The sequence below is a fragment of the Colletotrichum phormii genome (genome assembly GCF_030913505.1).
Source record: "Colletotrichum phormii strain CBS 102054 chromosome Unknown BDP81scaffold_1, whole genome shotgun sequence".
NCBI lineage: Eukaryota > Fungi > Ascomycota > Sordariomycetes > Glomerellales > Glomerellaceae > Colletotrichum > Colletotrichum phormii.
In genome coordinates this window covers 594,880-1,577,862 of record NW_026851443.1, presented here as the reverse complement: position 1 = coordinate 1,577,862, position 982,983 = coordinate 594,880, and the positions used below count along the sequence as shown (strand labels likewise).

Below are 982,983 nucleotides of genomic sequence, written 5' to 3'. Positions count from 1 at the left end.
TTTGTCCTCACTTTCCCCTTCTTGCCTCGATAAACATTGCATGGAAGGGGGAATGGTTATGCGTAGCAAGCACTATACTAGGCCTCTCGTTGTGAAAAAGACCAGGCTCGAATGAAGTTGACGTGGTTCCCGCGTCGTGCTAGTTGACTGTGCGTCTATTAGCGCTGTCACTTGCATGTGTAGCTTAACGGCTTGGATTATCGGTGCAGAGAGCGCAGACCAGCGGTGTCCACAGTGACTGTCACCTGCTGTCAGGTACTGTCAGTTGACGAAATGCGCGTGAAAGGCGTCATCTAGGCCTTACGCCGGGGGCCCAGGTCGAGGAATCGAGGAAGCAGTCTGCGAACGGGAGCTTGAATGGAGGCCGACAAAGAGGTTGGAGACCAGGGTGACGGGACCAAGAACCAGAGCGGGCGGCGGCGGCGGCGGAGAAGAAGCCTGGAGGAGGGCGCGTTACCGCGGCCAATCCGAGTAGAGTTTGTGCTGGACATGGGACCTAACAAGACGAGGGCGCGGGATGGCAAGGTATCGCAGTCCGGAAGTGTAAAGTGAGATGAGGTTCAAGCTTGGCTGGCGGCGTGCCTCACCCTCACTTCGGAAGGTGACAAGGTAGACGAGGCTTCAGATATCGGTCAGTTCGCGCGCGGACTTGGAGTCGACTCCAAGAAGCAGTATCCATATCCGTAGAGTACGGAGCAGAGAGAAAGGGCAACGGCAGAGCAGGGGGCATTGATCAAGTGCCTTGCGGTGTGCTACCTTGTGGCGTGAGGTAAGGTGTAGTAAGGTATCCGTACCTAGCCTGCAGCCGTAGGTATGGAGGTACGTAGGGAAACAGGAGCTAGGAAGAAGGAACCGAATGCAACGGCGCTGGCGAGAGTCGCGATAAACTTTGTTTTGGGGCGAGCCAAACAGAGAGAAGCAGGCGTCCGGCGTACCTGAGAAGGAAACACAAGCGTTTGTCCCCTCGATCCAAAGTAGAGTGTGAGCTGTGTGGTACGGCGGATACAGTGGTGCTGCGTGGGTATCCGTTGCAAAACGAGTTGTGGGGGACGTGGAGAAGGTGACGGTGATGTGCCCTCGATGAGGTGACTTGCTTGAGAGCGGGCTCGAGCAGGCCAGGACGCCAGGTTGTGGACGAGGGTGACGGACGACGGGGGTCCGCGTGCCGGTCCAGGGTCCTGATCATGATGTCGAAGCTCCCGGCCTCCAGGGGGGTTATTTGGAGGGGAGGTGGCGGGAGGAGAATGGGAGGAGTCGTTGTGCGTGGTGAGGAGGAGCCGTGATCCACAGAGCTTGCTGTCGATAGTCGATAGTGTGCTGCGACGGCAGGGAAGTACGTAGTTGCGTACATGTCCAAGGCAAAGTCGCAAAGAGGCAGGCCGGAACCATCATGTAAAGCACATTTTGAACCTGGATATTGGGTACTAAACGCGGGAAGAAGACGACCGAGGAGGAGGTCCAGCAGGAAAAGTGGGCGATTGATTGTCAACGGAGACTCGAGTCGAGTCCTTTTCTCCGTCAAGAACAGAATTGGAGACTTTGACAAAAAGGAAACCCAAGGTAGACATGTGAAGTGGATGATGGATAAGTGGATTGAACCACAATGACAGTCTGGCCATGAGATATGCTAAGTATCTTAAAACGCGACTACTCCGTAAGGTGCGTGCTTGACATGAGTACTTCCATAGTTGGCTTACGGAAAGAGGCGAGGGAATTATTGCAGCCGACGGGAGAGATATGTCTAGGTACCTCATTCCATATTTTATCGAAAAGGCAAGAGATGAAGGAATGGAGAGAATCTGAGGACGTATGTGGGATTTCCTTGTCGGTTTCAACGTCACTACCTACCTTACCTTGTGTGCCTGACCTTGACCACATTCTGTTTTCCATACCTAAGGTACCTTAAGATAAGATAGGTTCGGATACAGAGTTGATACCTTACATTCCCGTCAGGAAGGACAGCAGATGGCATCTCGAATGTGAAGATTCCAGGAGCATAATCGAAGGTACCTTAGGGACAAACGTTTTGGAATGGCAGGTGCAAGTGCATGTTGAAAAAGGCAAAGAGTTGGATAGGCAGGAGCTACACAGTCAGCCCGAGCTTCTGCTTGAGGTGTGAACTGTGGGCTGTGGACTCGATGAAAGGGTGGGGTTGGCAGCAGGACCCGTGCGAGTGGAGGTTGAACATTGAATCTTGACCACATATGAAGGAGGTACGTACTGAACTGGGCAGAAATATGGAAGTGGGATGGGAGGCCGGCGTGGCAGGCACGACAGGGCAGCAGAACAAGGAGAGAAAGTGGGAGGTGGAGCCGGGACAAAGAGGGAAAGGACGACGATGATTGACCAAGGTGTCGACGGGATTGAATCAGTGCCCCGGCTCTTAAGGCACCTTTAGCCTGGGAAACCCTGCCTGGTCTAATTTTGAGTTTTCTAGTCGGTGCGGGTTAATATCGGAAACACACACTGTGAGTAGGCACTGTATTTCCATTCTCCAGCGACTCTGCACATGCCACAAACAATGGAACCCACTGAGAGACGGGGACATGGCCCCGAAATGGGGGGCCTTGATGCGCTCGCTGCTGGAGTCGTTGACTTGCTGGATTAGGCGCTGGATTAGGCGCTGGAGAAAACCGTTGGAAACCTGGCACGCATGGCAGGCCTGGGTCCCTGGAATCTGCCTAGGTAAGGGGGTCGGTGAAGAAGTTGGAGAGCGGCGTGTCATGATGGTGCTGCGCCGGGGGGTCGGGGGCCACTGGGGGGTTCATCTTGGTCGCGATGAGAGGAGTGCAGTGAGTGAGAGCCTGGCATGCCGTACGCCTGTCATGTATGAGAGGAGGGGGAGGGGAAAAAAGAGGTCGGGGGGTTGTTAGAGAGGGCACGAGGTTGGCACGAGGCATCAACGATGGAGAATGCCATATCCGTTGTTATTAACAAGGCCTTTCAAATGGGAAAGGGAAGCTGGGAAGGAAACCTCTCCCTCCGGCCGCCGGGGCGGTGCTTCCCTCCTTTCCCCGTCGCTTCCTCCGACCACCCGACCCGATCTTGGAGCAAAATAGAGCAATTACGACGGTGAAGCCCTGCCGCCTGCCACTTGGAGTGAGGGTCAAGTTGTCAACATACCGCAGTAAGAGTCGAGACGTGGATGTGCAACTTCCGAGAGGCCATCTACCTACCCACCTACCTTACCTTACCTTACTCCGTAGTCCGTACCATGCCATGCACCTGCCGCTGCAACTGCCACTGCCACTGCCACCTCGTCCTCGCCAAGGGCAGGAACGACATCCGGGAAGGCGAGGTAGAGGGGCCGAAAGAGAGTTGGCAGGCGCAGATGCCAGTGTCATTCGACGGGATCCTTCCTTCCCATCAGGTCGCTTCCAAGGCCACAAGGTCAGCTGCCCGGGCAAGACTCAGTCAGGAGCGAACGCAAAGGCAGGCGCACCTTACTCAGTCCCTACCTTACCTATCCATTCATACCTAGGTAGGTATCTGGTACCTTACAATGAGAAGTTATACGCACCTTCCTTACCAATGCTTCATGGCCATGCTCTTGCTCTCGTCCAGTTCCCTCCTTCCCTGAGCTTGAGTTCATCTCACCGTTGAGGCTGCCCTTTCCTCAGGTGCGACTGAGTCCTGACTGCTGAAGTTTGGTCGTGGCCGTGCTTGGCTCCTGCTCTTTCCATTTTCGGCCTGGACTTGCTCCGGATCCCGGACCCGTTCCGTCTCTCTCTCCCTTGACCATGAACCTGGCAAGACTGGCCTGCTCGAGCATTGAGCATAACCAAGGCCATGATCGTGTCCTGGTCTTTGCCCGGAAATTCCCCTCGCCCCCCCTGACTTTTTCTGGAGTTGCGCCTTTTCTTTATTCATATTGCTCCAGGATACAAGCTGTGTGTTCGTAGATTAATGATCGCAGGCTTGACATTTCAAACTCGATTTGGCCACCAGGTCTCTTCCTTGTCGACCGAGTGCGGCAATTAGGCCCTCTTGCGCAAAGGCCCGATTCTGCACTGTGTTTCTCGGGTTTTCCTTGGAACGGGGAAATTTGTTATCGATAGTTGCCATCGCTCCAATATCCTTTGACTGCGGCAATCAATACTTTTTCCATACATAGTAACCTCCTTTTCGCGGTCCGTGGACGGCATCGACTTCGGATATTGAGTTACCTAACCCTGGATCAAAATATAGCTCGTTGCTCCTCAATATGTGAGTTGCATTCACTTACTATTATGAGATGGTCAATACAACAAGGTAAGCCACTCCCGCAACATACTTGGGTACCTTACTTCGTACACTGGGTCATGTACGTAAGCAATTAACTCGATCCCAGACCTCTTCATCCGCTTCACCTCGGGGCGTGTATTCTGCCTCACGGTCTACGGATACCCAGGCTATCGTTAGGGGAGCCTCTGAACGTTACCTCCCGCCCTGTCCGCTTCTGCCCTCCACTCTCCGACTTCACGTCGTCACCACCCCCGTGCCACCCCTCGACATGGCCGGACTACGCTCCGATCGCATCTGGCTCGGGAGACGGCGCGAGCGACTCTTCCCTTTCCGCCTCGACATGCAGGAAATGGCATCGGACGGTCTGCTTATCCCTCGGCATCCGTGTGCATCGCCATCTGATGATTGACCGCTTTCGTGCTTGGGCATCGCACCCGCACCGCACCCGCACCGTACAGCACCGCATCTCACCTCACCTCGCAGTCGCAGTCGCACAGAGGCAGTCAGTTGCTTGGCCCATGTGGCCACCGCTCTGCCAGACCCCAGCCTATTGACGCTTCTCAACAGCCACATTCGGCCGTCGCTGCAGCCGTGGGTCGAAGCTTCTGGGGGCTACTGCAGCCACTGCATACTCTCTGCATGCACCCGGCCGTGATCCCTTCTCTTTGCGCCCCCAGCATATCTGTACAGTACAGACTACAGACTGCTGGCCACCAAGACCAAGACCTACACCTTGACCGAGACCATTCAGAAGACCAGCAGAGGGCATACACTGCAAGCTGGATGCACAACCACAGCCAGACCGAGCCAAGGTCGTTGTCGAGGCCCACATACCAAGCCGCGCCGTTACTGGCGACTGCATGGTATCCGTACCTTGAATCCTCTGTACCTTGCCGCTCGATGAAGGTGCCGTGAGGTCAGGAAGGCAGGCGGTCAGCCGCCCATCACCCGTCCTCGACCTTGTCGTCCTCGTTCTACACTAGTCTTCCACCACACAACGGTGCCCGCATCCATGTCGGTACGTGGAAGCAGCAGCTCAGGTACCTTGCACAACCGGCCTAACGCCGACAAATGGGAAGCTAGAACGCCCTACCTGACCTTGACTGCTGATGCTTCTGCGTCGGCTGCCACTGCTACTTGCTCATCTACTGCTACGCTACGGCTAAGCTACGCTGCGCTACCCCCAAAGCTCCTCGGGAGCCAGTGCTACTGTCCCGCGGGGCTAATAGGGAGGTAGTCACATACACAGTAGTGTACCGTTCGAAGTACTGCGTGTGTGGAAGAGTGTGAGTGAGGGGGAGGGGGAAGGGGAACAGATAGGTACTCAATACACTATGTCTGGTGGTCTGGTCCTTTCCTGTCAAAAACAACCAGGACAATGCTGACTATCGCAATTCAGGCCGCCTTTTGATCGTCTCGCATCGCCTCGTCTCGTGTCCAAGACCCTTTGCCGTTGATTACTTTGGAGCACGGGAGCCAAGATTACGCGTCTCTCCCGTTTTTTTTTTTGGTTGATGAGACGGGCTGCCTCTTTTTTTCATATTTCCCGGGGACCCCTTTCTTCGTCTTTGTTTAGAAGAAGGGGGACGGGGTATCCGAGCGCCCCCAAAAGTCAAAAGACAGATATTCGCACCTAGACTATTCGCGAGAGAAAAGACGCGAGGGGGTTTGGCGACAAAGTGCAAGAAAGAATGCAGCAGCAGCTCAGCAGGTTAGCGAATAGTGGCCATTTCGGAAACGGAGATTCTACGCACAGCTGTCCCAGGTACTTTAGCAGCACACGCAGACAGCGGCAGGGCAGCACGATGCGACTGGTTCGTGGGATTCCGGACGCGGCACCTTGGAGCAGTGAGTGGGTTGCGCACCTGCGCGGGCGGCGGGACTACGGGGACAAAAGGGTACGTACCACCCCGTCGACAAGCCACCAGTGGCCCCCGGCCGGGTTCTATCAACTGCCATGATGAGGACCGACCCTCAACCCTGCGCCTTTTTGCGGACCCCTAGCCCGGGTGCGGGCACAGACTGTTAGCTTCCCCTTTCAGGAACTTCTCCCACGAACATGCCTGGGCGCCTCCGCATTTGTGCCTCGCTCTATTTTTTGTGTCTAGTTTTTTTTTTGTTCCTTTCGTTTTTGCTTCTTCGTTTCTTTTCCTCTCTCTCTGTGTGTCTGTACGAAGTACGGATATCTCTCTTTCTCGCTCTCTCTCCCCCTTCACACATTGCGGATACTCTTCCATGTTATGTTGTGTGGTTTCCTGGGCCCCCATCCTCTACTTCCCTGACACACCCACAACTTGCCACCCCGTCACCCGTGCTCCGAGTGTTTCTCTACTTCGGATTATTGACAAGTCGTCAACCTTGAACCCTTCACCCTCGCTTTGTCATAATATTTCTCGCAATACTTGAATCCTCGCAAGAGCCGGACACGAAGAAGAGGAGAAAGGAGGAGTCAGGAGATTACTTCTGGCCCATAGGGTCACTAGCGCCCATGTATGTAAGTCATAACGGATCTCCATATGAGTCTAATCATGCGCAGTGAGGCTTTGAGAGCAGAGAGATGCAACCGCAAGCATCGCGAGTCGTGAGCACGCATTCGATATACCATGGAATCAGGCATCTTGACCGACCGGCTCAATTACCTTCCTCTTACTTACACTTGGTCCAGGAAAAGGACCCCTTTAGTTTCTTGCCTCCTCGGTCTACGTCTTCTTCCATCCACACCCCTCTTTTCATCTTTCCCTCTCTCTCAGTGAGCAGTGAGCAGCGAGGTGTCTCCCCGACCGACTCGAACCCGGCATGTGCCTGCTCTGGCGCGTCTTGGGTCCCAGGAGAGTCATGACACTTGACGGCAGAGCCCGAACAAAAGAAAACCAGAGTTGCGACGCTTGAATGCTTGAACGAACCGCGCCGTTGACAGCCTTGCTTTTGGGGAAACACCCCTCCCCTCCTTGGCCGAACAACGCCGAAAAATAAGGACAGACTCAGAGACATTGCCTCTTGTCTGACCAGTCTGCCAGCAAAAGCCTCAGTCAGGCGCCTGTGTCTATTATATTAACCCTCTCTTAATATTGCCTGCCCACTCCACCATACCCGAACAGGGATCTTGGAACTGGATGTGTGCCCCAAGCGAGTTGAACTCGGCCCCTGGTCTCTAGCAATCTCGTGAGCCGATCCCCCCCTCTCGCCCTCCCTTCTCCGTCTCTCTCACTCTCTCTTTCACACGTTCACACCCCCCTTGGCCCATACACCTTTCCACTTCCTGCCTTCGTCGGCGTCTCTGCCCAACGGTCTTCTAGAAATGTTGCGGGCCAGTAGCCTACAACAACCGTCGGAGGATTCTCTGTCTAGTCTTCTTATCGAGCGACCCCCCCCTCTTCAACCCCTGGGCATTTCGCCATGATGCTTCCATTGGTCAAGACGAGGGTATTGGGGCCTTTCCAGCCTGCGATTTCTCCTCGAGAGATGGTCCCCCCTCGTGCCTCCGTACGATCCATGCCAGGTTCTTCTCCGTCCCTCCATCTCGACAGAGCTACGTACCACACATGCCACCCTGCTCACCAGGGTCAGTAGTGCCAACCCTGAAGGCTTGCCGTCAACTCTCTTCCATGTCTTTTGCTCCTAGCGATGCCAGTTTGTGCAAGGGACTTGTTCACGCCTTCGGCAGAAGCGGGGGTGTGCTGGAGGGGAGAAGAGAGAGAGAGAGAGAGCAAGAGGGAGACTGTGTGTGTGTGTGTGTGTGTGTGTGTGTGTGTGTGTGTGTGTGTGTGTGCATGTGCGCGCGCGTGTCTTCGAGGCCGATCGAGTGAGAGGAGAGAAAGAGAAACAGATAGAGAGAGAGAGGGAAAAGAGTGTGTGTACGGATAGAGAGGAAGTGTGTGTATGCCAGTGTCCAACTGGGGCCATTCGACCCGTGTGTATCCATGATACCTACGTAGCTATGCATCTTTTCTCAGGTATCGTATGTATGTTTATGTGCGGGTGCGGGTAATGAAGACTGGTCTTGGATGTGCGAATATGCGTCGGCTGGTTCTACTTGTTCGTAAGTGTGTTTGGGCGAATAAGCGTCGCTGTTTCTCCATGCCCCGGAGCTCGTCCGTCATATTCACTCCGTGGTCTTGCTCACACTAACAAGTCACTAAAACTAAGGTAAGGTAAATATTGCGTACCTTTGCTTGGACGGGCCAGTAGTCTGTATGCAAATTCATAAACCAGAGCTACACTACTGCAACAGCAGTAAAAGGCCCTGGACCTGGTATCCTGAAATGTGCTCGTTTGCTCTTATCAAACCGTTTCAGTGCCGCCCCTCGTCCTGGGCCCTCGTCGACTTTGTCTCCTCCTCCTCCTCTTTTGCCAGTCTGCAAGTCTTGGTCTACGGCCTGCGTGTTGCTGCTGCGTGCTGCGAGCTGCGTACTGCGAGCTGCGTACTGCGTGCCCCCTTCCCCATAGCGCCGCCTTCTAAGAAGGGTATTTCCCTAAACCTGGTCGCCGCTCTGCAGGGCGCATCCATACTCCATCGTCGTAGCTCCATAGCGTGCCTTGTTCTTCCGCTCACCAGATCGCCCGCTCCTCACCTTTCTCCTTCCCAGTATGGTTGCATGCACTGACCGTCCTGTCCAAGAACCCGCCGTCTCGTTGTACCGGTGACCTTGTCTTTGCCGCTGCCGCTGAAGAAGGCACAGGTCAACGGCCCAGCACGAGGAACATCCCGTTGAGACATCAACTTGCTGCTCGACTCGACTCCGACTCGACTCGAAGCAACCTTGACCTTGAACCTCGACCTTGCCTTGGCTGGCCTCCCCCAGCCCTGCCCCATCATAGTATCCACCCCAGAACAGTGCCGAAGATTTTCATCAGACACCCCCTCCAACATCTACCGTCCTCTTGCTACCCATCCACCCCATCAGATACAAGTATACATCTCTCCCTGCAACCTTAAACATGACCGTCGTCCGTTGATCCTCAACTTCATCTTTGCATCTTCTGCATCTCTCGAGTCTTCGCCATCACTCCTCGAGATCAAATAACACACTCGCTCATCCTCCCCTTCGCTTTACCAATCCAACCTCCTTTGGTCAAGATAACTTGCCTTAACAACGTACATACATACCTCTTGTCGATCATCCAGCAAGGACCTCGACATATCGTTGTGTAAAGTACACACCGAGACAGAGAAAGAAGAAGAAGAAGAAGAGTGACAGAGGCGCGCTTGGGTCTGGAACAGGACTACAGCGCACCAGAGAGGCATGCTCTAATGTCAACCACGGTCACTTACCCCGTCATGGCAGAGCTGAAAGAGCCGGCACATTCCAATCTTTGGTCGAACTATGGGAGTCCCGTCCAAATGTCGTCTCGATTCAACAACAGCCTGGATTCCGGCCTCGGAGGCCACGCCGCCAACTCACCACACGCGGGACGCCCTAGGAGCACCCACCCGAGTGTAGACCACGGATCTTATCCCTATGGTCGCTACCCCCAAGACGAATCCGATGCGTACGACAGACATTCGCATCCCAGCTTGACATCCCACCACAGCTTCCCCAACCTCAAGAGACCCTACTCGCAAACCGAACAGCCCCCTTACCAGGAGATTGTCCAGGACTTGCGTGACGATGGCTCCAAACTTACCGTCAACCACGACCACAAGCTGCTTTCCTTCAAGAGGGTGCAAGACAAGCATACTATTGTCGACCAGCATGGACGCATGCAGCAGCTGGAGCTGTCCGCTCAGCTGCACGGAATGTTCTTCCTGTCCGAAATGCCAGCCAACAGCACCGACGGTTCCATCCTCCAGCCCGAGCTGACTTGCTACCGACGAAACCTCTTCCAGATTAGCGGCTCTCTCATTACCCCGCGAGGCCAGCTCAATGTCATATCCGAGACTGGCGAGACGGTCCCTGTTAGTAACACCGAAGTAACCATCTCTGCCATCGAGTCTGTCGACGGCCACCCCGTCCGACTCATCGTCATCCCCTGGAAGACGCCGCCACCCAACTCCCCAGAGATTACCCAGACCCCCGACCAGGAGCCAGCATCACTTCCCTTGATCCCGTTCCAAGAAGATGGTTCGGAATCCGACGGCGAGTATGCCGTCTACCCCATTGGCTGGCGCCGACTTCAGTTCAGAATGTGAGTAACACAGCCGAAGCGCACTTGCGCTGACATGCCGAATCTTGACTGACTTGACAAAGTGCCACCGCAAACAACGGGCGGCGAAAGGAACTGCAGCAACACTTCGTGCTCCACCTCAAGGTGGTTGGGACGTTGGCCAACGGAAGCAAGATTGTGCTTACCGAAGCGACTACAGCGCCCATTGTTGTCCGAGGCCGCAGCCCTCGCAACTTCCAGGCGAGAAAGGAGATTCCCTTGCTGGGATCGAGCGCTGGCTCCAGGGGCCAAGCTTTGGTCGAGACTGGACTGGGTATTGTGGCAGGACCGTTGGCTATCAAGCCGCAGGATGCCAAGGCAAGAGGATTGGACATGCAGATGCCCCGTTCCGCCTTTACCTTCAACGCAGGAGGGCCCAAGATGCCGGGAGCACCCATGGGAGCCATGAGATCCAAGTAAGTCAAACCGCCTTCCCTCAATGCCCATCACTTGATCGACATTGTTGCAATACGAAGCCCGGTTACTAACCCATCGTAGCTCGTACCCCAACTGGTCCTCCTCGAACTCTGTGCCCGGGATGCCACAGCTACCACCAGCTGGCTCGGGAAGCTACCCGGCCACGACTATGGGAGAATCTTACCACAAGGTTGCTCTGCCAGGAAGTGCAAGCTTCGGTGGAGAAGCCCATGAGATGCCTTTGCAAACGTCGATGCCTTCCGTTCAGCTTTCTCTGGTTGCCAACGAACAGCAGCAGCCTCCGATCAGGACACAATACGCTTACGTGCAAAGCACGACTGCCCCGCCACCACTATCAGTATCGGCCACGGCAATGGCATCGAGCTCAGACAACGCGCTCAACGTGCCTAGATATGTCGACAACCCTCGACCCACCAAAAGCCCGAGGCATGCGAGCCAGCCTTCCATCGGGTCCATGTCTCATCATGAGGCATCTCCAGAGTACCGGTACGGGTCTTCTTACGGAGCAGTGGGCAGTAACCCCAGCGACATTGCACCGCCGTCCTACAAGCCCGACCCCCCCGCGTCACACTCCAACCCTTCCCGAGACTACTACCCGCCCTCGAGCTCATGGACAACAACAGCCGGAGAGCCTGCCTCGACGGTCGCATACAGCAGCAGTGAGGCAAGGCCTTATGGCTTCCCTGAACAATACTCGAGCGGAGGCTCTGCGCCAACCACTAAGCACGAGCACGCTCCCGCTCCGCCAGCCCCTGGGTCATACAGCAGCGCCCACCGGGGATCGTTTGATGGCATGAACCATTACTCCTGGAACACTAATTAGCTGCGAGAATAACTGATTGGCGGCTGGGTCACGCCACTTGTCTCCAAACTCAAGGGACAATAATAGGTCGGGCCAAACGATGCTTGGGCTAAGAGAAGCAAGCTTTTAGGGCCGAGCTTGTTTCGGGGCCTGGCACGACAGCCATGACTGTGTACCACTATACCTTCAATCCGAGGCCAGAAGAGTGATTGCGGTTTGGGTTCGACTTTTTATCTTCAAGTACCTAGGTGCGATATTTCGATTCTGGAGCGCTGTCGAGGCGAGGGATTTATACCGATTGGAATACGGCATATCCCACGGTTAAGGAGGTTTCCCTCTGGCAGTTGCCATTAGTGGCTCTGCTCGGCATGGGCGTGATTTTTTACAAGGTCTCATGACAGACCGGACCCGAGCATAATTTGGGTAGGCGCAGCAACGACATGGTTGAGATCGGCGTCAAGAGACGGGCATTGTCTGGGTGGCTGGGCATTTCGATACCACACGGAGGATAGCATTGACGTCGAACGCTCCGGCCGGACGCTTCTATCACCGGCTCCGGGCCGTGCTGCGACATTGTGTGGGCGGGGGTTACTTAACGATATGTATGGTATTTCTTGGTTTTGTTGAGCGCCGGGTATCGGACAAGGAAAGCAATGAAAGGCATTGTGGTCTTGACTCGGCATCCTTGGTCCCGAATGCGCCAACATTGGCAAATTGTGTTGCCTGTGAGAAGGAAGGGTATTGGGGGGAAGGAAAAGGACAAAGCCACAAAGGGCTCAGCCTCGAGGATGGGATGACGTCCAGACTGAGAAGGTCCTTGGCTGGTAGCCTTGTCACAACTGTGTGGTTGGGTCCCGCCATCCACACCTCGGAGAGAGTTCGTCTGATTTACCCGGGACGGATCCAAACGGTTGGGTCCCGGCATGGGAAGGCACCGGCGGTGTGGGAACGGATGGTGGTAGAGTGCTGGTTGGCTGGACGTCCACCCAGCGTGGTGGCGTTCCTTCTGTGCGTGGTTTCTCGGACTCTTGATGAAGATTTTTTGTGTTTTGGTTTGCTAGAGAATGAGGATAAGGAAGGGAGACAGAAAGATAAGGGATAGTATAAGAGAGAGAGAGAGAGAGAGAGAGAGAGAGAGAGAGTGTGCAAGAGGCGAGAAAATAGGCCAGAAAATGCGCAAGCAAGCAAATAGGCAATGAATAAGCATCCATTCCAGCCCAAAAATCCACATTGGTTCTTCTTTCTCCCGTCGAGGTCCGTTGTCCGAATGGGGGAGACGCCAGAGCTCGTATTTGAATCAGTTTGGTTGTTCAGCATGATGAGTAGGTAGGCGGATACGGGCACCGGGCACGCGGGTCATTTATGTTGTTTGGTCTACGACTGTTGGTGCGTATACAAACATGGAAATAAGCCACCGACCTAGGTTGGTTGGATTGGGGGACCTTGGACCTCTCCACCCCCCTTCCCAACATTTACCTGATGTAGGATAAGGTGAGGTGAGGGTGTCTGACCATCTCTTTTCATATTTCTGTGAGGGAGATTACCACCACCACCACCACCGTTCGGCGGCGTTTCTACGATCCCACGTCCCACTCACACACAGGTACGAAGTGGACGAAGTTACCTGACGTGGTCGCAGTCACGATCACACCTTGCTTTGCGTTGCGGCGTTGCGCACGAGGCTAAAGGTGCGGGCCACTGCGGCAGGGTCCGCTCAGCTGGGAATTTGTGATGCCAATAGTGTGATGGGGGGAGGAGGAGGGGGGGGAGGTCTAGTGCTGCGTTGGCGCCGGCGGTAGGTAGGCTCGCAACACAGCGCGCGGAACGGGTGCGCTTGAGCGGAAGACGGGACCTGTCCTGTCCTGTGCTCAGGTTGCTCTCTGGTCTCTTGCCTTTTTTGTGTGTGTTCGTCTGTCTGCATGTTGTACGGCATAATAACGGGTACGCTCTTTCTCATGATGAGCATGGTGAGGCTTGGCGAAGGAGAGACAAACGGAGAGACGGAAAGAAAGGGAGAGAGAGGGGTCTAGGTAACTCCGTAGAGGAAGGAAGAATACGAATGGTGTAATTTCTGTCACTGTGGTTCACCCTCTAGCTCCAGAATCCTTCGTGATGAGAATCCACAGAGACTATCCGCTTTGAGAGAGAGAAGTGAAGAGGGTACTTTTGGCGGGTAAGAGAGAGAGGCACGGGGGATGTTTGTTGGATCGATTTTTTGGACGTTGGAGTCGTATTCTTGATGTTAGCCCACCACCACCTACCATCACCGATACTACCAACGCTGTGATACGCCGCATACCGTGGTAGGTTAGGTATCTTACATTCCACTTACGCAACCCACGTAACCCACGCTGCCACGCAGGGCGAACGCGGGTGATGCCCGGTTCGGGCCTCTTGCTGGAGGATGCTGCCACTGCATCAGTGCCACTACCACCGCTGTGCGTGGGATTTGGCTCGTTATGTGTGGTGTGTGTGCCGTTTCATGCATGCATGTATGTATGTGCGGACGCGGCGCAAGGAGACGGTTGTACGGATACGCAGTAGAGCATCCGTAGTCCGTACCAGAGTGTGTGTACCCGTACCCCTTTGGCTGAGCGATATCAATCAGGCTCGAAGGATCTAGGATGCCGTGGCACGCGTGGGTGCTGAGTTCGGAGTGGTTTGGATGAAAAACTGCTGGGCAGAATGTACGGATACCTTGACACGCGTGCGCGGGAACTTGGATGAGGGGGGAGGGGAGAGGAGGGGGGGTGAGGGATGAGGGGACCCGAGCAGCTGGTAGGAATGACGATGATCCTTCTCAAAGAAGGCGCACCACACCCGCTCCCCCCTCTCAAAGAGATGAGGTTTGGTGAACGGAGACGGATACGGATACATAGGTACGAAAAGAGAGAGGGGAGGGGAGAAAGGGCTCCGCTGGCGCGTTTACTTTCCCACATTGTTTGAACCCCGGCGGCCCGCCTTTTGCACCTTGGTGTCCCCCTCCCACCCCTTGCTTCCCACGTTATGTTTCCGACTGTCACTTTTTTGGCTCCCACGGTGTCAAGGTGTGTTCGTACGGATACCTACCAAAAAACTCCACACCTCCTTGTTCGGTGGCTTGCTGGGGTGTGGTTTGACAAGCTGACGGCGGACACTGGGCAGGAAGTTCGATGCCGTCGAGTGGGTGAGCGGGCTGTCATGTTTTGGATTGAGGAGGTATTAATAGAGGTCAGACAGACGTTTGGGATGGGGGATGAGAACGTGGGAACTTTGGGAAGAGGTGTATGTTTCGAAATATCGGGTGCAAAATGGGTGGAGTCTACACGGTGCGACTTGTTTTTGGCAGTGAAGTTGAGAGAGACGGAGACTTGAATTGGAGTTGTTTTCAGAGGGTGGCCAGTTCAACACTTGCCACTGACAAAGGGAGGAAGAGTTGTGGTATCCGTGATCTACCTACTTACTCAAGTATCTAGTAGCGGATTTGAGAAGCTTCCTTGAATCAAACGTAAAGAGGCGACGGCGATGGCAGTTGCTTGATAATCTTGAGAACCCGGTTGGTGGTAATGATGCAGCGGTCATCTCTGATCTTCGGCCGTAAAGCAGAAATACCACCCGCTTGCATAAGCACCCCTTTCAAGATTTCAGACATAGGGTATGTACGGATACTCCGTATTCATACTTGCTTGTAGGTACATGAACAAGTTTGCGTACGGCGCGCAGCCCATCTCTGATTATCGCGTTGAGTTATCCGTACCCATTCGTATGGATACCTTGCATCTCTCTTAGTGGTACTCCGCACTGTCACTGTGGTAGGACCTCACAACGGTGCGATAAGATAAGGTTCGCCGCTCCCACTTTAGCGAGCGAAAATCTCAATTGAACGGCTCCGCGATCGGGCGAAATTCCACCGGTCAGCCGCCCGCCGTCCATCACATTGCGACCTTCCGTCCCGTGCTCAGAACTCCACATAGCACCGATCGCATTGCGAAGTTGCTCTTTCGCCGGTTTTTTTGCCCTCTGCTTCGCACGGGGACTTGGCGATCGAAATCCCGGCCAGTGTAGATTGCAATTCGCTCACTCTTCGTACTCCCTCGTCTGGCGCCACAACGTCACAACGTCCACGGCACTTTTCCGCTGCTGCCCTACCTGATTACCCGGCAAGGAGAATCCCTTTCCCTGGAAGCACGCAGCCATGTTTGAGCTTCCCGACGCGAAGAGGTGAGGCGGCAGCATTCTACTCCTGCGAACCCCTGCGCCGGCAGCAGCGCTGACCACAACTCGCACGCACAGAGTCCGGCGAGAGGACCTCGAGGGGTCGTCCGACGACGAAGGAGCGGGCCACGACGAGCAGCAAGATGCGGACCTCTTAGCGAAGCTGCATGCCCGTATGGCGGGCATGCTCGACCTAGGCGACGCCGACCAGCAGGCCCCGACAGAAACGACCGAGCAACCGACGACGACGGACGGAGAAACGGCAAAGGACGACGAGCCCGAGGAGTTCGAGTTCAGGCTCTTCACCACATCGAACCCGGCGACAAAGATTGCGCTGGTCGACGAGGACGAGCGCGCAATGGCGGGTGACGGGGCCATGATCCGCAAGAAGCCGCTGGCGTACTACATCGCCGGGGAGCCGACCCCCGAGGCGAAGGCGGAGCTCGCTTTCTCGGCGGTGTCGGGCGAGGAGGTTCTCGAGTGGGCGCAGCGGCGGTGGTGGGGGATGGAGCAGCCTTGGCGGGTGACGACGATTCCTGGCACCACGGTGCCGTCGTCAAAGAAAACGGCAGCAGAAGCAAGAGCAGGAGGAGACGCTGGAGAAACAAAGGAGGAGGCGGACGCGGCGGCGGCGAGGAGGAGGCGGCCTGGGAAGAAGAAGCGTCTTGCGATACGGGTTAAGCGGCGGGAGAGGGAGAAGAAGATTGAGGAGGAGGAGAAGTTCAAGGCGGGTAAGGAGGAGGCGCTGAAGGAGAAGAAGAAGCGGTTGAATCGTTTGAAGAAGCTGAGGAAGAGGGCCAAGGCGAAGGAGGAGAAGAATGGGGGTGGGGAGGGTGATGGTGAGGGTGGTGAGTCGGGGTCTGATGGTGATGATGAGTGAGTTATCTGCCAGACTTTCCATCGTTTAAAACCGACAACCAGAGCGACAAGATTGTGCTCTGTTCCCCGTTGCAGAGGTCATTGAGCAGCATCTATTCGAGAGATCACAAGGGCAATGAGTCCACTTGCAACAACCGTGGATGACTTTCCTTGTCATATCTCCAACAGCGTGGTAGCTTTCAATTTTGGATCTCAGCGGAGGAGTGGTTTGCAACTTGGCACATAGCAGAAGCGCACTTCTTACTGGCCTTGGGACTTAGAGGTGTGACCTGTTTGGATCATTGACCTCATCTGTACTGCCAGAGACAAACGGTTCGAAGAGTCCTCGTTCTCGACCGCAACTCCATTGACTGACAACAAGGATCAACTTCCGAAAACAACTGCATCTTTGAGGCTCTTTTCCTTTCGAATTCTTGCCAGCGCAATTGTTGAGAGTCAAGTCTATCAAAACCACCATCTGCATGACGTGCAAGACTTAAAATGTGCCCCAGCCAGTCAACACTCGCGCATTACCGGAGCAGCACTCAAGGGAGGCGACGCGACGTGAATGGCTTGCGTAGTGGGGCCGGGGAGAGCACTGACATACCGGCCCGCCAATGGACGCAGGAGCTCCAGCAGACCTCCCCCCGTCTTTCCTGGTCGAAAAGGAATGTCCCGGCAGCAAAAAAATTTCGAGGACGCCGACTCCCATCAGACGATACCTACCTCATCAACCTCCCTCCCCCCTATCACCACAAAGCCGTTGTCGACAACGAGCATTTCCATCGTCCATCTCCTCTCTGTTCCTTCTTCTCTCTTTCTACTGTACTATTTAATACCCACAGCCTGCGAAAATGTCCGCCTCCCTGAGATCCGTTGCGCCGTTCTTCCGGACGGCGCGCGCCTCGCTGCGCCAGGGCAACGTTAGCCCCCTTCAGGCCGCTCTGAAGAGACAGAACGTCTCCCCCATCCTCAACGTCTACCGCACATACGCCGTCTACGAGCGGACAAAGCCTCACGTCAACATTGGTATGCGAATTCGGCCTATGAAGGCTTGGGAGATGTAGCTAATCTGGGGATCATTTTACAGGTACTATTGGCCACGTCGATCACGGAAAGGTACATATTCAGACTCGAGGGGTTTGTGCCATTACCCAATGAATACTGACCAACCCCCCCGTCCCACCCAATAGACCACTCTGTCCGCCGCCATCACCAAGAGACAGGCCGAGAAGGGCCTCGCCAACTTCCTCGAGTATGGCGCCATTGACAAGGCTCCCGAGGAGCGCAAGCGTGGTATCACCATCTCCACTGCCCACATCGAGTACTCAACCGACAACCGCCACTACTCCCACGTCGACTGCCCCGGTCACGCCGATTACATCAAGAACATGATTACTGGTGCCGCCAACATGGACGGTGCCATCATCGTCGTCGCCGCCTCCGACGGTCAGATGCCCCAGACCCGTGAGCACTTGCTGCTCGCCCGTCAGGTCGGTGTCCAGAAGATTGTCGTCTTCGTCAACAAGGTCGATGCCATTGACGACCCCGAGATGTTGGAGCTCGTCGAGATGGAGATGCGTGAGCTTCTCAGCACCTACGGCTTCGAGGGTGACGAGACCCCTGTCATCATGGGTTCCGCCCTCATGGCCATGCAGAACCAGAGACCCGAGATTGGTCAGGAGAAGATTGACGAGCTGCTCAAGGCCGTCGACGAGTGGATCCCCACCCCTGCCCGTGACCTCGAGAAGCCCTTCCTCATGTCCGTTGAGGATGTCTTCTCCATTTCTGGCCGTGGTACCGTCGTTTCCGGCCGTGTCGAGCGTGGTCTCCTGAAGAAGGATACCGAAATCGAGATTGTCGGCAAGGGTGACCAGATCATCAAGTCCAAGGTCACCGACATCGAGACCTTCAAGAAGTCTTGCGAAGAGTCCCGCGCTGGTGACAACTCCGGTCTTCTCCTCCGTGGTATCAAGCGCGAGGACATCAGCCGTGGTATGGTCGTCTGCAAGCCTGGCACCGTCAAGGCCCACTCCAGCTTCCTCGTCTCCCTCTACGTCCTTTCCAAGGATGAGGGTGGCCGCCACACCGGTTTCCACGAGAACTACAAGCCCCAGATGTACCTCCGTACTGCCGACGAGTCCGTCACCCTCACCTTCCCCGAGGGTACCGAGGACGCCAAGAACAAGATGGTCATGCCCGGTGACAACGTCGAGATGGTTGCCCAGCTGCACCACCCCTCTGCCGTCGAGGTCGGCCAGCGCTTCAACGTCCGTGAGGGTGGCCGCACCGTCGCCACTGGTCTCATCACCCGTATCCTGAAATAAGGGACTCTCACCGCAAGATTTCTCAAAACTCGGTGAAATGGCACCCAGAACACAGCTTCCCCGACATGAAATGGGAACCCGGATGGTGAAAAAAAATGGGGATTGTACAAAAAAAGGAGTTGGATTGCTTTACGATTTCATGTACAACCGACCCAAAGTTTTCCGCTTTGAGCCCTCGAGCTCGTGTATATTGTCGGGTCTTGGGCTCAAAGATCTCCGCTCTACTTCACCCCCTGTCTTTGAATCATGTACTTTTAGAAGACGACGGACAATAGAACAAACTGTGCCTTGTGCCACATGATAATGCCTGACTAGATTAATGCAACACGTGTATGTTCGCTGACATGTCATCGTTACGTTTGGTAAACCTCGAGTCATCAATTACATCCCCAGAACTTGGAGGGCCATACTAGCTAGCTGCTTGGTATCCAGGCGTTGCGCGGTCTCACGAACTACAGATAGGTCGTGCCGTCTTCACGCGCAGCTTAACTCACACATTCTTGGCTTGATATTGAGTCTGTGTGTAATGCCCCAAACGTTTTGGATGGTGGTAAAAGGTTCAATGTCGTGGTATTCGTCTATCCTCAGTTGGACGTCCGACGGATTTTTGCACTTTCCGTTAAGCCAGCCATAAGAACTCCAATTGCCCTTGGAAGCCTTCCCTCTTGTCTGAATGCATTTTTCCACGGGCCACTCATGCCCAACCACCTTCACCAAGTTCCCATTCTTTGCCGTCTCGGAGTTTTGGACAATTTAACGGTACTGTAGAATCGCGGCCTCGGGTTAGCGGTTTGGGCCTTCTTAAAGCGATCATGGTTGTAGTGTGGGGGAGAGGGGTTCCAGGCCCGGGTTCGTTCGCAGGTTCCAAGGGGTGTTTGTGTGTGTTTTCGCATACCTTGTTGAAGCCGATGTCCTTGGCCTTCTCACGGAAGCACTGACGGCACAGGTTGAGGTCGTACTTGCGGATGAGACCGGCGGTGTGCTTGCAGACACGGCTATAAAAATTGAAAATGTCAGCATTTCTGCTTGTCTTCTCCTGTGTGCGCGCGCGCATCCCGACGTTTCCCAAATTGTTCCTCCATCCAGAATTTCGCGCTGGTTTGGGGAGGGGTATTATTCGTACCAAGAGCGGGAGCCCTTGCCGTAGTTGCGGGGGCGGGAGTTCCAGACAGACTCGTGAGACATGATGGCGGTTGTCGAGCGGATGGGCGGTGTCGTCGAGAGGGTGGTCGGCGAAAACTCGAGATGGTTTGGCTGTGGTTGGATTGAAGACGTCTGGCGGAAATTTTTGTGCGCCTGTATTTTGCTGGGGCTTGGGTCAGGGTGGGTTGGAGCCCCCTTCGCTTCTGGGGGAAGTCCGTGCTTTGGCAGTGCACGTGATGTAGATAAGATAGGTGATAAGCTTTTCTGATAAGATTTTACCCCCCCCCTGCTTTCTAGTGGGGCCCCTGCTGGGAACGCCGCTTGTTGGAGAAGGAACAAGGGACTGAGCTCTTGTGTGACGTTGGGGGACGACCCGCAAAGTGGCTTCTTTACCAATTCCTTCAACCACTGATTTCAAAGCATCGGTCTGCACCACCATTATTCCTAACTGCTGATATCTTTCCCAGCAGCTTGATATTCTTCTTCTGCGTCGAGATACCATATAGCCTTCTTTATTCCTCCTGGTCCGATTCGATCAAGCAACAATGGTCGTCCTCAAGAGCTTCGTGCTCGGCGCTCTGGCAGCTACCGTTGCCGCCAAGTCTGCCGTGCTTGACCTCATTCCCTCCAACTTTGACGACGTCGTCCTCAAGTCTGGCAAGCCCACTCTTGTCGAGTTCTTCGCTCCCTGGTGCGGCCACTGCAAGAACCTTGCTCCCATCTACGAGGAGCTCGCCACCGCTTTCGAGTCCTCCAAGGATGTCCAGATTGCCAAGGTGGACGCCGACGCCGAGAGAGACTTGGGCAAGAGATTCGGGATCCAGGGATTCCCTACTCTCAAGTGGTTCGACGGCAAGAGCGACCAGCCTACCGACTATAAGGGAGGTCGTGATCTTGAGGCCCTGAGCACCTTCATCACGGAGAAGACTAGTGCCAAGCCCAAGAAGAAGTACACCCCGCCCAGCGCCGTCAACATGCTCACCGATGAGTCCTTCAAGACCACCATTGGCGGAGACAAGGACGTTCTCATTGCCTTCACTGCTCCTTGGTGCGGACGTAAGTCTCAATTCTGCGATTCTCTTTGTTCTTGACCGACAATGCTGACCTGAACTCCTTCAACAGACTGCAAGACCCTCGCCCCCATCTGGGAGACTGTTGCCCAGGACTTTGTCCTCGACGAGGGTGTCGTGATCGCCAAGGTCGATGCCGAGGCTGAGAACAGCAAGGGCACTGCCGCCGCCCAGGGCGTTTCTTCTTACCCCACCATCAAGTTCTTCCCCAAGGGCTCCAAGGAGGGCGAGCTCTACACCGGTGGCCGCAGCGAGGACGACTTTGTCAACTTCATCAACGAGAAGGCCGGCACCAACCGCAGCCCCGGTGGCGCCCTCAACGCCATCGCCGGTACCATTGCTTCCCTCGACGAGATTGTCGCCAAGTACACTGGTGGCACCAGCATCTCCGACGCTGCCGCCGAGGCCAAGAAGCAGGCCGAGACCCTCAAGGAGAAGGCCCAGTACAAGTACGCCGAGTACTACGTCCGCGTCTTCGACAAGCTCAGCAAGAGCGACGGCTACGCCCAGAAGGAGCTTCAGCGCCTCGACGGCATCCTGTCCAAGGGTGGCCTGGCCCCTGCCAAGCGTGACGAGATCACCAGCAAGACCAACATTCTCCGCAAGTTCATTGAGAAGGTCACCGGTGAGAAGGAGGAGTTGTAGTGAACTCTGTCAGCAAGTTTTCAGACGCATCTTGAAGTATGGGTTTGGGAAGGTTCTAGGAGGTTGAAAAGCAAGCAACATGCAAGTGAGTGTGTTTAGCTCCAGTTGGGATTGGTAGTCTAGGATACCGACGATGATGAATAACAATAACAAGTATAACTCAAGTCTGCTCCATGGAACCCGACCATCATAATCAGCTCCTGTGAGATTATCCTATGAACCCTAACGCCATCGGCATGCAAACCACCTGCCTCGTGAAATATGTCGTCAAGACTTGAATCAAGATGACTTGGACGGGCCGGCGTCCTTCTCCTTGTTAGCTAGAAGAGCCGCTTCAAGGTTGTCCAGGCGGCGAGACATTTCGTCCACTGTATAGCTTTAGTATGTTGTAGAGAGACATGAAGTCATTCCCCTCGGGACTTTCTAGACTTACTCTTTGCAAAAATCTCACTTGAGACACCCGCGAACTTGTTAGAGATTGTGTTCAGGAGTTCTTCGACGGCTGCGTTGACGTCGGTCTTGGGATCCTCCGAGACCTGTGACATTCTAAAAGTTAGTTTCCAGAGCGGAGACTGAAGCCCAATGACGTCGTTTGCGGCCTCGGGTGCACCAAAGGCTAGGCGATGTTTCCACTTGCAAAGCCTGAGGTGAAGTGACTAACCGCAGACTGGTTTGCGCTCGAGTCGGGGTTGTTGGAGGCCATTGTTTTATAGGCGAGAGAGCCTTTCAATCGGCAAAGGTAGAGCACGTGTGTGAAAACTCCAACGTTGTTGTCTTAACCGACCTGGTTGTGTTTGAGATACCGTCGGCGGGGTTGTGAGTCTTGATGTCGCCTGGCTGTGGGAGTTACGAGAGATGAAGCGGTCCAGGTTTGGCGGGGTTCAATGTGTTTGCGCTGTTGGTTCCAGTAAACATGCAATGTGGAGGGGCCAAAATGCGCACGCGGAGGCCAGCTCTGGAAGGTGTCTGCTGGTTTGCAGCGCTAGCACCAGGGGACGGGTACCTGTGGGGCCTACCTAAGGCGATAAGACGACTGGAGCGTCCCCCGGGCTCCGGTATCCGTCGCGCCGCCAAACGGTCCGCTTTCAGCAACTTGGCTGATGCCGTCATCCGTCTTCAAAGTTACTTTCGGCCTACAGTGTTCAGTTCATCCGTACATCGTCACCCTCCCCAATCGCTACACCAGAAGCATTCTTTACGTCTTCCTTTCCGGCCAACGAAGCTTCCTGCAACAACCGACAACCCGCCGGCCAGAGCAGCAGAGCGATGGCCCCGAGTTAAGCGGCCCAAGGCACGCCGCACACCATGCCCAGTCCGTACCGAGACCCGCGCCTCGTCTTCCTCGCCCTCGCCTTCGTCGGCGTCTTCTGGATTCTCCTCTCCCCCGACAATGGCGGCGCATCTCTATTCTCCGCCTCGGACCTAGCGATTCAGCGCCTACGGCGGCACCAGCACGCTCTCGACCTCCTAAACACCTCGACTTACGGCGACTTCACACGGCGCGAGAATGGCACGTCCGAAGGCCTGCTGCCTAGGTCGCTCAACCTGACGGGCTTCCGTCCCGAAGACGGGTTCGCCTGGGACGATCTCGAGCGCTTTCAGGAACGCTGCTTGGAATGGAGCCATAACGCGATACCGCCCGTCGGCGGAGTGAATCTGTGGGACATTGGAGAAGGAGAGCCCGTGTGGCAGAACGCCACGGGCGCGGTCAAGGGGACCTGGACTCGAAGGGAAGCGACGTCGAGGAGGGAGTGGACGAACTATAACCTGAGCGCCATCACGCCGAGCCTGCATTGGAGCGGCGCGCAGTCGGAGTGGGCCAGGAACATCACGGGAGACGAGGGCAAGATCTTGATGGACCTCGTCGACACCGGTAAGCACGGGAGGGAGCTGGACTACCGCAGCGACGTCGAGGACGACGAGGGCCCCTCGTCCGGCGGCAAGGTGCGTAGCGCAAAGGCCTCCATCACTATTGAGGATGTCAAGGGCAGCGGCGTCAACTGGGAAATGAGGCTGCACGGCGTCCAGTGGCCTCGTCAAGGGACCATTCTCTTGACGACGACCAGCGAGAAGTTTGACGGCATTTTCGGTCTACCGCATTTGGCGCCCAGCTTAGACTTCTTCCAGTCGAGCCAGCGGCTGCTTAACCTGACTCTCGCGGAAGTGCTGCGTAGGAAGGAGAAGGAAGTGTTCAACGATGGCGTGATGCCGTGGACTTCGGATCTCTCGAATCCACCGGATACGCTCAATCCAACGCCACATTGCGAATATATCATGTACGCCCAAGTACATCCACCGGACAGAAACTTTCTAGACATGAAGGGCTTTCGTCCGACGAGGGAGGGCATGGCAAGGATCATCAGCGACATTGAGCAAGAATTACGATTCCCAGAGGGCGCACCCATTCGCGGCGTTCCAGAGCTCCAGCTCTCAGCCGTTATTTGGTCACCCGACTGCGCATTCTTTCTAGAAACCAAGGGACCGCCGGATTTCGCGCCCGTCGATGGGCAACATCTCCAAGGCATGAAGACGGAGATTATTTACCACAAGATTCGGGTATGGATCCTCCTCTTCGCGATGGTGATCCTCACGCAGGCCCTTCTTCTCAAGCAACAGATGAAGGAATCAGCTACACCTTCGACGATGGGTCGTATCAGCTACTCTACCATTAGTATGATGGTCATGGTGGACGGTGGCATCTTCGCCGCGGCGTCCATGTGGGCTTTGGATGCCAGCATCACGTACTTAGAGTCGCTTTCGCTTTTGTTTTCGGCGTTTCTATCCATGTCCCTTGGCGGCTTCTTTTTGGCGGAAATCCACAAAGTGCAGGAGCCTGAGAACAGGAGGCGTGCCGAGAGGGAGCAGCAAAACGCAAACAATGACTCGCCGCGCACACCGGCCACGCCCGCGCAAGGTCTCGAAGCGGACTCCCTGCCGCGGCCCGTCACCGCGGGGCCTCGCAGGAGAGCACCCTCGCCTCCGATCATCATCCCCTTGGATCAGGATATCGACGCGGAAATTGCCGACGCCGCGAGCGGTGCGGCAGCCGTGCCGACAGCGGGCACCGGCGGCGGCCATCGTATCGGGCCCGAGGTCACGTTCCAATCGGTCATATTCCGCTTCGCCATGACCGTATCCCTCATCCTCCTCGTCTCCATCGCCTCCACATCCTGGTACCCGCGCGTGCGCAACTTCTTCGTCAATAGCGTGGCCCTCGTCTACTTTTCCTTCTGGGTGCCCCAGATCCACCGCAACATCCTACGCAACTGCCGCCGCGCGCTGACGTGGCAATTTGTCATCGGCCAGTCCGTCCTGCGGCTGCTCCCCTTTGCCTATTTCTACATCTACGAGAACAACTTCCTCTTCGCCGAGACGGACCGGCGCGCGTTCCTCGTCTTTTGCGCGTGGCTGTGGATCCAGCTCTGGATCCTCGCCTTCCAGTACGTGCTCGGCCCGCGGTTCGGTATACCCAAAAGCTGGACGCCCGACGCGTGGGATTACCACCCGATCCTGCGCGAGGACGGCATCGAGGCCGGTGGGCTGCCGATCGGTCTGCTCTCGGAGCCCGGGTCGCCGTCTCTTGAGAGGGTGAGGTCCGGGTCGGGCGGCGGCGAGGACGTCAGGGATAAGAAGAGTGGCGGCGGGAGTAACCTGCGCGCCATTGACTGCGCCATTTGTCGTGAGGTGCTCGAGGTGCCCGTCATGCGGGCGGGCGAGGAGGACCCGACGGCCGGAGGGGTCGTTGGCGTGTTTACGAGGAGGAATTATATGGTCACGCCGTGCCGGCACATCTTCCACAGCGCGTGTTTGGAGGGTTGGATGCGGTTCAGGTTGCAGTGTCCTATTTGTCGAGAGGAGTTGCCTCCCCTGTAAGGAGTAGCGAAAGGGCGAGTCGTGTGCTCTGTTATTTGTTTGGAGCGCGTGTCATAGCGGAAAGATATTGATCATGTGTTTACTAGAAATGATATCAGAATGAGAATCGGTTAGGTTATATACAGTTGACCTTTGAGCTGCTGTTTGTCTCTCTTGCGGGCCATCGTGTCGTTTCAATATCTGCCCTAGTGAATGCTACCATGGCTGCGCTTCTTTGTCTTATCCATGATGTGACATCGACCGTTTGATGTAGACAGTATCAATCCTGATCACGTCAGTGATAAGTGATAAACATAATCACTCGGTGGCTGGGAGTGATCATTACGGAAGATGGGCGTCTACCATCCTCTCCGAGCTTGAACCGGCTTTTGCTTAAGAAACGAACGGTTTCCGAGAACAGAGGTTGAGACCTCGCGAGGTCTATTAAGAGAAATTAAAAATATTATGTTATTGTATTCCCTACCGTTATAGCAGCTTACGGACCTATGCCCCTAGGGTATTTCAAGTTAAAATCTATACGAGATCATCTAGGTAGAATAAAAAAGGGAAAGAAAGAGAAGGATCGAGACGGCTACTTTATTCTAGTATACCGTATTAAGTCGCCATGTATTATTCGACAGCCTTCTACACGTATTAGAGGTTTGGCGTTAATGAAGAAAGGGGCCGCGCTATACACCTTTCAATCCAATGGTATACTTTCTCGTCCACCTTTGATTAAACATTACAGCTTGATGGGTCATAAAGAAAGATTGCGCGTCACGTGGGTTGCGAATTAGATGGTCAGAATGATTACCTAGTAGTACCAAGGCAGTCACTACTCATTGAGGGCAGGCTGTGAACCTGGATGATGGGGAGGAGGGTGGATCATAAATACTGGTATCTGGATTTCTTCGCTGGAGAAGGTGTGGATTATTAAGTAGTAGGTGCTTTGAGTTGCATGATACTCAGACAGGTATACAATATGGAGTATAGGGTCCTCAAAAGTGATAGGGGGCTTATGCGGAGATTTCTAGTAACCTCACTCTGATGTAAGTCCCTATATGACGAGATTGGGTTAGCTTGCACATTGACAGGTAAATCCTCACCGTCTAGTTTTTCCCTTGTCTCTCTGACCTCATCTTTGTAGTCACTGCGAGGAGTGGCTGGCCATACAACTACGGAAATTAAATGAGGGCTATGACGGAAGACTCCACGACGCAGGATATCCAAAGAGGAGCCCTGGGGGAGAGGCTGCGGGTCGAATGCCACCACACACTGGCCCGATAGACCGTCCCGTACGGATACACCACGCGGAAAAGAGCTATCACTAAAGGAAATACACACTAATCCCCAAGGCGTTTTCCTCAAAACACAATTCGCAGTTTAACCCCTTTGACACAGCATGGAAAGCCGAGCAGACCACAAGATCTCCCGGGGGGCCGGAGAAGGGGGGAAACACCCGCCGCGCATCCGCTCCGCGCCGCCGCCTCTGCATAATGTTTGTCCCATTGATCAAAGGTACCTTACCTACATCGGGTCAGTCAAACAGTCAAATCAACCCCCACCCCCCCCCCCGCGGGCCAAGTGTGAGAGAGACAGGACCAACTGGTTGTCTCATCCAGCGGTCCAATGACTATGGGTAGATGACCCAGCTCCCAGTCGCCCCTTTCCATTTCCCTGGGGCGCAAACTGCATTGTTTCGAAAAGGGCGGCTGGTCCAAGGCGCAGAATAGCTGCAGCCAAGCTCGCTGGCGTGCCCATTCAGGAGGGGTTCCATTCCATTCAGGCCAGCGGAACAATTCGAGCGCATCCATACCGTTATCGTAGCGTAGGAGAATAGGAGGAATCAACAGCTGGATCCAGCTCGGGCTTGCCTCAATTCGAATATCCCCGAGAGGCACCCCTGGGAGATAAACTTGGCATCATGGTATTGATAGTCATGACCAAGCGAATCTTCTCGTGGTCGAATGCAAGTATCAACCCTCAGCGATGCTCAAAAGGGGCGACGGGTATATGTCTTCCAAGGAGCAGAAAAAGGCGACAAGGTGCGCATCCCTGCCCCGGGTCTGCGGTCATGCGGCACAGCAACGTCCCTAACCCATCTGTCCTATCCCACTTCGATAGCATCAGTCTTCCATCAAACCCACGATGTCAGCACAATCTCAGTTACGCAAAAGAAAAGGAATAGTGTCGATCGTGCTGTTGAACCTGGCCGTCGGGAACTCACCAAATCGGACCAGAGACTCGTTCTAGATGTTACAGGTGACGCGAACCTCTTGTACGTGCAAACAGCAAAGGAAAGCTCGTTTAGCGATCAATGGGTGAGCGCCATAAGTGTAAGAGCGTTTAATCCATCGGGCCTGGAGCATCAGGAAAAGGCTATCTTTCATGTTGTGTCGTGTGAGGGAAGCGGTACGAGGGCGGCCGGACGCCAGCGGCCGAGAGAGCCGGTGTGACAAGTGTAGTCATCACGGGCCCTTCGAAGGCGACACCAGTGACACCGTGACCGATGTGGAGACCAGTAAGTCTAGTTCCCATACCCGGAAGCCTGGGACGTATCTCGCGTGAGTCCGAGAAGCAAATGACGCAGCGGAAACGGCGTGCCGAGGCCTGGAGTCTCTTGAGCCAGGGGAGGGGAGTTCCATAATCGACCGATCCTCAACTAGTCTTCCCAAGGATATTGATTTTGTCTTCAGGACAGCCCCATAAGGCGGAGGGAGGCAAGGGAGTAGGCGGTGCTGGTAGTGACCGATGTTCAGACAATCCGACGTTTCTGACACTCTACTTGTGATGTACTGATACGGATACCCGTATGTGGTCAGCTTGGACCAGTGGATGCAGGCGATCAACCGCGTGGGGTACTCCACGATGGACACGCCTATCAGTCAAAGTGTCTCGGAGTACCCAGGAACTTGGGTATCGTGCCGTCGTATGAAATCATAGCCAACGTACCGAAGGTTAGGAAAAGGCCCGAGGGAGGTTTGGATGGCCGGCTCAGTGGTCAGTGGAATCAAGCTTGTGCGCACCAGCGTGGCAGACCCTGGTGGCCATAAGCACAGCCTGCCATCGAGTGGAACTTTTGAGGTCCATGATGGAATCCGTACCAGCGATGCTCTCGCTTCCTTTCTGACATGCAGCTTTGGCTGCATTGGCCTGTCGTGTGGGATTGGTCCAACGGCCCCCCAAATTTCGCGGTGAAGGCAGGTCGGACAAGGCATCTCGCGAGGCGTTATGCTATGGCGCTTGAACCCCCTCTGTCACCGGAGCTCGCGATGGAGGATTGGTACCTTACAGGTTTGAATGGAGCATCAAGAGGCCGCGGGTCGTTGTGCACAAGGCCACGATGCACGGGCTGAGGAATGGGGGTCCCATACCGAGACGTCCCTACCCCGCGATCATGGGTTATCGCCAGCGGACATGTCCGAGAGACATTGATGCTTGGTGACGTGCAGAGATGGAGCCTCCAAAGTCTACGACGGGAAACACTTCCCAATCGATATGGCTGAAACTATCGTAGGGAGGTTCTGCAATGTCCCTGCGTCGAGCTGGCTATCGCAGATTCCAATCGCAAGATATCGTCACATCAGCCGCTCTCCTGGGTTCTTGGCACACAGCGCCTTTCATTCGTAGTCGATTTGGAATAGCACAAAGAAATCCAAATCACTGCCGAGGTCCACTAACTGACTGCCCCTCGGAGCCATGAGAGAGTCTCACTCCGGAACACCACCGGTTCGCAGAGGTCTCAGTTTCGATGTCGAGGGCTTTGGGTCGAGCCACATCTCCGGAACCGGTAGCACGTCCGTGAGATTCGGGTCCGTGGTAGCAGTTGACACCTCCGCGTCCCGCCCTATGCCACAGGAAAAGGCAAAAGCTTCCGGAGAGGCGCCGCCGTGCGTACGAGGAACACGGAACACCAATCGGTTGTTCCTCTTAGAGGAAGGGAGAGGATTAGACGGAACCTCGCGTCTCAGACTCTAGAGACCTGAGTGCATTGGGTGGCTGATGTCTGTCGAAGTTGGTGATTGCCCCGCGGAAGCGAGAGTCTGGGAACCGGCGTGGAGTAGGCGGCGGCCTCTGATTAGTCCATGATCGTATTGACGCGGTAGGTGATCATAGATGGTAGGGCTGAAGAAGACGCAAAGAAGGTGCGTAGATGCAGCGAACGTCATCGTGGGAAGACATTGGTGCAGTCAATCATGGGTCGGTGTGGCTTCTTTCTGCAGTATCTCAAGAAGCAGAGCGTGACTTTTGATGGGCGATGGCTGAGCAGCGGCGCTAAGGCAGGCGATATGTAGGCACTCTTGAGGCAGATTCCCAAGACGCAATTCGATACATGGGAGCTCCCGGCTCAAGAGGAGGCCGCCCTGATCAAGCCCTTGGGTCAGTAATGTCAGGGAAGGCCAGTGGAGGATTTCCTGACCACCCAGGACCATGCTTCGAGCTCTCTGGCGCATAGGGCTGAGATGGAGGGTCAAGGACTGGGTGAGATTTGTCTCGTCTTTCGAAATGTCATGGTCCCCATGGTCCCTTGTTCCCCCCCTCCTCTGCTGCTGGCAACGACTGTCGACGAATGCATCCAAGCCCCTCAGCCAGCGGAAGCGGGCCGGTAGGATGGCCATTGCATGTGGCGCAGCTGACATGGCCGAAGCGGTGAATCAAGCCGAGACATTTGGAGGTTGGGCGTGTTGGGCGTGTTGGGCGTGGTAGGCTTTTGTTTGCCAGACAAGACACAGACCGTGTCTGTCCAGAAACTCAGCGAGAGATGAATGGATTGGGCAAAGTTGTGAGGTGTGGGAAGTTGTCAGGTTTCTAGTGTAATTGTGTGTGTGTTTCGATCCGTAGTGTACAGTGAGGTGTCAAAAGTGTTAATAGAGTGAGTGCACAGTACCCGCCAAACCCAGTGGTTTTCAACACTACTTAGAAAAAGCAACTTAACTTAAAAATTAAAAATAAAAACGAGAAGATATTATTTTACTATATAAGAATAATATATAAAAGTTGCACGTTATCTATGATTAAATTCGTGGAGTTATTAAAACTTTTTTATTTTAAATACGTTTCCAAAAATATTATTTTAATGAACTATAGCGCTTAAAGTGTGCAACATATACTATATTTTCTGGTGGATTTTTTTTTAAAAAAAAGTCTCTATTACTTATTCTTTATTTACGTACTTATATAATGTATTAAAATTATATAAAATTTATTCTATATACTTTTATATAGTTAATTATTTTAGAGATTTTTTTAGGTTATACTATTACCTAGATACTTGAGATATAACTACTTTCATATAACTAGAGTTAGTGGGCTCAAGGTGACGTACTGGGGGGTGTATTAAGACTTTTGACATCCCACTGTAAGACCAGTGCTGGGGAATGGAAGGTACCGAAACGTTTCGATACTTTGGTCTGAACATCTGGTCAGTGCTTGGGTACAACCAGGGGTACTTCTGTACGTACTCCATATCCAAGGAGGTATCTTTAATCCGCACCTTACACCAATAACTCCGGAGAGATGTTGATGATTGCTATAGATCACCAAAGGGCAGCAGCGTACATGCTTAGGGGACCGACAGCCCTTCCCGCGAGACAAGACGCTGCTCCTGCCATGCTCGCCTGGCAGTGACACAACGCCGTCGAGACGGGCCGCGTCCGTCCGGTCATCATGCCGGCTCATGCTCTCTAGGTTGTTCCCGCAACTTTCAACTGACAAATGCTTCGGGCTCCTGCTTCTGCGCCTGCTCGACTGGTGCTGCTGCCCGTTGGCGATACGAGGAATGGCGACGGACAAATGCAGCTAGCAGCGCGCTCTTGCATGCCAAGAGAGACCGCCTGCTCATCCCGTGATTGCATTGTCTTGTCTCTCTTATCCTCATATCTTGTCTCGAGAGCGGGTGATTCTCATTCCGGCCCGTGACAGTCCGGGGTGTTACAGACGGGAGCAATTTGTACCTCAGAACATCAGGGCTCAGCACACATGAGTGATGATGCAAAGTGCTGAATCGCCAACGATGCCAATGCTTTACCCACGCTCCCCTCCCCCCAAGAGATAAGCCAAAGACTTAACCTGGCATCGCAATAGCATCGTTCAATGGCGAGCCCAGCTACAACATGCCTCATTGGGAAACATGCCCGCCTCGTATGCTGCCCATGCCTTGCTCACGCATCTACGAGGTACGGGCGACGTTGCATCGCCGTCTTGACCTTCGTTTTTGAGAAGTTCCAAGTCAGATAAACCCAGAAGCGTTCGTCTTGGCTCTTGTGCGTATACGATGATGGAATAGTGAGGAAGGATGAATCAATGCCATGATTACGATTTAGTACAAGTATAAAGAGCAGAGTATTAAAAGAAATTGTAGATATTGATGTTAATTGCCTGCATCGCCAGTGAACAATGTCCTTCATCAGCGCCACCGCAGTCCTCCTGACGCTCGGCCTCCGGGCCCTAGCCGCTCCCGCACCGGCCTCCATCACCCCGGACGGCATCATCCCGGGCGAATACATCGTGTCCCTAAAACCGGGCCTCGCCCGGTCCCAAGTCGAATCCCACCTCTCCCGCGCCGCCTCCGTGCACAGCCGCAGTCCAAGCCGGCGCGACACAACAGGCATCGACAAGACCTTTTCCATCGGCGCCTTCAACGCCTACGCGGGCTCCTTTGACGAGGCCACCATCGCAGAGATCCTCAGCGGCGACGTCGACGGCGCCGTGCTCTCGGTCGAGCCCAACCGCCTCGTGGAGATTGACGCCCTCGTCACGCAAGATGCCGCGCCGTGGGGTCTAGCTGGTCTCTCGTCGCTTAATCAACTGACTGGTTCGTCTGATGGTCAACCTTATACCTACGACGATTCTGCTGGTGAGGGCTCCTTTGCGTATATCCTCGACACGGGCGTGCAGGTCTACCACCCCGATTTCGCGGGCCACGCTGTCAAGGGATACAGTTCACAGCCCGACGAGGAGTTTGACGACTTTGGCGGGCACGGCACGCACGTTGCTGGTACGGTTGGGTCTCAGACGTATGGGGTCGCGAAGAAGGCAACGGTTGTGGATGTCAAGGTCCTTGCTGGTTTTGTAAGTGGCATCCTCTCCCTTCCCTCGACATTTGAAGAAAAGGAGAATGCAATGGCTTTCAACATGTGGCTTCCTGATCAACAGTTGATCAACACTACCTTACCCGAAGAGTCTAGATAGTCTAACCTTCGAGCACAGGGCACTGGCAGTGTCGCAACGGTCCTCGACGGCTACAATTGGGCCGTCAACAACATCACAGACACCCCCGGTCGCCTCGCCAAGTCCGTCATCAGCATGAGTCTCGGTAAGAACCCCCCAAATCCAGTTGCCGGCCGATATTGGGTATTGCGCCCGCCGAAAGAGAACAAAAACCACAGGACCCCTGGACTAACACACAACCTCCCCCGGTTTGCTTCTGCAGGGTTCCCAGTAAGCACAACAGCCTCCGCCCTCGACGAGGCGGTCAACGCAGCCTACGACCTGGGTGTCCCGACCGTCGTATCGGCCGGCAATTTGAACCAGGACGCCAGCCGGCGCTCGCCCGCGCGGGCGGAGCGCGCCTTCACGGTCGCGGCCGCGGACTGGAACCGGACCCGGGCGTCCTTTTCCAACTTTGGCAGCCTGGTCGAGGTGTTTGCGCCGGGCGTCGCAGTGCGCTCGCTCGGGCTCGACAACGGCACGACGGTGTACTCAGGTACCTCGCAGGCTGTCCCGCACGTCACGGGCCTGATTGCGTACCTGAGGGGCAAAGAGGAGGGTTTGGCTATCCCGGATGAGGTGTTTGCGAGGGTGAAGGAGCTTGCTGTCGAGGGTGTCATTCGGGATCCTCAGGGTACTGCGAATTTGCTTGCTTTCAACGGTGCTGTTTCCTCCTAGGGTCCGGGGCGTGTAAGTGCGTCTTTGTTGACTCGCGGGGGTAAAGGGGAAAGAGGCGCAGGCGTGGAGGTATTTGCCAATGTTGGGTCCCGTCGTCTTGCTTGATACAGACACATGCATTACTTACATGAGAGGCACATGAAAGTAGCAGCAATCATCCATCTTGGGTGAAGGCTCTCCGAGACTGCATCACTTGGGTCTGGTAGTCTGGTCCCCTCCCCGTCTTGTGTCTGTTTCGGAGCAGTTCTCAACCTGGAAATTGTGTTTTGTTTGCTTGGATTGGCGGTACATGAGGGTTCGTACTCCCTCAAGGCTCGAATACTTTGAGAAACTCGTCGGCCTCTCTTCCCCGTGATTCTAAACGGACGGGACTGACTGAGACGCAATGTTATTGGTACCACCCTGTACAATTGCACTTATCTGCCGGTCAATTGCTTCCATAATACATGGTATTTTTAAGAGCCCGCTTGGTAAGCTCGCCGGTCCGGGACAAAGGTGTAGTCGCTGATGCCGAAACGGCAACCCCCAGAGGTCCCAATACCTCTTCCAAGCGGAGCCGCCGTTTCTATTGGCAGCGGCGGGCGCCGTCAACACACCAACCGCTTTCGATGCTGGGCCTGGGGAAGGGAAACGGCATGGTGACTGCATCGAGGCGTGGGCCGGCTAGTGTAGTCTGTAGAGCAATGAAAAGAGGACTGCGGCGGCCCTTCAAGCTACACCACCAAGGTAAGGTAGCCATCCAATGGTCCAGGGCGAAAGGGGTGTCTTGTCCAACAAATCTACAGGTGAGCACGTGTCGCCGCGGGGAACCACGATCTCTCCTTGCTCCACTTACCGTTCTCTCTCGTGCTCATGGATCCTGGTGGTGGACTCGTGGTTCACTGGTGGGTGACTGGTCCAGTGGATGAGAGCAAATCTGCGAATTGGCGATGGCGATGATGACCTGCCTGTTCGCCTGCAGGGCTTAGCCGCCCACCACCAAGACCAACAGAAGCGAAACAAACAGCACAGCCACAAAGAAACAACAACTTTGTATCTGTAATGCAGGTGGACTAACACGTCGTTGGTGTCATCATCCAAGGGGTATAGAAGCATGGTGGAAGGCTTCGCCGAGACTAAACATGTGCGGGAGGGATATCCGTATGGTAGTGATGATAATAAACCCCGTCGGAGTTGAGGTGGTTGGGATGGGAATGAATAACGAGAGGAAGGACGTGGAGGTTACGTCCAACATCCGAGAGAGGTCGGAAGAGGGAAGGAGTGGGGATGAGTGGGGATGAGAAGATGGAGATCTGGAGAGAAAGAGGTTATTGGAGGTGTGCAATGAACGGACGTCGACAGGCGTACCCGGGCATGTTGAGGTGACTTGCCAATATTGTCCACTTTGACTTTGACTCTTTCACTTCTTCCTGCATTTCGAACGAGTATCACTCAAGAGCAACTGCCGAATCCCCTCCTTCTACTCCGTACTCCGCATCAGTCCATCGAATAGCCATCTTTGTTTTTTTCCCGTCTCCCCAACCGTTTCGTTTCGCTGAAAGGGCTCAAAAGTCAAGACTCTTGAGATCAGTGTAAGGTACCTCGAACGGTTCTTCAGACCGTCGCACACAAAGCAGCAGGGTACAAGGGCGAGAGCGGAAAGACCCAGTTACCAATTGGGGCAAGTTCCTCGACGAGCCGACGACTAACACGACCGGGCCAGGTACTCGACCCCTGTCTCGCATGTACTTCGCCGACGCCATCAAGTACCTCGGTACGTACTCCGAACACCCAGCAGTTATTCTTCTCATCTCTTTGATCTGAAGGAGACCGCACAACGGGCCAGCAAGTATGGACGAGGGAAAGGCAAGGTCCTTCGTGTTGCACCGAGGACGTAGGTAGGTATTCCTAATTTCATACCGTGTACGGAGTACGACAGCCAACAAGGGCCATGCTTGTGAGACGTCGAGTTCTGTTCCTTATGCACGTCTCTTGTCCAGCAAAACAGAATTCCTGCGCTGTCAGTCAGATATCCTTGCCGGGTACCCAAGCATACAAAGTAGATGGACAACATCTGGTGCTTGCTGCCCCGGACAGTGAATGCCCTGCCCTCTCTTCTGCTCAACTACTTCACCTTACATATGAAGTATGGAAAGCAGATATTCATAAACATCTGATTCATCACGACGAGCCTTACTGACTCTGGTTCGAAATACCGAGCGGTACAAGCTCAAGGTATCGTACACAGCAACAGGTGCGGCGACCCAGACGCCTTGTCTCGCCTGCCCTGGAGGGGTTCAAATGTTTCTTGTACAATGTTTGCTTCGTGCTGGTATTCGTACTCCCCCTTGTCTCTTTCTCTCTGTCTGTCTCGCTCTCCCACTTACCTGACAGAGTACTTTGTCCAATACTTCGTTCGGATACACACAACTGAGGGGTCTTCTTCTGCTTCTTCTTCTTCTCCTTCTTCTTCTTCTTCTTCTTCTCCGTTTTCTTCTTCTTCTTCTTCTTCTTCCTCCACTCTCTCTCACCTCTCTCTCCTCCACCCCACCATCTGCGGATAACTTTTCTTTTCCCTTCCTCAGCTAGAGCCAGGGACTAGCCAACTCCGATCCCCCACTCCCAACCCCGTTAACCCAACCTCATTCGCTCATCTCTCGCCTACTTCTCCCCCCAGTCCAAAGCCCAGAGCCCAGAGTTCTCCTCGTCCTCCCTTCTTCTTCTGCTCTTGGCCAAGCCTGGATTTTGGTCGTTTCCGTTGTTCTGGTCTCGACTGATTGTTCTTCAACCGAGTGATCACTGACCATCTCTTCTGACCGTCCTGCTGGCTTTCGATATCCACCCCTGCTTCTTTTGGGTATGCCCGTCATCAGACTTCAAGCCTGACATCTTTGGATACGGATACATCGGTATTACTTCGACACCAATGACCTACACCATCACCACCATCACAGCATCGCCAGATTCTCACCTATTACCGTTGCCTCGCCCTCACCAACCTGGAATCTGATAACTGTCCCCACGTCAGCACTCCCTCCCTACCTCCGCTACATGCCAAATCGACGTCGGAGGTCCTGCATGCAGTGCAGCACAGCGCAGCAACATATCCCTCCGCCAGTACCTACCTATAAACCGTCAGCGTCTCCCCTCCGCCCCTCACCACGGCACGACACGACACCACCATCGAACAAGATCCCGGTCCGGGTCTGCGTCTGCTGTTCGTCGCAAGCCACCTCTAGCTTCACAGGCCTCCACATCGCGACTTGTCTCATTGCTTGGCTTTTTCTCTTCCTCTCTTTCTTGTCTATCCCTCCTGGCCCCCTCCAGGTCCCCCCTCCCACCGTGGATCTCGGCCTCCCCTACTCGGATCCCCCTCTCCCCTGGTCCCTGTGGTCCAAGCTACTGATCTGTTGACCCATTCACATCCAGTGGCTTGTAGCGTCACAACACTAGCTACGGATGCCCAGGTCCGCGCCCACACGCCATCTGCCAGCCCTATATTACTCTATCCTCCGTCGCCCGTAACTCGCGGCCCCCAAACCCCTTCCCGCTGTGAAAGGCTGAAGCTGCCCAAACACCCTGTCATTGCGCATCTGATCAGCAAGCCGAGAAAGCAAACTATTATATATCACCCCTAGTCGAGACACAACTACTCGTCATTGCCCTTCTTTGCTTTTGATCGACATTCAAGGAGAGGTCTAAGCAACAACCGTTGTGGCTCTCCTCCTGAATCTTCTCACCTTATCTTTGCTTCTCCCACCTCACCCTCCTCTACCTACTTTTACAAAGTACTGCGGCCTGCCCCCCCTTCGACCTGGACTCTTTTCTTCTTGGCGCCTTTTACAAACACCTTAGTCATGTAAGTGCGAGAGCCTAGAGCTCGAACCGAGGGATAGACCCCGTCCCTCAGCAGATCGCCCCTCTGCAGATCGCCCCTCAGCCGGACCTGTTCCCCGTCCTGGTCGATTCTATACTAGGCTTACCCTGTCTAACCGCCGAGTTCACAGACCACCCGTCATCGCGCCGACCCTTAGCTTGCCTTAGTTACCATCTCCGCGCCCCGGTCCCCCCTCTACCCTAAAGAGCTCCGAATCCCCTGCATTCCGGCCAGACCTTTTTTTTTTTTTTTTTTTTTTGGTAGTGGTTCAGCTTCTCAACTTCGTCGTCGTCAGCAACACTTTTGTTGGGATCTAGGGGCAGACATCTCGTACGCGACAAAGAGTGCAAGGCGATGAATGCATATGCGACATCTCTTCGGCCTTAGAATTCACCTCAACTCTACACAGCGACGATGTCGTCCTACAACGGCGCCGATGCGAATTCGGTCACATCGACCAGTCCCGCCTCCGAGGACTCCCAAGCGAAGCCCAAGAGGGCCAGAACCAGTAAACCGAAAGTCAAGACAGGATGCAATAACTGCAAGTACGTGACGCACTCTGCTGCACCCGTGTTCGTGGGCCAGAGTCTAACATGCTCATTATAGACAACGGCGCATCAAGTGCGACGAAAAACGACCCTCCTGCTCGCAGTGTGTACGCTCCAAGAAGATTTGCACCGGATATCCTCCTCCCAGCCGCAGCGCTAGACCTCACGAGGTTCTCGCCATTGCCCCAAAGCCTCTCCTGGCCGCCGCTCCAGCCAACGCTGCTCCCGCGCGAGCCATCGGCTTACCTCCCAGGAGAGTTCAGAAGTATCAGCGCCGATTGACTCCCCCACAAACTCCCAATGACGGTCCGTCGGCCATTACCATGTACCGCCCGGCGGGCAACCTACAACTCTCACCTCAAGAAGGTCTATATTTCCAGTTGTTCCGCACTCACACAGCAAACGAATTATCTGGTTATTTCGATTCCGTCTTTTGGACGCAGACAGTCTTGCAGGAATGCCACGCCGAGAACGCCATCCGTCACGCTGTGGTCGCTCTTGGGGCTCTGTACAAGACCCTGGAACAGTCCTGCGAGTCCCCGCCAGGCTCGCCATCCGATGTCATGAACCCCATGGATGGCGCATATCGACATTGGGAAGTGGCAATTAAGCAGTACTCAGAGGCCATCAACGCACTCGTCCAGCTCCACCGTGACCAGAAATCGCATCGAACTCTGCTCATGGCAAGTGTGCTGTTGGCTTGCTTCGACTCGTTCGTCGGGGACCATCGCCAAGCAATTCGACAAATCCAGACCGGCCTCAGCTTACTGGAGAAGCTGCGGGCCGAGCGAAGGAAGTCATTCGTCCCTCTCTCCGAGGAGCCTGTTGAGGAAGAACTGGTCAAAATGTTCACAAGGCTGGCCATCCAAGCCAAGTCATACGACATGGCATTCCACTTCCCCGAGCCTTACGTGATTCGGCTTACGCCCCAAACTCCCGAGCTCCCCCAGTCTCCCCCTTCGGACGCCGGCAGCTCACCGTCATCCATGAGCTCATCCTCGATGCCGGAACAGTTCTTCAGCCTGATGGAGGCACGCATCGCTTGGGACAAGCTCCTCGAGAAGATGCTTCGCTTTACCGAAACCTTGTTCACGTATCAAAAATCAACAGGCGCGAACGGTCCTATGGGTATTCTGCCCAAGTCGTTGAAACAGTATGGAATGAGCTTCAAAGGGCAACTAGACGGTTGGTCTGAAGCATTTGAGTACCTCCTCGAATCCCGCACAGCACCCGGCATCAGCCACCAAGAGAAGGCCGGCATCGCAGTCCTCAAGATGTTCCAAATCATGAGCCAGATTTTGTTTCTCATGACATACAGCGACAGCGAGTCACAATTTGACGTTTTCCAGCCTCATTTCAAGGCCATTGTCGATCTTGCTTCTGAAGTGGTGGGCGATGAAGAGAGACGGGCGGCAGCCAAGAGGTGTCCCGACCCCTCGCAATGTACTCACCGTCACAATCATACCCCGGATATCTTTGGCGGCCACGAGTACAATACTTTCCACATCAAGCCCAGCTTCAGCGCCGACCTGGGTATTGTCCCGCCCTTGTTCGTGGTTGCCACCAAGTGCAGACATCCCGTTATCAGGCGACAGGCCATCCAGCTTTTGAGAAGCAGCGCGCGGCGGGAAGGCATGTGGGACAGCGAGCTCACAGCGCGAATCGGACAATGGGTTGCCACGATCGAGGAGGAGGAGCTTCTGTCTTCACCGTCTCCCGAGGCGCGTGTCTCTCAAGCCGGCGCCAACGGAAGACACGGATCAGTGGACTTTGGCGAGGATATCCCGCTGGGACCCGGCGGCAATGCCCGTTGGGATGCTCGACGGGATAGTGCGATTTCCGGACTGATCAAATCGAAGCGGTCTGTCCCTGAAGAGAAGCGCGTCATGGTCCGGGCGGTGGACTTTGACCTAAGGGCTAGGTTTGCCAACCTCCAGGTCGGCACACGTGGCATCATCACCGGCATGCCAGACATGCGGTCTCGTGTTACCCATATCACGTGGTAGGCCACTGCCTGAGAAGAAGAAGAAGAAGAAGAGAACATGAGGAAGATGAGGCGTAGGCGGGCAATCTTCAGGGAAGATGTTGAAATGGTCATATTTGCGTTTGATTTTTGTATTGGATATACCCCCGGCGATGTGCAAAACACAAGTGGTCATTGGGCCGTTTCTGGATCTCTTCTCTACACAACTACGACAAAACGTCCTACGATCTGATGATTCATGGGAGTATCAAAGCGTTGTTTTTGTCATAGGAACGGAAGAGCACCAGGGCCGGCAAGGCTGTGGGTTTCAAGCAAGGAAGGGAGCGATAGCGCTGCATTTAAGAGGAGTTGTATGGTCACGAAAGAGAAAACAAAACACACAAAAGGGATCAAAACTTGGACTGCGCAAGCAATAATAGTCAACTTGTTGGTTAATCAAGACGATGACATGGCACTATGGCATGCACGAGAAAGACATACTTGGCTGATTTCTACATTGATCTGGGCTGTGATGGTGAGCTGATATCCAGATGTTTGAAGGCCAAGGTAGAGAGACATGCTACCCTGTCAGCGCATGGCAGGTAGAATCCGGAGGCGTATTGGACTTATACCACCTGTCGTCATTCACGGACCACGTATACCTATCCCGAGCACGGACTACCGCAGCTGACAGGTTGACAGGCGGTAGGTGTACTATCTGAGTCCTGCACCGCCCGGGGAGCGTCATCGTCAGGTCCGGTATCATGTGGGTCCTCCTCGGAGCCGGTGATCGGTGCAGTATATCCACTTTCTTCCGCGAACATACCGGGCTGGGCGGGCACGCGGGGAAGCGCTCCGCGTTCGTTAGCGGGACATGATAGTTGTGTATCCGAAACTTTCAGTGTCTTCTCATACTCCTTTTCTTTTTTTTTTAAAAGTGTCTGCCCAGCCCCATACTGAGAGAAGGTGAGCCAAGAGAGAGCCTCTCACATGTGAATTCAGTCGAAGTATTAAATGGTACGGCGGAGGCCATCTCAGAATTTTTCGGTGCCCCTTGACCATGTCACTGCCTGTCTGTCTCCTAGAAACGGCTAGGAGCTGTTGGGGTGATGCCAGTGGGGGGGGGGGGGGTAAGGTGTGGGCACGATTTTGCTTTTCGGCTACGGTGACATTCCGTCAGTTGGATGGGATTTTTGGTGATGCTGGTCTTGGTCGTCCCCCTTGGGGTGAAGATGGGAATACTGCCGCATGTATCCTATAGATTTGAAATCCTCTGCTGTTACCGATGTAGGCAAGGGGTTACTGGAGGTATGATCTTCGATGTCTAAGCAGGTCAAGGGCAACGGGGCATTCCGATTTCCATAAGTTTCCCTGAGCATCATTGCAAAAATCGGTTCAACAAGTACATGGGTAGATACGTTAAATCTTGAGAAGATGAGTAAGAGTCTTCCTCTGAACTGGGCCTCTAGTTCAGGAAATGAGAAGGAAATAAGTAAATCGATAAGAAGGAAGGGGGAAGACTATGGTAGCGAGGGGCAAGAACGAATGTCGGACCCCTCAGTGGGTCGCTGTTTGTCATGAGAGAACTGAGAAGAAGAAGAAGGAGAAGAAGAAAAGAAGGAGAAAGTGTGAGCAATGAGCAACAGAATACTCCATAGCGCGGCTAACGATATTGGACAATGAGAATGCATGAATTAACCATTTGGGCTTGACAGCGGTTTCCCAGTTACGGTAGCGGATACACAGGCAATTGTCGCCTCTTAGCGTGGGTGAGCGGTGACACGAAAGCAGAATGTGGATAGTCGTGAAGAAAAAAAATTTGACGATCTACCTTAGAAGCAACCAGCTCGAAATTGCCATATGAGTGGGGGGAGGGGTTGTTATTGTTTTCTCCCAGTCTATTCAGAATTTTCGTTGATGAGGTGAAGCTTCCTGGAAGATGGTTGTTCAGAGAGGTCCCATTGCGGATGAGACCCCGCTAGGGGTCCAGGCACGGCTGCTCGGGTTTCGACTGGAGGACCCTTCCCTTGGGTCTGAATTTTTATTTTATTTTAAATCTTCAGCGTTTAAGCGGGAGCTTAACACGATGCCATGAAGATACTGCGCGAGAGACACCTATGGTAGGATGTGGTTTCTGTTAGCGGTAAGCACGTCCAGGGCACGCTTGAGTTGTGTTTCTTGGCGATGCTCTACACACATTCCCAATTGAGTTTGGATCCCAAAAGAGTCAAGGACTGACAGCAAACGAGAAAAAAAAAAGATTCACCCTTGCAAACGAAGTGCAGTTCTGGTCCAATGGATCCGCCAAAAATCCTCCGCCTGGCGCCAATTGGATGCGTCTGGGAGTTCCAAAAAGTTCGAGATCAACAGGGACGTGGGGACACGATCCAATGACATCAGTCACCGCTGCCCAAGTGCGCAACAGCCAGTAAAGACTGCAGCTTTTGTCCTCCATCCTTGAGAGCTGGCGTCACAGGCAACACACAGGAACCCAAACAGCACAAAGGTGACGAGAGAGATGCAGGCGACCTGTATGAAAATTTCTTCAATTTTTTTTTTCTCTCTCTCTCTCTCTCTCTCTCTTGTTTCCCTCCCTCTTCTGTTTGTTCCTGGGCCAAACTGGCGTCACGGCGCCTCTGCTCTCTGCTGTGACCCATTCACCCCTCCCCTTGCCTCCTCTTCCCCCACGTATTCGGAACCACAGGTCCCTTTTTAACAGAAGATTCTACCCATTCAAGTAGAGGAAAACAAATAAACAATACTGTACGGATATTCGTACATGTACCTACCTACCTTGCCATAGATTTGATAAGCAGCCCAGGTTCATACCTTGGTTTACCTTAGTACGGAGTACTTAAGACATTGTTGCCCCTTGTGCCGCCCACCCCTCCTCCACTTACTTTTGCTTGCTTCTGAACAAATCCTTTGCGACTCAGGCTAATTAACAACCCCGCCAACTTTTTTTTTTTTTTTAAATCACTACCTACCCCGCCACGAAAGAAAGTTGAAAAATCTCAGCACCCTTCTTGAGATTTCCCTCCTTTGACGTTTTCACTCACTCCTTCTCACACTCCATCACTTAACTTATCCTTTACCCTTCCACACACACATACACACACAACACCGCCAAAATGACTGAAATGGTTGAGACCGGTGTCACCTACGAGCAGCTCGCTGATCTTGAGCACGAGTTCGAGATCGTCGAGAACGAGATCGGTATGTTTTGATTCCATCTTGTGCAAACCCTCACATCCTGCAAAATTCGTCTTCTTGTCCTTTTTTTATTTTATTTCAGCTAACGCCCTGCCCAGTCCGCAAGCAGTACGAGCTCTCCAAGCCTCTGTACGAGAAGCGCGCCGCCATCGTCTCCAAGATCCCCAACTTCTGGGCTCTCGTCTTTGAGCAGTCGCCCCCCGAGGTTGACGAGCACATCCAGCCCTCCGACGCCGCCCTGCTCCTCTCCTCCCTCAAGAACATCTCCGTCTCCCGCCCCGAGATCGAGAACGGCTCCGGCGGCGACCCCCGCTCGCTGACCATCCGCTTCGAGTTCAACGAGAACGAGTACTTTGAGGACTCGGTCATCGAAAAGACTTTCTGGTACCGCCACTCCGCCACCTACACCGGCCTCGTCTCCGAGCCCGTCGACATCAAGTGGAAGGCCGGCAAGGACCTGACCGAGGGTCTCCTCTCCGCCGCTAAGAAGGTCTGGGACCAGGGCCCCATCACCCCCGGCAAGCTCACCCCCGAGGCCGAGGCCCTCCGCAAGAAGGTCGAGGAGACCGCCATGGGCGGCGTCTCCTTCTTCTCCTTCTTCGGCTACGTCGGCAAGCGCATCTCCGCCGAGGAGAGCAAGGCCGCCCTCGCCAAGGAGGTCAAGGAGTTTGAGGACCGCAAGGCCGGCAAGAAGGCCGCCGAGGAGGCCGAGGACGAGGGCGACGAGGACGAGACCGAGTTCGAGCTCGAGATCTTCCCCGACGGCGACGACGTCGCCGTCGCCGTCGCCACCGACCTGTGGCCCGAGGCGCTCCACTACTTTAGTAAGTTCCTCCGCGACGGTGCCGTCGCTGCTGAAGGACAGGATGGAGACTTACTCTCAATGATAGCCCAAGCCCAGGAGGCCGGCGAGCTGTCCGATTGCGAATTTGAGTCCGACGACGAGGAGGATGAGGATGAGGAGATGGGCGACGCCGAGACCACCCCCAACAAGAAGCGCAAGGCTTAGATTGATGACTACCACCGACGACTACAACACCCACCCACACACACCCACCCACACACACACACACACACACACACGCATGATGATGAACTTTCTTAATATTAGACAAAACCTGGTGATACCATGATCGAGTCCCCCTCCTAGAGGAAGAGGGAGGGACTTCTGAATCCAAAAAGTTTTCGTTTGTTATACCACTACTTGTCCCTACTACTACACTCTGTGACCTTATTGTCCATGTCTGCGGTTGAGAGATGTTGACCTTATCCGGCGATCTTGACTTTCGTTTATCAGCACTCCTCTGTCCTACCCCGAAAAGGAAGGCCTCGCCACTGTCTGCCCCAGTCCATGCCTACCATGTGCTGAGCTAAGCTCCGCAGCGCTATGTTCTGCGGGTAGCTCGACGAAGTTGAAGTGGCCGGTATTATGTCCCTCGCTGAACGCATTGGTCCTGGCCGGCCCCTGGGATCCAAAGTGCTCGCTGCCAGGTTTCTGGGATCCTGGAAGTGTGCCGCCTGACTCCTGCTGCGGTGACGCCTGGTGTCGTCGTTTCTTTCTTTTCAGGAAGAACACTGCCGGGCAGATAACGAGGACGAGACCTGCAACACCACCGATGGAGGCTCCTACAATGGCACCAATGGGCGGCTTGGATGACTGACTTGTCGTATTGGGTTGTCCCGTAGTTGAGGGGTCCGAGGTCGAGTTGTCGGGCGCTCTTTTGGGTCAATATCTCGCACATACACACTCTCGCACGATGCCAAGCTCACTCACGCCTAAGAAACAAGGCCTTGACCTCCTCACTCGCCCATATGATAGAGTCTAGTCCCCCTTGGACATACCACTGCTTCACCACAACCGGCGAACCGCATGGCAGCGCTTGGGAATCGTACCGGTCTGACCAACGCATCTCCGTCATGTCAAAGATGCCCAGCCCAAACTCCCAGGGGTCTGGGTCTGTCAGGTACTTAGGAAACCCTACGGACCAGTCTACCCCGCCAATGGAAAGCATCTGACGGCCTCCATCGGCCACGGAAACGCACGCGTGATCCGCCCGAGGGATCGACGAGCCGGCCGCTTTGAAGAAGACGAACCCGGGCAAGCTGAGTACGTAGACATCGCCAGAGACGCTATCTACCTTGTTGAAGTCTGTCACTGAGCTGAGTCCGCCGTAGAGAAATCTGAGTGACGAGCTGGCATTAGTTTCCGTCACCTGTTACAAAGAAGCGAGATGATGGGAGTTGTTTCCCTCACATCTCGTACGTGTTATTGGTGCTGGAAGCACCCACGACACAAAACTTTCCTCGCCCTGTCGGTCTGGAGCCTGTGGTTTGTTGAGTATACCACTTGTCGGCTAAGCAAATGTCAGTAAGGTACCTTGTTGAGAAACGCGCCGTTCAGAGAGTCTACTGACTGCTGGGATGATACAAGGTGACCTTGTTAAAATCCATCTGCGTCCAATCCTTCATTGAGACTCGCGACTGAGCTCCGCCTAAGAAGAGCAGCAGTCCGCCGGACCCGAACGGCACAAACTGTGCTGAACCCCTTACTAGGGTTCCATATTGGCCGAACCCTGTCGAGGACGTGTTTCTTATCTCTCCAGAAGTCATGCTGTATGATATTAGTCCAGGAAGGGCGAGCGACTTATCTTTTATTGAGGCATCACTTCGGGGGGGTAGCAGCACCGCCAAAGTAGTATCCCACGTCCTTGCTCTGGGCGAAAGAAGCATCTAGAGTGCGGACGAGACGGCCGAAAGCGACGACGCTCATGGGGTTTACCTGAGACCATGTTCCGCCGCCGTTACCGTCCACTTCGAAGCGCCATATCTCGTTTGAAGATGGTCTGTCGGAGTAGGCCATGGTGCCGCCCCAAACATAGAATCCGTTTGAGGATGGGACGCGCCACAAGGCCTGCTTGTTGAGCTTGGGCCCATTCTTGGGGCGTGGATGTCATCGTTACGCTAGAGGTGGTCCATGAATGCCTGAGACTGATGGAGAGTGTCGAGTTGACTGCAGAGCCGTCAACGTCCATGATTTGTCCTCATTCAAATCCAAAGGAGAGGTCAATCTTACCTGCCCACGATGGGTGATCGGCGGGCATCCCAACTTTGCCGTTGTACAATTGGGATACCTCGCCGCCGTCAATGTACACATAGTCCCCTATCACAATCGCCACTCAAGTCAAAACCTAAAGCTTAGACTTAAAAGCTACATGGAGGAGTGCGACATACCTGAATGATAGGCTCTCCTTAGAAAATCAGACGAGAACGGAGCGTCATCGCGTAGTATCGGCCTTGAGCTTCCAGAGGGGCTCCGGCACCAAATGCCAACCACCAACCAAGAGAAGAGGAAGAATACTGAACGAAGCATTTGTAGAAAGAGATCGCACACATCCGGCCTGGCCTCTGTGATGAAGAAACGAAACGAAGTCTCACGATGTCTCCAAGAGTCTGAACTAGGGAGAGGGGGAAAAGGGTATCTAAGAGACGCACCGACATGTCCTTAAGGCTCCAAGAAGGGGCCTCGTCGGTTCAGAGAAACTGAACCTCAGCCGCTGCCTGCAGCCCTTCTCCTGTTGGTCTGACACCCTACCAGAATCCCTGTGTAACCAGACTGGAGACCCTGCTGCTTTAGCGTACGGCGGGAATTCTAAGCCCGATGATTGACTACTGGCTATTTCCACTGCCTATGAAGCTTGGATACAGACGTAAGCCTAGGCAAAATCCGTCACCATCGAGGCTGCGGCAGGATTTATGAGGCGAGATAAGTGTCAGACGAGCAGACTGTCGTCGCCCAGTCATTTGGTAGCCTGCCGCGCGCTGGATGAAGGCCCACGCTTGGTTGGGGAACGATCGTCGTTGTGAGCATGCCTTCGCAATCCTTCTGACGGCGAATTTGATATCATTGTCAATCGCAGAATGCAGAAGGGCAAGTGGATAGCTCGGACTAAGTTTGAGACGGCTAAATCTGATGGAGGAGTCCTGCAATGGACGATAGCACGGGTGGTTATTTAAGCTTAAGTTTAACGACAGGGACCCCCATCGACCCCTTGCTCTTTTCCTAGAATCTAGAGAATGGGATCATCCGCAGCACTTTCCGAGGTCAAACGGGCGGAAGGGTTCATCAAGTATTGTGGGGCTTCGTCACAACTTCTCAAGCCGAGTTTTCTTGGCATGCTCTTGCATAAGATAAGGTACCTTGGGTAGGGTAGGTAGCCTTTGCCTGCGAGCCTGCCTATCTGCGGGCGTAAGAAGGACCAAGACCTGGCCATGAGGCCAATCTCGACAGAGCCTCGGGAATCCTGTTCCTTGGGCAAGATATCTAGATGCCGACGAAACGTCAAAACAGAAGGTGCCTGCCGTCTACATCGGCAAGTTGGCCTGGCTCTTGTCGATGTGCTCAATTTCATGTCTAGAATGGTAGGGTGTTGTTATCTCGTAGCATCTGACTGTGATATCCTGGCTCAATGACGGTGACTGGAGGGCAAGCACAGCCACCTCGTGCGGCTGATTTCTACGGTACATTGTGCCATACTTGACTCTTCGCGCGTGGCAGAGGATGTCGTACTATTCCACAATTTCATCGCTCTTCGCGTTCAAGCCTCAAGACCGAAGGCGCATCCACCCTCCCTCAGGTACGCGAAAGTCCAGTACTTCAGCCGTATGACTAAAACGACACTAGCGAGAGGGCAATGGGTGTTTGTATTTCTCATGCTGCAACTCGAACGGACCTGGGTTCCGGTACATGCAGACTTGCGGCTCACTACAGACAGTGCTCGGCTCTCGGTCAACGACGTCTCCGGGCCGGCAGATCACGGCGACCGACGACGGTAGAACAGTGGGGATTTCGCCGGACATTCTCGGAGATATACGTCTAAAACCCTCCGGCCCGTCCAAACCCAATCCTCCCCCAGCATTGTGATGACGTAAGAAAAACTGGGGAAATAGCTGCGTAGAGTTCAGGTGATGTGCACCACAGACCCCCTCGCAGGGTCGCCGCGCGGGAACCACTCCGACTTACCCGCATCCAGCCATCCTATGGGAACAGCTCCGTTTCTTTACCACTCGCGCTCGCCCTTTCGCGTGTGCCTCATTTGTAAGCTGGCGTATGGTCCCGGGTCTTGCAGAGGTTCGAACCCCCCCTGTCTTTGATACATATTAAGGTTCAGTCACGGTCTTTGCCGTTCCCACGATGTCATGGCGATGCTTATCTCTAAGTAAAATGAGATTGTCACCCACGGTTCCCAAGAGAATCTCAAAACAAGTCGCATATCTCAGAAACCCCATCTTCCCATACAGCCAGACCAGAGCTATCAACATGGCGACAGCATTCAAGGTCAATGTCCCGGCGACGAACACGGGACTGTGGAAATTTGATCAGAAAGATGCTACCGCAAGTAAGGTGTCTGAGCTGCTCCAAGAGGACCTGGAGGTATGCACAAATCGTTTCTTACACCACAGTGAGCCGTATGCTAATCTTGCGTAGAAACATCATGTCTTCTTCAACCAAGAAGGCTTCCACAACCACGTAAGCTCTCCAATACTCGCATCACAGCATACTCCGTCACTAACACCATCCGAGATCCCTCACCATGTCCTAGCCCTCTTCGGCACCGGTGCGGGCCCGGACGCCATCCAGACGGCCTACAAGGAACACGCAAACTACCAGCGCCCAGCCCAGACCCCGCGCGACTCCGTCGCAGACGAGCTACACGACTGGGACCGCGCGAAAGGGTACCTCGGCAAGGAAAAGCACTACCCAGACTTCCTCCTCTTCTTCCAGTGCGAGATCGAGAGGCTCGGGGGCTGGGAGGCGGCGCTGAGCGAGCACCTCTTCAAGGGCGACGAGCGCGCCGACGACATGTTCCAGCGCATGTTCTCCGGCTTCTTGCACCCCATCATCCAGCTCATGTACGGCGTCGAGTGGGAGCAGCCCGCCATCGTCGCCGAGGGGCTGGCGCAGGCTGCCGTGCACAATAATCAGCTCAAGGACTTTTTCAACGAGACGGAGAAGCGTGCGGCGGCGGCTAGCGGGTCGATGCCGCTGATTTCGGATCTTGTCGACGAGATTCGTCGGGACCAGAAGCTTGCTAAAGCTGCTGAGATGAAGGATGCAAACAAGATCTTTGACGGGATCTTGAAGCGCGCGCCGGAGGAGATGCTGCGGATCGCGAGCAAGGTCAGGGTTCGTCCCGAGGAGCTGGACGAGAGGACGGCTGAGATGTTTCACAATGCCTTTTACGTTGCCGGCGGCGCGGCTCTTCGGCAGGGTAAGGAACCAAAGTGGGATTTCTTCTTGATGTGAGTTGATCTTCCTTTCTTTTCCATTTTCGATTTTGGGAAGGCTGGCAACGACAACGACGAAAGAAGCTGACACCGTGAAATAGACACCACACGAACGCGGCTCCCATCTTCCTCAGCTTCAACTCTAAGCCGTGGATCTCGACGGAGAACAAGGTGCGTATGTTGGAGTACAAGATCCGGATGGACCTGGTGCAGTACGCGGCGCGCGGGTGTCCGCCGCTCCGCCTGGAGGATGTCAAGTCGTACAGGCCAAAGGACAAAGACGAGGGCAAGGACTTGGTCTCCAAGCCGACTGGTAAGATGCATTATTCGAAACACTCAGAATAGCGGCTGACCAGCTCTGCAGATCTCCTTCCAAGATTTCATGATATTGTAGATGACGGCCATACCATAAAGGTGGTTAGGGCCATTGGGATTTGCCAGGAACTTTCATCAAAGTACGGCGACAAACCTTGGATCAAGATCAAAGATGACCAGTGGCTCAACCTCACCTACATGTTGTTGGACAGCACAGAGCATGATGAGACTAGATGGGTTCGCTCAGCGGGCTTCGAAGAGGCGTGGAAGGTAAGCCGATAATATTCACCATACCTATGGTGTACACTTATGGGACTAACCCTATTCGTAGGATATTCCTGCTCGCGATTGACTAGCCGACGGCGGTAGGAAGGCATCGAGGCTCTAGAAGGACAATATGGCGATGACACGAGTGTAACAGTAGCAAAATCATGGCAGCTTGACAAAACGGGGGGTATACATTTGTAATAACATCTGTGATTTTATTCTAGCCCAATCCACTCGTCTCCGTCGGAATCACTCTGGCCCTCCTCCGCGTCGCCAATCGCCAAAGTCTTGGCGGGGGCGTCGAACGCGGCCAAGTCTAGCATTTTTACACCGCTCGTCGCCTCCTTTTCGTTGCTGGCCTGACCCAAAAGGTAGTCCACCATGTACACGTTATCGTCCGCGAGCCTCCTGATCTCGTCGCGCATCCTCGAGACGGCTCTCGCCACGATTCTCAGCTCGACATCCACCTTGCCCCTGTGCTGCGTGAGCCACGCGCCGTGCTTGTCCACGAGCGCCTTGACCCAGAGCAGGCAGAACTCAATGTGCGGCGTCTCCTCCGTCTGTGCCGCGACGAAGCGCAGTAACCTGGGGACGTAGACGATGGGCATGTCCTGGACGACCAGGGCGATGTCCGTGTGCGGTATTGAGAGGAAGACGCGCTTGATGAGGCCGGCCTCGTTGAGGCGGAAGGCCATGACCAGGGCCTTGAGGTAGTCCTTCTCGTTCTCCAGGACGGCGAGCGTGGACGCGGGGGTGATTTCCATGTTGAGATCAAAGGGGTCGAACTGCATGAGGTTGTCGAGGCTGTAGATGAGCAGGCCTTCCGTGGTGGCGGCGCAGAAGGCTGTGCCGGTAGGCGTGAATGCTACGCCTGAGACGCGGACCTCTGGCATCCTCTTCCTCGCGGAAGGATCGCCGCGCTTAGAGCCCGGGAGGGAGTCGTCTCTTCTGTTCTCGGGGTCCGAGGCCTCGCCCTGGTCGTCGATCAGACCACCGGGGCCGGCCTCAGTGAGGAGCTTGCTGTTGAGGAACTCTTGCGTTCCGGAGAGAGACAGGTTGACGCTGACTGTGTACTTCTTCAGGAGAACCATGGTATGAACAGAGTACAGGCAGATATACTTGCTGTTGCCACCGGCAAGCAAGCAGCTTCCGTCTGTGCTGTATCGAATGGTGTTGAAGCTCTTGGTGCCCGCCACGTTGGCGGCCGTCCTCCGGTCAGTGAGCTTGCGTCCACCAGAAACGTCGCGACGGCCGTCCAGCCCAGATACCTGCTCGGCATCTGTGACAGACCAGAAAGACAGCTGGCCATCCAAAGTCGAGATCGCCAGTTGCAAAGAATCAGGGCGCACAGCGATATCGAGGATATCGGCCTGCAGCTGCAGAGGCTCGCTCGTTTGCGTTCTGTTGAAGATGGACCAAATTCTTGCGGTACGGTCCCAGCTACCACTGATCAGGGAGTTGCCGTTGGGTGTGAAGGCCAGGGCCGACACGGGGCCCTCGTGACCGGTGAGCTGATCCAGAAGCTGTCCCGTTTGAACCGACCAAATATGGATGTCAAAAGAGTCCAGAGACCCAGCTGCGACGACCTCGCCGCTAGGGTCAACGGCCATACATGACCATGACAGCCTCGTTGGCGCTGTGAATGTGCGGAAGTTTCTGTATCTGATGAGATCCCAAGCTCTTACGGAGCCGTCCAGACTGGATGTGAATAGAACGTTGCCCTTCTTCGAGAACTCGCAGGCTGTAACACCACTCGTGTGCTCTGTGAAGGTCACGATGCAGAAACCTGATTCGGTATCCCAAACCTTGATCTTGCCGTCGTCGGCGATGGTGACGATGCGTTGACCGTCGGGGGAATAGACCAAGTTGTTCATGGAGTCAAAGTGGCCCTGCTGCTTCAGGATGTATGACTCGGATTGCCACTCCCACACCAAGAGTTGCCCAAGCTTCGATGCGCCAAAGGCTAGCCACTCTCCGCTCTTGTTGATCGTCACAAAGTCGATGTCGTTTTGGGAGATGTTGAGGGTGTGGATCATGTTGAAGTCGGGCATTTCGTAGAGACCAAATGTTCCGTTGGAGAAACCTGCGACGAGAAGATTGGACTCGGGGTGGAAGGTCGCGCACCGGACATGCGCGCTGTTCTGCATGAAGTAGTGTCGGTCGACAATCCTCCAGCGCATGTCGTCCTCGTCCTCGTCCACCATCTCGTCTTCATCCTGAACCGGCTTTCCGACGTACTTCCAGTCGAACACGGCACCATCCTTGCTGACGGTGTAAATGGTTTCCTGGTCTTCTGAGAACCATGCGCCCACCACCGCTTGCTTGTGTCCCGAGAGTACCGTCGGCACGAACCCCTCCTCACGATCGAGACTCCATATTCTCGCGGTCAGATCCTTGGAGGTACTGAGGAAGAATCGCGAGTCGCTGGACCACTCAATGCTGCGCACCTCGTCGAAATGTTGTGTGTGGGTGTGGTGCTTCACAAATGGAGCGAACTCGAGTTCTCCTTCGGCGTTCGCATCTGGTGTGGACGGCACATGCCAAACCTCGATCTTGCGGCCCAGACCGACGACGAAATGGCGTCCGGAGGGCGAGAAGGAGAGGGCGGTGACAGAAGAGCGGAACGAAAATCGGTAGATGGGGATTCGGCGGAGGACGTTGGTTAGAATGGCCTGGCCATCTTCGTCAATAGATAGCAGCAGGTTTCCTCGAGGAGTGAGGCCGATTCGCGAGATGTTTTTTCGGTGCGCAAAGGGGAGTGTATGTGATTTGTTACTGACAAAAGGTTAGCTTGGGAATATTCGAATTGCGCCGACTCTCGAGGCTAGACATACTTCACCAGGTCGAAGACAGTAACCCTGTTCCCCACGGGCGAGAACAAATGGGTGCCATCTGGGCTGAAGAGCAGGTTGCCCTGGCAGTATACCGTGCCGAGCAAATTGGAAAACTAGGAATTGAAGCCTTGATTAGAATCGCATGCGAATTACGGAGAAATCTTGCAAGACTTACCTTGAAATCGGTCTTCATTGTCAATTGGCACCCATTCCCTCACCTTGAAGCTACGGAAATTCTCTCCAACCCAAAGATTTTCTTATCGATTGAAGGCGCGCTCTGCAACTTTTTGGCGGGGTCGGGGAATCATTCATCCTAATTTCCGCGGTCTATTCGCCTCCGGGCTAGACAAACTGTTGGTGAAAGTGCCAGGGGGAAAGAGGGGAATGATTGGCAGGAAAAGGGGGCCCTAATTAGTCCCCTGCGACTGGCCCAATGAGTGTGCACCACCCAACCCCAGAAGGCCGAAAGGGAAATTTGGAGGTGGCACCTTTTGGTTCCCCTGAAGCACAAGCTCAAACCTCCCCAACTCAACCGTCAACCGTCAACACGCCCACACCGCAACCACATCACGAAAACAGTCGCGCGTTCAATTGCGATTCTTGCGGCCAACGACCCTCTCACAGGCATCAAATCTAGAGTTTAGAGTTGTTCAATTGTCAATACCGCCCAAAATGGCCCCCGCCGCCGCCGAGAGCGCTTCACCGATTGGTATCGCCAACCTCCCTAACCAGCGACACAAGATTGTCGCCAAGCGAGGTGCTGCCTTCACTATTATGGTATGTCCATTCTCGTGTGACGGAACACATGATGATGCGTCGTTACGGAGAATACTGACAAACTCATTAGGTTGCTGGTGAATCCGGCCTCGGAAAGACCACCTTCATCAACACCCTGTTCTCCACGACCATCAAGAACTATGCCGACCACAAGCGCCGTCACCAGAAGCAGGTCGACAAGACCGTCGAGATCGAGATCACCAAGGCTGAGTTGGAGGAGAAGTTCTTCAAGGGTATGGCTCTTGCTTGCCAATTCCCGATATGTGGATCATACGATTAACACGGCTTACAGTCCGCTTGACCGTTATCGATACCCCCGGCTTCGGCGACTATGTCAACAACCGCGATTCCTGGATGCCCATCATCGAGTTCCTCGACGACCAGCACGAGTCCTACATGCTCCAGGAGCAGCAGCCTCGCCGTCAGGACAAGATCGACCTCCGTGTCCACACCTGCTTGTACTTCATTCGCCCTACCGGCCACACCCTGAAGCCCCTCGACATCGAGGTTATGAAGAGACTCTGCTCGAGAGTGAACCTGATCCCGGTCATCGCCAAGGCTGATACCCTTAGCCCTGCGGACCTGGCCAAGTTCAAGGCTCGCGTAAGTCTGAATTGTCTTGGTTGTAGAGAGCAAACAGACTGACCATTGGGTATTACAGATTCGTGCCGTCATCGAGGCCCAGAGCATCAAGATCTACCAGCCCCCTGTTGAGGAGGACGACGAGCCCGCTGCTCAGCACGCCCGCAGCTTGATGGCTGCCATGCCCTTCGCCGTCATCGGTTCCGAGAAGGACGTCAAGACCGGCGACGGACGCATCGTCAAGGGTCGCCAGTACTCTTGGGGTGTTGCCGAGGTCGAGAACGAAGACCACTGCGACTTCAAGAAGCTTCGGTCGATTCTCATCCGCACCCACATGCTCGACCTCATCCACACCACCGAGGAGCTTCACTACGAGGCCTACCGCGCCCAGCAAATGGAGACCCGCAAGTTTGGCGAGGCCCGCCCCAGGAAGCTCGACAACCCCAAGTTCAAGGAGGAGGAGGAGGCGCTCCGCAAGCGTTTCACCGAGCAGGTCAAGATCGAAGAGCAGCGTTTCCGCCAGTGGGAGCAGAAGCTCATTGCCGAGCGCGACCGCCTCAACAAGGACCTCGAGCAGACCCATGCCCAGATCAAGCAGTTGGAGACCGAACTGGAGCAGATGCAGGGAAGCGCCGTTCGCAGCCACGGTCGCCGCTAAGGGCATTCGAACGTGAGGGTTTCCCCTCGATTTTTGAGCGGTTTATTCCTGGGCAATTGGTGCTTGCTGGATTCTCGACACTTTTACCTTTTTTATTTCTTCTATTCGGGGATCGAGAGCACCAACCCACTGCAATATCGTCTTTTTGACGCGTCATCATGGATATGCTAGCTTCTAGCTCGTTAGAATGAGCACGACTCATTCGCCTGTACGAGCATCAAGTCTTCACTACCAGTCGAACAATAGGAAGGAAAAAACAAACAAAGCATGCCCTCTGGGTACGGTATGAGATGGACGTTGCATTGGGAGCTCTCTTCTTTCCATGAACCTGTTACCCCCTTTTTCCCGTTTAGTTACCCCCCCCCCCCCCCCTGTTTCTTAGTCACGATGTAATCCAGCTCACCTTTTCATGATACCAAAATTAATGAGAAAGGCGTCTACCTTATAATCCCAATTGTTTCATGTGTGTATCTGTAACAAAATGCTACCTGTGTGAATGTGTGTGTGTATGTGCTCCTGTCCCCAAAAAAGAAGTCCTATTGTGTGTCGCCAGTTGGTATCGTTACATTTGCGCCGCCTTTGCACCCATGTCTTGAGAGATCGTTTCTAACACTTATACTGCATCCATCGTGGCCCTGGTCGTCAACTGCTCGTTCTTGTTGCCCAGCTTCGAAATTTGAAGAAAGGCGTCTACGCCGTACCCCTCGAGGCTGTGCAGCTCAAGGCTACCCGCCCAGTACTCGGCGTAGACCCGGCTCAGGGGCAGGCCCATGCCCAGCCGCAGATCGGGCGGCCGGCTCGTCATGGAGGCGAGGGAGTTGCCGTGGGTGTGGCTGTGGCTGTGATTGTTGGGAGTCTTCATGTCGGCGCGGCCCAGTTCGTCCGAGACGTGGAGCTCTTGCATGGTGGCGGCCAACTTGGGCACGCGGCCTAGGTTCTCGAGGCGGCGTTGGCTTTGGGGGCCCTTTGAGAAGGACCAGAGGTAAGGGAGTTCCTCGCGCGGGATGCCGCCTCCTTGGTCCGAGATGCGGATGATGACGTGCTGCTGCGCCTCGCAGATGGTGACTTCGATGGGCGGTGGGGGTTTATCGTCTGCGTCTTTGGTTTTGTTGTTGCTGTCCTTGCTGCTTCGCTGCCGTCGCTCTATGACAGCCTGGACGGAGTTGCGGAGGAGCTCGCCGATGATGTACTCGAGGTGGCTGAGGATGTAGGGGAAGCTGGACTCGAGGTGGCCCTCGACCTTGATCTCGGGGACCTGGACGTCGTGGCCGTAGGTGGAGCGGGCGAGGCTCTGGACGGCGCGGGTGCAGCGCTCGATAACGTCCTTTGCGATGCATTTTATAAAGACCTCGCCGATGAACTCGGACTCGGAGAGCTTTGCGCCGGGGGAGAACCAGGGGGAGTGGTAGGTTTCTGTAAGAGCGAGGTGCTGCTCTGCGATGACCCTTCTAGATATTCTCTGCATTGACGTTTAAAGTTAGATCTACGTGTCGTCCGCGGGTGGGTGTGTGTACCATGGTAGCAAGAGCACTTACAGATCGCAAAATGGTATTCATGAATTTGTCGAGGTCTTTGGCGTCCATGCTGCCTCTGCTTTCCAGGATGCCCATGGAGAGCTTTGGTATGACGGTGAGGTGTGCCTTGAGCATCCCGCTGATGATTTGACAGAACTTCTCATTGTCCTCGAGGGTCTTGATCTCCTTGATCTTGCGAAAGGTGTCGAATGCATTGTTGTATAATTCGTAGACTTCTTTGATGTGAGGGTTCGTGACTACGACATAGGGCAGTTGTTGCATGTCTCGGATGCGATGTGCTATTCTGTTGCGAGTGTCAGTCTGTGACTTCTTCGAGGTATGAACGTAGAGGCACATGGGGGCGCCCTACCGAGTCGGCAGTTCAGTTCGAACATAGTTGGCAGAGCTCAAGAGTCGTGATTCGGTAAGGGAGCGGCCAAAGACCATGAGCTGGCGCAAGCTGATCGGGCGGGCCTCTCTCACGACCCATCTAGCAGAAGTTTCGTTAGCATGTGACAAGAGGAAGTACAGGGGGGGTCGGGAAAGGGACGCAACTCGTCTAGGACGGAGACAGGTCTCCAAGTGGAACTGCTCATTGAACGCCATGGCGATGGCGAGACGCCGTTCTCACGCAGCCTCCCGGGTGCGGGCAGCGATGCCCTCCTGGGGGCTGATGTCAATCCGCATCGTCTACCGGCATGCCGCAATGCGATGGACACCATGCCGTAAGTTCCATACGAGTGGGAGGTGAAAACGAAAGAAGAGGAGAAGAAAAAAAAAACTTTCGTAAACTTGGATCAAGTCGCAAAGATGGAGGTCTCGAGAGGAGCGAAAGAGGGAAGCTGTCTGGGGTGGAAAGCTCTTAAAGGGGTTGGGTATATGAGCGATTTTGAGGGAGACCACCGAGTATGTTGCGAGGGCGGGTTGGGCAGCTGTTGAAGCTGTCTCGAGAAGAGGCGTGATCGGTCGACAGATTGGATGACTCTCGCATCGAGAATGGCCGGCGGTTGCTACCTTGCAGGGTCTGGAACTAATACCCCACACTGCGGAATCGGCGCACCATGCTGCGGACTGCCGCAACGGGCAACCCTGGCCTCCAAGTCTCCAGCGCCAGAAACGACGTGCGGTAATTGGTTCTGTCGGCGGGCCGGAGACCCACACCCCTCTCCCCCTCTGGGCCCTTCTGGGGCCCTGGCGTTGCGCGAGCTCCAGCTTGATCTGGAGGTTTGCCCTCCCGTCTCTGCCAGGTTGGGAACCCGGTTCCGTCAGATGACAATATTCGGTCAGCATTTTTCGAGCATGGGGAAAGCTGTGTGAAGATACCGAAGAGTTCCGTTGAAGAGCATGTGCTGCGGATATGCCTTCCTAAGAAGAGACGGGTAAAGAAGCTTACCTCAGCTTCCACCAGGGACTGTGGGTTCGTTCAAACGGCCCTATGAACCGTAACAAAGTTTCAACTGGTGGAAACACAAAGCCCAGGGTTCAAACACATGTTCTACGACTCCGGTGCCTGATTTATGGGCAGACGGTTTATTTCTTGAAACGAGATTTTACCTGGCGGTGTGAAAGACTACAACGGCGGATACGATAGGAAATGGTGCCCATACCTAAGGTGGTATTCGATAGTTTTTTCCCGGTGAGAGCTGTCTACGGGGCCTTGAAAGGAAGCTCTGATAGGATAGAGGAAGTGTATTGAGCGCCAGTTGGACGCTGCTGCGAATGCACGGGTGACGGGTCCAAGGGGCCCGGGGATATTATCTGCCTCGGGAGTCGTGCTGCACTCGGATGGAGGAGCGCGGTGGCATAAGTTGGGACCTTACTAAGGAACATATCGACTTGCACTTCCATATGTTTATACACGATGTCTGCGAGGGTGTCCAATATGGAGGACTAGAAATAAAGGATAGATTTTCCATGCACTTCTTTGCTTTGACTTGACATGACATGTTGACATATGCAATAACAATATGGTGGAAGGACCGCATCAAATAATAACCACGTTGGGCATGGACATCCAAGCAGGATGGAAAGACCTCCCTCGGCTTCTCAAATCTTTGAGCCAAGCAAACCATTGAATAGAACAAGACACATTGTCAAGAATGGCGAGGGCAAAGTCGAGCCTTTCATGTGCAGTGACCACACTTCTGTAGTGCTCATATATCCACGACGTGGAAACTTTACGGAGGCACGAGGCCAACCAGTATGAGTGCCAGGCTCTTGGGATGCCCACATATCGGATGAGTTGAGCGACCAGTCAGTGACTAAGACATCCGGCGCAAAAGCTGTCAATGCCCACTTCGGCCGAATTCACTTCTTCAGACTGCTCGCGTAAGTGAACGCGAATCCCATTGGATGTGATACTGGTTGGCCCATTGCTTGTAGAGTTCTTCGTGGAGAAACAGCCCGCACAGAGGTTCTGGGACCCAAGGAGCCACCCTTCGAGGAAGAACACTTATTATTTGTTGGAAGCAGACTTGCAGTCTAGCGTCCACTTTGTCACAAATAAGTAGGTCAGGTAGCAGACATCGGCTGTATCCCCATATGAGACTAGGGATTTAGATCAAAGTTTCAGGCCATGAGATGGGATTGCAAAACCAAGCTACCTAGACACTGCTTACTGAGAGTATTCTAAGAGAATCTGACGAGTCCCAGGCGTTTGGCTGTCTGTTAGTCCAGCTTGTTTGGCCAAGCTGGGTGTCTGAAGAAGTGGTGGCTGATATGCAAGGCTGAGATGACCTGAGTCGATCAGATGTTAAAAAGACAAACCAGCCGGCATCACATCACCAGTATCACCGTATCAGGTCTCAGAAACACAGGTGAAAGGAAACTGGAATGGGCAAGCTCTGTTGGCAGTCACGGAAACGTCATTGGATGGGTGGGGGCTTTCTTCCCCAATCAGAGTGGCAAAGGCCATCCCATCTGGGTACGTGCAGCTTGTGCCAGACAGCGGCTTCACTGACTGGCCGCGCTAGAGCAGCAGGTGAAGTGCCTTACACGCAAGCCCACCTTTGCCCCCAGCTGCCCGGCATAAAAGGTCCTAGGCTTTGATGGCGGGGCGCCTTTTCCACGACACAACCTAAGGAAACCCCAGCTCTGTTAAGGTAACATCACCATCTTGGCGTCTATCGCTAACATGAGCTGCGTACTCCTCACGCCCGAGCACTCCATCAATAGGTAGGTACGTCTGGCATCTAATACCTTGGGTCTCACGAGGGCCTGTCTGTCTGGTACTCTTGATACCTACTGCACTGCGCCTCACCTCTCTCTTGATGATTTTCTCCACGACGAAAGCCTACCTAGATACTCCATACTTGAGCTGCCTATCCTTAGTGCTTCAGTTTGCATGTTACTGGTACAAAGCCACCTCATTATTCCCGTCCCAGTCACTCAGAAACAAATAAAAAAAATTTAAAAAAAAGTCTCAGGTCGGGCTTACTGTGACCCTTTGCAACTTCTACCTGAGGTGTCTATCCATTGACTGAGGTGCGGCGTGCCTTCCACTCACTGCCTCGTGCCCGGTACCCAGTGCCCACCCACTTTACCAGCGACAGCACCTGTACGTACCTGCCTTACAGTGCAGTGGTGCACCTCCTCCATTTCCTGCCTTACCTCACCTCACCTCACCTTGCCGACCGACCTTGGCACCTGTCTCTAGGTTCCGCACCTGCTTGGACCAGCCCGCCGCCGCCTCCACCTTCCTGGTCTTGTCTTTTGTTCATGCAAGATCTCTTCCTCACCAACATTTTGTCACGACCTGCTTCATCCTCCAAAGGCAACAATTGCTCATTGCACCCGCCACTTCCTGGGTCATAACGCAGCCTGCCGTCTACCGTTGTATCGCTTGTCGCCCTGTCGCCTACCTGCCTCTGCGGCACCCACTCCGTCATCGAAGCAGCCCTGGCGCAAATCGCCAGTCTGCTGCTCTTCCCTGCCTGGCAACGGCATCGGCTCCTCTCGCGCTTCCCTTCATCCCGCGGCACATAGACCATGGTGAGTCTATGAGACAAAGCAACTGCTACTCCCTTGCACAATTTTACCTCCTTTCTCGCCTCTCGTCTTTGCTGAGCTGCGTCCTCCTCACAACTTCCCATCTCCTTCATCGCCCCAGGCTTCAGCTTGGACTGCTTGGACTTCGAGCGACATTCGATACCCCGCCATCAGGCCAGCCAAGCTCTCTGCTGCTCCCGTATCTATTTCTACCTCTACCACGCCGCACCGCTTCCTAGCTGCCCTTCCATGACTGTAGTCAATATTATTTCGCTTCTTTGGCTGACTAAGTCTACTACTCCAGAGCTACAATAACGATATCCACTCGCCGAACGAGATGGTGGTGGACACTGACGAGTACGTCGGCGGCACCGACTCGGAGAAGGAGCCTATCGCCATCATCGACCCTGACAACCTTGACAATGGGGCCGAACAGCTGCAGGACCTGCCTCTGGCAAATGACTGTAGGCATACTCAACCTCTCGTATACTGCGCGCCGGCTAACTCGGGGTAGTCGATGCTATGAAGGATGTCATCTTCCCGCATCTCCACGAAGAGCCCGAAGTGCTCGAAGACGTCGTCAACACATGGACTGTCGAAGCATGGCGGTCAATGTCAAAGAAGGAACACGGCCCTGTGTTCCAGGCCGGCGGCTTTCCATGGTGCGCTACCTCCATCCCCATTTGGTGCTCCGTTTCGATAGCTTCGCTTACACTTACTCTAGGCGCATTCTTCTCTTCCCTCATGGTAACAATGTGGACCAATGTTCCATTTACCTTGAGCACGGATTCGAGCCGACGAACATCCCCGAGAATTGGAGCTGTTGTGTGCAGTTTGCGCTTGTGCTATGGAACCCGAACGACCCGACTCTCTACACCCACCACACGGCGCACCACCGATTCACCAAGGAGGAGTCAGACTGGGGCTTCACCCGCTTCCTTGAGCTGCGAAAGATGTTCAATGTGCCCTGGGAAGGTGGCAGTCGACCACTGTGCGAGAACGAGACTGCCAACATCACGGCCTACCTCCGCCTCGTCAAAGACGAAACGGGTGTCCTTTGGCATAACTTTAACAACTACGATTCCAAGAAGGAAACCGGCTACGTCGGCCTACGCAACCAAGGCGCCACCTGCTATCTGAACTCTCTTCTTCAGTCATTGTACTTTACCAACGCTTTCCGAAAGGTACAGCTACAAGACCCTTTGCATGTTTCCTGCATCATTGCTGACTTTCTGTAGGCCATCTACGAAATTCCCACAGACCACGAAGAGAGCATGGGCAACAGCGCATACACTTTGCAACGTCTCTTTTACCAACTGCAGACCTCTGAGCAGGCGGTCGGAACGAACGAGCTGACCAAGTCCTTTGGCTGGGAAACGAGACACATTTTTGAACAGCAGGATGTTCAGGAGTTGTCGCGAAAGCTAATGGAGCGCATGGAGGAGAAAATGAAGGGTACCCCGGCCGAGCACGTGCTCCCGCAGATGTTTAGTGGTAAGATCAAGACTTACATCTCATGCGTCAACGTCGACTACGAATCCAGCCGAGTCGAAGACTTCTGGGACATCCAGCTCAATGTCAGCGGCAACAAGAGCCTTCTGGATAGTTTCAAGGACTACGTTCAGGTCGAGAAGATGGACGGCGAGAACCAGTACTATGCTGGTGACGACTTCAAGCTGCAGGATGCCAACAAGGGTGTCATTTTCCAGAGCTTCCCCAACGTCTTGCACTTACAGCTGAAGCGGTTCGAATACGACATTCAACGAGACACCATGATGAAGATCAATGACCGATACGAGTTCCCCGAAACGTTCGATGCAGCGCCGTACCTCTCCGAGGATGCTGACAAGTCAGAGTCATGGACGTACCAGCTTCATGGCGTCCTCGTTCACAGCGGTGACTTGAACGCTGGCCACTACTATGCATTCCTCAAGCCTGAGAAGGACGGATGGTTCTACAAGTACGACGATGATAAGGTCACGAGAGCCACGATGCGTGAGGTGCTTGAAGAGAACTTTGGCGGGGAATACAAAACACATCCTGCCAACCACTTGCGAGCACCTCTCCAGAAGAAGGCTCCGGTCGTACGCCAGAACAGCGCATACATGCTGGTTTACATTCGCCAGTCGCGGCTGGATAACATCCTTTGCCCGGTTTCGAAGGAGGACATCCCTCTTCACCTGCGGTCAAAGTTCGACGAAGAGACTGCTCTCAGAGAGGTGAAGCGCAAGGAAAAAGAGGAGCAGCACCTCTATATCGGCGTCAAGGTCATCACGGAGCAGACCTTTAAGAACCACGGAGGCACAGACTTGACGTCGTTTGATGCAGACCAGGCCGATGGCGATGCGGCGCCACGCTCGTATCGTGTACTGAGAGCTTCGACGATGGAGGAACTGGTTGGTACCATTGCAGCGGATGTCGAACAAGACCCACGCAAGGTTCGCCTCTGGATCATGGTTAATCGCCAGAACAAGACAATTCGTCCTGACCAGCCCATTATGGATCTGCGACCTACGGTTGAGGAGTGTTTCCAAAGGGCAGCTGCACACCGAGATCAGTTCCTGAGAGTCTGGGCCGAAGTGGCAGAAGAGACCACACCAGAAGGCGAGGCAGTGTGGCCCACGTATCAAGGCCAGCTTAATGGGGTTGTTGTGAAGAACGATCTCATCCTGATCTTCCTCAAGCACTTTGATGTGGAGGCCCAATCTCTTTACGGTGTCGGCCATGTCTACATCAGCAAGGAGAAGAAGGTTGAGGAACTGGTCCCGATCATCATGAAGAAGATGGGATGGGGCGAGAAGCTGCCAGGTGACGAGAAGATTTCGCTTTGGGAGGTAAGCTCTTTATTCCTGGTGTGCATTTTGAAACTTTGTTGACCATTCCCAGGAAATCAAGCCGACAATGATCGAAGCCTTGAAGGCCAAGCAGTCCCTTAAGGCTGCCGAACTGCAGGATGGCGACATCATTTGCTTCCAAAAAACGACAGAACGCAAGGGCGATAGGAACATCCTCGAGAAGCGTCTGGGTCTGGGCGATAAGCAGGCAGCGGAAGAGCCTACCAAGAAGGCCGACCGCTTCGACGACGCACGGGAGTACTACGACTTCCTTCACAACAAGAAGACTGTGAAGTTCCATGCGCATCCGACACGCTGCAATGCCGAGAGATTCCCTCCCTTTGAGTTGGTCCTGAATTCCAAGATCAGTTACGACATTCTTGCAGACCGCGTTGGCGACAGGCTCGAAGTCGACCCTACACACATCCGCTTCTGGACAGTCAACTCGGCTACAGGCAACCCTAAGACAACTGTCAAGCGTGGCGTCAACCAAAGTCTGCAGCTCATCTTGAACCCGTCCGGATACAATCAACTCAGTTCAAGTCAGCGAACTGATGCCTTCTACTTTGAAGTATTAGACATGAGTTTGGCCGAGCTGGACACCAAGAAGAGTATCAAGATCACTTGGCTCAGTGAGGGCATCACGAAAGAGGTGAGTTACAATGAAGGATGCCGTAGTTGAATGTGATGCTAACCATGTACAGGAACAATTTGATCTCCTCGTGGCCAAGAACGGTAATATCGAGGACCTGATTCAAGTCTTGGTTCAGAAGGCCGGCATCCCCGACGAGACTGAAGGAGGCCGTATTCGCGTGTACGAGACCAGCAGTCACAAGTTTTACCGCGAACTCTCGCGTGATTACCCCGTCATTAGCATGAACGATTACACCAACGTTTTCGCGGAACGCGTACCCGAGGAAGAGATCAGCGACGAAGAGGCGAGCAACTTCATTCAAGTGTTCCATTTCCAGAATGAGCCCAGCAGGGTCCACGGCGTGCCTTTCAAATTCATGCTTGTCGAGGTATGTGCCGCATTCCAAACGATGCTTCACATAATACTAATGAGATGCCAGGGTGAGCAATTTGTGGATACCAAGAAGCGTCTGGAGAAGCGGACTGGCATCAAGGGCAAGAGCTTCGAGAAGATCAAGTTCGCGGTGGTCAAGAGATCCCATTTCTCGAAGCCACAATACCTTAACGATGGTAAGGGTTTCCCGGAACTATCCTCTTTTGCAATGCTGACAGATGAGTAGATGACGAGTTGTGGAAGATTGCGACGAATGACGATGATTACCTCGGTCTCGACCACGTTGACCGGACAAGAACGCTTAGAAACGGCGTTGGCGACCTGTTTTTGCGGTAATTCATGGTGGCTAGTCTTCTGCAATCTTGGATGCCGAAAGAACGTTGTATCGAGAGGATTTAGAGTTTTTGTTCGATGCATCCAGGATCGATATCGGTACGCCGGGTGATACCAAGGGATGAGCAGGAGGTTCCGTGGTTCAGGGTCCATAGCAGCAAGCAGGATCGGTCTTGGTTCAGGCCTGTCTGCGTCCAAGGACGTTTTTATGGCATATCAAGCAAGTATCACAGCAGGCCTCTGATTGACGTGCTCTTCCGATAGAGAACAGGATCCATGTAGCTCAGTTTCCAAGAAAGGTGGAAAACATTCATAAGGCGAAATTTGGCAAAGATGAATGAGCACGATGGTGACATTGACCCAGCGCCTCGGCGGGATTGGACGTGTTAGTAAAGCAGCCGAAGTGAAGCACATATGCAACCCCGGAGAAGGCCCGGCATTTGGCCCCACCCGAAGTCGGGATGGCCCGCTCGGAGGTCGGTCGGTTAAAGAAGAACGGTGGGGTCTGCACGTGCTCTGCCGATAAGATAAGAGGTACCTTGCAATGGAAGGCGTAAAATAAATTTGCCATCGGCGCATTCAGGAACGAGTGACTAGGGGCGGTCTTTGCCGGTAGAAATATTACAAGATCCATCAGCTCCGGCGCATTCATTTCCAACTCTACGCGTCGCGATCGCTTTTATCCGCGGAACCCAACCGAGTCGCTCTCTGTCCACGACCACGACTACCTTTTTAATTCCTACATAATACAATGGCTTTTCCCGGCGGCGGTGCGATGCCTCCTCAAGAGTCGCAAGGCGGATCCCCAGGCGCCGTGGCGGCTTTGGGCCCCCCGGACCCTGAGATCAAGGCTGTATGTTGGAGGCGTGCCTCTTTCGGGGAGACCATATGCTAACGATTGCGCTAGATGACTAACTTTATGGAGAACTGCTTTACGAAGAGTATCATGTCTGGTGTCATGGGTTTCGGTATGGGAGGATTGTTTGGCATGTTCATGGCATCTGTACGATTTGATCCCCCTTCCCCCCCTTTTTCCCTCCTCCCCCTGTGGACATTTTCGACTAACCCTTTTCTTCTTGCACAGATGTCCTACGACACCCCCTTCCACACAGCAACGACGGCCGGCCAAACGACGGTGACGCCGATCGCGGACCTGCCCTTCCGCCAGCAGCTCCGCGTGGGCTTCAAGGACATGGGCACGCGGTCGTACGGCATGGCCAAGAACTTTGGTAAAGTCGGCGCGCTGTTTGCGGGCATCGAGTGCGGGATCGAAGGGTTGAGGGCCAAGAACGATTTGGGCAACGGTGTTGCGGCGGGGTGTCTGACGGGTGGGATCTTGGCCAAGAATGCTGGGCCGCAGGCTGCGTTGGGCGGGTGTGTTGCGTTTGCGGCGTTTAGTGCTGCTATTGATGCGTATATGAGGCAGCCGAGCGATGAGTAAGGGGGTTGTAGTTGTTGTTTTTTTGAGGGAGATGAGGAAGAGGAGGGAAGGGGGGACGTGAGAGGATACGATGAGGAGGCAGTCGTCTCTTGCTCTTTTGGGTCGGGGAGGCTATGGGCCGCTTCTACTCTCCGTCCTGGACGATGGGCCTGATTTGACCTCTGTGGGAATCACTCCGCGTCTCTATCTGTACATGTACCAACAAAAAGGCGGATGGAAGATGTATTTTTGCATTGCACGGCGTTACGGGAACGGGTCGCGGTCATATCCTATTGGCCTTTTTGGGGGGGAGGAGCCGGTTTAGAAGAGGGGGGACGACGATATAGATGCCAGAAACTCTCTCCACTTTGGTTTTCTCAAGGGTAGCGGTGTTGTTGTATTGTACACACGCCCGCGCCAGCGGGACGACTCTGCTCAGATCTCTGTCGGATAGACTACGCGTTGGGAGTAAGAATAGACTTGTAATATACTGGACTCCAAACATGTTTGGTTAATTCAACTTGGTGGATTGCACTCTGGGTGCATTTTTGCTTCATGCATTTAAGCTCATCCTCCCGTTTTGTCTGGTATTCTAATAATTCCGAGGTATCCTACCCAGAAGGGAATCAAGCTAAACACCATGTACTAGAAAAAGCTCGCTGGCTCTCAAAAAAAAAAAAAAAAAAAAAAAAAAAAAAAGGTCAAATAGTCGTAGAATCGGATCCCATCACGATCCTCGGCCACCTGGGATTCCTGCCTTGGTGGCGACCTTGATTCATCTCATCTCGTGTAAGTCTTTTCGTCCTTGCCCTCTTTTCCCTGATCTCTATTCCCAATCAACTGCCTTCTTCCTGAACCATCAGCACCAGCGCCGCACTCACGACGCGGTGTAAAAGTTAAAGGCCCCAAACTCCCAGTACGCCGTCTTAAAGGCGTCCGGGTTGTTGGCCTGGAAATCCGAGCAGCTGGTCCCGCCGCACCCCGAATCAGCATACTTTGCCTCGACGAGCGAGCCGCACACATCAATATTGATAATGAGCGACTGGTTCGAAAAGTGGGATCCCATATCGCACGCCGTGTTGGGGAAGTCGGCGAGCGCCTCGCCCCAGGTGCTAGGGTCGGGCGACGAGGCGGCCGTGATGTCGGAGGGCACAGAGTCCCGCGCAAACTGCCACACGCGGATCCCCTCGTCGCGCCACTCCATGGCCATGTACCCGCCGCCGCCGTCATTGAAATCGGATCCGTACGTCGAGGCTTTACCCTCGACGCCGCAGCCCGCGTTGCCGTTTGTCGTGTTCTTGCAGTCCGACTGGAGCGTCGAGCCCGTCTGCTTGCGCTTGACGCTCATCTCGCAGCCCGACGTCGTGTGCAGCGTCATCTGGTTGCCGTCGGTGCCCTGGTTGATGGCCTCCATGACGTCGATCTCGCCGGCGTCGGGCCAGTTGTTGGGGTCCGAGAACCAGAGGGCCGGCCAGCTTGCGCAGCCGTAGGGGGTGTGCTTCACGTCGAAGATGAAGAGGCCCTTGTCGTACTGGTTCTTGGACTCGACGCGGACGGAGAAGCGGCCCGTCGAGGCGTCGGGGGAGGAGGTGTTGCCGGTGGTGTGGTCTACCCTCAGTACGGCGGTGGACGATGTGGCGTATGTGAGGTTCTTTATTTCACGAATAGGTTGCATACTCAGCCGGTGGTTCCATGTAAGTAGTGGGTGAAGGTGGTAAATACCCTGCTCGCGGCCTCGTCGGCACCGACGTAGTGAACCATGCCCCCAGTGGGATCGTAGGTGTTAAAGTAGTTGAAGCCGTCGAAGAAGTCCTCTCCAGAGTCTGTTATCATCAGATCGAATGTTCATGATCATTTTTTTCAGCCGGGGGCTCGTGCGACGGGCGAGGACCCTGAGCACGGTTCCGTACATGTGTCACTCAGCTTGTACGTCAGCTGGGAGTAGTCGGGATATCGGTTCTTGTTGTTTTGTGTGACGGTGACGGCAACGACAATGACAATGATAACGACGAGGGCACCGCCGACGCCGGCCCAGATCCGCTTCGTCCATCCCTTGGGATTCCACCACGCAGTTTGTTGTTGCCCGAGGCGCTCGTTTGAGAATCCGTAGTCGCCCATGATGCCGCCGTAGTAGTCAGAGTCGTTCATGGAACTCGGGTACGGAGAGAAGCCTCGGGGCCAGTCTGGGGTCTTTATCTCGTCCCGGAAAAGTGGGTGGACCAGGACCTTTGGTGGAACGACGAGTATCTCCGCAAAAGGCGTCTTGCTACGATTGATATTGGGCGATACGATATATGTGCCTGGCTGCGCCACAAAGACGCCTGCAGGCGGATGTTGACCAGGCCATCTCGCGGCCGCTCTAGGCTTCGGGGCCGGGGTGGGGGTGGGAAGCAACGGCTCTAGGTCGAGGGCGACGGCTCTAGATTTGCGCTTTGGTCTGGGAAGGACGGGTTTCGGACCCTTCCAGTACTCAAACGGAGTGTAGCCGAGTGATGTGTTTGGCCCCAGATTTGGAACCATCTTTTCTTCAAGCTGATACGCTTCACGTAGTTCCACCCCCGATTTTTCAGAGAGTGACGACTACGCCTATCATACGTAGTATGTACGCGTACGCTGGTGGACCACAAAACCCGGTCCAATGGCGACTAGCGGATGAGAAGGGAAAAGGGAGAGACTGAGAGGCAGCCCAGCTTTTTTTGGTCTGCAGGGTACGTCGATGGCCGTCTCTCTCTCGCATCAGGGATCTGAAAAGAAATGCGAGCGTCGGGCGTGAAATATTCGTATTATTGCTGGTGTGCCAGGTTTTCGGGCTTACTATGGCGTGGTAGGTATGCCCGAAGCAGGTAGATGACTCAAGCGGTGATGATAGAGGCCTTGCTCTTTTCTTCCCCTTGTTCTGTGGTAAGGATGGTGGTGTAGATAAAGCGGCGCAGTCCTCTCAGAGGCTTGAAGTAAAATTATAATAAGATATTAAAAAGCAAGGTAATCGTAACCGCCAAGAGGCGCTGAATATGCGATGGAGAAGAGATGAGAGAAGGGAGGTCTTACATGATGCAGCTAGAGGTGGGAAACCTGGAGAAATAAGCATCGATCGTGGTTCCTCACGGACAGGCAACCTTTTTTTTTTCTCTTTCCCTCAAGAGGCCACGATGACGCGGGGGGCGAGACATGATACACGGTGCCCAGCAAGCAAGCAACCGCCAACTTTGCAATTGAGCTTCAGCTGTGCGTCCGAGGTATGGATGATCCCCTGGAGATCACTGGCACCTCCGCGCGCCGGCGCCAAGCACGGGCTCGGATGTAAACTGGATGATGGTACCGAGAAGGGCTACCGGTACCAAGAGAAGCAGAGGAGGTGAGAACCATCAGACAGGCGCCTCATGGGGCTTCTGCGAGGAAGCAGGGATATCTGACTGCCGACCTTGACAGGCCGGGTCTTTGGGAGCGAAGATGGGGGCACCGGGGTGAGTAAGGTTGGGGTGGAGTTGTGGGCCGGCCCTGGAGTCAGACCCGAGGTGCATTGCGAGGAAAGTCAAGTCCTGTCAAAAGTCATGCTGTCTCTGCAAGCTCGCCAGTGCGTCCGGGGTGTCGTGTCTGGGAAGAAGCTTCTTATTCATGCTTTAGAGGCAGAGACAACCCTTGGGGCATGAAGGAAGGGGTATTCGAGGTGAGGGGGGCCAGCGACGGAACATCCAAAGGGGGCGCCTACAGCGTTGCCGTTGCAGGGTTCGAAGAAGAAGACAAGAAACATAGATGGGATGGATGGCTCTGGCTCGTGGCTCAGAGTCCAGGAGGCAGTGCCGGGGTTCCTCGGCCAGCGTGGAAATGTGATGCACGGACGACTCACGACAGAGATACTTAGATTGGGCATTGCCCAGCGTCAAAGTTCGAGCCAGGGCTTGCTCCTCAGCCCGAAAGGAGGACCGGATGTCAGGTTTTGTTGCAGTCTCGAGATGAAGAGCGAACGAATGCGAGTGCGTTCCCAGGTATGAGTGCCAATGTCAGTGACCTGCCTCGGCTCCCAGACAGCATCTCATTCTCGTCTTTGCTGCGTGGGAGATGATGGTAGACGTCGGTGTCAAAGAGGCATGACATGATGTATCCCAAGTCTTGGTTCTTGTCGTCGTTGTCGCCGCACGAGATGGTGAGAAAGAGAGACGGGGTTGAAGTCGATGTTGGATGAAGCAGCCGGCAGGATCGACGCTTCATAGCGCCTCATAACGGATGCACGTCGACGCTGTCCGATGTGACATGCATTGGATTGGATCTAGGAAGACACGAAAGACAAGGAAGTTGAAGTTGGGAGGAGACAAACTTGGCTTCTCGCATCAGGGGTAGGCAGGGCACGGCTTGAAGGCCGAACCCCCAAGCATTGCAAGCACCACCCGCACTAAAGGGCTTGGCGACAGGAGCCAAGTTGGACCGCCCGTGAAGCCCTGAACTCTGAAGTCAATGGAATGGGACCCGCGCAGCTAGTCGTATGCATTGCCTTTTCTCAGTCAATCAGTCAGAACGCCCGAGGAACTATGTCAAGCGTGTGGTCTGTCTGTTCTCTATTTCCTCTCCGATCACTCGATCCGATGTCTTTTACCCTTCTCTGAATCATGGAATTACTTTCGCAAGACCCTAGTTTACAGGTGATGGGAAGAAAGGTAGATTATCAGCCCTCTTCTCAAGCCGACACTTTGATCTCAGTGGGGGTTATGATACAACTTGAACGAGGGCGACTATCAAGAGACATCTAGAATCGGAACTGGGAATGAAAGAAACGAGTAAATGAGCAAGAATATACGGAACAGCTGCCAGGTATCCAATGTCTCACAGGCAGTCCGCGTACCTGACATGACTGGGAGCCGCATTGAAGGATCGACTGCTGATGTGCGGCGAACCATTTCGTGATTGATCTGCGCCTGGGTATACGCCAATTCGAATTCGGATCACGTTCGGCTTGCCGCTCCGGCCTCCTGCAACGCCCCCAGATCAACTCGTGGAACAAGATCGGGAGAACTGATCAACAATTTGACATCTGCGACCTATCCATCGGGGAGTTGGAGGGGTTTGAGTGAACATTAGAACTGGGTTACAAACAGCCCGGAAAGCCTGACCTGCGTGATGCGAACATGAAGCCTAATATGTATATGTGAGGTCAAACTCTGGAAATCGTTCGGCTGGTGGTTGGACAAATTTAAGCTTACAACAGCTCTTACTTATTCCCCTTCTCTCCGCTGATGTTTCTCCTCTTTGCGTCGTCTTACGATGCCCAAAGCAAAACATCAACTCTCCTCACTTCATACTTCACGGTAACCCACCTTTTACTACTCTTCGCTGCTTTCCCCGCAACCCTCTTAGACAGTAAACTCTTACCTCTTCAAGAAAAGTATGAACAGTCACATTCCTTAAAGCCGGTTGGCTCACAGCCAAGGCATTGGCAAAAGTCTCCGACTCGGAGCTTAAAAAGCCACGAGAGTAAGAAAGCAACTGTTTCAACACCAAAACCTGTCAACCAAAGCTACCTACTATACCAAGATACCTACCAAACACAATACGGACTTTAATTATAGGCCCGGAACGTCCAATGCTCCAGCCACCACCCACGTTTCCCACAACACTGCCTGATCTTCGTCCCAACTTTTGTTCCCTCCCCTGGCTCGCCTGATGTCTTGAATCTTGGTTCAACACCCGGACCACCATGCAAAACCACCAATGACACCCCACGCTGTGCCCCTCGCCGGCCATGACTGTCACTCCCGCCGACACCCAACTCTGACAAGTTTTACCGACTCAAGAGGCCTGTTTGCCTGTCAAACCCAGCAGCCAGCCAGTCGTTCGCTCCAGATGCCAATGTTCCCGTCCGTCTCGTCCGGTTCTCGGCCTTGTCTTGGAAGAGAGCATGAGTTTGCAACCAGTCTGATGATAAAAGTCCGCATGAATTCGCCGTCTTTGAAACAACCAGCGTCGCTAGGCCAACTCACCCAGTCGGCTTCGAGCCAATCTCAACAGAATTTTCGCCCTAAAACACAAGGAAGGGCCATGAAAGTCTACGCAATCATCCAATGTTTCTTCACCACGTCTCTGCATGTAGGCCCAAATTGAATTTCTGCTTTTAATTGCATTATGCACTGCAATTTTGCAGTTTATGAGGCTGTTTCCGATACCCCAAATAAGGCCGCCCATCTCGATGCCAGTCAAAACAAGTCCCACCCGCACTGTCGTACAACTACCTAGGTAACCCAAAAGCTTTTCTTCGGCTACATGGAAAGATGATATCCAGCCTTGTTTAATCATCATCCTCTTCCACTCGCGCCCGCTTCGGCTGCCGGGAATCGTCATCCTGAAGGCCGTACCCCCTCTTGGACGAAGAGTTTTGCTCCACCTCGGACAGGAACTTGTCCACGTTGAAGGGGTCCCCGGCATCCTTTTCAAACTGCACCGGTCCCTCTCTCGCCTGTGTGAAACATTTGTTAGCACTGCCCTTTGCTTTTGTTTGAAACGGATTACTAACCTCGACATCTTCTGTACCCTTGAACGTCCCCCTACCCAAAGCCTCGCCGAACCGGCTGGTCTTTTGAATCTTGGCCATCTCCTTATCACCTGCCGCTTCGTCGTCCTCGTCGTCCATGTTGGCTCGCGGGTTGTAAATGCTGCCAATGGCCTCCTGCGCTGCGAAGAGCGGCTTGTCGTAGTGGTTGTCCTCGTTGAAGCCGCTGTCGAAGCCGCTGGACTGGTTGAAAAGTCTCGAGTCATACATGGTTTCCTTGGACTGGGTAGGTTTGGCGAGACCCAGAGCAATCTTTTCCGAAATGTCGCGGTTTTGCTCTCTTGCCATGACCTGGACTCTCCTCTCGGCACCCATGCGTGATTGCCGAAGTTTCCTCTCCTCCTCGCGCATACGCTCCTTTCGTGCCTTTTCTCTCTCCCGGATCTCAGAGTCCTCAGAGCCGTCCGAACCTTCCGAGTCTGAATCGCTGTAGCTGCGTGACCGTGACCGTGATCGTGAGTCCCGTCTGCCGCCGCCGGCCCTTTCTTCGCGAGCCTTCTGGGCCAGCATTCTGAGGTTCTCCTCCTTTTGCGCCTTCTCCTTCTCTGCCAGACGCTGCTGCATGGCTGCACGCTGTCTGACCTCCTCGCGGGCGTGTCTGTCTGCAACGTACAGTGCTTCAGAGAATTGAGCAAACTTGTCGTTGATCGCCACGTCCTGGAGTCCGCGTCCATCGGCCGCTAATCTCTTGTCCAAGGGGACGGTGAAACCCTTGGGGTTCTTCCAGTTGGAGACAGGCGGAGGGATGCGCCAGTCCTCCTGATCCTTAGCCGTCAGCTTTCGCGGCGGCGATCTCAAGACGGGGGGTGGCGGGCTTGGCGGTCCACGAGGGATCTTCTTGTGCTTGAACTTGGGGGGTTCCATCGGGTCCCTTTGCCGCTCTACAATCTTCATGATACGGTCCAGCTTGGTCGAGTTGTCGCCCATCTGGTTCGCTGGCGTGTATCGCACAAATGTCGGGTCATTTCGCTTTCCAACACTGAGCGTCTTTGGCTTTTGGGCGGCCACGGCACCGCTAACCAGCGCTGCCAGCGCATTCTTCGTCTTTTCCGCCGTCGCTTCCACCTCCTCTTGACTCGGCCGGCTCAGATCGATTTCTCCCGCATCGGCGCGCTGGCGGAGAGGAATCAGATCCTTGAAGGAAGTATGGACGATTCGGTTTTCGGCGTGGCCCTGACGCGCAATGGCCCCGTAGTCGAGCTTGCCCTCGCCGTCGACCTGGATGGCGAGCGCGTTGCTGGTCGTCGCGCCCTTCTTCCCCATGTCGAGCGGGTATTGAGCGATCGGTATCTCGGGGAACGCGCCGCCGTCGCCAAAGTCTTCGGGTCCTCGTGGTCGCCATCCTGCTCGCTGTTGGTATGGTGGAGGGCCCGATCGCTTCAGCACGATTTGCGTCTCGTCCAGCTGGCCGGCGCCGACAATACGCGGGCCGCGTTGCAGGGCGCGTGAGGGAGCTTCCTCATCTTCGCCAGTGTACTTGGGTGTCGGGAGGGCCGAGGCCAGTGATGCCGCGATCGAGGCCATGATGATCGGCTGCCTTCGTGAAGCTGTGTTTGGATGGAAATTCGAGAGATGTCACCTTGAAATTCGCAAGGCAGGTTATGCGCATGCTCCGTTTTGGACTAGCGTGAATATTAAGCGGGTCTTGTGGTCAGTACGTACCTCCACCTTGCTTCCTCCCATTAGCCTCTCGCTGGCTTTCATCACAACCATCTTTCTTCGCTAGCAGCTGAGGAGTTGTACTTCTGGGCAATTCCAGTTTCGGGGGGGAAACGAGCGGCAGCAGGAGTAGAATAATAAAAACAGACACTTGCGCGCTACTTCTCGATTCCTCTTGTCGCTGTTGACATCTTCACCGTCGCTTCTGTTGACTAAGTGTTGTAGTTACCGATGGCTCTTTTGAACTTCACAGTCACCTGTCGTTCCAAGGTTTATGTTTGATAATTGAGTGACACAAATTCGACCGATCAAGGCAACAGTTTATAGAATCAAAGATTTGAATGAAATATATAGCGATGAATATTCATCAGAATGTCTAAGTTGATATCCCGAACACCGGAGACGGTGTCCTTCTTATTTACTGTAGAGATAGCTAGTCACCTTATACTTCGCCCTCAGAAAATGACATATCAACCTTAGGTAAGATTAGTTTTACAGGAAATCGAGCGACATAGAACACACAAATCTCGACCATCAACTTGAATTTGATCATGTTGATCTCAAAGCCAACATGGCAGTGCGACCCTCCACTTTCGAGATCTTACCAGAAAGAGAAGCATGGTAGGTGATTATATTGTTGTGATCCCGCTGCGTCTCTAACTCGACCCTGAATGTAGCGACGAAAGCTGAGTTCTTTTTAACACCACGGTGCAGAATCATTGTCTTCTTGGTGACGAACTGTACCTCCGTAGCTTGAAATTGAGGGTTCGTATAAATCCTCGAGAGTGCCTTTTCGAAGCTCTCTTCATACGAACTGCCCCAGTATAAATCGTCTTTAACAAGGTCTGGGAAGCTGTCCGGGAGGATGTTCCTGATCGCTAGCTTGGCAGTGTTCACCAACCCTTCAGAACCGTAAAGTACAGCGAAGGGCTGTTGATGCGAACTGGCCCATCCCAACGTCAGAGTCAGAGGAAAGGTTTCGTCGAAGTTACTGTCGGTATCGCGGATTAAGAACTTCAGCCTGGCAGCATACGATTCTTCAGGATTGCTGGAGATAAAATTTGAATGGACCTCGTCCCACGGATATTCCGGATACGACTCAAGCTGTTCAAGCTTGAGAGATGTCTGAAGATTTATGTTGATGTGAAATGACCTGTGCCTCTGCCTGTAGAAGAGGGCATCTTCATGAACGCTGACGTCCTTTTGGACATGGATCGTGAAAGTGTTGTGAATCCTGGACAGGCTCCAGGAGTGCTCATATATCAACGACCAAGGTTCGCTGCGAATGAAACCTTCTGCTGTGCGTGTGAGAATGATGCAGACTGGTGTGTTTTCTCGCATGTTAAACCCCAGATACATGACGTACGCGCCCTGTGCATGCTTGTATAACTTCGTCTCAAACCGGACACCTTTGTTGGTGAGAGTAAATTCGCTTTGTGAGTCCTGTTTGGTGCCAGATCTTTGCAATGTTGAACAGGTGCTGAATTCGCTTGGAGACCTCGCGAAGATGCCCCTGAACCTCTGATATCCCGCATCCTCTTGGGCAGGGCCCCTCCACGCGAACAGGGACAGGTCGTTCGTCTCCCGGGATATTTCCTCTTGAAGGCGACGGAAAGCCTTGGATCCTTCGCCGTATATCATTGACATATTGATATTAAAAATGCCGAGAAGAGAGTAGGCGCGGTCCTCAACACGTTTCGTCTTCCGAGATGCTGCCCAGGACATCTTAACCGCTATCGGAGTCTGCCGTAGGTTTGAGGAGGACTCCAGGACTGAGCGACGTATGCCGGTAATTTCTTCCAGCTTATCGAGGCAATCGGCTTTTCGAGAGAACCATCCCCATTGTGAATCGAAGAATTCCACCTCGCTCGGAGCAATGAGCTCTTGTAAAGTCCAGCCTCGAGTGAACCATCGACAGGCAGCAAATGTCTTTTGAGCGTAGGGAAAGATAGATGACAAGTCCACTTGTTCGATCAATCTCTCGGACGCCGGCAAGTCTGACAGAAAAACAAAGCAGACGGTGGACTCCCTGTACCATGAGAACATGGAATTGATAGCTTCGCTTAGTTCTGCACTGCTCGATTTGTCGATACAGCAAGTGTCCACCCACGCATATTGGAGACCTCGTTGGCGCGCAAGCTCACATGTCTTCTCAATCTTGGAGAACCCGGATTTATACCTCGCCCCAGTTTGTTCGACGTCTTGAAAGTCCTGAAAGGTCACCTCGTCGTCCTCCCAGGTATGCGACAGGATGGCATACTTGATCGAGGAAGGCTCCGACACCTCTTTCAACGCCAAGCTGTCAGTGTTGACGAGCCACATGCTCAGAGTTTCAGTTCACTTCGAACTGCAGATTACAGTGCACCGTAGTCGATCTCGAAGTGAGATAGAAGGAGTGGAGGGGGTAATGTCAGTCGGGCATCATTGTTGTATCTTGAGGTGACCAGACGCACGTAAGCGTGTTGGTCAACCGAAAACAGGCTGAGTATTGAGCCCTTCACGTGTTCATAGTCAGCCTCGTTTGATGATGAGTAACTGCCAGCATCGCTTGGCAGGTGCCTGGTTCGCCTTACCCCGCCTGGTTTGTATTACAGTCGCCTCATACCGTGCAATGCCTTCCTTCTATCTTCTTTCCCGTCCCTCCCTCGTTCGCTCGATAGAAGGACACCTTTAATGATAAAAATCTCATAAGTCGCATGATACATCATCCAAAAATGACCTTTCATGGTCACGCTACCTAGCAGTTCAGGTGATTATCACCGCAACATGTCAGACCAGCGCCCTCTCGGCAACATTCGCCTTTGTGGCATGACCAGTCAACGCAATGGGTATGGAGACACGATCGATGAGGAATCGCCGCTCCTAGATCATGAAAACCACCTGGCCCTCAGCAATATTTGCATGATTGAAGGCGACGGCTACCACAGGAACGTCAGGCCTCACTTGGATTTGACGTATGATCCAAACTCCAATATCGCCGGTGCTATTTTGAGCCATCCATCACGAGTTTGGGGCGTCAAAAGTAAAATTCTTTTGGCATGTAAGTCTTACTTGACCCCTTCCGTCGCGTGAGCCAATACTTTCATCTTGTTTACTCGCTAACTTACTGTGTTATAGGCTATGTGACATTTCTTCTAGTAATGCTACCACTCGGTATCTTTACTGGAAGGCATGATTGGCATCCGAACCGAGTTTTTGCGGTCAATCTGACAGCCATCTCTCTTCTTACCGTAGTGTTAGAGTTTGCAACCAAGCAGGCGTCACTTAACTTGCCTGACGTTCCTGGAAGCATAATTTATGCTCTTCTAGGCAATATTGCTGAATTAATCATTGGAACCGTTGCCTTGAGAAATGGCCAAATTGACACTGTTCAGTCAATTATGCTGGGCTCGATACTCTCTAGCTTACTTCTTTTCATGGGCATGTGCTTCTTCATCGGGAACATTCTCAATATGCGCGATGTATTGGATACTCAGGGCATACAACAAAGCTTTTCTCCTATCGGAGTACGAACCACTCGTTCATTGATAGTTGTATCTTCAGCATTCTTGTTTCTTCCTACTGCAGTAAGCATCTCATTCCATATACCTCCTGTCTTAAACTAACGTTCTGAATTAGTTTCACTTTATGTTTTACCCTGTTGATCATGAATCAGTCCGACAAGCCACCATTTCCCTCTCCCGCGGCATTTCTATCATCCTTTTGCTACTTTACATACTATACCTCATATTGAATCTACACACTCACACCAACATCTTTATTGTTGACGTTTCGCACTACGACGAAGAGGCTGAAGATCCGATCATAACACTCCTTCCTGCTCTTACACTACTGACTGTTGCCGCATGTTGCGTCGCTGTTTGCGCCAGTCATCTGTTGAACAGTATCTTTCAAATAACTCATATCACCAAGAGCTTTGGCACCTTTATTCTTATTCCAATCATGAGTAACGCGACAGGAAACGTTACTGCCGTTATCATGGCCGTCAGGAATAAGATGGATCTCGCCATCCGCATCACAACAGGTTCTAGCATTCAGATTGCTTTCTTTGTGATCCCATCTCTGGTCATGCTTGGATGGACTGTTGGTGACGAGGCTATGGACTTACGTTATGGGTATTTCCAGGGTTTGGTCTATGCTCTTTCCACGCTGGTTGTCATCACGTCCTTGACGAAACGCGGCACATCTAATTATCTGAAGGGGGCTATGTCACTTGGCATGTATACTGTTGTTGCTTTGGCTGCTGCTGTCAACATTTCTTATAACAGGGAGAGAGTGGAGAGAGTCTCTCAAAATATCCCATCTTAATGAACACACTGAGGTTAAGATTCTTCGAGTGTCTCCCAGAACCGGCAAGACCATTCGCGTTTAATAAAGTGATATCTTTTATCAGGTCAGCCCGGATAAAACTTGAAAAATCATGATCCGTTCTGTCTGCTTTGCGTCAAGGAATTCAAGGGGCTAAGTCATAGTCACTCTCGTCAGAATCAAGCTCGCTTATGGAACGAGACCAAAGGCCAGGTTCAAGAAGATGATGGATTAGGACGCAGTATTCGCTACTCTAATGCCTGGTGAGATCATCTCACAATCTACGTTCTAAGGCCTAGGCAGCATGTCATGCCAGCCACTCTTATATACAGCAGCAATATTTACAAAGAAGTCTCAAGACCACCTGAGGCATCCCTGGCGGCTCAATTACTCAACACAACAAAACAAACACAGACTACTGCTTGCGGCACAACTTGCTGTTCTGCGAAGGCAAGTTGCCCATAATCATCTCCGACATCTCCCAGCTCTCGGACCCAACACCGTTCTGCGCGTAGAAGACGTCATTGGGGTCATACTTCTTCTTAAGCTCCAGTGCCTTTTCGTACTTTGTTCCCCAGAAGGCCTGGGTGAAGTCAGGCTCGATGTAGTCCGACTCGGACATGTACGCGCCCGCGCCGGGGGAGACGTCGCGCCAGCGCTGCATCCAGTCAAAGGTGAGCTTGTCGCTGGCCGTCTTGATGACGGTCTCGTTGGCGGTCGGGTCCCAAAGGGCGGCTGTGATGCAATGCATGACAGCCTCGCGCCACGCCGGGTTAACGGCGTTGTCGGGGTATCCCGTCTTGGGCGCCGCCATCATGTTGAAGGCCACGATGTAGCCGCCCTCCTCGGAGACGGATTTGATGGCCTCAAAGGTTGCGTTGAGCTTAGTCTCGTCTTCCCAGTTGGCTCTGGGGAAAAGACGGCTGGCTTGGCGGATGGCGTTGGATCCCCAGGGCTCCAACGGGAACGAGTTTTGCCAGGCGGAGTAGAAGTTGTCGTACTCGGTGTAGACGGGCTCGACGACGAGGCCAATCTCGGCCCACTTAGCAAAGAGGGGAGCCGCGAGCTCGCTGAGCTCGGCCTTTGTCATGTTGGGAGCCCACCACGGGCCCATGTCGAAGGCGAAGGAGGTGCCGAGGTTCTGGATGCGGAAGTATCCATAGCTGGCGTTGTCGACAGCGTACTCGACGAAGCCGTCAAAGTAGAAGCGCAGCGCGGTCCAGAACTGGTCGGTGGTGAGGTTCTCGCCGCTGGAGAAGGCAAAGGTCATGGTGGTGATGTTCATCTTGGGCTGCGCCTTGACGACAGCAGAGGTGACGACGCCGTACGTCGAGCCGCCACCACCGCGGATGGCCCAGAAGAGATCGGGGTTCTGGGACTCGCTGGCTGTTACGAAGCGGCCGTCAGCAGTGACGACTTCGAAGGAGAGGACGTTGTCCGCGGCCATGCCGTACAGACCGGACATGGGGCTGTGTCCGCCGCCCTGGACGTAACCACCCATGACACCCACGGTCTGGCCTTCTCCTCCGACAGCGGTGACACCGTACTTGTTGGCAGCCTCATAGATCTCATACGCCTGGACGCCGGCGCCGAGCTTGAAAGCAGGGCCGCTGTACGAGTCCTGCTGGTAGCTCTCGTAGAAGTCAATGTTCTTGAACTTGTGTGTCCAGATGGACAGAGCACCGTAGCCGGTGGACTTTGCGCCAAAGTCGTGGCCAGTGTTCTTGACGACGAGGCGGAGGTTAAGGTTGCGGGCAAAGTTGACGGCTAGCTGGACATGGGCGACGGTGGTAGCCTCGACGACGTAGGAGGGCAGACCACCAACCTTGCAGTTGGTCTCACCGACGTTGACAGTTGGGGGCATGCAGTTCAGGCCCTCAAAGAGGACGGCATTGATGGCCGTGGGGTCCTCGGTGTGGTAGTACGACCCGTTGACCCAGTTGGCGGTCAAGAAGTCGCACTTGGCCTGGTCATAATTGCCAAAGTCGTCATAGCAGACAGAGGCCTCAGGGATGGTCTTGGTGAGAGCGCCGCCCAGGAGGAGATCGAAGATGTTCCAGACGAGACCGATCGGGTACAGTATGTCTCCGGGGTATGTCTTGCATCGACCAAAGAGCGATCTCTTCTCGACCGAGGATCCGTCCTCGAAGCCAAACAGGGAGATGTTAGACAGCTGGAGCGCTGTGAGGTTCGAGAGGACAGCATCGGTGAGCTGAAGTTTTTCCCCGTCAGAGAGACCGGCGGAGGTGCTGGCGATGGAGACGTCAGCAACCTCAGCAGCCGGGGCAACGGTCGAGGCGTCGGCGGCTAAGGGGTATAAGTCAGTCACTTCAGTCCTTGATGGTTCAAGCAGGTAGTGTAGTACTTACCAACTTCTTGGCCGTCGACGACGATCGTCTGAGCCGCAGCCAAGTGGCCAGCAGACAGCAGAGCCGCCGTCAAGAGGGAACGCATCGAAGACATGGTTGCCACGTGGATTCAGACGCGAGTACTGCTGATGGACGGATGGGGAGCAGGAAGGGACAATCAATAGAGATGGGACGAAGTGCTTCAAATATAAGACCTCGCAGATCTAATTCGCGGTTCTCCCAACGGCGACAGCGGGGTGAACGCGTGGAGACCGAGATGAGCAAATGGAACGTTGGACTGATACTAGACGACTGGAAGGGGCGGCAGAGAGGCCGAAGCGGTGGGAGACCCGTTTGCAGACGACGAGAACCAACATGGAAATGGCCTTGCTATGCCACCTAGAAGGGAATCGAACGGTGGACGACGAGGTATAATAGCGGGCAGGAGTGGGCTCGATGGCAATAGTCTTGCTGTACGTCTGGGAGGCATTACCTTATTGCGGATTAACGTAGGTCAAAGCATCCACGGTCCACGGCCGAGAGGCAATGTTTGCAAGGGCTCTTCTGCATTACCTGTATAACCCATGCCTTTCTCAGGAAGCCAGAAGAGGGGGGGCGCGAAGGGGGCAAAAGGTCCAGGACGAGGAAGAGTCCAATATTGACGGCCGAGAGCACCCCAAAACAACTGATAGCGGCGGATGCGTCGCAAGCATCCTTTGTCTGGGGTCCCAGAATTGGTCAGATGTGCTCGTCGATAACAGGCATTGGAGGAAATCCCACAAGAGACGAGACCCCGTCCGAGGGAGATGAACAATGCTGACCTCCTCGTGGGAGATGATGGGTTAGGGGCAATCCTGGAGGCGAGGTTGCCATGTTCGGAGCCGTTGCCAAAGAGTCTCATGGACTTTGGAGTTAGGACAACACGAGAAAGTCACTCACACGCAGTACTCCGTAGTCACAGGAGAGAGGAGAGGACCTGACCGGTCCAACAGACCTGCAGCTTCATCTCCACTTGGAGTCGGCACCGGCAAGGGTCCGGTGCGGACTGCGCGTCCGTTGAGTGGCTAGACGTTGCACATCGTAGCCTGGATCTTGGCAGCCTTGGCCGAGATGGTGGCCCCCCGCAACCCTTCCACCCCCAGGCATCATGGCTCCGGCCCTTGCATGTACAGTTGCCAACTCGGCCCTTGGTCTTGCAAGTTGCTGCGAGCCGGCGCAAGGTGGCCGGCCGGTCGGTTGGTTGGTTCGCCGACTTACATCATGCCAGTGCGCGTCAACGGTCGACGGAGCGAGAGTCTAGCTTGGGAAATCCGCTCGGAATGAGTACTCGTCACATGGGAATATTCAGGTGGGCAGGTAAAGGCATGTCAGTTCATGTCTTGTTGTGTTGACTTCTCAAGACTCTGAAATTGGATGAACTGTCTGAGCTGAGAGTAAAACTTTAGGTAAGGTAACGTCTATTGAGCGAGTCAAGTTGTTACATTCCAACAAAACTTCTGCAACACTCCCAAGCTTCTCGTCTTTTTCATTGCTTCTTTTCCCTCTTCTTACTCCACGAAAGGTCCCACTTGGTCCGTTTTGCTATTCGCCTTTAGGTCCACAACGGGCACACAACAACAACCAACACTAGCTCGGGCGTGCATCTATTTCGTATGGGAGATTTGCATACGCAGGATTCTTCATCGCAAGGGTTATAGGCCCCCCCATAAGCTGTCTGCGGTATCCCAGCCAGTTGCCAGATTCGGCTGGTCAAGAGACAGCACGGTTGAAGCCGGTCTTACACAAAGTCCCCGAAATCCTTTTCTCGCACAATTCTCCTTGTTCGGCTGGCTCTGGGAAAGAACAGAGAGGTCACCTCGTGATCAAGGCACAGTCACTCCTGGCGCAAAGATAAGCACAAGCCTCAAGGACTGTGGAAAGTATTTCACTAGCGATTCAGACATGTACCAAGGGGTTGGTGATGGCGGAGACGCTGTTGATAAAGAGAGAGGGATTCTCCATGTTATGCCCACGATCCGGCTGTTTCGTTTTGCTCCCGACGTGTATAGGTTCGTAAATAACTCGTCATCCCTTTTTTTCTTATCCTCTTGAGACGAAAGCTTAAGCCTGTCACGATGACATTGCTGAGTTGTGTGTGAAGTTCGTTGGCCGCCCACATTACGGAAATGAATACTCGCAACGACGAAAGGGAGGGCTTACTGAGCGAACATTCATCCGAAATTGTCAAGAGAAGAGGAAGGGCCTGAGAGAACAATTCTGCGGCATGTTGCAGTAACATCAACTCTAGGCCGAAACTCCTTCTTTCTTTTCTTCCTCACATGTCTGCCTGCCGGTTGGTCGGCATGCATGACATGGAGGGAGACTGGCCCGGGTGTTGGCAACCCCTGTCCCGCGCAGAACAGATTGAGGGCGAATTAATACATGCTCGGCGGGGGCAGCGGACTTGCAAATCCTGTCGGACCATCGGGTGCCGCGCCCTGTCTTCCCGCGAGGTGATCATTCAAAGCAAAGACCACCTTTGGATCTCTGCAATAATACGGGTTTTCCGATATCTTATCGGCTAGAACTTTCGGCGCCTAGCTAGGCGTGTTCTGGGGTATTATTTGGAAAGGCAGTGCCATCCATGAACGTTTGGCGATGATGGACGTCTATGACAAGTCGATGTCAGATTCTAGACAGCAAGTTCTTCAACACGCCACCGCGAGGTTGCGGCAAAGCAAGCAGGAAATAGGTGGGACAGCACGGCAGTCGCAAAGTTCCCGACGGACCTGCGTCTTTTTTTCTTTCTTCTTCACGTCAACGTGGGAAAGCCGAGAGACATGGGACTTCCCGTGGATAATCTGCTGCGCCGCCGGTGGCCATGCATGGGTTTCTTCAGGAATTTTCGTTAGTCTTCACTCTTCAGAGGCTACAAAATTTTGAATAACAACTATGAACCCGATCCCGTCGGCCTCGGGAGAGAGAAAGAAACAGAGAGTCTAGCCACATTCGCCAATCTCGGCTTCCGAATTCCTGCTTTATTACAAGTTTACATCGCTCTCTCGTCCTGTTGCCCCCCTGGTTATGCGTCGAAGGCCGAGGCGGGGCCTCTATTCCTACTGCCTACCCATACATCCTCTCGTACGGATCCATGTACTTTCGTATGCATCGCATGCAGAGGAAGAGAACGCGGCTCGGTGCCCAACTCAGCAATTCGCTCAACGACGGCCGCAGCCGCGCTAGCGAAAAGTTCCAGGTTCCCAAGCTCAGCGTACGGTCAGATAGTGTGTAATTCCAGGTTGGTTTCACCTGGTCCGAACTTGCTGCGGAACCCCAGTGTACCTGCGTCCCGGGATTCGGCGTGGAAACGTGGGTTCGTCGGCCACGGTCCTGGGCACCAACAAGTCCCAGCTCAACTTATACGAAGTGTCTCGATGTACTCCCTACATCACCACCACTCATAAAGTACACAACTGTGACAACTCAAAGCCCCCAGTCTGGCCCCACGAGTGACTGGACGTCAATCTTCAGCCATCGTTCGATAACCCAGAGTCTCCAAGGAAATGCTACCCCGATGAAGCTCCAGTGCTCCACGCCTGCCAGATGGGCCGCCCGCGATCTCTGCAAGCAACCCACCTTCGTAGTCCTCGCTCACACCCCCAGGCCCACGGTCTGGTTCTACAGGCCGGCGGCCTTTGTACAGCGAGAATCGCCTTTAATTTACACAGCAACCTGCTCCTTCGCGCCACGAAGTAGCATAGGAGGGGGCAAATGCGAGCGGCTTCGGGTTCTTTTCCTCCTTGGGCAGCATGACGGGGGGAACACATCCGCCCCTCTCTCTCCACTTCCAGGCTGGAGTCACTGGACATCTACAGTCTATCCGTACAACCCGATCATCCCCCCCTCTCCCCATCTTTGTCAAGTAAGCTTGTTGACGGGAACTCACAGACATGAGACCATTTCGCAACACCCAGAAGCTGTCAGAAAAGAAGATGGAAGGTGTGGAATGGACGGGACGGTTGCTTTCTTGCTACGCCACTGACGCTTGGTAGTCTCAACGGTCGCTAGTCACAGCGCTGACTGACATCGGGCACCTGAGAAGCAACAAATTCTCACATAGATCGACGGCGGGATGTTGTGGAACTTGGAAGAAAGTTCCAAACTTCTGGGTTCTTCCTCGACCCCTCGACATCGGCTTGGGGGCTGGACCGACATTGTTCACAAATTGAGTGTCCGACACAAGGATATCGATCGAACTCTTGGCCTGTGAAAAAGATATCCTTGCCAGACGTAAAGCAGCAGGATCCAAGGGGGTGTGTGGAAGAAGAATCCATGGTGTAGGGATTAACCACCACCTCCGTCCATCTCCCAGAAGCAGCTCCAGTTTCTCTTCCCACGGCCACACCCACATGACTGGTAACAGGATCTGTTTTGGAAAGCCAGGGCCGCCATAGTTAGTGTAAAGCTGTTCAGAGGAGAGGGCAGAGGCCACCGAGAGGTCCTCCTCGATTGGCCCTACCTACCTGTCTGCCTGCCCGCCGCTATTCCGTTTCCTTCTCTTGTATCCCGGCCCTGTCTTGCTGCAAGTCTGGGAAGACAGAGATAGGTTGACCTTTCTCATTGCATCTTGGTGTCCAAATATCTCTTGTCTCTTTCTTGCCCTCCGTGGCAACCCCTACCTGAGTTGTACGTCTTCTGATCCAAGACGTGGAAGAAGAGTGTGAAAAAGTCGTTTCCTTTCCAAGCAAGCTGCAGTCTTACCCAAGGGGAGCAATGGCATATAGAATCTACCTCTATCCCCATCCTGTCTTTTTGAACCGTCTTCCACGCCCTCGCATCAAATATCTGACCCCCGTTTATTGGCCAAGGCTTTCTTGAGCTTGGAATAAGTCAGTGGTCTATACCTTGGCACAATTCTCAATTCGACAAGAGACCGGGAGAATTCAACATGTCGCAGGCCGTGGCGGCGCTAATCCACGCGGCTCAGTTGAGGGACACGAGCAGCACCTCAGCGGCGCTGCCTCCCATCACCGACGACTACCCGTACCCTTACTCGTCTCTGCAACATACCGGTTTCTTTGTGCTCTTCTTCTTTCCGACGATTGCTCTTCTAGTAGTAGGCCTACGGGTATACAGTCGAGTCACGACTAAACAGTTCGGCTGGGGTAAGTACATCCAAGAAATGTTCTTGACCGAAGAGACTCTCGATATGAGTACAACTCTTTCTCCCAATGCCTGATGGCTAACCTTGGGCACTCCAGACGATGGCTTGATATGTTTCGCAATGGTAAGCTTTGGAAGCTCAAATATACATCTCTAGGCGGTAACTGACGATGAACCCTTTCAGGCAGATTCCATGGCCGAGACGGCAGCATCATACATGGGAATGCGGTTAGGCTTCATCGGCATCCACGTCTACGATATACCTCTAGAAGCCGACAGCCGCCTCGGCAGCCTCTGGAACTACATCATACAGCTGCTGTACAACCCGATCCTAGCCATCGTCAAGACGTCGGTGCTCATGTTCCTGCTGCGGCTCAGCGGCCAGAAGAGGTCGGTCCGGTACGCCATCCACGCGCTCAACGTCTTCAACATTGCGCTCGGCATCGCCATCTTCACGACAATCATCCTCCAGTGCCAGCCCATCAGCTACTTTTGGGAAAAGGCGGGCCGGAACCCGCCGACGGAGGGCAAGTGTATCGACATGGCCGCCTTCTACGTCAGCACCGCCTCCCTCACCATCTTCACCGACGTGCTGGCGCTGGCCTTGCCATTCTGGATCTTTCTCGGGCTGAAGATGCCTCTCCGCATCAAGATGGCGCTCCTTGCAGTCTTTGGTCTCGGAGCTGTGTAAGTCATACGAATCACGACATATCAACTTTGGACACAACTCCTTTCTAATACATCCTATCTTGCAGTGTCACTGCCGTCAGCGTCCTCCGCCTCGCATGGCTAATCGAGATATCATACCACATCAACCAGCAAGACCCGACCTACGACATCCGCTTCACCTACTCAGCCGTCGAGACGAACCTAGCCATCATCACGGCCTCGGCCCCGGCGCTGCGCGGCCTCTTCCTCCGCTGGTTCCCCAAGTTCTTCGCCTCCCTCAAGAGCTCCTCCAACGGCCGCTACGGGGGCGGCTACAACCGCAGCGGCGACCCGACGAAGAAGTCCCGCAACACGGTGGCAACGGCGACGGCGACCACTGGCACCAGAGGCCGCTCGAATACCACGCGCAACGCCGCCGACGCCTTCCAGCTCAAGAGCATGAAGGGCCGGTCCGAGATCCGGGGCCACTCGCCCACGACGAGCGAGGAGGAGATTATGACGTACGACGGCATCATGCGCACGACGGAAGTGAATATCGTGTACGACGAACGACGGGATTCGACGCCGCGAGGGGGTGGTGGGAGGAGAGATGCTGCGCCTAGGGATACGGGGGCTGGAGTTCCTGGTAAACGCGATTACGACGCAAAGCTATATTCGACGACAAGCTCGGGAAGTTTCTGAGAAAGAAGGCGGGATCCTTTTTTTATTTATACTTTCTGATACAAGCCTTTCCTATTGATGATCATGTACACAAGAATACCAAATACATAGCGAAGAACGTCCTGTTGATACCTTTGACAACTAGATAGACCAAAGAGAAACCCTCCACTGGGATTGCATGTATTAAGATGCCGTGTTATAGCATGAAGCTGACCCAGGAAACAGAAATAGACAGTTCACGCACCCCCCACCCCCCCACCTGGAAACTTTGTCACTCAACTTGACACTTGTTCAATGGAACCTCACCGCTTTGACATTGCATGAATGGCCAATGTCAAACCTGCGGTATTGCCCCGTGTGATCTGGGCTTACGAGTCTTCGCGGCTCTGCAACTTGCAAAAGAGTTCGCAACGACGCAACCTCAAGCGACCCCGTTTTTGACTACACATCAACCTACATGAATCGCAGTAGGTAGTATTCCGAAGGAAAATAACTTGGAATGCGGCAACGATGGCAGAGAGGTTTTGCAGTCGCCCACCGGAAGGGATAAAAAGCATGGCATTAACCGCCGCCAACCAAATACGACAGCGATCTTCCCTGTTGTGACACTGTCAAAGAGCTGTTCAGCTCCTTCGTCCTCTCTTTTTTTCTTTCTTTCTTGAATGAACAGTCGCAATACCCAAGTTACTTATTCCACGGGTGGAAGAATGATCCCATTCGGAGTGGAGAATTGGGCCGGTGAGAGACCACTGTCCAACTTTCCAAGTTTTGAAGAATGTTTCTAGTGATATTGCGCATGCCGGACCGAGTCGTGGCATCGCGCTATTTTCTCCCCGTCACTCTCTCTGTGTCTTATCTTTTTTTTTTTTTTTTTGGAAGCAGACCAGGATTGAATCCTGCGAACTTCCTTCGTCGTCTGCTCATCGAATGATATAAATGGTAGTTGGCCATTTGAGTTCTGCCCGTTCAAGGCGCTATTGCCTCTCCAACTGTACTGTGCATATGCCGGCGCTGCATATGTACTTAGCCCTGAATTACTCGTATCATGCTCCGATAGATCATCCTGGGACAGGGTCGCTGATTGGGGGCTTTTGACGTTTCTTCGTATTAGAAGTTGGTCAAGAAATCTTCTTTTTCATAGGGAATAGGCAGTCAGGCCCCCCGCTGCGCAAGCCATACTCGAAGAGAAGATGGGTCGGATGATCGTATGCTGGGCTTGGCGAGGGCCTCCCTGTGCATGCTTCGGAACTAGAAGGGCGCATATCTAGGAGAGATGGCACGGATAACGTAGAGCGCAAAGCTCAGGTAGACCGCTGAAGGGAAACATGATCGGCCCAGAACCCGTGGCTCGATCAGTGCTAGTCGCTCGAATCTCTCCGAGATGATCTCCTTTATGGTACGGTATCACGTATCTGGAGGTGCTGTCCAACCTTGCTGCTAGACCACATGATGCCTTGTCAGATGTTTGGGATATGTGAAAGCACTGCACCTAGACACGAGATATCGCGAGCTGCGAGAAACGGGCCTAGTATCATTACGGTGTAGGCGGAACATCGTCGAAAGACTTGCCATGACTCGACCTTGAGGGTTGACGGCATTTTTCAGCTGTGGTCCGTCCACCACCGAGCCCAGAAAGACGAAACGACGATGCCGCCGAAAAGTGCGATGCATCCCCTCTTGCCTGCCGCCGAGTCTCTCGGCACGAGGCGTCGCGTAGCCGCATGCCTGCCCGTAGATCATGTCAAATTGGGTACGATTCCAGAAATCGAGGCGAGCCTTCTTTTGGAACGTCAACTTTCACAGGCTGGCCCCTCCCCCCACCATCAATCTCTTCTCTGAAAGTACATCGGGATCATCTGTGCCATCTGCCAATTCACGCGATGGATGTGTTCATCTGAAGTTGAGAAGAAGTTGGGTGAAAGCCGTGATGAAGCAGGAGCAAGCCCTTGGATGGAATATGCATTAGATGAGGATGATGTAATTATGCGAGTTGGCCCAATTGAGTGTCCCGCAACGATCGGGTCGCGGAACCCCACCGCGGGGTAGTCGACGGTACCAGAGCTTTCCATGTAATTAAATGACATTTTGGTCGACACTTGACCTGACGCAAATCGTTTGGAAGACATCATTGAGGAGCCGTGTAGACTCTACTTCACTTTAGAAACTATCCTCCTGCACCAAGGACGCACTTTTATTTCAACAACATGGCGGGCAAAGACGTGGTCGTGACCGGAGCCACTGGTCTCCTCGGAAGACAGGTATCGCGGGCGTTTGATATGAAGAGTTGGAACGTCAAAGGTACGGGATACTCTCGCGCCGACGGTGTCTCCGTCTTCAAAGTCGACCTCGGAAAGACCTCTGAAGTTGAAAAGTTCCTCGACGGATCCAAGTGAGGCTGCCGCTCTCATGCTTGTCCAAGACCATACGTTACTGACACACAATGCCAGGCCTCAGGTAGTCGTGCACTGTATGTAAACCAACGTCTCCTCATGAGACCAAAACCTCAGCACACACTCACACAAAAGTATAAACAGGCGCCGCCCAGAGGTTCCCAGACAAGGTAGACAGCGACCCGGACGCCGCCCGCGCTCTCAACGTCGAGGCCACGCGGTCCCTCGCCAAGCTCTGCGCCGCCCGCTCGACCCTGCTCATCTACATCTCGACCGACTACGTCTTCTCCGGAAAACAGGGGAACGCCCCCTACGAGGCCGACGCGCAGACGGGGCCGACGAACCTCTACGGCCAGACCAAGCTGGACGGCGAGCGCGCCGTGCTGGAGGAGTACGAGGCCGCTGGGCCCGGCGCCGCGGGGCTGGGCCTCGTCCTCCGTGTGCCTGTGCTGTACGGCAAGGCGGACACGCCGGCGGAGAGCGCGACGAACGTGCTCATGGACACGTTGTGGAAGACGCAGGACGGGGGCGCCAAGGTGAAGATGGATCATTGGGCTATTCGGTATCCGACCAACACGGAGGATATTGGGCGCGTGTGTCACGGTAATTGCAGGCCTAATTGAGAGGCGAGAGATCATGGCTGACAGAAGTACAGATATCGCCGACAAGTACCTCGGGGCCGATGACCGCAGCTCGTTCCCCAGGATCCTGCAGTTCTCTAGCGAGGACAGGATGACAAAGTACGAGATTTGCCAAAAGTTTGCAGATATCATGGACCTTTCCATGGACGGCATCATTGCCAACACGGAGGGCAACGACCCAAATGCGAGCGTGCAGCGGCCGTATGACTGTCATCTCAGCACGCGGGCTCTCAAGGATCTGGGCATTGATGTGTCGACGAGTGACTTTATTGGGTGGTGGAGGCGTGAGGTGCATGCTTTCCGGCACTGAATCTGGCTCCATCTTGTCTCACTGGGATAGATGTGTCTATCTGGACAGTTCTGGTGCACAGATTCCAACCAACTAGATCAACAGCGTGATGAAGGGGGGAGGGGGGGGGGGGGGGGGTTGTCCACGGGATGAGGGCCTTTCTGGTTGCAGACGTGATGTGCCCGTCTCTCTTCGATTTTGTACACGATGCTGGCATGATATTGAATCGCAATGGTTCAATCGATGGGCAGAGACATCGATAAGTGGCAGATATGGGTCTAGGCTGTTTGACTTGTCTTGAGCGGGCACTAAAGCAGAGATCGATAGAGTTGGAAAAAGAACAACGTCGAGGAAGAAAAACAAAACATGAGATTACGTACAGAACCCGAAGTATAAAGCTCCAAGCATAGTAAAACCTCTTTCGTGATTAAAAATTTACTCCTTTATAAAATCCTAGGCATCAAGGTGTTCTTGTTCCTTTGTGACTGTTAACCCGCGAAGGTAAAAGCAACTTACAGCTCACTGCCACGATGCGTGTACATTGGGCGGTTCCCGGACATAAAGGGAATGGAAGAGAAATTGGAGAAATGGCGAAGTGTGTAAACTTGGACCGGGCAGCTAAGTTACCTTAAAGGGCGAGGGGATACTGTCAGCCAATATTGGAGCGCTCCAAGGCAAATCATACGCAATATGACGAGCAACGTGAAGCAATTTCAAAACCGTGACCTTTGCATCTCGCTGAAATTACAACCCTGCTTACACGGGCTCACCGCTCACGGAGGATTCTGCCCAGGCCGAGGTCGCGTCAATCGTATGGGAGAAACTGTAAACACTGACACGTTGAGAGGGAGTCGGGGATGTGGTCTGGAATGTAGAGCCTGCCTGCTCGTTCCTGAACCACAATCCATCTTCTATGGGGTGCAGATTGGACGAAGAACGACTGGCATTTGGCAAAGGACGTGCGGTGTCGCGCTCTCGTTGTGCTTTGCATGCCTCTGGCCACACATGCCCCCCCCCTTCAGCTGACGCGTGGGCTGCTGAGTGCTGAATGGCGAACAGGTAAGGTAAAGTAAGGTAAGGTGAATAGAGTGAAAAGATGAGGCGATTCCTGGGAGAGATGTAAAAAGTCTCCCTTGCCTTCCGTCTTGGAAGGTAGGGCCCCGACTTATGGGAAGGAGAGGTCTTGCCACATTTTCTTTTTTTCCCCTTCCTTCTTTCCTCCTTCGCTTTTTGCTCCTGGTTTTGCCTGCCTGCTGCTGCCTGCATCAACGAACGTCGTCTTTTGCTTGTACGACACGACAACTAAATTTCTCATCATCGTCAACTTACTTACTTTGCTTATTGCTTCAACTCAAAAGTGCTATTACCTTATCGTAGCCACCTAATCTAATCAATATTAACTCACATCTTATTTTTACTTTTAACTTTTTGCGAACCCCCGTCAAAGATTTCCCTACCCGGGAACCGAAAAAACAAGTTTTGTCGGGACGGACCACCCCCTATCAATCTCATCTTTCGTTATCTATCACTTGCAGAGAGATCTACAGGGTCCTGGGGCAGCACCGCAGCAGCAATCAAGGGCAGGGGAAAAAAAGGGCAAAGGCTGCAAGATAACGTTCAAGTGTTCCCTGTTGGGCTGGGGGCGATCAGCTCGGAGGGTTCCAAGGTTCCAGCGGACTGGGCCGCAGCCGCACAACGCCGTCGCTGCTACCATCGACGCCATCGGACGAGAAAATCCGGGGTTCTGATTTCGAGACCCTGTCTAGCATCGCATCACATCGGGCAAACGGTTCAAGGGAAAGGATATTGGCAACGACGAAGACGCTGTCGAGGGAGAGAAGGAGGAAACGAGCTCTGGAAACGAAATAACACAATTACTTTACACACAAATCGCGCACCCACACACACGCACCCACCATGGAAGGGTTTCCGCGTATTAATCGCACCATGTCGGCAGGCCCAGGGCCACCGAAATCGCCCGCGCCGCATCCACCCCGACGGGGCCAGAGCGTCACCGCCGGGAGGCTCACGCGGTATAGGAGCGTGCGGGAGCACAAGAGCGTGCTGGACTTTGGACGCAACTGGCGGGACTGGGAGGTGGATATTTTCCAGGACGACGAGACGATGTCGAATGCCACGACCGAGACGGGTACGGCGACGAGCATTGCGTTGGGTCTAGGCATTGGGATTGCCGTGGACGAGGAGGAGGAGAGTGGCGTTGCTGGTGATGATGGACAGATATCGGTCTCGTCGCCGCATCGTCAGTATCAGCAACAGCATCAGCAGCAACAACAGCAGCAAACACCAGCTTCGTCGGCAAGGAGGAGACGAACGGCGCCGTTGCTGTCGACGCCGCCGCCGCAGACACCATCGGGAGCACCGCAGTTGACGATGCAATGGCAGTGGCCCGATCTCATGGCCGGTACCGGCGTCAGCGACGGTTCGTCTCCGTTTGGTTTCGAGAATTCTTCGGTCAGTCGTGGTGCAGTAACAACAGGAGATGAAGGCTGTGGTGCGAGTTATTATTGTCGTGGGGGTGTTGATGCTGGAGATGGTGCGGTTGGCGGTGGAAAAAGAATGGCGGTCCCAGCCCCTCCCGAGTCCCCCGTGCGGTTCAGTTATCCCAATCGACGGCGACCAACCAAGACGGCCCCCAAACCGGATCTCGACGACAGCTGGAGCCCCTTGCATGGAAGCTCGTCTCCTCCTTTTTTTTCTTCTTCGCCGCCTTCTTCGTCTCCCAAATCCCCTACTACTACGACTACGGATACCAGGTCATCTCCTGCGGGTGGTCGTGCTAGTTGTATTACTGGTGATGGGAGTGCAACTGGAACAGACGCATGCGGCCCCTATGGCCCCAGACCCCCAAGCGAACCGGGTTCCCTATTCTCCCTAGCGCCATCCTATTCCGGGTCCACGTCCCCAGCCCCAGGGGTTCCAGGGGTTCCAGGGGTTCCAGGGGTTTCCTCCACTCAGGCCGCCCCTTTGTATGCCTTGGGCCCCTGTCCGCCGGCCCCGTCTGCAGGATCAGCGTTATTACCACCAGCGCCAGCGTCAGCTGCTGATGCGTCTGCTTCTGCTCCTTGGTCTGCGGCACCGAAACCGAACCTCCTTGTACCACAACCACCAACACCGCTGACGACAGTACCTCCTACACCACCACCACTACGCGCAGTCGCAGCAGTTCCAGTCGTCCGCGCATTCGCACTTGCGCCTGCATCTGCTTCTGCGCCAGCGCCAGGAGAAGGATTCCAAGGAACGGCACCACTTGAACCAGTTACACCACCGCCGCCAATACCGCATCACCCTCCACCACCACACTCGCTATTACATCCAACACAACCATCTCCTCCTGGATTGGGACTGGGACTGGGACTGCTTCCGTTGCCCTTCCCGGCTCAAGGCCAAGCCAGAGTCCAAGCCCAGGCACATCATACCCGAGCACGCGACCTCGTCCCGCCACCCGGTCTCCATCTGCGCCCTCGTTCGCACAATCCAATCTTGGTTTCTTCCCACTCGTCATGCGCCGACCTGAAGCTCGCTGCTAGGGCTGAACACGCTCGCTCTCAAATCATCACCAAGCTCGCTCTCCAACCCGACCCTGACAACAACTACTACACCTACAGCAACACCAACAAGGAGGAACTCCACAGCAGCAACGACCCCAACTGGGACCAGCAACTTGCCCGTCAAGAAGAAGATCGACAGCGCCGGCGCCACCAACAACACCAGCAATTGCTCGCTCAGGAAGAAGAGGAGCACCGACGTCGCAAAGAACAGGAAGAGGAGGACGCTGCTCGCTGGGCCGAAGAGGTTGCTCGTCTTGAAGCAGAGACCGATCGCATTTTAGCAGACCAAAAGGCAAAAGACCTTGCGAGACTCTCGGCTCAATTGGCAGACCAAAAGGCAAAGGACCTCGCTCGACTCCAGGCTCAATTGGCTGCCGTACCCGACGCACCAGCCTCCCGTGTTCGGAGCCCCATTGTCGACAAGTTCACCTTCTTCTTGAGAAAGGGTCGCAAGTCCGACCCTGCCACTACTCTCAGCAAACCTCCCTCTCAATATTTTCAACCCCTCACCCTCGACCACAGGCCCGTCAGTGTCATGGACCCCTCCCGCTTTATACAAGCCGGTGGTGGCGGCATTGTCCCTCAGACAGATGCCCCGACCTCTGCCAGCAATGCTGGAGAACGCGTGAGTCTTTCCCACACACTGATCATGATCTTGACCCTCATCTTTTTGCTAATTTTCTTCTCTCATAGCGAGTGACGATACGTTGCATGCAGTCGTCAATCAGTCTTCCCGTCACCCCGGATACTACCCCGAGTGAGATTCTATACTCGGCCGCCAACCTCATGACCCACAATATCAACCCGCAAACCAGTGTCGTGCTCGAGTGCTACTTTGCTTTTGGTCTGGAACGCCGCCTGAGACGCTATGAGCCAGTGGCTCTTGTGATGAATTCCTGGGACCGCGATACGCAGCACTGCCTACTCATCGTACCGGGTGAACCTACGGACAAGAACCCCGACCTGAACATCGAAAGTGTGCCCCGCACCATCGATCCGCCCCCAGGTCTCATCAACTTCGCGCTATACCACTCTCAGCGGCCCGGTAAATGGAACAAACGCTACGTCACGCTCCTGGAGACTGGGCAGATGTTTTCGGCCAAGAAGAAGGATGCCAAACTGTCGGACAAGGATGCCGTCTCGCTCTGCCATCTGTCCGACTTTGACTTATATACAGTCACCGAAAAGGACATGCTGAAGCAGATTAGAGCTCCAAAGAAGAATTGCTTTGCCATCAAGAGTCAACAGAAATCAACAGTCTTCCAAAATACGGAAAACTTCATTCACTTCTTCGCCACGGACGATGTCAAGCTCGCGGAAGACTTCCAAAGAGTCGTGCAAGGGTGGCGTAGTTGGTACATCGCAAACAAGATAGTCGACTTGAACAAGAAAAAGGCATCTACCCACAGCAGCAGTGCGAGAAGCGGAACAAAAACGGGCGGCGGCGGTCTTACACGAAGCGGCACTTTGCACCGGCCCCGGCCATCCACCGAAGAGACGCCATACACCATTGGAACGTTCTCTCCACTCCTGGACATGGACAGATTCGAGAAACCGATTGACGATTTTGGAAAGGATTTGGACAACAAGCCCACGGCCCGTCCGGCGGACCATCACTCCACACCCAGACATATCCAGTCTCAAAAGGTTGTTTCTCGATCTAGGACCACGCCGAATCTGTCACAGCCTCAGACAAGGAGACTCATCGACCCTTTTGCCAAAGACGAGTTCAAATCCGGCGGTTTGCTAGGCCAGGCTTACGAGGGACGCAAGCAGCAAGCAGAGAAGGCTGCTGCCACCGCAGATCATCAACAATATGCAGTTGAGAGTCCGTTCACCGGTGGGCACTCGCTGCTCGGTCAGTTCCCGGAACACGAAAACAGCGGGATGCCGCAGAGAAGAGGCACGGTGCGTTCGTCTCGTCCTACGGCGACGGACCCTATGCCCCAGCCTCGGAGTCGATCACGGCCACCCGCCGGACGCCCGACCACCTCATCGCGTCCCAAGACATCAGACGGCGGGTCATCTTCAGGAAAACGAGAGATGCCGCAACCTCTTGTCGACCTCACGCCGAAGGTGCCCGACCTGCCCGCAGCTTGGCGAGATGGTCAAGGTCGCGGTGTACGGGTGCCCACCGGGAAGCCCCTGATCGAGATGGCGACGGGGCTGGAGCTGCCAGATGGACACCTAGGGCCGCAGCTGCCGACTGTCACCCGCATGGGCACGGCAAAGGCGTATCCTCCCCAGCGCATGGCGTCGCAGTCGGCCGCTTCGAGACCAAGGAGTCGATCCACGGCAGGCGGCGGTGCTGTACGTCGTGTGGTTTCCAATGAGCAGCAGCCTCCCATGCCGTCCATGCCGCGACGATCGTCGAGAAGGGATGACGATGACGTTCCGCTCATCAACTTTGTGGAACGCGAAAGGGGCCGCGATACGAGGCCTCGCATGTCGCAGGGCATGTCGCAAGGTCTCGGGCGGAGTGGCACCGTCAGGCACTGAGGGATGACGAGAGCGGATGGAGGCGGCGGTTTGCTGAAGACTGGAAAGTGCTACCAACATTGTAAAACCAAGAGTAAAAGAAGAAACGGGAGAGCGGATATTGCAGTGGGCGCGATTTAGGGCGCATAGGGTGGTGTCATTTAACATGTAAGATACCCGGATGTTGACGTGACAAAGCATGTCGGTCACAAAAAAGCTTTTGGAAGGGGAAGCAAAAAGACGAAAACATTTTGTTTTCGTTTAGTTTATCTACCCGACTGCCTTACTAGGTACCCCATAGTCGGGGACATTTTCCTTTGTAAAACTCTTAATACGATTTTTTTTTCATGCTTTCTAACAGTTCTATTGTTTGGGTTGGTGTCATCATCGTCAATCAATTGGACTCTGGTATCTATCTTTCTTCTTTTTCTTCTCTAAAATCTTCCACATGCAGAATCCGCTCCTGACTTTGTAACATGATGCCGCGCCAAATACACACGCGCGCGCGCGCGCCCCCCCCCCCTGCATTAGTAACTATACTTTTGTCGTAAGTTTATTTGGAGCGCTTGTAGATCTTGGCCAAGAAGATTTCAAAGATGCCCTTCTTGAGGCCCTCGCTCTCGTCAATGTTGTTAATCATATCCTTGATCTCGCCGGCGCGCTTCTCTTCGAACTCCTCGAAGCGGCGCTTGAGCTCCATGTCGTCAAAGAGCTTCTTGATGACGGCCTCCTTGGCCTTGTCCTTTTGGCCGTAGTTCTCCTCGAGGATGGTGCGCTGCTCGGGGGTGGCGATGGCGAGGGCCTGGTTGACGAGCCAGCTGCACTTGTTGTCCATGATGTCGGTGCCGATCTTGCCAATGTGCTCGGGCAGGCCAAAGTTGTCGAGGTAGTCGTCCTGGATCTGGAAGTACTCGCCGAGGGGGATGAGTATGTCTTCGGCCTGCTTGAGGTTCTTGGGGGTGGCGATGTTGAGGCAGTGGAGGGCGAGGGCGACGGGGAGGTAGAAGGAGTAGTAGGCCGTCTTGTAGACGACGATAAAGCGGTACTTCTCCATGCTGAAGTTGTCGAGGTTGACTTTTTCCTCGGGGGCGGTGAGGAGGTCGCAGAGCTGGCCGAGCTCGGTCTGGAAGGTGACTTCGTGGAAGAGCTCGAGGAGGTCGACGTAGCTGGCGTGCTCGCGGAAGAATTTCTTGAGGAGGGTGTAGATTGCGGCCTCGAGCATGAAGGCGTCGTTGATGGCGACCATGCCGACGCCTTCATGGCGGTACCAGCAGGGCTTGCCGCGGCGGGTGATGGAGCTGTCCATGATGTCGTCCGAGACGAGGAAGAAGGCCTGGAGGAGCTCCGTCATCCAGCCGAGGGTGGCGGCTTGGAAGTACTCTTCCTCGGAGAGGGGCTTGTCGAGGAGGAGGGAGACGGAGTCGGGGACCGACATGCCGCGGTTGCATTTTCCGCCGAGGGTGTTGATTTCGAGACTCTGTTGGCGCAAAGGAAGGCTGTTAATCTTCGGTGTTCTTCTACAGTTTTCCCCTTTCCTTTGAGAATGAGATTGTCGCCGCACATGCGCTCACACGCATAGCCTCATATCCAATCACTTAGACAGCAGAGGAGGTGCTAGCAGCAACAGCGTTGGGGATTGTCGGGGGTCGGTGTGGCTGAATGCTTGCCTTCTTGTACCACGCCAGCTCCTCCTTGGGAAGCTTGTACTTTTGCGCATGCTCGAGGAGGACCTCCTCGAGCTTAGGGAAAACCGACTCGAACTCGGTGAGGGTAGTCTTCTTGGCCATCTTGTTCTGATTTGCGGTGTGGTCTGAGGCCGGCTCGGCGGGGTGGCTGGATTAGGGGGCAGTTGGTTGCAACGGTCTTTTGGAGGCGTTCGAGGAACAGATTAGCGACGAGAGCGAAAACGGAGTGGAGGTTTCGTGGGGAGAGGGGGGGAAGAGCGGGGTTAGGGAAGGGGAAGAATCAAGGAGACAAAGGTGGACGAACAATGGTAGCGAGAGAGTGAAGTGAGAGAGAAGATGGTTGGGAAATTTACTTACGCAAGTTTGCGATAGCAATCCGAAATTAATGCGCCCGCGTCAAATTAGAGCCAACTCGTACAAGATGAGAAAGTGTACCCCTCATCCGATCTTCAGTTGCTATTTTGGCAGGCGGTGGGGGGGCGATTTCCTAGACGGTCCCTGGTGTTGCCGGGATAAGTGGGGTATCGGCGCCCCACGACATCCAATTGACTTCCGCTCCAAGACCGTGACGGGGTCCCAATTACCTAAGCTCACCAAAGTTTATTGGATTGGCTGCACACGCTGTGTTGCTCACCGTGGGCGGACAGGTACACCGCAGGTCACTTTAGCGTTGTCGCGCCCGGCGCGTGGTGGGAATCCTGGGTGGACCGCTTCCTTTTCTGCCGTTGAGCTTTACTACGTCAGGACAAGGAAACACAACACTCGCATCGCCAGTTCCAGCAGACCTGTATCCTTGCATTACGTCTCGCAATCCCCGCCTTGCGTTTTGAAGCTGTAGACAGTGAACTGTAGAAGCGACTGTTCCTTAGCTAACAGCGCTCAATTGGACTTTGTATCGATCCACTTCCCTACGAATTGGAACCCACGCGACAGGAAGCGCAAGACCGAGCGACTCAGCTTTTGGCCCTCTGGCCAAGGATGCGCAGAGATGTCACTCAACGAGAATGAGCTGTCACAGCTCCGCGAGTCTCTTCAGGATGCCGTAGTCAAGTGCTCCGAGCGGTGTCTATACTCCTCTGCGAAATGGCAAGCTCTCCAAAGTCCCCTTGCGAGAGAGAGACTCCACGGCTGACCTCGATCCCAGGGCCGCAGAGCTTCTCAACGCCATACCCGAGCCTTCGAACGACGCCGACCCCGCCGATTCCGATGCCCAGTACGTTCCGACAGTCTTCACTGTGAATGCCGATCCCGAAGAAGCCCTCCTCGAAGCCAAAGAGATCAACAAATACTTACTCGCCAAGACCCTCTTCGACTCAAGGGAGTTTGACCGCTGTGCTGCTATCTTCCTACCCGATTCTGTATTATCCGGTGTTTTGAGCTCCAATGCGGATGGGCCGTCGGGGGCGTCCAAGGGAAAGTCAAAGACCAAGACGAGAGGGGACGCCGAGACGACGAGGGCAACCGGCGGCAGCAGCACCGAGCAGCCCCGGCTCAGTCAAAAGAGCTTGTTCCTCGCCCTGTATGCAAAGTTCATGTCCGGGGAGAAGCGCAAGGACGAGGACTCCGAGATGGTCATGGGACCCCAAGATTTGGGCAACATCGTCAACAAGCAGTTGAACGCCGTCAGCCGGTTCCTCAGCAACTGGTTCGACGAGCGGACGACGGACGACGGAGACATCCTCGGCAGCCAGGGCTGGCTGGAGTACCTGTGAGTAGGCGGCATGCTTCTCCTTTCCTCGTCTTATAGCGTGCAACTGCTGACTGGGGGCCAGATACGGCATGGTGCTCGCAAAGGAGAAGAACGAAGACAAGGCGATGGACTACTTCGTGCGAAGCGTCCACCTGTACCCCATGAACTGGGGCTGCTGGCTGGAAATGACCCAACTCATCTCCCGGATAGACGACGTAAGTCTTTGCTTCTGCCAAGGTGCCCAAGAACCTGGAAACGCTGACGAGTGCACAGTTGAGTCGAATTGCCGAGCATCTCCCGCAAAACATCCTCTCCTTCATCTGGCACCTCTACACCTCGCTCGAGCTCTACCAGGCTACACCCGAACTCGCCAACTCGTTGGACTCACTACTCGGAATCTTCCCAAACTCGTCCTTCCTTCTCACATGCAACGCTTTGCTGTCATATCATTCGAAAGACCTCGTTGCCGCTGAACAACATTTTAGTCGACTGCTGTCTCTCCATCCCCACCGGCTAGAGTCATTAGACCACTACTCCAATATTCTCTACGTCATGAACTTGAGACCGAAACTTGCCTTCCTTGCGCACCTCTGCTCGAGCATCGACAAGTTCCGGCCAGAGTCTTGCGTGGTGGTGGGCAACTACTACTCACTGCTATCCATGCACGAAAAGGCAGTGCAGTATTTCCGCCGAGCGTTGACCCTCGACCGAACATGCCTGTCAGCATGGACACTCATGGGTCACGAGTACGTGGAGCTGAAGAACACCCACGCCGCAATAGAATCGTATCGACGCGCCGTCGACGTCAATCGCCGGGACTACCGAGCTTGGTACGGCCTCGGCCAGACGTACGAAATGTTGGAAATGCACACCTACAGTTTGTGGTACTATAAAAAGGCAGCCGGACTGAGACCTTGGGATGGCAAGATGTGGCTTGCCGTCGGCTCGTGTTTGCAAAAGATGGGCCGTGACCAGGATGGTATCAAGGCGTTGAAGAGAGCTTTGCTGGCAGACGCATATTACGACGTTGGAAGCAGCTTCGGAAGCGGTGGGGATCTGCTCAACGGCAGAGGCGCGACGGGTCACCTGGATCCAGAGCTGCTCTTCCAGATCGCGAGCATGTACGACCAGCTCGGCGAAGAGGAGGAATCAAAGGCCTACATGGAGCTTTGTCTTGCTCAGGAGGGCGGGGAAGCCGCGGATAATGTCTTGAACGATTCGATCGCCATACACAACGACTCACCAGGCGCATCTGACGATGAAGGTAATGGTGAAGGCCGCAAGGAGGGCGGAAACGAGGGAACTGGTGTCACGGCATCGACGAGCAAGGCGCGAATGTGGCTCGCCAAGCACGCCATGCGGACGGCGGACTACAAGACGGCCAACCGACTGGGGACTGAATTGACGCAAGATGGCTTCGAGGTTGAGGAGGCCAAGGCTTTAGTGAGAGAGGCTAGGGTACGCATCAGAAATGCGGAATTGGGCATCAGTCCCTGAGTATAGTACGAGAAAAGGCGGCACCGGGAATTGCTTGGGCTCTGGGGAACGACTCAAACAACAAACGGGCAACCCGCGGTAATGGGAGCCGAAAAGCCAAGTCGTGTCGAGAACATTGGGCGCCGTATGAAATGTCGTTGACACCACATCTTCGTGTCTACCAAGCGTTCACGGATAGATGAGGCGAAGAAAAGGGACTGCTGAGGGACTCGGCGTATGATGATTGTTCAAGTATCCGGGCGTAAAATAATGAGATACCACATTGCCTCGGAAACCTAGGACGTTGTAATGCTTCGAGTGTCGTGAATCCCACCAGAGACCTGGGAAATAAGGCCACCCACATGTATAGAATTGCAAGTGAGACTGGCAGGTTTATCATACCTTACCTTGCGCAATCGCGGGATCAAATCCGGCGCCGGCCCCGCGGCAACCTCCCCGCCTCCACGTTTTTCCCTCCGCATCTGACTGCCCTCGCCCATATAAAGAACCCAAGACTTCCAGATAGCCTCAAGATCGGGTCCCCCAATACCTTGTCCACGCCACCCATGACGGTCAGTCAGGGTATCACGCATAGCATCACGGGAGGAATCACCGTATCAGACGTTACAGGTGCGAATAGGAACCACAGACTAATACATAGTGATGAGGGAAGAAGGCGGGGTGGATAGGCTGTTGGGACTTGGAGTGAAAGCGGAATACGAGAACACCCACCCACGCCAACCCGTCTTTGAACCCCTACCCACGTTGACGATTACGCCAACGCCCGCTTCGTACCTACGCGATTGATGTAAGCCTCTTCTTTTCCCGCGAACCACGTGCTTGGCTCAGTTTTGCTGGGGGTGTGGTGCGGAATACGAAGAGCGTGCATGAAGAGACGGTAGAGAGGCAGGGGGGGGGGGGGGGCGAGGGAAGAAAACCCTCTCTTCTCTGATCTGACCTCTGGTCTCAACCATCAATCACCCCATTCCGCCCATCACCACCGCAAGATACACGATGCAGGCGCTATCTTTTTTATGCTTCTCTCTGGCGCAGCAGAGATTCTGCCTTTTCCTGCCCACGCGGGGCGGGTTGTGCCGGTGTAGTTGCTAGAGAAGCTTCTTTGCGGGTGTATGTGGCTGGCTCGTTGCCTGGCTTTTTGGTTGGGGCGCATTCGCACTTCAATGGGAGGGTGTATGCAGTCAGCTGCAATTTTGCAATTATTGATTCTTGGCGGACGTGAAGACTGCATTGTACACTGCAGCGGCTCTTATCATTTTCCCTCTTCCTCTCTCTCTATCGGACCTATCAGCTGAGGGGGGGAATGGAATCACTAATCGAGGACTGTAAAGTGCTTTCTTGTAAGAATTGTTTGTTTCTTGGTGAAGAGCTCCCATGATTGAGTGCTTGCACTTCCTAAACTATGATTATCATTATTTTTTCGTAAGGACTGTATGTAACCCAATATGGCAAAACACTCCCTATACTCCCGTCAGATGACCGCCATTGTGTCCTAAACTTCAAAAGTTGCCATAGGGTATCGTAGAAAAAAGCAAAGATGATTCTCCGGTGTGTTCACCTCTCCCAACTTTTGCCGGCCGTAAATGAAGGTGATGAAAGTAAAAAAAAGCCAATTCGTCAGATACACTCCGTACCTAAGGAGTACATTGTCTCCCTCCCTGTTCGCCTTGGGTTAAATCCCCAAATCCATCATAGAGGGTCAAATCAGCAGGGTGAATAGGACAGCAACCAAAGCCGCGCCGGCACCGGCCTCGACCATCCCAGCCGCGTTCGCGGGAACCGTGACGGGCCTGGTGGTCGCCGGTCCGACGGGCGTGTTAGTGGGGAGGTTGGTGACGGGAGTGGTGGGAGTGACGGGGGTGATGCTGGCAATGATGGTCTCGGCGGACAGCGTGATCACGACAACGACGGTCGAGGTGCTGTTGGGGTGGTGGTGGTGCTCGGTAGGTTTAGGCGGTTTGGGCGTCTCCTCCGAGTGCGATGGGTGCTCCGTAGGCTTGGGAGGTTTGGGGGTGTGCTCGATCACGGTGGTGTTGTGGTAGGTTGGCTTAGGAGGCGGGGTGTGCTTGGTGGTCTTGATCGTCTTGATCGTGGTGCTGGTGATCTCTGGTGGGCACGAGGTGGTGTTGACGGGCGGCGGGTAAATCGTCTTGGTCGTGGTGTATGGCGGGGGTTGTCTGGTGGTGATGGTGCAAGGACAGTCTGTTCTTCAGGTCAGTACGGCGGCATATGTTGACCAAGCCTTGTCAACTTACTCGTGATAGTAAGTGTCGTTGCCGTGGTCGCCGTGTAAGTCACATTATGGTGGACAAAGGTAGTGGGCGACTACAGGCAAGTCAGCTCCGCATTCTGGTCTCTTCTATGAGGTCTTTCCTTTTGAGAGAACTTACTGGACAATACGTCTCGTATGCTGTGGTCACCACAGTCGTGTAAGCGGTGCTGATATCAGGCCCCCAAGCCTGCGCATAGGCTGCGAGCCCTGCTGCAGACCACAGCTGGATGAACCTCATCGTATATTGGAAGCGAGTGACTCTGATTCAAGCGAAGGTATGTTTGCCAAAGGCACGCTGCAAACTGAGCAAAGTCGAGAGGCGGATGTGTAAGTTATAGATAATGGCATTCAGAACGATAGAACACAGCCAAGCCAGGCAATCGCTCCCCTTATGTATCGCGAGGGCGGGGTCGTTTCTGCGTGAATAGATTCATCGTGCAGAAGAATGCTTTGGAACCGATGCTTACACGGCCTAGGATGTTTGCCTCGCCGCCATCAGATTGATCTTGCCGGGCATCGCCGCCCTTGCTCAGTCGGGCGTATGGTTGCCCGCCCTCCAACCCCAGATTCGGCCCTTTGCGTCTCGATTCTGATGGGCAGCTGGTGCTGATGACTGTACGCACCTTGCAGGTGGCGCGCACCGCCGTGCCAGATGTGGCCATGAGGCAGGAATGTGACTCCGTCCCGGCGGGGTGGACGACGAAGATACGAGAAAGTCGTGCCCTGTCATGCCTGGTTGGGGATGGCGCCATCGCTCTGGCTGGCATCAACAGCAGAGACGGGTTGAGAATTTGGTTCTCGAAGCTATCTTCCTATTGGGCCGGTCACTTTATTGAAATCGTTTTGGGCAAGTGATTATGCGATGGTAGGGGTCGAGCGGTGACAGCTCGTGTCATCAACCACCATGCCTCCAGTTTTGGATACGCATCGTGAAAAACCGGCTAGTAATGTCTCCGGAATGATAGATTCGACGACGGGAGTTGAACATCTGTCAAAGAAAGCTGGAAAGTAGGAAACTTCACAGAAAGAAGATGCTTCGTGTTCGCGTCTATGGCCTTGCCGCAAGGCCATGCTGTCCGCCGATTGCCCAGTCGCATACTCCACATATGACCGACGGGCTCGGCTGGTTCAATAATTAACCTCGTGATTTGACTGATGCCAATTGAGCAGATGGTAATGCCGCGGCCGATGAGGCTGTGTTTGACGCTTTGGAATGTTTGTGAATCTCTGGACGGACGATTTGACTAGCACGTTGAAAGCTCGAAAAAGAAAACCGTCCGTCAGCACTTGCCCATGTGACTTTCAAGCACTCCGATAGATGCTCTACACTCGTAGCTGACTTTTACGAGAAGTCGACTGAAACAGAACAGGCAGAATTTCTGGCTTGCAGTCAGATTGTTGCAATCCCGCGTGAGTGAAGATAAACAAGACCAACGGTGAGAACAACGAGAGATGGATGTGCAAGTGCTAGAGTCAGCACCAACACTGCTCCCATGTCCTTTTCAGGCAGCGCCCGTCGCTGCCGTAGCTGTAGAAGCAATACCACTTGGCATGCAGACTATCACATCGCATGATGCTGCTGTTTGCATGTCAAATCGTTCCGCGCGCCGGTCTCTGGTGTGTAGAATCGACTTTCAACATCAGCCAAAAAGCCAGTTCTAACGGCAACAGCCGGGTAAATTCGCGCTTGGGCTGGGTAGAAATTGGTGTACTCCTTACGCAAAAAATCCGCTTCGAAGGACCTTGAATGATAGGGCAGCTATCAGAACAGCAGCAGACGATCCTGGTGCTCGCCAGTTCCAGAGCGAGAGTGCCAACGTTCCTGCAGACTTGGTTGAGAGATGGCCACCTGAAGCAGGGAAGTGCCCCTCCACCAAACAGTTACAATCTTGCGGGGAGTCCTGTTGTCAAAGTCGGCCTCTGTTGCATTCCCGCTCCAAGGTTCAAGGTTCATGGTGTTAACGGTCTTTGGCGCCAAGTTTCTTTTTTGCAAGTAACAGTTTCGGGTCTAACGGAAAAACCCCGGACAGACCTCGGTCGCGAAGGTCTCTCGCCGTTGCGACACCGGTGACGCGCGCGGTGGGTAGACGAGCGGGCGAGACATCCACAACCAAGAAGACATGGACGTGAAAGGTTTTCTTCCCCGGCAGTTCGTGTGGTAGGAGCAATATCTGCGAGCACGTCTTGGTATCCGTAGATGGCAAACTGGGATCGGTTGTGGGAATGGCCTGCGGGGGAGGAGGAGCTTTAGAGCCAACATAGGGCAGAGGGCGGGGGATTTGATGGGCACAATGAGGTCACAGCTTGTCCCCGGCCTCGCCTTCGTAGTTATTAAGAGCTTTTCGGCAAGCTCTTGCGACACTGAATCCGCTTCCAAGGCTGGCCGGATGGATGGTGATGCTGCTTGGGGGCTGCTGGAACAATCCGAGGCCAGAAATCCAGATTGCGGTGTTCCACCGACAGAACTGCAACGGGGATCCGGTGGAGAAAGATTCTGGCGATGATGGTGTGAGGGAATTCCGACATCAGATGTCCAAGGCCAGAACAGAAGCCAGTAAGAAACTGGCTGAGGAATCCGTTGGCAAGCCAAGGCGCAAACGGAAGGTAAAGCAAGGTGAAGAGTCTGACTCTGAAGAGACTGGAGAACCGGGATGCGTCAGAGTGAGGTACCTTGGTACAGATATTACTGTGAGATACTCCGTAGAAGACGAAGGTTCCAATTTCCGTCTCGGTGCCGTGGTACTTTGGCGTAACCGAGTTCCGTCCTATCGACGGTTCCTGCATTGGACAGAACTTTGCTGAAAATGGGCCCGCAGAAACCCCGTTCTCGAACGGACCTGCCTTCCGTTTAGGGTTGGCTTGGCATCTGACGGTTGGAGCAGCGAGATACGTACCGATTACCAAGCTTGTGGCCTGCGCTCCGGCTTCTAAGGTACGAACTGCGCAGCCCAAGGCTCTATCTAGTGCCTTACACAGCAGAGTACCTTACTTAACACCTTGGGTAGTCGTGGCAGTTGAGACTGGAGCAATGTTCATTGCTGGCAGTCACAGGTTCACAACTTCACAAGCCGTTGCTGCAGCCTGCAGGCTCTTCATCACAAGTAGTGTACGTATCGCCCAGGTGCGAGCTGTCCGGAAAGTGAGCGATGATCAGTGGAACCGGCTGTGGTCGAGAACGGCCCCGTCCCAATGATCATCTCAACGGGCCGCCAAGGATATGCGACATGCCAATGCAACCATTACAGACGAGGCCCAGACAATGGAAACAATGGGCAGCGGCACCGAGCAGCAAAAGCTTGCTTCCTCGTTGCTTACCACTCGGCCATGGCATCCCAGAAGCAAGCACGTGTGCCTGTTACTGCCCGAGACCAAGTCGGGGAAAGATGCTCCAGTGGGTAGATAACACAGACGAGCAACCGATCTGACGGTAAAGAGAGATTTGCAGTACATCTCTCACTTTAAACTACACCTTAGATATGACCTTATTCTGCCTCCTTGCTACACTACCTTGCAGTCCCAGCCTTATAAGTTATGGACAATTATTCAGTCCAATTATTCAACATTAATATTGGCTGTTATGAATTGGCAATTTCTTCTATACGGCTTTTGCCTCGTCCTCCTTCCTTCGTCTTCTTGTATCGAGTACCTCGGTACTTTTAGTCAACAAGGTCCATGGCTGGATGGATAACTCGGCGATACTTGAGTCGTCAACTGCAGTCGCAAGTCGCAACATGTTGGTGGCGTTGAGCCTACGCAGTAGACTGTGTTGCCCTGCAGGCCTGAGGCAGAAAAATTATCAGGAAGAAACTTTTTGAAAAATCAGAAAGTTCCAATTAATTGTACCTGATAGTTCAGGCCATCGAGATATGCAGGCACTGACAGCATGGGCGCGGCACTGCGTGAATAAGCTTGTTCCTGGCAGGAGGAGAGGGGGCAGACCGCAGGACCGCAGACGTCGGGGCAGTGTCCGGGGACCTCCGACTAGTACTGGGAACTGCCCACATGTCGAGATATTGTTAGTAACAGAGGCGAAGTTGCCGTATTCCATCTATCACTCCGGCGACCATCCCTCAGTCCCCAGTACGGCCTCATTTACAGTGCACGGGACACCACACACTCGGGCTGTGATCGACAGGTACAACCCACTTCCCCTCCCCCTTCACACCCTCTTGCTCTCGTGTCTTGTTCCCGGTTCCAACTTCACACCAACGGCCCAGGTCGACAGCCATGGGCTGAACCTTCTTCCCCGATTCGCTCACCAGGCTCAGAGCCTCCAGTCTGGCCGTTTCTTCCTTGAAGTTTCTTCACCCCCCTCTCCCCCTCCTGGACACTCTCGGATGTATCTCGCCAAGTCCTTCTGGCCAGCAACGATTCCTCGCCGATGGGGTCTGCCAGGGCACAGAGAGGCATTTTCCGGCGTCGTGGCATCGCCTCCGTCACAGGAGTCTGAAGGATTGCCAACCGAGATGGTTGTCATCCAATGACTGATGCCATCGTGTTTTCTTTTTCCTTGCTGAGTGAGCCTTGCCTCTCTGCCGTCTGCTCCAGTGAGCGCTTTGGTCTCCATCTCCGGATACGTCTGCGTGTGTTGCCAGCGAGGCCGTCATCTCATCTTCACACACGTTGGCACAAGTCGTTGTTGTCGTCTGGTAATCTTGGTCCATCACCTGCATTTCATCACATTGATCGGCCGTTCCTGTCATTCTCTAGTACAGATGAACCGGTGCGGCGGGAGCTGAAGCCACGCGCTGCCGTCTCGGCGTTCACCCAAAAGGCATAGCCAGCACGGCTCTCCCGCGCACTCCCTTCCAACTTCCGTCCGGCTGCGTAACCCGGTGTCCCATGGCAGGGGGGGGGTTGGGGGGGGGTTAGTCGGTACTGGCCGGCACATGTTACCCAGTCTTCTCACCAGTCCGTGGCTCGACCAGGGGCCAGAGCTTTAGGGCCAAGGGGGAGAGGGGGCTGCTGCGAGTACCTACTCGACACCTTACTGAGTCCAAGGAAAGCCCCCGTCATGGGCCGAAATGGTCTTGACCGGCTACGAATCATGAGCCGCGGCGCTAATTTGTGTGCTGGAGCGCCGGGCTGCCTCGAATCGCGCGTTTCTACCACTTGTTCTCTCCAACCTGTCAGGGTACGCCACGCGGAGAGGTCTCCTACAGTCAGGTACCAGGCACAATCAGCAGCTAACCGGCCAATAACACTCTTCAACAGACTTCCGGAAAGCTGACGCACATGCAGGATGGGAGGAAAAAAAACAAAAAACCGCACCAAGGGCTGACGTCCGCCGCGGTCCCTGTTGCCACGACAGCCTGCTGCCCAGTCCGTGGGTGTTTCTTTGGCGCCAGGTACCCGCACACACTGCCGCGTCGATTCCGTGCTCCTGCCGCACAGCCAACTCCGACGGAGGGCGCCCTGACGCTAGAAACGAAAAGGAACTCTAGACACAGCCTGGAACTCCAGAAATAGGCGCAAACACACTGGAAATAAGTCTGACAGAACGAAGAACCATTAGAGATGTTTCTGAAAACATTATGGACGGGCTGCCCTTGTTCCAGCTCCAGACGATCCATGAACCAACCACTCGTCTAGATCCAGGACACTATTACTCCAGGACAGGACTCCAGGACAACGTTGTGCTCAAACCTCGTCTAGTGCTCTCGAGCCGAAAAGGATGGCAGACGTGCTGGTCCAGACTGAAAACTCTGAGCTTGGTGAGGCCATTAATTCCACGGACACGTCCAATCATGGTTGACAAGTTACAACGACTTGTACAAGTTACAATCGTGGCGCCCAAGTATCCTAGCCCACTCTCCGATGGAGGCTGCTCCATGTAACTCTGGGAAGCACCCTCGGGCTGATGTCCCCACCGCGGTATTCAAACGTTCCCACCCGTGGACGTCCTTGTTCAATGTTGGCTCCTTGACGCCTCCGGCTCCGCTCCCCACTGCCATCTCACAAGCAAGTCCTTTCCAGGCTTTTCTCCCACATCCTTCTGACATGGGTATAAGTATGGTCCGGTTCCCACGAGACCTTCCCTTTCCCCGGTTTCGATTCCCCATCCCGCATCACTATCCTTCCAGTGGCCGAGCCTCACACTTTGTCTTTTCAGACAGCAGCATTCCTTTCACACACGAAGCTTTCCACTCCTTTGAAAGCTTTCATCCACTCAACGGCCCCGGTCCGTTCAGAAACAAACTCACAAACCAAGCTCGAGTCCATCACCACAACACCCACCCAGGGCAACTCAGTTCTCGAGATTCGCTAGACGCTTATCATTGAACCACCTTCAAATCATCTTGAACCTGTACAACCGTTGTTGACAACGTTTACGGGGACCCTTTCAAACAAACTCATCTTCAACTCATCAAACCGCCCTCCGGCACTTACACACACTCTCACAAACAAATCCCTTTTCCACAACTCAAAATGCAGTTCAACCTTCTCGCTCTCCTCGGCTCTGCCGCTCTCGTTGCCGCCAACACCGTCACCTTCAAGGGTCTGGACGACGTCTCCCGCACCGTCCACTTCACCCCCAACTCCGGTCTCGCCTCTGTCGACTCCGTCGAGGTCCCCGCCGGCGGCGAGGTCACGGTCGATATCCCCGACAAGTGGATCGGCAACTGGTACTCCGTCTCCAAGGGCTCCGAGAACGTCGCCGGCATGCTTGGCGAGGTCGCCTTCAACGGCTGGAACGGCCTGACCTACTTTGACGTCTCCGCCATTGTCAACCCCAACGACCACAACGGCGTCAAGAAGATGTGGCCCGCCAGCGGCGACGAGCCCATCTCCGGCTGCGACTGGTGGCCCTGCAACAACGCCTACTACCTCCCCGACGACGTCCAGACCAAGGTCACCTCCGAGACCGACCTCATCTGCACCCTGGGCAGCAACGGCGTCACCTCCCGCCGCGACGTCGACGACCACCACCAGTCCCCCAACTACAAGCGTGACTTCGTCATCGGCAACTAAGCTTTCTCTTCGGGAACACAAATCCGATCTTTTGCCTTCCTTTCTTGGCTACGTTTAGAAGAAGAGGAGTTCACGCCGCGGCGCCGATGAAACTTCATCGGCCAACCGCGCGCGCTCGCGCTGTGCGCTTACGACTTTATGACCCCTAACAATGAGAGCGGACTTCTTTTTCGTAGAAGCTCCAGTATCATCTGTTATTTTCACTTGCACAAAAAAAGAGATACCCCCATCGCAAGGAGCGCGGCTACGCGTGTGGGCTTAGCGGGGGATCAGGGGAGGTCAAGTTTTTTTGGGATATAGAGTCAATTTTTTTGGAAACATTTTTTCAGCCCGGGGGCGTACGGTCAGTCAGAGAACGGAGCAATTGGAGCAATCTAGGCGTTTCTTCTCTATTTCCCCCCCCGCGAGAGAGATCTATCTCGGCTTCGACATCTCTCATGCTTCCATGGAAGATGAGGTATCATGGGCTTAGGTCTCGTTCTTTGTTTGGCTTCACTTACACGACTTTTGGGGTAAACCATCCCCTCACAGTTGTGGAGGCCGACAAAACCATTCTAGTCGCTCCTTCAGACACACGTTTAGGAATCTTTTTGTTTTGTTGTAAACAACAACAACTTCTTGTATTTACTAGGGCAGAGAGAAGCTCCGCCAGAAAGAAAAACAAATCAAAAACGTTTGAGCGTCAAAAACATTGTTACCATCCGTGCCAACTTTTGCCAACCTAATTCCCCTTAGCTGCTGTTATTCAATCTTGTTCAGTTGCCCGGTTGGAGGAGCTCGGTTGGAGACCCTCCCCGGGGCCCCCCTCCGTGTTCATTATGAGCTGAAATGAAGGGGGGTGCCAGTTCTAGCCGGGGGTCCGCGCTGGTATGGCATGTCTGTTCATGAGGAGCAAGTCTGTGCTATGTAATAACTTGTTTTTTCTTCCCCCTCTCCCAAAGAGAATTCAAACCCCCTTTGGGAAACAAGGTGCGTTGTGCACGGAAGAAATCTGAGCTATTTCGCCCAGGCCTCGAAGGAACTATTTCTCTTTACAGGGGAAGGCAGGCAGAGACGGGAGAAGCAGAAATAGAAAGAGGGGAATTCGAACAGGTCGGATGAGGGAAAAAAAAAAAAGCAAGAAACATGCAAGTTTTGCAACCTCTACGGGAGTATTGACCAAGACATCACCACCATCCCTTGGAGGAATACAACATCCGTTCGCTCCCCGACCTTGCATATCTTAGTTACATGTGCTGTTCGGCACGTTTCTTTGCTTTTTTTTTATTTTATTTTTTTAAAGTTCAGTGTTTCCGTCCCGTGTCTTGGGATGAACCCAAACGGAAACGGGCCACACGGACCACCACCGGCAACCCCAAAGTCTCAACGGGCGCTGGCGCACGCCCACCCCTGGGGCTAGAGGTTCTGCGTTTCAAGACACGCGCAACGTCGCACCACCCAGAACCTCCTTTTCGTTGACCAACACCACCACCACCAACCCTGGTTGGTTTCCTCAGGTACTCAGAGGTGGGGGTTTGGAGAAGAGTCAAAATACTGGCAGTGTTCAATGATGGGGGTGGAGGCAGACTCAGACGACGTGGCCCAGGGGGTTTGGTCTTGTTTGGAAACAAAGACAAGTACGAATACTCTGAGTACTCGATGGGGTTTGGCCACTGGCCCCCAAAAGGGCAACGTCAGCACAGCTGCCAAAGCCACCTTTGACAGTCGTCAGCCGACATCCACTCGTTGATCAACTTGACCCAGACTCTGACACAAGCCCCCCCCCAATCGGGACCATGAACCAGAAGAGGGAGACTGAAAGAGGGAGGTATTCTCCTTTCGGCTGTTTGAAGCCGTTAGGGAGAGATGGACAAAACGAACCCGGCTAAATCGGGTTCTCTTCCAACATTAGAGAGGTCCTGACTTCTTACGGAAGGTTCTGAATTCTTTCTGAATAGCACCCTTCATCGCCCTAGGACAGACCGCATAATCATCCACTCTACTCACTCCTGCGACGACGCGCAAGCCCTTCTGAAGCTAACTAGCTCGCGTTGATCCTCAATGCATTCTTTATCTAGCCCTGCAGCATTCGTACTCCCCCGGGAGGAACTGCCTTTGACATATCTTGACATGTGTAACCTGCGGGCCGAGAAGAGTAGGGCGCGGGACTGGGTGTAAAGAGGTGATACACACAAACACCCACCCGAAAGGATACCACAGCATGAACAAGATAGCCCTCGCGAGGACGTACAAACTTCCATTTGACAGCATCTCTTCTTTGAACCCCGCGGTACCTGTTACAAGGGGGCCTCCCGAGGCTGTATTGCTCCCCCTATCCTAACCCGCCTTTGCTCTCAAGTAACCTACAAACATCATGGCGCCTGCTTACTCTCCTCCTCTCCACCCCCTGGCGGCGGTGACTCCGTCTTACCCGAGTCCTCCGCACTCTGCCGGCTCTCCGGCTCGGCAGTCGAGTTCCTAGCTGAGACCGTCGTCTCCGATCCCCCGTCGGCCGCTTGCTTCTCCGGCGGCGGTGATACTACGGCGCTCTTGATTTCCTTGGCGTTGATGAAGCTCTTCAGGTACTCGCCCGCATCCCCAAACCCGTCTAGCTTGCCGAGCTTCGTGATGAAGAAATCTACGTCTCGGAGCATCCTGTTTGTATACATCGTTAGCAATTTACTTATGGAGATTATCAAGGGGAGCGTTCATCTTACCTATCGCGGCCAATGACCGTCTTCGGATCCGCCATCTCAAAGACCCTACCAAACTGATCCTTGTAGCTTGAGAATACAGGTCCCATGATGAGCTGTACCGAGGTCTCGGGCAGGTGCTTAGTCAACACGCGGTGCAGGGTCGTGGTCTCCTTGGCCAACGTCTCCATGTACGTATGAACCGACTGGCTTCCGTCGTGGTCCCAGTCCATTACTTTCATGGATTTCGAATGCTGCGCCGCGCGACCGCTCATGATCTCGACCAGCTTGTCGTAGATGCTGTTCTGATGCTCTTGGAAGAGGCGCCTAACCTTATCGAATTCTCCCATCAGACTAGAAACACCGGCTCCAGAGCCGGCGTGCCGCCGCACAAACTCCCGGATGTGGGGTATCAAGGTCGCAATGAACGACAGGGCCTGGGAGGCCAATGCCAAGTGCCTGGTCGTGATATTTTTGAGACCGGCAGATCGAGTGGCACCTGCACCGAGGATGAGCTGGGTACAGCGGGAGTTGAAAAGCTGCAGGTAGCCAATAAGTGAACTGGCGACGTCGGTTGCCATGGACGGAATGCTGCCGATGAGATGCATAAAGTGCGAGATGCCTTCAAGACCAAGTATGGCGGAATTGGGGAGCAAGAACGTTTCGCTTTCAATCTCTGCAACACGCGCCTTTTCTTTACCGCTGGTTCCGTTCGTCTCGGGAGGCGGTGCTGCGCTTCCATTCGATACAACGTCGTCAGAATTCTCTTCCCAGATCTTCGTCCCTTCTGACCAGGCTGCGGCGTCCTTGGTAGTACTTTCGAGGACCTGATCAAGGAGAGCCTTGTTCTTCTCATCGAAGTCTTTGGCGCTCCATTGGTCGGACTCCATGCCCTGAGCTAGCTTCTGCTTCTCTGCGTCGCCATGTTGCTGCACGAATTCCTTGATATGGCCATTGACCAGGGTCTTGAGTGCCGTGCCGCTGCGTCCTGAAAGCGCTTCACATTCGTTGGCGAAGAACAGGTTCAGGGTGAAGTAGCGAAGGAACCAAGACAGGCTAAGGTGCGTGCTCTGCTCCGACCGTACTTTCAACACCCTGACAATCTTATCCTGCGCAACATCGACGGCCTGTCCAACCAGGTTGGCAATGTCCATTGCCTTGTGAATCTCTTCTTGGACCTCGAAGCTCGGAGACTCGTCAAATCGGGGAAACTCCCGGTCGAAAGGCGTAGGACTCGCGAGCGGAGAGCGAATCGGTGGCGACTTCAGACCGGCAGCTGTTGCTTCCTCCGTCAAACAACTTGCGATGTCGAGAAGCACCTTGACCTGGGTAGTCAACCGCCGGAGGGTTTCGGTAACGCCAATATAGATCGACTTGAGTAAGTCTTCTGCATCTTTGGGGTCCAGTGCTCTCAGGTTCCTTGACAAAATCGACGACTTTTCCTGATTCGAGAGGTGTTTTCCGCCGCTCATCGTCGAGGCGGACATCATTGACTCGTTATCATCATCGTTGGAGCTAGGTAGCGGTCTCCTGATGAGGTTTTTGATCTCACGTAGAACAATTTCCCGGTAAGCTGCGATTGCAGCGGATATATGGTGAGCCCTGTGCAGACCATGAAGATTGGGCATGATTGCTTTGCGCAATTCTTGTGTAGAGGCAAGATAAGCCGGTGGGCCAGCAGACTCCCTTGATGCGCCTCCCCTTGCCCGCAGCGATGAGCTGCCCCAGCGAAGAAGAACCTCCCGGCTTTGGACCGACTCAACATGCCTCCGTAAATCAGCTAGCAACAAGCTCTGGAACTTAGATTCATAGGCTTTTCCGATCCGGGACCGTAGTTGTTGTAGGTCGTCATTGACGCTTTGTAGAGCCGTCGCTCCCCTCAGATCCCTCATCCGTGCCAGTGGGAGTATCGGAGGTTCAGCCTCGGGCGAATCGTCATGCTCGCCAGCTATCAGAAGCTCGAGTGTGTCAATATTACTCAAAGCCTGGTCAACCTCACCGGCATCTACCAGGGCCTCGCACGACGCAACACCCTCAACAATATGTTTCAGTTGGAGAACCGCATCATTGAGGGCCTGCACATTTTCTCTCCGCCGGCGCTTCTGAACGTTATTCAGACCCTTGGTGGCGATCTCCTCGTCCAAAGCTTCAAGTTCCTTACGAAGCGCCCTGATACGATCGACCGACTCCGCGGCTTCCGAATGGAGCTCGCGCAATGAGCCGAGAGCCGTAAAAAATGTCGTTGACGCTGTCGATATGGAGTTGATCAAATGAACCTCGATGGTGTCCATGTACCAAGAGAGTTTCTCCTGTAGAATGGCGTTGGTGGCCAAGGCCTTTCGCGGTGCTACTATGTTGCCATTGCCATCATTTTTGTTGTCCACGCTCCCCGGTGCAGGCGGAACAACCTCTGACCGTTCACTGACGACATCAAACGTCCTTGGGTTCTCTAGATGAAAGCCATCGTCAAAGTATACGTTCGGTATCGTCGACAACGGAGGCGGACCATGCGCGCCCTTTTTGCTATAGCCTGAACTGGATCGTCGCAAAAGCCCTGGACCTTCGAGAGAAGATATCGACGTTATTGATGCGATGGAAGATTTCCGCCTCGAGGGCTGCCGACCTGCGGGCTTGAGATGACTCTCATCGATGGAGTCCCCAAACTCGTCGTGTTTGCTCGACCGACGGCCTGAAGAGCCAGGCCTGTCATCGTCTTGTTCCTTGACTCGCCGAAGCTGTTCGTATAGGGCGCCAACTTGCGACAGGTACGGCTTAAACTCGGCGGGGTCGATATGCGGAATGTTCGTCAAAGTAACGGGAGGAATATCGCGAGCGGTAGGAGGTTTATGTGCGCTGGACGCAGGAGCAGAGGTATGAGGCTGTAGGCCCGTTCGAACGATGGGCGGTTGTAGCAAGGTTGATATGGCTGGGGACTTGTCAGCACGTATTACGGCATCTCCAGTTCATCAGTAATACCATTTTGACCAGATTCCAGCACCGCGTTTGCCCAGCTGCTGGATGAAGTATCGAGAGATCCCCCTATAGAGTGTATGGAGCTCGCAGTCGAGCCTCGTCTCGCGGTATGGTAAGTGTGAGCCTGTCCTTGTCTTGCTGCTGTTAGCGCAACCGTGGCCACCGAGGGGCCGGGCAAAGTAACCAACTTGTGGAACGGGAACTCGGTGCGCGTGGCCGGAGGAGACATGGACGAAATCGTGTCCATGGACTTGCGGGCGCCTGGAGAGGAATACATGGTGTAAAGCAATGGCTCTGAACACGAGCGGCTCAACGCTGAGTCTGGACCTCGATCGTTTGCTGAGAGTCGCAGGGAAAGTCGACAAATAGATAGGTCGACGGCCACGTAGCCAGGCTACCGGGGTATCATTGCTGGGAGGTTCTCATCGAATAGGGAAGTTCAAGAAAGATGGCTAGCAATAATTATCACTGATCAAGGACAAGACTGAAGAAACGACAGATTACAGCTGGTCTTTGCGCATGCTTCACCATGCTGAGCCACGTTCCCAAGAGGTAGCCTGCACTCAAGGGGACCCCCCTAAGGTACCCGCAGAATAGGTACTAGTGCTGTCTGGGGAATGCTGCTGATATATCACGTGGGGATAAGATAAGGCTGCAGGTTATCTGCATGCATCGGTACGTAGATTCCTCAGGGTTGGGCAGGGAACTCCAAAGACGCGCTAACAAACCACTTAACGCGTCCGGGAAAAGGGGCGCGTTCTGTTGAATTTGGTTCCCCTGCGCAACCCAGAGCCCCTCCTTCCATCCACATTTGCAGTCTCAATCCTCAGCATCGCTTCGTGAACAACCACAACTCAGCTCCAAGCGCTACTATGGACAGACAATCAGTTTACTCATCGCACGTCTTCCCGGCGACGTTCGATCAGAACGATGACAGCAGGGTCCAGACCCAGACCCAGCTAGAGAACTTTATCCTCCACTTCAGACACGACAATGACTACATCTACAGGTCAGACCGACTGCTCCAGGGGTACCTTTTGGTTTCGTCGCATTGCTTACAATTTTGTACAGAAACCAAGTCAAGGAGAATGCGCTTCTCAAGAAGCACTACTGCGATGTCGATATCAGCGACCTCATTAACTACAATGAGGAGCTTGCGCATAGACTCGTAACAGAGCCCGCCGAAATCATTCCATTGGTTAGCCACCATCGTGCGATCCAACCTCTGGAAGTATACTGATTTGGCCGTCAACAGTTCGAGGCTGCCCTCAAGAAATGCACTCACCGCATCGTATACCCTCAACTGACGAAGGTCGACCTGCCGGAACACCAGCTTCTGCTCCACTCCAACGCCGAGGATGTGTCGATTCGCAACCTAGACTCCATGACAATTTCGCGCCTCGTTCGAGTGCCGGGCATTGTCATTGGTGCCTCTGTAATGTCCTCCAAAGCCACGGCGCTGTCTATTCAATGCCGGAACTGCGCCCATACTGCGAACCTGCCTGTCCTCGGAGGATTCACTGGCGTCACCCTCCCAAGGCAGTGCGGCAGACAAAGAATACCCAACGACCCCACACCGAAATGCCCTCTCGATCCATACTTCGTTTCACACGAGAAGTCAAAGTTCGTCGACCAGCAGATCATCAAACTACAAGAGGCCCCGGACCAGGTTCCTGTCGGAGAACTCCCGAGACATGTCCTGATTTCAGCAGATCGCTACCTGACCAACCGCGTCGTCCCCGGTTCGAGATGTACGGTCATGGGCATCTTTTCCATCTACCAGAACAAGGCAACCAAGAACTCAAACACTGGTGGCGCGGTGGCTATCCGTACGCCATACCTGCGGGCAGTAGGCATTCAGACAGACATGGACCAGACCGCAAGAGGCCAGTCCCTCTTCTCTGACGAGGAAGAGCAAGAGTTCCTCGAGATGAGCAGACGGCCCGACCTGTACAACATTATGGCAGACTGCATAGCGCCATCTATCTACGGCAACGTAGATATCAAAAAGGCTATTCTGTGTCTGCTTCTGGGCGGCTCGAAGAAGATTCTGCCCGACGGCATGAAACTCCGTGGAGACATCAACGTTCTGCTACTTGGTGATCCCGGTACCGCCAAGTCACAACTTTTGAAGTTTGTGGAGAAGTGTGCGCCAATTGCCATTTACACATCCGGAAAGGGCTCTTCAGCAGCTGGTCTCACAGCCTCGGTGCAGCGTGATTCCTCAACTCGCGAGTTCTACCTCGAGGGAGGTGCTATGGTCTTGGCCGATGGCGGTGTTGTCTGTATCGATGAGTTCGACAAGATGCGCGATGAGGATCGTGTGGCTATCCACGAGGCCATGGAACAGCAGACAATCTCGATCGCCAAGGCCGGTATCACTACAATTCTCAACGCAAGAACTTCAGTGCTAGCTGCGGCCAACCCGATCTTCGGTCGTTACGATGACATGAAGACTCCTGGCGAAAACATTGACTTCCAGACCACCATCTTGTCAAGATTCGACATGATCTTCATCGTCAAGGACGAACACACGAGAGAAAAGGACGAGAGAATAGCAAGGCACGTCATGGGCATCCACATGGGTGGCCGAGGCGTCGAGGAACAGGTTGAGTCTGAGATCTCAGTTGACAAGATGAAGAGGTATCTCAGCTATTGCAAGTCGTAAGTGTCGTCCATCGTCATACCTACTGAAGCCATACTAACAACAGATTCTAGACGCATGGCCCCTCGTCTTAGTCCCGAGGCAGCTGAGAAGCTCTCGTCCCACTTCGTTTCCATCCGCAGACAGGTTCACGCGGCCGAGATGGAAGCCAACACAAGGTCTTCTATCCCTATCACAGTTCGTCAACTTGAGGCTATTGTTCGTATTACCGAGTCATTGGCCAAGTTGACGCTGTCTCCTATTGCAACGGAGGAACACGTAGACGAGGCCATCAGACTGTTCTTGTGTTCCACGATGGATGCCGTCAACCAGGGCAGCAACCAGGGCAGCAAGGAGCTCAACGAGGAAGTCAGTAGATTAGAGACAGAACTCAAGCGTCGTCTCGCTGTTGGATGGGGTACGAGTCTCGCGAGTCTGCGGCGTGAAATGGTCGAACAAAAGGGGTACAGCGAGCAGGCCCTCAACAGGACGCTGATGATTATGCAGAGGAGGGATACAATCATGTTCCGGAACCAGGGCGCGCAGGTGTACAGGAACGCAATTTGAGGTCGGCAATGATTCATGGACTGCTTTTAGTACTCCGCGTCACTGCGGTAGATGGGTTGAGGGATACGGCGGCAGCACTCTGCATATGAAAGAAATGATAGTACCAAGCCTTTGTAACGGGACATGATTTGGGAGTCTTGAAATGTAACCTGTTGGGAAACAAATGCAAGTGCAGCACCAGTGTGATATGTCATCTTTGATTGCCTAGCAAACCTAGCTACTGACCCACGATCAGGGTTCACCCACCTCTCCCCAAGCCTACCAGCTTCGTGGAAGATAAAGTCACGGACTGCATTCTAGTCTCCAGAACAGATGCCTTGGTAGAGTGCTTTTGTTGGAACACTGTGTGGACCTGGATGACGGGAAAACTGTTAGCCGCATGAGCTGGAAGATTCCGCGCGCTTCCAAAAGTTGTGCTAACAGAGCGATTCAGATATGCCAGTTTTCCGCAGGCCCAACCCGGTCGAGTGCATTGGCCGAAGCCGCCGCACTCGCGGCTGCGCAATCGGTTTACCAGATGCATGAGTGTCATCCGTATCTCTTCATTTTGACGTGATCTTCTATGTATTGCGTACCTTTGGACGTTGAAGGAGTCACGTTCGTGACCAGACGCGTGGCGCTTCTCTCTATATGAAGCTCTGCCACAAGCGTGCCACGAGCGGGGACATCACATCACATATATCAGTATGGTACTCCGTAGAGATAGAGCCTCAAATAGAGGGCATGTCCCTTGCATCAGGTGATCATCGCATCATGGGAAGCCGCACGAGGGGCCCTCGCAGACGATTGTTTTTAACAAGGTGAGAGTTCATCTCGACTCATCCTCAGGAATCGTCCAGCAGCGTAGAAGGCGATGTGAAATCGTTGCAGGCTGGCGATGATTTGATTAAGGTGGTCTTGGTTTGTGAAGAGAAGAAGGAAAGCAGTTGGCTGCTCGCGGCTCTCGAGCTTTAAAAATTGCAGAGCCTGCCCGGCCCGTTCTGCGTGGTGGGGCTGAACCACCACGTGACTCTGAAGCGTCGTGGTTTGGGGTGTGGCACGGTACCTTATGGTTACCTTGAGGCTTGCGAGTCTTGGGATTGTTACTTTTGGCACCTACGTCTGCTTATGTAAGATGTCGCCTACGCTGGTCAGGCTGGTCAGGTACTCTGCCTGCCGGTTGCCTGATCCGGCCACGCCCCTCCCATGGTGAATGCGTGCCAGCGTGGTGCAACCTCAACTCCAAAGAGTCCAGCCGTCAGGGCCCGGTGATCGGGTGTCGGGTGTCGGGTGTCGGAGCACGGTGGCCATGGTTTCCTGGACGATTCACTGGTGGAGGGGGGCCTTGCTTTGGCTCCGGTCCCAGAAACAGCAGACTCTCACCCCCCCCTGGTTGTGTCAGTCTCACTCCCTCCACTCCCCCAATCTCTCGCTCTCTCTCCCAGATTCTCCCACTTCCGCGGCAAACCATTCCTCACTCCCTCTTCCGCCGCCGTCGGGACCGTAGGTAGTGACACCCTCCCACACCCCCTCCCCCATCTTCCCTCCCTCCCGCCCTCTGAACCTAACCGGCCCAGGCTTACCTCACCCTCACCTTACCGTAGAGGTACCTAGCCGGCCCAGTGTCTTTGCCAGTGCCAGCCAGCGCAGCCCACAGCCCAGCTAGTCCCAGCACCGTACCAGCCCAGGCGGCCACCCCCGTTAAGCGAGCAAATTGCCTCGCTCATGTGTCCGCCCCCTTCACTCTTACGCTGCGCCATTCAGACTTCACTTCTACCAACTCCACCACGACCTGACGGCTTGACCACGGCACAAATCGACCACCGACAGCACTCTATCGCCGTCGGATTACTTTCGCTACGAGTGTATTTGCTGGATATCGTCATCAGGAAAAATTTTAACACCCACGACAAGGCGCCGACGTTCCACGAGGAAGCCGAGAGTGGTGCATGACGCTGCATCGGGGGATTGAGAGCCGTCGGCGGTTTGGCGCGACTCGCCACAACAACCCCCTCATCCTCTGATCTCGCCCAGAGCGAACATTCCTATCGAGCGCATCGTGGAATCCGGTTGAAAGGGATCTTGAAAGGCGGTTTCAAGAAGAGAAAGTGATTTTTTTCTTCGCGCCTTCCGATTCGGAGACGTTGTGACAGCACCCGCCAATCCTTCGTCCGCTTCGACTTCCTCACCCTCACCGATCCACGGCAATCTCGACCACGACGCCCGCGGCGACGAAGAGACGATTCAGCCTTCCTGCCACTGGCGAAGTCAACATGTCGTTCCACCCTCGAACCCCTCAAAGCCCTTCTCAGTTTTCTCCGGCAACTTCCGATCTCACATCAAGCATGAACAGCTCGGCCCCGTCCACAGCCACAACTCTGCCGACACCCGCCCACAGCGTCAACGGCAGCGCATCGCAACCCTCCGATATGTCGCAGGACATCGTCATGGGCGATGACTCGCCCCATAAACGCAAGCGCCCACTCGAGGATTTGGGTGATCGAGATCAGAAGAAAGCCCACATCGAGGATAGCAAAACTGGTATCGAGGCACTCCACCTGGATGTCGGAGAGAAATACCTACTTTGCCAAACTCGTAAGGCTCCCTTCACAGTCCCCTGTTTCCGTGGCAGGCTGTCTTGCCATCTTCCCTCCCCTACGGCCTATCTAGTATTTTGAGCCGGTTCATTGTCGGACATATTTGGTTAACACTGAGCTAAATAGCACACCACGAGAGACTGCCGCGTATCACGGAAGACCTCTTCGAGATGTTCAACCTTTCGGGTATCGCTGCAGAAGTCGCTCGCGAAAAGCCCAATGGTGAGAAGAACGCTCTACGGAAGACGTACAAGGGTCAAATCAAGAAACTCGGAATTCTCGGCCGCTTTGACTCCGTCGCCCAGGACTGGGATGCTCCGAGAGAAAAGGACGGCGAGAGCGGCGACAAGAAGATGGAGGTGTACCATGGCTTCCGGGAATTGCTGGAGATTCCCGATGCCGAGTACTGGGGCACGCGGAACGACCCTATCACCAGTGGTCTGTCTGGTACGGTCAAGTCGATGCTCAACCGAGCAACAACTATGGCCAAGGGTCCTCTTCCCGTCAAGGATTGGGACAGCTCAGTTCTAGGAGACCTTACCCCGGGCAGCATGGAAGCCTTGAGACAGGGTCTCGGTGGCAAGGTGACAGCCCCAGGTACGCCTTCCGCAACCACACCCAACCCCTTTGCGCGGAAGCAGCAACAGGGGCCTCAGGGGGCTGTCCGTCCTCAAAGGACAACCAAGAAGCGCGGCTACGGCGATAACAGTTTCGAGGGGTATGGCGAAGGCTTCCCTGACGACGGCTACTCTACGGGAGATGGCGACGATAGGGGAGGCCAGAAGCGTCGTAAGAAGGTTAGTAATGTTGCATTCATACAGTGCTTAGCTGATCTAACTCCCCACAATAGGACAACGGCAACGGCCAGACATTCCCGAACACGATGCGTCCGCAAGGCTACGGATCCAGCGCCGTGGGTGCTTAGAAGCCACCTCCGGCGACCAAGGTCGGCAAACGACGAGTCGCTCGCAAAAAGGGCTAAGCCCAAACAATCCCTTCATCTTATATCCACGACTGGCCGTCGTGTTGGATATCGCGGGTCTGCAAGCACGTTGCTGCCGGCACCGAAGTTTTGGGTTGCGGATCAGATCTATGCCCGTTCAATGGCCACGAGGCAGCCTCACAGGAAGATTGAGAGCCAGCGGTCGACGACGCAGCAACACGCGCGCTTCAGAAGAAGTACCGCTTCGAGGGTTACGGGGGACGACGGTGGTTGGACGGGGGCATATCTGTCCCTTTTGATGAATTATTCCACTTCCAGCAGGGCGTTCAGGGGGATCAACTTACTTGTTAACTTTTTTATTCTTTTTTGCTTTTCTCGCTTTTCTAACGCACTCAGTCGAGGTTGGGCAAACGAGAAAAAAACACATGACCGACTGAAAGAAGGGATGGGGGAAAAAATACCACGCGGCTTCACAATGGGGAGAAGGAGGCGAGGGAGGTCATTTCTACAGGCTGCTACGAAAGGGGACGGGATCATTTTACCACGAACCACGACCACACCAACCAAAACCATCATCACACATCACCACCATCACCACCACCACCACCGGACACTTTAAGAAAAAAAATCATTTCTCCCCCCCACACACAGAGGCAAAGGGGGACTTTTAAGGCTGGGTCGTTGTAGCACTAACACAAACAAAACAACAAATAATTCCAATAGAAGGCATGAAGAAGCCTCTACACACAAACACACTAGATATTGTATCAAATCGTGATTCGCCTATGCTTTCTTATTCTTCAGGGCTGTCAAACACCCCTTTTAATTGACCATGTTCACTGAGAGTGAGACTTTGTCTCTGTTGTTTCCTTTCCCTTGGGTGGTCTACCGCTATCACTTCCAGACAGTCCTGCTGCCTGATACGCTTCCTATGCTCATGTACCCAAATTACAACTTGAGGATATATAACAAAGGTAAGGGGGTTCCAAATCCTCCCCCAGGATCAAGATGTACATCAAGGCATCTCCATTATCGCCCTGACGCTCATGTCATCCTGGACCCACGCCACGATGCGCTCCCCGACGTCGCCAATGAGCGTGTCGTAGTGCGGGCCGGGGAGGAATAAGCCGCAGTGGGCGCCGACCTCGTCCATGCCCTCCATGTACACCGACACCCACGTCTCGTCGCGTTTGCCGTTCTTCTTGCCGGGGAGGGTGCAGAATTTGCGTTCCTTTTTGGGTTTGTCTGGTTTGGCGGTGGATTTGGCATTGGATTTGGAGTTGGAGCTGGAGTGTGCGGCAACGGCCTTGGGGCGGCTTGTGGTTGTGTCGTTGGTGGCTTCTCCCGTCTGGGTCGTGTTAACGGACGCCGCGGACGAAGATGGTGCGGCGACAGCGGGCGGCCGGTCTTTTGCTGCCCCCGCCGCAGTAGCTACCGTTTCCGGCGCAGCGGCCGCGGCCCCGGCAATGACCATCGCCGCCATCTCGGCCTCGACCTTCTCAGACTTCTTCTTCTCATCATCATCATCATCATCACCCTCGGCGTCACTATCGATCGGCTCCCCGCGTAACCTCCTCCCCTCCCTCCCCATCCTCTTCGCCTCCTCCGCGAGCCTCCGCGCCTCCTTCTGATCGTGCGTCTCCTCAGCCGCCTCTTTTCGAGCCGCTTCCTCTTCCTGCTGCCGCCGTTTCTGTTCTTCCTTCTGCTGCTTCAGCCCCTCCTTTTCTATTCTCTGCGCCTCTTTGGCGGCCTCCTTTTCCACCTTTTTGCGGCGCTTCTCGACGAGCTTCTGGCGCTCCTTGATGGCTTTATCGCGACTCTTGACGGCGGACTCGTACGCCTTTTGCGCGCGCTTACCTTCCTTCTCTGCTTGTTTCCGGGCATCCTTATCCGTGTACCTATCTAGATCCGGAGGCGTCGGCTGTTCGGGGAGGTCGGGGATGGGCGGTAGTTCTGCTTCGGATATGATGTCTCCCATGGGCGGCGCCGTGCCAGGCTCAGGGCTTTCCCCCTCAGCGACCGCCGTGGCTGAAGCAGAAGCTGCTGGCCCGGCTTCGACACCGGCTTCGACACCGGCTTCGGCGTCGGTACTGGGCGTCTCGTGTGAGTCGACATCGCCTTCCTTCCCCTTGCCCTTGGATTCTCGCACTTCCTTGTCACGTGCGTCGGTCGAGTGCAAGCCTGTCTTGGTATCGTGGTCAAACCGTGCCTGCTGTTCCTCGTGGAGCGTGGAAAGCCGTTCATCAATGTCCTCCATCGGTATCGGCTCGAGCAGTTCCATCTCCTGGCCGTCGTCAGACGACAGAGAGATCCTGGGCGTCGACGAAGACGGCGGAGAGAGATGAGAGCCGACCTGTGACGTACTCGGAGCCGCGCGGTGCTCGGGGGACGTAGGTGACTCTGGAGACTTGGGCGAGTCTGGCGTCTTTGGCTTCTTGGGTCGGCCGGAGCTGAGAGTGTAGTAATTGATGAAGCGGACTCTGACCGGCGTCGGTCTGTTGACGTTGTTGCCGTAGTTGTTGCCGTCACCCATGTGCTGCAACGGATCGACGCTCTCCATGGCGCGGAGCTTGTTGTATCGGGCGTTTAGACCTGGATAATCCGCCAAGCAGCCGCCGTATTCGAGATGAGACATGACGTGGTTCTTGGTGGCGTCCCAGATGCCCTCGCGGCTGTGCTTCTTTGCAAAGTGGCCCAGCCGCCTCATGAAGGTACGATCTTTGAGGTTCACGTCATTGAAGAAGGATGGGTTGAAGGTTGGATCCGGCCGTTGCGGCGCATTGCTCGAGGACATTGATGGCGTGTTGCTCGGATGAGGTGAAAGGTCCGCACCCAGTGAGCTCGTCGTCTCCAGGGTGTACATGGACGGGTTGGGACTGGTCAGGGCCGAGTTGGTAGGGCTCAGCTGGTTGAGAGCCTCGTGCTCTGGCTTTTCCCCTGTTGGTGAGGCCGGTCTGAATAGGCTGGAGATGCCAGCGACAATGATGCCTGGGTGAAGTCCCAGGAACGGCGAATCCAGCGAAATGGTGCCGAGGATGCGATGCTTGTACGGGTACCGACGATAAGGGTGCCGGTTGGGCTAAAGAACATGTCAGTCAAGTCGTTCATCGACCTCTTGTGTGTTTGTGAAAGTCATACCATCATGGCAACCTCGGCCGCGAGCAAGCCTCCCATGGAGTGTCCGACGAGGATAACATCAGTCGAGTCAGACTCGTGCGGCTCCAGCCACTGGCTAAAGTTATCGCGAGCCACATCGATGGCCTTGTACGTCTTGTAGCGGGGGTAGATCTTGGAGTGAACGACGTGTGTCTCGGTGAGGGCGTCCTTGAGGTGGTTGTGGACATGAGCGGGGAACGATCGAAAGGACGACTCGTTGCCGTAGAAGCCGTGGATGTAGATGACGAGCAGGGTCCGGCGGGTGACACCGTCGCGGTCCTTTGTGGACGGGGCAAGCGAGTGAGCCGAGGAGGACCTAGGATCGGCCAGGCGCCACTTGGAGTCCACGATGCCGAGACCGTCGACGGCAGAGGAGGAAGAAGGGTAGCCCGAGGGATAGCCCGAGGACGGACCGGCGGCGGCGGCGGTTGTGGGTGGGGGCGGGAACTGGGACGAGGACGTGGAGCCAAAGTGACCGGAGCCGGAGGCGGATGCGGTCACGGAGTAGGGCGGCGGTGGTGCGGACGAGGACGAGGGTCCGTCGTAGGCGTAACCGGACATGACGTCAGGTTTTGGGCAAAGCCCAGAGGTGTGTACGATGTAGAGGTTTAAAAAGCGCTGTGCTGTATCTGTACTACTGTCTGTGTATGTAGACAGGAGTGACTCTCGAGAGGAGGGGGGGCAGGGGGCCTAAAGCTTAGGGAGGGGTAAAAAAGGAAGGGCGACCACGACGAAGAATGTTTTAGGGATGAAAGCTCCAGGTGTGTGTACGGATAAGGTAGGTAGGTGTGTTGCGGTACGGAAGAAAGAGGGATTGGAGTCGGATGTCCAGATATAACACAGAAGGCCAAAGACCCGTCACCGCCAACGGGTATTGATGAGGAGGAGGAGACCGTGGGCTATTTCATTGACAAATTTTCCTTGGTTGAGGTGCTTGATGCAAGAGTCTGGCCCAGGCGCGCGTTTGGTCCTTGATGAGTGTAGCTTTGCGGTGCCGTGGTAGGTCGATGTAGACACCTCACCTACCTACATTACTGGACTCTGTACCAAGGTAGAGAGGTAAGGTAGGGATCCAGCTGTGGGATGACTGTTGGAGAGTGGAGGTACCCGCGTGGTGCGGTGCCGTACAGAATACGCGGGAAAGCCAGACTCGGGTACTTGGCCCCTCCTACCTTCCCTTATCCGTACCTAAACCTTTACCTTGATACGAATTACCTTTTGGTGAGAAGCCTCATTGCGCCGCTGCTGCGCCCAGTTTTCCAGGTGGACAGGTACCCCGACTACCTTATTAGCAAAAGAAGCCAAGCACCCGACGGCAAGATGGCATCTCAATCACGTCCCGTCGGAGAAAGAACCAGTCGAGCCACCACTGCCACTCTGCGCTAAGCCCGTATCAGACTATCAGACTATCAGACAATCAGACAATCAGACAATTACCTCAGCCTCAGACGGGTATTGGGCTTCAGCCACCCACGGTTAAAGATGCCGGAGCCACAGCCCACAAACCAAGTTTGGGCAAGTAGAAATGACGACATTGTCCTCTGCCCATCCCGCAACCTCGAAACAAAGCAGTCGTAACCTCCTTGGCGAACCACTTTCCCACTTCCTCCCGCGCATTGCGGTCCTCGGGTCTTCGGATCCGATGCGGGCAGTCTCCGCGCCATTCGCGGTTTCGTCGCGAGCTACGGATAGCCTAACCACGAACACATTCGATTTCACACACACACAGAGAGAGAGAGAGAGAGAGGGGTCTAGGACTCTAGAGTAGCTTACAAGCAACATAGCCATCATCCATGTACTAACACTCACTGTTGGGCCTGAGTCAGCCGCGCGTGACAACTCGCGACTAATTACTATGCACGTAGACTTGAATCGCGACATTGGTGGCATCGGGGGGCGCAGGGCTCAAATGAGCCAAGTCGGAAGTTAATGGCCGCGCCTGATTCACTGATTCACTGATTCACTGACTACCCCATAACTCACTCACTGAGCACACATTGTAAGCTTCAAGGCAAATATCGAAAGAGAGCCTTTTGGGCTATGCGAGACAGTCGTTCGGCTCGAGGCATCGGGAATGCTCTCCTCTTCAGCTCAAGAACCTCAGACGGCCTCTTCAAAGCTCATCTAACTAGGCACGATGCGCAAGGAACCACAGCAGCATTGCGTATGTATGTCTTGCAAAGTACGCCAAGCCGGACCTCAACAGCCACAATACTCGCCCAGAGATTCAAAGATTTGAGAGACTGTTAAAGAAAAATTGTACGTTTCCACTGTTCCATGACACAAAAACAGGACCACCCTTGAGGTCTTTACCTTCCAAACTCCTCAATACAACGCTGCGCGAACTCTATCTGTGCTTCAATGACAGTATGACTCGAATGGCTGGCTGCGAAGAAGTTTAATACTCGGCAGTGTGCAATAGCAAGTTAGCAACAAACCAGCAACAATCAAATCGAGCCTTGCACCCGTGCACATTTGCAGAACAACCAACTCTTGCCAATCAACATCCTTCATGGCGCAGACCATGGTGTTTGATTTCGATATCCCGTGTTGCTTGGCAGTCTGTCAACCACCCTTGAAGGTGGTCCCTCTAAAAATCAAGTTGGCTGAGAGAAAATCCTCGTTCTCAGATGAACGTCCCATCCGTCCTGTTGCGGTCATTTTCCTCGATTCGGGGGCCGAGGGAAGGGGCAAGGGTCGCAGGGCATATGGCCATGGGTGATGGATAGTGGGGGCCATTTGGGAGATTACACAGATTAGATTGGAGACTCCATCATCGCTCTTCTCCGTTGCAACCGTCGCCCACTTCCAAAACTTTGTTGAAGAAGCCTCGAGTGGGTTTGATCGAGGGTTTGTTATTGTCCGTTTCTGGTTGATCTGCCATTCTGCGACCTGCCGGATACGGATATCCGTTCAAAGGAGAAAGAAAGAAAATTAAAACGGCGCCCGGCAGTTGATAGACATGGTTGAGCGGCGCCAGTTCCCTCATCTTCAGGTGGACGTTCGTCCGTCGGGACGACGGGGCCCAAGGTTTCTAGAAGGATGGGTCTAGAACGAGACAACAAGAGAGAACAGACTGCAGACGGGTAATCCAGATATCGTGCGTTCTGGCCCATGGTTACGGCCACTTCTACGCTAAGCTGGTGGTAGTTTCGCAGAACCCCGTGCGGTCCATCCAAGAGCAGACATGAAGAATTCGATGCGAGCTATAAGAATGGTAGTTGCCCGTCGTCGTCTCGGGAACGCGCCCAGATGAAAAACCCGCCGGGATGGTAATGAACGTGCTCCCTTAGACCTCTTGTTGTCTCGCGCACTTTTTCGACTCTGTTCCTGTGGTACGGATACTGTGGTAGACTGTTACCCCCGTTTGCGCTGCACAACATCTGCACAGCAGTCTTAGCCAAACCATCGACAGCACCCCCAGGCTCTCGACATTCGACATGCCAAGAATTGCAAGCCCTTCTCTCTCGTTGAACTCCACTTTACGCCCGTCGGGGAGGGGGTCAGTTCAAGGGAGGATTACGTACAGCCGTGGAGACCTTGTCATTCCAATGCCGTGCTTGGTCTTGGATGACGCCGTGGTTCGAGTGACAATGTGCTTGGTGCAAAAACGTACGAATGCTGGAAGAACGCTCGCTGCGCTGTCGTATGAGAAAGCACTTTCGACGGTCCCAGAATTCAGAGAGCCTCCTGAGACGCGCTAAACCGTCTCATACAATCGTTCAACTTGCCAAACCAAACCTATATGATAACGCATAAGTTATGACCTCCAAACGGGGAAGAAGCCGAACACCTAAAGTCTGGGTAATTCGTACCTGGGGCGCCAGTAAAAGACTCCATTGTCAGTGAGGCTGTGAAAGAGCAGGTTCCGTCACGCCGAGAGATATAACGGGGCAAGGGAAAGGGGCATCAACAGAGACGGGGGGTCCAGGTTACCCCAGTGTTTGTTTCGATGGAAACGAAATTCGTCCCATGATCGCCGAGCCTCGCCAAGCTTCCAACACAGAGAGACACGGGCGACAGAGCAGGCTTGCGGCTTGCCGTGCACTAGGAGAAAACCAGATCGAAGCCCCCTCCCATCTCAACGGCATGTGGGTGCTCGACTTTTGTTAGCCACCCGCTTCTAGAACCCATCACTGTAGAATTACCCGTAGACATCTCTGTAGACGTTAGTCAAAGTTGAGCGAGTCTGAAAACCGTCTTCCCCCGGTTGATTCGGCATACGGGATACAATTGTTCCCCGGTGGCTCTCTCTTTTGAGTCCTTTGCTACCTCGCCAGGCTCACCTTGCTGGATTTGAGGGGAATCCTTGGTTAGGTCGCATACACAGCAGCCAATATTCATTTCGTGTAGGTGCTGATGCGGGTATGTGCTCTGCCATTGTTTCTCTGCGTTCGGCGTTCGCTGTGCCTTTGCATGCCCTCCCCTCGCCCAAAACACCTTTCGATATTATGCGTTTGGAGGATGGAGAGGGGCTAATCCGTCCCGTCCGTCTCGTCCGCACGTTTCGTTTGGTTCTTCGCCCGGGGGCCGGCCATGGTAGCGAAACTTGAAAGTGTAACCGCCCCACGAACTCCATGAAGGGCCCCCAAGAATTGGAGCCCAGGCCAGGGGTCCAGATGCAGATGCAGGTACCGCGCACTGTATGCCGTATCCGTGCGGCCACAAGGAGAAACAACAACATCATATGCGGCTTATGGAAGACTCTATTCAGAAGCGATCGTGGATGAGGAAAAGCGAGCGGTTGCGAGGATTCGTAAACTTTGGTTCCTCCATGATGAATACGAGATAGGGGGTATCTGTGGTACGAGGTGAGGAAAAGCCAGGGAACGCCACGAAGCTTCCCCCAACGGAGCCGCCCAACGGATTGCGAATGATTTGAATACAGGTCAGAAGCAGCGAACAAGTCGGCACAACCCTCGGGGGAGTGAAGAGTACTGGTAAGGTAGGTAGGCGGCTCGCAGATAGTATGGCGAGACTGGAGATTTCAATGGTGGTTACACAGGTTGATTCTGGCGCATGCCTCCTCGATATTTGTGCGTGGACAAACTTTTTGGTCGCATTCTCGAATCGCATTTTCGCTTGTATTTTATTTTTTTCTTAATTTCTTTTCTCGCGTTCTCCAATATGGTTGGCTCGTTGTGCGCCGCCTATCGATGATGGACTTGAAGCCTCAAAGACTTTGTGCTAGAGGCTATGACAAGTGTTGACTGCTGAAATGTTGGCATCGGTTTAGCTGTGGTTGTGGCCGTAGCTGAGCGACGACGACACACAAGAAGTTGAAATAGTGGAGTCCGTAGTAAGTACGGAGTACTGGCCTGTGTCGTCGTCAGTTGTCCCATTTTATTTCTGGATATTGTTATTCCATTGGGATTCCATTCTCCAAAATGCAGCTGCAGAGCCGTTGACCCTCCTGATGTATCCGTAGGTATCGGTTTGGGGAAGGTGGCCGATCCTTCGTGGACCTCTGTCTTTAGCGTCAAGATGCCTCGTCATTGTTGGTATCCGTAGCTTGCGTAGATACATTAGTCTCGTAAGATAGCGTATCCGTACCCGGGAGACATATGGATGTCCGGTCTGGACCTTTCTGGACTCTGGCGTGTCTGGCTGGCAGTTGGTCAAGCGGGTTGCGCTGCGTGCGCCGCCATGATCTCGTGGGCGAAACCAACGGCGTCAATGGAAAGCGCAGAACCGTGGGCGTCGAATTGCTCAGGGACACGGACCTTGTAGCCAAATAAAGGCTTTTTTGGAAGGGAAAACGAGACACATTCGTGGGACTCACACAGGCCATTCTTTTCTTGGACCTCGTGTATCGTGTCTCGTGTGTCTTGTAGGTATTTTGGACGCGGTGCCTTAGTCAGACTCCTTTGGTCCTCTTGTGCCTCTTTCGTCCCATGCATCATCTCATTTCATCTCATCCCCGACGGATGGTGGGTGTGTGCTTGTTGCTGTCACCTCTGATTTGATCGGCGGGATGTTTCTCGTTTTCTTTTCTTCTGTGTATTCCTCATGCCACCGATGGGCCTGTGCTTTGGCAACGTTGTTCCGTCTCCCTCGTCTGTCTGCCTGCCGTAACGTCGTTAGCATTTGGCCTTCCATCCAAAGGCAATTGGCAATGTGCAGTCACTGCAGTAAGAGGTATGATTGGACATGAAGGTTGCGCTGAATGACACGCCGTGTGTTGACTGGCGTACTGTGCGGACCTTGATGTGACAGGCACCAAATGTGAAGAGTCTGAGTGCGTGAGAGAGGAACAAGAAAAAAAAGGACAGGACGCCATGGCGATGGGGTGCATGTTCCCTGTCCCCTGTCCCTGCCCCCATGGTGCCCGTTCCTGGTCGGCCCATCGCTGGTGGAGATGGGGGTCCACTGCCAACTGGGGGCACTGAGAGAAGGGGGGGGGGGGGGGCCGCTCCCCGTGATAGTGGACAGTGGAACTGCTCACTGCAACTTTGGCGATGTCTGGTTGGCCAATGGGACGCGGTGTCCTCCAACTAGCAGCCACTCGCCAACATCAAGCGAGATTATCGAAATCTTCCCACCTGCGAGTGACTGCAATCTGCTGCGCGTGTGTGGTGTGTGTGCCAGTCCAGTCCCGTCCTGCCAGTCCAACTGCAGTGCGTTCTGTCCCAATGTCAATGTGCCAATGTCCTACGGAAAGTGCGCCAGTGTGGTATCCCATCCCTTCCCTTCCCAAGCATAGGTACTCCGTAAGCAAGGTGGTTCAAGGGCCCCCCCAGGGCAAGAACACGTCGAAGCGCTCAACTTTGTCCGAAGAGGTGTGACTTTCCACTTGACTGGACCTGCGTTGTTTCCCTTTCCATATTGCATGTTATTACACTCCCGGCCTACGATCGATCCATTGCCTATTATTATCGTCGTGCCTGCTCACTCCACTCCCCTTCCCCCCATCCAGGGCGTCCATCTGTCTCTACTCTTCTTCTTCTACTCCTCCTCCTCCTACTCCTACTCCTCCCGCTTCTCTTCGCCTTCTGCCAACTACACACGCTTACGCCGCCATGCCATCGTCCTGATCCATCGGCCATGAGAACTGGCGGATGCAAGGGAGACAAAGGATCTCGAACACGAACAACGAGAAACGGCTGACACGAACTGTCCACGGTCCCTTCCTATTGTTGGTTTTTTAATCCTTTCCGAGGCACCGCACTTTGCGCACACTCGACTTCCAGAGGAAAATCAGAAAGAGTCTAGGGAGAAGAAAACGACCATCTGTTGATTCGGAACGAGGGGAAAATCGTATTCGTGCGGCCCGTTGCAGGACACCACCACCACCACTTCCACAACCACCAACCACCAGACGATAGTACCATTCATCGACACATGGCCATGAGGATGCCAAGAATGGAACTCGAATAGATCGACAATTCCCATCCAAACACAAACCACACACACACACACACACACACACACACTCGCTTACTTACCCGGTGATCCAACACCAGTCACTCGTTTACCTTGTTCTATCTTTATTCCCGTTCCCGCCCTTGGGACACGCCGCCTTGCAATTCGCCTCCCCCAGTTTACCAAAAAAGACAACCAACCACACAACGGTCGGGGCAAAAGCTCAGCCTACTTGGCCCAACGCCACCCCATCGACGCCATGACTAAATCACTGCGCGGGTCTTCACTCCCTCAGGCCCGCTCATACCATCACAATCATTACCATTTACACAACCAACGTGCAGCCACTCCCGAGAATGCTCATCGCCAACTCGACGACACCGACGCCGACCCCAGCCCGACGACTCCCAGCCCCGACGCCGCCACCTCGTCGAGCGCCGCCGCACCGAGAATCGTTGTCCAGACCGTCTCCCTCATTCAAATAGTCGATGCCACCGGCTCCCCTATCCAGGTCCAGACTATCTTCCCGACTACCGCCACCGTGGATGCTTCATCGACCACCAGTGCCGCCCTTGACTTGTCAATTGCCGCGGTACCATCTTCAACTTCGTCCACTGAAACAACCTCCTCTTCGTCGTCTTCTAGCACGACGAATGACTCGGTGCTGTCGACACCGGCGCCCACGACATCGTCGTCCACCGACTCTTCCACCAGTCAAGATATCTCCTTGACGTCCGATCCTTTATCGACTCCAGCACCTTCAGAAGCTGCGCCGTCACTCTACCCTACGTTGAGTGGCCAGTCAAACTCAACAATTTGTGCGCCGCCTTCCCCTTTGTCGTGTGTCCCAGACCGAAGCAACTGACCCAATATGTAGCATTCCTTACTTCAACAAACTCTTCTTCATCCTCAGTCTCTACCACAACCAGTTTATCTAGCCAGCTTTCGTCTGGCACAACAAGCGTTACTGATTCAATACTTTCATCGCTCTCATCGACGACATGGGGCTCCAACTCGGGTTCGACTGCAACTTCGACATGGGCATCGACGTCGACTTCGGGTTCTAGCAGATTGAGCACATCTACCTTTACCACGAGCGCCTCGCAATCGCCCTCGAGTGACTCGACAGCTTCCGGAGGTGGGACCGCCGGTGGAATCGGCGGCGGCGGCGGCGGCGGCGCGGCAGGGACGGCAGCGCCCACTTCGACCTCCACCTCGGATGATTCTAGCGGCAGTGGCTCGCCAACGCCAACGGGGACCGTCGTCGGAAGCGTCGTTGGAAGCTTGGCTGGAGCGGCTTTCCTTGTGGTGCTGGTATTCCTCGCCCTTCGGTGGAGAAAGCGTTCCGGTGGACGGTTCCGCCTAAGCGAGGCCAGCGCCGGCAAACGAGGCATCCTCACCGGTTCTGGTGGCCCACCCGGTGGCAACAGCGGCGGAATGGTTCAACGGTCGTTATCATTTGATCCCACAACAGCGGCCGCTGGTGCCGGGGCCGGAGCAGGCGCGATGGCGGCGGCTCACAAGCCTTCCTCAAGGAGGGCTAGCGAGCCTTCCGAAACCGGCGAGAGGGGCTTTGTCCGAGTAGCCGGCAGGAAACTGCCTTCTGTTCTACAATCCGGAGGCGACGGTTACACAGACCCACGCGATGGCACCTCAGCCGCCGTGAACGACGACGAATCAGTCTACTTCCGGGACTCCCAAGCCTTTTTCGACCCCAACGTCCAAACAACACGCCTCGCGCTCGGCTCGCCCATGAGACCAGTAAGCGGTGTCGTGGTCTTCAAAGAATCGCCGGCCCGAACGCCAGTTACCGAATCGGCGCCGTTTCCGCCTCCGGCAGCCTCGCCGCAGTCAAATCCACCGTTCGTCCCGTTACAGCCCCCCGGTCGGGACCCAATTGGTCGGACCTTACCTTCGCAGGACGGCTCTCGGGGCTCTCGGGGTTCGGCTTCTAGGTTTCACGAAGACATGTGAATTCACCTCCTTTTGTTCACCCTTTTCTTCCCTTCTTCTTTTTCATTCCCAGCTCGGCCAATGCCGAGCTCAAGGGCAACGCCGGGACACCAACAACGTACCTTGAAGCGTATTGTACATTCTTACCAATCTTTCAAACGATAATTACTAGTACCTATTTGGGGGTTTGGGTGGTTGGAGGGTGGTTTACAACTGTTTTTTTTTTTTTTTTTTTTTTTTGCTGTGCCATCTTTGCGGACTCTACGACGGCATATGGATTGGCGTTGAGAGAGTTTCTGGCACGTCTGATATGAGCCCTTTTGCGTTCCGGTCGTGCGGAAGCGGAGGTGGGATCCATGGAGAAGGAGGCGATATGGATTCAAAAAAATATTTTTATTTTATTTTATTTTTTAACAAGCATGCATGCGTGCGCCGGCTTCGGACCGCAATAGCATTGGCACCCGCAGTTGAGGCGAGCGTTTGGCTTGCTTGGATGTAGATAAGATTTTCTTCAGTTTCGCCTCAAGACACGAGAGAGAGAGAGAGAGAGAGAGAGAGAGAGAGAGAGAGGTCAGAGACGGACCAAAGGGGGTAGAGGAGAAGGGCAATATTAGATTTTTACCTTTTTTCCTGGCCACGGCCATGAAGGGGGAGAAAAAGAAAAGATGAAGTCTATCCGACCTCTTTTGCCCAATGATTATTTCTGCTCCCTTCCTACCTGCCTTATGCGTACACGTATAAACCACATGCGTGGAAAAGGCGTGCCATCTTTCCGCGTATGGAAGCTCCTTTCCAAGTCCCATGTGACGAGAACTCTATCTCACTCGAGCTTTCTACCGCTGTGGGATCCACTTGCGATGATGAACGTGTCGTGTATCTTGTATCCGCATGTGTGCCCGTCCGATCATCCCCTGGAGGGAATCAAATGTAGCAAGACCGGGGGTAAAGGTGACCGGAAGCGCGGCTATGTTGATGGTGGGACGGTCTTGGGAATGCGTGAGGTGAGTATGAGTAAGGTAAGTATTCATACTCCGTAAAGCAAGATCTTTTTCGTTCCTCGGGCTGCCTCCTCGTGTCTCTTAGCGGGGAGCTCGTACGATTCGCACGAGAACTTAGCAAACGTGGACCCTGAGTTCATGGGACACTCTTCCCGAGGCGGAGTATGAATTTTGGGGAAGAAGAAGACGGGAAGTTGTTACCTTCCATGGTGGAGTCGCATTTCTTTGGTGAACCATCTTGAGACATGTATGAAACGGTGGGAACCAGACAAGAAAATGGTCGTGTCGAGCTTCTTCTTTTTTCTTCAGCAACCACCTCAATCCACCCCCGCCGTCCCAGAATTCTGGGGCCGGTAACCTTGTGTCCCGCTTGGGCCGCGCCTTAACCATGACAAATTCATCTTCATTTGTTCTGGCAGAGAAAGCTACTGGTCTTTCTCTTTGCAGCGTCTTACACGATCCCGATTGGGTAGGCACTTGCAGTGGACTGTTGCTTCCTGTAAGGCGGGTGTCTCATCCAACAGGTGTTTATTCAGTGTTTACCATCTCATCCCATCCTATTCCCCGGTACCGTCATCTACAACACGGGATGAAACATCTTTTTTTGGGCAGTTGGTCTCGATGGAGGAACAGATGGGCGTCGTGTGTGTGAAAGCGTCTTCCATATGACTGCACTCCCGAGGCCGCTCATGACTACACGAGTTGTTGCGAAAACCTCGAGGTTAGCGTCGTAGTGTCGTTGAGCGTCGAGCCTCATCTGCCCATTGTCATCTTGCGATACCTCTCGTATAACATGGTCGTGGCTTCGGCTGCTTCAGTGCTTCATACACGGGTGCAAGTCAGCATACGCCTCCATCAGGCCAGAGCTCCCTGCTCCATACATTAGGAGCCTCGCATAATACCCGAGCTTCAAGTAGGAACCCTCATTCGACGGTTTGAGCCCACATCCCTTCCGGTCTCGAAGTCTCCACTTCTTCTAACCCTGCGGCATCTTCAACCGTCCGAAGGTGTCGAGACCAGTATGAACCACCCACGGCATCGATGGCACCTGCTTTCCGTACACAGGCCCCGGATGGTTGTTCAATAAGGACTCTAGTATGGTTGCGGACCTCGGCGCAACACATTGCAGCGGCGGCGTAACCTGAGGCGATGAAGAGCGAGGCGCGAGGCGATGGCACGAGATCTTGCCGGGTTGACGCGGGAATTCCAGTACGATTTTGGTCTTGGGCTTTGGTCTGTCTCGTAGCATCGTCGCCATAGAAAAACACGCGGTCTCCAACCACAAAGGCCATGCCCCATATGCGTAGAGCGTTTCCCCATCCTTCCATGTCTGGGATGGAATATCATGGAGTCATTGAAAATGGATCATGAGATATCTGCACCGGCTTGCTCGGATCAAACAGCTGAGCCCCCCGCCTCCCGCGCGCGCACTCCACCCGGCCGTCTGAATGCAAGCCTCGCCGAGCTGGTTGGACATGCAAAGAGGCCTCACTTTCCGACAGTCAGAGCAGTTGTGAATAAGCTGTTACCATAGCTCTAGACAGGCCCCGATAATGGTAAAGCCATTATCGATTAGGGGGGTGGGGGCTCCGTCAATGCCTGCGAGCGGTACCGCGAACTGGAGATAACTCCGTGTCGAGCCCAGGCCCGGCACGCCATTTGCGCATGCAAGTGATTCTCCATACTCGACGCCTGACGGGAGTTTCCCTCGTTGCGGTTGGCTAGCGTCTGTGACTGCGAGTGAGTAAGACATAAGAGAGAGAGGGACAGAAGGTTCTGCGCTTGTGCCTGTCACATCAAGCAAACCCTTGTTCCTGGGCTGATTCCGAGCTAGTCTAGCCGTCAGGACTGAAGAGAGGTGTCCGAGCCACGAGAAGATTCATCTTCCCATCAGAGGATTTAAAGGTTTCTTGGGAGCATGGCCCCCCAGACATTGACGGATACCGAGCTACTTTCCTGATTGAAGTACAGGGACGAGTAAAGTTTGTGATGCCGTTGGTAAGTATCCGTCCCGTGTCCATCCTTCTTCTCTTCTTCTTCCCTTTTCCCGCTTCGATGGCGCCTTCACCTTGGTTGCGGAGGTGAAGCTCGAAGTTGGAGAAGTGGACGTCTTCGGACGCTCGGGACGTGGAGTAGCCCAGCTTGTAAGAGGAGTGAAGACCCAGGGGAGGGAGATTGATTAAGGTATCCGTACATGCACTGCAGATGGCGCCGCACGGGCGGTGGATGGGGCCTGTCAAGCCGATTCAGCCAATGTGATTCGTCGCGAGAGTGTTCCTCGCACATGGTGCCGCGCCAGGGGTCGCAGAGTGACAGAGAGAACGACCGGGGGAGGTCTGCGAATGCTGGGTATTGCCGTGTAGGGGTAGTCGAGAGCTGAGACAAAAGAACAATTCCGATATCAAAAGGGTTAGAAGTTGGGGGGGGGTTTAGGCCGGTAAAGTGGGATGGGAGTGGAGGGGGAGGGACCTACATGACGGTGAAGTGATGAACGGTGGAAGCCAAGACGCGGGAGACGAAGTCCGCCACGGAAGACCAGGCGCTCTCCTCATATGGTCAGTGGCGTCCACAAGTTGGAAGTTGGAACCGACCAGGCGGAAAACCTGAAAGTCAAATTCGTGAGGGAGTAGACGCCCATCTTGGCGTCGCGGCTCGTGAGGGACGTGTCTCCTGGCATCCCTCGTACCGCGGGACGGATCTAAGATGCATGATCTTGCGCTGCCTCTTTCCTGACAGCTGTACCTAGCTTTGCAGCGTCGATCAAAGTGCCGAGTCATGATCCGTGAGGCGTCAGACAGTATGTTCCAGTGGCCAACAGGCACGGTAGACGAGCGAATTGGCGTTGAAGTTGGGATGAGAGGGCCGTTGACTGGTGAGGAGAAGCAACTCTATACCACCACCATTACCGGTGCATTGTGGTGGTGGTGGTGGTGGCTTTCAAGATGTTCCAATGGCAGATGAGGTAGCCGAAGGCAGCAAACTGAAATAGAAAAGCGACGTTTGGAGGAGTCGAAGAAACGTGGCAGAATAATAGAGAGGCGCGGGTTATTACACGAGATGCAGTTGGGTGTGATGTGCCCTCTTTCATTCCTACGAGACACTGCCATATTCGGTTCATGAGTAAGGTACGTATTGCCTTACACCGTACTTTGGGTATCCGTACCTACATTGATCTGGCGAGGAAAGTAGCTCTCTCTCGCTTCCTGCCATTGTCATCCCTGTACCATTTCGTCCTCCGGACCGGCGGGCAAGAGCAGCAGCGAAAGTTGGGTTTGTCCCTTCCCGAATCACCTCCCCGTCTGCCTCCAATGACCTCTTGGTGATATTCTCCGTCTACTACCTTACGGTAGGTCTGGTATTCGTCTTTTAAGCACTTGGCGTAAAATACCTAGGTACCTATGATCGAAAGGCACACCTACCTACCTATACGGGAGGGGGGGTGGCCAGGGCAGAGGCCGTTCTTTCTGCTGGCTGGATATCGCTTAATTGGGTAGTGGCCTCCCGAATAGATACCGCTCCGTGTACATAATGCAGTGTTTATGTTGACTTAACGGCAAGTGCGCCCCTTCCTCTTATATCTCAGTCCACTATGTTAGCAGAGCAGCCTTCCTAGAATAGAGCAGCAACTCCAGCAGAGACTTCAGAGCCTAGGAGATTCAGGACATTATTCAGAAAAATCAAAGAGTAAAAAAAGCGTCCTTTTACATACGTAAGGGCCGCTCTCAAGACGAAGGGTTACGCAGCCAGCCTAACGACCCTTTAGGGACATACCCCCCCTAAACAGCAGTAGAATAGACCTCTGTCGAGAGCACCCCCCTCCCGGGTAGGTAGGGAAAAGGTAAGGTAGGTACGGATGCCGTGGTTCCTTACAGCTGGGGGATATGGGAGAGCACCGCGGGCAGCGAAACAAGACCAGTGGCCCCCCTCCCCCCTCCCCCCTCCCCCTCCTCCCCCCCGGTCAAGCTATGCCCCGCTGACCAATGCCACTGCAAGCACACTGACGGACGAGTCTGCAAGTTTGCAACTCTGTAACGCCGTTTGCCCCCCCTTCCCCAAGCCGTGGAAAAGCCCACCAGGAGGTGACGACTTGTGTGATACCAATACTGCCCAGCTCAGCTCTTCCATTCTCTTTTGTTCATCGTCCTTCCGTCCCATCATTTGACCGTCAATTTTTCTTCTTTCTTTCCCCCTTTTTCCCCTCTTCCTAACGAGCCGTCCTAACCTGCTGGAACTGCCCGCTTCTCAGACGTCGAACGCGATAACCACCCAACTCCCCCTCCTACTTCTCAAAGGTACGTTCGCCACCCCCCCCCCCCCCCCCCCCCCCTCCCGGCATGGGACATACCTCATTGCTCTCTTTCTCCCTCTCAACACAACTCAAAATTCACCAACTCGACTAGTCGACCAATCCCACGGTCCACCAACCTGACGAGACTTCGTACGCCACCCCGATTACCTTGACTCAACCGCTTCTCACTCTGCTTCAGCTCGAGCTTCACCTTGACGAGATACTCCACCGCAGCGGATTCCAGACCAGACCCAAAACGAAGAGCTTCGGGGTCTATCGCCTTGGGAGGTCCGCTACGGAAACAAGTCCACCTAGAGGCGTTAACAAATCGACCAAGCCACCGCAGTACCGAGCGAATAGCAGCAACCACCGCTCTGCCGCTGCGCTAGCCATCTGACGCTACCTGCTTGCAAATACCGTGACAGGCCGATTTGTTTTAGGCCCTTTTCGTCTTTTACTTCATCCTCGAAAACCCCCAACCCAAATCCTTCTCCCACCTCTCCCGTCTGTCTTTCAGACACCCTCCTAGTCCCATTGCGCCCAGCGTCGCTCCATAACCACTCTGATCACCTCGCCGACGACAATCCGTGCACTTCCCGCGCTCACCAGCATTCTCTCACACTCAGAGTAAACTACACCCACCCCGAACCTCGTGTCCCGACGACAACCCCGCGAGTGCCCGGCTTCGGTGAACACCGACTCAATTCGTCCAACATGGACCACATGGGCTTCCAGATGCCTCATATGGGGGGGCCGCCCCAGATGATGAACCAGCCGCCGCAAATCTTTGGCGCTTACACTCCCGACGGCCTTCCCGTCACGCATATGCCCCCCGACCTTGCGGCGCACATGTTCGGGGACCCATCCACCCTCCTCGACGATGCGAACGAGGCAAAGAGGAGAAGGATCGCGAGGGTAAGCATCTAGACTGGCACGAGTATCGCCGACCCTGCCGTGATGAAAAGTAGAACGCTTACGCCAACCATCTGCGCCCACAGGCTTGTGACATGTGTAGGAAGAAGAAAATCAAGTGCGACGGCAAGATGCCCGCCTGCAGCCATTGCATAAATTACAAGACGGACTGCGTATTCACCCAGGTCGAAAAGAAGCGCAACCCGCCAAAAGGGTACGCCGATAGGTGTTCAAACTGTCCTTTGCGCGATATCCGACTAACGAGTTGGCCAGAGCAAAGTACATTGAAGGACTCGAGAACCGCCTGGGTCGCATGGAGAATCTGTTGAGACTTTCAGGTTGGTGATGCCTAATATGATATGTGACTACGCGCGGTTCTAATCAATTGCGTAGGTCTTCTTGGCGAAGACGACGACGGTGACACGGATCTGGGCACACTCGAAAAGCGATTGGCAGAGAAGCAACAGCAGTCGAGACAGGCATCCCAAGCTGCGTCTAACCCGACGTCCCCGTCCCAGGCAACGTCGGGGCAGAATGAGACCATGTCAACGCCACATAGCGCCATTACGTCCCCCGAGCCTACCAAAGAATCGCACAGAGATCCCAAGGAAGCAGACAAGCGCCGGGCCTCCGTATCCGAGGAGAAGGGCAACGAGGAGGAGGTTGAGGCGCTTTCTGAGCTCATGTGCTCCCTGGTCACGAACCAAAGTGGCGAGACGCGATACATCGGTTCCTCGTCAGGCTTCTCCATCTTTTCCCCCAAGGGTATTCAGTGGGTGAACGAGAAGACGGGCGACAACTCGTTCCAGGCAATGATTTCCGAAGTCTCAATTGACGACCATAAGTGGACGGCCTGGAAACCCGAGGTTTTCAGCGACCTGTTCCGCCGCCCAGTCTTCCGGCCACTGCCTCCCAAGACGGAGGCGTTGTCTCTACTGAAGGACTTCTTTGAGAACTTCAACTGCATGTTCCCACTGTTCCATCAACCTACGTTCATGCATCTGGTCGAACGACAATATTCCGACGATCCGTACGAGGGCACCGGCTGGTGGGCGAGTTTGAACTGTGCTTTGGCTTTTGCCCATCGTCTGCGTGTCATGAGCAATCTCGTACCACAGGAGGAGGATGACAAGGCTTGGGGTTACATGAAGAACGCTTTGGGAACTTTTGCCGAATTATCGATGCGCAACACAGACTTGCTGAGTGTGCAGGCCTTGCTCGGAATGGCCCTCTTTATGCAAGGAACTCCCAACCCTCAGCCGACATTCCTTTTGGTCGCCACGTCCATTCGTCTCGCACACAGCATTGGCCTTCACAAGAGAGGAACTGGCTTCAACCTCAACCCCATTGAGATTGAGCAGCGAAAACGAGTGTTCTGGATCGCCTACATGTTGGACAAGGATCTTTGTCTCCGAGCGGGCCGTCCACCAGCTCAGGACGATGACGATATGAACGTTGAGCTACCCGATGCTGATCCGGAAGACAATATTGGTAACATTCCTCTGGCTGACGGCAAGGGAAAGATGAACCTCTTCCGGGTGATGTGCGAGTTTGCGACAATCGAAAGTAAGGTCTACTCTCGGCTGTACTCGACCAAGGCTACAAAGCAATCGAGCGGAGAGCTCCTCAATACCATTGGAGAGCTCGATCAGGAACTCGAGGAATGGAAGGACAGGATCCCGATCGATTTCAGACCAGAGCACGAGATCAAGGCGTCGCATACGCCTCTCATCCTCCACGTTGCCATGCTTCACTTGACTTACTACAACTGCTTGACGACGATTCACCGCATGTCAGTTCACCACGGTTACTGGACAAGTCGCCTGTCCAACTATGCCATTCAGGGGCTCAACGCCAAACCCTTGAACCCCCGCGTCTTCTCTTCTGCGGCGCTCTGTACCGCCGCCGCCCGAGCATCGATCTCACTTCTCAAGTATATGCCGCAGGGAGATTCCCCAAGTGTCTGGTACGTAGACTCAAGACGCTGAATGCTCTGCTTATGATAACTAACCTCGCCTCATAGGCTCATTCTGTACTTCCCGGTATCGGCGCTGATGACGCTATTCGGAAACATTTTGCAGAATCCAATGGATCCGAGAGCCAAATCCGACACCAAGTTGATGAACCTTGTGGTCAACTTCTTGTCAATGCTGGGCCAAGAAGCAGAGACTGGAGGTGTGCACCGTATGCTCGGTGTGTGCTCAGAGTTTGAGAGGATAGCCAAGCTCGTCATCGAAAAGGGGGAGAAGGAGCAGTCTTCGCGTAGGAAACGAAAGAGCGACGCCGCTGTCAAGACTTCGTCAAGCCCCGCCGCATCAACACATACACCCAGGCCTGTCTCCGTCACTACCCCGACTCCTCAATCCATGAACGGTGCAGCTACATCATCGACGACAAACGGCCAATTGTCGCCCGACTTCAATGGCGAAGCGAACCGGAGGAGGCACGGCTTCAGTCCCATGACGACCACATCGATGCGAGAACCATCACCGGCACTCCCGTCTGCTGGATGGCCGCAGGAGTTCAGCATACCAGAACAACCAAACTTCAACAACTTTGGCGAAATGACAGGGTTCGCAGGGCCGAACAGTGCTCGTTCGCCGCCGGTAAACATGGGCGGACCGTTCCAGCAACCTCTTCTACCGCAAGATCTGTTCGCCCTCCCCATGACACTAGATTGGGACTGGGCAGAGATGAGCGGCGGTGCGTACCCAACGGTGGAAAACGGCAACGTGGGTTAATCCATTTCGGAACCCTCTGAGCAAGTCCGAAGCGCCGGAATATCTGATTGGACGGGCAACCGCGTCAAAAAGGTGGTCGGTCACTGGACAGAACATTATAGGTTGCATAATGTGCATATATGAGACGACATCACGAACCATTTAACGCATGTACGAGTAATTAGCCTGCTGAACGGAGCTATGGCTGGGGGAATTTTGGAGGGAGAATTTAGCATATTACGTTGTGCCCTGCCATAGAGTGGTGGAATTGACCTGTACACGACGATGTTCCAATAACTGCGACCTACCTTGCAATGGAAAAGCCCTTTGATAGAATGTGCACATTTGAATAACAGGAATACTAAAGAATGACCAAATGATACAGCGCCCAAGGCTCTGGACAAGACTGAATGATACACGTACAAAGTCGGGAGCCTGGAGAATCGAGCGAGCGGGACCACTCTAGACCCTGTTCGTCAACGCGTGGTATAAATGGGATTCAAGGTGTCATTCATTATTATCGGAGTTTGCGGGCGGAAAGGTCCTTCTTAGCCGAGGACGGGGGGGCGCTGGAGGCGGCAGGGTGGGCCCGGGGGGTTCTGCTCTCTGGCTGCGGACGGAGTTTGAGAGTCACGTGCACCGCTAAAATCTCGGCCTTGATGGGGCGCCGACATGAACTCATCACTCAGGCCATGGGAGCTTTTGCCATCGCACAGTCATCCCAGGAACGCCTGGTCCAATTACCAACCACACCTAGTACGATTTTCTCCCACCACCACCGCTGCAAATAAGTGCGGTTGGTGCTCTACATCGCCATCAGAAACCCCATTGACTACTTTCCCTCTCCTCCCGACCTACCATTGTACGAACGACCACCGGGGCGCATCAATGAGATAGCACATTGCTGCACGCGGTTTATACTCCCTCCTACCCGACTCCGGTCGTCCCGCCTCGTCACCCCGCGAAATACAGACACACATACCGCCATGGCGAGGTTTCTCCGCCAGTCCGCGCAGCTTGCGCGAGCTGTAAGGATTGCCCAGCAGCCGGTTACACGTATGCGCTTCCAGCCGTCTAGAACAGCAGCACGACTCGGCCCGCAAGCTCCGCTAGCTTGCTATCGATCACGGTTTTACTCGACAAACGGCCCCGAGCCCCCGAAGAACGAGAAGGAATCTGAAAAGAAGGAACCTGAAAAGAAGGAAGGTGCCCCTCAGGAGAAGCTGTCCAAAGAGGAGCAAATACGGAAAGAATGGCCTCTACCCGAAGGATGGGTGTACCTCAATGAGGAGGAGATCGACACGTTGCTCAAGATGGGACAGAACGACAGACTGCCTCGGTTCCAGAAGGACTTCTTCATCAAGAGTGTGGAGGAGATGAAGTTGTTGGGAGCTCCCAAGGAGCTGAGGGATCTTCTGTTGACGCTAAAGGAGCGGAGGCTGAAGATGACCGTCACCGACATCGCCAAGGTTCTCCGTGTCTCGACGCAGGTCGCAAAGAGGTTCTCCGAATACGAGCAGACCGTGCTTATGCGCGAAGAGCAAAATCCGACAAAGGAGAAGGAGGATGGCGCAAAGAACTCCCAGGAGGGCGAGCAGGGCAAGCAGCAGAAGGGAGGGCGCAACTCAGAGAACAACGAGGGCGCACCGGGCGGTGGCTTGGGCGGCAAGAGATGGATCTTTGGCATGCTCAGCACCGGTGACCTGATTGTTGCCGCCATCGTCTGGATCGTCATTCTGCCCTTCTTCGAGTCTATGATCTTCGGCCAGGAGAAGGAAATCACATGGCAAGAGCTGCGCAAGAACTTCCTGGACAAAGGCTTGGTCAACAAGCTTGTGGTCATCAAGAATCCCGGCCGCGTGCGCGTTGAGCTGAACAGAGATGGAGTGCAGTCGGTGTACGGCGGAAACGAGGGTGTCAACCCCAACATGCAGTACTACTTCTCCATCGGTTCAGTAGAGATGTTCGAGAAGCAACTCGAGGACGCCCAGAACGAACTTGGCATCCCGACCTCGGAGCGCATTCCCGTCAGCTACGCCAGCGAAGGTGGCATCATGCCCTTGGTCTACGCCTTCGGCCCCACACTGCTGCTGGTCGGTCTGCTCTACTACACCACCAAGTCGATGGGTGGACGTGGCGGCAACCAAATGTTCGGATTCGGTAAGAGCAAGGCCAAGAAGTTCAACCACGAGACAGCAATCAAGGTCAAGTTCAGCGACGTTGCCGGCATGGACGAGGCCAAGACAGAGATTATGGAGTTCGTCAGCTTCCTGAAGACCCCCGAGCGCTTCGAGAGGTTAGGCGCAAAGATCCCCCGTGGTGCCATCCTCGCCGGACCTCCTGGAACCGGTAAGACGTTGCTTGCCAAGGCCACCGCCGGCGAGTCTGGCGTGCCCTTCTTCAGCGTCAGTGGTTCCGAGTTCGTCGAGATGTTTGTCGGTGTTGGTCCTTCAAGAGTGCGAGACTTGTTTGCAAACGCTCGTAAGAGTGCCCCCTGTATCATCTTCATTGATGAGATCGACGCCATTGGCCGATCAAGACAGGAAGGTAACCGCATGGGCGGCAACGATGAGCGCGAAGCAACTCTGAACCAGATCTTGACCGAGATGGACGGTTTCAACACCCAAGAGCAGGTCGTTGTCCTCGCTGGCACCAACAGAGCCGATGTTCTTGACAAGGCGCTGATGCGTCCCGGTCGTTTCGACAGGCACATCTTTATTGACCGCCCGACCATGAAGGGTCGCCAGGAGATCTTCAAGGTGCACCTGGCCAAGATTGTTACAAAGGAAGATATGGACCACCTCATGGGCCGTTTGGCGACTCTGACTCCGGGCTTCTCCGGTGCCGATATTGCCAACGCCGTCAACGAGGCTGCCCTGGTTGGTGAGTTTGATACGACGCCTGGCCTTTGAATCTAACACGATGCTAACTTTACTATAGCCGCGCGTGCCAATGCCGAAACAGTGGAGATGATTCACTTTGAGCAGGCCATTGAGCGTGTCATCGGAGGTCTCGAGCGCAAGTCTCTTGTGCTCAACCCTGAGGAGAAGAAGACGGTGGCCTACCACGAGGCCGGCCACGCCATCTGCGGTTGGTACCTCAAGAACGCCGATCCCCTTCTCAAGGTTTCCATCATCCCCCGTGGCCAGGGTGCATTGGGTTACGCCCAGTACCTGCCCCAGGGAGATGCCTATCTCATGACCGTCCAGCAGCTGATGGACCGCATGGCCATGACGCTCGGCGGACGTATCTCGGAGGAGCTTCACTTCCCGACCGTCACGACGGGCGCCAGCGACGACTTCCGCAAGGTCACGCACATGGCCCGCAAGATGGTGACGCAGTGGGGCATGTCGGAGAAGGTCGGCCCGCTGCACTTTGACGACGACCCGAACACGCTTCAGAAGCCGTTTGCCGAGGCCACGGCGCAGGCCATTGACGCCGAGGTGCACCGCATCATAGAGGAGGCCTACAAGCAGTGCCGCGACCTGCTGACGGAGAAGAAGAAGGAGGTCGGCATCGTCGCCGAGGAGCTCCTCAAGAAGGAGATGCTGACACGCGACGACCTCGTCCGCCTGCTCGGCCCCCGGCCGTTTGGCGATAACCAGGAGTTTGAAAAGTACTTTGGCGGACAGGGGCAGAAGAGCGCGCCGCCGCCGTTCCCTACGGAGGAGGTCGATAGCCCGCCTGAGCAGCCGCCCGTCGGTCCTTCGCCGACTTTCAAGAGCCTTGAGGACGCGCCGAGGAGATGAGGGGGTGTAGTTGTAGTAGTTGTCGTAGGACGAGGAGGAGGATAGTGGCACGCCGACTCCAACATGCCGCAAATTGTATTTTATTTTATTTTATTTTCCATCCCCCCGGTTTTCCCCAAAAAAGAACTAGGCTCTCTCTATCTCTCTCAACTCTTGCCCTTTATGGCGGATGTGTTACTAGTAGAAGGCATATCATCATCATTATTCATCATTGGGGGCTTTTTTCTGGAGTAAAGATGGAGGGAACACAACTTTCTTCGTGTTGTTGTACTTGTAGGAAATTATGTAGATACATCTCTACCTATTTTTATTGCTTCAATCTCTGATGAGGAGAACATGATGAACGTGAGGAAATTGGTGAATGTGATGAATGAAGGCGTGGACTTTATAGAGGGAGGTGTGAGATGAGATAGGTGTGGTGGCTGTCTGCTGTCGACCTGCGTGATGCTGTCTGTGAGTTGCTAGGTGTGTGTGTGTGTGTGTGTGTGTGTGTGTGTTATCTGGTGGCTGGCCTGGTTAGTAGACATCTAGAAGGGGTTTGATATTCTGAAATGGGTGGCGGGTGGTGCGAATTGCTGGTTCAGTCCTGGACGATCCCAAGGGACAAGGACAGCATCTCATGGGATAGAGGGGAAACTAGGGAAACTAACGTTTGTAGCATTTTCAAACTTTTGTCCTCTTTGATCTATCCATTGCTTAATGATGTCAGCCTTGCGAGAAAACAACGTGGTATTCTCGAGCCGTCATACCAAGTGGAATTTTAGTTATTCGTATTCCGCCTGGCCGTTCTTGGTTGAGGAAACAGCAGCAGTTACGTGGAGGGGGTTCACACAACACGCTCTCTAGGGAGATGAGTATGGGGGGTATGCGAGCGAGTAGGTAGATTAAGCTGGGAGGGGGACAACAGATTGCCTTGGTGCTAAGAGAAGAGGGGAGGGGAGGAGGAACACTTTGCAACAACACACTTGCATCACATCACCATGGCCCCGAACTGCCAACAACTCAACTTTGGTGGTCTAAACCGACGAACGCAAACACATGGAGTGAATAATCTATACGTATTCATGTGTATACAGCCAAGTACCAATGAGAGGCGCTCCTCCCCGTTGAATGATATAAACGGTAGGCTCACTAGGAGACCACTCACGTCGTCACCGATAAACATACTGTATGAAGCCGGCAATGCCAATGAAACAGGTGGTTCCAGGTACCTTTATTAATTCTCCGATAAAGCAAAGCCGTCGCATATCGCAAAAGAAGGGACACTCTCGGCCGGATGTGTGCCGTGCTCTTTGAGATGTGGACTGGGTTCCTTTCGGACATGTCCCTCCCGTCAGGCTCGTAGAGGTTGCCACTGGTACGGGTTTGGTAGCAAAGTCTCTAGACTGACCCAACCAAGCTTCACCGTACTTGGCCTCTAGCACGTACCTAGGTACTCTCAAGAGACTCTAACTTGACTGCCCGCGCAATTAATGCAATCTCGAGTGATGCTTCTTCCCCCCTGGGACTGCAGGGGACCAGATGGACCGATATATCCGGCGAGAATTAGCATTGCGCCGAGGCCGAATGATTGGCCGCCACGCATACAAGCACGCAGACACCAAGAGAGGAAGAGAGCAGCGCGTGGCAGAGGGTGGCACTAGAATAGGGTGGTCCCGATCCTGTGGGCAGAATCGCAAGATGGACGTGTGCCCGTCTGGCCGTGTGACTTCCCACCGGGTTCGCCTGGCGTGTACCGGCGCCGAGGACAAGTGCCGTGCGAAGAAAAGAACGTTGCCGATCGTCTGTGCAGTTTTGCCGACGGATCTCACGCAAGCACCAACCTCTTGGTACACGCCTCTTTGGTGGAAAAGTTAAAAGTTCAGTTGGAGCGAAGCGAACTTGTCGGTCTTTGCTTACCTTGGGGGTAAGGTACCTAACCTAAACGGTGCAAGAGTCTGTGGCGGACTAGGAGCACGAGGGCACGAACTAGTTGTGTCGACTGCTGGACAGATCTAGTAGACGTCATTGGTAATTCTTCAGTAAGACGAACTACTTACCCTTTCAGTAAAACTACAACAGCGCGCGCAGCGGTGATTCCTCATACGCGAGAGAGAGAGAGAGAGAGAGAGAGAGAGAGAGAGAGAGAGAGAGAGAGAGAGAGAGAGAGAGAGAGAGACGAAAGCAACCAAAAGAGGGTATCGAATATATCATTCATTCTGCCCAAGCAGAATTTCAATTTCTCCAGCAGAGCCAATCAAGGGCGTTGATTCCGTTTGCTTCGGGTTTCCAAGACTGGGGTGCCGGGGGGGAATGGTGGGAGGGGGAGACGATGGAAATACCTGGATATCGCAACTTCAGGTGGTAAGGTACCTATCGGAGGCGGCCATATGCACGTGGCGAGACCTGCTTCGGCGTCGGCTTTGCAATTTTTTGTGACGGGTTCGCTGACTCGGCGAGGGCGGTGACGGCAAGGAGTGGGAGGCGACCGACGGCGGCGGGGTGAAGGATGATGTGGGATACCTGTGACCTTGCCTTACCTTAGGTATGTATTCGTATTGGATGTGGTGTGGTGTGGTGTAGGAACTTCCGTCATGACCATGTTTTCCGTCACCTCTCTTCCGGCGAGTCTATTGCGACAACTCAATCATGATGATGCCACACTCTCTCGCAGGAAATCACTCACATATCTCGTTGCTCAACAGGTATCATACCGATATTGCTGTTGAATTCCTATCGAAGATCGCTCCCTGTTCAAAGATCCAGCGGGGTGGGGCCGTGTCTTCTTCGAAATTGTCTCGCCGACCAATCTAGATTCAGCGTTTCCGTCAGGACGCAGGAAATCAATCATCCTTTTGATCCCTCCCCCCTTGTTTGTCTCTTTGCGTATTTTTCTTCCACTTCTGCCAGAAAGCCAAGGGCCTGTGGTTACATTTCGCGGCCTTTTTTTTTTTTTCTTCTTCGATATCCACTCAATTCCAACTTCAACCTGCGACCCGTATTCTCTGCCGTTTCTATGGACTGTCAAGCTTTTAGACTCCGCGAACCTACACTCCGTCATTGAGAGAGAGAGAAAGAGAGAGAGAGAGAGAGAGAGAGAGAGAGAGAGAGAGAGAGAGAGAGAGAGAGAGAGAGAGAGAGAGAGAGAGAGGGACCCCCCCCCCGGCTTGGCCTGGGTCTTGAGAACTTAGAGGCGAGGAAACCTTGCCTCGGCCGGTTCGCTCTAGTCTTACCTCTGTCCGGATACAACATCTTAAATACAACCCGCCAACCCGCCCTCTCGGGCGCAAAGGCGCTGACAGGACATCACGAGCCCACCAAGGAACGCAAGTCACTATCGCCCGACACTCAGTATACGAAGAGTCTCAAACGGTTCGGCGGAGTTGAAACAGAGCTTCAAGAGCGATTTTGAAGGGCTCTTTCATTCTTGCCGACATGATTGCGCATCGCTCTCGAATCGTGTTTTGTTGAACTCGTTGGTTGGCCTGTGTTTCTACATCTTTTGCTTTTGCTTGGTTTAATTGCAGCATTTTGTTTAGCAGCGACCGTCATTCCTCGTCCGCAAAGCATACTACCTTGGTTGGCGGTTTCGCTGTGCCGCATCGCCACGCCGAAACCCATCTATTACAAATAAACGTACACTTGATCAACTCGACGACAACGGCAACGACAACGACGGCCATGGTATCCAACATGGACGAAAAAGCGGTCGTGCCGGGTCGGCGCCCCTCGCCCGGCCGGGACGCCACGCGGAACGACAGCTCCGGCTCGGGCAACCGCACATCGCGCAGGCCCGGCGGCTGGTGGAAAGTACACCTTTTCCGCGGTATGGTCAACGACATTCGTCGGCGGGCGCCCTTTTACGTCAGTGACTGGACCGATGTCTGGGACTATCGTGTGGTCCCGGCCACGGTCTACATGTATTTCGCAAAGTATGTATTATTGTCATCATCTGTGGTTTGATCTTTCTATCCTCTCGCAAAGCGTTACATCGCACCCCCTTTTTCTGTAAGCCAGTCGTGTGCCAGGATGGAAGATAGAATATTGTGTTTCTCATCTTTATTCGCAATGTTGCCGTCCATGGCCCCCCCTTATCGCTGTTCGAGTTACCGCTGATGCCAGGCTTCCTGACACTCAGCTAACCTGTATTGCAGTATCTTGCCCGCTTTAGCATTCTCTCTCGACATGTTTACTAGCACGGGATCAACATACGGAGTCAACGAGGTCCTTCTAGCTTCCGTGTTGGGGGCAGTAGTATTCTCTCTACTAGCTTGCCAGCCTCTGGTCATTGTCGGCGTCACAGGCCCCATCACAGTCTTCAACTACACCGTGTACGATATCATGGAGCCAACCGGCACCAACTACCTAGCATTCATGTGCTGGATCGGCCTGTAAGTCTCGCCAGACCCTCCCCCTCCCCCTCCCATCCCATCACCTACTTACAAACGGTTCAACGGCAGGTGGTCACTAGTCTTCCACTGGATCCTCGCCGTCACAAACTCCTGCAACTGGCTCCGCTACGTCACGCGCTTCCCCTGCGACATCTTTGGCTTCTACGTGGCCTTCATCTACCTCCAAAAGGGCATCCAGGTCCTCCAGAGGCTGGGCGACGCCGAGCCCTTTTACCTCTCCATCGTCGCCGCCTTACTGGTCTTCATGGTCGCCTACATCTGCGCGGGCGTCGGCGGGAGCGGCCTGTTCCATCACCACGTGCGCGTGTTCCTCAAGGATTACGGCACCCCGCTCACCCTCATCTTCTTCACTGGTTTCGTGCACATTGGCAGGATGAAGCCCGTTGATTTGGAGGTGCTGCCCACGGGTATCGCTTTTATGCCCACGGCGGACAGGAGCTGGCTTGTGGACTTTTGGAACATTCCTGTCGGGGATGTGTTCCTGGCCATCCCCTTTGCTATCCTCTTGACCATTTTGTTCTGGTTCGATCACAATGGTAAGCAGCATACACTCGGCTCTCCCTATCCGAGGCTACCAAAGACTAACACGAACGTGCACAGTGTCTTCTCTCATCGCACAGGGAACCGAGTTTCCACTCAAGAAGCCGGCAGGGTTTCATTGGGACCTCTTCTTGCTCGGCCTCACCACGGGAGTGGCCGGCATCCTCGGTCTGCCGTTCCCCAACGGCCTCATCCCGCAAGCTCCATTCCATACCGACTCTTTAACAGTTAGCAAATCAGAACCCGAGACGGACGAAAAGGGCGAGTTCAAGGGCAGCTACGTGGTCAAAGCATCTCACGTAGTAGAGCAACGTGTCTCCAACCTGGCCCAAGGCCTCCTGACCCTCGGCACAATGACGGGCCCCCTCCTCGTCGTCCTCCACCTCATCCCGCACGGCGTCCTGGCCGGCCTCTTCTTCGTCATGGGCGTGCAGGCCCTCGAAGGGAATGGCATCACCCTCAAGATCCTCTTCCTCCTGCGCGACAAGAACCTGACGCCGCCGAACCACCCCCTCAAACAGATCCGCCGCCGCCGCGCCATCTGGGAGTTCGTCGCCATCGAGCTCGTCGGGTTCGGCGCCACGTTCGCCATCACGCAGACCGTCGCCGCCGTGGGCTTCCCCGTCTTCATCATGCTCCTCATCCCCATCCGCGCCTGGCTTCTTCCGCGCTGGTTCTCGCCCGAGGAGCTGGGCGCGCTCGACGAGGCGACGGCGTCGCCTTTTACCATGGAGGGTATCGGCGGGGTTCACGGGGGCGGCGATTCGGGCGATGACTCGGACGGGACGCGGGTGTCTGATTATGAGAATGATGGGGAGGGACGTGCTAGTAGGCAGGCAGCGGGGCATGGCGATGGCATCTTCGCGTCGGCGGAAGCGCCGGGGAGGAGTCAGGAAGATGTGGCGGAACTTGGGCAGTCTCAGAGTGTGCAGAGTGCGGGAAAGACGACGAGGAGAGGAGGACACGCTGCCACGGCCGATTGAAGGTCAGTGATGATATGACCAAGAATTCGAGCTTATAGAGAAAGAACGTAATGCTGGATAGTTAATACCCAGGAATATTTAAAGATGGGTGCTCATCCAACGTTGGTCGATGTATCGAAACACCTTCATATCGGTTCTACCCAGCTCACTGACCGAGAGTTTTCCAGCGAGATGCCAAAAATGTTAACGAAGAAGGGAGACAGCGTCTTCTCACACTACTACCACTCTAAGGTCAAAACAAAATACTGATTGGACAGCTTTACACGTCAGTAATGGGATTGACACATTGGTACTGGGTAGTAGGAGCGGTCAGCGTTGCTCGGCCCAGCACGCCCCGCAAGCCCGTTTAGGCATTCGGGGCCTTTGTGATTGGCCTCTCTGACGAGAAGTCGATGGTAGATTGTCTGTCGTCGCCCAGGAAGCCAGTGAGGATACTGCGCAAGGAGGAAGTTACCTAGTGGCCCGATGTAACTTGTCGGAAATCTTTACGTCGTATAGTTCCTGACTCCAGGTTATTTGGTGGATGGAAAGAAAAGACTACTGTGTTGTTGACAGGAACGGAGACGGGACGTTGGAATTAAGGATGCGGCGGTGGTCAGTGCGCCTCACACCACACTTCTCTTCTACAACCCCACGATCCCTCACCCTTTGTCCTCTTCACTTGTCATCCCACATCATCTTCCGCCTAATTTCGAGCTCAACGACAACCAGTCAAGTCGTCGCCTAGCTTTCAGTCACAGTTTCGACTCCATGGTTCTTCGATGAATACGGTGAACCCCCTGGACCGCCCGCCTTACTACATAACGCCTTTGCCTTGACATCCTCACGGGATAAAGCATGCCTGGCCCTAACCCAACGTCACTGTTCCATCCTGGCTGAGGCCGGGTGCATTCGGGGCTCTCTGCCCGGAGATAAATCCCCAGAAGCCGGGTTTGTCTTTCCATCGGTACATGGGAAACCAGACTCGTGTCGTGGCCGGTAGCCTACTAACCCCTCCTCCCCGCCACGGAGAGCTTGTAATAACGGACAGCCTCCGCCATTGGCTCGCCCTGGACTCGAACCCATCGACGGCACGAACCCGGGGGTTGACGCCAACACTCCCGTCGAGTGCTCTCGGCAACGTCCTCCGCGACAGGCCGTCTCCTGCAGGACAACCTGGTAAGGTATGAGGAACTTCCGTCGCCCAACCACGACACCCAGCCATCACATCTCCCCAAGGTCAACAGCAGGGCCCGGCCCCGAAATGCGCAGTCACCATGCTTCACTCCTGCTGAACCCCGCATCGTACCGAACAATGAGGTCCCTCAGAGCAGCGAGAGCCATGGTGTGGTTGGGTGCCCGCGGAGCCCTGTGTCCTCCACCTATCATGCCACAGCGGCCGGTGCTCTGTCGTCGGCCGTCTGCCTCCGGATACACGCATCGAGCCAAGCGTCCTCTCACGGAAAACGAAGACCAGCTGTCGCCCGATCTGACGCCTCGGGAACTAATCGCCTTGGCCCAGCCTGGATGAATACACGCCCCCCACCTCGACTGCGTCGAAGCTGCTGGCCTGGACAATCGCGGCCTCTTGCATGTCTTGCGCACCACTACCTCCGTATCACTTCGGCAAAAGGTTGACTTTCACTTCGCCCCATGTAGCCGATTATACCCACGCGTAAGTAAGCATCTACTGCAGTCCCTCCGTCGATCTGACAACCCTCACGACGTACAGCCCGCCAGTCCTCTCCACAGGTATGGAAAATCCGGGGGTCACAGTGTACCAACCCATCCAGACCTCGTTCCCATGGGGTAGCACAACGTTAATACTCTATTCCTCGGGTAGCTGGAGCTTAACGTTGATACCACGTTCCAGTAATTTATCCAGCTCTCGGGGGGGTGGGGGGGCAATGGCCGGCCGCCTGCCTGCCGTCCAAGCGGGCAATGTCTGTGTCATCTGTCACCGGTAGGAGTTGGCATCTCACACCGGGCGATTCTGTCGAAGGCTCGAAGTAATTGGCATGTACAGGGTGCGGAACCAGGTGCAACATTGCAAGGCAACAGCCGAGACAAGACATCCAGGAAAGGCCTTCCTTTTTTTGTTTCACGGTTTCTTTTTTCTTTTTCCGCCCTCGCAAAGCCTGCTTTGGTACCGGATCATGTATCCCTGCTGTCAGATGAGCTACCGTAGCAAGTGGCTGCCGCAGAATGTCTCTTTTCTTGCCGCCTCCATCATACAGAGTAGATACTCAGAGGCCTGACGTCGAAGACATCCTTGGAGAGGCCTGCGGCCCAACGTCGAAACCACATGTCTCTCTTGTACTCCACAGAGGTTTCGCCTCAGCACGCAAGTGGTGCAAGGACAGGACAGAGGGGTTCATATCTTCATCACTTGGAACCACGCGATTCCAACATGCCGCTTGTATATCGTAGCAGATCCGATGCTTGCGGTACGATGGAGAGGGGCGCGGGTCTGTGCCACGCCGCAGCATACCTTTGGGTAGCACCTGGGGAGAGACAGGAAGCTGCTGGTACCTTGGGTAGGCTCACTGTTTGGACATCTAGCGGCTAATGGACTCACCACAATGATACACGGTATTCTGAGGAGAGGCGGCGATAGGCTGATGGCTATACCCTTGGATCCTAGACAGCCACGGCAGAGGCTAGGAAGGGGAAGCGGACACATCAACAGCGTGTTCAGAAACCAAAACAAAAAGAAGAGAGACTGTGTAAGTAGAGGGTACATATCCATCCTCCCTTGTTGCTACATCTCCCGGTTGCGATGCAGCGCCTTGGAACAGAGAGAAGACAAATAACACCAGCATCATCCCCCGCCCCCCGTCCCCCGTCACTGATATCCCCGCCATTCCGGGCGGAAGGCATCGATTCGCGGGAAAAGGGAAAAGGAGGGGGCGTGTAATCGTCCAAAAAGGACCACATACATCGGCTCGAGTCCCTTGAAGCTTAAGCTTAATCGAGTCGACTCCGACGAAGCCGATCTTGACCACTCGAGTAGTGAATGGAGGGGGTGCGTGGGGGATAATTGGGGGATAATTGGGAGCATAATGGACTCACTCATGGTACGTAAAGGCAGGTGAAGTTGGCAAGAAAGCTTACTGGCGTCGGGTCCTTGGTACGGCTTCAACCATCATCTTTTGCCTGTTTAGTTGGAGAGAGCATGGGCATACTGCGTAGCATTACCCATCCCTCTCCCGGTCTCACGAGGTTGTATCCTCGATGTTGATAGTCTCTTCGTTCTTTTCAAAGGGCCCTTGGTAACCTTGGATGGCCTCCGTCTGGTCGGGTTAAGTTCGTAGGTGAGGTAAGGTAAGGTGCAGTAGGTCTGGCGTGGGATATTGTTGTTGGGGGGGGGGGGGGGGGGGGGGTCTTGAAACTGCCAGAAAGGTTTGTACAACACCTAGTGTCAGGAATAACAGGAGCAAAAGAGCCCCCCCCATTGAGTTGTGAAAGCAAAAACAAGAGGCAAAAGATAGTAGCATCGTGGCAGAATCGGCGAGCTCGTCCGTCTTGCCAGTTCCCGTGACCCACCCCCCTCCCCGGACCAGCACCGCCGAGAATGAAGCCGGCGGAGGAAGCGGACGGACGGGCGGGGACCAACCATATTGCAGCATGTGGACGCTTTCGGCCGGATCGCAACTAGGTTCCGGTGATGAGAAACCGGGGGTGGCAGATTGGTGGAGGGAATCCCACTCGTGACCATCAACGCAAGCTTCGAAGTAGGTAGTTGGGCAAGTTTCGAAAATCGTTCGTTATGCGGGCCTTTGTTCTCGGCTCACAGACAGCAGGTTAATCGCTTAATGATCCATCATACCGCTCCTTTCGAAAGCTGCTCCTCGCTACATTGTCGTGCTTTGGGAAGGACATTGAGCTAAGGTAGCTAAGCTTATTCATACCTCGGTTCAGTATCCAAGGGCGGCGGGATGAAGCGAGACGAGACGAGACGTTGAGAGTTACATGAGGCAAAACTCCATGTTACCCATCACAAACATGATTGTTAGAAGGAAACCTCGGTAAGAATAGTAGGAGTGAGTGACGTGGGGATCTCCCTCCGTGCCTCCCTCTCTCTCACTCCCACTCTCTCGCCAACCGAGCTATGCCTGCAGTCATCAGTTCTTCTTCCGTCTCGGGATATTTTCTTTTTTTGCCAGTGTTGAAACCACCCCTCTCCCCCCACCTGCTTCCTTCCGTACGGTAGTAGTCCAACCTTCGTGAGATTTTACATCCCACGAGGCCCAATTCTAATCTAACAGGACTCGACTTGGGTTAGCATGTTATACTGGTTCGTTGCACACATTTCGAGGCACGTCATGTCTTGGAAGAATGAAAGTGGTATTTGTATATACTAAAAAACCCTCATGGTCTGGCAAGTTCTCTCCTCGGGGCCATGCAAAACACTCCAAAACGGAAAACACTAAAGCACATCGAGATACGTTTTGACGTTTAGGAGGGGGGTATTTTGATCTGGGAAACAAGAGACAAAATTTCAAGAACAGAAAACCCTGACCCAATCCTGGTAATCACTCAAGAGGAAAGGGAGAGAGAGAGAGAGGAGTTGCAGTAAAAGACAGAAAGGTCCCTTTTATATGCCATTTGGGATATGAGTTGGAAAAAGTAATGTGCATAGAGCAGAAGAGAAGCCAAAGACTGAAAATGTGAGCTTTCGTCATCATACAAGAAACCCAAGAAGTAAACAAACCGAACAGGCCAAAAAAAAAAAAGACAACAAACGCAGAGAGAGTCATGACGTTGGAGCAGCGCGCTCGCCCCCCCTTTATTCTAAGAACAGTTGAAAATTCAGATTTTCCGACCCAAAAAACCAAAGCAATGTTTCCGGTTTCCCCCCCTTTCTCTTCCTCGCTTCCTTTGCCTTGGGGTATCTTTGGGGGTGACCAACTTTCCAAGTATGGTCCATGTGAGGTTTGTGTTTTTCTTTGTTTTTTTCTTCTTCTCCTTCTTTATGCTGTGCTCCCGTATGCCTGCGGTCCGGGTACGGGTCCAGGTCCGGCCGGCGCTCCGCTTGAGAAGCTTCTCTTCCTCTTCAGCGCACCGAATTCGTGTTCGTAGCCGTCTCCTCCTCGCTGTTGTTCTTGGTGGTGCTGTTGCTGCTGCTGCTGCTGCTGCTGTTGCTGTGCGTACTCGCCATTGTGGGCGCCGTGAGGGGCGGCGGCGTGGTGCTGAGGCGGCATCGGGCCGCCGCCGCCGCCAAAGGTATCGCGCATGGGCGTCCTCGAGCTGGAGGTGTTCATGCTGGCGTGGAAGGCGAAGTCGTTGGGGGCCGAGATGGGCGCGCTCATCTGCGGCATCGAGTAGTCCTGGACGCCACCGGGTCGGGCACCGGGGGTGCGAGGCATGTTGAAATCGACGGGCGCGGTGAGGGGGGCGGAGGGGAAGCTGGAGGTGTAGGCGGAGGTGGAGGCGAACTGGGCCGAGGTGGCGCGAGGTGCCGAGGAGTGGCCCGGGGGCGGGACTGAGCCGACGGAGCGGTACTGGTTGCGGAGGTCGAGACCGAGGGTGCCTGATGAGGCGCGGGCGCGGAGGCGGTTTGGTGGGCCACCGGGGAAGCTCGAGTAGTTCATGCCAGGAGGTGAGTTGTTGCCTGCAATTCAGGTTAGTGATACGAGGTTTCCAAGAGGAGAGAGATGGTGAAACATACTGGAATAAGAGCTTGACTCGTAGTGGAGGCCGCTGCTTGAGGGGCCGTTCATCTGCTCCGGCTGGTAGACCGACTGCTGTCTTCCGCTCAGCTGAGGGCTTCCGCCGGCTCCGTGGTTGTATGTGCTGTAGTCGATCGCGTCGCCCTTCCAGGACATGCTGGAGCGGAGAGGAGAGTTGAGGTCCGACCTTGACCGGTTCATGGTCTCGCGGAGTTGAAGAGGCTGGAGGGGTCGGCTCGGCTGGCCGCGGTGCATGGACATGGAGTTCTCGAGGGCGCCCTGTCGCGCAAAGGGGTTTGAGGTCCGGGGGCCGGGGCCCATGGGCGACAGGTGGCTACCGTATCCGTAGCGGTGGTCGCCGGTCGAGTTGGGTGTCATGGGAGACAGGATGTCTGGGCTGCTCATGGTTCCCGGGGGAGTGAATCCGATGCTTCCAAATCCAGGGCTCAATCCCGTGGACGACATGTGCTCCTCGCCACCCTCGGCCCTTCGGACGTCGACCATCAAGGGACGAATCATGTGGTCGGCGTATGACTGTGTTCCAAAGTTCATGGGGGATGACATGGGAGTGTTGAGACCGTGGACCGCGCCGTAGGGGGAGTGAAGAGCCTGAACATTGTCAAAGTCGTCGGGCACCGCACGCATCTTGATCATACGGTCACGGTCATCGGCTGTGAGACGCTTAATCTTTGCACGGCTGTTTGAGGAACAGGATTAGTTTCAATGTCTCTTTTATGGCCGTTGGGTTGCGAGCAGACTTACCGGTTCTGGAACCAGACTTGTACTTGACGGGGGCTCAGGCCGGGGATCTCCCTCGATAGACGTTCTCTGTGGGCGGCATCAGGGTGAGGCTGCTTGGCGAATTCACTCATGAGGAATCTCGTCTGTTGGTGTGTGAGACTATAGTCGTTGTCAGTATGCCGTCCCCTCTAACAATGCTGTATTTTGCTTCAACTTACCGGAATCGCTTCATCTTCCTCCGAGCTGCTGTCCGCTCTGCGGCCGTCTGTGGGGTTCCATCGCCGTCGTCGAGCATATCATCATCGTCAAGCACGTCGTCGTCCTCATCCTTGCTCAAGCTGCCCTCGTCATTGTCCATCTGAGATGCAGACACATCGGCACTGAGCTCTGATGATGAAGCCGGGTTGGAGATCATCGTCTGACCCTGCATATCTGTTGACGCCGTAGGTTCCTGAGATGCCGGCTCTGCGGTCTTCTCCAAGGACTGCGATTCCTGTCGCTGTTCCTGCTGCTGCTGTCGTCTGTCTTCGAGCTCGTCTTCCGGAGTAGGCTGCTTCACTTGACGAAGTCCCAGAGGGTCTGCTGCTCCACGGTTGTCCAGACCGGGCTCTTGCTTCGTCTGGATCTCTACTTGTGCAGGGGCGCCGGTTGCAGTGCGAGGTTGCGACGCATCCGAAACCTCATTGCCAGCTCCGTACGCCTGGGAGAAGACGTTGTTTTCCGGCCCTGGGAGGTAAGAGTACTGCTGCCCTTGCCATTCGGGAGGCGTGGGCAACGGAGCTTCGAACTGGTTCGACATGCGTGGAGGAGTGGTAGGGGCCTTGTGGAGAGGAGTCTCAAATTTGCCGTAGGACCAGTGGCTCTGCTCGGTGGTATCAAATTGCCTGGTAACAAGCATTGGGACAGGTGTGGTGGTTTCGGTTTATGAGTTGGTTGTCTTGTTTCGAGCTGGGTTACAAGGACGGTCTGGGCCTCTCTGGAGAGAATGTCCTGAGATGAGGTTGAATCTAGGACAGATGGGTAAGGAGTGTTTGGAGGAATTGTGTTGGAAGCTATCGATGTTTGTCAAGATCTAGGATGAGCTAGAGGTGTACGACAAAAGCAACCGATAGTGGCAATATAACAGCACTTCAAGTTGATGATTCAAGGTAAGGTTGATGTCGTTGGGTCCGTCCCGAGACAGTTCTTAACGAGTTAATCAAACGAGAGAGTGTAAGAGTGAGAGTGATATATAGATAGAGAGAGGGGATGGATGCGTTGATGCGCCAAGTCGTTTTGGGAAAAGGAAGAGAAGATGATGAAAAAGGGAAAGAGGACTTGGCTACCCCAGGTCCCACGAGGTAGGATCGATCATATATTGTATAAATTTGAGGGTGTGCCAACTGATAGTATGGCGGGGTCGATCGACTGGGAGGCGTTCCTGGGCCTGGAACTGACAGGCCCCGTTATGTATGGCAAGTCTGAAGGATACCCGTGGTTGTAATAAGGCGGTCTTGTAAGGAAGCCCTTGCTCCTTAGTTTGACAGAGGTGGAATTAATACCAAAGGGTACGGCCATCCACACGGAGAAATGTCGAGCTGGATCCGGACAGGAGGACTTGGGACTCGAGCCAGGGCCAGCACGGGCAGCCAGCAGCGGCCACGATGGGGGGAGGAGTAACGGCTGGTATAACGACGAGGGTTCGAGGGTACTCGGTACCTGACTGGTGGTGTCGAGGAGGACGAGGATGACTGGGGTGAAGAGGGTACTCAGGTACCGTAGCAGTGGAGAATGAGATGGTTGAAAAGGGACCCGATGCATGGTTTAAGGCTCGCCGACTCGAGAGAGAAAAGCCGCAGCAGCAGTATCCGTAGTAGGGAAGCAGAAGCAGAAGCAGAAGCAGAAGCAGCAGCTCATGCCATGCCAGGCGGGTACGGATAGGCATGCCATGGCATCGAGCTTTGCCCGCCGCCGTCAGGCCCCAGGCCCCCGGCTTGGACGTGGGTGTGTGTATTTGGGATGTGGATGTGGATGTAGATTTGTCCATGTGGATATGGACAGACGGGGAGGGAAAGGGACTGCAGGGCAGGGGATGGATCCGTCGGGTAGGGAAAGGTAGGGGGGAGGGGGTGGGTAAGGTGGTCTGGGAGAACAGCAGCAGCAGCAGTTCCTGGCATCAACAAGTCAGTCGGGGGACGCGCGAACGTGGGTGGGCAGCTAATACTAGCTGTTGCTCTTGTCGCGAGATGCTGTTGTTGCTGCTGCTGCTGCTCTGCTGCGCCACATGCATCTGTGCGTGTAAATGTTGTATGGGTGTGGGTATTTCCGTCCATCACGTCCAGTCTTCCCAAGCACCACCAAGTTCCTACGGTACCCTCCTGTTCCTCCTCCTCCACCCTGTGTGTTCGAGAAAAGACCTGGGCTGAGCCTTGGGGGGTCGCTCAAAGCGAGGTGACAGATGGACCGGACGATGGTAGCAGCTATATCACCACAGCCCATGGCCTTAAGATTTTCGGCTGAATGGCTAATGCCGTGCTGCCATTGAATGTCCTGGAACCCATAACCTGCCCCAACACCATTCCATCATTCCCAGCCCAGCACGGCATAGCGCGAGCGAGAGAAAGAGAGAGAGAGAGAGAGAGAGAGAGTGTGTGTGTGTGTGTGTGTGTGCGTGTGAGAGACCTGACCCTTGGCTCGTGTTGGTAAAGAAAAAAGCTATCCCAGATTGAGATGACAGATTTCTTGCAGCGGCGTGCCAGCTGAGCAGACTTGAGCAAGCCCATGGTGAAACTGGGTCACCTTGTCTGCGAAGGCCTGAATAGGCAGGCTGATGTCGACACCTGAATCAGTACAGAACCAGGTGGGCGGTTTTGGAGCAATGGATAGGAGGAATGAGACAGGGTTGGACGGGGGGGCTCTCCCTTTTCCCGCCTGTTCCCGTTTGCAGTTTTGCCCTTGGAGCGGCCGCAGAGAGATCAAAAAGAGAACCTGAACCCAGAGCTGGGTTCAAGAAAAAAGCTCAGGTACTAGACAGGCACAAGCGCAGGCACGGAAAGGCGCGGCCGAAGGTTGTCTGCTTGGCCCCGAAATAAATGATACTATGGATCTCGCATCGAGGCGAAGGGGGATCACAAACCACCTCAAGGTTCCCTGTGCAGTGTGTACTTACAAGTTACGGATACACACGATATTGCACAGGGACAGATGGTAGCCAAAAAGCCACTCCTCCGAGGCTCCGACATCATACATGCCGCTCGAGCAAGCCCTTGACACGTTACTTACCTTACGCAAGACGGCAGAGAGAAAGAACCGAAAAGACGGCTCGGGAAAAGGAAGAAAAAAGAAATCAAGGAGCGAAAGAGGCATCTCGGCTGGGATATCTGGATGACGCTCATTGGATCCTCTGTGACATTAGCTCTGTATCGACTCCACGGATGAACGCATGACCGTTGTCGAGAAGCCCGGCCGAGGCCACGGCCAATGGGAAAGATCATCGATCAAGGGGGAGCCGGAGGAGGTGGATGAGCCGATGAGGAGGGTGTGTGTGGTGGACACTGGGCTCTCTCTCACAGTTCACTTTCTCTCGCTCTCTCTCTCTCTCTCTCTCTTTCTCTCGCGCGCAGAGTGGCTTGCTCGCTTTCTGTCCCCTCTCTTTTGCTTCCCCCATCCCACTGCGGACGACAAAAAAAAAAAAAAAAAAAAAAAAAAAAGGCCTGAGGAAAGGCTGCGGGGGAGGGCGTCCCAAAGGAAGCGGGACGGAGTGGAGGGCAGCCCTAGGTGTGCGTCTATTGAGTTGGCCGGCCGCGAAGAAAAAGAAGGGTCGGGAAATCTGGTGGGGGAGGTGAGAGTGACAGCGAGCGACAAGGGAACAAGGATCGCGGTAGTGTGCTAGTGTAGTTGCAGGGGGGCCGGACGAGAGAGAGGAAGAGAGACAGCGAGCGCTTTCGCGAGATACGGCGCAGTAACTAGCAGAAGCCGCCGTATAGACTCTTGGAGGATTGGAGTATGTCTGTGTGGTGACTGACGGGCGGCAACTTACTTGATGACTGACCGGCCGGTGGATTATCTTGCATCTCTATCTGCCTCTTCACGGACACCCTCGATCATCAATGTCTTCCTCGACGGGGAGAGCAATGGGGAATGGGTCGAGGACTGGAGCAAGAGGCGGACAGAGAGGAGAACGAACAGAGGCAAGGCAGGGGACGGTAACGGGTAACGGGTACGGACACAGAAGCGATGGGGTTGGTGATGGGTTGATGGGCGACGGATGACTCCCGACCCCGGCAGACTGCCTTTGGCGAGGCAAGGGGATGGACGGACAATGAGCAGATCCTCCAAGAAAGTCGATCTTCTCGTCTCGGTTCAAGACCTCTTCTTTCGCCGCCGCAGCAGCCAGCGGCCCAGTCTTACATCAACAGCGAACTGTGGAAGACACACCGTGGTAAGGTACACACAGACAACTTACGGATACACGCACACATACCGCAGTACGCACACACAAACCTTAACTATCGCGCAACGCACAGCGTCCCCCACAGCAAGTGTGGAAGAAAAAAAAGCATGTTCAACTCGAGAGTCTCTCTCTCTCTCTCTCTGCCAGGCCAGGGCTCAGGGGATGAGAAGAAGCGGTTTCTCGAAGCCCGCCGCGGTCCCTCAATTCCAGTTTCCATGTTCTCCACCAAGACAGACAGGCGAGACTGGGAGCCCGTCTGCCAGAGGCTGTCACCGGTACGGATACTTTGGCTGTGTCCACTTCCAATCTTGTGTACATCGGTCCCTTGACCAAGTCGCCCTGTTGCCGTGTTCCAGGAACTTAGTGTACGAAAGTGGGAGAGCGTCTCGAGAAGAAGATAGCGCCTTGCCCTTGCCTTTCTACCAAAAGTGGATTCCCAACGTAGCGGTAGCGGCCTTCTAGTGCTCGCGTAGAACAACAAAAACGAGCTTCCAAGTTCCAACGAAGCGCCGTCTATGTGGTTATGTGTCTGATCTGGGCGTGATGAAGGCGGCGCAATTTAAGCTCACGGTTTGGCGCGCGCCGCCGCCGAGGCCACTACCGCTATCGAAAGAAAGATAGGTAGAGAGATAGAGCTAACTAAGCTAACGAGTATTAACGGCAATGTCAAGTCACTGAACCCTTATGCCCTTTAGGAATGCTTTAGGCCGTTCAGGATCCCGCGCCTTGGTGACATGCTGGAGCCAAATCCCCCCACCCCCGGGGCTGTTGGACGAATCGAACGAGTTGGTTTGCTTGTGGCTTCTTGGTCTGAGGTTGCGGCGGAAAGGAAGGCGGTCAGATTAGTCTACGGTGTGTGTGTAATATGTCAAATGTATGTGACCGGAAGGAAAAGCTGGTTAATTAGTTTTCCTGTAGCTTCTCTTCTGACAGCACGGCACTTGGGATATTGAAGTCTCCGGGGAGGGACGAGGGGAGGGGGGGGGGGGGGGGGGGGGGGGGGGGGGTGGTGGTGGTGGTTCGCGAACGAGCATGGCCTGGCGCTGCGGGCCTTGTCCGGCACGTCCGCGAGATATCATCTCCACGTGCATTTTGATTCGATCGGACCAAGAGAGACATGAAGAAAAAAGGGTAAAAACAAGAGAGAGAGAGAGAGAGAGAGAGAGAGAGAGAGAGAGAGAGAGAGAGAGAAGCTATTTTGGAATTCGGACATTACGCTAGGCTAGCTAGCTAGCTAGCTTAGCTGTTGTTGAAAAGTCCCGGTCATTTCCAATCTATGCCAGGCTGAAGAGGTGCCACGCTCTTCAATGCCGTGGTGGACGTGGGGAGAGTTGCGAACGACGGGCGTCAGGGCCGCCGACATGGGCCACCCGGTCCCAGGAACGACGAGGGCTCTTCTCCAGCTTGGTTCGACAGCTGGCTGGGTACTTCATTTTACTATGTAGATGTACGTGGTAGTGAGGTATATGCCGAGAGTTTGAAGAGTACTCTAGGTGTGATCTTGTGAACGCGTGTGTGAGCGTATGTGTGTGTGTGTGTGTGTGTGTGTGTGTGTGTGTGTGTGTGAGTTCCATCAGGGAATTCCGAAAAGAGGCACCACATTCGACAGAGCAAGGGCAAGAGGAGCTATACTCGTACTAGGTAACACTAAGGGTAGCATGAGCAGCGAGGCTAAGAAAAGAGTGGTAGCGTTGCAGCGAGCGATGCGATGCGTCGATGTGGTGGTGCACTGGTGCTGGGTAAGGTCAGGTCAGGTCGGAAAGCTGCCCGAACGAGCCGTAGGCTGAAAGGCTCATCCTCCTCCGAGCCTTTTCTTTCGTCTTACTCTTGGTCTTGGAGTCTTGGAGTCTTGGAGTCTTGGAGTCTTGGGAGGAAATGCGCGCGATGCTTCCCGCCCATTTCGTGGTGGGGTCACGGTGTAACCTCTCCTCACTCCTCCATCCATCCATCCATCCATCCATCCATGATCCAAAGCTGCTGCTGCTGCTTGCTTGCTTGCTGCTCGACCCGCATCAATGATGATGGCACTTGTGTCTGCGGCGTGGTGTCTCGGTACCTGAATTGCTGGATTGCTGGTCCGCACACGCTCCCTCTGCCATCTGGTCTGAGTGCTCTCTCAGACTCTCTCACACCTGTGACCTCGCCTCGGGAACTATTTCCACATTCCCAACAAGCTACCGAACCTGCCGATCATCTCAAAAAATTTGAGCCGTGTCTGGTCCTGCCTCTATCCGTACACACAGACAGTCAAGAGAGACAAGTTCATGCAAGGACCAATCACTCATGTGCCGAAAGTTTTGTAATTACCCTCAGAAGGAGAGCAAAGGGTTGGGGTACGGGTAAACAACAAGCAGTCAACCACTGCAACTCTTTTTTTGGCTCTTCTGCTTCCCACGCTTTTCGGGTGACAAATGACGGCATATGCGTGGGCAATCTATCCGTACCCCCTACTAGCTAACCAAACGTCACGCCATCTCTCTATCATGACAGAAATCGGACTTTGAGAAGCCGTCAGGTTATGCTCTCTCTCTCTCTCTCTCTCTCTCTCTCTTCAGAAACCAAAAGTTTGCGTACCGTGCCCCTCCACTTCCCCCTTGCATCATGAGCGGGGAGAGAGAGAGAAGTGAGAACGGAGGTCGGAGCACACCCAAACACAAGGAGGCTGACCGACCGAGCCTAGAACGATAGGATATGGTAATGGGGAGTGAAGATCTCTCAGTTCTCCAGGAACGAACGAACCAGAAACGTTCCTTCATCGGAGGGAAATCCATCACACACACATACGCAGACATACATACATACATACCTACATACATGCGTACATACAAGTCATACGCACATTACATAGGCGCCGTCGCCGTCGGGGTTTTTACTCACTTCTCGCCAGCAGCGACAATCGTCCACTTGACTTTCAATAGGATAGGGGTGTGGCACTAACACCAACGACACCAACGACGCTTCATGATCCCCCCTTCCGCTGAATGCGCTGCACACTGCACTCCTCATGCGCTGAAGCTGCGTTGCGTTGCGTGCAGCACACACACACACACACTGCAGACAACAAGTCGCTGCTGCTGCTAAATGTCCGTGCTCAGATTTGGCCGTAGAAGGCGTCCATCTGGCATCCTCCGGCCAGGGGAGGGGAGAGAGGGAGGGGATGAGTATACGAACCGTGGTTTCATCTCATGCCGGGGTACGCTTGCGGACCGGGGTAGTCGTTGGTCGTTCACATCAGCGTTGGGGCTGGGCTGGGTGCGGGAAGACTCGAAGAGCAAATCGACAAAAAAAAATAAAAAAAAATGTATCTTCCTCGTCATCCGTCCAGGGGTGAGGGATGGCCGCGGCGGCGACGACGACGACGGACGGGTGATCGTAGGTCCCTCATCAGGCCAGGCCTACCATAGCAGCCAGCCAGCCAGCCAGCATCATCTTCTTCTTCTTCTCCCCCCCGCGGAGTGATGCGAGTGAGCGAAGCAGGGGTTTGGAGTGATGTACCTTGCATGCTGGTGATGCGGATGGGGAATTAGGGGATCCCACTTTCGCATCACCGCATCCGCTTCGTTTCGCTCATCCGCGGCCGCCATGCGTGTGGTGCGTGTTGGTGATGGGTAAAGACACACAGAGACATCTCGAGTGACGAGACAAGACGAGACAAGACGAGACTGTTTTCGGTGCGAAAAGCGAGAGACTAGCTAGTGTACGGATACCCGTCTGATGCCTCGCACGTCACCAAAGTCTACTACCGCTGCTGTACAAGAAAAAAAGTGCCTAGCCCATCTATTCCGTACCGTACGTGTAGAATATCTGTAAGGATGGACCCCCAAAGTCAAAATGACAAGATCCGGACTCGGCGGCGCGGCGTTGTCGGTGTTGTACGTCGGGGGCCTTGCAATGCCAAACTCTCTGCCGCTCGGGGATGCCCTCGCTCAGGATCATCAGATCGAGGGAGGCCTGCTGCCATCCGAAACTCAGACATTGGAAATTCAAAATGGTGAGATGAACAACAAGAATGGTCTTGCTTTACAAGAGTTACCGCCCGTCCTAAGTGACATCCAGCATGACCAGCTTCTCACACCAGAAACCGAGTGAGAGAGCGAAAAATGGAGCACAATTGGCCATAGAACATAGACGTAACACCAAGAAACATGTCGGTTGTCACTCTGTTGCTTTTTTGTCGGTGTGTTTTCTTCTTGGAAATCTCATAATGGCCCGGTCCTTTTCACTTCCCTCCTCTCGAGTCTCTGACTCTCGGACGCGTCGCCTCGTCTCGCCTCACCTTGCCCATCCATGCCTTGGCTAAGGCTTGCCCGGGCCCCGGTGCCCTTGCTCTCGTCTTCGGGAGAGCAAACCGAGAGCAGCCCAACCCATGGGGCCAAACGCAAGAGAGCAGATGCTGCGTGTATGGACTGGGCCAACCCACGGGTGTGTGGATCGTGTCGTGCGGTCGCCGGGTCCTGTCCAATTTCGTCGCGCAGAAGAGTGGGAATCCATCTCCGCGACGGCCGTCCGTGTGCGGCGTGCCCTGCCATACAGGAACGCCACCCGTGGAGTTTCTTCCCGGCACTGCTGCACGCATTGCAGGAGAAGAGACGACAAGACCATTTGACAGGAGCTGCTCTCACTCGCTGTTGCTTTGATGTGCATGCCGTTTCCCAAACTTTGCTCAAAATGTTGTTCCGACCGGGTTGGGGACTGGTGCCATGCCTGGGTTGATCCCAAGGACAGCTCCAAGATGAGAGGAACGGGTGATGGGCGTCAGGTATCAGGCTCATCAAGGTCCATCAGGCCCATCCATGAGACACGGGAGCGTTCGCGGACGCCACATCCGTCAATGCATGCTACTGCTTGTTGCTTTCCCTGCTTTGCTTGCGAGCCTCGCCCTGTAGGCTGACTGTTTGTTGGTCGGGTCAGCTGGCTGGCTGGCTTACGCTGCCTCTGTATTCGTACTTCGTAGTCTGTACGAATAGTAATACAGAGTATCCGTACGAACCACGAATACCTCTGTCGCGTAGGTATCTAGTGTACGCTTCCCGAGGAGGCCAAAGGCATGAGAGACAGAGGCAAGACATACCACCACGAATCCACGACCGACCGGGACAGGGTGACTTGCTTCAAGATCGGGCTGCCGTTAATGTTGATCTCAGGCAAATCCAAAGCGAGACTCGTTCGGTACACAACTTGGCAAGTCTGCAAGCCACTCGCCAGCCGTTGCAACAGCTGTTCGCGGGCTACCCGAAGTCCCGTCGCTCAAGTCCAAGGTACCTGAGTCGAACCGGAAGAGAACTGGGCGTGTTCGGTGTGGCAGGGAGCGGATGGGAAAGGCAAAAGGGCGCCAAATCTACCGGCGCCCCGTCGGGCCATCAACTTGACACAAGGGCCTGTCAGGGATTACCTGGCTCTGCTTCCCAGAGATCTCTGAATCGTCAGCCAGACGCGCTAGAGAGATCCAAGAGGTTCCGACAGCGCGGCAACCGTGGGGCCATCGTCCAGCGAGCACTTCGTCCAAACTTGCCATGCCACCCACGCCCCCCTGCACGCGCGCCCGCGCGCGCGCGCGAATCGCTTCGTTACAACTTGCCCATTCGACAGCAACCCCGGCATGCGTGTGGCTCCTAGTACACTAACTTGCGTACCTGCGTGTTGCCCGTCACCTTCACCCTCCAGGAGTCTTGGCAAATCTCCAATCCACCTTGATCCAGCGAGGCGGGACTTTTGGCGTGTCTCAGTTGCCATGCCTTGGGATTGCAGGTGCATGCTGGTTGCAGTCCGCGTCAGTCAGGGACTGTCGATAATCTCGTTCGAGTCTCGAGTCTCGGCTCGTCTGTCGTTGTCGTTGGGCCTGCCAACTTGCCTGACAAACAGTGGATGCAGCCGGTACTCGAAGCCGGCATCAAACTGCAGAAGAATCCTAGGATGCCCAATGCGCTAGCAAGGACTGAAGACGCCTTGGAGTAAGGAGGGAGCGATAGAGAGAGAAGAAAAAAAGGTGGTGGCTTGAAGTTGGTGTGCGGAGATGCAAGATTGATTCTGATTGCCCCTCGACAACGGGCAAATTGGAGAACGGCAGTTCAGTTGGTTGGTTGGTTCGTACGTACGTCCGTACGAGATGACACTGACTGGACCAACGCAACGCAACGCAACTCTTGTCTGACCCGCGATCTGCAAAACAAGGAGTTTGTGCGTGTGTTTGTGTGATCCGTACGCAGACATGGATACTGCATTTGCAGGCCCGGGACAACTTGCTTATTTCCCCTTTGCTTTCCCGGCTTCGATATCCCGCCTCGTCCAAACAAATAAGCAGTGCTGCAGTTAGGAACTTAGGACGTGTAAAAGCCAAAGGGGGCCAAGACAAGACAGCAGCCACACACTCCGGGATGCGGCTGCTGCGGCTGCGGCCACTCGAGTCACGACGCAGACGCCGGCCGCCGCCCGACTAACAGCGATTACCCGGTGATGACCTCAAAGCCGCCGTCGGGTCCGTTTGTACGACGCGAAATGTCTTTCAAGAGTCTTGGGAGGATCGAAACCTCAACCTGCATTGCCTGCTCGCAGCTACTCTATTTCGATGCGTACAAGCAGAAAATAGCATCAGATCCACCTAAAACCGCCTTTCCATGGAGCAATTGTTGGTCTGTGTCAAGTCGACGGAGAGCCGCAGCCACGAGCAGGTAGCCGCGTCGGAGGCGGAAGTAGATGCAGTTTCGGGGAGCGGCCATGTGAACACGCCTGTGCCGCCAGAGACAGCACCGACCGGCCCCCCCCCCCCCCGGGGTGACCAGGACCGGGCGTGGGCGATTCTGAGGCTCTTCGAGCAAAGGCAGGGCGAAGAACATGGGCTGAAGAGGTCATGGCATGGATTGCGATCCGCGCCATTGAAGCCAACACGGGTTTGCTCTCTCTCTCTCTCTCTCTCTCTCTTTCCGACTCTTGTCGTCGGTCCGCTGAGCCCATTCTCGTCACCCTCGGCACTGTGGACCTCGGGCGGCTATGAATAGGACTCGAGGGTTGCGGTGGTATCGGACTCGCCTTTACCTTCCATTCGAAGTCAAGGCTCTCGGTTCCAGTGCCCCTTGCGGTTATGAAGGTTGCTTTCAGTCAGAAGTCTCAGTCTCAGTCTTCTACTCACCCCAGAGTCATGTGTCTCCACAGTGATTAGAAGCCAAGTCAAGTGGAGCTGAAGTTGCAACTTTTCATCGCCGAGGCAGCTGGTTGCTAGCATCGCTGTTGCGCAAGCCTTTGCATGTCTAGAAGTTGCAGGACTCGACCATGTGCGACTGCATTCGCGCCCGCGCCCGACCGCGCACAACACGTGTGGCTGTGGTCTTCGCCACGGCGATGGACTTGCAATGGGGCGATGGGAGAAGCTCGGTCTGAGCTGTGGGCGGCCTTGGTGCGCATCTGACCAACGAGGACTCGAGATATTCGGTCAAGATCGGAGGCAAGCAGGCTTGAAAGCCGTTAGACAGGGAGCTCCCGGGATGCGTCGTCTTCTCAAGGTCGGCGAGCACTAGCGGCCGTGCGATGACAGAGTTTCCCGGCCTCGAGCAAAAAGCACCAACTTGCCACCTTGTGCGACGAGGCTATGTCAATTGCAGGTGACAGACGGGTGGCCGATTGCTCGGCATGGCTTGTCACACCAGCGACGGGACGAGCAGGTCAAGCGGGTTGGTTGGTGCGGCTGCAGTGCGAGCAGGGCTCCCCTCGACAAGCCTTTCGAGTGCCGGTCCTGAATCCCCAACTTTTCCAAGACGTGGGAAGTGAAAGGGGGCAGGGGGGCGAGATTTTTCGTTGAATCGCTGCTTGGCACACACTGAGTGCCGCCAACGGTATCTGGCGTCCGTGAACTTTGAACTCTTCAACAACAAGTTTCCATGGCAGATGCGGGCGATGGATACCATCAAAGACAAAGGTGCCACCTGCCACTGTCTCAAGCGTGAGCCCATGACTTGGAACGGGGTCGTTGATGTGCGTGCGCTTGTGGAGACGATGAAGCCGAAGACGAGATGAAAGCCCAGGCACCTGACGACAAGTTGGCAAACGGGCATCGCTGCTGGTCCATGGCTGCCAAGACCTGCGTGGGTTTTGCAGTTGCGGTGTGTGCGGATATCATTGTCTGCCAGTGCCAGCTTCCAGGATTCCAGGAAGGCTTCTGAGCAGTGGAAGATTTGGCAACGGGGGGTCGTTGTGGGCAGCGACCAAACCAAATGAGGCAATTCCAAAGAAGGCCCCTGCTGCATCATGGTGCGGATATCTCGCAAGCAGACGACATTGACAAGCTTGCAATCAAAGGCTTGCCTGGCAAGCTGATACTAAAGCAGAAAAAAAAAGGGGTGGATTCCCTTGGAAGAAGATTCTGTCGTGCATGGCGGTATCGGCCACGACAATCAAGGTCATGGATGATGATGATGATGATGGTCCCGTCACGGACAGTGTCAAGCTAACGAGTTACTGCGAATTTGTCCGTAGTCCGCGTTGGCCCGTACGATCCCTAGCCTCATGGAGGCTCTTGATGCGTATCCGTGATTCCGTCCACTAGAAGCCGAAGTGAAGACCGGGGCCATGCCGCCCGCCATGGATGGATCATGGGAGAATAGGATCTGGGGGCCTGGCCATGGACTGCGGTGGACACGGCACGGCGGACATGACGCGAGGCACCTAGTAGACGTCTGCCGATGCTTCAGATGCGCGGGATCCGGAGATGGTGCGATCTGGAAATCAAATCAAAGGACTCGAGGGCCGAGGCCCGGGGGACGGGTATCTTGTAAGAGCCTCCGCTCGGCAGGGCCATGGTCTTACCACTGACGTACCATTCTTTCCTCTTTCTCTCTGGGAATCTCTCCCTTTCGGTGCTTGTGTGCCTCTTTCGAGTCTTGTTCCTCGTTGCAACTTCGTCCGCCCACCTCTCCGGAAGGATCCAGAGTGGTATTCGGTCGTCGGCGGGCCTGCTCCGTTTCGATGGTCGTCCGCGACGGGGACACTCAACCGCTATGAGGCCCTCACTCGGTCTCTCCCCCCGGCACCGCTGCAACGCCGTGGGCACTTTTGGGTGCCAGTGCCGAGCTTTGGTGCGTTGTTCGCGTACTATGTACCTACATTGGATTGGGTTTAGGCAGTTTTGGGTTGTGTAGGATCCCATGTTCATGTATGCGTAAAAGGGGGTGAAGAAATGGCTTTCCGATCTCTCAAGTGGGTCGTATTCCATTATCCATCATAACCACTACATCCCGAAAAGGACCAGGAAAGAGCGGGGTCCATGTCACTTTCCAGGCACCGCCAGGGGAGCCCAGGCTGGAGGTGCCGATCGGACGATATTAGGTAAGTTGGCATCTGAACGGTGAGCAGGTTCCCAGGTACTCCGTACACCTATCCCACGCCATCCCAGGTGACCGGTCCAGTCGGGACGTTCCCCTTCCACCCAACCCCATCACTGAACCCTTCCAGCTCCTCGGACACGGATATACGAGTCGCCCCGACCAACGAGCATCACCCCAGTCGAGCGGTCAACGAATTGTTCCTCCAACCTGGGAAGTTATTGAACAGACTACGGATACAGTACCTTGCCTGTAGAGGGGCCCTCTGCGAACACTGCCACCATCGATCACGACGACGGTCAACCTTGACGGCCTCTGCAGCAGCCTCTGCCTTACTGTTATTGTTTTTCATCAAATTGCCTACCCTTACCATACCACCGTGTACCCGCTCACTAAGGCAATCTGACTTTGGAAATGAATTGCATCGGCCAGTCTCATCTATTCACCCGCCGCCAACTTACTACTGTATCTATGTACTTTGTACGGATCCCTTACCTTCGCATCCGACGAGCGGGAGGCCAAAAGTCCCTGCGCCTGAGCCTTGTGAGACATCGCAACAAGCTTGCTTTACCTCACTGCGCTCCGTGTCACTGAACGTTATTTTGCGAACCGTGGCTCTGGATTCGGTTTGTGGGCGTGGGAACACCTCCTTTGCCTATTCCGAGTTCGCATTCCTCGGTCTCAGCTCTAGTGTAAGCTCTTAGCTCTGAGCTCGCTACATACCAGCCTTGTCGCCAAGCTCCAGGTTCTACCGTTCTGCAACGTAGCTCGGGGTGGCTTTGGAGTCTGGTCCTGACATTGACGGTGAGAGCGACGGCTTCGGAGTGGACGAAGCTCGATAGCTCGACTTTGCGCCCATCTCATTTCGTTTCGTCTCGTACCGTTCCACTCTCCGATATCCCCGTCGGTTGTCCTGATGACTTGTCGTCAAAATCCATATCCGCAGTCTGCAGAGAAGACGGAGTACGGATAGAGTGCCAGCATGAAGAACGACTCACGTCTTGTGTGCGGGCGGCGGAGTGCAAAGGGGGGGGGGATCATCACGAAATGCGACAACGACGAGCGGGAACCCGATGTCTGGGCATTCCAGTAACTCCGGGCTGGACTCGCTCGAGTGCGATGCGGGTCTCGTCAGATGTAGCAACTGTTGCTTGTTGTCTTTGGCCAAACTCCTATCATCGGCTGTGATCATTTACTGATGAGGCATGGTGCTAAACCTTCTTCACGACGATTCTAATGCGCGGCGATTCAGGTGCTGGTCGTCTGACGAGACAAGGCGGAGAAGGCGCGAGCTTGCAACGACCCTTGACAGCGTGGGCAGATGAGCCTCTCTTGCCCTGGGCGACGCCGACACGGACACCAAGGCGGTGGCCCTGGGTGTATGGGTATGGGTTGATGAGAAGTTGAAAATGAAATAGACCTCGCTAGGCTCATCGCGCTCTCCACCATCTTCACTCCACCAAGCAGTGGATATGGGTTTGACTCTTGAGTCGACGTCGACGACGGGAGGTCGCAGCGCGGTGGAGAGAGAGAGAAGCGGCCCCCGTTGTTGTGCGGATGGATGGGTACGGATACTTGCTTGCAGCAACTCACGGACGCGGTGCTAGTGCACGTCGGCCTGGACTGTGACAGTGTCATCAGAGATAGGCGGCATCCGTAATGACTGCAAGAGGATCCCGTTGCTGCGTCCACTGTTCCAGTATCGAGGGTGAGGGCCCTGAAATCTGGATTCCTGTGATTTCCCGCCAGGGTGAGAGAGGGTATCGTGGGTACGATGACGGAAGCCGGACTGTGTTATTTGTAGGGAATATCACATAAGATGCGAGATACATATGTACTGTTCTGTTCGTACGGAGTAGTGACTATGTACTCCGTAGAGATTGAGATGTGGTCTGGACATTTGCTTTCTTTTTGCGGGTACCCATCAGACTCGGGCCCTGGCTAGAGGGTAAGAAGTGCAAAGAAAGGCTTGTCATTGATTGTCATGGCATGGCATGGCATGGCCTAGGCCGCGGCACAAGACTTGAAGCTGCCGGCCGCCGGTATTTGCTCAACTCCACCAGTCGGGGTTTCCACCACTACCGGATCCTTTTTGCTTCCTTTTTTCTTCATCTTCTTTCCTTCTGCCCATTCCCCCGTTTCCCCTTTGTCTTGGCATCCTTCCTCCGCATGGCGTGGCTGCCGTGTATGTGTGTGTGTGTGTGTGACCAGTGACCACTGACGGGTAGCAATTCTACCTGCTGAGTTGAGTTTCCCCTCGATTTTGCTTCTTGGGTTACGGAGCATCGTCTTTTTTTTTGTTTGCCTGTGAGGCGACGCTCCTTGCACTAAGAAAGCGAGATGGATTCCCACCGCCTTCAAACCGCCTCCCACCGTCCACGGTCCCATCCCCACTTTCCCCCATTCTTTTTTCCCCGAAGAAGAACCTAGACGGAGGAGAAGAAACGGCACGAGGAATTAAGAGACGATACTCCGAGAGAGGAGCCTCCGAAATGAGAGTGGGAGAAATTCACAAAGGAAAATAAGAAAAGACATCGACTCCGGGTACAACAACAGAGTCAACAACTCACGAAAAAAAAAAAAAAAAAAAAAAAAAAAAAAAAAGCCCGGCCTTACTCCGCCGAAGCCGCCCATGTCCACTCGATTTTCCACGCCCAATTTTAGTGTCAATCCTGGCATCTCCGCCCCTGCCCTGTCTTTGCCCTGGGTGTGCCGTGTAGCTCTGAGCCTCTCAGGTATTCACCCCCGGGACTGCCGTGCCTTACCCTGGCAGACTACGGTTGCAGTGAAGGCGGCTTTCTCGCTGCAGTGTGGCCCTATGCCTGGTGCCTTGCACGTAACGGGGATCGTTATTGTCACTCGAGTAAGGTAAAGGGTGGGGTGGGGGGGAGAGCGCCTAAGAGGGGAATGGAACCAACCTCAACTCTCCATCAGCCCAGCTTTCGGCAAAGGCGCGTTAGGGTCGGTCTTAGCACATCTTAGAACCCCATTTATGAGTCGCAATCGCCAGGCATTATTATCTGGGCGGGCCAAGGCGAATCATGACATGGGGGAACTAAAGTCGCTTCTGTCCAAGGTAGGCTCTAGAATCGCCTTATTTCAATAACACACGATGCTAAGGTAAGCCGCGGTACCTTGCATGATTACCTCATCGTCCATCTGACTGCACTTGATTTCAATTGGCAGGTATCAATTGACAATTGGTGACTTGGCAGTTGGCGTGTTGGTCCTGGCCTTCCCAACTGGGGGCTGCTAAGGCTGACTTGAGACGACTAACGTCTGAAGACGACTGCCGTGCCTGTTTTACCACACCACACCGATGGCACGACGGCATTCCCGCCCATCCCAAGCCCGTACTCCATTCCAGAGTCCATACCACATCCGTCACTTCAATGCGAACTCTTGCCATCATCAGTCCCATTTCGTGACTTTTCGTCCCATCATCCTGCCACATCCATCACGCACATCTTCCAACTTCAGCCCACCACCTCCATCCTCGTTGCAACCAAACCCCAACTTGATATCCTTTCCCACCCCATGGCCCATGACCCATCTGTTCGAAATAGCATCATCAATGGGCTAATTATACATTCCTTTTTCTTTTGGCCCCATCTCAGCCCAGTGACAGGCCAGTTCAGTTCCAGCTTCCCCTCCCGAACCTCCTCATGCTCATCCCCGCCATGCATGGCATGCTCGGTTCATCCATCGTATCGTGGGACATGGCCTACCGCATGGCATAGCATGGCCTTCATCGAGATGACCACCACCTCCACGTGCCCTTGACTGGCCTCGTTCCGTCGGACCCTGCCCTGTCTTCTTCCCCGTCCCGCCCTCACGGAACCCGCGGCGAAAAGCCATCTACTATAGCTCTCACCATACTCGTCTGGTGTTCCCTCGTCGCAAACCTACGATAGATCTTCTAGAACATGGTCAGCAGGGGCAACCACCGCTCACCTTCTCTATTTACGCTTTTGCAAAGCTGCCAGAGCTTGTTGCATGTGCTGCCTGTGTTAGACAAGATAGCTTGGTGGTAGACAGGGCCTGGTGGGCCTGGGTTTGCGATAGCTCCCATCAGCTTCACCTCCCGATAGGATCAAGGATGCAGTTCGTGTCATGAAAACGACCCTGTCCGTGCCGCGTCAACGACGGCTACCCGCAGACAAAGAATAAAGCAATGTTGGTGGCAGCTTCTCACCAACCGCCTCTTGGCGCGTGATAGCAAACTCCTTGCTGACACCACAACCTAGTCCAGCAGCCAACGACAAATCACAGGTTTCTCCGGGTGAGGGCATGGGAACTTCAAACCTAGAACCCGAAGTATACACTACAGAGAGAGAGTCACCTCGCAACCAACCTCGGGTCTCGATTTCATTGTTCGCAAAGGAAAGAAGAAAAAAAAAAGCTGTGCCGCGTGCGGAGTTCAAAATCATTTACATGCTGCCAAACAGCCTTCGCGTCACACATGGTCCGAATCCCTCCCTACGTAGTATTGTAGACGTTACGCGTCTTCCCGTCCATCTGGAGCAGCCTATTCTTTTGTCCTGCTCCCCCGCACCGCCGTGTTTCATATCATGACCATTACCGAAAAAGGAAGTCTTTCCAAGGTCCAACGAAGGGGGGTCGGCTTGCTGTAGGTATGTGTGTATGTGCATGTTTGCAGAGGCCGCCGCGGGAGACTCGGGGATGGTGACAAACGGCTTGCTCGTCATCGGGAGGAGGCTCGTTCCAGGCAGGGAAGGGGAGGTTAGCGATCGATGGTCGGCCGGTAAATCTCCCTTCAATGATCGTTGAATCTGATAACATGGGCAAGGAGGGGAGGGGACGGAGGATTTTTGATCTCTGCCGTCGGAGACGGTCGGACAGCGCAGGATCCGGTCGGTCATGGTAGGTAACCTAGCTCTAGCTTCTCATCGCCTGATCAGCCGTCGCTTGAGGCTCGAAGACGGCATTATACCAAGAGAAAGGAGGGGGTTGTCAAACTCGTCACCTCTCTTGAAGTTTTGCCGCGGCCCTTCTCTTCATTGGTAGTTTTGTCCTTACCACTCCCGTCGGCATGGCTCCAGGGCTCCCACCCCCAAACGGGGGGAGAATCCCTTCCCGCGCACCGGCGAAGCTGTTCGGTTCGGACTACACATCTCCTCCGGTGGCGGGCGTTGGCCACTACGCGTGTTCGGGATGGGGGCCCAGCCCTCGGAGGAAGCGACCCACGCCGTTTCGCCCTCCCGCAGTCCCGAGTGTCCGATATATTGGTCCCTTCTCGGGAAGCCTTTTCCAAACTGCACTGCCTTCTTCCTCCCGTTCGAAATACGACCCCGCGAGGAGGGCCTTTCTTCTTGGCCTGGGTTCAGGACGGGAGACGGGGGATGGGCGGATAGATGCGAAGGGGGTTACGTGGGCTCGGTCGGAACAGGCACGTTCGGATTTCCACGTTAAACAGGTTCAACCTCGTCATGCGTGGGAACAAATAGGCCCGTTGAAACAGGGCTGGGCTACCTTGTGCTCGGATTTTCCCCCTCTCTTTCACGCCACCATCAGATGTGTAGATATCGGTCTGGTGTCGCCGGAGAAACTAGCATCATGTTTTCCCGTGGAGTTTGTTTACCTCTTACCAAGATTCCTCTCTCTTCGTCAGGCACGCACGGCACGCTGTAGATCATGAAACTCTCAGTCCGACATATATGGGGCCCAAGTGGCGAAGAAACGTTGCGGGCGTCTGTGAGCAGTGAACTGCCGTCCCAAGTTACGTGTAGATCAGTTCTGGACCGAGCTTCGTTCGGATGAAAATTCTTTTTTTTTATTTTATTTTATTTATTTATTTTTATTTTTTTATGTGTTCCTGGGGGAGGGTAGGCATGACGGGACGACATCGTCGTATGTCACTTTACTTCAGAAACTACGACTGTAGAACGGAGGACTTCAAGTTGATAGTTTTGGCCATCTTGGAGAAGCCATGGGGTCCTCATCCGAACTTTGTAAGAGTTTTGCAGGAATGTCGCGCTCTCGGTATTGCTTCATACCCCCCTTTGCATATTTTTGCTCCTGAACCTTGCGTGACTGCCATACAGATGTCATCTAGGTAGCCTTTTTTCCTGAAGCTCGACCGGTGGGAGCATTACTATGCCGAGAGCTATTGTTCTGTGATGAATGATCATGGGTTAGGAATCCTAAGCTGTCTTCTCACCTTGGTCTACTCGGCAAGATGTCGCAAGTTGATAGCTCGGAGCTGGGCATCTAAGCTTCAAGGAAACGCAGTACCTCCAAACATTCGTTAAAGTGTACGTAGATTGTTCGTTCAACACGATTCATGGAGATGTATCTCGTGCGAGAAACTTTCAGGCCCCCGCCTTACCCCTTTTCGAGTGTAAAGGATGGAGGCTGTCAACCCGAGACTTGGTTTCTTTCACATGCCGTAGTTATAGCTAGCTGACCATCGACTCAAAATGTTTCCATGATTTCCACGTGTTTTGTGTGTTTCTAAAACAAACGATGGACGAAACTGGGCTGTAAAGGGGTCCTATGACCTGGCATCCCGTCCCCTCCTGGAGCCCAGCATTGACTACTCTCAGGGTGAGAAGTCGGGGAAGCAGCCGTAGCCCCTATTTTGAATTGTTCCGCACCTGAGACTTTTGCATTTGTTGTTGTAGTTGACGCTTGGCTCCCTATTGAATGAGTTCAGAATGGATTCTATCCGCGCTTGGGAGAGAGCTACATAGAGCGAAGTGGATGCCCAAGGGTGTTCATTCTTTCGGACCATGAAGGTATTTGGAAGTGTTTTGTACGATTCTCCAAAGATACTTGGGTCTTACAACGCCAGTGTCATGTACAACTGAAAGCGCCTTGGGATCATCTGGCGCATACATTTGTTGTTTGCTTTATTCCAAGGTGACCGCAGGTGCTTTCAAAAGCTTGCCCTTTGCAAAAACATCTTTACGGAATCACCTTTTAGCGTACACTAGCACATACGTCTCTGTTGTTCGGTTTATTCTAGGTACATCAGTACTTGGAAAACCCCACCTTTTGCGAATATCTCTATGTAATTGCCCTTTAGTGGTGTATTCTAGCATGGACGTATCTCTGCAAGTTAATCATGTATTGGGATCCTTCATTCGTGCAGAGCGTTTGCTGGAAAAGGCACCCTGTTGGCCCGTTGGGCCGCACCACCAGCCGCATCCTGAAGTCGTCAAACTATATTTGCATATCCCACTTAGGTGCTCGACCATACAGGTATTCTGCCACCTGGGGCTTACATGCCCATTATCTGTATTCCCACATGCATAGCTGTATGAGATAGTGACTTCAAAGAAGTCTACTAAGTCAGAACATGTACTGAACTGCTTCAACATATTCCGTGAATCAACACACGCGAACGTGAATGATATCAACGACTTCATGATGACACAAGTCTTACGCGTTGCGATGTTTCCAATTCTTGAGCTTACTACTAAGAACTATCTGCCACTTTTCATATTAGATGGTCTGACGTATTAGTCCAATTTGCTCATCATCTCCAACATCATATCTCTGCTTTAGTAGTCATAGAATCCCTTTCCGCTCTTCTTCCCCATCCAACCAGCATCGACCATCTTGCGAAGCAACACACTCGGCCGGTACTTTGAGTCACCAGTCTCCTCGTGAAGAACCTTCATGATGGCGAGGCAGGTGTCCAGGCCAATAAAGTCAGCAAGCTGTAGCGGGCCCATGGGGACATTGGTGCCATTCTTCATAATGGCATCGATTGACTCCTTGTCGCCAACGCCGGTCTCCAAGCAGATGACGGCTTCGTTGATGTAGGGCATGAGGATACGGTTCGCGAGGAACCCGGGAGAGTCGGCGGAGACGGAGGTGACTTTGCCCATGGCCTTGCAGAACGCGACGGCCTTGTCCAGCGTCTCCTGGCTGGTCTGCAGACCGCTGATGATTTCGACGCCCTTCTGGATCGGGACGGGGTTCATGAAGTGGGTGGAGACGACGCGGGAGCTCGCGGAGGTGTCTGTCGGGTCCTGTGTGGTGGACGCCGCGATACGGGTGATGGAGATGGATGAAGTGTTTGTGGCCAAGATGGCATGCTTCGGGCAAACCTCAGCCAGCTTGGAAAAGATGTCAAACTTGAGCTTGGGGATTTCAGGAACGGCCTCAATGACAAAGTCCACATCTGACAGCTCGTCAATAGAAGAGGCTGGCGATAGGAGGGACCGGGCCTTGTCGGCCTGCTCCTGTGTGATTCTGGACTTGGAAACGTCCTTTGCGAGAAGCTTTTCTGATGAGTTGTTAGCCCGCCAGCTTCATCAGCAAGAAATTGGTGAATGCTCACCCGCGAATGCAATGCCCTTGTCCAGGGCCGCCTTGTTTGCATCGACAAGCGTTACTGGGACTTGGGCTCTCTGAGCAGCCACAAGGGCGATGCCGAGTCCCTAGAATTGAGCCGGTCAGTTTTTCGATGCCGCATATTCACATGCTAATTCGCGAGCTCACTCACCATCTGTCCAGCACCGATGACACCCAATCGCTTTACTCCTCCCGTTGCAGAAGCAACTCTAGGAGTAGAGCCGAATGTTCGAAGCTGTCCGGGAAGCTTGGCCACCGCCCGTACGCGAGCAATTGAAGTCGCCATAGTTATCGAGGTGAGCGAGACGTCAGTGTGCAGGGGTTACGATCTCCGTGATGTTCGAGTAAGCTCGGCGATGGCCGCGTGGGGGATTGGATGAGAGTTCGCGAGGGACAAGTGAGCGGGTTACAATCAGTGAAGAGGGAAAGGGTAATCCACGAGTCTGCTTTAAGTGCTGTTAAGATTGAAGTACAGAACGGAAGTCCGTGGCCAGATATCGTTTCTTGTCCAAGGCCGTGATGATGTCCATGACCCGAGGTTAACCGCGGCCCCTATCAAGCCCCCAAGGTGGCTTTGGTCCAGAGCTAAGGCAGGTACGGACCGGGCGCCACACTTGGGTCTTATCTAATCTTCTGCTATCGATAAGCTCAAAGGTGGGACCAATTAACTCAACTTTCTGCTAGGACGCGGTGCATCGCGTCAGACGCGTCGCTAGGTGAACCGGGGCAGGCCGGTCCCTCCAAGCCTTTTCAATCATCGTCACTCTTGGTGTGTAGACGGAGACATCTCCAAGACTCAATTGCAATCTGCCACTGTATTGTAACCCGCCGAAACCGACAAGATGGAGTTGCCGGACGGGTCAACGGAAGTTGTCCACCCTGAAGTTCGAGCGCACATCAACAGTCTCGTGTCCGCGGTACGTTTTGGACCAGCCGAGTGATCCTCCCGAAAACCGTTGTTCATTGGATCTAACATGAGTATAGCTCGGCGGCACAAGCGCCGACGACGATGGACGATACAGACTCGGTGACGACGCCGTTTCAGTCCTCCGCGATCTGAAGAAATGGATTCGACACTACGACGAAAAGACGAACCGCATGGATGTCGCCCGCTGCATTGCAGACTCCAACATCGTGGAAGGCGACCTTCTCCAGATCCTCGCGAGCTGGCCCGAGAACGATACCAACAACACATTCAAAGCCCGCATCGCTCTGGCTTGCTTTGAGATTATGGTGCCTCTTACGTGGCCAATGGAAAGAGATGCCGAACGAATGACGGTCAATCACCATCGCCACATGCCTGTTCTCGAGCTGGCGCAAGTGGGATACAAGCGGGCCATCATCAACTTTGACGGTGCCCAGGTCCTCAACACAGCCATCCGAGCAGCTCTGCCATCGATGGCAATTTCCATTGGCGAACGATCAGCCCGCGACCAGGGCATTATCAAGCTCGTTCTTTTCTTCCTCCGCAACGTGGCCATGATTACCCCTCCTGCGGGTGTCCAATATGATGGCGACGAGACACAGATATCCCGCTCCACGACGATAGACGCATTCTCGTTTCAGGACATCTTCGCGGTGTTGCTAATGATTGCTTCGAACATGGGCGAAGACTTCCGTACCGAGGACGTAATTCTCATGGAAGTCATATACCACCTGGTCAAACAGGTCGAGGTCAAGAAGCTATTCATGAACGAACAGCAATTGCACCAGACGAAGGCCCAAGAACTCTCCACAATGATGAAAAAGGAGAGCGCGATGCGCAGTGCATTCAACCGCAAGGCCCCTACCCGTCACAACCGTTTTGGCACCATGGTGTGGATGCAGCGCGAAGATGGCAAAGTATCAACAATCACTGGACAGGATGCGCTCGCAGACAGCGCTACGCGGCAAAAGAAATTGGATGAGTCCAAGACGTTCAAACCTCCACGACGCGCGAAGAAAGAAGAGCTGGAATCCAAGGACCTCGGTGCCCCAGTCAAGCTCAATACAAGGGCTAATGACCAGCTCCGGAGCTTTGTCGAAGACTTCCTCGATGCTGGTTTCAACCCTTTATTCGTGCATGTTCGCAAGTCCTTGGACCGGGAAGCGCCCCATGTTCTGTCTTACCATCGTCGACAGTACATGTACCTTGTCGCCTGGTTTCTGGAGGCGGAGCGAACTCGTAGAAAGTCAAAACGAGACTCGAAGAAACCAGGAGCCCCCGAAGAAGTCGGCAGCTTCAATCTCGTGGCCGGTGTGCTTGACCAGGCGATGTTCATCACTCTCACAAAGACCATGCACGACTCTTGGGACCAGAAGGATTGGCCCACCCTGACGGCTGCGATGCGTTGTTTCACGCAGATTCTACTTACTGTCCAGGAGATGACGGAGTCAGGAAACGAAGATGACGAGGAGATTGCGGAGAACACACTGAGTCGTCTCTTCTACGAAGACTCCACGCATGATTTGATTGCCAATGTCGTCAGACAATACAAGGAGCAAGGCTTCGAGTATCTCGACACCGCCACAGAGCTGGTGCATCACTTCTTGCGAATCTTGGAGGCCTACTCAAAACAAAACGTCGACATGCAAGTTCGGTCTCGTAAACGGACTCGGCGAAAGAAGAAAGCCGAAAAAGAAGCAGGCATCGATACCGTTAACGAGGAGAATGACGAGTCTGCCAACGATGAGGCAAACGCCGAAAAGACGTCCAAAGAACGCAAGTTCGACTTCCATCGGTTCACATCGCGCTTCGCTCCCCAAGGTGTGGTCGATACTTTTGTCGCCTTTACCAAGTTCTACAAGGATCTCGATGACTCTCAGCTGAAGCGTGCTCATCGCTACTTCTACCGCATAGCCTTCAAACAAGAGATGAGCGTGATGCTTTTCCGTGTTGATATTGTGCACCTCTTTTACAATATGATCAAGGGACCGGAACCGCTCGACAAGAACTCCCCCATGTACAGGGAGTGGGAAGAATTGACCAAGCAAATCCTCAGGAAGTGCACGCGCAAGATTGAGCAGCGGCCCGAACTCATAATCGAGATGCTATTCTCCAAAATCAGTGCCACCGCTTTTTACCTGGAATTTGGCTACGAGAAACAAACCGTCTCGACATCGACAGCTCGGCCCGCTGCAGAACTCGAGTTTAGGCATATTATGGATCTCGACCGGCAAATCGCCACTGTTGTTGGCGCTCTGCTTGATAAAAATCAACAAGATCATATCTCGTGGGTCAAGAAAGTTCTTGATACCGCGGAAAAGGAGCGTGCTGCCTGGGAGGCGGCGGATTTCCTCATACCATCGGTCGAGGGCACCGACGAGGACGCACAACCAACCGATAGACACCCCTTCAGTAAGTTCCCCTTAAAGCAATCACACTGATTGATATGTCTAACATGTACCAGCTGTACGGCCGGACAATGATGCCCGCAAGACTGCCATATTCAAGAATTCTCACCTGCGCCTACTCATGAAGCTGGTAGGATTTGAGAGGCTAGCACCGACTATCGAGGAGACGCCCCAGTCCGTATGGATCCTGCCACCATATCTTGATGCAGGTATCCTTCGTACATATGCCAGGCACATCAATGATGCCGAGTTTGACCCGCCCTCCTTTGATGGTGCCAGCGCAGAGGACCAGCTCCGGCGCAAGAAAGTGGTACGAAAGAGAGCCGAGTACGACGATGACGATGATGATATTGACGACGGCTTCCTCTTTGAACCCCTGGGGCCAACCGTCCGGAAAGCCATTGACGGGCCTGCTCCCAAGAAGACGAAGCGGAGGCGGCGCGGAAAGGACAGCGAAGACGAGGAGGCGCCGAACGACTCTGAGTTGGAAGAAAAGGCTCAGAAGCGCAGAGATCGCGAGAGAGAGAAGGCGAGAAAGGTCAAGAGCGAAGCGTACGTCCACGCTAGCGATGACGATACGGACGAGGAATATGACCGCGAGTTCTTCCAACGAGAAGAGGCACAGCGCTTGCGCTTGTCTCGTCTCATAGAGAAGGCTGCGGTATCGGAACCGACCAAGAGACCAGCAGCGGTGCTGCTCGATGATAGCGACGACAATGACGATGATGTACTCGCTGTGACGAAGGGCACCCCGTCTACTCGGCTTAGTGCCGATGTAGATATGGATGCCGCAAGCGATGGCGAGCAGAATGGAGACAAGGCTACGCCATTGAGTTCTAGTCCGTCTTCTTCTCAGGAGAAGGGTTCTAGGAAACGGAGACGCATAACTCCTGAGGCACAAGCTGCTGAAGAAAGGGTGGAGGCTACAGAGAAGGCAGATGCCGATTCTGATGACGAAGATGCGCCGGTGCCTACAGCGCGCTCGCGGCAGCGCACGAGGGGAGGTTTCGTGATGGAGAGTAGTGATGAGGAATAATGAAGACAAGCTCTGGGCGTTTGGGTATATGGGTTTGGGTGGTTCAAGGATGCATAGCGTAGGAAGGTATCTTGGGCGATAATATCAAGTCGTTTCTCGTCTCCACACCGTCTCCGAAGGTGATTCAATTCTCTTGATTCCGCTGTGCCCAAGCACTTTTTTTATGAGTCCATGCAGTTGAGCTGTCTATGGGAACTTGACTTCCTCTTTGGTGGTCAGCTGAATTGAATTCCTCACCTACTACGTACATGCACTCACCAACAAGCAGCGCTCGGCCGAGGACACATGTCTTTGAATCCGCATTTCAGGAAAAGGAGCAGTCTGAGGGACAGTTCCTATTCGTTTGACGGCTAGCCAGTGTCCCGACCGTTGAGCTCAGGTCCATGCTATAAAGCCTCACCCTTGGAGTGAGGCAGGTGAGCTTTGGGCTGGATTCGAGATCTCTCAAAGAGCGGGTATAATTTGACTGTGTAATCGGGCTAAATTGACTGTGTGCCACTGCTAGCCAGGCCTACCACGTCTACCACATCTATGCGCCCCCATTACCACTTAGAAGGATGCTTATATAATTAATGTACGTCGTAATTAATAATTCTAAAGGGCGCTCTAAGTAAATATTCCTATCGATAATTGACTAGACTTTTCTAGCTAGTTTTAGCCTCGATTTCCTCGATCTTCCTTACCGGTAATATTATAAGTAGTATTGTAGTGGTAGTGGAGATAGTGGTGGTAGGCCTGGCTGGCAGTGGCACACAGTCAATTTAGTCGGACTGCACAGTCAAATTATTCTCACTCCTCTCAAATCCCCTCCCCAAGGTCGGTGACGACTTATATGCAAGAAGTAACCCATCGACCAGGGACGCGCCGTACACCCACATGATTTAGTCCATCAAATTTTGATCATCTCTGCCCGGACTATAATCAATACAGCTTGCGGTTTTCACAAACGTACGTTTAAAGCATGTCTGATGTGAGCGAACGTAATTACTAGCTATTTTCTCAAAACATGCCCTGTGTCGTATGCATCGGCATCATGGTATCATCATACAAAGTAAACGTTATACAAAGCAAACATTAAAAACCAATCGCCTACTCTCCTCGAGACTGAACAATGAACACAACTACCGTATGTTCACGGGAGGAGTAACGACAATGGTATCCGGACTCGCCCCGTCAAAATCAGCATCCGGCGGCGAAAGCAGCATCCCCGCATCACCGTCATCCAACTGCAACGACTTCTTGGGCGTCTCAGACGCCTCGCGGATCTGGCTTAGCCACCACTTGGTCGCCTCGACCTGCGGAGTGGAAGGTGGCACCGGGACCGGTGCCATCCCCGCCGCCGTCGCCGCACCCCCTTGTCCCGGACCCGGCGCGGACGTGGACGCGGTCGAGTCGAATTGCACAACGACACCCTGCAGAGGCACCGTTTCCGGTCTCTGCTGTTGAGCGACGATGTCTCGAACCCTAGCGTCGACGGAGAGCAAATTCGCGGCCAGGCCCCTGACGCCGTCGCCGATGAGCTCGGGGTAGTCCCAGGCTACGAGGCCCGGACGTCCCGGTACGCGGCGCACGTGGACGGCGTTGTAGGAGACGTTGGCCCAGGCGGGGCAGACGTAGGGGCTTGAGGCTGGCTGGGGCGAGACGACATCCGGGGCTTGTGTCTGAGACTCTAGGTCGTTCGCTACTCGCCCTCCGGATACTTCCCCTGGCTCTCCGGTTCCTGAAAAGACTGTGATTGCCACGTTGGGTTTCTTAGACGGCTTTGAAACCGGGGGAGTCTCTTGGTGCGTCAAACAGCGTGCCCAGAGACGCATCGCCGCCTCTGGACCGGGAAGCCAGGCTGTCTGGGTGAAGGTGATAATCTCAGCAGCCGAGAACTCCTTCTTGGCCCCGAGAACGCGGATGACTTTGAGAACGAGGGCGAGGAGGCCCACGGGGGAGTCGCATAGCGCAAAGGACGTCGTGTTTGGTTCCAAGAGGGTGCTGCCCGCGCCGACTTGGAGTGAAGTAGGAAGCGGGCTCCTCCCGGCTGACGTTTTGCTCGCTTGCGTTTCTTCTTCGTCGAGGGAACGGAGGTCTTCGCTTTGGTAGCCCAGGATGGGCGCGTGGAAGAACTTGGCGAGGGTCCATTTTAACCACTCGAGGGGTGCCTCCTTGAGCTTCGGCGCTGCGAGGGAGGGGTTGATGAAGTGCGCGCCGAGGCAGTTGTTGGAGTAGTGGGTAGCGAGATGGTCTGCGAGCTTCCAGTCGATCTGTGCTGGGCTAGAGGCGGCGGAGGCGGTGTTGGAGACGAAATAGTGCGTGTACGAGAGACGTGCCATGAGCGTGTTGAGGAGGTCTGTCGTTGTTGGGATGACGGAGGCGTCGTCGGAGGGGAGGGCATCGCTGAAGCCGAGACCGGGGAGGGAGGGGATGACGACGTGAAAGGGCTGTTTCTGTTCCTGGTGCTGCTGCTCGCCGTCTGGAGATGATGGTGAGGGTTCGGTGAGGGGATGGATGAGGTGGCCTAGGGAGAGGTTCGTGAAGGGGAATGGGGGTATCAAGAGGAGAGGGGTGGCGTTGCTGTGAGAGGATCTGACGTGGATAAAGTGAAGGCGGATGGGCGATGATGAGCCTGGCGGGGTGATGGCTGTGCGGAACTGGGGTAGTTGGTTGTTGAAGGCCGTTTCTTGTTCTCGCCAGTCGTACTTTTCAAGCCTACGATGAATTAGAGTCCGTTTCAATAGAGCTGACCCTCTTCCTTTATGAAGTCATTTCCATAGAGTCATTTCCTGAACGGGATCGAGTTAGAGTTGGACTCACCAAAAGTCAACGAGCGGTTCGATTCGAGACTTTGGCTCCCACCAGTCCCGAGACTTGTTGGGTTCCGAAGGCTCATGAGGAAGTCTCGTGAGCTCCAGTTTTTGTTTCGTGAGATCGAGATACCTGCTAGACACCTTTCATTCAAACAAAACTCCATGTTAGCCGTCAAAGCTCGACTCTTCTCACACTCACACCCACCAACCAGCTCTTCTCTCACTTCAGCCTCCGGGAGCCCTCACATGTATACGGTAAGGACTGATCTCATCTCCGGCCAGGCCAGCAGCGCCCGAGTCGTGAGTGTTGGCCATGGTAAGAGTCAATTGGCATGATCCGTGTTGTGAGCGTACCGGCGGGACTCGAGTAAAGGTATCAAAACCGCCTTCACCCAGCGCTGAGCGGAAACACCGGAAAGTAAACAAGTCGCAACAGAACACGGGAAAGGTCTTATTGAGATAAATACCCATCCGTCGCAAAACCAGAAATAGCGGGTGCTATAAGGCTTGACGGGGGAAAATAATCAACAAGGTTAAGCGAGCCGAAACTATTTAATACAACCCTTCTCTTAAGCCTGGAGACAGAATCCTATCCTGCATCGTCTCATTGCTACTAATGGTCCGGGACTTTGATAAGTGCCATGTCCACCGTCTTTGCATCCGAAAGATTAAGAGAGCACTTCCATGTCGTTCCCCTTCGAGGTGTGGCGCTGTGGCTTAAACTTGAACCCCTTGCTTGCCAGGCGGCCTCTGAATGGGCGATCTGGAGAGGGGGGAGGGTCTAGAAACGTAGAACAGGTACGCGCCGGGCAAGCTTGTGGCGGTGCGTACGAATCCCTGGACAAGCTCGGAAATGATCACCGCTTTTTGCTAGATTGTGCCAGGTACAGAGTTGCATCAGTTGCCAGGTTTGGGGCCGTCTGCCAACACACTCATGGACGAAGGGCCCGTTATAACGGCCTCATTGGTTATGCTAAATTCCTCATTCCCTGCACGTTGGAATGGCGCTCTCGCCACGTCAAGCCACATCTTTCAAGATGACAGCCGCCGTGCCGCTCTGATGTTCTCCAGAATATCTGGTAAGTTAAGCTGAGGGACGGATACTTCGGTTCCTGCCGGTCTTGTTGGCATTTCAAAAGTCACACACCGAGTGAAAGATTGTTGGATAGATTGTAACTCCTACCGCCTACCAGTGTCTGTTCAATCCCGCTACCCCTACATACGCGTCGTTTGCCACAGCTCACCACCTTGACGCGATCTCGGTATCTGATTCCTGTCCTAACGCCGCCCTCTTGGTCCACGGCGCAAGTAGCACCTTCCTAAGTTCTCGGTCCCATCTTCCACCGATCTGTTCCTCCTCCACCAACCCTTTGCTATGCAAGGATCGTCATTCGGTATTGGGTATTGTGATATGGCTGCTTCTGTAACGGCCGTTCAGCCTACAGCAGTGTTGTTATCGTGCCTTGTCATCTTCTCCTGGGCATCGTCTATAGGTGTCGAGTGATCTAGATCTACCTCCGCCCAGGGGTCACCGCGGCCCCCCCATCCGAAGATCAGACAAAGATGTTGAGAAACCTCCTATCTGTAAGAGAGATCGCTTTATCATCCCGGGCGCTGACTGGCTGCTGGTGGTGTACCTCCGGGGCCTCGCAGGTTCATAGCACCGATCCGGGACACGATATTGCTCCCAACAGCATCAACGGCTCCCCTCGGTGATGCCAGACTTGGCCCTTGAGGTGCAGTCTCTTGGACCCTAAATAGCTTGATTGCCGTACCGTTCCAGATTCCAACTGTGCCCTTTGAGACCTGGATCTCGCTGCTGAAAACAAAGCCCCACAACAAGGACTCGTACCATCCTAATGAGAGCTGCGACCACTCGAAGGAGTGCACTCGTGGTGGTGTTGGGTCGACTCCCACCAGCCTGATTTCTTGGATCTTCAAAAGTGTCTCTCTGGTTGCAGACTCTCCCGCAAGAGCTTGCCTGGGCAACAGAGCCGTCACTTGTTGGATCACGGTAAGGATGGTGTGAAGAGGCAGCTCTGGCAGCCAACTTTCAATCCAGTTGGCTGTAGGCTCAAAGCCACCGGATTGAGACTGTCCACTTGCAGAGTATCCGCCCAGACTTGTGGTGCTGTTCTGCCTGGAGAAGTTGCTCATGCCGGCAGGCATTTTACCTCTGGCCTTTTCTGACATACCCCGAAGTTGTGTCGGAACCGCGTCTTCCACCACTGATGCTTGTGACGATGTCACAGATGGATTTTCGCTCGTGGTTGACTGGGCTGGCGTTGGGCGGTGGTCCTCGTCCTCGCTATCGTCCTCGTCATCACCAATCGCAAAGGTACCGTCCTCTTCCGGAACATCGCTTAACGTCGGGGGTCGAGGATGAGATGCGGTTGGACTTCGCATACTTTCGGCCGAGCTCCTCACAGAACTTGGCTCGAGCCCGTCACCGTTGGCTGCTGATTCTTTGCGGCGACGGTTTCGTCTCTCGATCTCCTCCTGACCGCTTTCCAGGGTGAAAGTTCGTAATGCTTCTATCCGCTTCTTGTTGCGCAGAATTGCGAAGATGAGCTCGGGGTTCTCTATCAAGACGTCAGCATGATATTTTTTGACAGACCCGAATAGTCATGAGATTGCCAGCATTGGATTCTCCAACGAATATGGAGGCTTACTTTGGTAGTTATGTTCGACAATGGAGTTGATCGATTCCAATAGTGACCTCAGCAAATCATGATTGCTGTCGTTCGCGAGCAGGAACGAAGGTGAAGACATTGACGAAAACAGTTGCAGGAGCTTTGAGGCAGATGCAGAGCTGAGACCCTCTAAATAGGGGGCAATGTTGTTGATGACAGCCATGAGAGCCGGATATATAGCTGTCAGTCTGCCTTGGCTCGTGGTAATAAGATTGTAGATGCTCTGATCTTTGTTAGCTGAGATCAACACAAATGCAGTGGCATCTCTCTTACGTGTATCAGGAAGTCCGCATGAGTACCGCTGAAGCCAGGTATCCTGATTATCAAAGGCAGGCTGTCCTGACCTTCGAATCTTCTGTTGAGATTGGCGCCAAAGTTCTTCTCGACACTCAGCGTCTGCAGCAGAAAAGCACACATTCTCACAACGCCTTGCTTGGACGCGTCATTCTTGTACTCTAGAGCGTAGAAAAGAGTGAGCACGACAAAGTCATGGACCCGCTCAGTATCGATGATGAACGACCTGAATCTCTTGTTGCACTGAGTAATTTCCCAGAAGAGCATGATTACCTCTGGCGCAAATCTGGCATTGCTTTGCCCACTGGGAAGATACGAGCTCTTTTCATGTAGCGGCTGGTTGAGAATCCGTGTCATGCCATCGACGATGAACTGAAAGTCTTGTGGCCGATGAAGCCTCCCAAGGAAGTGGCGGTAGTAATTCTTGGGGGTCGTGCCGTTTTGCTCGGGAATTGGGTACAGCAGGAACACTAGCAAAAGCTGGAGTGTGTATGTCACCAGTATCTGCTTCTCGTCCTTGAAGACCAGAGTATTGTATGGTACACGCCAGGTGGCTGGGTTGTACTTGAGGGTCTGCGTCTGTCAGTACACAGCCAGGCAAAAGAAAACAAGCTGCTTCACATACAGTATTGAGCAACGAGCATAAGACTGATAGCACGACCTGCTTATCGGGGCAAGTGCAGATATGTGTCAGGGCTCGGATTCCCTGCCGTGGAAGCATGTTTGACGACATGTACATGCTCTGGCTAGTCATAGTAAGCAGCAAGCGGAGTATCTCGCTACGATTGCTCTCGAATTCTTTGGTAGTCGCCACTGATGTGTTGCAGCCTACACCACTCTGCCAGATGGCGTATGACACTTTCGGCCGCCCACTAGGCTGCGTAGGCAAAGTGAGGTCGGAGAAGAATAGTAAGTCGACCAAGGTGTCGATGAGCTCTTCGGCGAGGGCTTTGGCATCTTCGAAGTCTTCATTTTCGTTCTTGGGTGGTCTCTGGCCTTCCTGGGCCCCGTCAAAGAGCACCTCGGCGGCAATCGCAGATTGCCTCGTTCTCTTCCTCCGCGCACCCCAGAAGAACCGCTCCTCCCATGATTGAAGATTATCTGCCTCGTAGATGAAGGGAAGGATGCGCGTCAGGACGCGGACACAATTGAGAGCATCGCGTTCGGGAGCGATTTCGGGATCGGGAAACGAAGGGTGGTGGCGCAGGATGAACAAGCGTGATGTTAATGCCAGTATCAGAGTTTCTAAATTCTCCAAGGCCTTGTCTCGAGTGCGTCGAATGTCGGCGGGGGCGAAGAGGCTGAAAATATCCTCTGAGGATTCAGGAAGCTCCCAAAACTACACGGGCGGGCTGGGTCAGTATCACAGGCAAAGAGGACACTTCACGAGCTGACATACAGAAGTCCAATAGGGATCATCGGCGGGAATGTGTCGCTCTTCAGAAAGCCTGAAGATGCCTTTCTTGAAGACAAGCTTCGAATCGCTGGCGCCCATATTGTCACAGAGGGGGCATACTATCCGTCGAATGTTTCTGACGGGAAGAGGAAGCTTGGGAGGTCGACGGTGCAATGTTCCAGACCAGACTCCCAGAGGCGCACTGAGTGCTACGTAATAGCGGAAGAGCGGATCGCGGGTTGATGTTTGGCCAATGAAAGGAGAAGAGCGGGGTGGGAGTTCGCCGTATCTTGAAAGTCCACGTCCCCGTCCCGTTTCCCATTCTCCGTGCCAGACCTCCATGCCGAGGTACGTACCTATCGGGACTAAAATTAAGGTACCTCTTCGAACAGCTTGAAGCTTGTTAGCATAAGGTAAGGTACTTCGCCGAAACAACCAAACCGCAGACTGCCATTGTCGAGTTACCACTAAGCTAGACTTGAGCTGCTGTTTCCCAACTCCTGCGCATTTATCCGTACTATGCTTACAACATTGACTGGTGGCTCGCTACTCGTTCACTGGCTGTCCTGGAGCTTGGCATGTGAACAGACTGGAGCTACTGCACCTGAGTAGGTACGCAATGACACACGTCTTTCCTTCCAGATTGAGACAGGACCCTTGAATTTCAGTCCCTCGATTGATTTATATGTTCCACGCCAACATTTATGTACAGTCTGGGGTTTCTTTGACTTTATTGTAAGGCATCTAGTCATCCTTTGTCTCCACCCCATGAGAAACATAACACCCAAACGCCTTTCGCCAGGTATCCATCCCACTGGCCGCAGTCATCCATCTCCCAAATTCCCTTCGGACCTTGAAGGCATTGTGCGCAGTCATCGCCTAATGCATCCAGTTACCACCCGAAGATCTCCTCCCTCTCTCGTAAAGCCACTTATTATTCAGTCCTACGCTGGTCCGCTTTCCGGTAGAGGGGCTCGGCGTTCCCGGATCAGGGAAGAGGGAAGATGCAGTGCTCGCTCCCAGGTTCGTGGAGGAGCCGAAGGACGATCTCCTGTTGCTGTTCAGACTGGCCGAGAACTTGGAAGGGCTGTTGTGAAGGGGCGAAGGAGAGTAAGACTGTCCATTTCCGTTGAAAGAGCCGTTTCCATTGAAAGAGCTCCCGAGAGCTGGGCTGCCTCTGCCGGAAAGGGGGGAGCCAGAGAAACTCCGGTTGCTCGCAGGCGAACCTGCCAGAGAAGGCGTCCGCGAGTAACGCGGCGGGGTGCTGTAAACAGCATCAGGTGTGGCTGCCGCAGAACTGGGCGGCAGTCCGAGAAGTTGGCGCTGAGCAGGCGTCAGGGGGATGTCGGATAGATCATCGGCGGATCGGAGCAGAGGCAGCATAGCCATGCCAATGTTGACCAGCGGAATGAGCTGGACCAGGTAGTACGCCCAACCCAGATATGACCGCAGGGAGCTACTAAACCTGCTTGATTAGTTAGCGGTGTTCGCACTCGTGAGTTCAATGGACGGCGTACCATTGTGCAGGAATGTATGAACGTGACAGGATCTGGGACAGCCAGAGACTGAGAAGAAAGCCAACGTTCAGAGCTATTCTTTTGACGTTCTTTTCGGAAAAGGTCGTTGCGTTCCGCCGTCTTGTGATTTCGTTCAGACGTGGATGTCTCCATGTGCCAGGACTGTCGACGATGGGGGTGGACTTTTGCGGCGTCGATCTGACGGGAGTGCTGACAGCAGCTCGGCTTGCTGAGGAAGACATCGCTGCACCAGAGACTGGCAAGGCTGAGGAGGTGAGGTCGAGGAGTAGAGGTCGTTGTGCGGTGACCGCAGTCAGGGTCAAGGCCTGTTGCGCAAGAGTTAGTTCCAGTCATCTGCAGGTCTACACATCCGTCCGTTATGGGCAATGCGACTGACTTACTCTTCCCAATGATTTCGCAAACCTATTTTTTGTTAGTAAAGTGTCTCTTAGACGCTGCGCTATCGCTGAGCGCTCGCGTGCTTCAATGCGCCGCTTCAAGTCGGGTTGTCGATGGTGATGGATGCGGCAGGAAACAATGGCTGGCAAAGGCAGTGGCAGAAAAACAACACTCCAGCCACACGGGCCACAGCAACCGGCAGGGAGCGGTCTGTTGCGAGGTGGATACCTTGTGCTCCTGCCTGGTGGGGGATGTGGCTTGCTCTTGCCGTTTCTTAGGACAAGGTACGTAACGCCTACAGCTCGGGCAGGGTGCATTACCTACGCGGGAGGGTCGCGAGGTACCCTAAGTATCTCGAAGTACCTCGTCCAAGTGTTACAGATGCCGGCCGGAACACTCGAGTCCTCACGAGATGGCGCCTGAGCAAGAATACCTGACGATACCCAGAAGCGCCGCCTGGACTTCGGAAACACTGGATTAAACTTTCCGCAGCTTGGGAACTCCCGTGCTGACTACGCAGAGAGGCAGGCCGGCCGGAGACACGCAGTGTGCTAGCTGTCCGGCTGTTGGAGAGTCCTAGACGCGGTACGAGTAAGGTACCTCATATGCTTGTCCAGCTCGCTTTCGAGAGGCAGTCGCAACAGCGGAAGCCGGGGGGGACGTCAGAATCCCCGCCGTCGACTGCCAGCACAACCCACCTCAAGGCTCAGCACCAAGAAACCTCCGAGCTCGAGCTCCGCGGCACTGCCTCACCTCATGATTTTCCCTTTCGTTAAACCCTCCGAGCTTTCCATGCGGGCCACGTAAAGCCTTTTGTTGTTTTGCTTCCACTAGCACCCATACTCCTCAACCGACGACGAACACCGGAGCTCGACCCGTCTAGCATTACTCCGAAGATCGCGCCGCCCAAGATGGGCTTCTTTGACAACATCATGCACCAGATGGACGAGGGTGTCTCGGGCTTCTTCGGACAATGGAACGCTTACACCACTGCCCTCGTCACTTTTCTCGTCGCCATCGTTACCTACCGAATCGTCTCTAGCCAGGACCCCGATACCCATCCCATGCTGCTTGCCCGTCAAGCCCAAGGCTCTCCCGTTCGCCAACCAGGAGAATCCCCCATCTACCGATCCCACTCTGCCCCTCATGGCATGCCCCTGAACAGCGGACTCAACGTCAAGGACCCCGGTGCTTCGAAGTGGGCGAGAGGACGTGATGGAGATCTTCGGGATATCTGGAGAAGAGCGGCGACTGGCGCCGCTGAAGAAGGCAAGCCTGTTGTAGGCAAGGGCCGTTTGTTGACGGTGCTGGGCTCTGAGAACGTTATCGAGCACCAACTTGGCGAGTACACTTTCTATTGCACCGGGATCAACTCCTCTAATGCCGCGCAGATGATATTACTCGTCAAATCAACCTCATCGGACAACACATTCACGAGCAGGGCGGCATCCGCGTCGCCGTCTATCTGCCAAACTCTATTGAGCTATTGGTGACGTTGTTCGCCTGTAGTTTCTACCCGAACCTTACAGCTATCCTGATCCCATTTGATGTGTCAGACGAGGAACTCGTAATGATGCTCCGCCGCTCCGCCGCCGATACCGTTATAACAGCCCCTGGCGCGTTCCCCTTCGACTCGGTTGTCAAGGCGTACCCCGCACTCCGCCAACTCATCTGGGTTGTAGATGAGGGAAGTTCCCACATGGACTGGAATGAAGTTCCCGAAGGCATGGGCGGCAGTGTCAACGTTGCGACATGGCAAGAAATCCTTCGAGATGCACCAGTCGATGCCGCACGAGAGGTGCCCCCTGTCGACAAGGAAATTGAACCCAAGGATGTGGTAACTTTCTGGCAGTCTAAGCCTGGAACTATGGAAGAGATGGTCCGCTTCACTCAGTCCAACTTGGTTGCCGGAGTTGCCGCCCAGCTTGCGGCGATCCCGACTACCCAGCGCCTCAGCCCCTCTGATCTGTTCCTGCCAGCCGACTCTCTCACAAACATCCATACTTTGATCCTCACATTGGCAGCTCTGTACTCCAACTCATCTGTTGCCTTCAACTCTGTGGCTGGAAAAGTCACCGATCTGGCTCTGGCTACTCAAGGAGTTGCTCCCACAGTATTGGTGTCTACTCCCGAGACTTTGTTGAAGACCCACCAGGAGGCTACTAACCGCCTGACCTCTGCTTTGGCCAAGGTTGCTCACTGGGCTCAGTCTCGAAGCCTCACGGAGAGTGGTGTCATGCCCGTGGCATCTGCCGCGGCACGTTTCAACAGCGCATCTCGACCAGCTATCGGCAAGACCCCTGGAAAACTGCGTCTTCTTTACGTTGCAGACAGAGTCGAGTCCGGCTCACCGCCTTTGTCGTCACGAGAACTTTCTGATCTTCGCATCTTCACAGGCGCCAGGGTCATCTACGCTTTGACTGCACCCAAGGTCGCCGGAGCTGTCGCTCAGACTGGTTACTACGATTATAGAGTTCACGATGATAAGCAGTCGCACTTCGGTCCTCCCCTGACGAGTACAGAGATCCTGTTGAGAGATACGGACCAGTACCAGAATGCCGATCAGGACTATAAAGGAGAGGTGAGTTTAATGGCCTTTCAAATACTGGTTACACATCTAACGCTGAAAAACAGATCATTGTTCGAGGTCCCTGTGTTGCAGGCAACGAGGCCACCATCAAGGCTACGGGCAAGATTCGGGGTGACAACACGTTGGCATACGTATAGAACTTTTGTATACAAGACCTCTTTGATACGTAGCTAAGCCCATGGATGTGGGGCAGGCACAATCTTATTCATATTTCCACATTTCATCCTTTGCCAAGGGGTGGTTTCTCACATCTTCGACCTGAACCGTTGATTGTGTGCGTGTTTGGTTCTGACATGGATTCACCTATTGCCAGTGAATTATTTTGTCCTACCACCGGTGTCGCCAAATCGTTCAATGTCATCATATTTGGCTGACGTGACTCGAGGCGTATCGCTATGCCCACTCCTAGTCTACTTGAGCTCTAGTCTTAATGCTTGACCCCGGGCATTAGTCTACAAGTTTGACTAGAGCAGCGGTAGCAACATACTAGCTTACTCACTACGATGGCGATTTTGCCATCCTCTGCAAGGATTCAACTTTGATGCTCATCTTTACCGTACGTAGTACAACAAGCTACCACCACATCTCGGATGTAAAAAGACGTGAGAACCCACACACATACATACATCATGCTTACCTGGATGCTGCTCCTGCTCGACCACCCTAGCAAACAAAAATAATAGAAGAAGAACCAGAAGAAACTGCAAAAGCTCGGCCCCTCTCTCTGAGTAACCCTTTGAGAGAGGGACCTACGAAAATTCCTTGGAGGCTCCAAGAAATTTTACTAGGCACACGGGGCTCGAACCCGGGACCCATGGGTGCGGGGCAATTCATACGATGACATTCCCCGCTACGCCATAGGCCTTGGTGATAGTAACAAGCAAATTTATTTACTATAGAGGGTATCGAGGCGGCGGGCACTGTGCGAGTGAGTGAGTGAACCTGAGGCTATTGCTCACAGAGGTCACGCGACTGCCTCATCTCATTTCATCTCATCTTCTTTCCAAGGTCGAGTGGAGAACATGCTGCCTCATCAGGGAGATGAATACGAGGGCGAGGATGGACAGTCCGAGCATTGTGTACCAGACGCTGCCAAAGGCTTCCCGGAAGGAGTCAATCACGCCCGGTTTCCATCCGGGCGGGAGGTTCTTGAGCTCGTCGAGGTCGTCTCTGATGCGGCCGATGATCTCGGCGGCGTTGGGATAGTCGCCGAAGCGTTCCCAGAGTTTGACTCTCAGCACGTTCTGGTACACGGCGGAACCGATGGTGATGCCAATGGTGCCACCGAGACTGCGGGCCAGGTCTATAAATCTCGTTAGTCTCTGCAAGAGGGGGTTTCAAGTCACCCATAAAGATTGACTTACACGTCGCTGATGTGATGACTGCTTGCTGCGAATGGTCGACGGCAGCAATGCAGCCGAGCAGCGTAATGGTCAACATGGCCCCGTAGCCTCCGCCTACCAGGAAGAAGACGACGTAGTTGACCCACGCGGGCGTGTTTTCATTGAACTGCGTGAGGATAATGATGCCGGTGTTGAAGAGAACCAGGGCGGTGATTCCCGGGATCACGTATTTCCCGGTCGTCTTCATGATATAGCCGGCGCCGACGGACATGATGGAGACGCCGAGAGGGGACGTCAAGATCCGGAGACCGGCTTGCGTGGCCGTGAGCCCGTTGACCTGGAGGTATAGAGGCACGTAGAAGATGGCCATCATCATGACCATGGTGCATAGCAGGTTGGTCAGGCAGGCGGCGAGGATAGTCCGGTTCGCGAGCAGGCGGACGGGGATGATGGGCTGCTTGACCCTGCTCTCCCAGACGATGAAGCCGATAAAGGCCGCAACGGATAAGGGGATCGTGGTGAGCGGGAGAGGGTGGACCCAGGGGACTAGGTTGCCGCCCGCATTAAGGCCAAGGAGGAGGAGGACGAGGAAGGAGATGGTCAGGAAGACGCCAAAGAAGTCGATGCGCGCCAGGTAGGACTTGTCCGAAGCCTTGGGCGGCACCTTGACGAGGACGGCGACGAGGACGGCGGAGACGAGGACGGGCGGCACCTGGACGAGGAAGGCGAGGCGCCAGCCCATTGCCGTGTGGTCGTTGATGAGGCCGCCGAAGACGCCGCCGAGCATGGCGCCGGAGCCGTAAGCGATGTTGCCGATGCCTTGGTAGACGCCCCTCTGCCTCAGGGGGATGAGGTCGGAGCCGAGAAAGGTGGAGATGGACATGAGCCCTCCGCCGCCGACGCCGGCTACGACGCGGCCGAAGATCATGGCGGATTCGGTACGGGCGAGGCCGCAGATGAGGTTGCCCGCCGCGAAGAAGAGGTTGCTGAAGACGAGACCGGGACCGCGGCCAAATATGTCGGTCAGCCTGCCTGATATGGGCTGGCAGGCGGCATTGGAGATGAGGTAGGCCGTGGCGAGCCAGCTCATGAGACTCAGGGATTTGAACTCGCTCGAGATGGGGCCGGAGAGGGTGGCGATGATTGTGCTGTCGATGGCGCCGAGGAAGACGCCAAAGTAGGAGGTGCCCAGGATGAGGGCCAGGCGGGTGCCCGAGACAGTGTCGGCGACGACGGTGGTCTCGTCGTCGTTGGCAGCGGCTGCGGTGCCATTGCTGGTGGTGTTGGTGGTGCCGTTGAGCAGGGGCGTCGTTTCCGAGCTCTGCTCGGCGGCTGCCGGACGGCGCGTTTGTTCTTCGTCTGCCGTCATGTTTGATAGTGATGTGCTCTATCCTCTGCTTCGTCGTCCAGCCTGATTTCCCTTCACTGCCTTGACCGGTGCGGAGTTGAGCCCTCGAGAGTCATTCGTCAACGCCCCGTGGTCGTCGCGATAGGTGTAAATGACGTTCGTCTTATTGGGTCAATGCTTTTTTCACATCTGGAATAAGCTTTCCGGCTTGTGTCTTATGTAATACAACCCGTTCCCGGAAACAGAATGTCATTGTTGAAGAAGATTCACAGCGACAGACTGACAACAGTTCCCCGGACCCCGAATCTCGGCGTGCACCCCCGAGGCCCCCCCTGGCAGCTGTGCCCGGCCGTCTGTCCGCAAAAGGCAACTGTGCAGCACGTCGAAGGCGGGCACTCTGAGTCTATCCGTAGAGAGTCAGCACGGAGATAGACACGATTCACAACAGAGAGATGTCAGCCACAAATGCGTGCGATAAGATGGGCGCTGACGCTGGTGTAAGTGTGTAATGAGGAGTTTAGAGGGCGCCACATAGTAACCAGCCCCGACTAATCTTCATTGAGTCTTGCCCAACGGCCCAAGACCCTTCCACCGAAGAGTTCATTGGGTAAGTAATTCCCGAAGCATTGCGTATGCCTTCCTTATCTTACCCACCGGCGACACAACCTTGCAATCACGTCACTGCCGATGTCGGTGTGCCCTGTCATTTCTTGTGCGGTGCGCCCTTGGGTTCTTTCTTTAACTTGGCCTCACTTCCTCCGTCTTCATCTTGGCACTGGATAAACAGATTTTGTGATTCGAATCGGCATTGGAAGGGAAGGAAAACAGAAATTGGAGGAACTCCATACGCAAAACTCATGATGCTCCCTTCAATCAAGGGCCTCGAAAGCATCTCACGACGGGCGGGATTTGGAAACGGAAAACGAAATTGACATGCCGGAAAAGTCGCCCTCAATACAAGGCAAAAGAGACCGATAAGCGAGCGAGCACGCCCAGATCGAAATGGCCCAACAGCCCAGGTACGAAGTGGTTCTCATCATTCTTTCTTTCCAGCGCGAGTGTGCTATGGGGCGCCGTCTACTTGACCTTGAAGAGCGTGTATCGGTAAGAATGGAATGAAAAGTATCTGGTAGAAATGGATCTTATTCGTTTTGCCGCATGTTGTACAGGGCGATTGTTTCTCCTCAAAATTGGTTTCCACTGAGGCCGCCGGAAAATGGCCTCAGTTTCCTCCCATCTCCACTTGACCATGTCCGGTGGTGTCTGACCATAGCCAAGATGCCCATCAAAGGATCGAACCCGAGGCATGATGACTTATTGAGGACTCTCACGCCGAAGAAGTATTCGGCGTGAGAAATTGGCCTCAATGCATTTCGTTTCTCAAAAGTCAATGAGGCAGCTTCGAAATGATGTTCTTATTTAAGCGGACTTGACCAATGTCTCTCACCCTCCCTAGCTCACTCACTCAGCATCACCACTCCTCACTTTCACCATTTGGACCTCACTCTTTTTACCATTAAATTCACACGTTGAAGATGGCGTCCTCCGATATCCTGTCTCAGACCCTTCACACCATCACAAGTGTGAAGCTCAGCCAGTTGGATAAGCAGAAGGCTTCCTATGAGTCGGGAAAACGAGCCCTGCTAGACGATGCGGCCTATGAGACGGACAGTCGGAAAAGGGCGAAGCTCTTAGTTGACCGGGTCGAGAGGCTTCCTGCCATGGCATCCGTGGACGATGGCTCACTACTATCCATCGACAATCTCAAACGCTTCGTCCAGCAAGCCGAATTCGATCCGTGCGTTTCCGACGACTTCCTCCACGACTATGAGAACAGCGTACGCAACGAACTCGACGTCCAGTCTGCAAAGTATCGATATGCCGAACTCTACGGCAAACTCGTCAACGAATGGATCTCCGCCGGGAAGGCTGCTGGCCAGGGAGTAGAGTCAGGGTTCGTCCCCGTGGGCCGGGAGGAGATGCACCAACAGAGAGCGACGTGGGAGCGCTATGTTTTCCATGCCAAAGAGACGGACGGCCGGGCCATCAAGAGCTACCTCGAGAGCCTCTTCATCTCACCCTCCAAGGACATTCACCGGGCATTCTTGGAACTGAAAGCGAACGTCAAGAAGTTTCAGGACACGTGGGACGACAAGACGCACTTTGACGAGGATTCCCTGATGAACACCATCCGCGGCCTCCTCCGGACGGATACTCTCACAGATCAGAAGAGGACGACGCTCAACGACTTTCTCAACAACAAGGTCGTTTTGCGCGAGATCGCCGATGTGCTGAACATGCGGATGCAAACCCGACAGAATTGGGCCTGGGACGGCGCGACCGAGGTCGACGTGCGACGGCAACTCAACGGACGCTACCGATTCTACCCCGACGACGATCTCCTGCAGGCCATCTTCATCCACCATATCGGCAAGCTGTGGGCCGTCAAAATCCGCGCGATCCTCGTCACGTTTCTCGAAAGCGCGGGCGTCGAAAGAGACGCAACGAAGCCTATGAGCAAGGAAGACGTTCGCCGTCAACGATTCTTCCTGAAAAAGGGGCCACGCATCGAGAGCCCCGTTTCGGTGGAGAAGAAGCTCCGTCAGCACTTCAAGTCGGAGATCCTGCTAGACCAGCTGCCGCAGACCTTGGCGGAGGAGCGAGGTGGCTACGGCTCAGATGGGAAGGAGAAGAAGGGTGACAGCCGCAAGTCGCACGTCGCCGTCGTGCAGAACCTCTTGCACCTCGTGCAGTCCGAGATCATCATGCAGACGCGGCTCGGGAGCGACGTGACGGTCATCCGGTCCGACCTGAAGTGGTTCGGCCCCAGCGTGCCGCACTCGTCCATCTTCGCCGTGCTCGACTTCTTCGGCGTCGACGAGGAGTGGACCGGCTTCTTTAGACGGGTGCTCGAGTGCCCTTTACGCTTCAGCGACGACCCATCGGACGCGCCAGCCCAGATCCGAAGGAGAGGCACGCCCCTAAGCACACCCCTGGCGGATTTCATTGCCGAGACTATGCTCTTCTGCATGGACGTTGCCGTCAACCAACGAGCCGACGGTTGCCGCCTCTACCGGCTGCACGACGACATGTGGCTATGGGGCGGTCTCGAGACCTGCACCCGGGCGTGGGAGACGATGACCGAGTTTGTCAGCCTCACAGGGCTGGAGATCAACTGGGACAAGACGGGAAGCGTCAGGGTCGCCGCGGCCGCACCCCCGGTATCGTCGTCACCGAACCAACAACAGCAACAACAGCCCAGGCCGCCGGGTACGGGTACTACGACGACGGCACGGGGTCGGCTGCCATCAGGCGATGTCGTGTGGGGATTCCTCAAGCTCGATCCGACGTCTGGGCGTTTCCTCCTGGACCAGGACAAGATTGACGTGCACATTGACGAGCTGCGGCTGCAGCTGGAGGCGTGCAGCAGCATTTTTGACTGGATCCAGGCGTGGAACATTTACGGCGCTCGCTTCTTCAAGACCAACTGCGCCCAGCTCGCCAACTGCTACTCCCGGCAGCACGTGGACAGCATGCTAGCGACGTTCCACCGCATTCAGGAGAGGCTGTTTGGCGCTGGCGGGGCCGGGGCGCACCTGAAGCGGCTCATTGGCGACCGGTTCGGCGTCGAGGACATCCCTGACGGTTACTTATACTTCCCCGTTTCCCTGGGCGGCCTGGGACTCCAGAACCCCTTTATACACCTCTACCTGATCCGCGACGACGTCATCGAAGACCCGGACGACATCATGGACGACTTTCTGGCCGAGGAGGAGGCAGAGTACAGGTTCAAGAAGGCGGCCTACGAGGAGGACACCGAGGGGGCCGGCGGCGGCGGCGGCGGCGGCGGCGGCAGCGGCAGCAGCCTCGACATCTCCGGGGCCCGACACCACGCGCCGTGGCTTCTCGCGGACGACTACAGAGACCTACGGGACCAGCCGTTCATGAGCTACGAGGAGTTCTCGCGGCACCGGAGGCGCACGTCGCCGGCGCTGAGCCGGGCTCTCGACAGGCTGCGGCACACGCCGGCCACCAAGGCGATCGAGCTCAGGGGCGAGGTCGAGGCCGCGCTTAAGACCACGCCGGCGGGCTGGTATGGGCTCAGCGGCTACGAGCAGTGGGTGTGCGGACTCTACGGCAAGGACATGGTCGCGCGGTTCGGGAGCCTGGTTGTCGTGGACAAGGGGGTCTTGCCTACGGGTTTGCTGGACATGTTGAGGCAGAGCCGGTTCAAGTGGCGCGGTTGAAGGGAAGAAGGGCAAAGAAAGCCGAGGGTGAAAAGCAAGGAAAAGGGTGTTACTCCGTACGATGAATGGAATGGAGAGGCGCAGAAATTGGATATTGGGAAAAATTAGCCGCGATGAGGCCTATCCTGGTCTCCGTTTCTAGAACAACGGGCAGAAAAGTATCTCGGGCAAGTCGCGTGATTCTCGGGGATTCGGGCGCGGCAAAAGGAAAATAAAGAATACGTCGGAGGCCCTAGGAGGGCAGTGAAAGTGTAATGCTAGCTTAAATTGGGTTTTCGGTCAAGCTGGACCGGATATTGGACTCGTTCATTACTCGTGGAAATAGATGAAATGCGAGAAACTCATACTGAATCGCGAAATGCTGTGAATTGGTCAGAATTGCCACTAAAAGAATTAGAGCTCCCACCCCGGCCGGGCCCCTTGTCCCTTGCCGGGAAAAGGTCTTGTTCAAAAGAAGGCACAAACCGAGGCAAGTATTATAATAAAGTAAGTGTTATGGATAGGCAATGATGGGCCGGGACATGGATATCACAAAACTTTGACATATGGAGCCTCACTTCTCCTCTCACTCTAGTCTCTCACACACCCCTTCGCCAAGCAAGAAGGGTCCTCGGTTCGCGTTGCCTTGGCATTTAGTAGTGTAAACGCCCTTCCCCTCCCCCGATCTCGACTTTGCAGTGTTGTCTTTGCTATCTTGTCTTACACACCCTTCCTTGGAGTACAGAAGTCGGGCAGCTAGACTAGGGGTCAGCAGGCGGCAGATGGAAAACAAGTTACAAAGTTTACAAAGTCACGATGGTGGATCCATTGCTTTTTGCGTGCTTTCTTCTTGTTTGCTGACCGCGGTTGAAGAATGGTAGCCAAGGTGGGTTACGGCACGATGCGGGCGCGAGAATGTGTGCATGGTGGATGAGGGACGACGATGAAAATGCGCCGCCAGGTAGTGAATTTCTTCAGGTGTTCGGATCGCCGGTGGTGGTAAATGGCGTCATTGCGGTACTTGATCAAGAGGGCATTGTGTGTGTGAATGAATAGCATCACGCATACCATGCCGACTGATTTTACTGCAGTAGATTGGTGTCGGTCATCGAAGGCTTTTAGAACCAAGAACCATCTGAGATGAATCGACAACATCAGATGATTCAGAGATGATCAAAGACCTGATGAGCCTCGAGAGTGCTGTTCATGACGATTGGGTTGGGGGTGAGGTCATCTCAAGTCAGGTTACTTCAGGTCGAGGGCAAAAGGTGAACTGTCACTACCATGAGTGAAGGTGAGAGTGAGAGTGAGAGTGAGAGACCCCCACGCGTCCCGTCATCTCACTTCCTCGCCAAGTCGCCGTCATGAACGACTATCCGTATACGTACGACTAATTCCCAAAGGTCAACATCAAAGTCGACATTTAAATCGCTATCTATCTCGTGTCGTTTCTAGAGACGCCAGCAGATGGCTCGTGCTATCTTTCCCAGTGTCCTTTTGTCGTTGCCAGCGGCCGCCTAGTAGGTATCCGTACGGATACGCAGTAGCTCCCTCCTCTCGTCTACTTTTTGGTTCTCGCAAAAGGTCTCTGCATATTCGCAGGTCACACACCCCCCGGTACGTTCTATTAGACGAGTGCTCCTCCGTACGGAGTAGTGTACATAGGCGAGCAGACAGAAGCAGACAGAAGCAGACAGGCGCGGGCATGGTTTAAAGTAAGCTTGTTAGTGCATGCTTTAGGCCAGGTCAGGCAGAGTAGTCAATATGGATTAAGGTGTCTTTTGACTCTGCGACTCTGTCTCCATCTTCGCGCAAGGCAAGGTGCAGCTTGCGTCCGAACTCTCTGACTCTCTTGCCTTGAGGTTCCTGTGCTGTGTGCAGTGAGTACCGAGAAGGGAGCAGTGTAAATGGGGTTCTCCCCCGTCGCCACCGCCTCGAGTTCCCCTGCCACCTCTTCCTACGCAGTGTCTGGCTCGGCTGGGGTTGTCGTCCATCTCTTTCGCTCTCAAGTCTTTTCTGTGTGTCGGTCAGCTTCCCCTGGTCGAATCTCCACGGCAGGACCAGTGAACCATAGAGTGAGTGAGTGAGTGACCGGCCGGGCATTCCCTCTCTCTCTCTCTCTCTTCGGGCTCTCTCCACTCTTTGCCATCTCCCCTGGTCGGGCCTTGTGGATGTTCCTCCTCTCTTCTAATCCATGAATCCAGGCCTCCTTTCCTTGTACGGATACCCTGTGCCTGTCCACGGAAGAACCCCCCTGCCAGAGAAGAAACCCATGCGTCGCCAGATCGGAGAGAGAGGACGGAGAGTGTGCGGTACCACAAACGCCCGTGGCCAGTCCCGCGTTCCCTCTTGTCCAAGTCTGTCGTGAATTCCAGCCAGTCATGAGCCCGGCCGGAATTTCTTGGCCCGAACGTCCCTTATCACCCCCACACCTTGGGAACTTTTTTGGCTCGGGTGGATTCAAATCGTCAACGCTTCTTCCCCAGGCCTTTGGCAGAATCCCTGATCCTTGTCCCCATGTCCGTTCTCAATCCTGGTCCTGGTTCATTCTCCAGCCAGTCTGCTTTTCCCCCGATGCCCTTGATCCGTCCGTTCCCCCTCCTCTGCCTCTCTGCCTCTTGGGGCTGTCTGTGTAGCTGTCACTGTCTACGAAGTACAGAGCGAGAAACTACTGCACCTACATCACTATCCTTCTTCCTCCTCCTCCTCCGTCATCGTCCTTCAACTACCCGCTCTCCGCAGCATGCGAGTGGAAGCAGTTTGCAGCTCTTTGAGTTTTGGGAGTGGTGGGCATCCCTTCGTTCCTGCAACGGTGACCTCCTCCCTCCTCTCCCTTGGACCCCTTCAACAAGGTCCGGCGGTTCGCTGGCTGGGGGCAAGCAAGCATATCGAAGCTCCCAAGTTTCCAAGTGCCTTTAGTGCCGCACATCAAATACTACAAACCGGACGGCAATCCAGCCCGTTGAATTGGCTTGGCTCGGTCTGGAGTAACCGAGCTGGCAAGGATCGTGAATGCCATATCCGCAGTGCATACAGTAACAGGATGGGAGTTACGGGGCCGGAACGATTCAGACTGACTCTGCACTTTGCTTTCTCTTTCTTTCTTTCTTTCTTTTTCGGTCTCCTCCTCTCTTGATATCTCTCTCTCTCCATATCACCGTCGGCCTCCTCCGATCCGAACTATTGCTGCAATGTCATCATCTCGTGCTCCTTTCGATCCGAGTATTTTCGCACAGACGGGGTCAACACAATTAAGCAGTCCATCAACCACTTTCCCGTGAGTAAACCATGGAGAAAAACCCGAGGCACGGATAAAGTATACCGCGTTTTCAATCCCCTTCACGTCGTGGCGTCCACGGTTCAAACTCCCCTGGCTCTAGTCCTCAGGCACATGGGTGATGGGATCGCGCCGCCCACATGCGCCTCCCGCTCCAAACGGCGCTTGGAGCGATTGCGACTGGACAGAGACAGGTCCCCTACAAGTAGGACAAGGTGGTGGATCTGGGCTTGGTTGAAGCCGTATGGAGTACAAGTCTTGGACCGGGGCAGAGCGGGAGGGCAAATACCTGGGTACCTTACTCTCCTCCGCACCCCCTTCTTCTATTCGCATCCCACCCCCTTTCTTCTCGTACACTCCCCCATCTCTCTCATACCACACACCCCTCCCCTCACCACTCAGCTTGCGCCTACTTTCAACACAGCTCAACGCAATGAGACGCTGGAAAAGATGTCAAGTACTCCGTAAAACAGAAGCATAGGTACTGGGAGCTGGACCCTGACTTGGGAGTTGAGGGGGGGAGGAGGATCCGTCGCGCCGCCGCCTGGCGGTTGTTTCGGTACCGCAACGCAGGTACCATCGTGATAGAGCACGCCATCACACAACGCCATCGGCCTCGTTCTATGAGTGCTCTTGTCTCTGGCAACTTGAACTTGCTGGGAAAGAGTCCTTTTCAGTGAGAGGCAAACGGAATTGCAAGAGTCTCCCGAAGAATAGGATATTGGCAAGATCAAAGTGTGTGTGCGTGATGGAAACTGTGTTCGCCTTATCATGGTGTTTGTATTCTGGAAGCTATCTCCAGACTTCCCAAGTCATCCCCATTTCATGCAATCAGCCAATCTTGAGACTTACACGTCCAAGAGACAACCCTATTTTGCCTCCCAATTCCCATCATTAACGCCGCATCATAAGTATGTATGCCCACAAAGTCGTCGTAGTTTGCTATTGTACAGGTTTACAGATCAGATAGACCACACCACCACCACCCTCACATCTCATCAGTCGTGACTTCCAAGCCCAGCTTACCCAGCCGGAGCGAGGAGAAAAAAGAAAACACACTCGCTCACTCCGACACCTCCTGTCTCTCTCTCTCTCTCTCTCTCGCTTTTGAGCGTGACTCGTGGTCGTGCTTCCCGGGTTCCCTTGCTCGCTCTTTTTTTTTTTTTGGTGTTCCCTTTTCCACTTCCCCTGCAAACTCCTGGTGATCCATCACACAGCTCCGCAAGGCGAAGCGAGCTGCAGTAAAAGTGCAGTAAAAAGCCACACCCTTAAAACATGATCCACTCCACCTCGACACCGGGACCCCCGATGCACCTGGTCCAGTTGAACGGGCCCCGACGCATCGCCTCGAGCTTGACGGCCGCCGGGCTCCGAGACTCGTTGTCCTTCCACTCGCCCGCCCAGAGCCTCTCCAGCACGTCGAGCGCGGCCAGGTTGTTCATGTAGCCCGAGCGCGCCATGATGTCGCGGCACTTGCTCCGGACAATGTTCTGCTGGAGCTCGTTGACGCACTCGCTGCCCGCGACGAAGAGCGGCCACAGGAGGAACTTCTCCGCCTGGCTGCCGGCCTCCAGGCTCGTGGCGTAGTAGACCACTTGCGAGACCAGGTTCTGGAAGTTGCTGTGCGTCGAGGGGACGTTGGGCGACGCAAGGCGTTCCGTGTACAGCAGGGCTGCGTAGCGGAAGGCCTCGGACAGGGAGCCCAAGTCCCGAACCTGGGCTGGGGTCACGGGGGAGGGGAGGGAGGCGTGGAGGCGGGCCGAATCGAACTCCCAGCTTTGGAGGGCGACGCGGGCCTCTTTCCACTCTCTCCAAAAGTTGTTGCGGTTGTCATCGTACGTTGCCGAAGAGCAGAGCGTCGAAGAGACGAACTCGTCGTCGTCCAGAGTAGAGCCGAACCCGTTGCCGTCGAAACGGTGACCCGGCAAGCTGTAGATGTCGCCGAGTTGCTGGTGGTGGTGGTGGTGGTGGTGCATGCCGTTGATGTTGCTCTTGAAAGAGTGACCCAGGGGCGAGCTGAGGGGTGACTGCGAGCGCGAAGGGATGTCGCGCGCCATGGGGCTGGTGACGAGGTTCTGGACCGAGCGGTGCTGTGAGAGGAGGTTGAGTCTGCCCAGCTTGCTGATGGTCTTGAAGAGCTCGCGGTCACAGCCGACGAGGTTCTCGGCGCCAGGGGGAAGAAGCTGGGCGTCAGGCATGACGCCATAGAATGTAGAGTTAAGCTGAGCCTCTCGGTCATTGATGCTGGCCGAGATGGCGTCGAAGTAGGTAAAGATGGCTTCCATCCACGCAGAGTCGCGGGAAGGCGCCAGGTTCTGGGATCGCCGCATGGAGAGGATCTTCTTGACGCCAGCGAACTGAGTGTGGAACTTGGCGATGCCCGACTCTACCATGCGGTAGTGGCACAGAAGCAGGATCGTGGCGAGAACGGAGTCATGGCTGGACTTGGCCGGATCGTTGAGCTGCTGGTTGAGAAGGTGGACAGCCAGGTTCCGGTGCTGGTACTCCTCAGAGAGGGATTGGTCCTCGGGCTGGGCGTCCGCCATCGACTCGGCAGTAGACTTCTCAGCCATGAGCTTCTCGGAAAGTTCACGTGTGTCATGGCCCAAGCTGAGTCTTCGCTTCATCCGCAGGTTGCAGGCTGACAGGGCGCAAATGGCATGCTGCAGGCTCTGACTACTTGAAGCCAGGTGAAGAATGTGTTCTCTGTACGGGTTGCTGGGTCCGTCCATGAAGACCATGCCCGGGCACATGATGTTCTTGTAGTAGTCCATGAAGAAGGGCATCTTTGCAAAAAGGTCAGAGTTGACGTGGACGGCCTGCGGCTCGAACATTGTGGGCCACTGAGCCGAAGCGTGGTGATCCGAACGGCGCGGTGACATCTCCTCCGGAGGGGGCGAGGTCCAAACATGGCCGTTGGAATTGCAGCTCGTGCTATATGCATCCATCTCGGGCACGCCTAAAAGTCGTCACGTCAGCGAGTCTGATCCTAAAGCAGAGCAGCCGGACAGGGCGTCTTACTCAAAGTGTCACACTCCCGCATCAGTTTCTGACTCAACTGGCTTTCGAAGTTGTCCATGTGTGATGTGAGACTGGAGCTATGTTCGGATGGGGCGTACACGAGGCTCGGGCACGACGTCGGGGCGGCTCTCTGTTCAATAAGAATGGCTGAGATGGGACTCTGGGGCACCGGCGAGCCGTGGGTGCTGTAGCCGTCGTACATTACGTTGGGGCTGTGGAGGAAGGGAATGTCGTCTCTAGAGTAAGAATGGCTGATGGGGGACATGTAATCGCCATCGCTGGCAGACTCGAGTGAGGAAGACAGCGCGCTCGAGATGGGAAGAGGTCCCAAGTGAGCACCCAGCTTCCTGTAGTTGGGACCATCCGTCGGCATGCTACTCGAGTACGGGAGACCGCCCCAGTGTCCCGCAGTCATCGATGAGGTGTGCTCGGGGTGTGACATGGAGAGCATGTCGTAGCTGTGAGGGTAGGGTGTCGTGGGTGTTGAAACGACGTGCTCCGGTGAGAAGCCGGCATCGTTGCGCGGGCTCCTCCGAGACATGTCGTCTGCATCGGCCCAGCCTGCACTGGTAGCCGTGGAGTTTGCGCGGGGACGCGAGGGTGACTTCTTTGCAACTCCGGCCACGGGGGGTGCCTTTGCTATGGGAAGAGACAGACCGCGCAACTTGCCTCTGCTGGCAACGCCAACGCCCCAAGTCAGTTGAGTCTTGTAGCCTGAGCACTCGTTGCCGATCTCGAGGCATTGTGAGCAGTAGGGCCGTCTGCGGTCACACTTGATGTTCCTCTTGGAGCAGGTGAAGCAGTCGTCGGCAGCGCCACCGGCGGGAGCGCGCCTTCTCCTTTTCCGGACCGAGGCGGCAGCGGCAGCATCTTTGGCTTGCGCGGATTGTTGTTGAGTTATGGGAGCGGTCATCTTGGCTTGTGTGCAAGTTGAGATATGGGACGAAATTGTGGAATGCGTTTTATAGCACGTTTGCGAGACCGACTGTCAGTCAGGAAGGGGGAAGAATGATATCGGTGTCGAACAGTAAGGCAGTCAGTCCGGCAATGGTACGGAGGAATTGATGGTATACCGCCAGAGGTAAGAGAGCAAAAGATGAAAGCGAGAGGATAAGTCAAGAGGCACAGCAATATATCCAAGTGTGGCAAGCCTCGGGGACGAGGAGTGTATATATGTATCGAGACGTGGTGAGCGTTCTGGTTGGCAACCATTGGTTACATGGATGAGAGATTGGCTAGAGATATACAAGCGGCGTGCGAGGATCCTGGGTCTCAGCAAGCAACTCGTCCGGGGGAGAGAAGCGGGTATTGCACAGGCAGTCTGAACGTACATCATGTGCGTTGACGGGGGGGTAGGAGGCAACTTGAGAGAGAGCACCGATGGGGGTGGGGGGGGAAAGAGAATGAGTGCAAGAGGATGCTTGGAGGAGCACAGCAACAGCACCAGCATAGGCAGCACGGTAAGAGAGAGAGACAAAGTGAGTGAGAGAGACCGGGGGCGGACGACTTGGACCGATGGAGAGAAACCTACGTGAAGATGAGCCGGGTTGTCTGGGTGTGTGAGAAGAGAGCGGCGTTCGGGGAGTGTGCCTCGTCTCTGGGTTCCTGGCCGTTCTCTCGATCTTAGTGGATGCGGGAGGTAAGAGCTCGAGAGAGACACAACGAAGAGTGGGAGGCAAGGCTAGAGAGGAGCGGCGGGCAGGGCAGAGCGAGTGAGAGTCGAGAGTGGGAGGATGAATATGAGCAGATCAGCGGAGCCGTTGCCAGATGTCTGTAGAGCAGGGGATCCCTGGTGTAGGCAAAGAGGGAGTCCCCATTTCATTGCAGGCACAAGAGTCCAGGGCCCTCGACTGTGGGCTGTGGCTACTGCTGGATCCGTAGGTACCTTGCCTCTCGCTGGCTTGCCCGCGATTTTAGGTTGCTCTGGTCAAGATGTGGCCGGACGATGCGGCAGGGACCCCTTGTCGTCCAGACTTTGGAGGGGTTGCATGCCTCACCCATCACCCCCCAAATTTCAGAGTGTGTGCGGTGCGGTGCGGGTGGCTTTGGTGGGCGTTCTATCTTGTTAGTTATCGATGTTGGGGAAGACAGAGAGAGTTGAATGCGGAGTAAGAGCCTAGAAGAAGACCATTGTCTCCAAGATCTGATACCGAGAGCTTAACATTCGGTGCCTAGTTGGAGAGAACAGCATAACCAGACGCGATCTTGGATACATCTCGTGCAAGGGCTGAGTGCCATATTCGCACAATACTCGACTGGACAAAGACAGAATGCAATCAATATGGTTGGTATCCGCTCTGCTCTCCGCTCTTGAGATAGGATAAACGGAGAGAAGGAGAGGTAGGAAGAGAGAGAGAGAGAAAAAAGAAAAGAAAAAAAGTTCAATCCATGGCTGGTGACATACGATGAACGGAGATCCAACCCGGTCGCCGCAAAAGAACCTGTAGCACGGGAGGGCAGCAAGATAAGACGTGATAGAGGATTGCGGGGGGGGGGGGGGGGGAGGGAGAAGTTGAAAGTGATGAGACGAGACGGATAATGATCAATGCACCCACAAGTCAAGGCAAGCAAACGAGGGACGAGAGACGACATGTTCCCTTTTGGCGGCGCTTGAGATCCCTGCCATGAGGTATTCGGCCCCAACAACTCGTATTCATCGGTCCCTGAACATAACAGTTCCCATAACCAGCCCGCGAACCAGCCCCTACTTGCTTCCCGCCTTCGCCTGGCCTTGTCCGGCGTGTCTGACAGACGAGTGCTCCGTAGATCGGGCAAGACGAGACACTGACGGTAGATCCATCGGAAATAGCATCATTGCGGGAGCGTCTCTGGCAGTTTCCATTTGCTAGGATTCTGACAGCGTTGGCCAGTCTCAGATCAGCCCGGACTCTTGACAAAGTCCAATTGTCATTCAAAAACCCGGTCAAGAGAAGGGGAGAGTCGGAGACAGACAGATGAGACAATCTTCGTTCTGCAGCCTGTCAGTGACGACTGCGCAGTCAGTCTCCAAAATGAACGTCTGCACTCGAGAGCAAAAGACTGGCTCGCCGGCTCCCAGCTGCTCCTCTTCGCGCCTAGCCTCAACCTAGCTCAGGTCCTTTTGCAAACCCACCATGAACCCACCCTGCTGCTCCCTGAGTGAAAGCCCCTGCTAGCGACTCGATGCGATGCAATGCTGCTGCATCTGCCGCGCTACAGGGCAGGGCAGGACAGGGTCGGTCCATGCAAGGACAACGACAACGGCGAGGGCGGAGACGGTGGCCGTGGCCAGGGTGATTGGCAGCCCGGGGGGGAGGGGGGGGGTTCTCCAGCTAGCCAGCCAGCCAGCCAGCCAGCCAGCCAGCTTGCGTGCTTCTTCTGCATCCAGAATCTCTACAGACTGAGAGGCGTCTGTGAAGAACAACAAGCCTGTGTGCAATTAACTTTCGGCCTGCTGCGGGCAAGGAACAAGGCGCCGCGAGCTAAAAAACGACGCGGACAATTGTCGTCGGACGGGGGGTGAGGCTGGAACGGTACTTGAAGCTTGGATGAGCGAAACGAGGGACGAGGTCGGTATCTGTACGATACGGCAATGTGAAGTGAAACCAAGCAAGGCCCCTTTCGTTTTACACCATCTCAGTGGTCCGAGTAGCGTTGGTCTGGCAGCTCTTTGCAATTCATAGAACAAGAAAAGATGAAGGTGGGTTCACGGTTCAATGTTTGGACGAACTGGCGGCTGCTGCTCCATCGATCAACCCAACCAATAACACGGCCGAGCAGCATCTGCCAATGGAAGCCGCGTCTTGGTAGCTGGGCAATCCCGTACGGGCTATCTACGTAGCGTAGCTAGCTTAGGTTAAATGACTGGATGGCCCAGTCAATAGCCGATAGGCGCATGGGGTCGAGACTTTGTCTGAGATGATGACTCTCGAAAGATTGCGGCGACAAGAGAAGTCGAGCAAAGGTTTATTGAGGCCCACGAAGAGCGAGACGTAGAAGCCCAAAGTGAGCAAAAGAGCGGATTGCATGTGACAGAAACAGCAACGGAGATGACGATGCGATGCTTGTCACTGTCGTTATTGCCGGACTGTGTCTGTTTTCGGTCGTCAGTCTCCTCTCTGTCTGTCTCTATACGGACGGAGTAGGTATCTATGCACCTGAAGTGAGCGCGAGGGTTATGAGATGGAGTGAGCGGGTGAGGCGTGCGGCGTGCGGCGCCTGAGTCCAAGGCGAAAGCTACAAGTGAGCCTCTGTCGGCCGCCGCTGTCGGTACATAGTCTTGACGGGGAATCCCGCGGCAAGTGGCAGGTATCTAACGGCAAGGTGTTTTGTAACTCGATCTCACCCGTGTTCCTTGTTCCTCGGTACGCATTCCCTCGAACCGAGCTGACCAGGATGATGACGGGGTGGTTCATCGGTCGTCTTGGAACCCACCCGCTCAACACCGACCACTTGGTGACTTTGTGACTTGTTGCCGGCGCGAGGGCGAGGGCGAGGGCGAGGGCGTGGGAGTCGGGACAGGGCAGCTAGAGTCAAGCGTGAAGCGACATGTCAGAGAGCGTCGGACATGGACGACGGGTGAACCCCCGCGCCCCACGACGGAGCAATTCTGGTCCATTATCCATGGCCAGCTTTTTGATGGAGATTTCCTGTTCCTGTTCCCGTTCCAGCATCTGTTCCTGGTTTCCAAGCAGATGCAAGACGCCCGTGCCCATAGAGTGCCAGTGCGACAAGTAGGTGCCGCGGCAGAGACTTGTCAGTGGCCGGATTTGGTATGTTGGACAAGGTGATGGCTGTGGTGGTGGTGGGTGGTTGTGGTGATGGATGGGTCTTATTCGGTGGAGTGGGCGATGCAGTTCGCGTGTGTCTAATATCCGTGGCATACGGGTCTGGTGTATCCGTACTTTGAATCCATATCCAATATCATCGGTGGTTGTTTCGAGCGAAGAGATTTTGTTATCTTTAGCCCAGCAACCCTGTCTGCCGATGCGCTCACTCCGGCCTACTGTAAGGTGGAGGCGCGTATGGAGTATCCCGTACTTGGTATCCGTAACTCAGCCAACATTGGAGAGCGAGGGGCACTACGGAGTACTAGTTGATGGATCGTGGCAACAGGTGATGAAAGGGTGCAGTTTGTGACACCTGAAGAGAGCAGCGTACATGTATCCGTACCCATATTCCGAGTCTGTCGTGGTTGGCACGGGCTCTTAAACGCGGTAGCCGTTGGATAATTCAAGCCTGGCTCGAGTGTCAAGTGATGAAAAGGCTTGTCGTCGTTGTGCGGTGAAGCATATCGAGTACCTACATACAGATACACATAAAGTAATAGACTAGAGAGAGCAACCCATGCCGGATTGGCTGGATGCGTGTTAGACGCAAGGCAAGGTGAGGGAGGTGAGTTGGGTGAGATAGGTTGGGTTGGATCGAGGTCTGCGAGATGTGGAGAGGGGGAAGGGGTGGGAGGGGTGGGAGGGGGAGGGCGGGATGCAGGAGTCCTTTTCCCGCCCGCACTGGAGAAATCTACACCGGTACTCGAGAGTCGAGGGAACGGCACCCGAAGAGAGATCCTAACTTTTACCTTCCCATTAGCTAATAGGAACTTTGTAGGCATACTTGTGTTTGGTGTGTTGGCGATTGCCATCAAACGTCCAACGTCTAATGTCCGATGCCTAATGTTCTTGTTCGAACTTCAAAGAACCTTTCCCTTCTCTCCTTGATACACCTCACCTCACCTCGCAACACAACGCAAAACAACGCAAAACACAACACAGCTTGCCCCAGCGTAACACTTCGGAAGAAGCATCTCATCACACCGGATCACCCTCACTTCCACCCCAGTCCTTCCGGCCAGGGCCCTTTTTCTCTAGAATGCTACAGAAGCACAGGCTACGATGGACCATGGCTTCATGGAAGCCTTGGCTTGCTTGTTGGGCTTGCTGCCTTCTGGACTAGCTGCGCCGTGGCGCCTCTGCCCAGGAGCAACAGAGTGTGCCATTGCAGGATAGGTGCAGGGCATCGCATCCTCTACGCCGTGCAACAGAACGGGCGGCGCTTTTGCTAGACCTTCCATGCAGACTTCGACGCGCCTTCTGCCGTCGGGCCAGTCTGCTCAAGAGGCCAACCACTTTCAACAAATGTGACTTGCAGGTCAGGCGCAAGCAAGTGCTTGCGAGAAGGGGGAAGGCCCAAGGGGAGAGAAGAGAGCATGAGGGGGGGGGGGAGGAGGCTTGCAGACGAAAGGATGGCGTTCTCCAGGCACACACTCACACACTCTCACTCACCATCACAGGCTCGCTCACCCATACCTTTCCACCGTGATCGTTAGTACCTGCCTTCTGCCTTTCTTATCCTTCGGTGGCCGACGGCTTCCTTCGGTAACTCTAGGCAATAGGAAAGAAAGGCGGAAGGGATGGGAAGTGAGTAGGGGTGCAGCGGGCGTCGAGAGTTCTGGAAGCTTTGCAAAGAACCTCACATTCCGATCTCGTTCTCGAACCTCATCTAGTCACCGGGGATGCGAGCCTCCTCTCTCTCTCTCTCTCTCTCTCTCTCTCTCTCTCTCTCTCTCTCTCTCTCTCTCTCTCTCTCTCTTTCTCACCTCACCTCGAACTCAACATCGTTTAGCGCCCTTGGTCAAGCAGTACCTGCCACCCACACTTCTCATCACACTTAGTAATGGGTTACTGCACGTCTCTGAACCGCCATCCCGACCGTCGCAACGCAGAAGTCCACCTAGCTGCTTTGGCCTCACCCATCGCCGCCGTCCCATGTTCCCCTCGTTCCCCTCGTCAACCTCGCTTGCGCCGCTGATGACATTTTTGCACGTTCAACTCACTTGAGCTACAACCTACCGATATCAGGCGACATCAGCACCGCAAACACACATTCGTGGTAGTGTGACTAGAATCAGCAGCAATAGTTCGTCCTAGTATTATTGCCCTTCCACCAGGCCCTGCCAGCTCGACACGATGCGGATGTATCGATCTCTCCGATGCTTGTTGACACAACTCCCCTTCTTCCGGACCTGACGGCCTTGGCTTTTGCCTGCCTGATTCCCTGATCACAGCATGCCAAAGGGCGCCTGGGATCCAATTATCCAAGTACAGATACCTGCTCGCTGGTTCTTCGTGTCTCAAATCTTGCAGGAGTAGCGCCACTGTCACGGTCCCAAGGACGTCCGTCCATACTGACACCCCGGGCTTCACTTCAGGATCCTGGATACCCAGTACCCAACAACTAATGCTGGCTGACGTTGCGTTGGTCCAGATGACAAACGTCCGCACTGACACCGCACGCCCCCATAGCCTTAGCTCGCTTCGCCCGCGAGAGCCAGGTGCGCCTGTTCGCGCTCTGTCGGAATCCAACCTCGTCAACAACAACCCTTGAAGGATCAATATCAACGCAGCCCTGAGAGATTGAGAAACCAACATCAGAAACCCGTCAGCCAGCCATGAGTGCGGCAGAGCGACGGGATCGCCATCGTGGGGCTCGCCGGGGGTCGCCGGAGGTCGCCCCAGCTCGTTGCTCAACGTCGGCCGTCTCCATTCATCACATGCTTTCCCCTATTTGCGAGTCTCGGCCGTTCCCTTCTCCATCTCTGCTATTTTGATAGTGTCCAATCCGCGCTCCGAGGTTGTCTTCAGAGCCCACTTCGGACCCGACCGACACCTCCTGCGTCCCTGCGACCCCTGACCACCGACATTGATCAGCACTCTAGGCCTTGAATACCATAGCCCCTTGTCCCTGGGAGCCCCGAAGGGTAAAACAAAGGGTTTTTGCCCAACTTGATCTGATCTGGGCACAGAGTGGTTTACAGGACCCGGAGAATTGGCAGAATACGGCTTCAGCCACGCTTAAACCTGGCTAGAGGAAGCCCCCAACGCAACCTGAGTGACTCGAGAGAAGCCTTTCCGGAGCAACAAATCATTCAAGCCAAGAAAGACATATTCACGACCATCCGCGAAGCTGCAGCCCGCGATTCATGACGATGCCTGCTGCGGCTCGCCCCTGAGAGCTGAGTCTCAGTCTACGGGTATCAAGCTCTTCAAAGTTCAAGGTGCGCCCGTGCACACAGTATTGGCTTCACAAACCAGTTCCAAGAAGAGCAGGTTGGCAAAGTCTCCTTCTCGGAAAGGACAATGAGAAGGACCACCCCCATGATTCAGTATTGCCGTTCTGACTCCCGCTTGCTCAACTACCGCAAGGCTGGGGCTGTGCGAGACGGGATGTCGGGAGAAGCGCGTCCAGGAGTCTGGTTGACGTGTATTCGACAATCATCGTGAGACATGTCATTGCTACATGGCCCCAACCCACGCCGATGACGAGACGGTGCAGCAGAAGCGCGGAGGATGCCTAGAAGGGCAGTTCAAACTTGGGCCACTTCATCTTCCGTATCTCTGATATCGTATCCAGAGAGCAGAGGGTCATCGCACATGGTTTGACTTCTCCCTGATGTCACCCAAGATGGCGACGTCGTCGAGAGAACGTTCGCCAGCTTCCTCTCCTGCTGCACTCAGAGAAGTATCCTCTGGCAGTAGTCGCAGGTACGATAGCACCAACCCTAATCAAGAACAGTCTGAACAGAGCAGCGATACACTTTCCGCCTAGCGCGGGGGATGCAGTTCGGAGCGCTAGAAGGACCGAGGAAGCATGCAGAGAAGCTCTCTCCAAACGCCATTTCACAGTCAGGGGGGTGGGTGGTCTAAGCCTCACTCGATGCAAAAAGTCCTCAAGCCAGCCGTTAGCGTGGTGACCGGCTCATCCCCCCGTCGGCGAGTTAAATTCGACTTTGCCGTCTCCAAGTGTGCGCCTCCCGCCATCCGTCATCCGTCAACCGTTAAACCGTTCGTTCACCGCAACGCGCGAACTGCTCCGGCCAAAGGCAGCCAACCATAACCAGTTGAACGGAAGGATCCTGTTCAAGCCCGGCTCGCTGCCGTCATCTGCTTCCTTTTCGCTCAATGTGTCTCCCACCCCCAATCTTCGGTCTCGGGACGTGTGGCTTGTCCCCGTATCTGTTTGGTCAACGATTGGTTTGCGTCTCTCTACCTAGCGATTAGGGTAGTGTTGTGGGCGCTGCCGTTCGTTCGTACAGAGGACCGTTCCTCACACATAGCCATCTTCTACCCAACCATCACTCCTTCAACACCCCTGATGCCGGCTTAACTCTATCAGGCTTGAACAATGCGATTGGCTGCGGGTTGTTACGACCGCCAACACCATCTCCCGAGACATACCTACACACATCATGCCGGTTTTGTGGACGACGTCTAGGTTGGCGGCCATGGGCAGACTTCTCTTCCGTATGGCACCGGAGCAACATGGTGTGGGTTTTGGACACTGGCGGTTTGACGATTTGTGCCCAAATCAAAGCCGCTTACTGGGTGGCAGGGTCAGGGTCTGGACGCTCTGTCTAGACAATGGACTCTGGACTTTATACCTGCACGCTGTTGTCACTGTTTCTCAAGTGAGAGTGAGCCCACCGCCACTTCATCGAAACCCTAGAACCTGCCCCTCGATTCCACGCTAGGCCGGCCGGTGAAGGTAAGTAGAGGGGTGACCCCCAAACCATCTCCGCCTGGGACTGATCATTCTCTCTCTCTCTCTCTCTCCATTTCCATCAGGACTGACATTATCGCGCTTGCCAGGGCTCCATGAAAGGTCCGGTGCAGGATGAACACGCAGATACCACGTACCTACAGTACATCACCCTTCTCTGAAGCTTGATCAGATCATTGTGCAGACGGCCATGCATCACTCAACCGTTCCGTCTTGAAAGATCACCTGGGACGTCATCGTACCCCTTCGACAACAGCGCGAGCCTGGCCTTTTGATGATGACATGCCCCATAGCAGTTCATCATCCCGCGCCGCCGCTGCTGTGGGAAAATGGGTGGTCTGCCAGCTGGCTCTTGCTCAAGAACCCCCCCCTTGCTCAATATTTATCCTTGTCTATCGAGCCGCCAATTGCTTTTCTCTCTCCTTGAACATCGACATCTTGCCAGACTTTTTCCACCCGACTGGTTCTGGCATGAGCTAAAGCGCCTGTCGCGATCCCAGCTCGGAAATTTGCTTCAGCAGTGACAACGGCGGCTGTTTGGCAAGGTCGCTTCGATGTCCGGTGCGTCCAGAGGCCCCGGTCAATGTCGGGTTACCCCCTGGTCTTATCCTCGGGGCTCTTTCAAAGCGTGGATATGTTTTATGTACAGCTGCGAAAAAAGAAGGAAACATGGAAAAGATAGGTACTGGCAAACTGGATTCCGCAAGCTCAAGCCAATCCCCGTATCCCCCTTCTTCCTCGCTCTCTTTGCACTCTCTCTGCACTCTCTCAGTGTCTAGATGTCATGATCATCCCCCATCGGTGTCTGCTCATCACATCTCGTCGAATCGGCTCGCCTCACGCCCCGGACCTTGAACGATTTGCCGCTATCTCATTGGCGCTGCAACGTTGCAATCATCATCTTAACAGAGACAAGCGTGGTCCCGGGGACTAGCGAATGACAAGCGCCAACGACCGCCTCCAATAATATCGATCAGAGACCGTGGGGTGGAGTAGACTTCATAAAGAGAATACCGTCGTTCGACCTCCAGTGTTTGCGACTCGATCGGTAGGAAAGTTGTGGAGGGTTCGGAAGGCAAGAGTAGCCTGACTCTTCCTCTGGCCGATATGTCGGGTGTCCAATTCAATCCCGCTGGTGGCAATCATCAGGCCTTTCTTTTAGTCTATACTAATCGGTCCTGATGCAGTGGCCCGCTCGTAGCGACGAACGGCACAATTACGATTACGCAGCCGCAGCCTCGTCTGTCGTTTGATGCCTAGTCTATCTGTACTCTCTATCGGTTCCTTTGCAAAGAGAACGACGTTTGCTGAGCCGCGGCAACCTTTCGAGCTTACATCAAGCTAGTTCGAGCTTCTCGATAATTCGGCCCAGGGGAAACATCGTCAGGGCTATTGCTTTACTTCTGAAATCAGGAGGCTGCCTGACAAGTTACTCCGGCGGGGCTGAGTTGACTGCACACTACTTTTACGTACTGACACATAGGAAGGATCATCTTACCGCCGCTCGCTCACATGTCTTTGTATTTGTATATGTCTCTCTCCTTTTCAAGGGTTCACCCACCAAGCGGGACTCTGAAGATCGGTCTGGGCCAAATGGTTAAGGCAAGTTAAGCTCGTCGCGTGCCCTTCTGTTCGTCTCGTGCAACTTTCTTTCCCCGCAAACTGGATCGGGGTGGCATTCCGCGGCCATTGCTTTCCCTTGCCCCAGCATCAAGCTAGTCTTGCACGATTACCGACAGAGAGGTCGTTGACAGGACGCCATGACTAAAGATGAACCTCGAATTTGCTAATGCCAATGTCACGCGTGCCAACGACCCTTCTTCGACCCCTTCCTTCCGCAAGATACACAGAGACGGTATGACCAGATCAGCGGAGGCGGCTTTTTGCGTTCAAGCATCTCGACCGTTGGGCGATTTGCATGTATCAATGCGAGGCCGGGGAAGGGGCGTGGTTTTGCGGACGAGGCCCTTGATGCGGGTTCGTTGACCGTTGTTTTCCCCGCATTTAACTTCCCCCCTTCACAACGCCAGCATGGACGAGTTAGCCTCACGGTCGTTTCTATGGACGATGTCGACGTCAAAGGGCTAGCCGGCACGCTATCTCGAGTCCCTCTTCTTGGCGGTTTTGCCGACTCGGCTTCGTTCAAGATTAGAGGGGGGAGGATCTCATCGGGAGTGGACGGGGGACCTTGATTCCAATCCCCTTCATGCTCGTTCGCCCTTTCGCCTTTCGAGCATCGTTGTCGTTCACACCACGGGTCCCCTTGCCAGGTCCATCATGTGGCGTTTCACACGTCCTCGAAAATGAAGATCGTGGCTGGGCCCAGAGGTCGACTGTGGCAGTATCCCCGAGGTAGGTGTGTGTTGTACGTGTGAACAAGCGTGTACGTCAGTCGTCACAGGAAACCTGGAGTGTGAAGTCTATACTGACGGGCCAGCCTCTTTCCCTAACTAAACCTCGCTGCCCCCACCCACCCCAAGTCCTCGAGCTCTTTGCCTGATTTGGATCCGATGAAGAAGTAGGAACCAGGACCATGCGGGGTGTGGTTCTTCTTGCTCGAGAGCAGTGTGGTGGTGCGGCCACGACCCCCCGCTTGGCTTCCACAAAAGTTCCCAGCCCGGCTGCCGCAGGCCCGCATCGGCACAGGGGTGCGGCGCGAGGGGAATGGGACGCACATCATGTACGCACGGGTGTGGTGGACATCTTGCTTGTTGTTGAAGCTATGGGCTATCCTTTCGTCTACGCAGCCAGAGAACGGTACCTCCCTCAGCAGCATCCCACAGGACCCTTTTCCGGGTCTTCCTGCTAGGCTCCTGTCAGGAGGCTGTTTTCGAAATTCGGAGGGCGTCAACTGTCACGCCAGGCTAAAGGTGATGAGGTTCTTTTGTAACCCCTCGGACGTTTCTCTTTCTCGCTTGGGTATACTTTCCAGTCTCTCTCTCCTCTTCTTTCTCTCCCCTTCTCCGTCTTGTTGCGAAAAGAGCTGAGCCATGTGTCGATACTGCCAGAGAGATTTAGAAAGAAAGGTCCATGTATGCAACCCTACCCGGCGATGCTCTACCTACTTCGACCCAATGAGATGAATTGGTAAAGAAGGGGGTGGTGGTCTGGCCCTGGACCCTTTTCCCTTTCCCGCCTCTGGGCTTCTGGGCGGCGACTACAGCAAAGCGTGACTTTCTCGAGATCTACCCAAGCTTCGCTGAAGATGGTGAGAGATTCTCGGTCTCTGACGCGGACGACTTTTGCGCATCTGTGGGCATCCCATTCATATCAGAGTGCCCCCTCCCCTCCACCCCTCGAGATGTGCGCCTCCCCCAGGAGGAAAATCGATTCGCTGATCCGCGACATCGGACGATGTTTTTTGCCATCTATGGGTAGCGGTAGTGGTAATCGTCTCCATCGCCACACCTTCTTTCGAGGTCCAAAATGGAATTAGAAATTCTGGGCCTCTCTCTCCCTCTCTCTCTCCCTCCCTCTCCCCGTGTGTCCACCGGCCCCAGGGTCTTTTCGCCCCTCCTCTCCCCGTTGCCGTTGCCGTTGCCGGCCCGCAAACGGGGCCCGGGTGCGTCACAATGGCACGCAAGATCGCCGCTCCCTAAGGTCTCGCTGTTGTTATGTTTTTGGTTCATGTCCCGATGTTGGATGGATCCAGAGGGACCTCAAAGTGAAGCGGCAATTGCATGTTTGGTACTAGGTACTGTACCTCTGTGGGTTCAAATGTCTTGGCTGCAACTGTCAACTTTCACAAGCATGAAGAATTCCATTTAAAAAAACAAGCAAGCAGCAGTACCGGCCGGAGTGGACCAAGCTCTTGGTGAAAGTGCCGCTGATGTTACCGTACATGTCGAGGAAAGAGGTTGTCCAATAGTACGGGTATGCATGAGAAAGCCAAGTCGGCGGCTCTGGAATCAGTGTTTTCGTGTTGCTCTTGGTCATTATTGATAGAATACGAGTGAAGAGAAAATTTCGCAACTTCCGCAATTCTCTCTTTGAATGGCGTTATACAGCACTAATCCAAATGCCAACTCCTTCTTCTTATTTTACCTTACTTCACTCTCATTTCTCTTCCTCCCCCTGCTCGTCAAAAGTTCGTTTCGTCCCGCTTCGCGCCATTCTCTGGGCATTTCCTCATTGTTGCCTCCCCCCTTCTCCGAGCCTTGCCTCTGCATCTATAGGTCCGAGGCAAATCTGGCGTTACAGTGACACGACAGGCAAGAAGAAGAAGAAGAAGGCAAGAGGGAAAAAAAGACGACATGGCCAACCTAGTTTCTATTACTTGATCGTCTCCGGCACTTGGGGGGGGGCGTGTGCTCTTCAAGCGAGAAGCATTGGGCACTGGGCACGCGATGAAGTCCCATAACTATGGAGTCGAGGATGGGGGTGAAGAGGCGCATTGTGCATTGTGCAATGCCGCGAAAAACACGCACGACCCAGGGGGCGTAAGCCAGATTACACGACTCTCTGTCTCTGTCTCTGTCTCTGCACGCCCACGAGAGGGAAAATCTTGGCTTTTTCCACTGTTTGTCTGCGGTGGGACGAGAGGAGGCAGTGGGTGATGGAGCCTTGTGTAACGGTGAGTCGCCGCCGTGGGGGGCTCCTGGTTTCATTTGCGTGGCGGCACATGGCAGAATATCTCTTTCTATATTCTGGATCTTGGGAAAGGAGAGATATCGAGATGAAACGGAAGGGGGAAGCTTCTGTTGTCCTGGCGGCGTTCTCGTGTTTTGCGGGTGAACGGGGACTAAGTAGTCTTTGAAGATAGTTATAGCAAACTAGAAATTTATGCGGTGAAGGTCGATTCCAGACCATCTGGGCAGGATGATTACTGTCCGTACACGCTCGGTGACTATCATTGAGCCCTAAGTCGATATCTGTACGACATTGTGCATCGTCATGGCCGCGGCTTTTGATGTAGTTCCTCTATTTATACAGCTTGAAGTATCACGTAGTCTGAGGTTTGCAGTCAAAATGGAGGCCTTTAGTTGTTGGTGTTTGAAGTACTAAACTCTGCAAGTACCAAGACAGACTAGTTTCTTGTGATTTGCTCTGTCTTAGGTTACTATCCTGTCTCCATTGTCAACTCCATGGATCATGATTCGGGAAGCGAATGAGTTGGAGCTCGGCTAAGCCTGTTTATTGGATCGTGATTTACTTCTTGTTCCATAGTATCATGCCTCATAAGACTCTCGATCATACCCTAAAATGTGATTGTATGCCACGCTCGTCTCTCATTAATGGACATGGGCATCTGACGTTGCGGGAGGTCTGTGAGTGACTTTACGTGTTGAGGTCATCAAGAGCGAGGAGGCTTCGGGCATATGTCGACGTGAAGTCTCCAACTTTCAGTATCCTGACCATGAGTCTGATATCGGAAGGATGTTCCTCCATGTCAATATAAGGCATGTAGCATCTACCGACCTGTGTAGACAGATTGAGGGGCCACGTAAATCGGCGACGTCTAGTCATCGTCGTCGCTTCCTAAACTGCAATGGATAAATCGGCTGTCTAAACACTCCAAGGCCGATATCGAATAAGTTTGGATACGTCTATAGCAACAGCAGACTCACTTGGAATATAGGCTTTTGCGTTCCTAGCCCGGTACACCTCGTCTGGAGGGCAAAGTTTAGAATGCCAACTGTGGTTGAGAACTTGTGATAGGGTGTTTGTAACAAAAAAATCGCGACACAAGCCAGGAGATCACGCGTAAGGGGGAGCAGGAGAATACGTGCCCTCAAGCGATAATCCCTGACGTACATAGAGCGTCAAACGTGATGTCTTGTGGGTTTACGGCTTCGCAAGCTGCTGAGATCGATCCCAGGTGGATTGGAGTTTCAAGGGAGATTTCACAGCGTAATAATATCTTGAAAGCAGAAAGGTATGAATCCGTACCAATTAACTAGTGTTTAGTTGATTCGGCAAATGTACGCTTTACACTGAAATGTGGGTTGCAGATACGAATATCAAGTTGGAGCTTCGCAGAGGATCACTGCCATTGTCTTGAACCAAGAAGTATTGCATACCCGTTACGAGACGGATTCCTATTCCCTTCTTCCAACTCATCCGACGATGGCCATTTCTTACTCACTGATAACGATTGATCAAGAGTGATATCACCGAACGAGATGAGACTTTTCAGTGTCAATCGGTGGTTCACTGTTGTCTAGAAAGCAATCTGCTACGTGTACGTGTAACAGCCCGCTCAAAATAGCAACAAGGTTCTTGATGGCGTTGAGAATCTCGTGAAGCATGCTTTGATGGTAGTTGAATTATCCAAGCCCCCACACGTCGCACTTATGTTGTTTCTGTACAACATCGAAGGTTTCACCGGGATAGCCCGTGATAGAATGTGGCCTCTCGTACGGCCAGTCGCCGAGTCCCCTCGAGACTGAAAATACTGGTAGAGTTGCGAATTACCGGTATTCTGAAATGTCCTTTGCGAGATGAAGCAGCAAGGAAGCTAAATATTGTGCTCATCACTTAGGCAAGTAGCGGCACATCTCTTCTCTGGGCATTTGAGGACGCCACCAGCTCTACGCACGCCTCTATCTTATAGTGATGAAATTTCATCGCAGCACTTGAATACAAAAAGCCCCGGCTGGCTTGGAATAGCCAGTATTCAGCAGAGTATCGTCTTCTATCATGGTCGCTCGGCTTCGTACCCAGTATTGAGCCGTTTAAGCACCGCCAATATTGAGGATGAAAAATCCGAAGTGGTGTATTGTGAAAGCACTTCTGTAAGCTGCCATGATGAGACATGTGGTTCACTGTTAAGTAGCGAGGAATAGCGTCGTTATTGAATCTCGAATTTAGGTTGGAGTGAGGTGCTCTTCTGTCCTGCATCAAGCCTAGGAGTCGTCAACTCCAAGGAGCAACTCAAGGGAGAGACTCTGCAGCTCTGGGGTACCTTGAATAGGGCCAAAGACCAAAGATTACCGATTCTACCGTTGCAGAGGAGTGCTTCACCCTTAAGGTGGTTACGATGAGTTGGGTCTTTGGCCTGGAGAAACTTTCACGGCAAGGATCTAAGCCATCATAGCCAATGTCAACTAGGATCGGCTTCACGAGGTGATGAGGATAGACTACAAGAAACGATAACTTTGGTACAGTTGCCAGTAACTGCTAGAATACAGAATGTTAAGCGACCCGATCATCCTTCCATTCGTGGATCGGAGCCAAGCATCCAGACAATGGTAACGGTACTGATGTGTGTGAAACCAAACCCATCTTGCCCCAAATTTCAAGCCCAAGTTTCACGGGTACAAGATGAATTTCCTACCTCTCAGAGAAGCTAGAAGTGACCTTCAACAAAGAGCATGAGTTGGCTTATGCTTATCCCACTGACAACATAAACCTGTCCAAGCCTGAGAATGACCCGTTCTGGGGTCGTCTTTTAGTTATCACCTCGTCTTAAACCCTACAACAACTTTGTAGAGACATGTTAACAGAACAAATCACTATATTGATTCATATTGTTGATTATCCTCCGTACTGTACTAAAGCGAAGGGAGTAGGGCGTCTATCAACTACACTACGAGACCTGTGCGTATGGCTCGGATTTTCCCAAACAAAACACAACAGAACCCCCCTAGTCGGCAGCTGAACGCGCTCTGGGTATCATTCTCTCCTTCTCGCGTTTATTTCTTTTCCAGCTCGTCAATGATGGGCTTCTCCAAGCTCTCAGGCTTGGTGGTGCTGGCCCAGCGGCCCTTGACGGCGCCGTCACGGCCGATGAGGAACTTTTCAAAGTTCCACTTGATGCGCTTGAGGCCCATGATGCCGGGCTTCTCCTCCTTGAGCCACTGGAAGAGGGGGTTGGCGGCGTCGCCGTTGACGTCAATCTTTTGCATGATGGGGAAGGAGACGCCGTAGTTGACCTGGCAAAAGTTCTGGATCTCGTCGTCGGAGCCGGGCTCCTGGCCGCCAAACTGGTTGCAGGGAAAGCCGAGGACGACAAAGTCGTCGCCGTGCTTCTCCTTGATGTCCTTGTAGAGCTTCTCGAGGCCGGCGTACTGCGGGGTGAAGCCGCACTTGGAGGCGGTGTTGACGACGAGGACGACCTTGCCCTTGTAATCGGCGAGGGGGACCTCTTGGCCGCGCTCTGTTTTGGAGGGGAAATGCATGTCAGCCAACTCATCGAAGTCATGTTGATTGGTTAGCGCGCAATGATCGAATTACACGTACTGTCCAAGGGCTTGAAGTCGTAGAAGCCTGTTGCGGAAGCCATTGCTGCGGTTGTGTGGATTTGTTGTTGCTTTTCTGCGATAGCTCTTAGATTACCCCGCAATTGGATCTTGTTGATTAGCTGCGGTCGCTTTGGCGATGATGCACAAGTTTTCAGTGAGTTGATGGAGGGAAGAAGAAGTCTTGGACGATGCACAGCTACGGAAGCAGCAGTGGAAGTTGTTATGGGAGAGAAGGCTCTGGTATGTAGTTGACGAAACATGCCATGCGTGACGCCACGAGGGAGGGATTGGGTGATGCAGGGACGGGAAGCGAAGTACGTCGTCCTTTCCTGTCACGCCTGTCCCTTCGCCAGTGTGTGCTGCCGGGACAAAGTTTCAATCCGGTTTCCAATGGGTCCCCAGGCACGGGCGTGCACTCGCATCGAAGCCACACCAACAGACTACTGTGTATCTGTATTTGCCTACGGATACCTTCCATTACCGTTAGTGTTGCACCATCACACTACCAACGCCTCCACAGAGCTGCACTTTGACACCTCGAATGGGCCAGAACAAGAGGGGTACGACGGGGTCTTCGGTCGAAAGTGGGGCTCCGTCACGATGGATGCGGGAGCGTCGACAAGCTCTGCATCGGCCGAGGTACGGGACGGCATGTCCTGGTTCCGTTTTGTTTCATTCCAGACATCCCAATGTCACAGCTTGTCTTTGGTGGATAGATGATTACGCAGTACAGGTATCAAACAGTGCATTGCAAACCCCAGCTCTCATAGCAGGCTCAGCTCCTAAGATTCTTGTTTGAAGTCAACCAGCAGATTTCGTCTTTGGCAGCTCATTGACTTGACAATACTGAATCACTACTTCGGATTCCTGAAGCGAACGCGAGACCCGGCTTTTCATGTGAGAGTGGAGCCAGTCGGTTGAATTCGTTGTTCCGGTGCCCGAGTCGGCAAGTCCAGACGGATTTGGAGCTTCGACTTTTGCAAGTTTGCCCAGCACCAACTTTGAAGTCCGGGTCTTCCGTTGCGGCCAGACTTCCCGAGTCGAGGCAAGAACGCCGATGAGGCCGGGGTGAAGCTCCCTCACCATAACGTTATCGGCACTTAGCCACCCACCGATTGTCAATTACTAAGCAGGCCGGAGCCGAGCCAAAGCGGATCAATGCTTGTTCCGTCATAGCTCCCTCGCCGAGGTGATTTCCATATTTGGAATGCGAGCTCCATCCTGGGCCAATTACCGTGCCGGACTCTCTCAGTGCAATCTTTCCCAATCACCAGCACGCGAATCAACCGAATCACGTCAGGGTGCACAAGGCTTTGCTGCAACCCACTACGAATACAGATACCTACCTACTTACTCCAAAGTCCAAAGTACCTAGAACTTGGGGGGGGGGGGGGGGGCCGCAACCCGGCCGCGGTCTCATTCTACCCACTTCCCGCCACCGTCACCACCCGCTATCGATAAGGAACTACCCCGCCTCGGACCGTGCTCTCGAGGGAGCTCGAGCGCGAGCCCAGCCAGCAGCGTGGGACGGCCGCCCCACGGGGGTGACGAAATATGCCCGTTGTCAGGAAGAAGACGAAGAAGCAGCGGCGGGAGAAACGACAACTCGACATTGCAAGACGGATACTCGAGGAAGAGGCCCTGTCGACACTAACACCGCCCCTGCCAGCCATGGATCCCCAAGCGAAGCGCAACATTGTCATCGTCGGTACGTCTACAACACAACAGGGTCGTCATCGTCGTCGCCGCTTCGGGTAGACTGATATCAAAGGGACGACACTTACAGGTGGCGGCATCATCGGTTCCACAACGGCCTACTTCCTCACCAGACACCCGAAATACAACCCCGCCCTCCACCGCATCACCATCCTCGAGGCCACTGCCATCGCCTCAGGCGCCTCCGGCAAAGCGGGCGGCCTGCTCGCCCTCTGGGCCTACCCGTCGTGCCTCGTCCCGCTCTCCTACCGCCTGCACAAGGAGCTCGCGGCAGAGCACGGCGGCGAGAAGAGATGGGGCTACCGGCGGGTCAACTGCGGCAGCTTCGAGGCCCGCGTCACGAAGCAGACGCTCGAGAACGTGAAGCAAGCCGCCGTGAAACCCGAAGCGGTCGCGCCCGGCGCCAACGACGGCGAGCAGGAAAAGGGGTGGGAGAGGCTACCGAAGCAGGACGAGGCCGCCGAGGCCATGTTTCGGGATTCAGGCGTGCCGGGGGACCTCGACTGGATCGATCACGCCGCCGTCGAGACGTACGCCGAGATGGGTCGGCCCGGGGCCACGGAGACGGCGCAGGTGCACCCGTACGACTTCACCACGTCCATGGCGGCGCTGGCGCAGGAAAAGGGCGTCGAGGTGCGGACCAACGCGCAGCTGAAGAGGATTATCCCCGGTGAGGTTCGTGTTCAGAGCGTCGAGTACCTCGACCGCGAGACCAACGAGACCCGGACCATCGACCACGTGACGGACGTCCTGGTAGCCGCGGGCCCGTGGACAGGACGCCTGCTGCCGCGGTCCAAGGTCACGGGCCTGCGGGCCCACAGCGTCGTCTACAACGCCGACGTCAGCCCCTACGCCGTCTTCACCAGCATCAAGCTCCCGGCCGACTTTGTGCCCGAGCACCGGGTCAGTAAAGGCCAAAAGAGAAAACACCAGCGCGTCGTCGACCCTGAGATTTACGCGCGGCCGTACGGCGAGGTGTATGCATGTGGTTAGTGACCCTTCTCCCACCCTTTCTCACACATTCCCCTCTCCCTCTCTTTTCAGATGGCAGACGGGAAGCCAAATCTTGGCAACATAAAGCTCACAGCAAATACCCCCAAACTCCAGGCGAACCAGACGAGGACGCACCCCTCCCAGAAACAGCAGACAAGGTCCAAGTAGACGAAGCCAACTGCGACGACATCATCTCGTACATCGCCACCGTCAGCCCGGCCCTGGCGGCCGCCTCCATCAAGGCGAAGCAGGCGTGCTACCTGCCCCAGCACGAGTCCGGGCCCCTCATCGGCGCGACGTCGGTGCCGGGCCTGTGGCTCGCGGCCGGCCACACGTGCTGGGGTATCCAGAACGGTCCCGCGACGGGGAAGCTCATGTCCGAGTACATACTCGACGGCAAGACCGCCAGCGCCGATATCTCGGAGCTGGACCCGAGGCGGTATAGAGTCTAGATGCTCGGTGACTGGTGTAGAGCAGAGCAGTGGAAGTGCAGTTTTAGTACTTGGGACCGTTGCTGCATGGTATAGAATACAAGGTAGAGAGACACATGATTAATGAAACACGAAGAATTATTGAAAAAATTCATAAAATCTATTTTGAGGTTCCCCTAGGATGCTCAGTCCCGGGGACAATATCTCCAATCATGCGCTCCTCCTAGTTCAAGAGTAGTTGGTGATGTTACTAACAGATGCAATCTCTCATCCCAAATCGTTATTTCCGCGCCCAAAAACTCCCTGTAAAACTATCGATAGATGCCAACCCAGTTTGTCTTTTTTTTTGGGGGGGGGGGTGAGGACACATAGTCCGAGTTATGTCTAAGTGCCTTGGTGAGAGGTGGGGGATACCAAAGAGCTCGGTACATCATCACCCCGGACATTCTTCCGAGACCTAGCCCGGGAAACACACCCCCACGGCCGTGATCGGTGGGAGGGACGTTTTACCCCACCATCCGCCACGCCGGGCACAAAAAAGTTGCCCGCACGCCTAGGTCATTTTTTTCTCTCATGAAATCATGAGAACGAGGAAAGCACTACCCAATTAGAGAGAGTTCTCAATATCCATGACCTCCTTGATGCCCTCCTCAATAGAAGAGGTACGCGCCTTCTCCAGACGTCTCAGAGGCCGTCTGGGGAAGCCTCCGTAGCCGTAGTAGCTCTGGATGGCGCCCTTGGTGCCGGCGATGGCGGCCTTTGTCAGGAACCAGTCGCCGCGGCTGAGCTTCTTCTGGAGCTCAATGGCCTCGTCCCTCTTGCCCTCCGAGTAGAGGTTCCACACCTTGACGCAGACCTTGGGCATGACGTTGGCGCCGCCCGCGATGATGCCGCTGCCGCCGCTGGCGAGGGTCTGGGCCGTGAAGTCGCATATGCCGCCAAAGGCCATGTAGCCGGAGCCTTCTGACCAAGGTGTCTTTGCGTCGACGGCGAGGGCCACGCGGGTGAGCTTGCCCGTGTTGCCACAGGTGAACTTCGTGCCGACGATGTTGGGGTGCGCGGCCAGCTTGATGAGCAGGTCACTGTCCATGTCGATGCCGGAGACGGCGCCGGGGTAGTTGTAGAGGACGAGGGGGATGGGGCTCTGGTCGGCGACGGCGATGAAGTAGTCGTGGATGGCCTGCTCGTCCATCTGGGCGCGGAAGTAGGAGGGGGGCAGGATAAGAGAGTAGTCGGCGCCGACCTCGAGGGCGGCCTTGGAGAGCTCAATGGTGCCACGGACACTGCCCTCGGTGGCACCGAGGATGATGGGAGTGCTCTGGAAACCGGCGGCGTCGAGAGCCTCACGGGTGGCCTTGGTCACGGCCAGCTTCTCCTCGCGTGTGCAGTGGGCAGCCTCTCCGTTGGAGCCCATGACGACCAGACCGGCGAGACCAGCCTTTGCCAGACGCTCGGCGTGCTTCTTGATGGTAGGGATGTCGAGATCCTCCGTCTCGGGGTCGAAGAAGGTCATGGTGGGGGCGTAGATGCCGACGGGGAGGGGGCGGCGAGCGCCACTGCTTCCGTTGGAGACGGTCATGATGGGCTGGTGTGGTGGGTGAGCTGGATGGATGAGAGAGTTGTGAGCAAAGTGTGGTGAGAGGCGTAGGTTGGGGAGGTGAAGAGCACGAGAGGAGTTGAATGGGTGTTGAGAAGAGGTGAGAGGTAATACGTACGAGAGAGACGGGTAGAGGCCGGTGTTGTATTTATAGGAGACAGAGAAAGAAGAGAGACCAGAAGGAGGACGGGAAGGTTTCCGTGAGCTAATGGGCTTGTTCCAGTATCAGCAAGCCGGCGTGGGGTGGGATGAGTCTAGAAATAAATATTTGACGTGTCGCGAGGGGCTTGCTCGTGTGGACATTGGCCCGAACTATCGAGCATCGTGTAAACTCAAAGCCAAGGCCGGAGAAGTTAACAACTGCACGACGGAGCCACCCTGGGACGCTCCCTTGCACCCCCCCCCCCCAGTTGGGGAAGGGAGGGAGGGGGAGGGGCAATCGGAGACTAGACGAGAAGAACGCTAAGAGAGATGGAGAAGGGGGTGGAGTGTGCAGAGAGTCGAGGTGCATCGCCGGTACTGCGGCAAGCGGTTCCTGTTTCCAGGTTGTTCAACGATGAGACTTTGGTGTCCAATTTCTACTTTACTCTCCCATGGCCCTCCTTAGCCTGCTACCTAGAACACCGATTGTCAAACTACATATGTCTAGATGACTTGAGTGAAGAGATTAACAGCATTGGTGAGTATGAGGCCGGCTCGCTGCGTCTCAGTCCCACCGCGAGGAGGACTTCTCTGGGCTCTCAGCCATGGCGGGGTATTTTCAGACGTCGAGAAAGGACAGCCGTCACAAGACGAGAGAGATCCCGAGGATCCCGAGACAAGCAAGGGACTTCCCTTGAATCCCCGATCCATCCAACATCGCCCACCCACGTCCGTGGTCCGTGGGCTCCGGTTAATAGACGGTAGCGAATCTGCATCTGCTGTAAGCTGTAGCCCTGTGTCGAGGACAGGATCTGCTGGGAAGATGGATTGCGCCAATGAGCCAGATGCTCCCGGCCGATGCCACGAGATCTGCACGGAGGCAGCCAGTGCAGGGCTGGGTGATGCCCAGAATCTGAACTCGTGCGTGGAGGGCAACGCCAGACGGTGATGGGAAAGAAGCCATCATTGGGAGAGCTGTCGTCCGGCCATGCACAAGGCTCGTCAAGCCCGTCCTGAGCATTGGCGCCGAACTGGGACATGCACACCTGCAGGCCGGAGGGTGCCTGGCAAATCATCCGGCGATTGGTAGCCCAGTCTCGGGGTCGCTCGCCCGTCGTGCATGGCTTGAACTTTTTTTCGTCGTCATCTTTCTTCTGACCTATCGACACCGCCAGAAAGACAGTAGACGCACTAAGCGGCACATTGGAAACGATGAAAGTGACGTGAACCACAACAGCAGTGGTGTTTGGTCTCGAAGGTACCTAAGCCCTGCAGTCAGCATCAGATGGTGGAATCGACGATTTGCTTTGCTCTGTATCTGGAGACAAGCAACAGTAGGCCATGCTCTGCGCCAGCCATGGCCGCCCTTCTGGCAGGTCCCGGTCACTGCCGGTGGCCGGCGGGAGAAAGCCGGCATGGGCTTTGAAACTGTCGAGCATCTAGTAGATGGCGCAGTGCATCGCTGTAACCTCTTTGCAACGATATGCGCGTGGCTGGCCTGCGATACGAAGAGGAGGATGAAGTTTGGCATGGATTTGTGCGGCGTTGGAGTGTTGGAGAAGGTTGGAAGTAATGTAATGGAAATGGAATTCACCTGAGTGGACGGAGAAACTAGGTCAAAGATCTTCCGCCAATAGGAGTCAGAGAATCATGTCTGGCAGGGCAAGTGGGGCGTCCTCGACTGAGTGGAGGTATCGCGGTACCTTAGCTTCAGGGTTGGAGCAGGCACGGAGGGGCACGAGGGGGGTCCAGCCATCGGGGCTGGAACTAAGACTCTCTCACGATCAATTTGAAATGCTTGTAGATACGTACAAGGCGTAGGTAGTCTGAAGTTCTGAAGATGTTGTCAAGGTGCGTGTGACCTGGAGTCTATGTTCTGGTGCAGAAGTAGCATCATGAGAAGGCTTGTACGTGGGTACCTAGATGCTAATGTGACGAAGACACTTCCGAAAGTCCAACATTCGGGTAAAGTCGTGCTAAATATCAATCAGGCATTGGTAATGTCGCAGGCAATGAAACTCAAGTCTGTGGACTGCTAGCCAATACAACCACAATCTTTTAGCCGGTAGGAGAGGGATTCAATATCGGATTCTGCATGCGATGTGTCTTATGCAGGTAAAGGATCCCATCGCCTGGTTTTCCTCGGAGCAGGATACCATGGTGCGTGTTTTGGAAAGAATATCACTGCATCAGTCGTGACAGCGTGCATGGCGTCTCTCCATGGCATTCTACGATCGACAATTCTGTCGCGCAGCAGAAGAAGTACTGAGTCCGACGGTCTGCGGATGCCTTGGTAGTTTCTTTGGATATCTACTTACCTTACCTTATGTACTGGTATATCGTACCCGCGGTCATCCATGTCATGAGTTGACGCGGGGCAGATGGGGCATGGGGGCGGGGAATGGAGCTAGGAAAAAGAGACTTACACCGGCTGTCTTGTCGATACACACAGCAGTGAACTTGTGTCTCTGTGGGCGTGTGAAGGCCGTCCAGGTAAACTTTGTCAAGCGCAAATCAGACTTTGAGAAGATTTAGTTTCCTGAACCATTCAACTCAACTCAACATTGATCGGGCTCACTCTCGGCTCTCAGAAACTTTGGTCCGGATTGAGTTTTCTGGGTTTGACTTCTCTGTGATTTGGTCCCCTCAACCATGGGATAACAGGTAGGTAATTACCGGCGTTAATTGCTCCAACCGGCCAGAAATTGACCACCCCATTCATTCAAATTGGCATTATTTTCCATTGCCAAATCCACACGTTACTAGGCCAGCTGCTAGCACGAAGTGAGGTACACCCGTTGACCCCAATGGAAGAGCGGCACGACGCTGCCCCACACAAGAGATTCCCATGGCCCCTCCCCCTCATTCCACTTTTCTCTGCCCCTCCATGTTTCTCTTACTCTTCAGTCGCAAAGTCGCAAAGCCGCAACTTGCTAATGGCTTCACTTTCGGTATTTCTCTGGTCAATGACACAAGAAATAAACAGAGAAAACTTCAAGGGAAAAACGATTACCAAGTTTCTCTAGTTCCTTTGGAATTTCAAGCCTCATCATGATTACCTGGCAAATAGGCGTGACGGCGCATCCTCCGTCGCGGGCTTGAATCGGCCGGTGCGCCCCTCCGAACACCGGCGTCAACGGCACCGTCGCTTCGGTCATGCTCGGGATGTGTTTCCGGAGACGGCAACATGGTTTTTCTCTCTTGCTGCCTTATTTCCCATACGCTAGGGACAAATTTCCACTATCGTCATCAGCAGTTGTCTGCAAGCCTCTCTTACTTCCGCAATGTGCTCCCGACCCAGGTTGATGCTCATCAACGCTGAAGAACGAACCGTGCATATGCCATGCGACTCGTTCGCTCTTCCAACAGTCTCAATTTGGTCTGACAAAACAAGCCAAGAGAAGCCACCACAGCACATCATCCCAGAGGACTCCCTATAATTGTCTCCATCGTACTATCTGAGCGGATAGGTCAAGCGTCTGGGCTGGGGGAGCTGACGCACGGCGGAGTGCGGGGCAGATAAATCCCTCCAATTGTCTTTCCCCCTCCTCTGCCCCTCAATTTTTCCGGGCCCAGCTTTGTCGTGGAGTAGCTACGAGACGTGACGGAGACGAGACGGGAGCTCCTCCTTGGTCGCCATGCCACGGCGAGCTTCATCATCCCAAGGAAGAAAAAAAACATTCTTGGCCTGCCCATTATTACCCGTCGCCTCTCTCGTCTGTGCTGTCTCTCGCTGTGTCTCGCCCGAGCTGTTGTGCTGCTTAGCCCATTGACACGTTCCCACCCCTCTCTTATATAGACCATAGCTTTCGCCGTCCTTCCTAGCTCCAGGAAGTTCTTCTTCTCCATTCCCTTCCAAACTCTCCTCCCCCTCACACGCAACATTTCCAACCCATTGAAAGAAAAGACGCGACCAAAATGGAGCCTCTCAACGTCTTGATGGTAAGCCAATTCACAATCGTCCGGCTCAGTTCCAGTTGCTGATCCTACCATCACCAGGTTGGTACCGGAGAGTACACCACCGGCTTCGTCGGTGGCGGTGCCTCTGGCTCGGACAAGAAGGTGGGCGTCGTCGGCCTGACTCTCTTCGACCTGAGGAGAAGAGGCAAGGTCAACCAGTTGGGCATGGTTGGTGTCAACGGCACAAAGTTCCCCGCCATCAGTACGTAGACACCACTCCCCAAGCAAATCTATCTGAAGTGACACGCTAACTGGCCGAAGGGGAACATCTCAACAAGAACATCACCCAGGCCTACAACGGCCTGGACACCTCCTTCGACTCCTACCCCGCCAACGACAAGAAGGACCCCGACTCATACAAGACGGCCATCGACGCCCTCAAGGCCGGCGACGCCATCACCATCTTCACCCCCGACACCACCCACTACCCCATTGCCCTCTACGCCATCGAGCGCGGCATCCACGTGCTCCTGACCAAGCCCGCCGTCAAGGACCTGGAGCACCACCAGGCCCTCATCGAGGCCGCCGACAAGAAGGGCGTTTACGTCTTCATCGAGCACCACAAGCGCTTCGACCCGGCCTACTCAGACGCCCGCTTCAAGGCCCAGAAGCTCGGCGACTTCAACTACTTTTACAGCTACATGTCCCAGCCCAAGTCCCAGCTCGAGACCTTCAAGGCCTGGGCCGGCGTCGACTCGGACATCTCCTACTACCTCAACAGCCACCACGTCGACATTTGCGACTCCATGGTCACCCAGCAGGGCTTCGTCCCCGTCAAGGTCTCCGCCTCGGCGTCAAAGGGCATCGCCACCGACCTCGGCTGCGACCCGGCCACCGAGGACACAATCTCCGTCCTCGTCCACTGGGAGAAGAAGGGCGACCCCAGCAAAAAGGCCACGGGCGTCTACACCGCCAGCTGGACCGCGCCCCAGCGCGCCGGCGTCCACTCGAACCAGTACTTCCACTACCTCGCCGCCAACGGCGAGATCCGCGTCGACCAGGCCAAGCGCGGCTACGACGTCGCCGACGACTCGGCGGGCCAGCTCATGTGGTACAACCCCTTTTACATGCGCTACGCGCCCGACGAGGACGGAAACTTCAACGGCCAGACGGGATACGGCTACATCTCGCTCGAGAAGTTCGTCGACGGCTGCCGGCAGGTCAACTCTGGCCAGCTCAAGCCCAAGGACCTGGATGCCAAGGGCCTGCCTACTCTCAAGAACACCATTGCCACCACGGCTATTCTCCACGCCGGCAGGAAAAGTATCGATGAGAACCGCGAGATCAAGATTGAGGTCAACGACGGTATCTGGAAGCTGGTGTAAGGTGGTGTGTGGTTGAGGGATGATGCTATGGGACGACTTGTGGATATGTAAAGGGCTTATATACCATCTGCTATTTTACGCTGAATGAAATCAAATTATGACATGAATAGGAAATCGCCTTGATTGCGGTGAGGTGTGAAGCCAGAGTATCATCACATCCTGAAAACTGAGTATCCAGACAGTGAAACAGCAGTGTAAGCCCACATGGCGTGAGGTTCAGAACGTGAGAATTACTGTACTAAACTTAGAGGAAGCAGGAAAGAAAAATCGCCAGTCAATCGTTTGTTGAGATGTTTGCAGTCCGTCGCCGCAGAAGTCCTCCATCGTATAAACAGAAGTATTATCGTTGACCTACTAGCTGGACAACAGCCAATAAAAACCGTCAAGTGACCACCTCATCAGCCAACCGCTTCCGAGAAACACACTCAGACTGGAGTTCCAATACTAGTAAAGGACAACAACATCTGCAGCATAGCAAGACTTAAGCCGATCCCTCTACAGACGACGCGAAGTGAATGATCACAGCCTACCTACCGCACACGATCATCCTGTCGAAGGGCTATTCAATTCGTTCGAAACTGTGACTTAGGGCCCCCAAACCTTGCGCTCGGCCATTCATCAATATGATGTACATCTAATTGATATGAGATGCAAGATAAACATAAAAAGAGTTCACCGCCGGTGTGGCTACATCTCTTGGTGCTCATGCTGGGAATCGAAACTCAAACTCGTAGCCTGTCGTCGAGTAGGCTGTGGGCGTAATTTGATTGTCGACCGTAAACCACTCCACCACCTGGCCAGTTTGTCCTGACCCCCCGACCTAGGAGGGCGCCTGCTGGTGACGAGGATGGAGTTGAGGAGACCTATATGGGTTTCTGTCTGTGGTGTATTGTGATAACGGGGATGAATATACGTCGACGCAGATGTACGATACCCTGGATTGACGGCAGAGAAACCTTCAACATCGAAAGATTCTCTAAACTTCTTGGGAAGAATTTCGATGCTTCACTGTAGAAGGCGTTAGACTGCAACTATACAACAGGAGGACATCGGCTTCAAAGACGTTGGTGATATCGAGGGCGTCGTACCCCGGTGAGGGGGATGGATCTCGGTGAGAACCCGGTGAATCTCGGTATTCGACACTTACTCGTACCGCGCTAACCCGATATGAGCCAAGTGGCCCCTCCCCCGATAAGATAAGATTAACAAAAAATTCGAGAAGCGGCAACTCGAGCAACCTCCAGCCAAACTGCCATTGCGCCCCAGCATCGTACCTCGTTAATTCTACCTTAGCAAACTACCCGTGATCCCGCCATCCCACCACACCCCCTTCGCCCTTCCGAAAAGAAAAAAAAAGCAATCGCATCACAATGGGTTCCGTCCTCCAAAAGAAGAAGCGCCGCTCCGGCCGCGCCAAAGTCAAGACACACAGGCCCAAGAAGCTCCTCAACCCTCTCGGCAACGACATTATCGCAAAGAACTGGTACGCAGAACGCACACATACACTCGTCGCCCTCTACACTCCCAGCCGTCTTCAACCGGATCCAGTTGTCGTGAAATGAAAAACCAAGCTAACCAATTCCCTCCCTCCGTCTAGGAACAAGAAGGAAACCCTCACCCAAAACTACCGCCGCCTAGGCCTCACAGCCCGCCTCAAATCAGCAACAGGCGGCACAGAAAAGACCCTCGCCCAACTCGAGCAAGCCTCCTCCTCCGCCTCCGCCAAGCGCGACACTTTCGCAATCTCCACAACCGAAGAAGCAGTCTTTGAAGAAGCCCGCGTCGAGCGCGACGCCGACGGCAAAATCATCAAGATCCACTACAACAGCGCCAAGCGCAGCAACCCGCTCAACGACCCCCTCAACGCCCTCGAAGAATCCGACGACGACAACGAAAACGAAGGAGAAGAATGGGGCGGCATCGACGACGAGAGCAGACCCGAAGTCATCCGCCTCCTCGAAAAGGAGGCCGCCATGCCCGAGATCAAGAAGCCCAGACATATTAGCAGCCAGGAGAAGGAGTGGCTCGAGAGGTTGATTGCCAAGCACGGGGACGATTACGAGGCCATGGTGCGGGATCGCAAGTTGAATCCTATGCAGCAGACGAGGGGTGACATTGCGCGCCGGGTGAAGAGGTTTACGGGCAAGGCTTAAAGTCTGTCGAGGGTGGATTTGGGAGAGAAAGAGAAGCTGAGAAGCAGTGGGGAATGAAGACGGAAAAGAGGGAAGAGAGAGAATTTTGGGGCAAGAGAAAGAAAAGTTCTAAAAGGGGGTCACTCATGTTGCATGTTGATCGGTGGTAAGAAGCCTGGCCATAGAGGAAATACTGTCGCGTTTTCCCCTCGAGGAGTTTACGGCGTTTTCAGATGAAAACTTTGGGCATAAAACAAAATATTCCACATGTTCACTACAACAGCAAGATGCGCATTTTTTTAATTTTTTAATCATTGACTGTTGATCGTCATGTCATCAAATTTGATGTCTACCTAGAGAGAGCTTCATGCCTGGTATCTTTACGATTACCTTTGTTACAAATGGGACGCCAACAACACCCCGTAATCCGGAAAATAAAAATCCAAGTCCGTCTATGTGAACACTGGACGGCACAGTGCGTCCCCCTTCATCAAACCAAACCCGGGGCCAGGTTTTGCTCGGGCTGTGGCCCTGCCATCACAAATCCCTCACACTGGAATAATCTCCCGCTGAAAGAACAGGTTCTTCATCTTAATGCATCGCGCGATCGTAGGGCGCGGAAGGGAACTGCGCGGGTCGGTCGTCATCGTAGGCGGGTGCTGCGCCGTACGGCTCAGGGGCAGAGTACGGTTGTACCGCTGCCGCGGGGCTGGTGGAGATGGGCCTCTGGGGATGGGTTTGAGAGTGGTACTCGGTCTCGCTGTCGAACATGGCGCCGTTCTGGCGCGAGGGGAGGGATCCATAGCGGTTCGGGTCGTCGTCCTCGCCGTAGGCTGAGCTGCCGGCGCCGAAGCGGCTGCCGTAGCTGTTGTTGGCGTATCCGTGGTTGCCGGTGGCGTTGCCGCCGTAGAGAGTTGTGTTGTCGTCATTGTGGTCATCCATCTGGACAGGGGCGTATGCCTCCTCGTCGTGAGGCGCCATAGAGAAGGCGGCCTTGTCGGGATCGATGTTGTCACCGCCGAGCTTCTCCTTGTCGTAGCCAGGGAGCTTGCCGTGGAACTGGTAGTACTTGAGGGTGTACAGACTGATAAAGGTGCTGCCGCCGAAAAGAAGGCTGTCGGGCAGTTGTTGGCATCATTTCTTGAAAAGCTGTGATCTGGGTTCTCTTAAGACTTACCAGACGAAAACACCCAAGCCGACAATGGCTTTGCTGAGCTTGCAGCCGTCACCGCACTGGTTGGCCGTGTTGTACGCGGCCTGACTTGCGAAAGCGGAAAGCCAGATGATGCAGAAGCAGGCGTCTACGATGGCCATAGCGTAGGGGTTGGCCAGCTTTCTCGTTCTCGGCCACCGCGGCGCCATAATCAGGTAAATCCACGCCGGTAGCGAAAGGAAGCACTGCGATGCGACTGTTAGCAATTTGGATACCGCGAGACTAGCATCGTTTTCCTGATAGGTTGCCTTACCACTCCGAACGTCCAGCCATTGTTGCCGACGATTTTGGCATTATCGGCTCTAAAGACTGCAATTTCCAATGCCCAGATTGCGAAGGACAGAATGAACTGGAAGATATGCAGGCCAAGCTTGACGCCCGGGACGTATTCCGGGTCGAAGTCTAGGTTTCCGAGCATGTTTGTCGTCGAGTCGTCGAAAATGTCGGTTTTACTGGTGATCTAGTAGGGTTTCCCTACGTTTGTGATCGAAAGGGGGATGTAGGATGGGAGGAGGTTGTCAGCTATGCGACTGTTGCTCCCCTGGCCTTTTTTCCCCTTCTAAATAAAGATCAAACTCAATCCGGCTCGGCAACGGGGTTTGGCGAGACAACCCAGGGATCGGAACCAGTGGACGGGGGGGTTTTGGGGGCCAATCGATAAGGAAACCCGCTGAAATGATGTAAGGTAGCTCGCTGGCTTGGGTTGTTCGGGTTGTGGGAACGAGTGTCGGGTGAGGTGCTGTTCGCTGTTGTTCAGAAACACTGAAAAGTATCTGTGAGAGAAGCTTGGAAGTGTGTGAGTGAGATGAGGGTGAGGGAAATGGGAGGTAATAGACGGAAAATCAGGAACAGAAGGAGCAAAGTGGCTTTGGGGGACGCGTCTGCCTTTTCTTGTCTTTAAAACGAAACAGCCCCAGCTGGCCTCGAATTGCGGCAGTGACGAGACGTGGATTCAGTGGGCAACGACTCGTTCCCTCCTACGGAGTAAGGTACAGTGGGCAGTGGGCAGTGGAGTGGACGCCCGGCAGAGGGAGGGGTGGGTCCAAGCCGCGCCTGAAGCTCCCGTCATCTTTCTTGTCTTTCCTGCCTTACCTAAGCCTCCAAGGTACCTTACGGATGCACGGTAAGGCTTGAGTTAGGTAGGCAGGCATGTAATCATTCCAGGCGGTACGGACAACTTGCAGTGTAATCATTCTTTCTCTTCTCGACCATAACCTTGAGGCTTCAACCAGGATCCCATCTACGGCCACTTTGCAGCCCCGATGCTGCGGAACCTCTACGCGCAATGGGACGGACACCAATGCGAACTCACGGCTCACGGTCCAAGGACAGTCCATGAACGGATGGATTCCACACAGGTTGGGATGAGGGCATGAGGCAGACTGCGGAAAACTTGGGTTGAACCAAGCCACTCAACCGCTGGGTTTACACTGCGCCACTGCATCCCAGGCAGCGAATTATCGTCCCTCGAGTGCGACCAGCTGAGCAATAGATCCCTGCACGCCACGCCTCCCCGAGCGAATAGTTCGAACCCGTCTCTTTTATTTTATTTTATTACCTTTTCGTCCCCTTTGCCCTGTGGCCCTATGGTTCACCATGTGTCCATGTACTTGGTCGTCGCCGCATTGCTAGCCAAACGGACGACGTTCAAGGTACAGAGAGCCTAAGGTAGAGGAAGCCACGCACCAGTTCAATGGTGCCTTTCGTATTTTCTCAACCGTCGACCGGCGCAAGCCCAAGGCTGACGCGCCGTTGTTTCTGCTACCGAAAGCCAGCGAGCCCTGATTTTCTCCGACGTTTGGATTGGTCGTTGCTTCGCTGTTGCTTTGCTGCTGTTTTCTTGCTGCATGCTAAAACGTCCTGGTTGTCACGGTTGTCTGGGGTGATGCGCGGCGGCAGGGGGAAGGAAGGCCGGACGGCGATCATCAATGATGACAACCTGCAGACGATAATGGGCCTCTATTTCTTGGACGGCAACCCACGGCAGACGAGATGACCGCCAGGCAGGACTTTGGGGGATGTGATCTTTTCTGCGACCGGACCCGGAACTGTCAGCATCACGGAGCCGCCACAGAAATGCGCGCGCGACACTGACAATTGGCACTGACGGACTGGACTGACAGACTGTTCAGAAGCTTCTGAGAACCTGGCAAGATCAAGAAGCTAACACGAGCCCGCTGCCGCCGCATTCCGGATGGTCCACGCGCACAACGGCTGAGCCGCCCAGCGCTCCCCCTCCCTCCTCCCTACCATCTAGGTCAAGATTGCGACACTCAAGGTCCAATCGGCCTTGCGTTGTTTGGTCACAGGGCAACTGTTGTCTCTCGTACGAGACCAGAGGAGAGAGGGTCCCCAGAGCCTCAAGACCTTGAGAGCCCTTGTGAACGCAGTCCATTCCACAGACGAAGACCTTGATCTTGACAGACGGGAACCCCGAGTGCGTCTCCATCGAAGGCGAATCTCTCTGTCTATTTCTCTCCCACATCAAGAGCTGTTGGTCTGATCGCCAGAGCGGGAAGAGGGCACGCACCATATGCCCTTGCGTACGACTTGCGCCAGGAAAATAGAGTCCCTGGTGTATCCGTAGGGGTGGATACAATGGCGTAAGTCTTTGCCGCCCGATGCTATGTAAAGACGGGTCCCCCTCCATCCACGGCCGCAGCACGGATACAAGCCATTTACTGGGGTGCAGAGAAAGCATCTCACCCGCACAGCAAGCAAGCGAGCGAGCGAGTGAGCGACAGTTGCGTCGCCCATCTTGGCTGTACCCGACATAGCCACTCTTGCTTGCGTGTTGCCAATATACTATCTGCCGGCGCATCTTGACGACGCGAAAAAGGCGGGGAGATGTTTTTGATGTTCCGGTATTTCCATCATCTTCTCCGTCTTCAACTCGTCGGCGTTACCGAGTCAAATCCGGCCCGAAAGATTCCGGCGGCGGCGGCGGCGGCGGCAGCACAGAACTTTGGTAATCTTGGGACGACATCTGAGTGAGCGCATGGCAGCAGCCTGCGGCTGAATGCACCTAGAATTCAGCACGGACATGAAAATGAAGCCTCATTCAATGTCTCTCCCACAATGTCTCCAATGCCTCTGATCCCTTTTGAGTCTCATTCAACCCATGGCATCAACTCATCACATAGCCAGCAGCTAAACTTGAAATATGAATGCTATGAAACATGACCTCACAATCTTATAAACGGTGTTATCTAAATGAGATGCGATGAATGAGTCGCCTCGCATCCATACAGTGCTGAATGACACTGCTTTTGCACCAAATATCAGGCGCAAGCACAGTGCAAAAAGGGCAATCCACAAGTGAAATTTCACGACTGAGACGTGCCTCATTTCGAGCCCTAGACAGAACCAATCTTGTACAACACCCCTCCAACTTCACTCAATCTCACCTTGGATAAGATAGTTCTTCAATCCAAACACACCCCTGTCCTATCCCGGAGCTCTCACCCCTCCAAGCTTCACTCAAACGAAGGCCATGGCGCAAATCCCAGCCGCCGCTGCGGCGCCCGCCCTCTCCGACCTCATCTTCCCCACGACGGCAAACCACAACTTTTCCCACATCCTCACGGACCTCAAGCGCGCCAACCTCTCCATCGCAAACAGGCTTCGCTCCATCACGCAGGACGCCGAGTTCGTCAAAGATGTGTCCGCGAGTTTCGGCCGTCCGCTTGTGGCGAACGAGCGCTGCGGGAGCTGGTATATCCGGCCTGCGGATAAGAGGGCGAGCGCGTACTTTAAGAGTACGGATGGGCATACGAATGCGTGGAAGTTTAGTACGCGGAGGTTGAATTTGCATTTGCTTGAGCTTGTTGGGAGGCATGATGGGTGAGTTTTACCGTGGTGTGTGTGAGATTGTGGTGATGGTGGCATGAGTGCATACTGGAGAAGGAGATAGATGCCTTCGATATAAACTGCTTTTGTAAGAACAAAGCTGAATGAGGACCCCAGCTGCATCATCGTAGATTCAACCCGCAGAGGCAAGAGTAAGTCCACCACTATCAAACCCATCCACAAGTACATCCAAGAACCTCAAGACTAACACAATCCGCCCAGGAATGCCAGACGCCCTAAGCAAAACAATACCAATCTGGTGCGCCGTCCTCAACGCAGCCCTCTTCCCAGACCTCGCCCTCGACCCGGCGCGGCAGAAGCATCTCCGCCTCTTCACCCCGCCCAACGTCGTCTCCGCCTCGGAGCACGCCCAAATCGCCGCCCTCCTCCCGTCCTTCCTCGCCTCCCTAAAGAGCCTCGACCTCGACCTCGCGGCCCTCCGCGCGCACATCTCCAAGCCCCTGCGGCCGTTTTGGGTCACGCAGGAGACGCAGCTTCCGTCGTCGACTACGTCTGCGGGCGACGACGACAATGCCGAGAATGGGAATGTGGTTTTTGAAGACTACCACCCTATTATATGCTGCACCTCCTCCCGCCGCGTCGCCGGCACGGAGATGAGCGAGGCGGGGTACATCCAAGGCGCCGGCGACGACACAGAGAACTGGGCTCTAGGACTGACTGCAGAAATCTTCTGGGCCAACGCCGCGGCTTTGCTCTCGTGCCCTGAGGCTGATTTACCAGAGATGGTTGTTCGTCTCGTCGCGGAGGAGAAAAGGAATGCGCCGAGGGGGGTGCAGCCGAAGCAAGTTGCGCCGCGGATCTACGTGTGCCCGTTACCCCTGGACGATGGTCAAGACAACAGCGGTGGTGATACGGATGCTGCGTCCGCGGGTGCGGGCGCGTGCAGAGTCGTACTGACACAGGACGTCACGCCGCGGGAGTCGTGGGTGAAATCCCCGACGTACATGCAAGTCGGCCTCGGGAAGCACAAGGTCGCGAGCCGGAATCTCCGGCAGGCGTTGCCGGATATCTGCGCCTTTGTCTCGGGGTACCTCGATTCGTCACATCGCGATGTGAATGGCGCCGAGAGCACGGATGGCGACAACGACAGCAGCAGCAGCAGCAGCAGCAGCAGCGGCAGCGTCCTCGCGGCCTGCGAGACGGGTAAGGATCTATCCATTGGCGCCGCGCTGGCCATCTACTGCTGGTGTTTCGACCGGGACGGCAACTTTCGCGTGGCGGACTCGACGACGTTTTTCAACAAGGACATGATCCGGGTGAAGCTGGGGACCATCATGACGGCCTTTCCGGAGGCCAATGCGAATCGGGCTACGTTGCAGAGCGTCAACAGCTTTCTCATGGACCATCGAAGATGATAGATCTCTTTTACTAGTCTTTGAGTCTACTTGGATTCCTCCTCTCCCCTGGGCGGCTTGATAAAGCGCGCGAGAACTGGGACGGTACCGGTCCTGACTAACGATATGAACACTATAAAGATGGGAGGAAAGGAAAAAGGGGGTTGGGATAAAGAGATCAAAGCATCATGATCCCTCTACATCGCCGCAGCTCAACCTCACAGAGAAGGCGACGGGATAGAAACCCCGGCTAGTCAGGCGCTCCCGCTCTCAATCTTGGCCAACATGCCAGGGAACTCGCTCCAGTCCTTCATGACGACCACAGCCCCAGCATCGCGCAGCACCTTTTCCATCTCGGCCTGCTTATCAGCGGCATACGGCCCAACATACCCGATAACCTTGATACCCGCGCGCGTACCGCTGAGCGTCCCGCTCTTGGAGTCCTCGATGGCAACGCACTCCTCGGGCTTCTTGCCTAGCGTCTTCATGGCGTGCAGGTAAATCGCGGGGTCAGGCTTGCTAGTAGGCGTCGGCAGCGACGTGGCAGCGCTGAAGACGACATCCTCGGCAAAATACTTATCCTGCCCGACCTTCACGACGGACGCCCAGACGCGGCGCTTAGCGGACGAGGAGACGACGGACAGAGTATGCTTCCCGTCCTTTTGCAAGCGCTCGAGCTGGTCGTCGACGCCCGCGCAGGGTTTGAGGGCGGCTTTCAGCTTGGCGATGACGGCGTCCTCTTCGCGGGTGACGTAGGACTCGAGCTCGTCGGGCTGGAGCTCGAAGCCGTGGGATTTGGCGAGGCCGAGGAGCATGCCGCGGAAGTTTTGGCCGACGAACTCCTTGATGAGGGATTCGCCCGTGAAGCGCTGCTCGATGTTGCGGGAGGCGCAGATCTCGTTGATGAGGTCGGCGCAGGCCTCGAAGGCGAGTTCCTCGGAGAGGACGAGGGTGTTGTCGCAGTCGAAGAGGAGGGTAGTGATCTGGATGTGGTGGTTAGTTGTTAGTCCAGGTCATCGCGCTCCGGACGCAAAGGGGGGTCAAGGTTGGGGCTTCTCATCATGACTTACTTGAGGCATGTTGGCGGTTAATTCACAGAGAATCGGATGCTATTCCGGGTTGAGGTGGAGAGCTGTCTTGTGAAGAGCGGGGTTCACTGGAGCTGAGAGCTGAGTCTGGAGGGGGGAGGAGTAAGCTATCTATAAGGCAGGCGAAACTTATTGTCCGAGACCAATTGACAAAGAAACCTTGGTTGAGCTGAGGGCTTGAAGAACTGGGGGGTTGAAGAACTGGGGGCTTGAAGAACTGGGAACCTTGCAATGGAGAGGAGGGAGGGACGGAGAAGAAATAAGCTACTGAGTGAATTAAGGTAGAATAAGACTTCTTCTACCTTACCCGTCTAAAGCATCTCCCAGGAAACCGAAAAGGTCTCTCTTTCCATTCCTTTCCGTCTTTCTCCCGCGCCCGCCCCTTTACCCCCCCTCTTCCTCCAAGCCGGCTGTTCATTATTGTCGTCCCGATGAGTCCAATGAGAGCCTCGGAAAATAACACGCAAGTAAGGTAACTTGGGCCTGGAGCAGCCAGGTATGGCGGGAAAATGGCCTTACAACACCCGACAGCACTTGCATCGATGCTGGTGCTGCTCAAGGTAGAATGAGGGGCCCCACCAACGCTTTTACCCCTCCAAACCCACGGGCGTCCCCATCCCGTCCTTCACTGGGCGCCGTCGCCCATCTCCCGCATGTGAAGTTGTCGTCATTACCGCGGGCTCGAGTACACGGCCGCCTACATAGATAGTACTCAAAGCTCGTGAAGCAGACCGCAGCGCGAAAACCTGTTAACCGGGCCGCCTAAGCAGGCTTGATGCGCCATTTACTTGCTTTTCAGGGTACTTGCTTACAACTGCTCACAAGAATCCTACATTTCTTGATACCCGATAGTAGTAGTAGTAGTAGTAGTAGTAGTAATAATAAAGGCAAGAGTGATCGCGATCAGCCCACGTTTAAGTAAACCACCCCCGCACCCGCGCAAACACCCGCGCTCCATCATCCCGACTCCCGAACCCGCCGCCCAGCTACGAACAGAGTTTCTGCCGAGCTAGAGCCGGGGAAGTCGGGGAGACGGCCCTGAGAGATTTCATTCCAACCCCACCTTGCGCTAAATACTCCGTATTGCATATTGCAATTCCGTATAACAGTGAATAGCGGGGGACAATCCAACAACTGAGCGGGTTGATGGACCAAAGGAGAAGGGAGACAAGGCGCACTTGTAATTACACAGTGATGAAAAGTGGCTAACCAGACAGGAAGGCGAAGGGGATGGTATAACTTCCCCTTCCCCTTCCCTTCCTATCATAAGCATCAAGGGGCAGGCGATCTGGATGGAATCCATTTCTCTCTCGGCCACCCTTAACCCTTACTTTTTGACCCGATTCCCTGCCGTCGAACCTTGAACATGATGATGAAAACTACATCATGGCAGCTCAGGTATGTAATTAGGTCAGTAGGTGAGAAACGCAAGGATACAGCTCGCTCGGTCGACGCCGGATGAACATGGAACTCAAGCACAGCAGACCTGGGATGAGGCTGGCTGACTGGCTACTTCGGTCCCGAGGTGCCCGCCTGAGCCCGTCTAGGTACCTAGTCGTGCCGATGTCGTCACCGAAGCCTGATCGTGAACTGCCAGCCACTTGAAGAGAAAAAAAGTCAATTCTATTGCAGATTTCCAATCGTATAATGTTTAGTGCTCGAGATTGACTCCGGTCGTATTATCTTGCGCAATTATGTTCGCCTTAGAACCTCTCTATCACGACAACTCTTTCTAACTGTTTCAATTCATCAACCAAAAGGACCACCTCATTGATGCCAATCTTCATTCACACATGTCACGATAACATATTTGAATCCGTATCAATATAGTCTCAAGCTTGAATTATTTCATATCTAAGTATCTCTGCGCAGGCATCACCTCCCGCCAGTAACTCATTTCGTGTTGCCTGCCCATGAAATGCGCAATGCTCATGGAGGGGAAAAAGAAAAAGGAAAAAGGCCAACCCTGTAGCCCTTGAAAAAAACAAAGAACCAAACCACGCCCCAAACTCCTATTCATGATGAGCATACCGGCCCCTGAACCCAAATATCATCTTCTTGTTTACGGTCCAACGCTCCGCAACACTCGCGTCGCCTTGCCTTGACGTCTTCTCTGCGCCTCTCACTCTTCCTCGCTACTGAAATTCTTTACAGAATCTCCTTCAACTGTTGCTTCTGTGCCGGCGTTAAGCTCGTGGGGAACTTGACATTGTACTTGATGACAAAGTCGCCCCTCGTTCCGGGCTTCTTCGAAATGGGCATGCCCAGGCCGGGGTACCGGTCGGAGCTGCCGGGCTGTGTGGGGCCGTTCTTGTCGAGGTTCAACTGCTTGCCGTCGATCGTCGTCACCGTCCGCTTCCAGCCCGTGAGGGCCTCCTTCAGATCCAGCTCGACGGTGTGAACCAGGTCGTTGTCTTCGCGCACGAATAAGGGATGAACTTTCTGTATGATTTGTTAGTATCGTAATGTCACTCGAGTGTTAAACAGAGAGATGTGTGTGAACGTACCTCTTCCAAGATAAAGTGCAGGTCCTGCTGGCCGCCCTCTTCCTGGTCGCCAACACCCTTGAACTTGATCTTGCTGCCCTTCTTCAGACCGGGCTTGATGGGCACCTCGAGAACCGTATCAGTCGTCGTCCTCTTGCCCGTGTCGTCAAAGGTCTTGCGCTTAATCTTCATCTTCTTCGTCACGCCACGGAACAGCTCCTCCAACGTCAGCGGGAGGGGTCGCTCCACCGTCGTGACCTCGGGCGTCGCCTCCCTCGCCCTCGGCGAGTCGCCGAACCCGCTGCTGCGCATGCGCTGTGATCGCCCACCGCGCGGGCCGCCGGCACCGCCAAACGTCGAAAAGATGTCGGAAAAGTCGTCCATGCCGCCCGCGCCGCCACCAGCACCGCCCATACCGCCAGCACCGGAGCGCATGAACTCGGCAAAGACGTCGTCTGCCGAGCTAAAGTTGAAGCCGTTGGCGCCGCCGCCTCCCCCGGTGCTGAAGCGGAACGTGCGTGCGCCGCCGGCGCCGGGCATGCCTCCTCCTCCTCCTCCTCCTCCTCCTCCTCCAAAGTCGAATCCACCGGGCATGCCACCCCCGGCGAAGGGGTTGGGGCCGCCGGCATCTGGGGGAGGGGCGCCGCCGCCGCGGAGCAGGAACTCGAGACCGTAGTCATCGTACGTCTTGCGCTTCTCAGGATCGGAGAGGATCTCGTAGGCTTGGGAGCATTCCTTGAACTTTTCGGCGGCGTCTGGGTTATCCTTGTTCTTGTCGGGGTGCCACTTTAGTGCGGATTTCCTATACACGTGAGGTGGTTAGCAAAAGTTACGGTCTGAGATGGTCGTGTGTGGAGGCAAATAGGGCGATTGGGCCACTTCGTTGGGCAACGACAGGCAAAAGATAAGTGAGGGGCATATAGGGTAAAGAGGAGAAATGAGAATCATGGAAAGCTGTTGCGACTTACCGATAGCCCTTTTTGATTTCGTCCTGCGTCGCCGTGGGCTTGACGCCCAGCTGATCGTACAGCTTGGTTTCTTTCACCATTGTGTATGACTGTCGGGTGATTGTCGTGTAAAAGTCGACCAGTCAATTAAACGGGAGGGTAAAAGTAGTGTGGATATCGCAGCGACCTGTGACTTGTCTTCGCTGATGGTGTCTTTCGTGTGTTACTTAAGGGGGGGTTATATGTCTGAACCCTTGGAAGTTGTTTTGCTTATGCAGTCAATCGACGTGCGTGTAATGAAAAGCAAGAAGAAAAAAACCAGGTTGGTAGTTTTTAAAGAAAAGAAGAATTGGAGAGAATGGTTGGATGATGCGCAGCCGACTGTCTGGGTCTCGGTGCGTGATATGTACCTACGTAAGGTAAAGTTGGTCCTTACTGCGCAAGGTAAAAAGCCAAGAAATACTGGGTCACCGAGGGGAGCCCAGAGCGTCTTAGTGGTAGAAATGTCCCCCCCTCCTCCCCGGCCGTCTTCAATGGAAGAAACAGGGCGCGATTGTGGAAGGTTCGGTGCCCGTCTCTCGAGAGGAGCCCAGCCCCAAAGAGCCAGGGGGGGGTGGGAAGGGAGAGGGCAGCAGGAGGAAGGAGGGGGAGCCTTGACCATCGCACACCCCCGTCCCCGTGCAACTTTGCGACCCAAAACCTGGCGGGGCGTCGGATCGGGTGATCTCACTCGAGCTGCCTCGATGGAAGAGCGCAGAAAGGCTGGATGGGGCTCTTCCAGTCAAGCCTTTGGTCTCGAGGTTGTCTGATTACAGGTACAATCCTCTACATCTGGATAGTATACATTCATTCAGCAAACGGGGCCCTGAGATATGTTCATGATATCCTTCATTCCAGACGAGGATCATCAGCAAGAGAGCTCTTTGGGCAGCAGGGAAGCGGTCGCAAATGGACAATGACGAAAATGGCGGGGTCTCTTGCCGTGCGGGAATAGCGGAGTCAGGCTCATGCCGTGGCTCGAGCGCCGCATCAAGCCACCACATCCCTGCAACGTCTCCCCATTCTCCTACTAGAATAAGAACCTTCGAGAACCTTCTACGCAGTTATCCGTCATACAAGACAGGTCTTGATAGTGAAGTACAACTTCAATCCTTCCATCTAGGCTCGCATACTCGAGTCACCAAGGTAATGGGGTATCCAAAGATTGATCATTTCATCGCCTATTGCATACATCGTCATCATTACAAGGCAATGCCGTGTTGCGCTGTGTTGTGCTGTAGAGTCGTCGAGAAGCAAAAGATGCTTGCTGTATTGCTTCTCTCAAGACTTTGCCTGTATCGCTATGCCTCTGCGAGTCTTAGTCCAAACTTCCTCCTGTGATGCTCTCCAGTATGCATGCTACTGATGCTCGTCGGGAATCTCCATATCCATCATTTTTATCGTCTTTTGCTCATCTCTGGGGTCGTGTGCCGTTCCATAAATCGAGTGTCTAGCCATGAATGGCGATCCGGCCCCGCTTCCGCTCCGTTCCTGCATCTCGGGTCCCTTGGCTGGCTCTTCCACGTCCACGTCTGGCGTCACTGTACGACTAATCTCCGTGACATCGTCAGTGGGGATACTGGTCGAAAGTCCGTCCTGTCCGATGCCGGGCGCGTTGATGTCGTAACCTTGCGCCTTGTCTTGTGTCTCACTAGAGTACATGACTTGGGCTAAGCTCGAGTCTTGTGTCTCTGTGTTGCCTTGTCTGGTTGATAGGTCGGGCATTTCCGTGTCCATGGTGCCGTCTCCGTCACCGAATGGACCCGCCTCAATCTCGAAATCCCCAGCGCGGGAGTTTGTATCGCTATTGCCCAACGAGGCTCGATTGGTGGCCATGGAGTCGACACTGCCCGACCGGTATTTCCTCTTGGATGGCGAAATTGGCGACATGTTGGTGTTTCTCAAATTGGCTACTTCCTCCGTGTTCTCCTGGTTCAATTCTTGTCTGAAAATCTTGTTCTCGGCCTTGGCGAATCGTAAAAGGGCGTCTGAAAGAGGTGCCACAGGCGTGTTGATTGCGTCTTCGGTAGCATACACGAGCAACGGGTTCTTGGTCTCAAAGTAGATCGAGTCCACCACCTGCTGGAAGGTGTATTTCTATTACAAGTCAGTGGTCACGACACTTTGAGAAGAGCATGTTGCAGCCGCGCTTACCTCGGCCTTTGCATATTGCTTCGCACTATACGACAGCCGCCACCACTGATCTACCGAAGTCGGCGTCTCATCAATGTCAATGAGTGCCGGCTCGGCTCGCTTGCACACATATGTCACGTTCTGCTGTGTTGCTATTCCCCTTAAAAGGTACTTCTTGCCAGTGAAGGGCTTGCTCAAGCCTGGCTTGTCGGGGTTAGTCAGTATAGTGTTGAGATACTGCTTCCTTTCCTCAAGCCTCTCACGCTCCCACTTGAGTTCTGCTTCCATGATTAGTGACCGACAAATAGATGGTAAACATGCGCCTCGACGTACTCTGCTGCTTTTCTCTGACTTGAGCAAGCTGCCACTTGCATCTCTGAAGCACCTTTTGCGAGCTTTGGAAGAGTTCCTCTTCGGCTTCAGATAAGACGCACGGCACGTCTTCTAGGCGGAGGTTGCCTTGCTCGTCGTCATCTGACTTTCGCAGCTCTCTGAACCGTCCCAGGCCGTCTAGGTAATTGACGTGGCTCTCGTACTCCTTGATCGTCTTCTCCAACATTTCCTCTTTATTGTGAACCTTGTCGGTCTTCGGATCAATCCACTTGGTAAGCTCGAACTCCTTAGATTCTGCATCGTAGAGCATCCTATGCACCCACGCAAGATGTTCCTGACAAATCTTTGCCTCCTGTTTTCGGCTCTCAAGGTATCGCTCTGGATACCAGACTTCGGGAATGTCGAGCTTGTCGGGTGTACCATCACCATCGATAACGACTGTCATGACCTCCCCCATGTCATCGAGAACAACCATTCCCGTATCCGCATTGAGCTCCAGCCACGTCATGACATCGTGCCACACTATCCAATTCCAAGCCTCATACAGAGATGTCGTCTTTTCATATTGGCTCTTTGTTAACTCAAAGTTCAAAAACGCAAATCTGTGTGGGTCTTGAGTCTTCTCCAAGGTGTCTGTAGACATGGGGCATGCTAGGTGCGTCAGGGGCTTGATGACATCGGCATCGGTCTTCTCGACGAGAGTATCAAAGAACTGTCTCTCGGTAGCAAAGTTGGTTTTGGGAATCAGATCGGCCATGGAATCAATGGATCCATAGCTTCTCTCAGTCAGATCCAGAAAGGCCATCAGACGATGAATCTCCTCATAAAAGTCTGGCTTCGTGTCGTCGGCCCACTGGAGGTCACCTTGGTTCATGGCGGCCAGGACGTGAGGGGCATAGATCGGTTGACCTTTCCACCACTCGCTGTTGTGGCCATAGCTGGCGGCCTGTTCACCACCCTGCAATAAGATATTGCGTGCAAGCGGAATCTCATGCAGAATCGTCAACACACTATCCAGATGGTGCTTCGACGTGCGTGCCGTGGTTCTCTGAACAAGGAATGCCGGGGCGTCATCCTCTCGCTTTCTCGCAGAAGGGGCGGGATCGTCGTCCACTGTCGTTTGGTACGAGCTCGTTGCGGTCGTCACCATAGCCCAGCTGTTCGAGTCGTAGTCAGACCTATTGGCAGGCCCAAAGTGCGGGGCGTTGGCGCTTCCGCCCGTGACGCCGGCTTCCTGAGGTATGTAGTCTGCGTCCCGCTGGGAATCGCGAATAGCCCTGTTATAATCGTCCTCTTCTTGCGCAGCAGTACTGGGAGCTCCTAATGTCCATGGTCAGCCAGAGTCCCACACAACAGGGAAGGCAGTACCGGAAAGGTCCCCGGTCGTCCAGTCTATCATCCTACCAAGCGGCGATCGATTATTTGTTCTCGATGGAGGTCGTGAGGGAGCGCCTGCCGAAGGGCCGTAGAAGCCGTTTTCGGGTGGAGGGGTAACGCCTTGTATGACGGCATTGTCGGGGGCCTCGATGTTGAAAGCTGGCCAGCAAGAGTCAGCAACACAATGTCTACAGCGGCTGGGGGTGCAAGAACAAACGCACCTATACCCGTGTGATTCGGCTCTCCGTCACGACTGGCTCCGAATGCTGTGTCGTCCCATGTATACTTCCTCCGGAACTAAGTCCCGTTAGCTGTGATACAGAGATCTCTGACCAGGCTCGACAAACCACGTCGACTCCATCTATCAAGACCTCTGACGCAAGCTCATCCCGATTACTGTTGCTCTGTACTCCACGTCAGCCCTTCTGTCGGGAGAACAAGCATCGCAGATGTCCATCAGCCGTAGCCCTCTCACCTTGAGCGCGGTGATCACGATATTGCGGTCTCTAGCGGGGTCCAGGCCCGAGAACTCGAGGAAGTTGTCAACGTCCTCAGCCGTTGGTTCGGGCGCCATGTTGTAGAGCTACCCCTCAGACAAGTATCTCGTTGCCGAATCGAATCGTTGGGAATGGGTCGATTAGAAGCGATAGTGGAGGAAGGATCGAGGGTAATTGCGCATGGCGATCGAGAAAGATGGACTAGAGTCGCAGGTGGCCTGGCGCATGTAGCTTTGCCAGAGAGGTTCGGAGGAGTAATAGTGCCAAACGGAATAGACCCGACGTGCTGTGAAGGTGACCGCTCTAGGCGAGCTGCTGCCCGTACAGATGCGGAAGAAGGTCGGAAGGCAGCACTCAGCAATGGTACGGGATAAGGCAGTGCCAGCGGACTTTCAATTTCACTCCGTTCGTCTTGTCGTCAGATCTCGTCGGGACACCTCACGTTCGATTTGGTAGGTACCTAGGGAAGTGGAAGTGGCATGCAAGTACGTAGACCCGTGCTGGGAAGGCCCCATGAGCTGGCCTGCCGGGTGCTCTCGTGGACAGTGCGTTCTTAGCAGCGGCACGAAGACACTTCCCCACTATCTGGCGTCACCAATGCTCTTGCTCCCATAGGCACCCCGACTTCGGATCATAACTAAGGTAAAGATGTAGATCAAGCTCTATGATTGAGCTTCTCGGGAAATTCGGTTCCATTCATTACTTACTTTCTCTTCCCAATAGTTGTCATCTGCTTGGTAAAAGGTTAAGACAAGGTAGTTGATAGCCCTCATGGATGTTGAGGGTGTTAGCGGGGCAAGTTTACAGTTTAAACTCCTTACGGCGCTGAAGGATCGGGAACGGCGTGCACGTTTACGGTCACTGCCGGCCAAGTACTCGCGAGCAATGTTGCGCCAACAAGCGGCAAATGGACAGTGACCGCCAGAGTACGCATAGGTATGACAGATTGGCTGAGAACGTCCAGGCAAGTCTTGATTATTGGCCACTATTACCCGCACATGGTACGGTATGCTTTCTCAGATAATCAAGCCTTGCTAGTTTTTTCCAGAGTGGCGCACTCTGTAGTTGTTCAATTGTGAGGTCATTGATTGGTCTATGTGCGGTATCTCATGCGCTGTCGGCTGCTTGGTTTGCCAATCAGCCACCAAACTATTGAATCCCGCCCCCCCCCCCCTTTCTGATTCTCTGCTTTTGCGGAGCCAAATATGAACTCCCGTATCCCTATGTGGGAGCCCTTCCCAGAAGCCCTCCTCAGAGATCGAATGATGCCAAACCCGTAAAAACCAAGACGCCGTGTTAGCCTAAGCAGGCCGTGCTCCATGCTGACAGCCGGTAAAACGCCCGGGGCCGTCGCTATGCATTATCATGCGTGTAGAGGAAGATAGATGTAGAAAATGAAAGAAATGGAGAATGAGTCCACCGCCGCCGAGTCACGACGCCTGCCGGAAAGTGTTTGCTTTTGGTGTCGCAGGTTCAAGTTGGAGCAGGAAAGTGTGCGTGTGTGTGCTGGGTCGAGCCTCGTGTCCGAGGTCGGATTCAAGGCTTATCGTCGTCCGCATCCTCGTCTTCATCGTCCTCGTTGTACTCGTCCATGTCGAAGTCGCTATCGCTACCGCCCAAATCAAAGTCACCCTCATCGTCCGTCTCGTTCCAGAACGCGTCGTCGTCGATGGGCTTCTGAGGCACGGGCTCCAGGTCAGCGGTCGTGGGGAAGACCACACCCTCGGGAATGTCCTTCTTGGACTTCGCGACCGTTTCTTGCGCTCTCTTCTGGTACTCGGAACGGTTGTCACGGTACAGGACGCTCGCGTCAACGTTGGCGGGAGAGTTGATCTCGGGGTCGTCAAGAAGGAGCAGGACAGAGCGCAAGACCGACTCTACGCCCTGCAAGGGAGACCAACGCTCGCAAGCCTGCTCGCCAGACTGCTCGTCTTCGCCGGGAGTGTGGAGGATGGAGATGCAGAGCTTGCCGTCGGTGTAGATGTTCGGATGGCAGATATTCTTATTGAGGAAACGGAAGGTGGGAGGCTGGTATGGGTAGTCTCGAGGGAACGTCATCTCGGCCTAGAAAGTCAGTCAGCGGTGTGCTTTATTTAGTATGTGGACTGGGGGCAGATCAAACAAACCTTGAGATAGCCTCCGTTAAAGGCGCTGTCGGGGTTGACGACCATGAGGCCAATTTTCCAGTTCAAGACATTCCGTTCGTCGACATCAATGTGAACCCATTTCTCCTTCTGCAGGGTTTGATATTCGCTCATCAATCGCTTCTGCGCCATGATGTTGGAGTATTTGTAACGGTGAGGTGGCGGCGGATAGTAGGCGGGAAAGAAGCAGGGCGGGCGTCGTGGGATGAAGTTGAAGCGATGAGATGGATTTGTCGGAGGGGGGAAGATGTCAGGTTGGATATGATGCAAATATGCAGTTGTGTGTACAAGCAGCAGTAGAAGGAAAAGGGCGCTCTTGTGGGTGGGCAGCGAAGAAGGCGCACAGCAAGTTCTTACAAGAGGCGTGTGACCAAAGAAAGGAAGCGACGATGAGGTGGGATGGAGGGTATGGAGGGGCGAAAGGGGATGCCTCGATAAACCACCCAACTGACTCGGAGTGGGCGGCAGGGCGATAAGATAAAGGGAGACGGGAGGACCGACCCGTGGGAGCGACCTGTCTGGTGGGAAATCGTCGGGTGTAAGAGTACCTTATGGGCTAATTTGAGACGGGAATGGAATGGCGGTAAGGTCGGGGTCCAGAGAGAGATTTATGCTGTGAGAGAGAGAGAGAGAGAGAGAGAGAGAGAGAGAGAGAGAGAGAGAGAAAAGAGGGCCACGCAGGGAACAAAGTTGGACAACGGAAGTCGCGATGCAAAGGAAATAATAGTGTCTACCTTAATTCAGGTAAGAAAGCAGCAATGCCAGCCCGGTCTGACTTCCAAGGTTGTCTGAGGTGCGGCGTGCCCCCTTTGCGATGGATTTATCAAGGTTACGTGCCGTACTCCGTAGACCGGAAACTGCCCTGCCTGGACGAGTTGGGAACCATGGGACCCCAGGGACCACCCGAGATGGCTAGACTCCTCAAGGAGGTCACGCAGTGTCTCGGATCCGTGGCCAGCTTCAGAGACGGCGCCTGTCCTTGGCCCTACCTTACCACCTTGCGGTTACTTTAGGTAATACTCCTTGTCTGCCGCTGTCGGGTGCCTCTGCCTCTGCCTTTGCCCCTTGTCTTATTGTCCTTGGACACTCGAGGACCATGCGTATTATTCGTACAATAAGGTAAAGGTCACATCACCAGTGCAGGTGCCAGTCAACCAAACATGCCGCCACCAATAGGGCCTTGACAATAGAAAATATCTTGTCTGTTCTTACAGCAACATTGCTGTGTCATCTTTATGTGTGCTTATTCGACCTCGCCTCCGCCACTCCTGGCCTTCAATTCAAAGCCAAAGCAACAAACACTCACTGGGAATCTGCAAAGGGGTGGTCCGGACTCGCCATGCACCTCACAGGCACTGCCAGGTTTCTCTTTGTTGTCTGTGCATTTCAGCCTGTCACCACGTCAGGTATCAGCACAGCACTTACACCTTGTCCCAGACTCCCTCGAGTACGGAGTAGGTATCTACTATCCATTCCCAAGGCCTAAAGACTGCCCGAGATGACTAAGAATCCATAACCAACAAATATCCAGGACTTGAGGAGGCTCATCATGATATCCACCTTCCATCACCTGCCATCAAGGTCCTCTATCTGTGTAGATTGGAAATCATCTTCCTCCCAAACCACTGATCAAGGTACTGGGCCCAAAAATGCCTCCGTTTCGGTACCTGGCCGGGAGTCTTTGTCCTCGCATAACGACCCGGCACGGCACGTAAATCTCTAGTATGTCGCAAAAAAGGCGTCACAGTAAGGTAAACCAAGTCGACCCCAGATAAACTCAATGCTCCTTGGTCCGATCGTGCCGACCCAGCCATGCAAACTCGCAGAAACCCACGTCACAAGTCACCGCCATGGCATCGGACCCCTGCTTCCCGTCCATTATGGTTTTGTTACCACCACCGCCGCACCAAAGGATTGTTCTTGAGCAGACTCGAGCGAAACTGGTGCTTCGAGGACGCTTTCTTGGTAATAAATGATACAAAAGAAAACCTGAACGAAAAACAAACAGGGGGAAAAGACCTCGAGGGGATTGTTCATTTCTTTATTCATCCGTTTCTTGAAGGGCAGCAAGCCACAAGCTCAACCCCCCCCATCTACCTCTTCCATCCGACTATGCTCCCAAATCATAGTAGACACAATTCCCAGTCCGGAAATTGTACAAAAACGCGTGCCGGCTATCGCTCTTCTTCTCCCACGCCCACTTCCAATTCAACAACATGTCGTGAATCTCCCTCACGTACTTCTTCTCCGCCGTCGTGACGCTGTGCTCGACCCGCCGCCAGCTCTCCCCGTCCGAAAGGCACGTGTCCCGGATGAGATCCATCACCTGGTCCGTCGTCTCGATAGCCAGGATCGGCCCGTCGAGGAACGACCGCACCAGGCTCGCCGCGCTCACCTGCGCCTGCTCCACGACCGTCCTGCGATTGAACTTTTTGCTCCGCGTCCCCGCGACCAGCACGCGCACGTCTTGCTCCTGGTGCGTCTCGATCGTCACGTTGGTCTCGGCCTGCTGCCCGCCGGCCCGCGACTTGACCGCCGCCTTGGACTCCTTGGAGTCGCGCTCCCGGATCTCGGCGCGCAGCCACGAGAGGAGCTGCGCCATGGGTATGTCGACGTCGGGCGTGTCTTTTTTGTCCATCGTCTTGACCTTGAGGATGGCGTCTTGCTTGATGATGATGACCCAGGAGTAGCCCTCGTCGCGGTTGCGGGAGAGTAAGTCTTCTGGAGACCGCGCATCCCTCGCGAGCTCGGCGCTGATGTTGTGCGACCACAGCGTCTGTAGGATCTCTATTCCCGTAGAGCGTAGGACGGCGGCGTCGAAACTGGCCACGAGGGCATCGCACTGTAAGTTGCTGTGAGAAGCCGTCCCAAATGTGAGGAAAATTGATGACCTACTCTCTTCGTGCTGCTAAACATGCTGTGACCTTCTTCTTCCGTCTTTTTGAGGAATGCTTTCCCACTAGTTTTTGGAGCCCTTGAAAGCTTCTCCCAGGACAAATTGAAGCCGACCGCATGGCGCTCTTCGTAATGGCTGCCAATCCTGGGACGATTCTCCCTGATGAGGCTGTCGTATCGGCCACCCGCGGCAAACACATCCTTCATCTTCTTGTCGTAGAGGCAGGAGAATAGAGTCCCGCCAGTATAGAAGCTCTCTTTCAGACTGTTCAACGGCGTGACGTATATCTTGCTTGTAACCCCGAGTCTCTTAGCATACTCCGAGACCTCTCTCAGATGCGCCAGAGTCGAAGAAGCTCGCTGATACATGTCAGTGCCCTCAAAGAGTGTCTTGAGCTTGGAGAAGGCCTTCGAGGGTGTGTCTAATTCCTATTAGCATTCGACTCAAAGCACAAGAAACAGAAGTCGGCAAACCTCGGAAGTCAAATCGTTGTAACTCATCTACACTGGTTGCTGAGAGGCCGACCAGTGGAGAACGCAGCTGGGCTCTGATCTTCTGCCAGGACCAGTGATGGATATTGAGCTTGCTGAGTACATCTGCCACAGCCCTTCGGGAGCTATGCTCAACGCGACAATAGTCAAAGATTAGCTGTAGCAAGTCGGAATGTCCGAGATGGAAACACATCTGGCTCGTAGAAAGTGACGGAAACGTGGCAATGATCTCATCGAGTACTTTGAGGACCTCAGCCTCCTTCAGGGCCAAGTCTAGGGTGTTAGTCGTGACGATGTCGAAGTCCACTTCGCCCAGCATGTACGGTTGCCCAGTGTCCCCCTTATCACGGAAAATGTTGCCAAAAGTGTATGTGCGCTGGACGCCCGGAGTCCCGCTGGCTTTGGCAAGCATTCTGGCGTGGCCCATCGTGAGATCAAATGGCAGCTGCAGAACGGTGCCGTTCGAATCCAGGAGTCTCATAACGTTCTCTGCATAGTGGGACGACCGCGGATAGAGGCAGGTGCGCTGACACTCCAAAGCTCCGTGTCGGCGAAAGATGGAAACCAGTGTTTCCTTGACGATGCTTTGGTTGAGCAAGTCTGCTTGGCTGGGGCTCGCCTCATGCATATCCCAGGCGAAATCTTTGGCTTGCTCCAGAGGCCGTGAGAAAAGTGTCGAAAGCATCTTCTTGTAGTAAGGCGAGCTGGGGTCAGCTAGACCAGCCAATGTTCGTCTGATGGTCTCGCTTTCCATTTGCACGGGAAGTTTTCCACTTTGCAGCAACTCTGCACTCGATGGTCGTTCTTTGGGATTGTGGGTGATCAGAGACAGGACGATATCCGTTTGTATCTTCTCAGCAGGCTTGAAATCCACAGGGAGCTCGGGACTAGTTCGCCGGAGCTTCTCGAGAACTTCTGCTCTCTGCATGCCCAGCATCGGGGGATAACACATTTCGAAGAAAATGATACCCAAAGAGTACATCTGAACAGTGTCAGCGCCATCGCAACAAACACGTCACAAAACAGTTACGCAAGATACTTACGTCAACTTTGGAGCTGTACATCCCGCTAGATCCGGATCGCACTTCCGGCGCAGCGTACGACGTAGTCCCGATACTCCTGGTAATATCGTCCGACTCCATGGCATTGGGAAGAGCCCTATCGACCGCAAACTGGCCGCTAGTGGCCAGCCCAAAGTCTCCGATCTTGACATTGTCCGTCCCATCACTGCTGTGAGCAATGAAAATATTTTCAGGTTTTAGGTCTCGGTGAACGATACTAAGGCCGTGGATATGGGCTAGTCCCTCGAGGACCTGACGGAAAAGACGCCATATTTCTGGCGTGTTTTGGTAGAGTTTCCGAGTGATCAAATCACGTAATGTCTATCGTCGTCAGTCTCGCCAACGGATTCGCAGGCGGTGTATTCTGCGCGGTATAGAGACTCACCCTCTTTTCGCAATACTCCATGGAAATGTACAAGACAGTCCTGAAAGATCGTTGAGGCCTGATTCTCCTCTGGATTTCCCTGCTTCTTGGACCGTTTCCGATTGCCTGACTGCTGTCGTCGTCATTTGAGTCGGTTTCATCTGAGTCGTCTTCCTCGTCATCTTCCTCGTCTTCTTCAGATTCTTCTTCGGCGTCCGAGTCGTCGTAACCAAACTCTACTTGTGGGTAGCCGCTCGAAGACATAAAGTCCAAGCCGCCGGTGCTGGTAGCAAAGTGGATCGCCGGGTCCTGCGAAATGGTATCGCGAGAGTCTTCCGTGTTCAGATCTTCCGTGGAGGTGTCTCCTTCCGTGTCAGACTGATCTGGTATCTCCTCGACCCAAGTGTTGTAGTAGCGCACCACAGCCGGGTGACTGAGCTGTGATAGCAGACGCACTTCTTTCAGAATTTCCGTCAAACTTGCTTGAGATCTTTGGCTGATCTTCTTGATGGCGTAAATCTGCCCATCCAGCTTCTTCCGGGCTTTGACAACCTCGCCGAATCCTCCTTTACCCAGACGGCCTTCCTCATCAAAGTCTTCCCGGTATCTCGACGAAGTGAGAGTTCTATTCGTTGACTCGCGTCTTAATCTCGGAGGTATTGGCGATAGGGCGTTTACGGAGTGATAGTTTGATGCAATTGAGGTAGTGTCCTCAACGATCACAGGGGCGTCGGTGGCGAGGAACTCGCTTGAGCCAAGTTCGAAAGCACGCGGTCGTTTCTTAGGGTCTGGTTTGAAGAATCTAGTCACCAACTCCTGCAAAGGCCGCGATAGAGACATGGAGTCGGAGACAGCAGAGGGTGAATGGTATTTTTGAGGCACGTCAAGTCCAAATATCATTTGAAGGAAAACGATGCCAAATTCCCACATGTCCGTCTTTTGTGTGTAATGCTGCTTCGACAAAGCGGCAGTCTCTGGCGGCAGCCAATACGCAGACTTTGCAGAGCTCAACCCAACTGGCGCCTGTCCCTTGGATGAGATGTTATGCAATTCCCTCTGGTAGCCTGCGTCTGACAACTTCGGCACGACTTCTCCTGTCTGTTCTCGGAAGAGGAGCACATTTCCCGCATGAATGTCCTGATGCACCAGAGACTTGTTGTGCAGGAAGTTAAGAGCATCCAAGAGATCCCGTGTCCAGGCACGCACCTTGCTGGTGTCCAACTGGCCAGCCAAATCGAGTAGTTCGGCTAATGATCCCTTCTCAGCGCTGGGAGTGAGGACATTGACAGTCCAGAGGCTTGCTGATGCTTTCTCGACGTTGTTTTTCTCGCGCTCTACCTTGAAGTCCAAGACCTCGAGCAGGTTGCGATGGCGCACTTGTTTGAGCGCTTCCAGTTGACCTTCAAGGGATTGAATCTGCTTCTTGAATACCGAGGTGTCCTTTGAAGCCGGGCGAAGAATAGTTTCCTTGAGCGCCAAGTTAGGGCATTCTTGTCCGCTGCCAACGAGAGGCCAGACGGAGAAGACGGTTGAGATGGGTCCTTTGGCAATCTCAGACTTTCCAAAGACAGCCTGGAAGGAAATGGCATTTCCAGTCTTGTCGGTGGTCTGGCAAGGTCTGTCAAAGATTATACGGCCACTTTCGGGCCAGTTGGGGCCGTCCATTGAGTTGAGAGATGGTAGTCCTCCGTTGGGGCGATTCTTTTTTCGTGTCTCCTTGGCTTTCTCTTTTTGACGCTTCAATTCAACCTGCAACAAGCCACCGAGAACCCTCTCCTCCTCCTTGCTCTCCTCTTCCTTCTTGCGCTCCTCTGCCTGTTTCTGTTCCTCGGCTAGCTTGGCCAACGACGCCTCGTGAGCCGCTCTCTCCTCTTCCAGCGAAGGGAGTTCGAGTCCCCTGGCCTTTGCCTGGGCCGCGTCTTCGAGAACGTCTCTGAGTCCCTCTACGATACGGTCCACCATCTCCTGCTCCTCCGTGGCAAAGATCTTGGGCTCTGTCTCGAGGTACTTCTGAAGCTTGAACATAGTGACCTCGCGCAGGTTGCCAGTGTTCTTCAGCGTTAGCAGCGGCGGGCTCCTGGGATACGTAGCAGTCATCACCACGCCCAGAGTAACTGCAAAGTCTTCATCTGATGAAGCTCTGATGCGAACATCGAATGAGGGGTCAGATTTCTGTATTGAGTGTCAGCATCACTCCCTGTTTAATAGAGCCTCGCCATGTTGAAGCGGGGACGATATTGTCACTGTCATTACCTTCCAAGCACCCGGCGTCTCTGCATGCCTTATGAAATCCTCTCCATAAATGGCTTCAAGGGCGATGAGCTCGTTCTGCTGGAGCTCCTCATATTCCAATTTGGGGGCGGCCTCGGGACGCTTTGGTTTGAGTCCCGGGAAGCTTGAGTCATCTTCGTTTTTCTGCGGTTTGTCGAAGGGCTTGTTCCACACCCCGGATGATTTCCACGCCATATCGAGGACGGCGAGAAAAGGCTTGACGAATCACCACAGCGCGAGCCGTGACAGTCCGTTACGGGAAAGCCATTATTGGTACGGTGAGCAAAGTGGTTATTCAGATATAGAGATATGGATGAAGAAGAGCTAAGAAGAAAACAGGAAGAAATTACAAGCGCAAGTCTAGCCGATGAAAGCGCCACACAGCGACCATCGACGGCTGGCGGCCTGGTGCGCTGTCACAGTACGGCGCATTCGCCTTCAGCTGGGTGCCTTACCGCTGCCAAACGCTCGAAGTGGGGGTTGTCTTGGGGCGGACAAGTGCCCCTCAATCATGACGCCCATCGTTTTAGCGCTCTTTTCAGCGGGCCAAGGCGCCTGAAGCTCTGAAGAACCCTGAGACGAGGGGCAGTCGACAAAGACATGCAGTGTGTACACGGTGATTAGGCACTGTGTGTGTCCAGGGGACGAACCACGGACGCGCCATCCGTATGCGGTAACAAAGTAAACAACTGAGAACCACATCTGTTCGCCGCGGTCAGATCGCCAAAACCCGCAAACTAATTAATACCTGACCCGCCAGGACACGAGCGCATGTGATGTGATCTCGTCTGTCGGACTCCGCGCAACCTCAAACACCATTGAACCGCGCGCACATATCTACTGGCACAACCAACTTCCTCCACCGATAAGAAGCCCATAAGCAACCTAGGATGTTGGGCTGGGTTCTTAGACGAGGGTTGGAGGGCGCGTCCGGGGGAAACAAGGCAAACACAGGCGCAGGTGAGAGAGACCCAGCCAGATCAACCCTTTCTTGCCGCCGCATCGCACGGCTTTTCTAACTTCATAACAGACGACACAACACAGATTGAGCAACCAGATACGCCCGCGCCCGTCTTTGCCGCCCGCGCACTCAAAAGCGCCATCTTTGGAACACCCGCGCGACCTGACGACGACAATACTGTCAGCATGGCGCGTCGCAAGGACGAAGACGACTCTGATGCCGAGTCCCGAACCCCGATGAAACAACCTCAAGGAATCCTTCTTACCCCAGGAACCGGAACATCTCGGCGGAAGCGTGTGTCCTTTGGGCACGATGTGCTGGACAATAAGAAGATCGATAACAGAAAGGGCAAAGAAGTCGACAATGACGAACCGCCTGGGAGGTTTCCAGACAGCTTTGCAGACACAACTAGCGACTCCGCAAGCAAGCGCACCAAATTGACCGAAACAATGGAAAACTCCCGGGGCAACAAAGGAACTTCAAGCTCGCGGGAAAGGAGCCAGACGCGGACCACTGCAGCCAGGAATGACGACGCGGAGGACGAATGGGAGGAAGCCGACGACGACCAATGCATGCACGATATCACAATGGACCTTAACGAGCCCCATTCGCGGTCGGGCAAGTACTGGAAGTCGGAATTCGAGCAATACCACCAGGACGCTAAAGCCGAGATGGAGAAATTGCTCAAATACAAGCAGCTTGCCAAGTCGTATGCCAAGATGAAGGACGCCGAGGCTATCGACCTCAACGCCAAACTCAGGGAAGAGCAAGAAAAGGCTGCTAAGATGGAGAAGAAGATCTCCGACATGGCAGCGCAGATTGCCGCGAAGCAGCGAGCCAGTGGCGCAGAGAGAGACAACCCCCAGCTGATTAAGGACTTGGCCAAACAAACGGCCGTTGCTGTCGAATACCGGACGCAGGTGCAGGAACTAGCGGCACTTCTAGAGAACCGCGAAAACGGCGAAGACGACGAAGGGGATGCACGAAGCAGGCGCCGGCGGCAGGCTGCGTCACCACGAACACACAAGACCTTGCTCGAGGCCCAGCGAGAGTTGAGAAAGGCTAGAACACAAGTCAAAGAGAATGGGCAGTTACGGGAGGAAGTTGAGCGGCTCAAATCCGACCTCCTGTTTGCCGAGCAACGAGCAAACAAGCTCGCTGAAGAAAACAAACGACTTGCAGAGCAACATCCGTTACAGAACAAGGAACAAGGCAAAGACTCCACGGCATCGGGGAAGCGCGTGGATGAGCTGGAGGAGGCGATTCGGAAAAAAGACGATGAGTTACGCAAGTTGAAGTCGGAGTTCGAGACTTACAGGACGGATGCCGAGGCCACGCAAGAAGACACGCGGCGTATCTTGGAAAAGGCAACGGAGAAGATCAACTATCTTAAGAGGGAAAACAAGACTCTCAAAGCAGGAACAGCTGATGTGCCCAAGACGAAGAGCACCGCCGCTCCGCCTGAACGGGAGCCTACTGCCAGGGAACACCGCGCTCAAGAGACTGATCGCTTCACTGCGGATCACAAGAGCCGCAAAACTTCGGGCGAGACAGGCCGTCGGAGCTTCGACCTGGTAGAATCGCTCGGCAAAAAGCTCAACGAGCCAAAGTCTCAAAACCTCCGGGACAAATACCAACGAGACGCGGACTCTCTCAGCTCAGATGATGAGCCACCCGCAAGGGAGCCGCCGAGACGCCCTCAGTCGGAGATCTTTTCGAACCGTGTCAACCTGGACAAGCCTAAGTGGCGACCTTTCATCCCAAGGTCCCCCCGCAACAGAGAATACCTAGGTTCTGACCTCAACGACCGAATCGTCACGTCGAGCGAGGTTCCGACAGGCAGCACGCCGGCACCGCGACACAGGTTCTCCAGCAAGGACAAGGACGCTCCAATCGATCTGCTACAGGATCGATTTGCCCGGCTAGGGGGACCAGGCGAGCCTGATATTGAGGCAAGCACCATGCTGGCGGCGAACATGTCAAAGAGCACATTACCTCCGCAGAGACGAGCAGCAGCCATTGCGCGAATAGAACAGAGAAAGGCCGACAAGAGGCGCGCGGCGTCGGGCCAGAGCAACAACAAGGAGAATATGCGACCACAGCGCTCATGATATTAATTCGCATGGTGGGGCGCTCACGTCCTTCGCCCTTTTGCGTGTATGGAGTTTTGGTTGGAGGGATATAATTCAGGCATTATTGTACGAGTAGTCTTTTTGACCACCAAAGATGATAGCATGGAGTTTGGCGGGGGTATCATATCAACTCGGATTATTCAAATGATTCCAAGAAACCTCTCTCTCCCCCAGGCAGTGTCCCCATGATTTGCATTTGTTTTACCATGTTTTTTGCTTTTATCTCCTTCTCTTTTTAACCATTTTCTTATGCGCTCAAGGTTCCCTTGGTGCTAGGCACCTCGCCCTCCTTACCAGCGACGCGGCTGGTAGCCATCTTGACGGCGACGGCGAGGGCCTTGAAGGCGCTCTCTGCGCGGTGGTGGTCGTTTTCGCCGCGGAGGCAGTCGACGTGGAGGGTGATTCGGGCGCCCTGGGCGAAGCTCTGGAGGCAGTGGGGGATCATCTCGCACGAGAGGTCGCCAATCCTTTCGCGGCGGAGGCCGAGCTCGACGACGCTGTAGGGCCGGTTGGAGAGGTCGACGACGGCGCGGGAGAGGGCCTCGTCGAGGGGCGCGTAGGCGTAGCCGAAGCGGGCGAGGCCGGTTGCGCTGCCGAGGGCGGCGGCGAAGGCGTAGCCTAGAGCTATGCAGACGTCTTCTGCTGTGTGGTGGTCGTCGACTGTGTAAGGGGAGATTGGGTGTAAGTGGGCGGTTGTCTTCATATGAAAAAAGTTTGTCACTGTTCCTAGGGAGACGAACTGTGAAGGTCACCCTTGCAGGCGAGGGCCAGACTCCAGCCAGCGTGCTTGGAGAGGGCGTGGAGCATGTGGTCGAGGAATCCGATGCCTGTGTTGACGCTGATGGTCTGGGACTTGCTGGCTTGGGAGGCGTGCTCGGTGACGGCTGCGGTGAGCCTCTCGTCGGTGTCGGGGGGGAATGCCCCGCCGTCGAGGTTGAGGGCCATCTGAATCTTTGTCTCGTTGGTGTCGCGCGCGAGGGCGGCCCATCTGGGCGGGTGAGATGTTGTAGACATGGCTGGTGTGTGGTTGTGTCGTATGTGATTGAGAACACGGGAAATATGTCAGGGATTGGTACGAAAACAGAGGAAATATCGCAAATGTATAGACTATCGTCGATGTTGATTTGGGACTTTTTTTGTTAGAGTCACTAATCGTTATCAGTGGGCGCCGTGTGTCGGAGCTGCCAGTGGCGGGGAGGGGCAGACTTCGTATGAGGTGGGGCATTGCCCAATCAGGGCCCCTTAACTGTCAGCGATTGCAGCTGCCATCAAACAGTGGTTCAGTGAGTGAGTGAGTGAATCGTACCCGACCGCATTCTCCAATTTTCACCGCTTGGGGGGGAGCAGGCCCACTCGGGATGGGAGCTCCAGCGGCAGAAAAAAAGAATTGAAAAGCGCAGAGGCAGGAACGCTTCTTTGTCTTTCCAGCTTTCCCCTGTTGGAACATCAGCTCTTGCTCGCGCCCCCCCCAAAAAGGAGAGGACACGGGTCAGGAACAGAGCATGACCAACACCAACACATCAGCGCTGTAGCCTGGTGTCTCATTGGTCACGTCTTTCCTCTCCCGCAACACCTGCAGATAAATAGTGCAGCCTGGCCAATTTGCTAGCTGCCTTGCCATCTGCAACATCACCACATTCTCTCGTCGTTTGCTTCAACGACTTTTACTCACCTGCCTTCTCAACGCACTGGAACACAGCTTTGCTGGACATTGGAAAACATGTCCGAGTTCCTCGATGCCTACTGGCAGGCGCCGCCTGTTGCAAGGTAAGCACAGCTCATCCCTCTCACATTGCTCTCTCTACACCCGTCCCTCAGCCTTGCTGACTCGTCTTCTACAGAACATTTGCAACAGCTGCGCTCGTCACGTCTCTCTCTGTTCTCCTGGGTGTCGCAAACGGATACTGGTTCATCTTCATGCCCCAGTTTCTCTTTCAGTTCCCGCCTCAGATTTGGCGTCTCGGAACCAACTTCCTGCTCACCGGCCCCCAGCTTGGCCTGCTCTTTGACACGTACTTCCTGTACCACTACCTGACGGCGCTCGAGGTCGGCAACCCCAGGTTCGCCAGGCGCGAGGATGTCATTTGGTATCTCATGTTCGTGTGCACTGTCATCACGGTAAGTTGCTATTGTCGCTGCTCCGGCAGTCCGCCCAAAATCATGCTATTTCCCCTTGGGGAAAACTTCCCTCAATATACACAATGCCCACGAGAAGAAAAATCTCTTTCTCTCTTGCTATACACACACTCTTGCACCTCATATTATCTGCCCGCACAGTGGATACCCACAGCTGTCAGCGGTTCCTGGAAATGAGGAAGATTACCCTCACGGCGCGACCCGTCCTCTTTCGCTTTAGGGACGGTGTTCGTGGCGTGGGCATGGTGGGATGTCTTATGGATGGCTCGTGCAACCTCACAATGTTGCTCGAGTGGTTTTCTTAGCGCCCTACATATCTTCACCCAAACTCTTGGGTTTTGTTTCTCTTCTTGTTCACTGTCTATACCATCGTCATGACCATTATCATCATCATCATCCAGCTTCGGCCCAAAGGAGCATGCGCTAATATCGCACAGGCACTCTGCACCTACCTCATGGGCGGAGGAGCCTTCCTGCCGGCTTTGATTCTCGCCATGTGCCGTACCGTCACCCAAGACCAGCGCGGGATGAAGGCCAACTTCTACTTCGTCACCATCCCCGCCCAGCTCACCCCCTTCTGCATGATGCTCGTGTCGCTGCTGTTCCCCGGCGGATACTACACCGCCATGCTCCAGTTTATGGGCTTCCTGGCCGCTCATCTCTACGATTTCCTGTCTCGGGTGTGGCCCGAGTTCAGCGGAGGCAGCAACCTGATTCCTACGCCCAGCTTCCTGTCTCGTCTCGTGCAGACTCCTCGCTTTAATCAGCGTGAGTACGGAACTGCCGTTCGCGGTGGCGGTGGCTCGGCCCAAAGTTCGGGTAGCAGCACCGGCGTCTCTCAGGGCGGCGGCGTTTTGCCCGAGTCGTGGAGAACAAGAGGACCCGGTAGACGTCTGGGTTAGAGCACATGCTACAAGAATCGTTGTACGATAGACTTTAATCGATTAATCGTTGATGAACATTGTGTTTGTTCCATGACCCTTTCGATCACTCTGATTTACCTGACGCCGCAGGTTATATATAGCACGCTAAACATACAAATTACCGACCCATTCCAAGAAACTCCATGATATCAAAAAAGGAACCCATCCTCCTTTCCGTACAATCCTTGAGAATCATACAGTAGTACCCCAAAGTCTATCCGTACAGAGTGCTCTTGCCGCTCCGAATCGGCATATCACCCTCGTACTCTTGAGGGTCGACCCGCACCGGCACCTGGTGCGATATTATCGCCGACCGGCCCGCGAGCGGCTCGTCCCTGAACCTCTGATCGTGGAAGGTCAGGGGCTCCGAGATTTGCATCTCGTTTGTCCGCTCGCCGCGGTCCGCTACTGGCGTCGCGCCTTGGACTGTGATGGAGGGCGGGGAGTACTGCTTCGGCACGCGTATCCGCGGCACCGAGGGGAGGGAGATGGATGGTATCCGCGACGACGTCTTCCTCGAAGGTTTCCCGGGAGGCGGCGGCGGCGGAATGTTGACCACTCTTGGTGTGTTGTTGTTCGTTGTTATATAAGACGCGGACCCTTGCGAGCGAGCGGGCGATGATGTCCGGGATACGGCGCGGGGCGGGGGTCTGATGGTGGAGAGGGGCTCGTCTGCCGCGCTGAGGTAGGTTCGCAGGGCGTACGAGTCTGGCGTGTTGGTCTTGCGCGGGTTCGGCGGCGTCGGGGTCGGCGTGCTGCGGTTCGACTGCCGGCTCATGGCGCGGGGGATGTAGGCCGGGTGCGTGGGCAGCGCGCTGCCGGGGCCGTGGTGGCCCGAGTGCGGGTCAAAGTTGTAGTGGGAGATTTCGCGGCCGGACTGGACCTCCTGCTCCAGCTTGTCGTAGTACTCTGCGTTGTTGTTGAAGCTGTCGTTGTTGCTGCCCGCGATGATGTTCTTTTCTTGGAGCTCATAGTTGTACGAGTTGATGGAGGAGGATTTCTTGTGGTCTCCGCCGCCGATGGGGAGGTAGGCACCGTTGCTGGTCGCGGTGAAGGAGCTGCCGTTGCTTCTGGGGGGTAGTTGTTGATGTTGGTGCTGGTGGTAGTGGAGGGAGGCCCCTTCGTCCTGGAGTCGTTGCTTTCGTTGTTTGCGGCAGTAGATGATGAAGAGGCAGATGGCACCGACGAAGACAAGGCCGGCGCCGACGGCGATGCCGACGATGGTTCCCAGCGTCATGGTTGTTGAGGAGGCTCCGCCGTCTCCGGGGAGCGTGGTATTTGTTGCCGAGTCGGTGATGTTGACGGCTTCTTTGGAGAAGAGTTGACCGGTGAGCCCGATCAGGCTTCCGTCTGTTGGCTTGCGTTGGCAGCCGGCCTTGAGGGCGATGAGAACTGATTAAAAGGTCAGCGATTATTGTTGTTGTTGTTGTTGTTGTCATAGAGTCTTCTCGTTGTGTGTTGGCTTACAGTTTGAGAGGTAGCTCTGGTCGTCGCTTGACTGAAGGCACCTCACGCAAGACCACCAGCTTGAGCTCGAGAACTTGTTCCCGTCCGCCGTGCAGTAGTCGTATGCCGTATCAGCGTCTGGCGTTGTGAGAGCGGCCGTCAGGGCGTTCTTGAGGGGCAAGCAGGCGCTGTTGATGATGCAGGGCGAGTTGATGGTGGAGATGGCGTCCGGGAAGTTGAACAGACAAACGTCAACGGCGTAACGGACGTTGTCTATGAAGAAAACATGTTAGTTCAAAACGCCCTCAAGTTACTGTTGAGGGTTGATAATCTTACGCATGAACCATGCAGCATCACTCTCCGGTCCCTTGGTAGCTTGGCTCTTCTGTAGACAGTTGACACAGTTCTTGAACTTGATGCCGGTGCCGCTGGAGTGATATTGGTTGTTCTCGCATACGATATCGGAGGAGTTGGTCCCTGATGTCGCGGTATCAATGGTCGTCCCGTTCGTCCCACCCAAGCACAGGGCCGCACAGTCTGAGCCTGGTGTTACCTCTAGCGAGAAGGCGGCTGTGACGAGAGAGCACACAACGAGAAGATGCCGCAGGGAGAAAGTCGTCATTATGATAGGGCCGGTTGGAAGCCGTCTGGGTTCTGGCGGATGGGGCGTAGGAAGGGCGTCCGAGGCGGGGAGAAGGCTATAAGAGCTTCTTCAACGGCATGGCATGCAAGAATCTCCTCCACGGGACAAGTGAACAAGGATTCACAAAGAGACTGTCTATGGGCAGGATGTATCGAGGACACGGAGTTCAAGATGAACTTTCAAAAGCCATCAAGAGACACAGTTCAAGTTTCGAGTCCGAGGGACGTAATGCAGATATACCAAAGGATAACACAGAGGTAGCATCGCGGGAGCATGGCGATCCCATGCAAGACAGGCAGGCGGCTCTGCAGTTGCAAGCATACTTCTCATTGTGAGAGAAAGAGGGCTGGTCTATTTTGAGGGTGTGCTGTGGACTGTAGCGTATAGTAGTCGCCATGGCTTCCAGCCGGCAAGAAAAAAGCCAAAATAAGATGTAGCATTCCCAACTTCCCAAGATGGCAAAGTGAACATGTAAGTCATGCGTTGCTTCTCCAGATCGAACCCTTGCGGGGGGTTCCGAGCTGAGAATAGCACGCCGAGATGGATCAGAGAGAACATACGGCCAATGAGACGGCGCAAAGTGCCAAAATCCTAGAAGTTCGAGGTCAAACCCGTCGAATGAGAAGGGAGGAAACATGAACACCAGCGCCAAAACAAAGATAGATCAGCCAGGGGTCTCTCGTCTCCCGCAAAAGATGCGAGTTGCTGACTGGCCGGGGAGGCACATTTTGAGTGAGATACCTTGACTTGGAGGACGGGAAGTGGAAACGGAATGGACAGGATTGAATGGCCTCGCAGGCGCCGGCCGGGGATGCGGCCCCCCTCTCTTCTCATCTTGGCTTGTTCCAGCCACTTAGCGGCCGTCTTCCCGCCCGAGGGATCCAGTCTTTCCGCCACCGAACTCCTCTGGCACTCTGGTTAGCGGCCGGGGTTGAGGGAAATCAGACCACCTAAGCTATGGCCAAGACTGCCACGAGGTCGCATTTCTGAGCGGGCGGCAGTCTTCCGAGTGAGATATCTCCATTTTCTCCAAAGTTCCTTCACAAGCTCGCTTGACTGACTGACCGGTCTCATTCTTTTACCCCTCACTTCTGTTCTGCTTAGTATGTACTGCTCACATGTTGACGTCTATCCCAGCCAGACAGCTCATAATGTTGTTTATCATCGTGACTTCGCTTTGGCTGGTCATAGGACGGAAGTCTACAACATTTTGCTGATTCACGTAAGCCTACTAATGCATTGAAGCCTCGCGATAGTGTTCCTCGCGTCTATCAACCAACGAGACGAAGTTCACCACAGTCATATAACTGCAGTCTGTTATTACCAAAATACCTTACCTCACTTACTGGCGCTGCCGGGCCTGACGCAACGCAACGTCTTCCACCTCTAGGCTAGCGGTCCTGCTAGTGCGGCACTGCAGACACCCACACACCGCACTTGGCTCGCTCCCATTTGCTCTGGCGTTCCCCCGCGGAAGTCGTCACTTGCAGCCAAATTTCCGTGAATAGCAGAAATATGTGATAGTGGCTGCATAAGCCAACCTCCGCAGGGCGAAACCTCAGCAGAATGGAGCTTGGTAGCGTAGCTTCCCGCCTTCAGCACCTCCACCACCAGCAACGGTGCAACATGATATTTCTGACAGACTGGCATTGACAATGACAGTCGGCCATGGGTGGTGGAGCAGAGTTTCCGCATTTCGTGCTCGGTTCTGTACTGCGTCGCATTTCATTCTGTGGTTCCCATCGACATCTTGGTCCCACCTCAACAGTCTTCAAGAGAATTGAAAAGCAGACGGCGTCCCGGCCTTGGAGACTTTGACACTTATAAATGTTTCCCCCAGCGATTGTTTCCTTCAATTGTCATCTCTCAACTTCATACTCTATCTTTCTCTTCTTATATGCCCGTGGAACAGCAGGTTTTCTCCCTTCTCTCTCCAAGGAGAAACATCACAACACAATCATGTTGGTCCATGTTGAGTTCAGGACTCTCCCACAAATGGACGCACTATGAGTCTGACGGACTGGCTTATCAACCTAGTCAATACTTTGTTGCACGAGTTCAGCCTCTTGTTTCTCACTCTTTCCATTCCTTAGATCCCGTCTCGTACCGGCCAGGTTTTGTTGTGCGACATGCCAGCTGAGTTCATTTCCCTCCGCGGGCCCTTGCATGACTTACAAGACTCTTTGTTACTCAAACCATAAACACTGTTGCCGATCAAGACCTTTTCAGACCGAACATTCGTCGTTTGTCGAGCAGATCCATCTTCTTATGCATGAAACCTAAACAATGTTTTGTTTCCCTAAGAAGCTTCTCAAACTCCCAATAGGTGTATCCGTTGCCATCCGCGCCTTGGCTATTCTCCCTCGTGGCGCTATTGTGGTACAACATCCATGTTGCCCTATTTTTTTAACATCCCGTACGCCGCAATCCGCATTCTTGGATTCTTCATCCCAGAACACCATGTTCACCAACGTTCTAGATTTCTCATCAGTATTGAATCATGAATGTGCTCTAATAATCGGGCCGAAAGAGTCGTCAACGTTCTGCACTACATCCTCTATCGAGCGGCGTGTCTTCCAGACGGCAAGTCTTGCGGTGAGTTCTGGAAGCTAGACCGCTTGGGGATCTTCAACGGAACACGATGGGCAATCTAGAATCACCAAAAGCCTCAGCACAAAACCATCTGGCTAAGCACGAGCTGTGCCGATTCGGTGATTTTGTACCACGTGTGACTTTACCCATCGCGTGAGTCGGTCTATGTCCCGCAAAAACGAGGCCGTTTGGGTCGTACGTCCTGAAAACATGAGTGGGAAGCAATCAATCCCACTCATCAATCTGATTCTTCGTTTTGCAAACTCATCCTTGACATACGACCGTGAGTCCTTTTCTCACGATACTACCACTGTTTGCTTAAGCCCGTCACCTCTTTCGTGAAGACGTATAAGATGGCTCTGTCTACTGCGAGCCTGAGAACCAGAACAGCTTGTAGACAACCCAAGACTCAAATCATCACAATGGCCTACAAATTCGGACTCATCCTCGCCGCTCTCGCCGCCACACCGGCGCTCGCACTCCCAGCCGGGCTTCCTCAGCCCCCCAATCCCGAAGACTGGACCCTCCTCAACTTCCGACGCAACTGCGCAGAAGACCAGAGCAGATGTAGCTACAGCTTCCTCGTCTCCGAAGAGGCGACAAAGGTACCAAAGTACTGCAACTTTGACATTGACGCCGCCGGCGGTCTCCCCGCGTACCAGACCGACTTCTCGTCCCTGACGTGCCCCGGCGTGCCAGAGTACAGCATCAACGGCGGCTGGGACGAGCGCGAGTTCATCACCCTGACGGTCATTAACGACGAGAGGAAGCTCCTGTCCTTCTTCGCCTACAGGGACGTCGACCTCTGGGCCGGCGATGGTGCCGCGCCGCAGCAGTCTACGGTGTATATCTACCCGATGCCGGCGGTTAAGCGGGAGGTTGAGACTAGGGATGAGGAGAATAGTCTTCCATACGCCTCTGAGTGGAAGATCAAGGACCTCGTTAGATGTGAGTTTGTTCTGGCTTTACTGACGTAACTACAACTGGTTTTACATCAGCAGTTTGACTAACGAAGTTGTGAAGACGAGTTCAACCGGGGAGCCCCTTACACCGACGCACTCATCATAAGGTTCGGTATCCAGGCCCTCGGAACTCCAATCGAACAGTGCCTCCTCATCATTCCCCTGTTCGAAGGTACCAGGCCGCTGGGCAAGAGCTTCTACGACGCACCCTGCGACTACGGCGGATGGACGGCTTCCTGGGGCCACAACGAGACCACAGACGAGGCGGTCTTGTCCCTAATGAAGTAATATACCACTCTATATTCCCCGATATCAACGAAGCTGACATGATCTGCAGTGCAAACCATGACAGGATTGCCTACTTTGGGTACAACGGTGTCAGCACCAATGTCGTTCTTGGCAACAACGGTCCTAGACCTGTCTCACAGCTTTGAGGAAACAATCTATGAAAACTCCAAAAAACGATTTGGCAGACTAATTGATGAGATGGGGGCTTTAACGGATAGTGTTGACTTGTTTTCTATGGAAATGATTCGTTTTCTACCCACCTTACTGTAACATTTACCATTCCAGAACGAGTACTTTGACCTAATGAGATTGACATTTTTAATGCGAATGCTTGTCTGTAGGCTGTTGGCTTCATCTTGCATCATAAATAAGAGACAAGGATGAACAAGGCGGGCATGTCACAACCTGTGCTTAGCATCCGATTGTTTTCTCACCGCTACTGCGTCTGTTTCGCATTATTACTTCGTGGGTAATCGCAGAAGAGAGGACAGAGCCTCTATTAAACGCTGAAAGTGCGGACTTACTCACAAGAGTTTTCCGGACCGTTATATTGCGCAGATTCACTGCCCAGTAGCCGTTTGCAAAAGTGAACCCGGGTAGCGCACCCGGGTCCCTCTCTGACTGGCCGAGCTACGCGCTGCCTTCTTCAATGAGAGGTTGGCACGTTGGCCAGAGACTGCAACGCTATGTAGGAGTGATGATGTAGCTGACTAGCCCGCGTATTGGGCGAATGGGACCCTGTATGGCTTCTTCACCGATACCATAGATTCGGAAGCGGCTCTTGTCCAACCATCGGCTACGCTTCCTGGGATCGGCAGAGGCAACATCTCTCAAGTGACTTGCGGCCGGGAAGAGTTGGTTGACCGTTTAGGGCGTTTAGGCGGGCCCCGGATTTAATGAGGCGGGAAACAGAAAAATCACGCGACGGGCGTGACCAAGGCTCAGCGTTGACAGCCCCCCTGGGCTTGGTCGGTGGACAACTCGCAGCCCCAGCGGCAGCAAACCGGTCTCGTGCATCTGCAGTCCTCAGTCTGCAGATCACTCGCTTCCGGTCTTACACCGCGGTTACCTCTCCCGTCTTGCTCTTCTCGTCCGTAAGGAGGCACTGTATAAGATACGATGTACGATTATTTGGCTTTTTAGACAACCTGTGTCACAAACAAAGACCATGTCCTACGGTGCTGGTGACATATAATCACCACAAGGCTGGATCAAAGGTTTGATGGGAAGGCTGAGGGATCCTACCAGCTGCATCGTGACTGTTTTCCACAAAGACAGAAGGCAGGTGAACACAACCAGATGCAACTTTGGTAGGGCTGTGGCGGGGGACGGACGTCTCTCTCTCTCTCCTTACCTTTCAGTACTGTACAGATACAGTTGGGCCATGGAAGAGGATGCCCGACGGAGCACTGGCCGAGAATGGCGGGACATCGTCGCATGCTCTCACAGCCCGCATAAGAGACTACCAATGGGAGTCTGAAGTCCTTCATGCTGTTGGTGCTTGGTCTATCGTTATGAGCATGGGATTTGGAGTGCGAGGTTGTTGCCATTGGGCAAACGCAAGGGGATAGACACCGTTGGAGGGATTGGCGACAGTACGCTTACCCAAGGAGGTTAGATACATTCCGAAGAGAGGCAAGTTCAGGTCGCTTCATGGGGCTAATATGGTGGGGTGGCAGAAGATACTTAGTGATGATCCGTGCTTGCGTGCCTCTGCGGGCGACCGGTTGTATAGTGACGAGCAGATGCAGCTTGTAAGTGGCTCCTACAGATCCTTGTTCGCGGACAGCGGCAAACGTCGTTATCCTGTTGGCTGAGCTTCATCACCACCAACGCACTTTAACTATTGGCTGGAGGCTCAGGAGGCACGCACTTCCACCCATCTCGGCGCCTTACCCCATGGTCCTGCTGAGCCAGTCTGTTGCATTGCGAGTTGTCTCCCTGGTCGCTCACTCCTAATTCCCCCGCCCTCCAAATAACTGTCGTCGCCCACGAGATTTACCTGAATTAGTGTACACTAACCTTTCTTTCCTCGGCGTGCCCCGTTCCTCGATCCTACACTCTTCCGGCATCGCGAACTCGTCGTCTCTTGAATGTATCCGTTATACAAACTTTCCTCATTAACTTCCGTTGCGACGAGCCGTGCGACCGGTCGAAGGGTCTTTGGACACGAGGCATTTGACTTGTTCGTCCACCTGTCGTACTCGCCGTTGACACCAACCGAAGATGAGGATAGGCTGCCTTCAGTTCGCTCCCCAAGTGGGCGATATCGACAATAATCTCAACCGTGCCGACTCTGTTTTGAGCAAGGCGGATACGGACGATCTCGATCTTCTTGTACTGCCTGAGCTGGCTTTCTCGGGTGAGCTTTACCGCCTCAATCTGGGGTTTCTTTGTATGCAGTGTCGATTAGTGGGCTGCTCTTGCATTTCTTTTACAATGGCCGAACCAAGCGCATTGTCTATCCTGACACTGACATTCTCCAGGATACAACTTCAAGTCGTTGCAGCACATTTCGCCCTTTCTCGAGCCATCAGGCTCCGGTATCACTTCCTTGTGGGCTCGAACCACAGCCCTCAAGTACAACTGCAATGTCGTCGTTGGATATCCCGAGAAGGTCGATGTTTCGAACCAGTGGCCTACTGGCCCTGAATACTACAACTCTGCTATTGTAGTCAACGGAGATGGAGAAACGATCGCAAACTACCGGAAAAGCTTCCTCTACTACACTGATGAGACATGGGCACTCGAGGGTAACAGAGGGTTTTATGAGGGTTGGATCCCCGGACTTGGAAACACCTCCATCGGCATCTGTAAGTGCACATCTTGCTTCGTGCTTGAAAAGCTCTCGCTAACCAACACGAATTGCAGGCATGGATCTGAAGTAAGCTTGATTCTATAGCTGATAACGAGTGTTGTACTGACCTTTGAACAGCCCTTACAAGTTCCAAGCCCCGTGGCATGCGTTTGAGTTCGCTTTCCACATCCTCGAATATGATTCAAACTTGGTTATCATTTCGATGGCGTGGATGACTCGGGAAGATGGTCGTCTGTTCAGTCGGATGCCAAATGAACCAGACATGGACACGTTGACGTACTGGGTTACTCGTCTGGAACCTCTGATTCGATCAGAGAATGAGGAGGAGATCATTGTCGTCTTCTGCAATCGCACTGGTAATGAGGATGATGCAGTATACGCAGGCACGAGTGCAGTCATTGGGATCCAGGGTGGCGAGGTTAAGATCTACGGACTCCTCGGCCGTGGCGAAAAGGAACTCCTGGTCATTGATACCAATAATGCGCCGTATGCGAAGCTGGTATACCGTCCAGAGCCCGAGAGGCCATCTGCCGTACACTCCGAGTTGCAACAGTCCGGAAACAATCCCTCAACACCAGCGGCAAATGCGTCAAAGAGTACGAAGCAAGGCTTTTCCTCGCACACTCCAACCCAGCCAACGTCACCCCCGACCAAACCGGCTTCTGTTTCCGCCTCTTCTCATCAGTCGCCAAAGAGATTGCCAGCGTCAAAGCAAACGAAGTCGCCGCCAGCGAGGATCCAAATACCACCTACCGACTCCTCCGCCGGAGTTCACTTTCGAGGCATCTCAGCGAAGTCCACGGATTCTAATCTCCCGACGCCAACTGCACCGAGCCCAACGCCCATGGCAATTAGGCCAAAATTGATCATCCCACAGTCGCCTCCCCTCGAGCCATGGCAATCCGGAAGTCCAGTTCCTCAGAGCAGCCAGTCCACTCGCTCTGTCCAGTCGGTTCTCTCCAACCAGTCGATCACCTCAAACCCTCGTCCGCCTGAAGACAGCACACCTTATCCCCATAGCGGTGCTCCCTTGAGTGGATATCCTACAAGCAATCGCGCTGTGGACAAGAACTTGAAAATTTACGGCGGCAGCGTCTCAATAACGCAGATGCCCTTCACTCCCATCACCCCGTTCGACGACCAGTCACCATTGGAGCCTCGCTATTTCTGGCGACCTTCTGAGACACTCTTGAAAACTCCGATGGAGTCAAAGGGTCGGACTGGAGTCGCAGAGCCTGATAACACCAGAACACAAACTTTCCACTTCCCTCCTTTCACTCAGAACGAGCCAACTGCTCGCGCGCACTCCTCAAACTCCATGCGCACAGTAGCCACTGCTGGTAGTGCGAAGTCGAAAAAGGCCGGTGATCAGCCTTCGAGTGAGCGGAAACGTGCCCCATCTCAGAGCTCGAAGGCACGCCATTCTAGCAAGACACGATCTGGAGATTCAAACAGCTCAAAAGGCGAGGGTCAGAGAAAAGGGGTCTCCAGGGGTGACTCTGCCACACCAGCTCGGCCTTCATCGCCAAAGTCACGCAACGCCAGTCGAACAAGAATGCTAGATCGGTCTGAGTCCGCTTTGGCTCATCGTGAACAAGTTTCGCAACAGCTGGGGTCTATCTCGCAAAGGGCAGAGTCAAGGAATCGAGCCCAGTCAGAGGAAACGAGAACCGAGACTCCCCAGCCAGATCGGCCGTCCTCCCCGAAGTCTCGCAACTGCAGCAGGAGCCGCCCAAGTGAGCATCTCTCGTCCATCCTGATTGCGGCCAGTCCGAGTATTTACCAGGACGAGTACAATCGACGATCGCTCTCAGCACTGCCGGACACTCAGAACACCCAGCATCACCGCCCGATGTCCCGAATGAACAACCGCGCAAGAACCGGTTCGATAACAGAAGCTGAGCGTGATAACCTACGAAATGCTCGTCCTTCTTCCAGAGCCTCGATGAGTGGAGGACAAGTCGGGCCACGTCCGGCTTCCCGTGCGGCTAGCCGCGGCCGACAACCTGGTGCGAAGTTCTCGCCGCCAAAGATGTCACCTCACGATCCCTCTCTTTCAGTAGAGCAGGCATCGGACGAGATAGTCCGCATTGAACGTGACAGAGCAAGTTCGATCGCATCCAAGCCTCCCATCAGCTCTCCGGCCTACGAGCCCAACTTCGAGAGGGTGGAGGCTATTGTTTGCCCCAACTGCCCTGTTCACGGACGGCACTCTACGGGATCCGTTCCGGGGTCTACTTTGACGTCTTCGGAACATAGACTGTCTCCAGGTCTGATATCGGGTCGATCCGCGTCGTCCCCGGCGGCACCACATGTTACTGAATGCGCTGTTGCCGCATCGGACAGCAAAGTAGACAGCGATCTTGAGTTCTCCGCCACCACATTCCCCAAAGTCAGCGACGCAACCTCCTTGGCCGAGACGATTGAGACGATATCAAGTTCCGGCCGATCGCCATCTACACCACTGTTCGAACCCAAGACTCCACGTGCCATGGTCATCATTCGTGACGTTGAGTCTTTCGGCGTTGGGGGGAAGGGTTTCTCGGACTTGTCGGGTGATTTTTCCGATTTGATTTGCACCGATAGAAATGTCGGCCCAACAGCAGATGGGCCGCAAGTCGTAGCAGCATAGATGCCTCCAACCAGAGGCGTGGCTCATGCCATTATGTTTTTTTTATTCAATTTTCTCTAGGAAAGCGGGGAGTTTGGACCTCTTTGCCAGGGGCGAAGTTCTATCATCTGCAAGAAAGGATATCAATGCATAATGAATAGATCGACAAGGGTGCAACGTCGACATGATAAGATGGACGAAGTGGGCTTGGGACGGATGGTGTGCACGTTGATATTGGTTTTCCGGGTACAGGTCGACGTAGCATTCTTTACATGTACTTCCCTTTTTTTGCCTCTGAAGCCTTTCGGATTCTTTTGAGCACATGGAAAATTCATTGATGTTTGGACATAAGATGCTGGCACCCACAAGCAGACACCGAGAGCATGTGTGATCTGTCGATATCGATATCTCCTGCCAAGATACACGAAGATGTACAACACCATCGTCATCTCGTCGATGTGCCTCAATGCAGTTGGCGCTTGCCAATACAGGGGGGAAGAATTCAAAGGATTTACCTCAGAGTAAACCCTTAGGGCGTTTAGAGGGGGCAACCGCGCTTGACTTGCATCTCGAAGGATTCGAGGTCGGGTGTTTCCGCTAGGCGGCGGTATTGAGTCGATAATCGTGAGATGGCCGTGGTGCACTCTCCGTAGGTCTATCCTGTTTGCCTGGCTTTCATATTGACGACCTGCTAAGCCCGCGATCATCAAAGTCGAGGCTCAATTGATTGAGTGCCCCGTTGCATATCACCAACCACGGGAGCCAGGAACGCCTTGATTCCTTTGCTTTCAGGGCGCTAGGCCGTCCAACGGGTCTCTTTCGCCAGCAGACAAACATGCTCGACGACCAATCACCCAACGGAGAGGGGTTCCCGCGCCCCGAACGAGGTTGCTGAAGTGTGAAATCGGACAGGGATTCTTGCATCTTAGCTCCATCGCCCATCCAGGGTTGTTGCATTCTGAGTGGCTGGGGCCGACCATCAGTCTGCACGCCACCGTCCACCTCGGCGCTACGAAGCAACGAGAGAGAGAGAGAGAGAGAGAAAGCAAGCAGATCTGTATCTCTCGCAGCAATCCGCCCCCGCGTTCACCAACAACGTTTGGCCGACGGGCGGCGGTGTGTTATTGCAGACCATTGGGGTTGGTTCTTGGCCACAACCAACGAGGCCCTTTCAGCTTACCCTTCGAGGCAGGTTGCGTGCTGTTCACCGGCCTGGTGGTCGAGGAGACCGACCCAGAGGCCTAATGGCTCATCCCCAAGGTGTGCTGACCTCCGTGCCACCCCAATTCTTCTGGGACCCCAATCACACGCACCAGTACGGAGTAGAACCAACGAGGTGATGAGAATGCAGAAGCCTGCGCCCCTCGTCACAATCACAACCGTAACCAACTTCTCTCTCGCAAACACCGAAACACATATGAGGCTTGATTTCGCATGGCTTCGGTGTTGCTGTGACTAGTCGTCACATCGTGAAGAACCTCCTCGAGAACGTCGGATCGCGGCTCCGCCCAGAACATACAAATCTCAAGCTTCCCACCCGGCGCTCAGTTTTTGCTTCAGTCTCCTCCGGATCTGGGCTGCGAAATCCACTTCACGCCGGAATGTGACACCAGCGGACCCTCGCCCCTCAGCATTCGACTTCAAGCCCGGTAAATTGCCCTGCGCGTTGCAGTGAATCGCCCTTCCGCGGTGATCGCATTGTAGAACGTATTTAGCGAAAAGAAACACACGCATACACACTCCCAAAAGCCGGCATTCGCTTCGTCTTTCCCAACATGAGAGTAACGACAGGCGCACTTGTGGCCGGTCTCTGGCTCGGCCGGGTGTCTGCAATCCACGTGGCTGATGGTTCACCTTGCGAGACACTATGCGGCAACGTACTCGACTCGACGACCAAGAATGACGTTGTTTGCGACGAACATTCGTACTCCAGCAGCGCGGCTGGCTCTGTATATCAGCAGTGCATATCTTGCGAGTTGAGCAGTGACTTTGCGACCAGCACCAACGAGACAGATACGCAATGGGCATTGTGTAAGTGCATATGCTTCTTCGACCATGACTTGGTACTCACATACACATCTGCAGATAACCTCAGATATGCCGTTTCTTATTGCGTCTTCGGCTACCCAGATAACCCGGACGTCGGTTCAAGCCCGTGTCTAACAAGGTTTGTCTACCGCTGAAGTGCTGCAAAGTTCGCCTGCTAAACCTCCGATTAGGACTGCGTGTGAGCCGTTGCAAAATGCCATCAAGTACAATGACTTGGCATCCAATGCTACCGAGTATGAGTACTGCGATGTATGGGACCATAACCAGGTCGCCAGTTGTTCAGCATGTCTTCGCGCAGGAAACAACAACTACCTGACCAACTGTATGTACCGCAAAGGCCATGGTCTTGAAGTCCGACTGACAAGCTGCTAGTTATCACCATCTTGGATGCCGGATGCGAACAGAAGCCGGTACCTGGTACCACGGTTTCTGTAGATGGCTCCCCCTTCTCGAAGACTCGTGTCAACATCACTGAGCCGACACCTACCAACACATATGTTTCAAACTACAACAAGGGACCCATCAGTCTAGGCGGCATTGTCGGCATCGCTATCGGAGGCGCAGTCCTCCTTCTTGCCATGGCTGGCTTCTGCATCGTATGGAACGGCAAGAGGAGACGTAGGGCGTACCTTAAGCAACTCGAGATGAGGCAGAAGGGCCCGTCCGGATGGCCATCGCCGCTGAATCTTGCCGGTCTCAACGGCACACCACTGAGCCAGCGTCCGCTGCGAAGCTGGGATGACACGCCACAGAGCCAGGTATTCCCACGGACCTACGATGACTCGCCAATGAGCCCGCAGGGAGAGAACGCGTTTCCGAGATACTTTTCGCCGTACTCATCCCAGTACAACAGTCCGGTCAGCGGTACTGAAGCGCCACATATGCAGTGGCCGGCCAACCAAGCAGCCCCAAGCAGTCAACAGCAGGAGATCGGCCTGGCTTTCGGAGGCGACGATGCGCAGCACGATTGGCCTGAGGATAAGGGTAAGGGGAAACCCGAGGCCTATGAGCTGAGAGAAGTCGACGGCGATTGGGAGGCGCGGCAGAGGCATCCCAGCCCGCCAGTCCTTCAACACCCAGCACATCCGACATACGCAGAACACAACCCAGCGGCGTACCACGGGATGACTGAAGAAGAATTTAGGAGGAGGTACATTTGATCGGCGATGGGATATTTGGAATATAATGCAATTTTTTTCAAAGTCGAGCTGGCGCAGCTGTCATTCCTTCGATAAAGGCCAGATGTTTGCTACTTAGCGGGAGTTCGGAGTTGGAGATACCGATTGAATAACATCGGCTCAATTACAGAGTAGGCCTACTGGCAATGAACGTGAGATATCGTCATACCTGTAATTCAATAGTGAACAACAAGATGAACAAGAGATGAACAACAGTATGCTTGCTTTCTGTGATTATGATTCTCAAGTTGAGCCTGTCGTCATTCGTCCCATTTCCCTTGTGGACTGTGGTTGATAACGATAACAAGCCGCTTCTTTTGCCCTTCTTTCCTTCCAAGTTTTCTTGCAAGACGGCTGGTCCCTGGTTGAGGAAGGCGGAACGGTGCAAGGCGCGTCCGCTGTGTGGCTAGGTGTTTTTTAGCATGACCAATCGCGTTTGCTCAATGGCAACACCGCGCCACATTGTGGGTCCCGACGGATTTTTTTGGCAGCTTCCACCCCACAGCCAGAGAAAAAAAATTTGGATTGGGAAGCTTCAAGTCCTCCAACACCACGAGACCTTCCATTCCGACGTTCACGAGCCAACGTCAGACACCCATTGCACCTGACACGCCTTTGTCGGTTCGGTACAGTTCGGAAACAATGGCCATGGAAATTGTCAAGCACGGCGAGGAGGAGGAGTTCGCCATCAAGCCTCAGTCCTCTGTCCCTCACCTGGACACGAGCAGCTGGCCTCTGTTGCTCAAGAACTACGACAAGCGCAAGTTTTCTCCCTCTTCTTGGACTTGGAGCGACCGCTCGTCTACATCATCACAAACAAACGACTGACCAGGCTTCTTGCAGTTCTCGTCCGGACGGGTCACTTCACCCCCATCCCGGCAGGATGCAGCCCTCTGAAGAGAGACATCAAGTCGTACATCTCTTCCGGTGTCATCAACCTTGACAAGCCCTCCAACGTATGTCTTCTCGTATAGTCGCGATATGTCGCGATATGTCTCGGTGTGCGATATGCTAACTATTGAAAAGCCCAGTTCCCACGAGGTCGTCGCTTGGGTCAAGCGTATCCTTCGGTATGCAATTCCCAATCCCCTCGTTTTTGTATTTGTGAAAGCAATGCCCCGCGCCCGATCGTACGATTAGCCTCCGACATCGAAGACGAATTTCTCTACGGCAATGCTCTGCACGAAAATTGGGCATCAATGGCGGTACCTGGTTAGCGAGTTCCGACGGCGACAGACGCATTTTGCAGATGGTTCCACATGGTGCGGTCAGGGACTTCCTGGTGGAAAACTTCCAACGACCTTGCGAGCTGATGTTCATGACCTTCACGGAAACATGGCAATATTGGCCGGCATGTCATGTTGAGAAAGATGCGAATTGCCATGGAGAGACATGCCTCGCAAGGAAATCGTCGGAACTCGATTGCCCGGACCACCATGAGACTGCGACGTCTTGGGACTGCGGATGCTGCCGTTGCCGTCTGTCAACCGGGAACACATACGATCGAACGATTTCGAGGGGCATTCGCTTATCTTTCAGAACATTCTGAGTTTTGTCGAGAAAACATCGCTAACCATGTTTTTCTGTTGTGCAGCGTTGAGAAGACCGGTCACAGCGGTACCCTTGATCCCAAGGTCACTGGTGAGTTGCGTTCCCACATAACTGTCTCGAACGTGTTTTGCTAACTTTCTCAGGTTGCTTGATTGTTTGGTGAGCAGCAACCCACCGAAATCCAATGGAGCGTTCCATGAGAGAATTGCAACTGACGAATTCTACAGCGTCGACCGTGCCACCAGACTCGTCAAGTCCCAGCAGTCTGCTGGTAAGGAGTATGTTGCCGTCATCCGCCTTCACGACAAGCTGCCCGGCGGCAAGGTCCAGTTCGCCCGCGCTCTCGAGAGTGAGTTGACATAAACAACCCCGTTGCAACTGCTGAAAGTATTCTGACTCGCGATGCAGCTTTGACTGGTGCCCTCTTCCAGCGCCCTCCTTTGATCTCTGCCGTCAAGCGTCAGCTGCGTATCCGTACCATTCACGAGAGCAAGCTCATCGAGTTCGACAATGTACGTCGATCTAATCCAACATTGGGAAACGACTGCTGACCGTGTCTCAATCACAGGATCGCCACCTCGGTGTCTTCTGGGTTTCTTGCGAAGCTGGAACCTACATCCGTACCCTCTGCGTCCATCTCGTACGTCACATTGAATGTTGTTCCTTCAGTCTTGTTCTGATTGCTTACATGGATTAGGGTCTGTTGTTGGGTGTTGGTGGCCACATGCAGGAGCTCCGCAGAGTGCGCTCTGGTGCCATGGGCGAGAGCAAGGAGATGGTTACTCTGCACGATGTGCTTGATGCTCAGTGGACCATGGACAACACCAGGGATGAGTCTTACCTGCGCAAGGTCATCTCTCCCCTGGAGACTCTCCTCACTAGCTACAAGCGTATTGTGGTCAAGGACAGCGCTGTAAGTCATCCATTGCAACCCCTCTCCAAACCCCTCACGGTCGATGCGACCTTGTGGGTAATGTCTCAGTCGTCGACACATGAATCGCCTTTGCATCTGATATTGACGTACCTCACAGGTCAACGCTGTCTGCTACGGTGCTAAACTTATGCTTCCCGGTCTTCTGAGATACGGTGAGTTGTCAACCCCACGATGTCACATATGATTGACATGCTGATCCGCTTTTTAGAGTCCGAAATTGAGGTTCACGATGAGGTTGTTCTCATGACCACCAAGGGTGAGGCCATCGCCCTCGGCATTGCCCAGATGTCCACCGTCGAGATGTCGACATGCGGTAAGATTTCTCTCTTCCCATTGCAACCTTATGACTCTCGGACTAATGGAAAAGCAGATCACGGCGTTGTTGCCAAGGTCAAGAGATGCATCATGGAGCGCGACCTGTACCCCAGAAGATGGGGCCTCGGTCCCCTCGCCTCGGAGAAGAAGAAGATGAAGGCCGATGGCAAGCTCGACAAGTACGGCCGCCCCAACGAGGCCACTCCCGCCAAGTGGGTGTCGGAGTACAAGGACTTCGGAGCTCCTGCTGGTGAGGCTCCTGCTGCATCGGCGGCTCCGGCCACTCCCCAAAAGGCGGTGGAGTCTACGACAGCTACTCCCGTCGCAGTCACCCCTGCCAACGCCGAGGATGATGGCGAGTCCAAGAAACGCAAGAAGCACGAGGGCGAGACACCCGACGAGAAGGCGGAGCGCAAGCGTCGGAAGGCTGAGAAGAAGGCGGCCAAGGCCGCGAAGAAGGCAGCCAAGGGTGGTGCTGACGACGATGACGACAGCGAGTAAGCTCCTGCGAGTTTCCTCACCTCGATTGGCTAAGATACCATGTGTTTGTTGGCAATGGTCGGTGGTTGGCTGTTGTATCATAAAAAAATGGCTTTGGCAAGTGGCGTTTGGCTCTGAATTTCTCTCTCTCTCTCTCTCTCTGAACATAGTGCGGGACTGGCTGGATAGGAGTAGATAGGTCCTATACGGAAAGCAAAAGTGACGACTACTACTGTCGCATCAGTTCACGTTTTAACCAGGCTGTCACTGTCTCGACGTTATCGCAAACATTCCAGGAGTTGTTGAGCAGAGGTGTTGAAACGGAAGCACACGCAAAACGCTGGGTAGGGACTTACGTACTCCCGGCAGCATCCCGGCGGGATTTCAGACTGCAGCACAGTTCGGGTCCCGAACCAACGTGGATCTCGTCCGAACGAGTTTTGTTTGGAATCTCAGTCATAAACAGCGCCAATATACGTGTTCCGTCCTTCGTCCGAAGACGGGTTCCCTACCCTATCAACTGTGAAGGGAAAAACGTACAAGGAAGCATTGTCACCAAGCATGTCTCAGACCACATGCCTTGGCCAACCAAGGAAACAGCAGCAACTGCCACTGACCCTCCTTGATGCCTCGTAGAATTGGGTATAATGCAACCAAGAATACCGTGACCGGGTATAATTACTGGAGGTGCGGATCCTCTCAATGCTCCCCTGAGATGGCACTCGTGGCAGCACGTCACCCCCGCCTTTTTTTTTCCATCTTTTTCGTCTCGCTCCTCGACCTCGACGTCTTGGAGGCTTCTAGGCACGTGTATGGGCCAAGTATGGACTGCCAGGACTGGTAGGTATGGATGCACATCACTTCCCCCTTCACAGCCCCCGTGCCCCCGTGCCCCCCCCCCCCCGTCTCCAGGATCAATAAATGCCGGGTCCTGTTGCGCCTCATCCCTCACGCCCTGCTTCGCCCATGCCCGATCAGCGGGGCCGACACCGCCAGTGGAAGATCTCCCCGTGGACCTACATTGCCTACCCATCCAACCCCCGGTCACCGTCCATCGTCTTGGGAAGGGAAAAAGAGCCACTACCGTCATCCCGGTCAACCAAAGTACATCCCCGTGGCACCGTGGTCTGAACGGTGAACCCAACCCCAAGAGCCTCCTTTACTGCCCATGACGACGGGACAACAAGGATTAACTCTATACTAAGGTAGCTCTTATGTGGCTGCGCTTTAGAGGAAGGGGCGGAAGACGGGTGCCGGAATCCTATGCATGCCATGTAAATCCTTCTTTTTTTTTTCTCCGATCTTGGGCAGTAAAATATACGAGGATTAGGAGAAAAGATGTACGTACAGACTGAGTGAGAACTAGAGAACTACTATTGGATTTTCGTGGATTTTCGTGGGCTGGAAGCCTAAGAGGATTCCTGCTATCTGACCACCCCGTGGCTGCCAATCTGACGCGTGCCCAGCCCTAAGAGTGTAAAAATTGATTTCCCAAGTAGGAGGATTCTAAGCAGGGAAAACTAGGGAAGAAACTTGAGAGGTTCTAGCTTCGGGTATCCGGTCGAGGAGTGAGGTGAGAGAAGCTGCCACGCACTTCGACCACACACACGCCCCCCCGGCCCACCTGTTTCAAGCATCATCTGCTTTGACGTGCCATGGAACAGAGCCCACCACAAGCCGTGAGAGGTTATCCTACTCCTGCTACTTGCTCCAGCTCAACATCTCTCTCTCTCCACACGCATTTGCAGTGATAATCTCATTCCCGCATGAGCCCTGCTGATACCTGGAAAAGCTGGAGAGCAAGGAAAAAGATTTCCCAAATGTACATTGTTTCCGGCAAAGGGGAGGGAAGGGGAGGGGGGTTCGTCCTCTTACACACGCCTACCCACCCACACACACACACACACTCGCGCACGCATCAAACTTGTCAGTCTCTTCTTCGGGGTGTAAGCTGTGAGCTGTATTGTGTATGTGCTTGTGTTTTGTTTGACTACAAGAAGGGCCCTTCGTCCGCACGATCCTCGAAACCGTTTTCCTTCTCGAAGTTCGCTATGACACTCATGACGGCAGCACTTTGCTTATGGAAAGTAATGTGTACTCAGTAATTGGATTCTAATAGACCTGTTCCAATTTCTTCCCTCAAAGAGTACAAACACCCCAGAAACCTTCATACGCAGAAAGACCCCTTTTCATCGGCCAGAAAGACTATCTTGTTCTTGGACGTCAAGTCTTTTGGTCTAGTTCAACATCTGTTTTTGCACCTTTGCGTGTGTCTTTTTTATATCACACACCCCCTCTTATACATAATTGTCAATATCTATTATACCCCAGAGCGAGAGAGAGTAAGAGAGAGACAGAGAGATACACAGTTACAATGCTTTCAACAATATCACTACGGCAATATGCCCTACTCGCAGCAGGCGTCTTCAGTCTAGGAGCTTTCCAAACCGTCCTCGGCGCACCAGTAGACGCTCTCTACGTCGTCGGCAGACAAGACAAGGTCCTCACGCCCAAGATCAACACCGACTTCCCAGACCCGGCCCTCGTCCAGGGTGATGACGGGCTCTGGTACTCCTTCGCAACCAACGGCAACGGCAAGAACATCCAGGTCGCCAAAGCCTCGCAGATCTCCGGATCATGGGAACTCCTCGACAACGACGCCCTCCCCAACGTCGGCTGGGCCACGGGATCCAACACCTGGGCGCCTGACGTGAGGAGACTCGACAACGGCAGCTTCATCATGTACTACTCTGGCGAGGTCAAGGATGGCGGCGGACGGCACTGCATCGGCGTGGGCATCTCTGACATCGTCACGGGGCCCTACAAGCCGACGTCGGAGCCGTGGGTGTGTCCCTTTGACCAAGGGGGCGCCATCGACGCCGCGGGCTACTACGACGAGCCGACCAAGAAGCGCTACGTGGTGTACAAGGTGGACGGCAACAACGTCGGCAACGGAGGCGACTGTAACAACGGCGTCGAGCCGCTCGTGGACACGCCCATCATGCTCCAGGAAGTCGAGGCGGACGGCATCAGCAAAGTCGGCGACCCGGTGCAGATCCTCAGCCGGACGGCGGCTGACGGCCCCTTAGTCGAAGCGCCGGACCTGGTGCGCACCGAGGACGGGCTGTATATTCTGTTCTTTAGCAGCTTCTGCTTCAACTCGGACAATTACAACGTCAACTACGCGACGAGCAGGAACATCAAGGGCCCGTACCAGCGGCCATCGAGGATGCTGCTCAAGACGGGCGACTTCAACCTCACGGCGCCGGGCGGCGCGACGAGCGTTGCTGGGGGCGGGCAGATGCTGTTTCACGGTAACTGTCCCGAGACGGCGCCTCAGCGGTGCATGTATCAGACGACGTATTCGGTTACCGGCAGAGATGTCATCATCAGTTGAGAGAAAAGGCATGAAACAAGAGAGAGATGGAGAGACTTGGAAAGAGAGAGGGGAGGCGATTAATGACAACAGTAATCATATTTGATGCATGCTGGTTTTTGGTTCGTTGGGGACCAACAGCCGCGCGAAGGGAAAAAGCGTTTGGACATATTCAGCGACGCAAAGAATGCACAGCCGGAAGTCTAATCCGGGTTTGGATTTTTGTTTTTTGGGGGGTGTTTCTTCTCATCTGCGGGCGTTTGGATACATCAACATAGCGACTGGAGCTTTGAACACACACCCGTTTTATGAGACAAACGAGAAGAGAGCGAGACATGAGAGAGGGAGAGAGAGAACAAGAGAAAGGAGGTAACACCACACCAGATAGTCGGAATGGACGGAAGCAACGTCGCACGATGACGGGAGAATCGGGAATCAAGGACGAGAATACAAGATATTGGGGTTTTCTTTAGTTTCTAGTTTTGGTGAGATATACGAATCACGAACTCCTATGAATCCGTATTGAGCCAAACGTTCGAACACCTGAATGATGCAAAAAGTGACAATCTTTCAGATGTAAGACCAAAAAAGTTCGGCTCAGTAAGACAAGACAAGGTAACGAAAGAGTTTGCAAGGCACCGGTGAACAAGTCCGAAGAAAAGAAGCTCATGCCAGCACTTGCCAGCAGGGAACCCATGCGGAGTTTGGTGCAGCATTGCTTAATTCCTCCCCCCCTAATAGCAGACGTCTGGTAAAAGGGTTGAAAACCAAAAAGGGAACTCTCGACAGGTATCCGTAGACAGGCCGGGATTTGGATGATAAAGGCATTGCGACTGGGGTGTGTGTATTGTGGCTGAAGGCTGACGGGGCCAAGGATGGAAAAGGGAGAGACAGTCTGACAGAAGACGAGACCCAGAACTGATCGCCAACGAGCGACAAGCCAAGTACCGCGGTACCTTGGCCGAACCCCACTTGGGTCCCGCAGTGGGAATCGGCTGGGCCGAGCTCACGGCTTTAAGTGGAGAACCCTAATGCCCCGATGGAAGGAACCAACAATGACCAACTGCCATGGCAGGCACGCCTTTGGTTGGCACGTTGGGGGGCGGGGGGGGGGGGGGGGCTCGGGGACTCAGGCACTCAGGTAAGCGCCGGGCTACTGCTGACTGTCACTCACACTTCCAACGCTTCCAACACTCCAACAGACCAGACCAGGCCAGACCAACCAGATCAATCTACAAACGCCGTGTTCCCATTGGCACAATGATTCCTCACATTCCTGCCCCCCAATCTCTCCAAGGCCCAAGGGTGCATGCATCTCTCGCAGCCGCCCGCCGTGATCACTAACATTGCACAATGCATCCCACCAACGCCAGGCACAGGCACAAGCACACTCGCGGGCAAGGGGAAAAACCACACTATCGATCGCTTGCACCACCACATTGGGGGCAGATGGAGAGATGGCGCATCGTCCAGCGGCCGCTAACCAAATACACATCGCGGCAGACCAACAAGCTGCCGCCCTGAGGTTGTCGCGCCGCACACCGTCCTGCAAGTGCTGGGAAGTCTTTAGCGCTCTGCCGTCTTCCTCATCGCCTGTTCACCTGACGAGCTTTTCCAACGGGGGAGACACATACTCTTCTCACATTGTCGGCAAACGGCGTCTATGTAGGACACAGTTCTGCGTGACTGCTCGGGTCCAGAGTGTTGTTCCCCCTTCCCCCTTCCCCCGCTCCCCTCCATCACTTCAATAACAGTAAACCTCGGGAACCTGCGCTGGCCCATCATTGGCCGCCTCGATCCGACATCACCACACCCTCTGCCGACGCCGACACCCATCTCGAACCGTGGTCGAGCAGATGGGCGGCAGGACGACGGGCCCGTCTCCGGCTTGGGACGCCGCTCTCTACTCTATCTGGCTTCGTTTGCCAAATGCTTGCTACCTCGTAGCTTCTTTTCCCCATACATTCGGGATCCTATCCCATGGGCCCTGCGAGCTGCAGGCGACGCCAGACCATCACCGTACCATTCCAGACCATCCTGTTCCTGCATCTGCATATGGCCCCCCCGCCCCCTGCTCGAGTGAATGGTGGAGATGGGATCAGCGTTTTCTGCGAGATATATCACCTTGCTCTCCCACCTTGACTTGAGAGGCACTTACTTCTTGTTGAGCTTATTCCGACTGTTTGTGTGAAATTGTTTCGTTTGTGTTCTTGGCTTACACTGGGCAATATCTAATCCCATCTTTCGAGATATCAACTGTCTCTTTTACTATCGTTTACCTAATTACAGTTTGCAAGGCTCTGGAGTCTTTGCTCTGCTTTACTTCGACTACACTCCTTAATCCCTGCCAACCCGGCCGCATCCCACAATGGCCGCTCGATCCGCCCTCCTTCTCCTCACCACAATCGTACCAGCCTGTGTATCGGCACTTCAAGTCACGCCTAATTCGCCATGTGCGTCCTTCTGTCTGGACTCCAACGGCCTCGATGCCTCGGACCCCAACTCGTCCAACACCAAGGGCAAGGACATCACTTGTGTGGATGACGATTACAAGTCAGGGGCCGCTGGACAGAAATACCAGCAGTGTTTGAGCTGTCTCCAGGACAGCACCTTTGTTCAGGGCAATGAGAACGACCAAGACTGGTTTCTGTGTAAGTCAAGAGTCCAATCACAGTTGAGGATCAGAGGCACTGACCGACACCACCAGACAACATGAGATACTCTTTCGACTATTGCATCTTTGGGTACCCCAATGCCACCGGCGTGGGCTCCAACCCCTGCCAAACATCTACGGCATGCGGCGCGTTGGAGGCTGCTCTCACGGATGGTGAACTGGACCCGATAAAGTCATCACAGTACGCATACTGCGACGCGGATGGCGGTGCCATGCTCGGCTCAGCCTACGACAAGTGCTTGTCATGTGTAAGAGCGGGTGGTGAACATTACTACCTCTCAAACTGTAAGTAATATCTTGGTCAAGAGTTCTCCCGTAGGCACACCTCTAACATCCTCCACAGACCTCGTTGCTCTCGGAGCTGGCTGCCAGCAGAGACCAAACCCAGGCACGCTAGTCGGCCTCAACGACACCGTCTTCACAAAGGGCATCATCACCGTCGTCGACCCAAAGGATGCAGCAGATGCCGACAAAGCTGAAACTCACACCCTTCCCATGACAGCCATCGTGGGAATCGTCATCGGAGCCATCGTGGCACTCCTCCTGGCTGCCGGCTGCACCTTTATCCAGTGCCGCAAGCGCAGAGCGCGCAGAGAAGGCCGCGGCATCAACCCAGAGCTCTCTCGCCGCGCAAAGGGCCATCGCCCGGCCTCATCCCTCTCCTTCCGTTGCCAGACGCATCTCACACCGAAACAACCAAACTTCTTCTCCGTAGAAGAAGAAGAGGCGCAAAACGAGAAGTATCACTACGAGTCCATGCAGCAGAATCAACACCAACAGCAAGACATGTCCCCCAGCCCCGTATCAAAACCCAGTCTCTGGATGCCGCACAACTCCATCTCCTCCTTCACAGCCGGAGACCACATCCCCTACACAGACAAGAAACCCACCCAAAAGGAACCCCTCACCCTCGCAAACATCACAACAAGCCTCCCCATCATCCCCGTAAAAGCACACTCCCCGAAATACAACATGGCCTCTCCACAAGACGAGTACGCCACCCCCACGTCAACCACCTCCGCGGCGCCCCTCCTCTCCTTCAGACCCTACGTCCCCTCAGAGCACGGCTTCTCGACCCCGTCAATGGGCCAAGCCGCGACCTTCAGCCCGTCTGCAAACACCAACACGTATGCCTCCCCGACCTCGGGCACGACGGCGAGCCCCTTGCTAAGCCAGGCCGGCTGGCCCGCGCCTGCGCATAATCGGCACATCCACACCGAGTCGTCGCCGCCGCCCCCGTTGGCATCGGATGCGCCCAAGACTATCCCCGGCATCGTGCGGGATTTGGCGCGGCCGTTGCCAAAGAGGATTACCTCGCTGGGAGGCAGCCCCGTAGAGAGCTACAAGATCCAGGTGGCATTTCCGCCGCCGCCTCCGCCCAAGAAGAGATAGTTGTCATGTCTAATCCTATCTAATGGGCTCTTTTTGTGGTTTCATTTGTTACAAGTCACGGTCGGTAGCGAGTGGCGTTTTGGAGTAAATTTACAATATGACGGAGTAAGCGGGCACCGGAACACGAGGTTCATCATACCCAATACCAGACAATAATACCAATCCCATACAGACGCCTCACTTCATCTGATCAAGTCACTCCCATGGCCATGCATGCACTATTCATCGTACACGAATCATAATATTCCAAACAAGTCTCTTCTATGGGTATTCGTAGCCCGTATTGTTTTTTGTACCTTTGCAAAGACGAGAACTACTTTAGGAAAAAAGAAAGGACCCTTCATACTCCACGCCCAAGAAAATATCCGTGGAAAAAACGCCAATGCTGATGCATATCGTACCTCCCATTCCTTTCCTCAATGTCCCCCCATCACCGATGACCGCTTTTCCCCCACGGCGAGCTAGCCCGGCTCGCCTCCTCCGCGTGCATCATCTCGTTCTGTCCCCTAAACCAATCCGCCCCTTCGTCAAGCTCGATCCTCGAACTCCTCAATGACTCCAGATTCTCCCTCGCTTCCCGGAGTATCCTATCAATCTCCGCATTGCTCGACGGTCGCTTCTTGACGCGCGTGGTTTCATCCGCGACCGCAATCTCGTTGTCGTCGTCGAGAGCCCGTTTCCTCTTACTAAGCGGTGAGGTCCCGTTGACTTGCGGCACGGCGGCAATGCTACTGCCACCGTTAAGCGACTGTGAAAAGCGTAATCGGGCCTCGGCAGCGTGGTTGAGATCGGCAGAGACGCTCCGGCGTCGCTCGGTGCCGTCCAAGCCGAATGACCCGAGCCCTGCATATCGTTTCCCGTTGTACCGCATCTCGTTTGCGATGGACTCCGGCAGCGCTGATCCGTCGGGCATCGTAACGAGTCCCATCGCCTTCAGACGCCAGCGATCAGACACTTTGCTAACGCGCTTCTGCGGCTCTGAAGACAGTCGTGACGACGAGGAGTGGGCTGACATGGGAGGCAGCGATCGTCGGAAGTTCGTAGTGCTCTTGCCAAACTCTTCCCGTATGGCCCGTGTTTTCGCGCCGCGGGGCTTGGTGCCCGTAGTTGACTGCGATAAGGCCGTTGAAGAGCGGGATCGAGGTAGTGGCGTGTTCGCCGCAAGCGTCTCCATCGTCGGTGGGGGCCGCATGACATGGGCGGCTGCGAGTTGTTCGTCCGAGATGCCTGACAGGATGCCGGTTGCTAGCAAAGCCTCCGCCTCTGCTTGGAGGTCGGCTTGTGTGCCGTCTTTCCTGAGCTGAAGGAGCTCTCTGAATTCCTCCACAGGGTCGAAACCATTCTTCTCCAAAGCCCTTTTCTTCGCCTCGGCAACTTTAGCCGCCTTCTTCCTCTGTCTAATCTCCTCCTCCCGCTGTTCACGCTGAAATCTTCGGTACTCCTCCCTCTCTTGTCTGCGAAGTTTGGTGAGGCGAAGGTTTCTAGCAATTTCCTTCCATCGATAGAAGTACTTGACAGATAGGTTGTAGACCTGGAACTTCCGTGCTTCTGCCAGGTCCCTCTCCTCCTCCTCCCTTCTTTTCCTTTCTTCTTCCTCCCTGTGATACTGCCCAAAGGCATTTGAGACAATTTGCTCGATGATGTATTTCTCGAACTCTTGCATCAACCCGTTGTCGCCGGTAACGAACCACTTCGCAAAGTCGGCCATAACATCCTGTTTGGACCGCTGCTTCACGGGTGGAGCTTGAGGAGGTCTTGCCTGGGCGAGCGGTGAAGCTGCTGTAGGTATAGGCGAGGCGACAGCCGGAGGGAAGCTCTGCTGTACTGAGGGCGCTGGCTTCACGGCTTCCGAACTGCCTCCCTGGAAATTCAAGGAAGGCAATGGGGATTGCCCGGACCCGGCTATAGAGCCTGTAGGTGCCTGAGAGAGAACAGATGGAGCCGTCGTGGTGGGAATTAGGCTGGGAGACTGGGTTGGTGGGGGTTGAAATGTCGCGAAAGGCTTCGCTGGCTGACCGGGAGCCACCGCGCCTGGTGAGAAGGACGGTAACTGCGGCGTCGCATTTGTTTTCGGAGTGGGTTGGAAGGGACTGCTGGTAGCGGTCGGAGCCGTAGACTGTACGCCGGGATTTGATGGGAATTTGAAAGGCGTTGACGACTCTGCAGTTGTTCCCGACGTTGACAAGGGGAACTTGGGTGTCGGCGGAGTGACGGTGATGGCCGGGGAGCTCTCTATCGACGCAGCTGGCCGCGCTTGCGCCGGCGCCTTTTGTTCTGCTCCTGTACCGAAAGCCGGGGAAGGGAAAGCCGGTATGCTCGGGGCTTTGGGTTGAGAAGTGCCATTTGGTTGGTTCAGTGGACCGAATGGGTTGCTGCTAGGCGTCGTGCTCTCGGCCGCAGCGTCTGGCTTGCCAAAAGGACTCGTCTTGGCAGCAAATGGATTCAGAGCTGGTACTGCTGTTGCTGACGAGGCTGGGCCGCTTTGTTGAACAGGGGTTGCACCAGCAAACGTCGACGGAGTTGTTGAGAAAGGGTTTCCAAACGGGTTGGAATTCGTCGAAGTCGGCTTGGGGCCTTCGGTTGCTATGAGACACAATGTTAGCAGATTTCCGGTTTCGCTATGCCTACCCTCTTCGTCTTCTGCCAGTGACACTCCATCGCTAGTCATCTCGTCCTGATTGTGAACGCGATCTGAGAGCTCCTCAACCCCTGGAACGACTGCCAGTCTATCAGCCGTACCAAGTGTTGCCGTATCTGAAACCTGGCACTATGACGCTCGATCTTGACTGAAGAGGAAAGATTCGGCTGAGGAGAGTCACAATGATTTTGACGGTCGACAACGGTGCTGGCACGCAAGAGGCTACGACGGTATGGGTAGTGTGTGGAAGATTCTTTACCTTTGTCGAAAGACGGCGTTCCAGTGAGTCCTGCTGAGGTGCCTCCTTGGGGTGCTGAAACAGGAGACTTGGAAAAAGGAGAGTCTGCGTTCGTTGCCGGGTGGCTTGCAAAAGGAGCCTGCTGTGGAGGCGGCTTGAATGAAGCCGCTCCCGTCGGAAATCCCGCAGGAGCCTGTTGGCTAGCGCCCGTAGATTCGTCGGCTATTGTGCGGTGAATGATCTCAGGAAGACCACGAGAACCTCGCTTTCTCTCAACCAATCTCTGAGAGAAACTATGATGAATTCTCGGCCATGTCATGCGTTGCGACGTATCAAGATGTTGTACGGGTTCGCCCGCTGGTCCTTGGCCGTTCGAAAAGCTGAGACCATGCTGCTCGACAAACTCAATCGCCTGATTTTCTGTGTCGAAGTGAAGAAATCGGTTTAGTGTAGAGGGCGTGATGTCTTTTGCCCCGTGCCGCGGTCTGGTGTACGCCTTCTTCAGGGACCGAAGGACTGAGCGGCGGAGTTGACCCAAGTGAATCTCTGCAAAGCATGCCATTGTATAGGACACTTCACGGCTTTGCAGGATTCTAAAGTAAGTGAGGTGTGCACCCGATGTCGCCATGGACGGGCCCGAGCCCAACGGACCGTGGAAGTCCTCTGCACTCTGCAAGCTCTCGACGAGTGAGACGGCTGTTCTGATAGTATCGGATTCGGTCCAGAAGCGAGAGTCTCCCCATTCCTTTTGCAAGTTATCGAGGATATTGGGAGTATTTGCACTGAAAAGCAAATGGTACGCCCTAAACTCGGCCTCGTTTTCGCAAACAACACCTTGGGGCTTGCAGTCGTCGTAGGCAAACATGAGCGAAAGCAACGCCTTGCCCAGCTGCTCAATTTCTTGTTGCTCTGAAAAGTCTTCCGGCGCGAATCCCTCCTGAGAAAGCAGATGTAAAGCTGTAACGTGAAACCTGGCAATCGTCTCGAGACAGTATACTTGGTCCTTCATCTCTTCGGGGGCCATTGTCGAATGGAAGATGAAGTCCCTGCGAATCGCACGTGTTCTATCCCACAGAAAACCATGAGAAGAAGGCAACTTGTCGTCGATCGGTAAAAGGTCGTCGATGAGGTAGTCGAGCGTCCTTCTGAGGGCTGCTGTAGATCTGACATCCATGGGTAACGGAGCCTCCTGGCCAGCTGCGGAACGCGCCAGCTTCTTGACCATCTTTGATGTGTTGGCGAAAGTGGTCCGGGGGTCCTTTTCGGCAGACTGAACATCGAATTCGGTGATGCGAGTAATCTTCTCAAAGTCGGGGCACATCGCGTCGCAGATGCCTTTGAAGTCAATCGCGTCTTCCAGTCGCTTTGGCTTATCGGGATCGTCAATCAAGCCGGCGCGCATCAACGAAGTCCTAGCCCGATCGCGATATGTCTTGTATTCTTCCCTGAACTTGGCCATCGCGGCCTTTGATGTCGTGTTTCCTGGATCGGACGGCCATTTTGGCGGCGCGATTCCATCCTGTCGTAGTTGTGAGAAGATTTGGTCGGAGTATGCTGTGCCGTCACCGTTTGATTCGCCATTCGCATCGTCCGTTTCGTAGTCGGTAGAGCCCGAGCTGTGATTGTTGTTGTTTTGGGTACCGAAACCACCGCGCGACTGGGTGGTTCCGAACCCCTTCGGCGCCTTCGCGCCATTGGGCTTCGCGCCTTGCGCTTTGGGACCCTTCTTCTTCGAGTCGCCTTGTGAATCTCCCTTCGTGTTTTTTCGTCGTCGGTTATCGTCTGAGCTGGCGCCATCGAACGGGTTGATACCCTTCCGCTTTGTCGCAGGAGTCGTCATGTCGGGAGGTTGGTTATTCAAGTTGCGTGTCGACCGCTGCCCACCGCCGGCGCCCGCTCCATTGAGGCCGAAAACGTTCTTGCTCGCGTCAGAACGACTTCCAAAGCCACCAGTTGATGTGCCTCCGAATGGCGATAGCTTCTTGTCGGGTCTGCTTGGAGGGAAAGAGACCGACGTCATGTCGGGTTAACGAAAGGAAACTCTAAGAAGGAAACGACGAGGCAGACAAGAACCAAGTGGAGAACTAGGATGGGCTGGTCTGCGTTTGCCGCGTTTTTTTCCGGCGTGTATGGCGTCTAAAGGCGTTTAAAGTAAGCGAAGCTATGACCCACAGCTGGGTGCGTTCCTGCCCACTGAGCCAGGGGTGTGGGGGATAAATCCACGCCCTCTGTGTGAGATGAACTTCTCAAGGTTCTCTTCCCACAGCAGGAGCATTCCTCACATGCACTTTCGAGTGTTCCTTCCGGAAGAGAGATTTCGGCAAATCTTTCAAGCTACAAAGAATTTTCATGTTGGTAGAAGCGACAAGTGTGAATAACTGTACGCAAAATCATTAGCCGCCGGACACTAAGGACTCAGCTTGTGGCAATTTTCAGATCAAGTTGGAGAAAATGATGGTTCATAAAACATCAATTTGTTTATCATAACACTATGGGGCTCAGATCTAATGCAAAGTCTGGCACTCAGTGAGGGTATCTCGATGACCGGAATCTAGGCTGTGCCGAATGCTTCTGTATCTGGGCGCAAACACACCTAAACCCTCTTGGTGTTGAGTGAACGGAACCGAGCTGGGCCAAGACCCTGTCTGATCTCGTCCAGTTGCTCAAGACCAGTCTGCGGCCTATTCTTCTTGTTTGTCCGTTTTCCAGGCCTAGTGTAGTTGCCCAGAAAATCATCCATGATGCTGTCAAAGTCGCCTCTGGTGGGTCCGGTCACACTGGTCGCCGTTGATACTTCCGAGACAGATGCCATGTCGTCACCCATCTCATTTGTGTACTCCTCCTCAATCTTGTCGAACCTGGCGTCCAGAAGGGTGAGTTGTTCCGTCCTGACCATGGCGGACGAGGTCATAGAAAAGGCTGATGGGTTGGTCAACGCTCCCTTTCTCTTCTTCTTCCGGCCACCCATCGTTGTCGTGGTCCAAATAGAGGACTGCAACTCGGACGGGGTGTCCTTGGCCGGCTGGGCCTTGCCGCCCTTTTGGTCTTTCTTGAACTGCTTGAAGTCTTCCATCCAGTCTTCGTTCTGGTGTTCTGGTAATGCCTCCCCTTCAACAGGGACCAGCTGCGGCACTGCTCCATCCTTGTACTCCTTGTTTGGCTTGGCAGTGTCGTCTGATTCCCAACCCTCGTCCTCGTCGTCGTAGTCGTATTGGTCCTCGAATTCGTACTGATCGACTTCCCGCGAGTCCTTGGACAGCTCTTTGAAAATGTCGTCCTCATCATCCACATACGCGTCGTCCTCCAATGCCTCCAACACCTCCCTCAACCGGGGGTCCATATCGGGCTGGAATCCAGCGATGGCATCGGGGACATCCACCTGTGTCTCGTAGTTGGTTCGCGGGAGGTTTTTGTTGGGGAGGAGGGAGGGATCCAGCAAAGCCTCGCTCTTTTGCTCCAGGTCCATCTGTCGCAACGCATCTTCGAGTGATTGCGTCTGCTTTCCCTTTCGGTCATTGTTTGCGGCACCCGAGGCCTCGACCCAGACGGCCTCACCACCTCCAGAGTTCAAGCCGCGCAGATGCTGCATGTAGTCGTACTCAGTGTCATCGTAGTAAACGCCGTATTCTGCCGCCTCTCCTTCGTTTGCGCGTATGCTGCCTGCTTCCGACCCAAATTCAGATGCAAGGTCGCTAAGATGCTTGCTCTTCGACGGCCCACCCTTCTGAGGCACCGGGTTGAGCACCATCGAGGGCGCATTTTCGTCGTGGATGAGGGGGTCATTTTGCGGTCGGTGGACGAGGGTGAAGTGCTGCGCACTCTTCTTGTCGCTGGAAAGGTTGTCAGCTACCACACCTGAATAATAATCAATGTCAGCTTACAATTTCTTTCCCTTCGTCATCTTGTCTGATTTGGGGGGTTTCGGGTAATGGTAGACTGGCTTGTCGATTTGCTTGATGGGTGCGCAAGAGCGAGAGATTCAGTGGGACGCACAGATGAGCCCCGCGGTCGCAAAAAAAAATCTCTTATCGATAAACGCCTGAAATCACTTTTTTGCCCCGCTGATTAATCGTCGCGGGGCACTGCTATTCTCTTCAAGGCGGGCACTTGCGACGGGCTCCCACTATTACTCATTCTGATTCACAAAGCAGCTTTGGGAGTCGTTTCTTTCCACTGCGCATTTTTCACCTTATTTTCCAAAGTAGCGAGAGACGAGATATCACCGCGAAGATGGTGCACGCCAAATCCAAGAAGACCGCCGGGCTGGGCAACGCCCTGATGAACGATCGCTTTGGCAAGGGTCGTGGCGCAGACAGGAAGAAGAGTACCATCACCAGAGTGAACCACGCCACAGGAGAAGAGGTAATGAGGCAACGCCGGGCTTTCTCGTTCCGATGTTTTCAAGACAAATGCTCACACTTTATCAGTACCTCACGAACGAGCGACAAGAAGCGTCATGGGTCAAAATGCGATCGGTTACCGAGCAAGGTGCTCTCGACGAGTTCCTCGCGACCGCAGAGCTGGCGGGCACGGACTTTACGGCGGAGAAAATGAACAACGTTAAGATCATCCACACCGACCAGAAGAACCCGTATTTGCTATCTGGAGCAGAGGAAAGGGCCATCATTGGCAAGCAAAAGGAGCACAGGGGACGCTTGACAGTGCCGAGAAGACCAAAGTGGGATGCGTCCACCACACCGGAGGAGCTGGACAGACGGGAGAGAGAGAGTTTCCTTGACTGGCGCCGAGGCCTCGCCGAACTTCAGGAGAACAACGATCTCCTCATGACGCCGTTCGAGCGTAACCTCGAGGTGTGGAGGCAACTTTGGCGTGTCATTGAACGATCGGACTTGGTCGTCCAGATTGTCGATGCCAGGAACCCGTTGCTTTTCAGATCCGAGGATTTGGAGCACTACGTCAAAGACATCGACTCAAAGAAGGAGAACCTGCTGCTCATCAACAAGGCAGACATGCTCACGCTGACACAGCGTAAGATGTGGGCCAAGTACCTGAAGGAGAACGGCATTGCGTACAGATTCTTCTCTGCGCATCTTGCGAAAGAACTGTTGGAGGCTATGGAGAGCGATGACGACGACGAGTCAGAGGAAGAAGAACCGCAGGCTGGCAGCAGCTCCAAGGCTGCCACGAAGGAGGCCGCATCTGCCGAGGAGGAGAGCTCAGAGGAGGAAGAAGAAGATGAGGAAGAGAAGGATGACAAAGAGGAGGGCGGCGCAGAGACTGCTCAGCCTGAGGTCTCGCAGCCGGAGGCCGAGGCCGACGTTGATGATGAAGACACGAGAATTCTTACGGTCGAGGAGCTGGAGGACATCTTCCTCAGCCACGCTCCCGAGAACGCAGGTATGATGAGAACCCCAAAACGTGATTTGGATTGGAAACTGACGGTGAATCATCAGAGCCTGGACACAAGTTGCAGATTGGTCTTGTCGGATATCCCAACGTCGGAAAGTCTTCCACCATCAACGCCTTGATTGGTGCCAAGAAGGTTTCAGTTTCGTCAACGCCAGGAAAGACAAAGCACTTCCAGACAATCCACCTCAGCGAGAATGTTGTCCTGTGCGATTGTCCTGGTTTGGTCTACCCTAACTTCGCAAACACCAAGGCCGACCTGGTCTGCAACGGTGTATTGCCCATCGATCAACTGCGAGAGTTCCAGGGACCGGCTGGGCTGGTCACCAGGAGGATACCCAAGACCTTCTTGGAAGCCGTCTACGGAATCAAGATCAGGACCCGCGCTGCCGAAGAAGGAGGCACAGGCATCCCTACCGCTCCGGAATTGCTCCGTGCATATGCCAGAGCCAGAGGCTTCCAGACCCAGGGACTGGGTCAGCCTGACGAGTCAAGAGCTTCTCGATACATCCTCAAGGACTACGTTGCCGGAAAGCTCCTGTACTGTGAGCCACCACCAGGAACAGTTGACGGCCCCGAGTTCAACGCAGAGCTCTACGACGAGACGCATCTCCCCGAGAAGCGGCGCCAAGCCCTCAGCACGTCTCTGGACACCATGCCCATTGTCGATGACGATATTTTGATAGCTCCCTCAGACTTTGCAGCCCTACCAGCTGGCCCTAAGTCCAAGCAGATTGACAAGGGCTTCTTTGGCCCCAACAGCAGCGGCGGCCACACCAAGATGCCCTTCAGCCACAAGTATACGGAGCAGGGCCAGAAGCACTTGAGTGGAAGAAAGGCAAGGGCAATGATTTCTCTGGAGAGCGGAGTCGACCCCAAAGATGTGAAGCTGTCGTCCGGAAAGAAGCACTTCAAGGGAGGTGCGAAGACCAGGAAGGGTAAGAAGAAGGCCGATGAGGATGACGACTAGATACCTTGGATGAACAAATTGCAATGAAAAAAAAAGTTGAATGCCTTTACGTTACGAGTACGTTCTGAGGTAATGCGTGAAACGATTCAGAATGTAACGAACGTGAAAATTAAGATTGAAACTATGTCAACGTATTGAAGCCCGGGAGGACAGATATCTCAGGACTGACAAGATGTGTTGGTGAGATGTCGGTGAGGTTGAGTTCTGGAGAATAGACAGGAAGACTAGGGTGGATCCCAGAGAAGTTTAGCGCGTTCCGCACCCGACGCGTCTTTTTGACAAGCATCGCGTAAAGTGCTTCCGCCCGCTGCCCGCACAGAACTCGTGTAACTTGACGATCTGCTATCTGCACCTCCCAACACCCCAGCCAAAAAACCGCTATGCCCGCTCAGAAGCAGATCACGAAGCCAGAGGAGGCTGGCGAGTCCTCGACGTCCGCAGCCAAGAAGGCTCTGACTGCGGCGTCAAATGGCGTAGCTACCTATGAGCTTCCCTGGTCAGTCATTCTAGTTTCCTCAAACTTTCTAACCCAACTGCTAATGCGCGCGCTTCAGGGTCGAGAAGTACCGCCCTGTCTTCCTCGACGATGTTGTTGGAAACACCGAGACGATTGATCGCCTAAAGATCATTGCAAAGGAGGGAAACATGCCGCACGTCATCATCTCGGGTATGCCTGGTATCGGAAAGACCACCAGTGTCCTCTGCCTAGCGAGGCAGTTGCTCGGAGACACATACAAGGAGGCTGTGTTAGAGCTCAATGCAAGTGACGAGAGAGGTATGGAAGCAAGCATGTCCTTGATTTGGCATACCCAATGCTAACGCCCGAGTACAGGTATCGACGTCGTTCGCAACCGCATCAAGGGCTTCGCTCAGAAGAAGGTCACCCTGCCCCAGGGCCGCCACAAGCTCGTCATCCTCGACGAGGCCGACAGCATGACATCAGGCGCCCAGCAGGCCCTGCGCCGGACAATGGAAATCTACTCCAACACGACGCGCTTCGCCTTCGCCTGCAACCAGTCCAACAAGATCATCGAGCCGCTGCAGTCAAGATGCGCCATCCTCCGCTACGCCCGACTCACCGACGAGCAGGTCGTCAAGCGTCTCCTGCAAATCATCGAAGCCGAAAAGGTGGAATACAGCGACGACGGCCTCGCGGCGCTCGTCTTCAGCGCCGAGGGCGACATGCGGCAGGCCATCAACAACCTGCAGTCGACGTTTGCCGGCTTCGGCTTCGTGTCGGGCGACAACGTCTTCAAGGTGGTGGACTCGCCGCACCCGATCAAGGTGCAGGCGATGCTCAAGGCGTGCTACGAGGGCAACGTCGACTCGGCGCTCGACAGCCTGCGGGAGCTCTGGGACCTGGGGTACTCGAGCCACGACATCATCAGCACCATGTTCAAGGTCACCAAGACGATCCCGACGCTGAGCGAGCACTCCAAGCTCGAATTCATCAAGGAGATTGGCTTCACGCACATGAAGATTCTGGAGGGCGTGCAGTCGCTGCTGCAGCTGAGCGGCTGCGTTGCGAGGCTCTGCAAGATCAACATGGATCCGAAGAAATTTGAGGGTCCCTCAAAATGAAAAGAAAGTTGGCAGCCGATAGAAGACTCGCTGCTGGCGGGACATAATGACTTGCATGATCCGGCGTTAGGGGTTAAATCAGGTCTGCGGTACCTTTTTTCTGTGAAGCTCGAAAAACAAAAAGTCAAGGATTTGAGTGTCCAATGTTATACAATACTATGAAATACAGGTTGAGACCAATAATCCTTTGGAAAGTGATCAATTTCGGTTTATCCGCTTGTGATGGTGACTGTTCATTTCTTCTCGTTGGGATTCTCATAAAATTCCCGTTCAAATCTCTCCCATTTGGCCCTATCCCTCAGAATGCGCTTCTGCAATCTGACCCGGGCCTCATATTCTCGTAACCTGCTGTCCGCCTCCAGCATGCTTCCCAGCACCATGGCTGACATTTGCATATAGCTGCCGTGGTCATGTCAGTCTCGGCTCATGCAATCGTACGACGAAATGAGCGAGGGAATGAACAACAGTGCGAGATAGGAAAAGGGGGGAGGGGGAATGGTAGTGGTTTGAGTTGTTGTCGCGTGAGAGAGAGAGAGAGAGGTGACGTATTACATCTTGAATTGAATGGTGAGGCCCTTGTACAGAGGCGAGAACTTGTACGCAAAGGCGCCCACAACGGCGGCTCCGAGACCCCATCTCGCGGCGCCGATGAAGGCTCCGCGGGTGGCTTCCCACGCGGCGTCGTCGGCCTCGGCGCTCTTCATCTTGTCGTGTGTTGCCATTCTCCTGGCATTGTCGACCGGGCGCCGGTCACTTTACGTTCAGTGTCTGCGGAGAAGGAGTTGATGACGTCGGAGACCTCAGTGGTCCGTGAAAGTGTGCGTATGAAGGTGAGGGAGCGACGTTGAGAGGTGCAATTGAAGATATTCAGCAATGAGAAATCTCGAGGCCTTTGATTGGTGAGATCGTACGATTTTCACCGAGCGGGCTTCCTATAGCTACCTTGTCAGGCGTGAAAGGTGAAGCTCTCTCTTTTTTTACTCCATCAATCGCCGAGGTGAGCAAGTTGGTACGGGCGGGTGGGACGAGAGCAGACGCCGAACAAGATCCTTGCAGAGAGGTCGCAGAACTCCCAGAGTGCCCCGGCGGCGCGGCCATCCTTGCAGTGGGAGGATGGCGGCGGGCGCCTAGGCTCGATGCAGCCCCTGAACGACACTCCCCCCGATCCTGCAGGGTCCTCTTCCCGCTATCAGAAGCTTATCAACTGCAACATCGAGTCTTATTCTTCAGACGGGCTTTTGCAGGTTCTCCAATGGATTCACTTGCGCGGGACGAATCCGTAGACGATGCTGAAAAGGAGATCCTGGAGCTGGAGGCACGCCTCGAGGCTGCCAGGGAAAAGGTGAAGGGTCTCAAAGGACATACAGAAGAGTACATCGGTTCTCTACCGTCTCGAAGTCTCTCATCAAAACCCTCATGTCAGTCAACCCCCAACTACATGTCTTCAACATGAAATATCTTGGAATTTTTACAACTAACACAAACACAGTATCGCCATCCCCCTCACAAACAAACCACTACCTCCTCCTCCTCTCAGACTCAGCCCTCCCCCTCGGCTCCTTCGCCTTCAGCAGCGGCCTCGAGTCCTACCTAGCCCACACCCGGCCCCGCTCCTCCTTCACCACCTTCCTCCCGGAATCCATCTCCGCCTACGCCTCGACGACCCTCCCCTTCGTCCTAGCAGCGCACCGCGCCCCCTCCGATGTCGCGGACCTAGACGACAACCTCGACGCCGCCATCATCTGCACCGTCGGCCGCCGCGCCTCCATCGCGCAAGGCCGCGCCCTCCTCTCCATCTGGGAACGCTCCTTCGCCTCCTCCCTCCCCGCACCCCTTGTCGCGACTCTCCAGCCGTACGCGGCACTTTTAAAGACGGCTACCTCGTCGCGGTCAACGTCAGCGTCAGCGACAACCGCAGATGACAAGGCTGAACCCCCGCTCGTCTTCGCTCACCTGGCTCCCCTCTTTGGCGCAATCTGCAACCTCGTAGGCCTCACCCTCCAGCAGACGGCCTACATCTTCATGATGGGCCACGTAAAGGCCCTCATCTCGGCCGCCGTGAGAGCCAGCATGTTTGGGCCCTACCAGGCGCAAAAGGTGCTCGCGAGCACACAGGTCCAGCAACTCATTTCCGCCGCCATTGAGCGGGAATGGAGCACGCCCATCGAGAGAGCCGGACAGACGATGCCGGTGATGGATCTATGGATCGGCAGACACGAGACTCTGTATTCACGAATATTCAACAGTTGATATTTTTTTTCTTTACCACTCGGCTTCTCTAACTTTGATGTGTTTCCATTCTCAAATGGGGTATCATGATCGCTTTTGTTCTTTTCCTTGCCCCTTTGTTAATCGTACAAAAAACCAACCAGGCCTTGGCTCAGTTGGAATCGTCATCGCTGCCGTAGCCGACTAACGGCCCAGCAGACACAGCAACCTTTGGTTTCGACGCCACAGCGACCTTGGACGAGTTGAGGGCCGCCAGCGTACTGCTGGAGAAGATGCCGCCAGACACAACTGCCGGCTGCTGCTGAAGCATAGGCAAACCCTCGTACTGCCCCTGCCCGCCGCTCTCAAGCAAAAGCCGCTCCTGGTACTCCATCTCGTGACCCTCGCGACCGACCGGGTTCACGGCGTTGGCGCCCCGCGCGAAGTGGACTTCGTCCGGCGCCTCGTAGCCCTCGAGCCCGTAGCTGCTTTCAATCTTCCTCCTCTTCCTGGCCTCCGGGTCTTTGCCCTCGATCTCGGCCACGAATTCCGCGGGGAGCGCGCGCCGGACGGCCTCGGCGGCCTGCTCTTCGATCCGTCTCGCTTCGCGCGCCTGCGCCATCGGGTTCGGGTCTGCCGTCGCCCAGCGCACGTTGAGGATCTCCTCGTGATCCAGAGACTGGTGCGCCATGGCCTCCTTGGCGAATTGTGCGTTGGCCTCGTTGGAGTATGTTATGAATGCGACTCCACGAGTGTTGAGTACGCGAACTAGATGAAAAGTTAGCAAACGTTTCCCCTGATGCGGCGTAGATTTCCGGTATGAACCCACCTCGCTCAACCTGCCCCCATTCCGCAAAGTGACGCGCCACAATCTCCTCGATATCATCCGTGACGTGTATCCTTCCCACGTAAATCGTACGGTTCTGTCTCATGAAACTACCGACACCACCCATATCGTCCCTGTAATCGGAGTGCTTGTCCCGGCCAAAGCAGTCGACGTTGGGGTTGAAGATGTCGTGGATGCCCGGCAGGCGGTGCAGGTACTCGCAGTCCTGGCCCTTGGGACATATCCCGCGCGCGAAAAAGAGGCAAAAGTAGCTGCCCGTGACCTTGTCGGCCCTCGTGTACCCGCTGTCTTTGGCGACGTTGCAGCGGCCCTTTGCGTGCGTCTTGGAGAGGTACTTGTCCTCGCGGTCGCCGCCGGACCACTTGTTGTACCAGATGTTGAAGATTGTTCCCGTCTGCGGCGGCGGCTCCGAGGTGATGAAGGAGGGGTCGACTTGCGGGCGCGCCGGCCTCTTCTTCTTTCTGATAATCTTTTTTACTTTTCGCTCTGTCGGCGCGGCGACCTCGGTGGTGGTTGTCGCTAGCGCTGTCTCCTGCCCGTTGTCCTCGGGCTCCTGTCCATCGACCTCCTCGGGTCGGGCTTGCGCGACTTCGTCCGACATGATTGCGGTTGTGGGGAGAATTCGATGCGGTGGGTGTCGTAGTAAAGAGGTAGTGGGATAGCTCGAGTGTTGATGGGTGCTTTTTGGATGGATGTCGACGACGGGGCAACAGTGAGCGGCGCGCGGCGAGGCTTGGAAATTTGTTATCGCGATAAAGCTGTGGCGCAAACCATGGCGCGCGCATCAGGTCCTCAGTGGTTCGAGGGCGGTGAGTGGAGACCCCTGTCGCTCCAACGCAGCCCCGCGGTAAATTCTGCCACACGGTTCAGTCTTCCTATGTCTTGGGAGGCCGACTTGCCCCACCATGATCTTGCGAAGCCGTCTCTCGTCGATCAGAAAGCGAAGCGCTTATTGCTCAGCACCATCTTTTTGATTTATAGGTATTGTCAGAGTCTTTAGACTCTGAGCTCATAAATCGCCAAGATGGTGAACATTACGGAAAAGATCAAGGAGTACGAACCCCCACCACCGACACCACCAACCAACTCGAAGCGGGAGGCTGATGATGCGCCACTAGGATTGAGGATGAGATGAGAAAGACTCAGAGTAAGACTCGCCCTCACATGGCTTCGGGTCATTTCTCAAAAGTCATTCAATCCGGAATTGATTCAACTTGGAGAGACTCGATGGATCAACGGGAGAATGAGATCAGTCTTTTCATAAGTGTTGATTGAGGACTTGAGAGAGATGATCAGGCGTGCGACGAGAGAGGAGAACATTTGCTAACTTTCTATAGAGAACAAGGCGACTGGTACGTTTGTGAAAGAAGCCGGATCAAGCAACGAACCATTATTAACAATAGACCTCCAAAGAATATCATCTTGGTCTTCTAAAGGGGTAAGTCTTCATCACACCTTCATCCTCAGGAACCCATTCACTCACATTTGAAAGTAAACTCGCCCGTCTCCGAGCACAACTCCTAGAACCAGGCCCAGGAGCAGGCGGCGGCGGCGGCGCAGGCTTCGACGTCAGCAAATCCGGCGACGCCCGAATAGCCCTCGTCGGCTTCCCCTCCGTCGGTAAATCGACCTTTTTATCCAAAGTCACGCGGACGAAATCAGAGGTGGCGTCGTACGCCTTCACGACGCTCACGGCCATCCCGGGTGTTCTCGAGTACGGCGGCGCCGAGATCCAGCTGCTCGATCTGCCGGGTATCATCGAGGGCGCCGCCGAGGGCAAGGGCAGAGGACGACAGGTCATCTCGGCGGCCAAGACGAGCGACATGATTCTCATGGTGTTGGACGCGACCAAGAAGGCGGAGCAGAGGGCGCTGCTCGAGGCCGAGTTGGAGGCCGTGGGTATCCGTCTCAACAGAGAGCCACCGTACGATGACCTCTTACCCCTTCTTTCTCTCTCCCCCTATTCGTTCTTGTGCAGAATAGGTCTGACACACCCACGACAGAAACATCTACCTCAAAGCCAAAAAAGCAGGCGGCATGAAAATCACCTTCCAGTCCCCTCCCAAAAACATGGACGAGAAAATGGTCTTCAACATCCTCCGCGACTACAAGATCCTAAATTGCGAAGTCCTCGTCCGCGACGAGTACGCCACCGTCGACGACCTCATCGACATCATCATGAAGGACCACCGAAAGTACATCAAGTGCCTCTACGTCTACAACAAGATCGACTCCGTCTCCCTCGACTTCCTCGACAAGCTCGCCCGCGAGCCCCACACCGTCGTCATGTCGTGCGAGCTCGACCTCGGCATCCAGGACGTCGTCGACCGCTGCTGGGAGGAGCTCAAGCTCATCCGCATCTACACCAAGCGCCAGGGCGCCGACCCGGATTTCAGCGAGGCGCTCATCGTGCGGAGCAACAGTACCATTGAGGACGTGTGCGACCGCATTCACAGGACGCTCAAGGATACCTTCAAGTACGCGCTCGTTTGGGGCGCGAGCGCCAGGCATATTCCGCAGAGAGTGGGACTCGGGCATGCGGTGGCGGACGAGGATGTGGTGTGCGTCGTGAGCGCGTGGAAGGCATGAGAAATGAATTCATCAGATGAAAAAAAAAAAGCGTGGTTTAAAAAGGTTACGAGGATTTGTATTTCCTGCTCAGGCCGACCGACAATAGCGCGGTGGCTGATGAATACAGTCCTTCTAGAATCCTAGTCGTGGAAAAGCAAAAGAAAAGCCTGATATCGTTTCGTGTCATGTCATGGTGTAGTACAATCCAACCCCTTTTATCCTGGAGTCAGACTTCGGTCTACCCGTAAAACGCCAAAGAACCCTATCCCACCCTCAAAAACAGACTGGAAAAGCCAGCAGAGGCGCAAATTCAGTGTCTCTCCCCAAAAAGAGGAAGAGATAAAACTAGTAAAACAACCCGCGAGCCAATCCCATTAGCGAAGTGAAGCTTTTATGTTGTTTTGGTCAGAAGAAGATGCGACGACGCTGCCTAGAAGGCGTTGTCCTTGGTAGGTGTGCCTGCTTGGTCGCCGAATACGGCGGCATCGCCTCTGAGCTTCTTGGCGGAAGTCTGGGCGAAGAGCGACTTGGGCTTGACCCTGTTGGCAAGAGAGGTTAGTATTTGTTGATCTTGACAAGAGTAGACAATGTCGGGAGAAGATGGTATGACTTACTTGCCAACCTGCTTGTTGCGGAGGGCGCTGAGCTTGGCGGTGCAAGGGCTCATGATGTTGTCAGATGGCGAGATGTACGTCTTGGACCTATCGAGAGCGATGGAGTTTAGGGTCTTGTTCTTACAACTGCTACGAGGTTGTAGTCGGTCGTACTTCTCTTGGGCCATCTTGTTCTGCAGGACCTGGCGGTGGTACTCCATGCTCTTGAGGTCCTTGGCGGACTGCGGGTCGCTGGCCACGACGGTGGCGTTGACGTCCTTGTCGCCGAGTACATTGGGAGACATGTTTGCTGTGATTTGAGTGATGTACTGGTTTGGTTGCTGGATGTGCAATGCGCAATGCTGAGCTGTGCTGGAAGCTGGCAAGGTGGTTCTGCTGCTTGATACGCGTATAGAAGACGTGAAGCTGAGGGCGCAAAGTGCGTGTGTGTATGGATGGTCTGGTCTGGTCTGCAGTGGGATGGTGAAGAAAGATGGATGTGTAAGGTGGTGATGGATTTGGGTGGTTTGAGGTATGTGGCTTGGGGCCCAACGCAGAGAAGGAAGAAGGTCTTTGTACTTAACGGGTGCTTGCGCTGGTGCACAGGATTTACCGTGGAGTGTTTATGACGTTCGTGAATGGATGTGAAAAAGATGCACGCTCTCTCTCTCTCTTGGAAGCACCAAATTGGCCCTGTCTAGCAACACTTGGGTGGTAAAGTGGGTGGAGCAGTTGCCGGGTGTCGAAGTAAACGAATTTTCTGGGATGTTGACGGGGCAACGGCCTAATCGAAACGGCGACGGCGCTGTGGGAAAGTGCAGCTGGTGCAGGGGTTCAGGGGTGGGAAGGAATGCGGGTCTTGGGCCTAACCTGCCAGGGGACGACAGACACTACGAATACTTTGTACGGAGTACTTACGACTAAAGAGACACCGAGCCTTTGTCAGTCAGTGGAGGGCAGGCGAAGCCGCGAAGAAGCTGTGACCATCGGCCATCGCCTGTCGCCTGTGTGATGGAAGGAAGGATGCGCTGTCAGGTTTCCCTTTCCTTTCCTTTCCATCCTTTCCTTCTAGATTATTAGCGGGCTTCCTGGGCAACCCAGCACCCCGGACCTTATGTTGCCAGCTATGGTTCCTTGCCATTGTATCCATCTGCATCCATCTTGCCCATCAATTTTGTACAGCAAAGCAATCGAGAGCTACGGCAATGCTTGTTTGCCTTCCTAGTTCTTCGGTCGTGGAGTGGCTCTGCCCCCCCTCCATCTCCATCTCCCGTCCCACCGGGGGAAAGAGGTTGCATCTGTGGTCAATGCTGCCGGCATGAACGGTTCTGAGCTGTCCAACGCGCCCATCTCCAAGGTAACTAGTAGCGTCACCTCCCGGACCTTAATGCAGCAGGGTCTCTTGAACTGGTCAATCACCATGTGCCTCACTTGCGCTACACATGGCCAGACAATGGGGTGCTAGTGTGACTCAGAGAACATGGGAGGCGGCGGGCCAACGGGTTGCAGATAACATCTCATCCCAATTGTCAATCCTTTCCGGGGTGACAGGCCTAGACTGACCAAATCAAGGCCTGTCATTCACGATATTGTACACAAAGATATCATTCAACTACACATAACAACTAGCTGCCGACGCGACGCCATCTCACAACTTGGACCTGCTAATCTGCGCCCCAGGCTGGAACGTCTTGGTCTTGTACTGCACATGCAGTTGCTCCGTCTTCTGCCTCTGCCACTGGATCTTGTCCGTGACGTCCTTGCCCCTCTTGTTCTCGTTCTTGCCCAGCTGTTGCAGATGCACCTCGTCAGGTCCGTCAGCGAGCCGCAGCGTGCGGATGTTGGCCCACATGCTCGCCAGCGGCGTGTCCTGGCAGACGCCGGCCGCGCCAAACGACTGGATGGCGCGGTCGATGACGGTCAGCGCCGTCTGCGGGACGAGCACCTTTGCCTCGGCGATCTCCTTGAGCGCCTTCTTGGCCCCGTGGTCGTCCATCTTGATGGCCGCGTTGAGCACGACGAGGCGGGCGGCGTCGATTTCGATGCGGGACTTGGCTACCCACTCGAGGATGACGCCGTGCTCCTTGAGCTGCTTGCCGAATGGCGTCTTGGTCGGGTCGTTGATGCGCATCAGCATCCACTCGAGAGCTCGCTCGGCCTAGGACATATGCGTTAGAAACTGTGCTGTTAAAACGACAGCGTGCGGATGATGAGCTTACTGCTCCAATGGTTCGCATGGCGTGGTGGATGCGGCCGGGACCAAGTCTGCCCTGGATAATCTCGAAGCCGCGGCCCTCGCCGAGCACCAAGTTGCTGGCGGGGACTCTAACGTCCTTGAAGCTGATGTGGCCGTGGCCGTGGGGTGCGTCATCGTAGCCGTAGACCTGCAGCATGCGGTGAATGGTGATGCCCTTTGTCTCTGCGGGGACGAGGATGACGGACTGTTGCCTGTAGGGGTCCTTGTTGTTTGCGTCGCTCTTGCCCATGACGATGTAAACCGAGCATCGGGGGTCACCGGCACCGCTGGACCACCATTTCTGTTTTCGTGTGTCAGCCATGATTCCAAGTTGGAGCTTTAGTGTTTCCACAACGTACCGAGCCATTCAGGACATACTCGTTGCCCTCCTTGCGCATGCTAAGCTGGATGTTGGTCGCATCCGACGAGGCAACCTCGGGCTCCGTCATCAAAAAGGCAGAGCGGATCTGGCCCTCCATCAACGGCTTGAGCCACTTTGCCTTTTGCTCGTCGTTTCCGTACTTGGCCAGCACCTCCATGTTACCCGTGTCGGGCGCCGCGCAGTTGACGGCCTCGGAGGCGACGCGCGACTTGCCGAGCCACTCGGCCATGAGGCCGTACTCGAGGTTCGTGAAGCCGGGCGACTCCTTGTAGTGGCCCTTTGGCAAGAACATGTTCCACAGACCGAGCTTCCTGGCCTTGACTTTAAGGTCGTCGACGATGGCGGGGTGGTGGTCCCATCTCGAGTCGCCCTGGCCGATCTGGGCGTCCAGGACGGGGTCTGCGCTGTACCACGTAGGGCGTTCAGTAAAGCTGGCATTGGTGAAGTGACGGAAATGATTCGCTTACGGGATGCACTCTTCTTCAACAAACTTGGCTACGAGATCGAGCGCCTCTTTGGCGCGATCGCTGAGGCGATCCAAGACCTAGAGGCGGCAGCTTGCGTCAGCGATGCTGTGCATTGAAAACAGATACCTGAGCTGGGAAGCTCTCCCCGCACTAGCGACTCACAATGGCTGGGACTCTGGACGTCATCTTGAAATTTGGAAGCGAGGCGAATTAGGATAGTACAGATGGATTCGTCTCGGAGTGGAAAATGGTGATGTTCAAGTCAAGGGAAATTACAGAGGTTGCAAGAAATGGGGAACAACGTCAATTGGGCATGGATCTCTACTCCCTTTTTGAACGAGGAGTGTTTAGTCTCATCGTACGGTAGACGAGAGCAATGGGACGAGCCGGCAGCCGAGGTTGATTCTGGAGCTTGCCTAGGGACCCCCAAAAGGTGGGGATTCTCTGGGGTAGCCGTCTTGAACCTCCGCTCTCCGCCCTCCGCGTCTGAGAATGGCCCCAGGGCCGCCCCAGATTTTCGAGCAGTGGGTTTCTGCCGTGCATACGGATACAGCTCTGGATTCACATTTCCGTACGAAGAGGTTAGGTCACTTTGTTAGGTATCTCATCGTCAAATTGTCCATGAGGTGGGCTGAGGTGGGTTCAAGACGGACTTCATTCCCGTGACGATAGAAGTAGATTCCGGTCGTATCAGATACCTGTAACAGGATCACCCTGGTTCACTGTCTACGAGACTTAAGTTACCAGTCCTCAACTTACCCAAGGTAACTTGAAGCAATCACTCTATAGTAGATTAACATATCCCCCTGATTAGAATCGTTCCCCGGCGCTCAATAATCCACCCAAAAGCTCAAAGCAATGCGGTGGTGCCACTTCGGCGCGTCACCGTTGCGGGGGAGCGCCAGCTGTGCCGGCCTCCAATAGCAGTCCCCGCACCCAACCCCGATGCCTCGGCGCGTGCCTCGGCGCGGCCTTCAAACCGGCGGGATACTTCTTTCGGTGCCTTGGCTGACCCTGTTCTTGGGAACGCAATTCCGAATCCCTTGCGCCTTATAACGTAACGCTGACAACGCTTTCAAGGCCGCCAATGATACCTGATATATGGCAATTATAGTAATTCTTCAAATGGCTGGCTGGGTCTATTCTCTTGACAAACAACGGCCAAGTAACGTTATAGACGCTCTTCTAATATGACAATGCTTCAAGCTCTCTAGTCTGAGCTCATCTTTCAAATCCTGAACCTTTTTGTCCCCTCTATGTGCGGTAGTCACCGTTGATGGTGATGTACTCGTGGCTGTAATCGCAAGTCCAGTACGTCGCCTCCTTGTCGCCAGTTCCCAGCCTCACAAGGATCTCCAAATCCTCCAGCTCCAAAATCTCCGAAGCCCTGGCCTCGTTGACCATCTCCGGCTCGCCGTTGACCAAGAGCTTCAGCTCAGGCGTGCCGTCGGTAGGAACGAACGAGACGTTGGTTTTCTCGGGCGTCACCTCGGGGACGTCGTTGACGGCCTGGCCGGGCTCCGACACGAGCGAGTAACCGGTCGCGCACAAGATACGGCCCCAGTTGGCGTCCCGTCCGTACAGCGCAGTCTTGACGAGGGGTGACCTGGCAATGGTGCTGGCAATCTTGCGCGCGGCCTCCTCGCTGGCAGACTCGACGACGCGGATGGTGACGAACTTGGTGGCGCCCTCGCCGTCGCGGACGATGAGCTTGGCCAGGTCGATGGAGAAGTCGGTCAGAACCTGCTGGAAGGCGGCGTAGTCGGGTGAGTCCTCGGAGGAGATCTCCTTGCCGCCGGCGGCACCGTTGGCGAGCAGAGCGAGGGTGTCGTTGGTCGAAGTGTCTCCGTCAATGGTGATGCTGTTGAACGATCGGTCGACGGCGTGCTTGAGGACGGAAGGCATCACGGCGGGCGAGATGGGCGCGTCCGTAGCAACAACTCCAAGAAGGGTGGCCATGTTGGGGTGAATCATGCCGGCACCCTTGGTGGTTCCGGCGATGCGGTATTCAACGTTTGGTGACGAAGGCAGCGTGAAGGTCTTGGACATGAGTTTCGGGAACGTATCCGTCGTGCAGATGGCGGTAGCAAAGCTCAGCCAGTGCTTGTGAGAGGAGCCTAGAGCCCCCTGAGCAGCTGGGACATTATCGACAATCTTGGCAATGGGCAGCCTCTGTCCAATGACTCCTGTGCTCATGACGATGGTGGATGACGCATCGCCCTCTCCTCCGACAACCTTGTCAGCCGCGCTGGCCATCAGAGAAGCATCCTCCAGACCTCCCTTTCCGGTCACGGCATTGGCGCACCCCGAGTTGATGAGGACGCTGCGGATGCCGCGGTTGGCCTTCTTCTTGAGCAAGTCCCTGCTGAAGGTGACAGGCGCCGCCTGGAACTTGTTCTTGGTGAAGACAGCGGCGGCGGCACACGGCCGGTCTGAGGTGAGAAGGGCGAGATCGGGCTTCGTCTTGTTTCCGGGCTTCACGCCGACGAGAACACCAGAGGCCTGAAAGCCCTTGGGATAGGTACCCTCCGTCGGGACGTACTTCTTCTTGGCGGCCGGAATGCTCTCAGCGGAGACCGAGTAGCACCTCACAAACTGAGCCAGGTGGCCGGGAAACCTCTTGACGGGTTGCGCCATTCTGCCAATTGGCGACAGCCCAATGCTATGATGAAAAGGACCTGGAAGAAGGAGGAAGCTCGAGAGCCAATGGCTCACGTACGGCTTGCTGTGATGCTGGAATTGTGTGAGTTTCTTGTGAGAGAATGTTAGTCACTGGGGAAAGCAGAGGTGAGAAGAGAGATTTAGACGACGTAAGGTGTGCGATAACGGCAGTCGCCCAATTTTTTGACAGGGATGGCACAGCGCTGCTGCACCGCAAAAGGCGCATTGAGACCAGTCCCGATCCTGGCAACTTGTTCTGACGCTGCAGCTCACATTGAAATCCACCGAGTCATACCTCAGGTCGCATTACACTTTTTGAGATTGTCTAATCAGATTCACTCTACAATGTGATTCAATTGCCTTGGAGAAATAAAATCTAAATTGATCTCTACTGTGCGGCACTGCAACTTCGACCAATTCAAAGCGTTGAAAGGGTCTCGGCTCGGAATTCAGACCCCTGTAGCGAGTGAGGTCGAATGGCGGGGAGCGGGCCCCACTCAAGCTTATCGCATCCGCCTCGGTGAGCTTATCGCTTCCCAATCATAGAAAAAATTCTAAGAAAGTCGCACCTTTGGTCCCTCCAACCACCCAGTCAGCCGAGTCGCGAACACGCTCCAATTTGTTTACCAACCCGCCACACACCCGCAAAAAGAGGACATTTCGTCTCGAACATCCGCAACAATGGCGCCCAACCGGACGAAAACGATCAAGAACAAGCACGCCGCCAACGGCTCCGGCATCAAGAACAGCAAGGCCGCGGACTACAGGCCCGTTCCCGATGGCATCGTCAGGAAATCCAGAGACACGCCCAAGGGCACCAAGCCGCTCAAGGCCGGTGGCAAGACGAACCTCGAGGCCCTGTTGAAGAAGCGCAAGAAGAAGGTTTACACTGAGGAGGAGCTCGGCATCCCCAAGCTGAACAAGATCACGCCGGTCGGCGTAGAGAAGCCCAAGGGCAAGAAGAAGGGCAAGGTCTTTGTCGATGACAGGGTACGGATCACTGACGCTGCGATGTCACTTCTGTAGACGATAACGATAACTAACTCAACCCGAACAGGAGAGCATGAACACCATCCTCGCCATGGTCCAGGCCGAGAAGGAGGGCCAGATCGAGTCCAAGATGATGAAGGCGAGACAAATGGAGGAGATCCGCGAGGCCCGCAAGGTAGAGGCCGAGAAGAAGGAAGATGAGAAGAAGTCTAGGCTGGAGGATACCAAGGACTCGTTGCGCAAGAAGAGGAAGCGCAACCCCCGCGCCGAGGACGAGGACAAGATCAATCAGTACGCGAGCGCAGGATCCAAGGCCGCCAAGCCCAAGAAGAAGAAGAGCGTCTCCTTTGCGTGAGTGAGGCACGAGGGGGTGTTTAAACACTGAAGAGTCTAGCAGCATGTCTTTGCATCTTGGGCGGCGTTTGGAGTGCCAAAAAAGAAAACATACTGGGTTGGTAAAAAAGTGGGAGGGTCGTCTATTTGTTTCAACACTTTGTTGTGTCGACGGCGTTCAGAGCAGATACCATGGCGAGGGCTTGACCTTGCGCGAGAGCTTAATGCACCACCACAGGACAGCGATCAGCCAGGTATCGGCGAGTTGATGAATCTCGTCGTTGCATATACCTGTCTGGTTACTATTCTGTTTCATAGCTTTGTCCGCTGCTGCGAATGTCAATAAAAAGCAGGTGTACTTTTTCTATCTATACCATCCAAGTCTATGCCTTTATACGTTCTGTTGTGATGTCTATTATTTGTCTCGCTATTCCGAACCTGCCTTGATCTCCATTCTGTGTCTCGCAGGGTTGAAGTGGAACTCTGACTTGCCGTTCCTGGGCGGAAGTCCATTGGTCTTTGGAGGGAGCTTGCTGTGGTCCACGTTGAACGCCATGTGGTTGAAGAAGCTTGTAATCTAGTCTTGTGAGTTTATGATCTCTCGGCATTCTTGGGATAGTAGGACGTACCGGCTTTGCGTGCCATCTTCCACCTCCGGGCTCGAACCAGCAGAGGTGGCCGCCCAAGGAGGTGGTGCACAGAACCGTGTACGGGTTCTTGCTGAACTCCTCGTACGGGATAGCTTCTTCTACGGCAATCTGAGAAGGTTAGTTACCTTGCTCGTGACAAGGGGCTGAATGGAGTGGTCGCTTACAGGATCGTCAGTGGCGTGCAGGGCGAGGAAGGGAATCCGGATGGCCAGGACCGCGTCGGAGGAAGACGCATCGCGGTAGTAGGCACTCTCTGTGGGATAGCCCCAGCTGACGCATCTGCTTTTGTGAGAAATGCTCTATGGGACTGTTGGCATTTGGAAACTTACTGGACTTCTCTGTCAAACTCCCACAGGTACGTTACGTTCTGAAGACGTTCGAGGTCGAGGTTGGTGTGCTTCTGTACCTCCTCCTTATGCCCGTTGATGAGCTGCTTCATGCTGGCTGAATAGGTGTGTAAGCACTCTGGATCAAAGCTCACATGTTGCTTGATGAGTATAACTCACTTCCCATGACTCGTTGGTAGACCTCTCTACCAAGGAAAGTGCGCTTCAGCGCCTTGTTTGAGACTTCAAGGTTGAAGGGGTTGGAGCACACAATAGCGGCCGTCAACTGGCAGTCGACTCCCTCCTCGCCACAGTACTAATGTAAAAGCATCAATCAATGTTAGAAGGGGATTGTGAGAGCTTAAAAACCTACGTTTGTCAACATGTTGGCGCCGAGCGAGAAGCCCAAGCCAAACAGAGGGCGGTTAGGAAACTTCTTTCTCAACCACTTGATGGTCTAAAACTCCGTCAGTTTGTCTACTGCAAAGCTTCACACGCAGTGTAGATCACTGACCTGACGAAAATCCCATGTTGCCCTGGCATTGTACAAAATACCACTAGTGAACTTGCTATTGGCGCAACCTCTCGAGTTCACCACGCACACCTCCCAGTTTCCCGAATCAATCAACGGCGCAATGGCATGCCTCAGATAGATCTCATGAGAGCCACCCGAGAGGCCGTGGAGAACAACCAACTGGGGCTTGTTGTCGTCCGACGCCAGAGTCTCAAACTCTTGGTCCTCAAAGTACACCGTCCGCGGCGGCAGTGTGCTGTCAGTCTCCTCAAAAGGCTCCGCGACAAAGTCGACGGCGAAAGTGCCCTCAAAGGCCTTGTCGTCGGCGTTGAAGACCTTTCGACGATAGTACACTGGGGGGCCGTGCTGCTTCGTAGCAGTCCACATGGTCTGCAAGTGACCGTTGAAGAGGAGCGGGTTCATGTGGCATGGCGGCGTGACCTTTTCACAGATCTTGAGGAGGTCGGTTTGGGCGCCATCCTTCTCCTTGAGGGCCACAGGCGATGGCGCGTGTGTGAAGTTGATTTTGGCATGTCCTAGCCAGTCCATGATTCGGAGTCTTCGGACAGCAGTTGGTCGAGACAGTTTGGCTTAAGAGAAAGTTTGCGATAGCAAAAGGTGGAAGGCCCGTTACTAGACAACACAGCAGTCGACGACGTGAGAACGTCAAGTAGAAGAGAAACGAGGGGTTAGTCGCACGGCGCTATGAAATACGAAAAGGCTAACGCTTCTAGAAGAAACAGAAGCTCAAAGTAGGTTGTTGCGAAGTCAGAGTAAACACCCATGTGAGAATGGTTGGAGAGCCATAAGTCATGGCAGTGGAGCCCCGAGGACTGGTAGCTTCCGATTAAGGTGTGCAAATTCACAATGTTTGCTATGGACCCTGGGTTCTGACTTCAAGTCCAGGGGGGGAACCAACGGGCCATTTGTCTTGTATTGGGTGTAGGACCGAGGGTCTCAAATCAGCCTACCATGATAGATCGGCGCCGGGTTCACCAAGTGTCCGTTCTGCAGTGGGATTCGGTGGTATGTCTGTACGACAGCATATTACAAGCTTGGGAAAAGAAGGCGAATGACGTGGATCACCTAGATAGCGGTAAACAGCAAGATGAATTTGGCGTCAAGCCGAGGCACATATCCGCAGCCAATCAGAATACAAAGAGGGCCAAGTCGCTCATAACCGCACCCAGCGGCTAAGACTGTGTTCAGCCACGCGATGCCACACTCATCGGGATTCAAATGTTCAGAATTTCAGGCCTGTCCGCCTCCATCCTTGGGTGTAACTTTTTCGGTCACGACGGAGCCATCATGGTCTGTGCATCTCCCACCCTGACCGGAACTGTGGGGGGATCCACGGCACGTGTAATTATGTAAGGTACGCGGGGACCATGGGCCATTTCTCAACCAGTCGTTCCTCGAGGAGCCTCGCGACCTGCAGGTGCGGCTATTGGACAGCAACGGCGTCGCAACAAGTCAGTCCAGTTCAACAAAGCGACCGTCGAGACTCCATGTAGCGAAGCCTGCGATCCCTATGCAGTCCCAAAGATGACATACCGGGGCTCCTTGCCTTCGGGGCAGGCCTTCAATGGCCAGCAGAACGTCCCCCAACCTTACCACGATCCCTACGGCAATGGCAATGGCAATGGCAATGGCGGCGGGAGCGGGAATGGCCAGAATCCGAACTACGCGAACGCTGCATACGGCACTCACGGCCAAGCGCAACCGATTCACGGCAACTACCATCAACCGCCTGCCTCAGCTCCTGCTCCCATTCTTCCTGCGCTTACGCCGATGAATATGCAGCCAAACGGATATGGGCAGTTCCCTGCGTATGGCGGCACCTTCCCGCAGCAGCAGCAACAGCAGCCGCAATACCCCCACCATCACCAACTCCAGCAGCCTTTTCCTCACGGGAATGCGATGAACGTACAGTTTGCGCCTCCTCACTCGCCCTTCATCCAAACCACACACGCCTCTCGTTCCCCTGCGCTTGCGCCTGCACCGACACCGACGCCGACGCCGCCGATTTACGCTGAGTATCAGCCGCCGCAACAACCACAATTCCAACCTCATTTCCAGCAACAACCTCAACCGCCGCCTCAACCACCGCAGCAGCTACAGCAGCTACAGCAACAGCGGAGCCCCCAAGTCTTTCCGGCTGTACCACAATATGCCCAGTTCTCTCAGCCGCCCATGGGTCAAACTCAGACCGTACCAGTCCTGAACCAAGCTTTCGCCGAACCTTCCCCAGTCCAACCGAGCCCTGAGCCTCACTACGCCAACTCGCCTACTGTTCAGCCGGCACGATCCCCCAGTATAGCGAGAAAGTCACCTGCAATATCCTCGATGAACTCTCCGGCCATATCCTCCAGAGGCTCACCCGCCTTATCGACGAAAGCAAGGTCTTACGACACGACAACGATCCTTGTTCACGTGGCAGAAGAGTGTTTCGAAAAGGCGCGCCGCGGCGTACAAAGAGTGGCGGTATCTGGGTCAGACGACCAAGTGCGCGAGTACCAAAAGTTGATTACAACTGGACTGGCCTGTCTCGAGGCCGCATTCCAAAGCAACCGACTGTCTCCGAGACAAGAGGCGAAAGCTAGGCTGAGATATGCGTCTATCTTGTGTGACGAGACAGAGAACCTTCAAGAGGCAGAAACAGCCTTGAGCAAGGGCATCACCATCTGCGACAAGGTTTGTTGAACTGGGTCTTTACTCGTCCGAGTATTGTGTTGACATTTATTCCAGCACAGATATGCCGATCTCAAGTACTGTATGCAATATCTTTTGCTTAAAGTACTGTTTCAGAGAAACCAGAAGGCGGCATTCATCGCAGTTGACAAGAACATCGCAGACTGTCTCACGTGAGTCGTCGTAACCTTACCTCAACCGATCTTGCCCCATTGCTTACAAAAACACTAGGTTTAAACACATACACTGGGTTTACGCCTTTCGTCTGCTAAAGGCCACGTTTCATGTCCATGCGGGTAGTCCACCTGATGCAGCAGTGCTGGACAACTTGCGCGCTATCGCCGCTCTAGCGAGCGAGCGAGGCGACAACGCAATGGTTGTCTTCGCCTCTCTCTTGGAAGGCTTGTCGGTGCTGAGGAACATGCGCTCTGATACCATCGAACGAGTGCAAACTTGTCTGGCACAAGCCACCAAGTTTCAACTGGATCCCTCTGTTCAGATACCGCAGCTGGATGTTTTGACGCTGTTGCTCGATCTTGCGTGTAGCATGCACCAGAAAACGCCCGATATCTTGATTCACAAGCTGAGAACACTTCAAGCAAAACTTGATGCAAATTTGGGATCCCAGACATGGACCGATCTGAATCCTGAGATCTTGATCCCTGTCAAGAAACACAACTCAACTTCTGCAACTCTCAGCGATGATACCTCTGCAATTATTCGATCTGGGCCGACTAACGGACAACACGATTATATTGTCATGACTTTTCTGAACCGGCTAGAGATCATAGTATTGACGTAAGCACCATCCAATAACGCGCTTCCGTGTTAGATATCCGCTGACCAATAATAGCTACACGTTCAGTGGCTTGGCCGGCATGTACCGCCCTGGTTCGGATCCTAAGAGGAGTCACGAATTCTGGAAGGAGGGATTTGATGTATTGGCAAAATGTAAGTGTGATGCGATGTTCTCAACATGTACGAAGCTGACATAGCAGAAGGGAACAAGGAGATAGCCCCTAGTGTTCCCGCGGCATCTCTGCGCGAGTCGATGGAGCAGTCTAAATGGAGGACCGAAATCTTCTGTTATTTGCAGGCTCTGACGGGGCTATACTTCGCAACTCACAGCCAATGGCCGAAGGTTGAACAGTGCGTGGCACAACTTCAGCAGGCCATCACGCCAGCTGTGAACGAAATCTTCAGCGTATTCTCGCTCTACCTCTCCGGAGTCTATCATCAAGGCACTGGTGATCTGGAGACAGCTCTGTTGCTCTTCGAAGACGAGAGGTTGAGTATTGATGCGGGCCGTGGGGGTCCAGGTGGCAGAAAGCCTGCTAAGCTGGAGCTGTGCATACTCGCTGCGCTGAACCGTATCTGGATCCTTCAAGACTCGTCTTACCGCGACGAGATGACGTCTACCGAGCTATTAGACCAGTTGCGGCCGATGTGTATGGAACATCAAGACTCAGACATACGCACCGCCTTCAATCTCGTACAGGCAACGGCTCAGACGATGCCCCCACCGTCTATGCACCAGATCAAAACGAGTATCACGAACTCGTTGAATGGGTCTCGGGTAACAGGTAACACGCACTGTCTGGCGATAGCTCTCAGCATCATGCGGTCCAGATTGTTCGATAATGTGGTGGGCGAACAAGCTCTTAAAAGCGCAAGGGCGGCTTCGACACAGGCGAAGCGGAGTGGAAACTTGCTTTGGATGAGCGTGGCGGATGGTATGCTGGCTGATTCTTTTGAAGTCCAAGCACTATTCGCAGACGCCGAAGCAGCGCGACAGACGGCTACGGACTATGCGTCTCACGCATTCACTGGGAAGGAGTAGTAGGTTGGGGTTCAGCGTGGATTATGTTTTCACGGCATTATGGACTGGCGTCTGGTGCGGTATTTGGCCTGGCATGAGCTGATTGTTTGCGAAAGCATAATACCCCCCCAATTTGTATCGCTGCCAGATGATGCGGCGAAATTGACTGGGAGATTCCGGAATCGTTGCTTTAGAGGTCGTAGTTATTCTTTACAAGTTGATGGGCTGTACGACAGCAACTACTACTACCTTACTCCCCTCGTAAGTTGCCTCAACTCCGCAAACTATGACCGTAAGGTAAGGCTGGTAAGAGCATACTGCCTGATTCTTGAGCGACCATGATGCCTTTCCTACTTCCCTTACACAGGGGGGACATGGGTGACAGGGGTTTTGCTTGCGATCTGCGAATGCACGGACCAGACTTCATTGAACCCTTGTCGCAATTGATTGAGTGGCGCGTCCCGTCCGCGTTCCGTTCTACCTAACAGAAAAAAAAATTGACCGGCAGCTTCTAGCCCACTTCAAACTCCCCCCCGTCAACGTCTGGAGCTACACTTCGTCACCATTCCCTCCAATGCTTCGCGCAAACACCCTGCGCCTTCAGAGGCTCGGAACCTCCTACGTTTGTGCGTCCTGCCGGCCCTGCCTTTCAGCGCCATGTCGAACACGACCCTCTTTCTTCCAGACCACCGCCCTGGCTGGCGACCGAGGCTATAGGAGGAGTATCTCGAACAAGAAGTCGACAGCAACGCCAGCCCCAAAAGACGATGCGGAACCTAGCAACGATGCAATACCCGAGGCCGAGGCTGATTCTGGGAAGGATAAACAGGTCAAAGCTAAGGGCGGTTTGGAACCTAGGAAAGCGAAACCTAAGAGCGTTACTAAACCTCAGAGCGATGCGAAGCCTGACGGTGATGTGAAGCCTCAGAGCGATGCGAAACCTCAGAGCGATGCGAAACCCAAGGGTGGACGGACGGCAAAATCGATGAAACCAGCACTCAAGAAAACTGCTCCTAAAGCTCAACCGAAGGCCGGGTTATCGTCAAGCAAGAAACCGCCAGCCAATCAAGGAAAGCCCGCCGACAAAGAGAAGCCGGTCGACCCTCAAACAGCACCCGAGCCAGAGGTTATAAAGCAGGTTTTTGAATCTTTGAAGAAGCTTGAGCAAAGCTACGCCTCCATCAATAGCAGGCTGTCGAATATTCATGAAGGCACCACGGGAGCGGCTGCCGCAGGAGCCAAAGTTGATCCTGAGAAGAAGGGAGAACTGGACGCATTTGTGGCGAAACAGAGCGACAGGTTGGGTGGGAAGCTCAAGGTGATTTCTGGTACCCTGGATGTCTTGAAGAGCGTCTTGCGCTCCCAGTCAATCCCGTTAGACCACCTCGCAAAGAGGCCGAGTACCACGAAATCGTCGGGCACCACATCAGATAAAGCTTCTGAGAGCAAAGCTCATCCAGCTCGGCGTAACAAGGAAACTCCGAATAGGCGTGAGGATATTCGGATGAGAGTGCGAAAGGTGCTGCTTGGCGAGGAGCGAAAGCCGATACCCGAAGAACCAATGAAAGTCGCGTGGACATCACTTGAAAATCGCCTTACGACTCCAGTGGGTTTGGCGGCAGCGGCTGCTGGTGCATCAGCTCTCGGCGCAGCAAGGTCTGCCGCCGATACAGCTCCCGACGAAGCGGCTGCCGACGAGACAGCTCCCGACGACAGCGAACAACCCCCACCCAAGCCCAAGAGGCTCAAGAAGTCCGAGAAGCCTCTTGTCAATGTCAAGAGGGTGAAGGCGGAGAGTCTTCACTTAGTGCCCATCGAATTACCAGACGCTCCTGAGGTGCCGAAACTCGCGTATGGACTGGACAGAGTCTTGTTCAACCCTGGAGTATACCATATGCAGGACCCCCGCTCGCGAGTCTTCAACTTTGATCCTTACCTCGGCGATATTATGCCGATCAACGAGTTTGACTTCGATGCGCTCCAGAAATACGTCACCTCTTCAAAGGATAACACCTTGATCTCACTTGCAGCCAAGCTGGGTAGGAAGTACACCGGCTCAACGTCCAGCATGACCCAGACGTTGTCCCATTTTCACTTCTTGCTTTCTGCGTGGCGGCCTATCAACCCTGAAAACATGAGTCGTCAGTTCACGCCCGAGTATTCGAGCTTTACTGCTATCTCTCGTGCGCCAGCTGCCTCCTTCCTCCATTTCAATGAAGGTGTGTACGCGATCGATGCCGACAAGGAGTACGACAGTGCCAGTATCTTGAGCATGCTCGGAAAGTCAATGGAGAAGCAATTGACGCTGCCGAGAGAGGAGTTCGAAAAGTATCGCCGTGCCAACTCCGACCAAATCACCGAGGAGGAGCGCAATGCCGCCGAGGCCTTCCATTACACCACCATGGGCGACTTCCTCATGCGTTCTCAACTGGATGCGTATGATCCACGGTTACCAGGATCTGGAATGTTTGATCTGAAGACAAGAGCTGTAGTCTCAATTCGCATGGACGCCCAGGGATTCCACAAGGGACTTGGCTATGAGATCCGCCGCCGTTACGGCCAGTGGGAGTCTTTTGAGCGCGAGTACTTCGACATGATCAGATCTGCGTTCCTCAAGTATTCCCTGCAAGTACGGATGGGCCGTATGGATGGCATCTTCGTCGCCTTCCATAACACACAACGCATCTTCGGTTTCCAGTACATCCCCATTAATGAGATGGACCAAGCCATTCACGGATCCTATGCTCGAAATGTCGGAGACAATGAATTCAAGCTCAGCCTCTATCTTCTCAACAAGGTCCTGGACCGCGCGACAGAACGATTCCCTGGCCGATCCATCCGACTTCATGTGGAGACGCGACCTAGTGACCCTCCTTTCATGTACGTTTTTGCGAAACCTGTTACAAAGGAAGACATCGACAAGGTCCAAACGCGCAACCAAGCCGCCGTCAAAGAGTTTGAGGAGCAGATCCTTGGTATGGCCTCACAGGAGTCGTCGGCGGAACATGAAGCGCAAGAGACGGAAGTCGAACAACCAGTTGGTCAAGAGGAAGACGAGGAGGCTGTCGGCGTCGATGGGTCCAGTACTGAGTCTAGTAACCAAGTGTGGCAGACGCAAGAATTCTGGGAAGAAATGCAGGAGAAGGTCAATGAGGCAGTGGAAGACGATGCCCTCGGCATTGGCCATGTTCGGGAGGCAATCCACGACGCGCTGGAGCAGAGCGCATTGCTAAAGGCGAGGACACCTGAAGAAGCTCGCTGGTATGTCGACGGCCTCTTGGAGGCACTTACTCGCAACCAAGTGAGCGAGGCGCAGGACAACGATGGAAAGGATAACCAGACAGATGCGATGTCTGCAAGCGAGTTTAGCACTACCTCGGCCGACGACGCTCAAGCTGGTGAATCGAACACAGCACAAGAAGCTGTGCCAATCGCTGGCGAGGAAACAGAGTCGGCCCAAGAGACAGACGCGGAGTCATCGCCAGAGACAGGGGTGCGCAGCTCTCGGAATCTTGGCCTGAAAGAGTTGATTCTCCGGGTTGCTTCGAATGTCGATGAGAATGTCGATGAGAATGTCGATGTGGACGAAACCGACATTCCTAAAGATGACACTGCTTCTGACGTCTCCAAACTCCGAACCTTCGAGCGTATTCTCTCTAAGCTGGTTGCCGAGTCGAAGCAGTCGGAAATCAAGACGACACCTCCGGCCTCAAACATGGAGGAAGCAACGGCTGAGATTCTTGAGAATGTTGCCCCCAGTGCCAGCCAGACGGCAACCTCCAATGAGTCTCCCGAGGATGTTGACGGCAAAGCCCAGGAAGAAGACGACACACCTGAGCTTGATATCGTCGATAACGAGCTCCTCGGAATGGTCCTGACCGTGCGGAACAAGGTTAATGGGCAATACGTCTCTCGCCCCGACCCCCTGGCTCCGTCATCGTCCTGGAACGTGGAGTATTCTATTGAAGAACTTCCTGCGGGCCGCGCCGAGGCCCTGTATAAAGCACTACAGACGCGACGCAGAAAGGTGCTCTCAAACGACAGAAATGCCAACCGGCCGGATCCGTGGTACCATATGTTTTCGGGCAAGTTGGAGCAGATGAGTAAGAGGGGCAGGAGATACCGGCAGAAGGTGGAAGAGAAGGCCCGGGAGAACCCGGTTCACATCTTCGGTATGGACGATCCCGTAACTTATGATGAGGCTTTCGGGCACAGGGCGCAGTGGAAGACAATATCCTGGGACCAATCGACAGACGAGTTGCGAGAAGACGATCTTGATGAGAAGGCTTTGAAGGAGGATTTCTTCCAGGAGGACGACTTGACCGAGGCCGAGCTGCGGGAGGTCGAGCTCAATGAGGAGGAGTTAAATCTGGAATCGAATGAGGACGAACTGAAGGAGGTGGAACTCCAAGAGGACGCTCTGGAGGAGAATAAGCCGCAAGAGGGCGAGCTAAAGAAGGAAGAGCTGCAAGAGGACAAGCCGCGAGACTCATAAAAGGGGCTATCGTGGACTTGGGGCTGTATGATAATTGTGTACCTACCATTTGTAATACATGTACAAAAAGGGCGAGAGCGAATCTGGAATGAAGTAGCTATTCTTCTCTCAGAATTTTCCTCTACTTGATAAGTTTACATCTACGTATGCCTGGCTGCCGACGCGGTGCCACATGGTTTGCATTGGATGCTCAGGCCATCGAACAAGCGTGGAGTCTATGATTGCGACGCATCAATGAAGCTCGGCAACATTCAGAGGCCAGTCACCACATATATTCACAGCGAATGCACTGAGTAGAGGTCAAAGTCAATCATGTTATAATCGTCATTTCTTCATTAAGCTACGAGTTACGACTATCATATCCTTCACTGTGGCTGTCTTCTCCTGGCCATGGCGCCAGTGCGGCATCTGCCTTTGACCGTGGCTGGACGTATGACTGCCACATCACTTCAGTGAGAATCTGGACAATGTTAGCAATGGCTACACCTCGTCTGATCAAAGTGACGACAGACCATTGCAATCTGATTCAACCTGCTCTGGACGAGTTTTCTCGCTGGCTCTTATCCCGAACGCCCGGCTAGTCTTCCGAAAACGATGAGGCCTCGAAGTGCAGCGGCACCGAAGCAGCGCTTTTTTGTGTTTTGTAAGTTTACACTGCCAATGAATGGCAATCCCTTTGTGATCCTTTTCATCGACGGGGGAACCCAGGGGGGTTGAAGCCCGGCGGAGGCATGAAGCCCGGCGGCGCCGGTGGTGTCCCAGAAGCTCCCGGAGGAGGCATGGGGAAGTTGGGAGGGGGCGCAGCGAAGCCTTGCGGGGCGGGAGGTCCGCCGCTGGGTGGGCGGAATCCTGGGGCGCCCGGATGGAAGTCGGCCGGGTTCGTGTAGCCACCTTGCGACTGTGGCGGCCGCGCAGGTAGACCAGATGGCGCGGGAGGCAGTACTGCGCCGCGTCCCATGCCCGGCCCACCCATACCCGGTCCGCCCATGCCTTGCGGTGGTGGTGCGGCATTGTACTGCGCTGGTCCCCTCGGCGGAGGCGCGAATCCGGTGGGAGCTCCTGGGTTCTGGACTTGGACCGGGAGGCCGTTTGCGGGGTCGAATCCGGCGGGGGCACTCGGCGCAGCGGCCGGAGGCGGGCCATTGAGGAACGCGGGCGGTACAGCCTGGATCTCTGGGACAATGTTTCTCTTCTTGGCCTGCGCGGCGAGCTCACGTTCCGCAGCGTCACCGTGACGCTCGCCCTTGCCGTCCTTCTTGAACGCATACTGGACCGAGACCTCCTTGCTGAGGATGTACTGCATGTGCAAGTTGGCAATCGCCGCGTCGGCGCTGTCAAAGTCGGCGTAGGAGATGAATCCGAAGCCCTTGGAGTTGCCGCTGTCCTCCCTCGCGACCTTGGGCAGGTTGACGAGCGGGCCGAAGCGCGAAAAGGTGTCGTAAAGAATCTTCTCGTCCACCATGCTGTCCAGGTTGCCCACGAAGAGCTCCGCGCCGACCTCTGCCTGCTTCTGCTTGTCCGCGCTGGCCTTGTTGACGCGCAAGGACTTGCCGTAGAGCTTGATGCCGTTCATCACGTTGGCGGCGTACTCTGCGTCGCCCGGCGTCCTGAACTCGACGAAACCGAAGCCCTGGTGGTTCTGGGTGACGCGGTCGCGGGGCATGTGGATGTTGTGGATGGGGCCCATCTGGAGCATGACCTCGTACACCATCGCCGGGGTCGCGCGCTCGTCAATGTTTCCGATGTAGATGGTCGCATCTTTGTCTTGTTCCCTACGTCGCGCGTCTTAGGTTAGCTCTCTGTCCTTGAACGTCTACTACGGGGCGAATTGTTGCTCACCAATGCCTATTCTGTGCCATTTTGAAGTCTCAGCACTTTCGGTGCTCTCTGTGAGATCTAAAAAGCGATATTCCAAGACAAATCCGACTGTCTGAATACGTGAGGCGAAAAGTCGTTCGTCTTGTACCGTAAGAACCTAGAAATTTTGGCCTTGACATTCAGTCGCGGTTGAGCTATGGCGGTACGTACCTTATCGCTCGACGCAAGGTCCGATAAGCCTCCCTGCGCGGTTGTTCCGGCGGCTCCACTTGATGCGTTTTTCCGGCAGACGAAGAAAAGTTCAGGAACAGCTTCCAGCGCATTCATCACCAGCTATCTTGACGCAGCGACGACGAGACATCCACGAACCCTTAACGACGACGAAGACCGCCATCACGCGAACCCAAGTTGATTCAACGTATCAAATACCGTCGACGTCACATTCCAACCGTCAAGATGTTCGCCCTCTCCGAAGAGTCCAAGGTGCGACACCGCAACGACAGCTAGATCACGTCGCATAGAGTCGAGTCTAATCATTACATATTGTAGGAGCGCATTGGCAAGATCATTGAGATCTCCCGCATTGCCATTCACTAGTATGTATCCTCCTGCACTCGATGAGAACTGAAGCCAGTAACTGACCTATTCGTAGCGGATACCTCCCTCTCGTTCTCTACCTCGGTACGACGCCAATGAATATTCGATGATTCACCACTACATCGACGAAACTGACACTTCTTTGCAGGCTACACTCGCAGCGAGCCCCGTCCCGCTTTCATCCGGTATGCAGTACCCCAAGATGCGCGACTACCGTGGAACTTTGCAACTAATCCTTCTCCAGCCTTATTTCTCCCCTCTCTTAGACGACGCGTGTCTCAATATCGACTTTCTGTACAATATCAGGCTTGCGACATTTTGGATGCTAGCCAACATTTCGGGGGTGGCACAATGGATCACCGGCAATGGTGACGAGGAAGATGCAGGCCGTGGCTCCGGCGCATTGTACAACTACATATGTAATCAAATGAAACCCCTCTGACGACATATTCTTCTCTATTGTATAAAACTGCGGATGGTTTGGTGGCGCGGATACCAATATTGGAGGTAAATAGATGCGGTCGGCGGGCTGTTAACGGGCCGTGGGAGCCCGGCGACGGATAGAACGCGCATTTCAGCTCATTCTTCTACACCACGTTTGATAGAGCTTGAGGTAAATCCAGGAAACGTTCCTCCCACCGCGAATTGCCAGTGCCTGTAAGCAGAAAAGACGGAATACGTAGCTGAAGGCTCAGGCGGAAGTCAACAAGCTTTACAGCCGCAGTTCAAGATGATAGATGCGGGCTTTACATAATATTTGAGGCCAACAGAATGAATATGTCAAAAACAATTGCATTTACGGGCATTGTGGCCGTTGATATCCTACCTTACTTTCCGGTCACGAAAGGAGGTTAACTGTGGCTGAAGCTCTGAAAAAGTGACAGCGGAGCCGCAATTTCATAAGCTAACATGACGTATGAATAATCATTTGGTCGCATTTTTTTGGTAAGCTACAGTCATCAGCCACACCAACGCTTCACTGAGCTCCTTTTACAAAACTCCCGACACCGAGGTCTCTACAACTGGATGCGTGAGGTCGCAGTCACGTTTTCTACATAGAGCAATGTGACAGAGGTCTCTCTCACTTCTATGTCAGAAAGCAAACATGCGGGCATCTCACCCGCTCTGGTCGAGTCCGTCGCCGGTCTCTCGGCCGGCTCGGTTGCGACTTTGGTAGTTCACCCGCTTGATATCGTGAAGACGCGGATGCAGAGTAAGTGAAGCAACGCTATATCTATATGCAAACTATACAACAACAGTCGCTGACGAGACAAACTTAGTTCACCGGAGCGCGGCAAATCCTTCAGTGTCGTTGACAAGCATGTCTCTCATCCGCACGCTCACACAGAACCCGCATCCCATCGCCTCTCTCTACCGCGGCCTAACGCCGAACCTCATCGGCAACGCCTCAAGCTGGTCCGCCTTCTTCTTCTTCAAGTCACGCGTCGAGCGCGCCATCGCGCTCTGGAGAGCCGGCTACATGCCGCTGACGAGCGGCTCCGGTGCCGACGCCCGCAACCTGACAAAGGAGTACCTCGCCACCCAGGACTTCTTCGTGTCGTCCGCGCTCGCCGGCGCGCTGACGCAGGTCCTGACGAACCCGGTCTGGGTTCTCAAGACGCGCATGCTCTCGTCCGACCGCACCGCCGCGGGCGCGTACGCCGACATGTGGACCGGCGCGCGGCAGCTGTACCGCTCCGAGGGTCTGCGGGGCTTCTACCGCGGCCTCGGCGTCAGTCTGATCGGGGTCTCGCACGGCGCGGTGCAGTTTGCCGTGTACGAGCCCGCCAAGAAGATGTACTTCGCTGGCAGGCAGCGCAAGGGCGACAATGGCGGGCGGTTGAGCAACGAGGCGACGGTGGTTATCTCGAGTGCCGCGAAGCTGGTCGCGGGGGCCGTGACATACCCCTATCAGGTGCTCCGGAGTCGTTTGCAGAATTACGACGCCGATGAGAGGTTCGGACGGGGTATCCGGGGTGTTGTGAGAAGGATTTGGCAGGAAGAAGGCTTCAGGGGTTTCTACAGAGGCCTGATGCCGGGAGTTGTGAGGGTGATGCCGGCTACCTGGGTCACTTTCCTCGTGTATGAGAACGTCAAATACTACCTGCCGCAATGGGCGGCCTAGGCTTGTGATGATAGTGTGAGAATAAGATACCATTCCATATCGGAAATTTCTGTTAACGAGAGCGAGATTCAATGGCAGAGGCTTAGATCGCACTTGCAATATCAGGGATGTTATTTGGTCTTCATGGCTTCATGGCTTCATGGCCCAAGAAATAAAGAAAGCTGTTCATGAAACGGTACCTATTGTGTTCTTCGTAGTCATGGACATTGCAAACGCCCCTACTGTAGATTTCGCTATTGATCTCACCCTCGTTTCAGCCCATGTGGAAGCCATCTTGTTGTCATTAGCAATAGGCAAAGCTGAGATCAACTCACACGCCAGGAAATCTCTAATTGGCTTTGAGAGAGAGAGACAGAGAGAGAGAGAGAGAGAGAGGATGTCAATGAACCTGGCTCATATAACATACTGGTGCAAACTTTGTGCCATGGACGCTTCCTGGCTAGGAGTTCACATTCCGCAAAATAGAGGTTTCTGAACTAGACTATGGTTGCGAGTTGAACTAAACAAAATAAAAGTCACATGGTTGGCGGAAGTATTGCACAATCCTGTACTATTCTCTATTGCCCTACACAGTCGGCACCGCATCAAATGGTTACTGGGTAGTCAAAGTCTGTTGCGTCTTCGTTTCACGTTTCGTTTTGTTTCATTGTATCTCATATCTCATACTTCTTTCATCTCGGCCGTTCACGCTCCATCAATCGTCAAACAGACCGGTACTATCAAATGATTCAAGGAAACAAAGATGAGACGATACAGACGAGACAACAGGCGTATGTTCGAACTGCTCTGAAAGGTCACGAATCTTATGTTAAGAGACACCCCGTCGTTCTGGATTGATTTATACCCATTCTCGCACCAACCGCACTCATTATATCTATTCAAGGCGGCTCAATAGATGGCCAGTATGTGATGAGATCACATTACTGTAGCTACATGTTCATTGACACCTCATCATGAATCGTAGGAAATCATACTAGAGTCGGATGGTCGACACAATAGATGTGAATGCTGATGGATTATCAAAGCTCAAACATAGACCGGAGGCACTGGAAAAGGGGCTACGAGACGTACCCCGTTTTCCCTACTTCGTGAGGAGTCTACTTTCAAAGGCTACCAAGCGCAAGCTCAAGGCCTTCACCGGGCATAATTACACGCCAGAACCAAGACTTCACTGAATGAACAAGCCCAGAGGAATGTGCCATCGCTTCGAGGCTAGTTCTACGAGCAATATTGAAGAACACTGAGCCACTTCCATCAAAGAAGATACCGATCCACGATCCTGAGTCTCACACGTGGCCTGTCATACGCAATGCTATCGCTCTGTGTGACAATGTAATGTACTTCTCGAATGTGCAGAAGATCAGAGAGGGGTTTCGAAACATGGAAAGTCTGTCTGATTTTCACCAAAGTCATGAGACCACGGACTGATGTGCAAAGAACATGGCGAATCTTTCCCCGAGAATGACACTTGTTCGATCTGATCATGTCGTAATCCAAAATACCAGATCACAAAAGCTATTACCACCCAGCCATGCCAGCCTTCTCCTCGAACCGATACGCCTCCTACCCCATTTGTCTCTCACAGCTCGGCACACAAAACAGCAAAGACCACACATCCCACGCCTCCCAGCGGGCGCGGCCTTCGACGTCCGAGACAGACAGCCCACTAACACAACACAAGGGCTGGCTATACCCCCCTCCATGTCTCCTCCTCGCGTACCTTCCCACTTGCCTCGGAACCAGCGCCCCTTTTCCTCGCGAGACACTCGTAGCAGAGTAATAACTCTGTTTTTGCTACTTTCCCCGCGTAGCCTGTAGGTACTTCTGAACGGAGACCGAACACACCACCACCATCTCACCCTGAAATGGAATGTTCCGTCTCTCCTCCCGGCCCCCCGTTACCCCCTCAAGCCACCCAGAAACCACGAGGGGCGTTTCTCAGTTCTCACACGTAGGTACGGAGACGTAAAGAAAGAGAAAAGCAAAGAAAAGAAAAGGGGGCGTAAGTAGGTGGAAGAGAAGAGCCGTGAGACTTTTTGACATGTCACGTCCTGATCCCAGCGGAAAGGGAAGCCGGCAGATCCCACAGGTCATCCATCCATCCCGCCCAGCCAGCCTAGCCAGCACACCACTCCCAATCATCACCTCACTGACGCGCGCCTCGATCGCCAAAAGGTGCCTAATCTCGTAAGTGGTGAGATGGAGAGAGGAGCAGAGGCGATCCGGATATCCAATCGTCGACGAGAGGAGGTCCTTGACCTTCCCGTCCCATTCTCCTGCAGGCTCTTTCTCTTCGCACAGAGCGGGCGGGCAATGTGGAGAGAGAGAGGAGAAGATGGACCCCTTTATGAAGTCCTTGCCGGATCTAGCCCAACGTTACACGTACATCTTTCTATGCGCGTGTCTTTTCCCACATTTCCTTGCCCCCTTCTATCAGGACCGCACCCGCGGCATCGTGGTATGACAAGAACACGAGAACACAAGAACTTGAAAAGAGGAGAAGAAAAGCAAATAAAATTGTAGTCGGGACGGGAAAAGGGTCCAAAGTGCAGGATCTCATGATAAACAACTGTCAATCTCACCCGCACGCACGCGCACATACACACACTTCCGGATACCTGCGCATACATACACACTCACACATCTGTCACGTCCTACCGCTCCTTTTTCCAGGAATCAGTCTCGAAGGAAATGGGGAGGGTGCCGAGGGAACAGGAACAGCGTGGGAAACAGGAGATCTACCAGTACATCCTTGTATCTCCCGTCATGGTGACCAGATAGCCGACGCCTTCCCTTCATCGTCAACTCGGGAAATACCTTATCTGGGATATATCTCATCTTAAGCGCGGAAGACCCCCCTTCTAAGAGGCGGGTAGACAACGTAACGGTTACACAAAGAGGCAGTCATCAACCTACCCATCCATCACAAATCATCCACTCAGAGCCCCAAAATATATTCTGGCTCAGGGCTTCCCCCAAATGCCGAAATGGCGTTTTTGCGAAAAGAAGGCAATCGCTGTTGTATCCGTACCTATCGGACTCTCCCGAATCTGCGACTTTGGCCAGCATTCTTGCTCCCCCATCTCCGATCCAAGACCTAGACATGAGGAAGAAACAGGCCACATCTCAGTTTCTCATGCCACTTGGTTCAACACCCAACTGAACCCCCTTTCGTCCTTTCTCTCCCCGCCTTCCTCTGACCACCATGTCTCTGGAATCGTGTCTCTCCTTTTTCACGACTTTTCACACTTTCCCACTTCTACACACCCCTAGCTACCTAACCTTGTCTCGCTCGCAACTACCTTACCGCCTTAGCTGTGGTCTTATACCTCCCTCACCCTGTTCCCCCACTTCTTCAAGACATAAGAACACTCACCAAAAAGAAGAAACCAAAGTGAATGGAACACAGCTCACACACACTACAACTGAGTGATACATCCCAAGAGACAGACCTCACTCACTCTCCATCTGAACCAGAGTGGCACCGTTGTTACAGGTCACCAAAGCACACACATACAGGAACAAAAAACACCGCACGCTGGGTTCTTGATTTGGGGTTTCCCAACGGCCGCGGATCCGAAGTCCCGCGCTCCGCGAGGCCGGGTGGGCTGCGCTTTCAAGTAGGACGAGATATGACAGCGTGAGGAAGGGCGTGAGAACAAGAAAAACTACAGGATTACGATGATTGATGACTACGGTCACGATGATGGAGAATGGAGACAAAGGCAGATAGGACTTCGACCGTTGACTACCAAAAGTATCCGTAAACTGCACGACATCTCTCGCCCCTCCCCCCATCATGCTCCTCCTGTTACTGACCTCCTCCTTGCCATGCTCCATCTCTACAGGACCTGCCAACGTGTCAAACCTGCGTCTCCCCTCCTCCATCGTGCCCCTCCAACCAAAGCCACAGGAACGGAGTGCTGGGCAACGGTATCGCAGCTACCTAAACACCCCTCAAACCCACCATGGTGCCCACGTATCCCGTCCTGAGTCTCCAGTACCGCCCCCCCCCCAAAGCCCAGAGTCCAGCCCATCAAGTCAAGCCCAGCGGCCCAGCGCAGGTCCAGCCAGCCATTCACGGTTCAAGCGCCAGCTCTCATCTCTCATTCTCTTTCACACTCTCTCGCCATGTCTCCCTTGCTCAAGATTACTCGAGAGGAGTAAAGGTCCCCCAAAGAACAAATCACAGGACCACGTCCAGAAGTGTCCTGGGGCTCTAGCGTGGCAAAAAAAAACTCTCCAAGGTGGTATCCGTAAGGGGGTTTGGGGGCAAGGGCGACAGGCGACAGGCGATAGGCGGGAGAGAGAGGACAGAGAGGAGAGAGAGGGGGACCAACGGGGGGAATGAGCAGAGCTTTTTCCCTCGCAGCAGCTCCACGCTGCGGTACCTAGACTATCAGACGTTGAGACTTGAGATGGAAAATGGAGCCCTTTTTGGGCTTCTGCGTGGTTTGCGTGGTGTCAGTTGCGGCGCCGAACAAGCATCACCCCTACTCCGTGCGCTCAGCTTTTGTTTCCCGTGTGCGCGGCGTGCGGCGTGCGGCGTGCCGTGGGACCCCCATCTTTCTCGCCCGCGCACCCGTGCCTCCTCCTCCTCCTCCTCCTCCTTACACTGGAGAAGGGCGACTACGGAGCAAGAAAAAAGAGCCCACGCGCTTGTAGTTCATCGCTCGTTCCCCCCCCCCCCCCCCCCCCCCCCCTCCACTCCTTCGCCGTTCTCGCGGGACTGGTTTAGGCCATGGCAAGGTATTCCCTACCGCTATTTGCGTCGTTTATAGTGACTTTGTGCGCGGTATTTCAACCCAGCCATACATATCAAATTGGGCGATGGGAAAGAGACAGAGAGACAGAGAGACAGACTGAGCAAAAGGGCGTGAGTCATCTGATACAGACTTGTTCCAGCACCGGAACCAATTGTCATCCAACGCTCGCAAGCTCCCGGGTCCCCGCAAACCGCACTAAGATGCGCAAGACAAAGAAGAGGCCAGAGACAAAAAAGTTGAACACACTTCCAGCGGCCCAAAATGACGAAAGGAAACCATGTGTTCCGCGTCACTATCAGATTTGCCACGAGGGCCTCGGAGTACGGGTACCTACCGTTCAGGACCAAACCCAGACTCTGAAAGAGGACATCGAACAAACGGCGCTCAGCGGTTTTGCTCGGACGTCGTCGTCGGTCCTCGAGCAACACACCCCCCTACCCAACCTAGCCTCGTCTCCCTTCCCTTCCGAGTCTTTTCCAGTGCCCCTCCCCGCGTGCGAGTGCAACGACGACGTTGGAGAATAGGACCCGAGCACCGAGCAACGTCGCATATCTAGTGTAGCAAGCGCCCTTTCGCCCCCCCTTCCCAAGATCATCAGGAGTTACGCTTAGTTCAAAAAGTCGTCCCCTTAGATCTGCTCGTGTAACACCACCGAAGGGGACCACTTGAAGACAGGATAAGGATAAAACAACAACCCAAAACATTGGCGACAAGTCACAATGGGCCCATCCTCGGCTCTGTCAAAGTTACGCACAGAAGCTGAGCGTCTTGAGTTTCCTCTCGACCCCTCCCCCTCCAAGACTCAAGAGGCGCCCCGAGAGGGTCACATTGAACCGAAAGATGACAAGAACAGGAACAGGGGCAAAAGGGGACAGAAAAACATCTCGATAGGGCGGGGCGGCCATTCGCAACGACATCGTCAAAGAGGATAGCGCGAAAAGAGGATTGAACAGTCAGGTAAGGATAATAGAGGGAATTAACAAGAAAATTGAACAATGTGATGGAAGTTTCCTCGCTTGGACCTCTGTTGATTTTCTTTCTGCTTTCTGCAGCGCCGCGAGCGCAGCAAAAGGGGTCGCATTGTCAGTCCTCACCTGCATTCAGACTGCCCTAGGATCGCGATCTCTCTCTCTCTCTCTCTCTCTCTTTCTCTCTGATGACGGAGGGTCGCACAGTGGGGTTCCATAGCCGTCGTGGGTTTGAGCAGAAAAGAATTTTGTACGTGACGGGAATCGCTCCGGGTCCAGTCTGAACCTGGATGAAGGAAGGATTGAAGGTTGTTGACCCCTCCGTCCCCATGGGTTGGAAAAGGAAAAAAAGAGACGACATAGCTTAAGCGAGAACGAGTCAAGGTTCGCGTGGTTGGTGGTTTGATGGGTGCTGGATGGAGCCTGAAGGTGGTATCGGCGATGATGGTTCCCCCGTCCGTTCCTCCCGGGTCGTGGAGTGGACGACGACGACGACGATGCCAGGAGGGGGCCATGGGAAGTCGAGATCCCGTGTCGGGCGTCGCACTGATGTCGCCCATCGGACCCGTCCACGGCCGCCGGATGCGCCTTGAACTAGCGACCTCGTCCGCGAAACCGTAAACACCCCCGCCGCCGCCCCTCTTTATCTCGTGCCTTTAACCTCTGATAGGCGTCTGGACCTATACGGCCCCGGCGGTATCGAGTGAGATATGCGTACCAAACAGCTCAGTGGGTGATCGACCGCCATGTCGGTTGATCGTGCTTCAGTGACATGTCAGATTTCCCGATATTGTACGGAACCGCATGCCATGGGAATGAATACGCAGCATCCAAAGGACCACAAAGTCCCGTTGCGGAATCCCAGAGAGCTGAGTGGCTCGGCGCAGAGATGCTAGATTGGGAAGCTGAGCCGTGATCAAAATGGAAGAGCTTGCGAAATGTTGGTCAGGGCAGATCTCAGCCCTTCGGTCACATCTCACATTTCTCCTGCATCACACAGGGTGAAAATGTGAGGGAAGAAAGCAAAAAGGCTGTCATAATCGGAGAGAACCCCACCTATGTGCCGCTGCCCACACAAAGCACACGCACGCACACACGCACACACACACACTCCCAGTCTCCCACAGACTCTTGACAAGAGAGACGAAAGAGAAAGCTTTCAGAGCTGAGATCTGGACCACAGTCCACTTCCATCGCTAGAGTGACCAGGATAATGGGAGCTTGGACTCGGTTTTGGCCTTGGCTTCTGTGATGCTGGCGGGGAGGGATCCCATGTCGCATAGCTCCCAGCTTGTCTGGTATGGTTCCCTCGAACTCTCGAGTGCGTCCCCCCCCCCCCCCCCCCCTGGTCCCTTCGAGCACCCGGCGATCCAGCTTGGTCTCGGTTGGGAAAAGTGCGTAGATCACACTCCCGGATGCCTGCCGGTGGGGTCGGGCGATATGCGGCTTCGCATATCGCATCGTGATGCTTGGGATTGAAACATTCCCATCCAAGCCCAGTTTGCGCGACTGGATGAGGCTGGCCCACCCCAATGCGTCCATGTCGTCGGCTGACCTGCGGCTTTCATACAAGGTTATCCCTTCGACGTCGGACAATCGACAGCGGCTAGTACTTCGGACGAGGCTTCCGGCTCCTATAAGCCTTTTCCGCCAAAACTACAGCGCACCACTCGTGGGCTGTCCACACAGAAAAGTGAAGTATCTCACATATCGACTGCTTTGTTAGTGGGTGTTCAGACACTAGATACTCGACTCCTGCTTGGACTCGTCAGGGATGCCATCACTAACCAACTCTCACGCCCTCTCGAGTGTAAGTCCTCTCAACAAAATCACACATCATATCACATCTCAATCGGCGGCCTCGCGGAGTCGCGAGAGGTGAAAGCGAGTCGAATCTGCTGTTCCCCCCTGCTACCTACGTTTCTGATGCTCGCGACTGGTTCTGATTCTGGTTCTGGACCGTCCCCACGAATCACCATGTCTGTGGGCGATATCTGTGATGAATAGGCTTTCATTGACGGTCTCCAGACCCAGAGATTTTGCGCAGCCACATTCCAGCGGTCTAGCGTCGTGTCGCCCATCGCGCGAGTCGATCAGATCTCGGTGATGTGCAGAGAAATTTACCGCCGCCCAATTCCCATTGGCCGCAACTTGGCATCCTGCCACTTTGAAGCCTCAGCTCATAGATCGGCAGTGCCGCGATCTGGCGAGGCGGGCCTGGTAAGGGTGTGGGCTGCCACAGACTTGGGACTCGTAGGCAGCTGACCCTTTGTGGCCAAAAAAGAAGCGCCACGAGAATGGCTTCTCTGTCAGAATCAGAGTCAGAGAATAAGCTGACCGGCTGCCCATGTTTACTCGCGCAAAACTTCGTACGGCAAGGTGCTTGAGTCGAGACTCCCGTGATCCGCCCCAGCCCCTCCCTGCCCACTGGAACTGCTACCATCGATCTGCGGAGAGATCAGAAGAAGAAAGGTTGCCATGGTCTGCAAATGACCGAGCGGCGGAGTCGAGCCTTCAGAAGCCCCTTGCAGCCATGGGCTCAGGAATGTTCGAGTCTCGGTGCGTGCAGATGCACCGATTTCAGGTCTCTCCGTCGTCTCCCCAAGAGTCAAAACCGTCTCAAGCTGGACCCTGACCAGGGCTTGCTGGCATGCTGGTAAAGCTGGTAAAAGAGGCCCACAGTGCCTCATTTGCCTCGTTCAGTCATTGCGTCTTCTCTCGCTAACAAGCCGCCCCAGCTGTCATCCGCGTGATGTCAATCAGGGGACTTTATTGACAGTTGTGATTACAGCGCGGCGCCTTCGGAGCATGCCGGTGCCTCAACGGCCGAGAGCACGCCACCCACCCTGGAAAGCAGTACCGGTATTGCCATGTTCCAAAGAGCTCGAAATAGACCGGAACCACAAGATGGACGCTTGACGACGAGCGACTTTGGTCATTGTGATGAAGTTGTTTGAGCGTCTCGATCCGCCTGACCGTCCATCTCGTTCAATATCAGGCCCATAGAGAGAAGTCCTTTGTGGACTCTGGAGATGGTTTGAGCCTGTTAGATGGCGATGCAAAGTGGATGCGGCGTCTTGGAGAGCTGATGCTAGCATCTGATAAGTGACATGAGCCCGGGTTTGAGTTCAACTTGCGAAAGTAAGGAGTTCCTCGTTGCTGAGGAGCCTTGGAGCGAAATTTCGCTCCAAGGTATTGGTCCGGTTCAGCCATGACGCGCCTCTTTGTCCGGTCCCTCAACCCAAGCTGGACCAGGAGAAGAACCACGTTGCCTGCACAAGCCGAAGTGGCCTTGTCCTGGTTAGCGGGTCGAGCACCCTGCTTCCCCGGTGCCTAGCAAGCCCATTCTGTCATCCATGCGGCATGACTGCGCTTCCCCCGACCGAGTTAGGTAGGAAATTTGAGAAAGAATCCCAAAAAGTTGAGATGTGATGGTAAAAGGCTGAAAATTTGCCCTCATCCACACCGTCCCTCATCAGCGGATGACGGGGAAACAGCGCGATTGCCGATGGAGAGAACGGAGGGGCGGTCGAGCGCCATCGGAAGACCAGACGGTATCTGATTTTTCTCTCTTCTGCCCGTGAAATCCGAAAGCCGCGCGGTAAGGCGAGCAAGGCAAGGTCGGCCATCAGTCAAAGTCCTCCGCGATGCGCAGGGTACTTGAGGACCTTGGGTTCCGTTAGTATCTGCATTGGAGGTATCCGTACGGAGTATCATGGCGCAATACCCGCCGTCCATGTCTAATATCCGTAGAGGGCCAGACTTATCGCTACGCGTTGACCGTTTCCCGTAAGAATCAGCCTGGATCAACCTCATTGTACGGATTCGTCTGAACAACGGTCCCTATTAAGGGGTTCAACGTCTGCTGGTGTTTTGTCAAATGGCTGTATCTGTAAGGCTGAGATGAGGGCGTGCAATTTAACTTCCCTTTTCTGTTTTCCCGGGCCGGCCCAAATCATCAAACAGCCTGGCGCGTGCAAATCCTCATGGGAATTGTTCATTGCTCAGGAGCCCCAGAATTACCCGCCAGGAAAAGCAGGGAAACGCTGCGCTCCCCGAGAGAGCCCCGCGAAAACCCGCTGGAATACCAATGGACGAGCCCAGGTCCAGTGGGGAAGCCTTCCTGAAGTGATGAATTACACTGGAGATATTTGTCCATTATGGTCATGGTCGCGAGAGTACGAGGAGAGATCTATCCGTACAGAGGTACGGCGCTTATTCCAATGACTTCTCGGCCGTAGCATATCATGTTACCGCAACGTTTGAAGCATCGCACAGTTTGGCGACCCTGTTCTTTTTCTGCAGTAGCGACCGCTTCATGGGCTATACAAAGCGTATCAGTTGAGGTTTCTCTCTTCAAGAGATACCGGACTGAACGGAGATGATGATACCCCATTGTGGACGCCGGAGGCCCCTGAAAACCGGGTAAACATTCTTGTTTAGCTTCACCGTTGCATAATGTCTGCCTCGCGACAGGAAATTGATGCAGCAGAGCTTGGTGCCGAACGCTTCATACGATGTGCCGGTTGGAAGCCGTCTGTTAGAGTAAGCCGCCACAGAGAGCGGGACGGGTCGTTAGGGCGATAGACAGTGGTGAGCTGTGCCATTTCGAGTTTGACAGCAGCCAAGTCGACTGCTAAAAGGTGAGATCCGGCGAAGTTTAAGCCTATTTTGCCCAACTTTTGACTTTAGTCATCCGTTGGATTTCCCAACCTTGGTCTCCGCGGCACGTAATCGTAAGTGGGACTTGGTATCCGTAGTTGGTCGCACCCCTAGCACCTTAGCTGCTAGCTAGCACCTGTCACCAGCCACACTTGTGAGCTTGGTGCGTTGTGCTACGCCAATACCACATTTGGTAGCGGCCAATTCAGCGAGCTAGGAGTGCTAGGATATGAGAAAGACGAGGGGGAGGAGGAAGAGGTCGTTGGACAGGTCGTGGGGGCGGCAAAGAGTTACCTGCTGTCATCAGCATCGTAACGAGAGAGGCCGGGGTATTTCGCCCGTAATTGTCCAGTAATCCAATGAGGCCCTGGCAATGTCAGTCACTAATAAACCAGCAATGTCGATGTTTTGAAACGAGACCCTTTCCAGGGGGAAATGAGCCTTCTAAACGTGGCCAGGGCAACAGTCTTGCACCTGTGACCTGCATCAGGTCGAGAAGAAGTGGCGTTCTAGGCAAATCTTTTCTCATCAACATATCGCCTCCTCCGGCCGTCTAACCCAAACAATGGCGGCATGGTGTTTCGCCGCTAGAAGAGCCTGTCGGTCCTTCTAGGTGCCGGTTCGCCCATAGGCGGGCGATTGGGCATGCTCGTTCTTGACGCCTTGAATGTCCTGCTGATGGCTGCCCGAACGGGGCGAAGTTTCGATAGTATTCAATCCCGACGCAACACCAACGATGGAACCAAGTTGGGAATCGGGAGGCGCTGGAGGTTGTCTTCTTCCTGTGCCGATTCCAAACCTGGGATATAGTCCGCTGCCCGTGTGAGTTGCCGCTCCCGTGGCTAATGTCACATACAATCCCGTCTCTCTGGGCAGTTGATTGGAGCAATGGGCGAAAAGCCAGAGCGCCTTTGGCATCCTCCAAGTGTCAATGACAAGAAACTTGGGAAGTCTCGATGAGCGTTCCAACTTCTGAGAAACTCGTCATCCGCTCGGGATTGGGACTGGGTCGAAAAGGCACATCTGATCCGTCGTTGTCTTCAACTGTGATTCTTCGACTCGTTTCCGCCGCTAACCCCTTGCTTACTACCACATTGCCATTCTCCCTTCCGGAAACTATTCCTGATACCGGCCAGCATGTCGGGCACCCAATTACACAAAGGATGGTTCAAGCCGGGGGGGGGGATCGCCCTTCAACCACAGTTCTGGGACCTGTGCACGGATCGCGGGAGCCCACGCCTGCAGCCTCGCTAACCCAGTTCCGGTTGGCGTACTGCCCGGGTCACCTCAGCTTGTCGCGATGCTGGTTGCTGGCTGCTGACCTTGCTGCCCTACCCTGCTGTGGTACCGTGCCCGGTGCCTCCATACCCGACGGTATGGATCGTGATGCATTCTGCAACTTGCTTGGGGTTACGAACCCATCTGTTGGGTTCAAGCCCTGAGCCCGAATAGAGTAACGGCATCCAGGACGTCAGCTTCACTTGACAAGCTTGTTTCGGGAGGTCCTTGTTAGATGATGTAGATGAAACTGCATTACCAGGGGCTATGCGCCAGGTGAATCGTGAGCGTTGCTGTCAGCTGGAAAGCCTAACTTTGTTATACAATCGATATTGACGCCTAAGACTCGGCAACGACGACGACCAGGCACGGTTCGTAGTCCACCCGATGTTGTGCAGTTGATCAGTTCTAGAGGTGCGTAGTACCTATTGAGCTCATCTTTCCATAGCGTCTTCCTTCGCCATGCAAAGCTGTTCAGTAATCCGCAACAACCCTGGCACTCGGTGGGGTCTGGACTCTGTAGAGACGGTGATGTTTCTGTGGTTAGCTAGCTTGAACCCACCGCCGTAGCAACATCCTACAAATAAGTCAGTTGTCAACTGTTGCATTCACTGCCTAATTGCCTGTCGAGCCTCGCGTGAAATACCTCGTTAGCTGCGCAACTATGCGTACCGCTTTTCGTCATAGGCCAATGAGACGACAGGAGGGCAGCGCCAACGACAGGGTAGCTGATCATTTGAAATAGTGCGCGCCGATGGGTGGCGCGAAATCGGCGCATCCCAGCCACAAATCGGCTATGGCGACGTTGTCACCTACTTAGACTATTGGCGTTTGGCAGTTGTCGATTATGTCAAGCAACAGTCAAGCCACCCGATTCTGATCTTCGTACTGAGCGGGAGTTCCCCAAGTGATTAATTTCTCGGTAACTCGTAATTGGCAGCCATCTGAGTGGACCAAGTCATGTGTCACTTTCGCGCTGCCGTGATGCGGACGTGCGGATAGCCGACCGATTACACGCTGCAGTACGTCCGTAGTGCCCAGGAGAATGAAGGTCGCAGGTGAAGTCCCAAGTCGTATTGCATCAGCAACAGTGTGTGCGCCAAGCCCGCGGAAGTCTCTCCAGACTCGAATGGTCAGGGCGAATGTGATATGTGACGAACTGCATGCGAGCCATGACACGCGGGTGCTACAATGTCTGGATAGGAGAACTAGCATAGTCTCGCGGAAGGGTTCGCCTGTGGACAGATTAATGGACCAGCTCAATAGCTTTGTCCATGTTTTGAGAATGACCCGATGAGGAAATACCGAGAGCGTACCGACTGCGATTCTAACTGGCAGAAACGTGATCCTTCAAGGGGTTGCACATTCAGACGCTTCCCGCATCGAAGAAATTCTTTTCGACTTTGATCCACTTGGTCCAGTGGTCAAGTGGCTGATGAGCCTCCAAGAAACCGCGGCAAAAGGGAAACTGGACTCTGAAGTCTTAGAGTCTGATTGGTCTCGAGTCATCGGGAAAGCGGATATGGCAAAGTGAGCCTGTTCCTGAATGCCATGGTCTCGTCGTGCTTGCTTTTGCCGCGGTGCCGTCAACGGGTGTGGATTGTGCCCAAGCCCTTTCGCAGTGGTTACGGAGTACCAGCGTCACAACTGCGTCGGATACCACTCTCTATGTCTCTGCATGGCTTGCAGAAGGCCAGGTCCAGTGCCGAAGCTGTGACTCTTGTGCAACCCCCGCAGTAGATTGCCACTGTGCATGGAATCGCAAAATATGGTCGACGAAAAAAAGGTCTAGAGCTTACACAGCTCCACACCTGTCGGATCTCGAAAAGTCGAGTCAACAGAGTCGCGCGGTTGCCACGCCTAGCGTACTGTCGACAACATAGCCTCATATCGTCTGTCCTACAGCCTGTTGCTGTCTCCGTCGGCAAAGAGTTCTCTCACTTTATCTATCGTAGTGGTAGCTCGGCTTGTTGTTAGGTACCTGTCCTCGAGAGTGATGGCGGCGGCGGCAGTGGGTTGGCCGACTACTCCCCGATGGGTCTCGACCAGGTTTGTAGAATCCATTGCGTGCACTCGTTCCTTCAAACGTAATGACTGTGAACAACGTGTACTCCGTACTCGTAGGAGAATCGATGCCGATTGAGCAAGTGCTGGCACCCAAATACTGCTGAGTCGGGGGGAATATTGGCCAAATCTGCCTCGGAGTGTCGCCGAGACCAGGAAAAACTAGAGAGAAATTTTGGTTTCGCCTCCAGTTGCCTAGGTAGATAGCTTAACGACCATAGGTTGACATACCACATTGGCTTAAAGACGGATATGTCAGATTCCAGTATTATCGTGATGCAGCTGCGAGATGGGCCGTGTCGCGTAATTTCCAGACTGCGGGCCGGGAGAGTCGAGCAACTCCTTTCGCTACGACGTCAGGATACTCGAGTCTTGAACCGGCTGGCAAACACATGGTGCTCTGTGGTAGAGCCAATCTGAGAGCCATGATCGCAGCGTGACCCCGACAGATCGCAGGGCCAGGTGGAGAGTAGGGGGCCACCGGGGACCACCGGGGACCACCGGAGGCAGCACATCCCTGAAGTTCCGATTATGATGCTGAGTTGCGAAAGACAAGGCACAGCACAACAGCCTCTGCCTTCTTTCCCCCCTGTCATTGCAGCTCGGAGGTTTTGGCGATGCAAAAGGATCATCTTTTAAGGTGCCATCATTCGACTAGACCGCCGTTCCCACCCGTCGTGGAGACTGTGTAGCGTGAGGATTCTTGCATCGTCAGTCCAGCCGTGAGCGGCCAACGCCGTAAACGCAACTATTGGTCCGTTTGCCGAAAGTGAGAATTCGAGTCTCAGATACTCACGAGCGCTGATGAAGACGTACCCAGCCAAGCAGCCCAGCAGTCACAAAGTCGATGATGAGCTTGTCGTATTTTCTTGACGTTGTCGTTGGCCGTGGAACGTCAGAGGTTCCAGCTCCACATGAGGAACAAGAGCAGGTGCGTGGAGTGATTGATATGCCAGTTTGGCCATCAAATCGCACGCAATGAAAGATGTTTTCTTCCCGAACCTGGCCCGGTGCTTTACGGACGACGGGAAGCATGCTGGTAGTACGGCTTTACGGCGGTGCCAAGCCGGTATAGCATACTGGGGTTGGCGGGTGACGAGAGCATAGAGACGTTCGAAACGGACGGAGAAAAGGGCATTGTTGCGAGCTGTCAAAGCTCGGGGACGCCAAGGGTGTTGATTGTGTCCGTAGGTATGGCGGATAAGAGCCTGCAAGGTAAGGAAGGTGTCAGGGTGGGTACAAGCCACACAGCCTGATGCTGAGATGGGACATTTAAAATGAGGCGGGAGGTGGGAGGCTCAATACGAGGCCCTCAGAAGCCGTGGTCAATAGTATGCGTAGCCCGAATCGACATGGTTGGCTCCCGTGGTTCGCATGAGCCCGATATGTGCGAATAGGTGGCCTGCAAAGAGCTCTTTGGCGTTGCTCTGTTGGATTAGGATTGGATCGAGGAGCGTAGGTTCTCGAGACGACAGGGCTGAGGTAATGCCGAACAAAGAAGCCCATGGCGACGATCAAGTCGGTGCCTCTGAATGGCATTGCCAATGACAGCAGACAGGCAAACAACGGCCCTGGAAAACGAGCGATTCTCATTTGGCGGAGCTGGGCAGAACAGGGATGCCATGTTTGCTTACGCTGTCTACCGCAGTGTGTACGGAGTAGAGAGAGCGTACTTTTTGGTGTGCCTGGCCTGATTCAGACACGCAGGTTCCGATGGTGAGGTTTCTTTAGGAAAGCCGTGGAGTGGGGGGGGGGGGGGGGGGGACGAAAAAAAAAGTGCTGACAGATTGGTGCATGAACGGAGGATTTCGAACGTGGCCAACAAGCAAACGGAGGACAGCGGACCAGGGATCAGGTAGGTATCCGTGAAGTCAAGAGGATGCGTGTATGCGAGTTCATGGTGACGGTGACATGTCTGGCGCAGAAACCAGTGGTCCAGATTGCACAGATTCTCGGCCGTGGCTTCGACGCCAGAGTCGCAGTCTCCAGGCGGCAGGCGAAGACTGTGAGGTCCCTGTGTGTGTCTCTCTCTTTGTCTGACTGCTACTAGGCGTGAGGATAGAGGGAGGGACTGATGGAAGAAGCCGTCGATGATATCCCGTGGTGAGGTTCCTGAACAGTGAGCACCTGGGTTCCTGAGGTAAGAGGCAAGGAAGGATGTTGATGTGATCCAGTATGCCCAAGCACCAGAGCCCAGAGGTAGGGGACCTGACGAGAAGCTTGGGACAAGCCGCAAGGGGGGTGGGCTTGAACGAACTGAGGTTGAAGGCAAGGAGGGTGGGTGTGAGGTTCCCGAATGTACCCGCACCGCACTTGCACCCGCGTAAGCTACCTCACTAGTGTACTTTATACGTACCTAAGCTATGATTGACCCAAGGCAGCTGCGAATAACCATCTCTTGCCTCCACCTCCTCGAGACGGTCAAGTACGGACGGTGCTCCGTACCTTACCTACCTACCTAGATACCTAGACCTAGGTACGTACTCCGTACATTGGATGGGATGAGTTGGAGACTCTGGAGTCCGGAGTACGTATCTGCCAAGCCTTAGGTAAGGCTTCGGGAAGTACGTACCCTCGAAAATCTTCCTATTTCCCACTCCCACGGCTGCAGTCAAGTGCAGGGCATGTCGCAGGCCGCAGCCCGCAGGGCAGCGCAGGGTGTGGTATCCAACTTCAACTCTTTCACTTTATTTTCAATTCACCACCCCGTGTGAACCAGCACATCTGTTCCACGCCCTCCTCTTTCTGTCCAAAAGGTAACCCACCCATCCTCCATCCCATGGTACGAACACCAATGGCATACCCCTCCCTGCCCTCCTCCTTCTCCCTGCCGTCTAGTCCCGCCCGCCTGCACGAAAAATTAAGAATCCAGTGGCTAGGACATCCCTGCTCCATAGTACGGCCCTTTCTCGAGAGTCTCGAGTCTCACTTCGTCTTGAATGTCTTGAATGTCTCTCATGGCTGCCAAGCACTGGAAGCAAGTCTCCGTTTCTCACTCTCACTCCTGTATCCGTATCTCAGCTTGGCCACTCTGCTTCATCTTCTCTATGTACGTATTCGAACCGGCCCGGTAGTTTGGGCTACTATCAACACCCAATCTTTGGTCTTGACCTTCGTATCTGCGCCTGAAATCGCTTCTCTCAAAGACTCACTCGGAACACCCTCGTCGTCATCGTCTTCAAGATCGACCTCAGCTCAATATCACACTACCACTTCGATACCTTACTTACGCACAAAGACTTACAGCTTTCCACTCGCCTCACTCTGCAAACTGTCAAACCTGGACGTTTCTTGAAGAGTGGCCCTGGCATGGTACCGATGACCAGCTCCCACGTTGGCTACCTCCATCTTCCAACCATCGTGATCACTTTCATGAGATCTGGTGCGCACGGAATAGTCCGTACGGATACCTGATTCCATCAATATCTCTGTCTCTTCTCACATTGTCTCGACGCTTTTCGAAAAGTTCCTCCACCACCATCCCCTGCTTCGCCTTGTCGTCCGGCTGCAATATCGACCTCCCGGCGATCCTAGCCTGCAAGGAAAAGAAAGAATGGCGCCCATTTGGGCAGATCTGACCTACACCCAAGCCGCATGTCGCCATGCTGCGCATCGACTTCAAGAATAAGCAACAAATATCGAGGCCACAGCGACCTGCCCGAGGACAAGGGACAGTCTTTATTTGAGATTCCCACATTATGCTTGTTTCACTCTCTCACCATTCGCCTGCCTATCCTTAACCGCAGACGGTGATGAGATGAGCTATCCTGCGAACTAGTCCAACTGACGACCTGTGAGTTGCCCCCTATGAAGAACTCGTCTTTACCAGAATGTCTTATTTCTTTCTATTCGAGTAACCGAGGCTTCTCCTCTCGATTTCCACGCAGTCACGCAGCGTCTCTGTACCTTCTCCTTGTCTAGTCTGTTCCGAGGTTCATTCTGTTGCTTGATCGGCCAGCCGTTAGCCATGCCTTTTTGCCTCTGGGAGAACCCCAATGCTGCTCGTCGCAGACGCCTCCGCCATCTATGAGGGGAGACTAGTAGACACACACACACACACAGAGAGAGAGAGAGAGAGAGAGAGAGACATGAGTGCATCCTGTACCGACCTCTGAGCTCAGTCAGTTGCAGGGTATGGGTATGACGCCTCTTCCCATTCCCATTCTCACACCCCCCAGAGGTCGACTTCCCACGCGCCCCTCTCCCCTCCTGTACCTACTTGGCCACCCTGTACAGCAAGAGCAAGGTCTCGTCTCCGTCCGCGTCGACCGGGTCGTGGCCCGCTCAGTCGCTACCCCGGCTTTTATGGAAGTCCTCCGTCTTGCTCCTCGTGGTGGGGGTCCATGATTTCCACAAACTCCATGTTCGTTCTGGTCCTGGCCTTCAACTCTTCTTTTTTCCTCTCACCAACCCACTGTCTGGGTCCTTGCTGGTTTCGCTTTGTATGCATGTATATTTAGTGCTGAGATCTTCGGGAACCAAATCCAGTCGATTGGCTTCGAGGATCCTACCCCAGCCGCACATCCGCTATCCCCTCCCGCACTTTATACCACCAGTACATTCTTGACTCTGTCCCGAAACTACATCTACCCGCCTCCATCCTCCTTTCTTTCTCGACTTCAACCCACGAGAGATCATAAACATTCAACTTCCCCAAGCAGTCAACGCTTTACCTTTGCCCTTTCTTTTTGGCATCAACCACTGATCCATCTCTTTCACCGTACTCTATCTACATACTCCAGACACAGGCAGGAGTCAGTCAACTTCGACCTCGTCCTACTTACATCCAACTACACTTGACGCCGCTCATCCGCCGCCCCTTCGTTTTGGCTTGGCAGAAATGGCCCTCACTGAACAGACAGCCCCGCCCCAGGCTTGGGGTCGCTGGCAGCAACAGCCTGCCGGTCACGACTACGCAATGATGGATAACACAGCCTTTGTGCAGTACGACTCGAGAGCGGCTACCTCTGCTCCCATGAACGGTGCTATCATGGCCCCCCAGTACATGGTTGGATCTCACTACGGCGTCGCCTCTATGCCCGCAATGGGTCACCATTGCCCGACTCAGAACCACTTCGCGTATGCCCAATATGATTCACATCCGACCAACATGAACATGCCCTTCAGAGTACCAGCGCAACAAGAACGACCGATCATGCCCGTGGCAGCTCCTGAGCATGAAGTCCCGCGCGCCAGCTCCTATCCTCAGGAGTCACCTCTGGGACAGAACGACCGACACTGCAGCCCATCAACCCGAAGCGAGACGAAGATGAGCAACCCAAAGACACCCCATCCCCTCAACACCAAGGAAATCAAGTTCAACAAGCCCACGAGCGCGGATGCGGTGAACTTCACAACTGCCATCGACACTCTCATGAAGGCGATCCAGAAGAGGCACGACACGGATGACATCGTCAAGGGCGTCCCAGAAACTGAGAAGGTTGTCAAGCCGGAGCCCAGATCTCCCAAGGTAAGTCCCGATTCTGCGTCCGCTACCAATGGAGACTGAGCTGATATTTTTCAGCCCGAGCCGACCCCGGCTGTTTCGGCCCCTACGCCCTCTACAACAACGGACTCGTCGGATGCTCCCAAGACCAAGCGATATGTATGTGACATTGATGGTTGCGGCAAGAGCTTCTACCAAAGCACCCACTTGGACACTCACAAGCGCGCCCACACTGGTGAAAAGCCATACGTAAGTACATGTAGTCAGCCGATCGAGTTTGATTAGAGCGACGCTGATGATTCGCAGCATTGCCAATGGCCGCACTGTGACCGAACTTTCTCCCAGCCTGGTAACCTCAAGGTTAGTTCATCCGGTTTCGAGCAAACATAGCAAAGCCTTGCTAACCGTCCTACAGACTCACATGCGCCGCCACACTGGCGAAAAGCCTTTCCGCTGTGAACAATGCAGCAAAGTATTTGCTCAGCGTGGCAACCTCCAGACACACATGGCCACGCACACCAATGCAAAGCCATTCGTCTGCAAGCTCGATTCATGCAACAAGATGTTCACCCAAAGAGGCAATCTCAAGGTGTGTAGAGTCAATAGTGGCATATCTCATGGTCATCCAGCTAACTTGGCATTCAGAACCATCAAAACAAGTACCATGAGAAGACCCTCATGGAAATGACCGACTGGATCGTCTCCATTTCCGATATCGACGGCTTGTCCGATGACCAGCGAGAGATGTATTGGTATTTCGCCAACCTCTACAAGAACAGCAACAAGGGTATCAAGGGCCGTGGCAAGGATCGCAGGGTCAGCAACCGTGTCTCAAAGTCCAGGACTGCTCCCTCGTCCTATCCCGTCAAGCGCGTTCCCAACCCCGCTAGCCTCGCAGCATACAGTTCGAAGAGACTGCCTGCCCCGGAGCAGTACATGCAACACCACCAGCACGGCTATGAGGTTTACGACACGGACATGGACCAGTCCTCGAGCGCAAGCAGCCCTAGATACGACGGCATGCCTGCTACCTACCGAGACCGCATGTACCACCAATCCAGCCATGCCGTCTACTAGGGGACGAATCGGAACATGATTTTTCCTCACACGAACACACGAACCACATCGAGTATATACCACAAGAGCGGAACGGAGTAAAGAAAAGCAATATATGGACGTGCTCAACAAGACATGAGACGAAGCAGTCCAACGGAAAACAAAATCGCACGTCAAACCAGAGCGTAATTTCTTTCGCGGTAATTATTGGGTCGAGGCGGCTGTCTGAACATTCTCCTTGCTTTCGTGTCATTTCCTTGCAGTTGTCGTCCACTTGTCTTCCAGTCAAGTGGTACAGATCGACTTATATTTTCCCTTGGATCATCTACATTGCGGTCAAGGTTGTATTTCTTACGATGGGGAGTGTACGAGAGTCTCGATTGCTTGAGCTGTTGAGCGGTTTCTTTTTCATTCCTACCCTCGTCCGGACTGGAAACTCTGGAGAGGGGAGAAACATATTGTTTACACATAGATGGTGACTTTTCGTCAGGCATTTGGGCCTGTCAGTGGACATACAAAGAGGGGGGTTCACGGCACACGGAAGGGGGACGTTGATGATGCATCATGGGAGTTTTTAGACCACCCAACGGAATTGTGGCGTGTGCATTCGGATCAAGGCGGAGCGTGGAAGGAAAAAAAGAGAGGAAAAACTTGGCCTCCCATCAGAGTTACTAGACTCTTCAGATACCCCTGGGATTTGCATTGGGATACGATGGGCAAAAAAGCGTGGCAACACGACGGAGTTGGGAACAAGCGTCGAACACACATTTTTTGTGTAAAATTTTCAATCTTTTTTTTGGAATATTGTTTCTTGGGTCGACATTGGACTGGGCCGATAGGAAGGATCCCGAGTATCATGCACCCCTTGCTTGTGGTGGGATGCCTTGAACGCACGTATGAGAAGTTAGGATTATTGATACCAATTTTTATTTTCCACTACCATGACTGCCTGTTTTCCCTTCATGCGCGGTGAACAGAAAAGTGAACACATTCGGTCTAGTGTAGATGCTGCGTCTAATAGCTGATGGGCTTCCATGCAGGTGTGCAGCATGTGTGTCTTGCCCAAGCGTAGTGTTGGCCCGGTAGCTGGAGGCGAGAGAGAAGCCTGCTGGAAAGCTCCATAGGCCAGGCCCATGGCATAAATTAGAGATCCAATCTTTGGGGAGTGATATCTTTGGGCCTTGAGTGGATTTGATGATAATTATGGAGTGAGTACCTGCAGTACGCTCTCCCAACCAGAGGTCTTTGATCTTATTCAGCTGTTCTGATGAGGCTCAGACTTTGGCAGTGTAGACAGATGGCGGTACAGCTGACGGACACGGATGTCAGTAATGCCGATGGCAGTAAATGGTCAGAAAAGGCGGTCTGCAACACCTACACACCTACACACCGGGACACACAGCCGGGTTGGTAGCTGCATGTATCTATGATGGCATACCTACCAAGAAAAGCTCCTAGCAGCGTGGAGCTGGCAGCCCGCGTGGCTGAAGCAGAAAGGAAAAACAGGCCCCCTCCCCCTTGTCACTTGAGTTGGTTCTGGCACCCGGATTTGGTGTGTCGGCGGGAGCGCGGCTGCTGGTTCCCCTGATGCACTATGCCATCCATCTCAAGAAATTTTCGTCGAGAAAGAAGCGATGTGCGTGGTGTGTGTAAGGGGAGGGGGGAGTGGGGGATCGAATGATGGGCGTGTATGTGTGTGTTGTGCGAGGCGTGAGATGAAGGGGGGTGAGTGAGTGGCAGAATGGGTTGATTCTGTACCTATATGCAATGGAACGCTTGATGGGCCTGTATGTGCGTAAGAACGAGGCAAGGTGCCTACATTAGAGAAGTTCGAAGACAGAAAGGCAGGGGGACTGAAGAGAGAGAGAGAGAGAGTGCGCGTATGTGTGAGAGAGAAACCCCCCACATACATGGTAAACTTACTATTTGGGAAGGGCCTCGATTCGGGGAATTTGGGGCAAGGAGGTCTATCGATCAATTTTTCCCCCGTGTGTGTGTGTGATCATCTTGTAAACATCTGCCTTGCCTGCCTAGACATTCGGAGTGAAAAAAATGAGAAGCGTTGCATTGTAAGGTATCCGTAAGGAAATTAAAACAGACACCCGGTTTAAGTTCCAGATTCCCGTTCCGCGCTCGCCCGCCCCCCTCCTCGTCCACGGTTCCCTCACGGTGACCTCCCAACGCACGGAACGTAACTCTCCAACTGCCGCGGGCGCCTCGCACTTTGGACACGGGTGACGGATGCAACTGAACCATACGGATACAGGGGGACGAGGAGAATCAGAATGAGAAAGAATACGACCCCCCCGTCCCGTCCCCCTCCCCTGGTGCACATTTCACGTGGTGCTCTAGAATCATTCTCCAAAGTCCCCACCCAACCAAGCATCATCACCGACAGGAGGGACTGACCTTGGCGGACCTCCCCATATCACGCAGGTGTTTCACCGAGAGCGATTGATGGTTCATTCGAATATTTGATCTTGTGAGGAGGGTGCCCAGATTAGACTCCCCCGGACGGGACGGATGTGCTGCAATGTCTCTCGTCCCTGGGGGAGGGGGGGGGGGGGGGGTTAGATGGTAAGGTACCTTAGGACAAGGTACGTAGGCACGTAGAAATCCCCAATCGCGTGTATGCAGGCATTAGGTAGGAAGACTCAAGAAGAGGGAGATTTTTGGCGGATACGACCAAAGGATGGATGGATGGGTGGTGATGCGACCGGGCCGTCCCTATTGGCCGTGGTCTCGGTGAAGGAGGGCGAGGCCCGGTGGGGTAGGATTCGCTGCAGGGAATTGGGGAGGGGGGATTAGGGATTCTATGCCCAACATGCCAAGGTACCTTACCAACCCACGTGCCGTATTCCACCTGAAGGTAAGCGATAGTTGATTTTTCGGTGACGACCGAAGGTGTATGATGCACTTTTGTCCACGAGGACTAGGCAATGTCTCTCTTCGTTTGCATATGTGTGGCAGGGAAAGGTGTTGCGATTTTCGGTTCTGGCGCTGGCCGCTGCGCGTATCTTTTTTTGGTCTCTTTATTCCCATTGCATTGCCATGAGACTTGGGGAATTGACCAAGAGGTTGGAAAAGAAAAGAGTGCTAGGTGTTTATGGGATTTGTCAACACCTTTGGGGTGATCTGTGTAACCGTCTATCAGGGGCGCTCTTTATCTCAGAGTTGATGATGCAGGGCAACTCGAACCGGAGGGCAAGAAATCCATGATGCACTCTTACTCCCGTATTGGTAGTCACGTACTTAACAATAACGAGGGGGTTCTCAGGATGTCACTGAGAAACTAGAAAAAAAGTATTAACGTCCGTTTCTCTGACATGGCGTCGGGCTGGGTTCCTCAGAGCCCAATGCTGAACAATGCAAGAATAAGCAGACAAGGGACGAAAACAAACACCTAAACGTCACCGTTACAAGCGGGAGCACCCGTTTACCCGCCCCAAGCCAAACTATCTTGAGATGTTTCGGTGGGGTCGGAATTGAACTTTTTCGCTGTTGAGACGATTTTGAGTTTGAAGCTAAGAGATGACAACCCTGTCAACGTTCAATGGTTAAAGGGGATCCATGCCGTTTTCAGAGAATTCTGGATCCTTTAGTTAAAATGAGTCGATGCTGGCTTCAAGTATTCAGAGACACTTGTTCCTAGGCTTTGATTGCAGCTCTTATTTGAAGTTTCTGATGCAAGTCACTTTTGTCAGTTGCACGAGGTTGTCCAAATTCTATGTAAGAGATGTAGGCTGAGTTTGTTCTCGACAGGGATTGAAAAGACCCACGTACTCATTGACCTTGTTAGACTTATAGCCCACTTGATTTTCTCTTCTCATTTTTATATCGAGTGTCTCATCTCTGGATTCAGTAGCTGAGAAGCATTTCGAATTGTGGCATTGAATATGTGTGCATAGAGGCCATGGCTCGACTGTGTTCGACGATTAGATACTCTAGAGATGCGAATAAATAAGTCTTCGTAACTTTTGTCATCTCTTGGAATCTGGTACACATGCAAAACTCAGGTTCACTCAAAAAACACACCTAATCTCATTGCTGTTTTCGACATTCTTTCATTTTGTCTCAGGACATTTACTATTTATTACCTTGGCACATGTACTTTCAAAATAGTTTGATCATGAATTTGTGGACTTTGAACTTGACATGTTGACATATTTAGATAAAGAAAGCAGACCCAGAAGTGCAACGGCAAGCTCAACATTCTGTTCACGTGAGTAATGAGGGTTAATAAGCTCATAGTGAAAACCGACTAATGTTGGGGGCTCTCAAAGTACAACATCAAGTAAGTGTCTTGTTAGACAGAAGCAAACCGGTTGGAATGCTGTTGCAATAAAGACACTTCCAATTGCAAGCCGCAATTGATGTCCTGCGTCATGTACCATTCCAAATGGCGAAACGGCTGTTCAAACATCAAGTATGGAAATTTTGAACCTTTTTTTCAAGAACAAGAAGCGCTACAGTCAATCATCGAAGCATTAATGCATGAGAGAGAGGTTTAGTCAACGCTTCATTTCGTCATTCTTGTTATACTTCAATATGTTTGTTGGTATCCCTATCACAGGGTATTGGTTCGAACCGTAGGGTCCTGGGGGTGACGAAGTATCAATATCTCTGTATTGGTTGATTCTGCGTAAGGAGTAGAAGGGAGATTTCAAACGCAGGCTGGGTGGACCGTCGAGGTGTAATTGTACCTTCTCGAGGTGGCCCCATGCTCTACCCTTACTCACGGTCGAATTGGGCTTCCAATCCGACAATGTTAAACTAACTAATTCAACGCTCTAAATCCAGCAAAGTCGAAGCCTAACACAAACTATTTGTTATCAGGGTCCCTTTCTCCCTGAACCTCAACAATGTCTCCCGCATCTATATCCGTGGCAGCAGGCGCATCAGGAACCAGCCGGATGAGGAACACCATGCATGGAATGGTAATAGCCATCAGCGCAGCATTCACGTAGAATGGGATCCTTGGGTCGGCGCTCGTCTTGGAGTTGAGAGCGTACGAGACGGCCTGGCCGGCGGTCTCAAAGGCGCGGAACAGACCGCCCGAGCGGGAGGAGGATCCGACGTCTGTGGAAAAGGTGCCGAGAATCCAGTATAGGGACAACTGAGTCCAGTAGCCGGTCGAGAACATGATTAGGTATGGGAGATAAGCTTCGGCCCATCTTCTGGTGTGCCTGTTGTGAAGCGACACTGTTAGCCTGAATCAGAGAAAGCGGGAGGGAATGATGAATAACGTACAGCTCATAATCGAGGGCCTCATCGATCTTGCCTCCACCGAACTTGCTGTACTCGATGCCGATCCAGATGAAGCACATGGCTTGGGGGATGATCCAAAACGCAAAGGAGATCCACGCTCGCCTGGCTTGTGACCAGCGGGACGTGTCCAAGAGCTTCCCGTAGGCGAGGACCATGACGATTGTGATTGCCGCTACGAGATGGAACTGTCAGCGTGGATCCAGGGGATGATGATTTAGTTGGGGGCAAAGTTGGGTTACTCACGAGTGATCAGCGACGATAGTGCGCGGGCCCGAACGGAGAAGTGCAGGGAGAGATAGGTGCCCATGGTTCCGCCAAAGAAGAAGGAGTAGAAGGCAGGAATGGACATGAGCCATGTCTAAAGGGTTTGGTCGTCAGTCCACCGTTCAAAGTCACCAGGGGTATTTCCTCCGAGCTTCAGAGTGTTCTCACCTTTCTGCGCTGCAAGTGCCTCCACAACGCAATCAGCTCTCTCTTCCAGCTGATGCTGCTGGCCATGGGGATCTTTGCGCCGTTGCGGCGTCGTACGCGACTGGTGGGGGACAGTAGGAGGGCCCAGATTGTTCCGGTACATTCTGTCATAGCCCGTGTTAGCACATGTACCCCAATTCGGAATTTGAAATGAGTGGTGCTTACCGAAGCCAACAAAGATCAAGTAGGTGGACCATGCGATGCCTCCAGCGTTGGCCTTGGAGTAGTTGGTCGAGAAGTTGATGGCACCTCCCACGACGCTACCAGAGTTTCTCATGGCAGACCAGATACCTATCCAGGCTCCATTAACAACTGTCACATCCGAAAAACCATCAGACATTTCTTACCCAAGTAGAACCCTCTGTCGTTCGCTTCTGGATACGACAGCATGGCGGCTGTTTCGGCGACGTAGAGGAAACCAGAGGTGAACCCCCCAAGAAGCTGTTTGCTCAGTTAGCTCCAGAGCACGAAGAATGAAGGGCGGGAAACATCAGAACTTACTCTTGCGAAGAGAAGATACCAGTCGATCGAGTACTTGGCGCTCACGTAGTAGGCCGAACCAGCAAGAGGCATGGAGACAGCGGCGATTATACAAGACCACTTGATTCCTATCTTGTTGATCAGAGGCCCGCCAAAGACGGTGATCATACAGCCGGCCATGTAGCTGAGGGCAGTCGCCAAGTTGGCCAGGTATGGGGTCGAGAGGCCACCACCTCCAAGATTGGAGATGGCATCGGACATTGCAGGACCGACAAAGGACAGTCTACATGGAGACATTAACTTGGATCCCGCGACGTTGAATTTGATGTCCGAGATGAGTCCAACTTACGCTCCAAAAAGGATCATCTGGAACAACACGCCTCTGTAGAATTTCGTCGACTTCGAGGCGCGGAGGTAGGCCTCGTCAACATTCTCGACAGCGCCCTCATCGTATACGTAGCTGGTGCCGGCGGCATGGTCAGTCGCGTCAGGATAGCTAGTCGTTTCGGGAATCTTGTTGTCGTCCTTTGTCTGTGGAGTTGCCATGGTCCTGGAGAGAGCACTGAGAACGTGCTAGAGATCGTGGGTGTCGAATCTGAGGATGAACAGATGGGCCTGGCATTGGCCTGTATATAGTGGTGTTGTCATATCATTAGAGAGGCTATCATTGGTTCATTCTAGGATGGCTGTAGTTTGTCAAAGATCCGTTGGACTAGTCAGTGCGGATGATGGTTTCCATTCTGTGGTTGGGTAAGGATCACTGGGTACGGATATGTTGGAAAGCTGGATTCGTAGTCTACGGCTTGATTACTGTGTCAGTTTGCCTACCTACCTATCTCCGGGGGGCTGACCAGTTTCACCGAGCCAGTAGAGGCTTATCACGGTTATCGGTAGTTGGTGCTTCCCCGGTTTATCTGTAAACCACCCCAACATGAAGATACGCAGATAAGCGTGTCAGCTTGTCAAGTCCGTATGGATAAAGGTATGGACACGCAATTAAGGAGCGGGCCTCTGTGAGCTCCAACCCCAACATTCTGACCGGGCCGGTCGACAACTCTAAAGGGTGGTGCTTCAACCGCTGTCCTGGGTTAGGTGGTTGAGGATTATCTGTATGGGCTTTTAAGAGGCCGAGATTTGGAGGATCGCTGCTGATAAACTTTGCGGAAACGCATACCCAAACGGGGGTTCCCCGCAAACGACCGGGCCGGTCAGTCGTCTTGCTCTTGGAACACTTCGGTCCCTTCCCTGGTCCCCTAGGAGTAGTGCAGGCGGCAGGCACAATTGAGTCCGCTCACCGGACGGAACAGCTTTCCCGCTAGGTTTCCCGTCCCGGCCCCGACCCACCCCCGGCGCTCGCCTAGTTGGTGCGGACCGTGATGGGACATCCGCATTCCAGGCCTTTGAGCCTTTTATTATAACGGCGGACGCGGCGGCTTGATCTACCACATCTATCTCGTGCAGCAAGAAACAGTCACTCACAGCATCCCGTGTCTGATTCTCTCCCCAAGAAAGACAAACACGCACCCTGTCACAGCCATGCCCGCTTCCCCGCTCCCCGTCCCCAACTCCACGACCTCCTTCTGGAGGTCATCCCCGCACGCTCTAGACGATCACCGGTCTACCCCGGAGCTCCCAACCGAAGTTGACATCGCTGTCATCGGCGCCGGCTATGCGGGTGTCGCGACAGTATACCATATCCTCGACCAGTGCAAGGCGCGTGGTGTTCCGCCGCCAAAGATTTTGATCCTCGAAGCCCGACAGGCATGTTCCGGGGCAACTGGACGCAATGGTATGTCTAGCAGCATCCCATCTTGCTAGGTAATTGGTCTTGCTAACATTGAATCTGGTGTAGGCGGCCATCTGAAGCCGGATCCGTACAATCGCCCCGCAAGTTTCGTGTCCACACATGGCATTGAGACCGCGAAGGAGTGTGCGGAGTTCGAGGCCAAGAACCTTATGGAAGTGAAGAAGGCCATTGAAGCCGAAGGCATCGACTGTGACTTTGTCTTGACTCGGGCTGTCGACGCCTTGATGTCAGAGACTATCCGCGATAAGATGAAGGCCAACGTTGAGCTGCTTAGGAAAGCTGGCGTTTCCGTAATGAAGGACGTATACTACGCCGATGGCGCCGAAGCCGAGCAAGTGAGTCGAGCCGCAGCCTTCACTTAGACTCAACGGCTGACTTTTTTGTTTTAGCTATCAGGTGTGAAAGGGGTCAAGGGCTGCCTTTCGTATACCGCCGGCACCGTCTGGCCGTATAAACTAATCCTCGCTCTCCTCTCAAAGGCCCTCGACGCCGGCGTCAACCTGCAGACCCACACGCCCGTCGAGGCGGTAACCAACACCCCCGACGCAGACGGCTACCTGACGCTAACCACGGCGCGGGGCACCGTCCGCGCCGCGAAGATCGTGTACGCGACAAACGGCTACACGTCGTCCATCCTGCCCGAGTTCGCCGACAAGATTGTCCCCGTGCGCGGCATCTGCAGTCACATCACGCCCGGCAAGACGCCTGCGCCCTTGCTGCCTCACTCGGTTATCATCCGGTGGTCGGATACGGAGTATGAGTACCTGATTCCCCGACTCGACGGAAGCATCGTCGTCGGCGGCGCGCGGTCCTCGTATTATCATGATTTGTCGGCGTGGTATAACAAGGTCAATGACGATGAGTTGATTGAGGCGGCGAAGACGCATTTTGATGGGTACATGCAGCGTGTATTCCGCGGATGGGAAGACAGTGGCGCAACTACGTCCAAGGTGTGGACCGGAAGTGAGTTCATAAGCCCCTATTACAATTTCCTTCTTTGTACTGTAAGCCAAGTGACTAACGACGATACAGTCATGGGCTATTCATCCGACGGATTGCCGCACGTCGGCGTCGTCCCCGGAAAACAGAAACAATTCATCATTGCCGGATTCAACGGGCACGGCATGCCGCAGATTTTCCTCTCGGCCAAGGGAGTAGCATCGATGATTATGGAGCAATCAGAGTTCAAGACTACGGGTATCCCCAAGGTCTACCAGGCTTCTCAAGCGAGATTGGACAGTTCCAAGAATTCGATCCTCGAGAGCTGGAAAGCGGTCAATCAACCGCCGGCAAAACTGTAGAGTATTTGAATTTCATATAAAGTTTCATATTAGAGGTGTTTTGCAGGGAGCATGTCAATCAAAGTTGACCTTGTTGCAAGTCTTGTAGTCATTGGTTCGGTTTAGCTGTTGCAGCTTAGGCAATTTCCGGAAGGAGCCTCGAGCATATTAAGCAATGTTGATTGCGAACCTACTAAACGAATCAGCTTAGTGTCGAGATATATCATAGAAGCTAGCCAATCATATTCATATTAACATGTCTCAATTATTCTCTTCTGCAGAAACATCCACATAATATCCATATTGCATGATACATTGGCTTCGTTGAGAACTCGAGGTTTCTGGCGCTTTGCAACCAGACCATAAATGTGTACTTAGTGTCAACACAATCGAATACATGTACGTCAATTGACGATTCATAGACTCATGACTTTCTTTGTCAAAACATTATGATCAAGTTACTTCCCGACTATGTACCGCTCTTACCCCTTCTTTTAGAATCTTCGGGAGTCTTCTTGAGTCTTCCGAAGTCATTGACGACAACAATTGACTAAGCAGTATTACACTCACCTATAAACGATCTCAATGCTTCAAAGGACATCGTCATCTGTAAGTTGTAAGTTGTAAATCACGCCCAGGTCCAATTATCGCGAGAGGCTGATTGCTCTTTGAAATGCCAATGGCTTTTCCCCGGCCCGAGCATCCCGATAGCGGCTTTGATCCGTCACTTCGGACTTCCATTGACCGTCCTTATCTTTCCGTTTTGGTGTTGCATCCGACAAAAGGCCCCAGTCTCCACCCCCACAGCCCCCCTCTCGTCGCCTTTAACCGCATATCAGTTGACTCGATAAGACCCGGGTAATGCGAACCAACACCGGCGACAAAACTGGCTACCGGAGAGCAGTATGTATATGAGGCCGGCTCCGGCGTTCAAGATAACCCTCTGGAAAACGTAATGTTGGATGTCCTGTGTGATTCACTCATTACTAAGATTTCTTGGGCGATGAGTTGTCCAGATCTGAGTAAACAGAGCGATTCGTACCCACTTTACGTCCACATGACTTCCTGGCTCCTATCGCCAAGCTCAACTTCCCCAGATTGTTGACCAGTCTAGCGTCGGATTCGTCCGCCACAATGTTCCATATCATCGGTGTAAATACCACTCAAGGCTCGTCTGTGGCATCCCCAAAAACCATGGGCTTATAGCCAGCAGAGCAACAGCACACGTGGGAGTGCACCGGGCCGGCGCTGTGCCCTGTAGTCCCCTTGTAACGTTAACAGTCGTATCCCAGCATCCGCTGTATCCCAGTAGATGAAACGAAGCTGATAACGTTTTCCTTCCCCCAGCAGTATATCCTTTCCCGGCGAAAAAAGGCCCACTCGAATATCAAAAGTCGATAGGGAACCGGGAATCGGCGCCGGAAATTGTATGTGATGCCTATTCTGAACTCCCCGCACTTCGCAACACGTGCGGGGAGACGACATCAAAGTCTCAAGATGAAGCCCAGCCTTCCATAAAGGCGCCACCCATGCAACGCCTCGTGATAAGCCTCATATTTAATCTACATCATCGTGTTGGTGCAGACCTCTCGGACCAACAGACACACCCTGAAGCAACCCCTTGCATCGTGTAACCATCCAATAGCCACCCCCGAACCTACCTCTTTCGGGCATCCTTTGTGCAGCACTCACACATACGCAAGCGCCTCAGCCAACCCCAAAACCACAATGACACCACCAAAGAACGTCGTCTTCGACGTGGTCGGCACCCTCGTCACATACGAGCATCTCTTCGAAGCCATCGACGAGCGCCTAGGCGAACGCCTCCGCGCCCGCGGCATCCAGCCCAAACTCCTCGGCTGCTGCTGGCTCGAGGTCGCCGAGCGCGAGTACACCTACCTCTCCATGTCGGGCCGCTACGTCGTCTTCTACAAGGTCTTCACCGCCCTCTTCTACCGCTGCCTGCACTACGCCGGCATCGAGGACCCGCGCGCCTTTGCGAGCGACGAGGACGTGGACTACCTCATTGGCGAGTGGAAGAGCCTGCGGCTGCGCGAGGGCGCCGCCGAGTGCGTGGCCAAGCTCCGCGCTGCGGGTTTCACCGTGTGGTGCTTCACGGCGGGCGACATCGCCCGCGTCGGGGGCTACTTTTCGAGGGGCGGGGTCGAGATGCCGGTTGAGAACTTGCTCTCGTGCGATTCGTCTGGCTTGGCGAAGCCGACGCCCGAGGCGTATGCGCCTATTTTGAAGAAGTTGTCTGCTGATGGATGCGAGCCCTGGTTTGCGGCGGCGCATTTATGGGATGCGTCAACTGCAAAGACTGTGGGGTAAGGAGATGCCTCTATTCCCGCATATTTGTGATGTATCGGACTCACTAACGTTTTGCAGATTCAAAGCCGCATACTGCACTGCTCTGGAGGGAGAGGCGTTACCGGAGATCTTCGGTGAGATGGACGTGGTGGCGGAGACTTTGCCGGCGATGGCAGACAGAATTATTGCTACGTATGAGAAGTAGACCGAAGATAATGCTGCATAATATAATAACTCATTAAGTTAAACTTGCGTTGATCGTTAAGGTTGAACATTATCAAATTTGTATAAACATTAGACAATAATTGTGTTAGACTCTCATCTACGAGCGTCCGCGCTCTAGTCTCATTGATGTTCGTCATTATTCGTTAAACTCATTTCGATCCGCCTGGCTTGGCTGCCGCCATCGCCGCCATCTTGGCTTTGCGGGCTGCCCTCCAACCCGGAGATTTGATTCGTAGGACTGTGAGACACACCGTTAGCATACAAGCTTTCCAAGAAGCGACTATGAGGGTGACTAACCAATCACAGCGGACCCAACGAGGACCAAGTCCAACAACGCCAGTCCAGTGAAACACCATCCGCTTCCCATCTTGGAGACGAGAGAAGGGATCACAAGCGCGGCAATGGCAGCACCGGGATTCCTGAGCATGTTTCCGAGTGCAAAGGCACCTGCGGCCTGCTGGGCTACGCACTCGGTCAAGAAGGCCGTCGTTGCCACAAACACCCAATTCATTCCGAAGCCGGCTGTACAGAAGTCACACACGTCAGCGCTCGAGTTTACGTGGAATGGGAAGCGAAAACTAAACGATCTATTCCTATATCGGACAAGAACTTACTTAAAAACGTGGCAACAAGAACGGCGGCGGGGTGGAGTGAGATATCGACGAACCACCCGTACATGGCACACCCGCCGGCGCAAACAATGACACCCCAGATCTGGTCTGCGAGTCTATTCTCGGGGTCGACGGTATTGTCAGGAGACGCCTTGACTGCACGCGCCCTACGCCAGTCCGAGAAGCGTCCGCCGATCAAGGAGCCCGCAATCATGGCGATACCGACGGCGAGGAAACCGGCGCCGACGCCTGCGCTGGACCAGTTGTAGCGGTCGGTCAGCTCGGTGGGGAGTTGCACGGCGATGGCGAAGTAGGTCGAGTAGAGCATGGCGGTGTTGAAGGACACGATGCCGATGGGTGGGTAGCTGAAGAGGCGCCAGTACATGAGCAGGGTCGGCTTGGGAGGCGGGGGACCCCTCTCCGACTCTGGTGCCAGGGGCGAAGACAGCTTTGGAGGGAAGACAATGAAGCTAGCTTGGGAATAAAGCCTGCCGCTGCCTACCCTGGCGCGCAGGGTCTCTGGAAGCATGAGAATGATGATGATCCAGAGCACGAAGCCGGCAATGGCTGTGAGGGTACAGTCAGTATGGTTCAGTCCGGTACTGGTTGAGGGGATGGAAGGATCACCAAGGAAGCCAAAGATCCAGCGCCACGATGCTGCCGTCAACGCGCCTCCAATGACTGGGCCGAGGACAGGGCCGAGCTGGGGGCCTAAGAGGAAGATGCTCATTGCGAATGCTCTCTCTTTGGGCGGAGTGACCTGAGAATCGGGTTAGCAAGGTGAGCGGTGGATGTGCGGTAAGTTCTCTCGAGTCACTTACATCGGCGACAGTGCCTGCGCCCATCGACACGACAGCCGCAGACCCAAAGGCCTGAACGATGCGAAGAAATACAAGAGCGCCATAGTTGGCTGGTACGGCGGCCAGAAGGATATTGGCAACGATGTAGATAGAGAGAGAGATGATGTATAGTGGTCTCCTGCCCTTCCAATCGGCGAAACTGGCCCAGAATAGGGGCTGGTGGGGTGTAAGCGTCATATTCTATCTTGAACGTGGGGTTTGAAAGGCTGGTTACATACACCGAAGGCGAACGTGAGCATGAAAACGGACACGGTGACGTTAATAGCCGTCGCGCTTGCGTGGAACTCGTTCTCCAAGACGGGCAGAGCAGGGAGGTAGATGTTGCCGGCCAGAGGGCCGAAACAGCCGGCTACGGTGACAACGATGAGGATGAAGCGCTTTCGCCATGGCGAGAAGGCCGAGTAGGCCGGCGGCACGCCGGCTTTCTTCTCTGGGTCTCCGGCGGATTGGGCTGGAGGTAAAGGCGACGGCGGCGGCTGGCTGGTGGTGGTGGTGGTATTAGCCGGGGCCGGCACCCCCTGTGAAGACATTGCGTGATCTTTGGTGGGCGTTACCGTGCCCGAAGTCGATGGACTGGAGTCGGCCATCTTTGACAAAGGATTCTGAACAAAGTAATACAGATAAGATACCCAAAGAACGAAAACCAAGAAGCAAAAAGACGGAAACAATGTGGACTGATGGAGAAACACAGGCGTCAAAAGCCAGCAAGCGGTAAAATGAAGCAATACTGCTTCGGTGATTACCGTTGTTTCTGATCTGGACGGATCAATGTGTAGAACCTGTTGTAAGTAGGGTAGGTAAGGTATGTGTGAACGATTCAGTGTCCATTTAATAAACCCGCTGACTTCTTGGGCAAGCTCTTCTCAGTCTTACACGTACTACGTACAGATCAAAGGCAGTGATCAGGAAGGATCCGTCCGACCCCGGCCCCCCTGGTCAGCTCTTGCTGGATCCTCATCGGGGCACTGCCGCAGTTCCCTGGCGGGCGTATGCGGGGAGGCTCCGCCCAAAGTACCGGTACCTCTACGGCCGAAATACGTACCTGAAAGCACGTCCCGGTCCACTTTTACGCCAACCCGCCTTGGGAAAGTCTAGAGAACCTCATCAAACTCTCTTTCTCTCGCTGCATCTTCTTCTTCCTCCATCCCTTGTCTGGTTCTTCTTGGCATCACAACTCGCATCAGGCCCGCTTGGCGGCCAATCAACCTTCCCAAGGATGTGGCCTTTTGTTCTTTACTTTGTCTGGTGCGACTGACCGATACGTGGGGCACCGCACAGCCCGGTGTGCCGCTGACTGTGGTCCAGGTCTGCAGACTGACTTGTACGACGAACTTCTGATATCGCAAGGCACAAATGTAATGTTCCATGCTCAACCACCAACTCGCATATGCGGTCTATTTCGAGAAGACGACGAGGCCTCTGTTCATGTCTACAGTGATTTCTAATCCTGTCTTCTAGCCTTCTCCTACATGTCATCTCTAGGCAGCTGGAGTTTCTGCTACCTTACTTTGGGTAGGGCTGAGGAGAAGTAAGGAAGATTACTTCCATCTTGTCGAAAGTCTCATCTCGATCCTTGTTTCTCGATCCTTGTAAGTGTCACCGTCGCTTTTTGTCTCTCCTCGCTTCCTCGGAACATCGGCCCTTGAACATATAAGCTTGTTATTTCTTTGTCACAGCTTTGACTGACACCGTAAATCACAGCCACCCTTCACGACGAGATGCTGTTGTTTTTGCTAGAAGTTTTACTCCTCGGAGCGCTGCTCCTTGGGCTCGTTTACTACTTTCTTCTCTTGCCTCCTAGATACCCGCAAAACATCCCAGCGATACCGTTCTGGGTAGCCCTCATTCCCTTCTTCAAGGACGTTGATCAGTCGGACATTTTCCGTCAGTACATTGACAAGCCGCTGCGTACCCACGGAGCAGTCAGGATTTTTTTCGGCGCGCAATGGAACATCTTGGTGCATCGGCCCTCGTATCTGGTTGAGATATTCAAAGACGAAGACTTGTACGAGAAGAGCGGCAACCAGAAGAAGATTCCTCACAGCGTCCTGGCAGAGTTCCTCGGCAAGTGTCCTTTGCCACCCATAGTGCTTCGCAAACGTTCTAACCCGCAAACAGGCGACAATATTATCTCGGCGAGAGGCGACGTCTGGAAGAACTATCGTTCGGTCATCAAGCCAGGCCTTCAGAGGACCTTCGATGGTGAAATCATCGAAAGCAACGCAGTCAGCCTGTGCCGTCTCCTTCGCGAATCCCAAAAGCGGGCCGGCAGTGGCGGCGGCGGCGTTGCTGTGCAGGATCTGTTGCAGCGGTATTCGGTCTCCAACTTCACCGAAGCCGTGTTGGGTACCAAATTGCATGTAAGTCGCCCTGGCCCCCACGACAACGCCGAATCTAGCAGGGGTGTTTCGCAGCGTGCTGACCGCAGCCGATTCTTCGTAGGCACTCGACAGGGCAGATGCTCCTATCAATCTCCTCCAGATGGCGGTCAAGAGGGAGATCTTCAAGCCCATCTTTATGAGCTTTCCGTTCCTCGACAGGTTGCCGCTCAAGTCTCGCTTGGCAGCCCGACGCACTGTGGGCCTCTTCAAGAACGAGCTCAAACGCGCGCTGCAGGCGAGCCACCACATGCCTGTGGAGAAGACAACATCCCTGTCAGACCAATACGACGACAAACTGGGCAGGCGCATGCTCGACGCCAGAGCATCGGGCATGTGGGATGAGAAGCAGCTCCTCGACAACCTCACCGTAGCATTCGTGGCCGGTCAAGAGAACCCGCAATTACTGATGATATCGAGCCTGTATCTCTTGGCAAAACATCCTGTAAGTCAGCAAACATACCCAGGCCCGTGCCGTCTCACGCGTGCATTCGTTGCTGACATGACTGGTGGGGTGTTAGGACGCGCAAGAGGCTTTGCGCCAAGAAATCCTTTCCAAGGATGCCAAGTCTTCAGCAGATCTGGCCAAAGAGGACATGCCGTATCTCACCTCGCTCATCTACGAGTGCCTACGCTTGTTCCCTCCTATTGGTCAATTGATCAACCGGAAGGCGGCGGAGACGGCGCTGCTTGGCGGCGACGTCGTAATCCCAAAAGGGACATATGTCGGCTACCACTGCTATTCAACAAACCGATGCCCGACTGCGTGGGGTCCCACAGCAGACAAGTTTGACCCCGGACGGTTCGTCTTACAAGTGCACATCCTTTGCAATATCATGAAGCTCACATTCGCAGGTGGGGATCGTCCTCAGAAGTCATCCAGCAAACCTATCGCCGCCGCCGGGCAAGGGGGGAGTGGATCAGCTTTCATGGTGGTAAGACGGACTCCAGAGGAAGAGTGGTGAATCATTTTGCCATTGTAGTCCTGCTAACTCTATCCCAGGCAAACGCGCATGCCTCGGAGAGAAATTCGCAATGTTGGAAATGAGGACCACCCTGATCCAGCTGGTCCGCGAGTTCTCCTTCACTTTGGACCCGATGTGGGTTGACCGCAAGACTCCGGTAAGTTTAAGAGTGCCGCTGCCTATGTCCCCCCGGTAGACCGAGCTCCTCCCCAATCTTTCTAGATTTTCGGCGCTGACGAAAAGCTTCTTGTTCGCTTTTTCCCCAGGCCGGTCCCCTTTACCCTCGGGCACTTCGGTTGGTTTTGACAGACAGGGTTGACGATGAAAAGAGCGTCGTGAACTAGACGAACATGAGCGATCTACGGGTTCAGGCGGTTTTGTGTAGATTGAGTTTTGATTTGCTCTCTGGGGATTTAGGGTTACAAAGTTTGATAATCATAGTATAATAAGACGCTACCTCCCGATGAACAGGTACTTCCCGCATCATCCCTGACCGAACTCTCGGTTCTCCATAATTCAGAGCCAGGGGTTTACGCTTCTAAATTAATCGACAGGCATGATTGGAGAAGACCGCTTCGATCTTCGTTCAAATGCATCAGAAGCGAAAGTACGTCCACCCAATGGAAAGCATCTCCTCTACGTATCCGTACATGAACCTCACGGCGACCCGAATGCAACTCCAACTTTCGAAAAGCCGCAATCCAACGCCAAGAGAGCCGCGCCGTAGTCGGTGCATACTGCGTATGCTGGCTGCGGTATCTTGCGGAATCTCAGCAAGCAGCCTGCCTGCACTGCGGGCATGGCAATGCAAAGTACAAATAAATATATGCACTCGAGTGGAAACATCTTTTTCACGCGTGAGAAATCGGGTGGGGGAATCATTCGCTTGCCATTTTTGCAAGAAATGACCGCCATGCGGCCCATGGAAGCGCCCCCCCCCCCCCCCCCCCCCCCCCGTCGGCACATCCTTTGACTTTGAGTTTGCCGAAGTCTTCGAAAATGAACAACGACGACGCCAAGGCCTGACAGCTTTGAGCTAAGAGAGAAGGTAGTGGAGTGTCTTGTTTTTTGCCTTCGCCCCAAGGTGATCTTAATGGCGTGATGTTAATGGGATTTGATTAGTCGTATTGGTTCGTTCGGACGGAAGCCTCGACTTATTCTTAGTCTGTGCCGAACAGCGTTTTTGTTCTTCCAGTCTTTCTCCTGGAGGCTCGTCTTTTCCAACGTCGAGACTGACCTCCCTTCTCGACCAACGACAACCGTCGTTGAACGATGCTGGCAAACGTACCGTCGTACCCCCACTTTCCATGGACACTTGAATCCTTGCTTGCTTCTCGAGGGGCTGACCATGGAATCCCATCATCAGATGGCCTCTTCCTTGTAGTACGCACCCCAAATAGCGTGTTCGTACCTGTACACAGTACAATGAGCCTGAACGACCCCCTGGTCACAGCTCTATGGGGACACAAGACCTGAATATCTTGTGTTACCCCAAGGAACTCGGTCTTTCTCAGCAAAACGGACGAATGCGAGGAAGAATAACCAAGAGCCACAAGAAGGAGGAACGAAGAAAAAGGTCAGGCTCCCTTGGCTCATCCGCCTGTCGCCCGCTACAGGCATCTTGTTCATGCCCCCCCATTTCTGCAGACTGCCCCTCCTCTACTAAGCATCCCACCCAGCCCTGCTGCTGTACCCTGTACATGTACAACGATATTGGTCCTTTCCTTTCGCATTTCTTCCAAGTTGGGCGAAGCCTCGATTCAGGATTCTTCGGTGATCCCATATGTGCAACCTGTCTGTGGGCTACCTTAGACTAGGAAGACTTCATCCCCTGTCCCGCCACCTTCCTCTGCTGAAGAACTTCTTGCTAAACCCTCCTCCTTCCTTCGGCAACCATCGGGGCTTCCTTGTGTCCATACAGCCAGCACATCTGTCTTATTTTTGTTCCTTCCTGTGTTGAGCTGACAGTAATCCCATCTGCGTTGAAGCGGCACAAACGCAATCCAACGCCTCGTTTTCCTCTTGGGTCTGTCTTGGTCGTACGGGGGACACATTTCACAGCCCGCCTCGGTATTCCTCGAGTTGAAGGAGGACGTTTTTCTCACACAACCTACCTGAACATAATCGTACCACCTGAACCACGAGCCGCGTCCAATCGGATCAACCAGGCCCCCAACGGAAGAATTCTAGAAGTGTTGGTGTCTTCTAGAGTTGCTCGACTGCCTTCTTATGTTTAATGTTATAATAAACCCTCCTTGAGAGACTACCGGATTCTCTACCTAATCAGTAAGCCACGACATCATTTCGAAACTCTATAATTCCCTAATCACTATTCAAACATTAGACGACACATATTCTTAATCCCTTTTTCTTTTCACAATGGAATTCTCCAATGACGGTAGTTCCATGTTTCACCGGTTCCAGGCCGCCTTCGTCCACGACGGGCAGGGACAGCTGCTGTACTGCACCGGGCCGCAGAAAGGCTACGTGCAGCAGCAATGGGAATCGTCCATCAGCCACAAACTCCCCAGCCAAAAGCTTCAGACGGCAACAGGAAAAAACACAACGGCACCGAGCAAAATCGTGTCCGCAAACCTCGACGGGCCGTTCTCGGGCTCCAAACTCTATGAGATGCAGCGGAGCGGTTCCAACACGACGGCGGGCTTCATCATCGACGCCGCTGCTACGTCTCAGCAAGACACGTCCAGCGCACAGTTTGATGACTTTTTCGTCCAACTGCTCCTAGACCAAGCCGACTTTGCCATCAGCGACGATGAGCGGATGAAGTGTGGCACCTCTACGGCCTTCCCTACGGACGCCACATCCGAGATCGTCAGCCTTTTTGATAGCTTTCTCAGATATCAGGGCAAAGACGACCAGTGGGAAGCGAGCGGCAGGGTTTATTTCACGGAGCGTGTTCGGCACTTCACCTCGCAGCAGGCCAGAATCGAGCTCTGTCTTCCTGCATTCCCGTGTAAATCTTCAAATACCAACAAGGTCCTCGGCAAAGCCCCTGACCGCGGAGAGCAACTCGCTCTCGAGCGACTTCACGAATTTGTAGAGGCTATCGAGAGAGTGTATGAGCCCGGTGCCAAGATGTGGATTATCAGCGACGGTCACGTCTTTAGTGATTGCAGTAAGTCCAACAAAAGAAGAAAAGGGGGAGAAAAAGCAATGTTCATGGCTTATAGAACTGACAAACCACTTAGTCGGAGTTGACGATGAAGATGTCGATGTGTACGGCGAGCAGTTGAAGGAGATGAACCGCGCAGTCGGCGTCAGCAGAGGCAATACTGATAGAATCGGCTTCAAGTCGCTCGTCGACCTGTTTGAACTCAACGAGTCAAAGTCTCAGCACAAGCTCTCGTCGCTGTCGAAGGATCTCAACATCCCGGACATAGAGCACCACGTTGAGACGAAGCTGACGCTAGAGGCTGAGCTCTGCAGACGGATCCTCATGGCGGGCTGCCAGCCCCAGGAGTCTGCGGTGCGGGCCAAGATCAAGTCCCAGAACCCGGCCATTCTGGCTTTGTATCGCGGGTTCTCGAGGTTCATGCTGGAGGACCTCGAGCTTCACCCTTTTACTCTGGGCATGACACGAAGTCGGAGGAAGAAGTTGTCGCCCAAGGTGGCGTTTGAGATGATCATGGTAAGCAAGACGTGCAGCACCAATCACATTACGTTGTGATTCCCCTTTTGTCTCAGATTGCTAACTTAATGAACAGAGAAACCAAGCATACTCTAATCTAGTCGAGTTGCTTCTTCCTAACCATGTCCGTCTCTCTATTCACGCGTATGTTCCGTCTAAAACCAAACCCTTTCGGCCAATATGCTTGAGTCTAATATGTCTCGATTTTATAGCCACAACAACGCCGGCCCCAAATTCGGGATTCAACTCTTCGACCCCACCGTCGTCCGCGCCGTCGAAGGCCTCTCGCCGGATGGTACGCCAATGACCTCCCGTGACCTGCTTCACATCCCCACGCCATGGCACAACTGCGTCGTCGAGGTGGAGGGCAGCCCCTACCTCCTCGTTACCAAGGCCAGTGTCCCGCGCCAAGCGGTGAGCCTAGGCGCTGTGACCGGTGAGATCTCCACCAAGAATGCGCCCTGCTTCGTCCTCCGGCCGAAGAAAGGCAACCCTGCTGCTGCTTCCAAGAGGAGTAGCGAGGAGAAGAAGGAGGAGGAGGATGAACAGGAGGTCGCCGTGGCGCCTGTTGCCCAAAGACCTATCGTAGCCCCTGCACCAGTCCCAACTCAGAGGCCTAGGGCTGCTGCGAAGGGCAAGGGGCGATTTGACTGGGTTCGGAGGCTGGCTGCATTCCCAGTTATCGGCTGGCTTGGTATGATTTTCTATCACCGCTTTGTGGAGACGTTTGTTTGAAAATGGGGTATGAATGAAGATAATGGAGTACAACACAAAGCGTGTGAATCGGAGTTGGACAAATGGGAAACGGGGGTGTTAGTTAAATCAGGCGTTTTGTTTTTCTTGATAGAAAATGTCTAATCTTCAATCAATCATACTTCAAGCAATACTTGCTCATGTTTATGTACCTATTCCCTGTTGCTGGATCTAGTTCTATGTTGTCAAAGTCACTGTACTTTGTCGAATATTCCCAGGGTCTTGAGCAAATTACCCAATGCGGTAATGTTCTCAAACGAGCGCGCCAAGAAGTCTCCAGCGCATCGCTTTGCGAAGAAACACAGGACCCCTACCACTTACAGATCTGGGCTGAAGAAACATGTCATCTTAGGGATTCAGCGGGTTGGTTTACCAAACCCGTCAGTGAGCATATTATGAAGGAACAATTTGCCAATCAGATCGTCGCACAGCATCATGGTCCTACCCCAGCCCACTGATGACGGGGCGCGCATTTTGGGCAACTACCCACACCCATCTGCGGCTGCTGTTCCCGGAAACATTTAGATGAAGTGTTGTGGATGATTTATCCGGAAGGTGAGGTCAATGACCCCTCTTCCCTGTGCCACGGAAAGGCATGAACCTTCCTCTGGAAAACGAGGACCTCCCAAAACGTGTCGTGATATAAGCTTGCTCTTCCCCAGTGAAACCGTCATTGTGTAGCTTGAAGATAAACATTGTAACTTCCCTACGTCGCTGTTGACTCGGCGGGTACATTTTATCACTTTCCTTCGCTAGAATGATTTTCTCCCATGTTCCTACACGGCCCTCCATCTCCCTGATTGGCCTCCTGCTGGTCTATCTCGTTACGATGGCCGCAGCACAAAATGAAACTCAAACCTCTACCAAGGTTCGGGAGTGTAAGTGGTCCCCTTTGCACTACGTTCCGGATTCTGAATCCTCAGTGTACTACTACGCATGGCCTTCGTACTGACAAAAGTCGCAAAAGGCATTCCTCGTCCCTCGACAACAAGCACAACATCATCATCTCCTACATCCACGTCAAAAGCCCTACCGAGAAATTTTGGCATGATCGTCAACCGACCCTTTGAGATGCTCGACGTCTTTGGACCTCTCGATGCCCTAGGATTGCTGGCCAAGAACCACCAAATGAATCTGTATCTCATCTCCGAGACAATGGATCCCGTCACCATCGAGCCCGTTTCCGCTGCCATGAATGCCAAAAACTCGAGTTTCGTAAGTGACAATTTGCCTATCCATCCCCCCTCCCGACCCCTTTTCCGACGGAGCAACAGCTTCCGCGCGGCGTTTATACCCAAATTGCTCAATGCTGACGTGGACACCTACGCTTAACGTACAGTTCCCCAAAATCCTCCCAACACACACATACGCAACAGCACCAAAGGACATTGAAGTCCTCATGGTCCCAGGCGGCCTCTGGACGCGCTCACCCAACCTCAACGCCACAATCTCCTACATCAAGACGACCTACCCGAACTTGCGCTATCTCATCTCCATCTGCACCGGCGCCTCCGTCGTAGCCCGCGCCGGCGTTCTTGATGGGCGCCGCGCGACGACGAACAAGGCTTCGTGGGCGAGCACCGTCGTACACGGGCCCCGGACCGAGTGGGTGGCCAAGGCGCGGTGGGTAGTCGACGGCAACGTGTGGAGTTCGTCGGGGGTGTCTGCGGGCATCGACACGACGCTGGCTTTTATTGACGAGGTGTACGGTGCTGAGGAGGCGACGTCTATTGCGGATTTGATGGAGTATGAGAGGCATACGGACGCGAGTTGGGATCCTTTTGCTGAGAAGTTTAATGTCACAGATTCGGCATGAGGTGAATTGGGAATTGGTTTGTATGCATTCATGAGGTGCTAGAAATTTTCCAAATGAATGGCACGCAAAGAATGATGCTTGGGAAGGTTCAAGGAAATCGTAAAGAAACCCATGAGTAGACTCTGGCAATGGGATTTAAATGTAATTACCCTAAACTTCTAACGTGGACGTGGAGTCCAGCTAATCATTAAGAAGACATAGAAACGGCTAAGGGCTGAACCGTGAACGTAGAAAAAGAACATTTCTTGACTGCAAGGCTCTTTGCAAAACACTTAGTCTCCTTTTCTCCATAATTGATTGGCGTGGTGCAATTGATACGTCTTGTAACGAAACTTTCCACAAAGGTAAGCTTTGTTAGTCTTACTCTCTACATATGCGTGGGTAAGCATGTAAAGTGCGATGCAATCTTTTGGTCATGAACATAGCGCTAGTTAATCAGTAACTCAATACAGCCAATATTCTAGGACTCTAGACTCTAAACTCTAGAGTCTCAGAACCTCTTCAATCTCGGAGTTAGTAAGCAACTTTGCTTCTCAACGTTTTCTAGTGTTAAACAAATACTCAGTGAATATCGAGTTTACTTGTTGATGAGAATTTCGCAACCAATCCCAATACAGGCTTATATGATTTTGGTTGCCATGCCTAGATTGCTCTAGTTCAAAGACACTTGTCCATTTCCCACTGAGGTGCAACGAATAGTCTCTCAAAGTGAACTATGTTTAAGAGAGGCTTACAGTATTAATTTCCTGAACTCCACATAATCTTTGCTAACTTCAATCTAGCTCTCAACTTGCTGTCTGTTTCCCACCTAAACTCAACCTTTGCACCCTAACAACAAGAAACCAGCACTAGGAATTTGGCTGGTTTATTGCAACTATGCAGAATGTCTGCAATTAAAAGGTCTGCTCACGAGAATAATTATACGTCATGCTCTGGGGATTATGACTTGTAGCACAACTCGTTAAAAAGTCAGCCGATTTTCAATAAGGTCCTTAAAACTGATGCTTGAAAACGACACCATCTGCCCACCATGCAACGTGTAATTCAGCCTGTTACGTCTACCACCAGCTCCACCCGCGCCAAATCCTCCCGTGTGCAGCTCTACATGCAAGCATTCCCTAGATCATCCCGCCATCAAACATCAAAGTAAACAAATGACAACTGCCGAACGGCCAAGTCCATTCGTGTAACGTGAGAAACACCACGTGCCAGACGCCTTATCTCTCTCCATGTCTGACCCTCAAACAGCTCGCCACATGATATCCAAACGTTCGTCCGTTGCAACATTATTCCATACTCTCAAGTCTTAGAAAACGGCTCCACATCCTGCTGTTACATTACCATGGTACGAGTAGCATTGCACAGAGCCCACCAGCAGGATCTGGAACAAACCGCCGAGAAGGGCCGTCAGGCGACCCAACAGCAGCAGAAGCAGCAGCAGAAGCAGTCTTAGTAACAGTAATCTGCAACCGCAGCAAGTCCCAGCTCTTGCACGATGTGAAGCAAGCTAGTCTCAGTTGTATTGCTATTTACGTTCCGCTCACCCCATTCTCACGTTCCACAAACGCGGTGTCTCTCTGGCCTCTTCTCAATCTCACCTGACCTTTGAACGGTACGGAGTACATCATGTATGTCCCGACAAATTTAGAAAACGGTATGAACCGTCTTCCCGTGCAGTTGCGTCCATGTAGGTCGTAGGTACGGTATTCTCCGCAGATACGACGGTAGCAAATCTTGGGAGTCTTGGACCTTTGGGAATCAGAGACATCTCCAAGGAATTAAAAAAAAAAAAAAAAGAGGGTATTCGTCCATTTCGAGCAAAAGTTACGAGAAGTGTCTGCCATGTGTGTGGGGGTCCTACAGCTACGTGCGTATCTCCAGGAGGGCGTGAGTTCCTTGATGTCTTCGAGAACGTATGGAGCCTGTGTGTTTTTAATATTCTTCCCTGTCCGGTCCCCTTGGTAATTAGTTGGCATCCGTACGGAGAGAGACAGACGGTGGAGAGCGGATTTGGACCATTAGGATCGAGCGCGCGGCACGCACGCGGGATGCAACTGTCCCCATTTGCTTTTTCCTGCAGCCCGGTGGGAAGCCGAAGACGTGCAGCGCAGAGCACAAATGGACGTGCGCAGCAGATTAATTCCCCCAAAAGAGAGAGAGTAGGAAAGGGCTGCCGGGCTGCATCATCACAGCTGCAAATGCACACCATCGGATCACCATGACGGACCCCTTCTTTCTTCACCGCCTCTGTCTTCAAGTGCGCGCACGCCGGGGGAAGGGTCCGGAGGAGTGAGGGGCCGGCAATCTTGGACCCCTCGCGGCAAGCAAGCGAGCTGGGCTTGTGGCTGGCTGCTCAACAAATGGTTTCTTGGTGAAGGCCTCATTTTCAGGTGCATTGTGGCACATTTCCGTTGCCCGTTACGGTGCAGCAGCGTCGATGTACAGATATGGAACCCGCTGATCCAGTCCAATCCTCCATCTTCTCGGCCACAAAGCTAGTGGACAATTGGACATGAACCCTTGACCGCCCCCGGCCGTCGACAGTCGCCCTGCGTGGCGCCAAAAGACTTGATAATCTTGCCAGCGTTGCGCTATCCGTCTTTCGTGATAGTTCAGGGTGGCGCGCGGCAGGGCATGCGACTTTGACAGGCTTCCCGGAGGTCCATCCTGCTAGGCGTTCCATCATCGACGTTGCATACCGTTATTTACTAGGAGAAATTAGATGATGGCGAAAGCAGCTCGGGGCGACCGGGGGAGCCAAGCCAAGTGGCAAGGTGCAAGGGGAACACGAGGGGTGAAGAGCTGCCGCCACGATGCGACCACGAGACATGCGGCAAGCAAGGTGGTGGCAGTTGCAGGGCGGCGGGGGTCAGGGATGAACATCTCCCGGGACGTTTCATTGCGTCGACGGCGCGCATGGCGAAAGGATGTAGGGTTGTGGTGTATTTGTAGTAGTGTAGTGAGACCAACGGCGGAAGCACGAGTTGCATCTCCCCGCTGGCCGGGTCAACGGCTACGGCCGCAGACTAGTCGAGGCGATGCGATGCGATGTGATGCGGTTGCACGAAGCGAGAGAGGGGAGGGCGTCTGAGTTTCAACGTCGTTCTATCGGCGCCGGGCCCCCGGGGGGAGGCAGCAGGCTTGGGATGATGCATACTGCTAGTTCCAGGGACCCAGAGATACGGCCGCAACACTTGCAGGGCCCCTCATGTTGAAAGGAGGAGTCATTGGCCCGCGAGAAAGGTCACCCACGCCCCCCTCGCCGTTTAACCTCCATGAAGCGTCGAGACGAATAGGATATTGTCACCGCTTTGGACTTCGTACGCCTCCTCTCCTTCAAGTTCCCAGTCTGCGTCATTGATGAGGGCAAGGATGCCAGGGCGACTACATAGACCACGTTAGCGTTGCATTCGATATAGCTACTCTGCACGTTCATCGCAGATTTTGGGAAAAACTCCAGAGTGGCGATATACGGCGTGCATAGGACAGACAACATCGGGGTGAGGATAGGAGAAACACAGAGCAAGGAGAGGCCGAAATGAAGATATGCCCAAGGATGGAGACGGCGCGTGGGTGATGCGACTCTAAGACGTACAGATGACCATCGAGGACGAAAAGCTCCTTCCTGGAGTCCTTCATCGTGTTCTCGCATAGATGGTTGATGAGAAAGGCAATGTTTGCGGGCTTGCCTTCCTTGTTCACCGCCGGGATAGAGAGAGCGTGACGCCGCTGATCAGAGAAGAGCATCTCCAGGCCGCCGCTGCCCACCAGATACCATGTCAGTTATGCATTCGTACCTGAACGATATATGCAAGATGCAAATGAAATCGTCCTCGGGTCGACCCCATCAGCCTGCGTGGAAAGGTCTCAGGCCAGAGTCCGGGAGACGGGACCGGTCCAGAGGAAACACTTTGCTTGAGCCACAGGATGGAATACAAGAGAGACGAGAGACGAGAGTAGAGAGGTGAGCGGAGAATGGAGACTCACGAGAACTCGACAACGACGGCGATCTTCTCCCCCGCATCTGCAGCTTCTGCGGCCATTTCTTTTCTTTTGTGAGGCTTGGTAATATAAATCTCTCACGATATCCAAAGTACCGGCAGCTGCGAGACGTCGGAGAATAGATGAAGAATGTGAGATGTAATGGTAATAAAGTTTGTTTGCTTGTCAGATTGAGACGCGGCACGGCACGGACAAATGTGAGAAAGATGCGATGGAAGGAGGGATGGATGGGTGGATGGCAGGTCAGGCGTCTCTGTAAGGCACGGGTGGTGGTATCTTACCTTAGGTACACGGGCTGTCACTACCTTAAGGGCCTGGAGTTTTTGGGGGGACGGAAGGCCCTGAGCACACGGGCATCACTGGATCAGGCAGTCGGGCCAGGCGCTCCGGTGGCAAGCGCAAGCCTCTGCCGAATGCCTGTGGAGCAAACGGTGCGGCGGCTCAAGCGCTGTAAGGCGGGGCAGACAGGCGCTCCCCCCGAGGGATGCCCCGCCCCCACTAAGAAATTTTCAACTTCACCTCTTGATTGTGACCCGTGAGCCAATCACATCGCCGCATTTTGTCAACCCTCAGAGTCATTCCTCGACGCAGCATCTCAGGGCGACGACGAGAGAGAGAGACAATATGGCTGGCACACAGCCTTCAATAGAGTACCTGTCAACGGGAGCCAACAGGCAGACCGCCGTCGCTGACTGGAGCCCGTGTGGTCTTCTCGCCTTTGGCGCTGACTGCAACATTGCGTTGTGGGCGCCAACTGTAAGCCCTTTCCTCCAGCCCGCTACTCGATGTCCCTATGCTGACGATAGATAAATCAGTCACAAAATGCAGAGGGAATCACAACCCTTCTAAGTGGGCACAAGGAGGTTGTAAAAGCAGTCAAGTTTTTACCCCAAGTGGATGGCGAAGACCGCAAGCTCCTCGTCAGTGGCTCAGATGACCAAACACTCAAGGTCTGGGCAGTGGATCCAAAGACGAACCAAGGGGAGTGCATTCAGACGGTACACGATCACTCGGCACCCGTGAACTGTATCGCCATTCTGCTGTCCAAGGGGGCCCATAAACAGGTTCTTCTAGCTTCAGGGGCTGCCGATGCGACCATCAAGATCTGGAAGCTTGACGGCGGCCAGCTGCAGCTGCGCCAAACTATCAAAACCGCTCCCAAGTACTTTCCCCTGTGCTTGGCTCTCACAGCGCTCGACGAGGCCGAAGACGTCTTTGTTCTAGCCGCAGCGGGAACGAAAACGTTTGTGCAGATATTTGTCGCCGCTGCGGGCGAGGGGACAGTCGACTTCAAGCTCCAGGCTACTCTATCAGGCCACGAAGGCTGGTTACGGTCCCTAGAGTTCACATGGGAGAAGGCAGAGGCGAACAGTGACCTGCTCCTTGCTTCGGCAAGTCAAGACAAGTACGTCAGACTCTGGCGTTTGCACTTGGGCCAGGAGCTGCCATCACTCGCCGCAGAAGGTTCAGATCCTCTCAGTGGTGCCTATCTGCCGGGAAAGTCTCCCTCAAATAAAGCCCACCGGCTTCAGTCCGGCGGCAAAGACTTCTCCATTACCTTTGAGGCCCTTCTCCTCGGCCACGAGGACTGGATCTACAGCGCAAAGTGGTTCACGAGCCGCGAGGGCAAGCTCCAGCTGCTTTCTACATCCGCAGACAACTCCCTCGCCATGTGGGAGGCTGACAGCACCTCGGGCATCTGGGTCAGCATGGTCAGGCTAGGCGAGATCAGCAGAGAGAAGGGCGCGACGACGGCGACGGGCAGCATCGGTGGCTTCTGGACGGGTCTCTGGGCACCCGACGGCAAGTCCGTCGTCTGTCTCGGCCGGACGGGCAGCTGGCGCCGCTGGGTTTACGACGACGAGCGCGACCAGTGGAAGAACGCCATCGCCGTCAGCGGCCACACCAGGACCGTTACAGGCATCGCGTGGTCCCGCGACGGGGACTACCTCATGTCCACGAGCTCGGATCAGACAACACGCCTCCACGCCCGTTGGAAGCGCGGTGATGCCGTCACTGGTGTCCGTTCGTGGCACGAGATGTCCCGTCCCCAGATCCACGGCTACGACCTCAACTGTATTGACACTCTTGGCGCATCCCAGTTCGTCTCAGGGGCAGATGAGAAGCTCATGCGCGTCTTCAGCGAGCCGCGCGCCGTTGCCAGAATGCTCCAGACCCTCGGCGGGATCGAGAGCGGCGCGCCCGCAGAGTCCATGCCAGACGGCGCCAATATGCCCGTGCTAGGCCTCTCCAACAAGGCCATCGACGCCGTCGACGACGACCAGGAAGTCCAAGCCGATGACCAGTACGACCGCGAGGCCGTCGACCCGGCCACCGTCGTCCGCAAGTCTATGCTCGACATTGACCACCCGCCCTTTGAAGAATCCCTCTCGCGCCACACCCTCTGGCCCGAGACGGAGAAACTCTACGGCCACGGCTACGAAATCTCCTGCCTGGCCGCCAGCCACGACGGTAAGCTCGTCGCCAGCGCCTGCAAGGCGAGCTCTCTCAACCACGCCGTCATCCGCGTTTTCGAGACAGAGCGCTGGACCGAGGTCAGGCCACCACTGGCGGCGCACACCCTAACCGCCACGAGGCTGCGGTTCTCCCCCGACGACCGCTTCCTCCTGAGCGTGGGCAGAGATCGACAGTGGGCCGTGTTCGAGCGCGGGAGTGACGGGCAGCAGTACTCGCTCCTCCAGGCGAATCCCAAGGGCCACACGCGCATGATCCTTGACGCAGCGTGGGCGCCTCTGTCGACGGATGATGGTAGCAGCGGCAGCAGCAGCAGCAGCAGGGTCTTTGTGACGGCAGGACGTGACAAGAACGCCAAGTTATGGGTTGGCAAGGAGGACGCAAATGACGAGCAAGGCGTCAGCAAGACCGGTTTCACTCTGGCTTCGAGTATTGCCTTTGACGGGCCCGTCACGGCAGTCGACTACCTCGGCAGACAGGGTGCCGGTGGCGAGCTCGTCCTCGCCGTCGGTACCGAGTCTGGCAAGATATCTCTTTGCACGCTGGCCCCTGAGACTTTCCAGCCGGCCGGCACACTCCAGCTTGCGTCGAGGTAAGTTTCCCCTCTTGAATCCCCTTGATATAATTTGATCATGATAGCTGACCTCCCTCCCTGAAGCCTCTGCCTCCCGAAGCCGGTCTCGCAACTGGCTTGGCGACCATCAACGAGCGAAAGCAACACAGACGAATTAGGTATCGCCGGCGAAGATAGTTCCTTGCGGGTATACAGCTTCACAGGACTAGGCGCACCGTCCAAGTCCGACGAATGAATGAAATGAATTTTACGTTTTGAAGCACGCGTTCCTACTCCCCCATAGACACCCGAAGGCTTTGAGATCTGGGACCATGTATGAACGGGTTCTGAACTAAGAACACACGCGTCGCCGCATGTGATGTGAGTTTACAGTATGTATATGTAATATGCCTTTTTTTCGTATCCGAACCTGAACTGAATGAACTTGGTTCATATTAAAGAATTCTCCCAAAGAAACGCCTGCACCAGAAGCGGAAAAAAACACACGTTTGCGCGCAACATGCGACACGCCCTTCGAGCTCTTCATCGGGCGGTCCGCTCATGTTCGCCATTAAGATCCTCCCACAGCTGCTCGTCATCTCCTCTCCCTTTCCAATTCGTTCATTCGGCATGCATCGTTGTCATATAGCAGAAGTGCGTGCGTGCGTGCGTGCGTGCGTGGCAAGAATACAGCAGAAAAGCCATACACAGAGGGTTCTCTGCGCTCCCCCTTTTACAACTCCTTGACGAGCTCGACCGTCTGCTGAGCCAGCGCGGCCGCAGTGGTGCCCGTCTTCTCGGCCATCAGCACGCTCTCGACGGCGGCCTTTGTGAACTCGACGGCGTCCATCACGGTGTCGACGACGGCGTCGATCGGGTCGCCGTGCATGTAGAACCAGGCGCGGCTCATGAGGAAGGCGATGTGCTGGGGCAGGTAGAGGACGGTGGCGATGATGGTCAAGCTGCTGAGGAGGAAGAGGACGGTGTCTGCGGGAGAGGAGGATTAGCTGGGGGAATTCTCGTGCGATCTTTGGATATGGTGGATCTTGATAACTAGAGGAAAAGGGGTGTGGGCGGCGGCTTGTTGCGGATGTATACGGAGAGGAGGGCGCAAAAGGGCATGGTAGATAACGTACAAAAGATGAACTTTTCCAGGGGCGTGAAGATGTATACGCTGAAGGTGACCTCGATCTGGTACTGCTTCAGGTGCAGCCACTTGCTGAAGGACTGGAGGGCCGACATCTTTTGATTTCTTTGTAGGTTCTCGGAGGAGTTTGTCTGGTCTTAAGGGGGAGAAGGGCTTCGACCGCTCGGTTCTCGCGGTTTTCGACGGAGGTTGAGAGTTCGCGGTGGCGGCGACCACGGGGGGGGGGGGAGAAAAAGGAGGTGGACGATGGTTTCTTCTCGAACGAACGTATCGCGGTTGAAAAGTAGAAAGTTTACTTTGCCAATTCGTTCATAGACTGTCGTGTTGACGTTCGGTCGTATGGAAACACCGAGCAACCTCAGTGGAAATCGTCTTTGCGGCGAGGAAGGGAGTTCGAAGGAAGTATGCGGGTTGGGAAAAGGCGAACTCTAAGGTATCGTCCGAGGACGGGGTTTGCGTGGGACGGGAGAGGGAATCTTATCAGTGAAATTGGTGGCCCGCCCACGCGACAAAACAACCACCAGAATGACTGACTGAGCAAGCAAAAGGCACCACCGCCAAAAAGCTGTACCCGACAGATCCGCAGGGGAGAAGCACTGACAGGGAAAGGATAGAAGAGAGGTTCCACACTGCCAGCAAAGTAAAAGTGGAGAGTCAATTTACAGGTCGCCAGTCAGTAAAGACTGGGTAACCTCAACCTCTGATTGGTCGCCTCACTTCCCAAAACCTCCGAATTAGCAGTTCAGCACAATGGAAGTTCGTTCTCAACACCTCATCGTCATGCACCTCCCGTCCGGCCCCCAGCCGTCCGCCGGCTGCTGGCACTCCACATCCGAACCGGTCCCATACTGAACGACACGGCCCACCACGCGCGCCGTGAAGTACGATCCTCGAAACCTCACCAGCAAGCCTCACCTCACCTCACATCACACCAAGCACCAACGCCACCCATCTCCAACAATCCGCAAACCCACGGACAATGGCCCGGCGCGCGCGATGCCTCTTCCTCTACCCCTTCTAACCCGTCTACCCCTCCTGGCGAGCGCATCCAACGCCAATGCCTTCATGCGCCGAGGCCCTACGCCTACGGCGGCGAGGCCGGCATCGCTGCTGCTGCTGCCGCTGCCACTGCCCCTCGTCGCCCTCTTCAGCACATCCCCCTCCGCATCGCTAAAGGGGCACCAGATGCCACCTCGGCCCAAACCCCCTCCAGACTCCGATATTGAGGAATCCTACCTCAAAGGCAGCGGGCCGGGTGGTCAGAAGATTGTACGTTGCTATGAAGTTCAACCCGCCGACACCTTACCTGATGCTCGTCCTTCCATTTCTGCCAACCAATGCAATGCAATGCGGCGGGACTCGAGCTTGATGCAAAGACCGCATGACTGACTAGTAGCTTTCCCGTCATGTTCTTCGTTGCTAACCACCCCACCTTTCCAACAGAACAAGACGAGCTCGGCCGTGCAGCTCAAACACATACCCACTGGCATTGTCGTCAAGTCCCAAGCAACCCGATCCCGGTCCCAGAACCGCAAGATTGCCCGCGAAATCTTGGCCGAGAAGATTGACAACTTGCAGAATGGCGACCAGAGTCGTGCCGCCATTGTCGGCGATGTGAAGCGCAAAAAGGCCGCCAGTGCATCCAAGAAGAGCAAGAGAAAATACCGTCAGCTCGAGGAAGAAAAAGAAAATGATGAGGCGAGCGAAGCTGGAGCTAGTGAAGAAGCCGTTCAAGACGAGACGAACCGCGACCCAAGCTCTGAGGATGTAAATACCTCTTCTACAGCTGATCCTAGTTCCACTGCACAAAGTAAAATTCCGCAGCGTTGAGCGTCACTTGGTCGCAAAGGGCCACACTGTATCAATAGATCGGTCCATTTCTACTCCTGGCTAAAGCATTCTCGTGAAATTATAACATCACTAAAAAAGCGAGTGTGCGAAACTCGGGAACAGTAAGCAAAGTGTATTGTATGATCGACCTCAGTTGCAGACGTATCCGCCCCTATACGCGCCCACGCGCACCCTGCTACAAAACAAGGACCAAATCTTTCTGGAGAAGGGTCGACCCAAACTTCTTGACCATGTCAACAACTTTTCGCCAATATAAGACCTGACTGCGGTATATGCAACGCCGTGGAGACCTTGCACCGGTCGTTGCCTCTTTGGAATCGATGTGTTTTCGGAAGGGCGAGAATGTGGTTCGGGAAGTAAGACGCTACATCATCATCAGCATTTGCCGCATGTTACGGTTTCGCTCCACCATCAACTTACCTTAGAAGCACTTGCGGTGGACAATGGAGGGACCGCTCTCGTCGTACTCCTGCTTGGAGATCCACATCTGCTGGAAGGTAGACAGGGAAGCCAAGATGGAACCACCGATCCAGACGGAGTACTTGCGCTCGGGGGGAGCGATAATCTTGACCTTCATGGAAGAAGGAGCAAGAGAAGTGATCTCCTTCTGCATACGGTCGGAGAGACCGGGGTACATGGTGGTACCACCAGACTGTAGAGTTGTTAGTTGCTGGCGCTAGATTCTGTGATCGCTGTGGAAAACATACCATGACAATGTTGCCGTACAGGTCCTTACGGACATCGACATCGGACTTCATGATAGAGTTGAAGACGGTGACGTGGATACCGCCAGACTCAAGACCAAGGACGGAAGGAGCGAACAGAGCCTCAGGAGCACGGAAACGCTCGTTGCCGATGGTGATGACCTGACCGTCGGGAAGCTCGTAGGACTTCTCCAAGCTGGAGGACTGGGAAGCGGTCTGGAGCTCCTGCTCGAAGTCGAGGGCGACGTAGCAGAGCTTCTCCTTGATGTCACGAACGATTTCACGCTCGGCAGTGGTGGAGAAGGAGTAACCGCGCTCAGCGAGAATCTTCATGAGGTAGTCGGTCAAGTCACGACCGGCCATGTCGACACGGGCAATGGCCTGGGGAAGAGCGAAACCCTCGTAAATAGGGACAACGTGGGTGACACCGTCACCGGAGTCGAGGACGATACCGGTGGTACGACCGGAGGCGTACAGAGACAGGACGGCCTGGATAGAGACGTAGAACGCGGGGGCGTTGAAGGTCTCGAAGACGATCTGGGTCATCTTCTCTCTGTTGGACTTGGGGTTGATGGGGGCCTCAGTCAAGAGGACGGGGTGCTCCTCGGGGGCGACACGGAGCTCGTTGTAGAAGGTGTGATGCCAAATCTTCTCCATGTCATCCCAGTTGGTGACGACACCGTGCTCGATGGGGTAGCGGAGCGTCAGGATACCACGCTTCGACTGTGCCTCATCACCGACGTAGGAGTCCTTCTGGCCCATACCAATCATGATACTGTGCACGTGTTAGGTCGCGGGCGCGGGAAGCGGCATTGCCGCAGCGAGAGATGGACCTACCCATGGTGACGGGGGCGACCGACAATGGAGGCTAAGGGACAGTCAGTATCAACAATCTCGAGTATGGATGGCCGAATCGGTATACCCCTGACGGAGAAGATTGCGGTCTGCGGATGAGGGGGAACTTACGGAAGACAGCTCTGGGCGCATCGTCACCGGCGAAACCGGCCTTGCACATACCCGAACTGGAATCAAGTCAGAACCGAATTCATTGTAGGATATGTTGTATCGATGGATCATGTGCCAATGGGTTATCGGGAGGGCTGACGATTGGCCAGATCCCTTCGAGGGCCCAGGAGGCGGAATGGTCGGTGAGACGGCGGGGAAGCTTACCCATTGTCGATAACGAGGGCGGCAACCTCCTCTGTACATATATACGTTAGCAAGTGAGGCAGAACAAAGACGGATGTTGATAGAGTCGAGCATCGCGACTCGGATGAGGCCAGGGGAGGTGAGGCGGCGTCGGAGTCGTGGAGGGAGTGAACTGCTGGCAGAGATGGAGATGGCGTTACGTACCTTCCATTTTGAATTAGGTTGTGGGTGAGGACTGGGAAAATAGAAGAAATGTAGAATCAAACGAAGACAGCTCACTCGATTCCGGAATCGTAGGAGCGAGATGGAACTGGCAGAAGTCCTGAGCGGATGGCAAAGAACTTGGGAGAGGGCGTCGATGGGTGGTGAGGTCGAAAGTGGGAAAGGTTACGGGAAGATGAGAGGTAGTCGATTTTGGGTGGAGGAGGGGGGAAGAAGGAGAAGAGTGGGAATGGCAGGCACAGTGTGCGGTGAGCGCTCTTTGCCTCCTCGGCGTTTCGTTGGCTGCTGCGATTTGTCCGGCGGGCCAGGTTTCGATGTCAGAAAGCAGCTGGAGACCTAACCCGACTTGTGGGTGAGCAAATGGACGTGAGGTGGTGAGGTGGGTGGGTGGTGGGCTGGGCAAGAGCGTGGAACAGGTGGCAGAAAGCGGCAGCGCCGCCCCGGGGGATTGAGTTGCCGCTTTAACAAAGGAACCGCCCATTGGGGGGGACCTGGAGCATTAGGAGCATTGGGACTTGCCCGCCAGGAGGCACTGTGACTGAGGTGGGAGGCTGCGCGTTTCTCTCGCCTCTCCCCGTCTCTTCGGGGACTGTGGCCCGTGCTTTTGCTCCTTTGCTGCTCGGGGGCTTTACCTAGGACTGGCAAAGTAGTGTGGTGGGGTACGGGAGGGAACACACTTCTCACTCACTCACTCACCCTTTTTTTGGTGATACCTACTGGGGTGCGAAGGCAAAGAGGAACCTCTTGATATTGCAGACGAGATGCGCGACCCTCCAAGTATCCGTATCGTCTTCTTTTCTCCGGCCTGGACCGCTGATTCCGGTGGCTGAAGTTGATATGGGTGCTGTACCTTCAATTCCGTTTTGATGCTGGTGGGCAATGCAAATATCCCGTCGATTTTCGGATAAGTACACTTTTACTGAATTCTCGAGGCAGGTATCGTATCCGAATGAACGTGGAACAAGATTGTTTCTCAGGCTTTTCTCGCTGTATTCAATACAGCAAACACGAATACCAACAAGAAGCCCGTCAGGCCCCGTGCCTTATCTATCCGCTTCAACCTCCAGGCAGTGATTATTGCAACAAAGAGCATTCGTCACCCTATCCGTCAGTCGCCATCTGCTCTCCAGGCAGCTTGAAACCGACGGTGAGAGGTGCTCACGTAACCTCGTCCTCCATGGCCTCGACCACGGACCAATCGAGCCAAGCCACGGGCCCAACAGTGCGCCGTTTCTCCTCCCGACTGTGACGCCTCTAATATCTTCAAGGGCATCCCCACATCCACAACCTGCACGCACGCTACGGTCTAATGAGAATACAAGGTTGACCCAGGCCAAGAGCATGGGATCATGGGAGCCAGCCTGGCCGAGATCATCTCGCGCCGGGAGGACAGCATTGCAGCAACGACAGCACCAAGTAGCGGACACAGTACCGCGAATCCATTCCATCTCTTCATGGACTGTGGAACGGGGGGCCGCTCCTCGACGCCCACGTGAGACTCTCAACAAGATTCCCGCCGCCGCCGCCTGGTTCATGCTCGATGCTCGATGGCGGCGGGCGGATTTGCGCCAGCAAACCACATGCCAGCCGTCCTATTGCTCGTCCATTCGTCTCCAAGTCGTACGTCATCTTTTTCCGTAAGCAGCAAAGACACGGGCAAAAGTGCCAAGCAGGCATAATCTATTTTGGTTCACAGAAATATTATCTGCCTTCTTCCCGTCGTCTGCATAGCGTACATAGCACGTCGGGCTCGCGGAACCAAAGGCGGCGACGAACGGGCACGGAAGCACAGCATACGGGCCAGGCAGTCTAGCAGTTACCTCAAGGCACTCCGAAGCCGACAACACCGAACGGGCCTGCCTAGCTACCACCTGCAAGGGCCGTACTCTCCTGGACAGGCTCGATGGGGTCGCGGCTCTGGTGGTTCAAATTGCGTACCCGCGTATGGACGCCTTTTGCGGGAACGAGAGCCTGGGGTCCTAGGGGGGTGATTGACATGGGGTTCTCGGATGCCAGCCTCGCATATCGCATCTCGCATACGTACTCTGGGCTGGAACCTCGTCAACGGGCTCGCTCTCGTCTTCGACATGTGCCTATGCTTGCTGTGTCCTGGAACTGTGTTTCGAGCTTTGTGTGGACAGGCCCAACAAGAAACAGCGCGGGCGACAGCTACACGCCGTGCTACGTTTCCAGTGTGGCTGAGCTGGGAGCTCCGGGTTGCCGGGCGGCGTCTCCGTTGATCGGGTCCCTTTAGCACAGATCGGATAGGAGAATACGGCGGAAGCTGTAACCTGTCATCTACGGTGGGGACGCTATGCCTGATTGCTGCATTCTGTCAAGCGAGGCATGCAATATGGAAATGAACGACCAGGAAGGCTTTCAGACGAAAGATGCAAGGCTGAGGCCTGGGAATCTCAGCAGCGATGGATACAGCAAATTGTGAGTTGCCAGGCCTCGTGTGCTTCAGTGACTTCATCGCTGGATGCTGCTCAGCTCAGCGTCGCAATATCGTAGCTTGGGTGCTTGGGTACCTCAAGGAAGCTCTGTCCATGGCTACCTCGAGTTAAAGCGGCAATGAGGGGCAACTCATTCCATGGTGGGGCAGCTGGAACTTTTTTTTTGGTTCACGTCTTTTTACCAGCCACCTTACTACAGTATCGTGTCCTTGATCAATCCCTCGACAAGTCCAAGACTTCCGGACCCAGAGTCCGGGAGGGTATCCAATGTTTGACTGGCAGGTGAATTGCCAACTCAGCCTATTGATGATCCCATCATTGGGCTGTAAGAGATTCGCTGGCCATAAGTCTGTCTGCCCAAGTTTCAAAGACTCGAGCTGCATAAACGACGCATTGAGCCGGCCTTGATCAGGGCTCCTCACGTGAGATCTACGCTAGTCCGCTTTCGCTCATTGGCAAGCTTCTTGAAGGTTCCAGAAAAGGGTAGCGAATCAGAAGCAGCCAGTCAGAGCGGGAAGTGGCTCTTGGTGATGGAGAACTTTTTGATGTTGATGAGAGTTCAAGTGAGAGTGAGTGACAGACTGGAAGTTGATAGCAAACAAACTCTACACATCAACACAATACACATACTGCAAGTCCCTCATTCAAGCTTGCAACCAGTCTAAGTGAACCGTCAAAAGGTTTCATTTTTCCAAGAGGCTCCTTCAAACTACCACACCTCAAAAACTCACCCCAAAATAATCCATCATGGGTGACAAGCATCTCAACGAGCTCCTCAAATGGAGCATCGAAAACCAAGAAGCCAGCGAGAACGGCGCCTCAGCACCCGCCGCCGACGCCACAGCCGCAAGAGCCCCCGCCAGCACCCTCAACCCGGAAGCCATCGCCGCCCTCTTCGGCAACGGCCCCAGCGACGCCGAGCTCATGAAGCTCTCCATGGAGGCAATCACCTCCCCGGACCCGGAAATCACCCTCGACAACAAGCTCATCGCCTTTGACAACTTTGAGCAGCTCATCGAGAACCTCGACAACGCGAACAACATCGCCAACCTCGGCCTCTGGACCCCGCTGCTCTCCTGCCTCGAGCACGAGGCCCACGAGCTGCGCCGCATGGCCGCCTGGTGCGTCGGCACCGCCGTCCAGAACAACCTGCCCAGCCAGGAGCGCCTGCTCGCCGTGGGCGGCATCCCGCCCCTCGTGGCGCTCGCGACCAAGGACGGCGAGGAGGAGGCCGTCAGGAGGAAGGCTGTGTATGCGCTCAGCTCCGCCGTACGGAACTACCAGCCCGGCGCGGACGTTCTTACCGATGAGCTGCAGAAGAAGGGCCTGCGTAACGGCAAGGTGGATGCTGAGAACATGGATGACATTGATGACATTATGAATGCGCTCAAGGCCAAGATTACGGCATAGAGAGAAAAAGAATTGCGAGAAAAGGATGGGCTTTGGGGAGGATTTGGTATGGTTAACTTGCATGGACGGCGTTTCGGCGGGTGGTTCGGCATGAGGGTTCTTTTGACGTACGGGGCGACCAAAAGAGACATGGGATTATGGTATTAGACGATTACTACCGCATAAGACGAACCGAGAATTTGATCGCACAATTTTGGCACAAAGTAACACCTCGAGAGTGACCGTATCTGTTGGTACATTCATATACAGGCTTTCTAAATGTGTTGATATCGTACAAAACGGGATACCCCTTCCCAACAATGTCCCCCCTTTTTAATCCTTGAACTTTCCGTAGAAAGGAAGACCAAGAGCCTGCATCAGAAGCCTGGCCTGGCGGTTTGAAGTGGCGCTCGTGTGGATGAAAATATGGCACCCTGGAAGGAGCTACAGAGACTCGTCAGCATTACTGTCACAAGATATAGGCAGACGAAATATCTCACCTTGGCAGGGTACATGTCGTAGTTGATCTGGAGCTCGGGGAACCAGACCAGGTCATCGGGTCTCAGACCGATACCAATACCACCGTTTCCGTCACCAGTGGTTGCGTTGACACCGGGCCAGTCCTTGATCTTGGGCAGGACGAGGTTGATCAACTTGTCAATGAACTCGTACGCCTGGGGACCGTGCATGGTCGTCTTGACACCAGTCTTGTCGCCCTCACGAATCTTCCACTGAATAACGTTGTTCTTGGTCTTGGTGACCTCGGGGACGTTGCCGCTGATGGATTGGATGACCGAGCGGGCGACCTGGAGCTGTCCCGGCAGCTTGGCGGCCGAGGGGATGAAGGTGTGCAGCGATACGGCCAAGACTTTGGGGACGGACCGGCAGTCGATGTTCTTCTCCAGCAGGTCGAGCTTGCTACCACCTCTGGGTCCGCGGAGGGGACGGTTCTTGTTGTATGGCGAAGAGTCGTCCCATGCCCTTAAACGCTCTCGTACCGGGGGGTCTGGTGTACCCGGGGGCTTGTGGAGGTAGGTCATCGTGAGGAGATCGGCGGCGATAGTCGTATCGTACGTCTGGCGCAGTCGAGGGAGGTTGAAGGGTCCAGGAACGAAGTCGCGGGCCGTAGGATCGGTGGAGGGCGGTGATTGAATAGGGTGAAGAGGACCTCTGTCGTACTTAGGGGGATGGTACTGGTATCTGCCGCCTCGTCTATTAGCCTTCTGCTTCACGCAGTAGTTGAGTATTTCAGTGCGCACCTGTTTCCGGGAAGCTGCTGCGGTCTGTCAGACAAGCGCTTCGCCGTGTTGAAAGCTTGAATGGCAGCATCGTCAGGGCCAGGCGCAGCCAGGGACGAGGTCTCGAGGTCGGGGAACTGAGCCTCTGCGGCACCGGTAGATTCGCATCGCCGGGCAACGAGAGGTGTCAATTGCCACGGCGAGCGCTGCCTGCAGACAAACCGAGTTAATCGGGAGCTTTCCCGTAGAGTGGCCATGGCTAGTCGTTCAACTGTGACGCAACCTAACACGTCTGTAAGGGTAAGTCGCGATGCTCGAAATTTCAATCTCGAAATGCTCAAGTCGGCCCGTGCCACCTGTGGCTAGTGCGGTTTTTTTTAATATTAAAGTGGGCCTCAATGTTCAGCTCCGGGGATTGCTGTGGCTTGACTCTTCTGCGGTTGCAAGCCTGGATCTCCAGGCGGCAGAACACGGAGTGACATCCTCATGTCACTCGGGGGCCGTCGGAGCGAACCTCCATGGAACGTGACCAGAAGCCTCCGGACTTTCGGGCCTTCAAGGTCAGTTCGTGGTCGTTGCACTGTCGTCATCAGGAACCAGGCCGCCGTCCGCGGGACACCCTCCATCGAGCTTCGGACTACAGTGAGGCACCGACGATCCATTCTACTAGAGCGGGTAAATCGTGCACGCAGCTCGATTACGTAGCAGTCATTCGGGCCCTCAGCTGAATGTCAGTCACCAGCTCAATGGGTCAGCAAGCGCGCGTTCGGTTGCAGTAGCTGGAGCTTTGCTTTCCGCTATGCTGGGCTGACAGGGTGGGGAGACACACTTGAGCAGCACTCTCGGACACGATCAGGCAAAGATGGGATGGACAGATGCGCAACGATGGACATTGTGTGCCTCTTGCCCTCTTCGATGTGCGGCGGCGGCGCGCGCTAACATGCAGGTTGCCTGATTGTACCCAAGATGGACGCGAAAGCGAACGTGTACAGGTTACGCGAGCGCTTTTTATCGGATTGGAGGTTAGTTTCAGTGACAGATCAATGTCCAACACACACAAGGCGGGGGCTTGGAAGTAGCAGATGGTGCGACAGAGTTTCCATTCATTGTCAAGAGACTTTGATCTTTGCGGGCGTTGGGCGTTGCTATGGGGTGCGGGAGTGTGTGTAAGCGCATTGCTTCTGGTGCTAAGTTAGAGTTGAGCCTCTAGGGTGGCTCAGTGAAAGACACTCGTATTGTTTTCGTTCTTCTAGCTGTTCTTCGTCTGTTCTTGGCGAAGCCTGTTCTGTGTAAAAGGAAACCACGGAGCAGAAGGCTTCTGAAACCACGGAGCATGGGCCATAGAGCCATGATATCGGATCTACTGCGCACGTAGGTCTGGAAGTAAGGGACGCTCTAGGATGTGTCCCATAGGGTATCATTCGGGTCCTAATAAACCACCGCGAAACAAGAGGCGAGACTTGACGAGTCACGTCCAGCCTAAAATGTTCTTGTGCAGGCCATGTCAAGACTTCCACTCAACATTTCCCGTTTTGACTAGGGGATCGAATGACCTGCAATTGATGCGATGGGCGACTTGCCACTTTCATCTTGTTAAATGGGCAGCCTAGTCAATTTCGGATGGTCCTCCCACGACGGACAGGCCCTTACATATGTCACCTCGCGTGGACATTGGATGTTGGGGCAGGCTACTTTTACTCATATTCGGAGCCTGGTCGGTCATATGTAAGAATTGTGGCAGCCAAGCTCAAGAACATTCTGGCTTTCCCCTTGCTATTACACTACCTGCTATGGTCCCATCTCACCACGTAATACGCACCTTCGGCTACCAACCGAAAAAGCCTATACCACAAAAGTCAGCTAGAAGAAGGACAGGTCAGCTCGGGGTCACGGTCATCTTGGATACGTCGTGTCCGTATGTCTGAGGTAACAGTAACAGCAAGCAAGCAAACCTGAAAGTCCGCCTTGCCGCCAACCACCACCGACCTGGCGCTGCCAGACCCCCGAGTCAACTGACGGCAAGTCCGCAAAGGACGCCGAGTGTCCCCAGCAGGAAGTTGAGGTGGAAATCTCTCAGGGGCCGCAAGTACCATCCCACCCAAGCTTTGCCGCGCCGGTACGAAAACACGCCCTTCCATGGTCCGTCCACTTGGTGACTCTCCACACACCAATTCAACGTGGGCACCCTGCCAAAGCTGCTGCTCACATTGGACCCCGAATTTTCTGAGCCAAATCCACGAACCACCACCATCTGACCCTTGTTGGCGCCTGGAGCCAGTCGAAGGTCCTTCGCTACCTTTATTGCTTCAGCAGTCCCCCGTGTGTTCAACCATAGGACCTCGTCTTCCCACTTCTGCTTCTTCTTTCCTTCACGCCGAAGCAACAAAACAAGCAGCATATCTCTTTGGCTTCAGAGAATCGAGCTTGGCTACTTGGTGGACAACAAATACTTGATCAATACCCACACCGTACCGTCGCAGGCTACCAGAACAGCGAAATCCTATCACTCTGCTGCTACATCGGAAAGCCCAGAGTCCAGACCTGATCATCCCAGCGGCCCAGCCCCGTCTTTTGCGACTGCGAAAATCTGCCCCGCCGACACGCGCCAGAACCCCTCCATACCTATCCTCGCACTCGGTGCATTCTTCATCTTCGCTCAGCTTTGCTCCCCACCTCACCCACTCCCGTATTGCTGGCCGATGAGGATGCGACTTTCAACCTGGCCATGATTCTGGACCGCTGAGACGACTGCTTCTCTCGAGTGGCCAAGCCCCTTTGGCACCAAATCGCGAACCTAGCTACTCCAGCTACTGGCAACATACAGGATCTGCAACCATGAAGGGCAAAAAGTTTCTTAGCCTGCGGGACAGGAATGGCACCCATCGCAGGAGCAAATCCTCAGAACCAGGACAAAAGGTGAGCTTCATGTTCCAGGAACTGGAGATGGTCCTTTTCAGAGCCCGTTTCCATGGGGACAGCCACACTAATCCCACATCTCCAAACCTAGAATCGACCACTTTCGTCCGAAGCGTTTAGATCGCTTTTCAAGAGCGATCGAGCACCGACAGACGAGGAAACAAAGGAGAAGGAGATGGCCAAGGTACACCAAGCGCTGGACTGCAACATTGCACAAGTCTAACAACACCATAGATCGAAGACATTACACACCTTCTTGCCGAGAGAAACATCACCGACGTTTCTGCTGAACACATTCGAGACTCCCTGAACAGCAAATTCGCAGACGGCGATGTCGACAAAACCGTCGAGTTCATTCAGCTGCAATGCAAAGCAATGGCCGGCAAGGTTACACACTACAACCCCCAAATCGAGATGGTTGGCGCAGAGAACAGGGGCAACGTCACATGCTACCTTGACTCTCTGTTGTTCGCCATGTTTGCGAAGCTGGACGCCTTCGAATGCATGCTGAAGAACGACTTTACGGACGAACCAAGGCGCAAACTGGTCACGCTGCTGCGCTTGTGGGTGAACATGTTGAGGAGCGGAAAAATGATTCACGCGGATATGGTGAGTTGTGGCCCGTCCTGTAATACTCAACCTATGCTAATCGTCACAGACCAAACTGATCCAGGATGCGCTGGCCGAGTGCGGCTGGAGTGACGCCAAGCTCCTTGAGCAGCAAGATACTTCCGAAGCCTTCGCGTTTGTCACCGAAACGCTCCAATTGCCCCTATTACAACTACAAGTCGACCTCTTTCACCAAGGCAAGAACGACAAGGACGACCACAAGCTGGTCTATGAGAGACTTCTGAATCTAGCGGTGCCACCCGACTCCGAAGGCAAGGGGATCAGACTGGAAGACTGCCTGGAAGAATACTTCAACACACAAGTCGACGTACTCAGAGACAGCCACGAGGACAAGAAAGAGGCGGAGAGGATGGCCCCGAACACAGCCACGAACGGCATACGGATTGTTACTCAAGAGAATGAGCTAGAGGCGGGCGCGCAAGACACGCTGAGTGCATCTCCCGCGCAGCTTTCACCAGTTCTGGAGCGGCGGTGGACAGCCTCGCCAGCACCTAATGGCGCGCCAGAGTCTCCTAGTAGCTCGTCACGACCGACTCCAAGACACCGTTCAACTAGTGTTATACAACGTGTGGTACTGGAGGAGAAGGACAAAGACAAAGGCAAGGGGACCGAGCCGTCTACCATGCTGGAAAAGGCGCGACGGACGAGCTCTACCGTGGTGAAAGCCGTGACGATTCCAGCCTGGCAGTTCTTCAGATTGATTCCGTGGCACGCCGCCGGAAACAAGGAGCCTAAAAACGACATGGAGGTCGCTATGAACTTCAACCAACGCCCTGTTGTCGGTATCTGCCTGAAGCGGTACATGATGTCAAACTCTGGCGTTCCACAGCGCCAGAACACCTTCATCGACATACCGGACAGTCTGAGGCTTCCGCACTTCATGCTTGGCGACGAGACGCAGCTTGAAGAAGACCCCAACGGCTTCAGCATGGAGTATAAGTTAGTGCTACAGTCTGTGGTCTGTCATCGTGGCGACTCCGTCTACAGCGGACACTACATCTCATTCGCCAGAGTTGCGCCCAAACTCCTCACCGATAACAGAAGACACGACAATGACCCCCCTCCCGACTACGAGGAAGCGCAATGGGTCAAATTCGACGACTTGAATATCGAAAACAGGGTCACATATGTGGACGATATCAAGCAAGCCTTGAAAGACGAGATGCCATACCTCCTCTTCTACCAGATCGTACCGATGGTAGAGGTGGCGTCAACAGAGGAGACAGAGACCGAGCCTCCTTCTTACAACGAGTCCAAGGTCAGCGTCAACTTACCGACCACACCAAACCCGGTCAACGGCAATAACTCCGGGATGTCATCATCGCGGAGCGACTACTTTGAGAACACCTCAATATCCCCACCCAAAGCACCTAGCATTCGCTTTTCGTCGGATTTGGAGCGTCCTAGCCGCATAAGCTTCGGTGATGACGAGCCGTACCTAGGATTCAAGGATTCTCGACGGGGTAGCGTCACCTTCACGGACTCCACCCTAGGCACGCCAGCAATCACACCGGATGCTATATCGCCCGCCGTGACCCCGGGAGAGGAGACAACAGCCCAAAGACTCTCACGAGCCGCTGCTCTGTTCACGGGCAAAAGCAAGAGCAGACCTACGAGTCAAGCAGGAGAGGGCCGCATCAGTCTTACGATGACTCGACTCGGCGGGCTCATGCGACCCAGCAAGGAGCCGCTCCGTGACCCCAATAGCAACGTGAGCAGCAACGCGCTCGCGACGTCCATCAGTGCACCTATTCCTGATCCAGTAACTGAAGAGGAATTTGTCGAGAACGCTGATGCCGAACCAACACCGGTTGCGGCACCGGTTGCGGAAACCGACAGAAAAGACTCCAAGGATTTCAAAGAAAGGAAATCCTTGGAGCATCATCACAGGCATCACAAGAGAGGCAAGTCCAAGAGTCGCTCTACGGAAAAGAAGAAGCACAAGGATGGAGATGAGCCGGAGCGAGAGTGCGCAGTGATGTAGAGACTTTTCGACGACAGATCAAGAACGAAGGACAGACAAGAAGACAGAGTTATGAGTTTATCAGCGTGTTGATGAGTTTGGGGTTAGATTCGACGAGAGCTTGTCTCGGCCCTGGAACAGCGAGGAGTTTGGTGGGCCGAGATAGACTTGGAAAGCAGCAGCAGAGAAGAGGTACATACACTGTAGGTGACTTCGCGAGAGAGGTCGCAGCGCCTACAGATGATGAGCAGCACGAGAAGGGCGTTCTAGCGGAGTTTTTGTTCTTTCCTTTCGGGATCATGAAAAGAAAAACGGAATACCACGGAATTGGAAGCAAAGAGGGAGGGAGGGAGTCGATGTCATCCATCCCTCTCTACACACCACAGATAGCTTGGGATAAAAAATAATACTGCTGATGACTGGGTCGTCATTCATCAAGATTCAGCTACCTGACCTAATTTCCCAGTTCTGTGTGTTTCCCTTTTTGACGCGTTTGCATAACCGAATAACCGAATACCATGTTCCTGTTTCCCGCCATTGACTGGGGGAGGAAACGGCGTCCTGAACGTAGGACGCAAAACATCTTCGTGGGCAAAGTTATCCCACGGTACGAGCAAATTTGATGGGGTTTTCCATCCGCGATAGCAAATTCCGATCCGTCGTCCGTTATCAATGACCTTCCTTCCACGTTCGCTCAGGTCCACCACGAACGATAAAGGCAGGGAGATGAATGTGCCTCCCAACATCCTTTTCGTTTTCGAGCAAAGTAATAATCAGTGGACCAATCGAGCTTCCAAAAAAGTTTGGGGAAAAGGAACCCAGTGTGTGTAAAACAACCCTTAGTCCTCATCATTCTGACGATCAGCGACCATCTCGGCAGCCGCGTTGATGACCTTCTCGGGCGGGCGCTCGATGACGACGTTGGGCTCCGCGGGAGACGAGATGCCAGGCATAGGCGAGAGGTTGCCGCTGGCGACACCGCTGGCGCTTCCGCCGCCACCAGGGACGGGGATGATGATGTCCTCGGGGGAGCCGGGGGTGATCTTGGGGTCGACGCCGGGGATGTGAACGCGCTTGGCCTCGTTCTGGTAGGCGGCGGGGATGATCTCGATGATCTCGTCCCGGGGGAACTTGAGGATAGGGATGTCCATGGTGGCGCAGTGCATCAAGTAGGCGTAGAGAACGCGAAGAACAGACTCGTGCGCAATGATGAGGAGATCACTCTGCTCGCGCTCCAGCTCCAGGATGATGGGCTCGAGGCGGACGGCGAGATCGTGGTAGGACTATAGAATGTTAGTGTTGTACAAGGGAAAGCAGCGATGGTCTGTAGGCATACCTCAGCGCGGGGGTATCTATGATGATACGGGTCGAGCTCGTGCTTCTCGACCTCCTCAGGGTAGAGGTGGCGGATAGCTCGCTCCGACATCTTCTCGCAGACACCGGGGTTGATCTGGCTCATCTGCGAACGCTGGCGAACCTTGAAGCCCTTGTTCTTGAGATAATCCGCAGTCTGAACGGTGCGGCAACGGGTGGAGGTCCAGACGGACAGAGGGCGAAGGGGAACGGCATTGCCACCCTTCTCGACGAGGGCGGCGCGCTCCTGCTCGCGGTGCTTCAGAAGCGTCTCGGACATTCGAGCAGCGTACGCCATGCCCTCCTCGGAAAGAGGCGCATCCGCCTTGTACGAGTCTTCTTCGGTGGTAACGCCAGCTCGAACGAAGTAGGTGGTGCGCGACTTGATGTGAAGGTTGGTCAAGTAGAAGACGATGCGGTGAGAGAGGTAGCCAAAGGAGACATTGTTGTAGAAGAACTTCTGTCCCGCGTTGATCATCTTGATGTAGTTGAGCTCCTTCTCGTTCATGGTGTCGAAGACGGGGATCTTCATATCGATGCGGCGCAAGTACAACTTGGCGGCCTCATCGGGGTCCATGCCGGCGAACTGTACATGTTAGCAACGCACGGCTGTCGATTTCGTATGAGTACTCACGTCAGGGGAGGAGATCTTGACATTGCGCGCATTCTCACGCAGAATGGCCTCATCGTCGACGAAGGACTCAATGAACAGCGTCTACGAAACGTTAGTGACTTGAGTCAGTATAGTAGTCAAAACAAATCTCACCTGAACGTCGTGCTTCGCAAGCTCCTTAGCCAAGGCGCGACGACCAGCCGCAGTGGGGTTGACAGCATCGTAGATCGCAACCTGACCATTCTCATGGTTCAGCCAGGCATAGATATCCTCGCGGCACTTCTTCAGAATCTTCTGACGAAGAATGACGGACTGAGGAGAAGCGTCGGGGAAGAAGTAATCCTCAGGAACGATACCGCCCTTTCCAACGGTTGCACGACGATAGTCACCGAGGTGAAAGATGCGCGTCTTGACTCCCAACCTGAGAAAATGTCAGCTAAAGCGCCTCAGACAAGCCTTTTCGACTCACCAGCCCAAGTAACGCGCCAGGGAAACGCAGATGTGGCTGAAAAATGTTAGCTTTTTTTTTTCTTTTCAGACCGATGCTGGAGGAGTAACTTACGTCTTGCCACGAGCCGGAAGGCCTACCATGACAATCGCGATGCGACCAGAATGGAACAGGCGGCCAGACATTGTGCTATAGAGCTGAGCCGGCGCCATATCCTGATCCTCGGGGACATCATGAATGCCGTCGATGAAGGTCGAGCTCTTGCGACGGTATCTCGGCGCGTTGGCCGCGATTTCGGCGGTACTGTCATGAGAAGGCACGTCAATACCAAGTTCTCCGAGTTCCGGTCGAGGGCGAAAGAAGATTCTCTGGAGTTCGAAGATGCCGAGCATCTCGGCCCAGTCCATGGCAGCCCTCTCTCTCTCCATGACTGATCAGGTCGTAAAAGAGGATCAGAGGTAGTGATAGATGTTTCGATAGGGAAGTTGATGAGTAGGGAATAGAAGATGAATAAGGCAGTGATTTCAGAGCAGAGAATGAGTTTCAGAGGTAGTGATGGATATTGTGATGGGTAAGTTGACAGAGAAGAGAAGAAATAGAGTGAGCTCAGTGTAGAGAGAGAGGGAGAAAGAGAGGGAAGCAGGAGAAGTAAACAGCAGCTTAAGGGGCATGGAAAGAGGGGGCAAAGGGCGCTCGCCACGTTTGTAGTTCTGGTGATGTCGTGCGTCCTATTTGGGTATTCACACCTGGACACACCCGCCTCGTTTGTAAATAAGATCTCATAGCCACCAGCCGTCGACAGTCGAAAGTTGAGTATAGTCAGGCATGCTGAGTTTGGGTGGGAAGAGTCCAGTCGGGCGTGGGCTGTTTGAACGTGGTTGAGTTTGTTGGCAGCATGACAGCCCATGACAGAATGGTGAGTCCGAAGGTGACGGCCTCTGTTTCTGGGACTTTGTTTGTGTCCTTATGCCCCAGTGTGTTGAGATGAGCCAAAGACGCCTTTCAACTCTTGCCAATAGTCATTCGTGACGAGACCGTGCAAACAGCCATATGATGATGGACCTTTGCCATGGCAGTCTTTGTCTTATCAAGCGTTGCAAGTTCCTCTCACTTGAAAGTTGGACCTGTCATTGCGAAGATAGAAGATCCTGTATATCAGGAGGTCGGATTAGGGGCGAGCCATTATCGATAATGGAAGAGGGCTTAGGCGAGGTAGATTTGGCCAGCATAACTGACGAGTTGGCTTATAATCCAGCTTTCTGGAGACACTAGCTTCCTAAAAGCGACACGTGTTTCTGACTGGATTCGAAACGAAATCACGTAGTGTTTAGAAGCACTTGCCTCAGTCACAGAGGGGAAACTGGTATGCAGAATATGAACCGGCGGGGTTATGAAGACCCCTCCTTTTACAATAGATAGGTATCTAAGAAGAAAGGAACTCACAGTAGTGTGTCCATTCTGACGGTTGGAGCCGAATCTTTCCTGGAACCTCGAAACAACAACGGAGTCAAGGATGATGCTCCGTCGTCTGAGCTGGGAGCGGGTTGCGCTTGAGGCAACTACTCCGTACGGCCTCTGGACCGGGTGGAGGGACCGCTGCGGAAGACAAGAGCGGAGACACGGCGACGCACTGTCTGCTCTCGAGGTTCGGATGTGTTAAGTTGAGGGAAGTAGCCGTCGTTCTCCAGTCCTCGCGAAGTTTATCCGAGGTGTATCTTGCTCTCGATCAAGCGCAACGAACTTTGGTTGCAGCAGGTAAAATCGCGCAGGTAAGTTGCTTCAAAGGGTTTGGCGATGGCTATTCGAGGTTGAAGTGGCACTGGTGTCTGAGCTGTCCCGTTCCGATTTAAGCCGCCAATTTTTGTACGGCCCGCGGCTCTTACAAGGAGACTTTACGAAGGCCTGTGCTGCCGAAGCCCAACCAAAGAAGTGTTCAAGGAGTGGCGTAGAGTATGGTGAAATTCGCGAAGTCCCAGGAATCGTGATTCTAGGAATTTGAAGCCGAGGATATCTGAGATGTGAGTTGAACTAGGTCGTCGTCGCCCAGTAGCAAATCGCTTAGGTAGTTAGTGAGCACAAAGACTAACACTGTGAGAAGAGAAGGTGTTGGGCTCAGCGACAGAGAGGGCCAAGGGAACGTACCGGATGCGGGCAAGGGTCTGTCGTCCACCCTGGGACTAGCCCGGGGAGACGACCCGACAAGTCAGACCCGGTTAAGCTTCGGACCGACAGGGCCTGCTGGCCTGACGTAAGTCACTGCTGCCACCTAGAAAGCTGATGTTCATCACGTGATGAGGCAAGTACGATTCTGTCATTGACCGGGAGCTGGAGCTCCAGAAGAAAGATCCACCGCGACTTGGACCTGCCAGCTGTTCCCATTGGATTTAGCGTGGCATTGTGGCTCGTGCTCGACCAGCACCTCTGGCTGTAATCAGCGAAGAAATTTATTCAGACTTTCCAATCATCACCAACCCGACTCCGACTCGACGACCCTCTCTCCCCCCAACGCCCCTGCCTGCCCATTGCGCGAGCATCAACCGATCCCCAGGGCAGTCGCAGCTGTATTCTTTCGAATAGATTCAGATCATCTGGTTCCCGTATTCTTCTCTTTCCGCCTTTTTTTCTTTTCTTGCCCTTCCTCTACCCGGTTCTGTTCGACTCAGGCCGGCGCCGACCATCGCAGCAATGGCGTCAAGCTTGGAACAAATCCAGAATGTTCTCCTGAACAACCCCGTCGCCAACTCCCTCTCAGATGCCATCAGCTCCTTCTCGGAACGGAGGGCGAAGCTCGGCTTGTCCAATCCCGGTACCACCGAGAACTTGACTAGGGAGGTCCAGCGCGATGTCTTGCTCACGAACTACATGTTCACCGGCCTTCGCGCCGACCTGACCAAGGCCTTCAGCATGTCGCCTCTGTTCCAGGTTTCTCACCAATTCGCCATGGGCGAGCGTTTGAACCCGTACACCTTTGCTGCGTTGTACGGAACAAGCAAGGTTCGTCGACAATTGCGCTGCGAAGCAAAGCGCGATGAATCTAGCTAACTGGTTTTCTTAGGTCTTCTTGCAAGGAAATATGGACAACGACGGCCAGCTCTCCACCCGATTCAACTACCGATGGTCCGATAAGCTCGTCTCGAGAACTCAGTTCCAGGCCGCCCCTGGCGCCGGTCAGGAGATGCTCCAGTTCGAGAACGAATACACCGGCGACGACTTCACGGCTTCTCTTAAGATGCTCAACCCTTCCTGCCTGGACGGCGGTGTTACCGGTATCTTCATCGGTAGCTACCTCCAGTCGGTCACCCCCAAGCTTGCCCTCGGCCTCGAGACCGTCTGGCAGCGCCAGGCCATGACCCAGGGTCCCGAGACTGCCACATCATACTGCGCCCGTTACAAGTCCAACGACTGGGTTGCCACCGCTCAGCTCCAGGCTCAGGGTGCTCTGAACACCTCCTACTGGAGACGTCTGTCTGAGAAGGTTCAGGCCGGTGTTGACCTGTCCCTCTCGCTTGTCCCCGGTGCCGCTGGCGTCATGGGCGGTTTCCAGAAGGAGGGTGTCACCACTATTGGTGCCAAGTACGACTTCAGAATGTCTACCTTCCGCGCCCAGGTTGACTCCAAGGGCAAGCTCAGCTGTTTGTTGGAGAAACGCATTGCCGCCCCCGTCATGATGACTCTGGCTGCTGATGTTGACCACTTTTCTGTACGTACAACAATATCTTGGAAACGGAGAAGTTCACATACTAACAAATTCTCTAGCAACAAGCAAAGATCGGTGTCGGTATCTCCATCGAGGCTGGTGGCGAGGAGCTCCAGGAGCAGCAGGAGACTCTGGGTGCTCAGGGAACCCCCAACATCCCCTTCTAAACCTGAAAAGAAACACGAGGACGGCTTGGTGCATAGCCAAGTCAGAACCGAAGCTCCGCTCCTAATCGAACCCAATAATTGATGTTTTTCCCCGGCGAGGACAAGAAACGATCTCGACGAACTTGATTTTCTTTCGCAAGTTCTCATTCTTATACTGCTGTCTTAGTACAAACGACTTCACGCCTCAACAGCACGGACCCGACGAACCAGAGTATCGGATACTCCCCTCCCCTCTGGAGGTCTAGTCCGCCCGTCACGTTCTTGTTCGTCGAACCTCGACTTCTTTACTCGGCCGGATAGAAAGACCTGTGTATATTACGCTCAGCCCGAGCACAAGAATCAGGGCCAATATGGTGGTGTATTGGCCGGCTTGGATGCATTTTGGGAGGCTTGGAACGGCATACCCGAAGCGGAGTGGCTGATGCCACAACTCACGAGAGCATCTACACAAGGCTGCACATTACGAATGGCCTCCGTGATGAACAACTCTCGTATGTACTGTGTATGAAGGAGATAGAATTCAATGCTGATATAACATCACTTGCCATGTACCATGAGTATACTATAAACGTGAGGCAAGATATTGGACTGCGCAAAGTCTCCGGAACGCCTCACAAACAAAACTTTGCTCTGGGCAGTTTGCTAATTACGCTAGATATGTTCAGACTACTACAGGTTGTTACTCCGAAGCAATTTGCTTGTACAGCGCCTTCAGCTCATCGTCGCTCATTTCCTTGATGCCAAGCAACGCGTTGTCGCTCTTCGCCCACGGCTGGGCAAACTCCTTCTTGGAGCACGCGTACAAGAGCTGGGGGTACATCACATCAGGCGTCATGATACCCTTCTTGATAGACTCCATACAGTTCGCGTAGATCGCGTCAACGTCGACAGTCGTCGTCTCCCACGAACCGCTCACGGCCTCCTGAGCGAGCGCACCCATCTGCTTCTGCGACTTGACGGCGGACTGAATGTACGCGATCCTGTTGGCCGTCTCCTCGGGGTGCAGCAGGGTGCCCACGACAGCCTTGCCGACGTCGGCGAGCATCGTGTAGGGGATGACGTTGTCGCCGTCGTTGAAGAGCGAGAGCTTCTTGTTCTTGACGTCGACGCCCATGAAGCTGGACCGGATGCCCCAGTCGAGGAAGGGCCCGTTGGTGACGATGGTGTAGGTGAATTTGCCGCCGGGCGTCTCCTGGGCCTTTTGCTGCATGTGGCCGTGCGTCAGGGCCTTTATGCCAAAGATGGGCAGGCTGGGCACGTGGGCGCGCGTTGGGTCCAGGCCGAAGTCGGGCGGGATGTAGCGGTAGACGCCTGCGGCGACGGCGGCGTCGACGACGCAGGTTGCTACTTTGGGGTCGAAGCTGTTTGTCGAGTTGATGAGGGCATCTTGGCCCTTTAGGGCCTGGGTTAGGGAATCGAGGGACTCGTAGTCTACCTCTTTGACTGTGACGCCCGTGGGGAACTTTTGGGAGCCGGTTTTGCGGGTTAGGATTGTGATGGTGAATTTGTTGGAGTCCATGAGGGCCTTGAGGAGGGACGGGCCCAGGTTGCCGCCGGCCTGGAGTTTGTCAATGGGTGTTCAATCAGGGAGATGAGGTGATACTTACGCCGGCGAGAGCGACGTTCTTGATTGTTGGTGCCATGATGTCTAATTGGTAATGATCTTATGTTTCTTCTTGAGGAGCAAATCCAAAGTCTCTCATGAGTATTCAAGCTGGCTGCAGGTCCTTCTTATGAGCTCCGGAAGCTAAGCTATCTAAGAGGTGAACAAGGATGAGAGCTGCGTCGCGTCAGGTTCCGGACAGGAAGCTTCGAAAGCATATGCCGCTGTGACGCCATTCCGTTCCAGGCTCGTCTGAAGGTGATGCCGGTCCTTCATTCATGTTCGAACCGCCCGCGGGAAAGGAGTGACCTTCGCTCTTTCGCGCTCTTGAGCTCTGACCCTTTTGTCATCGTGGGAAATGGTTACAGCAGATGGGGCGCACGTCCGGTTCAACGTTCTCGAATACGTGCTGTGGCGGGTGTCTTTGCGTTTCTGCACTACACGGGCTGCCGCCATTTTGACATCTCGATTGTGTTTTTAAAACAGAACGCTGGGAAGCTCCGGGGACTACCCAAAGACATATCCACTGACAAGGTAGCCGTAGTCATTGGCTATCTATGCTGAGTCACCGTGAACAGGCCGGCAAACGATCGGTAACTGAGAATCAAACCCACGGAGGTATATAAGAGAGATTGAAAATGCAGAAGCTGCTCTTGGAATGTCTCGCCCCGCTCAGATTTAAAGAACATGCGCAGTCCATTGGCTCTGCAGCTGTCTGGATATGCATGACATTAGCCTTCAAGAGATGAGATGATGAGAGCCCGTGGCGGGTAAGCCGGATACGGGAACCTCACCATGTACTTCAAACTCAATTTACAAGAGCAAGAGAAAGCAATGAGACACCACAAATCCAAAACCCGAAGCTGACAAAAGAGAGATATGATTCTGAAGCGCGCGGGCACCCCGGCACGTTACGAATCCCGGTTGCGGTCGGTGCCGGAGTGGGGCCCCGGACACCGGAGGTCCGGTGGCCTGATCTTCGGGATGGTCGGGCGAGGTTGGGATACCCCTTCGACGAACGTTTCTCTGCTTGCTCAAGTCATCTTAGGTCTAGTTTATTGATTGAGAGCAAGATGGCAGTGGGAGTATGGAGTTCAATGGGACATGTTGTGAGTGCGAAATTGCTTCGCGTATGTGGCTTGGTGTTTCTCGTCCTCTTGTTCTCTCTGATCATTTTTCAATCGTCTTGTTGGAAGCGCGGTCTGCTCTTTGAAGAGGAGCAGGGAGGTTCACAGACTAAATAGGTGCCCATGACAAGTCAGTATGCTCTTCAGAAGAAAGTTCATCAAGACCATCTACAGCAATCAGAAAGACATAGAACCAGGAGCATGCACTGTCTAGCCTGCCCGGATAAGTTGCAGCCAAGCTCATAAAGCAACCTACATACACTATCCACACTTCAAGACGCATGATGCTCAGATTTCCCCTCCTTTGCACTGCCTTACCAAATGCCCAACAAAAAAAGCGGTTCAACTACAACTTCAAAATATTCACAATATCAAGGAAAAAGGTAATGCGGCGACCGAGACTCGAACTCGATGCATAAGCAAACGCCATTGAAGAAAATGGGAAGCTTATATGTTACCCTTACACCACCGCCGCAAGGAAGAGGAGCTTTGTGAGCTTGCTGCAAGTCCGAGGCATAAGCACACCTTATGTAGGGTCCTGAGGGGGGTTAAGGGAAGAGCTAGGCTCGATTGAGAGCCCCGTCCAACCAACCGTAAGGTACGACCGAAAGGCCGGGCGGGTGTAGGAGGACGTTTCACGGGTGTTGGTATTCGGTAGGGAGCAGGTATAGTTTCCCTGAATGTCTGGGGTAAATGATGAAGAGTGTCCGTTTCTCGAGAGAAGAGGAAGGGAAATGAAAGGAATTGGGAGAAGTGAAATGCTCAGGAATAAAAATGAGAAGAAAAGATTTTGGGTGCTATTAGGATATTACTTTTTTTTTCCCCCATGGCAAAACAGAGTGGTGGTCAGTGCACCAATGACCGCCACTCACCAGCAGATAACCCAAAGGCTCAACTCTTAGCACCGTTCCCGTCTTCACTGCTGTTGTTGGCACCATCACCATGCGTCCCTTCTCAAGTCTCCTTATCCACCTTTGTTTTCTTCTCTATAACTGCTATTATGATAGATAGCTGGAAAGGATAGAGAGAGAAAGAGAGACGACAGCTCATCAAGAAGAGGTCCAGCTAGTGTGCTAGCCCATGCTAAGCTCCTTGTATTCCAAGTACTATCGCTACTCTTCAGTATAACGGACCCTGAGACCTCGATCTTTCCATTGCTCCGAGTTCTATTCTTCTTAATCTAGAAGAACTCAATCGAACTGCGATTGAGTGAAACCCATCAAACTTAAGTGGGCTTGATTGTGCTTTTGCTTTGAGAGGCCTGCCATCTACCATGAAATCGCCTTCCCTAGACCAGACTTGCTGTGCGTAGTATTGCTGGCCGTAGAAGCGGGCGCCAGAGAGAATAGCATCAGCCAAAGACATGTACGGACCTTCCTGACGCATGCCTTTATCGTCGTTTCGTAGCGCAAGAGGGAGCTTTTTTCAATCGATCACGTACGTTTGCAGCGGTCCCTGACTGGTCCCTTGGCTCGAAGGTAGTTCGAAGACCAAAGCAAAGTCTCGTTCGTCAGCTGGTTCTGGCAGATTGCAGCGCAGGATGTACTGCCAAGGCTTGTCATCGGGGCTTCCTGGCACATTGGCAGGCGGTGGCATGGCGATGACAGTGTCGAATCTAGCTACGTCATTCTTGTAAGACATCGGAGGAAATGTTTCGATAATATTTAGCGGAGGGGCGGTGTGGACGGACGTCGAATAAGGGTTCAGGAAAAATATTCGAAAGGTGCCTGCGGCCAGTGACCGCTCCCATGAAGGCTCCCGCACGATGACCAGCTCTTTGCAGTTGGCCTCTCCCAGGTTCTTGAGACTAGTTTCGGAGAGTGCGACCGGCCCAGAGGGAGACCTAACAAACTCGTCGCCTGTATGCTTCGAAGGAGAGTTGTTTGCGAACAGCGGAAGACAGATCCTGTGACCTTTATCATCAAGAACATTTAACAACGCATAGTAGCAGTTGGGCGCGTTGTGCGATCCGCTCTTGAACTCAGACAGCAGGAGAACAGAGATTGATTCGGAGGCCTCTGTTGGTCATCCGAAACTCCGAAGAGGACCGTTCTATGACAGTGTCAGTATAAAATGAAGCGGCTCTTGTCATTGCAGCCGGTGATGTTGCAAAGAATTGTCCTCTGGTGTTGATAGCTCTGGTGTTGATAGCTCTGGTGCTGATAGGATTTCTGGGACCCCAGCAGACCAGTAGACTTTGGTCAGTGGTTTCCTTAATAATCTCTTGTTGCAGACGGACGAAGGCCATGTCACCCTCTCCGTAAAGAAGAGGCATATTGATGTCGAAGAGACCAAGGAGACAGTACGCCAAATCCTCTTTGCGTCAAGTCTGTCTCCTACTTGCCCACGACATTCTCGATGCCAGGCAAACATCAAGGAACGAATGTGTTTGTACCAAGATAGTCCTTGGTATACCAGTGATTTCTGAAAGTTGACCTTCCAAGGACTTTTTAGCTCCCACGGGCTCCCACTTCTTGTTATAGAAGTCCATGTCTAGTGGGGCCAAGAGCTCTTGCAGTGTCCACCCCCTGGTGAACCATCTGCAATGTGCGAACTCGAAAGGGGCGGTCCTAGCACTATCTGGCCCGAAATCCGACAAAAACACAAGACATAAGCGCGCCTCTTGGTACCATCGGAACATGGAGTTGATGGCTTCGGACAGTTCGGCACTGCTGATCTTGTCTATACAGCACGTGTCAACCCAAACATATTGTAATTCATGTTCTTTTGCAAGGCGTGCGCTCTGGACAATCTTGTCGGACCGTTGTCGTAGACTCTTGGCCTTGTTCGTCGACTTTATCGTAGCCGACGCCACTAGGGCTTCGACAGAAGCAAAAGCTTCGCGATTCTGCTCGTATTCGTGGAGCCAGCAGAGATATTGAAACGTAACTTCATCCCTTTCCCAAGTGTGAGAGAGAATCGCGTATTCAGGCATGTCGTCATCAAAGAATTCCTCCAACTGGAGGGAATCAACATTGATGAGCCTCATGCTTCCTTTGGATCGGAGAACCTTCGCGAGCACTAGTCTAAAATAGACGGTGCTGATTGAGACTGACTTTGCTGGTACAGTCAGTAATGCAGCACGCCGACCCATAAGTGAGATGTATGAATAATAGCGAAACGTTGAATACTTACGTAGATCAGCTCGGCGAAGAAGTCAGAAACTCGGTCGATTTGAACACTTCCGGTGCCGTGACTGAAGGTGCGGAAGTTAGTAAAGAGCGACCAAGAACTTCTACTTGGCGACCATTCAGCAGGACGGTCCCAGCTGGGCCGCACCAACACGTGAGGGGGATGCATGATAAACGAGGCTGCCTTCTACCAGCCAATGGATGGGGAGATAAATTCATGTTCTAAGGTATGTACGATATGTACCAATCGATTCCCTCATAGTGCTACCAAAAACTCCAGTAATGCTATAACTGACATGAAAAAAGCGGTAACGCCATGAAGCGCACTAGAGAGGAGGGATCTATGTCTGGGAAGTAATCAATGACCAAGGCGATGCCGGACTGTTTACCGGGCCTTGTGTCATCTAAACGACTTCTAGTCAAACAAATTGTAATGGGAGTTGCCCGGCGCCTGTCTACTGCTCTCATTGTAGGACGGGGGCGGCTGAGCCTGCGGTTGAGACTGCGAGGGTGCAGCGGGGAGGGCAGGCGGGGTGGTCGCAGTCTGCTGAGTCCACTGCGCCGTCTTGATCACCATTTTGGCGAAATACTGCTGGATAAACGACTCACTGAGATGTGTTAGCTCAAGTTCTGAGGTCTTTGGGGAAAGTGATCACTAACGTATAGTAACTGTGGTCCGAATTGTGAGGTTGGACCAGGTTGTGCGCAAGCTCGTGGGCCAACACCACCCACCACCACACAGCCGCCTCGGCCTTTGCTTCGCCACTTTGTGTTTTGAGAATCTTCTCCGCATGGAGCTGCAAGAAGAAGCGCAAGTTGCAGAAGACACTGCCGTTGCTGTTGAAAGCAATCGTCGAGCCAGACTCGTCGTAGAAGATGTGAAGAACTCGCGGTGAAAGCGCGTAAACGCTAGCGACCTCACTAAGAAGACCGGCAAACGCGTTGATGGGACCGTGGTTCCTCGAGAGGAACTGGGCCGGCTCAATTGACAACTTCTTGGAGACGAATACTTTCATACTGTTCGATGCCTCCGCCGCGAAAACGATATTCTGCGCGGGCGTGCTGTCACAGTAGGTGGCCTGTTCCTTCACCTCGTTGACGCTCGGTGGCGAGAACATGCTGTTGGAGTCATGAGCTCTGGTAGAGTTGATGGCGTTAAGCAAGTTCTGTCCCACAGTCGCTGGGTTGGTCACACGGCCATCATCGGGTTTCTTCTCCGTGCCGCTGCTGGGTTGGTTCGTAATACTTTGCGACTGCGGCCGACTCTCAGGAGGCTTGTCCATGAACTTTTGAAGCTGATCCTCCGCTTCATCGATCTCGTTAGCATCGAAGCCAAACCGACGAGTCAGATTCGAGAAGAGCCCCTTGCTCTTCCGCGACTGCTGTGGCGGAGGCGATCGGTGAACCTCTTCGGGACTGTCGTTCCCGAAAGAGCCCGGCATAACCGGCTCCGGTGTTTTTGCGGCTTGTCGGGCAGCCTCAGCAGCCTTTGCTTGCTGACTCCATTCTTTCTCTTTTTCTTGGATCCGCTTCTGCTCGGCTTCCAACGCCTTGCGGCGCTCCTCCTCGGCAACTCTTGCTTCAGCTTGCTTTGCACGAAGGATTCGATCGACGTTGTATCCTCGGGCTCTCAAGGCGTAGAGGTCTAGGTTAAGGAAGGGCTCGAAGTACAGATAGGCCTGCTGATTTGGCCGTGATAGGAGAAGCTGGCAGATAGCCTGACCAACCTGGTACATGTCAGGCTTATCCTCAGCTGCGACGTAGAGGATCCAACTTGAGCCGGATTGAGCGCTGGCGGCGGATCTCTTCTCCGTGTGAGATTGGCTGTGGCCCCTGAGTGAACGACGGAGTGCAACTGAGCGAACGAGTTCGACACGCAGGCTCTTCTCCAACCACTTGGCATCATGTTTGATGTAATCCCTTCGGTAGTTTGCATACTCGTGAAGGAAGATCTTGGACCGCTCGATAACATGCTTCCGCAGAGCAGCTGCCCGGTCTTGCTTGTCCGCATGAGGGCCAATTCTTACTTCCTCTTCCACAAGCGAGCTCAATGTCTGAGCGCCAAGCTGATGGTAGAATTCCTCGAGCACTTCCTCTTCGGGCGCAGTGATCAAGTAGTCCTTGAACAAGCGGTAGCTGATGATGTCGTCCAAGATGACGATTCGATTCGCAGTAGCCAGCTGGTACTGCTTAATAGGGGCATCGTCGTCGTCCACGTCAATAAGCTTATCCTTGGATGGCGGCGATGGGATCTCCTTGGCTGCGAGTAAGAAGGGAGAACACTTCATCTTGCGAATAAGCTCTTTGTCCTTCTTCAACGTCGGCATATTCTCTGCTAAAGACTTCAGAAGAGCGAGGTACTTATCCGGGCTCTGAAGAATGCTGAGAAGTCGTGCGGGCTCGGTGCAAGCTAGATTAGCTATCTCTGGCTTGCTTGGTTCCTCCTTGGCTCCACACTTGAAGAGGAATGTGTTCGCGTTCGTCCCGAAGTCAACAAAATCAAAGATGTTACCGTATGTCGCCGAAGTACCTAGGTAGCATCGCTTGGGGCTGAGGTGGGTGACATAAGAGCCACTCTTCTCGCCTGAATCGCGAGCCTGCCGTGTCACGGGAACAATGGGTGCGTCACGCAGCTTGGATAAGCTGCCCTCTCCAAGATCACTGTTCCGGAGGGCGAAGTACTCGAAGAGAGTGACAGCCATTTGTTGATCCTGAGGTGGCTTGGCCAGCAGACGAGACACGCACTCAGTGATGGGCGGGTCCCTAACCACCCCAAACTTGTTGGCATGCACGTGAAGATCTTTCTTCAGAATGTCGAAGCCCAGGATTGCGGCACGCTCGTTGGTGAAACAAGCCGAAGGCGTGACCAGCTTGTTGTCTTTCTGAATAGGCAAGAAAGCTTTGCGACTATCGGCAAGGTTGAAGGCCCCATAACCGTTGAGGTGATGGTTCGCAATGAAATAGGTCATCGCGGACGTCCTGAGCTCCGCATCTGTAGAAGCCATCATGTTGACCATTTCGATCACAGAAGGGTATGGTCGCAGGCCTAGGACGGCCAGGAATCGACCCTCCAAGCTGTTAGCTCTGTAGCTCCCGGGCGGACCAGGCCACTGCAACACAGGCAGCCGAAGAGTTCTGAGTGTATCCTTTGGCTCGAAGAGCTCCGAGACCTTGTACAGCTCAGTCATGCCTTTGGTTGACTCGCTTCCTTTCGCCCCAGTTTCTGCCGGACAAAATCGAGTATCCTTAAGCTTCATCATGTCGGCGGCGGGGATGTCATCCTTGACTGAGGCGAGGTACTTGATGAGCTCTATGTGACTCCACTTCTGCGCACCCTCAGCCGAGGGGCTCAACAATCTTGAAAAGATGGTGTCAAGGTCGACCGTCTTGCGTACTCCGATTGCCGAGAGAAACTTGTCTTTCAAGCCTTGGCAGCCTTGAATGATGGGCAGATCATCAAAAAGCTTGACGGTGGGGAGATATGAGTCGGTTGGCTTCTTCATGCCCGTCTTTGTCGGCATAACAGTATGAGCCTGGAGCAGAGTGATGATCACTGACTTGGAACTTTGGCTGATGTTGTCCCAGTTCTTGGACAGTACCGTAAGAACCTGAACGGCAAACTTTGGAGATTTTTTCAGATTTTGCTCGTCAGACCTGCTCGATCCCAACTCCAGCAGGAAACGCAACCATGGCACGACTTCCAAAGGCTCCCAACCAAGGGCTTGCAGCTCAGCAGTAGAACAATGGTTGGTGTATGCCATAGGTATAGTGCGCGGGGGGATTGGAAGATTCGCTGGAATCTTGTTCGGTACCTGATAATTGGCAATGGAACCAAGAGCAATGATATCGCCTTGGTCGCTGCCATCTTCAGTGACCGTGGCAACCGCGACATCCAGAAGGCGAGCTTTGCTGGGAGGATCCAGTTCTCCGCTAAGTGCCTTTTTACCGGCCCATGCAATGAAGTTGATGAGCTGCTCCTTATTCATTGCCTTGGCTTCCAGCTCTGTCCGCACGTCGTCAACAGTGATTGGGCTGATGAGTCCGAAGTCCATCAGCTTCCTGACGAAAGCATTTTCCATGAGCTCTCGGGGTACAACAGGGATGGTGTCGACGAACTTGCTGAGCTCATCAGAGCCAAGTCGGACCTTTGTGCTGGACAAAACACCTCTAGAAGAGAAGATCTCAATAGAAGCCTTCTTGAAGGCTGTCCAAAACGCTTCCTCGAGAATCTGGGACACTTGACCGCTTGGTGTAGAATCAGCGAAAGTGAATGTCTTGAGGATGTGTAGTGCTTCAGGTAAAAGCTTGGCGAGATCTTCTGCGCCAATCTTTGCCGCAGCTCCAATCATATTCTTGACTTTGGAGTCAAGATCGCTCATCTCGTTAATGAAAGCAAGTCTTGTCATGATACCAGCCGCCCGGAGCATCTCGATGTTCCATGTCCTGACCCATCGTGCATTGAGATCAATAGCTTCGCGCTCAACCGTAGGAATAACTGATTGCGCCGAGATGTGCATGCCGGCACCCGTTGTCTGCGTTGTGGGAAACCCGATAAAGATGCGGCCGCCGGGCTTCTTGCTAGGCAACACTGAAGCGAACACGTCCACAGACTTTGAGATGGTGGCGGAGCGTGAACTCTCTGAAGCCATGGTCTCATCATAGGACGAGGTGAGAATGGCTAGCTTCGTGGTCTTTGGCGGTGGTTTCTTTGTCGCGCGCTCCAACTCGGTCGCGAACGAAGTTGATACGCTGGTCTTGACCCAGGCGGTTGTCACTCGCAGGAAGATGGTTGAAGTAGAGAGCTTGGTCACGTCCTCACTAATCTCCTCCTGAGCAGCTGCCTCTTCTCTCTGCTGTCTCCCCTTCACAGTGACCTGTGACGCTGAAGACGTCAACCTCGAGAAGAAGCTCCGTAGTGAGGGCACTTCGGATCCAGCGCCATATGTGTCGGCTGACTTGGCCGCCGCCGTAGCCTTTGGCTTCCAGCCAGCGGCACTCATAACAGTCGCGTCGATCTGAGTGCTGGTTCGCTCGACTGTTTTAACCTGCATCAGACCCTCTCGTGTCCGGGTCTCAATATCTCTCGGGATGGGTACGTCGAGACTGGGCGAGGTCTTTTTGTGAAGATCCAGGATCTTGTAGTCGTCGATCCAGAACTCGACATGTTGCAGAGCGACGAATGTCAGACTGGTTGCGAGAAACTGACTGACGGACAATAGGTTCGGTAGAGGAGTGGTGGTATTTCGGTAGTCGAGAACAAAGGTGGTGTCGCCGCTGCTCTGATCCTCGGGGAGAGTGGATTTCTTGGTAAAGAGTGCATTCCCTTTCCAGTAGAATGCCATGGCCTCGTTGCCGGAGCTCACAAAGGGCTCCTCGCAGTCGGAAAAGACGCTGTAGAAGCCGACACCGAAAGCACCAATCTTTGTTTCATCGGGGTTGCCCTCGGCGATCCTCTTCAGTCTTCCCCAGTCGGTCTTGGTAAAGGGCTGGCCATCGTTCGCCACGACGAGACGGCGCAGTGTGTGGTTCACGATAACATGCTTAAGAAGTTCGGATCGGTTCGTGGTGGCGGGGAGTGGAACTGAGGTCGAGGGCAGCGTTTCCCACTTGACCTTGACGGTTGTTGCTTGGGCGTCGGCGGCATTCTGGATTAGCTCTCGCAACGTTGTCCATTCGCCTGAGTATCTGGCAAGGACCTTGTCGATCAAGGCTCTGGTGTCGACGGTGACGGCTTCCTCTTCCTCGCCGCCTTGCAAAGCGGCGGCTTTCAGCCGCGAATAGTCCATCGTAGGGTGCTGGTCGGGATTATTACGGCGCGCATGCGATCATTGTCAAGTACGTCGAGTGCTTCGTGTGTTCGTCGGGACTTGAAAGAGGTGGACAAAAGACGCAGAAAACTTAGGAAGCCGGTGAACCAGAAATGTAAAGAATGCGGCGTGGCAGGAAGAATTATGTAGGGTGAGGTGGGAGGCAAGGTGGGAGGTGGGAGGTGGGAGGTGGGAGGTTAGAGATGAGGTCGTTGGGTCGGTACGTAAGTAGGCAGCAGGTGGTGGCGATGGCGGGTATCTCTCAAGATGAAGTCGGTCCGTCGGTCGATGTTGAAGAAAGGTAAGAAAGGCTGAGACGCACGTTTCGCTCATGCAACAAGCACACCGAAAGGGGACAACGAAATGCGGGCTTCAACGATAGGCCTTCAGAACGCCCCGAGCACCTGAAATAAGCTCAGGTCCGTTGATGACATTCCACAAGGACAAAAGGGTCGAGGAAAGAGAAAACGTCAGGTTGTCAGCTCCGTTTCGATGTCACCAGTGTTAGGTTTCTTCCTTTCAGGTAGACGCGCCGTTGCTACAGTGCTGCACTGTACCTGAACCGGGCAGGCGGGCACCTAGAGACCGGAGCGACAGGAAGGTTTGGGGCTTCCAGGCTGCCGCCGACTTACCGTCTTTTGCCACTCGACCAATCACATGATCTACTGATAAGACACATCTCGCCTTCGTTATCGCCATCCTTGCACACTGGCGTGCCTGGATCCTTACCTTAGGTACAGGACCCTGCATCTGTTGCACCCGCAACTTGTAAGACCCGTTAACTCCGTATCTTAGCTTACCTTGCCTCACCTTCCATACTTGAGAAGGTGCCTAGGTAGCACGTAGGTACGGACAAGGTGAGGCCTTGATATGTCACTCAAGCAGCTGGAAGGTAAGACCGCCTAACCAAGACTACCTGAATAAGAAGAAAGTGGTGTGGCGATTTGCCTCAACCCTGCGAAGCCTCATGTGTAAATCAATGGACTGCGTTCTGACAGTAGCTGGTGGTAATCGCTTTCACCACATCACGGTGTAAAACCTCAGTCGGCGGCTGCCAAGTAACAGAAAAACTTCTCGTTGTCCATTTTGCATAGAGGGCGTCCTAGGCACGGAAGGCCCTCACAACCATTACAATGCATTTATGTGTGAAACTCTATAATACAGCATATCGACGCTGGCTCAGGTATGCCGGCCCCGCTCGCTTGTGCATTTCGAAATTGGAATCCTCGTGTATCATCTTTACTTGGCCATGATGTCCACGTACCGCCCGCCCTTCTTCGCCTTCTTCGCACCCGGCTTTCGGGGTCCAGCCGCGCTGATCAAGTCGTCAATGCTACTGGCATTGCTCATACTTGTTGCCGGTCGGCTAGGAGGAGCGCTAGGAGGCCCTCCAACACTGTTGTTCGATACTGAACGCATCATACTCGGCGGTCGCGGTCCTGGTGGCACTCCCAGGCTTTCGCTGGACGCAGCGTGCGCCAGTGCCGGGCCAGGCGGTCCTCCAGGAGGAGCACTTGCACGGCCCATGGGAGGTGTCATAGTGCGTGGCGGAGGTGGTGTTCCTGTGTTGGATCTCGAAGCCCCCTTCGGCGGCGGTGGTGTTGCAGTCTTTGCCTGTGTCGCTTCCGCCCCTCCCTTCTTGTTCACCCAACGCTTCAGGTCAGGATCGTACACGAAGCTGCTGGATTCACCAAGGTTGGCCTTGACGGGCTTGTTGCCCTGCTGAAGATCCGGACTAGGTTCCTTCTTGCCTCCGAACCAGCTGCCGAATCCCCATCCCTTTTTGGACTGTTGCTGTGCCGCTGCTCGCTTGGCTATTCGGTGTTAGTGTTGCCAACATGGAAGGAATAGTTGCTTTGCTTACCGTCTTCTTCAGCCGCTTTCTTGAACATCTCTTCGTTTTCCTTGTCCTTCTCAGACTTCCCTTTCTCTTGAGGCTTAAGCGCCTTGAGACCGGGGATATCATCGTCATCATCCATGAAACTCTTGGGCTTCGGCCTTGATTCTCCCTCATCATCCTGTTCGGGCTCAGGATTGTACGAAGGAGGTTCATAGCCATACGGCTGGAACGCAGGAGGTTCGTATCCACCACCGTCAGTGGGCTCTGCAGATTGTGATTGAGGCTTATCACTAGACATTGATGGAGGTTCGTATCCGTAAGACGGCGGCTGGTAGACTGGACTGGCCAGGTTGTTATCTGATTGCTGACTGTTTCCAACCGTCTCCTGGCTCTGGACCTCAACTGAAGGGACAGCGGGGGCTTGACTGCCATACGGCTCGTATCCCTGGTACGCAGGCTTGGTCGGCGACTGCATTGGAGAGGCTTGAACGGCTCCTGACAACCCCTGGGCGGAAGCAGCTGTGTCTTGACCACCGCCATACATAGGCGGAGTGTAACCTTGTGATGGCCCTGTCGCGTTCTGAGGCATGTATCCGCCATTAGAGTACCCAGGTTGTGAGTCCATCGACGTTCGTGGTTCATAAGGACTACGAGAATACTCGTTTGAGGAGCGTCCGACTGAAGCTTGGCCGGATGTGTAGCCAGCGCCGGGTTCGTAGGAGCTTGACAGAGGTGTTTGGGACGGGCCTGGCGCGTATCGAGAGGCGGCTCTCGTAACAGGGATGGGAACCGCAGCGGCAGGAGGAGACCCAACTGGGAGGCTGGTGGCACCAGCTCCGTAAATGGGCTCAAAGTTTGACACAGAAGGCGATCTACTGATAGTAGGAGTGCCTCCTGCCAACCGAGCGAATGGTCCAGATTCAGCACCACCCTCGCCAGATGCGCCAGCAGCAGAACCGTCGTTCTCGTCACCAGCAACAAACTTGTTAAATCGACTCCAAACTGTATCCGAAACCTTGTTCATACTGGGCTTGGAAATCCAGGACGACGATTCTTCCTTGGGAGCCTGCCTGAGCCTCGTTCGCAAGTTCTCTACAGCGGTCTCCAGGATGGGATGGTGATAGTTCGACCTCTTAGTCTGGGCGTTGATGGAGCTGGCAATTGCCTCACAATATTGCAAGGCCTTGTCCCGAAGCCCATATTCAGCCAAAGTCATCGCGTGCTGGAGCTTATACGCAGCCAAGTGTGGCACGCCGACAGTTAGGGTAGGGCCTCCCGCGAGTGACAGACCATACTCGTAGACCTCACTCAATAGTAGAGCCTCAGTCTCCTTGGCAAATTGCTCTCCTTGAGTCTTGTGATCAGCACCGACAAGGACAAAGTTCGAAGCAGGGTCATCGAGGCCCCCGAAAATTGTAGCCTTCCTAGCGAATAAGAAGCAGATGTGTGCGGCTTCAGCTCGTCCATACGAAGACAGCAAGTTGCCGAGTGCATTCAAGGCACGGACGTCGTCAGTACTGCGGTTGCTCAGGACTAGGCCTAAAGTCTCCCGCCACTTATCGAGTCCTTCGGTGGCATCCTTAGTCGAACCACTGGCCGAGGTTGTATTGACGAGCTGGAACCCAGCCCGGGCGTGGGCCGGAACTAGCTCGTCAACACAGTCGTCAAAGTTACCAGAGAGAACCTTGTAAAGCGCAGCAATAGACTCGTTGGCGTGTCCTGGGTAGTTGACCTCTTTCCTGACGAATTCCTGGGCGACTTGCTTGTAGAGATCTGGGGAAACGGTGTTGGAAATCAACATGGCATGGCCCCAAAGTCTCTTGTCAGCGGCTTCCCATACCGCCTTTTCGCGATCGCCGACCAGGAGATGCTTCCGGATTTGATCCATTGTAGATGAGTCTACCACCTCTGCCTTCATCTGGGTTGAAGATGATTCTTGAAGAGCGTCGGCGCCGAGACCAGCACCATAGCCAAGCGTACCCTCGTTGGCGTTGACGTCGAGGCCAGGGGCTAAGACATCTCGCACATCTTTATCTACGGCGGTGGTGCCTTCCAAGACACCGTCATGCTCGACGAAAACCCTCAGAATCTTCCAGAGCAGCAGTCGCTCAACCGCGCGCTTGTGCTCGTGAGAAAGCTGAGGTTGGAAAGAAACTTCAGGTAGTTCTTTTTCCAGGGTGTCTATGCCTGAGCTCAACCAAGCGATCGTTTCCTTCTTCTTTGATTTTCCACGCAGAGGCCCAGGGAACTTCGCCAGCCTCTCTTCGAGCGGCTGGGTGTCCTTGATATGTTTGACGTGTACTTCTCCTGGACTACGAATGATCATGGGGGCGGTTTGCCCCATACCATAACGCGGCACATTTTTAGGGAAAGAAGTTATCATAGTTCCCCCAACACCCCATGAGATAATCGGTGCCCCTTTCCATCTTTGCAGAGGATCATTTTCGCGACCGTCAGTTGGCGCAACCCAGTTGAAGGTTTGCGAGGGCCCCAGGGGCCGAGAAACAGGGGCGGTGACGGGTTGGAAACTCCTAGTTGCTCGAGGGGAGGTTGGGCTATGGACCGAGGTCGGCCGAGGCACGGGCTGGGACTGCGGGCGTGCTCCTTGAGAGGATCCTGGTGACTGGGTTTGGGATCTCGGTGGCGGTGCGTATCTGTTGTCGGGGGGTGAATCATGAACGGCGGCTTGTGGCAGGTAGCTAGATGTGGACCTCTTCGAAGGTGACAAAGTCGCGTGCATAGGGGGACCGTGGGATGACGGCGGCGGTGTTTGCCGCGCGACCATCGGCGGTGCCGGGCTATAGCGGGACTCAGAAGGCACACCGTTTGCAGGCTGAGCCGCATACGAAGTCTTCGAATCTTCCTCCTCCTCAACCTCGCGAGTAGTAGGTAGTGATGGTACTCTCCTTGGCTCAAGGGTGTAGCTCGACCTGCGGTCAGGTTGAGGGTGGTCTCCATTGGTCGCAGCCGCCTCACGCGAGACCTCAAAATGAGCCAACGGACTGGACGTTCTAGGCAAGTGCGGCAGAACAGTGGGAGGCGTGGTAGCCGCGTGGAAAGCGGGTACGGGAGGCCTTGCGGCTGTCGGAGCTGGTGAATATCTGCTCCCGGACGGCGGGCGGTGCATTCCATTGGTATTCGGTGCCGACGGAGGAGCAGGGGAGTACCTGGCATTGCCAGGAATCCCAGGGACCTGTTGTTGCGTCGTCTGAGGCGCATAGGGGTTGACACGCTCACCAGGTACCAAGTGTGGAATCCCACCCGAGAGCGAGCGGCTCATGCCAGGAGGCGACAACATTGGCGGTGACAATGGTGACGGAGCAAGCTGAGCCTGGGTCTGAGGTTGCAGAGGCTCAGGCGGTCCAGCCAAAGCAGGAGAACCTACACGGTAGCTCTGTCGGGAGGCCGATCGTGGTTTTGAAGCCATGGGCAGCTCCTCGAAGAAACTGTCCTTATTCCGAAGCATAGGGACGGGTTTTCCTGCTGGCGGAGGCTGCCCAGAGTGACTTGACGTCGGCGGCGAGGCGCTCGAGGTAGCAGCTCTTTGTGGCGGCGGTGGCGTGGGAGCTTGCATGCTAGAGCTACGCGGAGGGGGACCCGACGATGGCCCCGTCGAAGGGCTTTGCGGGAGTTGGTGTGTGCTAACCCTCTTTTTCGGGACAACAACTTCCATGGGAAGATCGTAAGGAGAAGTATACCCGCCCTTAGACTGCGCTGCAAAACTCTGGGCTTTGACAGGCTCAGGGCGCGTCTGCTGCGCATTGTAAGGAGCGGCTGACTGCGTACGCTGGGTAGCGTAAGGGGTCACCGCCGGAGCAAATGGAGAGGCCGCAGTCTGGGGATGGTAGGGCGACGGCACTGCCGGCGCAGTCGGCGCATAAGGGGAGGGAGCAGCTTGGTGGGGAGCAACGGCAGGAGTATATCGGTTCTGTTGTCCAGCGGATTGAACAGCCGGCGCCGGAACCGCAGTGGTAGGCAGGTCGTCATCGTCGTCGAGGAAGCCCTCGTCATCGCTGCCAAAGAATGCCGATGGGTCGACTGGCTTAGATTCGCCAGCCTCGTCGAGTGACTCGTCTAGAAGGAAGTCTTCTCCGTCGTCGTCTGCAAAAGCTTGTTCCCACTTAGCAGCAAGATCATCAGCAGGCTTTGCTCCAGCATCTTCCGACTGGATAGGCTCTGCAGGCTCCTCCGTCAACTCCGTGGTCTCATCAATGTCTTCATCCTCTTCAAGCATTTCGCCCAGCGTATCAGCTCTCGACAGTGTGGTTGTGTTCATGTCGCCCATGACTTGCATTGTGGATTTCCGCCCCAGTGTAGGGTTTCCGCCAAAGTCGGGGAAGTCCTCATTGTTGGAGCTCTGGATCTGGCTGAAGAAGTCGTCCTCGCCTGCCACTTCGTCTCCAAAGCTGGCAAGTTTCTGTTCGGGCTGAGGAACTTCTCCATTGGACTCAGAGTGGGGAATGAGAGGAACGCCCTCCTCGTAGCGGGAACCAAGATCCTCCTGCTCGGTAAAGGTGGCATCGCGACCGACATAGTGCTGGTCATCCTGCGGTTCCTCGTCGTCGAAACCGTTTTCAAAGTCGTTTGCGGCGTGATTCGTCTCTTCGAAAGCACCATTGTCAAAATGTTCAGGCGCGCTCTCAATTTCGTGAATCAAGTCCTCGGCTTGGTTTGACGGAAGAGGCTGCTCCGTGCCAGGGACGGCTGTGGACACTCCGCTGGCAGGCGGGACAGGCGGAAATGAGTTCGTCCTTTCGTTGGGTGGCATGAGCTTGAAAGGATCGGTGTCGGTCCGGGATAGGGTCCATTCTGTGTCATGGTCATCGTCCCAGTTGACCTCGTGGGAGACGGTTCGAGTAAAGGAGTTGGTACTTGTATGGCCCAGGGTGGGCGCGGATGGCTTGGGTTCGTCGGCTATAGCTTGCGGCTGCGGAGCGATCTCGTCGGCCGGTTCGGCAGAGGGAAGCAAAGTCGTTTCTGGCTCGACAGCTGCGGTCGAAGCTGGAACTTCTTTGAGGTCGTCTTCGCTAACGGCCGGTACATCTGGCACTGGTCTTTCGAAAATAGGCCAATCGTCCGAAGCATCTCTGCTATCGTCCTCGGCGAGCCAGGGACTGCTTTGCTCCTCCGGCTTCGGCTGGACCTCCAGCTGTGTCGCTTGTGATGGGGGTGTAGGCTCGACATCTTCAGCAAGTTGGCTGTGAAGAGGAGCTGCCGATGGTGAATCGTGGGTTTCTGCGCTCGGGGAAATCTGAGCTTCTGTGGTTGCACGACCACTAGCATCATTGGGCATGAAAGCCGGATGCCACGAAGCGTTCGCGGTGGAAGTCATGGTGTTTATCTAATTAGGTGGAATCATGCGGGTTCGCGATGTGGCTAGATCGAAGGCTCGGGGAAACAGCTAGGTCGTTGATGGTCAGCACGAGACACGATGCGCGAGTCCAGGGGATTGGCGTCGCATAACGCGACGACCAGGCCGGGGGGAACAAGTCGAACGTAAGAGTTCGACAGAGAGGCTGAGAGGGACGGAGCGGAGAACGTACATGTACAAGAGAAGCAGAGGTCTAGATAGAATACACAGCGACAAACTCCATGGTGAGCTTCAGGGTTTGTGGGTCGAATGTGAAGATTACAGAGGCAAAGGTGGGTTTTCCGGCTGGATGGGGGAGAAAGTCTGATGAGCCAAAAGGCATGAAGCATGAGGTGGCCGTGGCTCAAGGTGCAACTGCAAGCTGGCAGGTACGATGAAAAGGCAAGGTCTGGCGCGGTACATGTGGCATGTATCTCTTGGTGTGTCCAATGTGGCAAGGTACATGCATTCCTTCAAGGCCCGAAAGGTAGGTACCTATGTACCTGGGTAGGTGTCTGTACGGATACGGATTTGGCTGCTCCCATGGAAGGGAAATCCACGAGTCCGTCAGTGCTGTCCTGGCTGGAATGGTCCACCGTCCACCCAGTCACAGGTCCAGAATCGGTGCCGATTCCGTCATTCCGCCTTCAAAAGGGGCCACCTCAGAGGTTCAGTCAAACACTGCTCCGTACCCAAGCGTGCCAAGGTACCTAGATAGGTGCGGATACGCGGGCTTGCGGCCACATCAGAGACCCGAGGATCCTCCGGGTGCGGCACTGACAGTCTGACAATGACACAGGTGGTGACTGAGGTGACATTGATTGTCGTTCCGAGGCACCGTTTCCATGTCAATGAATAAAGGTTGCCAGTCTGGAATGGAATGTGTCACCAATTCACTAGGGAACCGTTTTGAGAGGTGGCATAAGCTATAGGTAGTAGTATGATAATGGAAGTATTAAGTATCCTGAGACGACTCTTGAAAGAAAGAAACACGAGAAGAAAGGACTCGGCCAGGAACCAAGTGTTTATACATCAAACATGCGAGCTATTTTACCAGATGTAGGAAACCCAAGGTACCCAGGGAACCTATTCGTACATACCTTGTATCTGTGTGATGAACTGCTCTCCGCTAGAGGGAGGGACGGCTTACACCGGGCCACCACATCTAAAGACCATTTGGCCACCTTACGGCCCTGGGCGTGTTCGGGCAGCGAATTTACAGCGCACTAAAGGCCACGCGGCTGCCTCCGTCACTTAAAGTGCCCCTGGAATACTTGCTGAAAACTGGATACTGCTCGGACAGCACCCGCCCAATGAGATCGGCTCAGCCTTTCCAGGCGACCTCATTCACGCCTCTAAGCCTCCAAGTCTCCAAGCTTCTCTCGGCATGCTTGCGACAACGGTGTACTTGTCCAAAACACCACGACTCTACGGCGCTCAACCTGTTGATCGCAAAATATCAACACCACTGGCGTGACCGGACGATACAGCTCACCGTTGCGTACACTTGAGCGCTCACGCCATCTTACTCTTTCCTACCGAAGCTATCCGATGCAGCTCTCCGAGCAACAGCACAGGCACCCTCGACCGAACTCTATCACGACTTCCCGCACTGCGGCATCTGCCTAAAAAGTTGCTCTTTGCATATACCTCCTCCCAATGCGGGCGGGATGCCTTCTCCAACCTCCTATCGTTCCGCGGACCCGCCAGGCTCTCCAGGGAATGATTCCGATTCAGACCTCGATCTCGACATCCAGGAGCTCGATCCTGCCACTACCACAACCGATCGCACCTCTGGCCTCCTCCGCCACGACCGTCAGACCACCGAACATCGATCGCCACGTATAGCACTGCGGAATCTACGCATGGGGGGCTCACGCCGAGCCGGACAAAAGGCCAGGGGATATGGCCAACTTGGCCAGGACCGAGATGGCACCAGCGAGGATGCTGAAGCACTTCTCGGTGAACCCGGAAGCTCTTCATCACGATATAGAGATGGGACCGCTGGTGCAGGCTCCGACGACGACTCTCCTCTCTTACCCGGTGGCTCGCCTCCGAGGCGTCGATCCTTCGCCGGGGACAGATTCGAGCGACTTACCTCTAGCATAAGATTACCGAGCTTCATGTCGAATTCAGGGGCGCAAGAAGCGGACAAGGACGATGCCCAGGACCAAGACGAAGACGATCCGTCCAGCGCCCGCCTCATTGCTGTAGGATCTTCCCAAGCGACGAGATTCCCGCCGAACCTTATATCGAACGCCAAGTACACAGCCCTTACGTTTCTACCCGTCACTCTGTACAACGAATTCTCCTTCTTCTTCAACATGTACTTTTTGCTCGTGGCTTTATCGCAAGCGATTCCTCCATTACGGATCGGTTACCTTACGACTTACGTGGCGCCTTTGGCATTTGTGCTCTTCATTACCATGGGAAAGGAGGCGTACGACGACATCGAACGAAGACGAAGAGACAACGAGGCCAACGCAGAAGCATACACAGTCTTGTCATTCGATGAGCCAGGCCGTGGCATGGGTTCTGCACAACGGACACACAAGAGGCTCAAGTCGGATTCCATGAGGAAGAAGGGCAAAAACTTGGCGGGCCTGAGAGACAGACTCTCGGATATTCAAGAGGAAGAAGAGCGAGCTGAGGGAGACGGATCTATCGCCCAGCCATCCTCGTCAGTCCGTGAGGTCAGCCGTAAATCGCGCGACCTCAAAGTCGGCGATGTTCTTGTTCTAAGCAAGGGTCAACGAGTTCCTGCCGACGTTGTGATTCTGAAATGCATCACATCAGAAACAACTACCGAAGCGCCGGTGATGGAGGTGATTGCGGAAGAGGAGTCGTTACTAGTCGATGCTGAAGAAGAGCAGTCCAAAGCCCTACCAGTTTCCGATACCAAGGGCAAAGAAGCCGAGAGCAACGACGCTGGCGGCGGTGCCGCTGGCGAAACATTCATCCGAACTGATCAGCTTGACGGAGAGACAGACTGGAAGTTGCGTCTGGCGTCCCCCTTGACGCAAAACTTGACCACGGAGGAGTTTGTCCGCCTACGTGTAACCGGAGGCAAGCCGGATAGGAAGGTCAACGAGTTCATCGGCACAGTCGAGCTGCTATCCAGCAAACGGGATGCCCAAAGCCAGCAAGGAGCGCTTGACGGGGGTGAAGGCACCTCGGCCCCGTTGTCGATAGACAACACAGCCTGGGCGAACACAGTAATCGCCTCCAACGCCACTACTCTCGCTGTCATCATGTACACGGGACCTCAGACGAGGTCAGCGCTGTCGACTGCCCCATCACGGTCCAAGACCGGACTCTTAGAATATGAGATCAACTCGCTCACCAAGATTTTGTGTGCCTTGACTTTGGCGCTTTCCATTGTCCTTGTGGCGCTGGAAGGCTTTGGAAACACCAAAGACAACGTTTGGTACATCAAGATTATGCGTTTCCTTATTCTTTTCTCGACTATTGTGCCCATCAGTCTGCGTGTCAACCTCGACATGGGCAAGAGCGCTTACTCTTGGTTCATTCAACGAGATCCCGGCATTGCTGGAGCTGTTGTGCGAACGAGCACGATCCCGGAAGATCTCGGAAGAATCGAGTATCTACTCAGCGACAAGACTGGCACGCTGACCCAAAACGAGATGGAAATGAAGAAAATTCATGTCGGCACCGTCTCCTACGCGAACGAGGCCATGGACGAAGTCACGTCGTACGTCAAGCAAGGGTTCCACATTCAACCTACTACCGACCCTTCGTCGCACACGATGTTGATCACGCCTTCTTCGACATTTGCCAACTCGTCAAACGTGGGTGCTACACGCACAAGAAGAGAAATTGGCACTCGTGTCCGAGACGTAGTTCTCGCTCTGGCTCTGTGTCACAATGTGACGCCAACAACAGAGGAAGAAGACGGAAAGACCGTCGTTTCTTATCAGGCCTCCTCTCCTGACGAGATCGCCATTGTTCGCTGGACAGAATCCGTCGGTCTTCGCCTCGCCTATCGCGATCGCACCAGCATGGTTCTTGAGTCAACAGAGAACGGCCGTGAAATTGTCCGCGTGCGTATCCTCGACGTCTTCCCCTTCACATCCGAGGGCAAGCGCATGGGTATCATTGTTCAGTTTTTCGATCAGACTCAGTCTACGGTGCCAAATCTCGCCAATAGCGAAATCTGGTTCTATCAGAAGGGTGCTGACACAGTCATGAGCCCCATTGTGGCCGAGAACGACTGGCTTGACGAAGAAACCTCCAACATGGCTCGAGAGGGCCTGCGTACACTTGTCGTTGGCCGGAAGCGCTTGTCTTACGAGCAATACAAGGAGTTCACTGGGAGCTACCAAGCGGCTTCTTTGGCTATCGCTGGACGAGACGCTGGTATGCAACGTGTTGTGGCTCAGTACTTGGAGCGCGATCTGGAGCTTCTCGGCGTCACTGGTGTAGAGGACAAGCTGCAAAAAGATGTCAAGCCATCTCTAGAGCTTCTGAGAAACGCAGGCATCAAGATTTGGATGTTGACTGGTGACAAGGTTGAAACAGCTCGCTGTGTCGCCGTCAGCTCCAAGCTTGTCGCTCGTGGCCAGTACATCTACACCGTTTCCAGGCTTAAGAAGAAGGACAACGCGCAAGATCACCTCGATTTCCTCCGTGGCAAGACGGATTCTTGTCTCTTGATTGATGGCGAGAGTCTGGCCCTCTTCCTCACCCATTTCAGGATCGAATTTGTGTCCGTGGCTGTGCAACTCCCGACGGTTGTCGCATGTCGATGCTCGCCCACGCAGAAGGCCGAAGTCGCCAAGCTGATCAGGGAGTACACTAAGAAGAGGGTCTGCTGCATTGGTGACGGAGGCAACGATGTTTCCATGATTCAAGCAGCAGATGTCGGTGTTGGTATTGTGGGCAAGGAAGGTCGGCAAGCTAGTTTGGCGGCAGACTTCTCGATTGAGCAGTTCTACCACCTGACTAAATTGCTGGTCTGGCACGGGCGCAACAGTTACAAGCGCAGTGCTAAGCTCGCTCAGTTTGTTATCCATCGTGGATTGATCATTGCGGTCTGCCAGACGATGTACAGTATTGCCATCAAGTTTGAGCCCGATGGTCTCTACAAGGTATGTTGACTTCTGATTGTACTTGTTTATTCTTGTTTCTAACCTCTGGTCGCAGGACTGGCTTCTCGTCGGATATTCCACCGTGTATACTGCCTTCCCCGTTCTCTCCCTCGTCCTTGACAAGGATGTGGACGAAAACTTGGCGAATCTGTATCCGGAACTATACAAAGAGCTCACTTCCGGCCGATCCCTGTCTTATCGTACCTTTTTCGTCTGGGTTGCCGTTTCGATCTATCAAGGCTGCACAATCCAAGGCCTGTCACAGCTTCTGACCGAAGTCGACGGGCCCAAGATGGTGGCAGTTTCGTATACCGTACTAGTTCTCAACGAGCTCCTCATGGTCGCCATCGAGATCACGACGTGGCACCCTGCCATGATCATCTCGATCGTTGGCACATTTGTCATTTTCGTTGGCTCCGTGCCGTTCCTCGGTGGTTACTTTGATCTTCAATTCATCATCACTTTGTAAGTCATCTTGGCGTTCATGCCCCATAGGAATTGCACAGACTAACCAAACTCCAGGGGATTCATCTGGCGCGTCCTCGCCATCGCGGCGATATCTCTCATCCCACCCTACGCGGTGAAGCTCATCAGGAGGACGATGAAGCCGCCCTCGTATAGAAAAGTGCAGAGCACGTAGAAACCGCACCGGTGTGTTGTGTTGTCGTTGTTGTATGAGATCTTCTTTGTATCTATCTCCAAAGCTCTGTGTAAGGGCGTCTGGGATCGGTGTCAGCGAACGGGATCCGCGGCCATTCAAAGGGAAAGGCTGCTGCGGTTTTTGCATTATTAGGCGGAGTTTGACGGGGACCTGGGAAACTTTTTTTTACCCAACTTTGTACGGCATTTTTTGGATGGAACTATCGACAGCCCAGAAGAATTAGACAGCGTTATCGAAATTTGAGTTTATTGGGCAATGTCCTGCTCCTTTTGCCTCGGTGTGTTTTACATGACTCTGCTCTATGGAATGATGTACATGAACTCCCACTTAATGGAGAGTGTGTTTTTCTACAACTTGAGAACGATCCAATCCTTCAAGATATCTGGGTCCCGCCTCTGCATCGCGCCCAACATACCCCCCACAGGCCCTTGCAACTGCCCGCCATCCCGCCATAACTTGGCGCCAGCATACGCCTTGACGAAGCCCTCGGGCCCTGAAACCACAAAGAGGTTCTTGCCCCGTGGCGCGACGGCGTCGGCGGAGCAAGCGCAGTCGTCTTGCTTGAAGAGGCTTCTCTTCCCGGCGTTTGGCGCGCCGTCGACCATGCCGATGTGTGCTGTCTGGGAGTGGAATTTACAGCCTTCGACTGCGTGTGTCGGCGTATCGGCAGAGGTTTTGGGGGAGGGTTGAAGAGTGAGCGCCGCGGAGAGGTCTGCTTCGCGGACGGCGGTGCCTTCTTGGTCTACTACGACGCGGACGTCGAGCTTGTCGCCGTATTTCACCTTAAGGGCGAGGAGGTCCCTGCTTATAGGCGAGGGAGCGGCAAGAGTCTCTGCGGAAAGGAGAGACTCGGCCTGGGATCCGGGCGTGTTTGCTGATGATGATGAAAAGGGATTCCACCAGCTCCCCGACGATGATGACGAAGGCTTCACCTGCGGCGCCGCCGCCGCCGCAAATCCCCCGGCCAGCTGGTCCCGAATCTCATCGCGGCTCCTGACGGCCCAGAAGATAGTCATGGACGGGCCGTCGGGCAGCGGGAGAACGGCGTGCGCTGCTTGCAGTGCGCTGGCGATGCCTGTTCCGCCTGCGAGGAATACGACGCGGTCGCCTCGTTTGCCTAGGCGGGAGCGGAGGTCGAATTCGCCGTGGGGGCCGCGGAGTTCGACTTTGTCTCCTTTTGTTGCGGTGCCATCTGATGATGAGAGAGAAGAGGAAAGGGGTGCCAGACGGCTTAGGTACGTCGAGACTTCACCCCCTCGTACGGCGCGAACGTAGAGACGGAGCGTATCCTCGTCATACGGGGAGCCTGGGACGGGGGGCAGGGGCGTGTATTCCCTCGCGACCTGGATTTGGGGCTGTTTCACCTCCACGCACCAGAGGTCGAAGATGTCCCAGAGGGAGGACACGCTTGCGACGTTGCTGTTTCTGCTGCCGCGAGGTGCTTTGAGGGTTAGGATGAAGGAGGTCGGGGAGACCTGCTCGCGGGCGACGACGTCAAAGGGGATGAACTTGCGGGCTGGGCCGAGGGCTGTTTGGGCGGCTGGGTCGTTTGATTCGGGCGTGGAGGGGAAGAGCCATTGGGCGTCCCATGCTATGCCGCCTACTGCGAGGAGGATGAGGACGGGGAGGTAGCGGGGGCTTATGAAGGTGGAGGATTTGCGTTTGGGGGGGCGATGGGGTTGGGGGCCGGTTGAAGTTGTTGTGGATTTGAGGCGGTAATGGCGCGCTGTTGAGGATGAGAGTGCGGATGGTTGTGGTGTTGATGTTCGCCGGTGCGTCCAAGCGGAAGAGTGCCGTAATGGCTGGGTCAGGTGCGTTGTCGTTGACCGGGATGCGGCTGCGGCAGCCGGAGTGGCACGGAGCTGAGGTCGGATGTGGGTGAGTGAGCGCCCGGCGATCGGCCGGAGAGTCGCACCACCGGCAGAGATGAGCGCCGAGGCCCCCATCAGTTTCGGGATACAAACTGATTTACCGTAATGAGATCGTTCAAATTTGGTGTAGCTTTTCCAACATTTCCTGCAAGGAGGCGATGTAGCGGATGGTGACGAAAGTCGATGATGAAAGCTCCAAGTGGGCTAGTTCCGCTGGGCGAAGCTGAGTTGCGCACGGTCACGTGATTCGCTTGTTTAACCATCGCTCAAGAACACTTACACACCCGGGATCGATGCAGATACTCATTCCACTATACAGTGTTTCGACGTTGTATACACTACATTGGATTGGAATCTGAAATCCGATGGCTTTGAATATGCCGCCGTACCGTTGAATTTAATAGGGTATTGCGTAGATACCACATAAAGGTGATGCGAGCTCAGAAGTCCTATCAGATGCCTCAAGGCAAGACATGCAGCAATCGAAAACTTGCAGAAAATCGCGGTCTCCCTGATATAGAACGGAAAGATGTAAACGGCTTCAGATGGCTTCTCAATTCTTGAGCTTCAGGGCACTTCTAAAGGTAGACTATGAATAGGTACACTGGCAGCGTTCGGGAGACCTCTTGACCGGTCATGTACTCGTCAGAAGAAGGTCGAAAGATGCGCAGGTCACACACAGTGCAATCGGCAAAACTCCCTTTATCATCTTTATGTAGACCATAAATAGGTGCACCGTTAGCGTTCAGAATGTCTCTTCACCGTCCGTGACCACCGAAGAACACCACAAAAAGATATCCCAGATTCTATGCTTCAGCTCAAACATCAACTGGGTAGATTTCGGCCTTTGGACGCCCACACAGAGCAGGGAAATCATCAAGCAAGATGGAGGTGTCCTCCCTGCTACAACACTCGTGTTACAGACCGTATTCGTGGGCAAGGGTTCTTCAGTAACGGCGTGAAGAGTGATGTGAGATTGTCTAGTTGGTTTGAGCTACTAAAGACAACCCGATTCAACCCCGGGGGGGAAATTTGGTACTCGGCTGTCCAGACATGACAGGGCAATCATCAAGCAAGATTGAGGTATCCTTCCTGCCACGACACTTGTGTCCCCGAAGATATTTACTTACCAACATTCTTCTTCAACACATGAAAAGTGACATGATATTGTTGGTCTGATGACGATAATGCACTTGAACGCACAGAGTAAGCTTTTATTTGTTTAAGAGCACAACCAGCCCGATGCTAGCCTTTGACAAACGCAACTTTAGGACTACGACAGCAAAAAATGACGATGTGAACAAAAACGTCGACATCCTACCCCAATAGTCTTCAAAGGATAAAGTGAAGAAAATGATGTCAAGAAGTCTGATCAATCTGGCAATGAAAACATAGTAATACTCTCTATCAGAGCTTTGTACAGTCGAGATTTTCAATACCACACTCGCCTTCCCCCAATAGTATCCGGCTTTGCCCACGTATTCGTGAGTAAAAAGTCTCTATAAACGCCGAGAGAAGACATATGAAATGTTTGTGTTGAAGGTAACGCACATCACTAACGCCGTCATCAATGCCAAACCGTCTCTCCTCTACACCAGTCAGATACTACCGATCAATAATTCGCCTCCAAGGTTCGCCAGGTCCATGGATAACAGACCATCGTCTAGGCCACCTTTATATACAGACGGAATGATGTGCTCTGCTCAGATGATGTGAGAGCATCGCTGAGCGCGAATGCGAGATCCAGTGAGTGAACTCATCAGATCTACACCGACCTATCTACATCAGTGAGAGCCGTAACATCTTTGGGACTCAGGTACCAAGTTCTTGGTACGGGGCCTAGAGCCCTGGTCATCTAATATGCGAGTATCTCGCAGGCTGTCTTCGTTACGCAGAAAGGAGTTCTCCGGGACTGATAAACGACTGGGTCTAACAGTTGATCTCAAAGCCTCTGATGCTGAAACTTTTGAGAGTCTCTGGCTATAATACTCGAGCCTCCAGCAAGTCTGAGTACCTCAATCCCATTGTGCCACTGGGGAGATGTCCCGCACTCTATGTTATACTACAAGCAACTCTTACACTCAGCCAAATTCATCAGACAAACACACCCACCCTATCAGAGCCTGATGATCTTTCTATCCTCATCAATACCACCCCGGAACATGTCAGCAACGACGCGACCCCCGAGAACCGTCTCATTGACGATACCCTCAACGTGTTTCGGCTCAACCCTACCATACCAAATACCCTTCCCAGCCAGAGGATGCTTCTCCCCACCAGCCATAAGCTGCCCAGGCGGGATGTAGATGATGATGTTCCCCGCAAACTTGTGCCCGCCAATATGGCTAATCAACCCAACCCGCGCCGACATCTTCTGATTATCCCCCTCACCATCCCCGCCCTCAGCCGACTCAGGCGCCGCAATCCTCCCAGCCTCCCCCTCACCACTCTCATCAACCACAACAGGCCCCCTCAAAACACCAACCCCAACCCCCTTAAACCTCCTCTCAAACTCATCCCTCAACACGGGCCCCATGACGCCGCACCGCATATCCCGCCCGCCGTGCCCGCAAATCAACACGAGCACCTCCTTCACGTCCCGGACCCCGTACAGCAGCGACCGGTACGCCTCCTTGCGCGTCAGCCGGTCCCGGTGGATCGGCGACAGGCCCCCGTCGTGCATCCTGTGCAGCTTCTCCGGTAGGAGGTAGCCTTTTGCGAGCGCCTGGACGCTGTCGAAGCTGACGCGCGGTAAAAAGGGCACGTACTTGAAGCTCGGGAGGAGGTAGGCGCTCGTGGTCTGCAGCTCGCTCCGCTCGGGGACCGAGGAGGGGAAGGAGGCGTTTAGGGTTGAGATATTGTGCCAGGGCTGTAGTTTTGAGAAAAGGGGTTTCACTTACCGTCAGCCCAAGGTGTTCTCATATAATCTCATGTGAAAAACTTCGCGAGTGAGGGAAAGAAAGGGGGTGCATCTCTACAGTGACGGGAAGTATGACTACTGTCAACCTCGCTGGCTATTCTCCTGTAGAAGATACTGGCCATCGATCCTCCCCCGGGCATGTATACACTTATACATACCCTCAAAGCTGAAGGAAAAATGAGAAGATGGCATGAAAAAACTTACATCGCTATACGTCCCCCCGCGGCCAAACAACTCCTTTAAATCCGCCGCGAGGTTATCCCCGCTATTCTCCTCCTCGATCCTCGACACCCAGTCGTCCTGCCCCGTGCACACGAGCACCTGCTCAGCGTACCCCGAGACGACGCCGTTGAGCGGGCTCTTGAAGTCAATGTCCAAGCCCTCGGGCATCGCCGGCGTCGCGGCGCACTCGCAGGTCGGCGACGGACATGTCGGGACGAGCTCAAACGGCGGGGGAGGCGCCGATGGCCTGCTTGCCTGTGGCCTTGACTTCGGCTTTGGCGAGGACGATGAGGATGACCGGCTTACGCTGGTGGTGAGGGTGCGCCGCTGCCGCCGCGTCGGTAGCGATGACGTTGACGACGATACTGACGGAGATGAGAGCACCGCCGCGCGATACCCTCGCGTGAGACGCGGTGCGGCTCTCGCTATCGAATGCATCATGTCCTTTTGGATGCGTGATGTACGGATACGTCTCTTCGCCAATGCCAAGTGTGTCTCTTTCACTGTGCCGGAACTCCAACCAGATGCCGGCGTATACTCAGATGGAGTGGCGTCGAAACACCTCAGACAGAGCCGCGATCGACGTTACCAATCAAACAGAACGAAAGAAAAAACGGGTACGTTGTCATCAAAGGTACGTATTCGCACGATGAACAATACGACAGCTTTCCGCGGGATCGTAAAAAGCACCCAGGGAGGGAGTGCGAATTCGCAGATGAGGCGCAGATTGGTAATTGGCAATTGCAGACAGGTATCCATTTCGTCTCGGTAGTTGGTCACTCAAGGAGTCAAGGCCCCCCCCCGCCCCCCTGGACTGCCCCCCTCGGCGCTCGCTGCGGACCTTGGCCCCGGCGCCGAGCGGGAGTGAGAAGACCGGGACACCTCGAAAAGGCTACCCGAAACCCCCGGCGGGGAATTCTGGCAGCGATGCGATTCATGCGGATGTCTGATCACTTATCTTGTTAGTGGGCTTCTAGTGGTAATGTTAGGTAATCCCTCATTTCTCACTGGCGCGGCCGATAGCCGGCGGGGAGAAGGAGAGTCCACCGCCTGTAGGTTCCCTGATGGGTTTTTATTCCTGCGAACGGTTACCGCCGGCCGGCCGGTACTGAAAAGTTATGTCCGGCTGACACATCCTCTTATTCCGCTACGGATACAACTTCTATTCCATGATTCCATCTTTTCCCCCTCCCGCTGTCGTATGCGACTTTGCACGTGAAAGCAAATTTCCGCATCCGAACCCCGTACCCAAGGGGGGAGGAGTGTAGTGTAGTCCCTCCGCCAGGAGGCCGGGGGTGAGGGTGAGGTAAGCAACCCACCAGGGCCATGATGGATCATGGTAAGGTAGTTCATCCGCCTCGGAGCCGAATTTCGGATTCTGATCCTCCTGAGTCCCAAGTACCATGCTAAAAAAGGACCGAACATGGGAGAGTTCGGGCGGGAAACCGATTGAGTGAAAGACAAAACGAGCGCACGGGCAGAAAATGGTAGTGTAGCTTTCCAGGTTCTAGTGCGGGCGGGCGGGCGCGGGAACACCGTACGGAGTACCCTGGCCGAATCCATGATCCTATTTGATTTTCATCCGCTCATGTTCAAGGGTTCCACGGCCGGGGCGTGGGAAAGTGGGAGACCGAGAAACTAGATGGGCAATAGGTGTCCATTGTGGGAGAGTGAGGTGGTTGGAAGTAGAGAGAGAGAGAGAGAGAGAGAGAGAGAGAGAGAGAGAGAGAGGAAAGACGACGGGGCTAATGACGGATGGTCCTTTTCGTTTTGCCACAACTCTCTGCAACTTGCAAATTTCTGTAACCTTGATCAACTGACTTGCGCAGTAACGAACCTTGTCTAGTTGATCCTGCCTACGGATACCTAACTACCTTGATCTTGGCGACAAAAAGTCGTTGGAACGGAACGCAAGCGAACCAACGACGACCTGAATCGGGTTGTCGGACCGGTGAGGCGGACCACACACCGGTCGTGGAGACCAGCTACTCTAAAGTGCAGAAATACAAGAGTACTCTGGAGTAAGAGAGTTGTTGCCCCTCGGCATCCCATCCATCCCCCCCAGTGGAGAGTCCAATCTCGCGGTGCTGCACGAAAACAGATACGACATGCAATGCAATGCAATGCGGTGCCTTTTTTTCTTTCTTTCGCCTCGCTGTTGGTCTCGTCTCGGTAAATACAGCTGCAGGCTGCTAGAGAAGAATAGGAAGCAAAATAAGGAACTACAAAAAAAGTTCCAAACAACTAAACCACCGATACCCCTCTTCCCCCTTTTCTTTTCCTTTTCTTCCCGCACCCTTGGCTTTTAGCCTGCTGGATCTCGGGGGAGGGATCGGTTACTTTTCTGCCTTTTTCATCTCATCTTTTTTGCATCTTTTCTTTCTCGTTCCCCTGTTGTGTTGATTGTTCTGCATGGGTACGGTACTGCGGAGGGCTTGGATAGGAAGGAGCGGAAGACGAAGTCGTCGAGGGGTCACAAAAGTCAAGACCCAACTATGGTATCCGTACCCTTACTACATATTCACTAACAACAAGGGCATGAGAGATGGTCGGAGGAGAGAGAGAGAGAGTGAGAGAAAGAAGCGGCTTTTGGGAAGGGTGTGTGGTTCCCTCCTCCGATCATCTCCATCCTAACCACCTAACCTCCATCTCATCCATTTTATTTCATGATCCCAGTGGGCCATCATACATCGGATCCATTCGCGGACCACATTCCACCTTTTCGCTCGCTCGCTCCCTACCTTAACTCCCGCTCCCGAAAAGAGCCTCACAATGATTTGATTTCGCCCGGTTTTGGTAGTCGTGTGTCTTGCCTTTTTGGTTTTTTCCATGTCTCAAATCCCCCACTCCCACTCCTCCCCCTTCCCATGCCTGCCTGCCGGCTTTTTGCAAGACAAGGTCTCGGAAGCTTGGGCCATGATGTGCAGAGAGGTGCCCAAGCCCCATGGCAGTCTCACTCTACGGAGTCAAGTCAGACACGGACACGGGGGATGGGAAACACCGGATCTGAAGTTTCTCACTTTGAACCAGTACGCCATCGTGTTAGTGAACGGATACGGATCTATTTTATCTCTATTTGTTACTTTAGTGGACTGTTGGCGCGTCATTCTTTTGTGTGGTGTGTGAGCTATCCGTATCTATCTATCAATAGGTGATTGCGAATTCTCCGTTCCATGTGTCGCCATCGCCAAGCTTTTGAGGCCCCTTGATTAGATGCCGTTGACTTCCGGGCCGTGGACAACTGGACGACAATCATGGCCCTTTTCCCGCTTCACACTGTTCGCCGGGTGTGTGTGTGTGTGTGTGTTTGGTGATCAACCATCTTAGTGCATTCGTACGCTGCAAATCTTTCTTTGCGGTTGTTGCGCTCCAGTTGGGTGAGCTCAGTCTCGGGAGCGATACCCGGGTTGTGTGAGGTAGGTGGTGAATTGAGATGAGAAGTGAAATGAGAGAAATGTGGTTTGTTCGGTATCCCGTCGTTTAACACAAGAGTCCAGCCCAGCCCAGCCTATTTCGGCCCTGAAAGATTGCCGGGTAAATGTGCGCTGGAATGATGGAGGCTCTCTCTCTCTCTCTCTCTCTCTCTTCGCTGGCCCTACCCGTATAATGTAGCCATCGGCTGAGACGCCCTCTTTTAGTCTTTCTCAGCCCCAGCTCCTGTCTACCGCTGATCAGTTCAAGTACCTGAGGTAGAGTTGCATCCCGGGATTTAGACGCACCGTTGAGAAGCCGAGCCGACACATACCGCATGCCGCCTTCCGCATGCCAATCATGCGACTGACCTGAGACATGCAGACAGATCCCTCCGCCATTCTGCAGTGTTCACGGTACAAAGGGATGACATAGGGCAGATGGAGACTGTGTTGTGCGTGTGTGTGGTTCAACCAAAGTGCGTGGGTGGTGTGTTCCCATCGCCCCTCTTTCGTCTACATGCTGTAGGGTATCGTGTTTAATGCTAAGTTGCCAAGGGTGTCCATCATAGGCTGCCTGCCAACATATTCTCAACCACACGTCCTGTTCCTCTTCGCGGCTGTGCTCGGTCGAAGTGTTGCTTCCATGGATGGATATCCTCATATACAGGGTATATAATGTTACATAGATGAACGAGAGCAAATTGTCTGCAAATACAGCCATATGTTGTCTCTCTGATCTCGTGTAAAAAAGAAAAAGAAATACATAGCAATTGTCCAAATGCGCCCCAAACGCCCTGAAATGCAATGCAGATGTGAAAATGGTAGATATATAAAACAACTGGTTGCGGAAATGTATGTCTGTTAACCCCGTGTGTATACAATGTCCACAACAGGCGAAAATGTCGTGTTCATTGGATCCTCCATTTGCCAACATTTCCCCAGAGGGATAATGTTGTCTTGGCCCTCGTTCTCGTTGTCGAATACTTTGCTGCCAACGGGAGGTGCTGCTCCAGGCTGAAGGTTTCGCAAAAGACGCAGAGCGTCCTGTCGATGTTCCAGTGCAGATCGGTGAATGCGTGCCTCATCCCAAACCGTACTTGCAGCTTCGACTATAGCGCTTGCAATGGCCAATTGGTCCAAAAGCCCAGGGAGTTCTGACAATGAACCCTCGGCAGTGAGAACGTCAGCGGCTTCCAGTACCGCATGGCTCATGAACGGAGGAGGCGCGCTCAGCGGGGTTCGCCGAGCTTGGAGTAGTACTTCCAACATGCCCGTGATTTCCAGTACTTGTTTCGCTTCCTCTTGGATCCTTGACAGGTATTGCATCCGCATTGCTGCTGATATTCGGCCTGAGGAGTACGAGTGCCGGTGGACCTTTACGAGACCGTGGTGGAACAGAAGATGAATCGTAAGGAATGTGCTGAGAGTTCCATGCTGAGCAGCCAGGTCCATATTGCTTGGGTTGTAAATAAACTGTCCAGGAAGCGATTCGCGCCAGCTGACTAGCCTCCCGACAGAGCTCTCAACAAACGCTGCTGACACTCCATTCGAGGGCAGACTGTGCTCATTCCTGTACACGCTAGACATGTTGTCTCCCCAAACGGCCACAATTTGGATGAGATAGGCCGGTAAGGCTAAGCGTTGATCCGCCATTTTGGACGAGCTCGAAGGGAGCGCCGGGAAGAAAGGTGCCTGAGAAGCCTGTTGACTTTGAAAGACATCCAGTTCGCATGGCAACCGGATGAAAATGTCTAGAGGATTCAGACTGCCTAGGCGGTTGGGAAACATGCCGTTGAGTCGTTCTAGCACAAAGCATGCCCAGTACGTCCGCCTTCGGCTCTCAGCAAAGCCTTCTCTATTCAAGCCATATGGATAAGTTGTCTGGCGAGCGTCCATCGACTTGTCGAGTTCCAAGTTTAGCTGGAGGAATATTGCTATCGAAATGGCCGCACTGATCATATCGTTCGCTTCGCTGGATCTGGACGTAGATATGTAGTAGACCGCCAGGAGGAGTCGAGCTTGCGCAAGCTGAAGGCCAGGAGTAACCCGTTGCTGCGCGTACCGTGCGACTTGAGCGTATTCGGAGGCGATTGTTCTTGGTCCACCTGACAAGGTGACCCCGACGGCGAGGATGCTATAGGTGAGCATCAGGTCTTCTGGAGACTTTATGTGAGCATTACCAGTCACCCAGGATTTGAACGGTGTCTCGGGCAAGAAACAAAGGGCCATGGTGCTATCCGTGTGTACGAAGAAGGAGGAGATTACGGTGCTAACTGACTGCGGGTCGGAAACGTACGGGTCTGATTGCCATGCTCGGTGAAGCACGTCCTCGTGGATCCGAGGGAGCTCAATCGGCTGACGGTGTTGCCAGGCGTTCACCTTTGCCGTCTCTGGCGTCCGGCTCCTTAAGGCGAAAGAGTCGCTCGGCATCGAGGGGTACGAGTCGAAACCAAGGCGCATCCTCTTGTGAGGCATCGAGGGCTCTGGGCTGGGCTGACGATACGTGGTCCGGGGGGAAACAGACGCGCTGGAGTTACTGCCAGGGCGGTGGTGCATTTCGTTGGAGTTGGCCGAGCCTCCTAGGCGTCTCAAATCCTCCGGTTCAGCAGGAGGCGTGGATGGGGAGGTGTTGTGGCCACCTCGCGGTCTGGGAAAGCCATCTTCATGTTAGCAAAGTAACGTGAAGATGACGAGTTGCTTGTCGACACCACTTACGCGTTCTTGAACTTGCAGATCCTGCCAAACTTCTCGCACTGGACGCAGCGAGGATAGTCCGGGTCGCACTTGATTTTCTTTTCCCTGCAGGTAACACACGCAATCGCCAGTCTTTTTCTTGGCTTTCCTGCTTTTGTCACACCCCAGTGGGCGTTGACAGCCTCGCCATCAATGACCGTCTTGCAGTGACTTCCATCATCGTAGAAATAACACATCCCTTCGCCCGGCACCTCGGCGGCACGAACAAATCGTGGGAGAAAGTGGCTTCCTGTCCATATCTTTGGGCCAAGACCATCTTTAGATGGGATCCCTTCCGAGGTCGTCGTACTGGCAGATGTCGATGCCTGCAAGAGACCAGGTCCAGAGGGGGAGCGCTGGTCCCGGTATGAAGAGCCAGAGTCTTTGTTGCTGGAATACTGATACGACATCCTATCATGTGAAGCCCGTAGTGGAGGCTGGTTCTCTCTGGATACCAGTGCATACTCGTGCTTCCCAGTCTCATGATGCATCGACCACTTGCTGCTCAACCCGACGTCAGACCTCGACTCGGGACGCATGTGTTCAGATTCACGGTATCTCGGTGATCCAGGGCCGGAGAAGGAACGGGACAAGCCATGCAAGGCCTGCCTCTCGTGGTCATATCTGGCATCGTAGGTACTCCTCGGCTGGGACATCGTTGGAGAGCTTTCCTGAGGCGGGAAGTACGATGTGGCATAAGAGCGATCGTTGTGAGATTGCGGCATACGTGGGCGGTCCAAAGGAGACGTTGCCGGGTAAGGGGCCGGCCGCTCGGTCAGCGGAGAATGCAGCGGCCGGAGTGGAGGAGGAGGCCCAAACAGACTGCTCAGTGATGGCAGTTGCTGGCGAGGAGCGCTTTGTGTCGAATCCTTACGGGTCGAACCGCCTTCAGCACCTTTGCCGGCGGTCGACACATCGGCCGCCGAGCCATGCTCGTAGTTGGACATGGGAGGGGATACGGGACCAAACCTGGCGTCCCAGAGCTTTTCGGCAGGAGGAGATGGCCTGGAGGAGTAAGATGATGAAGATGGGCTAACCAGGCCGGGCGGAGAGTCTGGGGCGGCCAAACGGGGATGAGGTTCCAGAGCTAGAATACCCATTGAGAAGGCGAATTGATGCCGTAGATGGGAGAGCCGTTTGGCATTGGCGACCTAGAGCACCTCGGGATGCAGTTGAGTCGAAGTCCACGGCCTCGACAGTCAAACAGCAAAGCCGGAGGAAGGCCCAGGCAAGTTATATTGCTCAGGTCAAGATTCAAGCTAACAAACCGGGCTGGCACACAGCTGTCATTAAGGTTTGATGCCACGTCCGGGGTGGCTTGAGAGAGGAGTCCAATAACCGAAAGGTCGTCAAAGATGTTCGTATAGGAATGCGGAGTGTCGGTGTTATGGAGAGATCGATGAGATGGTTGATTTGGGAAGAGCTTTACGTCTCTTGTCGGCAAAGATATCCGAGAAGAAGTTGGAAATGTTGACTCGTCGTTCAAGGAGAGACAAGGAGGACGGAAGAAGGGTAGAAGAGGGCGAGTGAGGGTAGGATATACTGGAGTGATGGAGCCGGGTGGCTTTTTGAGCAGTAGGGCAGGCGCGGAGAGCGCCTCAAGGTATGTACTTCCTATCCACCCAAATGTATATACGTTTACGGGGAGCTGTTGCCCAGTTGCCCCCCCCCTTCGGCCACACTCATCGTAACGAGCTGCGAGTGAGATAGACCGAGGGGCCAAAAGGAGACACTAAGGAACAGGACCAACAGACTGGATTGGCTTGGCTCGTTAGATTGGGGAAGGGAGCCGGAAGGGGCACCGATAGAGTGCTGCAAGTGTACACGACGGGTAGGAAGTACCGTTCGTTCTAGGCGCACACACGTGGGGTGCATCTTCCATGACCCTTGCCAGTGTCTCCGCCATCTTTTCGGCTTGGCTAGGATCATGGATGGGGAGGGGGGGGGGGGGGGGGTTTGAAAGCTAAGCTAATTTGACTTAGCGTCTCGTCGGCACCGACGGCATGGCGTGGGACAGTAGTCTTGTCGACGGTTGCGAGAGGAAGACGAGCCTCTCTCTCTCTCTCTCCCCCCAAACCATGTACTTTGTAGTGTATCCATACCTACCCGACATCACAGTGTAGAGTACGTATCTCAGAGGGAGATACAGCTCGCATTCCCTCAAAGTGTTAGTCTGACGGATAGGGCCTGTAGCCAGCGTTGCAGCGCAATAAGGCACAGCGATGGTAAAATGGGGCAGTTGGGTCAAGTTATGCTCGATGAGGGAATCCTAGCTGCATGCTTACCAGGGTCCAAGAGAGAGAGTGGATGATTGGGGGGGGGGGGGGGGGGGTGAGTTGCAGCAGAGGGGTGATATGGGAAGCAGAGAAGAAAGAAGCCGCGAAGGGAGAGCTCCCGGTAGACGCTCTTGGAGGGCTGGTCAGGGATGATTGAGAGGTGGTAGGGGTTTTTTACCTTGGGGATCCTTGAAGCCTGGGGGGAGGGGGGAACGGGAAGGATAAGACGGGGGAGGCAGCGAAGGCGACAACGTGCGAGGCTTGGTCAAGTTCTGACGAGGGTCCAATTTCTGGTAACGACGTGACGGAGAGTACAATACTCCGTAGTTTGTACTAGAATGAGGGCACGAATCCTATGAACAGAAGTGTCCATCCAGATAGACCAAAAGAGAAGAGATGATAGACACCGGAACAGGAGGAAGAAGTACCTTACTCCCTTGACTACCTTGGTATTGAATGCCTTGAACCATCATTGTACATACTTGCGTTTCTGGTACCTGTCGAGGCAGAATGCAAAAAATGCAAGAGACATGTGAAGCTAGACGGGCAAGATTGTCAAATTATGGATATTAGGTAAACCGGGGCCGATGCACTGTAGCGGCGGCGGCGAGTGCTTCGTGTCATTCTTCGTTGTTTTGCTTGTTGGACGTCTGAAGGATGCACGATGAGGGCCAATGTTCCTTGACTGTGACCCACCTAGGATGAGCCCAGATGGTGGCATGGACGTAACGAGATAGGCTCGGACTGCCGGGCGAGAAAAGGAAATAACGAGAACAGTGCGTCGGTTGTTGGTTCATTCCAAGAGAAGTGGCTGTGGATCTCCGCGCGGGGTTTGGTCTCTCAGCGATACCCCTCACGTCAATCTTGAGATTGTGAAAATGACGAAGAGGTAAAGTATGTATGTAATTGAGTTGGCCGCGCTTGTCAATGCACATATAGTATGTTCGTGTGTACACACTCGGTAGGTATAAAGTATGATTGATTATAGTCCGGTAGACTTTGGATGAACGCTGAGGGAAATCGATCCAATCCCGGCTCAGGTATAGAGTACCACAATATCCGTATCCGGTTCTGAAATGGGGTTAACTGTACTCAAACGCTGTGCAGTTTGTGCATCGGATAGAGTTGCTGGCCCGCCGGCCTTCTTCTTTTCTCGAGTTGAAACGGCACTGGGTCATCAACCACAACGAGGCAATGAGTGGACTGGTGAGAACTGAGAAAGAGAAAAAAAGGTACTTGACCATCTGGCGTGGGAGCCAGTGACGCAAAAGTACCTACCTGCCTGTCTTGGGAGGGACTAAAGTAGTTCTTACAACGTCCTTGCGGGCTCCATGACGACAAGGTTGAATCCCCTGCAGCGATAGCAGAGGCTAATAAGACGAGTCCGGCATGTCTTCATTAGGCGGATCCCATTCCCCTGGGTACACTGTGACGGTACGGGGGGCTGCGAAGATCTAGACCGGACCTGAGCTGGCCTGCAGCCGGCAGCGCAGCGTGCAGCGAGCGCAGAGAGGAGCACAGTTCGGCGTGATAATGGAGCTCGAGAGAAGGAATTCCGCACCGAGGCTTGCCGAACCATGCACAAAATCTGCACATGTATCGTGTCTTGAAGTGTTGTAATAAACGACATCAACCATTCTCCTTCAGTCGGATTTTTTCTTCGTGTTCTTGTACTGCCATCGTATGATCTGAGGGGCTGTTGCCAATCTGCAAACCGATAGATCCTCTCTTAATTTCAATTCGTGAGAACGTCTGAGGCGCATATCCCGGAGCGGTGCTGGAGGAAGGATGGAGAGTAATGACCAGACGACTGGCCAGACAGAGTGATAGGTATTCAGCAATCAGACAGAGTCTTTGGCCAAGATCAATGCCTGCCGACCAAATGCTCGTCTTGGCGGCGGGTTTGGCAGCCTCTCAGAGTCTTGGATTGACGATCAACTGGCAAGACGAGACAGGACTAGACAGACCAAGAGCTAGACGTGGTTTTCGGGCTCGGTAACAGCCCACCAGCCAGTGGTCAATAGCAGTAGCATCGACGCTAACAAACAGGGGAGAAAGAGAGGCAAGCTGGAGCCAGGCGTTGGTCTTTGTCGGTTGTGTGTCGTAACGAAAATCATTGGTGATGGCGCCGCTGGCCCGCTTCAGTGTTTAGCGTCCATGTCCATCCATCCTTGTGGTTGGGGACGGATAGGCTGCCCCCCATTCGTTCTCGATGTCGGTAGCTGGGAGTTTTCCGTGGCTCCGAGTCCGACTTGCCCGTCCGTTGTTGGATCCTCCGTCATTGGGACCGGCCGATGGTCTTGGCCTCTGCAGTTTTGCAGCCGAAAACAAGGTGCCATGAGAGCGTTGTTTCCCCCCTTTTTTCGTAGTGGCAAGATACAGTATTAGTTGAGGAATCCTTGAGAGGAACTTTTGGTGTCCGCAGCGTCGAGCACGAGGCGAGGGAAGATCTTGGAAACGTGATGGTGGAAAGCCGCCTGTAAGCAAGAAAGACGGCCGCCACCAGGCCCAGGGCATTCCATTCCACCTTGGGCCCTCATCTCGGCGGCGTCGGCGGATTCTGCGACTGCATGTGGCGGCACCGAGGTATGTAGGTATTCATAGAAAGCGCCAACCAAGTGCAGTGAGTGTTGACAGTTGGATAGCATGAGGTTGGCATGGTTGGCAGATGTGGTTATGCTTCCAAAGAGTCGCAACGGACCGGTCGACGCCGCAGTTACTCTGGGGTTGCGTTGCATTGAAGAGTCGGACGACGGAGCACTTTTGGATAGTTAGAAATGTGCAGGGAAAATGCTGCTTAATAACGCAAGTGTCGTCAACGTGCACCAACGCAACCCAGTTTTCCCTGAATGAAAAGTCCCTCGGTTTCCCAGGCTGAGACAGGCGATGGTTTGTCGTTAATGAGGCACCGCACCCGGATCCGAAACGGACGAGAGGGAGAGGGAGAGAAAGAAGGCTTGAGGTACCTCTGTACCTTTCAGATACAGGTGAGAGAGTTCTGGGGTGGCGCGGCGCGAAGCGAAGAGGACCTGGGCGATTAGGGTCAGGTAGGTAGGCCCTTGATGCTTGAGTACGGAGTAGCGCGCTCGCCTTACGCAGAGTGACAGATACTCAAGACTGCCAAGGCCCGTATGGGTTCTCTCGCCATGTTTGGCTCGGTGAGGATGTGGGAACGACTGTGTATTCGGAGAGAAGCTGGACGTCAGCGGTGAGGTGTGAACTTTGAAGGAACCACCCCAGAAGCATCTATAGACGGGAGTACAGAGTACAAAGGTAAGGTACCTTGAGGTGCGCAGTCGATGAGATGGTGCGCGATACGTACCCAGCAACGAGACATCTAAGCGAGCTACCACCCAAGGCAGCCTAGGGGCGGGTGTCTCCTCGACGGGGAAGGTGGAAAGGCAACCAACCCCCTTTCCTCTTGCACAGGGAGTTTCCGCGTGCAATTTTTTTCTCTCTTCCCCAGGCCCTCTGCCTCACACTAAGCTAAGGATAGACTCATTCAACCTTCAGGTGGTTCAGGCTTCAGCACGCTCCAGGCTCTAGCAATGAGCGCTGCCGAGCGATTGGTCCGTCTGGAGCATCGGAGAAGATGCCGTGTATGGGTATCCAAGAGGGTAGCTGCAGGTCCCGTAGGGTGGCATCAAACCTTAAGCATGGGGATCGCGCTTGCGAGCTGGTTAGGTAAAAAGGTTGCTCGTAATGCTTGTTATTGAGAAGGGTTTTCTATTCAACACCCATGGTAATGACTGAGTATACACCTACGCCTGTCCATCAAATGTTTCTAGGTGTGCCGAGAAGACAGGCATTCGTACGGATAACTTTTGACATGTGGGAAGAGACATTGCCATTCTAGTTGCATCTTGGATCCCGCCGAACGCCGCGCAAGAGCGGGCACACCCCGTCCTACCTTCCTTTGGTTGAAAGTTAAGACATTCTGCATCCGATTACCATTCGATTATTAGCTTATTGCCCAAGGCAACTCAACTTTGGTCAGAAAATGCTCCTGGGAGAGAAAATTGCGCAAAAACCTTGCGCATAACCGTGTTGTATTGTCTACGACCCACGTCAACTGTTTACAGCAGTGGCATCAGCCGCAACGCAACCCAGCATTATGCAATACAACACCGCATAGCAAGCGAACATGAACTCCCACACATGCTCGCCTATCCGTGATGGACGCTTGTGACCGAGGTAATATTCCGACTCGATCTAGACAATGGCCTGCATAAAGACTGCCTGCACGGAATGCTGAGTACCGCGGGCGCCAGGTTTTCATCTCCTAGCCTAACATTATCACTTCCTTCATGAAGGGGGACGGCCTAGGCTCGTATCTCCTCGACTGTACGCAGGAAAACAAATGATCTATCTCTGTTGGCATTTGCATGCCCGATCTTCCCCTTGCGCTAAAGCCAAGGCAATGAACTGTGTCTCTACCGTCTACGAGAAGTGCGAGACAAGCTCGTCCGGGGAACGGGGATTTTGCACGGCAGACAGATAGTCGCCTCCCAATTTCTCAAGACACATACGGCAAGTCTGTGTACGTAGCAGACCATGCCGGCGACCAACAACAGCCGGGAAAACTTCAGAACAATGACAGGTCTGGACTAAGGTGCTCCGTAGTTGTGCAGGTTCACTCCCGAGCCGGGAAACCGGAAATCCCGGGGCATGTGTGTGATCCGAGGGCGGGCGAGACGGGTAAGGTAAAGTCGTCAGTGATCGGGGGCCCATTCCACTGGTCGAGCAACGAGACACAATACACGTGTACGGAGGGAGTAGCGCGCCGATGAGGTGCTCAATCGCTCATTGTCATGGAGAAGACCGGCGTCGGTTTGAGACCGGCGACAGCCACTTTGGTCGGAAATGGCCCCACATTACAACTAAGTCCCAATGAGGTAATGGTTTCGATAACCGCTAGCTAGCAATCTCACCTCTAGGCTCTAGCTTAAGACAATGATTGTGCACTAACACGGCAGTGCACGGGTGCCAGAGGATCATGGCTCCTCGATGTTTCTTGGCAGAATAAGCGTACGTCAAGATCGTGGCTATTAGTAAGGACTTGGGCGACTCTTATTCAGGCCCCTTGACACAAGAGTCGTAAGGCCATATTCCGTGACTCCAATTTTGAGAGATATCCAAGGCGGAGGGTCTATGAAAACATGTCCCACTGCCTTGTGTGAATGCCGGCGGAATAGTCCCGGGGCAGAGTTATCATTGCGCCTCAATTGGTGATTGTGTAATATACGCAGTGGAATTCCACTGTCTCGATATTTAATCAAGGCATCGAACAAGTTCAGGGCCTAGTTTGTGGACTAGACCACTGCAATACTGATGCATCTATATGTGTCTCACTTGCCAAGATTCGCAATGGACATTCTGGGTTAAGCTCAAGCGCCTCTGGCTGAGACAAGAAAACATGGCTATTGAGATGATCGAGGCGTTACAAACACGAGTCCAAAGACGATTGAAGATGCTGTTAGGTACCTAAGGTAGGTAAGCCGGTGCTCGGTGGCTCAGTAGCTCCGTGTATAAGTCATACGGGAGGAGGATCAAACTCGGGCGGGAAGGACCCTGACTCAAGGGGTGCACACTGCACCGTGCATGAGACGGCAGCGAACATGACGAAGAAATTGATAAAAGAAATGCGTGTTGAAGAATCGTGCGGGAGAGAGCAACTTGGAGCAAGAACAAGACTAGACAGGTACGAGTGATAGGTTGGCAATTGCATGAGGCAAGGGCCCCTACCTACCCTGCGTGCCTGCCCTGCTCGGAAACGTGCTAATCAAATGAAAAAGGGAAGGGCCGTCCAGGTTCCCGCGGTGCGTGCTGCCAGTGCCTGCCCATTCAACGTAGCCCGGGCGAAGAAAGAGCTAGAGTGCTATCCGTACGGAGTAGAGTCGATCCCTGAAGAAGAAATCCGGAATTCTGGAATTTAGGCCGGTGAAACCGGGAGGCATGCTTTGGCGACAGGAAGGGGGGCCGGCAGGCGGAGGTGGCTTCCCACTCGGGTCCATTGACGAGCAAGGAAGGAGGGAGGGATGGAGGCATCCACGGCGCCACGCATCGAGCGAACGAGGACGAAGGAAGGAACCCTCAGGCTCAATCCGGGCAGGTGAGGGGAACGCTTGCGGAAAGCTGGCCCATCATCTCCATGAGGTATCACCTACCAACCACCTATCGACCTACCTTACACGTAAGGGCATGGATAGATAAGGAAGGAGACGGGAAACTTGCAAGTTGCCCGAACGCCTCCCCAGGCTCCACGCTCCCTTGGGTTTGCGGTGCCTCTTGACCAGGTATCTTTACTAAGGTATTTAGAACCCTTGAGAAGTTGAGGTGGACTCATGGGCTTGGCTAAGGTCCCTGCCTACCCCCGAAAGGAAGGCAACGTTTTATCTCAGGATGAGGATTCGGGGGAACAAGGGCTCAGGTGTCAAGGTTCCGACCGATCTTGGCTAAGGTTCTTTGCTGTGCCATTAGGCTGTTGCGGTAAGATAAGGTAGTATGTACGGCAGCGGTACGAATTCCGGGGTACATATATCGATTCAGACAAAGTACCGTATTGCCAACCTGAAGTCTACTATACCTTAACTACAAAAAAAAAACCGTCGCTGCTACCCTTGCGGACATCCTACGGGTACGGACACGGGGGCCGGCGGTTGACGATGTGGAGACCAACGTGCCCGGTGAGTTCAAAGTTTGCAAGAGCCTGGCAGTTGAACTCTCATACATTATTTGTCTCCCCGTCCCGATCTCCCTGGTGGAAACGACGACACACAATATCCAGATGCAAGATTAATTTATCCGTGTTCTGTACGAAGTATACCTCGGTGCTCTTGCATCGCCTGATTGGTATATACGTAATCTCTCGTTGGTATACGTTAGGTACCTTACTATGGGGTGGCTTACCTTACTGGTAGATCGAGAGTTTCGGTAGCCGGGCCAGTACTCTGCCTTACGTAAGTTAACTACGGATATCTTCAGGTCCCTTACCTTACCTACGAAGTACCTTAGGTTGTGGAAAGAACCATCACTGCTTGCCTGCCCGAGTTGCTCGCACAGGCCACATCGTGTCTTTCCCATCCTCAATGACGGGTTCCACTGGCAGATCCATAAAGACGCGCCCTGTCATTTTTTCCTATCCGTTCGATCAAGCCAATCTGGTCAAGTTCTTCCATAACATAAAGCCAACAACCACAAACGCAGCACAAATCTGGCACAATCTTCCATCGGGCTAATCCAACTGCCCACGCTCGGCTCAACTCCTGCCCCTCACTCATACCGGCTCCCCTACTAGTCAACTCGCTTCGAAAAAGAAGGAGAGACATGGCGCCAGACGCCTAGCCCCCCTGGCTGACAGCAATTCCCAAGGGACTGGAAATGGTTGCATGCACCTCAGGACATACCCCCTCCTTTTGGCATTGTCTCCAGACCCACGAGTCCACGACGCCGTGATGGCAATTTCCCCCTCCCAGGTTCGCTTTCCCTCGCCCTCTCTCGCGAGCACTCAAGTTCCAACACCCATCCAACAGGTGACAGGTCCAGGGCCACCTTCATCCAAGCCATGCCGAGACCTCGATGCTCGCTCAGCCCGCAGGACTCAGGAGCCTGTCCGACCAAGCCTGGGCCAGCCCACTACAGCAGACAGATCACAGAGGCACTTTTTTTTTTATACCGATGTGCATTTCAACGAGCTAATACCAAGCTTGCCATGGATGGAAATCCATAGCGTCCGCCCTGCTCGTCTGGCGGTTCCATACCAGAGACAAGAGGGAAACCTCCATCGATGCGCTCGAATCGATGGCGCGTCCGTACACTACAGAGACGGAAACACTGTGAATCCTCCCCCGGAACTGGGTCTCGACACTCACCCGACCTACGGATATCTTTTGCTGAAAGGGTACGATATATCCTAGCTTGGGCTCGTGGACCACACGACTGGCATCCACTCAGCGGCCACTCCATGTCGACGGTCGACGCCAGCGCCAACACCAACGCTAACACTGGCAAACCACCACCACCAACAACATTACCTCACCCACACCCGCGCCCAGGATCATTACGCGCTAGTTGTTACGATGGGAGCACTGCAAATTGAGAAAGGTCTCTAACCCACCTCGTCTTCGTAATTCGGCAAACGAGAGAGTCCGATCAGCCCAATCGCCTGATCAGTGCTCCAGATTAAATGGGGTACTCTTTCAACCTGATCCTCGCAACATTCTTGGCCCCGGGCGTCTGCCGATGAACGACATGGAATTCGACGTTTCTTAAAGCCGGACAGCACCGGATTTGCAGCCGCGCCCGGGGCTCACTCGTACGAGATCAAAGGGCGAGATCCGCTGTGGGCTATTGCAACCACGGCTTAAGGCTCTTTTCGCCTAGCACCCGCCTGCCAATGCACCGCTCCACCCTCGGCACTCGAGAAGCCGCCCAAGCGCCTCATAAAATGCCGTGACAAGTCCCGGAGATGGACCAGACCACACCTTATATCACCCTGAATTTCGTCAAAGTCCCGAGACTCGGGTTGCGCCCGTTGCCCAAGGGCGCCTTGGTCACTCACCTTGATTACGCCACTCGTCGAACCTCTCCCTTCACGAGTCATGTTTCCGCGGTTTCACCACTCTGACTTGCTCATCATCACTCGTAACGGATGGTGTTCCCGAGACCTTTCCCCTCCTGCCGCCCCTTCTCTCCAGCGAGACTTGGCGAGGGGCTCACATTTTGTCATGTTCGACAGCATCGCAAAAGTCCCTGAATCATATCTCGCCCACCCTCCGGCCGAGAGACCGTTGATAGGGAAATGCACCGGCTTTGCCGCACGAGAACAGACCCATCAATTGTCACGTCAGTTGGCTCCTCTTCCCTTTTGCTAGACCCATCTGGCGGCCGCTCGCAAAAAGCCCCGCGCTTTTGTTGTTGAGAACTCGCGATTCTCTGAGGCCGAAGGGAAATGATCGATTAATTACTGCGCAAATCCTCCCGCAGCATCATTTTGCGAGCCGAGGCCAGGAAGTCTGTAACTCAGCTCGCGAGAAAGCATCTCAACGAATGCCTCGGTCGGGAATATGACGTTCACTTTTCCGGCGGAACGCTCAAGAGGGCATGTTTACAAAACGACGTTGCTAAACCGGCTCCTGTGACGATCTCATCGATGACGGTCCGCTGCGGTTCTTAATGATGCCAGCTATGATGCTACGCAGCCGGCATAGCCAATGGAGAGCACTGGTCACAGTGTAATCCTGGGTGTGGGAATCTGTCACTGTCAGAGGTATGACGGGGCAACGGCAGTTCTTCATCACTAATTCCTTTTTGATGCGTCGGTTCAGGGGTCGTTCATTGACAAGCCTCAGCCCTCTCGACTATTGACAGGGGCCCTCTTAGCAAGATCGACAAATTAGACTTGGTCTCCTCGGGGCAAGTGGCTGGTTCTCCCGCCCGAGCAGGCGTTCATCTATCCTAGAATACCGCAAGTTTCAGGCATCTGCCCAACCAAAGAAGGCAACCATAGCGACCAAAACACTACTATTGTGCGTACGAGTGCTCTCTGGAGTAAATGCCGTCCCACAGCTTCCGGTCCGAACAGACAGGACAGGAAAATAAGTCTTCTCTATCCGGAAACTTTCGTCCTCAGGCTCCAACAGATGGCTCGGCCCCATGCGGCGAGAACACATAGTAAATTATACACGACGGCTGATTGAAGGCTCTATTCGTCTAGCTATCAAGGCACAGTATTAGAGCCCATCTTGCGACCGCTCTTCGCGACTACTGACTGGTTCCTCGTCCTAGCCTCTAAGAGAGGTCGATCTCACCTTGGTGCCGACCACAATCAGAAGTTGTGGCCTTGTGAGGATATGACAGGTTGGTACAGGAACTCGTCACAGATGGGATGACAGCTGTTCAGTCACTGCAACTCCGCCGGAATATCCTACACGATGCAAGGACCATGCCAGTATTGGCTGCAAAAGGGCGACGCTAGCAGCCACCGGGAGTCCCTCTCTGGCCGTTCTAGAAACCTGCAGAGCTTCTGCGCGCGCACACCACACACATTAGCAGGGTTTACTGCAGGATTCAGGCCGATCTGTGGCTTGAGGTATGACAACCGACCGACTTCCTTTTCGAGCTTGCAGCCCGCTCCTGTCTTCCGGTCGGTCCTCAGGCCGGACCATCAATCGGCTGCCGTGCTACTCCGTTACGCACGTACGAGTTTCACGACCAAAAGTCGGCCTGCGATGGCTTACAAGGGACTCAAGCCGATGGTGGCGGGAGACAAACGTGGCATTTCATAGCGGAAACGCGGTTACCACCACAGCATCTCGGCATCATTCTCTTGTTACTCTGGTGCGAGGCATTTCGTCGAACCCACCTTGCGTATGCTAAGACAGAAACATTGTGTAGACACTGGCCTTTCACATCAACCGCGCCGCAATGGTGCATCTGCCCATGCCCTTAATTAGGAGCAGAGTGCACCCGCTCATCTTGTTGTCTGCTGCACAATTTCAGGGGCCGAATACTTGGTTCAGACCTGCTCTGAGATTTGCGCTGATTTGAGCAGGTGTATACAGAGTATTACAAGTCCATCAACTGACAGTAAGGCTAGTTCAGAAGCATTGCGCACAGGCGTCCCTTGGTATAAGGTAGGGCCTTCTTATACTTGTGTATCCGTATAGTCGGCTGATATAGAGACTTAATCATTCAAACTTAGCCTCAGTATCTCGTCAACTGCCATACCATCAACAGAGATGGTACTCTGCGGCATGTTGAGTCTTGATGCCGGTTATCAACTTGCACGGTGGGAGACGCACGACTCTTTGCAACAGGCGGCAGCAGATAACCTCAGTGGTAGCTGTCAGGGAGCTTCGCTTCTGCTTAGGTAGCAAACAGAAGCTATGTATCTGTTCGAAGTCGGTCCTATTTAGCCTGTACAGCGGCATTTACGATAGAGGCAACACTTGGAAGAACTAACAGCTTGTCTATCCTATATTTCCAATAGGTGCGATGTTTTCGCTTCACCGTCCTGAACCCTTGGTATTGGCTCGGTCACAGAGGGCCATACCCTTGCGCGCAACAAGGGTGGATCTAGTTAGACTCGGCATTGCGCTCCGTCCAGCAGCCAACCCTGCCCAACTCAGGTCGACGTCCCGATGGCATTCTTCGACAATGGCTGCCGCTGAACGGTTTCCCGGGAAGGGCTTCTCCAAAATTCCTGTCACCCTGTCTTGTTGTTCCCCACATCGTCGTTAGGCAGCAGGATAACGGGATGCCGCCATCACCACACATCGGGATTAATCACGGTGTGCTGCTGCTCATCTATGATGGGATCAGCTCATCGCGCATCTGCTCGGAGCTCCCACGCACCCCGGCACTGCAATGTTATATCTGGATCAACAGCAGACATTCCCTTGAGACGTAGGCTGGGCTAGAAGTGACCGTGGAATATGGGCTGGAATCACTGCGGCCGACATCCAGCGTACGCACAAATGTTTACATGTCAGCATCATCCAAAAAGCCCCTAACAGACTTGCCCATTCTCCGTACACCCCTTCGCGAACGAGCCGTCCATGGGTATTGAATTCGCCGAAACCCCACTTCCGCCTGACTTCCGGTGGCTGCTCAGCAGGGGCAAAGTTCACTGTAACCCTCTCGACAGGCCGGCAGTGAGAAGACGACCAGGGCCGTCACAGCTATGGAAAGTATATCACAAAAAACAAAAACAAAAAAATTGATGGAGGGAAGGAAAAAAAAAAAAGGAAGGGCACGCAATCTGTCGTTGCGAGGCTGATCCAGAGTGCGCCGTCGACAACGCGCAGAAGAGTTGCTTCCAATTCGGCGCATCGCGCAGCTGCTGTGTACAAAGTTACAAACCGACACAGATAACACACATAAATCAAGTGGCACCGGCACGGCAACACGTCTACGGATACAGAGTACAAGTTACGATTGAGGTCGACGCGAGACTTAGTCCTCTGCTAGGCACACCCACTGCCACACCACCTCATGATCTTAAACTCCGAGCCAGCTCGGCAATTGATATACTGAGGTCATGTCTTTCACCCTCTACATTCAGTGGACGGTAACTCAGCCACTGAGGTAATCAGCACAATTCATAGTTGGCACGTGAGGGGCAGATTGCGGTGCGGAATTCAACATCCCTGGGGTCATGTTCCCAAAGAGGCTTCACAAAGCGAATCAAGCTCTTAGTGGCTCCAACAGTTCGATCGGACGCTAAACAACCGCCCTCGTCCATGGAATGGGACTTGAGATACTGGCGAAGGGCCGAGCCAATTGTGCTGTGGGGGGGCTCGTTACTTCATCCTCCACAATGCCATGCCTTTGCGGAGCTGATTATCACCCAGGACGGGCGCGGCTCAGGCCATGTAGGTGTTACGGGGCCCGTTGGTGCGGTTGGCGCACACATCGTATGAGAGAGGGACCGCGAGGAACCAAGTACAAGGTCAGCGACCTTCCACTTTGATCGGCCCCCAAGTCACATCCATTGTGTGGGCGGCAGCGGTGCGAGATATCAATCCTCTTCACTAGCCTGCCCGGGGGGGCATGACAACGGGCTCGCCATGCTCGCGACTCGGTCAGGCTGGAATGCTTGCTGGGCATTGGACGCCTGTGGCTGACGATAGACGGGCCCGTCCGTTGCTCACAGCACGAGCGACGTTCCATGCGGCCTTCTACCAGCTTCGTGTTCCACCATGTTCGAACCTCGAAGGCTAATGGACTCTGGAGGGCTACACAAGGCTTTCCGGAGGTGGCTGGCACGATGCGTCCACTCCCGAAACTTACCTACGCAGTACGGATTGCCATGTGTCCGGCACCCATCCCGTCAACACCTACCTATATATCTAGTAATCGGGCGGTCCCTGACATTGCCATCTACTAATCGCCTGCAGGTCCAGAGAGGAATCTACCAGTCTTGTGACAAGGACTTGGAACTGTTGCTGCGCTCATCCGCGACATGTTGGCGACACAAGACCATGGGTTTCTTTGAAACTACCGGCAGCTGTATGGTAATTAACCCCTCGTGAGATTCCTTGAGCAGAGTTCGGATGAACGATCAACGGGCCGTTTGTTTGAAACGACTTTCGGAAAGGACTGAGAGATGCGATGTTGCGTTGAAAAGCTGGCGTAACATCGTGTGCGGACAACAGCTTACTGAGGCATACGGTGTACACTACAAAAAGGCCTCTCCGCTTCGTCTAAGAATAGCCGCGGTATTGCACACCAAACCCCCAAATCTATGACCGAAATCCTGGAGAGCAGATCCCCAGGCCGGCCGCGATGACACCACCCGGGCCCTGCACTTCGGAGCCGTTGTCCCCCTTCTGAGGATGACGTGGGCCCCCAATGTGCTCGAGCCATTCCAAGTCCAGCCACCGCTCCGTGGTTCTGATTGAAGGAAATTTTGCTTCCGGCGCTGGTTCCCAAGCTTCCCAACACCAACGGCTGGACTGGGGGGTCACCTGTCAAGACAAGCCCAGCTTACCTAGTCTTCGGACATGTTGATACTGGGGAGTAATCCTAGACATGACACACAGCCGGCCGCTACTTTAGCCTTCGACAGCTACCGACACTGTTCTCTCGCGGGCGACCATGCCTCCATCAACTCATGGATAGCCGATGTTCCCCGTTCGAGCGCACCGAAAGCACCGAAAGCACCAACCGCGTGAGCAGAGATCAGATAGCGCAGCATCCGAACCGCTAGCTCATCCAACGATACCATGGTCTTGGGAGACCGTCACCCGCATCTAATGCCCCTGGTGTTATCATATCCGCGTACAGATACGGATACTGTGTAGACAAATGAGGGTCCAAGAATGGCCATTTCCATCCATTCGAGTGTTCGCCCACTACAACTGGAGTCTGGAGGAGCCCCAAGGCATAATTTTTGAGCATACTTCATACTAGGTCTTTAATGGTGTTGAAGGTAGCCGCAACCGAAAGCCAAATATCCGATGCTATGGGCTTCTCATTTCAAAGTCCAGCATGCCGGGGTGGCTGGATGCTGAGAGAAGACTGCTACCGTGAGCACCTCAGCCTACGGATTATCCGTACACTATCCGTACCAGCACTTGCCATGTGCATGACGTTAGACTTCAGAGCCTACGGAGTACCAGTGCTCCATACCGCAAAACCGCCGAAAAAGGGACCCTGGATTCGCTCCGAATGAGCCGGGTGTGGCGCCTGGCTCACCCTCTAATGGAAGAGCACGTCGGAGCCCCCGTCATCGAGATTTGATCGTTTATCGCAATCCAATGCCGACCAACGTCGGTCCAGCGCGTCAGATGGTCTGATCAGCGACTAGCCTGTGTATAGGTTGTTTGAAACCCAAGGATCCGGCCAGTCTTTCTTCTCGCATCGCTCGCCACGAGGAGCAGTACGAGCAGCTGCAGAGACGCCATCATAGTAGGTATCCTACTTGCCTACTTTCCTACTTTCCTAGCGTTGCTGCTGGTCTGCGGCCCAGCCGAGGCCAGACCAGAGGGCCGTCTATCCTCAAGTGTGGCATGGCGGGCGCCGCCCACGCGGCGATGAGATGGGATGGCTGTCCCATGGATCCGTCTACGCCGCACGAGCGGCAGCCAGAGACTCAGAGTGTGCGCGCTCTCGCGTGCTCCTCTTCTGGAATTAACGTACTTATGCAACTCGGTATTCGTCTGTTGCCATTACCAATCTCTTATTATCGTCGAGTCCATCCGTAAGGCTAACTCGCTGCGGCACTGCGGACGACGCTTGCCAGGGGTCATCAGTCTAACCTTTCGGGACTTGGGTCTTCACAACATGGCACCGCCATGGCAATCTGGACCTGGGCCCTGTCCACGGCAGTCGTTCTTATTGGCATTTGTGCGCTTAGCCAAGGGAACCCCGATGCTGCATCCAACCGTTTGCGGCGCATCAAGAGGAAATGAAAATTACGGTGCCTGGCCAAAGCTTCCTTCCCCAAGCATGCTCTGGGATGGTCCTGGACTTCCTGGTCTCTCTTATGCGGATGATGTTGGTGGATTTGAGGCGGGGCCGATGATGGGGACCCCAGTGCCGTTGCGCCGTGGGATGAACGACCAGAAAGTTTTGACCCATTGCCAAGATTGGCTAATCGGCACTGGACATATTGCCTTGCCATTGCGATGGAGGAGCCGCCTCTTCAGATTTTGCTGCTTTGAGGCCCTTTGACTGGCCCAAACTGCCCATCTTTCCTATGCTATCCATCGACGGCCCGCCACATGTTAGAGAGGCAACCGGTGAAGAGGGGAAATGATGGTCCTGCCAACACGAACTTTCTCTTCCTTTCCCTTGGCGGCGGATGATCTGTGGTTCTCAAGGGGGCGGTCGGCCATCGAACTATCCGAGTGGTGGATGCCATGCCTACGGGACGTCGGAGCCCAGCCAGCTGCGGCTCCGTTATGACTAGTCTCCGTCAAACTGGAGGAGTCTCCGCCTAGCCGACATTTCATGTCTATGATGATCACGTCCTACGGCATAGGCAATGGAGACAGACAATGGGAGCACGTCACGCATGTTGGAATCGGACGGCAGGACTGCGCAGTTCCTTCATTCTCGACTCTGAACGAACTCCCTCTCCCCCCCCCCCCCCCCCCCCCCCCCCTCGAAGAAACCGGGAGACTGGGAGCCGTTGGAAGCTCGGGACCAACTCCCACAGTGCTAGGCCTTCTCGGTCAACTCAATAGACCGGCGTCAATACGAGCCACCGCAAGCCCAACCATCCTGGGTAGGTCTTTGAGTGAAGGCCAGCTCAAAATGAACCTTATGCACCTGTCGCGCCTCTTTCGAATTTCCCAGCCAACAGGGTAATTTCGTGAAGCCGACGGGCGAATGCTATGCCCGCGTCTGCCTTGCATCGCGATCAACAGCCGCCATGCGGATGACCTTTCCGACCTGTCTAAACGGACCTTACTGAGCGTACCAAGCCCACCTGCTACCTCCTTTTGCGGCATTGGACTAGCACATTCGAAGGAAGGAAGCGGCAGGAACCTCCCAAGATGTCAACGAAACCATTGCAGAAGATGTGCCCTTCCAATGATATGTCTGCGTGCGTTTCTTAGCCCCGGGAGCCTTGTACGCTTTGTACAAGATGAATGGGCTGCTAGCCTGTGGCTGCGAAGAAGGGAATCATGGTGGGTGTGTTATGTGTGTGTGCGCGTACCTCGCCGCAACTGTGCAGCGCGCGTACATGCAGTAGGCAGACCTTGAGGGTGCCCTCGACTCCCTATACTGCAGCCACTCTTCTTCGAGGTTGTCGAACTCCCTCACAGACAGTGCAGGGACGACGGGGGCATCGGCTAGCGGAGATGGTATCCCGCATCGCCCGTCGAGCAAAGCGCAGTGGTATGCGGGCGCGTGCCTCCCTGTGTCTGTCTGAGCACGTCTTTTTTTCGCCCAGTGGGCCCTATCCGTACAGTCGGGACAACCCATCGTCCAAGGCGCTGGATGTGTGGCCATCTCGAACAAGCACCTGGCATATGTCCTGTCCTGGCATGATGTTGGAGAGACAGGCACCGGACCCGTCGAAAGGGGGAAAGAAGAAGGAGACCGGGCCGCGGAGCGTAGTCTGTTTTTGTGGCAAGCTCGATCGGGACAGGTTACCGAGGCGAAGGAGGAATTTCGTTCCAAATCTCGTACGTAAAGCTGGGCAAGTGGAGGGAGCGGACAGAGAGGCACAGTTGATTTGATTCTTCCTCGCTTCCTAGTATGGAATCATTGGGGAGATGACAGATTTTCTGGCGTTGTTTCCTGTCTTTCTCCTCGACAAGGCGCGAGGGAATCCTTTCCGTGAGATAGATTCCCGAGGGGGGCATATGAAATTTTACCGAATGCAGGACGGTGAGCGGAAGTGCCATGCAATTCTGCGAGGCACCGCTCCTTCCTTCCTTCCTCCATACCCCCCCAATCTCTCCCTCTCTCTGTTCTTACTATCTTCCTTCTCCGGCAGGCAGGCTGGCAGGTTACTTGGCCCTCCTAGCCAAACGCAGCAGACGCAGCAGCCCACATACGGAAACGACATACGGGGAGGGGAGTCTAGGCGGAGGAGGACGAGGATTAAGGACGATACAGATGGCCCGAATGGAAAGCCCCTTTCCCTTTCCCTTCCCCCCCTTCTTCGGGTTTGCGGCGTAGGCATCATGGGACGAAGGATGAAGGAGGCCGGATGCTCGCTGCATCTACCTACCTGCAGCACAAAGTCCCTCTGGCGTCGTCATCGTCGTTCTCCCCCCCCTCTCTACCACGCCCTACATCTTCTTCCCCAGTTCTTCAGAGAGAGGTGAGAGACATGGTTGAGTTGACGCAGTGACAAGATGGCATATACACACACATCTACACCTACACGTATCTTGACGTTCATCCGGAAAGTATGTACCAGCAACTAGTAACAAAAGTAAAAGTGCGCTCTACATGCGTATATTCAGTATGGATTCAGTATTGGGCTCTTTGGGAGGGATAGGAGTTGACCCAGAGACGCACACATACACGTCCATCAACCAACCCCCTTGACGGAATATATATGCCGTGCCTCTTTTCCACAAACGTGCCCATTCCCCATTCGAGAGAGACCCGTAGACGAAGAGGTGAGAATGCATTTATCATGTTCATTGTGTAGATCGACTTGAGGAAAGAAATTGGCTACTAAACCCCTTTCTGATTCCCTTGTCGCCCTGCTGCATAGCTGTGGCCGGAAGCAGATAGGTCGAGCAGGAAGGATCATCGGGCCTTTTCTTCTTCTCTGCCCTTCTTTTCCCTTTCGTAAAGTACGGTACCCCACGGACTTGTGGCCATGGTCTCTGTGAGGGCGAGCAGGATACTTTGGCCATTTGAAAAGGGGAAAGACAAGTTCAGAGTGTACATATGTCACCTCAAGAAGAACACTTCCACTGAAAAGAAACCTCCAAACTCAAAGTCATGCTCGATGAAGTAAGTAAAACCTATAGACAAGGACTGCTTTCTCACTTTCCCTTCCTCAAATGCTATCTCAATTCCCTTTTACCCCCTTCCCTTCCCGGTCATTGTGTGTATGTTTGTAATGTTGGTGTAGTACCAATGAAAAAAGTTCAACCCGCCCTCCATGGAAAACAAAAAAAGTTGAATGTTTTTTTGTGTGATTTTGTCTAATCCGCTTTCATATCCCATTCCTCCGCCAGTGATGATGCTGCTGCTGCTGTACCCGGGTGCTACCACCACACCCCCCTTTTTTCATGCCTTTTTCTCCTCATTTTACCATTCTCGTTGGTTGTTACCAGAAACGTGAAAACCCCTCTCCCCTTCTGAACACCCCCTGTTCACAGGCATAGAATAGCCGGTGTCAAGGTAAGCAGGCAGGCAGGGAAAGGTTGATGTGAAGTATTTGAAAAAGAAGAAGAAAAATCAGCCCACCCAGCGTCTGGCGCTCTTGAACATCCTGACCCACGGGCCGAACTCTCCCCAGCCCTCGACCTGATCCGTGGGAACGTAGCTGCCGACGTCCGCCATGATGGTCCGCTCGGGATGGGGCATGAGCGCAAAGACTCTGCCGTCCCTGCTCCTGACACCAGCCACACCGCCAGGGCTGCCGTTCGGGTTGTACGGGTACGCTTCCGGCTCCGCGACCTTCAAGCGGTTGTCGACGTAGCGGAGGGGCACGAGGCCCTCGCCGCTCAGGTCCTCGAGGGCATTGGGGTTGGAGAAGGAGGCGCGGCCCTCGCCGTGGGAGACGGCGATGGGGAAGGACGAGCCGTCCATGCCGTGGAGGAAGACGGAGGGCGTGGCGGCGCGGGACTCGTCGATCTTGACCATGGCGAAGCGCGCCTCGAACTGCCTGCTGGCATTCTCTACGAACGTGGGCCAGTTCTCGGTGCCGGGGATCAACTCCTTGAGACGGGTGATCATCTGGCAGCCGTTGCAGACGCCCAGGGCGAAGGTGTCGGGCCTCTTGAAGAAGTTTTGAAACTCCTGGCGGGCGTGCTTGTGCTCGAGGATGGATTGGGCCCAGCCAACGCCGGCGCCAAAGACGTCGCCGTAGGAGAAGCCGCCGCCCGCCGCAACACCGACAAAGTCGGCGAGGGAGCGGCCTGCGAGGACGTCGGACATGTGGACGTCAATGGGGTCGAAGCCGGCGGCCTTGAAGGCGAAGGCCATCTCCTTGTGACTGTTGACACCCACCTCGCGGAGGATGGCGACGCGGGGCGCCTTGCGAAGGAGGCTGCCGAGGGAGGCCGTCAGGGGCATGATGTTCTCTGACGGGGAGAAGGTGAGGTTGTATGACAGACCGGGGTCGGCAGAGTCAGAGACGATGGCATACTCGCTGTCTGCGCATGTCGGGTTGTCTCTCTCCCTCTGCATGGCGTACGACGTCCTAGACCACCACTGCTGCATCTCGGCGCGGTCGAGGCTGGTAATGGGGGTGTGGCCGCCGTAGCGAATGTTGAGGGTCTGGTTGTCCTTGGCCTGGACGACACCGAATGTGCGGACGAGGCCGGGGGGAGGGCCGCAGGTAGCGAAGCAGCGCTTGAAGTTGGTCTCGTCTTCCTTGCGGACCTGGAAGACAGCACCGAGCTCCTCGTGGAAGAGGGCTTCGAGGATGTCGTTGGGGGAGCCGGACTTGGCGATGCCGTCGAGCATGAGGTCGGCGCCGCAGCGGCCGGCGAACATCATCTCGGCGACCGTGGTCAGCAGACCACCATCTGAGACGTCGTGGTAGGCAAGAACGATGCCGCTCTTGTGTAGTTGCTGCAGAGCATCAAAGTAGTCCGTGATAAGATCCACGTTGCGCACGTCCGGTGCCTCGTCGCCCATCTGTCCCAGTGATTGCGCCAGGGCGGAGCCGCCCATGGCCTTCTTGCCCTCAGCGAGGTCGACGTAGATGAGGATCGTCTCGCCGACGTCTTCAATGCGGCGCAGTTGAGGAGTCCATGTGTTGCGGACATCCTCAACGACGGTGACGGCGGTGATGATGACGGACATCGGCGCCGTAACGCTCTTGGCCTCGCCAGACTCGCGGTCCTTCCATGAGGCCTTCATGGACGTGGAGTCCTTGCCGACGGGAATGGAGATCTTAAGCTGGGGGCACAGCTCCATGCCGATGGCACGGACAGCCTCGTAGAGACCAGCACCTTCGCCAGGGTGGTTGACGGCGGCCATCCAGTTGGCGGACAGCTTTACGCGGTCGAGGCGGCCCAGGATGTCAGCGGCGCCCATGTTGAGAAGACTCTCGGCGACGGCCATGCGAGCCGAAGCGGCGGGGGAGATGAGGGCCAATTGAGGCTTCTCGCCCATTGCCATGACCTCGCCGGTGCGAGTCTTGGAGTCAAGGCTGAATGAGGTTGCCGTGACGGCGCAGTCAGCGACGGGGGTCTGCCAGGGGCCGACCATCTGGTCGCGAATGGAGAGACCTCCGACGGTTCTGTCACCAATGGTGATGAGGAATGACTTGGAGCCGACGGCAGGCATACGGAAGACGCGCTCAGTGGCGGCGGTGATGAGGGCAGCGGTGTTGGTGGCCTCGGCAGCACCGGCGGAAGCGAGGGCCTCAGCAGCGTTGAAAGCAGGGAGTTCCAATCTGCGGGACTCGACGACACGCTCGAGACGGCGGCCGGGAGGGAAGAGGGCGTTGAATGGCAGGTCAATAGGCATTGGCTGCTCCGGTGAGTCGCGGTCACTGAGGGTCAACTTGGCGTTGCCTTGGGCGTCCTGGGCGGCGACGGTTCCCACGTCGGAAAAGGGGCATCGTTCACGACCTGTTGTACGGATAAGCATGATACAATATTGGCGCAGACATGATAGAGAGAAACTCACGGCAGATGCTGACGAAACGGTTGATGTTCTCCTTGTTGACGAGCAGGACGTAACGCTCCTGGGCCTCATTGCACCAAATCTGCAAGGGGCTCAAGCTGCTGTCCGCGCTGTGAACCTGGCGCAGCTCGAACTTTCCGCCGAAGCCGGCATCCTTGACGAGCTCGGGAAGAGCGTTGGACAAACCACCAGCACCGACATCGTGAATCATGGCAATGGGGTTCTGGTCGCCGAGAGCGGCGCAGGTGTCGATGACCATCTGGGCGCGGCGCTCCATCTCAGGGTTGCCACGCTGGACACTGGCGAAGTCGAGCTCGGCAGTGGCCTCGCTAGAGTCGTTGGAAGAGGCAGCTCCTCCGCCGAGACCGATGAGCATGGCGGGACCACCGAGAACAATGGCATGGGCGCCATCGTGGACGTCGCCGAGCTCCTTGAGGGCGTGCTGAGGGCGGACTGTACCGACACCGCCAGCAATCATGATGGGCTTGTGGTATCCGCGCCACTCGGGAGACTCCTCCTTGCCGACGTTGGTCAGAAGAGTGCGGAAGCAACCCAGAAGGCAAGGTCTTCCGAACTCGTTGTTGAAGCGGGCGCTACCGATGGGGGCCTCAAGCATGATATCGAGACTGCTGGCGAAGTGGGCGGGCTTGCCCAGGTCGACCTCCCAAGGGGCCTTCTCATCGGGGATCAACAGGTCAGAGACCCAGAAACCGCAGAGACCTGCCTTGGGAGCAGAGCCCCGACCAACGGCACCCTCATCACGAATCTCACCTCCAGCACCGGTGGCGGCACCAGGGAAAGGCGAAATGGCTGTGGGGTGGTTGTGCGTCTCAACCTTGACGAGGACGTGGACGACCTCCTTGGTGAGCTTCCAGCTGCCAGTGGAGTAGTCGGGGGCCCAGAAGCTGGCAGTCTCACCCTGGAGAACGGCGGCGTTGTCGCTGTAGGCGGAGACGGTGTACTCGGGGTTGGACTTGTGGGTGTTCTTGATCATCTCGAAGAGACTCTTGCCCATGCGTTGTTGATCAATGGTCCAGTTGGCGTTGAACTGCTTGTGGCGGCAGTGCTCCGAGTTGACCTGAGCGAACATGAAAAGCTCCACATCGTGGGGGTTGCGTCCGAGGTTCTTGAAGACCTGGACGAGGTACTCAATCTCAGAGTCATCCAGAGCCAGACCGAACTGCTTGTTGTAAGACTTGAGAGTCTCAACGGCCTTTGCGGCATCGGCGTTCTGAATATCGTCGCCCAGAATGTCGACAATCTCCAATGGAAACCGTTGTCCCTCAATGAACATGGCCGACAGATCAGGGCGCGACAGACCAATTGTCTCTGTCATACGGTCGTAGACGACATCCTTGAAAGCGATCTCATCGTCAGAGACGGTGTTCTCAAAGGTGAGGGTGATGGCCCTGCCGCGCTCGATACGGTCAATGTTGTCTGCGAGGCCGCAGACGTGAGTGATGCTGGTTCCCTTTGAGGACCAGGGCGAGATGTTCCGCGGGGTAATGTAGTAGGTTTTTTGGATATCAGTGTTTTCGGCAATCTGGGCGATTGTCTGGTCGGGTAAGCCGAGCCATTTTGTCAGCTTTTGCTGGACAATGAGGTTGTTGTCACTGTTCTTGAGGTGGACGTAGTAGACCCAGATGCCGGCAACGCTGGCGACCTTGTTTGAAGCAGCGTCGAGCTTGTTGATGCGCGTCTTGAGCTCTTCGGCTTGCTTGGTGGTGTAGGCCTCCTGGCCAACGAGGGTAAGAAACTCCATTCTGCCTACAGTGGGCGTAGGACACGGAGAACGGCCTTCGATCAAAAAGGAAGTCTCGCCCGGCGTTCGTGGATGTCGGGTTGGCGATAGAGATAAGTTTTTAGGCGGCGGCATCTTGTGAGTCTTCCGCTCCGAGATGGCGGGGTGATTTTGAAATCCTGGTGGGGCAGCTGCAGATAGGCGGCCGATAATGAAAATCGGAGGCTTTGGAGACTTTTTTTTTTTCTTGTCGACTGCAAGGCGCGGGGCACTAGACTTATTTTGTGGCGGTGGAGTGGCTCTCCCGCATTTTGCGCATTCACCGCGACAAATGTCACTGTCAGTCCCCTCAAACCACAAACGTTGCTGCTTGACGAGGTCCACGTCCGGGAGTCAGGGGCGCATGAATTGTGGCTGGTGTCCTCTTTCTACGCGTACCCACGCAGACATGTATCCGTTTGAACAGGACTGAAGTGGTGACTGCCCGCTGTCGGAGCATTCGTCCGTACCTCCAGGTTCCAAGTTGTCAGTGTGGCTTGTGGGCTGGGTGTGGCTGGTGAGGTCAAGCGGAAAGAGACGGCCTAGAATAAACCAAGACGAAGAGGCCGGTGAGGGCGAACAAGAACCATCCCAGAGACGTCGTGACTAGTGCTTCACCACGTCGACTCTCGAGACCATCACTGGTCAGAGCCTGTGTCGAATCACGAATCGACTTGGGATGCATGACCGAGGGCCAACCCGAGCACAGCAAGGAAGCCAACCGTTCATGCTCAGGCCTGCCATCGCAAAATTTCCATCCGATGGTGCCGAACTCAGGTCAATCACAATCTACATTGTGCAGCTGCCAACAACTCTTACATGTCGATGTACTCTAGCAATTCTGGCAGAGCAAGGAAAATTCTAGCGTGCCCGTCCCGTCGTAGCGGCAGCGTAGAGGGCCGTCAGTTTGTATGCGTAAGGTTGTTCAGGTCGTGCGTGCGTGACCTTTCCGCTGCGAGTCCCGCTGTAAGATCGCCCAAACTTTCGGGACGCCGGGACCCTCCCACGTCTCCGTGCGAGTGGCTGTCAGCTGGCGGCACTTCAGCTTTCCTGCTCTTCCGCCCGCGTCCTCCACTCCCGCCCAGGTGCTGAACCCTGTCAATGCCACATTCTTCCATTGTATTCAGCGGTACAGAAAAGGGCACTTGGGACATTTGGCAAGAGGGAAAAGGCGACGTTAGCGAAAAACAAGCAATTCGCTTCACTGGTGGGAACACTGGAAAGTCCATACCTGTCTTGGCTTCCGGATTGATTGGCTCCCCTAAAACAGATACCCATCTTCTCCAATTTCTTAGATCGGCCTCGACGACTCTGCGACTGCCCGCCCGCCGCGTTCCGCTTCGTCACTTCTCTTCCTTTCGACGCGTCCGTCGACTCTTGGGACGACTTAATCCGGTTCCCCTTTCCTCCCAACCTTATCCAACGTGTTTTTGTGCTCCCGACTTTGCTTCATTTCGCTCCAATATCTTGCGCGCCGCAGCATTAGCACCCTCTACCGCCGCAATCATGCGCTGGTTAACGTCCTTTGCGGGCTACTTGGCCCCCATCTTCCTCATCATGTCGCCAGTTCTCTCCTATAGCGACCAAGCCCTGTCGATGCACAAGAACAAGTCCAGCGCCGGCTTCTCTCTCGACATCCCGCTGATCATGCTCGTAGCCTCCCTGCTGAAGTGTGTTGAGAACATCTGCCCCGTCTCATCCGAAGTAAGCTGACACAATTCGCTTTTCCACAGGATCTTCTACTGGCCCGGCGCGCGATTCGATACTGCCTTGCTCATCCAGGCCCTCCTCATGATTGTGATGCAAGTCATCTTGCTCAAGATCGCTCTGGATCACCGATTGCCACCCTCGGCCAAAGGAGGAGAGGCTGCGACGCCCTTCGCCAATGTCAACGACGGTCCCGTCTTTGGCGCACAGAGGCCCTACCACTTCTGGCAGTGGAGGTCGCCCAAGCCGTGAGTTTTCTCGTCTTGCACAGCGCATTATGTGACACGACTAACAGCCGCCCATAGTTACTGGCAATTCCTCCTCTACCTCTTCATCGGCTTGACCGTCTGCGAACTGCTCCTCGCGCCCGTGCGACCCGTATACCAGACCTACTCCATGCTCATCGGCTACATCGGTCTCTCGGTCGAAGCGACGCTGCCCCTGCCCCAGATCTTCTCCAACTCGCGATCCAAGTCTTGCAAGGGCTTCCGCTTCTCCGTGCTGGCGAGCTGGCTGATTGGTGATGCCATGAAGATGTTCTGGTTCTTCACGTCAACGACCGAGATCCCCTGGGCATTTAAGCTGTGCGGCATGTTCCAGGCCGGATGCGACTCGTTCCTCGGTGTCCAGTATCTCATGTACGGAGATGGCGAGAAGGGTGAGATCAAGGAGCACCCCATGTCCCAGTATCCTCAGTACCCTAACGGGGTCTACAAGCCTCCTTTGCCCGAGCAGGTCAGTGGCAGGTCCAGTCCAGCCGGCCGAAGAACCTCTAGCCCCTTTGGCAAGGAGTTGCGATAAATCGCAGGTACCTCGATTACCTACTTCTTCTAATGTACGATGGTTATTTTGGTCCACGTTCCGCCGATATGTACGGATACGTCCCGCATAGCAGCGTTGTAAATTCTGCGAAGTGTTGCAAAAGATATGGGAGAGGCAGCTTAGACAGGGATTAGAAAAGGAGTTTCAGGGGCCAACACCTTAGGGCCAATGGTAATTGCCGTATGACTGCAGGGGTTTGATGAGCGAACAGCAGCTCAATCTTCTCTTGATGGTGGCCAACGTCGTTATCTAGCGTTAGTGAGTACTTTGCTTGCTGGTTTCCAAGACGGCGTTTGGCATCACGAATGGCGTTGGAAATATTGATCTGGGTGACGTACATACATCTGGATACCCAATTTATTTATACATGCGTCAAATTTTTGTTGGCATTTAGATTGATTTAGATGGACGAATGATGAGCCTGGCGACCAAGTCTTTCGTTAACTGAGCCTCACCAAACATCGCCGATACCCAGGAGTTGCAGAGGCTCCCAACCACCCACTTTTCGAGTTGGCCACCCAACTGACAACTACCGTACCACACCACCACCATCGTCAAATCCGATCTCGAAACGATTTACGGTTAGCAACTCTGAGAGCTCATATCCAGCACCAGATTCTTCTAGGTAGTCAAGAAGAAACGCTCACTTTTACCGACTTTCTTTTTTTTTCTCCCAATTTCCATATACAACGACCTATATATCCAGTTTTTTTTGTCTACTTTATACTTCATCCTACTGTTTACTCCTTCACCCGGCCAACCAGCAGGGAATTTCCCAAATCGTCGAAACAATTCTCCAGATACCCAAATCGACGTTAGACCAATTCGCAACTCGATATCTTAGCATAACGGTTTTTTGGAACCTTTTCAAGACGGCCTATCCACTTGCGATCTTAGCTAGTCTTGGAAGCGCCATCGCAGTGCCTCGGGCGCATCAGCAGCAATCATCCCAGTTCAGTTTCTAGCCTAGTGCTTGGGTGTTCCTTGCATCGCTCGAAGAGCAGTCAGACCTGAGCTCTTCAAGAAGTCATTCCATTTCGAGATCTGACTGCTTCGTGGGTTATTCTTTTATTAAACAAGAGCTCGGCTGGTCTGCGCGAGACTGGAGACGTAGGCGGGAATTGACTAAAGGTAAGCATGTGTAGTGCCTTTCTTATTGTCCAGAGAGTATTGAGAGACGAGTGCTCTGTAACAACTACAGTTCTTCTGGTTTGAACTCTCATCAGTCCCTTCAATGGACCTTCGCTTCCATTGAAAGTCACGAGAAGTGGCATGATGGTCATGCTTTGGGCTGTGCTTCATACGGGCCTTGGTCAATGTTGGAGCCTGCTTTCCGTCTTAGACATAAGTGTCAGTCATGGACAGAGTATTTGGGACAGTCTCGTCAAGATGTTGCCTGTCTCTCAATTGACGCTGTTGTCACTACCTAGCCTACACGTCCCCTTCTTCTGGCTACATCCCGTGCGTTGCTACTGCCTACAGCACTTCTTACCAACCCCCTTCAAGCATTCCTACCAGTGAGCTACACTTGACCTCAAAGGACTTCCATTCAGACAACATCTATCTTTTTCACCTTTCTTAAATTTCAGTCTCACTCACTTCCATACGCTTCAACTGACTGACCTGTTTAGTCTAAAGTCCACACTGGCTAAGTAAGGTACGTGGTCCTCAATCGGCAGGCACGCAACTGCGGAACCCGCTTCCTCGTGTAAGTCGATACGATTAAGCTGCCCCTTCCCAAATGCGCTCATCACCGCCTTCCTGGACTTCTGGACAGCACCTCCTCCCATGAGATCAGTCTTACCCACCTTCACTCATCTCACTTGAGCTCGCTGCCAATTCACATTCTTCCCTCTTCACTCATACTCAGTGCTGAAGCTTACATCTATCTACACACACTTCAGAGGCACACAGCAAGCTACCGACCACATCTTTAAAGAGATCAAGTCAAAACATCCGTCGCACTCAGTAAGTATACCAATTTTTCACCTGAGATTCCTCTCTGTTTCCAATCTTCGGAATAAGCCCAAAGAAAATTGTCGCCTACCGCAATTGCCTGCCCTCCTTCTCCTACCACTCCACCTTCCTTATTTCCCCTGAGCTCTTCCTCCTTTCCGTACTCACCCACCTCTGCGCTGCCTACCTTATTTTGACCCTCGACACACACCGGGCGGGCTTCCACCTTCTACACCACAACACGGCACTCCCAACATCAATCCAGCCCTAATCCCTCCACCGCAGGTCGCGCACGAACAGAAAACGCAATAGAAGCTCGCTGTGTCAGCAGGTACAGATACTCTTGATCGTCACAGATTACCTCTTCCCCTACGCTACATTTTCTTTTTCTATTTGCTCTCTGACCCTTCCGTGGACTCAATACTAATCCGTCAATTCTATAGATCACCAACCAAGATGGCTCCTGCAAACTTCAAGACCTACGAGTCTCAGGCTCGCCTGCTTCGTGCCATTGTGGCCGCCCACTCCGATGTCAAATGGAACTACAAGGGTAAGAACTACGCGTGTTTCCTCTCTTTTCGTCCAGCCCGATTCTCATTCTTCGTCACTCCCGATTTCCTTCTGTTATTCACCATGGTCGACGTCATTTCTGACGTACGACAGATATCCAGAAGTTCTACGGTTCGGATATGACCAAGGACGCTCTCATCCATCGGTTCAGAGCTCTGAAGAATCAGGGACATGTCCTTCGGCAGGTCGATGAACAGAACGTAGACTGCAAGGCTATTCCCGTGGATCTCCCCAAGGAGAAGAAGGGTAAGCGATGCTCCTTGCCGCCCTTGCTTCTACATTCGTTCTCTTGCTTTCATCCATTGCGCCGTCCTTGCCTTTTTCCTCTGTATATTTCCTCAAGTTCACTACGCTTTTACTGCAAATTGACTACGGAGTATACTGACTTGAGACAACAGAGATTGCCAAGTTCTTCGGCGAGTCCACCGCTGATGGCATCCAGTTCCAGTTCCGTGGCATCAAGAAGGACGCAGAGTCCCTCAAGCAGACTGCCAACAGCGGCGGTAACCCCGCCTCTGCCTTGACCCTCACCGGCGGCACAAACAGCAATGTTTCTACTCCCCGCAAGCCCCGTACCCCTTCCAGCAAGGTTCGCGCCTCGGGCGGTGGCCGTTCAACCACGGCCAAGAAGACCATGCCGATCAAGACTGATCCTGTGACCGACGATGATGATGAGGGTGATGATGCCGTCGACTATAACGCGCTCGAGGACACTCCCTCCAAGACTCGCGTCCACAACGTCATCGACGGCCGTGTGACGAAGAACAAAGCCGCTCCTCGCCGGAGTGCGACTCCCAGCCGCGCCGCTACTATCGCCGCGGCTGCAACCATTACACAATCTGCTGCCGTCGACCTCACCACCTCCGACAGTGAGGTAGACACCCCCAACAACATTTCGGGCTACGAGCTCCCTACCATCGTCGAGGCCAAGCCTGCTGCCGTCCAGCACCCGTCCTTCGAGGAGGCTGTTGCTCAGAATCAGACCATCATCCAGCCCGCTGCCATGGCTAGCTTCACCGGAAACGACAGCTTCTCGCAGTCGATGGATGCGGCTATCTTCAATCCCGTCAACAACATGAATGACGAGCTCAACTTCAGTTTCGCCGAGAGCATGGTGAACTCCAACGGCGGTTTCGACTCCTTCATGGGCGCCGAAGGAGAAATCTGAGCTGGCTTTTCATTGGCATGACGAAGAAAGACCTGGGAGTATCCCGAGGTCTGCCGCTGTTCTGAATCTTTCACGTTGTGGTATCGACAACTCCTCTTTACGGAATGGGAACTTGGCGTTGGGCTTGGACTACTCTCTTCATCCTAGGTGGATATGAGCCACGGATAGCATGTACAAAAGGAAACGAAGGATACCGAAGTGGGCTTTTCCCTATGCTTCTATAGATAGATGGATCTTTTCCCACCGAGCTCGCAGAGCTGTAGTGCGTGGAAGAGATCCCCAATGAGATACCAAGGCAATAGGCCGACTTGATTTGCACATCTCGGTATTTTGTTCCCTAAGTGACCATACACTGCGCGGCGTTTTTCGCATGTCCATGCGGCGTTAGGACCTAAGCACTCCAATTCAAAAGTCGACATTTACCTGGAGGCTTCTATCGTAATTATCCCCAGGTATTCAGCATGATATTCAAACGATCTCACAATGCATCAAAATGAGTTTTGAAGACAAGAATTGACGGGTATCTCCTCTTTCACTCATTGCTACTAGCTAGGGGTAATCGGGACTATATAGAACAACCAAGCCCCCTAGCACTTTACTTTTTTTCCTTTGCCTTTTTTTTTTTTCCTTCCGGTTTTTATCCTAAATACCGATCCCTCTTCAGGTCTCCTTCTCGCCGGACAACAACTTCCAAAGCGCATCCCTCTCGACGTAGTCGTGGTGTATAATGTTGACGAGCCAGTACTCGGAGCCTATCCGCTCCAGCAGCGCCTCGCTCTCGCTGCCCTTGCCGTAGACCTTGGCCCACTCGCCCCAGATTTTGAAGGCCTCCTCGGCCCAGGCGCGGAAGCTGACCTCCTCGATGATGGTCGGGGTGATGATCTCCTTGCCGGGGAAGACGCCCCACGTGACGGCGTTTGTGCTCGCCTCCGTGCCCTCGAGGACGAGGCCGCCGCTCGCGTCGGAGGAGACAAAGTCGCCGGCGCCGTTGGCGGCGTAGAAGCAGATTGTGTTGTCCGTCACCTCGTTGAGGCGGGCGACAAGGCCGGCCCAGTCCGAGGAGGGGATGAAGAGCTCGACAAAGGCCTTTTGGAAGACGAAGCCGTGCTGGGGACCCCAGCCGAAGGTCGGGTCGCGGGAGGGGATGCCGTTGACAGCGGGCTGGGAGGCGACGGTCCACCAGCCGCGGGTGTTGAGCTCGAGGAGCTCTTGCTGGATGATGTTGGACTCGGGGAGGAGCTCCTCCTCGGACCAGGGGATGGCGGCGAGCTGGCCCTTGATGTGGCGGATGAAGATGTTGTTGATGTCCTGGACCGTCTTAGGGGTGCCCCAGAGGCGCATGGCTTGCGTCACGGACATGTGCAGGCTGACGCCGTAGCCATCGATTTCACCGTAGGCGGGGGAGCGGGCGTCACCCCAGCGACCGTTGGGGAAGTCGTCCCAGGTGGCTTCGCGGCCTACTGCGCCGACGCCCTCGGAGATGGCGAGGGTGTTTGCGCGGGTGTTGAGGGGCTCTGAGACCATGAGGCCGGCGGTCGTCGTCTCATATGCGGGATTTGAGGCTGATCCGGAGACGATGATGCGGTTGTGCGGGTCTGAGCCCATTGAGGATGGCCGTCGTCCGTTGGAGAGGGTGCGGGTGGCCGGGTGGGGTACCGGTGACAGGCCGTTGAGCTGGACTGCAGGAACGGCGACGGGGACGGGGATGCCCGGGCCGTCGTCTATGATGGCTTCTTCGTCCTCGTCCTTGGGGTCGGGGATGAGGCCCGTCCGTTCGAGGATGAAGGACACGGCCTTTTCGAGGTTGAGGGTGTAGAAGTGGAAGCCTTTGGGACCGGGCGTCCTGCTCTTGACCTCCTTGACCTGCTCGACGAGCTCGCTGAGGATGTCGACACCGACTTGCTTGACCTTCTCGTCGTCACCCTTTGCCGCGTCCAGTCGAGCCATGAGGTTGTTGGGGATCTTGGCGTGGCTGAGCTTGGTAGTCCGCTTGATCATTTGGTAGCTCTGGATGGGCATCAGGCCGGGGAGGAGGATGATGTCCTTGAAAGCGCCGCTGGGGTGCTCCTTCAAGGTTTTTTCAAAGTTTTCGTAGGCCTTGATGTCGAAGAAGAGCTGGGTCATGATGAAGTCTGCGCCGGCCTGGACCTTGTCAACCAGGTACGGGAGGTCGTGCTCGAAGCTCTGTCCCTGGGGATGACTCTCATCTGCGTGTCCCTCTGGGTAGGCTGCGACTCCTATGCAGAAGTAGTCGCCGTATGTTTTGCGAATGTACTTGACCAGGTCGACGGCCCAGACGAAATCCTCGGCATCGTCAGTCTCAGAGTCCTCGGTGTCGCGGTACTCGTTCTTTCGAGGCGGGTCACCTCGCAGGGCGAGGATGTTCCGGATACCCAGGGCCTTTGCGTCCTCCAGGGCCTTGTCGATGAGCTTACGGCTCATGTTGGTGCATGTAAGATGGAGACAGGTGGTGAGGCCCAGCTCTCTCTGGCATATCTCGGCCAGTTCCAGAGATTTTGTCGAGGTAGATCCGCCGGCTCCCCAGGTGACGTTGACGAAGAGAGGCCGCAACGCCCTCTCCATTCTGTCCAGACGGTCGCGCAGGTTAGAAAGACCCATGGCCGTCTTGGGTGGGAAGAACTCCAAGGAGAAGTAGTTGGCGTCTGCCGGCAGAGCGGCGATCTTGTCCGTGATCTTCTCCATCGTGAGGGCGACGAGTTGTAGCTCGTGTACTTAGAAAATGATGCTTGAGATAAAGGTTGGAGTTTTAACGCGTTATCCTCCTTGATTGTGCGTTTAGTGAAAAGATTGCTCGGCGTTGAAGACCGTTTGAGATTCCTTTGTCGATATCAGACCGCCACGGACGGGCAGGGGCGGGGGACGAGTCTTGGAATTTGATGCCGCCTAGTAACGTGGGGAGCTTCGGGATAAGGAATGAGAAGATGGGCAAAGGGGGTTCACAGAAGACTCAGTAGAACAGAGTTCCTTGTCTCAGGGGATCGAATGTGACGTGATTGGCTTGCTTGCGCTGTCGTCATTCCCCTAGAACAAATTGGATGTGCACCCACGAAGATATTCAAAGGCAAAGACGCGGGACATTGAAAATGATTTTGGCGGGGCAATTTCTTTTTGGAGATAGCAGAACGCACTGTACCACCGACTTCGGATAAGGCGCCCAAGGTGCGGCTAAGCGCGGTACACACAGTGTCAGAAGCCGCTTGAACGGTTTTTAGTTATTCCGCCGCCCCCTTCTTTCAGCGCTCTCGTCCGTTGCCCTTGGAGAAAACTTATCTTTGTTTACAACCTCTATGCACCAGCTCAATGTTTCTGGAAAGGTGACCTCGACAAAATTTCCCAGTACTACCTTGCTCAAAGCAAGAATCGCCTTGCATTATAAAACCCGAATATTGAAACCCCAATCACGACAGAGCCCCGTGCCATGGTGTTGGTCCAGCACTGTCACACCTTCCTTCATAGATGATATGTCCCAGGGGTGTGCGGAACAAATGACGTTCCCCTGCAGGGCCACCTGCCAGTCTGCCACTAAAATTCCGCAGGGTAGGGGCGGAGATGCAGGGGTCCAGAGAGCTCTCCGTTTTTGATGGAGCTGCACGGCAGCTGCAAACGCGAACACCGCTTTCTTCGCTTCAACCCGCGATAGCGTGACGCCGTTGCATGACTCTAAATTTGCTGTCTTTTGCTTCCTCCACCAACGACCACTACCTACCTACCTTTCCCTGCCCAACGACTATGAAAACACCATACCAATGCAATTGATCCACGCGAAACATGTCGGCCGCCTCTGGTCCAGTCGGTCCATCGCGACCTTGGCGAAGAATGCACGACCAACCCCGGCTCTCGTAGCTTCTCGACAGGTTCCGTCTTTCGCAAGCCCGTACCTAGCTCAAGCGACGCAACGACGGAGCTATGCCGATATCAAACTTGATTTCACCGCTCTCGATAAGAAGTGGCGTCAGAAGTGGGATGCGTCGAAAGCTTCTACGGCAAACGATGATTCCAGCAAGCCGAACCAATATGTGCTTCCGATGTTCCCATACCCCTCTGGTACCTTGCATCTCGGCCACCTGCGCGTATACACAATTGCCGACGTTCTTGCTCGCTATCACACGATGAAGGGGTCCCGCGTGATGTTGCCGATGGGATGGGATGCATTCGGTCTTCCGGCTGAAAACGCTGCCATCGACCGTGGAATCGCACCTGCGACCTGGACCCAGACCAATATTGCCAAGATGAAGGAACAACTGGAGGTCATGAATGGCAGCTGGGACTGGGAGAGGGTTTGTTCCCTAGCTCGCCATCTCTACTCTAGCTGACACGATGTCTCTTAGGAACTGACTACCTGCGACCCCGAATTCTACAAACACACCCAAAAGATCTTCTTGATGATGCTCGAACGTGGCCTCGCTTACCAGACTGAAGCAGAGGTCAACTATGACCCGGTCGATATGACAGTACTTGCCAACGAGCAAGTTGACGCCAATGGATGTTCTTGGAGATCCGGTGCCAAGGTCGAGAAGCGCCAGCTGAAGCAGTGGTTCTTCCGCATCTCTGAGTTCAGAGACGCATTGCTGAAGGATTTGGATACACTTGCCCAGAACGACGCTTGGCCTGAGAGGGTCTTGGCCATGCAGAAAAACTGGCTCGGAAAATCTACTGGCGCCGTAATCAAGTTCCCAGTCATGGCCATGGGCCACGATGTCCACGCAGCTATCGAAGTCTTCACGACGCGGCCGGACACATTGTTTGGGGTCCAGTATCTCGCCCTTGCCTCAACCCACCCGATCGTGACTTCATTAGCGAAGGCCGACCCCGAGCTTCAAGCTTACTTAGATACTCTACCCGCATTGCCTAAAGACTCCAAGGTCGGTTATATGCTGCCGCACGTAAGGGCTGTCAACCCGCTGGCATACCACGAGCAGACTCCCGACGACACCAAGAAATCCATCCCGGTGTACGTTGCGCCCTATGTTCTTGGCGACTACGGCGAAGGCGCTGTGATGGGTGTTCCCGGTCACGATCTGCGGGATAACGCTTTCTGGAAGGAGCATCACTATGACGAGCCCGTGAGGTTTGTGTTGGCGGCTTCGGAAGACGAGTCAACTTCCGCAATTGCGAACGAACCTTTCGTCGAGCATGGGGTCATGGCAGCAAACAGCGGTCCTTTCAAGGGTAAATCCTCCACTGAGGCGGGCCGGATGCTCATTGGCATCCTTGAGGCGGCAGACTTGGCTAAGCCGGTTGAGAAATGGAGATTGAGAGACTGGTTGATTAGTCGTCAGCGATACTGGGGAACGCCTATTCCTGTAATTCACTGTGGCTCCTGTGGCCCAGTGCCTGTTCCGGATGATCAGCTGCCGGTCAGATTGCCCGACGTCAGCCATCACTGGACAGATGGGAAGGCTGGTAACCCATTGGAGAGAGCCGAAGACTGGGTGAATACTAGCTGCCCCAAGTGTGGCAGTCATGCAAAGCGTGACACCGACACCATGGACACCTTCGTCGACTCAAGTTGGTACTACGCGCGTTTCGCGGATCCTCACAACACATCACAGCCGCTCTCTGTTGAGGCGGCAAAATCACTGCCGGTGGACCTGTACATTGGTGGTATTGAGCATGCCATCTTGCATCTCCTCTATGCCCGGTTCATCTACAAGTTCCTGGCCACAACAGAACTGTTTCCTGCTTCAGGCGAAGCTGACTCGGTCCACGAGCCATTCAAGAGACTAATTACACAGGGTATGGTGCACGGCAAGACGTACACCGATCCCAAGTCAGGAAGGTTCCTGAAGCCAGACGAGGTTGACTTGGAGGACCCTGCAAACCCCAAAGTCGTGGCCACAGGGGCTACGGCAAATGTGTCATTTGAGAAAATGTCCAAGTCCAAGTACAACGGAGTGGACCCGACCGAGTTCATATCCAAATACGGCGCTGATGCAACCCGAGCTCACGTGCTCTTCCAAGCGCCTGTGGGCGACATCCTTAACTGGGACGAGGACAAGATCGCCGGAGTCACGCGTTGGCTGCATAGGCTTCATGACCATGCAGCCAAACTTCAGGAGTTGTCGGTCGAAGAAAAGCCCATCGTGGCTTACCTTGAGGAGCGCTCAAACAGCTTGTCTTCTCTGGGCGACAAGGAGCTCGCTGTCTGGGACGCTGACGCCGCCATTTGGAGAGCCGTTCAAGTAACAATTGGTTCCATTACCCAGTCCTACGAGACTGTCTATCCGATGAACACCATCGTTTCAGACCTTATGAGTCTGACTAATACCCTCCAGGAGAACACTGGAGCGAGCCCTCTTGTTCAGAGGGAAGCCATGTCTGTTCTCCTTCGGATGATGGCCCCAATTGCACCAGCCTTCTCTGAAGAGTGTTGGAGCCTCCTGCATCCCAAATCAGGTTCCATCTTCGAAGAACCCACTTTCCCTGCGCAGGACAACACGCTGTCCCTGTTGAAGCCGCGTAAGCAGTCTGTGGCTATTCAGATCAACGGAAAGCTGCGCGGTGTTGTAGAAGTGCCCAACCCCCCTTCTGGTCTGGAGGGAGAGGCATTGCGCGACTGGATGGTCGCTGAGGTTCTCAAGTCTGATGAGGGCAAGGCCAAGTTTACTGGAGGTCAATTCGACGTCACATCCCCGAGGAGAGTCATCTTAGCTCGTGGCGGCAAGACGATTAACTTTGTAGTCTAGAGGTGTAAAAGTATATGAGATACCCGGTGGTTTGTACAACATGGAAGCCGAAACAAAGAAGAAACAAACATCACTCATATTAACTCTGCCAGCCGTGTCTACAGTTTTTGAGTTTAGGACCATCTTAAGTACATCCGCGTTCGCCTTGAAGCTTCCGCACCGATATTGAAGGGACGGCACTGCAATTCAGAGTCCTACTCAAACAAGACTAGGAGCTTTTCTAATACTTTGAAGTGTGGTAATTTCTGTAATTTTGTGCTCTCAACTAACTTCTGCTCTCTTCGCGTTGCTATGCCTCAAAGTCTACGGCATACCCTTGAAGCTCCCTGTATGCGCCTTTTTTGTCGTGTAAGTCTACATCATCTTCTCGTCTATTCATTTCTTTTCATGCGATTTTTGTAACAATCAACTCGCCTTCGCCGCCCTCAACTTCCAGGAACGATCCAGTCTCGAGCTTCTTTTTCCACTTGCCACTCTCATAACGTCCCAGAATCATAGTCATACGCAGCAAAGCTCCCTCACTGGAAGCGTGCTCGGCCCCACCCTCTGCGATTGGCGTAAACGTCCACCGACCAAAGGCCCAGTTGAGAATGTAGCGAGATTTAGGATGCGGCGGTGTGGGGATCTGAGAATCCTCGTCAGAGTCTCTCACCGTCGACGACGCGGTCAAGACGGCTTTTATGCGGTATACTTCGTCTTTCGGCGCGGCGCGCAACAGCTTCTGCAAGCTGTCTGCGTTGACAGCCGCGTCCTTGGGACCCTTGAGTTCGATCGAGAGAACCTCGACCTCTGTCTGGTGGTCGTGCGAGTGGTCCTCGCCCTTGTTGTCGTTATCATGTGTGTGCTCTTCCGTAAGGCCCTGCGCGAGACCACCGTCCACGCCAAAGACCAGCTCAGCGCCAACCCAGCCCTTTTTGCTCTTGACCCAGGGAATATCGACCTCGAGGTCGCCCACTCTGTCGAGAACCTCATCGAAGCGGTCCTCGGAGCACAGCTCCCACTTGTTGAACACAATCAAGTCCGTGTATTTTGCCTGAATGCGCGCCGTGTAGCTCGTATCCTCGTACCCCTTCCAATTCTCCGTGTCAATGACGCTGATGACGCCGTCGAGGGTATAGTTGCCCGTCTCGCGCGCGAGGCGGTTGACCTCGAGGGCCAGCGTCGCGGGGAAGGCAGAGCCGCTCGTCTCGATGACGATGCGGTCCGGGCGGACGGTGGCGTGCAGCTCGGCGAGGGCGACGCTGAGCTGGCCGACGAGGTTGCAGCAGATGCAGCCGTTGAGGAGCTCCTGCACGCCCGAGATTGCGTTGGAGGAGGCCAGCTGGGAGTCGACGGCCAGGTCGCCGAATTCGTTCTTGAGCAGTGCGAGCTTGTAGGACGAGTTCGCGGCCTTGAGCTGGGGGAGGAGGTTGAGGATCAGCGTCGTCTTGCCGGAGCCGAGGAAACCGGTGATGATTGTGATGGGGATGGGCGCCATGATTGGCAAAAAGTCGCAAAGTGCGCGCACGTGTGTCGGGGAAACTCTATAAAGTTGAAGACCGTGAACGACCGGCTGGGTAAATCACAGCTGTTAAGCTTTGATGTAGGTATGGTGTCTGGATTACATCAGATCACCCTCCAATTTTTTTGTGTTGAGGAAAATGGCGCCGCCGCTCGGAAGCGGGTTGTCGCGTGGTGGTGGGATGGAGGGGTCGCAGAGCGCCGGTGCAGTCCGATAAGGCATCCGATAAGAGCCGATAAGACGTCCCCTTTCGCTGGGGATTTTAAGGTTATCTTAGCGGACAGCCAAGGGGACTGCAGTGCCGAGCTAGGCGGTTTGACGTCATTGGCCCCAGTTTGCGGGTGGCTCACACCATCTTTCCTGCATCACATCGACAGCAACCAAGCAAACCAGGCAAGCACGGCAGGCACCAGATCAGCCCGTCCTCCCCGAATCGAATTGAATCGCACACATCCACCTCAGCTACGGGTTGGTCTTCATCCAAGCCTGGAGGAAAAGGTCCAGTCCAGTCTCCCCCCCCCCCACCCACCCCCCCCCCCCCCGCCCAGACCTATGCGATCATAGCCTGGAGCTGGGACGCGCGGTCACCGTCTACCCGCCTCTGCCCAGTCCCCGACTCCTGCTTTCCATTACTGCATTCAGGTCCAGCCCAGCTCCATCCATCCCAGCGGCCCCATTTCCATGAACCCGCGCAGAACCGCTTGCCACGTTTGGATTCTGACCTACCTTACCGTATTGCTTGAAGTAACCCCCTTCCCCAGCTCCCCCAGCCCTGTCGGGCTATTTCCTCCTTCCATCTTACCTTCTAGTCTATCAATGCCTGCTGCTCCGCCACACTCGAGAAACTCAATTTTACTTCACAAGAAACTCAGTACCTATCCATCATCGCCCTACCTACCTACTGTCACTATCGTCTTTCGTCGCCCATCTCATATCACATCGACCCACCGTCTCAGCCCTACGACCTTGACGACACGCCATCATCGCATCCGAACACCCTCCCTTACCACCCGACACCAATTATCTCAGCCGCACCAGCCACCCATCATGTCTGCGGAACCCAACAGCAAGTTTGCGCCTGAGCCTCAGATCACGCATAAAGGCCGCGAGTTGAGCTTCAAGCAGAAGCTGGACCAGGCAGCCCACGACGCCCGTAAATCCGAAGAAGAGCCTAAGCAGAACCCTATTGTCGAGAAAGGTTGGTAAAAGCATCACACCCATCCCGCCTTGCCATCATGTCAACACATCATAACTATACCGTCTCTTCAGTTTCATGAACCTTCGCATTTGCACTACACAACAACCCAGATGATCCCGTCTTGTCCTGCCCTGCACTGCTCTGCCCTACCGATTCAAGTCTCCCCCTGGCCTTTCCCTCAAACTTGTCTAGATACGTGTAGCTCATCAAGGACATTCCACAAAAAAAAGTGACACAGTACATTCCAGCCGCCGCCAAGATCCTCGGAAACCCGCAGGAAGAAAAGGAGGAAAAGATTTCGCGCCCTGGAATTCCAGGACCGCCCGAACGGCCGTACGACGACGTCCAGGTGGAGGAGTTTATCCGCCAGCAGCACCGTAGCAAGGGAGAAGACGGCATTCTCCAATGAAGTTTTGGCGAAACAGGAGCGCGACCAAGGAAAGAAGAACAACGCCATTCATTCCTAAACCCCCTATACTGCATCTCCTAGCAGACCAAAGGAAAACAAGCACCAGAGAGGCCTGGATAACAAGTTTTTTTTTATTGAATTGGCGGCGTTTTTGCTTTGGTTATTCTAACCATCATCGATTTTATGAGCCTTCACGACGAAATGAAGCTGGCTTAAGTTTGCACTCACCTGCTTTTTTTCTCCCCTCCCACACCTACCCCTCGCAACGTCATCCCATAGCGCGATTCTGTCAACGGGCTTGGCGCTGATCAAAACGCGGGGAAACCAACTAGCATCCAACCTCACATCATGAGCAACGACTCCAACACCCTCATCATCCTCTCAAAACACGCATTCGCCAAAAGGGAAAGGAAGCAGGGTGCGCGTATGAGAGAGGGGGGGGGGGGGGCATAGCAAAGACACCCTCAAGGAAAACCTGTATTCGTACTTCAATCTAAAAAAACAACAACGTTATTGATTCAAAATAATATCGAAACACCTTTGGGCCCTTTGTCCACCTATGTCAACTCCGCTGTGGGCAGCAGTAGCCCACAAATGCCGCCAATTAGTAAACAAAAATGACATCTTTCTTTCATGTTTGAAAAAGTTCGAAACTCCCGGGAATTATAGCCAAAGATTAATACAGAACAAGGATCCAAAAAACCGTATTTTTCCAATGAACCTTTCTCCCGTCAACCTTTTTCTTTTCCCCTTTTTTGATATTTGGGCGCGAGCACACGGCGTTATGGAGATGCATGATGGGAATGGAAAAAATTAGAGAGTCGATTTAAGCAAAGATGGTAAGGCCGGCAGCCATTGCGATACCGCAAAGGAGACCGAGGCTCTTCTTGAGAGACGGCGCGGAGGCGACCTGGACTGTGGACGGCGTGGAGCCGGAAGCACCACCGGTGGCGGTCGAGCCAGAGGCACCGCCGCCGGAGCCGGGAGCGCCAGACTGGCCGGGGGCACCGCCAGCGCCTCCAGCACCACCGGAAGAGCCTCCAGTACCGGGAGCACCGGATGCGCCAGGGGCTCCAGGAGCGCCAGACTGAGCGGGGGTTCCACCGGGGGCACCACCGGCACCGGGAGCGCCAGACGCGCCGGGAGCACCGCCAGCACCGGGAACTCCAGACGCGCCGGGAGCACCGCCAGCACCGGGAACTCCAGACGCGCCGGGAGCACCGCCAGCACCGGGAACTCCAGAAGCGCCGGGAGCACCGCCAGCGCCGGGAGCGCCGCCAGCACCAGGGGCACCGGACTGGCCAGGTTGAGCAGGGGAGCCACCGCCGGGTGCAGCGTTGTTGTAAGAGCCGTAGCTGCCGTAGACGCCGTAGCTTCCAGCGCCCTGGCTGCCAGAGGGAGCAGCGCCGTTGGAGCCGCCACCGTTTCCTCCAGCACCGCCGCCGGGGGAAGAGCCGCCGTTGTTGTTGTTGTTGTTGTTGTTGTTGTTGTTGTTGTTGTTGTTGGCGCCGCCTCCGTTGCCGGTGCCCTGGCCGTTACCGTTGCTGTAGGAGCCGTAGGATCCGTAGACGCCGTAGGGGGCGGCGGTGATGACGGGGTTGGAGTTGGCGGTGACACCGTTGCCGTTGATGACGACGTCGGCGGTCGGGGTCGGGATGGGGCAGATGATGGGGATGGTCTTTTGGGCGCAGGGCTCGCAGAAGACGGTGGTGGGGGCGAAGCAAGGGGGGATCTCCTTGGTCACGTACTCCCAGGGCTGGCCGGTGCAGACCTCGGTGACGGTGTAAGTGGCCATCCACGAGGTGGAGGGGTTGGCGGCGAGGGCCGTTGTCGTGTACACGGTGGTGTAGACATTGGTGGTCGCGGTGGCGGTGACCGTGGCCGCCGGGTCGCAGGTGAAGAAGGCCGAGGTGGTAAGGGCTCCGGAACTGGGGTGTATGTCAGCGAGTCTGTGTAACACGAGAGGTGATGGTGATATATCAAAAAAGGGGATGGTGTTCTCACCTCATCTTGACTGTTGTTTAGTACTAGCTTGGGGGAGAGTTGATTAGGCGTATATGGATTTGAGGGTTTGGAATTAGTTGTACGGGGCGAGCGAAGGGATTAGATTGAGCTGTACGGAACGAGCGACAGACAGGTTATCCTGGAATTACGGAACGAATGTGAGGGGACAGAGTCCAACGAACGACTGGGTGAGCGAGACTTCGTCTAGGGGCGGAAGACCGGGGGAACGGGGGGGAGGAGAGAGAGAACTGGGGAACGAAAGGGCTAATCCAAGAGTTTCCTTCATCACGGCCGGCCTCTTCGTCTTATAGGGAGAGACCAGCAACAGTCAGGAGCACGGCAAAAGGCGAGCCAAGAACCAAGAAGGGGGTTAGCTGGAACACATACGCACACACACAAGCCCGGTCCCTGGGTACGTTGTTCCCCCCCGACTGGCTGTATGAAAGCAAGCATCTGGTGGGAATGATGGGACATTGCGGTACATTCCTCAGAGCCCGGGTCCGGACGACGATGGTCCCCTTGGGAGGAGCCGTTGACATCAGACATGTCCTCTCCATCCCGTGTGAGTAGGGAAAGCATGCGGTAATGTCCACCTTGGAGGGCCGGAGTGGATGCTAGAGGTGGTGCGGCTGATCCGAGAAGTCGGATTGAGGAGAACCATCTTCCAATCCTTCGTGTAGCTTGATTGCTAGAGGTGGGGATACTATCACCAGCTTGGCAACGACGACGGACGAAAAGAGGCAAGGGCACATATCCTGTATGCCGGGATCAGAGACTCAGACGGGTGCCGGGGCGTTGACGCGCAGCAGCATTGCTCGGGGGCATGGTCAAGAATGCAGCCAGGGGCCAAGACATGTGGCATGGTTACACCTCAACGGAGGGAAAAGAGTGAATGAGGAGAAGAGAGAAAGAGGGCCTATGGAAACGCTTTCAACCGTCTTGTCGTCTGTCAGGACTCCAGGAGGTTCAAAACCAAGACACGTGCAAATTCGGGACTAACAGTCTAGAACCTAAACCGCTTTTTTTCGTGCCTGGATCTTTCCCCCCTTGTACCTGAGGCTGTCACGCCCGTGTCTCGTCCTCCTGGGATTTTGATCGACCCTCACGGCAACGCTGAGGCGGCGGCATTGGGAATGGAAGGAACCAGGAGGGACGGATACTCCCTTACGGAAGGAACTCTTGCACCAGAGGACCACCTTTTCTTCGCTTTGTGGTTCGTTGAAGAGTGAAGACGGTGTTGACAGTTGCCAGACACACTTCACTGCACCCTTCTCTTGCCTTAATCCTCTTCAGCCCCAAAATGACGAGAGATGCCGTTGGCATGCTCTATGCCTTCCACCACTTGCACAGAGTCTGAATTCAGCTCCGGCACGTAGGGAATGGCAATTATGGCACTGAACCAGTCCAGCCAACCGGCATGGCGTCAACTTGAACAGGTTATGAGGCTCGGGACATTCTCCCATCACTTGCCGGGGCCGTTCCTGGACCCAAGGTTCCTTGGGAGCGAAAGTTAGAGTCGGTACTTCAGTTGCAGGAAAGTACCTCCTCAAAAACCTCAAATTTCTTTGCAAACGGCATCCAGTTGACGACCAGCAGAATGAGCGCTATCCGGGTTACTGGCACCGCAGGTCTCACTATTTCAATGGTAGTGCACTCCATCGCCTCGACGAGCGGGCGACAAGGCGAAAAAACGTAAATACGACTCATGCCTGATTCGAGAATTTGGCATGTCCCCCATCAACAGCATCCCTCACCCACCGCCCGTGAAATGGGCCTGGGGAGAGACTTCCTATAATCCAGGGAATTTTAATCTGCAGAGCGATCCAACTCCGAAGAGAGGAAAAGGCAACGCTACACCGTGAGAAAAGACTGGGTGTAGGTCGTGGCAGCTCTGGGTTACTTTTTGATCTAAGGAAAAAAAAGAAGAAGAAAGAGAAAAATATTTTTGGCAGCGAGCCGCCCTTTTGAAGCTGCTGGAATTTGGCGCTAGGCCGTCTTGGGTCCGACCCATCACTCCTACCGTGCAAGGCGTTTGTTGAACCACTGTCCATTGGCACTGTGCGATACTGCAGAGATTTCTGCATAATCCACAGTGCCCACTTCGATATGTGGGGCCGCGCTCTTCAAGCTTCACCGTTCCAGTGTTACCATCACCACGTTGGTCATGCATGCTCAGGAATAAGATTATCATTCAGCCCCGTCTAGTCTAACCAGTCGAGGAATTCCATCATACCAGAGATTTCAAAGAGCTCCATTGCCACGCGGAACGACACCGAAAACACCAAAAGCCAAGACTGTTGGACTCCACGGGCTCGATTCGCTGAAGCAGCCTGCCAGCCCTACATTACGAAGGGCTTCCCCCCCTTCCCCTTATCCCAAGCGCCTGAACACCCAATTATGCATCTACCATTAGCCGGTTCTCTTTATCTCTTTATCTCTTTATCTCTTTATCTCTTTATCTCTTTATCTCTTTCTCTCTTTTTCTACCAGTTCTTGGCGACCGTCATGGTTCTTGAACCCGCAGCGAAATCCTTAGCGTAGTCGGTGCCGATATACCGGCCCTTGAACATCCAGATAATGATACTGGGCAACCTCCACGTTCCCATCTGGCCAGTCGCCCTGCTCCGTCCAATCGTGATGCCGGCCACTACCTTTGGGTCGACAACGTACGGCGCCGGCCTCGGCGCGCCCGTGAAGTGAGCCTGGATGCTCTTCACCACGTGCTGCACCTGCAAGTCTGCCAGCCGCCCGTACCCGCCCTCGAGGTTACCAACGTCGCCCACCACAAAGATGTTGTCGTGGCCGGTCGCGCGCAGGCTGTTGTCCTGCTTGACGTATCCGGGCGGGTCGAGCATGTTGGACGGCAGGAACGAGGTGTTGGGGATGTCGCCGACGGTCGGCAGGTATGCGTCCGTCTGCAGCGTCGTCTTCTTGCCGCTCTTGTCCGTCAGCTCGAGCGTCTTTTGGCCGTTGGCATCGGTCTTTACGCTCGTGACCTTTGTGTTGTGGATCGTCTTGACGTTGAGCTTCTGCAGCTCGTTGAGCGCCGCCTTGCGTACGCTGTCGGTGAAGGGGGGGCCGAGGGGCAACTCGTCGTTGTAGATAAAGTAGACGTCCTTGTTGCACTTCTGCGAGTACTCGAAGCCGATCTCGCCCACCGTCTCGGTGCCCGTGATGCCGCCGCCGGCGACCACGATGCTCTTGGCGTCGGAAAGCTGTCGGCGAATGTCGCCGAGTGCCTTCTTGGTCTCCTCCGTCGTGCCGACCTCCTTCCACGGCATGCTCTCCTTGGCGCGGGTGCCGGTCGCGATGACGACGGCATCGTAGGCGATTGACCTGCGGCTGCCGTCGTTGACCACCACGTCGACGGTATTCTTGTCGTCGTTGAGCTGCTCGGCCTTGCCGATGATGACCTCGTAGCTTTCCTTGGGGTACTTTGCGAATGACGGCTCAATGGGGTGGAAGAGCACGTCGTCGCCAAACTGGCCCGGCACGACGCCGCGAACGGAGGCGAGGTTCCAGTAGCTATGAAGCTTGGGTGTAAGTGGATGACGTCTTGCATAGTGTGTGTGTGTGTGTGTGTGTGTGTGTGTGTGTGCTACGCCACCAAAGAGGGAAACTTACTGCTCGGAATTGGGCGTCACCAAGACGACCTTCAGGTCCTTTACCAACGGCACCGTATGCTTCAAAGCATGGTGTGCAATGGGCAGGCCAGCCAGGCCGGCACCCAGAACGACGAGGGTAGGCATTATCGCTTTGTTCAGAGATTTGGTGTGTTCGTGTGCAAGCTTAGGTAGGAGAAGTTGCGTAAAGAAGCTTCTATAGCTCGAGGAAGCTTGGTAGCTCGAAGACAGCGATAGGTCGTATCAAGGGTTTTTGGCACCCCTTGCAGTTATGCTAGGATGTAGCTCTTCCGAGTTTCTGATTCGTTTCGGAACGTTCGGAAGATGTGTGAGTTGATTGTGGATGAGCAAGCCAGGTCTCTACTATCAGTGAAGAGAGCGAGGGCGACAGAATCGCTTTATACAAAATTGGAACGGACTTCAGATGCGTCAACTCAGGAATTAAAGTTGTGTACGATAGGAGAATCGGCCTTCAAATTACGCCTAGGTTTTTTTTGCGTGCAATGGGGCGCCAAGGTGTAGTACGCGGTGTAACTCGGAGACATTTCTGCGTAGAGCACCCGACTCATCGACAGGGCCCTCCCGGAAAGTCCCAAGTTCTCAACCCCGGACGGACACCCAAGACGGGAAGGAACCACCACCTCAGATAGAGATCTAGAACAGTTACACTAGATTGATCATTGTGGATTTGTGACAAAGCGCATCTTTACGGATTAGCCGCTCGGGGCGGATACAGTTATTAGTCAGGTAAGAGGACTACAATCTATTTTACCTGTAAACTAGGCGCGAGGGGAACAAGGTGCAAGTGACTCATGCAATTCGCTTTGAAAGAGGGAGGGAGAAATATCCGCTTGCGCTATTTACAAGGGAGCATACAGCAAGAAATGGGCTTAGACAAAGACATTTGATGATTGAGCAGCACACTTGCAAGGGAAAGCTATGTTTGAGAGTGCGAGCATGCGAGCGAGCACGCACGCGCGCGGTGCGGAGCGGAGCGGACTTTTTTGCAGTCACACAAAGGTACAACCAACCGCGCAAGATTGAAAAGCAGGCGCCGTCATGACAAAGAATCCTCACGAGGGCAAGTCGTGACGACTCTCTCAGGAAGGAAGGGCGTGGCGAGGTCACATGATTGAGCGTGTGACGCGGAGCTCGTCAACAACCCGGGCCCGTGCGGAGGAAAGCTCCCCCTAGTCAGAGTCTCGGGGGACTGAACCCAAATCCCTCCGGACCGGCCAAGTTCCTATCCCGACCTGGTTGTGTTCTTATCCCGACCCGGCCACGTTGACCCTCCGGCCTCGTCCTGTACTGCCCCGCGTCCCGAGCCTTGGCATCACCTTGTCCTTTCTCAATGTTTTTGTCGGCTCAGTTGATCCGTCATCCGCGCTGTCGTGATGGTTAATCGGTGGGAGATCCAAGTTTGCGCCGGACGACCGGGATTGTTACGGCATCAAGATCCACAAGTAGGGATAGGCGGCTGGTGGATGAACCACTACCGGGATGTCGGTGCTGGGATCCTCAACATCACGTGGATGAGTTAATCGCAACTACGAGGCAGACGGAACACGATGTGCCGCATCTCAACTGTTGTATTGGCATGCTGCTCTACACTATATACGACTGGCATCCCTCCACATCCAGCTTACAGCGGCAGCCAGGAAAAGAAAAGAAAACATCTTCTGGCCTCTTCAGCAGGTTACCCAAAACTCCCCATCCCGTGCCCGTAACGGCCTGTAAAGGTCTACATGAAGATGAACAGGGAACCGATGAGGCAGAGACCCATGGTCATGATACCGAGACCGGGAGCGAGACTGAGACCACTGGCGCGGGCGGGGTTTGACGGCTGAGCACCACCAACAGGGGGCGCGCTGGCACCGGGCATACCGGGCATCGGCGTCGTCATACCGGGGGCCATGCTCATGCCGGGCATGTTGGGCATACCAGGCATACCACCGCCTCCGGGCGTAGTCGGGGTTCCAGCGGGGGGCGCAGGGGCGGGCATCGGCATCGGCATCGGCATCGGCTTGGGCTGCATGGGCATGCCACCTCCTCCACCAGTGCTGTTACCGCGGCCGCCTCCTTCTCCAGTTCCTTGGCCAGCGCCAACGGGTCCGGCGTTCGTGACGCGGAAGAAGTTACCGGCGACAACCTTGTCTGATAGACCGGCCGCCATGAGACCGTTCATGACGTTGAAGTCACGACGGCTTTGAGCCGCGCCGGAGAGGGCCATAAGGCCTTGCTGCGTGATCATCGTATGGTCGACCGCGACAAAGGTGTATCGATGGCTGAGAGGCTCTCTCGCGGGCGGGTTGGGGCCAATGTAAGGCGCCAGAGCGGCCGCGTTCATCTTGTTCTGCATGAGGAACACCTTCTTGGGCCCGGCGGTCGTGTTGAGCGTCATCGGGGTGTCGGCAGACATGAGGCCGGTCTGCATCCAGTGGAGAAGAGTTCCGGTCTTGGGGGGCTGGTTGGTCGGGACGTCGATGTCAACCATTATCACCGCATACTGGCCCTTAAGCTGCTGCTCGGTCGCGATTGTGGGTTGCGTCTGACTAGCTGTTGGGTGATTGTTAGGTTGACCTCACTCTTTGGTCTCGACCGTGTGAAAACTTACAATCCCTAGGCAAGTTCACGCCATCCAGTGCCGAGATGCCTCCGTAAGAAACAATTAGGGGAGTGTTTGATTGGGGCATAAAGCCCATGGGCGTAGCGGCCGACGTCAACGTCGCCGCCGCCAGGACGGCAATAGCCTTAGACAACATTATTAAGAAATATCTCGAAGGAGCGTGTAGTAAGTCGCTACTTTGTTTAGAATCGAAAGAAAAGAAGGAATGAATATGAACAACACAGCCAAACGGAAATACCTGGCTCAACCACAACGTCGTTTAACAGGAAAGAAAAAGAGTTTCGGCCATGCTTATCCTACCTTTGGGCGACCTGCCCAGACATTATCTAGGGCGCCTACTCTTTTCGCCCCATGTAAACCTTGGGGGTCATCCGTGGGTGCGGAAACATTGTCGATCCAGGATGAAACGCAGTCTTAGCACTGTTGTTACAAGACGCAACTGTCTGCTGCATGAAGCATTGGCCCGCGGCCACACTCTCTGGGGCTCGGGAGATGCGCGTCGATGGACGGGGAAAGCCTGTACCTGGATTATGCAGGGTTGTCCTTATTTGAAGTTTGAACAGAACAGGAACAAGCTGCGACTACAAGTTGCGACATTGCGCCCCGCCGGGAGATCAAATGTTCTCTACCCTTTTTGCGCCTTGGGTGTTGGCTGGAAATGGCGATATCCCAAGTAAAGATCTCTAGCATTATCCCGCTTCTTCCTGCTGTGCCGGTGTATCCTATCAAGCGACCCCGGAAAAGACCCTTTAAACATGTCCATGATTGCCTTGGCAGAGTCTGTGAAAATGAAGGTTGGCGATCATTTTGGCTGGCTAGGAGTAGTCAGCCAAGAGATGGGATGTTTGTGCGACGTCGGCATAGTTTCTGGACTCAACCCGGGGTCTGTGTGTTGGAGATGCGCCCTTACTGTCTTCTCCTAACAACTGGACATTGCGGTGAAAGCCAATCACGTTGTGCTGAGTTGCGCTCCGGCTCTCTTCCGTACTGGTAGTTGAGTAGAAGCCAATGACAGAAATTCCCGTGACTTGCGAAACTAAGAACCAAGAAAGAACGATCTGTTCTGCCACGGCGCTTCCAAGAAATGGGGAAACGGATGCAGCCGGCCTTACTTCTGGGAATCCATGCTGACTTTGTGGCTGGCACAACCCCGCCACTTATAGTATTGAATTGTAGGAGACCATGAAACATCGGCCTTTTGTTTCCGATACTCGGCATCCGGAGTCTACCAGCGTCTTCGCCAATGGTCGTCCGGGACGTATAAAACCCAAAAAGGACGCCATCCGAACTTCACCACAAGGCTACAGACTGCAGAGAACAGGTTGACGGTGAATATGTGCGCAAAGCTCAAATCACTGTTCGTCGGTCGTCCGGCTCGTTGCGCAACAGACTTGGTTCGACGAGGGAACTAAGTTGTGAAAGTGGATACCAAATGGCTGGGAATGACCCGAATCCGGATGGGATTGAAGCTCAAGCCTGTGTCTTCCACCAATGACTTTTTCAGCAGCAAATCCCGCGTAAATGAGTCGCCAAGGCAAGGTTTGCTCGCCCAATGCGCCTCAGAGCCAAAATCATCATGCATTCATATGACCAGCACTAAAGTGCCATATGAACGCCAAACTTTCGTGTGGGATGCCGACATCGTCAACTTGCTTATGTTGGTGATAGGAATGGTGTTTAGCCTTGGCGTATTGAAGGTTATCGACTGTGCGATACCAACCATGGGAGTTTGCAGGAATGATCATCCACCGTCGTCAGGTCGTGAACACCCTTCTGCCACCTGGGATGAGCGCAATGTCATTTGTCGCCGCGAAAGTGTTTGTCTGCTCCAAATGATCGACAGCATACACAGCTAGATGGGGTTTCCCGGCCTGAACACTAATGCATCCGTACACTTTGGCTTTTTGCGGGCGAACAAGCCCTCCAGCCGGTTGGAGGACATGATAGCCATGGCTGAACCACGATAACCCTCCGATTTCCCTCAATGGGTAGCAGGGTCTGGGATGATTGATACCCAGAACAAGACCTAGGCCTATTTGATGGTTTGCGGAGCCAAAGAGTCTCTCGTGTGTATGGATGCCCGACTCAGAACACTCCGGCAGCGGGGTTGACGGAGGATCGGCAAAAGATCGACTGGGTTGTCGAATGTTGTAAGGCGAGGCAAGGGTTCCGTCCACAAGATCAGACGAGAGTTATCGTGGCACGCGCGTGTGGATTCAACGGTCGTCATCTTCCTTCCCGTCTGCGTATTTGTTGGACAGAAGCTATGTTGCAATCCTTCGCGGATGTGCAGGTCTTTGCCCAGGAACGCAAGCGTCTGAACAATACTTCTCGGGCGGTCGATGCCGTGCCTGGTCCCTCGGAAGTCCAGTTAGCATCTCAAGATCGCAATCTCATGTAGACAGAGTTCTCAAATACCGTGTCAGATCCGATGGTGGTGGTTTCATCTGAATCATGTGCCCATCGTGGTTGTACGAGAGAAGGGGAAAGTCAACCGCGTGTCACTCGGAGGGGTAGATGTGAGCACGGCAAAAATGGCATACATACCTACCTCGCTTTCGGGGATGAAATTGAGTGAGGAAGACTGCACGCTACAGGAAGTAGTTGGCGAGTCTGAAGGGAAGGATGCGCCTTTGCGATAAGGTAAGTAATTGGCATTTACATCTGGTAGGTGCCATTCGGTGACCCAATCACCTTGCGCTCGAGGTTGCGGCAGGAAAGAATGCCCGCGTGTCCTCTCAACCGACACGAGGAGATTACTCTGTAATGGCAGTTTTGGTCATCCACGTCACTTTGGACACTGCAAAGTTTATTGAGTTAATTGAGTTAGATAATGGCATCAGGATGGAAGAAAGTTACTAAGCATGACAACATCCCACCAGAAAGAGTTGTTATTGTACTTCTGGGCGGTGGCTATTTCGAAATAGGATGATGACATACTGCCTGAGCTGAGTATTGTGATTGATTCACGTGAGGTGGCCAGTAGTTATCCCGCTTCGCCGAAGAGTTGTGATAACGACGTGCTGAGCCTTTCGGGAATGAGAAGACTCGTAGATATGTCTGATCTTTTACCGCCTGGTGGTAATTACTTGATATCTCCTCTAGTAAAGGAGGGAGAAGGCCTGGTATTCCTCAAGAACAACTTCACCAGAAACTTCTCAATGGCCCATGTCTGCCTGGTCCCTGACCGACAAAGAGAACCGACGGGTTGATTATTGGTGGTGGATGTTTTCATGTCAGAGTAAGCATTCCGTGCTATTTCAACCCAGAACCTTGTCCACTTCTCAGATAGTAGTTTGATATTCATGGTCTCGGCCACGCTCAAGCTTTACGTGTACTTACCAACGCCATATGTTCAATTTTCCCCCTGACTGATTCTGTGATAGGTAGTGAAATTATATCAAGGCTGTATTAGGAGTTTGGGCTAGGAAAGCACGAATTCAACATACAACTAGGACAAGTCAGCTTCGCAATCACGCAATGTACTTATCCGCTTGCTCAAGAAGTTGTGAAAAGACCCTTTTCGGAAAGGATACAACCGACGGGGAATGATGGTGATAGTGGCGATTCGACGAAGACGATCTTCCAGATTCCCCGCCACGCTCGCATGCTGTTTTGATGAAGGACGAGCAACCATACCACATTGCCCCCATTGAGATGGGGGTTTGCCAATCTTCTGTGAGTCGAAATCCAGGGACAAGAAGCCTGGACTGCTCTTTTCAGAAAGGATTCTTCTCTCGAGGGCTCAAGAGACTGCTTCGTCAAAGCCTGGGTTAAACTCGTGAGGGTAAGCTCATAACGAGAATCACCCGTTACCGTCATCGCTCCCGCACCGCGCGACACCCACTGCCACGACAAAATATAACTGGAGACGGTGGCCAGAATGACGGCATAGGCGTCCTTGTATGAGGTCCTCTAGGTTACACTTACACCAGCGCTGATTCACCGACCGGTCGGGCGTTACACGCACATCTCGAGGAATTCTAGGGGACTTGGGCAGCGAATATGGAGCAACTCGTCCACCACTAACTTCTCTTCCCAGACACCTAGACTGGATAACCCTATATGTGATCTGAAGGGGCGTGACGGCGACGTACTGTAGCACTGTAGTAAGGGGTAAGAGTGAAGGCTATGGCCAACCGATGGTGACCTGGTACCGTAAAAAGACGGGCAACCGCCACCGAGGATGTTTACTGCGAAATACGCATAGCGACAGAACTGTGGACTGTTGAACGTAGACCATAGCTGGATCTCGATGTTCAACACTGGGGATGTGAAAGATGTTTGATAGCTGCTCCAGCCTTACCCGAGTCCGTTAGTTGACGAGCAAGCTTCAATATCTCAGAGAAGATCGCGCTCGAGAAGTCGGAACGGCCGTCAGGATGACGGAGGGGATCGCCGAGCAGCTCAGTGAGAGCCAATCATTACCGGGACGGTTAGCGGCGAGGATCTCGAGGGGCGAGAGCTTCAAACCCATCGGGCCCCAGTGAATTCGGACGCAGAGGTGCCGCAAAGTGGCGGGGAAAGCACCGGGTCGGTCAGAGAGGTTTCGGGGATCAGAGAGGGGCAGAAGAAAAGACTCGGCGTGCTGCTATCTTCTCTGGCATCTATGAGGTGTTCCGATGATGCTCGAGCTTGGGACTATCATCGCTAAGTTTGAGGGCGCGTGGACCTTGATACTCATGTTGAGTCGGAGAAGGGAGATCGGGACTCGTCATTGTGGACGAGGTGTCGGCCGATAATTCTCTCCCTGGGTGTGAAGGAGGCCATTAGATGCCTGGTTGGCACGTTGGAAGCCGTCTCTAAGGTAGTATAACATCATTCATGACGTTTCAGAGGATGTTTCCCCAGACCTCCACGACCCCCTCGGCCCCCATCAAAGGCCCATCGCAGGCGAGACCGATGTCATTATGCGGGCCATTCGTTCATACTGCGTGGTCTAGCCGTTGGGACGGCTCCTACCGCGGCCGAGAAGTTGAGGACGCAGGCACGCAGGGGCGAAAGCACTTTGCAGCCCGTACCTATTTGTTAGCTGTAATTCAGGGGTCGTCGCTGAGTACGGTATGCTGTCACGGACGACCATCCGCCCAAAGTAGGAGGATTGAGATCTGATTGTGTGTGGCAGCTCTTCGGGCATAGCGGCCGGTAGAGATGAGGTGAGGTGAGAGGCATGGCGTCATCACGTGTAATGGCATACCTTTGACGGTAGCGCAAAGAACAGTTCGTTCATATCATCACTTTGAGGTATGTGAGCTCTTCATTCTCTTGTGGTCCGGGTCAGACAGTGTCAGGGTCTGGAACCTTGGCGCGGCCCTGAGTCCCCATTCGAGGCTGAGAGGAGCTCATGGAGAGTGTGGATAGTTATGGTATGATGCAGGTGGCGGGAACTGCTTCATGGGTGCTCCCATACTTAGACGGGAGAGGCTTTTTTTTTTCTCTCATTGTCAGCTGTCGTAAGGGTCGCACGATGATGAGGGAAACTGTAGCAAGGGGTGAAGCGAAAGAAAAAAAAAGAGAATTTAGCTTCAATCGCAGCTAGGTGTGCATGACAGACAATGCAGCAGTGCTCGAACGAAGCAAGACGGGAGCCGCATTCTAGCTAGCAAACGTGCAAATCTGAAGATCTAGGAGAGAAAAGGGTTTCTTTCCCGCCTCGTGGAACTCGGTCTAAGCGGGCTGTCGACGTAAAGAGACGTCGAAAGACATAACTTGTGGTGCTGTCTGTGGTGCTATGAGGTCGTCGCGCGTATCATTCCTTCTTGTGACGGAATGGACCAGCGTTTGAGCCTTTGAGGGAAAAGGGGGGCGTGTCTGTGGTGTGTAACGGAGCAGCTTGTCAAAACGTTACCAGGGAGGGAAGGGGGAAAATGGAAGAAAACGCTCGCTCCAACGTTATGATTGGTTTACTGGGCCGGAAGCAGGGGGGATCCGACCGTCGGACCAGGGGTGCAGGACTGCGGGTGACATCATAGGGCGCCGGGTTAGTGGCGCAGCGTGACTTCACACGAGACTTGATTGGCAAGACCTGACGACACACCAACCTCCAAAGAGCTCCAACGACGTAGATTGAGGCGAGGCCGACACGAACAGAGAGGATGGAAGAGCTGCCTTCCGTCAGCCTTGACGTCTGTGTGCCCCATCCAGCCAGCCCCAAAGTCTGAATTTCTGTCGTCTGCCTAACAAGCACACAAGCTACGGCCGGTTCGAGGTCTGTCCGTCGCTACGCATACGTCCTGTCCACATGCATCCATTCATGGACCATCCTCCATGAGAGCATCCATCCCTCTCTTGCGACCCCCCCCCCCCGGCCGTCTATCTTACGTTACGGTTTGCTGCGTATCGCCTATCTTCCGTCAGAGCTGTCTCGCCGCTGCTCAAGGGAGGCAATCCATGCTCCAATGGGGGTTCTAGGCCATCAATGATCAAAATACAAACGCGCAAACCCGCTGTTTCGGTTACTTTCCTTTAGCGACAAAGTGTGTTTTCTCTCTTGTCAGATCTCCCCGGCCTTTCAATCCCAGCGTGTATCGGAGTTTTAGTTCGCGGACCCCTGACTCTTGCACTGCTTGGTAAATCTCTCACCTGAAGAGATATGTCACCAACTTCTCGGTGAGGGCCTGATCAAGACCGGATGCGGCCTACGGTGCAATGAACCTTGTCTGCTCCTCCGTGACCCGGCTCCGTGATATCGAGGGGCCAAAAGTTGTGCAAAGTTTCCTTGTTGTTGATCTTGGCACCCTGCCGACTCACTCTTCAACTCTGAATAGCTTCGGCATGGGCCAGCTCCGGTGGACCAGGTCAAGTGTGGGAGGGCGTGATGGGGCACGTCAAGATCCCCCTGACATGGGAATCATGGGAATCGACGCAGAGGCCTTTGATGGATGGGGTTGCCACCGGGGTGGGAAGGGGCAATTATCATCCTCATCAATTTCTCGGGAGGGGGGATGGGAAATTGAGGCCCAAGAGTGCCGAAATCTAGTCTCGCCGCTCTCGCCGCCATGGCAAATTGAGCAGATTCCCATGCCGACGGAGGATGGTGGGCATGAGGGCATCATGGAAATTTCTGCCAGGTACGTTCCTGGTGTTTGAGCACGCATGGTCACGATCTGGACATCGTTCCCACTGACATGAAGATCAAACCAATGACAGCTCTCGCAGAGGGTGGAGAACCGGGGGCCTAGCAGTTGCAAAAAGTTGCTGAATGCTTCAGATTTGGCGGCTAGCCTTCACGACTCTTGTTTTGGGGCGGGATCCGTGCTTTCTGCCTTGACGGCGTGGTGTCCGCCCCCCGGCACAGACCTGGACGGCTGGCGCCCAGTTGCAGCTGTTGTGGCCCTTATGAGTGGCACTGTGGGTGAAAGCCGCAAGAAAGGAAGGAAGATGGGACACTGGACGGACCCACTGGCAGCAACGTCCACACCCGGGGTCCGGCCGACGTAGACGCTTCGGCCAATGACGTCTGCTCCACCCGCCGATCTTTGACGACAAGTCTTGCTTGGCTACTGCTTGGCCGCGCCGTTGCCAACCTTCCTCACACACATTCTTGCTACTCTAAGCAAGACAAGCACCACATCCTCTTCTTTCCTGTCATTGAATCTCTTGGACTAGGGCAGCTCTGGTCAAGTGCCAGCAGCGCGTGTCTTTAATGTGAGCACGCTTCTTTTTGCTGGCTTGTGACCCCCCGGGCTTGACCCTCCATCGTCGGTCGTCGTGCAGGCTGCTTGCTTGCTTGCGGATGGCTACCTGTCCGTACGCTCGCTTGCTTGATTCGAGAGTTTTTCATGGCATGTCCCCCGTTCCCCTGGACGGGAAAGAGGTACTATGCAGCCGTGGCAGCACAATCGTACAACGAACATGCCGACCCTCCATCAGAGTTGGGGAGGTTTCAAGCTTTCGATAATGCATTCCTGTAAGCTTATAGGGTGGGTGGCCAAAAAATCCAAGGGTCCAACACACCTTTGGCGTCGGGATGGGCACGATGTTCGAGACAATCCTATTCGCTTGCAGTCTGGCCATGTCTATCTCTACGTAGTGATAGTGCATGGATCGGAAACCCCTCAAGCCTCTTTTCTCAGGGCCTCCCGTCCGGTCCAGAACCTCCAAGGGTAAGAATGAGAAGAGAAAAAAAAAAGAGAAGGACGGGAGTGATCGTCGCTGTCTTTGTCCGAGATTCGGGGGGAAAGACATTTCGACATGTCGATAGGTATCCTGTAGCTCTCTCCAAGGAGTGAGAGGAACAGATGCCCGTACGGAGTAGGTATGTGTGTGTGTGGCCAATAATGACATGCCCGGTGACTTTCGTTCTGGACAACTGATCAGCAGGGTCTTTCCGTTCTCGACCACCTCCCGCACCCACAAACCACCGCTACCACCCTTCTTTTTTGGCCCTGCAGTGTATCACCGTACCGCTTACTGCATCATCAGCCCTGTCCGTGGCAATAACTGAGCAGTGGAGGAGGTCTGCTTGATTGGCCCCTTGCGCCCCAACCCCGGCCCAGTTACGCCATATCGTGCAGACCTCACCCGGGGGTACAGCAGAACGCTAAGACGCCGTCAATCACTGCCGATCCCTAGCGGATTGAGTGTAGGCGGGATATGCAACAGCTCCTCCTTCGCTGAGTGGGAAGGGAAGGGATGAGGGGGTGAGGAGAAAGGAACGGTGCCTGCTTTTGCTCTGTAGTCTGTAGTCTGCTCTCTGCTTTCTCTCGTGTGCTCTCCCACACACTCAGACCCCCCCCTCCTCGACCTCTACCTTGGAGACTGGGAGGGGGGGGTGTACCTTAGCGTAGGTCCCATAGCTTGCAACACCCGCTAGTGACGGAGGACCCTGTGTTTGCCTGATGGGCGGCCGGCTTGCTCACCACCACACAACCCCGTCGTGCCCAACTTTCCCCTACGTCTGTGTTCACCTCTTCTCCACGACAAGCCTTGCAGCGACCCTTTTCGCCCCTCTTATTTTCTTTTATAAACTCAGGACCATGCCCGCCATCCACCGTTTCTTGAAAGTCCGTCTCATCAGCATCTAGCTACAATAACAACAACCTCACCGTTCTCAAAACAACTACCAAGCTTCTATATACAATCAGCTCATCACTTCATCTTCGAAGCAACTCATCAAACAACTACCAATACTCCTTACTAAGACTACATCTCAAGCCTCTCAACAGCGGCTTACTACCAAACAACACCACACATACATCTAAATCGCATCTATGAGCCCTTCCACCATGCCCGCTCGCCAGGACGCCTACTCTGTTTCCATCCCCGTCTCTCCTCCTCCTCCATCAGATATTTCCACCTACATGCGCTCAATGCATCAACACACTAAGCGCCAGATGGAGGCTGCCAACCGCTCCTCGACCAGAAGATCCGGCGGCCGCACAACTTATCCTTCTATCAACGGTCACCACTGTTCATCAAGCCAAGACTCATCGTACTAAAACAACAATCGATAATTCATAATAGTTCCACAACTTGGTCCCGCTTCATCGGGACCTCACCTCATCCATACCAATCACCACGATCGATATGAGAGGTATTTCATTTTCAGCGACTGCGAACAGCAGACAACAGAGTTCATCCGATCAGTGAGATACTAGCGCGATGGAATCAGAACTATGGAAACATTAGCATTTGGCGTGAGAGAGCTTGTTTTTTTTTTTTACAATGGCGGGGTTTGGTTAGGAGGGTAATGTTCCTCAGGCGTTGGCGGTTTGAAGGGTTTCGGGTGGCACGATTTCGAGACGTCGGAGTCTACCTCCCATGATTTATGATAGGAACGAATAAATCGTTACAATCTCTACACTCTTTCTTGCTCCAAGAACTTTTCAATTGTGACATTACACATTACGATACTGTCTGCTCAATTCTTATAACTTGAGCCCAAGAACCATGCCTGGCCGTTGGATATTTCCTTGAACTATGGCCAATATGGGACATCAGAGAATGTCCAGTGCTTGCCCTTATTCCCATCATGTCAAGCAACATACATCACGTTCTACAATTACTAGCCTCTTCCATGGGTAGCCTTCCATGAGGACAACCTTCTGCACCCATCTAGAACCTGCGACCATTTCCAGCGCACAGTTTCCGAAAGGTCGACCATCCTTTCCATCCCTAATTAGACCCGCCAACCCTGCCACGATCGACGCGGTCTAGCCACCCAGAACTCTGAATCGTACAACACAGTAAGAAATTCACCGAGCCAAGAGGTCAGATGCCTGCCGAACCTTCAAGTCCATTCACACGCAAACACACACACACACACACACCCTTACGCAACAGCTTTCGCAGCGCTGGACCTGTCAAGGCCAGGGATCGACAGTGGGGCTTGCAAGAAAAAAAGCACAGACGACCCAGCACCATCTAGAACATAGCAAAGAAGATGCGATGTGCAAAGGGAGGGGAGGGGAGGGGAACGGTCGAAGTGACGTCTTAAAATGCAGGATGGCTAGAGTTTATTTTCGCTATTCATCGTCCGAAGAATTAAAAGTCAAAGGAGACGAGGGGGGGAAAATTGGGGTTGGGCTTCGACCCCTTCTGTCGGTGTTGACCTTTGATTGTTGAACAATTTTCTACCTTACATTGCAATTGTACGTATACCCTTACACCATCAACCGTCTGTCCACCCAATGCCTTGATTATGTACCCTGGGAAGAGTCTGTGCGGTAGACCTCCGTTTTCCGAAACGCCATGCCCAAAGATTAAAGTTTACCAGCAAGTGATAAATAACAGCCCTATTCATCATGGTAAGAAAGGGAAAATGACGTGCAGCTGCTCTCCATTTCTCCTGCGTGGTGATGCAGGTAGGCGACAAATAGCCAGGGGTAAAAGCGCTGCAGCCACGCCCTATGGCCTTCTATTCCCATATCGCGCAGCTCTCAGACCAGTGAAGGCTTCTTTTTGATGCCAAGCGCCGCAGAATAATCCTTCTTCTTCTTCACCACACGTTTGGCCGGAGGCGGTGGCGGCGGCATCATTGAAGTATCCCTCACGGTCCCCGCCGCCGCAGCGTCCGACTTCTCCCCTGACGTTGAGGATGACGAGGAGGATGTTGATGGTCCTCCGATTACCCCTCCGTCATATTCATCATCGTCGATAATCTCCTCCCCAAGCCTCTCCCTTGCAGCAGCGAAAGCCTTCTTCGCAGTCTCCTCGTCCTCCCTCTCTTCCCTCGCCCTCTCCTCGTCCTCGGGCCGGACGACGTACTCAGAAAAGTCCACGCCGTCCTTCTCAGACCGCTGGATGCGCGCGTTGCGCTGGCGAATCTCATCGAGCGCGTCCGCGGCAGCCATCTCTAGCCTCGCATCCTCGTTCTTGGCTTCCAGGTCCGCCATCGCGTTCTTCTCCTCCTCGCCCGCGGCTTCAGCCTCCTCGCGCTCCAGCCGGTCCAGCCTCTCGTCCACGCTCTCCTTTTCGCCTTCCTTGTTGCGCCACGGCTCCATGTTTCGTATTGCGCCCTTGATGACGGCGTAGTCGGCGATCTTGGGGTCGGTCCTGATGATGATTTCCGCCGAGCATCGCGTGCATTTCAGGTAGAAGCGGTGAATCTGGATGTTGAGGTATCGCTCTGCTTGGTTCGTCTCCTTTCTGGAGTTGAACTTGCGGCCCTTGTAGATGTATTCTCCGCACGTTGTGCACTTCATTGAGAAGGGCGCCATAATGCGGACGGTCTGGACCTTGGGGCCCGTCTGCTTCGGTCCGCGCTTGCGCGTGAGGGCGGAGGGATCGAAATCCGGGGGGAAGTACTTCTGGAGCACTTTTCGTTCAGACATGATGGGCGACGAGCTCCCGCGGGGCTATGCGACGGAAAGGTCTGGGTTGGTTGGCGCAATCGCGGAGTGATGGTATGGCCGTCGTGAAACTTTTGGTGGAGTTGATATGGCAAACAAACCGTGAATCTGTGGCGGATGTCACTGATGGTGGGGCACCGTGCCGTATCGGAAGACCGGCAAAACCAAATACCCGGGGGTGGTTACGGTCCCGTTAACACAGCATCCAACTTCCGTTTCCTTCAGACCGTTTTACATGTGACCACTCTTCACGATATTCTCGAATGGACGTTTGTACCTTCAACTCAATCGCGAAATGCCTCTTAAGTCCATTTCATTCATCACGACCTATAGGGTGTCATGCTATGCATTACTGTGAATAGTTCTTTGCTAATCGGCTAGGGAGTACGTAGACAGGCCAAGGTCACGCCACCAGCACTGGAAGCAACGTATGAAGTCCTCGGCAACGACCGCTGGCGAGCCCCAACAAACTCGCGCGGACAACTTTCCATGTCTACACGTGTAGAATCAAGGTCCACCTTCCACCAGAGTCTAGAGCTGATCACGAGCACCCTGGTTTGAGCTTCAATTTCCCGAGTTGGGCTCCCGTTCCCAGTTCCTTGCTGCTACGGATACTCTCGGGCACCAACGCAACACTCAACTCAAAACGCGGACGGCCACCGTAGACGGATCATGGACTTCCGCGAGGGAAGCGCGCGGAGGGCAGAGAGAGGGACGTTGCATGTCGGCAGATCTTTCACCCGCCTCCAGCTTGACAGTCGGCACCCTGGCCGGCGTCAATACAACCCACTCACCCCCCCTCCGGTACGAAAATTGTTGTAAGGGACCCTTGGCTTCCAGTCACGACCGTTGGGGCCCCACTGTCGATCTTGCTCGTTCCAAGGTTCGAGGCTGACTGGAGACGAAAAAGTTGGCATCAGTGAACCCCGTCCCCTGGCGGGCAGGGGCACAAATTGCATCTTGCCTCGACACCGCCGGAGAGACGCACGTCGGGCGGCATCGTGAACACCGTAGTGGTGTTGCGAGTCCCGTCGGTTCCGGCATGAGCGGTCTCGTGGTTGCGACCCCAAGGGTCTACGCTAGCCATCATGAATCACCACACTAGCAGTCAAGCACGCCCTTATGCGAACGGTGTTCTCTCTTTTTCAGGGACGACAACGGCAGCCAACTGCTTAGCGGATTGAATTAGCCTATGAGATGGAACACCCTCAAGCGGTTGGTTGAAGCTCAAGTCTGCATCTTCATCGTCGAGATACCTTGCATTGAGTCGGTAACTGTTGGCATCGCATGATACGGTCAAATTAACCTCTGTTTGTGGCAGCGGCGCTCACCGAGCATCGTCTCATGTTGCTGTTGACCGCCCACCCAGCCCACTAGATCATCGCTGCAAGATTCCAATAATTTCAACCTGCCGCAGGATCCATCCATCTGCAGTGGGAAAAGTTGGCGTTGGCCCGGTGGTTTGACAGCCGCATGGGAATCAAGGAATCCCATGTCGATCTCTATCCTTTTCCGGAATTCTGTAAACTCTAATGCCTTTGTGGGTCTCCAGGACCAAGTTCTCAATTCTGCCAACCATCCCCTACCAACTTGGCAGGGCTCTTCGACATTCAAGCGCCCTCCTTGACACCCACCTCCAGCATTTCAGCCAGGAGGTCCCATTTCACAGCCGCCTCGTCGCTTGAAGCCCTGGCAACCCCTCGTAGGCCCCCACAGATGAACTTTAGGTGCCTCTCGAAGTCTGTCTTAATCTCCCGCAGGCATTCTAGGTAGCCCTTGCCTGCATTAATTGCGCCCCTTTTGGTTCTGGTCCCGAGACACTCCGCACCGTCGTCGTCACTGTCTTCGGCGTAGACAGCCGGTTTTCGGCGGCGGGGACTCGCTTTCATCGGCGAGGACATGATGGAAAGACGGGATAGCTCCTGTTGTTCCTCTGCCTCCTCGGCGACGCTAGCGCCTTGAGCGTCTTCAAGTTTCGCAGCCAGGTCCATAATGTCTAGGATGCCACCGCGTATGGGATCCAGTTTTCTGCCAAGACATGCTGCGTCGATAACCTGCTTCACGAAGGCTTCGTGAAGCCTGATCATGGCATCTACATCATAGGCCTCTCGCAATTTCCAGCGGAGGGATTCTGTGTAAGGGGCTAAAACCAACGTGACCAAATATGTCTGGATGCAGTTGCAAAACCACATCAGCTGCGAGCGGAGCAAGTAGTACATCGCTTTGCTGCCCCATATATCGCTTCTGGACGCAAGTTCGTCGAGGATCCGGTTGCGTTGGATGAAACCGATGGCGCGTCTGATCTGCATCAGAAATGTAAAGACTGCTTGGTATTGGGCACTTGTGTCTTCAGTGACAACAAGCTGCACTGGCCAGGGAAGACGATACTGCAGAACGATTTCTGGCAAGGCCGTCCGGATAAGATCGCGCCCAGCTACGACAGACTTCTTCTGGCCTTCGACTCGGACAGTGACGAAGAGCCGGGTGTTATCAACTCGTAGTGAAAACGCCTCCTGAGCCAGACCAGTCAAGGAGAATCGGTCATGCCAATCAGGCCTGAGAGCATCTAGCCGGGCAAAAACGCCTTTGCAAAATTCATCAGCCGCAGCTCCATCAGCCATGAGAAAGAGGTGATGCAGGGCGCCGATATTCGCCTCTAGGTTACAAGAGTCAAAGAGCGCCTGTTTCAGGGTTTCTGAGGTCGCATGATATTTGCTCTGCATCCATAGAGTGAAGGCCGATGTGAATAGCTCGGGGAATGGCGCAAGTTCCAGGCCCGACGGGCAGACTGAATCGAACGTTAAAGGGGGTTCGTGATCGTCCCAGAGCTGACGAAGTGCATCAAATTTCCCAAGATGTTTGAGAACAACGATGCTTTTTCCAGCCGTGAAAATCTTGCCAACGCTGGGCTGAAGGAAGCCGGGCGCATGCAAGACACCTTCTGACGTTCGCCTCATCTTGAATTGTTCTTGCCAGACCTGACGGAGTGGAACTTGGGTTGGCGACTCGGACACGAAGAAGATCTTATCGCCTGGCACGAGTTGCCCCTCTGACATCCAAAGTCGAATTGGTCGGAGATAGACTTGAAAACAGCTGAAGAATATGCGTCCCAGGAAGTCGTAAGTCGAATCGCGACCTGAAAGCTGGGCCCTGCTGATTTCATCATAGAGAAGCTCAAGAAAACGGAACGCCCCGCCATTCGCAGGATCGTAAAGCTGCCTAACAATCTCCGAGAGAGACCCCAAGGGTTCCATCCGCGGTCTGAGTTCCTCCAGAATTGCTGCCATGCTGATGACCATATCTTCCCGCGCCACTGCCAGATTACCCTGGGTGTGGGATAACCTCTTGTCAAAGGACTGCAGACTGGCAATGACATTGTCACGGAAAACTTGAAAGAGTGGCGCCGTTTGAGGTCTCTTCGAGAAAGTCCGTATCTGGGAAACTTGACGTCCGCATTCCGCGAAGCTGCTCAAAAGTGCTTTGTGCGTATCCCATTCAAGACTGGAGATCTGGTACACAGGGTCGGGAAGGCCATCTTTCTGGAATAACGTTGTGGGCAAGCCTTGCAACATGAAGAGGGCTTCTCTCATGGCCTGGAACTCTGTTATAGCGATCTTTTGTGGCCGGGCTGAAGAGGCGGTCTTCTTGCCTTCCATTCTCCAAGCCTGGCTTTCCTGAACAATCTTGAGGGCGTTCTCGTCAGAGAAAGCAATCTCGAAATCCTCCGGTTTCCTGCCGATCGATGTATCCAGAGTTGAGAGGGAGGTCTCGTCAGAAACACTTGATGTGTCTGACTTGGTCTCGCCGTATTCATCGCCAGAGTGATCGCTGTAATCAATGGAATTCCATATCTCGGCATCCTCGTGCCATCCATCCTCTTTCGCGATGTCTTCCCATCTTAGCGGCGGTTCGGGGTCTCTTTCGGGTTCCTTGAGGAGTTCTAAGTCGCTCAGTCGGGTTTTCTGTGTTGGTTTATCGGCAAGTTCGAGGAGAAAATGAAGGATATCGGGATGCCATTTCGTTCGGAATTGCGACAACGCATCGAGCCGCTCCCTGAAGGCATCCGCCAAGCCTTCACGATGGTGGACCCTGAACCGCTCCTCGAGGCCAACGAGCTGATTCTCAACGTCGAATTGATTGGTGCGCAGGAGGTTGTGATACTTGAGACTGCGATGCGAAGACTCGCGCAACAGATTGAAGCGCTCTCGACTGATGTGCTGCCGTTGGTGTTAGCGACGGGCCGAGCTGCATTGCATTGTGTATGCTCATGCAAGATGGGATGAACCGTCTCCCACCTTGTCCGGTGTCGATGTGATGACCTCGACCAGTTCATCAGTCAAGGCGCCGAGCTTTGCGGCGAATGCCATTGTTTGCCAAAGTAGCCAAATCGCTGGCAGAGAGATTGAGGCTTAGGTCATGAGAATTAGGGGGCGATGTGTCGGCATTGGGCTCATTTGCCTGCATCGTCAAGAGACGCGTTGCAGAAGTGCTTGTCGCAAGTGCACGCGACAGCCATTTAGTGCGCAGGTGGTGTTAGGATGCCGGATAGAGGGGGGGCGCGCGGGGGTTCTGCTCCTCCCTTATCGCTGATTACAGGGATCAGACAGCTGGACAAAGCGCCCGTAGGTCCTTGGTTCTCCCAATGCAAGACGCTAATTGCCAAATTTCACGGGGTGACATCAGCCTCAAGCATACAACGACCTGGGACAACTACCATCGACGCCCCCTTTTCCGATTTTTTTACGCGTCACTCTTCAATCTGGCCTAGTGGTCAACAAATCTCCCTTCCACACCACCGAACGGCCTTCAAAAACCGACGGCACGAGCCGCGACCGAGAAATCTTACACTACTCGATCGACTTCGACGACCTGGCTTTTCCGCTAGCCGTTGACTGTTTGCGCAAACGTCGAACCTGACATTGCTCGACGTCGAGATACCTCCGCCCTCCCACATCCTTCCCACGATCGCTAGCTTGCTTCCAATCCATCGGCCAACATGGCGGTCGCCCGCCCAGTTCGAGCTCTGGCATTAGCTGCCGTGATGCTTTGGTGCTTCTTCCTTTATCAGATCTTTGGCCCCGAAAGGCCGATAAGCCAGAAGCCAGTGCGCTACGATAATGGAAGGGACCCCAATCTCGATCGTGAGTTGCGCCTGCAATTGCTGCAAAGTCATCGCGCAGATAACTGACAAGAGTGTCTCTGCACAGCTACCGGCGAACCTCAAGGTGTTCTAACATATGTCTCCGACAAATATGCCCCCGGCATCGAGGATTCTGCTCGTATCAACGCTACCCTGCTGGCGCTGGTCAGGAACGAGGAGCTGGATGGAATGATCCAATCCATGGTCGATCTCGAGAGAACATGGAACCACAAGTTCAACTACCCCTGGACATTCTTCAACGAGGTTCCCTTCAGCGAGGAATTCAAGAGGAGGACCCAGGCGGCCACCAAGGCTGAGTGCAGATACGGTAAGTTTTTTCGACGTTTCCCTGCGCGGCTCTCGCGCTAATCAAACTTGGTAGAACTCATCCCCAAAGAGCACTGGGAGATGCCCTCGTGGATCAACAAGGACCTGTACGAAGAATCCGTCAAGATCCTCAAGGAAAACGACATTCAATACGCCGATAAGGTTTCGTACCACTCCATGTGCCGCTGGAACAGTGGCATGTTTTACAAGCACCCTGCCTTGCAGCACACCAAGTACTACTGGCGTGTCGAACCCAAGGTCCATTTCTTCTGCGACGTTGATTACGATGTCTTCCGCTACATGCAGGACAACAACAAGACATATGGGTTCACCGTCAACCTGTACGACGCACCCAAGTCCATCCCGACGTTGTGGCCCGAGACCAGAAAGTTCCTCGCGCAGCACCCCGAATACCTCCACGAGAACAACGCCATGGACTGGCTCACCGATAAGGCTGGTCGTCCCGAGAATCACGTTGATGCGAACGGCTACTCTACCTGTCATTTCTGGAGCAACTTTGAGATTGCCGACATTGACTTCTGGCGGAGTCAAGCGTACGAGGACTACTTCCAACATCTGGACCGCGCTGGAGGTTTCTTCTACGAGAGATGGGGCGATGCTCCTGTCCACAGCATTGCTTTGGGTCTTTTTGAGGACAAGTCCAAGATCCACTGGTACGTTCTGTCAAGCTTCACAAAGCTCCATACGAAGGAATAGTCAACTAACATGCATCAGGTTCCGCGATATTGGGTACCAGCACATTCCCTTCTTCAACTGTCCCAACTCGAACAAGTGCAAGGGCTGTGTGAAGGGTCGCTTCACTGATGGTGAGGCCTGGCTGCACAAGGACGACTGTCGCCCGAACTGGTTCAAGTATGTCGGCATGGACTAAACAACCGAAGTGGTTTCAAAGCACGATTGCTGTTCTATGTAATTTTTGGTTGGCACCGATTGGGGATTTCCAGGGAAGCATCTGGGTACATTGGTGTTGGGCGTCTGCGGAACATCCACGCGTGTGTAGAGTACCACGGAGTCAGAGACGGACATGACTCTGTATGATTTGGAAGATTTTGTTAAATACGTGAACGTCCGGAATGACGATACCTCATCACTGTTGCGGTTATATCATAGCGATGCATCATTATAGGCTTCTAGAGTGAACCAAAGACCGTAGCTACTCCCGACGTGCCGCCGACGCAGAACTGATCTCCCCATCCATCGCCCCTCCAGGCCATGCAGCTAATAACATTGCTCCTCTCCTTCTCCTTGCCATCTTTGCCCAGCATTTTCTTTTTGGGCTCGAAGCCCTCTGGGCACGGCACCCGGACCGTCACGACTAGCTTGCCCGTCAAGAGGTCCCATGCCCAAATCTTGCCATCGCCGTTCAAACCGGCAGGCCCCGTGCCAGCCGTAAGCTCATCGCCCGCAATGATATATTTCTCCTTGCTGCCGAGGACGGCCTGCACGCGCAACTCCTCGTTCCTCCACCCGTCATCCGCGTACGTCTTCAGACACGTCCCGCTCTCCCGGTCCATCAGTCGGATCTTGCTGTCCAACGATCCAACCAGCATGGCCTTGCCGTCCCGCGTGAGCTTGAGACTCGTCACGCTCGCGCCGATAACGTCCGTCACGCACCGTCCCATGCGGACGTCGTAGCTCCTCACCCGCCCGTCGACGCTCCCCGCAATGACTTCCGCGTCCCGCACCGCGAGCGCGGTGATGGCGTCCTTGGCCTCGTCCAAGACCTGTATCGGCTTCGCCGAGTTGGATTTAGCGTCCCACACGCGCACGCTCGTGTCGAAGCCCCCTGAGATGACGAGCGAGTCCCCGTCGCCCGCGAACGAGACGCAGTTGACGCGCGCCGTGTGGCCGTGGGCGTTGCCGCCGAAGCGGCGGATCGTCTTGGCCGTGGCGACGTCCCAGAGGAAGACGGCGCGGTCGCCGCCGACGGAGGCGAAGCGCTCGTTGTCGGAGGAGACGGAGAGGTCGAGAACCTCGTAGCCGTGAGCGGCGTAGGTTTGGATGAGGCGGCCTTCCGGGACGGCGGCCTTGGTTGTTCCCGGTGGCTTGTTGCTGTTGATGGCTGAGCCATAGCGCTGGGGCTGGTCGTGAGATGCCGGGTTGTAAAGTCTGATGTTGCGGTCTGCTGAGCCGGTGAGGATGTATGTTCCTGGCGAGGCTGAATATGAGACAGTATGGACAGGCCCTAGTTAGATTCAGCTCTTGAATCCTGTGATTTCTTGAGAAATTTGACTTCTGTTTCTTTCTCGGCCTGTCAGTCTCACGAGGGAACAATACGACGCAACTCACCATTTGAGCCCAGCAAGTGAGCGACCGGTCTGTCAGGAAACGACATCTAGGAAAGTCGGCAATGTGCCCATCACCGAGTTTTTGTTCTGAGTGGACTGCAACTGTTAATTTCTTGACGAAATAAAGATTTCAAATCACGGTTTTTTCCATAATTGTTCCCTCTTGCGATAGATGAAGATTGATGATCTTGGAGTGAGCAAGTGCCTGTCTGAGTGGATCGCTTTAGTGCATATTCGGTGTACCCACACAGACAGCTTCCAGCGATTTATGCTTCGCAAACACTTAAAGTCTCATTGCTTAAAAGCCCAGAGATGATGGCATGAACAATATAATAGCACAGTGCAGCAGCATCTGTTCAATAGGGGGGCGTTTTGACTCGCAATTTGTCCCGTACTCGATTTTCGCGCAACCTGCACACACGCTTACCTTCAAGTATAACTTTCGCCCTTAAATTTTCATCAATGGCCGGTTGGCCCAATGGCAAGGCGTCTGACTACGACTAAGTGTTATCAGGAGATTCTGGGTTCGACCCCCAGGCTGGTCAATTCTTTTGCATTTCAACGCAATTGTTCATATGGAATCTCTCTTTTTGTCTTTCCTTAGCTTCGTTGCCTCTTCTTCATCTACAGCGATATTTCTTGGCGCCATTATGCTCTATGGCGGGGCAACAAGCGCGCAATCGAAGTCCGTCGTGATACTCTCGTCACATCCTCTTCCACATTCATGGCACCCTTGATGTTTAGGCCACTCATTGCGGACCAAGAAGACTGCGACCTAGGGCGCTGCTTGATCTCTCCCAGTGCCGTTGCTAGTCGTTTAATAGCTATGGGCATCGCTTCCCGTTTGTCGGTATACACCAGTCTGAAGCAGCCCGGGACAGTCGAGAGTGAGAGCTATGTTGGTGTTAGTCATTCCTATGGCAAGCTGAGTTGAGTCTCAGGGAATGTCCTACCTCTCCAGGGCTGAGAAAGACACCTGCTTCATGCAAAAGATATCGACAAAGTCTCATATCGCGGCTCCCGGTGAATTTAGTCAGGTCTTCTCCATGATCCAACCAATCCGTCAGCTTGATGAAGATGAAAACCCCACTGTTAGCTGGAACGAAAGGAATTCCGTTCTCCGTCAAAAGCTGCGCAGTAACTTTATACTGCGCTTCGAGCCGTTGCCGATACGTCTTCAAGTATCTACCGACTGCCTCCTCGTCGAGCAAGAAGTGCGTGAAAAACGCAGTCGAGAAACTCGAGACCCATGTAAACAGCACCAGCCTCCTCAGAGAGCGCCAAAGTAGCTCGTTCCGGGTCACGAGGAAGCCGAGCCTCAAGCCACCGCAGCCAAAGTCTTTGCTAGCACCGTACATACAGTGAATGTTTTCCGCGAACACACCGCGAGGTGGGTCGTCCTGTATACTCAGCACGGAGGTGAACGATGGAAGGGCCTGCCCATCTGTCCCTGCCGCTGTGGTGAAGGTCGACATGGCGTAGATCTCGTCGGATAGGAGGTGCATGTCCTTCTGCCCGCAGAATCTGGCAATATTGACTAACGTGGTGCGTGGGTAGGTCCTCCCGCAGGGGTTACTCGGGTTGCAGAGGAGGAGGGCCTTGGGGACAATGCCGTCTTTCAGGGCTGCTGCGTGTGCTCTGGACATTGCTTTGATGAGCAGAGGGGCGAATTGCTCGTCGAACTGGCTTTCGATGGGCTCGGTGTTTACTTTGATCAGGCTGACGCCTGCTCTGGCACATAGATCGTGAGGGAACATCATGTAAGTTGGAGTGATGACCATGATACCCTCGCCTGGGTCGCACATGCCAAATGCCATCATATCTATGAGGGAGGTCACACCGTTGGTGACAAGAATGTCATTGGATGTGACTGGGCGCGAAGGACCGAAATAGCGATTCATGAAGCTACTCATCGCCTTGGCTAGCTCTATCAACTTGTCATCAGCATACAGTGTAGACACCACGGAAGAGACTTGATACTCACCTTTCGGTCCCATAACATCCCCGTATCGAGTTGCTATGTGTCGTGTCAGTTCCAGCCCTCAGTTGAACTATGAGTTACTCATGCCTTTCGCAAAGTCATAAGTCTTGGAGAATTGATCCATCTCCTCCGCTAGCACATCGTCCATTAGACCATTGATGGCACTAGAGAGGTCAATGACTCCATCCGGGCACGTAGCTGGACTATACTGCGGGAGCTTGCCGGCTTCATTTTCCAAGTCGATGAAGCCCCCCGACTCCAAGTTCGCTAAGGCTCGCGAAGATGGTTCGATGACGTGCTTTTCGGATGCCATGTCTTGCGAACCCTTGAAAGTTGATGCTGCGATTCAAAGGAGGAACCTAAACCCCGCCCGAAGCTGATGCTGGATAAGATACGGCACCCCCGACCTGATTCGGCATGAGATAGCCGAAATCTGGATCCTGGCACTCTAAGTCTACGGATACCTTAATTCATCTCCATAGTAGAAAAGCTTACAGACCCATGGAAGTCGCCGTCCGGCCCTGATATCGTCACGAGAAACTCATGTTGCAATGAAATTCGTGTGAAGCTGAAGCTGGAGATCAATCCGATCGATCAAGAAGAGGTTCGCTTTCCAGGCTGCAGGTCTCACACGCGTTCAGTTTTGCTAATCAAACTAACTCGCAAGGAACCTCACACGCCGTCAGTCATGACAGGAGTTGATCTACGTTTCCAGCATTCCAGTAGTCGGATCTGGACCCTTTCCCGCTCGTTCCGGCCCCATCCCAAAGGACCACGGCAAGACGCGTGTGCCGCCCGATGACGCGCATTTCTTTGGTGTGGCTTGCAAGGGAAGACCCCTTTCATTTATATGTTCATACACTCAGGAACCATCCGGATCCTTGGATTCAAAGACTGCCGAGGGCTGAACACGCGCACCCGAACGTTGACGATCAAGCTCATGGTTGGAATGTTTCTTTGCGCCATCTGGACCCCAGCTGTCTGATCTCAATTCTCTTGTGGCGCACAGGGTCCAGCTGACCCGTGGGCAGCAGAGACACAATGTCTCTGTGTAATCAGAACGGAAACACGATCAATTCCTCGTGGGAAATGACTTCATCGCCGTTGCGTCCCTTGTTTTATGACACAGGGTTAGGGTCTTGGTCGTCTTAAGTCCCGAGTCTTCAAGCTCTCAAAGACGGGGTTGGTCTGGCCAAGGGACGCACGGAAAGGCGGGCGGGGAGAAGTATAGCGGTTACTGGCCTTTGTCCGCTGCGCGACCGCTGAAAGTTAGGGGAGGATGGCGGATCTCTCGCGCTGAACCAGCGCAAAATCCATCTCCAAATCGTCTCGCGATTCTTAAGTCCCCGCCACATCAGTTTTTGTATCAACAACCACTGGCCCAGATCGTCTAGTTGGTTAGGATGATACGTTGTGGTTCTTCTATACAGCGATCCGTGTTGACGGCGGTTCGAATCCGCCTCTGGGCAGTAATCTTTTGCTTCTGCCATAGATTATCATTGCGAAGCCGGAATTAACGTCTTTTGGTCGAATGATTCTTAATTTTGTTCTCCCGCGATTTGTGAAGCGCTCGACATGATCTGATGTGGGATGGTAGGTATTATTAACGCGTATGTATCCAAGCTTTTTGAAACTCTGTCTCATGGACGAATCAAGACTGATCGAACATTCCCGCTGCCCTTGACAGTAATCATCTCCCCATCGACATCGAATGATTTCACTTCATGCTCTTCGGACGACAAGTCTGGCCAGTCCCTCCAGAGTTCGCACGAAGCATGTCTCGTAAAATCGTTGCGTCTGACGAGCTTCACGACCCTGAGAGCCTGTTCCTCGTCTCCCACCTCAAATAGTAAGACTCGCGGGCGTAGTCGGCTCCCAATGTCGAGCAGTCTAGCGTAAAAGACGTCGGCATGATCACACCCATCGTACGTGGGTGCCGTCTCCCCTGGCACAAGCGCGAGCTTCGGCTCATACTTTCGCACCGAATAGCCCATCTGGCCTTGGCCATAGGTCCAAACTTTGCGTGATATGTACGGCGGGTTGGATACCAACACGTCACATCGTTGAAGGGACTGCATATCAGCCTCCTGAAAGACGTCTGCTTTCTGGAAGAACACCTTCTTGTCGGGAGAAGGCGATATTAGTGAATTCGCAGCCACGCTGCGCCGCAGGTTTTCCCGCGAGAGGTTGACGGCGATGGGCGAGACATCGACGCCCGTGACACTGAGCTTCTTGGCCCATCGTGTAAGACGCTCATACAGTGCGAGCGCGATACACCCAGTGCCCGTGCAAAGGTCCACGATCCGCAGCTCTCTGCTCTCAAAACCCGGCAGCTGGCCAAGCGAGATCATGTCGGCCAGGTGCAGCGCATACGCCTCCGTCTCGGCGCGCGGGGCGAGCACGCCGGGCCGGCACTTGATATCGAGGGCTCCAAAGGGCTGGGAGCCGAGGACGTACTGCAGCGGCACGCCGCGGCCGCGTTTTGCGCAGAGGCGTGCGACGCGGGCTTCTTGCTCATCGTGCACCGGCAGCAGCACTTTTGATGGCGACTGCCTACCGCTGCTCGCGACGTGCGACCTGATCCAGTGGAGCTCGGTCACCGCGGAGGGTATATCGCGGCATGCCGGCAGGAGGACGGCGGCATGGGGGGAGATGGCGTGGGCGCGGCGAAAGAGGCAGGGCGGTAGGCGAGGCATCTACCACGGTGCGTGCACGCTTGCTTTCTGTGTGTATTTCTCCGACCGCTGACTCAATGCATTGCGCGTCATGAGGGGAAGGATGACTAGATGGCGTAAGGGAATTTGTGGATGAGATGAAGTTTGTGGGAGGGAGGTAAAAGGGTAAACCAGGTGTGAGTTGAAAGTTTTGGGGAGCTTGGGAGCTTGGAGCTTGGGCCACACCGAGCCATGTACACCGAGGCCGAGCTTTTTGAAGCCATCGTCGGTATTTGAAGACCTGAATAAACAAACAACGGTCAATTTGATGGAATATGTCTTACAGTCCCGATAACTTAGATCTATAAGTATGGATGGGAAAGTGGCGTCTTTTTCCTCTCGTATGAGTGGGGCGATTGAACAGAACCCAATTATCTCCCGTGCCTAGGTTGGACTAACACGGTTCTCAACCATAGAGGTCCTAAATCTTGCAGTCACGCGGGATTCTTGGATGGCATCATGCCCTGTTCCAGTTCCGACAAGGCAGCAGAATCGAATCTTCAGGGTACCCTAATGGCTACCTTGGCCTACAAACCAGACATAGCTTCCCTTTCTCTGAAGGCTCTTCCCTGCCGGCATACTTCAGGAAAGCACTTACCTTAGTTTTCTACGACTCATCCTATATTCCTCCTTTTACCCAAGGACTACTCCATCAACCTCTGATTATCAAGTCATAGAAGTATACATCGCCAGATCAAATCACACAACACCTAAGCAACCAACCACTCAAACCCCAAGAAAAACAAACCCGAAATCAACTCAAAAAAAAAACCACAACCAAATCCTCCAAAAATGCAAATCAGACCCCACCACCTCGTCCTCGTCGTCGCAGCTCTGCTCTGCCTCGTCGACTACGCCCACGCAGACCGCTCCTACTACACTTGGATCCGTTACAAGTGCTGCAACCAACCAGAGCGATTGTTTTGCAAAGAGTCCATCGAAAAGTATAGGTTCTGCCAAGCAGCCGCCCGCATGGGCGGCATTCCGCCCCTGGTGTGCAGGGTGACCCAGCAGTGGAACGAGAGATCCCGCCAGGCGTGCCGGCCTGGTATCGAGGGCCCGTCGGACTGGGTCGATCCCGATAAGCCTCATCGCCCTCCTATGAAGTAAAGGAAGGGGATATCAATCTGTTTTTTCGGGGGGAGGGGGGGAAGGTCCGAGGATACGACGATGGGACCAACCGTGTCGCTCTATTTAGTTTCGTCCTAATGGGAAATCGAAATCTGGAAGCGAGCTGGGAAGATGGTAATATCGCTCATGGGCCAGAGTCATCGCCTTGTAGTCCCCGAAGTAAAGGGATAGAGCCATCACAGGATGCAGTTGTTGTTCGCGGTCATTCGACTTCCAGTCTCCGTCATAATGCATGGAGTTTTTGTACTTAGCCTATCTGCATAGACCAGTCAGTGTTCATCTAAATTGTCCAGTTCAAGGCCGTCGAGTGATATTGTATGATATGAACGTTATAGAGACATTGAATACATTGCACCCATGGCAGTCAGAGCGGATAACAAATCATAAAGGCTTTCTTTTTGTTCCAAAAAATAACGAGTGGGTAATCGCGACTAAATACCAAGGTCGTACAATACTGTTACAGAATCTCAACCCCCTTAAGGCGATGGGTATATCATCCCATCCGTAAAACTCCCCAAACCCGAACCAAAAAAGTAAGTAACCTTGGAAGAGAAACTTCACACCTTCGCAACCGTGATATTCATGACGTTGTTCTTGTAATCCTTGATGAAACTCTCGTAACGCGGATAAACCTCCTCGTCGTCGACCCGAAGACGGTCCTTTTGACCCTCATTCTCTTCCTTCTCTGCCTTCTCTTCCTTCTCTTCCTCCTTTTCCTCTTCGTCTTCAGAGACATCTTGCTCCTCCTTCTCGACGGCGTCAGCATCCTCCTCTTCCTCTACTCTAGTCTCGTCTCCTTCCTCGTCGCCATCCGAATAGTCTTCCCAGAAATTGCCATCCTCAAAGTAGTAGTCCGCCCACTCGCCGTAGACTTCCGGCTCAGCCTGCTGTTGTTGTTGCTGCTGCTGCTGCTGCTGCTCCTGCTGTTGGTCCCCCTCGATCTCCCCTTCCGGCCGCGCCTCTGGCAGCCAAGACTGGAATCTCGATATCGGGGCCCCAGTGTTGAGAATGGTATCCTTGGACGAGCGCCATGAGTACTTCCTCGGCACCGGCTCCGGGCTTATGCTCATCTGGTGAACAATATGATCTGACGGCGGAGGCGTCATCGGTTCGGATGTCGCACGGAGGCGGGGGTCTGTGAACGGGGTCGCAGGCCGGTCTTTTACCGGTGTCAGGAGCGGAGGCGAGTACGAGCCGATGGACTCGTCCCCGACAACAGTGGGAGACAGCGCTTCGGAGGATGAGCGGACAGTAACTCGCTGGGGGCATGGGGAGTCAATGTTCCTCGACGAGAAGAGGGACTCGATGCTGTCATCGGACCAGCGAGATGTGTTTGCCTTGGGCGTGTGAAAGCTCAACCGTGATTGACTGCGGGACAGAGTAGGCGGCGGAGAGAGGGGTGCATCGCCAACGGCCATCGTAGGACCGCATGAAGGCTCTTCGTCGATATCCCCTGCGTCGCTAACACTGGGGGTTCTGGTGTGGTATGACCGCCGTGATGCCATCGTCGACTTGGTCGAGCTTCTACCCACTTCCACGACCTTTGCTGGGCCAGAGGAATTGGTCCTTGCTAGACGAGCTTCTTCCAAGTGCACGCTCTCTACCCTTACACTCCGGAGGTACCTGCGGTCCTCCACATCCTGCTCCTCCGGATACGGCCACATCTTGAGGCCCGTCTTGACGCCTCCCCTCTTGTGTTCCTCTTGTCTCTGCAGCGACATGAGGAATTCCATGCATTGCTCGTCATTCGGAATGGCCCGTCTCGATATCGGCCGATCTGGCCTGTCGGGCGTGTGTATAATTCGAAACGATGAGTCCTCGTCAAGAAGTCTCGGTGTTCTCGGTGATTTGGGCGATAGAGGGAACCTCGGCGATTTGGGTGATAGTGGAAACCTTGGCGACTTTGGTGATTTAGGAGACGTCATGAGGTTCTTGATCTTCAGACCTCTCAGGTACGGCGACAATTGCGTGGTCCAAGTCGATTTCCTACCATGATCATTCATATTGACTGTTTGCGGGATTGTCCACGAGGAAGGCAATGCCGGCGGGGCCGGGTGTTTAATGTCCATGGCTCCAACAGAGGCTTCGAGGAACAGCACTCCTCTTGACAGGCACCGAGGCAGGGGAGAAAAAACCTGGATGGCGAGAGTTTAAGCTGCTTATGCACTGTCGAGGGAAACACTTTGTAAAGGCTGCAGGCGAAAGCCCATCATGGTGGTCCGGTCGCTGGTAGACAAAGAATGCTTAGTTGAATAGCTTCTCATTTCAGCCAAAGACACTGAGGAATGTGGCCGGCCCAAAAGAGTTTACCACCACATTCCTTTGTCCCGGGTGATGATCACCGACAGAAGCCGACACGCTGAGAAAAAAAATAAACGCCAAAGTATGAATAAACCCCCGCGTGGTTTGACCTTATCATGGATGTTCTCCCTCGCAGGTTTTGAGACACTGCCCCACCATGAGTTCAGACTATAGCCCAACCGTGACAGTCATGTTATTACTCAGGACCAACATGACGGGAGGGAGCTCGTGGCAGAGGACTTCAACGTCCGCTAGATACTGCACGCTCGCCAGCTCATCCTGGCAAGTCCCCTCCGTGGGCACGGGCAATGTTGTGAACATGACGGCTGTCTCTTTGCTATTCTGCCGCATCAGCTCGTTGAGAATGACATGCTGCGCTCGCGATGGCAAATCGTTGAATGAGAGCGAGATGCCCTGCGTCGAATAAGGCGAGCCGGGCCCGTCTGCGTCGGGTCTTGAGTCTAATCTGTAGCGTCCCACAAGCTCCGCCATGTTCATATGGACGTCGCCTAGATCTGCAGTAGACGCGACCGAAGCTTTGCGTGATCTGCACGATGGTTCCGCAAACGTATTATTCGGCTCAAACTCTTCAGCCGCCGTCACCGTCATCTCGGGCACTGGCCGACTGGAGAGCCGTTCTGCAGAGGATTGCCTTGAGAATGCGGGTTGTTCCGCCCGCGGCGTCTCTTCCTCAGTGGTGTCTGCAAACATGATTGTCGGACCAGACGCGCCCTCCACATCGGTTCTCGTCTCTGGCATTGGACGACTTGAGAACCGCACTGCTGATGATTGTCGAGAGAGCGTCGGTCTTGTTGCTGGGGTTGCTTTCCCAGATACGCTTCCCGAGGTCGCATCGTAAGTGGTGATGCCCGCCGACCGGAATCCACCCATGGAACGAGCAGAAATGTTTCGATCGAGCACAGGTCGTTCCAGCGGAGTAGGAGGCGCTGACACGTTTTCGACTCTTCCCACTTGGCTTGGGCCCGCCTGCCCTTCAGAACGAGCTTGTGACACCATCGTGCCGTATGATGCTGCCGGTGCAGCGCTCTTGTTCGATTTGCTCCTTTTCTGTTTCGACGGACTCGTGAGCAAGTCGTCGCTCTGGCTTCGTCCTCGCCCTCGCCCAAGTAGCAACGGCCGTCTAGGGGCGTCTACTTCGGGCATCTCGTCCTCGCTGTAGTCGCTGCTGCCAGGTTCAAATTCGGAATCGGAATCAAGGCAGGATGGCTGCTGTTCTTGATCACTCATCTCACCGTCGGAGCCAGAGTCGTCTTCAAAGACCTCATCTCCCAAGTGAGACGTGTGAATTCCAACACTGACGCCAAGGCGGGACAGCTTCGAAACCGTCGGCTTCTTGGGCAGTTCCCCAAAGTGCACCAAACTTGGTCGCCGTCCACTCTCAATGTCGTCCAGTGATACATGCGGGTTAAACACGCCAGGCCGCCCTGCCGTTGACTCGATGATATTCGCGAAAGACGTGAGCTCTTCTGTCGAGTTCAGGTTTGGCTCGCGGCCTCGAAACCTCTGGAGGTCGTCCCACCACTCTTCATCTTTGAGTATATCGTGCACCATGACCTGAGACTCGAGGTCGTTGCTCTGGCCATTAATAATCAGCTCGTACGTATTGAGCTGTCCAGAAGCCAGCCAGAACACGATGACCTCGGCTTCGATCCTCAGCTTGTCTAGCAAAGCCTTGACCCGCGCTCTCTCTTCTTCTACTTCACTTTCATACTCCACAAAGACCATGACGCGGATGTTGTAGACCTTGTGCCACGTCGGCACGCTGTAGAGGATGTAGCCGAGTTGGAGAATCAAAGTATCTGCAAATGTTTTAGTAGGATTCTGACGAAGACATCAATATTCCTCACATGTGTCGAAGTTGGTTGTCAAGACACTCTTCCCATCTGACAAAACTTCTGCCGACATCTGGATCGGCCAGAGATCGAGATGTTTCTTGATGTTGGCCTGGTCCTTGCGCGGCGTTTCCAAGTTTTCAAAGCCTTTGCCAATCGCAACGTTGAGTTTGTACCTCAGAGCGAGGTCCTCCAACATTGTCATGTAACTTGTGACGCTCATCATGCCCTCTGTCTTCATCACGTCGGTAGGCAGCATACCTTCCATCAGACGCGCTGATGTGTCGCCCCGTCTTCTGCGTGGTGGTCTCTCTTTGGCTTTGGCCTGAGGACGAGCGTTCGAGCTCGACGAGCTTGGAGCTTTCGGAACTTGGAAAGAAGGACGGGAATCTCTTAGCTCGTCCATATTGTAAAATCCCATGACGGCAATGTTTGGCCGCATGCCACCCAAGCCAGCTGACAAAATCAAGTTTCGGATACCCCAGGTAATGGTCGGGGACATTGTTAGCTGCACAAAGGCCTTGATGCGGGAGAACTCTGAGATGTACTTTGTCCATGCTGCCTGTTGAAGCCTTGCTTCGTGAACGCCGCTGCTGAAATCGTCCGTCACAATAACGTGGCCGAGTATATAAAGACCCCCTTTCTTGACGGAGTTGCAGAATTGAATCAGCCGAGTTTGACTCCTAGGATTGTTGATGAGTAGAATGATTTGGGGCCTCCAGAACTTGATATGCTCGGGCCGTAGTCGCAGCAAGTACTTTCTCACTTGATGGTAGATGAGGTTTTGGGAGACATCACCCCATCGCTTCGGTGGACTGAGATAGTGAATCAGAGAAAAGAGGAAGATGAGCAAGCAGACCGCCATAGCCGCGTAAGTCTGGTCGATGAAGAACATAGCTGCCGCAGACATGATGCTGCCAGCGAAAGCTGTCTCCCAACTGAAGAACTTGAACGCTGGCCGAAAGTTGGGAGCTGATCCTATCTTGAGTAGGAAACATGCTAGATTCATGACGAAGAAGGTCATCTGCTCTTTGTCAGTCCAAAATAGCTTCATATAGATTGGGTAGGCGGGTGCTCACCTGGTAGCCCATGGAAATCAAAGTCGCAATCTGGTTCAGATTGGCAAACATGGCGATTTGGGCAAGTACATACGTGAGGATGATGGCTTGAATTGGTTCATCTGCCCTCTTCGTCCCTTTCGAGAATGGCAGCAGACCAGGAAGCAGTTTGTCCCTCGCCAGGGCTTGCATGAGCTTTGCAGCACCAATAAGTCCCATCACGGCGGAGAAGAAGGTGACGGCACACTCTCCTGCAAGGATCAAAGGCGGGGACAAGCTCGTTACCGAGATAATGTTTGTGTTGTTGAGAAACGAAGCATGCGTTGTGGTGGAAGCCATGGAAAAGACTACAACCAGGTACGCAATGAACGTGGTCATCATCGCCCAGAGAGTCCCTTTCGGGATGTCTTTGCTGGGATTAACCAGATCTCCAGACATTGAAGCCCCTGCGAAGATTCCTGACGTGGCAGGAAACAGGATGGCAAAGACCTCTCGAAAAGTTTCAAAGCCCTTGAAAGATTCGCTTTTTGTATGAGGGGCAAAATTGTCCACCAACGTCTCGATACTAAAGCCGGTGAAGCGTACACCAAGTCCATCGTCCCGAAAAGGAGACTTCAATGCGGAAGATATTGGAATGCTTATAATGGCGAGACTCAGTATGACAAGCAGCGCATTGCTAGCCTTGGCAAATATGCCGCTCCCGGCTAAGCACAATCCAGCACAGAGAAGCAAAGCCAAGGTCTGGAGCATATAGACAGTCCAGTAACCTTGGGGAAAGGATTCCCCGACGTTCAGCTTTATGCAGTCAATGAGGCCAACAACGTTGAGAGCGGTGTTGAGAACTTGGGCGAGATAGAAGAGCATCCCGATGGAACCGCCAAACTCGGGGCCAAGAGACCTCGAGATTACGTAGTAGGCGCCTCCGCCCTTGACTTCGCCATTTGAAGCTATAGCAGACAGAGAGAGCGTTGTCAAGAAGTCTACAAGGTAAGCCGTAACGAGTAGTCCTGTGGATTTTGGTTAGTGTGGATTGAGATGGAGTGAGCGCATCTGTGTTAGTAGCTGACGAACCAAGCATGCCCAAAAGCCCAACCTGTCCGAGAATCCAGCCAAAACGCAGAAACATGAGAATGCTGAAGATGTTGAGACAGACGGGGATGTAGACGCCCGAAACTGCGCCCAACTTGGCCTTGGTACTAGTCTGCTCCATGCTGGAGAGACTCGGTCGTCTGTCGTCGCCGCCCATGGTGAAGGTCGAAAAAGGGGGTTCGTCGTAACCAACAGGTCGACCCGGAACTCTTCCCGGAAACGGGGACGGGTGAATGCGCCACCTCCACGATCGTTTTCCTCGGGGTCGAACCACAATGAAGAGCCGACAAAGATTCGACGAACTTGAGTGAGGGAGATGGGATGGTTGTCGTCGGTCAACAACAACCTAACGGTGTGGGAGCGCAGCGCATAGGTATATAACTTAGAGTCCCCGCCCTTAATCGCACCAGTGTGCAATGTCGGACTGGGCTGGCTAATCAATCCCCCAGTGCGTCCAAGTGTAGTTGAACGATGGCTTGCGGCGCGGCGGCGGTGATCACGGCGACCAGTAAGAGGATGGCCTGGTTAGGACGGCGGGCCGCACAGGCATCCAACTGGCCCGGCGTATGTCTCGCGTCTTTCCTGTCGTCTCGTTTTCAGGGTTCACCGTTCTGCGAGCCAGGGATACCTGGGGCGATCCAATGCAAGCCTCTCCAATACCCCGCGTGCCGATTGGAAAGCCGCGATATGCTCCAGCCGGTCGCGCCGTGTTTGTTGGTGATCCACTCACACAACCAAGCACCAAAGTCTGGGAAATGCAGTGAGATGCACAACAAGAGGCCGAAGTAGGAAGACGAAACGACGTCATCCAGCAGCGAGGGACAGATCGGGACCGGTCAGTCGCCAATGCGTGACAAGCGGTCACTGTGGTGGCACTGTGGGTTGTGCAGAGCGTTTTCTCGTGTCCAAGGATCTGTGAGGAGGGGTAGTAGTAGGGTATCCTGCAGAATCGAGGTGCGATTTCTTTGGAATTCCGTGAGGTAGGTAATGTATCTGTAGCCTGCGGGTAGCACGTTGATGTTGTTGGTTGGGTACGTCGTCCGGTTTGCCCGATCCCCCACGAGCCTTGAGTGAGCTTCCATGCCACAGATAGATAGGCGTGATAGGGTGATGGGCATGGCATCACAGGCCAACGAGAATAGCGTCAAGTGTCAAATGCCTGGCATCTGTCAGCCATCTGGCTCGACGTTCCATCTGATGCTGGCGCGGCAGGGTTCGTCCTCCAAAATAGAAAACCAGAGACCAGTCCGTTAACTCAGGCGCATGACAGCGGTAAGCCGGAGATTTCAATGGGATGGGCCGGATCGGCCGCTGGTACCGCGAATGAGCAGTCACCAGTGTGGCTTTGCCGCTTATCAGCCAGCAACATGGGAGTGTCAGTGTGGGAGTGTCGAGTGTCTCCCGTCTGCTTCATGACTCGATGATGGGGTTTCAATGTCAGAGGTGAAGGGTGAAGTGAAGGGCGAAGAGTGCAGGCGCACGGGATGCGAAATCAGCGATGACCACACCCAGGCACCCAAGGCACACAGGTACCGCTACATGCGCGAGTCCCGTCGAGTCCTGAGGTGCCGCTGTTCACAGTCAGTTCTGGCCAAGGGAGGTGGAAGGCCGCTGAAGAGCACCCGCCGCGGGGCTCCAAATCACACCCAGCCGTGCCAGCCCACGCCAGGATGAGCGCGCTAGCCCCCCACTCTCCCTCTCACTTCACCGTGCCACCGTCGGAGCAAGAGGGACAAGTGAGGCGGGAGGTGCATGCGGCCAATGAGGCCTCTTCGCTTACTGTGGCGGTCGAGCTGTGCCTTACCTAAGCTGGTAAGATCCGGTGGGAACCTTGGTTTTTTGGTAGTGTGCGCTGGCAAGCAAGACGAAATACTCGGCTCATTTGTAGTAAAAATTGTGAGTCGTATCCATTTCGAAGCGTTTGAGAAGTCTTGGGAGGACCGGAGGATGGCCGATCATGGAAAGAAAAACACATATCCCAGAGATTTTCGCTGTGCTGTTTTGTTGTGTTGAATCAGACATGCGACTGACGGACAATACGAGCCGGTCCGACGGCCCAAAAGCACAGGTCCTGGCGTAGGTAGTAGGTACAGTGGCACCATGGCATATGCGGTTCCCGGTCAAAGAGTTCAAGATATTACATAAGAATAGGTTAGAGACGAGCGCAGAAGAAGTTGAGGCAGTGAGACAAAGACATGAATTAGACAAGGAATAATGGTTGGAATGACCTGGAAACCTTGTTGCTGTAGGGGACTCGAGATATCGCTGCGGCAATCTAGAGTAGATAGATACCCAAGATAATGCATCTTATCGTTGGTGGCTGGAGCTTGCAAGCTGTGACATGGAGCATAGCGATGTGATGATTCAAGAGTACCGTTACCAAGCACTGGAACCTGGGAGACCTGGCAAACCATGTCTGAGACAAGTCCTCACCTGGGGCAGCGTAGAGCGGCTAACACAGGCAGAACACTGCCTTGAGAGCGAAGCATGGTCAGCATGCCCGGCGGAAGAAGCAAGGAACCCGAGAGAGCTCCTGGGCTGTCGGTTGTCATAGCCCGACGGGTTTCGGCAGCGCAGCCACAGCACACCTTCTGAACTTCTCCCATGCCCTGCTACAGGCTGCCAGGTAGCGCTACCTACCCGACGCTATCTGTGTGAGCCACAGACTCTCCAGACCTGCCAGATTAGGTCACCCGACCCGCATGGAAGCGGCGTCCTTATCACGGGTTCCCAGTAGCAACAGCTTCGAACGCACATCCCCCCAAGCCGTGCGCTGCAATTGATCTCGTCAGCTGTCTTACAACAGAGTCCAGGTAAACTCTCCCCGTACTTGATTCGAACCTACATCTTCTCCATCATCTAGCTCTCGTTTTTCTCTCGGTTCCGTCTCATCTTCTCCTACCCATGACACTTTGCTAACTTTGTTGTCTGTTGTTGATCCAGTTCGGAATCTGCAACGCTGTGGTTGGAGGCTCTTCGATATACCGAATACCGGCTTTCGACAGTCCCCGACCGGTTTCATTAGCCACCATCATGGCATCTCCTTCGAGAGATCCCCTCAGCATTCCTAGGGCCGACTCCCCGTCCCGACAATTCGGCTCTCTACCTCGAGCAGACGCCACCGCTCGACTGGCATCGCCCGTACCGTCGCAGCAATATGGCACTCCCCAGACCGGCCGCTTCGTCGGGAGCTCAAGTAGGCTAGGCGACGCCAGCGAGACCGCCAGCCTTGCTCCTCTTGCTGGAGCTGCTCCTTCAAGTGTTCAAGGTCCCGGCGTCTCGGCTCTGGCTGCCGCCTTGTCCAACTCTTTGGGAACATCTCCACCGAGACATGGCACACCACCGGTGCGTTCTGCCACTCCTCCGGCACGACCTCTCTCCCCTGCTGCTGCCGGCGCTCAGCTTTCGAGCACACCCATGACCAACTATGGATCTTTCGACTCTCGTTCGCGAAACGCCGGTGCGGGTGCCTACGAAGACCCCGAGATTGTCAAGAGGCATTTGGTCCAGCCTACCGACGCTGCTTCCGAAGAGTCTAGCATGCGTGATGGTGTGAAGGGTAAACAGACCGTGAACGCCGATGCCGAGACCGGACTGAACGAGGACGAATTTTCGAGTTTGCAGCTGCAAGGCGGAGACGTGACTCGAGGCATTTACAAGTGGACCGAAGAGGCAGAAGCCCGCAACAAGATGCAGCGCAGCAAGAGTTTCAGCATTTCGCGTCCGGACCCCGAGACCGATATTCTTGACATCAACACGATCAAGGTTCCGGGAGGTTTCCGTCGCAACTACCTGCGCAGGGCGGCCAGAAGCCCCTCTACGGCCAGAGATGGTGGTGAGCGCGGCGAGGCTAGCGAAGCCTCTCAGCCTCGGCTGCTGACGTCCAGCTTCCTCGAGTTCCTTTCTATCTATGGCCATTTTGCAGGTGAAGAGTTGGAGGAAGACGACGAGGCCTTACGACCCGGCGAATACTTCTCCTCGGGCGAGGACATGTACGAAAGCGACGACGATAGCGGCGACGACGACAGAGAGCCGATGGAAGACAGCGCGCTGTTGACGCCATCGCGCCATAGAAGGAGACGCAAGCAGCGTGGTGGCAGTGGAAAGAACAGCCCTATGAGCGCGGCATTGCTTCTGCTCAAGTCATTCGTTGGCACTGGAGTTCTCTTCTTGCCTCGTGCTTATCTGAATGGTGGTATGGTCTTCAGCAACGCCGTCTTGCTTGGAGTTGCGGCGCTGAGCTACTACTGCTTCGTTCTCTTGGTCACGACTCGTCTCAAGGTCGACGGATCTTTTGGTGATCTTGGCGGCATTCTTTATGGCAAGTGGATGAGGGCGACTATTCTCACATCTATCGTTATAAGTCAGATCGGATTTGTGGCGGCATACATGGTCTTTACGTCAGAAAACCTGCAGGCCGTTATTCTAGCAGTATCGGACTGCAAATCCAACATCGCTGTCAAGTGGTTGATCCTCTTGCAGGTGCTCGTCTTCCTGCCATTCTCCCTCTTGCGAGATATCGAGAAGCTGAGTTTCACTGCTCTTATCGCGGACGCCTTCATCCTGCTTGGCCTGGCCTACCTGCTATACTACGATATCCTTACCTTGAGCACCAACGGCATTGCGGACATCATCCAGTTCAACCGCAACGATTGGACCTTGTTCATAGGCACAGCAATCTTTACGTTTGAAGGAATTGGCCTCATCATCCCTATTCAGGAGTCGATGAAGAACCCCAGCAAGTTCCCTCGTGTCATGTTGGCGGTCATGATCATCATCTCCGTCATCTTCATCGGCATGGGTGCCATCTCGTACGCTGCCTACGGATCCAAGACAGAGACTGTGGTGCTCCTCAACATGCCCCAAGACAATAAGGCGGTCAACAGTGTCCAGTTCCTTTACTCTATCGCCATTATGCTGTCAATTCCTTTGCAGCTTTTCCCCGCCATCAAGATCACCGAGAATGCGCTGTTTACCAAGAGCGGAAAGTACAACCCCTACATCAAGTGGCAGAAGAACCTGTACCGCTTTTTCTTTGTCATTCTTTGCGCCGTTATCGCATGGGGTGGTGCGGATGATCTTGACAAGTTCGTTGCCCTTGTCGGTAACTTTGCCTGTATTCCGCTTGTCTATATCTACCCGGTGAGTATAGCCATGCACATGAGCCTACCAATGTGGGATACGACTGCTGACCTTCGAATAGCCCCTGCTTCACTACAAGGCCGTTGCGAGAAACAGACTCTGGAAGATTTCCGATATCATACTCTGCATCTTTGGCTTCGTTGCCATGGCTTATACCACAACCTTGACTGTTTACAGCTGGGCTGGTGGCTCTGATGAAGGCAAGCCTCCGGCATACTGCGACCGCAGGGGGAAGTAAGTTGGCACAAAGTGCCTCAGGGAAACGCATGCGACTGCATTTTAATTGTCATTCAGTGCTGTCTGAAAAGCGTTGGGTAATCATTGCATGGATTCCAGCGGGTTCTTCAAGGGTTTTGGACAGCATCGGTCGGTCGTCAATGAGCATGGGCTTGTACATAGACTGAAGAACAAGAGGCTCATCGCCACGTTTATAGTTCTGTATGTGTATACGTAGTAGCGGTTTGTTCCAATCAATCTATTCTTCAGTTAATTCTGAAAAGTCCCTGAAAACATAATAAACATGGAGCTGTAGATATCACGTGTCTCAGCGATTTTGGATTCAACATGTGTAGGTGGAAAGGAAGATGTATGAAGGGAGCAGCAATATGCACCGCCACATTTGTGCATCTGTGGCGCAGCTCAAATTCTGGAGGACCCACCATGACTTCAGCCCAGGGAGGCATCCTCAATGAGAAGGAGCCTGAGCTTAACCACATCCCACTCACTCACCACGATCTCTCATACCCCGGGTGAACTCTCAAATTTCACCATAGTACCAACACAAAGGTATGCATCAATCTCCCGTCATTAAATCGCAATTGACTAACCGGTTTTCAGTCTCACTTTGGTTTCCTAAATTCAATAATTTTAACCACGCATTGTCTTCGGCTTTGTCCTTCAAGTCTCGTTACCACCGACTCCACACTCCCGTTCACCATCACGAATCAACAAGATGAACGCGCCTGATCGGTAAGACGATCTTATTCCCCTTTGTTCTTGTGAGATTGGAGAGTAATCTAGGTCTGCCTGGTCAGAAGCCAGACTCGAGACGGCTTCACATTGTCATGATTCCCTTCGGGCTCCCCTTCAAGTTGCCCTCGAGGTGGCCGTGGTCTTCTTCTGGCTTCCTTGCCTGGCTCTGCCAGAGGTGCCTTCGCAAGACATGGAACTATTTTCACACCTCTATCCCATATCACAACATTTTCCTTGCTGTTCCATACACGGTCTACCGCATCGCTGCTTTCCGAAGCATATCAAGACTCCAGAACCACCTCTCAGCATACACCTAAGCCACATCATGTCCCTCCAAATTGATACCGATCCTTCTCGGCGCGTTTCTTTGGCATCAAATGAAACTCGGTACACTGAAGCTAACTCCTTTCTAGTTTCGAGCTCTTCCTGCTCGGTGATGGCGAGAAGAAGATCGAGGAGAAGGTCTTCTCCGGTACGTTTTCCCCGCCCTTTGACCATCTTTCTAGCCATTCGGCTGAGCTAAACGCTTCACAGGAATGTCCAACACCTCGGACTTCATCATCAAGAAGGAGGACCACACCCTCGGCAACCTCTTGTCTGAGCACCTCAAGATGCACAAGCACGTCCTGATGGCGGGTTACAAGAGTAAGGCGCAATGCTCCTCAACCAGCGTCACACATATACTGAACTCTCATCACAGTCGCGCATCCAAACGTCCCCGAGATGTTCATCCGAGTCCAGACAGACGGCTCGATCACCGCCAAGGAGGCCTTGGTAGAGGTCATTAAGAAGCTCATGCAGGACTTGTCGCACCTCAGTCGCGAGTTCACTCGCGAGTTCGAGCTTCGTCGCATGGTCGAGGCCGGCCGTTCGAGTCAGCAGGGCCAGTAAGCTGGACATACTTGAGACGATGGGTTACATCTCGCATGGGATTTTTTCCTCTAGGCGTTAGGCGGATAAGGTCATTACGGAATAACGGTCTGATACCGAAGTTTGGCATGGGGAATCGTCATATTGGTTTTCGCGTTCTGGGCTGAGCAAGTGCCTCGGATTAGAAAAGTTGATCATTGCGCATTACGTCGTCAATTACGCGATGCTTTGAAAGGCTCTCTACGTGAAATTTTGTGATGTGTATGCCCAGTTCCCCGAGGCCTTCTTTCGTGATTTACCCTTGGGCTCCGAGTCAACGCTTTCAGCTTTCATGGCGTGCTTGCTCGTATTACCTTGGCCCCGTCCTCATAAGACCCTCTAGGTTATCAGAATGGTGAACTTAGTTTATCTGCGATCTTGAGGAGCAGCTGCCTCTGCTCAAATTTCTTTCTCTCCAAGTTTCTTCATGCTGTCACTGGACCTTCTCCTCCAGGAATGAGCTGCGCACCATCAGTCTCTGTTTCTCCTGTCAAGAATCCCGAGGGGGAACTACGTACCATGCAAATGTTGTTGCCGTTCAGTAGGATCTTGGGGAGCTTTGTGTGGTTTCCAGAGTAGTCGCTAGCCGGTGGTTAGCAGGGGACATGCGCTTCCGTCAGACCGGCCACCTACAATTCTGTCACGTCCTCCAACACCATGTCTGTTTTTCTTGTCAGAGATTTCCGGTAAGGGGTTAGCTCAACCTCAGAAGTTCACTTACTGACGTAGTCATCGAAACCCAGGAGTGTGCCGCTGAATTCTGCCATCCCTTCGAGTTAGCACATCAGTATCGTTTGAGCACAGGACGGCCGAATCTACCCTTGTCGCCCTTCATGACAACCCAAATCCTCGATCCAACACACTTGTCGATAAGTTCTACGTTCGTCAGCTACGATAATCTGCGTTTATGGGCTTGTCTACTCACCCAGAGGGAGCAGTTGCGAAGCCATTTTGCTGCTTGAAATTTCGAATCTAATGAATGTTCTGAGTTTTTCTGGTTTGTAGTTTCCGTACAGAGGTTCCGCAGGGATTAAAGTCGTCAAAGTACTTGATGGTCGTTTCGATACACCAAACGAAGGTTCCTTGCCAGCCACCAAAACGTCGATGCTCAAGATGATGGACGTCGTGCACCTGGGCCAGAGGGGTGAGCGTAGAAGCCCAAGTCAGGTGACTGCGCGATGAGTTGTGAATGACTAAGCCGCATCGCCCTGGAGCTCCCGCTGCCGCCAACTGGTCGCGCATCACTCACAAAGCCTACTTTAATTGAACCCCTCCATCACCCACGACGCGTCTGCCTGAAGAATACCCGTTCTTCACTTTGTCGCGCCAATGCCCGGTGGCAAATATGGCGCTTCACTCCCCCCTCAGATACACCCGCGAGCAGCGGTGATGGGCTTCCCTAGACGCAGCAGTTTTAGTCTATATAAGTCCCTACTCTTGCCGAGGTCGGCGCTGGTCCAAACGTGTGTACACCCTTTTTTCAAATTCCAAGTTGCCCATGGTCTTTCACTGACAGTTTCGACAACACACAGACGTTCCAAATCAACAATGTATCCTTCTTCATACGCCAGACTATGGAATCCCGTTCGAGGTATCGTCTTCGGCTCAGCGCGGCAGGGCGAGACGTCCCATCCGCGAGTGGACATGCTGCGTTCTCTACACACCACGACGCCAGACAACAGCCAGCCCGCAGCTGCGACGAGATCGAACGACGAAATTATCGACTCTGACAGCGATGACCTTTTCTACACCGCTCCGGAGTACCAGTCCGTATTAGACAACGTGCCCATTGCCCAGATGCCTCAAGCAGACACCGCAGGGAGTACGAAGGAGGGCAAGGTTGAGGCTGAGGGGACGGCGGCTACAGAGCCAGCAGAACCCCCGCAAACAGGCCTAGACTTCAAGATCCCTCTGCCGGCATTCCTAAAAGCCCAGAGGGCGAAAGAGAACACGGGGGAATCGTTCTGGTCTTACACACTCTTTCGCGGGCCCGAGGTAGACGGGGTCGAGCAAAAGGTCAAAGTGCACTACTGCAAGACCAAACACACCATGGAGAGAGTATGCCAGTACTTCAAGGATGATGCAGTCCTCGGGTTTGATCTCGAGTGGTTTCCGGACGCAAAGAAGACCTCGGGTCCGAAGAAGAACGCCTCTTTGATCCAGATTGCTAACGAGAGTCGGATCGCTCTCTTTCACATTGCCTTGTTCCCCAGCGACGATTTTGTCGCTCCGACATTCCGGAAGATCATGGAGGACTCTGACGTGCGGAAGGTCGGCGTGAATATCAAAGGGGACTGTACGCGGATACGAAACAACTTGATGGTCGATACGAGGGGAGTCTTCGAGCTCAGCCACTTGTATAAGCTTGTGAAGTACTCGGCAAGTGGTGAAGTTGGATTGATCAACAAGAGGCTTGTGCCTCTGGCTACAATGGTCAAGGAACACCTCGGTCTCCCCATGTTCAAGGGGCAGGATGTCCGGTCGAGTGACTGGTCCCAGTCCCTGAACATGGACCAGCTCATGTGTAAGTGCTTCCGAAATTTTTCCTCTGACGCTTGCTAACAATGCCTAGACTCCGCTTCCGATGCGTATGCTGGCTTCCAGCTATTCCATGTTCTCAATGGGAAGCGTGAGAGCCTCGACCCCACTCCACCAATCCCCTATAATGCTGAGCTCGGCCTGAGCATTCGTTTTGCCGACGGCGTCGCCCTCCCGACGACAGACAAGAAAGATTTGGAGGCCGACCCGCGGAACATCTCTGCACCTCTGTCGGCCTCGGAGTGCCAAGCAATCATGGACAGTCTTGAAGTTGAGGAAGACGGCGAGGGCCCATCCATCGCCGAGAGCGTCAGAGCCGCCACAAAGGCTGCATCGACCCAGAAGCGCCAGAAGGATGCCAGAGTCGTGGCTGCCGATGAGAAGCTGGCCGCTTACCGGAATACTATCAAGTCCCTCCGTGCCTCGCCGTCCGCCGTACGATCGTATTTTATCTGGAAGGATAACAACGACCTCACACCCGAGGCCATCGCCAAGGTCCTCCGAGACCCGCCGCTGCAGACGAACACGGTGGTGAGCTACATTCTGGAGGCTCTCAAGTTGGAGAAGCTACCGTTCGACAAGAAGCGGCTGCGAAACGAGATCCTGCACACGCTGCCGAAGGAGGTTCTGCAGGGCAGGTACAAGGCTTTGATGCTGGAGGCTCAGAAGCCCGATGCTGGGGATGCCTCCCCGGTTGCGTGAGATGAGCTCAGCTACGTATATGAAGAGGGTGGCATGACGAGTCCACGAACCAAGAAAAATACGTTGTTTAGTTCAGCATTGGATTCATGCATAATAGAGATACCCGCATTGGTTACATTCACCTCCAACAGCCCGTAAAAAACTCATAAAGGATGCAAGTGGACGCGTCAACTCTTTGTCAATTGCCGAGCCGCACATCAGCCACAGCCGCCCCTGCATGTTTCGAAACATGAATGCGGTAGGCTTCTCAATTGGTCCTCTTGCTTTGTCTTCATGATGTCGTCCATGGTGTATTCCACTGTACAATACGCACTTGCCCTTGATGGACCCTCATCCGATCCCAGGGCCCCCCTTCCCTCATAGGCACCAAAGAAGGAGCAACTCATCAACAAGCAGCGTCCGTTGTAGTCGATGGCCGAGCGCTACGATTCTTCGTATGTTGGCTCACGGTCCTACATAATGCCATGGATAACTTGGCTCTTTTGCGTGCTGAGGTCACGAGTTCGAGTTGGATTTTATTTTTTATTTTTTATTCAATTTTTTTATTCTGAGCCGCGGATGCCTCTTATTGTTATTTTCTTGGGTTCGACTAATCAGGCCTGGGATGCATATCAGTAAGCTTGTTCCGGGGGTGGCACACCACAGGAGTCGCGTTGTTTCCTGCTATTGCCTTGGTGACGTGACTAGAGGTTACACGACATGGAGATCTACCCCGTTGTCGTCACGTCGTTGGATATGTGCAAGGAGGGGAGCAAGTTTCCATGTTACGAATTGTGTATAAACTATTGGTCAAGAGATATGCACCGAGAGTGAGGAGGCAGACACAGAGAAAAAGAGATTGAAGCCACACCGGCTTCCAAATCTAGGTGGATATCTAGGTCCATCCTATTACAGCCCTGGTGGTCTACTCGGCCGGGAGGCGTTATTCGGAAGCAGGAGAGGGTACAGGACCACATCACACCCGGCAGATGAATGGGCGTTGGACGATCTCTCTCTCTCTCTCGTCACAGCCACAATCTTTCCGCGGCGCGATAACACGTCGTTTACATTATCTGTGGCTATCAGCCCATGCTTTGAGGCATTGGGGCGTTGCGTCGTCGCCCTCTTCCTCTTTGCCACATCCTCGGTTCACGTTCTAAGAATAGAAGCATATATAGAACAAAAGAACGTAATCGGCCGAGTTCAGATCGTCGTCATTGTTTGTAGAGAGTACATGTGAGATGCAGCGTACAAGTGGTACGAGATGAACTACACGTTTGGTGGCGAACGGGCTGTCGTATAATGAGAACATGGGAGATGCTAGTTACTACTTGGCCTTGAAAGTATGATTTGGTGCTTACATATAATAACACTATCTGCGCAAATATCCTGTTACGGATCATACATATTTTTGACTGCTCATCTGCTGAGGTCCGTGGCAGGTAACAATAATAATATCAGCATCAAACACTGCGACGATTACCAGTAGGAGAGAAAGTAGACATAATGGATTCTAGAGATCATGTAACAGCGAATACGAGGTAATGATCGTGTTAGTAGTCTAGATACGTTCAGACGAGTAGGTATTCCTGTCCGGTTATCCTCGCAAGTATGACGATGAAGGGTAGGTGACTTGAGCCCCCAGCCGGTATTGCTCAGAAGTCTTCGGGGCCGGTCACGATTGAGATCCGAGGTTGAAAATAGCTCGGAATGGCCGAGCGAACAGGCCTCGCAGCTTTGCAGGAAGGAAACAAGTTCGACATCATCCCGAATCCGTCGCAGCTTGCGAACGGCCTTTCAAGCAGATCATCCGATCATGGCCCGCCTGATATTTTCTGCTTATTGACGTCTTTGCCTCGCCGTCCGAAGTGTGGCATTATAGGGCTGTCTCTACATTGGAGAACTCCCCACAAACTCTAGAACCGGGATCGTGCTCGGTCCTCGCTCAAGTCGTAAGGTGATGTCTGGGTGTTCTTGTTGGAGCGCTCGGCCTGTTTTGGCGGTGCTTTTCCCTTGCGGCTCCTCCCTCTGTCATGTATTGCTTGCATGCTTCTGATCCGAGACCTTCGTTCGTGTGATCAGATTGCGAAACCAATCCGTTTCTCTTTCATTTCTTACCCGTGTTTGAGCAGCGGCGTGCGGACTTCGCCGGACATATTGCAGGCTGCTCTGACCTCCGGCTCGGTGGCCTCGGATTGTATGCCCTATGTAAGGGACGTAGTCAACTGTGGTATGAAGGGTGAATGGGTATCATCTTGGAAGTCCATTTGTTTGATACAGACCGGTCTGTTAGGCTCGAGTATCGCTGAAATATACCAAACTGGAGATGAGGCACCGGGCTGAACATAGAATGTTCCTCGGCCTATTCCTATTAAGTTGGCTTGCACAACATGCCATTCCTCATCCGTGGCGACTTCGAGGCTTGTTTCTGTTGTGTCTAGTTGCTTCTGATCCTAGGCCAAGCGTAGACAGGAGCAGTCTTGGCCGTATCCGAAGCCGTCCACGATCCCACTTGTGGATGCTGCCAACCGATCGGCTCATGGTGCTTGAAAGCTTATCGAGATAGCTGTGGAGAGCCAAGGGACCAAGCATGCCCTTCAGCTTGGTGACCAAGACTGATATCTGGACTTCCACTCGAAACCAATGGCAATCAGAAGAGCAAATGAGCAGTGGCAAGATGTGGGGCGCAATGAAGCTTAAGCCACACCCAATTTGCACCACATGCCCTGGATATTCTCGAAATCGACGAGAATCATTGTGAAAGGGCCTTTGATGTCCGTGGGGTGGTCTTTCGCCCTGTAATTTGACGTCAAGGTCTCCTGCATAGTCCAGAAGACTGTCGACGATGCAACGGCCTACAAGGGTTTCAAGAGCCTAGAGAGATTGGCAATGGGCGACTCCCTGGCTGAGGTGAGATTTGGCTGGATCTTCGGACTTTCGAAGGCCTTTTGCTGCAACCTCGGACTGATGTCAAATTCAACGTGAAGGCGCTGTGTCAACCGTAACGTAATAGCAGATGGAGAGGCATTATGCGGACAATCCCGAGACTTGAGCTTTTGTCTATGGACTAGCACACAAAGCCTGGCACTAGCTACGCGGCCGTTGTCAAATTTTCTGTTGCAGGAGGGAATCATGAAGCTGGACTTACGGGGACGCTTCAGACCTTGGCATGGCCATCTCACTGTTCAGCTAGGTCTTGCGCCGTGTGGGTCGTCTGTCTATGGTCACTAGTCGGTGAGTTTGCAGATGAAAGTGGGACGGGACCAGATCCGTCATGACATCAACCAGGGGTGTGTCCGTCAAGGAAACGGGTCTCGATGAACGCTATCAGGTCAGATATGGAGAGTCAAGACTCGGAGGCGAAATCCGTCGTTCCTGGAGGCTTGAGAAAAGACCTGCAGTCTCCAAGTAGCCCCTCGTAGAAGGAAGTAGGAACACCGACGCTTGGTGATGGATGCTGCCAAGTCCGAAGTTCATGGGACGTGACATGTGATTGTGAGTGCGAACGCGGCTGGATATGCGGAGGAAACCAACAGAGAGCATAAGTCACGGCATCAAGGCAATTAATTTCGACCGGCCGGCGGCCGCAAGCCCGGGAAGCCGCCACTGGGGACTGGAGCTACCGATGTTCAGCGGGCAACTGCCAGCGGAAAACCCCCGCTGACAAAATGCAGCTGCGAGTCGCGCGCTGCCTTCCACCCCAAACAGTTAGGGAAACCGTCACCCGTGGACGTGGCAACGAACCCCATGCCGCCAACCGCAACCGCCCAGGAAGGGAAGACGAGCGATTCAAGCAAGAGATGCCAGTGACTAGGCTGTGAGGTAAAGGGTAACAGGCCAACAGCAAGCAGGAGAAACACCAGAAATCAAAAGAAGCACTGGCCAGTCAAACGACCAAGAACGGTTGCCACACGAAACTGTCCGCCCTCCTCCCTCGCGCTAAGGTAGTGTAGTCGGGTGTTCCCAAGCCATTGTCCATCTGCCATCTGAACCACCAATCTCTAGCGTCTGCTTTCCCACTCTCTCTCAAAACTCATGCCGCAAGTCGATCGAGATAGCGCGCAGCCGCCGCTGGTCGCCGTGCGCAACGTCTGGGTGACGACTTGGGTTGCGCCTTTGGTGCTATCCAGTTGCCGCTTCCTGCATCTCTAGCGCCTCTTATCGCACTGCCGCCTGCGAGCTCCTGCAAGACGTGAGAGCCAGTGGCATTGTCGTACAGCTGCCATGACACCGACGCGTGCAACCTTCATTTGATACTTCTCTGTCTCTGAACGGAAGCAAAAAAACATTTGAACCAAAGAAAAAAGTAAGTGGAGTGTACCTGTACCGTACTCTGGAACATTGACTTTAGAGACGTCGGAAATATTCTGCATCGAGCGGGGGTAGAGACTGTATGTTTCAAGAAGTTTACCAGCGTGACATGGACTGTAAATTAAGCAGCGAATTTTTTTTTTTGAGCGACCAAAGATTCAGGGTTCCCGCCAGTCCAGGCTTGTTTCGGGGGCGGGGAAAGCTGTTGAAATGAGGAGACGTGCGGAATGCTTCTTTACCTGACGGGTTCAGCTCTACCGGTTCATGGAAGGCGCCTAGAAGACTGGGCTTTTCCTTTGTTCTCGTGGGGTTGTGTTCTTATTCATCTCAATCTGGTTCATGTCCGAGACCTACATGAAGAGTCTTTCGGGGCTTGTGCTGCGCTAATCAGCAAGGCGACGACGACGATCGGACGACGACGATCGGACGACGCAGATTGAAAGTACATTTCGTTGCATATATGGTAATCAGAGTTGGAGATGAGGCCCAGAGGGAAGTTGATGCGGTCCAGGGGTGGAAACAACCAGGTGCGGGCTGGAAATGAGAATAGCATGCGCCTGAGGTGGGAAACAAAATGGCGGTTTATGCCGCGTAGTATCCGTAGATGATTGATATTACCTTACCTTATTCACAGCTGTCGCCAACTGCGATCATAAGCCTGATGAGCACGTACCTCCATATCCATACGCAATACCGGCAAGACTTGGAAATTGAACGAATCGAGGGATAGAGGCAGCCGTTTAAGCCGGGATCTTCAATGAAAGAAGGAACCTTCCCAAGCTCCTGACTAGCAAGTTGGGCTCCAATTGAAGCAGCGGGACCAAAAAGAAAACGGCTTGATCCTGTGGCGTAGTAGCCCGCTACGTCAGTTCAAGACATTTCCCACATAGTATCCGTTCGTGAGGCGTCGGTTTCATCGAGGTATTTTCCTATCAGCAACCGGCTAATGCTTCCTTTAGTCAGGGGTCTCGGCAGCGACAGTGCACAAGCAGCGCCGGTTCCTGGGCCGCGACACCACCACCACTAAGGTACCTTACCTCACCATGACTCTGAGCGACTGAGCCCACTCCAGGACTTCAAGTTTCTGAACCACTTCTGCCACTCCCACTCGCCCGCCGCCCGCCTTCTCTTCGGCGCGTCCTCTTTAGCGGGCGGGCATTCCACACCTGCGAGGCCCAGCCATCCCTGTCTCCTATCTTTTCGTCCGTGGCTCGCGGCACTTCTGCCCGCATGTCCTCTGCCATACAAGATAACCTACAAAGGTACTTACAGAACTCCGTAGGTGCACACGGAATAGTCGCCTCCAGAAGATGGTAAATTTGGGGAGGGGATCCAATCCAATCCATCCCACACACCCCTTCCCCAATCATCAATAATGGAGGTCGCCCTTTTTGCCCTTTCCTAACACCGCGTAATAGCCCGGGCTACGAATACGGTCACTACGATGTACGGTACTACCGATACCTCGTGGGCAACGATCTCTCAAAGGACCCGAACTTGTCTGCCAATTGAGTGTGAATCATGGGAAGGGCGGCACCCACTTGACGCGCGAATCTCCGGGTCCCCTTCTGCCAATTTACCAGATTGTCAGATTGCTGAGCCCTGAATTGAAGCCTGCCGAAGTACTGGCGCCGGTCCTACGACGTCAAACGCCGTCCCATCACCCCCCCTCTTCCATCCCAAAGTGCCAATCCCACCCTGATTTTGCCATCGCCATCCCGCTGTTGCAGTGACTTGACTGAGGCTAGGTTACCCAGTTTATTAGTGTGTACATTGACGACCAAGCAACCTGCACTGTAATTACTGTACTGTTGTCTGTAGTGTAATGGGAGTCGAATGGTGTAGGTGTACCTACGTTTGTGATTGTACACGACATTGAGCGGAGGTTGTAGTTGCAGTGCTCCTGAAGATCAAAGATGATTAGCATCTACACTATCTTCCCATTGCTGCCAACTTATCACCCGCCCATCCTGATTTTATTCGTGCCGTTCTGATTTTCCCCTTCTCTTCTTTTTTCTTCTTCATCTCCATTCCCATCGTTTCCCTCAATCGTTGCCTTCGTTATCGTTGCACACCATCGCATCCAGAGCATTCGTTACCTTACGGGAAATATCCTCACCGACCTGACCGACACTCGCTCGCTTTCGCGTCTCCAATTCGTTACTAGTCTTCTCTCTTTCTCACCTTGGCTTCACCTCGTCACAAACTCCGCAGAAGCAGCAGCAGACGACAGACGGGACCTAACCTCTCGCAATCCTGATCCTGTCCAGGGTCGCCGCTGCACCGCTTGCTTTTTCTCCCTCTTCTTTTTTAGCTTTGGTCTTGCTCGAGCAAGGAAGGCACCGGTTCATTTTGTCTAATGAGAAAGGAGAGACCAGGGGTCCCCCTTCTCTCCTAAACCGTTCTGAAGGTCCCACTTTCACTCGAACCCCCCGTGCCTGCCCCCCATCATCCATCCCCTCCCTCCCTCCCTCTCCCAGTCCCAGACGCCCACCACGTCCACCACCATCTTACCAAGTCACCACGAATACACCCAGGTATCCTCGCTTTTTCCTGAGGTGTCGACGGATACTGACTGGGGGGAAACACTGACACTGGGGCTCCTTCCTTCCCCTGAAGTGCCACAAACCACGCCGGGCGCCATCCACCAAATTGACCAGACGAAAGCCTCAACGTCTCCAAATTTGACCCTGTCCACCCTCTTCAGGCCTGCTACACCTCTCTCTGTCTGCTCAGGTCTTTTTCTTTCCTGGCCCAGGGTCTCTAGCGAGAGAGAGATATCAAGGCACAGCTACCCTATCATTACCAGTACCACACTAGGTACCTTACCTACCTGCCTCCACTTCTTCTCCTGCGTCGCACTGAGAGCTGCAGCACTGTCGCCTCCTTCACTGCACTAACAGTTTGCACCCGCCTGGCACACTCAAGCAGTGCGACGACGGGTTTACTACGCCATCGTCCCCAACTCTAAAAATTCCACGCCCCGTCAGACATAAACACGGCCACCTCACAATCCAACCCTCGCGGCCCGCCCCTGACCTGACCGCGCTGCCTCCGACCTCGAAGCCTCTTTTTCCCTCCAACAACACAATTCACCAGTCAGACCGCATACTTTCGCTGGCTGTGATCTCAACACTCCTTCTCACTTCCCAACCCCATTGCGAGTCGACAACACCTCAACGGCGGTGGACAGAAACAGTGTATTCTAAATTAAGGAGACTCCTACCCAACCAGCACCTGCTTTCATCTTGTCTTGGACGATTCGGCCGTTACCCCTAACCTCAACGCCAACGACCAAAGGGGTAAATCGACTTTCTTCAACACCCCCAACTTTCGCTGCCATTTCCTTACTTTTCCACAACCGCAACCGGTCGATCGCATCTCTTTTTCCAACCCCGGAACAGGATCATTGTCTTGTCAAATCGGCCAGGGGCCCCATCGCCAATCATGGCGAACACGTACGTTGGCATCCGTTCTTTCAACCGTTCAGTCCCCTTTTCTTGGGACGCCTAAGAGGACCGAGACATTAACTTTGCCATGACAGGTTCGGCTTCGGTGCGGCTATGCGCTCTCTCTGGCACGATCTGACCAGCTACGACCGACGTACGTTTACCACGAATGACTTTTGCATCCCGCCTGCCTCCATTACCACCAAACTAACATATTTCAGACTCTACTATTGACTCCCCTCATCGAACTGGTCGACACGTTCCTCTGAATCGCCAGAGCGGCATCCTCACCTCCGTCGCGACTGCCTCCGAATCCCGCGCCGATGTATCCTCTCCCTTCGCCGACGATTATAACAGATTCTCGCGCGAGAATAGCTACCAGGGCGGCGGCATGCCCTACACACCAACTAGCCCCAACCCTTCTGCGCCCTACTCCCCTGGTCTGAGGTCTCAATCTGCTCGCCGCGAGAGCCAGCACGATGGCTTTGAGCTGCAAAGCCCCGGAGATGTTCCCATGCAATCTTTCCAGGATGGCTCACCTCCTCCCCCTCCCGTATCCCACTCGTGGAAGAAGATTGACGCATGGGCCGAGGAGCACTACCCTGAACTGTGGGACCAGCTCTGCGAGGGATGCACCGATAACGATCTCAACGAACTGGAGCATCAACTCGACTGCTCCCTGCCCCTTGACGTAAGAGAGTCATTGATGGTTCACGACGGCCAGGAGCGCCTGGGAATGCCCACTGGCATCATCTTCGGCTCCATGTTGCTTGACTGTGAGGAAATTGTTCAGGAATGGGATCAGTGGCGCAAGGTCAATCAGGAGTTCCTCTCCGAGGCGGCCTACCAGAGACCTGCCGCTCTCCCCAAGGCCCTCGGCAGCAGCAACCAGGCATCGTCTTCCAGAGAACCCGCTTCTCCTGCGGTCGCGAACAATGGCTCTTGGCGTCAGGACCTCATTGCTCGCCAGGATTGCGTGCCCCCCAACGCAGTGCAGCGCTCGTACGCACACCCAGCCTGGATCCCCCTGGTGCGCGATTGGGGTGGAAACAACTTGGCCGTCGATCTCGCCCCTGGCCCCAGCGGCAAATGGGGACAGATTGTTCTCTTTGGTCGCGACTACGATACCAAGTACGTCATTGCGCGCTCCTGGGCTCACTTCATCGCCATGGTCGCGGACGACCTCTCGTCTGGCAAGTGGTTTGTGGATGAGGAGACCAACGAGCTCAAGCTGCGGGAGTTTAAGGAGACGCGTGTTGAGCCTCCCTACTTCGGCATTCTTCGATGGCGCGTGGATCAGAAGTACGGCCGAAGAGCTGCGAGCGCGAAGCGCAGATCGGTCGCACCTACTAACAGAGCCGGATCCCCAGCTGGATCTGGCGCCAATTCCCCGTACACGAGCTCGAGCCCGACATCAGCCGAGCCTAATGGCGAACAACGAGGAAGATCAATGCAACGATTGGGAGGCACTTCCCCCATCGCCAGCCCTATTCGCCCCGGTTATGGCAAGTCCAGCCCCCTGGCACGAGTGGCCGAGGAAACCCCTCTGCCGGAGCTGCAGACAAACGGCCTCAAGCCAACGAAGCTTGTCGAAGTCGAAACTCCCCGGCCGAGCGAAGAGACCCCCAAGGGCTCCCGCGTGTCGCTACTTTCGCACGTCGAGACCGCGGAGGGCGAAGGAAAGGAGAATGCAAACCCCGCTGGCAAGATGAATGGCACCGCCAAGGCCAACGGCAAGCAACCTGAGGTATCGGAGGAGCCGATGAAGGAGATCGAGATATAGAAGGTGTGCAAAACTGGATACGACAGAACGACGATACGGTTTCCCCTATTCTCGGGGTCTTGTTACGCGACAGGGCCCGTCATACAGCAAAACATCGGCGTTTGAGGCGTCCGTGACTCTAATCATCATGAGAGGACGTCCGCAGGGGGTCATACAACATTGAAGACTCTTTTTCGAGCATCAGGGAACACGGCGGCTGGGCTTATTTTCAAGTCTATTTTCTACTCTTTTTTTTTTCTTCCTTTTTGGGCTCTCTCTGGAAAGGGCCGGGACCGGAATACGTCGGATGGGCCTCTCCCCATTCTGAGGTTTCTGCAGTCTATGGACATAGCTGCGCGGCATACGTACATTTGCACCAACCTGCCATGCTCAGCCGATCTCTGCTGGCGGCCTTGCGGCTGTCTTGAGATGGATGTTGCGTATCACGTCCTCGTGGATGAGGCGAATGGAACGACATCGTGAGCTAGTATTGACAGGCGTGCCGGTAATTGTTAGTGTACTATTAGGACCTTTTGTCTACTTTTTATCTCGAGCGCTCCGAGGCAAGGGCGTAGGATTAGTCCTCAATACAGGTTGGCTGTGACGGCCTTGGCCAAATCGTATTCCGTTCCTCGTGTCAATATAGAAGAGATGGGCTCTGCGCCTACGTGCATGTGTTTGGGGTGCGGCGGCATGCGCCCCTCAATTCCTCGTATTCTGTGCTACTGGGACCGATTCGTGTTTGCGGGGTGTCAACGGGGGTCAACCTGAGCCTGGAACACCGCGATGAGCCGCTCCGCATCGATCAGATCTACGACGAAGGGTCCACGCCGTGTCTTTTGGAATGAGATGTCGTTCATGAGCACGGGCGCAGGCAGAGTCATGTGTGGATAGGCAAGGGAATGTCAGTTGTAAGCTGGGCTTGGTGATGGCACGCATTTGAATAAGTTCGTCAGTCCCCAACGCATTTACAAGTACGGATCAGAGAAAAAAGAATTATTCCTAAATTCAAACTTTTGTTGATGAAATGAGAGTTTTCAACCAAATAAAATATAGTTGCATTGGTGATGATGATGATGATGATGATGATGTATTTAACGTCTGGTAACAAAAGGACGTGCCGGGCGCTATGCCGACATGGGCTATGCTAATCTAAACTATGTTACAGGCTAAGTAGTTGCATTGGCTTCGCAGAATCAATGTCTACGAAGGTGCCTTTGCTGTGCAAAGGTCATGTGACACTTTTACGGTCACGTGGGAACGGCAAAACTCCGGGATAGGGATCAGGTAGTGGGACTGTGACGCCTCAGCTGTGCCGGATCAACGTCAAGGCGACCAACATCCGGAACCTGCGCCTTTGTCACCTACACCAGCCTTACATCGAAGCAGACGGCAGCAGCAGACGAACAACGCACGCGCGGCCGATTCAGCCCACGATACACCGACCGCAATCCACTTCTCCTTCAAGAGCATCGACTGCTCGAATACGACTTACACCCAAAGCCCCGCCCGATTCCTCTACGACGGTCCGCAGACCGGAAGCTATCGCAAGCTAATCGCTTCCGAAACCGACTACACCCCCCAACCCAACCCAATCCAATCCATTCATCACCGCATACATCAACAAACATGGAGGAGGAGCGCCTCTGGAAGTTCAGCAAGCCGGAATGGCTTAACAGTGCCTGGGCTCGTAACTTTGGCGTCTACGGCGCCGGAGCTCTCGTAAGCTTGTCCCTTCTCTCTTGCCTGAGGGTCCTCCGCCAGTATCCGTCGTAGAGCAGCACGTGGAGGAACATCAGCTGCCTTCTTCCTCCCAACAAGCCTCCCCAAAAGCACCAATGAACAAGAAAAGGTCCCCGCTAACCATCGCTGAAACCAGTTCTCCATCGCCTTCTACGTCATGCTCGACTCCGCCGTCTGGTCCAAATCAGCCCGCAACGGCTCCGACACGCACGTCACTTTCGTCGACTGGCTGCCCCTCATCTTCTCCTCGCTCGGCATGCTCATCATCAACTCGGTCGAGAAGGCGCGCCTGTCGGCCGACAGCTTCTCGTACAGCGGCAACGGCGTCGCGTGGAAGGCCCGCGTCGTGCTGTTCCTCGGCTTCGCCGCGCTGGCGGGCGGCATGGCCGGTGGCGTAACGGTGTTCGTCCTCAAGTTTGTCGTGCAGGACGTTGCTATGCCGGCGCTGGGCATGGGTATCGAGAACGTGGTCGCGAATGCGCTTGTGGGACTGAGCAGTGTTGTGCTTTGGATTAGCCAGAATATGGAGGATGAGTATAGCTACAACCTGGCTCTGTAAAGGGGTGCCTTGGGGTTGTTCAGTAATACGGAGTTCGCTGGTCTTGTGGAAGAGTCGTCATGAGGCTGAGGGGTGAAAGCTCTGGAATGGGCGAACCGGTTTGGTTTTTGTCCAGAATGGCTGAAGATTGTATGAATCGGGTGATTCGGATCGCAAGTGTGTAATTATAGCACTGAGGATACTGTGGCGCATGGGCTTGACATTGGCGGCATGGCTATAGTCTACTTTATTCCCTTTATTTGAGCCTTCTTTTCGCAGACTCCTCGATATCTGATTTGGTGTTTCCTGCGTATTAAGTGTGAGAGACAGAGGACGGGAAACTATTCCTCAAAACGGCACAATCCGGTCCCTCTTCTCGTCGACATGTCCCATACCAGACCAACAGACACTCTGATATGAAGGCCCGTCTCTCACGTGAGATGCTGGTCTGCAAACGAGACTAAGGGTTCGCGGAACTTTGGCAGCCCCTTTATAGTAAGCGCGACGTTTTTCCTAGAACTAAATTCTACGGTAGGAGTGGCCAAAATATTCAACATCTTCTCGCCAAGTGATATTGGCCTGACTCATCCTAACTCTTGAGGTTGAGGGCGAGATATTGGTGTGAATCACCCCTGGCAACGAACGTGACCAAAAAACAAGGCGGGAAGGAGTTGGCCGACCGTACCTTCCACGTCACCGCGAGGAAGCCCATATATACCTCTCCGAGTCCAATCCTGTCACCAGCCAGCAGGCGCCTGTCTAGGTCGACGGGTCGGGTCAAACTGGCTGGGTGGTGGAGTGGTTTATGGTCAATAATCAATTACGCCAACCAGCCTACTCGACGGCAGGCTTAGCGAGAGTACCCGAGTTCGAATCCCAGCATGAGCACCAAGAGATGTAGCCCCCAATTTAACACCGGGGGGGTGAACTCTTTTTTGTTGGGTAACTATCTATATGTATGTATCGTTTTGGTACCCCACGAGAGAGCACACACAGTTCGACCTAGATGCTCCCATTAGAACAAGTCTATCATTGAAAATATCCTCCTCTATATATATACCATGAGCTTTTGTCTCGAGATCAAACACCGAAAGACTGCTCTTGAGGAAAGACGGTTGTACGGTCGATAGTGTTGGCTGTATAGGGGTTGTGGAAAGGGACTGCTTGATGACTGAAATGGACCTTGCCCTCGAACCTCCATTCGACGCCCCCTGTTTAGCCTTCAATGATGATTTGATAGTCCAGCCGGATTAATTTGCACACTCAGTGACATGGTGCAAGTTGTTGAGATTCGTGAGAGTCCCGAGACGGAAAGGACTTTCGATCCCTGTCATGGTAGTAGTGATCTTTAGTAGGTCGATAAACTTCTTCTTTCTCCTTGATGCGCTTAATAACAGCATCTCGAAAAAGTTAATTAATTGTATGTAGTGTTGCTATTACAGCACAAGGTTTTCGAACGTAGAAGCAATGTTTTTTATCCACAATGGATGTATATGGTGGGTTCATGCCTTCTCAAACGTTGCTGGAGAACCATACACGCAGCGACGATGGTCTGAAGTAAATTAAAACGCGGGACGATGGAGCTGACAATTATTTGATTCTGCGACTATCAAGACATCAAAGACCTCTGGCTTTCATAGCCATAGTGCGAATATTCGACGTTCTTGCATACTATCTATCATGTGTTTCTCATACTCTGCCCTTGAAACGACGTCCCTCATAGTTTTACGTCACTGACACTGACTATGCCTGGAGCAGCTAGGTACGGAATGTCAAACATTCGCCAGAGCACCAGCCACATACAAGAAGCTTCTGCGGTAGATATTGCAGTATACCTAACATAATCGTGCCGTTTGCGCGAGAGAGCCGCATCTCGCGCACTGCCAGCCGAGTCCATAGCAGCGCATGTCACCTCGCTAGATCTCGCGGATACTTGCCTCAGGTAAGGAGATAACTCAGGAAGTCTAAAATGACTACCTTGAGCTCTATCAAAGAAATTTCTAAGCAAGGGAGCTATCTGCCTTGTCACAATTGACCCCCTTTTTCTCCTCACACCGTAATGTCCAACATCTCCGTGGTCATCTATGCTTTTCAATATGCTGCTTCCCACCGTTTCCTACCGCCAAGAAAGAGGTAAATATTTCCTTCTTCAAGGAAACGCCGAAATCTACCTGCTCTCATCTTGGCTAAATACTCGTCCTGCCGCGGGAGCTTCACGAGTCTCTCGGCGTTGATAAGGGACGCCTCTACGTCCGTGACGCAGAGCGCCTCCCGATGAACGGCCTTGTGCCGAATATGCCTGATCGACTCGAAGAAGGTATGCCGGCTGATGTGAAGGAGAAAAGCCTTTGAAAGTGCGAGTCGACAAGTAGTTAGACTAAAAGAGAGGTAGATCACTAGAACCGCTATCACAGTAACCTAGACACACTGCCGCTCTCCCATTAGCGTGGTCGTAAGAGCATTCCACAAGGAATACACTTTGGGCTATAAATGCGTAGGAGGTACAAAGGCGAAATTACTAGGCAACATCTATCATTAATAAAATACCATGCCTCTGTCGCCATCGGAGTGGGTTCCGTGGCTAATGCAATAAGTAAGCGGTGCTGCCCATGGTCTGAGAACCCCGATATTGGAGACCCAGCCGTCTTGGTGTCAAAAGAAAACCCGTGATAGACTTCTCTGCCCTCTAAAGTACTAATTTTTGGAGAGCCCTAGTCCTGGAGTGTTAAGCAAGAAGTGGGCAACAGAGCTCATAGAGAAGGTTCCTGTTTCTCGACCAGAGAGGAATCGCTTACTATAAATACCCGCTATGTAGACAGCCATATTACGAAAAGGTCAACACTGCTGTGATGATGAAAATTTCCCCTCATAAGTACCATCTCGCAGTTGGAAACTGGTGAGTATCTGGTACTCCTTTTGTTTTTGTTTTGATCTTTAAGGGAAGTCCCTTCTAGCAAAGGAAACTTAAGTCCACATCGAAGGGTCACATCAACAAAGGCTTTACCCATAATGAGCTATCCCTTCCGTATTTAGATTCACTTATGAATAATCACTGGCTAGAAATGCATAATACTGAGCAATGTAGGTGCTATACCATGACTGATGTATTGCTATAGCTGTTCTCTATATATAGACACACTCATCACCAAGCGGCGAGATCTGCCTGGGAATGTACGCCACGAAAAGTCGTGCCGATATCACCATCAGATGCGAGCGCGCGACTTATTTATATTGACATAGATGCCATCTTGGAAAGGAGTCCGTCACACGTTCGGTGATCGGTCCCTAGAGAGGAAGCCAGTCTCAACGCAGCAGTCAGGAGATTTTGATGGCTTTGCTCAGATAACTTCGAGTGTGTGGAAGAGCTATATCCAGTGACAAGATGGACCGGACCCAGGGTAGAACGTACGAAGAGGAGTGAAACTGGTAATCAGCTCCTGTTCGCGACTACATCTATGAATCAAGCAAGCATGGACGTACTGTCCTGGACATGACGAGCTGATAGAGAGCGCATGTTTGAAGTGAGTGGGAAAGATCGCACTATACAAGTGCCGATGAGGATGGTATCCAATATGAGAATATAATCGAAGCCCATCTCGCTCATCGCCTCATTGTATGAGAGAAATATACGTATCATAACCTCGAGACGGAAAATAACTGAAAGAGCTGTTGCGCAAAGTGTGGGGGATAATTGACTTATCTGTAATAATTGCATGCCTTGTATTTATTCGTCGAAAAGGACTCTATATAGTGCCACAGGACTGCATCGTGATCTATCTCGGGGTATGGCTCATACTAATCACCATCAGAAATTGGGGATTACAGCCATCAATTCGTCCAAGTTCCTGACCTTCCCCATACGGAAGGCTCCAGATAGGAAGGCTCATAAGCGTCGACGACGACGCACGACATCTCGATGACCAGGGGATCCAACGAACCGGAAAGAATATCCACAGCTCCCCGAAGATTTAAACGGAAGACCGGATAGCGCAATCCCGGAACTGAAGCGTACTCCACAACACTTACGTTTCCTCGTGAACCCGCCATGTTATGTACTCGGAGGCCCTGGAACGGGCACCACCGCAGCAGGGCTTATCAAAAACCTACCCAAAGGCCCCAGACCCTCTACGGGCCGGCCCGAACAAGAAGGTGAACCGTCGATGAGGGAAAACTCCGACGAGTCCCGGGCCACGGACGGTTGGGCAAGGCTGCCGGCCCGAATCAGTTTCCCTTCCCCCCACGCCCACCTGGGACCCCTAGATGAAGAGATTTAAGCGTGTTTGGGGGTCCCTTTCTCTCAAAAAGTCGACGAGACACTGTACTATAGCCAACTCGGCATACACAGCAGAGACTAATCCGTAGAGTTCCAGCAATGTAGGAAGGCTTGGAAATCCTACGGGCTTCCGTGAATAGAGAGAGAGAGAAGAAAACTCCGACCAACACTCTAGCCAGACACTTGTCTTGGAGAAACACTGCAAATCGGAAATCCCGTACCTGCGCCGCAATACGGGTTTGGACGGGTGGCTGTTGTCTCGTTCAGAAGGATAAAAAACTCGGTCAACAATCAAGCGGTGAAGAGATTGAAAAAGAAAAATTTGGTTGGGAAGCCGGAGAAGGAAAACAAAAAAGTTTCTTCGACAGTCTCACCGCGCCACCCCTTTCGAGAACCCGTCGGTGAGAGACCGGTCAACGTATGCGCACCGACAGAGATTTTTCTGGCGTTCAGACATGCATGTGTTGAAACATGTTGCGCTGTCAAAATTGTGTTATTTGCGCTCCCGGGCCTGCAGAATCCGTCCGTCATCGGCGGGTGATGTAAAGAAAAGAGAGAGAGAGAGAGAGAGCTGCTTTGAACCCGGGATCCGCCTCCTGCCGATCCTGTTGGGCGGGAGATGCGCCCTTAGACCGGCGGCGTGCGTAAGGAGGCTTGCCGTGAGGTGCCACGACAAGACGCGGCTCGAAGGCGGCGATGGCGGCGATGGCGGCGATGGCGGCGACAACGAGCGTCCTCAAAGCACGTGGAACGATCTCATTCAGTCAAAGGAGCCGCCGGCTGACTTCTATGCCTACCAGATCAGCGATATGGGCTGGTGTTTACTTCTCGTATCGTAATAACCAGCAGGGCCCGCCTGACGACGCTCGCATCAGAGGTCTCACCGTTGTTTGGCAGATAGGCAATCGGCCATAAATCTGGAACGAAGACCCGGTCGTCGTGCGAGAACAAGAACAACTGAGGCCGTAGGGGGAAAAAGGAGCTGAAGATTTCACATCGCGTGAAACGGAATGCCATCGGTACGAGTCTCTAGCACCATCTGGACGGGGCGCTACAGCTGCTTTCCGGAAAGGCTGATGGCGTCCTGCAGCGAGGCGTCCGAGGCAACTCGATGATGCAGGTGAATGAAACATCTCTGTGGTTGTGACACAAAGCTCTGCAGCACAACATTTCTGAACACCAGAGCAGACCAACCATGCCGCCATCATCCATGTAGCGTGCCGTTGCAAGGTTGGGTTTGGAGGGTGGTGATACGGGTTTAGCTCAGCATGCAGGTCGCTCGAAAGAGCTGAGGCACAGCAACTCGCAGGCACCCATTGAAGATGGATTGCTTCAGATGTTCCCCAAGCAGACCGGTAGCTGATCTTGCGGTGGCGGGTTGGCTGTGATCCATGGCCGGACTGGCGATCTCTCCGAGAATCTGTCATGAACAAGACCAGGTTGGGTTCTGCAAGATGTTTCGTCAGGGACAAGATCATCGATGTGTCGTACGATGCGAGCCAATGCCGGGCCTCGTGCGGGCAATACGCAAGTCCATGTTAACAATGATAGAAATCCGAGATGAGAGAGGGAGGCGCCTTAGAATCGCCGTCAGATGATGAGGCATTGAGGGTTGCTGCATTGCTACAACGTCGAGCTGGTGTGTACATCCTCAGCATCTTGGCCACCATCAGTTATGATAGAATTTTCAATAGTGAATATGCACGTACATGGCTGAAGACTAAGGACCTAATACGGCAAGGCAAACTTACAGATGCCCATGCAAAGTTGACCGAAGCGGGATTTGAGACAGGCGTCTGGTTGGCGATCTCGCTGAGCATGACACTGCCCGGCAAAAGCCTGGAAGCGACTCGCTCTTCTTCTGTCGAGATCAAAGGTTATCAGAATCACCGTCGCATTCCAGGGCCCACTCAGCAATGCGTCCTGCCTCGTGCACAATTGCGAGAGAGTTACATCTGACGCATGCTGTCAGAATAGCACCGTTCTGTCTGATACGCATTCGCACACCTTGCTAGCGGAGGTCGGTGAGAAAGCAACAGCCGCCGAGTGAACCGAGCTTATACAAGGATACACACACCGAAATAGCTCGGTGGCCGTCGGAGATACGTTGAGGAATCTCAAGATCTTTGCAGTCCAACCACAAGTTTGTTAAAAAGTTGGAACTCAACAGGATTGGTAGTATTTGAGCTGAAGCCGTATTGAAGCAGTCCAAGACTCGAAACTTCCCAATCTTTGAGCTGTTGTTTGGCTACCTTTGGCTTGTTCGCCACTGATAGCCTCAAGACTAAGAGACTTTCGCCTCAAAGTGAGTGCCACAGAGCTGAGCTGCATCCTGAATGTCTGAATCCAGAGCATAGGATGGTATCTCCTATCAAGGTCAAAGTTTCCTTGTCACATGTTGTCGACAAGATAGTTGTCGGACCTTTGCGTGTAATGTTTGTAATGGCGGATCATTTGGCAGCATTTGTAACCCATCCATTGGCACGGGCAGTCATGGTAACTAACCGGCTGCTCGAGATGGGTTTCTGTTGCTTCCCCGGGACCCTCACCGATGAGAATTCGGGCCAGAATTTGTGGGTAAGAAGTCGAAAAGGTTAGGCGTGATTCGACTGTTCGGCACACCAAGCGGCCTCAACCCCAGCGATTCCCTTGCGGCTGCAGGCGGCCGTTACAACTTGGCATACCCATGGTTGAGGGATGAGGTCTGGTGACGATCCATCCAATGGTGAGAGCCGCAAAAACTGCTTTGATCAAGTTCATGTCTGTGCGGTAACTAGCTAGCAATCCGGGTCTGTTGTTCTGCAGTTGGGTCGGGATGTACTGAGATCTCTCCACTCGCAACCGAGAAAGGGTGTGACGAGAGGAAGCAGCAATAACATCGCCCACGGGACGACAGCAGGCCTCTTTTCTTGCAGTAGGCTGTCCTTCCTGTGGCGCAACATTTTCCTTTGGGGCTCCTGAGGATCCACCATCCATCGACCGTGTGACGGTCCAAGTACGTTGCGTGGATGAATTTGTCGTGAGATTTCGCAGTACCGGGGCCCGGAGATAGCGAGCGTTGGCCGGATACCTGTTGAGCTCGAATACCTACCTACCTACCTAGGACTCTGTAGTATTGACGTCTTTCACTTTTGTCATATATCTCTTCTTTCTCCAACGGGTAACTTGGAAGGGTTTCATCGGGAATTCCGAGTTTTACGGCAGGATGCCACGTTGGTGTTCAGCCACGCGAACGACGAGCGGCTTTCATGGACCGCTTGCCGTCCGTTGAGTGCGCCATCCCATGAGCAGCGTCTTCAACCCATGCCCCTGGCCCTTCCCGATGGAGGCTAAGTAAGTTGGCGGCGGGATGGTCGAGATGCTATGGCCAGGAAGCCTGGAAGCCATGCGGCTACCGCGAAAGGGATGCGGTGACGAGATGTAGTGCATTACCGCTCGGCTCAGGAATTCAGAGGAGGGCCTGGCAGGCCAGTCGACAGATGCGTGGCAGGGGGCCGACATGGGAATTCGCACACGTCTTAGTCCAACGACAAGCTCTGTCTGTGCGTCTCAACCAACAGGAACGGAGCACCCTCTCCCCCAATGATGGCCTGCAGGATTTTGAATGCAAGTCAAACAAGTCCGTGACCCAACGCGCCTCTCTATAGTGAAGCTGTGTGCTTCCAGAGACGCAGACGCAGACGCGGACGCAGTAGGCAGTCCAAACCTTGAGGCTCACGTGGTCGGGAGAGGGCATCGGATCGGACGTATGAGGTAAATGGGCAACCCAACGCAAAGGTCGAGTCGGCGTCGGTGGCGGGCCAGCCATGGTAGCCGAAAGATGATCGGCCAGTCGCAGCGAACCCGAATGTGACTTTGAGGGCGACGGGAGCTCGTGGTTGCCAGTTAATAACGCACCGTAGGGGCGGATTCTTTCAACGGAGGCGGGCAACAATACTGGCCAGGTCGGCCGACCAATCCGGGCGGCGACGACACGGCTGCAGGGACAAGCCAACGCCTGCAGCGACTGAGAAGGCGGGGATTAGTCAGGACAGCCCACAGCATTTCAATAAGATGCTTTATGCCGTATTGAAGGCCAGGCCAGCGGAGAGACAAGGTACGTCGCGGTTCCTGAGAGGAGTGTGCCAGGACCTGCTGGTTTACTGACTGGCAATGGCAAGGTACGTCGTGAGATTGACGTCCTCAGCCCAAAAAGCCTTCAGGGCGAGCGGCAGAGAGAGAAGAGTGCGTGAACTTTTGGAACATTGCGGCTTATGTGAGGCTAAAAACCCCTCCGTCCGCGTTTGTCAATCGTGTATTCACTAGTCCGCATGCCCGTGTTGCCCGCTCCTTCGGAGGTTTCATTTCGGCAGAGACAAGGCACTGAGCTGCAGACTGGGTGCCGGGGCGGAAGAGGGTCACCGGTGGTGTGTGAGGTGTGCGTCCGTGTGGTGGGTGGTGAATAATGCTGGATGGCAGGCTGCGCGTTCGATGACGAAGAAAAACAGCTGGGCGCATGTATGGATCTCTGTTATCGTAGCAGATCTTGTTCGAATCTGAGGTTCTGCTTGGAGACGTAGCAGTGAGCTGATGGAGACTCGAGGAGGAGCTTCAGACACGAACGAACCCCTTGGCGAGGGAAGCTGACGACGTCGACAAGCTGTGTTGGGTTTGTTCAGAGTAAAGTCTCGATAGCTGGTAACGAGAACCTAGGTACCACCGTACCTATGGCCGGCCTGTGGGTGGTGTGTGTAGTTGCAAGAAGTCTCACAGTGAGTCGCTGCCCGCATGGGTGGGTTCACAATATTTAGTTTCCTTTTCCTGAATCCTGGGAAGCTGCGTGCGTGCCGGCCGGTCTAGACGTGTCCCCTGATTATCGAGGCTCCCCGTTCCGTGGGACGGATACAGCTCCTGTTCGGCCGTGGTTGCCAATGGACCCTGCTACGATCCACGGGGAACTGCCGTTTGCGGCTCGTTATGTCGAGCTTGCTTCGCTAGAACGGCCGGACTGAATAACAGGACTATTGGCACCGGCGGGGGGAGCATCCAGCAAAGAGGAGTAGAAGCAGGAGTAGCAGCCAAATGTGCCAGACTGCCAGGCAAAGGAAGAAAAATGATCAGATGCTGCTGACCTCTGGTGGTCCAGGTGAACCTAAAATCCGTCATTAGCGTCGCATGAGAAAGGTCATGAGACCTGTTTGTATCCAGAAAAAGACAGACCGAACCCTGGGGGGCTGCGGCGCAGGATGGGTCAGGTAGAGAGGTACCTTTGCTAACAGTTCCCACAGCCCACCACGCCCTCCTCTTTCCTCCACAAGGGGCCCAGCCAGCCCACCGCACCTCAGGTGCAAGCCCGCAGTCCGCCGGTGAGTCTCTCCGTAAGGTACGGGGTACGTACACGCTTACTCGTGACTCTCCAGCTGTAGTTGATTTTGTGAAAGGCTTTTTCCAGTATCACTTCCATTCCTTCCTATACCTTAGGCTTTGCATATGTGGTAAGTATGAATACCTATCTGTGTCTGCGAGCCCCTCCTTCCTGCCGTCGAGCTTTGGCCATGGGCTGCCATTAGATGAAAGTCCGCTGCTTGGCGGCTAGCCTGCCTACCTAAGGTGAAGCATGTCACATGCATCGAAAGCTTAGGTAATGATCCATCGTCGAACCTGCCTTACAGAATACAACATGGCAGCAACACGCGATTATATGGAGCACGTGGACAAGGGCCCTTGAACCAAAGCGACGGCGTGACGAGAACAAGTCACCAAATTTCCAGGCCCCTTGCTGGAGTCCCGGAAAGGCGCCAGTGAGTCGTGACCACCGAATCACAACCATTCCCAAGAGTTGCCTCCAAGTTGCCAAATAAGCAGGCCAGCCGACAAAAATAGACCCGTCGTTGCTTGCTGGATCCAGGATGTTGGTCAAGAGGCTCAAGAACCCATGCGGTTCAAGGCTGCATGATTCAACAAGCTTGCCCATCGAGTATCCGTGCGGATACTCCTTTCTCGACTACTACTATTGTTATGCTGCTGCAAACTTTGGGCGCACGTTCTATTGGAGCCCAAGCCCCAAACAAGGACCAGGAGCTTGGACCGTGAAAATGACGTAGGAGTCTCTCATCAATGAGGCATTCGCAAATAGACCAACTGTTAATAACTGCATCGCCGTGAGTATCGTTAGTAAGAAACACATCCGCCTATACGCAGTAATTGCCCGCTTGACATGATCGGATGTTAAGAGGTGACAGCGCATCTGCTCACCAAGATGGATGTGGTGGCTTGCAGCTGTAGCGTACTAAAATGCCGATGTCTTTGCGACCATCAGATAGACGTTGGACGAAACTAACTCTGTGTTGGCTCGACTGCGGCAACCACCGAGTAGTCGGACGAATGAAAGCCATGCTCGTTCAAAGTCCATTTGGGTCTCGTAAAAATCCAATCATCGTGAACCCAGCATGGCCATCTTGTTTGTCGTCATCGTCCATCTTCATCCTTGACCCCGTAATTGGTAACGTCGCTTGCGAGGCCTAGCTGCTCTCACATCTCGATTCCGACAAGGGCAGACACAGAAGTTAGAATCAAGAGGCAGATCCTACTCTGCCACGGCCCACGGATTGACGGACCCAGGCAATAGCAACCGGTTCGCGCGATGACTCCACTTGGTTCTTAACAAAGAGCATCCGCTCGTGGGGATTGGTGTCATGCTGTGCCTCCATCAACCACTTGTTCCGTCTTGCTAATGTAGTGTTGCTGCGGTACTTCGCACTTTGTGCCATTGTGGTCCTGGAGAAACACCAACTTGACATTGGCGAGCTTCAGGCCCCACCCCCTCGGCCCCTCCTCAACGAGACGCGAGCCACAACCACGACTCCTGCTGGGCTCGGTGCCCCGCACTTGGCCGTTTCCTCCACACATGGGAACGTCGTCATAGGACCTTTCGACAAGTCTCTTTGGCGGGGTTGGGGGGACATGGCATTGGCAAGGTCCATGGAGGAGTGGGAGGATCCAGCAGCACAGGAACCCAGAGCTACAAGAAATGCAGAGTCTCCGTGGAGAGAAAGTTCCAAAGTCCACATCTGGGTTTCAATGAGACTCTTTGCCTATCCCATGGACGGCGAGATGCGCAAAACTCCTCTGCTTTCCCCTTTTCTCTCACCCCTTCTCTGCTGTTGGCCGCCTGCAGCAGGGCACGCACCAAGGGCAAGCCGCAAGCCGCAAGCCACGGGAGCTCTGACCATTGGCTAGCACCAGCTTTATCCCTTCCCATCAACCCAGCCATCCCCTCCTCATCGTAGCTCGGCGAGGTTTAACCCAGTGACTGCATCCCTGCTCTTGCATGTCCAGACGGCCGAACAGACTGTCAGAAACGACCGGAGCGTACTGGACTCCATTCGGGTGCGGAAAATATGCGGCGGGCGAATCCCAATATAAAAGAAAGCATGATGTGAAAACTCTTTGCCCACTCACAGCGCTGTAGGAACAGGGGGTTCTGCAATTCCAAGCCGTCCGCAGCGTTGGCTAGACTTCTGGATTTGCTGAACATGTTGCTGGCAACTAGCCGCGACCAAACTTGAATTGTGACCTCAGCACATGCCTACCAAGAAAGAAGTAGAAGACGAAACCCCCGCAAGGTCTGCTCGAGTGAAAGCTCAGCCTCGAAGATTGTAGGAGGAGAAGAAGAAGAAGAAGAAGAAGCAATCGTTGGATGAATTGTGAACCGAGAGCTGGCACTTGCCATGGATGTTGCGTCTAAACTCGAGTTGAGCCTTGAGAATAGGTTCGCCAGTGGTAAGGTATTTACTCTTGAGATGTATCAGAGACGACACATTCTCAAGGTGGTAGGTAGACGACTCTGCCCTTCTGCGCGACGCAAAACCTCCATCGGCTGTCGGAGGTGGCGACTATGAACCGCAAGGTTCTGCGATTGTTTTGACACTGCCATGATGTTCCGAACTGGGAGTGTCGCTGTCAGCTCGTGTCTAGGCGAGTCGAGGATGACATGTCGTTTCCACGCATGGCTGACCCCGAAATGTTGTTCTCTGACTTGTTCAAGAATCTAGTAGATTCAGAGTGAACATCAATTCTTCGAGGCAAAGATCAAATCGTAGGAAGACCATTTGGACTGTGGCGGAAGGGATCAAAGTCGTTGTAAGAACCGTGCGAGTGCCTATTGGACCCTGCAGAATCGGGGCCGCTCAGCAGGTCGGTCTTGAGGCGCATTACCCAAGATGCTAAGGTAGTGCGTGCCTTAATCACATCGACTTGTCGCGCATCGTGTACTAAGTTGGTACACGTAGAAGACCCAGCAGGTCAGCTGGCCAAAGGTACCCGGCAGTACCCTAGCGAATGACAGCAGATTAGTGGACACGGCCCGTTTTGGTCCAAGGTACGACAGCGAATGTGGGATGAGAAATGCTTGAGAGTCAGAGAGAGAGGGGGTGTTCTGGCACATACATGATGGATTGAGGAAGAGATATTGTGATGGAGGCTGAGAATGTGAAAGGAAGTAGGCTGCTCCGGTGCCTCAACGGTGGATGTTTGAATAGTGCGAAGGAGGCCAGCAAGGCAAGCAAGGCAAGATCGTGGCTACCTAGGTAATGGAAGGTAGGCACGGTAGGCAGGGGCACTTGCTGTACTGTAGACAGTCTCGAAGAACGTACCGGCCTATTAGGTAAGGAAAGTAACTGAAGGTAAGGTACCTTAGGCAAGTGAAAGGATCCTTGGTTCTTCATCCTCAATTACTACCTAGGGCTTGCCTGCAAAGGCCGCACCGAATGTTCTATCGAGATACTGTAAATATAGATTATGCTGAATGTATTTATATGATCCGTACCGTATCGATTCTTTTCCTTCTCTTTTCCCCCTGTCTCTCCGGAACTTGCAGGTGGGAAATCCAGTCCGAACCCAAGTTTCTCTTCAGGTAGGCACGCAGATGCATAGGTACCACCTCATGTGCCTGTGTGCCTGCCTACCTTACCTACCTTACCTTACTTGCTGACCACGTCGGGTACAGAGTACTTGAAGGTATGAATCTGTCTTTAGTAAACTAAGGTAAGGTAGAAGGAGTGAAAAGGCCATGCTACCTACCTTACCGTGCCACCTACCTTACCATGACTGAAGGCACATACGTTCCTTGAGGTATCAGCTTCCAGTAGGAAGAAGACAGACGGGTACGTATTCGATGTTCGTGGTGTTCTTGCTGAAGACCTGGGTACCTAGGTGCAAAATAGCACAGGCACTGAGGCACGCCTCACACAGGCTGACAGGAGCAAACGGGGACATGCACATCCATTGGGTTTTTGACTTCCGCTTGCCGAGTTTTAGCGCCTGCCTCCCCGTCTCAAAATGAGCACATGAGCAAGCCTGGCGCAGCGGGTCCTTGTCTGGAGACGACGAGGGGACGACAATGAAAGGCTAACCTGGAACCATTCGAACTGCGTCTCCCGCCGGTGCTTGGTCCCCACCTCACCAAAGCTCTGGACTCAGCCTGGAGGGTCTCTGGACTTTTAGGGAAGACTCGATGACTTTGTCGAGATGCACGCAGTACGAGGGAAGCACCGTCCATTTGATCTGCTCTCTACCCGTTGTGGGCGGGCATATTTATCGACTTGAGTTGATGAATCTGCTGTCCGTGTTTACCGTTTAGCGGCACTATTGGTCGATCAACTTCCAGGGTTGGTCACCAAACGCACCCAGACTTGTTTACTTGGATTCCTTCTCGTGGCTTTCCTGGGTGCTTGTGTGCTATATTCTCTGACCAGAGCCCATTGCAGGTTGCTCATCACTGCTTGCTCGGCCTTTTTCGAGCTTGCCATTGTTGGTAAAGTAGGGCAACGATATCAGTTCCAACAAATTGCCTGGTTTATTGTATGACCTTGTCTCACTCGGTTGTCTTCAACCTGCCTCAAGCAAAAGCAAGGTGCCGTGGATCATCTCAAGGTTTGACTTGAGTTGAGACTCGACAAAACCATACCATTTGGCACTGCAACGCAACAAACCCCCAGTGCCAAAGTTTGAAAGCTATCTGTCTACCCTTAATGATCAAAAGTACTACCCACGATTCAAACGCCACTCTGTCCGAACCGCAGTCAACCTTGAGCACCTCCATACTTTCCGGCACGAGCACGGCACGCCGCACGCCGGCCTACCTTGCTTGATACCCTGGAGACCTCCGCCGCCCCTCTCTGAACCCCGCGCGGCCTGCTCCTTCGAGAACGGCACCCTCACGTTCTCCGTGACATGTCCTAGACTACATCACGTTGTGTCGACTAAGAATGTAGTTCCCATGCTGTACGGACTATCATATGGCATTCACCATCTTACTTTCTGTTCATGTACACATTCACTCTTGATCGTGATTTAGATGGTCAAGCTGGGGGTCTTCTATTGGCACCTCCTAGAGCCGCTTTACTCTTTCTGTTGCTTTGGCCTTCACACCCTAAGGAAGCTGTCCAGGGAGTTGGCATTTGTGAAAATCTCCCACTGAATTGCCTACTTAGTTTCTTCCAAACAATCACCGTTGACACTACCAGTGTTGAGATCAATGCTCTATTCAGTTCTAGGATTCTGGGCAACTCGGGCGCCAGGAGAAGGACAATTGGCGAGGAGGGCAACGAGAAGAAGGTGGTCAAAAGGAGGAAAGGCCGGGAACAAGAGTCCGCGCAAGATCTACCATGAGGGGCCTCTGATCGTACATGACTTGATAATAGGTTGAGGAGAAGAGAATTGTCAAGTGCAAAGTTGATGGAGTTGTCGTATTCTGACGGAGTCGCACTAGTCACGGCAAGCAGCAGTGATACCTAAGGTTTCTTACCTGGGTAAGGTAGCGACGATGTCTTCAATTCGTTTGCCCTATGCATTTTCTGATGCATTTTATTTTATTTGATTGATTTTCCCTCTCCTCGTACCTCGAGGCTCGAAGTAATAGGTAAGGTACCTTAGGCCACCCCCCCTTGTCCAGTCACTGGACTTGGGACGCACTCCGTCATTCCTCGTCCAGCTGCGCGCTAGTCTGCCCTGCCGTGTGGTCCGCGAGGCCTCAAGCCCAAAGAACAAGACGCACAATCCACCCCAGGCCTGCCCCTCTTTCAAAGTACCTCCCTACCTCTCCCCTACCTTCCATTACTTCGTACCGTGCCTTCCCACCTACCTCACGGATACCTTCCTTAAGGTACCTTGCCTTGGTCCTTGCCCACTTCATCCACGTCTCCACCACCGACCACTCCTTCCCACCAACCAACCCACCTCGCGTTTCTCTAAACGGCGTGACAACATCCTCCTTCTCCCACCTCTTGGGTACCCGACCTGAACTTCACCAAACTTCCCACCTCCGTCTATTGCTCTTCCTCTTCTCACTTTCAACTGGCATTTCGCCTCGACTCTCGTCGTCTCCAAATATACAGATCCCTCAACGCAAAGCTTCCCCCCCAAGCAGCTAGCTACCAGCCATCACACGTATCTGTCCTCGAAACGACTTCGGTTCCAAATCTCACGATCCTTCTTCGCCGCCCGAAGAAGCACTGTCTCCCGTCTGCCCACCCGCACCCGCACACCACCCACCCCAGCAAACCAAAGCTACCCAGCCAGGGCAGTCATCGCCTCTGCTCCATTTCTCTCTCTCTCTCCCTCTCTCGTAACGCACCTTGCCTGTAGCCGCCGGCCGCAACTACTCTTTGAGCACCACGAGAGGAGAAAGGTTCAATCTGCCATCTTCTTGTCTTCCTGCAATCCTGCCTTTGTCGACAATTTCCAGTCATTGTAAGTGAATCTTGCCATTCTCCTTCTAGCTAGCCCTCCCCATCCAATTCCTCCCGATTCGTGTCCCATGAGGCAGAAACATCACCATGCTTGAGCTTGCTTGCTTGGTCCGCCTGCCCTGCCCCTCAGCAACGTGCTGTGCCGTCATCACCACATTCCCCCTTCCCAGTCCCCCTTTCACCCTTCTTACCACCCGCCTCGACAACACTGGACCGCAATCCGCCGAATCTTGCCCTATTTCTCGGCCCGTCATCAGCAGCTCACCTACACGCGAGAGAAGTGGTCTTTGCTAGGTGTGTTGTGGCCAAATTCTTCCGCCCAAGGTGTCTGTAGCTGCCTCGCACTACCGGGCTGCACGTACCTGGCATTTTCCCCTCTGCCTGAGCGAAAAATCACCTCACTGCGTGCTGCATGCATAGCGCAGCGCATATACACACTACACTGCCCACCCCCTCCTATCCTCTCTGTCTTGTCTGTCTTGTCCTAAACTCGTCCTGTCCTGGCTTGCTCTGCCCTCCTCTTCTTCCTCTGGCTGCTACCTTGCCTTTCCAATACTTCCGCTTCTTCTGCTCCTCGCCTTGCCACCATTCGCCTTGCATCGTCGCCATCATTCATATTCCCCTGCCCTGCCATTTCTCCCTCTCCCTGTCAAAATACCTCCCCACCCCGCACCCCTCGACCATCCGTCATCCTCGCTCATCACTGCTCGTCGCACAACACGCTCAGTACCCTGCCCGTCGTCAACCTATCAACCACGATCAACTTGTTCAAATTCCTACACTGTCGGACGGCTAGCTAATGAACACATCCGCCAGCTCCTTGGAGATTGCTCAACGTCGACTCTGAAACAAATCCAGATTTCCCTTAGCGGGCAAGACTGAACCGATCCCCGACGCGAATCCGCTACCGGCGCCGCTCTCAATTACAACCTACCTCGCGACCACACCTGCATCCATTTCTTTGGCTCTCGAAACAAGCAATTGGTTCGTCGGCTCCCTACTTCACTCTCGTGCAATCACCCTTGCACGAATCCCACGCCAGCGAAGCATAGTTCGTCCTCCGCTGCCCATCACGGCCCGCCTTCGAGTCTCGGATCCGCTACCCCTCACTACTCTCGATCTCAACTCGCCCAACATCGGCCAACGATAGCAGGGCTTTGCCGTGCTGACAACACCTTCCGAGCCATGGCGCAGAATCGCCCCGCCGCCTTCAACACTCTCAGAATGGGAGGTAAGCCACAGCCAGCCAGCTCGAAATCAGTTCCTTACCCTGCCGTACTAACGCGATCACCAGAGGTTATTCGCGAGAAGGTCCAGGACGGGATCACTGGGGAAACGAGAGATCTCCAGTACACGCAATGCAAGATTGTCGGCAACGGCTCTTTTGGTGTCGTCTTCCAGACCAAGCTCTCGCCCTCAGGAGAAGATGCGGCTATCAAGCGTGTCCTCCAGGACAAGAGGTTCAAGGTTCGCCCTGATGCCCATCGAACATAACTCGCGGCGGCATGCTGACTTTCCCAAAGAACCGAGAACTTCAAATCATGCGGATTGTCCGGCATCCCAACATCGTACAGTTGAAGGCCTTTTACTATTCCAACGGCGAACGCGTATGCATTGTCCTTTTCTCGGATCTGAATGCTTGCTGACACGAAACAGAAAGACGAGGTGTATCTCAACCTTGTCCAGGAATTCGTGCCCGAGACCGTTTACCGTGCGTCCCGCTTCTTCAACAAGATGAAGACGACAATGCCCATTCTCGAGGTCAAGCTTTACATCTACCAGCTCTTCCGCGCTCTCGCCTACATCCACTCTCAAGGCATCTGCCATCGTGATATCAAGCCTCAAAACCTTCTTCTTGACCCTACTTCAGGCATCTTGAAGCTTTGCGATTTCGGTAGCGCCAAGATCTTGGTCGAGAACGAGCCAAATGTGTCGTATATCTGCTCTCGATACTACCGTGCACCAGAACTGATTTTTGGTGCCACAAACTACACTACCAAGATTGGTGAGCTCATCGACTTCGGTTCCGGCCCCCGATGCTAACGTTTTTATCACAGATGTATGGTCCACTGGTTGTGTCATGGCAGAATTGATGCTCGGTCAACCTCTCTTCCCTGGAGAGTCAGGCATTGATCAATTAGTCGAGATCATCAAGGTTCTGGGCACGCCAACACGAGAGCAGATTCGCACCATGAACCCCAACTACATGGAACACAAATTCCCACAGATCAAGCCGCACCCTTTCGCTAAGGTCTTTAGGAAGGCAGATGCGAATGCCATCGACTTGATCGCACGCCTTCTTGAGTACACCCCTACCGAGAGACAAGCAGCGGTGGAAGCCATGGTTCATCCCTTCTTCGATGAGCTTAGAGACCCGAGCACGAGACTGCCCGATTCTCGACACCAGAGCGGCGAAATTCGGGATCTGCCACCTCTTTTCGACTTCACTCGCCATGGTAAGTGCTCTTCTCCGATTGTGATAGTTCGCCTCTTCTAACAAGTCTGATAGAATTGTCGATTGCCCCGAACCTGAACCACCAGCTGGTACCCGCGCACATCAAGCCCGTACTCCTAGGAAGAGGATTGGACATTGACAACTTTACTCCGATTCCAAAGGCCGACATGATGGCCAAATTGGATTGAGCTAGCCGAAGACTTGTCCAGGAACTCAGCGCACTTGTGGATCGTTCCCGACTTATCTCGGCTGCAAGCCTATCGTTCGACCAGCGCACACCGAGATGGAGTTCATGCATGAAGCGTAGGGGCATCGGCCTCGACCGGACGACGGACCAAGTGATGATGAGATGTTACAATGTGCGATGATGACTGGAAGCTGGACTGCATCGACTGCTCGAAGCGCAAAGGCTTACTGGCGAGGATTTGCGAGGTGTCTTGTGCGTCGTCAAGTGTCAGCCCTTCTACTACAGTGTAGAGGAGGCACGACAAGAACTGGGCCATTGAGGCATGCCTGCGGACTCTGCAATACATGGCCACCTTTCCATGGGAGGCTGCATTGCTGCGTATTACAAAAGACGCCATTCTGGACTAAATCACGATGCAGGATTCGGGATGGCTTTCACTTTGTTCTTCACCTTGTTACCGAAAACGCTTCAGCACGCTTTGGCAAACGATTGTCTGGACGGTTCAGCCTAACCTTTCTTCGTCTTTTCGTCACTCAGTATGGTCTGGCGACACTTCCTCCATTATCAGAACTCGGGAGTGCGTGGAAGACACACTACGTGCGATTGCGGGATGAACCCCTCTCATGGTTGTTGGTAGACAAAGGAGGAAGCTCTGGAGTCGGGATGCCCTCTCCCGTTGGGTGGGAGATGTGGGCGGTAGGTCTGGATTGGTATTAGGCATGATTCCGAGGAAAAGATTTTAGCTTTCTCTGTTTATTCATGGCAACGCAACGATGGCGAGCCAAGGAGGTCAATTAAAAGGGTCGGGACTGGCTACTTTGCTCAGACATTGGGAAAGACTGCTGTTATGAATTTGGCTTGGAGTGACCGAGCAGAATAACTGTGAGGCAATCGACTCTATTTTTCATTCTGGGCTCACAGCCGGCATCTCTTGACCGACAGGGTAGTGACATGAGGACGTATAGTGATGCTCGGAAAAATCGTAGTTGAGGTGCGGAAATGTACCTACCTTATTCACGCGACCTGGAGGTACAAGTGAGATGGCAGTGCTTGGATGTATCTCTCATTGCGTCTGGGTGGTACATAAATTCTGCCTCAGGCCAACACGCAAGCGCCTGATGGTTTTCACAGACAGGCAGGCAGGGGCCACCGGGGCCAATAGACGCGGCCTACCTACCTTAAGGTAACTTACAGGTGCTAGCAGGGGAAGCTCGCGTCTTTCCTCCGTCACTTTTCGACGTGGATCCTGCCTCAAGTCTACGTGCAACTGAAAGTAATCTCGCCCCCAGTCTACCAATTGACCTTCTCATACACATTATCACCACATTCAACCTTGCCCAATCATCCAAAACGTAGCCGGTTGATATGGGCGACTACGAGAGAAGACGTCACCATGGTGGTGGCGACCGCGGCGGTGGAGGCTACAACAATAGGAAGAGAAGGTATCGAGGTAAGCTTTTCTCCCCATCGTGCGCCCTGTCTCTGTTTCAGCGCAATCTCACCCACTAACTCTGGCCACGACAGACGACGATGACAACGATCACCGACAGTCGCGACGAAGGATCGACACCGCACCCCTTCCTGTGAGAGTTCGTAGACAACTTCTCTCTCTCGCCGAATCCCCGCTCCGACGCTGGCATGAAGAGGTCCAAGGCATCGCGCACGTCGTCGCGGACAACGCAGAGGACGCAGAGCTCCGCGAGAGCTTCGTTAGTCTCGTGCTACAGCTTTCGTTAGAACAACCGCTCAAGACGCCATTCGTCGCTGGGGTGATTCTTCTGGTGAACACGCTCAAGCCCGAGATTGTGGATGAGGTTCTCACCAAACTGAGCGCCGCGACTCAAGAGAAGATCCAAGCAGGCGAATGGAGAGATGTAAAGCTCTATCTCAAGTTGCTTGCATGCCTACAAAGCTCTCTGGACGGCGAGGGAATTTTCCCCGTCCTCGAGGAGCTGTTCGGCCGAGCAGTAGACCTGCAAACCGCGAGCTCTGATGACGTAGGCATCGTCCGTCTTTTGCTACGGTGACCCAAGTTACTAACATGCTGGCAGACCATTGGCACCGAGCTTGTGAAGATCATTCTTCTCACAATTCCGTACATCATGTCAGCAGCACCCGATCAATGGCAACAAAAGGCCGCCGACCTGATGGACAAGACCGAAATCATTGCCTCGGAGCCTCACGCCCTGCAGGTACTGATTGATCCATACCTTCCCGAAAAGCAAGATCAGCCTACCGGTTCCATGAGCTTTATTGGCATGCTTCAAAAGCAACTGCAGCATGAAGCGGCCAATGGCTGGGAGTTATCTTGCCTTCCTAGGCCCTGGAAGCTGCCCCTTGAGGAGATTGAAGCGCAGGAGAAGCTGGATAACGCCACGAAGCATGCCCTTCCTACCATCACAGTCCCCGAGAAGATTGTCGCTGGATCAAGACCGCTGTTCCCCGAAGTCTACTATTCGGTTTACAGCACTCAGGAAGTCGAGTCTGTCCCGCCTGTCACGGACATTGCAGCGTCGCTGGTCAGAGATGGCTTGGTTGATACGATCAACATTCTCGACTTCAACCGCAACGTTACTGCGCGGTATCTCATTGACCTAGACTGCTACTTCTCCGACTCAACTTTCGTCAAGCGTGCGACCCCCTTTGACAGACTTCGAGATGTCGAAACTGGTCGCTCAACGTGGAAGCCCGAGGATGTGGCCGTTGATGCCGTTTTTTCGCAACTCTTCCAGCTTCCAGTTCCGGAGCACAAGCTTGTTTACTACCACTCGGTTCTCACCGAGGCCTGCAAGATTGCGCCTGCAGCAATCGCTCCCAGCTTGGGTCGAGCAATCCGCAACATGTATCGCAACTCTAGCCGAATCGACCTGGAGCTGTCTCAGAGGTTTGTTGACTGGTTCTCACATCACTTGAGCAACTTTGGCTTCACCTGGAAGTGGACGGAGTGGGTTGATGACGTGTATCTGCCTGACCTACACCCCCAAAAGGCATTCATCGTTGGCGCTCTGGACAAGGAAATCCGGCTCAGTTTCGCTCAGCGTATCAAGGGGACACTGCCCGAGCCATACCAGCCCCTGATTGGGCCCGAGAAGGAAAAGGATGTTCCGGATTTCAAGTTCAGTGATGAGAGTAAGTGATAAGCTGCGATTGCGAACAGTTCAGTGGGCTGACAGATACGACAGGCACGCCATTCTCTGCAGAGGGACGCGAGATCGCTGCGTTGCTCAGACGCAAAGCACCTGACGAAGAGTTCCAGCCGATTATCGAACGGATCCACTCACTTGCGATAGAGCGCAGTTTGGATCCTTTGGTGACAAGCACCGATGTCTTCGTCACAGCTGTGTGTTGGGTCGGGTCGAAGTCGCTTAGCCACGTGCTCGCGTGTATCGAGCGCACCAAGGATCGTCTGCTCGACGTTGGCGCGGCATCTGAGGCGGCTAAGTCCCAAATCATCACCGCAGTCATGTCATACTGGGCGGCACAGCCCGGTGTTGCAATCTCCATCGTCGAGAAGCTTTTGAACTACTCAATCCTTTTGCCCATCACGGTCATTGAGTGGGCTCTCTCGGGAGGCAGCCACGTTCAGGGACAATCTTCGGGCGATTCTTTGGGGCAGCCTCACGTCTTCGAGCTGGTGTTTGGTACCGTGTCCAAGGTGACTGGCCGCGTCAGACAGCTTCTGACCAAGGAGGCAGAGGCTGATGAGGATGCGAAGGAGAGAGAGACCAAGGCGATGCGCGATCTTTTCAAAGCGATGGAGGATGCGCTGGTTAGCTGGGCTTCAGGCAGCAAGGACGAGATGATGGAGGATGTGGACGGAGCCGGTCAACGCGATGCCCTTCTTCGCCGTTGGGGTGAGCGATGGTTGAGGGTGTTCCGCCGAAGGTCCGCCATTGAGGAAGCCTTTATCTTGGAGGCGAGCAAGGAGCAAGCTGCTCCTGACAACGCCGTCTAAACCAGCCCGACTGATGCTGACATGGCGGGTGTGGTCCTTCGTTTTCCATGCAGCGTGCCTTCAGTATGTATGATTACTTAAAAATGGTTCATGGGTTGGCAATGGACCAGGCGAAAGCCCTGGTGGATATGAGATCAAGGTTTCCGATCTCGACAAGGTAGCTCAAAACAGACTCAAGTTTTTCCTAACCTCGTGCACAATGGCGATTTGCGTAGTCGAACGAATGATTCGAGCAGCGGAAAAGTCCATCAATGCCATGATTCCCACCTTGCATTCGACGACGATGGTGGGTAAGCCTGCGAATGAGTCGGTCGTTTACAATGTTATACATTCAGCAGCCATTATCATCACCCCCCCTGGTGCTCGGAAGTCAGCGGGTGCGGGGCAGTGTTCAGCCTGGGGAACCTAGCGCCGGTCCCTTTTTTGCGCTGGAGCCATGATTGGGCAGGCTTGGCTCGGCGGGGGTGGAAGTTTCCTGCAAGGCTGACAGCAAGCTTCGAATTTTTTTTTTGGAAGTGCCCCGTCTAGTCGTACCTCTCAACCAGCGAACTTCAACACGGCAAACCAATCGAAACCACTTAAGAAGTGACCTTTTCACAGGGAAAGAAGCAGTCGAACACCCGATACTTACGAACTTGAGGTCCGATTTCTATCCTTGCACGGAAGCTTCGAGTCAATCGCGAAAAAAGAAAGAAAAAAAAGAAGAAGAAAAGACTTCAGTTCCTCGTCGCAATGGAGTCCTCAGTGGCCCAGGTGAAGGTGAACTTCACGACAACGCATGAAGACCTGCAGTTGGACGAGAGCAAGAGGCAGTTGATTGTGCCCGCAGGTACGCACGCGATCGAATCTCTCATCCCAATGGCTTTCTACAAAATCTAACTGTATGCAACTCGTCTATAGACATCAAGCGATATGGCCTCTCAAGGATATTGAACTCCGAGTCCATGCTCAACACCTCCTCCCCCGTGCCCCTCGACTTCCTCGTCAACGGAACCTACCTACGGACCACGATCGAAGAATACCTCAAGGAGAATGGTCTCTCCTTCGAGACGACGCTCACCCTGCAGTACGTCCGCAGTCTGCTGCCCCCGGTCTACGAGGCATCCTTTGAGCACGACGACTGGGTCGCCGCCGTCGACGTCCTCTCCGCCACCTCGGCCGCGGGCCGCTGGTCCGGCGACGCCCTCGCTCACGGCCACGACCGCATCCTCTCCGCCGGCTACGACGGCCTCGTTCGCATCTGGGACGGCTCCGGCCAGTGCCTCGCGACCTCCCCCTCGGCCCGCGCCGGCGGCCACGCCAAGCTCCTGACGGACGCCAAATTCCTCTCGTCGTCGCAGATCGCCTCCGTCGGCTTGGACCAGAAGATCGTCGTGTGGAAGTACGCCGAGTCGGCCGACCGCTTCTCGGGCGAGCTCAAGCCCACGCTCGAGCTCCACGGCCACAAGAAGATGATCAACTCGCTCGCCGTCCACGGCGCCTCCAAGAAGATGCTCACCGCCTCCGCCGACGGCCGCGTCGGCCTCTGGCTCGCCTCGAAAAAGGGCAGCCCGGACGTCGACGCCGACGACATCCCCGCCACGCACGCCAGCAGCGTCAAGCGCGCCAAGCTCTCAAACTCGTCCGTCACCGTCCCGCAAAAGGGCGCCCTCGCCATGATCCACGCCCACGCCGACGCCTCCGTCACGGGCGCCGCCTTCCACCCCACCGACGCCACCGTCGCCTACTCCGTCTCGGCGGACCACACCCTCCGCACCCTCGACCTCACCACCGCCAGCGTCGTCTCCACCCTCACCACCCTCCACCCGCTTCTCTGCCTCGCGCCCATGCCGCGCAACTCCTCCCTCGTGGCCGCCGGCTCCTCGGCCCGCCACGTCACCCTCCTCGACCCCCGCGCCTCGGCCTCCGCCACCTCGGTCCTCATCCTCCGCGGCCACGCCAACATGGTCTCGGCGCTCGCACCCTCCCCGGACAACGACTACAGTCTCGCGTCGGCGTCGCACGACGGCACCGTCAAGATCTGGGACCTGCGGAGCGTGCGGCCCGCGACCAAGGACGAGGGCGGTGGCAGCGTCAGCGAGGCCGTCTACTCCGTCGGGCGGGAGTGGCTCAAGGCCAAGAAGGCGCCTGCGGGCGGCGAGGGCGTCAAGGTGTTTGGCCTCGCATGGGATCAGACGTGGGGTCTGGTCAGCGGTGGCGAGGACAAGAAGGTGCAGATCAACAGGGGGAGAGATCTCGTTGCTTCTTCGTGAGAGGATGGGCGGTGCTGTGATGTTGTGAGTCTTAGAGTCTGGGTTGCGTGATCTACTGGATTACAAAAGAGAAAAAGAGAGAGAGACGATGTGGAAAATTCATGAAATGTGTGCGTATGTGTATTTCGTGTACATGTGGTTGGGAAAAGTTTGCTGGCATTGAAAAAAGCTATAGACTACAAGAATAATACCCCCCCTAAAATTTGACCAAGACTTGTAGGATGCCATCCCTCCCAAATACTGTGATGGTAGGTAGTGACATCTCTTGTTTGCAAATCGCAGTCTTGTGGTGGACTGAAACCACGAGGAGGGGTCGAGTCCAGATGATGGCAGCAACACTCTTCTCTCTCTCTCTCTCTCTCTCTCTCTCTCTCTCTCTCTGCCCTTTCCCTCTCCTGAACGCCTCGCAAACCCCAAGTATAGCTAAACCACAGCAAACCACGCTGGGACCATCTACACATCATCAGCCATGTAAATACTAAACGACTCTCTCTTCTTCTCTCAAGGATCTCAGTGCTTCTAAGTCTGCCACATGTGCTCACTAAGCCCGAGCATCTTATCCGCCATCTGCCTCTTGGCGGCGCTCGCGATCCCCCGCTCGGGGTTCGAAAGCTGCTCGCTAAAACACAGCTCCAGCAGCGTCCTCAACTCCTCGTAGCTAAACGTGTCAGACGGGTCCGCGTGCTCGTCCTTGTCCTTGTCTTCGCTGGCCTTTTCTACAATGGCGTCGGGGCCCTTGTCAAAGAGGGCAAAGTAGTTTGATGCGCGCGCAAGGTCGACGCCCTCCTCCACGTTTTTGAGGTTCTGCTGAAGGACCAAGATGTTGAGCTGCATGCGGCCGCACCCCTTTGCATTTATGGGCGAGACGAAGGCGGCGTTGGTGACGAGGTAGTCGTTGATCAGCAGGCCGAGACCAGTGCGGATGAAGGCCGTCTCCTTGGCGCGGAGGTACCGCGCAATGGTCTCATCGTAGAGGACGAGGTCCGAGTTGAGGTTGAGGATTTGCGGATCTGGCTCCGTAACTTCTTGGTCGAGGAGGTAGGGGGCCGTGTCGGTGGAAAGGGCGGTGCGGAGGGAGTAGATGATTTCGCATCGGATCTCCATATGGAGGGTCAAGAGCGCGGTGCCGGCGAGTTCTTCGAACGACGAGACGATTCCATCGAAAGCCCTGATATTTATGTTAGTAAGGCAAATATGGTATTTGGGCTCCGAGAAGAGGAGAGAACTTACTGGACTGTCTCCTGTGTCATTGGAAGACACACAGGTCCATCTTCGTTTGTGGCCTTGTTGGGGTCGTTCATGAGCGTCCACCGCTTGCTTGAGCCTCGGTTTATGTTTGGACGGGAAGAGTCGGATTCGTTGCGAGTAATGTGACGCAGACCTGAGATCTTGACTGCGAGCCACTTCATACTAGTGTATAATAGACAAAGAGACGAAATGGTGTCCTTGTCCTGAATGATGTCGGCCATCTCCATGCGCTTCTCATTGGTCTGAACAATGAGCAGACCGACTTCCTTCTCGAGAAGTTCGCGCTCCAGTGTATCCGACGTCCACAGTTGCTTTATGGTTTCTTGGACATCTCCCTCCTCCAAAGCCATCGCTGCCGACATGCGTAGCTTTGTGGGCTTGTCTGCTTGCGCCTGAGTTTTGCTCACAAGTGACTTGTACCATCCAAAAGCACGGTCGTAGTATCTCATCATCTGGGTGATGATGAGTGTGCTCAAAGCCTGATCGTGTGGGATGGTACCCAACATGCGGCAGAAAGCTGTGACAATGGCAAAGAAAGCTGTTGTGCCCTTGAAGACGGGGCGTCTGGCAACCTGAGTCCATTCCTGGTCTTGCAAGAACGTATCGGCTTCGCCAAAGATGGTGTCACTCAGCTTGCCGAGAGTCTCGTCCAGCTGAGGCTGGAAAACGTTAACCAGGAAGTTATCCAAGAAGGACGTCAGCGTGCTAGTGGCCAGATCTGAGCCCGGTGGTACAATCATTTTAAGACGCTGGAGGAAGACAAGTGTAGGAGGGAGAAGCAAGCTCATGTTAAAGACGCTGGGCTCGACCAGAGACTTGTATGTACCAGTTGTCTGCTTGTTCTCCCAACCTGTGGCCCCTCCTCCTCTCTTGGTACTGCCCTCGACTGGCCGCTTCTTATCAGCTCCGGCCTTTCGAGAAGTGTCGGTCAAGCCGGGAACAGCAGATCGAATGATGCTCTCGAGGGCCTCATATTCTGTCGTCATGTCCACAGCCTTAGGATCACCCTCAGAAAACTTGAACAGGTGCTCTCTAGCAGCGTCCTTTTTGCCGTTGACGTTGGCCCCAGGCTTTGGCGATGTACTGAACTGGTATACATCTGCGTCCGTGGTGACGTAGTTGTGCAGCAAAGAACGGATCTCGTTTTGATAGAGGTTCCAGAGCTCCTTGAAGCTCCCCAGCAGGGCGCTGTTGTTTCCAGCACCTTCGCGTCGGATGAGGGCCTTGATTGCCTCGTGGAAGACACGGTGACCCTCTGCAATAGCTTCAAACTTGCCAAACAACGTCCACAGCAAGTCGTAAATGACGTCTGCTCTCATTTGGGTCTCTCGGCTGCCGTAAATATGCAGTCCTTGAGAATTGGTCGAGCCGCCGCGTAATGAGCTGGGATGCCGTTGATCGACCTCGTTAAGTGTCTCGTTCACAATGGTAAACAGCTCGACAGGCAGTCTCTGCTTGAGGGTGTCGACGGCCGTCTCTAATCTTCCCAACTTGTTCAGGGACTCCACAAGCAGAGACACGTATGAGAAGGTGTCGGCCTCCGGGTTTTTAGCCGGGTCCTCTGTCGCCGATGCTTCGAAATCCATGGCATCCAGGATATGGTGGAAGGGAGCGATGGTGATCGATTCGTAATTGCCCTCCTTGAGAGCGCCTTGAGTCTTGGCAAGATTCTGCCACCGCTCTTGACAGTACGGCGACTTGAGGTATAGGTGCTCATGAAGCTCCTCAACCAAGATATCCATGAGTGCTGTGTCCTGGTTGGCAAGGTAGCCCCTCAGATCACTGAGCGCACCGATATCGTCCAATTCTGGTTTCCGCAGCTTGCGCAGGGCATTCTGCAGGACCTCGACTGCGCTCAGGAAGCGCTTCTCGGAAATGCGGGCCTCTAGCTGATCCGGCACCAGACGCAGCTCCTCCAGCTCGTTAAGCGTGGTAAGCAGCTCATCGTAAGCCTGCGACGTGGCCGAGAGCTTCTTAAGGTCCGGGTCCGACGTGCAGAGGCTCACCTTGGACGTCAGCAGGGAGTCCTTGAGCGTGCGCACCCTCTTCTGCGAGGCCTGGATGCTGCCTTGGATCTTGTGGAACGTTCCGATCGAACTGTTGAAGCCCTGGTGGTGCTCGTGAACGATGCCCTTGAGGGAGTTTTGCAGGTAGTCGTGCGTCTGTCGGAACTGGTTGTAGTCGTGCGCGCGGCCTACAGAGCTGGTGTCGAGGAGCTGGAGGGCGAGCTGGACGGGCACACAGTCGGTCTGGCACATTGCCGGCCACTCCACCTTGACGCGCTCGAGGACCTGGCCAATCTGTCGTTCCGCGTTCGTCTCCTGGATGCGCTCACGGCTGCGGATTGGCGGCGGGCCGCCGCTTCGAAGTGTGGGTGGTGATCGGGGGTTCATCGCTGGCGGGGATCCCACGGCGTATCGGTCGCCGCCTCCGCCTCCTCTGTCGCTGCCTGAATATCCATCGCCGTATGGATCGTAGTCCTCTTCGCGTCTGCCAAAGTTTCCATATCCGTTGCCGTTGCGATAGCCGCCGCCACCGTACCGATTGGACATGGTGAGGGAGCAGGTATGTGTAGCGATTTAGGTCGGTAGGGAGGGGAATCGCATCGCGAATGAGGGGTCGTTAGGGAGTGAAGGCCGGCAAGTGTGGTGGGGAGTGGTGATCAGTTTGAAGAAGCAATGTGCCGCTTGCTATCGAGTCAATCGTGCTGTCAGTCAGTCGTGGTCGGGCGGAGGGGGTGAGGTGAGGATGCCTAGATGTCGAAGTTGTATTCGTGGTTGGAGTGGGCGGAGCTGGGTCGTCAAGGTGCTGGCGTCCCGCTGCAGCTAGGGGTGTCGGATGGCTCTAGCCCAGCCGTTCGCATGCATGTTTCAGCGATGTTTGGATGTCACCCAGGACTCTCAGTGGTTCGCTTCAGTGGTCGACATCGATTCTCCACTAACCCCGGACGGCGGGCTCCATGCCAATTGACCCGCCCTGCCGTCTCGACGCGCCGTTACGCCGCAGACGCTCCTTTCTCAACTCCCGACACCGAAGCTTGAGACCGGGGCTGCCGACCGATTCCGTTGCTCATCCCGTCTCTTCGACAATGAGATGCCCCTTGGGATAATACGTCGCCTTTTGAACTCCGGACCGAAGCGCTACTCTACAACACCCGCCGTCATGTCGGAACAATTTCCCATCCAGCCTATTGGGCGTTTCTATGCCGCGAGCCAGCCAGTCAAACGACCAAAGGTATGCATCGGTCTTTATTGTTGTGGTGGATATCTCATCAACATGACTCTCATGAATTCATGAAAACAATTTACATCTTCGTACTAACACAGGCCAGGAGTTTGCTTGCTTCTCATATGACGATAACCATAAATTCCATCTAGGCGATTCCTCATTGAGATACTACTACCCACCGACCCTCGGCGCCGACTTGTCCAAAGGCTACGATACCTTCATTAAGCACGACGACTCTAAGCCCGAGCACCTCGGAGCCCTACTCAAGACCATCAAAGCTCATGAGGAGGAGACGGGGCAGAAGATTGACGCCCAAATCGTGACATGGCGTGGTATGATGACCAAGGTATGGGCACTTTTCCGCGTTTATCTCTCTCAGTCTCAACTGACCAAAACAACAGATCATGGCATCGCCCTTTGAAGATCGTGACGGGTTAGTCTCGCAGCCATTGTCAGAGAACTGCACCGATGCCCGGAACTGGAACTGACAGCACAGCCAGCTTTGAAATGAACGCAACGTTATACCAAGTGCGCATGAACAAACTCCTCTAACCTCCACAACCAACGACTGAGCTGACCCAGAAAAACTCAGGATTGCATGTACGGCAAGCAAAGCAAACGCCGTGACGACCAACCCTTTCTAATCAGACTGACAAATGAAATAGTTACATTGAAGAGAATCACGAGTACAAAGTGGCGTCTCAGAAGCAGCAAAACGCACAGCAGAGACGTGGACCGATCCCGCCCGAAGTGATGCAGTTCTGGGGTACGTGTACACCAGAGCCCTCTTCTTCTCTGCCAGGGCAATCAAACATGCTGATAGGAGATCAGGATACAAGTTCGAGACGCTGGCCACGCTCCCCGACACCTGGGGCGAAACGCCTAGAGAATACATCGAGAACAGAGACGTAGAAGTCGTGAACAACAATGCCCAGTACTGCTCCGTAGTCAGAACAGGCATAGGACAAACCGTAATCTGCATTGGTGGCGAAGTCGACGCCGGTACGTTGGACCCCTTCTCAAAGAGAATGAGTGAGATATTAACAATTCGCTTCCACTCCAAAGTCTGGGACTCGAAACCCCAAAAACAAGGCGCGCCCACAAACTGGGTCGAGCTCAAGACCAGCCTTGCCCTCCGTGACGACCGCGACGTCGACAACTTCCACCGCAAGCTCATGAAGTTCTGGATCCAGTCCTTCCTCCTCGGCGTCCCCAAGATCATCGTCGGCTTCCGCAACCGCCACGGCATCCTCACCGACGTTGAGGAGATTGAGACGGAAAAGATTCCCGATACCGTGCAGCGCCGTGGGAAAGCGACGTGGAACGGCGACATGTGCGTCAACTTTGCCGCCGAGTTTCTCGTTTGTGAGTGCCCCTTTTCGTTTTACTCTCTTGCTTTTTTCATGGTCCCTTTAGCCCCTTCCTGTTGGGTTCCCTGCCGGGTTTACTTTGCTCTATTAGCTGCCTGAGTATGTTAAGGGCTGCCACTTACTCCAAACCGCAGGGCTCCGGCAGACAATCAACGACGACGGTGTGTGGAGGATACGCAGGCGGGCAGGCGAGCCCACCATTGAGGTCTTCAAAGTCGACGAGGCCGGGCATGGGGAGCTCCTGACGGACGACTTCATCAACTGGAGAATAAAGCTCTCCATGAAGAATGTCCCACTGGAGGAGCCATAGAATACTGCTCTTTGGCTAATTCAGACATCACATTACGATACTAACATACATGTACACAAATTTTTTCACGCAACGGGAACCTTGAATGTAGTGCAATGAATCCCTTTCCATTGTTAAAAAAACGCAATCTTGACGCTACCTAGGAGGTATCTAAACTACTACCAAACGAAAGACCCAAAAAACGCCAAACCGAATGCGAAGCAGAGCAGCAAACAAGAACCCGAATCGGCCGTGTGAAAGATACTCATCCCGTCGTGAAAGTAAACATCATCGCCGGAAAAAAGTCAACCCCATCATCAGCTTCTTCGTCCCGAATTTTTTTTTAAAAAAAAATCCTAACCCCCGATGGTAACTCTTCAATCTGCCAAAAGCTGAAATGAAAACTCTCTCCCAATGCTTTTCGTGTGTACTGTCCAACCCAGTATGCTGCGACGTGTTCATACACTTCTCATCATACAGCATGTTTCTCGTGAATAATAATGTTGTGTCAATCTTTCTCCTCCATATCCTTCAGATGACCGTCAAACGAGGCCAGAGCTAGACCGCTGGCCATCTGATTCTCAAGCCCTCCGTCCATCGGCCGTAGAGCACGTCCGATAGCTGCTTGCAGTGCTCCATGCCGGGCCTGGGAGGGCGGCCGGGATACTTGGCTTCCACGGCCGTCTTCTCGCTGCGCTCCTTCTCGGCAGACTCTGGTGTCGCAATCGACCCGTTGCGTCTCCTATGACTCTTTAGGTGCGGGTTGTTTGGTGCCATCATCAACTTGGTCGGGCTGCTTGACGGCGTGGGAGCGGCGCTCCTGATGATGACCGTTCCTTGGGGTGTGCCATCTGATGGGATTTTGATCGATTGCTGGGGCATCAAGGCCTGGTTCAGCTTGGGATCCTGGGAGACAGCCGTCATCATGTTTTGCATGAGATGGTAGGCACCTTCAGGATCAACAGAGTCCAGAAGTGCAAACGCATCTGTAAGCTTTGCGAGCGCCTCCCGCCTCTGCATGCCTGACGTCTGCGCGTGGAGCTCGGCGAGGGTAGGGTCCAGGACCCTGTTAAATAGTCGTCGCCCGAGTAGTGCCTCCTTGCTACTAGTATCGATGGCGGCTGCTCGCATCGGTGCTTTGTTCTCATTGCCCATGGTCCCCTCAGGCGAAGTGTCCTCCCAAGCGGTGACGGAGCCATCCGATGGCACCCGGCGGAAAAGCCGCACGGAGGACCCAGAGTTGCCGTACGACATGTCTGGTTGTAAAGGCCGCCTGGCGACTGTCGAGCGAGGTGAGCCGTTTGTTTGGATCTGTGTGCCGGAACTCTGGCGGCTCGAGGGCTGGCGACGCACAGTCGACCGGCGAACTGTCCCGGGAGCGGGTGAGGAGGGGCCGAGCGGCGCGTCCTTGGGGTCGAGCCGGCGCATGGCCTCTTCTGCCGCAAAGTAGGAGGGCTTCCGTGCATGACCATTCGGTCGCTTGGGCGCCACTGACTTGACTGTGTCGAACACCCATTCATCCGTGTCGTCCCTTGAAGACATGGTATGCAGGGTTTCTTGGTAAAAGGTAGGGTGGGACCTCCGATTCTGGTTCGCATCCCACATCTGCTTGCGTGCAATCAGCTCCTGGAGAGCCTCAACCTTGCCAGCCGATCTAATGAACCGGTGACGAAGCAGATCCTTGGCCGAGGGTCTGCGGTCAGAGTCTTTGACCAAGCACTGTGCAACGAAATCCCTGAAGTCTTTGCTGAAGTTGTTCTCGAGTCGAGGAGGAGAGTTCTTTGGGATGTGGAACAAAACCTTCATCGGATGGATATGCGCCAGAGGAGGTTCGCCATTGGCCATCTCCATGGCAGTAATTCCAAGTGACCAGATATCTGCCTTGAAACCATAGCCATCCTGCTGAATGACTTCGGGGGCCATCCAGAAAGGAGTGCCCACAAAGGTGTTCCTTTGGGATTTGATGTTGGTCAACTGAGCGGCGACGCCGAAATCGGCCAGCTTGACCTTTCCTGCCTCGGACAAGAGCACATTGGCGGCCTTGATATCTCGGTGAATCTTACCCTCGGCGTGAAGGTATTCGAGGCCGCGAAGAAGCTCGCGACAGATGATGGCGATGTGGACCTCGGCAAAGTTGGCAGGTTTGAGCTGAGGAATGTTAGCTAGCCGAACTGCGGCAAAATCATTGCGCCAAGTGACATACCAAGTCAAGACATGAACCACCACCAAGATACTCCATGACGATCCAGAGCTTGTGGCCGCGCAGGAAACTGCCTTTGTATTGCGTGACGAAGGAGCTCGCGCATGTGCTCAGCACAGCGATTTCGCCTTGGATCTCTTGAATGTCATCTTCGCTTGACTCGAGGTCGATCTGCGCAGGTCTCTGTTAGTTTATCTGTAGGACACCAAGTCGAAGATGCGATGCGTCGACTTACATGTTTGATGGCGACAGTTTCGCCGGTGGCCTTTTCAATGGCCTTGTAAACGACACCGAAACTTCCACCTGCATTTCATGTCAGCGCAATTGCTCCCAAAAGGACGTAGATAACGGCAAGACTTACGACCGAGCTCCTCCAGAACCTGATAGTGTTCGGCGACACCCTCGTCGGCCATCGCGGCCGATTTGGACGTCATTGAATCGTTTTGTTCGCTCAACAGAATTCCTTGCAGCAGAGATGGAGTGGGAGGGAGGGAGGAGCTGGCGACGGTCGACCCGGGAGTCCTAGACCGAGGGATTTCGAGGAGAGAGTTGCGCGGGCGAAGCGACAGGATGCTAGGAGAGAATTTCGAGAGAAGAAATGGGTATCCAGGGAACGGGCTGTCGTGTGTCAGTCAGGACGGCCTGGCTTGTGTATTTAGGGCGGACCAAAAGCAATTGGATTTAATAAAGCAAGCGGATCGGCAGCAGTCTGGTTGCTTGGGACAGCGGCGGTAGCGGGCGGGCTTGTTCGCTTGTTCGGTTGTCGAGCGGCAGTCCAGGGCCTGGTCAAAGATGAAAGTGGTCTTTTTCCTTGCCACTTTGGCCGTGGTGCCGTGGTCGACGGGAGTTGGGCGCTGGGAACTTGGGCGGTGCTTCGTCGCAAAGCTCGGGCCCTTTGTTTACTTTCTTCCGTTTTGGTATAGCTGGGGGAGCTCCGGGGAACCGCAATTTGGCACCAGGGGGGGTACTTTGTAGTGTACTATGAACCGGGGCGAGTCAGCCGATCTTGCGACGAAAAAAGCAAGCGAGAAGAGATCGGTCGAGAGCCGTTGTTTCTGAAGCATCGTGAGAATCGCGAACAAGAAAGAAAGCGGAGGAGAGGAATAAGATGTGGGAGTGGTTGGCGGTTTAGTGCTTGATATGCAGGAGAGAGAGACAGAGGAAAAGACGGATCCGCAGGACGGGCGAGAATGCAAAGTGTGCTAAGTGATTAGAGAGAAGTGTGCTCACTGATAGCTGTCGTGTGAGTGCTTGCGTCGTTTGCATGCCAGAGTGATGAAGGATGCGAGCGTGACCTTGATCTTGACCTTGATCCGGCTTGAAGACTTTCCTGTCGCCCGTCAGTCTGTCTTGCCTTGGAGTTTCCTGCGACCTTATTCGACGCGGCGAACGTTAGCTGCGTTGCCTTGCAGATTTCTGGTTGCCAACGGAAGTAAGTGGGCGGCAGACAAATTTGGTGGTGACTTTGTGGTGTGCGGTGCTAAGGTATGCAGGGCCTCCCCACGAGACGGCGCTGCGTTGTTCATCGCACTAAAACAACGTGCTTACGAGTGCCCCTGCTTTTTCTACAGAGAACATCCTCACCCACGCCTCATTCTCGCCTTTTTTTTTGCGTTGTCGTCCTAGGTTCATCTTCCAGGTCCTTCCAAGTCCTGGAAGATTGCTGTTTGGAGACAAGCCTTTTTTACCGACTAATACAAGTTGGCTGGGATTGATTTACATAGGTACTCCGTACTCTCTCCCTTACCGAAGCTGGCAGAGACAATGTGCCACCCAATACCTGTACCTGCAGGCTTATACGGATAGTCGTATCTCGTCGAGTAATACGTACTGCAAGGGAGAATCCACCTCGATACTTTACTCCACCTCGCGCATCTGTGTATCTGCGACGTAATACTCCGTAGACAGCCGGGTGATAACACGACTTGGATCAGGCAAGCTGAAGAGAAGGTTAATAGTGGGAAAGATGATGGGGTCTTCGCCCACGTCAAGGTCAGTACTCCGTAGGCCAGGTACGTAGCACGAAATACTTGGTCACTCATGGTCATTGCTTTCGGCATCGCAGGCGGTGACCAGAAGATTTCCAAGACTTCTCCAAGGTCCAGGGGCCTCAGATGTGCCATGCCAGGCTTAGCGCCGCGCCAAGGAGGCACCGAGAGGGTCCCCACTAGTCGCCGGTGGAGATGCGCCAGCCGCACAGGAGGTCGCAACCCGTTACAAGCTTGCCCTTACTTACCTTTAGGTAGGTACCCAAGCCTAGGCCCTGGATTGCCCTCCGATTGCAGGTACTGTACACATACTGGTAGGTATCTGTTCACTACAATTGCCAGTGTTTGGGACTCCCTCTGGAGACTCCCGACGTCTCCCCGCCAACGAGCCCCTCTGTTTGTTGGTTGCCCCGGGTCCGCACCCCCGGCTTCGCTGACATTCACCGCATCCCCTTCTTGGAAGTCGTGTCCGACAGATCGACTTTCCACTTGTACTTTGTTCCGCCAACATTGACCATCTCCCACACGTCAACTCCCCTGCCCACCTCACTGGACGCATTTACCAACTACCTTTACCCACTCAAACAAGGTCATTGTCGCCGTGCACGCGAGCCTCACCTGCATTCCTCAACAACAACTCGCAGAGCCTTGCAAAAAAATTCCCACGAGCCTAGAGTCCTTTCTCGCTTGCCTCTCGCTTCGCTGCGGGAGCTCGATCTTGTCATCATTCCTTGCCACCAGCCTTTGCGCGCGCACACACCTTTGCATGGCTGTCACGATACCTCATTGCAACTTACACAATCGCGTCGAATCAACTTGTCACTGCATGAGCCGAGTGCCAGGCTCCGCCAACAACCACTGAGGCACTCGATATCAACACGCAGATAATAGCATTCGAACAAGCAGCCCTTTCGATTGCGGGCGCAATTGTCAAATCTTCAATATGGTGCCTGCACCACAGTCTCTACCGACACGGTTCCCGTGCTGGTGCAGAGCAGTCTACTCTTGGGGCGGAGAGGTTTGTTGCAGCTGTTCGAGCCTCCTTGAGGGGACTGGCTTTCCAAATACTGACTTGAATTCCCCTAGTCCAAACGAGATCTCGGCTTCATCGAAGGTGACTTGATCGAATGTCTCAACGCTGGAGATGGTTCATGGTGGACGGGTAGACTATGGCGCGACAGAAGGACTGTGGGAGTCTTTCCATCCAATTTCGTTGAGGTCCTCCCCGCCGACTTTAGACCAACGACGAGGTCAGCCAGCCCTCTTCCAGCAGAGAACACGCCGAGCCCAAGCACACCTCAAAAGTCAAGGACTTTCCGAAAGCCCTTCGAAGCCTATTCCAAAGCACCGCACTATACCGCCGCGAAACAGCCCGAGGTGTACCGCACGAACCCAAACCCAAGGCCTAGAGGGCACTCTGGAGAGTCGATTCACAGTGCAATGGCGGAGCAAAGCAAAAGAGATCGGTCACCGGCCCCGGAAACCTTCCTTTCGAGAGAGAACTCTTTCAATGATGCTGCCTCGACTAGAATGCGAGCATACACGTCGCCAGCCCCAACCGGTTACGTATCGCGGGGTAATTCCTTCAACGATGGCGCGCAACAGCAGTACATGCCGAGAGGAAGAACACCTGTGCCAAGAGGAAGAACACCGGTTCCAAGGGAGAGAACACCAGTACCTCCAAGAGAAAGGACACCCGTCCCCGACTACGGCCATGGCCACAGCCACAGCCAAAGCCACGGCCACGGATCAAGACAGAACTCTTACAACACGGAAAGGGGACCGTCTCCCATACCGCCATCCCACAACTTCAGCTCCTCAAGAGGTCCATCGCCGGCACCTTCCGTGAGCTATAAGCCTTACCGTCCTCCCACTCGAGAAAAGGTGGATTCCCCTCCACCCCCGGCTCCACCTCCGCACCGACATGTAGCGGCTTCGCGACATAAGCAAAGCATATCCTACGACAGTAGGCACGATAGCTCGCGTCAGGACTCTCATGGCTCCTATGACAATCGCTTCCATGCTGGTCGACATGGGTCGGGTAACTCGTTTGACAAACGATTTGATATCGTGCGTCAAGACTCGAGTGCCTCACACGACGACCGTCATCCCCCCCTGGACAGGCACGGCTCGCATCTCTCATACCAAGCCCATCGGCCGTCACCGATACAGACTCAACGGCATCACTCACCAGCTCCACCTTCGCCGTCAGCAAGCCACATGACCCCGTCGCCTTTGCGGGAAGCAATGGACGGCGTGATCGAGCAGCTGGACGCCCTCGGGATGCCCCGAGATCCGACACCAGAGCCGCCACTGGATCCGTGGTCACCCGAGTCGTTTGACATGGTTAATGACCGCGCTAGGAGAAAGAACACTTACCAAAGACCACAGACATCTATGGGCATAGCACAACAGGACGAAGGGTACGAAACCTGGAGCGGCGGATCGTCACGAGACCAATCCTATCACAACGGACATCGGGAGGATAAAGAGCAGCTACCTCAACTGAGTAACTACGTCGAACGTATGGAAAGTCGTCTCAAAAAAATGCATCAACATAGCGCAAGTATGGCTGACCTTGAGGATGAGGCACCGAAGCCACCCCCCAAAGGCCAGTTATACGAGAGACCCAAGTCTTCGATGGGTGGACCGGAGGAGAGGAAGCTTCGCGGGCGCAAGTCGGCCTACGACATTGGCCGCAACGTCCTGAACAGGACGTTTACGACGAAGACCAACTCTACCAGCGCCTCCTCAGGCAATCAGAGTTCGACGACGCAAAGCAGCGACAGGAGTTTGATGAGTGGGTCGTCAGCCGGCGCTATTAGCGCAACGAGCGCCGGCAGTTTCGCTCGCAAGACCCAAAAGCGTGCGCAGAGTGCCCTGGGCATGAGGGACGCTGATATCGAGCGCCCTGAAACCCCATTCACCGGTGTCACATACCATAGCAGCCACGCCTCGGAAGTATCCCGGCCCAAATCGCAAGCTGGCTTTCATGAGGATGCGGGTCTTGGGGGCCTCGTCACCCCGAAACCCCCAAAGAGGAACATCTTCAAGAAGCTCCTCGACACAGCCAAGACTGGGGTGGCATCCGGGCGCAGTAGTATTGCCATGGGTGCCGACTCGCCCAGATCATCGCCTTTTGCTCGCTCCATGCCCAATGTTGCCGCTCAAGCTGGTGCTAGCGTCTCCAACTTGACCAACATGGGTAGCACTGGCTTCGGTAGGGAAGCAGCCAGAGAAATGGGTCTTGCGAACGGAGTGGACTGGGTTCAGGTCCGCAGAGACGTCAATCGATCCAACTCTTTGAGTAAGAACGAGAGGAACGAGCGGAAAGACCGCTGCCAAATGCTCGATTACCCTGCACTGAACCCAGTCGATGAGTTGTACGAAGGCATGGAGGGCGATGAAGGAGCGGATGGTCTGCCTGTGGAGGACCCCATCGACTATCAATCATTAAACCTCACCCAGGTGGACAAGAACTCAAGGTTCGTGGCCAGCTTCCCGCCAACGACGACAGCGCAGAGCTTGGCGACAACATACGTATGTCGCCCATACCGCAGCGACGTCCAGAGACTGCGGGCAATCTTCACTTGGGTATCCGAAAAGCTCGTTTGGGAAGAGGATTTTGAAGGGCAAGTCGACACCCGAAGAGTCTTGCAGTCAAAGCGAGCGAGTGCCGAAGAGTATGCAGTCACAGTGTACGAAATGTGCTCTGCTGTTGGTATTCAGTGTGAGGTCATCCGCGGGTATCTTAAGACGCCCGGTGAGATTCCAGAGCACAATATCATGCCTCGCGCAAACCACTGGTGGAATGCGGTCCTGGTCGACAATGACTGGCGGATGATTGACTGCTGCATGGCCAGTCCTTCATATCCCAGGCGGCATCTATACTCAAGCGCTAGCAACAGCGCTGCCGACTTTTGGTGGTTCCTTACACGGCCGACAGAACTCTGCTGGACACATATCCCTGAACATCACACTCAACAACACATGTGCCCGCCACAGGCCCATGAAGTTCTTCTGAACTTGCCCTGCGCCTGCCCCCCGTTTTTCAAGAACACACTGGAGATGGTCGACTATAACACGGCGGCAACTCGTATCGAGGATCTGGAGATGGTACATGTCAAGTTCAACGCACCGCCTGATGTCGAGATTGCTGCTGAGGTCGAAGTCCGCGGCTACACCAGGGATGTCGATGGCGATGTGTTTGAGAGCGGCGAAGTTGTGAAGAAGAGAGCTTTGGCGCAAGCGGAGTGGTTCAACGGCACCAAAAGATACACCATCAAGGCTCTGTTGCCTGGTGATGAGGGCCAGGGAGTCTTGAAGATCTATGCCGGCAAGCGTGGTCTGATGCATAGCATCAAGGACATTCCTCATCCAGTGGCATTTGCGCTACCAATTATTCATACGGGCGAGAACCCCCCGTATGAGTTTGTGACGCGGCACCCGACGCCTCATGCGCAACGTCACGATATCTACGTTGTTCAACCTCAATGCCAACGCCTGGCTCTGAACAACACTTTTGTTTTCGCAATCCGGCAGCACCCCAGCTCTGCGGGCGCGGCTGGTTCGGTGATGACGCCATCATCGAATCCTGGGGGCGCAAGCCCAATCCCGTTCATGCGGCCGAGCTCTGCAATGAGCATGACCGCCTCCAGCGCCAGCGGCTCGAACCTCAGTTCAGCCGCTGCCGGTGGAAAGAAACCAGCAAAGTTGGCGATTCAGACTCCGGGTGGCAAGATCCTCCGTCTTATGCGGAAAGAGGAACGCAGGGGAGTCAGTGTCGGCAGCAGAGGAGCTGAAGAGGATCTCAGTGATGGTGGCACATGGGAGACCATCATCAAGTGTTCCGAGAAGGGTGTGTGGAGGGGACTCGTGTTGGCGGACCGCACCGCTCGCTGGTGCGTCTTTGCCGAATGGGTATGTGTGGGATGAGCATTCTGCGATTTATTGCGACTCTTTGTCTTTTGTTTTGATTTGAAACTCGCAAGGGCAATGTCGAACAAAAAAAAGGGACTTGAGCGGTTACGACTGGGTTGGGTTCGGGGTATGCATATCTCGGCGTTTTCTTTTCTACCGGCTTTTTGTGTCTTCTTCTCTTGTGTGTATTTGGGAAACCTGGGTATCGATCGGTTGGAGGTCTTCGTCACGGCTGTGGGAGTTTTTTTCTCTAATGTACGATACATAATGGGAATCATGCATGTCCAGGCTAGGATGGTTCTGTAACATAAAAGTTTTACGCGAAAATGCTGTCAATGAAGTACATGATGTTCATTTTTAGTTGTGCCAAAAATTCGTCTTGATCGTGTGAGTGATGAAGTGAGTGAGGTCGGTGGTGTGTTGGGTGTTGCAGCAATAAGGTAGGCAGGCACTGTGTTTGCCTGCCGCATGGGCTATCCGCACTTGCTCTTATCGATAACTACCTTATTGCGTGCGGTGCCTGGACGACCTCAACCTCCAAATGTAAACAGAGGGGGCGGCCTGCAACGTGGACGGCGCATCTCAACCTCAAGCCCCATACCTAAACATCCGCGATCCAACCTATTTGGGAAGAATCAACATCCAACATCCTTGTCTTATTTTACGCATTGAGATTTTGAGTCGTACAGCAGTACTACGCTAACCCACCCACGTTGACAACCGAAAACCGGGAGAGGGAAGTATCAAAAACAAGAAGAACGGAGATAAGCCGACATTGAAACACCAAACACAGCACATTCGAACAACAGTTACAGAAGCCAAGGAAAGCCAGGGAGGAAGGTTTGACGGGAAAAAAAATGGCAGACAGAGCTTCGAGACCGGTGGTACCTCCGCCCAGCGCGCCGCGACGAGCGGTCCGGCGCAATCTGTTCCAGGGCCTCACGAGGCGGGCGACGGGGACGACGGGGACGACGACGGGGCAGACCATGCCTTCGACGGCCGGCGGCGCGGGCGGGGTGGCATCAGTATCCGCCTCTGCTGGTGCGGCGATGGAGACTGGAGGAGGAGGACCCGGCAACGGCGTCGGCGGTTCCTCGACGGTTGGTAATGGCCACGCAGGCGAGACGCTCCGCCTCGACGTCGACGTTCTCTCTGACGGCGGGCCGCCGTCGGCAATGGGACCCGTGGAGATTGTGGTGCGCGACGAGCACGGCGAGATTGAGCTTGGAGAGCTGCCGACGCTGGTGTTTGACGAGGCTGATGAGGCTGCTGCTATGGATGATCGGGAGGAGAGCAAGAGTAAGTTTTTATGCTGCTTATTACTTCATGATTCTTGTTCATATCTATATTCTTGTTCTTTTCTTTTTTCCTGATTACGTTGAAGGGGGTATTGATTTTCATGTGTAATGCTAACTATGCTTTTTTATAGAAGAGCGGCAGCGGCTCGCAGAGGCGGTGAAGCAGCATCAGGTCAACCATACCGCCGTCCGTGAACAGCCTGAAGGTGAGTCCTCCCCTGTCCGAGACAGTTCTGTGTCCAACTCTCCATTGGAGGAAAGGGGGGTTTCTAATCCGCTCCTGTGTTATGTAGAGCTTCTCGAAGCCGTCAAAGCCAGTTTACGAGCCAAGGTCGCGGCTCTCGCCGACGACAATTGGATGTACGAAGCTGAGCCGGAGCTGCCCCGTGGCTTCTGAACACGATGCCTCGCCAATTTCCAACGACTGGACATCCCGGTTGTTGCCTCCACGACTATTATTGACACATATTTTTCAACGTCTGGTTCATTACGAGCGTGCTCTTACGCACGACGGGCATCTGCGCCGAATCGACGGAAAACAACATCATCTAATCCAAGCCCTCAGCCGCGGGGGCTTCCACCCGTCTCGTCGCGGGGCGTCTCTGCTGAGGGGCGCCACCACCACCGGCACCACCAAACAGACTGCCCATCATGTCCATGAGCGGATTGCTCTGCCTCGGGCGCGAGATGCCAAAGTACATTTCGGCAATGATCTCGAGCGCCTCGCTCCACGCGCTGACCTCGGAAATGTTGGACGAGTACTTTGCCAGGAGCTGCTTGTAAGCGTCCGGGGCGCCGCGCTGGATCGCCAGCAGGAGCAGGCCGAGGAAGTTGAGGAGGGGCAGGCCGGGGAAGATGCGCAGGTCGGCGCTGTTGCTGCTGACGTCCTGGACGCCGAGGCCCTTGTTGTCTTCGCTGAGGGAGGAGGCAAAGAGGCGGTAGCAGGTGTTTGCGGCGCGGACGTTGCCGACGAGGAGGTAGGGGAAGATGGCGCGGGCGGCGTAGAGGGGCGCCGTGTGCGAGTCGTCCTCCTTGTACCAGACGTATTCCATCTTTGCGAGCACTTCGGCCGAGTCCTTTGTTCCTAGCACCAGGTGTCGTTCCGCCTCGTAGGCGTCGTGTTCTTCGGCGTAGAGGGATCCGGCAACGTGGTGGAAGTCGGCATCGCCGGCGGGGTACTCGCCGAACTTTGATGACCATCTGTAGCAGAGAGAACGCCCATAGTCAGAAAACAAACTGATCGTCTTTCCCTCCGCTGTACACTGCGCACAAACAACAGACAAAGAGGTTTGTTACTCACGCAATAATCTCTCCGATAAACTTCTTCCTCGTCGGCTCCTGGGCCGCAAACAGGCGCAGGAGGGTGAGCAGTTTGCCCTTGTTAGCGGCGTCGGGCTTGAGCTCGGCCTGCTTGAAGACATCAACCAGCATGACGGCCAAATCGCCACCGCTGCCGCCCTGTTTGGCCTTTAGCAGGGACTGTGCGACATTGTAGAGGATATCGGTGGCGGCGGGCCAATTTGCGGCCTTGATGTAGCGGGCGGCGACGACGCGGGTCTGCTGCTGGGCCTCGTAGAACTGGCCTTCGCCGATGCGGGCTTGGAGCCGCGTGATGATCTTTTCAATCTTGTCTCCTTTGGCTGCCATTTTGTGAGAGTCTGTCGGAAGTGTTGTTTGTATGTCGACTTTCAAAAGGGTGGGGGCGGTCGGGGTGAGAGGTATGATGGGATCTGAGGGCGCTGTTTAGATGTGACGATGTCGTTTTGTAGCTTGCGCGGTGGCTTTGGGTGTTGGGATGGTGGGGCTTGGTGGCAGGTACCTCCTCCAGGCTGTGAATAGAGGTACCTCAGCCCCTCGTTTGGAGGGAGCTTCGGTTCCATTCTGTCATTCTCTCGGATAAAGCACGGGTAATGAGAGCTCTCGAGCCGGGGGATGAGATCCCTGGTCGAGGCACTGACCACTACTTTATTTACAAAGCCTGTCTTTCTTAAGTTCAACTGGTTGTTTTGAACCATGGCTGAGGTGCGTTAACTGATCGGTTCGTGAATATCCTCCCCGTTCTTCCAAGCCAGCCCAGTGAGAAAACTCCAGGTCGAGAACCAGTCCGACTTCATGACGGTGGTGCACGGGTATGCCATTGTGTTTATTAGTAGATTAGAAATCATACAGCACGACCTTATCATTATTTAACCTCGTAGTCAGTTGTAACACAAGACAGACAAACGATAGGAGAGAGTAAGGAATTTTTTCGTCTCAGTCTACCTTACAACAGGAGTGTGGCACAGCGATTTTGATTTCTATCATCTCTATTATGATCAGTTAGAACTCGTAAGCCTCCTCCACAATTCTCTCTTCAACGCAATAAATTCCGACTTTGTACGGGACACAGCATCCCCGTTCTCTACCGCCCGCCGCAAGAGATACGACGTGCAATCACCAAGAGAGCCCTAGCTTAAGCACTTGTAGACCTCTATAGGGGCATCACCTCCTGAGCCCTTTGCCTTGGTGCCCTGGTCTGCGAGTTGCAGCAAACTGAAGCTGACTTCATCAGCCATGCCCAGAAGCTGCCCATACTGAATCTTGATTAAGGGCCTCCCTTTCTTGGCGCGAGTTTGTTGCAGCTCGTTGGCCTTCAACACACTGTTCTTGTTGTGCGTTGCAAGGAATAACTCGACGCTCGGGAAAGACTTCCCATCCGGCATGCCAAAGTCTTTGTACGCTTGTGACAACAGCCCTCGTGCAATAGAGTCATAAGAATCATCTGTAGCTTCCTTGGTATCGTTGATCAGATGCCGCGGCTCCGAGCTTATATAGGCACCGCGGACCAGTTTGATGCCGAGGACGAAATCGTCCTTTTGAGCTAACGCCATGTGCTGGGCCAGGGTATCTGGCGTGCTCTTCAAATAGGCTTGGTAGGTGTTGAAGACGACGGCCCCTCTTCTCTTTGTGTTAAAGCGGCGCATGAGTTCCATTGCTACTGTATCAATTCCAGGCTGTACTGATATTTGCTCAGCGTCCATGAATATGCGTGCTCCGCGCTCCACTGCGCGAGAGCACACTTCTGAAAGGGCTGACTCCATCTGCGCCGGGAGTGGCTTTCTCGACGCGAGCGCCTCTGAAACGGCGGCACCGGCACCAGTCAGTCGGAGGAAAAGGTTAGCAAATAATGAAATTCGACGGTGATGTATCGGGGACGCCAACTTGAGGGCCAAGATGTCTCCTCCACTGAGCATATCCGCCGTTTCCAAGACACCCTCACGCCAGGCGTCGATCCCAGCATCGAATCCGATTTCTGAAACGGAATATTTCTCCCTCAATCCTCGGCCGCTCTCTTCCTCTGTCGTGTTGTCGACCACAATCTCGCGAGCATAAGTAAGGATGGCTCCCCGAAAACCCATCCGCTTGATCTCCGCAATCGTCGACGTCACCTCCTGTCGGTTCTCGCCGGCGCAGAAGTGGTTGTACATGGTCTTTTTTAGTATAGTGTGCAGTAGAGGGTTTCTCTGCACATCAAAGATCCGGCTTCGGTGTGAGCCGTTGAGGAATTTCAAAATGGCCAGAGACGGGCCCAGCAAGATCTGATGGGAAGAAATGGTCGCCACCAACAGAGACCGTAACAGAATCTTCAGGGGTAACTTGGAATGTGGCGGCAGTGTTTCCGGCGTCTTTGGAGCAGACGATATGTATCGAGACTGTGAGCGTGTAAGAGATGCATTGCGGGCGTGATGAATGGCTGAAACTCGCTGGCTTAACAGGGCCAAAAATCGCTGGCTATTGGGATTCGCGGGAGGCATTGCTGCGCTGTCCGGATTCGAGATGATGGTTGTGTGAACCACTCAAAGTTTCATTGGAGAGATGGCAGATGAAGCGTATTTGAATAACTCCGTCATCTTGCATCTAGATGCACCAACCCCTCTTGACTTCGTCGGGTGAGGTCTTACAACAATGTGCACCGTAGCCGATTTCGGGCACTGTGTCACCGGCAACGCTTTCCATTTTGATCAGACGGCGCTCTCGCCGAACACGGCTCTCAGGAAGCGGAGTGCATTCTATGATGATAATTATATGCAGAGTCAGTCGAGGAGTTAATTTACATCTGGGGATTGAGACCTCATGGAAAGAATGATCCAAAGGCGAACGGCACATATTAGATAAGAAATGGGTATACACGAAATGTCTCACGGGGCAGCGGAATAATACGGGAATTTAGAAGCAATCTTCAGTGCTTCGAGCCTTTAAGGGTGTTTATTATCCAGAAGTTATAAAAGTCGCAACATATCATCTTCGAATATGATGTATCTTTATCCCATGGGGCATGTCTAGGTTGAGATGTCTCAACTGAGAGCCCCCCTTACAAGTTCAGCCCTTGCAAGTGAGTGTTAGTCAATACCCAATAGTGCATAATAACACCTATTTCAAAACGATGAAGCCGAGTGAGAACACTTACGTTGCAAAAGTCCCAGCAGAAACGGGCATCGCCCTCAACAGCGCCGGAACAAGTCCTCGAAACAGTCCCCGAAACCGACCATCTCTCCAAGTCTGACGGAAAGCGTCTCTCATAGTCAAGTACTTCTGCTCACTTCCAAACCCATCACTCTGCATCTTGCTCTTGATCACATCAAGCGGGTGACTCCCAAGCCACAGCGCCTCGCCCGCAAGGCCTCCGCAAACCGCAATCTTCCAGCTAGCTAGATCTCGTCTATCCTTGATGCCTTCCCTCGCCATCGCCATGCTCAGGACCCCCTCATACGCGGCAAACCAGATGCCGTACCCGTGGAACTCTCTGAGAAGAGTAACGACCTGCCCGCGGTACAGGCCCTTGATGCCGGAGTGCTGTGTGATCTTGCGCACGCAGTCCCAGGGGCCAGAGTATAGGCGCGCCGCGCTGCTGGGTTGTGTCTGGAGCCTGATGCGGACGTGTTCGATCGGTCCGGAGATGATGCTGTTGGTTAGGCCGGCGACTCCTCCTACGAGGTAGAAATCAGAAAGAGAGAGTGATTTGCTACTCGCTTTCGCGTCGGCTGGAACGATCCCGCGAAACTCCTCAAGTCGGCGGCGGAAGAATTGGAAAGCGCCGAATTGTATACTGACCTAGTCGAAGTTGGACACGTTCAGACTACAGTTCGTGTCTCAGATGGGGCTTGTAACTTACACAAGCACCGAAACCTAGTAACGGAGCAAGAGTACCCTGAACATTGAGGGTCAACTTCTGATTTCCTGGACTAGAGGTTGTCAAAGCTGACCTTATAAAAGGCTAAGGGCCCTTCTTTGGCCCAGATGCTGCGGACTAGACCTAAGGCATTGCCTCCTCCGTCTTGGGTTTGAAGGCGCACTTTGACGAGGTCTGCGATTCTTGGGTAAGTAATTGAACTTGTTACACGGCCTCGTGTTGTTTTGAAAAAGGCTTTGTTTAGTAAAGAGGGAGAATGGAGAGCATTAGGCTTACCGAAAGGTTGGCCTGCGCAAGGTAGTGTTAGCTAATTTCCTTCTCATAAGACTCATGATGATGTGTGACATACCTATCAAAACTTGTGCTACACCTCCTGCGGCTCCCGAGGTTATATCCTTGACGGAATCCAAGGCCGTGGTACCCATGGTAAGGACTGAAGGTCCTAACGAAGGGACTAGACTAGAAAACCCTAATCGCTTTGATGATTCAAACAAAAAGAGACTCACGGTGGAAGTAAATTGCGAATCAACATTGGGCAAATACTCTTGGACATGGAATTCCCCCGCTGGTAGCATGCATCCAGATAAGAAGAAGCGGTGGGGTGCCGTTCCGGTCAACGGACCGGCTGCCGGCACTGACGCTTGGTCAAATTGCCGACCTCAACGGCAATGTGCCACGAGTGTCGGCAACGGCATCGCGATGCCGGAGCTCTAGATTGCAGCCTCCAAGACATATAAATGTAGTTCTCGGGTTTAATTCCGTGTTGGTCTTATTCGAACCTTAGTTCTTTTTCTCAACCAGCTAAAAAGCTACTGGCATATCACGATGTCCGTCTCTTTAGTACGAGGTCTCTCGACCCCTTTTCAAAAGGCAGGCCGACTTACAGTGTCACCCACTCTCTTGAGAGTCATCTCTCGGCCTCTCGATAGAAGCATCAGGGGTTTTGGCACATTCAAGGCACCTCCAGTCCGCAACGAGCCCAATGTGAGTATTCCACAGTGAAACACAACCACGATATGTTGACAGCAACTAACACGGTAACCTCAAGCCGTGATACAGCAAGGGCTCAGTCGAGCGTCAAAAGCTCCAAGATGCGATTTCCCGGCTGAAGAGCAGCCTTCCCATTCGAGTCCCCTCCTTGGCACCTGAAATCGTAAGTGGCATCTTTACCCCTAATTTGCAATACCTAGGTGCCTCCACTGTTTTCCGCTCATGAGCTAACATGTTCTATCACCCCCAAAGACAAATGCAAAGTCCGTGTTGGCCAAACAATACCTGCCCAGCGATCACTCTGTCGCCTTGGCCGAACATGCCCAGACAACCCCCGAGCAGGTATCCATGGCCATTGATAGGGCACTAGAAGCCAAGCCCGCGTGGGAAAACACGTCTTTCAAGGACAGAGCTGCAGTGTTTCTCCGAGCGGCGGAGCTTATCGCGGGAAAGTACCGATACGACATCATGGCTGCGACGATGCTCGGGCAAGGGAAGAATATTTGGCAGGCGGAGATTGACTCAGCGGCTGAGAGCTGCGACTTTTTACGGTACGTTTGAGACAGAGGCTCCGAGTATCAAGCATTCAAGACAGCTTCGCTGACTGTAGCCGGGTCATGGCAGTTTCAATGTTCATTATGCAGCTCAGCTGTATAACCAGCAGAACACACTGACTGACGCTGGAATCATGAAGTAAGTTTCTCCTTGTCAGTCATAGTTTCCAAGGAGAGGAAAGCTTGATATCTCGTACACGAACTAACGGCATTGTCCAGCCGAACAGAATACCGGCCGCTAGAGGGCTTCGTCTACGCCATCAGCCCCTTCAACTTCACCGCCATCGGCGCCAACCTGACCGTCGCCCCCGCCATCATGGGCAACGTCGTCCTCTGGAAGCCCTCCGACTACGCCCTCTACTCGAGCTACCTCCTCCAAAAGATCTTTGAAGAGGCCGGCCTGTCCGCCAACGTGATCCAGTTCCTCCCCGGCGAGCCCGAGGCAATCACTTCGGCCGTCCTCGGCCACCCCCAATTCGCAGCGCTCCATTTCACCGGATCCACGGACGTCTTCCGTCAGCTGTACGGCAAGATCGGGGACGGCGTCGCCTCGGGCAGGTATGAGAGCTACCCGCGCTTGATCTGTGAGACGGGCGGCAAGAACTTCCACCTGGTGCACGGCAGCGCCGATGTTCGGAATGCCGTGGTGAATACTGTCCGGGACGCCTTTGAGTATCAGGGGCAAAAGTGCTCTGCGACGTCGCGTCTCTATGTTGCAGAGTCGATATGACCAGAGTTTAAGGATATGCTCCTGCGGGAAACGAAGGGCCTCAAGGTTGGCTCCCCTGAGCAAGTCGACAACTTCATCGGACCCGTCATCCACGAGCGTTCGTGGACAAAACTCCGAGACGTAATCGAAGAGGCCAAAAAGGACACTACGATCGAGCTGCTAGCCGGTGGTCACACGGACAACAACCAGGGCTGGTTCGTCTCACCGACCATCTTCCAGACCAACGACCCCCAGCACAAACTCATGAAGAATGAACTCTTTGGCCCGATCCTCACCGTCCACGTCTACCCCGACGCAAAGTACGCGGAAATTCTCCCCGTCATCGACTCCACGACGCAGTACGGATTGACGGGCGCCGTCTTCGCCCGCGATCAAAGCGCGATCGAGGCGGCGGAGAAGGGGTTGCGCCATGCGGCTGGAAACTTTTACGTCAACAGCAAGAGCAGCGGCGCTGTTGTCGGGCACCAGCCGTTTGGAGGCGGTCGTGCGAGCGGGACCAATGACAAGGCTACCAGCATCAATCTTTTGACGCGCTTTACCAGCATGAGGAGTATGAAAGAGGACTTTGTTGGCGCAGATACTGTCTTGTATCCTTCGAACGAAGCTTGGTTTGGCCTTTCTTGGCGTCTGTGCTACTCGCCGATAGATTCTGGCTAGATGTTTTTTCCCGGCTGCTGGTGTGGCTGTCGTTGTACACCTTACTTAAATGTCAAATGTAAAATCCAGCATGTCCATAACAGTGAGACCCATCAATTGCATGTGGTTCTCGGCGAAAGTGGCTGCAGGAAAATCAGTATCCAGACCCAGATCGAATGGTGACTCTTCTGGTAGCCCAGCCGCAGAAGTTGACAGAGCAGTGTCTTCGACCGCAAGTGTTTGGTTAGGTGTAGATGGGTTCCGAAGCTGGAGCAATGCAGCAGCTTCCTCCCACATTGGCGATGGGTCGTTTTGATCTCCAGCAGTCTGTGTAGTCTCTGAATGAGCACGAGACGATTGCCTGGTTGTGTTAGATCAATTTTTCTCTGTTCCAGATGTCTCCGCAGTCCTGTTCAACCAGTCTGTCCAGAGAAGGTATTCAGAAGCCTCTTGGTTGACACTCGCGTCGAAGTGTGTCGAGCCGAAGGGCCTGACCTTGGCCCGCGCCTCCTCGGCGATGGATATGAGTGCTTCCACAAAGCGAACTGCCAATCGACCAGCCATGTGCAAGTCAGCCATCCTCCGAAGACAGCGCAGACCAAAGGCGACTCGCGCTTCGTACGCCGAGTCTCGCTCCAGAATGCCGGTCAGAACCACAATGATTGTGGCTATGCTGCAACCCTGAAAGTCCGTAAAGGAGCTTGGGGCCATTCCAGAGTTGCTAGCGTCTTCGAGTATGTTCAGCATCTTCTTTGCCGCGATGCCACATGACTTAAATTGCCGGGTTACATCATCATCTTCGGTTGACTGAGGCTCCGGTATACCTGATGCAGCTGACCGTAAATGGCTCCGAATCTTTGACACTACAGACGTTTTCCCTATGGCTATCCAGGCGAAGTAGTAGTTCAAATAGAGGTGAAATACGGCGCGGTAGTATGGAGAGCGAGGCTCCACGGTTGATAGACGTAAGTTGGGAGGCAGAGATCGCTTACAGGCTTTTAGCGAAACTTCAAAGTCTTGTAAAGGAGGTTGCGAGTTGCTTGACCACGTACTAAACCATATGGAGTCAGCGAGAAGAACCGATAATGGGCAAAAAATTAAACTCACGCCGGCTCAATAAGAGTGTCAATGATCTTTACAAATCGCGCGTTGGCTACTTGGTGGTCCAGGTTATCAAAGCTTTGCAATGCATCAGTTGCTCGGCGCTGAGGCAGATGAGCTGTGATGACGTCTTGAGATATCGATCTCGGTCGATTGAGCTTGATTGTTAGGGTTCTACCAAAAGAACGTCAGCTTAGTCCCCTGATGGGAATTGTGTGCTAGCGAGACAACTGACCTTTCGAGAGAATAGATAGCCCACCACAATCTTCGTCTCATTTCCCTCTCATGGCTGTCAATTTCTGGTTCTTCTGATTCATGATGCAGCCCAAGAGCGAGAGCTTTCCTCAAGGCGAGACCCATGTACAGGTACGAGGCCCCTACCGCACTCGATGGCATGAGGTAGATCCCGAGGACGAACGCCGTTTTGACCGAGTACATGCTCACTCTATCCATGGTGTCCGCCATCAAGATTCGGGCATGGCCGCAAAACACCCGTCCAGGGTCATCCGTAGGAGCTGGAAGAGACCCCGATAGAGCGGATGGGCGGGCTCGCGGGCTCCAATGAGCTCCAAGGGCAAGAACTGACAGCAAAAGGCAGAGGAAGCTGGGATCCCGTCGGAGAGGTGAGCTCAAGTCGCTGTAGAACTCTTCCACGGCCAAGAAAGAAGGCTGATCAAAGTAGAAAAAACAGTCGGTTCCATGCTGGATAGAAAGTTTGCTCAGGAAGATAGCCAGCGACCTCGGCGGGAGGCTTTCGGTGGCTGCTTGCAGGCGAAGGGCTTCCGCAGACTGGTGAGAAGTGGTGGTTCGCGATGAGCGAGCTTCAAGTCTAGCAATCTCCCTCTCGGCGGGTGATGAATTTGGCTCGAGATAGAATACGGTCCTCAGTCTGGACAGGAAGCGTGGCCACATAAAGTTCTCAGGGGCGTCACTATCGGAGCAGAGATCCCGGCGTGATGTCTGTATGTTGTCCGGGACATCGGCAAGGGCGCCGGGGCTCGATCTGGGACCCAGGTCCGCGGAAGATTCGTCATAGTCTCTTATAGGTGACTGTAATACTCCTGGTGATGTACTAGAACGCTGCGTGACGAAGCTACAAGTATGTGAGCCCTGGAGACTTCGTTGGCATATACCCGACGCCGTCTCAATGCATTTGCTCTTGCGGGCCTTACAACGGGTACAGGCTCGGGGCGCCCGCTTCCGATCTTCGTCGGTGACTCTTCGACGACGGATCCTGCGGGATGAAGGTACCGGAGTCATTCCGGTGACCGAATCCGGCTCTTGTATAACCCAAAAGATAAGTTTGTAAAGGAAGAGTTGGCAAAGAGCCGTGAGATGGACATATTGCCGACAGTATGCACGGGCCACTTATGGCGCGCCGGGCCGATGTACAAGACTCATTCCCTCCTCCTTCAACTACCTACTTGCAATAGGGTCATTTCATCTTGGGGTTTTAATTTGTGAGGAACTGATGAAATCGGATGGAATTGAATGAAACACATATCTAATCGAATAGGATTCAATCCGGTAGTCTCGATATCCGGGTTAGCCGCCTAACCTTGAAGCTTTCTGAGGTTACTCAGCTCTTTGCCAGATGCCTCTTGTGAGTCTTCTGTGAAAGACGATACACTCCTTATAGCTTCAGTTGAATGACCTCAATACTGTAAATAAGGCGTTTCTATAAGATAACATTGAGTAGTACAGACCACCTACCATTTTTAGGATGGTGTTGTTGGATGTGGCACCAACCTAATGCGGCGATATGCGGAACTGGAATTCATTCAACCATTCACACACACACACACACACCTGCCCATCAAGGTAACGCTTGCCTTCCCGCCTGTCACAATCATCTCACCGAGGAAAAACCGTGTGTAATGTGAAGCCATCATACCCTGGCAGAACAATGTTGAATTAAATCATGGCTCCCTAAATATTCCCAATATGCTTTATTTTCATTTCCCAGTACCGTTCCCTCCCTTTTTTTGGTTCATGTATATTCTTACATGGTATCATTATATTGACGGTGTCGAAAAAAAGCCTCACACAAAACAACCCTCAACTAAGCCTTGGCGAAGGACTCGATGAACTTGGCCAGCTTCTGAGCACCCTCAAGAGAAATAGAGTTGTAGTTGCTAGCACGGATACCGCCGACGCTGCGGTGGCCCTTAAGGCCGGTGAGGCCCTGAGCCGTGGACTCCTTGAGGAAGGCCTTCTCCGTGGCGTCAGTGTCACCGTTCTTGGTGACACGGAAGCAGATGTTCATGCGCGAGCGGACGCTCTTGTCGGGGACGATGCGGTAGATGTCGGAGTGGGCCTCGAGGGCGGAGTAGATGAGAGAGGCCTTCTCATCAGCAATGGCCTCCTGGCCGTCGACCTTGTTTTCGAAAGTGCGGAGAAGCTTCTTGAGGACCTGACCGGCGATGTAGACGCTGCGACATGATGGTCAGTAGAGCGAAATAACAGAAATGTGGACAGTTGTGGGGAGATGACTCACTCAAAGATGCTCAATGTGTTGTACAAGCTGTTGTTCTTGGCAATGGTCTCGTATGAGAGAACGATGGGGGCGATAGGAAGACCGAGCTTGCGCATCAGCGCAGGTGAGGGCTGTGCGGCAAGAAGGCTCTTCTTGATGACAACGACAGTGATACCGGTCGAGCCAAGGTTCTTCTGGGCGCCGAAGAAGATGGCGCTGAAGTTCTTGACGGGGATGCGCCTTGAGAGGATGTTGGACGACATGTCCGCCACGACAATGGGGCCCTCGCCGTTCTCCTTGGGCGCCAGCGCACCAGGGAAGCCGTTGAACTCGACGCCGTCGACCGTCTCGTTGTCGCAGTAGTAGACCATGGCGGCGTCCTTGCTGAGCTTCCAGTCCTTCTGGTCGGGGATCTTGCCAAACTTGCCGTCGTTGATCTTGCGGGCGTCGGCGGCGACGTTGACGAATTCCGGGCCGAGCAGCCTCGCGGCCTCGGCGCTGGCCTTTTGACTCCAGCCTCCGGTGACGAGGTAGTCGAGCTTGAGCTTCTCGTCGACAATCTTGCGGAGCTCGGCGACAACCTTTTCGTCGTTCTCGTCGGTTGCACCGAGCTTGGCTAGCACGGCGTCACGCTGGCGGGCGATCCAGGCGCCGACAAAGTTGTAGACGGTGGCAGAGAACTCGCCGCTGCCGCCGGCCTGCATGAAGAGGACCTCGTAGTCGGAGGGGATGTCGAGGTAGGTGGCCAGGTCGGCCTTGGCCTCTTCGATGATCTTGGTGGCGATCTCGCTGCGGTGGGAGTGCTCTGCAATGCCCAGACCGGTGCCGTTGAAGTCGAGGAGGGCCTGGGAGGCCGTCTCGAGGACGTCGGTGGGCAGCAGCGCGGGGCCGGCGCCGAAGTAGGTGATGTCGGCGCGGGAGGGCATTTTGGGCGGAGCGGTTTCTCTGGCGGTTTCAGTTGGAATTGGGAGAATTGGGTTTAGGCGAAACTCGAACAATTGACAGGCACAAGAAATAATCGAGGCGGAGAATCGAATGGTAGATCAATTTGATTTATGTAGGGCTGAGACTGGTTCTAATGAGTCACGGAAGACGGAGTTGCGGTGGTGCCAGAAAAAAAAAGTTGCTATTCCAGACGAGTAACCCCGCCAAAATGCGGAAGAGACACCGGTGTCGGAAACAACGACAGCCAAAAAAAAAAATGACGTGAGTGGATGGAGGGGTCGTTCCCCGGATTCTAGCGTGGGGATGCCGCTGGAATCGCTGTGGCCCGAGGTGGGGCCCGGGCCTCTATGGCTCGCTTCGGCCACTGCATTCGCATTGCGAGAAAGCACTGGACCAGTGGATAGTGGACGCTGCACCTCATGCGCAAGGTGGGCGGGGTACCAGGTAAGGTAAGGCAAGGCAAGGTAAGGTAAGGTAGGTAGGTACCTTCTAGCTTGGGGGGCCTTGGGGGCCTTTCTTCCCCCCTACCCTCGTCACGGAGGTCACCCGTGCCCCTCGACAGGGGTGTGAGATAGAGATTGGGCTGGAACGGCAGTCATCCACTGCCGTGTTTCTCTCAACCCCATCAACAAATTGATCAACTACCACGATTGCCCACGCCCCCCTTCCCCTCGATCGACGCCCTCTGCAGACTACACCCAGGGAATGCGACCTTAATGGCACGTCTAGCCGTTCCCGAACGTGCCCCCTTGTGATTGAGATCGCCGTATCAGCCTCTTCTTGGGAAGCTGTTAATAAGATAATGTATTAATATCCCTCCCCCTTCTCGTCACTCTTCCTGCCACTCGCTTGATTTGATGCAGGTGTCTCCCACTCTCTCAAAGATTGACCTACACAAACTTCCCCCTACGTATCCACCGCTTTCGATATCCCGTACATCACGTACATCGACCTGCAGCTTCTTCATTTGTCCCTCTCTACATGTGTAGTACCACTTCGTCTTCGCTTCCTGTACTGATTCGCGTGTTCAAGGGACGAGGATTTGTCAGAAGTGCCGCCGGGCATGGCGGACCGCAAGGGGGCGGACGCCGCGAAGCATTTCCATTCCATTCCCGTGGCGTCTTTCCGTGAGTATCTCACCTCCCCTCACTAACAGCACGGCGTTTCCTTGGCAGCGCACACTCTTGGCTAATACGCCCCTCCCTCCTCAGCTACGCACAACTCGCCGAGGACGTGGTTCTTGACTACAGCCCTCTCGCCGCTCATCATCAGGCTCATCAGACTGCTCCTGGGCCACGGTGACTATGTCGTCGCCTGTCTGCCGCCAAGCGAGATTGAGGACGACGGCCGCAGCGCCGAGTTTAGAGAGTTGATCAACGAGTGTAAGAGCAACCGTAAGGACCGCGAAGGGTGGAAGGATAGGATACGTGGTATCCGATGCGATGGGCGGGTCATGGGCCAGTGCGGCGCCGCCGTGGCGGAGGCCGTTCAGGTGTTTGGCAGGATCGACATCCTCTTATGCTGCAAATCTGAAGGTATCTCACGGCGAGCCCTCTTTTTGATGTGAACAGTACAATGCTGACAACCCCTCGATAGCCGTCGTAGGGAGCGTAGAGGAGCTATCCACGAATCCTCTAACACAAAACCTAGTCCGCGACCAGTTTGAGACAATCTTCTTCTCACAGGTCAACTTCATCAAGGCCGCCCTGCCACTCCTACGCTCACAGCACACGGGACACATCATCATCCTCTCCAGCACGGGCGGCCACATCGGCACGCCGGGGATGCCCATCTACACATCAGCCATCTGGGCCCTCGAAGGCTTCTGCGACTCGCTAGCCTATGAGATCGCTCCCTTCAATATCAAAGTTACCATCGTCCAGCCCAACAAGGAGATCCAGTCCCTCACCAACAAGATCATCTTCGCGCCCCAGCTGCCGTGGTACGACGCCGAGATCAACCCGGCGCCCAGTATCCGCGACATGCTCGGCAACGTCCTCAACATGAACCCGGACACCGCCGTGCCCGACCTCAACGAGACCGAGGACGTCCAGGTACGGTACCCGAAGCTGCCGCCCAGCGCCACGGATCGCCTCGTGCTGGAGACGGTGCACGCTCTGACGGCGATTGGCGGGCACGAGAACCCGCCAGCGAGACATATCGTCGGGTTTGAGGGCGCGACCGCGGTCAAGGAGAAGCTTAAGACGGTGACGGAGGAGCTTGAGGACTTTGTGGACGCGAGTCTCGCTGTTGACATATTCGATAGCGAGCTCAAGGCCGAGGCAACGGAGGGAAAGACGAGGGAATCTACACCACCCGCACCCGCGTCAACAGCATCAGACTGAGCCAGGTCATAGCTCGATATGAGGCAAGCATATCTACATGGACTCAGCTGCTGTGAATATCTTTCTTTCCTGTTCATCTATAGGTATCTCAAAAATAGTACAAGCGCAAAGCGTACCTGATGCTGTCCGATTCATGACAAAGTCGTGCTTTGTGTTGCCCCATTGATACTTCCGCCTTCTAGCAACCCTCAACCCCCCAAATACGAGTTTGCACAATCCCTCAAGAGGTAACTCATCTCCCAGGACTGAGCGGCCGGTTGAACCCACCCTGTCGGTTCATATACTGGCGATACTCCGTCTTCTTCTCCTTCCTCACAGTCCCGACATTATTCCCCGCAATCTTCTGGCCCTTTGTCGACCCGAACCCGCCAAAGCCAAGCATCGCCTGCATGGCCGCCATATCGTCATCCTCGACCTCGGGCTCAGGTTCGTCGTCGTCCTCCTCGCTTCGATCGTCCCGACCACCACCACCACCCGTCATCATCGGCGTGTCCCCGCCGCGCTCGCTGTCCCTCCCGCTATCGACGTACGGCGAGTCGTGCCGTCCGACCTTGAAGGACATGGTATGCTGCTGCTCCTTCTTCCCTCTCTGAACCGTGCGCGTGGGAAGTGACTCGGTGTATCCGCCGCCGCCCTGCTCGCGACGGGTTGCAGGCTGCGGCGGGCTGCCGCTCCGGCGTGGGGAGGCTGATCGTCTGCGGTCTCTGTTGTTGTCGCGCGGTGTACCTTTCGCACAAAAACGTCAGTCTCTGTTGCGCCAAATAAGGCCAAACGGATAAAATTAAACTTACTGCGTCCCTCATCATCATCACCAAACTGCCGCCTCGGAGGCCGCTCGTCCTCCGCCGCTGATGCCGCCGGCGGTTCATCATTGTCTCTGCGCCGCCTGCTGTCCCTTTCATCTCGGCCCTGCCAGCCACCGCGGTCTCTGCGCGGCGGCCTCGCGCCTCCATCGCGATCGTCGCGTCCCGGGCGGTGGTTACCGCTCTCGCGGTCTCTGGATCTGGGGCGGTGGTCTCTGTCGCGGCGGTCGCGGGATCGGGAGCGGTATCGCCTGGCGCCGTCGTCTCTCCTGTCGCGATCGTCTCGCCTGCCGCCGCCGCCGCCGTCGCGGTCTCTGTAGCTTTCGCGGTCTCGGTCTCCTCGAGGGCCTCCTCCTCCTCCTCCGCCGTGGCGACTGCGTCGGTCGGGCTCGTCCCAGGCCTGTCTGTTATCGCGTCCGCGACCCATTCTGCATGCAATGTTGGCCCTGGATACTTTGCGCTGAAAAAAGACGTAGGAAAAGAAGCTTGGCGGTGTGGGATTAAACTTGGGAAACAACGTCACTGTGAGGCTGAGGAAAAGTTGGGGACGGCAAGTCTTCAGATGATGTTCGGCAAGCACTGATGGCCTGAAGAAGTGCTTAATTGGGCAGAGTTTAAGCTTTCCGCCCCCAAACTTTTAGCGCGGGAGCCTTGCAGGAGTTCGGTGGTCGGACACGCTGGGCAAGCTCCACTGACTTTTACTGGAAAGTTACTGGAAAGCTCTAGCGGGTTCACTTGTGCAACACCGCAACATGCCAAACCTTCAACATCACGATGTAACTTCACCTTGTAGATCGACTGCTGTCGACCATCAAGCTGGGAATTTGCGCAGAACATCACATAGCACATGACAGTAAATACTTCAAACGCTCTTCTTCACTGCCCTGGACAAGCCAGAGCAAGCAATGAAAAAAACAAAGTTTTGCGTCGCCTGGAGGCAGTGTGATACCAGGGACACGGTGGGAAGCGGTAATCTGGCAAGCCAGAGGGACCGCTCCCCGAAAAGATCAAAAATAGGAATAATATTGATTGTCCCCCATTGGGGGACTTCCAGATATTAAACTGAAAAGAACAGATACTACACTTGATCTAAGCCAAAAGGCAAAGAAGAGCTAAGGAAAAGAAGAGGAGAAAATGTGTAAAAGTCGCGGGTGGGAAGAGGCATTGATATAGATTTTGGGCATGGCCTGTGCGACGGCCCCCGATCAGTAAAGGTACGTACTGGAAATACCTTTGACGAGTGCCGTATTATTCGATGGGCAGGATCGAATTTTGTGATTCGTGGGTTGGTGAGGTAGGGTGGTTGATGCCTTGTGACGGGAGGCAGCTGCGGGACGTTGCCTCCTTCCGTTTGATATTTTGGCCTCAATGAGGGAGAGAGGTGAGCCACTCAGCTTCGGTTGCCTGGCAATGGCCTCACTCTGTGTTGATGCCTGGCTGAGGGAGGTACCTCACCTGACCAAAGTGCCTTCGTAACCGACCACTCTTTCACATTCTTGCTAGATGCCTTAGGAAATTCACCTTTCACATTGGCTTTGGCAGAAGTAATCGAAGTCTCATGATCATAAGCGCGTGTCTTGCCGTACCTAGTCGTAAGGTGAGGCCGCCTAAATCTCATCCTCCTCGTCATCAAAGTCATCCTCCCTACCCATCTCATAGAGAATCCTGCCGCCCTCACCAGCCCCTATGTCCGTTTGAGCGTCAAAGTAAGGCAGGACAATACCCTCTCTGTCCTTTCGCTGTTTCTCTGTGAGTCCCAAGTTGAACGTGCTCTCCGGCTCCTCATCTTCCCCGTGACCTGCATCTGCCTCACCAGAACCCTCAGGGGCAGCGAAGACGGGGTGCTCCGAAAGGAGGTAAATCCTCGACCCCTTTGCTGCAACACCAGCAGCGGACGAAACCTGTCCTTTCTGCGGCAAGACAACAAACTTCTCCGCCATGGCCCTTCCGCTCCGCCTCCTAACCTCCATCTCAACCACAACGCCGTGATAATCCTCCGACTTGACATCGCCCTTGAGCCCGACGAGCACGCCCTCCCGGCCCTCGCCCAGACCCCACTCGGGCTCCTGCAGACTCCTGTTCCGCGCCTTTTGGCGCTCAATCTCCTGCCGCAGGCCCGAGAGCCGCAGGATAGAGGTCGCCAGGTGGGAGAGCACCGTCAGCGGGTGCGGCTCGTACTCGCTCACGGTGCGCGGGAGGACGAGGGGCACGTCGGTGTGGTAGACGGCCACGAGCGAGACCGCGGGCATGATGATGCTGGAGAGGAAGCTGGGCAGGATCTGCGGCGCCGCTGTGGCGAGCTCGTTGAGGGAGTCGAGCAGGACTACTGTTTCTGGGTCGCGAAGATGTGAGTCAGAGAGTGCGTGTCATGGTGAGGTCAAAAAGAAGAGGCCACAGGGTGGGTGAGGGTGGCGGCACTCACTTTGGGATGAAGATGCGCCCTTGGATGCTCTAGGATCCATCTTGGGATAATGTGAAAGGATTTCTGCTCTCAGTGCCTTGAGGTTCTTCCCGCGGGCTCTGACGACGACGTCCGCGCCTCGTGGGCGTTTGAGCGTCGCGAAAGAGAGCAGGATTACCTTGGCCTTTGCAACCTATGTAATTCGTTAATACCATAAATTTATAGCGTAACACCAGGAACAATAGCATCTCTATTAGACAGAGAGTACAACAGCATCTCTCTACAGAGTCATGAAAATCAGTAGCTCGTACCTTGGCTCTGGAGACGAGCTCCCGAAAGACCGGCGCGGCGCTCTGCTCGAGGCTGTCCAGCACCAAGGTCAAAGGACTCGCGCCATCCCTCAGGTTGAGCAGCTTCTGGAACAGTAGGAGGCTATGTGACCGACTATGGTTTTCCGCCGAGGGGGCCATCGTGGCAGGTCTTGGGAGGGATATTCCCGATGTATTGTGGAAGAAAGGAGTTTGCTGAGCAATGACTATAGTCTGGACCTGCGAATCTTGTCCCTGTTGATGTCTTCCGAGGAACAACCCTGTGAGACTGTAGTGTGGGAAGTTTGCACCAAAAAAGCTTCTCGGATTAGACAGTAAGATGATTGAGAGTGAAGATTGCCAAGGTGCGATTTCCGTGGTTGACGCTTTTCGCCCACTCAATTTGGGGTTTCTCGGTGATGTGGGGCACTGACCGAGACTACCACCATCGGGCGTCAACACCAGGATTTTTCACCAAGGCCGACAACAAGGCTTCCTTTACGATCATGGACTTGTGCATGAAGGAGTTCAGAATTGCGCGGATCATATCATCAGATCCCGCAGCTATCAGGCCCTACTAAGGAAAGCTCTTCATCCAGACGACAATCCAGATCCTGTGTCGCCCACCAAATAGGTATCTCCGACCGGCCCAAATTCCGTTTCCTTTCGTGAATCATAATTCGTGATGTTGCATTTGGAAAATCCTTCTGCATTCGTCTCCTTCAGCGACTATCAGCCTCAATGCTCTGACGCCTTCGCATCCTCATGAACGTCGCCAGCACGAGGATGCTCCTCAGGGACGGGCTCTTGTCTATCTCCTTCCACAGTTGCCTACTCCTTCTCCTTCTGCTTTTCTGTCTCCTCGCCTGGATCTCGAAGATTGGTCTTCGGGGATGAATCGTCTAGAGCAACGCTCGCAAGCGGCACCCCTGAGGATTCGGGCATAGCAGACGCCAGCTCTGAGATCTCGGAAGTAGGAGCGCCATTCTTTGCTGATGAGATGTCGTCGGGAAGAGGAGACCCAAGTGTGACACCCGGTGCTTCTCTAGCTTCGTTCTCCTCTGCCATGTTAACGTCATTCGTCGTATCCGTAGTAGCCGGGACGTTCTTAGCCGTAGCCTTCACCTCCTCCGCTTGGTTGACGACGTCTCCCTCCGCCTGGACCTTGTCGATAATCTGCTCCTCCGCCTGATTGGTGATCTCCTCCTTCTGCCCAACCCTGGTCTTCTCAACTTCTGCAGACGCAGCGGGACCTGGTACAATGCTACTTCTGTCCGGCTTAAAGCCCTCTGGCACATTGCAGGACCATTCATCTTCGAACTTTTGCGTAACGTGGTCGTCAAAGTCGCCCGCCCGCCGCCGCTCGCGCGCACCCCACGCCTGCTCGAGCCACTCGGGGTCGTGCTTGCCCAGGGAAATATTGTCGGCATACGTGGCACAATCGTGGCGGAAGTTGTTGTCATTGCGAAGGGCGTCAAAGTCTGGACGGGCGTCGTCAGTGCCGGCGTCGAGAATGCGTGTGCCGGCTGGGAAGAGATTGACGATCTCGGCGCGCTCTTCTTTGGTGAGTATGTCCCACGCCGCTGGCTGGCAGAGCATCGCCTAGAGATGGTCGCAGTATGTTAGCACACTCGAGTTGGAACAAGAAATCTGAGATAATATAACATCGTCTCTTCCAAGCTGCAAGGATTCACTCACTCTCAAATTAGCGCTGGCAAGCGGCGAGTTGGGATCCGTCAGGAGCTTCTGCGTCGTCCATTTTGGCACCTTCTTGGGCACCACTCTGGTAGGCTGCTTTTTCTTGGTGACTCTCGGAGGAGAAGCAGTGACGGGCTTAGGCTTAGTCGAATTGCGTGCCGAACGTCGCGTCATGCTGGGCAAGTGTGTGCCGGTAAGTTCTGTGCCGATAGCTTCTGATTCCGGGTCGTCCCGCGCGTTGAGTGAGTCGACTGTCCTTTTGGGGGAAGTTTTCTTGGCTCTCTTGGGAAGTTCCTCGTAGTCTGAGCTGTAAGTGGGTGGAGGGGTGAGGTCAGAGGATGAGGACGAGGATGGAGCGCAGGCGTCTGCCATTTCTATATCCGATGCGACTCCTGCCATCTTGAATGAGTGGCCGTTTGGATGGGTGACGTTTGCCAGTTCACGTTTACAGTGTCCATGGAAATATTTCTGGACCGGTAATTAGCCAAAAATAATTCAAAGGAGTTGACTAAAAAAGATCCGTGGTGTCTAGAAGGCACGCGTCACAGATTTGGCAGTATAAGGTAGGAAGGACCTTCTTTGCTGATTGTTCTTTCTCACAAAGCAGTGTCCGGACATGAGATGATATAGTAGACACATTTTGAGAACTTACGAATAACAATCAAAGATGAGACTCCGGCACTCCGAGCAGTTTGAAAATGAAATAGCCAAGTCCTGTTTATTGAAGGAGTAAATCATGAGATGGGGAAGGCTGTTGTTTGTGCCAAAAGATCGCGGGATAATCATCCGGCGCAGTATCGCAACTAAGCTATGCTCCCGCCACACCTCCCTCAAAATGTGTAAGTGGTTAGGTAGGAGGAGAAGCAACTGAGTGAGTTGAGTTTAGGTGGTCCCTGGAGGAACACACTCTCACCTCAGTAAAACATGGCTGGATTGGACCGAGCCACGGGCGCCACATCGACCCAAAAACGCAGGGGCTACACCCCCGCGCCAGCCCTCCAATTGGCCAGTGATGACCGCCCATGGTGTCATCTTCAATGACAGTAGGTGGAGAGCTCCCGTCCCTACAGGACATATTGTCGACGGCGATCCATGGTTTTTGATTTACTTGCTAGCGAAAAAGCGACCACCCCTGGCTCGGAAAAAGGACACAACAACGAACACCTCGACGATACCTCGAAAAAAGTACCCGTGACTTGATCAAACCAGTCGGAGATACCACTTCACTCGGCCATAACCTTTCGTCAGTCCGCGCATCCCCATACCTTTGGGCCAGGCATCGAAGCTATCTCAGAGGACACGTCGATACAACACCAACCGTCGATAGCTCCCTTCCTATACCGCACCTCTTGACCTACGAGCGACGACAACCGGTTTCCTTCACAAACACCAAACCAACACAGACACGATGATCCGCTCAACCCAAATAGCAAGGCTCGACGGTACGCGCACTCTCTCTTCCTCAAGCTATGTACCACATTCAAGGAGGACAACTCGACTAACACCCATCCCCCACCTCAGGCCTCATGCTCTGCGCATCCGTCGACGACGAGCAACAAGAAGCAGCCCTCTCCGAAGTCAAGTCGCAAATCAAACAAGTCCTGCGCAAGCTCACCCGCAACTCGGAACCCCAAGCCAGCATCGAAAGCGGTGCCTACAACCTCAAGTCCGTCTACTCCCCTTCCACTCACCCCCTAAAATCCCCATCGAGCTCAGGAGACGTCAAGACAGAGAGAAAAGAGAGAAACAAAAGGCAGCTTGCTAACCTTTGTACCTCTCCTCACACAAATAGCTACCTAATGGACTCAGACATAACCTTCATCTGCATAACAGACAAATCCTACCCCCGCAAACTAGCCTTCACCTACCTCTCCGACCTCGCCCGCGAATTCACAACAACCTACCCCGTCTCCCAGCTCCACTCCCCCTCCCTCCGCCCCTACGCCTTCATGGAATTCGACACCTTTATCAACCGCACAAAGTCGACCTACTCGGACGCCCGCGCCTCCCAGAACCTCGACAAGCTCAACGACGAGCTGCGCGACGTCACAAAGGTCATGACCAAGAACATCGAGGACCTCCTCTACCGCGGCGACTCCCTCGACCGCATGGGCGAGCTCAGCTCCCGCCTGCGCGACGACAGCAAAAAGTACAGGCGCGCCGCCGTCAGGATCAACTGGGAGCTGCTGCTGAAGCAGTACGGCCCCCTTGGTGCGTTGGGGTTCATTGTCATCGTCTTCTTTTGGTGGCGTTTCTTTTGAAAAATGGGGGGTTGGCATTGTTTGGTTTTCCTTTTGGCGGTGCGAATGAGAGGACAAGGGACGGTTTGTTTCCCTTGGTGGTTGTTTGATCCTTTGGCCCGAGAAAGGCAAAGGTTTCTACGACAATGTTGGGGCGTTTTGTTGGCGACTGTGTATATCTCTCTCAATTCATGTATATCAATCAAATACACGGCACGGGCTTCTCAGGCGGGTGCAGGGGAAGACGGAGAGGGGCAACAAAACAAGAATTGGTCTTTAAAGTCTTTGAATGTGGAAATATGATCCAGCACTACCGAACTGTGGTATCTCTGTTGCTGCATGAGTCTATCCAGACTGGTGATGAGGGCGGGCCCCAACACTTCGTGAAGTAGGCCTCTGCCATCGAATAAAGTAAATGATAATTCCATGAGTCGTAGGTGCGGATGAATATTCTCCGCCCTCTTTGGAAGCCCCCAACGCCTCGCCTTTATCAGGACCACACACTTTGAATATATGTACACGAACGAACCGCCGTTTTTACGCCACCAATAGAAATCGTTGTCGAATTAGTGATGTCACATCACCAAGCAGTCCTTGGCTGCCTTGGGCAAGGGGACAGCGGGTATTGACGCCGCTGTGTGTTGCCACTCTAGGTGCTCTTGGAAGGCCTGGAGATCTTCGAAGCCGGATTCATCCTGGGCATTCCGCATCTCATCGTCGCTGTCACCGCCTGCCTCGGTATACGGCGCTTCGTCGCAAAAAGGGCATAGTAGCCGGGCTACCCAATCCCCCTGATACGGCGCCATATGATTCGCTATCGCCAGAGGCGCAAATATGACCGTCTTCTCCTCTCTTCGTTTGTCGGCGGTAAACCCGGTCGCCTGCCAGTGTGGCACCCCGGTCGTCGGCGAAATGGGTGGTACTGGGCGCGTGCTGGATTCCTCGGCTGTGCGTAATGATGGCATGCTCTCCAAGTCTTCCCATACGAGATGGCCGTCACAAAAGTCGCAAACGAATGCAATGCCTCCGTCGCCAAACCGCTCAAACTTGCCGCTTGTGTTGCATGCTACCACCTCTTCCACGTGTCGTCTGTGGTGCTCCTCCTCTGAAGTAGCAGGCCGATTCTGCCATTCACGCTGTTTTCTGTGAACGAGAAAGGCACCCAGGCATCTCGCTGAGGTCTCTTGCTCTGCCGCAAATATCCTCCTAGCTGCTCGGCATTGTGCGCGGTGTAGTTCGCGGCGCAGTTGCGTCGTCTCTCGTGCCCATACTGGGTTGATCGGTCCGCCTGTCTTTGTCCAATCTTTGAAGTTCTCGATATGATGCTCGACCTTGGACTGTAAAGCTCGCAGTTCGGCGATCGACGGAGCTTGAAGACAAACAGTTAGCAAGGGTTCAGGGCCAGTTGTGCGTGACGTGAGCTAGCACGAAGCGAAATTTGACGGGGAGCAGGCTGGCAATCGCAGAGGCCTCCCTCTCTCCGCTGTAACGCAGGGCTCTATAGAGCCTCCATCAAGCTCCCAAGCCAGCGCAGAGCAGGCAAAATCAGTGCAAGTGCGCTTGTAGACTCACGTTTGCGGTCGTTCATGTAATAGCGCTGTCCGTTGACGAGGACAGAAAGCTCCTGGAAGTCCTTCTTGGCGTCGTTGAGGGTATCCTCCAGCAGGCGCAATTGCTCGTGCTCGTCAGGTCCCCATTGGCGCTTATCGGCGAACTGTAAGATACGCAGGCCATCACTGACGAGTGTCGCAATGGCAGCCAGAAGGGACCCGACGGTAGGGCTGCTCATGATTCGGCGAGCCCTCCGGTTCCCTCGAAAGCTTCCTTTTCGAGGGAATTGTTGGGGAATCAAGAGAGTGTTTCTTGGCGGCGACGCTTGACAATGGGATCGAGGGGTAGTCGGATTTTTGGCGGTGCGGTGCGGCGCGCGCCCCAATGATAAATGGGCGTTGGAGCGCCCCCTTTGGGCCCTTTGGGGGGTAAAATATCCCGACTGGGGGATCAGGGGACTGGAGCTGGAGGGTTGTGAATGACGGACGGCGGGCGCGGGCACGCGGGCGGCACGGCCACACCGTCCGAACAGGTTTTGTAGCTTACGTTTCCCGTAGAGTAGGCTCTTGGCTCCCTCCCCTTGGAGCGAACGGGTGCCGGGGACGACCCTATTTGGGATGACGAGAGACGTCAGGTACGCGTTGTGGAACCCCACTGTCCACTGCGTACGAGGCAGCGTGGACCTCGAATCCCCGTCGATTGAACCGAAGGTCCGGAGCTCTGCTTGACGGGTGCGTTCGCTGTAGTCCGACGACCTTTGGGTGTGGCTTGTGTGCCTGTGTGCCTGTGCTTGTGCTCTCTGAAGCGTGCTAGGCGGGCTTCAAACTAGATTTCTCAAAGTGGTTGCTGGGGGACCCTATGCGGCCGTCCGTGTGTCATGACCGGAGCGGACGCATGGGACGAACTTGGAGTGATGGACGGGGGAACCCGGGCATGTGACAAACGGAGGGACCGAGAGGCTCAAACGGAGGTTAAAGAGAGGAGTAACCCACGCGACGGTAACGGGGAAAACGTCGAAGGGCAACGTGGTGAAAGACGGCAAGTGCAGGTAGGAAGGTGGAAAGAAAGTTTAGGGAAAAGAAAAGGTACGAGACAGAGAGACACAGAAGTCAGAGAGAAAGAGCCTGGGGAGTTTGAGAAAGATTGCGTTCGGTTGTTATTTTTCCCTGGTTGGTCCTGGTGTGTGTTTGGTCGACTACTCCGTACGCTGGCTGGGCGAAGGAAGGAACGGACTGGATCCAATCCTCCTAACTTCCAAGGCAATTATGCGACTGTCAAAGACGGAGGGGAGGTCGAGGAAACTTTAGGTTTTGAGGGTGCCTCTGAGAGTGGATGTCTAGGTCAGCCATGACTGCTTTGGGCAACTTTTAACTCTTCGTATTGTCGATGACATTTAGAAGGCCCCAACTGGGGAGGGTCCTAGACTCCTAGGGGGCCCTTCTTCTTTCTTCCCTTCCCGAATCCCGTCAGCTTCCATGAAACTACAACCACCGGAAACCACGTTCATCTTACGAAATACACACACTCTGCCTTCACCTTGTCTCCATCCCATTCAAACACTGCATTGCGTGGACACGATCCGATCAACCGAGTTCAAGGAGAGGCCAAGAGCTATTTGCTCTGCAGCTCAGGAACGACGGCAATCACTGTGAACTATTTTCGGTATACAGATCCCGCAATTCTCCACCTTTTGACGAAAGACCGACACTAAAAGGTCTCCATGCCACATGGTCCATAAGTTGGGAACTGGTAGGGGATGAGCTACGGGTACTACGTAGGTGCCTAGGTATCTTATGTGCTGACCATACCTTAACGTAACGTGCCTAATTACCGTCTACAATACTCCGTACCTTGCGAATAGCCTACCTAGTATATAAGGTAAGGCACCTCAAGTGAAGAAGAACATGAGCAAGCAGAACGTGGAGCTGGCACCATCCTAGGGACCTAGCCCCAAAACACCACCGTTGGAGGGGACCTGGCGTCATCCCCCCCCCCCTTCCAGACCTTCCAGGTTTCCCCAATGGGACTCTCTGATAGGCGCGGTGACATACGAGCTTGTCTCTGCCCTACCAGGCACGGGGCTCCGACAGCTGCGAACCCCCGCCAAGCGACTCTCTTGCTGGGGCCCCTGTTGGGTTCGGGGAGAGTTTACCTTACAAAGTAGTCTGTCGTGTCTCTCTACGGCATCTTTAGCCGCGAAGCGACCTTCAGAAGAGTTTCCGTGCCGCGAAGGAGGGGAGCAATTCTACTACCTACCCGTGGGCCGTGGACCTCTCAAAGCCAAATCACCGATCTGTCCGGTGGGATATTACACTAATGTACGAAGTACGGATACAGAGCAGGTATGATCTGTTGGAACTTTTCTGCCCAGATTTTCACTCGCCTTGGATTGTCCGGTCTCCCTGCACACAGACATGCGGAGCCCCCTTTTTCAGCTGAACATTTTGGTAGCTGCTTTTCCTCAACACTTTCTTAGTCGTCTCGTCCTTCGTCCAAGCGTGCAGCTGGTAGTTTGATATGCTTCTGCATATGAGATGCACCATGCGCGAGATATGTGAATTACGATGAGACTGGACTTGATCACATTTCTGCACTGATGTCCTCGATTAACTATGTGAGGCGGCTACAATATGCCCCATCTATGCTAGCCATCACGCAGTCTCGGAGTCCAGGGCACGTAGTTGCCAAGTCTCCAATGTGATGCTTGTACCCAGGCCTCTGGTGTACACGATCTTGGCCACACTCTCTTCCTCTGCCGTGCAGCATTTGTTGCTTACTTTCTCTTCTTTGCCTTGCCGGTGTCAGCACCTGTGGCCTTACCTGCCACTTGCTTCACCTTCTCAATAGTGGTGTCGCTCTCAAGCAGCTCCTTAGCCTTGGCCTTGGCCGCATCGTCCTCTTCTCCATCCTCGCCACCCTGGCCAAACTCGTTAACACGAGTGTAGTCGATTCTGTATGCCCAGCGTTGGTAGATGTAGATGAAGAAGATGATATCGTCGCGGAAAGTGGACAGACGGTGAAGGAAGGGCATCTTGATGGTGAATGCGAAGAGGTCGTCGATGAAGGTGTTGAGGAACTTGTAGATCATGGCCTTGCCGGGCATGTGGGCAACGCTCTTGAGTCGGTAGTTGATGTAAAGCGAAGGAACCATCATGAGGAAGCCGTAAGCATAAACCGATCCGACGAGTGTGGCGATGATGTACGAGTACCAAGACTTGTGCGTCTCGTAGACCAGCGAGTAGATGGCGTAGCCGATGAGAAGAGGCACACCAGCCATGTACATGTACTTGAAGGCAATCTCGTCGTACTCCTTGGTCTTTTCCTCCGTCTCGCTAAGCTTGTGCTTGTCCTCCACGACGATTTTAAATGGTAGCAATGAGCCTGGTGGGGCAGCCTTGATTGCAACGTTGACAATGGTGGTGATCTTCCACAACTCAATAACGATGCCGATACCCTGACCACCCAGAATCATCCAACTGGTGTTTTGCGAGTTGTCGATAAGGTAAAGCAGGATAACGGACTGCATGAACACATTCGCCAGAATGGAGCGGACAGAGATACCAACGTTGTCCTTCTTCTTGCGGTAGTGCGCAATGTCGGAACCAAAAGCGAGCGTCTCCAGAATCATGTGCGCAATACTGACAATGATGGTAATACCGAGGAGAATCGGGTTCGTGTCACCAAAGATTTCCTTGACCATCTCAATCTCGGAGCCGTCGCCGCCACCGGGGAGCGATCCACCGTAAGCAGCCTGACGTGCTGACTCCTTGGCACTGGCCTCAATCGCGGCCAGGGTGTTGAATTGCCATGAACGCATGTTGTTCAAGTCAATGTGCAAAGGAACAGATGTGACTGTGTCATTGAGCAGGATCATTTGACTCTTGAGTTGCCAAAAGGTGTTGACAAACAGGATAGGGTCTGTTATCAATTAGTTATGCTCGTGAACATGAACCAAGATGCAACTTACAATACCAAGAATGCTTGCCGGAGCCATCTCTGGCACCAGTCGGCTCGACCTGGAGGAATTGGCGAATCGCGGGATGGGTCTGGCGGTAATCGAGCACTCCAGTGTTGGGAATGATGGAGAAGCTGGCATTCGGGTGGTAGTAACTGGCAATGATAGGACCGGTCTCCTGTTCCTCGGCCACTTCTTCTACCTCCTCCTCGGCCTTGCCCTCAAGAAGGGATCTGGTCTTGAACTCCTTCTTCTTGGGGATGTACTGGGTGAGAGGGAACGCAAAGTAGTAGGCGGAGGCTGGGTCGTAGGTCTCCACATGAGGATCGGGCTGGCTACCGGGCAGTGAAACGTAGAAGTGACCCCAAAGAGTGCCATTGTTCTGCACAGAGGGCGGCACCTCGATGGTGGTATCAATAGAGCGCTTTTCGCTGTAGTTGCCAATCTTGAATTTCTCCTCCTTCAGAACAACCTTTTCCGGGGGCGTCTGGGCCAGAGGGATCGGAACAAAGGTATCGGAAAGAGTGACGGTCACGTCGATGTAGCTATCCATGGGCCATATCGGTGCTAGCTTGGTCGGGATCTGGCTCCAGGTCGCACCCTCGTCCAATTCCTTGGGGCGGAGCAGGTATGGCGGAATGTCCTCGGTATTCGCGGGCACGTTCACAACATTGCCTTCGGCATCTTTGACCTGGGTACCGGATTGAGTCTTGGAGAACACGTTGTTCATGAGCAAGTTCATGCCGAAGTACATGGAAGCTCCAAGTGCCAGCTTTTGCGTCAAGCTTATGCCCTACAATTATGGTACATTAGTGGGAGGCCTCTTGGCGCAATTCGCGTTGGGCGATGGGCAAAGTACTCACGCCTTGCTCCTGCTGCTGGCCAGCAGGGCGAGCGCCAGCTGCTGCTGCGGGTTGGGACATTTTGTACAATGCGCGACAATGTCTCTAGAGAAGTGTATTGAAGATCGCGAAGTTGCGGAGGACAGATCGCGTGCTCGTGGGAAGTGATGCGGGGACGTCACACGGCGGACTCGGCTACCGATGGCGTATGGCAGCTCGGCTACTGATAGTCGCAAAAGATAGCAGCTCGTCAAGTAGGATGGCAGGCGAAACCGTGTCTTTCTCCGGCGCAGATATCGAGGATGCCAGCGATATCGGGTGCTGGGGGAAGTGAAGTCGGAAAGTCTTCACGGAGATTGGAGATTGGCATGGCCCCGGAAAGCAATGGATCGCAAAAGTCGAGCGCTGGACCCTGGAGGCTGGGTGGCGGACGGGACAAATTGCGTGCTGTTCGGGCGAATCAACGGCCGAGGCGCCGCCACGATCCCAGCAGAATGGCGCAGAAGGCTTGGGGGAGGAAACAGGGGCCCCAGACGCTGAGGGGGAACAAACGGCTGCTGGAAATGCAGTGTCGATGCTGGATGCACCTGCCAAAGAGGCATAGAACCTCCGTAACTTACCTACTCCGATCCGCCAGGTACTTGCCCCATCATGTTCTAGGTAGGTATCTGTGTCATTGCTTACTTGGGAAAGCAGAGACGGCTGGGTTCCATTGCCAACCTGAGAGATCTTTTGTACATCGTGTCGTCCATCATCTTGACAACTAACGTACACCAAACGCACACGTACAAGTCATGAGCCCGCCCAATCGACGTCGAACACGGCCTCCCGTGGCACATTCCGTCCATTCGTCAGCGGCACATCACACACGCGGGTCTCCGTCGCTCGTCACACCTGGGATACGCGACACGCCCTTGAGGCTTGAACCGAGAGACATTCGTTCCCATTGTGTCTCTGCCTTACTCTCTGTGTCTCGTACATTTTCGGTTCTTCGTCACCTTTGAGGATACTGCAGTTTCCTAACCAGATTACCTGGCATGATACCCATCTAGAAGTTGACAATCCATCATGCTTATGATACAGTACCTATTCAAAAGTTGCGGCTCTTAAGTGTCGATCGATGCCTCGGGCATTTCTGGTCTCCCATCTCCAGCTCAGAATGGATATCCTGGCGGGACGGCCCTAGCCAAGCCCAGCTTTAGAGTCATCGAGGTTGAATTACGCACTACATTGGACTCGGACCTCGCCTCCGACATGTCACCTGGACACTTCACTTGTGCGGGCCAGTCGCAGCGTAACAAGTTGACAAACCAAACTCGCAGGCGAACTAGGGTACCCCCCAAACCCTTCAGGTCTCGGGAACGGTTGAACCAGTCGAGTTCAACAGAGTCGACCGAAAGTGTATCAGACTTCTACAAAGGCACCTCCATCATAGGGTACATGTGCTACTAGGTACTAGCCCCAGGTCCCGGATCCGTCATCAGGTTCCCCCGTCACCGTCCCAAGTCCACGTCCATGTCAACCACCGTCACCCGACCCCGTTCCTTGTCTCTGGTTAAGCAACGAGCGAAGGGGGAAGGGGGCTCTCTGAGTCTGGAGTCTGCTTTGCTTTTCCTACCCAGCTGGAATACTACGCATCGACTAACGCGTACACTACTGTACCGGCACTGGAGCCACGGATCCCCGAGCGAACCCTTTGAAGCCATTGATTGTCCCAGCTATTGCGCTAAACCCAGAGCTTCGGCCCGTCGCCATGCGCCGTGGCGGTAACTGACATCTCGTTGTCTCATTCCCATCTGTGCTTCCTCTCGCCTCGTCCAATCTTTCTTTTCTTTTTCTTTCTTATTGCCCTTCAGGTGGTTGCTAGGATAATTGATACACCAACTCGCCAACAACACACTTGTCCACTTGCCCTGATCCCATCCCAACCTGCAAGACAAACTTGCATTCCTTTTTGGGCCTCGAGAGGAACGTATATAACAGGCCTCTTTTTCACCGCCATCTGTCTACTCCCCTAACTTCCAGTCTCTCTCGTGGGCTCTTCTTCCTTGATCTTTTTGTGGACTTGGACTCTTCTTCAAAAGTCAGAACCTCGAGAAAATACCGCAGAAAAAGGCGGCGTCCTCCGGGTACTTTCTTACCGTTGTGACTCTTTTCTCTTGGCCGGAACGGAACCTCATACTATCTTTCTCCACAAATCCTCCGTCATCTTCACCTCCAACAACTGCGTCTCTTAGTGTTAAGACTGAGCACCATCTCACTCGTAAGCTACCTACTCTATCAGTTTCTCCTTTCTTCAACGAAAAACCATCCTCGAAGTCCAACATCTAGTTTATTTGGAAATCCCTCTCATTGGAAAACTTTATTTTCTCACAAACCAAGCAAGCGACAAACATCATGCAGTCCGGCGGCCCTTCTCCCTTGCCATCGTTCCCGGCATCCCGGGATGGCACGCCCAGTGGCAACGGCACCAACACCAACGGAACCACCACGAATAGTAACACCAACGGCACCAACGGTACCACGAAGGGCGTGCAAAAGAGGACCAAGATCTGTGTCTATTGCGGCGCCTCTCCCGGTTTCAAGCCTCAGCACATGGAAGCCGCTCGTGAGCTGGCAAGGATCATGGCGGAGAACAACATTGACCTCGGTGAGTCACTGTTCTCTCACTTCTCATCTCATACAAGCCTCTTTTTCGACTCCCCATCTTCATCCACGGAACTGGGCAGCGATAAAGTCTCACTCACTACATCAATGACAACATGTGGCGCAACCCTTCTCAGACAAGATGAAACATGGGAGACAAAAATCTCAAGCAAAAGTGTCTCTAGTTCATGGTAAAACTAACAAACATCTCAGTCTACGGCGGTGGAACCGTCGGCCTGATGGGCGAGTTGGCGAAGACCCTCGTTTCCCTCGCCGGCCCGGACTCGGTCCACGGCATCATCCCCGAGGCCCTCGTCAAGTACGAGCGTGACGGCACCTATGGCACCGTCAACAAGGACAACATGTACGTCCCCGACGAGACCGTCTACGGCCGCACCACCGTCGTCAAGGACATGCACACCCGCAAGCAGATGATGGCCAAGGAGGTCTTCGCCGGCGGCCCAGGCAGCGGCTTCGTCGCCCTGCCCGGCGGCTACGGCACCATTGAGGAGGTCCTCGAGACGGCCACCTGGAACCAGCTGGGTATTCACGATAAGGGCATCTGCCTCCTCAACATCAACGGCTTCTACGACGGCATCCTCGAGTGGGTGAACAAGAGCGTCGAGGAGGGCTTTATCAAGGCTGCCAACGCCGATATCCTCGTCACCGCCACCACCCCCGAGGGCGCCATCACGGCGCTTAGGGACTACCAGGTCTCTGCGGCCACCTTCAAGCTCGACTGGACCAACTCCTAGGTCAGACGGCAATATGATAGCACGGAACCTCATGTGCAGGAAATCAAGGACGGGGAGACAGATGCGACGATCGGCGTGTGTGCAATGTAAAAGCGGATGCGTACCGGAGTCTTGGCGCCCTTTCGTGTTTCCCAATTTCCCTACGTTCAGGCTCGGTAGGTAGTCGGGTCGGATAAAAAGAAGCGAAGCGAGGAAAGTGAGTCCTTTCCCTCGATTTCGATCGCTGGTAACACACGGGATAAGACAGTCAAGGAAAGGGGTAGGAATGGGGGATCGGTCGGCTATCTATCATGTCACATCGGTGTTGGTTGCACATACTGTAGTTTGATAGACCTTCATGAGTTACACAACCCAATAAAGCAAACCTGCGTCTTCAGGCACCTGTCTCAGATTCTGGGTGATGAGCGAGCACAAAGATTGCATGTCTTCTTCTCGTCTCTTGAATCATCGGATGCAGCTCATTCTTGGGCTGTCGAATATCCTTTTTGCAGTGTATTTGTACAAGTCTAAACGGGCCGGTCCCGTGCGTCCAGGGTAGGTGAGTCTCCTTCCCATAGCCGAGCCCAGTCAGCCAAACCCTGGGTAGGTAGGTTGTTTGGCGACGATCCGGCCTAGCCCAACGCAACGCAGCGTAGAATTCCATCCGCGCCTTCTTTCCTCAATTTGCCATTCCCGCTGCGCTTAGCCGTCAACCTCCATACCCTCACCGCCTTCTTCGCCGCCGCCCTGACCCTCGCTGGCGGCGACGCTGTCGAGCCACTCCTTGACGTCCTGGCCGTCGTACAGCTTGAAAGGCTGAACCGTCTTGACGCCATCCTTCTCGGTGTAGCCGACGACACCGACACTGGTGTTCTCGACCGTCAGCTCGCGGTCCTGGACCAAACTCTCCTTGAGGGCCTTGAGGCCGTGTTGCACGAGCTCCTCGCGGGAGCACGTCTCAAAGGCGTCGATGTTGCGTTCGAGGTAGGTACGGGCCATTTGGCTGCGGGCGCCGATGGCGAAGGCGACCATCTCCTCCGTCATACCGCTGGGCTGGAACTCAAAGAGGTGGGGGCCGCGCTCGTCGACGCCGGCAACGAGAAGGCCGACGCCGTAGGGCCGCTTGCCGTAGACCTGGGTGTTGATCTGGGCCTTTTCGCCAATCATGTCGACGAGGGTGCGGAGGGGCATTGAGCGGCCGTACGTCATGCGGTGGCCGAGGCACTGCTGCTTCATGAAGTTGGAGAGGACGCGGGCGTCTGAGGTGAGGCCTGCGATGGCGATGCCGGAGTGCTCATCGACGGTGAAGATCTTCTTTTGGTACGAGGACAGCTCCTCGGCGTTGCGCTATCGGGGGAAGAATGGCATGTTAGCTTTGTGCGCTTCGTGGTAAAGGTCCGCGAGTATCGATTGATAGAGAACGGTGTAGAGAGAGCCAAAATGGAGTATCACGGGTTTTGGTAAACGTCGTACCTTGATTGCTACTAGAACGGCGTGTGTTTTGCTGGCAATGCCCACTACCACGGAACCCTGCTTCACTGCTTCGGCAGCATACTCGATCTGGAATATCCGGCCTTGCGGCGAGCTGTAAGGCGTTGGAGGTTAGCTCTCTATCTTTATGCTGGTCTTTTTACGACGGGATCGGGGAGACTGGAAGGGAAGGCTGAGGAAGCGGGCCAAACAGCTTACAATGTCACCGAGTCGTTGTCGTAATTGTTTCTGAACATGGCGGGCGTGAGGGGTGATTCGTAGCTTCGTCAGGCGGTTCGGTAGTTTCCGGGAGCAGGAGGAAGTTCGAGTATTCGTGTAGCGGTTCGGGGGTGGTTGAGGGAGACGGGAGGGAGAGAAGTGATCGCGGGGTGGTTGTTGGGCGAGCAGGTCGGTGATGGGAGAGCGAGAGAGCTTGGTGGATAATAAAGCGTCCCTCCCGCACGCCAGGCCCAGCTCAAGGCAGGTCGAGCTTTCGTAGCACTCTCTCAGCCTGGAGCCAGGTGCCAGGGGTGCAAGGTGCTCCGTGCATCCCTCGTTGGGGTACGTACACTTTCCTGGCCCCGTACCTATGTACTCCGTTCCTGACCTCACTCACAGCCGGGGTCTTTCCGGGTGGAGACCTACTCCTACCATTTGCGGGTTGCCATTGGAGGCTACCCGGCTGCTGGAACAAGGTTGCGCCGTGCGCTGACGACGTCCTTCGTGCGTCAGGCCTAAGGTAGGACCCGCCATCGCATCGCAGCTCAGCCTGCCAGCCTCGCCGCGAACTACTACACGACCGACACGACCGATTCATCCTCCGCCACCAACGAAGCTCCCCCACGACCATTCAAAAGACGGCCTAATTACAAGAGACAATCGCCGCTCGCATTCTTCAACCGACTTTCCAGCACACCCTCAAGAAATTGATTTGCAGCCCCGGCGGGGCCGTTTATACCCAGCTCCGACTTCGATACCCGTCCGAAACAAGTACACCACAGCCCACCTTCCAACAACAGCCAAGATGCCGACCGCCGGCCTCAAGACCATCATCGCCCTCTCCTTCGTCCTCGCCGTCGGATTCCTCCTCGTCATCCTCTCCTGCGCCCTCTGGAAGGTCTATTACCCGCTCCTCGTCGTCGCCACCTACGTGCTGGCCCCGATTCCCAACTGGGTCTGTTCGCGATGCACCAACCCTGATGACTTTGGCGAGGGTTCCGGCTCCGCCGTGCTGGATCTCGGCCTTTTCTGCACCGGTTTTATGGTGGTTATGGGAATTGGTGAGCTTCTATCTGCCTATGGCTTGTTTGTCTTTGTTCTTTGAGAGAATTTTGTTGCTAACCGTGCTCTTTTACCGTAGCCCTGCCCGTCGTTCTCGCCCACTCCGATCTCATCCAGGTTGAAGCCATGGTCATGTCGATAATCGGCGGTCTCCTCATTTACGGAACCATCATCAGCTTCGGCATGTTCTTTCAGGAGGAGCAGGATTTCTGACTAGGATCGGGAGCAGCGACTCAGGACACCTGATACAGCTATGAATAGGCGAAGGAGAAGTAGTGTCAGCAGCAGCAGCAGCAGTGATGAGAAGGGGGGGCATACGCATTTCAACCAGATTGGCGGCAGACGTGTACAGTACGACGAGACGAGGTCGGAAACCATCGTGGCGCTGGGGTTCGGGAATCCGGCAAAGTGGGACTTGGATCCGGGGTGCGCTTTTACTTGGAGGCTTCACATGTATATCCAGCATCATTCCGTCAGGCGGGCGTTTCCTCTTTTTTCCGCTTTTGTTATGCAACGACAAAACCCATCTAATTCCCCAATGACCAACTGCGGAAGCTGATATCGCAAAACATGGATTATTTTAATGATGACCTTGTTTTTCTACTTTCTTTCGTGTGGATGATCCGGGTCGTCTAAAAGTTGAGTCTAATACCCGTGAAGGTCCAGAGTCTAATATCCCAGATACGTTGAGGTATCAACCAAACACCCCCTACCATGAATGTCCCCCTTCATGACAAAATAAACGCCAATAAGCCAATTCCAATTAAAAGCAGTCCCTCCCTTCCTCGCAATCAGTCTCCCGATCCTGAAATCCGCTCATGCTTCCGCAAAGACGCCCAAAGGCCCCGCCAACTTGGTGAACATTTCCTCCCTCTCACCCTCAGCAGTGCTCAGGATGGTCACGGCACCGCCGGCTCCGATGTGCCAGACCTCTCTCGGTTCCGTCTCGCCTTCCTCCGGCGGCGCAGCTTCATCGTCCCATTTGAACATGGTCCGGATCGTGACGCTCCAGTCCCCTTTTCCAGTGACGTCCATGTACCCCACCACGCCAGAGTATAGACTCCTCTCCCTATGCTCCTCAATCTCCTGCAGCAGCTCACAGCTCCGCTTCTTCGGGGCCCCCGTCATGCTGCCCGGCGGGAGACTAGCCGCAAGGACATCGAACCCCGTATGTTGGCGATCGGCACTCGAGGACTTTAGCTTCGGCAGCTGTCCGTTGACAATGGTAATCATCTGGAACACAGTCGCGTACTCCTCCACTTTCATCAGATGCGGCACCGTAACATTCCCCGAGCCGCAGACGCCGTGCAAATCGTGCCGGACGAGATCCACAATCATGAGGTTCTCGGCCTCCTCCTTGGGCACGTGCAGGATCGCCTCGGCCTGCGCGAGCGTGGCGACCTGGTTCGACTTGCGGACGGTGCCCTTCATCGGCCGCATGGAGCAGGAGCCGTCGGCGTCGTACTCGAGGAAGCGCTCGGGTGAGCTGCTGATGAGAGTCGCGCCGCCGAGGCGGAGGAAGGAGCCAAAGGGGGCGGGTTGGCGGGCTCTGAGCGTCTTGTAGAGCTGCCAGGGCGCGACGTGTGCGGATTTGTTTTGTGCTGGGGAGTGTCTGTTGGCGAGGCTGTTGTGATCTCTCGTTGGGCGTCCTGGTAGAGTGATGGTTGTTTGGTCCGTCAAGCATAGCTCGTAGGACTCACCGGCCGCGATGAAGTCTTGACAGCGAGAGACCTTGGCTTCGTACTCGTCGGCAGCAGGGACTCGGATAATGGGCTTCGTGGCTACGGTTGAAGCATCCGAACCGTTAATGGCGACCTTGCCTGGTGATTGCCAGAAGTGGGACGTCTGTAACGATGCCACCACGGAGTCGATCCAAAAGTCGCCGTTGAGCTTGCGCTTTTGAAGGTGCTGGACGTGCAACAGGCCCTTGACGTGATCGACCACAATACTCTTCGTAACCCAGGCGAAGCATAAGTCAGGTCTCTGATGCCCTCTGTCGGCAGTCACCGTGACGTCGATCCCCTTGAGTCCCATCTCATAGGTAAGATAGCCCATGAAGCCACCTCGGAACGGCGTCTGAAGCTCCCCTGACGCCGGGATGCGTCGCTTCTCAAGGAAGCCGGAGAGGATATGCCAAATGTTCTTTCGCGATCCGAATGGAACAGTCTCCACGAGGTCGACGGGCAGTCCCTGGATCGAAGGGATACGAGCCGTGGCAAAATCGTCTCCAACGTGGTGCTCGATCCGCAGACATTCCTCGATATCCAGCGCAATGATGCTAAATCGGCCCCGAACGTCTGCGGCGCCCGTCGCCATGTTGCTCGAGTTGGACGAATCCAAAATGATGTGCTCCGTCCTGCCGCTCTTTAGTATTTCCACGATATCCGGCACCTTGGCGTTCGCCGGAAGGCTGATGGTCTTGTATCTGTACTCGCAGTCGAGTCCGACAGTCGCCAGCGGCGTGGGCATCTCCGTCCACTCGAGGACCGGCGCGTTCCCTCGCTGAGCCGCGGCACGGTTCTCGCAGAGGAGACTCGGCTTCACGGCATTCCTTGCCAGGAACCGCTCTCCGCTCAACACGGTCCTGTTCGCCTTTTGATTCCACGCCATGGCTTCGCGGAGCCAGTTGCTGATGACCGCATGGCCTACCGGCTGGGTGCAGACGGACTCTGGGTGGTACTGGAGGCCCCAAAAGGGTTTGCTCTGGTGCTTGACCGCCATCAGGATTCTCTCGCGGCCGCTGTCCCTCTCCTCATCCACCCACGCCAGAGGCAACAGCTCAGGAGCCGTCTTCTGAGCACGCCAACGGCACTCTGCCCAAGCGGAATCTGAGATGGAATCTTGTCCGATGTTGGCACACAGGCTGTGATAAAGGGTAGCCTTGAACTCGGAGACACCATTGAAGATGTCCTCGGCGCACGTCGCATCAGGTTTCTCATGCTGTATGGTGCGAACCATCCCATGCAACCCGCGTTGAAGCCTCCTCACCTTGCCGCCCGAGCTAAGAACGAGGCTCTGGAACCCGAGGCAAATGCCAAGAACCGGCAGAATATACTCATCCTGCAACCTCCAAATACATCTCATGAGCCCAACGTCCGTCTCATTCTCGGGAGAGCCAGGCCCAGGCCCGCAGACTACTGCATGATACCGTGATAATTCCCGATGAAAATCAACCGAGAACGTCGGCGACTGTTGGTCTAGCAAGGGCGTGTCAATCGGTAAGACGTGCACATCGGCGTCAAGCAGCGTTGTGAGAAGGGATACGATATTGTTCGTAAAGGAGTCGTAAGCATCGAGAAACAGAATTTGAGGTCGCGTCATCCTTGGTTATTAGTGAGATCCCAGATTTCCTTTAGACGACGACGACAGCGACAACCTCGATGCAACGCTCGCAAAACGGGAATGGCTTGACCAAAGCTTGTACGGCGGAAACGACCTGACTCTTTGGGTTGGTAAAAAAAGGCCCGCTGTCGGCTAGCACCGGAAGCCGCTCCCTGAGAAATTTTGGTGACGACAGCAGAAACGAGAAGGCGGTCAGACCCACGCATTAGTCGTCCGAGAGCCCTTTGTTCGGGACGCAGGGATGAGCTTAATTCGATCGCCGGGCTGATCGAGTCATCCCTGGGTTGGATTGCACTTGAATCCGTCACAGCTACTTTAGGTAAGTAAGTAGTGGCTTGAGTCGTCTATGAAGAAGTCAATTATCTACTTAACAAAGCCCGCTGCGATCGCCAATTCCACCCTTATGGTGTAAATCACTTCTTCTACACGTCCGCCATCGTACAGTTCGTCATGCAAATGGCTCAAATCGCTAATCCTGGTCCACCACCTTGATGATGCAGGGTTGCCTTGAGTGCCATATGCGCCTTTCCTTCGCACCGATGATCGCGTTGAGCATCGTCTGAGTGTCCGATCGCTGTCGGCTTTCCTGTGTCTCTTCCTTCTCCTTCTTTTCCTTTGGCTCTTCCCAGATTTGATACTCCTCAACGGAAGCCCCTATTTCAAACTCCCCTCGACAGAGTGCCATGGCTTGAATCTCCACTTCCGTACTCGTCTTAGCCGCCAACAGCGGAAGTGCCTGCTGCAGAGTGCCGTTCCAGGCAAATTTCCGCGTGAAATCCAACGCCACGTTCAGCGGACGATGGCACAAGGCTGGCATCAGTCTCAACATCGGATAGACTGGCTTGGCCGACCTATTTGTGATACCAACCTTGACTTGGACAAAGTTGTCGACGAGTATCGTCTCTTTGGCCTTTTCGCCTAGAGTCTGGCCCGGGTCCTGAACCGATATCTCGATACCGACATCATCAATCCTGAGAGCGTCCATCATCCTAGGTGAAAGCCTGATAGTTCGCAGGTCTATGTAACCGCTTCGCTTTGGGCCAGATACGGTCTTCCATCTAGCTGTAAGCGTCTCGAGGATTCTCTCCCTCATCCAGAATGCTTCACGATTCGAGCGTTCCATGTCGGGCGTAATCTTGCTTGTGCTGACAACAAATTGCCGCTGTCTTGATGGGTTGAGTGCCGGGATCGATGCGTGAGGGTCCTCAAGATATATGCGCCGTAGGGGCACAATGACGCGACTGGTATTCCCTGGGAAAACGTGCTCCTCAATCACAATGCCGTCCTCACCGTCCATTTCGACCTCCATATTGTTCGGCCAGGCGTTGCGTAGATCCATAGACAAGAGGCAGTATTCTTCTGCCAATGTTGACGGATCAACCTTCGACTCTAGGTTCGTCAGGCTGAGAAGCGGCTTAGGTACAGGTCCGCTGAGAGGCAGGATGTCCAGTCGCGTGAGCTCGACGCTTGCATTCACAGTCACCGTCAACTGCAGCGAGACCTGTCGGGTATGGAATTTGTCCGTCACCTCCTCAGGAGGCACCCCGAGATGGGCATAATCGATCTGAATGGCAGCGTTCGTCAGCCCAGGCTTGCCAAGGATTTCGAAATCAAATGTGGCAGTGCCTCCCGGAGCAATGTATCGCTTCTCTGGTTCCTTCTTATTCAGCCTTCGAAGACCTTGGCGCCTCATAAGAATGTACTCGTATTCGTACAACTCGGCCGGCGTGGCATCTCTATTGTTGATGCCTGCTTGCAACGGCCCTTGTGTGGAGTCCTGGAAAGAGAAAAGCATAAAGTCCACCGGTGTTGTTCGAGAGAGGTTCTGCAGGGTGACGGAGAAGACCTGTCTCTCTCCTTCGAGCACCATGACGGAAGACTGGGGGAGTGTCGTCGACTTGACAATGACAATGGGCTGTTTGGGGATGACGTTCAACGCAACGCTCTCCACCTTCAGCGGTTGACCAACAAGTGCTCCCGAGGCGAGGGTGGTCTCCAATGCTTGGAGTCCGGTAGCTTTGACCTTGACATCTGCTTGCGGCGTCCATGGCTGTTTGAAGATGGGGAATCGTCTCTCGCGACAACCACGAACACGGATGATTGCGCCTGTTACCTTCAAGGCACCAGATCCTTTTGGTGTTCCCGAGACTTTGAGAATTTGCGTTCGGTACGGGCCAATAATGGTGCTCTCGAAGTTTGATTCGAATTCTGCACCGCTAGTGTCCAAGCGAAGGCTTTCGACATCGACCTCGATGTCGTACGGGTTCTGAAGAGTAACTCTAAAGGTTGCGGGTTCGTTCGCAACGAGAAGGTGGTCAGCAGCTTTATCGGGCTGCTTAAGGAATGGGTTGTATATAAAGGGATTGACGTCTTGAGAAGTTCTTGCGGTTACTGCTCCAGGAAGTGTGCTTTTGGCATGCGGGACCGGGATTCTAGTAATCGGCAGTGGTTCCAAGGCGACACCACGGACGAAAAATTCATCCCAGTACTCCGCCGCGAGCTGATTGAGGCCTAATCTTTTCGCGAGATTTGACGTCTTTGAAATATTTGTGGCCAACCGTGTCTGTTCGTCGCGAGTAATAACCGGTGACGCATCTTCTTTGCGGGGGCCAGGAGCAACTCCTGAGCCAGCTGTGCGGAGTAGATCACCAGAAAACTTCAATACACCATTGAAGTCAGGCAATGCCTCGGAGAAGTTGATGCATGCTCTCAGTATGTTCAACTTGACACTGGTGAACCCAAAGAATCTCGCAGCTGCCTGTCCCCGAATTCTATCGATGACAGCAGCGTCCGAGTCCTCCGTTGAGATAGCATCATCTGCTGGTTGTTTCTTCATGTCGAAACCGACAACACCGTACGACTTGCACAGAAGGGCCAGGAATGCCTCGATGCCCTGTTCAACGTCGCCTTCGCCTAGCTCGAGTGCTATCGCGCTATTGCTGTGTCCGTTGGCAGCATTCAGAGCTACCAGGCCAGCCGCAGGGTGTATACCCATGTCTGCAGCCCCACGTGTGCGTGCCTCAACCAGTCCGCTGATTAGGACGGAAACGAGTTCTCTAGTGACCATGGCTTTCTTGCGATGATGGCCGAGAGGTCCAAGAACAGACGCGATTCCTGCTAGAATGGAAACTCTATCCGCGATGGTGAGAAGCTCCGACGAAGAGGCAGGAAATGCGCGGAAGAGAAATGTGACGATGGACTGTCGGCTCGGGACGACGGTCAACCGGGGCGAGGTTGTCAGAGGGGTCGAGGGCAGCTTGCCAAAGATGATGGTCTCGTAGGCACGCTCTCCGAGCTTTCCGTCAGCGAGGTGCAAAGCAGACAAAATCTTGGAGAATCGAATAGTCGTCTCCGCCAAAGGTAAAGGAGGCAGATGCTCAGCGGATATCCGGGAGTACAGCCCGGCGATACGGTCCAAAAGGTCTGGCAGTATAATCTGAAGGTTTCGAATATGCTTAGGCTGGCCTGCATCAGTCGGGGTTGCAGCTTCTAGGGCAGCATATGTCGCGGCCGTAGATTTGTCTTGTGGGGGTAAGCAAATAGAAGGGACCTGAAAGTCGACCTTGACCCATCCTAGAAGCAGCAGACAAAGAGTAATCAACTCCAGTGCCTTGCCGTGCCATATGTGGTCGTTAATGGACCTCGCTACTGTTGCGCCGTCTATAAGTTCTTTCAGAGCATCGGTCCACCGACCTGCTTGCAGATATAAAGATCCCATGAGGATCGTCACTCTGCCCTTCCCTTTCGCTCTGAAGCGATCATTTAGACCACCGGGGCCGAATCCTTGCACCGATACTCGATCTGAACTTTCTGACCTGAAGTGGTCTCCGGCACCTGGCCTTGAATTTCGGTCAGGAGTCGAAGAGCCACTGCTCATGCCGGAAGCCAAGTCATCGAAAGTGGTAGGAGGGTTCGACAACCCGCTTTTCACAGGAGTCGATGGTCTAGCTGGCGTTGAGTTGCTCGAGGATGTAGCCGAGTTGTGCTTCATAGGCGCAACTGGCATAGACATGCGATTCATGTGCCGATCCGGAATACCACTGGTCGAGCTTGATCTCTGAGGGCCTGGAATAAACTGAGATGCCCTTTTGTTTGCCGAGCCGAAGTCGTCCGCGCCCCATGACGCGCCGTTTGTTTGCCTGGTTGACTGTGACTGTCCGGGAGACTCGATAAAGGACCAGGCCTCAAATGACTTGGCTAGGCTTGTCATTTCCGCCAGGAGCTGCGAGGTGATGTCGCACATGATAGTTTTCATGGTTGTCCGCTTGCACTCGTCCGGCGGTGGTATAGCGATGAGTCCCTCAGGTAAAGGCACCGGGTTCTCTTTCGAAAGCGCATGGTCAAAGATCAGCACTTGATGAACCAGCGCCTTTCCGAAGCGGTCTCTCAAGTCCTCCAACTCCTGGTACAGCGTTCGGATATTTTGTTCGGCAACGGTGGGCGCATTGCCAGATTGTCTCTTGTTAAAGGCGACTCGGTTGAGCTCGTCTCCGTCTGCGATTGCAATGACCGCAAGGGGTTCGCGGTAGAAGTCGAACGGCGATAATGCGAGATGCGAAGGTGGGGGTACGTGGGTTATAAGTTCGTAGAATACGGCGCCATCAGGGAAGGCCAAAGGCGAAAACATATCTACAGATTGCCGGTTAGTGCGAGCGTTCTCGAAGCAAGGCAGGGAACGGGGTGACATGCTTCTGTTCGGCCGCCCATCAGGGCTGACATCCCGCAAGGAGACGGCATGTTCAGGTCGCAGGCGCTCAATAAAGGACGAGAAACGATCGCTTCTGATTTGACCCAGGGGTAGAATCAATGCCTTCACCCTCGCGGGAGCGATGGGTAACAGCGAGTCCAAGCTCATCCTAGCATATGTTTCTCCCGTCCAGCATCTTCAACTCAAAGAATGTTGCGTGCGAGCTATGTGGCCATATCGCGATGGTCTCGTGCGTTTGGCGGCACACCAGGGGTACACGGAAGTGCGCGAAGCTCGACAGGTGGCTGCTAGAAGTGGTCGTCGAGCTGGTTTAGCGATTTCTATGTCGTGCGCGTTTTCGTGATTAAGCGCAAAGCTGGCTGCAGGACGATGGGAGCTACTTGATGCAGGTGAACAGTGGAAAGGAGCATATAGAGAGAGGTCAGAGTGGATGGGGAGGGAATTGGCATGCAGCCACCGGCAGCAATTGACGGTGTGCGATTTGACCGGGGGGGGGGCTTTCAGTGGAAGAACTCAAGTCGGCGCAACATTCCCCAAAGGCCTCAGTGGAGTGCATTAGTGAGGTCGGGTGGGAAAGCGCTGCTGAAGTTTCAGGGATCGTAGCAGCTATCGACAACGGGGTTGACGCTAAAACACCCGCCGCCACACGTAAGTTGGCCCAAGCTTGACATGCTCCGGGGGATTGATTGGCTCGTTTAGTAGTCGACGTCAACCAAGCTGTCAAAGCCACACTTCCCCTCAGCCTCAATCCGAGCTCCATCCCGGGCAGCTTGCGAGTCGTCCAACGTGTTCACTACAGCAGGTCGGTCAAAGGTACCTAGATACCTCTTTTCCATCTAACACCCCGACTTCACTCACTTTCCTATTTCACACTTGAACTTGCTCACAAATCCACACAAACACACGGCTTGACAATTTCACAGAGCTGTTGTGTGAGTGTCAATTGATTCCTCTCGGAGCTCCGATGAGCGCTGAATGATCACTCACACACCGCAAAGATGGCTCGCATAACGCAGTTGGCCGTCTTCCTTACGCTTTCCCTCTTCAATATCTTTGGGGCACAGCTAGCCCTTGCAGCGGAAGATGGTCCCGGCTCGGCTTCCATCTTGACCTCCGAGGTCGGTCGCCTCAACAACGAAAGCTTGTTCTGGGGTCCCTATAAGTCGAACCTGTACTTTGGCGTCCGCAACAGGTCCCCCAAGAGTCTGTGGACTGGATTGATGTGGTCCAGAGTTGATAACTACCAAGACGTTCAGCAAGGTATGTTACATAGTGCTATCTTCAGACATATATATGTAAAGACTAACAAGTGTAGGTTTCCGCTACACATGCGAACAGCATGAAGGCCTCCATGGCTATGGGTGGGACGAGTATGATGCCCGAAAGGGAGGCATCCAGTCCATCCACGACGAAGGCAACCAGATTGACATCACCACCTCGTTTGTCAAGGTCCCCGGTGGAGCCAACGGCGGTAGCTGGGCTGCAAGAATCAAGGGCGTTCCGAGAGAGGGTGCACCCGATGATCTGAAGACCATGATCCACTACTACATTGCCGAGGACAACAGCGAAGCAGAGCTTGCATTTTCTGGCGAGAACGACCCTGCCGGCTTCGATGGCGATGTCGCATTCCAAGGTTCTTCTCAGGAGCTCGGCAAGTACAAGCTGGTCATCACCAAGGGAGAGGGCAAGCACCCTTCCAGCAGCCACGATTTGTCCGAAAAGAGGCACCCGGACCGCACGACGGTACGATCTCTGACTGTTCCCGAGGAGCATCAGTGGCAGGGCAAGGGCGTTGTTTTCAACCTCATCCAGGAGAGCGTCAAGATTGTTCAGGAGAACTACGAGATGAACGAGCCGCCTCCGGCATATCTCACCTACCAGATTGAGAACAAGCCTGGTGAAGGTAACACGCACGTTGTCCAAAAGATGTTTGAGGGAGCCTTCGAGTTCGACGTCATCTTCTCGTCTGTCTCTGCTGGCCCGGAGCTCACAAGTGCCGATGTCACACGCGAGATCAAGTCGGTCACCGAATTATTTGGAGAGCGTTTCTCTTCCGTATTCAGCCTGAAGGCTCCGTTCACTGCCGACAAGTACAAGAAGTTCGCTAAGAGCATGTTTTCCAACCTGCTTGGCGGCATCGGCTACTTCCATGGTTCGCAGCTGATCGATCGCTCGTACGCCCCCGAGTACGACGAGGAGAACGAAGGCTTCTGGGAGGAGACCGCTGCTGCCCGCGCACGCAAGCAGCAGGAGTTGGAAGGACCCTACGAACTCTTCACGGCTGTTCCCTCTCGCCCCTTCTTCCCTCGAGGATTTCTCTGGGACGAGGGTTACCATCTTATCCCCATCGCCGACTGGGACATTGACCTGACCTTGGAGATCGTCAAGAGCTGGTTCAACACCATGGACGAAGACGGATGGATTCCTCGTGAACAGATTCTCGGTCTCGAGGCTCGGAGCAAGGTACCTGAGGAGTTCCAGGTCCAGTACCCGCACTACGCCAACCCTCCCACACTTTTCCTCATCATTGAGGGCTTCATGGAGAAGCTGCGCAAGACCAACGGCAGCCAGCCCGCCGAAAAGGAGCATCTCGGTCCCCAGGCTTCCCTGCAGACCGCCCACCTGGACAACGTCGAGCTCGGAGAGGAGTTCCTCCGAAGGCTGTACCCGTTCGTTCGCCAGCAGTACGACTGGTTCCGCAAGACCCAGCGAGGAGACTTGAAGACCTACGATCGCGACGCGTTCTCGAACAAGGAGGGCTACAGATGGCGCGGCCGCACCGAGACCCACGTGCTCACCAGCGGTCTCGATGACTACCCTCGTCCCCAGCCCCCTCACCCCGGCGAACTCCACGTCGACCTCATGTCCTGGGTTGGATTGATGACCAAGTCGCTGATGAACATTGCCGACGCTCTTGGCATGACGGAGCAGGTTGACGAGTTCAAGACGACCCTCAACGCCATCCGTCGTAACCTGAACGACCTCCACTGGTCCGAGAAGGAGGGCTGCTACTGCGATGCCACGATTGATGCCTACGAAGAAAACACCCTCGTCTGCCACAAGGGCTACATCTCGCTGTTCCCCTTCTTGGTCGGCCTTCTCGAGGCCGATGACCCCAAGTTGGGCAAGCTCCTCGACCTTCTCGGCGACGAGGAACATCTCTTCAGCCCCCACGGTTTGAGAAGTCTGAGCAAGCAGGATGAGTTTTACGGCACGGCTGAGAACTACTGGAGAAGCCCCGTGTGGATGCCCATAAACTACATGGCCGTTTCTCAGCTGAGAGTAAGTTACCGACCCATCTCCTACGGACAAGAATCTCCATCACTGACTAATACCATAGAACGTCGCCTCCCAAGATGGCCCTTACAAGGCCAAGGCCGCGGACCTCTTCACCCGCCTCCGCAAGAACCTCGTCGACACCGTCTACAACAGCTGGGAGAAGACGGGCTTCGCCTGGGAGCAGTACAACCCAGAGACGGGCGAGGGCCAACGCACCCAGCACTTCACCGGCTGGACGAGCTTGGTCGTCAAGCTCATGGCCATGGAGGAGCCCAGTAAGGCCGCCGCCGGCGGCAGCGGCCACGTCAGGGACGAGTTGTAAATCACGTACCCTTTTCTGTTCATCACACAGAACGCGCGCATCTAGGAGAGGCATGCATGTACGAAGCAAGAAGAGAGCCACAGGAAAAAGCATAGTGTGATTTTCGGGCGGCATTGCTGATTTGAGAAGGTATGGGAAAGCCCGTCCTGGGAATGAGATTACGCAAAAAGGCCGCTTTGGCTGGCTTTGAATTGTACATGCAGGGTCCCTTTCCCCCCCATTTCCGTGAATGTGTTTCAAGGAGAAGGAGATGCCTTCCTCGGCTTTGCCGAACTTTGATAGACTGATGTGAGTGTGAGTAGGTGGGTGGTGTGCTGACAATTCCATGTTCGGTCGAGGAGTGTAAGCCCCAAGTACCCAAAAAGGGACAGATGTGTAAGCCGTCCTCAAGTCAGCACACACACACACACACACGTACACACACCGCATCTCCGCCGATCAAATCGAGCATGGAAGCGACGGGCAGTTGCGTAAGCATTCGCGTCTGTCATCGCTTCAAGATCGTCGACTTTTACTGACAGACTGAGGCGGGTAGCCCTGCCATCCAAACTTCCCAGGTAAGACCGGTCATGTATGGTCCTTTTCGCCGCCCATACATAGCAAGTCCGTACAGTGCAAAAGGCCCCCCTTGGCCGCACCAAGACATTAATGACGACTTGCAACACACAGCCACTGAAGAAAGTATTTCCCACCGCGTCGATATCCGCAGACGAAACTGACTAAAAGTGACCCCGGAGTCGGGTCCGCCTTGGGGGGGGCCAAATGGTCGTCTAAGACGCGGGATCGCCCGCGGAGGAGCGAGCCGAGTGAAGGATTCCAAGACAAGAGGCTTCTAGTAACACCTCGAATCCTCCCCCTGCCAAACCCTCGAGAGGGCTCTCTCTCTGCCACGGGATACCCTAGCAGAACTCATGGTCCGTGGGTGTGACAGTTGGGCTAAGCAAAGTCCTAAGCCATGGTATCACCTCCCTTGCTCGCATAGCATTCTTAGTCCTCTGACGTTGTTCCTCACCTCCTTGTGTCGACGGTGAGCATGATAAGACGGGGGTCGCGCGGACCAGGAAAGATTGCCGCGCGCGCCCAGGGTGTTAAACAGCCTCGGCGGCCCGCCCGATGTCAACGAACTTACCATGCGGTACCATGTTACAAGTCTTCTTTCCCAAATATGCCATGCAGACACACACACATCCACACATACAAACCTTCGTGTCACCCTCCAAGTTGATTCTACTTCCCCTTTCGGAAGCCTGTAAGGCTGACAAGGGGGGAGGCGAAGGAAGGGTTCCGTTTCACAGACACGAGGTCTCTCCCTCTCTCTCTGCATTTGCTCTGGTTACGTTGCATCGGTAGGCTGTGTACATGCGTTTCTCCTTTCGTTGACCGGGCTGGCAGGACCGCTGTGGAACTTGAGTCTTGGCTCAGTGGTCAGCACCAGCACCACCAGCATAGGAACGGTGGTGGTTATGCAGGTCGTAGGGCTGGGGCGGCTCAAGTGAGACGTCCTCAATCAGGTTAGGCTTCGCGCCTTCCAGGCCAGGCAGCCGTGAATTGGGGACAGAAAGGTATGGTTGTTTCACATTTCCAAGCCTTTCTTGGACGACTTCAGGTTGTTTTTGGTGGCTTGGGGGGGGTTCGCTAGGAACCATGAAGATCTTGGCGGGGTGGATGCCTTGATGTACATGGTTTCGCAAGCCGTAACTACGTATGTAGGACTTTCGGGGTCCAAGGAATCTCGGTAGCTGATGAGTGTGTAAGTTGTACATTGTCTAAATGAAATAGGACAATCTAGTTCGAGGCTCCCAGAAATGCAGTGAGCATTTTTACATCAGCATGTTGCTAGACTTCCCCTGCCTTTTGTCTACAAATGTGATCTCATGGTAATTGTGACTTGAGGAACCCCTCGCCTCGGTTGCTTGTACTCTTCTCGACTCCGACTCCATTAGCATGTGCCAACGGACCTTGTAAGTACATGACTACCAACGACACATGAGCTTCCTGTGAAGGTTAACCGGGAATTCTTCCTCTGCGTTGTTCTTCTCTGCGTTAATGAATAATCAGATGCTCAGGTACAACGGGAAGAGGTATGTCCGCCGTCAGCTTCATTCCCGACCAGAGGAAGCTTCCAGGTCTCTTCTATTCCCAGACAAGGTCCTGCGTCCACAAGAGCTCGATGCCCACCGCCGCAAGGAGCCGTCGCGTCGGTTTCTCCATTGCTGCAACCCTGCCCTCATGTCCGGGCGCTTCGTACTCGGACACCCCAATGTGGATGAGCTTGAGATATGCGGAAACCGTGTGGGGGCCACGTCTGCCAGGTACTTCATCGTCCCTCCCATCACGAAATGAAGGTATCGGATCCTAAAAACAAGAATAGACGGCGGTAGCAGAGATGCCAGTCTCGCTTCAGGGGCATAAGGCGTGACGACGTCCCGGATCAACCGGCAGTCGAGTGACAGTTCTTCCAGAGCTCCGTATAATCGCCACCGCTCGCCTGTGGCGGTACTTGACATCCCAAAAGTTCATGCCATGGTGCGGCTTGAGGTGGTAGGATACGTGAAGGCTCTTGAGTCGGTTTTGCACTGGCTTGAGGGCCGTTCGCCAGGAGTAATCGTAGTTCTGGTTGGTGATCTCGAGGTGTTCGAGGCCAGGAAGACAAGTCAACAGCTCCTCCAAGTGATTGTCCCGTATTCCCGAGAGTGAGAGGCTCTTCAACTTTGTCAAAAAGTTGGTGGGGTCTTTGGACGGGAGCGTGTGGCGCTGCATCAACCACAAGCCCCCTGTGCTAGCATGAATAGATTCGACGTTTGGAAACATGGTCTGCATCGCGGCAAAGCCGAGATAGTTTGCGGTCTGTCTGAGTGGGCCGACTATAACACCCAGACGACGGATCGAGGGCATTTCCAGCGTCAGCCAGCTTGTTTCGGGCCAGATAGGGTCGTTGTCACTGTAGCTGACGAGGAGGCTTTGCAAACGCGGACAGGACTGGATAGCCTTTACCAAATCTGGCATCTCGCCCTCCAGCAAGCTATAGTCCATTGCTGGCATCAGTGCCTGTGGCTTCCTTGAATGTTGATCGTATAATGTGCTGGCAGCTGTCCACACTTTGGGGGGCACTTCTGAGTCCGACAGACTGCTGTCGGAGTCTGAGGAGTCGGGTGACGAGAGGCGATAATTAATGGCCAGGTCTCGGGATGCAACCTGCATAGAATCCACGTATGAGGCCAAGTCAGGTCGCTGCTGGATGGTACGAGTAAATTCCTGAATCAGGCTTGGTTGGGGGACAATATCGAGAGCCTTTTGCCTGGTAAGAACTGTCTGTCTAAGATGAATATTCCCCGTCGCATAATAGTGGTACAAGATCGGATAGGCTACGGCAGATATGCGCCTTGACGTTCTGCAAAGGAAAGCCAATGCTCTCTTATCGTCCCGGATCTCTGGTGTATCTGCGTGAGGGAAGGCGGCGGGGTCTCGACAATGCATGCAGAGGTAGCTAGCTGAGTGTGATTTGGAGGACTTCAACAGGTAGAGACTCCATCGCGCCAACTTTTAATTCATCGTGAAGCGGAAAAAGCAGTAAATGTCAAGACAAGTGAGATAGGTCGTAGGAGTTGAAGAGGAATTCTAGAGGGAGAAAACATGAGATATTGGTAAAACTCCTGATGCAGTAACCGTACGGCACAGGTACCCGGCTCCATAACGACGGCTCAGTATCGTGTTGGTCACATTGTGTTGGAGCATTGTGTTGGTGGCGTTGGTTGTCTGTTGTTGTTTGTCACTTGGCAAACGAAATTAAGCGCCCACCTAGATTGGAAGGAACAAGGACGAGACGTCGCTATCGCACCTATCCAGAGTGCCGTCTTTCTTCTCCGATGTCTTTTCGTAGATTTTCAACAAAATCGTCAGTTGAAGTTTTCGACGCGATTGTAGTTGAGTTAGTCGGAATATCGACGGTAGTTGAATGTACACGGGAAGGATTTGGGTTCGAACGGGAGAGGCCAAGACGTTGGAGGAGGAGGATTGGATGGGCCGCATAGAAGGTCCGGGCGCCGGCCCCTAGCAAGGACCTGCCTCCTTCCAATGCGAAGTACGAACCTGCCTGCCGTCCGTGCCTGCCCGCCCGGGGGGCGCAAAGCCCAGACCCTCTGTGGCCCATGTCCTCCTTAGTCATCCAAGACCGTATATACGGAGTACATATGGATGAGGCAGGCACGCAGGTTAGAGGAACTTAGGGAAGGCCCCATGGCCCCCAAATCACAACGGCGGGCAATGGGTGGAATGTCGCACGTGGCTTCAAGCGCACCGGGCACTACAACTCCAGGTTCCTTAGGCAGCTGCTTGAGCTTCATGAAGGGCCCCTTTTGGACCCCAACATCCCAATCGCACCTCCGTTCATTTCGTCCCATCTTACGCCTCCAACAACGACATGTCTTCGAAAGCAGCCTCTGTGACTATCTTGTTGGAGGTAACGCGAACATGTTGGCGCTCAAAAGATACACGAGAACTGCAGAGACTAGTCTGCCCATCGAAAAGCCTGATTTAGATTGGCAACAGGGCTCATGGAACTATTGCTTTGCATCCGCTGACTCACAGTGACTTCTATTATTTCAAGTCTGTCGAAGGATCGTGGGCCTGCAACCGAGTACATCTCTTTGCCCGAAACACGAACCTTGCGGCAATAGCAGTCGTATTCTGTCATATCCGTCGCCCAACGCTGTCGATGTACCTCTGCAATCAGAATTGCCAATGACTTCACAACTTCGGTCTTGTCCGATCCCTGATGTACCCTAGGCCGTCTTGGGCATACTCGGTCAAGCACATACCTACTGCGTATGCTTCGGCATCACAAAACAGACATGATGACTACAGCAATCACTCGATGCCTTGTCGATTGAGGCCAAAGGATCTTAGGTCATCTCCAGATGCGGACCAGCACCGCCTTCTGCCGTCGCTCCGGGTGCTCCACCGGGCCCCCACGGAGCCAAGGTAGTCATTCTGGTGTGAGCACTGAGCGGAGTTTCCGGCATCACCCATCCATCTGCTTCAATGTCCGTCTTTCCCTGCCCGTCACTTCGCGCGATGCCTTGTGTTCGTCGTCGTCACATGAGATGCCTCACAAGGCGATTCTATATCCAGGTACCTACGACACCGGTGACTCTTTCGCCTGCTCACCTGCAGTGTCGATCATGGTCGGGGGAATAACCGCCGGTGTCTTACCAATGACGGGACCAACGGCGATGAGCGGACCGTCCGTTCTCCACCGACCATAGGACTCGAACACCGAGCAGCTCCGGAGCTTTGTAATGGCTACGCCTATCCAACGTCGAGACGTACGGGCAACGCCGGAGGCACTCGTAGCCTTCACTGCAATCAACGAATCAAGATTGCACGGGTGACCGTCAAGCTGGCTGAGGCGGTTAGATCATTCCCCTGTCGTATCGGTCAGTTGCTCAATTGAGATGCGCTGGTTGTCCTTATCTCAGCCTCCATCCCTCCAATCGACCCTACACCGTCCCCCACCTTGGAGCGTCTTCAGTCTTCATTGCTCAGAGGTGTTTGAGCAGAAGAACATCTGCACAGCCTCGAAGATGCTGACAGAGACATGCCCTGTGGCTGCTACGCGATCTCAACCGGGCCGACCTGAGACGTCTCTCTAGGCAGGCTAGGCTGGTGCTTACTTTTCCTCTGCACAGGTGGTCTCCTTAGACTACTCAGCCCTACACGTCCGACCTCTTCCCTGTCGGCGGCTCTCCCATTCGTCAAACAACACTTGCTCACAATCTTTTCCTGTCTCTTTTAGCGCATCGACTAATGATGATGCACCAGTCCGTGTAACCAAACCCGTCGCCTTGGATTCTGTCCCTGTCCCCCTTGTTTCCAAAAGTTCGGAGGACGAGCCACACCCTTGGCCCTCTGACGACCAGAAACGGAAATGAGCCATTGATATGACAGCCTATTGCGGAGCTGCTGGGTTTCTTACAGGGGACTGACTTGGGAGCCACATCTGCCCAGATCACCACAATCCAGGCCTGCGGCACCCCGGCGCATGGCATCTCCCCTCGCCTCGCACATTGCATCTCACATCATGACGAGGAACCTTGCGAAGCCCACCATCACGTCGCCCGGGTTTCTGGTCTGCTATGCCGAGTGGTCTGCAGACCGATGACAGTGACACACACACAGACACCACACGCATACCACATGCGCGCGCGCGGCGGGCAGTGATGGATGTCGACTTTACTTCGTTTACGTTACCCAGGGAATAAGGAAAGGTGTTACGATACGTCCTCGTAGTACTCCGTGGAAAGAAGGCTAAAGCTTGTCCTTCATGGGTCCCTTTTTCTTTTCTATTAACCGCCCCCGGTCGTATTTCTTTGGTTGCCTTGGGTACATGTCATCGCCCTCCACATATCCCAAATTTGGAAAGCAAAAGGGCTGCCTAGAGACAGCGAGACAGAGAAGCCGTGGGGGCCGTGCCGAAACTAGAATCGCAGGTATCTCAATCTCCCACACAAGCCCAACGCCCCAAAACCCCAAGCCGTTGCGATACCCGTTTACCGGGCGTCCGCGCCCCCTCGCACGGAGGCTGAGATGCCAAGTCGAGGTACCAATGGCTGGGGTTTCTTTTCTTTCTGGCCCCCCTTTGACCTGAGGTAAATCGTAAAGGTAGGTAGGGCTGGGATCTCACTCCGTACCTGTCTACCTCACCCCTACACGATGAGCCTCATCAACACCCACCCCCAGCCAGTCCCTCGATATGAGAGAGAATATGGATGCCTTGAGGCCTATATAAACTACTTGATATATCCCCATTTGAGGCAGGAATATAATCCATCATCACACTCACAATCCAGACTCACAAGCTTAAACACAGCTCTCATACACACAATCTCAAAGTCGCTTCACTCATATACACAAATCACTTACACCATCAACAACCTCATCTACCTAACACCAAACCCAATCTACTCCAACACACACAAATCATCTCAAACCTCCACAACTCATTTCATCACAATGGCCGCCTTCACTCTTCTGTTCACTCCCACCACCGCCGTCTACGGACGCTCAGGCTACAACAAGGACGGCGACGACGAGGAGAAGAACGACCGCGGCCGCTCCGGATACAACAAGGACGGCGATGACGACGACGAGGGCCAGAACAAGGGCCGCTCCGGCTACAACAAGGATGGCGACGACGAGGAGGACAAATAGGCGTCTCACCCCCTTCTTCGCGCCAACCTTTCTTCGGGGTTCATTGATCCCACGAGGACTTTGGTTACCTGGCCTCGCATCCTTCAATCTTCCCTGCCGCGGCTTTGCCTTTTCAAGCCTCAACGCCTTGAATGACACGACGAGACCGCCGCATCAGACATGCGAGCTCAACATTTTCTATTCTATCAGCATTAGACCGGCGTTTTATCACTTGCATCCGTCCGTTCACTGCGCCCTTCACTTCCCTGCGCGAGCATGGAAGGTCGGGCTTTAAAACGGTGCTGGCGGCGGCGTTTCTTCTTCTTCTTTTTCTTATCTCATGCATTGGGTCGGAGTTTGGGGTTAGACGGTAGCATCGCGACGGATTACACTCCTTCTTTTTTTTCTCTTCTTCTTTGGCTGGGATTAGGGACTGCATAGCAAGCATAGCAAGCTTCTCTTGGAGGAGGATTGTTTTCTTTTGTTGCATTGGGCCGGCGTTGATGGATTTGATTCGCATCTCTGCTTCTTCTTATTCTTCCCTCTTTCTCTCCTCTATCTCTCTCCTATGTTTTTGACAGATTAGAATTAGATATAGGAGGACTTCACCGTCCGGGATTCGATAGTAGTCTAATCACTATTTTCCTACACAAAACCTGAAGAAAGCCAAAACGTGTCAATGAACTTTACAACAACAAATGAGAGATAAAAGATACTTGGTACTCACTTTTCAAAAATCACCCCAAGAACCTCTTCCACATCCCCCGCCTCAACTCGCCCCGTAATCTTGGCAAGACTGTCTGCCGCGTATCGCAGATGCTCCGCCGCCAGGACAATATCAGGCTCCTCGCCGTCTCCCCCTTCTTCAGGGTGCGCGACGGCCGTGAAGTCATCCAGGAACCCGCGGCACTGCTCAAGTAGCTGCGCCTGCCTGGCCGTGACGCCCAACAGGTCTTGCTGGTCCACGGGAAGGGCCGTCATGCCGGCGAACGACTCGACGAGCCGGTCGATGAGCCCGTGGATCGCGCCCGGGTCTTTCTGACTGGCGCTGGCGTTGGCGGGGGAGGAAGGGGACTTGGCTTGCGCTTCGGCTTCGCGGCAGGAGATGGTGATGATCTCCGTTGTGTGTAGGTTTGGTACTTGAGAAGCCGTTTCGTTTCTGAAGCGCTCGAGGAGGCTGGAGAAAGTGGCGGCGTCGACGGCGTCGCGCTTGTTGACTACGATCAAGCAGGCCTGCGCCTCGGATGCCAGTTGTAATGTTTCCGCGTCGTAGTTGATCCGGAAACCGCCGTCAGGACCTGGCTTAGGCTCGACGGCCGCCAAGACGACGATGATGTCGGATTCCGAGGCCTTTTGCTTCGCGCGCCGGATACCCTCCTCTTCTACCAGTCCCAACGCAGGTTCAGAGGGGTCACCACCACCGCCCTCGCCGGCAGCAAGTCTCGTCCTGATGCCAGCCGTATCCGCGAAAGAGCAGAGGTACCCCCGTATATCAAGACTAACCTCGACAACATCCCGCGTCGTACCAGCCTCCATCGAAACAATGGACGCCTCCCTCCCAACGACGAGATTCATCAGCGAGCTCTTGCCGACGTTGGGCGGGCCAAGCAGCGCGATGCGGATACCGTTGCGCAGCAGCTCGCTGCGCTGGCCGCCCTCCTCGTGGACCCGGATCCCGTGCCGCATCTCGGCGACGAGCGCGCTGACGTTGCCCATCAGCTCCGTGGGGGATTCGTCAAAGTGCTGATCCTCAGAAAAGTCAATAAGGGCCTCGATCTCGCCCCTGGCTAGGAGGAGCTGCTCGCGCCACGCCTCGTAGGTCCGGCCTAGACTGCCTGAGCTGCCGCGCACCGCGGCGCGGCGCTGTTGCTCCGTGTCGGCGGAGAGGGTGTCGCCCAGGGACTCTACCTGTGCGAGATCGAGTCTGTCGTTGAGGAAGGCTCGTTTGGTGAATTCGCCTGGTTCGGCGTAGCGGATGACGCTGCTTTCGGAGGCGGAGGCACATCGCGAAATCGCGGCGAGGACTGCCTTGACTGTTGCGGGGCCGCCGTGGACGTGGAGTTCCAGGACGTCTTCTCCGGTTACTGTTTTGGGTCCGGGGAAGTACAGCACCAAGGCGTTTGAATCCAGGATTGGTGCCTCGTCGCCGGCTTGCCCGTCTATGAGGGTTCTGACTGATGCATATCGAGGTTTCGGTAATGCCTTATTCGGACATAGACCTTTGTAGACCTGGGGTTGGTTTTAGTGTCAAAGTCTCATTAGATTTGCTGGAAACGCTCTCACAGCTGTACACCCTGGACCAGACACGCGTATTACGGCGATGCCGGCCCGGCCTTGTGCTGTTGACAAGGCATAGATGGTGTCTTCCTTGAAAATAACCTCTGAAGTCGATGTAATAAATCGTGACTGAGGCCTCGTGCCTTGTAGTGTGTTTCGTTGGTGGAAGGGGCCTAAAGCAGTCGATCCAAACGCCAGGGGCCGAATTCTCAATGAATTGTAACCTCGACCACTAAGACATTTTGGAGTTGTGAAGGGGGGATTTCGGCCGAGGCTCCTCGTTGACCGAACAAGAGCATACATGGACTAATAACACAGCGAAAAGAAAGAAAAACGAATAAATTAAGTGCAGGACGACTAGATCCGCATTGCGATGAAAAATATACGACTGAGGTATTGCATGAGATGAGAGCAACGAAATGCTCACTGAACCATTGCTCGAGCAGGTTGACGGAGCCTGGAGTTCCAATTTGGAAGCTATTGCAATTTGTGACGTTCTATTGGCCGGCCGGGCCGCTTTGCACCCGAGCTTATCGCGATAAGGCACATACCCCTGCAACTTGCCCGTTGGATGGAATTTTTTTTTGTAGCGTGGAGAGCGAGGAAAACCAACCTCGAAGCGCCCCGCCGCCTCGGTTTTCTTCCAGCACTCGACGTACGGCAAGACCTTTTTAACAACTCTCAACCTCGTCCATTTTCGTCCAAAACCGCCAAAATGGCGTCCGACGAGATTATCTGGTGAGTCTAGACCTGACAAGATAATTGCAGACTTCAATTTTAATCCGCCCCGCGCTAGGCAAATCATCAACCAGCAGTTCTGCAGTTTCAAACTCTCCACAGAGAAGAAGCAGACGTTTTGCAGAAACGAGAACAATGTCACAGGTCTCTGCAACCGACAATCATGCCCGCTGGCAAACTCCCGCTATGCCACCGTTCGACGCGCTCCGAACAAGGACACGCTGTACCTTTACATGAAGACGATCGAACGTGCGCACATGCCCTCGAAGCTATGGGAGCGCATCAAACTTCCCAACAACTACGCCAAGGCCCTGGAGATGCTTGATGAGAAGCTCATCTACTGGCCCAAGTTCCTCGTCCACAAGTGCAAACAGCGTCTCACCCGTCTCACACAAGTCAACATTCGCATGCGGAAGATCGCCGCCGAGGAGGAGCGCATGGGCGAGAAGCTGGTACCGAAGATGGCGCCCAAGATCCGGCGCCGCGAGGAGGCCAGAGAGCGCAAGGCAGAGGCCGCCGCGAAGCTGGAGCGTACCATTGAGCGCGAGCTAGTCGAGAGATTACGTTCCGGCGCCTACGGCGACCAGCCCCTCAACGTCAGCGAGTCGATCTGGAGGAGAGTCCTCAACTCCATGGAGAAGGAGGGCGCTGGCAAGCGTGATAAGGACATGGATCCTGGTATGGAGTCGGAGCAAGAGGGTGAAGAAGAGGACGAGTCCGAGGACGACTTGGAGAAGGAGATTGAGTACGTCTCCGACATTGAGGAGAGCGACGAGGAGCTCGAGGACATTGAGGACTGGCTCGAGAGCGACGATGACGCCGAGGATGATGACGAGGAGGAGGAGAAGGACGACGACGACTCTGAGGACAGCGACGAGGAAGCGGCTCGCAAGGCTGGCGACAAGCGGAAGCGCGGCCGGGCGGTCAAGATGAACCAGAAGAGGCTGAAGCAGAAGCAGGAGGAGCGCCCCAAGATTGCGGAGGAATTGACCTGGTAAGAGGCTCGCATGGAATTCCAATGGCGTCTGGCGCGGGTACCTTTACGGCTGATTACGGGACGGAAAATCAAAAACTGGGGGCATTGTGCATACTACTGTGTGTTGTGATATACCTATTATCAGAATGGTTGTTTAATACTGCTGCATTATCGTTCTTTGAGTGCATGGCATATCGTGCTTCTCTCGCAATTGTCCTCTGTTTCACATTTCACTTTTATCTTATTCATATGCTCGGTACTCCTACTTCAGGCATCTCGACCATGGATCGCTTGGAATGTGAGGTCGTTGAAATAGGCGATTGCCTAGTAATGTGCATGCTTGTGCAAATCTCTGGTACGAAATCTTCCATAGCCGGAGAGTCAAGACTTGCATGCAAGGTGATTTGCATGCGGCCTGGAGCGGTGATCCATGCTTCACCGAAACTTACTCGAGCCGGGGGGGGCCTTCGGTGAAGACAAAGCGCCTCACTTAGTGCAAGTTCCTTTAGAACAATGCAGGTAGGTCGTAGGTCCAGGCCCCACCACCCTGCATCATTCCGTCGGGCGACAAGTGTCGGACCCGTCAACCCAGGTCGCTTCCCATTCCCTATCATTCAAGACGGGCTTATTTGAAACGGACCACTTCAAGCAACCCTCCAAAATTAAAACAGCATAACGAAACCACCCGCCGGCCTTTTGAGTCCCAACTTCTCCTTTTATCACTACCCATTTTCGACAGCGAACGAGCGACTTTACCTACGAAACCCGACGAGCAAGCCTTCGTCCCCGGAGCAGAGCTCTTTACCCCAACCCGTCCGAAAACAGTCGAAAACAGCGCCTTTGGCCATTGCCTTTGCCCCGCAGGATCCTCGCGGCAAGGAACAAGGCACGATGTCATCTTGGTACTCGAGGATCCTCACCAACACCACCTCTCAGATCTCGAACCTGCAGAGTCGCTTGTTGCAGAGCGAAAATGACGGCGACACGGAAGACGACACTCATGTATGCAGAGTGCTGAGAGGCTACTACACCGAGAAGGGCCGTCCGTTCCCTGGCTGGTTGCCGCCCGACCCAAAGGCACCGCCCCCAGCAGCACCCGTCTACGCCCAACCAGCTCAACAAGTCGGCTCACGATACGGAGGTCTGCAGCAGCCACAGCAAGCTGGTCCCGCGACGGGCTTGAGCTCTCTGTGGGACAACAACGGCGGCGCGCAACAGAGGCAGGACACGATGAGCCTGCGACAAGGTCGCGGGGCTCCCCCACCGATGCGAGGCGCCGAGCAGCAGCCCGCGCGACTGAGCCCTTTTGCCCGAGCCGGGGACAATGGACGCGAAGAGGTGCAGGCCCGACCCCTGCCCAGTCAGCGAGCGGGCAGCTACCAGCAAAGTGCGGCCTACGGAAGGGACACGACGAGCACACCGCCGGGTAGCTCAGCGGGCGGCTCAGCACAGGATCGGCTTAAGCAGCGACTATGGGGAGGTGCGAGAACAACCAGTCCGGCGTCCGGAGGCCAAGGACCATTCCAACCACCGACGGGCAGAGGTGGAAGCGGTGACTACGAGGACCGATTTGCCCCGGGCGGCATGTACGAGGGCGGAGGCGGCGGTGGTGGTGGCAGTGGTGGGCGAACAGGACTGCCTGCTGGTCCAAGACGTCAAGGTCTCCCAAGTGGTCCTCGTATGAGGTAGAGTGTACGGGGGCAGCGCGCGGAACACGGGCGAGAACATATATCGGGGATGCCAAGGTCTTACTCGGGGATTCTTCATGACGATGCAGGCATTCGCGGTCAAGATGCTTGGCCGGCCGGAGCCAACAGTCGGCTTATTGTGAGGATCTGCGGACCGTACCTATGTAGACGGTGGGCAGACCCTCGGGGCAAGGCGAGAGTGCGGATGTTGCTTGGAGACATGTATCCGGAAAGGTGCGAGAGCAGAGCTGAGGCACATACATACACACAATACAGACACTACTAATCATGAATTTGAACTGAACTCGCTGGCCTTGATGTATTGTACGGCCTGCCAGGCTTCATCGAGAGCTACCGGTATGTCGCATGCTTCCGTCGTAACGGAGTACGCCTCGATGCGCGAAATAGCGAGGGTAAGTGAGTCGCGACTTGTCCTACACCTAGTATCATATAAAAGAACGGCGAGTCCGCGACGAAGCTTCGTCTCTCGCGAGGCCGAATCTGGCGACGATGGAGCGAGTTGCTTGCGCGTGCAATACGCAGCCTCGGAAGGGCCAACCGGAGGCGCGAATGACGACGCATGCATGCTGCAGATGACATGGTTCACCCTGATGCGCGGGTAGCTATACCGTCATTGTACGCTAAAAGGCTGCCTAAACTGCGGTACAGATACAGTGGGAACAACCCCTCCGAGACATGGATGCAAGCTTTCGCAGCGGGGTGATTCAGTGACGGAAGTGGGTGGCCACGCCCCTCAGAGGCCGACGACTGCGCAGCACCTTGGGCTACTCGCCCCCAACGTCCCATATCATTAGCCACAGTTCGCTCACATGCCACTTTTCCCCGGATCATCCTTTTTTGTTCTCGCTCTTGTCACTTTATTTTCTCACCGGAAACTCTAACAGTAGAGCCACTGTCGCAATATTTCAGTTTCCTGAATAGCTTCACCCGAGACAATAGCAGGCGTCCGGAGCCGAAGTCTCCCGCACACCCCCAGCTTACATCGCCCGCGGCGCACTGCACGATGACCTCAGACTCAGATCCCCCGCCGTCCGCCAACGCTCCACCACCGACGCGACCTCGCTCGCCCTCGGGGAGCTTCTACGCCCTCAGCGACGACGAGGAAGGGGATTATAATACAATCACGCACACAGAAACAGGACGGGGCGTCAAGCTTCTTTTCTCTAAGAGCAAGGTATGGTGCAGAAACCACTCTCGCCACCAACACTCCAAAGATCGGAACTAACGGAACGTTGCAACGGCGCAGGTCTATGTTCACCCCACGCCATCAGCGAAAGATAATATCCCAGGCTACATAGCCCTACTCCAGCAAAAAGGAGGCTCGAGCGAACGACCGACCTCCTCCTCATCTCGAGACTCTCGCAACCCACCTCCCTCCAACCTGCTCCTAGCATGGCTCCCCGAAACCTCCCTCGGCGAATCCGAGAGTATTTATGTCAAAGTCGACCTTAGCGAAGGTGAATCGCCGCCTAAGCAATCGTACCTAGTGCCTCCTCCGCCGACAGTCACATCCCACCGAGGTTCTGTAGGCACATATGCTTTCGCTATCCCCGTCAGCGCAATATACTCGCTTCTCGTGAGACCGCCGAGCCTGGGTTGGTGGTTCGGCTCTTTGATCATCAATTCGAGAGCCGGCGACAGTTTCCCCGCGCTGTTTTTTCACGACAGCGAATGTCAAAGCACGATCCTCAAGAGGAAGAGGCGGACGAGGGACAGCTTCGACCCGTTCGGTGACCGAGGTGAGATGTTTTGGGGCGGCGATGAGGTCCTGCGTTGGTTGCGGCGCTACGTTCCTATCGAGAGATCCGGCGCAGAGCCCAACATTTACTTGGTGGAGCCTTCAAAGGAGGACAGCGATGCATTCAGTGGCAAGCTCACTTCCAGTACGGCTCAGGTCGGTCAAAAAGAGGGTACTGGGACTCGAGCCGGCGGCGCTGGCCCCAGTGGCGACGCGCAGATGGATCCCTTTGTGAAGCTCATCAAAGAAACCGGGTGGAACATCATGGAGAAGTTCAGCAAGGTTACCACTTTCACCAGGAGGGCTGCTCAAGATGTCATCCAGAATCCCAACGTTCCCCCGCAAGTCAAGAGACTTCTTCGGAATCCAGAGGTACAGACTCTCCAAGACGAGTTTGACAGCGCAAGGATTTACTTGGCGCGCTGGGCTATGGGAATTGCCGAACAAAGCGAGCGAGATCGGAGTCAGAGGATATGGACTGCTAAGGAGGTCTTGGAGCTCGAAGACACCGATGTCGGGGAATTTGAGCTCCTTGACGGCAGTAGCACCATGTCATTGGAGGACAGAAGAAAAACGGTGACGTTGAAGGAATGGAACACGTTCTTCGATCCACGGACTGGGAGGTTATCCGTCACTGTCGACGAAGTCAAAGAGCGGGTGTTTCACGGAGGACTGGACCCCGACGACGGTGTAAGAAAAGAAGCGTGGCTCTTTATCCTCGGGGTTCATGACTGGTATAGTACCGCGGAGGAGCGAAAAGCTCATCTCGCGTCCTTACGAGACGAGTATGTCAAGTTGAAGGGCGCATGGTGGGAGAGACTGGTAGACTTGGGAGGTGAGGGCGAACAGGGCGAGTGGTGGCGTGAGCAGCGTGGGCGAATCGGTAAGTCTCTACAATGATCACTTGCATCTAGCTTCGACTAACACCATGGCAGAAAAGGATGTCCACCGGACAGATCGTAACGTGCCCATCTTCGCTGGAGAAGATATCCAGCACCCCGATCCCGACTCCCCCTTTTCCGAGGTCGGGACCAACGTCCACCTTGAGCAGATGAAGGACATGCTCCTGACGTACAACGAGTACAACAAGGACCTCGGCTACGTGCAGGGCATGTCTGATCTCCTTGCTCCCATCTACGCCGTTATGCAGGACGACGCCATCGCCTTTTGGGGCTTCCAGCACTTCATGGACCGAATGGAGCGCAACTTCCTACGCGATCAGTCGGGTATGCGGTCTCAGCTGCTGACTCTTGACCATCTCGTTCAGTTTATGGACCCCAAGCTTTACGCTCACCTGCAGTCTGCTGATAGCACCAACTTTTTCTTCTTCTTCCGCATGTTGCTCGTCTGGTATAAACGGGAGTTCGAGTGGATGGACGTACTGCGTCTTTGGGAGACTCTGTGGACGGACTATTTGAGCAGCAGCTTCCACCTCTTTGTGGCCTTGGCCATTTTGGAGAAGCACCGAGACGTCATCATGACCCACCTGCAACATTTCGACGAGGTGCTCAAATACGGTACGTGATACCTTTGACACACTATTCAACCTAGACTTGCTAATATTGTACAGTCAACGAGCTTTCCAATACCATGGATCTTGACTCAACTCTCATTCGTGCGGAAGCGCTGTTCCGCCGCTTCCACCGCCTGGTTGAGGCCGTCGATAAGAAGGGCAATTTCCCAGGACCGAGGATTAAAGATCCGGGCTCTCCTTCCAAGTCGGCATCCGCCGGCAAAACTCCGCAGGAGAGCCAAAGTAGCGCAGGCCCAGCATCGCCGCGCAAGGACAAGAACAAGGCAACCGAAGAGCCCGATGTCAAAAAGGTCATCACTCCGGAGTTGAGAGAGCTGCTCAGTCGGAAGGTCGTGATCTTGCCGCGGAAAGAAGTAGCCAAGAAGGGCGACGGGCCCGGAAGGTCATGAAGAACATAAGTTACACGAGGACATGACGGAAAGAAAGCATGGGTTGGAAATGGGTGGTAAATGGCATTTTGGGCGTCTGGGCGTTGTGTCTGGACTAAATAGCGATCGGAGGGTGAGAACACTTACGCTGCAACATGTACGATACGTCCTTCCGCCCCCTAATACACAATTTTGTTGGCGGCACCTATGAGAACAAGATGACGGTGACTTTTGCCCCGTTCTAGATTTGCCCGAAAAAATAAGTGTGGTTAAGGCCCCACGTGTGACGCCGATGAGGGTCCCGGAAGCCCGGCCTCAACCATAGTGAAGGATGCCTTTCTCAAGGTTCTCCGGCTCAGCCGCCTCCGAAGGGGTTCAGGGGCAGCACAGCCGCAGCGTCGCCTTCCCCGGGGCAAGTATCCGCCATCGTTTTAGGCAGACAAAAAGGCAGACAGAAAAAAGAAGCGAGACCAAAAAAAAGGTTGTGCCATTGTTGGGTTGGGCTCTGCCACGTTCCCACAGTCTGATCTAAGTGCACTTAGACCGTGTTGGGTGCATCGTTAGCCTCAATCCCGCAAGAGACGCGGGTCAGCTTTTGGTGTTTTGGTTTTGGAGCTAGCATCGTTGTCCCCTTCCCCCTTCCACACCTTTCCTTCAATCCATTTTACTCCCCTCTTCCTCCCCCCATCCATGCTTTGTCGAAGGTCTCCCGAAACTGTGACCTCACCAGCTCCGTCTTGGCCTTCACGTCATGCGTTGGGCGAGGGTGAGTCCCGCTAGTTGAGGTCACCCGGGCAGGGAGACGGGCCAGGTAAGCTATTGGAGGGAGACGAGGCAGCAACAGAGTTAAACGGTACTGCCTCAGTCTAATGCGTGTTCAAGGAGAAGGATGGTTCTGGAATCGCTTGGAAAAGGGGGGAACGTGAGTATTGTAGTCGTTGGAGACCTCCCTGTCCATTGCCTTTTGGTGTGTGTATCTTGGGCTGAGTTGCCTTGCATTCTTGGGCAGTATAGAAGTCCCAGGCTGCCACCCCCTTTTTTATGCTTTGTTTTCGAGACATCACGAGGACAACTCACTCAACATATCAGCACTTGTTTTGTTGGCGGCGTCACGTTCGGAACTCAGCCGTCGGCATTCAGCTCCCTCGGACTTGCAGCCCGTCAGCCCACGACTACAACTACACCTTCTCACACCCCCCTCCGCACGATATTCCCTTGACAAAGTTCCCAAAACGACACAAAAACAACTATAAACAAGAATAAAACAAACCCTACAACAAACACCTATACACCAAAGAAGGGAAAGGAGACTCGAGAGAGACAGACGAAAAGGCGCAACTTCTCCCCCCTTCCGCAACCATGCCCTCGCACCACGGCGATCACGGTGGTGAAGGTCACGGCGGCGGCGGCGGCGTCGCTGAGGTAGTCAAGGACCGCGCCTCCGTCGTCGTCAACGAGATCTCCCGCGGGCCCGTCAACAACGAGATCATCCTCGCGAACCGGGAACGAGATATCGCCGTCGTGCCGCCGGGCGCGCAGGTCATCAACGAGGTCACCACCACCGAGGTCTTCCCTGGCCGTCCGGGGTACGGGTACGGATATGGGCCTGGGCCGGCGGGCTACCAGCTCTGTTCGCAGTGTCGGCGTTGTAAGTACCACTCTCCTGTTGTTGCGTTACTGTCATCCCCGTCTCCGACGATCATTGTCGTCGTCATCGTTTCTCGCCCCTGAAATCCGATGGAACGAGGACATCTCCCTTGTTCTGATTAAACCCCTATATCATGACCACGGAAACTGACATCATACCTCCAACCTCAATAGACTGGCACAACTCCTTCTCCGAGACCGTCTGCTACCGCTGCCGCTCGTCCTACGGCTACCGAGACCGCTTCGACGACCGGTACAGCTACCGATCGGGGTACTGCTCGAGCTACGGCTACGGGTCGGAGCGGTGTTCTTACTGCGAGCGGCTGCGGTTCGAGGGGCCCGGGTACTACGGCGGCGTGGGCATTTGCAGGGATCGTTATGGTCGGCCTGCGTTGTGCAGGCCGAGAAGGGTTTTGGTTGAGAAGAAGACTGTGAAGAAGTATTACTACTAAGGATATGTGGTCTTTCCCCGTGATGGAAGGTTGCGTTGCTGAAACTTTGGGTTCTGATTGGCTTCTTTCATCCTTTCTCTTCTCATCAATCCCGTTGTATTCTGGTTTGTGGTTAGGGGGAGGAAATCACGGCTACGTTGATAGCTGCAGTCTCGGGCTTTCCTTGCGCAGCATTCCGTTTTTCTTGTCTCATTTCTTTCTTGCATGTACGTTTTCTCACTATGATTTCCGTATTAAGTAGCCAATTTTTTTAAGGGACCTTTTTTTCTTTTTTCTCTCGATATCTTGCTTATTGTTTCACGAGTAACGTCACCCCGAGTGGGCGTGACGGTCGGATAGACCTCTTCATTTTATTTCTAACGCAAGTTTGTCTTTCTGCGTCATGTAAGGGTAGCCAGCTTTGTCATAATAGCTTAATGTATGCAAATGACTGCACCTGTTCGGTCCTCGTGTGTTGCGCGCGTTGGCATAGGAAAGGAGAGCCTTGCATTCGTATTCGACCTCTGCCTCCTTCTAGCTGCTCGGCATGTTGATCAATTAGGCTATATCACAACGTCTTGTTTAGGAAGACTCGACGGTCCAATCCTCTTGCCAAGGAAAGAGAAGAAGCTGACTAGACTTCACCTGAAAAGGGCACACCTCACGAACTTTCTCTTGCTGCCTACCTTCACCCTTCCTCTCCGTCCCGTCTGCCTGCCTCAAGGGTACGAAGTCGTGGGAAGGCTTCGGACCTTGTTGTGAATATTCGACAGACTCTGATTAAGCCAGAAATCCCCTCCATACCTATCCGAGAGTGATCTCCTTCCACGTTTTGCCAGGGTGAAAAGAAGCCACGTCAAACGCCCGCTGATACACCTTCGCCAACCCAGCCCTCTCAGCGACACGGCGCTCCTTGTTCCAGGTGATGGCGAACGCGTAGTACAGATGCCACTCGGACACCTCGCGGTCCTCGGGCACATAATAATTCCAGGAATCCAGCTCCTCCTCCATCGAGAAGTCGCGCGCATCCGAGATGGCCACGAGCTCAACGACATCGCCGCCCACGCGGGCGAACCACGTGTCTTTGAGGGATCACGGTGCCGCACCAGTCGCTATGGGCATCGAGGAGTCCGAAGCGGTGGAGGCCTGGTTCAAGCCTCGAGGCAAAGGACGGGCTGCTTCGACTTGTTCTGGAGAGCTGGGAGAATGCAGTGTATGTCCAGAAGTAGAGGTAATCTTCTCGCCGAATGGTCATGGTGGGCATGGTTGGTTTGGGCTCGTGTACGATCACTTCTGCCTGCTCTTCATCGCTCTGGCTAATCTGACGACCGAAGGGATTGTCTTCTGCAGAGGCTCTGGCGTATCCGTGCCATCGAGTTGAATTGTGGTGGACTTCACTCGTCGACCACACTACTTTGAAAATTGGCTTATTGTTGGCCTCGCCGGTTACCAGTGGATAATTACCCGTGGGGTCATCTCGTGCCGTTTTGTACCACACAACCCAAGTATGCGACTTCAACCACTCGTGTGAAGATTCAACAGAATACCAGAGACCATGGACAGCCGCCACGTCGACGCACCATGCCAGCCGCTCCACGCCCAGCTGGGATACCGTGATCGACCACCCAAGTCCTCAAGTCCGAGGCCAGAAATCTTCTGATGCAAGATGCGTTGGACGTTGTACCTGACTCTATCTTGTTGCTGATGTATACAGCCACCGAGATCTATCGCAGGCTTCATGCATCTCTATTTTCCGCAAGGACAACTATGGGTGCTCATAGCTAAACTCACAATCCCCACACATTCCCAACTAATGAGCCCATTACCTCGCCCTAGCTCTGACGCAGGTTTTAAGTCGGAATCGTAACTGTCAGCTTCCCATCATTCCCTTGTCTTACGTTTGCCGTTGCACCCGCTCCGCCCGCGCCAAGACTGAAATCGACATGTGGGCCTCCGAGTCCTTGCACCTTGACGTTGAAGTGAACTGGAAGATATGTCAGGTAATCAATCCAACACAGCTATAGTTGTGTATTTTGAGCTTACCCTGGGTATCAGCAATTTGAATAACTTCCTTTTCCGTATCGCCGTTGTCGACTGCAAGAGTCCTGGTTGTCATGGTATCTCCGACTAGAAAGCTTATATCATATTCATGAACAGATCCAGACGAATTGATGATAAAAATGGTATATGTGTTTGCCATTATGGTAAGGTATGTATTGCTGTAGCTTCAGGGTAGGTGCTGGAAGACTGCGAAGTGTGATCTGAAAGTCTCGAGGAATCTGGAAAGCAATATTGCAATGCAAAGAGCCTCGCGGGTTTCTCTATGCATCGTAAGATGAAATGGCATTGTAGAGTGTGGTCTCCAGAGCCCCCGAGCCCTAGTACTGTGTGGAAATATTGTCAATCGAGCCTAAGACCAATATCTTGAGCTCATACGCCAGTCTGCAGGTGAAAAGAGATGATGCGTCCGGTCCCCGTTCTCGGGAAAGTCCATGCTAGCCAGCCAGCCACTATTCTCAGCTCCTACATCAAATCTTTTACATCAAATGTGGCACAATTTTGATCGGCTTCTTATTCTGGCTGTCACGCCATCGCATCGTTGTCATTCAGGGTACTTTCATCATTGACGAGTGATGAACGGCAACTGGAACACGGCCGCACTCGTTCAGACATTGGCATCAAGTTGCCGGATGAATCCCGCCAGGGACGCGAAGCCACCTGGGCCGTTGTATACGATGATGATTGGGCAAATTGCGATGATCTAGAAATCGATCAGGCCTGATTACCAGAGAGATCAGTGCGACACAACAAGTACTTCGGCACGGCTCGCAGTGCGGGGAATTGAGAGACAGGCACACACACACACACACCATAGCTGCCGAACCGCCAGCCCCAGATTCTTAGTGATTGTTACTGTGTTTGGAAAGAGTATCTTGGTTACTTTTGAAGGCCCCAAACCGTCTTGGACGAGACGACATTGGGTCATTGATATATCCAGGAGAAGACCGCTGGATATCCGAATCTCTCGTTGAATATGGTGACCAGTGCCATTAGGGAGGCAACAACCAGGCTGAAGCTTGCAGCTTGATGCACAATATCTCGATAACACTGGCAATTGGTGATGATAGAAATGTAGGCTCATTCGGTAATCGAGATGTGTCAAAAAGAGAGACGCGTCCGGAGTCCGAAGTCTGGCTGGCTGAAAATGCTCGGATGCTTGGCGCATCCTGGTAGTCCGGGTTCGTCTAAGAAGAAACCCCAACACGTTGTGGGTTTATCCTTATATCATCTTCAAGCATACGGTAGTGACTGGGATAGAAACGCTTTTGTAGGTCTGGCACCTGCAGGCTGCAAGCTATGCTCCGAAATTCAAGTATCTGTTCTTTTCGAAAATACTCGTTAGACATGCTGCAATGGCCCATGTGGAAAACCACAATTTGTATGCCATGCCGATTGGTCTTGCTTTTCGCTGTTGTCAGGCAGTCTAGCCCGCTTCCATTCACCGGCTGACCTTACACTTGATACTCAAGGTTTGCCTGACTAGAGGTTCCAGCCTCTTTATGACCAGCTGAGAGCGTGGCTATACGCACCCACAACTTTCCCTTGTCTCACTACGAAACCAGATTATTGGGTATGTCTAGGCGTCGTGCCAAAGGCTGAGATCGCTTGACTACACAAGTTGTAGGGATGAACTAGACCAGTCTGGGACGCATACAGTCTAATTGTTTGTTAGATGATCAGGGCTGATAATCAAAACTTTGTACCCGGACAAGATCTATACTCTCTACTTGTAAGCACACAAACTGCACTCCACTAGAAGAGATACTTAAAGGCTCTTAAGACCTCGTTCGGTTTCCTACTTGCACGCACCATCTTCCACCAGGTTCGCCTCCTGGGGTTTCGATTAATCTTCTCTTATCAACGCCCTACACTTTCAGCCCAGTTTCATCATGGCCAACGTCAAGATCATCGTGAAGAACGAGAGCGACAGGGCCCAACAGTTTCTCATCTTCAACGAGAAGCCAACATACTCTGAGTCAGTCGGCAGGGCCTGGACCACCGTCTGGGGCCGCTCGCCAGGAACGGCAGGAAGACATGGCACTACTCGCTTCTCCATTGAGGAGCACTACTATGCTGTGTGCGGCATGACCCAGAAGGCTTTGCAAACCGATCTGATTGTAAGCACATCGGACTGCGACAAGGTGAGGCTGGGAACCAGGCAAGAAAAGGGCAGCCTCGAGGCGCTGGAAATCCAAGAGGGGGGTATCGTCTTCGACAAGGGGAAAAGGGGAGACCTTGATAAGGATGGTGCGTTCGGAATCGACACTGCCGCGTACGGTTTCACAGAGTATCGTAAGTTCCTCTCTCTCTCTCTCTCTTTCTTTCCTCCTCTTGCTCTCCTTCTCTCTCGCTCTCTCGGGCCACCCCTGACCTATAGTGGACTCACAATCACATCGTGTGCATTGTACTAACTGCAAGCTAAGAGAACGTCTTCTGTGGCCTCGGTATGAAAAGCCCAACTCCGGGCCAGGAAGAGGAAGTCATGCCAGTTTCCGTATGGCGACCCGATTCCAACCAAAGGTATAAAATTACTCCCAAGAGGATCTATTATGTCTCGGCCGGGAAATTCATTCCGGGAAGGGTTGTCGACTTTGCCCAGCTAGGAAGCGTCGTCACTATTGACTTTACGGGGAGGAAGGAAACTGTCGCTATGGTGACTTTTGATAGCGGACTCGAATTCCTTCCTGTAAGGTACAGCTTTGACAACTAAGGTCATGATGGGACGGAGTTGAAGTTCTTGAAGAGAGGGGCCTTGCCAAATCTTGCCAAATCTATCAAGCAGAGTTATAACTGGCCCTGGGTCGACCGTTGCGTTGTGAGTTGCAAAAGGAATCACAATGAGGTTGACTAGGGTTACCTCGGGATAGCTGAAGTGAGATACAGACGTAGCTCTTATTTCAGTTCAACGTTCTCGGATGTTTACCCAGCCTAGGGGTGTATCTGCGTCAAAGCGTTCATCTATTTCAAAGGTCCTTGGACCCCTGTTGGAATATTGGGCAATAGGCTGAAAAGAGGATTTGGCATGTAAACGGCCCTTCTAATACCTACTTACACCTATGAGAGACACCGTGACCTACTCCTACTTCCACCTTCTTCCGTGTCCCGATTTATATAGTTCAGTACACCATTACTGAGCTTCGTGCCAGCCTAAAGGATATGCCACGCTGACATGTATACCAACAACTCCTGTTGCGAAACTTGTGAGGCGGTTACATTGAGGAGAAATGCAATGATTCGCAAGACCACCAAAGTACGTGTGCTATCAGACATGCTTTGGTATAGCTAACTAGGTATTCTTTGAATTCAACGACGACACATGCGAGATTTGCACTAGTAAAGTCACTACCCCGGGCTCATACGCGGCCGACCAATACGTATAGGTCTGAACTTGTGGATAGAATATCATCTTCCTGGGAGTTTGGATCTGGAACCTTAGCTGGCGAGACTTTTCGTAAGCCATTCTTGATCGCGACGGGAGTAGACAGATTCGACTACTACCGGGGCATGTGTATGGCGTCTGACGAGATGAAATGGGATGGGAGGTTATAGAACGAGCCGAGGTATTTTTTGATAGCGTGAGCAATTTCACCCGCAGGTTGGAACCACAGCAATGCAGCAGTGGTATGAGTGGACGAAGAGGAAATGAGGAGGGCCAGCTTAGGTAGTAGAACCGCGGCAAAGGACTGTCTGGTACTGAGTACGCGATAACGAACACTACATGAAATTTTCTTGACATTCTTTGTTAGCCGCTGTGTGCCCCGCTGACGTTGAAGCGTATAAGTCGGCAGACGCTATTTACGGACCGGGGGTGACAGTCATAGTCTGAGATAACGCCAAAACGTTTTGGCCCGTTGTGGTCCCCTATCTGTGGATCTGGGAACGGGTACGATCTGATCCGCAACAAGAGAGATAAGTAAAAAAAAAATGGATGGAGGAGAAGCACGGACGAACGGGGGACCCATCGGAGACTTGAGGAAGCACGATCAAAGGCTAAAAATGGGAGAAGATGATTGGTGTAATATTTCTCCAGAGACTTGGGTCAGAAGGAAACGCGTTAGACGAGAATGAGCAGAGAAAGAGAGAAAAAGAAAAAGAAAAAAAGACTCATTGCCAAAAGTCAAGAGTCGAGACCTCGGCGAGGCTCCGGCCATATGATGGATCGCGGCAATCGGTGAGTGTGACCTGTCTCCAGTCAAGTGGACTCATGGAGGATTGTTGGCTTCTTTTCCGTGTTGTTGTCAGCTTGAGACTCTCAAGTGCTCTCGTGAGAATTGAGCATCCCACGCCGGCGATGCAGAGAATGCCGAATGGGGCAATCAAGCGAGAGCAAAGGTGGTCCGCTCAGAGTGAGAGAGATATGCCCCTGCTAAACACTTGTTGCCGTTCACTCTGTAAAATCATGTTCAATCTGCCACGCCTCATCACTTGAACATATGATGTCCACTTTGTGATTGATGATCCAACGTCTTCCCGAAAAGATGTGCGATGCTGTCATCGGTGTGCGCGGTGACGATGACCGGCGTGTGTACCTGCCAATACCTCCCATCTGCATGTAAGCCGCGACCGAGTATTCGGGGCGCCAGGCTGGGCCGATCTAGACGCATCGCTAGCAGGGCGAGGATGTGTCACAAGTCAACCGTCGTCGGGAGTCGTCGTCGCGACGTCGCCAACCCATGCTTCTTTGGCGAGTCAGGTTTCCAACCTCCCAGTTTGGTCTGGATGCAGCGGCCGGGTTGCGGGGGGAGAATAGGAAGAGTGGGATGGGGGGTAAAGGGTGGAATTGCTGGCCGAGAGCGGGGTTCTTCTCCTTGCGCCGTCACAAGTTGACCGAGAGTTGCGCCGTCTAATTGGAGCCGTGGGCGCTCGCCGGCAGGTTGTATTCTTCCCAAGGACCATTTCATCCCAAACACCTGTCTTCCTCTCTGATCCGGCTTGTCGATAATGGGAAACCCGGACGTCGTAGCTGCCACGGCATCTTGCAGTAGCAGAAAGCAGCTTGTAGTTTAGCAAGGGGGGGCGACGCAGTACCTACAGGTATTGGACCAGGTAGTACACAGTAGTGAAATCCCACTGGAGGGAACCCATGTTCTTTGTTTAAACCCGATGACTTATGCATGGAGCGCCGATTTCGAAGCAAATCAGAGAGGCCAATTGAGCCAGTTGCACGACCAGAAGGGAAGGGGTTCGGACAAGGTTCAGGAACCGTTGCGATCGGCGGGGGTCTGGTCCTTGTTGGACCCGGGGGAGAAATGGAACGAAGAATTGCTTTTTCCTCTCGCGGGCCGCCACAGGCACGCATCATGGGCTGAATGTCTGGTCTAACGCAATGGCGTTGGGGATGAGGTGGGGTGATGAAGCTGAGATTTGCTATTGTGAAGCTGAAAGAGCGTCGGTATTTGCACGAATAGGTAGGCACAAGGTACGAATGAACATACGTGTTGGAACAGCAAAGGCTGATAAGGAGTAATAGGCAGGTACCATGGGCTGGCTGGCACCTGCCCTGGGCGAAGTGGGACAACTGGCTTAGTCATCACGGCCGGATAAAGGTGGGGCAACCACCCAGGCCGTCACTACCTACTTCGACCGACTCCTGCCTACAATGTAAGATAGAAGAACAACAAGAAGAACAAGCAATAGGATCACCAACAGACGAGTGATAATTGCTACCACTATTTGTCGTATACGACCCCGTGGAACCAACAATACGTAACTGCCGTGGGTGCCGGTGTTTGCAGACGTGTCATCGTCAAAGGCCATCATCAAGAACCTGTTCCGTGACCTTGTGTGTATTCCCGATTGAGCATACGGATACTCGAAAGCGCGGTTGTCGTGGAACCCCCGCGGGGGTTAACAATCGTGACGGCCCTTCTTTTCGTGTCTCTGAATCAGCAAGTCGATGCGCATGCCGAGGCCAGCCGCTGTTATGCTGGACCAGACAATTGGGCACTCGTGTGCGTGTGTTGGTACAGTATCCGTGGGAGAGACGCCCGTCAGCGTTGCTTCCCGTGTGTTGGTGAGAGTTGATATGTGAGAGGTGACGGGCGAGGTAGCAGCAGACCCAAGTTGAGGTAAGGTGAGGCCTGTGAGTTGAGGTAAAAAAAAAAAAAAAAAAAGCACGGAGAAGTGGCCGATGCATCCATCCCCTTTGCCTGGCAACCTGGAAGACAAGGCATGGAAGACGAGGCACGTCGTCGTCTTACATCATTGACATCATGGCTCGTTTTGGGGGGAAAAAGGAGGCACAGAGGGTGGTGAGAGCCAAAACGGGAAATGGGAAACAAACGTGACTGCCTCACGAGTTACACGAGATGTAAGCGACTTCCCCAGTCGTTCCCCAAAGGATCGCAATTCCCGTCACGCCCGCATCCAATCATGGCCTAATGCAGGGTTTTCCGTGCCTTGTTTCTCCCATCCTGTCCGTAGACTTGGAGGCTAGCAATGGCGTGTTCACATACATAGCATGGATACGGATACTCCTGGTCTTCATCCAAGGCCAAGGGGAGAGTCTCCGGGGTTCTGTAGCCGCTGGGAGCTGAAGCAATAAGAAAGCAGGCATCTCGGCTACTACTTCGTACACGAACTACCATTGACCAAGTAACTTCGTACCGGAGAGCTGCCCAGAGTGTCCAGACCCCCACGCTCCCGATTCAACTAGTCTCATGCAGGTCGCCCGAAACGGCATTCTGAACCTTTTTCTCTGCATTCTTGCTTCCCAGCCCAGCCGGCTCCTCTTCATGTACTGCATTGCTGTCGTTCGTCCTTTGGGGCCTTGGGCAGCCTTCGCAACAAGATGGTAGGTAGCCAATAGCCAAAATACCTAAGTAAAAGTGAGGGAAAAAAACAAACAGGCCCACTAGTCGTCGTCTTAGCCGCTCGTTTGCCCGTCTGCCCCATGCCAACCCTGAACGACTCACGACATGGACATGGAGCTCACGGTCCAGGTGTCGCGATGGATGGCGAGATGCAAAGCCAGCATGGCGCGGCAAAGCACGGTTGACACAATTTTACACTTTGGTTGGGGACTATTTCAGTGCCGACCAAGGCGCAATATCTCGTTTGGATGTCAAAACTAAAGTTTAACAAGAGGAAGACAAAAAAAAAAAAAAAAAACCCCCCGGGAACGCGAGGGTTAGGTTTCTGATAGTGGAGAGAAGATTGGCAGCGGCTCAACTAACGACTTACATGGGGACTCCCATGTTTAGAATGGAGAAAGGGTTCCCCCCCCTTCCCGTGTCCCGTCAGTGGTCTTTTCGGTCTACCTGACTCGAGAGCGCCCGTCTTCACTTCCTCACGACCGAGGTTGGAAATCGCGAGAAAGCGCCGGCGATGGAAAGGCATCCCGCTTCAAGGTAGACGCAACACCCGCAATCAGATAAGAAAAAGAAGACAAAGCGAGACGAGATCTGACCAGAACGAGATCCCCGTGAAACCACCAGCTGAAAGGCATAACATCGAAACCCCCCACCCTTTTGATCCTTTTTCTTCTTCGCAAGTTGTAACTTGCTTCACCAGTTTCGGTCCTGTTCGCCGTGGACACCGCGTCGGCGGCGTAGAGGGCGGCGTAGAGAAGCAGCCGTACTTCGTAGACGCCCACTTCCCAAAGATGCAATCATGGGTCCAACACCTTGTACAAGTACTTCCTCTCTAACCCCTGCTCAACCCCGCCATGTCATGCTGCCCATCTCCGCCCACACCCTTTTCCCCTGTGCAGAACCACCAACCGAACAATGGCTCTCCCTCTCCCTCTCTTTCTCTCTCTCTCTCTCATGTACTTATGAGGTCGGCGATGAGTAGCCGCGTGGGTTTTGGGTTCAAGACAATTGCGTGTAAAGTCACCCCGTCCTCGTCATAGTTCGAGACAATGCATTCCAAGACGTGCCATTGTCCGCATATAGCCCGCACGAGCTAAGCTTCTCACGAATTACCCCACGTAGAGCACGTAATGTAGTAAGTACATCGTGGACGATTATTCCTTCACGAATTGCACGGATACAGACAGCCCCCAATTGAAGTCAATGTCGTCAGATCAAGACTCGGCCTTGCCGGTGTATTGACCGAAGCGTGATCCTGAGATACATCGTCAAGTCTGCACCTAGACGAAAACGACCCTTACGTTTGACGGAATTTCCCACTTGACAATCTCCACAGAGGGGTTCATCAATCCCTCGATGCATTCGCGGGAACGCGGTCGATCCCCGGACCCAGACTAAACCGGTGATAGCCAGAACAAGTATCCGTAATGTTTCGTCAAACCAACAAGTGATGAGGAAATTAAATCACGAAATCCCATCGACTCGATCCGCCATCTCGGCGCAAAACCACCGAATCGTCGTCACCCCCTTGCCCACCGGCCGGTACCCCCCCCAAGGCTCAAAAAAGCACAGGCTTTCAACGCTACTGTGACATTATGGACCTCACCTTATCTGCAACCCCCCCCCCCCCCCCCCCCTCCAATGGCCCGGAATATCGCGGCAAAAAAATAAAATTGAACAACAAGGCAAAGCCGCAAAGCCGCAAACCTACGTTTTCCCACGCTCAGTACAGAGTACCTAGCGCCCATCTGGCTCCGTCTCGTCTCGTCTCAGCCCTTCTTCCTACTGCGCAAGGTACCTTTCCCTACTAGTTATCTCACTGTGTAAAATAAGTATCGTATGTACTCATCCTCTCTGGCTGGTCCCCGGCATGTAGACGCACGGATCGTGCTCTAGTGCGCCTCTTGGGACGGCCGCCGCCGCCGCAGAAAGTACCTTACGCCTGCTGCTTCTGCTTCTGCTGCTTCTACTGCTGCTGCACCACGCCGCACTCCTACGTACAACGCCATGTACTTTCTCCTCCTCCTTCTCTTCCATGAACACCCACCCCTCCACCCCTTCCCCTCACCTCATCTGGGCTGCTCTGGCTTGTAAATGTATCATGTATCATGTATCATGTAGCCAGCCTGGAGGTGAGAAATACGCCCAGCTTCTTGCCTTGTCTCAAGGTACCTTACCTTGCCCACCTTAGCTCGTCTTCAGGGTCCTCCCATACGAACCTAATTCCTCTTTTCCCCTTCCAACGCCTTCTTCTCGTGCACTTCTTTTTCACCTTTCCCCATCCCCCTTCCCTTTTTCCTCAATTTTTCCCTTTTGGAGATTCTCTCTCCCTTTGTCCATTTTCCCGGGCTTACATCTTTTCCTCTACCTTGGTAAAGCTTCCCATCCTCTTCCAGTCTTAACCCACCAAGGCATCTACTTCCCCGCAAAAAAAGCATCCGTAAATCAGACGCAAGGGAAAATACAACATCAGACAGCAGCAACGAAAGAGAGATAACAAGAGACGACGACTCCCCTGTCAGCCCACGACTACCGAAAGCTTAAACTTTTTCCAACGACTCTTGGACTTTCAAGAGGGCAAAGGAAAGAAAAAAAAAAGAAAAGAGAAGAATATACATCGGACCCGCCCAGTTGTGACCAAGGACACTTCCAACGACACCCGAACCCCCCGAGCAGCGTGTACTCCGTATGAAAAGATCAAACCGAAGCCGGCTGCAGAAATACCTTTAGTTGCCCCCCCCCCCTGTCCCCCTCCGATATCAACCCCGGTGCGCACGCAAACTTTCAACAAACCATCTGTGCACCGGCGCATCGAGTCTACTTCTTCTTCTTCTTCTTCTTCTTCTTCTTCTCTTTCCCTTCTTCTCTTTTAGAGAACTCCGACGCCGGGAAAGCATTCTTCTGGCTCTTCAACTACCATCAGAAGTTTGCGCGTCACAATGAACGCCCAGGTCTCGTTTCTCGTAAGTTTCTCCAACATCTTGTATCATCCCTCCCCTTCATCTTCCCATGGCGCACACGACACACACGACCGCAACGTGGGAACGATTCTCGATAGAGTCACCAAAATGCGGGGCTTCATTTGCTCGTCCCACTGCAACGCTGTGTGTCCGTCGCCGTCGCCGTCGCCGCCGCCCCGAGTTGCACATTCCACTCGGAGCTAAAAAAAAAAATAAAAAAAAAATGACACACAAATGTCTTGGTCCTTGCAGACCTCTGTCGTGCTCCTCAACTAACACCGCATTTGCGCTCTCCGCAGGATGGCCACTACACCCTCATCCACATCCCCCTCGACCTGTACTCGGTACTCCTGCAGCCCATCCTCCGCGTCCTTCTCCCGCAGACCCAGACCCTCAAGGCGTCAAAAGGCGAACCGGAACATGAGCTAGAAGGACTCAACGCCGAGAGCCAACATGGCTTCCTCAATATTAGCGTCACCCCCATGGAGTGCTCCATCGTCTGCCACAGCTCCTGGGCCAAGAACGTCTTTGAGCCGGCCATCCAGGATCTCCCAAAAGACCTTGCCAAATCCGTCTCCATATCCAAAGACACCTACCTCGTGCTCTCCGTCATCAGCGCCGGCATGGACGCCGCGGGGCGTGTCATGGAACTGACCTCGCCCCTGGCCCTCGCCGGCATCCCCATCTTCTTCATCACCACCTACTACTCCGACTTCATCCTCGTCCCGAGCAAGGACAGGCAAACCGTCGTCAAGGCCCTCCTCGCCCGCGGCTTCGAACTCGCCGACAACGACTCCAACTTTGTCAGCCCCGCCGCCTCGATACACTCCCGCGGACCGAGCCAGAACAACGGCGCCGGCGCGCCCCCGCTGACCCCGCCGCCCTCCACCATCGCCGAGCTGCAGGTCCGCACCTTTGACCTGCTCAAGAAGCGCAGCGTCGCGCCCTACGTCGAGGACAACCTCCTCCTGGTGCAGTGCTCCGGCCGCGAGACCTCGCAGCTCGGCGGCGAGCTCTCCCACACCCAGCGTCCCTCGCTGAGCCGCCAGGTGACGGGCAACAGCCACCGTCAGACCTGGCTGGACAACATTGACGCGAAGCTCTACACCGCCATGATCTCGGCCCTGGCGGCGCGCCCGCGCTTCCTCTCCATCACTTTGGCCCAGGAGGACCCGCCGTCCCTGCTGCTGGATAAGTCGCTGCTCGGCCTCTTTGGCGATTCCCTCGTCGGGGACACCAAGACGAACCTCACCCCGATCTTCTTGGACCTGGAAAGCCTGTCGCTCGAGGCTACCGGTATCGTCTGTGGCGTGGCTGGCACCCTGGTGCAGGATATGCGCACGGGAGACAGCGCGGGGCTCTCGTACCTCTCCACCGCCCGAGCCGGTGCCGTCATTCTCGATTGCGAGCAGTCGATACTCGCGCTCGAGATCCTCAAGCCCAAGCTCTTCAAGGCCTGATCGCATCGACCGTATGTTACAGGAGGAACTGCATTGCTGGGATATCTGTCAGAAATGGAAGTCTGATCGGAAAGGATGGATCAGGAGGAAGGAACATCATGAGTTTCTTTTCCCCACACATTTCGAGTTTTAACGAAGTTGCATGAAGGGACAATTGTACTAGCATGGAACTGGTTCAGGCGGTTGGCAATCTGTCATTTTTTTGAGAAATTTCGCGTCCGGGTTTTTGGCATATTGGCGTTTACGGAGGTTGGCTCTATGTCGTTCGATACCAATTTTGTATGTCTTGCAAGAGAACGGGGGCCAATGTCGGTCCACAACTCACACTCGAAGCGATTTGATCTCCTCTTTAATGCCCCCCCCCCCCCCCCCCCCTCTTCGATGACACTCTTGTCATAGCCCACCCTCCTTGATGCGGCAGATCTCTTGGTAAACTCTCCAGTGATGTCTTTCCAGAATAGGTCTATCAGTAACTGACCTCGTAACCCCCATCTACACCGACGCTGGCTGTGAGCAACCTTGAAACACACTAGATCTGAAAAACCAACCATCCATCGTGAAGGCCTACTACCTCAAAACAGCCGCCCTCACTTCCCATGCCTCTTCCTCTTCCCCGACCCCGCCTCCTCCGCCCACCCAGCCTTGACAAACGCATCCCTCGCCGTGCTATTAATCAGCGCGAACCGCCTCGGCCCCAACTTCTGCCCGCCATACCACCTCGTCACGACAACCATGACGTCCCACAAATCCATGAGCTGCATCAGGTGCAGCAGCCGGCCGCCGGCCGCCGTCTCGCCGTCGTCGTCGCAGTCCTGGAAGCTCGTGCCGTTGGCGCCGCGGATCCGCCACGCCGTCATGTTGTGGCTTGCGCCGCGCACCTTCTTGTCCGTCGCGATAAGGTGCTGGACGTAGGACGCGGCCTGCTCGGGGGAGGTGACGGGTGCGGCGCGCGCGAGGAAGACGGATTTGAGTTCCGTGAAGGGGGAGGAGAGAATCCAAGGGGGCGACTCTAGCATGCGGCAAGGCAGAGAGTCAGCTTCGGCGTCCTGTTGGTTGTGCTCGTGCTCTTCTAGCTGTCGCCGCGAGGAGGATGACGGCGGAGGAGGAGGAGAATGTGAGGTGGTGGTGGGTGGTCCTGACGGCTCAGCTTCTGAAACTTCCTCCAGTCGTCGCGAGAACTCTTCCACGGCGTCAAAGAGACAGACAGCGCCCGGCTGGTAGACGGCGGCGACGGCCTCGCGGAAAAGAGACAAGTCGCGGGCGCCCGCGCCGCGGGGCGCGTTCTCGCCGGCGCTGTGGGTGCCGAGGATCTCTGGCGGTACGTCCGGGTACGAGTCGGCGAAGCGGAGGGTGAGGGAGGAGGCACCCGGGCCGCCGGGAAGCGTGAGAACATAGTTATCTGGTGGTGTATGGCGTAGGGTGTCGTCTCCGTAGATTGAGTTTAGGGCTTCTATTTCGTCTTTGAGATCGTCTGACATTGCTGTTTGGGCTTCTTTTGTGGTATGAGGTGTGGCGTACCTCTTAATGGGTTTTGAGAACGGGTGATGTGAGGTTGCTGGTTGATGAGGAGGTTTGTGAAGTGTGGTCTTCAAGATGATTGTTCCTCTAGTGAAATGAATGCCTTCTTTAGTCCGATCTGGTTATATGGATATAATTCATTTGAAAGGCACTCAGGTATATTAACAAAGTAAATTTATGACCGTCAATATCGTGGTTGAAGATGAAATTGAGAGAAAGTTTACATTGAAGTCGTCCAGTTCCTCCCCCACACCCCCCCCCCCCCCACCTCCAATCATCTCCTGATGTGGGCCATTCAACGTCGATGAGGTGGTCCGAGCTCCACACATACCTACTCCACTCACGTCAACCTCCCGTCGCAACTTGGTGAACCTCACAAAGTAACAGCTGCAGCTGATTGAGGTGTTCTCGTGGCAAGCGCTGACCATCTACATGAGGATAGAGCGGCCGACGCAAGCGAGACTTGATGCCGATCCCAGCCGATCACAAGCAATAATGAATTCAGCTCTGCGAGCTAGCTGTCTACCTACCTTAGGCAAGATGGCGCCTCTTCTTGTATCAACATTGGACTCACAGCTTACACGAGTATGCGACGATTTGAAGAGCTGAACTACAAGATACAGCTTCTCCTACCCTCCTAATGACCGAGCGTAATAGTACAGCTATCTCGTGTACCGGATCAGAATTCGGAGTTGGGTTAAAAGTTGCAGAAGACCATGATATTTGAACGCCCGCAGCCAGCGATATGCCAGCGATATGCCAGCCATATGTGCACCCAAGAGGCACGTAGAATGCCCTCCCCCGGACAAATTAAACCCGACGTACAGCCAACTCAACCTCTCAGCCGAGAAGTTCCTACCTGGCCAGCCCAAGGACGGTTCCCTACCAGGCTTCCTCGCCCATCCAATCGACACCGTCGGACTGCAGCCGCGGGAGCTGGGCTACCTCGACGAGATATACCGGAGAAGAGACGAATGGCCCTTTTGCTGGCTTCTCTTCAACGCAACGGCACTCGGCAAATGAAGACGCAGCGGATCGCTTCGAGTAGAACCGCCCCAACGTGCGCCAGGCTATCGGGTACGATGGCCTCACGAGGGACGGCGGCCGGGTCCGCTGCTCGGGCGAGTGGCAGCTGGACGGCCGTCTCTTGGAGACTCCGGTAGGTAGGGCTGAGGAACAACACACATGCGCCGCCGACTCGCCGCTTAAAAGGTCTTTAGCCCGGACGAAGTCTTCACGGAGGCTTACATCATGCTACTGCCCTCGGAGACCCAAACAATGTGGGGCAAGACCTTCCTGGTCCGGCGAATTTCTCCTCACCTGGCCGACGTGAGCCTTCTACGGCGCTGGCTCGACATCTGTAGGACGCACCACGGCAGCGGCTGCCAGCCCTCGCCCCTGGATGAGGTTTTCTCGCTGCTCGAGAACCTCAAGTTCATCGACTTGGACGAGGAGAAAATCGTCGTCAGCGCCCGTGGTGGCGTTCAGGTTACCGAGTACGCGACTCTGGGGCGGGACCCAACCCCTCATCTTGAAGAAGGAGAATGTGCTCGAGTACTCTAAAAGGGGATCCCTCGGCCCCAACACGCTAGGTCTGCCAAAGACCGTCCGCGATGCCATGATGCTCGTCAAGGCGTTGGGTATCAAGTACATCTGGGTAGACGCTCTGTGCATCCTTCAAGACGACATGGAGGAAAAAGCTCCGCGTGGTGCCAAAGATGGACCGCGTGTATGGACATCATCAGAGTATAGATCGAAGCATGGTCACTATCTCAAGGCAAGACATGCGGCAAGCTATGATTATTCACATTCCGTGGCAATCTCAATTTGGTAACAGTACTGTTCTTTTGCGCTATGCGGTGTTTCTTAGGTCTGTCTAGGTACCCCGCCGTCGAGGATTCCTGCACGAGTGATGCAGTACGGGCAGAGGGCGTGGGACCATTGACTGCGCCCATAAATTTTTATTGTTTTGCCTACGGACGTGCTTGCCTTGTTTTGTGTCGTCTCCTGGCTTCATCAGAGCTGGAGGTGTATGCCATACACGCAGACGGAGTGGGCGTGAGAAGACCTATTCAGCCCCCTCCTTTGGCTTGTCATGACCACCCAACTGACTGAAGTGAGCTCTAACATGACACAAATGGTCAAAGGTTTGGTAACGAGGTCCAATATGTGTCCCTTTTCCTCAGTAACCAACCCAATGGGTACGGCATAAGCCTCATGTCGTATAATATTCTCTTGGCGACGTCGGCCGCGTGCCGAAGTCCAACATATCTATCTTCACGGGCCGCTGAACAGCACACTCCGACGCCGATTGTGGCGCTGACGTGGTACCCAAGGTCTGGGGCCGAAGAAGACACTTCTATGTTGTTCCTCTTTCCCCGTGTGCATACCAAGGTCCTGCCTAGACCCCTTGGTGGATGACGGTACCACATGCGAATGCGCACCGTGTGAGTCCCTCGAGCCTGACCGGCCGCTTTCCGATGGTCTCAATGTGCGTCTCTTGCTCAAGGTGGTTCGCGCCGTGAACTCTACGTCTCTGTGAGAATCGGTCGCGATCAACAACACAGCCAAACCCGGTGCACGGCGGGCCGAATTCCAGATAGAGAAAACGGGCAACATTCTCTTGGTTTCCCATTGACTTATTTCTTGATACCCACAACCACCAAATTCCTCGGGCTCTCTGCATAATCAAACACCGTCTCGACCCAACAGTCCCGGACGAGGTCGTCGTGCTCCTTCAAAAACAGCCAACGGTCCGTGACGATGAGCGACTCGACGACGGTGGCGCTATAGGCCATGAGGCTCCACACGGCCGCGACCTCCTTCTTGCGGGAGGCGTATTCCCTCTCGTACACTTCAATCTCCTCGTCCGTCATGTTGGCCATCTTGTCGCGGATCACGTCGCTGTACTGGCTGTACTCGCGGTTCGTCGTCAGCTTGGCGACGGCGCCGCGGACGTAGTCTTTGAGGGATTTGTAGCATGCTTTTCGGAGGGAGCCGATGATGACGGGGTTCGTGGAGGTGTTGAAGGGGGATTCCCTCTCCTCTTCCGTCTGGGACGGGTCTGATGACTCCTTGCCCTCCGTGCCGGCTTCAGCGGCAGCAGCAGCAGCATCGCGGTGATAGACCTTTGAAATGACGCCGCGGTCGAGGAAAATCTTTTGCAGCACCGCGCGGAACAGGTGCCGCGTGAAAAAGTCGTCGCTCTCAGGCTGCGTCCAGTTCTGCGGCGCCTGGCACGCCATCATCCTCGCCGTGATATTCATCCGCACGCCCTGGCCCTTGTATCCAGACAACGTCTCGCTCAGGGGGAAACCCTCAGGATCCCGCCGCGCCGATTCTCGCACGACGCGGCCGTTGAGCGCCTGCAAACTGGGGCGGGCGTACCCGGCCAGCTTGTACGTCGGCGGGCCGAGCTTTTCGGTCAGCAGGTTGTAGCAGCAGCCGACGATGGCGACCGAGTGAATGGCCGGGTTCATGACGAGGGAGCGGATGCCGTAGTGGGAGAGGTTGCCGCACGAGTGAATTGAGACGGCCATCATTTTGAGGTCCTGGGATGATTCCTCCGGGAGAACTTCCTTTTCGATGCGCCCGATGACTTCGGTTAGGTCGCCGCTCTCGAGCCTGCCGACGACGTACGAGACTGACCCTTTGCCGAGCGCGCGGTTGTACCGCGGTTCGAGCTCCTTGATGGGCCTGAAATCAAAGTCCTCCGCTGCTGCTGCTGCTGCTGCTGCATCAGTTGATGATGCTTTCTCGGGTCCAGACGTCTTCTTCACAACCTCGGTGCCGAGCCTATCAGCCTGCATCTGCAGCCACAGCTTCTTGTTGCGCATGACGACCTCCTTGCTCGCCAGGCCCGAAAGCACGTCGAGCCCCTTTGCGCCATCAATGTTGTGCTCGCGGCCCTCGACGGCGACGACGTGGCGGTTGTAAGGGGGCAGCGCGAGGGTACGGCCGAGGTAGTTTTGCCCGCTGCCAAAGTCTACGAAATGCGTCGTCTCTTTGCCCCAGCGGGAGGAGATGGAACCGGCGAGGGCGTCGACGTAGCGCGCGAAGTGAGCTACCTCGTGGACCTTTTTGGGTTTCATGCCGACGGCGACAGAGCGGGATAGTTTTGGCGGGGGTTTACTTTCAGATGTGGTGGGCGAGAAGGTCCGGCGGAGGGAGAGCTTGCGGATCCTGCGGATGTAGTTCAGGAAACTCTCTGGAGGGGGACCTGGCATGGTGTCCAGCGGCAGGTTGTCGAGGTCGTCTCGCATGAGGAGGTCCAGGAGTGCGTCGGTGCCGTAGGAGAGGAGGAAGGGCTGCCATTCCGCCGGTAGGATTTGGGAGAAGAGGCCCCGCTCGTTTGTGAAGAAGTCGAGGACGTGGACGCCGCCGCAGAGGATCTGAAAGATGTCTGTGGTTGTTGCGAAGTCGAGGAGTTCTTGGACGTAGGCTTCTGGCGAGGGGAACTCGTCTGAGCAGGGGAGGGGCTTTTCTGGTATCATGTTTCCCCCCCTGTGTTTTGGGCGCTTTTGAAAATGTGGTTTCTGTGTGCGCCGGTGACTTTTCCCTCTGTTGGCTGGGTTTACAGGTGTATGATATGACCGTAATCTCAATGAGCGTGAGTAAGATTCAGTGAGTGACTGAGTGAGAGATGGTGAGAGCTCCGTATGAGAGTGAGAGAGTGAGCATGTGGAGTTGCAGATGGTGGTTGTGAAAATCCCACTTACATAAAATTTGGCCGATGGAGGGGGGATTTTCCTCGGTGAATGAGGGGCACACCGAGGGGTCGAGCAAGGGTCCTCGGTGACGTCTGATGTCTCGGTGAAGAATGCTCGAAGGTGCCGAAGAATCTCCGGACGTACCTTACACCTCCCCCCCCGAAGCACCGACCACCAGTGACCTCCAAAAGTGGATACCTATGGAAGACGGGGGCGGGAGGTAGCCGTGTCCGTAAAGGTAGCTCGCACCCACTGGTCCCGACCCGGCCGGCCGCCAGAACGCGCAAACGTCATCCCAGGCCGCGTTTACCTGACAAGGTACTTAGATTGACTACAGATCGCCCAATTCCGCAATCGACAACAGGCAACCTAAACACCAAGCTGCAACCCTTGGCTACAAGCTACCTCCCTCAAAGAAAGAACCCAATCCGCAAGCCAATGCGTCCGCGGATGCGCCTATCCACCTCATCACCAGGATGATGTCCTCCGCCAACGAAGAGGATCCCTTCCTCCAAGTCCAACAGTATGCATTTCGCATCGCCCATCACACACCCCGTCGCATACCCTTCATATCTCCCTCTTCATCTTCTCTCAAACCACAATAACTAACCAAACAACGCACCCAACAGAGACGTCCTCGCCCAACTAGACTCAACCAGACCCCTATTCACATCCTACCTCCGCATCCGCTCCCTCTCCACCTCCCCAACTTCCCCCGAACTCGCCTCCGCCCGCGCCGACCTCGAATCCGCCCTCGCCTCCCTAGCCGAAGACCTCGCCGACCTCGTCGAGTCCGTCAAAGCCGTCGAATCCGATCCCGCCTCCTTCGGCCTCTCCACCCCCGAAATCACGCGGCGCAAGAGGCTAGTCCAAGATGTCGGCGGCGAAGTGGAGGATATGCGCGAGGAGCTCGCCAAAAAGCTAGGCGACGTATCCTCGGGCAAGGGGAAATCGTCAGCAAACGGAGCAACGAATTCAGACCTCCCCGATCCAAGCTCCTTCGCCATAGGCGACGGCGACGCTCGAGACGGCGACTACGCCGCCGAGTTCGAGCAGCAGCAGCAGCTCGAGATGATGCGCGAGCAGGACGGCCACCTGGACGGCGTGTTCCGGACGGTGGGTAACCTGCGGCGGCAGGCGGACGACATGGGCCGCGAGCTCGAGGAGCAGAGGGAGATGCTCGAGGTCGTGGACGGGGTGGCGGATCGTGTCGGGGGGCGGCTGCAGACGGGGGTGGCGAAGCTGCAGTATGTTATGCGGCATAACGAGGATCGGTTGAGTAGTTGCTGTATTGCTGTGCTTATTTTTGTGTTGATCTTGTTGCTTGTTCTGTTGTTGATTTTGTAAGAGAGTACCTGTCGCCCGTTCGCCAGCGATGAGATATGAGCTTCGAGGGTGGGTGAGAACGCATTTGGGACTGACTAGAAGACGAAAAAAGGGAAGAATGATGGCGAGGATTATCAGTATTGTTTGAATGGGTTATGGGAGTTCATGGAGCGGGTTGGAATTTCTATCATTGCTAAACGTTTTTGTTTTACTACTTTGGAAGCCTTCATATGGGGGCCATGATAGATCTCATTCATCCAACTAACGATACGCAATGTCTAGAGTATCTCGTTTTTAGGGGTGAATATCCTCTTTCCCGCCAGGCCTCCTCATCTTGCTCAATGTATGAACTGAACTGAAGCCCCGATATTGTGCCCATCGCAAGCCATTTTGAAATCTTGCCTCTTGGTCGTTTTGGTGTGTATAAGTACCCCCATGCCAGGATGTCCAGAAACGCCAGAGTATGTGTACCTCTTGGAAACCCCCCCCCTGCCCTGAAATCGGCAGCCCATGCCTCTCATGTATGTGTACAAAAGGTATTTCATCTACCTTGGCTTTACCTCCGCTCTCCATCCCAAATCTATGCCACGTCTAACCCAGAGTCTCGTCTCAGAACATCACCCAGGACCTGCAACGCCTGTGCGGCCGTGGCCCCCGGAGGAGCCCTCTTAGGGAACTCCACCAACGCCATCCGGAGGGCCGCGACGGCGGCGTTGCCGTAAAAGTTGATAAAGCGCTGCTCGTGGCCGTCAATCATGGACTTGAGCACGACATACTGCGTGTTGGAGACGAGCTGCGGCGGCGAGTTGACAATCTGTGCCATGGCCTTCCAGTAGTTTGTCGGCGGGTACGGGTTCGTCTTGGACGCCTTGCTGAAATCTCGGAGGGCGATGGCCGCGAAGCCGGCACCGAGGCCCGTCATCCTGTCGTTGTGCGCCTGCTCGGGCACCCAGTTGCCGTTCTCCCTCTTCCAGCCAATGGCCCTGCGGCCGCCCTCCGTCTTGTCGCTGCCTCTAGAGCCGAAGAGGACGGGGCAGGCCACGCGGAACTTGGCAATGAGGATGTCGATCATGGAGCCACCGCGCCAGTGGTAGTCCTTGTTGGAGAAGATTTGCGCCGTCACGATGCCGACCGGCTCGGCCGACTTTGGGTTCGCGCCGCCTTCGTTGGAGAATTGCTGGATAATTGCCTTTGAGAGGATGTTGAGGAGGTATATGAACAGGGCCGGCAGCTGCGGGCCATTGTGTACGGCGCCGTCGGCTGGCTCCCTGTTTTGCTGCACGTATATGCTTGCATCGATTAGAGGTGACTGGACTTGGCCGCCGAGAGATTCGCGTAGTGCAGCATTGATCGTGGCAAGCTGAGACATTGTTAGCATATGCGCTGTGCCGTTAACAAGAGCTGACTTGCAGGTTGCGCGTTTGCTCCCTTCCCAGCAGTCAGTTGCCCAATAGACTTTCTGATTTGTCTCCGCATATCACCCAATTTGCCCTTCAACGGATTCCCAGGTTGTTTCGACAGGGCTTCGACGTCCTTGCGCAGCTTCTTGAGAGCTTGGTGTATCTCGGTGTACCTGTCAACGCGACGTTGAGCTGGTGCCGGCGCAGGCGCGGCTGGCTGAACAACAGGTTTAGGGGCCGCAGGTGCTGCGGGCTTCGCGAGGAACTCATTGGCTTGGGTTGTCGGCGCGGCGCCGACCTGTGCGGGTGCTTGTGAAGGTGCTGCCTTCGCGGCTGGGAGAGCTTGTGCCGGAGCACTTGCTAAGGGAGCTGGCTTTGGTACGGCCGGTGGTGCAGCAGCGGGCTCGGATTTGACTGCCGTTGTGCCATTGACCTGAGGTTCTTGAGACTTCTTCGGCTCCGGCTTGGGCGGTTCAGGCTCGGGTTCGGGAGGGAGTTGGGGAATCTGCTTGGCCTTGAGCTCTCTCAGCCTCTCCTGCTCGGCGCGCACTGCTGCTTCGGCCTTTAGACGATCTTCTTCCTCTTTTTGTAGCTGTGCTATCCTCCGCTGCTCAGCCTCCAGCCTTTGCTTCTCCTCCTGCAATTGGTGGACCTCATAGACCCTCAGAGCAGCGAGGCGAACACGCTCGTGCTCGAGCTGGGCGGCGGCGAGAGCGTCGCGATGGCTCAGCTCCGAGTTTCGATTCTCGGAGAGGAAGTCTGCGGTGTAGCCTCGCTCGGGGCTTGACTTGATGTTGCCATTGTGCTGGCTTCTCCGCGAAGGAGATGAGTGTGCCATGGTTGGTGGCACAATTGGCTGCCAACGGCCTCGATGGTGTGGTCGTAGGTGGGAGTTGAGACCGGGCCCTACGGCATCGGGCGGTGGGGTCAGGCGCGGGATGCAAAATTGCACCGACAACCGAGAGAAACAAAATCAACAAAACTAAGAACCAAACACACCAATAAACGGCTGATCGAAAAGAGTGACGTCCGCGGGTGGGCGGTTGGATGGGGAAGGTAACGCAAGGCTCGGGCGATCTTTGAGAGTCCAGACGAGGCTGTGCTTCTTCACCTCTTCGGGGCCGTTTGGGTCGAGTAGTGTCGTCAAGCGGGCAAGGTATTGGTAGAACGTAGAAACCGTACTGTCGAGTTCAGATTGGGCGCGGCGTTGGTGTGGAGCAACGAAAAATAATACGATGTATCAGGCGCGCTTTGATGTGGGAAAATGCTACCGTTCGCGGTGGGCCTGGGGCTCTTTGTGGTGATGGGGGCCCCCTTGAGGCTTGGGGGGGGGGGGGGGACCTAGGTATTGCTGGGCTGTGGGAAAAGGCGACGACCATTGCTGCACTGTTACCCTGGACCCGTGTTACTGCTTGCAGCTCCCTTTTTGCTCCATGGGTGGAAGAGCAGGCGAGCAGACCAAAAGTGACAGAGCATGGAGAGCAGAGCAGCCAAAAAGGCAGCAGCCGGCCAGACCTGAAAAAAAGAAGAAGAAGAGACGTCGCCGTGGTCACAACCCAGGTGGGGTCTTTGGAGAGCTGAATGGACGAATGATGACTCTGGATTCTGACAGAATGCAGTATAGCGTCTCCGCTGGTTGGTCGGACCGCGAGTGGGGCCTTAGCCCGAACACGGGCAGTCATATTTACTGCCGGGCGGTCAAAGATTAACTCAGGTACTCCGTACCTACGAACTTCATCGGCCTCTGCAAGTTGTCCATACAAATAGTGCATCCATACTCCGTACGTGGTATTCGCATACGGATAGAGTATTCGTACAGAAGTATTCGTATGTACAGAGCACACCCACATCGTCATGTCGTTGAGATTCTGGAACTGGAGTCGGGCCCGGCCCAAGATTCCAACTGAAGAGTCGGCCGAAGTTTGGATCTGGCCCGTCTCGCCTTGACTTTCCCTCTCGGTTTTGTTGGCCTGACAAATGAGCGTCGGTACAACGAACACGACCGGAGACTGGACGGAGCGTCTGAGAGCTGAGCATGATGGGGAAGGATATCTTCAACCTACCTTGGTTTGCATACTCCGTACCGATACCTGCTCAGATAGAGTGTGTGATGCCATTGAGGAGAAATCTTGTCAGGGAGGTACGTAGTGAACTCCACCGTTGCACCGGGGGGAACATGTCAATCACAGCTCCGGATGACTGATGACTGTGAGGGATGCTGCCATGCTGCCATGCTGCCATTGCCCGGAGCTTCCTGGTGCTGGGGACCAGAGCTACGCAACGGTAGGAGAGCTTGCTGCAAGCCTCGCTCAGGTAGGTATCCGTACGGCGTAGGGGTTCTGGGCTGTTGATGTGGTGTCCAACGATGCGGTATCCATCCGGAAACACTGGCGTATTCCTGTTCCCCCCCTTCAACATGAGCCCTGCATTTGGCTTGCCCACCGCGCAGCACCCCCGTAGACGCCAATGTACCTAGCAAGTAGCCGCCGCTCGCCGGCCGCTGACCATCCTATCCTGTTGCCCCGAGGTACCAAGCCAAGGTTCCTGCCCTATCTCGTTCGTGCTAGCAGCCATATGGATACATAGGCACCATAGGTAAGGTAGGTAGTCATACTGTTGACTGTGTCAGTAGTCAGTGCCAGTGTGCCAGACTAAAAGGCCGCAGCAGACGGAACTTGGCGGACATCCCAGTTCCAGCCCAGCCCTCGAGAGTGAAGAGTCGAGACCGAGACTCGAGAGTCACCCCTCGGCTCGCTCCTTGTCCACCTACGTAAGGTGTCTGGGACGACTTGTCTGGTGCGGGTGAGATGGGCGGCAGGTCAAAGTCAGGGTGGTGCACTACGGCAAGGTACTGATCAACAAAGTATCCGAGCGGCTAACCTGTTACCTGTCCTCGAACCCGGAAGCCCTGACCTGGTTCTGGTTCTGGCTCTGTCTCTGGCCTGGCGTGCAGCGTAGGTGCGGCGTGGACTCTCCCCACCCGTGTCGAGACCTGACTGGAGACGTCTGACTGAGTCTTGTAACTTGCCCGCCTACGGAGTAAGGTAAGGTACCTACCTACCTTACGGAGGGTACTCGACCCCAAGTCAGGCTCGTCGGGGGGGGGCACGGGGGACAGGTACTTCCTTGCTTACCTATCCGCCCCTAAAGTGCTATGTTTGGGGACAAGCCGCCAGTCATGTACCTCGAGCTTGGGGTAAGGTACCTACGGATACCTGGTCTGGATATTGTCGTCACCTCGACTTTTTGGGCATTTCCAAGCTGGGCTGGTTGAGCCAGCTGCGAGACCTTTGGATGGGATTGCGACAAGAGCTTGAGGTGTCAATGATGCATTTCGGATCTAGGCGTGAAGGAAGGGATGTTTTAGCAGAAACATGTAGAGTCCAGCGGGAGTGCGCAAGCTTCTGCAGCAAGATCAAGCCAAAGCAGCAGCATGCACCACCATCATCGTCATCATCGTAATCGCCATGTCTCCCGCCTGCCTACGTAAGAAAGTTGGACTGTGGCCTGCCCGTCTCCCTAGAGCGCCGTCCTGTGCTATTGCCTTACTACGCAACTCTGGCGGTTCACTAGCGCACCATGTACCTTTCCTTGCACCAGCGGCTCAGCTTTCTCAGTGCCCGCCCGCCTGGTGAGGTGTGATCTGACTTCCAATTGTGCTGCTGTATGAAGTGTGCTTCGTACCCAATGGTGGGAAGCCATTCATATGGCATGGAAGGTATCCCTACGTAGGTAGGTACCTTTCTACCTTACCTTAGCTATGGGACTAGGTCGGGACTGTCTTGAGTCTTCCCACCAGGCGGGCCGGCTCCTGCTGCAACTGCCTGTCCCTCCTCCACCGGGGTGCTGCTGCTGCTGCTGCTGTCCTTGCTCCTCCTCCTCCTCACTCGCTCTCTCTCCTCTGCTTCCCCCCCCCCCCCTCTCCCCACTCCACACCCCCCCGACCCGACTCGCCTTTTGCAACAAACCCCCCGTCAGTCTCTCCCAGAGAGGACATTCCCATCCTGCCTCGTCTTCTTCTTCACGTCTTGTCTGCCTCATCCTTTTTTTCCCACCTCAACCATCACTTCGCACACTCCTTGCGAGCTCCTTTCCCTTTCACCTCGCTCCGTCTCGCCAGACATCCAATCCTCTCCTCCCAATCCACCCCCAATCCATCCCATTTTCAATCCCTCATCGATCGATCAGACAAACAAGAACTACCTTCCTTGAACCAAACGCAACCACGTCCACAATTCCAAAAGACCAAGCAAGAGCCCAAAACCACATCCATCCCAGTTCTCCACTGTCTTTAGTCCGCAAACTACATACGTCAATACCTTACGTGCCACATCATCCCACAAAGCTTCATCGACGCCTACGCCGACCACTCGGTATCCGACACTATCAATCCCAACCCATCCGTCCTTTATACCACCGACGCACTTGACGTGCATTACAATACACAAAAAAAAAGAAGCCAATCTTTCATCTGCGTGACTGCCCATCATGGAGCAGCAGCAGCAACAACAACAACAACAGCAGCAGCAGCAGCAGCAGCAGCAGCAGCAGCCGCCGCAGCAGCCGCCGCAGCAGCCAACCGGCGGCGTCCCAGGCCCAACCGGCCGACGGCTTCACATTGCGCACAGGAGAAGCCCTTCCGAGCTGACTCCGTTGATGAGCATGTTTGCCAACCCGGGTAGTACGTTGAATCACATCTCCTTCCATCCTTTCCCCCATCTTCACACGTGAGCTTGCGGCTCCTACGCGAACGCGATGCCCCCGACCCCTCGTCACTCGTTTCATCATACCAATTTGAACCTCGATGCTGACAATGAGTCTTGCTTTGCAGTGGAACAGCTAGCTATCCAGCAGCAGATTGAGCTTTTGCAGCAACAGCAGCAACAAATCCAAGCTACGCAGCAACAATACATGAACATGGGAATGATGCCCCCCACGCAACAGCTCGGCCCAGGCGGTGCTTTCAATCCCCTGCAGCCCGGCATGGCTCCCCAGGGCGCCTTCCAGTTCCCCCAACAGATTCCGCAGCAGAATGTCTCCATGGGCGGTCCTCCGACCCAGCCAATGTCACATCGCCGTAATCAGTCGGCACTCCCCAACATGGGAATGGGCCCTCCTCCCGCTCCATCCTCTGGTGCATCCGGCTCGAACTTCAATGATGCCCCCGGCGCCGGTCCCGGCAGGGAAAACGTCGGTGGCCGTGGCGGCCGCGGCGGTGGTGCCGGCGGCGGCGGTCACCAGCGACGTCACTCTTTGGCGCTTGCCGATGCGAAGAAGGCGGCAGAAATCGCACAGCAGAAGCGAACGACATCCGGCTTTTCCTTCCCCATGTCCCCCTCCACCGAGGCCAGCGCCGAGGGTGGTGCCTCTGCCACGGCCCCTGCTCCGACTCAACCCGAGGCTCCGATTGCTCAGGGTACCAGTGCCGGTCGTGGGCGCGGTGGCCATGGTCGCAGCCAGAGCATGGCTGTGAACGGTCGCGGCGGTGGCGGCACTGGTCGCGGTGGCTTCTCTGGCGATGCTAGCCAGAATGACTTTGGTCGCCGCGGTAGCCAGACTGGCAGCGGTGGTCATGCCAGAACCGGCTCTCGCAACTTTGACGGAAACTGGCGCAACCAAGGCGGTAACCAGGGTCAGGAGCAGGGTGGCTTCCAGCCGGGCCACCGCACTCGTGGTTCCGTGAACCAGTCCATCTCCAACATCGGCGCATTCCAATACCCCGGTCAGCCTCAGCTTATGCAGATGCCCGGCAACATGCTCCCCATGGGCATGTACCCGGGCCAGCAGCTGAACCCCATGCAGATCCAGCAACTGCAGGCCCTCCAAGCTGCCCAGATGGGCGGTCAACAATTCGTTGGCCTTCAGGGCGGCCAGCATGGTGGTCAGCTTGGTGGAAACCAGCAGCAGCAACAGCAGAGAAAGACCCTGTTCACTCCTTACCTCCCCCAGGCCACCCTCCCGGCTCTCCTCGGCGATGGACAGCTCGTGTCTGGTATTCTTCGCGTGAACAAGAAGAACCGCAGCGACGCCTACGTTTCCACTCAGGACGGCTTGCTTGATGCTGATATCTTTATTTGCGGTAGCAAGGATCGCAACCGTGCCCTCGAGGGTGACCTGGTTGCCGTTGAGCTTCTTGATGTCGACGAAGTCTGGTCGCAAAAGCGCGAGAAGGAAGAGAAGAAGAAGCGCAAGGACATCACCGACACCCGTTCTGGATCCACCAGCGGACAGAACCAGTCATCCGGTAACAACGATGACAACACGCAGCAGGAGGGCGGCATTCGCCGTCGCGGCAGTCTGCGCCAGCGCCCCACTCAGAAGAAGAACGACGATGTCGAGGTTGAGGGTCAAAGCCTGCTTCTTGTCGAGGAGGAGGAAATCAATGATGAGGCCAAGCCCCTGTACGCAGGTCATATTGTGGCTGTCGTTGAGCGTGTAGCCGGCCAGATGTTCTCGGGTAACCTCGGTCTGCTTCGTCCCAGCAGTCAGGCTACGAAGGAGAAGCAGGAAGCGGAGAGAGCCGCCAGAGATGGAGGCAACAACCGCCATCACGACAACCGTTCGCAGGAGAAGCCCAAGATTGTCTGGTTCAAGCCTACCGACAAGCGCGTGCCGCTCATTGCCATCCCTACTGAGCAGGCGCCGCGCGATTTCGTCGAGAAGCACCAGGACTACGCTGACCGCATCTTTGTTGCCTGCATCAAGCGTTGGCCGATCACCTCTCTGCATCCCTTCGGTACCCTTGTCGAGCAGTTGGGTCGCATGGGCGACCTTAAGGTGGAGACCGACGCCCTGCTGCGCGACAACAACTTTTCCTCTGATGAATTCTCCGAGGCTGTTCTGCGCAGCGTTGGTCTTCAGGACTGGTCCCTCGCTAAGGAAGAGGAGGCTTCCCTGGCTGCTCGCCGGGACTTCCGTGATGAGAAGGTTGTTACGCTCGACCTCAACGGTTCTCCCGAACTTGCCAATGCCATCCACATCAAGACTCAGCCTGATGGCAAGATTGACATCGGTATTCACATTCCTGATGTCACTCACTTCGTCAAGCCCAACTCGCTTGTTGACCGCGAAGCCAAGAAGCGCGGTACCGCCGTTCACTTGGTCAACCGCACTTGCGCACTCCTTCCTCCCAAGATTGGTGGAGAGGTTTGCTCTTTGGCCCCTGGCGAAGAGCGTCTGGCTGTCAGTGTTCTCTTCCGTGTTAACCCCCACAATGGCTCTGTTGCCGAGGGAGACACTTGGATCGGCAAGAGTATCATCAAGAGCACTGCCAAGATCACCATTGAGGAGATTGATGCAGCTCTGAACGGTCAGGCCGACTGGAAGCACGAGTCTCTTCAGCTCAAGGATGTCCAGATTCTTAACGTAAGTTCTACTGAAACCTGCATTCGAGTTGCACTAACAATATCTAGGCTGTCGCTCAAAAGTTCACCGAGGCCCGCCTTGGTGCTGGCGGTGAGCCCATTGCGCCCCTGAGGCTTCTGCAGCAACTCGATGATGAGAACATTCCCATCAAGCACAACATCTTCGATTCTACCCCTGCCACTGAGCTCGTCGAGGAGCTCATGCACAAGGCCAACACTTATGTTGCCCAGCGCCTTGCTCAGGCTCTGCCTGAGAAGGCCCTTCTGCGCCGACAAGGTCCCCCCAACGCTCGACGCCTTCAGACCTTTGCCGATCGCATGAACGCCCTTGGCTACGAGGTTGAGACCTCCGGCAGCGGCAGCATGCACAACAGCCTTTTCAAGGTTGACGACGCTGATATCCGCAAAGGAATGGAGACGCTTGTCCTCAAGTCTATGCAACGTGCCAAGTACTTCATTGCCGGCAAGACTGCTAAGCAGTTGTGGCCCCACTACGCACTCAACTTGCCTCTGTACACTCATTTCACTAGCCCCACACGGCGCTACGCCGACATCATTGTCCACCGACAACTCGAGTCTGTTCTCTCTGAGGGCAAGGTCGAGTACACGGAGGAACTGGAGAGCCTTGTCAAGACCATTGAGTCCTGCAACACGAAGAAGGACTCCGCACAGAACGCTCAGGAACAGAGCATTCACATTGAGTCCTGCCGTGAGATGGACAAGAAGCGCCAGCAGGTCAATGGCGATCTTATCACGGAGGGCATCGTCCTCTGCGTATATGAGTCAGCCTTTGACGTTCTCATCCCCGAATGGGGCTTTGAGAAGCGGGTGCACTGCGACCAGCTGCCTCTCAAGAAGGCAGAATTCAGAAAGGAGAAAAGAGTTCTCGAGCTCTACTGGGAGAAGGGTGTGCCGAGCTCCGCCTACGTACCAGAGGATGAGCGTCCCAAGGCTGCTGCGTCTGTAAGAAACGCCAACGCCGCTGCTGCCGCTCGTCAAGCGGAAGCCGCAGAGCGTGCCAAGAAGGAGAGAGAGGAGGCTGCGCGCAAGCAGACGGAGACGGGCACCATCTCTACTGACGACGTCGATGCCCTCTTCGACGACGATGACGACAATGCGTCGGACATTACCGAGGCCATGGCCGGAGCTTCGTTGGCCGAGAGACCCACACAGAGCGTCCCCGGTTCCCCGACCCGCTCCGATGCCAAGCCCCTGCAGCGCACCAGGTCCGACTCCAAGGTTCCCGCCCCCGAGGCCCGCCTGTCGAACAAGGAGAAGTATCTCAAGCTTTTCAAGCTGCGCGAGGAGGGAGGAGAGTACATTCAGGACGTCACGGAGATGAGCAGGGTTCCTGTGATTCTCAAGACGGATCTGTCCAAGAGCCCACCGTAAGTTGACCACTATCAAAATTCCTTGACAAATACTAATTCGAAGTAGTTGCTTGACCATTCGGTCTTTGAACCCCTATGCTCTGTAAAAAGGAGTTGTCTTGATATTACCTGTCCCGTGTGGGGGGCACGGTGTGATCGCTTCCAAGAGACTGACGGGCACGTTGTGCTTTTTCGTCGACTAAGACGCATCATGAATGGTGTAGAAAAAGTTTGGGTGAGAGGGCGGACGATACAATCGTGATTGGGAAGGGAGTAATAGCCAGTATATCTTCGTCCCTGGATGAGTCATTTAGCACAATAGGCCGGAGGTTGAGAGGAGGGGTGGTGGATGAAATAGTAGAGATAGCGCCCATGAGTTAGTAAAATGGTACACCCAATTGCACACACTATGACGCGCAATCGGATCTTTGCATGCAAACGTACGGCGCGGACAGAATTGAAAGCTGCGAGTGGCCAGCCAGACGGGTGGAGAGGCAGGGCGTCTGCCTGCAGACTGTGAGATTATACGTAGGTGTCCCACGCGGAGCAGGGGCAGGCCTACCCTTGCTCCGCGTTGCAGAGTCGGCGGGTTGGACTCCTGTGGTGCGTGGGTTCCAGGGGAGGAACTTCGGTAGAGTTTCAGCTGCGGTGGTTGACAAGAGAGCCGGTTTGGGAAATTGACGTGATGACTTATGCCGGGGATCGGGGGTGTGTGGAGACAACAGCAACATCTTACGCAGAGGTGAGAGGAAGACGCGGGATGGGCTTCAGAAGTTTAGACTTCTTCTTAGTGGACCGGAGACACGGGATCGTGAGGCGCTGGATGAGCTCGGAAATAGGCAAAGTCCAGTACGACTTTGGGAAGTGTACTCCGTAGGAGGCCGCCTATTCAGAAGGAGGGATTTCAACATCTCTCATGTCACAAGCCTTAGATAGATATTCAGCTATTCAATTTTGTGTGACAGACATGCGCTAGAATACGAGTATCTACACGAGTATGCGAATACGATGGTGACGATTGCTATTCACCGGGTGTGTCGATTTTTTTGTCGACGAGATCTCTGGAAACGGAAGCCTGCGTCCGTCGCCAAAGACGGGCTATCAGAGGGCGGTTAGGCGGGCCACAGAGAAGTCTCGTCACAATTCGTGGACGTCTTGGCACGGAGAAACTTCCCGTGTCCACAAGGGACCTGAACCTTTTTTGACTGAAAAATGGATTCGTACCTTGGCCTGTAGGTGGCATGAGTAGGATTAGCAGGGAAAAATTGGGCAAGGTTTCTAATCCGACCTTACGGCGCAAGTATGTGGGAAGGCTCCTGGGAAGCAAAGGGTCAAAATGGAAGCATTATAACCCCGATGAAGAGGGAATCCCTGGCCACTCCGTGTTAAACTCCTTGTTAGGGTTGTATTTCTAACCCCCTCTCCGAGTTCCACGACGGGGGATCTGCAACGAGTCCAAAGTTCAGACTACCTGATGTCCTGTGAGATCTGCGCGGCCATCGCCAGGGGCGCGATTGGGAGGGGATGGGGGGAGGGACGGAAGACTAAACTTTTCGTCGGATTGAAGCAGCATGGCCCGGCTTGATCGTCTTCACATGGATAGAGTGGGAGATCTTTTTTTTTTTTTTTTTTTGACAAGCTTGTTGAATAAGAAAAGACTCGAATTTGCCAAGGCCGGCTCGCGTAGGATCGAGAGACCGGAGCCGTTGTCGACCGCTGCTTGACATTTCCGGGCTCCCGACATTCCTTTTTCAGGCATTGCCCACAGACCTTTGGCATATTGGCATTGAAGGCGCAGCGCGCTACTTACCGAGAAGCCGGAACCTGAGGAGAGTTGCTTCTGCTCGTTTCTCTCCCTTCTCCGAGTAGGACGTGGCCCAAACGGCAGCGGGGCAAGGGAGAAAAAGTTGTTTCCAAAGGCTTGAACGGGATGCTTAGCTGTCCGAAGACAACACTGCGAGTGGGAGAATCCACAAAGTGGCACAAAGTGGGACTGCGCCCGACACGCGGTGTAGAGAGGCAGAGAGGCAACGACGAGAGGGTTGCGTTTGTGTCAGACGCGCGCATATGGTGTACGCTAGCAAACGATGCTGGAGTCATGATATCGTACTGGTTGAAGCAAGGCAAACTGGAGCCAGTACTCGAGTTTCGAAGGGTTGATGACAGGGGTGAGCTTGCGAAAGGGGCGGCTTTTCGGAGGTTTTCCTCTGGCGGGTGGGGATGGGTGATGGGTGATGGGAAGGAGTGAAGGAGAGAGATGATGAGCGTGGGCGGTCGTGGCTCCCATACGACTCGGGTCACGGGTAGACGGAATGAAAGCCTGCTCGAGTTGGTCCAGACAGGCCCCTGGGCGAAAGAGAGATGGGACGGGTTCCCTATTCTTTGCTTATAGTCATAGATGGCGAGTTGGGACGAAAAGAATGGTTGTGAGCCTCCAAAGGCTTTTGAAACGGTTCGCAAGCCCTGCAAGGTCTTGGCTTGCCGAAAGGAGCCGTGGGAGAACGGGTCTGGTTGTGTGGTTAGCGACCATCCGGTGTCGAGTCGTTGGGATGGACTGAAAGAAAAGAAGAAGATTGAACTGATTAGAAGTCGAGACTTGGATCCCGTGGCCTGATGGAAGGTCGATGTGGCTAGAGAGCATATTTTGGCCCAGCTATTGGATGCTGCCGAGTACAATTTCCGAGCCTGATGTTGTCCACACATGCGAGGAACACTGGATGTCTTAGTCCCCGCCGAGGCAGCTCGCGGGCAGCTTGAGGTGTTCCATTGTCGATAAGCTTAAGTGGCTAGTGTATTGAGGCGGTATAGAATTAGGACCAGGCCAGAAAACAGGCTGTCCATAAGGTGACGAGGTCAGTGCTTTAGTTGCAGAGCCGCGCTCGTGTAGCAGGCCTCGAGATTGGGACGGCCGTTTATTAGTGAGCTGCGAGGAGCTTGACGGCGTTAGGCTAGGTAGGAGGCTAGATCTGGGGTTGCCCTGCGGTCGTTTCCACGAAAGCCAGATCACGAGTGCATGCTGGTGGTCATTCGTTTCTCAACGTCTAGCATGGCCCAGCCAGGTTAGAAAGATAGACACCCTTGAGTCAGCCCAATTGTCTACCTAGCTCTTTTCCGTAGACTATGCCTAGGAGGCCAGTCGAGGCCAGTGCTCTGGCTGTCAAGATCACGAATTGCGATTGACGATGCAAGACAGATAACCTCTGGCAGACCGGGCTCGCAGATCATGGCCCTGGACCAACGGTGCGTGACACCCTTGGCGGGAGGCGACAGGAGGATCTGAAGTCCTTAATTCTTCATCATACAGTTGGCAACGTTAGAAAGGCGTCGATCGCAGTGGAAATGAGCATCGTCTCCGTGTCGCAGGATAGCGGCGGCATACGACGCCGGGGGAGAGAGTTGGATAAATGCCAGCAGCCTTGCCCAGTAACGCGATTAGTCGGATGGATGGATTTAGTGGTGCGTGATTGTCTGGCCTTGGCGGTGTGGGATGGACGGAAGCAAGAGACCGACGTGAGAAGTCAAAGAAAGGCGGCTTAGAAAGCGAGGTTGAGCAATGGAAAGAGACGTTACCGAGAGGACGTTCCTGCAGATGGCCAAGTACGTACCCGCGCTAAGCCCAGCGAGGTTCTGCTGGGAAAGACCCCACCCGGACGGCGACCAATCAATTATTACGGAAGGAGCCAGTGACAGAGTGGTCCGGGCGTTCACGGACCGGGGTTTCTGACGTGGGAGACGTATCACAATGGTTTCGGTCGACGGCCCGTCCGTGACCCGGGTCAACGTCTAGTCTTGGCTGGAGGTCACGATGCAACAAAGTTGGCTCGGCTGCAATGCCAAAACAGTGGCGAGCGAGGGGGCCTTTGGGTACGTCCACCTCTTGACCTCCTCGATGGCCCTCAGAAACCTCGCAGACCATACATAGACGGTCCCCCAGGACTCCCGGTGGGGTCACCGCCCGCAGGACCCTTGCATTACACAAAAAAGTCATCGGGTAAAAAAGAAGCGCAAAAACAAGCTCGGCAGGGGGTCGCTGCAGCATCTGGAAACGGGCTTCATCCCAATCTAAGGAGTTGACCAAGTCCCTTGCTCAATCCCATTTGGCCCCTCTTTCTAAAGATTTGTGTTGTCTGATTGGTGCTTTGCGCCCTCAAGTCTCTGCCGATTCGTTGAGCTTGTTTGGACCGCAGCGAAACGAAACATGCAGAGAGTACCCCGTACCTTACTCCGTAGCCCTTACTGCTGCACCTGCCCACCAGTGCCCACGCTGCTAGATTGGTCTCGCCTCTGCCTCGTTTACTCACACTCACACTCACATTAGCCCTCCCACTCACACAATATCCTGCTTCGTACCTAGAGGGCCTTCCGAAGGACGAGGCAAGCCTCGCTGCCATCTGAACTTTTCACCATGTTCTCCTAGCATGCACCCCCCTTGACGCCATTGGCAAGGGGTACCATCCACCACTTGACTTGGCTTGCCCGCTAGATTCCCCTTCCCGTCTTCCATGATACGCACATACACGCTCTTCCAGGCAAGCGCTGCAGTTGTTGCGGCTTGCGGCTCGCGGCGTGCCCTGGACTCCTCCCCCAGTACGGATACCAGCACCCAACACCAGATGCAAACTCCTGCTTACTGTACCCTGTATCCCTGCCGGTCTGAAGCTTTGGGGTCGAGCGTGATCTTGTTACCCGCATTGTGGGCTCCCGTGTGAACCGACGACGGAAAGAAAGCTAGCCGCAGACAATCCCCAGCAAGGACCCAAGTCGATCCGACCCCTCCCGAGTAGCAGAACATGAGAAAGGCCATGCGTGTGTGGGCGGCGAGATACCTTATGCTTCTGAGGCCAAAGTGAACCTTCTTTATTGCTCGCTTGTTTCCCACCTTCACTACTCTATTCCCGCCCCTCTCTTCTTTTCTCTTCATCCCGTTCACTGTGTGTCAATTTCTTCAAACTTCCAAAAGCGCTGGTCTGCTTTCCTGGTCCACCGGTTTTGCTTACACTTTCCTTTCCCTTCGAGACCTACTACGACCTGTCACTCCCTCGGACGACATTCTTAATACCTCTTTCTAATCTTTCACTTCATCGACCGTCCCAGGTGGCACCGATCGACAACAATCTTATATCCGAATTTCTGTCCCGGAAGAACAGCCGATCGAAAAGGAAAAGAAAGTCTAGGGCGAGCAAAGCTGAAATCACACAACCTACCTTAATCAACCATGCCTTCCACAATGAAGTCCGTTCTCGTCGCCTGCCTGGCCGCAGTGGCTACCGCCGCCCCCCTCGGCCCCAAGTTGAACTCCGAGCAGATGAAGATCTACGACCTCGCCAAGAGGCAACAGGCTGGAGCCGGGACTGCTGGATTGACGGATATTGATATCCTGCAATTGTGAGTTGGACCGGGAGACCTGTCATGGGACATGAGACATTTGGGCAATGGGACTAACACGAACTCCACAGCGCTCTTACTTTGGAATGGCTCGAGGGAACCTTCTACCAGCAAGGCTTCCAAAAGTTCCCCGCACAAGACTTCCAGGCTCTTGGTCTGTCCAACGAGCAAGTCAACGACCTGCAACAAGTCGGTGCTACTGAGCTGTCTCACGTCTCCTTCCTGCAATCCGCTATTGCCCAGGCCGGCACTCAGCCCGTCCAGCCTTGCCAGTACAACTTCGGCTTCACGAACGCTGCCGGCATGGTCGCAACTGCTGGTGTTCTCGAGAACATCGGTGTCTCTGCCTACCTCGGCGCCGCTCCCCTCGTCAAGGACAAGGCCATCCTTGGCGCTGCTGGCTCTATCCTCACCATCGAGGCTCGCCACCAGACCTTCATCCGTGCCGCCTCCAAGCAGATCGCCATTCCCCAGGCCTTCGACGCCCCTCTTGGTGTTCGCGCCGTCTTCTCTCTGGCCGCACCCTTCATCGTCTCCTGCCCCCAGGGGTCCAACTTGGCTCTGCAGCCCTTCCCCAAGCTGACCATGACCGCCCCCGCCGACCCCAAGGCCGTCGCTGTCGGTGCCCCGATTATGCTCCAGTCCGATGCCGCACCTCAGGCCAAGGCCTGCGCGTTCACCACTGGTGGCATTCAGCCCGGTGGAACTGCCTTCACCCCTTTCAACCCCCAGACTGGTTGCGTCGTTCCCCAGGGTCTCAGTGGCATCGTCTACCTCTCCCTCACCAACAACGCCCCGATGGCTGGCATGCTCACCGATGACATCATTGTGGCCGGTCCCATGGTGCTTACCATCTCGTAAGCGCGTTCCGAGAGTACGGGGTTTGCAGTCGCCCGGTTATGGGCGGGCTGAAAGGACGTGACGGGTGTTCGTTGATTAATCCCGAAGGTCAAAAAACAAAGCAAAAATTGGGGGAATAAAGCGCATGATGCCTTCGCTTTACGACAACGGAAGTTGGATAGTCAAGAGCCAAATCAGCCAGTTTTTCGAAAATGTCGACCTCTTTTTTTTCTCTTTCTGACTCTTCGCTCCCTCCAACCTCACTATCCGATCGAAAAACATTTCACTTCTCTGGCTGAATAGATAGCCTGTATATATGATGGTCATATTATATATATTCCCAACGGGGTTTCAGGAGTCTCATCAAAGACTTTTATGTATTGTTAAACTGGTAACTCACTTTTTCTTTTCTCAAATCATCATCTCAAAGAGTCTTTTGTTACATTACTTTTCATTTGTCGCATCAAATCCCATAGTCTTTCGAAGAGACACGGGTACAAACAGCACGGAAGGGCGAAAAGGGCCAGGAAAAATCGTGCCCCGGGCAAGCGGAAGAATTCTATGATACCAGCAGAATAAAGCACGATTTTTTTGAAACATGTTCAGCACATAGCATTCTTCCCCCTTCCTCCGTGCGCCAGAAGATGAGTCTTCTGAGAGACAACATGACAGTGATGGGATTTGGGAAGTCGACTTGAGTTTCGAGGAAAATTGTATAACTGAGACCAGCGCGCAATCAAAAAGCTATCTTTCATCAGTCGCAGAGGCTGCCAAATCAACACAGGTTCCATATTTGGTGGCGAGGTGAGAGGTGGTGAGCTTGCGGTGAAGAGATGCAACAGTGAAACCTAGGGGATGAATGACCAAGAGGATGAGATTAGGTTTCTAGGGTGTAAGGCTGGCTGAGAGGGTGGGATCCATAGCCGAGCCGACGTCGAGTCGGCGCAAAGTCGGTGTCTACACAGTCGTCGACTCGGCGTCAAACCTTCTTTCGAGTCAGTCTGATCCGAGACACGGCTGTTGTTTCTCGGCTCGGATACGCTTACCTTTACGCTTACTGTGCGACTGTGGGCCCTCTTGGTTTCTTATGCGCCGTTGAAGTGATTGGAAGACATTGAGTAAGTTGTTGCCTTGGCTTATGCGGAGTCTCAGTATTTATGGTAGATGCAATGTCTTCTTTATTGTTCTGACTTGGGCTTGTCTTTGAGAGGTAGCGAAGGAGTGAACATTAATATAATCCCGTCGGATGGCTGTCAAAGCATAAGTCCGAAGTAGCGACCGACGGATAGTATTTTATCATACGCAGCTGTGATCGTTCGTGCTCCAAGATCCTAATGAAATCCATAGAGAGTTCTCGTTGAATAGATCTCCACCAGTCGTTGGCAATTGGTGATGGCAATATCAAGTGAGGAAAACGGTGAGTACATGCGGCCGGGGCAGCAATGTCGATGAAAGTCTTCCGGTTTTCAAAATCGCTACCTCTGGTTTATAATCGTTTATTGACTGCTTCTTTACCCTAATCTACTCTTCTCTTTCATCCAACTGGGGAGATTTGTAGACGCTGTTCATAATGGCGTATGATCTTTGATGGCACAGATTTCAGTGACTATTTCCTCAACCCGCGGACTTTGATCAGTTGCTCTTAAGCAGTACCTAATCCCGAAAACAATGTCTCAGAAGTCAAAACTGTAGTACGCACTGCCTTAGTCTGAGATCGCCAGTGAACTGCCTTGGTCGACGATGTCTAGAAAGGGCGGATACCTCTTACCGGGGCTGGTGCCGCTGCATGATGCTCATGTGGGGCCGACCGGCCCCGGTAAATCGTCAGACTCCAGCCGGAGCTCTGTGACGCAAGCAGCCGCATCGGAGCAATTCAATCAACATCTTTCATATACATCAAATAGTCACCAAACAGAAGAGGTAACTCCAGCCATTGGTTCTCCGGAAAGCACTCTCATAAGATGCCTGGAAACTGGCCTCCCTCGCAGCCGAGATTCTTATAGCCGACCAGGATCATGTCCCGCCCGACGGAATATCGAGATACATGACGACACAGCCCAAGGTCGTCTGTTATTCATCAAGAGCCTATAGTATGAGACTTTACCTAGAAGTCATCCTTTGGTATGTACAAAAATCAGGTTTAGCGCAAAAGTCTAAAAGAGAACCCCATCCGATCTGTATTGCTTTCATGTACGGATAATTAATCTAAAAAAAAATGATCTGCCGAATCTTCAACCCCGCGCGTGCCCCTCATCCAGCTTCCGTCTGTCAGTTCGGGCGCTCGCGTGGTGACGTCTGCGGGGTCAAAGTCTACCAGTGAAATGGAGCCGGTGGGTAAACATTCTCGGAATGACACCCCGGCGATGGGGAAAACTACCGTTGCATCGGCGCATCACTGGCAAATATGTCCGACACGATGCGATCCCGTTGCGGGGTTAGGTCGCGACGTTCCCATCATATTCAGGGTCCATACGACGACCTTCAACTTCTTCTTCACTCCAAAGCAGACTTGCAATTGTTACTTATACAGATTTAGAGCCAAAGATGAGTCGCCCATTCAACAAGGTACGTTGCCCAGCCTCCCCAGACGAACGGTCTGCTAACCAAGCGAGTAGGTCGTGATCGTCGGAGCTGGCCCATCCGGCCTCCTCCTCGCCCTGCTGCTCTCCAAGCACGGCATTCCCGTTCACATCCTCGAAGCCCAGGACCACCTCGACCAGCAACCGCGCGCCGCCCACTACGGTCCCGCCGCCATCCCCGATCTCAAGCGAGCAGGTATCTTGGAGGAAGTCCGCCGCCGCAGCATGACGCTGAACAAGTTCGTATGGCGCCGTCTCGGCGACCACGGCGTCATCACCGGCTTCGATTCGGGCGTGCTCCGCGACGTCGACGGTCAAGATCTGAGGACAACCTGCCTCGTCCTGCAAGAGCTCGACCAGCTCATGCTCGACGAGTTCTTGAACAAGTACAACGGGACCATCAGCTGGGAACACCGCGTCGTCGGCCTCGGGCAGGATGAGGCCCGCGCCTGGGTCGATGTCGAGACGCCCGGCGGGAAAGAGAAGAAGCGCATCGAGGCCGATTACATTATCGGCTGCGACGGCGCCAACAGCGCCATCCGCAAGGGACTGTTTGGAGACGAGTACCCCGGCTGGACGTGGGACCAGCAAATCGTCGCGACGAACACGTACTACGACTTTGCGGGGAAATTCGGCTTCCACGACGCGAACTTCATCATCCACCCGGAGCACTTCTTCATGGCGGCCAAGATTACAAGTGACGGACTGTACCGCGTTACCTACGGCGAGGAGCCGAACCTCTCGCACGAGGAGCTTAAGGCGCGCCAGCAAGAAAAGTTTAGAAAGATGTTGCCGGGCCACCCAGGGCCCGACGAGTATAGAGTGGTCAACTTTGCGCCTTACAAGATGCACCAGCGGTGCGCGCCGCGGTTCCGCGTGGGCCGGTTCATGTTGGCGGCTGATGCGGCGCACTTGTGTAATCCCTGGGGCGGGCTGGGGATCACGGGCGGGTTCGTGGATGTGGGTGGGTTGTACGATTGTCTTGCGGGCATCTGGGATGGGGTGGCGGATGAGGGGATACTCGAGCTGTATAGCGAGAAGAGGCGGGAGAAGTGGAAGGCGATTATCGACCCGATATCGCAGGAGAATTTTAGGCGGGTGTCGGATGCGGATCCGGGGACGAGGTTGGAGAGGGATGGGTTTATGCAGATGTGCGTGCGGGCTGAGAAAGATCCGGGGTTTATGAAGGAGTTGATGATGGGGAGCTTTGAGGTGAGGTATGATTTTACGCAGCATTATAAGAAGGTGGACGGTCAGTAGTGAGGGGTGTTGATCGGGAGCCATCTTCCTTGGTGGAGTGAGTTCCATTATGAACATAGGGTTGATAAACAGTATCTATGCCAATGCAGTTGTCAAGCGTGTCACAATCTCGCAAACTGTACGCCTACGGGACCAAGCTCACGAGACTTCGGTTCAGCAACGTATAGCTTACACCAGGTCAAGTAGGCAAAGGGTTTAGTATGTTACCATCTCTTGGTTTACCGGTCTTCTCATCCAACATACTAGCTGCAAGTGCGAATGATGTCACCATGTGAAATTCCCTGGACAAAACAGAGATGCACATGTTGTAGTTCTTCATTACTTAGGTGCGGGATAACCGTTGTTCAATAATCAACTATAGTAGTTTGTTGGTCCATCTTATACATCCCGTAATGGCCCAAGCATCCCTCAACTTCGGTGCCCTAGAGACCAACCCGCCCTTGTTTTATCATGATGTCAGCAGTGCCGTACTTGCCTGACACAACAAGGACAACCTTTAAGCCCCGTGGCTTTCTGGGGGACCGACCGACGGATCGGCCCCATATACGGGACCACATCGGAACTGGTGGGGCCACGCTCCGTCTCGTTCCCGTTCCTTCCGGGATCGGCCCGACAATACGAACAACTTCAGTTTACTATCACGGTTCAACTGTCTTCAATGAGCCTAGCCCAAATCTATTTGAGTTTTTGCACAAGCTCATCAAGGTATCGAGAGAAGGATTATGTTGACCTTGCATAATTGCATAAGTCGCTCGGAGGAGTGGAGTTGCCATGATGGACTGTCGGCCCAAACGTTTTCTCAGCGCCCCAATAAGGGATTCGCGCCCTGCGCTTAATCCTAATGGTTCACTGCAACCCAATTTGTCACTGCAGACAGATGTCTCTACCCCTGTCAACCTCTTCCCCTTCTTCATCCAACTCATGCTATCCATTGTTGTCAACACTCTGTCAACTCACAGAGTATGTGAAACGAAGAAATTCGAAAGGCAGACTAGCAATACCGCAAGAAGACAAAACAGAGTCTGGTAACCAAAATAATGAATTTGCAAGAGGCTCAGCAGTGGCAAGGCATAACTAGGTCCTGGTCTAGCCCCCGCAGGGCCGCGGCCCCTCGATCATCTCTCCAGCGCTTAGCCATCACCTCTCATTCCTCAACACCCATGACTTCGGGCCCACGTCGAGCACCGAGTTGGTGCACGATCCCTGGACGCCATCACGTCCTGTTGGCGCGATGTAGTGTTCGAGGCCAGGAACGGCTCAAAATCATGCGCATCGGCTCGTTGCCGCGCTGAGGATTATGCTGTTGGTAGCAAGTTAACCTCTTAGTCTGTTTGCGCGGTATTGGTTTCGCAGTGATAGTGGCCATGGTCAGCGCTATTGTTGCTCTCGTCTATCTAAAGTTGGAAGAGAAAAGGAACCGAGGTCCGCTTGTCGCCTCTCCTTTATGGAATTATTGTCTAACTTTAGAGCAGGGCTCATTCGGCCGACGACAAACTTCGAGGTCCTACAGATCCTGGAAAATTATGTCCCGACGATTTTTGCGACGCTTCTCGAGCCCTTTTGGGTGCTTGTCAACCGACTCCTCTGCATTATTCAACCGTTCCGAGATCTATGGATGGGTCGAAAGACTGCCGGCGGATCCATCAACGCAAGATACACATCTTTACCTCCTCAACTGGCTCTGTGGCGTGCAGCAAAGTCCGGTCATTTCATGCTCATGGCGATATGTGTCTTGGCTCTCCTTTCGAATCTGCTCGCTGTCGGCCTCGGTGGTCTCTTCAACGAGTTTCCGGTAGTGATTCAAAGCCCGCAAGAGTTTCAGCAAACCCTCTTGCCGCAGTTGAACGGCACGTCAATCTACTCCATTGAGGCCAGACAGCTTTTTAGTACCAGTAGGACAGCTTACGGAGTGCCTTTCTACATAACGATGAACAACATCTCTCAAGGTACACCTCTTCCCGCTTGGATTACCCATGACTACTTTTTTCAGCCGTTTACCCTTGGGCCCGGGGTGGAGGGGACGAGCGACAGCTATACGGCGCGAACGAGAGGGTTCGGCTTGGACCCGTCGTGTTCCGCCATCGGCACCTTCGAATCGACAGTCAAAGCTCCCGTTATCAACTACACGTACATCCGGGACGGCGAAGCAGTTCCCAACTGTACCACCACTCACCAGGCTTACTCGTTCGACTTCAACGCCACCCAACACCCACCATTGAATGGAGAATGTGCAGCTGAGGAGGTCAGGATGTTTGGCGACAGCAACAATCTGGTTCCTTGCAATGTTGCGTTCAGCATGGGCTGGGCAAGGGCCCCGAATATCACGAACAAGAAGGATGGGAAGATGGAATCTACGTTTCTCGTTTGCGAGCCGACCTTCACGACAGCAATGTTCGACATCACGGTAGACCGCGACGGTCGCATCTCCCACTCCGTTCTGGCTTCAGAGCCATCGCCGACTCTCGATTACCCCATGTCCACCAACCACACCGACGCGGTTGCGGTTTTGCTCAACAAAGTCTTCTTCAAGGACGGGTTGCGATGGCACAACGACAGCCTGTCCCTGGACTGGTTCAACTACCTGATCAAGATCTCCGACCCGGACAGCCACGTCCTCGACCCGACCGTCTTTCCGAACGCGACCGCCCTCGCACCGACCGTCGAACGGATATACCGACAGCTCTACGTTCTCATGTTAGGCCTCAACCCCTCCTTTCTCTTCCTCGAGTACCCGGAGCCCGTCACCATCACGGGCGTCCAGCGCAGGAGTGAGACGCGCATCTTTCTGGACGCCACCGCGCTCATCATCAGCCTGGTGGTGCTCGGCATCAACATCCTCGTCGCCGCCACGCTCTACGGCTTCTCCATCAAGCACTTCCTCCCGCGCATGCCGACGACCATCGGATCGATCCTCGCCTACGTCGCGCCGAGCAGGGCGGTACGCGAGTACGACGGGCCCGAGAGCCTAAAGGGCGCGACGTTCAGTTTCGGACGGTACGTTGGCGATGACGGGCGGGCGAACGTGGGTATCGAACTCGACCCGTTCGTGGTACCGGTTAAGCTTTCTTCGCTGAGAAAGGGAGACACTGAACCCAGGAAAGGGTTGCTGAGTCGGGTGATGGGCAGGAGAGCCGAGAAGGGTGGGGATACCTGGTTATAAGAGGGGGCGAGGAGGAAGGCGTTTTTTTCCGGATGGGATGAAAATCACGACATGAGATATCGAATGACACGGGGACGGCAAGGCGTTTTTTTTTTTTTTCCTCCTCAGTTCTGATTTGGAGCGGTTTTGGCTTGTCGACATTGTTTCACCACTCTTTAAAATGCGGGGAGAGTATGATTAGAGACGCGAAAGCGACGAGGTGCCGTTGATGGAGAAAAGATTATACCCAGGGAACATGCATATCACAAATCGCGGTCCACGAATCTCGCGTCAAGCTCAGGGCTGAAATCGATACAAATGTCAAACAGTGTATCAAGAGACGAGAAGAGTTACAGTTCATCTAGTGCGAGCGGGAGTGTGTAATCGTCCCCGTCTGGAAACTTTCATCCACACCCATTCTTCAGTCCTCGGTGTCGATCTCGGCCCATGCGCACCCTCCCGTCTGAAGTGGCATGTGTCAGTCTCGCTCAGCTCGACAGGGAACAGCTCCCATTCGAAAAGAGAGAAAGGGCCCCACGCGGAAACTCTCAAACGTCAAACGCGGTAATGGGACTCTCAGTGCGAATTGGCGTGTGCTTGTTAAACATGGAACAAGTTTTCTGCTATATGGCCAAGGTTTAAGTTATGTCAAGCTCCCTGCCCTAAAGCAACCCCCTCCCTCAAACCCCACGAGGTCACCGACCATATTCAAGGGCCTTCCCCGCGGTGCGTGTTAGAGTGGCCACATCGGATTGTCGAGCTCTGATTTTTGAGTGGCCAGGCGCCCATTTGCGCTTTGACTAGAGATGGGAAGATGAGGTGCGAAGCTTTGGAATAAGTGAGCGCATTGTAGCTAGCTGGGAGCTGAACGAGCTTTCGAGCATCTGGACAACTCCGCCAATTGTTTCACGTCACATGGATTCAGAATTCGGAAAAGAGTTGACGAGCAAATGTTTATGCTATTGATGATCTCTTACTTTTTTCCCCTATTGACCAAGAGTGATCTAAACATGTGACCCTGGTGCGGGCATGCGAAAAAGTGTACAGTGATATATACAAAAGTGGTTGTAAATGTTCAAGGAGAAAGAAAAAAAAAAACGCCGTAGATCTGAATGTGTCGTATCCTGTATGTTGATCATGACTCGACCAGTGTGCTCCCGAGGTATCATATCCCGTAAATGCTAAACCGTTCGTTAAATGAGTCCGTCGTCGACCAGCTTAGGCGGAACGGAAGCGAAGGGAGCGCTGGCGGAGAGCACGCTTGCGGCCGTTTCGGGTCACAACCATGCTCAGCTCAGAGCTCATGCCAGCAGTGCAAGAGGTGCCGCCGGCAAGGGCCTGCACAGATGACCAGGTACCGCTGGCGCAGCGCTGGAATGAGCTGCCTCCGACACAGTTCCAGGCGCCCTCATCAGTGCAGGCGGCGCCAACAGTTTGAGCACCGGCGGTGGTTCCGTTGCCGCTTCCAGTACCAGACGAAGGAGCGGCGGAGGGGGCGACAGAAGGGGCAGCACTGGGAGTGACTGCAGGTGCCTTGGTAGCGGAGGCAGAGGCAGTAGGAGTGGCCGAGGCACCACCGTTAGCGGGAACGGTGATGAAGACACCGCCAGGAAGGGAGGCGTTGCCGGTAGGCTTGGAAGCGGAGGGCTGGGACGAAGCCGGGGCGGAGGTGGGCGCGGCACCTCCATTACCAGCGGTAGAGCTGGGCGCGGGAGAGCCGGTAGAGCCGCCGCCTGAACCACCACCAGCCTTCAACGCTTGGCAGGCCGCAGTATCGGGAAGCTCGGCGAGTGTGCCAGAAGAAAAGTTGTCAACAGAAGAGCCCGGGTTGGGGAACTTGAGGTCCATGCTGTCAGTGGTCTTGCAATCGTTGATGTTGGCAACAAGCATGTCGGGAAGGGCTTCGTAGGAAGTCTTAGAGCCAGCGTCTCCGGTAATGGTGACAGGCCCGCAGTTCATGTACATCTCGCGGTTGCCGACCTTGTTGAACCAAGTCCAAGCGATGGTACCGTTACCGGCGGGAATATCTTTGGGGATGGTGAAATCGTACGTGTCCTTGCCCGCCTGGTTGGCGTTGTCACCAAGGTTGCCGGCGGTGTTCTTGGCCGGGCATCCGCCCTCAATGGACTTGATAACCTTCCAGACACTGTTCTTGTCGGGCTTAGCGTCGTAGGTGATAGAGACCTGGCAAGATCCACCGCCGTGGACAGCAGAACCGATGAAAGCCAAGTCGCCAGTGGCGCCCTGAGCGTAGACGTTGGAGGCACCAGCGGCGTTGTAGCTGCTTGACTTGCAGGGGAAGTTGCTGCCATCAGCTTCAAGAGGGCTGTTGTCGAGGTTGGCGTTGTCGTAGGGGACGGGAGAGCTCATCTTCATGTGGGCACTGGCGAGGGTGGCGAGGCCGAAGGCGACGATTGCGTTGGCGTACATGTTGAGTGGATTTTTGGGTTGTGAAGTTAAGAATCTAAAACGTTCCAGACGTAAGAATCTTGATATCGTGTGGTTGTCGCTGAGACTGTGGGTTGAGTTAAAAAAGTTGTTGTGGTTTCCGAAGAATGAGTACCTTTATAAAGCATGTTAGTCCTCGACTCAACCTAGATATTACACAAGATCCAGCATCTTCGACAGCGCATCTGTTCCCCAACAGGCCCGACTCGAAGCAACCAGCCACAGCCACGACCGTGAAAGTCCCGGTGTGACGGGACTGGGTCCTTCGAAGAATGACATTGCTTGTGATACAGCGCGGGCCGCGATGTCGGACAAAGGCATCGAATCAGGCCAAGGATAGCCAAGGCTGCGTGCCGTTCCTTTGAAGATGATCCCGCAACATTCCAGGTACTTACAATGTCTTCTCGCTTTGTCTTGCTAGGAAGCTTTGACGTTGCGGTATGTTTCAACAAAAAAGTGTTGGAGTGAAGGTTGAGAATCGGATAGCTGTCGATGGGTCTCGAAGTTTCGGTTTTCGTTTGTGTGTTCGTTGGTTTCCGGAAAGGATGGTATTTGCACCAGGCGAGTTGGATATGTTGATGAAAGTTGAGAAGAAGAATAAGGACTAGCCTTGTTGAATGAGAAGTGAGAGAAGGTAAGATGTCGAAACGACAAGTTCTTGCCAAGCCCAAAGAATGCGAGAAGACGTGATGGTCCGAGAGGATGAGGAGTAGTAGAATGGGAATGTGAGGTCGGACAAGGCCAGGTCTTATAAGACCGGAAACAGACCAGAAGGGATGATGGACAAAAAAAACGAGTGCCTTAGTGACTGTGACTGTGACTGACAGGGCCCCACGGACAGAATATGCCGGGCTTAGTGTAAAGAGTGACTTAGTGACCAGCGAATGGATACGGGAAAGGAGAGGCAAAAAAGCAATAAGCACGAGCTGCAGCAGAGAACGGCGGTAATCCCAGAAGGACTGGAGAACGATGGACTGGAGGTCGGACCGGGAGGATGAGTAGCTGAACAAGATCGGTCCACTTGGGACGGGAGAGACATGGCGTACTTTTTAGACAGGCGTTGAGCAAATGGGCCAGTCAAGACCAGACATGGGCATCAGATCAAGGGGATTCGAAGCATGGTGGATCGACCGAGGGGTACAGGGGCAGGCCGTTGAAGAAGGAGAGGCATGGCCTTGAGGCTATGATAGGCCGGAGACATGCCTCTCGGCTTGTTTCGACATGGCTCAAAAAGACCGGACTAAACATTCTTGTGAGTGGGCAGGGGTGTGGAGGAGAGAGAGAGAGAGAGAGAGAGAGAGAGAGAGAGACTGAGAGAGAGGCAGATGGAGCTCGAGCTGCGGCTGTCGTCTGCCTGTCGACTTTGACCCATGGTCTCGCGGCAGAGACTAAGACGGTAAGACCATGCCATGTTCCTGGGAAAGACAGATGGTGGTGGACTTTGGTACTGGGTAGAACTAGGTGGGTGGGACATGGGGGGACGGGGACCTTGCAGCAAGGCGCGCGCCATGGTGCGTTGCGGGTTGGGCTGCGGTCTTTTCGAGCGACGGATGCCCCTGACTAAACTTGTCTAAGGAGGAGCCAAGGACAGCCAAAGGCGGGGGAGGAGGGAGGGTTGTCCTGCGGTGCATCTGTGGACCAGAGTCGAAGTGGTATAGACTATAGGGGAGGGATTGGTGAGGAGTTTTCCGAGCTGTCGTTGATGGCGAGGATCGAATGGCTGGGACGAGGTGGGAAGAGAGACAAGTGACACCGAGGATGGTGCGCTAGTGGGAGGGGAGGTCCGAGACTGGAGACAGGGAGCAGGGAGCAGGGAGCGACTATGCAGGGAGCATGGGTACGGAGTACCTTGCCCATGTACACCATGTTGTGGATTCTAGACTCCAGGGACCCACCGGACAACGCAGTACGTTCCCTTACCACTCCCGTCCAGGAACGACGTCCCATTGGGTGCTCGGAATACGCTAACGGAGCACGAGAGCACGTTCCATGGCTCTTTCGGTACGTATCCTTTTGGCACCAGCTCCTTTCTTGCATAGTATCGGTACTTTGGAGCCGTACCGTCCATACGTATCTTTCTATGCCACCTACTAAGGTAGGTACGGACATACATACGTAGTTTACCTACTTGTAAGGGGCGAGGGTGGTAGACACGGGAATATGGAGGATCGCATAGGTGCAACCACACGTTTCCATCTGGTGCTTAGATGGCAACCCTCAACTTGCTCTAGAAGAGCGGTAGGAACATTGAAGCGCTCGAGCTGCAGCTTTCAAGACAGGAGAAGCACCAAAATCGGCGGGGACTACTGCAAGGCACCATCTGGGAGACGATCACAGCATGCAGTAGTAGGTATCTCTAGTCTGGGTGGTGAGAGTCAGAAGGTAGATTGCCACACCCAACTCTCTAGTATTCTTGGTTCCCGTCCTGTTCCTGTTACTAAATGTATTCGTCCAGACTATCTTAGTCTTGCTCGAGTCTAGATTAGAAGGGAGGCGTTGCGATGCAAGTTTAGTCATCTCATCCGGTGTACTTCTCACCTTGGACGGTAAAGAGGCGAGTTGCGTGGTTGCCTTCGCCTCGCCAAGCCTCAAGGATGAGTGTAGTATACCTGGGCCTGGTAGTTAATTCTTCAACAACACAAACTTTGCCTGACAGGCAAACAGACAGCAGCGCGCCACGGTAGCGCGGCTCGTTTGCTGACTGACGGCTCGACCGTATGCACTGACTGGGTCGAAAGTCAAGATCGTCGAAACACGAAAAGGGCGAAGCAGTCCAGTCCATTCCAGACTTTTCGCGCTTTCCCGAACGTCGTTTCTCCCTTTCTTTTTTGGGACAATAGGCGGCCTCCAATCAGGACATGTCGAACCTTGGATTCGGAGACGGGACTGGGGATAGTGGTGATCCATCGGCGGCCATCTTTTGCGGCCCTCGCTCTCTGTCGCCCGAAGGCCTCGGTGGCGGCCACTTAGATCCCTCGCATACCCTCGCGGAGAGAGAGATACGTCACGGTGCGGCGCAACCCTGCCTGATCGCATTGGCTACGCCGCTTTCCAGTTTACAGGGCCTTCTTTTTCGGATGCTCACCTCGTGAGCGAGAGTCCAGTGCCTTGGTGTGGGAGAGAGAGAATTGGTGCATCTGCCCCCTGTCCACGATTCTGAGTTGCAGGGGTACAAGAGCGCAGTCATTCCTGATGGGGACTAATGCCAAAGAGGGATGGGCAAGGGGTGGCTTTCAAGAGTCAAGACCAAGACCTGCAACGACTGGGCACTGGGCTTCCATGGTGTCGCCGCCGTTGTCGCGCAGCGAGCCTCTCCCGCCCATCCAGCCCAATGAGCTTGGTGCACGCGCAACGCGGGTGATGAAGGAATATGGAGCCTGGGAGGACGTGTTAAACAGAGGAGGAAAATATCAGGGTCAGGGATCGGACAGGTGGGCGGAAAGGAAAACGCAAGTCAAAAAAATCGTGGAAGACAGGGGGATCTGCTGTGCCGCTGAACCACGCACCCACGGCTTTCGGCAAGGCCTGGGGAGCGAGGGGGTACGGAACGAAGAAGAAAGGGGGCAGACGACATCTCAACTTTGATTCGACGATGGAGCTGGTTCCGCGATTTCCATGTCATTCCTTTTTTTTTTTTTGCAGTGAATTGACCGCGGGCCAAGACATGAACTTTTGGGACCGACAATCATCCTCAGTCCACTTGTAAAATGTCTTACTCTTGACCAAGGTGAAGAAGAACTAAAAAAAAACTTCCCAGACCTAAGCATGGCAGGCGAAAGCGAGACATGCAACGGGCATCTCGAGCCGGTGGTGAGACTTTGGAACGAGATGCCTTGGCTTTTCGTGGCTTTCTCGGGGGGCACACCTTGCTGCTAGTTCAGCTCACCTTTCACACCGAGAGACACACCTCCACACCTCGGTGCGCTGAGTGAGGGAGGGAGCAGCAATGCGCGAAATGGAATGCAGTGTATCAGTCAGGCCCCATCCCTCCATCCATTGTGTGCATTGTCGCTTGACAAGCTAAGAAGCCAAGACCCAATATGAACAAAGTCGCGTTGATCGACAAGATTCTCCCGAGTCAGTCAATGGATCATCCCCGTTGTGGAGAGTTAAACACATGTTCTTCGCAGAGAGACTCAAGTACGTAAACTGAGAGAGTTGAATTGCCATCGGATGCTCCCCCAACTCAATCTGGTCCGTCTCGACCTCGGTATTACTCATCTGGCCCCGGCCCTAGGCGACAAGGCGCATTTAGAGTGGACGTTTTGGCTTGTGGATAGTTGGAAGGCGAAATCTTAACCTTGGGAGAGGAAGAAAGGTAAGTGCGAGGGAGCACCGCTGTAAAATCTGCGCAACCGTTTATTGCAGCTGTTGTCTTAACACGTCATAAGTCTCTTCCCGGTAGTGCCGCCGTGGCAGTGAGTGTACCTTGTCTCCCGGTGTTGGCCTGATAGTGGGGACTGTATCCGTATCCGTACACGTGTGTTCGTGGAACCACCTTACCTAAGCCTCAGGTCAAGATAGAGACAGAGTCGTGCATATGGATTGTGGCGGTCTAATAGTTGCTTGAACGATCAACGGTCTTCTCCACCGACGACATGAAAATAAGGAACGGTGAGCGGCTCACGACAGCCACTCGTTTTCACTCTCCTATGCGCACTTGCTTCTTTCTCTTCTCTCTCTCCCAGAAAGAAAGTCTCTACATCCCAGTGCCGAGACCTAGGTACCCATGTTGACATGCAAAGGACAGGCCAAAGTCCCCTGACACTGACACTGCGACCTGCCCATCTGGATGTTCCCCGCTAAATCGGAGAGCAGGCGGGGCCAGGCGAGCAGATCCTCCTGTGCAAGTGCAAGGGTTGTTTTCTCGCTTCTCTTGAAGTTCTGTGCATTTTTCGGTTCGGTTCAGGGGTTCACGTACCCCCGGGCTGGGAGTCCTCCAGTCCACAGTCCACACAAAACTTGAGGCCTTTTCTGCCCTCTCGTTAATCGTGCCCACTTCACAAGTGCACCCGAAGAAGCCCTACTTTGACATGGGCTCCTTCCTTTCTCGTCGCACCTAATGTGCTAATATACCATCGTCCAGGAACAAATGGTAGGCTAATCGGTCGTCACACATGCTACGTTGTAGTGGACGCAGGGTCTCGTGGAAGGGGTCACTGGGTGGTCGTGGTGGTTTCCTGCAAAATGTCTGGGGAGGAGACGAGACTTGCTGGCAGGAGCCCCCAACTCCAACACCCCTGCGCAGAAGCGAGGATGTGAAACGAAGCCAGTTTCACGACCACCCAAGTTCGCCTCTTCTCCTTTCGGACATTTGAACCTGTACCTACGAACCACTGACAACGAATCAATGGGATATTAACAGTTGTCTGTTAATGGGAACAATTGCGCCGCGTGCGGCATCATATGGTTCCTGCGTTCTTGAATCTTCTCTCAAGCTAAGCTTTTTCAACCGTTTGTTTCTTCAGACCAGTCAAGTCATCTGTCAGTCGCTTCACAGGCCATCGCGGACCGCAGAAAGCGGGAACATGGCATGCCGCATCGCATGGCATCTGCGATTCAGTCTTAGCACGCCGGGGCCAGTCGTTTTTCCTTTGTCCAACTCCATCGAGAAAACGTCGTCACAACGACCTTCCCCCTCCCCTCCTATCCGCCGCGTTTGGGGTAAGCGCTCTAGAGAACGAACCAGCTTCGTTCGTTAGCTGAGCACCTGTCACGAGCTGTTAGCCTAAGGTGCTTAACTCTCGGGTTGCTCTGACGTTGGCCAGTCGTTTGACAGCAACGGGACGACTACGTGGACAACAACGACCAAGTATCGTGCGCCGAAGCTCTCAGGCCTACTACTTCGTAAGCATTTCATGCTTCTACTACGTGATCATTAGCAGCTAGCTGCTCTTTCTGCGACCGTGGACGCAGCCCGTCGTCCGGCTGTCACTCTGGCACGTTCACGGTTCATCAAACCCCCAGGGCCCAAAGCGACCACGGGTCCATCAACCTGAACCCTGCAGATTCTAGGTACTCTCTGCACTACGGATACGGATACGTACCACTGTCCCCCGGCCTTTGCCCGACCGTAGAGGGACATTTCACCGGATGTCGTCCACTGTCACGTTGCTGATCGCCACCCCGTGGTCCACCGTCCAATTCCCGGATGGTGGTGGCCCGAATTCCACGGCCGAGTGGATATCGACAGGGACCGCTCACGAGAAAGAAAGAAAAGAGGCTCATGTTGCTCATTCACGAGGGAGGGGAAGGAGGGTGACACTGAGAGCAACAAGAGACGAGATATCTCGGTCGGTTTGTTGCGCGCGGCGCAGTACGTAATTCTTTACCCCATGCGTCGACGCATCCTCATCTATCATCTACACAGATAGCTATGGCTCTCTCGAGTCCGGTACGCTATTGCCCCCGGTCGAGATTTCCATCGTCTGATGATTTCGACAAATCCCTCGTCCTTCATCTTGGCCCGTCCACGTCCGTGTTGCTGCCTCCCCTGAACATCGCAGCTGGTTGGGCATTGGGTAGAATGAGCCCAGGCTCGACAAGCGCCGTCTGGAAAGACGATCCGAGTAAGGGAGGGAGGTGTGGGAGGGAGCCACGCACCCACGGGAGCTGAGAAGGCAGCCAGCGCTGGGAGGCCCGTCTTCTCTCATGTTCTCAACTTCTCCTTCATGTTCGGACGATCTGGTTGAACCGAGTCTCGTACTTGCGACACTGATCGTCCGCCAGCGCACACAGCCCGGCGCAGTACCAGCTACGAAACGGCACCCGTTCCCGCCCGCGCATGAATTCCCCGACATGACCTCTACCACCTGATGGCCCCTTACCAATACCCTATTCTTCGCCGTTCTCCTTTGGGCAGTCGAGCCGCCATCAGCTTAAGTCATGGGCAACGACACATATCAATCTCGGTGGGGAGGGCTATCCCTGGCGAACACCCAATTCGAGCGCGCCGAGGCAGGAAAGATCGCCTCTGAGCCACAACCTCACGAGGAGATCCGAATATTTCCCAGGAAACGCCACCCGCGGTCAGCCACCCCTGCTCGGTGCCACCTTGCGAGCAACGGCTTGTGGCGCGGTGTGGCTTCCCCTGCCTGCCGGAGCCACAGATCTCTCTCGTATACTATGCCCCCTGTGGCTCGTACTTCGTGCTCCCCGAGAAAAGGGACCGGCTTTGCGGTACGTAGGACCAACTCGCTTCGCTTCCTGTGCCACAAGAGAGCAGCTTACAGATGCCGATATAGTACCGATATAGTATTCTTCATCGGATGCCTCTGGACTACCATCCTTGCGTAGCTGGAAATCCCGGCGCTCAAGAGTCAGCCGCTACTAGCATGCTTGAATTCAAGAGTGGGCCGGCATTGTTCACGAGGAGGCACTTTACACGACGTATCGGCGCCTGTTCCTGAGCTAGTGTAAGTTCCTGTGGCTCGTTTTGTGATGGCATGATTCTCAGCCGCTCAACAAAAAAACGCCGGGCCTGCATGCTCGCTCAGCAAGCTTGCATGAGCGTGGACCACTCAGAAGCTGTTTTCTGGTCAGCGAGTATTAGTGCACTTACCATGGGCGTTGCTGATATCATCAAGGCTGCCCCTCGGATTGAGGGCTTCCCCCGCTTTGAATGGTTGCATTGCCGCCCAAACCTGGCCATAGGACGACGACGACAGCCACGACAACATCACATCACATTACGGGGGGAAGGCACACGTACTCACGCACTGCAGCCCTGCGCGCCAAGGCTGGCGGCAGTCGTCAACTCATTCATGGTGCATGACTGGTTAACAAGACGTCGTCTTCTCTGTTTGCTGATATCGCGTCCTGGTTTCATCTATCCGTCACATCGTAATTGCCCGTCTGCCTTGTGAGAGCGGCGGCGCTGACATGTCCACCTCACACCGCCCTACCGGCCCTGTCGCAGACCTGCGTCGGCCGCCTGCCGTGAGAGCCCATCAAATAATGCCGTTTGCCGCCATGTGACAGAGAAGAACAGGAAAAGAAGAGGCATGTTGACCTAATTGAAGTCCCCTAGCCAAGCATCACTCTACTTGGCACCAGCATCCTTCTTCTCCTCGTGACCGTTTGCATCTTCCTTCTCTACCTTTTCAAACTCTGCATAATCGTCGCAGCCTAGTTGTGATTTTGCCAATGTCAGTAAAAAGTGCTCCCTCGGCCAGCCAAGCCAGTTCGCCCTCCATCCAGAAATTGAAAAGGAGACGGTGGCTTGTCTCACCTTCAAAGACATAGCTCTCGCGCGTCCAGACGTGCATCTTGTCCTTGCGGAACTCTTCGAATGACCACTCCACGCGCTCCAAGTTCTCCGGGCGCTTGTAGATGTAAGCCATGGCCTCCTTGTCCTCTTCCTTCTGCTCCGCACCAGCACCAGCACCAGCACCACCACCGCCGCCGCCGCGGACCTTGACGGTGACCATCTTCTTCTCGTACTCGGAGCCCTCGAAAAAGTCGAGCTTGAGGACGTTGGCGTCCGTGAGACCCGTGGCGTAGATGCCCAGAACAGAACCGCCGGCTTCGGGGATCATGCCCGGGTAGTCGGCCAGCTGGACGCGGTGGCGGGTGTGGTCGTGCAGAAGGGCGGGCGTGAATGTGTAGAGGTCCTTGATTGCCTGGGGCGGGTTGCCGTTGCCTTGGACGACCGTGAAGAAGACTTTGGGCTCCATCTAGGGAGGAGTGTTAGTCACATGAGCTTCCCGAAAGGTTGACGAGGGTGAGGTGGGTGACTGACCAGAGTGCCTGTCGAGAGTGTTAGCTGGTGGTCATGAAATACTACGTTGAGACTTACCGTAGAAGAAGGCTGTATGCGGTCCGCTCATCTTGGATACGTTTTCTTGGTGTTGGACAGAAGTAGGTAGGTTATGTGTTATCGGGATGACTTCGTGAGATGTTGAAGTTGACCAAATGAGAGTTGCTGCCCAAGCGTTGACGATGCAGAGGCCGTCGAAAAGAAAACCAGTGCGCGAGAATCTAGTCTTTATACACTCCTCTTCAATCTCAAATGAGACTGGTAACTCACTTGTGCCTCCCGATTCAAACTTGCGAATACCGATCTGCCTGATTAAGGTGGATTGGTACACTTAGAAATGCCAACACATAAAACCGTTGTCTTTACTTTTCTTTGTGGACTTCACACAAACATGAAAGAATAATTTGCCTGCATAAAAGCCGTTTGAAAACGTGAAAGAAACCCAACGTAGGCAAGCAACGATGTAAGACTGAACAAAGGTGACCGAAGAATGAGGTGGAATCCCGGCCCGCCTCCGGACCACGATTCACCGGCGGCCGGAGCTCTTATCGCTCTCCAGACAAGATAAGGAGCTTTAGGCAAACACCCCTGCCCCCAGACGCGGCCCGGTAGGCCCTCCGGGTGGAACTTTTATGGAGCCTAAGCCACGGATCAATATTCTTCAGATACCTAGCGCCAAATGATTTGGCGGCTCGTTCCCCCAGCTTCGCGACTGCCTTTGGAAATTTGAGAGCTCACGTCGAGCCTGGGCCATCAAATCCATTTAACCAAGCCGCGCGACCTTGAGTGATTGGGAAACGACTGGGGCACCCCGATAACCAAGGCACACGCGAAAGACAGACCGGAATTGTAAAATTACCTTTTGGTCCTTCTATTCACATTCATAACCACCAGCGGCCTTTTTTTTCCCTTTCCCATCGTTTACGAGATACCCCTCCAACTCCGGCGCGCGCTCTCATCCGCATCCTCGATCCATCAGCCTCGCCGCGACACGAAGTCATCTACGATACCCTCCCCTCCCACGCATGGGAACGAATCACGCGTCCCCCGAGGGCCATTGACGCCGCCATGTCGGGCACCACAATTGACGATGTCGTCAAGCGACTTAGCAGTCCGGACACGGGTACGGAACGAACCTCTCGTGCGATGCGATGCGATCGATTCCTCGAACCCGGAACCCCACCGTGGTGGAGGCGCATCACCTTTCGTCATGGTCTTGCTGACATGTGTGTGGTACAGACTCGAGAGTCAGGTTAGAGGCGGCGACTACCTTACGCGACAGCTTAGATCACTACACCAACGGGACCATATACCCCCCTTTCCTGAAGCGAATGGTTCCGATCTTCCTCGCCATCCTAAGAGGACCATGCATCTTCCAGAGCAACTCCCCGGAGCAGGTGAGCCATCCCCACATCAACCTTGATGAGTGCGCCCGTTGACATTGGATCCCAGAAACTGCGAACATGTATCCTCGAGGTCCTCAATCGATTGCCAGCGACACCATCCCCGACCGAACCCTTCGAACCCTACGCGGAAGAGGTTGTCGATCTGCTGATGCAGCTGGTCCGAACGGACAACGAAGAGAATGCGACGCTATGCGTCAAGATTATCTCGGATGTCATGCGTCACCAACACAAAGTCCTGCAGGGCAAGGTGCAGGCATTCCTCAACCTGATCCAGGAGCTCTTCGAACAGATGGAGAAGGTCGTGCGGGAACAGCTGGACAACACGTCACTCTCGACGGCATCAAACTCTGGCGCACCATCAACGCCAGGCAGCTCCCAGACGAACTTCCAGTCACCTAGACCGGGCTCCCCCGTAGCGTCGGTCACAGATCTCGGCCCGGATCCCCAGCAGCAGAATCGGTTGCTGCTGAAGGGCATGCAGTCTTTCAAAGTCCTCTCGGAATGCCCCATCATTGTAGTTTCCGTCTTCCAGGTCTATCGAAATACTGTTGCGTCAAACGTTAAGGCTTTCGTCCCTCTTATTAAGGGGTTCCTCTGCCTCCAGGCGAGCGCGCAGAAGCAGGCACATGCCGATGCGAAGGCTAGGGGACAGATCTTTACAGGAGTCAGCCCGTTGATTAAGAACCGGGCCGCTTTCGGCGAATTCATCACAGCCCAGGTTAAGACGATGAGCTTTCTGGCTTACCTTTTGCGTCAATACTCTCAGCAATTGACAGATTTCTTACCGACACTACCTGAGATCGTGGTTCGGCTCCTGCAGGACTGCCCAAGAGAGAAGTCAAGTGCGCGTAAGGAGCTGCTTGTTGCTATTAGGCATATCATCAACTTCAACTTCCGCAAGATCTTCTTGCCAAAGATTGACGAGCTCCTGGACGAGAAGACGTTGATCGGCGATGGCCTGACAGTGTACGAGACTATGAGACCGCTCGCGTATAGCATGCTCGCCGATCTCATCCATCACGTTCGCGATAGTCTCACGCCGGAGCAAATTCGCAAGACGGTGGAGGTCTACACCAAAAACCTCCAGGATAACTTCCCAGGGACAAGTTTCCAGACCATGAGCGCCAAACTCCTCCTTAATATGGCGGAGTGCATCGCCAAGATGCCTAACAAGGTCGACGCGCGGCACTATCTGATCATGATCCTGAACGCTATTGGCGACAAGTTCGTGGCCATGAATAGACAGTATCCCAACGCAGTGAAGCTCTCGAAACTCTACGCCCAGCAAGCCGCTGACGGAACCCAGGATAGCTACCTTGCGGACAAGGATCACCCGCCTGACTGGGACGAGACCGACATCTTCACTGCCATGCCGATCAAAACGTCAAATCCAAGGGACAGAGGCGCAGACCCCGTTGTGGACAACAAGTTCCTGTTTAAGAACCTGATGAACGGGCTGAAGAACACTTTCTACCAGCTCAGAACGTGCAATGTCAACAACGTAATCGACGTCCAGAATGCTCCTCAACACTGGCAAGATGTCGCCTATGGATTTACAGCTGAGGAGGTTAACGTCATCGTGAAGCTGTTCAGAGAGGGCGCCTACGTTTTCCGCTACTACGAAATTGAGAAGCCGGCAACCGAGTCCCAGTACATGTCGCCCGTGGAGTATATGGCCAACTTCTACATGGTTTCTAGCAGTAAGGAAGAGAAGGAATTACTCGAGACGTTTGCGACTGTCTTCCACTGCATTGATCCGGCGACGTTCCACGAAGTCTTCCAGCAAGAGATCCCCCACCTGTACGACATGATCTTTGAGCACACGGGATTGCTCCACATCCCTCAGTTCTTCCTCGCAAGCGAAGCCACCTCACCAAGCTTTTGCGGCATGTTGCTGCGCTTCTTGATGGAGAGAATCGACCAAGTTGGCTCAGCGGACGTCAAAAAGTCGTCAATTCTGCTGAGGCTGTTCAAGTTGGCCTTCATGGCAGTTACACTCTTCGCCAATCAGAACGAACAGGTCCTGCTTCCTCACGTTGTGGATATTGTCACCAAGTCCATTGAGCTGTCGACAAAGGCTGAAGAGCCCATGAACTACTTCCTACTCCTGAGATCGTTGTTCCGAAGCATTGGTGGCGGCAAGTTTGAGCATCTTTATAAGCAGATCTTGCCACTACTTGAAATGCTGCTGGATGTGCTCAACAACCTGCTCATGGCAGCAAGAAAACCTGCCGAGCGTGACCTCTACGTGGAGCTGTGCTTGACGGTGCCGGCACGTCTCAGCAACTTGTTGCCCCATCTCAGCTTCCTGATGCGGCCACTGGTTGTCGCCTTGCGCGCTAACACTGATCTAGTTGGCCAAGGACTGCGGACGCTGGAGCTCTGTGTCGACAACCTTACTGCAGACTATCTGGACCCCATCATGGCTCCGGTCATTGATGAGTTGATGACGGCGCTGTTTGACCATCTCAAACCCCATCCCTACAGTCATTTCCACGCTCACACAACGATGCGCATCCTTGGAAAGCTTGGAGGCCGCAACCGAAAGTTCATGACCGACGCGCAACCCCTCAACTACAAGGACTACGCCGACGACCCGACCAGCTTCGATCTCCGCCTGATCGGCTCCAAGAAGGATAGAGCTTTCCCTGCGGAGACAGGTGTCGATTTCGCTATTAGAAAGTTGATGGAGCAGCCAAAGGCCGGCAAGGGAAACCAGTCGCGTCAGTATGATGGCTACTACAAGAAGCAATCCTTCCACTTCGTCAAGTCCCAGCTGAAGATGCGGATCGGCTTCGAGAACTTGCCCGACGACATGCCTAGACTTCTGCGCCTCCAAGCTCAAGATCTAGCCGCCAGAAGAATCGACTTTGACTTCTCTGCTTTTACAACACACGACAGAGAGCGATCTATTCCCAAGAAGGATGAGCAAGACGACCTACTTAAGCGTTTGCTGAAGGCCGTCATGTTTGCCGAGTCTCTGCCTGATTTCAAGGAAGAAGCACAGGCATTCCTCATGAACATCTGCAAGCACTTTACAATCATTGAGGTCGGCCGAGCCTTGGTTGACGTCAAGCGAACGTACAGCCCATTCGATCCCAATGCCGGAGAAGGCCCACTCTTTATTGATACCCGGGTGCTCTCTGATGCTATCGTGGAATCGTTGGCTTCGGATCACCCAGAGGTACGAGAATCTGCGCAGCGCGCGATCCGGGAGGTGTATGACTCTGCCACCACAATTCTGGGCAATGAGCAGAGTGTTGCTAGGCTGCCTCTCTTCAATAACTTGAGCACCACATTCTGCCATGGCTGCTACGAAGAAGAGTGGTTCACCAAAACTGGCGGCTCGCTTGGTATCAACTTCCTTCTCAACGAGCTTGACCTAGGTGACCTATGGGTTGCGGGCAAGCAGATTGAGTTCATTCGCTCTCTCATGTACGTCATCAAGGACATGCCCCAGGACCTCCCTGAGAAGACTAGAAGATCTGCCCAGGTCACCTTGGAGACATTGTTGCAAAGAATCACAAAGAACATCAAGAAGGAGGATGCCATGCCACAGCAAAACCCGGGTCAGCCGCCGCAACAGAGGTCCCGCCTCGCACAAATCTGCATGCAGTTCAATACGGAATTGGCGCATATGAATCGCCATGTTCGCGAGACTGCGAAGCGATCACTCGAACTCATCGCCAAGGCGGCCAACTGTGCCGTTTGGGAGCTGATTGAACCCTACAAGGAGCGATTCCTTCAGCCAATCTACTCCAAGCCCCTTCGTGCCCTGCCGTTCCCCATTCAGATCGGCTACATTGACGCGATGACGTACCACATGACCTTGCGGAAGGAATGGGTTACTTTTGACGACAACTTGACCAGACTACTTATGGAGTCCTTGGCTTTGGCTGATGCGAGCGATGAGTCTCTGGCCAACAAGCCAGGAGAATTCAGAACGCACGAATACATCGTTAACCTTAGGGTAGCATGTATCAACATCCTCAGCACCGCCACCAATTTCGAAGAGTTTGCGCCGCTCAAGCAAGGTAGCCACCCTACCCGTTCCAAGATTGTCTCGGTATTCTTCAAGTGCCTGTACTCGGACTCGAAGGCCACAATCGACGCGGCATATAGTGCCCTCAAGAATACCCTGGAGGCCCATCAGAAGCTCCCGAAGGACTTGCTCCAAGGTGGTTTGAGACCAGTTCTTGCTAGCCTCCAGGACCCCAAGAAGCTCTCGACCCATGGCTTGGACAACCTTGGCCGACTCTTGAAGCTGCTCACTACATACTTCAAGGTCGAAATTGGAGCTCGCTTGCTCGATCACGTCAAGGTGCTTGCAGAGCCCAGCACTCTGCAACAGCTCTCCTTCACCTTCTTTGAGCAGAATGCTCCGATGAAGGTCATTGCTGCTGTCTTCAACATCTTCCACCTTTTGCCGCCTCAGGCAGAGGGTTTCAAGCAACGTCTCATTGATCTGGCATTGGAGCTGGAGGAGAAGCTGCGCCGTACCCACGAAAGTCCCTTCCGAGCACCGTTGTACAAGTTCATCAACCGGTACCCCAACGAGGTTTGGAACTTCATTCTGCCGAAGCTTGAAGATCTCAAGTACGGACGCTTCATCTCACAAGTGATCCGCAACCCCGAGAGCGGCCCCCTTAGAGAAACGATGTCTTCCAACGTTCAAGCTCTGATTGACTTCTGCAATAATGCGATTTCTCAAAACAAGGACAACAAGCTCGTCGCCGTCGTCAATGCCGTTCACATTCTCTACTCCCTTACCCAGTCGCCTGGAACAGACACTTGGCTAGAGAAGAAGGAGCATCTGACCTGGTTGAAGCAAGTCGGCAAAGAGCTGGAGAAGCAGATGCGGGGCCATACACTTGCACCCAACTTGAGACTTCCCGCGTGCCAGGCGTCAGACCAGCTGATGTCAATCTTCATCAAGTCTTTGGAACGTAACCCCAAAGACCTCGAGTCGCTCTTCAGCTTGGTAGATTCAGTCACGACTGACGACCTCCGTGCCTCGCAGCCTCTGATCGCCTACATCTACAAGAACATCGTCAGCAGCGATTCGCCAGAGTTCTGGAAATCGACGGTTCTCAGATGCCTTGACGCCTACCCCCAGAAGAACATCTCTCAGAAAATGAAGTGTTTCTTGCTACACTACATTGTCAATCCGATTGTTGCCATGGACGTGCAGCGTAACTGGAACCTGCCGCCACAGACCAAGGGTCGATTCATGGACAAGACAATTATCGATGCTGTCAACGCGAAGATATGGAAGTTGCACCAAGATGCCAGCCAACACGACAATGACGATCTCCTGCAGCCAGGCATCGACCACACGAAATTTGAAGTTCTCCAGCTGTCAGCGGTGTTGGTCAAGTACCACTCCACTATTTTCCAGGAGGCTAGGAAGGACATTATTAAGAGTTGCTGGACCTTGATCCGACTGGACGATGTCATCAACAAGCACGCCGCCTACGTCGTGATCGCCTACTTCATCGCGCTATATGAGACGCCGGTGAAGATCGTCACACAAGTGTACCTCTCACTGCTGAGAGCAAACCAGAACGAGGGACGGGCCTTGGTCACACAGGCTCTGGAGCTGATAGCTCCCGTTCTGCCCAAACGACTGGGAACACAGGCTCATGATCGTAATGCGGGATGGGCGCTGGCTCCTAGAAAGATCCTCGCCGATGAAGGGCAGAATGTGCAGCAAATGACCAGCATTTTCCACTTCTTGGTCAGGCATCCTGACCTGTTCTATGAGTCGAGAGATAAGTACGCTATGCTCATAATATCGTCTATGAGGAAAGTTGCTGCGCCACCCAACCCTTCGAATGAGTCCAAGAAGCTCGCTCTTAACATGATGTGGCTCATCTGGCTCTGGGAGCAACGGCGTGTTGACGGCAAGGGAGACGCAGTGTCGCGTTCCATCTCCGAGTCACCGACGTCTAAGAAGCGCAAGTTGGACAGCGGAGATCAGCCCATGTCGTCACCTCCTACTGTTAGGCAAAACCTAGACCGCAACGATTATCAAATTGCGCCTCTCGCGCGCCAGAAAATGATTAAGTATCTGGTCGAATTCATTGCTCAATTGAATGAGCGGTACCAACTACCGTCCACCAAGGCAAGAGACAATGCTTCCACAAACGGCCCCGCCATGCCGCCCACGTCTACCGAGTTGTGCAAGAAGGCCATGAGCCTATTTTACAACTTAGTTCAGCCCCAGTACTGGGGTGATCTGGACATTGATCTCTATCCCAATGTCACCGATGTTGTTTTGGCCAGCGATAAGACGCAGAACTTCCTTGCAGCGGATCCCTCTGACGAGAAGTTTGATGAGAAGTTCATCACAAACATCATCAACACTCTTCAGGTTGTTCGCATCATCCTAAACTCCAAGCCAGATGAATGGATTGCCAAGAACATGCCATCGGTCCAGAAAGTCCTCGATAAGGTTCTCAAAAGCGAGAACCCCGAGTTGCAGGATTGCTTGCACCTTGCAGACAAGAAGTACGATGATGACCGCGACCTGAAGTCAATCATCCAGAGGGTACTCGATGCTGTTCCTGAGGACGTGCCGATGGAGGATGCCGACGCTGAGGGTGAAACGGAGTCGCAGAACTCTGAGATTATCAACTCTTTGTCCTCAATTGCCGGCGAGGCCATGGCGGCAGGACACTATGGATCCGGAGTCAACATTCTGTGGTCATTGGGCAACCGCAAGCCCTCCGTCATTGACCAACATATCACGGTCCTCATGAAGGCTCTGCAGAGCAAGTTGGCCCGCGAACACGTTCAGCATTACACGGCCGTCGCCAATCATCAGGCAGGGCAGCCTCGGACCCAGGATGCAAACACTCCAACGGGAGAAATGTCAACATACGATCTTGAGGTTTCGACTGCTCTCATGACCAAGGCTATCCAGGTCGTTGCGCTGCGAATGGAGGTTCTGGGCGACAATCGACGACCATTCCTCAGTGTTCTCGCGACACTAGTAGAGAAGTCTATGCATATCCCTCTGTGCGAGGAGATCCTCAACATGGTGGAAGGCTGGGTGTTCCGTTCTGAAGGCACCTGGCCTACGCTCAAGGAAAAGACTGCAGTTCTCCACAAGATGTTGTCCTTTGAGCATCGCCAAGACTCAACCATGTTGACGAAATTCCTCGAGCTGGTCATTCGCATCTACGAGGATCCCAAGATCACCCGTACCGAGTTGACTGTTCGCATGGAACATGCTTTCCTGATCGGCACACGCGCTCAGGACGTGGACATGCGCAACCGCTTCATGGCTATTTTCGACAAGAGTCTTTCAAAGACTGCCAGCGCACGCCTTGCCTACGTTCTGACCTCTCAGAACTGGGACACTCTGGCTGACAGCTACTGGCTGGCACAGTCATCGCACCTTCTCCTTGGCGCGGTTGAACTGAACAACCCCATCCAGCTGCACCAAGAAGACTTCAAGACAATGCCACTCACTCAACTCTTTTCAATTCATGCCAAGGATAACAGGGAGCCCACGAGTATGTCGGACGACAAGCTTGACAATTTGGTCACTGCTCACCGACGTTTCATGAGCGAGCTTGGTGAGGTCAAGGTTCGAGACCTTATTGAGCCTCTTGTCCAGCTTCAACATGTCGACAACACCCTTGCTCATCAGCTTTGGATCGCCTTGTTCCCTATTTACTGGTCTGCGACGATGAAGGAAGAACGCACCGACCTCGAGCGTGGCATGGTTGCCCTCCTCACCAAGGACTACCACAGCCGCCAGATCGACAAGCGGCCGAACGTGGTACAATCCCTCCTGGAAGGTGCAGCCAAGGCCTGGCCGGATTGCAAGATTCCGCCGCACGTTCTCAAGTACGAGGCCAAGACTTACGATGCGTGGTACACCGCGCTCGTCCAGCTTGAGAACGCGGCCATCAAGCCAGAGATCGAATCGGCAACTGTTCGTGAAAGCAATCTGGATGCACTTGTCGAGCTGTATGCTTCTCTACAAGAAGATGACTTGTTCTACGGCACTTGGCGTAGACGATGCCAATTTGTTGAGACGAATGCTGCACTGTCTTATGAGCAAAACGGAATGTGGGACAAGGCCCAAAAGATGTACGAGGCCGCTCAGATCAAGGCTCGGACGGGTGTCATCCCCTTCTCTCAAGGAGAATATGTCCTCTGGGAAGATCACTGGGTTTTGTGTGCACAGAAGCTGCAGCAATGGGAGATTCTCCAAGATTTCGCCAAGCACGAGAACTTCCAGGACCTGCTTCTAGAGTGCGCTTGGAGGAACAACACTGAGATGTGGCAAACACAGGAGCATCGTGAGGCGCTCGACAACCTTATCAAGGGCGTTATGGACGCTCCGACGCCTCGACGCGCCTTCTTCCAGGCCTTCATGTCGCTTCTCAAGTTCTACAACAAGCAAGAAACGCCTCAGGACTTTGCCAAGTCGTGCGACGAGGCCATTCAACTTTCTATCCGGAAGTGGCATCAGCTGCCGAAGCAGCTCACCAAGGCACACATCCCTCTGCTTCAGAACTTCCAGCAGTTGGTCGAACTCCACGACGCCAGCGTGATCTGCAACAGCTTGGCTAGCACCAACCAGTCTAACTTGGACGTTAAGAGCGGAGAACTCAAGCTCCTGCTTGGTGCATGGCGCGATCGTTTGCCCAACGTCTGGGACGACATCACTGCCTGGCAAGACCTGGTAACCTGGCGCCAGCATATCTTTGGCCTCATCAACCAGACGTACCTCCAGCTGCTTCCTCAAGGGGGTGGACAGAACGCCAGTGGTGCCTCGTTTGCCTACCGTGGATATCACGAGACTGCCTGGATCATCAATCGCTTCGCACACGTTGCTCGCAAACACAGCCTGCCGGAGGTCTGCATCACACAACTGAGCAGAATTTACACGCTTCCCAACATCGAGATCCAAGAAGCATTCCTTAAGCTGCGGGAGCAGGCCAAGTGCCATTACGAGAATCCCGAAGAGCTTACGAGCGGATTGGACGTGATCAACAACACCAATCTCAACTACTTCAACCCACCTCAGAAAGCCGAGTTCTACACTCTGAAGGGCATGTTCCTGGAGAAACTCAAGCAAAAGGAAGAGGCCGATTCTGCTTACGGCACAGCCCTGTACTTCGATATCACCGCTGCCAAGGCTTGGGCTGAATGGGGCTATTTCAACGAGCGCAAGTACAAGGAGGACCCGACTGATATCAACTCGGCCCGCCAGGCACTTACGTCGTACTTGCAAGCCGCCGGCAGCTACAAGAATGCCAAGTCACGCAAGCTCATTGCTCGCATCTTGTGGTTGCTCAGCCTGGACGATGCCAACGGCTCCATTGCAGCTGGCTTTGACGACTTCAAGGGCGAGACTCCTGTCTGGTACTGGATCACGTACATTCCTCAGCTCATCACTGGTCTTGGACATAAGGAAGCACCCAGGGTCCACCAGATCCTGAGCAAGATCGCCAGGTCCTATCCTCAAGCGTTGTACTTCCAGCTGCGAACCAACAGGGAAGACATGCTTGTCATCAAGAAGAACCAGGAAGCCAAGGAGAAGGCCCGCCAGCGTGCCCAGTCGACGGTTTCCAATGGCAAGCCCAGCGCTTCGCCTCAACAGCCCAAGCAAGACGGCGTCCCGAAGCCGGATGCTTCTGGTTCAAGGCCTGGTACTGCAAGTGGCGGCGACGCGAATGCCTCTGTTAAAACCGAAGGCAACGACGCCAACGGCACTCCGGCTGCTCAGGCCAATGGCGCAGCTGCTGGCGGAGATCAAACAACCACCGGTCAGAAGAAGCCGCCATGGGAACTTACCGAGGAGATTATGAGTGCTTTGAAGACCGCCTTCCCCCTCCTCGCGCTGTCGATGGAGACCATGGTGGACCAGATCCAGAAGCACTTCAAGTGCCCTCCCGATGAAGACGCGTACCGTCTTATCGTTGCTCTGCTTAATGATGCGCTAGCGTACGTCAGCCGCATGCCTTCATCGTTCGCCAAGGACGTCAAGCTTCCCTCGGCCACGGAGACCAACATTACGCGCTTCGCCGAAACGATTCTCCCAGCTCACATCAAGAAGTCATTCGAGGCCGATTTTGTTACTGTCAAACCGACCATGTACGAGTATATCCATAAACTCCGACGTTGGCGCAACAAGTTTGAGGAGAAGCTTGATCGTAGAACGACTCGCGTCTCGCTGGAAGCATTCTCGCCGCACCTCTCTGAATTCCGTTACCAGAGGTTCGATGATGTCGAGATTCCTGGCCAGTACCTGCATCACAAGGACAAGAACCAAGACTTCATTCGCATTGAGCGCTTCTTGCCCAACGTTGATCTCGTCCGATCGATCAGCGCATCGTACCGCCGTCTCCAGATGCGCGGTCACGATGGAAGCATCCATTCGTGGGCTGTTCAGCACCCGGCGGCGAGACACTGCCGTCGCGAGGAGCGCATCCTGCAGCTCTTCAGGCAACTCAACCAGACCTTGGGTAGAAGAAAGGAGAGTCGCCGCCGAGACCTTCAGTTCACTCTGCCTCTGATGGTTCCTCTGGCGCCTCATATTCGTATTGTGCAGGAGGACACATCATATATCACCCTCCAAAGTGTATACGAGGACCATTGCCGACGCCACGGCATGTCCAAGGACGATCCTGTGTTGTTCACCATGGAGAAGTTGCGCGGCGTTCTCGACACGAAGAACTCGGTAAGTGGTGCGATCTACGAGCGGATTGCAAAGTCTAACAATTCTTCACAGAAGCATGCTGAGCAAAGCGCAACCGCCCGACTTGAGGTGTTCCACGCCATCCAGGAGAAGTGGGTGCCACAGAACTTGGCCCTGGACTATTTCCAGAAGGCCTTCCCCGACTTTACCGAGTTCTGGCTGTTCCGCAGACAGTTCTCGTACCAGCTTGCATCGCTCACTTTTATGACGTACATCCTGTACATGCACAACCGTTACCCGCAGAAGATCAATATTGCTCGTGGATCCGGCAACATCTGGGGTTCGGAGCTCATGGCGTACATGAGCGCTGCAAAGCCCTTCTTCCACAACCCAGAGCCAGTGCCATTCCGTCTGACGCCCAACCTCCAGACGCTCATGGGCCCATTGGCGACGGAGGGTATCTTCAGCTGTGCTCTTATGGCCATCGCGCGATGCCTCACAGAGCCCGAGTACGAGCTCGAGCACGCACTCACGCTCTTCGTGCGCGATGAAATGATTTTCTGGTTCACGAGCTCCCACCGGACGGTGCAAATGACGGAGAACCAGCTCCGCGAATCGGTGCAAGTGAACAGCGACTCAGTGGTCAAGCGGGCCGTGAGCCTGGCACAGAGCCCCGTTGGCAATTTGCCTGCCAACCAGACGGTCATTGACCTCGTCGCCAAGGCTGTCAACCCTATGAATTTGGCGCAGTGCGATGCGTTATGGATGCCGTACTTGTAAGAAGACGTGTGAGGAGGACGAAAGGAGACAGAGGACCTGGAGATTACCCGCGCGTGTGTGTCTCGGGAGGTTTCCCTGTTGTATGATTTTAGCAAGGCGTTTTTGGGATGCGAAAGAGGTATGGGTTGGACCTGGGGGTCATGACGGCCATGCATGATTATTTGGCGGGAGAGCAAGGGAGAAAAAGATGAATGGTTTAGAGATGACGATTCCTTGTTGTATTTGTACGGCCGTCTAGTATCGGAAGCTCTCTCACACATTAGCTGGTTAGAGCCCTCGACGTTGAAGCAAGATTACAGCTTCATGATAATCAGATTGTTTGTTGTTCAAGTTTACTATTTTGATGGAAGTTCAATTTATGTCTTTTTAGACTTTGCGGTGACAGACGCGCCATATATTTCCGAATAAAGCGAACCGTTGTACTCCGTAGAGGCGAAGATGAACTTTCAGACGTAGAGTTTCGGGAGATCGGGAGAAATGGCAGTTTGCCGCGCGTGGAAAGCCGGGGTCGACCCGGTTCGGCTAGCCAAGGACCCTTGTCTCCAAGCCTCCCTGACGCCAAAACGCCAACTTACCAAAGCATCGGTGACAGTCCGAACTCGCTTGGCCGCCACTTCTTTCTCCACCTCGTTTGTGTGGTTCACCCGTTCAGAGGACGAAGTCCGCAACCCGCCCGCCAATACGGACTACGTACCCATACCTACTCACTCACCGCGGAGAGCCACCGGGCGAGTCGGGGCGCGTTTCTTGGCTTGGCCTTATCAACAAGTAGTTTCTTGAGCTTCCTTATCGGGTGCACTCACACACAAAACTCCACGTTGGAAAGATGAATGACGATTTGTAATCCCGGGGAGTGAGGAGCCGTCCGGGGGGTGTGGACTGGGGCACGGCGGACACGGAACTGTCATTGATTGCTTGCTTGCTCTTGTCGGTATCTTTTTTGCCCGTCTATTTCTCAACACTTCTTATCTTTCAAAAGTCCGTTCTTCATCTTCCCCCTCTTGGCTCTTTGGTTCATAGTCTTTGCTGGTGGCTCTCTCGGCTTTGGTATACCTCATTTTACACTACAGACTCAACTATCAAGATTGAGTTGTCCAACGCAATTACTCCACGGTGCCGTATAAGCCTTATCTCCGCCGAGGCACGCGACAGCTTAGCAACATCACTGTCCCCGTCACCAGCACCATCGTATCAGCATACCAACGTCATTCACCATGTCTGCCGCCACCATGGACAGCTCGTCCAAGAAGGCGCCTTTGAGCCTCGCGCATCACTTCTCCGAGGTCACCAAGAGGCGTGAGCCCAGCAAGATGAAGGAGTACTACAAGTACTTTGAGATCCCCGGCATTGGGAACCTAGCTGGAGGTTAGTATCCGAAAACCCCAAACTCACATTATCACCCCCGAATAGCTTCGACTCTTTTTTTTATTTCAGTTTTACACCAGCACGTTTTTTGTTGTCACGTCTCTCTGTTTCTCTTCTGCACACTGGTGGTTGCATGGCATCGATGGGATTGGTTTGGGTTACCACGATCTATCCAAAATACCTAATCCCCTGAGACGGGAAGGAATGCCGCAATATATGCCGTGATGTGCACCTTGCGTTGCGTGCTCCGCGCTCACCGTCACGTACGTGCGGGATCGCGCGTCAACGCTCCAATGATATTCGCAATCCCGATTTCGGCCACACACTCACTACCTTGGAGAAAGCATGAATCGCTGACACTTTTTTGGTAAACCCTGTTTTATAGGCCTTCCGCATTCGAGCTTGTTCCCGTTTGACACTCTCGAGGCGCAGGCGGCGAAGCCCGAACGATGGGAACCGTCTCCGATCCCCGATGACGGCACCACCACCACGCTCCCGATCCGGAGCGCCGCCGCTGCCGCCGTCTCGGGCCAGGACAAGGAAAAAGACGTCAAGGCCTCCCGGCACGTCACCGTCCCCGGCACCGACGACGACCGCGACCCACTCCGCCGCATCGACGTCGCCACCGCGCTGCAGTACGGCACGGCCGAGGGGTATCCGCCCCTGCGGTCCTTCATCCGCCAGTTCACGCGGGACCACCTGCACCCGGACGTGCCGTACCTCGGCGGGCCCGAGGTGATTCTCAGCTGCGGTGCGACCGACGGCTTCTCCAAGACGCTGGAGCTCATCACGAACCCGTGGAGTCCCGCGAAAGATGCCGCGGCGGAGCGGCCCGGTATGCTGTGCGAGGTCTTTGTGTACAGCCAGGTCCTGTCGCAGGCGCTGCCACGGGGCATTCAGGTCGTGCCTGTCGAGATGGATGACGGCGGCATGATTGCCAACGGACCTGGCGGGTTGGAGGAGGTTCTGGCTGGGTGGGATGAGAAGAATGGCAAGAGGCCGCATTTCATGTACACCGTGACGTGAGTTTGGTTCTATTCTTTCTAAACTCTATCTCTCTCTGCTTCCCTCTTTGGGGGGAGGATCGCTGCTCTGATTGGTAAGACAAAAAAACAACACATGGCTAACACGTGGCGTGGGGTAGGATGGGTCACAACCCGACTAGCGGCATATTGTCCGTTGAACGCCGCAAGGAGATTTACGCCATCGCCAGCAAGTACGATGTCATCATTGTCGAAGACGACCCGTACTGGTACCTGCAGTATCCTTCCGCAGTCGTCGAGGAGGCCAAGTCGCGCGGGCTGGAGGTTTCTGCTCCTCCGACTTACAAGCCCACCAAGTCATCCGGCTACCAGTTCCTGGATTCCTTGATCCCTTCGTTCCTCAGCATCGACACCGAGGGCAGAGTCATCCGCCTCGACACCTTTTCCAAGACCATTGCGCCGGGATGCCGCATGGGCTGGATCACGGCGCAGCCGGCCATCATTGAGCGTCTGCTGAGGTATGCATCATCCATCTAACCACACATCGTTTAAAACAACCATCAAAACTAACACTGTCATCCTCTCAGAATCACCGAAGTCACCACCCAGCAGCCCTCCGGCTTCGTGCAATCCACAGTAGCAGAGCTCATCATGGGCGACCAGCCCCCCGCCGCCCGCACCGCCTTCGCCGCCCTCACCTCGCGCCAGAAGCAGACCTTCCAAGGCTGGAAAATGGACGGCTGGGTCCGCTGGCTGTCCGGCCTCCGCGGCGTCTACGAGCGCCGCATGAACCGCATGTGCACCATCCTCGACGAAGGCTCCATCCAGCTCAAGCAGTCGACCCCGCGCAGCGCCGACGACGCCGACTGGGGCGTCGTGAGCAAGACGCAGCTCTACGAGTTCGCCTGGCCGCGCGGCGGCATGTTCATCTGGCTCAAGCTCCGGCTCGAGACGCATCCGCTCTGGATGGCGACGGGCGGCGAGAGGATCCCCCTGCTCGACGGGGAGAGGCTGTCGACGGCGCTCATGTTCTTTGCGACCAAGAAGCCGTATCGTGTGCTGGTGAGTCCTGGGTTGATCTTTAGTGCTACGCCGGCGATTCGGGCGGAGAGGGGATGGGCTTATTTCCGGTTGTGTTTTGCGGCGGAGACGGAGGAGAATGTAGACTTGTGTTCGCAGAGGTTGGCGGATGCGATTCAGAGGTTCTGGAGATTCAAGAAAGTGGAGGAGGTGGAGGATATCCTCGGAGACTTTTTCATGGCTCAGGGTGAAGAGGAGGGGCTTGAGGGGTTGGGCAACTTGGGTAGTCTGATGGGATGTTAAAGACCTTTCTAGATCTTGAGGAGATGGACACGTAACGAATCCGATGAACCAAACTATCCGTGGCATAAAAGGACGTGGGTTACAGCTCACATCTGATGGAGACCATGGAGTTTAGAGAACTTTTTGTAGCTACCTTACAGTCACTACGTAATAGAGAGAAAATACAAAAACAAGAAAACGTCATAATCACGTGGATTCAAGTCGTCACGGTCCAGGGGCAGACCAAATACACCAAGACTTTTGTGTGAATTCAAGGGAATCATTTGTCCATTGATGAATTGAGGTCAACATTTCCTAGTTGCCATTACGCCTCAAGCACAAACCATGCTAAAATGTAGCCCCGTCCGTTTCAGAAACCTGCATTCCACCACCGTCGCGTCAGAACACCCGTCCCAGAGAAGAAACTGTTTATTTCTTCTGGGCAGCCTCCTTGGCGAATACCGAGGCGTAGGGGTTCAGGCGGAGCATGACCTGCTTGTTCTTGAGGGGGTTCTTCTTCTGGACCGCGGAGCGGCGGGTGACGGCGTAACCCTTGGGCTCGTTGAGGGCGGACTGAGTTTCCGAGCTGTTGATCAGACGGGTCAAGTCGCTCTGGGAGACGATGTTGGAGGGCAGGAGGAAGTCCTTCTTGAGGGCGGAGGGGGTGGTGGTGGTGCCGTAGATGGTGTCCAGGGACTTGAAGGCGGCCGAGGTCCAGACGACGAAGCGGCCGAGGTGGCCACCGGGGGCGAGCTGGAGGAGGTTGAGGGCGGTGACGGGGGAGGTCTCGACACCGGGGACGTTGCGGAACGCGGTGACGAGCTCCTTGCCGTCGACCTCGGGGTCGTAGATGACCAAGGGGCCGCGGCGCTGGCGGTGGCGGCGGCCACGAAGCTTACCCTTACCGGCGCGGAGCTTCTTGGACTTCTTGACCTTCTCGACGTCGTCGGAGGCACCGACGGTCTTCAGGAGAGAGACAGCGGCGGCAGTGCGGGTGACGGCGGCGTTCTCGAAGAGAGCGGAGTCGACGACCAGGGGGACCTCGGGGACGTTGGAGACCTGGTGACCGCGGGCCTGGAGGAGGGGGGCAACGCCGGAGGCGGCGATAGCGGAAACAGTAGCGTAACGTCTGTAGATTATGCCTGTTAGGAACGCTGGTTCTTTTTCTGCTCATCTTCACGATCCCCGCAGCGGGGTGGTGAAGAATCTGGAGAGAGAATGGAAAAAAATCTCACCTCTGGCCCTGGGAGACCTTGACGTGCCACTTGCGCCACGTCTTGGTGGGGGCGAACATGCGACCGGAACGGCACATGTTACCGAAGGCGGCCTGACCGGCACGGTGAGTACCACCACCGGAGACACGGGGGATACGGGCAACAGCGCGACCTGTGGTGTTTCTGTCAGCAACAATGATTACCCTCTCGGAGTAACGTCTTCGTAGAGCCCTCTATTCCCCAGCTGTCGTGAATCTTCCAATTCGTCGAGAAAGTTATCGCTTCGGTCCCTCGGACATCCACCACATGGCAGGTTGTGTCGTAACTCCCTTCCCAGATGTCTGCTCGAGGTCCCGTTCGCGTTCCTTTTCCTGTCGAATTTTCGTTTCCTCCACTCCAGCTGGAAAATAGAGTCCTTCTCCTCGTAACGCTCTCGCTTCGGATCGGGTGTCGACTAACCAGTTCCCCAAGACTCGGCAGAGGTCTGGTGACCGGCCTTCTCGCTGACGGAGTAGGGCTGGCGCTTGTTCTTGGCCAGGCCCTTGTGAACCTCCTGGACGATATCGGGACGGATAGGGCTCAGGAAGACAGCCGGCAGGGTGTGGGTGTTGCCGGAGGACTTGCCATCCTTGCCGATGATGGTGACGGTAGGTCTCGAAGCCATTGTGTTGATCGTTGATTGACCTGTGAAGAGAGAAAAAAAAAAAAGGACAAACGGTTAGTTGATGATAATGGAAGGACAGGAAAAGAATTGGAAATCGCCCGGACGCCTGACTAGAATATGGAGAATTCCGAATTTTTCGTCCAGAGCCAGGGACTAAAGAAAATTGAGCTTACCTGGGTCAACGGTGGGCTTCAGTGGCTGCTGGTTAGTGACGGGGTTGAAGTTTGCACTCTGGCTTCGCGATCAATTTCACACGACAATGTGAGAAAAAAAATCGGTGTGGGCGGCGGAGACCCTAGGTACCCAGGTACCCAGGTACCTGTTAGCGAAGCCCGGTCCAAGTCACGTGAGCTGCCAATGGGACAGTGCTTCCCCAAAATGCTCTGACACAGTGCTTGCCCCACCTTCACGGCATGCTGGAGGACGGGAGGCGGGACCTGGGGGTTCACGTCAACGGGTCTCTTCAGATCTTGGAAACCCGTGTTAGTGCATGCGAGGAATGCGCCGGGCAGTTCATCATCTCTTACAAGTTGATGCAATTTATTCGAGAGATTTAAATATTATCCCAAGCGAGTTGAGATGGTTTTGTCTTGGTCTGGCGTTTAGAGCTGAGAGCATCTCAGGTGCATCCCACAAGGTGTACACCTCGTGCCTAGGTAGGACACACAAGTTACAACTCACCTCCCTTTCAGCGCCTCGAGCGTCTTGCGATGTTGGTCAACATTCCGTTTCGTTGCCATGTTCTAGCTTAAAGCGAATCAATGTTCGGATTAGTCCGGAGTGAATTCGCACCACACAAAACTGACTGTCTGGTTCTAGGTACCATAGGTAGTAGGTACGCTGAGTGAGAGACGTGTAGGACGGCAGTAAAGTCCTCGATAGACACGATATCTTATACATCACACCCCAAACTGCAAAAATAGAAGCTGTTTTCGAATTACAGCTATTACCACTAACCATCCAAGAAATAACATACGACCGGCCCCATCAATATCCTTGACACATAGCCTGTGAGTAGGACACATCTCAGCAAAAGAACCCAGATCTCTAAGGTACTTGTAAGTGCAACCGCGTGATCACGTCTACTTCTTCCCGATGTCCCCAGACTCTCAACCCAAAGCCATGCAACTCCAAATTCGAGTCGCAGCAACGTCTTCAGACAAAACTGGATCCAACCTGGAAATTTCAACAAAAATGCAAAAGAATTGGGCCCTAACCAGGATTCGAACCTGGGACCTCTCCCAGAAGTGTCATGAGGACCCTAAGGGAGAATCATACCGCTAGACCATCAGGGCTAAGAAGGTATTTCTGGTTGATGCAAGGGTTGCCGATTTTGACACCCATAGCTCCTGGGTCCTTGTCCCTTCCTTAACTCCGGCCCTCCCTCTAGCTAGAAGTTCAAAACCAGATCCAGTGGTCTCTCGCCGCCTCTCAATCTTTGTAAGGTTGCAGCTTTGCTACGATTGACAAATCAAGACTCTGCAACTCTCTCTTAGCCATTACTCGTCCCAGGCTGACAGGCACACATGTGAGTTGACGCTATCTTTCCCGCCAGTGAGGAGGGCGAAGGGCATCCGGATCTGATTAGATGCAGAATGCCAAAATGCTATCCGAAGTCATGCTATCAGACCCCAGACAAGGGCGCAAAGATCCCTGTCAACCGCTCCAGAGATAAGACAAAACGCTACGCGTCCAGTGTGGCAATCGAACGAACCCTTTTGCTCAGAGTCGGCATCCGAGCCTGTTACTTTATACCCGAGCTGGCCTACTTTTACATTCGACTTACCTCCCCTTAGATGTTTCTCAAAAATTTCGTAAAACGTAGTTTAAGAGACTGAGGAAAGAGTGACCTTGACACGCCAAAATCAAGCTTCTGGGATCCCACCACACTCACCTTGCATGGATTTGAAAGGTCGCTGTTAAGACTTAACGCCCCTCGGCCCTAAGCTGAGCAAACTCAAAGTAAGCTCCTCCGACGATGGCGGACCTCCTCCGCACCGACGAAACCTCGCCGTTTCTCCAACGGCCCCCGGCACCAACAAGATCCCGCGATACTTCCCCGGCGGCGTCGGCGTCACACAAGCTCACCCTCTTCAACGGCCTCGCAATCGTCATCAGCCTACAAATCGGCTCGGGAATCTTCAGCGTGCCCTCGCAGATCAGCCAATTCGTCACTGCGCCAGGCTACGGCCTTCTGGCCTGGCTCTTTGGTGGTCTCCTTGTCTGGACGGGCGCCGCCTCCTTCATCGAGCTCGGGTTGCGCATCCCCAATAATGGCGGCATTCAGGAATACCTGCGAGCATGCTACGGCGAGTTCGCCGGGTTCTTGTTCACATGGGTCTGGTGCACCATCATCAAACCCGCGGCGAACTCAATGATTGCGACGATTTTTGCGGATTATCTCACCGAGGCCTTTGTCGCAGACCAAGAGACGCTGCCGTCTTGGGTGTCGAAAGTGGTGGCGGCGAGCTGCATCGTGATCATGACGCTGGTTAACTGCCTCGGCGCGACCGCGGGCGCAAAGGCGGCCAACTTGTTTCTCTTTCTGAAGATGGCGGCTCTGACCATCATCATCGTTCTGGGCTGCGGCGTCTGGGCCTTTGGTCACGGAGAGGGTGTTCCCTCGTCCGAGTATGGATGGTTTGGCCAGGCTCCCGAGCAGCGCGAAATAGGTCTTTGGGAGTGGCTCGGTGATTTTGGGACGGCAACGTTTGGAGCACTGTGGTGCTATGCCGGCTGGGAAATGGTGAGTTTGACTGCTCGCCTGGTTTAGCCGTGAACAAGAACTGAATATGCGGCAGGTTGGCTTTGTCTTGGGAGATATGAAGAACCCAAGGAGAGATCTGCCCCTCTTAATTAATGGCTCCATGATTGTAGTGATCATCGGCTTCATGCTGATGAATGCGGCTCTGTATGTCTGCCTGCCGATGAGCGTCATGCAGACGAGCAGCACTGTCGCTGTGGTAAGTATCAAGTGAGCCGGATTAGTATGATCGTCAGGCTGACTCAAGAATAGGAGTTCGCGAACAGGATACTTGGAACCTGGGCTGGGCTTCTCTTTTGCATCATAGTATCCATCTCGGCAATGGGTGCTTTGAACTCCAACGTGTTTGCGACTGCCAAGCTCGTCGTTGTTGCTAGTCAAAGGGGATATTTCCCTTCGATCCTGACAAATCTTCACTGTAGTCACGAAAAGGACGAGGCTGCGTGTGTCGACGAATATCTCGCATCTGCGCCAAGACTGGTCCGAGGACCCATTAGGGGTTTCTTGTCTTGGACTCAGAATCGTCGGTGGAGGAGAAACGTGCCGTTACTTCCCCTCATGCTTAACTGTGCCTTGTCAATCGTATATGTAGCTGTCGGAAGCTTCAATGGGCTCGTCACTTTCATTGGTGAGCCTCTTCGTTTGGAAAGCGATCGCACAGGATTATCAACTGACACATGGTCCAGGACTGGCGGCTTACATGATCTTCTTCTCGTCGGCCATTGGACTCATCCTTCTCCGTAGGAGAGACGGCCGCATGCCGGGGGCGAAGGCTGCCGAGTATAGCACTTGGCTCATCAATCCTGTCATCTTCAGCGCCATCAGTGGCCTGTTGGTCGTCAGAGGAGTCATCTCGGAACCTCTGCAGGGAGGGGCCATTCTCTTGGTCGCCTTATTCGGCGTCGGCTTTTTCTCGCTCAGGTTTGGCTTGCGCGGCTTCACCCACGTAGAGACCGGATAAGGCTCGCCCAGCCATCCATATTTCCGTTGTGGTCGTGCGGCAGCTGCATTGCTCCCCCGGCCGAAGCAGTCATACGCGGCTGGCCTGTCCGCTCCGGAGCTTGGACTTCTCAAGCACGCTCTCCGGTCAGCCCTGAGTCTCTCAAGTCTGTGGCGCAGTAAAGGCTAGCCAAAGCTGCTCTTGCAGAACAGACTCGCAGAATACAACAGCACAGCTCCCGATGGCTGTGAGTTTGGCCTGGATTCCCCACAGCTGGCCAAGTCGCAGTCGAGTGTCAGCGGTAAATCGACAGGAGTTAGGCACGTTGGATGCCGGAGGCGGAGAGGTCTGTGGAACTTTGGGCAGTGGTACGGTCCGTGTTGGGCCTGAATGCCTCCTTGTTCCTAGGCAAGTGGAAGGCGTCGTGAAACTGTACCAGAATTGATGCTATACAAAGACGTCAGGGAACGGCCGTGGCCCCAAAGATAGGCTTGTATCCATGCTAGACGAGGCAAAATGCACGGTGTCTGAAGAGCTTGGATAACCACAATCAGGGGCGACAGTAGTTAGCTTCGGCACAATTGACTTGAGATCTTTAAGTGATTTGCAATGTCAAAGTCGTCCAAAACTCGAGCTTTTGATCATATTAAACGGGGGCCGTTATTGTGGCGTGAGAAATGTTGCACTGAAATCCCACCGCTCTTTCTCAGTGCAGATCATCGGAAGTGAAGGGTGTCGATGGCAGTCTGAATGACGAGCTGGCGTAGATAGCTGCAGCTCTAAGACGTCGGAGACTTTGAGTGTTCTAGAAAAGGTAGACTTTTGCTATCCACCACTCGCGGCAGCTAGCCGTGTGCATGACCCCGTTGTGGGATGGAGGGGGAGAGAGAAGAGGCGAGTCTCGAAGCCTGAAGGTGGGTGTGAGGGTGGGTAGGACGGCGTCTGACATGGCCACAACATCTCTGCTAACTTTTCAAAAAGAGATACGTAAGGTGGCCTGGGATGCTGCATCATCTCTGTCATGAATTAGTGCTAGAAACGCAAGATAAGGGGCGATGCGTTTCGCTTCACATTGTTTGCGAAACTACCTGGGACAATGTAACGGGCGGATAAAAGACATGTTGCGAAGGACCGATGCCCCGTCTTATCGCCAAGATACGAACTCAATGTCGTCCGCGGGAATGGAAAGTGTAGGTTGATCTCCGGCTTTCGTCACATCGTAGAACAAACGGGCAGGTCGGCATCCGGATACCAAAAGGGCGAGCCTTGGGAATTGACCGTGGTGCCAGGCATGGGATCCAACGTAGACTAAGCCTCGCTCCTCACCTGTACGGCGACTAGTCGGCCGTTACCTGACCTCACCAAGAGTACCTACACGGAAACGCCGCGTGGCGCATGCTGCTGTCGCTCTGGGCCAATGGCAGATGGACCGTTGGAGTTTCGTTAGGAGAAGCCTCGTAACCGTATGCTTAGCTTGTCCTAGTCGTCAGATGTTCTTGTTTGACCACAACCAACAAATTACAGTCAATTCGTCTTCATCTTGAGACGAGGATGTAGACCAGGGTATCTGTAGATGAGCTTCGTAACCAGATAGGTATGCAAAGATCAGGGTCGAGCCCCGTCAGGGCAAATCCGTGCAACCGTGAATAGGTTGAAATGCAGGCAGGGACGGCAGGCTGTCGTGGTACCGTGTCAGGCCTCATCGCAGGTGGATGATCGAATCGACAGCGTCAGTTGCCCTAAACAGGTTCCCGGCATATGCAAGAAGGTATCAAGCTAGGTAGGCCGGACGTGAGAACCGGGTGGAAAGTGGATACAGGTCGATGCCGATGCACTTTGGCCTTGGGCCATCCGCACGCTCGAACGTTTGTTAGGCTTTGGCCTTGGACGTTGGAGGGGGGCTAAAGGGCTCCATCTGCACGATGCGCCGTGGGCATGGCCATCTTGCCATCATTTGTATGCAGGTCGGGGAGGGCGAGTAGCAAGGGCGAAAGAAAGTGTGGAAATGCTGCCTCTCGGATCGAGTCATCGCCACCATCCATTCCGAAAAGTTGAGTAATGATTTGTGTCTGGTTGTACTTTTGTATTCCTAGACAGACACTCAGTGTGACAGAGCAGGTATTCGCAAAGAGAAGAGAATAGAATTTCTGTAGGCGAACAACACATCGGCTGCATGGCTGCAGGTGGAGAGGGAAACCTGGCGAGGTTTGTTTGTTGTTGGAACTTGGAAGACGGCAATGCAATGGCCTTGGTGGTCTCCCACAGACAGTCAGTTGGCTGGCCGAACAAGAGGAATATGTGAGGCTGGGAGGCTATAGTTCGGTCATCCGGGCCCAGAGCGGCAGGTTTGTTGTGATAAGGCGCGAGAGGATCTTCCCGTGCCCCCAAACTCTGAATCCAACATCAGAGAGTTGCGTTCTTGGGAACGGTGTCACCTCGGTGACCGCAGGGCACTGACTGTGAAGCTGTGTTCCTGCCCTGAATGGCGACGGCGGAGGGCACCGAACAGGCAATCCTGGAAAGAGCCATCGAACGCCCAGGGCAGCTGGGGGGGCACTGAGCTGGCTGACTGGATGACAAGAACCAGGAAGGCCCTTCCTACGTGCCTGCTTTCCGGCTGAGGTATCTTGGTATCCGTCCTGACTACCTTACCTACGGTACCTTACGGTACGGAGTAACATGGATCTGTCCACCTCAGTAAGGTAGGTATCTATCCGTAGGACGGCAGGAAAGACAGCCCAGCCCGCTCCGGGAAAAACACACGCGTGCACAACAGCAGCCAGCAGCAGCCAGCACCACAGACACCACGCACCACAGCAGCCCAGCCCGGGTGGGGATACAAATTACCTCTAGCCTGCACACCTGCGCCGCACCCCGTCATCATGGAGGGGCACCAAAACGACAACACTTTCCCACCCTCAGTTGCTCCTGCCCCCCCTCCCCATCATCCACCCCCCCTGTCGGCCATGTTCAAATAAGGACTTGAACCTACGCCGCATCTTCAACGCTTCCCACATCCCACCCTTCCGCTCCCCTCCTGACACCAAACAAGACGCCTTCTTTAATCTAGCCCGTCTTTCTAACCCCCAGCCGTCTTTGGGGAATTCGTGGTGGTAGAAATCTTCCGCATCTCTTAGGTTTCTTTCAACCTTAACATCGACAACTCCCCCCCACCGCCCGGCCAGTCGGAACGCTTCTCAACTCTTACTCGTCCTTGACCGGGTCTGCTTTCGCTTTCGCTGACGCGACACCGCTACTTATATCTCGATCCATACATATCTTACCTGGACAATAAACATTGCTGGCTGCCATAATTACAGTCAGTACGACTACGGCCAGAAAACACACCTCAACTGAAGAAACGAAACGTTGCGCAAGGCTGCGACGACCGCCTGAGAGACCGGGGTCTTTCGCTCCCGTCCTCGTCAGCTACAGAGACACACGATGCCTTCAAAGTCCCGACAATTTGTCTGAGTTTTCGTTCCCATCTGGCACTACAACTCTCCGAATATGAGCGAATCACGCAACATAGAAGATCTTTTACAGACGGGCTTCTTTACAACCTCTAGGGCTAAAACCCCCAAGCAGTAAGCCCATTTGTCCTTACGTCTGTGCTGTATATCACGTCTTACACAAGTCACAGACCTATCACGGATGCTCCGGCCGTTCCTCCTCATGTCTCCAGCATCTCCAATATTACCCGACCGGCCTCCAACCCGGATCCGCTGGTACCCAGAACCTTCGACCCGCCATTGAGGCTCACCCGTCGCAAACACTTTCCGCCCCCGCCAACCGTCGAAGATGAGACCGAAGCACTCCAAAAAGAGCACGGCAGCACTGCCTCACTCATCAGCGACACCGAGCCTCCATCGCGAGGTGACGCCGATCAATACCCCATCATAATGGAGGTACACGAACACAACCCTGAACGTCGATTCGTCCTGGTACCAAAGTCTGCGAGCGGGACAGAGGACGAAGATTCGTCAGACGACGCCAAGGCTCGCGCCGCCGAACGCTCGCGTCATGCGAAGCCTGAGATCACGGGCGACTACGGAGCAAACTACGAGGCGAACACTGGCAGAAAATACCGGGCACCTCCAACAGAAGATCTGAATCACCACAAGCGACCGGACCTCGAAAAGAAGAAGAGCAGACAAGAGCTTCCACGCATTGAAACTGATGTCAAGGACGAGCAAAGCCGGCCTCGGAAGCACGAACGAACAAAATCTGCGACTCGCGTGGAGCAGCAATCAGCCGATTACTTCTCACCACAGGACGACAACAGACAGCCCAAGGAGCCTCTTCTCTCACCACAAGTGATCAAGCATGCAACAGGTGGGCGCGAAAAAGCGTATTACGACTATTCGCAATCTGGTCGGAATGGTGCACCGCGGCCCCAGAGAAGCCGCTCGAACCTGGCCGATGACAGCAGAAGGTTCGACGACAAATACACACGTCAAAATGCATCATCGAACCCGCCGCCGACGCGTCGCTCCAACACTAATATTGACTCTCCTCCCAAGGAGTCAAGAGTTGCATCCGGCGACAGGTTGAACGAATCTCCTCGCTACCAACGAGAACGGGTCGTACCGCGTGGCGAACGCCCACAAAAGAAGGATCCTTCACCGCCCTATGATCGTTCGGATCGCGAGCGCGAGCGTGAGCGCGATGGTGGTTCGAAGCGCACATCCAATTCCAAGCGCGATACTCCACGACGCCGGGATGACAGTGGCTCCAGCAGCAGCGATTACACGCAAACTCCACGGACAGCCAATATTCGGCGGAGAAAGTCGATTGTAGATCAAGAAGACAAGGACATATTGCTGAGTCCTGCTCAGCTCAAGCCGTCTCAGTCGGCCAGGTCGAGATCGCGGCCTTCCCCGGCAGAAGTTGTGATGCCATCTCCACGAGTCTCCACAAAGTCGTTCGCTGACGACATTCCGCCTCCTCCTCCGCCTCGATCTTCACAAACATTTCCAGTGACGAGGGAATCCAGGGATAATGGAGATATCAAGGAGAAGTCTGTTCCGTACCCTGATGACGATATATTGCCTAGAATTAGTCGCCTCAGCGTCCGCGATCCCGAGTCGCGTCCCTCGAGAGCGCGATCAAGGTCTCGGGCATCTACCTTTCACAATCCAGTGATAGTACCAGCGGTCATGCCTGCCATGCCTGCTCCTGCTGGACCACGGAGCCCAACAGAGAAAAGACGATCGCCTGAGAGAAGGGCCAATCTGAGTCAAACAATTCCGCCAATGGAGGCATGGCCACCAGCCAAGTTTGACCCGGCGAAGAGCGCGCCGGTCGTCGACGGCCCGAGAGGTAGCTACCGACGATACTCGCACGATGCAGACCGCGGTGGCGTATCGGATTTCCCCGATTGCCCTCGGAAGAAGGGCATTGTAGGCAAGGCCGATTGGCTTAGTTTGCCAAGGTGCGACAACTTCAACATCTGTCCAGACTGCTACAACGGGGTGTTCCTCAACACCGAATTCCGCAACGACTTTATGCCCATGTTGTTCCGACCGATGGACAAGCCAATTGCCTGCGATTTCGGCTCCATTGGGTGGTATCACATTGCGTGGCTGTTGACGTTGAAGAATCGTTTGACGGACTTGCGCCTATTCTATCAGGTCGCCAATGTCACCAGCAAAGCGACTACTAGCATTCAGCCCTGTTCGGGAGACCGTCGGAATACCCGCGTTTGGTACTCGATCAAGAACCCGTATACGCAGATGACGATGCCAGACTTCACCGTCTGTTACGAATGTGCCAAAACCATCGAGGCGCTCCTACCCAACCTGATAGGCCTGTTCGTTACGCTCCATCCCACGGCACAGCCCACGAGGAGCGTGTGCTCGATGCACTTTAACCCCGATCGAAAGCGTTTCGTGATGTATTTCGATGCGCTTGAGACGACTTCGGATCTCGCCCTCGCAACAACCCAAGCGCCTAACATTGGGAAGCTTGTGACAGACATTGAAAACCTTTCCGTGTTTGCAGAGTGCTCCAAGGACAACCCAGTCTATGATCAAAACTGGCACGTCATGCAATTCCTTCCCCAGTTCACCGTCTGCGGTGACTGTTTCGACGAGGTGGTGGCGCCTCAATTAAAAGACGGCAACGTCATTGCGAGGAACTTTTATGTGAAGCCACAACGCTTAGAAGAGGCGTCGTGTCAGCTGTATTCCATCAGAATGAGGGCCGTCTTCGACAAATCCTGCCGTCTTAATGAACCCAAGTACCTCGAGGCCAAGGTGATTGAGCGGCAAAAGATATTTGCGGAGACGTACAAGAGGATGGCAAAACTAGAGCAGGAGAGGACCCAGTGGGCTCGAGAGGAGAGCAAGAAGCTGCTTCAGGAATGGGAAAAATGGGAATGATGAATGCGTATGAATGAAATGAACATGAGAAACGGACGAGCATGTGGTAAGGATCAGCTTATACCACGGCCTGGATCGCCATACAGCCTCTAGGAGACTTATGAGTACATGGAGAGAATAATCGTCTGTATGAAATTGGAACAGCCATTGTGATTGTTGAGAGCTTTGTCATGATGCGTAATTATGGTGTACCTTTTCTTCGAGCCTCGGGCTTACTTGTTTAACAAAACTTTTCTCGGTCGGTTAATGATTGATTCTCGTTTCTCTCGATAGGGTGCCAATTAAGGTTGTGAATATACAGTCACTCATATATGTGAGACGAGATGTTTAGGTCCAACCTGTGAACTCTACTGAAAGCATTGATAATGCTGGACACTTAACCATGGGGAAGGTCCATGGACCATTCGGCTCGGTGTTCATATGGCTCTCCATCGCTCAAGAAAGAAGAATGCCTATGGAAGCGGACCGGACGGCTCTTGTCCAACCAAGGTGCTGATTTTTGACGGGTGAGCTTCGCATGCGTTGTGATACACCCGCTCCGTCTATCAAGGTCTCGGAACCACAAAAGCAAGACGACCGGTCCAACGGTTTCCCGAAACGGTAGGACTTGCAGATGGGTGGCTGCTACGACTCTGCGGCGTCATGTTATGACTCTAGGCTGACGGCTAACGGCTCCGGAATATTTATGGTGTATGAGGTGGACGTCTGCGTTGTGCTTTCTTTTGTTAGAGGTCCGAATCGCAGCTGCGGTCTTATGCTGGTCTATCACTCTATCTGTTTCGGTGACACGATGCGGTACTTTGATGAATCTTACTTGCCCACGAAAACAACAATACTCCGTAGATGAGGTTTGATCAAGTGACCCATGTGTCCGGAGTAAAAAGGTCGATCTCGTACCTCGGGATCCGCGGTCCAAGTGCTTGCTCAACAGTCGTTTTGAGTATTGACTTGGGCTCGCCTCGGTCGATCAAAGATGGAAAGGGACTAACTAGCACGAGGGTGTGGTACATATTTGAGATATTTGTCCTTCTCCTTTACGAACCCTGAACAGTAATGCATTGCGAGAAAGGGAAAACCCGGCATATGTGGCGCAGAACATCTTTTTGGGGTTTTTTGGTTGAGCCACAACAAGCCATGAACCATCCCAACATCGCAGTTGGCAGGCGAGACCGAAAATAGTGATGCAGCGGTTCCCTCATTGACGAGTGGAAGAAAGATGCGAGAAGGGGTGTGAAGCACGGGCCCTGTTCCCTCAGATAATCCTGGACGTTGCATGTGTGACAGCCAACTTTGCCGAACGTCAAAAAAGATCCCAACCTTTGGAACTACATTGCGCACAGAAGGACTGCATCAAGCAACATCGGATTCCCGTCTGCACGACTGCAAGTTCGCCCGCAGCTATGCGTCGTCCAGTGTATTCGGGTTCCTGTCGTGGAGTCGTAGAGGAGCAAAATCTGCATCTACTGCCCCCGAAAAGGTCGGATCATTACCCACAGAACTTCCAAGTTTAGAGCGACAGAGAGAGGAGCGGATGATCGGTTCCCCATTTCTCCAATACGAGTTCTGTATCGCGAACTCATCGTGATGGAGGGCCCCAAACTCAGGAAACCCTTTGCTCAACCCGCTGCAAAAGCAGCGAACCAATCCACCAATCCGCCAAAGAGATCCAGATCTTCCAGAGGCTTGGCATACAAGTCTAAAATGTTTACTCGTCTCTTTTGGCTTCCGGTTACACGTCTGTGGTCGCAAGGGGGTTCCGCGGCCAATCTTGAGACGGAGAGGCTGCCAAGTTCGCAACCGCAACGGTTTCATCTCTCCCCGTACCCGAACGCACAGCCTCGCTCGCCTCGCTTCTCGCCCACAACATCACAGTCCCTGTCTCTTATCGTCGCTGTCTACCTACACTACTGTGTCCTGTGACGGTGGAAAAAGGGGTGGAGAGTTCATGGCGGTGCGACACGGTGGCAAGGGCGCCTGGGGTTCGGAAACGTCGTGTACGGGGGTTGACGCAGCAGAAAATCGGTCACGACGTTGGGTGTTCGACGAAGTCGTCCAAACTCAGTCATGGGTGGTGGAAGTCCCCTCCTTTCCTTCCAGGCTGTATCTCTTGTTGTTCTCCTTCACGTCATTCTGGTCTCTTTCTCTTTTCCCCCAACCCTACCCTCCTATGCCCCATCTCGGCTTCATTGACTATTGTCTCTGAAGCATTCCTCTCCTTTTTCGTCAACGCGAGACCGTTACGAAGACTTGTTTACAAGTCTATTCCATTCTTTACTCCTGGTCGAGTGCTCTCGTTGTGTACGGGTTGTTTCAGGCTTCTCTTGTTTAATCTTTCCCTTCGCAGTCCAGGAGACATTTTGAGTAAACGAGTTTTGTTGGTGATTTATTTTTACGTTATTCTTTATCCCTTTATAGCCAACTGAACCAACTATCTGTCTGGCACGGTCACATCGAGAGCCAAGACGACAGGCAACAAACATTACCCACGAAGGAGCTGCGGTCTCGGTCTGATCTCACATAACGAATCACAATCTTTACCCTGACGACGACGACAACTTGCAACTCACAGTCAATCATGCGGGGGTTCTTGAAGATTGCTGGCGCGGCATGCGTGCTGGGCCAGCTTGCGGACGCGACTGTCAAGATCAACTTTGACCAAGACCAGTCCATCAAGGATGGTGCAAGCACAATAGCCTTCGGCTTGTTGAAGTTCTACACAGGAAACAACACTGGCGACACACCGGGCAACTTGCCAGACCCGTACTTCTGTAAGAGATTTCATCGAGGGATTCTATATCCAACTCTATTCTAACAAAGCATCAGGGTGGGAGGCTGGAGCGATGTTCGGCACAATGGTGGATTACTGGCGCCTGACGGGAGACGATACATACAACGCAGTAACAACACAAGCACTGCTTCATCAGGCAGGCGATGATGCCGACTTCATGCCGAGAAACCAGACGAGGACGGAAGGAAATGATGACCAAGGATTCTGGGCCATGGCGGCGATGAGCGCGGCGGAAAACAACTTCCCAAACCCTCCATCAGACAAGCCTCAGTGGCTGGCACTCGCGCAGGCTACCTTCAACCAATACGTCAGCCGCTGGGATATGGAGACGTGCGGCGGTGGATTGCGGTGGCAGATCTTCACGTTCAACAACGGCTTCAACTACAAGAACTCGATTTCGAACGGATGCTTCTTCAACATTGCGGCTCGACTAGCGCGGTTTACCGGCAACCAGACGTATGCGGACTGGGCGGAGAAGATATGGGACTGGGAGACAAGCGTTGGTCTGATCACGCCCGAGTTCAAGATTTACGATGGTGCCACGGTCGACAACGGGATGAACTGCAAGGATATCGACACGATCCAGTGGTCGTACAACGCGGGTATCTTCCTGCACGGTGCCGCGACCATGTACAACTTGACCCAGGACAAGAAGTGGTTGACGCGAACCGAGGGCGTGCTGACGGAAGCGACGACCCTGTTCTTCAACCAGACTGCCATGTTCGAGCAGGCCTGCGAGGCATTCAAGCTGTGCGACCAGGACCAGCAAAGTTTCAAAGGGTACTTCACGAGGTGGATGGCCGGAACGGCGCAGGTGGTGCCCTCCCTGTTCGACAAGATCATGGGCCTCCTCCGGCCCAGCGCCGAACTCGCCATCGCCGCGTGCAACGGGTCGCCGGCTACGGGTTACAAGGGACAACCGGGCACGGCGTGCGGATTCCAATGGGTGCCCAAGGGCCAGTTCGACGGCCAGGTCGGCGTGGGTGCGCAGATGAACGCGCTCGACGCCACCATGTACATGCTCGTGAAGAAAGCGGACACCAAGACGGCGCCGGTGACTGCGGACACGGGCGGCACGTCGGTGGGCAATGCCAATGCCGGCATGAGCTCGCAGCCCAAGATCCCTACGTTGCCGCCGATCGAGACCAAGGATAAAGTGGCTGCTGGATTTGCTACAACGGCTATTACTTTGAGTATCGTGGCCGGGTGCTTTTTCATCATGAAATGAGAAAGGGCATGGTAGTTTGATTCAGCAGCATTTTTTCAGTACTCGGGTTCTCGGTCGAACAATTTAATCTGGCAACGGCATGGGATGAGGCGTTTTTTTGGGAGGAAAAGACTAGCTTTGATAGCAGTCTATCATGATATACTGGCATTGGTATGTGGGCGGCAACAAATGTAACAGACCTCTATCCAGAAGAAGGTTCGGGTTTACGATATACCCTACATACACATACATTTACATATACACATTTTATTTTCATGATGCCAATCTGGTCTCCAATGCTCCGTCGCCTAGACTTTCCCTCACACCCCAAACTCTAGAGCATGCACAAGCAGTCGCTTCGCAAAGACCACTCAACGACAAAGAGCGCTTATACTGTATCAAAATTGAAGGCCAAGTCAGGAAGGCTCCCACTCGGCAACACTTGCTGTCGTGAACCGCTCAAATTTTTACTCTTCATTTTCTTTTAGCGTTGCGCGAGGTTAAAATCTCCCAATTCGTACAGTGCAAACAAAAACTGGTAAGTTGGTAACGACATCGGCGAGACCCCGGGGCGCTTGCGCTTGCCGGATGAGGTGACGTTTCCACCCCCGCGGGCCCTGCACAAGGTACATCACACCCGACCCCGCGGCGCGGAGCTGTTGGGAACGTAGGTGGGAAAAAGAGGACCACTGAGGATCTGGACCTAAGAAGAACATTGGAGAGAGAACGAAGTTCGGGTGGGACGTCATGGTCGTCCAATTGCTCGGTCCCTTGGGGCCGACTTACATAGACTCGGGTTGTTCCCCCGTTTGCCTTGTGAATGAGAAGGCTTGCTCTCTCGTTCTCTCCTCATCTCCCGACTCAACTACTACCATCCCCTCATATCTGAATCCGAGGACAATCTTAGATCATTTGGCTCTATCTCAACTTCAAAAGCACCATTATCAGAGGTGACTTTGTCCAAGCTAGAGAAAAGCTTCATCTTATCTGGGCATCACACCATACCACAACACATATCACCCCATCATCATCACCAGGCAAAACATATCCGAAGCAAAAAAAGCACACCTTCAAAAATGTCAGCCAAACACTTCATCAACGACCCAACCAAGCTGGTCAACCAGGCCCTCCACAGCCTCACCCTCACAAACCCGAGCCTGGCCCTCGACGAGCCCAACAAGATCATCTACCGCAGACCGACACCCGATGCCGCCCACAACAACAATAAGAAAACCGTCTCCGTCGTCTCGGGCGGCGGCTCCGGGCACGAGCCCTCCTTCGCCGCCATGGTCGGCCAGGGCCTCCTCTCCGCCGCCGTGGCCGGCACCATCTTCGCCAGCCCGAGCGCAGAACAGGTCCGAACGGCCGTCGCCTCGCGCGTCGATACCGGCGCCGGCGTTCTCGTGACGGTCATGAACTATACCGGTGACGTGCTCAACTTTGGCATGGCCGTCGAAAAGGCCCGCGCCAGCGGTCTCGATGTCGAAATGGTTGTCGTCGGCGACGACGTCGGCGTCGGACGGGCCAAAGCCGGTAAAGTCGGACGGAGGGGCATCGCGGGCACGGTGCTCGTGCACAAGATTGCCGGCGCGCTCGCGGCGCAGGGTCGGCCGCTGGCCGAGGTCGCGAAAGTTGCGCGGCTAACGGCCGAGAACCTCGTCAGCGTCGGCGCGAGCTTGGAGCACGTTCACGTTCCCGGGCGCGCGGTGCCGAGCGGCGAGGAGGAGGGCGCGCTGAAGCTTGGTGAGGCGGAGCTGGGCATGGGGATTCACAATGAGCCCGGCTCCGGTCGGGAGAGCGCGGATCTGGAAGGGTTGGTGGGCAAGATGCTCACGCAGCTGCTGGACCAGGGCGACAAGGACAGGGCTTTCTTGAACGTTAACTCGAATGAGGTCGTGCTGCTGATCAACAACCTCGGTGGCGTGAGCGCGCTCGAGCTCGGGGGTATCACGGCTGAGGTTGCCGCGCAGCTGGAGGGCAGCTATGGGATTCGGCCCGTGAGGATCCTGAGCGGGACGTACATGACGAGTCTCAACGGCCTCGGTTTCAGTATTTCGCTGCTCAACGTCGTCAACACGGACATCGGCGGCCCGAGCATGACCCAGCTGCTCGATTACCCGACCGAGGCCACGGGCTGGTCGTCGCCCATCCTCAAGGAGACGTGGGAGGCCAAGAACCAGGCCACGCGGGAGGAGGCGGCGGACGCCGGGCAGGCGACGAAGCCGAGCGATCTCAAGTACGATGCTGCGGCGGCGACCAAGGCTGTCACGGGGGGGCTGCAGAGGGTTATCGCGGCCGAGCCCGAGGTGACTAGGTATGATACCGTCGTCGGTGACGGCGACTGCGGCATCGGTCTGAAGAGAGGAGCTGAAGGTAAGAGACCGAACTTATCGCCATCATCTGGATTGTCACACTATGCATGCACTGTCCGCTAACACGCTTCACAATTCACCAGCAATCCTCAAGCATATCTCACAGAACCCCCTAACAGGCGACGCCGTCGTCGACCTCGCCTCCGTGGTCCCCGTCGTCGAGAACACAATGGACGGCACCTCGGGCGCCCTCTACGCAATCTTCCTCAACGCCCTCACCGCCGCCCTGCGCAGCCTATCCCCCGGCACCGCGGACGGGAAAACGTGGGCCGCCGCCCTGAAGCAGAGCAGCGACGCCATGTCGCGGTACACGCCCGCGCGCCCGGGCGACCGCACCCTCGTAGACGCGCTGTACCCCTTTGTCGAGGTCCTCGGCGAGACGGGCGACGTCAAGAAGGCGGCCGAGGCGGCGCGGGCGGGCGCGGAGACGACAAAGGGCATGAAGGCCAGCCTGGGAAGGACTGTGTACGTCGGCGGCTCTGGGTTCGAGCAGGTGCCTGACCCTGGCGCGTGGGGGTTGAGCTGCTTCTTTGGTGGGTTGGCGGGCATTGAGGGTGAGGATGGGTGGGAGAAGCTGTAGATGAACAGATGCTGGGTCCCGAGATGTTAAAAGCTGTCTTTCTATGTAAGGACGGATATCGCGCTTGTTTTAGTAGTAATTTTCCTGGATAAGTGAATCGGATAGGGGGAATTTGTGGTTGCACAAAGGCTTGGAAATCGGTAGAATGCACAAAGCGCGAGGGAGAAAATGAAAAGAACCCAAATGATCCATTTTGTCTTCAACGCCTATCTCATCCCATTTTGAAACAGAAACCACTTTACCGTGGGTATTTATGCGAAACTCGTTCCGCTCAAGTTTTTGGTTCGTCCGCTGCTCTCCCCCAGCCTCTCTCTCATACGATAGGGTACGGCAAGCCCCAGTACCATGTATCTCATTCAGGCTCCCAGTCCATTTCGCCGAGGCATATTTCTTCATATGGCCGGATAATGTAGTCTCCCGTTCTCCCCGTTTTCTTGAACTCCACGGTTCTTGTACGTGATCCAGACATTTATCGTAGAGGGCCGTTTAAAAAGACCAGCACACTCAACCCCTTCGCGTTCACGATCGTTGAGTTCGTTCAGCTCAAAAGCACCAGGATGACGCTATCACCACGGAGGAACCTGTGTGGATATTAGCTTCTGCCTCTTGGGAATCGGCGCGGTGGCGCAGGGGGCGGGGCATCAACTGACATCTTGCTGATGAAGCGGTCCTTGTTCACAGGACGGCCCTTCTTGCCGTTCGCAAGACGCGGCGTCTCTGTCCACATTTCCTACAATATTCCAACGTCAGCGTCGGTCTTCGTAGTCTCTTGTGACGGGTAAGGTAAGGAGTTGTCGCACCTTGACGTTCTCGAGAACCATGTTGCAGTGTCTGTCAAAGGCCTTGACGCGCGCAAGGAGCTTTCGGTTGTTTCTGATGGAGATGAGGACCTGGGTGTGACTGCGGACGGCGGTCTGGAGGATGGAGAGGGGTCCGGCGCTGAACTCGTGCTCTTCGAGCTGTGCGATCTCGTACTCGGTCAACTCGTTGCGCGACTTGGTTAGAAGCTCCCTGTAGGTTCACGTGTTAGCCTCAATGGAAGAACCTCCATGCGGGGATAGGAACGGAAACGCACTGAATCTTGGGATCGGTCGACATGATGGGCGGTAGTCTGGTGAGGATGGTCGTGGGGGGTGTTGATGGTGTATGTCGCGACAACGTCTTTGGGTGCAGGCCAAGGTACACACAGCAAGGCTGAAAGAGTTTGGCAGTCTCGCGGCTTACCGTGATGGCGCACAGGTGCTCTGATTGGCCGACAGCTTCAGTGATGTCGGCGCTGGAAAAAGTGTCCCCGTCCAAAATTTACAGGCGAAGCTGCACTGGAAAGCTTGCACCTCAGCCATGTGCAAGCCCGAGGTCTAGTGGGGTTTTCCTACCGGGCGCACCACCCTGGTCAGTGCGTAAGTCGCTGTCCCCAATTGCCTTACCCGACAGACCCATGGTTATTCTCGGCCTCGAATTTGACGTGGAGAAGAGCTTTGGAAAACCGTTCCCGCGACATCACCTAAATCGAAGCTCCTTTACCACCATCCCCCCTTCCCTCCCTCCCCTCCCGCCCGTCTACCACAAGCCCACTATCCGTCAGTCGATGCATCGCTTGTCCTAGACGAGCGCATTGGCAGCTGGTAGTAGACAAATGTTCTCGAGGACGATCGCACTTAGAGCCGGGCCGGCAGCGTTAGCTGCTCCTTGCCGGAGCTGCACCAGGAGCTTCGGTATGCCTCTCAAAGCCAAAATCATCGGCGCGGAGGCCTCATCACGCGCACAAGTGAGTCGATAATTCTATGTTGCTGTTATATTGTCGACGACGTTGACTAACACCACCCTTCAACAGATGTCGACGCAAATTCCGAAAGGGTTTGAGCAGAAGGCCAAGGATGACCCTGACGATGTCATGTTCACCAGCAGTTACGGTCTGAGGACCATCGAGCTTAACCGCCCGAAGAAACTCAACTCCCTGGACGGAAGCATGATTCGCAAAATTCTGCCAAGATTGGTCGAGTGGGAAAAGTCAGACCTGGCGAACGTGGTGGTCATGAAGGGAGCAGGCGAAAAGGCCTTCTGCGCCGGCGGGGACGTCGCCGCACTGGCAAAGTGGAACAAGTTTGAGGACGGATGGAAGCGGAGCGCAAAATACTTCGAGCTCGAGTACAAGCTGGACCACTACATCGCGACGTATAAGAAGCCCTATGTTGCCTTCATGGACGGTATCACCATGGGCGGCGGTGTTGGTCTGAGCATCCACGCGCCGTTCCGCGTCGCCACCGAGCGCACACTCTTCGCCATGCCCGAGACGACGATTGGTTTCTTCCCCGATGTTGGTGCCTCGTTCTTCCTGCCCCGAATGGCCGGCTCCATCGGCACGTACCTTGCCCTGACGAGCGAGAGACTCAAGGGCGCCAACGTCTTCTACTCTGGCGTGGCCACGCACTACCTCCACTCGACCTCTCTGCCACAGGTAGAGGCCCGTCTTGCCGAAATTCGATTCCGCGACCACGACTCACTGGAGAAGCGCCTTCAAATTGTCAACCAAACCCTCGAGGAGTATGCCACTGGTCTCCCCCACGACGAGCCCATTCTTCTTGGCGGCGACCTGCGCAAGGCCATCGACCGCTGCTTCAGCCGGAGCAACATCGGCGCCATCATCAAGGCCCTCAAGGCTGAGAAGGGCTCGACGAAGCAGTGGGCCGCGAAGACGATCGAGACGCTGCACAAGCGGTCGCCTACGGCCGTCAACGTTGCGCTGAGGCAAATGCGCATCGGTAGCTCTTGGTCAATCGCTGAAACTTTCAAGCGCGAGCACAAGATTGCAGAGAAGTTCATGCAGCAGGGCGAGTTCACCGAGGGTGTGACTGCGTTGCTGATTGAGAAGAGGGACCCGGTATGGAAGCCTGCTACTCTGGAGGAGATCAAGCCTCAGATGAACATAACGGATCCCTTCTTCGAGGCCAGCGGAGAGGACATTGAGCTGCTGAACAACCGGAGCTACAAGGAGTACCCCTACAAATACTTTGGTCTGCCGACCGAGGCCGATGTACAAAAGTACGTGCTCCAGGGCCAGCACACACCTGAGGAGGTCATTAAGAAGGTTGTCGACTCGAATAATAACCGACAGGGTGTTGAGGCGGTAGTCAAGGAGATTGTGGGCCGTAAGGTCCTAACGAACGAGGATGGCCGCGCGGTTTGGACCGGGGAAAACCAATAGATGGTGTTGGGATATGTCATCGGGATGATTCCCAGGTGTGTATGATACTGTAGATGCTTTTGCCATGTATCTGAATAAATTTCACGGGCGGTATTGTGATCACTTATCCAATGAATTGCACGGCTGCGTTGTTTGTAAAACTGGAGATCGTGAAGTAAGGCATGTTGATCAAATGCTTCATAAAATTGTCGTAGTTGAGCCTGATTGGCCCAATAAGTTTGGCAATTAGGAACGCGGGAACCTCGGTGAATTGGAACTGACACAGAAAAGTTGGGGTAGAGATGGCTTCATGCTGATAGGCGGGTCTGGCATTGTTGCCTGCACGGTTGTGGTGGGTGCATCGAAATATCGGAGTTAAGATGCGAACCAACTATTCCGTCATCCAAGTACCGTGTTACATGACAAACCTCTCGACAGGTAAAGATATGGCTGTGGTGGATGGTTTTGATGGCTTCGCTGTAATAGGTTAACGACTACTGGTTGCCGGATGAAAAGGCAGGTGGACATTGAGTCACCGATGCAAACACCACGGTATTAGCGTTGAAAACTTGTACACTAAAATGAGGTGGATGGGTCGATAGTTGGAGGGGGGAATGAATGAAAGACCGATCTCTCGGTTGGACGGGCAGAACTTCGACCCTGGTCCGTGAGATTGATTGTACGGACAACCCAGGCGAAAGACGGGAAGAGAGGAAAAGAGAGAGAGACCTCAGGCTCAGGCTTCAAACCAGTGGGCAAGTATAAAGAGGGCCCCCGGCCCCCCTTCGCCGTCTTCGGGCAGAGCAGCACGAGCAGCTTGTGTTTCTCCCCTACGATTTCTCATCATCTTCTTGTAAGTTCCGGTGCTTGGTCCGCCCTGGTCCTAAGTCGCCGGTGTCGAGTCCCGGTTGCAAGCACAAAGTCCGACCAAGAAGAGGCAGTAGCAACCGGCTGGTCAGCAGGAGGTCGAGGCCCCACCCGCACCCGAGAACCTCAGAAACGAGGAAAGAGGGACCCACTCACGGCATTCACACAGCAACCGCCCCCATCCGAAATTCCAGCGGTAAGCACGGACCACCTCCGAAGCCCTTTGAGACCTTTCCTCCGCTCCAGTGGATTCGTGGACCACTCAAGTCGCGGACGAAAACGTGCACAGCGTGTTTTTGGCGCGTTTTGGTATCGGTACAAGCTGGGTTCGCGCTAAGAAGCTAAGCGGCCCCTACCCCTGATCCAACGTCACAGCACCCACCCCCTGCTGGTCTAATCCGCTTCGGGCGACCTGTATTGTGACTTTCTTCATTGCGTACCCGTTGTATCTTACTACACGCGACAGACTTCACGTCTTTCCTCGTCGTATTCTCCCGTCCTTGATCACGATTGCCTTTCACCTGCACCTCGCTGGCGAAAGCTTAAGCTTTTCTCATTGAGACTCTGCAGCATTGAATTTCAGAAGCATATTTTACTTTTTACAAACAGCACCAAAGCAGCCAGGCGTGCGTTTGTCTCGGAGCCGCCCTCTAGTCGCGCATGGGCTTTAAGTGGTTTGATCCACTTCCCAAAAACGCGACTTACACCAAAGCCGGGCCCAGGACGCGACTTCCTTCACGACCACGGCCATGATACCCGCCCCGCGGTTTCTTACGTGACGCCTGCACTTTACCACTTGAACCACTACAAACACCAATTCGTAACCCACTCTCATCTCTCAATCCCTCCACTTTCTTTTCCTTTTTTCCCACCCTTGGTCACCGCCCTCAACTCTGCCGGCACCACTCGACTTTGTCGGCATTTCCAACTACCAACTCGCCCTTTCGTATTCGCCTTGTCACCTTGCTTTCGACCTGGACGAACACTCGAGTCGGTGACAGCCTCGCCTATCATGGCATCGCCGATGCCAATAGCGCCCATGGGCAACTGGGGAGGAAATGGCCAAGCGATGCCATCACAACCTCCTGCTGGCCCGTCAGATATGGACGAGGCCGGTGTGCAGGTCAAGACGATGGGCCGTGAGTGCTTCCTGTCTCGTTTTTTCTCTGGCGTCTGCCGGATATACTGACTAGATGCAGTCAAGGTCATCTACGCGTTCGCCGATAGTGGCGAGAGCTTCCTGGCGCGACACTCGGAGCTACTCACCGTTCAAACAGTATCAATCGACGAGAAGACTACAGTTGGCATGGTAGACCTCAAGTTGTGTGCCCAGGCCGTTGTTAAGTGCAGCCCTGAGCTACTCAGCGACGCCGCTCGCGATTTTGCTGTGTACGCACACGACTACTCAGAACCCGATGAGCCATTGGTCGGACAGGGCTTCCTAGGATGGATCATCAACAACACAGACGGCAAGAGGATCATTGGTCGCACCACCAGGAATCCTCTCTCGGTTTTTAGCGGAGGCGTGAAGGAGATCTTGGAGATCAAGCTGAAGCTGAAGCCAGTAGCCGCCATGACACAACCGAGATACGAAGTCGAACCCAGACCAGACGCTCGACACTCGTATCAGCGCTCTGAAAGCCACATGAGCGTCGAGATACAACCCACAAGACCCAACGACGGTGCGCTTACGCCGAATAGCCACGCTGAGTGGACCAGCTTCATGCAGTCGAATCAGCAGATGGGCATCCAGCAACATCCCCAAAGGGTTGCATCCCCTCACTACCCGCCCCAGCACCACAACGATTTCCAACATCAACCACAGCCACCACCACAGCAACGACAACAAATGCAGCGAAGCAATTCTTTTGCCTATAACGGACCCCCGCAACAGCAACTGCAAAATCCGCAGCTTCAGCAGACCCTACCCCAACCGCCCATGCAAAATTCTGAAGGGCCTAACCGGGTGGCCCCTACCCTTGTTGACACAGCAACCGAGACTCAAGTGAACCCACCATCGAGACCATCCTCCAGGGCTTCAAACACATCGAAGAAATCAAGGGCTACTGGACGACCTCGTGGTCGCCCCCGGAAGCAGCCGAGGGTTGAGACTCAAGGTAACACATCGGGCTATGAGGATGGAACCGATGGCGACGATGGCCCAGCTAAGAAGAAGAGGGCAACCATGACTCAGGTCACTGGCAACATCAATGCCCCCTTCGGTGGCAGCTCTGGACCTCTCCGCGTCACAGCAAGCACGGCTGGCTCCTTGCGAACCTTGCGACCGGCCGGAAATTCTCAGGACCCTTCTATGGGCTCTCACATGCAGGATGTGCCTAGAGCCCCGACACCCGTACCAGACAGAGGCCCCTCAGTAAAACAGGCTGGCAAGACCACGAAGGGTAGCAAGTTGCGTCGGCAGTCGACATTAAGCCAGGCCGCTACGCCTCCCAGCCAACTCCAGTTTTTCGAACCGCCCTTTGCCCTGTCTCCGAGTCAACAAGATGGTCGCTCTCCAGATTCAGAAGCCGTGTCTCCCAACTTTTCCGAGGACAGCCCTGCAGCCATTGGATCTTCGCCACCTGTTCCTCGTACCACCAGCTTCGTGCGGTCGAGTCCGCCGGCGTCCAGCCCGATACTTCCCCCTATGCGAATGCCAATGCCACAGCCTGACTCTGGCTTTATGAGCGGCGGCGTTGACGACCTTTTCGATGGCGATATTATGAAGCCACTTCCGAAACCCGTTGCTACTGCACCAACACAATCCAAAGGGCGAAGAACGAACCGTAATGAGACCAAGGAACAAATAGATGAATCCGGTATCCCCATCCAAGTCTTTCAGCTGGCGGAGCAGGTACCCAGCGAAATGGATAATGCTCCGAAGATCCGGCAACAACTCCCCCCTAAAGCACCTACTTCGACGCCGTCGACAGAGCCATCACTACCTCCTTTACAACACGCCGCCAGCGACTCCACCATGACAGTGCCTCCGCAGCCTGCGGGAAAAGAGCCCTCGCCACAACAAGAGGAGCCGGTTGTGGTGATAAAGCCTGACGTCGATATGGACAGTCAAAGTGCTCCCAGCTTCGAGGCCCCTCGGTCTGAAGATAGCCTCGACATGAGACTCGACCAACTTGTACAAGCTGTGCAGGATAAAGCACCTGGTGAAGTGTTACCAGAGCCTTCCATAGTGGCTCCTGTTGCGGTGGAGGTTTTTGCTCTTCCTTCCGCACCACCTTCTCTTTCTCGGTCTACTTCTTCCGGATTTTCGCTGCCCATGGTCCCGGCCAGCGACCCGATCGGTCCTCTCGCATTACCAGCTCTCCCCCTCCCAGATGTTACCTCTTTCTCCGAAGCACCTTGCCCTCCAAGCGACGCATTCCAGCCCCCAAGATCACCAACACAGGCTCAGAAGGCAAACAAAAATTATGTCAAGAAAAAGGCCATCAGAGAAAAGCTTTTGCAAGCCATCGAGAGTGGGCAAACCCCCATGTACTGCAATAACTGCGGTGCTATTGAGACCCCCACATGGCGCAAGATTTGGTCTCAAGAGCATGAGGGTGTCCCCGAATTCACCGAATTTTCAGATAAGCCAGGCAGAATCACTGCCATCCTGGTCTTGGAGCGAGATGATGATGACAAGGTCACCAAGTACCAGATCATCAAGAAGGGCTTGGCACCAAATGAGGACAAGGCAGAGTGGAAGTGGCATATGCTCTGCAATCCTTGCGGCATTTGGTTGTGTAAATGGAAGGCACATCGGCCATCGGAGAAGTGGGAGAAGGACAGATCTCGCCTCAGTCAGCAAAGACGGCCTCGGGGTACTGGGCGAGCTCCTAGACCGCCCAGGGCGAAGAAGTATGATTCAGCAAACCCACTCAATCCGACGTCTGAGGCTTACTTCACAACGGACCCCATCGGGCCTGACGATCGGGGCATCTCGCCTATGGATGAGAGCAGATCCCGCGGCATCTCGCAGGTCAGCAATGCCAACGAAGCTTCGCGGCGATCAGTCTCTCAGCTATCGATGTCTCAGCCGCCCGACTATCAGGGTTCTCGGCCAGCGTCGCCTGGGCATGCCTCCAATCCGGGGTCTACCCACTCTCGGGGGAGCGGTACGGCCAAGAGCCCAATTACCCTTGACAATGCCGACGTACCAAATATGGGTGGTACTCGACGGCTCCTATTCCCTTCGCCTCGAAAGGAAGGCGTTGCTAAGGTCTTGGGCGAGGTTGCCGTTAACATCGTGCAAACTGCGATAGAACTGGACGTTTCGGCTGCAGCTGCTCAAAACAAGGACTCCACCGACAAGTCGAGCAAGGACGAGGTGCAGAAGGATACCCGGTCAAATAAGGAGAACCTGGCGATTCCTGATGATGACCTCGAAGATCTGTTTAGAAGCCCCATCGCTCGTCCATCGACGCCGCCCCCTCGGGAAAGGCCTGCTAACAGCGGCCCCTTCAAGACGCCCACTCGACCGACACCCAGCCACCGTCCCATTACTAGAAGCGTCACTAGAAGTGTGTCGCGGTCGTTGAGGTCGAGTGACTTGCTTCGGTCCCCTATGGCCTTGCGTCGCACACCTATGCGGACTCCACGGTCGGGTAAGGGCCAAATCCGGAGGAGCCCTCGCCTGCACCATGAAGAGTTCTCTCAGATGGAGATGGCCTTGGAGGAGTACCTTTCCTCCCAGCCTGTCGACCACCAGTATGACTCTGATATGCTGGAGGCTATGAACCGAGCTTTGGCCGAGTCTATGAACGCCCCTGGTTCTAGTTTCGACATCACCAGTATGATGCTGGATTCAGACTGTCAGCTTGAATTCGGCGATCTTTTGGATTCGCCATCCAAGCCGACGCCAAAAGCGGCTCGGCAAACGAATGACTACGAGGATTGGGAGACGTGGGAAAAGAACATGCGTGAGCGTCAGGCGGCAGATGATACCGCACACGACTAGATACCCGGAGTGAGGATGGAGTGGTTCTGATATTTACCATGAGTTGTTAGAGTGGAAGTTTTCCACACGAAAGCGCGGGACATGGGTCCACGCAATGCGCGGTATCGCCACGAGTCGTATGATATTTCTTATTGGTTTTTGGAGGGAATTGCATCATAACAGCGCGCCTACGGGCATGAGATATACGGGAGAGGGCGTTTCGAGACATCACAAAGAGGTTGTCTGGTGGATTTAGAGTTGAAAACACCGGCCTTGATGCCATGGTGATGAGTCGCGCATCGCCTCTGCTAAGTACTGCATTGATTCAATAGTTTAGGTAGAGGCCTTTGGCCCTATCCCAGCGATACATTTGTTAATGACGACTATAACTCTCAATCTTGATAATCCCTCGCTAGTTTCTTCCCTCGTGATCCTGCCGTTCAGTGTTGTATAGTCTTAGTCTACCTTTTATGCATCATTGAAGGTCGAAGGCTATATCCCATGAACAGATGGCTTTGCTCCTCCATTCCATTGCGAAGAACGAGACGTAGATTAACATGAACATCGTCTGCTTCAATGTTTTCATACCCACTCGACCGGGCGTGTCGTTTTAGTGATTAAAGTCGACATGGATAGCAACGGTGACGTCCGATGGTGTTCGATGGTGTTCGATGATGTTGCTGATTGAGATCTTCGGGTCATGTTCCCACTTTATACCATGGCTGCCTTTGTTTCCCCTGGCGGTATCTTCAGATTGATGGTTTATCAAGTAGCAACCCATGCCTTTCAGAAACAGCCATAAGAGGGCAAACATAGAGACATGACTCTAAAGTGTTGGTAGAAGCGTTCCTGTGGAGAGAGAGAGAGTTGCTTTGAGAGTCGCATTGAGAATCGCATCGAAAGCCGATTCGAGAGTCGTTAGGAATAGCGATATAAAGGCAAAAGCAAAGGCCCTTTGTGATTTATTGGTAGAATCGATCCGATAAGAGTCGCGTTGAGGGTCGCGTTAAGGGTTACATAGAGAATCACATCAATAGTTGCATCAAGGGTCATGGGAAATAGCTATAAGAAGGATAATTGCAACGGCTTATATTAAGTCATCGGGAGAAGCGATCAGATCGGCAGTTGAGTTAAGTCGACAAAGGTGTTGACGTTGTTATTCGCTCATTAAGCATCAAGACTAATTGAAAGCTATCGATAAATTCTTAATCCCTTTTCCTCTTATCTCTTTCTCTCTCTCTCTTCTCCATGCACACAAACATACACACGCACATTCTCTCGCCTTATGACCTATCACGCTCGTATTCGTAGATGATTTCTTTGATCTTTTTGAGAGTAGACGGACGTCCGGTATGTCCTTTGGATAGAATTAACAAGAAGAGGCAGAAGTAAATTGTTGCAATTCGAAGTTCGAACCTATCACAGCGGACCGGTATCACTTGTGTTATTTATACCTGAATGGAAAAGTCAACCGCTGACACTACCTCAAACCCAAGTCAAGTCGATGAGTTGAGGCGAAGTCCCGGTATGCCCTTTACACTCAAGAGAAGCAATACCTTTCTCAAAGTTCAAGTTAAAGGGCATATTCGCTCCCATAAGTCGTTACTCCTCACGCTCGTATTCGTGAGTGATCTCGTAGACGTCTCTGAGAAGTTGTGAACGCTAGGTATGTACTATGAACAGATAAGTGATATCTTTACTTACCAAGGCCTCAACCAGGGAATCTTTGCAGAGAAATGTCGACCCCGTACTGCCCTCGCTGACATGCCCAGAAATCGACAAATTTAATGGGTGATGACGGAGAGACTAATTCTGCTGGCGTGGCGTGGGTCGTAGATTTATATACTCGTTTAGGGGATACCGACCACACAGGGTCTTTCTCCAAATCTAACATCGGGATATGGGCCCCCTAAGCCCTAAAGAGATGGAACAGAATCACCTCGTACCCTTGTTGCCTTTGCACCCGAGTATTGGCATCTCTACTCGATATCGACCACGACGACTGGCTTGCGTCTGATTGTATGTCATGAACCATCTCAGAAATGCATCCCAGTTTAGGAGGAGCACATCATCATCTTCGGTCCAACCTTCTCCCTTGATATTCCTGGCAGCGAATCATTATCAGCCGCCTCTGACAGCACCAGTGACACAGAGCGAGGATGTTGGCAAGGAGGCCAAGAATCCAGAGTTGACAGTAGGTGATCTATAACAACCGCGCAGCCTTGGGACTGCACCCATCTACAGTCAGATGATAGGACATAAAGTACACGTATTCTACACATTTTAACAACACCGCACTTGCTTCCCCCATTTTCGCTTCCAGCTTCTTCCGCTGCGTTACTTCCCGGCTCGGTGATTTGACCGCCTGGATACTCGTGTCCGTCCTCCTCTCTGGTCCTACAAACACGCACGAATATGTTGCCTCCTCTACTTCCTTCTGACCAAGCCCTTGGCGTTGGAGTACCCCTTGATGCGCTTGGTGTACTTCCACAGGTGCTTGTACTTGGCGGTCTGGCGCTTGGCTTCCCAACCGCGGGCCTTCTTGGGCTCCTTGAGCGAGAAGACGCGCTTCGGGCGGAACTCAATGTCGGCGCCCGGCACGCCGGCGCGCTCCATCACGCCGGCCGTGTTCTCGTCCCAGATGGTGCGGAAGATGTTGAAGCCGACGGGCTTGAGGTTGAACTTGTCGCGGTACGACTTGAGGGAGAAGCCGTCACGGCTCTGGTAGAGCTTCTTGAGCTGGGCGGTGTCGAGCTTCTGGTCGCCCTGCTCGAGGATGAAGATGGAGAGGCGGTGATAAGGGGAACCCTTTTGCGCGAAAGCGGGCAGGTAGGGGACGGCGAGCTGGGCCTCGTCGCGGATCTTGGAGAGCGGGATGGACGTCGCTGTCGGCGAGACGGGGACGTTGGCGGCGAGGTAGTGGCAGCGCTTGGCGAAGCCGTCGGTCTCGACGGAGGGAATGTCCGAGTCCATGATGACGATGGAGACGAGACGCTCGCCTGCGTTGAAAGGGGTGATGCGCAGACGAGGGGGCACCTCGGAGATGTTGCTGGGAAGAATCTTGCCCGGGGGCACCTTGGCGCGGCGGAAGAAGAGCTGGACGTCGTAGGTCGGCTTGATCTTGGGGAGAATGTCGGGGATGATGTTGAGCTGTTGGATACGCTGCTCAATCATCTTGGCCTCGTAGGATTGCCACTTGCGCTCGGCAAGGAAGCGGTAAATGGGTTTGCTCATGTCACCTGTTTCATAAGGCATATTAGCACTCAATGCGGGTCTCAAGCGTAGAAATCCGCCATGCGTCCATACCGAGTCCATCTTCGAACCGCCTCTTGACGGCAGGATCGTTGATATCCGCCAGAATCTTCAATCTCTCGACCTGCTTGCGCAGACTGGACAGCCTCATCTGACGCATCCTCTCTCCTCCCCTGACCTCATCACCACTCAAGCCCTCCAACAACCTGATCGCTTCCGTCTCCTCCACAATAGCACGCAGCTTCTCCTCGCGGTCGGCGGCGAGGATCTTGCGCGCCTCCTGGAAGGCCTGGTAAGGCAGTTGCTCAAAGGGGATGTTCGAACTCGTGCGGATAGCATAACGGCGACGTCTCGAACCGACGGGCGGCGTGCCCGCCTTCCACAGATCCTTCTCGGCCCACGGTGCGACGGCTGTGTTGGGGTCCAGCTCGACGGGGTCGACAGTCTCGGGGCGCTCGCGCGACACCTTGTACACTTCGGCGGCAGGGGCGGGCGTCGTTGACAGACTTCTCCGTATCGGCAGGGGCGTGGCGACTCTGTTCAGGCATCGATGCAGCGGCCGAATGGCCTGCCTACACGATGAGGACATTTTGGCTGTGGGAAGGGAGGAGGGGGCGTGTGGGTTCGGCGGGTGGTCGTCTGATTCCCGACCAGAGCTTCTGAAGGAGGTTTTTCACCAGAGCTTCACGAGTCTACCTACTTTGCGGGTCTCCATAATTATTTTTCCAATTGAACGGCGGAATATCCCGCCCCGGACAGGGGAGAGAGCTCCCATTGACAAGCCACACAGCGTGCACGCTGCAGGTACGTACCGGCAATTGGCGCTGTCTGATTGGCAGCTTGCTTCGACAGGACGGGCCAAATTTTCGTGTTTCCTGCGCAAAGGGTTGCAGCTATCGATATTCCAACCCATCGAACATCGCGAACTCCCCTTGCGACGTCCGTATACACAATGGCCGGCAAAGGAGTCAGGAGCCTCGGAGAGGCCATGAGGGGGCTGTCCCTCTCATCGACGTGCAGGAACGCGAGCTCTGCAACCTCCTTCATCGGCTCATCCAGCTTTACGAGATCAATGGCCACCGAGGCGCCATTCCCCGGCATCACAACCTCCGCCTACAGCACACCTAAGCAGACGGAGTGGACACCAAGTGCGTTTTATAGAAACATACTCTGGCTCTTCGAAGATGCAATGACTAATATCTCTCTCTCTTAGCCACATCCGTCCCCGTCACAGTCCACGCCTTCCCGACGCTCGAACCCCAGTCCCTCGAGTCGTACTCGACGAAGCACCTCTACCTCCCCCTCCGCCGCGATCTCCTCCATCTTGCCGTCGTCTACGAGGGCGACTCCACCCGCCAGGGTACGGCCAGCACCAAGAACCGGTGGGAGGTCCGCGGCTCGCACAGAAAGATACACCCGCAAAAGGGAAGCGGTCGCGCCCGTGCCGGCACGAAGCAGTCGCCCATCCGCCGCGGCGGAGGTGTCGCCCACGGCCCCAAGCCGCGCGACTTCAGCACCTCGCTCAACCGCAAGGTCTACGACGTTGCCTGGCGCACCGCCCTCAGCTACCGCTACCGCCGCGGCCAGCTCATCGTCTGCGAGGACGGCATGGAGCTGCCCCTGCCCGAGGACTTTATCGCCCTGACCGAGGGAGGCTTCGTGGGATCCAAGATTGCGGAGGAGTACCGCCGCAAGTGGATGATGCAGGTCCTCGAGGCCAACCAGTGGGGCAAGGCTCACGGCCGGACGCTGTTCATCACCAACGGGGATAGGCCAAGGCTGGAGGAGACGATGGAGACTGTGGGTGATCAGGGCAGGTGCCTTGGTGTTCACGATGTGGATGTCAAGGACCTGCTGGAGGAGGGACGCGTGGTTGTTGAGCGCGCGGCGCTCAACGAGATGATTGAGTCGCATCAGAGTGACTTGATCAGCAAGATCTTCATTGGTGGTGCTTTCAAGAGCGGCCCGGCAATCGGTGGTTCGATCATTTCATGAAGCATCAGATGTAGTTCCAAAATTGGGCAAAGGGGAAGGAGAAGGAGAAATATGTCGATATCTGTAACACCAATCAACGCGGAGATCTTCTGGTTAGAAGGCGCCTCTCCGGCTTGTAGCAATAGAAGGCACGAATTGCCATTCACTCTGTAACCTATAGCAAGAGAAAGATACATCTACGGATCCATGTGCTAAAATAGAGTCATCAAAAGGATACGAGTGCTGTTAAGGATATTACATCTGGTTTTCAATGGCGAAATATGCACACGGCAGGGAAAGTCTATGGTCTTGACGATACAACAAGCGAGGAAAGGTCCAGAGGCCGGTAGGAAACTGTTGGTGCATTCAATTGAGATAAAACGGGTCCGTAAGGTAATAATGAGAACCTACTATGTTACCTACTCGGTACGCATCCATGGACTTGCGAAAGTTGCATAAAGTCATCAATCCCAAGGTTGCTATGAATTCTCCAAAAAAAAAAAAAAGCAGCACGAAAAAGAGCTCATGCACAATTTGGACAATTCGTGTGTGCTGCGTGTACCTTACTGAAGCCAGAAGGAGCAATTGCAGAACATCACCTTTTCTTGCGGCTATGGGGCTGTTGACGTCCGACTTGCCTCTATTCGGAAACCTCATACGCCATACTGCGTCACAGGAACCTGGCAGGAACCCCGGGGCCCCGATTCGAGTCGAACGGAAACCCACACACGCATATGCACGCGCCGCCCAGTCAGCCGCCTCACCAAGCCGAAGGAAAGATAGACATATCGAAGACCTCGACAAAAACTACCTCAACATCGACAGGAATGCAAAACTTGTCATTGAGGATCTAGCCTACTTTGCATATCAGAGCCCAACGCGATACGATATTGCTTTTGCTTCCAATTTCCTTAGGTACAATAAGGTAGATTAACTCAAGGTACCTATGCGTAGACACCGGGAACGCTCCGGACACGTCCCAGCCCCATACCTCCCGTCGGGTAAAGTGGGGGTGAGTTGCACCAACCCGGCCCGAAAAAAATCGAAAAAAAAAGGGCGTTGCAGGTTTCCCGTCCGCCGCCGCTTGCCCGCCGGGGGACGAGGTGCAGCGCGGCGGAGCGAAGACGTACCTGTTGGAGTCCATGCGCCCAGCCCTACGTCATTGCGGGTAGGGGCACTTTCGTCCTTGACCTCACTGTCCACTCCCGCCCAGTCGTCATCAACATCCACCACCGTACTTTACGGTTTACCTCAATTTAGAGTTTCCGCTGTCCAAGGCAAATTACCTTGCCAGGAAGCTCATGGGCAACCATCCCTGCGGCGTCGTGTTATACATCACACGGTAGATTAAGGTACGGATCACTCTTTTGCCTCATGTTTGATGACCTGTGGTATGGGACTTGTTGTTTGGATGCCAAAGTTGAGGGTGCGAAGGAAGTCTGATGTAGCCAGGCAAAATGCGTGTTTTCCGAGATGGAGAAAATGACTTACTACTGTGTATGAGTCGCAGTATTTCCAAGTTAGACACACTCTCCAAAGATCAACATGCAGAAAGGTCTTGCCCGCCTCCTCCTCCTCCTTCCTCCTTCTCGAGCAAGCCCTGCAAGGCTGGCCCAGATCCCTGCTCTTCCCGCCTTGATGCCTGCAGTTACCTAGTGAAAGCCAACGACCAAAAAAACCGTCGTACAATACGATAGAGTACCAGTAACCTGTAAAGAATATCCATGGATACTCCCTTCTTGTCTACTGCACTCGGCGACCATCGCCGAAACTCGCCGCACGCGACCTGACAGGACTCAGGTTCCTCTTTCCATGGCCCATGTAGGTAAGTATTACAGCGAGAAAACAGCGGGGTCGTTGAAAGAAGCGTTTGAACGTTTTCTCCTGTGTACTTCCGTAGTGTGTACGAACCGGCGTGGCGGGCCGTCCAAGGGATGGTTGGGCTGGGATTTGGCGCGCCAGGTACACCTGCCCGTCGTCCTAGCTCCCCGTACCCATCATCCCGTATTTGGATATTTGGGGGTTAGCAGTGACGTAGATATGTGGTAGTTTCCAATCTTCAGCCCAACGAGAAGGAGAGGTCTTTGTATGACCATTGCATAGGTACTCCGTAGACAAAGACTGGTATTCTACTTGACTACCTTAGTATTCGTCCTCAACATTCAATCTCTTCATCAACATCCGCTCACCTCCCTTGCCATGCCATGAGCGATATCTTCAGATCCTCCAGCAAGCAAGAGAGATGGATGATACCTCGGGAGGACGATAGGACAAGGGCCCCTTTCGCCCTCCCCCGCTCCTCGCTTCTCGAGATCACCGGTGTCGTGTTGTTGCGAATGGGGACCCAGGGAATCGAATCCAAGGGGGGTCATTACTGACGTAGTGCAGGCCAAGCTAAGGTACATACCGGAGCTACCTAACCTGACGTAGGACCCGGGGGTGAGCTGTCGACTTCTCCTCCTACATGCTTTAGCGGAAGCTTGATAAACCGGCTCATCCTCGCTGTACAGCAGCTTTTCTCTTCTGCTTCTCTTTTCTCCCTTTTCGCTCCTTTGTCCGACTATTGGTGGACTTGCTTCTAGCTCATGGTATTGTGGCTCAAGCTACCTGCCTGCCAGCTTGAGCATGCTGCCATGTACTTACACCCCAGCTTCTCGGGCAAGCTTCACCAACTTTTCCTCCGAGTGCCAGGATAAATTGAAGAAGGTCCCCGATACAGACCACTAATAGCTATTAGCGCATCAGTCTCGATAGGGAAGATCTATAGAAGGATCCGTCGTCCTCACCTTCTTTGGCACCAACACTATCGTTTGCAATCACACCCTCCCCCCTCTCGACAACCAGACACCTCGACTCTTCGACTTCACAAAAGCGCCCAATAGCTTTGATCTAATCTTCAACCCATTCTTTTCTCTAACCTCGAAAGTCCCCTCCATTGAACCCCCGTGAGGCCCAACCCAAACGACTCGCCTCATCATCGAACCTCAACACGACTCTCACAACACCGACCTCTCACAGGCTGAACAGGACGGTCCATCTTGACCCATATTCCAGGGAAAGGATGCCTAAGAATCATTTTGGCAAGACTACATCCAGCTTACCAGAGCCGACGAACCCTGACACCGATCGTCCCAAATCGAAGCCGAAAAGCCCAACTCATCCCCAACCCAGTACCAGTACGACCGACGTCGAGAACTCATCGAATACGAAACCAAACGTTGCCTACTACGAACGAATACCTCCGTACCGACGACCTCTGGTCCCCATTGCCCTGCGTGACATGTGGAGGTGAAAAAGGTGGTGAACAGCTTTAGTGAACACCGACTCCATCGCCAACTCAAGAAAACTCGCCGTCCTCCGACCTCCATGAAGACGGTTCGATGGAATATTGAAAGAGAGGGAAAAGAGAAGAAAAAGTCATCAAGTAAGGAGCTGCGTAGGCTGACGAGGACCATCCACGATACACCCGGTCGACGGCGTCCTTCATCCACTGGCCTACCTTACTTGGACCCACCGCAACTAGGACCCCCGAGCAAGCTTCTCATGGATCACCTGCAGCTGATCGAATACAATTGCCGTTCACATTGATCGAAGAGTTCGCTTCCTCGTATACGAGGAACCTATACCAAGGTGTCCAACTCCTTGAGGTAGCGATGTCGCGAGGGATACCACGCGGAGCTACCGATTTGAATAGGGCCTTGCACTTCCAGTAAGGTTACAGCATCCGCCCAGTGGCTTTGTGCATATTCATCATTTTTTGTGTCTATGCGAATCCCCTATTACTAGTCCGGCTTGTGGAATTCTTCACCTCAAAAGATGTACAGCCCAACTGTCCCCAGGGTATCACGTCGCGCTCCCAGCTCTGGTCCGTTGGCTGGCGGCTCAGATCTTCCGTCTGGTCCCCTATTGTCATTATCCTCCCAAGTCATTGCTCGTAGCATGGCTAAGTCCCAAAAAACCATCCGAACTCCTAATCTGGAAACCCTACTCAAGATAGTGAGAGCTCCTTAATCACGTTGTGCCTAGGAAGGCTCGGCTTCCCAAGTCCCAACGCCTTGCTATTCATGCCGGATCGTCACCCCTCACAGCGCGCTACGCGTGTTCAAAAGCACTGTCGGGCATGTGGTCGTAGTTGATATCGGCATCACTGCCAGATCTCGAAGACAGGCTTGTCATAGCACGCTCTGACCAGGCAGGAGATATTAGAGACATTTGACCTGGCATCAATCAACATCTCCAATGTTGTGTCGTGGGATGATGGGTTTCCTTACTGTCAATAGACGGTCTACAGCCTCCCCCAGTGCCAAGTGGCCTGTTGGCAGCCATGCGGCTGGCATCGAGACTTTGCTTCTTCACACGCTCTGCGCTCACCTGAACAAATCGCCGGGCCTCGTTGTCGAGCCACAGGTTGATGTTCGGGTCGTTGCAGTTTGCGTGCGACATGAGCTCGTTCTTCATTCTCGTGACTTCGTCAACCAGTCCGTTGTATTCCATCTGCAGCTGTGCATGCTGGTTCTCCAGTCCTTGCTTGGTTTCCTGGAGATCTGAGACCCATTCCTTCTTCTTTTGGCGACATTTGCTCGCGGCGACTCGGTTTCGTTCGAGGAACTTGTCTCTTTTCGGATCCTGGTCGTTCTGCTCTGGAGCTTTGCCTTTCCTTCCCTTCTTCCTGGGTGGACTGGCATCATAAGGGTCCGCTGCCCGACTCGATTTTGACGTTTGGGACTGCATCGAGTTATTGGAGTCGGCCCGCGCACCCGATTGAAATGTTGAAGCCGAAGGTATGTTCAATATTGTCGGCCTATCTTCAACGTCTTCTTGCTTCGTATCGTACTGTGCCTGGCCATGATGGCTGTAGAACGAGGGCATGCCTGTCACCAATGGATCCCAAGCGCCTGGTACGGGCATATGTACGGAAGGATAGTGTGCCATGTTCTCCGATGTGTCGCTATCTTCTGGTCGGACCAAATCGAGCGAATCTAGATGTAATGTTCGTGGTTGATCGCTGGGTAAGTCATTGTTAGTCGGTGTTGCAATATCAACCGCATCATTGAAGAAGCTCGGAGGGGTATTCATCGTCCAGGCTGAGGACCTCGCCAGATCGGGAGAAGGCGTCGAGCTCAAAATCTGCTGAAAAAGGTGTATCGGCCACGGGGAAGCGTTATCTGGTCCAGGGTAGGACAATGAACGTTGTGTGGTGCGTCGCTGACCTACTCAATGCGTACAGACTACCAAGTGGTTTGCGCGTGGCACAGAGTCTGGGCTTGCTTGCTGAGCCGACCAGGAGACCGATAAGGATGCCGTCCAGTACAAGGGGAAAAAGACAAGGCAAAAGCGAAGGCTGTGGGCAGGAAGGTGGAAAAGCGAGAAAACACACGATGAAGAGTTCTGCTACAAACTCGGACTAATTTCGACGCCTGCGTGTACTTGGCGATGGACAAGACCCAAAGTTGGTTGCGCGGTGCGGTCTCAGTGAGGACGTGGGGTGGCTTCGGTTACGAGAAGGTGCTGCTTTGTTCAAAAAGCGAAGCTGATCCTCGTCGAGATCGAAAACGTAGGAGGGCAAGCTACAATACCCATTGGTCAGTGTTTTCGGTTAACAGTATCAAAGAAAAGAGTGAGCAAGACTAAGAAGAGGTAGCATGGGAGAACGATGGATTGGGATTGCGACAGGTCGATGATGCGGATGGAAGTGGGTGACTCGGTGGAGCCGGGAGAAGCATTATCAAGAGCAACTGACAATACCTTGATGATTGTGTAGAAACGGAGGGGCCGCTGGTAAACGGGGCACCGTGGGTGTTCGCACTCTCCCACACGCAGAAAGGCACTACCACAGGCTGGCCCGAAAAGGGTTCTGGGATGGAGCAACAGGGCGAGGAGACGTACGTTACATAGAAGGGCTAGGTAGGCGCAAACGGCAAGGACGGGAGGGGTTGGTGAAGGGATGTTGCGATATATCGCAGAGGACGGGAGTTTGAAGGTACTGCGGGGTTCTCAATGAAGGTTTGAAATCTGCGTACCACTGATGATTGGGGCAGCTGATCGTGCGTCAGTGAGAAAAGACACTGTCGACGATCTGGAAAGCTGCCGAGCCGGGCGATATGAGGAACAATACGGTCGAAGCAGGCCGGCGACGGGACGTTTCTTGACGGGAAACGGTAGCCAAAGATCAGCGGGGCGCCGTTTCAACAAGCCGAAAGACTGCCAATAATCCGGAGCGTACGGAACCTTTGGTGGTTCGACTAAGAAGCGAAAAATGATGCACCCGGTCAAAGAGAATATCGATCAGTCGGAAAGCTGAGCGTCGAGTATTATTTCGTCGATGTTGGCGAGGAAGGCCAATGTCATGGCAGTCAGTCTATCGTCGTGGTGCCGGTTGCAGTGAGGTGAGGGCGCGGCAACGTCTTGCCATCAGCCAGACAAGGATGCTCAGATGGTGGTGGTGTGGGCACTGAGCACTGGGCTGGCAATGCTTGCAGTTTGATGGGGCCGTCGCAGTCGCGGTCACACAAGGAAGATGTCGGCGGGAGGGCAGGGATGGGTCGGAGGTTGCCAAGCAAAAGACGACGGAAGCAGGGCCGGGCGAGATCTTCTCAGGTTGTCGAAGAGGAGAGAAAGAGGATGGGGATGCTCGAAGCTGTGTTGAGTATTCAGGTTGCGGACAAATGGGCTGAGGAGGACAGCAGCGGAGTAGGCTCCGGCAATCGATCAGAATGATGCTCAAAGCAAGCAAGCTGTGACAGAGGAGCGACGGTGGAATCCAGATGGAGCGGGATTGACAATGGATGTGGGATCAGTGAGGCTCGAAGTGGGCAGGTAGGAGCTTTTCCCAGGAACAGACAGTGTGCAGGTTGAGAGGAGCTCAGGAGGGGGGATGAGCGACGGGGATGGGAAGTCGTCGTCGGCAGAAGGTGATGAACTTAATGGGGGTGGGAACTTCAATGGCATAACAGTACTTGGTAAGGTACCGCATACCTCACATGGGCAGGCGGGAAGGAGAAGGAGCTTCGACAATTGCATTGCCTCGAATACCACGTTTCTACTTTCCTCAACAGCATTTTCCCTGCCATTTGCCCTTAGCTCAGGCTCCAACTACCTCACGCTACTTTAGCTTAAACAGGGTAAGGCAGGTAATTAGGTACGGATACGAGGGACAGAAAGCAGTTAGGCGAGATGGTGCATCTACCTTGGCTTAGCTACCTTTACCTTAGACTGAAAGTGCTGCTCCCTCGGCAGAAGCAATCACAATGGATTGGATCAGATCAAACCAAACAGCTAACACACAGGCACCTTATCTGTCAGAGACAGCCGATGTTGGATGTACACATGCAGCGCCAATATCAGCACCGGTTCCAAACTTCCAGCACCACCATTGCAACCATTTGAATTCGTAGGTATTAGCCTGGCACCCTCACTTGTTAACCTCCCTTGCCTTAGGTTAGGTACGGTACATGTATTCACCTCAGCTTACCTTGGCTGCGCGACACGAGATGGCGGGGTAAGTAGGTAAGGTACATACACAGTATAGCTTCTACGCTAGGCACAATTTGCCTCTCAGACGGTGCCATAGCTGTGTAGTGTAGCAGAACTGGATGTTAATTATTATCGCAGATATTGCTGGACGAGCTAAGGCAACCAGACCTCCCGAGTCCCGTCTAAGCTTCATCCAACGCTTCGTCTTCAGACACACACACACACACACACCCGATCCGACCCCTCTGTTGTGTAAGGTTGGTTGGCACGCTCCTCGCTGTGCAAGAAGTATCCCGGTACATTATTGGATGCCAGAGACTGACGAGAAGGCACCTCCACCAAAGTCTCTAGGTACCTATGGAGTACCCTGCCGTCCCTTCCCCCTTCCCACCTTGTCCTTCCTGGGTTCGGCATGGGGCCATTGCCTTGGGGGCTAATTGTTGGCAGAAGTTGGAAAGCTGCGACCAAGTCCCTGTTCTTTCGGATAAAAAACTCCGGAGAGTAATAACAAGAATGGAAGGCACTCACTCTTCGATTTCGTCGCCGGTTGCTGTTTGTCATTACATATCAGTCCTCTAGGTCCATATTCTTCCTTATGCTTCTTTCTCCTCCCCTTTCTGTACAACACACCGGTGGCCGAAATGGGTCCACGGCGCCGAACTGCCTCCAAAGTCCATGGAGCCGTTGCTTCCCAGGGCACTTCACGGACGGCCGGGGCACGAGGAGACGCATCGAACGGTGTGTCAGTGCCTAGGTTCGAGCTAGTCGCTCTTAGCAACTTCAGAAGAGGCACATTCAGCGACGCATTCCAGATGAGATTTTGCCCAACATTCATCGTAACGATACCTACTCCGTACTACCAAGAAACCAATCCAAAAGCCCGCCAGGGACCAAGGCCGGTGAGGGTGAAGGCACAGACCAGAGAGTTGACTGGAACATGGAGTGGGTGTGAAAGTCTGGGAACAGCAGCAGCAGTGCAGCACAGATGGGATGTGACATTGGCTCTGCCCGGGAACCAATGGAAAGTGCTCTAGGTGGAAGGTCCGGGCGCCGGGTCGAGCTTCCCATCCACCTAATCGTCGCGGCCCCGCCGTTGCCAGCTTCCTGCCTGCCCAAGGCCCTGTAACCCTGCCCTGCGTGCCTGCTTGCTTGATCCTTCCTGCTGTCCCGTGGGCCGTCGGCGTCTCTGCTTGGGGAGTGTGGCGTGCGGCGTGCCATGGCCCAGCGCTGGCAGGTGCAGGGGAAGCTCGGGAACGCTTGGTACCTTGAGTGGAGAAAGAGGGGGGGAGCGGCCCACCTCTTCCAGAGTGTTCAGCGTCGCCCAAAACAGTCACGTCAAACCACCGTGAACAGAAAACAGCTCTGAACTTGCCCACCTTGGACACTCATGCCTTACCTTATAGGTACGGATACTGTGGACGATGGAGACCCAAGTGCTCTCTTCTCGTCCACCCACAGCAACCTGCATCTCGACAACGACGATGGTGAGGGAGCCAGCTTAGCACTCGCGGTGCTTTCCCTCCTTGGAACTACCATCTACATACACAGTACACGTACTCGCGCCTGTTCTGTTTCCGGTCCTCCCTGAGTCCCTTCTACCTCAACTTGTCCCATCTTGGTCTTATCTTGAGGGAACTCCATTTCTCCAAGGAGCGACCGGCATACCCGGCGGGGCCCCAGCTGCACACATTACACACTAAGGTATGTGAGCATGGTGAGTAAGAGATGCTGCGAGACCCAAAAGTCACGTCTTAAATGCACAGAACGCCCCAGGCTTACGATGTCTTCTAGATCTATATCGGCCGATGGCCTACGCTGTCAGCGCCAGATATCACGATGCCAGATCGCTGATTATACGCCAGCGATTAATTGCGCCATGGGTCCTGTAAGGATACTTCGTACTCCTGGTTAGCATCCTAGCCACCTAGCCCGGGTAGCCGTGTTGCGATCCGCGACTGCACTATCACGGCCCGAGAAGAAAACGGCAACTCCAAGCCTGATGTCACCCGCTATTCCCGTCATGTCCGCCTATCTCCTGCTGCCGGCGGGGACTTCTCCCTTTGAGTCTTGACCAGAAACCCAATATGGAAAGGAGAGCGGCCGAAGAAACCTCCCAAACCACCTTCTTACAGCCCAATGAACCTTGGACAATCCATTGAGGTCATTGAGCTGATGTTGCGCGCGTGAAGAAACCAGCGGTTCGCGTCCCCGTACGGCGTAGGGAGACACGGTACCGGTAGGTCAAACCTTACAGAAATGCCCTGTTTTCAACCAAGATCGTCTGCCCAACCCCGGTCAGGGGCCTTGGCCTCACTGGCCCTTCCCTGCAGCTATGTGCTGCCGCCAAAGGACCCTGAATTCGTCTCGTTGTCATTGTCACCCACCCAACTCAAACTTTTTTCTATCAGCCGCTGTCTGCAGACTGCCAGACGCCCGACCCGAAGAACGACAGGTGATTTTTTCCAACGCAACTCAACTCGATGCCACATTGTCTCGACAAATGCATTACGCAGTATGTGCTAATCTTAGGTTACAGGATGGTAAACAACACGGAAAGTTTGTTACTCAGTCCGCCCACCGCCAATGTCAGGGTGGAGTGGTTGCGGCGTCCCCATCGCCGACTCATGTTCCCGCCTTGGTTCGGTCCTGGGCGAGTCGTCGCGTTTCGATTGATTGCCTGCCGCTGTTAGAACTCCAAGTTTCTTCCCAGTCTGCCATGCACCGCCGAGACCGGTAGCCCCCAATATGGAAAGAGATTGACGTCTCAACCCACGATGAACCTCGACACCTGTTAGGGGCTTAGAAATAACATGTTGAGCGACAGAGAGCCGTTGTTATTTTGCGCAAAGACGTGGTGGTGTGATTGGATGGTTGCACCGGAGGACCCTTCATGCGTTCGGAAAGTCAATATAAACGAGCAATGTCGTCAGAGGGCGACATTGAAACATGCCGAGCAACGATGGACCAGGCATAAAACGAGATCGATATCATCATTGCGCAACGTTCTAAAGTCGACTTCCTTCGTAGAACGGGATAAAGCATGATGAAGCCGTAAAACTTCTACCGGTTGCCCTGGAGGTAAGATAAGTCGGAGGGGAGCATACTGTGTAGGAAGAGGAACCACCAGGTAGGCTTGGCCATTGTCAGCCATCACCACTGAGCGCTTCTCCATCACGAGATGCTTATTGATCGACCGGAGCCCTGCAAAGTCTTTCAAGGAAAAAACAAGCAATAGGACTCAAATGACATCATAGGGATGCAAGGAAATCGTCCTGAGAAAAGTCTTGTGTGGTAGGATGAGATCCACAAGGCACCACTCTGGTGACTCGCTCACCATGCTTCCGTCTGGTGGGTGGACTCGATACAGTCTTTCAAACCAACAGTGAAATGTCCGATTGGGCATAGACACTAAGACACCATGAGGAATTCAGGCGGTCAAAAGTCAATTGCCCCGGGCCACGTCATGGTTCGCCAAGGAATGATTCTTCCATCTTCCCTGTGATGAGGAGATAATGATTGAGACGGTTGCGAAGATGGGATACCGTTAATATAACGTTTTCGAAGATATCTAAGAACGGTTCAGGGACCAGCGCAGATCTCCATGGTCCGGATTGGGTAAGGTCTTCCAACACAGACCACCTGACAGGTCACCTGACACCGCGACAAGTGCCGGGCGAGGGTGTCTTGCCGCGGCGCGTCTGCCCCTCACTCAAGACCAAATTCCATCCCAAAGATCTCGACCAACCGTCCCGCATAAGACGAACTGCATCCAATCCAATCGGTGTATTTGCTGCCTTGCCGCCAGAATCGTACCCTTTGGATCTGTATCACCCATCGTAGATCCTTGCACAATCAACCCGTTGGACCGAGAACACCGACAATCAAGCCATGGCCGAAGCGACCTCCACCCCGCGCATCACGGCGCAGTATCTCGACAACTACGTCGGTCGCAACGTCATGCTCATTGGCAAGGTCTTGCAGCTGCGCGGTGACTCTGCTGTCCTTGATGCGGACGGAAACGTCACTGCTATTCTCAACCGCGTAGGTCTTTTCTTCCAAAGAGCTCTGTTGAGGCAATATGGCTTTGCTCCGATCGACTTTTGTATATTGATACGCGGGAGCTAACCCTTGACAGGATGTCCACCTCACCAATGGCAACGGTGCACAGATTATCGGCAAGGTCAACCCGGATCTGTCCATCAAAGTCCTTACCTCACGCGATTTAGGAGCCGATGTTGGTGAGTACCTTGCCACTCCTGTCCATCTATCTAGAAATCCTGTCTCCCGTCAGTTCAAACGACATTCTGTCATGAGGACTTGGCTTGTCGTGTGAGACCCACGCTTGTGCCCCTGACACCAGTAGAGGCTCTTCTCTGCCCAAAGCCCATCCTCATGCCATGTTCAATAACGCGCTTAAAGCCCCCAGCACCTCTCGCAACCCCCTCACAGCACCATTCATGATGACCGCCCCCGCCAAGCACACCGCTGACAATACACCAGACTATCAGCTCGCCGCGGCCGTGGTAGAGGCAACCCATCACTACAAGCCTCTCTTCGTCTTTGACAATTGACGGCACCAGCCGTCCGGGCGCGTGTACGGGCGCAACCAGGTCACCATCCCCGCACTCAGCCAACCCGCGCGCACTCCGCCCCGAGCTCGCGTGACCCGGCCGGCGACGACGACTACCATCGCCACCACCACCACGGTGAACCCCATTCAGGTGCAACGACAGCAGGACCATCAGAGACAGCATCATCATCAGAGACAGCAGCAGACACCACCTCCCGCTCAACGTCGACCCCCGCGATATATCCCGCCCACACCAACCCCACCTTCCCCCGACCTGACGCGGCATCGATCAAATACCCCTATCCCATTAACACACCCCCCGTCACCGCAGACCCAAAAGCGTTGTGCATCCACCTTCCAGGCATCTCAACCTCAACAACCTCGGCAGCATGATCGAGACCATCGCCAATCCTCAAATGTGAACCAGGACAAGAGGACAAGTATTCCCTACCGCCCTTCTCGCACAGCAGCTCTACGTCCGACGCCGCCGTCACCAGACATACCCTCACGATCGACTTTTGCCCCGTTTACATCAGACTCTACCTCCATTTCTAAGCAGCCACAGATCAAAGCTTCTTCTGAGAGCTCCAGTAGGACCGTTAAAGCCAGAGAAGGACGAGAGGCTGAAGAGCGCAGGCCTCGTCGGCAGAGGTCGAGACCAAAGGAGCCGGAAGTCGCAGTCAAGGAGGTTGCCGACGACGATTCGGACCTCTTGGGCGCTATCCTGGACGGTATCGGGCGTATGGCGGTCGGCACTGTCGCTATGCGGATGGACGATGCAGGGCGGTGGAGGATCCGCCGTGACCCGGGAGAGGAGAGTGATTAGTATCCCATTATGCTACTTTCGGTTTCCGCAGGCACTGGGCAGTCAGGGATGGTTCTTATAGGTAGCCCCTTTTGCAGAACATAAATACTACGACTTCATGACAACACCTCTATTGTAGCTTCGTGTCGACTCGTCAGTGTAGGATATGTAAGACCATATCGATACACAGACAACCTCAATGTCTATAATCAAGCCCCAATGCATGCTTCAGGCTTCCCAACGCCCATATCCTGATACAGCCGGCCTATGGGCCTCCCGCGTCAATATTCAATGATTATCCTCCGATAGCAGCTCCTGTGCCGCCTCCCAAACTTGAAGTAATGCTTCCTCGGTCAATACCGGCCGCTGGTGTCCATCAAGGCCTTCTGGGTGCCGGATGTTACTACCATGCCTGTCGTCATTCCACCAAGCTGCAGCCCCGCCATCACTGCTTCTTGTTCCGTCCATACCTTTCATAGCCTTCCTGATTCTCTCCGCTACAGCTTCTCCATCTTCTGTAGCCACCGTCTCGATGCTGTCTCTTCCGCTTTGCGATGTAGCGTCTGTGTCGTTCTGCGCATCTCCTCCTTTGATACCCTTCAGCTTACGCGTGAAGTGTTCAAGAACCGAGACTCGTTTTTCTGCAGCTTCGGCACGGGATTTCCAGATGGCACAATCTCTTTTTGACACTCGCAGCTGTTCACTGAGTGTTCCAATGTCCAAGTTATCTCTCGTCTCAAGTTGACGCCGGAGAGACGCGTTCTCCTCGTTCTTGACATCCAGTTGCCTCTGAAGACTTCGAATTTGTGCATGAAGCATGGAATTGTTTCCTGGGCTCCCTGTTCGTACCGGAACGCCATCCTCATTTAGTTGGCGCACTGATAGTGTGGATGGGGGACGGGGGAATGTGACATGCTGTGCGATAGGCGGCTGATGAGCGGGACTTGTCATCGTCCCAAGACTAGGTATATTCTTGTCATCGTCCAAGGCAGACGCCTTTGAGGGATAGTTCCTACGCCTCGAGGTATCTGGTGTCCGCTGAGGTTGTGCCAGAGATGGCCTGTCAAGATGAACGGCATCTCCGTGAGTATTGGTTGCTTCAGGAGCAGTCAACGACCCGGTGCTGTCAGTGACAGACCGTAGATTATGACTTATCGATTGATCACTGTGTCCCGAGAGTCTACAGTTTGATACCGGATTCCCCCTTCCAAGACTCACTGCCGATGCTTTCGTTCTCGGCGTCTCAAGCGACGGGATTTCTTGCCTGGACTGGAAGAGACCCAGATCCGTCACACTCGTCCGAGAGGGGCGCGGCGTTGTAGAGAAAGACGAATAAGGCGACTCCTGGGAGGCATTCTCAAACATGGCCGCCATGGCTCTCACTCCGACTGGTTTTGAGATAGATCCATGCGATGGTGTCGAGCTGCCGTAACTCCCACCAGACGGACGAGCTGGCGTCATGACAGGTCTCAAACTTGATGCTCGAGAACGTTGCGCGATTTCCTCTGCCATGGATGCTACGCTCTGCGGCCTTGAGAGAGTCGATGGAAGCGTTATTGGCGGTCGTGGAGATCCTGATTGACCCTGAGAGATGCCATTGTTCATAGGGATCCGCTGAGGATCGAATTGATGCGCATAGTCCTTTGGACCCCTGATATCGAATGAACGAGAGAAATTATCATCAACAGGATCGGCCGAGGGCAGCTTTTCCTATAGTGCCTCTGGCGAAGCCGTAACGGGGAGTCGAGGTTGAGTGGTTGGAACTTTTTTGGCCATCAACTCCTTTGGGGTGTACTGAATGGAGTCATTTCTTTCAGATCTACCGCTTGATTCTGTGCTCTGTCGTGGAGTTTGAGAGGGCGAGCTCGATCTTGGAATATCTTCGTCTGGTTTCCTGCCCCGTATTCGGCTACCATCAAAGCTACATGTATTGTTTCTGTGGTTCAGTTTGGCTGAAGCAGATTTGTCAGGATCGTTTTCCGTGAGTTTTGCGCTTCTGTCTATCTCACGCCCCCGCGACTTCACACACGACGAATGTTCTGACGTTGTTGCCTGGATGAAGACTGCTTCGGAAGGAGTGGGCGTACATGGGCTAATAGCATCGGGCGAGGTATGTATTGACTTGGGAGTTCGGGGTGTCGGGCTTCCGGAGCATGAGGTTCTACTTGGATTACTTCCAACGAATCGGCGAAGTGCCGAAGTAACCATCCCGCTTGTCTTCGGCCTGCAGTCCTCTGACTGTCTTGCGGAATCGCTCCCCGGGTTGAGTACATTTCTTTGCACAGGCCAGATGCCCTTCTCAGAGATTGCGTATGGCAGTCGTTGTGGAGATACCCTCGCCGAGTTCCCTTCGGGTAGCACTTCCTCAGGTACACGGGGACTCTCGATTGAACGCTGGCCACGGCGTCTCCCCGGTTTCTCGGCCGTGTTAACTAAGCTCTGAGCCTTCGAAAAGCCGCTCGATGAACCGGTCTGGCCCTCTGCGGCAGTTACATGGAATTTGGTGGCGCTTGGCTGTATTTTGTTCTCGGATTCAATCGGCCGATCTGTAGCTAGCGTCTGCGTGTGTGAAGAGGCAACATTTGTTTCCGGTGCTAATTTTCTCTCTTTGAGGCTTCTATCATCTGCCAGACTTTCTTCCGCCGTTGGAGACAGTGGATTGAGGGACTGTCGCAGAGGTATCCTGTTCGCTGATTGTGAATGGGAAGACTTCGGCCGTAGTCTTCCAACGTGAAGTGAGTCGTCTAGATTCCCGGTGGTTTTCGACAATGCCAGACCCAAGGCCTCTACAAGTGTGTTAGCTATCATGGCCCCGAACTTTGGATGTCTCTCTACTTACTTGGCGCCGGTGTAGGAGTAGTGGGTGACTTTGACCTCTGCCGATTGATCGAAGACCGTGGCGAAGAATGCTTGCTCCTCCAGCCTTTAGGCAATCCAACGGCGAGAGAGTCCGAGTTTGATGAACGAAGAAATCTCCGCCGGCTAGTGCTCTCCAGATCTTCATTTAGCCCCCGGAAGCTCGACAAGTCTTTCATGTTGCGCACTACTTCTCTCCAATTTGAGATGAGCATCTCGGTGATGTCGTTTGCCACACGGATTTTGTCGACAGACATGGGGCCTGTATTGTCCTGTATGTTATTCTTGCGCTGTCGTTCCCTTTTCAATCGCGGCGGAGTAAGGGGGAAGAGTAGTAACCCCGAAGAAGGGTTTGCCAGCTTCATTGTATAGGAGTCAAGCAAATCACCGACGAGGAGAGGACCGAAGACGATCCCCAAAGCTGCGTATCCCATCAAATCTGACGTTGGAAGTGGCCGGCCCTGCTCATCCTCACGAGCTGCTGTCTCAGCAGCGCGTCCAATGAGGGACAGAAGGCCAAAAACAGCGCAGACAAGCTCTCGACGGAAGTGAGACTTGATGGTTCTAATAGCCATGGCAATGAGTCTAGCCCGAAGCTTTGTCTCTTTTGTTCTGCTGAGTTCTGGCTCTCCGCGAAGCTGACTGTGAATCGCGACCAATGCATCAAAAATTGAGAGAGAGCCAAGGATGCCACCCGGGAGTACAGACAGCAATTTCTTGAAAGCCGAGGCTACGTCTTGAGCGCCAGCATTGATATGCGATGGTAGAGTTGGGCAGCGTATGGTACTTGTGACTTCCTCTCCAGGTTTTTCGTAACAGTAGTAGTCGAAGATGGCATTGACAACGCGCAATGAACCGGGAATGCGGAAGACACCGCGTGTAACAGGTCCTATAAAAGAAGTTATCAGTAGATATTTTCACATGTGTGGTCATCTCCGTTGCATACCATACTGGGCAAGGTATTGAGCAGTGGCCCTGAAGCAAGTCGGCACAACTAGTGAGCCAGCAGCATAGTCGCTAGGAAGATGGAAGAGGCTCTTCCCGCTCAGTCGAACCATAGCCTGTAGATCGAGTATTTTGGGTTCTGGTTTGCGAGAATGAACCAGGTGTAGGGCAATGTCGCTGACGCTTCGCTTGTGACGGACTCCGTGGGGCGGTCCTCGCGAGGTAGGCGGATGCCCTGATGATGTTGAACGGAGTACTCGAGACCACCACCTTCGTTTCTCAGTCATAACGGCCGGCAGTGTATGTTGCTAGACTTGTCAGTAACGCTTCATGCCACGAACATGGTGAAACTTACTCCTCCCCCGAAGCCATCCACCGCAAGTACTCGAATTCCATGCTATCAGTACACGTTAGAAGAATGTTAAATACCTTCTAGGCGATGACTGCTGTTATACTTTCTTGGCCAACCGATTGTAATCCTGCACAAATATCCGACGGTCCTGGATCTCATCCGTGTCTGACAACAGGGCTAAATCCCCGACAGAAGAAGTCCATGTCGCGCTGCTTGGGAGAGCCCTGCTCCGTCGACCTTCGCCAGTGACCAAGGCAGGAAGAGTACTCGAATTGGCTAGCGGTTGAGGGTCGGCACTTGATGGCAGCATAGAGGTCGCTATGGGTAGTTGAGGAGGCGCAGTACTGGTCGGCGCAGTGCTGACGGCCTGGCTTTCGATAGTCCCAGTCTCAAGGTCCCGAGACAGTCCCGATGATAGTGATTGATCATTGTCGTAAGGCTGCATCGCAAAAAAGAAATGGATTCTTTGGCCAAAAGTGGACGAAATCGAACGCTGGAGACCGCTGGTACTGGGATCGAGGCGGGGAATATCCAATGTCAGATGTCGAATAAGGGTGACCTACGAGTGATGAGGACGGGAGGGTTAGAACGCTAATGGTGCTGGCTTCTAGCTACCTGCCTGTTTACTTCTTAGTGATCGTCTGAGGGGCATCGTGCCTGCCCAGCATGGCCGAGCGAGCTGCTGGTGGTATATTCGATGTTCGGCCCGTAAGTAAATACCACTTGCCATGAGTATTCCATAGGACGGCCATCGCTCCTGAAGGGATTCCTAAGCCGACCTTGATGCAAGCCAAGTCGAGGGAGGTGTGTTCCAAGAAAGCTCTTCACAACGGGGGGCAACTGCTCTGCATCTCGCAGCATGTCAAGAGGTACGGCGGTACGTTGCAATGTATGATGATGACTTGGGACATGTTCTCATTTCGTAATGCATTCAGGTAGCCAACTTCTCCGTGAGCCTCCCGATCGTCTATAATGAAAGTAAAATGAAGAAATTCGGGCACCGTCTGGTATTCCTCCCAGTTACGCCTCTGTACGCCTAGCACATGCTCATTACCATGTCTACCGGTTCCCAAGTCATTCCAGCGAGGATCCGTCGCTCTTGGTTCTATACAATTCCGTTTTATTCCACTTTCAGTGCCCCACGACGTCGTCCTCTTCGCCGTGCAGAAGCACGTACTTGAGAATGTCGGACAGGGAGATGACACCCGCAAGTCTGTTATCATCGTCTACTACTATGAGACGATGTACTCTTGACTTCCGGACGGTGTCGAAGATCGAGTCTAATCTGTCCTCGGGGCTGCAAGTGTAGATGCCAGGCGAGTCGTCCGGACGCTTGACTAGTGCCTCTCCGATGCTTGATTGCAGTTCTTCATAAACGCCCCCCTTAATGCACGGAATGATATCGACGGCTTCGAAGACGTTCAGTAGGCGGTTGTACTTGTCGACAATCGGGACGCAGGATATGTTTTGCTTGACCATCAGATCGACCACACTGAGGACAGAATCGTGCATCTGCGCTGTAGCAAGGCTCTTGTATGTGCCCAATCCAATCTCTCTGAGGGACTTCTTGAGTAGAACGGTGTTGTGCTCGTTGTTGACGGCGATGAATTTAAGAATTCTGTACTGTGTAATGACGCTAACAACCATCTTGCGCCCGGTCTCGTCGTCAACGTCAACGAGGGGGATTCGGCGCGCACGAGTCTTGAGCATGCGACGGCAGGCCTCGTAGAGTGGTCTCATGGGGTTGACGGAAACGGTCTCGAGTGGAGAGGCCCCGATAGCCTTTTCAATATCTGACAAGCCTCTCAGTATGCGACCGAAAGTTCGGACGGCGATGGGAGCGTTACTGACCTCGCAAGCTGCTGAGCCTGAATTGTTCCAGCTTATGCATCTCGTCAGGGAACTGACAGTAGTATTGAATCACATTGATGAAATCTGTCGCCGTCAGAAGGCCGGCGAACCTGGAATTGTGCGAATCCCATAGCGGCGCTGACACGATGGCTGGGACGATGGTCAGAATAAACAGCCCGTTATGACAGAGTAGCATGACTCGTACCATTTTGAATGAGGATATTGAGACTCTTCTTGATCAAGAGGTCGTTGTCGAGGACAATAAGGCGGAAGGAGAGCGGTAGGACATCGTAGCTGGTTCGGACCTTGAGGAAATCGCGAATCGCCCTCTACAAAGACGAGCAAAGTCAGCGACGGTTTGTTGCGGTACAAATATGCCCACTCGCGACGGCCGGCAGAAGCACAACCCCGCATGCGCTCGCATCTAGGGGCGCACGCGGGCTCAGGCACATAAATCGGCGTTGCGCGAGATGGTCGAGGGAGGGGTCCAAGGGCAAAGGTAGCTTACCAGGCCTTGAATCTGGTCCTTGTCGAGGGGACTGGGCGGCTTCTCTGGCATTTTGCGAGCAACCGAGGGTGGTCTTGGGCGAAGGTATGAGGAGGGCGTGACGAAGGGGAGCTCGTGACCATGGGGTCTCGCGATGGACGCAGCGGTAGCGACTACGGGCGGTTGTAGTGGACCATTACCGCTAGGCTGCTGTTGACTTGGATGCGACGTGGGCATGGAACCAGGACCGGCATTGTCCTTCGAAGCCGAGGAGGAGGAGGAGGAGGGGTCGTCCATTGCGTCGTCGTGGGAGGGCTAATGGCGCGCGTGGCCCCTCTGGACGTGTGGGAGGAACGGCGGGAGACGGGAAAACGGGAGGCAGAGACAATGGGTGGGAAAGAAAAACGAAGGGATGGAATTCGTGGTTTGGAGAATGGATTGGGCTGGACTGAACGCCTTGGTGATTTTTTCCCCTTGCGCCGTTCTATTCCCCTCCCAACCTGCATCAGGAAGCAACGAAGTAGAGGCAAGGTCGCAGGTCTGAGGTAGCGGCACTGGTGGCACCGGCAGTAGCAAATAACATTTATCTCAGCTGTCCCGTCTCTCTTGTCTCAACTCTGATGAAAGGTACCTACCGTTGCTAGCTACCTTGCCCACTCCAGCCGTATCTTTGTGTCTAACTGTACTGCGTCGGGTATCCGTTAGGTTCCTCTTGTTAAGATAAGGCAGATAAGGATAAGGCAGGGCAAGTTCGAAGCTGATGGGTTGGACTTGGGCAAACCCACCCGATGAATAAGGTAGCCGGGGGCGTCCACCCTCTGATTCTTGGTGTTCTGACTTTTACTCCAAGCGAGTCTGGCGTGTGTTAGCGTAGCCGGTGTAGTCGTCAATCAGTTCAACAAGATGCTTATGGCTCCTACTTAGCGCTGCGCTCATTGTGTACAGCGGCATCAGCTCCGTATGGTGATGGAGGCAAAGTGATGTGCGATGACGCATTTCGTCCTTGGTAATGATGGTGTTGCACCTCCATGAAGCCTTCTCGGCGAGAATCAATCTGATGGGAATCAGTCCATATGAAAGTAGGCAATGGAATAAGATATGGTGAGGTAGTTTTCAACACAAAAGTAAACATCTCTTAACGGGATATCTGATTGATGATCCCCTCGCCCGTAGGTAATTGTCCGATACTCGCCTTACTCGAGACAGGCTGTCTTGCTTCGGCTCAAGCTTCAGAGACACGCCCAAAATCTTCGAGGGGGCGTGACGAGGCATGCACGTCCGAGACATTTTCTCAAAAAATTTCCCTCATTCCATCTACGCGACTGACACCACCCATGATACTCACTTCATCAAGACGGTAGGTGTGACAACTACTTTTGTGTATTTCATCTACTGTCGTTCTCCATCGCTATAGCATCACATTTTGGGAGGCGCCGGTCAGAAGCTCTCAATCAAGCTGGATGGATACTTTGTCGTGTATGGTGACTGCAAGACATAGCATCAAAGCGATCATAAGAATCGTGTGTGACTGGACCCTGGATTTCTGACTCTAAAGACCTTGGCAACTTGGCTCCTATCGCCAAGTGCTAGTCAGTCAGGCCAGTTGGAGGGAACGTCACACACAGCAAGTAAGCTACCTATCGAAGACGAGTGTTTGGTGTATGTCGAGACTTGGGTATCTGGGTCGCTCTCATCTGAAGCTTGCCTCTAGGCTAGGCAAACGGTAGAGGCGAAATCACGGAACGGGCAGTCATGAGGTGGTGTACCGTGAACGTAAGCTTCCCGCGTCACATTTCAGTACGACCCCAAGGATGCATGCATTCCCAGATAAGAGCAATGTCACGATCGCTCAGGTGCACACTGTGGTTGGCTTGGTGGGTGGGTAGATAGTCAGCCATGTGAAAGTTGGAGATGGTCTTCATTACATCCCTCGATAGAGAATCCCATGGAAGCCTGTCAAGCAACCTTACCTTTCAACCTAAGGTACGATGGCGCAGAGAGATATAGTCATGTCAAATTCAAGCCACAGCGTCGCTAGCGTAGGTCCAGGAATGCTGTCACCCCGGACCGGCCGCCGCACACCGCAGACGCTCATCTGGATGAAAGGAAAGGAATCTCGATGCAAGATGAGGCGGGTGCACTACACAAGCTCCTCCCTTCATGGAAGGCGCCTGTTGAGTTTAGTTCCCACATGTGAAGGCATAAAGGGGTGGACACTGGAAGGGGAAGGGCAGTAAGATGGTCCGTGCTCTTCCCTCCCGATCAAGCTCGAGGCTTTGGGGTTGGGGACTTCAAACTTGGAGTCTCCCGCGGCAGGTCCGCCCGAGGGAGAAGACATGGAGGAGGAGAAGACGGGAGGACTGGACAGTGGAGGAACAAGGTGGGAAGTGGCCCTGCAAACCAAAGCCTTGCTGGCTGCGCTGCGTCGGCCGTGCGAACTTGGAAGAGTGAGGCGGCGGGTGGGGCCCTTCTCTTTTTTCCACGTCTCGTCGCGGAACAAACAACCGTCCACTCACATCACGAGTAAAAGCCGGACGACGCTGCAGGTACACTCGATACGTACCTCTTGCACTGGGTCCCTTCGAGAGCCTCTAGACCGAAATAAGTTAGATTGCAGGTTCAAGGTCACCAGTCCCACTGGGCTCCACGGGCATTTGCCTCGCTGTGCTGGAGCTGGCCCGGTGGTGCTGGCATTGCTGGCGCGGTACGACGAGGTAAGGTATGCACCGCTGTTTTGTGCTGTCCATGCTGTCTGTCTGACGCTTTCCGAGCAAGGCAGCTCTACTGAGGTACCTTCCATTTGCTGGTTGCTTGGTGACTGCTACTAGCACTTCGGTACCTTTGGATTTTGGTACCTCTGGTCGTTCCCGTCCCCACTAACCTCAGAAAGGCCCAGTGCTGCTGCTCCGATTGCTGCTGCGGGTTGCTGCAACCTGATCCTGGGTCAATGCTCGGCGAGAGACAACTGGAGCAGCCGTCGCTTTCTTCCCAAAACCTCACTTGACCGACTCTATCGCCCAACAACCGACTAATATTCGGGCCTCTCCCACCCGCCAGTACCGAGCTTCGCAATTCGCTGGCCATCGACTTGCATCAAGTTTGCTTCGCACTCTGGCTCCATCGTCTAATCGACACTGCTATCCAGTCGCCAGAGTCACCGCAGACTCCGCATCCCTCTGGTCGTCGGGCGGCCAAACCGTTCGTGTTGCGAAGAGAAGCCCCATCCAAACAAACAAGCCCCAACTTTCTCGACCACCACCTCGACATCGAGTCTCGATATCATCAACATCGGCCTTTGTAGCCCAACTCGGCCATGGGAGCCTGCCAGTCATGTTGCGGAGGTATTAGCTTTCCGTCATCATGCCAACTGCATCACCCAAGCTAATGGTGACCGTTTAGGGAGAGCCCGCGATGGTCTCTACGAGCCAGTTCTCGCCGATAGCGAAAGAGAAGCTGTCGCCGACCTTCTCCAGTATCTCGAAAACGTATGTTTTTTATTCGCCGTGGACTATCTCGTCGACCTTCCATACTGACGTTGTTTCAGCGGGGTGAAACCGACTTCTTCTCAGGCGAACCCCTTCGAGCTCTAAGCACACTCGTCTTCTCCGAAAACATCGATTTGCAACGGAGCGCAAGTTTGACTTTTGCCGAAATCACAGAGCGAGGTACGTCCTCTGGCGTTCTAGTCGCTTGCGGCATCACATCGAGGATGCCCTTTGCAACATTCAACGACCCCGATCAACATCACCTAGATATGCTGACAAGCTGCTCCAGATGTTCGCGAGGTCGATCGTGACACCCTCGAACCCATCCTCTTCCTCTTGCAAAGCCCCGACATCGAGGTTCAGCGCGCCGCAAGCGCAGCGCTAGGAAATCTGGCGGTCAACAGTAAGTCAGGCGTCATAGACAAGGCTGGAGGGTTGAGACTAATTCGATTTATCAGCCGAAAACAAGGTTCTGATTGTCCAGCTTGGTGGACTCACGCCACTTATTAGGCAAATGCTGTCGCCAAATGTTGAAGTACAGTGCAACGCAGTTGGGTGCATCACGAACTTGGCCACACACGAGGAGAACAAGGCAAAGATTGCTCGCTCTGGCGCCTTGGGCCCTCTAACGAGGCTGGCAAAGTCTCGGGACATGAGGGTTCAGAGGAACGCGACTGGAGCTTTGCTCAACATGACACATTCAGGCAAGACGTCTTTGTCTCGCACATTTGAACCATAAACTAACCGGTACGATAGACGAGAACCGCCAGCAACTCGTTAATGCCGGCGCGATTCCGGTTCTTGTCCAGCTTCTCTCCTCGTCTGACGTCGACGTCCAGTACTACTGCACCACGGCTCTCAGCAACATTGCAGTCGATGCTAACAACCGACGCAAACTTGCCCAGACGGAGTCAAAGCTCGTCTCTTCGCTGGTCACGCTCATGGATTCATCATCACCCAAGGTTCAGTGCCAAGCGGCGCTCGCCCTCCGCAACCTTGCCTCTGACGAGAAGTACCAACTCGACATTGTGCGATCAAACGGTCTCGCGCCTCTGCTTCGACTCCTGTCTTCATCCTACCTTCCTTTAATTCTTTCCGCCGTCGCCTGCATACGAAACATTTCGATCCACCCCCTCAATGAGTCGCCCATTATTGAAGCCGGCTTCCTGAAGCCTCTCGTAGACTTGTTGGGCTCTACCGAGAACGAAGAGATCCAGTGCCACGCCATCTCAACCCTTAGGAACCTTGCTGCCAGCTCTGATCGTAACAAGGCCCTCGTCCTTGACGCCGGCGCAGTTCAAAAGTGCAAGCAGCTCGTACTCGACGTACCGGTTACTGTTCAGTCCGAGATGACCGCTGCGATTGCAGTTTTGGCTCTTAGCGATGAGCTCAAGTCTCACCTTCTCAACCTCGGCGTCTTCGAAGTTCTTATCCCTCTCACCCATTCACCTAGCATCGAGGTCCAGGGCAACAGCGCTGCAGCTCTTGGCAATCTCTCTTCAAAAGGTTCGTTCAGCTCCATCGTGCCAGGTTAAACCTTCAATCTAACCCTTCAATAGTGGGAGACTACGCGGTCTTCGTCCAGGATTGGAAGGAGCCCAACGGCGGTATCCACGGATACCTGACGAGATTCCTTCAGAGCGGCGATGCGACGTTCCAGCACATAGCAATCTGGACTTTGCTTCAGTTGCTCGAGTCTGAGGACAAAAACCTCATTCAGTTGATTGGTCAAGCACAAGACATTGTCGATCAGATCAAGGAGATCGCCAACCGTCAAATCGAGCCGGACAACGAATTCGAAGACGACGATGAAGGCGAAGTTGTCAACTTGGCACAGCGGTGTCTCGAGCTCCTTGGCCAGAGTGGCTCGAAGTCTCACATTGAAGGCTAAACTAAACGATGACTCCGGCAGGGCATTTCGCAACATTTTTATTATTCTCCAACTTCCCTAGCGGGGTACTACAGCAGGACCGAGGGGCTTTGGGGTTCTGGTCGGCGGTGTTTCGGCGTTGGTCATGCAGAATGAGATTCGGTTGTTACGTTTGAGTGTATATTTCGGCGTGGAAGCATTTTGAAGGAGCGTTTGTTTTGGCGTGCCTGCCCCAACTGGCGAGATTATGCCGTCAGAGGGGCGGACTAGTTTCTCTTACCAGGACGACCCGAACCTTTTACTTTGTATCAAGCATCATGGCTCGTTTTGTCGGGTCATCCGTGTCTCATACTGCTCGACCTATTAACAGGTTTGATGAGCTTTTATCTGGTGCCATTGGCTCCCCTACCCGTTGTAATTAGGATCATACTTTAGAGGATCGGAAGAACAACTCACATTCTGTGACTAGTTCTGCTCACGGAGTTCCCCGTCGCCATCTTTCGCGAATCCCCTGTCTCGTATTTGTGTGAAGCTTGTGTTGTGGCATGACACAGCTGCTTTTAAATCTTGCGCACCACTCACTCCCGTCCATCTCGGACATCGCGAAGCCCGTTCTCGGCTGTCCCTCCTTGGGAGAGAAGCGCTAACAGCCATGGCTTGTTGACAGCTTTGCCCCTGATGAGAGCCAAAGGCACTGGACCATACAATCGCGAATCTCTCGATGCTTCAAGATTATCACCCACAACCCAACAATGACCCTGAGGGACCTGCAGATATTTTTAGTAAGGAGTCTCGGACCGGCGATCATCTGAAGGTTGTTACCTGAATCATCTTCTGCTTCTCGGCATCAGGGCTGCCCAGCATAACGTAATCGCCGGGCATCCCTATCACGCGTTTGATGCCATCGGACTCTGGGAAAATTGGAATCTTGAAGTGAACCAAGTCGCCAACAAGTACGTTGCGACCGTACCGATAACGGTGGTCGACTAGAATGGATTCACCTGCGACTTGAAATGTTGGAAGCATGGACGGTCCCGACGCCGGGCCCATGAAGAAGCCGTATTCCATCATGACATGACTTAGGGCCAGGGTTTTCCCTACGTTCATGGCCAGACGGAGAGGTCTTCCTGCCATTGTGTTGGCCTGCCGCGTCTGTGGATTCGGATTTGATGTGTATTGATTGCCCGAACGTTTAACCGTAGTGATTCAGGGCGGCGTCCAGACGGGATGTAAATGAAAGTGAAGAGACGCGCGGAGCCGGCGTTCCGCTGGAGCTTGGACCATCGAAAGCTCGTCGCATTGGATCATGATGCGTGATTGGTGGGAGAGCTACCTTACCGAAGACCCCCATGTATCTTTCGCCTGCTTCTGCTCCTCAGTTCTGCTTCTTGCAATCACAGGTTCAGCCCAAACGACAACCGTACAACAACGGCAAGACTGTCAGATCTGTGCCCGAGCCGACACTCCTGAAACCTTGCGACTGGCCTGTTACGAGAGAGCGGGATCTCAGAACAAACATGAGGATCACACGATGCCTGTACAACAGCAGGACGGCCCTGCATAGGGTCTTCGTCTCGCCCTTTGAAAAGGTCGAATCGATTTCGCGACGAAGCGCTCTTCTGAACCCAGTCTCCAGAGCTCTGCCAACAATACTGTCACCGCCGCTCCAAGGTTTCGCACGCCACGCCGCCCTTATTCCCCGGTTCAAGAAGAAGAGGCCATCGCCATCAGACCCAGTATCCGACGCTGCTGCTGCTAAGCCAGGTCAGCTTCCCCAGGACAGGGCGATCTCCGATCGTGAAGTCATGGTTGTCGACGGGAACAACAAGCTCACCGGCCCGCACAACACCCGAACGTTCCTAAGGTCGCTCGACCCCGAGACGCAATCCCTCCGAATGGTCTCCAGACCGCCCCCGCGCCCTGCGCCAGGCCAGCCGCCGTTTGCAATCTGCCGCGTCGTCGACAAGGTTGCCGAGAAAGAGAAGGAGAGGGCGCTGCAAAAGACCAAGAAGGATAACGCGCGCAGACTGGCCAGGGTCAAGGAGCTCGAGTTCAACTGGGCCATCGCGCCGCACGACATGGGCCATAAGATGAAGCAGATGAAGACGTTCCTGGAAAAGGGGTACAAGGTTGAGGTCCTCTTTGCCAAGAAGAGGGGCAGCAGAATCGCTACGACGGAGGAGGCCGGCGCGCTTGTACAGCAGGTCCGGGATGCCGTGGCGGAGGTTGCCGGTGCCAGAGAGTACAAGGACGCCGAAGGGCAACTGCGCAAGGTTATGAGGCTGCACTTGGAGTCGACGGCGAAGCCTGCAGCGAAGGCTGCCCCGGTTGCAGAGGCCCCGGTTGCAGACGCTGCGCCGGAAGCCTCGACCTGATGTAGGCTGGACTACTTGAGAATCGGGGTGGTTGAGCTGCGCTCGAAGACTCCATAAGACGGCATGTACGATTCAGACAGAACCGCTGTTGACTTGTAAACTAGAACCTCTCTGGAAGGCTTGTACTATAGAAAAAATAGTAGAAGAGGGCGCATCGTCTAGATAGAGCGGGCCTGATACCTACTTGTGTCTCATTCCCCTTCGCCAAGTTCTTTGTCTTCTAGATGTTGGGATCGAGTCACATAGTAACTCTCTGCCAGGGAGTTTAAAGCTGGATAGAAGGACATGCAGTATACTGTGTTGCTACGCAACTCATACAAATTAGGTTGTAAGTGATAGGTATTTAGAATGATCATCAGCTGGACTGGCAGAGCCTTGCAATACTTGCTTAGCACCCTTTCTCTTGAAAATAGCCTTCCTGGCTCTAGAGACGGAGTGTCAGTGCTTGAATATTTTCACGGTGTAACCATGTAGTCCAATTACACTCCTTTGATCTGGCATTCCTGTGTATTATTATACCTTGAGGTTGTAAGCAAGAAGTCTTTGCAACATGGATATGTCTTTCTCATGGCTTGATCACCATCTGAATATAGAGATAAACAAGCTTTCCATTTGTCCATTAAGATGGCTGCAGCAATCATGTGCACCGTTGAGCAGTGATTGGCACCACAACTGAGAACGTCACTCCCCGCACCATGCAGGTAAGCTTTAGCGAGCTTTTAGCGCGGGGCACCCGTCGCATCCCGCCTTGCAAACCCCTGTGACTCAGCCCTCCAAAACTTCTCAGCCTTTTTGACTCAATCAAAGGAAACTCCGACCGCAAACCCGAAGGAGCCTCGACGATATCTTCTTAATTCAACCCAAACAATCCGATTCTACGTCACTGTCGGTCGAAATTGAACCAAGCCCACCGAAGAAAATCTGCGACGCAAAACAGGGAAAGAGGGACGGAGCAATGGCGACAGAAACACCAAACACCGAGCCTCCTAAGGCTGTCGAGGACAAGAAGACTCAGCAACCTGCCAAGAAAGATGGCGGAGCGCAAAAGAAGGACGCAGCAGCTGTGCCAGCAGCAGAGGGAGGCGAGAAGAAGCTATCCGGAGCCGAGCTGAAGGCAAAGGCAAAGGCTGAGAAGGCAGCGAGAAGAGCGAAGGCCAAGGAGGCGCAACCAGCACCACCGCCCGGCCAGGGAGGGGCTCAGCAGAGCGCCTCAGGAGACGCAAAAGGAGGAAAATCGAAACCCCGACAAGACGGCCCTCAGGGCGCCGGTGGTGCGAGAGGTGGTCCTGCGGTCAAGGCTGTCCCGGTCGCGATTCCCAAAGACACCAGGCCCAAGGTCCCTGAGTGCTTCAGTCACCTGTCTATGGCCAAGAGGATACACATGACGGAGGTCGATAAGGACGTCCATCCGGCAGTTCTAGCTCTAGGTCAGCAGATGAGCGCATTTACGATCACCGACAGTACCACGAGACTAGAGGCGACTCTGTTGGCATTCAAGAAGGTAAGCCTACCACTACCTCTTCTTCGAACTCAACATAAAGTCCGATTCCCCTAACGTTGAACTAGGTTATTGATTCTTACACGACACCCCCGGGTAACACATTCTCGCGCCACTTCACATCACACATCCTGAATCCCCAGATCGAGTACCTCTCAGCATGCAGACCCATGTGCTTCTCCATGGGTAATGCCGTCCGCTGGCTCAAGCTCCAGGTCAGCAAGATCGACATTGACCTGCCCGACTTTGAGGCCAAGAAGCTCCTCCGCGAGTCTGTCGATAACTTCATCCGCGAGCGCATCACCCTTGCCGACTTTGTCATCGTCAAGACCGCCGCCGACAACATCGCCGACGGCGAAGTTGTCCTGACCTACGCCCACCACCCGCTCGTCGAGCGCGCCCTCCACCAGGCCCACGCCGACGGCAAGCGGTTCTCCGTCACCGTCGTCGATGACCCCTTTGAGAGCACCGGCCGCGACCTCGCGAAGCGGCTGCGGGCTCTGCAGGGCGTCGAGGTGGCGTACAGCCCCGACTTGAGCGCTATGCGTGACCATCTCCGCGATACGTCGCGCGTATTGGTCGGCGCGGAAGCCATGTTCAGCAACGGCGCCATGTACGCCAGGGCCGGCACGAGCGACATTGCCATTGCGGCGGCCGATCAGGGTATCCGGGTCATGGCTCTTAGCGAGACCATCAACTTTACCGAGAGGGTCGCCATGGACTCGCTCACGTATAACGAGATCGACCCCGAGCAGAATACCGAGGAGGCTTTCAGACTGCTCTTTGACACCACCCGTGACCGTCACATCTCGGTGGTCGTCACGGAGCTGGGCATCACGTCACCTGTGTCTGTGCCTGCTATTCTCCGGAAGCTGGAGGAGTTGTAGGGCAGGTGATGTTTATGGCAGCCATGAGGGAGGTTCTGAGAGGGATCGAGGGGTTCTGCTGTGGTGGCCCCTTTAGATAGATACCAGCCATGATAGCTCGATTTAGGTTGCACCATAGACCAATTGGGCAGAATAACCAGTTCCGAAGCACGAGCTAGGCTTACTTGATGATGAGCATATCCCTGGAGATGACAATGTCGATATCGATGACTTTTACGGCGTCAATTAAGCCTCTCCACCCTCTCTACGCAATATGTACACAGGAAGCTTTCTCCTCTAAAGGGGTCTCCCAATTGGCGTCCCATCCGGTCCCTGCGTAATCTCAATTCCTCTTCGAGAACGAACATGATTCTTCGAGGTCTCGAACCGGCCACATCCGAATCGACCGGCCCCCTCCTTGCTCTTCCATACTCAGACGAACGTCACAAAGCTGTTTCCATCTCGGTAACCCTTGGCTTGCTTGTGTCTCTCTCTTCTTCTTTTTTGTCGATAGGTTGTCTACAATCGAAATTTCGCGTTGTGTTTCTTCTTATGACTGAGCCTTCTCCGCCTCCTCCTTGCGCGCCGCCGCCCTCGCGCGCTTCTCGAGCAGGATGGACTTGCGCTCGCTGAGGATAGACGACTGCCTCTCGTCGACGCCCTGGAGCCAGTAGCCGAAGCTGCCGCCACCGAGCATGTAGACCGGGTAGACCCAGAGGGACTCCTTGTTGAAGAAGGGGCGAAGCTCGATGCCCATTTGCCAGAAGCGGACGGCGAAGCCTGTATTTTGGGGGGTGTCTATGTTAGTGGTATCTTTCATTTTCAACTTGCGCAGCGTGAAAAAATTGAGGCTTCGTATAGGCTATCGTTGTGGATTCGATTGGCCTCCATGGTAGACGGGGACGTCGCTCCGTATAGATGTCGTCGCCTGATGAATGGGAGAGGATAGAGTAGGTATCACGCACCGAAGCCGCTCCAGAAGAGGACTCTGCCGACCATTGTCGCGGTAAGATGCGTTCGTCTCGGAGGATGGTGGTAAGTCGATTGACGAGGTGGGCCGCTTGTCCGCCGGGACGTTAGAATTGGTGAGTAGTTCGATTGGGGATGGGCCGTACAATTCGGGATACGATGTGAAGCTTCCCCCGGAGTGACGGGCTGCAAGGTGTGTGGTACCCGCCGTGCGCGCCCGGATCCAATGGCCCAATCGCTGGAGGTTGCGGAATAATTGCAAATCCAGTTTTTCCGATTCGGTCGCTGGCCAGGTCGTCTGGGCCCGGAGATTTGGGGGTGATACAGCGCTGAAGGGCCCTGGAAGATTGGGTATCAGGGTGCTGGGCACCACTGTAAGGTCCACCCTTGCACACCAGGCTGGCTTACTGCATTGTTATTGTCAAATTTCAGCCAGATTTTCAACAACATCCGATATGGTGTAGTGGCCAACATGATGCCCTCTCATCTCCTTGAGAGGTTAGGCATAGCCCCGAGTTCGATTCTCGGTTTCGGAAAGTTTTGCCATTTGGCACATGTTTACTTGACTGAACGACTCATTTTTGGCCATCATGAACTTAAGGCAGCTATGTTTCTTCCCTGATCATTAATTCTCAATATTGTCACTCTCGGTGTTCCATGAATACGTCTCAGTCGTCACGCAAAAGGTTGATTATCCAACACAGTAAGTGATAATTGACAACCAAAGTCACGGGTATCTTTATTATCCAAGTCGTACACAAGCTCTCTCGCAGCGGGCTTCCGTCAACAGAGTCCGAGTAGCTCCAAATCTATCTATTTTACACCGTCAAAAGTTTACAAGGCGCCACCCACGGCCTGGGCAATCCACATGGCTATCCTCACCTGGATGCCAACCCGCCTCTCATTTTTGGAAAAGTCCTCACGGGTGACTCGCTCAGCGTGATCTTGGAGCCACGTCTGTTCCTCGCCGAGGCGCTTCTTAAGGTCTTCGTCCTTTGTGAGGATCATGGCACCAGCCTCAAGATCGTGGGTATAGCTGCGTTTGGTATAGTTGGAACTGCCAACGATACTGATTGATGGGTTCTGTTCTCCAGGCAACGTGATCCAGAGGCCCTTGGCGTGGTATGTCCATCCACCGGGCTCGCCGATCGTTCCCTTGCGCCACTCCTTGAGAGCGATGGAGTCGTCGAGCTTGCGTTCGTGGACGGCGCGGACGAAGCGGCGCGCGAGGAGGGTGTAGGCACCGGGCAAGAGTCCAGACACGCCTGGGGATTGGTAGAAACCGTTTGCCTGCTGGGAGGCGGTGATGACGACATTGTTTTGTGATGCCGTCGAGAGCAGTAGCTTAGTCAGTGACGGCGCAGGGTTGAAGTAACCTGCGGTGAAGGTCCATGACGAGCCGGCGTATTCGGGCTTGCCGAGGGTTGACAGTACGTGAGTGACGGCGGGAAGCTCAGTGGAGGTGTTGGGACTCATGAGCTGTGTGAGTTGTGAGAGCATGTAGACCTTGGTGTCTTTGCCCGCGTCCGCAGAGTCAGCTTGCCTAGGCGAAATCAGAGCATCGAGGGCAGGCGTGGTGGTGCCGATAAACTGCTTCGGCTCTGTCAGGGGAGAAGGCGCAGGGTTGGACTTGGGCCAGGTCAGCGCAAAGCCAGCAGGTTCTTGCGAAGGCTCAACGAGAAAGCTGAAAGACGACACGCCATTGTGGATGTTCCAAAAGTAGTCGGTGACCTCTTTGGAAGAAAAGAGGTGGTAACGATCTTGTCGATTGGTGAAGTAGTCGGATGAAAGGTTCGCCCTGCGTAGTTGTTAGTTGCAGTCGCAACTCGAAATGCCTTGCAGCAGCTCCATACCCAGAGAGAATGATTTCATCATCGACGCCGTATAGCTTCATGTGCTGGAGGCCCCAACCCTCGTTGATGCGCTTCGGTATGTACTTCTTCCTCAACCCCGTCAGGTTTGGTGTATGGTACATGCGGATCTCCACTCTATCTGGGCCAAACTCCGACACAAGTGGTGCGAGAAGGGATGCGCATGACGGATTTGGCTCCTCTCGTGTCCCTCGCAGGGCGTCCGTCAGAATGCTCAGCTTCAGCTCGGGGTTGTTTCGCAGAGCTTCGTGTAGGGTCGCAATCTAGACATGACCACCGTCAGCGCCTTTACCAGCCTGTACGCATGGCGTATCGACTAACCAGCTCCTTCTCTGTCTTTCCGATATACAACGTGGACAGGAAGATCCTCTTCTTCGCATTCCGTATCCGCTCCTACATCCGGTATTAGTCCCCAAGTCCTCAGCCTGTGCTACACGTGTTCGTAATGCACACCTTCAACGTCTCGTAGAAATCGGCCGGTGTCCTGATGATCTGAATTTGTGACCCATTGATGCTGAAAGAAGGTGCGATCTTGTCGAGTTCGCTCGCGAACGGCGCAAGCATGCCGGCTGCGCTACCGGAGCTTGAAGCCGTTGGGGTACCGGCGGCAGGCGTCGCGAATTGTCGGCATTGCGGTTGAGCGCGTGTAATGTTCGTTCGGGCAAATGGAAGCTTGAGCTTGGTAGAGCACCGTGATACGCCACGGACAATCATGTCGTATTCGTCGTTTGGTATTCCACTACCACTTCGGGATGTCTAGTATTAGGTACTCTTTCCAAAAAAGTTCATCCAAAGACGGAGAGCTTTCGAGGTTCCAAAGTTCTAGGGGACAAGGGTGCGTGCATGAAGCTCTGTCATTGGCGGCGGGGGTTGCCGCGAGCGCCAGGGAACCCAAAGACCAATTGCCTTCGAGTTTATGTAATCTTGGACTCCACCCTGGCACCAGCGTCGCTCAACCTTCCCAAACGTCAGGTCTTCAATCACATCGTCGACAGTAGAGCTTCTTGAGGTCAATTGGACCAGCCGCCACCATGTCGACCCCCGGAAGAACAATCGCCAACCTGCGCAAGGTTGGAATCAAGGCATGTAGTTGCTAGGTCAATCGCTGTCACTGCCACCGCTAACATCCGCTTCTAGAACTACTTCCGCCAATTGCTGGTACATGGCCTCCCGAAACCCCCGATCGCAATTGCCCCTCTAACGCTCGACAATAGTACATCGGTGACACCAAGCATGGTCGTCTCGTAGGCGAAGATAAGGCCGGCAACAAGTACTTCGAGAACAACGACGAACTTCCCCGTATGGAACCCCCCCAAAGCGAATAGCGCCACCGATGAAGAATTATAGACCGTGGGGCTAACAAGCAACGAATAGTGCGTACGCGCTGGGTGGATTTCAAGGTGCACGACTACGACTCGGCGCAGGTCGAGCCTGGCTGGCACGCTTGGCTGGGATACATGGTGGACAAGCCGCCTACCGAGGACGCCCTTCTCCAGACCAAGACTCGCAAGTGGGAAGTGCCACACGTACTTCCCAACTTCACGGCTACCCCGGGAGCCTACAAGCCATACAACACGTGAGTGGCAGTGCCGTCAGTCGAGACTGGAACGAAAATGCTAACAACTGACGCAGAGTGAAGCCGAAGATTCGCTCGTGGGAGCCCAAGGCTGTTGAGAGGCAATGAGCTGTAGTAGAACGGGGTTGATGTACATGAGCCAAAGTCGCTTAACGCAATATCAGGGTTTTTCTTTGTGTTAAAACGTTTTCGATGTTTGCCGACGCTGGTTCATACTAAAGTACCGACATTGACATGGTGAGAGAGTTTGCAGGTCCTTAGGGAGCTGCCTGAACTGGCTTGCATGCCGCTCCTCTTTACTGTGATTGATTCATCAGGAGCATAGAGCCAGGCCCTGCGCACAGTCAAGGTAACAGGCACGATATTCGCGGGAGGGCAGTTCGGTGAGACGAATAAGTTGGGATTTGTGACGAATCTGACGTTGGAGTGTTGTTTACCACCCTAAACTCAACATAAGCATGTGTTCCTACATCAATTGTTATAGCTGCTGTCGCCTTTTTATTCGGAAGAAAGCCACAGGGAAGATCGGCGAGGAAGAACGAGGAAGAAATCCATCTTGTGTAAAGTGTTTTAATTTGTTACTTCGAAACTAGCCAGGCCTCTCTATTTTGCCGGCATCCTTGAAGATAGTCACTATGGTTCTTGATTATCTATCGGGCTCATCATGGGCGAACAACATCCGTTGTCCCGGATTACTAGTTCTTGCCAGCAACCTCAGCGAATGCCTTCTCCTCAAGTTCCAGCGAGCCCATATCCGGGACAAGCGGCGTCTCTGCCCTCCGCTGCTACCGCCGCCCCGTTTGCCTTGGCCGCGACGTCCTCGCCGTCCGCAGCGTAGTCGACCCACGCCGGCGGGTTGATCCTGCTAGGATTCGCCTCGCCCTTGAAGTGGTAGCCCCTCGCCCTCGGTCTCGTCCCCGTGCCCTGCGGGAGCTCAGCCTCGTACGCCGCGACGAAGCGCTCCGACTGCTCCTCGAACTCCGCGGCGCCTTTTGCGAGGGTCGCCCTGATGCCGGCGAAGAAGTCGGACATCACCTGGTGGTTGTGGATTTGCAGCAGCGTCCAGCCGAGCATCTCCTTGGCGTTCAAGAGGTGGTGGAGGAAGGCCCTGTGGTGTGTCGTGCAGGCGTAGCACTTGCAGCCCTGGGAAAGGGACTCTACGGCTACCTCGTTCTCGGGAGCCCACATGTCGTCGCCGAGAGGCTTGATAGCGTTGCCTTGGCTTTCGGGTGGTGGGAAAGTGAAGGAGAGCGCTACACCTGCGTCGGAGATGGCGTTGATGAATGGTATCGTGCAAATGTCGACTCCCAGGGAGATCTGTCGGAGAATGGCTTGCGGAGTATCAGGAATGTGCAAGGACAGGCGGGGAAGAGAATTCAGGGACTTGTGGTGGTCCTCGATATCGGGCAAGATATCAACATCGTAGAGAGCCAGTCCCGAAAGCGAGTCGACAACCTCGTCCGCCAGATGGCGAAGGTATTCCCACTGCACAGTGTATGGCACCGCAAGAACAGGCGCAAACACCGACACCCCGGACTCCTTGAGAAGCTCACGCCTCTTGGCCGTCAGAAAGACGTCGGTCCATTCCTCGGTTCGCTCGGCCATGCGAACGAGCTTCTTTGCGGCCGGCATCGTGCTCGTGTGGAATAGATCAGCGGGACCGATGGCGATGTCAGGCTTCAACGTCTCGACAGCCGCACAGTACTCGTCGGTGGAGAGGTTCCTGAAGCCGGTCGAGGTGAAGATAGCCACGAACTTCGCGCCATTGCCCACGGGGGTCTTAACCGCCGGGTTTCTTCTGGCAGCGAGAACCGTAGCTATGCTCTCTGGTAGGCAGGAAAAGGTGTGGAGTGGCTTTTTGTCTGGCGAGGGTATTGACAGTGCTGAAGGATTCTTCTTCTCGATGACTTTGGTCAACGGTTAGCTTTGCGCTTCGACGAGCATGTCCAGAGAGGCAAATGAGACTATGTGCTTACAGTCCTCGAGTGCCATGTACGCTCCACTGAAGGGCGCATGTTTCTTCAGATTATCAGGTGTGACATGAGGAAGTACACCCCTCGAAGCGACGGCATAGTAATTAGGCGTCTCGATGGTTTTCCGCTTGGGTACACTCAGTCTTCCGAGACGAGCTGCAGTTGTGCCATCTAAGGACTTTTTCAGAATTTCAAAAATCATGCCTTCTGCCCTGTCGGCTGTTTTCGTATCACTCATCTTGACACATCGACTACCCTTCCAACGGTATGTGAGTCAACCCTGGTGCCGCAGGGTTCCTTTGTAGTCGACCGCCGGACTCACAAAGCAGTCCTCGCAATTCGATGGTATTCTAACACAAAAAAAGTCTCAAATGGCAGTCGTCTGGTCGTCACTCGCTCACTTTTACCGTATCACCATGTCGAGGGCTTGGGGTCGTTCTAGCGTAGATGGTGTGAAGACGAAAAGAGCAGCCAGCACTGTGCAAGCCACAATTTGCAGTCTGGTTGTGGCTTGATCCGTGGCTTGATCCGTGGCTTGCGCTCTTTCCCCCTCGGAACCTGTGGGACGGTGGATTTGGCGGGAAGCCGGTGCCCCGGCCCCGGGCCAAGTGATTGCGGCGGGGTCCCGATGGGGGAGATGCTGCAGGGGTTTCTGGGCAGCGCAAATGCATTTCAATTCGAGCCAATCGTCAAATCCCATGTCTTGATCCGATCACCCCATGGCCAAAGCATCTCCAGCTGTACCCGTAAGGTATGTATGTGTGCGGATCTAACGGGGAATAGCGGTGTTGCTGCTTTTGCCTTCTGCCTCAACATTTTGCTTCCATTCGGTACCGCTGCACCGGTCGGTACGGCTATCGGGGTGCTATGAAGGCTTGGAGAATGACGTACGTTTACGGTGGCTGATGCAAGATTGACGACTTTCAGATGGAAAGGTTGGAAGCAGGAAACAAGGTACCTAATGATCGGCAGATTAGCATGTGGCCCGAAGCGTGGGAACCATCAACGAGGGCCTTATGCAACGGCAGTTCAAATAATATGAGGGACCAACAAGAGCAATTCACGGAATGTACATGAGGCATTGGAACTTCGTTTCATATATTACTGAGATCGCGCAGATGCAATTAGAGTCTATATCATGACGAGCATATACACGCTGTCCTCCCTAACATCTGCCAGAGGGCTGATAAAAAAATGATCAAATGGGCTCATCTCTAGGCTCAATGAGCACCTCGTTGACAGCAACATGCTCTGGTTGACACAGAGCGTACACAATTGAACCAGCCACATCCTCGGCGTCCAGGACCTTGGCACCAGTGGGCTCACCGTACTTCTTGATGGCCTCAGCGTCTGTAGAGATACCCAGCAGCTCTGTAGCCGTGTTACCAGGTTGGATGGAGGTGACACGTAGACCCGTACCGGCCGTCTCGAGACGCAAGCTCTGCAGAGTCGCTTCCACAAAGAACTTGCTGGCAGAGTACACACCCAGACCAGGGAAGACCTTACGGCCAGCGTCGGATGAGATGGCGACAATGTGACCCTTTCCTCGGCCGAGCATGCCAGGGACCGTAGACGATAAGCAGTGCAAGAGACCCTTGCAGTTGACATCGACAGTGCGCTCCCACTCGTCAGTCTGGTTGTTTGCCATCATGGTGAAGTACATGACACCGGCGCAGCTGACAAGAATATCGACTGGCCCAAGTTTGTCGGCTGCTGCCTGCATAAGTGACTCAACGTCCGCCTTCTTCGTCACATCCGTCTTGTGGATGAGGACCTTGCCACCGGTGCCGGCAAGCTTAGCCTTTACACCTTCTAGGGCTTCCGTGCGTCTTGCTGCGAGGGCGACGTGAGCGCCCTCCTTGGCAAGTCCAGCAGCAACAGCCGCGCCGATGCCAGAAGAAGCACCAGTGATGACGGCAACCTTGCCAGCCAGACGACCCTTGTTGACGCGAGATGTAGCTCCATTAGCGTTGGCTCGGCGCGGAGGTCGAGAGAGCCAGCCTCTGGCACAGAAGTGCCGAGTGTAAGTCTCGAGCAGATCGGTATCGATCTTGGGACGGGGCAGGTTGTACTTGAGCAGAGCGGGTGCCGTGGCCTCGTCCTTGAGGACGGTCACAGCCTTAAGAGTCTCTGCGGTAGGCATACCGCCGCGAAGGATGTCGACGGTGAAAGGGACGTCGCCCGCAGTACCGAATCCTCTCTTCTTAGTCCACAGCTCGACCCAGTCGTCCCAGGGCACACGCTTGGTAGGGAACCCGAGCTCATTCAGGCTGTCGAAGATGTAATTCGCAGAGACTGGGTTGGGGTCACCAAGGTGGTAGACCAATTGTTCGGAGTCGGTGTGGTTGGCGAGAGTCGTGATAGCTGCGCTGACGAAATCGACAGGCGTCATTTCGGCGAACCAGTCGTCGACATACGGCGCCGTCTTTAGGTGCAATGACTCAACGATCAGGGCATTCAGAAGATCCCACGCGTTGCATGAGCCTGTCTTACTGTGACCACTGATTGTACCAGGGCGGTAGACCTTACACGGCATACCACGACGAGCAGCCTCATAGACTAGCTTCTCGGCCACCCACTTGGTCTGTCCATACCCGTCAATCAGCTTGTCGGGCACATCATCAATGTCAACCATGGCATCTTCGGAATGACCCGCGACGGAAGGCGTCAGAACACCGTTTGTAGAAACGTGGTGAAGGGTGGCACCGCTCTTTGATGCCAGGCGTAGGATTTCTCTGGTGCCTCCGACATTTGGGCTTCTCAAAGCAGCATAGGGGTAAACCAGGTTGACAGTGGCAGCAGCATGGATGATGACCTCAACGCGGGAGACGATGTCATCGTAAACCTCTGCAGCGAGACCGAGGCTCTCTCGTGACAAGTTTCCGGGCAAGACCTCCATTCTGTCGAGTAATGAGTCTTCCCAGATGCCAAGATCGATCAGGTTCTTTCGGATTCTAGCCATTCCAGCCGCACGCATCTCATCGGTAGGATCCGTGAAGCGAACGAGGCAGATGATATGTGCCGAGGTGGTCTCCACGAGATACTTAAGGAGGAAAGCACCAAGGTATCCGGTTGCACCAGTCAGGAGCACAGTATCCGCATCATTCAGACGCCGCATGGCAGTGCCGTTCGACTGAATGTCGTCGGGCAGAATAGAATCAGCGCGGAGAACGGCTGGGAGGTCTGCTTGCACAGCCGCGGTGTGGCCGTCACGAGCATCGCAAATTGCTTGCAAGTGGCCTTGTAGTGTCGGCGTGCCGGCAAGAGGGGCTAGCGGGACTGGGAATCCAAACTCCTTGGCAAATCTGTTTGCAAGGTCTGCGAGAATAAGGGAGTGACCACCAATGTCGAAGAAGTCGTGTTCCTCGGTGATGGCACTGTCGGGCATGTTGAGTGCAGCGGCCCACAGCTTCTTAACGGCCTCGAGCTTGATCTTGGTGTTTTGCTCCTTTTCGCCATTGACTGCGAGCTTGGGGCTTGGCGGCGGTGGCAAAGCCTTCAAGTCAGTCTTGCCGGAGACACCGTGAGTAGGGAGTTGCTCAAGCTCGACCCAGTAAGTTGGAATCATGTATAGGGCAAGATGCTCTCCAAGGACACGTCTGGCTGCAGGGCTGTATCCAGACTCATCAATCACCACATCTCCTCGGCCCCGCTTGTCATCGCTATCGCGAACAATGTAGGCAACAAGTTGTCTTTCAAGGCCTTCCCCGTGAGAGGAGACAGCGCAGTCACCCACAGCCAAGTGCTTCACAATGGCGTTTTCGACAGCACCTGGCTGGACGGTGTAGCCACGAGTTTTGATCATACCGCCTGCGCGGCCAGTGATCTCCAGGAGGCCGGAGGGAAGGACTCTGGCTAGATCTCCAGTGCGGTACATGCGTGCACCTTCCTTGTTGACGAAGGGATCCGGGTGGAATACCTTGGTTGTTGTTTCTGGCAAGTTGAGGTAACCCCGTGCCAGGAGATCGCCGCCCACGTAGAGCTCTCCGCTGATGTTGTTGCCAACTCTGTTGCCGTCTTCGTCCATAATGTAGATGTTCTCTGGGTTCATTGGTGGGCCCACCGGACAGACACGGGCTTCAAAGTCAATGAATGTGCTGATATCACCGGCTGCAACCTCGTGAGTCTCGCAGGCGCTGTAGACATTAAGGAATCTAGTTTCGGGCAGGGCCTTCATGACCCTACGGCAGAGGTCAGTTGTGACCACCTCACCATTCAGCCAGAGAGACCGCAGCTTGGGCAAGCGCTTGCTCAGGTCAGGATGACGAGACAAGACGGTTGCCAGCAAGGTAGGCGTCATGAGCGTATCTGTGATTTGCCGAGACTCGAGCAAGTTGACAAGAGCTGATGGGTCGTAACTTGCACTATCCGGAACAGCAAAGACTGTCGCTCCCCGCAGCAGGGGGCGAAGCATCTCCCAAACGAAGAACACATTGCAAGCTACACGATCTCCCGGTTGCAGGTCGCTGAGACCAAATCTGAGGTCATACGAGAGCACTGCAGCTCTGTGGGGATTGCAGATGCCCTTGGGTTGGCCAGTGGTGCCAGAAGAGTATGAGACGAACATGAGGCGTTCGAGATCATCGCTGGCAGGTAATGGAGAAGGCTCGCCATTTGCGTGTCCGTTGACTGTCGTGTTACTGGGTTCATCAATGACAATGATAGGCACTTCCGCCTTGATGTGGTTGACGTGTGCGCTTTGAGTGATAACCACTGAGGGCTTTGCATCCTGGATGACATCGCGCAGGAGCCCAGAGGGGTATGCGAGCTCAAGTACCAAGAAAGCACCGCCGGCGCGAAGAGCTGCCAGAGAAGCGATCACGTAGTCGGCGCTTCGGCTCATGAGCACGCCAACGAGGCTATCTCTGCCGACTCCATAGTTGCGACGCAATTGATCGGCGAGAGTCTGTGTCTCTTGGTCCAATTCAGCATAGGTGAAGATTCGTGATTCATCCTCAAGGGCCACAGCATCTGGGGTAGCCTTGGCCTGCTGCTCAAAGAGGGCGGCGATATCCTTGGTGATGTCGAGAATAGGCATGTTATCAGTTGTTTGATAAGGGGTATATGGGAGACTGGTTGACTGGTTGTAACAAAAAGGAATCACCTCTGCAGAAGCCGATAAGAGAATAGATGGAAAGAAGAGCCACAGACAGTGAAGTCTAAATAGGGGGTTGACGGTTGTAGGGGAACAGATTCAGCTCTGGCACCTTAATAAATGTGGCAGAGCAACTGCAGTGTTGAGTCTGGGAAGGAAGGAGGTCACGAGACAAAGTTGGTTGTCAGAAGCTCTTGCAACCACTCAAGTACTAGTTGAGGCAAAGGAATGACGCGGAAAAAGCAACACCAACAGAAGCGAAGGAAAATGCGTGTACCTTGCTTGGCTACAAGTCCCTTACCGGCTAGAGGTTCCTCAACAAGAACAAGTCCCCCGCCGACGAAGCGTACACGTGTAGGGAAGAAGCGGTTGCACATGCACACCGACAGCCGTCGCGAAGCGATGAAATGTCGGTACAGGATAGCCCAGTCCAATCCATAGCACCCACTATCGGAAAGCCACGGCCAATGAGGCGCATGGTTGCCAAGTTGACCGGCGGTTTAAATGGGTCGAAAGAAGGCGATAGAAGCGAGGAAAGTTGCTGCATCCAACTGAGTCTAAGATGAAAGAGTGTGGAAGGCAAGGTTCAGCTGGGTCGTTTGTCTATGTAGCTATCAGTAACAGACAAAGCCCTAGCGCCATCAAACGCGTTGCTGGAGGCTGGGATTGCTCCAACTGTGACCCTAAGCACATAGGCGGCATAGGATGCCTCAGTTAAGAAGTTTACTCTGGATAGTGCGGTAATTATATCGTGAGCCTGCAAAAAGTCAACCTTGAGATTCTAAGCACATGTCAAAGTTGCAAGGGCGATGTCGGTGACGAAAAAAGTCTAAACAGGTGGGGGCCAGAGTGTCATTTTAAGCATGAACAAGTGAGAGAGTTGCAGTTGTCATTTAATGCCAGATGAACGCGCGCGAGATCAATCGCGCTTCTGTCAAATGACTCGCCGTCTTTCCCGACAGGCTGTTGAGGGCGCTGTCCAGGTTGCGCCACCAGCTCGGTGGGAGAGTCGGTCCGCCATGTGGCTGAGACCTCTCGGCGTGGGGTATCGGTGGCCAGAGAAGCGGGTCTCTTGCCCCTCACTCCTCCGACACCCGCCCGCCGCAGCTCCGAAGCAGCCTGCGATTCTGTCCGTTTTCTGGTCCACTAAAGCACCTACGGTACGTACTCTCTACCTATTTGACGTTGCACTTTATCGCCACGCGGAACGCCGGGCAAGCGCAAGGACCACCCGATGCTCCACCTGCCAGGGCCAAGTCAGACAGGGAACAGAGGTGCTTCGGTGCCGCGGGATCGTCTGCTTCAGGATCACCTGGCTAATGCGGTTCCTGAGCTGTCCCTCAGCCACAGCGCTGTCACCCATAGGTTGCCATTCTTTCGTCTGAAGTTTTTGAAGCCAATGCGTCGCCTCCGTGAGCAACTCGATGGGAGGCCAGCGAAACATTCGTTTCACGACCGAGAGAACCTCGTCACTTGATAGCATCGCATTGATACCACTGTTCACTGCCTTTCTGGTATGACCTCTCGCCCGACCCCAATGCCGAGCCTTCTCTTGCTGACTGATCGTCATGGCGTAGCTCGCCGTGCCGCCCTCGGTTTCCTAACCACTTAGGTCCTTAGGTCTCGCCCCTGTCTGATCCGCCGAATCGTCGACGACTCACCTTACATATCTTGCCTAGCCCCCACGTTCATTCCTCCACTATGGATGACCGAAGACATGAGCAGGAACCGCTCTTGAGCATCATGGAGCGACAACAGGCTGACGAGCCTACGAACCGGCCAAATGCCACAGAACATCCCGATGCGCCGCTTGAGGGCAGTCCTCGCCGCGAACTCGAAGTCGATGACGACTCCGGTCCATCGACACCCCGGTTCATGCAGGACGAAGGACACTGGAAGCGCTGGAGATGGGTGCCATTCCCGGTGCGCCGCATCGTAAAGGCCGCCGCGAAATGGTTCAAAGGCCCGCCAAACCCACACGATTACAAGATCAAGCCCATCTTCTCCCAAGTTCAAGAGTTCCCTCTTGTGTTGGTTGATCGATACCTCCGAAAATTTAAGCACCGGGTCGGCATCGTTTTCCTCTACTTCGCCATTTGGATCATCACATTTGCTTTGGTCAAGAGGAGCGAGACATTTGCTACGGAGGTTGAAGGATGGGGAGCACCGTCACAGATTGGTTGTGGTGCAGCATACTGGACGAGGGGAAATAATTGCGGCCTCAATGGTGCGGACTGCCGCCCGTTCAATGGCAGCGGCTTTGCCTTCCGGTGCTCAGCCAACTGCGCCGGCTACATGGTTCTGAATCCAAGGGCGGTCGGAGACCAGGAGATTGTCTACCAGTCGCTTGTTATCGGCGGACAAACCGACAACTCAAGCTCGCCAGTTTACCGAGGTGATTCATTCATCTGCGCCGCTGCGATCCATGCAGGTGTGATATCTAATGACAATGGAGGTTGTGGTGTCGTCCGCCTCGTCGGCCGAAACGAGGACTATCTGAGCTCGGAGAAGAATGGAATTGATAGCATCAGCTTCGACTCCTACTTCCCACTCTCATTCACATTCGAGCCTGGCATTCAATGCCGCGCTAAGGATCTGAGGTGGAACTTGTTGGCGGTATCTGTCGTTTTCACCACGGTCCTCTCTGTGTTCGCATCGTCACCAGCCCTTTTCTTCTTCTCAATCTTCACTGGCATATTTTGGCATGTCGGACTCGCCTCGGACCCCCCGAATCACTACTCGGTCGCCGACCTTGTATCGAACATCATTGGCAAATACCTCCCTGCCATGTTCTGCGCGTGGGTCATGTTTGACAAGATGGGAATTCGACGAACGCTCAACGGGCTCACTGCCCAGGTGGAAAAGACGGTCTTGTGGCTTGGCGGTTGCTGGGTTGGGGCCCTGACCAACTACACCTTCAACTTCATTCCGATTCAGCGTCTGAATGCGCATGATCTGAACCAGCAGCCGGGAGCAAAAGCGGCATTGGCCATCATCATCATCGTCTTGGTGGTGATCACCGCCAAGCAAATCTGGTATTTCAGACATGAAGGTCGTCTCCTGAAATACCTCAAGCTGTACCTCCTTTTTGTGGGGGGCATCATTGTATGCCTTGTCCTCCCAGACCTGAGTCTACGCATCCACCACTACATCCTGGCCTTGCTCTTGCTCCCGGGCACTAGTATGCAGACCAGACCTTCACTGCTCTATCAGGGCATTTTAGTCGGCCTCTTCATCAACGGCATCGCCCGCTGGGGCTTCGACGCTCTTCTCCAAACACCTGCCGCCCTCCAAGGCGACGCCCAGCACGGGTCGGTCTTGCCCAGCATCCTCCCACCCGTCATCGACCTGGGTCAAGCTATGTGGAGCATCAACTTCACTTGGGCTATTCCTCCCGATGGAGCGCGATACGACGGCATCAGCGTTCTGGTCAATGATGTGGAGCGTTTTCGTACCTACTTTGATGACGGGCCCGTCCCTCCAACGAGTTTCCTCTGGAGCCGCCAGAGTGATCTCGGCATGAACGAATACTTCCGTTTTGGATTCATGGAAGGCAGCGAGAGCTACGACTTTACTAAAGCTGGCATTTGGAACGCGGAAGGTAAATGGATAGACATGCAGCCGGGCCCCTCGATGATCAGGGGTCGGTCACTGGTAGACGATGACGAGAGCGTGCTGCGGTGAATTTGATGCGTGATGATCTTGCTTGCTTTAGATATCTAGATTAGCGTATGAACATTGAATACCAGAGTCATTCACTATCGCGACTTTTTATTCTGAGCACATGGATTTGAGCAAAAGTTTGACTCTCTCGATTGCAATGGTATCTCAATGTTAACGATAACACGCTACCCGAAGAGAAAATCCCAAAGGCCGCTCAGATTACTCCTTCAGCAACACCATCAACCCTTTACGCTCCCTGTCTGCGGCGGCACAGGGGACGACCACGCTCAAGCGTGTTCGGGTCGCAATCCAACCTATTGTCCTCGATACAAGTCAAACTCGAGCCGCCTACCCACGTCACCAGTCATTAGCAAACCGGGATTCTAATGAAAGATACCCCACAAGGAGAGAGACAACTTACAGTTGTTGATGCTATCGGGGACGCAGCGGCCAGTCTGGCCGTTGACGTTGCACACGTCCTGCTTCAAGCTCGTGTTGGCAACGCAGCAGGCGCCGTTGGGGACGGGACGATTGGCGTTTGCGCCCTGGCGTTCCATCAGGAGGACGTCGCGGCGGGCTGCGGCCGAGGTGGGGTCTTCTACGGCGGCGGCGCTGGCGCTGATGGCCATGGTGAGGGCGAGGAGGGCGGTTTGGAGTGTGAACTTCATGGTGTTTTGGATTTCTGGTATTGGATTTGGGGTATCTAGCGAACTGATGAAGTGAGGGACTGTGTGGTATAAAGTTATGTTACAATGAAAATGTGAAAAGAATGTCCGGCCGGCGGGAGAGAAGCAGAAGAGACTGAATTGTGGTGATGGAATCGGAGACAGTATAGGAAATATTGGACGAGCGAGTGTGGCTGTTATATATATTTGCTTAGAGCTGGAGCATGAGGCCCGATTAAGCTTCCCCCTCTTAACTGTCAAGTCTATAATCCAAAAAGGTGGCCCACGATGTGTCAAAACGAACACCTCCTGAGTTCAGCCGGCCACTCTCAAACAAGCGAGCAACTTGACGCGAGGAGACCGAACTATTCGGATTTTGGTTCCCAGGATTTGCCGACGGGATGAAGAGAGATCTATGCAGCATCCTGACAAGGAATGGGGGCCTGGTAACTCTCTGCCCGTTCTCGGCTGAGCCAGCCGCAAGCAAATAGAAGGGCAGTCCCCCCCTCGCTTGCGTCTGAGCCGTACCCCGAAGCATAAGTCTTGAGCCTCAAGAAGGGATGGGAATGAGGAAGAGGACGAGGGAGCCTGTCGTCTCATGCAACATCCCCAAAGGGATCGAAGCCAAAAGAAGCTCAAGTACGGATGAGACGAACAGGGGGGGGGAGGGAGGCTCATTTTGGCAGCCTCTCGTCACAAAGTACAATGTACAGTCCGAATATGGGTTAGTCTAAGGGGTGTGTTCGGGAGATGCGGCGACGATGTGACGGTTTGGGGGTTTTGCTGTGTAAGATAGTGGGGACTTTTTCGTCTGGAGAGTTGATGAAACGTGTAAGAGCCAGGGGGTGGGGGGGCATCGTGGGCTTTCCTTCCCCCTGCCTCTCAGCGGCTCGTCGTCGGTAGAAGAAGCCGAAATTTTGGGGGAGGCGCAACAAACCGATTTGAGAGTTGGGTTTTCCTGCGATGGAGGAGGAGAGAATAGACTTTGGGAGTCAGCTCCTGTAAGTGGGCTAACTAGGGGCGTTGAGATGAGAGTACAGGAATACGCATTCTGAAATCTTTGTTGATTACTACGACGAGTGACTAGGTTGGAGAATTGTTACGAAGTACCGTGAGTGTACAACATGAGACTGAACAAGCAGAGTTTTGAGGAAACGTGGTCTAGAACATGTTGGTGATCGGAAGGATCTGCCGAGTCTCTCACGCATCGCGGGGTATTGTTCCAGTGACATCCATTTGATCCACCAAACAATACACATGCCCGCTGAATACCGTCTGATCGCAGATAGCTTGCAGATCGTCTTCGGACTTCAATGGCCTGGGAGTTGTGGGGATGTACTCATTTTCATGAGTCTTAAACCGCCTGTTCCAAGATCTAACTTGGGAACAAGGTTCTGACATCTCAAGAGTGCTTCGAGGAGGTATTCGGAAGAAAACAGATTTCGTGGCTCGACTTTTCACATCCAACGACAAGATATCCGTGACTGATCCAGTTGTGTGGCCTTGAGACAGAATCAACCAACGAATTGTCAATCTTTGGAGTCGCGACTAATGAGCGGGTGTGCAGTGAAAGTCTCGACGGGCGCAACTACACGATAGAAGCACTGTCACTCTCCGATACAAGCTCGGGCATTGCAGGAAGATTGGTTAAAAGTTGTTTAAACATTTATTGAGAAATTTCCTCGCGAGTCACCAGAGCCCAAAGCGAGTACTACACCAACCCCACCCGCCTAGCCGGCTCCATTAACCCCGACCTCCTCTCTCTGTAAGATAAGTGAATTGCTTCACTCCTCATCCTCCTCGCCAGCGGCAACCTCATCAGCAACCTCGGCAACCTCAACAGCCTTGCTCGCCGTCTTGGTTCCCTTCTTACCTGTGCCCTTCGCCCCAGCGGCGCCAGCGTTTCCTCCGGCGGCCTTGATGGACTGGTCAACCACATCATCGGCCTTTGTGCCAAGGGCATCATCCTTGGGCACCTCGGTGGCGGCCGGGTTGTCGGTGGAGGCGTTGAACTTGAGGGCGGTCGCGGGCTTGCCGGTGTTGGCGACGTCGTCGGCAATGTTCTTGTTGAGCTTCTTGGTCTCCTCGTCCAGCTTGGCCGTCACGTTCTTGCCCTGCGCCTGCTGGGCTTGTAGGCCCATGACGGTGGCCGTGAGCTTGAGGACCTTGTTCTGGATCTTTGCGCGCTGTAGTGTGGGGAGATGTGTGTTAGTAATTTGATCAAATGGTAGTCAAGTAAGTGAATGGGGGCAGAAGGGGATCTTGATATCTTACCTGAAGAGCCAGAGCATCCTCGCCGGGTGCCGTCTTTGCGATTTCCACATTGTACGCGCCGCGTTCGGCTTGGTTGGCAATCTTGTTGACGTTGTTGAGGAAGGCCAGATCCGCCTTGTTGACGGTGGACAGGTCCGTCGGCAGACCGCTCAGCTTCTGGAGGGCGTCCTTCTTTGCGGTGCCGGCGTTCTTGCCACTGATGGACAGATCATCAAAGGTCTTGGCCGTCGCGAACACGGCGGCACGCTTCTGAACCTTGCTGTTGGACGAGGAGGAGATGTCCCGGGAGGGGGCGGCCGAGGCAACGGCGACGAGAGTGGTGAAAACGGCGGAGAACTTCATTTTGTCTCGGTGTTTAGGGGTTTGGAATAGTTTATAAGAAAAGAGGGAAATAATAGATTAGAATGTTTCTTGAGCGAAAGACGGGTTTGTTGGAAACGACAGCACAGCTGTGGAGAAAAGAAAAGTGAAGGTATCGAAACTGAGGCAATAGAGATTGAGTTGATGAGAGAGCTGGGTATCCGAATAGCCGAAGCGGCGGGATGTCTGACGATCTTATTGTTGCAGTGGAGGCCTTTCTTCTATCACTGCCTTACCTACAACCCGACAAGCCATCTCAATGTTGTCTCTCCATCCATGGAAGAGCATTGATGCTATAGAACGAACGTTCGGCGGCGCCGTCGGAAGTGTCCAACTCTCGTCAGCGTGTAACGATTCCCGCCCCTCCTCCTTTTATTCGAAGAGAGGCAAAGAGAACAGCGAAGAAGCAGGGCTGGCGGCGGGCGCGGAGGACGTTTCAGGGTGAGATCATTCCGTACTGGGGTCTACGGATAATCATCTTGTACAAACATAGAACGGGTCTTCTATTGCTTTGTAGCGCAGAACACTCATCGAAAGAGTGGGAGACTGGGGGAGGAAGAGAATCTACAAAGGGCCTGGAAACCTGACAAGCCGTAACCACACTCGTGGGCCGTCCCTCTGGATGTCTAAAGACGCCGGTGCCGGGGCCTTCCCTGCCCAGAACGGAGGCTGAGCCTTAATGCCATCCCCTCCACGTCGAGTCGTCTTGGGTGTCGTCTCATGATGTGATGACGACGAGTAAGGTACAGAAGTTGAGAGAGTGTGAGAGGAAGGATAACATGAGGAGGGCAGTAAATGGGCCTCGAGTCAACCAACGTGCTTTGCTGCGACGAACACGCAACCACTCGGTCAAGGGCAACCTGCCGCCGCCTGAACTGTGCGGGAAGATTGCAGGACAGTCAGCACGGAGTGCTCTGAGGGAGATTGTGCGCCTGACGGCAGTGCTGAAGTGCGGCTCCCGCACCTGAGAGAGGAAAGAAAAAAGTCAATCTTGAGACGAGTTTTACTGATGTTTTTGACAACCTGAACCTTGAAGAAGAGACGAGATTGGTGTCTGTGTGATGGGCAGCTTGAGCGTTCGAAGGTCAAGACGTAGTCGGAAGAAGGGGGAATCGGAGACAGCCTCTAGGTCTCTTCAAATCCACCAGAAGGATCATTGTCTAGATCTCTCCCCATATTCCACGTTCTGCATGTCCTTGAAGGAAGTAATTATGGATAGATTGTAAGGTTATTGGCCTCCCCATATTACATGCTCACGGGAAACATACGGTAAGCTAAAAAATAAAATAAAATAGAAAAATTGGGGAGACGGGAAGGGAAATGAATGGAATCGGAATCAGCCCTGCGGTGATTGTCAGCATTGAGAGGCTGAAGATTGTTAATCTATCACACATGGCGTTTGAAGCTTGAATTCCGTCGGAGAAAAGTGGAGAATATTGGTTATTTTCTGCCTATGAATTTCCGCATTCCTCTCCTCCACTCACACAACACTCTCACTCGTCACTACGTGAGCAAGAAAAGCTCGTGTCACTGAGAGTTCAGAGTTCAAACTCCCAGTGTGAGGAGCCGAAAGTCCCGCCCCACTTGGAGATAACCTCACCTACTCTGACTGACTGCCCGCCTAACCCATCCATACACCTATTCCTGTCCACCTCACACGGTCAACACCTCACCAAGCCAACCCAGCTTGTAAACACCACACATACGCGGCTTCTCGGACTTTATTCCCTCTCATCGCCCTTTATCAAATCCCGGCCGAAAGAAAAGTCCAGAACACCAGGGTGTACTCTCTCTCTCTCTCTCTCTTCCTCGCCTGATTACTCAACGCAACCCGTTCCCCGAGAACCGCAGACTTTCCACTCACACTCAACCTAAACGCCAAGAAACACCTCCAGACTCACATCCACAACCTAGACAAAAAACAAAAATCCCCCAATCATGCCTCCCCGGATCCCAACCCCAGAAGACTTCACTCAAGTCCAAAAACTCCTCCCCCTAACCCTAGCCTTCCCAAACCCCCCAGAATCTACAACCGCAATCCTCCTCCTCTTCCACGGTCTAGGCGACTCCGAGGCCCCCTTCGCCTCCTTCGCCCGCGCAATGTCCCTCCCGGGCGTCCTCTCCATCTCCCTTCGCGGTCCCTCCCCGCTACCCCCATCCATGCTGCCCGACAATGATGGCTCCGTAAACTCCGCCGCCGGCGCACCGGGCCACTTCCACTGGGGCGACGACATCACCTTCGACCCCTCCACAGACGCCCTCGCCACAGACCCAGGCTTCTCCAAATCCTCCACCCTCGTCGTGGACCACCTCATCCGCGACACCCTCATCACCCGCTGCGGCTGGGAGCTCAGCGACATCATCCTCTTCGGCTTCGGCCAAGGCGGGTCCCTGGCCTTGGGCATCGCATCGCAGCTCCGTCTCGGCCCAAAAGTCGTAGACGTGACGAATCTCTCCTCTAGTTCCTCCACCACTGCTCCTACCGCTTCTGCATCGAAACCAAAGAGGAACGACAGCCACTTTGACGAAAACACGCTCAAAGGCGTCCTCTCCATCGGAGGCCCTCTACCGCCCTCCATGGTTCCCACAGTCAGCGCGCGGGGCAAGTGCAAGACGAAAGCGTGTCTCGTTCAACTTGACGACGACGTCTTTGATGCCGTAAAGGAAGAGTTCCTCGACGTCAGGCTCGTCAAGTGGAAGAGGAAAGACGTGGCTATGCCTCGTGATCGGGAGGAGATGTTCCCCCTCATGAAGTTCCTTGCGGAATGCCTCAAGAGCGGTTGGTGAGGCGGTCTCGAGTTCGATGCGGTACAATCAATTACATACACTCAGACTTGACCAACCAACGATTCCTCAGCGTCGACCGCACCGATGGATGATGGCAGGCCTAAATCTAGCTTACCAGCTGAGAGATGAGCTTGGGTGGCTGGCACACAGAGCGGTGACGCAAGGTTAGTCTTCGTTCCTGAACATATGGAAACTTGGACACATGTCACTCTTCATGAAATCGCGTAAGCTTCAAAGTGGTAATGAGCATACGGGATACTAGCTATTGACTGTTGAAAAACGCCTCTGAGGATCGTGGCTACGGACTATAATCATAAGGCTATTCAATGGTTTGATTCCTTTTCTCAATCACCTCCTGTTCACCGCCAGAGATGTAGTCGAATTAACGTCATCAATTGCGCGTTGATTGCAACGGAGCCGGTGCTGTCGAAGCACGGCCAATGTCTCCTAATTGGTGGGGGTTCGGCTTCTGGTTCTCGGGTGCTGCGCTTGATTGTATTGCGTGTTGCTTTGGTTCGCCTTCGTCAACTTTCACCGTGGGATCTCCGCTGAGAGCGTGCGGAGCTGGCTGGCCCTGCATACCAACCGTATGGTCGTCGTGGACACTGTGGGGTACTGCTTGTGTACTGACTGGCGCCATGATATCCTGGCTGAGCCTATGATCGTGTACAGGAGCGGCCGTCTTGGTAGTCAAGTCATTGTGTACCGTGTGCTCCGTTGGCTCTTCAGCTACATTGACGGTGGGATCCTGGTGAACACTGTGAGGGAGACTGGCAGTCGGTGCTGCTGTCTTGGGATCTATATTGATCTGATGAGGGGAGAGCCGTCGAGCAACTTGAACCATGGGGTCCTCGTGGACAGTATGCGGATGGACCTCCTCAGCAATTCCAAAAAGAGGATCATTGTGAACGGTATGCGGGAATTGTCTGTTTCCAACTGGCCTCTTTTGGTCTTGACTGAGCCGATGGGGCTCAGCGAAGTCAGCCACCGTGACGCGGGGATCTTGAGAACTCAGAATCGGACTCTGACTTTGCTGGGTGTCCGGAGTTCTCGCAGGAGTGTGTTTGTTGCTGGTAGGAGGAGGCAGTTGCTGGGAGCTGGCCTCCGGGGTAGCCTTTGCCGGCGGGCTTTGTGGCTTTGCTCTCTCCTTTGAACTGCCGGATTCTGGCAACTCGACGATTCTTGGTAGGCTCTTTTCCTTCATCTGCATTTGCGCGGGCGACTTATACGGGTGGTTGGGCTGAGACTTGAAGCGACGAATCTCAACTGGTGGAGGTCCTGGCGAAAAAGGGTAGGTATTGTACTTTTTACATATTTTCTCCCGTATCAGGACTTCGTTATGATTCCCCATGAGAGTCCAGAATGGGTGAGCACAGGCGTGAAGCTCGTCGTCCTCGGTGCTCCCCGTGATGGCATATCGATTCCGAATGTCACCACGTTGGTTGCTGAGTGGCCTCCTCCAGTTGCACACTACAGCAGTCAGAAAATGCCCATCAGTTATTCAAGATATTTTCCTTACTCATAGAGCTCAGGAAACACGACCAACATGGACTGCTGCAGCCACCTGAAGGTGGAGTCAAGGGGTCCTCGCCGTAGGCAGCTCGCTCGAGTCTCTCGGCGGTACGAGCATACACCACGCATGGGCATAGCACCGCTTCTGTAGTGGCCTCTCGTTGCTTTGCCAGCCAATTGTGCGATCGGACCTGTCCCATGATGGGCTTCTTGTCTGACTGCTGCCGATGAACTGTCTCCGTTGAGTTGTTCTCGCGCCTCCGTTGCCCTGCGCTGCCGGATGCTCGCGTGTTCTTGGGTCGATCCATGTTGGTCTGAAGGTGAATAATGCAATCTGACGAGGATAGTCGATGATATGAATGACGTCCAACGGTAGACCTGAGTAGCCAAGGTGGTAGACGATGGCTGGTTTCTAGAAGGTTAGATGGATGATGGAAGTTAACGAATGATGTCAGTCTGTGGTATGGGGGGGACTCTGAGAGGAAAAGGACAAGTGCTTTCTGGCCGAGTCCCAAGCAGGCAGGGAGCACTGGCATAATGCTGAAGGTTGTCCCTTCCCGGGTTGACGTCGCTGCCGCGGTCTCTTGCCAGAAGTATGCAAGAGGTGAGCTCTTGAACCAGACCAGGCGTGGCATGCACACGAGGGGTTGCTTTCCGTCACTGATACAGCTCGTTCGTGGTGGAATGAAGCAGCAAGATTGCAAGCAAGCCTGACCGTGCGCGCTTCAAATGCATGCCTTCTCATGACAGTAAACAATTCTCACATCAATGGATTGTGCAAACCAGTAAACCAGCACCGCTACGATGACAACCTCGATATCGGGGATGGTAGTACAACATTGATCGTTCTAATTGCAGTGAGCCAACCCAAACGTGGTGGTATCCACGGACGGCTCCTGTCGCCTCACTCTTATACCACAACCCAGAATGCGCCATGTCACTATAGTATGTTGATGCAGAGGGTTTATTTCCGTTCCGATTCCAAGCCTGATCTACGCCGCCTTGAGTCGAACCGCGGTTTCCTATTCCTCGGCACGCTCCTCATCCCTCCAGCCATTCGAACTTCGGGAAGCGCCGTTATGTAATGATCTGAGAGCTGTGCTCCGAGTCTTGTTCGACCATCTACGCGAGGTTAGCGGATAGTAGACCAGAATGCTATTGCAGACTCACATCTTGACCTTGCCGTCGTCGCCACATGAAGCCAACATGCAAGGGTCTGCCGGATTCCAGGTAACGGCGTTGGTCCGAGGCTGATGCCCTTCAAGCCTCTCCACTGCAGCACCGCTATTCTTGTGCCAGATGAGGATGTTTCCATCTGAATGTAGTTCGTCAGTGTTTGCCAGCATCAAATCAATCGCTCATCACGTACCCTCACTGCCGCTCACAACGAAGCTCTCGTTTGCGCCGCCAAAGGCACTCCGAATTATGAAGTCGCCTCCAGTGTGACCCAGGAACTTCTGAACTGATGTCCGATCAACCAGATCTATCAGTTGCAACTCGCCATCCTTTTTGTTAAGTAGCAAATGACGTGAGTCTTCGCTGATACTCACGCACGTTGGCCGAGACTTGACCTCCATTTCGTACTCCAGCTCGCGTGTGAAGGCATTGTAGACATGAATCTTCTGTTCATCGTCGACAGCCACGAGCCAGTGGCCATCCGGAGAACCACAGATGTCCTGAACTCTATGCTTCTTGCCCCATTCGCACATCATCTCGCCAGAGATACTCCACGTACGCAACCCGTGTTGCTTGTCTAGAGATCCGGTGACAAAGGTCTTGCTGTCTGCTGCCCATACGCAGCCACTTGCAGGCTCCTCAAATCGATCCAGCTTCAAAACCAACTCTCCGGTCTAAGAAGATATTAGCACTAGGACCGAGGGAGACACTGCTGGAATTACGCACCGCGGTATCCCACAGTCTAGCATACTTGTCCTGTGAGCATGTAACGATCATGGAGTCGTCGGGGCTCCACGATAGACCGCCGACACCCTGAGCATGCGGTCGCAAGATTTGAGAGACCGAGAAAGAAGGCAAGTCCCAGATGACAACAGCTTCGCCACTTCCGCAGGCAGCCAGTCGCTGGCCGTCGTGAGAGAACAGGACTTGCCAGACTTCGCCAGTCAAGTCTGTGAGCTCTAACGCGACGTCAGTAGGGAAGTGACTCCGTTCACAATAGTGATCCGAGTATAATGAAGGAGATGATGCGGTTGTGTGCCAGAGGCAGCTGTCTATTTGACTTTGCTTCACCTGCTGTAGAAGGACTGCAAGGCGATTCTCCGGCAGCATGACCGAGGGCGAAATGCATTCTAGCCATGTATAAGTACTCTGTATGTCACTAGAGGCACTGGAAATACTCACTGGACAGTTCCGACAGCAGAACCTTTCTCGACTGGCCGTGCGCACCATCCCACTCGGCTTTAGCCTTCAAGTCTTCTGTAGACTGGCACATGAGAAGACTAGAGAGGAAATGAAGTTTCTGAGTATCTTGGTATAGCGGCGTCAGCTCGGTCCGCAGCACCATCAGAGCCCGTGGGGTATCTCGCTGCTCCAACAACTCGAGAAACTTTTGTTGCCGCAGCCAAAATCGCATGACGTTTCGGTCAGAGCCAGGGGCCAAGACGAGACCGTTCCCGGGTTGGCTTCGGTCCTCAGACATGACTGCTCCGAAGAGCAGTTCTTCGGCCTCGCCCCAATCGCCGCTCACGACTGCACTCCGAAAGGCGGCGACCGTCGGGCTCTCCAGCTCGTAGCCGCTATCTTTGCTCACACTCTCGGCAGCGCCCTGATATCCCATGTCGGACAGAGCCTGTATGAGTATGCGGGTGACCTCCTCGCGATCATGTCCATAGTAGGTCGAGGGAACGGGTGTCTGAGCTTCCTTGTCGGAACGGGATGACCCGTTCAAGGCAGCGGCTTTACGAGCACCGTTTGTCGCGGAAGCCGTCAGCGGCGCTTCCGTCCTCGCACCGTTGGAGTACGTCCTCGACGTTCCATTTGAGGCAACTCCATCGCCGTCTGAGATCATGTTGGAGTCTCCTCTTCTGCGTTTTGAGCGATGTGAGCCGGGTCGACTGACGGCCGCGGACGTCGTAGGAGAGTCTCCCCGGTCCGCGTCGGAAGCTCTTCGTCTACGGCCCAAGACCTGACGGGGCGCCGAGGGAGATGCTATCGCTTCGGGGACAGTCGAGGGAAGTTGGACGGCGCTCGGTTGGAAGGGGATCGAAGTTGTAGAATCGTCAGAAGAGGAGGGGCGGGAAGCCGCGGGGGCTTGGGTTAGAACTGCGGTTGAAGATGTCTGGTCCGGCGGGGTGGGCACTTGTTGGTTGGCTGGAATAAGATGGGAATTGGAATCCGGATTGTAGTTGGGGTCCAGGTCGGCCTATGTTACCGCGGGAAGGCCCCGCGGTTGCTCTCGTCGGTCGATATCTTGGAAGGGACGGCGACGCCTAGGTTATGATAGGAATGTTGTGGCGAGTGCTTTGTCGCTAGGCGTTTAATTAGAGAATAGCTCGAGAGAGGGTCGTGGTGCGGACGCGGATGCGGACGGACGGACTTGTGGGCGTACGGTGCGGTAGGGCGAAGCAGATAAGGTGCGTGAGATGGGAGGACGAGGTCTGGGAGCTGAGGGGAGGTGCGTGAGGAGGGAAAGAGGGAGAGGGAGAGAGAAACGTGGGCCGTGGGACGTAAGGTAGTGTAAGATGGCAGGTGAAGCTTTGAAGTTTGGAGTTCATGGGTGCAGGTTTCGGGGTTGCTAGATGGCAGAGGTCATATGGAGGTAGACGTCTCCTTGCCTTCCAGGATCCATTACCTCAGTCCCGGTGATGGGTTGTACTGTACTCTGTAAGGTAGGTATCCGTAAGGTAGGCGCATGTGTTCGTTCGGTAGCACAGTACCTCTGCAGACGCAGCGTTCACTTGCCGGGGAAGGTCGTTACCTAGGGTAGCCTCCCCAGAAGAGACCCGTGGCCGGCTGCGGCGCACTGCTGCAGCACCCTGACTGGGCAAACACTGGGACAAGCGGGCAAGCAGATGACGAGATGCCGCTTGATTGGACACCCGGCAATTTCTCAGCGCATAAAGGTGGAGACGGATGACCTGCTTGCTGGGGTGGTTGGAGGACCGACTCACTAAACGCAATCTAGGACAGTGAAGTTCACTAACACACCACTCTAGACCACACAAGAACACAAGAAGGATCCCAATCTACCTTACCTTAGTGGGGGCTATAGTAGGTCCGCGAGCCTTAAGTAGTAGTAAAAGCCCCGCTCCGTTTAATAAACATGAAATTAGAATAACTACGCCTTATCTAATAGTAAGAACTTTTACTACCTAAATAAGCCTTATAGATAATAGTCTAAAAATATATTACATTATAAAAAGTAAAATTCTAATAAATACTAAAATTTATACTAAAATTGCAATTAAAATCCTTAATAAGATCCTTATTATACTTTATATTTGAATTTTAAAATTAACTATATTTAACTTTTATTTATTTAACTAATTATTTAGATATTTAATTAGGCTATCTAATATTAAAGCTAACTACTTAAAATTTAAATACGATATATAACTAGTTAATTAATTTGTTTAATTAATACACTAAGAGGTTAGAGGTAGGCAAAAAGGGAAAAGGTAAATAAGTTGAAATACGAGTTGGGATAATCAGAGAATCAATTGTATTGATGATTATTCTATGATATGATGGGAAAGTGTAGTCTATATATAATATAAATATTACATGTAATTATATGTAATCACATGTAATCACATGTGATGCTTAAGTCCGAGCATTTATTATTAAGTTTATACGGGCATATGTGCTTGTCGGCGCTTTAACATGTATATGTAAAGCGTATTTACGTTCGGGCTGTACGTGGGTACAAAGCGTTGTATCTGAGTAGATACGTACTTCAGTTGAGCCTCTTATTACCATGTAACTTCTTGAGCACGTAACTCTTATAGTACTACTTAGAATATTTACTGAAAATTCTAAAACTTATACTTGATTAGTACTATAAGAGCTACGTACTTAAGAAGTTACATGGTAGTAAGAGGCTCAATGTTACGCCCGCCGCAACTTGTCACTGTGAGCGCGTAGCCACATAACGCAGAACAAGGGAAAATGATACGGAGTCATCATTATCGAAGCTTTTGCTTTGTGCCACAGTTGGTTGCCTTGATCTGCTCGTAACACTCAACCGAAGTACGTATCTACTCAGATACAACGCTTTGTACCCACGTACAGCCCGAACGTAAATACGCTTTACATATACATGTTAAAGCGCCGACAAGCACATATGCCCGTATAAACTTAATAATAAATGCTCGGACTTAAGCATCACATGTGATTACATGTGATTACATATAATTACATGTGATATTTATATTATATATAGACTACACTTTCCCATCATATCATAGAATAATCATCAATACAATTGATTCTCTGATTATCCTAACTAGTATTTCAACTTATTTACATTTTCCCTTTTTGCCTACCTCTAACCTCTTAGTTCTCTTTACAGTTATCAACCTCTTTTATATACGCTTAACTACCCCTATATTCATATATTCTTGCTTCTATATGAATATTCACAATTTAATACTCTTGTATAAGAGTCTTATCACTTACCTCTTAAAGCTATCGTGCCAGAGAATTAAATTTTAAAACTTTATATTCAGTTTAGTAATTCTTATCAAAGACTAATTAAGTAATTTGAACATTATATAATCAACAATAAAAAAGATATTAATTATATAATGTAGGCGATTTAGTATACAATAAGAAAATGCGTGGCTGATTGGTGAACCACGTTACTCCTTATATAAATTTATATAATAAGAATTTTAAGATTATAGGTTTTATTAATCTAGTAAAGATTACTAATATAGTGCCCCTTCTAAGTCTTAGCGGCCCTTCTAGTACTTACTAAGCCGTATAGGAGCGCTAGGACCCCCCTAAGGTACCTTACCTTGAATGATCTTACCGAGTATGAACACAAGAGAGGGAAGAGGGTCACATGCTCAGCTAGTGTCTCTCTCATGAATCAGTAGGCTTGAAGGGCGGTTTACAAGAGATGATCTATAACGTCTTCTCGGTACATATGGCTGGGAGAATACCCTACTGTCAGAGCTTTGAGGACGGGAAGCTTATTAGTCGGCTCGGTGGGTATCTCTGAGAGAGCTGAGGTTGGGTTACCTGTTAGTGGCACCTGAGTAACATGACAGCAGTACACTTTCGAGACTTTCCAAGATGGCAGTAGTTGCTGTCGTCGACATGACGAAGTGTTCATCTTTCAAAGTGTATCGGTACAATGTATTACCCATATCGAAAGTGTGGATGAACATGCAGTCTGCGGTCTGCCGTCTTGATCGAGGTTGCATGTCGCACTGCCGGCCACTAAAACGCAGCTGCCAGAAAGGCTCAAACGCATGGACGCCTTATTAGAGTGGTCTAGCTCTGTACCGCTTCCTTATCGCCATTCGTCCTTTCGGTCCGGGCGTTGGAGCAACGAACTCTTGTCCAGATGGTATGCAACTTGCTGCAGTATCTTGCGTCTGTCCGTAGCTGCAGAAGACTGAGGGAGGGTTGATTCGAACCTACTTACCCAGTTGCCAGGCAATTCATCAAAACTCTTGAGGAAGACCTGGTAGATAGTCGTCGTTTTGTTGATTAGACTAAACTGTGGAAGAACACATCGACTTTCGCTCGTGGCAAACTTAAGCTGAGGTGCATATACTGTTTGGTGAGTTGGCTAAGGAAACTTCCTAATATAGCTGAGGTCGGTAGGAAGGAATAACCAGAGAAAGAAGACGATGACAATGAAAGCTGAAAGTGACTAAACTCCGAGCAGCTCTGAACTTTGCGTATTGCGATCCATACTACTCGTCAGCGTCAATACTATTTCAAATGCTACTCGTATGGCACTTGCGCGGCACAAGTGACGTACGCTTAGGCACCGATTTCTTGTTCCAAAATGTCTAAAGGTGTGAGAAGGACGGTGTGCGGTGTACCATCGGTGTGCTGCCTACACAATCAAGGTGTGCTAGGAGCTGTGCCCGGTGTAGGCGAACTCGTCACGTGTAACACCTGTGCCCAAGTGGGAGAAGTGGGAGGTCGCCTGCCAGCCCAACGCCCCGCCAAATGCTGTCTCGCTGCTGCTGCTGCTGCTGTTGTTGTCGGCAGAGTGACAGGGGGCTACGACACCGGTGGGGACCGGGGGCATGTGGCTGGTGCGTCAGGGATCCCAGGCACACTCAGTCTCGGAGGGCAGCAGCAACGTGTGTACCAAGTACGGGTAGGCTCTTGACATCTGTGATCTGGGCTCGGTGCTTGCGACGTCCTCTCCCACCATCCCTCAACCAAAAACACCTGCAAACTTGCAACTTGCACGATACCTCACACCTTTGCTGATATACATACCCGTCGACGCCGACACAAAGGGAGTGCTACAACTGCCCTCGATTCGATCTGCGCTCCGGCCATCTTCCTCGCCTCTGTCTCGAACCCCAACCCCCCTTTCCGGGAGCTTCCACGTATTGCGATTCAGGAGCCATCTGCGACACTACTCTCGACAAAGAAGTCTGTCCTCGACTCAACCCTCTCCTCTGCCCAAACCCACGACCACTACATCTCCCAAAACTCCCAGGCCGCATCGCAACAATGAGCGCGCCCCCCGCTTCCAGCCAAGGTGGTATCTCGGATCCCGCCTTGATCACGTAGGTGATACCCAACAACCCCTCGACCCCTCGACGCACTTTGGAAGCTAACTATGCGCTGCCCCTCAGCCTCGTGAACAAGCTCCAGGATGTCTTCACAACGGTTGGCGTCACCAACCCTATCGATCTCCCTCAAATCGTCGTCGTTGGTAGTCAGTCTAGCGGTAAGAGTTCCGTCTTGGAGAATATCGTAGGAAGAGACTTGTGAGTTTTGACAACCAACACCTGGCCCCGCCATCACATGTCTTCCAGCCCTTGAGGCATCTAACAACTTTAACCCGTGCAGCTTGCCCCGAGGTTCTGGAATTTGCACCCGTCGACCCCTCGTCCTACAGCTCATCAACCGTCCCGCGACTTCACAGAACGGCATCGAGGAGGTGGAAAACAGCACCGACAAGGCAGCCAACGCCGACGAATGGGGCGAGTTCCTCCATATCCCCGGCCAAAAGTTCTACGACTTCAACAAGATTCGCGATGAGATTAGCAGAGAAACGGAGGCCAAGGTCGGCCGCAATGCAGGCATTTCGCCCGCTCCCATCAACTTGAGAGTCTACTCCCCGAACGTTCTCACTTTGACCCTGGTCGATTTGCCCGGTCTGACCAGAGTGCCAGTCGGAGACCAGCCCCGCGATATCGAGCGCCAGATTCGCGATATGATTCTCAAGTACATCTCCAAGTCTAACGCCATCATTCTTGCTGTCACAGCTGCCAATATCGATCTTGCCAACTCCGACGGTCTCAAGCTTGCCCGCGAGGTCGACCCCGAGGGTCAGCGAACGATTGGTGTTCTCACCAAGGTGGATCTTATGGACGAGGGTACCGATGTTGTTGATATTCTGGCTGGACGCATCATTCCTTTGCGGTTGGGATACGTTCCTGTGGTCAACCGTGGCCAGCGAGACATCGATAACAAGAAGCCGATTATGGCAGCCCTGGAGAATGAGAAGAACTTCTTCGATAATCACAAGGCTTACAGGAACAAGAGCTCCTACTGCGGAACTCCCTACTTGGCTAGGAAGCTTAACCTTATTCTGATGATGCACATCAAGCAGACGCTGCCCGACATCAAGGCTCGCATCTCGAGCTCACTGCAAAAGTATGCTACCGAGCTGGACAGCTTGGGACCTAGCATGCTGGGCAACAGCGCCAACATTGTTCTCAACATCATCACCGAGTTCACAAACGAGTGGCGGACGGTCTTGGACGGCAACAATACAGAGCTTTCCAGCACGGAATTGTCGGGTGGTGCGAGAATTAGCTTCGTGTTTCACGAGCTATACTCCAATGGTGTCAAGGCTGTTGACCCCTTCGACGTGGTCAAGGATGTTGATATTCGTACAATCCTGTACAACTCGTCCGGTTCCTCTCCGGCTCTTTTCGTCGGCACCACTGCCTTCGAGTTGATTGTGAAGCAGCAGATCAAGCGCTTGGAAGACCCGAGTCTGAAGTGTGTGTCCCTCGTCTACGACGAGCTGGTGCGCATCCTGTCCCAGCTTTTGGGCAAGTCGCTCTACCGCAGATACCCTTCACTCAAGGAGAAGGTTCATACAGTGGTTATCAACTTCTTCAAGAAGGCCATGGAGCCTACCAACAAGCTGGTCAAGGATCTCGTGGCTATGGAGGCATGCTACATCAACACTGGCCACCCTGACTTCTTGAACGGTCACAGGGCTATGGCTATGGTGAATGAGCGCTACAACCCTTCCAAGCCCACTCAGGTTGATCCTAAGACCGGCAAGCCTCTTCCGGGAGGTACCCCTCGAGCGTCTAGCCCAGCTGTGCCCGAAGATGCGAATGGAGGCTTCTTTGGCAGTTTCTTCGCCGCGAAGAACAAGAAGAAGGCGGCGGCCATGGAGGCCCCCCCGCCGACACTCAAGGCTTCTGGAACGCTGTCAGAGCGCGAGAACATTGAGGTGGAAGTCATCAGTATGTCTCCAGTGTCCCACTTTACTCGAGAAACGCTAACCACGATACACAGAGTTGCTTATCTCTTCCTACTACAACATTGTGAGGCGAACCATGATCGACATGGTTCCCAAGGCCATCATGCTTACCCTTGTTCAGTAAGTAAAAACACTGGAGTTTGTTTGTGGCACCTTGTCAGCTAACAGTGGCAGATTCACCAAGGATGAGATGCAGAAGGAGCTCTTGGAGAACATGTATCGCACTGACACTCTGGACGACCTGCTCAAGGAGAGCGATTTCACCATTCGCAGAAGAAAGGAGTGCCAGCAAATGGTGGAGTCCCTTGGCAAGGCCAGCGAGATTGTCAGCCAGGTCCAGTAAAAGACGTCAAACGACATGCACAACGGCTTCTGAGAAGCACTCAAACTTTTGCCTGCTGAGATGCTGGCCGCCCCATGCTTCCGGGGCACGAAAACTAAAAAGAGCGCGGCGTTCAGGCGGTGAAATCTTCCCAAAATCGTCGGCGGAGACCCTGGAGGCGTGGAAGGCGGTAGACAATCGGACAGCGGCGGTTGCGGTGGTAGTCCTTTAATGAGAGTGGCATACATTTGTTTCTTGTGATGAAGACTGAATCAAGATGGCCAAAGAGGATATAGCAAGAGAGAGGCAGCAATGAAAGTCACGTTCCCAATACGCTTTTCCTGTTGCTATGCGATGCGCCTCCTTTTCAGTCGCAAGCTGTTCTGATTTAGCATGTGCTTGGTTTGCGACACTCTATGGGGCGTTATCGATCATGCTCTATCCGTACAGAATCAGACGATCTTTCGAGACGCACGTTCGTCCCTCGTAAGGGTCCGGCTGGCTGGCCGTTCGTTGGCTTTCGATTCAAGACTACTCCAATGTGATCAAGACCCCGGTGAATCATGCAATCAAACTTAACCTCCGCCTAGATTGGGATCTTCTGGTACTACTCCGTTTGGCCTGTGGAAGGAAAGCTGGCGTGGCTCCAGGCCCGGCTTCCGGATATGGGTGTCCAAGCGACTTTCATACTTTCAGACGCCAGCCACCATGGCATAAGAGATGGGCAGATGGGAGGTACGAATACGCCTTGGAGACACGCATGCATACGGCATTCGCCCAGTACTCGCTACCTACCGAACATCTCTTTTTTGGGTTGGTTTTTCACCTCATGTTACGTCGCGCTAGTGCGCAGGTTAGTGTTCCACGTTGGTCAATGCCTGCTTGCTGAGCTGGGTGAAACATTTCTCGGATAGCGGGGTGCATCAGGGTAGCTTCCGTGCTCATCTCCATTTCCCTTCTGCTTCCCCGCAGCATTGAATAGGAAAGCTTGAGCTCTGGGAGAGGAGGTCTAGAACAAGGTCTAGACGGAAAGGTCGGGAGAGGGGATGAGGAAAGGTACACGGTACACGGTACACGGTACACGGTAGTTAAGAGAGAGAGAGAGAGAGAGGGGGGGGGGGGGGGGGGGGGGTGGGGGGAGATGGTATTGATAAACTCACCGTGCCCTCCCTTACCTCCCCTTCGTTGTTCATTCCCACGCGTGCATCGTTCCATATATTCAACTGCAAACTTTCGACTTGCCAGAACGTCATCGACCGAAGACGCGGATATTAATTAGTGTCGCGTGGAACAACAGCTGCATAGCTTCCTCTGCCAGGCATAGCAGCCAAGAACCCAAAGCTTTCAACGAGGAACAAACCAGCAGGACAGAACAGCCGCAAAGATGAAGGTCGTAGACTTCGTCCGCTCTCAATTCAAGAAGCTCCCCTACCCATCCGACGACTGCGCGGGCCGCACCATCATCGTCACGGGCTCCAACGTCGGCCTGGGCCTCGAAGCGGCGCGGCACTTTGTGCGGCTCAATGCCGCCAAGGTGATCCTCGCCGTGCGCAGCACCGACAAGGGCGAGGCGGCCAAGACGGACATTGAGCTCACGACGGGCCGGCGCGACGTGCTCGAGGTGTGGCCGCTGGACCAGGCGTCGTTTGAGAGTGTAAAGGAGTTTGCGGCGCGCGCGGACAAGCTGCCGAGGCTGGATTTCGCGGTGCTGAACGCGAGTATCGCGACGAACAAGAGGGTTGATGCCGAGGGGTGGGAGAGTACGATTACGGTGAATGTGCTGAGCACATTCTTGTTGGGGTTTAAGTTGTTGCCGGTGTTGAGAAGGACGGGCAAGACGTACAATGTTACGCCCAAGATTGTGATTGTCGCGTCGGATGCGAGTCAAATGGTGAGTTTTTTTGTGATTTTTCTGACTTCTTCCTACCTCGACGATGTTTGGTCTCACGGAGATGTCATCCACTTACACGAAATGTGCCCGGGCAGGCCAAATTCCACGAACGCAACGAGGAGGACATTTACAAGGCTCTCAACACCAACAAGAGCCTGACGGACCGCTACAACACGTCGAAGCTGATGCAGGTGATCCTGGCGCGGCAGATGGCCATCGCGGCGGACGCGTCCGGAAAGGGGCGGGTGCAGGTGACGACGCTGAACCCGGGCCTCTGCTCGACGGCGCTGTTCCGCAACGTGCCGTTCCCGCTGACGATTGTCGTCAAGGTCGGGCTGAAGCTGCTGGCGCGGTCGGCCGAGGTCGGGTCGCGGTGCCTGACGGCGAGTGCGTTCGCCGACGAGGAGGCCCACGGGCGGTACATGAGCGACTGCGTCGTCGTGCGGTTCCCCAAGGTCATGCAGGGCGAGGAGGGGGAGCAGATGCAGGGGCGGGTGTGGGAGGAGACTGTGGAGCTGCTGAATGGGGTTGATCCTGGGGTTTCGATGAACCTTTGATGATGTGCTTTGGTGGTTGGTGACTCTTTTTTTCTTTCCGAAATGGACCATGGGTTGGACATGACGTTTTTGTTTGAGACAATAATTTGCAAGATACCTTTTTGAACATGCGAACTGGGAATTGCTTCGTTTCCTCGTGTAAGTGTACAAATACTCCGTCATGTACCATGAACGCTGGCAACCCCAACGTCATCTCCAAACTTAGAAGGACGTGGCCTAGGTAATGTGGAGGAGATACCCTCACCAATGCCAAATCATTGATTCTTTCCGGTACGGAGTACTTAAAAATGTGTACGAGAATGCTATCTTGCATGCAGAGTGTATGAAAGGCAGATCTTGGTATTTCGGGCTGTATAAATTGTATCACATATCATCCAGTTAGGAAGAATAAACTTCAATAAAGAGTGCTATATCCGTACCTACATTACCTTACTTGTGGATATGCACTATCCGTATGGAGTGCTGGGTCATCTCGAAAATGACAGAATTTCCCAGGAGAAATCCCAATCAAATGCATCCCATCCCATCGGCTCTTTGTTCATGGCCATTTCAAGCAACCACCTCACCTCGCCTTCAGGAACCCCACACCGAGTACATCATGCACCGGCAATAAGGTGCTCACCGACCCCACAGTAGCTCCCTCCCGTCCCGTGGCCCCCCGCGGTGCTAGGAGGTGCTTGTTTCCAGCAACTCCGACCACCCGCCCACAGGCGGACACTGCCTCGGCTTCTAGGGAGCTTCTCCAACTCAAAGTTTACCGGACCACGTCTTGGTCACAACTCACAACCGTCCGTCTTTATTTCACATTTCTGTAGCAACTTTCCATTTCCTCGACATGTATCTGTAAAGATTCCTCACAATACTAATATCATAGAAACAAGTACATAAAGATCTCGCCGTCATCTCAAGTCTCTTCATTCTCATTCTCATTTACATCCACCCATCATCATCATCATCTAAGTGAAATACCCCAGCAACAATGGTCGGCCCTCCGCCCCTAAAGGGCATCAAAGTCCTCGAATTCGCCGGCCTCGCACCAGGTCCCTTTGCAGGCATGCTCCTCTCCGACGCAGGCGCCTCGGTCCTCCGCGTCGACCGCGCCCTCGAGGGAAGCCGCACGCCCCTACCCACGGAAGACATGCTAGCCCGCCACAAGGCCTCCGTCGCCGTGGACCTGAAATCGCCCGCCGGCCTCGCCTTTGTCAAACGTCTCGCCGAAAAGGCCGACGTGCTCATCGATCCGTTCCGCCCCGGCGTGCTGGAGAAGCTGGGGCTGGGGCCCGAGGTGCTAGAGAAGGCGAATCGGGGTCTGATTTACGGCCGCATGACGGGGTTCCGAAGGGACGGGCGGTATAAAGATATGGCGGGGCATGATATCAATTACCTCGCCGTGTCTGGGGCGCTGAGCATGCTCGGGAGGGAGGGGGAGAAGCCGCATCCGCCGTGGAATATTTTGGCTGATTTCGCGGGCGGGGGGCGGTGCTGTTCCAGGGGATTTTGATGGCGTTGCTGGCGCGGGAGAGGAATGGTGGAAAGGGCCAGGTTGTGGAGGCGAATATGGTGGATGGGTCGGCGTACCTCGCCACGTTCCCGCGGTTCGCGCTCAAGAACCCGCTGGGGGACAATGGGCGCGGGAGGAACATGCTCGATGGAGGATGTCCGTATTACGACACGTACGAGACCAAGGACGGCAAGTACTTTGCGGTCGGGGCGCTGGAGCCGCAGTTCTTTGCGGCGTTCATCAAGGGGCTCGGCTTGGCGGGTCAGGGGTGGGAGGAGGAGAGGTTCGATCGGGAGAGGTGGGGGGAGCTGCGGGACTTATTCACCAAGATCTTCAAGAGTCAGACGAGGAGCGAGTGGGAGAAGGTGTTTGACGGGACGGACGCATGTTGTACGCCCGTGTTGGAGTATCACGAACTCGAGACGGAGGCGGCGAGGGAAGGGGACCAGAGGCCGGCGGTGACGTTGGAAGAGACGCCGTGTTTGGCTGTGGCGGAGGGCGAGGACGGGGATCCGAGACGGGGCCAGGGGCCTGGTGTTGAGGGGGGAGGGTATGTTGGCGTTCCGCTTACGCCTGGTGATGGTGGTGAAAAGGCGCTTGAGGAGTGGCTTGGGTGGAAGAGGGGGAGAGAGTTTGAGGTTCGGGAGGGGACGTGGGTGCTTAAAGAGAAGTCAAGGCTGTGAAAGAAAGGGTCGAAGATTGATGTTGTGTAAGTATGTCTATAATAGTTGGAGCATCCGGTAATCCAGCACGTCTCTATCACGCTTCACCTTTCTGGTGTCGTTCAACACGACCTGCTTGCTACCTAAGACCTTGTTCTCTCCACGTGAGATCTAGTCACCATGCATCTAGACACACCACGTTAGCATTCTTATCTTCCCGGTATCATATAACATTCCATTATACTGACCTTTGTCAATCATGAACCGGAACGTGAAGACAACGTGCTTCAACTCGGACTTGGTGGTGGGTTCGGCGGTGGTCGAGGAGAGGGGGGGTCTTTCCTCGACATGACCGAGCCAGCTGATTTATGTATCGCGTAGATACAAAGGCTCCAGGCGCTGCTCTGTTCAGCGTGTCAACCGATGATTCTGAGGCAGCGGGAGCTCTTTATCATACCAACGCTCTCTTGGATGCAAGTGCTTGTATTCAGTGACTTCTCGTAAACGTGGACATGCTAAATTTCCTAGAGACAACCCCGCGTGATATGCAATTGTAGCCCGTTTTATTAGAGGAAAGCTTTCCTAAGTAACCATTCCTTGAGCAACGTCGGCCTCTCTTCGCACACACTCAACCGCCCGACCACTGCACCCTCCCGTCCTGTTCCCTGACCGCCACTACTGCCTCTTCTTTTCTTCTTGTCGGTGATGAGGATGTAGTAGTTTGAGGTGTTTTTTTCTCTTGACCGACGGCACCTGTCCATATGTCGGAAGCCGTTCCCGCCTGCGCCGCCCGGGGAATAGGAAGTGTCACGCCAGGATGCCCAAAAAAAAAAGTGGCTGTCATCTGTCTGCTCTGCATCCCAGCCCGTCGGAACCCGACGGCTCGTGCTCCTCGGCAGGACTGAGGACTTCTCTGGACTTGCCTATCAGACTGAAGGGTTGATTGAACGTGGGGGAAATGGGTGGTGGCTCTCTGGTGCTGTGGCACTGCGTGTCTCTTGTTGTGCAGACTGTTTCCCGACTCACCGCCACGACTTATGGCTGTCACAGAGGATGCGGAAAAAGCAAGTTGACCCTGACACTATACGTACCGACATAGAGGGAGAAGGTCTGTGGTGCATGGCATGTTCTATTTCTGTATGTCGAAAACTTCCTACTTTTGATAGAGATAAGCCATTTACCTGGAGCCTTTGCGGACGTCCACCTAGCCACCAGTTCCTACTAGCTGAACGCACAGAGAGCGACTTGTACCGAGGCTACCACAATCAACCAAGTGTCGAAGTGCCCTACAATATACTTTGATCGAGCTTCAAACATGTAATGTTGTCTCCGTGTGAAGCTGGTGGAGCCTTGGGTTTTCTGGGTGCCTATTCGTTTTTTCAACCTTGAGCCATACCTATGTAGCAATGGCATGCGCACTTTCGTTTTTGTAATCCACATGTTTTATGCCAGCCCACTCAATAGGCTAATCCTCGAATTCGAGGGCTACTGGTTCCTCATGCGCTGCGTTCATGGCATATCAGTACTGATATCTAGTTTTGAGCCCGCCGAAGGGCATTCGACTTCCATCAGATTGCCTCTCAGCCAATGTGAACTCTGTTGAGTCGCAAGCCATTACCACAGCTTTCTTGTATGAGATTTCCCACATTCCTTGGCGGATATCTCACAGAACCTTCTGAACCAACTCGACTGTATCGAAGAAGGCTTCCCGCTCAGTGTCGACCTTGGTGAGCCCCAGTCCCAACACAAGCGTCCTGCGATCCTCGGGATCTCTCGTAGACATGAGACTGGCAATCTGTGCGGCGTAGAGCTGTCCCAGAGTTTCTCTCTCATCACCTCCACCGCCGAGAAGAGTCTTGGGCGTGAGGTGGACCGAGGGGAGCAGGCCCCGGCTACTTGAAGGCAGGCTGAGGTCGACCATACCGCCTGATGAAGCTTGCAGAGGTACTTGGATCTGACGAGTAGGTCAGTATGGTCAATTCTTAAAAGTTCTACAAAGACATCGAAGACTTACCCATTGTGAGAGCTTGCCGTCTTGTGAAATTGTCAATACAAACTTGTCGGAGAAGGAGACTGAAGTGACTTCTGTAGGAACGCCATTCACTGTTCCCGTTTCCTGCCTGTTCCGTGCGGGGAAGGCCTCTTCTCTGATTCCTTGAGGTTCCATCGTATTGGCTGTTTTGAGGAAGTGTTTTGGGAGGGATAGAGTGTTTTTAAGACTCAAGCTTCTGAGTCTTGGGAAGTGGCTTTATAACTTGGTCTCGTGGGTGTGTGATGTAGATCGTTTGTTGAAGTCGTACGTTGGACTCGCAGGGCCAACTCTGTGTGCAGTTGCCAGCCAGGCAGTGAGGGACCCGTCGAATCCACAGCAGCGGGCAACAGGGGGTGGGGTGGAGATCGCCCCGCACTAAGCCTAAAATAGCCAGAGGGCTGGCGGTCAGCACGGCAGAACCTTTTTCATCCAAAAATTTCCAGAATTTGGCAGCGCATTTCAGTGATCTTCAGCGTTGAGTGAGAGAAACGTGAGATTTACTTCATGTGCATCTCCTAATCTTGATACCCTTATTAAAATGCCAATTTCTTGGAGGCATTGACAAATTGTTTTACGACGCAATATCCCAAAATTTGATCCGTTTTCTGGACTTTGATGGCTTGATCTAACCTCACCTGGATCAGCAACGAAAGTCAGTCTCATCCGCCTAAGCTTTGTCTAGTGAGGTGAGAGAAGCCGAAGAAGCAACATCGGGGGGGGGTTTTTTTTTTTTTGGCTCCAGTTCAGAACAACACCACACACCACAAAGAATCTACATTGTAGACAATCAGAAGTCGTCATACTTTCAAGATGGGAAAATTCGTTCCCAGACAACGAAAGCACAAGGTGCTCGCCCGCGAAAGGGCCAAGGAGAACGGCACTATCCCGGACTCGAATGCGGATGAGATTCTCCCCGAAGACCAGAAGCGTCTACAGGATAAGAGAGCGCAGCTCAAGGCCGAATTACAAGGAGACGGCGCCAAGGCCAGCGGCAAGAAGGCGAAGCGGCTGGAAAAGTACATCACCAACAAGCTTCGCAAAGATGAGAATCGCGAAATCCTCGCCAAGCTCGCACAGCAAAAGGTCGACACGAGCCTTTTCGCGAGTACCAAGACTCTCGGTCAGGGCAAGGAATCCAAGCGCCAGACCTTGACTAGGGCGTTACGGGAGAAGAACGCCGGATTGGACGTCGACGCGGATGCGGAGGAGCTGCTTTATGAAGAGAGGGAAGAGGCACCCGAGGCGGATTCCGACGAGAGCGAAGACGAGGCTCCAAAGGCCCCTAAGCCGCAAGCTCCCAAGGCCACGGTCAAGGCATCTGCGCCAGTACCAGAAGCGAAATCAAAGTCAACACCAGTAGTACCTCCACAAGCAACAGCGCCAGCACCAGCACCAGTACCAGCACCAGCATCGAAGCCGGAATCGCAACCCGCCACATCTGTGGGATCTGGTCTGAAGCGCCCGCTGGACGTCGATGAGTCGGGACGACCAGTGCTTCGGAAGCGTCAAAAGAGGGGCGGCGTTACGTCCAAATTCTCCATTGCCGAGCCGGAGAAGGTGAAGGATGCAGAGGACGACTGGAGTGGTTTCAGCGATGACCCAGAGGAGAAATCAAGCGATGAGGAGGACGCTTCCGTAGAGGAATCTGGAGAATCAAGCGAAGGTTCCGAAGAGTCAGAGGAAGACGACGAGGACGACGAAGACGAGTCCACCAGCACAAGGCAATCTGCCTTCAAGGCCTGGGCTCTTGCGCAAAGAAACGAGGCCCTTGGTTTCGAATCAACAACAGAGGCCTCTACAGCACTGGAAATTCCCAGGCCAGAGAACTTCGAGCCACGCCCGCTTGAGCAGGAACCGCTACCTCAGGAACTACAGCCGACGACAAACCTTGCACGCAAGGCATATGCTGTCGCTGTGACGAGGACGCCAGAGATCCAGGAAGTTCGTATGAAACTCCCGGTTGTTGCTGAGGAACAGAAGATCATGGAGATGATTCACAACAACGACATTGTCGTCGTGTGCGGTTCTACAGGTTCCGGTAAGACGACCCAGGTACCGCAGTTCTTGTATGAGGCTGGTTATGGTTCTCCTGGCTCTGCTACTCCGGGCATGATTGGTGTCACGCAGCCTCGACGAGTTGCTGCCGTGAGCATGTCAAAACGTGTTGCCCAAGAATTGGGTGACCACTCGGACAGAGTCGGATACCAGATCCGATTCGAGGGCACAGCTTCGGCCAAGACGGCCGTCAAGTTTATGACGGATGGTGTGTTGCTGCGAGAGATGGCGCAAGACTTCTCTCTGAAGAAGTACTCAGCAATCATCATCGACGAGGCCCACGAGAGAAGTGTCAACACAGATATCCTCATTGGAATGCTGAGTCGTATCAACAACATCCGCAAGGGCGATGACAAGGTCGATCCCTCGATCAAGCCGCTCAAGATCATCATCATGTCCGCGACGCTGAGGGTCGAAGACATGACCAACAATACCACACTATTCCCCACCCCGCCCCCGTAGTCGAGGTCGAAGGACGACAGCATCCCGTCACGATTCATTTCGCGAGGCGCACACAGTCCGACTTCGTCGAGGAGGCCTTTAACAAGATCATGCGTGGTCACAGGAAGCTGCCGCCCGGAGGCTTTTTGGTGTTTCTTACCGGTCAAAACGAGATCAGGTACCTGAGCAAGCGGCTGAGGGAAGCATTTGGTGGTTTCACAGAAGCCAGCGCGCCCAAGGTCCAGATCTCGGCCACCGACGCGCCTATGGAGGTCGAAGATATCGACTTTGGCGAGGTTGAGGATACCATCGCTGCCGACATTGACGACGGCCTCGACGAGGATGAAGACATGGAGCACGAGGACGACAAGGAGTTTGAGATCGAGGGAGAGGAGGGAGAGACGGGGCCTATGAAGATGCAAGTCTTACCTCTTTACTCTCTCTTGCCGACCAAAGAACAGATGAGAGTATTTGAGGACCCTCCCGAAAATCATCGCCAAGTTATCCTGGCAACCAACGTTGCGGAAACCAGTTTGACGATTCCGGGCATCCGTTACGTCTTTGACTGTGGCCGGTCCAAAGAGCGACAATATGATCGCTTCAGCGGAGTACAAACCTACGAAATCGGCTGGACCAGCAAGGCCAGTGCCAGCCAGCGTGCTGGTCGTGCCGGTCGTACGGGACCCGGCCATTGCTACAGACTCTACTCCTCGGCCGTCTACGAGAGAGACCTGCCCGAGTTCACAGACCCCGAAATCCTGCGGATGCCCGTCGACGGCGTCGTGCTCCAGCTCAAGTCAATGAACCTCTCCAACGTCGTCAACTTCCCCTTCCCGACGCCGCCGAACCGTATGGGTCTCCGCCAGGCCGAGAAGCTGCTCACCTACCTCTCAGCCATCGCGCCGGAAGGACAAATCACAAAAATCGGATCGACAATGTCCATCTTCCCGCTCTCGCCCCGCTTCGCCCGCATCCTCCTCGTCGGCCACCAACACGACTGCCTGCCGTACACCATCATGATGGTGGCGGCGCTCTCGGCCGCCGAGGTCTTTGTCCCGGAACACCAGGCGATCCCCTCCCTCGCCGCGCGCGATGAGTCCGACTTCCGCCGCACCGCCGACATCATCGCCGAGGACCGCCAGGCCAACATCAGACGCCTCTTCAACGCCGCGCACAAGAACTTCTGCTACCTGGACGACCGGTCCGACGCCATCAAGCTCCTCCAGGTCGTCGGCGAGTACGCCCACGACCCGACGGAGAAGTGGTGCGAGGACCACTTTGTCCGGCACAAGGTCATGAAGGAGGTGACGCAGCTGCGCCAGCAAATCACCGAGCTCCTCCGCGCCAACATCCCCGCCTTCAAGAACCTCAAATACCAGGACCGGCTCGACGCCCCCTCGGACAAGCAGGTCGCCTACCTCAAGCAGATGGTGGCCGCCGGCTTCATCGACCACGTCGCCCTCCGCGCCGACAAGGCCCCCGTGCCGCCCGAGGTGACGCGCAAGCCCGGCCGCGCCATCGACGTGCCCTACATCCCGCTCTCGCCGCTCGGCGTGGGCCACGGCGCGGAAAAGTACATTTACATCCACCCGACGTCGCCGCTCGCGCACCTCAGCCCGGCCGAGTGCCCCGAGTTCGTCGTGTACTCGCAGCTCCAGCGCGCGACGCAGGGCGCGGACGTGAACAAGACGCCCAAGACGAGGATGCTCGCGCTCACGGACGTCACGGGCGGGCAGCTCGCGAGTTTGGCCAAGGGCACGCCGCTCGTGAGCTACGGGAAGCCGGTCAAGGAGATTTCGTCCACGGCGAATACGCGCGAGGTGTGGGTTGTGCCGTATCTCAGGGCCGAGGGGGTTGGTGGTCAGGGGTGGCCGTTGCCGATGAAGAAGGTCGTGCAGCGCAGGGTTGCTGGGAAGGGATGGGTTGTTGAATGAAACGCGGGGGAATTAAAAAAGTTGGTATAAGCATATTTCAAAAGAATAGAATGGGACACAAAGACATTCACTGTTACTCTAATATCTCGCTCGACCTTAAGGCGACAACGAATCGTTGATCTGCGAGGGAAAGACCGGCTTATCTCAATGAGTCGGAACCCCAACGCGCCGTCAACCAGAGTCAGTTTCTTTTCCCAATGATTCAGTCATTTGCCAGTCAAACCGGTAGAGCCGCCGCTTCTATATGAGCGAATCGGGTAGAACGGTACCTTTGGATGGAAACTCCTCCCCACCCCAATGCCAAACCTCCCAAAACAAGAGTCAAAACCAGCCGGTGATTCAAAAACGTGGCGAGCTGGGCGGTAGAATCGGTTCACAACCTGAACCTTCTTTTTCCGAGACAAGGGGGGGGTTCTTTTTCATTCAGTATGGACCATGCGTTCTCCTCCCTCCCTTCTCCATCTTCCGCTTTCATCGGCTCGTTTGCGGGTGAGAGGTGGTTTGGAGGTGGGAAGGGGGAGACATTCAGGCCTCGAGTAACTCTCGGACACGGGTGTCCCAAAGGAAAACTTCGGACGAAGGAAATTGTGAAGCGGGTAAAGCTGCAGATGCACGCCCGTGGCCGGGCCCGAGCGAGAGACTTGACTTGTACTGGTTTTCCTTCGAGAAGGATGTTTTCCGTTTGTTCTAGTGTCATTGACTGCCGATTCTATTCGTTCGCCGAAATTATACCAAATTTCTTATTTCTTGAACGAAGCCTAAGTGAAGCCGAAGACAGAACGCGGGGTACAATCGACTGATATCGTGACGATAACGACAAGCTTTACTTGTTGCTGATTCATACGCCAAACCTTTTCTTATTTATATAGCCGTTCCGGTTAGGATTCTCTCTTCTGTTTGGGTCTTGGTTTGGAGAGCTCTTGCTCGTTACGCTATCCTGCCCTGCATCAATAATAGCACAGGGTCGTCGTTGTTTGCAGTAAGCCACCCTTCCCCCCTTCCGGACCGGGCTCCGATGATATTGCAACAGCAGAAGTCGACCTGGAAGGAAAACGAAGCTCTCATTGACGAATGCATGAGTGTTCTCCGAGAAATTGAGATGAAAATGTCACTCTTCTCAGGCGTCGCCGTCGTCACCGGCGCTGCTTCAGGTAAGGTCACATAGGTTTCTTCGAGACTTGGACGGCGTATATCCAGTCATAATTTGAAGGAATTAAAGAGAAATCTGGAAGCTAGACTAACTTAATAAATAGGAATCGGCCGTCAGGTGGCAATTTCATTCGCCCGCGAGGGCTGCAAGCGCATCGCCCTTCTCGACAGAGATGAGGACGGCGCGCTGGAGACGGCTCGCATGTGCCGGGAGGCCAATGGGGAGACGCGCACTTTCGTCATGGAGATTGACAACCGGAACGACGAGGACATTGCTTCGTGTATGGAGAACGTCGTGGAAGAATGGGGCCGGATCGACTATGCAGTCAACTGTGCAGGTAAGAACTCTCCGTCTTTACACATTCCCCTTCCAGGTCTACTCTGAAATTACATGTGGCATTACCATGTAATAAAGATATTGGAGAGATTATTGACGCTACTTTGCAGGCATGTTTGGACCAAAAGCACCGTCACACCTCCTGACGCCCGCCGAGTTTGACGAAATCACCAACATCAACTACCGCGGCACATGGTTGTGCTCGCGGGCGGAGCTCACGCATATGATCAAGCAAGAATCCATGAAGACGCACGACGGCAGGCCAGGTAACCGGGGCGTCATTGTCAATGTCGCGAGTAATCTGAGTTTGGTCAGCCGGCCAGAGACACGTGAGTCTGAGCCAAGAATCCCCTTTTTTCCATGTGTGAAGTGCAACAGCTGACATCGTGGTAGCGGCCTATAATGCTTCTGAGGCGGCTATTCTCAGCATGACGAGAAGTGATGCCATCGATGTGGGTTTTTTTTCTGCAATAGAAAGACTTATCGGGTTTCCAGTCTAACAGCTAGTAGTATGCAAAGTACAATATCCGCGTCAACTGCGTGTGTCCAGGGATCATTGAGTAAGTTCCGGGAGTGACTGCATGAATGTTGTTGATCACGAGGGCTGACCGGGACGTCCAGCACGCCCATGACAAGCGAAGTCTCGCCAGATGATCCCATCATCGCAGTAGCGCCTATGAAGCGGAAAGGAACGCCGCAGGAAGTTGCCGATGCCGTCTTGTTCCTCTGCAGTTCCAAGGCGTCCTTTATCCACGGCGCCTCGTTGTCCGTCGACGGCGGCTACGTTATCAACTAGGATGGATCCTTATTGGGTCCCTTGGTGTTACCTGTTGTATTATCAAAAGGAAGATGAGATACAGAGAGACACAAAGAGAGAGAGAGAGAGAGAGATAGAGAAAAAATTGCCTTTAGAGAAGAATGGCTATGAAGAACCTAGTTGAAACGGAAGCCTGGCGAGCAGATTGGGATCTGTGAATAGATCTCACTGTTGGGAGACCATCGATGCATTGTCACAGTGTATACATAGAGTCACTTACAATCAATAGTGAACTCATGTCGTCCATTTAGAGGTTGCTCGTAGCGATATTGTTTGCGTGCTAGGACTATTGAAGTCGGAGAAGTACGAAATGTAGTACGCGCAATCTCGTCCGTAGTCTTGGCAGAAAAATGCAAATATCTCCGAAACATCTTCTACTTGTTGAGTGATGTTCGGGCGGTGATCTACTCATGGGATCTATTCTAGTGTTAAAATAGAAAGACTAGTGGTAACGCGACACGACGCAAGTCAAAGTATCCGAAAAGTCTCCATGATCTACATTTTCCCCAGACTATATATGTAAGACTTCCTTCGCTCACTACATCAAAAATAACAATCTCAAAAAAAAAAGCCTAATTCAGAATAACCATCACTTAAAATGACCTCCAAAACACCAAAAATCCTCATCGTCGGCGCAACAGGCCAGACGGGAAGCGCAACAATCGCAGCCCTGGCCTCAACCCCCAACCCGCCCCAACTCCTCGCTCTCACCCGGTCCCCATCCTCTCCCAAATCTCAAGCCCTCCTCAAACTATTCACAGACCACTCATCACCACCACCAATAACCCTCATCCAAGGCACACCCGAAAACCCATCCCCAATCTTCGCCTCCCACCCAGACATCTCCGCCCTCTACCTCGTAACCGTCCCGCCCGGAGACGAAGCGCAGGCCATACCCCTCATCGACGCAGCCATCGCCCACAACGTCCCACACATTGTCTTCTCGAGCGTCGACCGCGGAGGCGACGAGCGCTCGTGGACGAACCCGACGCCCGTGCCGCACTTTGCGGCAAAGCACCGCGTCGAGGTGTACCTCCGCGACAAGACGCGCGGCACGGCCACGAAATGGACGATTCTGAGGCCGGCGGGGTTCATGGATAATTACCGAGCCGAGGCGGGGGCTATGGGGTCCGTCATGGGCGGGTTATGGGCGACGATGCCGGCGGGTGGGAGGAAGATACAGCTTGTCAGCGCGAGGGATATCGGGCTCTTTGCGGCTCGGGCTCTGACGGAAGGTCCCGAGGGAGGATGGGGTGGTAGGGCGCTGGGGCTCGCTGGGGATGAGATTGGTTTCGAGGAAGCGGAGGAGGTGTTTGAGAGGGTTGTTGGGCAGAGGATGCCGAGGACGTGGGGGGTTGTCGGGCGGTCTGTGAGGTGGGCTTTTGAGGATGCCGGGAGGAGTATGGAGTGGTTTGAGGGGGAAGGGTATAAGGCTGATGTTGAGATGTTGAGGGGGATGGAGCCGAGGTTGCAGAGCTGGGAGACGTGGTTGAGGGAGAGTAGTGGGTGGGTGAAGGGTGACGAGGAGGAGGAGTAGAATAAAGGGGTTCAAGAGAGGTTCCATGGAGGTCAGCAATGGTGGTTGATACCACTTTTCAAGAGCTTTGAAGAGCGCCGAAGACCATAGATTTCAAGCCTCGTCTTAACTTAGTATCAAAAGACAAATATGAGGGAGGGTTCGGAGCCGCCTCTTTTTGTCATGGAAGATTCTGGTATGAAAAGTGTAGACAAGCCCATTCCACTGCGCAGAACGCTTGAGAACATGAGCAGGACAAGCCGCGAGGCTCTGTAGCCGATAAGCCATCGCCACTATCTCAATAACAAGCACCTAGGCCGTGTGGTCGAGGGGTTAATCGGGCTGTAGAGGCCCCGACTATGCAGTGATGTATCCTGTTTATTTCGGGATCCAAATCCGATTCCTTGATCGGTCTCCCCATCGTTGTTTTGTCTTTCCCTCTCTCTAGAAGAACCATAGAAATCATGCTCTGCTGACTGAAAAAGGGGGTATCATTACTAAATCAAAACGCTATATATGAGTGAGCCAAAATCCAACTCGTCTTCTTTTTGATCCTCCACAACAACACCAATCTCACGAAGACGGACCAGGCGTGGTAGCCGGCGTCGCAATCTTGCTCTTCTTCCTCTTCGGCTTCGGTCCGTTGGGCGTCTTGGGACTCTTCCCCTCCTTCCCCTCCTTCTTGGCCTCCTCAGCCAGCTTGGTATTAATCACCGGCTTCGGCTGCGCCTGCGAAGCCTGCTGCGACGACGACTGCGACTGCGACGGCGGCGGCGGCGGTGCAATCTTGTCCTTGCGCCCCGTGCTCGCGAAGTGGAAGTCGCCGGGCCTGCCCGTGATGGGGTTCTCGTCAAAGTAGTCGCCGCCGTGGCGCATGTGGATCGCAAAGGACTCCTCCGCCAGCCTGTCGAGCGCGTTGGCCGTCGAGTCCTTTTTGCTGTTGCTTGACTTGTTGGCGCCCGTCGAGGTCTTGCTGCCGTTTGCTGCGCCTTCGGCGGCGGGTGTGTCTGCTGCTGCTGCTGCCGCTCCTCCGTCTTTCGCGCGGGAGAGGGCGGAGGGTGGCGTCGGTTGGGTGTAGACGTGGCCCAGGGAGGGCGTCCATTTACGTACGCTGTCGGCTGCGGGGAGAACTTTTCTCATTGATTCGGCAATTGATTCCTGTTGTTATAGTTAGACTCCATCATCCTTCTTAAAAAAAAGAAAGAAAAAAAAAAAGTGTGCCATCTCTTTCGTGAGAGGGAAGGGGAAACCTACAATCCTCGAGCTGAGAAGATCGCCCAGCGTCGGCGCCTGATAGATATTCTCCCCAACGACAAAGTAATACGCCAGGGGCTTCGTCTCCATGCGCCCGCGGTCGAGGTTCTTCTGCCTCGTCTGCTTGACAATCGTCCACACGCCCGTGCCCATGACCATGTCGGCGGGCGCGTGCAGGACCCTGAACTCGAGCCCGGCCATCTTGTCGAGCTCGCTCTCGAACGCCTCGCGCGTGGCGAGGTTCTTGAGGAGGGCCGGGTTAAACATGGCCTGGTTCGTGATGACGGCGTTGTTGGACTGGCGGTCAAAGAAGGGCGACTCAGCAAAGTAGAAGAGCACGCTGTTGGAGTGGATGCCCTGCATCGAGGCCGCGATGTCGGGGGCGCGCCATTGGATCTCGTCCAGGGGCGGGTCGTTTGGATTGGACATTTCTTTGGGGGGTGGGTGAAGGGGAATCGTTCGGTTCGTTGGGAGGGTGGTGTGTTCGAATGAGGTTATTGACGAATTCGTGTTGTGCTGTGTAGGCGTGGGTGGGTGACGTTGGGAGGGCCTGATTGCGGAGCTTTCTGAGCCGGAGAAGCTCTCCAACTTTTGTATCGTGGGGCCGGCCGGAGCTTGTTCGACTCCAGGGGCTGGATCGACAGGGGTGTTTTGCGGGGAGCTGTCACGTGATGCTACTGCCTGCCGACAACCTCCATTCTCCAAGCTCCAAGACAAGCATCATCAAATTCCAACAACACAGAACAAACTCCCATCCCACGGAATTCACCGCAAAAAAAGAACAACACAGCATCAATACCCAAGTAAACAACGTCAAATCAACTCGAAACCCCTCCCCAAAAATGGACCTCCTCTCGAGCGTCCGCAAATCCGGCTCCCGCGGCGGCGTCAACTTTAGCTGGGACGAAGTCGCCAACTCCTCCCACCGCGAAAACTACCTCGGCCACAGCCTCAAAGCCCCCGTCGGCCGCTGGCAAAAGGGCCGCGACCTAAACTGGTACGCGAAAGGCGGCGACGACGACGCCGGCGCGATAGAGGGCGAGACGGAACAAGAGAGGCAAGAGCGCGAGCGGAAAGAGGAGCTGCGGAAGATCAAAGAGGTCGAGGAGGATGCGCTTGCGCGCGCGCTGGGATTGCCTGTGCCGCAGCGGGACTCGTCGGGCGCGAATGCGGTTGAGGTGAGCGGGGCTAGGGGTCTCGGCGGTGGTGCCGGGGCTGGTGATGCGAAGCCGCTAGAGGAGGAAGGGGCCAAGGGTGGGCTTGTTGTTAGTGAGAAGAGGGAGCGGAGGGATCGTGATGAGGATAGGGAGAGAAGGCGGAGGCGGAGTAGGAGTCGTAGCCCCCGAAGAGAGAGGAGGAGGGATGGCGAGAGGAGACGGAGTCGGGATCGGGGCGCGGAGCGCGGAGAGGAGAGGCGTCATCATCATCGCCGCGGCGAAGGGAGGGAGCATGGTGGTCGGGAGCGGAGAGATCGCGATCGCGATCGCGATGAGGGGCGGGAGAGGCGGCATCATCGCAAGGCGAGAAGCCGGAGCCGTGAGGGTGAAGGTGAGCGAGAGCGCGGACCGAGAGAGCATCGTCGGCGGAGCAGGAGTAGAGAGGGTCAGCGGCCGCGGTCGAGGGACCGCCGGCGTAGTCCGGATGAGCGTCACCGATGAAGGCCGGTAGAATACTGTGAATGCTGTGACCGAGGAGACAAAACAATGATACCCATGTCACTTTTGATGCGCAAACAAGCGCAATTAGAACACACAGTCCACAAGAGCATCCGCTGTCAAATTGGCGTTGAACGGGAACCAACAATTAATACGTGCCTGGTCACAATGTCATCGCATGCGTATCTATAACCCACTATGACTTGACAGAGACGTTTTGACTAGTGACTTTGCGAAGATAGAATCCCATTTTATGACTCAACTTCAACCTGGTCTGCGGATTGATCCAGCCCTTGAGGCTGAAATAAATGCCGACATCTACCTCACTGTACCTATTTTTCATCAACCTGAACGCCAGTCCCGAATAACTCCAATCCCGTCATTGACAGTACAAAATCGTAAACACAGCTTAAGCGCTGAACGATGTCACGTAGTACTATCAGTTGTTAGTACACTCCCTTCAAGTCGCATGCAAGGATAATCTTACAGTGAGTACGGCGTCGTCTGCAGTAGCATCATCATACTGCGGCACGTAGACGTACAGAATCAAAGCATGGTCGTCAGCAAAAGCAGCAACAACCCTCCCCTCGAGCCTCCCTACACTCAACACTCGACTCCAGTCCTTGCCATCCACCCTCACCGTCGCCCACTTCTCCGGCCCGCCTTCCTTGAACTTGACGCTCGGGTGCTCATCAACGGGCATCTCCAGCTGCGTAGGGTCCAGCTCCGGATTGACGAGCCCGGACCAAGTACTCGAGACGTCGACGGCCTCGGTGGCGATCCGCAGCTTCAGGTTACCAAACATGTTGGCGCTGAGCTCTAGCTTAGGACTCACGCGGGAGTTTGTGCCGGACGAGACGGCGAGCTTGGTGAAGCGGTCCGAGATGGCCTTGAGCTGGAGCAGAGGCGGCATGGTGATGTGCACGTCTGTCTCGCGCACCGTGGGCTGCATGATTGTCTCTACCGTCTCTGGATGCAGCACCCGCACGGGGATGTCCTGGGTGATGATCTTCTCGCGCTCGCGGCGCAGAGACGTCTCTAGATGCTCAGCTGCGAATCCCTGGTCGTCCTCGTCAAAAGGGTCGTTTTCGAGGCCAGCGTAGGCGGCATTGCGGCCCGGGAGACCTGATCCCGAGGAGGCGTTCGTCGTGGTCGTGATCGTCATGGACAGCACAGGAATTCCATCCTTCTTGGTCAGTCGCAGCGAGGCGGAGGTGCTGTTGAGCGCAGAACGTAGAGCACGTTGAAGGGGTTGCAGTGGCAGCTCTAGATTGATGGTGTTGTGCTCTTCGGCGGATTGGATGTGATAGCTGTCAAAGATGAAGTCCATGGGTAGAGAACTGGGCCATGATTCAGTAACCATAGCTTCCGAACACGCTACCAGAGCCAGAGTGCAGCAATCTTACGACCAGACTTGAGAACCCGTGTCGGGAATGACGGTGAAGCGCGCCGTTTCATCGTCTAGGCGAACCCATGCGATCTTCTCGAGCGAATTGAGAGCAGCGGTGAGCTCTGTAAAGCGAAGGGAACGGCGAGAGAGTCAACAAGCGAACCCGAGGACGTAGCAAAGCCGGCGGGCGGGCGGGCAAACAGGCAGGCATGGGGGTTGTGGGGTCAAACGCACTGGAAAAGGTACGGATGTTTTTGAGCTCCGTCTTGAATCGCATTTTCGAAATCTCGATCTCTCAAAGAGATGGCCGTCCGTCCGTCCGTACAGGGAAAACCTTATAAGAACAGGGAGACACAACACAGAAAGAGAACCCCCGGCTGCAGTTGACTGGCGAAGGGTGTGGGTTGTGGTTACAGGGCGGGGAGGCACGGGGGGGGGGGGAGCTGATTGCCTCTTTTGGTGTAGACGCGTAAAGTGGAAAGAGAAACGACGCGATCTTACCTTTCAGAGGTGTGGTGCAGACGGTGCAGTGCGATGACAGTGTGGTACGCCGTCGTGCGTGGTGCTGCCACTGGCAAAGAGAAGGCACCGGGCAAAGGTGGTGCACGCCTGCCGCCACGCTGCACTGCAAGCTGCTGCCAGCCACGATGGTCTGCAGAAAAACGGCACGGAAGTCTTTAGCGCGGGGCATCTACCCCTGCTTAGCGTACCCACATTGGGAGACCTCACCCCATTCACAGTTCGCGCCTACCCCGCCATCGCCTGAGGTCCACGGCGTCGCGCAAAAGACGGGAGGAGGGCGAGACCGCTCTCTGTGATGGCCGGCCAGTTGGATAATGTCCCGACCGGCTTCACTTTCCACCCCTTTTTCCTTTGATTCAAGATCTCGGGGAACTGGGTGGATGGTATGGACGTCGACGGGTGTGGAGGGTAGTGTTAGTTAGGAGTTTTGCGTCACAGTGAAGGAGTGTCAGTCTGTCTCGACTGCCTGGCTTTTAGGCGGCCTCAATATCTTCACTTTCACCATGAGATGAGGAAATAAAATGTGTTCAAGATCGTTGTGAAAAGCTGGAAATTCTTTACAGGTATTGGACAAATGAAATCCGTCTCCTATACCATCTGCTGTCTTATAAGACTGATGAGGCTTCGCCCAAGTCATGATGTTCCCGTCAAACTACTGTGTAAAGGCCTGGCTTGGTTGTCATAATGCCAGTCCTACCATCCGCTGTGATGCCTTCGTCTACCGGCCTCTCAAAACCACTGTCGTGCATCCCTGTCCTTCATCTGTTCATCGCTTGTGTACGCTGACGGCGTCGAGTCGAATTGCTCCAGGCCGCAAGAAGTCGCCATGTCTCTGCTTAGACCTCCCGCGACAGTGATATATCCCCAGTCTCACCAAGAGGCGTAAACGATACCTCCAGTGTTATTTCTTTGGTGATTTCGACCCAGGAGCTTTCCGATCTTCTTGGATAAAGTGCTCGATCCACTTCCTCCTCCACACTTCGCGGTCCTCCCAAGGCTCTTTTGTTGGCGTTTCTTCCTGTTCCTTGGGCACCTCTTGAGGAATGGACGCCATGTTGTGATCCAGCGAGTGGATGAGAGAGTTGAGCCGCGGCAGGAGCTGACCGCGAAAGTATTTGGATGTTTTGCGAGTACGTTGTAGTTGCGTATGACATATCTCGCACGGCATCCAGCCCCAGTACATGTAATTGCGCGTCGGCTTCGTCGTCGGCACCACAGGATGTCCACAGTCGCACCGCATGCTCACCCGGCACCAAGGGCAGTGCGGCTCATCGACGCTGGCGACGCCGAGCCAGTGTTGTATGCAGTCGCCGCCGAAGCGGTGGCCGCAGGGAAGATATCGCCAAATCTCCTTGTCGCCCTCCTCCTTGACCTCGCCTACTTTTTCGTAACATATTGCGCAGCAGGTATCGTCGGCAGCGGGATTCGAAGCCATCTCCTGCTTCCGCATAACAGATTTGAAAATGTTCATCGTCTCCAGCGGGAAGGGGACATGGAATTCGCTATAAGACCCAGCCAGCGTCGGAAGAAAAAAAAACTTGCTAGAGGAAGTCGAGTCCGGACTAACCGAAGCCTTTGTTGCTAGAGCCAAACGGCGGTCGAACAGTGATAAACAAAGAAGATGAGGAACATGACAAAGAAGGGGAAAAGAGAGGTACGGCACCCAGACAGGAAGAGCCACTGACTTTAGGAAACCTAATCGTGCCTTGCAGATGGCTCGACATTGACCTCCGCCGTTGGACCGTTCCGGATCCTCTACCGGGTCAGCCATGTCTTTCTCAAGGAAAGAAGAGGTATGGTGCACGGTGCCATACCTTGAGTACAAGGTGTGCCGCCGACTCGCTGGGCTATGCTTGACATGTGCGCTGGCAGCATTTAGTCTTGGTCTGACCTTTCTGGGAAACATCGAGCATTGGTTGGAGAGCGTGTGACGCTTGACGCTTGTCAGAAGGAATGCGTGCCCCTCCTCCAGGTCCTCCAGGAAAGGAACCGTTTCGGCGCTGCTGACCTCCACCATTTCATCCCACTCTTGTCACATTGAACAAGAGTGAGATGCGATGCTGAGGAGGGGTTCATGGAGGGGGAGGGAAACGAAAAAAGAAAAAAAAAGATAGAGGAGCCGCCGTCTCCGATAGCGAAAGAGAGAAACATGACGGGCCAAGCTAGGTAAGGTGTAGAGACATGCAGGACGGAAACACGGGCGCCTGAGCGGTGCTTGTTTCGGACATGTGGTTGCGCCTGACCCCAACTCAGACCAAACAGAGCAGAGATAGAGCGAGACAGTCGACCAAAGTGAGGCAGGTTGGCAGGCGGCATAAGGTTCAGCTGATGTTGATTTCAGCATTGAAATGTATGCAGTTTTAGCCACCCCTTATTGCCACTTGATTCCCACGTTTGCCGACTACCTAGCAATGCGGAACCAGAACTTGGTGGTGCTTGGATGGATACGAAGTACGAAGTAGGTCGAAGATCTGGGTCGCTTTACATAGAGACTTTCCTGGAACAGGCGATTGTCGAGAGAGACATCGCAGACTTAGCCTCTTGGTGACAGCCTGACTAGATCGGCCAACTCGGCCGAAGGCTTGCCAGTTCGCGTGCCTATCCACATCCCGCGTTGCATGCAGGGCGGAAGAAACGAGGAACGGGGTTCTATGCGGCAACGATATGTGTCTGACGAAAAGCTAAGGCATTCAGCCGAGTGTCCTCGTGGTCGGCAACGGGGCAAGGCATCCGGTACACGGAAGTGAGGCTGAAGTGCGTGTTAGATTGATGACTACCGCCTATTACCAGCTCCATCATCTTCATCGTCACTGTCGTCTCTAAAGCCCTCTTCCAGGCTGGCGCAGAGACACATGTGTTAGTTACAAGGCCAGGCGACTAAAAACAGGGAGGCGGGGAGAATTGCTCGACTCACTCTCTACCCAAGCGTCTCGTGCTACCATGTCTGTCTCGCCGAGCATCTTCTGACAAAGCTCTCCGGGTATCTTCACCAACCTCCCCAAGCTCCTCTCCATCTTCTGACGAATAACCGTCTTCGGAAGCGTCGGTCGCGATGACGAGTCGTTCATGAGCATTCCGCCGCCAGGTTGACGGGACCATCATCCTGGCAATCGCATTTTGCACGCGGTGTCGTAATGACACGGTCGAGGTCGATATGGTATCGAGAGGCAGATATTGGCTATAGCGACTGCGCCATCTGCGCCAGAGCGGGATGGCAACGTAGGTCGAAACGAGGAAGAGAATGAGCGAGATGATGGCAGGCACGATCAAGGTCTAGACATATGACGACAGGAGGTCAGCTCAAGAGATCTAGGTATCATGAGACAGTTGCGGAGAGAGATTGAGGCTTGATTAGAGAGGATGATGGAGCGCACCTTTATGACTGACATCGTGGTGCCCATGGTGGGCCTGGCGATGATGTCGCGTAGATATTTGTCGACCTTGCGTCCTGGTGGGAAAGATTTCCCCCTGATTCGGTGTTGCGCTGAATGATGGCAAGGCTACGGTTAACAGCAAGCTTAGCTGAGGACTGCGGCCGGCCAGTGCGGACGAAGCCACGGGCAGGCTAAAGCCAAAAGAGGCGGCCCTGTCAAGCTGTCTGCCCAGGCCCCAGTGCCCAGGTGGTGTTGACGTGACACGGAGCAAAGCAGTGGAGGTTGACAGGCATACGCAATCAAAAAGCCACTTGGCCCCGGCCGGCGCCGGGCATGGCAGCTTGGAGGCACAGGCTAACCTTGATGGGCCCACTAGAAAAGCGCATCCTGCCAGAAAGTGTTTGGATAAGCACCTGTACGAATACCTAGGTACCTGCCCGCAAGGTACCTGACGCTGACAGAAGCGCTTTCGATAGTTCAGTTCACAAACACCTTAGCGGAGGTATCGCGAGTGACTAGAAACCGGCTCTCATAATGGTTTCCCCTTAGGTACGATTCTATTATATCTCTCTTGCATTTCGTTCTTTCGTTCTCTCACCATTAGTGTAGTTCCAATGATGAGAATATCCGCAGTATTTCGATCTTACTCAACTTGGCAGGTGAGCTTTATTGTCGAAAAGGTCGGGTCGCGGGATGACTTGAGCGCGGACTCCCCGGGACCCTTATCTGATGTGCTCAAGCGAGAGCCGAAGATAAGACACCTCGAAAAATGGCACCATTGAGGACCACCGTGCTACTGTGGGATTGCCGCTGATGTTTCTATTTCTGCATCAACAAAGCAACGCTCAGTGGAAATGCCAGTCTCGTACGATATCGACAGGGCAAGCCGCAGACGAGCAAATATCCAAGGTTTGCGGTACCAAAAGTACTAAGCAGACAGGTCGTCGTAATACGGTAATAGTCGAGGCTCCCAAGAATTCCGATCAAATATCGCTGGGCCTCAATGGTGTGGACCTCTCGGGAAGTCGTCTTGTCTCCCCACCGCCACCTTTCCATGTGGAGGTACATGGTTCGAGAGACCCTCTGGCTCAAAAGGGACAGACAGGGCAAGCATTGTAATTGGGCCTTAGGGTTCTTGTCGCCATCTTTAACATCAGCACCACCGTAACGGAGGGTCTGCTAGGGAAGGGTTAGGGGAGCCTGGGGAGGGACCAACCCGCCCCGGCGCCCATACTTTAGGAACCCGCCCAATGAGGGGGTCTATCGGGTCATTGGATGGACAGCCTAGAGATCCTCGCAAGGAGAGTGCGAGAGTTCGCTGTTTTGGGCGTTTACAAACGGACGAATGCGAGGAAGGGATTGCGAAGTGAAGAATCGATTACATCTGAGGCGATGGGCCAGAAGAGAAGGTACTTCAAGGTATGGCTAAATGCGACTGGTTGAAGCACCAAATGTCCACGAGCGTCGGCGATAAGGTAGGCAATGTTAGAGTTTCTCTCTCGACGGACTATTTGACGTATCACTGGCGAACCCAGCACGAGACTTGCAGATGCCGATGGCGATCTTTGGCGCTTTTTTATTTGGCTCAACCTACGGACTTTGGTTACTTGTCGCCGGACTCACATACCAGATACCTACTTACCTATGTACTCATAGTCATTCTCTCTTCGCGCCTTCCTGAAGTCGTCCGAGTCCACGTCCCTCGGCCTCAACCCCTGAAAGACGCAGCAAGCGGGCTGCGGCGCCCCGTCACATCGCATGCCAATCCTAATTAACCATTCTATGGGTGCGGCGTGGCATTGAATGCGGATGGATATTGGACGTTGAGCTTTTCGCAAGTCCACTAACTCCCCGAGGCGTCCTGCCCGAATAATCCTTCGCACTTTGATTTTGATACGGAGTACCTACCTACCTACTTTACGGATACTCAATATTATCGCGCAACTAAACTTCTTTCTCAAGTCAAGCGCGCCAACAGAACATCCCCACCTCCCAACGCCAACGCCGCATGCGTTCGAGTTTCCTCTGCCTCTCACCTTCTCCTCTCGTCCATTTCGCGCCTCCGTCTGCGTTGACTTCTCTCGTCGTCCCTTCCATTCACATCTTCTCGCATCCATCCCGTACACTACGTCTCTGGCCGCGCCCGCGCCCATTCCAGTCCAGCTGTCACTACTGCAACGCACTGAGCTGGCCCGGTACCTTACCTTATTAGCCAAGACCTCGAAACTTCCCAATTCGCGCCGTCCGGTATCCCCACTGGCCTCGCCTCCAACGCCATTCACCTCGAGTCCCATCCTCTTCTTCCTCCCACCCCAGAACGCTCAGACAGTTTCCGCACAAGAAATCGCATTTCTGCTGCCCTTAAAGTGTCAAGTCAATCGCGGCCCCTTGTTTGTAACGTCGTCTTCACAGCGACGAGACCACCCGCCGCCCAAAAGCAAACCTGCACGGCTACCACCTCATCCCATGCTGGACGTGCTGCTGCTGCCGCTGGCCACTAAATTAGGTAGTCTATTTGCTCAACTGCCGCCTAGCCAACGCTCTGGATTGCCTGTTTAGCTACCTTAGAGGATAGGACGGCTTGTGGAGGAACGGATTCTAGACGGAACGCGCGAGCGAGCAGCACCTCAGCTCCTCGTTTCCCCTTCCCTCCCCCTCACGTGGGAAACCTGGTCCCACGGTCACAACATACACACGACCAAAGGCTATCATCATCGTCAGCTCGCCAGACCCATCTGCAGTTCGTCAGCCTGCGAACCGGTCGTGGCAGAATTCGGATACCTGTCCCGGCTTTGCTTCATACCCGGCAACCCAACCACACACTCTTTGTGACGCACCACTTGCTTTTCGCGATTCCATCTTGTTCATATTCCGAAACCCCTGCTCCATCCTACCGTACTCGCTGCAACCTGCGCAACTTTTTCGGACACCTACCTGTTACCTTGCGTCTCTTGCCCAGAAACGTTTCTACTCGAGAAAGCGAACCAAGTATCGACGGATTAATCAGCCCCTTTGCCTCTTTATACTATACCACCACCTTTGTCGCATTCGAGGGTGACTACAGAGGTACGTCGAGTGCCCCCAGGGGACCCCCTCCTTTCAGTCCCGGTCTCAAGTCCCAAACCTCTGTCTGCTTCGATCCAAACTTGGGCAGACGACATGCTAAAACATAACCGATTCATGCAGACAGAGATTACAACACGCCACATTGCAACTTGCTATCCCAACTGCCTCCGAAAGGCTCCACGTCCGGCAGCTAGAGGAGGTTCAATCATGCGACCGGCCTTGGCCATCCCTCTCGCCCGAACTATTACCCAGATCCGTCAGTTCAGAATCTGAAGACACACCCAATCGATCGAGGTTTACGTGAGAGGGCCAGGTTTTTCACCTGCCTCCCCGTCCCGCGCCCGTCATGTCTTCCACCGACAAGTCGAGACAATCATCAGGAGGAAAGTCTTTCTTCTCACGAAGTAGGAAAGACAAACGCAACACCAGCGACGAAGGTCGCCATCTGGCTGGAGCCGATTACTCCGATACGGCCAGCGTACACTCGCGCGCTTCTCGCCACCATCGCGACTCGTCCGTCGTTTCGATCGACCAATACCCCGAATCTGGCATGACTGCCGGTCCCATGACGAGTATCCCCTACGACAGCATACCCGACCGATCACCAGTGCCCATCGAATACTTACCCAAGGGCGATCAAGCAGCGGTGCTTCGCCCGAGTCCTTCGCCGCATCATCTCAACAAAGTCACAAGCGACTTTCACCAGTATCCCACCTTCGACACGTCCACAATGGCGGGGGGAGCGGGCTCACATGCGTCGGCGCAGCGTGCACCGGCGTCAAATATCACAATGGCCAGTACAGGCCGCCAGACGCAATACCAACAGTGGGGACCAGGGCCTGCTCGCGGAAGCACGGCGAGCACAATCAATGGGTCCCACAACCCCAGATACGATTCGTACATGACATCGGCGGGTCGTAGTTCCGCTGACCAAGCCAGCATATTCTCATCAGGTAATGGAGGCACCTATGACTTAGCAGCAAATCGCTCATCAAGACCAGCACTGCCCAGTGCTTCTTCGCAGAGTTCCTATTCCTCGCACATGTCCTATAGGGACTCGACGCACCCTTCCTCGCACCGACTGACAAAGTTCCCCGGCATGGGGCCCACTGGACACGATGGGTTTCATTTCCCCCGGCCGGATAACGACGAAATCATCGGCCAGATGTTTCTGGCCTTGATGCAAAAACGAGGATGGCACAACCTACCCGAGCAGGCTCGCCGACAGATGGTCGCGTACGCGGCGGACAAGAAATGGACGCTGCTATACCAGGACCGATTGACCGAATGGCAAGGAGAACAAAAGAGGAGGCAAACAGCGAAACCAAATCAGTATGCGGCCCCGGAGATTCTGGTCAACTCGGACGAGGAGGGTTCACCGGAATGGTACGTCCGACGCGTGATGGATAATAGCTTGGATACAAAGGGCTTGGGAAGTTTGGAGGTCAACCTCAGAACGCAACAGATTGGTTGGGTTAAGCGCTTCATCGAGTGTCAGGGGCAAGTCGCGTTGACCAACGTCCTGATGAAGATCAACCGCAAGACCGCCATAGGACCGGTGCAAGATGGGAGATCAGACCGAAACTTCGACCGCGAATACGATATCATCAAGTGTCTAAAGGCCTTGATGAACAATAAGTTTGGCGCCGACGATGCTCTAGTCCATCAACAAGTCATAATCGCATTAGGGACTTCCTTGACCTCCCAGCGCTTGACAACCCGCAAGTTGGTCAGCGAAGTGCTCACTTTCTTGTGCCACTGGGGCGATGGGGAAGGTCACCTGAAGGTTATCCAAGCTCTCGATTCCGTCAAGGCACAACAAGGAGAAAATGGCCGATTCGACGCTTGGATGCGACTTGTTGAAGTCACGGTGGACGGGCGTGGAAAGATGGGCAGTATGGTCGGAGCCAGTGATGAGGTCCGAAGCGGTGGCATCGGCATGGAGAACCTGCTCATGGAATACGCCGTTGCGACGCTGATTCTCATCAACATGATTGTCGATGCGCCGGAGAAGGATCTGCAGTTGCGGATGCACATCCGCGCCCAGTTTACAGCATGTGGGATCAGGCGCATCCTGACCAAGATGGAGTCGTTCCAATACGACCTCATCGACAAGCAGGTTGAGCATTTCCGAACCAATGAGGCTATCGACTACGAGGATCTGCTGGAAAAGGAGAACAACAGCATCAAGGACAACGTCGAAGGGGAAGTTAAGGACCTCAACGACCCTGTCCAGATCGTGGATGCCATCCAGCAGCGTTTGCATGGAAGCAAGACGCAGGACTACTTCGTCTCAGCGCTACAGCATCTGCTACTCATTCGCGACAATGATGGCGAAGAGCGGCTGCGAATGTTCCAGCTGGTGGACTCGATGTTGAGTTACGTGGCCATGGATAGGCGTTTGCCCAACATGGACCTCAAGCAAAGCCTGAACTTCACTGTCCAGAGTCTGTTAGATAAGCTTCACACGGATTCCGAGGCCAGGCAAGCCCAAGATGAGGCACTCGAGGCACGCCAGGTTGCTGACGCTGCCATGGCGGAGAGAGACGAGATGAAGGAAAGATTAGAGCTGGGCGCCGATGGACTCGTGGCAAAGCTCCAAAAGCAACTGGATGAGCAGGCGAGATTCATCGAAGCTCAAAGGCGACAAGCCGAAGGACTGAAGGCCGAGCTGGAGAATATACAGACCCTGCGTCAGAAGGAAGCTCAACGGTATGAGCTCGAGACCCGAGAGCTTTACCTCATGCTTAGAGACGCACAAGACGTTGCTGCCTCTAATGCTGTCAAGGGCGCCAACAAGCTCGGGGAAGAAGATCCGGCTCGGATGCAGGGCATTTTGGACCGTGACCGACTCATGGAGCGTCTTCAGATGCAGATTGAACGCCAAAAGACTCAGTTCAAGTTGGAGGGTAGAGTGTGGGGAGATGCTGTTGGGCCATCTGATCGATTGCGCGCTCTCCGTGAGGAGATGGACGACAGTGCGGTGGGATCAGGACTTGGTACGCCGCCAAGAGACTTCACAAACAGTATGCTCGGAAGTGTCAACCGCAATACAAAGATCACCCGTAAGCCAGTCAACGGTCGTGGCGAGCCTATGGAAGGCGACTTCCCCGAAAGCGAGGACGTCGAGATGGACGAGGACGGAGTTGTCTATGAGAAGCCCCGGGTCGTCCAGCTCCGCCGCCCCGTTATGGATTCCAACCAAAAGGCCGGTCTCTTTGGCGAGATGGCCGGCAAGGTCAAGAAGTACGAGGGAAGCGATTCAGAAGATGCCGAGGGCGCAACGACCGGCCCTTCTCATCCGAGCCTCGAATCCGGCTCTCCCATCACGCCTGCCGATGGCGAACCTCCCAAGATCCAGATTACTGGGGCTGCCGCGCCGCCTCCTCCACCTCCGCCGCCACCCATGCCCGGTCAACCCGGTATTCCACCACCACCACCTCCTCCTCCTCCACCACCGCCTCCGCCCATGCCGGGGATGCTGTCTCCGACCGGGGCGCCACCTCCACCTCCGCCCCCGCCTCCGCCTCCACCACCCCCAGGCGGTCTTCCAGGAATGCCACCACCTCCCCCTCCGCCATTGCCTGGCGCCATTTCAGGCCACTTCCTATCACAGGCCACACCTTTCGCCGGCGGGAATTCTATCGGCTTGCCTATCGTTCGTCCAAAGAAGAAGCTCAAGGCTCTTCATTGGGACAAGGTCGACTCTCATATGACTACGCATTGGGCCGCCCATGCCCCGTCTGCTGAGGAACGTGAAGAGAAGTACCTTGAACTTAGCCGCAAGGGTATCTTGGACGAGGTTGAGAAGCTCTTCATGGCCAAGGAAATCAAGAGACTTGGAGTCGGCGGTGGCGCGAAGAAGGATGACAAGAAGCAGATCATCTCCGGAGACCTCCGCAAAGCTTTCGGTATGCATTTGTTCCTTTTCTCGCATCTTGTCTAAATGACACCAACTGACACCTCTTAGAAATTGCCTTCGCCAAGTTTTCTCAGGTTTCCGTTGAGAAAGTTGTGCAGTCCATCATCCATTGCGACAAGGACATTCTGGATAACTCTGTTGTCATGGACTTCCTGCGCAAGGATGATTTGTGCAATATTCCGGATAACACAGCGAAGCAGATGGCTCCGTATAGCAAGGATTGGACTGGCGCGAACCCCGACAAGGCCGAACGCGAACAGGACCCTGCCGAACTCACCAGACAGGACCAGATTTACCTGTTCACAGCCTTTGAATTGCACCATTACTGGAAGGCCCGTATGCGAGCCCTTGCCCTTACTAGGAGCTTCGAGCCCGACTTTGACGAGATCACGGAGAAGATGCGCCAAGTTGTCGGCGTGTCCGAGTCTCTGCGAGACTCGGTGTCCCTCATGAACGTTCTCGGTCTCATTCTCGATATCGGAAACTACATGAACGACGCCAACAAGCAGGCCCGCGGTTTCAAGCTGAGCTCTCTCGCCCGTCTGGGCATGGTCAAGGATGACAAGAATGAATCCACGCTCGCCGATCTCGTCGAGCGAATCGTTCGCAACCAGTACCCCGAATGGGAAGATTTCTCGGATGACATCAATGGTGTCGTGATGGCTCAGAAGATCAACATTGAGCAAGTTCAGCAGGACGCCAAGCAGTACATCGACACGGTGAAGAACGTTCAGACGTCTCTCGATGCCGGTAACCTGAGCGATTCCAAGAAGTTCCATCCCCAAGATCGTGTTAGTCAAATTGTCCAAAGAATTATGAAGGACGCGAGAAGAAAGGCGGAGGAGATGCAGCTGTACCTGGAGGAGATGATGAAGACTTACAACGATATTATGGTCTTCTATGGTGAAGACCCCACCGACGAGAACGCCCGCAGAGACTTCTTCGCCAAGCTTGCCATGTTTATCATGGGCTGGAAGAAGTCCCGGGAGAAGAACGTTCAGCTCGAGGAGACGCGCAGGCGCAACGAGGCTTCTATGAAGCGGAAGCACGCCCAGCTCCAGGTATCGAATGCCAAGGTGGAAGGAGCACCGCCTTCGCCATCAAGCGCAGGTGCTATGGACTCATTGCTGGAGAAGCTGCGCGCTGCTGCGCCTCAGACACGAGACCAAAGAGATCGTCGTCGTAGGGCTAGACTCAAGGATCGTCACCAGGTGCGAGTCGCATCTGGACAGAAGATCCCTGATCCAGATGAAATCCCCGAGGTCGAAGTCTCCCTACAACAAGTGCCCAAGGAGGCGACTATTGACGAAGAAGGCAATCCCATCAGTCCGGGATTGTCGTCACCCAGAGAAGCTGGAGAGGACGACGTGGCCGATCGTGCGGCGTTGTTGCTACAAGGTATACGTGGAGGAGATGGGGCCGACGAGGCCGATCCGGAGAAGCGAGAGAGCCTGCGGCGCTCGAGGAGGCAGACGGCCGAGGAAGAGAGGAGGACGAGAAGACGCAGGCGGGAAAAGGCAACGTCCACAAACACCGCCGTCAGCGAAGGAGACACGACTGTGACGGAAGCGAAGGAGGAGGAGATACCCCCGACACCTTCGATTGAGAACACGCCTGTAGAGCCATGAGCCCGGATCTCATGTGGGAAAGAAAAAGTCACCAGTCGGAGTCGTATATACACAAAAAACTACGTAATGTTTACTACTTCGAAGAACACTAGCATTGAGGGGGGAAATACCCATCCCCTCTACACAAGCTCAATCACACAGTACCTACCATCTTGTCAGTTGGAGGGGAGGAAGGGACTGACGATTCGGAGTGGCCCTTTTTTTCGATTGTGAATTATTCCCCCAAACGATATATAGGTGGCCGAAAAGGAGTCGGGGCGCTTGCAACTATCGGGCGTCTTTGTACTGCATCGCTGCATCATTGCGCGTTTTTGGTGGCCACTTGGCTCTTCTCTTTTTACGGGATCAACACCTTCAGACGCATAAGGGAATGGAGAATGCTGGACTCCCGGCTGGTCTTTGGGTTTGGCATTCTGAAATTTTCTGGAGCTGTTTGTATTCTGTTGCATGGCGGGGAGTGGTGGCGGTGCATGGCAGATGGGCTCGGATGAGCTGGTGAAGGATTGGGGGTTGTGTGAGAAGAATGGGGGCTTCTTGATAAGGACGGATAAGGGAGGATTTTTGAAGGATTGGCTGTAGGAAGGAAGGTGAATTGAGGATGAAGACTATGTTCCAATGATGCGATTGTGAAGCAACTCGTCTGGTGTGTGGGCTTCATGTGACATGTATACGAGCGGTTTGCTTAGATGCCACGCTGACACTGGGTTTGGTGGTAGGGTGAAGAGGCGAGAACTCTCGATCTGTATCTAACACATCTTTGGCTATTTGAAGGTTGAAGATGGATGGGTACCATAAGGGTCCTCCCGAAACCTGCATAGCACGTCTTCAATACATACCATAGACCAACAACCTCCAAGAGTCCAAACTATCCCGCACACAGCCAACACGCATCTACTCAAACGTTTCTGGGCAACAATCGCCTGTGCTATGGTAGAGCCTCCCTCTCCGTCTCGTCGCACCAACTTTCGTGGTCGATCTCCTCCCATTTCCGACCGTCCCTTGTGTTCAAATGGCCGGTAATCAGGCGGCGTAGCAATGCCAGCGCATGCCCCTGGCTTTACTCTGTGGTTTATTTAGAGAGGAATACACTGAGGATGGTGAAGAAGAATCTAAGAGGAGGGTTTTGTGTATTGACCTTTTTCTTTCTGGCAACGTAGCGTTATATTGTCAATATTGGGTCTTCGCCGGCAGCCCTACTTGAGCAAGTAATGTCAGCATCCGGAGCACCTAATTAGAAGGCATCCCTGTCTCGTACCTGATTGTTATGGATAAGACCTCGAGTGCATATTATATACAAGAAGAATCACATGGTGAATAACTTAGATGTTAAGGACTAATGGGAAAAGCAAGAGTAGCTGGTTGCGAGTGATCAGAGTCGGGTTGACTCATAATGCTAAGTTTCACTCACCGCCAGATATAGGAAGGCACTAGGAACTTGGACTGCAAACCTTCCTCAACCAACCACGACAGCAACTTCACCTGTACAATTTCAAGGCAAACAACATTGCAAGGAGCGCAAAAGTGCAAGGCTCGTTCACATCAGCTCCACCGATGTCGTAGCAGGTATCAAAAAACCGAAAAATGAAAGGGACGAGACTCGAACTCGCGCGGGTTGCCCCACCAGGAAACAGATGTTAAGCTGACCTTAACCTGGCGCCATAACCAACTCGGCCACCCTTCCCATTAATGAAAATCCCTAAGGTCTAGCTTCTACTTGAAGCTAGATCAGTCCGCTGCGGCAGAACACAGCAGTCATCTTGCGTCCTCCAGTCCGACCTGTTGCCGGACGAAATCACCAAACCTACGAAGTTACAGCCAAAAATGCGGCGAACTCTTCATCCGGAGGAATTCCATCTTGATCAACCTCCAGACTCGGCACATTCTTCACCCTGGTGACAACACATGCATCACCGGTCTCCTGCATCAGAAAATTCCAAGACTACCTAGCCTGTACTCCGTAGTAGAGCTGCCCCCCAACGCATTAAGGCTGAAGGTAAACGGCCGGCATGGTTCCCGGTGCTGCAGGTTGTCTTCAATTTCGCATTTAGCCGCGACTACGGATACGGGTCACCCTTCCCCTTCCCCTCCTCCGCATCGCCGGTAGTATAAGCACTTATTCATACGAGGGTATCCGTACTTGGTCGTAGCAGCCCCTCCCCCTCACTCTCCACCCCCACCGAACGAACCCCAAACATTGAGCGGGGAGCCCCCAAACAACAACTTTCCTCGACGCTCTCGTCTGGGAGGGAAGAAGAACATTGGACAGAGCTCCCCGAAGTCGACCCCACCATCTTGCCATCCCATCCCGCAAAGCTAAGGTAGCCCCGATGATTCTGCGTCTACACGGGCACGGCGAAAGTCGCCCGGTTGCTTGTGGGTTCATGCTGGCCGGAGTAATTCTAACGCGAGCTTCGTTGCGTGGGATGCCGGGTTATGACCTCGATGTTCCCCCGCCGCGTACATAGGTAGCTAAACATAATTCTGAATGATTCCTCTCATCTTACCTGACGTTCATCTCGTTTCCTCTTCTCTCTCTCACACAAGGTGTTCCTTCATTCTTGCTCGATAATCCACACCCCAAGCTGCATCATGGAGAACCCCAAAACCGGCCTCGTGCTGGGCTACAACGGCGCCCACCCCTTCTCTAAAGTACACCTCACAGACAGGTCCTCCGTCCAAGAACTCCTCCGCACCCTCCTCGATCCCCTCGAGCCCTTCTTCTCCCCGCAGAAAGCCCGCGTCAAAGTCCCCGGCGCCACCGCCGTCCGCTTCGACCAGGCCGCCTCCGAGGTCGAGGGCATCCTCCGCCCCATCTGGGGCCTCGCCGCCCTCCTGGCCGGCGGAGGGGAGTACCGCGGCACCGAGTGGTGGATCCAGGGCATCAAGGCCGGTACCGACCCCGAGAACCCAGAGTACTGGGGGTTTCCACGGGATAATGACCAGCGCATGGTTGAGATGTGCCCTTTTGGTATGTTCTTGGGTGCACTTACACAGTATCTGCGACATACGAGGAGGCTGACTTGACGTTTGTAGGCTTCACTCTCGCCGTTGCGCCAACCATCTGGGAAAGTCTATCCGAAAAGGAGCGTGTAAACGTCGAGAACTGGCTAGGCAACTCAATCAATGAGAAGAAGTAAGCATTCATTATTCCCAATGTGACACTCTTGATCTTGTCACTAACACCCACTCCCCCCCTATAGCATGCCAAACACAAACTGGCTCTGGTTCCGCGTCTTCGCCAACCTAGGCCTCAAAAAGAACGGCGGCAAATTCTCCCAAGCCCGTCTCGACGCAGACATCAAGCACCTCGACACCTTTTACCGCGCCGGCGGCTGGTCCAACGACGGGCCCGAGGGCATCCACCAGATGGACTACTACTCCTCCAGCTTCGCCATCCAGTTCCTCCAGCTCCTCTACGCCAAGATCGCCGGCGACGACGAGCCCGAACGCGCCGCCGAGTTCCGCAAGAGGGCGCAGCTGGTCGCCCTCGACCTCGTCCACTATTTCGACGAGCAAGGGCGCGCCATCCCCTTTGGCCGCAGCGTAGGCTACCGCTTCGCCATGGTTTCGTTCTGGGGCGCCCTCGCGTACGCCGGCGTCGAGCTGCCGGCGCCCCTGACGTGGGGTATGGTCAAGGGCATCGTGATGCGTCACCTGCGCTGGTGGCAGACGCAGCACGACATGTGGAGCCCGAGCGGGACGTTGACGGTTGGGTACTCGTACCCTAACATGTACATGGCCGAGAACTACAACAGTCCCGGAAGCCCTGTGAGTTTTACCCCTGTATGGACAAATTATACTGAGAATCCATGGCTGACCGATACATCCTACCAGTACTGGGCCTGCCTAGCCTTCATCTGCCTCGCCGTCCCCGAAGATCACCCCTTCTGGACATCAAAGGAAGAACAAGCCTGGGACGTAATCCCAAAACTCAAACCCTTGTCCCAGCCAGGCCACATCATGAGCAACATCGGCGGCCACTGCATGCTCCTCTCCTCCGGCCAAGCCTGCAGCTACCCGATGAAGGGCACCCACGCCAAATATGGCGCCTTCGCCTACTCGAGCGCCTACGGCTACTCCGTGCCCCCGGGCCTCTTCTCCCTCGAGCAGTACGCTCTCGCCTCGCAGCTCGGCCTCTCAGACGACGGCGGCGAGTACTGGAAGACGCGCCGGCTCTCGCAGTACGCGGGTATCGAGTCCAGAGGAGGAGACGGTGATGGCGGCGTGTCGGTCCTCGTCTCCGTGTGGAAGCCCTTCCCCGACGTCGAGATCAAGACCATCCTCGTGCCCCCCGCCGAGCCCACGCCCAACTGGCACCTACGCATCCATCGCATCAAAGCCGGCCGGGACGTCATGACAGCCGACGGCTCCTTTGCCATCGCCAATGAGAACTCGACAAACGGGCGATACCTCGACCTCTACGACGCTTCCAAAGGCGAAGGCACGTCCCCCAAAATCATTGGCAACTACGACACAAACACGCCCGAAGGGCTCGCAAGGGGCCAAGACGGCTCCTTTGCAGTATCCAAGGGCGCCGTGGGCATCAAAGCCCTGGAAGGCGGCATCCAGAAGATCGAGCGGACAGCGAACCTCGTCAACGCCGACCCCAACTCCAACCTCGTCGAGAGCCGGACAACCATCCCGACGCTGCAGCACATCATCAAGAAGGGCGAGACGGTCTGGTACGTGACGGGTATCTACGCCAAGCCGAGCGGCGAGGGCGTCGCCAGGCAGAGCTACCTCGACGGCTGGGAGCATCCGCCTGCGATCCCAGCTTGGCTTGAGGAAGAGATGAGTAAATCATGAAAGGCGGGATGAAATTCCTTAGTTCAATGTAAATAAATAATAAACCTCTGAATAATTATAGGGGAAAAAAAAAGAGTTCACCACCGGTGTGGCTACATCTCTTGGTGCACTTGCTGGGAATCGAACTCGAACTCGTAGCCTGTCGTCGAGTAGGCTGGTTGGCGATTTGATTGTTGACCTTAGACCGCTCCACCACCCAGCCAGTTTGACCTGACCCGTCGACCTAGACGGGCGCCTCCTGGCTGGTGACAGGAATGGGATTGACGGGACCTATATGGGCTTTCGTCAGCCTCGTATTTATCCGAAAGGCAGGAGCAGTCGTCAGACCCACCTTCAACGATGTAAGGTACTAGTGGATGCCTACATTTGGGGCGATGAGTTGGGAAAGCCTGTGATCTTATTTGTGCACTTGCTGGATGTACTCACGTAGCTAGGTTGTTTAAGCCTATATCGAGCATGCTTCCTGGAGGCCATCGAGCTCACTTGGTTGGGATCGAAGCGTGTATGCGGCACAGCTTAACCACTACTAGAAAGCATCGAATGACTGTGATGTCGTCCGGTAGAGTATCGGTAACGCTTAGCCTCATGGTTTCGAGCACGAATTCACGATGCCCATGAAGTTGGGCGCCCCTGACGAGGTATCTCAAAGTACCTCGATCTACGTCTTCACCCACGCGGCATGACGGTGTCACTCTCAAACTGTAAAGCGCATTTCGGCTATAGCAACGATCATGTACAGATAGGATATACTAGCCGATACTACGAAACAAGGAACCATCATGCATGATGCGTCTTCGCCCTAGACTTATCTATTGAAACCAGAGACATCCCCTCACGGTGCAAGGAATGCAGACCAAACAGGACAACACCCAATGCTTAAAAGCGATTACTCGTCAACGACGGAGGCAAACTTGTCCAGCATCTGCTGCTGAATGTCCTCGTACTATTGCGATTGAGTTAGTAAACAGACAGTGACCAATTACGTTGTCATTTGGACTCACCTTCTTCTCAATAGCCTCCTGGCCCTCGGAGGGAACCTCGAACTTGAGTTGACGCAGCTTGCCCTGCAATTCACTGGTGGCCTCGCGGACCTTGGCCCAGCTCTGGCCTTGTGCAATGGCCTTTTGTGCCTCGTCGTGGAAGCCAACCATGAGCTTCATCATCCACTCCGTCTTCCACAGCGGGCAGAACTGGTCGTAGTCTGAGTAACCGTTTTGCTGCAAGAAGTCTTCCTTCAGAAGCGCGGCGATATCCAGAGTGATTTTGTCGGGGTCAGACAGCGCACTCTTTCCGACCAGCTGCACGACCTGGTCAAGCTCCTCAGAGTCGGACAAGAGCTGTCTGATGCGGTCACGGAGACGGGGGAAGTCGGGGTAGTCCTTCTCATACCACTGGTCGAGAACCATGGTGTACTTGGAGTAACTGAGCGAGGTGTTGATGGAGGGGAAGTGCTTTCGCTGGGCGAGCTTCTTGTCGAGACCCCAGAAGACCTGTACGATACCGAGAGTCGAAGTAGTGACGGGATCGGAGAAATCACCACCAGGGGGACTGACGGCACCGACAATGCTGACACTGCCGTTTCGCTCGGGGGAACCGAGAGACTTGACGCGACCGGCACGCTCGTAGAAAGAGGCAAGCTTGGCACCGAGGTAGGCGGGGAAACCTTGGTCAGCAGGCATTTCTCCCAAACGACCAGAAATTTCACGAAGAGCCTCAGCCCAACGCGAAGAGGAGTCAGCCATCATGGCTACGTCGAGACCCTGGTCACGGAAGTACTCGGCGACGGTGATACCGGTGTAAATGGAGGCCTCACGAGCAGCGACGGGCATGTTGGAGGTGTTGGCGATGAGGGTGGTACGCTTCATGATGGGCTCCTTGCGACCGTCAACGTCGATGGTAAGCTCGGGGAAATCCTTCAAGACTTCGGCCATCTCGTTTCCGCGCTCACCACAACCGACGTAGACGATGACATCGGAGTTGGAGAACTTGGACACAGACTGACTAATGACAGTCTTACCACAACCGAAAGCACCAGGAATGGCGACGGTACCACCCTGAACACTGGGGAAAAGGGCGTCCAACACTCTCTGACCGACGACGAAGGGCTCGTTTGCCTGAAGCTTCTCGGTGGTAGGGCGGGGAACTCGCACAGGCCAAGTCTGCATCATGGGGTACTCGGTCTTCTTGCCATCGAACTCGACCTCGAGAAGGGGCTCGGCAACGGTGTATTGTCCCTTGCTGGCGATCTTGGTGATGGTACCGCGGGCGCGAGGAGGCAGCAGGATTCGATGGACGGAGATGAACGAATTCTCGTTGACGACACCCCAGACGTCACCGCCTGAGATGTGGTCGCCAACCTTTGCGGAGGGCTCGAAATCCCACTTCTTATTACGGTCGAGGGCGGGGACGGCGATACCGCGGGGAATGTAAATGGTCTTCGAAATTTCGCTGATCTTCTCGAGAGGTCTTTGGATACCATCGTAGATACCGTTGAGCAGACCGGGGCCGAGCTCCACGGAGAGGGGCTTTCCGGTGCGGTAGACGGGGTCACCGACAGTAACACCAGCTGCGCGTGACATTAGTTACATGCGATTCGGAGAGGGGCGAAAACTGGGAGTCAGAAACGTACCAGTCTCCTCGTAGACCTGAATGGTTGCTTGATCGCCGTTGATTCGAATGACTTCACCGACTAGGTTATCGTGACTGACTCTAACCTGCGAATATGTCAGGCATCATCCCAGAGGTTTTCCGAGCATCTCAACCTACCAACTCGTACATAGCAACACCAATCATGTCCTCGGCGACAATGACGGGTCTATCGATATAGTTAGTCGTCAGGCGCGACAGACTGAGGGACCGAGGCGAGTCGGGGGAGCTTCAAACGAACCCTGAGACGGAGAAGATCTTGCCTTTACGATATGGTCAGTCAATGGCATCATCGAGATGCATCGGAGAGTATCGAGAGCTTACCATGTCCGAGATCCTCCTCCTGCTCGACCTTGACTTCTTTCTTCTGCTTCTGTAGGGGTTGGCGCCCGAGGTCAGCAACCAGCAATCGAGGTCGGTGGGGCTGGCATATGCCGCATAACAGAGGCGGCGATGGCGACAACGCGGCGTTGGGATCGGGGTGCTTACAGGAGGCATGATGGGCGGTTCGACGCGAGCAGGGCTCGGCTCGTGTAGCGTCGTCACAAGGGGAGAGTCGATGGAGGGTGTAGAAGGGTCGGCGGTTGAGGGGGAGGGCGGGCTAGATGGATATCGTCGAGGTGTTGTTGGAGGAGAGGATGGTAGAGGTTGAGCAGAAGCTATTTCCAGAGCTTCGACGTCCACTGTGACAGGTTGGCTGGTCGGCTGTGGATGCGGCTGCGGCTCCAGTGCACGTACTGGAAGTACCTCCTCCCGGTCTTGTGTGGAACTTGTGGTGCTCCAGCTGGGAACGGTACGGGTGGGCGGTGGTGGTCCTCCTCCTTCTGCATGGGAAAGTGGGGATGATGATGTAGGACCGGGGCCCGTGCCTGCTTCTGAGCCTTCTGTCGCTGAAGGACCACCAATGGCGCCCGCGTATGTAGATTCGCTGTCAGGGACCTGCAAGTAGGTACTCGAGTCGCCAGTGCCATTCGACGACGGGACAGCTGGCGGATTTGGCGGTGACACTGGCGGCGAACCGTCACCAGCGCCGTCCGTCTTCCCGTGAACAAGCAAGTCAACCAGTGATGGCCGCGCCCGAAGGCGAGGACGGAATCCGACTTGCATGCACTTTGTAATTCGGGGATCTTGCGTACAAATCTCCGGCCGTACACGATGCTTGGGGGTGAATCCTGTTGGTAGTGGAGATCTTGAATGGTCCAAAGTAGTTTGGGTTTGGGACCTCGCGGAGAGTGGTGTAACACTTGATGACGGGCTTCTTTGTCCCTCGCATAAGGTAGAAATGGAGGTAGGGAAGACCTCAGTTCGGTTCAATTACGCAGCGGCAGGCAGGCCGGTAGTCGCCAAGCGAAGTCCCGCCGGCCACTTTGGGTTGCCTTGCGCCTGAGCCTGAGGAAGCTGCACTGCCACGGCCTGACTGCTTTCAAGACACCGCTGGTTCTCCGCACCGTTGGCCCTGAGACGGCATCCCTTACTTGGATATCACCTTGACGGACTACCTTACTCGATTATCCGTACTGATAGGTAATCTTCCCAACAACGCAAGACTGACAGATTTAGCCCCGCTGACTGGCTACTGCGTACGTGAAGCCACAACTTGATACCGCTCTCAAGCCCATGTTCTTGTCTCTCTAGGTTTCCTGAGATAACCGAAGATGTGATATCATGAAGACAGAAGGTTACATATATCATATAGGCACGGCACCATTCCTGAATTGAAGCCATCTACTACGTGTTGCACAGTGAAGCATCGAACTAAACAGATTGACCATCGAATCGTAAACATTTAACACTAAGTCTAACTAACTACGTTTAAGCAAGTCATTCCTGAAGCCGCAACTCCCATAATGTGGCCATCTCGCTAAAAGACAATAAGCCTGGGAAACGCTGAGCAACAAGGTCAACAGTATCGTACGCCGATGTTTTGATTCCATCCCAAAGCACGAAAAACTTACGTTCGTACATTCATTAGTATCGTCATTATGCCATGCCATTATCCAACAGACCCCATTCATCATCATGAATGACTGCCAGATCGCCACCCAGACATACGCCGATATGAGCTCCTGTCACGGCAGCTCTGATTATCCATGCAAGTCCTCCTCGACTTGCTGATATCTGAATAGCATCCATCCTCGCTGCTCTCTTCCTCTCCATACCCCGAGACCTTTCTCTGGCCTCGGCCACCTCCACAGTGGATATCTATGTTCAGCGGAGAAAACCAGTCCGCTCATCTCATCTGGCCGCTTTGTGCAACGCGGTCCAGTTTTTTGTACTTTTATCTATACTGTAATCCATGCGATGAGTTCGTGTATGTGCAGCGTCGGCAATTTGGTAGCAATGCTACCCTGCCGATTGATGTGTGTTTTGTCGTGGTGAATGTGACTCGTAGACGGAGCTCAAGCCGTGGTCTCCTTGAAGTCAATGAGCTGCTCCTCTTCGTCTTGCTCTTTCAGACTCTTCTCCCACTCGTCCATGAGGTTGTTGGCTGTTCGCTTGAGATTGCCGGGTGACAGCTTATTGACGACGGTTGGCAGAAGCTCCTCCAGCCTTGCGGGAGACAAGAGGGCTGACTCAGGTCGAGGCTCGGGCCGCGCAGCCGATGTGTCAATGGTGATGGACGACTTCTTCTTACTGTTCACAAATGTCTTAGTACAAGGGGTGGCAAACATCATTGGTGAGGCTCTTACAGTGGAGTCACATTCTCGTCGTTGGTCTCGGTCATTGACGCGAGGTCCTCTGCTCCACCAACGGTCGATCCACTCCAGCGTGCTGGCTTGGCCGAGGACGGCTGAGGCGAGTCCCAGTTGGACCAGTCGTTGTCATCGAAGGAGTCGAAAGTCAACGGGGTCCATGAGAAGTGCTTGGCCTTCGTCGTTGTGGACTTGGTTGCAGGCTTAGGGTTCGGCCTTTCCTGCAACGCCTTGGACGGCTTGCTAGGCGTGTCCATCGGCGGCAAGTCAAAGGCAGAATTCACCGGGACCCTGTTGCGAGAAGAGCTGTTGGCCTTGATGGTCTCCTGGTCGCCAGCATACGATCTTCTGCCATGAGGGTCCGTTGAGCCTGGGCGTCCGGGAACGCCATTGATGGGCTCATCACCGACTGTGGCTTGTCGGATATCCTCCATGAAGCTCCACAGGCCTAGCCTAAAGTCCTGTGCCATTTGCTTCGCGACAGGGGGAACAGCTGTGTTGTATGAGCGCGGCTGCCATGATGCTCTCTTGGAAAGCGCAGCGTGGGACAGCATAAGCGGTGAACGGATCTCTGGCGATCCCAGACTTGCGGTATCCTCATGCACAGCAAAGCCCTCCGGCTTGGTCGGTGACAGTAGTGAGAGGGTCCTCGTGTGCCCGCCACGGAGGACTCTTCGTCGATATTCTCTGGGCCCAGTCTGTCCCTGCAAATCTCTCAAGAGCGATTTCCTCCTATCCAATTCAACGCTTCGTTTCAAGCCTGCCTCGTCATCATCCAGTAATGATGGCTCAAACTGAGGTGCCAAGGGACGCATTGGCTCATTACGAATCTCCCTCTTTCGTTGACCGCCTTGGATAGTCCACTGTTGCTTCAGTCTCGTCAGCTCACCCTCGGCGCGGGCCAGTTCTTCGCGAATCTCCAAGACACGTCGCTCTTGCGCTGCTATCGCAATGATGAAGTCATTGGGATCTGAGGGTGATGTGATGGTCGAGCTGTCGACAGGCGTCGGGGGGTAAGATGTCGTCGCGACGGAAGCTGGGCGAGAAGGATCGCTGGTTGGTGGTGCAATGGGAAGGGTGAGTGAGAGTCGGTTCGTGTTGCGCGATGCGTTCGAACCAGAACGTGACGCGCGCGAGAAACGTTCTTGGGTTGATGGCGTAGGCGGAGGAGGCGTCACTGCCTCTGTGGTCTCCATCTCTGCGATCAAAGTCTCCATTTGGGCTTCTGAAGGCTTGAAATATGAGGATCTCGGGGTGGCGGCAGGTTGCGGTGTAAAAGCCGTGGTGGTCGTGGTGGCCGGGGGGTCCGCCGGCGGACGCTCAACCACAGAGGCACGACGGCGTATAATCTCGTGAGTGCTCTGCATCTCGGCGCGAGCAAAGTGCGCGGTGGACGCCTCGTGCAACGATTGGCAATCGGCGGTGGTGGTGTATGCTCGACGGCGCTTCGGCAAAGAATGCGAGGGAGAGGCGGTGTTGGCTCGCCGAGTATGCCGCTGTCTCCAGACGGCGGAGAAGTGAGCGTGATTCGTTCTTTTGGCAACGACAGCCTTGTAGGAATTCAAATGTCTCTGGTGGTCATATAAGAGAGTGCGTGAGCAAGCAGAGATGAAGCAGATATGTAGCAAAAAAATGGCTGTCATGGAGAGAGTGGAAAGAGGGTCATTATTGACAGCCCGAAGGTGTGCGTGTTTGTTGTTGTGCAGGCACAGGCACAGCAGGAGAGTGACTGGACCGGGCAGATAGCCACAAAGTGCAGCGATTAGAGGGCGGCCCGGAGAGAATTGAAATTCGGGGGTCGGGGGGGGGGGGGGGGTCCAGGTTCTGGAACCTAAGCAGGAGATCCAGTTGGTAGGAGTGGTACTCCGTACACTGCCAGTAAGGGTAGTTGGATTGCGTGGGCTGGGAACTTGGGAGGAACTCCTCTCTGGGTCCAGTCTACCGTCTGGGTCTGGTAAGGGGCCGTTGAATGAGGGTTGCAGCGCAACGGGGGCGACGATTGGACAGCGAGATTGGCCGAGCTGGCGTGGCGGACGAGGGTATTTTGCTGTACTGCGGTAGATAGGGGCGGGCCTCGACCTCTTTCAATCTTGCTCTGTCACTGCAATGTGTGTGACTGACAGACTCCTAGGTTGTGGAGTAGAAGCTACCGGGTGTGAAAGCTCGGTAGTCAAGGAGTTGCGTCGCTGCAGTGGTCCAGTGGAAACTTTTGATCTCGCCTGTCTTCGCTTCGTCGGGAACCTTGGATGGGTTTGAATGACGGATTCGGGCACAGATTCCCAGTTGGATGAGAGACAAGGACTGAAAATGGGGACACGTGTGTTGATGTAGAGATTGTGACGACCAAGCGAGGTCGAAAAGAGGATGCGGCTATGGGCGAGGCCCTGGACTGTGGCTCTGTGCTGTCAATGCTGCTCGAATTGCTTGATGCTTGCTTGTTGATGCCTTGTTGATAGAAGACGTGTTGTTGACCTGGGATCGTACAAGGGGAACAGGGAGACCGATGCCTGGACCCAAAGTATGAGGTAAGGTACCCGTCGTCGTATGCTATGTAATAACTGGTATCCGTAAGGTAGAGCAAGGTTGGGTAAGGTAAGGTTGAGATGAGGTGAGGAGCTGGTAGCGAAGAAGCAATGGCGACAGTATTGACAGCGGCAGGAGCGAACAGCGGCGGTGAGATCGAGCCAATGACGGAGGAGGGTGGGTGAGATGTGAAGATGGTGGGATGAAAGAATGAAGTTGACAATGGACGAGTAAGAGAAGAAGAACTGTGACTAGGCGGGCACCTTGAAATCGATAGTCGGGTAGATGCAATGCGATGGCAGCAGCGACAGTAGGTCAGTTGACTTCTTTTGTTGGCTACAGCCCTGGTTGTTGGGATGGGAACCGGAGCATGTGGTCTGACCTTGAGCCGTTGATGACGGAGCCGTGGGCGATGGTGGTGGTGTTCTTGACTATGGTATCCGTAAAACGCATTGCCTTTGTTTTAGTCTGGGCCTCTTTTTCTCTTTCTTTTTCTCCAGTGCAATGTTTACTCTGCATCCATCGTCCCTGTTGACAGTGACAGCTAAGCTAACACTAACAAGACTTGAGACACTAAAGTAAGGCCGCTGGATAAGCAGGCATCATCCCCTCGGATCTCTGATGGGTCATTGTTCTCGGCCAGGCGCCATGGATCTGGCATCGCACTGCGCACATGCGTTTCCCATTGTTTTGATGGACGCCTCGTCAGATCAACAAGACGAAACGAAACCATCGTCGACGCTCACACGGAAACCAGTGGGCCAAGGCTTGCGTTTGCAGGCGTGGCGATCCACTAAGACGGACGTTATTCAGGGGCTTGCAGCAAGCGTGCAGCACCATCGTCTGCAAGGAACCTGTAAAGAGGCAACGACGCTGCAACAAGCCGCAGCAGGAGTCAGGAAACTGTCAGGAACCGATGGGCGGCCGGGCAACAGGCTCGAAGATGGGCGGCGGACTGACGGCGGCGCCGGACGGGAAAGTCTTGGAAAAAGGGCCCGAGGCTTTCAGCTAGCAGATCTTCAAGACTTCAGGGAAAGGTCACTATGAAAGAGTGCTGGTGTGCAGGACTGCAAGTCACCAATTGTACGGAGTACAGGTCTGAGGTCCCGGCAAGGGTCCGCAGGAAAGAGCTGGGATGAACCGTGGCCTGTGTGGGGACTCCCCAATCTGACAATTTCCCTGAAATTAGCAGCCAATCACAGCTGCAGTTTGTTTCCCCGACTCTTGACAGAGACCCACGTGACTGCTCCTTTGACTTTCCAGAAACCTGCCCATTTATGCACTTACCAAGGCCCCCATTTGTGCATGCACTACGGGTAAACCAAGGGTGATAAATCGATGCATAAGGTACCTAACTAATCACACCACTACGGAGTACGGATGCACTCAATTGACTTTCACGGTTCACCTTGTGAGCCACCAGTCTGGGTCCGGTGGATGTCACTGCTCAATCCGTCCAGTCTGCCCTCCACACACCAAACGCACCCACGTGAGAGCGCACCACCACTAATTGAGACGCGTGACGCGACTTTCCCATGAGTAGTCCAACTATCTGCATGACGCTCTCAAGAGGCACAGGAGCGATCTGGAATCCGTGACGGAAAAGGAAGGCAGCAAGACTCGGTAGCACCTCACCTTAGGCATCATCACGGCTCACTACTGAACTGCCTTTCGTCTCACTCAACATTCACTGTTGCCCACCTTTTGGTCCCTCGGTGACGTGAACCTAACACGCTTTCTCAGATAAGAACCGCATAATCGCTTCATCCTCATAGTCCAAGGCAGTCAAGTGGACAACTGAAATTACCCTGCGCAGCCATGCTGGAGCTATGAGGCCGTCACGATGCCCGTTCCCTTTGTTCTCGTCTGTGATCTTCTGGAGCAGGCCCACGAGCAGGCCCACAAGCAGTGTAAGACCGGCTACAAGAACATAAAACAACGCGTATCCAACTGGTTCACTTTGCACCGGCAACAAGTCGACGATCCTGAGACAGATCCATCTGCTCTGCTCTCTACTCTCCTCCCAGACAAACGCACCGATCGCGTATACTGTATTCAGGCCGACACCCTAGCCAACATCATTGGCCGTACCTTTGGCCTCGGAACGTCACGCATTCAAGAACTGCGCCGATACAAAGAGGCTGGTCGCGGCGAGGATTTAGCCGATTGCGTTGCGAGAGTCTTCAAGGAAACGGTGAGTTTTCCGCCTCGTTCCAAACTGGAACGGAGGGAGTTTCCCTGGCTCGCGGACGCGGCAATGACAAAAAAGATCCGGTCATGCTTACATCACTGCTAGCCTCCTCCTGTCTGCGCCGGAAAAGATGTCGTAACTGTTGAGGAAATCGATTCAACCCTCAACAGCCTTGCTGCCTTGTGTAGATTCAGCTCGCCCGTTGTTCGGGCCTCGCAGCCCCATTCCACCAGCAGCAACCGGCAAGAACTGCTTGGCCATCTATACCTTCGCCTACAAGCGCGAGAGGCGAAATGGCTTACCCGCCTGGTCCTCAAGAACTTCCAGCCGGTCATGCTGGACCCTGCTCATCTTTATCACTGCTACGACCCCTTACTGCCCATGATACTCAGGGTTCAGGATAACTTTGATGCGGCACTATCTCTTCTCAGAAATCTGAAGAAAGACCCCTCTTTTCGCAATGGTTCGGTGAATCAGAAGCGGAGAGACCTCATACAGCATCTGACGCCCGTATTGGGCACCAAAGTTGGCAGACCGTTTTGGCTGAAAGGCCGTAGCATCAAGCACTGCATGAAGCTTTGCCAAGGCCGCATAAGCTGCGAGAAGAAGATGGATGGAGAGTATTGCCAGATCCACGTAGATTTAAGCAAGGGGTTCAGGTCCATCCAGATCTTCTCCAAGAGCGGCAAGGATAGCACCAAAGACCGAGCCGCATTGCACGGGTGAGCATTGAACATCACTTTACTATCCATGTGTCACCTACTAACGAAAACAGAGCTATACGCGACTCTCTCAACATTGGAAAACCCAATTGCAGGCTCTCCAAGGGATGTATCCTTGAGGGTGAGCTCGTGGTCTACAGTGACTTGGTATGGCATATGGCGTCAACACATTGTTAGGAAACTGACAAGGTAAACAGGAGAAGAAGGTTCTACCTTTCCATAAGATTCGCAAATACGTCACAAGATCAGGCAGCTATCTGAATACGGAAGCAGACTCGCAGTAAGTTCACCTTGGTAATGATGCCGTCCCTTCTTGATTGCAAAACTTTTGCTGCCTCCCTTCACTCAAAATGACTGGCGGACGGGAGCTTGGTCAGATTAGCCGAGGGTATGGATCTAGGCTGATGTTTTCAGGCGTTATGACCACGAACACTTGATGATTGTTTACTTCGACGTTCTACTCATCGATGGAGAGTCTCTACTGGGCGCCAGCCAGAATGAGCGATTCGAGCGGCTGGATAAGTTGATTACCCGCCGAAAGGGTCATGCAGACCTTGTAGAACGCCAAGTCATCGACCTCAATGATAGAATGGGAGCACATTATCTGCGACGAGCCTTTGCTGAGTCGATCACTGCCCGGGAGGAAGGCCTGGTTCTGAAGCCAGATGACCCCTATTTCGACTTCAGTGAGGACCGCCGCTCCTTTGCTGGTTGCCCCATCAAGCTGAAGAAAGAGTACATTGGAGGTTTTGGTGATGTGGGCGACTTTGCTGTGGTTGCAGCGCGGTACGATGCAGACAAGGCAAAGTGCTACGGCATTCCAAGTCTCAAGTGGACACACTTCTATCTCGGCTGTCTCAAGAACAAGGACGATGTACAAAGGCGCCAGGCCCAGCCTGAGTTCACAGTGGTTCACCAGGTGGAACTCAACGAGACCCTTCTCAAGACCGTCTCATCCTACGGAAACCCGATGCCAGTGTCTTTCGATAACAATGATGCCTTGATTCTGCATCTTGCACCAGGCATTGCTCAACAAAAGATGCCTACCGTTGTCTTTACCGAACCGCTGGTCTTCGATGTCCGCTGTTTCTCGTTTGATAAGGAGGGAAACACCGGCTTCTGGCAGCCGAGGTTCCCCCAGGTGTCCAAGGTGCACTTTGACCGATCCTTTATGGACACAATCTCTTTCTCCGAGCTGCAGGCCGTGGCTGAAGAAGCAACCACAACCCCGGCCATGGAAGACAGTCAAGAAATGTTGGACTGGATTGCTAAACTGGAAAGAGCAGACCCTCGTGGTGTGCCTGTTGATGCCGTCAGCCAGTCCACAACGGGCTCTCTCATGACGCCATCTCGTACTTCTTCCGTCCGACCTTCAACTTCGCCGGCGCCGAATTACTCCATGAGCCCTACCAAACCTCTCCAGCGATTACCGGCACTGGTCGAAGCCCCAGAGCCAATTCTCATCACTCCTCCAACCTCATCAGCAAGAGCAGAAGAGATGGACCGTATCGCTGAAGACAATACTGCCAGCGAAGCAGCAAACTCGCCGAGGGCCAGCAAACGGGCTCTAGAGGGAAAAGTCGCGACTCCGCAGAAGCGACAGAGAGTTTCTTCCGAATCTGGCACCAACGATCGAGAGCTGCCTCCGCCAACCCGTCGACCGCTCGGGGATATCAGTGCCAATCAGACGTCTATCTCTCCTCAGGCGTCCCAGTCGGCGACAGCCAAGCACACCAAAATGGATAAGTCAGGACCTCAAGCAGCCGTTGTTGCCTTGGACGAGCCAGACGAACAAGCGGCAGAATCTGCAGCAGACACAATTGAAACGCGTCAAAAGAGCGCACCAGACTCCTCGTCTACACAATCGAGACCCAAGTGTCAACACGCAGGCGACAATTGTCTCTTTACAGACACTATTGTCCTGCTCGCCCCCTGTATCGCACACCAACCCTGGGTCACTGAGAACCTCCTTCCTCTTCACGGCATTCACGAATGGACCGCGGATCCGCAAGACTGGATAGCTTCCTCCGACACAACCACATCATCTTCATCATCATCATCATCCATATCCTCAACGCCCGCATCCATCTCAGTCACGAGCCGCTCCAGGAGAAAACGACCCCGAAAAATCTGCTTCGTCGAACACAACCGCAGAGAAGCGACAAAGACACTCATGAGACGGCTGGAGAGCAACCCGGTGTATACGTCGAGCGGTAGGCGCGAGTATGTCGAGGTATATGACTGGCGCCTTTTGGAAGACGTCACGGCGTTGGAAAAGGTGCTCAGGGGATCCAAGCCGTCGAAGGAGCAACCAGATCCCAAGAGGAAGTGGTGGGTTGGATTGGCTTAGAAGAGCGTTCTCTTTCTACTAGATGTTGGCTTTGGGAATGGGAACGATAATGTCTGTACTTTGCATAGCGTGGCCAGGGGTATTACACGTCACGGAGTTGTCGGTTGTCTTACAAATGCATACTGAAAATTCACCGAGCTTTTGATTTGTCCAGCTGCTGAAACTCATGCCTTGGCCTCCTCCTCCTCCTCCTTATACAGCCCCTTGTAACTCTCCCTCAGCCTCATGAACAAGTGATCATCAGCAGTCATCACCTTGCGCTCCGCATAGGGATTCGCATTCGGCGTCCCCTCGGGCGCGACAAATTCCTTGACCCTATCACTCGGCACGGGGTCCAACGCCACAGAACCAACGGGATGACAGAAGAAGGCCATGGAGTACCGCGGCCCGGTATCCGTCTCGCCCTCGGCGCCCTCCCCGCCAAACACGACGCGATGGACGGTGCTCCGGAAGAGGCCGTTGGTCCAGTAGCTGAGGAGGTCGCCGATGTTGATGAGGATGGGCGGCAGGGCGTCCGCTTCGGTGCCGGGTGGCGTGACGGGGACGGGGGCCCAGGTGTTGTCGCGGGTGAGGATCTCGAGCCCCGCCTGGCCACGGAGGCGGAAGAGGAGGGTGACGGAGCCGTAGTCGGAGTGGGCTCCGGCGCGGACGTCGTCTGGGTTTGAGGAGGTGGCTGACGTGGGCGGGTAGTAGAGCATGCGGAGGATTGTGCCCGAGTCGCCCTTTGAGCGGAGGTGGGCGGACGAGAAGAAGTCTGTGGGGTTGACCTGGTGACACGTTTAATAGACTGCTCGAGAGGGAAGCTGGGGAAAGGCGAGAGTATTACGTCGAGGCCGATGCCGAGGAGCTCGAGAAGTTCCAGGCAGAGGGCGTGGCACTGATCTCTGAAGGAATTCAGGAAGGGCTCATCTGATTGAATGGTGGGAGGCAGAGGTTGCTGAGCCTTGCCATCCTTGAACTCGCCAAAGTTGAAAGCCCTGGATACTGTGTAAGTCAAGATGCCAAGACGCTCAGGGGCCAGATAACCTTACTCCTTGTAATCGCCAACCTATCAAAAAGTCAACATCTCGAATAGTTAGTTTGGGACAGGATCAGGCATACCTTTTGGTTCTTGGGGTCGAGAGTCTCAGAGTGCATGCCAGACCAGCCACGGTTGTTCTTCTGGATTGTACAGGCGGCCTTCTCCTCGACAGGTGCCTTGAACAGCTTCTTGGACTATTTATTGGTGTCGGTCGAGCTATTTCACTGCAAGGGAATTGCATCACAAGTTGGGCCATACCAGATCGAATGCCGAGTCTTGATCGCTTAGCGTAATATACTTGCCAGTGTTACGGATGTAAATGAAGCCATGCTCAACAGCGGCATCGACAAGCTGGCGCGCAACGGCGGTCCTGTCGACACCCTCAGCGGCAATGTCAATAATTGGGATGTTAGCCTTGGGCGCCATGATGAAGTGACCTGGTCTCTTTGTAAATTACTATTCGGTAGGTAAGACAAAGTAGAACGGGAAGCGGCCGGAGCTGGCTTATGAAAATGGAGGGTTGGAGGGGCGAGATTCAACCGAAGTCGCGCGAAGTGGGATGCGATAAGCGATAAGACTGGGATGATGGAGGGGCGGACGGGACCGCTTGGGGCCGGGGCAACGACTTGGGTAATGACTATTACGAAGCGTTTGATAGTGAATAGAAGGCCGGAGAGGGCCGAGGCAGCGGGATATCCGTGGTAAGATTTGGTTTCACGAGAGGTTGACGGGTCTTGAGGTGCCGTGTTACACTTCTCGCATGTGTGACTGAGGGGTCCAATGGATGTTCGGATATTGGAATGAAAATGGTAATATTCAAGTAGTGAAGTTCGAGATTGACAAGAGCTTGCCAGCTAGCAAACGTTCCCCAACGCCAAGGAATCCAACGGTCAGACTAGGCCGAGAAAGCGAACGACATGTAATAGTCCAAGCTTATAATGTATGAACTGGACATAGCCATCCGCTCGTAGTCTTGATGTCAGTGTTGCTCTGATCAAAGAAACCTCCCCAAGCACCGGGGTCCGGTTGTCAATTAAGCAGGGTTCAGGCCGTATAGTCGCGCTTGCGCCATCGTGTGCTCTTGGTATATTCCCGACAGGATTCTTGGCCACGTGCGCTGGGATGAGGAGCAGAGAAACAAAAGCTGGTAGGAGAGCTGCTAGATCGCGGACATTCCATGTGAGTGTCCAACTGCGGGTTCTCGAGATATGGAGACGCCATGGAGCGGATATTTGGGAGGTGAATAAACGACGATGGTTATTGGAGGCTCAAGCTTGGGGAACTCCCTGGTCGCATAGTGGCGAGTGTGCGAAAATTATGGAAGGACGCAACGGCGCTTCCATTGCAGCTGTAACCTGAAAGCTTGCTGTGCTCCCGGAGAAGGTCATTTGAAGATGTTTGTCGGGGGGAGGGGGCAGACATGCAAGGGGCCGGCGAAGGAGAGGGGATCAAGACATGGCTGCATCGCACATCCCTGACACAGAGGACAGGCGAATATAAAGAGCGGGGATCGGGGCAGCGGGGACGGGAAGCGCTGCAAGGTCGGTCAATTGATGCTGCCTGTGGCTCGAGCGATGGCTCGTGTTGGCGGGAACTGGTTGGTAGTAGATGTTTGATTGATATTGAAGAGAGTTGGGACGTCCATTTTGCCAATTCAAGAAAACTTGTACGGTTAATGTAGCTAGTGGTTCCTATTGCACTATCTTAGGTAACGTAGACAATATCCTCAGGTGACCAAGTGTACGACTTGAAGGAAAGGAGAGAGCATTTAGAAAGAAGGAGAGCCAGCGCCTTCCAAGTGAGTGGGGATACAATGGAAACATCGTGGGACGGTGCCAGTGGGAGGAACTTGGGGAGGCACGGGAGGCTGTCATTGACGGGAAGCTGCAAGCCACATGCACCGCCACACATATGGAAGGTCCTTCCGTCTCTCACACACGCTAACCCTACAACCTCCCTAGCGCCTCGAAACCCACCTAAGGGTAGGTTGCCAACTTGCTCCCCCTGTACAGCGGTACGGTACCTCGCACCTGCGTTCCTGAACCCCCAAACTTTCCCAATTACCTCCCCTCCGCCAGCGTTCTTTTCCAAAGCTCCCCTCTTCTTTGAGACACGCTTGTCAGTGTCATTGGCCCTGCAGACGGCCGTTCCCTTTTTCATGACAAGCTCAGTCATTCCTTTGGAAGTCATTCGAACTTCTTCTTCGACAAAGCGCCCAGTCTCTTTGCTCCCGCTCCCCTGAGTGGTCTCGCGACCAAAGCTCCACCCGCTTCCCACCTCCAAACGGCTTGTTGTCAACTCGAGCTGACGAGCTCCTCGCCGTTGCGCAAGGCCCGACAAGATGCCTTGTGAGTCTCCCTCCCCGAACCCGCCTCCCCCGAATTCCCAACCCCGCGATGCGCTGGCCCTCTTCTCTGCTCTACGAACTCCTTGTTCCGGGTCCTCGCCTTGCCGTCACATGTCTCCAAGGCTATCTGCGTCATACCCGCTTCCTGCGCTGGAAAACATCCGATTCGGCCGTACCTGCCTTGAAGCTCTATACACGCCCACAAACCGGAGCTTCGCCTGTCGAGAAGCATCAAGACTCTGCCAGAGCATTGGCATCGAACCTTTCAAGCTACACACATCAAAAAAAATATATATACTTCGACTTTCTTGAGACATTACGCTTCACTACATCAGGAAGGAACAGTGGGCAAGACGACTCCGGCCGAGCATCTCAGCTTCTTCTCGCTCTTGCGCTTCACTACAGCCGCATCACGCTCTGCGATTTGTACCATGAGATTTACTGACTCAACATGACAGGCCTTGTGGAGGACGCTTGGATCAATGGCCAGGCAACGTAAGTCAAACATGTTCATAGTGTCGAGGTTCCTGTTACTAAATCATTTGGATAGGAGTCACGATGTCTCCGAGCTCGAGGACTGCGCGATAGCCATTGATGCGACATACTACCTTCAGCTCTTCCTCGACACCCCTCCTTTCCACGAACCCCTCCTGCCCGCTCTTGGTGGCATGACTGGCATCGAGCACCATCTCCGAGCCGATATCGACCAGTGGAAGGCACACAAGATCGTACCCTTCTTCATCTTTGACGGGCAATCTGTGACTGGTCAAGAGGAGGTCGCCGTTCAGCGAGGCCGAATTGCCAACCAGAAGACGGATGAAGCTTGGAACCTATATTTCAACAGCGAAGCACAGAAAGCTGTCGACGCGTTCGGTGCCAACAGTGGTACGCATTATCGCTGTAATGTCGACGGGCCACACTGACCATGAGACTGCAGGCGCTTTTCGCATCCAGAACCTCTACCCCTTGCTGAAGTCTATCCTGAAGGACAACGATCTGCACTTCCTTGTGCCCCCCTACAATGCCTCCGCTCAGGTAGGTTCGAGCTTGGATAGGCTAAACGTTTCGATGCTGATGAGTTATTAGCTCGCCCACTTCGACATGATCGACTCGGACCAATGCGCCGCCGTAATGGGCTCACAGGAGCTGATCCTGTACCCTATCAAGGACACCTTGATTCGCACGATAGATTGGGAGGCAAAGACTGTCACATCGGTGTCCAAGAAGAACCTTGCGCGGTCACTGAACATTAGCGAAGGCATGTTAGGCATGTTGAGCGACGCTCTCCTCATGACCGGAACCTCCTTCCTACCGCCCTTCCCACCACTCCTGGACACTACACTCAACCCACGCCAGCCTCCTACTATCAACGATGCTGTCAACCTTCTCAGAGCGTCGGAAAAATCTGTTCAATCAGCTTGCAGCTCCTACGGCGATATCCTGAAGTCAAAGGATCCCAAGTGGTTGGACAAGTACAGACAAGCCAAGATGGCCGTCAACCACTTCATCTATATTTCCGAAGAAGGCGAGATCAAAGTCAACGATTTCGACCACATCACAAGTGACAACCACGAATACCTTGGTCTCCAGCTTCCCGGAGAGTTGTTCCACTACCTCAACACTGGTCTCATTGGCTCTCGCGTTCTCGACTATATAACACATAGCCGAATCGTCGTTACGCCTACACTGGACGGTGTTGCTTCAGAACAGTATAGAAAACTGGTTACAAGCCAACTTGTCCCTCTCAAGGAGCAGAGCATCGCGCTTCTGATACCCAGACTTCACCGCGGTCTCCAGCACAACGCCATCACCATGAAGGTTTGGTTCGACGACAACTTCTCGTATAAGATCAACAAGTCTCTTCAGCCATCACCATCTCAGCGTGCCGCCACATGGGACGTGAAGGAAAGCTCCTTCAAGGCTGTCGCTGACGGCGTCGATGACCCCCCTGGATCTATCGCTTTCGAGATCTTGGCGCTCTTGTTCGATGATTTCGTCAAAGGCACCTTCCCCAAAGAGAAGAAGCGTATTGGAGGCATTGATTCTGTTCAGAATATCACGGCTGTTGCCATCTGGAGATTCCTCCATCTCCGCGGCTACGTCGACGATTCGCACACATTGACGAACTGGGGTAACGCCGTTGCCAGCGCAATTTGGGCGATGAAGGACTCGCTCAAAGATTTGCAGGTTCCTCATGGCCTCAACATATTCGAGGCCATTTTGAATGCATTCGAGCTCATCAGACACGATGTGCTCAACTCGGGCCATCGACACGAGGAGCTGAATGGAGCGCCAATGGCCGGTAGTGACGAAGACAAGGCGAGCATTCTTCTCATCAGCAGATGTGCCTCCCTATTGAAACTTCGACACGAGTCTAACGGATACACCGGGCCGCTCAACAAGAATCTTCTCCTCTTCCGGTCACTTTCGACTGCTGTGCGTGAGGCGGATCGCGACCTCGTTGAGGCAATCGTGGCGTCCATGTTCCTGTACGCTCAGTCAAAGAGGGACCGCGACGATTACCTGCAAATTAGCCAGACGTAAGTTACTTTCTTTCCCCCTAATCAAACCAGCCACTGATCAATCTCTCATAGTTTGCCCTTCCTCCACAACCCTGACATCGCTCTGGGCATTGCGGTCAAAACACTCATGGACGAGCTTCCCGCTAGTGACACCGAGAAGCAACAGAGTGTAATGCAGGACTTCCCCACAAAGTTCTTCCCTTACGCTACCAACTTCAAGGAGGACATTCAACTTGCGTTTGCCTTCTTTGAAGCCATCCACAAGGGCGTACAGACGCTCCACAAGGAGGTTTCGGCGGCTGACAAGGCTGTATGGTCAACAGCGAGCAAGTACCTGGACCAGAGGCGGTTTTAGGGCTGAAGATGTCTGGCCTTATAGCGTGGCGTTGGAGAATCAAAAGCAGACGAAGGACTGGACAGCACGAGGCACGTCGAGCTGCTACCCCCCCTGAGAGCAGTATGCACCCCCGAGGTGGAATATGAGACATTTGTCAGTCCGTGTATAGTCTCGGGGGCTTGGAATGTGCGGCAGGGCTCGAAGCTGGATCCAGACAATGATTAAGTTTGCATTACAATTTTTCATAAAGCCGTAGGTTAGCTGTTCTATATCAGACGAATGGAAGCAGACTTTACCTATAACACAGTCATGTCAGGGGCATGTATATGACGTACAACTGGTCCATTACGCGGGTCATTTGTGGTGAATGTTGAGCCATAACCCAAATTCCCTTGTCTACTTTGGTGATCCACAGGAGTACTTGTTTGCTACGCAGAAGAGCTGCTTTGCGTATTGAATTTATCTGATTCTTACTCAAGTGTCTCCAAAGCCAGTCGTCTGGAGCCAAACCCTCGAGCTGGGAATAATACACGTCGTCATGGGCCAATCCGTGCAACTCTCTAACCAACGCCATCAGCGTATGCCGTGCTGAATATGTCTCTTAACCCCCTCCCCTGAACGCCAAATCCATGCAAGCAAGCCAGTTATGTTTCTGTCCTTAGACCTTCCCTCGCCGTAAGTAACACCTAGCTGCATCGAAGCAACATTATTAGCAGGTGCCCATTCAAGTGAGCAATCTTCTCTTGATAGGCTGAGGCACGACTGTCTCATCAATCTCCAATCCTTCCGCCCCTTGTATCTTGTGGCCCATTTGGCGGATCTTCTCGAGCAGGTGACTAGAATCATGTTAGCAAATTTCATCTCGAAGGACGGCTGAATAGGCTACAAAATCAAAATAATGCGACCAGAGTGCTTGACAAAATGTCCTTCTTATCTGCTTTGTCCATATAATATTCGGCCTGCAGCGTGGACCGTTTTCCGTCTCAGGCCAAAACAGATCCACTCGGATTTGTGTCCCAAAAAGGAGAAATCTCTGGTGGCTCGTCTGAAACACAAGCATATCTAAATTCTGGAGACGAGGGTGGGGAGGCATACTCTATGGGGAGGTGGTTCTTGTCACCCTCCGTCACTGCCAAGTTGATGCGTTGAACCTGGTTCTCGTCTTCGTGATAATGCGCATCTTGCATGTGTTCGTTGATTCTCAAACGTCCATCTTCGGATTCTGGATTTCGCTCAACAAACCCGCAATCGTCTTCGTCACAAACCCAAGTGCCATTAGGTCCTTTGGGTATTGTTGTGGGAATGTTCTCTGCTCGCACAACGACCTTCAGGGCGGTAGGCGATTCTGCAGAGTCCACACTAGAATCATCGTCTTCGGAGCTGCTGCCATCATTCATGACTTCATCCTCGTCAGAATCGTCGCCGGCGTGGAATCTCTTTGCAATCTGCCGGGAGATACTTTCTGGAGTCTCGTCCCCGGAGTCAAAGCGTCGCTTACCACCGGTGCCCGCGAGTCGAAGGCCTGACATCTTTCCGGCTGGTCGACCAACACGTCTTGGAGGCGGAGTCGCGACGTCTGCGCTACTTTGAGCCTCTTGAGGAAGTGATGGCCGATGGTTCCGTGGGATTGATACCTCCTTCGCCTTTCGTCGAATTAGACAGTCGGGGATTTGGTCAAGCTCAACGTGGGAAAGAGAGATGCGAGGGGCTTGAGCAGATTCCCCGAGGGTTTTCCAAAAACCTGATCCTCTCCACTCATCCTGATCCAGGCGTTCAACCAGCTCTTTTGCATAGTACTTGAGAATGTCCGCTGCTCCCAGGTAGGCTTTGACCTTGTACTTATAGTACAACTTTGATGATACTTTGGAGAACGCTGCTTTGCTCAACGGCTCGGCTTCTAGTTTGATGTCATCAATGGCTTCTAGGAGGGCGTCCACGTTGGATCGGTCATGGACCGTTTTAACAAGTTCCGTCTGGCGTGGAACCTCTGGAGTCTCGTCCACTGCCATGGCTTCCGCCAGAGGTTCAGGGGCGGGGGGCGACTGCGTCTTGGTCTTGCCCCTTGATCTGGACCTCATGTCGCGTGCAGAGAGAGCAAAGTCGTGCGAATCGGTTTGGCTATCGCCGGCAGGTGTGCCCCTTTGCTTTCGTTTCGACAACGCCTTCTGCGCGGGCGGCTCGTCGGAGAGAGTCGGCGTCACCACAGCTTCAGTCTCCTCTGGTATCGGGAGACCAGGCTTGACTCCCGCTAATTTTTTTGCCCTCAGTTCAAGGACTTTCTTATGAATATCCTAGGATAATTAGTTGGGTCCCCTGCAACCGAAATGGAGCTACCACATACCGGGTGTCGTTCCTTCATCCATTTGAAAAATAGCGTAGGCACCCAGTCGAATTCTGGCTCTTCATAGAAATGGAATATGAGGAAAGATGCATGATCGTCGCAGCGCTGTTCCACCTCGTCGAGGGTAGCACCATCGCCCATGGCTACTGCATACTGTCGCTTGCGTCAGCTTAGATTGCCAGGTTTCTCTCAGCACTAAGCTCACCTTGAACAACAACGTCTTAATGGTCATTGCCGCGGAAGCGTTCGTCGTCACGTCCGTCTCCTTGCCCTTCTTGCCCTTCTTCTTCTTGGGGCCCTTCTCGTTGGTCTTGGCTGCTGCGTGCTCCTCGATGATGTCCAGAATCGAATAGTAGACCGAAACTCCTTCGATCGTGTGGTCGAATATCGCCTTGTAGGCGGCTGATGGCGGTCGAATTTCGTACCATCCTGCCGCGCCCCCAGCCCATGCGCCATAGCCATTGTTGCTAACGCCGATAGCGTAGCGAGTGCATTCGTGGGTTTCGATCAAGGCTGATTTCGTAGAAGGTTTCACGGCTGCGTAACGTAAGCGATTGGAAGCAATAGAGATTCAAGGAATGGGCCAGACCTCTTGCCGTCTGCGGACCATCGATGATGACGCGACCTCGTACAGTGAATGGGCCCTGGGTGTTGACGGTGAAGAGCTCAACTGGATTGCCCTTCTTGTCGCAGACCATAGCATCCTCGAGAACAAAGGTTTGTAGCATATCTCCTTCCACGGGATCGAATCTCTTGAGAATACTCAATTCTTTCGAGTAAGCCCTTCTGTCGGGTTCGACGGTGACAGTCGTCGAATCCGACGTTCGTCCTCGCCGTCCAGCCATTGTAGTGTTCAGATCTGCAATCGTTCCAGGTGGTGAAGGCGAGATTTCTCGGTGCGCGAGGCGTAAACGTGTGCTGGGCGCAAGCTCATTAGGCTTGGGAAGCGTCTCCCGAGGGGGAAGAATAAGATGTTGCGGGGTGATGGTACACGTTGCGACGGGCCACAACGACGATGTGTGGTGGCTAGGTGGGAAGGAAGCACGCGAACGCGGTCCTCAAATCCATTAAAGAAAGCTGGAGCGCGCGGAGCGTTGTGCTTGCCTACAGTCGGAAGTACAGTGACTGATGCGGGGCAGTTAACCACAGCACCCTCCCCCACTGGAGCTGGGAAGAAAGGTAGCGGGACTCTTCGCCGGTGCAGGGGACTTGCTAGTCCACGGACCCAGCAGACAGGGGCTCTGTCATCCCTGGACCAATAGATAAGCCGATAAGAATCGCTGGAACGTCCCTTCCTAAAAAATTTCCCAGAACTGCATGCAGAGAGGCGCAAGATCCACGGAAAGCGCAAAAGCTAAAGAGAAGGCCGCACCTCCCCCCCACCGGCCGCATTGTTTCTTCCTCTCTTTTCTCCCCCAAGATCCTTCAACATCGGGCGAATGCGAATCACGCCCAATCTCTGGAAGATGGCGAAAGACACCGTATACGAAGGCGTCTTCGGTAAGCGTCGACTCCTTGCTGCCCTTTGTTGCTCTTTGGGTACCCCCAGGCGCGCGATGCGACACAGCAGCTGACCGTGTTATCTCCAACTTAGCCATCAACAAGCCGTACGGCATGAGCTCTGCGCAGGTGATCCGCGATTGCCAGCAGCAGATGAACCCCTCGTCCATCTTCAAGCCATTGATCGAGAGAGATCTTGCCGCCAAGGTGCAGGAGTCGAAGCAAGAGTGGAAGCGTCGCCGAGCCGTTAAGAAGGACTCCCGCGTGAAGATGGGCCACGGAGGCACACTCGACCCATTGGCGACCGGCGTACTGATTCTGGGTGTCGGATCGGGTACCAAATCACTCGGCTCATTCCTCGACTGCACCAAGACCTACGAGACGGTGGTACTATTTGGCGCTAGCACAGACACCTACGACCGCGTGGGTAGAATATTGAGCAGACGGCCATACGATGAGATCTCGAAGGAAAAGGTCGAGAAGGCGATGGAAAGCTTCCGGGGCAAGTTCCAGCAGATTCCCCCTCTGTACTCCGCGCTCAAGATGGAGGGCAAGCCGCTGTACGAGTACGCTCGCGAGGGCAAGGCTATCCCTAGGGAAATCGTGGGACGCGACGTTGAAGTGACCGAGCTCGAGATGGTCGAGTGGTACGAGCCTGGAACCCACAACTACAGATGGCCTACCGAAGAGGCGGAAACGGCCGAGAAGAACCTCGCTGAGCAGGTCTGGCGAGTAGAGAAGCAAGGAGCCTCTGGCCGTCGGCTTACTCCTGAGGAGGAGAAGGAAGAAGAGAAAGCCCTCTCCGAGCACGAGACGGTTAAGAAGAAGTTTGAGGAGCGCCAGGATGGTCTCATCCGCGATAAGCCTGTCAAGAAGCAAAAGCCGCCCAAGAACCCGGCCCTGATGTCTGGCGCCTTGGGACAGCTCCCAGGCGGCAAGGGCTCCAACCTTATTCCTCCTCCTCCGTCTGAGGATGAGCCCTTCCCTTGGACCGACAAGGGCCCGCCTGCTGCCAGGATCCGCATGAAGGTCACCTCTGGATTCTACGTTCGCAGCTTCTGCCATGATCTGGGTGCCAAGGTCGACTCTGCGGGTATGATGGCTGAGCTTGAGCGATCCCGACAGGGCGACTTCGAGGTCCGCACCGATAGCTGCTTGGAGTACGAAGACGTTCTCAAGGGAGAGGAGGTCTGGGGACCCAAGGTCACGAAGGCATTGTCTGAATGGACCGAGAAGTACCCCAACGGAGCGCCGCAGTCGCAACGCGAAAGGCAGAATGCCCAAGGCCAGCAGAAGCAGCAAAACCATGGCCGCAAGGATGACAGGAAGCGCAAGTGGGAGAACAAGAGCTTCGACAAGAACGACAATGCTTCTAAGAAGAGGAGAAACTCCAGCTCGGGAGACGAGGCGCCCGCCGCCAAAGTGGTCAAGTCGGAGCAGGCTAGTGATGTCAAGGAGTCTTCGCCCAAGAGGTCTCCCAAGGCGTCTCCCAAGGCGTCACCCAAAGGTTCTCCCAAAACTTCTCCCAAGGCGAAGTCAGCTAACACAAAGAAGTTTGATGACGTATGGGAAGGTATTCAGGACTAAAGCTTCCAAAGCTTGAGCGTCGTATAGACGAGAGACAAAACGTACACAGAGATACAAGGGCTTCGTTGAGGGACATTTTCAGTTTGTGAGGCTGCGGCCTGGGAAAAGGGCACGGCGTACGGAGGCTTCCATTTAGCATGACCCAGAAAAGCATTGCGGATCGAGAGGGTAACAGTTGGACACTGTACCAAGAGCTCATTTCGATTGGCCACTTGCCCGTATAAAACATATGAGAAGACGAAAGAGAGATTAAAAGTCAAAACACCTCATTCATGTCGGTTGATTTGCCTTGGATCGTGACCTGATATACAATCTCCCCGACAGTCGGAGTGTGTATTCATCAATATATTCCGTACTAAAGGTACAGGTATCGGTCTGCTTCCATTTCTCCCATCAGTTGAAACTGGGACTACTGCCCAGAAGCTTAAGATGGTTATACCCCTAATCCTGAAGTGCAGCGCTACCTACAACTGTAGCTCACAGGTTCGATCCCTGTGGGTAGACTTCGGTTTTGCTTCTTCCTAGAATTCCTTTTCTCCTTCCCATAACGATTCGTAAAATTTAACCCAAGATTTCCCTTCCCGCCCAGTATGCATGCAAGTCGTGTCGTATCGTCATTAAATGTTCCGCGGATATTCGCACCGCTATGCATCGTACATTCCTTCCATCAAGATTCCCCGAACCTCCTACGAGCTCCCTCTGCTCACGGCTGCGAAGCCCTCTTCTGCTCAGCCGCCTCCCTCACGCCCTCGTCCTTGGCATTCATCTCCCCCAGCAGCGACCTCACCCTTTCGATGCGCCCCACGGCCCCCTCGAGCCGATCCAACCGCCTCAGCTTATCCTTGTCCCGCTTCTCCAGCGTCTCGACCCTCTCCTCGAGCTTCGCCCGCGCCCGCCGCTCCGTCGCGACCATCTCGTTGGCCTGCTCGAATAAACTGACGCTCAACTCCTCCACCTCCTGGCTCGTCGTGCTCAGCCTGCTCTCCGCTGCCATCCTCATCTTCTGCTCCCTCCCCAGCGCCTCCCGCAGATCCTCCGTCGATGCGGGACCGTCAGGCGGCGGTGAGGGCGTGCGCAGGTTCGGCGAGGACTTCATGCCCCGCGGGCTGAGGAGCTGTGACAACCTGTTCGCGCCGCCGCTCAGGAAGCTGGTGCGGGTGGGCGAGGGACTGGGAGCGAGAGGCAGCGAGGGTAAGAGACCGGGCGACGCGGCGGCGGTGGAGGTTCGGTGGGATGCGGCGACGCGCAGGCGTGTGAGCTCGTCTTCGTAGTCGGCCCAGCGGTCGACGGCGGCGGCGGCCTTTTGGTTGAGGAGGCGGACCTGGGCTTCGAGGTCGGCGATGCGGGACTGGGCTTCGAGGAGGGCGGGGGGCGCTTCGAGGACGACGCCGCAGGAGGGGCAGGAATGTTGCTCTGAGCGGTCGGTTGAGAGGGAGAGGGTTGGCGGTGTTAGCGGCGGGTGCGCGGCGGTCATTGTCATTGTCGCGCTCATGGCTTTTATTCGTTGGGGTGGTGGTGTTGTTGATCGATCGTCCCAGGCTCAGACGTTTTTCTCGGTTTGGCGATGAGGATGAACCGGGAATTTTGTCGCACTCCTTTCTCGGTGAGGATCCGTGGTAAAGGGAAAGGGCAGGTCGTGCGATCGACTTAGACGGCAGAGGTGGCGGGGGGTAAAGATTCAAGCTTCCTTTTAGGTTGTGCTCGAGGCGTTGCAAAGTCCCCGCGTGAGGAAGGGAAAAGCTACCTTAGCGCAGCGGGGGGGGGGGGCTAGAGAGTTTGAAAGGTGTGACGTCGAGGTGCCAAAGGTTCGTCAGGAGGGGGGGATGAAATACGAGTGGTGGGCGGGCGCGCACGATCATATGTCGGGGCTCATTATATCTGGAAATAAAATAGAGTGTACGAAAGAGGTGGTTTGGAACTCTTAATTCGTAGCAGCGCGGCGCTTTGGGGAGGTAGAAAAAGTTAAGGTGCAGTTGGTGTCTCGTCGCAGGTTCGGTGAATTGTATCCGTAACGGTAGTCGAATGGGAATATTGAATATCGATATGTCCACCAAGGGAAAAAAGCAAAGAGAAGGGAAGAAGAGACAATTGAAGGGTATGGGTTCGCAAGAGTAAATCAAGATGATAGAAAACAACCCCCATCTGCCTGAAATCCCGCCCACATGCCACCTTAGCCACCAGACTTACGTGACACCACACAACCTGCCCTTTTCTTTCGCTCTGCCGTCTCCTTCCACGAATAAATCCACGACGCGAACGGTAACTGCGCCTCCTTGCTTTCGTGGGAATTCGGGTGGTAATGATGATTGGGGGGAACGACCGTGGACCGGGGTCCTTCAGTGTCCCAAACGGGCGGGTCCTTAAAAAACGGCGTCGGACGATTGGGCGAGGAAACCCAATTTGGGCGTCATCTACGGGGGCCGTCACTGCTCCACCCCATTTTCTGTTCCAGCACTCTCCTTGCGGTTGAAAAGCCTCGTCAACCGAGATGGCAGGGAGAGACGGGAACGGCTGTACTCCGTACGACCTTTGCCTGAGCCTTAATTTGCTGCCATTTCTTTTACATTCTTTTCTATGTGCGGGCCGCAACCGTTTTGATTAAACAAAGTCATGTTTCTTCCTCTTGGTCCAAATTGACTGATTGTTTAAATTAATGCCAATTGCGGAATGTCCGTTCATGCCCATGCCCCCACGGGAACGGAACAGGTTACGCTTGGGAATTGGTGATATCCTAATCATCATACCATGTAGGTGTCATGTTTGACGACTATCGAGTGTAGACGGCGGCCCATCATCCTGTCCCTTTCCGCCCCTTCGCTCGTCCTTTGTCTCTGGCACCCAATATCCGTTCCCTTTGACATCTCTTGATCGTCCCCTTGCATGAATAAGGCTCCCACATCGGACTGTCCATCAATCAGTCCTTTGACCTCGCCATGTCCCGTGCTGAGTCATCGCAGTGTTTTCGTACACAAAGGGCACCCTGCCGGCCATGCAACCCCTCCAAACTGCTATTGCATCGTTGGTTGGCAGTGGAGCTCATGCTTTTATCTCTCGTCAAAAATTCATGCATCGCTGGCGGCAGCTGTTACTGCTGCTGCTGCTGCTGCTACCAGTAAAGATGGTAGAACGTCGTAATTCTTTGCTTGCTGTGCTGGTGCACCAGCCAAGTCGGCCCTCGGGTTCGGCCCAGCAGTCTGAAACTGTTCAAAAAGCCCGCTGTCATGTCGTCATGCCGGCCCTCTCGTTTCGAAACACCGTGAGAGCACTTCCCTGCCCAGCGAGGACGGGGTAAGAACAGCTATCAGCCCTCAGCCTCGTCAGCGAGGCGGTGCAGAATACTCTGCGACCTCAAGCGTCTGAGCGTATCCAGCTGCAAAGCGCTCCACGGCTCGACCTGCACATCGTGAAAAGACAGGCTAATGGAGGAAAGAACGCGCCCATCAGTTTGGCTTGGCCACCTTGCGCGGCTCTCCGATGCCCGTTTCCGGGTCCTTGTACTCCTTCCAGCTGACTGGCACCATCTCGTTGCCAGCCTCGCTGGTGGCCATGATGACACCCAGCTCATTGGCAGCGGTGGAGAGGTAGTAGTTTGCCTGGTCTCCCAGAGAAATCTGATATCACAAGTCAGCTACCCATCACCTGTTACATTTCGATGTCTTGCAAAAGCCACTCACCACCTGCGCCCGTACCACGTCACCGGGCTTGAAGCTCTCATAAATCTTGACCTTGTCCTTCTCCGTAGCCCTCACATCCTGAGAACGAATGACGCCCTGCCACTCCGTCTGCAGCACCGTGTCGCCGACCTGCTGGATCGTGACGATGGCCTGCTTCGGCATCAACCGCACGACGCGGCAGAGCACCATGTTGCCTACGTCGGGGAGCACCTCGCGCTTCTTGCTTGCGCCCTTGCGTGCCACGGAGATGGTCGCCAGCTCCTCGGGCGACAGCGGCGTGATACGGTTGAGGCGCTTCGTGAGGCCTGCCTGAGCCTTGGCTGAGGCTGTGACAGTCACGTCGCCGAGCAGAGAGGCGACGACATTTCCATTGTAGACGTGTGTTCCTGGGCCGGCAGCGAACCGCGTTGTCGGCCCAAGGATCTTGCCCGGCACGGCGGTCTGGGGGGTCTCAACCGTGGCCATGATGAGAGCTTTGGAGTGGATGTATGACGTGTGAGAGTTGGCTTTGGTTGGAGCTCTTGTTCGTGCCCGTTGTCACACTTGAGTGTAGTCGAAAGTGAGCGGTGAGAAGTGAGAGTTTGACCCCAATCGCGAATTTTCCTCGGCTCCGTATGTGAGGCTGGAGTATCAAAGTCCGTTCCGTTTGCTCGGTGGTTGAGATTGGACTTGTCGAAAACCCGAAAGTCCGATTTTTTTTCAGTGAATTGCCCAGTCGACGGCCCCGCCATCCCGGACAGCTGCAGCTAAGGTAAACAGTAAGGTCAGACCCATGGCTAGCCCCACTGTCAAGCTCCGTCAGGCCACTGGCAATTCGAGCTTCCGGAGCGGTGGCGCATGGCAGAAAGAGCAAAATGCAGGGTCCTACCAATCTCTCAACCAAAAACAATAAGCGATGCGACAACGGCACTGGAGCTCACCGAAGCCTTCTTAAACCCATCTCGCCGTTGCTCCCGTCGCAAAACACGATTCCGTGTGCGTCCTCTCCGTTTTTTCCCTCCAACGTACACAAGTCCATCAATTGGACCGTCACATTCCTTCCCCTTTCCTTTGCACTTTGGTATCTTGAAGTCTTTCACCAGACTTTCTCGTGCAAATCACAATGCCGTCTCTCGGGCGCCTGTTTACACTGGCGCTGTGGATCGGTCTCCTGACCCCCATCTACATGTTCCTCGAGAAGAACTTGGAAAAGTTCTACATCTTTGACCACGAGCACCTGCACGACCTCTCCAAGCGCGCCATCTCCGCCCATGGAAACGACACGCGCTCCGTCGTCAGCTACATCGTGACCGAGCTTAAAGGCATGCACCCCACCAGCGTCAACCTCGATGAGGAATGGGTCTTTAACAACGCCGGCGGTGCCATGGGTGCCATGTACATCATCCACGCCAGTAAGTTCCCCTTATTCGATATCCTGAGACCAACGAATTGCAGTCACTGACAGAGGATCATCAGGTATCACCGAGTATCTCATCGTCTTCGGCACCGCCATCGGAACCGAGGGCCACTCGGGCCGCCACACCGCCGACGACTACTTCAACATCCTCTACGGAACCCAGCTCGCCTACGTCCCCGGCAAGTACGAGCCCGAGGTCTACCCCCAGGGCACCGTCCACCACCTCCACCGCGGCGACGTCAAGCAGTACAAGATGGACGAAGGCTGCTTCGCGCTCGAGTACGCCCGCGGCTGGATTCCTCCCATGCTCTTCTTTGGCTTCGCCGACGGCCTGTCCAGCACCCTCGACTTCCCCACTCTGTGGACGACGACCCGTATCACCGGTCGCGAGATGATTGCCAACCTGCTCAAGGGCAAGTTTTAAAGAAGATGAAGTCTGGAATTGGGAGAGGCTTCCCAGAGGTCTCAGTCGCGGGCATATGGTTCAAGAGATGAAATCTTTTGGCCCCGTGACGAAGCGCGTATAGAGTGGTTTTCGCTGCTCTCTTCTTGCATATCCCCATTCGGTGGTTCCGAACGTTTATATAAACATTTAATAATACCGAGCAGCAAGGCCGCTTCTTCCATCAAGACAACTCCAATGCCTATCTTAAAAAGAGAACGCCGCAAGCTTACATCAAAATGTGCCGTGGGTTGAGATGCCATGTTTGCAAGTGAGAGACATGCATCGAATGCGCGAACCAATGAAGGCTGTCCTCCTGCGCATTCGTGAGGATGGATCTGCGCGTGAGACCCTTCTCTTGCATGCCACACAAGCGGCGCGCGAAGCCAAGAATTTCTCCGAGCAAACGTTCTCCGGGCTATTCATCGCCCATCCGGGCATTCCTATCTCTGCCCCTGAATCGTCCGCATCAGGGGGGAAAAAGCACCAATCCCCGATGTAACGTCGACTCCACATGTACGGCCCCAGTTCCTGCCGAGCCGGAGTTGAGCGCCGGCGCCGGCGCCTAGTGGAGCCGTCCGGGAAACGTCAATGATGACTTCCTCTCCTTTTGAACAGCGAGCGCTGAGCGGAATGCATGAGCTAGTCGCCTATCGGCAGGCTTTCAATGGCTTCCAATCTTGCGTGCTGCATCCTTTCCCTGACTCGTAATGACATGCGCTCCGTATCGTCACTTTCCATGGATGTCCGACGGCCACATTCCGCGAATGGGCCGGCAGTGATTCGGGGCGCTACGCAATCTCTGGCTCTTGACAATTTGGGCACGCCGTTTAGAGCTCGAGCCATGGAGTTGAAGGTTCTGCCGCCAGCGTTATCCGAAACGTGATGCAGAGGGAACTCGCCGTGTCTAACAATCAACCAGTCTCACCGGCTCTCGTTGACGCGAGTCTCTCGCACACGTCGCTTCTTGGAAGGAGAGAAAGAACAGAAAAAAAGAGATCGCTTGTGGGATTCGAGTCCCCAAACTAGAGCTTGGTAGATCTTTACTCAGGATTAGGGGTGTAACAGATTGTGGCTTGTCCCGCTTGATGGATCATCGAGTGGTAGCCTCGTGACTGCGAGTCAACAATTACGCATGCAAGGTCAAATGACATGGAGAGCGGGCGTTGTCTTGGCTCGTGGCAGGCCGGTACAGAACAGTCGTGGTGTGCCTTAGTTGTCGTGGACGAAGCGTCGACACTGAGAATGGCCCTGTTTCGCTAGACCTAAACATTCAGGCGATTGTCGCGCTCAATTTGTCGGTTTCCGAGTCGGCAGTGACTTTCTAAGCTTTACGATTACCCGTAGGAACTAAGTCTGCTCGATCCAATAGCAAAGGTAGGCCGCGGATAGTGGTTTGCCAAAATGGTTTACAGAGTCAATATTGGGGTTAAAAGGGCTTGCACGAGACCACGCACAAATCTCACGATCAATCGGATTGATTGCTAATTCAACTACAATACCACTCTGCTCACCAAGACCTTTGACCTGCAAAAGAGACGGACGCATGCTAAGGTTCACATCCGCCAATCTGGTTTCCATCTCGTCTGTACTTCTCTTACACTTGCCCCCCTGAGCTCAGGCCTGCTCGCCCCAAGTCCGCCGCCGCTCTGTGTGGTGTTTCCTTCCCCCCTCCCCCACGATCTGCTACGAGCCCGTCCGTTCTTTATCAGTTTTACCTTGACCTGAGTATCCCTGCTTGTTCGCCTCTTGCCTTATCATGAGCCAATCCTTACCCTACTTTCCCCAAGATAGCGAATGTCCCTTCCCGTCTTCATCCCTGTGTCCTTCACGGCTTCTATAATCGTGTTTCACATATCGGACCGGAAGAGCCAAGACCATAAATGCGGAAGGCCACCCAACGTCTTCTTACCTTGCCGCGCGACTGCTTTCTTGTGGTGATCACGGCTTCATTCTTTGATTTGACATCAGAGTGAGGATGAAAGATACGATGCCAGCCGGGGATACAATTAACCAGTCCCCCTCTGGGTCTCAGCTCAGAGAGGGCTCATACGACATGAAGTACTACGAAGATGTATCGCTAGACGAGAAGAGGGGTATCCAGCCGCGACCAGATGCGCCGACCGACGAAGACTTGCAGACTCTGAGGAGAGTTTCGGACCACATTCCCTTCAAGCTCTTCACCATTGCCTTTGTCGAGCTGTGCGAACGCTTCTCGTATTATGGCTCCGTCATTGTCGTGAGTAGACTGATTCCGTTATTCAAAAGAGAAGACTAACATTGGAAGTGTATGTTTTGCCAACAAGTAGAAGCCCTACTGGCCCAAAGAATACTAACCAAGTCCAGTTACCAACTTCATTCAACAACCCCTCCCAGCGGGCTCGACGACCGGTGCCGCGCCGAATGGCCAACCCGGCGCCCTTGGAATGGGCCAGCAGGCGTCAACGGGTATCACGACCTTTAACCAGTTCTGGCAGTACTTTATGCCTTTATTCGGCGCCTGGGTTGCCGACAAGTACTGGGGCCGATACAAGACCATCTGTATCTCCATCGCCGTCGATCTCGTAGGCCACTTGATTCTCATCTCCGCCGCCATCCCACCTGTAATCACCAAGCCAGCCGGGAACTCGTTATCGGCGCTTCTCGTTGGCATGATGTAAGTGTTGAATGCAATTGTCGGTCCGGGGCATCGACAAACTAATTCTGGCTAGAACGATTGGCTTTGCCACGGGAGGATTCAAACCTAACGTCAGTCCATTGATTGCGGAGCAACTCGAGATCGATCACTTGACCGTAAGGACGCTCCCGACGGGGGAGAAAGTCATTGTCGACCCCGCCATCACCATCAACAGAGTTTACAACTGGTTCTATATGTTCATCAACATTGGCGCCCTGGTCGGCCAGATCTCCATGGTCTACGCCGAGAAGTACGTTGGTTTCTGGCTGAGCTTCACGCTGCCGACCTGCATGCTGGCGCTGTGCCCCCTAGTCATGTGGTGGGGAAAGGGTAGATATCGCGATCAGCCCCCGACGGGCTCGGTTCTGGGACCTGCTCTGCGGACATTCCTCTTTGCTCAGAAAGGCAGATGGTCGATCAACCCCGTCAAGACTTGGAGGAACATGCATGATGGGACCTTCTGGGAGAGGGTCAAGCCTTCGAACTTCTCTGATGCGACTCGGCCAAAGTGGATGACCTTTGACGACGCCTGGGTCGAGGAGCTGTGAGTATCGTCTCGGCACATCTGGTTGATAATATACTGACCGCTATAGGCGTCGTGGCTTCGCAGCTTGTGCCGTCTTTTCATGGTATCCCATATACTGGCTCTCGTACAACCAATGTAGGCCACCGGCTTCGCCCTCCCTCTATTATGATGTTGTCACCCATCTAACCCCTCAAAGTGAACAGCAACCTAGTCTCCCAAGCTGCCACGATGCAGCTCAACGGCCTCCCTAACGACATCCTCTCCAACCTCGACCCCATAGCCCTCATCCTCTTTATCCCGCTCTGCGACCTAGTCCTCTACCCAACCCTCCGCAAGCTCAGGATTCCTTTCACGCCCATCAAGAAGATCGCCTTCGGCTTCTTCACCGGTGCCATGGCCATGGTCTGGGCCTGTGTGCTGCAGTACTACATCTACAAGCGCTCCGCTTGCGGCCAATTCGCCTCGGGCACCTTGCCTAATGGCGATCCCTGTCCGCCGGTAGACATCCTCGTCTGGGCCCAGACGGGCGCCTACGTGCTCATCGCTCTGTCTGAGATCTTTGCCAGCATCACGAGCCTTGAGTACGCCTTCAGCAAGGCGCCCAAGAATATGCGGTCCATGGTCCAGGCCGTGGCGCTCTTCATGTCGGCCATATCAGCGGCGCTGGGGCAGGCTTTCACGCCGTTGAGCACCGACCCGTATCTAGTGTGGAACTATGGCATCGTGGCCGTGCTGGCTGGCGTGGCGGGTGTTATTTTCTGGTTCCAGTTCAGGGATTTGGATAAGGAGGAGGATGTGATGAATGAGTTGCCTGAAGGTCGTGTTGGGCAGAATACTGCTGCTACTGAGATGTCACGGATGGATAACAGTGGAAAGACGAACTGAGACTTGGCTTGTTCAACTATGACTCCAAGGACTCCAATCATAATTGACGACTGGAGTTGGTTGTATTTTTGAATGCTAGACTACACCGAACATGATTTTGAAAGTGACTCTGTTGCCGATGCCACGATCCAAGGCATGACGGGGCCGGATGGGCACCTCATTCACACAAAGCCAGCATCGTATTCCATCCCGTATCTGTGCGAGTTCAGCACTATACACATGGCGGTTTTCTGGCTTAAGCTATTGTGATGAGACTCTACGTAGCGCTACTTAGGAGAAACACTTCTACAATTTGGTTAATTACGATTCTACTGCTCAATTGCGATGAACAATCAAGGTGAAAATTGACCTAGAACTTTGGGATACTAGCATTCACTCGTCCTATGTACCAATGTTCTACCCCAGCTCCAGCTTGCGGAATTCAGACACCCGAAAAGTGACGTGGAGACCGGGGACTGATCCAAGAATGTATTCGTGGACTCCCATGGCTGGTCCCCAGTCCTTTTTCGTGTCATAAAATATCGATCCAACAAGCAGCGACGAAACTTGTCAACCCATATTGTCGTAGCAGGACTGAAGCGTAGTGTTGGAGTTGAGAAGAGAGGTCACCTTGGCCAAGGCGATCTGAGTGAAAGGATCCCACATAGCACAGACTTCGCCTGCAAATAATGGTTTATTTCTTCTCAGAAGGGTCTGCATTAAAGTATCGTCCCCACTGGCTGGCGTCTTTGTTTAGAGGTCCGGCTTTGCTTGTCACATTCAGGGGACAAGGTCCTAAGGGCGATTGGTGACTGACTGTGAAGCTACCTGACGTGTCTAGTGACCATTGAGCGGGTAACAAGATAACACGCCGGTCTGGAACTCTCTTATCGTCACTGCCTCTATTACTTATCTTGCTAGGCTTCTTCGGGTACGATCGTTGACGAATACGCTCAGAGATCTGAACAGAAAGAATATGTGTCAAGATGTTGAAAAGCACTGAGCTGATGTTTCTTTGAGCAATTCCATAACTACGGCTAACAAGAATGCAATGAAGTGCGAAGAGCTCACTTCACTTCACTGAACGAATTTCGGACACTGCCTTAGCCTCTTTCCACCAACTTCCTGAACACTTGGCTGCTGTTGAATTCTGACGGGATGGCTCCGGTTTAAATACATTCCTGACAACATCCTCTAATTATTTTGAATATGACTTAATATTAGTTGTGTATTCATACTGCGTATCCGCAGCATGCGACCGCATTCTTCCGCAGGATTCGGCTTATCAGGGGTAATCTAAAGCTCGAGTCGAGCAAGCTGATAAGGAAAGAAAATCTCTGTCCAGGCCAAGCCCTGTTCACCACCCGCTCCCATACACGCCTGAAAATGCGCACTCACCTCCTCTATTTTGAAGGGGCCGTCTGTCAAATCTAGCTGAAAGAGGGTGCGGGCAATGCTCCCCTCTCCAGGCTGAGCTGGTTGTCGACACCCTACAAGCTCAAGACTAAGACCGGCCATCGATCATTGCCCCCCCTCTCAACCACATAGTTGCTCTTCTACAGTATGTTGGAGTGAAAGTGGTAGAACTTGACATCGCCCTAGTTCAGCATGGGCGCCAGAATGGACCGCCACGCGATGTGTGTGCATGTAAGCATACAACAGCCGCCGTGGCCGATATCACTTCCCCATCAACCATAATAGAGCGATAGAGAAGTCTGTCCTCACAGACAACTATGCTGAATATTTCCGGTTAGTGAAGGGCTCTCGTTGGTCAGGATGTAGCTTTGTGCCTGCCTCCATGTGGATGCCTCGCGTTGATCGGAGGTGAGATTTGAGACGAATGCAGGCGTCGGTCAGCCCCCTTTATGTACAACTTCATCGCCATGTAGCACTTTGAAAAGTCTCGCATATTGCACATTAGCGACCAAAGGGCCAGGTTTGCTGAGCTGATCACGTTCGACCTGCGTTCGGCGCGCCCTGGCTGCGATCGTAAAATATCAACACAGGCGCAATTGGGGTGCACAACTGCGATTCAGCTGTAGATTAACGTCCTTAATTTGTCTTCAGGGATTCAAAATAAGAGCCTGGATGGAGTCAATTGTACGAAACAGAGGTGAAGTGGCTGGGTGGGCGTGGACTAAGCTGTCGATGGGCGACAGTGAAGAACACACTGATTGAATGGCCTATCTTATTTCAACGAACCTACGGAAATCCTACCTTGCAGCTATACTCGTAGAACCCTCCTTGCGCTCCTCATAGAAGAAGCAAAATTGATGGGCCCAAGCTGGACCGTGATAAGGAGTTGCGGTCAGATCCCCTGGATAAGGGGTAATCAGAAAACACAGCATAGCGGTGGGCGTCACCACGTGCCGTTGAGTGATCGGGAGCTAGGGACGGGCCTGGGGAATAGTTCTACGCCGATGAGATGGTTGCAAATGAGAGAGTGACGCTGTAATGGAGGCTAGTATGCCTTCAAGGGGCTCCGATGTACCATGAAAGTGTCCGAAGGGGCCACTATCGAGCTCTCTTGCGAATCTCACGGTCATTATGAACGTAGCAGCTTTTGATCCATATCTCAGGTTGGCCAAACCGGTTTCTCATTTTATCTTTCCAATATAGGAAAACCAATGGGTACGGTATGGCAATACGATGGAATGTCGCTCTCCACCAAGCCGCTGCTTGTGAGGCAGCACGGCTTGACGGTAGCGAGCGGTCCTTCGCCCCAAGACTGTGTATCTCCCCCGTACGGATCAATGCATCTTGCTGCCGTATCCTGCTGCCAGACTCCCAGGCTCTGATTTGTAACTTGCGCGGTGTGCTTTAGTCCAGGGAGACGAGAGACAACTGCAGCAGGATTCGAGAGGTAGAAGCTAGGCTACCAGTCTCTTTTCACGGCACACGGCCGCGAAGCTTTCATGGAAACAGTCTGTATTTGGTGTTCCTCCAGGGCAGCAAGTGAGATGTGCTCCTCCGCGCAGCATATGGAGTACATCGAGAACCGTTGGATCACCAAGCCCCATCACTAAGAAAGACGTAATGGGGCGTCATCAGGTACATGTCCTCCAGACTTCCCGCCGAGAAGAGTTTTATGCTGCATGATGGGTCGTGGGGGGGGGGGGGGGGTCTCGGTATGATGTATCCCCCTCCCAATGCCGGAGCTACCTACTGGGCTCAGGGGGTAAAGAACAGGGGAACGGGGAGCCGTAGTACAAGCAGGGCAATGTGTGGGCAATGGAAGAGCTCGAACAAGGCAAAGCGGGTTTTGTTGCTGCAGCTCACGAGAAAGTTGGCCCATTCCCGCAGCTTCAACATGAGATGCTGCAAATTTGATGAAAGGGCCATGCTCCGTAGTCAATGGAATCTATCTCCGGGGGAGAAGAGGGGAGCTTTCCGAAATCCCTTATCTATACCATGTGCGAAATTGCCCCGTGCCGATGTTTCGCTCCTGGAATTTTCATTCCCGGACCCTGTGATAACGAAAAAGCTCTCTGAGAACCTCAAGATCAAGTCGCTGATACGGAGTACCAAGCACTACCCTTTCTCTTCATGGGGAAGGGCCCCCCTTAGGCAATGTCAACGTAATAAACCTGCGCTCCCACGTGGGGTTAATGGACGGTTACCGGCGGCATCTCGGAGAGCGTGTTGTGCTTTTCTAGAAGACATTAGTCTTTCCGATGCATGTCGAGGATCTCTGCTTTAGTGTAAGAACCTGCAGCAGTAGCCTGGTTGGCGAAGTACACTACTCTGTAAGGGAGAGTTTCCAACTTCTATGGACCGTTCATCTGATCTCGGACGGGTGACGGGTGGTGTGGGCTGGTCAGGGGTCAAGCCAGATGAGAGAGAGAGAGAGAGAGCGCGTAGCCGCACCCAAGGAATCCGGCCAATAAGGGAAGGATCAAGCGCTGGAGGTCACTTTACCCTTGTGAATAGTCCGGCCTGTGGAAGAGAATCCGGTAAGTATGCTGTAAGGGAATGATACATTGTGCTTGTGTATTTCTACAGCTTTGTGTTCCCAGGTGACAGTTGATGAGAGTGACCAATGGTCCCCAGATCCTAATGCATTGAACGATACTGGGACCAGACAACATTGTGCTAAGTTCGTTCCCTTCAGCAACAATAATGGTATACTGTGACCAACGCTGTTACGAATCCACTGGATCGGGGCTCGTCTTTGGGCTAGACCCCAGTGTAAGAGTGACGTACTCTGTACATCACACATCTTCTTCGACTTTCAACACGGTTCAAAATCTTCATACAATCTCCAGTGTTGCCCCCTATCCATCCCATTTCCTTTCCCGTTCCTTGGAAGTTGGATGAGAAGAGACGGGAGGGAAGGGTAGTAGAAAGAAAGAAAAAAAACTTGGCTCTCCTTATCGGATACGGAGTACGGACACTCGAATGAGGAACAGTCGGACCCTCTCCTATCAATCCCGTCGTATCTATCCGTATATCCAAAAAAAAAAAAAAAAAAAAAAAAAGGCCGGGGCCAATCTTAACTGTGTACGCTATGCCGGCCGGAGCCCCAGTTCGGCAAAGACTGACTCGGAAAGAAGGCTTCTAGAAGAAACCCCTTGCACGTCGGAAAACCAAAGGTGCCATCATAGTTCCCGCCTTGATCATTGATCAGTCGGAATTTCCGCGGAGCCCTCGTAGCCCATGTCTCGATCGTCACATACATCACTCATATCATAAAGAAGAATCAGGACTATGCCAGCCTCTGAACGAGTCTCGATCTATAGAAGTTTCTGGGAATAAGCTGTTGATGTACGAGCGAAGCCAACACCCTATCTCCGATCATTGGTCCAAACTCCTTGATAAAGCATCATGACGTCTAAGGCCTCGACAATTTCAGGTTCATCTCAATTCAAATTGAACCGTTAAAAGTGCGATAGGTCTGTATCCAGAAGTCTGATGGAGGACACATCCATCTATCTATACACCGACCGATCATTGAACCGCCCATAAAAAGTTCGGTCAACCCCGTCCGTCCACCGAAAACCAAAACCCCGTAAACCTAAATCCAGCACCCGTATCCGTATGAAGTCATCCCATGCAGCTCCCGGGGCCCTTGTGCAAATCCTCGGCGGCGGCGGCGGCACCCCCGCGCCAAGGGACCGCCCGCCCGTCGGTGTCGCCCGCCTTCATCCCGCGCAGTGCAGCGGTGCTCACCGAAAAAAAAAGATGGGGGATCCACGGGGGGCGCGTTGTCGTCTTTGACCCTTTTTGTAAGAGTGCGCGTGAGGAAAAAGAACAACCCCCCACGCCGTAGAGCAAGGGGGCAGGTTAGTATCAGGGGTGGAAAAGCATGGCCACCTGCCACTGAGCATACATAACCTGGATCGCTCAACCGACGACAAGCGCCGTCACAAATGAGGAAATTCTGCCTTTAAAACTGGTTGAAGCGCCCTCTCACCTCACTCATGGGTTCCTCTCATCTCTTCTCCGTAGGCTAAATCGTGGTTCAAAGTTGAAATCGTCTTTATGTATTTTGTGATAAAAAGGCACCGTTGAGGCCTATTGCCCTTCTTTTCTTCTTGGATCCCTCCTCGCTTCGTCATGAAGTAAACCAAAAAGCACAATAACCAGAGAGAATAGTCGCCTGGGAGCTAGCTACCTTATGCACAACTAGCTGCCCTTTTTCTTTTGTTGTTGTTGTTGTTGTTGTTGTTGTCGACCACGCAACGCCATGCCAGCCCATATGAACGATATCGAGGAAAAGAGCCATCATCGCCATCACACAAACTGGCTCCGCTCAGACAGGTCTCAACTCAACCCCGACTTGGGGGGAGGTACACCACCGCCGGGCAGAAAGAAAATCGACTCCCCAAACGCACGTTTTTTTTTTCCCCCGAACCGTTTTCCCTTCGTTATCCAACAATCCTCGGCACCTGGACGCCGCCGCATGCAATGTATAAGTCGAATGTGTGTGTGTCGATGACACGTGTAAAGTCGTTCGAGCCCAAGGCCGTCGAAACCAAGTGGTGCCGCGTCCTTACTTTCACTGGGCCACGACTTCATGCGAGCCATTCCTCCTCATCTCTCTTCAGCCCTCTCATCGTCAGGCCTTCGTCTTCCTCATCTGAGTACTCCTCCTCCTCCTCCTCCTCTTCCTCCTCTTCTTGTTGCACTTCCTGATCCCGCTGGTGGACTGCTGGCACAACTTCCTCCTCGGGCGCTTCCTCCTCTTCCTCCAACATCCACGTCAAGCCGTTGGCTTGTTCTTCCAGTGGGAAAGCTTCCTGTGCGTATTCTTCCAGACCTCTCGGGCCCTCCCAGAGTGCCATAGACTGAGTGAGGCAGTTCTCTTCCAGCTCTACATCTCCAAAGTAGGGAGGTTGCTTCTTGGGATCTTGGTGGCCGAGAGAGAACAGCTTCTCCAGCGCCTCCAGCTGTTGACGGTAGCCATTGGGGATCTTGACCTTCAGGTCGATCGGGCCCCGGACATACTTGACTGGCCGGCCAACACCTCTGGCAAAAGCCTCACAGGCCTCGTGTGGAGTCAGCATCTCCCAAGCCAAAGCAACACGCTTTGTACGCCACTTGGCCACACCATCCTTGAAAATTTGTAGGATGGAGGGACCAACGTCGTGCTCAGCATCCAGCCAAGGCAGCTTCACATCTTCGTGGAATGGGGCTTGCCAAGTGAAGGAACCATCCTGCTGGAGTTCCATGCAGAAGAGTGGGTAGGGCAGCGAGGTGAAGTTATTGTTGTAAATGCCAGTGTACACAAAAGTAGCAGGCATGCCAATGGAGCGGACGTACTCTTCGACCTGGTGCTTAGCAGCCCAGAGAGGAAGCGATGGCCAATCCGAGTTGTATGCAGCATGATCGGGCATCGTGGAGTAGACGTAGTGTTGTACCCCAGCCTTCTTAGCGGCGTCGGCAAGTGCCTTTCCGATCTGAAACTCATCTCCATAGAAGGTGGTGTTGATGAAAGCCAGCTGAGTACCGCGGAAGAGATCATTGATGAGGTCGTGGTTTACACCAACACCGGAAATGGGACCGTTAGTTGTCACGTCTCTGTTGTCCGGAGTGGGCTTATGTCTCGTGTACAACTCGCCGACAAGAACGGTGACATTAGGATTTGAGTTGACCTCGGTGGCTACGACGCCTTCGAGATTTCGTAGTTGAGCGCGGACGTGGTAGCCCACAGCCGTGGCAACTCTGATAAATGATGCAGCCTGACGACCGCTGGCATTGATGACAGCAATTGTCTTGTTCGGGGTGGGCATCGGACGCTTGAAAGGGCGGAAGGTGAGGGAGTTGTTTCTTGAAGAAGACAACGGCGATGCGTCAGAGTAAGATGAGCGCGAGTGTTTGTGTGTCCTGACGGCGCTGTACACAGCCGAGTCGCCGTGGTAGTGGTGATTTGAGTGATCCTGCTGTTGGTGTTGGTGTTGGTGTTGGTGTTGTTGCTTGGCGGGTCGGATAGGGATCCCGATCCCGATCCCGTTGAGTTGGGAAGGCATCAGAGTCACCATCTGAGAAGTCTCGGACATAAACTGCTCTTGCGGGGAAGAGCAGAGAGGCTTTGACTGTGCGGCCGGCACAGAGTAAAGGAATTTTTTGAGTCGGGAGAAAGGGTTGCTGCAAGGGCTTGTCGTCAACCCCGCTATTTCCCCCAGAGAATGCGCTGTAGGGAGGGTGTAAGTGCGGCCTTGGTTTGTGGAGAAATGGGAAAAAAAAAAAAAAGAGAGAGAGAGAGAGAGAGCGATGTAGTGCTGGGCTGGTTGTCCCGAAAACGGCTTCGTCGATCGTTAGGTCGGATTCGATGGATGGATGGGACTTGTTTTTTTTTTTTTTTTAAAGAGGAGTATCAACCATGACAAACCGATACGTAAAATCCCGCCCCGAACCTATAGCAAGCCAGAGGCCTTATCGCGGAATAGGGGAGGACTGAACGGGCCAAGCGCAGGTCTCTGCGCTCGCGACGTCGAGAGAAGGCGGAGAGAGGCAAGGCGTACGGAGTATTGTCAAGGTGTGGACGGGTGACGGGTGACGTGACGGGGTGCGTTCTCGAAAAAAGGAACAAGAATCAAATGCGGTCGGTTCCTGAAGCAGTGGACCGGAATGATTCAAGAACCCTGAGGGGTCGGTTGAGGAGAATGGCGAGATACCTTAGATAGCAATCACCCGCTATCAAAACAGCGAGCTCCTTATTTTGGTCGATGGCGGGGTTAACCCCAGCAAACAGCCCCAAAAAGCCAAGATCCAAGAGATGGACACACGCCTGTTCAGGCCAAAGGTCGATCAAAAGATCTGGGGGAATGGACGGATAGTAAACTAGGCTGCGTCCGTCGGCGGAGGCGGCGAGGGGAGGTAAGGTATTCCGTCAAGGGGGGGGGGGGGGGGGGGGGGGGGTGTGAAAGTGGTAGACTTTGTCGATGCTGCTGATAAGGGAAATTTGGCGAGGCGAGGCAAGGACTGCAGGTCAGGAAGATATCTCCAGGATTGTCGTACGCTCTCTCGTATTTACCCCGGGTGTTCCTGAGATAAGTGGCTCGAGGGTTGGACGTTTGGCAGCTGCAGAAGCTGTAAAATGATGGAGGGGTGTCTAGATGGGATGGAAGGCAGCTCTTGATGGTGTGCGGATAGATTTGTCCCGCGAAGATTGCAGCAGGCGCGGATGATGAGAGTGCGTGTGCGAGGAAGAGACACAGAGATAAAGCGTGTGAGAGTATCCGTAGAGCGAGTGAGTGAGTGAGAATGTGGTGTGTGTGTGAGTGTCCCCTGCCGGTCTCAGTCAAGTGAGCAATTGTTCTAAGTCGACTTGCCCACTCAGGACAGCTCCGGGATGACGGCAGGTGTGCGTGCTTGCTGTACTTGTCGTCGTTGTCGTCGGGCTATCCACCGATAATCTGCAACCGAATACTCACGGTGCAAGGAGACGGTCCAATCGGGGTAAATACTGGCTGACCGTGCCCCAGTATGCGCGTTGGAGCGTCACCGGCTAGATTGCCTCGTGGGCACTGGGCGGGCTGGTCTGTCTGTAAAGAGTCGCCGGGCTGGGCGGGCAGGTTGGGAAGGAGTTCGGCGTGGAGATCCGATGCGAAGCTGGCTGATGTCGGGGTGTGCCTCACCAGCGGTGTATGGGTTGAGACGGGGTCGGGTGGCAGCCAGGAAACCAGAAAATAAAGAGGTCCACGGTGCAGTGGATAACGGCTGGATCAGATGATGTTCCTTGGGGTCTTGATCGGTGCCGTTTTTTGTTTTGTCGCGATGGCCTTCTGCTTTGTGTCGTTGGGCGGCTCTTTTGCCTACAGAACGACTAGGGCGAATCTGTAGAGTGGTTCGGGTAGAAAGAAGATGGGGTTGCCTTATGTGAAGTCGAACCTTAAGATACTGAGACGACCGGAGCAGAAAGTCCAGGCTGTATCCGTATGCGTAAAGGGTAGGTAAAGTCGGGGCGTTTTGGAGTATGAAAGAGAGAGCCAGGCCAACGACCCAACGCTTTGAGAATAAAGTTTAGAAGGAGGTGAAGATCAGATGACCTCAGATGAGGAGTTTCCAAGCTTTTGATACCGGTCCTAGTCAGTCCGTGTGGTGATTTGACCAACTGGAAACGGACAAGGTATGCCGCGATGTTTCTGGGCCGTGCTGGTGGTGCTGGTGGTGCTGGTGCTGGTGCTGGTGCTGGTACTGGGCCGACTGACTGATGACGAGCGAACAGGAAGACAGGCCGAGGGCAGAGTGCATGCAGTTCGACCAGAGGAGAGCAGCCAGTGGGATGAGAGGATGTTGTGAGGAAAGAGGGTGAAGAAGAGGTGTAACCGTGGACTCGGTAGATTGATAAGTCTAGAAGCGGATGGGGAGGGGAATAAGTGTGTGTATGGATGGCTTCCTCAAGGTAGGTAGGTATGCGGGTGTGTGTGTGTGAGAGAGAAGGTGTGTGACGGGAACAATCTAATGCTGTAAGTAAGGAAGAGTGTGATATCTTCTTAGGCGATGGAAAGAGCCAGACAAATGACAGCAACCGCGAGTTTCTCAATGTAGAGTTAGGTGCTCGGCAAGTGCAGCAGAATAAACACAAACGGAACGGTCAAAGTCAAAAGTAAATTCCAATACGGATAAAGAATTTGTATTTTTACTGGAGTGAAAATCGGTGGCCAGGGCCTGGCGCGGCAGGACCTTGCGGTTGGCCCTTTTCTGTTAATAATTGAATCTTCGCCGGCGGCCACGAGGTTGAGCACGTTGCGTTTTCTCATTCGAACCTTGATGCAAGCGCAAATAACGGGGCCCCATCGAGCGGAAACACCACACACGCACACCCAGCCATCAAGCCATCATCCATGGGGCCGGAAGCACGCCCGGATCTCAGGCGTGCTTGAGAGGGGGGGGGGGGGGCACTCGCGGAACTGTAAGAACGCAACCCAAGACAGATGGGATGAGATGAGATGGAAACACTGGGAGTGAGATGGGGTTGTGGTTCGAGTAAGTACGGATACTGAGTACCTTAATAAGAGACCTCTGCTCTGCACCACTGATGATGAGGACTCGGGAAAGCATTACCACGGCTATCGAGTAATGAGAGGGTAAGTGTAAAGCGGAAAGCTGCGAGGTGGGAAGTTGAGTGGGATGGAAGACACCCCTAAGGTAGAACGGATACGCAGGCACGTAGGTAAGGTGGTATGGATACAAGAGAAAAGATACGCGGCTACCTCAGCCGGTACGGTGTCGAGGCGGGAGCACGTGTACCGCATTACCTTCCCATTCCATTTAGCACCACCTACGAAAACTCGTGTCTCTTTTCTTTCTTTCTAGCCGACCCTCAGTCCCTCCTTCACCAAACAACTTCCAGAAGCTACGCCGTTGCCTGTCCTTTCGAGGGTGTATTGCTTCGTACCGGAACCACGTCTGCTGCAGTGCAACCAGTAGCAGGCCGGGATCGATGACTTGGTCACTGAATCGGGCGATGCATCAACGAGACGGGGACTTCTGGAGCCGTATTGGAGCCGTATTGGAGCCGTATTGGAGCCATTCTCCAAAAGAGGGGCCGCTCTGGACGGGTCTTGGAACGGGACTACGGCGGGCACTGGCTACCCTCACAGTCTTTCCGTCTCAACTCTCAACTTTCAAGTCTTTGTGTCCATGTCTCATGAGCGGGAAAGAAACTTGGAAGGTGCAATGGAGACATACAGTGGTACCTACCGTGTTACCTTAGCAGACGTACGAACTACGAAGTATTCGTGAGGTAGTGGAAGAAAGACTTGAGAAAGAATATTACTAGGGCCTCCCCAGTGCCCCATTTGCAATAATTTTCTCTCCCGCGAGGCCTAGCACCGTAGGTTGGCTTTATTATGTAAGAGGATGCCCGCGGTTGGCTCGGAGTTTCGCTTACACAGTTGCTGTTACCTACTGAGAAACACCTCCAACTTGTTTTCTCCTCAGACAGCCAGACCTCTCACCATCTGTCCCCAGTCTTTTTTCTCTTGCGCAATGCGGCTGCTGCTGCTTCAGAAAATTTTTCCTTATCTTTGGCAACTTTATTACCCTTCTCAGCCTAAAGCAAGTACCCGCGCCGCAGTCAGGCACGCCTCATGCCAAACCTATGCAACCAAGCCCATGTAATGCCGCCATTGTCTCCAAGGCGTCAAGGACATCAAGGGCGGTCACGATGGAGTACATGGGTACAACACGTACATTACAACCTTTGGGGCTTTCTTATCGTCCCTCCATGCTACGCAAGGCGTAGGTAGTCGTACGTCGTACGTACGTTTTGCATCAATGGCATATTGAAGTATCAATGTGGCCCTCCGATATGCTCACCGACTACGGATACATCAACTATATGTCAAACACGAACCAACCCTGACGCGTTCGACCTGCCATCACATCATCATATCAGACCGAGACATCCGCCCATAAGGTAGTCCATGGATATCGGGTGTCTGCGCCTCCCTCCATACCTCATGCCTTTCTAGACGGATACAGACGCTTGCCCGGCTCGGACCATGGCATCACATAGCCCGTCAGATAAGGGCACCTGGATGAGTCCGACTTTGTCGGTTCACGGGCCCTATTACGAGCACGGTCGTTCATCACGGGGTCCTTGTTTTTAAGCACTGCTGCGCCGGTCAGCCCCCGGCGCAAATCAACGTCTCCACATACTGTCAACTGGCGCCTCTTCAGGTCGGTGATCGGAGTCAATCCCGATGCCACAATACTCTCCGAACCCTGTGCAAACTTTTTCTGGCTCAGAGCTCCACACGACTCGCAAACGTGATCCAAAGAAATCTGCATCGTCCACCATCTCAAAGCCCACCGCTTCATTATTACGTCCAAAGCTCGAGCCTTCGGACCATGCCACTACGGATATCAAATGGGCACAACCCTACGGATACTCCTTACGCATACCTATCCGTACTTCGTACCTACCTCCATCCCCGATGCTCGACCAGGTTCTCATGGTACCTCCCCCCTCCTACTATACGTACAGCATGGCCCCCCCCCCCCCCGGCCCGGATGGCTGGGTCCCACTGCTAGCTCCCAGGCAGAAGAATCATCGAATATCGCAATTCTACGCCATGATGGGCAAATTCACTGCACACAACCAGACAACATCCAGAATCTCCCACCCACAGCACATGCAGACACTAGCATCTAGGCTCTAGCCTCACTCTCCGCAGGTCTGAGATTAGCCTCCTCGCTGAGCTACCCGTGCCACGCTCCCACCGGTTACAGCGCTTGCTGCATCACCCAGGTTCGACCTAGCACCGCACCACAACGACGCCTATTTTGTCTCTGAGGGCCCTTCATGCACGTCGGCTGCAGAAGCGTCGAGTAACCGCCTTCGCGGAGGCGCACCCAACGTCTAATCGATTTTTTATTCGAGCCTCACGCGGGTAATGCCATTGGTCATAGGAGCGTCGCTGTTATCAGCCAATTATGCTGTCGTATAGTGCGACATGTACTATGACGGGCGTAGAGGGAAAGGATCAAGGTAAAGGCGCTTTCACCCGTGTGCACACATTCAATTATCCACAGAATTCCGGTTCCGATGACGTTCCGACTAATAACATTGGAGGTGAGCAGACACCCTCAAACCCCGAAGAATGGCCTAGGCCAAGCCGCAGGATTCAAACGCAACCCAGCGGGGCATCCCTGAAGGCTAACGCGGACTGTGAGGCGGAACCTGCTTCTGCTGAAAGTCTAGACGTGCAGCATTTGTGACCGTTGTCTACTAGGACCTCCGTCATCAACGATCGGATCCACTGCCTTGGGACGATGCTCAACTCCCTCCTGAAAGCGGTCCGGTAACGAGCCACGGGAGATGGCGAAACAACGGGCCGCCGGACGACAAAAGAACAGTCGACCTCGACCTAGCTGTCGGGACTCGGGAGGCGCCAATATCCGTAATCTGATTGACAAAGAGATGAGACGACAGGTCAAGCACGAGCAAGAATGCGCCAATGACGACCCAGGAATCGCGCAATGCCGACCTTGCTAGCACCGCATTTTCCTCATTACGTACAAATGGAGCCAAGCAAACGTCCCAGACGACCGCCATGCCGTCATCAAGCGAAGCAACTGGCGTTCCATACTGCTCATAAGCCAACGTTTCCCCTCCCTCTCCGAAGTGGGCATCTCCGCGGAGGAGCCTGCAAATCTCCAAATGTGCACCCAAGAAGCCTGTTGTTGCGTCGCGGTCTGGCCGTCTCCAAAGGAACTCGGCTTTTTTGCGTAACCCACCACAAAGAGCCAAGAGAAAGAACCAGCCTTCTTGAGAGCGAGCTCAGCTCAAGGGACAAGCGCCACTGGGCCCCAGCTGCTCCAGATGCTGCTGCTAATGCAAACAGCCCCCGCTTCGTTGCCGTCAATCTGCGGGTTTTGCGGGGAAGTTGGCCCATGCCTTGTAGGGCACCGTTGCAGGCCAGCTCTCTCGTCGGCAACGTCGCGCCCTTTGACGAAGAGGCTATGGGGACGATGCCGGCGAGACGTATACATGTAGGACCGAAACACGCCAGAGATGGTTCTCGCCGTTGTCGAAGACGACATTGTTGGGATTCTAAACGCACGTCGCCGCCGGCCACTTCCACCGGCCCACCAATTTTACGTTATGGTATTCACCGTGTGTCGACCGCCGAGAGAACCCCTCATCGAGCTTGCAGGGTCCAATTCCCCGGAGGACGGCCGCTCATCGCACACCATCGGTCCAGCCAGATGCTAGATATTGGCGCGGACCCGAAGGAGAAGGAAAATCCGGGGTCTATTGTAAATTGCTGTCCAGCGCCGACCTCGCATCTATTTCCAAGTCACCTGAGGCGACCTTTCTTGACATCCCTGCCAGTTAGCCATCTCCATCAGGGCAATGGACAGCTATCCCCCACGGGCCCATCTTGTTTGTGGGCACCGATATCGCGTGTTGGGGAGAGAAAACTTCATCAGGTCCAGTTAGCCCCTAAGCGAGCCAGTTGCTGCACTAGGTCGGAGGTACTGGAGGGGCTTGTACCCAAGAGGAGGAGCTTCTTTTGGAGGAGCTCACGGAGCCGTAGCCCCATGCACCCCTTTAGGGCCGGCCAAGCTCGAGAGCGATGCTTGTGTGCCCCAGATCAGCTCCGTTCAGCTGCCAAGCCGCCCTGACAGCGGTTTATATGCAATGGCTTTTGATATGTAGGCCTAGAAGCTCACTGTGGCAAACAGCTTTTGAAGACGGTAAGCCGTGACTTCAACGTGACTGTCCCAAGCTCGGATCCCATGCACTAGACATAGAGAAGTCAAGATCCTCGGGTCCCAGTGTCCGTTCGAACCACGGCTGGGACGCGTCTAGTGACTCGAGACCGATGGGGTCGTTGTGAGGCTGGGCCATAATGTTGTCAAAGTATCGCTGCAGACGTCAGTCAGACGTACTGTTTCGATTGGCGAGTGCGTAAACATACCCAGTCCATTTCTTCATCGCCAACGGCCACCCATCCACGATCGAGCCCAGGTTCACTAGGCCCGAGGCCTGAAGACACAAACTCAAACGGCTGGAAGCGATTCGTCGTAGCCGTAGGGAACGATGTAGAATCTGCTCCACAGTTAGTAGGTATATCATCACGGGGTACCTTCACAGCCGTACCATTGATAGAGAGGCCGTTGAGGAGCTGTTGGTCGTCTTGAGCAGAACGAGCCGCTGATTCCGACCCGTCACTCTGGCGAAGTCCCGACGCCGACGATACCTTTGCGCCCCCGTTCTCTGGCGGAAAATTCGGCAGCGACCCCAGCTTGCTGAGCATCGTCTCCAGGATATCCGCCGTCTTCTTCACCTCGGGTACGCCGCCCGCGATGGCGACCCAGACGGAGTATGACCTCTGCAGCAGGTGCAGGAGGTACGCCCTCGTAGGTGGGGATTCCATCTCCGCCATCCACGCGGGCGAAGATGTCGCCGCGGCGGTGGTCCCGTCCGCGTCCATGTCGGCGCCGCCCCAGAACGGTTCGTGGCCGACGGCGAGGTATATGATGGTGGCGGCCAGGAGGAAATCGTGCACGGCGAGCGAGGAGACGAACCAGCCGTGCTGGCTGAGCATGTTGCCCGGCTGGCAGGCGTGCCAAATCGTGTTTTGGAAGTCGAGGAGGGTGACGGCGCCCTCGAGGCACTGCCGGCGCGAGTAGTCGTGCTCGCGCCGCGGCCGCGGCTCGAGGAGGAACCGGCGGTGGAGGACGCAGCGGCTCTTGTTGTAGAGCGAGGCGAGGCCGAAGCGCTGGATGATTTGCATGGGTGGGGTGGTGACGCACTCCTGGAGGGGTTTGACCATCATGAACGGCGGCACGGCGCGCCACGAGGCGTTGAGGAGGTCGTCGAGGCGCATTACCTCGGCGTAGGGCGGCGGGGCGAGGAGGTGGGACTGCCGCGCGACCTGGCCGAAGACGAGTATCATGGCGGACTTGTTGATGGGGTACGTCATCTCCGTGTAGTCCGTCATCGGGCGCGCGGGCGGGAGGACGGGGGTGTCTTCGTCAAAGTCCTCGTCGACGAGGTTCCGCGGGAGGGCGCAGTCTGCGTCGATGCCGTTGAGCATGCTGGGGAGGCCCATGTGGAAGGAGACGAGGAGGTCGAGCTGGACGGCCATGTTCCACATGCGGCGGCGCATCTCCGCCTCGTAGGGGGAGACGGTGCCGGCGAGGAGGCGGTCCGGGTCGCGGTGGAGGCCCATTTTGAGGAGGAGGCGGAGGCAGACGGAGGAGAGGACGTAGCAGTTCATCTGGGCGGCGCGGGAGATGATGAACTCGGCCTCGACGTAGAGGATGAAGGGCGGGATGGTGGCGATGGTGGGGTGGGTGTACTTGCCCCAGACAAGGCAGTAGGCGGCGGCGGCGCGGAAGAGCTTGAAGCGGTCCATGGGCGGCTGCGGGGAGTCGCCCGAGAGCTCGTGGGGCGCCATGAAGGTCGAGTAGAAGACGCCGAGAGACATGACCATGAAGAGGAGGGCTAGCCAGTGGAGGTCGGTGCCGGACGGGTCGGACCAGAAGCGGGCGTACTGGGATGGAGTTGTTGGTGTGATTGTTTGGTAAAAAAGGCGGAAGGGGGGAGGAGGAGGGCGAGGACTTACATGTTTTACAAAGGTTGGTCTGTGGACGATGTCTGCAACGTAGTCAATATACACGTCAAAGTAGCGGGCGAACGATTGCGAGAATGAGGAGAATGATGTACTTACGTTGTGATGGACTGCGAGAGGAAAAGTACCTCATGATGAGTCTGTCGACAATCTTGCGCTCGGGGAGTAGCTTCAACAATTCTTCTCTGCTGCGAGGCATGTTTCTCGAAAAGAGCATGAGATCTGGGGCCTCGATCTCGTCCGATGGCTCAGGGCTCTCGTCGCAGTCGGCCCCTGGCTCCTCAAAGTAGCTCTTCATATCTTCAATCTGGCAATCTCCTCAGTCAGTATCTATCTCATTCCTTGCAGATCCTCTCTCTCCCTCTCTCTCATCTTGAGCGGTAACCAACGCAGCCGGCGAAATCCCAAGCAACGGAGCGATAACAACTTACATCCTCAAGAATAGCCATGAAATGCGTAGCCCCAACATACGTACTCGCCCTCTCCCCCTGAACAAGCTGACCCCCAGGCTGCGCGACGCCCTTCTCCTTCACAGCGTTGGCAGCAGCATCAGTACCAGCAGTCTGCGGTCCCGCGCCGTTGCTCCCTTCATCCATCATCGTCCTCACCATGCCCTCGAGCCTCTTGAGCCGCGCCGCCATGCCCTTGGCGGACTTCTGCTTCTCGGGCTTGGGCGCGTAGATGCAGCCTTCTGGGCGGGATTTCTTCAGGCACTGGCCGCACGGTTCGGAGCGGTCGCATTTCAGTTTGGAGATGCGGCAGGGCCCGCAGGAGAGGAGGACGCGGGAGCGTTTTGCGGCTGCGGCTGCTGATGCTGACGCCGATGCTGATGCCGATGCTGATGCCGATGCCGATGCCGATGCCTGGTGGTTGGTGTATGAGGGCACGGGGGCGGAGGAGTTGGAGTTGGAGGAGGGGTTGCTGCCGCCGGTACTCGGTCCGGCGGGCGGGGTTCCTTGGTCCGGATTCATTGGAGCTTACGGATACTTTGGGTGATTCTCGGGGAGCGGAGGATTAGAGACGGTACACCGTGTCCGATGCCGTTTGTGAGTGGGTGTGACGGGAAAGACGGGGCGGGGGCTTCGAAAAAGGGGGGTTTGCGCCGTGATGCCGTCCGTACTCAGGTCCGGAGGTCTAAACTCTATTTGACGTCAATCACGGAGCCGAATTTTGTCTCTTCTTCAATCACGGGTGACGGCGTGTGTCGTCCTGTAACAGCGTGTAATTGCGTGCGTCTGGAAGGGACCCCGTTCTGGAATGCAGGAGGACGCATGCAAGTCATGTTTGGGTCATTCTTTGGATTCCTAAAAGCAGCCTAAACCATCTAGGCAACTACGAGCTGACGGAGCCATCCGTCGGCCAGTATCGGGGATACGGCGTGGTTAACCCCGACTACTTTAACGACCACCAAAGTTCCATACCAGTATTACAAGTGCCAAAACCACGGTACGCAATGGTTGGGTCGAATTGCATCACGACCCAACCCTTTTTGAGAAAAATGCCTACAAACCAGAACCCAGATATGCTTTTGCTTCTCCCTCGCCGTGCTCCCTTTCCAGGGCTTGGTGGACCTGGGCTCGATGCGCATGTCTCTTCGATCCCCGCGACTTTTATGTCGCTTTTCCGCGTCAAGAAACCAGCCTGCCACAATATGCAAGTTTTTTTTTTTTCCAACTTGACAATCGTATCGTTGTGCTGTCTAAGGTACTTGACGTTCTCCCTCGCGCTGACGGAATGACCGCGAATTCCCTCCTATATCGTTGATTCAAGCTTAAATCGGGGCGTCGGGCAATCTCTCGATGGTGTACTTTCCACGTCCACACTTCATGATTGGAACACCGGGAATGCGACGAAGCTAGAAAGGTTGGTGTTAGCATCGTCGTGGTCTTACAGGACATGGCTGGACATACTCTGGACACGAGGCCCTTGTCGTTGGTTGCGACGAGGTACACTCTGTCTTTAGACACCTTGGACACCTATGAAGAGTTAATCAGTATTTTGACTCAGTCAATCGAAGATGTAAGCGGTTCGGGGCCTTACGAGGCAGTCATCGGCGTACACCTGAGGAGAAACGTCGTTAGCAACTGGTAATCGTGACAGTACTCGCAGTGGGCCTTACTCCTTTGTGTGTGCACTTGTGTCGTTCAAAACGGGGGTCACGTGCTACTCTGAGAGCAAGGCGGAACTTGGGACCAAGCTTTTCCAACTCGGCCATGACACAGTCAGTGACGATGGGGTGACAAGTAGCTAGTTCGGACATCAGCTGGTGCCAACAGCATTCGTGCAGTACCGGATCCTACCATAGAGACAATCCATCATGGTTTCTATCACTGGCAACTTCATCTGAACGGTTCTAGATGCAGGTTAGTCGACGAGGACGAGAGGTATACGTTCGGGCGGGCTTATTATACCGGGAGAAGACTGGAACATGGTTAGCAACTGGGCATTGAGTGGGACGGCGACGGGGCCTTACATGAGGTATCGACGAGGACGCCATAGGGAGGCACGAGACTTGAGTTGCTCTCGAAGAACATCTGCGAGGGGACCTGAGGAATCTCTCTGACGATAGTCTCGCCATCTGGACCACCTCTTTCACGCTTGGCCTTCTGCTCGGCCTCTTCCGCCTTCTTCAGGTTCTCCTTGCGCCGGGCGTCGTTCTTGCCGATGACTCGCTTGACCTAGCAGGAACATACATAGTTAGCAAATTTATTCGCAAGTATCGGTGTCCAGGCGGCCTCGGGCTTCCAACGTCCGCTTTCAGGTATCGCGACCATCGTGAACTTTGGTCCGGGGGACCAAAAAGTTCTTATCGATAAGCATTCTGATATTTTCTTCGCTATACGCGGGAGTTCGGCGCAAAGCAGGAACGGGCAAACGTACTTCACCAAACTTTCTGGTCTTCTTCTGAACGCCCATGTTGTCGGTCTCGTATGGGCAATCGGGTATAGGTTGTCGTCGTCGAGTGGAGGAGTGCTGGCGTCGGCGAGGCTGGACAAGGCTGTTGCGTTGACGTTTTCCTGAGTTTGGTCGTCCAGCGCATGTGGCGGGGCCGAGAGCTGGGAAAAAAAGTTTTCGGTGTAGAATGGAGGGTGCTCTCGGTGTATGGCACTCGGGCGTCAGGTGAAGATGCTTCTGGTCTGTGCGCTCGGTGAGGAGATGGGCCCAAGCCGCGCTGCGCTTGCAAGCAAGGCGGGCCCTGGAAGTGGAGGGTGACCCAGAGCAACCGGAATGAGGGGACAATGAGACTCTCAGGGACTGGACGACAGGCAAGGGGTCTTCTCCTCCGCAGTGTTCCTCTGTCCGCTGTCGGGCGTTGCAATTTCCTCCCAGGAAAAGCAAACGATCGATCAACGGCGCCCAAACGCCGGAGGCAAGGTGGGCGTTGCGCTGGAGTCTGGAGTCTGGACTGGTGGTGCCTTGCATCAGCACTTCTGTGCACTGCCCTGCGCATGCATAATAGGAGCCCATTATGATCAGAGACGGGTCTGATACCCGCGGCGCCCATTCATGGCCTTGCCTTAGTCTGAAGCATCCGGCATAAATTGCAAACTACTGGAGGTCTGACGAAGGCGAAGACGAAGCGAAGCAACAAAGATAGGGGACCACTGGGACTCTAGTGGGGAGGAATGGGGCATCATTCGCATTCCACAGCGAGGCTCACCATTGCTTCATGGCCCATATTTTTCCAACGAGTTTCGAAGATCTTTGGCCATTGGGTAAATGGGTGGGCATCTGCCAGGTACGCTTACCCCGGATGGGTGGCTCGTGTTGATGATGGTTGCGACCTGCAGCCACTGTAGCGCATGCTGGGAGACTGGATTTAATGATTAGTGGGATCAACGCTCGCCTGTTGGACACCTCAATCCTCAATACGAGGGCGGGTGACTTTTGTACAGTCATCTGGCACAGTGTATTTGTACTATACACTGTAGCTATATCCCCAGATTTGCGCGTCTCCTGCAGGTCAAAAACCTGGCTTGCATAAGCTGGCAGCACTGTGTCTGCATGTCTCGCTCCCTCTCGCATTCCCAGGAAATGCGGCCCAAATGCACAAAAATAAACAGACCCCGACACAGCAGCACGTCAGAACCTTCAGGTGCAGCCAAATGTACCGCGCCACAGCCCAGGGCAGGGACGAGGACCGCCCAGTCCGCTAACACGAAATGGATGCTGTAGGCTGTAGCCTCTCGCCTGTGTGCCTGTCCACCACTCGCTGACTGGCGCTCTCAGCAGGTTCCTCCAGAGCAGGGAAGGACCCTTCCTCCTTTTTTCCCCCAGGCCCGGTGTTCCCTGCTGACCAGGGGCCCGCCTTTGCCTTCCATTCCCTTTCTCTTCCCCATCACGCACCCTCATCCCTCCCGTCCCTCTCCTGCTCCCTCCAACCCTCTCTCCCTGACTGACTCCCTCACGTCGAACCTCGGAAGCCGCCCACCCAGCAAACGATCAGCCGGCACCAGCAATGTTCTAGCCAGCGGGACCTTTCCTTCTTTCATATTGCTTTGCTTGTTCCAGTCTGCATCCGCAATTCCCGCGATACCTTCGTTCGATTCTCCGGACTTCATCGCATCCAGCCTGAGCCAGCTGAACGAAGCGAACCGCCCCATCCGGCAGGACAACACAACGACGATCATCCCCATTTTCTACCCGCGGGCACCGATCCAGCCGCCGTAATCGACCTTCTTTCATCGATCCGTCAACCGAACAGTATCTAGTGTCTGGAAAAAAGTGACTGACGCCTTCATCGTATCGACTTCGGAGCATCGCATCCCACCGTAAACACCGACCCCCTCGGACGTAATTGGAGTTCAAATTCGACCGACCATGGTTTCGTCACGCCATTCGCTGAAGCGCACGCTTCTCCTGTCTACCTTTGCCGCCTTGTCTCTCTTCTCTGCCACGGGTCTTGCGCAAGACAATACCAGCGGAGGAGATGCTCAGACCAGTGCTTCGCAGGCAGCTTCTACCAACGATGCCACCACCTCGGCCGCGCAGCCTTCGCGCACCGCCGCGGCAACCGCCGTCATCTCCAACACCGGTGCCGTTGCCACAACAGAAGAGAGTATCACCGCCCCTAGGATCACCGGCACCTCCGATACCACTGGTGATGTCCTCACGGGTTTCCCATCCCTCACCAACCAACCCATTGTGACGACATATCCGCCAGCCAGTGTTCCTCCCACCAACAACGCTCCTTATATGCACCGCTCGAGTGCCCCTCAAGGAACCGTCTTCATTGCTGTAGGCTCCATCCTCGGTGCCTTTGGCCTCGGTATCCTGATCTGGCGCGGCATCATCGCTTGCTTGCTGCACCGCTCCGTCGCCCGCGCCGCCAACGCCCAGTATGTCGCCAACGACAAGCAGAGCTTCCCTGCCCCTCCAGCGCAGTTCTACAAATATACCGATCGCGAATCGACTCCTTCTCTTGTTCCCAATGGTGGACGTGGTGTGCGTAGAACGCAGCGCGGCCCCATTCCCTCTGCGACGCCAAGCCAGTCGAATCTCTTCTTCTCGCCTACTGCAGCTGGCGGCGGCAATAGCAACACCAACAACAATAACAACTCTGCCACCAACCGCGACTCTCGTTTCCTGCCCTCTGGCTTCTACGCTGCTGCTACCTCGTCTCCCAGTCCTGCTCACGGTCACTCAATAAGTTTGACGAACCTCCGCCCCGAATCACGAGGCCAGTATGGAAGCCGCAACAATTTGAGAGAATCTACACCTCCGGAGTCCCCTCTGTATGGCGCAAGACGTGACTTTAGCACAAGCTCTGTTAACTTGTCTGCGGCGCCTGGTAACGGACAAAGAGCTCCCAGTGCTTACCTCGAGGACCTATTGGACGAGAACCCCAACGCCTTCCCACCAAGCCAGATGCGCCCCGGATCTCGAAATGCCAACAATTCTCCCGGTGGTCGGTTCTAAGGAGGATCTTTTTTCTCTTTTCTGGTTTCATTGCATCTGCATCAAAAACAGTTTCATTACGTCATGAAAAAAATGGCGAGACGTCACGGCTTGGGGTTTTTTTGAATGGCACATTCATGGCGTTTAGGGGTATCATCACGTTGCATCACTGGTTTGGAATACTGCTTTTAATTATCATCCAGTGAGATCGGTTGCTTTTCTCAGTACCGGTCTTTCAGCATGTTTGAGATGGAGCGCGGCCCAAAGGCATAGCCAGGTCTTCTCATAGGGCTGCCGCGCATGGGTGGATGTGTAGTTGTATCTTGCCCTGTATACCACGCAGTCGCAAAGGAGCATTAGACTGGGAGTCTTGGTGACGACGATCCGCCGGTGGCATTCTGTCTTCGCTTCTCATCGCTCGCTGGTACATATTTTTTCAATGAGCAGAAAAACTTGAATCATATCTTGGGACAATATCATGTGATTGTACGGATAAACCGACATGTTTACTAACTGTCAAGCTGTATGTGGTCGTTCTATACGTCGTCACGACAACCGCTGACAATCCTGATCTCTTCTGCATGGGAAACCTTATGTAAGTCTGAAGTGTATACGGATATGGATAGAGAGATCAGCTGGTCCGATGTCGTCAGCCCATTTGACTTTTTCGGCAATCATCCCAATCTATTTAACTTTTTTAACACCACGTTGGGCAAGGGGGAAAGCTTCCCGTGGAAAAAAAGAAACATGAGCCTCTTTTCCCCGGATTTGGAGCTGGCGCGGGGGGGGGGACCGAGCGGACCGAGAGCAACGTCGCATGTAATAGCATCTCCATCACCTTGGGTTTTCAATTTAGACTTGCTCGTGATTCAGGGGGAAGGGGGTTACATTTTCACCACTTTTGGTCTTCAATTTTCTTGACAGAACACGAGATACACTCAAATATCTTGCTCGTACGTCCCCCGTCAACTGAAAAACTTCGCTAGGTGTTGTGATGTAGCTCTTTTGGATACCAAGATGTTACAGATGAGACTCACACGACATACACTAGACCCCATGGTCTCTACCTCCATCACGACACTCTACATCTCCCCCCTAACCCCTCCTCTCAAAGTACCAAACCTCTATTTTCCATATCGTTACTTGATCTCATCTGCAAACCGCGACCAGCGTACAGAGTACCAGGTGCAGCTACCCGTCGTGAACCCACCGGATCTCGTCACACCTTTCCAGTGCCATGTATTACACTTCGTTCCCACCCCTTCCCTTCCGTACGACCTAGATCCGGGAGGGAGACGAACGCTGTGGAATCGTGGTAGAGAGACTTCTTCGCTTCGGTCTCGCAACCCGTTGGGTGCCCTGCTGTCCGAGACATTGGGACGACAAGGTAACAGCGATAGCAGAGCGGCGGCGGCAGTAGCGACGACTGGAGCCACGGGGTTAGAGGTACGATGAGAACTTCACGTCACGTTGCAAGTATTCAGTATGCGGAACGTTGGTGTGTGATCTCTGTTTTCCTCATCGGTTATGTTTTTGATTTTCTCCATTTTGTATTACACGCCCTCTATTCACAGCGAGACATGCTCGATGCTTGTGGTATATGGAGGGCGTGGTATGAATCTCACTTGTCCCAACCTCCATCTTTCCTACGGTTCACTTGCCCTCTTTTTCTTGAGGCCCAATTTGTTCTTCCTAAATGCGTTCCATTTTATTTAGTCCTTCACATTCACTGATGACACCACTTCATTATGTTTTCGACTAACTCGATCCGCCAGCTTGAATTTCCAGGGGAGCAGCACCCTCGCTCGCGCCGCGGATATCCTCCAGTCTGATGCCACTGCGGTCACACATACTCCTGAAGATGCCGCCCTCCCGCTGCCACAGCGCGAGAGGCGTATCCAGCTCCGCGATCCGGCCAGCGTCCATGACGCAGATACGGTCGTAGCCGATGATGGTGCGCAGACGATGGGCAATGCACAACAGCGTCCTGCCTCTGAAGCTCGTGGCGATGGTGTTCTGTATCTTGTCATCCGTTTCCATATCGACGGAGGACGTCGCCTCGTCGCAGACAATGATGCGGCTGCCACGGACGAGAGCGCGTGCCAGGGCCATGAGCTGGCGCTGTCCCAGAGAGAAGTTGAAGCCATCCTCTTCGACGACGGAGTCAAGGTGAATGCTTGACGACTCCTTGGACCTTGGATCCTCTAGGTTCGCGTCTGCTGGGACGAGATCAGCCTGTCGCAAGGCGGACCATAGCTCCAGATCCGTATGCTCGCTGAACGGGTCCAGGTTAGAGCGAACTGTGCCCCTGAAAAGCGTTGGGTCTTGTGGAATGATCGCCAGGCGGGATCGCAGGTCATGCAGACCAATGGTCGAGATATCGACACCGTCAATGGTAATGTGTCCACCCGACAGCTCGACGAGACGGAAAAGAGTCGACATGATGGACGACTTGCCCGCACCTGTTCTGCCAACAATGCCGATACGCTCTCCTCCTTGCACGTGCATCGATAGACCAGAAAGCACAAGAGGCAAGTTGGCACGGTAGCGCATCTCCACGTTATCAAAGACGATTTCGCCCTTCTCAGGCCACTCCGGGCGGACTTCAATGGTGTGTAATGGCGCCTCTTCCTCCAGCTGAGTGCCGTAGTACTGGATTCGCTCCACGGCATTCATACCGTTCTCAACTTCTGCGAGTTGACGGACGGTGAACTGGATCATCTGCACGATACCGAGAATGTAGCTGAGTACCAGGCCTCCAATGCTCGGGGGCACGTTGAATCGTGAGGTCACGACGAGAATACCCACGGTGAAGACAAGAAGATTACCGATCAGATCGAGGCGAGTCGATAACCAGCGCTGGTTCGAGAATGTGAGGTAGTACGCAGCATTCATCTCGTCAATGGACTTTCTCAGGTCGGCGATGAAATGAGTCTTGAGACCGTAGGCTCGGATGCTGGCAACGCCGCTCAATCCTTCACCAAACTTTGCGAATACGGTGGATCGAAGGACCGACTCGAATCGCTTGACCTCGCGTGCCGATGCGCGGTAATAAGAGGAAGCGAGGATGAAAAACACGAACAGTGGTCCGAGTGCGATGGCGAAGTAATGGAAGAAGGCGATAATGAGGGCAAACACGGACAATATCATGGCCAGCGTGAAGAAGTACATTCTTATGGCGTCCGTCAAGTTGTTGTCCATGACATCCACGTCTCTTGAGAAACGATTGGTGATTCGGCCAAGGGGCGTGGTGTCGAAAAAGGACATTGGGGCGCGAAGAACTCGCGTTACTGCCTGTCGAAGCATGAACTTGCTAGACTTGGTGCCGAGGATAGACAGAAGCAACGAGAAAACGAACATGAGTATCGCTTGGAGGGCACCCAGACCGGCGTATATGCCGATGTACTGCCCGTCCGACAGTGGATAACGCTTACTCGTCCAGTAGGAAAGCCAAAGGCTGGTCATGATGTTCGCTCCTTGGGAGAGAATCAGGAGGAAGATTAAAAAGGGTGCGTTGAGGATGGAACCAGAGGCGCGGATGAAGTCTCCGTACACCTTCCAGGGAACGCTTGCCACAGCGCGCTCTTCTTGTTGCATGAGAGCAGCGCCCTTCTTGTTCTTCTTATTGTCGCCTTGGGGCGCTTCAGCCAGGTTGGTTGGTGCGGTCTCGTCTTCCTTCTCTTCTTGTGCAGTTGTCTCCAAGAGTTGCTGGAAGCCGCGATGGTCTCTCATCAAGTTGTCAAAGGTGTCGACGGCTTGAATCTTGCCGCCCTCCATCCAAATGACCCTGTCACATCTGTTAAGAACCCAGAGCTGATGAGTTGCTAGGATCCTGCATTTGCCCTTCAAGAGACCGAGGATGGCATTGTCGAAAATGTGCCGTCCCACGTGAGCGTCAACAGCGCTAAGAGGGTCGTCCATGAGCACGATATCGGAGTCAAAGTAGATGGCCCTAGCAATGTTGAGACGCTGCTTCTGTCCTCCCGAAATTGTGATTCCTCGTTCGCCAATCTCTGTCAAATCTCCGTTCGGGAGCATGGCAAGATCGGGCCGCAGAGCACAACTAGAGCCAGGTCAGTATGATTCTTTCCAAGGAAACTACCATGGTGTTACTTACGCGTTGATGACTTCTTGGTACCATGCTCGGTCCATATCCTTACCGAAGAGGATGTTGTCACGGACCGTGGCATTTTGGATCCATGCATATTGTGGGCAAAAGGCTCGGGAAGCGCCAAGCACAACTTCGCCAGATGTTTTCCTCATGTCACCCGCGAGCGCGGCCAGTAGTGAGGTTTTGCCGCTCCCGACTGTTCCAATGACTGCGACAAGCTCATCCCTCTTGATCTCAAAGTTGATGTCTTGCAGCTTGAAAGGTTCGCGTTCCTCCTCGACAAGCGTACTGGCACCGTCTCCAGTGCTGTCGCCAGATGAGGCCAGTGGCTCGTCAGGCTTAGAGACATTCTTTGCAGGCGCTTGGGTCGCAACCTTCTTGGCCCCTTTTGCGGCACCACCAGCAGGCTTCTCAGACTCCTGGGTTGCAGTTCGCTCCCAGGTAAAGCTAGCATTCGCCATCTCCAATGCATTCTCACCCTCTGGCTTGAAGACCACATCTTCCTCTTGTTCTTCGGCCAGCAAGAACTCTTGGATTCGTTTCAGTGATGACCAGGCATCGACGACTTGACCAAGGACTAGCGGCAGCAAGTTGAGCGGAATACGAAGACCGTTGAACAAGGCCAATGATGAGAAGACCTCGGCGGGGTTCAAGGCGTTGTTGGTCTTTGCATAGGTGACGAAGGAAAGCATGGAGGCGAAGATGGGCAGAGACAAACTGACAGCGTTGATGGCATTTCGGATTGCCAGCAAGATTTGAATGGCGTGGATTTCCCGTTTTCGAATTTCCTTCAGACGGTCGAGGAATGCGGTCTCCCACCCAAAGTACTTGACGAAACGGACCGACTGCAGAATTTCTTGAGTCAAGCTAACTCTCTGATCCGTGACCTTGTTGATGGACTTTCTCCGCTTGAATAAGCTTCTGATGGCTCTTGTCAACAAGGGGATACCAGCAACCAAGAGAGCGAATCCGGCAAGTGCACTATAGCTCAAGTTGATGAGCAGAACGATCAGCGTGATAACGCAGGAGATGGGCGCAGTCCAGGTCAGATGGAAGAGAGCTGACGCTTGATCAATGCGATATGTATCAACGCTCATGAGGTTGACGATTCTGCCGTTACCCCATCCCGTGCCATCTCCGGAAATGCCAGGACCTTTGGCGTCTCCCTTCTTCGCATTCTTCTTGGCCTTCTTCTTGCCTTTCTCGTCGACTTGCGGGGCGTCTGCGGCGGAATCTTTGATGCCACCAGCTTTGGCACGTCCTGATAGAGACATGGCCTTTTCAAAGATGACGCTGATGAGGACTGCCCTTGACTGGCCACCAATCATCATGCCGCGATAGATGAAATGGTTCGTGCCCAAACTCTGGAAAATCTGCATGAAGGTGACACCGATCACCAGGCCAATTCCCCTGCCAATCGCAGGAGGTGGTGAGCCCTGTTGAGAAGCTGCGTAGGCATCGTTCGCGAACTGGATAAGGTAGCGCAGGGTGAAGGGTGACATGACCTGGAAGACAGTTGACGCGAGCTGAAGCATACCACCAAGCCAAAACTCGAAGAAGTAAGTCTCATGTAATGCCCACAGCAATGGGTATTTGCCTCCCTTGTCAATGTGTTTCTTGAAAGAAGCTTTCAACTTGTCTGTCATGACATCTGTGCCCCTGTCTGGGTTGACAGCCCAAATATCGTTGGGTTCAAGCTGCCGCTTGTATCCGGCCTGGCACCCAAGTCAGTCTTTTTTTTTTTCTCTTGGTTTATACTTGGCTTGTAGTGGCTCAAGTCTTCCTGTCATTCAACTAGGCCAGCGCAGTTTCACTTACACTCATCAGAGGGGCCATCCATTGGAAAGTCAAAAGACTGAAGAAGCCGGCTTTGTACTCCCGGGACACGATCTTCTCATCGGGGACAGGAGGAATGCCGCCCCATTTCAGTGGATTTGGCGTCTTGTACCATGGTTTACTTTCTGGTAGTCGATGGGCTGCAGTTGTGGTGGCGACGCTGGTATCGGTGGCATGGCTCTTTGTCGCCTTCAGCTCTGGTCTGATCTTCTTCTCGTCAAAGTCTGAGCTTTCATCCTTCTCATCTGCCTTGTCGATATCAATGGCGAATGTGGCATCCTCTGGCTCCCGGGGTGTGACGGGCTCAACAGCAGCGGCTAGTGGGTCGGGAGCCGTGATGTTTGTTTTCTCGTCCTTGTCTGCCATTCTCTGGCGAAAGACTCAAGCGAGCCTTAGCAGAGAAGTTGATCTTCAAACCGGGAAGTAGAGCTCAAGTGTCGTTTCAATGATGGCGGTGACAGTGGATCTCGCTACAAGTCAAGCGCCAAGGAGACAATATAGATGCCGAGCCAGTTTGCTCTGCGCTCGTGGCGTTGACGGGGATGGATGTTTATGTCCGTCACTTGGGCAGGCTAGCTTATTATGGGGGGACTAGATGGGCGCACCCGAGACCCGCTTACAAACAGCGAAGGAAAGCTGTCGAAATCCGTTTGAAGAGGTGACGAAGTCCGAAGGGTTTGGAGCAAGACGTTTCGTCAGGATTCGCGTGGAGAGAAGAGAGCGGAGGGGCAAGGATTGGCGGGTGGAAAAGGAAGAAAGAGTCAGGAATGGTCAGCTACGCATCTCTCAAAAAGAGAGAAAGAGAAAAGTGCGTGTAATGATAAAGTACAACCGACAGAAAGATGTGGACAAAATGGGACAGCCTGCAGTAAGGTAGATAGATTGGCACACAGATGGATCAGATTGTCCGGGCCAGGGAGACGGGATTTTCTAAGATGCTCTCACTCTCCGAAGGGGATTTCTAGCAGCCGGATAGTGGAGGTGGATGGGCCATTGTGACCACAGGTACCACTTAGAACAAAGGACATTCGTCCCTGCAACATGTACTTCGTACTGGCGTAGCAGCAGAGGGAAAGCAAGCTGCAGTTCAGTTGCGACTGCTCGATATACACAGTACATGGGGACAAACACCAAGGGGGGCGACTTGGGAGTCTGGGAATTGTGCGTTGTACTTTGGTTCCGGTGGGAAAGAAAGGTGCAACGGCACAGAGGACGAAACGGGACAGGATGGGGCAGGAGGAGACAGGGATGCTACGATATGACTAGCACGAGGCAAGAAGGTGACCATTCCCGGCAAGCGCAACTGCGCAAGTGACTTCACACTGACTGCATCATTCGATGCAGGCAGTGGCAGGCAAGCAGGCAGGCAAGACTTGTCGGACAGACACCCGACGCACCTTCGGTTTTTAAGCGGCCACTTTTTAGCCGATGCAGTTGTTCTCTTGGGGGCAGGACCGGACTGGCAACGGTTCGGCAAGATGAGAGACAAATAGTTGAACTAGCAACAAGGTGCTGCTCGGTGCTGACAACTCAGTCTTAAGCTTAACCAACAAAAGGTCTGCCCAACACTGCTTATTACCCACGTTTACGTGTGTGTAAGAAGATGCATCCACAATCTCTCTTCTCCTAGAAACTCGAGATATTACTTCTCAACATTACAAAGTTCTAGGCCCTTTAGTTCGGGTAATCCGACCTTCCACGACGCCGCGTGCGTGTTTCGATCTGTCCTGCCGTGACATCGGCAAGTCGAAACCAAACCCGGCGAGGTAGCTGACAAAGCCGCGTGGTATTCCGAAGCTACGCCTCGAAACCGTCTCCTTTTTCGACCACTATTCAACTGGATTTTATCATTCTGCGATTGGATACTCAACGTGCTTTGTCGAGTTCGATATGCTTCCTATTGCGCATGTCTTCGTATTATTCGGAGACCGGCAGAGACTCAGCACCTGTTGTGCTCCTCTATCAGACGAACGCTCAACTCTGCACCATCTGAAAATTGCCAACGACGAGTGGCGAACCCCGTCCCAACAGCCAGCATCCAACTCACGACTCAGGACAATCGACAGGACAGGTGAACGTGCAGATTATTCCAAGGAATTTGTGGCCCCTTCCACACATCATATTTGTTGTCTTCTCAATTGATAGGTATCCGTCGCAGCTGGACCCGCTGATGCCAGGTATCCCGGGCACCAAAGACGAACCCTTCAAGAAGCCTGGTGTTGATAGCGGTCCAAGCTGGCCTCGAAAGACCGGCACCAGGATAGGCAAACCGCTTGCCGGCCGCCTGCACCCAACGCCCATCTCTGAAGCCAACCACCCTCGTGGAAAGATCGTTGGCGCACACACATCCGCTGCAGTGGACGGATCCATGATTCATCAAACGACCCTGGACTTGGGAAGAGAGAAAAAATTGCACAGAATGCAATCCGAAGCCAGTCTCTTCACTGGCCACGTGGTCTACAACCACGATTTGAGACGAGTCTTGCCAAGCCGCGTAAGACTGTCCAGTCTCGATGATCATCCGAAGTTGTCATATCACAGTTGAAGCAAGGTTTCTCTTGCGTTCGTTCTTCTGATGGATCATGGACCTGCGATTAAGCTATTCTTGGCAACAACTGATGAACCTTAACCCCTCGTCCTCGTCAAGAGCTTTCTGTTTCCTGAACAAGAAAAAAGAAGAGCAAAAGACACGACTCCACACCACCTCAGTCTGAACCCGTTCGGATACCTAGACGACCCATTTCTCCCCGTCATCTTGGCACAAATGTTAGTTGAGTTGGGCTTTTGGCCGAACCGGTACCGAGCTTGCCGGGCACTGGCGGACTTAGTCGGCAAGGACTTAAGCCCCAGAACGGCCCATGCCACCCTCGTCTACTATGTTCTCTAGTCTTCTTAGCCTCTCGATCTGAAGAGCCTAGCAAGCAGCTCCGACATCTCACCACTCTATCCGTACCGCCATACACTTCTACGAAGTAGTGTGTTGATGGGACGACCAGGCAATTTGAAATTGTCTTGACACAAACCGCAGTCCCCAACGTTCCAGTATCAGAACTTCTTTCACATCGTCATGAACATTTCATAAATTCTCAAACGGGAGATTGTGCAGCTTGCAAAAGAACACCTGAAGGGGGCGGCGGGGAGGAGTTGGTCGCCAGTCACCACCGGCTCCACCCCCTCGGAGCCGGCCCCCCGCGAGCCAACCCGAAGTCCTGGACTGACAAGCCTAAACAAGTAAAAAGATGCTTCGAGGCTTCAGATTGATAGGCAGACCACTCGCACTCGGCACTACAGTATGTTCCTACTTACCTGGGGTTTACGGACGAATGCAGGCCTTTTGCAGCGTGGCTGTGTCACACGACTGCAGACGAGAACGAAAACCACGGTCAATCGAGATGAGCTCTACCGACCTGCAAGTGTTGAGAAGTGACATTGTCGTCAGCTCATCTTTCTTTGGCAAGTCCACCAAAGTATTGGACTCATTCGGCCAAGGTGCTTACATCGACTATGCGGCGTAACTAATGCCCTTCTTACTCCTCGCCCGCATCTCCGCAACTACTTGCCCCGATCTGACACAGAGTCGCGGAGTTCTCTCGTAACGATCCCGCGCGCGCGTTGGTTGCAGTGTTGCACCTCGTGTGATGGCGGTTGGATTTATAAGCAGGCGCGCGCAGGTACAACCGCCTCAACTACGCTGCTAGGCAGCGTGTTGTCCACGTAGCTCAAGGACTAATCCACTGTCCGGACATTTGAGTCAATCGGCCGATCTGAGTCAACGTCTCATGCTTAGTTCCTCCTCATCCGGCGCACCCATTCAGCATGTCGGTCTTTGATTCGGGCATGAGAGCTGAAGGTGCGGTGTAGCAGGCATAGATGCTACGTGCATCGTACGTTGTAAGTCTGCAGAGCTGCCTGTCTTCAGTGACTGCCCAACAGCCTTGCAGAGTGAGGTACACGGCTCAGTCAGCCACCAGGAGCGAAGCAAGGTGCTTGCGCAGGTCTGCCCCACGAGTTGAGGTAGAGCTAGAGGCCGTCTATAGTATAGCTTCGATTTTGGGGAGGAGAGCCTGGAAGAGTTGATCCATGAACACCGGGGAGGTCTCCAGTTGGGTGTGGCATGGGGGCGATGAGACGCGGCGAGAAGATTCTCGGCGACCTTGGATCAGAAATAAACTGTGATATGGTACAAGACAAAACGATATGCCCGGTAGACGTTGTTGATCAACAAGTTCCTCTATCACGCCATGACCTTTCCTGGAGAGGATCAGAAAAGTGTTTTGATATATATGTCCGCGATAACCTCTTCTCTTTCCCGACTACGGCACATTCGTATTGGAGATTAGACCGGTGAAGAACTCAAGAAATCGAATCAGATCTCTCTTCCTGGGGTTTACACCTATCCCTTCCTCATCGCATGTAGTTGCTTTCAGCGGGACGGATTGGGTCAACTTTTATTCGAGCCTCTTATCCGGGGAAGACAAGCACGCAAGTATGCCGCAGGGTTGCGACATCAAGTGTTCTCCCCCCTGACCTCGGACAGCGAAAGTAAGCATGATTACGTTGATTGCGAGCATATACATATATATATACTTTCTTACGAATACAAGGCAGAACATTCAAACATGAATATACTTGCACGTTATATCTGAAAAGGTCTCAAGTCTGAAAGAAATTATCTTACGAGGCCGTCGATGGAAGAAACCAAAAGTCATCGATCGCCCTCCGGTAAGATAAACATCCAGAAACGAGGTGCGGACTAGATAGGCGTGAATCAGTGTCTCTACGGTAGATCTTTCAAGTTGGCATTCTACACAACTAGACTTGGTCGTCTACGGCAAATGAGAATCGTCGACTATCTCTAGCGACTAGACAGTCGTACAAAGCTGCCAACGAGTGGCTCCATCGGACGAGGAAAAACAAGAACAGTAGACCGAAGCTTATTGTCTCGCCACTCGTTCGTTACTTTGGCTATTTGTTTTTTGTGTTCTGCTTTACGGTTACTTTGGCTATATCAACACCAAAGCGCGTCTTCGGACCTCAGGGCGAGTTCGGAAAACTTCACTCGTCAACCAACTTCAAACGTTCCTCTTGAAAAGACATTCATGGGCAGTTACGACTCTCCAATTAACATCATGACCGATGATGCCTCACTTGCGCTTCTCGTCCTCGAGTCAACACCATCTCAAATACAGTCCCACAGGCAACACAGTCATCAAGAATGATTTATGACGTCTATTGTAACTTGCGTGCCTTACTGCGGCACGACGGTGATGAAGTTGAGAAAAAAGGAGACTAGCGAGACAAAAAAGAAAATAGCCCGTACAAAAGACACAGAGAAAAAAAAAAACACCCCCAAGACACGCGCCCTATAAGATGCCCTCCTACTCGGCGTCTTGAAAATGTTTCCACCGCCCTCCTTCCCGTGACCATCGCGCCCAATTTTTGGTGTATTTGTTCCATCGTTCCAGCTAGTATACAACTCCTACGCCCACAAGTCTAGAAAACGACCAAAGAGAAAGGAAAAAAAACGACCAGTACAGCCCCGTCTTGCCGCCATCACAAATGAAAACGACGGCTTCAGGGGTCTAGGGACCTCGACGCTGGCGTCCACTGCGGCGTTGGCCAGCGACGCGGGACGACCCAGCCGTCTCCCAGGACGGGTTCTACTCGTCGTCGGAGGCGGAGTCCTCTCCGTCATCAGCGGCAAGGCCGAGAAGGGACCTATCCATATCGTCCAGCTCTTCTTCGTCGTCAGGCGCAGCCGTCTTATCCGCATCGTCGATGTCGTCCATGGTCATGTCTCCCATAGTCATGTCGCCGAGAGTCTCGTCACCGTCGATGTCGTCGTTCATCCGGGATTGTGATCCATCGGCCCTTTGGGTGTCAAGATCCATGGTCATATCGCCAGCATCGCCGTGGCCATTAGCCTCGCCATCGGCCTTCTTCCTCTTCCTAGGAGGAATAACCCCCAGGGGTTCACCTTCGTGAGCAGACCATCGGGCCAGTCGTCGTGATGTGCGTCTGAATGCTGCGGCGTAGGCGCTTGCCTCTTCACCGAAATCATCATTCTCAGTAGTCAAAAGTACCAGGCCGCCGAATCCCTTTTGACGGAAGGCGCCGACGGTCTTATCGCCGGAAGAAGCCAATTGTCGCTGCGGGCCATCTTCGCCCTCGCTGTCTTCAAACGGGTTTGGCATCTGCTGGATACGTTTGTATGCTCGGTATACCGCGCCATCCTGTCGTCTAAACTTCCTGGCCTTGTGGTGTTGTCTCCTTATGCCCCGGTCGAGTATGTATTCGACCCTCTGATTTCTGTTCCTCTCCACCGCAATTTGGTGTGCTGTGGGAGGCCGGGGTTTTCTTGCGACAATACCCTCCGCTGAACCATGAGCTGGACCGGCTGGCGACGAGGCCTCAAAAATTTGATACTTAAGAGGTGCTCCGCCACGTCGGACCGAGCCCCCAAGACCTCGTCCTAGTGCTTTCGGTGGTGGCGTCGAACGGGTGCTATCCATATCAGACTCGTGTTTCGAAGGTCGAATACGGGGTAAGATGGCAGGCCCATCCTCGGCCATTACACGAGAAGTCCTTGACCCTCGCTTCGTCTGACTGTCGGCGAGATAGGCCTGGTCTGCTTCTAGAATCTTTGCACGCATCTTCTGCTTCTCCTCGCCAAACTTGATCTCCACCTCTTCATCAACGTTTTCGGCAGCCTCTTCATCTGGGGTCATCTCGTCTAATTCGGGGACGCCTTGATTAGCGACATCAACGCCATAGTCCACACCCGGGCCGAAGGGATTCTCGTCACAGCCCTCCTCCGTGAAGTCGGACTCGAGGTAAAACCACATGATCCAGAGAAATGCCTTGGCGCGAGACTGGCTGGTGAAATTTGTCTTCATGACCAGGTCGTGGAATTCTCGCCCGGGGGGGAAATGCAACTCGGCGATCTTGGAAGCCGACTGGCAGATGACGAACAAGAGGTTGACGGGGTTTGTCCGAGGAACCTCTCGAGCCTTGATTTTGTTGAGACTCGAAGGCTCTTCACGATCCTCGGCACCGCCCTTCAGGATAGACTTCAATCTCGGGGCATCCTGGAGTTGCTTGTATGCATGCGCATCTTGGTGCGCCTGGAGCGAGGGAATGGCATGGTAGGTTCGCAGCTGGGCTCGCATCTCGGGGAAGACTGTCCGTTTGTTAGCATATATCTAGAGACAGTGAAGGTGGAGATGGACCGACAATTGAGCGTTGTGTTCATTCTGCCAATGTTGACCAGTAGGCAGACCATGGCCATGCCTTTCGCCGCGGCTCGATCGGTAAGGAGTTTGTCGCGAAGGACCTTGCTGGTTTTGCTGCTACGGGACATTGTGTCGATGTAGAGATCGGCGAAGTTCTGGCGAGGCTTCTCAGGCTCGTACGAGTTGGTGAACACTACTGTCTCGTCATCGAAGATGGCTTTCAGGAAGTCGTATTGGATGTCTTTGCGCCAGAGCGGCTCGCCATCTTCCTTTTTCAGGTGTCGGATCTTTCCCGTGACAGCTCCAGCCGACTCCTTTGCTGCATTCTTGCCCTTGCCGCGGCCTGTCGTCTTCTCGCCTGGCTCGGGGGTCCCGTCCATCATGCGGGTATCGTCATCTTCGGTCATCGCTTGCGAGAGGAAAGATTTGCCCTCATCGCCGCGCGCCGGAGACGTAGGTGCCTCTGCGTCTGACATTGCGCCGCCCGCAGTAGAATCGGGAGAAGCGGGCGACATAGATGGAAGGCACGAGGTTGGTCAATCGGCAGGGTCGATTGAATTAGGGAAGATTCGGATGGCTTGCGATCATTGGATGCAGTGTCGTCGAGCTCGTAACACGAATGCGGAGAGGATGGTATGATGGCCGCGACTATCGCGATTATCGAACTAGTAGCTGTTCGAGTTAAGGGATGGGTTGATGTTGGAAAGGTGATAGTTTGCAAAATTAGGTGAAGTGGGAGGAATTGGTTGATGGATAGGCACAAGTACCATGTAACGGGCTGAATTGGATAGCACTTTGTCCACCGCCCAGACCAGCTGCTGATGCTGAGATACCGCCAACTATCACTGGAAAGCGAGGCACAGAGCCCACTTCAGAGCTCACGATTTGGGGGAGCGCGTCAGGCTGATCCCGACCACTAAAATTCCAGGCTTGTCCGCAGCCCCTGCCCGTGGCCTGTACGTACCTACCCTTGGGGCCACAGCCTGGCGTCGAGGCCAGGTTTCTCCGGATCCAACTCCACCAAGTGTTCGTCACAGTCCATAGCTCACATGACACTCCAAATGGCTGGCCGTCGATCGACAAACGGCGAACACAGCTGAGTTCTTTAGAAAACTTCATCTATCGTGGCGCCACTTTATACCATGGCCAATGATGCTGCTGGAGCGGAATGAATTTGTATCAATTCTCATTTCGAACCTGGTTCTATTACGAGCAGTGAACGTCTGGACTTTCGTTCACTTGATTGTTCGCTTTGGTTTCGCTGACCTAGTGAACGTGACATGTTTCGAAGGAAATGCAAACCGGCCAAACAACTGTCCAGAATCTACTATATTGGCGAATCCGAGGAAATAGAACCTGCATTCATACGAGGATGGTACAATGCAATTGCAGGCTGCTAGAGCCTCACTGTACCTACATCGTGAGTCTTAGGTATTCCCACCATCTTTGGCGACAGACATCATGATTCGCTTCAAGCATGCAGCGTTTCCATTTTTTTTATCAGAATCTGTTTTTATTGGGACTTCTCAGTCCAGACTGGCTGTCTACCAGGGGATGGCCTTGCACGGCCGCCTCGCCCCGAACCCAAGACCGAAGTCTCTGATGCCTCCAGCCCCCCGCAATTCCTTTTCCATTGCAGGAGCTTGAAGACCATGTCCACGTTGTGGCCATTACCGATTAAGAGCAAGAACTTTTGTATCCCCTCCCTGTGAATCCCTAATCTGTGCCTGGGAGGGCCACTGGTTCCCGCTCTCAAAACGTCTTGTGATTATCCGTTCTGTCGACCGTCCATCCGAACCTTCCATTACCAGTCCAGTCTATGCCGCCGCCTTGTCCTCAATATCGCTGCCCTGCCCTGTTTGCCCCGGGGGCAGACCTGCAGCGTCGATGATGACCAGACGACCGAGAAAATCCACTTTTGTCTATTGTATGCACGGCGAGATGCATGACCCTTCTATCATCGAAAAGCGTCGAATATGCCCTTCGGGGGAAAACGCTGGTAGAAAAGCAGAAACATGATCGTCGTAATGCGTAGGCAGATCCAGGATCCGTGTCGTGTATCCGTAGATCCGGCCACGCTGCAGCACATCGCATGTGTTGTCATGCAGCTCTGCCGATTCTCAAAGCTTTTCCCAATGTCGATCTAAGGGTATCATGGAGTTTTCGGTCCAGCAAAATCAAAGAAATGCTCTCTATCGATGCCGATGCCTGTCCGAACACCCGATGATGCTTTCTCGTTGGAGTTTGAGAGGCACAACCATTGGCTCTCGGGGTCATGTCGCCGTGTCGAAAAAAAGTCGAAATGCAGAAAAAGCGTGACGATGAATGCGTACCATGTCGACCCATGCGCGCAAACCCAAAGGAAAAAGAAAACTCGAAAACTCGCAGCTGCTTGGAAAAGCTGCCTGGCTGCGTACTGCAAGATCTCTGTCTAGTCCGCAGTCGCCAGATGTCGTGATGGAAAGATGTTTACCACCAAGACGAGTTTCCGCCAGGGCCACCGGGGTTGCCGTAGCCACCGCCGCCGTAGCCACCACCACCGCCGCCACCGCTGTAGCCGCCACCGCCAGCACCGCCAGCACCGCCAGCACCACCAGCACCGCCGCCGAAGCCGCCAGCAGGGGGGCCGCCGAAACCACCGCCACCACCTCCGTAGGCACCACCACCGCCGCCGCTGAAGCCGCCGCCAGGGGCACCACCGAAGCCGCCGCCGCCGCCGGCACCACCACCGCCGTACTTGCGGAAATCGCGGTTGCCACTCTGTCCACGGCCGCCGCCACGAGGACGACCGCCACGGCCACCGCCGAAGGAAGACTCACGGGCAATGGTCTCGAGGAAGCTGGGAACTTCCTGGTTAGCCTCCTTAAGAAGCTCGAGAAGCTCGCGGACGACACCACGGTTTCCACGGTTGAAAAATGCAGTGGAGTGACCAGTGTTTCCGGCACGACCAGTACGACCGATACGGTGAACGTAGTCGTCAATGTCGGTGGGCAAGTCGTAGTTGACAACGTGGGTGACGTTGGGGATATCGAGACCACGAGCAGCGACAGCAGTAGCGACCAGAATGGGGCAACGACCGTTGCGGAAGAACTCGAGAGCGCGCTCACGCTCACGCTGGGTGCGGTCACCGTGAATGGAGGTGGCGGGGAAGCTCTGGTTGATCAGGAAGTCGGAAAGAGAGTCGGCCATACGCTTGGTCTCGACGAAGATAAGGGTGAGACCGGCACCGTGGGTGTGGAGAATGTCCAAAAGCACAGAGCGCTTGTCAACGTCCTCGACGTACTCGACCTTCTGGGTAATGTTCTCAGAGGTGGAACCGACACGACCGACGGACAAGAAGACGTAGTCCTTCAAGAAGTCGCGGGCGAGCATCTGGATGTCGCGGGGGAAAGTGGCGGAGAACATGAGAGTCTGGCGGTTCTGGACGTCGGGCATGTCCTCGCCCTCGACAATGCGGCGAATCTGGGGCTCGAAACCCATGTCAAGCATGCGATCAGCCTCGTCAAGCACAAGGTACTTGATGTTCTGCAGGGAGATGCGACCACGCTCTATGAGATCGACAAGACGTCCCGGAGTAGCAACGAGCAAGTCGCAACCGCGCTCAATCTGGCGAAGCTGGGAGCCGATGTCGGCACCACCGTAGACGACGCAAGGGCGGACCCAAGAGCGGTACGCAAACTTGCGAGACTCCTCGTAGATCTGGGAAACCAGCTCACGAGTGGGAGCCAGAATCAGAGAGGTGGGGTAAGCCTTGCGCTGACGACCGAATCCACCAGCCGCGTTGGGAGGAACGGTAGAGGGGCCGTTGATGAAGGCCTGGGACAGAATGGGGAAGAGGAAACCACCAGTCTTTCCGGAACCAGTCTGGGCACAAGCCATGAGATCGCGACCGCCCATGACGATGGGGATCGAGTATTTCTGGACGGGGGTGGGGACCTTGTAGCGGGCCATCTCGATGTTGCCGATGAGGTGGTTGTCGAGGGGAGGGTTCGAGAAGGCCAGGACGGGCTCGGGAACGTCGTGTCCAGAGGCCTCGACGGGGATGTCGTCATACTTCTCGAAGTTGATACCGGTGTGCTGCTTGGACGGGTCGTCGGGGGTACCGAAGAGCTCACGCTCAACACGAGGGTTGGCGGGGCCGGGAATGTGCTTGCCGTCACGCCACTGACCATCGCCAGAGCCGCGAGCCTGCTGGCCACCACCACCACCACCGCCAGCGGCGTGGCCACCGTAGCCACCACCGCTGTAACCGCCACGGCCACCGCCCTCTCCCTGCCAGCCACCACGTCCACCGCGGGGTTGGAAGTTTTGCTGAGGAGCAGGGGCAGCGGCGGGGGGACCGCCGGGACCGCCAGGGCCGCCCATGGCAGGCCAGTCGCCGCCGGGCTGGGCAGCGTTGAAGTTCTGCTGGCCACTGTTGTAGAACGTTAGCAGTTGTCACTTATAACAAAGGCAAGCGGGCAAGAATTGCCCTTATCGCGAGTAGGGAAAGAAAGACTCACCCAGCAGCCCAAGCGCTGTTGTTGATACCACCACCGCCACCGTTCATCGCCGGAGGAGCCGCACCACCCATCTTACGCATGTGAGGCGGGATGTACGAGCGGGGTTGGTTCTGCTGGTCCTGAAGGTTCAGGCCAGACATGTTGAGTTGATCAGCCATGATGGATGATTTGATCGTGGATGTGGTCGGAAAAGTTTGATTGCTCGAATGTCCACGGAAGGGTATCTTGAAATCGATCGACGTGGTCGGATTACTCTCGAAACGACTGAAAAACAGCGAAAGAGTAAAGTCGAAGTGAAGGGAAGCCGGTCCGCGGTTGATAAGAAAGCAAACCGAAGGATGGAAAAAAGAGGAAGAAGAAACAGAAAGTCGGGGGTGTCGACTTTCCAAAGTTTGTCCTTCTCGGTGTTCGTCTATTAGGCAGGCGCGTAGTGCTTTGGCGCACGACGATTAGTTCTTGATACTTGCTTTTCCCAAGATGCGTCAAAGGAAAGACAAGAGAACAAGTGATGAAATGTGATGTGTCGGTGAGGGGGATGGGGGGTTGAAGGAATATAATCCCTTTTGTTTTTGTGAGGTGGGAAGAGTTTTGTGTGGGAGGGGAGGGGGGAGGTTGTGGGAGGAAAAAGGGATTTTGACGATCGGAGGAGGAGGCAAGAAGTAGGGGAGAAAAAAAAAATTCGGTTTGAGATTGTGTCGGAATCCACCAGAAAAGGCCACACACCCCTGCCAACCTGCCTCCGTCAGCACTGGGCGGTGGGCGCTGCTGGCTAAGTAGGTACGGCACCCACGCACCCTACCGCACCTTCCCTCCCAGAAAATTTTGGGGAGGCGCTCCTTCCCTTGTTTGCACTCTGCGGTGAGGTGAGTCTGCGGGCTGTCCTTGCCTCGACTGGACTGGACTGGCCCCCCAGCCTGGACAGGAGGAGCCCAGCCAGTGCTTGCCTTGACTTCCTAAGTTCCCCGGGGCATACGCCCGCCGGCCGCTCAGGCTTCAAGCGGGCAAGACTCAGGACGGGACTCAGGAGTAAGGTATCTACGGATAGTGAGAGCGCACGGCAGGCTCCAGGCTCCCTCTCAGCCGCTACAGCCCGCCAAGGGGGTGGATAAGCAAGGCACCGGATTGGCCACCCTCGAGGACGTGTAGCATGTGCTTGCTTTCTACAGGGTGAAGGGAGCAGAAGTATGATGACATGTGAGGTGACAGGCCACGCTAAACTCTCTCCAACCAACAACCATCCAGGTTTTCCATCCCCCCTTCGTACTTAAACTTTTTTTTTGAGTCACTACCTACCGTAGAGTGCGTAGGTATTTTATCGCCTTCATCTGGGCTGAAGAGGAGGGAGGGAACAGGAACCAATCCAGTGACAGTCCTTTGACGGGACACGGCGGAGATGGAAGGAGAAACCACGAAGAATAACGCCGGTACGTACCCAGGAAGGTAGGTGCCACAACCTGCTCGGGTGCCTTACCTCAGCTGAGGTGAACAAACGTCACGTCCATCGCTACGGCCCGCGCATGAACGGACCTGACCCTAGAGTCCAACTCGGCTGGGTGTTCCGATCCTCTTTCGCAAGTTTAAATCTGGCGCCCCCCGTGCCAAATGACTCTCAACTTTCCCAACGGCATGGTTATACTTTCAGGAACGCGTAGGTGTCATTTCTCCATGGCAAACAAGTCCAGATAAGATAACTGCAGAAGGTTGGTACCTACCCAAATGAGATGATTTCTTGGCTGGGTACGGAGTACAGAGTATTGGGGCTGGCTTTTTCTGGTGGCAGGGTCAGACTAGCGTTTGTATCCGCAGGCGGGAAGAAACAAGAGATGAAGCTCGGGGTTACAGGGTGCCCCGCAAGTCGTTGTAATGGATATATGGAAGACTGGAGACTGGAGTCCTGGTGGCGATAAGATATAATCCAAGCTGTCCATAACCAGGATCATGGCCAAGTCTTACTACGAAATCAAGACACAGGGAAGAGTGCGAGAAAAGGTCTGGCTTGGTGACATCTCACTGCACCGTGACCACAAACCGAACGATTGAGACACGGCCTTTCTATGGACCCCTCAAATCCTCCGTCTATGTGCGCACAATACTGCCATTGGCATAGGAAGAATGAGTATTTGAATCCGGGCGGCGTTCATCACCAACAGGCTGATTTCGAAGAGAAAAAGGATGCGTACTCCTCAGGACGAACCTCAGTATTCGTACTTCGTATGGATAGAAACCTCAGACCACGCCTGGCAGTACTGAAAGACGTCATACCGTGGGGGCACCGCCAAAACCTCGCTTTTCGCAGAGTCCCTCCAGTGGCTGTGCACCAGTCTCTCGACATTCCGACACCACTGGACACAAAATATCACTGTAAAATCCGAATGGGAGTGACTGCGTAGAACGCCGACCAAACACCGCAAAGGGAAAGAAAAAATTGCTTGAGGCGTCGTCGTCGAACAACATCGGAGCCGCCGAACCCGCCAGTTGCAACCCATAAACCAATAAAGAATCGATGCGCGACTAGTCAGCCACCAAAAAGACAGGGAAACATCCAAGGTCTGAAGGGTCAAAAGGGAAAAGGCGCGAGTCAAACGCCGGGGGGTTCGAGGTACAACGGTACATCGGGTCCAGGTCTCAGTGTGTTTTGAACCTATGGATCGGTCGACCGGCCGGAACATCATCCGCCCAGTCAATCACATCACATCCCTCCCCATCAGTCCAACCGACAACATCCTTATAAAACACGCGAGATATTGGACGAGGTCTATAGTTGGGGGGGTTGACCTTTTGGATTTCGGCTGAAGCGCAAGACTTCCTGGTTGAAAAAGGGCAAAGGAACGAACGATTCGAGCAGTTCCGACCGCTGCCTCTTCTGAAAAGTGAGCGGTCCGGCACCCGTTTCAGAACCCATGGATGGCTTCCTGGAACCGTGCCTACTAATGGAAAACTGTGACCTCACCGCTTGAACTAAACCACCCTCCCCTCGCTTCCCGTTTGTTTACCAGGACTGAATGAATCGCTAATACTACGACGGTAGGCTGATACAGTAACCATCACACTGCTGTCGAGCACGGTCAAGCCCGGAATTGGGACTGCCTTGTGTTGACCGGAACAGGATGGCATGATCCCGCGTCTTCATTCATAATGCCGTCCCTTGTTTTCCCGTGCCGATGGTCCCATCCTGCATCACATCAGCGTCCCTTATTCAATTTTCGCCTGAGACACTCGAGTTGTTCAGCCACAGATGAAGCACGGAACAATATCTCTCCAGGAATGGCGTTTCGTCGTGATAGAACTGATGCCTGTATCAATTACCAGCCCGGTCTAGTAGTACAGTTTTGCTGGTTATGGCCTCTCTTTCTCTTGTTCTCTGATGCTCCCTCACACCATAGTCCCAAAAGGCCCTTAATTTCCCGTCATCGCATCCGCAAATCAACCGTCTTAGGCAGCCTTCACCACCTTGTCGTCGTCAAACTCTATGTCGACGATACCGTCCTTGGTTACGGCCTTGACCGTCATGCCCTTGAAGTCGATCGGTAACCGTCTCTTGAGCTCGTCCGTGCACAGGTTGAGGATCTTGATGCCCTGGCCAAGCGTGATATCGGGGTGGTGGTGTTTATCGAGGATTGACAAGCAGTAGTATCTGTTTCGCATCATCGTATTAGCCCAAAATTTTCCTTGGTCCTCATCCGGGAGCTTGGCTGCGAAGCTGAAGCAGCTGTATATAGAAGCCTCCAGAGCTGGTCAACGTACTGTGCGTAGCCGTGAGCGGCATATGGGAGGGGCGCCAACGACGCAAGGTAGTCCAGCCAGTACAGCGCGGGCTTCTGTGTGATGGGATCGACGCCGCCGAGGAGCAGGTTGACGTTGTACGGCTTCCGCGACCGCAAGCTCGAGGCAAGCTCGCCACGAACAAAGTTGGCGAGGCCGGAGGGGGAGAGGTCTGTCTCATTGCGCATCGAGTAGAGCTGGGAGTTTGCTTGGATATAATCGGCGAATTGCACTAAGTATCATCAAACTCAGGTTAATAAATCGTAGCTCGCGTATCGTGACCGAGCCGAGTCGGAGGGGTTGGACTCAATGCTCGCCCCTCCATCTCCGGCGGGGTTGGAGCTCCATGATGTAGGAGACTCACCGGTGTCACCAGACTCTCCAGAGTATGCAATCAGTGTGTTCTTGTTCAGCGATCTCGTCTTGTCGTCGGCAGTCTTCAGGACTGTTGCACCACGCATGGCAGCTTTGGAAGCTGCAATGATGGTGAAGTCCTTGCCCGTGATACCCAGTAGTACCTCCCTGCCAATCGCACTCCATATTAGCTTACTGCATCTCCGATAGTTAGAGAATCGGGAAGCTGGTATCTCACATTCTGGCTGCTGTTCTGGTTGTTGTCTACTTGGTTTTGTTGTGGGGGATTAGGTTGGTGATGTTTCGTTCGTTGGTGTTGAATGTCGGTTGTTCGTCAGCCTTCGACCTGCCTTCGAGAGCTACCCCCCGGAACGCGCAGTCAAGCTACAGCCTGAACAGACGAGCCGTCCTGGGTGGATTCTGCCTAGCTTGACCGCTGCCCGCCCGGAAAAACCATCCCTGATCAGCTCGCTCATGATTGGGTGCATCTATACCCCACACTGACAATTGATTCTCCGAGATACGTACCCACCGAACTTTTTTTTTCTGGGAAGCCCACCTCGAGCAGCCAGACGAAAAAAAAAATATCGTCAATGTAGGCGGGCCAGGACGGAAAGTTGTTTGCCCAGATTCCCAGGCAAAGCACAGCGAACCGCGCTCTCTCTACCGCCCACAATGTCGTCCTTTTTCACGATACCTGGCGCCAACAAGAAACGCAAGCGAACAGACGGCCCCGCGGCCCCCAAGAAGCGAATTGCCGCCTCAAAGACGTCTAACAGAGCCCCTCCGAAATCTGCTGCACCGGCCAAAGGCGGCAGCAGAGGCAAGAAGACGGCAGCGTCAGCACCGGCCTCCAAGAAGCGAAATGAGCGTGACGACGACGACGAGTCGATCTCGGGCAGCGACTCTGACATCGAGAGCATAGCCTCCGCCCCCGAGGAGAGCGACAATGGCTCGTCTTCCGACGACGAAGGCGGCGCGGGCGAGACGGCCGCCGAGCGCCGGCTGAGGCTCGCCGAGCGCTACCTCGAGAACGTCAAGCAGCAGGTGGACGAGGTGGGGTTCGACGCCGCCGACATTGACCGCGACCTGATCAACGAGAGGTTACAAGAGGACGTGGCCGAGGCCAAGGGAAAAGTCTACCGCACTCTCGCCGACGAGCTCGCCTTTGACCGGGCGACCTCGTCCTTCTTCCGCAACAACACCGAGACCTTCACCTCCGTCGCCGTCAACGCGCCCTACGCCTACACCACCACAAAGGACATGTACCTGCACAAGTGGAGGATACAGGACCTGCCCCAGCACCAGTTCCCGCAGACGACCAAGAAGAAGCCCAAGAAGCCGCCCGCGCCGCCGCGCAAGAGACCCGAGCTCGAGAACTGGCTGAGGGGCAACTTGGCCCAGGCCCAGAAGAAGTCGTACCAGCGCCACGTCGAAAAGATACTCTGCGTCGCGGCGTCGCCGGACGGCAAATACGTTGTCACGGGCGGCCAGGACCGCAGGCTCATCATCTACGACGCCGAGACACTCAAGCCCCTCCGCGTCTTCACCCACCACCGCGACGCCGTCACGGGTCTCGCATTCCGCCGCGGCACGAACCAGCTCTACTCGTGCTCAAAAGACCGCACGGTCAAGGTCTGGAGTCTGGACGAGCTCGCCTACATTGAGACGCTATTCGGCCACCAGGACGAGATTGTCGACATTGACGCCCTCGCCCAAGAGCGCTGCGTGAGCGTGGGCGCCCGCGACAGGACAGCACGCCTGTGGAAGGTCGCAGAGGAGACGCAGCTCGTCTTCCGCGGCGGCGCGGTGGACAAAAAGTCCCGCCCAGACGTCGACCCGCGCTCCCTCCCGCACGAGGGCAGCATGGACCGCGTGGCCATGATCGACGACGAGCTCTTCGTCACCGGCAGCGACAACGGCTCCCTGGCCCTCTGGAGCGTCACGAAAAAGAAGCCCCTTCACATATTCCCCATGGCCCACGGCCTGGAACAGCCCCTCCGGCCAGACGAGGTCTCGGCCGACCACAACCCAGATCCCAGCATCGTGCCGCCGCCGCAACCGCGGTGGATCACGGCGCTCAAGTCCATCCCGTACTCGGACGTCATCCTCAGCGGCAGCTGGGACGGCTGCATAAGAGTATGGCGTCTAAGTGAGGACAAGAGGAAGCTCGAGGAGGCGGGAGTTCTCACATCAGAAGCTGAGCAGGCCTCGAAGGCCGCCAAGGACAAGTCAGAAGGTGCCGCTGGCGGCTTGAAGGGCGTGATCAACGACATTGCCATCTTTGAACGCGGGGAGCGCGGGCAGGATGGCATCTGTGTCGTAGCTGCGGTAGGCAAAGAGCACAGATTGGGTAGGTGGCAGATGCGCAAGGGCACCGCCAAGAACGGAGGATACGTGTTTGAGGTGCCAAAAGTGTTGAAAAAGCCGGAAGTCAACGGTAACCATAATGATGCATTGGATTCGGGAAGCGAGTAAAGAAAAGCACATAGAGATGTTCCCTTCGGGCAAGAGGGGCGTTTAGGGGAAAAGTACTTATAGAGGATCTTGTACCACAATGTACGAACTACGAGATGAGCCTCTACTCTCTGTCAAAGCGACGTAAAAATTACAGCCATTCTTCGAGAAAATTGTCTATCTCTTTGTTGATGTGCTTTGGACGCCATGCAACGTTCTATGGGTATGAGGGTATAGCTATGCCATTACACACTATTTGGACAAACGCCTTCGCGCCAACCGGACCAGGAAAACGACCGCTGTTTCTCTCCTCTGCCGACCTCCACGACAGATCCAACCGCTTCCTCGTCTCCGCCTCTCCTCAATCGTTACTTAACGGGGTATCATGATTCGTTTCCTGCTCAGTTCACGGTGAGATCCACCGTCTCAGAGCCATTCGCAGGTCCCTCGATTTTGTTGAGTGAGCTCTCTGTATCCTTTTCGATGCTCGGCCTCGCTCGATCCCTTGCTCTCGGGTATTGCGGAGAGGATTGCTTCCTCTTTCTAGCAGATCTCGGCGGCGATCTAGCCTCAAAGTAAGAACTCTTCTGCGTGGGAGTCTCCGTCAACGTGCGTGGCGACGTCTTTGGGGATTCCGGGTCTTCGATAATGATGCCCTCTTGCATTCCAACATCCCTTCCTGACTTGCGACTCTGCCTTGGCATCGACTCGCTGGAGGATTGCAATTCACCCAGCAGTTGCTCACTCGGCGAGTCGCCTTTTAGGGGTTGAGGATCAGTCTTTTCGTCCTTGCGAGCAGCCTTGGGCGGCGGAGAAGACAGATTCAATAGTAGCTGCTCGCTGTTACTGAGCTTCCTCTTAGGAGCCCGGACACCTGCCTTTCTTTGCTCAGCAGACTGGGCTGGTGAAGACGCAAGTGGCTGCAGCATCTTTTGATTGCTGCCCAGTTTCTTTTTTGAACTTCGAGAACCTGATGCAATTTGCTCGGAAGACTGAGCCGGCGTTGATTTCAGTGCGGGCAGCATTGAAATTTCTTCCACCTCAACCGCCTTGGTTCTTGAATGACGAGGGCTGGTTCTGAGCTGAACTCCAGTTGATTTGCCGGTGCGCGATGCCTCCCGAATTGGCGTCGCTGGCGGCTCCAAACTGTCCACGAGGGTTCGCATCACGTCGCATTGCTCGTTGGTCGGGAGAACGGTGTCGCCAGGTAATACGGGACGCTCGACTGCCGGGGCAGGTTCACAAGCTGCGGTATGCTGTGAATTGGACTCTACCTGCTGGGCGTTCTCAACCCCCGAGCCTTGCTCTGCTTCTACGGGGTGAGCGATGTCCGAGACTTGCTCGATCCCAGTGACAGGCTTATCATGGATCGGAAACTCTGATTCTACCAAGAGAGTGGTTGCATCGCCGCCCTCAATTTTCGCCGACGGACTGCTGCGATTGTTGGGAGGCAGGCCTGAAGCCGGAGATCCTTTGACAGTAGACGACGGATTCTTTGGCACGTCGACAACAGGCTGAGGAGTTCTCGGCGGCGCAGGCTCGCTCTCCTGACATTCATCTGACACCTTGCCTGGAGTGACCGGCTGTCCAGTAGACTTGCGCTTAGCTTTTCTCTCTGCCGCCAAGGTGGCGTTCTGTAGTTTCCTTTGTTCGATGATGATGGTGCGTAGTTCGCTTCGCATCGCAGGGGACGTGATGTCCCAATCTAGCCGCTCCTTACGAACCAGCTTGGTAACCACGCCGTCAGGGTCTTTCAGGAACTCCCGCATGTAGCCGAGGAGATATGCGCCACAACTTGCGTGATCTTCCTGCTCAGGGATTTTCTTTGCTGTCAATCCGAAGGTTCCAGGTGGTTCAATTTCCATGTTGCGCTTGTCTTGGGCCTCTCGGACGAGGTAAGCCTTCAGGTTGCCGCAGGTAGGGGAATGCCCGACGCCAAGAGAGTCAAGAGTGATGACTCTGGCTTCTGTGGGATCCTGTTTCCGAAAAGCAATTCCTATGCTTTTGCGTGTTTGACGTTGCTTCGTAGGCGGACCCTTCTCCTTCTTTTCAGGCCTTTTTTCTTCCTTCTTCTCTTCGCTAGGTTGGCTCTCGTCTAGACTCATCTGCTCGACTTGCTCGCCAACAGTAGATACCATGCCTTCTTCCGACGAGGGTCCGACGAGCTTCTCTTGAGAAGTTTCCTTTGATTTTTTGGGCTCATCTAGAGACTGGGCATCTTTTATCTCAGGTTCGTCGTCATCTGTCTTGAGCAACTTGGATGGATTGCAGATGATTGCTAGATACCAGTGAGCACTCTCGTTGACGGGAACCACGATGTAGTCGTAGGAGAAAAGGTCGACTTTTGCAGTCCACGACTTGACCCCCTCGTAGTTGATGCCCCGGCCCGCCTTAGTGTCGGTCAGTTTTGGATAGAAGTAAGTATTCATGATGTAGATCCGGTCGGATAGTGCCTTGTTCTCCTTTTCCAGGTGAACTTGAAGGTGGCGCAGGTAGAAGCCAATGAGATTGTCGTTCAGGTATTCTCCTTCCTCCAGCCGCGAAATGTCATCACGATAGACTGACGCCCTATTCTTGCCCGTAGCAGGGAAAATGAGCGGTTTCTCATTCCATATCTTGTCCCAGTCAGGGTTTTGCTGTATCCACGAAACGGGGCTGGGGGATTTGCGCTTGATGATACTAAGAGGAGACTCCTGGATCCGTTTGGAGGCGGTGTTTCTTGCTTCTCTGGGCGGCAATTTCTTGGTCTGTCGAGACTCAGCCCCGGTATCATAGCGGGTGAGAGCGAAGTAGACAGATGTCGTTGTATCCGGGTTCGAAGAACGTGATGGCGTAATCTCGGGTTTCGACGGACGCGATGAGTCTTCGGCCCTCATGTTACCGCGAAGTGGTTGATTGCTCGGGGGACTTGTTTTCGACTGAGTCCACGGCACAGACGTTGTTTCCGCTGCGGTCTTGATGGCCTCTTTGTGTTCCAAAAGCTTAATGTCGTCCGGTTGAGAGTCTTTCTTGACTTCCCACTTCTCCGCGATCGCTCTTTGTTTTTCATAAATCTTCTGGAGGTACTCACTAATATCTTGTTACCACCCCTAGATTGAGAATGAGCCGCTGAAATACATACCTGTCCTTGGGGGAACAATCGATCCTCTGCGTAGTGAAGGTTTTTACCTTGGCTTCGGCCCAGTCCCCAAGGCGGTGGGCATCCCCTGGTTCGGCAAAGCCGAGTACCAGTAAGCCTCCTACGTTGGGAGCAGAAGACCTCCAAATTACCGCGAATGGGGTGCCCGTGATGCTGTAGAATATTTTTGTGCAGAACATCAACTTGACATCCAGCCACCCTCCCTCCGAATAATGTCTGCCTGCCTGATCGAATGCGACGAGACTCTTCCTATCCTGGCTAAGCTTCAGAAGAATACACTCCTCTGGCTTCTTGGCCTCGAAGGTGTCTCTCCCTGAGACGGCACGAGCGACTTTGAGGACAAGGTTTCTGGGGATGGCCGGCTGCGACTGTTCAAATTTCACGTTGGTCATATCTCCTCGCTTCCGTTTCGTGGCGGTTGCGACTGGCGACTTTTCATCATCGTCCGAGATGTCATCTCCTGCTCGGCGACTACGCCCAGTCTGAAAGGCAAGCTCGTCGTCCTCCGAGACCTCTGTTATGTCCTCTGCACCACGTCTCGGGGGTTGACGGTAAGGCTTTTTCCTGAGACCTTCTCTCGATTCTCCACGAGGCCGCCTGTCTTGTACTGGGTGGTCTTGGACGATCTCATCCTCGACATCGCAGTCATAGCCCTCGGGCTTCTTTGATCCTCTGACATGCAGTCTTCGGCCACGTGGACGATTGCCGGATTTCTTGCCGGCACCGTTGCGCGCCTTCTCCACGTCTCTGAATTCGCTTCCGTTAGCAGTCGAGTTTACCGAGTGCGTGCTGCGGATGCTAGCCGCATCACCGTCTACCGACTGATGGGAATTCGTCAAGTCGACCAATGTGGGCGTCTGCGGTGAGAGGGATGACGACGTCGGTGGCGGGGCGAACCTCTGCGTTGTAAAGGCAGCGTGTGCTGAGACGTCTGTCGCTGCAGCAGTCTCTGGTCCTGTCTTTTGACGTTTGACTACTCTCAGCGGCTCTGTGATTTGTCTCTTGCTGGAGTCTTTCGAGAGATTGTTGAAACCACCGGTAAGGCCGCCATTCAACACAGTTCTATTTCTTGTTGCACTCTGTACCATCATCAGTTCCAGCTACTGGCCTGTTTGTAAGGCGAACTCACCATTGGATCCGGAACGGGAACTCCGTCTTTCGAGGTCCTACAATAGTAGTTGTCAGTAGTGTCTCTTTACTCTTGCTTGTGCGGATCGAGGCATACCCGAAAGTGGGAAACGAATGGCAGGTGGCGTCGCGGAATCGTTCTAGGAGCACCTCGGATTTACTGTTCAAAAGCCCAGCCAGGTCAATTCAAGTACTGCCGGAAGAGAGAGCTTGCGCGGCCGCTTACGTTCGTTCTTTCTTCTTCATGAAAGTATTCCGGCTGGAACAGACATGTGTGACTTGCGAACCAGCCTGCTTGCCTCTCTCCTCAGTCCCAATCGCCCCTTCTGCTGCATGCGCAGTCTTCCCCAGAGCTCCGTCCTCGGTGTGTTCTGCGGCAGACCTTAGTCTCGGGGTATGGGCTCGAGGTGTATCGGTCGGAGTCGAAGAGGGCGCAAGAAATTCGGACGAAGACGAAGATGCGCCCGTTTGTGACGTTTCATCGCAGGGAGATCTCGCGACTCTAGAAGGTGAGGGTGAAGGAGAGATCACACGCTCCTGCTTCGGTCACGAAAGTGCGGTTAGCAGTGGGGTCTAGAGGCAAAGGCTGGCCCTGCATCCACGGGGTTCACCTCGAAATTTTGGTGGCACCGAGGGACGCTGGAGAGAAGAAAAAAGGTGCAGTGGTACCCGCTGACACGCGCTGGAACTAAGCGGATTTGCAAACTGGAAGTCTCGTCGTAGCCCGGGGGCGGCGGGGCCTGTGCTGTGCGCGACGTGGGCAGCTCTGACGGGATCCACTCCATTAAACCCAGCGCGCCGGAGCGCGACATCCGCCGGGAGGCACTTGCCTTCTCGAATGGAAGAGTTCCCCCACCATCCCAGCCGCCTAAGCCGAGAAGAAACGAGAGGAGTGTGACCACGAGTTGGAGAAGGTAGGTACATTGACAGGGAAATTCAACATACCTGATTCTCGCCTTCAAGTAGGATCGACTCTGGTTCTCTTTTGGATGCCATATTGCATCGCTGTAAGTCGAGGTATCGAAAGAAGTGTGATAAGAAAAGAAGGTCGGGGATTACGTAGTGGGAGGGGGAGGAAGAAGAAGAAGAAGAAGAAGAGTTCAGAACTGAATCCCGCGGCAGTTGCAATGGAAATGCGCAAACTTCTACTCTTGGCCCAGCCTGGCTGACCTGATAGAGAGCACTGCAAGTGGCATTACGAGAGGTTGAAAGAGGAGAGTGAAGACCACGAGGAAAGGTGAGGCACTTGAGGTGAATATGCAAAGCGGGACATGGATACGTACATGGAAGGAGACAACCAGAGCAAAGTGCCGTGTCTCTTTCCTCCCATCTTCTTAGCTTCGATCTACCTTGCCCATCTTACTACTGGTAGTCACAATGAAGACTGAGGTAAGGAAAATCTAGCTACATACTCTACATGTGATGCAAAGGTGAAAGCAGATGACCAAGAACCCGATGAGGAACATCGACTGCATCAAGGAATCCGAGGTGGAATGCATGTAAATGCCATTCACCTCACAAGCTGGGCCCGTCAAGTATCCACCGTAAGAGCCGTTTACGGCCCCACAGACCACACCACCGGTTCGGTACCTAGGTTCCTTAGCTCTAGCCGGGGGGACGTACCTAGGTACCTCCAAAGGGACCTCATAAGCTGAAGCTGCGACCAATAGCGCTAAAGCCACATCTCCAGCTCCGCAAGGCTGAAGCTTGTTCCCCCAAACGTGGCCTCCCACGTCGCATCTGATCGCGAACAAAAGCTTCACTTTTCTGCTCTTCCTATTCCCTTCATGCAATCCAACTACTGACAAGCCCCTGATTCTTTCTCGACCAGAGAACAGTAGCACCCTACAGGGTGGCCACGTTTCGTCACCATGTACAACACCCTCACCCGCGCCCAAAACACCTTTGGCTTCTTCACGACGGTAGCCTTCTTCGTTGCCGCCTTCATCGCCGCCTCCGACCTCATCACCCCGCGTGCCCCCTCGGTCGGCTCCCTAAAGACCACAAACGTCCAGGTCGTAAAGGGCCGCCCCCACTACTACTCCTCCAAAAAGGAAGAGTACGCCATCATCAAGTTCTCCCTCGACGCCGACCTCTCGGAGCTCTTCACCTGGAACACCAAGCAGGTCTTCGTCTACGTCACGGCAGAATGGCCCGATAGCTCAAAGAAAGCCGCCGGCACAAACGCCACGAACCAGGCCGTCATCTGGGACCAGATCATCACCGCCCCCAGCTCCGACCACCTCGCCAACATTGGCCCCGCCGCCATGCGCAAGCTGAGGAAGAGCGCCGAGGGCAAGAGCATCGACCCCAACCGGTAAGACCTCACTCACAAGTTCCATAATACTACGTAGACCATATCCAGAGGCTGACAAAACTTCACAGTGGCAAACTTCACATCAAGAACCAGAAACCAAAGTACCAGATCACCCACCCCTCGAGCAAGATCGCCGAAGCCGACAAGGTCGTCCTGAAGCTGCATTATAACGTTCAACCGTGGGTTGGCATCTTGACGTGGAACCAGAACCAGGATATTGGCGGCTGGAAGGCACTCAAGGGTGGTATTAGCAAGGTCTTCAAGCTTCCCGCTCTCAAGGTAAAGGAGAAGAAGCCTTGATCTTTGTTAGGAAGCTGAACTTTCGCGTAATTCAATAAAATTCTGAGCTGGAAATGTCACATTCACCGAGTTTGTCACAGCAAGTGATGTCCTAAATGGGGCCAATATGATGACGCATCTTGATGCATTGATGTCCAGATTCTATCTACGACGACTGATCGTCTGAGCTGCTCTAGACCAACCGTCTCCAAAGTCGGACATTTGCCAACACAATCAAATACCCGTCACCATGCACCCCCAATGTAAATGCCATTTCTATGCTCCACAAACTTTTGGAAACCATTGCCATCTATCAGAAACCAAGTCGCTTCATCAAGGGGTATCTGCTGAACCAAAAGAGACCGTAGAAATGGAAATGCACAATGTATCCTTAGGATTGGGCGGCGTCGGGAGTCGCTCCATTGGTTGCCCCGTTCGCAGCACCGCGGCCACGAGTTCCTCCTCGGCCCCGTCCTCCGCGTCCACCACGTCCTCGACCTCTGCCACGAGCCTCGAGGTTGGCTGGGGGCGGCACGTTGCCGTACATAGGCTGCTGAGCCGGCTGTTCGTGAAGACCAGAGTAGCCAGGGTTCTGGATTGGTCCACCACGGCCGCGTCCTCTGCCTCGGAAGCCTCCGCCACGCTGGCCTTGACCGTTGGCTTCGTGGTTCTCCTCTCCGCCGTTTTGACCGTTGTGATGGGGTCTGTAGACAAGGGTGCTGTGGAGCAAGTTGGGACCGCCTCCACGACCACGGCCGCGGCTAGACTGACCCTGGCCACCGTTGGCACCACCGCGCCAAGCGCCACGGTCGGGAGCAGGCGCATCCCGGTACTGAGGAACACCCGTGACCGCAGTCGTAAGCGACGCGGGGGCCGGAGCAGGCTTGCGCTGCATTCCAGCCTTGGAGCCGGAGACAACCTGCTTAAAGGTGGTGTTGAGCACCGAGGAGGAAGCGACTGTCATACCGCGGAAAGGCGGGGCTCTTTCGCCCAGAGTCGTGCCACTCATGAAGGTCAAGTCCCAGACAACATCCAAGAGAAGGTTGTTGGCAGTGCGGCTGAGGCCGACGACAGTTCCTCGGCTGCCAAGAGGCACCTTGCCAGAAGAAGAAAGGAAGCTGACACGATCGCCGAGGGCGAACTTCTGGCCGCTCAAGAACAGCTCAGCATCGCTGGGCTTCATAATAGCTGAGCGAGGAACACCCTTCATGTTCTTGACCTCAACCTCGTGGGACTGAGTGAAGGCCTGCGCACCGGCCTCAGCAAGCTTCATGACCACAACCGAGTCGAGCTGCTCGGCCTCCAAGGGTACTCTCTCGAAGTTGCGGGTCTGCGCCTCCTTGAGCCAGGCTCCGATTTCCTTCACTCGCTGAGATCCCACCTTAGGGTCCTTCCAGAGGTCGGTATCGCTCACATCGCTAGCCTGAGGGTTCTGCTGGATGGCGGCGAAGAAATCCGGGAAGGCAGCAATATATCTGGCCAAAAGTTCGATAGCGGCGTTGCTAAACTCCCAGCCAGAGTCTGACTTCTGAGAGTAGCCAAGCACCTTCTGCTTCTTCGCATCAAACTTCAGGTTGAGACCGAGGTTGACGCGAAGACCACCAACGGTGTTGACTTGGTAGGAAGACAGAATCTTGCTCAGAATCAAGGGGTGGAGGCCGAGCATCTTTGCGACGGCGTATGACGGAGTGTATCGGTTCTGGCGCTTCATTTCTTGGATGATGGGTTTAGCAAACTCGGGTTCCTTGTTCTTCAGAACGAGGACTCGGATGTTGGCCTTGTTGTTGGCGTGGCCGGTGACCTCGAGAGCCCGGCCATAGTTGTACTCGCCCAAGAAGAAAGCCTGGGTACCGACGGGGTACTCCTCCTCAATAGGGACGGCACCCTTCTCAATAAAGCGCTGGTCCTCGTTGACGACTTCGTCAACAATAGTCTGAGAAGCATAGACGCTTCTCATGCTGGGGTTCAAGTCGTATTCCTTGATCAAGGCACCCTCCTCGGTCTTGATCAGTCCCTTGAGCATATGGACATGCACCAAAGACTCAACATCGCCGATGACGATGCCCAGACGCTTGGAGTGCCACTCCTCAATGTAGCGGGACTCCTTGGCGAAGAAGTGCATTTCTTTAGGGCCAAGGTGCTTCTGGACGACCTCGCCATTTTGGTCGAGCTCGTAGTCGAAGAGCTCGTCGGTGACCTTGACAATCTTTGCCTCCTGCAAGAACGGGTATCCAACAAAGCATTGCTTGCCCAATTTTCCAGCGGCTACCTGGGCTCTCGTCCTAATCTCGGACTCGGTCAGGGTAACGATCTGACTGGGGTTCTTGCTGTCCGCCTGGAAAACGTTGACACCAAAGCCCTCAATCAGCGATGCCGTGTAAGGCAGTGTATGCAGCGTCGGGAATCCTGCCAGTGCCTCAATGTTGATTTTGGCACCATCGACAAGGCCATTGCGGAAGTTGAGGCCCTCGGTGTTGGGGAGCTCGAAAATGTTTTCGACACAGTGGCAAGGAGTGATGTCGGGGAAAACGCCAACCAGAGATGAGGGGTAGGTAATGGCGACATCGGGGTTGTAGGTGAACTTGAGAGCGACGCCAAAGCCGTTTCTCTCGTTCTGATCCTTGCTGAGAAGCTTGTTCTTGGGCTCCATAGCACTGAGCAAGCGTTTTTCGTCGATGAAGGGGATCTTGACAACAGCCTCCCACTCCATGCGCTTTCCGTTCATGTCAAGCTCAAAATCTCTGGGGTAGAAGTCGTAGATGGGCGAGTTTGGGTTGGTCATGAGATCCCAGTATATGTCTGGAACGATAGACTTGCTTCGGTCGGGCAAGACACCCATGAGCTGTTCGAATGGCCTGAAAGGCTGGCCCAACTTGAAGTTGAGGTCCGCTCCGAGACCCTTGACGACATCTGTGGTGATGATTAGCATATTTCCATGTTGAGGGCAAGAGTTGACGTACCTGAGGTCAAGGGAGAGTAATGGTACTGGTAGTACCAGGGCCACGAGGCGATTCCCTGGTAGTAGTAGTACAAGACCCATTGAAGACCTTGGACATAGTTCTCACAAAGCTTCGTGAGCTCGGTTTCGTACTTCTCAGGCTCCCATTCGGGGAACTTCTGCAGGTAGTACTTGGTCTTCCAACCCTGGTACTTCTGCTCATAAAGTTCCTTGTACTGCTTCTGAGCATCTTCGCCAGTGACATCGACAACAGTGGCCTTGTCGTAGTTGCGCATGACTCGGTAGAGTGCAAGAGTGCCCTCCTCTTCCTCGTCGTTGATGTTCTCCGCACCCGCAGGGAATGACAAGAGGAGATGGCGATGGCCTTCGTCGTCCTCCTTGGTGTTCCACTCGATGTGGAGGGAGTCTGCAAGATCTTGAACAAACTTGCGATCGGCGGCGTTCAGACCAGTTCCAAGATCCAAGGGTTCGGCCGAAGGCTTATTGACATAGGGCCTGATTTGCTGCTTCCACAGATCTCTCTGGGAAGAGGTCAAAACGAGCCCCTTGCCCTTGGGCTTGCGGCTGTCGCCACCGTTGGTTTCAGCAAGCTTCTTGGACTGATACCATTTCTCATCGCTGACATCATCTTCGAACTGGTTGGTCTCATCCTTAGCAAGCTCATTCAACAGAATCTGAAGACGGTCAAGCTTGATGACACCACCCTCGTTGATGTAGCCTTGGCCCTGCGGAAGCACAGACTTGTAGATGCGGAACATGGCCGCCAGAGCACCTTCGTTGATGTGAAGGCGGGGGAGGTTAGGAAGGAAATCGTTTCCAACAAAGAAAGCCATGAGGATGAAGTCATCGATGACTCGCTCCAAATCGAAGGGGAAGCTCAGCCGACCAGGCTCCTTGAGCTCTTGGAACTCCAATTCTAGATATTCGCGAACTATGCAAAGATGCAAGAGGTAGAAGTTCTGATGCTCCAACTCCTTGCTCTTGGCCTTACTCGCGCGGCCAAAGGTGACTTCCTCACGGAGAAGACAGAAGTGAGGGTCGTGGCTGAGAAGACCCAGCATGATGAGATCAGCATCGAGACCGTACAAGCAGTGGCGGACGTTGGGATCATAATCAGGTTGCGCCTTGGCGTTTCTGATGTACTCCATGATCTTGTGCTCGCCTTCACCAGGGGTCTCGTGACCAGACAGGACAATCTCACAGCCCTGCCAGTCGGCATCCTCGGAAACCTTCTTGTTGACGAAGTACTTGAGCTGCTGCGTTAACTTGGCCATGAACTCTGTACCAGGCGTGATACAGTTACTGTCGAAAGGAGGCTCCTTGGGCATCTCGACACCTTCAGCAATCGCCTTGTCACGGGCTTTTTCGTTGTCGAGGGCGGTTCGGAAACGTCTAGCACGCTGCTGATTCATCTTGGCTCTCGGTGCAACACCGTCGATGGCCATGAAGAAGAGCTGCTTCGGCTTGATCTTCCCGAACAAGTGCTCAATGTAATTGAAGATGCGTATAAACATCTCCTCCTCGGTAAGACGGAACGTCGTATCTTCGCCCGAATCCTTGTGCGTGCAATTGTGGATAATACCGTTCATGTCGAGCTACCCCAAATAATTAGCCACTGTATTCCAAGAAGTGATGCGATGTCGAGGGGGGCGAACATAGAGACAGTCGAACTCGGGAATGCGGTTCTCAGCAATGAGCTGAGAGATGGCTGGATAACGCTCCGAGAGCCATCTGAAGAATTTGGGAACACTGCGGGCGACGGGGTTAGCAAAATGTGAAAGGGTGGCATTGGAAGCTTGACAAACCCCATGATGTGGTGATGGTGGCGCGCTTAAGCTAAGCGCAAGTATTGATGAAGTTCTGTAGCGAAGCAATGAATTCAACAGACGATTAAGTGCCTGTATCGATCCGCCTCAATGCGGTGCAAAGGGTCCGTTGGGGTTTTGTATCCGCTCCTCTCTAAACACGAAGGAGGTCCTGACACAGGAGGTCCAGGTGAGCCTGTCGCAAGCTGGTTGCGACGTGGAAAAAGAAACGAAGAAATGAACAAGTGAAAGAATATTCAACAGTCGGCTAATCAAGTAGCCAAACTTGTCTGCGATTCTGCCAGGTGAACAGGGAACTCGGTCTGTCGAGCTGTGTGAGGGGGGAGGGTTGAGAGGTCGTGAACGTGGAATCTTTGGGTTGCGCAGATGAAGCTGAACAGATGGACCTGACACTGGATGCTGGCTGATATGGGCGCAATCGATATTGGATGATGCAGGGCAGGAACTTCCGTCTCCAGCTGTTGGGCGCCCGGTGGCGGGGCTAGGTGGGAGAATCCAGTGGCGCTAGTGGCTACAGAGGCTCATCAGTGTCTTTGGCCCTGACGGTATGACTCTTCGCCTTCCACAGGCGCTGGAACTTTGGGGCATGTTCTGGCCTAAGGTAAGAAGGATGGTTACCTTAGGACTGCGCCACAGCTATTGCCCCGCTTCGGCCGGGGAGCTGAGGCTGGTGCTTCCACCGCGAAATGTGGGGGAGTATCTTCGATTGCGCTCATGCCCGTTTCGTCCTGGCGTGGCAGGCGTCTCCCAGCCTTCCTGGCCCTTGCTTGCTCGGGCTAAGGTGCCTATGCAGCCAAATTTCAATCTACGCGCTGCTGCGCGTCGTCTTTCAGAACCTCCACCTCGCGTCAACCTCCACCCGACCATCGTTTGCGCCAGCAAGAAGAACTTTCCGACCCTTGCGCTGCGAAGCCGAACACATCCAACAAGCGCACCGACCAGCGTTTTGCGATCTCATAGTAGAGGATTCTTGAATCAGTTTCGCGACTACACACAATGGCGCCCGCACGAGTTGTTGACGATGTCGACGGTAAGCTTCATAGACGAGCTCCAATTCGCATCACAGGCTGACCTCTCTGCTAGTCGACATGATCCAAGAAGAGGATGAGGACCAGGAGCAGCGTCTCATCAACGAAGGTAGGTTCACAGGAGACTCTGAGCTTCCATGTGGGACTTGGCTGAACAGGCTTTAGAGTACAAGACGTGGAAGAAGAACAGCCCCTTTCTCTACGACATGATTCTCAGGTATGGCAAGCTTCTATGTCGCAACTTTTTGGATACTCAACATGTGATAGCACGGCTCTCGAATGGCCTACACTCACCACTCAATGGTTCCCCGACGTCAAGGAGCCCGAAGACAAGAACTACCGAATCCACAGACTGCTCCTCGGAACACACACTTCCGAAGGCCTCCCGAACCACGTCCAGATCGCCGAAGTCAAGATCCCCAAATCCGTGGCCCCGAACCCCGAAGACTACAACGAGGAGACTGGTGAGATTGGAGGACACGCCAAGTCGTCAAATGGGCAGTCGACCGCCGTCGAGTTTAACATCGTGCAGAAGATTGACCACCCCGGTGAAATCAACAAGGCGCGCTACCAGCCTCAGAACCCTGACATTATTGCAACGCTGTGCGTCGACGGCAAGGTCCTCGTCTTCGATCGCACAAAGCACAGCCTCCAGCCTACCGGCAAGGTCAACGCTCAGGTCGAACTTATCGGCCATAAGCAGGAAGGATTCGGTCTGGCCTGGAACCCCCATGAGGAAGGCTGCCTTGCGTCTGGTAGTGAAGATACAACAGTCTGCCTTTGGTTCGTATCGTCGCAACCCCCTCAAGTAATCATCAATCTAATCAATTGTGCAACAGGGACCTCAAGAACCTCCAAAGCGGTAGCAACATTCTGAAGCCCCATCGCAAGTACACACATCACACTCAAATTGTGAACGATGTTCAATACCACCCCATCGCCAAAAGCTTCATTGGAACGGTCTCAGACGACCTGACCATGCAAATCATTGACGTGCGACAAGCCGATGCAAGCCGCGCTGCAGTTACCGCCAAGCGCGGTCACCTGGATGCCATCAACGCCCTGGCGTTCAACCCCACGTCCGAAGTGCTCGTCGCTACGGCATCAGCCGACAAGACCCTGGGTATCTGGGATCTTCGCAATGTCAAGGAGAAGGTTCACACGCTCGAGGGGCACAATGACGCAGTTACTTCTCTCTCATGGCACCCTCAGGAGGCTGGTATTCTCGGCAGTGGCTCCTACGATAGAAGAGTCATCTTCTGGGACCTCTCCCGCGTCGGGGAGGAGCAGATGCCCGACGACCAGGAGGACGGGCCCCCGGAACTGTAAGTCTCACTTTCACTCAAAGAATCTCCAAGTCGCTTACACGCTAGTACAGTCTCTTCATGCATGGCGGACACACCAACCACCTGGCAGACTTCAGCTGGAACCCCAACGAACCCTGGCTCGTTTGCAGCGCCGCCGAGGACAACCTGCTTCAGATCTGGAAGGTCGCCGACTCCATTGTCGGCAGAGACGACGGCGACTTGCCGCTTGACGAGATTGACCGATAGGCAAGGTGGAGTCTCAAGAATACTTACAAGTAGCACTGTTACTCGCCTTTACTAGAGCTGGCTAGGGTGGACGGGGGGGACTAAAACGGCGGCGACTGACTCGGAGGATGGCACTTTTACCATTTCGGTTTTGTCTTTTTGGCGTCTATGGTCATTTGTGGAGATAACTTCGGATTCCCAACATGCTATCCTTTTAACGTTTCAACTGATTCCGACTGTGCTTTCGTACGTGGGTGATGTGTAGTTTCTGGCTTTCGAGGGGTTCACGGGGACGCCTACGAGAGCCAAGTTTTACTCGCAAGAGTGTCCGATTTGCAGCACATTCATGTCTAGGCTTTGTTCACAGGACCGAATGAATGGCAAGAGCAGAAATAGTTTAATGATGAGCGATTATGGCAATTCGAATCCGAGCTGGAGAGGCGCCGGAACGCCATGCTGAGCTTTTCTTCTCCTTTCTACCCTTCTTACCAAGAAACGAAGAACACGTCAAGACAGCATGGACAAAACACAGGCAGTAAACAGCGACGTCAGTATACTTTTCTCTCTTCCATCTTTCAAGGATAGACAGCAAACTGCCATTTATGCTTTTGCCGCAAGAGCAATAACGACAAAACATGACAACACAGAAATTCGCATTTTTTTCGAAAGATGAGCAAAGATTATTCAAAGCCAAAGCCAGCCAGCCTGCCCTGGACCCCTGTTTCACTCCCCGACTCCCACAACGCTGCCGCCCATTTCCGCCGTATAGGAAAAAACCCTATGTGTTTTTAGTGTCGAGAGAGAAAGAGAGAGGTGGAAAAGGGGTGGTGGGTGGGTTGTACATGCCAAGCCAAGCTGGAAATGGTGGGAGAGGTTTTTTATGATGATGTTGAGGAGGAAAACGCAAATGAGACAAAACCGGAGAAAAAATGTCGAGAGTGGAAGAGAAGAAAAAACCATACACGATGATGACTTGAGAGTGGGGAAAAAGAACTAGAAATATTGAAAAATCAACACGTCTCACACACAATGAAGGCCAGGTATACCCGTTACACTCCCTTCGCTATGCACTCCCCTTTGGACCGCCCAAAATCCGACCGTACCGCAACCGCAACGTCCAACCAAAGGCAAGGTCGGCCGTAATCAACAATCCCTAACTAGCCAGCCCTTTTATACTGACGCTTGTCAGGGAGAAAGCAATTCCAACAGTGGTGTCCGTCCGTTCCGGTAGTGTAACACTCTTTTTGTCTTTCCAGCCTTGCAAACTTTTTTACCCGCATCCCTTGGTATACCGACAGCCAACCTCCTTCCAAGTGATCTTCCAAAACCTAGACACCCCCTTCCGATGAAAGCAAGCGTAAGTCCTGAAGGTATTTGCCAATGGTCAATGCTCTATGTTCGTCTTGTTTCCGAAGCTCGTTCCACAGAAATAACTAGGCCCTCGAAAACGATCCAAGGTAGCTGATATAGCTCGCCTAGATTCCCATGTTTGTAGCCAGGTGGTTATTTAAGCAGGAGACTTGCTCGGGGGCGCAGCTCCTCCGTTCTGGCGGGCATCGCCGCCGCTGACGGACAGACCGCCAATGCCGCTGGAAAGGAACGCAAAGGGATCGTTTTCGTTTTGCGAGTAAAAGTTGTTCGAAGGGCCGGCGGATGCGGGACCGTTGGAGGCCGACTGGAAGGCAGCCTCAGCCGCGCGGCTGTCAAAGGGGCCGGCGGAGTGGGATCCAGGGGCCGGTCCGAAACCGTGCGTGTTGAGGGAGGAGGGGTAAGGAGCAGCTCCGCCACCAATGCCCGAGGGAAGGGCGTAAGTGCTGGGCGGGCCACCGAAGTGCTGCTGTCCGCCGTAACCGCCGCCCTGAGAGGCAAAGTTACCGCCGGCCGAGGCAAAAGGACCAGGCCCGGGGGTGCCGCTCATGGAACCCTGGCTCATGCTGTAGTTGGAGGGAGGGTCCATGGGGGAAGGGTAGCCACCAGAGTCAGCGACGACGGCGGCACCAGCACGGCTGGCGCCGCATCGCAGACAGCATACGTTCTTAGCAAAGTTGTGGTAACCGCAGACCTCATTGCCACACTTCCAATCTCCAGCGCGGAACGGCACAACGCCGCTGCCACCCATGCGACCGCCACCGTGACCCATGTGTCCGTGGTGGTGCTGAGGGGGAGGCATCATGGCCGGTGGTCCGTAGCCGTAGCCGTATCCCATGTCACCGGTAGGTCCGGCACTCACAGCCGGGAATGAGCAGCGGAAACAGGCAGTTCGCCGCTGGAAGTTCGAGAAGCCACATGAAGGGCAAGTCCAGTCGCCAGGGCGAGGGCGGTTCTTGCTGGGCGGGAAGGGGGTGAGGATCTCAGCGGCGCGGTCCAGAACGCGGCTGGAAGACGGAGACACTTCGATCGCCTTCTCATTAAGGGCACGACCGTTCATGCACAGACTCTCAGCGGCCTAAGGACGTCAGTAGGAGGCTTTGAAAATGCCACTCCGGGTTACAGTATCCAATTGAACCCGCCCCGAGTAGTCTTTTGACAGACTTGATAGACTGAGTGTAAGGCACGTAAAAGAAATGGTTGACTCACCTCCTCGTGGGAAGAGAACACGGCGAAACCGCTGCCCGTGGGCTTGTGCTGCTCAGGGGTACGGAGGGTCCAGAACGCAATAGGACGACCGCCAAACTGAGTGAACCAGCTCTCGAGCTCGGATTGAGTGGTGTCATGGGGCAGGCCAGACATGTGGAGGACCTTGCTGCGCTCCGACAAGAAAGCTCGCACATCGGCGCGGGCGTCCATTGGTCTCGTCAAGACGTCGGGGTGCTCATGGGAAGGCTGCGACTTGCGGATAAGGCCTCGCAGAACGCGGGCGAGAGTGACGGCCTCCTCCATGGCGCGGCGAGGGGACGCAGGAGCCAGCGCCTGAAGGTGGAAAGGCAGGTTGTGCTTGATTGGAGCACTGGACTGGACCGGCTCCACCTCCAAGGCGGCACAGATATTGGACAGCATTGAGGGCCCAAAAGGCAACGATTCGGGGTGGTGCTGCTGCCATCGCTGGTATTCGGTTCGCAAATCGAAAGTGCGGGAGTGCTGAAGGTACGGCGGCAGAACGACAGCCTTGTCGCGGGCCTCTCGGGGCAACTGGACGCGAAGGTCCCAGGCATCGAGGGTAACGAAGACGAAATCGAGGTTTTGCGAGGTCAAGTGTTCGTTGGCAAACGTGTCGAATCGGTTAATGGCATCGCGGAAGGTGCCAGCGTTACGGACATGTTCCCAGGTCAGGGTCGTCAAGCTCGCTAGAGGAAGAGAAAAATGCCGAGGTCAGCTAGGAATTTTTTCACGGAGTCGTTGCCCGCGCCTTAAACAGGCGTCATTTGGCGTGACGGGAAGGGAATTGAGGTCTCAAGCCTGGTGTGACTACTTACTGCACAGGGGTGTGATCGGAGTGTTGATGGGTTTGACAAGAACGCTCTCGCGGGTGATCTAGAGACAAGCTCGGTCAGCTCTGGATTGAGAAGCAAAGAGGGATAGCCCGCAAAAAAGCTGGGGATGGATGATGCCAACTCACCTCCTCCAGAGACTTGGCGTCGAGAAGAATCCAACCGAGCTCAATAACCTCGGCCGAGTCCTTGGTGACGTAAACTCCATGCTCATCGCAGGTGGTTGCGACGTGGATCACAACATAGCGATCGATGTTGAGCTGGTTACCAGCTTGGGAACCAGACATTTTGGCAGGAAGGCGACAACGTGGCCGATGACGAAAGGCTGCACAGTAAGGATAATGGCTATGGCGATGCCGTTGAGAAAGCAAGCCGACGCTTCAAACAGTTGTTTCGACACAGCAGGTGAATAGCTGTGGTTTTGGGTTGACTCGAACAAACGACGGATGATCGGGGAGGGGACGGGAGTGGTTCCCGGTTCAAGCTTCAGGAGAGGTGCCGAGCAAAGTAAAGTGCACAGCAAAAGAGACCGAAGCGGAAGTTGCGGCAACAAGCAGGCAAGGGGAGAAAAGGAGACGAGGAGGAAACTGACCGGTCCTCGTGTCGAAATACCTTTTGTCCTCGCAGCTCGGGGAAGGAGAGGAGGAGGTGGGAGGTTTCGGTAGGGGCAAGGAGGAAGGAACCGAAAAGAGGGAAAGGTGATGGAAAGGTAGGAGGGAAGTCGACCGCAGACGCAGGAGAAGAAAATTGGTGTTGGCGTGGGACTTGGGAAAATGCTCCGTCAGGTAGGGTACCTAGTTTTGCATGGTGCGTGCAGTGCGACGGAAAGTACCTCCTCCACTGTCTCTTTTGCTCCTGGGGAACGACTCCCAAAAAAAAGAGGATTGCAAAAAAGCCCGGTGTTTACGACGGTACGTGAGGTGGACTACCTCTACCTGTGCATCCACTGGGTAGACCAAGTATACCTTACACAGTAGATACCTAGTGAGGCAGGTACCGCTGACCATGCCTTTTTTGCCTGGGAAGGACCTCCCACAATTGGCCTTCCTTACCTGCCTTACCTTCTTTACCTTGCATTTCAACCAAAGTACATGGGAACACGAACGAGCGACAAGAGACGACGACCGGCAGGAACAAAATCAAGATGCTGTCCAACAATCGAGGGCGTGTTTGGTCGGCGCAATTGGTCCATGTGCAGCTGCAGCAACAGCACCCAGCCAGCACCCAGCACCGTACGGCAACGGGGGGAAGCTTGGTTCGGTCAGGTACATGACATACACAAGTCGCCGGGCTTGCAATTTTGATACGACTGGTGGAGGCACCCCTGGTAACACGGTAAGGCGACGTGGAGGTAAGGCACCTTGAGCTTAGGTTGCGGCAGCAATGCGAAGTGATTTAGCAACAGCAGTCTATCACCATGAAGTGGTCAAGAAGTTGAAGGTTGAACAGTATCGAATCACACGCAGCCATTGGGCATGCTAGTAAAGCACTCAAGCTAACTAGCTATGAGTCCTCCCCAGGCAGCCTGACATCCCTCACATCTGTTTGCTCCTCCATCAATGTCCATGCCTCTCCTCGAGGGCCAACCTCGACTTTGCCTTCATGGGCTTGAGTTGAGCAAACGAGACTCGGGTTTGGAGCAGTAGACAACCATGAGGGCTAACGCACAAGGCCGGCAGCCCAAAGCCATGTGCTTTCTCTTAACTGCGTCTGTACACTGCAGAGACGGCTCCCACGACCATGACTTGCACAAGATAAGGTAGATGAGGTACCTCCGGGAAGACGGCTGCACATGACAATCCGTGCTAGATCGAATTCCCCGCGATGTCTCGTCTCATAAACCTGCCTTGCGGCCTGCCTCTGCTTTCTGCGAGCTAATGGTCTCGGTCTAGGACCCCACGAGCTTCGTCAACTGCATAAACCCGCCCCAACTTCTCAAGTCCCCTAACTCAATGGAATGTCTCTTTGGAAAACCAACAGATCCGAGGTGCCGAAGCACGTCTGCTGGAGCCTCTCTGCCTTAGGTACCTTCCCCTGTCACACTTGGGAGCGGCGTCAGTGCTGTGCCGGAGACTGGGGCCGTGCTCGTTGCATCTGTCCTTCCTGCCTGGGCTGCCATGTGCGCTCAATGAACCACGGCGGAGGGAACCCAAGCAGAGTCAACGGAGTACTTCGTGCCCAGCGAGCAACACCACAGGAAGGGCCACATCAGCGTGCCAAGGAGCTCTTGCCGTCTATTAGTCGCTTAACCCAACGTGGGAAAATGGGGTCGCGAACGAAATTCCATCTGTGCTAAAGAACGGAATGTGCATCCAAAATCCACCCGTCATACCGCTCGCCTCACATTTGTTGGACTTCGTCGGGACAAAACACACGCAGGCCGCAGGCGGCAGACTTCAATTCCCGGGGACATGGGCCTCCAGGGCTTCGGAGACAGCTTCAACTTTGCCTACCTATCCGTAGGTACGAGTATCGCCTGCCCTTTCCACAACTACTACAACTCTCACCACCTCGGAACTCAGTTCATGAATCATCCAATGGTCAAGTGTCCATTGGCGCTCGACGACAACTTGTATACATTGGAGGGCCGCCGGCGGTGTCCATGACCTGCTCTCCAGCTGCAGAAACCACCACGTTTTATGCACGGCAGGGCTCAAAAGTCCACTCTTCGACCACCGCGCCTTTTCCACGTTCCCTCGGGAGGGAACTCTTGGACATAGCCACGCTCTCTTGCATACCGGCTCCTTGCCGCCGTCGCCGGATGCTTGGATCTTCCCTATCAGCAGGGCCCTTCTTCTCTCCCCTTCACGTCTTCTCCTTCCAGCACGAACCCGTCACTCACGTCCCTCGCGGCTTGCCCTCGTCGGGGACCAAGGTAGTTGGTACTGCAACTACAAGCGGCACGCTGCGTCCTAGTCGTGTATCGACCTCAGTCGTTCTCCGGGGCTGCGCCTATGCGGCTTTGTCACACACTTGGATGCTCCGCGAAGAAGGAATTCCTGCTTTGGGTTCTGACCATATCAACACATGCTGATTGATCGACCAAACTTCAGAGGACCATCGCCACGAGCAATCCAAATTTGCACAAGCACAGTCACCCAAACGGTACAATGATCCTGTGGGGAACGAGAACAGAGACGTGTTGGCTCGCTTCTATGCTCGATATGCTCCTGGACAACGGGGTAGGTACTTCTATACCGTGCCCTATGTACATGTATACTTGAGTCTTTGGATGCCTCCCCACCCTCGTTACCTTACCTGAAGCTGCGCTCATACACTACACATCGTCGACCTCCACTCCCCGAGCAGCCCACAATGATAAGTGGCCAACTGGCCGTTGAACAGAGAGCCTTGGGGAAGAGCTAGTCAATCAGCATAGGCGTTGGAGAGGTGCCTCATCCCGCAACTACCACTGCTCCAGGCTCTATAACGAGCCGCAAACCGTCTGTCCAAGACAAGTCTAGGTAATCTGGCCGTTTGGGTACGTGTCAGAGCACCTGGGGGCAGATTGTCTTGTCTGCCTACGGAGTGCCTCTGAGTAACAGACAATTATGGCGGTGCACACCAAGATTGCCGCCACTGGGCGGCATTTCCCTGTCTACCACGTGGAAGGACTCGGCTAGGTTTTCGCGACCAGCTTGATCAACAGCTCTGGGACGTTCAAGAAGGCATCAACGCCCACGGTGTTACCACGTTACCAAGCAAATGTTCCTATGGAACCAGCCAGCACACCAAAAAAAAAAAATCCCTCTGGAGGATCCAACAACTTTGCAGCTAGGGCCCCGTTGGAGCAGCAGAACGAACGTTAGAGGGGCCCCACACGGCCATACCTCACTTGCCGGCACACACGAGGCGTCATCTGGCGCCCATGGTATCAGCCCACAATGATGTACCGCCTAGGCCTACCCTGCCGCTGCTACGGGTAGCCATTCCCCAACGCCTTTGCACGTAGCATTGACAGCACGGCTCGGCACCGATCGAGACGAGACCATCGAGACGAGTCTCCGCGGTGGAATACGCCGTGAGCGCACTCCAATACACGACTGACCGATCAGATGGCTTCTTGGGACACAAAACGGAGTAGTGCAACAATTCAGTGAGAGTTGCCGCATGTCTCCCGGACGGGCATCGTTTTGGACCAATCCGCGGGTTCAACGGCTCAGACCCCCCCTTATCCATTACACTTCACAGGGCTCAAGCTTCGAGAAGGTTGGAAGAAGTGTCTTAGTTTGCACCATTTCCAGCGGCCCCCATCTGCCACGGATGGGCCCTTGAAGCTAGCACCACTGCACCAGGTCTTACCCCTTGGAGGAAACCAGACCCCCGGCTATCACCGCAGCTCGTCGGCATTGGTTCTGTTGTTCCACGCCCACATGAACAGCAGCGCGAAGTCTCTCGAGTCGGCCATGCTAATCAGTCGAGTCGGTCTCGGTGTCCTCGGACCCTGCCTTTCTTCACCTACCAACAACATGGAGGTAATATTGTCATGCCTGGCTAAGCAGCAATGGCTTGATCGGCATTCGTATTGCCCTGTCGATCGAAGTTGCGTTGCGGCTGTGTTTTCGAGCATGCCAACTGGTAGCCTAAATCAGAGTCACGCCCAACGTCCCAAGCAGTTTCAACTCGGATATGTGCTATTCTCAATGGGCCTCAGCCGAGATGAGTCTCATTTGTTAGACGGCATTTCGAATCTCCGATGGGAATTCAAAATATGCAAAAGTCATCTCATCTAACTAGGGCAAACATTTGCTGTTCGCAACCTTCGTGTGGTTATGCCATCTGGAAGCGAGTGAACAGCTACGCGGCCTCCGTTTCAAGAGCTCGCCGCGGAACAACACCGCGATGCTGGTCCCTGTATGGACCGCAACGATGTTCACAACCACGGTATTGCCAATTGACTAGTCTTTATACACCACAAATCGACTCCAAAATCTCCGCATCTCCAGCGCTAGCCTATGGTTGATTTTGGAAGGACTACTCCCACCTCACTTTCGACGTTCTAGACGAAGCACGTGGATGCTTCGAGAGAAGCTTGGACCCTGGCTGGAGATCAGCTGGAGCTTCTGGATGCGAAACTTCGCTGCTCGACATAACATCGGTCGCCATTGAAACAGACCGGCGTCTATCTGGTACAGCTATGATAGACTTTGACATCTCAACGAAACAGCGGGCCGAAGGACCCTTCGACACCATGCGTTCTAAGGACGGCTCAGCTCTCACTACAGAGAGTCGTGTGGTTTTGTTGATCTTGCAGTGACATTGATGACATGCGTCGACACCAGCCCTGAATTCGAAAGTCGTCTTGGCAATTGTTCTCTGTTCGGGAACATCATCTCTACGCCTGTAAGTGTTCCCGGGGGTATTTCGCTCGATTCGTTACATGATTGGTTCCAATTGGGGAATTGGAGAGCTGCATGTCTCAGGCACGCACCATCTGTGGCCGGCAGCAAGCCGGAAGCCTTCCTGGTTCAGGGCACACTGCGTCTAATTGGGCTTTCCAATGATCGTCGTAATTCTCAGCTCTACGGCTGTCACCGTTTCCTCTCTGTGATGGCTTTGGGGTTACAAAAAACGCTGCTTCGCCGAGTTTCCCACAAGTTGACTATATATGGCAACAAAACACTCAATGCTATGGATTAAAGCAAGATACATCGGTCAAGGAACCCAAAGGCCTGGCTGGCCGGCAGTGAAACGGCACGTGCCTGTTACGTCATCTGCTGGCCGCCCATTCCACGTCACGATGGGATTCGCTCATTGACATTGGCTGCTTTGGTTACGTAGGTCGAGGGGGAGGCGTCAGGGCGTACGCGCAACCTGTTACCTCTCGCAAAGCAAGACAAGGCAGGCGAGAGCACGGCAACTTTTGGCCGTTCGCTGCGCCGCCGCCTTGCCAGGCACGCCAGGTTGTGTCTGACCCAGGCTGGTGCATTTAAGGTTCTCCTCGCCTCGGCTAAGGTTGACGTCGATTCCCTTTCGCCAAATCAACAACAACCACACGCACACTGACACTTCTTGATACCCTTGAGCGCATTCAACTGAATCAGAACATTCGTCCAGTCCCATCGACTCATCAAGCATCATCCTCGAAGATTATCACTTCCACCAGAAAAACATCAGATCAACAAAATGGGTGCCATTTCCGCCGTCTTTCTCATCCTCATCACCATCCTGGGTACGTCACGGCGACGCAACGTCAGTTGCACAAATAAGCTAGAGGCACTACTAACATATACTACAGTGCCGCCCGTCGGTGTCTACGCAGTCGCTGGCTGTGGCATGGGTGAGTTGTTCAAAAGTCCACGTCTCTTGCAAGGCGGTAGCCAGGCAGAAATAGCGCTGACCAGTCCATAGATCTCCTAGTCAACATCTGCCTGACCCTCCTGGGATACATCCCCGGTCACATCCACGCATTTTATCTCGAATACGTATACTACGACCGCAAGGAACAGACGAGGGAGGGCCGTATCATCACTGGGCGCGCGCCGGGTGTTTACAGCGACAACGTGCAGAGCGGCGGCCACGGTTACGGCACGATTGCCCAGCCGACTCACTAACTTGCAAGACTAGATGGTCGCCTAGTGAGGCTATCGGTAGCTGTAGCTGCAGCGGAATGGTAGTGCGGCACATGCACGACAATACGGTACGACTACAGGCGGCTGATGTCCAGACAAGCGACATCAACATCATCTTTGGGGAGGGCGTTCACCTGGCGACGACAAGGAGGCACCGAGCTTTTGATAGCACGCAGAATGTATGATGATCAACAAGAATGATACCACTATTAGGAACTTGACCAACGGCATACGCGTGCCTGGCTCGCGTGCAGACGATGGCGCCGGATCTCGATTGCCAACACATCCTACATGGCCTTGCCACCGGTGGTTGTAGACATAATTCCTGTGCTACGAAAAGTCGCAGCTTGAGGATGTTGAGGGATGTGGTTGAACGAGTAGTGTAGTAGCATGCGTATCGCTTGGCTCCATTCTCGAACCAATGCTGCCGAATCGGCAGGGCTGGGCAGACGGTGCCATGGGGGCGGAACTCACTGATTAAGCCCGGTCGACGGCCGCTATCGGGTCCCTATCTGGTCCACAATCTGGTTTTCGTGACGGAAATTCCATTTCAATTTCAGTACGGAGTACCTAAGGTAGGTATCCGTCTGCCACGGAAGACCAAAAGATTCTTTTACATTCATCCTCCGTCCCCCCTCAACACCTAGAGGTTGTTCAAAATCTCCGTATTTGAAAACTGCATTCTGATTCAACGAAAAGAGACGCCGACCTGGAGTGGACAGTGAGTGCCAATGGGGGGAAAAGCTGGCGCTGGCAGTAGTGGTGGTGACTGATCATTTTTGACTATGGCCCGGGCGCAGAGTTGGCATTTTGGGCCAGTCGCTGCGTGGCTGCACTGAGGTGCCGGAGAGTACTTCGTAGTGAGGGGGGGCGGGGGGGAAGTTGGGAACGGAAGAGCGACCGGCGGAGGGGGGACCGTGCCACCGTCTCACAGTATTGCCGTTTGGCACGGTAAAGGCCGCCGTCATTGGACGGGACTCAATGGCAGCGACAGGGGGGGGTCGGTGTCGGACTACCCTTTGAACGGCAGCCACGACACTCGTGCAGTACGCACCTGCTTCGTTCGCTGGTGCCGCGTTGCTCTAGCCTGTAATAGCCTCGAAAGTCTTGTCTCTAGCGGCCTACCAAAAGTCTCCCTTTTTGGCTGTCAGTGTCTACTTTCATTGGGTTCGTACGGATAGGATACCTACCTCTTTTGCACCTACGCTTCCAGTCTAAACTGCAAGTAGCCTCTCTCTCCTGCCTCCTGCCTCTTCCCCCGCCCCAAAACCCAACACTACAACCGGATGCAACTTGACCCTAAACATTGCCAGAATACTCTTTTTCTTCTCCCCCCCTTCCTGATTTCCCTTTCCATCGCTTCTGTCTCATCCCTCCTCCACCTTTTTTTTATCTCTTCCCAAGAGAAATCTGCAATCGCTGCGGGGAATCCGGTTTGCAACCTTGTCTGCGCATCTCGAGGCGATCCGGATTGCTTCCTCACACTACTCACTCCACCACGCCGCAGTCACGCTACTCGGATATACCACAGGAGACACACCTCCAGTCGCCCGTATCTGTCTGTCTCAACTTTACCCATCTCCACCTCCCGAGACCGCCCATCGCACATTTGGAAGGACACAGGTCCAGAACGGACGATACACACATTTGCTAAAACAACCTACCTGCATATTCTCTCCTCGCCCGCGAACCACATCCCGGTCAGGAACAGCACTCGACATATCTCTCTCCCACACGCGACGTCCGATACCAGCTAAACATGCCTCCGCACCCGCTGATCTGACTTTTTTCCCCCCAAACCCCATCCTGCCGCACGACATAGCAACGTCGACCTGCCCTTCAAAACTACTACCCTGGTGGCTCATGCTGCCATCTCGTTGTTCATATATATAGCCCGTCGCGCAATCCGCGACCTTCAGTGAAGATGGGTTCAAGGAAGACCCCTCCTCAAGACCAATCCGGTTCATCTCAATCCCGCCATCGTTCCTCAGGTGCTCGTCCCGGAGGTGCCCCCGTGGCTACTCAATTCCCTTCCTCGCTCGCCTCCAAGAGGACGTCGCGAGACTCTTTACCATTTTCATTTCCCCCGCTCTTCCAACCCAACACGTCCTCGACATCTCTTGTTCCTTCGACAGCTGAGGGAAAGCCGATTCCTCTCGATGATAGCACCGCTGCACATCGTACTTCTGCCCTGCGCGAGCTGAACAGCAATTACCCTTCCCGCCATCGCTACGCCAAGTCTACAGGTGCCCAGAGCAGCACATACTCTCAACCCGTCATTGTTAGAACATACTCTGGGTCTCACAGTCGACCCACCAGTACCAATCGCAGTAACGGTGTAAGCGGAGGTGGTTTCGGCCCAAGAACCGCCTCGTCCGTGGTGAGCGGCTCCGCAGCTTCTGTACGGCGCATCATTGCTCTTCGAACCTCATTTGGTGGGACCAAGTCTGTTCAGAATGGAGGCTTGAGTATGGCTAGAGGAATGGCGAAGAAGCGCCTGGAAGGCCAGGATGCCCTGGCCAAGCTCCCACCCGTGGAAGCTTATAGCTTCAAGAGCATGATGGCCAACCTTGAGGCAGAGGAGGGAGAGAATAACATCAACGCCGACCTCGATCGAATTGCCGAGATATGTGCCCGATCACGATACTCATTGAGTAACCAGTACGAGGTCCATGTCGCACCTCACGGTTCCGGCGCATCTTTCAAAAGTCACGCATCGTCTTCCAGGCGCCAGCGCCAGAGTGCTGGTCCGACACTAGAAGCCGTCGTATCGGATGAAGAGCGCAGACATAAAAAGCGACGGAGCACTGGTAGGAGGAGAAGTATAGCGATGGGAACCTTGGAGACAATTATGTCCTCCAGTCGATCTTCCGAGGAGGACAAATCGAAGAAGAAGTCGGCCGCAGAGATCACTGCCGAGGTGCGAGGCAGAGCCGCACGGAAGTCTTCAGGCAGCACAACACCGACGTCGTCGGTGGGCGAGGGCGAGGGGCAGTCTAGCAAGGATCAGAAGAACCAGCCGCCGCCACTGGTGAGGAGGAAATCCTCATCATTCGCCACGGCCATGTTGGAGAGCACACGACAGGCAATGACTACCAACAAACCTGCCTCACCCCGAAGCTCAGCGACAGCTTTAGTCAGCGAGCCGGCTTTGCCAAAGACATCGACGAGCCATCTTGAAGTTCGGACGGATGTCGATGAGAGCGTGACAGATCGCCATGTCCACAAAGGATCGGACGAAAGTCGTCGTCGAGCCGATACGTCTGGGCCCCAGCACCACGAGACATCAGCCCAGTCTGATCAGACGAAGACCCCGACAGGTCTCTTGGCCGGGCTGACTGGATGGGTGCCGTGGAGATTGCCGCCCGTTGTGGGACTTGGCTCAACATCTGCTCAGGGCGGCGTGTCGAGAAGCCATGCTGAGGGTAGCTTACGCGAATTGCTCAAAACGTCAGAGTTCAAGAACAAGGGGAAGGGCGTCGAGGGTCAGTCCTGAGACTGACTGGTATTGTACATCGCGGGCAGTGAGGCTCATTTCGAGGCTGAAAGGCGCGACGTTGGGCATCTACGAACAAAAGACGTGGTATGACGAGGCGCTACTGGGCTTGATGGCCTCGGTATCAAAAGGACGGCGAGAAATGACAAAAAGACACCTGATTCTGATACCCCATATAAAGCGGAAGGCTATACACAAAAAACAGACCGGAGACGACGCCCCGACAGAATAGGGGGGTCGCGGCTCATCAACACTGTAAGCAGTACAACTTCACAACACCACGAAGAATGATTTGACGACTTTAACGATACACACAAGAATGAGAGGGCATGATATTGGGAACAGGCTGGAACGGTGGCCATGTTTTATATTTTATTTGAGATTGAGAATTGAGACCTATAGGCGTTTAACCGTCGTGCTTGAATTCTTCATGTGAGAGGGCAAGTTTCATTGCTACTGATGTTTGGAGGTGACGCTTAGCAAGAACGTCTATCACGACCGAGGTTTGCTATGCCCATTGCATCAGTGGCATCGAGGGAGGCTTGAATATTGTTGCAGTTCCATGTCCACGTCGGAGAATATGCTCGATCAATACCCCTAATCTCCCTACGCACGACAGCAAAGAGATCATTGATAATTGGTAGTGGCAAGTTTTTCCATCATCATCGTCGTCTCCTTGGTATATTCTTCTTACACTACGTCGACCTAAGGTATACCACAATTCCTAGAAAACTATTTTCGACCAAATTGTCTCATGACGAGCTTTCGATGGCCCTTCCCATCACCTCCAAGAATGATCCTCTCTAAGGTAAGAAGCCAAGCTTTTGGGGCAAGAACTTCCAACCTTTCGTCCAACTCATGCGTGAAACTCCCAAATGAAACCACCCCGACGCCATGCCAACGCAAAACAATGCAAGAGAGTTGTAAGATAAACAAGAGGTAAATGGGTGTTTGGTTTGCCGCGGGTCAAAGGCAAATTGACAACCCCCGAGTGAAAGCCTCGTCAACGCGCCCGGGTCTTCTAAGCCCTAGGACGCTCGACAGCAACCGCCGGCTTCGTCTCCACGTGGACCCTCTTAGCGTCGCCACGGTCGTCGTGAGCCTCGGGTTCCCTCTTACGGTCCCGGGACTTGTTGCTTCTGTTGCTGTTGCTGTTGTTACCGCTGTCCTTGGTCGATGCCGCCGCCCGCCGCGCTTCCTTTTCTTTACGCTCGTTCTCGCGCCGGAGCGCCTTTGACTCAAACTCATGCCAGTCGCCGTCCAAGTCAGCAAGCCTAGATAATCAATTAGTACAAAAGTTTCATCAAAGTCGAAAAGGGAAAACTTACTCCACGGCCTGTTGTGGAGGCGGGTCTTCGGTGGTAAAGTACTCGTCTGCGAGCACTTCAGCAGCCGACGGCCTCTTGGCGGGGTCATAAGAAAACATGGCGGCCAAGAGTCGGTAAGCAGATGCTGGCAGCCTGTCTTGGTACTTCTGGGGGAACGTATTCGCCCGACGGTACCCGGGGCGCAACAGTTCGAACCACGGCATATCAATCAGACCCGGCCACTCCGCCTTGTTCGGTGTTCCCATCACGGCGTAGATCTTGTCCAGTTGGTTAATCTCGCTTCCGTCACCTGGGAAGATGGCGTGGCGGGTGAAGATCTCCACCATCACGCAGGCGGCACTCCAGACATCGCAAGCGGGACCGTACTGCGTCTCACCAAGAAGCAATTCGGGGGAGCGATACCAAATCGTGATGACTCTGTTGGTGTAGTCCAGCTGGTGTCTTTTGGCGTAGAAGCGTGCCAGACCGAAATCTGCCAGCTTCAGAACACCGTCACTGCTGACGAGGATGTTGGCAGCTTTGATGTCTCGGTGGAGAACGCCTCTCTTATGCAGATAATCGAGTCCATCGAAAAGTTGCATCGTCATGTGCTTCTTCTGGGCCGCATCAAGCGTGAAGGACGGATGGTTCAGGATACCCGTGAGGTCGTGTGACAGGTACTCGAAAACCATGAAGCAGTCGTTTCTTTCCACCATGACCTCCTGGAGCTGAACAATGTTCGTATGCCGCAGTGACTGGAGAAGCTTGATCTCGCGGACTGCTGTAACAGGGAATCCATCTCTCTCACCCTCCATGCGAATGCGCTTGAGAGCAACAAGTCCTTTCGTGTAGACGTGCAAAGCCTTGAACACCTTGCCGTACGTGCCCGAGCCAACGACAGACTCGTTTCCAGGCTTGCGGAAATAGACAGACTCTGATTTAATGAGATCGTCCGGAAGTTTCGGACCCGGCTTCAACCGCTTCATCGTCTTCTTGATCTTCCGTGTTCTCGGAGCGGTGGCCTGTCGGGGCCCCGGAGGAGGTTGTCTGGGCTCCTGACGGGCTCTCGCCGACGCCGGTTCGGTCGGGGCACTCCGAAGAATGTCCTTATCGATCTGCTTGTCCTTCTCCCGGGCTCGATCACGCTCTCTGTCGCGGTCATGGTCGCGTTCACGGTCACGTTCGCGATCTCTGTCTCTGTCTCTGCCTCGGTCTCGGTCTCGGTCTCGGTCACGCTCCCGTTCACGATCTCGTTCGCGATCCCGGTCCTTGGAGTCATTCTGCTGTGAAGTATCCCGCTTTGCAGGAGCCGCGTTGAACTTTTGAGAAATCTCAGGCTTGGGCGCCGTCGGAGTGGGTTTTGCAGATGCCTTAAACGCAAAGCTGAACTTCGACGACGAGGCCGACTGGGCAGCCGGTCCGGATGGGGGGGCCTTTTCAGGTCGTTGTGAGTTGCTCTCGGGAGCCTTGTCAGATGGTGTAGTATCCTCGACTTGGTTGTCCTTGGACGGGCGGAACGGGTTCTCGCCGTCCTCTGCATTGTCGCCAACATCTGACTTGCTGCTCTGGGCAGGAGTTGTAGAGTGCTGGGATTTGATGTCGTCGGCCCGAGAGCCGGTGCCGGAGGTGTTGGATGTCCACTGTGCAGTGCTGGTACTCTTGAAGCTGTTGCCTCTGTAGCCACCTCGGCCAGGCCCGAATGGAGTCCGAACCCCCCGCGGAAATTGCCTCGATAATTGGGATGAGAATAGTTCGTTTGCATAGGTCCTGTCGGGGCGGATGGTGGTGGCGAGTAAGAGGGGTTTGGCGTATAAGCACCCGACGGCCCGGTCGGAGGTCCATAGTTGGACTGTGAATACTGAGGGGGATATTGACTAAAAGATGGTGAGCAGGAGCGTGATGGTAATTTGATGGAATGTTGTACGACATACTGGTTTGGAGAAAATTGAGAACCCCAGTTTCCCCTGCCGGCACCGTATGGCGACTGGTTTGGGGATCCGTTGTATGAGTTGGGGGTTGGTTGCGGGGATTGAGAGAATTGTCGTGGGTCGCTATACTGCTGGCCACGGGCGAATGCAGGCGGCCCCTGAGAGACAAAGCCTCCCCGATGATTGCCTCTGCCACTCATGCTGACCTCCACGCTGTTGGCGCCGGAAGATGGTTGAGACTTGGAAGCAACGCGGGAGTCGTCGCCCTGTTGCACACGTCTACCTGACCCCCTACTAAGGGATCGAGAGGAAGCGCGAGACTGGGACGGCCTTCGGCGCTGCCTGTCTCTAGAACTGCGTCGCGGTGATGCAGGTCGACGGTCGCTTTTCGTGGATGCAGAGGCAGGTCTGGCTGGTGACCTTTGACGATGTGACAGCGGAGATCGTTCCCTTCTGCGACCGGGAGACTGCTCGCGGCGGCGTGATGTGGACCGATCGCGGCGATCTCTTCGTTTCTCTCTTTCGGGCGAGCGAGACCTGCTTCGATGTCTTCGCCGACTCCTTTCTCTGGGTTTTGATCGGTGTTCGCGGCGGTCGGGACTTGGGGACCGTCGAGACGGGCGTGGTGAGCCTCGTGCACTTCGACCGGCGTCTCCAGGGGGCGCTGGCTCCCGGTGATCACGACGCGGGCTGTTATCTCGCCTGGCCTTCTTTCTGTCCGTAGCGGTCCTATCAAGACTTCGGCTCCTCAATCGCTTCGAGGATGGAGACGCGGCGCCGTCGCCTCGATGTGCTCCTCGACTACGATCTCGCGGGTGCTTGGGTCGGGATTCGCGCCGCGAGTCCCCAGTGCCCCTGCCACGAGATCGATCACGAGAGCCTTCCCTGTACTTGTCGCGACGGGAAGGCGACGGCGATGCTCGGCGAGGTCGCTCTCTGCTACGTTCGCGTGTTCTGGGGTGGCTTCGGCCGGAAGGCTGCGACTTGTCGGGAGGGGGGTCGCGCGGTTTGCTGTCTGGCAATCTGTCTGATTCTCTCGGTCGACGTGGTGGAGGCGAAGGAGATCTGCGGGAGCGTGTCACTTCTCGACCAGCTCTGCCTCGGTCTCTGCGCTCATCGCCTGGTCTGCGGTCGTCTCTCATGGCGACATGTCGAGGGCGGTTGCGGTGGTAGGACTCCATCGCTTACAGCCGATACGATTTGAGTTTTTAGGTGTGAGCACGTTGCCTGCCGACGTTTCCCCGATAACGTGATATCACGATCTAGTAAGCGTGATATGCAGTTGTCGAGGTAGCAATGTGGTGCCGCCAAACCACCAGTCAGTCGACAATAAAAAGTGAGCGACGATGCAGTTCTGAAGATGCAAAGCTGCACTCGCGAGAGAGAAGCGTCCACAAGCACCACGCAATCCCGCGCGATGGCCGCAGAGTTTTGCGGTGTCGGGTGGTCGGCGTGTGGTGTCTAATGGCATATGCAGCGTACCAAAACCACCACCAAAAATCGCTTGCTCAGAAAGTCCGTGGATCTGGTCAACGTCCCCCACAGTGGTGCACTTGCAGAACCACGGCCGCACCCCTTCTTCCTCTTTCCCCAATATAGCTTTGGCTGGTCTGGTTCAATCAGAACTCAGCCAGCCCGAGAGCGAGCCCGTTCCTTGCCAGTCGCGAGCCAGCCATGAGTTTGAGGTGTTATCCCACAAACCCTAGCAAACTATCTGTCCTCCTTCTGCCTGTTACCGTGCATGGAGGCATGAGGTCGAGGCAAGAATGTCACTATGTACGATTTACGCGCCGATATCCTCCAGTCCCTCCTCGGGCCTGCCAAACCTGACTTGAAGCACAACATTCAGAGGCGCGCGTTCTGGGCGTCTGGGTCAGACGCTAGGCCCATATCTACCAGCGGGTAGCATCGGCGGCGGCAGCACTATGCCACAATCTTAACGTCGATAGAGTGCAAGAGCATCAAGGCTTCGACAGTCTTGGAGCATGGGCGGTCGTGACCGTATGCGCCGAATGCGAGAAGTCGGTTTGGCAACTTTGGCAACTTTGGCATGACGCCTTGGGCTCGCCTCTCGACATGGCGACGGCGCTCGCTTCAAAGATGAGCCCTATGGCTGGGCATGTCTTTGGCATCAAAGCCTCGTGAAACCTTCCTCCGAGAACGTGTCTGAATAACCGAAGCACCCATGCACGCCACACCTATTGGCCTGCTCTAAGCAACCAGGGGTTCCGCCGGTGGATCAGTCCCTGATCAGCCCTTTTGCTTGTCTTTGAGCTCGAGGCTGGCCATGATGGCCATGCTTTGGCGTAGTAACGATCAGTGAGCATCGATATCGTCAGGCCGGCGCATCGGGCGCGTCTTGGGGTTATGGCGAGACTTGCTCCCTCTCCGTCGTCGTTGTTGGAGGGCAAGGTTCCCACATGGCAGAATGACAGCAGTGGCACAACCGGAGCGGCGACTGAATGATAATAGATCCTGCTTTATCCTCCACGATCAAAAGCTGCGGTCAAATACCGACTGCACCAAGCGTCAGACACCGCCATTCCGTCAGCCCGTATTTCCAAGGCACCCGTAGGTGCGAAGTCCTCTCATTGTCAGAAAGTCCGTCGAAGCGAAATCAGGGCATGGTGCGCAGTCCCTCGTAGTCCAACATGCACCCTCGTGAGTCGTTGCGGGTTGGCTGGGGTTGGTTAGTCGTGATGATTCAAGTTGCATATGGTTGACGGAATGTCTGTCGTGGGCCGAGCGGGAAAACCTTGACAGCGCGGCTACTGTCACGTGATGACTACATTCAGATTAGGCTAGCGCGTCTTACTCGCTTACTGCATAGCTACCTGCCACGGCTACCTACCTCGTTATGTGCAGCTGCCTTGCAATGCACCCTCAGTTGCTAACGATGGCATCCCTTTCGTCTTTCTTTCGTCACAACGATCCGACCCGGAACGATGACATAGTGACGAATGATTCGATCGTGCCTGACCTCTCGTTTGACAAGGCGTCAACTCTCCGCAGCCCATGCAGGCATGAGGTATCAACAAGAATGCATTCTTTTATATTGGTACTTGGGCGAGTCCTATCAAGTTCAAATCGGGCGAGATAAAAGCTTCGTATCAGAGATTCCATTCGAGCTGCCATCGGTGTCTTCTCCAAATAATTCGCTCAGGGGAAGAGCCACGTATAGCCATCTCTTTCTATAGCTCATTTCTAGAACTTGCCTGGGGTTGTCGAGTGCCATCTGGCCTAGAACAACTTGGAATCAACTCGTGTGTTAGTTGGGCGTTAAGGCTCACCTTGGAATTCTGAACAGTCTCTCATTTCCCACCTGCGGCTCAGAGGGGGTCACGGAATGTGGCCCCGGATGAGTTCCCCGAAAGCCGGGGTCATCAAAGAAAAACTGTGACTGTAGCAGTTGAGGACTTGTTGGCAGTGCAGTGTTGTCAATAACAGAGAGGAATGTCGGGGATCCCACACTATGCCTTTGGTAGTTACACTGCCTGTCGAGTTACAGTCTTGACCACTAGCTCAGCTCAGACGGTAAGGCGATCATGGTTCGATCCAAGTTTGGGACGAAGGTTGTCGAAGCTTGGGTATTGGGATTCGTTGTCGTACCAACGCTCGCCAACTTCATCCCTAGATACAGGGCGATTTCCAAGTCCCGGGCCGGTGAGACAGAGTATACCAGCAACCATGGGGGTCGCAAGAAAGATCGAAGATGTTTGTCCTATTAATTCGAGCATGACATTAGTTATTACGTTTCCAGTTGCACCTCTTGCATTCTCAAACTTTTGACGGTAGATTATCAAGTTGTTGGAGATGAAGTCTTCGTGATCCATCTCCTTGATCTCGAGATATCTTAGCCTTGAAGTAGAAATAGTATACTTGGTGGAGCCAAAGTGGATGAGATAGATCTCCGCACGACCGTTGGAAGACTTTTAGATGGGATCGTGCACTAAGATCTGACGATGCGTGCTGCATCTAGCTGGAAAGCAGCGAAGAGTATGTGGGAATTCGGACCGAACGTCCTAACGCGGGAGACTGGATCTGGAGAGGTGAGCAGAGCCTCTGCCGCTGCAAATTTACGGATAGATGATCAAGATCTCTAGTCTTGAGAGTGGAGAGATCCACCATCCGTGAGATGTCCCTTGAGGTCCCTGTCTTCGTCAACACGAATCGTAGCCCTTGGCAGTCTCGTTGACATCGGATCTAGCTAGGTATCACGTCTTGGATGACCTGTCGAGCTGACCAGTTTTGTAGAATGTGACAACTCGGCGCCTAGTCAACCACCGGAGTCTGGCAGGTGGCAGGATCCAACATTTCGAGTGATGTAACAGATCGCTGCGGCGGGTGGATCCGGATGCATTTCTGGATGCTAAGATGATCGTGACCCTCGAGGTCATAGGCGGGACCAGAGGTGAATTTTGGGCTGCGTCGCCCGTCATTTACCCGCGGTGTCTTGAATGTTGATGTCTCGAAGGCCAATAGGAGAAATGAGGAGAAATGTGGCAAAATATTACAAGAAAAGTTTTTTTTGGCCAGGAATTGAGACACGGGTTGGATGTGGAAGATTTTCCACTCTACTCACTCTTGCTTGATTTGGCAAATCTGGGCTAACGATTTCCCATCGTCGGCATCAAAACCCAAGTAGGATCTTTGCGTGTGTCTGTAGCTTGATGGGGCTGTCCATACTGATTGGTCCGCCCCGGGATGGGCGTTCCTTTTCTCGCTCTATCTTTCGTCACTGACAAGAAAGCTGCCAAAAGGCGCAGATGGGGGAGAGTCTGGGGATTGTCAACCCCGCAAAGTTTGTCGTCATTTTGACTAAGCCGAGCCGGAGAAAGCTCACGAGAGGTCCCCACTTCCATCAAAATTGCGCGAAGCCTGGCGCTCCCAGGCCGCCATTCCAGACGTAGCCACCCCCAAGCAAGTACGCCAGAGGTACATCTGGAGACACTTTCTGCCCAGCACTACGGAGTAGGTACCTTACACTGCGCTCTTTTACAATATTCGATCATTGATGGCAATTCCGATACAGGAGGCAAAACGGATGCAACAGGGCCCCTCAGGGTCTCCCTGCGCTATGCTTTCTCTGGGCAATCAGGGAGTTGAGCGCCTTTCCTATAATAGAAGCGGGATAATGTGCGTTGAATATCGGGTTCGTTAGGATGCAGGAAGAGTTGCATTCGGGAGGGCAAGGCGAAAGTCAGAGACGGCGAGTCCGTAAAAAGACTTGCAAGTGTGAGGTGCGTGAGAGAATAACAGCCTTCTGAATAGGGGGGGGGGGGGGGGGGGATCGTAGTTGGAGAAGACGAAAAAAATACACACAGTTACACACCCGGCGCAATATGGGAAAAGAATTTGTTGAGCGAGATCACGGTCTGGACTTGTACCGGCCTGGTATTCCTCGACCAAACCCGCCCAAAACTGCAGAGTGGATTCCCGCTAGTGGTAGCTTCGGACAGGTCCAGGGGCCCTGTAATATCCGCTATTGTTGTCCCACTCTGTCAGTGCTTCCTCCACGCTGAGCGCGCCCATCGCACTCCTCCTCACCCGCACTCTCCAGTTTCCAGTTGACAAACCTGTCCCATCCCCATGGTGGAAGTCCAAGAGGGCGAAGAGACAGAGGGAGAAGACATGGAGGGAAGTACCTTGCCATGCTGCCCACTTCGGTCTTCACCCTCTTTTCCTCTCTCTGTCTTTGGCCTTTCCAATTCTGCTCCTGTCTTGCTTCTGGCCAGAAAAGTCTCTGCGTGTCGACGCCAATTCGTATTCATCGGGCATAGTCAAAATCAGGTAGCTTCCACAAAAAGATACATTGGGGTTGGCAGCGCTGTCAACACATTATCAAGGTATCGCCTCATCTGTTGTTAGCGCGGACAGGAAAAAAAAGCTGGGCTGGCCACTGGATGGGGGGGATCTGCTGCATTGTCCAACCACGCAACCACACCACCACACATCAGACCAGGCCTTGCCCGCGCGCTCGCTCGCTTCTTTTCCCAAGGGCCAAGGACCTTCATAGCTAAAACCTTTCTTCCCCGCAGACAACTTCTCTCCTCCTCCTCGTCAAAGAGCTCTTGACTTTTCTTTATTTGCTGTCGCTGTTCCTGTCCGTCTTTCCCAAGACCTTCCACACCTCCCATTGTCTTAAAATCAAAGCCTTGTCCACCGACCAAGCCATCTCGGGAGCTTCTCCAAGCTCCGACGTCTTCACATTTCCACCGCGTCGCCTTGGTTACCGGTGAGTGCTTCCTACATATTTGCGTCATCCAAGCTCCCATTGATCCTTGGGCCACGATGCAATCTTCCCAGACTCCTTTTCTACCTTCGTTCCCGCACCCAACGCTCGTTTCCCAAGCTGTCCGTCCCTCACAGTAAACTGACTTCCTCCCTGGCTCAGCACCTGCAGATTACCCTCCAGTCACCATGTCCGAATTCCCCCAAGGTCAGCGGGACAACAACGACCGCCCTGCCCGCGATGTGAAGAATCACTTGCTGTTCGAAATCGCAACTGAGGTTGCCCATCGAGGTACAGTCCCCACGATTCACCCCCCTGGACCGTAGTCTCCGCAGTGGGCTGACCCATTCTATGCAGTCGGTGGTATCTACTCAGTCCTCAAGTCCAAAGCTCCCGTGACCACGGCCGAATATGGCGATCGCTATACTCTCATCGGGCCCTTGAACCACAACTCGGTAAGTCTGGAACTGCGCGGTGCACTGTCTGCAGCATGCTTACCAAATAACAGGCCGCAGTCGAGGTTGAGGAGTTGGAGCCCACGAATCCCGAGCTTGCTGCTACGATTCAGTCCATGAGAGACCGTGGAGTTGGCATCCTCTACGGCCGATGGCTTATCGATGGCGCTCCCCGAGTCCTGCTCTTCGACACCAAGACCGCCTACCACTTTATGGATGAGTGGAAGGCCGACCTGTGGAACGTCGCCAGCATTCCCTCGCCGCCCAACGATGACGAGACAAACGAAGCTGTTATTTTTGGATACGTCGTCGCCTGGTTTTTAGGAGAGGTAAGGAAAAGACAAGCAACTCTTTTCTGTGGATATAGCTGACCACCTTGCTTTTCGCAGTTCGTTTGCCACGAGAAGAAGAGGGCCGTCATTGCGCATTTCCACGAGTGGCTTGCCGGTGTCGCTCTGCCGCTCACCAAGAGACGCCGCATCGACGTGACGACAATCTTCACTACCCACGCAACCCTTTTGGGAAGATACCTCTGCGCTGGATCCGTTGACTTTTACAACAACCTCCAATGGTTTGATGTTGATGCCGAGGCCGGAAAGCGTGGTATCTACCACAGATACTGCATCGAGCGCGCCGCCGCCCACTCCTGCGATGTCTTCACTACTGTTTCACACATTACCGCCTACGAGAGCGAGCACTTGCTCAAGAGAAAACCCGATGGTGTGCTGCCCAACGGCCTCAACGTAACCAAGTTCTCCGCCATGCACGAGTTCCAGAATCTGCATCAACAGGCCAAGGAAAAGATTCACGACTTCGTCCGCGGTCACTTCTACGGCCATTACGATTTCGATCCCGAGAACACGTTGTACTTCTTCACCGCCGGCCGTTACGAGTTTAGAAACAAAGGTGTCGATATGTTCATTGAGTCCCTGGCTCGCTTGAACCATCGCCTCAAGAGCGTCGGCAGCAAGATTACTGTCGTTGCTTTTGTGATCATGCCGGCTCAGACCACTTCGCTCACTGTCGAGGCACTCAAGGGACAGGCCGTCATCAAGTCGCTGCGCGACACTGTCGATGTCATTGAAAAGGGTATCGGACGTCGCATCTTCGAGCGCTCTCTCAAGTGGCACGATGGTGACCCGATGCCCGATGATAAGGAGCTCATCAGCGCACAGGATCGCGTACTCATCCGCAGGCGGCTATTCGCGATGAAGCGCCACGGCCTTCCTCCCATCGTTACCCACAACATGCTCAACGATAGCGAGGACCCCGTGCTGAACCAGATTAGGCGCGTCCAGCTTTTCAACCACCCCACAGACCGTGTCAAGATTGTGTTCCACCCCGAATTCTTGAACTCGGCCAACCCTGTTTTGCCCCTGGATTACGACGAGTTCGTGCGCGGTACGCACATGGGTATATTTGCTTCGTACTACGAGCCTTGGGGATACACCCCGGCCGAATGCACAGTCATGGGTGTTCCTAGCATCACGACCAACCTGTCCGGCTTTGGGTGTTACATGGAGGAGTTGATTGAGAACTCGAGCGACTACGGTATCTACATTGTGGACCGCCGGACCAAGGGTGTTGATGACTCTGTCAACCAGCTCACCAACCACATGTTTGACTTTTGCCAAAAGAGCCGTCGTCAACGTATCAACCAGCGTAACCGTACGGAGCGCCTGAGCGATCTGCTGGACTGGAAGAGAATGGGCATGGAGTACGTCAAGGCTCGCCAATTAGCACTGAGACGGGCTTACCCTGGCTCTTTCAATGGAGAGGAGGAGGAAGACTTCATCCCGGGCGTGGAGCAGAAGATTTCGCGACCCTTCTCGGTCCCTGGATCTCCCCGCGACCGCACTGGCATGATGACGCCTGGCGATTTCGCCAGTCTGCAAGAAGGCAGGGAGGGCTTGAACACGGAGGACTACGTTGCCTGGAAGTTGCCGTAAGTTGACGATGCTCAAAACGTGGCCCGACAAAGCTAACCCGTATCTGCAGTGAGGAGGAAGACCCCGATGAATACCCGTTCCCGCTTACTCTGCGCGCCAAGCGCCCATCAGGACCGGCTAGCCCTCTGGACGGAGTTCAGCTCAACGGCAATGGCAACTAAAGCACCAACGCATCGCCAAGAAGTCACGAAGCATGCCTGACGGACGAGCAACAGAAGTGAATGGGATATGTACAAAATGCTGTCGAATGCCTACTGGTTGTTCCTGACGGACTAGCAGTGTGTGTGTTTGGTGGTCGATGAGTCGCGATTCACGATTTTATATAGGGATATGGACGGATGTAATGGAAATGAGGAAGCAAGGGTAGGGGCAAGGCAACAAGGATAAGACTGAGAGGACGGGTTCGCATTGGGGGTGAGTATGGATATGTACGAGCAGAGTAGCATATTTTTGAGCATTAGATTGGTTCTCGGACATTATGTGTTGTCTATCAGGCATTTCTTGGTTGGTGCATCAGAATCGATTGGACATGAAAAGATGAAAATTGGGTGGCAGCAGCGGCTGGCGAGAGGCGCAATGCAGCAAATTTCCGTATGTTATCCATAGGTGTTGAGTGTGCCAAATTGTTTCGTTTCGAGACGTGAGGATCGGCTGGGCACCAAGGGTTGCGATGATGATCAGTAAATCGACGCGTGCTCGGTGTTTGCTCCAGAGGTCAGGGGAATTGCGGACCCCTGAGCTGACGGCAGCGGCAGCGAATCAGAGACGGCGCGGTCCTCCTTCCCCACACCAGCGGTTTGTCGACTCAGGGGTCCCTAGCGCATGTAGGGCGCCTGTGGGTGGGGCGAAGACGCTGAACGGGGGGAGGGGAAGGCACGAGGAGGGCACTTTTAGTCGTGTCGGGTTCCTTTAGCACGCATCAAGGAGCCACTAAAGACATGCCCTGGCCGCCGCTTCCCGCGGGCGCATCTCTTTGTCTGCGGAACGAGGTGCGTCTTTGTTGGACGTCGTTGGACGTTGTTTCTTGCTCTCTCTCACTTATCACACTCGTAGTTCAGTGGGGGCAAAGGATAAAAATAAAGGCCAGGAAGTTCAGCCGTTGTCAACCTGTCACGTTTGCGGAAATTTCATCTGAAGTTTAAAGAGAGAAGGGACGCAACGCATTGGATGATGACCTTTGGGAGGATTTGACTCGGCAGGCCATCCTAGACATAACCGTTGGCAGCTTCTCCAAAAGCAGAAAGGGCTGCTCTTCTCCCACCTTGCCGAATGTTCCTGCCTACTCTATTAAGATAATCAAGCCGGAACCCCTCGTACCTTACGGAAAGTCGTTGGGCGCGAGAGAGCGAACAAGACAGCGCGACATTGACAAAGGCGGCCCAGTCACTTCCAACCGACAAACACCTACCTTACAAGCTACGCCCGTCCTAACTAAATCAATCCACCGTCAAACTTTGGTTCGCCGTAGCGTTGGACCTGCAGAAGCCTCACGCCCCCGTCCCCAACCCACCCAGACGCCGCTTCCCACCGGCCAATGCGACGCCGGGACCCGTCGACCTTAATATATTATTCCCCTGATACCACCTTGGACAAGCCCTTCTTCCTCCTTCCCCCTCTCCCAGACTCTGTCTTTCTGGTATGAAGCTCGCCGTTCGGCCTCTACAGAAGATGGGGTTCTTTCGCAGGGATAAGGACAAGAAGAAGCAGAAGGGTCATCAGCAGTCAAAGTCCCATGAGTTCACCGACAGCCAACTGTCAAAGTACTCGTCCCAAGTCCAGCAGAACTTCCGCAACGTCGCCTCCCCGCCCGGCGCTCACATCCCCACGCGAGCATCCGCCGCTCTCTTCCAGAGCCTGCCAAAGGAAATCCTACCGCGAATATTCTCATTCGTGTGCCCACACACTGAAGATGAGACCTACGAGACGTGCGAGACGAGCGCCATCTTTGACGCTTGCATGCTATGCGACCTGAGAGACCTGGCTCACTGCGCGCGCGTCTGCTGGAAATGGAACCAAATGGCCAACGCCCTGCTGTACGTTACTTCTTTCTTGCCCTCCTCGTAGCCGAAGTCGTGCTGACCTTTATTGCGCTCTAGGTACCACAGCATCCGAATCGACGCCGTCCACTATTGCCCCCGCGAGATCTACCTGTCGGAGCAGCGCAAGCGCAAGACCTTCTTCAAGCGCAACGCCGACCCCGAAGATACCCCAACCGCCCGTCTGAAGTTGCTCTGCAGAACCCTGCGCGAGGACCCTACACGCTTTGGCTCGAGAGTCCGATATTTCAAGGTCCCCTACATGCTTCGCGAGGCCGCCACAGCCGATCTGGCCCGCATTATCCACGTTCTTCCCAACATTGTCTACGTAGACCTGCCCGAGGGTCTCTTCGCCGACGAGCACGGCTATGCCACGTTGAGGCTCGAGGTTGAGGCTAGGTGCCGAGACCTCCGCAAGATGACGTACCGAGGAGGCGCTGAGAACAGCTTGTCCAAGCTGGCGCACGGCGGTATCTGGCAGAATCTTGAGGTTCTGGAGCTGATCAAGATCAACATGGATCCGATCGTGATGCGTCATGCTCTGGCCAACCTGCGGAAGCTCCGCGCGCTAAAGGTGATGGAGTCGCAAGCCTTGTCGGACGATATGTTTGCCCGTCATGAGGATTTGCCTCCGTTCCCGCCGCTTGAGGAGCTGGTCCTCAGCAATACTCCAGCCGTCACCGCTCAAGGCTTGGTTGATTACTTGAGCCGCGCTGATACTCGCAACCACCTTCTCGTCTTGTCTCTCCTCAAGACTGGCGTGCATCCAGCGACACTCGCCGATATCTTGTCAGCCGGCACAAATCTGCAGACGCTGGCCATCGAGGCCTCGGTAAGCGACGCTTTCAAGAGTGGGCCCAGGACGCGAAGGCTTGCGTCAGTCTCTCTCGAGTCGCTGCGTTTCGAAATCACCGCTTCCAAGCCTGCCGGCCCTTACTCCAGTGTTACAGCTAGTTACTACACCTATTTGGCCGCATCGCTCAGAGGCAACGGGATGCCCAACTTGCGGTCAGTCTACGTGCTGGACGAGTTCTTCCAAGACGAGCTTGAGGGCCTGCCCCGCCCCGCTGCGGCATTCTCTTCCTACGGCGCCAACGCTCGTCCGAAATCCTCGCACACGGTCGGTGCCAACCGGCCAATGTCCGGTCTAGGTCCGGGCAGCGGTGGGCGCGGCGGCCTCGCGCCACCTAGCAGCGCCGGCATGGCGATCCCTCGACCTTTTGCGGGGGCTTCTCAGGTGCGCGCCTCGCAGCGCTTCAGCTCGACGAACCCCTTTGCCGGTACTGGGCCGCTCTCTCATCCTCTCACAATCTACTGCAAGGCGGACGATGCCCTGGACTGGTCTTCGGTAATGCTTCAGCCTACAGCGGCACCCGGTGGAGCTCGCCACCGAGGAAGCATGAGCGTTCATGGCGACCGACCCATCAGCTCATACGGTCTTGGCGCGGACATTGCAGGGTCAGGCTGGAACACGGCAGCGGCGAGGAAGAGTGTTATGGTGGGCAACGGCGCGGGCATGTTCATGGCCATCCCGAGCCAGAGCACAGGTGGCAGCAGGGGCAGTGACGAGGACCTCTGGCCGAGACCCAGCACGGCGAATAACGAGAAGAAGTCAAATGATCTCTGGCGGTGATTGATGGTGGGCGGTTGACCAGGATTGGCAGCAAGAAGGATTGACACATTGGTCGACGAATATCTACCCCCTCTAGAAAGGACAGGACGCGAGGGCAGACCCAAAATGACAAAAAGTACAGAGAGACGTGTTAATGATGGGAGGTTTGGACAGGGATTGACAGGGATTTGGGATTGCTGGAGAGAGAGAGAAGCCGACAGAGATGGCTCTCTCATGCTTCTCCTCCCCCAAAAAAAAGATTTTGTCCTTTTCTTCTTCTTCTTTTTTCCTCTTTTTTTTCGCGAGATGGAAATTCGGGATAGTTAGGATGCTTTGCGTTGCATTCGTTTGTGACGAGACAATACCCCGATGGTTTGCTTATGGAGTAGATGGGGTGGATTTCAAAACACTTTTTTATTTTCCATAATCATGACTGCGTTTGAATTATGCTTTGTGATGTTCTTGGTACTAAATAAGACTGGTCGTACTGGCTTGACGTTCTTGAGACATTCTTGACGATGAAGGTGAAGAAGAAGCGGCGCTTTTACCACGGCTGGGATCTAGATGTTGGGTACCGACCTTCCGGTTCTGGTGTCATAATTACTGCGAGTGAGGTTGGGATACTGCTCCGAAACGTCCTATTGAGGACGATACGGCAAACTTTGTACGATGT

The 982,983-nt window shown here is 54.1% G+C and overlaps 292 protein-coding genes and 6 non-coding genes across 298 annotated transcripts; 157 read left to right on the top strand and 141 right to left on the bottom strand.

Annotated features, from left to right (window-relative positions):
• Nucleotides 1-9,152: 9,152 nt before the first annotated feature.
• BDP81DRAFT_486589 (NDT80/PhoG like DNA-binding family protein) lies at nucleotides 9,153-11,921 on the top strand. Its single transcript, XM_060595207.1, has 3 exons — nucleotides 9,153-10,350; nucleotides 10,413-10,784; nucleotides 10,867-11,921. The coding sequence occupies exons 1-3, from the start codon at nucleotides 9,476-9,478 to the stop codon at nucleotides 11,627-11,629; spliced, it is 2,010 nt and encodes a 669-aa protein (XP_060451654.1). The 5' UTR covers nucleotides 9,153-9,475; the 3' UTR covers nucleotides 11,630-11,921.
• On the top strand, nucleotides 11,922-12,814 carry BDP81DRAFT_6758 (uncharacterized protein). The gene has a single exon (XM_060596140.1). The coding sequence runs from the start codon at nucleotides 12,213-12,215 to the stop codon at nucleotides 12,708-12,710; it is 498 nt and encodes a 165-aa protein (XP_060451653.1). The 5' UTR covers nucleotides 11,922-12,212; the 3' UTR covers nucleotides 12,711-12,814.
• A 2,968-nt stretch (nucleotides 12,815-15,782) lies between these two features.
• Nucleotides 15,783-16,682, top strand: BDP81DRAFT_444318 (uncharacterized protein; the record flags this gene model as incomplete). Its single annotated transcript, XM_060591821.1, has 2 exons — nucleotides 15,783-15,808; nucleotides 15,881-16,682. The coding sequence occupies 2 exons, from the start codon at nucleotides 15,783-15,785 to the stop codon at nucleotides 16,680-16,682; spliced, it is 828 nt and encodes a 275-aa protein (XP_060451652.1).
• An 832-nt stretch (nucleotides 16,683-17,514) lies between these two features.
• On the top strand, nucleotides 17,515-18,987 carry BDP81DRAFT_456535 (translation elongation factor Tu; the record flags this gene model as incomplete). Its single annotated transcript, XM_060593186.1, has 3 exons — nucleotides 17,515-17,689; nucleotides 17,751-17,779; nucleotides 17,854-18,987. The coding sequence occupies 3 exons, from the start codon at nucleotides 17,515-17,517 to the stop codon at nucleotides 18,985-18,987; spliced, it is 1,338 nt and encodes a 445-aa protein (XP_060451651.1).
• Nucleotides 18,988-19,740: 753 nt separating this feature from the next.
• On the bottom strand, nucleotides 19,741-20,172 carry BDP81DRAFT_388517 (40S ribosomal protein S29; the record flags this gene model as incomplete). Its single annotated transcript, XM_060587137.1, has 3 exons — nucleotides 19,741-19,749; nucleotides 19,883-19,982; nucleotides 20,111-20,172. 3 exons carry the CDS (start codon nucleotides 20,170-20,172, stop codon nucleotides 19,741-19,743), a joined length of 171 nt encoding a protein of 56 aa, XP_060451650.1.
• Nucleotides 20,173-20,675: 503 nt separating this feature from the next.
• BDP81DRAFT_388516 (protein disulfide-isomerase erp38) lies at nucleotides 20,676-21,845 on the top strand (the record flags this gene model as incomplete). The annotated part of the gene is made up of 2 exons (XM_060587136.1): nucleotides 20,676-21,186; nucleotides 21,253-21,845. 2 exons carry the CDS (start codon nucleotides 20,676-20,678, stop codon nucleotides 21,843-21,845), a joined length of 1,104 nt encoding a protein of 367 aa, XP_060451649.1.
• Nucleotides 21,846-21,907: 62 nt separating this feature from the next.
• BDP81DRAFT_412991 (heat shock factor binding protein 1) lies at nucleotides 21,908-22,749 on the bottom strand. The gene is made up of 4 exons (XM_060589259.1): nucleotides 22,507-22,749; nucleotides 22,279-22,381; nucleotides 22,000-22,213; nucleotides 21,908-21,930 (listed from the first exon to the last, which is right to left on the bottom strand). The coding sequence occupies exons 1-3, from the start codon at nucleotides 22,546-22,548 to the stop codon at nucleotides 22,125-22,127; spliced, it is 234 nt and encodes a 77-aa protein (XP_060451648.1). The 5' UTR covers nucleotides 22,549-22,749; the 3' UTR covers nucleotides 21,908-21,930; nucleotides 22,000-22,124.
• A 167-nt stretch (nucleotides 22,750-22,916) lies between these two features.
• Nucleotides 22,917-25,927, top strand: BDP81DRAFT_412990 (uncharacterized protein). The gene has a single exon (XM_060589258.1). It carries the CDS (start codon nucleotides 23,151-23,153, stop codon nucleotides 25,716-25,718), a length of 2,568 nt encoding a protein of 855 aa, XP_060451647.1. The 5' UTR covers nucleotides 22,917-23,150; the 3' UTR covers nucleotides 25,719-25,927.
• Nucleotides 25,928-29,781: 3,854 nt separating this feature from the next.
• Nucleotides 29,782-30,421, bottom strand: BDP81DRAFT_6674 (uncharacterized protein). Its single transcript, XM_060596132.1, has one exon. It carries the CDS (start codon nucleotides 30,335-30,337, stop codon nucleotides 29,888-29,890), a length of 450 nt encoding a protein of 149 aa, XP_060451646.1. The 5' UTR covers nucleotides 30,338-30,421; the 3' UTR covers nucleotides 29,782-29,887.
• A 1,672-nt stretch (nucleotides 30,422-32,093) lies between these two features.
• BDP81DRAFT_486583 (peptidase S8/S53 domain-containing protein) lies at nucleotides 32,094-33,867 on the top strand (the record flags this gene model as incomplete). The annotated part of the gene is made up of 3 exons (XM_060595206.1): nucleotides 32,094-32,768; nucleotides 32,907-33,012; nucleotides 33,139-33,867. The coding sequence occupies 3 exons, from the start codon at nucleotides 32,094-32,096 to the stop codon at nucleotides 33,582-33,584; spliced, it is 1,227 nt and encodes a 408-aa protein (XP_060451645.1). The 3' UTR covers nucleotides 33,585-33,867.
• Nucleotides 33,868-34,731, top strand: BDP81DRAFT_6661 (uncharacterized protein). The gene has a single exon (XM_060596129.1). It carries the CDS (start codon nucleotides 34,031-34,033, stop codon nucleotides 34,490-34,492), a length of 462 nt encoding a protein of 153 aa, XP_060451644.1. The 5' UTR covers nucleotides 33,868-34,030; the 3' UTR covers nucleotides 34,493-34,731.
• Nucleotides 34,732-36,119: 1,388 nt separating this feature from the next.
• BDP81DRAFT_412984 (uncharacterized protein) lies at nucleotides 36,120-36,842 on the bottom strand. Its single transcript, XM_060589257.1, has one exon. The coding sequence runs from the start codon at nucleotides 36,431-36,433 to the stop codon at nucleotides 36,206-36,208; it is 228 nt and encodes a 75-aa protein (XP_060451643.1). The 5' UTR covers nucleotides 36,434-36,842; the 3' UTR covers nucleotides 36,120-36,205.
• Nucleotides 36,843-37,854: 1,012 nt separating this feature from the next.
• On the top strand, nucleotides 37,855-39,994 carry BDP81DRAFT_444312 (uncharacterized protein; the record flags this gene model as incomplete). Its single annotated transcript, XM_060591820.1, has 2 exons — nucleotides 37,855-37,985; nucleotides 38,047-39,994. 2 exons carry the CDS (start codon nucleotides 37,855-37,857, stop codon nucleotides 39,992-39,994), a joined length of 2,079 nt encoding a protein of 692 aa, XP_060451642.1.
• A 2,888-nt stretch (nucleotides 39,995-42,882) lies between these two features.
• On the top strand, nucleotides 42,883-44,254 carry BDP81DRAFT_412982 (nucleosome assembly protein). The gene is made up of 3 exons (XM_060589256.1): nucleotides 42,883-43,167; nucleotides 43,263-43,988; nucleotides 44,055-44,254. Exons 1-3 carry the CDS (start codon nucleotides 43,083-43,085, stop codon nucleotides 44,171-44,173), a joined length of 930 nt encoding a protein of 309 aa, XP_060451641.1. The 5' UTR covers nucleotides 42,883-43,082; the 3' UTR covers nucleotides 44,174-44,254.
• Nucleotides 44,255-44,430: 176 nt separating this feature from the next.
• BDP81DRAFT_388510 (uncharacterized protein) lies at nucleotides 44,431-46,024 on the bottom strand (the record flags this gene model as incomplete). Its single annotated transcript, XM_060587135.1, has 6 exons — nucleotides 44,431-44,447; nucleotides 44,524-44,882; nucleotides 44,935-45,345; nucleotides 45,419-45,518; nucleotides 45,579-45,775; nucleotides 45,831-46,024. The coding sequence occupies 6 exons, from the start codon at nucleotides 46,022-46,024 to the stop codon at nucleotides 44,431-44,433; spliced, it is 1,278 nt and encodes a 425-aa protein (XP_060451640.1).
• A 2,457-nt stretch (nucleotides 46,025-48,481) lies between these two features.
• BDP81DRAFT_388509 (HypA protein) lies at nucleotides 48,482-50,116 on the top strand (the record flags this gene model as incomplete). Its single annotated transcript, XM_060587134.1, has 6 exons — nucleotides 48,482-48,595; nucleotides 48,650-48,691; nucleotides 48,746-49,464; nucleotides 49,551-49,762; nucleotides 49,814-50,034; nucleotides 50,096-50,116. The coding sequence occupies 6 exons, from the start codon at nucleotides 48,482-48,484 to the stop codon at nucleotides 50,114-50,116; spliced, it is 1,329 nt and encodes a 442-aa protein (XP_060451639.1).
• Nucleotides 50,117-50,246: 130 nt separating this feature from the next.
• Nucleotides 50,247-53,058, bottom strand: BDP81DRAFT_456530 (WD40-repeat-containing domain protein; the record flags this gene model as incomplete). The annotated part of the gene is made up of 3 exons (XM_060593185.1): nucleotides 50,247-52,806; nucleotides 52,866-52,978; nucleotides 53,041-53,058. The coding sequence occupies 3 exons, from the start codon at nucleotides 53,056-53,058 to the stop codon at nucleotides 50,247-50,249; spliced, it is 2,691 nt and encodes an 896-aa protein (XP_060451638.1).
• A 313-nt stretch (nucleotides 53,059-53,371) lies between these two features.
• On the top strand, nucleotides 53,372-55,268 carry BDP81DRAFT_467134 (septin). Its single transcript, XM_060594448.1, has 4 exons — nucleotides 53,372-53,642; nucleotides 53,713-53,875; nucleotides 53,935-54,245; nucleotides 54,304-55,268. The coding sequence occupies exons 1-4, from the start codon at nucleotides 53,538-53,540 to the stop codon at nucleotides 54,880-54,882; spliced, it is 1,158 nt and encodes a 385-aa protein (XP_060451637.1). The 5' UTR covers nucleotides 53,372-53,537; the 3' UTR covers nucleotides 54,883-55,268.
• On the bottom strand, nucleotides 55,217-57,365 carry BDP81DRAFT_401644 (branched-chain alpha-ketoacid dehydrogenase). Its single transcript, XM_060588814.1, has 4 exons — nucleotides 56,952-57,365; nucleotides 56,767-56,886; nucleotides 56,418-56,700; nucleotides 55,217-56,341 (listed from the first exon to the last, which is right to left on the bottom strand). The coding sequence occupies exons 1-4, from the start codon at nucleotides 57,116-57,118 to the stop codon at nucleotides 55,496-55,498; spliced, it is 1,416 nt and encodes a 471-aa protein (XP_060451636.1). The 5' UTR covers nucleotides 57,119-57,365; the 3' UTR covers nucleotides 55,217-55,495.
• Nucleotides 57,366-60,720: 3,355 nt separating this feature from the next.
• On the top strand, nucleotides 60,721-64,580 carry BDP81DRAFT_456527 (ubiquitin carboxyl-terminal hydrolase; the record flags this gene model as incomplete). The annotated part of the gene is made up of 8 exons (XM_060593184.1): nucleotides 60,721-60,847; nucleotides 60,898-61,045; nucleotides 61,108-61,567; nucleotides 61,622-63,217; nucleotides 63,270-63,869; nucleotides 63,922-64,239; nucleotides 64,291-64,420; nucleotides 64,471-64,580. The coding sequence occupies 8 exons, from the start codon at nucleotides 60,721-60,723 to the stop codon at nucleotides 64,578-64,580; spliced, it is 3,489 nt and encodes a 1,162-aa protein (XP_060451635.1).
• A 748-nt stretch (nucleotides 64,581-65,328) lies between these two features.
• On the top strand, nucleotides 65,329-66,018 carry BDP81DRAFT_444305 (Tim17/Tim22/Tim23/Pmp24 family-domain-containing protein; the record flags this gene model as incomplete). Its single annotated transcript, XM_060591819.1, has 3 exons — nucleotides 65,329-65,430; nucleotides 65,485-65,580; nucleotides 65,662-66,018. The coding sequence occupies 3 exons, from the start codon at nucleotides 65,329-65,331 to the stop codon at nucleotides 66,016-66,018; spliced, it is 555 nt and encodes a 184-aa protein (XP_060451634.1).
• An 856-nt stretch (nucleotides 66,019-66,874) lies between these two features.
• Nucleotides 66,875-68,517, bottom strand: BDP81DRAFT_306739 (endo-beta-glucanase; the record flags this gene model as incomplete). The annotated part of the gene is made up of 3 exons (XM_060583305.1): nucleotides 66,875-67,648; nucleotides 67,720-67,820; nucleotides 67,908-68,517. The coding sequence occupies 3 exons, from the start codon at nucleotides 68,515-68,517 to the stop codon at nucleotides 66,875-66,877; spliced, it is 1,485 nt and encodes a 494-aa protein (XP_060451633.1).
• Nucleotides 68,518-72,274: 3,757 nt separating this feature from the next.
• Nucleotides 72,275-74,059, bottom strand: BDP81DRAFT_456525 (SKIP/SNW domain-containing protein; the record flags this gene model as incomplete). The annotated part of the gene is made up of 2 exons (XM_060593183.1): nucleotides 72,275-72,442; nucleotides 72,500-74,059. 2 exons carry the CDS (start codon nucleotides 74,057-74,059, stop codon nucleotides 72,275-72,277), a joined length of 1,728 nt encoding a protein of 575 aa, XP_060451632.1.
• A 488-nt stretch (nucleotides 74,060-74,547) lies between these two features.
• On the bottom strand, nucleotides 74,548-76,611 carry BDP81DRAFT_412969 (heterokaryon incompatibility protein-domain-containing protein). Its single transcript, XM_060589255.1, has 2 exons — nucleotides 74,941-76,611; nucleotides 74,548-74,882 (listed from the first exon to the last, which is right to left on the bottom strand). Exons 1-2 carry the CDS (start codon nucleotides 76,514-76,516, stop codon nucleotides 74,851-74,853), a joined length of 1,608 nt encoding a protein of 535 aa, XP_060451631.1. The 5' UTR covers nucleotides 76,517-76,611; the 3' UTR covers nucleotides 74,548-74,850.
• Nucleotides 76,612-76,960: 349 nt separating this feature from the next.
• On the top strand, nucleotides 76,961-78,502 carry BDP81DRAFT_456523 (uncharacterized protein; the record flags this gene model as incomplete). Its single annotated transcript, XM_060593182.1, has 3 exons — nucleotides 76,961-77,234; nucleotides 77,312-77,760; nucleotides 77,813-78,502. The coding sequence occupies 3 exons, from the start codon at nucleotides 76,961-76,963 to the stop codon at nucleotides 78,500-78,502; spliced, it is 1,413 nt and encodes a 470-aa protein (XP_060451630.1).
• A 415-nt stretch (nucleotides 78,503-78,917) lies between these two features.
• On the bottom strand, nucleotides 78,918-80,965 carry BDP81DRAFT_306973 (FAD binding domain-containing protein; the record flags this gene model as incomplete). Its single annotated transcript, XM_060583323.1, has 2 exons — nucleotides 78,918-80,809; nucleotides 80,872-80,965. The coding sequence occupies 2 exons, from the start codon at nucleotides 80,963-80,965 to the stop codon at nucleotides 78,918-78,920; spliced, it is 1,986 nt and encodes a 661-aa protein (XP_060451629.1).
• Nucleotides 80,966-85,777: 4,812 nt separating this feature from the next.
• BDP81DRAFT_444300 (CFEM domain-containing protein) lies at nucleotides 85,778-87,342 on the top strand (the record flags this gene model as incomplete). The annotated part of the gene is made up of 4 exons (XM_060591818.1): nucleotides 85,778-85,994; nucleotides 86,091-86,116; nucleotides 86,177-86,679; nucleotides 86,748-87,342. The coding sequence occupies 4 exons, from the start codon at nucleotides 85,778-85,780 to the stop codon at nucleotides 87,340-87,342; spliced, it is 1,341 nt and encodes a 446-aa protein (XP_060451628.1).
• Nucleotides 87,343-89,525: 2,183 nt separating this feature from the next.
• BDP81DRAFT_444299 (RmlD substrate binding domain-containing protein) lies at nucleotides 89,526-90,662 on the top strand (the record flags this gene model as incomplete). Its single annotated transcript, XM_060591817.1, has 4 exons — nucleotides 89,526-89,710; nucleotides 89,769-89,788; nucleotides 89,856-90,314; nucleotides 90,367-90,662. The coding sequence occupies 4 exons, from the start codon at nucleotides 89,526-89,528 to the stop codon at nucleotides 90,660-90,662; spliced, it is 960 nt and encodes a 319-aa protein (XP_060451627.1).
• Nucleotides 90,663-92,288: 1,626 nt separating this feature from the next.
• BDP81DRAFT_6393 (uncharacterized protein) lies at nucleotides 92,289-96,975 on the top strand. The gene is made up of 2 exons (XM_060596092.1): nucleotides 92,289-94,835; nucleotides 94,904-96,975. Exons 1-2 carry the CDS (start codon nucleotides 92,559-92,561, stop codon nucleotides 96,707-96,709), a joined length of 4,083 nt encoding a protein of 1,360 aa, XP_060451626.1. The 5' UTR covers nucleotides 92,289-92,558; the 3' UTR covers nucleotides 96,710-96,975.
• Nucleotides 96,976-97,241: 266 nt separating this feature from the next.
• Nucleotides 97,242-98,475, bottom strand: BDP81DRAFT_388496 (farnesyl pyrophosphate synthase; the record flags this gene model as incomplete). Its single annotated transcript, XM_060587133.1, has 2 exons — nucleotides 97,242-98,165; nucleotides 98,290-98,475. The coding sequence occupies 2 exons, from the start codon at nucleotides 98,473-98,475 to the stop codon at nucleotides 97,242-97,244; spliced, it is 1,110 nt and encodes a 369-aa protein (XP_060451625.1).
• A 667-nt stretch (nucleotides 98,476-99,142) lies between these two features.
• Nucleotides 99,143-101,950, top strand: BDP81DRAFT_412954 (tetratricopeptide). The gene is made up of 4 exons (XM_060589254.1): nucleotides 99,143-99,459; nucleotides 99,518-100,081; nucleotides 100,146-100,278; nucleotides 100,337-101,950. Exons 1-4 carry the CDS (start codon nucleotides 99,362-99,364, stop codon nucleotides 101,558-101,560), a joined length of 2,019 nt encoding a protein of 672 aa, XP_060451624.1. The 5' UTR covers nucleotides 99,143-99,361; the 3' UTR covers nucleotides 101,561-101,950.
• BDP81DRAFT_6379 (uncharacterized protein) lies at nucleotides 101,640-102,041 on the bottom strand. The gene has a single exon (XM_060596091.1). The coding sequence runs from the start codon at nucleotides 101,937-101,939 to the stop codon at nucleotides 101,718-101,720; it is 222 nt and encodes a 73-aa protein (XP_060451623.1). The 5' UTR covers nucleotides 101,940-102,041; the 3' UTR covers nucleotides 101,640-101,717.
• A 1,215-nt stretch (nucleotides 102,042-103,256) lies between these two features.
• BDP81DRAFT_444295 (uncharacterized protein) lies at nucleotides 103,257-104,067 on the bottom strand (the record flags this gene model as incomplete). Its single annotated transcript, XM_060591816.1, has 3 exons — nucleotides 103,257-103,759; nucleotides 103,813-103,882; nucleotides 103,948-104,067. The coding sequence occupies 3 exons, from the start codon at nucleotides 104,065-104,067 to the stop codon at nucleotides 103,257-103,259; spliced, it is 693 nt and encodes a 230-aa protein (XP_060451622.1).
• A 1,829-nt stretch (nucleotides 104,068-105,896) lies between these two features.
• On the top strand, nucleotides 105,897-106,396 carry BDP81DRAFT_412949 (uncharacterized protein). Its single transcript, XM_060589253.1, has one exon. The coding sequence runs from the start codon at nucleotides 106,112-106,114 to the stop codon at nucleotides 106,331-106,333; it is 222 nt and encodes a 73-aa protein (XP_060451621.1). The 5' UTR covers nucleotides 105,897-106,111; the 3' UTR covers nucleotides 106,334-106,396.
• Nucleotides 106,397-110,258: 3,862 nt separating this feature from the next.
• Nucleotides 110,259-110,801, top strand: BDP81DRAFT_444294 (DNase1 protein; the record flags this gene model as incomplete). Its single annotated transcript, XM_060591815.1, has 1 exon — nucleotides 110,259-110,801. The coding sequence occupies one exon, from the start codon at nucleotides 110,259-110,261 to the stop codon at nucleotides 110,799-110,801; it is 543 nt and encodes a 180-aa protein (XP_060451620.1).
• A 2,109-nt stretch (nucleotides 110,802-112,910) lies between these two features.
• On the bottom strand, nucleotides 112,911-116,983 carry BDP81DRAFT_6291 (Vps54-like protein-domain-containing protein). Its single transcript, XM_060596080.1, has 4 exons — nucleotides 116,635-116,983; nucleotides 116,450-116,580; nucleotides 113,498-116,399; nucleotides 112,911-113,435 (listed from the first exon to the last, which is right to left on the bottom strand). The coding sequence occupies exons 1-4, from the start codon at nucleotides 116,721-116,723 to the stop codon at nucleotides 113,153-113,155; spliced, it is 3,405 nt and encodes a 1,134-aa protein (XP_060451619.1). The 5' UTR covers nucleotides 116,724-116,983; the 3' UTR covers nucleotides 112,911-113,152.
• A 335-nt stretch (nucleotides 116,984-117,318) lies between these two features.
• BDP81DRAFT_456515 (MCM2/3/5 family protein) lies at nucleotides 117,319-119,657 on the top strand (the record flags this gene model as incomplete). Its single annotated transcript, XM_060593181.1, has 4 exons — nucleotides 117,319-117,455; nucleotides 117,518-117,644; nucleotides 117,702-119,110; nucleotides 119,165-119,657. The coding sequence occupies 4 exons, from the start codon at nucleotides 117,319-117,321 to the stop codon at nucleotides 119,655-119,657; spliced, it is 2,166 nt and encodes a 721-aa protein (XP_060451618.1).
• A 2,096-nt stretch (nucleotides 119,658-121,753) lies between these two features.
• BDP81DRAFT_6254 (Rox3 mediator complex subunit) lies at nucleotides 121,754-123,319 on the top strand. Its single transcript, XM_060596077.1, has 3 exons — nucleotides 121,754-122,231; nucleotides 122,360-123,030; nucleotides 123,084-123,319. The coding sequence occupies exons 1-3, from the start codon at nucleotides 121,910-121,912 to the stop codon at nucleotides 123,156-123,158; spliced, it is 1,068 nt and encodes a 355-aa protein (XP_060451617.1). The 5' UTR covers nucleotides 121,754-121,909; the 3' UTR covers nucleotides 123,159-123,319.
• Nucleotides 123,320-124,191: 872 nt separating this feature from the next.
• On the bottom strand, nucleotides 124,192-126,893 carry BDP81DRAFT_444290 (uncharacterized protein; the record flags this gene model as incomplete). Its single annotated transcript, XM_060591814.1, has 2 exons — nucleotides 124,192-126,255; nucleotides 126,315-126,893. The coding sequence occupies 2 exons, from the start codon at nucleotides 126,891-126,893 to the stop codon at nucleotides 124,192-124,194; spliced, it is 2,643 nt and encodes an 880-aa protein (XP_060451616.1).
• A 3,923-nt stretch (nucleotides 126,894-130,816) lies between these two features.
• On the bottom strand, nucleotides 130,817-131,575 carry BDP81DRAFT_412936 (uncharacterized protein). Its single transcript, XM_060589252.1, has one exon. It carries the CDS (start codon nucleotides 131,406-131,408, stop codon nucleotides 131,043-131,045), a length of 366 nt encoding a protein of 121 aa, XP_060451615.1. The 5' UTR covers nucleotides 131,409-131,575; the 3' UTR covers nucleotides 130,817-131,042.
• Nucleotides 131,576-133,839: 2,264 nt separating this feature from the next.
• BDP81DRAFT_6217 (uncharacterized protein) lies at nucleotides 133,840-135,863 on the top strand. The gene is made up of 2 exons (XM_060596072.1): nucleotides 133,840-134,512; nucleotides 134,572-135,863. The coding sequence occupies exons 1-2, from the start codon at nucleotides 133,954-133,956 to the stop codon at nucleotides 135,666-135,668; spliced, it is 1,656 nt and encodes a 551-aa protein (XP_060451614.1). The 5' UTR covers nucleotides 133,840-133,953; the 3' UTR covers nucleotides 135,669-135,863.
• A 5,498-nt stretch (nucleotides 135,864-141,361) lies between these two features.
• On the top strand, nucleotides 141,362-144,990 carry BDP81DRAFT_6196 (fungal-specific transcription factor). Its single transcript, XM_060596067.1, has 5 exons — nucleotides 141,362-141,848; nucleotides 141,932-142,059; nucleotides 142,119-142,183; nucleotides 142,239-143,811; nucleotides 143,869-144,990. Exons 1-5 carry the CDS (start codon nucleotides 141,648-141,650, stop codon nucleotides 144,584-144,586), a joined length of 2,685 nt encoding a protein of 894 aa, XP_060451613.1. The 5' UTR covers nucleotides 141,362-141,647; the 3' UTR covers nucleotides 144,587-144,990.
• Nucleotides 144,991-145,289: 299 nt separating this feature from the next.
• On the top strand, nucleotides 145,290-148,590 carry BDP81DRAFT_6176 (ATP-dependent metallopeptidase HflB). Its single transcript, XM_060596062.1, has 2 exons — nucleotides 145,290-147,448; nucleotides 147,506-148,590. Exons 1-2 carry the CDS (start codon nucleotides 145,552-145,554, stop codon nucleotides 148,312-148,314), a joined length of 2,706 nt encoding a protein of 901 aa, XP_060451612.1. The 5' UTR covers nucleotides 145,290-145,551; the 3' UTR covers nucleotides 148,315-148,590.
• Nucleotides 148,591-149,328: 738 nt separating this feature from the next.
• Nucleotides 149,329-150,407, bottom strand: BDP81DRAFT_412922 (uncharacterized protein). Its single transcript, XM_060589251.1, has 3 exons — nucleotides 150,354-150,407; nucleotides 150,214-150,308; nucleotides 149,329-150,153 (listed from the first exon to the last, which is right to left on the bottom strand). Exons 1-3 carry the CDS (start codon nucleotides 150,396-150,398, stop codon nucleotides 149,784-149,786), a joined length of 510 nt encoding a protein of 169 aa, XP_060451611.1. The 5' UTR covers nucleotides 150,399-150,407; the 3' UTR covers nucleotides 149,329-149,783.
• A 1,257-nt stretch (nucleotides 150,408-151,664) lies between these two features.
• On the top strand, nucleotides 151,665-154,716 carry BDP81DRAFT_6155 (HCO3 transporter family-domain-containing protein). Its single transcript, XM_060596055.1, has 4 exons — nucleotides 151,665-152,225; nucleotides 152,448-152,684; nucleotides 152,754-153,241; nucleotides 153,306-154,716. The coding sequence occupies exons 1-4, from the start codon at nucleotides 151,975-151,977 to the stop codon at nucleotides 154,226-154,228; spliced, it is 1,899 nt and encodes a 632-aa protein (XP_060451610.1). The 5' UTR covers nucleotides 151,665-151,974; the 3' UTR covers nucleotides 154,229-154,716.
• A 3,986-nt stretch (nucleotides 154,717-158,702) lies between these two features.
• BDP81DRAFT_6129 (uncharacterized protein) lies at nucleotides 158,703-159,073 on the bottom strand. The gene has a single exon (XM_060596052.1). The coding sequence runs from the start codon at nucleotides 158,965-158,967 to the stop codon at nucleotides 158,743-158,745; it is 225 nt and encodes a 74-aa protein (XP_060451609.1). The 5' UTR covers nucleotides 158,968-159,073; the 3' UTR covers nucleotides 158,703-158,742.
• On the bottom strand, nucleotides 159,074-161,716 carry BDP81DRAFT_6128 (uncharacterized protein). The gene is made up of 4 exons (XM_060596051.1): nucleotides 160,839-161,716; nucleotides 160,642-160,779; nucleotides 159,879-160,576; nucleotides 159,074-159,821 (listed from the first exon to the last, which is right to left on the bottom strand). The coding sequence occupies exons 1-4, from the start codon at nucleotides 161,516-161,518 to the stop codon at nucleotides 159,181-159,183; spliced, it is 2,157 nt and encodes a 718-aa protein (XP_060451608.1). The 5' UTR covers nucleotides 161,519-161,716; the 3' UTR covers nucleotides 159,074-159,180.
• A 5,279-nt stretch (nucleotides 161,717-166,995) lies between these two features.
• Nucleotides 166,996-167,588, top strand: BDP81DRAFT_412911 (uncharacterized protein; the record flags this gene model as incomplete). The annotated part of the gene is made up of 1 exon (XM_060589250.1): nucleotides 166,996-167,588. A coding segment is annotated over exon 1 (491 nt), but the record flags the coding sequence as incomplete, so codon positions are not given.
• Nucleotides 167,589-168,786: 1,198 nt separating this feature from the next.
• BDP81DRAFT_6098 (uncharacterized protein) lies at nucleotides 168,787-169,196 on the top strand. The gene has a single exon (XM_060596047.1). It carries the CDS (start codon nucleotides 168,884-168,886, stop codon nucleotides 169,139-169,141), a length of 258 nt encoding a protein of 85 aa, XP_060451606.1. The 5' UTR covers nucleotides 168,787-168,883; the 3' UTR covers nucleotides 169,142-169,196.
• BDP81DRAFT_6103 (uncharacterized protein) lies at nucleotides 169,197-169,961 on the bottom strand. The gene has a single exon (XM_060596049.1). The coding sequence runs from the start codon at nucleotides 169,822-169,824 to the stop codon at nucleotides 169,252-169,254; it is 573 nt and encodes a 190-aa protein (XP_060451605.1). The 5' UTR covers nucleotides 169,825-169,961; the 3' UTR covers nucleotides 169,197-169,251.
• A 2,605-nt stretch (nucleotides 169,962-172,566) lies between these two features.
• BDP81DRAFT_6091 (uncharacterized protein) lies at nucleotides 172,567-173,394 on the bottom strand. The gene has a single exon (XM_060596046.1). It carries the CDS (start codon nucleotides 173,290-173,292, stop codon nucleotides 172,684-172,686), a length of 609 nt encoding a protein of 202 aa, XP_060451604.1. The 5' UTR covers nucleotides 173,293-173,394; the 3' UTR covers nucleotides 172,567-172,683.
• Nucleotides 173,395-181,889: 8,495 nt separating this feature from the next.
• BDP81DRAFT_388482 (3-hydroxyacyl-CoA dehydrogenase) lies at nucleotides 181,890-182,974 on the bottom strand (the record flags this gene model as incomplete). Its single annotated transcript, XM_060587132.1, has 3 exons — nucleotides 181,890-182,620; nucleotides 182,675-182,774; nucleotides 182,840-182,974. The coding sequence occupies 3 exons, from the start codon at nucleotides 182,972-182,974 to the stop codon at nucleotides 181,890-181,892; spliced, it is 966 nt and encodes a 321-aa protein (XP_060451603.1).
• A 556-nt stretch (nucleotides 182,975-183,530) lies between these two features.
• Nucleotides 183,531-187,057, top strand: BDP81DRAFT_456510 (timeless protein; the record flags this gene model as incomplete). Its single annotated transcript, XM_060593180.1, has 3 exons — nucleotides 183,531-183,605; nucleotides 183,673-186,025; nucleotides 186,078-187,057. The coding sequence occupies 3 exons, from the start codon at nucleotides 183,531-183,533 to the stop codon at nucleotides 187,055-187,057; spliced, it is 3,408 nt and encodes a 1,135-aa protein (XP_060451602.1).
• An 870-nt stretch (nucleotides 187,058-187,927) lies between these two features.
• BDP81DRAFT_401618 (Alpha/Beta hydrolase protein) lies at nucleotides 187,928-190,167 on the bottom strand (the record flags this gene model as incomplete). The annotated part of the gene is made up of 3 exons (XM_060588813.1): nucleotides 187,928-189,754; nucleotides 189,860-189,993; nucleotides 190,099-190,167. The coding sequence occupies 3 exons, from the start codon at nucleotides 190,165-190,167 to the stop codon at nucleotides 188,179-188,181; spliced, it is 1,779 nt and encodes a 592-aa protein (XP_060451601.1). The 3' UTR covers nucleotides 187,928-188,178.
• Nucleotides 190,168-191,241: 1,074 nt separating this feature from the next.
• Nucleotides 191,242-194,377, bottom strand: BDP81DRAFT_6030 (high-temperature-induced dauer-formation protein). The gene is made up of 5 exons (XM_060596040.1): nucleotides 194,239-194,377; nucleotides 193,465-194,178; nucleotides 192,819-193,412; nucleotides 192,525-192,768; nucleotides 191,242-192,434 (listed from the first exon to the last, which is right to left on the bottom strand). The coding sequence occupies exons 1-5, from the start codon at nucleotides 194,332-194,334 to the stop codon at nucleotides 191,455-191,457; spliced, it is 2,628 nt and encodes an 875-aa protein (XP_060451600.1). The 5' UTR covers nucleotides 194,335-194,377; the 3' UTR covers nucleotides 191,242-191,454.
• A 589-nt stretch (nucleotides 194,378-194,966) lies between these two features.
• BDP81DRAFT_6012 (nuclear pore complex component) lies at nucleotides 194,967-196,251 on the bottom strand. The gene is made up of 3 exons (XM_060596037.1): nucleotides 196,150-196,251; nucleotides 195,753-196,078; nucleotides 194,967-195,700 (listed from the first exon to the last, which is right to left on the bottom strand). Exons 2-3 carry the CDS (start codon nucleotides 195,992-195,994, stop codon nucleotides 195,115-195,117), a joined length of 828 nt encoding a protein of 275 aa, XP_060451599.1. The 5' UTR covers nucleotides 195,995-196,078; nucleotides 196,150-196,251; the 3' UTR covers nucleotides 194,967-195,114.
• Nucleotides 196,252-197,062: 811 nt separating this feature from the next.
• BDP81DRAFT_456508 (uncharacterized protein) lies at nucleotides 197,063-198,878 on the top strand (the record flags this gene model as incomplete). The annotated part of the gene is made up of 3 exons (XM_060593179.1): nucleotides 197,063-197,492; nucleotides 197,543-198,732; nucleotides 198,786-198,878. The coding sequence occupies 3 exons, from the start codon at nucleotides 197,063-197,065 to the stop codon at nucleotides 198,876-198,878; spliced, it is 1,713 nt and encodes a 570-aa protein (XP_060451598.1).
• An 855-nt stretch (nucleotides 198,879-199,733) lies between these two features.
• BDP81DRAFT_305768 (major facilitator superfamily transporter) lies at nucleotides 199,734-201,453 on the bottom strand (the record flags this gene model as incomplete). Its single annotated transcript, XM_060583203.1, has 2 exons — nucleotides 199,734-200,044; nucleotides 200,106-201,453. The coding sequence occupies 2 exons, from the start codon at nucleotides 201,451-201,453 to the stop codon at nucleotides 199,734-199,736; spliced, it is 1,659 nt and encodes a 552-aa protein (XP_060451597.1).
• A 3,854-nt stretch (nucleotides 201,454-205,307) lies between these two features.
• Nucleotides 205,308-206,119, top strand: BDP81DRAFT_412891 (uncharacterized protein). The gene has a single exon (XM_060589249.1). It carries the CDS (start codon nucleotides 205,377-205,379, stop codon nucleotides 205,677-205,679), a length of 303 nt encoding a protein of 100 aa, XP_060451596.1. The 5' UTR covers nucleotides 205,308-205,376; the 3' UTR covers nucleotides 205,680-206,119.
• Nucleotides 206,120-210,203: 4,084 nt separating this feature from the next.
• BDP81DRAFT_305729 (fungal-specific transcription factor domain-containing protein) lies at nucleotides 210,204-212,869 on the bottom strand (the record flags this gene model as incomplete). The annotated part of the gene is made up of 2 exons (XM_060583199.1): nucleotides 210,204-211,894; nucleotides 211,957-212,869. 2 exons carry the CDS (start codon nucleotides 212,867-212,869, stop codon nucleotides 210,204-210,206), a joined length of 2,604 nt encoding a protein of 867 aa, XP_060451595.1.
• Nucleotides 212,870-218,518: 5,649 nt separating this feature from the next.
• Nucleotides 218,519-219,427, bottom strand: BDP81DRAFT_412880 (uncharacterized protein). The gene has a single exon (XM_060589248.1). The coding sequence runs from the start codon at nucleotides 219,360-219,362 to the stop codon at nucleotides 218,799-218,801; it is 564 nt and encodes a 187-aa protein (XP_060451594.1). The 5' UTR covers nucleotides 219,363-219,427; the 3' UTR covers nucleotides 218,519-218,798.
• Nucleotides 219,428-229,124: 9,697 nt separating this feature from the next.
• Nucleotides 229,125-229,714, bottom strand: BDP81DRAFT_306691 (glutathione peroxidase; the record flags this gene model as incomplete). Its single annotated transcript, XM_060583300.1, has 2 exons — nucleotides 229,125-229,588; nucleotides 229,672-229,714. The coding sequence occupies 2 exons, from the start codon at nucleotides 229,712-229,714 to the stop codon at nucleotides 229,125-229,127; spliced, it is 507 nt and encodes a 168-aa protein (XP_060451593.1).
• Nucleotides 229,715-231,072: 1,358 nt separating this feature from the next.
• BDP81DRAFT_5850 (FAD dependent oxidoreductase) lies at nucleotides 231,073-233,127 on the top strand. Its single transcript, XM_060596016.1, has 3 exons — nucleotides 231,073-231,381; nucleotides 231,460-232,377; nucleotides 232,497-233,127. Exons 1-3 carry the CDS (start codon nucleotides 231,228-231,230, stop codon nucleotides 232,832-232,834), a joined length of 1,410 nt encoding a protein of 469 aa, XP_060451592.1. The 5' UTR covers nucleotides 231,073-231,227; the 3' UTR covers nucleotides 232,835-233,127.
• Nucleotides 233,128-233,136: 9 nt separating this feature from the next.
• BDP81DRAFT_412871 (dihydrodipicolinate synthetase) lies at nucleotides 233,137-234,818 on the bottom strand. Its single transcript, XM_060589247.1, has 2 exons — nucleotides 234,529-234,818; nucleotides 233,137-234,415 (listed from the first exon to the last, which is right to left on the bottom strand). The coding sequence occupies exon 2, from the start codon at nucleotides 234,390-234,392 to the stop codon at nucleotides 233,421-233,423; it is 972 nt and encodes a 323-aa protein (XP_060451591.1). The 5' UTR covers nucleotides 234,393-234,415; nucleotides 234,529-234,818; the 3' UTR covers nucleotides 233,137-233,420.
• Nucleotides 234,819-234,962: 144 nt separating this feature from the next.
• BDP81DRAFT_412870 (uncharacterized protein) lies at nucleotides 234,963-236,084 on the bottom strand. The gene has a single exon (XM_060589246.1). The coding sequence runs from the start codon at nucleotides 235,625-235,627 to the stop codon at nucleotides 235,151-235,153; it is 477 nt and encodes a 158-aa protein (XP_060451590.1). The 5' UTR covers nucleotides 235,628-236,084; the 3' UTR covers nucleotides 234,963-235,150.
• Nucleotides 236,085-238,469: 2,385 nt separating this feature from the next.
• On the top strand, nucleotides 238,470-239,836 carry BDP81DRAFT_444272 (oxidoreductase family protein; the record flags this gene model as incomplete). The annotated part of the gene is made up of 3 exons (XM_060591813.1): nucleotides 238,470-238,493; nucleotides 238,551-238,713; nucleotides 238,773-239,836. 3 exons carry the CDS (start codon nucleotides 238,470-238,472, stop codon nucleotides 239,834-239,836), a joined length of 1,251 nt encoding a protein of 416 aa, XP_060451589.1.
• Nucleotides 239,837-241,206: 1,370 nt separating this feature from the next.
• Nucleotides 241,207-241,989, top strand: BDP81DRAFT_444271 (ribosome biogenesis protein Nop16; the record flags this gene model as incomplete). The annotated part of the gene is made up of 2 exons (XM_060591812.1): nucleotides 241,207-241,319; nucleotides 241,434-241,989. The coding sequence occupies 2 exons, from the start codon at nucleotides 241,207-241,209 to the stop codon at nucleotides 241,987-241,989; spliced, it is 669 nt and encodes a 222-aa protein (XP_060451588.1).
• Nucleotides 241,990-242,559: 570 nt separating this feature from the next.
• BDP81DRAFT_444270 (uncharacterized protein) lies at nucleotides 242,560-243,599 on the bottom strand (the record flags this gene model as incomplete). Its single annotated transcript, XM_060591811.1, has 3 exons — nucleotides 242,560-243,082; nucleotides 243,146-243,366; nucleotides 243,435-243,599. The coding sequence occupies 3 exons, from the start codon at nucleotides 243,597-243,599 to the stop codon at nucleotides 242,560-242,562; spliced, it is 909 nt and encodes a 302-aa protein (XP_060451587.1).
• A 1,658-nt stretch (nucleotides 243,600-245,257) lies between these two features.
• Nucleotides 245,258-246,338, bottom strand: BDP81DRAFT_5770 (uncharacterized protein). Its single transcript, XM_060596008.1, has one exon. It carries the CDS (start codon nucleotides 246,000-246,002, stop codon nucleotides 245,337-245,339), a length of 666 nt encoding a protein of 221 aa, XP_060451586.1. The 5' UTR covers nucleotides 246,003-246,338; the 3' UTR covers nucleotides 245,258-245,336.
• A 336-nt stretch (nucleotides 246,339-246,674) lies between these two features.
• Nucleotides 246,675-248,406, top strand: BDP81DRAFT_388466 (initiator tRNA phosphoribosyl transferase; the record flags this gene model as incomplete). Its single annotated transcript, XM_060587131.1, has 3 exons — nucleotides 246,675-247,024; nucleotides 247,124-247,182; nucleotides 247,253-248,406. The coding sequence occupies 3 exons, from the start codon at nucleotides 246,675-246,677 to the stop codon at nucleotides 248,404-248,406; spliced, it is 1,563 nt and encodes a 520-aa protein (XP_060451585.1).
• BDP81DRAFT_412865 (haloacid dehalogenase-like hydrolase) lies at nucleotides 248,152-249,484 on the bottom strand. Its single transcript, XM_060589245.1, has 2 exons — nucleotides 249,456-249,484; nucleotides 248,152-249,368 (listed from the first exon to the last, which is right to left on the bottom strand). The coding sequence occupies exons 1-2, from the start codon at nucleotides 249,462-249,464 to the stop codon at nucleotides 248,640-248,642; spliced, it is 738 nt and encodes a 245-aa protein (XP_060451584.1). The 5' UTR covers nucleotides 249,465-249,484; the 3' UTR covers nucleotides 248,152-248,639.
• A 2,137-nt stretch (nucleotides 249,485-251,621) lies between these two features.
• On the bottom strand, nucleotides 251,622-253,007 carry BDP81DRAFT_306130 (uncharacterized protein; the record flags this gene model as incomplete). Its single annotated transcript, XM_060583242.1, has 3 exons — nucleotides 251,622-251,915; nucleotides 251,981-252,761; nucleotides 252,928-253,007. 3 exons carry the CDS (start codon nucleotides 253,005-253,007, stop codon nucleotides 251,622-251,624), a joined length of 1,155 nt encoding a protein of 384 aa, XP_060451583.1.
• Nucleotides 253,008-254,304: 1,297 nt separating this feature from the next.
• BDP81DRAFT_456499 (ubiquitin interaction domain-containing protein) lies at nucleotides 254,305-257,362 on the bottom strand (the record flags this gene model as incomplete). Its single annotated transcript, XM_060593178.1, has 6 exons — nucleotides 254,305-255,042; nucleotides 255,100-255,356; nucleotides 255,412-256,731; nucleotides 256,780-256,947; nucleotides 257,010-257,085; nucleotides 257,264-257,362. The coding sequence occupies 6 exons, from the start codon at nucleotides 257,360-257,362 to the stop codon at nucleotides 254,305-254,307; spliced, it is 2,658 nt and encodes an 885-aa protein (XP_060451582.1).
• A 1,459-nt stretch (nucleotides 257,363-258,821) lies between these two features.
• On the bottom strand, nucleotides 258,822-259,561 carry BDP81DRAFT_388462 (ubiquitin-conjugating enzyme; the record flags this gene model as incomplete). Its single annotated transcript, XM_060587130.1, has 2 exons — nucleotides 258,822-259,349; nucleotides 259,412-259,561. 2 exons carry the CDS (start codon nucleotides 259,559-259,561, stop codon nucleotides 258,822-258,824), a joined length of 678 nt encoding a protein of 225 aa, XP_060451581.1.
• Nucleotides 259,562-261,539: 1,978 nt separating this feature from the next.
• Nucleotides 261,540-266,707, bottom strand: BDP81DRAFT_306151 (anticodon binding domain of tRNAs-domain-containing protein; the record flags this gene model as incomplete). Its single annotated transcript, XM_060583245.1, has 6 exons — nucleotides 261,540-262,271; nucleotides 262,325-262,746; nucleotides 262,799-263,798; nucleotides 263,860-264,198; nucleotides 264,263-266,413; nucleotides 266,495-266,707. The coding sequence occupies 6 exons, from the start codon at nucleotides 266,705-266,707 to the stop codon at nucleotides 261,540-261,542; spliced, it is 4,857 nt and encodes a 1,618-aa protein (XP_060451580.1).
• Nucleotides 266,708-267,402: 695 nt separating this feature from the next.
• On the top strand, nucleotides 267,403-269,584 carry BDP81DRAFT_456496 (spindle pole body formation-associated protein-domain-containing protein; the record flags this gene model as incomplete). The annotated part of the gene is made up of 2 exons (XM_060593177.1): nucleotides 267,403-267,472; nucleotides 267,543-269,584. 2 exons carry the CDS (start codon nucleotides 267,403-267,405, stop codon nucleotides 269,582-269,584), a joined length of 2,112 nt encoding a protein of 703 aa, XP_060451579.1.
• Nucleotides 269,585-269,740: 156 nt separating this feature from the next.
• Nucleotides 269,741-270,895, bottom strand: BDP81DRAFT_486529 (imidazoleglycerol-phosphate dehydratase). The gene is made up of 2 exons (XM_060595204.1): nucleotides 270,346-270,895; nucleotides 269,741-270,265 (listed from the first exon to the last, which is right to left on the bottom strand). The coding sequence occupies exons 1-2, from the start codon at nucleotides 270,617-270,619 to the stop codon at nucleotides 269,853-269,855; spliced, it is 687 nt and encodes a 228-aa protein (XP_060451578.1). The 5' UTR covers nucleotides 270,620-270,895; the 3' UTR covers nucleotides 269,741-269,852.
• Nucleotides 270,896-271,218: 323 nt separating this feature from the next.
• On the top strand, nucleotides 271,219-272,761 carry BDP81DRAFT_5636 (centromere/microtubule-binding protein cbf5). The gene is made up of 3 exons (XM_060595989.1): nucleotides 271,219-271,372; nucleotides 271,447-271,723; nucleotides 272,179-272,761. The coding sequence occupies exons 1-3, from the start codon at nucleotides 271,326-271,328 to the stop codon at nucleotides 272,641-272,643; spliced, it is 789 nt and encodes a 262-aa protein (XP_060451577.1). The 5' UTR covers nucleotides 271,219-271,325; the 3' UTR covers nucleotides 272,644-272,761.
• Nucleotides 272,762-272,878: 117 nt separating this feature from the next.
• Nucleotides 272,879-274,732, bottom strand: BDP81DRAFT_388457 (uncharacterized protein; the record flags this gene model as incomplete). Its single annotated transcript, XM_060587129.1, has 3 exons — nucleotides 272,879-274,056; nucleotides 274,132-274,383; nucleotides 274,447-274,732. The coding sequence occupies 3 exons, from the start codon at nucleotides 274,730-274,732 to the stop codon at nucleotides 272,879-272,881; spliced, it is 1,716 nt and encodes a 571-aa protein (XP_060451576.1).
• A 3,035-nt stretch (nucleotides 274,733-277,767) lies between these two features.
• On the top strand, nucleotides 277,768-278,741 carry BDP81DRAFT_388456 (uncharacterized protein; the record flags this gene model as incomplete). Its single annotated transcript, XM_060587128.1, has 3 exons — nucleotides 277,768-278,293; nucleotides 278,369-278,591; nucleotides 278,645-278,741. 3 exons carry the CDS (start codon nucleotides 277,768-277,770, stop codon nucleotides 278,739-278,741), a joined length of 846 nt encoding a protein of 281 aa, XP_060451575.1.
• Nucleotides 278,742-280,513: 1,772 nt separating this feature from the next.
• BDP81DRAFT_401597 (carbon-nitrogen hydrolase) lies at nucleotides 280,514-282,223 on the top strand (the record flags this gene model as incomplete). Its single annotated transcript, XM_060588812.1, has 5 exons — nucleotides 280,514-280,957; nucleotides 281,082-281,408; nucleotides 281,467-281,479; nucleotides 281,531-282,009; nucleotides 282,048-282,223. The coding sequence occupies exons 1-5, from the start codon at nucleotides 280,822-280,824 to the stop codon at nucleotides 282,221-282,223; spliced, it is 1,131 nt and encodes a 376-aa protein (XP_060451574.1). The 5' UTR covers nucleotides 280,514-280,821.
• A 1,222-nt stretch (nucleotides 282,224-283,445) lies between these two features.
• On the top strand, nucleotides 283,446-284,045 carry BDP81DRAFT_388454 (uncharacterized protein; the record flags this gene model as incomplete). The annotated part of the gene is made up of 1 exon (XM_060587127.1): nucleotides 283,446-284,045. The coding sequence occupies one exon, from the start codon at nucleotides 283,446-283,448 to the stop codon at nucleotides 284,043-284,045; it is 600 nt and encodes a 199-aa protein (XP_060451573.1).
• Nucleotides 284,046-285,799: 1,754 nt separating this feature from the next.
• On the top strand, nucleotides 285,800-287,233 carry BDP81DRAFT_388453 (uncharacterized protein; the record flags this gene model as incomplete). Its single annotated transcript, XM_060587126.1, has 4 exons — nucleotides 285,800-286,055; nucleotides 286,110-286,191; nucleotides 286,244-286,395; nucleotides 286,446-287,233. The coding sequence occupies 4 exons, from the start codon at nucleotides 285,800-285,802 to the stop codon at nucleotides 287,231-287,233; spliced, it is 1,278 nt and encodes a 425-aa protein (XP_060451572.1).
• Nucleotides 287,234-287,799: 566 nt separating this feature from the next.
• On the top strand, nucleotides 287,800-290,734 carry BDP81DRAFT_412843 (trub family pseudouridylate synthase). Its single transcript, XM_060589244.1, has 12 exons — nucleotides 287,800-288,011; nucleotides 288,095-288,207; nucleotides 288,278-288,321; nucleotides 288,846-288,892; nucleotides 288,946-288,961; nucleotides 289,030-289,151; nucleotides 289,211-289,314; nucleotides 289,371-289,442; nucleotides 289,500-289,715; nucleotides 289,834-289,888; nucleotides 289,945-290,049; nucleotides 290,107-290,734. The coding sequence occupies exons 1-12, from the start codon at nucleotides 287,894-287,896 to the stop codon at nucleotides 290,550-290,552; spliced, it is 1,458 nt and encodes a 485-aa protein (XP_060451571.1). The 5' UTR covers nucleotides 287,800-287,893; the 3' UTR covers nucleotides 290,553-290,734.
• A 2,171-nt stretch (nucleotides 290,735-292,905) lies between these two features.
• On the top strand, nucleotides 292,906-293,928 carry BDP81DRAFT_456491 (family 43 glycosyl hydrolase; the record flags this gene model as incomplete). Its single annotated transcript, XM_060593176.1, has 1 exon — nucleotides 292,906-293,928. The coding sequence occupies one exon, from the start codon at nucleotides 292,906-292,908 to the stop codon at nucleotides 293,926-293,928; it is 1,023 nt and encodes a 340-aa protein (XP_060451570.1).
• Nucleotides 293,929-295,793: 1,865 nt separating this feature from the next.
• Nucleotides 295,794-298,243, top strand: BDP81DRAFT_412841 (LPXTG-domain-containing protein). Its single transcript, XM_060589243.1, has 3 exons — nucleotides 295,794-296,558; nucleotides 296,615-296,866; nucleotides 296,925-298,243. The coding sequence occupies exons 1-3, from the start codon at nucleotides 296,276-296,278 to the stop codon at nucleotides 297,971-297,973; spliced, it is 1,584 nt and encodes a 527-aa protein (XP_060451569.1). The 5' UTR covers nucleotides 295,794-296,275; the 3' UTR covers nucleotides 297,974-298,243.
• Nucleotides 298,244-303,442: 5,199 nt separating this feature from the next.
• BDP81DRAFT_388448 (low temperature viability protein) lies at nucleotides 303,443-304,750 on the bottom strand (the record flags this gene model as incomplete). Its single annotated transcript, XM_060587125.1, has 2 exons — nucleotides 303,443-304,679; nucleotides 304,731-304,750. 2 exons carry the CDS (start codon nucleotides 304,748-304,750, stop codon nucleotides 303,443-303,445), a joined length of 1,257 nt encoding a protein of 418 aa, XP_060451568.1.
• A 329-nt stretch (nucleotides 304,751-305,079) lies between these two features.
• On the top strand, nucleotides 305,080-307,186 carry BDP81DRAFT_306648 (uncharacterized protein; the record flags this gene model as incomplete). Its single annotated transcript, XM_060583296.1, has 3 exons — nucleotides 305,080-305,211; nucleotides 305,277-306,207; nucleotides 306,264-307,186. The coding sequence occupies 3 exons, from the start codon at nucleotides 305,080-305,082 to the stop codon at nucleotides 307,184-307,186; spliced, it is 1,986 nt and encodes a 661-aa protein (XP_060451567.1).
• Nucleotides 307,187-307,566: 380 nt separating this feature from the next.
• BDP81DRAFT_388446 (replication factor C) lies at nucleotides 307,567-308,767 on the top strand (the record flags this gene model as incomplete). The annotated part of the gene is made up of 3 exons (XM_060587124.1): nucleotides 307,567-307,682; nucleotides 307,741-307,961; nucleotides 308,019-308,767. 3 exons carry the CDS (start codon nucleotides 307,567-307,569, stop codon nucleotides 308,765-308,767), a joined length of 1,086 nt encoding a protein of 361 aa, XP_060451566.1.
• Nucleotides 308,768-309,000: 233 nt separating this feature from the next.
• On the bottom strand, nucleotides 309,001-309,471 carry BDP81DRAFT_388445 (uncharacterized protein; the record flags this gene model as incomplete). Its single annotated transcript, XM_060587123.1, has 2 exons — nucleotides 309,001-309,166; nucleotides 309,320-309,471. The coding sequence occupies 2 exons, from the start codon at nucleotides 309,469-309,471 to the stop codon at nucleotides 309,001-309,003; spliced, it is 318 nt and encodes a 105-aa protein (XP_060451565.1).
• Nucleotides 309,472-310,019: 548 nt separating this feature from the next.
• BDP81DRAFT_388444 (urease) lies at nucleotides 310,020-311,017 on the top strand (the record flags this gene model as incomplete). The annotated part of the gene is made up of 2 exons (XM_060587122.1): nucleotides 310,020-310,185; nucleotides 310,257-311,017. 2 exons carry the CDS (start codon nucleotides 310,020-310,022, stop codon nucleotides 311,015-311,017), a joined length of 927 nt encoding a protein of 308 aa, XP_060451564.1.
• Nucleotides 311,018-311,147: 130 nt separating this feature from the next.
• Nucleotides 311,148-312,423, bottom strand: BDP81DRAFT_456487 (RNA recognition domain-containing protein; the record flags this gene model as incomplete). The annotated part of the gene is made up of 2 exons (XM_060593175.1): nucleotides 311,148-311,743; nucleotides 311,805-312,423. 2 exons carry the CDS (start codon nucleotides 312,421-312,423, stop codon nucleotides 311,148-311,150), a joined length of 1,215 nt encoding a protein of 404 aa, XP_060451563.1.
• Nucleotides 312,424-312,846: 423 nt separating this feature from the next.
• On the top strand, nucleotides 312,847-314,411 carry BDP81DRAFT_388442 (TGS domain-containing protein; the record flags this gene model as incomplete). Its single annotated transcript, XM_060587121.1, has 6 exons — nucleotides 312,847-312,875; nucleotides 312,941-312,969; nucleotides 313,160-313,174; nucleotides 313,236-313,260; nucleotides 313,315-313,746; nucleotides 313,826-314,411. 6 exons carry the CDS (start codon nucleotides 312,847-312,849, stop codon nucleotides 314,409-314,411), a joined length of 1,116 nt encoding a protein of 371 aa, XP_060451562.1.
• Nucleotides 314,412-314,823: 412 nt separating this feature from the next.
• BDP81DRAFT_388441 (uncharacterized protein) lies at nucleotides 314,824-315,291 on the bottom strand (the record flags this gene model as incomplete). The annotated part of the gene is made up of 2 exons (XM_060587120.1): nucleotides 314,824-314,932; nucleotides 315,008-315,291. The coding sequence occupies 2 exons, from the start codon at nucleotides 315,289-315,291 to the stop codon at nucleotides 314,824-314,826; spliced, it is 393 nt and encodes a 130-aa protein (XP_060451561.1).
• Nucleotides 315,292-316,388: 1,097 nt separating this feature from the next.
• On the bottom strand, nucleotides 316,389-318,493 carry BDP81DRAFT_5369 (acyl-CoA dehydrogenase). The gene is made up of 5 exons (XM_060595957.1): nucleotides 318,234-318,493; nucleotides 318,072-318,148; nucleotides 317,582-318,008; nucleotides 317,206-317,523; nucleotides 316,389-317,144 (listed from the first exon to the last, which is right to left on the bottom strand). The coding sequence occupies exons 1-5, from the start codon at nucleotides 318,255-318,257 to the stop codon at nucleotides 316,635-316,637; spliced, it is 1,356 nt and encodes a 451-aa protein (XP_060451560.1). The 5' UTR covers nucleotides 318,258-318,493; the 3' UTR covers nucleotides 316,389-316,634.
• A 559-nt stretch (nucleotides 318,494-319,052) lies between these two features.
• On the bottom strand, nucleotides 319,053-321,100 carry BDP81DRAFT_412824 (arginine biosynthesis ArgJ). The gene has a single exon (XM_060589242.1). The coding sequence runs from the start codon at nucleotides 320,706-320,708 to the stop codon at nucleotides 319,326-319,328; it is 1,383 nt and encodes a 460-aa protein (XP_060451559.1). The 5' UTR covers nucleotides 320,709-321,100; the 3' UTR covers nucleotides 319,053-319,325.
• Nucleotides 321,101-321,413: 313 nt separating this feature from the next.
• Nucleotides 321,414-322,077, top strand: BDP81DRAFT_444243 (uncharacterized protein; the record flags this gene model as incomplete). Its single annotated transcript, XM_060591810.1, has 2 exons — nucleotides 321,414-321,722; nucleotides 321,790-322,077. The coding sequence occupies 2 exons, from the start codon at nucleotides 321,414-321,416 to the stop codon at nucleotides 322,075-322,077; spliced, it is 597 nt and encodes a 198-aa protein (XP_060451558.1).
• Nucleotides 322,078-322,302: 225 nt separating this feature from the next.
• BDP81DRAFT_5344 (Alpha/Beta hydrolase protein) lies at nucleotides 322,303-324,305 on the bottom strand. Its single transcript, XM_060595955.1, has 7 exons — nucleotides 323,546-324,305; nucleotides 323,405-323,488; nucleotides 323,212-323,347; nucleotides 323,035-323,149; nucleotides 322,870-322,984; nucleotides 322,685-322,813; nucleotides 322,303-322,632 (listed from the first exon to the last, which is right to left on the bottom strand). The coding sequence occupies exons 1-7, from the start codon at nucleotides 324,092-324,094 to the stop codon at nucleotides 322,483-322,485; spliced, it is 1,278 nt and encodes a 425-aa protein (XP_060451557.1). The 5' UTR covers nucleotides 324,095-324,305; the 3' UTR covers nucleotides 322,303-322,482.
• Nucleotides 324,306-324,952: 647 nt separating this feature from the next.
• Nucleotides 324,953-328,389, top strand: BDP81DRAFT_477281 (cohesin loading factor). The gene is made up of 5 exons (XM_060594814.1): nucleotides 324,953-326,239; nucleotides 326,294-326,409; nucleotides 326,468-327,034; nucleotides 327,090-327,187; nucleotides 327,238-328,389. The coding sequence occupies exons 1-5, from the start codon at nucleotides 325,091-325,093 to the stop codon at nucleotides 328,074-328,076; spliced, it is 2,769 nt and encodes a 922-aa protein (XP_060451556.1). The 5' UTR covers nucleotides 324,953-325,090; the 3' UTR covers nucleotides 328,077-328,389.
• A 232-nt stretch (nucleotides 328,390-328,621) lies between these two features.
• BDP81DRAFT_412820 (mitochondrial protein Pet127-domain-containing protein) lies at nucleotides 328,622-332,733 on the top strand. The gene has a single exon (XM_060589241.1). The coding sequence runs from the start codon at nucleotides 328,630-328,632 to the stop codon at nucleotides 332,548-332,550; it is 3,921 nt and encodes a 1,306-aa protein (XP_060451555.1). The 5' UTR covers nucleotides 328,622-328,629; the 3' UTR covers nucleotides 332,551-332,733.
• Nucleotides 332,734-333,238: 505 nt separating this feature from the next.
• On the bottom strand, nucleotides 333,239-334,409 carry BDP81DRAFT_444240 (uncharacterized protein; the record flags this gene model as incomplete). The annotated part of the gene is made up of 2 exons (XM_060591809.1): nucleotides 333,239-334,322; nucleotides 334,390-334,409. The coding sequence occupies 2 exons, from the start codon at nucleotides 334,407-334,409 to the stop codon at nucleotides 333,239-333,241; spliced, it is 1,104 nt and encodes a 367-aa protein (XP_060451554.1).
• A 415-nt stretch (nucleotides 334,410-334,824) lies between these two features.
• On the top strand, nucleotides 334,825-335,231 carry BDP81DRAFT_388434 (TOM7 family protein; the record flags this gene model as incomplete). Its single annotated transcript, XM_060587119.1, has 5 exons — nucleotides 334,825-334,851; nucleotides 334,918-334,964; nucleotides 335,021-335,049; nucleotides 335,114-335,150; nucleotides 335,210-335,231. 5 exons carry the CDS (start codon nucleotides 334,825-334,827, stop codon nucleotides 335,229-335,231), a joined length of 162 nt encoding a protein of 53 aa, XP_060451553.1.
• A 739-nt stretch (nucleotides 335,232-335,970) lies between these two features.
• BDP81DRAFT_363146 (mitochondrial carrier domain-containing protein) lies at nucleotides 335,971-337,266 on the top strand. The gene is made up of 2 exons (XM_060586462.1): nucleotides 335,971-336,178; nucleotides 336,246-337,266. The coding sequence occupies exons 1-2, from the start codon at nucleotides 336,055-336,057 to the stop codon at nucleotides 337,088-337,090; spliced, it is 969 nt and encodes a 322-aa protein (XP_060451552.1). The 5' UTR covers nucleotides 335,971-336,054; the 3' UTR covers nucleotides 337,091-337,266.
• A 4,531-nt stretch (nucleotides 337,267-341,797) lies between these two features.
• On the top strand, nucleotides 341,798-342,478 carry BDP81DRAFT_5287 (uncharacterized protein). Its single transcript, XM_060595948.1, has one exon. It carries the CDS (start codon nucleotides 341,832-341,834, stop codon nucleotides 342,378-342,380), a length of 549 nt encoding a protein of 182 aa, XP_060451551.1. The 5' UTR covers nucleotides 341,798-341,831; the 3' UTR covers nucleotides 342,381-342,478.
• Nucleotides 342,479-348,242: 5,764 nt separating this feature from the next.
• On the top strand, nucleotides 348,243-349,065 carry BDP81DRAFT_5248 (uncharacterized protein). Its single transcript, XM_060595945.1, has one exon. The coding sequence runs from the start codon at nucleotides 348,443-348,445 to the stop codon at nucleotides 348,926-348,928; it is 486 nt and encodes a 161-aa protein (XP_060451550.1). The 5' UTR covers nucleotides 348,243-348,442; the 3' UTR covers nucleotides 348,929-349,065.
• Nucleotides 349,066-353,436: 4,371 nt separating this feature from the next.
• On the top strand, nucleotides 353,437-354,161 carry BDP81DRAFT_5197 (uncharacterized protein). Its single transcript, XM_060595939.1, has one exon. The coding sequence runs from the start codon at nucleotides 353,608-353,610 to the stop codon at nucleotides 354,121-354,123; it is 516 nt and encodes a 171-aa protein (XP_060451549.1). The 5' UTR covers nucleotides 353,437-353,607; the 3' UTR covers nucleotides 354,124-354,161.
• Nucleotides 354,162-355,668: 1,507 nt separating this feature from the next.
• On the top strand, nucleotides 355,669-357,351 carry BDP81DRAFT_388431 (uncharacterized protein; the record flags this gene model as incomplete). Its single annotated transcript, XM_060587118.1, has 5 exons — nucleotides 355,669-356,298; nucleotides 356,353-356,523; nucleotides 356,581-356,634; nucleotides 356,690-356,863; nucleotides 356,920-357,351. The coding sequence occupies 5 exons, from the start codon at nucleotides 355,669-355,671 to the stop codon at nucleotides 357,349-357,351; spliced, it is 1,461 nt and encodes a 486-aa protein (XP_060451548.1).
• Nucleotides 357,352-362,044: 4,693 nt separating this feature from the next.
• BDP81DRAFT_477277 (major facilitator superfamily transporter) lies at nucleotides 362,045-364,092 on the bottom strand. The gene is made up of 8 exons (XM_060594813.1): nucleotides 363,899-364,092; nucleotides 363,571-363,832; nucleotides 363,417-363,510; nucleotides 363,235-363,360; nucleotides 363,031-363,173; nucleotides 362,842-362,956; nucleotides 362,581-362,770; nucleotides 362,045-362,516 (listed from the first exon to the last, which is right to left on the bottom strand). Exons 1-8 carry the CDS (start codon nucleotides 363,913-363,915, stop codon nucleotides 362,153-362,155), a joined length of 1,311 nt encoding a protein of 436 aa, XP_060451547.1. The 5' UTR covers nucleotides 363,916-364,092; the 3' UTR covers nucleotides 362,045-362,152.
• A 993-nt stretch (nucleotides 364,093-365,085) lies between these two features.
• BDP81DRAFT_444236 (FAD dependent oxidoreductase) lies at nucleotides 365,086-366,657 on the top strand (the record flags this gene model as incomplete). The annotated part of the gene is made up of 4 exons (XM_060591808.1): nucleotides 365,086-365,338; nucleotides 365,402-365,691; nucleotides 365,746-366,319; nucleotides 366,389-366,657. The coding sequence occupies 4 exons, from the start codon at nucleotides 365,086-365,088 to the stop codon at nucleotides 366,655-366,657; spliced, it is 1,386 nt and encodes a 461-aa protein (XP_060451546.1).
• Nucleotides 366,658-368,364: 1,707 nt separating this feature from the next.
• On the top strand, nucleotides 368,365-369,151 carry BDP81DRAFT_456477 (haloacid dehalogenase-like hydrolase; the record flags this gene model as incomplete). Its single annotated transcript, XM_060593174.1, has 2 exons — nucleotides 368,365-368,963; nucleotides 369,025-369,151. 2 exons carry the CDS (start codon nucleotides 368,365-368,367, stop codon nucleotides 369,149-369,151), a joined length of 726 nt encoding a protein of 241 aa, XP_060451545.1.
• Nucleotides 369,152-369,176: 25 nt separating this feature from the next.
• Nucleotides 369,177-371,486, bottom strand: BDP81DRAFT_5128 (major facilitator superfamily transporter). Its single transcript, XM_060595805.1, has 6 exons — nucleotides 370,861-371,486; nucleotides 370,604-370,798; nucleotides 370,410-370,542; nucleotides 369,786-370,349; nucleotides 369,469-369,693; nucleotides 369,177-369,409 (listed from the first exon to the last, which is right to left on the bottom strand). Exons 1-6 carry the CDS (start codon nucleotides 371,227-371,229, stop codon nucleotides 369,321-369,323), a joined length of 1,575 nt encoding a protein of 524 aa, XP_060451544.1. The 5' UTR covers nucleotides 371,230-371,486; the 3' UTR covers nucleotides 369,177-369,320.
• A 722-nt stretch (nucleotides 371,487-372,208) lies between these two features.
• Nucleotides 372,209-374,465, top strand: BDP81DRAFT_412787 (cytochrome P450; the record flags this gene model as incomplete). Its single annotated transcript, XM_060589240.1, has 7 exons — nucleotides 372,209-372,706; nucleotides 372,761-373,002; nucleotides 373,085-373,465; nucleotides 373,542-373,822; nucleotides 373,876-373,955; nucleotides 374,024-374,142; nucleotides 374,252-374,465. Coding segments are annotated over exons 1-7 (1,522 nt in total), but the record flags the coding sequence as incomplete, so codon positions are not given.
• A 1,589-nt stretch (nucleotides 374,466-376,054) lies between these two features.
• BDP81DRAFT_5090 (pyoverdine/dityrosine biosynthesis protein) lies at nucleotides 376,055-378,516 on the top strand. The gene is made up of 5 exons (XM_060595713.1): nucleotides 376,055-376,271; nucleotides 376,330-377,121; nucleotides 377,195-377,634; nucleotides 377,711-377,778; nucleotides 377,847-378,516. The coding sequence occupies exons 2-5, from the start codon at nucleotides 376,365-376,367 to the stop codon at nucleotides 378,367-378,369; spliced, it is 1,788 nt and encodes a 595-aa protein (XP_060451542.1). The 5' UTR covers nucleotides 376,055-376,271; nucleotides 376,330-376,364; the 3' UTR covers nucleotides 378,370-378,516.
• Nucleotides 378,517-379,216: 700 nt separating this feature from the next.
• BDP81DRAFT_388424 (DJ-1/PfpI family protein) lies at nucleotides 379,217-380,203 on the top strand (the record flags this gene model as incomplete). The annotated part of the gene is made up of 3 exons (XM_060587117.1): nucleotides 379,217-379,265; nucleotides 379,355-379,602; nucleotides 379,727-380,203. 3 exons carry the CDS (start codon nucleotides 379,217-379,219, stop codon nucleotides 380,201-380,203), a joined length of 774 nt encoding a protein of 257 aa, XP_060451541.1.
• Nucleotides 380,204-383,381: 3,178 nt separating this feature from the next.
• On the bottom strand, nucleotides 383,382-384,463 carry BDP81DRAFT_5052 (ubiquitin-like modifier 1). The gene is made up of 3 exons (XM_060595639.1): nucleotides 384,191-384,463; nucleotides 383,799-383,963; nucleotides 383,382-383,587 (listed from the first exon to the last, which is right to left on the bottom strand). The coding sequence occupies exons 1-3, from the start codon at nucleotides 384,244-384,246 to the stop codon at nucleotides 383,470-383,472; spliced, it is 339 nt and encodes a 112-aa protein (XP_060451540.1). The 5' UTR covers nucleotides 384,247-384,463; the 3' UTR covers nucleotides 383,382-383,469.
• A 366-nt stretch (nucleotides 384,464-384,829) lies between these two features.
• BDP81DRAFT_456473 (WD repeat domain-containing protein) lies at nucleotides 384,830-387,489 on the top strand (the record flags this gene model as incomplete). The annotated part of the gene is made up of 3 exons (XM_060593173.1): nucleotides 384,830-384,961; nucleotides 385,021-387,272; nucleotides 387,339-387,489. The coding sequence occupies 3 exons, from the start codon at nucleotides 384,830-384,832 to the stop codon at nucleotides 387,487-387,489; spliced, it is 2,535 nt and encodes an 844-aa protein (XP_060451539.1).
• Nucleotides 387,490-387,924: 435 nt separating this feature from the next.
• On the bottom strand, nucleotides 387,925-388,606 carry BDP81DRAFT_5012 (uncharacterized protein). The gene is made up of 2 exons (XM_060595530.1): nucleotides 388,370-388,606; nucleotides 387,925-388,220 (listed from the first exon to the last, which is right to left on the bottom strand). The coding sequence occupies exons 1-2, from the start codon at nucleotides 388,473-388,475 to the stop codon at nucleotides 387,967-387,969; spliced, it is 360 nt and encodes a 119-aa protein (XP_060451538.1). The 5' UTR covers nucleotides 388,476-388,606; the 3' UTR covers nucleotides 387,925-387,966.
• Nucleotides 388,607-389,592: 986 nt separating this feature from the next.
• Nucleotides 389,593-390,078, top strand: BDP81DRAFT_269259 (peptide chain release factor class I/class II; the record flags this gene model as incomplete). Its single annotated transcript, XM_060582918.1, has 2 exons — nucleotides 389,593-389,649; nucleotides 389,824-390,078. Coding segments are annotated over 2 exons (312 nt in total), but the record flags the coding sequence as incomplete, so codon positions are not given.
• A 574-nt stretch (nucleotides 390,079-390,652) lies between these two features.
• Nucleotides 390,653-392,295, bottom strand: BDP81DRAFT_444227 (actin; the record flags this gene model as incomplete). The annotated part of the gene is made up of 6 exons (XM_060591807.1): nucleotides 390,653-390,883; nucleotides 390,939-391,710; nucleotides 391,773-391,803; nucleotides 391,902-391,957; nucleotides 392,106-392,136; nucleotides 392,289-392,295. The coding sequence occupies 6 exons, from the start codon at nucleotides 392,293-392,295 to the stop codon at nucleotides 390,653-390,655; spliced, it is 1,128 nt and encodes a 375-aa protein (XP_060451536.1).
• BDP81DRAFT_4881 (uncharacterized protein) lies at nucleotides 392,145-393,069 on the bottom strand. Its single transcript, XM_060595238.1, has one exon. The coding sequence runs from the start codon at nucleotides 392,785-392,787 to the stop codon at nucleotides 392,302-392,304; it is 486 nt and encodes a 161-aa protein (XP_060451535.1). The 5' UTR covers nucleotides 392,788-393,069; the 3' UTR covers nucleotides 392,145-392,301.
• Nucleotides 393,070-395,509: 2,440 nt separating this feature from the next.
• BDP81DRAFT_444226 (nucleotide exchange factor Fes1) lies at nucleotides 395,510-396,172 on the top strand (the record flags this gene model as incomplete). Its single annotated transcript, XM_060591806.1, has 1 exon — nucleotides 395,510-396,172. One exon carries the CDS (start codon nucleotides 395,510-395,512, stop codon nucleotides 396,170-396,172), a length of 663 nt encoding a protein of 220 aa, XP_060451534.1.
• A 312-nt stretch (nucleotides 396,173-396,484) lies between these two features.
• Nucleotides 396,485-397,646, bottom strand: BDP81DRAFT_444225 (ribosomal L5P family protein; the record flags this gene model as incomplete). The annotated part of the gene is made up of 3 exons (XM_060591805.1): nucleotides 396,485-396,595; nucleotides 396,652-397,363; nucleotides 397,411-397,646. 3 exons carry the CDS (start codon nucleotides 397,644-397,646, stop codon nucleotides 396,485-396,487), a joined length of 1,059 nt encoding a protein of 352 aa, XP_060451533.1.
• A 2,578-nt stretch (nucleotides 397,647-400,224) lies between these two features.
• Nucleotides 400,225-402,919, top strand: BDP81DRAFT_456470 (ubiquitin carboxyl-terminal hydrolase-domain-containing protein; the record flags this gene model as incomplete). The annotated part of the gene is made up of 4 exons (XM_060593172.1): nucleotides 400,225-400,305; nucleotides 400,397-400,489; nucleotides 400,540-400,914; nucleotides 400,964-402,919. 4 exons carry the CDS (start codon nucleotides 400,225-400,227, stop codon nucleotides 402,917-402,919), a joined length of 2,505 nt encoding a protein of 834 aa, XP_060451532.1.
• Nucleotides 402,920-403,737: 818 nt separating this feature from the next.
• Nucleotides 403,738-405,704, bottom strand: BDP81DRAFT_305707 (6-phosphofructo-2-kinase; the record flags this gene model as incomplete). The annotated part of the gene is made up of 6 exons (XM_060583196.1): nucleotides 403,738-404,181; nucleotides 404,235-404,837; nucleotides 404,886-404,966; nucleotides 405,018-405,285; nucleotides 405,334-405,369; nucleotides 405,427-405,704. 6 exons carry the CDS (start codon nucleotides 405,702-405,704, stop codon nucleotides 403,738-403,740), a joined length of 1,710 nt encoding a protein of 569 aa, XP_060451531.1.
• Nucleotides 405,705-407,997: 2,293 nt separating this feature from the next.
• On the top strand, nucleotides 407,998-409,176 carry BDP81DRAFT_306829 (eukaryotic porin; the record flags this gene model as incomplete). Its single annotated transcript, XM_060583312.1, has 3 exons — nucleotides 407,998-408,306; nucleotides 408,368-409,012; nucleotides 409,069-409,176. 3 exons carry the CDS (start codon nucleotides 407,998-408,000, stop codon nucleotides 409,174-409,176), a joined length of 1,062 nt encoding a protein of 353 aa, XP_060451530.1.
• A 679-nt stretch (nucleotides 409,177-409,855) lies between these two features.
• Nucleotides 409,856-410,819, bottom strand: BDP81DRAFT_388413 (isoflavone reductase; the record flags this gene model as incomplete). Its single annotated transcript, XM_060587116.1, has 2 exons — nucleotides 409,856-410,734; nucleotides 410,784-410,819. The coding sequence occupies 2 exons, from the start codon at nucleotides 410,817-410,819 to the stop codon at nucleotides 409,856-409,858; spliced, it is 915 nt and encodes a 304-aa protein (XP_060451529.1).
• A 1,474-nt stretch (nucleotides 410,820-412,293) lies between these two features.
• On the bottom strand, nucleotides 412,294-412,381 carry BDP81DRAFT_t4. The gene has a single exon. It is a non-coding gene; the product is annotated as a tRNA-Gly (tRNA).
• Nucleotides 412,382-414,033: 1,652 nt separating this feature from the next.
• On the bottom strand, nucleotides 414,034-415,071 carry BDP81DRAFT_4729 (heterokaryon incompatibility protein-domain-containing protein). The gene is made up of 2 exons (XM_060594631.1): nucleotides 415,042-415,071; nucleotides 414,034-414,966 (listed from the first exon to the last, which is right to left on the bottom strand). The coding sequence occupies exon 2, from the start codon at nucleotides 414,893-414,895 to the stop codon at nucleotides 414,230-414,232; it is 666 nt and encodes a 221-aa protein (XP_060451528.1). The 5' UTR covers nucleotides 414,896-414,966; nucleotides 415,042-415,071; the 3' UTR covers nucleotides 414,034-414,229.
• Nucleotides 415,072-415,452: 381 nt separating this feature from the next.
• BDP81DRAFT_306217 (uncharacterized protein) lies at nucleotides 415,453-420,823 on the bottom strand (the record flags this gene model as incomplete). Its single annotated transcript, XM_060583256.1, has 2 exons — nucleotides 415,453-415,645; nucleotides 415,698-420,823. The coding sequence occupies 2 exons, from the start codon at nucleotides 420,821-420,823 to the stop codon at nucleotides 415,453-415,455; spliced, it is 5,319 nt and encodes a 1,772-aa protein (XP_060451527.1).
• A 1,081-nt stretch (nucleotides 420,824-421,904) lies between these two features.
• BDP81DRAFT_363126 (Sec23-binding domain of Sec16-domain-containing protein) lies at nucleotides 421,905-428,318 on the bottom strand. Its single transcript, XM_060586461.1, has 3 exons — nucleotides 428,228-428,318; nucleotides 422,709-428,085; nucleotides 421,905-422,658 (listed from the first exon to the last, which is right to left on the bottom strand). Exons 2-3 carry the CDS (start codon nucleotides 428,014-428,016, stop codon nucleotides 422,084-422,086), a joined length of 5,883 nt encoding a protein of 1,960 aa, XP_060451526.1. The 5' UTR covers nucleotides 428,017-428,085; nucleotides 428,228-428,318; the 3' UTR covers nucleotides 421,905-422,083.
• Nucleotides 428,319-429,704: 1,386 nt separating this feature from the next.
• Nucleotides 429,705-433,782, top strand: BDP81DRAFT_444218 (phospholipid-translocating P-type ATPase; the record flags this gene model as incomplete). Its single annotated transcript, XM_060591804.1, has 3 exons — nucleotides 429,705-433,142; nucleotides 433,198-433,607; nucleotides 433,665-433,782. 3 exons carry the CDS (start codon nucleotides 429,705-429,707, stop codon nucleotides 433,780-433,782), a joined length of 3,966 nt encoding a protein of 1,321 aa, XP_060451525.1.
• A 368-nt stretch (nucleotides 433,783-434,150) lies between these two features.
• On the bottom strand, nucleotides 434,151-435,749 carry BDP81DRAFT_444217 (uncharacterized protein; the record flags this gene model as incomplete). Its single annotated transcript, XM_060591803.1, has 1 exon — nucleotides 434,151-435,749. One exon carries the CDS (start codon nucleotides 435,747-435,749, stop codon nucleotides 434,151-434,153), a length of 1,599 nt encoding a protein of 532 aa, XP_060451524.1.
• Nucleotides 435,750-437,790: 2,041 nt separating this feature from the next.
• On the bottom strand, nucleotides 437,791-438,984 carry BDP81DRAFT_444216 (Sucraseferredoxin-like protein; the record flags this gene model as incomplete). The annotated part of the gene is made up of 2 exons (XM_060591802.1): nucleotides 437,791-438,543; nucleotides 438,799-438,984. The coding sequence occupies 2 exons, from the start codon at nucleotides 438,982-438,984 to the stop codon at nucleotides 437,791-437,793; spliced, it is 939 nt and encodes a 312-aa protein (XP_060451523.1).
• A 4,106-nt stretch (nucleotides 438,985-443,090) lies between these two features.
• Nucleotides 443,091-446,062, bottom strand: BDP81DRAFT_305526 (fungal-specific transcription factor domain-containing protein; the record flags this gene model as incomplete). Its single annotated transcript, XM_060583183.1, has 2 exons — nucleotides 443,091-444,876; nucleotides 444,945-446,062. 2 exons carry the CDS (start codon nucleotides 446,060-446,062, stop codon nucleotides 443,091-443,093), a joined length of 2,904 nt encoding a protein of 967 aa, XP_060451522.1.
• Nucleotides 446,063-454,354: 8,292 nt separating this feature from the next.
• On the top strand, nucleotides 454,355-455,546 carry BDP81DRAFT_412747 (uncharacterized protein). Its single transcript, XM_060589239.1, has one exon. It carries the CDS (start codon nucleotides 454,627-454,629, stop codon nucleotides 455,152-455,154), a length of 528 nt encoding a protein of 175 aa, XP_060451521.1. The 5' UTR covers nucleotides 454,355-454,626; the 3' UTR covers nucleotides 455,155-455,546.
• An 8,308-nt stretch (nucleotides 455,547-463,854) lies between these two features.
• On the top strand, nucleotides 463,855-464,630 carry BDP81DRAFT_4506 (uncharacterized protein). The gene has a single exon (XM_060592544.1). The coding sequence runs from the start codon at nucleotides 463,969-463,971 to the stop codon at nucleotides 464,524-464,526; it is 558 nt and encodes a 185-aa protein (XP_060451520.1). The 5' UTR covers nucleotides 463,855-463,968; the 3' UTR covers nucleotides 464,527-464,630.
• A 989-nt stretch (nucleotides 464,631-465,619) lies between these two features.
• Nucleotides 465,620-469,784, bottom strand: BDP81DRAFT_388405 (phosphoribosylformylglycinamidine synthase; the record flags this gene model as incomplete). The annotated part of the gene is made up of 2 exons (XM_060587115.1): nucleotides 465,620-467,967; nucleotides 468,026-469,784. The coding sequence occupies 2 exons, from the start codon at nucleotides 469,782-469,784 to the stop codon at nucleotides 465,620-465,622; spliced, it is 4,107 nt and encodes a 1,368-aa protein (XP_060451519.1).
• Nucleotides 469,785-471,359: 1,575 nt separating this feature from the next.
• Nucleotides 471,360-472,310, top strand: BDP81DRAFT_388404 (uncharacterized protein; the record flags this gene model as incomplete). The annotated part of the gene is made up of 3 exons (XM_060587114.1): nucleotides 471,360-471,472; nucleotides 471,536-471,757; nucleotides 471,815-472,310. 3 exons carry the CDS (start codon nucleotides 471,360-471,362, stop codon nucleotides 472,308-472,310), a joined length of 831 nt encoding a protein of 276 aa, XP_060451518.1.
• A 1,284-nt stretch (nucleotides 472,311-473,594) lies between these two features.
• BDP81DRAFT_412737 (uncharacterized protein) lies at nucleotides 473,595-473,886 on the top strand. Its single transcript, XM_060589238.1, has one exon. The coding sequence runs from the start codon at nucleotides 473,604-473,606 to the stop codon at nucleotides 473,850-473,852; it is 249 nt and encodes an 82-aa protein (XP_060451517.1). The 5' UTR covers nucleotides 473,595-473,603; the 3' UTR covers nucleotides 473,853-473,886.
• An 857-nt stretch (nucleotides 473,887-474,743) lies between these two features.
• On the top strand, nucleotides 474,744-476,025 carry BDP81DRAFT_388403 (uncharacterized protein; the record flags this gene model as incomplete). Its single annotated transcript, XM_060587113.1, has 3 exons — nucleotides 474,744-474,837; nucleotides 474,951-475,103; nucleotides 475,256-476,025. The coding sequence occupies 3 exons, from the start codon at nucleotides 474,744-474,746 to the stop codon at nucleotides 476,023-476,025; spliced, it is 1,017 nt and encodes a 338-aa protein (XP_060451516.1).
• Nucleotides 476,026-476,538: 513 nt separating this feature from the next.
• Nucleotides 476,539-479,113, bottom strand: BDP81DRAFT_412732 (methylenetetrahydrofolate reductase). The gene has a single exon (XM_060589237.1). The coding sequence runs from the start codon at nucleotides 478,726-478,728 to the stop codon at nucleotides 476,686-476,688; it is 2,043 nt and encodes a 680-aa protein (XP_060451515.1). The 5' UTR covers nucleotides 478,729-479,113; the 3' UTR covers nucleotides 476,539-476,685.
• A 679-nt stretch (nucleotides 479,114-479,792) lies between these two features.
• Nucleotides 479,793-482,732, top strand: BDP81DRAFT_307418 (leucyl-tRNA synthetase; the record flags this gene model as incomplete). The annotated part of the gene is made up of 2 exons (XM_060583364.1): nucleotides 479,793-480,323; nucleotides 480,375-482,732. The coding sequence occupies 2 exons, from the start codon at nucleotides 479,793-479,795 to the stop codon at nucleotides 482,730-482,732; spliced, it is 2,889 nt and encodes a 962-aa protein (XP_060451514.1).
• An 18-nt stretch (nucleotides 482,733-482,750) lies between these two features.
• BDP81DRAFT_363109 (CobW/HypB/UreG) lies at nucleotides 482,751-484,387 on the bottom strand. Its single transcript, XM_060586460.1, has one exon. It carries the CDS (start codon nucleotides 484,207-484,209, stop codon nucleotides 483,118-483,120), a length of 1,092 nt encoding a protein of 363 aa, XP_060451513.1. The 5' UTR covers nucleotides 484,210-484,387; the 3' UTR covers nucleotides 482,751-483,117.
• A 520-nt stretch (nucleotides 484,388-484,907) lies between these two features.
• On the top strand, nucleotides 484,908-486,279 carry BDP81DRAFT_412726 (uncharacterized protein). Its single transcript, XM_060589236.1, has 2 exons — nucleotides 484,908-485,431; nucleotides 485,662-486,279. The coding sequence occupies exons 1-2, from the start codon at nucleotides 484,915-484,917 to the stop codon at nucleotides 485,838-485,840; spliced, it is 696 nt and encodes a 231-aa protein (XP_060451512.1). The 5' UTR covers nucleotides 484,908-484,914; the 3' UTR covers nucleotides 485,841-486,279.
• Nucleotides 486,273-487,989, bottom strand: BDP81DRAFT_4399 (uncharacterized protein). Its single transcript, XM_060591451.1, has 2 exons — nucleotides 487,845-487,989; nucleotides 486,273-487,768 (listed from the first exon to the last, which is right to left on the bottom strand). The coding sequence occupies exons 1-2, from the start codon at nucleotides 487,847-487,849 to the stop codon at nucleotides 486,667-486,669; spliced, it is 1,107 nt and encodes a 368-aa protein (XP_060451511.1). The 5' UTR covers nucleotides 487,850-487,989; the 3' UTR covers nucleotides 486,273-486,666.
• Nucleotides 487,990-490,015: 2,026 nt separating this feature from the next.
• BDP81DRAFT_401548 (uncharacterized protein) lies at nucleotides 490,016-491,961 on the bottom strand. Its single transcript, XM_060588811.1, has 2 exons — nucleotides 491,469-491,961; nucleotides 490,016-491,369 (listed from the first exon to the last, which is right to left on the bottom strand). Exons 1-2 carry the CDS (start codon nucleotides 491,591-491,593, stop codon nucleotides 490,328-490,330), a joined length of 1,167 nt encoding a protein of 388 aa, XP_060451510.1. The 5' UTR covers nucleotides 491,594-491,961; the 3' UTR covers nucleotides 490,016-490,327.
• Nucleotides 491,962-493,201: 1,240 nt separating this feature from the next.
• On the bottom strand, nucleotides 493,202-494,354 carry BDP81DRAFT_4368 (phosphatidylethanolamine-binding protein). The gene is made up of 2 exons (XM_060591170.1): nucleotides 494,082-494,354; nucleotides 493,202-494,023 (listed from the first exon to the last, which is right to left on the bottom strand). The coding sequence occupies exons 1-2, from the start codon at nucleotides 494,227-494,229 to the stop codon at nucleotides 493,209-493,211; spliced, it is 963 nt and encodes a 320-aa protein (XP_060451509.1). The 5' UTR covers nucleotides 494,230-494,354; the 3' UTR covers nucleotides 493,202-493,208.
• Nucleotides 494,355-502,886: 8,532 nt separating this feature from the next.
• BDP81DRAFT_412714 (uncharacterized protein) lies at nucleotides 502,887-503,897 on the top strand. The gene has a single exon (XM_060589235.1). It carries the CDS (start codon nucleotides 503,306-503,308, stop codon nucleotides 503,531-503,533), a length of 228 nt encoding a protein of 75 aa, XP_060451508.1. The 5' UTR covers nucleotides 502,887-503,305; the 3' UTR covers nucleotides 503,534-503,897.
• A 638-nt stretch (nucleotides 503,898-504,535) lies between these two features.
• Nucleotides 504,536-506,158, bottom strand: BDP81DRAFT_412713 (CWC16 protein). The gene has a single exon (XM_060589234.1). The coding sequence runs from the start codon at nucleotides 505,865-505,867 to the stop codon at nucleotides 504,974-504,976; it is 894 nt and encodes a 297-aa protein (XP_060451507.1). The 5' UTR covers nucleotides 505,868-506,158; the 3' UTR covers nucleotides 504,536-504,973.
• A 1,337-nt stretch (nucleotides 506,159-507,495) lies between these two features.
• BDP81DRAFT_306663 (Spc97/Spc98 family protein) lies at nucleotides 507,496-510,252 on the bottom strand (the record flags this gene model as incomplete). Its single annotated transcript, XM_060583299.1, has 2 exons — nucleotides 507,496-510,102; nucleotides 510,181-510,252. The coding sequence occupies 2 exons, from the start codon at nucleotides 510,250-510,252 to the stop codon at nucleotides 507,496-507,498; spliced, it is 2,679 nt and encodes an 892-aa protein (XP_060451506.1).
• A 629-nt stretch (nucleotides 510,253-510,881) lies between these two features.
• On the top strand, nucleotides 510,882-512,244 carry BDP81DRAFT_456453 (glycolipid 2-alpha-mannosyltransferase; the record flags this gene model as incomplete). The annotated part of the gene is made up of 4 exons (XM_060593171.1): nucleotides 510,882-511,026; nucleotides 511,093-511,353; nucleotides 511,408-512,026; nucleotides 512,088-512,244. The coding sequence occupies 4 exons, from the start codon at nucleotides 510,882-510,884 to the stop codon at nucleotides 512,242-512,244; spliced, it is 1,182 nt and encodes a 393-aa protein (XP_060451505.1).
• A 42-nt stretch (nucleotides 512,245-512,286) lies between these two features.
• Nucleotides 512,287-513,827, bottom strand: BDP81DRAFT_4305 (WD repeat domain-containing protein). The gene is made up of 2 exons (XM_060590611.1): nucleotides 513,663-513,827; nucleotides 512,287-513,558 (listed from the first exon to the last, which is right to left on the bottom strand). The coding sequence occupies exons 1-2, from the start codon at nucleotides 513,706-513,708 to the stop codon at nucleotides 512,504-512,506; spliced, it is 1,101 nt and encodes a 366-aa protein (XP_060451504.1). The 5' UTR covers nucleotides 513,709-513,827; the 3' UTR covers nucleotides 512,287-512,503.
• A 298-nt stretch (nucleotides 513,828-514,125) lies between these two features.
• On the top strand, nucleotides 514,126-514,206 carry BDP81DRAFT_t23. The gene has a single exon. It is a non-coding gene; the product is annotated as a tRNA-Arg (tRNA).
• A 25-nt stretch (nucleotides 514,207-514,231) lies between these two features.
• BDP81DRAFT_412708 (pyridoxal phosphate-dependent transferase) lies at nucleotides 514,232-516,110 on the bottom strand. Its single transcript, XM_060589233.1, has 4 exons — nucleotides 515,730-516,110; nucleotides 515,646-515,678; nucleotides 514,615-515,588; nucleotides 514,232-514,555 (listed from the first exon to the last, which is right to left on the bottom strand). Exons 1-4 carry the CDS (start codon nucleotides 515,953-515,955, stop codon nucleotides 514,310-514,312), a joined length of 1,479 nt encoding a protein of 492 aa, XP_060451503.1. The 5' UTR covers nucleotides 515,956-516,110; the 3' UTR covers nucleotides 514,232-514,309.
• A 911-nt stretch (nucleotides 516,111-517,021) lies between these two features.
• Nucleotides 517,022-517,111, top strand: BDP81DRAFT_t24. The gene has a single exon. It is a non-coding gene; the product is annotated as a tRNA-His (tRNA).
• A 171-nt stretch (nucleotides 517,112-517,282) lies between these two features.
• BDP81DRAFT_388390 (HemK family methyltransferase) lies at nucleotides 517,283-518,338 on the bottom strand (the record flags this gene model as incomplete). Its single annotated transcript, XM_060587112.1, has 1 exon — nucleotides 517,283-518,338. One exon carries the CDS (start codon nucleotides 518,336-518,338, stop codon nucleotides 517,283-517,285), a length of 1,056 nt encoding a protein of 351 aa, XP_060451502.1.
• Nucleotides 518,339-519,849: 1,511 nt separating this feature from the next.
• On the bottom strand, nucleotides 519,850-521,917 carry BDP81DRAFT_4280 (uncharacterized protein). The gene has a single exon (XM_060590396.1). It carries the CDS (start codon nucleotides 521,554-521,556, stop codon nucleotides 520,045-520,047), a length of 1,512 nt encoding a protein of 503 aa, XP_060451501.1. The 5' UTR covers nucleotides 521,557-521,917; the 3' UTR covers nucleotides 519,850-520,044.
• A 39-nt stretch (nucleotides 521,918-521,956) lies between these two features.
• BDP81DRAFT_306738 (amino acid permease) lies at nucleotides 521,957-525,945 on the bottom strand (the record flags this gene model as incomplete). Its single annotated transcript, XM_060583304.1, has 4 exons — nucleotides 521,957-523,608; nucleotides 523,657-524,668; nucleotides 524,721-525,706; nucleotides 525,771-525,945. 4 exons carry the CDS (start codon nucleotides 525,943-525,945, stop codon nucleotides 521,957-521,959), a joined length of 3,825 nt encoding a protein of 1,274 aa, XP_060451500.1.
• A 2,467-nt stretch (nucleotides 525,946-528,412) lies between these two features.
• On the top strand, nucleotides 528,413-531,425 carry BDP81DRAFT_337393 (transmembrane amino acid transporter). The gene is made up of 3 exons (XM_060585975.1): nucleotides 528,413-528,601; nucleotides 528,732-530,930; nucleotides 530,992-531,425. Exons 2-3 carry the CDS (start codon nucleotides 528,822-528,824, stop codon nucleotides 531,166-531,168), a joined length of 2,286 nt encoding a protein of 761 aa, XP_060451499.1. The 5' UTR covers nucleotides 528,413-528,601; nucleotides 528,732-528,821; the 3' UTR covers nucleotides 531,169-531,425.
• Nucleotides 531,426-531,666: 241 nt separating this feature from the next.
• Nucleotides 531,667-533,265, top strand: BDP81DRAFT_4251 (DNA-directed RNA polymerase). Its single transcript, XM_060590189.1, has 5 exons — nucleotides 531,667-531,716; nucleotides 531,768-531,899; nucleotides 532,316-532,374; nucleotides 532,437-532,547; nucleotides 532,603-533,265. Exons 2-5 carry the CDS (start codon nucleotides 531,883-531,885, stop codon nucleotides 532,791-532,793), a joined length of 378 nt encoding a protein of 125 aa, XP_060451498.1. The 5' UTR covers nucleotides 531,667-531,716; nucleotides 531,768-531,882; the 3' UTR covers nucleotides 532,794-533,265.
• On the bottom strand, nucleotides 533,237-533,761 carry BDP81DRAFT_388385 (U6 snRNA-associated Sm-like protein LSm5; the record flags this gene model as incomplete). Its single annotated transcript, XM_060587111.1, has 6 exons — nucleotides 533,237-533,272; nucleotides 533,330-533,393; nucleotides 533,445-533,472; nucleotides 533,533-533,571; nucleotides 533,631-533,687; nucleotides 533,737-533,761. 6 exons carry the CDS (start codon nucleotides 533,759-533,761, stop codon nucleotides 533,237-533,239), a joined length of 249 nt encoding a protein of 82 aa, XP_060451497.1.
• Nucleotides 533,762-534,359: 598 nt separating this feature from the next.
• On the top strand, nucleotides 534,360-536,051 carry BDP81DRAFT_444193 (exonuclease; the record flags this gene model as incomplete). The annotated part of the gene is made up of 2 exons (XM_060591801.1): nucleotides 534,360-535,335; nucleotides 535,384-536,051. 2 exons carry the CDS (start codon nucleotides 534,360-534,362, stop codon nucleotides 536,049-536,051), a joined length of 1,644 nt encoding a protein of 547 aa, XP_060451496.1.
• A 7,737-nt stretch (nucleotides 536,052-543,788) lies between these two features.
• Nucleotides 543,789-545,573, top strand: BDP81DRAFT_444192 (SMI1/KNR4 family protein; the record flags this gene model as incomplete). Its single annotated transcript, XM_060591800.1, has 3 exons — nucleotides 543,789-543,799; nucleotides 543,886-543,944; nucleotides 544,012-545,573. The coding sequence occupies 3 exons, from the start codon at nucleotides 543,789-543,791 to the stop codon at nucleotides 545,571-545,573; spliced, it is 1,632 nt and encodes a 543-aa protein (XP_060451495.1).
• Nucleotides 545,574-546,725: 1,152 nt separating this feature from the next.
• BDP81DRAFT_412693 (uncharacterized protein) lies at nucleotides 546,726-548,238 on the top strand. The gene is made up of 2 exons (XM_060589232.1): nucleotides 546,726-547,274; nucleotides 547,432-548,238. Exons 1-2 carry the CDS (start codon nucleotides 547,182-547,184, stop codon nucleotides 547,852-547,854), a joined length of 516 nt encoding a protein of 171 aa, XP_060451494.1. The 5' UTR covers nucleotides 546,726-547,181; the 3' UTR covers nucleotides 547,855-548,238.
• Nucleotides 548,239-565,020: 16,782 nt separating this feature from the next.
• Nucleotides 565,021-566,478, top strand: BDP81DRAFT_444190 (kinase-like domain-containing protein; the record flags this gene model as incomplete). Its single annotated transcript, XM_060591799.1, has 6 exons — nucleotides 565,021-565,066; nucleotides 565,130-565,302; nucleotides 565,359-565,442; nucleotides 565,492-565,840; nucleotides 565,893-566,291; nucleotides 566,345-566,478. 6 exons carry the CDS (start codon nucleotides 565,021-565,023, stop codon nucleotides 566,476-566,478), a joined length of 1,185 nt encoding a protein of 394 aa, XP_060451493.1.
• An 81-nt stretch (nucleotides 566,479-566,559) lies between these two features.
• Nucleotides 566,560-567,500, top strand: BDP81DRAFT_4073 (uncharacterized protein). The gene has a single exon (XM_060589005.1). It carries the CDS (start codon nucleotides 566,640-566,642, stop codon nucleotides 567,192-567,194), a length of 555 nt encoding a protein of 184 aa, XP_060451492.1. The 5' UTR covers nucleotides 566,560-566,639; the 3' UTR covers nucleotides 567,195-567,500.
• A 342-nt stretch (nucleotides 567,501-567,842) lies between these two features.
• On the top strand, nucleotides 567,843-570,432 carry BDP81DRAFT_444189 (MIF4G like-domain-containing protein; the record flags this gene model as incomplete). The annotated part of the gene is made up of 4 exons (XM_060591798.1): nucleotides 567,843-567,927; nucleotides 568,002-568,474; nucleotides 568,529-569,606; nucleotides 569,660-570,432. 4 exons carry the CDS (start codon nucleotides 567,843-567,845, stop codon nucleotides 570,430-570,432), a joined length of 2,409 nt encoding a protein of 802 aa, XP_060451491.1.
• A 522-nt stretch (nucleotides 570,433-570,954) lies between these two features.
• BDP81DRAFT_337380 (ribosome biogenesis protein ytm-1) lies at nucleotides 570,955-573,065 on the top strand. The gene is made up of 2 exons (XM_060585974.1): nucleotides 570,955-571,261; nucleotides 571,333-573,065. Exons 1-2 carry the CDS (start codon nucleotides 571,165-571,167, stop codon nucleotides 572,682-572,684), a joined length of 1,449 nt encoding a protein of 482 aa, XP_060451490.1. The 5' UTR covers nucleotides 570,955-571,164; the 3' UTR covers nucleotides 572,685-573,065.
• Nucleotides 573,028-576,681, bottom strand: BDP81DRAFT_363082 (Sec8 exocyst complex component-specific domain-containing protein). Its single transcript, XM_060586459.1, has 2 exons — nucleotides 573,915-576,681; nucleotides 573,028-573,852 (listed from the first exon to the last, which is right to left on the bottom strand). Exons 1-2 carry the CDS (start codon nucleotides 576,482-576,484, stop codon nucleotides 573,204-573,206), a joined length of 3,219 nt encoding a protein of 1,072 aa, XP_060451489.1. The 5' UTR covers nucleotides 576,485-576,681; the 3' UTR covers nucleotides 573,028-573,203.
• A 291-nt stretch (nucleotides 576,682-576,972) lies between these two features.
• On the top strand, nucleotides 576,973-578,944 carry BDP81DRAFT_412672 (RAI1 like PD-XK nuclease-domain-containing protein). Its single transcript, XM_060589231.1, has 9 exons — nucleotides 576,973-577,166; nucleotides 577,264-577,506; nucleotides 577,562-577,593; nucleotides 577,661-577,688; nucleotides 577,753-577,760; nucleotides 577,826-577,926; nucleotides 577,992-578,162; nucleotides 578,226-578,525; nucleotides 578,665-578,944. The coding sequence occupies exons 1-9, from the start codon at nucleotides 577,026-577,028 to the stop codon at nucleotides 578,838-578,840; spliced, it is 1,200 nt and encodes a 399-aa protein (XP_060451488.1). The 5' UTR covers nucleotides 576,973-577,025; the 3' UTR covers nucleotides 578,841-578,944.
• A 433-nt stretch (nucleotides 578,945-579,377) lies between these two features.
• Nucleotides 579,378-581,432, bottom strand: BDP81DRAFT_306506 (kinase-like domain-containing protein; the record flags this gene model as incomplete). Its single annotated transcript, XM_060583283.1, has 4 exons — nucleotides 579,378-580,967; nucleotides 581,023-581,190; nucleotides 581,255-581,322; nucleotides 581,381-581,432. The coding sequence occupies 4 exons, from the start codon at nucleotides 581,430-581,432 to the stop codon at nucleotides 579,378-579,380; spliced, it is 1,878 nt and encodes a 625-aa protein (XP_060451487.1).
• Nucleotides 581,433-583,950: 2,518 nt separating this feature from the next.
• Nucleotides 583,951-587,942, top strand: BDP81DRAFT_306615 (variant SH3 domain-containing protein; the record flags this gene model as incomplete). The annotated part of the gene is made up of 2 exons (XM_060583292.1): nucleotides 583,951-584,025; nucleotides 584,094-587,942. The coding sequence occupies 2 exons, from the start codon at nucleotides 583,951-583,953 to the stop codon at nucleotides 587,940-587,942; spliced, it is 3,924 nt and encodes a 1,307-aa protein (XP_060451486.1).
• A 506-nt stretch (nucleotides 587,943-588,448) lies between these two features.
• Nucleotides 588,449-589,704, top strand: BDP81DRAFT_486448 (uncharacterized protein). Its single transcript, XM_060595203.1, has 3 exons — nucleotides 588,449-589,226; nucleotides 589,357-589,431; nucleotides 589,519-589,704. Exons 1-3 carry the CDS (start codon nucleotides 588,785-588,787, stop codon nucleotides 589,620-589,622), a joined length of 621 nt encoding a protein of 206 aa, XP_060451485.1. The 5' UTR covers nucleotides 588,449-588,784; the 3' UTR covers nucleotides 589,623-589,704.
• Nucleotides 589,705-589,773: 69 nt separating this feature from the next.
• Nucleotides 589,774-590,872, bottom strand: BDP81DRAFT_307080 (uncharacterized protein; the record flags this gene model as incomplete). The annotated part of the gene is made up of 2 exons (XM_060583333.1): nucleotides 589,774-590,425; nucleotides 590,526-590,872. The coding sequence occupies 2 exons, from the start codon at nucleotides 590,870-590,872 to the stop codon at nucleotides 589,774-589,776; spliced, it is 999 nt and encodes a 332-aa protein (XP_060451484.1).
• Nucleotides 590,873-591,264: 392 nt separating this feature from the next.
• BDP81DRAFT_412664 (proline oxidase) lies at nucleotides 591,265-593,049 on the bottom strand. The gene has a single exon (XM_060589230.1). It carries the CDS (start codon nucleotides 593,017-593,019, stop codon nucleotides 591,673-591,675), a length of 1,347 nt encoding a protein of 448 aa, XP_060451483.1. The 5' UTR covers nucleotides 593,020-593,049; the 3' UTR covers nucleotides 591,265-591,672.
• A 401-nt stretch (nucleotides 593,050-593,450) lies between these two features.
• On the bottom strand, nucleotides 593,451-594,905 carry BDP81DRAFT_337364 (mitochondrial carrier domain-containing protein). Its single transcript, XM_060585973.1, has 6 exons — nucleotides 594,745-594,905; nucleotides 594,672-594,683; nucleotides 594,469-594,569; nucleotides 594,378-594,413; nucleotides 593,673-594,316; nucleotides 593,451-593,590 (listed from the first exon to the last, which is right to left on the bottom strand). The coding sequence occupies exons 1-6, from the start codon at nucleotides 594,818-594,820 to the stop codon at nucleotides 593,560-593,562; spliced, it is 900 nt and encodes a 299-aa protein (XP_060451482.1). The 5' UTR covers nucleotides 594,821-594,905; the 3' UTR covers nucleotides 593,451-593,559.
• A 315-nt stretch (nucleotides 594,906-595,220) lies between these two features.
• On the top strand, nucleotides 595,221-597,375 carry BDP81DRAFT_456446 (delta 1-pyrroline-5-carboxylate dehydrogenase-like protein; the record flags this gene model as incomplete). The annotated part of the gene is made up of 7 exons (XM_060593170.1): nucleotides 595,221-595,379; nucleotides 595,459-595,548; nucleotides 595,638-595,936; nucleotides 596,010-596,078; nucleotides 596,159-596,651; nucleotides 596,682-597,256; nucleotides 597,327-597,375. 7 exons carry the CDS (start codon nucleotides 595,221-595,223, stop codon nucleotides 597,373-597,375), a joined length of 1,734 nt encoding a protein of 577 aa, XP_060451481.1.
• Nucleotides 597,372-599,666, bottom strand: BDP81DRAFT_456438 (fungal-specific transcription factor domain-containing protein; the record flags this gene model as incomplete). The annotated part of the gene is made up of 5 exons (XM_060593169.1): nucleotides 597,372-597,641; nucleotides 597,801-598,356; nucleotides 598,413-598,580; nucleotides 598,642-598,962; nucleotides 598,993-599,666. The coding sequence occupies 5 exons, from the start codon at nucleotides 599,664-599,666 to the stop codon at nucleotides 597,372-597,374; spliced, it is 1,989 nt and encodes a 662-aa protein (XP_060451480.1).
• An 802-nt stretch (nucleotides 599,667-600,468) lies between these two features.
• BDP81DRAFT_456437 (phosphoserine aminotransferase) lies at nucleotides 600,469-601,808 on the bottom strand (the record flags this gene model as incomplete). Its single annotated transcript, XM_060593168.1, has 2 exons — nucleotides 600,469-600,838; nucleotides 600,904-601,808. The coding sequence occupies 2 exons, from the start codon at nucleotides 601,806-601,808 to the stop codon at nucleotides 600,469-600,471; spliced, it is 1,275 nt and encodes a 424-aa protein (XP_060451479.1).
• An 829-nt stretch (nucleotides 601,809-602,637) lies between these two features.
• Nucleotides 602,638-604,288, top strand: BDP81DRAFT_3946 (short chain dehydrogenase/reductase). The gene is made up of 4 exons (XM_060587982.1): nucleotides 602,638-602,769; nucleotides 602,860-602,954; nucleotides 603,039-603,362; nucleotides 603,424-604,288. Exons 2-4 carry the CDS (start codon nucleotides 602,891-602,893, stop codon nucleotides 604,170-604,172), a joined length of 1,137 nt encoding a protein of 378 aa, XP_060451478.1. The 5' UTR covers nucleotides 602,638-602,769; nucleotides 602,860-602,890; the 3' UTR covers nucleotides 604,173-604,288.
• A 116-nt stretch (nucleotides 604,289-604,404) lies between these two features.
• Nucleotides 604,405-605,402, bottom strand: BDP81DRAFT_388366 (uncharacterized protein; the record flags this gene model as incomplete). The annotated part of the gene is made up of 2 exons (XM_060587110.1): nucleotides 604,405-604,898; nucleotides 604,964-605,402. The coding sequence occupies 2 exons, from the start codon at nucleotides 605,400-605,402 to the stop codon at nucleotides 604,405-604,407; spliced, it is 933 nt and encodes a 310-aa protein (XP_060451477.1).
• Nucleotides 605,403-606,493: 1,091 nt separating this feature from the next.
• Nucleotides 606,494-608,180, bottom strand: BDP81DRAFT_3896 (histone acetylation protein 2). The gene is made up of 3 exons (XM_060587285.1): nucleotides 607,688-608,180; nucleotides 607,398-607,569; nucleotides 606,494-607,307 (listed from the first exon to the last, which is right to left on the bottom strand). The coding sequence occupies exons 1-3, from the start codon at nucleotides 607,844-607,846 to the stop codon at nucleotides 606,583-606,585; spliced, it is 1,056 nt and encodes a 351-aa protein (XP_060451476.1). The 5' UTR covers nucleotides 607,847-608,180; the 3' UTR covers nucleotides 606,494-606,582.
• Nucleotides 608,181-608,515: 335 nt separating this feature from the next.
• On the bottom strand, nucleotides 608,516-609,781 carry BDP81DRAFT_444174 (ASXH domain-containing protein; the record flags this gene model as incomplete). Its single annotated transcript, XM_060591797.1, has 2 exons — nucleotides 608,516-609,286; nucleotides 609,383-609,781. 2 exons carry the CDS (start codon nucleotides 609,779-609,781, stop codon nucleotides 608,516-608,518), a joined length of 1,170 nt encoding a protein of 389 aa, XP_060451475.1.
• Nucleotides 609,782-610,902: 1,121 nt separating this feature from the next.
• Nucleotides 610,903-611,643, top strand: BDP81DRAFT_307281 (transporter sec22; the record flags this gene model as incomplete). The annotated part of the gene is made up of 2 exons (XM_060583351.1): nucleotides 610,903-611,048; nucleotides 611,175-611,643. Coding segments are annotated over 2 exons (615 nt in total), but the record flags the coding sequence as incomplete, so codon positions are not given.
• Nucleotides 611,644-611,920: 277 nt separating this feature from the next.
• On the bottom strand, nucleotides 611,921-613,730 carry BDP81DRAFT_3882 (uncharacterized protein). Its single transcript, XM_060587067.1, has 2 exons — nucleotides 613,195-613,730; nucleotides 611,921-612,991 (listed from the first exon to the last, which is right to left on the bottom strand). Exons 1-2 carry the CDS (start codon nucleotides 613,409-613,411, stop codon nucleotides 612,198-612,200), a joined length of 1,011 nt encoding a protein of 336 aa, XP_060451473.1. The 5' UTR covers nucleotides 613,412-613,730; the 3' UTR covers nucleotides 611,921-612,197.
• A 2,216-nt stretch (nucleotides 613,731-615,946) lies between these two features.
• Nucleotides 615,947-618,051, bottom strand: BDP81DRAFT_388361 (cleft lip and palate transmembrane protein 1; the record flags this gene model as incomplete). Its single annotated transcript, XM_060587109.1, has 3 exons — nucleotides 615,947-617,091; nucleotides 617,141-617,921; nucleotides 617,992-618,051. 3 exons carry the CDS (start codon nucleotides 618,049-618,051, stop codon nucleotides 615,947-615,949), a joined length of 1,986 nt encoding a protein of 661 aa, XP_060451472.1.
• Nucleotides 618,052-620,367: 2,316 nt separating this feature from the next.
• On the top strand, nucleotides 620,368-621,371 carry BDP81DRAFT_456434 (uncharacterized protein; the record flags this gene model as incomplete). The annotated part of the gene is made up of 2 exons (XM_060593167.1): nucleotides 620,368-620,620; nucleotides 620,830-621,371. 2 exons carry the CDS (start codon nucleotides 620,368-620,370, stop codon nucleotides 621,369-621,371), a joined length of 795 nt encoding a protein of 264 aa, XP_060451471.1.
• Nucleotides 621,372-622,052: 681 nt separating this feature from the next.
• On the bottom strand, nucleotides 622,053-623,077 carry BDP81DRAFT_306386 (proteasome A-type and B-type; the record flags this gene model as incomplete). The annotated part of the gene is made up of 3 exons (XM_060583269.1): nucleotides 622,053-622,697; nucleotides 622,824-622,935; nucleotides 623,040-623,077. The coding sequence occupies 3 exons, from the start codon at nucleotides 623,075-623,077 to the stop codon at nucleotides 622,053-622,055; spliced, it is 795 nt and encodes a 264-aa protein (XP_060451470.1).
• A 767-nt stretch (nucleotides 623,078-623,844) lies between these two features.
• BDP81DRAFT_388358 (vacuolar protein sorting 55) lies at nucleotides 623,845-624,314 on the top strand (the record flags this gene model as incomplete). The annotated part of the gene is made up of 2 exons (XM_060587108.1): nucleotides 623,845-624,100; nucleotides 624,181-624,314. 2 exons carry the CDS (start codon nucleotides 623,845-623,847, stop codon nucleotides 624,312-624,314), a joined length of 390 nt encoding a protein of 129 aa, XP_060451469.1.
• Nucleotides 624,315-624,917: 603 nt separating this feature from the next.
• Nucleotides 624,918-627,422, bottom strand: BDP81DRAFT_305524 (aminodeoxychorismate synthase; the record flags this gene model as incomplete). Its single annotated transcript, XM_060583182.1, has 1 exon — nucleotides 624,918-627,422. The coding sequence occupies one exon, from the start codon at nucleotides 627,420-627,422 to the stop codon at nucleotides 624,918-624,920; it is 2,505 nt and encodes an 834-aa protein (XP_060451468.1).
• A 350-nt stretch (nucleotides 627,423-627,772) lies between these two features.
• Nucleotides 627,773-632,538, bottom strand: BDP81DRAFT_477232 (TRAPP II complex). Its single transcript, XM_060594812.1, has 2 exons — nucleotides 632,133-632,538; nucleotides 627,773-632,072 (listed from the first exon to the last, which is right to left on the bottom strand). Exons 1-2 carry the CDS (start codon nucleotides 632,296-632,298, stop codon nucleotides 627,913-627,915), a joined length of 4,326 nt encoding a protein of 1,441 aa, XP_060451467.1. The 5' UTR covers nucleotides 632,299-632,538; the 3' UTR covers nucleotides 627,773-627,912.
• A 611-nt stretch (nucleotides 632,539-633,149) lies between these two features.
• On the top strand, nucleotides 633,150-635,752 carry BDP81DRAFT_444165 (mannosyl oligosaccharide glucosidase; the record flags this gene model as incomplete). The annotated part of the gene is made up of 3 exons (XM_060591796.1): nucleotides 633,150-633,411; nucleotides 633,467-635,433; nucleotides 635,492-635,752. 3 exons carry the CDS (start codon nucleotides 633,150-633,152, stop codon nucleotides 635,750-635,752), a joined length of 2,490 nt encoding a protein of 829 aa, XP_060451466.1.
• A 2,400-nt stretch (nucleotides 635,753-638,152) lies between these two features.
• Nucleotides 638,153-638,785, bottom strand: BDP81DRAFT_388354 (uncharacterized protein; the record flags this gene model as incomplete). Its single annotated transcript, XM_060587107.1, has 1 exon — nucleotides 638,153-638,785. The coding sequence occupies one exon, from the start codon at nucleotides 638,783-638,785 to the stop codon at nucleotides 638,153-638,155; it is 633 nt and encodes a 210-aa protein (XP_060451465.1).
• Nucleotides 638,786-641,831: 3,046 nt separating this feature from the next.
• Nucleotides 641,832-642,961, top strand: BDP81DRAFT_388353 (uncharacterized protein; the record flags this gene model as incomplete). The annotated part of the gene is made up of 2 exons (XM_060587106.1): nucleotides 641,832-641,879; nucleotides 642,644-642,961. The coding sequence occupies 2 exons, from the start codon at nucleotides 641,832-641,834 to the stop codon at nucleotides 642,959-642,961; spliced, it is 366 nt and encodes a 121-aa protein (XP_060451464.1).
• A 600-nt stretch (nucleotides 642,962-643,561) lies between these two features.
• On the bottom strand, nucleotides 643,562-645,666 carry BDP81DRAFT_3768 (tRNA modification GTPase trmE). The gene is made up of 2 exons (XM_060586755.1): nucleotides 645,224-645,666; nucleotides 643,562-645,169 (listed from the first exon to the last, which is right to left on the bottom strand). The coding sequence occupies exons 1-2, from the start codon at nucleotides 645,518-645,520 to the stop codon at nucleotides 643,664-643,666; spliced, it is 1,803 nt and encodes a 600-aa protein (XP_060451463.1). The 5' UTR covers nucleotides 645,521-645,666; the 3' UTR covers nucleotides 643,562-643,663.
• A 348-nt stretch (nucleotides 645,667-646,014) lies between these two features.
• On the top strand, nucleotides 646,015-646,740 carry BDP81DRAFT_270266 (ribosomal L28e protein family-domain-containing protein; the record flags this gene model as incomplete). Its single annotated transcript, XM_060582926.1, has 1 exon — nucleotides 646,015-646,740. A coding segment is annotated over one exon (726 nt), but the record flags the coding sequence as incomplete, so codon positions are not given.
• Nucleotides 646,741-647,822: 1,082 nt separating this feature from the next.
• Nucleotides 647,823-648,620, top strand: BDP81DRAFT_388350 (Sec1-binding region of Mso1-domain-containing protein; the record flags this gene model as incomplete). Its single annotated transcript, XM_060587105.1, has 1 exon — nucleotides 647,823-648,620. One exon carries the CDS (start codon nucleotides 647,823-647,825, stop codon nucleotides 648,618-648,620), a length of 798 nt encoding a protein of 265 aa, XP_060451461.1.
• Nucleotides 648,621-649,454: 834 nt separating this feature from the next.
• BDP81DRAFT_363045 (GTPase-activating protein GYP7) lies at nucleotides 649,455-652,568 on the top strand. The gene is made up of 4 exons (XM_060586458.1): nucleotides 649,455-649,814; nucleotides 649,887-651,261; nucleotides 651,314-651,895; nucleotides 651,949-652,568. Exons 1-4 carry the CDS (start codon nucleotides 649,644-649,646, stop codon nucleotides 652,299-652,301), a joined length of 2,481 nt encoding a protein of 826 aa, XP_060451460.1. The 5' UTR covers nucleotides 649,455-649,643; the 3' UTR covers nucleotides 652,302-652,568.
• A 1,071-nt stretch (nucleotides 652,569-653,639) lies between these two features.
• Nucleotides 653,640-654,379, top strand: BDP81DRAFT_388348 (uncharacterized protein; the record flags this gene model as incomplete). The annotated part of the gene is made up of 2 exons (XM_060587104.1): nucleotides 653,640-653,928; nucleotides 654,102-654,379. 2 exons carry the CDS (start codon nucleotides 653,640-653,642, stop codon nucleotides 654,377-654,379), a joined length of 567 nt encoding a protein of 188 aa, XP_060451459.1.
• A 783-nt stretch (nucleotides 654,380-655,162) lies between these two features.
• On the bottom strand, nucleotides 655,163-656,474 carry BDP81DRAFT_388347 (uncharacterized protein; the record flags this gene model as incomplete). Its single annotated transcript, XM_060587103.1, has 2 exons — nucleotides 655,163-655,440; nucleotides 656,402-656,474. 2 exons carry the CDS (start codon nucleotides 656,472-656,474, stop codon nucleotides 655,163-655,165), a joined length of 351 nt encoding a protein of 116 aa, XP_060451458.1.
• Nucleotides 656,475-658,308: 1,834 nt separating this feature from the next.
• BDP81DRAFT_388346 (uncharacterized protein) lies at nucleotides 658,309-659,129 on the top strand (the record flags this gene model as incomplete). Its single annotated transcript, XM_060587102.1, has 2 exons — nucleotides 658,309-658,711; nucleotides 658,843-659,129. The coding sequence occupies 2 exons, from the start codon at nucleotides 658,309-658,311 to the stop codon at nucleotides 659,127-659,129; spliced, it is 690 nt and encodes a 229-aa protein (XP_060451457.1).
• A 7,041-nt stretch (nucleotides 659,130-666,170) lies between these two features.
• Nucleotides 666,171-667,651, top strand: BDP81DRAFT_444159 (ACT domain-containing protein; the record flags this gene model as incomplete). Its single annotated transcript, XM_060591795.1, has 2 exons — nucleotides 666,171-666,194; nucleotides 666,491-667,651. The coding sequence occupies 2 exons, from the start codon at nucleotides 666,171-666,173 to the stop codon at nucleotides 667,649-667,651; spliced, it is 1,185 nt and encodes a 394-aa protein (XP_060451456.1).
• Nucleotides 667,652-668,036: 385 nt separating this feature from the next.
• Nucleotides 668,037-669,362, bottom strand: BDP81DRAFT_412629 (RWD domain-containing protein). Its single transcript, XM_060589229.1, has one exon. It carries the CDS (start codon nucleotides 669,127-669,129, stop codon nucleotides 668,239-668,241), a length of 891 nt encoding a protein of 296 aa, XP_060451455.1. The 5' UTR covers nucleotides 669,130-669,362; the 3' UTR covers nucleotides 668,037-668,238.
• Nucleotides 669,363-669,519: 157 nt separating this feature from the next.
• BDP81DRAFT_3690 (uncharacterized protein) lies at nucleotides 669,520-670,480 on the top strand. Its single transcript, XM_060586579.1, has 3 exons — nucleotides 669,520-669,535; nucleotides 669,612-670,332; nucleotides 670,390-670,480. Exon 2 carries the CDS (start codon nucleotides 669,886-669,888, stop codon nucleotides 670,330-670,332), a length of 447 nt encoding a protein of 148 aa, XP_060451454.1. The 5' UTR covers nucleotides 669,520-669,535; nucleotides 669,612-669,885; the 3' UTR covers nucleotides 670,390-670,480.
• Nucleotides 670,421-671,003, top strand: BDP81DRAFT_388343 (uncharacterized protein; the record flags this gene model as incomplete). Its single annotated transcript, XM_060587101.1, has 2 exons — nucleotides 670,421-670,665; nucleotides 670,736-671,003. The coding sequence occupies 2 exons, from the start codon at nucleotides 670,421-670,423 to the stop codon at nucleotides 671,001-671,003; spliced, it is 513 nt and encodes a 170-aa protein (XP_060451453.1).
• A 701-nt stretch (nucleotides 671,004-671,704) lies between these two features.
• Nucleotides 671,705-673,831, bottom strand: BDP81DRAFT_3680 (methyltransferase domain-containing protein). Its single transcript, XM_060586552.1, has one exon. The coding sequence runs from the start codon at nucleotides 673,660-673,662 to the stop codon at nucleotides 671,809-671,811; it is 1,854 nt and encodes a 617-aa protein (XP_060451452.1). The 5' UTR covers nucleotides 673,663-673,831; the 3' UTR covers nucleotides 671,705-671,808.
• A 523-nt stretch (nucleotides 673,832-674,354) lies between these two features.
• Nucleotides 674,355-675,225, top strand: BDP81DRAFT_388341 (t-SNARE; the record flags this gene model as incomplete). Its single annotated transcript, XM_060587100.1, has 2 exons — nucleotides 674,355-674,401; nucleotides 674,508-675,225. 2 exons carry the CDS (start codon nucleotides 674,355-674,357, stop codon nucleotides 675,223-675,225), a joined length of 765 nt encoding a protein of 254 aa, XP_060451451.1.
• A 279-nt stretch (nucleotides 675,226-675,504) lies between these two features.
• BDP81DRAFT_3664 (GLE1-like protein) lies at nucleotides 675,505-677,594 on the bottom strand. The gene is made up of 3 exons (XM_060586522.1): nucleotides 677,038-677,594; nucleotides 676,615-676,902; nucleotides 675,505-676,564 (listed from the first exon to the last, which is right to left on the bottom strand). The coding sequence occupies exons 1-3, from the start codon at nucleotides 677,440-677,442 to the stop codon at nucleotides 675,785-675,787; spliced, it is 1,473 nt and encodes a 490-aa protein (XP_060451450.1). The 5' UTR covers nucleotides 677,443-677,594; the 3' UTR covers nucleotides 675,505-675,784.
• A 3,494-nt stretch (nucleotides 677,595-681,088) lies between these two features.
• BDP81DRAFT_477225 (uncharacterized protein) lies at nucleotides 681,089-685,744 on the top strand. The gene is made up of 4 exons (XM_060594811.1): nucleotides 681,089-681,285; nucleotides 681,436-683,969; nucleotides 684,017-685,356; nucleotides 685,406-685,744. Exons 1-4 carry the CDS (start codon nucleotides 681,093-681,095, stop codon nucleotides 685,443-685,445), a joined length of 4,107 nt encoding a protein of 1,368 aa, XP_060451449.1. The 5' UTR covers nucleotides 681,089-681,092; the 3' UTR covers nucleotides 685,446-685,744.
• A 4,821-nt stretch (nucleotides 685,745-690,565) lies between these two features.
• BDP81DRAFT_388338 (twin-arginine translocation pathway signal) lies at nucleotides 690,566-691,584 on the top strand (the record flags this gene model as incomplete). Its single annotated transcript, XM_060587099.1, has 2 exons — nucleotides 690,566-690,723; nucleotides 690,795-691,584. 2 exons carry the CDS (start codon nucleotides 690,566-690,568, stop codon nucleotides 691,582-691,584), a joined length of 948 nt encoding a protein of 315 aa, XP_060451448.1.
• A 2,523-nt stretch (nucleotides 691,585-694,107) lies between these two features.
• On the top strand, nucleotides 694,108-695,402 carry BDP81DRAFT_456424 (uncharacterized protein; the record flags this gene model as incomplete). The annotated part of the gene is made up of 2 exons (XM_060593166.1): nucleotides 694,108-694,128; nucleotides 694,179-695,402. The coding sequence occupies 2 exons, from the start codon at nucleotides 694,108-694,110 to the stop codon at nucleotides 695,400-695,402; spliced, it is 1,245 nt and encodes a 414-aa protein (XP_060451447.1).
• Nucleotides 695,403-696,693: 1,291 nt separating this feature from the next.
• On the top strand, nucleotides 696,694-698,618 carry BDP81DRAFT_412614 (uncharacterized protein). The gene is made up of 2 exons (XM_060589228.1): nucleotides 696,694-696,824; nucleotides 696,875-698,618. Exons 1-2 carry the CDS (start codon nucleotides 696,767-696,769, stop codon nucleotides 698,560-698,562), a joined length of 1,746 nt encoding a protein of 581 aa, XP_060451446.1. The 5' UTR covers nucleotides 696,694-696,766; the 3' UTR covers nucleotides 698,563-698,618.
• A 1,141-nt stretch (nucleotides 698,619-699,759) lies between these two features.
• On the bottom strand, nucleotides 699,760-700,971 carry BDP81DRAFT_388336 (uncharacterized protein; the record flags this gene model as incomplete). The annotated part of the gene is made up of 1 exon (XM_060587098.1): nucleotides 699,760-700,971. The coding sequence occupies one exon, from the start codon at nucleotides 700,969-700,971 to the stop codon at nucleotides 699,760-699,762; it is 1,212 nt and encodes a 403-aa protein (XP_060451445.1).
• Nucleotides 700,972-708,942: 7,971 nt separating this feature from the next.
• On the bottom strand, nucleotides 708,943-709,972 carry BDP81DRAFT_3533 (AIG2-like family protein). The gene is made up of 4 exons (XM_060586244.1): nucleotides 709,787-709,972; nucleotides 709,730-709,737; nucleotides 709,220-709,664; nucleotides 708,943-709,116 (listed from the first exon to the last, which is right to left on the bottom strand). The coding sequence occupies exons 1-4, from the start codon at nucleotides 709,815-709,817 to the stop codon at nucleotides 709,031-709,033; spliced, it is 570 nt and encodes a 189-aa protein (XP_060451444.1). The 5' UTR covers nucleotides 709,818-709,972; the 3' UTR covers nucleotides 708,943-709,030.
• A 573-nt stretch (nucleotides 709,973-710,545) lies between these two features.
• Nucleotides 710,546-722,748, top strand: BDP81DRAFT_3521 (FAT domain-containing protein). The gene is made up of 4 exons (XM_060586226.1): nucleotides 710,546-710,870; nucleotides 710,987-711,144; nucleotides 711,200-721,855; nucleotides 721,907-722,748. Exons 1-4 carry the CDS (start codon nucleotides 710,816-710,818, stop codon nucleotides 722,591-722,593), a joined length of 11,556 nt encoding a protein of 3,851 aa, XP_060451443.1. The 5' UTR covers nucleotides 710,546-710,815; the 3' UTR covers nucleotides 722,594-722,748.
• An 867-nt stretch (nucleotides 722,749-723,615) lies between these two features.
• Nucleotides 723,616-726,426, top strand: BDP81DRAFT_3505 (aromatic amino acid aminotransferase). Its single transcript, XM_060586199.1, has 4 exons — nucleotides 723,616-723,958; nucleotides 724,344-724,980; nucleotides 725,103-725,459; nucleotides 725,529-726,426. Exons 1-4 carry the CDS (start codon nucleotides 723,808-723,810, stop codon nucleotides 726,262-726,264), a joined length of 1,881 nt encoding a protein of 626 aa, XP_060451442.1. The 5' UTR covers nucleotides 723,616-723,807; the 3' UTR covers nucleotides 726,265-726,426.
• A 246-nt stretch (nucleotides 726,427-726,672) lies between these two features.
• Nucleotides 726,673-728,121, bottom strand: BDP81DRAFT_444146 (ribosomal protein L4/L1; the record flags this gene model as incomplete). The annotated part of the gene is made up of 3 exons (XM_060591794.1): nucleotides 726,673-727,372; nucleotides 727,479-727,629; nucleotides 727,917-728,121. The coding sequence occupies 3 exons, from the start codon at nucleotides 728,119-728,121 to the stop codon at nucleotides 726,673-726,675; spliced, it is 1,056 nt and encodes a 351-aa protein (XP_060451441.1).
• A 1,208-nt stretch (nucleotides 728,122-729,329) lies between these two features.
• BDP81DRAFT_t3 lies at nucleotides 729,330-729,416 on the bottom strand. The gene has a single exon. It is a non-coding gene; the product is annotated as a tRNA-Pro (tRNA).
• Nucleotides 729,417-730,099: 683 nt separating this feature from the next.
• On the top strand, nucleotides 730,100-731,846 carry BDP81DRAFT_388331 (large neutral amino acids transporter small subunit 1; the record flags this gene model as incomplete). Its single annotated transcript, XM_060587097.1, has 4 exons — nucleotides 730,100-730,867; nucleotides 730,923-731,084; nucleotides 731,138-731,513; nucleotides 731,572-731,846. 4 exons carry the CDS (start codon nucleotides 730,100-730,102, stop codon nucleotides 731,844-731,846), a joined length of 1,581 nt encoding a protein of 526 aa, XP_060451440.1.
• Nucleotides 731,847-735,335: 3,489 nt separating this feature from the next.
• Nucleotides 735,336-738,208, top strand: BDP81DRAFT_444144 (uncharacterized protein; the record flags this gene model as incomplete). The annotated part of the gene is made up of 2 exons (XM_060591793.1): nucleotides 735,336-735,412; nucleotides 735,469-738,208. 2 exons carry the CDS (start codon nucleotides 735,336-735,338, stop codon nucleotides 738,206-738,208), a joined length of 2,817 nt encoding a protein of 938 aa, XP_060451439.1.
• Nucleotides 738,209-740,383: 2,175 nt separating this feature from the next.
• BDP81DRAFT_337319 (family 76 glycosyl hydrolase) lies at nucleotides 740,384-742,583 on the top strand. The gene is made up of 2 exons (XM_060585972.1): nucleotides 740,384-740,976; nucleotides 741,032-742,583. Exons 1-2 carry the CDS (start codon nucleotides 740,784-740,786, stop codon nucleotides 742,222-742,224), a joined length of 1,386 nt encoding a protein of 461 aa, XP_060451438.1. The 5' UTR covers nucleotides 740,384-740,783; the 3' UTR covers nucleotides 742,225-742,583.
• A 696-nt stretch (nucleotides 742,584-743,279) lies between these two features.
• Nucleotides 743,280-745,155, top strand: BDP81DRAFT_305299 (dihydroxyacetone kinase; the record flags this gene model as incomplete). The annotated part of the gene is made up of 2 exons (XM_060583157.1): nucleotides 743,280-744,576; nucleotides 744,659-745,155. The coding sequence occupies 2 exons, from the start codon at nucleotides 743,280-743,282 to the stop codon at nucleotides 745,153-745,155; spliced, it is 1,794 nt and encodes a 597-aa protein (XP_060451437.1).
• Nucleotides 745,156-745,693: 538 nt separating this feature from the next.
• Nucleotides 745,694-746,253, bottom strand: BDP81DRAFT_456415 (LSM domain-containing protein; the record flags this gene model as incomplete). The annotated part of the gene is made up of 4 exons (XM_060593165.1): nucleotides 745,694-745,736; nucleotides 745,806-745,885; nucleotides 745,956-746,166; nucleotides 746,231-746,253. The coding sequence occupies 4 exons, from the start codon at nucleotides 746,251-746,253 to the stop codon at nucleotides 745,694-745,696; spliced, it is 357 nt and encodes a 118-aa protein (XP_060451436.1).
• Nucleotides 746,254-746,872: 619 nt separating this feature from the next.
• Nucleotides 746,873-748,360, top strand: BDP81DRAFT_444140 (enoyl-CoA hydratase/isomerase; the record flags this gene model as incomplete). Its single annotated transcript, XM_060591792.1, has 2 exons — nucleotides 746,873-746,923; nucleotides 746,990-748,360. 2 exons carry the CDS (start codon nucleotides 746,873-746,875, stop codon nucleotides 748,358-748,360), a joined length of 1,422 nt encoding a protein of 473 aa, XP_060451435.1.
• A 1,858-nt stretch (nucleotides 748,361-750,218) lies between these two features.
• Nucleotides 750,219-754,163, top strand: BDP81DRAFT_444139 (GATA transcription factor; the record flags this gene model as incomplete). The annotated part of the gene is made up of 2 exons (XM_060591791.1): nucleotides 750,219-750,345; nucleotides 750,406-754,163. The coding sequence occupies 2 exons, from the start codon at nucleotides 750,219-750,221 to the stop codon at nucleotides 754,161-754,163; spliced, it is 3,885 nt and encodes a 1,294-aa protein (XP_060451434.1).
• A 2,162-nt stretch (nucleotides 754,164-756,325) lies between these two features.
• BDP81DRAFT_363014 (phosphatidylethanolamine-binding protein) lies at nucleotides 756,326-758,081 on the bottom strand. Its single transcript, XM_060586457.1, has 2 exons — nucleotides 757,449-758,081; nucleotides 756,326-757,381 (listed from the first exon to the last, which is right to left on the bottom strand). The coding sequence occupies exons 1-2, from the start codon at nucleotides 757,981-757,983 to the stop codon at nucleotides 756,570-756,572; spliced, it is 1,347 nt and encodes a 448-aa protein (XP_060451433.1). The 5' UTR covers nucleotides 757,984-758,081; the 3' UTR covers nucleotides 756,326-756,569.
• A 179-nt stretch (nucleotides 758,082-758,260) lies between these two features.
• Nucleotides 758,261-759,530, top strand: BDP81DRAFT_3415 (ribosomal protein L4/L1 family protein). Its single transcript, XM_060586032.1, has 2 exons — nucleotides 758,261-758,542; nucleotides 758,608-759,530. Exons 1-2 carry the CDS (start codon nucleotides 758,347-758,349, stop codon nucleotides 759,387-759,389), a joined length of 978 nt encoding a protein of 325 aa, XP_060451432.1. The 5' UTR covers nucleotides 758,261-758,346; the 3' UTR covers nucleotides 759,390-759,530.
• A 3,882-nt stretch (nucleotides 759,531-763,412) lies between these two features.
• Nucleotides 763,413-764,692, bottom strand: BDP81DRAFT_3346 (bZIP transcription factor). Its single transcript, XM_060585777.1, has 2 exons — nucleotides 763,640-764,692; nucleotides 763,413-763,552 (listed from the first exon to the last, which is right to left on the bottom strand). The coding sequence occupies exons 1-2, from the start codon at nucleotides 764,442-764,444 to the stop codon at nucleotides 763,461-763,463; spliced, it is 897 nt and encodes a 298-aa protein (XP_060451431.1). The 5' UTR covers nucleotides 764,445-764,692; the 3' UTR covers nucleotides 763,413-763,460.
• A 6,037-nt stretch (nucleotides 764,693-770,729) lies between these two features.
• Nucleotides 770,730-772,237, top strand: BDP81DRAFT_444136 (uncharacterized protein; the record flags this gene model as incomplete). Its single annotated transcript, XM_060591790.1, has 4 exons — nucleotides 770,730-770,882; nucleotides 770,977-771,079; nucleotides 771,225-771,364; nucleotides 771,422-772,237. The coding sequence occupies 4 exons, from the start codon at nucleotides 770,730-770,732 to the stop codon at nucleotides 772,235-772,237; spliced, it is 1,212 nt and encodes a 403-aa protein (XP_060451430.1).
• A 2,599-nt stretch (nucleotides 772,238-774,836) lies between these two features.
• On the bottom strand, nucleotides 774,837-776,814 carry BDP81DRAFT_388320 (uncharacterized protein; the record flags this gene model as incomplete). Its single annotated transcript, XM_060587096.1, has 7 exons — nucleotides 774,837-775,002; nucleotides 775,056-775,139; nucleotides 775,241-775,961; nucleotides 776,019-776,047; nucleotides 776,128-776,295; nucleotides 776,373-776,414; nucleotides 776,486-776,814. The coding sequence occupies 7 exons, from the start codon at nucleotides 776,812-776,814 to the stop codon at nucleotides 774,837-774,839; spliced, it is 1,539 nt and encodes a 512-aa protein (XP_060451429.1).
• A 686-nt stretch (nucleotides 776,815-777,500) lies between these two features.
• On the bottom strand, nucleotides 777,501-779,004 carry BDP81DRAFT_388319 (uncharacterized protein; the record flags this gene model as incomplete). The annotated part of the gene is made up of 4 exons (XM_060587095.1): nucleotides 777,501-778,162; nucleotides 778,221-778,370; nucleotides 778,426-778,549; nucleotides 778,729-779,004. 4 exons carry the CDS (start codon nucleotides 779,002-779,004, stop codon nucleotides 777,501-777,503), a joined length of 1,212 nt encoding a protein of 403 aa, XP_060451428.1.
• Nucleotides 779,005-781,906: 2,902 nt separating this feature from the next.
• On the top strand, nucleotides 781,907-784,475 carry BDP81DRAFT_3236 (armadillo-type protein). Its single transcript, XM_060584807.1, has 7 exons — nucleotides 781,907-782,048; nucleotides 782,107-782,192; nucleotides 782,252-782,372; nucleotides 782,482-782,595; nucleotides 782,651-782,896; nucleotides 782,949-783,698; nucleotides 783,752-784,475. Exons 1-7 carry the CDS (start codon nucleotides 782,021-782,023, stop codon nucleotides 784,081-784,083), a joined length of 1,677 nt encoding a protein of 558 aa, XP_060451427.1. The 5' UTR covers nucleotides 781,907-782,020; the 3' UTR covers nucleotides 784,084-784,475.
• Nucleotides 784,476-784,640: 165 nt separating this feature from the next.
• Nucleotides 784,641-785,196, bottom strand: BDP81DRAFT_305413 (peptidase S24/S26A/S26B/S26C; the record flags this gene model as incomplete). The annotated part of the gene is made up of 2 exons (XM_060583171.1): nucleotides 784,641-784,829; nucleotides 784,885-785,196. 2 exons carry the CDS (start codon nucleotides 785,194-785,196, stop codon nucleotides 784,641-784,643), a joined length of 501 nt encoding a protein of 166 aa, XP_060451426.1.
• Nucleotides 785,197-785,320: 124 nt separating this feature from the next.
• On the top strand, nucleotides 785,321-786,802 carry BDP81DRAFT_412567 (uncharacterized protein). The gene has a single exon (XM_060589227.1). It carries the CDS (start codon nucleotides 785,412-785,414, stop codon nucleotides 786,435-786,437), a length of 1,026 nt encoding a protein of 341 aa, XP_060451425.1. The 5' UTR covers nucleotides 785,321-785,411; the 3' UTR covers nucleotides 786,438-786,802.
• Nucleotides 786,803-787,392: 590 nt separating this feature from the next.
• Nucleotides 787,393-788,822, top strand: BDP81DRAFT_456410 (uncharacterized protein; the record flags this gene model as incomplete). Its single annotated transcript, XM_060593164.1, has 2 exons — nucleotides 787,393-787,938; nucleotides 788,004-788,822. 2 exons carry the CDS (start codon nucleotides 787,393-787,395, stop codon nucleotides 788,820-788,822), a joined length of 1,365 nt encoding a protein of 454 aa, XP_060451424.1.
• A 529-nt stretch (nucleotides 788,823-789,351) lies between these two features.
• BDP81DRAFT_388314 (uncharacterized protein) lies at nucleotides 789,352-789,800 on the bottom strand (the record flags this gene model as incomplete). The annotated part of the gene is made up of 2 exons (XM_060587094.1): nucleotides 789,352-789,581; nucleotides 789,767-789,800. 2 exons carry the CDS (start codon nucleotides 789,798-789,800, stop codon nucleotides 789,352-789,354), a joined length of 264 nt encoding a protein of 87 aa, XP_060451423.1.
• Nucleotides 789,801-790,219: 419 nt separating this feature from the next.
• On the top strand, nucleotides 790,220-790,306 carry BDP81DRAFT_t25. Its single transcript has one exon. It is a non-coding gene; the product is annotated as a tRNA-Glu (tRNA).
• A 298-nt stretch (nucleotides 790,307-790,604) lies between these two features.
• BDP81DRAFT_456409 (uncharacterized protein) lies at nucleotides 790,605-792,205 on the bottom strand (the record flags this gene model as incomplete). The annotated part of the gene is made up of 4 exons (XM_060593163.1): nucleotides 790,605-791,568; nucleotides 791,624-791,904; nucleotides 791,963-792,034; nucleotides 792,095-792,205. 4 exons carry the CDS (start codon nucleotides 792,203-792,205, stop codon nucleotides 790,605-790,607), a joined length of 1,428 nt encoding a protein of 475 aa, XP_060451422.1.
• A 467-nt stretch (nucleotides 792,206-792,672) lies between these two features.
• BDP81DRAFT_388312 (NADH ubiquinone oxidoreductase subunit NDUFA12) lies at nucleotides 792,673-793,325 on the top strand (the record flags this gene model as incomplete). Its single annotated transcript, XM_060587093.1, has 5 exons — nucleotides 792,673-792,711; nucleotides 792,779-792,799; nucleotides 792,856-792,940; nucleotides 793,016-793,217; nucleotides 793,274-793,325. The coding sequence occupies 5 exons, from the start codon at nucleotides 792,673-792,675 to the stop codon at nucleotides 793,323-793,325; spliced, it is 399 nt and encodes a 132-aa protein (XP_060451421.1).
• Nucleotides 793,326-793,651: 326 nt separating this feature from the next.
• On the bottom strand, nucleotides 793,652-795,528 carry BDP81DRAFT_3187 (tRNA-guanine transglycosylase). Its single transcript, XM_060584375.1, has 2 exons — nucleotides 795,194-795,528; nucleotides 793,652-795,124 (listed from the first exon to the last, which is right to left on the bottom strand). The coding sequence occupies exons 1-2, from the start codon at nucleotides 795,426-795,428 to the stop codon at nucleotides 793,950-793,952; spliced, it is 1,410 nt and encodes a 469-aa protein (XP_060451420.1). The 5' UTR covers nucleotides 795,429-795,528; the 3' UTR covers nucleotides 793,652-793,949.
• Nucleotides 795,529-796,388: 860 nt separating this feature from the next.
• Nucleotides 796,389-800,228, bottom strand: BDP81DRAFT_388310 (AMP-binding enzyme; the record flags this gene model as incomplete). The annotated part of the gene is made up of 1 exon (XM_060587092.1): nucleotides 796,389-800,228. One exon carries the CDS (start codon nucleotides 800,226-800,228, stop codon nucleotides 796,389-796,391), a length of 3,840 nt encoding a protein of 1,279 aa, XP_060451419.1.
• Nucleotides 800,229-801,787: 1,559 nt separating this feature from the next.
• BDP81DRAFT_3172 (LCCL domain-containing protein) lies at nucleotides 801,788-804,328 on the top strand. Its single transcript, XM_060584235.1, has 2 exons — nucleotides 801,788-801,799; nucleotides 801,863-804,328. Exon 2 carries the CDS (start codon nucleotides 801,987-801,989, stop codon nucleotides 803,967-803,969), a length of 1,983 nt encoding a protein of 660 aa, XP_060451418.1. The 5' UTR covers nucleotides 801,788-801,799; nucleotides 801,863-801,986; the 3' UTR covers nucleotides 803,970-804,328.
• BDP81DRAFT_388308 (uncharacterized protein) lies at nucleotides 804,196-804,616 on the bottom strand (the record flags this gene model as incomplete). Its single annotated transcript, XM_060587091.1, has 2 exons — nucleotides 804,196-804,296; nucleotides 804,370-804,616. 2 exons carry the CDS (start codon nucleotides 804,614-804,616, stop codon nucleotides 804,196-804,198), a joined length of 348 nt encoding a protein of 115 aa, XP_060451417.1.
• Nucleotides 804,617-806,341: 1,725 nt separating this feature from the next.
• BDP81DRAFT_3154 (uncharacterized protein) lies at nucleotides 806,342-807,367 on the bottom strand. Its single transcript, XM_060584088.1, has 2 exons — nucleotides 806,888-807,367; nucleotides 806,342-806,799 (listed from the first exon to the last, which is right to left on the bottom strand). The coding sequence occupies exons 1-2, from the start codon at nucleotides 807,227-807,229 to the stop codon at nucleotides 806,398-806,400; spliced, it is 744 nt and encodes a 247-aa protein (XP_060451416.1). The 5' UTR covers nucleotides 807,230-807,367; the 3' UTR covers nucleotides 806,342-806,397.
• Nucleotides 807,368-808,826: 1,459 nt separating this feature from the next.
• On the top strand, nucleotides 808,827-810,229 carry BDP81DRAFT_3146 (uncharacterized protein). The gene has a single exon (XM_060584011.1). It carries the CDS (start codon nucleotides 809,186-809,188, stop codon nucleotides 810,032-810,034), a length of 849 nt encoding a protein of 282 aa, XP_060451415.1. The 5' UTR covers nucleotides 808,827-809,185; the 3' UTR covers nucleotides 810,035-810,229.
• A 196-nt stretch (nucleotides 810,230-810,425) lies between these two features.
• BDP81DRAFT_444123 (uncharacterized protein) lies at nucleotides 810,426-811,854 on the bottom strand (the record flags this gene model as incomplete). The annotated part of the gene is made up of 2 exons (XM_060591789.1): nucleotides 810,426-811,504; nucleotides 811,554-811,854. The coding sequence occupies 2 exons, from the start codon at nucleotides 811,852-811,854 to the stop codon at nucleotides 810,426-810,428; spliced, it is 1,380 nt and encodes a 459-aa protein (XP_060451414.1).
• Nucleotides 811,855-812,229: 375 nt separating this feature from the next.
• Nucleotides 812,230-814,807, bottom strand: BDP81DRAFT_3127 (WD domain-containing protein). The gene is made up of 5 exons (XM_060583832.1): nucleotides 813,905-814,807; nucleotides 813,449-813,852; nucleotides 812,916-813,396; nucleotides 812,717-812,861; nucleotides 812,230-812,668 (listed from the first exon to the last, which is right to left on the bottom strand). The coding sequence occupies exons 1-5, from the start codon at nucleotides 814,569-814,571 to the stop codon at nucleotides 812,569-812,571; spliced, it is 1,797 nt and encodes a 598-aa protein (XP_060451413.1). The 5' UTR covers nucleotides 814,572-814,807; the 3' UTR covers nucleotides 812,230-812,568.
• Nucleotides 814,808-818,856: 4,049 nt separating this feature from the next.
• On the top strand, nucleotides 818,857-821,553 carry BDP81DRAFT_466967 (vacuolar protein sorting-associated protein 1; the record flags this gene model as incomplete). Its single annotated transcript, XM_060594447.1, has 5 exons — nucleotides 818,857-819,267; nucleotides 819,337-819,471; nucleotides 819,554-821,193; nucleotides 821,246-821,330; nucleotides 821,379-821,553. Exons 1-5 carry the CDS (start codon nucleotides 819,212-819,214, stop codon nucleotides 821,551-821,553), a joined length of 2,091 nt encoding a protein of 696 aa, XP_060451412.1. The 5' UTR covers nucleotides 818,857-819,211.
• Nucleotides 821,554-822,916: 1,363 nt separating this feature from the next.
• On the top strand, nucleotides 822,917-823,980 carry BDP81DRAFT_444120 (short-chain dehydrogenase; the record flags this gene model as incomplete). Its single annotated transcript, XM_060591788.1, has 2 exons — nucleotides 822,917-823,423; nucleotides 823,519-823,980. 2 exons carry the CDS (start codon nucleotides 822,917-822,919, stop codon nucleotides 823,978-823,980), a joined length of 969 nt encoding a protein of 322 aa, XP_060451411.1.
• A 684-nt stretch (nucleotides 823,981-824,664) lies between these two features.
• On the top strand, nucleotides 824,665-826,386 carry BDP81DRAFT_412544 (CoA-transferase family III). Its single transcript, XM_060589226.1, has 2 exons — nucleotides 824,665-825,459; nucleotides 825,504-826,386. The coding sequence occupies exons 1-2, from the start codon at nucleotides 824,960-824,962 to the stop codon at nucleotides 826,162-826,164; spliced, it is 1,161 nt and encodes a 386-aa protein (XP_060451410.1). The 5' UTR covers nucleotides 824,665-824,959; the 3' UTR covers nucleotides 826,165-826,386.
• A 1,420-nt stretch (nucleotides 826,387-827,806) lies between these two features.
• BDP81DRAFT_388299 (uncharacterized protein) lies at nucleotides 827,807-828,310 on the bottom strand (the record flags this gene model as incomplete). Its single annotated transcript, XM_060587090.1, has 2 exons — nucleotides 827,807-828,097; nucleotides 828,158-828,310. The coding sequence occupies 2 exons, from the start codon at nucleotides 828,308-828,310 to the stop codon at nucleotides 827,807-827,809; spliced, it is 444 nt and encodes a 147-aa protein (XP_060451409.1).
• Nucleotides 828,311-828,985: 675 nt separating this feature from the next.
• BDP81DRAFT_401462 (helicase associated domain-containing protein) lies at nucleotides 828,986-832,678 on the top strand (the record flags this gene model as incomplete). Its single annotated transcript, XM_060588809.1, has 2 exons — nucleotides 828,986-830,688; nucleotides 830,739-832,678. 2 exons carry the CDS (start codon nucleotides 828,986-828,988, stop codon nucleotides 832,603-832,605), a joined length of 3,570 nt encoding a protein of 1,189 aa, XP_060451408.1. The 3' UTR covers nucleotides 832,606-832,678.
• Nucleotides 832,679-833,710: 1,032 nt separating this feature from the next.
• BDP81DRAFT_388297 (short chain dehydrogenase) lies at nucleotides 833,711-834,887 on the top strand (the record flags this gene model as incomplete). The annotated part of the gene is made up of 6 exons (XM_060587089.1): nucleotides 833,711-833,756; nucleotides 833,859-834,092; nucleotides 834,202-834,420; nucleotides 834,485-834,543; nucleotides 834,602-834,651; nucleotides 834,713-834,887. 6 exons carry the CDS (start codon nucleotides 833,711-833,713, stop codon nucleotides 834,885-834,887), a joined length of 783 nt encoding a protein of 260 aa, XP_060451407.1.
• A 619-nt stretch (nucleotides 834,888-835,506) lies between these two features.
• BDP81DRAFT_466963 (uncharacterized protein) lies at nucleotides 835,507-836,787 on the top strand (the record flags this gene model as incomplete). Its single annotated transcript, XM_060594446.1, has 1 exon — nucleotides 835,507-836,787. The coding sequence occupies one exon, from the start codon at nucleotides 835,507-835,509 to the stop codon at nucleotides 836,443-836,445; it is 939 nt and encodes a 312-aa protein (XP_060451406.1). The 3' UTR covers nucleotides 836,446-836,787.
• Nucleotides 836,788-836,997: 210 nt separating this feature from the next.
• On the bottom strand, nucleotides 836,998-838,107 carry BDP81DRAFT_388295 (MED6 mediator sub complex component; the record flags this gene model as incomplete). The annotated part of the gene is made up of 2 exons (XM_060587088.1): nucleotides 836,998-837,582; nucleotides 837,679-838,107. 2 exons carry the CDS (start codon nucleotides 838,105-838,107, stop codon nucleotides 836,998-837,000), a joined length of 1,014 nt encoding a protein of 337 aa, XP_060451405.1.
• Nucleotides 838,108-838,520: 413 nt separating this feature from the next.
• BDP81DRAFT_444114 (kinase phosphorylation protein-domain-containing protein) lies at nucleotides 838,521-839,618 on the top strand (the record flags this gene model as incomplete). The annotated part of the gene is made up of 2 exons (XM_060591787.1): nucleotides 838,521-839,226; nucleotides 839,572-839,618. The coding sequence occupies 2 exons, from the start codon at nucleotides 838,521-838,523 to the stop codon at nucleotides 839,616-839,618; spliced, it is 753 nt and encodes a 250-aa protein (XP_060451404.1).
• Nucleotides 839,540-841,152, bottom strand: BDP81DRAFT_3041 (putative mitotic and DNA damage checkpoint protein hus1). Its single transcript, XM_060583146.1, has 2 exons — nucleotides 839,821-841,152; nucleotides 839,540-839,769 (listed from the first exon to the last, which is right to left on the bottom strand). The coding sequence occupies exons 1-2, from the start codon at nucleotides 840,694-840,696 to the stop codon at nucleotides 839,743-839,745; spliced, it is 903 nt and encodes a 300-aa protein (XP_060451403.1). The 5' UTR covers nucleotides 840,697-841,152; the 3' UTR covers nucleotides 839,540-839,742.
• A 994-nt stretch (nucleotides 841,153-842,146) lies between these two features.
• On the bottom strand, nucleotides 842,147-842,716 carry BDP81DRAFT_388292 (uncharacterized protein; the record flags this gene model as incomplete). Its single annotated transcript, XM_060587087.1, has 1 exon — nucleotides 842,147-842,716. The coding sequence occupies one exon, from the start codon at nucleotides 842,714-842,716 to the stop codon at nucleotides 842,147-842,149; it is 570 nt and encodes a 189-aa protein (XP_060451402.1).
• A 1,343-nt stretch (nucleotides 842,717-844,059) lies between these two features.
• Nucleotides 844,060-844,978, bottom strand: BDP81DRAFT_412533 (uncharacterized protein). The gene is made up of 2 exons (XM_060589225.1): nucleotides 844,620-844,978; nucleotides 844,060-844,518 (listed from the first exon to the last, which is right to left on the bottom strand). The coding sequence occupies exons 1-2, from the start codon at nucleotides 844,644-844,646 to the stop codon at nucleotides 844,156-844,158; spliced, it is 390 nt and encodes a 129-aa protein (XP_060451401.1). The 5' UTR covers nucleotides 844,647-844,978; the 3' UTR covers nucleotides 844,060-844,155.
• A 2,567-nt stretch (nucleotides 844,979-847,545) lies between these two features.
• Nucleotides 847,546-853,404, top strand: BDP81DRAFT_2973 (uncharacterized protein). The gene is made up of 4 exons (XM_060583105.1): nucleotides 847,546-847,685; nucleotides 847,806-848,638; nucleotides 848,687-851,596; nucleotides 851,656-853,404. Exons 2-4 carry the CDS (start codon nucleotides 848,032-848,034, stop codon nucleotides 853,233-853,235), a joined length of 5,097 nt encoding a protein of 1,698 aa, XP_060451400.1. The 5' UTR covers nucleotides 847,546-847,685; nucleotides 847,806-848,031; the 3' UTR covers nucleotides 853,236-853,404.
• A 1,413-nt stretch (nucleotides 853,405-854,817) lies between these two features.
• BDP81DRAFT_t2 lies at nucleotides 854,818-854,916 on the bottom strand. Its single transcript has one exon. It is a non-coding gene; the product is annotated as a tRNA-Leu (tRNA).
• A 783-nt stretch (nucleotides 854,917-855,699) lies between these two features.
• BDP81DRAFT_412529 (uncharacterized protein) lies at nucleotides 855,700-858,149 on the top strand. The gene is made up of 4 exons (XM_060589224.1): nucleotides 855,700-856,203; nucleotides 856,269-856,368; nucleotides 856,436-857,003; nucleotides 857,070-858,149. Exons 1-4 carry the CDS (start codon nucleotides 855,825-855,827, stop codon nucleotides 858,039-858,041), a joined length of 2,019 nt encoding a protein of 672 aa, XP_060451399.1. The 5' UTR covers nucleotides 855,700-855,824; the 3' UTR covers nucleotides 858,042-858,149.
• Nucleotides 858,150-858,927: 778 nt separating this feature from the next.
• Nucleotides 858,928-861,185, bottom strand: BDP81DRAFT_388289 (V-type ATPase; the record flags this gene model as incomplete). Its single annotated transcript, XM_060587086.1, has 7 exons — nucleotides 858,928-858,984; nucleotides 859,043-860,607; nucleotides 860,671-860,755; nucleotides 860,808-860,856; nucleotides 860,929-860,950; nucleotides 861,012-861,060; nucleotides 861,177-861,185. 7 exons carry the CDS (start codon nucleotides 861,183-861,185, stop codon nucleotides 858,928-858,930), a joined length of 1,836 nt encoding a protein of 611 aa, XP_060451398.1.
• Nucleotides 861,186-863,086: 1,901 nt separating this feature from the next.
• BDP81DRAFT_388288 (uncharacterized protein) lies at nucleotides 863,087-864,747 on the bottom strand (the record flags this gene model as incomplete). The annotated part of the gene is made up of 2 exons (XM_060587085.1): nucleotides 863,087-863,321; nucleotides 863,378-864,747. 2 exons carry the CDS (start codon nucleotides 864,745-864,747, stop codon nucleotides 863,087-863,089), a joined length of 1,605 nt encoding a protein of 534 aa, XP_060451397.1.
• Nucleotides 864,748-867,746: 2,999 nt separating this feature from the next.
• On the top strand, nucleotides 867,747-871,166 carry BDP81DRAFT_388287 (ATP dependent DNA ligase; the record flags this gene model as incomplete). The annotated part of the gene is made up of 5 exons (XM_060587084.1): nucleotides 867,747-868,097; nucleotides 868,200-868,816; nucleotides 868,870-868,963; nucleotides 869,014-869,096; nucleotides 869,231-871,166. 5 exons carry the CDS (start codon nucleotides 867,747-867,749, stop codon nucleotides 871,164-871,166), a joined length of 3,081 nt encoding a protein of 1,026 aa, XP_060451396.1.
• Nucleotides 871,167-871,248: 82 nt separating this feature from the next.
• On the bottom strand, nucleotides 871,249-872,720 carry BDP81DRAFT_2895 (2OG-Fe(II) oxygenase superfamily protein). The gene is made up of 5 exons (XM_060583055.1): nucleotides 872,446-872,720; nucleotides 872,268-872,381; nucleotides 872,198-872,214; nucleotides 871,993-872,143; nucleotides 871,249-871,933 (listed from the first exon to the last, which is right to left on the bottom strand). The coding sequence occupies exons 1-5, from the start codon at nucleotides 872,611-872,613 to the stop codon at nucleotides 871,331-871,333; spliced, it is 1,053 nt and encodes a 350-aa protein (XP_060451395.1). The 5' UTR covers nucleotides 872,614-872,720; the 3' UTR covers nucleotides 871,249-871,330.
• A 1,857-nt stretch (nucleotides 872,721-874,577) lies between these two features.
• Nucleotides 874,578-875,057, top strand: BDP81DRAFT_412518 (uncharacterized protein). The gene has a single exon (XM_060589223.1). The coding sequence runs from the start codon at nucleotides 874,584-874,586 to the stop codon at nucleotides 874,977-874,979; it is 396 nt and encodes a 131-aa protein (XP_060451394.1). The 5' UTR covers nucleotides 874,578-874,583; the 3' UTR covers nucleotides 874,980-875,057.
• Nucleotides 875,058-877,704: 2,647 nt separating this feature from the next.
• On the bottom strand, nucleotides 877,705-880,728 carry BDP81DRAFT_2872 (uncharacterized protein). The gene is made up of 5 exons (XM_060583040.1): nucleotides 880,324-880,728; nucleotides 879,940-880,271; nucleotides 879,735-879,887; nucleotides 878,489-879,684; nucleotides 877,705-878,229 (listed from the first exon to the last, which is right to left on the bottom strand). Exons 1-5 carry the CDS (start codon nucleotides 880,577-880,579, stop codon nucleotides 878,118-878,120), a joined length of 2,049 nt encoding a protein of 682 aa, XP_060451393.1. The 5' UTR covers nucleotides 880,580-880,728; the 3' UTR covers nucleotides 877,705-878,117.
• A 472-nt stretch (nucleotides 880,729-881,200) lies between these two features.
• BDP81DRAFT_388283 (trub family pseudouridylate synthase) lies at nucleotides 881,201-882,821 on the top strand (the record flags this gene model as incomplete). The annotated part of the gene is made up of 2 exons (XM_060587083.1): nucleotides 881,201-881,234; nucleotides 881,329-882,821. 2 exons carry the CDS (start codon nucleotides 881,201-881,203, stop codon nucleotides 882,819-882,821), a joined length of 1,527 nt encoding a protein of 508 aa, XP_060451392.1.
• Nucleotides 882,822-883,257: 436 nt separating this feature from the next.
• BDP81DRAFT_412513 (uncharacterized protein) lies at nucleotides 883,258-884,050 on the bottom strand. The gene has a single exon (XM_060589222.1). It carries the CDS (start codon nucleotides 883,915-883,917, stop codon nucleotides 883,525-883,527), a length of 393 nt encoding a protein of 130 aa, XP_060451391.1. The 5' UTR covers nucleotides 883,918-884,050; the 3' UTR covers nucleotides 883,258-883,524.
• A 1,592-nt stretch (nucleotides 884,051-885,642) lies between these two features.
• On the top strand, nucleotides 885,643-886,187 carry BDP81DRAFT_2842 (uncharacterized protein). The gene has a single exon (XM_060583017.1). The coding sequence runs from the start codon at nucleotides 885,811-885,813 to the stop codon at nucleotides 886,111-886,113; it is 303 nt and encodes a 100-aa protein (XP_060451390.1). The 5' UTR covers nucleotides 885,643-885,810; the 3' UTR covers nucleotides 886,114-886,187.
• BDP81DRAFT_2841 (exosome component EXOSC1/CSL4) lies at nucleotides 886,188-887,147 on the bottom strand. Its single transcript, XM_060583016.1, has 2 exons — nucleotides 886,496-887,147; nucleotides 886,188-886,432 (listed from the first exon to the last, which is right to left on the bottom strand). Exons 1-2 carry the CDS (start codon nucleotides 886,958-886,960, stop codon nucleotides 886,262-886,264), a joined length of 636 nt encoding a protein of 211 aa, XP_060451389.1. The 5' UTR covers nucleotides 886,961-887,147; the 3' UTR covers nucleotides 886,188-886,261.
• A 252-nt stretch (nucleotides 887,148-887,399) lies between these two features.
• BDP81DRAFT_362975 (C-8 sterol isomerase) lies at nucleotides 887,400-888,550 on the top strand. Its single transcript, XM_060586456.1, has 2 exons — nucleotides 887,400-887,886; nucleotides 887,951-888,550. The coding sequence occupies exons 1-2, from the start codon at nucleotides 887,598-887,600 to the stop codon at nucleotides 888,313-888,315; spliced, it is 654 nt and encodes a 217-aa protein (XP_060451388.1). The 5' UTR covers nucleotides 887,400-887,597; the 3' UTR covers nucleotides 888,316-888,550.
• Nucleotides 888,551-888,973: 423 nt separating this feature from the next.
• BDP81DRAFT_412508 (uncharacterized protein) lies at nucleotides 888,974-889,803 on the top strand. Its single transcript, XM_060589221.1, has one exon. The coding sequence runs from the start codon at nucleotides 889,001-889,003 to the stop codon at nucleotides 889,217-889,219; it is 219 nt and encodes a 72-aa protein (XP_060451387.1). The 5' UTR covers nucleotides 888,974-889,000; the 3' UTR covers nucleotides 889,220-889,803.
• A 520-nt stretch (nucleotides 889,804-890,323) lies between these two features.
• On the top strand, nucleotides 890,324-892,421 carry BDP81DRAFT_305430 (POT family protein; the record flags this gene model as incomplete). The annotated part of the gene is made up of 5 exons (XM_060583175.1): nucleotides 890,324-890,576; nucleotides 890,680-890,989; nucleotides 891,045-891,554; nucleotides 891,604-891,671; nucleotides 891,733-892,421. 5 exons carry the CDS (start codon nucleotides 890,324-890,326, stop codon nucleotides 892,419-892,421), a joined length of 1,830 nt encoding a protein of 609 aa, XP_060451386.1.
• A 5,993-nt stretch (nucleotides 892,422-898,414) lies between these two features.
• Nucleotides 898,415-899,881, bottom strand: BDP81DRAFT_388278 (nitrogen metabolite repression--responsible protein; the record flags this gene model as incomplete). The annotated part of the gene is made up of 1 exon (XM_060587082.1): nucleotides 898,415-899,881. The coding sequence occupies one exon, from the start codon at nucleotides 899,879-899,881 to the stop codon at nucleotides 898,415-898,417; it is 1,467 nt and encodes a 488-aa protein (XP_060451385.1).
• Nucleotides 899,882-905,370: 5,489 nt separating this feature from the next.
• On the top strand, nucleotides 905,371-907,109 carry BDP81DRAFT_2789 (uncharacterized protein). Its single transcript, XM_060582986.1, has 2 exons — nucleotides 905,371-905,424; nucleotides 905,585-907,109. The coding sequence occupies exon 2, from the start codon at nucleotides 905,832-905,834 to the stop codon at nucleotides 906,978-906,980; it is 1,149 nt and encodes a 382-aa protein (XP_060451384.1). The 5' UTR covers nucleotides 905,371-905,424; nucleotides 905,585-905,831; the 3' UTR covers nucleotides 906,981-907,109.
• Nucleotides 907,066-909,906, bottom strand: BDP81DRAFT_444098 (fungal-specific transcription factor domain-containing protein; the record flags this gene model as incomplete). Its single annotated transcript, XM_060591786.1, has 6 exons — nucleotides 907,066-907,224; nucleotides 907,277-907,407; nucleotides 907,459-908,857; nucleotides 908,930-908,961; nucleotides 909,035-909,242; nucleotides 909,367-909,906. 6 exons carry the CDS (start codon nucleotides 909,904-909,906, stop codon nucleotides 907,066-907,068), a joined length of 2,469 nt encoding a protein of 822 aa, XP_060451383.1.
• A 312-nt stretch (nucleotides 909,907-910,218) lies between these two features.
• Nucleotides 910,219-911,044, top strand: BDP81DRAFT_412495 (uncharacterized protein). The gene is made up of 2 exons (XM_060589220.1): nucleotides 910,219-910,790; nucleotides 910,846-911,044. Exon 1 carries the CDS (start codon nucleotides 910,389-910,391, stop codon nucleotides 910,671-910,673), a length of 285 nt encoding a protein of 94 aa, XP_060451382.1. The 5' UTR covers nucleotides 910,219-910,388; the 3' UTR covers nucleotides 910,674-910,790; nucleotides 910,846-911,044.
• Nucleotides 910,219-912,567, bottom strand: BDP81DRAFT_412493 (Fcf1-domain-containing protein). Its single transcript, XM_060589219.1, has 8 exons — nucleotides 911,816-912,567; nucleotides 911,409-911,613; nucleotides 911,347-911,356; nucleotides 911,236-911,288; nucleotides 911,055-911,182; nucleotides 910,976-910,996; nucleotides 910,846-910,911; nucleotides 910,219-910,790 (listed from the first exon to the last, which is right to left on the bottom strand). Exons 1-8 carry the CDS (start codon nucleotides 912,401-912,403, stop codon nucleotides 910,707-910,709), a joined length of 1,155 nt encoding a protein of 384 aa, XP_060451381.1. The 5' UTR covers nucleotides 912,404-912,567; the 3' UTR covers nucleotides 910,219-910,706.
• Nucleotides 912,568-913,756: 1,189 nt separating this feature from the next.
• On the top strand, nucleotides 913,757-914,854 carry BDP81DRAFT_444096 (uncharacterized protein; the record flags this gene model as incomplete). Its single annotated transcript, XM_060591785.1, has 1 exon — nucleotides 913,757-914,854. The coding sequence occupies one exon, from the start codon at nucleotides 913,757-913,759 to the stop codon at nucleotides 914,852-914,854; it is 1,098 nt and encodes a 365-aa protein (XP_060451380.1).
• A 1,737-nt stretch (nucleotides 914,855-916,591) lies between these two features.
• Nucleotides 916,592-921,146, bottom strand: BDP81DRAFT_307036 (ABC transporter; the record flags this gene model as incomplete). The annotated part of the gene is made up of 3 exons (XM_060583330.1): nucleotides 916,592-918,896; nucleotides 918,951-920,659; nucleotides 920,763-921,146. The coding sequence occupies 3 exons, from the start codon at nucleotides 921,144-921,146 to the stop codon at nucleotides 916,592-916,594; spliced, it is 4,398 nt and encodes a 1,465-aa protein (XP_060451379.1).
• Nucleotides 921,147-926,440: 5,294 nt separating this feature from the next.
• BDP81DRAFT_456386 (INO80 chromatin remodeling complex Ies1) lies at nucleotides 926,441-928,527 on the bottom strand (the record flags this gene model as incomplete). The annotated part of the gene is made up of 2 exons (XM_060593162.1): nucleotides 926,441-927,960; nucleotides 928,014-928,527. The coding sequence occupies 2 exons, from the start codon at nucleotides 928,525-928,527 to the stop codon at nucleotides 926,441-926,443; spliced, it is 2,034 nt and encodes a 677-aa protein (XP_060451378.1).
• Nucleotides 928,528-930,481: 1,954 nt separating this feature from the next.
• Nucleotides 930,482-932,672, bottom strand: BDP81DRAFT_456385 (P-loop containing nucleoside triphosphate hydrolase protein; the record flags this gene model as incomplete). The annotated part of the gene is made up of 2 exons (XM_060593161.1): nucleotides 930,482-932,426; nucleotides 932,515-932,672. 2 exons carry the CDS (start codon nucleotides 932,670-932,672, stop codon nucleotides 930,482-930,484), a joined length of 2,103 nt encoding a protein of 700 aa, XP_060451377.1.
• A 3,115-nt stretch (nucleotides 932,673-935,787) lies between these two features.
• BDP81DRAFT_2597 (proteasome subunit beta type-2) lies at nucleotides 935,788-936,997 on the bottom strand. The gene is made up of 4 exons (XM_060582887.1): nucleotides 936,869-936,997; nucleotides 936,641-936,798; nucleotides 936,259-936,508; nucleotides 935,788-936,148 (listed from the first exon to the last, which is right to left on the bottom strand). Coding segments are annotated over exons 1-4 (612 nt in total). The 5' UTR covers nucleotides 936,871-936,997; the 3' UTR covers nucleotides 935,788-935,946.
• Nucleotides 936,998-937,232: 235 nt separating this feature from the next.
• On the top strand, nucleotides 937,233-939,298 carry BDP81DRAFT_2585 (WD domain-containing protein). The gene has a single exon (XM_060582882.1). The coding sequence runs from the start codon at nucleotides 937,306-937,308 to the stop codon at nucleotides 939,106-939,108; it is 1,803 nt and encodes a 600-aa protein (XP_060451375.1). The 5' UTR covers nucleotides 937,233-937,305; the 3' UTR covers nucleotides 939,109-939,298.
• Nucleotides 939,299-943,927, bottom strand: BDP81DRAFT_2591 (uncharacterized protein). The gene is made up of 5 exons (XM_060582885.1): nucleotides 943,581-943,927; nucleotides 943,452-943,514; nucleotides 943,356-943,392; nucleotides 942,209-943,305; nucleotides 939,299-942,156 (listed from the first exon to the last, which is right to left on the bottom strand). Exons 1-5 carry the CDS (start codon nucleotides 943,598-943,600, stop codon nucleotides 939,489-939,491), a joined length of 3,885 nt encoding a protein of 1,294 aa, XP_060451374.1. The 5' UTR covers nucleotides 943,601-943,927; the 3' UTR covers nucleotides 939,299-939,488.
• Nucleotides 943,928-945,078: 1,151 nt separating this feature from the next.
• BDP81DRAFT_2568 (signal peptidase subunit) lies at nucleotides 945,079-946,156 on the top strand. Its single transcript, XM_060582879.1, has 2 exons — nucleotides 945,079-945,671; nucleotides 945,740-946,156. The coding sequence occupies exons 1-2, from the start codon at nucleotides 945,226-945,228 to the stop codon at nucleotides 945,969-945,971; spliced, it is 678 nt and encodes a 225-aa protein (XP_060451373.1). The 5' UTR covers nucleotides 945,079-945,225; the 3' UTR covers nucleotides 945,972-946,156.
• Nucleotides 946,157-946,341: 185 nt separating this feature from the next.
• BDP81DRAFT_388267 (XRN 5'-3) lies at nucleotides 946,342-950,719 on the bottom strand (the record flags this gene model as incomplete). The annotated part of the gene is made up of 4 exons (XM_060587081.1): nucleotides 946,342-948,860; nucleotides 948,911-950,504; nucleotides 950,565-950,658; nucleotides 950,715-950,719. The coding sequence occupies 4 exons, from the start codon at nucleotides 950,717-950,719 to the stop codon at nucleotides 946,342-946,344; spliced, it is 4,212 nt and encodes a 1,403-aa protein (XP_060451372.1).
• A 1,012-nt stretch (nucleotides 950,720-951,731) lies between these two features.
• Nucleotides 951,732-953,316, top strand: BDP81DRAFT_444087 (WD domain-containing protein; the record flags this gene model as incomplete). The annotated part of the gene is made up of 6 exons (XM_060591784.1): nucleotides 951,732-951,765; nucleotides 951,819-951,872; nucleotides 951,929-951,980; nucleotides 952,031-952,546; nucleotides 952,603-953,088; nucleotides 953,142-953,316. The coding sequence occupies 6 exons, from the start codon at nucleotides 951,732-951,734 to the stop codon at nucleotides 953,314-953,316; spliced, it is 1,317 nt and encodes a 438-aa protein (XP_060451371.1).
• Nucleotides 953,317-954,490: 1,174 nt separating this feature from the next.
• BDP81DRAFT_2545 (uncharacterized protein) lies at nucleotides 954,491-957,109 on the bottom strand. The gene is made up of 4 exons (XM_060582877.1): nucleotides 956,852-957,109; nucleotides 956,709-956,766; nucleotides 955,873-956,579; nucleotides 954,491-955,741 (listed from the first exon to the last, which is right to left on the bottom strand). Exons 1-4 carry the CDS (start codon nucleotides 957,008-957,010, stop codon nucleotides 954,803-954,805), a joined length of 1,863 nt encoding a protein of 620 aa, XP_060451370.1. The 5' UTR covers nucleotides 957,011-957,109; the 3' UTR covers nucleotides 954,491-954,802.
• A 5,740-nt stretch (nucleotides 957,110-962,849) lies between these two features.
• Nucleotides 962,850-963,277, top strand: BDP81DRAFT_388264 (uncharacterized protein; the record flags this gene model as incomplete). The annotated part of the gene is made up of 3 exons (XM_060587080.1): nucleotides 962,850-962,895; nucleotides 962,962-963,003; nucleotides 963,075-963,277. The coding sequence occupies 3 exons, from the start codon at nucleotides 962,850-962,852 to the stop codon at nucleotides 963,275-963,277; spliced, it is 291 nt and encodes a 96-aa protein (XP_060451369.1).
• Nucleotides 963,278-964,484: 1,207 nt separating this feature from the next.
• Nucleotides 964,485-965,135, top strand: BDP81DRAFT_2418 (uncharacterized protein). The gene has a single exon (XM_060582859.1). The coding sequence runs from the start codon at nucleotides 964,582-964,584 to the stop codon at nucleotides 965,050-965,052; it is 471 nt and encodes a 156-aa protein (XP_060451368.1). The 5' UTR covers nucleotides 964,485-964,581; the 3' UTR covers nucleotides 965,053-965,135.
• Nucleotides 965,136-966,885, top strand: BDP81DRAFT_2417 (uncharacterized protein). The gene has a single exon (XM_060582858.1). The coding sequence runs from the start codon at nucleotides 965,220-965,222 to the stop codon at nucleotides 966,789-966,791; it is 1,572 nt and encodes a 523-aa protein (XP_060451367.1). The 5' UTR covers nucleotides 965,136-965,219; the 3' UTR covers nucleotides 966,792-966,885.
• Nucleotides 966,886-967,812: 927 nt separating this feature from the next.
• BDP81DRAFT_444084 (kinase-like domain-containing protein) lies at nucleotides 967,813-970,226 on the bottom strand (the record flags this gene model as incomplete). Its single annotated transcript, XM_060591783.1, has 4 exons — nucleotides 967,813-968,065; nucleotides 968,120-969,763; nucleotides 969,811-969,972; nucleotides 970,030-970,226. The coding sequence occupies 4 exons, from the start codon at nucleotides 970,224-970,226 to the stop codon at nucleotides 967,813-967,815; spliced, it is 2,256 nt and encodes a 751-aa protein (XP_060451366.1).
• Nucleotides 970,227-970,393: 167 nt separating this feature from the next.
• Nucleotides 970,394-971,230, top strand: BDP81DRAFT_388261 (uncharacterized protein; the record flags this gene model as incomplete). Its single annotated transcript, XM_060587079.1, has 2 exons — nucleotides 970,394-970,651; nucleotides 970,751-971,230. The coding sequence occupies 2 exons, from the start codon at nucleotides 970,394-970,396 to the stop codon at nucleotides 971,228-971,230; spliced, it is 738 nt and encodes a 245-aa protein (XP_060451365.1).
• A 5,216-nt stretch (nucleotides 971,231-976,446) lies between these two features.
• BDP81DRAFT_306307 (glycogen synthase) lies at nucleotides 976,447-978,823 on the top strand (the record flags this gene model as incomplete). The annotated part of the gene is made up of 5 exons (XM_060583261.1): nucleotides 976,447-976,549; nucleotides 976,616-976,713; nucleotides 976,767-977,042; nucleotides 977,103-978,658; nucleotides 978,712-978,823. 5 exons carry the CDS (start codon nucleotides 976,447-976,449, stop codon nucleotides 978,821-978,823), a joined length of 2,145 nt encoding a protein of 714 aa, XP_060451364.1.
• Nucleotides 978,824-980,330: 1,507 nt separating this feature from the next.
• BDP81DRAFT_444082 (F-box domain-containing protein) lies at nucleotides 980,331-982,331 on the top strand (the record flags this gene model as incomplete). The annotated part of the gene is made up of 2 exons (XM_060591782.1): nucleotides 980,331-980,695; nucleotides 980,759-982,331. 2 exons carry the CDS (start codon nucleotides 980,331-980,333, stop codon nucleotides 982,329-982,331), a joined length of 1,938 nt encoding a protein of 645 aa, XP_060451363.1.
• Between the last annotated feature and the right edge of the window lie 652 nt (nucleotides 982,332-982,983).

Coding starts and splice junctions, on each gene's coding strand:
- BDP81DRAFT_486589 (XM_060595207.1), top strand. CDS start 9,476: ATGTCAACCACGGTCACTTACCCCGTCATGGCAGAGCTGAAAGAGCCG. Junction 10,351..10,412: donor CGCCGACTTCAGTTCAGAAT/GTGAGTAACACA, acceptor GACTTGACAAAG/TGCCACCGCAAACAACGGGC. Junction 10,785..10,866: donor ATGGGAGCCATGAGATCCAA/GTAAGTCAAACC, acceptor AACCCATCGTAG/CTCGTACCCCAACTGGTCCT.
- BDP81DRAFT_6758 (XM_060596140.1), top strand. CDS start 12,213: ATGGTATTTCTTGGTTTTGTTGAGCGCCGGGTATCGGACAAGGAAAGC.
- BDP81DRAFT_412991 (XM_060589259.1), bottom strand. CDS start 22,548: ATGGCCTCCAACAACCCCGACTCGAGCGCAAACCAGTCTGCG. Junction 22,382..22,506: donor CGAGCGCAAACCAGTCTGCG/GTTAGTCACTTC, acceptor AGAATGTCACAG/GTCTCGGAGGATCCCAAGAC. Junction 22,214..22,278: donor AAGTGAGATTTTTGCAAAGA/GTAAGTCTAGAA, acceptor AAAGCTATACAG/TGGACGAAATGTCTCGCCGC.
- BDP81DRAFT_412990 (XM_060589258.1), top strand. CDS start 23,151: ATGCCCAGTCCGTACCGAGACCCGCGCCTCGTCTTCCTCGCCCTCGCC.
- BDP81DRAFT_6674 (XM_060596132.1), bottom strand. CDS start 30,337: ATGTCAGCTGCGCCACATGCAATGGCCATCCTACCGGCCCGCTTCCGC.
- BDP81DRAFT_6661 (XM_060596129.1), top strand. CDS start 34,031: ATGGTATTTTTAAGAGCCCGCTTGGTAAGCTCGCCGGTCCGGGACAAA.
- BDP81DRAFT_412984 (XM_060589257.1), bottom strand. CDS start 36,433: ATGACGGGCATACCCAAAAGAAGCAGGGGTGGATATCGAAAGCCAGCA.
- BDP81DRAFT_412982 (XM_060589256.1), top strand. CDS start 43,083: ATGACTGAAATGGTTGAGACCGGTGTCACCTACGAGCAGCTCGCTGAT. Junction 43,168..43,262: donor GATCGTCGAGAACGAGATCG/GTATGTTTTGAT, acceptor CGCCCTGCCCAG/TCCGCAAGCAGTACGAGCTC. Junction 43,989..44,054: donor CGAGGCGCTCCACTACTTTA/GTAAGTTCCTCC, acceptor TCTCAATGATAG/CCCAAGCCCAGGAGGCCGGC.
- BDP81DRAFT_467134 (XM_060594448.1), top strand. CDS start 53,538: ATGGCCCCCGCCGCCGCCGAGAGCGCTTCACCGATTGGTATCGCCAAC. Junction 53,643..53,712: donor GTGCTGCCTTCACTATTATG/GTATGTCCATTC, acceptor CAAACTCATTAG/GTTGCTGGTGAATCCGGCCT. Junction 54,246..54,303: donor TGGCCAAGTTCAAGGCTCGC/GTAAGTCTGAAT, acceptor TGGGTATTACAG/ATTCGTGCCGTCATCGAGGC.
- BDP81DRAFT_401644 (XM_060588814.1), bottom strand. CDS start 57,118: ATGGTGTCCATCGCATTGCGGCATGCCGGTAGACGATGCGGATTGACA. Junction 56,887..56,951: donor CCTGTCTCCGTCCTAGACGA/GTTGCGTCCCTT, acceptor AACTTCTGCTAG/ATGGGTCGTGAGAGAGGCCC. Junction 56,701..56,766: donor CGAACTGAACTGCCGACTCG/GTAGGGCGCCCC, acceptor CACTCGCAACAG/AATAGCACATCGCATCCGAG.
- BDP81DRAFT_412969 (XM_060589255.1), bottom strand. CDS start 76,516: ATGTGGCTCGTCAACACTGACAGCTTGGCGTTGAAAGAGGTGTCGGAG. Junction 74,883..74,940: donor CCCTCAATTTCAAGCTACGG/AGGTACAGTTCG, acceptor TAAAAAGAACTC/AGCTTTCGTCGCTACATTCA.
- BDP81DRAFT_6393 (XM_060596092.1), top strand. CDS start 92,559: ATGGAAGGGTTTCCGCGTATTAATCGCACCATGTCGGCAGGCCCAGGG. Junction 94,836..94,903: donor CCAGCAATGCTGGAGAACGC/GTGAGTCTTTCC, acceptor CTTCTCTCATAG/CGAGTGACGATACGTTGCAT.
- BDP81DRAFT_412954 (XM_060589254.1), top strand. CDS start 99,362: ATGTCACTCAACGAGAATGAGCTGTCACAGCTCCGCGAGTCTCTTCAG. Junction 99,460..99,517: donor CTATACTCCTCTGCGAAATG/GCAAGCTCTCCA, acceptor CCTCGATCCCAG/GGCCGCAGAGCTTCTCAACG. Junction 100,082..100,145: donor CAGGGCTGGCTGGAGTACCT/GTGAGTAGGCGG, acceptor ACTGGGGGCCAG/ATACGGCATGGTGCTCGCAA.
- BDP81DRAFT_6379 (XM_060596091.1), bottom strand. CDS start 101,939: ATGATAAACCTGCCAGTCTCACTTGCAATTCTATACATGTGGGTGGCC.
- BDP81DRAFT_412949 (XM_060589253.1), top strand. CDS start 106,112: ATGGGCACAATGAGGTCACAGCTTGTCCCCGGCCTCGCCTTCGTAGTT.
- BDP81DRAFT_6291 (XM_060596080.1), bottom strand. CDS start 116,723: ATGTATTCCTCTCCAGGCGCCCGCAAGTCCATGGACACGATTTCGTCC. Junction 116,581..116,634: donor ACCGAGTTCCCGTTCCACAA/GTTGGTTACTTT, acceptor AACAGCAGCAAG/ACAAGGACAGGCTCACACTT. Junction 116,400..116,449: donor GCTGGAATCTGGTCAAAATG/GTATTACTGATG, acceptor ACAAGTCCCCAG/CCATATCAACCTTGCTACAA.
- BDP81DRAFT_6254 (XM_060596077.1), top strand. CDS start 121,910: ATGTCGTTCCACCCTCGAACCCCTCAAAGCCCTTCTCAGTTTTCTCCG. Junction 122,232..122,359: donor ATACCTACTTTGCCAAACTC/GTAAGGCTCCCT, acceptor TGAGCTAAATAG/CACACCACGAGAGACTGCCG. Junction 123,031..123,083: donor GCCAGAAGCGTCGTAAGAAG/GTTAGTAATGTT, acceptor TCCCCACAATAG/GACAACGGCAACGGCCAGAC.
- BDP81DRAFT_412936 (XM_060589252.1), bottom strand. CDS start 131,408: ATGCGATTCGAGAATGCGACCAAAAAGTTTGTCCACGCACAAATATCG.
- BDP81DRAFT_6217 (XM_060596072.1), top strand. CDS start 133,954: ATGACTAAATCACTGCGCGGGTCTTCACTCCCTCAGGCCCGCTCATAC. Junction 134,513..134,571: donor CCAGTCAAACTCAACAATTT/GTGCGCCGCCTT, acceptor CCCAATATGTAG/CATTCCTTACTTCAACAAAC.
- BDP81DRAFT_6196 (XM_060596067.1), top strand. CDS start 141,648: ATGGACCACATGGGCTTCCAGATGCCTCATATGGGGGGGCCGCCCCAG. Junction 141,849..141,931: donor AGAGGAGAAGGATCGCGAGG/GTAAGCATCTAG, acceptor CTGCGCCCACAG/GCTTGTGACATGTGTAGGAA. Junction 142,060..142,118: donor AAGCGCAACCCGCCAAAAGG/GTACGCCGATAG, acceptor CGAGTTGGCCAG/AGCAAAGTACATTGAAGGAC.
- BDP81DRAFT_6176 (XM_060596062.1), top strand. CDS start 145,552: ATGGCGAGGTTTCTCCGCCAGTCCGCGCAGCTTGCGCGAGCTGTAAGG. Junction 147,449..147,505: donor CAACGAGGCTGCCCTGGTTG/GTGAGTTTGATA, acceptor ACTTTACTATAG/CCGCGCGTGCCAATGCCGAA.
- BDP81DRAFT_412922 (XM_060589251.1), bottom strand. CDS start 150,398: ATGAGGAATCACCGCTGCGCGCGCTGTTGTAGTTTTACTGAAAGG. Junction 150,309..150,353: donor GTTGTAGTTTTACTGAAAGG/GTAAGTAGTTCG, acceptor GACGTCTACTAG/ATCTGTCCAGCAGTCGACAC. Junction 150,154..150,213: donor TTAGGTACCTTACCCCCAAG/GTAAGCAAAGAC, acceptor TTTCCACCAAAG/AGGCGTGTACCAAGAGGTTG.
- BDP81DRAFT_6155 (XM_060596055.1), top strand. CDS start 151,975: ATGGTATCCAACATGGACGAAAAAGCGGTCGTGCCGGGTCGGCGCCCC. Junction 152,685..152,753: donor TTCATGTGCTGGATCGGCCT/GTAAGTCTCGCC, acceptor GTTCAACGGCAG/GTGGTCACTAGTCTTCCACT. Junction 153,242..153,305: donor GTTCTGGTTCGATCACAATG/GTAAGCAGCATA, acceptor GAACGTGCACAG/TGTCTTCTCTCATCGCACAG.
- BDP81DRAFT_6129 (XM_060596052.1), bottom strand. CDS start 158,967: ATGACTCTCTCTGCGTTTGTTGTCTTTTTTTTTTTTGGCCTGTTCGGT.
- BDP81DRAFT_6128 (XM_060596051.1), bottom strand. CDS start 161,518: ATGCTTGTTACCAGGCAATTTGATACCACCGAGCAGAGCCACTGGTCC. Junction 160,780..160,838: donor AGGAAGATGAAGCGATTCCG/GTAAGTTGAAGC, acceptor CAACGACTATAG/TCTCACACACCAACAGACGA. Junction 159,822..159,878: donor CGAGTCAAGCTCTTATTCCA/GTATGTTTCACC, acceptor CCTGAATTGCAG/GCAACAACTCACCTCCTGGC.
- BDP81DRAFT_6098 (XM_060596047.1), top strand. CDS start 168,884: ATGACAAGATCCGGACTCGGCGGCGCGGCGTTGTCGGTGTTGTACGTC.
- BDP81DRAFT_6103 (XM_060596049.1), bottom strand. CDS start 169,824: ATGAGCCTGATACCTGACGCCCATCACCCGTTCCTCTCATCTTGGAGC.
- BDP81DRAFT_6091 (XM_060596046.1), bottom strand. CDS start 173,292: ATGATGCAGCAGGGGCCTTCTTTGGAATTGCCTCATTTGGTTTGGTCG.
- BDP81DRAFT_6030 (XM_060596040.1), bottom strand. CDS start 194,334: ATGGGCGCCAGCGATTCGAAGCTTGTCTTCAAGAAAGGCATCTTCAGG. Junction 193,413..193,464: donor TATGCTCGTTGCTCAATACT/GTATGTGAAGCA, acceptor TGACAGACGCAG/ACCCTCAAGTACAACCCAGC. Junction 192,435..192,524: donor TGTCGAACATAACTACCAAA/GTAAGCCTCCAT, acceptor ACGTCTTGATAG/AGAACCCCGAGCTCATCTTC.
- BDP81DRAFT_6012 (XM_060596037.1), bottom strand. CDS start 195,994: ATGTCTTCCTCAGCAAGCCGAGCTGCTGTCAGCACTCCCGTCAGATCG. Junction 195,701..195,752: donor TCATACATTCCTGCACAATG/GTACGCCGTCCA, acceptor CTAATCAAGCAG/GTTTAGTAGCTCCCTGCGGT.
- BDP81DRAFT_412891 (XM_060589249.1), top strand. CDS start 205,377: ATGAGCTACGAGGAGTTCTCGCGGCACCGGAGGCGCACGTCGCCGGCG.
- BDP81DRAFT_412880 (XM_060589248.1), bottom strand. CDS start 219,362: ATGTTGGTTTCTCAATCTCTCAGGGCTGCGTTGATATTGATCCTTCAA.
- BDP81DRAFT_5850 (XM_060596016.1), top strand. CDS start 231,228: ATGCCCGTTGTCAGGAAGAAGACGAAGAAGCAGCGGCGGGAGAAACGA. Junction 231,382..231,459: donor GCGCAACATTGTCATCGTCG/GTACGTCTACAA, acceptor CGACACTTACAG/GTGGCGGCATCATCGGTTCC. Junction 232,378..232,496: donor CGGCGAGGTGTATGCATGTG/GTTAGTGACCCT, acceptor CCCAAACTCCAG/GCGAACCAGACGAGGACGCA.
- BDP81DRAFT_412871 (XM_060589247.1), bottom strand. CDS start 234,392: ATGACCGTCTCCAACGGAAGCAGTGGCGCTCGCCGCCCCCTCCCCGTC.
- BDP81DRAFT_412870 (XM_060589246.1), bottom strand. CDS start 235,627: ATGATTTGCCAGGCACCCTCCGGCCTGCAGGTGTGCATGTCCCAGTTC.
- BDP81DRAFT_5770 (XM_060596008.1), bottom strand. CDS start 246,002: ATGCGCCGGCAGATAGTATATTGGCAACACGCAAGCAAGAGTGGCTAT.
- BDP81DRAFT_486529 (XM_060595204.1), bottom strand. CDS start 270,619: ATGTCTACAACATCTCACCCGCCCAGATGGGCCGCCCTCGCGCGCGAC. Junction 270,266..270,345: donor CTGCAAGGGTGACCTTCACA/GTTCGTCTCCCT, acceptor CCCCTTACACAG/TCGACGACCACCACACAGCA.
- BDP81DRAFT_5636 (XM_060595989.1), top strand. CDS start 271,326: ATGTCCGAGTTCCTCGATGCCTACTGGCAGGCGCCGCCTGTTGCAAG. Junction 271,373..271,446: donor CAGGCGCCGCCTGTTGCAAG/GTAAGCACAGCT, acceptor CGTCTTCTACAG/AACATTTGCAACAGCTGCGC. Junction 271,724..272,178: donor TCGTGTGCACTGTCATCACG/GTAAGTTGCTAT, acceptor AATATCGCACAG/GCACTCTGCACCTACCTCAT.
- BDP81DRAFT_412843 (XM_060589244.1), top strand. CDS start 287,894: ATGGCCATGGAAATTGTCAAGCACGGCGAGGAGGAGGAGTTCGCCATC. Junction 289,152..289,210: donor GTTCGCCCGCGCTCTCGAGA/GTGAGTTGACAT, acceptor CTCGCGATGCAG/CTTTGACTGGTGCCCTCTTC. Junction 289,315..289,370: donor AGCTCATCGAGTTCGACAAT/GTACGTCGATCT, acceptor TCTCAATCACAG/GATCGCCACCTCGGTGTCTT.
- BDP81DRAFT_412841 (XM_060589243.1), top strand. CDS start 296,276: ATGGCCGCTCGATCCGCCCTCCTTCTCCTCACCACAATCGTACCAGCC. Junction 296,559..296,614: donor CGACCAAGACTGGTTTCTGT/GTAAGTCAAGAG, acceptor CGACACCACCAG/ACAACATGAGATACTCTTTC. Junction 296,867..296,924: donor ACATTACTACCTCTCAAACT/GTAAGTAATATC, acceptor CATCCTCCACAG/ACCTCGTTGCTCTCGGAGCT.
- BDP81DRAFT_5369 (XM_060595957.1), bottom strand. CDS start 318,257: ATGACGTCCAGAGTCCCAGCCATT. Junction 318,009..318,071: donor GTTGAAGAAGAGTGCATCCC/GTAAGCGAATCA, acceptor TACGTGGTACAG/CGCAGACCCCGTCCTGGACG. Junction 317,524..317,581: donor AGTATGTCCTGAATGGCTCG/GTACGTTGTGGA, acceptor ACACGAAAACAG/AAATGGTGGTCCAGCGGTGC.
- BDP81DRAFT_412824 (XM_060589242.1), bottom strand. CDS start 320,708: ATGGCGCAACCCGTCAAGAGGTTTCCCGGCCACCTGGCTCAGTTTGTG.
- BDP81DRAFT_5344 (XM_060595955.1), bottom strand. CDS start 324,094: ATGGACTGGCTAGGACATGCCAAAATCAACTTCACACACGCGCCATCG. Junction 323,489..323,545: donor CAACATGGGATTTTCGTCAG/GTCAGTGATCTA, acceptor ACGGAGTTTTAG/ACCATCAAGTGGTTGAGAAA. Junction 323,348..323,404: donor GCGCCAACATGTTGACAAAC/GTAGGTTTTTAA, acceptor CTTTTACATTAG/TACTGTGGCGAGGAGGGAGT.
- BDP81DRAFT_477281 (XM_060594814.1), top strand. CDS start 325,091: ATGACATACCGGGGCTCCTTGCCTTCGGGGCAGGCCTTCAATGGCCAG. Junction 326,240..326,293: donor GCATCACCATCTGCGACAAG/GTTTGTTGAACT, acceptor CATTTATTCCAG/CACAGATATGCCGATCTCAA. Junction 326,410..326,467: donor AACATCGCAGACTGTCTCAC/GTGAGTCGTCGT, acceptor CAAAAACACTAG/GTTTAAACACATACACTGGG.
- BDP81DRAFT_412820 (XM_060589241.1), top strand. CDS start 328,630: ATGCTTCGCGCAAACACCCTGCGCCTTCAGAGGCTCGGAACCTCCTAC.
- BDP81DRAFT_363146 (XM_060586462.1), top strand. CDS start 336,055: ATGTCAGAAAGCAAACATGCGGGCATCTCACCCGCTCTGGTCGAGTCC. Junction 336,179..336,245: donor CGTGAAGACGCGGATGCAGA/GTAAGTGAAGCA, acceptor AGACAAACTTAG/TTCACCGGAGCGCGGCAAAT.
- BDP81DRAFT_5287 (XM_060595948.1), top strand. CDS start 341,832: ATGGCAAGGTATTCCCTACCGCTATTTGCGTCGTTTATAGTGACTTTG.
- BDP81DRAFT_5248 (XM_060595945.1), top strand. CDS start 348,443: ATGAGCGTTCCAACTTCTGAGAAACTCGTCATCCGCTCGGGATTGGGA.
- BDP81DRAFT_5197 (XM_060595939.1), top strand. CDS start 353,608: ATGGTACGAACACCAATGGCATACCCCTCCCTGCCCTCCTCCTTCTCC.
- BDP81DRAFT_477277 (XM_060594813.1), bottom strand. Junction 362,957..363,030: donor GGCACTTGCAGCGCAGAAAG/GTGAGAACACTC, acceptor CAAACCCTTTAG/ACATGGCTCATGTCCATTCC. Junction 362,771..362,841: donor ACTATCGTCGCTGATCACTC/GTGAGTAACCCA, acceptor TCCATCTCGTAG/CGGCAATCACAATCGTCATG.
- BDP81DRAFT_5128 (XM_060595805.1), bottom strand. CDS start 371,229: ATGGCCGACTCCAGTCCATCGACTTCGGGCACGGTAACGCCCACCAAA. Junction 370,799..370,860: donor TGCTCACGTTCGCCTTCGGT/GTATGTAACCAG, acceptor ACACCCCACCAG/CCCCTATTCTGGGCCAGTTT. Junction 369,694..369,785: donor TCTTGTTGCCACGTTTTTAA/GTAAGTTCTTGT, acceptor ACTTCTGTACAG/CCGGCTTCGGAATGAATTGG.
- BDP81DRAFT_5090 (XM_060595713.1), top strand. CDS start 376,365: ATGGAATTCTCCAATGACGGTAGTTCCATGTTTCACCGGTTCCAGGCC. Junction 377,122..377,194: donor TCACGTCTTTAGTGATTGCA/GTAAGTCCAACA, acceptor CAAACCACTTAG/TCGGAGTTGACGATGAAGAT. Junction 377,779..377,846: donor GTCCGTCTCTCTATTCACGC/GTATGTTCCGTC, acceptor TCGATTTTATAG/CCACAACAACGCCGGCCCCA.
- BDP81DRAFT_5052 (XM_060595639.1), bottom strand. CDS start 384,246: ATGGCCGCAGAAGCTGCAGATGCGGGGGAGAAGATCGCCGTCGTTGTC. Junction 383,964..384,190: donor GCCGTCGTTGTCGAGTTCTC/GTGAGTCTCCAT, acceptor TCTGGTGGGCAG/CGGCGGCCTGGAGATGCTCT. Junction 383,588..383,798: donor TTCGTCCTCGATGGTCATCT/GTACGTCTTAGA, acceptor TGGTCTATGTAG/TCGCCCTGGCATCCTTGCCC.
- BDP81DRAFT_5012 (XM_060595530.1), bottom strand. CDS start 388,475: ATGTCGGCCCTCCAGTCCTTCAGCAAGTGGCTGCACCTGAAGCAGTAC. Junction 388,221..388,369: donor CCTGGAAAAGTTCATCTTTT/GTACGTTATCTA, acceptor CCTCTCCCGCAG/ACACCGTCCTCTTCCTCCTC.
- BDP81DRAFT_4881 (XM_060595238.1), bottom strand. CDS start 392,787: ATGGGCGGTTCCTTTGTTAAAGCGGCAACTCAATCCCCCGGGGCGGCG.
- BDP81DRAFT_4729 (XM_060594631.1), bottom strand. CDS start 414,895: ATGAGGCTCATCAATGTTGATTCCCTCCAGTTGGAGGAATTCTTTGAT.
- BDP81DRAFT_363126 (XM_060586461.1), bottom strand. CDS start 428,016: ATGACTTCCACCGCGAACGCTTCGTGGCATCCGGCTTTCATGCCCAAT. Junction 422,659..422,708: donor GAAAGCGGCTGAAGAAGACG/GTAAGCAAAGCA, acceptor AACACCGAATAG/CCAAGCGAGCAGCGGCACAG.
- BDP81DRAFT_412747 (XM_060589239.1), top strand. CDS start 454,627: ATGCACCTCAGGACATACCCCCTCCTTTTGGCATTGTCTCCAGACCCA.
- BDP81DRAFT_4506 (XM_060592544.1), top strand. CDS start 463,969: ATGACAGATTTTCTGGCGTTGTTTCCTGTCTTTCTCCTCGACAAGGCG.
- BDP81DRAFT_412737 (XM_060589238.1), top strand. CDS start 473,604: ATGATGGTCATGCTTTGGGCTGTGCTTCATACGGGCCTTGGTCAATGT.
- BDP81DRAFT_412732 (XM_060589237.1), bottom strand. CDS start 478,728: ATGGAGAAGATCACGGACAAGATCGCCGCTCTGCCGGCAGACGCCAAC.
- BDP81DRAFT_363109 (XM_060586460.1), bottom strand. CDS start 484,209: ATGGCGCCCATCCCCATCACAATCATCACCGGTTTCCTCGGCTCCGGC.
- BDP81DRAFT_412726 (XM_060589236.1), top strand. CDS start 484,915: ATGAACCCGCGCAGAACCGCTTGCCACGTTTGGATTCTGACCTACCTT. Junction 485,432..485,661: donor GAACCCTATTGTCGAGAAAG/GTTGGTAAAAGC, acceptor CACAAAAAAAAG/TGACACAGTACATTCCAGCC.
- BDP81DRAFT_401548 (XM_060588811.1), bottom strand. CDS start 491,593: ATGCCTACCCTCGTCGTTCTGGGTGCCGGCCTGGCTGGCCTGCCCATT. Junction 491,370..491,468: donor GTGACGCCCAATTCCGAGCA/GTAAGTTTCCCT, acceptor CAAGCTTCATAG/CTACTGGAACCTCGCCTCCG.
- BDP81DRAFT_4368 (XM_060591170.1), bottom strand. CDS start 494,229: ATGTTGTCTAAGGCTATTGCCGTCCTGGCGGCGGCGACGTTGACGTCG. Junction 494,024..494,081: donor CGTGAACTTGCCTAGGGATT/GTAAGTTTTCAC, acceptor ATCACCCAACAG/CTAGTCAGACGCAACCCACA.
- BDP81DRAFT_412714 (XM_060589235.1), top strand. CDS start 503,306: ATGAGCCCTTCCACCATGCCCGCTCGCCAGGACGCCTACTCTGTTTCC.
- BDP81DRAFT_412713 (XM_060589234.1), bottom strand. CDS start 505,867: ATGTCTGAACGAAAAGTGCTCCAGAAGTACTTCCCCCCGGATTTCGAT.
- BDP81DRAFT_4305 (XM_060590611.1), bottom strand. CDS start 513,708: ATGTCGTTTCCTGACAGACCGGTCGCTCACTTGCTGGGCTCAAATG. Junction 513,559..513,662: donor TCACTTGCTGGGCTCAAATG/GTGAGTTGCGTC, acceptor GAATCTAACTAG/GGCCTGTCCATACTGTCTCA.
- BDP81DRAFT_412708 (XM_060589233.1), bottom strand. CDS start 515,955: ATGGCATCCGAAAAGCACGTCATCGAACCATCTTCGCGAGCCTTAGCG. Junction 515,679..515,729: donor GACTTATGACTTTGCGAAAG/GCATGAGTAACT, acceptor CACGACACATAG/CAACTCGATACGGGGATGTT. Junction 514,556..514,614: donor TCTTTCTCAGCCCTGGAGAG/GTAGGACATTCC, acceptor ACACCAACATAG/CTCTCACTCTCGACTGTCCC.
- BDP81DRAFT_4280 (XM_060590396.1), bottom strand. CDS start 521,556: ATGGACATTAAACACCCGGCCCCGCCGGCATTGCCTTCCTCGTGGACA.
- BDP81DRAFT_337393 (XM_060585975.1), top strand. CDS start 528,822: ATGGCATCTCCTTCGAGAGATCCCCTCAGCATTCCTAGGGCCGACTCC. Junction 530,931..530,991: donor CGCTTGTCTATATCTACCCG/GTGAGTATAGCC, acceptor ACCTTCGAATAG/CCCCTGCTTCACTACAAGGC.
- BDP81DRAFT_4251 (XM_060590189.1), top strand. Junction 532,375..532,436: donor CGAGGAGAAGGTCTTCTCCG/GTACGTTTTCCC, acceptor AACGCTTCACAG/GAATGTCCAACACCTCGGAC. Junction 532,548..532,602: donor CCTGATGGCGGGTTACAAGA/GTAAGGCGCAAT, acceptor CTCTCATCACAG/TCGCGCATCCAAACGTCCCC.
- BDP81DRAFT_412693 (XM_060589232.1), top strand. CDS start 547,182: ATGGAGGAGGAGCGCCTCTGGAAGTTCAGCAAGCCGGAATGGCTTAAC. Junction 547,275..547,431: donor TCTACGGCGCCGGAGCTCTC/GTAAGCTTGTCC, acceptor CGCTGAAACCAG/TTCTCCATCGCCTTCTACGT.
- BDP81DRAFT_4073 (XM_060589005.1), top strand. CDS start 566,640: ATGTTACAATGTGCGATGATGACTGGAAGCTGGACTGCATCGACTGCT.
- BDP81DRAFT_337380 (XM_060585974.1), top strand. CDS start 571,165: ATGGAGTCCTCAGTGGCCCAGGTGAAGGTGAACTTCACGACAACGCAT. Junction 571,262..571,332: donor GCAGTTGATTGTGCCCGCAG/GTACGCACGCGA, acceptor ACTCGTCTATAG/ACATCAAGCGATATGGCCTC.
- BDP81DRAFT_363082 (XM_060586459.1), bottom strand. CDS start 576,484: ATGTCCAATCGGTACGGTGGCGGCGGCTATCGCAACGGCAACGGATAT. Junction 573,853..573,914: donor ATGACACAGGAGACAGTCCA/GTAAGTTCTCTC, acceptor CATAAATATCAG/GGCTTTCGATGGAATCGTCT.
- BDP81DRAFT_412672 (XM_060589231.1), top strand. CDS start 577,026: ATGCCCCTTGGGATAATACGTCGCCTTTTGAACTCCGGACCGAAGCGC. Junction 577,507..577,561: donor GGCGTGGTATGATGACCAAG/GTATGGGCACTT, acceptor CCAAAACAACAG/ATCATGGCATCGCCCTTTGA. Junction 577,594..577,660: donor CCCTTTGAAGATCGTGACGG/GTTAGTCTCGCA, acceptor CAGCACAGCCAG/CTTTGAAATGAACGCAACGT.
- BDP81DRAFT_486448 (XM_060595203.1), top strand. CDS start 588,785: ATGGCAGACAGAGCTTCGAGACCGGTGGTACCTCCGCCCAGCGCGCCG. Junction 589,227..589,356: donor TGATCGGGAGGAGAGCAAGA/GTAAGTTTTTAT, acceptor GCTTTTTTATAG/AAGAGCGGCAGCGGCTCGCA. Junction 589,432..589,518: donor CGTCCGTGAACAGCCTGAAG/GTGAGTCCTCCC, acceptor TGTGTTATGTAG/AGCTTCTCGAAGCCGTCAAA.
- BDP81DRAFT_412664 (XM_060589230.1), bottom strand. CDS start 593,019: ATGCCTCCCGCGAATCCCAATAGCCAGCGATTTTTGGCCCTGTTAAGC.
- BDP81DRAFT_337364 (XM_060585973.1), bottom strand. CDS start 594,820: ATGGGTACCACGGCCTTGGATTCCGTCAAGGATATAACCTCGGGAGCC. Junction 594,414..594,468: donor GGCCCTTAGCCTTTTATAAG/GTCAGCTTTGAC, acceptor CTCAATGTTCAG/GGTACTCTTGCTCCGTTACT. Junction 593,591..593,672: donor TCTGCTGGGACTTTTGCAAC/GTAAGTGTTCTC, acceptor CTCACTTGCAAG/GGCTGAACTTGTAAGGGGGG.
- BDP81DRAFT_3946 (XM_060587982.1), top strand. CDS start 602,891: ATGGCGGACCGCAAGGGGGCGGACGCCGCGAAGCATTTCCATTCCATT. Junction 602,955..603,038: donor CATTCCCGTGGCGTCTTTCC/GTGAGTATCTCA, acceptor CTCCCTCCTCAG/CTACGCACAACTCGCCGAGG. Junction 603,363..603,423: donor CTTATGCTGCAAATCTGAAG/GTATCTCACGGC, acceptor ACCCCTCGATAG/CCGTCGTAGGGAGCGTAGAG.
- BDP81DRAFT_3896 (XM_060587285.1), bottom strand. CDS start 607,846: ATGGCCCCCTCGGCGGAAAACCATAGTCGGTCACATAGCCTCCTACTG. Junction 607,570..607,687: donor AGCTCGTCTCCAGAGCCAAG/GTACGAGCTACT, acceptor CGAATTACATAG/GTTGCAAAGGCCAAGGTAAT. Junction 607,308..607,397: donor GGGCGCATCTTCATCCCAAA/GTGAGTGCCGCC, acceptor TTCGCGACCCAG/AAACAGTAGTCCTGCTCGAC.
- BDP81DRAFT_3882 (XM_060587067.1), bottom strand. CDS start 613,411: ATGAGCAGCCCTACCGTCGGGTCCCTTCTGGCTGCCATTGCGACACTC. Junction 612,992..613,194: donor TTACATGAACGACCGCAAAC/GTGAGTCTACAA, acceptor TTTGTCTTCAAG/CTCCGTCGATCGCCGAACTG.
- BDP81DRAFT_477232 (XM_060594812.1), bottom strand. CDS start 632,298: ATGAGCTTGGACTCGCTGTTACCCATCGCTCCCGCGAGGGTGAAGGCA. Junction 632,073..632,132: donor TGATGGGCGGCCGAACAGAA/GCATGTCACCCC, acceptor GGCAATCTGTAG/ATATGTTTTCGCCTTTGGCC.
- BDP81DRAFT_3768 (XM_060586755.1), bottom strand. CDS start 645,520: ATGTATGCTCTTGTTCGGTCAACGAGGAGCCTCGGCCGAAATCCCCCC. Junction 645,170..645,223: donor CTGGTCCAGGGTGTACAGCT/GTGAGAGCGTTT, acceptor AACCAACCCCAG/GTCTACAAAGGTCTATGTCC.
- BDP81DRAFT_363045 (XM_060586458.1), top strand. CDS start 649,644: ATGACCTCAGACTCAGATCCCCCGCCGTCCGCCAACGCTCCACCACCG. Junction 649,815..649,886: donor TTCTTTTCTCTAAGAGCAAG/GTATGGTGCAGA, acceptor GCAACGGCGCAG/GTCTATGTTCACCCCACGCC. Junction 651,262..651,313: donor TGAGCAGCGTGGGCGAATCG/GTAAGTCTCTAC, acceptor ACACCATGGCAG/AAAAGGATGTCCACCGGACA.
- BDP81DRAFT_412629 (XM_060589229.1), bottom strand. CDS start 669,129: ATGTCAGACGATCTCAAAGACGAAATAGAAGCCCTAAACTCAATCTAC.
- BDP81DRAFT_3690 (XM_060586579.1), top strand. CDS start 669,886: ATGATATTTGAACGCCCGCAGCCAGCGATATGCCAGCGATATGCCAGC.
- BDP81DRAFT_3680 (XM_060586552.1), bottom strand. CDS start 673,662: ATGATACCAGAAAAGCCCCTCCCCTGCTCAGACGAGTTCCCCTCGCCA.
- BDP81DRAFT_3664 (XM_060586522.1), bottom strand. CDS start 677,442: ATGGCACACTCATCTCCTTCGCGGAGAAGCCAGCACAATGGCAACATC. Junction 676,903..677,037: donor AGAAGTCTCAAGAACCTCAG/GTCAATGGCACA, acceptor GCACCCGCACAG/GTCGGCGCCGCGCCGACAAC. Junction 676,565..676,614: donor AGGGAGCAAACGCGCAACCT/GCAAGTCAGCTC, acceptor ACAATGTCTCAG/CTTGCCACGATCAATGCTGC.
- BDP81DRAFT_477225 (XM_060594811.1), top strand. CDS start 681,093: ATGGAGCAGCAGCAGCAACAACAACAACAACAGCAGCAGCAGCAGCAG. Junction 683,970..684,016: donor AGGATGTCCAGATTCTTAAC/GTAAGTTCTACT, acceptor AACAATATCTAG/GCTGTCGCTCAAAAGTTCAC. Junction 685,357..685,405: donor GATCTGTCCAAGAGCCCACC/GTAAGTTGACCA, acceptor AATTCGAAGTAG/TTGCTTGACCATTCGGTCTT.
- BDP81DRAFT_412614 (XM_060589228.1), top strand. CDS start 696,767: ATGGTCAGCGCTATTGTTGCTCTCGTCTATCTAAAGTTGGAAGAGAAA. Junction 696,825..696,874: donor GGAAGAGAAAAGGAACCGAG/GTCCGCTTGTCG, acceptor ACTTTAGAGCAG/GGCTCATTCGGCCGACGACA.
- BDP81DRAFT_3533 (XM_060586244.1), bottom strand. CDS start 709,817: ATGAGCGGACCGCATACAGCCTTCTTCTACG. Junction 709,117..709,219: donor CGAGAGCTATGTCTTTGAAG/GTGAGACAAGCC, acceptor AATCACAACTAG/GCTGCGACGATTATGCAGAG.
- BDP81DRAFT_3521 (XM_060586226.1), top strand. CDS start 710,816: ATGTCGGGCACCACAATTGACGATGTCGTCAAGCGACTTAGCAGTCCG. Junction 710,871..710,986: donor ACTTAGCAGTCCGGACACGG/GTACGGAACGAA, acceptor TGTGTGGTACAG/ACTCGAGAGTCAGGTTAGAG. Junction 711,145..711,199: donor AGAGCAACTCCCCGGAGCAG/GTGAGCCATCCC, acceptor ATTGGATCCCAG/AAACTGCGAACATGTATCCT.
- BDP81DRAFT_3505 (XM_060586199.1), top strand. CDS start 723,808: ATGTCTGCCGCCACCATGGACAGCTCGTCCAAGAAGGCGCCTTTGAGC. Junction 723,959..724,343: donor CATTGGGAACCTAGCTGGAG/GTTAGTATCCGA, acceptor CCTGTTTTATAG/GCCTTCCGCATTCGAGCTTG. Junction 725,460..725,528: donor ATCATTGAGCGTCTGCTGAG/GTATGCATCATC, acceptor TCATCCTCTCAG/AATCACCGAAGTCACCACCC.
- BDP81DRAFT_337319 (XM_060585972.1), top strand. CDS start 740,784: ATGCGGGGGTTCTTGAAGATTGCTGGCGCGGCATGCGTGCTGGGCCAG. Junction 740,977..741,031: donor CTTGCCAGACCCGTACTTCT/GTAAGAGATTTC, acceptor ACAAAGCATCAG/GGTGGGAGGCTGGAGCGATG.
- BDP81DRAFT_363014 (XM_060586457.1), bottom strand. CDS start 757,983: ATGTCCTCATCGTGTAGGCAGGCCATTCGGCCGCTGCATCGATGCCTG. Junction 757,382..757,448: donor GCGGTTCGAAGATGGACTCG/GTATGGACGCAT, acceptor CTTATGAAACAG/GTGACATGAGCAAACCCATT.
- BDP81DRAFT_3415 (XM_060586032.1), top strand. CDS start 758,347: ATGGCCGGCAAAGGAGTCAGGAGCCTCGGAGAGGCCATGAGGGGGCTG. Junction 758,543..758,607: donor GCAGACGGAGTGGACACCAA/GTGCGTTTTATA, acceptor TCTCTCTCTTAG/CCACATCCGTCCCCGTCACA.
- BDP81DRAFT_3346 (XM_060585777.1), bottom strand. CDS start 764,444: ATGAATACCCCTCCGAGCTTCTTCAATGATGCGGTTGATATTGCAACA. Junction 763,553..763,639: donor CTGTAGACCGTCTATTGACA/GTAAGGAAACCC, acceptor CTGCCTGGTCAG/AGCGTGCTATGACAAGCCTG.
- BDP81DRAFT_3236 (XM_060584807.1), top strand. CDS start 782,021: ATGGGAGCCTGCCAGTCATGTTGCGGAG. Junction 782,193..782,251: donor TTCTCCAGTATCTCGAAAAC/GTATGTTTTTTA, acceptor ACGTTGTTTCAG/CGGGGTGAAACCGACTTCTT. Junction 782,596..782,650: donor AGGAAATCTGGCGGTCAACA/GTAAGTCAGGCG, acceptor TCGATTTATCAG/CCGAAAACAAGGTTCTGATT.
- BDP81DRAFT_412567 (XM_060589227.1), top strand. CDS start 785,412: ATGTATCTTTCGCCTGCTTCTGCTCCTCAGTTCTGCTTCTTGCAATCA.
- BDP81DRAFT_3187 (XM_060584375.1), bottom strand. CDS start 795,428: ATGAGTGATACGAAAACAGCCGACAGGGCAGAAGGCATGATTTTTGAA. Junction 795,125..795,193: donor GTACATGGCACTCGAGGACT/GTAAGCACATAG, acceptor CGTTGACCAAAG/TCATCGAGAAGAAGAATCCT.
- BDP81DRAFT_3172 (XM_060584235.1), top strand. CDS start 801,987: ATGGATGACCGAAGACATGAGCAGGAACCGCTCTTGAGCATCATGGAG.
- BDP81DRAFT_3154 (XM_060584088.1), bottom strand. CDS start 807,229: ATGAAGTTCTCCGCCGTTTTCACCACTCTCGTCGCCGTTGCCTCGGCC. Junction 806,800..806,887: donor AGGATGCTCTGGCTCTTCAG/GTAAGATATCAA, acceptor CCCACACTACAG/CGCGCAAAGATCCAGAACAA.
- BDP81DRAFT_3146 (XM_060584011.1), top strand. CDS start 809,186: ATGCCTCCCCGGATCCCAACCCCAGAAGACTTCACTCAAGTCCAAAAA.
- BDP81DRAFT_3127 (XM_060583832.1), bottom strand. CDS start 814,571: ATGATCTCAGACGGCGATGGAGTTGCCTCAAATGGAACGTCGAGGACG. Junction 813,397..813,448: donor CTAGACTGTGGGATACCGCG/GTGCGTAATTCC, acceptor ATATCTTCTTAG/ACCGGAGAGTTGGTTTTGAA. Junction 812,862..812,915: donor CGTTGTGAGCGGCAGTGAGG/GTACGTGATGAG, acceptor AACTACATTCAG/ATGGAAACATCCTCATCTGG.
- BDP81DRAFT_412544 (XM_060589226.1), top strand. CDS start 824,960: ATGGTCGGCCCTCCGCCCCTAAAGGGCATCAAAGTCCTCGAATTCGCC. Junction 825,460..825,503: donor GATTTCGCGGGCGGGGGGCG/GTGCTGTTCCAG, acceptor GGCGCGGGAGAG/GAATGGTGGAAAGGGCCAGG.
- BDP81DRAFT_3041 (XM_060583146.1), bottom strand. CDS start 840,696: ATGGTTACTGAATCATGGCCCAGTTCTCTACCCATGGACTTCATCTTT. Junction 839,770..839,820: donor CAGACGACGCCGTACTCACT/GTAAGATTATCC, acceptor AACAACTGATAG/TACTACGTGACATCGTTCAG.
- BDP81DRAFT_412533 (XM_060589225.1), bottom strand. CDS start 844,646: ATGGGCACCACGATGTCAGTCATAAAG. Junction 844,519..844,619: donor CCACGATGTCAGTCATAAAG/GTGCGCTCCATC, acceptor TCATATGTCTAG/ACCTTGATCGTGCCTGCCAT.
- BDP81DRAFT_2973 (XM_060583105.1), top strand. CDS start 848,032: ATGTCTTCCACCGACAAGTCGAGACAATCATCAGGAGGAAAGTCTTTC. Junction 848,639..848,686: donor AGCCAGCATATTCTCATCAG/GTAATGGAGGCA, acceptor CATCAAGACCAG/CACTGCCCAGTGCTTCTTCG. Junction 851,597..851,655: donor AGACCTCCGCAAAGCTTTCG/GTATGCATTTGT, acceptor GACACCTCTTAG/AAATTGCCTTCGCCAAGTTT.
- BDP81DRAFT_412529 (XM_060589224.1), top strand. CDS start 855,825: ATGGAGAACCCCAAAACCGGCCTCGTGCTGGGCTACAACGGCGCCCAC. Junction 856,204..856,268: donor GGTTGAGATGTGCCCTTTTG/GTATGTTCTTGG, acceptor TGACGTTTGTAG/GCTTCACTCTCGCCGTTGCG. Junction 856,369..856,435: donor AACTCAATCAATGAGAAGAA/GTAAGCATTCAT, acceptor CCCCCCCTATAG/CATGCCAAACACAAACTGGC.
- BDP81DRAFT_2895 (XM_060583055.1), bottom strand. CDS start 872,613: ATGGCGCCCAAGGCTAACATCCCAATTATTGACATTGCCGCTGAGGGT. Junction 872,382..872,445: donor AAGACTCGGCATTCGATCTG/GTATGGCCCAAC, acceptor ACCAATAAATAG/TCCAAGAAGCTGTTCAAGGC. Junction 871,934..871,992: donor TCCTCGGCATCGGCCTCGAC/GTAATACTCTCG, acceptor ACGTGTCACCAG/GTCAACCCCACAGACTTCTT.
- BDP81DRAFT_412518 (XM_060589223.1), top strand. CDS start 874,584: ATGCGCTGGCCCTCTTCTCTGCTCTACGAACTCCTTGTTCCGGGTCCT.
- BDP81DRAFT_2872 (XM_060583040.1), bottom strand. CDS start 880,579: ATGGCTGGACGGCGAGGACGAACGTCGGATTCGACGACTGTCACCGTC. Junction 879,888..879,939: donor TTAAGACGTTGTTGTTCAAG/GTGAGCTTAGTG, acceptor CGCAAGCGACAG/TATGCAGTAGCCATGGGCGA. Junction 878,230..878,488: donor AAGAACCACCTCCCCATAGA/GTATGCCTCCCC, acceptor ACATGATTCTAG/TCACCTGCTCGAGAAGATCC.
- BDP81DRAFT_412513 (XM_060589222.1), bottom strand. CDS start 883,917: ATGAAGTCCTCGCCGAACCTGCGCACGCCCTCACCGCCGCCTGACGGT.
- BDP81DRAFT_2842 (XM_060583017.1), top strand. CDS start 885,811: ATGCAACCCCTCCAAACTGCTATTGCATCGTTGGTTGGCAGTGGAGCT.
- BDP81DRAFT_2841 (XM_060583016.1), bottom strand. CDS start 886,960: ATGGCCACGGTTGAGACCCCCCAGACCGCCGTGCCGGGCAAGATCCTT. Junction 886,433..886,495: donor ACGTGGTACGGGCGCAGGTG/GTGAGTGGCTTT, acceptor TTGTGATATCAG/ATTTCTCTGGGAGACCAGGC.
- BDP81DRAFT_362975 (XM_060586456.1), top strand. CDS start 887,598: ATGCCGTCTCTCGGGCGCCTGTTTACACTGGCGCTGTGGATCGGTCTC. Junction 887,887..887,950: donor CATGTACATCATCCACGCCA/GTAAGTTCCCCT, acceptor GAGGATCATCAG/GTATCACCGAGTATCTCATC.
- BDP81DRAFT_412508 (XM_060589221.1), top strand. CDS start 889,001: ATGGCTTCCAATCTTGCGTGCTGCATCCTTTCCCTGACTCGTAATGAC.
- BDP81DRAFT_2789 (XM_060582986.1), top strand. CDS start 905,832: ATGCCGACCTTGCTAGCACCGCATTTTCCTCATTACGTACAAATGGAG.
- BDP81DRAFT_412495 (XM_060589220.1), top strand. CDS start 910,389: ATGGTTGGGTCGAATTGCATCACGACCCAACCCTTTTTGAGAAAAATG.
- BDP81DRAFT_412493 (XM_060589219.1), bottom strand. CDS start 912,403: ATGGGCTCCTATTATGCATGCGCAGGGCAGTGCACAGAAGTGCTGATG. Junction 910,912..910,975: donor TGTACGCCGATGACTGCCTC/GTAAGGCCCCGA, acceptor AACTCTTCATAG/GTGTCCAAGGTGTCTAAAGA. Junction 910,791..910,845: donor ACAAGGGCCTCGTGTCCAGA/GTATGTCCAGCC, acceptor CAACCTTTCTAG/CTTCGTCGCATTCCCGGTGT.
- BDP81DRAFT_2597 (XM_060582887.1), bottom strand. Junction 936,509..936,640: donor TGGAGAGTCTGGTGACACCG/GTGAGTCTCCTA, acceptor GATGATACTTAG/TGCAATTCGCCGATTATATC. Junction 936,149..936,258: donor GCCGCTCACGGCTACGCACA/GTACGTTGACCA, acceptor GATGCGAAACAG/ATACTACTGCTTGTCAATCC.
- BDP81DRAFT_2585 (XM_060582882.1), top strand. CDS start 937,306: ATGTCGTCCTTTTTCACGATACCTGGCGCCAACAAGAAACGCAAGCGA.
- BDP81DRAFT_2591 (XM_060582885.1), bottom strand. CDS start 943,600: ATGAAGAAGAAAGAACGAAC. Junction 943,393..943,451: donor CATTCGTTTCCCACTTTCGG/GTATGCCTCGAT, acceptor CTACTATTGTAG/GACCTCGAAAGACGGAGTTC. Junction 943,306..943,355: donor TTCCCGTTCCGGATCCAATG/GTGAGTTCGCCT, acceptor ATGATGGTACAG/AGTGCAACAAGAAATAGAAC.
- BDP81DRAFT_2568 (XM_060582879.1), top strand. CDS start 945,226: ATGTACAACACCCTCACCCGCGCCCAAAACACCTTTGGCTTCTTCACG. Junction 945,672..945,739: donor AAGAGCATCGACCCCAACCG/GTAAGACCTCAC, acceptor AAAACTTCACAG/TGGCAAACTTCACATCAAGA.
- BDP81DRAFT_2545 (XM_060582877.1), bottom strand. CDS start 957,010: ATGTCTGGTTCCCAAGCTGGTAACCAGCTCAACATCGATCGCTATGTT. Junction 956,767..956,851: donor ACGCCAAGTCTCTGGAGGAG/GTGAGTTGGCAT, acceptor GCTTGTCTCTAG/ATCACCCGCGAGAGCGTTCT. Junction 956,580..956,708: donor TCCGATCACACCCCTGTGCA/GTAAGTAGTCAC, acceptor CTCTTCCTCTAG/CGAGCTTGACGACCCTGACC.
- BDP81DRAFT_2418 (XM_060582859.1), top strand. CDS start 964,582: ATGCAACTTGACCCTAAACATTGCCAGAATACTCTTTTTCTTCTCCCC.
- BDP81DRAFT_2417 (XM_060582858.1), top strand. CDS start 965,220: ATGGGTTCAAGGAAGACCCCTCCTCAAGACCAATCCGGTTCATCTCAA.